This window comes from Schistocerca cancellata, chromosome 9, assembly GCF_023864275.1.
Source record: "Schistocerca cancellata isolate TAMUIC-IGC-003103 chromosome 9, iqSchCanc2.1, whole genome shotgun sequence".
In the NCBI taxonomy this organism is placed as follows: Eukaryota; Metazoa; Arthropoda; class Insecta; order Orthoptera; family Acrididae; genus Schistocerca; species Schistocerca cancellata.
The window spans coordinates 221,552,579-222,706,011 of NC_064634.1; the positions used below are offsets into that span (position 1 = coordinate 221,552,579).

The 1,153,433-nt window shown below is 41.8% G+C and overlaps 4 protein-coding genes and 2 non-coding genes across 10 annotated transcripts; 2 read left to right on the forward strand and 4 right to left on the reverse strand.

Annotated features, from left to right (window-relative positions):
• Positions 1-49,733: 49,733 nt before the first annotated feature.
• Positions 49,734-187,896, reverse strand: LOC126100322 (rabankyrin-5-like). 5 transcript variants are annotated; one of them, XM_049910934.1, is made up of 12 exons: positions 187,444-187,529; positions 169,717-169,953; positions 169,348-169,515; positions 154,804-154,917; positions 153,049-153,196; positions 136,747-136,947; positions 120,202-120,396; positions 108,039-108,245; positions 93,936-94,074; positions 81,586-81,724; positions 65,537-65,635; positions 49,734-50,086 (listed from the first exon to the last, which is right to left on the reverse strand). In XM_049910934.1, exons 2-12 carry the CDS (start codon positions 169,722-169,724, stop codon positions 49,960-49,962), a joined length of 1,545 nt encoding a protein of 514 aa, XP_049766891.1. In that variant the 5' UTR covers positions 169,725-169,953; positions 187,444-187,529; the 3' UTR covers positions 49,734-49,959. The 5 variants fall into 5 exon arrangements, with proteins under 5 accessions (XP_049766891.1, XP_049766888.1, XP_049766889.1 ...); XM_049910931.1 differs by lacking the exon at positions 169,717-169,953 and having other exon boundaries at positions 187,444-187,896; XM_049910932.1 differs by lacking the exons at positions 169,348-169,515; positions 169,717-169,953 and having other exon boundaries at positions 187,444-187,896.
• Positions 187,897-250,808: 62,912 nt separating this feature from the next.
• On the reverse strand, positions 250,809-694,597 carry LOC126101579 (rabankyrin-5). Its single transcript, XM_049912232.1, has 23 exons — positions 694,170-694,597; positions 693,906-694,095; positions 611,015-611,112; positions 559,724-559,868; positions 550,477-550,600; positions 548,270-548,419; positions 387,416-387,581; positions 378,938-379,142; positions 368,969-369,161; positions 358,435-358,548; positions 358,129-358,345; positions 350,342-350,473; positions 339,864-339,984; positions 336,124-336,297; positions 324,461-324,574; positions 322,901-323,057; positions 318,434-318,634; positions 316,972-317,166; positions 286,570-286,776; positions 283,990-284,128; positions 278,400-278,538; positions 267,292-267,390; positions 250,809-251,875 (listed from the first exon to the last, which is right to left on the reverse strand). The coding sequence occupies exons 1-23, from the start codon at positions 694,186-694,188 to the stop codon at positions 251,749-251,751; spliced, it is 3,426 nt and encodes a 1,141-aa protein (XP_049768189.1). The 5' UTR covers positions 694,189-694,597; the 3' UTR covers positions 250,809-251,748.
• Positions 626,913-626,987, reverse strand: Trnat-ugu (transfer RNA threonine (anticodon UGU)). The gene has a single exon. It is a non-coding gene; the product is annotated as a tRNA-Thr (tRNA).
• A 117-nt stretch (positions 694,598-694,714) lies between the features above and the next one.
• On the forward strand, positions 694,715-835,207 carry LOC126101580 (SWI/SNF-related matrix-associated actin-dependent regulator of chromatin subfamily B member 1). Its single transcript, XM_049912233.1, has 9 exons — positions 694,715-694,888; positions 695,020-695,125; positions 726,852-726,981; positions 763,909-764,043; positions 775,276-775,403; positions 775,490-775,656; positions 790,660-790,850; positions 823,608-823,739; positions 834,727-835,207. The coding sequence occupies exons 1-9, from the start codon at positions 694,808-694,810 to the stop codon at positions 834,764-834,766; spliced, it is 1,110 nt and encodes a 369-aa protein (XP_049768190.1). The 5' UTR covers positions 694,715-694,807; the 3' UTR covers positions 834,767-835,207.
• A 30,668-nt stretch (positions 835,208-865,875) lies between these two features.
• Positions 865,876-904,760, reverse strand: LOC126100611 (putative tricarboxylate transport protein, mitochondrial). Its single transcript, XM_049911237.1, has 6 exons — positions 904,445-904,760; positions 904,027-904,234; positions 902,082-902,305; positions 898,933-899,153; positions 867,216-867,289; positions 865,876-867,123 (listed from the first exon to the last, which is right to left on the reverse strand). Exons 1-6 carry the CDS (start codon positions 904,557-904,559, stop codon positions 867,015-867,017), a joined length of 951 nt encoding a protein of 316 aa, XP_049767194.1. The 5' UTR covers positions 904,560-904,760; the 3' UTR covers positions 865,876-867,014.
• Positions 904,761-1,145,851: 241,091 nt separating this feature from the next.
• On the forward strand, positions 1,145,852-1,145,925 carry Trnai-aau (transfer RNA isoleucine (anticodon AAU)). Its single transcript has one exon. It is a non-coding gene; the product is annotated as a tRNA-Ile (tRNA).
• Positions 1,145,926-1,153,433: the final 7,508 nt, after the last annotated feature.

Sequence of the window (1,153,433 nt, forward strand, 5' to 3'; positions counted from 1 at the left end):
TTTAGAACTGATAAACTTTTAGATGAAATATGGCATAGCATATATCAGCCATGGTTTTTCCTCATTTGAACACACTGACATGTCTCCATTCTGTTTTGTAATAAGAATTTTTACTAGCTGTTTGAGATGGACATTACTTTGATCGTACTGCATTTGGAGATCTTGAATGGCTTCATTGATAACAATGTTTCAGCAGTATCTTTAAAACCAGAGGTGCAAAGGCCTTACTTGCCTATCTTACTTTATCTATAATAGTGATATTCATGAAGGGTTGAGCTTCCAGTGAAACATCATATCATTGCATTTATAACTGCATTTGCAGGAAACCTAAAACAGTAATATAAACTATACTTTAGAAACAGCTCCAGGTAATTCACAATGATCAATAATTTCAAATATCAAATGCAATATCATGAATAATACTTTCAATATATTAACTGAGTAAAGTAAATGTAGAAATTTTGTTACTGAACCAATAATAAGATTTACTAACCTCATTGTTTGTTGGCTATTGATCAGGAACTCTGTCTCTTGTCTTTCTCTTTTCATGACATTTGCCAAGACACATTTTTTCTGTTCTCTTTTCTTAACTTCCTTTTTCATTATGAACACCCAAATTATAATAGAGAGAAAAAATTCGGTTTCAGTGCTAAAAGCAAGTTGTAATTTCTCACTATCATTGGTTATGCGAAACTATACTCACACTAGCTACACGAGCTGCCGTATTAGCAACCAATGAACAATATTCATTGGCACTTGGGTGCAGATTACAGGCAACAAAGGCAGGTTCCAAATAAATTCACAACTTTTGACAAGATTCGAAACCATGACATTCTAGATGTCAGGTTTACATTCTAACAGTTACACTAAGCCACAACACTGAGTGAAGCAGTTATATTTACAGTTGTAGTGCTACATTCGCAATGATGAACTGCAGCCTTCAAAAATATGGCTTCACGCAATATCATATGAAGCTTACCTAATGTAAGCTAATCTTGGTGATTATGATAATTGTATTTGTGGCGCTGAAAAAAATGGAAGTGTCCAGTAATGTCAGCTAGTGCTGCTTAATGAATATTTCTCTCTCTCTCTCTCTCTCTCTCTCTCTCTCTCTCTCTCTCTCTCTCGTGTGTGTGTGTGTGTGTGTGTGTGTGTGTGTGTGTGTGTGGTTCATCACAAAAGAATGCTGAACAAGGAACTGAAAGTGAACTGACTGGTTGTGGTAGTTTGGCAACACTGAAGGGTTCTTGTGTGATGTTGAGCTCTTTGATAGGAGGAAACGCGCTCAGATGTGTGAAGTGTCAACCATCAAGTAATTTTAATTGGACTGTAGGTGCACCCAACTCAACCAAAACATGACATCGAGGCTACAAATGTAGTACCAAATGCTCTTTAATGGCTGAACACGTACCTATTGGTGCTGAAATGGATATAAGCAGGGTTTTATTTTTTTTAAGGTCTTTTCTTAAGTTCCTGAAGTATAGTCGGTATTTTAAGTTTCTGTCAAAATAGTAGAAACGAGATAACTTGGGGTTTTAAGTTAAGGGGTTAATGACCTTACTAAAAGTCAGAAATGAGCAACAAACATGTAACATAAGAATCAATACATCTTTGCTGAGGTAGTACTGGACCCGTTAGATTGTGGTGTAACCTGTTAGAAAGTATGCATTTGCATGCAGTACGCAAAACTTTCCCCCCACCCACCCACGTATTCCATATGGTAGTTCTTCGCAGTCTGAGCTGGACATCAGTTGTACTGCAGAATTGCTCTATCCCTAGTCCGGAAGTGTTTTACAAAGTGCAATAGCAATGGAATACATTGTTCCATTTGCTTTAAAAATGTTAAAAACAATGGAAACACAATAGACTTGTGATGTCATATAAGGAGAAAACATCCACAATGTTACTTGGAAGAAAAGGTAAATTTGTTGAGGTACCTACAATTCTATTGACATACTATAATCTTGTGGTAATAACTGAAATCTTAATATTGTATTTGCTGCAGGATGAATAATTGATACTATCCAAAAATGTTGATGCAGAAGAGTCATCAACTTGCGACTTTACACTCCCATCGTCACTGCAAATATCTCCTCCACCTTAGTCATCTTTGCTGGAGATACCGAGACTAATTTATGCGACAGTCTCAACCCCACATCAGTTTAGATGTCCTACTCCATCACTTTCGTTAAGACAGATCACACCCTTCAAAAACTGGAAAAAACTCATAGTTTTCAGAGTAAGTTACACAGTTCTCTCAGTCTGATCATTAGAACGGAATTAACAAAATCTTCCAAATATAAATTTCTTAAGAGACTAACAGTATGCAATGTGTAATAAAACTGTGCCATGTGAAGTACTCTTTCTCTTGTCACAAACTATCGATAGATGCCACTGGTTTGGTACCATGGCTAGTGGTGGCTGTGCAATGAGTGGTGTATCTGCCATCAGAGAGGAGTCTGTGTCTCATGATGGGCAATTAAGTCTGGCTGTGGTGGGCAGCACCCCGAGTCAGTTCCGGGCAGGTAGTGAGCCGTGAGGAAGGGCAGTGCCTATGTGGCTGGCAGTATGCTTTGGGAGCACTTTGAGGAGCAGGCTCTGCAAACTGCAACATTATGGCCATCTTGATTTTTACGATACGTTGATGACACCTTCCTGATATGGCCTCATGGTGAAGATACACTACAGCAGTTTGTCAACCATATGAATGGTGTCCATCCCAACATTAAATTTACTATCGAGATGGGGAAGCACAGCAAGTTACCATTCTTGGGTGTTTTGGTTGAGCGGAAGGCAGGAGGCCAGCTTGGTCATTCTGTGTACCAGAAACCAACACACACTGATCGATACTTGAACGCCAATAGTTTCCACCACCCTGTACACAAGAAAGCTGTCCTGAACATGTTGGTCCATAGAGCCAAGATTATCTCTGATAATGACCACCTACAGTCTGAATTGCAGAACTTAAAACGTGTTTTTGGGAAAAATGGATGCAGCAAAAGAGACATTGCAAATGCTTTCAAGGGCCACCGACGAAAGATACCTGGTGAATCAGTAGAAGAGGCCAAATGAACTGTATTCCTGCCATACTGAGGAGCAACTAGAAGTAAGTTAGGACGTCTGCTGCAGAAACACGGGCTAAGAGCAGTGTTCCGGCCCGCCCCCAGGATACAAGATATGTTGCACCCTGTTAAAGACGACATTTGCTCTTCGAGTGTACAGTGTGTATGGTGTACCTTGTGAATGTGTCAGCATGTACATTGGACAGACAATTTGCACGGTTGCGGAGCGTTGTACTGAGCACAAGCACCATATAAAACAAAGGGAGGTTGACAAGTTGGCAATAGGAGAGCATTGCCTAGAAAACGGACATAAAATACAGTTCAAAAATACAAAAGTGTTGGCTCATGCGTCTACCTATTGGGACTCCGTTATAAAGGAAGCGGCTGAGATTCACTTAAATGACAACAATTTCAACAGAGAACAGGGATACGCACTCAGCAGGTCATGGGGACGGGCGTTGGACATCGAGAGAAAGCAGAGACAGATGCGTGACACGGGAGCGGCAGTTTCAAACGTGGCGCCTGCTGCTGGCGTCACCTGACGTCATCGGTGCTGCCACGGGGAATAGCTCCACTAGCTGCCCGGGTTGACTTACGCGTGCACGCGTCACATTGGATTGATCTGATTGGCTGCTGATGATGTCATCATGCCTATGTAAGCGAGAGACCGTAACAGCCCTGGCAGTCAGTGAACTCCTGACGATGATGGCAGAGATGGCCATCGAAAGCTCGAGGATTTTATTTGAATTGACGCGGCTGGAAAACCGAGAACATTTTATTCATGTATGCCATCGCGAAAGACTCCGAGGACACATAGCTTTCCTCTATGGTGAGGACCTAATGCGCAGTGTGAGACTGTTAGAAAAACTGCAGAAAAAGGGATCACATCTGCTGAGTTCTTTGGCATTTTTACAATGCTGCCGGGACAAGGAGGTAATTCCTCGCTTTGCAGTAGTCAAGCACCAAATTTGAACTGAGTAGTCAAGCACCACATTCGAACTGCTGCAGTGGACAGAATTTTGAAGAGGACCAGTCTTGCCATAGTGAGATAGCGGATACGACAGACAAGGTATGAGCTTGATCATAATGCCAGGAACCTACTAGAGTGTCATCTGTCTTTGTCATCAACATTGTCACCATTCGATTGGGAGTTGGTGGATGTAGCCACGGCAGTGCAACAACATGCAAGTTTATCGAAGGCAACGTCGAAACAATGTGCCAAGTTCGACCGACTGGATCACGGAAGAACTGTTGTGAAACCCATTAAGGCCCATAGAACGGTTGTTAATCTTTCCAACCAAGAACTGGACAACGGCTCTATATCAGTGCTGAGTAAAGGCTTCAACTTTTCTCCAGCTCCACGACATCTGCCAATATTGGATTAATTAGTGGAATAGAGCAGTGCATTAGGAATCTTTCGCATGATGCAGCTGAGGATGTCAGGCTAACTACCAGCCATATATCCTGGCGAAAGCCAAGCCACCAAAATCTAATATTAGCCAGGAGGAACAACGTTGCTTATGGTTAATGAAGACTTGGTTGTCTTGCCAGCCGACAAAGGGAATGCCACTGTGGTCCTGAACTCTGCAGATACCACCTGAAGATGCTACATTTATTAGAAGACCCCACGTACCGCAAGCTTAATCATGATCCCATACAGGGCATTGTCAGAAAGATAGAGAAGTTATTGAAGGATTCTGGCTTACCAGGTGCTGTGGTGAAGAAATTAATGCCTCATGCCACCAGACCTCCCAGCCTTTATCGATTACCAAAGATACACAAGAAAAGTATTCCCCTGAGGCCAATTGTTAGTGCAATCAGTTGGCCCACCTACAGACTTGCTAAACATCTGGCAGGATTATTAGCACCAAAATTGGGACATTGCAAACACCATGTTGTCAACTCGCAGAAATTTGATGAGACACTCAAGAGAATGAAGATAGGCCCAAAGACCTAATGGTTAGCCTGGATGTTGTGTCACTTTTTATGAGGGTGCCAATACAGGATACGCTGAATCTTTTGGGCCAACATTTTCCATATGGAATCATTAAGTTGTTCCGTCACGTCCTAACGACAACGTACATTTTGTACTGCGATGAATATTATGAGATGACTGACGGCACAGCCATGGGATCACCACTGTCTCCAGCAGTCACAAATTTCTTAATGGAGCACTTTGAGGAGCAGGCTCTGCAAACTGCAACATTATGGCCATCTTGCTTTTTGCGATACGTTGATGACACCTTCCTGATATGGCTTCATGGTACGTTTTATTCAAGCTGTGAATCAGTCATTGAAGCGAAGGATATCATGTTTGGCAGTGCGTTCAGCAACAGGGTGGCCCACTTGTTTCTTAGGCATAGTTTGTCGGTGGCCATTCATGTGGACAGACAGCTTGTTGGTTGTCATGCCTACATAGAATGCAGCACAGTGGTTGCAGCTTAGCTTGTAGATCACATTACTGGTTTCACAAGTAGCCCTGCCTTTGATGGGATAGGCGATATTAGTGACTGGACTGCAATAGGTGGTGATGGGAGGATGAATGGGACAGGTCTTGCATCTAGGTGTATTACATGACTATGAGCCCTCTAGAAATATACTGAGGGTCTTACAGAAGTCTTCACTGACCGTAATTATCCTCCCAGCCTTGTACAAAAACAAAGCACATGTGCCTTATCTTTCCAGTTTTTCACTACCTCCACAAGTCCCACTGCCCAGCCACAGAAGAGCATTCCCCTCAAACTCAGTACCATCCAGGACTGGAGCAACTGAATTACATTCTCTGCCAGGGTTTCAAATACATCTCATCATGCTTTGAAATGAGAAATGTCCTTCCCAGTATCCTTCTCACTCCTCCCACAGTGGTATTCCACCATCCAACGAACCTAAACAATATACTTGTCCATCCTTACGCAACCCCTGCTCCCAATCTTTACCTCATGGCTCATACCCCTGCAATAGACCTAGAGACAAGACCTGTCCCATACATCCTGCCACCATCACCTACTCCATTCCGGTCACTAACATCACCTATCCCATCAAAGGCAGGGCTACCTGTAAAACCAGTAATGTGATCTACAAGCTAAGCTGCTACTGCTGTGGTGCAGTCTGTGCAGGTGTGACAATCAACAAGCTGTCTGTCCCCATGAATGGCCACCGACACACTGTGCCTAAGAAACAAGTGGGCAACCTTGTTGCTGAACGCACAGGCAAACATGATATTCTTCATTTCAATGACTGCTTCACAGCCTGTTTCATAGGACCCTTCCCGCCAACAACAGATTTTCTGAATTGCACGCAGGTGGGAACTTTACCTGCAATACATCCCACATTCCCGTAACCCTCCTGGCCTCTACCATCATTGGTCACTGTCCTCACCCATCCAGCCCCTGTTCCCATTCCAGCACTATGCAGCTGTCATTCCACCACCACACCTAGTCCTTTTATTTCATCTTTTCCGCCACTTCCACACCCTCCACCCTCCCCACCTCTCTCATGCCCTCTGTCTAATCTTCAGCACTTCACTGTCCGTGACCCACCCATACTAGCCCTCCCCACCTTACCTCCACCCAGTCGCCAGTGAAATCATGCACTGGTGCTGCTGCTCGTAGTACGGTTTCAGTTGCCTGAGACTGTAGTCGTGTGTGTGAAGTGCATTTGCGCACACCCACCCGTATGTGTATTGTTGAAGAAGGCCTTAATGGCCGAAAGCAATAATTGAGAGAGTTTTTTGCTGTGCCCTTCTGCGACTCAGCGTCACCGCTATATGGTGAGTAGCAACTTCCTTTCTCTTAATATTGTTACATTCCATCCTAGATTTTCTATTATTAGATCCACACCATCCTAACTTAGACACTGCCATAGTATGAGGCCTGTTCATTGCAGATAACTTTACTTTTGCTCGATTCTGTGTTGGAAAAATCTCTTCCTAGAAACCCATGCTTGTTAGCATTTTGGTACTTCAAACTAAAAACTTTCTGCTAGTTGGTACTGATGTTTTGTAGATATATTCTTGATAGTAATTTTTTGACATAGTGACTGTCAAGAAAAAAAGTTACACCTCAAAAATATACAAATTTACCATGAAGGCAGTTTTTCTTAGGTTGTAAACTGTTACATTTATAACAATTTTTTAAGAGTACATTAAAAATATTGTTAAACCTCTTCCGAGAATAGCACCATCTATGTCAGATGTAACGGAGATATTTAAGAAATGGAAACGATTAGTGGTGGACATGGATAATGTGAAGGGACCTTAACTATGCCCACGCAGTTGAACATGTTCTTAACATGTTTTGGAGTGTAGTGCTTTTTGTCATGCCAAAACAGAGTATAATTCGGTACCAGAGTTACACGAGTCAGTTTGTCCATGGATTACTTGTGCCACCAAATTACAAACGACCACATTACACTCTTGCTGCAACGCAATTATAAATATTTCGACAATGGGGAAAATTGCTTTGGACAGCCATGCCAATAGCCAAAATTATAAATGTTCTGCAAACACACAGAAGTCTTTTTCTGAAAAATATTTTTATGCAAAACCCTGAACCTGTTGCAGTGAAAATTCAATTGCAAACAAGTGAACAAGGTAAGCCTATTTTTTATCTATCACATAAAATGTTTGTTTGTTACCCTGATATCATCTTAGATGAACAACAGAAATCTAGGTGTCTTTCTTGAAGTATATTTCCTGAGTCACTTTGAGCTGATGTAGGGGAGTAAGATGGTGATCAGAATTAATTTGAGCATTAAAAATGATATTCAAAAACTCTTACACCCGAGTGTGTCAACCTCTGTAAGAATGATCTGTTATGAAACAGCAGTGTTTTCTCTACTGTGTTATTGTCATTACATTTGTATACCAGTTCTATTTTCCATTTCAAAAATATTATTTCCAGTTGGTCGATTTTCTCGTGATTCATTTTTTTCTCATATTTATCAGCTTTAAAATATGGTAATATTTCGAGTGCAGTGATACATTTCAGTTGTCACTTTTTTTTTTAATTTATCTTGTTTGCAGCCATGCAAACTCTATTTGGACAGTAATTTTTAAAGTGAAGTTAATCTATACTTTGTTTTAATCTTTGAATTATTTGTGTTGATTTTGGAAATACTACTTATTCTGACTTGCCTAGAAACTGGTGAATAGTGATTTTTGGGCATATTTTACCTCAGGAACATCTCTCTTCTTGATACAGCAATAGTCAAGTAGTCACCCAGCACTTGCCTTGGTATCTCTTTTCCACTGCAGAAATATGCTGCTGAAAACACTGACCATGCTCACCACTGATGGCCTGAAGATTTTCCAGGAATAAATCTAAGTGAGAGAGTCCACGAAGTGAATTTTTAGGGATTGTTGCGCCCCTTAGCCTTATAAGAAAGCAGATCAGCCACTATGGCATAATACACTCCTGGAAATGGAAAAAAGAACACATTGACCCTGGTGTGTCAGACCCACCATACTTGCTCCGGACACTGCGAGAGGGCTGTACAAGCAATGATCACATGCACGGCACAGCGGACACACCAGGAACCGCGGTGTTGGCCGTCGAAGGGCGCTAGCTGCGCAGCATTTGTGCACCGCCGCCGTCAGTGTCAGCCAGTTTGCCATGGCATACGGAGCTCCATCGCAGTCTTTAACACTGGTAGCATGCCGCGACAGTGTGGACGTGAACCGTATGTGCAGTTGACGGACTTTGAGCGAGGGCGTATAGTGGGCATGCGGGAGGCCGGGTGGATGTACCGCCGAATTGCTCAACACGTGGGGCTTATGGTCTCCACAGTACATCGATGTTGTTGCCAGTGGTCGGCGGAAGGTGCACGTGCCCGTCGACCTGGGACTGGACCGCAGCGACGCACGGATGCACACCAAGACCGTAGGATCCTACGCAGTGCCGTAGGGGACCGCACCGCCACTTCCCAGCAAATTAGGGACACTGTTGCTCCTGGGGTATCGGCGAGGACCATTCGCAACCGTCTGCATGAAGCTGGGCTATGGTCCCGCACACCGTTAGGCCGTCTTCCGCTCACGCCCTAACATCGTGCAGCCCGCCTCCAGTGGTGTCGCGACAGGCGTGAATGGAGGGACGAATGGAGACGTGTCGTCTTCAGCGATGAGAGTCGCTTCTGCCTTGGTGCCAATGATGGTCGTATGCGTGTTTGGCGCCGTGCAGGTGAGTGCCACAATCAGGACTGCATACGACCGAGGCACACAGGGCCAACACCCGGCATCATGGTGTGGGGAGCAATCTCCTACACTGGCCGTACACCACTGGTGATCGTTGAGGGGACACTGAATAGTGCACGGTACATCCAAACCGTCATCGAACCCATCGTTCTACCATTCCTAGACCGGCAAGGGAACTTGCTGTTCCAACAGGACAATGCACGTCCGCATGTATCCCGTGCCACCCAACGTGCTCTAGAAGGTGTAAGTCAACTACCCTGGCCAGCAAGATCTCCGGATCTGTCCCCCATTGAGCATGTTTGGGACTGGATGAAGCGTCGTCTCACGCGGTCTGCACGTCCAGCACGAACGCTGGTCCAACTGAGGCGCCAGGTGGAAATGGCATGGCAAGCCGTTCCACAGGACTACATCCAGCATCTCTACGATTGTCTCCATGGGAGAATAGCAGCCAGCATTGCTGCGAAAGGTGGATATACACTGTACTAGTGCCGACATTGTGCATGCTCTGTTGCCTGTGGTTCTGTCAGTGTGATCATGTGATGTATCTGACCCCAGGAATGTGTCAATAAAGTTTCCCCTTCCTGGGACAATGAATTCACGGTGTTCTTATTTCAATTTCCAGGAGTGTAGTTTTCTGATTTATTGTTTTCAGGGAAACTGCAATATACATTTCTGAAAGACTGCCAGGCTGCTTCTTCAGGGTGTATACGACCAGGGACAACTGGGAAAATGTGAACATTTTTTTCATCCAGGCAAAGCCTATGAATTTTTTAGAATTCTGGGTATTTTTTATTGTTGTAGTTTTCAGTTGACTGGTAAAAATTGATACTCTAACAAAGAACTTATCCTTTAGCCCACTACTCCACAGCCATCCTGCAGCAGTAAAACATAACCAAGAGAATAAAACCAAAATAAAACTCCACGTTTCAGAGAAAATGCACCATTTACAACAACAAAACACAGTGCACACACAAGCATCTGTCAACAGCAAAATGTGTGAAAGGCTTTAGGCCTAAGATTTGCGATACTTCATAACAACAGTGAGTGTGATGTTTACATTTCTAACGGGTCATGGGAAAATACTGCAAATGTTGATTTGAGAAGCATTACAACTCAAAGTAAATTTCCTTTCACACAAGATAAATTACATAATGTGGGAGAATATTCAATGATTTTCTTTAACCTAAAGGCCCTTAAATTGAGGCCCATCCACTTTTGCTGGCACATTTATGTTTGATGTATCTTAAAGGGTAATACACACTAAAAAAAGACAAATATTACATCTGAAAGCTTAGTTTTTCTTGTAGCTATAATGTATGTATATTAATTTAAACTATCAACAAATGCTGTTTGTGTGTTCACACTGCTTAAAGTCATGTTATGCTCAGTGACAGTACGGGCCCTGTGCTCTGAATACCTGCTGTCGTTGGTTGGCGATATCACTTGATGTGAGCTATGATTGGCTGACAAAAGTGCATCGCAATCTCAATTTCAGTGCTTTGGAATCTACTGTGCTGTATTTGGTGGAATTTCTTAATACGAGAATATCAAGTATACATATGGCCATTGTATCAAAAGATCTTTCCAAATCAGGTTGTCTTTTGGTAGGTTTCGTTTCCTAAAGTGCTGGGAAGTTCTATTCACATGTATAAAACCTTTACCATTCAGAGGATTGATAAGTTTTACAGCTCTGGGAAAAATCATCGGGTAACACAGAAAACGTATACTTTCACTGGTGGTATAGTGTATTTTCAACGGGAAATAAGTGTGTTTTTAACCAGGGAAAAATCTGGTTTTACACTCCCCCCCTCCCCCTTATCCACATATACACCCAATTTTTGCATTTGATTTAACAGACCTTCTAAATGATGTTCATCAGCCATTAATAGTCATATTTGTGGTCCTACAAACCTTCCCTCTTTCAGTTTGGCATCACTGACTTAAGGTAATTTCAATTTCAGAAGCAAGCTAATCCATCAGCTTCAACAAACTTTTTCATTACTCCCAATTTAATATGCACTGGAGGTAAATATATTTTTTCAGGATTGACTAAAGGGACATGCGACACATTTTTCTAATCAGGAATAAAAGATTAATATTTAAGCCATGATTTTCTAACATATTGAGATTACTTATCTTTGCTGTCTAATTGTCATATGTCTGTTTCATATCAGTGGCATGCACAACAGGTATTGATGAAAGTTCAGTGCTAATCTGCAGCAGCAGAGCCTTCAAATGAATTTCAGACGAATCTATGAACAATTGGCACTTGTCCGGATGGTGTTGATGCCCAGGCGTTTTTATAACAGAACAAATACCAGTGCAAAGACACACAACAATTTTCTTTAGAGAAAGTCTTGTGAAATCGCTCTGGCAGCAGCGATAACTACATATTTGTTCATCATGCTGGAGTAGATTTTAGCCATTGAGTCAAGAAGTTAAAACTTCAGCTTGCAGTTTAGACAGGTTTAAATGCTGAATCAGGTGATCGAGGTCTTGTTGATTCAGAAAGTACAATTCTGATGAACAGCTATGGCCTTCATATGTAGGATCATTTTTATTTTCATCTGATCATCTTCAGTTTGTGGTGGGACAGAATCAGAGTTATAGATCAAGATCATATATCCATATATTGATACAGGGAACTGTAATTGCATAAGGCAGACCTCATTGCAGATGGCAAATTCAGATACTTAACTGTATTTTTTGATTTAGATGTGATTCCTTTAATATCTGTTAAACAAAACTAATGAACTTGGGAATTGCAAATGGCATATGATGTGTACTGTTTTTCTACCCATTCAGTAGTCTAACAGATGAGGCACAACATATATTGGGGGCCCGGCTCACATCCAAATCACCCCCATGACTGCCAAAGTAAAGTTCATAACACTCTTTCACAAGTTGTGTGAAATGTTGCCTATGCAGAAAGGAAGGAAATAATATTTCACTAGTGATATTTGTGCTAACAGTGACGTGTCACAATGCTAGATTAACATGTCTACTCATGTCAAAATATGAATGAACCAATGCAGTCTTGTCATTTGGTGCTTCCACATGATATTACCTATCATTTCCTTAGCTACAGTGCAGATGAAATCACTACATATGACATACAGGTCCCTACAACAGTTCGGAGAGAGGGCTGAAATCAAAATTTTAAAAAGTAGCTTTCTCAAAAAGTCTGTTGCTGATGGAAAAAATCTGACTACATATATAAATTCACTGTAACAACATGCACTAGAATCACTAATCAGATTTCTTGTGAGGAATACCTTGTTGACCAGTGTTACCATCCTAAGGGCCAGTTGTACAAACTCCAGTTTGCAGCTGGTTAAGCTCTAGTCGCAGAATAGTATGGAAAACATATTATTCCAAGCCAGAATGATGCTTAACCAGAGTATAAACTTGGGATAACTTAACCAGCGATTTCAGGCCAGGTTAGCATGTTTAAATGGAGAATAGGTTTAGACAATGCAGGAATAGCAATTAGACAGGCATGATGAGGTTCTGACGGGATTATTTGGTGGAATGGGGAGGGAGAAGAAAGTAAGACATTGGCCTATATGAATATACCGAATTTATACCTAGATTTTGTTTGGCAAAAGAGGAGGTAATTTGTCTTTTTGATCTTGCACATGAGAAGCTGGAGCATATGACTGACAGGTGAGACTTTTTCTTTCCTAGCATGTACTGTTTATTTGTGGTAATATACATTTGATATTAATAATTCATGAATGTATACTGTTGTGTTACTAATACAAAATTAGGTATATAAAAATGATAACTGATGCCAAAATAGTCTTCTTTATCTGCTATGTGTTAGTCTGCAGCATTAGAAAGAACAACTTGATTTTATTTAATGGATAGTGTCAAAATAATCTAATCAAATTGTAAAACCAAACTTCTCTTGAGTACTATTTGTATTAACACCTGCTTCAGTTTTAGACAACTACATTATGATTTTTAATGTAACAAATGTCTGATGGTACACTAATGTCCTGAGTTCACTCGGTTATGTTACATTTATAGCAGAACATATTGTTCATTCTCATCTCCTACTGGGACAACAAATTTCTATCTTTTAGAGAAAATATAAGGACCACAGGCCCATTAATGCTTCAGATCATAAAATAGTTTCGCACCCAGTATTATTCTCATAAGCATTTAAACTACTTGCGCTTACTCGCAATAAGTTTGTAACATTGAAAATGAAGTCAATATGCTCTCTCTCTCTCTCTCTCTCTCTCTCTCTCTCTCTCTCTCTCTCTTCCCTCACCTACTGGTATTATCCATATAAGCACATCCATATTTATCAGTTATCTGTGTTTGAAGGGCATAGGTACTTATCATTCAGTTAACAGGAATCTTTAGTGATTGAATTTACATAATTGTAACAGTAGAGAAGTGGCTAGCAAGTTCTGTTTTTAATTCTTATGCTATTCTTCCTTTCAGAAATGACTGTTCCATCTGTGAACCAGCTACTGCTGACACTGAGATAATTTGCTTCTGGTAATTTCATTCCTTCCATTGGAGACTTCATTGGTATTGATAAGGGACAGCCAGCAGGATTATTAAAAGGACGTATATAAAAATGGGCAACATCCACAAGAGACACTTTTTTTAGTTATTTCAGTTCTCTGTTTTAATCAAATGAAAACAAAATAAACAAATGTGTACAAATCATATGAAATTGTATTTTCCAGAGACATAAACTCCGAACTTTATCTGTGATAATAAATAAATTTTGAAGCACTGAATTAAACTTTGTGCTAAGGCCAGGATTTGAACCCAGGTCTCCTGCACATTAGACGGATGCACTAATCACTGTGCCACCTTGGCACTGTGGCTAACACAGCTGCACAGATTACCCTAGTACGTCTACCACCCTAATACAAATGAGTTAAGAAGGGGAACATCAAGATGAGCTGAGGCATGAACTGGAATTTATGTTAGGGAAGGAGACGTACTAGGGTAATCCATGCAGCTGTGTTAGCCACAGTGCTAGGATGGTGCAGTGGTGCGCATCTGCCTAGTGAATAGAAGACCCCGGTTCATATTCCAGCCTTGGTACAAATTTTAATTCATTCCTTTGGCCTGTATTCATTATCATAAATGTATAGTAATTAATATATTTATTTTATACATTTATTATTTGTTTTAATTTTTGTTCTCTAATCCTGATTTTAGCTTATGCTCCTCCATAAACAGATACAATACTTCCTCCCTTCTCTGGTTCTTGTTGTGCTACTTCTGAAGCAGCACCATCTGCAGCTCTGCTAATTCTTTCACACTTGGGAGTAGGTATTTAAGTTCTGAAAACAAAATGGACTGTTCTAAGCTGAGATGATTGTAGAAAAGAATGATGAACACAGTAAAGGTGTCATGTTTCCAGTACTTCTGCTTCTCTCCCAAAATACGCAGAGCTGCTAGAGATGATCACACAAGCCAAATTTGTGTGTTCTTCAAACATTTAGGGTGAGATACAATAACAACAGCCTCCAGTTTGGATATGTGCCATAGGTACATTTCTATCCCAGCAATATAAAAATATAATGGTTGTTCATTTAAACGTTGGCATCTTATTCTTCTTATATGTACCTAGTATGATTATTCATAATCGTCACATCAAAAAGGATTTTATGAGCCGAAGAATTGCAAAAGTTGATGCACAAATAGTGTTCAAGAGTTCAGCAATGGTACCTTCTGTAGAACACACATTGCTGCTGTAATGAATTAATCATTGTAAGACATAAATACTACAGTCTGCTAGCTGGTAACACTTTGCAGAATTGTCAGTCTGAGTCAAACCAATCTCCATGATGTCTGTGTTCTCATAGTTTGCTGGAGACGTTGAGAAGACCATCTATTTTGCAAGGCAGACTGCATTTCACAGTTGCTATTATATTGGGTGCTTTCTTACAATCACAACTACATTTGATGGAATATTATCTTGCCTAGAAATGTTGCATCTGAATTGAACTGACTGTGACATCCTTCTGCCTATAACTTTATCAAATTGTGTGTTTTATTTTACACAATAAGTTCTGGAATACTATCTTCTGTACTTATACTTTTTCTACATTGTAGTCTACACTATTAACAAAACTGTCATGTATGTCTGTTTGTATGAAAATGCTAATCTCCAAAATTACTCAACAAATTTATATGAAGATTTCACAGGTAATGTGAGTATAGATTGGGGGCAACTTACAGGCTTTATGTCATGAGAATCAGATCACAGAAACAAATATATCATAATTTATAAAGTTTTTGCCCTCAGGGGCTCAGCATTTGTTTGCTGAATACAGGCTTGGCGACCCCAGGGTTTTTGAGGGACTGCTAAGTGCCGCCAGTCCTCTTTCACCGTAAGCTCTGGACATGCTTCAGCGACTACCATGTGGCATGGCAGTGGAATGTTGTGTGTCACAGGGAATGGGGATCTTTGCTGAACTGCCTGGATCGTGAGGATGATAAAAACCTCTACTAAAAGAAACCTTAGTCTTAAGGTGTGCTTCACACTGATTAGGTGCATGGCTGTTGAGGTGGAACAGTCATTAACAGGCAATCTCTGGGGAACCTGCCATATGCCAGTTGTATGAGACTTACTCAGGTATGCAGGGCTTTGTCTGAGTGCACCCTTATTTCCGTAGCTACTCTTCGTACAAGACGGAACACTCGAGATCTTCCTATCCTCCCAGGGGGAAGGGTGTTCCGCCTGGGAGTACTCACACCCATTCATCAAAAAGAATGTGGGAGGCTAGCCCTCATGAAAGTAAGAATCAGTTGGACTTTCGTAACAGGGCTCACGGGGTCATAAATCGTAATGTGTTTCTGGTCAGAAAGAGGAAGGAGGGGACATTCGAAGAAGAGTACCTGTTCTATACACGGAAGGGTTTGGAAGGACTGTTGGCACCTTAAAATCTATAAAATGACTGCATAATACCTCCTTGTTGGTTGAAACTAACAGGTCAAAGTAGGTGGAACTTCTAAAGAAATCACACAAACTGGGTGAATATGACATTGTTATTGAGATGCACAACTCTCTCAACTCAAGCAAGGGTGTAGTAATGTGCCTCAATATGGATATGGGCGTAGCAAGCTGAAACAAGAATGGGCATCCCAGGGGATAGTCAATGTAGAGCAACAAACACAAAGAAATAATGGAAAAATTGAAAAGACAGCCACTTTCATTGTCACATTCAATTCTCCAATGCTGCCTAAACATATTATGGCAAGGTCCCTTCCACTTACTGTTAGGCCTTACATACCAAATCCTATGCAGTGCTATAAATGTCAGCATTTTGGCTATACATCCATAATTAGTTGAGGTGTAGCTACTCACAGAAGTGCAGGAAAGCAGCTCATGATGCTGGGACTGACTGCCCATCTCCAGTGATCTTCATCAACTGCTCTCGGAGCCATCCAGTCTGGATCTCAGACTGCCCAGTTTTTGCTTAGGAATGCAAAATACAGAAAATAAAAGTGACAAAGCGGGTCCCATATGCTGAACCCAAAAAGAATATAAGGCAACAAAACCTTCTGTCTTTGCCACTTCATATTCTTCCATATTGCAGATACCCGTTTCCTTAGTGGTCACTTTAATGCAGACAACATTAAGTGTGCCTGTATCCACCACAAGCACCTGTACTTGCCGAGGGAAAAAGAGTAAGGACAGAGCAATCCTGGCAGCTGCAACAGGAAAGACCAATAACAGTTGCGCAGTGAGCATCCAGAGAAGGCACACAAATAGCAGATTGCTTCTCAATGCCCTCTTTCTCCCTCATCCTCGAAGGGACGGGGTGCGGGGAAAGGATCCCGACGTTCAGGCTGAAAGCTGTCTCTGGTATCATCAGACGTTGTTCAGGCATGACTGCCTTGGATCCAGGTAGCCCCTCCACTCATCCTTGCTCTACAAGTGCTTTGCCTCCCTGGTGCAAAGATAGAGGCAAATTAAAACCACACCAATGAAATGGTTCCAATACTACAGTGGAACTCAAATGGGTTCAGGACTCATTTGAAGAACTGATACCCCTAGCACAAGTACGCTTCTTGTGCTTGTGTTTACAAGAAATGTGGAAATGCTTTTTAAAGATGAATGTCCCGGTGCTACAGGGCTATGTGCTATACCGCAAGGATGACCTATCAGGGAAAAGAGCCAAGGAAGGGATTGCAATCTTTTGTCACTAATGTGCACCACTCCTCTGCTCTCCCCTTGGCTAATGACCTCCAAACAGTTGTAGTTGAAATTCATGTGTGTTGAAGGACCACTGTTTGCTCACTGTATTTACCTCTGCAAGGTGCAATAGACTCTGAGACTCTCACATATCTTACGGAACAACTCCCCCAATCATTTCATCTCTGGGAGATTGTAATGCCCATCACGTCTTAACGGGCTTGACTTCTAATTGCCCTTGGGGTCGGGTTTTGAACAGCCTCATGACATATCACAAGCTGTGCATCCTCAACATAGGTACTCACATTCATTTCTGCACTGCTACTGGGTCATTCGCAACTATTGACCTCTCTTTCTGGTCTCCTACCCTCACAGACTTTGTTCATTGGGAGGTCATTGCTGACCGTCGTTCCAGTGACCACTTCCCACACTGCATTCACCTCTGCATGGTGCACTATCTGAAACGAAGCCATCGAAATGGATGGTCTGCAGGGCTAAGTGGATGCTGTTCAGCTAGCTGGCTGTGTTCAAACACCGAAACGGCGTCCAACGATGGGTGGGCCACATCACATGAGTGATCCATCATGCCGCCGACATATCCATTCCAAAGGCTGCAGGTCATCTTAGGAACCTTAGTGGACAGGTGAGTGCCATTCAGAAATCCGGAACAAATGTGTGCATCTTTTTAGACGCTGACCGACAGCAGACAACCTCAGGGCCTTTTGAGTCACGAAGGCCAAGGCTCAATCTGTCGTTACGGAGAGCAAAAAAAAGGTCACAGCAAGTGTTCCTGGACGCTATCAACCATTCTCCTTCTTCTACAAAAATATGGGAAGCCATCTGGAGGATTTCCAGTAAACACAGTCATTTACCAATAGCAGCAGTGCTGAAACAGGGGTGTCCATCGCTCAGATGCTGGCCAAGCATTTTCCAAAATCTACTGCCAATGGAAGCCAGGACTTGGCTTTTCATTACTACTTTGTGACTGTAGAGAAGTTGGACTACAGATCTGACACTTATGAGGCCTTCAACTCCCCTTTCTCCATGTGGGAGTTCAAATTGACATTGTCTGAGACTCATGACTAGTGTTGCCAACGGTTAAAGTGAACTCCCCACCAATTTCAAGGGCGAAAACCACTAAAAAAAATTCCCCTACTCTCATAATCGCTAAAATTTCCACTAATTTTTTAAAAAACTATTATGAAAGAAAACAATAAGTATATTAGTAATTAGTTTCCTTTATTATCAAGTAATAAAATATTCACAACAATTAAATGAACATGCTATAAATAAATCAGCAAATCAAGGTCAGCAACATACAAAAAGTTCTATAACAGTGGCTAATTATTTAAATGACTTCGTCTTCTTCAGATGAATCATTTTTGTCTGCATCATCATTGTCAGTTTCAGATTTATATGGTTCTTCGGTACCGATTTGTTTTAAAACATTTATCGGAATTTCATATTCGTTGCAGCATTTTCCTTCCAACCTCAAACACAGTGTATTCTTAATGTAGCAGTTAAAAATTCATTCTGTTCCTCAGCTTGTTTTTTTGATAACATTCATGCTGCTAAATAGTCTCTCAGCGCTGCCATTGGAATGAGGCAGTATTAGGAGAGTAATCACAAAAGTCTCTAATTCCTCAAATCTGGATTCCCCTTGAGCATCTTTGAAATGCAATATTCATTCCAGAATTTTTTGTGTGTCTTTGGTCTCGTTCCAGTTCAGCAAATGAATTTGTTGCCACTGATCATCCACTCTTGCTATAAATTCTGCACTTTTATTGAATTGAGCCACCATATCAATTAGATTTTCCATGTTGTGATTAAGTGCTTGTTCAACACTTATTCTGGAAATTTTTTTCATCAGTGTCAAATTTTCTGGTAACCTGTTTTTATTTCTTCAATCAGACATTACAATAAATGTTATGCAACATTTCTTCATCTTCCTGTGGTGATCCTTTTCCTCTGATTTCAAGCAACTGCTGCTCAAAGTGGAATCCCAAATAACATCTTCAATTGAAGAAATCACGAATATTTTGAGTAAAAATATTAACTTTATTTACTGACGAGTATATCTATCAGGTTAGTCAACTCATCAAAGAGTTTGGTGTGATCTGCATTTTTGACTTGAACATTTTACTAACTCTGTTTATTTCAATAAATATTGGATATAAAAATGAAATATATGTGTAATTAATCTCGTTCACATACATAGCATACAAAAACTCTGCCATGTGACACCTTTCGCACACTTTAGCTACGGAAAAATGTGTTTTTAGCTCCGACCATTGTGTGTATATTCTTGATAGAATGGATTCTATTGATAACCACCTTGTCTAGCATGCCTTAACTATTTTTAACGATTTCTGTCCCATCATTGATGGTTTTGTATAGCTCCTTATAAAGACATTATCTGGAAGAGAGCTACTAAACCAATCATATGTCTCTTTAATTAAAAACTCCAAATTATTCAGTAAAAATTCTTTTGCAGCAGCTGAAACAGCCAGTTGCAAGGAATGGCACAAGCAACATACTAAAATCAGGTGTGGTACCTCTTCTTTCAATTTCGTAAATAGTCTGTTATCTACTCCAACCATGACAGAGGCATTATCTGTACCAATGCTCATTACATTTTCAAGTCCCAACTTGAATTGTTGAAGTGTCTTCTTTATAGCAGAGACAATAGCTTCAGCATTACACTCATGCAGTTCAGCAATGTCAAGGTATGTAGATCCTATTTTTTGGTGTAATTTAGTGTAATAAACTATAATAAATCCTAAGTACTTATATACAACAATATCAGTAGATTCACCGAGTAATAAGCTAAATGGTTGATCTTGGCAATCTTGTTTCAGAACGCCAGTGAAATGCGGTGCTAATACATTTTTTATAACTGAGGTGCACTTAGTACGGTGCAGCCTAACTTTTTCGATATCTTTTTCATGACTGTGATTAATTACATATCCCAAATGGTCGACTACACATATACTAGTATGCGTGGCTGTGAATAATGTAAGTGTTGCTTCTTCCTTTTTGGTATTCCCAATGGGCTCTGACTTAAAAGTAATTTTAGGCTGCATATTTACAACCTGCAAAAATTTACTTAGTCAAAGAGTGGTCAAAGGTGTACAAGTGATCAATGAATGACTACTCAATTTAAAAAAAGGTTTCTTATCTTTTTATTTTGAAGATGCTTCTGTGACATCCCATGAGACTTCAAATCCCCATAGTGACTTCTTAAAACTGTACCACAAAGTCTGCACTTCTTTTAAATGTGGATCTTGAAGTCAAGAATCCCAAAACTTCTGCATACATTGTGGTTTCGGCATAGTTGTACATGGATGAAGTTGTGAAATAATACCATACACTGAGAATCACAATTCTATAGTGCACATCACGAATGACGACATTGAGTTACTTTTTCTGCACATCTGATGTGACGCACCCTACTTGAGCCAACAAGCACTCAGTGGTTATTCGAAGCGACAGTGAAATGAGTGAGCACCTATCGTTTGAAACTGGTTGCACTACTCGCTGCACCTGAGCAAGCCACCTTCGCTCGTGAAATGAATAACTAAAATTCTCCTGAAATCAAATAAAGTAGAAATGACATATTTCAAAACATATAAATAGCTTAGTGGTTGAGAGATCGCATTTTCAGTAACTGAAACTGAATTCTACTAAACCATTATAAAACCCACTAACCACTAGAAGCAATATTTCCCCACTAAAAGGAGGGTAGGAACCACTAGTTTTAGAGGAAAATCCACTAAGTTGGCAACACTAGCCTGATACTCCATCTGGTCAAATGCTTTAATCTCATATGGCAGACAGGCAACTCCCCCATCTGCCAGAGGAAGGTTATTCTGATACCTCTCCTGAAGCCAGGAAAGGATCACACTTTTCCCTGTAAAAGGAGTGTCGCCTTAATGAGCGGTGTAGAAAAGACCCTGGAGAGAATGGTTAAATGTCAGTGTGATCATTAGAGACCAAGAAACTCCTTAGCCTCTCTCAGTGTGGATTCCAGATATTTCAGTCCACTGTCAACAACCTGACCCAGCTAGAGTTATCTATTCAGCAGTCTTTCCAATGGTCTTTCCTGTCCCAACAGGTTTTTTGGAGCCAAGTTGGTGATTTACTGTCAGATTGTCTTGAGCAGGAGAATGTGTCCCTCAAGGCAGTGTGTGAAATATTACCCTCTTTGCCATAGCAATGAACAGTATCACTTCTACAGCAACGAGTCCTGTACAATGCTCCTTCTTTGTGCTTTCTGTTCCTTCTCCAGCGATGCAACAAAGAGCAGCCAGTTACAACTTATAATGGGGAGGTTAGAGGAGTGAGCTACAAAGATGGGTTTTCAGTTTTCTGCAGATAAGTGTGTGTGTTCATTTTAATCATTCTCTTCATATTTTTAATTTACCTCAGTTGCATGTGAGGGACACCGTCCTACATTTTAGAGACTCGGGTTACTGGGCCTCATTTTTTACTCCAAATTGTCATGGTTGCCACATCTCTAAAGGCACTAAACATCATAAAGTGCCTTAGCCACAAGTCTTGGGGTATGGACAGGGCATGTCTCTTCCAGTATTATAGTGCTTTCACGCATTTGTGCTGGACTACTGGTGTATGGATCAGCGAGGCCTTCTTATTTGAAGATCGTTGACACTGATCATCACGAGGGGATTCGACTGGCCATGGGTGCGTATAGGACCAGCCCCATACCCAGCCTCTGTGCTGAGCTGGGGAACTACTACTCACCATCTGGCGGCAGTTCCTCATGCTGTGCCAGGCACATAAGTTCCTCACAGCTACAGTTTCACCTGCGCACCATACTGTTGCTCGTCTGCCTTTGGAATGCCTTTTCCCTAGTCGTCTTAGAGCCACAATGCTGATTACAATCCATGTGCAGCATGTGCTGGAGTCACTCAGTGTGGAGCAACTACGACTCCAAAAACTGCAAATGCAGGATTTTAACTGTCTGCTGCCATTGTTACTGGAGAGGCTTGGAGTAATTTTATATTTGGTGCAGTAAATGAGAGATTTCACTCGTGCTTCTATTTTTAATATGATATTTCCTGGCATTTTAGCTGAGCACCATAACTATATAGCTGTTTTTATGGATGAGGTGAAACAGGGAGTCTGTTGGTTGCTCCTTTGCTTTCCCAAGATCGTGTCCTCAAGGTCTGACTGCCTCAAGACTTTGCTGTCTTTGACGCAGAATTATATGCAATCGTGTGGGCACTCAAGTATGTGAGATGTTCTTCCAGTTCAAAATTTCTTGTTTGTTCCAATTCTGTGAATGTCCTTCTCTCTCTGAAATGTTTGTACCAAGCAGACAAAGTAGTCCAGACTATTCAGTGTGTCCTCCGTCATGATCCTCAGGTATTTCAGTGTGATGCTATAACCTCACTGTTGAGCTCCAGAGTCTTGCATCGATGAGAGGCTGGAAGTGACAGACAATAAGCTCTGTCTAGTATAGGCCACAATGCGGGTGTAGGGTACTTCCTTCCAGCCACATCAATGGGTCGAGGATCTCCTCACTTGTCTTCGCATGGGTCACAGCCTTATGACATGTGGCTTCTTGCTCCAGCAAAAGGACCCTCCAATATATGGCACTTGTGGCGCACAAATCATTGTGTGCTACATTTCATTGGACTATATTTTATTTCTCAACCAGGGGGCCACAGCTGGCTTGTTGATTGACCTGCCCTCTATTGTAGATAACGTTCAAATGAATGTGTTTAGTGTTTTAAAGTTTTGTAAATTGTCATAACATTTTTTCCAAGATTTTAGGGAGATGGTTTTAACATGTCGACAGGGTTACTGGCTCACCCATCTTTTATGTAAGTGATCAGCCAGTGGCATTTTTCCTATGCCTTCGTTTTAGCTGCTTTGTCATTTTACTTGCATTTTAGTCTTCTGTACTGCAACTTTTATTCTTTCTTGTTGTCTTAGCATGTACGAGGTGCATTCAAGTTCTAAGGCTTCCGATTTTTTTTCTAATTAAATACTCACCCGAAATTGATGTAACTGGCGTTACTTCTCGACGTAATCGCCCTGCAGACATACACATTTTTCACAACGCTGACGCCATGATTCCATGGCAGCAGCGAAGGCTTCTTTAGGAGTCTGTTTTGACCACTGGAAAATCGCTGAGGCAATAGCAGCACGGCTGGTGAATGTGCGGCCACGGAGAGCGTCTTTCATTGTTGGAAAAAGCCAAAAGTCACTATGAGCCAGGTCAGGTGAGTAGGGAGCATGAGGAATCACTTAAAAGTTGTTATCACGAAGAAACTGTTGCATAACGTTAGCTCGATGTGCGGGTGCGTTGTCTTGGTGAAACAGCACACGCGCAGCCCTTCCCGGACATTTTTGTTGCAGTGCAGGAAGGAATTTGTTCTTCAAAATATTTTCGTAGGATGCACATGTTACTGTAGTGCCCTTTGGAACGCAATGGGTAAGGATTACGCCCTCGCTGTCCCAGAACATGGACACCATCATTTTTTTCAGCACTGGCGATTACCCGAAATTTTTTTGGTGGCGGTGAATCTGTGTGCTTCCATTGACCTGACTGGCGCTTTGTTTCTGGATTGAAAAATGGCATCCACATCTCATCCATTGTCACAACTGATGAAAAGAAAGTCCCATTCATTCTGTCGTTGCGCGTCAACATTGCTTGGCAACATGCCACACGGGCAGCCATGTGGTCGTCCGTCAGCATTCGTGGCACCCACCTGGATGACACTTTTCGCATTTTCAGGTCGTCATGCAGGATTGTGTGCACAGAACCCACAGAAATGCCAACTCTGGAGGTGATCTGTTCAACAGTCATTCGGCGATCCCCCAAAACAATTCTCTCCACTTTCTCGATCATGTCGCCAGACCGGCATGTGCGACCCCGAGGTTGTTTCGGTTTGTTGTCACACGATGTTCTGCCTTCATTAAACTGTCGCACCCATGAACGCACTTTTGACACATCCATAATGCCATCACCACATGTCTCCTTCAACTGTTGATGAATTTCAATTGGTTTCACACCACACAAATTCAGAAAACGAATGATTGCACGCTGTTCAAGTAAGGAAAACGTCGCCATTTTAAGTATTTAAAACAGTTCTCATTCTTGCCGCTGGCGGTAAAATTCCATCTGCCGTATGGTGCTGCCATCTCTGGGACGTATTGACAATGAACGCGGCCTCATTTTAAAACAATGCGCATGTTTCTATCTCTTTCCAGTCCAGAGAAAAAAAATCGGAGGCCTTAGAACTTGAATGCACCTCGTATGATGACATTTTTGTAATTCACACTCTTAAGTTTTAGAATGACATATGGAGACATATTTACTCCTTGAAAGAGCTGTTAATGATGTTTGAACTATATCATATTTGTGGGTTGGGGCTCTTTGGGGGAAGAGACCAAACAGCGAGGTCATCGGCCTCATCCGATTAGGGAAGGATGGGGAAGGAAGTAGGCCATGCCCTTTCAAAGGAACCATCCCGGCATTTGCCTGGAGCGATTTAGGGAAATCTCGGAAAACCTAAATCAGTATGGCCAGATGCGGGATTGAACCGTCGTCCTCCCGAATGCGAGTCCAGTGCCTAACCACTGCGCCACCTCGCTCGGTATATCATATTTGTGAAAATATGATCATTCATTGATACATTCTATGTAATATAGTTCAATATAATGAATAAAATGCTTACATATTCCTTAACAGGTACAATCCATGCTTATATACTAATATAAGTAAATGCAAAAGTAACTTGTTTTGATAACTAAGCTGCTGAACTAATTTCGAGGAAGAATATCGGCCCCTTTACAGAGGCAGGGGGGAGGGAATTAACCCCGAAGAATGTGAAGTAGGAAATAAACACCTTTTCTCCAGAAGTGAACACAAACTGTGTTAAACATCATTACATTTTTTGCACAATGTCCACATTGTATGACCTATAGTTGCTTCAGCAACACAATGCATAAATGTGCCCACCTGCCCATGCTGCTGTGGCATGCACTGCGCCAGTGGAGAGGGCACATATCATTAGGTAATAGTTATGCTTACTGAAACAGGCACACACGTGAAGACAGCTGACATTATTGCATTTACAACAGCTTAATTGACCACCTCTCGTATTAAAAAAACTACAGAACGTATCTCTGCCTACGTAGATCAACACCTTCAACCCATTACATGCAGTCTCCCATCCTTCATCAAAGACACCAACCACTTTCTCGAACGCCTGGAATCCTTACCCAGTCTGTTACCCCTGAAAACCATCCTTGTAACCATTGATGCCACTTCCTTATACACAAATATTCCGCAGGTCCAGGGCCTTGCTGCGATGGAGCACTTCCTTTCATGCCGATCACCTGCCATCCTACCTAAAACCTCTTTCCTCATTACCTTAACCAGCTTCATCCTGACCCACAACTTCTTCACTTTCGAAGGCCAGACATACCAACAATTAAAGGGAACAGCCATGGGTACCAGGATGGCCCCCTCATACGCCAACCTATTCATGGGTCGCTTAGAGGAAGCCTTCTTGGTTACCCAGGCCTGTTTGGTACAGATTTATTGATGACATTTTCATGATCTGGACTCATGGTGAAGAAGAACTCCAGAATTTCCTCTCCAACCTCAACTCCTTTGGTTCCATCAGATTCACCTGGTCCTACTCTAAATCCCATGCCACTTTCCTTGACGTTGACCTCCACCTGTCCAATGGCCAGCTTCACACGTCCGTCCACATCAAACCCACCAACAAGCAACAGTACCTCCATTATGACAGCTGCCACCCATTCCACGTCAAACGGTCCCTTCCCTACAGCCTAGGTCTTCGTGGCAAACGAATCTGCTCCAGTCCGGAATCCCTGAACCATTACACAAACAATCTGAAAACAGCTTTTGCATCCCGCAACTACCCTCCCGACCTGGTACAGGAGCAAATAACCAGAGCCACTTCCTCATCCCCTCAAACCCAGAACCTCCCACAGAAGAACCCCAAAAGTGCCCCACTTGTGACAGGATACTTTCCGGGACTGGATCAGACTCTGAATGTGGCTCTCCAGCAGGGATACGACTTCCTCAAATCCTGCCCTGAAATGAGATCCATCCTTCATGAAATCCTCCCCACTCCACCAAGAGTGTCTTTCTGCCATCCACCTAACCTTCGTAACCTCTTAGTTCATCCCTATGAAATCCCCAAACCACCTTCCCTACCCTCTGGCTCCTACCCTTGCAACCGCCCCCGGTGTAAAACCTGTCCCATGCACCCTCCCACCACCACCTACTCCAGTCCTGTAACACAGAAAGCTGTACACGATCAAAGGCAGAGCCACGTGTGAAAGCACCCACGTGATTTACCAACTGACCTGCCTACACTGTGAAGCTTTCTATGTGGGAATGACCAGCAACAAACTGTCCATTCGCATGAATAGACACAGGCAGACAGTGTTTGTTGGTAATGAGGATCACCCTGTGGCTAAACATGCCTTGGTGCACGGCCAGCACATCTTGGCACAGTGTTACACTGTCCGGGTTATCTGGATACTTCCCACTACCACCAACCTGTCAGAACTCCGGAGATGGGAACTTGCCCTTCAGTATATCCTCTCTTCTCATTATCCGCCAGGCCTCAATCTCCGCTAATTTCTAATTTCAATTTGCCGCTGCTCATACCTCACCTGTCTTTCAACAACATCTTTGCCTCTGTACTTCTGCCTCAACTGACATCTCTGCCCAAACTCTTTGCCTTTACAAATGTCTGCTTGTGTCTGTGTATGTGCAGATGGATATGTGTGTGTGTGCGAGTGTATACCTGTCCTTTTTCCCCCCTAAGGTAAGTCTTTCCGCTCCCGGGATTGGAATGACTCCTTACCCTCTCCCTTAAAATCCACATACTTTCATCTTTCCCTCTCCTTCCCTCTTTCCTGACGAAGCAACGGTTGGTTGCGAAAGTTTGAATTTTGTGTGTGTGTTTGTGTTTGTTTGTGTGTCTATCGACCTGCCAGCACTTTCGTTTGGTAAGTCACATCATCTTTGTTTTTAGATATATTTTTCCCATGTGGAATGTTTCCCTCTATTATATTCATATCAAAAAAACTACTGATACGCATTTGCAGCTGTAGTTGACATCTAGTACTCAACTTATATTCTGATGATTAGAGAAGAAGGGCTTTTTAACAAAGCACAGTTACAGCCATATTTGAAACATGTAAATATCCAAAGCTAATTGATTGCAAAGCAATTTAAATCCAAATATTACCCAACCCATTTTGTTAATTATCACAGTTTCTTTATGAGACCGAATTGCCAAAACTTTTACAGACAGGAAATGAAACGTAGTTCACAAATTACTCAACTTCAAAATTTGCTTATTGACAAAAATTAATTACCTATTGAGAATTTACAGTACATTAGAAAGCTGAGAAGTCAGATTACTTTCAATACACTTCAAATTTTGCTGGTTAATTTGGGGGAGGGGAGCAAATAGCGAGGTCATTGGACCCATCAGATGAAGGAAAGATGGGGAAGAAAATCGGCTGTGCCCTTTCAGAGGAACCATCCCTGCATTTGCCTGAAGTGATTTAGGGAAATCACAGGATACCTAAATCAGGATGGCCAGATGCAGATTTGAACTGTTGTTCTCCCAAATGTGAGTCCAGTGTGCTAACCACTGCGCCACCTCACTTTGTCAAAACTTGTCTAATTTGATGTGTTGAGACACTGAAATATGAAATAGTTACAGTGTGTCATAAAATGGAAATCCAGAATGCACTCAATTTATAGATATTTTGTCATTGAGTTATCTTTGAATTTTTGCATGACTAAATGAAATTTATCAGTTTATTGCCTTAGAAAGTTGTTTGCAGAGAAATGTAAAAACACAAATGTCATTTGGCTAAAGAGTTTGAAAGGCATCATTCATTTCACCTGTCATTTAATTCTGGTGGTCTTGCCTCACCAAGCCCAGCAGAGTATCTTTTCTCCGCATTCAGTTGCTCGGACTTTTTCCATGTCCACATTTTCCATGCCATGGAGGATTATCACGTTAGAAACTAGATTTTGTTTCTTTATTCTCACCTTAATTACAGTTGATAGTCTGAACTACATGAAGCTATAACAAGCTTTCCCAGACATAGATGATTGTTCATTTTGAATGAATGTGGGCATTGCAACAAGCACATGCAACTAGCCAGATTCAGGCGGAAGCCCTTTGTTTAGTTTTTCAATAACAGCCTGGGAAGGCAGTTGACGTTTATTTTCAAAGCCAGCTCCAGTTGCTTGTGTTATCAGACATGGCTGCATGTCTCCACTTGTGGAGCATCAAAGTTGGTTGTCTTTGAATCCAAGCATTGGGACACTATCTTCAAAATTTCAGCCGTTGAATGGAATGGAAAATTTTAGGACAAAAGGACGAAACATTTCCTCTCCTGTCTGCTGAATGGAGGAAATGCCAGCTGTTTCTGAAATAAGCAGTATGGGGATCACTCAGTATGCCCCCTCCAAGACTTGTCGCTCCTTGTTTGCAGAGGTGAGCCAGTTTAAGCTTGGGGGAGAACATCCCGAGATGTGGAAGAGGCCAGTCCCAGCAAGCACTCACTGCACCAAATCAAGTATATAGTGATTTTTGAATAGGAATGAGATCAATTTCAACTTAGGTTTGTCCATGATGGCGCAACTTTATCATTACCAGCAGTGTGGAATCTTGTGAGTGATGATTTCAGTATCATTTTAGGTAAACTCAGATGGAACCAGATTTGGTGTTTCAACAGTTGTAAAGCACTTCATGTAACATGTGCCCAGTTGATTGTCATGATTCTCTTCACTGTGAGTCACAAGCTGGCTCTAATTATTCATATTTAGTGATGGAAAGTGGAGAACATTGCTTCCAAACATTTGTGTGTGGGTAGTTGCACATCTGTGTTCTGTTTCCTCAATCCATCCAACCTTTTGCTGACAAATGATTGGTACTTTAGTATTGGTTGCTTGTATGGAATCATAGGATTCCTGATTTTCATGTGTCTTCCATCTAAATGAAGACTCAGGAGTATGCTCTATCTGTGAAATAAATGATAATATCTCAGCTACTTAGTTCGTTAGGCTTTGCCCCAAAGTGCACACTGGCATGTTTTTCCACATCCTGTAATCTTTAATCTTGAGTAAAAAGTGTGATCCCTGATTGTTTGTTCTGGAGTTCACTAATTAAAATTTTGTTGCACAGTTTTCTCTTTAGGACAGAGAACAATGTAACAGTCAATTAAAATTCACGAAACTTAATATGATTTGGCACTCGGTGCTGAGTAAATAATGATAACCACAGTGTTTGTGCACAGTTGTGCTCAGTCACCCAAAGTACATGTTAGAAGGTGAAGTAAACTTGTTTATGAAAACGCTCACATTTATCTGCTCATACATTGACAAGATTCTTTTAGACATTGCAGATCTTTTGGGAAGCATTCAATAAGAAATGTTTGTTTAATGTGTAAGTTTCTTTTACAGGTAAATGGAAATGCCGTGTGGCTAGGGCCTCCCATTGGGTAGGCTGTTTGCCTGGTGCAAGTCTTTCAAGTTGATGCCACTTCGGCGACTTGCATGTCGATGGGGATGAAATGATGATGATATGGACATCACAACACCCAGGCCCTGAGTGAAGAAAATCTCCGACCCAACCGGCAATTGAACCTGGGCCATTAGGTATGACGTTCCGTTGCACTGACCACTCAGCTACGAGGGGCGGACCTGTTACAGGAATCTCACAATTTGTATGTTGAAAACAGATTTTAGCATCGCATGTCTGGCATCACATCTGTGTCATATTTTAAACTTTAAATGTATGTTTGGAGGAGCACTAATTTTTAACAATGAATAATTTGTGTATGGAGGTAATATAACAAGTGTTTTCGTTGAGTTACCTAGGAATGTACTTTGTGCTTTATAATTCATGTAAGACTTTTTGTTTCCTGCTCTACGAAGTGTGATACAAATAGGGTTACAAGATCTCAGGCAATAAGGCATTTTAAAATGAATATCATCAGTGCAACACCTAACAGCCTTGAAACTCAGGGAGAAAAGGACTTACAGAAAGCGTATGTTCAGCTACTGCAGTTAAAAGACAGCACTCAAAAGATGTGGCAGCCAAACCACAGGTTGTTGTCTCTGAGAGAATTTCTATGTCACCAGCAGCCCCCAAATTTTTTATTTCTTCTCCCTGAACTGTAATTCCTTTTCCAAATTTGTCCTTCATTTTGTTTACTGCTTGCTCAATGTACTGACTGAATAACACCAGAGATAGGCTGCAACCCTGTATCACTCTCTTCACAATCAATTCTTTCCTTCAATTCATAAATGCAAGTTTTTGTACAAGCAGTATTAATCCTTTTCTTCCTGCATTTTATCCCTGCTACCATCAGAATTTCAAAAAAAGTTCTCCGGTCAACATCATTAAGCTTTTCTACAAATGCTACCAAAAAAATATAGTTTTTCCTTTCTTTAACATTCCTAGACAAACTGTGGAGTCATTATGGCTTCATAAGTTCCTACATTTCTCTGAAACCCAAACTGGTCTTCCCCGCATTTAACTTCTATCAGTTTTTCCAATCTTCTACCATGACTTATTAAACTGATAGTTTGGTAACATTCACAACTGTCAGCACCTTTTGTACAAGATTTAAAATTAAACTTCCACTATTTACAGACTTAAGACTTACATCTGCTTTCCATACATCCATCACTCACACAGTAGGTAGTTACTTGGCTGTTACAAACAAGTATTGTGAAAAATTAAAGTATAATAAAATTTTATTAAAATGGTCTAATGCACTTGTTGAGAAATTCATGAATGGAATAGAAGGAGTTGGTCACCAAAAATTCTTTTAAATTATCTTTAATTGTGCTTGTCTGAAACTAAACTCTTAATGGTTGCTGGTAACTTATTGAAAATATGCATTGCCGAATACTGGACTCCTTTCTGGACAAGAGTAAGTGATTTTAAATCTTTATGTATATTGTACTTATTCCTAGTATTAATACTGTGTACTAAGCAGTTAGTTGGAAAAAGAGATGTATTATTTACAACAAACTTCATCAAGGAATAAATATACTGAGAAGCTGTGGTTAGTATGCCAAATTCTTTAAATGGGTTTCGACATGATGTTCTTGGATTTACACTACACGTTACTCTTACTATACGCTTCTTACTCAAAAAATTTTTTTTTTCTGTTTGTGGAGTTACCCCAAAATATCATACCATATGACATAATGGAGTGAAAATAAGCAAAATATGTCACTTTTTTATATTTATCTCCTATGTCTCACATCATTCACATTGCAAACACAGACTTGTTTAGGCGCTTTAGCAGTTCGTTAGTATGTCACTCCCAACTGAATTTATTATCAAGTTGTAGTTCCAGGAATTTTACACTCTCAACTTCTCCTATTTCCATGTCGTCATATTTTATACACACACTAGAAGAAAATCTCTTGGAAGTTCTGAACTGCATATAGTGGGTCTTTTCAAAGTTTAATGACAGTGAATTGGCTATGAACCACTTACTAATGTCAGTAAACATTTGATTAACTGACCTTTCTAAATTTATATTTGATTTACTATTTATTGCAAAGTTTGTATCATCTGCAAATAAGACAAACTTGGCATCTGGTAATGTAACAGATAAAAGGTCATTAATATGCACAAGAAAAGGTATTGGACCTAGTATGGAACTTTGGGGAACACCACATGTAATTTCTTCCCAGTCAGATGATGTCTGATTGCCTATTGCCTATTGCTGAAGTGTTACATAATGACACCCTTTGTTTTCTATTAGTAAGATATGACTGAAACCACTTTGCAGCACTACCAGTGATGCCATAATATTTTAATTTACTTAAAATTGACAGGTCACAGAGTATGCCAGTTGCCTCTAATTTGTTGTCTAGTGAATTAAGGACATTTTCACTGTAAGTGTAAATAGCCTTCTCAATATCAGAACCCTTATGAAACCCAAACTGTGACTCTGACAGTTGGTTATTTTCATGAAGGTGCTTAAGTAGATGCTTGAACATAACCTTGTCAAAGATTTTTGAAAAAGCTGGCAAAAGTGAGATCGGTCAGTAATTTGATGGCATTTCTTTGTCCCTTTTCTTGTGGAGAGGTATAACATCAGTATATTTAAGAAAGTCCAGGAATGTTCCTGTGATAAGTGATTGATTACACAAATAACTTAAGATACGACTAAGCTCACGTGAACACTCTTTTACTAACTACAATCTACTAATGTCTGACTTGAAATAAAATGAAAACAGCCGGTCACATTCATATAGATGCTTCCAAAGTCATGTTGAGGAGGGGAGAAAAGGAAGCATGGAAAGTTTTTGATTTAAGTTAAATGGCATGCTAACATCTAAGTTAGAGCCAAAGATATCTTTAAAATCCCTAACAACGAAAGATGATTTCAGTTTTGATAACTTATTATAAGCTTTGCATGAGTAATTCAATGTGAATTTGTATTAACAACAAGGAAATACATACAAATTTGGTTACTATTGAAACTGGAGTATAAAGAAGGACTTAGGAAACAGAGAGAAAACCAGGCAATCAGGTATGAATTCACAATAAATTAGGATCAAGGTTCCCTCAAAACAAATGAGCAGAGAGGTAAGTGAGGTATAAAGTTACAAGCATGATACTGAACCATTACATATGGAATGAATAATGGGCAAACACAATTCACACACATGAATGCAATCTCAGACAACTGACGCTACACTGCGAGTAGCAGCAGCACCTGTGCATGATGGGAGTGGCGACTGGGTGGGGGTAAGGAGGGGGCTGGGGCAGGGAGGAGGAGTGATGTTAGGGTAGGGGTGGCAGACAGTGAAGTGCTGTTGGGGAGTGCGCAAGGATGAGGTGGAAAGAAGGTAGGGCAGCTATGTACAGTCGGGAGGTTAGATGGAGAGCAGCAAAGAGATGGGGTGGGGGAGAGGGATAGTGGAAAAGAAGTAAAAAAACTGGGTACATTGGAGGAATGAGGGTTGTGTAGTACTAGAATGGGAACAGAGAAGGGGCTGGATGAGATAGGACAATGACAAACAAAGGTTGAGGCCAGGACAGTTACGGGAACAAAAGATACATTGCAGGGAAAGTTCAGAAAAGCTGGTGTTAGTGAGAAGCATCTATATTGTACAGGCTGTGAAGCAGTCATTGAAATGAAGGATGTCATGTTTGGCAGCATTCTCAGCAACAGGGTGGTCCACTTTTTTCTTGGCCACAGTTTGTTGGTGGCTATTCATGTGGACAGAGAGCTTGTTGGTTGGCAAGCCCACATAGAATGCAGCACAGTGGTTGCAGCTTAGCTTGTAGATCACATGACAGATTTCACAGGTAGCCCTGCCTTTTTGTGGGATTGATAATGTTTGTGACTGGACTGGAGTAGGTGGTGGTGGTGGGAGGATGTATAGGACAGGTCTTGCATCTCAGTCTATTACAGGAATTGTGTAGGGATGGACGAGTGTGGTGTAGGTTCGGTGGACATCAGAATACCACTGTGGGAGGGGTGGGAAGGATAGTGGGCAGGGCATTACTCATTTCAGGGCATGATGAGTGGTAGTTGAAACCCTGGCAGATAATGTAATTCAGTTGCTCCAGTCCTGGGTGGTACTGAGTTATGAGGGGAATGCTCCTCTGCAGCTGGACGGTGGGATTTTGTGAGGTGGAAAGATAAGACACAGGGCTTTGTTTTTGTACAAGGTTGGGAGGATAATTATGGTTTGTGAAGGAGACCCTTGGTATATTTCGAGAGGGACCGCTCATCACAGCAGATACGAAGACCATGGGTGGATAGGCTGTATTGAAGGGACTTCTTGGTGTGGAATGGGTGGAAGCTGTCAAAGTGGAGGTATTGCTGGTGGTTAGAAGGTCTAATATGGACAGAGGTACTGATGTAGCCATCTTTGAGGTGGATGTCAACATCTAAGAAGGTGACTTGTCGGGTTGAGTAGGACCAGGTGAAGCAAATGCGGCAGAAGTTGTTAAGGTTCTGTAGGAATGTGGATGGGTTGTCCCCACCCTTGATCCAGATCGCAAAGATGTCATCAGTGAATCTGAACCAGGCGAGGGGTTTAGGATTCTGGGTGTTTAGGAAGGATTTCTCGAGATGGACCATGTGTAGGTTGGTATAGGATGGTGGCATGCACATGTCCATAGCCATACTCCGGATTTATTTGTAGGTAATGCCTTCAAAAGAGAAGTAATTGTGGTTGAGGGTATCATTGGTCAAGGTGAATTGGCAGGAGATTTTTGGTTTGGAATCTGTTGGGTTTGGGAAAGGTTGTGTTCAATAGCAGTAAGGCCATGGGCAATAGGGATGTTAGTGTAAAGGGAGCTGGCATCAACAGTGGCGAGCAGGGCACCGTGTGGTAAAGGGACAGGAATTGTGGAGTGTCAATGGAGGAAATGGTTGGCATCTTTTATATAGGGGGGTAGGATAGGCCCATCCCAGAACCTCTCCATGGAGTCCATCTCTCTACTCACCCCTACCATTCCCCTCACTCCCACCTTCTATATGCTTCCTAAAGTCCATAAACCCAACCACCCAGGACACTCCATTGCGATCGGTTAGTGTGCCCCCACACAGAGAATCTCTGCTCTTGTAGACCAACACCTTCAACCTATTACCCAGCAGAAGAACGGTCAGTGGTGTGCACCAGCAACACAGAGGTCGGCCAGGCAAGGGTATCTCTTGGTGACACCGTCAAAGAGGAGCTTTGCATTGGCGAAGGAGAAGACCATGTGCCTTTGTTTGACTTCTTGGGCCCTTTCTGGCTGGCAGAGGAAGACTCATGTGCTGGTTGGCTGGAGTGACATAGGAAGTCTTCACAGGAGTATTCCTTCTGCCTTTTCAGACCTGCAGGTTGTGTTGCTGGAGACTTCACCCCATGAGGCAAACGTTTGGTGACGTTTTCCACAGCTGGAGGAGGGGACAGGGATGCCACCACGACACTGGGCGATGTCACAGCCATGGTGCTAAATTTGAGCTAGCATGTCTCCATGGCTATGTCCTTCGTGGAGCAAGATGTAAACAAGAACAGTACTGTGAGTGCCAGATGGTAGAATGCAGAGTTTCCAACTAGCCAAGAACTTGCGAGCAACCAGGCAAGGCACCTTTTCCTTCACTCAGGTCTCCTGGACAGCCCACTCCTAGAGATGCATGGGACAATCGCAAGAGGAGGTGGCATGGTTGCCATTGCAATTGATGCAGTGAGGAGTCGACACCCAGCCAAATCTGTAAACTGTGGGAGGGACACTCACGAGAACAATTGTCTGCCTCGGACAATTGCTCTCTTGAGCATCCCTCCCACAGTTTATAGATCTGACTGGGTTTCGACTAGACTTTTGGGTCTGGTTGTAATGATGACACTGGCAGCAGCGCATCTGGTTTGGAATATATGGTCTGACTGTGATAACTTCATAACGTGCTTTGATCTTTGATGGAAGAACCACTCTATCAAAAGTGAGAATGAGAGTGCATGTGGGCACTAAGCAGACATCTACCTTTTTCATCACCCAATGGACTGCAGTGACACCCTGATCCAAGAGGTATGCGTGGATTTGTGCCTCAGTCAGACCATTGAGTAGCCTACTGTAAATAACACCATGGGAAAAATTCAGTGTTCGATGGACCTCGACATGAACAGGGTAGCCAAGGAGGAGTGAAGCTGCAAGCAGTAGTAGTCTCCAACAGCAAAGTGTCACTGTATAACAAGAACAGTATTTCACAGGGCCAGCAATTGCATCAACACCTTCTACATCTACATCTACATTTATACTCCGCAAGCCACCCAACGGTGTGTGGCGGAGGGCACTTTACGTGCCACTGTCATTATCTCCCTTTCCTGTTCCAGTCGCGTATGGTTCGCGGGAAGAACGACTGTCTGAAAGCCTCTGTGCGCGCTCTAATCTCTCTAATTTTACATTCGTGATCTCCTCGGGAGGTATAAGTAGGGGGAAGCAATATATTCGATACCTCATCCAGAAACGCACCCTCTCGAAACCTGGCGAGCAAGCTACACCGCGATGCAGAGCGCCTCTCTTGCAGAGTCTGCCACTTGAGTTTGTTAAACATCTCCGTAACGCTATCACGGTTACCAAATAACCCTGTGACGAAACGCGCCGCTCTTCTTTGGATCTTCTCTATCTCCTCCGTCAACCCGATCTGGTACGGATCCCACACTGATGAGCAATACTCAAGTATAGGTCGAACGAGTGTTTTGTAAGCCACCTCCTTTGTTGATGGACTACATTTTCTAAGGACTCTCCCAATGAATCTCAACCTGGTACCCGCCTTACCAACAATTAATTTTATATGATCATTCCACTTCAAATCGTTCCGCACGCATACTCCCAGATATTTTACAGAAGTAACTGCTACCAGTGTTTGTTCCGCTATCATATAATCATACAATAAAGGATCCTTCTTTCTATGTATTCGCAATACATTACATTTGTCTATGTTAAGGGTCAGTTGCCACTCCCTGCACCAAGTGCCTATCCGCTGCAGATCTTCCTGCATTTCGCTACAATTTTCTAATGCTGCAACTTCTCTGTATACTACAGCATCATCCGCGAAAAGCCGCATGGAACTTCCGACACTATCTACTAGGTCATTTATATATATTGTGAAAAGCAATGGTCCCATAACACTCCCCTGTGGCACGCCAGAGGTTACTTTAACGTCTGTAGATGTCTCTCCATTGAGAACAACATGCTGTGTTCTGTTTGCTAAAAACTCTTCAATCCAGCCACACAGCTGGTCTGATATTCCGTAGGCTCTTACTTTGTTTATCAGACGACAGTGCGGAACTGTATCGAACGCCTTCCGGAAGTCAAGGAAAATGGCATCTACCTGGGAGCCTGTATCTAATATTTTCTGGGTTTCATGAACAAATAATGCGAGTTGGGTTTCACACGATCGCTGTTTCCGGAATCCATGTTGATTCCTACATAGTAGATTCTGAGTTTCCAAAAACGACATGATACTCGAGCAAAAGACATGTTCTAAAATTCTACAACAGATCGACGTCAGAGAGATAGGTCTATAGTTTTGCGCATCTGCTCGACGACCCTTCTTGAAGACTGGGACTACCTGTGCTCTTTTCCAATCATTTGGAACCTTCTGTTCCTCTAGAGACTTGCGGTACACGGCTGTTAGAAGGGGGGCAAGTTCTTTCGCGTACCTTTCTGAATAATAAACGGATTTGCTGTAGCGAAGGACTGATGGTCTTCAGTACATGAAACCATGAGGAACCGTGGTGCAGCTGGAAGGGTCTTTGGATTGCTAGCCTCAATCCGTTTACATTTCATAGACACTGAGTGTGTAGATGATTGGCTCATTGTGAGAAAATCCCCCATGATTGCCAGCGTCTCCGATGGTGCACTCCGCACTCCTTCCAACTGGGGGCCCCCTTCAGAAGGGGGCAAACCCGCCTTAGGTGATGGTTCACATCTCAGGTCACACCTCCCGAACACCTGACAGAGGGACCAATTGGCAGCTTGGAAAGGTAGTAGCTCAGGGAATCACCCCTCCCTGGGCCTGGCCTGTACCCAGGGGTATGTATGAACCCTACATGTTGACCCGGGGCTGGGAATTATGCATCACCCAGTCAGCTGTTAAGCATCAGATGAATGGGTTGGCATTCAGGAGCGCTCAGGGAGGAAGAAGTAAAAGAAGAACCTCAAACGCTGAAGCAGAGGAAGGATAGAAGAAAGTGGATGAAGAAAGAAAACAGGAAGGAAAAACAGTGGAGAGTCTTCTGATATTTACTAATGAAAATGCAGAATACATTTCCAGAAACAGCCCAGACATGTTCCCCAAGGAAGGGAAAAAATACAGCAAGAAGACAGACACACAGCATGGAAGGGTAAAGATGCTGCAAAGGCCAGGACCCCGTGTAGCCAATCACGAACTTGCCACAGAGTGGCGAGACTGCTGGGGCAGGGGGGGGCTTGTCTGTGCTGAGAAACTGTGCTTGAAATTCGATATTCTTGGCACACTCTTGATGCTGTGGATCTCAGAATATTGAATTCCCTAACAAGTTCTGAAATGAAATGTCCCATGTGTCTAGCTGCGACTACTATTGTGCATTCAAAGTCGGTTAATACCTGTAGTGCAGCCATAATCATGTTGGAAACCTTTTCACATTAATCACCTGCGTATAAATGACAGCTCCCCCACTGTACTACCCTTTTACACCTTGTGTATTTGCACGGTTCACATTTCTGCTTATGTGTTTGTAGGAAACTGGAAAACCCAGAACGTTATCGGCATCACATAAAAATGGAGAAGGATTATGCAGGCCCAAACAACCATGTACCAGAACTAACGGTGTGGTAACATTCGCACAGCACCCTAGTGAAGATGATGTATGGTATATCTGAGTTTACAATGTCAAAAAACTCTGAGGAGTACACTTGAACAGCTGTAGCAGATGTGCAAGTTCAACAAGTAGAAGAATTCTAGATTCAAAAAAGGATAGTATATAAATTTGTGTAAGTGAAAGGTGGAGTGAACCAAAAGGATTATCCACACCAAATGGAGTGAGGGAAGGAATAAGAGGACACCATCTAGAAGGGTATAATAAGTACATACCTCTAAGGAGTGTCTTTCTGCAATAAGTAGTGTAGTTAACAGTCTTCACAAAGGGTAGCATGCTGTGGTTAATTTTGAGACTTCCTCCAAGACAGCAAAATAAACACACTTAGTGGTATTTTGTAATCTTGAAAAATTAAATGAGCAAGGAGACAGGATTCCGAGTTTTATTATCTGGTCATGGCATAGAGAGCCTAAGTATATTGGTATCATTAAAAGTAACAAAAGTTTGCAAAAACTCTTTAGCATGTGAGGCTCTCCCGAGCTGCAAATAATGCATTAATGAATTTGAACACGCTTAAGTAAATCTATCCCAAGAGTCATCTGGGGCAAACCCATCTCAGTGAAGGATAGTTACCAAGTTTTATATATGCTATTGGTTTTAGATGGATAAACTGCTTGTACCTGGAAAGTTTTTATAGAATATAAGAAATCCCTCTTAGAGTTTATATGCTTATTTCTCAAGGGAGGTTAGTTTTAACTTAAGGTAAGTACTTAAGTAAATTGCTGAACAAAATGAATCCAGAAATAGGTAAATAATCGGCAGATATACATATCTGACTACGACTGGATGGAAACATGGAAAAGGATAGATTGTTACCCACCATAAAGATGACATGTTGGACTGCAGACAGACCCAACGAAAACTGTTACACATTTATCTTTCAGCCAAAGCCATCTTCAGAAAAAAACCACGCACGCACACTCTCTCTCATACACACACACACACACACACACACACACACACACACACACACACACACACACACACATGATAGTCAGCTCTGAGCGGAATGGTCCAACCTAGAGTTTCCATTGTTTCGAGGGAAATACGAAGAAGAACCGGATGCCTCAGAGGTAGTAGCAACTCAGTGGTGGTTCTCAATAATGGAACAGTTGTTTTAGGTGGTTAGTCCACCCAAAGTGAAAATGTTAACATACAACAATATCACATGCAAAACATTATTGTGGCAAGAATTTTCTTTTCGACAAAGAGAACAAGTACTGTGAATAAAACGATTTTGTGAAGACAGACCCATGTAAATGGAAAGATATGGAAGTACTTGGTAATTGCTAAGACTATGGGTTTAATCCACTTAAAACTTACAAGAACTGACACAAAAATATAAGAGTACAAGATGATAGCATAAGCTATGTTCCTGATTTGAAATAGCATTAAAATGGTATAAAAGGTACGTGGTACATATATTTTTTTAAGTAGTTTTGAGTAAAATATATTAAAGAAATATTTTCTCTGTTTACCGCGTTAAGCCCAGAGTCACTTGTATAATAGTTAAGAATATTTAAGTTGCTCACAAAATTGAGTTGCAACAACATCCTTATTGTAAATGAGGACAGGAGGTGTAACCTATCTCTTTAGAGGAAGTGATGTTTTATTCCCTCCATCTATAACCAATGAAAGATAGTTGCGACTTTAAACAAGGATGCAAGTGTTAAGTTTTTTGTGTGTGTAATTTTTCTGTTCTTCCATGCATGTCATGAGAGCAAGAGTGGATGTAGTGTATCTGCAAAAGGGGTGGGGGGCAAGCGATGGACATCTGTATCCCTGAGCTTGGAGACACCTGTTCAGCTATTCCGTGATAACACCATCCCACCTAGAAGATTCACTGCAGACCACAGAACACTGCCAAACATGACAACTGTCACGATGTCACTGGTCAAGAAAAAGTAAGAGTTGACATAGTGCGCAAATGATATAGACTATGATATATTGTGAGCTTGTAAACTTTTATGCTTTCGTCAACTATAATATGGAATATATGGTTAGTAATGGAGGGTATAATATATGAGAAATAACGAAGCACTAATTGAATTCATTTTTACAGCCATTAGTGCTCGAGATATAATTTTCACCCGGGCAAATACTGCACCTTCAAAGTAGTAGTTTGGTGCCTCAGGATAAAGAAACAAAGTTAATTCACAAGATATTTATTTTTATTAACAGCCTGACTTAAAAATTAAGTGACCACAAAACCTGGAGAGTGTCCTCTCTTTTCCACGTTCAATAATTCCATTGGGTGAACCCTTCTCTTGTCCATATACGTTTTTACAGGATTGCCCAAAATATAGCAAGACTCAAGTAGGTTCTGGATGTTAGAATTGATTTAATAATATACAAAACATGGAAGACACAAAATATAATATAATAATTAGAAGACCAAGAGTTCAAACATAATTACTACTGAATATTATTTACTTACGTTAAATATTTGTTTCAACCTTGTTTGCCTGAACAGTGGAGTATACGGTGTAAGCATGTCACCCCACCAGTGAAATGCTTAACCCTTGCATCAACAATTGTTTAAACCATGTAATTGTTTAATGACGAAAACTGGAAGTTGTTTAGATGTTTCGCATATAATGTGTATATGGAAGCATGCAATGCATCTTCAAGGTGGGACGGCGATTGCAATACTACAGGTTACAGTGAGTGCAAGGGCTTTGTGTAAACTTTGAGTCTGCATTTCAGCTTGGAGTATTGAGTGCACCAATGAGTGAACACATCCACCATGACAATGCTGAGCAATCTACATCTCCACCTACATCTATGTGGATACTCTGCAAATAACATTTAAGTGCCTGGCAGAGGGCTCATCGAACCACCTTCACAATTCTCTATTATTCCAATCTTGTACAGCACGCAGAAAGAACGAACACCTATATCTTTCAGTACGAGCTCTGATTTCCTTATTTTCTCGTGGTGATCATTTTTCCCAATGTACGTCGGTGTCAACAAAATATTTTCACATTCGGAGGAGAAAGTTGGTGATTGGAACTTCATGAGAAGATTCCTTTCTTTTAATGATTTCCAGCCTGAATCCTGTATCATTTCTGTGACACTCTCTCCCATATTTTGCAATAATATAAAACGTGCTGCCCTTCTTTGAACTTTTTCGATGTACTCCATCAGTCCTATCTGGTAAGGACCCTACACTGTGCACCAGTATTCTAAAAGAGGATGGACAAGCGTAGTGTAGGCAGTGTCCTTTGTAGAGCTGTTACATTTTCCAAATGTCCTGCCAACAAAATGCAGTCTTTGGTTAGCCTTCCCCCACAACATTTTCTATGTGTTCCTTCCAATTTAAGTTGTTTTTAATTGTAATACCCAGGTATTTAGTTGAATTTGCGGCTTTTAGATTAGACTGATTTATCATGTAACTGAAGTTTAACAAATTCCTTTTAGTACTCATGTGGATGAGTGTCAACTGCCAATTTTCACACCATTCAAATATATTTTCTAAATCGTTTTGCAATTTGTTTTGATCTTCTGATGACTTTATTAGTCGATAAACGACAGCGTCATCTGCAAACAACATATGACAGCTGCTCAATTTGTCTCCAAAATCGTTTATATAGGTAAGGAACAGCAAAGGGCCCATAACACTACCTGGGGGAGTGCCCAATTACTACGAACTGTGACCTCTTTGACAAGAAATCGCAAATCCAGTCACATAACTGAGACGATATTCCCTAAGCACGCAATTTCACTACAAGCCGCTTGTGTGGTGCAATGTCAAAAGCCTTCCAGAAATCCAGAAATACGGAATCGATCTGAAATACCATGTCAATAGCACTCAACACTTCATATGTATAAAAAGCTAGTTGTGTTTCACGGGAACGATGTTGTAAACCCATGTTGACTGTGTGTCAATAGACTTTTTTCTTTAGGGTAATTCATAATGTTCAAACACAATAATGTTCCAAAATCCTGCTGCATACCGACGTTAACGATATGGGCCTGTAATTTAGTGGATTAATCCTACTATCTTCCTTGAATACTGGTGTGACCTGTACAACTTTCCAGTCTTTTGTACGGTTGTATGTGATTGTTAAGGTTGGAGATAATGCATCAGCATACTCCGAAAGGAACCAAATTGGTATACAGTCTCGACCAGAAGACTTGCTTTTATGAAGTGATTTAAGTTGCTTCACTACTCCGAGGATATTTATTTCTACGTTCTGTTCTCGATTCGAATTCTGGAATATTTACATAGTCTTCTTTTGTGAAGGCATTTCGGAAGGCTGTGTTTAGTAACTCTGCTTTGGCAGCACTGTCTTCGATAGTATTATCTCCATTGCTATCATGCAGAGTAGGCATTGATTGTTTCATGCCGCTAACATACTTCACATACGACCAGAATCTCTTTGGATTTTCTGCCAGGTTCTGAGACAAAGTTTCATTGTGGAAACTGTTATAAGTATCTTGCATTGAGGTCCGTGCTAAATTTCAAGCTTCTGTAAAAGATCGCCAATCTTGGGGATTTTGCGTTTGTTTACATTTGGCATGTTTGTTTCGTTGTTTTCTGCAACAGTGTTCTAACCCGTTTTGTGTACCAAGGAGGATCAGCTCCATCATTTGTTAATTTAATTAGTATAAATCTCTCAATTGCTACGGATACTATTTCTTTGAATTCAAGCCACATCTGGTCGACACTTATATTATTTATTTGGAATTGAGTGGAGATCGTCTCTCAGGAAGGTGTCAAGTGAATTTTTATCTGCTTTTTGTGATAGGTATATTTTTTGCTTATTTTTCGAGGATTTGGGGATTACAATATTCAATCTCGCTACGACAACCCTGTGTTCACTAATCCCTGTATCAGTTTTGATGCTCAATATCAACTCAGGATTATTTGTTGCTATGAGGTCAAGTGTGTTTTCACAACCGTTTACTACTCACGTGGGCTAATGAATTAGCTGCTCGAAATAATTTTCAGAGAATGCATTACGCACAATTTTGGATGATATTTTATGTGAACCTCTGGAATTAAACATGTATTTTCGCCAACATATCGAGGGTAAATTAAAGTCACCACCAACTGTTATCGTATGAGTCGGGTACGTGTTTTAAATCAAACTCAAGTTTTCTTTGAACCTTTTAGCAATTGTATCATCTGAATTGGGAGGTCGGTAAAAGGATCCTGTGATTATTTTATTCCGGTTGCCAAAAATGACCTCTGCCCATACTTACTCACAGGAAGTATCTATTTCTTTTTCGAGTTAGTTAAACTACTACTAACAGCAACAAACACGCCACCGCCAACCGTGTTTAGCCTATCCTTTCGGAACATCATTAGGTTCTTCGCAACAATTTTAGCTGAGCTTATTTCCGGCTTTAGCCACCTTTCAGTGCCTATAATGATTTGAGCATCAGTGCTTTCTATTAGCGCTTGGAGTTCTGGTATTTTCCCAACACAGCTACGACAGTTTACAACTATTAGCCTATACCAATGGTTCCTGTATCTATGTTCTTCCTGTGTTCAACCTGCACCCTTTGTGACAGAAGCCCTTCTTGTGTTTTACCGAGACCCTCTAACCCAAAAAACTGCCCAGTCCACACCACACAGCCCCTGCTACCCGAGTAGCCGCTTCCTGCATATAGTGGACACCTGACCTATTCAGCGGAACCCGAAACCCAACCACCCTTGGCGCAAGTTGAGGAATCTGCAGCTTACATGGTCGCAGAACCATCTGAGCCTCTGATTCAGACCCTCCACTCAGCTCTATACCAGAGGTCCGCAATCAGTCCTGTCGATTATGCTGCAAATGGTCAGCTCTGCTTTCATCTTGCAAGCAAGACTGGCAGCCTTTACCACTTCTGTTAGCCGCTCGAAACCAGAGAGACTCTCTTCTGATCCAAAGTGACACACATCATTGGTACCAACGTGAGCAACCATCTGCAGTTGGCTGCACTCTGTGCTCTTTATGGCATCCGGGAGGACTCTTTCCACATCTGGAATGACTCTACCCGCTATGCACACGGAGTGTACATTGGTTTTCTTTCCCTTCTTGTCAGCCACATCCCTAAGGCACCCCACAACGTGCCTAATGTTGGAGCTCCCAGCTCCCAACTACCAATAATGCCAGTCTCTGTGATTACCTGGATCTTGCAGGCTGAGTGGTTTCCCCTGAAACAGTACAGGCGACAGTATCTGGCTCAGCAACATTGTCAGCCACAGACAGCACCTGGAACCTATTTGTCACACAAATTCGGGAGGGCTTGTGTGCGGCCACCTAGGAAGTCTTTCACCACCTGCTTTGCCCCGGGGTGACCTCCCACTCAACCACAGGTGAGGGGTCAACCTCAGTGCGAGCAGTAACTGGGTTGGCCACCGGTGAGGACCGATCGGAGGACTCGGGACATGCTGGACGTCCATTGGATCCCCACGGCCGGCCCACAACAGTGGTGCCCATCCACTGCAGCCTCAAGCTGTGTAACCAACTTGGCTCGCATCCACACACAACAATTGCAGTCCCTGTCCATACTAAAGATCTTGGAAAACTAAACTATACAGATAAATGGACTATCGGCATATGCTGCACAACTCTACTGTAGACCTTGACAAAAACACAGGAACCGTGTCTAATAATATGCAGGTATTCAAAAACCTAACTACCAAAGCACTCAGGTGAAACTAAATAATTTGCCTCTGATTAGGAACTTGTAATATGTCACAAAATCGGTTTACTTTCCGACGCAAATGAAAACACGGGAACTGTGGCTATTAGATATTAAATTTCATGTAATGGCGAAACAGAAGATTTCTAAAAATCTGCTGGATATTTAAGGTGAAATGCTACCTCCATGAATATCATTCAATTGTCTGCTCAGCTCCTGGCTCTTAGTCCATCAGCTGAAACTCACCAAGGCCAGCCTAGATGCTTGCATCTAACTGCACTGTCTCCACACAACCACACAACATGGCGCTTCAGACATTGCTCCAACAGTCTCTCAGGATGAGAGTGCCAATGAGACTGGTGTTATGCCAATGGAACTTGTTTCTGTTACACTTATATGATGACTGATCATCATTCAGTAGTTAGTCCAAAACAGACTTTATTGTGAAGTTGTGCTGTGAATCAAAGTGTTCTTAAGTTCAACCACAGAATCATCATTCACTGAAGTATGCATCACCCACAGTGTGCTTCTACATTTTCCAATCTCTTACTCTGTGTTATCTAAATAATTCTTCACTGTATAGAATGCATTGCTTAAAACACATTTTAACTGCATTTTTAAAGTAGTTCAGTTTAGTAATATTTTTAATCTCCATGGGAGATTCATTGTAGTGTTGATTCTTTGTAGAAAACGCTTTTTTGAATTTTACATTTATTCTTTCCTGTTATATGTAAGTTTAGACTAATTGTTGTTCCACTGCCATGGACAGAGTTGTCTGTGCAGTAACAAATGTGCCCACACTCTGTAGGTAATTTCCCCAGTATTTTGCAGTATTTTGAACAGACCTTTACAATAAGCTTGATGACTATTTTTGGTTATTATTCTGTGGGAACATGACAAATTATTGTTTGTATCGTGTGTGTTCATAAAATGTTTGCCATGATAATGTTAGCATATGAGAATTATTATTCTTCTTTTTCAGAAGTTATACTCTTTCTTCAGAAGTTATACTCTGTGGTTGTTGTAACTGATGTTCATTGTGTGCACAATAAGAAAATATATAACTGGTGAGGCAATGACATTTGCAGTGAAATTTTCAATATGATTTACCTTGCATTTGACATATACTGTGTTGAAAAATATGCAAAATGTCCACAGCAAATGGATATGAAGCGAATAATCCTGAAAGTAACCCACAAATTGATATGGTAAGCATTGAGCTATCACATTTTTGGACTGAGAAGCCAGACATCTGGTTTTGTCAAGCCGAAAGAGAGTGATAAACAGCCTGAAGACACTCCACAGTTGAACTGTCAGCCCAGGGTCAACGACCAGATGGTGAAAAACCAAGAACAACATGATCTGGTCATGAAATTTGATTTCCAACATGGTCAATTGAAGTCCTAAACTGGCTACGCTACTGAGAAGAGAGTGATGAGGGAACATTACAAATTACTATTTTTATTTATGTGTGTTTATAAAATGTTTGCTGCAATAATGTTGGCATAATAAAATTATTATGCTTTGGAAATTAACAAAAAAAGAGAAAATTGTTCTGTTGTTGTTGTTGTTGTTGTTGTTGTAATTAAGATTTATTGTGTGCACAATAAGAAAATAAAATAAACGGAAAAATCCAAGTTAAATGAATATTGATACACTTATAATGCAACAATTCTTGTGGCCCTCTTCTGTAATTTTGGAAACTGTTCTACTTGATGCAGTTGTTCCCCAGCAAAGAGTCCCATGTGAATGTGTGTGTAAATAGCATGTAACTAAAAGGCACTGGTTATTATGTACTGTTGACAGGACTCTAAAGACATAATGTGCTAATGATATTTTGTTTGCATGTGTCTTAGTGTATGCACACCACTTCAAGTGAGCATCAATCATTCCTACAAATTTCGTGTTTGTTATGCAGTCTATAGAGGTAGTTTCTGTGTTTGACAGTGCCATTTCCTCTCTTCAAACTGAAATGCAAGACATTTGTTTTCTTTAAGTTCAATGTCATTTTATTGTGTACTGACCAATTGTAGACTTCCTTGAGAGGTTCATTTGTATTCTCTGCAAAAACTTCTCGTTTTCTCATTGACTATAATGTTGCTGTCATCAACAAAGAGGCTAATATTTTCCCCATGACTAACACTACGTGGGATACCCAAAGCAAACCGGAATTATTTTATAAAAGCTATGTATTTTCGAATTGTTTAAAAAACAACTTTAACCCCTTCAAAATACTCTCCAATACAACTAATACATTTGACCCACCAGTGCTTCCACTGTTTGAAACATTTTTTTAGACTTCTTTTAAATGGCTGACAGCTCCTTACTCATTTTTTCCTCGACTTCTTCAATGTTGTCAAATCTGTGTCCTTTCATGCCCTTTTTCATGTGTGAAAATAAGGAAAACTCGCACAGAGCCAGGTCAGGTGAGTAAGGTCCGTGGGGCAATGGAACAATGCCATTTGTAGCCAAAAACTGTCTAACCGGATGGCTGTGTGTGCACAAGTGTTGTTGTGGTGGAAGAACCAGTCTTTTTGGCCCCAACTCTTTCCTTAAAATTCGCTGAACCAAGCTCCAAGATCACCCATTAATCTCTTGACAGTTGATCAATTGTCTGTTGGCAGTCTGTGGGCACAAGGTCTCAATTTTTTCTTTCATTATTTTCGTCAGTTCAGGCAATGAATGGAAGTCCAGAATGAGGTTTGTAATCAATCAACATGTCACCATTTTTAAATCAAGCAAACCACTCATAAATTTGAAATTTTCACATAGCATCATCTCTGTAAGCTGTTTTCCACATTAAAACAGTTTCAGCAGCATTTTTACTGAGTACAAAACAAAATTTCATGGCTGCAAGTTGTTCAGTTACACTTGCCATAATAAGAAACGAAACAAGAATAAAACAGAACAAGCTAGGTTGACACAGGTGGCAATGGACTGGCAATGAGTTGCACAACATATGTCAAGTGGCAGAAATGTGTACTATACAAGCTCCACCCACAGCAATGTCATTCCGGTTTTTTTGACTCTCCCTCGTACTGGGAATTGTGCTGGCTGGATATACAATATCAATTTTTACGGACTACCTCTTCAAAGTGTACCAGTCCATCTTGTAGGTTGTCAGCATCAGATACTACATGGTTACTATGTACTAAAGTTTTAAGTATGCTAATCATCTGAAGGATGGTGGCAACATGATACCTGCAAGTACAAACTGGTACGGATGAGCTTATGATATATGCCATGTCCTAAAAATCCATCCTGGTATCAATATGAGAGATCCACCAATCTCCATTATTTATTAAAAAATTTACTTGTCTTGATCCCAATATAACATTACAAGCAGGTTATACTCAGTTTCGGTTGACTCGCAACAGCAGCAAACAGAAAAATTGGCTTTCAGGATAAAAACTTTACAATTTTTGAAAACATGAAAAATTTTAGAAGTACTAAAACATTAAAAACAGTAATGACATTTATCATCCTTACATTGCAATTAGAAACACATCATCATTGTTTCAAAAGTATGTAATATATTTTCCAACTATTTAATATAATTAAATACAATTTTGCTATTGTAAGAAAAAGGGTGGGACAAATAGAAGTGGACTGGAGAATAGAGTTCCAGGGCACAAAGAAACACAGCCGCTGGGTTGATTTGTTAGGTGTGGTTCTGGTGTGCGGGCATGTTTCAGAATGTTTTTTGACTTTTTCAAAACAGATCTTGTCAGATGCTATTTTCGGACTATGCATTGCATGGTACACTATTTCCACATATTTGTTCTCACGTAACTTTCCACAATGAACACCTGCTGCTCCACTGTGAGTACCATCATCCCCCCTTTGCACTTCTCTACACACACACACACACACACACACACACACACACAGCGCACACTACTCTCTGAACCAGTGTGGATCATGTGGCAGACATACACGTCATGTGTGCATTGGGGGCGTCATTATATGCATACCTTCATGTTTAACTGTATCCATTCATCCAGGCCACTTTATTTGCCCCACCCTGTACAAGGAAAAAGAGCGGGAATGAAATAAGGCTCCCCCATCTTGAACACGCACACACGCGCGCGCGCGCACGCACACGCGCGCGCACGCACGCACACACGCGCGCGCGCGCGCGCGCGCGCGCGCGCACGCACGCGCACGCACGCACACGCGCGCGCCCGCGCGCGCACGCACGCACGCACGCACGCACGCACGCACGCACGCACGCACGCACACACACACACACACACACACACACACACACACACACACACACACACACACACACACGTCTTTATAATCAAAATGCATTAACATTCTTAGATTTTTCAGTAATTAACAATTAATTCCAAGCAACATTATTCTAGCCAGCAAATGCAAATCAGAGAAAACAACATTACTGTATGTTGACATTATATACACAAAGGAATTGGGGGAAAGTGAACAGAAGTACTTCATTCTAACCAGGTCCCTGTAACACACTGAAGCATACAGTGCACACTCTGACTGGTTTGTTCAATCCAAACTTCAGGATAGGTACAGCTCTGTCTGAACACTTGCTGCACAGGATTCGCCCACAGTGATTGCTGAAACACAGGCAAGTAATTAAACACATCACAAAAATGCAGATAAACAGAAATGTGAGAAATTACCATTTTATTTAATACTTCTTTATCTAAAAGGTAAGATTTACATCACACACACACACACACACACACACACACACACAGAGAGAGAGAGACAGAGACAGAGACAGAGACAGAGAGAGAGAGAGAGAGAGAGAGAGAGAGAGAGAACTGGAATTTTCTTTTCTTTTTCTGTCTTCTCAAATGGACATATAGTTACAGTTAGCCCTTTTTGCTACATCAGAACTAAACTTTAGCACATGCAAAGTTTAACATTAACATCAGCATTTGAGTTGATGTCTCATATTACGTAATGCATTTAAATACAAGACAAAGACTAATTCATCAATTAATCATCTGCTCAGAACCAACATTTTATCAGCGCAATTGCAGTGTCATAGCTTTGTGATCACAGATTGGAGCAGCAATCTGAAACACAGGGCAATCGACATGATGTGTTCTGAATCGTGCTGACATTTAATGACAGTAGGGTAAAACTCTTAAGGACTTCTGGAAACACAACCTTGGTTTGCTGCCAGGTCACTTGGAGTGCTGCAAGTTTTGTTTCTTACTTTCTTCCACATTTGTTTGTTTCATAGTAAACAGAGTCTGGTTTCATCACATTGTGTTCTTGATGATGACTTCTTGTGCGTATCACACTTTCTGAATTGCACTGTGAACATGTTGCTCATACTGTGCTTTATTTTTGTTCACTTATCAGGTTGGGTAAATGATTACATATTTGTTTTTGTTTCATTGCATAGTGATCTGTGGACATTTGTTCCTGCTTAGGAACCTGCGTGTGAACTGCTCGATTTAAATGTGCTGTAAGCATTTTGCTCATATTCAACTTTATTTCTGTTGTTATCTGGTGCTCACATTTAATGGAGTACTCCATGACAGCAGTTTTGACAAACTGCTATTCAGCTTTATTACATCTTGTCACAGAATTAGTATGTATTTCTACTTTGAATCTTTGTCAAGCAAGTCAGATTCTTGATTATTAAATAAAATCTCAGCCTCATTATAGATATAGTATAAAATTCAGAAAGCACTGCTGGAAATCACTTGCTTAGATATGAGGCACCAACATTTTATCATGTCTCTTTTGAATAAAACCTTTTTGTTTCTGTAGGCAGTCATCAATATGAGTAAAAATACTGTCCAGTTGTAGATTAGTGATGCCATTTTATAGACTGTAAGTACTAATATTCAACAATGTAGGAAAAGAGAGATTACTATTTAACCCAAAGAAGACACATTTGATTGCGTAGAGGCACAATTGAAAGACACTTACATAAGGCTTTCGGCCACAGCCTTCATCAGCAGAAGAGAAGCACACACCATTCATACACACAAGCAAGCATACCGCATGTGCACATGACCATGAACTCCAGCATCTCTGGCCAGAGTGCCCGAGATGCTGGAGTTCGTTGTCATGTGTACGTGAGGTGCGCTTGCTTATATGTATGAATAGTGTTCGTTTCTTTTTTGCTGATGAACGGTGTGGCCAAGAACTTTATGTAAGTGTCTTAATTGTGCATGTCTGCTACTATTTAAAATCTTTTCCTACATTGTTGATACTCCTACCTGAAGTTTCCATTGTTTAAGTAATAATATTCAGTTTGTCATTCACTATGAATAAAAATTTTATCCTACCATTCATGATAAACGTCGCAAGTTTACAAGTTCTCTCATCATAATGAATGAATGTAGGCACTTTTACATTAGCAACAACATATTTAGGTATTACCTTAATGGTGATATATTCCTTATTAGAATTAATGTTATTGGAGATGTTGGGTTTATATAGATGGTTCTTAGTGTCTGGCAATCTACAACAACAGGTGGTGATTCAGCTTTGTTACAGGAAGTTAACATATACAGGGTGAATCATCTAAAATGTGCACTGCAAATATTGCGGAAATGGAAAGTGCTATTGAATTGCAATAATACTTAGAAAGATTATTTTTTGTGCAAACACACACTTTTTAAATGAAATGAAGCCTACTGACATTAATAAACTAAAGGTATGGTAAATTACAATGTCACTGGTGTTTGTTGCATGATCCTACTGTGAGTTATTTATGAGATATGGTATTTTGAAAAGTTTCCACAGCAATACTTGCTTGTGATATTCTACCTAGGTACAATGTTGTTACGTTTGCTTACAGTGTGCTTGGGTTTGACACCTGTAGGCATTTTCTATGGGGGAAAGCTGAAATACGCTGTCTACAGCTGATAGTGTGCAACAACATTACTGCAGCCTGCAATGACATTACTACAGCCTGCTCAGACATCTCTGCTGAAATGCTAACACATGTGCAGCAGTCATTCCACACCAGACTGGAAGCATGTACTGCCACAGCCAATGACCATTTTGAACACCACCTATAATGGTCAATTGTCTTGTTACTGGTCAGGATCCAAATAACTAGCATAGCATATGCATGTATGTAGTTCTTCAGTGTGTGCTACCACAGGTTTTTTGCAAGCGTTGGAGTAGGAACTATTCAAAATACAATATCTTGTAAAAGGCTTGTGATGAAGTCACATTTAGCGATCATGGCCAGGTAAACCGCAAAAACATGCGCTATTGGTCTGCTGACACTCCTCGTTAGCTTTGTGAGGTGGAACATCAGCATCCACAGAGTGAAAATGTGTGGTATGGGAACTACTGAAATGAACACCATGGCATTCTAATTTAACCTATTTTTAGTTTGTTAATGGCAGTAGGTATTGTTTCACCTAAAAAGTGTATGTATGCACACAAAATACACTTTTTAAGTATTATTACAATCTGTTGATTGGCTAACTATACAAATTCCTGACTACCAATCCATTCTGTGGAAACCGCACATCAATAGCACTTTCCATTTCTGCAAAATTTGCGGTGCAAGTTTTAGGTGATTCACCCTGTATAAGCAATGATCTGTAGGCATTCTATTTTTATAGTTGGAAATAATATTTGCAGTTCACTATAACTTTTAGTCATTTAATGTCACTCAGTTAAACCTATTGTATTTACTTCATACAATTAGTATGAATGTCACCACTTACAATTACTTCACAAACCATATTTATGACTTTGTATACATTCCTGAACTAGTTATTTCATTGTAACACATGTATACCACTATGCTTCCTTCTTCCATGGTTATTTTTGACTGTTTATTTTGGCTACCGATTAGTAATTGTTTCTGTACTTACTCAGTTATTGTTTCTGGCCCTATTGTGCAATCTCGCTTTGTTTGCGCAGGTGTATTTCTGTGAATATGCTATTGATCTCTGTACAACATTTCAGCAATATATTCTAAAATTTGCCACACAACTGCTATGAATGTCACTAATTAGAACTGTTTCACGAATTGTATTTGCAATCCTGCATAAATTTCACTATTAGCTACTGATTTAAAATTATTTCTCCATTTACTCTAGTTAGCTACTGATTGAAAATTATTTCTCTGCTTACTACAGCTGAGACATCTGGCTGCATGATATGCTTCGCTGCTTCTTTTCACTGACAGGTTCCTAACTAGCACATTATTGACCTCCCTACACCTGTTTTGGCAACTGGTTTCTACACTTCACATCCATAGCATTCTATGATGTTTGTATCAACTTATCTTATTTGTTATTAATATGTAGGATTTTATGTATTTGTTAATATGCAGGTGATATGCATTTACATTCTCATCTATGTTTTATGCCACCTATAGTTGCACAATTCGTTTTATTACTTCATCTTACTTTTACCCCCATTCCTTTTCTTGTATCTTTAAAGGACTATAGTACTATGCATGCATACACCTGATTATTTTTGATGTTTACTAATGATGCAGTAATTCCAAGTATGTATCATTTTTGTCTTCAAACAAACAATGGAAAATCCAGGATGGAATGTAACAATATTGTGAAAAGGAAAGTTGCTACTCACCTCATAGCGGGGAGATGCAGTCACCTCAGTTGCCCGAGACTGCAGCCATGTGTGTGAGAGTTGTGTTTGCATGAGTGTGTATGACTGTTGATGAAACCTTCTTCCAGGTAGCTGCATCGAAAATCCGCAACGTTTCGATGAGTGTCATTCTCATCATCTTTGGGCGAAAATGATGAGAATGACACTCATCGAAACATTGCGGATTTTCGACGCAGCAGCCTGGATGGAAGCTCGAGAAGATTTCATCAGCAGTATACACCGGGAAAGCCTTCATTTACTTCTGTGTATGTGTTTGTCGTCTAATTTTGACAAAGGCCTTACTCACCAAAGGCTTTATTTGTGACAGTTTCTGTCTTTAATTTTTTTAAACTTTTCCTTCTTAAATTTTCAAATTATCTCAATCAACTTGTGCTTATTTATAGTATATTTTTCTGTAGTCTTCTGAAGAAGGGAATTATGTGTCTGAAACTTGTATGGAAATAAAATTTCTTTTGTGCAAGTTGTTGCTGATTTTTTCAACAGTTTCTGAAGACAGATAAAGGACTAGAAATTTTAATTATTTTATTATATGAAACAATGTGAAATAAGGGAAAGGTAACCACCTACCGATAGTGAACCCAGGTGTGGAGTATAGAAAAATATATCAAAGAACAGTATTCACACTAACTTTTAAGCTCTTGCTCTTAATTATAATAAAAGTACACACATTCACACAATTAACAACACCAGACACCCAAACAAGTACTCCCATGGCTGCAGCGAGATTGATTATCTATACTGAAAGCAGTTGCCTGGACTGGTGGTGCAGAGGGGATAGGAAAGGATGCATGAGGCAAGGACAGGCTAGTGGGAATGACCGAAATAGCTCTTTCAATAGATCATTCAATGGTTGCACAAAAAGGGGAAAGGATTCACTGGATACAGCATATATATATGAGAGAGAGATACAGCATATGAGAGAGATGGAGGGGGGGGGGAGAAAGAGAGAGAGAGAGAGAGAGAGAGAGAGAGAGAGAGAGAGAGAGAATGCCTAAATTGGGAGGTCGGTAGGGGAAGAGTGGTGAGAGAAGGCAGTGCACTATTTGGATGGGAAAGGAGTGATGTAGACAGAAGGAGTGAAAAGGTAAGGTGAAATGGACAGACAATTCTCACCTGCACAGTTTAGAAAAAGTTGCGCGTGAATGGAGTATCCGAACAGACTGCTTAGTGATGCAGTTGTTGTAGTCATTTGTGTTGGGGTGTGCAGCATGTTTGGCAACTGAACGATCAAGTTTGCAGTTCACTATAGTTTGGTTGCAGTTCACTATAGTTTGGCAGAGCCATTAATGTGAGTAGGCAGTTGGTTGCCTCTCATGTAACACAGAGAGTGCTGTACAATATGTGTACAATATCCGATATATAAGATGGCTGCTTTCATTCATGACACTGCATAGGAAATAACTGGTGACTGGACAGCAGTAGGATGTGGTAGGTGGGTGTCTGGGACAGTTCTTGCACCTGGGCCGACAACAAGGGAAGACCACAAGGGATACAGGACTGGGAGCAGGACTGGAATAGGAATTAACAAGGATATTCTCTAAGTCAGTGGTTCTCAAACTTTTTTCCTCGGAGCCCCTCTTCACTAGCAAAAAATAGTATCAGCTCCGCCGCCCTCCCCCCCAGCCTATTGTTATTAATAAAAATAGTCATATTTTATGTTGTTTCCTTATTTTGTTTACCAAACTCAATTTAAAAAGATTTTATGCAGCAGAAGCCAAAAATAACATGACTTATTATAATGAAAATACTTAACAAATTTTTTATCTTTATCACATTTTCTTTTTTTCAAAAACTATGATATGAATGTTATTTACAACTCAGCAAACAAGAGTTACAAGAACAATAGAAATTTAAATTAAAAAGTTCAGTGTAATGGATAAGCTTGCTTTTGAGAACAAAGTTTCTCAAGATGTGGAGGAATAGCAGAAAGAACCACTCGAGTTTTTTGTTTACATTTAGCTTTGAACTGTAGTTCATCTTCATAGCTGACAAATCTGAAAAACCAGTCTCACACAAGTATTTTGCTGCAAAAGGAATCAGCAACTTCATTCCATTGTGGCTTAGCATTGGGAAGTCCTTGCTACTATGTATCCAAAATTCCAACAAAGACACTTAATTAAATTTACTCTTCAGTGAAGTATCACAAGTGATTTCAATAAGTTGTTCTTGTTCTTCTATATTTAGAAATGATGGTCCATGTGCATTTATGAATGGATTTTTAACCCAATTAAATTTATCAAAATCGTTGCTGATATATATTTCTCAAAGTGACCTTTTAATGTTGCAAGATGATGAAGAAAGCAAGCTTTTATCACCATTGGAAGTATCGGATTATCTGTATCCTCTAACAGTGGCACTGGAGGAAGGAACATATCTAGTATGCCACTCTCCATTCGGTTTTGCCACAGCTCTAATTTCTTTATGAACACCTTCACCTTTTCATTCAAAGATAGTACATTTGCCCAATTACCTTGAAGTGAAGTGTTAAGAATGTTTAGTTTCTCAAAAATACCAGTGAGGTAAGCCATTTTAAGTAAAAAATCTCCATTGCTGAAACAGTCTGCCGAACAGAGACTTCTCTCCTTTAAAAAACAGGATACCTCATTCCTCAGTTCAAAAATTCTTTTCAATACTTTACCCCTTGAAAGCCATCGAGCATTACTAAAAAAGAGCAACTGAGTGTGTTCAGCACCCATCTCCACACATAGCACTTTCAAAAGCCTCGAAGGTATAGATTTTGCCTTAATAATATTAGCTGTTTGTATAACTGTTTGCAGAACTTCATGAAGGGGTGGATTAAGTTCTTTAGCAGCCATAGCCTCCCGATGTATCATGCAGTATCCATACAGCATCAGGAGCTACAGCTTTAACTTTCGCTTGCAATCCACCACAAATTCCAGACATAGAGCGCACTCCGTCTGTGCATACTCCAACGTACCTATTCCATGTTATACTGTTTTGATTAAAAGAAGTATTGAGCATGTCCAAAGGGCTTTCAGCTGTAGCTGTTTTCAGTATCAGCTCACAGAAAAGAAATTCCTCTCAAATGTTAAATTCATCAACAAAATGAGCATAAGCAAGCAAATGAGCATCTTTATGACTGTCAGTTGCTGCGTCCACTTGAAATGCAAAATAGATGTTGGGCAATTTATCGATTAACTGCTCGAGTAAATCGTCAAAAATGTCTAAAATTCTTCTATGCACTGTCATTAGAGACAATAATACTTTTCAACTGTTGAGCACGAGTCGCCAAACATTGTTGATACTATATCAATCGCTGCTGGTAAAACCAGAGTTTCCGCAACCTTGTGTGGTTTCTTGCATTTAACAGCACTATGAGGACTCTGGTAAGAGGCTTAGAAGGCCTTAGATAACACATTCATTGTTTTAGCAAAGTTCCTCTGGGTAGATAATAAAACATTTAGTTTCCTGACCAAAAAAAAAAATTGGTTTTCCTGTAAATTCCGGATGTTTGGTTTCCAGATGTCTCTTTAACTTGTTAGGTTTCATGCTATCAGCAGCTAAAATCATTAAACAACCTACACACTGCGAACATGTTTGTAGTTTTTGTGAAGCCTAGCACTAAAGAGTTCTCATCATATCTCCTTGTTTTCGCTTTTGGAGTATCTCCCTCCTCTCCTCCAGTTGACAGACCACTGCTGCCTCGACTGCCTCGATGTTTGTCACTAATCAGGAACTGCTTCATACTGCAGTGAAGTCTTCCTCATAAAGTCTGTAATTATAAGACTATAATTATAGTCATCACTATAAGGATGCATTGAGATACACGAGCCAAACCTCACACCGCACAGGATAGTTACGGAAACAGTAATGGTGCAGGCGACAAAGGGTATTCCACTGACTGTCAAAGGAAGCAACGCCACCTAGGAACAAAGCCTATTCAGCTCACAGGTGTAGGCTTTGATCCTAAGTGTCGCAGAAGGAAGCCATGCAGCTCGACTGATTATTTCAAACAATGCTGAAAATGTGACAGCAGTTTCATTGTCGTCGACCACGTCTCATGTTAACAGTGAGGTCGAGTGAAATTCAAACTAGGTCAACAGCATGCCATTTGTTTGACAAAAGTTAAACCTAATTGTTTGTTACTGAGAATTTTTTCTGCCCCCTCCCCCCCAACATAATGCACTCCCTCCTTGGGGTCGCACCCCACAGTTTGAGAACCCCTGCTATAATACCGTTGCTTTTCACATGTCTGAGCCCTCTAGCTGACTATGTTGATTCCTCTGGTTCTGTGCATGCACTGCTGAGCATTCTTCTGCGGACAGGGCCCACTTATTCAATATCGGTTGCACTAGTAGGCTGGCTGCAGTTCCAGAGAAGATGTAGCACATTTCTCCGATGTTTTTAAGTTCTGCTCTAGTTCCTCGTTATTTTACTGATGATGGTTTCATATTTTTTGATGCCAATTTAGTGCAGGAGGACAGGGGACTTCTATTATTTACCCTTACAGTGATTTTAAGAACATTATGTATTGAAAGGTACCAGTTTGTCACCTGAAGATGCGACTATAACGCTGCAAAACTAGTCACGGGTGATTTTAACGCAGCAGTTGCAGTTTTCACCAGTTGAAATATGTTCTCGCACCTGTGGATGTCCCTCATCCAAAGTGATTTGTCTTTTACTTCAGTTTTGACTGTTGCAGGACTTTCAGTTTCCTGCTTGAAGTCTACTGGGAAGTTCTATTGACTTTTCACCAACTACAAAACTCCATTCTGAATGCTAGTGATGGATGTGTAATCTATATGAAAATTAAATGATAGAAACTCCAAGTTGAAATATCACCAACATAATGAAAAGATAGATTACTACTCACCATGAAGACGGCATTTGAGTTGCAGACAGGCACAACGAAAAAACATTTACTCATTATCTTTTGGCCAAAGCCCTCTTTGGAAAAGGAAACACACACACAAAACATTCATTCACACAAGCAAGCACACCTCATGCACACATGACCACCAGCTTCAGCAGCTCACACTGGAATACAACTATCTCACATAGAACAGAAGCAACAACCTGGATTAAGTGGAGAAGAGGGAAGGATAGCTGGATATGGGTTGGGGGAGAGAAGTGAGCTGTCCGGCAGAGTGTGCAGGGATTAGGTTGCCAATGGTGTATCATCAGGAGCCTGTGGGGCAGAGAAGGGGAAAGACGACCGGGTGTGTTGGCAGAGGGCAGCATACAAAGAGGGTTTGGGGACAAGAATAGGGAGGAGGTGTTAGAACATAGGGGGTGGAAACTGTTGGGTGGAGAGTATGAAGACAATAGGTTACCATAGGTTGAGGCTGGGATAATTTTGGGAGTGGAGAATTTGTTGTAAGGATAACTTGCATCTGTGATGTTCCGAAAAGTAGGTGGTGGAGGTGAGGATCCCGATGGCCTGATTTATGAAGCAGCCAATGACATCATGCATGTTATGTTCAGCTGCATGTTGTGTCACTGTGCGGTCTACTTTGCCCTTCGCCACAATTTCGGCATTGGTCATTCAACCTTGTGGACAGCTGGTTGGTAGTCATACCAATATAAGAAGCTGTGCAATGATTGCAGCAGAGCTGGTATATGAGAGCTCCTTTCACAGGTGGCCCGGCCTCTGATGGGGTAGGATAAGCAGGTGGCAGAACTGAAGTGAGATTTACTGGGTGGGGGGACTGTGCAGGTCTTGCATGTAGGTCTTCCACAAGGACATTACTCCTGTGGCAAGGGTTTTGGGTTTGGGTTGGAAGTGGCACAGCGATGGACTAGGATGTTGTGGAGGTTTGCTTGCACGACGGAACACCACTTTAGGATGGGTGGGAAGGATCTTCAGTAGGATGTCCATAATTTCATGGCATGATGAAAGGTAATCAAAGCTCTGACTAAGGGCATGGTTTACTTGCTCCAGTCTAGAGCGATACTGGGTGATGAAGGTCGCACTCCTTTGTAGAAGGTTCTTGGGGATGGTATGAGGATAGGGGCTTTGTGGGGGAAATGGCATGGGAAATCTGTTTGCAGACAAAACCTGGGGGATAATGCCTATCTGTGAAGGCCCTGATGAGATCCTCAGTATAATGGCAAGGGAGTTCTTGTCACTGCAGATAAGCAGTGGGATTTTTTGAGGTGGAAGTGATGGCAGCTGTTAGTGGTTGTTGGGTTTAACGTGGGATAGAGGTGTAGACGGAGCCATCAGAGAAGAGGAGTTCAATGTCCAGGAAGGTGCCACACAGAGTTGAGGAAGACCAGGTGAAGTGGATGGGAGAGAAAGTGCTGAGGTTGTGAAGGAATGAGGACTGGGTGTGTTGGCCCTGAGTCCAGATCATGAAGATATCATCAATGAACCTGAAACAAACTGGGAGTTTGGAGTTTTGGGAGGCTAGAAAGGACTTCCCTAGAAAGCCTACAAACAGGATGGCAAAGGAGGATAGCCTGTGCATGCCCATAGCTGTGCCGCACGGACGTTTTTGAATACCTTTCTTTCAAAGGTGATGTAGTAGTAAGTTGTGATAAAGTTAGTAAATTGTATGAGGAATGAAGTCTGAAAGACTTTGGGAAATGTAACAGCATAATAGCACTCAGGCCATGGGGATGAGGTGTGTGTTGGTGTACAATAAGTAGGTCAACAGTAACGGGTAGGGATTCAGGACGTAAGGGGCTGGGGACAGTGGAGACTCAGTGGTTGGTTTGGGGAAGGAGACCAGACAGCGTGGTCATCGGTCTCATCGGATTAGGGAAGGATGGGGAAGTAAGTTGGCCGTGCCCTTTCAGAGGAACCATCCCGGCATTTGCCTGGAGTGATTTAGGGAAATCACGGAAAACCTAAATCAGGATGGCCGGACGCGGGATTGAACCGTCATCCTTCCGAATGCGAGTCCAGTGTCTAACCACTGCGCCACCTCGCTCGGTGGAGACTCAGTGAAGTAAGTTGTTGATATCTTTGATATGGGAGGCTAGATTATGTCCAATTAATTGGAGGCATTGGTCAACGAGGGCCGAAATTCTTCCAGTGGGGGCACAATAAATAGCTACAATGGGTCATCGAGGATCACTGGGTTTGTGGATTTTTGGGGACCACGTAGAAGTTGGGTGTGAAGCGTTTCAGAGGTGAGGAGGAAAATGGATTCAGGGAAGAACCTAAGGCTTTAATTACAGAATTGGAGGCTATGTGGGACTTCTGGGATAGTACCACTATGCAAATTTCATACGTGGAGGAGACACATAATTGACAGAGGCTTTCTGCTAGGTAATCATTGCAATTCTTAACAACAGAGGTGAACTTTCATCTGCAGGTAGGATGATTAGATAAGGATTTGTTTTGAGGTTTTGTATAGCTGTCCTTTCTTCTGCTGAAAGGTTGGTACTCTGAGGAAGGGACCTGGAGAAGGATAGTGAGGCCAAATTGGAGGTATGGAATTCCTGGAAAGTGACACAGGATGGATGGGTGGGTCGGAAGGGGGGTGATGATGTTTGGTTTGCTTTGGTTGGAGGGAATGACGCCAAAGAAGCATTTCCACTGCAAAGATCAGGAGAAGGAGAATAGATCTTTGACAAGTCCAACGTGGTTAAATTTGGTGTAGTGCTAAAGATGAAGCCTCTGGATAGAACTAACATCTGTGGGGCTGATGATTTTAGTGGAAAGGTTAACAACAGCATTACAGGAATGTTTCAGCTTTATTTGGTGGAGTGTGGACAGGGAGTTTTGGGGGATGTGGCAAGTTTGAAAGGTCAGCTAGACAAGGTTTGGGTACTATTACGGGCTGATGAGGAGGAACACTATGGATAGGATAGAGGATGGATACTAGAGCCCTGAGGTGGATGTCAGCAGGTTAGGTAACTTATGAAGGTGGTGTCTGGAATGCTCCTCCTGCACCTGGAGAGTAATGAATTCAATTTCAAAGATATGATGTTTGAAGCAGGGATTGCATGGTAGCAGTATCTTGAGGAGGAAACAGAGGTGGCTGTGGGATGCCTGCGCCATGGAGCTGTGTTTTTGCTGTACCAGGTTTGTGAGGGCCAGGCACTGGCAAAATCTGAAAAGGTGAAGGTCATTGTGAAAGGAGGGATCAGATCCAGAGAACGGAATTTTTATGATTCGGCTGATGGGGGGAGGGGGGGAGGGGGGAGAGGGGGGTCCATGGTTTAGGAAGCATTTACACCTACATGACAAGTCATGGGATACCTGCTAATATAATGTCAGGCCCCCTTTTGCCTGGCATAGTGCAGTAATGTGACATGGCATGGTTTCAACAAGTCATTGGAAGTCCTCTGCAGAAATACTGAGACATGCTGCCTCTATAGCCGTCGATAATTGTGAAAGTGTTGCCGATACACTATACTGTGCGTGAACTGACCTCTTGATTGTGTCCAATAAATGTTTGATGAGAGTCATGTCAGATCATCTGGGAAGCCAAATCATTCACTCAAATTGTCCAGAATGTTGTTCAAACCAATCACGAACACAATTGTGGTACGGTGACAGGGTGCACTGTCATCCATAAAAATTCAGTTGTTTGGGAACATGAAGCCCATGAATGGCTGCAGCTGCAACTGGTCTCCAAGTAGCTGAACATAACCACTTCCAGTGAACGATTGGTTCAGTTGGACCACAGGACCACTACATTCCATGTGAACACCGCCCACACTATTATGGTGCCACCACTAGCTTGCATAGTGCCTTGTTGGAAACTTGGGTCCATAGCTTTGTGGGGTCTGCAGCACACTTGAACCCTACCATCAACTTTTACCAACAGGAAACAGAACTCATCTGGCCACGCCATGGTTTCCCAGTCAGCTACGGTAGAACTGATAAGATCACGAGCTCGGGAGTGGTGCTACAAATTTCATCATAAATTAACACCTGCTATTAATGACAAATACCTATGTTCCTGAAGGGGCTACTGCAAAATATTTGGTTATAAATTTCACACAATAATCTTTCTATCTACCTCAGTAGAATAAACACTTTGTTTCACCTTAGGTGCAGGAAAGTGTGCTAGAAATTCTTTCTAAAGGCCAACACAGTATGAGAGATTTCTACATGTAAAATGGCCAGAACTGAGCTTCCTGGTTGAGTCATCCACAGGGTGGTGTCCCCTACATTTATTGTTTATTTGGAAGAACTTCACACTTCGAGCCTCATTCAGTGTATGCCCACTGGTCTCCATTTCTGGTACCTGTAAGTCATTCCAATAAAATGAGTTTCTATAATATGACTTTCTGTAAGAACAGAGTTAAGCTATTGTCCGTGAACCAATTGTAAGTCTGTTCCATTATTCTCCCAACTATGTCTGTTATGTATGTGTTTGGACCCTCTATCAATATAGTTACTTCATTAAGAAACATTACAGTTTTTTAGAGTCCACCAATTCCACAGGTAAATGATGTATGTAGACCAAGAACAGAAGTTGGCAAAGCATCAAACTTTGAGGCTCACCACATTTAGTTTTCCCCCATCATGAATTTAATCTTATTGCTATTGTATCATTTGCTAATATGAGCCCATTCTATTGTTAAGGTATGACTATCCATGCAAGAAGAAGGCAATTAATGCCATATCATTTTTGTTTCCCTGGCAGAATATTGTGTTGTATACAGGGTGTTACAAAAATGTACGGCCAAACTTTCAGGAAACATTCCTCAAACACAAAGAAAGAAAATATGTTATGTGGACATGTGTCCAGAAACGCTTACTTTCCATGTTAGAGCTCATTTTATTACTTCTCTTCAAATCACATTAATCATGGAATGGAAACACATAGCAACAGAACGTACCAGCGTGACTTCAAACACTTTGTTACAGGAAATGTTCAAAATGTCCTCCATTAGAGAGGATACATGCATCCACCCTCCGTCGCATGGAATCCCTGATGTGCTGATGCAGCCCTGGAGGATGGCGTATTGTATCACAGCCGTCCACAATATGAGCACGAAGAGTCTCTACATTTGGTACCGGGGTTGCTTAGACAAGAGCTTTCAAATGCCCCCATAAATGAAAGTCAAGAGGGTTGAGGTCAGGAGAGCGTGGAGGCCATGGAATTGGTCCGCCTCTACCAATCCATCGGTCACCGAATCTGTTGTTGAGAAGCGTACGAACACTTCGACTGAAATGTGCAGGAGCTCCATCGTGCATAAACCACATGTTGTGTCGCACTTGTAAAGGCACTTGTTCTAGCAGCTCAGGTAGAGTATCCTGTATGAAATCATGATAATGTGCTCCATTGAGCGTAGGTGGAAGAACATGGGGCCCAATAAAGACGTCACCAACAATGCCTGCCCAAACGTTCACAGAAAATCTGTGTTGATGATGTGATTGCACAATTGCGTGCAGATTCTCGTCAGCCCACACATATTGATTGTGAAAATTTACAATTTGATCATGTTGGAATGAAGCCTCATCCGTAAAGAGAACATTTGCACTGAAATGAGGATTGACACATTGTTGGATGAACCATTCGCAGAAGTGTACCCGTGGAGGCCAATCAGCTGCTGATAGTGCCTGCACACGCTGTACATGGTACGGAAACAACTGGTTCTCCCGTAGCACTCTCCATACAGTGACGTGGTCAACGTTACCTTGTAAAGCAGCAACTTCTCTGACGCTGACATTAGAGTTATTGTCAACTGCACGAAGAATTGCCTCATCCATTGCAGGTGCCCTTGTCGTTCTAGGTCTTCCCCAGCCACGAGTCATAGGCTGGAATGTTCCGTGCTCCCTAAGACGCCAATCAATTGCTTCGAACGTCTTCCTGTTGGGACACCTTCATTCTGGAAATCTGTCTCGATACAAACGTACCGTGCCACGGCTATTGCCCCGTGCTAATCCATACATCAAATGGGTATCTGCCAACTCCGCATTTGTAAATATTGCACTGACTGCAAAACCACGTTCGTGATGAACACTAACCTGTTGATGCTACATACTGATGTGCTTGATGCTAGTACTGTAGAGCAACGAGTCACATGTCAACACAAGCACCAAAGTCAACATTACCTTCCTTCAATTGGGCCAACTGGTGGTGAATCGAGGAAGTACAGTACATACTGACGAAACTAAAATGAGCTCTAACATGGAAATTAAGCATTTCCGGGCACATGTTCACATAAAATATTTTCTTTATTTGTGTGTGAGGAATGTTTCCTGAAAGTTTGGCTGTACCTTTTTGTAACACCCTGTATAAACAAGGACTGTGGGAAGATCACATTTGAGTGTATGAAATCAAATATTGCCTTTACAGAGAAACATTTATGGAATCCAGGGACAGCAGGCATTAAAAGGTTAGCCCATGGCATGTTTTTGTGTGCAAGCATGCTACAGAATAACACATGTTCTGTTCACTATTGTAGCTAAAAGATGAATTATACTTTTGGATAAATTTGCTAGTCAATTCTAATGCAGCATACACAGGTTACCAATCCACTTTAACTTTGGAATTGTTACTTACCAGTGATGTTTATGAACGCTCCCTCCAAATTTAATTCCACACTCCAAGCAAATGTCACCTTCTGTAAAATGTGGCTCCCGGGATAAATTATCCAGCAAACTGCAAAAATAATTCTTTTTTGCAATCTTTTTTATATAAAATCAATGCTGTAATCTTTTTTAGATAAAATCATATTTGAACAAATTAATCAGAGAATAGGGTGAAACTTTGAGCAGTGTCACACTATTCATTGACATGGATTAATTAATGTGTGGCACAACTACAAGAGTGACGGCAGAAACCAATAATGTCCAATTACCTTCTTGTGATCTAATGAGAATAAGAATGTGTCAATCTTGAAGTCACAGTACTACTTCTAGAGAGGTTGTGTCAATCATTATTGGAAACCTGTGTGTATCTGTTAATATTCATTCATCCAGTAATTGTGCTTTGTACATTCTATTAAGAACAACAACCTTCTGGGAAGTGGACCAAGTCAAGCTGTGCATTATCGAAAGACAATGAAACCACAGAAACTTAGTTTACTTGTAATGCCATGCACAGATTGCAACTTACATTGGTTAGTACTAGTTGTGCTTACTGTAAACTAATAAATTAAAAGGAAAGCCATTAGTCTGAAAAGCTGCTAGTTTACTAGTTTGTTAAATAGCTTCTGTTTATGTTCCATTGGTATCTCGATCTTTACTTGATTACACTAATATTTTCAAAGATAATGATTACTTTCAGAACAGAGGTTTGTTTACAATAACTCTGTTGTTTTCATGTATTTATATAATTAATACATTTCCTTGGCATGAAACTAAAAGAACAATGACACACACACACACACACACACACACACACACACACACACACACACACACATTCCATGAAAGGAATGAATACAAAAGAAAATTAAAGTTTTAATAAATATCTAGTCAACAATTTGTTAGATGAGATATGTTACTCATTCTGAATAAAACAGGGAAAAGAATCTAGTACAGCCTTATACTGGCTGTCTTGGGTGTTTCAACAGAATGTACAATGTAGTATGTAGTTTATTCGTCTCATAACGTACAGTTACAAACGTACAGTTGGACTGAAGACCCGCCAAATTACTTTAAGAAAATAAGGTTGTAATAATTAACATATTTAAGCAGGCATTTCTGAATACAATTTATACAATATATTAACACTTTATTATGCAATACACAATCTTTATTGTTTCTTTTCATTTCAAATTGCCTAACTGTCCTGAATGAATTCTTCAATTGTATAACATTTTTCCACTAGTGTATTAAGTAACAATATTTTTAATGGGTCTAATTCCATATTTAACAGATTTGTGATATTTAATTTATTGTAAATTTTTAATCCCTTATACACTGGTGTTTGGGCGTAAAGTTTTAAATTGTGAGAGATAAGTTTGAAACTGTGACTGTGACGAGTAATGTAATTGTGGTTGAAATGAAAATTGTCAATCGAGTTTTGATTTTTATACATGAAAATAAAAGTTTCTTAGATGTACAGAGAAGGATTAGACAGTATTTTTAAATTAGATAGTACTTTTAATTTTTTAAATAATGGATGACATGATGTTCCTTTTTTGGACTAAACACATTTCTTATGATTCTCTTTAGAAGTGTAAATAATCTTGGACTGTTTGTAGAATTTCCCCAGAAAATTATTCCGTATCGAATTATAGTTTCAAAGTAGCTGTGGTAGACTATCTTCCTGGTGTCCATAAGGGTCGAACCAGATAAGACATTCATCCCATAAGCTAGGCTGTTGAGTTTGTTTGCTAAGAAGTCTACATGTGCCTTCCAATTTAAATTTTTGTCAAGATTTAGACCAAGAAATGTTACATAACTTGCTTCAGTCATTTCCTGATCGTTGTGCACGATTTTTATGGGAGATGCTGATGATTTTTTAGCACTGAACTGCACTAATTGTGTTTTTGTGACATTGAGTTTAATCCATTTTACTGAAACCACAATTCTATGTTTCCCATTATATTTTCCACAGTATCATGAATTTGTTCTAAATTGTCATTTTCAATTAAAACCGAGGTGTCATCTGCGAATAAAATGGAGTGAACACCAACACCTAAAGGCAAATCATTTATGTACAGCAGAAAAACATAAGGCCCTTAAAATTGAGCCCTGCGGGACCCCTTTACAAATCTTTTTCCAGTCTGAGAATGATTTTTTTCCATTCAATTTAGAACAATTCTGTTTTCTTTCAGACAAATAAGGTTTGAACCCCTGCAATGCCCTGTCCACGATCTCATCTCTCTCTAACTTGTGTAGAAGTAGTAAGTGACTGACCGAGTCAAAAGCTTTGGTCAAATCACAAAACATACCTGTGACTTTTTTACCCTTGTCTAAAGCAGAGCTTATCCTGTCAGTGAATTCCCTGATAGCATTTATTGTATTTTTTCCCCTTTTGAAATCCTAACTGAATTTTAACTATAATATTGTTTTCTATAAGAGAGTTTCCAACATGTTTTGCAACAATCCTTTCTCTTCGATTTTATTTTTCCGATGTGCAGATGTGTAAGTTTGCTACCTCAACTGGCAAAACAGAAGAGACAGTTGCAATCAAAGTTGAGAAACAATTGCATGAAGAACAGTCTGGCTTCAGGGGGGCAAAGGTATGAGTGATGCAACTGAACTGTTACAGATGATTGAGGAAAGATTCCTAGAAAGAGATAGCAATGTTTGTGCAGCCTTAACAAATATTTCTGATCACATGTTTCCTGCAGCATCACTATTAATATGAAATATTATTTTGTTTTTCATCATAAGCAAAATGTATTTTTCCCCTTTAATGGAATTTTATGTGCCCGTACAACCCAGCAGTCCTAAATTAGTAATGGTTTACTGGTATGACATAACACTTTCTTCAATCAGCAAAAGTAACCGTGAATAAAATGTAGCTCAGTGATCAACAGTAATAGGAGCAGAGACTATACAGAGCCTATAAATACACTTTTCAACAAGGACAACAAAACACAGTGACTTGGCAGTGATGCTGTTTTGCAGTAGCATGGAAGACCAAATGGCATGGACCAGAACAGGCCCAGGACAAGAATGGCAAGTTAAGTAAGTAGTAACATAATAAACAGATGTCCAAGAGAAAATATCATTAAGTCGAATGTTCCATTAGCCCAATTTAGCCGAATTTTGGACATCTATCAAATAGAGGTAGAAAATTCCATCCTATAAAAAATTTTGCTTGTAATGAAAAACAAATTATCTTTTCAACTGACAATGATATCGCAAGAAACATGCGATGAACAGTACTCGTGGTTGTGCACCTGTAAAAAGGAAATCGCAAAAAGCTACCCCAGAAAGAATAAGTGGGGTTTTGTACTTGAAATAAACTGCATTTAACTTTTGTTGACTTAACCACAGAGCTACCTGCCCAGAACACACAAAGAAAGGGCTCTGGGGAACACTCGTAAATCTTTTTACACAATTTGGATTTTTTCTTTGAACAGTAACAACTATTGTGTTAGTCTGAAAAACTGTGAACAGAAAACAGCAGAAGAAACAATTGGTCTTAAAGAGAAAAAACATTGTCAAACTATGAGTAACAGAAATGTTGGAGAAGCTAGCAGAAAATATAAAAAAACCACCACACAAAAGAAGGAAGGAAAAGATATACAGTTCTAAAGAACTCCAAAAGCAATCTGTTAGACCTAGAGCAGAATGGCCAAAGCAGAAACTGGAAAGAAAAGGGAGGTACAATTTAATGTCTTGGGGAATAAATAACTTGGACAGAACGAATATGAGAGTGAACATTATGTGAATGATAAAAGATGAGAACAATATTAATAATAATAATAATAATAATAATAATTATTATTATTATTGCAGAAAGTCAAGGAATAATGAATGAACGGAAGAAGTAACTGGAAGAATTATATGACGCAAGAGGTCATCTAGATATGTTGGTCACAAGGGTGAAAAAGAATTATTTTAAGAGGACAAAGAATTTCCAGTTTCTACGGAGAAAGTGAGATGCCATTAGAAAAATAAAGGTGGAAAAAGGAATAATGGACATATCTAAGCAGTGCACATACACATGTATCTAATCGCAGACATACCCACTTCAACACATACTTTCATACTGCAAACCATACACTTAAGTGACATTGTTCAGGAATAAGTATAATTAGTGAGCAATTTTTGTACTCACACTTTAATTGAAATCAGCATTTTACAAAATAAATTCTGTAACTACTGATTTTACTATGGTTTGAAGCTCCTCTTTCTGTTCTTCCGTGTTTTCGATTTAAAAACTGGGTTGTTTTGGAAATCAGCCTTATGCAAACACAATTAGTTTATTTTTATATTTACCAAGTCTTGTTTTGACGCCAATGTGTCATTTTCTGTCGGTAAAATTTTTATTTCTGCAAAGTACAACATCACATTTGTAATAATTTAACTGGTGTAGGCCTCAGAAATACAATATTTGCAATTTGCTTCATTTGGTTAAGACACTCACCTTAAAATTTCATCGCTAACTGAACTGTATCATTATACATCGATTTTAGTGCTCCTTTATTTTATTTTATTTTATTTTTTTACAGCATGCCATCTGCAAACTAGCCATGAAGAAAATCATTGCGCATTTGTGTGGGGATGTTTCCAGAATGAGATTTTCACTCTGCAGCGGAGTGTGCGCTGATATGAAACTTCCTGGCAGATTAAAACTGTGTGCCCGACCGAGACTCGAACTCGGGACCTTTGCTTTTCATATCAGCGCACACTCTGCTGCAGAGTGAAAATCTCATTCTGGAAACATCCCCCAGGCTGTGGCTAAGCCATGTCTCCGCAATATCCTTTCTTTCAGGAGTGCTAGTTCTGCAAGGTTCGCAGGAGAGCTTCTGTGAAGTCTGGAAGGTAGGAGACAAGGTACTGGCAGAAGTAAAGCTGTGAGTACCGGGCGTGAGTCGTGCTTCGGTAGCTCAGATGGTAGAGCACTTGCCCGCGAAAGGCAAAGGTCCCGAGTTCGAGTCTCGGTCGGGCACACAGTTTTAATCTGCCAGGAAGTTTCATATCAACGCACACTCCGCTGCAGAGTGAAAATCTCATTCTGGAAACATCCCCCAGGCTGTGGCTAAGCCAAGTCTCCGCAATATCCTTTCCTTCAGGAGCGCTAGTTCTGCAAGGTTCGCAGGAGAGCTTCTGTGAAGTTTGGAAGGTAGGAGACAAGGAACTGGCAGAAGTAAAGCTGTGAGTACCGGGCATGAGTCGTGCTTCGTTAGCTCAGATGGTAGAGCACTTGCCCGCGAAAGGTAAAGGTCCCGAGTTCGAGTCTCGGTCGGGCACACAGTTTTAATCTGCCAGGAAGTTTCATATCAGCGCACACTCCGCTGCAGAGTGAAAATCTCATTCTGGAAACATCCCCCAGGCTGTGGCTAAGCCATGTCTCCGCAATATCCTTTCTTTCTGGAGTGCTAGTTCTGCAAGGTTCGCAGGACAGCTTCTGTGAAGTTTGCAAGGTAGGAGACAAGGTACTGGCAGAAGTAAAGCTGTGAGTACCAGGCGTGAGTCGTGCTTCGGTAGCTCAGATGGTAGAGCACTTGCCATCGAAAGGCAAAGGTCCCGAGTTCGAGTCTCGGTCGGGCACACAGTTTTAATCTTCCAGGAAGTTTCGTATCAGCGCACACTCCGCTGCAGAGTGAAAATCTCATTCTGGAAACATCCCCCAGGCTGTGGCTAAGCCAAGTCTCTGCAATATCCTTTCCTTCAGGAGCGCTAGTTCTGCAAGGTTCGCAGGAGAGCTTCTGTGAAGTTTGGAAGGTAGGAGACAAGGAACTGGCAGAAGTAAAGCTGTGAGTACCGGGCATGAGTCGTGCTTCGTTAGCTCAGATGGTAGAGCACTTGCCCGCGAAAGGTAAAGGTCCCGAGTTCGAGTCTCGGTCGGGCACACAGTTTTAATCTGCCAGGAAGTTTCATATCAGCGCACACTCCGCTGCAGAGTGAAAATCTCATTCTGGAAACATCCCCCAGGCTGTGGCTAAGCCATGTCTCCGCAATATCCTTTCTTTCTGGAGTGCTAGTTCTGCAAGGTTCGCAGGACAGCTTCTGTGAAGTTTGCAAGGTAGGAGACAAGGTACTGGCAGAAGTAAAGCTGTGAGTACCAGGCGTGAGTCGTGCTTCGGTAGCTCAGATGGTAGAGCACTTGCCATCGAAAGGCAAAGGTCCCGAGTTCGAGTCTCGGTCGGGCACACAGTTTTAATCTTCCAGGAAGTTTCGTATCAGCGCACACTCCGCTGCAGAGTGAAAATCTCATTCTGGAAACATCCCCCAGGCTGTGGCTAAGCCATGTCTCCGCAATATCCTTTCTTTCAGGAGTGCTAGTTCTGCAAGGTTTGCAGGAGAGTTTCTGTGAAGTTTGGAAGGTAGGAGACGAGGTACTGGCAGAAGTAAAGCTGTGAGTACCAGGCGTGAGTCGTGCTTCGGTAGCTCGGATGGTGGAGCACTTACCCGCGAAAGGCAAAGGTCCTGAGTTCGAGTCTCGGTCGGGCACACAGTTTTAATCTGCCAGGAATAATGTTCCAGATAATGTTTTGTTGCACAGTGTTGTATTTTCATTCAGGACTCTCTTTCCCTGTATTATTGCTTTTGTATGTGGTAGTTCTCCTCTATTGTGAGTTTTTGATAGATACTGTTGCTTGCTCTGAGGATCTTAAGATCAGTCTCCATATTTTTTTTGGGTGGTGTTCGGAATACCTCATTTTGAAATTTCTGTGTGTTTGGCCTGGCATGAACTACAGGTTAACTGATATATTGCAGCTTTGGAGAATTTGTCTGCAGATGTGTTCTTAGATTCTTCTGTATTGTGTTATTTGTGAGGAATGATATTTGTAGCCTTTGTTTCTTCAGTATGTTTCCCACTCTGTGGACATTTTTGTTACTGTATGTATTTGCCACGCTGTACTCTTTGTAGGGTGTTCCTGGTATCCTGTGCTTGTCTGGAGCTTGTGTTCATGGTTCTCTGTTGTAGCTGGTGATTTGTTGATGGTTTGTTCTCTTTTAACTTTTTTTAAATTTTGCTGTTCAGTTTGTTTATCATTTGTGTGTTGTACCCATTCTCTCTGGCTATTTGGTGTATTACATTTAGTTTCTGTGTGTAGTTGAGTTTGTCCAGTGAAATTCTGTTGAGCCTCTGTAGCATGTGTCTGAAACTTGAGAGTTTGTGTGCTTGGGGGTGGTTGGAGTTGATGTGAATGGTTGTACCTGTGGCTGTAGGTTTCCTGAAAATTCCAAAATTATGTTTTTTGTTGATTCTGTGTTTGGTAATGTCTAAGAAATTAAGCTTCGTTTCCTCTTCTCTCTCAATGGTGGATTTTATTTTTGGGTGAACTGTATTTATGTCAAGTTTAACAAAATCAGTCTAAGTAATAACATAACCCCTGGTTTTGTTAAAGTCAATGTAAACAGCAAGTCACCTGCAGCACAAATAGCCAAAAGAAAAGCAGAAATTATTTGGTTAGAAGAAGAAATTAATTTCCTATATGCGAAACAGCAGCAGCTTAATCTTCAGCTGTACAAAACACACGTAGAATTAGCCAATCTCTTAAAAACACCAACCCATTTCGATGACATAACTGAAGAAATCAGGTCTTACACAGAAACACAAATGAACAAAAAGAAAAAACACAAAAAACTGAATCACCTTATGAGATCTGCCACAACAATAAATAAAGAAGACAGAGTAGGGACCCAACATCAGTCCCATGACGGACTTGTCAATTTAACTGACAGAATTGCCAAAACAAGAAATAGAATTGCTTGAAAAGCCCCCCCGCCCCCCCCCACCCCTCTCTCTCTCTCTCTCTCTCTCTCTCTCTCTCTCTCTCTCTCTCTCTCTCCCCCTCCCCCCCCCTCACACACACACACACACACACACACACACACACACACACACACACACACACACAAAGTTTCTGTAACTTACCAAACGAAAGCGTACCACAAACACACACACAAATTTCAAGCCTTCGCAACCCATGGTTGCTTCATCAGGAAAGAGGGAAGGAGAGGGAAAGTCGAAAGGATGTGGGTTTTAAGGGAGAGGGTAAGGAGTCATTCCAATCCCGGGAGCGGAAAGACTTACCTTTTTTCCCCCTAAGGTAAGTCTTTCCGCTCCCGGGATTGGAATGACTCCTTACCCTCTCCTTTAAAACCCACATCCTTTCGTCTACATCTGCATCTACATCTACATCTACATCCATACTCCGCAAGCCACCTGACGGTGTGTGGCGGAGGGTACCTTGAGTACCTCTATCGGTTCTCCCTTCTATTCCAGTCTCGTATTGTTCGTGGAAAGAAGGATTGTCGGTATGCCTCTGTGTGGGCTCTAATCTCTCTGATTTTATCCTCATGGTCTCTTCGCGAGATATACGTAGGAGGGAGCAATATACTGCTTGACTCTTCGGTGAAGGTATGTTCTCGAAACTTTGACAAAAGCCCGTACCGAGCTACTGAGCGTCTCTCCTGCAGAATCTTCCACTGGAGTTTATCTATCATCTCCGTAATGCTTTCACGATTACTAAATGATCCTGTAACGAAGCACGCTGCTCTCCATTGGATCTTCTCTATATCTTCTATCAACCCTATCTGGTACGGATCCCACACTGCTGAGCAGTATTCAAGCAGTGGGCGAACAAGCGTACTGTAACCTACTTCCTTTGTTTTCGGATTGCATTTCCTTAGGATTCTTCCAATGAATCTCAGTCTGGCATCTGCTTTACCGACGATCAACATTATACGATCATTCCATTTTAAATCACTCCTAATGCGTACTCCCAGATAATTTATGGTATTAACTGCTTCCAGTTGCTGACCTGCTATTTTGTAGCTAAATGATAAAGGATCTATCTTTCTGTGTATTCGCAGCACATTACACTTGTCTACACTGAGATTCAATTGCCATTCCCTGCACCATGCGTCAATTCGCTGCAGATCCTCCTGCATTTCAGTACAATTTTCCATTGTTACAACCTCTCGATACACCACAGCATCATCTGCAAAAAGCCTCAGTGAACTTCCGATGTCATCCACCAGGTCATTTATGTATATTGTGAATAGAAACGGTCCTATGACACTCCCCTGCGGCACACCTGAAATCACTCTTACTTCGGAAGAATTCTCTCCATTGAGAATGACATGCTGCATCCTGTTATCTAGGAACTCCTCAATCCAATCACACAATTGGTCTGATAGTCCATATGCTCTTACTTTGTTCATTAAACGACTGTGGGGGAACTGTATCGAACGCCTTGTGGAAGTCAAGAAACACGGCATCTACCTGTGAACCCGTGTCTATGGCCCTCTGAGTCTCGTGGACGAATAGCGCGAGCTGGGTTTCACATGACCGTCTTTTTCGAAACCCATGCTGATTCCTACAGAGTAGATTTCTAGTCTCCAGAAAAGTCATTATACTCGAACACAATACGTGTTCCAAAATTCTACAACTGATCGACGTTAGAGATATAGGTCTATAGTTCTGCACATCTGTTCGACGTCCCTTCTTGAAAACGGGGATGACCTGTGCCCTTTTCCAATCCTTTGGAACGCTACGCTCTTCTAGAGACCTACGGTACACCGCTGCAAGAAGGGGGGCAAGTTCCTTCGCGTATCTGTGTAAAATTGAACTGGTATCCCATCAGGTCCAGAGGCCTTTCCTCTTTTAAGCGATTTTAATTGTTTCTCTATCCCTCTGTCGTCTATTTCAATATCTACCATTTTGTCATCTGTGTGACAATCTAGAGAAGGAACTACAGTGCAATCTTCCTCTGTGAAACAACTTTGGAAAAAGACATTTAGTATTTCGGCCTTTAGTCTGTCATCCTCTGTTTCAGTACCATTTTGGTCACAGAGTGTCTGGACATTTTGTTTTAATCCACCTACCGCTTTGACATAAGACCAAAATTTCTTAGGATTTTCTGCCAAGTCAGTACATAGAACTTTACTTTCGAATTCATTGAACGCCTCTCGCATAGCCCTCCTCACACTACATTTCGCTTTGCATAATTTTTGTTTGTCTGCAAGGCTTTGGCTATGTTTATGTTTGCTGTGAAGTTCCCTTTGCTTCCGCAACAGTTTTCTAACTCGGTTGTTGTACCATGGTGGCTCTTTTCCATCTCTTACGATCTTGCTTGGCACATACTCATCTAACGCATTATGTACGACGGTTTTGAACTTTGTCCACTGATCCTCAACACTATCTGTACTTGAGACAAAACTTTTGTGTTGAGCCAACAGGTACTCTGAAATCTGCTTTTTGTCACTTTTTCTAAACAGAAAAATCTTCCTACCCTTTTTAATATTCCTATTTACGGCTGAAATCATCAATGCCGTAACCGCTTTATGATCGCTGATTCCCTGTTCTGCGTTAACTTTTTCAAATAGTTCGGGTCTGTTTGTCACCAGAAGGTCTAATATGTTATCGCCACGAGTCGGTTCTCTGTTTAACTGCTCAAGGTAGTTTTCAGATAAAGCACTTAAAAAAATTTCACTGGATTCTTTGTCCCTGCCACCCGTTATGAACGTCTGAGTCTCCCAGTCTATATCCGGCAAATTAAAATCTCCACCCAAAACTATAACATGGTGGGGAAATCTACTCGAAATATTTTCCAAATTATCCTTCAGGTGCTCAGCCACAACAGCTGCTGAGCCAGGGGGCCTATAGACACATCCAATTACCATGTCTGAGCCTGCTTTAACCGTGACCTCCATCCAAATCATTTCATATTTCGGATCTCCGACAATTTCCTTCGATACTATTGCACTTCTTATCGCTATAAACACGCCTCCCCCTTCACTGTCCAGCCTGTCTCTGCGGTATACATTCCAATCTGAGTTTAGGATTTCATTACTGTTTACGTCTGGTTTCAGCCAACTTTCTGTCCCTAGTACTATATGGGCGTTGTGACCGTTTATTAATGAGAGCAGTTCTGGGACCTTTCCGTAGACGCTCCTGCAGTTTACTATTAGCACATTAATATTGTTATTCCCTGTTGCATTTTGCCTACTCCTACCTTGCCGCGTCTCAGGAGGCGTGTTGTCGGGCCTAGGGAGGGGATTCTCTAACCTAAAAAACCCCCATGTGCACTCCACACATACTCCGCTACCCTTGTAGCCGCTTCCGGTGTGTAGTGCACGCCTGACCTAGTCAGGGGGACCCTACAGTTCTCCACCCGATAGCGGAGGTCGAGAAATTTGCACCCCAGATCTCCGCAGAATCGTCTGAGCCTCTGGTTTAAGCCTTCCACTCGGATCCAAACCAGAGGACCGCGATCGGTTCTGGGAACGATACTACAAATAGTTAGCTCTGATTTCACCCCGCGAGCGAGGCTTTCCGCCTTCACCAATTCCGCCAACCGCCTGTAAGAACTGAGGATGACCTCTGAACCCAGACGGCAGGAGTCATTGGTGCCGACATGAGCAACAATTTGCAGTCGGGTGCACCCAGTGCTCTCTATCGCCGCCGGTAGGGCCTCCTCCACATCTCTGATGAGACCCCCCGGCAAGCAGACAGACTGAACACTGGCCTTCTTCCCCGACCTTCCCGCTATTTCCCTAAGGGGCTCCATCACCCGCCTAACGTTGGAGCTCCCAATAACTAATAAACCCCTCCCCCCGTGTGCCTGCTCGGACCTTGCTGAAGGAGCAGCCACATGTCCACTCACAGGCAGAGCAGGCGATGCCACACGGCCAGTCTCCACATTGACCCTCCGCCTCGTGCGCCGCGAACGCCGCTGAACCCGCCACTCCCCTTGGGGAGAGGGTGGCCCAATCGCGCCCAGTACCCACGAAGATATCTCGACAGCAGGGACAGTGGGTGAAGCATGTAACATCTGGGGTGTACCTTGCGACGCACCAGACTCCATACTGCCGCTACACTCCGAGGCAGCAACCTGAATACGGCTGACCGCGGCCATCAACACGCTCAGCTGCTCGCGAACAGTGGCCAGCTCCTCCTGCGTCCGTACACAGCAGTCACACATCCTATCCATCCTAAGGAATCAATTTACTGAAGAGAGTTAATCAACCTTTAACTAGACTGCTAATTCCCTAAAGGCGGCTGTTTATTCACTAAACTGTGGTTGCTAGCCACTTCTTGTAGAAAACAATGAAAATAGCACTACCTGTCTCTGGACTGTACTGAAAACAAACACTAGCACTACTGGCACTATGGTTGACTAAATGGACTCTCTCTGACTGTATTCAAAACAAACACGAAATCTATGGAACACTATTAATAGCACCCGACAATTAAAGCTTCCTAAAAGCAAATACACATGGAAGAAGAAGTGACAAGTAAGAATAATACAGTTAATACTTAAATTAAGGTAGCTCGCTGCACAGCAGACGTGAAGCAGACGGCAGTTACGACGACACTGACTCTACTGGCACTATGGCTGACTAAAGGGACTCTCTCTGACTGTATTCAAAACAAACATGATATCTATGGAACACTATTAATAGCACCCGACAATTAAAGCTTCCTAAAAGCAAATACACACGGAAGAAGAAGTGACAAGTAAGAAAAATACAGTTAATACTTAAATTAAGGTAGCTCGCTGCACAGCAGACGTGAAGCAGACGGCAGTTTCCCTCTCCTTCCCTCTTTGCTGATGAAGCAACCGTTGGTTGTGAAAGCTTGAATTTTGTGTGTGTGTTTCTGTTTGTTTGTGTGTCTATCAACATGCCAACACTTTCGTTTGATAAGTTACATCATCTTTGTTTTTAGACATATTTATATAGATTTATATATATGAGCAACAACAACAACATAACACCTCTCACTGAGTGTGTTGTCAGAAGTGTCTGCTCAGATCACATTTTGTCTAAGTGCATGTGAGGTGAAGTAGTGAGCAGAAATTTGTGAAAAACTGAGTGAAAACAATGCACTAAATAATAGTTGATTCAGACACCAACCAGGGACAAATGTTAAGTACAGAAATGTACATAAACTCTACCCTCAAAACAGCTCTCCACAAATAGACAAAAATTTTCTTTATGGCTAGTTTGCAGATGACATGCTGGAAAAAAAAGCACTAAAGCTGACATATAATAATACAGTTCAGCTAGTGAAGTAATTTTAAGGTGAGTGTCTAAACCAAACGAAGCAAATTGTAAATATTGTATTTCTTAGGCCTATGATAGTTAAATTATTACAAACGTGATATTGTACTTTAAAGAAATAAAAATTTTACCCACGGAAGATGACACATTGGTGTCGAAACAAGTCTTGGTAAATATAAAAATAAACTAATTGTGTTTGCATAAGGCTGATTCCCAAAACAACCCAATTCTGTAACTTATTAATCACATTTAATACTATAGCAATATATGAGCTACATGATTAATAATGGAACTTCTGTTACCAACAATATTATGAAAAGGATAGACTTCTAATCACTGTAAAGATGAACATTGAGTAGCAGACAGGTACAAAAAGATAACTATTACAGACTGAGATTTCTGCCAAAGCCTTCTACACACACACACACACACACACACACACACACACACAAAAAATAGCAGTCTTGCCTCACACACACGACAGCTATCTTTGGCTGCTCCGGCCCAACCACAATTGGAGTGAGTGTGTGTGTGTGTGTGTGTGTGTGTGTGTGTGTGTGTGTTTTCCTTTCTGAAGAATTCTTTGGCTGAATGGTCAATGTATAAGTCTTTTCATTGTGCCTGTCTGCAACTCAACATGTCATCTTTTACAGTGAGAAGCAATCTATACTCCTTATAACACTGTAACACTGTTGATATTCTAACCTGGAGGTTACTTTACAATATCTGATGTTATCAAGAATCTTCACTGACACTAGCTCAGCAGGCACAGGCACAATGCCAATGTGCTGCATTGTCCAGACACAGATATTAAAGCTTTCTTCCATGTGTGCTTGAAACCAAAGCAAAAAACGCTTTGTTTCAGAAATAAATTGAACATTTGCATTTAAAAGGTTTCCAATGCATGTAATGAACCTAACTTTTATGCTTCACAAAAAGCTACAGAACATGCATTTGTACTGTATGTATTATTGTAAGATCCTTACCAATTACTTCAGTTTGCTTGACGAACCAATAAGCAACATTTCAGTACAGACCCAAACAGTAATGCAACAGTCATCAGTTAATTATAAGCTTCATGCATTCTCACAATCTTGCAGTAGCAAGCTAATCAACATACCAATTAACCCAATTTTTTTCCTTACTTCATCATAAAAAAATTACGGGTTTATCTTACATTCACAGATTAAACTGTTGCTGTGGAGATCATCATTTTTATGTTGTGTAATACATTAATATAAGTGTTGTCTTACATTTACAGGTGCAGCTTTGGCAACTGAGGTCACATCCAGTTCAATTTGAAGCTGTACGTAGGATGAATATCAGGAGATGGGGAGGGGGGTTTGAACAGCCAATTTCTTTGGTCTGCCAACTGTGGGAATGAATATGCATACCTTGACTCTTTATGAACCTCTATCACATTGGAAGTACAGTTTGCCTGAATCCATTTGTAGTCAGAAATGAAATCAAACAAGTAATATACATGCCTAAAGAAGACAAATTAATGCTATCAAAAATATGCTCACTTACTCTGGCACAACAAATGAAACATGAGCTTCAGTGACAGCACTAAAGCTGGTGCTGCTCTACAGTACTGTTGATTTTCAAGGTTGATATGAGTGGTGGCAATTTAGCATTAGGGAGCCAAGAGGATAATGTATTATTGTCATTAGTTTGCTTGTATTGCTGGCACTGGGAGAACTATAAATTGTAGCAAGTGATAATAAATGGATATTCAGCCAAGGGTTTTGAGAAATACAGATATAGGAGTTCACTGTTCACCACTGTTCACGCGGTGTAGCTTGCTCGCCAGGTTTCGAGAGGGTGCGTTTCTGGATGAGGTATCGAATATAATGCTTCCCCCTACTTATACCTCCCGAGGAGATCACGAATGTAAAATTAGAGAGATTAGAGCGCACACAGAGGCTTTCAGACAGTCGTTCTTCCCGCGAACCATACACGACTACAACAGGAAAGGGAGGTAATGACAGTGGCACGTAAAGTGCCCTCCGCCACACACTGTTGGGTGGCTTGCGGAGTATAAATGTAAATGTAGATGTAGATGTAGACTGGTTCACAAAGACCATACAAAGCTAATTTTTCTGAAGTTAGTGGTGATTCGAGAGCAGAGGCCACAAACAACTATGAATAAGGCGAAGGGGGAGGGGGAGGGAGTCTTTTTATATTCTGAGTAGTCTTACACTAGGGTAATTACTATGTTCAGCAGCCTACACAAAACACTGCTCACATAAAAAAAATCTCAAGCACTCTGCAAATAATAGCTTTATTTAATTTTGGAGCGTTCAAACCTATTTTACTACATCATTATAATGTACATTCAAATCTAATACAGTTTTAGAATTAATCAATTTATTGTTCTGAAGAATCACCCCTGTAGCAACACATTATCCTTTACTAAATTTACTTCCTACTTGCTAAAATTCAATAAAAATAACAATTTACAAGTGTTTGTTTTGCCAAAGGATTCATTATACAATTTGTGCAATGGCTGCATTACAATCATAACCAAAAACAGTTTTAATTTATAGCATTCAGTTATTTTGCTGCTCTGATGTAACTGATCATAAAACTTGAGAAATATCTTTTGGAACACGACTGGAAAAAGGGAAGAACCCGGATGGGGAAGAGATTACTGAGTGTTCATCACATTCATCTACTTTATTATATAAAATATGGTGGTATCCACAACAATACACAATTATGACAATACAAGACAGCACAAAAGCAGTACATAAACCAAACAGCCTAAATGAAGGAATCTATTTGGCAGTTGGACATATTGCAAGTAGAAAAAAAGCCATGTCTAACAACAGGAAATGAATGTGGATCTGATATTGTACCTCTCCAGCTCGCTTCAGTTCCCTAGAGTTATTTTGCCTCACTTCAGTGTTAATAAGTTTTATAAACTGAGCAGTAACTAGTGAGATAGAACTTCCATACCTACGAAGAAGCTCCTTTGTTGAACCTTGGGAGTCGAAAATTGTAACACCATCCTTGTTCATAGTGCAAAGGCTAGCTCCAAATCTCACCAGAGTATGGCATAAATTCCCGTTGCCTTCCATGTATGCCAAAAGAAGAGCTAAAATATGGAAAGTACAAACATTTATGAAAACTGATAAAATATGCAACACTTGTAAACTGGTAATGATTAACAGCAGCAAATTCGACAACTTAAGTTTTAAAAGAAAAGCACACCTCACTTTAGTTACTCTAAAAATTACCTATGTTGCAAAAATAAGCATAATATTAGTTGTGATGATGATGATGACTAATTGGTGTAATTTACTAATTGGTGTAATTTACCTTCCTTACTAAGCTTTTTGTGTAATATGCAATATAGTTAACTGAAAATTAAATGTACAAAAGAAGCTTCAATGGGAGTGGGGGTGGATATTAGTGTTTAACGTCCCGTCAACATCGAGGTCATTAGAGACGGAGCGCAAGCTCGGGTGAGGGAAGGATGAGGAAGGAAATCGGCCGTGCCCTTTCAAAGGAACCATCCCGGCATTTGTCTGAAGCGATTTAGGGAAATCACTCAATGGGAGTGAAGAGCAGGGTAAGATGAAAGTCTGGATACACCCCTTTAGAAGTCCAACAGAGTGAGGAATCACAATGGTGTCTGGTAGGGGGTGTCTGTAGGTGGGGAGGCAGAGCTTACAGGATCTACGGCCACAGCAGTGGCCATCTCAAAAGACACAACTTGGATTTGGGTCATGTTTCAAATAGGAAGGGGGTCATGTGGCATGTTGAATGAACTGCATCTTTCTCAGGAACACAATGTGAAATCTGTTTGAAGATGTCTTTCTTTGTGTACGAGCTATGACCTATTAAAGACTAAAATTGCAAGAAGGTTATCAATTCTGTTTATTTTTGCAGGTGATCCACAATGGCACTTACACTGCTGGAACACAATGAAATTGTGTTAATGAGTGGTGGATGAAGTACCAGAGTGATTGCTGCCAACTTCCTTCACTGTCTGGCATCCTGAGAAAAATGATGTTTCACACATGACAGTAACCACATTATTGGACAAATTTCATGAAACAGTGTCTGTGATGGACTGCAACAGTAATTGTGGCATTGTTTCTGAAAAGTTCATACTGCAGTATGTGACGATTATCACAATATCCAGTGTCAGTCATTGCTGAAATCTGCACGCACGCACACGTGCTCATGCACACCCCAATGGCACCTGTACAAGTTATAGTTGCAACATCACCTCTCAGAGGGTGACTCTGATTGACGGGTGGAGCTTGCAGAATGGGCTCTGGGTCAGTGTAACAGGAATTCAAACTTCAAACAACATGTGTTATTCAGTGATGAAGGTAATTTTTATGTGGAAGGAGAAGTAAACAAAAAAGAAACAAAATCATCATTACTGGTCAGATGCAAAACCACTGTGGGTGGATGCCTGCAAAGGTGCTGGTGGTGAACAAGCGATAGTTTGGTGTATGATTTGGAACACAAGAAGCACGAGTCCTGTGTTTATTGGTGGAACCTTAAACTATGAGAGATATCTTAACATGCTCTGTGATTATGAGCATCCAACACTGTTGAATCTGCAAGGTGATTTCCCAACCTCCTAACAAGATGGGGCACCTCCCTATCATATTGCTGAAGTCACACAGTTTCTGGATGAGCTATTTGGAGGCCACTGGATAGGTAGGAGGAGTCCTATACAATGGCCACAGCCCCCTGATGTTATATCTCTTGACTTATCTGTGGTGACATCTGAAATCAATTGTGTATGAGGTAAAAATCAACAATGTAGCCGATCTTTGCCAGCGTATTGAGGAGGCATGTGCCTCTGTTGAACCACAGATTCTGCAATGTGTGCAACAGGACTGGCAAAGAAGACTCCGAATGTGTGTCCAGTGCAGAGAGGTCATACTGAGCATATGCTGCAACATCTACTCTGACAAGTGTCCCTAAACTTTTACAGGTTGTAACTCCTATACAAATAAATATATCTTAAAACCGATTTCACATGTGTATCCTGCGAAAGGAGCAGTTCAAAATGATGTGCCACCTGATCTCCTTCCCATCTGAAACACACAACTCAAATCTGAGATGGCAGATTTCAAGATGGCCACTATTGTCATAGCTCCTATTACTTGCACCTCCACCTACAGACACCCCATCCCAGAGGCCATTACAATTCTCACACTGTTCGACTTTTAAAGGTGTGTATCCAGACTTCTGCCACACCCTGTACATTTAGTACTTGATACAGCCACTGTAGGACTGATGTGGTCATGTGACTAGCTACAGCCACACACTAGTTCAAAGTAGTTCACATTATTATTTCTCAGTGCAAATGGGAAGGGTGATCACAGCTGTTAGTACCTTGGGGTATACATAAAATATACTTCAGATGCTGTTAAAAAATACTTTCATTGCTACTACTGGTTATGTTCATTGAACATCTTCAGGTGACTCATTATAATGTAACAGAGATCCACCAGTAAAGGGGGCCATAAAATAAGAACATTCAAAAAATGCTACACTAAAATACTCACAAATATCTAGGACCTTGCTGAGAGCTTTGTCACACATAAATTTAGCTTCAGTAGCATGAGGTTTTATGCCAAGCATTTTGATAGAATGATAACAAGTATAAACGCCACTGTAGTTCATGCACATAGCAGAGAACTGAGGTGGAATCATAATGCCACTCCGCAGGTGACAAACAGTGTACAGATGATTTGACACAGATCTTAGTGCTGAATACAGTATCTCAATTTGCAAGTACTTGTAAACTAGGATAGTGCACAGCACAAGAGAGCAACTTCAATCTGTCTAGTACATCATAAATTATGAACAAGAAATAAAGAAACAATATACCAGTGCTTAAAATGTCTTGTAAAGACAACACTGTCAGTATTAAAAAGCACTGGTGGCTTCATTGGAAAGGTAACTATATGGAAGTCTTTATTATGGAAATGGAAGAGGATGTAGATGAAGATGAGAAGGGAGATATGATACTATGTGAAAAATATGTCAAAGCACTGAAAGACTTAAGTTCAAACAACCCCCAGGAGTAGAAAACATTCCATTAGAGCTACTGATAGCCTTGGGAGAGCCAGCCATGACACAGCTCTTCCATCTGGTGAGCAAGATGTACGAAACGGGTGATATACCCGCAAATTTCAAGAATATAGTAATTCCAATTCCAAAGAAAGCAGGTGCTGACAGATGTGGAAATTACTGAACTATTAGTTAAATAAGTCATTGTTGCAAAATACTAACAAAAGTTCCTTACAGAAGAATGGAAAAACTGGTAGAAGCTGACCTTGGGGAAGATCAGTTTGGATTCTGGAGAAAAGTAGGAATGCACGAGGCAGAACAACTTCTCATAGAAGACAGGTTAAGGCAAGATAAACCTATGTTTATAGCATTTGTAGACTTAGAGAAAGCTTTTGACAGCGTTGACTGGAATACTCTCTTTCAAACTCTAAAGGTGGCAGGGGTTTTAGGGGTAAAATATAGGGAGCAAAAGACTATCTACAGTTTGTACGGAAACCAGATGGCCGTTATAAGGGTATAGGGGCATGAAAGGGAAGCAGTGGTTGAGAAATGAGTGAGACAGGGTTGCAGCCTATTCCCGATGCTATTCAATCTGTATATTGAGCAAGCAGTAAAGGAAACAAAAGAAAAAATTGGAGTAGGAATTAAAATCCATGGAGAAGAAATAAAAACTTTGAGGCTTGCCAATGACATTATATTTCTGTCAAGAGACAACAAAGGACCTGGAAGGGCAGCAGAATGAAATAGACAGTGTCTTGAAAGGAGGATATAAGATGAGCATCAATAAAAGCACAACAAGGATAATGGAAAGTCATTGAATTAAATAAGTTGATGCTGAGGGAATTCGATTAGGAAATGAGACACTTAAAAAAAGCAGTACATGAGTTTTGCTATTTAGGATGCAAAATAACTGATGATGGTCGAAGTAGGGAGGATATAAAATGTAGACTGGCAATGGCAAGAAAGATTTTTCTGAAGAAGAGAAATTTTTTAGCACTGAGTATAGATTTAAGTGTCTGAATGTCCTTTCTGGAAGTGTTAGTATGGAGTGTAGCCATGTATGGAAGTGAAACATGGTTGGTAAACAGTTTAGATAAGAAAGAATAGAAGCTTTTGATATGTGGTGTTAGAGAAGAATGCTGAAGATTAGATGGGTAGATCACATAACTAATGAGGAGGTACTGAATAGAACTGGGGAGAGGAGAACATGAGTAGGAGAAGGGATCAGTTGACAGGACACATTCTGAGGCATCAAGGGATCACCAATTTAGTACTGGAGGGAAGGGATAAAAATCTTAGAGGGAGACCAAGATAAAATACAGTAAGCAGGTTCAGAAGGATGTAGGTTGTAGTAGTTACTTGGAGTTGAAGAGGCTCGCACAGGATAGAGTAGCATGGAGAGCTGCATCAAACCAGTCTTTGGAGTGAAGACCCCAATAACAACAAGGGAGTATTAAACTAAATATGTTACTGTGGACACGAAAGGCAACCCTTTTATCTAAGCTATTTAATAAGAAAATAGTCAACTGATATAAACAGAGGAAAGTGCACTTACAGTAATGAGTGCAAAATATAGTAACATGTGTTATGTGAACCATATCATATTGTGTTACGTAATGTGTAGGCTTGGAAAGTAAGATCACAACAGTAATAAGTACCTAGAACCCAATCAGAAGTGTGAAATAAGAACCTGAATGATTGAAATTACTTTTGTTCCAGTGTCATTTTGAGGTTTTACACCACAAACATCAAACACCTATTAACATAGTTCTATTGTAATTAAACATTAATACAAACAAATAATAGAAAAATTGCAGTCATAACAATCGGAAGTGCAAAATTGTATGTACAATGTCAAAGAACAACAGAGTTGTACAATAAATATGAGGGTTATCCAGAAACTAACATTACAAGGCATGTAGCTTTAGCACAGAATGGCCGTGGGGAAGGTACCACTGCTGTGTAGCAAAAAGCCAGCAGAAGACATGAGCATTCCCAGCAATTAGTAGTTCATCAATTAGTGTTATGACTGTTAGAAAAGAGCATACTCATTCCAGCTCCCACGAAGTGCATGCTGTAATTCACTACCGAAATGCTAAGGGCATGAATACCACCGATTCTTCATGAAATTGTTTCAGTTTATGGAGAGGATGTAATGTCAAGGGAGCATGTGAGAAAATGGGTACAAAATTTCAGTTTTGGAAGCATGGAAATTCACGATTAAGACAGAAATGGAAGGCCGTCAGTTGTGACTGATGATTTGGTGCAGAAAATTGAAGAACATCTTCTCTCTGATCGCTGTTTGACAACTGACAACCTGCATGCAGTTTATTAAAAAATTTCTCAAACTGTTGTTCATGAAATCTTAGCCGATTGACTAAATTATCGCAAGTTGTGTGTGCAATGGGTGCCCAAGATTCTTACGGAAGCACACAAAATGAGCAGAGTCAGTGCCACTCATGAATTTCTTGACAATTTTGAAATTGAAGGCAATGTTTTTCTCAACTATATAGTGACAGGAGGTGAAACTTGGGCTTGTCACCATACTCTGGAGAGCAAATGAAAATCAATGCAGTGGCGCCATACTCATTCTCCTTCAGCCAAAAAATTCAGAACTCAGAAAACAGTCAGTGTTTTAGTACATGAAAGGGGTTCTACTCGTTGATTTTTTTTGGAAATATGTGAAACAATAAATGCTAGATATTGCAAGACCACAATGAAACTTAGGAAAGCCATACAAAACAGATGTCGCAGGATGCTAACAGGAATCTGTCTCCTTCAAGACAACATGCGTCCGCACACTGCTCATGCAACACAAGAGTTGTTGACATCATTTGGTTGGGATGCTTGAAGCCACTCCTCTCACAGCCCTCTTGCACCTAGTGACTTCATCTGTTCACTAAATTGAAGGAACACCGTCATGGAAAATACTTTCCTGACAATGACGAGGTGAAAATCGGAGTGAAGAACTGGCTGAAAAAGGCAGCGGGAGATGTCTATGACACTGGAATCAAAAACCTCATTCCACAGATGACAAAATGTATTGAGGTAAATGGTGATTATGGGGAAAAATAATGCTAGACCTAGACTGCAAAACCAGTAAATTTTATTAAAATAAATTCATTTTTTGTACTTCAAAAAAATTTAGTAACCTTATTTTCCGGATTAACCTTGTACATTACAGCCTTCAAAAAAATAGCAGTATAATGGGACTGAATACAGTAGTGTTGGACATGATACAAGTACTAAACCTTACTGAGGATCTTTTATTTGTCAGTAAATATCCTGTAACATGATTTTGTTTGTACGATTTGGCATTTCTGTAAGTGTGTGCATATTTCAAATTATTTTAATACATTCATAGACTTGACCTTTCCAGTTTTATGTAGAATGGTATGGCTGGAGAGATGAGTTATTTTCACTCAAATTAACATGTTCAATATACCTTATATTAAACCTCCATCCCTTCTCGCCTCAATATCATCATTCACAAACAGTGCATTTGATCCTATGTATCCTAGAGTGGTCCTAGGGGCAAATTATCTATGTTTCACACAAGCTGCATATTCAGTGTAATGTCTGTAAGAAAACTGATGTTGACCTTAGTCTTGCAGAAGGCATACGATATTTTGTCTGACACATCAACTATCTGAAGTATAATGGTTAACTGTTTTCCTTCTACGGGCCTTGATTTCTTCAAACATTGTTTTTTCTTATTCTCTAAGGACAATAAATGGATTTTCTTCTCATAAATTTTATCAAATAACTCAGAAACATATTCATTGTATCTTCTTTCAAATCTTCAGTTTTTTTTTTTTATTTTATCATCTGCCACAGCCTCGAATGAAACCTTTTTACATACAAAAGCAACTACTGGTACCATTCGAACTTCACCCTCCCCTCTACAATCTGTCCCAAAAATTCTTACCTCAGAACTATTACAGACCAAATCATTCAACTTCCTTCAATCACATTACAATGTTATTAAAATACAATAAAGCGACAGAGGTGATGCCAGACAGGATCACTCAGTGTAACAGTGTGCACCTCTGAAGACTGTTCAATACAGATCAAAATGATATGTCAGGAACGAAACAGTTTCATGGACCACAATCATATGGCCCTGAAGATTCGGTAGCTGTGGGTATGGTCTGCTATAAGTACAGAATAAATCATCTACCTTTACTTTGCTATGAAGCAGATCCAAATTTTGATGGGCCACTAATGATATACATTGTAAACCATATTTAAGGAAATCCAAACTTTATGTATTGGTTAAAAAACATCAATGTGCTCATGTTTCAAAAATAATGGCAATCTCAATAAGACAAGCATCTAGCTATTAGAAAGGGGTAGAAGGGGAAGAGGGGGGGGGGGGGGTGAAAATGTAAGATCAATCAATACTGCTGGGCCTGGTGCTCTAGTGATAAAGCACGCACCTGGAAAGCAAAAGGTTGTCTGCCAGAAATGACACACCGTTTTGATTCCGTGTTAAACTGTAATTCCCTTTTCTCCAGCTGGATAACTGAGGTAGGTTACAGATGTGTAAGTCACTGATGTCACAACCAACTGAGAGACTTGCACCAGGCAACTGAGCCACATGAAGCAACAACAAAAAGAACAACAATTATTATTATTGTTGTTGTTGTTGTTGTCTTCCTTAATTAGGCAGGTAGGTTAGAAAATTTAAAAAAGGAAAATGGAATGGTTGACATGAGATGCAGGGGGAATTAGTGAAGTCCGTTGGCACATGAACAAGACTTCTGCTAAGGTGAGTTCAGGTTTATAAATACAGATTCTGTGACTTACCGAACAAGAAGGCGCTGATGAAGCAACAGTGGGTTGCGAAAGCTTGAAATTTGTGTGTGTGTTTGTGTGTTTTTTATTGTGTCTATCTACCAGCACCTTCTCGTTTGGTAAGTCACAGGATCTTTTTTAATATATTTCTCCCACGTGGAATGTTTCTTTCTATTATATTTATAAATACAGAGTTATATAGGGGTAATGCAGTAGGGGATTTAATAATGAGTAAGAAAAAAGGAATGCAGGTAAGCTACTATGAACAGCATAGTGAATGCATTATTGTAGCCATGATAGACACAAAGCCCACACCTACCATAGTAGCACTAGTTTATATGCCAATCAGACCACAGATTATGAAGAGGTTGAAGAAATATATGATGAGATAAAAGAAATTAATTGGAGTGTTATGGGACATGAAAATTTAACTGTGATTTGAGACTAGAACTATCTAGTAGGATAGGGAAGAGAAGGAAAAATGGCAGGTGAATACGGACTCGGGGAAAGGAATGAAAGAAGAACCAACCTGGTAGAATTTCGCACAGAGCATAATTTAATCATCCCTAACACTTTGTTATGAATCATGAAAAAAAGGTTGTATATGTAGAAGCTACCTGGAGAAATTGCAAAAGGTAGGAAATTAAGGTGGTGTAACATGGATGAGTTGAAAGAACCAGAAGTGGTTGAGAGTTTCAGAGAGAGCATTAAGCAATGGTTGACTAGAGCAGGGGAAGGCATACAGCAGAACAAAAATTAGTAGCTTTAAGAGAGAAAATGGTGAAGGCACCAGGGGATCAAATAGGTGAAATGACAAGGCCTAGTAGAAATCCTTAGGTAAGACAGGATACACTGAATTTAATTGATGAAAGGAGAAAATATATAAAAATCCAGCAAATGAAGCAGGTGAAAGTGAATACAAAGTCTAAGAAATAAGATTGACAGGAACTGCAAAATGGCTAAGCAGGAGTTGGTAGAGGACAAATGTGTGGATCTCAGAGCATATTTCACTATGGGACAAGTATATGCTGCTTACACAAAAACTAAACAAACTTTAAGGGAGAAGGGCAGCAGCTGTATGAATATCAAGATCTCAGATAGAAAACCAGTACTATGAAAAAAAGTGAAAGCTGAAAGGTGGGAAGAATAAATGAGGGTCTACACAAGGGAGATGGACTTCAAGGCAATATGACAAAAATGAGGAAGGACATAGAAGATGAGACGGGAGATATGATGCTGCAAGAAGAATTTGTCAGAGCACTGAAATACCCATGTTGAAACAAGGCTCCTGGAGTAGATGACATTCCATCAGAACTTCTGATAGCCTTGGGAGAGGTAGTCATGACAAAACATTTCCATCTGGTGTGCAAGATGTAGAGAGGCAAAATACCCTCAGATGTCAAGAAGAGTGTAATATTTCCAGTTCCAAAGAAAGCAGTCATTGACAAGTGTAAAAATTACTGAATTATCTGTTTGACTCACTGTGGTTGCAAAATACTGATATGAATTCTTTACAGAAGAATGAAGCAAGTGGTAGCAAAGCTGACCTCAGGGAAGATCAGTTTGAATTCTGGAGAAATTTAGGAACGGCAGGGCAATAATGACCCTACAGGCTGTCATAGAAGATAGGTTAAGGAAAGGCAAACCTACATTCACAGCATCTTTAGACTTAGATAAAACTTTTAACAGTGTTAACTGGAATACTCTCTTTGAAATTCTGAAGGTAGTAAGGATAAAACACAGAGTGAAAGGCTATCCTACAACTTGTACAGTAACCAGATGGCAGTTATAAGAGTTGAGGAGCACGAAAGGGAAGCAGTGGTTGAGAAGGGAATGAGACATACTTGTAGCCTATCCACAATGTTATTCAATCTGTACACTGAGCAATCAGTATAAGAAACCAAAGAGAAATTTGGAGTAAGAATTAAAGTTCAGGGAAAAGAAATAAAAACTTGGATGTCTGCCAATGACATTGTAATTCTGACAGCAAAAGACGGAATTGCAGTTGAACATAATGAACAGTGTCTTGAAAGAAGGATATAAGATGAACATCAACAAAAGCAAGACAAGGAGTTAAATCAGATGATGCCATGGGAATTACATTCAAATGAGTCACAAAGTAGTAGATAGGTTTTGGTGTGTGGGAAGCGAAATAATGGATGATTGTTGAAGTAGAGGGGATATAAAATGTAGACTGGTAATGGCAAGGAAAGTGTTTCTGAAGAAGAGCAATTTGTTAACACTGAATATGGATTTAAGACTTAGGAAGCCTTTCCTGAAGGTATTCGTCTTGAGTGTAGCCATGTATGGAAGTGAAACATGGAACATAAACAGTTTAAACAAAAAGAGAATAGAAGCTTTTGAAATTTTAAGCTACAGAAAAATGTTAAAGATTAGATGGCTCAATCATGTAAATAATGAGGAGGTACTGAATAGAATTGAGGAGACCAGAAAGCTTTTTAACTTTGGAAAACAAACATACTTTATAGAAGCTCATAGTAATTCTGATTCATAAAAGCATGATTTCTTCCTATCCTTCTAAATTATGTCCAGTCATGCTGTATTCAAATTGTAAGTTACTGCTGCAGCTGTTATAGTTATCTTGTACATTACAAACTTTGTAACAATATCAAGGACTCAAAACGGCACTTAAGAAAGTAGGAGGAAACTGAAAACAAATATAAAGTTTCAAATAATTAATTTTGGCACTCCTGAAAGTAAACACGTGATTGCGATAAGCAGTATCTGTAATTCTATTTCCCCTTCTGGGTAACCCCAAGCACAATACAGATAATGGTTTGAAGGATGAGAGATTTTGTCTGTCTTCTTTGCATTCCTGGGTATTGGATTGATATGTCTGCCTGAGTCTGTATATGTGCGAATGGATATGTGTGTGTGTGTGTGTGTGTGTGTGTGTGTGTGTGTGTGTGTGTGCGCGCGCGAGTGTATACCTGTCCCTATTTCCCCCTAAGGTAAATCTTTCTGCTCCCGGGATTGGAATGACTCCTTACCCTCTTCCCTTAAAACCCACATCCTTTTGTCTTTCCCTCGCCTTCCCTCTTTCCTGATGAAGCAACCTTGGGTTGCAAAAGCTTGAAATTTGTGTGTGTGTGTTTGTGTGTTTTTTATTGTGTCTATCTACCAGCACTTCCTCGTTTGGTAAGTCACAGCATCTTTCTTTTTTATATATATTTTCACCATGTGGAAGGTTTCTTTCTATTATATTTGGATTATTAATTTACTTAGATGCAGTGAGAAACAAGAGCTTACATCATTGTAGTCGAGGTATGTATAATCTCTTGTTTTACAAAGTTTAAACATATCTCTGCGTAATCTTAGTTGCAGCATGAGTAGCACCTAGGAAATATTCTTTTCAAACCTCCAAAAGTAAAATTACTATGAGCTATCTTATCACCCCCATAATCTAGCCATTCAAATTTGTAGCACTGGCTAAAAGTGCACTCTTTTCTGTAACAAAAAACAAGAAGAAAAATCATATAGGCTATCAAAGGGCCAATGGCATAGGACAAGTTCATAGAAGTCACCTGGAAATTGATATCATGTAAAGTCATTTTCTTATTGGAAAACTGTTCACAAAAGTAACTGTGGTTCACTGTAATTTTCCAGCACACTTAAATACACTGAATGGCACATTATTTTTCCTCATATGGTAGGACAACATGTTCATCTTCAGGCTGTAACAACTGTACCCAACCATCACGTGTAAGCTTTCATTCCACCTAATTTACTAATGTGCACCTGTTAACTTTACAACACATATGAAAAATGACTTTATTTGAAAAGCTGTTCAAATGTTGCAGGAAAATGTTTCCAGTAATATGGATCACTGGCAGAATAATAAGAAGCAGTTGTTCTGACACAATAGGTTCAAGCATTGGGTCATAACATCATGATATATAGAACTGGGCATAATCAGTCAATTTGTAACAAGTGTACCAATTTTTTATTTTCATATATTTATTTTATTTCAGAAACAACTGCTCTGCGGATAATCTTGATGCTATTATGAGTAAGCACAAGTTACAATTTCTCTATCCCCAGAGATGTAACATTTATATGCTTAAATGCTAAACCAACAGCAGATTCGTATAGTGAGGTGAGAAACTCAAAACTGACCCTGGACATTAATGCTCCTTTTCTGGCCAACTATAAACTGCTGTATCTCTTGTTCTCACTCACTGCCTCTCTGTAGTACTCATACAAAGTGAACACTTACATTGTTTGATATTCGGGGTAGGGATGGGGGTGGAGGGGAGGGGAGGGGTGCGCACACACTCACCTCTCTTTCGTTAAAAACAAAAAAAAATAATAAAAATAAAAATGAAAAAATAAAAAAAAGACCACTACTGGACCACAGAGTTGTTCACTTTTTTTCTGTTACTACAAAGGACTCCATAATGTTAAGAGCAGCTGAAGAGATCAAGAAATGTTATAGAATTTCTCACCTGTGTTGCCATCAACATCTGGTTTGTCAAGTGGATAATGTGGAATACATTCTATGAACATTTCAGCAATTCCAGCTGCAGTGTCCTTTGATGCCCCTGCAAGTTCATGCAGAGGATTTCTCCCTTTCAGGTTTACTGCCTGTAAAAATACAAAGCGATAAAAAATTGTAGATAACAAGCAAATTTAACTTAATGACTATTAATATAATACATGAGCATGATGTCAATATCAAGTGCTACTCACTTAGTTCTTTTGTACCAAATTTAGTTGACCCTATATAAGTTTTACTAATGTAATGCTTTAAAACAAGGTACATGATCAACTTTACTTCTCAAGAAATTAGTATGTTATTTATTGAGAGAGAGAGAGAGAGAGAGAGAGAGAGAGAGAGAGAGAGGAGAGAGAGAGAGAGAGGGAGTGTTGTAACAATCAACAAGCCTGTGGATGATGACGACAACGTAAAAGTTACACATGGAGAAATCTTTCAATAATTAAAAAAAAAATTTAAAACTATAATTATCAACACAAATTTGCTTACAAGCCACTTGACAAGTTAATGGGTGGAAAGAAGAATGGACAGAGAGATACTGAGAGGAAAAGCAGAAAGGCTCTGATAATCTAGCTGAAACAAACTCCTCAGTTTCACAAAATGAATACAAAAATAAATGATGATAAAAGTATCCAGAATGGGGATAGTTGGAGCTGTTCTGAAGGGTTATGACATTCGCCTGCTTTATTTCTTCATTGATGGTCCTCAGTGTCAACGTACTGCGTTGTGAAAAATGGGAGGTTGGAAGTTCAACAATGACTACTGTAAATGATGTAGCCAACAGGTGCACAATCATGTGTCACAGTTCTGTACTTTTGCTGTTCAACCCCCCCCCCCCCCCCCCCAATATTACACAGTTAATATGGCCAGTCCACTAGTGGTCAACTTTTGATAAGTCCTATTAACAGTCTTCGTGGGTTTGCCGCCAGATCACATTGTGCAAATTCCACAATATTTCCTCGGAGCAACTGTCCGACATCTTCAGGTGGTTCAACCTTGCTGGTGGCTAGGTATGACTGACGGTATCCACACGTCAATACCCCCTTTCTAGAGCACCCACGCAAAGAAGACGCATGTGCGGAAATCGTGCATGAACAATGAACTGCAGATAGATGGTGCCGCATTCAAACTCCCTCTGCCGAAAATCACAGAGTGGCTCTCCTGCACATGTGCTGTACACTGCATTTGCCAACAGTGTGGCCAGACATTACTCATCAACTAGACAAATGTTATGACGGGCCTGTTATCGAAGAATCTTGATTTTCGTGTCATGATTTAATAGCAGCCAATACAGGGTTCCAGGCTGTGCTCAGCTGAAATCCCGCACCCTTGTTGATGAGATTATCAGCTGTACAGATATGTATTGCTTTCTTAATGACGCAATCCCAGAAATATGATGCCGGGATTAAAACTTCCGCCTTTTCAAAAATCATCTGACTTTCTGTATTCAGACAGTGTTCTGCAATTGCCGACTTTTCCGGTTGACAAAGGCGTATATGACACTGGTGTTCATCGCAGCATTCTAGTACTGTGGGGCATGTCTGGCGTATACGCGCTGCCCACATTGACAAGGAATCTTGTACACACCACATTTCCTCAGGCCAAGGTCATCCTTAACCGAATCCAACAGGTTTCTCAGTTTTGCAGATGGTTGAAACACACGTTTAATTCCATGTCTTCCAAGGACTTTTCAGATTCTTGACAACATGGCACCAAAATACGGCAAAAAGGCTAAAGTGGTGGGTGTCTTCGTATCTTCATTCTGCTCCATAGATTGAACTTGCTTGGGCTTGAATGCATTACGTATCTGTCTCTCAGAATAACCATTTTGTCAGAACACTGTCTTCAAATGTTGTATTTTACTCAACAGGCTTTCAGGATCAGATACCACTTGTGCTCTATGAACTAACACCCATAATGCACTACCGCATTGTGCAGGATTATGGCAGCTTGTGGTCTGCAGATATAGATCTGTATGTGTTGGCTTGCAGTAGACGCTGTGTCCCAAGGTTCCATTTGCTTTCCTTGGTACCAAAACATCAACAAAGGTAAAGTACCATCTTTTTCCACTTCCATTGTGAATTTTATATTCGGATGGAACGAATTCAGATGCTGAAGAAATGTAGGTAGAGTATCAAGTCCAAGTGGCGACACCACAAATATATAATCCACATAGTGCAGAAAGCAAGAGGGTTTGAGAGTGGCTGACTGTAGTGCTTTTTCTTCAAAGTCCTCCATAAAATTATTGGCCACCACAGGAGACAGAGGAATTCCCATGGCGACACCATCCACTTGTTCAAAATATTGGTCATGAAATAAGAAGTAAGTTGAAGTAAGCAAATGTTTAAAAAATGCTACTATGTCCTCCTCAAACTTGTTTCGGTGCTAGAGAAGGGTCTGAATTTTGCACCTACACCAGGGACCATTCCCATCTGAGATGTGATTAGTGGAATAGAGCAGGCTGTTTCAAAACTTCCTAAGGATGCTGCCGAAGAGATTAGGTTTGAAACATGCCACATCTTGACTCAAGCTTCATCAAGGTCCAACTTTTAAAATCACCTCTGCTGAAAGAAGTGCTCTACGAGAATTGAGAGAAGACTAAGACATCATCATCTTACCTGCTGACAAAGGAAATGCTACTGTGCTTCTCTCATGCATAGAATAGAACAGCAAGATATAAAAACTGCTCGGCGATCCTGCATATAGTAAATGCTTACTTCAACATATTTCTTATTTCATGACCAATATTTTGAACAAGTGGATGGTGTCGCCATGGGAAGCCCTCTGTCTCTTGTGGAGGCCAATTATTTTATCAAGGACTTTGAAGAAAAAGCGCTACAGTCAGCCACTCTCAAACCCTCTTGTTTTCTGCGGTATGTGGATGACACATTTGTGGTGTGGCCACATGGACTTTATACTCTACCTGTTTCTTCAGCATCTGAATTCGTTCCATCTGAATATAAATTTCACAATGGAAGTGGAAAAAGATGGTACTTTACCTTTGTTGATGTTTTGGTACGAAGGAAAGCAAATGGAACCTTGGGACACAGCGTCTACTGCAAGCCAACACATACAGATCTATATCTGCAGACCACAAGCTGCCATAATCCTGCACAATGCGGTAGTGCATTATGGGTGTTAGTTCATAGAGCACAAGTGGTATCTGATCCTGAAAGCCTGTTGAGTAAAATACAACATTTGAAGACAGTGTTCTGACAAAATGGTTATTCTGAGAGACAGATACGTAATGCATTCAAGCCCAAGCAAGTTCAATCTATGGAGCAGAATGAAGATACGAAGACACCCACCACTTTAGCCTTTTTGCCATATTTTGGTGCCATGTCGTCAAGAATCTGAAAAGTCCTCGGAAGACATGGAATTAAACGTGTGTTTCAACCATCTGCAAAACTGAGAAACCTGTTGGATTCGGTTAAGGATGACCTTGGCCTGAGGAAATGTGGTGTGTACAAGATTCCTTGTCAATGTGGGCAGCGCGTATACGCCAGACATGCCCCACAGTACTAGAATGCTGCGATGAACACCAGTGTCATATACGCCTTTGTCAACCGGAAAAGTCGGCAATTGCAGAACACTGTCTGAATACAGAAAGTCAGATGATTTTTGAAAAGGCGGAAGTTTTAATCCCGGCATCATCTTTCTGGGATTGCGTCATTAAGAAAGCAATACATATCTGTACAGCTGATAATCTCATCAACAAGGGTGTGGGATTTCAGCTGAGCACAGCCTGGAACCCTGTATTGGCTGCTATTAAATCATGACACGAAAATCAAGATTCTTCGATAAGAGACCCGTCATAACATTGGTCTAGTATGGCCGTTGGTGAGTAATGTCTGTCTGCACTGCTGGCAAACAGCGTACAGCACACGTGCAGGAGAGCCACTCTGCAATTTTTGTCATGTAGTAGTTGTTGTGGTCTTCAGTCCTGAGACTAGTTTGATGCAGCTCTCCATGCTACTCTACCCCGTACAAGCTCCTTCATCTCCCAGTACCTACTGCAACCTACGTCCTTCTGAATCTGCTTAGTGTATTCATCTCTTGGTCTCCCTCTACGATTTTTATCCTCCACGCTGCCCTCCAATGCTAAATTTGTGATCCCTTGATGCCTCAGAACATGCCTACCAACCGATCCCTTCTTCTAGTCAAGTTGGGCCACAAATTTCTCTTCTCCCCAATCCTATTCAATACCTCCTCATTAGTTACGTGATCTACCCACCTAATCATCAACATTCTTCTGTAGCACCACATTTCGAAAGCTTGTATTCTCTTCTTGTCCAAACTATTTATTGTCTATGGTTTCACTTCCATACATGGCTGCACTCCATACAAATACTTTCAGAAACGACTTCCTTACACTTAAATCTATACTCGATGTTAACAAATTTCTCTTCTTCAGAAATGCTTTCCTTGCCATTGCCAGTCTACATTTTATATCCCCTCTACTTCGACCATAAGTTATTTTGCTCCCCAAATAGCAGAACTCCTTTACTACTTTAAGTGTCTCATTTCCTAATCTAATTCCCTCAGCATCACCCGATTTAATTCGACTACATTCCATTATCCTCGTTTTGCTTTTGTTGATGTTCATCTTATATCCTCCTTTCAAGACCCTGTCCATTCCGTTCAATTGCTCTTCCAAGTCCTTTGCTGTCTCTGACAGAATTACAATGTCATCGGCGAACCTCAAATTTTTTGTTTCTTCTCCCTGGATTTTAATAGCTACTCCAAATTTTTCCTTTGTTTCCTTTACTGTTTGCTCAATATACAGATTGAATAACATCGGGGAGAGGCTACAACATTTTTGGCATAGGGAGTTTGAATATGGCAACATCTACCTGCAGATCATTGTGGCAAACCCGTGAAGACTATTTACAACACATCCTCCAGAAAAGCTTGAAGAGTCACAAGCCCCATTAATAGTTTGCAGGCAAACATCAACATACAGCTACAATAGTTTACTGTTGAATCTATGAGCAGTAAAAACCTAACCACACAGTTCTTGCAGAATAATATGGTACATACTGAACAGACACCATCAGTGTTTCAACACATGGCCTAATTGTGTTACACGTATTTCACAGTTAAGTTGATGCATTGTTGTTGTTCTAACCAGCACAGATTCCTTGTCTGAAAAATGGGCCGTCGACTGTTTGTCTCGGGATCAAAAATCGGGCCTTTATATATCATCACAGTAATGGGTACTGAAACTATACATTGTTTGACGCTTAAGTTACAGAAATTACAATTAAAACATAACTCATTTAATTAATGGAATATATAGAAAAATTTCATCTTTTTAACAGTTTCTTCTACTACAGGGGTTAAGCCGTATTATTTGTATAGATGATGAAATTAACAGATATAGCTATACAAACAATACTTCTGACAAAACTGTTAATTACTTTGGAATTAATGAAGGGCTGGCTTTGCTAACGTGTTTTTGAATACAGCCAAATAAATACTTAACGGGTGCCACTGGTTGTTCCTCCAAATGTTTATAATTAGTTGAGAATTTATATTTGTTTGTAAGTTAACAACAGAATTTAAGTTACGAAACAATTACTGACGTCACCCTATAACAAAATATATTAACTATGAATGATGATAAAAAAAGCAGGAAATTAATTACATACATAAAACTAAGCACAAAATTAGATCTGTGGCAGTGATATTTTTCATGTCTGGTGCAAAGTGATATCAAAAGTGCACGAGAGGTTCCCCCCCCCCCCCCCCCCCCCATGTGATGTTTTTTATCTTTGCCGTAAGACTATAGAATCTCCTAGTTCTTGTTACTTCTCCGTTGTTTTTTTTAGTTTCTTCTCATTGTGAGTTTTCACGAATAAATATTTTTTTGTTAACTCATTATACCGGACGGCTATGCAATTATTTTTTGTGGGTAAGTCGCCTACATAATTGGTGATCTCCGATTAACGAACTTTAAATCTTTCGTTAGCTACGTCGAACATTAACTGCAAAAGCAATGAACGACGACGGCAATTGATACGGTTCGATAACGGAAGAAATTCATAGGCTTCAGAATGAGACAGAAACTTTACAGTTGCATATTTCGAAAGATATGAACTTAAAGCATATACCGGACCAAAGGAATGACGTTGGTTCAACAACCACGGCAGCACAACCACAGCAAGTAACAGCAATGGAAGTACCCGCTGGTTTCAATGCTTCACCAACTCAACGGTTGCAATTACGGGCGCCCCCATTCATGCCTTCTCAGCTACACACATGGTTCGCGGTAATGGAAAATATATTTCTACAACAAAGAATAGTCAGTGATCACGAGAAGTTCACCTTCGTGATAAGTAATTTGCACCATCAGACATCGGTTTTGATATCTGATATTATAGTGAACTCGCCTACAGAAGGAGCATACTGTAGACTGAAAGAAGAATTAATTTCTCGGTGTGTGAAGTCAGTCGACATCAGAGTCAAACAAGTACTGTACCAAGAGAAACGGGGAGATAGGACCCCGTCAGAATACTGGCGTCATTTACGCAGCCTGGTAGATAGATCGACAGTCTCTGATAGACTGTTACTCCACGTACGGCAACAACAGCTACCAATGCAAGTAAGAACTACACTAGCTATATACGACGAAAGATCAGTTGACAAACTGCTGCTCGCTGCAGACAGAATCTACGAGACGCACGAGCCTACTGTTACAGTCGCTATGACGTCGACAGATGCCATGTACGGTAACTACCATTACTAGCAAGACCAAACTGACGATATAACAGTAAACTGTGCCGTGGTCGCAACGTGACAAACAACAAAAAGTTCTAACAAAATTAGAGATTTAAAAACTGCAATAGAGGATTTGCGAGTGCAACTACACACGCTGCAGCGACCACAAGTTATCTTTAAGCGCAAGAGAGAGCGGGCTGGGCGTGAAACACGAAGTTAACAAGAGGACGAGCATAAGGTGTTTGTACAGAAAGACTTGTACAATTGCTCTCACGTAATGTTGCGAACAGACTCAGTCAAATCGCCTTTACAACCACCATATATGGGCCCATTTCAGGTGCCGAGTAGAAATAAGCATACCGTGGACACAATGTACAATGGTGTTCCGACAAAGGTATCGATTGAACGTGTCAAGCCAGCATGGGTTTTACCCTCTCTGACCTCTGACACCACCCCTGTACAACAACACATGATGGATGCAGAGCATACCGAAACACGGCTCAGTACATCATCCGAGACAGGTGAATCACCACCACAAACAACAACATCACCACCCCCGAGACACCTGACGCACACCACAGCTGGACGTCGAATAAAATTCAAGTATCAAGATATCCCTGGGGCTCCGCACTTTAAGGGGGGGGGGGGGGCTGTGTGGCAGTGAGAGGTTTTTTTTGGTCATGTGTTGTTTTTTATCTTTGCTGTAAGACTATAGAATCTCCTAGTTTTTGTTACTTCTCTGTTGTTTTTTTTAGTTTCTTCTCATTGTGAATTTTCACGAATAAATATTTTTTTGTTAACTCATTATACCGGACGGCTATGCAATTATTTGCTGTAGGCAAGTCGCCTACAGATCTAGTGCTATAATCTTTAAAACTGAGGGTAAACCTTTCTCCTTTATGAAAATTCAGATTATTCTCTTCTATGTTAATGGTAATTAGTCAGAAGTGAAAAAATGAATTTAAGGAGGCAGATGGCAAAACAAGAGAGGAAATAAAAAGATCCCAGCTTGCTTCATCACAGGGTGCAGCAAAACATCCTCCCTAATTTAAAGTTCAAATAACAAACAGACGGATCAAAACTGTAGTAAAATGAATTATATCTAAGGAGTGGGAAGTTTTGTTTACATATGTTGTCATAGCAACATTGAAACAACAAGAAGCATTGATTAGAACACTGAAAAGACAAAACTGACATTCAGTTTGCACAAATTGTAGCCTGCAATGAATTCCAACCGTGCCACTGTAATGCACCAACCACACGTGGTCAGAAACACGCAGAGTAGGAAGTAGATTACAGCAACACAAGCCGCAGGCAAGTGCGGGTGTTACGTCTTGCTAAGTGCAACACAGCCATCGTAACATTGCCAGGTGCATTGGCCAGGCAAAGCGTGAAAACAGTTGAAATAGCAGTATCTAAGTGTAAGAAGGCAGATACCATTCCACACTGTCATTCAATGAAGTTTTTAACATGCTTGCCAAATGGCACCAAAGCCCAAGCAAGTGCAGCCAGAAAGGGTGTAAATACCTTGCCATTTCATACTAAAGTCACTTGTGTTAGTGTCGCAGCTCTACTATCAAGGGGCTGTGATGCTTGGGGCACAATCCAGAATGTTGTTCCTGGACCACAGTTCAACTCTGTGACAGGGCAGTCCACCCTCATACCGTGGGAGCTAGAGCTGCCACCACACTGGGCTCTGGGAACCAGTTCACTGGCCATCAGTGGTCACTGGCCATCAGTGGTCACTGCCATTATTTCATCTGCCTGCCACCTATTGGGAAGCACTGAGAGTGAAACTTCCTGGCAGATTAAAACTGTGTACCAGACCGAGACTTGAACTCGGGACCTTTGCCTTTCGCAGGCGAGTGCTCTACCATCTGGGCTACCCAAGCACGACTCACAACCTGTCCTCACAGCTTCAATTCTACCAGTACCTCATCTCCTCCCTCCAAACTTCACAGAAGCTCTTCTGTGAACCTAGCAGAACTAGCACTCCTGGAAGAAACTTTACCTGTTTTGTCTGGTGTCAGGAGGAGGCAAACACAAGAGGGTTGCGGTCCATTAATTGTAGGCAGTTCAAACATATGGCGAATGACGGTATCCCTTAGGGAAATGGCGCCAAGAGACAGGAAAAGACACCAGGTGCAATCAGTGTGTATGCCTGGGGGCCGCATTCTACATGTTGAAGATGCTATTCCAGCAGTCACGGAGGGGAAAATGGTGCAACCAACTACAGACTGTGGTGCACTTTGGAACAAATGATGCCTGCTGTCTGTGCTCCGAGGTCACTCTTGGGTCATTCCAGTGACTGGCAGAGAAGGCTGAGAAGACCAGCCTTGCGCATGGAGTTCCAACGAAGCTCACAATTTGCAGAATTGTTCTCAGAACTGTTAATAGCCCTTTGGTTCTCAGTCTCGTGGAAGGACTGAACCACAGACTTCGAAAGTTCTGTGACAAATAAGGCTGCAACTTCCTGCACTTGGGTCATAGGGTTCAGAACTGTACGATCCCCCTAAATGGGTCAAGTGTCCACTACACATCAGAGGCTGCTGCTTAGATGGCTGACTGTGTGTGGGGTGCACATAAGGCTTTTTAGATTAGACAGCTCAGAGTTTTAAGCTCTCATGAAAAGCAGCGAAGTTCACATAATAACAGGTACAGAAAGCTAGTTGAAACCAGAAATTGCTAGCAGCGAGATTTGATGAAAATTTAAGGGTATATCGAAAAGATAGATAAATGCAAAATGGGGATGGTGCATTTGCCACAGGACTCCCACTCATGACAGAAATATATTGGATATAATGGCAACAAACAGACCTCGCCTCTTTGAAGATGTCAACAAATTGGTGATGATGACGTGGTTGTGATGATGACGATGATGATGATGATGATGATGATTACTGATGTACAAAGGACAACTAAAGATAAGTCGACCGTGCACTGGATACATGTGTACCCAGAAGAACAGTCCATAATGGGAGGGAATCTCCATGGTATACAATCACTGTAAAGAAACTTCTAGAGAGAGAGAGAGAGAGAGAGAGAGAGAGAGAGAGATTACTGCATAATATAGGACTATAGATAGAGATATGCTGAATGAGATGCACTTGGCTGTCAAGAGACCAATGGCGTATGATGCCTTCAGTGACTACCGTAGCAGAATATTGTCATACGATTTTTCACAGAAGCCAAAGAAGTTCTGGTTGTATGTAAATGCTGCTAGTGGCATCAGAGTTAGTGTCCAGGCCCAAGTAAATGAGACAGGAAATGAAATTGTCAGTAGCAAAGCAAAAGCTGAAATGCTTAACTCCATTTTCAGATGTTCCTGTACGAAGGAAAACCCAGGAGAAATGCCCAATTTAATCCTTTTACCACTGAAAATATGAACCAAATAAGTATTAGTGTCAGGGATGTTGAGAAACAGCTGAAATTGTTAAAACTGAATAAAGCTCCAGGCCCCAACAGAATCCCTGTCAGATTCTATACTGAATTTGCGAATGAGTTAGCCCCTTTTTTAACTGTAATCTATCACAGACCTCTCAAACAAAAAAAACTGTGCCCAGGTCATGGGGAAAGGCACCAGTCACATCCATCTACAGGGAGGGTAATAGAAGTAATCCAAAAAAGTGGTGTCCAATATCCTTGACATTGATTTGTTGTGGAATCTTAGAACATATTCTGACATCAAACATAGTGAGTTATTTACCATATAGCGGAGATGCTGAGCCGCGATAGGCACAATAAAAAGATTCACACAATCATAGCTTTTGGCAATTAAGGCCTTTGTCAGCAGTAGACACACATACACACACGCGTGCACACACCCACCCACCCACCCACAAACACACACACACACACACACACACACACACACACACACACACACACACAAAGTGCAACTTGCACACACATCTGCAGTCTCAGAGAGCTGAAACTACATTCTCTGACACACACACACACACACACACACACACACACACACACACACACACACACACACACAAGTGCAACTTGCACACACATCTGCAGTCTCAGAGAGCTGAAACTACATTCTCTGAGACTGCAGATGTGTGTGCAAGTTGCGCTTGTGTGAGTGTGTGTGCGCACGTGTGTGTATGTGTGTCTACTGCTGACAAAGGCCTTAATGGCCGAAAGCTATGATTGTGTGAATCTTTTTATTGTGCCTATTGTGGCTCAGCATCTCCGCTATATGGTGAGTAGCAACTTTCCTTGTCTCGTATTGTTACATTCCATTCTGGATTTTCCATCGTTTGATAATAAGTTATTTTGAACACAATGACCTCCTCAATGCCAACCAGCATGGATTTTGAACACATCGATCATGTAAAACCCAACTTTTCTCATATGATATACTGAAAGTTTGGATCAAGAAAATAATTTTAATTTATGATAAGTATTTGACTCAGTACCACAACCTACACTTATTGTCAATAGTACAATGATATAGGGTATCAAGTGAAATTTGTGACTGGACTGAGGAATTTTTGGTAGGGAGGACGCAGCATGTTACCTTGGATGGAGAGTCACCTTCAAATGTAGAAGTAACTTTGGGTGTGCCCCAGTGAACTGTGTTGGGAGCCTTGCTTTTTCATCTTGTATATTAATGACCTTGCAGACAATATTAATAATAAAATCAGGCTTTTAGCAGATGATGCACTTATCCATAATGAAGTACTATCTGAAAAAAGCTGCATAAATATTCAGTCAGGTCTCGATAAGATTTCAACGTGGTGCAGAGATTGGAAACTAGTTTTAAATGGTCAGAAATGTAAATTAGAAATCACTCATGTGAATGATACTAGAATATTGCTCAAGTTTGTGGGATCCATATTAGATAGGACTAACAGGGGATATCGAATGTATCAGAGAAGGGCAGCATAAATGGTCAGAGGTCTGTTTAATCCCTGGGAGTGTGTCACAGAGTTACTGAAGGAACTGAACTGGAAGACTCTTGAAGACAGACATAAACCAAGAAAGTCTATTAACACCATTTCAAGAACCAGCTTTAAATGAGTACTCTAGGAATATACTAAAAACTGCTACATAATGATCACATAGGGATCATAAAGATAAGATTAAAATAATTACTGCCCGCACAGAGGCATTCAAACAATAATTCTTCCCATGCTCCATACATGAATGGAACTGGAAAAAACATGAATAACTAGTACAATGGGAGGTTTGCAGAGTATAGATTTAGATGTAGTCTGGCCCAGGCATCTTCTTAAGGTGCCGCAAGATTTGGTTTTGTGTGTATTCAGAACTGTGACTCCAACCAGGTTTAACTATAGTTGGTTTCATGCTGCTATGTATTGCCAAGTTTGACAAATAGCAATCCCATCAACATTTCACAGTCCGGTTAGAGCCCAGGCAGCATGTACACAAATTCAAACACACAGTACCTGAATAACAAGACTGAGTTGATTGCTGACATATTGTGCATAAAATGGAAAAAAAAAAAAAAAAAAAAACTCAGCAAACACGCAAAGTACACCATCATTTGATAAACTAATTTTGATCTCCCTTTAGCCACATAAAACAGTGGCATTGTAAGACATTTCCTCAGTCAATGATCCCACGATTGTTTCTGTTAACAGGTGGCACAGAAATTCACAAATCTAACAGAGAAATAAGACTGAACAGAGAGGCTGAACTGATTGCCAGTAATGACTATGGGAAAGAGATGATCTGGACTTAAGCAAGGAGATAGTTAACTTTCATTTCAAAGGAAAGAGTGCCAATATAGCTACTGTATAACATTGGGCAAAGACTTGCTGAGCAAATGCATAATTTTGACTGAGAAGAATTGCTTCACACCTGAGATACGGCCTTGATTTGAGGTTACTAGTGTGCACAAAAACATAGTGTAATGGCTTTTAGTGACATCCAATAGTGTATCATTATCGCACATTTGCTGATGTGGCTTTGTAAGTTCACAAATACCACAGACAACTGCTCCTCAGATATGAACTGACAAAGATTTACAATGTATAGTTGGCTTTCAACACCGAAAAACTACAAACACCAGTAAAAGGTCCAAGGAGTCCCAAGAAGCCACAAACATAAAGAATCAATATGTAACAGGTAACAACTGAGTTCTAATTCAGTGGAACTCAAAAAAAGGGTTCTAATGTTCTTTATTGGAGTCTTCACCAGGACACAGTCCCATCATATGAAGGTTGAACATAATGGCCCTTGAGAAGTGTATCTAGCCTCATTTCCATCTCGTTTCAATTCTGATAATAAACGTTGTGTCTAATCATAATCTTTGTTCACTAAAATGTTCTTTAGGAAGAGTTCCTATCTTATTGTCTGTCTACTACATGCACTGGTGAGGAGATTTAATTTCCCAGCCACCGAATGCAAATGAAATATCACACAATTTGCACAAAAACTGAAGGATTATGTGCCAGTTGAAGACTGTCATTGTCAATAATGAAATGTGTAAATTATCCATTCACATTACATGAGGACTGGTGTATCCGCCTGGTAGCCAATTTCTCCACCCATCAGACAGGCCATTTGAGCAACTGCACCACCAGGATTATGTTCATAAATGGCTTTTATAACCACTGAACGACTTTCCTTGTGTGGTTGAGGTTGTTTTGGGGAAGGAGACAAGACAGTGAGGTCATCGGTCTCACCAGATTAGGGAAGGATGGGGAAGGAAGTCAGCCATGCAATTTCAAACAAACCATCCCGGCATTTGCCTGTAGCGATTTAAGGAAATCACGGAAAACCTAAATCAGGATGGTCGGATGCGGGATTGAACCATCGTCTTCCCGAATGCGAGTCCATTGTGCTAACCACTCCTGTGAGCATTGTTACTTGTTTTCTGGTAAGGTTTTTTATTTGTAATCATAATAATTGTTGCTGAGCGATAAAGTGTACTCCACAAAATAACAAATGATGAAATTTGTGGGTCCACCTTCCATGTGTTTTTCCCTAAAATTATCAAAACCCTTGTTATGAGGTATCAAATTTATTAGAGTAGCATGTAAAAATTTGAAGTAAATTGGTGAATATGTTTTCAAGATTTAAAATTTCCCCTTTATTTATTACAAATAGGCATATAAAAATGTGTGTATTTAAATGCGACATTGTGTCAAAATCTCTCGTGAATTGGTCAACTAAGTTTTGAGTTTTGCAAGCCGTAACATACACAAGCTGAATTTTTATATATAAAGAAGACGAAGATTATTGTGATCACTCAACTTCATTCTTTTCTTTGTCTTTTATGAAAGCCTGAAAGATACCGAGGAAATAACCAATATATTACATGAAGAGAAAAAATATTTGTATATATCCTCACCTCAGCATCCAACTGTGACTCAGTAAGGAGCACAAGTGCAGAGCCTCGTTGACCTTCACGGCAAGCTATATGCAATGCGTTATCTCCTTCTGAATCTACAGCATTAGCATCAGCACCATTCTGCAGCAAAGCTGATATAACAGCTGCATGGCCTGCTCCCGCTGCAACATGCAAAGCTGTTCTTTGGTGGGCATCACGGTCATCTACCTGCCAGGGTTAATTAAAGGCACTGTATAAACATTTAAGTAGCACTTAAAAGTTAGAATAAACAACAAAGATCATATTACATTACCCCATTTGTGCCAACATTGATTGGAGCTGAGCTACATCACCAATAAGCTTTCAACTTTAGCCCAGTAAATCAAGACCAAAGAAGGTCAAACACGGAGGAAAAAACTGTGTAGTCATAAATTTTTGGATAGTGGTAGGAGAGAGTGTCATGAACAACAAATCCCCACCAGTGGGATGTAGCAGTGATATAGCTGGGTAGGTGGGTGGGGTGCAAATGTCACTTTATGCTCTTGAGTACCTTGAAAACTACAGCTTACACTGAAAATTTTTTCCAGTACAAAATTAAACTACTTTAAACCCACTACAAAAAAAAAAAGGATCCTATTCATTTTTTCACTAGGACTAATAGTTTCTTCATTGTGCAGGAGATGGAAAAATCACAGGTTATTAAAAATACAATTATAATGGTATATAACTACTGTTTTAGTGTTAAATGAAGCAGGTTAATAGAAATTAAATATATGTGTCAAGTTCAAGTTTACAGAGCCACCACAGTGTGCCTTATGAATCACTGGTGATGCAGTGTTTACACATGCCCAGGCGGGGCAGGAGGAGACCTGGGAGGGGGGGGGAGGGGGGGGGGGGAGTGTATTTTTCACAAAGTGCAATAACACTACATAAGAATATAGGTATATATTATTAATAATAGTGATGAAAGAAATGCATATGGACAAAATCCTCGTAAATTTCTACCTGTTGTTCTACACTGATAAGAGGGAAAATTTATTACTGGTCATCCTCTACAGCAGGTTCTAGTGTTCTTCCAGGGAAGGTAACTTTCCGCAGCATTTCCTGTTCACTTCTTTTACGCGAGTAGACTGAGCTCGTGTATATCAAATGGTGTTATTTTCATTTTATTAAGTGAGTAGTTATATAAAAAGGCTCAACAGCTGGAACTGTCACCTGCATACCACACTGCAGAGGTCACCTCAAGTGTAACATGCTGTCAATATGTATTCAACAACATCAATTTCATTGTCTCCAGTATCACCGGCTGGAATACTTTTCATAGCTTGAAGGATATCAAGTGCATCATCCCAGACTCATCTCTCCCAACATCTGAAGAGGCTTAAACTGTCTCCCTCTGCAACAAAAGTAGGTCACCTAAGTGTTAAGGAACTTCAGATATTTCAATGTAAATCAAGCAATGAATTACAGCAGATTACCAAGACATTTCCAGGGGCAGATGTGGACTCTGACCACAATCTATTGGTTATGAACTGTAGATTAAAACTGAAGAAACTGCAAAAAGATGGGAATTTAAGGAGATGGGACCTGGATAAACTGACTAAACCAGAGGTTGTACAGAGTTACAGGGAGAGCATGAGGGAACAATTGACAGGAATGGGGGAAAGGAATACAGTAGAAGAAGAATGGGTAGCTCTGAGGGATGAAGTAGTGAAGGCAGCAGAGGATCAAGTAGGTAAAAAGACGAGGGCTAGTAGAAATCCTTGGGTAACAGAAGAGATACTGAATTTAATTGATGAAAGGAGAAAATACAAAAATGCAGTAAATGAGGCAGGCAAAAACGAATACAAACGTCTCAAAAATGAGATTGGCAGGAAGTGCAAAATGGCTAAGCAGGCTTGGCTAGAGGACAAATGTAAGGATGTAGAGGCTTATCTCACTAGGGGTAAGATAGATACTGCCTACAGGAAAATTAAAGAGACCTTTGGAGAAAAGAGAAGCACTTGTATGAATATCAAGAGCTCAGACGGAAACCCAGTTCTAAGCAAAGAAGGGAAAGCAGAAATGTGGAAGGAGTATATAGAAGGGCAATGTACTTGAGGACTATATTATAGAAATGGAAGAGGATGTAGATGAAATGGGAGATATGATACTGCGTGAAGAGTTTGAGAGAGCACTGAAAGACCTGAGTCGAAACAAGGCCCCAGGAGTAGACAACATTCCATTAGAACTACTGACAGCCTTGGGAGAGCCAGTTCTGACAAAACTCTACCATCTGGTGAGCAAGATGCATCAGACAGGCGAAATACCCTCAGACTTCAAGAAGAATATAATAATTCCAATCCTAAAGAAAGCAGGTGTTGACAGATGTGAAAATTACTGAACTATCAGTTTAATAAGTCACAGCTGCAAAATACTAACGTGAATTCTCTACAGACGAATGGAAAAACTAGTAGAAGCCGACCTCGGGCAAGATAAGTTTTGATTCCGTAGAAATGTTGGAACACATGAGGCAATACTGACCCTATGACTTATCTTAAGAGAATAGATTAAGGAAAGGCAAACCTACGTTTCTAGCATTTGTAGACTTAGAGAAACCTTTTGACAATGTTGACTGGAATACTCTCTTTCAAATTCTGAAGGTGACAGGGGTAAAATACAGGGAGTGAAAGGCTATTTACAATTTGTACAGAAACCAGATGGCAGTTATAAGCGTCGAGGGGCATGAAAGGGAAGCAGTGGTTAGGAAGAGAGTGAGACAGGGTTGTAGCCTCTTCCCGATGTTATTCAATCTGTATATTGAGCAAGCAGTAAAGGAAACAAAAGAAAAATTCGGAGTAGGTATTAAAATCCAAGGAGAAGAAATAAATAATTTGAGGTTCGCCGATGACATTGTAATTCTGTCAGAGACAGCAAAGGACTTGGAAGAGCAGCTGAACGAAATGGACAGTGTCTTGAAAGGAGGATACATGATGAACATCAACAAAAGCAAAATGAGGATAATGGAATGTAGTCGAATTAAGTCGGGTGATGCTGTAGAATTAGATTAGAAAAAGAGACGCTTAAAGTAGTAAAGGAATTTTGCTATTTGGGGAGCAAAATAACTGATGATGGTCGTAGTAGAGAGGATATAAAATGTAGACTGACAATGGCAAGGAAAGTGTTTCTGAAGAAGAGAAATTTGTTAACATCGAATATAGATTTAAGTGTCAGGAAGTCGTTTCTGAAAGTATTTGTATCGAGTGTAGCCATTATGGAAGTAAACATGGACGATAAATAGTTTGGACAAGAAGAGAATGCAAGCTTTCGAAATGTGGTGCTACAGAAGAATGCTGAAGATTAGATGGGTAGATCACATAACTAATGAGGAGGTATTGAATAGAATTAGGGAGAAGAGGAGTTTGTGGCACAACGTGACAAGAAGGGACCGGTTGGTAGGACATGCCCTGAGGCATGAAGGGATCACAAATTTAGCATTGGGGGGCAGCGTGGAGGGTAAAAATTATAAGGGAGACCCAGAGATGAACACACTAAGCAGATTCAGAAGGATGTAGGCTGCAGTAAGTACTGGGAGATGAAGAAGCTTGCACAGGATAGAGTAGCATGGAGAGCTGCATCAAACCAGTCTCAGGACTGAAGATCACCATCATAACAACAACAACAACAACAACAACAACCACTCTAGACTTGGTCAGTCCCAATTCATCACACATCATTTTCACACCCATCTTGGAAAATATGCTACAGATGTGTGGTAAAGGATTCCACTCATAGTAGCCCACTCTACAAGTGTCAGCAATTCCTGAATAGAAGATATTATGAAGTCTCCTAGTAATACAGTTAATGGTGAAAGAAGTGCAATAACTTTCTGTTCATTCATTAATTCACTGCCAACTGACTACAACATACTTACACTGCTTCAGAATATGCTGTCAACAATAGACAGTAGCGAGGTGCCACATATAACAATCCAATAACTTTCCCATCAACACTGAAAAGTTCACTTACAAATTATACATTTCTCATTGTTTATAAAAGTATTTTACAAAAAAGCTCACTTAATTCATGTAAATAAGCACACACTTATTAAGCTGATTATAACTCGACTACATAAACATGAGCTCAGTGAACTTAGTGTATCTCTTCACCTAAGAGACCTGGGCAGGAACCTGCCATACAGGATGACTAAGAAACAATATTCCCTCCATTGGTGTAGAAGAGTGTGCGGAGATTTATGCAGATTCTGTCCATACACGTTTCTCATTTCTTGCATTAGTATTATTAGTAACTCAGATCTGTTCCATGTCGTGTTAATGCACTTTGTGGAAAATGACCCCCCCCCCCCCCCCCCCACCAAAAAAATAACGTTTTCTCTGCGCACTGCATCACCAGTGATTCATAAGGCACACTGGGGAGAGTTGGTATAACTATGTGAAACACCATGTAGTCACTTTTTGTGATGTGGTGATGGTAGAGAGAGTGGAGAATCACCTGCTTGGTTTTCAGTTTGCAGAGATATGAAAGTATGAACTGCATGAACACAATCTGGCAACCTACCTTCCTTCACACTTCTACCCTCCAACCCCCACCCTGCTCTCTCATCTGCCCTGCCACACCCGCAGAATGCACTTTATCCCTTCTACACTCTACTGCACTTAGACGTGATACATATATTAATACTTGTTCTGAACTCACTTCATTTAACAATAAACAATAATTTTATACCATTAAAACACTATTTTTAATAATCTGCAAATTTTCCAGCCCCTGCAACATGGAAACTATTAGTCACAGATAAAAAATGACTAACTCTTTCTGTGGGAAATTTAAAGTGATTTAATTCTGTGCTTGGAACATTTTCTGATAGAAGCTGAGGTTTTTGAATTATTCAAGAAAAACATTAATTTTCAAATATTATGCGTTTATTACAAATCTAACTATATTGCAGTAATAGTTCAGATGCACTCAATTGTTGTGACAACATCCACGCTTTTCATTATACGACAGTCCTGTATCGAAACTAAATTCTCTGTTCTGAGATACTTTAATCATTTATATCTCTTGAAATCATTCTAAAACTTCTCAATTATTCATGGAGCTCCTAATATCATAACTTCACTATAAACAAAATCCTATCCACATGGCACTCTAGCCCTAAATTTGGTCATAATATATGAGTGAGAAAGATATTTTGCTTATACATACATACATACATACATACATCCCACATATGTGTATATAAAGACGGATATTTGTATATCCATGCTCTTCTTTGAAAGTCTTGAATCTTCAGTATACAAACAGCAAACTTCATGAGTATCAGCACTGTAGGGTTTACAACCTAACTCCAACAAGAGCGGGGATACAGACAACAAATTTTTTTTTCAGCCCCCTGCTGTATAGACTGCCTTGTACAACAGGTGTGTTGTGTGGGAATAGTATCGGCCTGCCTCATTGACCTGCTTTTCAGGACAGCCAACAAATCAGGGGTAAGAAATTGCTTTTGAAGTAGTATGGGCCTGCTTTATCTACCCGGTTTTGCAGCACCTGCATGTAGAGATGGGTACACAGCTGGAGATAGATTGAGATGGACATAGAAGGGTACAAACAGCGGTAGAGCTGCGAGGGGGGGGGGGGGGGGATGGACACCCACCCACAGAGAGAGAGAGAGAGAGAGAGAGAGAGAGAGAGAGAGAGAGAGAGAGAGAGAGAGAGAGAGAGAGAGAGAGAGGGAGGGAGGGAGGGAGGGAGGGAGGGGGGGGAGGGAGGAAGAAGTGGTGGACACACAGAGAAGAGAGGACGAAATTTGTGCAATATACATGTTGAGTGCACACACGAGCGAAGCCACGGGAAAAGGCTAGTATTTACATAACTGCTCAGGTTTCCACGGCCAGATTACGTAACTGCTCAGGTTTCCACGGCCAAAGTGAGCTAACAAAGTTTTCTGGATATGGTACCACATTATATTCTAAATAACCATCACTGATCGAACCAATGATTCGACCACAATTACAGAGGCCTCCTCCTGTGTCTACAGGTTATTTACAATATGACACAGTACTTTACCCAGAGGACTTTCATGTTAAAATTTCAAAACTGAATACCAATATATTTGGCAGTCTACAACAGCACTTTGCACCTGCGCAACTTTACACACATTTTCCCTCACAGACAGAAGCTATGTAATTTTTCCAAAATGGTCATAGGAAGGACTGATTCAGTATCTAGAAAATTCAAAACAACCTTTGGTGAAATTAAATGAAAGAGTGTAAACATTTAAAAATGACATGAGAATTCCACTGTTAAACACAGATAAGGGAACTGACAGGTGGAATGAGTACACTGAACACCTCTATGAGGGGGAGGACATGTCTGAAGAAATGATGGAGGAAGAAATTGGGGTTGATAAGGAAGACACAGGGGATTCAGTATTGAGAGTCAGAAGGGATAGATAAAATTTCTTCAGAATTTCTGAAATCACTCAGGGTAGTGGCAATGGAGTCACTATTCAAATTAGTGTGTAGAACCTGTGAATCTTAAACGTGCAATTTCGGGAAAATGTCATCTACACACCCCTGAAGATTGTAAGGGCAGAAAAATGCGAGAAATGTGGCACAGTCTTCTTAATGACTCATGCATCGCAGTTGCCAATGAGAGTAATATACAGAATTAAAATGAAAACTGAGGATTGTTTCGATGAGAATCATTTTGACTGTTGGAAAGGTAAGTGCACCAATGAGGAAGTCCTCCAATGTCCCAGGTAAATAATTTGTACTGGCCAAGAACAGAAGTGGGCCTGTGGCGCAGTACCGTTATTGTTACTTCATTCCAAACTTAATCTTATTCTTATCGCATCATTTGATAAGGCAACACTGTTTTGTATTGTTAAGGTATGACTTTATCTTTGAAAAGAGAAGGCCTTTAAAGCCATACCAATCCCTAGCAGATTGTTATGATCTACACAAAGGCCTTAGGATGATCATAAAAAATGTCAACAGGTGATTTTTATTGCTTACCTCTACAAGAATCTAGTTTGTGGGATCATTTATTTCCCTCTCAGTAGAGAATCCCTTGTTGAAAATGTTTTTCTCACAATGGTGGTTCAATGTTCTATTATAAGCCATCTTCTCAAACATCTTTAAGAGTACAGTAAGGAGACGGGTCAGTTCAAGATTAGGTCAGTCTCTTATTGCCATTTTTGTTTATTAGTGTATTTCATATATTGGTGTTACTACTCCACCCTTCAATCTTTCAGGAAATACACCTTGACTCTGATTGCTTACAAAGTTAACTCAAGGGTGGCACTACCAAGTTGGCTCAAGATTTTAATACTGTGGTTGAGATACCGTCATAGCAAGAGGAGTTACTAATTTCTAGTTTCCTAATTTTTTTGTGATATGTCTAACAGATGAGTTGGCAAAACTGATGGCTGGTGCAGAAATACTATGTCTCAGTAATTTCGCGGCAATGGTTTGTTGGAGTGAAATGCAGTTGGGATTCCTGCACATGCCTGCTTTTAATGTGTAACTGCAGAAAGTTTCATTGTTGCATGTCTGTTAGTTATTTTGCAGTACTATATTGAGTAGAACATTGTGTCACACAGCTTGCGAATTTAGAGATGGCTGAGTTAGAGGAGCGAAACGTCTGAATTAAATTTTGTGTGAAACTCAAGAAAACCTTTACAGAGACACACGAAATGATTCGAGAAGCCTATGGTGATGAGTGCTTAAGCCGTACTCTGTGTTACAAATAATTCACATGGTTTAAAAATGGCCAGTCAGAAATTAAAGATGACCCACTTTCAGGACGCCCTCAACATTTACCGATGACGCTCATGTCAGCATTTACAACAAAATTGTGCCTGCCAACTAAAGACTGACCGTCCTCGAGATTGCAGAAGAATTAACATTTCAGTTGGATCATGCCATGATATCCTAACACAGCATCTTGGAATCTTCCTAAGGAACATCTCGTTCTCATTTGCACAATCCAAAAGAAAACAAAACTGGTGATGAGATATGGGTCTATGGTTATGATGTAGAGGCCAAGGTTTAATCTTCACAATGGGTTGGGAAAGGTTATACAAGACCAAAAAACAGCTCATCAGGTCAGGTCAAATGTCAAAGCAATGCTGATAGTTTTCTTTAGTTTTGACGGATTAGTTCATGAATTCACATCACAGGGACAAACTGTTAATCGACGGTACTATAGGGGTGTGTTGTGACACCTGCAAGAAAATGTGACAAGGAAATGGCCTGAAATATGGTGAGACAATTCATGGCTCATGCATCACAATAACGCACCCCCACATTCAACCTCATTTGTTTGTGACTACTGCACAAAAAACGAAATCACTGTGCTGCCTCATGCTTCATATTCTCCAGACCTGCCAGTGCAGACTTTTTTTATTTATTTCCAAAATTGTAAACCTTACTGAAAGGATGAAGATATGTAATGATGTTGTTGTTGTGGTCTTCAGTCCAGAGACTGGTTTGATGCAGCTCTCCATGCTACTCTATCCTGTGCAAGCTGCTTCATCTCCCAGTACTTACTACAACCTACATCCTTCTGAATCTGCTTAGTGTATTCATCTCTTGGTCTCCCTTATAATTTTTACCCTCCATGCTGCCCTCCAATGCTAAATTTGTGATCCCTTGATGCCTCAGAACATGTCCTACCAACCGGTCCCTTCTTCTTCTCAAGTTGTGCCACAAACTCCTCTTCTCCCTAATTCTATTCAATACCTCCTCATTAGTTATGTGATCTACCCATCTAATCTTCAGCAGTCTTCTGTAGCACCCCATTTCGAAAGCTTGTATTCTCTTCTTGTCCAAACTATTTATCATCCACGTTTCACTTCCACACATGGCTACACACCATACAAATACTTTCAGAAATGACTTCCTGACACTTAAATCTATACTCAATGTTAACAAATTTCTCTTCTTCAGAAACGCTTTCCTTGCCATTGCCAGTCTACATTTTATATCCCCTCTACTTTGACCATCATCAGTTATTTTGCTCCCCAAGTAGCAAAACTCCTTGACTACTTTAAGCGTCTCTTTTCCTAATCTAATTCCCACAGCATCACCCGACTTAATTCGACTACATTCCATTATCCTCGTTTTGCTTTTGTTGATGTTCATCTTGTATCCTCCTTTCAAGACAGTGTCTATTCCATTCATCTGCTCTTCCAAGTCCTTTGCTGTCTCTGACAGAATTACAATGTCATCGGCAAACCTTAAAGTTTTTATTTCTTCTCCATGGATTTTAATACCTACTCCAAATTTTTCTTTTGTTTCCTTTACTGCTTGCTCAATATACAGATTGAATAACATCGGGGAGAGGCTACAACCCTGTCTCACTCCCTTCCCAACCGCTGCTTCCCTTTCATGCCCCTCGACGCTTATAACTGCCATCTGGTTTCTGTACAAATTGTAAATAGCCTTTTGCTCCCTGTATTTTACCCCTGCCACCTTTAGAATTTGAAAGAGAGTATTCCAGTCAACATTGTCAGAAGCTTTTTCTAAGTCTACAAATGCTAGAAATGTAGGTTTGCCTTTCCTTAATCTATTTTCTAAGATAAGTCATAGGGTCAGTATTGCCTCAGGTGTTCAAACATTTCTATGGAATCCAAACTGATCTTCCCCAAGGTCGGCTTCTAACAGTTTTTCCATTCGTCTGTAAAGAATTCGTGTTAGTATTTTGCAGCCGTGACTTATTAAACTGATATTTCGGTAATTTTCACATCTGTCAACACCTACTTTCTTTGGGATTGGAATTATTATATTCTTCTTGAAGTCTGGGGGTATTTCGCTTGTCTCATACATCTTGCTAACCAGATGGTGGAGTTTTGTCAGGACTGGCTCTCCCAAGGCTGTCAGTAGTTCCAATGGAATGTTGTCTACTCCTGGGGCCTTGTTTCGGCTCAGGTCTTTCAGTGCTCTGTCAAACTCTATCTTGTAATGATAGAAGAGATAAAAGAAAAGTCATAGGCAGCACATCGCACAATCCACCAAGAGTGGTACCACGACTACTCCGGAAATGGAAATGGCATTGGGAGTGGTGTATCAATTGTGGAGGAGAGTATTTTATAGGAGACCATGCACAAAAAGTAAAAGGTATGTGTAGAAAAATGTTATCGTCAAAGTTCCAGAATTTTTTGAACAGACCTAGTGTGCATTGCCTAGCTCAAGTTTATAGGACCTGCTTTCAATGAACCATTTTTGTCCCCATGTTTTCAGCTACTGTTAGGAAGACTTCATTAAATCTGCCTGTGATCTGACTATTTTGTCAGCTGTCTCCCTGTTGCTGTCGTCTTAGCCTTCAAGCTATCTGCATTGCTTAGCTTATTTGTTTTATGCCAAATAATTCTACATATTATCCTTTAAATTTTGAATTTTTTGAGCATAGTACACGGTTTTTCCTTTTTTGATGATATGCTGAAGAATTTTGTAATACTATTTACACAGCATTTTTAAGTCAAGATTAGAGATAATCTGATACCAGATTTTCTCTCAAATTCCACTTAATGGTCCTTGATCCACTGGAAACGCTAGATTCCTAAAGCTTTAACAAATCTTTTAGGAAAAAAAGTGTGAGCCCACTTGGTGAACTACTTCCCATTTTTCATCGTATAAATTCTCTCAGAATATTGTCACTGAGTCAGTATTTACAATTCTCTGAAATTCTGCTTCTTCTTCATGAACTAAGATTGGCTTAGGGATGCTTTATTGCTGCTATTTCACCTTCAAGGTTACATAGCTAAGCTCAGTTGGAATAGGTCTCGGAAGACCCAAAGGTACCGACCAACCATCATGTCATCCTCAGCCGATAGGCGTCAATGGACGCGGATATGGAGTGGCATGTGATCAGCAAACTGCTCTCCTGGCCGTTGCCAGGTTTTGTGTCCAAAGCTGCTACTTCACAGTCAAGTAGCTCCTCAATTGGCCTCACAATGGCCGAGTGTACACAAACTGCCAACAGTGCTTGAAAGACCTGGACAGTCACCCATCAAAGTTCTAGCCACTGCGACAAGGCCGTTTGTACAGACCATGGTTACATTAAGCACTACTGTGAGACTCTCATCTGTTTTATTGATGACAGTTCAATTTAGAAATAAATTATCAGTCACATGAGTTTGGTACTGTTGTAGAGTGACATATTGCCATGTAGTAAAGAAAGGACAGTAAGACTAGGTTATAATAACCAATTACAGATGAGGACATTAAAGATGGAGTGCAAGCTCGTACTGGGTAAGGAATTTGGCCGTGTGCTTCTCAAAGCAAGCATCTCCACATTTGCGAAAGTCTGGATGGTTGGTTGGCAATTTGAACCTTCATCCTTGGTAAAGTGACGTAACTGCAGGCAGATGAATGAGGAAGCTTTGATGCAAGAAGGTAGGTTGCACGTAGTATGTTGAGGCATTTATCTGTAAGACCAGAGATCCTTTCAATAGGAGAGCAGTAACCATCCTTCACTGGGTATTTTGAGTGGACTGGCATATAGATTGCGGAAAACATGTAGACGGTGGAAGTCTGAGAACTGTTGTTGGTTAGAAAGGAGACTCAAGAGTTAAGGGATGAATCTTGAGTTTTGCGTGTACACTGTCACACTGAGAATGAGAAAGGATAATTAGGATTTAACTTACTACCAATGAGAAGAGAGAGATGGAGAGCAAGTTGGGTAGGAGAATCAAATAGGTCATGTATTTCTAAAAGGAACTGTGCCTTCAGTAATTTAGGGTAATTACTGAAAACATTAATGTTCAGTGTGACCTTCTGGGATGGTGTCATTGTAACAGAGCATGGAGGTCTGTGGGGAGCATGGAGGTCTGTGGGGAGCATGGTGGTCTGTGGGGTCAATAAATGATGAAGAATATGATGGATAAGACCATTGGTAAATCAGTCAACTACCAAAGGCAGGATATGTGATCAGGTGTAAAAGGAGAAACTAAGATTAACAGCGTAGCAGTGGGTATGGATAAATACGTCTAGGAAACCTGAATGAAAATAATGAATGTATCAATGTTTGCGTCATTACTGATTTTTGTTGAGAATATCATCATTACTGATTTTTGTTGAGAATGCAAGAAGCACATTATACATAAACTAAGAAGAGAGCTTGCATTTTTTATGTTTGCAGCCCAGCAGTATGGACTGCTTATGTGGGCTCCATTACTTACCCTTGATCCAGCAAGCATCAGGGACCTGACAAGCGTTTCTGATCCAGCAGCTGCAGCGAGCTGCAATGGTGGCATCTGATTACTATCTTGCACTCTTGAGTTGACGTCTACTTGGATTGAAAGCAGAAAAACAATGGTCTCCATGTCTTCCTTATGGATAGCAATATGCAGAAAGTTCTGGCCCTTATCATCATACTGTCAATAATAATAAAACTATCATTATTTACAAAGGTTCTTCTTATGGCAACAACATAAAAAAAGCTTTGTTATAAACACCCATAAATATCTACATTTTTTTTGCAATCTATATTAATTCATACTGCACTGCACTGAGATGAGGAAAAGTCATTGGATAGCAATATGCACATACAGATGGTGGTAGTATTGCGTACACAAGGTGCAAAAGGACAGTGCATTGGCAAAGCTGTAATTTGTATTCAGGTGCATCATGTGAAAAGATTTCCGATGTTATTACAGGGTGTATATGCAGACAAGGAAAAAAAATTCCCGGATTTACCAGTTAAAAATACACTTTCCCCCTGATGAACACACACTTTTTCCATGGTAAGTGACAGTATATTTTCCCTCGGAACTGTAAAACTTATCAATCCTTTGAATGGTTATGGTTTTATACACGGGCATAGAATTTCCTGGTACTTTAGAAAACAAAACTCAGGGAAAAAGACACCTTTTGAATGTATCTTTGATGTGCAGCAACATGTATGCTGCGTATTTTCTTATTACAGGGTGTATACAACCCGGGACAACCGGGAGATCCAGGAAAAACCTGGGAATTTTTTCATCCGCGAGAAAACTGGGAAAAATCCAGGAATTTTTCGTTGTTTTAGTTTTCAGTTAAATTTTTGTAATTTTGACTGGTAAGAACCGTTACTCTAACAGAGGATATTACTGTATCCTGCTACTGCAGAATAATACTACAGCATTAAAACATGAACCAGGGAAAAAAACGAAAATAAAACTTAAATTGCAAAGGAAATGCACCATATAAAACAACACAGTGCTCGTACAGGCGTCTGCCAGCAGCAAAATGTGCCAAAGGCTTTCGGAAGACTATGCAATGCTTCATAACAACAAATTGCCTTCAGTGAGTGTGACGTCACAACTGTTTACATTAGACTCATTTATTCAGTTACGAGTGGGCTCATGCATACGCGCAGTTGAGTCGCATATGAGTAGTACCTTCTCCTGCTTCTGGCTACAGAAATGTGGCTGTTGGCTGTGTAAGCAGCAGTAGCAGCAACTAGCCACATGGTACCCAGAAAAATTTTACTGGTGTGCCCAAGCTGCCAAATTCATGCGTGTGCAGCAGGCCCGGATTTAGAGCGGAGTGAGGGCAAATCGGGGTATCTGAACCAGGTGGCAATTTCGGGGGAGGGGGCAATTTCATATTCTTGAGGAAAACACAAACCGTGTTTCACAAAGCACCTAGCATCCAGCGCACGTCGGTCTATCGATTATTCATATGATTTTGAAATGCACCCCTGCTGGTTTTTGAACACATTCTAAGTTGATTTCTGAATGACTATAATTTGATTTTTGAATGCTTGCATAGTGTTCGTGATGTCTCTGCATCTAGAAATAAACTTTCCTGCAGACAAAATGGGATGGGGCTATACGAGCTGAGCGGAACAAAGTCGAACCGGTGAATGCCAAGTGCTGCGTGTTTATGTGGTTGATTCGGTTTGCAAATGTTCAGCGTTGTTATAATTACTAGCGAAATCCATAGATTCAGACTACTAGAGTGGAAATAAACGACTAACAGGTAAGAAAGATTACATATTATCTTCTCGGTGTATCCAAGAAAGTGAAATTTTGACAGAAATCTTCTGGCCAGATCGCTACATGAGACAGGGCCTGTTGTAGTCCCCGGCTAGCAGCCGCTTAAGTTCCATTCTGAGTTCTGACGTATTATAAAAATGATCATTATTGCCAAAACAGTCTCACTTATTTGGTGTGTGTTACAATTGCTGAAATATTAGAAAGGCCTATTTTGTTTTCTCCAGCACACAGTGACAAAATAGACGTAATCAGATTGAGAAACCACACCAGTATTGGGTACTATTTGTATTAACAGCTTTTTCAGTATCAGACAACGAAATTTCAATTTTTCATGTAGCAAAACGTTTGACGTGATAAGGTAATAGTCCTTCCGCAGAAAGGAAAGCACACCATGTAAAGCTGTAGGAAGATTAGAGAGAAAAATCGCTATGACCTAAGGCTTGAACAAATGTGTACTGTCTTGCCTGTCTCTTGCTTTTACTGATTTTAGGTGTCCTATATTTAATTTTATGTCACACAGAAGAGCAAGTTATTAGCTAATAGGCAATAAAGAGTCCAGTTTTTCTGAAGAGTTCTTGTTCTCCTGGTTACAAATAATCCTATCCAGTATTAATTGCGAGGTTTTTTTTTATTTAAAAAAAAAGGGGAGGGGGGGGGGGGGGGCAGGATGTCAAACCGGCCGAGGCATTACAGGACATTTTAATTTCCAGTGTCCTGAAACAGTTTGATGAAATCCATTACAAAATATACACGTTTGAGTTCCACAGAGCAAAATACATTGACGTGCAGTATAACAATGTTGTTTGAAGATGCGTGGCACCTCACTGCACACTTAAGACCAAATAACGTGTCTTACATATCCTCAAAGATATATCTTTTATGTATCAGACTCTTCAATAAGATGTGTACTACAAAATGAATTTATTTTTTAAAAGTAATTCTTTTTTCTTTTAATTTTTGACGTTCTGATGCGTAGAGCAGTCTGAGTTATAGTTGGGGGGGGTGGGGGAGGGGGGGGTTAGTCTCCACTTGACCCGTTTTTACATTTAGTGATTTTCCATTTCCTCTTCGTTTACTGCTCTCACGTGAAATGAAAACAAGACTGATTTCTGTGGCTGGGAGCTATCAAGTGAATTAAAATACTTTCACATAATTACAGAAGGGTGAACTATGTTACTAGTTCCAGATTTTATTTTATTTCCACCTTTCTGATAGTCAAGCATTAATTGCCTTGCAGAACAACAAAGTTATTTTTTCGTTGGATAAATAAATGTGACTTTTAAGCTCTCCTGCTGAGGCAGTCAATTTATTACACACTATTGGCTAGTTTCAACTGTTCGCTGCATTTCAGGTGCACATTTTCATCTTCTAGCACGTATGGCATTATGCCATAATGAAGAACCAAACATGAGATAATACAGTACTGGTACTCAAAGAAAATTTACGTCCCAAAAACCACACGGAAAAGCTTCATATCTGGTCGAGGCCTATGTCATTGAGAATTTGGAAATACCAATGTGCACTGTAAGGCAAACTATGCATTTTAGTATGGTCCACGAAATTCTGATACTCTTGGAGTATCCTCTGATGTCTTGTTGTCTTGTTTCTTTTATGACATAATGTAAGATCTTTTAATGTTTCACACGTACGAACATACGGGCTTCCTACATCACCGTAGCTGCGCAAGCGCGGTGATGTCTCTTATCTGGTGCTCTCTGACAACTGCTGAAATGAATCTGTTTCTAACACGTCAGTGTAAACTATTGTTGTTCGGAAAGCATTATTTTCAAAGTAAATTTCCTTTTACGCAAGATGAACTATGTGCGAGAATGTACGATGGATTTCTTAAATCACAGAGTGTTTGGTCTCTTTTAAAAATCAGCTCTTTGATGACGAGTCATTTAGAAGAATTTCGAGCCCAGAAGATCAGAGATTTATGTCGGTATTAAAAATTTTGCTGGCGTATTTGTGTGATGTATCTCAAAGTGTAACATGTGCTAAACAGATCAACATAAAGTGAAAGCTTAGCTTGTCTTGTATTAATCTTCGAGACAAATATTATATGCGAAAGCTTTGGTTTTCTTGTAGCAACACTATGTATATTAATTTAAACCATTAACTTTTCCTGTTGGTGGAATTCGAATTTATATTTTCGTCATACGAAAATATGCAGCATACATGTTGCTGCACATCAAAGATCTTTCCAAAACGTATTTTTTCCCCCTGAGTATTGTTTTCTAAAGTGCTGGAAAATTCTACGCTGCTGTATAAAACCATATCCTATCAAAGGATAAGCTTTACAGTACAGAGGCAAAGTATACTGTCACTTAACGTGCCAAAAGTGTATTTTCAGCCGGGAGAAAATGTATTTTTAATCGGGGGATCCGGGAAAAATCCAGGAATTTTTTCTCCTTGTCCATGTATACACCCTGTATTATGAAAGTATACGCTGGAATTCCCTCAAGCACTGCATGTTACTTTCCAAATCATTGAAATTGAGATTAAGATGCACTTTTGTAAATCAGTCATAGCTCATGTCACATGATCTCGCCAGCCGATGACAGCGGATATTCAGAGCATAGGACACGTGATGCAGTCAGCGAACAGCAACATCACTGTTAAGTAGCACAAACACAGAAACAGGGAAGTTAATAGTTTAAATTAATATACATAGTGTTGCTACAAGAAAAGCAAAGCTTTCACATATAGTGTTGGTCTCTAAGGTTAATAAGCTGCAAGAGAAGGTAAGATTTAGCATATAATGTTGATCTTTTTTGCGCGTGTTACACTTTTAAGATGTATCACACAAATGTGAAGTAAAATTTTTAATAATGACATAAATGTCTGATCTTCAGGGCTCGAAATTATTCTAAATGGCTCGTCATCAAAGAATTGATTTTTAAATGAGAGTCAAATGCTCTGCAATTTAAGAAATTTATGGTACTTTCTCATAAAAGGAAATTTACTTTGAAAGTAACGCTTTTCAAACAACCATTTGCAATATTTTCCCTTGACCTGTTAGAAATAGGTTCATTTCAGCAGTTTCAGCAGAGAGCGCAGATAACAGGCGACACCACGCTTGTGGAGCTACCATGATGTAGGAAGCCCAGACACATGTAAAACATTGAAAGATCATACATTATGTCATGAAAGAAACAAGCCATCAGAGGATACTCCAACAGCATCAGAATTTTGTGAACCATACTAAAATGTGCACATTTAAACTGCATAGTGCACATTCGTATGTCTGAATTCCCAATGAAGTAGACCTCGACCTGGTATTACATTTTCAATGTGGTTTTCGGGATGTAAATTTTCTTGGAGCACCAGTACTGTATTATATTATGTTTGGTTCATTATTATGGCATAATGCCATACGTGCTAGAAGATGAAAACGTGCACCTGAAATGCAGCGAACAATTGAAACTAGCCAGTACTGTGGAATTAAACATTTCATTTCAAATACATTGACTGCCCCTGCGGAAAAGTTTAATAAAAGTCAAATTCCTTTTGCAAACAGATAAAAATAACTCCACTGTTCTGCAAGGTGATTAATGCTTTACTGTCAGAAAGGTAGAAATAGAATAAAATCTGAAAACTAATAACATATTTTAGTCTTCCGTAATTATGTGAATGTATTTTAATTCACTTGATAGCTCCTGGCCACAGATATCCATTTTGCTTTCATGTGATGTGAGAGTAAATAAGCAGGAAACAGCAAAATCACTAAATGTAAACACGTGTCACGTGGAGACTACCCACTATAACTCAGACTGCTCTGCCCATCAGCCCCGGATCTACGATATTTGCTAACCGGGTCAATACTAAAAAAAATGTTCATATTGTAGTGCACATCTTTCTGAAAAGTCTGAAACATAAAACATAAATGTTCGAGGAAATGTAAGACATGTTATTTGGTCTTAAGTGTGCCACACTGCAGTGCCACACCTCTTCATACATCATTCTTCTATTGCACGTCACCCTATTTCGCTCTGTGGAATTTAAACGTGTATATTTTGTAATGGATGCCATCAAACTATATTCAGGACACTGAAAACTGAAATGTCCTGTGGTGCCTCTCCTGCTCCCAATCGGCCGGTTTGACAGCCTGCCCCATTTAAAAAAAAAAAAAAAAAAGAAAAAAAAACCCACCAAACTCGCAATTAATAGCAAATGGGATTATTTGTAATTGGGAGAACAAGAAGCCTTCAGAAAATTGGCACTGTTAATTGCCTATTAGCTAGTAACTTGCTGTTTTGTGTGACATAGAATTAAATATAGGATACATAAACCAATAAAGACAAAGAGACAAGCAAGAAAGTACACATTTCTTCAATCCTTAGCTCCTAGCATTTTTTTCTCTCTAATCTTGCTACAGCTTTACACGGCATGCTTTCCTTTCTGCAAAAGAATCTATTACCTCACTAAAGTTTGTGGAACGTTTTGCTACATGAAAAATTGAAACGTCGTTATCTAATACTGAAAAAGCTATTAGTATGAATACTACCCAAGACTGGTGTGGTTTCTCGATCAGATTACGTCTATTTTGTCACTGTCTGCTAGATAAAACAAAATAGGCCATTATAATATTGCAGCAATTTTGTAACACACACCAAATAAATGAGACTGTTTTGGCACAAATGGTAATTTTTATAACACTACAGAAAATAATTCACGAAGAACCTATATCAAATGCCTATCAGGCCTACTACAAGCAAAAAGCTTTATGTTGGGAAATAGTTTCACTTTTCATTCATATGCATCAGTTTCTTAAGCATGAGATCGAAAAGTAGTATTACGAAATTTTTATATAAATTTGGAGTTGTCTTATCCTTCCATAATTTGTGTGATGTCCCCGTTTCTTCTCCTTCCTCGTTCTAACAAACAATCTTGTCATCACCAATTCTGTAGCTATTCCTGCCACTGTCGAACTTTGTTCGCCGATTAATTTCTGTACATGGTGGCACACAGTCAAGGAATATTTTAGGGAATTGATTTAAAAAATTTATTTCACAGGCCCAGTCAAATCTTTACAAGTGTTCTCCCCAAGTAACTTACGCCGTGCCTACGTGACAAGTCGCTTGTCTTTCAAAACCGAGGCAGTTCCGTCCAGTTAAAGCTGCAGACAAGAGATGCCTTGAGCCCTCTGCTGAAACTACTAGTGAATTCACACCACTGGTTTTAGCCAATAGCGTGCGAGGGATACCAATTACGTGTGTGGACACTGGAGTGTTGTATGGTGCAGAACACAGTTACTTCTCTCTCTTGTAATCCAGACTTCGAGCAGAACAGACGTCTTCTTGGAAGGCAGAGCCTCTGGCTCTGCTCTGCACAACCGGCCACCAATGTAAGTTAACATGAACCGCTTCCCCTTCCGTTGCCCATTTTAATTAATTGTTTGACCTCCTAGACTGGCCTAAATCTGGTAACTTCTGACCCTAGGCGCGCCCCTTGTGTACTGTACCTGGAAATATATTCTCGTTATTGTACCTAATTTCCTGTTTTGTCATTTAATGGCAGCCATCGATGCCCACTCTCTAATCCTGACCGCTTGACCTCCTGCACCCTGTTGTCACGAGGCATAGGTAACAACTGCCTCCCTCCCTCCTTTCCCAAACCCCGTATACATTTACAATTGGTGACCAGAAGTGGGATCATATACATTTACCTTTGGTGTCAGATGTGGTACAAACATTAACACTTCACTAACCCTGCCAGAATCAGGTTTAGTTGTCCAGCGATTATTCTCTGGTTAGGCATTTTACATGTTCGTACAACACGTTTTCCGCATTACTTCCAGAATAAAACTTAACCGGCTGCTAGCTGGGGACTGTACGAGTGGTCCTTACTAGTGTAGCGATCTGGCCAAAAATTTTCTGTCAAAATTTAATTTTCTTGATTAGACCAAGAAGATAATATGTAATCTTTCTCACCTGTTATTCCTGTTAGTTGTTTATTTCCATTCTGGTAGTCTGACTCTATGGACTTCGCTAGTAATTATAATAACGTTGATCATTCGCAAACCCAATCAACCATATAATCAGACAGCAAGTGGTATTCAGCCCTTCGGCTTTACTCCACTCAGCCCATATAGCCCCGTCCCCTTTTGTCTGTGGAAAGTTTATTTCTAGATGCGACGAGGATTCACCTGACAGACATCATGTACACTATGTATGAATTCAAAAATCAACTTACGATTCATTCAGAAATCAACTTCAAATGTGTTCAAAGATGTTCAAAATCCAACCGGGATGCATTTCAAAATCATATGAATAATCGATAGACCAACATGCGCTGGATGCTAGGCATTTTGTGAAACAAGTTTTTTTTCATCAAGAATATGAATTTGGTGCCCCCTTTTCCTGGTAGCATCTAGCTGCTTGCTGTGGTGGTGGTGGTTGTTGGGATGTTTAAGGGGGACTAAACAGCGAAGGTCATCAGTCCCCCATTCCAAAAACAAGCGAGACAAAGTCGCAGAGCAGATAAAACCCCAAGGGGAAGGAGACTGCCCCCCCCCCCCCCCCCAGGTGCTAAAGAACACAAATTAGGCAACGTACACTACAGAAAAGAAGAGTACGGACGAACACCAGACAGAAAGAAATAGAAGAGAAGAAGATGGCCAGAGACTGGTTGACTGACCACGACAACAAAAAAGGGAAAGAGTCAACCATCTCACGGCACACCAGAACCTCAACAGACACAAGGACAAAAGACACAGAAAGGGAAAGGTGCAGGACCTCCCTAAATCGAACCATAAAACTGACTACCATGGATAAAATTTAAAACGTCATCAGCCATGGAGGCATCGTCAGATAAAACCAAAGCCAAAGTGCCCGGGAGATTAAAAGATTGCCGGAGTGTGCGCAGTCGAGGACACTCCAGCAAAATGTGGCCGACCGTCAGCCGGGACCCACACCGACACAAGGGGGGATCCTCCTGACGCAACAGATGGCCGTGCGTCAGGTATGTATGGCCAATGCGCAGCCGACACAGGACTACCGAGTCCCTGCGAGAAGCCCGCAGGGAGGAACGCCACACTTCGGTCGTCCCCTTGACAGCCCGCAGTTTATTCGGGGCTGTCATGCCACGCCACTCAGCAGCCCACACCCCAATCAGCTTACGGGGCAACACCATCTGCTGGTCGCGAGCCGTAAGGCCGACCTCCAAAGCCGGGGCGTCGATCGCCCCTTTGGCCAGCCTGTCTACACGTTCGTTCCCTGGGATGCCAACATGACCGGGCGTCCAAACCAGGACCACCGAACGACCAGAACGGGCAATGGCGGAAACAGTCTCCTGAATGGAGGACACCAGAGGAGAGGAGGGATAGCAGCGGTCGATGGCCTGAAGGCTGCTCAGGGAGTCACTGCAGATGACGACGGACCTACCTGAGCAGAAACGCATATGCTCAAGAGCGCGCAAGATGGCCACCAGCTCTGCAGTAAAAACACTGCAGCCAGCCGGCAAGGAGCGTTGCTCAACATGGGCAGCATGAACGAAAGCGTAGGCAGTGCGACCATCAACCAGGGAACCATCAGTGTAGACAGGCTCACAGCCCGGAAATGATTCGAGGAGCGCAAGAAAACGGCGACGGAGGGCCACAGGCGGAACCGAGTCCTTAGGTCCCTGTGCCAAATCCAGACGGACGGACGGCCGGGACAAACACCAGGGAGGCGTAGGTGTACAGACCCGGAAGGGAGGCAGAAGAGGGAATGACCCCAGTTCGGACAGCAGGGACTGGACACGGACAGCGACGGAAAGCCCAGACCTAGGTCGCCGTTCGGGCAGATGAAGGACCATGGCAGGGAAAAGCAGGCGACGATTGGGATGGCCTGGCGAGCAATGTACGTGGACAGCATAGTCGGCGAGCAGACGATGGCGGCGAATCTGCAGCGGGGGAACCCCGGCCTCCACCAGTAGACTATCCACGGGGCTGGTGCGAAAAGCGCCAGTTGCAAGCCGAACCCCACAGTGGTGTATGGGGTCTAACAACTTCAACACTGAGGGAGACGCAGACCCATAGGCCAGGCTCCCATAATCAAGCCGGGACTGCACAAGGGCCCTGTACAACCGCAGCAGCGTGCAGCGATCTGCACCCCAAGACGTGTGGCTAAGGCAGCGGAGGGCGTTGAGGTGCCGCCAGCATTTTTGCTTCAGCTGAGTAACATGAGGAACCCATGTGAGTCGGGCATCAAACACGAGTCCCAAGAAGCGGCAAGTGTCCACCACTTCAAGCAGGTGGCCGTCGAGGTAAAGTTCAGGATGAGGGTGGACCGTCCGACGCCTGCAGAAGTGCATAACTCGAGTCTTGGGTGCAGAGAACTGAAAACCGTGAGTCAGAGCCCATGATGCTGCCTTGCGAACGGCGACTTGCAGCCTGCGTTCAGCGACTCCCGTAGTCGTGGAGCTAAATGAGATGCAGAAGTCGTCGGCATACAAAGAAGGAGACACCGACGACCCCACTGCTGCAGCCAGACCATTAATGGCCACTAAAAATAAGGAGACGCTCAACACCGAGCCCTGCGGGACCCCATTTTCCTGTATGTAAGAGGAACTAGAGGTGGCACCGACTTGCACCCGGAAAGAGCGGCGCAATAAAAAGCTTTGAAGAAAAGCCGGGAGCCGACCACGAAGACCCCACTCATGCAATGTGGCGAGGATGTGATGCCTCCATGTGGTGTCATACGCCTTCCGCAGATCGAAAAACACAGCAACGAGATGCTGACGTCGGGCAAAGGCCATACGGACAGCAGATTCCAGCCGCACCAAATTGTCCACTGCAGACCGGCCCCGACGGAAGCCACCCTGGGATGGAGCGAGGAGACCGCGCGACTCAAGGACCCAACACAAACGCCGCCCCACCATACGTTCGAGCAATTTGCACAAAACGTTGGTGAGGGTAATGGGACAATAGCTGTCCACCGCCAGTGGGTCCGCACCGGGCTTCAAGATGGGGACAATAACACCCTCTCGCCACTGCGACGGGAACACGCCTTCGCTCCAAATGCGATTAAATATCGCGAGAATGTGTCTCTGGCAGTCCCTGGAGAGATGCTTCAGCATCTGTGCGTGGATGCAGTCCGGTCCTGGTGCTGTATCAGGGCAATCGGCGAGGGCAGCGAGGAATTCCCTCTCGCTGAAAGGAGCATTGTAAGTTTCAGAACGACGCGTGTGGAACGATAATGGCGTCTGCTCGGCCCGCTCCTTGAGAGAGCGAAAGGCGGGGGGATAAGTTGCAGTCGCAGAGCTCGTAGCGAAGTGCGCAGCAAGGTGTTCAGCAATGGCGGCAGCGTCCGTGCACACAGCGCCGTCCAAAGAGATCCCAGGGACACCCGTAGGGGTCTGGTGTCCATAAATCCGCCGTATCCGGGACCACACGAGCGAGGGGGAAACACGGGAGCCCAAGGAGGAAACATACCGCTCCCAGCACTCCTGCTTACGCCGTGCAATAAGACGGCGGGCGAAGGCACGGAGCCTCTTAAAGGCGATGAGGGTCTCCAGAGACGGGTGCCGCCTATGACGCTGGAGAGCCCGCCTACGGTCGCGAATAGCCTCAGCAATCTCCGGCGACCACCAGGGGACAGCCTTCCTCCGAGGGAGGCCAGAAGAACGGGGGATGGAAGCCTCGGCCGCTGAAATGATGGACGTGGTTAAAACACGAACCACCTCGTCAATGTCACCCTGTGGGGGAGACTCAATGGTTGCAGCGGAAGTAAAAGCTGGCCAGTCAGCCCTGTGGAGAGCCCAGCGGGGCAAGCGCCCAGAAGAATGACACTGGGGCAGTGACAAATAGATGGGAAAATGGTCACTACCACACAGGTCAGGGTGCACTCTCCAGTGGAGGGATGGGACAAGGCCAGGGCTGCAAATAGAGAGATCGATGGCCGAGAACGAGCCATGGGCCACACTGAAATGCGTGGGAGCACCGGTGTTCAAGAGGCTAAGGTCGAGCTGAGCCAACACATGCTCCACGGCCCGACCGCGAACATCGGAGACAGTCCCACCCCATAGAGGGTTGTGGGCATTGAAATCACCCAGCAGCAAAAAAGGTGGCGGCAGTTCGGCTATCAGAGCAGCCAGGACATGCTGTGCGACAACACCATCAGGTGGAAGGTAAATACTGCAGACGGTGATAGCCTGTGGCGTCCACACCCGAACAGCGACAGCCTCTAAAGCTGTTTGTAGAGGTACAAACTCGCTGTGAAGAGAGTTAAGGACATAGATGCAGACGCCACCAGACACCCTTTCATAAGCTGCTCGGTTCTTAAAATAACCCCGATAGCCACGGAGGGCGGGGGTTCGCATTGCTGGAAACCAAGTTTCCTGCAGAGCAATGCAAAGGAAAGGATGACGGCTGAGAAGTTAGCGGAGCTCAGCTAGATGGTGGAAAAAACCGCTGCAGTTCCACTGGAGGATGGTATTAGCCATGGATGGGAAAGGCGTGAAGGGACTGGGGAGGCAGATTACGCCTCCGGGGCCCCTGCTGCTACTGAGTCACCACCTGGACAACAGCTATCTATTGCATCCGAGGGACTGGCGAGATCCATGTCCTCAGCGGACGCCAGGATCTCCACCTCATCTTCGGACGCAGAGGGAGAAGGGTGCGGTGGGACAGGTGCCACCGCAATTTCAGGATGCTTGGGAGCCTTTTTCTTCGACTGCTTTGCGCGCTGAGCCTTAGGTGGTTCTGGCTGGGAGGGCCTCACTGGGTCAGTCTCTGGGACTGAAGACGACCGTGACGCCCTACGACCAGCGACCGGTGGTTGTTTGACAAACTTGCGGGTGTCCGCTTTGGCACTGGGCAAAGCCTGGGATGGGAGGGCCCCAAGGGACCCCTTCCGAGCGAGAGGAGCCGAAGAAGGCTCACGCTTCTCCGGCTGTGAAGGGGGAACAGATGTCCCCGGTGGTTGGGGTGGTGTTGCTCCTGAAGTAGATGGAGCAGGAGCAACAGGGAGTGAAGTGCCCCCCACAACCAAGGGGGCCGGTGAATGCTGACCGAGCTGAGATCGAACTGGTGTTGCAGCAGCGGCATAACTAGTTGGCATTGGCACAGGATGTAGCCGCTCAAATTTCCGCCTTGCCTCGGTGTAGGACAGGCGGTCCAGGGCCTTATATTCCATTATCTTCCTTTCTTTCTGGAAGATCCTACAGTCCGGCGAGCAGGGGGAATGGTGTTCTCCGCAGTTAACACAGATAGGAGGCGGGGCACATGGAGTATCAGGATGCGAAGGACGTCCACAATCCCGACACGTGATGCTGGAAGTACAGTGAGATGACATGTGCCCGAACTTCCAGCATTTAAAACACCGCATCGGAGGAGGGATATATGGCTTCACATCACAACGGTAAACCATCACCTTAACCTTTTCGGGTAAGACATCACCCTCAAAGGCCAAGATGAAGGCACCGGTGGCTACCTGATTATCCCTCGGACCCCGATGGACGCGCCGGACGAAGTGAACACCTCGTCGTTCGAGGTTGGCGCGTAATTCATCGTCAGACTGCAGAAGAAGATCCCTGTGGAATATAATACCCTGGACCATGTTCAGACTCTTATGCGGCGTGATGTTAACTGAAACATCCCCCAACTTGTCACAATTGAGCAACCTCCGTGACTGGGCAGAGGATGCCATTTTGATGAGCACAGAACCAGAGCGCATCTTGGACAAGCCCTCCACCTCCCCGAACTTGTCCTCTAAATGCTCCACAAAAAACTGGGGCTTGGTTGACATAAACGATTCCCCATCAACTCGCGTACACACAAGGAACCGGGGTGAATAGTCTCCACTGCCTTCTTTTGCCATACGTTCCTCCCATGGAGTGGCCAGGGAGGGAAATGATCGTGGATCGTATTTCCTGCCGTTGAGGTTAGACCTCGATCGCTTAGAGACTGCTGGTGGTGGCCCACCAGCGAGAGATGATGTACCACGCTTCATTGCGGGTCATCCGCCCTGATGCCACCTACTCCGACTAAGGGCCCTCCCCACGGGCGCCACCCAGCCGCAGCAATAGCCACCTGGCAGGATGTCCATTGCCGGGAGTCCTGATGCCCCAGGGAGATGGGCATCTACTCCTTGGCATACGTGGGGAGTGAACGGCGCAGGCATCAGTAGAGCGATCCCTGTGTTGTCAGGGGGCTACAACCAAGAGGGTACATGGCGGCCCCACCACAACGGACTGGCTACCGTGCTGGATCTTAGGTGCAAAAATGGCCAAGGTCGTCGTCGCAGTTAAAAGAAACACTGCAGAGTGCAGTGTGGTAATCGCCCAAGAGATCGAAAACGAGCGGGACACCATTGCAACGACGAGAAAGACGGCTAAAGGTCTAATTGCACGACGGTTACAGTGCACCATGTAAGGCGCCCTTCCCCAATTGGCTCGCTCTTCGGAATAATTTAGAAAGATGGAGGTCAAACCCGAGAGGGGACCATCACATAAGGCCGAAACATGTGAGACTCCTTTTAGTCGCCTCTTACGACAGGCAGGAATACCGCGGGCCTATTCTAACCCCCGAACCCGCAGGGGGGGTGCTTGCTGTGACTGCTTGCACAGCCAACAGCCACATTCCTGTAGCCAGAAGTGGGAGAATCTACTACTCAAACGTGACTTAACTGACCATGTGCATGGGCCCACTCGTAGCTGCTAAAATGAATTTAATGTAAACAGTTGTGACTTCAGGCTCATCGGAGGCAATTTCTTGTTATGAAGCATTGCATAGTCTTCCTAAAGCCTTTGACACATTTTGCTGTTGGCAGGCACTTGCATGAGCACAGTGTGTCATTGTTGTATATGGCACATTTTATTTGCAAATTAAGTTATTTTCATTTTTTCTCTCGTTTATATTTTATTGGTGAAGTATTATTCTGCAGTAGCGGGATACAGTAATATCCTTTGTTAGAGTATCGGTTCTTACCAGTCAAAATTACAAAAACTTAACAGAAAACTAAAACAATGAAAAATTCCCAGGATTCTAAAAAATTTCCAGGTGTTTCCCGGTTTTCTCCCGGATGAAAAAATTCCTGTGTTTTTCCCGGATCTCCAGGATCATATACACCCTGTATTATGGCCACATGATGGAAATTAAGAGACTCTGAATGGTAAATGGTAGTTAGCGCTAGAAGCATGGGGGCATTCCATTTCAGAAATCATTAGGGAATCCAGTATTTTGAGATCTGTAGTGTCAAGAGTGTGTCAAGAATACCAAAGTTCAGGGACATCTCCCACCACAGACAATGTAGTGATGTACATCCTTCACTTAACAACAGAGCAGCAGTATCTACGTAGAGTTGACAGTGTTAATAGGTAAGCAGCACTGCATGAAATCAATGTGTGACACACAATGAATGCATCCATTAGGACAGTGCAGCGAAATTTGGCATTAATGGGCTATGGCCACAGATGACTGATGCGAGTGCCTTTGCTAACAGCATGACATCACCTGTAGCACCTCTCCTGAGCTTTGGACCATATCAGTTGGACCCTCACGACCAGGAAACCGTGGCCTGGTCAGATGAGGCCCTTCGAGAGTGGCGCAGATCCCACAAAGTCATTGACCTAGGTTGTGAACAAGGCACTGTGCAAGCTGGTGGTGGTTCCATAATGATGTGGGCTGTGTTTACTTGGAATTGACTGGGTCCTCAGGTCCACCTGAACCAATCATTGCCTGGAAATACTTATGTTGGGCCACTTTGAGACCCTTTGCAACCAAAGAACAATGGAATTTTTTATGGACAACAATGTGCTATGTCACCAGGCTACAATTGTTCAAGATTGGTTTGAAGAACATTCTGGACAATTCAAGTGAATGAATTTGCCACCCAGATCACCCAACGCAAATCCCACAAACATTTATGGGACATAATCAAGAGGTCAGTTCATGCACAAAATCCTACACTGGCAATACTAAGAATGGTGACATGGTAATCAAATGACCCATTTATATAATTCAGAATCATTGTTCGTCTTCAGGCCTTAATAATGTATGTAGTATTAGCTCCAAAGGATGGCACTGTTTGCAAACTAAGCAATATTTTCAATCGTGTTTAGCCACGAATTTTCTGCATCACATTCAATTTAATTAATAAGAAGTTATAAATATTATAAAAGAATATTTATTGCAAATAATATGGTCTGCCTCACTCAAAGAAGCAGACTAAAATATGTATCAACAATAATGGACCCAAGAAAAGAAACAGAAACTTGAATATTGAATGTTTTTTTCAATTTGTAGTGACTCCACCTAACATTACCATAGAAACTGCCTATCTGGTGCAACATTACTATCAACAGTTGAGGTGCCACTACTCAGAGGGCACGTAAATAGATGGAACACTGATAGGGCTTGGACTGGACTTTGCTTGGGAATATGGGCTTAAGAGTCGCTGTGCTCTTCCTAGTACCATCTTTCATGTATATGTAAAAAAATCTTGTTGTGAATAAACTCGTTTTTATGTGTCATTAAATTTCCTTTTTACAGAACAACTGATCTTATGTTGCCTAACACAACACATTTTTGGACCAATATACACAACCAATACTTTCATTTCTCTTATAACTAAACTACCGTTTCAGCTAAAATAAATTTTATATTTGAAATTTCACAATATTTGTAGCAAATGATGATAGTCTACTCAGCTGCAGAACAAGGAAGATTTGGAACAGGGGAGGCTCCCATTCCATATGCACAGGTTTAGCACTGAATGCAAACCTATGTCTTAGAATTTTTTATGGTTTAAGGATCTAACTCACCTCTTCAGCTGCTGCAGGCATGCGATCGAGAATGGCCTGTGCTACTCCATAATTACGGTATGTGAGAGCTGCAGCAAATGGCGTTAGGCCAGCTTTGTCCCTTACAGTCAAGTCTAGTTCAGGATGACAAAGCAGCAGTGAAACGACACCATCAAGCTGGTTTTCTATGGCTACATGTAATGCTGTTTTGCCCTGGATGTCCTGTACATTAAAAACCAATTTCTAATACAGTATGGTCATATTTGGAAAATCATTAATGTTGTAAAATTTTAATTTGAAAACCTCACACAAATCTTATATTCTAGTTCTAATATCCATATTCCGCAAACTACTGCAAAGTGCATGGCAGAGATTCTTGCCACTATACCGCAAGCTGCGGTTTCTTCCCATTCCATTTACGTACAGAGCACGGGAAGAACCACTGCTTAAATCCCTTTGTGCGTGAGTCTAGTCTTATTTATGCAGATGTTACAGTATTGTGCAGAATGCTGTAGCAGATAGCAGACTCCAAGATTCTTCATTTTATACTGTTTCTTGAAGTTGTTTAAGTACACTTTTTCAGGACGGTTGCCATTATCTTCGATAGTCGGCCAGCGCAGCATTCCTGTGACTCTTTCCAACTGGTCAAACAAAGCCGTGATTGCTGGTGTTGGACTTCTTTGCATAGTTCAACATTGGCTGTTGGACCAATTCTGTATGTGTCCCACACAGCTGTAGTACTTATCCTTCCCATATACTGGGAAACATAAGCATTTCGTCAGCAATCCCCCTTTGTAGGCCTACTGCATTTTTCGAGAGTACTACCAATGTACAGAAGTCTGCCACTTGCTTTACTTAAGACTCAGCCTGTGTAATCATTTCATTCCATATCCCAACCAATGGTTGAGACCAAGTATTCGTATGAGTTGCCAGACTCCAATCGTGACTTGCCAATATACGATATTATGCATTTTTGTTTTTTGAAGTGCACAATTTTACATTTCTGGGCATTTAAGCAAGTTGCCAATCTTTGCATCACTCTGAAATCTTATCAGTATCTGACAATATTTGAGCAGCTTTTTGGTTGGTTGGTTTTGGGGAAGGAGACCAGACAGCGAGGTCATCGGTCTCATCGGATTTGGGAAGGACAGGGAAGGAAGTCGGCCGTGCCCTTTGAAAGGAACCATCCTGGCATTTGCCTGGAGCGATTTAGGGAAATCACGGAAAACCTAAATCAGGATGGCCGGACGCGGGATTGAACCGTCGTCCTCCCAAATGCGAGAGCAGCTTTTTCTTCAGATATTACTTCATTGTATATAACTGTACCATCCTGAAAAAGTCTGAGGGTATTGCTAATATTGTTTGCCAGGTCATTATATGTAGCATTAACTGGGTTGTAGATCTCTTACGTAAATTCTTCCACAAAGTATTACTCATTTCTTTTCGTTTTTAGGTACATTCTGAACAGAGGTCGCATTTACGTCAGCATGTTGCAGGGATTAAACACAAGCCAAATTTGAAAAATAAATCAAGCTTGAAACAAATGTTTGTAACTAAACAAAATGCAACAAGCAAAAACGAATTTCATCTTGATCTGTGTCGAGCCATTGTTGCAGCAAACATACCATTCCATGCAGTTGAAAATAGGCAGTTCAAAAATTTTCTAGAGAAATACTGTCACTGCAGCATTCCATCAGAATCCACACTAAGAAAGAACTATTTAGATACTTCATATGAAAATACATTGAGCAGGATAAGGGAAGATATAGGTGATTCATACATGTGGATCTCTGTTGATGAGGCAACTGACAGACAAGGTCAATATGTGGCTAATTTGATTGTTAGAAAGTTAGATCCTGACACTCGCTCTGCACCTCGTCTGATACGCAGCAAGGAGCTAAAAAAGACTAACCAGGAAACAACTGCTCACTTTGTTAATAAAGCCCTCAAATTACTTTTCCCCAACAGTCTAGATGAAAATAAAGTACTTGTAATCAACACTGATGCAGCTGCATACATGATTGTTGCTAAAAATGCAAATGTTGTGTGACTAGGGCCTCCCGTCGGGTAGACCATTCGCTGGGTGCAAGTCTTTCGATTTGACGCCATTTCGGTGACTTGCGTGTCGATGGGGATGAAATGATGATGATTGGGACAACACAACACCCAGTCCCTGAGCGGAGAAAATTTCCAACCCAGCCGGGAATTGAACCCCGGCCCTTAGGATTGACATTCTGTCACGCTGACCACTCAGCTACTGGGGGCGGACATTGTTGCTGTTAAATTGTTGAAAGTATTTTACATTGTCTTGCTCTAATCACATTTCTTGCCCATGCCATGAGTTGTGAAGCTGAGATGATACGTCTCAAATTTCCACATGTATGTGTACATAAGCTAGTTTCAACCCTCAAAAAGGTTTTTATTAAGGCACCTACAAGAAGTCAGTTATTTCAAGAGGAACTTCCCAACGTACCATTTCCACCAAAACCCATACTTACTCACTAGGGAACGTGGCTACAGGCCATGGAATATAACAGCAAGCATTACTTCAGCTAAAGATCTGCTAAAGGACCCAACAATTTCCAACGACATTGCATACATAAAATCTCGTTATGCGTTTTTGGTCCCTATTATTAAAGCTCTAGAGTGTTCAGGGAAACCAGTCTACATGCAACTGCAATTGATAGAAGGGGTGGCAGAAAAAAATCAGCTTGGTCCCAGGTTCTCATGATAAGAAAGTTAGTGAGAAACTAAAGACAGTGCTTAAAAAACAGGACTAACCACCCTTTGCACAGTGGCTGACATCTTATCACGTAAATCAACAGAACATGAGTGTGCGGCCCCATTGCGCCTAATACCATCATTTAAATAAGCTCCATCATTTAAATAGGCTTATGATGATCAGTACTGTATCTCAGTCTCTCTGTTCAACATCAAAATACATACAGAACATATCTGCTAACATCTTATTGAAGCTTTCAGAGAGGCCATTCATCTGTGGATAGTAGGTGGTTGTCATTTTGTGGGTGATGTTGCAATGTGAAATTATCTCTGATATTAGTCTCTACTGCCAAACTTTTCCATGATCACAGATCATCACACAGTCTGCCCTATACTTCAAAATGATTTCTTCTACAAGCAAAATTTGCAATTTTCAGAGTTTTGGCAGTTGGAACAGCGTAGTTGACAACATGACAAGTGAGGTAGTCAGTGCGGACTATTATCTGATTCCCGTTTGTTGGCTTTAGGAATCTTTCCAAGAGATTGATTCCAATCAACTTAAATGGCACTGCTGTGGTTGAACTTGGCATCAGATGCTCCACAGGCAACTGCGTCATGTGCTTTCGTCACTGGCATTGCTTACACTGACTCACAGTGTAATGGATTGTGTGACCTGTGTCTGGTCATGTCTACAGTCTTCAAGAATCCCAGGTGACCAACGTTGAAGCATCATGGAAATACTAATGGATAGCTGACTGTAGATGAACTGGGATGATGAGCAACTGTTTTTATCCCAATGGATCTTAGTTCCTCTTATATCATGTTTCATTTATTAACTGGACTTCTTTGGTTGGTTCCTCACTCTTCAGTGCTGCTATGGTTTCAGCAATATCATTTAATACAGTGATGGATTGTGATTTCATCCACAGTGCTATGTTCCGCTAATGGATTCCTTGAAAGGCATTTGGTATCCTTGTGTTTGTGTCTCTTTTTGTACATCACTGTGACATCATACTCAAAGCAAGCCTCAGTGCCCATCTTGGCAGACAACACAACGGATCCTTCAGGTTAATCAACCAGCACAGAGAATGGTAATCCATTGCAACAGTGAAAGGTTTGCCAAATAAATAAGGCCAGAACTTTTTGATAGCCCAAAAACTTGCAAGGAACTCATTCCCGATGGTAAGTAATTCATCTCTGCCTTTGAGAGTACTCTGGAAGCACATCTATCACCTTTTCATGGTCTTCCTGAACTTCTACTTGAATTCCACCTATCTCATTGTTGTTTGTTGTTGTTGTGGTCCTCAGTCCTGAGACTGGTTTGATGCAACTCTCCATGCTACTCTATCCTGTGCAAGCTCCTTCATCTCCCAGAACTTACTGCAACCTACATCCTTCTGAATCTGCTTAGTGTATTCATCTCTTGGTCTCCCTCTACGATTTTTACCCTCCACACTGCCCTCCAATGCTAAATTTGTGATCCCTTGATGCCTCAGAACATGTCCTACCAACCGATCCCTTCTTCTAGTCAAGTTGTGCCACAAATTTCTCTTCTCCCCAATCCTATTCAATACCTCCTCATTAGTTACGTGATCTACCCACCTAATCTTCAACATTCTTCTGTAGCACCACATTTCAAAAGCTTCTATTCTCTTCTTGTCCAAACTACAGGGCTATTACAAATGATTGAAGCGATTTCATAAATTCACTGTAGCTCCATTCATTGACATATGGTCACGACACACTACAGATATGTAGAAAAACTCATAAAGTTTTGTTCGGCTGAAGCCGCACTTCAGGTTTCTGCCGCCAGGGCGCTCGAGAGCGCAGTGAGACAAAATGGCGACAGGAGCCGAGAAAGCGTATGTCGTGCTTGAAATGCACTCACATCAGTCGGTCATAACAGTGCAACGACACTTCAGGACGAAGTTCAACAAAGATCCACCAACTGCTAACTCCATTCGGCGATGGTATGCGCAGTTTAAAGCTTCTGGATGCCTCTGTAAGGGGAAATCAACGGGTCGGCCTGCAGTGAGTGAAGAAACGGTTGAACGCGTGCGGACAAGTTTCACGCGTGGATCATGCCACAACTGGAGACCGATAGCGCCGACTTCATCTTTAAACAGGATGGTGCTCCACCGCACTTCCATCATGATGCTCGGATTTTCTTAAAAAGGAGATTGGAAAACCGATGGATCGGTCGTGGTGGAGATCATGATCAGCAATTCGTGTCATGGCCTCCACGCTCTCCTGACTTAACCCCATACGATTTCTTTCTGTGGGTTTATGTGAAAGATTCAGTGTTTAAACCTCCTCTACCAAGAAACGTGCCAGAACTGCGAGCTCGCATCAACGATGCTTTCGAACTCATTTATGGGGACATGTTGCGCCGAGTGTGGGAGGAATTTGATTATCGGCTTGATGTCTGCCGAATCACTAAAGAGGCACATATCGAACATTTGTGAATGCCTAAAAAAACTTTTTGAGTTTTTGTATGTGTGTGCAAAGCATTGTGAAAATATCTCAAATAATAAAGTTATTGTAGAGCTGTGAAATCGCTTCAATCATTTGTAATAACCCTGTATTTATCGTCCATGTTTCACTTCCATACGTGGCTACACTCCATACAAATACTTTCAGAAACGACTTCCTGACACTTAAATCTATACTCTATGTTAACAAACTTCTCTTCTTCAGAAATGCTTTCCTCGCCATTGCCAGTCTATATTTTATATCCTCTCTACTTCGACCATCCCCCCCCATGAACCATGGACCTTGCCGTTGGTGGGGAGGCTTGCGTGCCTCAGCGATACAGATAGCCGTACCGTAGGTACAACCACAACGGAGGGGGTATCTGTTGAGAGGCCAGACAAACATGTGGTTCCTGAAGAGGGGCAGCAGCCTTTTCAGTAGTTGCAGGGGCAACAGTCTGGATGACTGACTGATTTGGCATTGTAACAATAACCAAAACGGCCTTGCTGTGCTGGTACTGCGAACGGCTGAAAGCAAGGGGAAACTACGGCCGTAATTTTTCCCGAGGGCATGCAGCTTTACTGTATGATTAAATGATGATGGCATCTTCTTGGGTAAAATATTCCGGAGGTAAAATAGTCCCCCATTCGGATCTCTGGGCGGGGACTACTCAAGAGGATGTCGTTATCAGGAGAAAGAAAACTGGCGTTCTACGGATCGCAGCGTGGAATGTCAGATCCCTTAATCGGGCAGGTAGGTTAGAAAATTTAAAAAGGGAAATGGATAGGTTAAAGTTAGATATAGTGGGAATTAGTGAAGTTCGGTGGCAGGAGGAACAAGACTTCTGGTCAGGTGACTACAGGGTTATAAACACAAAGTAAAATAGGGGTAATGCAGGAGTAGGTTTAATAATGAATAGGAAAATAGGAATGCGGGTAAGCTACTACAAACAGCATAGTGAACGCATTATTGTGGCCAAGATAGATACGAAGCCCACACCTACTACAGTAGTACAAGTTTATATGCCAACTAGCTCTGCAGATGACGAAGAAATTGAAGAAATGTATGATGAAATAAAAGAAATTATTCAGATAGTGAAGGGAGACGAAAATTTAATAGTCTTGGGTGACTGGAATTCGAGTGTAGGAAAAGGGAGAGAAGGAAACGTAGTAGGTGAATATGGATTGGGGCTAAGAAATGAAAGAGGAAGCCGTCTGGTAGAATTTTGCACAGAGCACAACTTAATCATAGCTAACACTTGGTTCAAGAATCATAAAAGAAGGCTGTATACATGGACGAAGCCTGGAGATACTGACAGGTTTCAGATAGATTATATAATGGTAAGACAGAGATTTAGGAACCAGGTTTTAAATTGTAAGACATTTCCAGGGGCAGATGTGGACTCTGACCACAATCTATTGTTTATGACCTGTAGATTAAAACTGAAGAAACTGCAAAAAGGTGGGAATTTAAGGAGATGGACCTGGATAAACTGAAAGAACCAGAGGTTGTACAGAGTTTCAGGGAGAGCATAAGGGAAAAATTGACAGGAATGGGGGAAAGAAATACAGTAGAAGAAGAATGGGTAGCTTTGAGGGATGAAGTAGTGAAGGCAGCAGAGGATCAAGTAGGTAAAAAGACGAGGGCTAGTAGAAATCCTTGGGTAACAGAAGAAATATTGAATTTAATTGATGAAAGGAGAAAATATAAAAATGCAGTAAATGAAGCAGGCAAAAACAAATACAAACGTCTCAAAAATGAGATCGACAGGAAGTGCAGAATGGCTAAGCAGGGATGGCTAGAGGACAAATGTAAGGATGTAGAGGCTTATCTCACTAGGGGTAAGATAGATACTGCCTACAGGAAAATTGAAGAGAACTTTGGAGATAAGAGAACCACTTGTATGAACATCAAGAGCTCAGATGGAAACCCAGTTCTAAGCAAAGAAGGGAAAGCAGAAAGGTGGAAGGAGTATATAGAGGGTCTATACAATGGCGATGTACTTGAGGACAATATTATGGAAATGGAAGAGGATGTAGATGAAGATGAAATGGGAGATACGATACTGCGTGAAGAGTTTGACAGAGCACTGAAAGATCTGAGTCGAAACAAGGCCCCCGGAGTAGACAACATTCCAGTAGAACTACTGACGGCCTTGGGAGAGCCAGTCCTGACAAAACTCTACCATCTGGTGAGCAAGATGTATGAAACAGGCGAAATACCCTCAGACTTCAAGAAGAATGTAATAATTCCAATCCCAAAGAAAGCAGGTGTTGACAGATGTGAAAATTACCGAACAATCAGTTTAATAAGCCACAGCTGCAAAATACTAACACGAATTCTTTACAGACGAATGGAAAAACTAGTAGAAGCCGACCTCGGGGGAGATCAGTTTGGATTCCGTAGAAATACTGGAACACGTGAGGCAATACTGACCTTATGACTTATCTTAGAAGAAAGATTAAGGAAAGGCAAACCTACGTTTCTAGCATTTGTAGACTTAGAGAAAGCTTTTGAAATGTTGACTGGAATACTCTCTTTCAAATTCTAAAGGTGGCAGGGGTAAAATACAGGGAGCGAAAGGCTATTTACAATTTGTACACAAATCAGATGGCAGTTATAAGAGTCGAGGGGCATGAGAGTGAAGCAGCGGTTGGGAAGGTAGTGAGACAGGGTTGTAGCCTCTCCCCAATGTTATTCAATCTGTATATTGAGCAAGCAGTAAAGGAAACAAAAGAAAAATTTGGAGTAGGTATTAAAATCCATGGAGAAGAAATAAAAACTTTGAGGTTCGCCGATGACATTGTAATTCTGTCAGAGACAGCAAAGGACTTGGAAGAGCAGTTGAACGGAATGGGTGGTGTCTTGAAAGGAGGATATAAGATGAACAGCAACAAAAGCAAAACGAGGATAATGGAATGTAGTCGAATTAAGTTGGGTGATGCTGAGGGTATTAGATTAGGAAATGAGACACTTAAAGTAGTAAAGGAGTTTTGCTATTTGGGGAGCAAAATAACTGATGATGGTCGAAGTAGAGAGGATATAAAATGTAGACTGGCAATGGCAAGGAAAGCGTTTCTGAAGAAGAGAAATTTGTTAACATCGAGTATAGATTTAAGTGTCAGGAAGTCATTTCTGAAAGTATTTGTATGGAGTGTAGCCATATATGGAAGTGAAACATGGACGGTAAATAGTTTGGACAAGAAGAGAATAGAACCTTTTGAAATGTGGTGCTACAGAAGAATGCTGAAGATTAGATGGGTAGATCACATAACTAATGAGGAAGTATTGAATAGGATTGGGGAGAAGAGAAGTTTGTGGCACAACTTGACCAGAAGAAGGGATCGGTTGGTAGGACGTGTTCTGAGGCATCAAGGGATCACCAATTTAGTATTGGAAGGCAGCGTGGAGGGTAAAAATCGTAGGGGGAGACCAAGAGATGAATACGCTAAGCAGATTCAGAAGGATGTAGGTTGCAGTAGGTACTGGGAGATGAAGAAGTTTGCACAGGATAGAGTAGCATGGAGAGCTGCATCAAACCAGTCTCAGGACTGAAGACAACAACAACAACTTCGACCATCATCAGTTAATTTGCTCCCCAAATAGCAAAACTCCTTCACTACTTTAAGTGTCTCATTTCCTAATCTAATTCCCTCAGCATCACCCGACTTAATTCGACTACATTCCATTATCCTCATTTTGCTTTTGTTGATGTTCATCTTATACCCTCCTTTTAAGACACTGTCCATTCCGTTCAACTGCTTTTCCAAGTCCTTTGCTGTCTCTGACAGAATGTCATCGGCAAACCTCAAAGAACTGCTACTATCTGTGTGATGCTGTGTATCAGCATTCTTGTCACATAATGCTAGGAATGTGTAAGATGTTAGCATCCCTTTAAGGACAATGGAAGACCTTTATTGGACCTTGTCCCAGAAAAATTTGTAGTCTCCTTGCAGTAGTTTTTTCAAAGCATGTGCCTTGGTAAAGGAACCCTTTATGAATCACCGGTACTACAAGCACATTCCAAGACAACTTCTCATGTCATAAATGTGATCAATAATCACAGGAAATCTGCGACTGCTCTTCTTTTCTCTGGATCAGGATGGACACTATTGCTATTAACTAGGTGCCACAAGATTCTTATTTCTTGGGTAGCAAAGAGGCACTTTTTTGGATTCAGAAAGGAGCCTGTAGTCTGAATACTTCAACATAACTGTCAGGAGGGATTATATGTTCTTAAAATGTTTTCGAGAAAACCATAATGTCATCCAGGTAGCAAAGATGTGCCATCCATTGAAGGTGTCAAAGAAGGTTGTCCATCATATGCTTGAAGGTAGCTAGGACATTACACAATGCAAAAGGCAAAACTTTGAACTCTCAAAGGCCATCATGTGTTATGAAGGCAGTCTTTTCTTGGTCAACTTCGTCAACCTTTATTTGCCAGCAGCATATCTCCATCTCCAAAGTCGAAAAATACTTTGCTTCTTTCAAGAGATTTAGTGTACCAGTGCAAAGCCTCGGTAATCTGCCTTTATCCATGAATCTGTTTAAGTCACTGATATCTGATGTAGAAATGCCATGTGCCTTCCTTCTTCATAAGGACTACAGAGGTGGACCAAGAGTCTCTGAGGTTCAACAATGTCATCTTGCAGCATTTTCTCCACTTCCTTCTGAATTACTCATCATTCAGCTGGTGACCCCTTATCTGAGAGCTGGATAATTGTTGGGTAATCCCTAGTATTGATATGGAGTTTTACCATGGGCCACTTGCTCTGTGTTCTCTCTGTTCTGGATTTGGAAGTATCAAACTGGCACAGTAAGGTCAGATCCTACTGGGAGTTTCACAGTAGCTTCCTCCACATGTTGTATGCAGTGGTATCAAAGTATGATTCTTTGTTGATGACTGTGAGCTATCCATCCTGTGCTGGTTTGGCTGTTCCTATGCACATATCTTCAGGTACAAGGTGTGGCTGCTCATAACCATTAGTGACTCAAAGTTTTCCTTATCATTTGCAATGCTTATAATCATCACTGGAATGCAGGTTTCTCTTGTGAGCCTTAGCAGCTTTTTGCAACTGACATAAGAACGACAGTTTAAATGAGCATCTAGACTGGTGAATAGAACTTGTTTCACTGATGATGGCAAGATGACAAGATCTTCAATGGAAAACGAAAGTCCCATCTGAGAATAATGTTATGACTGCATTCTGTTAAAATGACAAATTCAAAGAGCTGTGTTCTGTCATTCTTCGTTATTCTTGCAATACACTTTCGTATCAAGTGGATGTATTTCCCACTTACAACCTTCAGCACAATCACTTTCATATTGGAATATAGTCTTCTCTCCATGGCAGTGATAAAATGTTCGACATTTATAGAAAAAGAAGTCCGTGAGTCAGTAAATAATCTAACAGGTTGGCTGTCATCCATGGAGGAATTTCACCTGTGGTTGCCTCAGCTCTACAGATAATCGTTTCACTTAGTTTTCCTGAATTGGACAGCTAGGAAAGAGGCTGATATTTCTGTATGGTGGCAGGGAATGGCTTTGGCATGGTGGGAAGTGATCTTATAAAGGGTAAGACAATGGACTTCATTCCACAGGTTGACTACAATTGACTGCTTTTGATTGGCATAAATAGGACTGTCATGATGGTCAATGTCTTGCAACGTTTGTGCAATAGACATTGACCAAACGTCTTCTTTCTCCACATTAGCATACAATGTGTCCAGAGTGTCCACAAAGGAGAGATACCTGTGTGTTGTCCTCTGTCTTGCAAATGTTGAGTCTTTCATAGGGCATTGTACTTGACGGAGGAGTTGGTTATAATTCCATACGTCGAACGCTGGATTATCATGTGACAGATATCTCAGCTGGCCAAGCCAATTATTACTGGTGCATTTATCTGGTGACGGAAATTATTACTAAAGATCGATACACCTTTTCTTCAAGAGTATCTGTTACCGTCCAATGTACAAGGTTGACTTTTGTAGCTGCTATCTCTTGTGTATTCAGTCTGACAGTTCTGGCTGCTGTAAACTGACATATCTCTTCTCTCACTAAACAGCATATGAGAGAGGCGAGGCTGTGATGGTTTTCCAAAACTGTCAAAGGGACCCAGAAGACAACCATACCTCTTTCATCCCACTATCTTCTGTTGCATTTCCTTGATGCACAGGCATTGCTTTATGAATTCCTCTGTTGTTATGGCATCGTTTACTAAAAGAGCTGTCTTCTTCGGCTTCTTTCATCAAGTGTGGGATTTTCTCAAATTCTGTCATTTTCAGATTTACAATGTTGTATAGAGCCAAAACATTCAGTAAGTAGGACTGTGTCATTTGTCCATAATGATGAGCCTGGTTCTTCACTGGTTTTACACCAAGCAACTTGCTGCTGACCGTCAAACTTTGTTTTTTTTTTTTTTTTCTAGTACTAGAACTTGTCCTGGTTATTCAGCGTCTCTTCATAGCTATTGAATCACTACTGAGCTGTGCTGTCAACTTAGAAGTACGCATTTTCCAAACATATCATGTCATCCTACTTGTCGTAATTGGTGACTAGGTCACATCCTTTCAGCCTATTGTCAGCTCCCAACTAGCACTTCCAGAAGACACTTATGGATGCCAATGTGCAGCTGACTTACTGTTGTTTTGGAATCCATTGGTCTGCTGAAAATACAGACCTCAGGAATGATGTATTGTTTGTATTCTGGTCCCTGTCTGTATAGGCAATGGCTTTTGCATTGCTTAACTGGCACCACGATACTTTGGTTACCCTGCACCTCCACCAAACTCAAGTTGTAACAACAACCAAATCCAAATACACAGTTGGGGTCATAAATGAAGCACAGCACTTATCAATGAAAGCATGTTCGTTATGGATGCCAATATACAGACAGAACAGAACTGTCTCCTGGATAAAGTGTGCAGCTATTTGTACAAATGTTGAATATTACAGAATATGAAAACATTACAAATATAAGAAATTTTGAGAAACTTCTAAGAATCATAAATACATAATAACATACTTCTGCTGGAGATCGGATCCAGAAAGGCAACCTGCAGTGTGCTAGCCAGCGATGCTAACCATTACTCCGCACTGCTTCCAACACAGCTCACTGCAATGTTCCAGTTATTTAATGCCTCAATTTTGATAAAGGTAATACTGATTATTGTAACAATTGTTGTCCCTAGTTGGTATACAGTTGCCGACTTTCTTGCCCTTTCCTCTAGCACTCTTCCAGGTAGTCCTGTCCGCGTTGTCCCCTGCCGAATTTATCTACCTTCTTTAACATGTTAGTTGTTCTGTATCGGTTTCCACTATCCACAATGTGCCCTTTATGCATGTAACATTAGTTTGTTCTTTGCAGTAAACTCCTAGAATGTTTCAACACGTTTCTCAAAATTACGAAATTATTGCCACATCATTAGCAAAGGCTAGCTAGACCATTCAACTATGATTCCATTTCTCATTACCAAATATTATGAACTTCCTCCTCTACTTCTTGATCTCCTTCTGGAATATGGCACTCGGCAGCAGCAGTTATTCTTATATTATACCTATCATCATGTCCTGTGAATCTAATTGTACACATTTCATGTTGTTGTGGTCGTTGTTGTGGTCTTCAGTCCTGAGACTGGTTTGATGCAGCCCTCCATGCTACTCTATCCTGTGCAAGCTTCTTCATCTCCCAGAACTTATTGCAACCTACATCCTTCTGAATCTGCTTAGTGTATTCATCTCTCGGTCTCCCCCTATGATCCTTACCCTCTACGCTGCCCTCCTATGCTAAATTTGTGATCCCTTGATGCCTCAGAAAATGTCCTACCAACCGGTCCCTTCTTCTTGTAAAGTTGTGCCACAAACTCCTCATCTCCCCAATTCTATTCAATACCTCCTCATTAGTTATGTGATCTACCCATCTAATCTTCAGCATTCTTCTGTAGCACCACATTTCGAAAGCTTCTATTCTCTTCTCATCTAAACTATTTATCGTCCATGTTTCACTTCCATACATGGCTACACTCCATACAAACACTTTCAGAAACGACTTCCTGACACTTAAATCTATACTCGATGTTAACAAATTTCTCTTCTTCAGAAATGCTTTCCTCGCCATTGCCAGTCTACATTTTATATCCTCTCTACTTCGACCATCATCAGTTATTTTGCTCCCCAAATAGCAAAACTCCTTTACTACTTTAAGCGTCTCTTTTCCTAATCTAATTCCCACAGCATCACCCGACTTAATTCGACTACATTCCATTATCCTCATTTTGCTTTTGTTGATGTTCATCTTATACCCTCCTTTCAAGACACCACCCATTCCGTTCAACTGCTCTTCCAAGTCCTTTGCTGTCTCTGACAGAATTACAATGTCATCTGCGAACCTCAAAGTTTTTACTTCTTCCTCATGGATTTTAATACCTACTTCGAATTTTTCTTTTGTTTCATTCACTGCTTGCTCAATATACAGATTGAATAACATCGGGGAGAGGCTACAACCCTGTCTCAATCTCTTCCCAACCACTGCTTCCCTTTCATGTCCCTTGACTCTTATAACTGCCATCTGGTTTCTGTACAAATTGTAAATAACCTTTCGTTCCCTGTATATTACCCCTGCCACTTTCAGAATTTGAAAGAGAGTATTCCAGTCAACATCGTCAAAAGCTTTCTCTAAGTCTACAAATGCTAGAAACGTAGGTTTGCCTTTTCTTAATATAAAATAAGTCGTAGGGTCAGCATTGCCTCATGTGTTCCCATATTTCTACGGAATCCAAACTGATCTTCCCCGAGGTCGGCTTCTACTAGTTTTTCCATTCGTCTGTAAAGAATTCGCATTAGTATTTTGCAGCTGTGACTTATTAAACTGATAGTTTGGTAATTTTCACATCTGTCAAAACCTGCTTGCTTTGGGATTGGAATTATTATATTCTTCTTGAAGTCTGAGGGTCTTTAGCCTGTCTCATACATCTTGCTCACCAGATGGTAGAGTTTTGTCAGGACTGGCTCTCCCAAGGCTGTCAGTAGTTCTAAAGGAATGTTGTCTACTCCCGGGGCTTTGTTTTAACTCAGGTCTTTCAGTGCTCTGTCAAACTCTTCACGCAGTATCATATTTCCCATTTCATCTTCATCTACATCCTCTTCCATTTCCATAATATTGTCCTCAAGTACATCGCCCTTGTATAGACCCTCTATATACTCCTTCCACCTTTCTGCTTTCCCTTCTTTGCTTAGAACTGGGTTTCCATCTGAGCTCTTGAAATTCATACAAGTGGTTCTCTTTTCTCCAAAGGTCTCTTTAATTTTCCTGTAGGCAGTATCTATCTTACCACTAGTGAGATAAGCCTCTACATCCTTACATTCTTCCTCTAGCCATCCCTGCTTAGCCATTTTGCACTTCCTGTCGATCTCATTTTTGAGACGTTTGTATTTGTTTTTGCCTGCTTCATTTACTGCATTTTTATATTTTCTCCTTTCATCAGTTAAATTCAATATTTCTTCTGTTACCCAAGGATTTCTACTAGCCCTCGTCTTTTTACCTACTTGATCCTCTGCTGCCTTCACTACTTCATCCCTCAAAGCTACCCATTCTTCTTCTACTGTATTTCTTTCCCCCATTCCTGTCAATTTTTCCCTTATGCTCTCCCTGAAACTCTCTACAACCTCTGGTTCTTTCAGTTTATCCAGGTCCCATCTCCTTAAATTCACACCTTTTTGTAGTATCTTCAGTTATAATCTACAGTTCATAACCAATAGATTGTGGTCAGAGTCCACATCTGCCCCTGGAAATGTCTTACAATTTAAAACCTAGTTCCTAAATCTCTGTCTTACCATTATATAATCTATCTGAAACCTGTCAGTATCTTCAGGCTTCTTCCATGTATACAACCTTCTTTTACGATTCTTGAACCAAGTGTTAGCTATGATTAAGTTGTGCTCTGTGCAAAATTCTACCAGACGGCTTCCTCTTTCATTTCTTAGCCCCAATCCATATTCACCTACTACGTTTCCTTCTCTCCCTTTTCCTACACTTGAATTCCAGTCACCCAAGACTATTAAATTTTCGTCTCCCTTCACTATCTGAATAATTTCTTTTATTTCATCATACATTTCTTCAATTTCTTCGTCATCTGCAGAGCTAGTCGGCATATAAACTTGTACTACTGTGGTAGGTGTGGGCTTCGTATCTATCTTGGCCACAATAATGCGTTCACTATGCTGTTTGTAGTAGCTTACCCGCATTCCTATTTTCCTATTCATTATTAAACCTACTCCTGCATTACCCCTATTTGATTTTGTGTTTATAACCCTGTAGTCACCTGACCAGAAGTCTTGTTCCTCCTGCCACCGAACTTCACTAATTCCACTATATCTAACTTTAACCTATCCATTCCCATTTTTAAATTTTCTAACCAACCTGCCCGATTAAGGGATCTGACATTCCACACTCCGATCTGTAGAACGCCAGTTTTCTTTCTCCTGATAATGACATCCTCTTGAGTAGTCCCTGCCCGGAGATCCGAATGGGGGACTATTTTACCTCCAGAATATTTTACCCAAGAGGACGCCAATGTCATTTAACCATACAGTAAAGCTGCATGCCCTCGGGAAATATTACGGCCGTAGTTTCCCCTTGCTTTCAGCCATTTGCAGTACCAGCAAAGCAAGGCCGTTTCGGTTAGTGTTACAAGGCCAGATCAGTCAATCATCCAGACTGTTGTCCCTGCAACTACTGAAACAGCTGCTGCCCCTCTTCAGGAATCACACATCTGTCTGGCCTCTCAACAGAAACCCCTCCGTTGTGGTTGCACCTATGGTACGGCTATCTGTATCGCTGAGGCATGCAAGCCTCCCCACCAACGGCAAGGTCCATTGTTCATTGGGGGGGGGGGGGGGGGGGGGGGGGGGGGGGGGGGGGGGGACACATTTCATAGATCAACTAATACAGCTACAAAGTTCTTGACACTGTGACAGTGAATAAATTTAGTAGAAATACATTTTTTTAATAGTGTAAATTTGAGAATTGCAATGGTTAATCCCAACATTATTTCTATTTGTGTACTTACAGGTAATATTACACAAACATATTACATCATCACAGCACTTGAATGACCACAGCTTATACTGACCTTGGCGTTGATAGCTGCACCATTCTCAGACAGTGCTTGCACCACATTTTCTACTCCCCATGTGTGCAGAGGGGGCTGCTCCTTTTGTGCTCCTTCACCACCTCCTCCACCTGGTCCTAGTTGTCTTGAAGCATTGCTATCACCTCCACTAAGAAGAATGAATAGTGAATCAGCTTTATGCTTTGTATAAATGTAAAAGGTAGTCCAACTATTTCTTAGACCATATTCTGATCTGCCAGATACTATACAAAAAAATTCCAAAATTAATAGTTTTTGAAACTATGATCTGCAATGGATACAAAATGAACACAAAAGGAGTGGAAACTTTGTTCCAATAAAACATTTAATAAGCCACAGATTACTTTCAAATTTTGTAAATTTAATTACAACATGGTTAGACTGCTACCACTTTGAGCAAAATGGGGAACAGAGAGGGAAAGCAAGCTACAGATTGAGGTGTGATGAGACTGCTAGACGCAGAGTCACGAGGCTGTGGGGAAGCGGGAGGGGGAAGGACAGGAGCAAGGAAAGGGAAAGATATTGGCAGAAGACAGCACACAGCGAGGGTGAAGGGACGTGAAGAGAGTGGAGGTGATAGGATAGAAATGATGGAAACTGATGGGTGGGGACAGGAGGTTACTTTACATTGAGGCCAGGACAATTTCAGGAGCAGAGAATGTGTTGTAAGGGCAACTTCCATCTGCACAGTTCAGGAAAGTTGGTGGTGGAGGGAGGATCCAGAATCCAGATACTCTGGGGTCATCTAGTCCCTGCACACCCCACCAGGCAGCACTTTTCTTGCTCCCCACTCATTCCCTGCTATCCCTACCCCTTCCATTCCCCATTCCAGATTGGTACTTTAATTCAACGTCATAGTTGCATTCCTATCCAAGTTTCTGGAGATGGCAGTTGCGTGCATGAGGTGTGCTTGCTTGCATGAATGTGTGTGTATGTTTACTTTTCTGAAGACTGTTTTGGCCAAAAGCTAAATGTGTAAAGTCTTTTCGTTGTGCCTATCTGCAACTCAGTGTGTCAACTTTACAGTGAGTAACAATTTATCCTTTTCCTAATATTGTTGATATTCCGTTCAGAGTTTCCACTGTTTAATTACAACATGGGACAGTAGCAAAGCAAAAAGTAAACACTAATTTGTGGGATTCCAGGACTTAATGTCACATTTTCCTTCAAAGTAAATGGAACTATGCTCTGCTTCTCTCAAGCTATAAAAAGGAGTCTAGCAAATAAAAAATACACAAGTTTTGAATGGCTACTTTCAAATATGTCTACAACAAACTGTTGGAGTACATACACCTCCACTGTCAATGCAATGTAATGCTATTATTCCTATCAAAACAATATATCCTGACACTCGCCCCCCCCCCCCCCCCCTCCTTGGATAATGTGGTGAGTGATAAGAAGTGGACATTAACAAGAGTCATTTTTTGCTAGAAAAGAAGAAAGAAACAAATAGCAACGGGTGTTAATAATGGGTTAATAATGGCTTGGCACTAGACCAACCCGGTTTCTGTTTTATGCTACAAGACAAAATGAAAAGACTATAATCTGATTTATCATAATTTTTGCTCATGAAAGCAAAATAGTGTAATGTTAATTCAGTTTGATGTGATCTGTCTATAGGATTGTGGCACTTGGCATGAGAACCATAACTCCCACAGTGTCTAAAATTACAGTTTTTAGCATCAATCCCATACATAAGTATCAGCAGAAGAGGAGATAATTATAAAAATTATTTACCTTTGCACAAGAAACTCAGATACAGATTCATTGTTATCATCAATGGAACTGTGATGTAATGTCTGGTAGGAATCTTTTGGTCTTTCAGACAATGAATCAGTGTCTGCTCCATTTCTGTAATAGAGGTTATGAACAGTATTGTCATTAGTTCCTAAGCATATAAAGTAACTGCTAACCAGTTTAGGAGTAATTTCAGTTGCTATGTGATAGAAATGAATGTTCAAAAAATTATCTAGCATGTTAATTTGAACGAATAAGGAACACAGTCTTTTAACATCAGGAATTAGTGACCAACATGAGATGCTCTGAGACTGCACCTACTTCAATCAAAATGGTACAACGGAAGCTGTTCTTTTAAATAAAATTGTAAAAGTGTTTTACAATTTAGCATACAATCTTATTTAAATACGTTTCTAGTTTTCAGTCCTGGATTTACATCTATGCCTAACATACAAAGTTTGTTGTCAGCAATTAGTGACTGTTAAAACATACAATTTCAATCTGGGAAATTGAAAATGTTGTGACCAGAGATTTTGTATATAAATTATTACAAAAAAATCACTTCATGCGAAGCAAGCTGTATCTTGCTATAGTAAACATTGTCAAATATCAAATAACACTTGCCCACAAAAGGCAAAGGTCCAGAGTTCAAGTCTCGGTCAGGCACACAGTTTTAATCTGCCAGGAAGTTTCATATCATCGGACACTCCACTGCAGAATGAAAATCTCATTCTGGAAACACTTGCAGTAACTGGTGACTAAAAGATAAATTTCATTGTAAATAATTTAATTAATACAACTCCAACTATGGAAGTGTCAGGTTCTTGTCTTAGGTTAAAATATGAGAGTGGTTTGATAAGTACGGTGAAAAAGCAAAAAAATATGCTTATTTTGTTAAGAACTCAGCTTACTTCTCAACAGTCTCCTTTGAGTGACATACACTTTGTGTTGCAAAGATTTTATTTAATTTCTGTAATAATGGGTGAGATCACCAACAAGTTTAATTTTGAAACTTCCTGGCAGATTAAAACTGTGTGCCTGACTGAGACTCGAACTTGGGACCTTTGCCTTTCGCGGGCAAGTGCTCTACCATCTGAGCTACCGAAGCACGACTCACGCCCGGTACTCACAGCTTTACTTCTGCCAGTACCTTGTCTCCTACCTTCCAAACTTCACAGAAGCTCTCCTGCGAACCTTGCAGAACTAGCACTCCTGAAAGAAAGGATACTGCGGAGAGATGGCTTAGCCACAGCCTGGGGGATGTTTCCAGAATGAGATTTTCACTCTGCAGCGGAGTGTGCGCTGATATGAAACTTCCTGGCAGATTAAAACTGTGTGCCCGACCGAGACTTGAACTCGGGACCTTTGCCTGGCAGAAGTAAAGCTGTGAGTACCAGTCGTGAGTCGTGCTTCGGTAGCTCAGATGGTAGAGCACTTGCCCGCGAAAGGCAAAGGTCCCGAGTTCGAGTCTCAGTCGGGCACACAGTTTTAATCTGCCAGGAAGTTTCATATCAGCACACACTCCGCTTCAGAGTGAAAATCTCATTCTGGAAACATCCCCCAGGCTGTGGCTAAGCCATGTCTCCGCAGTATCCTTTCTTTCAGGAGTGCTAGTTCTGCAAGGTTCACAGGAGAGCTTCTGTAAAGTTTGGAAGGTAGGAGACGAGATACTGGCAGAAGTAAAGCTGTGAGTACTGGTCGTGAGTCGTGCTTCGGTAGCTCAGATGTTAGAGCACTTGCCCGCGAAAGGCAAAGGTCCCGAGTTCGAGTCTCGGTCGGGCACACAGTTTTAATCTGCCAGGAAGTTTTATATCAACGCACATTCCGCTGCTGAGTGAAAATCTCATTCTGGAAGTTTAATTTTTTTTACATTTATTTTGCAATGATTCCTGATCATCAGAACAAAAGGCATGAACGGCAGGTAATATGATTTACCCATGTCCCTATCGTAGACCTCTGCGATGTGAAATGTCCGGTATGCAATGACGTCATGGCTGTTAAAACTTTCCAGCCCTGGAAATTTATCAACTTTAGGACCACGTATGAGGGCTATGGTTACCCATCCGTTACCTAGCTGCAGGGTATCACTTTTGCTAATAGTAAAGTTGAGAACTCCACCACAGAACACTAATGGACCATGCAGGACGACTTGTGCACCTACATAGTTGGAGGTATTAATAGCAATATTGTCTATTGCTTTATAAACTGTAGGGTGGGTACGCCTTCTTCTCCTATAACATTGGGGCATCTTCTGTGTGAGCAGTCCAATGCTGTTGCTTGAGCGGCTGCACGAAGACGATGCCTTCTTACCAGTTTCATTATTTATATAAACAAAGCAAAAAAAGATGTTTGTTTAAGAACTCAGCTTAGTTCTCAACAGTCTCCTTTGAGTGACATACACTTTGTGTTGCAATCCTCCAGCTTTTCCAACCCATTTGAAAAACTGATTCTGTCAAACTCTGCAAAATACTCATGGACTGCAACTACTAACTTCCTTATTTGATGAAAATTTCTTCACACCAAGCCAAAATTTCAAGTTAGGCAAGAGGAAGAAGGCACTTGGTGGTAAGTCTGGTGAGCAGGGAGGATAAGGAACCAATTCAAAGCCCAGTTCATGCACTTTCACAATTTTTATCTCTGGTGTGTGGGATGGTGCATTATCCTGGGGAAAAAGCATTTTTCTGCACGTCAACCTTGGTGTTTTTTCAGCCAACACAAATTTCAAATGATCCAACAATGAAGCATAAGGGAGTCTACTTATGGTTATGTCTTTTTCCAAGTAATCAATGAGGATTATTCCTTGGGAATCCTAAGAAAACAATGGCCATCGCCTTACTAGCTGACAAAATGGCCTTTGTACATTGTTTTGACTGCCGTTTTGACTCTGGTGTGTTATGATGGATCCAGGTTTCATCAACAATTACAAATTGGTGCAAAAGGTCTTGTGGATTGTGATTAAACATCATCAAGCATTATGCTGAAATGCTCTTTTGATCAACTGTGTGCAGTCAGAAACAGCTTTTTCATAGCCAATACTCCATGCAGGACATTATGCACTCCCTCTGTGGAGATGCTTACAGCCTCAGCAATATCTCAAATTTTTATTTGGCAGCCTTGCATTACCATATCATGGATTTTGTCAATGGTTTCCACTGTGGTGGCCTCAATTGGACGGCTAGAGTGCGCTTCATCTTAGGTGCTTGTCTGAGCACATTTAAATTCATTAATCCTGAAGTAAACAGTCTTCAATGATGGTGCAGAGTCCACATGAAATTCATCTAATTCTGTTTTGATTTGTGTGACCGTCCAATCCTTCAAATTAAAATGTTTAGTAACAACACGAAACTGTTTTCTCCACTTTCAATCACAGTCAACGCACTGACCAATTCAGAAAGATGTCAACAAGGGACTGTATGCTATACATTTTTGAAATTATTTATACAATCCTTGGAATAATCAAGCTTACCAACCAAAACAGTGCAACAAAAATGTTCCATTTTTTCATTAAAATTTACCATATTTGTCAAACCACACTCTTAACTAGCTTTTTGCATTACAGTATACACTTTACGCACCAACCTGTAGCCCTAAGTTTTGCAACTCATATGGAGCAAAAATTTCTGTATTGTAAAGTGTATCAAGTGATTTTGTTGTTTTAATGCATAATAATCGTGGTTGGTGGTGCACGGCAATCATATAGGAGTGATGTGAATATTGTGGGCTGGAGTTCCATTTGTCATTTGTAGAGGAGAACTGAATGAGGAACTCAATGAGCCTGTCCCACAGAATGGTATGCTTTCAAGCTGAATTAGATTAGGGTGATTTTAACTAGACGACTGTAAGAACTGGTTAGGTAACAAGCAATGAGTGAAAGATGAAGAGTTCTTCTTCTACATTTGAGTTTCTAGTATCCAGTAAGTTTGACAAGTTAGTCAAGTAGCAAGGGAAGCACCTCATCCAGCTGTAGGTCACGGTAAGCTGCAGCAGATTTCTAGGCAGAAACTATGTGTAGGTTGGTAACAAAAGACATCAGAAAGAAAAGACTGTTGTTGCTAGGTGGTAGCCATGAAAGGGTGTATGCCATATGGTACAGGACAAATTAAGAGCAGGGTACCAAGTCACGAGAATTGGTACACCAAGTGTTAGTCTTAGCCAGATGATTGAGGACATATGAAATTTGTATAAGGATTTTTACAAAGAGGATCAGGTGATCATACAAGGTGGAGTACAGAACCGACTGGCTAAAGACAAAATTACAACTTTAGGAGTGACCTGGATAGAATAGGAGTAGTAACTTCACACACAAGCGTGAGTTTTATTGAGGTTCTACCGTGCTATGACCATCCTTTCATCAACACTTCTGCGAGTCTTGTGAACATGGAGCTGAGAAGGTTGCTGCTGACTGAAATGAAATCTCATGCGTGCAGTGCCTGCAGCTACAATTGTAACATAGGAATATGTCACACATTCTCCACACCTGAATAAGATCCCTGTGGTTACTGCTGTTGGAGGTTTATCTTTTAGGTGAGTCAGGGTTCTGCAAAATAAGTTGTAATAACAGAAGACACACACAAAACGTTTAAGAATGCACTGAAAAGTAAGGTTAGCTTATTTTTGACTGAGTGATAAGGCAGAAGAGCTTCTTGTCCACCTGGAAAATTAAGAGCTCTGAAAAGACAACCTCTGTATCTGAACTCAACATATCGCAGAGTTAGAGGAATTGAATATAGAAGTTTACATTCTAGCATCTTACTTAACAAACTAATATGGGAAGAGGAGGCAATATCTGTCACTGACATGCCATGCAGTGGCCAAGCAAAATTACTAACTATAGAAGAAAATCATTAGCTTCATTAGCTTGTTGCACAGGTACTCGAGCCACCCAAGAAATCTGCAAGAAGAGCTTCTAAGAAAATACAATTTTCTGAACGGAGTTTAAGAAGAATATCCCAACTCACAAAACAATCCAATGGTATGATGAAGCAAAAAGATGGAAGAGCATGGACTCGTATTCTTAATATCCACAATTTGTTATTGAACAGGATAAATGTTCCTGGAGTTAAGTTTTGGACTGATATATGCAGCACAGGAGTCACAGGCCCCTATTTTTTCAAAGGGACTGGAACTTCTGAACAGTATCTTCAAATGTTATGGGAAGTTGTTATTGGACTAGACAATACTCCTGTGCTTTAAACTGTGCAAAAAAGCCTTTTTGGTAGCGAGGAGATCTGTACCACATTGCAGTTCACAAGTTTGTGCATTTTTGGATGACAGTTTTTGAGAGTGGATAGGAAAGCAAGGTCCTCCGAGATCACTGGATCTAACACTGGATGATTTTTCAGTGTGGGAAGTATTGAAAGACCATGTTTTCACTACAAAACCATTAAATCTATAGCATTTATGGGATCCAATCAAAGAATAATTTGGAAACATCTGCTAAAAATGGGAAGTTATGTGACAAGACACTTAAATCAATGTTAAAACAATGTGTTAAATGTCTAGGTAACAATGGAGGACAGTTTGAGCAATTTCAATTGGCAAATTACTTTCCACAAACCATTAAAACCACAGAATACTATATTGCAGTTTTGGTTAACTGACTTTTGCTGTATGCTGTACCTATTAGCTCGGTGCATTTTTAGAGGGAGGTTGAAATACACCATTGTTAAACCCCTAAACAGGAAAGGTGAGACACATACTAATAACTGTAGCTCTTTCACCAGTCACATTTTCTAAAATTTGTGAGAAGTAGTCTAGAATGGTATCCTCCTGTAATTTACCAGACCAAGATTCCTCAACTTTACCACTGATCCAATCAGTGAGTGATTAGAAAGGAAGTATTTTACAATTTTTCTTTTCTCACAGGCTTAGTGAATACTGTTATGGGGGCCATGAGGAACACTGAACTAATTAGAGCTCTATGTGAGCAGCTATGGGGAAAACTGCATTGGCAGCGGTATCCAAAATCTCAGCGAAGTGGCTCTAGAGAAAGTGTGGGTAGTGCACCGAATGGCGAAGCTCAAAAGAGGGGGAGGTTCCATATATAAATTAAATTACAATTTACATCAGCAAGTGATATAAAACAGAGACGATGTGTGGGTAGAAAACCAATACTGTTACTCCTGTACAATAAACTACTAATATTTTAATGGTTATTATTCCATGCATTGTGAGAACCAGTGGAGAACTTATAAACAGTAAAAGTTTTTACTAGTAGCAAATTTGTTGTTGAAAATTAGATCAAGGGGCTGTCTGGAAAGGCACTCAAAAGTTCCTAAAATATTCCTATGTCTCAATTTTGTAAGACTTGTAAAATCTGTCTTTTCTAAAATATTAAGGCTGTTACCATTATTCTCCAAATATATGATCTGCATACTCTTGTGTATATCCATGATCCGATGTCCTGTGTCGCGTAAAAGAACACTTAGTGCTGGTTGTGAACTCGTGCAGTTGGGATGACCTTTGAACTGAGTTGAAAAACTTCTGCCACTTTTCTTGATGTTGACCCCATCCTCAATGAGATTCAGCTACATATTTCCTATTTTTATATAAAGTGACAAACACCACTCTTGCTGTAGAAAGTTTGTTAAAATCATGACCAGTTTCATCTCAGCTCAGGCAGGTCCTCAGGTGATCTCAATAGTGATTAGAAAGGAAATATTTTACAATTTTTTTTTTCACATGCTTAGTGAATACTGTTATTGGGGCCGTAAGGAACACTGAACTAGATAGAGCCCTATGTGAGCAGCTACAAGGAAAACTGCATTGACAGTGGTATCCGAAAACTCAGCTAGACAGCTCTAGCAAAATTTGTTGTTGAAAATTAGATCAAGGAGCTATTTGGTGTCACACTGCTAACAAGAGATGCAGTAGACATCCTATAACTTAAACCTATCACAAAGCATACTTTTATTGTGTCTAGATTTTTGGCTGTACCTTGCAGGAAAAAAAAAAGGATAATAATGCTGTATCATACAGGCAGAAAAATCAAAGTCTGCAGTAATCAGATCAATATGTTCATAAAGTTAAGCAGTTTACTGAGGTAAATAACAATTAAATATGACAACTGCAAAATATGTAGCTAGCATTAAGAAAACACTGAAGGACAGAAAATTTTTTCCCAATACATTTGAAAAAAAGGTCAATTATTGCTATAAATCCTACAGCACCTAGACTAAAGGGCGTCATAAAGCTACACAAGGATAATTTTCCAATCCATCCTATAATGAATGCTCAAACTGGGCCTGGATACCTTTTGGAGTTGCTACTGTCAGATTATTTACATAAGTTATTTCCACAAGAGATAACCTCATTAAAAAAGAAAACTTTCTGACCTTTCCATCCTTGAGGGCACTTTACTGGCCTCTGATGAAGAACATGTATTCCAGCATCCAGACTGACCAGCTGCATCAAATAATAAGTAGGAATCTTATTGAGCATAGCAGAAGACCCCGGGACATCAATGAAGTACTCCATTTCATCAAACTAGTTTTTTACTTCATTTATTTCAAATTCAGAGTCACCAGATACATACAGAAACAGGATCTTGCAACGAGTTCTTTATTATCCTATTGCTTTGCTAACATATGCATGACTATGTTCAAACATAGTATGAGGAAAATCTTAAATTATTTTCTGAAAAAAAATAGTGATGGGGGCAAGGTACACTGATAACATTACCTTATTAGATACTGGCTCACTTCAGGAACATGATAACTTTTTGGAGGAATTACACAAAATACAAGACATAATTTAGTTCACTATGGAATGGAGTGAAAATGGAATCCTCCCATTTTTAGACTTATGTATAAAGACTACGTGTAGCTCGGTTGAATATGATGTTATAAAAAGCCTACGACTTCTGATGTAGGTATACATAGCACATATAATCACACAACACAATATAAGAGGGAGACATTCAGAGCACTTCTGCACAGGCTGCTTAGTGTTCCATTATCTACTGAAGCTTTTGAACATGAGTTTCGGGCAATACAATTTATAGCCGCCTAGAATAGTTATGACAATGGTTTTGTACATAACATTAACAGAGGCTTAGTATGAAGGCTAAATAGGAATCACAATGTGGCACAACTTTTATCCCTTTCAATGACTTCAGCTCTCTTATCACAACCTATAACACAGATTCCACAACAAAAAAGTACCACAGGATTCCTTTCTTTGGAGATATTTCTGATAGAATAGGCAAATGCCTGGTTTCAAAAAAAATAACCCTGGCTTTTTATTTTCCTAACAATAGCCAAAAATTTAGGCACATGGAAATTAGGCTTCCTGATAGGTTTAAGTCAATGGGTAACTACTACTTCTTTTCTCAGCAACATGATGCCACATATATTGGCCAAGCTGGCAGAAGTTTTTCAGCTCTGTTTAAATAGCACACTAATTACACAAATTCACAACCAGCACCAAGTGGGCATTTATTTGACACAGGACTTCAGATCACAGATGTACATGACAGTATGCAGATCACATATTTGGAGAATAAGATTAAGAACCATAATATTTTAGATGAGAGAGCAATTTTTTGAGCATTACGGATATCACCTGAGCTCATCTTGAATGTCCAGAGAGAACTGAGACATAGGAATATTTTAGGAAATTTTGACTGCCCTTGTTAGAGTTTTCAATGAGAATTTTGCTGCAAGTAAAAACTTTTACTGTTTATAAATTTTTCATTGGTTCTCACAATGCATGGAATAATACCCATTAAAAATATTAGTAGTAGATTAGTACAACAGAAAACCAGCCAAAGGTGTGAAATTCACTCTTTTGTATTTACTCAATGACTAGTTTCAGACCGGGACTCATTTTCAAATCATCCAGATAGTCAAAATGATATTACCAAAAATACAAGAACCATGTCAAGATAAATGTATACATATTATGAAACACAAATGAACAGTTACAGTACATACAGATAAAGTGAAAGTTTTAACTTTGGCTGGTTTTCCATTGTACCGATTAACAGAAGTTGTTGATCTGCAGCAATTATTCTAGCATGCTGGAAGTTAGTTTTCTATCCATGCATTGTCCATGATTTATATCAATTGCTGATTTAAATTGTAATTTGTTTTCGGTACATCCCCCTCTTACACACTTTGCCATTCAGTTCACTATCCACACTTTCTCTAGCATCATCTTGCAGGTTTTTGGATACCACGGCCGATGCAGTTTTCCTCATAGCTGCTTGCACAGGGCTGTAATTTGTTCAGTGTTCCTTATGGGTGAGTCCACATCTACTCCAGCTGATATTATAGAAAGTTTTTATTGGTGCTTAAATGCAATTTTTGTAAACATTGAAGTGCTTTTTTTTAGTCTCTCTGAATCAAATAGTTGTTTTATTTTTGTTTAGTGACACCCTGTTTGACATATTTGACAAATACTTTTAATTTAATAGATGACAAGAAGGAAGGGGAGATGCTTCAGGAAAAATGTTTAAATAATTTTGTAGATACAATTATGTAAGTACCTAATACACATGTCTACTCTATGACTCTTAACAGTATTGACTAAGCCAGTGAAAAAAGAAAAATTGTAAAATACTTCCTTTCTAATCACAGTTTAGATTTCCTGAGGACACGCGTAAACTAGTGTGAAACCAGTCATTTTTAACAGACTTTCTACAGCAAGAGCAGTGTTTGCTGCCTTTATATAAAAATGTGAGCTTTTGGTTGTGGTTTCCTGCAATTCAAGATAATATACACAAACTTCTGTTCACATTAAACCTACTAATAAACAACAGTATTTACATTTTAACAGTTGCCATTCTTTCCATATCAAATATTCCCTCCCCTACAGCCTTGGCATTCGAGACTATTTTTTTTTTTTTCCGGATGTAGACTCTTTACAGCAATACTCCACCATTCTCACCTAAACCTTCAATGGACGTAATTAACCCACTAGCCTAGTTCAAAGGCTGATTTCCCGGGCCATCACATCCAGCTTGGCACTGATGATCCTTCGGGAGGGGGAGGGGAACAATTTAGGAGTACACCTCTTCTCACTCAGTATTTTCTATGTCTCAAACGATGTATTAATCAGCTATATTATAAGAAGGAAAGTTGCTACTCACCATATAGAAGAGATGCTGAGTCGTAGATAGTCACAACAAAAAGATTCTCACAATTACAGCTTTTGGCCATCAAAGCCTTTGTCAACAATACACACACACACACACACACACACACACACACACACACACACACACCTCAGACACATGACTGCAGTCTCAGACACACGCAACTGCAGTTTCAGGCAACTGAAACCACAGTGTGTCTACTGTTGACAAAGGCCTTAATGGCCGAAAGCTATAATTGTGAGAATCTTTTTGTTGTTCCTATCTGCGACTCAGCATTTCTGCTATTTGGTGACAAGCAACTTTCCTTCTCATAATCTTAATCAGCTACTTTGACAAGGCTATGACTTCATAAAATCATGCCCTGAAATGAGGTCCATTCTGTCTGACATTTTGTCCACCTCACCTAGAATAGCCTTTCATCACTCAGCCAAGCTTTGCATTATCCTTTTCAGTTCCTATGCTGCTCCTGCACCAGTTTTCCTACCATGTGGTTCCTACTCCTGTGTCCATCCTCACTGTAAGACTTGCCATATGTACCCACATACCACCACCCATTTATGTTAAGTTTGTTCAGTCTCAGCATTTCTTCTCAATAACTATTCCCATCTTCACTCCCTTTTAGTATTCTATATCTTTCATATCCTGACCTGTCTGTTACCCCCCATTTGTACCACATATAATGCATTTAGCTTTCCATTCTTATTAACTCAAGTGTGCTGTTCTGTAAGTGATCTCTGTCTTGTGTCTTATCCTATCTTCCACCTTTAAGCTCTCGTGTTTTCAAATCTTGTCTGATGCAGTCCCCAAAAATCAGTCTTCTTTTCTTCTCATCCTATCTGGTAAATCTTCCCTGACCTGGGGTTCTGGATGGCTTTTCAGAACTCTCCTCATTTCCTACACCTCACCAGTCCTTTTCCTTCACCCTTCTTTCTTCCCCATCATCCAGTTGCCAAGAGAAGGAGAAATTGGCTCCAAAAGCTTGCAAATGTCAATATTTTATATGCTTATTCTCCTTCACTGCTTGGTGAGTAGACAGGACATACTACAATGTTATTGGATACCCAGCATTAACTGTCCATATATTGACCAACCAAGTGCAACAGGCATGGAACTCCAACCCACAAACTGACATTTGGCACCTGCACAACACAATGCATACATGTTTACATGCTTGCATTCAGTGTTGTGGTATTTACACTGACTATTAATGTGCCAGCATCCATTTTTATAATGTGTATGGATTTGGGGTACACAGAGTATGTACAAAGGTAAATCACAAAGTCTTTGACCCTATTTTTTATTAGCCAAAGCAAACATACAGGTAATGACAAATATACATTCTATTCTACATAGCTCACACTATTTTTCCACATAGTCCCCACAACAGTTCACAAATTTATCTGATCGCAGCACTAAATTTGAAATGCCCCTGCTGTAGAATTCATCCTGCTGTCTACGGAATCACCATTGGACTGCTGTCTTGGCTTCATCGTTACCTGTGAATTGCTGTCCTGCCAGGAACTTCTTCAGCCATCTGAAAACATGAAAATTACTAGGGGAGAGGTCTGGACTGTATGGTGGGTGGTCCCATACTTCGCAGTAAAATGCCCAGAGTTTTTCAGCAGTTTTGATTGCCACATGCACTCTTGCACACTGTCATGCAGCAGAATCACACTTTCCATGTTGAGAATCCCTCAGTGCCTCTGTCTGATGACAGCCCTCAGACATGACACATGGAACAATAACTGTCGAGATTGATGGTTGCACCTTGTACAAAATCCAACAGGAGCGGTCCACAGCTATCCCAGAAGGCCATCAACGTAACTTTCCCAGTAGATGGTGCTAACAGAATATTAACATCACGAGTGAGCCCAGAAGTTTTTACACCATGCTCTGCTGCTTTGATTCCAGCATTTCACTACCAGTAACAATGTGGTCCAGGAAACCTTCACCCTCCCTGGTGTACTGTTCCAGATGATTTGGTGAAGACATCATTCACTTGCCTTTCATCATGCCATCAAACTGCTTAGGCACCCACTGACATGAAACCTTCCAGTACCCTAAGGATCTGTTAACGATATTGTAAGCACTCCCATATGATATGCCAGTTTCCAGGAAATGGCTGTGATGTGCACATGCCAATCTGCTTTCACCATTGCACCCACGTGGCAAATGTCATCAGGCAGCAATGAACGTGGCCTCCCCAGCTGCTCATTGTCATGCAAAACTTCACAGCCTTTGTCAAACTCACATCACAACCACCTCACAGTTCTCAAAGTGAGACAGTTTTCCCCATATTTGGGCTGCATTTTCCTGTACATCTTGATGGCATTCGTCCCTTGCTCCATCGAAAACAAATCACACTGTTGCTCTAATGCAGTGGATGTTTGGAACACAACCACCATATTTAACAACTGACAGCAGCGCCGTGCGATGGAGCTACCAGCAGATAAGGCCGGCATATCCAAGAAAGGTCCAATGTTGGGAATGGACATGTTGACCTCCCATTTACAGCTGTAATTTGGCTAAAAAAATTGGGGGCCTAGACTTTCTGATTTGCCCTCATAATTTAGATCAAAGCACTGCCACCTTTAGCAGCAACAATGCCTCACCAGGCTAGTCAACAAATGAAGTAAGCTTGGATGAGGGATACAGGTATGTCATTCTATGAACCCTGTGGAGTCCATCAGTCATAGTGGCTTGCGAATGGTGGCACTGCAGTCTCTTGACAGAGCATCAGCACATGTTTTCAATGGGTTAGAGATATGGAGAAGATGCAGATCAAGGCAAGAGTCACACCCTCTGTATATTGCGGGCAGGTAAGGATAGCAGGAGCAATGTGTGCTCTTGTGTTATCTTGTTGCAAAAAAATATCACGGAGATTGCTGGTTTGTGGTTTATCAAGTATGTTTGTAGGTGGCACAAAACAGTCACCTTTTTCTATTACTCAACTTCACTGATGCTTATTGCATTATCATCTCGAGGTGTGAGATAGTTTATTGTAGCATCTTGCAAAGATTCTAAAGAAGATATTTGAGAGACTCATTACTTGACAAGTTAATATATTCTTGCTGTCGTAGTTATGTAAAAATATTTTCATTCTTCAAGTAAGACCAGTTTCTAAAGTGTATGTCATACTTCAAGATTAACATTTTACCCATCGCCAGCAACTGTAACCACATGTATAACATAATAATCAGCAACCAGCTGCATAAAACAAATGTTATTTCTTTAATTGGTTTCAGGTACTTAGTGCCCCTCTTCAGAAGATTATAACAATCACGTTATTTGTGAGTGTCAACAAAAATATGCGTGCAGCATATTTCTGTGGTCTTTCAGTTCATAGCACCAGTACAAAAATAGTGTAAAAAAGTAGCTGTTTGGATTATTTTTTATACCACTTTTGTACAGGCACTATGAACCACATGACCATAGCAAAATGCTGCATGCATCTTACTGTTGACACTCACAAATAACATTATGACTATAACCTCCTGAAGAAGGGCACTAAGCACCTGAAACCGATAAAAGAAATAAAATTTCTTTTATGCAACTGGTTGCTGATTATTTTGATATACAATCCAAGATCTTGATCCAGTCACCCTCTTCATCTTATGCCCATTCCTTTCTGCAGCAGCCTTTTTACGACATTATCCTAGCAATGGTTTGCTCTGGCTATGACATTATGCCTTGTTCCACCTTCCCAGCCTTCTTGGGCACTGGAACTTTTTAAGTGCCCTGCCCACTGTGCTTCTAAAGGCTGATTCTATTTTGGGTGCTTACATGCCAAGAACCAATTACGAATGACCGTCATGCTCACAATATACACTAGCGTCACAGGTGCACCAGGATGCTGATAAAATTTTTCCAATAAACAAACAGCAGAGCATGTGACATGATGCTGGTATGTCAGCCGATGGAAGAGATGATGTGCAGAAGGAAACAAGTGTGTGGGTTCAGAGGTGCTAGCAGAATACGAGTAGGACTAAACATCAACTGATACAGTTTTAATGTTTCTCAATTTGCCTTTTTAAAATATTAATCACTGTTTAGATTCTTTCATATATTACTGGGAGATGGGAACCTGCTCTTGAAACTTGTGATCTGGTCAGATATTTTATGTAGCCAAGTCAAATTTTAATATTTTTCTGTGCTTTTACTAATCAAAGGCTTAGAAAATTTAGAGGAAAATATTTGTGAGTTACAAAAATATAAAAATATAAGGAGACTTAGGAAGGATATTTATATAATATTCTGAAATGGTTGCAAGCATGTCCTCCCAATACAGCATCTACATTATTTTTGAGCATGGGTAACTTAACGGCTAAGAAAGGATCTTTAGAACAATCTGTCCAAGTGTATTTTGGTCACTATTTAAATAAACTAACTATCCACTAAATTCTTAAGGCTGGGAAGTGTACAGAAACATAACTATGTATTACACATACCCAACAAGAACAGGAGTAATGTCATCCTGTCCAGTTGCAGGTGGTGACTGAAATGGACAGTTTCTGCTGGTGTCTGGCAAAGACATGTCAACACTACAGAGAGATTCTACTGCATCAGTCAGTTGACTCTGGTTTGCAAACTGAAGAGGGGTTTCATTCTTTTGAGTGCTACACAGAAAAAAAACTCACTTAAGTAATTAATACCAATGATTCATTTAATTAGAAGAATAATGAAAAATTCTATAATTTCTTCAAAAACTGCGAAGTAATAGCCCTACTTCGAATTAAATATAATCTAAAACATTCAATAATAAGAACAACATAAAAGCAATGTCAACAATTTTTGCTGCAATTTCCATGTCACCTCACCTTGACATTTGTCTACCCCCATCCTCACTACAGGTGGGTCACTCTTGTCCTGGGGTCTTAGTGACCCGCCCTTCCTTTTAGCCTCCCCCAACCAATTCCCCTCTCCTTTTGAGAAAGGGACTATTAGTTCTGAAAGCTAGGCAGCTTACTTTTATGTGTGCTTATTGGCAGTACGCCTAGAGCATGTTTCACCTCCTGAATGCAAGTACTGACCAGCAATGTTGTTTGGAGAGGCCCCTGGAAAGAAATCAAATTTTTGAAACCACCCTACAGGCATTCACCATTGTGGGCCATTATTCACAAGTAGCTGGGAAAAAGTGCATAATATTCTATGGTCTAAAAATGATAGTACACTCACGCTCATAAATTAAGGATAATGCTCATACAGGGTGAAACAACGCTCTGGTGGGTGGTTTGCAGGTTTAAATCACCTCGCGGTATGACCATGCAGTGCATTTGACCTGCGGTCATTGCACGGTGGGGCTGGCAGCATTCCACATACACAGAGATGTGTTGGTGCATGTCAGAATAGGTGCAGCGAGTAAGTGTGCATACGTTTTCAGACGTGCTAATGGCTCTAAGAACACATACTGATGACGTTATGAGGGGTACAATACAAGGGCGACTGGAGGCTGGTCAAACACATTAGGTTGTAGTATGGGCTTTCCGTGTGCCACAAAGTGTGATCTCAAGATTATGGCATTGATTCCAGCAGACACGAAATGTGTCCAGGCGCTACAGTACGGGACGTCCACAGTGTACAACACCACAAGAAGACCGATATCTCATCATCAGTGCCCGCAGACGGCCCCAGAGTACTGCAGGTAGCCTTGCTCTGGACCTTACTGCAGCCACTGGAACAGTTGTCTCCAGACACACAGTCTACAGATGAGTGAGCAGACATGGATCATTTGCCTGGAGACCTGCAAGGTGCATTCCACTGACCTCTGGTCACAGGAGAGCCCGTAAAGCTCGGTGGCAAGAACACAGTACATGGTCATTGGAACAGTGGCCCAGGTTACGTTCATGGACGAGTCCAGGTACAGTCTGAACAGTGATTCTCAGCGGGTTTTCATCTGGCGTGAACCAGGAACCAGATACCAATGCCTTAATGTACTTGAAAGGGATCTGTATGGAGGTCGTAGTTTGATGGTGTGGGGTGGGATTATGATTGGTGCACATACACCCCTGCATGTCTTTGACGAGGAACTGTAATAGGTCAGGTGTATCGGGACATCATTTTGCACCAGTATGTCCACCTTTTCAGGGGTGCAGTGGGTCCCACCTTCCTCCTGATGGATAATAATGCATGGTCCCACTGAGCTGCCATCGTGGAGGAGTACCTTGAAACAGAAGATATCAGGTGAATGGAGTGTCCTGCCTGTCGTCCAGACCTAAACCCCATCAAGCTCATATGGAACACCCCAGTCGACGTATTGCTGCACATTTTCAAACCCCTAGAACACTTCAGGAGCTCCGACAGGCACTGGTGCAAGAATGGGAGGCTATACCCCAGCAGCTGCTCGACTACCTGATCCAGAGTATGCCAACCCGTTGTGCGGCCTGTGTACGTGTGCATGGTGATCATATCCCATATTGATGTCAGGGTACATGTGCAGGAAACTGTGGCGTTGTGTAGTACATATGTTTTGGGGCAGTTTTCTCAACTTATCATCAATACCGTGGACTTACAGATCTGTGTCGTGTGTGTTCCCTATGTGCCTATGCTATTAGAGCCACATTCTGTGGCACCACATTCTGCAATTATCCTTAATTTATGAGCATGAGTGTAGTACACAGGGCGGTGTTGTTGCATAGTGCTTAAGGCACATTCCTGATAAGCAGAAGGTTGTGGGTTTGAATCTTGTTACGTGCGATGAAATTCTTTAATCTTTATCAACATGCTTTTGATCATTATTCTTATTTAATTAATTTGTTAAAATGGATTTTTTAAAATTTCTTATCCTTTGTCCTGACATTTTAACATAGTATTAACAATTTCATTGTAACTAAGAATGGTCAAATGTTGCGAGTGTGGTCTAAAAGTGTTCAAATTCTGTTTCACATGAGGAATAAACTCCAGACCTGAGACAATGGTATTAAGCAGTTCAGGTTTTTGTTCACTGGTCTCCTGAGCTGGGAGTCAGGGACTGTCAGTGGATATCACTGCTTTAACGGGGCATGAAATGTAGGCAACCTCCAAGATGGTACACGCCAGTAAATGGTCTGCACAAGCAGAATGGTTACAAGTCTACATAGATGCAAAACACACTAGATATTGCTGCACTCTTAGTCAAAAACTACAGAGGCAACAACAAAAATCAAACAGCAGTGTTTGTAAAAAGCCCCAGACTAAAGATATTTGGCCTCAAGTTTGCATAAAAGGCTTAAGAAGAAATAAACGCAGGCCAGCATATTAGATTATCAATGGATAATAATATAGATATTATAGCACTACAACGCAGATTTGAAAATATATTAAAAAAAAAAAAAAGATGCACCTGATGAGATTTGAAAACACAACCTTTTGTATGTTAGGAACATACCTGAATCACTACGCCATAATGCCTCTGTGTACTGTTATTTTTTAGGCTCTAGAATATTACGTGAGATTCCAATCTCTCTTTTTTGGTTGACTGGTTTAAAAGAGGGGGGAGGGACCATACTACTAGGTCATCGGGCCCTCGTTCCGATTGAAATAATTCCACAAGGGTGGGAGTAAAATAATCAAGACATACAAAACACAGCTGGAAAAAGAAGAAAACCACAAGAATGACAGAAGGGCAACAAACACTAAAATGGACAAAATCAGACAAGAAAATCACAGATATGCAAGAAACATGTAGAAGAGATCAAAACGTGAGAGCAGATTACAATAGCTGGCTCACCATGAGAAAAAAAAGGTGAGGCCAGCCACTCTGCAACACATTAAAACCTCCACCCTAAAAGCACTAGGGTGGAGGACACAGAGGGGCAAAGGACATGCGCTAAAACTTTGATCAAATGATAAAACCCACCCTCACAAATAAAATGTAAGATTAAAGCTGCTGTTGAGGCATTGTCGTCCAAGACCGAAGGTAGGGTGCTGGGAAAGTTAAAAGTCTGCCACAGAGCAGCTAGAAGTGGGCAGTCCAGCAAGAGGTGGATGACCATCATTGGTGAGCCACAGCAACATCGAGGCGGGTCCTCTCAACAGAGGAGGTAACCATGCATTAGCCACATATAGCCATTGCAGAGCTGGCAGAGGACAACTGATTCCCTGCAAGAGGACCGCATGGAAGACCTCCAGACATTCATAGTCTCCATAATGACATGCAGTTTGTTGTGCGTACTGTTACGCCATTCCGTCTCAAGAATCGAGAGGAAGTGATAGTGAAAAGACGCATGGTTAACGAAGTCCTTAGAGCTATGTGCAAGGTCCATAAGAATCTGCGGCCTAGGTTTACACCATGGAAGTGTATGTGAATGGACCTTGAGGAGAGGTGGTAATGGGAAGGACTCCAGTTCAGACAGAAGGGACTGGACACAAACCAAAATCGTAAGCCCTGGCCTGGGCCGCTGATGTGGGAGATGAACTGCCGTGGTTGGGAAAAGGAGACGGCAATTCGGATGCACAGGAGAACTACGAACATGTGCAACATAACTGGCCAGCAGTTGTGTACGCGTAACCTTCAATGGAGGGAATCCGGCCTCCACCAGGACACTGGTCACTGGACTCATTCTAAAAGCTCCATCACTAGGCGAATGCCACAGTGGTGCACTGGGTTGACTGCATGCAACGCTGAAGGTGCCGCTGAACCATAAACCAGACTCACATAGTCAAGGCGGGATTGAACAAGGGCTCTGTAGAGCTGCAGCAGCGTAGAGTGATATTCACCCCAGTTGGTGTTGCTCAGGCAGTGGAGGGCATTGAGGTGCTGCCAGCACTTCCGCTTGAGCTGACGAAGGTGAGGTAGCCAAATCAATCAGGCATCAAAAACCAGTCCTAAATATTGATATGTCTCCACTACAGTGAGTGGATCGTCATTAAGGTAAAGTGCTGGTTCTGGATGAACGGTGCAACGCCGACAGAAATGCATGACACATGACTTTGCAGCTGAAAACTGGAAGCCGTGGGCTAGAGCCCAGGAGCGCGCCTTGTGAATGGCTCCCTGTAGGCACCGCTCAGCAACACCAGTAATGGAGGAGCAGTACAAAATGCAGAAGTCATCCACATACAGAGAAGGTGACACAGACGGACCTACAGCTGCAGTTAAACTGTTAATAGCCACTAAAAATAGAATGACACTCAATACGGAGCCCTGTGGAATGCCATTCTCCTGAATATAGGGGGAACTATGGGAGGCACCAATTTGACACGAAAAATATGGAGCGACAGGAAGTTTTGGATAAAAATTGGGAGCAGGCCCCAGAGAGCCCGCTCGTACAATGTGACAAGGATATGAAGTCGCCAGGTCACGCTGTATGCTTTAGGTAAGTCAAAAAAGATGGTAACCAGTTGTTGGCATCTGGAAAAGGCTGTTTGGATGGCAGACTCGAGGGACACAAGATTATCAAAACGTCCTGACATGGAGCCAGTAGGCCATGTGACTCCAAGACCTGACTCAACCCAACCGCTGACACACCATATGTTCCAGCAGCTTACAAAGAAAGTTGGTGAGGCTGATGGGCCTGTAGCTATCCACATCAAGCGGGTTTGACCAGGTTTGAGCAGTGGAATGATGGTGCTCTCCCACCATTGCAATGGAAAGACGCCATCACACCAGATCCAGTTGAAGATGATGAGCAGATGATGCTTGTAGTCAGACGAGAGATGTTCACTCATTTCACTGGACCCGTTCCGGCCCAGGAGCTGTGCCGGGGCAATGTGCGAGGGTGCTGAGGAGCTCTCACTCTGTAAATCGGGCATTATAGGGTTCACTGTGGCCTGTAGTGAATGAGCACTTTCATTTCCATGCACCGTTTGAGGGTGTGAAAGGCTGGGGGATAGTCCTCCGTCACAGAGGCTTGAGCAAAGTGCTCGTCAATCGCATTTGCATCGGTAGATAACATGCCGTTAAAGTTAATGCCAGGGAAACCTGTTGGGGTCTGGTACCCAAAAAGACATCTGATCTTCGTCCAGACTTGGGAAGGTGACATATAGCACCTAATGGTCGACACGTACCTCTCCCAACACTCCTGTTTCCGTTGTTTTATAAGCAGGCAAACATGGGCACGGAGCCGTTCAAAGGGTATTAGGTACTCTAGGGAAGGGTGCCGCTTATGTCGCTGTAGAGCTCACCGAAGCTCTTTAATTGCCTCAGCGACTTCCAGCAGCCACTAAGGGACTGTCTTTCGCCAGGGGCACCCCAGAGAATGAGCGATCGCATTTTCCACTACATTAATTATTGTTGTAGTGACCTGCTCAATCACAACACTAATGGTACCACATGTGGGAGATTCAACGGTGACAGCAGAGGTGAAGGCTACCCAGTCTGCCTTGTCTAATTGTCTAAAGCCCATGTGGGTAGGCGTCCGTGGGCGTGATGCGGGGGAGTGAAAGGAAGATGGGGAAGTGGTCATTACCACACAGGTCACCACGTGCTCTCCAGTGGAATCCTGGGCTGCAAATTGATAAATCAATGGCTGAGTAACTACCATGCGTCACACTGAAATGTGTGGCGGCCCCAGTATTTAAGAGGCACAGTTCGAGTTGGGACAGTAAATTTTCAACCTCCATACCTCGACCAGTAGGCATGGCACCACCCCACAAGGGGTTATGCGCATTAAAATCTCCCAAAAGTAGGAAAGGTTTAGGGAGTTGATCGATCAGTGCAGCCAATATGTTGAGGGATACTGCACCATCTGGAGGAAGATATACATTGCAGACAGTTATTTCCTGCCTTATCATGACAGCCACAGCTTCAAGAGGGGTTTGAAGGGGCATAGGTTCACTACCTACTGAGTTCACGACACAGACGGAAACTCCACCTGACACTCGATTATAGTCGCTACGGTTCCTGTAATATCCCTTATAGCCGCGGAGGGCAGGGGTCCGCATTGTTGGGAACCAGGTTTCCTGGAGGGCAATGCAGAAATCAGGTGCAAAGCTTAACAGTTGCCGTAGCTCAGCCAGGTGGTGGAAAAAACCCCGCAGTTCCACTGGAGGATTACGTGATCATGAGACTGGGAAGTGATGAAATACTCAATAAGGCAGTCTATACCTCAGGGTCACCTGCTGCCACCAGATGAGTACCTGTGCGATCGACATCCATTGTGTCTGAGGGCCCAGCGAGATCTAGGTCCTCAGCGGACGTCAGAATCTCCACCTCATCCTCAGACACAGAGTTTGTTGGTAGTGGTGGGGTGGGTGCCACCGCATTGCCTTGGTTCTTGGGGTCTTTATCTTTTTAGGTTTCTCTCGCTGCTCCTTAGGTTTGTCTGCTTGGGAGGGCTTCACCGATTCAGTCTCAGGAACTGAAGAGGACTGTAAAGCCCTACGACCAGCTACCTGTGGTTGCTTCAGCCACTGGTGGGTGTCAGCTTTGCCACTGGTAGGAACCTGGGAAGGGAGTCACCCAAGGGATCCCTTCCTGGTGAGAGGAGCTAAAGAAGACTTACGCTTCTCCACCTGAGAAGAGGGGACTGACGTCCCCGATGGTTGGGGGGGGGGGGGGGGGTGGCTCCTGAAGTAGATTGTGCCGGAGCAATAGGGAGGGAAGTGCCCCCCCCCCCCCACCATCAAGGGGGCAGGTGGAGTATGATGGCTCTGAGAGCCAACTGTATGCAGCAGAACAAAAGATGATAGAACCATTGTCATAGTGACGGCACAGGATGTAGCCTCTCATATTTTCTCTTAGCCTCAGTGTAGGTCAGTCGGCCACAGTCTTGTATTCCATTATTTTTCTTTCTTTATGGAGAATCTTGCAGTCTGGCGAGCAAGGCGAATGGTGCTCTCCGCAGTAGACACAGATGGGAGGCAGGGCACAGGGAGTATTGGGCTGTGAAGTACGTCCACAATCCCAACAGGTGAGACTGGAAGTCCAGTGGGAAGACATATGGCCAAACTTCCAGCACTTAAAGCACCGCATCGGGGTAGGGATATATGGCTTTACGTCACAGCTGTAGACCATCACCTTTATCTTCTTGGGTAATGTGTCACCCTCGAAGGCCAAGATGAAGGCATCAGTGGCAATCTAATTATCACTCAGACCCCAGTGGACGCTATGTCCAAAATGGACACCTTGCCACTCTAAACAGACGCGCAGCTTATCATCAGACTGCAAAAGAAGGTCCCCGTGAAATATGAAATGCTGGATCATATTTAAGCTTATGGGGCGTGATGGAAATAGAAACATCCCCCAGCTTGTCACAGATGAGTAGTGCCCGTGACTGAGTAGAGGATGCTGTTTTGATCAAGACCAACCCTGACCCCATTTGGGACAAGCCCTCCACCTCTCCAAACTTCTACTCTAAATGCTCCACAAAAAAACTGAGGTTCCACTGACAAGAAAGATTCCCCATCGACTCTTTGGTGGTGGTTAGTGTCTAACGTCCCGTCAACAACGAGGTCATTAGAGACGGAGCGCAAGCTCGGGTTAGGGAAGGATTGGGAAGAAAATCGGCCGTGCCCTTTCAAAGGAACCATCCTGGCATTTGCCTGAAACGATTTAGGGAAATCACGGAAAACCTAAATCAGGATGGCCGGAGACGGGATTGAACCGTCGACCTCCCAAATGCGAGTCCATGTGCTAACCACTGCGCCACCTCGCTCGGTCCCATCGACTCTTGTTAGACCTTGATCGCTTTAGAGACTGCTGTTGTTTGACCACTAGCAAGAGATGAGGTACTACACTTCTTCGCGTGTCATCCGCCCTGATGCCAACCACTCTGACCAGCGACGCTCCCCAAGCCACAGCCAAGGCCACCTGGCACGACGGCCACTGCCGGCAGTCCCAATGCCCGAGGGTAACGGGCATCTACTCCTTGGCGTACGTGGGGAGTTAATGGCGCAGACATCAGCAGAGTGATTCCTGTGTGGTCAAGGGGGCTACAACCAACAGGGTATGTGGTGGCGGCCCCACCACAACAGACTGGCTACTGTATTGGATATCAGGTGCAAATGAGCTAAGAAGTCTATTATCATCAACAGTGCAGAAAGCGATACTGCATAGAGGATGGAGGAAAACGCACCCAGGAGGGTGACCTCACCCGACAGCTGGAGAATGAGCGGAAGTGCAGATCCACGTTGATGAAGTATGTGAGAGGTCTCAGCACATGATGGACACTATGCACCATGTAAGGTGCCCTTCCCCAATTGGCTCACAGAAAATTTTGAAAAATGGAGGTCAAATCCTACAGGGGCCATAACATAAAGGCCAAAATGTGTGAGACTCCTTTTAGTCACCTCTTACGACAGGCAGGAATACCTCGGGCCTATTCTAACCCCCGAACCTGCAGGGGAAGCAGTTCAGTTGAACAGGAATGGGTATCTCTAAGAAGGGCAATCACATAAGCTGGAATGAAGAACACAAGTACAAGGAAGGTAAGTGTGAAGAAACCATGGGCAACAGAAGAAATGCTTCAGTTGATCGATGAAAGAAGGAAGTACAAAAATGTTCTGCGAAATACAGAATTACAAGTCACTCAGGAATGAACAAACAGGAAGAGCAGGGACGCCAAGGAAAAATTGCCACAAGAAAAGGGGGAAAGAAGGGAAGAGGGAGATTATATACATATTTGTTGGAAGGGCTGACTCAGCACATAGAAAAGTCAAAACAATCTTTGGAGAAATTAACAGCGAGGGCAATAAAATTAAGAGTGTAATGGGAATTCCATTGTTAAATGCAGGGGAGGAAGTGAATATGTGGAAAGAGTATACTGAAGGCCTCTATGAGGGGGAGGACTTGTCTGATGACATGAAAGAAGCAGAAACAGGAGTTGGCAGAGATGAGATAGGGAATCCAATATTAGTGTCAGAATTTAGAAGGGCTTTGGATGACTTAACATCAAATAAGACAGTAGGGACAGATAACATTCCATTAGAATTTCTAAAATCATTGGTGGAAGTAGCAACAAAATGACTATTCATGTTGGTGTGTAGAATGTATGAGACTGGTGATATACCATCAGACTTTCACAAAAATATCATCTACACAATTCTGAAGATTGCAGCCATGAAGCACGAGGATTAACTCACAATCGGATTAACAGCTCAAACATCCTTGTTGCTGACAATAATAATATACAGAAGAATGGAAAAGAATATTGAGGATGTGTTAAATGACCATCAGTTTGGCTTTAGGAAATGTAAAGGCACCAGAGCGGCTTTCTGACGTGGTTGATAATGGAAGCAAGGCTGAAGAAAAATCAATACACATTCATAGGATTTATCAACCTAGAAAAAACATTTGATGATGTGAAATGGTGCATGATGTTTGACATTCTGAGAAAAATAGGGGGTAAGCTATAGTGAATGGCAGATAATACAATATTTACAAGAACCAAGTGGAAGCAGTAAGACTGGAACACCAAGAACAAAGTGCTCAGACTAAATAGGTTGTAACACATGGATGTAAACTTTTTCCCCCTCTACATCTACATGATTACTCTGCAATTCACATTTAAGTGTTTGGCAGAGGGTTCATCAAACCACAATCATACTATCTCTCTACCATTCCACTCCCGAACAGCGCGCGGGAAAAACGAACACCTAAACCTTTCTGTTAGAGCTCTGATTTCTCTTATTTTATCTTGATGATCATTCCTACCTATGTAGGTTGGGCTCAACAAAATATTTTCGCATTCGGAAGAGAAAGTTGGTGACAGAAATTTCGTAAATAGATCTCGCCGCGACGAAAAATGTCTTTGCTTTAATGACTTCCATCCCAACTCGCGTATCATATCTGCCACACTCTCTCCCTTATTACGTGATAATACAAAACGAGCTGCTCTTCTTTGCACCCTTTTGATGTCCTCCGTCAATCCCACCTGGTAAGGATCCCACACCGCGCAGCAATATTCTAACAGAGGACGAACGAGTGTAGTGTAAGCTGTCTCTTTAGTGGACTTGTTGCATCTTCTAAGTGTCCTGCCAATGAAACGCAACCTTTGGCTCGCCTTCCCCACAATATTATCTATGTGGTCTTTCCAACTGAAGTTGTTCATAATTTTAACACCCATGTACTTAGTTGATTTGACAGCCTGGAGAATTGTACTATTTATTGAGTAATCGAATTCCAACGGATTACTTTTGGAACTCATGTGGATCACCTCACACTTTTCGTTATTTAGTGTCAACTGCCATCTGCCACGCCATACAGCAATCTTTTCTAAATCGCTCTGCAACTGATACTGGTCTTCGGATGACCTTATTAGACGGTAAATTACAACCTAAAAGAACTGCTCAGATTGTCACCCAAGTCATTTGTATAGATCAGGAACAGCAGAGGTCCCAGGATGCTTCCCTGGGGAACACCTGATATCACTTCAATTTTACTCGATGATTTGCCGCTTATTACTACGAACTGCGACCTTCCTGACAGGAAATCACGAATCCAGTCGCACAACTGAGACGATACCCCATGGGCCCGCAGCTTGATTAGAAGTCGCTTGTGAGGAACGGTGTCAAAAGCTTTCCAGAAATTTAGAAATACGGAATCAACTTGAGATCCCCTGTCAATAGCGGCCATTACTTCATGTGAATAAAGAGTTAGCTGCATTGCACAAGAACGATGTTTTCTGAAACCATGCTGATTGCGTAACAATAGATCGTTCCCTTCGAGGTGATTCATAATGTTTGAATACAGTATATGCTCCAAACCCTACTGCAAACCGACGTCAATGATATAGGTCAGTAGTTCGATGGATTACTCCTACTACCCTTCTTAAACACCGGTGCGACATGCGCAATTTTCCAATCTGTAGGTATAGATCTATCGGTGATCGAGCGGTTGTATATGATTGCTAAATTGGGAGCTATTGTATCAGCGTAATCTGAAAAGAACCTAATCAGTATACAATCTGGACCTGAAGACCTGCCCATATCAAGCGATTTGAGTTGCTTCGCAACTCCTAAGGTATCTACTTCTAAGAAACTCATGCTAGCAGCTGTTCATGTTTCAAATTCTGGAATATTCCATTCGTCTTCCCTGGTGAAGGAATTTCGGAAAACTGCGTTCAATAACTCCACTTTAGCAGCACAGTCGTCGGTAACAGTACCACCGGCACTGCGCAGCGAAGGTATTGACTGCGTCTTGCCGCTTGTGTACTTTACATACAACCAGAATTTCTTCGGATTTTCTACCAAATTTCGAGACAATGTTTCGTTGTGGAACCTATTAAAGGCATCTTGCATTGAAGTCCATGCCAAATTTCGCGCGTCTGTAAATTTTAGCCAATCTTCGGGATTTCGCGTTCTTCTGAACTTCGCATGCTTTTTCCGTTGCCTCTGCAACAGCGTTCGGACCTGTTTTGTGTACCATGGGAGATCAGCTCCATCTCTTACCAATTTATGAGGTGTGAATCTCTCAATTTCTGTTGCTACTATATCTTTGAATTCGAGCCACATCTCGTCTACATTTGCATAGTCAGCTCGGAACGAATGGAGATTGTCTCTCAGGAAGGCTTCTAGTGACACTTTATCCACTTCTTTAAATAAAATTATTTTGCATTTGTTTTTGGTGAATTTGGGAGAAACGGTATTGAGCCTAGCTACAACAACCTTGTGATCACTAATCCCTGTATCAGTCATGATGCTCTCTATTAGCTCTGGATTGTTTGTGGCTAAGAGGTCAAGTGCGTTTTCGCAACCATTTACAATTCGTGTGGGTTCGTGGACTAACTGCTCGAAATAATTTTCGTTCAACATATAATTGAAGAAGCAATGATAGAAATAAAAGAAAGGTTCAAGAGTGGCATTAAAATTCAAAGTGGAAGGGTATCAGTGATAAAATTCACTGAAGACACTGTTGTCCTCAGTGAAAGTGAAGAAGAATTATAAGATCTGCTGAATGGAACAAATAGGCCAGTAGGACAGAATATGGACTATAAGTAAATTGGGAAAAAAAGGCACTAAAGTGATGAGAAGTGTCAGAAATGAGAACAGTGAGAAACTTATCATCAGAACTGGGCATCACAAAGTAGACCAAGTTAAGGAATTCTGCTATCCAGGCAGCAAAATAACCCTTGATGGATGGAGCAAGGATGATATTAAAAGCAGGCTAGCAATGACGAAAAGAGCACTGCAGACGGTAGCAGGCACCCATGACACAGAGAAGTAAGTGAAAGAGTTGGAAACAAATAGGTCACCAGACCCGGATGGAATCCCAATTTGCTTTTACAGAAAGTACTTTACAGCATTGGTTCCTTACTTAGCTTGCACTTACTTAGCTTAGAGTCAAGGCTCCACTTTCGGCCACTACTCCATTTGTGGCCACTTTGATGTAATTAATGAATTTTTAATCTTCCTTTGAATACCAGCCAATCTTACAATAGCATAATATAAACAACATGAAATTTGCTGTTTCATTAGATACAGCAGCATTACTTTGCTTGTCCTTGTTTGTAGTCATAATTCTGCGAAAAGGTCTATGTTGAAGAAGCCGAGTGTCATAGAGTTTGTCTTTATGGAATGCATAATAAGCTTTTCATATTATACACGTTGAAATAAAACATCAGAAGAAATATAATCTGTTTGGATGTAAGGTTAAATATTATGGTTTCATTTCTTACAAGTTAAATGTGGTATGACCCAAAAACGTATCTTTAAACTTTTTTGGTCATTAACAGATCCATATTTAGTCTTGGTTCCCTGTTATGGTCATGCTAATGGCCATAAGTAGACACACATGTATATCCTGTTTCGATCACTTTTAAAAATATACACAAAACATCTACAATACAGACTTGGATGGCATTTTAACAAGGCTAATTTTATTTAAAATATTTCTCATATTTTACATCCAGATAGACCTAGTTAATAGTCCTGCCTGTGCATCACTTACCAATTTACCTACCCTTTTCTCATGGAGTAAAATATGCAATACAAATTATGAAAATATAACAATACTTTAACTCAAGGTTTTTAAGTGATTTCAGTATTCCCAACAAAATTAAAAATGCATTGGAGGACATTAAGGAGGGCATGAAGGTTGCTACTGCAAGCAAGTTGTGCAATGCTCCAAAAACATAACGAAACAAAATTTTGGTCTAGCTCCACAAGAATGTATTGGCCTCTGTGGTCTACATTCTGTATTAGGTGAGGGAGGGGACTTGGTTCTGGATTGTTCCAAAATGGGATTTTGAGTTACTAAGGAAAATATCTACTTATGTATGCAAAAACTTATTGAAAAGGCTAATCTGTGAAGTCCTAAGGCTGCACTACTGTCAACCAACCTGGAAGAAAAGTGATACCATGGCATACACCAAGTTTTGTCACAAAGAGATATCAAATGTTAATGGAGATAGAGGTGTTATTACAGAGGAGAATGACAAGAAATTGGTTCCAGGAAGTATCTGAATGATAATATGTTACATGACCCTAACAGCTTTTAATGTGAATGAAATTCTTTTTTATGGCTCCGAAGGGGAAATTAATTGTAGACTGTTTCTAGGCCAATCATGACAACACTTTCTGCGAACTGTTTTTCTGTTCCACTCCTCTTAATAACTTTTCTGTATTTTATGTATGTTTGTTTTCTTATGTACTTGTATACAGAACAGATTACTTTCTAGCAAATTGATTCAAGAATTACTTAAAGTCACAGTTTTATTATAATATGCACTAGACAAGGGTGGGAAAATGACTGGCCTTAGCTAGAGTTAATGTGGCCAAAACTGTGGAAATAAACCTTTAAATATTCAATTTTTGCTTTTGCTGTTATTATAAAACTTTGATTATTGGTTCCTACATAGCTGCAATGTACAGAATTTGAAAGAAAAAAGATCCTTTTGACATAATTTGTAAATCTTTTTCCTATAGTACACATATAACCTATCTTGAACTGTCCTTAAGATGGCCACAAGTGGTGCCTTGAGCCTATAGCGAATCTCTTGCCCAGTGCAAAGTCCCAGGCAACTGAAAAAAAGTGCATATGACTCCTGTATATAAAAATGGTAAAGAATGAACCCACAAAATTGCACACCAATATCTCCGTTTGCTGCAGAATTCTTGAACCTCATCTCAGTCTGAATACATTTCCTTGACACACAAGAGCTTCTACTCACAAATCAGTACAGATTTAGAAAGTATCACTTGTGCAAAACTCAGCTTCCCTTTTCTCACAGGATATCCTGTGAGCCATGGATGAAGGGCAACAGGCAGAGTCCGTATCCCCAGATTCCCAGAAACTGTTTGGTATGGTGCCCCATTGCAAACTTAACTAAGGTACGAATATACGGAATAGGTTTCCAAGACTTCTTAAATAAAAAGAACCTTGTGCATTATCCTTGATGGTTAGTGTTCATCAGCAGCAAGAGTATTGTCAGAAGTGCCCCAGTGAATTGTGACAGGACTGCTCTTGTTCTCTATGTATGTAAATCATCTGATCAATAGGGCAAGGAGCAATCTGCAGATGTTTGCTGATGACGCTGTGGTTTACGGAAAGGTGTCATCATTGAGAGACCCTAGGAGGACGCAAAATTATTTAAACAAAATTTCTAGTTGATGTGACAAATAGCAGCTTCCTCTAAATGTAGAAAAATGTAAGTTAATGGAGATGAGTGGGAAAAACAATCTCATTAAGTTTTAATACAGTGTTAGTTGTGTACTGCTTGACACAGTCACATCAATTAAATATCTAGGTGTAACATTGCAAAGCGATATGAAATGGAACAAGCACATCTGTAGTATACGGAAGGTGAATGGTCAACTTGAGTGTATTGGGAGAATTTTATTTAGAAAAGCGTAGTTCATCTGTAAAAGACCACATAAAGAACACAAGTATGACACAGTCATGATTATCGCTAAAGTGTCTGGGATTCCCAGCAGGTCATATCAAAGGAAGACATCAAAATGATTCAGAGGCAGACTGCTAGATTTGTCACTGGTAGCTTTTATCAAAAAGCGAGTATTACAGAGATGCTTTGCGAACTCTAGTTCGAGTCCCTGTTGGAAAGACAACATTCATTTTGCAGAACACTACTGAGATAATTTAGAGAACTGGCATCTGAGCTGACTGCAGATTAATTTTATTGCTGCCGATGTACACTTTGAGTAAGGACCACAAAGAAATTAGGATTTGGGCGGTGGCCTTTAGACAGTCGTTTTCGCCTGGCTCTGATGTGCATATGGTACAAGATACCCTCACCCGTGCACCATACGGTGGCTTGCGAAGTATGTAGGTAGATGTAAACATCAGAAGGCTTAAGCTAGATTATGTAATTGCAAGAAAGGGATTTTTAAAACTAAATTCTAAACTACAGAATACATCCAGTACTACTAAACTTCTAAACAAACAGAAATGGACCAGAGACCCATATGCTACAGATGGAAAAAAAACCATCATAGTAATACAGAAAGGCAATTCTTCATCATAGATGATTCCTTGTTATTCCTTAGAAGAGGAAATTATTAATAACACAAGGAACATAATTTTAACACCCAGAACCCTCTGCACAAATTCCATATTAACAATCGGTGGCACTGTTTACAGGAGATCAGTGAGCAACAACTATGTGCAGGCAATAAATGACAATATTACAGAACAATGCAATAAACCATACTGGGAGGCAGCAATAGCGGCGGCAGGGAGGTGTAGCTCAGTTCTTCTAGCCCCTTGTTTTCCTACCATTCCCGAAGTGCCAATGAGAAGCCTTTGGCCTAGTCCAGCTTTGTCCATGACTCTAAAACTCATCTTGTTGCCACATTTCTGCCACAGGTGCAGTTCAGGTAGCACCGTAAGAGGAAATGATTGGGTAATATTGCTATTTTTGTTTATGAGTTAACATAGTAGTTGCAAGACACACAGAACAATACTAAAGAAGTCATATAAAAACAATATTACAGAAAGGACAGTTTACTGCTCACCATATACAGAGGGTTAGTTGCAGACAGACACAACAAAGTAACTGGTATTCATTTGAGCTCTCAACCACAAGGCATGGAGCAACTGTCAACTGACACACTCCGTACAGAAGGTCATTGCTTACTCCATCAAGCCACCTACAGATACAATACACCTCAATGACATCACAGATCAAAGCACACAGGTGGAATAAGGCCATTCCATTGGCTCCAACTTTCAAACTAACCTAGACTTGGGCTAAGCTACAAATCAGTACATAACCACAACCAGATTTTTCTGCTTTGACTTTTGTTAAGTTCACCACCTAACAACCAACTGTGAAAATATGCACCAAAAGGTGACGTCACAGCAGCCATTAGTATCCCAAACTAGCTGGGGTGTGGAGAGCGAATAGGATATTCTGTGGGCAGAGGTGGGAGGGTGGGGAGTAACAAGCTCCGCCTTCACATATTGTAAGTAAGCAGTCTGCAACAAAACACAGACATTGAAGCACAGCTCAGCAACAAAGCGAACAATACAGGCCACAATCACTAACAGTACACTGCAGAGTTGACAATGAAGATCTGTAAATCACTATGGTACGAAGTCTCCCGACCGCTAATGGTCTAAATTAAGGAGATGGGATCTGGATAAGTCGAAAGAACCAGCTGGTGTTTAAATGATGCATTAGATAACTGTTGACTAGCAAAGGGATAAGTAATAGAATAGAGAGAATGGGTAGCACTTTTGAGATGAACAGTGAAGGAAGCAGATGATCTTACAGACAAAATTGCAAGGCCCAGCAGAAATACCTGGTTCACACAGGAGACATGGAATTTCATTAATGAAGTGAAAGCATATAAAAATGAAGAAAATGAAGCAGGCAAAAAATGAGATGGGCAGCAATATCTAAACAGGAAGAGCAATGGGAATAATGCATGGTGGTAGAGGCATGTATGTCTAGGAGAAAGGGAGATGTTGCATATGGGATAATTAAACAGACTTTTGGAGAAAAGAAAGCACCTATATGAACATTGAGAATCCATATGCAAGCCAGTTCTATGTAAGGGAGGGAAAGGTAACAGATGCAAGGAATCTATAGCTAGATGATCTATACAAAGATAAAGGATTTGAAGACAAAATTACATAATGCGAAAAAGAGACGGATGAATATGACATGGGACATATATGCGGGAAGAATTTGACAGAGCATAAAAGATTGAAGTCGAAACACAAAGTCCCGGGAATATACGACATTTCCTCAGAATCATGGAGATCCTTTGAAGGGATACCATGACAAAACAATTCTATCGGATATGCAAGATACATTACATGAGACATGCGAAATACCACCAGACTTCAAGAAAAACGAAACGAATCCAACTCTAAGGCAAAAAGTCTATAATATCGCACTTAACCCTCAGTTTACTAATTCATGGTAGCAAAATACTGACACGAATTAATTACTGAAGAACGGCAGATTAGTTTGGGTTCCGCAGAAATATAGGGTCATGTGAGGTAATAATGACCCTAGACTTATCTTTAAAGTCTCACTTGAGAAACTAAAATCTATCGTTGTAGTATTTATAGATTTAGACAAAGTTTCTGACATCGTTGACTCGAAAACACTGTTCTCGAAACTACTTTTGAAATCTAAAGTACCCGGGGTAAATTAAAGGAAGGGCAAATGCTGAATTGAATCTTTTTTCTGGACACACCAAATTCGCCGATTTTCAGCCCATACCCTCCTTGCTCGATGAGCCGACGGCGTATGGTCTCCTTGCTCACGCTTAGGTGAAGCATGTTCTTAATTTCTTTTCTTGTCCTGTAAGGGTCTTCATCAACGCAACGGCGTATACTCTTGTCTTGATCCTCAGTGGTAATCCGTGGCCGTCCAGAGCGACGCCGACAAGTAACGTGGCCTTCTTTTGCCATCCTCTTCACCCAGAGATGAACTGTAGATTTGCTGAATCCTAAGGCACGGGAAATGGCCCTGATCGCATAGCCATCTTGATACAAAGCAAGTATCCGGCCTTTATCAAATTCAGTGAGTTGTGACATAGCGCCTTCGCATAAAAAAAAAAAAAGAAAGCCTCCTTACAGACGCAGTCACAACAAATAAACACTACACATGACAAGTGACACCTGGCAATAACAAAGGACAGCACTTCGTAGTTCGTACTGGTTGGGACGGACGATATACATCGATTTCTGAATAACAGTCGATGTAAAGCATCGATTATTTGAATCGAATCTTTTGATATATTCAACGCATCGACTGCGCTAACCCGTCCTCTCACAATTCACCCTTGCCGTAAAATCACGTCAAAACATTCCACAACGTACATCAACGTTATATCGCGGGAAATACAGAAGCGTCCGATCTTACCCGTCGGCTTTGACCCATGACGTCGCAAATGTAGCGGAAACGACCATAAACAACAATTCCAATATGGCGGATATAAAAACATCGCATACGTATTATAAACACTGAAATACACAAGTTTCACAAAAAGCCTAATGACTCTAACGGGACAAGCGTGGGAAATTAGGGGTTTTTGGGTGGGGACAAACTAAAGGGTCAACAGAAACCTTCGATCTTACTCGTCGGCTTTGACCCGTGACGTAAGCGTGTTGTGGTCTGTGACGTCATTACGGCGCGGAGTTTGTTTTGCGATTGTGGCGTGTTTGTAGATGTCTTGTTTTTGTTTGTGGTGCTCTCTGGTGGTGTGTTCATGGTTTTCGTTTGTTTTAATTTAATGCTCATTGCTGTACGTCGGGTGAGTTTGTTATTGAGTGTATTTGGTTGTGGTTTTTTGTTTAGGAATGGATATGAAAGACCGCCTTAATAGTGTTCGGTTGAGGGCGATGATTGGCGACACAGCGTTAGAACTTATCAAGTTCTTACAACTATTCGGTTTACGACCATAAACAACAATTCCAATATGGCGGATATAAAAACATCGCATACGTATTATAAACACTGAAATACACAAGTTTCACAAAAAGCCTAATGACTCTAACGGGACAAGCGTGGGTAATTAGGGGTTTTTGGGTGGGGACAAACTAAATATACACAAATGTAGCCACCGACCGCCATACAAAACCACGCAATACAACGAAATAAATCAACATTACAAAACTGACCAAATACAAAAAAACACATTCCTATCCAGAATCGGACACTTCCCTTGACCTATATAGCTCAACAGAACCTACCGATCACATCCCCCAATACAAAACTAAAAAACCAACACTTCCCTTACACCTACATACATCTACAACAGCTCCCGATCACATAAATTACGATCGAACACTTCCGTTGACCTATGTAGCTCAACACAACCTACCGATCACATCCCCCAATACAAAACTTAAAAACCAACACTTCCCTTACACCTACATACATCTACAACAGCTCCCGATCACATAAATTACGATCGAACACTTCCATTGACCTATATAGCTCAACAGAACCTACCGATCACATCCCCCAACACCAACCAAAAAAACCAACACTTCCCTTACACCTACATACATCTACAACAGCTTGCGATCACATAAATTACGATCGAACAATTCCGTTGACCTGACCATAAACGACACAAAGGTTTCACAAGAACAATCTGCTAACATTGATAGCATACAAAGATAATAATAAACAAGTGGTACTCGAGGCCAGGCAGGGGGGGGCTGCGCCCCCCCCGACGCCCCCCCGCCAAAAAAAAAACTCCCAACCTAACCTCGTATTCAGTGCTACGCTACAGATCAATGTGTAGGTCCCTAACGTCACGGGTCAAAGCCGACGCGTGAGATCAGATATTTCTGTTGACACAAAACATACATCAAAAACAAAAAAAACGGAACTTACCTCAAAAAAGTTCCAGCACCAGAAACTAGATTGGCCACCACAATCACACACAAATGCACCCTAACTAACCACTTTCGGCCTATACATTTTACCCACAGCCCTTAAAAAAAACCCGAAAAATGCAATAGGCCTCTGGGACACTCTTCCGCCAACAGTACTCATCTAAATGAGACTGAAGGTTGGAAGAGCGCCTCTTCCCCCTCCCAAGAACTGACTTAACCGCCCCCCACATCCCCTCAGTTGTGTTAGTGCAAGCCCCAGTATCATAATTCTTAAATTCTAGACTGTGGTTCACTACTAAATGATTAAATCCCCTGTCACCCAACCCCCTATAAGAAGAAAAAGCATCAGAAACTATTGTGGACCCGGGCTCTACATACTCCTCAATTAACCCCACTAATTCAGCCTTCGACCTCCCCTCCACAACCCTAACAACACATTCAGTACCCCCACCCCCGTGAACAACAGCCCCCCACACCCAAAGACCAGCCACAGACTTCCCCCTCCCATACTTCCTTTTACCAAACTGCGACTCGTCCACCTCCACAAGCACCCCATGCCCACCCAACTTACCCCTGTACTTAATAAATTCCGAACACACTTCACGACAAAAGGAATACCAGTCTAAAACAGTCCTCTCACTCACACCAGTCTCAAACGCGCAAAAACTCTGTGGGCATCTATAACAAAAATAGGGTCAACAGAAACCTTCGATCTTACTCGTCGGCTTTGACCCGTGACGTAAGCGTGTTGTGGTGTGTGACGTCATTACGGCGCGGAGTTTGTTTTGCGATTGTGGCGTGTTTGTAGATGTCTTGTTTTTGTTTGTGGTGCTCTCTGGTGGTGTGTTCATGGTTTTCGTTTGTTTTAATTTAATGCTCATTGCTGTACGTCGGGTGAGTTTGTTATTGAGTGTATTTGGTTGTGGTTTTTTGTTTAGATGGATATGAAAGACCGCCTTAATAGTGTTCGGTTGAGGGCGATGATGGGCGACACAGCGTTAGAACTTATCAAGTTCTTACTACTATTCGGTTTAATCGCCGAAGTTGTTAAGTGTTCTCTTTGCCTTGAGGCGATGAAATTGGTTAAACTTCCGGCCTCTCGGACCAGCAACGGATACATGTGGTGTTGCCGGAAAGATGGCGTATGGCGTTCTATAAGGCGTGGTACCTGGTTCAAGAAGTCTAGATTGGGCATGCGTGAGATTGTGCTTATTACATATTATTTTTGTTATAGATGCCCACAGAGTTTTTGCGCGTTTGAGACTGGTGTGAGTGAGAGGACTGTTTTAGACTGGTATTCCTTTTGTCGTGAAGTGTGTACGGAATTTATTAAGTACAGGGGTAAGTTGGGTGGGCATGGGGTGCTTGTGGAGGTGGACGAGTCGCAGTTTGGTAAAAGGAAGTATGGGAGGGGGAAGTCTGTGGCTGGTCTTTGGGTGTGGGGGGCTGTTGTTCACGGGGGTGGGGGTACTGAATGTGTTTTTAGGGTTGTGGAGGGGAGGTCGAAGGCTGAATTAGTGGGGTTAATTGAGGAGTATGTAGAGCCCGGGTCCACAATAGTTTCTGATGCTTTTTCTTCTTATAGGGGGTTGGGTGACAGGGGATTTAATCATTTAGTAGTTAACCACAGTCTAGAATTTAAGAATTATGATACTGGGGCTTGCACTAACACAACTGAGGGGATGTGGGGGGCGGTTAAGTCAGTTCTTGGGAGGGGGAAGAGGCGCTCTTCCAACCTTCAGTCTCATTTAGATGAGTACTGTTGGCGGAAGAGTGTCCCAGAGGCCTATTGCATTTTTCGGGTTTTTTTTAAGGGCTGTGGGTAAAATGTATAGGCCGAAAGTGGTTAGTTAGGGTGCATTTGTGTGTGATTGTGGTGGCCAATCTAGTTTCTGGGGCTGGAACTTTTTTGAGGTAAGTTCCGTTTTTTTTGTTTTTGATGTATGTTTTGTGTCAACAGAAATATCTGATCTCACGCGTCGGCTTTGACCCGTGACGTTAGGGACCTACACATTGATCTGTAGCGTAGCACTGAATACGAGGTTAGGTTGGGAGTTTTTTTTTTGGCGGGGAGGGGTCAGGGGGGGGCGCAGCCCCCCCCCCCCCCCCTGCCTGGCCTCGAGTACCACTTGTTTATTATTATCTTTGTTTGCTATCAATGTTAGCAGATTGTTCTTGTGAAACCTTTGTGTCGTTTATGGTCAGGTCAACGGAATTGTTCGATCGTAATTTATGTGATCGCAAGCTGTTGTAGATGTATGTAGGTGTAAGGGAAGTGTTGGTTTTTTAGGTTGGTGTTGGGGGATGAGATCGGTAGGTTCTGTTGAGCTATATAGGTCAATGGAAGTGTTCGATCGTAATTTATGTGATCGGGAGCTGTTGTAGATGTATGTAGGTGTAAGGGAAGTGTTGGTTTTTTAGTTTTGTATTGGGGGATGTGATCGGTAGGTTCTGTTGAGCTATATAGGTCAAGAGAAGTGTCCGATTCTGGATAGGAATGTGTTTTTTTGTATTTGGTCAGTTTTGTAATGTTGATTTATTTCGTTGTATTGCGTGGTTTTGTATGGCGGTCGGTGGCTACATTTGTGTATATTTAGTTTGGGAAATACAGAAGCGTCCGATCTTACCCGTCGGCTTTGACCCATGACGTCACAAATACCGCGGAAACGACTATAAACAATTCCAATATGGCGGATATAAAAACATCGCATACGTATTGTAAACACTGAAATACACAAGTTTCACAAAAAGCCTAATGACTGTAACGGGACAAGCGTGGGAAATTAGGGGTTTTTGGGTGCGGAGAAACTAAATATACAGAAATGTAGCCACCGACCGCCATTCAAAACCACGCAAAACAACGAAATAAATCAACATCACAAAACTGACCAAATACCAAAAAACACATTCCTATCCATAATCGGACACTTCCCTTAACCTATATAGCTCAACAGAACCTACCGATCACATCCCCCAATAGAAAACTAAGAAACGAAAGCTTCCCTTACACCTACATACATCAGCACTTATGCAGTTTAGCAGGTACGGAAAAAATTTTTCATTTTTTTTCAAAATTTGATCATCATGTGTCGTTATGCGGTGGGGGGAGTCTGCAGTGCCCCCCCATCCCCCCACAGGCTTCATTAGTGTCAAATCAATATTTTCGAATCATAGGCGGCCGCTGCCGCGGCCGCATTCGAAAAAAAAAACTCCCAACCTAACCTCAAGTGGGCTACGCTACAGATCAATATGTTCATCAAATTGCTTCATATTACGTATACATGTTCATTAGTGTCAAATCAATATTTTCGAATCATAGGCGGCCGCTGCCGCGGCCGCATTCCAAAAAAAAACTCCCAACCTAACCTCGTATTCAGGGCTACGCTACAGATCAACCGAACCACAACCAAATACACTCAATAACAAACTCACCCGACGTACAGCAATGAGCATTAAATTAACCATTAACTCACTAATAGAAATTCCGCTTCAAATCCAACACCTGAGCAACAGAAAACTGACCCCACCACACGAAACAAACGAAACAAACGAAAACCATGAACACACCACCAGAGAGCACGACAAACAAAAACAAGACATCTACAAACACGCCACAATCGCAAATCAAACTCCGCGCCGTAATGACGTCACACACCACAACACGCTTACGTCACGGGTCAAAGCCGACGAGTAAGATCGAAGGTTTCTGTTGACCCATATCGCGTCAAAGTTTCTGTGGAAGTTTTGACGATGACGTTTCTGCGAGGAACTGTGTTGCATGCGAACATCAGAAGTTAATCTATTGTTCCTGCGTTCTCTCCTGTTATATTATGTTTTCGTGCCTTCTTAACCTTTCTTGGGTCAACAGAAGCGTCCGATCTTACCCGTCGGCTTTGACCCGTGACGTAAGCGTGTTGTGGTGTGTGACGTCATTACGGCGCGGAGTTTGATTTGCGATTGTGGCGTGTTTGTAGATGTCTTGTTTTTGTTTGTCGTGCTCTCTGGTGGTGTGTTCATGGTTTTCGTTTGTTTCGTTTGTTTCGTGTGGTGGGGTCAGTTTTCTGTTGCTCAGGTGTTGGATTTGAAGCGGAATTTCTATTAGTGAGTTAATGGTTAATTTAATGCTCATTGCTGTACGTCGGGTGAGTTTGTTATTGAGTGTATTTGGTTGTGGTTCGGTTGATCTGTAGCGTAGCCCTGAATACGAGGTTAGGTTGGGAGTTTTTTTTTGGAATGCGGCCGCGGCAGCGGCCGCCTATGATTCGAAAATATTGATTTGACACTAATGAACATGTATACGTAATATGAAGCAATTTGATGAACATATTGATCTGTAGCGTAGCCCACTTGAGGTTAGGTTGGGAGTTTTTTTTTTCGAATGCGGCCGCGGCAGCGGCCGCCTATGATTCGAAAATATTGATTTGACACTAATGAAGCCTGTGGGGGGATGGGGGGGCACTGCAGACTCCCCCCACCGCATAACGACACATGATGATCAAATTTTGAAAAAAAATGAAAAATTTTTTCCGTACCTGCTAAACTGCATAAGTGCCGATGTATGTAGGTGTAAGGGAAGCTTTCGTTTCTTAGTTTTCTATTGGGGGATGTGATCGGTAGGTTCTGTTGAGCTATATAGGTTAAGGGAAGTGTCCGATTATGGATAGGAATGTGTTTTTTGGTATTTGGTCAGTTTTGTGATGTTGATTTATTTCGTTGTTTTGCGTGGTTTTGAATGGCGGTCGGTGGCTACATTTCTGTATATTTAGTTTCTCCGCACCCAAAAACCCCTAATTTCCCACGCTTGTCCCGTTACAGTCATTAGGCTTTTTGTGAAACTTGTGTATTTCAGTGTTTACAATACGTATGCGATGTTTTTATATCCGCCATATTGGAATTGTTTATAGTCGTTTCCGCGGTATTTGTGACGTCATGGGTCAAAGCCGACGGGTAAGATCGGACGCTTCTGTATTTCCCCTTTCTTTTATAATTTCGCTTTGGTTACGTGATAAATTGCAAAGGTTCCGTGACGACTTGGACATTTTTTCGATAAGCGTGATCAGGTGTCTGAAACTGAAAAATGATTTAGGTTTTGCAGCAACTGAACAGAGCTGTCGCCTGCATAGTGTATAAATAAAAACATTAATTCGTGAAGCTATTTTCATTAACTAAACTTTAAGTGAAAAAGTCTACTTTACTGAAGAAGATCAACGAAGCTGTTTACGAAGTTATCTGCTACGTAGGGAATAAAGTAAAGGATAAGTAAACAGGCTCTATGTCTTTGATATGTTTGTATGTGTATATTTTCGGTAACAAATAATTGCCATTGTCTTTAAATGATGTTTCACTTCTCGGAGTTTTAACGTACAAAATTGATCAATAATATCCCTTATGAAGTTTGCTGTGACCATTAACAATTTATATTGTTCCTCAATTCCAATACCATACGCCGACATTTGCATTGCAGATATTTCTCTGTCAACGTTGGGTACTGGGCTAAACGAATTGACGCGACATGACTTGCCGATCAGCGTGAATAAATTCTGAAATTAATGTGACGTAAATGTGAGGCTATTAAATACCATCTGTGATACAAAAAGCTGGAGCACGGGAATTAAGGAAAATGATAAAGTTCTTTGTTAATGGCCAAACTGAACTTTGTAACAGATATTCTTCATCAAAGTTGTTTGTTAAATTGCTGAGAGGAAACGACATCAAAACATCGACATATATTTGATAGCGAAAATATAGGACCAATGCATACAATCATACCAAACAATATTTATAGGGGATTACATGGAGCCTGTTTACGTTATCCATTACCTTTTTTATAGGCGCCGTAGCAAATAACGTTATAAACAATTGTATTTCTCCTTGATTTTTTCATTTAATAAAAGGTTATTTCATGACAACTGCATCATCAATTTATGTTCTAATTTATGCACAGTGTAGGCGTCAGATCTGTTCAGTTATTGTATTAGGAACATTCAAAGGAATATGATACAGACAGGAAAAACTAAGTAAACTGTATTATTTCAAAAGTAATCGCCATAGGTGTTAATATACGTGACCCTCTGTAAGACAAGACAGTCAACACTTTCATGGAACAATGTTTGTGGTTGTCTGCAGAATCATGATGATACCCAGGTGCGCACCTCTTTATCTGAAGCAAATCCATGGTCATAAATATCTTTCTTCATGGCTCGAAAACTATGGAAACCGCATGGGGAGAGATCTGTAAAACAGTATGGTCCAATAACTATTGAAGAGGACCCTAAAAAAACAGAATACTTACAAATCGCTTGTGTGAGGATCAGCAACAGTATTGGCTATTGCTGGGGACAATGAACAGAGTAAAATGATCGTGTATGTGAATGGGACTCTTCTGTCGGTCATTTTGCTTCATGGGGCATTGTGTTCTTTGGGGTTTAGCTGTCTTCTATGTTACGTTCCTGTTCTCCACGGAGTATGACTAACAGCAGAAACTGGCCGTAGATCTGTGCAAGGAAAGGCAACATACAGGGTCACAGGTATGTCTGACTTATGGAAGAGTGTCACCGAAATGCTGAGATTCATGAATTGGCAGACACAAGAAGAGAGACACTAGTTATCCAGTATTAACTGAAGAACATGGAGATATTCTTCACCCCTGTACATACCACTCCTATAGCGGCTGCAAAGAGATTACATTTATTACTGCATAGACATTGGCATTTAAGCAGTAAGCAGTCATTCTTCACACAATCTGTACACTAATGAAATGGGAAGAAACACTACGGTACAATGGCAAGTACCCTCTGTCATACAGTTCATAGTGATTTGCAGACTGACAATGTAAATGTAGACAGCACCATTCTCTCTCTCTCTCTCTCTCTCTCTCTCTCTCTCTCTCTCTCTCTCTCTCTCTCTCTCTCTCTCTCTCGTGTATGTATGTTCAACATCTCCACCTAAACCACTGGATCGAGTTCAATCTCATTTGGGACACATACTACCTACAATCTGGAAAGAAGCACTGTGAGGGTAGGTACCACATAGCTCACATGTGGTAGGGATGGGAATGATGGTGAAAAAGCGTTGGTAAAGCATGACATCTATATTGCCCTGCATGCCTGTCATGTTGTGCACATAGTATCATAATGCAATCCAGGGGATACATGTGCAGATTGTCAGGCAGAGGAGAGAGATGGGAGAAGTAGGAGGTTGACAGTGAATGTGGGGAGGATGAGATGGACAGAGAAAGAGGTAGGAGGAGATGGACAGAGAGAGGTGAGAGTAGGAGATGGACAGAGAGAGAAGGAGGCAGAGGAGATGGATATGGGGTGGTGGGAGGATGAAAAGGACAGAAGGAGGGTCAGGAGGAGGAGACAGATAGAGACAGAGGGAGGAGGAAATAGACAGAGAGAGGGGAGGAGGAGATGGACAGAGGGAGGGGAGGAGGTCATTGACAGAGAGGTGGTGGGAAGAGGAGGTGGACTAATAGAAGAATGTAATAAATAAATGCCCAGGTAATAGCACTCTCAGCTCTAAATGAATAATGGTGTCACTAGAATGATCCTGTTACCATTCCCTTCCTCTTCCAGTTCTAGATCGAACTTACAGAGCTCAATACAGTCCACAACACAAGTTGACATTTCACACTTAAAAAAAAAATTAAAAATTACAGCAGGATAGAACAAGACAGCTCTACTTTCGTAGAAGTAGCATTTAACATGCAGAGGTACAGTGCAATGACGAATTGCAGTTCAGTAACAGAATAACACTGGGGGGGGGGGGGGGGGGGGGACATACTGTTACTTTTCTTAACACACATGCAAATAATGAGTATGAAGTTGAAGATATAATTAGCTGCTACCTTAATTTCTTTTACAGAATGCCTACCACATTTTAGGATCACAGTTCCATGACAACAAAGATATCATGCTTGTACAAACACTTAATTAGCACCACTAATGCATATTTTCGTAATGTCGTTTTATAACCATTTCTCTAAGTACTATTTTTCCACCAAGCATTATTATATTTATACTCATGTGGCATTAACACTACTAACTTACTGCGTATTTTCTCTGTTAATATTCTTTGTACTATCAATCCTTTCAACATAACCCTATAGGCCTACCATATTTTGCAATGTTTTATATTTTCACCTTAATTTCAGTTTTCATTTTTAGTTTTAATTATTTGTTAATGTTTGGGCTAGTCAGACATCATAGTTCTTCATTTCCCTCTCCTGCTACATGACTGTTCTTTTTGGGCACTTATACTGGTTGATAGTTATCTTTTACACCGTCATGTCTGCCCGTTCAACAGTGCAGTCAGATGTCTACGGCATGTAACCACTTTGCAGCTGACTATGTGACTTCCTCTTTCTATTGTTCAGTTTTAGTGCTACTGACTTTTGCTAGATTTTTCACTCACATAATTTGAGGCCCCCATACAATTAATTCCCCTTTGTGAGTTCCCTCTTTTCTAAACTGACTAACCGGATCACACCTTTTGGTAATGCTTGTAAGAGAATTACCATTGGTAGTCACTTTTTTTTTTTTACAATTCCATGTATAGAACTCGGATTCCGTCATTAAAATTGTATACTTCAAGATATGGGAATATGATTTTCCAGAAGCGGCAATGTTTATAATAAAACAAAACCACAACTGAAGTGGATATTTTCAGTCTCACAACAGATACAATTGGTGCCTTCAGTAGTCCAGGGTGACCATTTCTGCTGGGGGACAGACACCGGTACAATTACCATTTGTGTTGAAAAAGCTTAATAATCAGTTTGTTGTTTAGTGCTAAGCAATTTGATTTGTCACATCAATAATGCACACTTTGCTCATTATAAGCTTAGCATGGATGTAACCATCACATCATGTTTTAACAAAGAAAAACAATGCAAATCAGAACAAATTCTTTATTTGTAATTCTGGAAACCAGTTTTAGTCTATATGGCCATCTCCAGACCAGATGTCTGAAATGTATAACATTTTTAATGTGGCATATATAACAAAACTTATTCACTTTAAAAACTAATTTAAGGCAACCTAGTTATAAAATAAAACCATATTTTACCAGAAGATGTGAGGAGCCGCCACACAGAGCTGCTATGAGTACAAACTGCTACCAGTTACCAACCGCGAAGTAGTCAGCAAAGGCTAGGAATGGTAGGTGCTCTATACAAAACAAATACATTATGTAACTGATACAAGTCAAACATTGCCATTTATTTTTGCACTTTTGAAAAATCATAAAAGCACAGTGTTATACACTGACCACACAGAAGGGAACAAAGAGAGTGAACAAAACAATAGTACAGAAGATATCACACATTATTCTCATTCACTCATTCTCTTTACTTTCGATTAATTGTGTCGCCACACAATTCTCCCTCCAAGTAGAGTAGAGTAGAGTTCTACTTATAAAGAGATATTTGTGGTGTATCAGTCCACTACCCCTGGTGTAAATTGGAGACTGTTGTGGTAACACCAGTGAAACATCCGATTGTCGTGAAAACTGTTCACATGAAGGTGAAATCTGAGCCTCATCTGCATCTTCTGTTTTCCAGTGTAAGCGCCAGGTGACAGGTATAATGCTGGTGTGTAGTAATGTCCCCCAAAAGCAGGCAGCCAGGCCTAAACCATTCCAAAAAATCACTGTGGGTTTATTTTTAAGTAGTATGTTCAATGCATGCTCAGCTAACTCCAAGAGGGAGTATGGACCAGTGTGTCAGGTTTGTAAAGGTGCCCTGGCCATATCCATCAGTAATTCATAAGAGGCAGTCAGATGAAAATGAGACAGATGCCAAAAACTAAGCAACCTGTTTGTTACTTTAAAATTAATCACCACAACTTTTAACACATTTATTCCACCGCAAGATGAGACGGTCAATGACTTCAGCGAAAAACGTTTGCAGTTGTTTATGGACCCATTATTGTTCATGACATGTATCTCTTCGTCCAAAGCAAATCGTTCGCTACAACTGTCTACCTTCAGAGCCGCAAAAATATGGGAATCGCATGGGGAGGGATTGGAACTGTATCAAGGATGTGTAAATTCTTTCACCATCCACATGTTGCCAATGATGTTTCAGCTACATTAAAGAAGTTTCGCTGGGAAGCCCTTACACATCCTCCATATAGTCCTCATCTCTCCCCATGTGCTGTCCATATTTTTGGAGCCCTGAAGAAAACATCGGTGGCAATCAGTTTGCCTCAGACAAAAAGATGCCTGTCTGTGTGCAATTGTGGTTCTGTAGGCAACCGCAAACATTTTTCCATGAAGGCATTGAGCATCTTGTCTCATAGTGGGGGTAAGCGTATTAAGAGTATGGCGATTGCTTTTGAAACAATAAACAGTTTACCTACTTTTTCCCATCTGCCTCTGATTTCATTTGGCTACCCCTTATGATGTTGAGAACACATATGTAGATTTAATATATGAAAACAGTCGCATCCATTCAGCATGTAGATCTTAATGTATGAATACATTCATATCCATATGCCAAGGTGCTGGTGATGGGCGAAATTTAGAGATACAGAGCTTTTTTCGGTTGAATAAGAAACGACAATTCACGTAAAGATTGCTCTTGCTGTCGCTCAAAGAATTGTGATGGAAGTTCGAGAGGTGTACCACGAATGAACTCCGCAGGAGAAGCTCCAGTGTCTTAATGGTGGCACACAGTCCCAGTATCACCGGAGGTAGAGCAATATCCACGACGTGTCATGACACATCAAAGAAGATTTCAGTGTGTGCTGCCACAGTTCAGCCATTCCATTTTTGCCTTGATGATAGCTGGAAGTCAGGTGGTGTTTGAAACCACAGAGTTTTATTAGATCATAGAAAAGAACCGATTGAAATTGTCTTTCTTTATCAGTAATGACGTTGTTGGGACACCCGAAATAGGAAATTAAAGAAGTCAGGAAGGGTTGCGCCACTATTCCAGCTGAGATGTCCACAATAGGCAAAACTTCTCTCCCCAGTGTCTATAATGGTCGAACGCCGTAAAAGCACACCTTACCTGAAACTCTTCGGCAGGGCCAGAGTTGCCACCAGATTGGTGCTTACACGTTTGAAACGTTGTGTGAGTTCGACGAATGCACAGTCTTAGACACAAATCCCGGGCGATGGCTGGCCGCCACAGACGCGAGGTCTGAGTCATTCATTTAAGGCGGCGATTAAAACCGGTCTTCCCACAGGATTGGAAGTCCAGTCATATGCGCACTTCGGCAGCATTGTAAAATACAGAAGTGTCTGAGGGAAGTACTGTTTCTTTCTGGGGCTGTTATCGTGGTGGAGGAGCTTGTGGTCTAGTGGTTGACGTCACGAAACGTGAACACGAAATCGCAAGTTCGAGTCCACTCACTCATTCATTCACTTTTTAAACCGCATTTCGACTGCTTAAATAATAGTCTGATGGAACCTCAGAGACAATTCAGTTCGCTTTCTAACCTACAGGTAACACAAAAACTTCAGACAGAAATTCCGCAAAAGAGCTTGGGGGTGCGTCGAGATCAGCAGAGTATGCGCTCGAGAGTTTCCCCGCCCTATCGCAGCTACCGGCTTCCGGCAACCGGCCAAATTCCACCCGTCGCGCCGTCTAACGTCAAGAGCCGTCATGACTAGGGGACCGGGCCGCCGCATGGGACTATGAGCGTATTTATTAACTTTCATGTTCTTGTTTTAAGTTCTAGTATTTACCTTGCAGCTACGTGCTGGATTTTGCCTTCTCGAAACTCATGATTATTGTAATAGCGTTGTAAAATTGTTTCGCATGTGGAAAAAAATTAAACATTTGTGACATAGTGTTCGCTTTAGTGTTAATAGAGCAATGAAGACAGTGGTGACAACACGGGTCCTTTGTATTGTGTGTGGGGGGAGCGCATGTGGACAAAACACCTCAGAAAAGGGTTTGCTTGTTTCAACTAAGATCGTTCTGGCATGAATGATATCAACATTCAAAAAGTCTCGGTAACTGACATATGTGATCAAATGGGAGCATTTATGCGTTGTGAGACATTTATATTCAATAGGCAAGGTTCAGAGGTCAGATTTGGGAGTACTGTATGCTGTCATTCAAATCAACAGAAACTAAATGCATTACTGTGTATTTGCTTGGAAGTCATCGTTTCGCTCATTGAGAACTCCTAAGAGTTATTTTTGTGGGTCATGAGTTATGATGCGTTTATGTTAACTTGTTAAGAAGTAATTAACGGTTAAGACAACAACAGAGATATACTGGAGCAAAGGGCAGTGTCAACTGAATTCTTTTCATCTGGTGGCTCAAAAAAAGTGTTGTGCTCTACGTGAAATTCTCTTTCTTTAATCAGTAGTGACGTTGTTGGGATATCCGAAACAGGAAATTAGAGAAGTCAGGAAGGTTTGCGCCACTGTTCCAGCTGAGATGTCCACAATAGGCAAAACTTCTCTCCCCAGTGTCTATAATGGTCGAACGCCGTAAAAGCATACCTTACCTGAAACTCTTCGGCAGGGCCAGAGTTACCACCAGATTGGTGCTTACACGTTTGAAACGTTGTGTGAGTTCGACGAATGCACAGTCTTAGACACAAATCCCGGGCGCTGGCTGGCCGCCACGGAGGCTAGGTCTGAGTCATTCATTTAAGGCGGCGATTAAAACCGGTCGTCCCACAGGATTCGAAATCCAGTCATATGCGCACTTCGGCAGCATTGTAAAATACAGAAGTGTCTGAGGGAAGTATTGTTCCTTTCTGGGGCTGTTATAGTGGTGGATGAGCTAGTGGTCGGGCATTTAATAATGCCAGCACGGTAACTCAGCGTGTTCGGTCAGAGGGTAATAAAGAAAAAACTGAGTTAATGGATCAACGAGGAACTGAAACGGGTGTCTTGCGACGTCCGCCCCGACAAGATACAACGAACGAAAACGAACAAAATGAGATTAAAAGTGGTTAACGTCACGAAATGTGAACAAAAACTTCCCACAGCAATTCCGCAAAAGAGCTTGGGGCTGCGTCGATATCAGCAGAGTATGCGCTCGGGAGTTTCCTCGCCCTATCGCAGCTACCGGCTTCCGGCAACCGGCCAAATTCCATCCGTCGCGCCCTCTCACGTAAAGAGCCGTCAGACTAAGTGACGGGGCCGCCGCATGGGACTATGAGTGTATTTATTAACTTTCATATTCTTGTTTGCAGTTTTAGTATTTACCTTGCAGCTACGTGCTGGATTTTGCCTTCTCGAAACTCATGATCATTGTAATAGCGTTGTAAAACTGTTTCGCGAGTGGAAAAAAATTAAACATTTGTGACATAGTGTTCGATTTGGGGTCAATAGAGCAATGAAGGCAGTGGTGACAACACGGGTCCTTTGTATTGTGTGTGGGGGGAGCGCATTTGGACAAAACACCTCAGGAAAGGGTTTGCTTGTTTCAACTAAGATCGTTCTGGCATGAATGATTATCAACATTCAGAAAGTCTCGGTAACTGATATATGTGATCAAATGGGAGCATTTATGCGTTGTGGCATATTTGTATTCAATAGGCAAGTTTCAGAGGTCGGATTTGGGAGTACTGCATGCTGTAATTCAAAGCAACAGAAACTAAATGTATTACTGTGTATTTGCTTGGAAGTCATCGTTTCGCTCATTGAGAATTCCTAAGAGTTATTGTTTTGGGTCATGAGTTATGATGCGTTTATGTTAACTTGTTAAGAAGTAATTAACGGTTAAGACAAAAAAAGGAGATGTACTGGATCAAAGGGCAGTGTCAACAGAATTCTTTTCATCTGGCGGCACAAAAAAATTGTTGTGCTCTACGAATTCCTCTCCATTAGTTGCCAACAACTAAGACAGCTTTCGGTTGCAGTGAAGGAAGGTGTTGCTGCAATAATGAACTTTGCTGATGTTGCAAACAAACTTTTTTTTTTTGAAAGTCACTTCTCACTCACTTATTCTTCTCGTTTTAGGCGCTCATACGTTTACCTTTTCCGCTCCTTATCGAACGACCATCTGACAATTCCTTTCACGACAAAAGTTTAGTACAAACCTGGTTTGACGACATTTTTAAATCTGATTTAATTTTTAATTTGTTGTAAGTTGCTATGGAACCAAACTGCTGAGGTCATCGGTCCCTAGGCTTATATATACTTAATCTAACTTAAATTGTCTTACGCTAAGGAAAACACACATACCCTTGCCCAAAGGATGACTCAAACCTCTGGCGGGGGAAGCCGCGCGAACCGTGGCAATGCGCCTAAGACCACGTGGCTACAACGCGGGGCCTTTTAACTATGAAGCAGTAGGTTCCTATAGGGGTGGCATCGGTAAACAACCTGCACCCGTTGTCAAACTGTTTCAGATAATGTGGAAGAATATACAGTTTATACCAGGAGGAAAGGTAAATATTCAGGCAAATGACAGGGAAGGTAAAAAGTTTAGTAAACATGGGCTCTAAGCTGCATCATGAGAGTTATTAGCATCCATCTTCCATACTGTGAAACAAACCTCTTCTACAGCAACCGCTTTGCTTTCCATATTTTGGGAGGAGGTAGTATGTACTAAATCAAGAACTTTTTTTTAGTTAGTCATGGGCTCTAATGTGCATACCTAAAGAGGTATGACAGATGTTTACTGCAATAGTGAAGATGAACAAAGGCTGATAGCTCTTAAACTATGCATTTTAGAGCACATGATTAGTAGACTTTTTTGCTTCGAATGATCATTTGGGCTACATCCCTAAATATTCACGATTCCCTATATTGTCGATAATTAATTTCTCTCTAATGTTTACTGTCGTGTTCAATAAATTACTTATTTATTTATGTTTACTTTTGGTTTCACGACCATCCAACCAAATATGCGGAAAATGCTAGCAAAATATCCGCCGTACTAGTACACGTGATAGTCAATTTACCATGTTAATTTTTTGAAAGAAGTCAATTTAACAAAACAATATGTTTGAAATATGATTAACGAGTCTACATTGTGTATCCAGTTAGCAAAACATTTTCTCGGCAGGAGCGGGAAGAGCGTTATCAACTCTGCAATATCGTAATTCTTTCGCATTTACACTACGCGATACTGGAAGTATTGAGACGACTTCTGATGGTGAACATATCGTAAGCTTTCCTTGTTGATTGTCTGCTAGTAACTTTGTCACAGAAAGTCTAAATATACGAGTACAGCCTTCAGTGAGACTGGAAACGAAGTATTTTTACTTTACAAGCGACCACATTACTTCGGAACTAGTGCATAGCTATGGTACCAGACTGTCATAGGAATGGTTAAGATTGATAACTCGCAATATAAAAGACGAGATTATTTGCAGTTTGTAACGGTACTTTGACTACCGCGCCTCCGCCAGAGCAAGGATATAATTTACGATCGCGCATGCAGAAGAGCGCTGCGCCAGCGACAGATTTTTATAAATAATTTTGATCTTTTTTTTTTACTTTTGCATATGTACTTGTTTTTAACAACTAGTTTATTACTCTCTTGTCTTCATACATTCAAGGCGTGTAATTTTCGGCGCTGTGTTGAACAATGATTTTAAATGGAAATTAAAACTATATTATGAAACGAAGTTATTTCAGTAGTGATTCGCAACGCCAAATTTATAAATTGATCCTGACAGTGACAACTTCAAGAAATTTTCATCACGCAGAGAACAAGTGGACTAGTGAACAATGAAAGCAAGGACATCCTAGAAGAAAATTAAGAAGTATTCCAGACGCAGCCACGAAGACTATATTGTAATAAATACTAAGTTTCTAACATAATTATAAGGTAAATTTCAACTTATTTCTGATGCTATTTCGTTACAGTCGCTTTTTGTAGTGTTCCCGACCCGGTCTGCCATTCATGGTCAAATTACAGCACTATCTCAATCAGTAATTAGAAGCCCGCCTTATCCGTAACTTATTCCACCAAAATTCAAAACCCAATCAGATTTTCTATTTTGTATTTTCACGGCAGAACCCCGAAGAAAGGAAACACTACAATTGGCGACCGTGACAGGACTTACAATCTCCAGATTTGATACAAGTGCAATTATTATAAATTTTTGACATTTTATCTAATTTTAATCACTTAATAGCATCAGAAAATGAATTTGGACTAATTCTCATTCATTTCAATTGTAGCGTTACGTGCATGAAATTTACAGCAATATTGTTTGTCCTGTTATTAATTCGTGTTGATTTTCATTTTCATGCTGAGAAAATTAATTTGTTAAAAAAAAGGAAAAGGATAACGTTCCATAAAATAATTTGCACGGACGTGAAAGAAAAATTTTGGATTGAAAACTGTATATCTGACGCTACATTTGCAACATAACACTGAAGAAAAAAAAAATTGTGAGTACAAAAATTTACATTTTTTCCAGTTTCAAGCAGCCATCTGTACTTCCTTTATTCCAATCCATTTATTTAGAAATTATTTTTCTAAATTGTAGTTAAAAATTTATTTACTATTATTGCAAATTATAAGTGAAGAGCATATTCACAGTCATTTATTTGTGAGAGGGATATTTCAGTACCAGTTTAATAATTCAATTTCTAATTAAATATCATCTAGAAATATCCATTTCCATAAGAGAAATTTCAGATTTCAACAGATCATATTTAAATTTTTTTTGCCATTGGAAAATTTTATTTGCAATTAATTATGAAAATCGCAAGATGGACGCTAGACACGTAGAAATTGTTTCCGCGGACGAGCTTAGTGAAGTGACACATTGCAAAACATGTCCGATAGTCAAATGAATAATGAACTTAATAGTGAGGATGTTCAAGACAATTTTACGGAATCGTTTAAGACAACAACCCCTGTATTTAAACAGATATACAGGCGAATGGAGAGTGACTACTACGCAACAAAACACGACATTGACAACGTCAACCTCAGAACCAGACATTAATCAGACACGAAAAAACGACGAAACTAAGACACAGGACTGTGACATGCTCAACCAGATTCTGAAGTTATTTTGTGACCAAAACAGAAAATTTGACACTTAAGACAAAAGACTTGACGCTTTAGACGAGAATAATGACAATTTAATACGTGACATTGGGAAATTTGACACTAAATTCGATGAACTGACATGGGACATAAAACAAAATTTTGAAAAACAATCGAGACAAATTGCCGACTTGACAGAAACCACCAGTAGCCTTGGAAGGAAATTTACTGACTTATCAGACAAGGTTATGAGACAAGAAAAGTTATTTGTGGAATTCAGTGACGAGACAACAACTGGCTTATGACGATGTAATGAGAAATTGTTAACAGTAGTTTTTGAACAACAGAAAACCAGTACCCAAGTTGACGAATTACGACAGCCATACAATTCCGTAAAAACAAACCAAGAACACTTAGACCTGACGGTTACAGACATTTCAGACAGATGAAATGATGTAACATTGGAGCAGATATCCTTACAGGAAAAGTTAGATAAACCTGAAGACAGAGCAGATGTAGCATCTTTAAAGAATGACAACTCTAGAAGAGAAACTTTTACATGAATGCAAATTATGTGATGATTATTTAGATGAGAAATTTGAGACAATGATGCAGATCATTTTAGATAAGACAAAGGAACAAGTAAAGGGAGAGAGAGATAATATTCAGAAAGAGGTGCGTAAACTTAAAGAAAATGTAATACCAAGTTTGTCAGTGGTACCAAAACCCATAACAGGCAACCAAAACACAAAAGAGAATCCAAATAATACTAGGCCCAGCACACAGCCGAAAATAGGATTACCAATGAGTGATACAAATCCCAATGAACCATTTTCAATGCTACCACAAGATCAAAATGACTATCAGACATCACCACATACTATGCACATACCATCGGGAGTAGCTGATGAAACATTAGTATGACATGGATACTTTCAGACATTTTCATGTGATGAGAAAGACAAAGTGCATCCGATTGATTTCATCCGCTCTTTTGACGGTATTTTCCCGAGACATTGGTTAGAAGCTGATAAAATTCGATGTGCTACAAATTTGTTACGTGGAAGAGCAGCTAAGTGGGGAGCAGAAATGAAAAGACGATGTTTAACATTTGAACAGTTTGAACAAGCATTTCTTGAGGTATTCTGGCCGATCACAGAACAGCAAAGTTTAAAACGAGAAGTTAGAATCCAGAAATATACAACCCGAAGAAAGAGACTTTAGGTCAATACTTTGAACACTACCTAGACAAAACATTATATTGGACAAAAGCAGCAGATTTACCAGGTGTAATTAGAACACTTAAAAGCCATTTACCATTTCCATACCGTGATAATTAATAGGAGTGTCCGAGGACAACATAAAGAATTTTTTCAGTCATGTTGATGAGATAGATGTTGTTTACAGAGATGAGATCAGGAATTTCAGTCAATTGTATCCGATCCATCCAAGCAATTCATGTACGCACAACAACAGAAATGACAGAGGCTATTGAAATCCGCCTCCGACACCACAACAGAACACTTAAAGAAACAATTTGCACTACACTGGGAAAAATCCATTCAATATTAGGAGAAACAACTCACAGCATTGGCAAGGAAACGGTAATTATTACTATAATGGTTATCCGAACAGTAATTACAATCAGAACAATAACAGTTATATTCAAAATAACAACAACAGAAGAAGGAACCGAAATTATAGAGATCAAAGAAGAGAGGATAACAGGTACCACCCAGGATATTTTCAGAGAAACATACAACAATACCCAAACATGTATTGCAGGAATAACAGTAGTGACAATACCAGTTCACCGCCACAACACATGAAATACAGCAACCCTCAATTCCTACCTAACAGAACTCCCAATGCAACGAGAAGTAATGTCAACAACCAAACAGCTGATACTTGGGTGACGCGCAACAGAAATGTAAATATTATTGAGCTGGGCAATGAAGCCAACCCGCAGAAACAAACGAATTTGCCGGAAAACGAACGGTGACTGAGTTAAGTGCTCGGGTTACGGTAGATAAGGAGCTGAGCGCAATGGAACCGACGATTTGTTTTCTCTGATATGATGACAATAAGAAAATAGAACACTATAGTGTAATCAAATGTACAGATAAGATTATACAATATTGCTATTTTCCAAATTTAAGGCGAAGAGTATTGAGGAATATTAGGAAATGTATCATATGCCAGAAAGCCTAATATTCTAATCGCACGAGCATGAATGAATTGCATCCAATCATACCTAAGAGGCCATTACAGCTAATTGCTTCAGATATTGCAGGACCCTATCCACAAGCACATGGAGGAATGAAATACATTCTTGCTGTGCTAGATATTTTCACAAAGTCTTTAAAATTATATGCTTTACATTCAGTTTCTACCACTGCTATTACCAGACGTCTATGAACAGATTATTTTGTAAGAATAGGAAAACCTGAAGTTATGATCACAGATAATGCAGAATATTTTACCAGTTTAAAATGGAAGACGTTTATTGAAGAACAGAATGTTAAACATATTTTAATTTCAAGATGTCATGCAGCAGAAAAACCCAGTAGAAAGAACGTTTCGAGAATTTGGATAGTTTATGAGAAAACACACACACACACACACACACACACACACACACACACACACACACACACACACGCCAGAGAAGTACACAAAATGAGTAGAATACCTAGCATCATTTGAACAAATAGTGAACAATTTAACTCACATTTCTACTGGATACACACCAACTGAATTAATTATGGATAAAACAGAAAGAAATGAATGGACAGACCGTCTACCTAAATTTACAGCAACCTTTTAGAAGAAAAGGTAAGACAAGCTTACACAACATTATGTGACAAAGCTAAGGAAAGAAAGCAGAAATATGACAGAGGTGTCAGGAAAGCACAAAAATTTCAAGTTGATGAGTTAGTTTTACTAAGAACACATCCTAAACCCACAAAACTGAAACGTTTAAACAGGAAATGGCAGGTCTTATAAACTGGACCATACCGAATTACAATTATTCCACACCCTGGCTGTTATTCATTAGAATATCCATTAACACATAAACCCAGCGGTCTACACACAGACATTTGAAAAAATACATACAGTAAAATGTTAGCTAATGAGAAGAAGATAATTAATAGGATATACAGTTATGATGAGCCTACATTGAAGTTATACATATACTTAAAATCTAATGAATGCAGGTAAGTCTAGAAAGCAATGTGAACCATCCAATAGCTAATTAGATATTTGGTTATAAGAGGAGTCGCTATTGAGGCATATACACATTAGAGGAGGCTGAGAACTGAATAGAATTATCTTCTTTAGGAGGCATGTGATAATGGTAATGTTGATATGAGTGATGTGAGTGACTGAATGAGGTGAGTGAATGTAATTTTAGTTTAATAAGAAGATAAATAGTAATATGGAGAGAGGTAAATGGAATATAAGATGAGAATAGGGTATTATTATTGTTGTTGTTGTTGAAGTAAAAAAGTAAGTGATGGGGAATAAGAGGAATGTGTGTGTGTCTATATATATATATATATATATATATATATATATATATATATATATATATGAATATAATAGAGGGAAACATTCCACGTGGGAAAAATATATCTAAAAACAAAGATGATGAGACTTACCAAACAAAAGCGCTGGCAGGTCGATAGACACACAAACAAACACAAACATACACACAAAATTCAAGCTTTCGCAACCAACGGTTGCCTCATCAGGAAAGAGGGAAGGAGAGGGAAAGACGAAAGGATATGGGTTTTAAGGGAGAGGGTAAGGAGTCATTCCAATCCCGGGAGCAGAAAGACTTACCTTAGGGGGAAAAAATGACAGGTATACACTCGCACACACACACATATCCATCCGCATATACACAGTCACAAGCAGACATTTGTAAAGGCAAAGAGTTTGGGCAGAGATGTCAGTCGAGGCGGAAGTACAGAGGCAAAGATGATGTTGAAAGACAGGTGAGGTATGAGCGGCGGCAAATTTAAATTAGAAATTAGCAGAGATTGAGGCCTGGCGTATAGCGAGAAGAGAGGATATGCTGAAGGGCAAGTTCCCATCTCCGGAGTTCTGACAGGTCGTTGTTAGTGGGAAGTATCCAGATAACCCGGACGTTGTAACACTGTGCCAAGATGTGCTGGCCGTGCACCAAGGCATGTTTAGCCACAGGGTGATCCTCATTACCAACAAACGCTGTCTGACTGTGTCCATTCATGCGAATGGACAGTTTGTTGCTGGTCATTCCCACATAGAACGCTTCACAGTGTAGGCAGGTCAGTTGGTAGAGCACGTGGGTGCTTTCACACGTGGCTCTGCCTTTGATCGTGTACACCTTCCGGGTTACAGGACTGGAGTAGATGGTTGTGGGAGGGTGCATGGGACAGGTTTTACAACAGGGGCGGTTACAAGGGTAGGAGCCAGAGGGTAGGGAAGGTGGTTTGGGGATTTCATAGGGATGAACTAAGAGGTTATGAAGGTTAGGTGGACGGCGGAAAGACACTCTTGGTGGAGTGGGGAGGATTTCATGAAGGATGGATCTCATTTCAGGGCAGGATTTGAGGAAGTCGTATCCCTGCTGGAGAGCCACATTCAGAATCTGATCCAGTCCCGGAAAGTATCCTGTCACAAGTGGGGCACTTTTGGGGTGGTTCTGTGGGAGGTTCTGGGTTTGAGGAGATGAGGAAGTGGCTCTGGTTATTTGCTTCTGTACCAGGTCGGGAGGGTAGTTACAGGATGCAAAAGCTGTTTTCAGGTTGTTGGTGTAATGGTTTAAGGATTCCGGACTGGAGCAGATTCGTTTGCCACGAAGACCTAGGCTGCAGGGAAGGGACCGTTTGATGTGGAATGGGTGGCAGCTGTCATAATGGAGGTACTGTTGCTTGTTGGTGGGTTTGATGTGGATGGGCGTGTGAAGCTGGCCATTGGACAGGTGGAGGTCAACGTCAAGGAAAATGGCATGGGATTTAGAGTAGGACCAGGTGAATCTGATGGAACCGAAGGAGTTGAGGTTGGAGAGGAAATTCTGGAGTTGTTCTTCACTGTGAGTGCAGATCATGAAAATGTCATCAATAAATCTGTACCAAACTTTGGGTTGGCAGGCCTGGGTAACCAAGAAGGCTTCCTCTAAGCGACCCATGAATAGGTTGGCGTACGAGGGGGCCATCCTGGTACCCATGGCTGTTCCCTTTAATTGTTGGTATGTCTGGCCTTCGAAAGTGAAGAAGTTGTGGGTCAGGATGAAGCTGGCTAAGGTAATGAGGAAAGAGGTTTTAGGTAGGGTGGCAGGTGATCGGCGTGAAAGGAAGCGCTCCATCACAGCGAGGCCCTGGATACAAATATTCCGCATGTCCAATATACGTCGGAACTGAGCAGAAATCGTATAAAGACAGATCTGCCACATTCCGCAACCTGTGTAGAAACAGAGCAACCTGCGTTAGTGCAACAGGAGTGTGTTTTGACCATTTGGTGGAAATGCAGGGAATGTGGTGCGCCTCCAAACTAGATTCAGATACTAAAATCCGAAGCAGATCTGTGTCCATGCACATCTGTCTCCCCAACATGCTATCATCATTGTTCTGCACCATCCAAAACTTCCTGCCATATAGAACTCACGTAGGCGCTGTTGCTAGCGCAATGACGCATAGCTGCGATATGCACGGTGGAGCTCCAGACAGATGGAGTTCGACGCATTTTTACATAAATAAACAGAGGTATCAACTCTAAAGTATGTTTCTACAGTCTAGGATCGATAACTGGAAGGTAATGGTAAGAGAGAACACAAACAAACACACTCCTAAGGCTAGAACGTTCTGCATTTAAAACAGGCTACAATGTTAGATCGCTTGACTTTCCGACCTATCAGTCATGTGGAATGTAGCGCTGATAATATTCCAATGTAAGAAATATATATTCAAGCGCATGACATACATCCTTCTTCCCGGTTTGTCTACAATAAACTGTTATCGAAGCATAAAACGATAAAAACTACTTCCGTAAAACATTTGCTCTTCATGATACGAGCACAATATAGCTTTCCAGAGACGTATAGAGTCCACTGTTCACATCCGATCATGGTTCAGAAAGTATATGATGCCTGTATCAGACCTATATAAACTGATCGATTGTAGCGTGGGGTACCTCCTACAAGGAAACAGTTAAACGCATAGCATTAGCGTACGACATGTGAAAATTACAAGTAATTCCGTTACTGACTCTGTAAAGAGCACATTTGTCAGGCAAATGTGTCCATGGGAATTGCATCGCCTCACAAGCACCTATCGCTAACTTAGTTATGTCGCTGAAGTCTCGATTTTACAATCAAGATTCGACAGGGGGATGAAGTACTTCTCTTAAGTCAAAGTTCGTTTAGTCGAATTGAAAGGTCTCTGTTGGATTCCTTTCATGTTAATTTCTTAAATCTGTTGTCATTTACGGCATAAATTCCTCTTCTAAATTTACTGTGGTGTTTTTTTTGGTTGGGTTTAAGGGCGCTCAACTGCTGAGGTCATTAGCGCCCAGTCACTGTTGTTTGAGCACATGGAATCTGGTAAAACTCAAGGGGATGGAGGGGACACCAGAAGGACCCGACAAAGATGCAGACAAAATAAGTAAAAAGATTAAATGTCCTTGGACAAGCCAGTTAAAGTTATAAAACGCAGAATACGAGCAGCTGCTCGAGCGTCATCAGCTAAAACATCCGGTAAAGTAGATGGCAGGGACAGGACAACACGAAATTGACTAAAACGGGGACACGACAATAAAACATGGCGCACTGTTAATGCCTGACCACAAGGGCACTGCGGGGCTGGGTCACCGGAGAGCAGGTAGCGGTGGCTAAACCGGCAATGCCCAATCCGCAACCTGGTCAGAAGGACCTCCTCGCGCCGAGATGGTCGGGAGGATGTTGTCCAAGCAGTTGGTAGCGGTTTTACTGCCCGGAGCTTGTTTCCTTGGAGGGATGACCAAGCATCCCACCACAACGACACAAGCCTCTTACATACATCCCCACGAACGTCGGATGACGGGACACAATGGGAGGCTGGCCGAGGCAGGAGGACTGCAGCCCTGGCTGCAGCATCCGCAGCCTCATTCCCAGGCACTCCCACATGTCCGGGAACCCACAGAAAGCTGACAGAACCACCATTATCAGCCAAAGAATGGAGGGACTGCTGTATCCGTTGTATCAAGGGATGGACCGGATAGGGAGCTCCAAGGCTCTGAAGAGCACTGAGTGAGTCAGAGCACAGTACATATGATGAATGGTGGTGGCGGCGGGCATACTGAACGGCCTGATGGAGAGCAAAAAGCTCGGCCGTAAAGCTGGAACACTGGTCGAGGAGCCTGTATTTAAATGTGGCGGCCCCGACGACAAAGGCACAGCCGACACCATCGTCAGTTTTGGAGGCATCGGTGTAAATAAAGGTGTGACCGGCAAGTCGAGCACGAAGTTCGGCAAACCGTGAGCAATACATTGCAGCCGGAGTACCATCCTTCGGGAGTGAGCTGAGGTCGAGATAAATATGAACCGGAGCCTGGAGCCAAGGTGGTGTCGGGCTCTCACCCTCTCTGAAGGTGGTAGGGAGGGCAAAATCCAATTGTCGAAGCAGGCGACGGAAGCGGACTCCGGGGGGCAGCAGGGCAGACACATACAACCCGTACTGACGGTCGAGAGAATCGGCGAAGAAGGACTTGTAAGTGGGGTGGTCGGGCATAGACGACAGCCGGCAGGCATACCGACACAGCAGTACGTCGCGCCGGTAGGTCAACGGTAACTCGGCAGCTTCAGCATAAAGACTCTCGACAGGACTAGTGTAGAAGGCTCCGGTCGCAAGACGTAACCCCCGATGGTGGATGGAGTTGAGCCGGCGTAAGAGGGACGGCCGAGCGGACGAGTAGACGAAGCTCCCATAATCCAGCTTCGATCGGACTATGGACCGATACAAGCGAAGCAGGACAGTGCGATCCGCTCCCCAAGATGAACCGCTAAGAACTCTGAGGACATTAAGGGAACGTGTACAACGGGCCGCCAAATAAGAGACGTGTGGAGACCAACACAGTTTCCTGTCCAACGTGGTGTTTGTGACTATCTGGGAGGAGACTGAGCAGTGAAACGTGTTACTTTTACACATAAACAAGAACGATCTGTCACACTACTACACTTTAAAACACAGTTTATATATAATTCATGTCACACAGTCTCATACAGAACCTACATCCACTTTCTTTTATATACTGTGTATGATAAGATACTGTCATCCCCCTTCCCTTCTGAGTGAGAGGATAAATGAGCAAATGTATTTCTAGTTCCATGCTTGAGGGTAGCAGACAAGCCTGTCTGCTAGAGAACAGTAGGACCAACGTTGGAACAGGTAGCTACGCTTTCTAAAAGCAAAGAGGTTTCTATCCTTAGTATGGTCCTGTCCGTCCCTTGTCATGTTGGCATAGGAAGCTGCCCCTCTGGCCACTTCCGTTTGTTTTTGTGAGCCACCCTCAGGAAGGGACCAGGTCAGTCTGTTCGTGGCGAGCGTCTGAAGTGGTAAGATCTCCAGCTAAGTGTGTGTCTGCTAAGTCCATAGGACAATGGATTTCTTAAGTTCAGCCTAACTGAAAATTTAATCACCTTTATTTCAGGTTTAGCTCTAAAATATCTAATGTTATCTTAAATTGCAATGCAGTGTAATTCGAGTGTGAAGTTCAGAATATATTCCGGTAGTTGCTTTGTCACTACTTTATGAGTAAAGTGGAATCACGTGTTGATCAGTAACTCTAACTAGTATCATCAATCTTCAATGCGATTGTGCGTGAGATTATAACGTCTCGTCTTGACAATATTTTTCAATATAGCAACTTTTCTTTATGTTCAGCCCACGTGGGGTGTACTTCGTGAGACCAGTACCACGTGCTTATACATTTGTTTGACCCATCAGGTTAATAGTAAGACGATAGTAACCAGTTAGAGGTTTTTCTTTTGTAAATTGCTTTTCGATCTAATTTGTTTTAATTATCAAAATTATTGTGGAGTTACACTCTTTGTGTAAACCAAGTTGACCACGTGAAGCATGTGGTGTAATCATCAAAGTAGCCCTCAGCTATTCTTTTCGGGAAGATTTCACAGAGAGTTAGTATGAATTTAGTATACCAGTGTGTGGTAATTTCATGACTGACAGGATTGCGCTATGAACATAACTTCTTTGAGTGAAAATTGAATCGGTTGGTTGTGGTTCATTTCCTCTTGCATATGTTTAACGTTCTTCATGTGTTGTTTTATGAATGCAGTGTTGTATGCAGTCTCCCAATCTTGGCTCCATATTTGATGTGTTCCGTAAGATTACAAACTCACGTTTTCACAGTCCTAAATAAGGCACCAGCTTAGTTATGACTCACGTTTAATATGCTGAAATTTCAATGATCAATGTTAAAATAAATTTCCAAATATAAACTGATTTATTTCTTTTTAATATATATATATCACCGGTTGTCGTATGACTATTATAAGATTATAATTAATGTTAGTCTGGTTGGGAATTTGGTAAGCTAGACTGGATACCTGGTGAAGCAGTTGCTCAGTAATGCAAGATTAACTTCCCCAGACAGCTCACAGCTTTTGATCCGCTTTTATTGTCAATCAGCACCGCTTACACCACAAATTAAAGCAACAACGTTACACATGGCGACCCTGTTCTGTGATTCTGCTAGACTCTGGAATCTCTGAAACGTTAGATTGCGAGAGTTGTATAATCTTAATTTTTCCCTGCAGCGCTCAAACAACTTCTGCGTTGTTTCTGAACAGACTTTCAAAAGATTCACGGCGTTGTTGAGCGGCGTTGTGTTGTTTGTCTTGTTTTGTTTTCTATATTTGTGTGTTTTATATGTATGTGTTTTTTCTCGCTTGAAAAATGCACTGACTTCGATCAAAGATATAAATTTGGTGTGTGTGTGAAAAAGTGCGTACTAAGTTGGGTACCTTTCGTGTGACTGTCGTAATTTTTGCGGGATACATTTATTCTGATTAGTGTGTTGCATACCAGGCATAAATTGAACTAATGCAGACTCGTAACCAAGCTAAAAGTAGGCGGTCCAACAACTTAAGCAACATGGACCATGGGGATAATTTGATTTCGAATATTAGCACGCCGGACGGTTCCGAAAATGCAATGGGGAATACTTCAGAGGAAATGCAAAACAGGACAAACGGGCTCACATCAGAGCCAGAAATTAGTTTGCCTCCAACTAACCAAATTGATTTGGCAGAACTCATGAAAGCCTTATTGCAACAAAATAAAGAAAACGCAGAGAAATCTGAAAAATCGATCCGAGAGCTAGGCGAACAAATGACGCAGAAATCTGAAAAATCGATCCGAGAGCCAGGCGAACAAATGGCGCAGAAATCTGAAAAATCGATCCGCGAGCCAGGCGAACAAATGACGCAGAAATCAGAAAAGTCGTTCCGAGAACAAAAAGAATCATCGGAAAAATCGATCCGAGAGCTAGGCGAACAAACAGACGAAAAACTAATCCAGCAGACAAATAAAGTCGACAAGTCGATGCCGAGTGTGTCCGATGATATCTCACAAAGAATAAACAATCTGGCAAGTGAAATAAAAAGCGATATTATGAAAGAATTAGGCCGTACATTTGAACAAATCAATGATCGTCTGCAAGCCTTAGAACAGGGCAAGCGGAGTTGCGATGCGGAATCGAAAGAGAGCGAAGAACAGCTACTTAGGAATTTCCAAGCGCTGAGAGAAGAATGCCAAAGGGAACGCCAGCAGGTACTCTCGAGGGTCCAGGAGGCGGAAACGCGTTGTCCCACATCCGTTAGCAACACAGTAGCGGACAACAGTCAAGCGATTCACGCACTCGAACAGCAAGTAGAACAATTGAAGCAAACTGGGGCGGAGGACAACAGACAAATACATGATAAGATTGCGTCATTAGCGGACATCGTAGGCAGGTGACAGAAAGCGAGAACAATACTACACCGGTAGCAGTTGCAGAGACCGAAGAAGTGCGTCGCTTCTTAGATTTCAGAAGGGACAGTTCGAAGTGAACAGGCGGCACAAAGCTGTAACAGGCGAATTACAAGAACGCGTGGCGCATCTGGAAAGCCGCATTGGGTGTGATTCCGAACTCGCCAATAGCACTAAAAATGGCCATACGAACAGTGCAGGGAGGGACTCCGGCCACGAGGGAGATTTTGACGACAGGGAAGAATGTATTTTGAGGGGCAGACATGCGAAAAATAGAAACATTCAAGGGCCTTGCCGGGAGGAAATGCGGGGATTTGATTTCAAACATTTCCTTACGGTGAGAAAGTTTGAGACATTTCGAAATTCGCAAAAAGGAATACATCCACGAGCATGGCTCGAGCAATTTGAGTTCTGTCTTCCCCCCGACTGGACAAGTTCACATAAGATAGAATATATGTGTGGCTATTTGGAAGGCGAACCGGCGATTCGCATGAGGACGGCAGCGCGTCAATGTAACTCCACTCAGGAGTTTCGACAAGCCTTTCTGTCCGCCTATTGCTCGGAAGCGGCACAAGATAGGGTCAAGCACGGCATAATTATGCTGCCAAATTTGAACCAGTCTGGTTTCGGCAGCCCAGCACGCCTATTCGACCACATGCTGCAGGCAAATCAATTTCTATACGGCCCTCACGGGCCTGCGGAGCTAATTAGGATATTCATCACCAAATTGCCGATGCAGTTGCGCCACGTCATTCTTGCGAGACGATGCAAAGAGGACGTGGAAACGTTTAAGACACTTCTCCAAGAGTTGGAATATAATACAGCAGAATGCCCGCCTAAACAGGCACAAAGTTATTACGGGGCACAGCAGCGCGATCGCAGTCGTGGCCGTAGTACTAATCAACGGCGTGACTGGTCGTCGCGACGCGAACGGAACAATAAAGAACAATAAAGAAACTGGGGTAACAGTCGCGAACACAGGTGGAACAACGGAAATGATCGAGGACGTGGACAAGATCGTGAACGCTACGGGTACGGCAACCAGAATCGATACTACGATGAATATGGTGGGAATAGGACTGTAGGCGGAGCACCTCATGATGTTGAAATTCGGCCGGCTAACCCTAGACATAATCCAGCATATGGAAATTAACAAATCCGGCAATGACAAACGATCAGCGCAGAAGGCGCCAAATCGGAACAAATGAGCGACATGGCAAATGAATAGAAAGGACAGTGAGAAGTAGAGGACGGTGAGGAGAATGAATTGATTGGTTTACATTTGTGACATATGCATTTTGAATAATATGTTCGTAAAATTAATGATAAATATGTTTCTATGTGATTGATTGAAGTGATGTTTTTAATTTTTTTTCTTTCCTTTTGCAATTAGGATTTAGGTTGGTTCAAATGTGAAGATAAAAGGTTTCTTCGTGAACGAGTGAAATGCTGTTTATGTTTTTATGTGTAAATTGAAAAGAGTCGCTCCTGAGAGAAGCAAGATCTGTGTTGAATTAATGCAAAACTCAGGGGAATATCCGATCTGTGGGTATTATGGGTCTGGCAAATCCAGGTCCCAGCTGTTAGTAGCCTTGTTTCCGATTTTGTGCTTTCAGTGCTACTATCTATCTATTACTGTTCTATATCTGTCAGTATAAATGAGGATCTCTTACTATAGTATGCGTGCTGTATGAATATTTTAAGATAGGAGAACTCTGAGAAAGGAAAGAGTAAGTTTGGAATCTTGAAAACAGGATGCGATAATACGATTGTTTAGCCAATAGCTTCCCAATATGCGCTAATATGTTGATATTGATTATATATCTTTTTTGTTCTTTATAGCTGAGTACGTAAAGTGCTGTCTGTGGATTTCATCAGTATATTGATTCCCTTGTGGTTTGTGTAATTTACGTCGCCCTGAAATGTTATTGTAGTAGTTAAATACGAGCAGTTTTTCAGCAAATGGAGAATGGAACGGAAATATGGATCCTTTTTGTAGTCTTGACTGATGTTGAGCTAGAGCCTGAAAAAATTATTCTGCGTTAATACTTGTCCTAGAAAAGTGACGTTTATGTGTTTTGCTGATGCTGTGAGCATTACAGCTTACTGTTTTCTCTGGTGCGGGATGCACTGCAGCCTATATGATTTGTACTGAGGAAATTTCCCTCTTGAAGGTAGAGGAAGATTAAATAATTTTGATTATGGGACCGAAGGAAAGCTTGGTGTAATGTAATAAGGATGAAGCAAAAATTTGGCATTTAAACTACAGGAGGATTCGGATCTTTTGTATCTGTTGTAAGTTCAATATGTTAAGATGAAACTGTTTTACAGAATAGAGGTGACCACAATTTTGCCATTCATGAGAAATGAATCCAGAATAACCACCACAGGCGAAATAACTGATTTGGAAGCGAAAGGTAACTTAAAGAAGGAACGGAATTGGAGAAAATGGGTAAGAAAATGTAAAAAAAAATGTAGATGTCCTATGTCTAATAATTTCGAGCAGTTAGTCCACGAACCCACGCGAATTGTAAATGGTTGCGGAAACACACTTGAACTCTTAGCCACAAATAATCCAGAGCTAATAGAGAGCATCATGACTGATACAGGGATTAGTGATCACAAGGTCGTTGTAGCTAGGCTCAATACCGTTTCTTCCAAATCCACCAGAAACAAACGCCAAATAATTTTATTTAAAAAAGCGGATAAAGTGTCACTCGAAGCCTTCCTAAGAGACAATCTCCATTCCTTCCGAACTGACTATGGAAATGTAGGCGAGATGTGGCTCAAATTCAAAGATATACACTCCTGGAAATTGAAATAAGAACACCGTGAATTCATTGACACATTCCTGGGGTCAGATACATCACATGATCACACTGACAGAACCACAGGCACATAGACACAGGCAACAGAGCATGCACAATGTCGGCACTAGTACAGTGTATATCCACCTTTCGCAGCAATGCAGGCTGCTATTCTCCCATGGAGACGTTCGTAGAGATGCTGGATGTAGTCCTGTGGAACGGCTTGCCACGCCATTTCCACCTAGCGCCTCAGTTGGACCAGCGTTCGTGCTGGACGTGCAGACCGCGTGAGACGACGCTTCATCCAGTCCCAAACATGCTCAATGGGGGACAGATCCGGAGATCTTGCTGGCCAGGGTAGTTGACTTACACCTTCTAGAGCACGTTGGGTGGCACGGGATACATGCGGACGTGCATTGTCCTGTTGGAACAGCAAGTTCCCTTGCCGGTCTAGGAATGGTAGAACGATGGGTTCGATGACGGTTTGGATGTACCGTGCACTATTCAGTGTCCCCTCGACGATCACCAGTGGTGTACGGCCAGTGTAGGAGATCGCTCCCCACACCATGATGCCGGGTGTTGGCCCTGTGTGCCTCGGTCGTATGCAGTCCTGATTGTGGCGCTCACCTGCACGGCGCCAAACACGCATACGACCATCATTGGCACCTAGGCAGAAGCGACTCTCATCGCTGAAGACGACACGTCTCCATTCGTCCCTCCATTCACGCCTGTCGCGACACCACTGGAGGCGGGCTGCACGATGTTGGGGCGTGAGCGGCAGACGGCCTAACGGTGCGCGGGACCGTAGCCCAGCTTCATGGAGACGGTTGCGAATGGTCCTCGCCGATACCCCAGGAGCAACAGTGTCCCTAATTTGCTGGGAAGTGGCGGTGCGGTCCCCTACGGCGCTGCGTAGGATCCTACGGTTTTGGCGTGCATCCGTGCGTCGCTGCGGTCCGGTCCCAGGTCGACGGGCACGTGCACCTTCCGCCGACCACTGGCGACAACATCGATGTACTGTGGAGACCTCACGCCCCACGTGTTGAGCAATTCGGCGGTATGTCCACCTGGCCTCCCGCATGCCCACTATACGCCCTCGCTCAAAGTCCGTCAACTGCACATACGGTTCACGTCCACGCTGTCGCGGCATGCTACCAGTGTTAAAGACTGCGATGGAGCTCCGTATGCCACGGCAAACTGACTGACACTGACGGCGGCGGTGCACAAATGCTGCGCAGCTAGCGCCATTCGACGGCAAACACCGCGGTTCCTGGTGTGTCCGCTGTGCCGTGCGTGTGACCATTCCTTGTACAGCCCTCTCGCAGTGTCCGGAGCAAGTATGGTGGGTCTGACACACCGGTGTCAATGTGTTCTTTTTTCCATTTCCAGGAGTGTAGTAGCAACAGCAATTGAGAGATTCATACCTCATAAATTGGGAAGAGATGGAACTGATCCCCCATGGTACACAAAACAGATCCGAACGCTGTTGCAGAGGCAACGGAAAAAGCATGCGAAGTTCAGAAGAACGCGAAATCCCGAAGATTGGCTAAAATTTACAGACGCGCGAAATTCGGCACGGACTTCAATGTGAGATGCCTTTAATAGGTTCCACAATGAAACATTGTCTTGAAATTTGGTAGAAAATCGAAGAAATTCTGGTCGTTATGTAAAGTACACAAGCGGCAAGACGCAGTCAATACCTTCGCTGCGCAGTGCCGATGGTACTGTTACCGACGACTGTGCTGCTAAAGCGGAGTTATTGAACGCAGTTTTCCGAAATTCCTTCACCAGGGAAGACGAATGGAATATTCCAGAATTTGAAAGACGAACAGCTGCTAGCATGAGTTTCTTAGAAGTAGATACCTTAGGGGTTGCGAAGCAACTCAAATTGTTTGATATGGGCAAGTCTTCAGGTCCAGATTGTATACAGATTAGGTTCCTTTCAGATTACGCCGATACAATAGCTCCCTACTTAGCAATCATATACAACCACTCGCTCACCAATAGATCTGTACCTACAGATTGGAAAATTGCGCACGTAGCACCAGTGTTAAGAAGGGTAGTAGGAGTAATCCATCGAACTACAGACCTATATCATTGACGTCGGTTTGCAGTAGGGTTTTGGAGCATATACTGTATTCAAACATTATGAATCACCTCGAAGGGAGTGATCTATTGATACGTAATCAGCATGGTTTCAGAAAACATCGTTCCTGTGCAATGCAGCTAGCTCTTTATTCGCACGAAGTAATGGCCGCTATCAACAGGGGATATCAAGTTGATTCCGTATTTCTAAATTTCCAGAAAGCTTTTGACACCGTTCCTCACAAGCGACTTCTAATCAAGCTGCGGGCGTATGGGGTATTGTCTCAATTGTGCGACTGGATTCGTGATTTCCTGTCAGGAAGGTCGCAGTTCGTAGTGATAGACGGTAAATCATCGAGTAAAACTGAAGTGATATCAGGTGTTCACCAGGGAAGCATCCTGGGACCTCTGCTGTTCCTGATCTATATAAATGACCTGGGTGACAATCTGAGCAGTTCTCTTAGGTTGTTCGCAGATGATGCTGTAATTTACCGTCTAGTAAGGTCATTCGAAGACCAGTATCAGTTGTAAAGTGATTTAGAAAAGATTGCTGTATGGTGTGGCAGATGGCAGTTGACGCTAAATAGTGTGAGGTGATCCACATGAGTTGCAAAAGAAATCCGTTGGAATTCGATTACTCGATAAATAGTACAATTCTCAAGGCTGTCAATTCAACTAAGTACCTGGGTGTTAAAATTATGAACAACTTCAGTTGGAAAGACCACATAGATAATATTGTGGGGAAGGCGAGCCAAAGATTGCGTTTCATTGGCAGGACACTCAGAAGATGCAACAAGTCCACTAAAGAGACAGTTTACACTACACTCGTTCGTCCTCTGTTAGAATATTGCTGTGCGGTGTGGGATCCTTACCAGGTGGGATTGATGGAGGACATCGAAAGGGTGCAAAAAAGGACAGATCGTTTTGTATTATCACGTAATAGGGGAGAGAGTGTGGCAGATATGATACGCGATTTGGAATGGAAGTCATTAAAGCAAAGACGTTTTTAGTCGCGGCGAGATCTATTTACGAAATTTCAGTCACCAACTTTCTCTTCCGAATGCGAAAATATTTTGTAGAGCCCAACCTACATAGGTAGGAATGATCATCAAAATAAAATAAGAGAAATCAGAGCTCAAACAGAAAGGTTTGTGTGTTCGTTTTTCCCGCGTGCTGTTCGGAAGTGGAATGGTAGAGAGATAGTATGATTGTGGTTCGATGAACCCTCTGCCAAGCACTTAAATGTGAATTGCGGAGTAATCATGTAGATGTAGATGTAGAAGTCTTCTGATGACCGACAGGTGTACCATTACTAATCGCAAGTAGACAGTGCTTTAAACCACATATAGAACATATGGCTTTATATGAGTAGAACACAGGCATCCAGACAGAACAACGGAAAAATTGACCTGCAGCAACTTCTTCTCTAGAATGCATCGCTGGCCGCTGTGGACGAGCGGTTCCAGGCGCTTCAGTCTGGAACCGCGCGACCGCTACAGTTTCAGGTTCGAATCCTTCCTCGGGCATGGATGTGTGCCATGTCCTTAGGTTAGTTAGGTTTAAGTAGTTCTAAGTTTCCAAAGGAAATGTTAATATAGTCGTGGCTTAGTGATAGGAAAACGCCATGATGGTCGGTGAACTCGGATCTTAAGACAAGCCGCTAAGCGGAAGTAAACCAACACCCGCTCGCTCGCAAGCAGCAGAACAGGCAAGATGCAAACAAAGCTTGCTGGCCTCACCACCACCGAAAGCGGACTGCACCACTATGCCATCCTGGCGCAGCGGTTCACACAACTGCACGAATTACTCTGGCGCGCCTCCCTGCTCGATCCATATTCACACTGCTGCCCGATTCTCCTTCAAAGCCGGCCAGTGTGGCCGAGCGGTTCTAGGCGCTTGAGTCTGGAACTGCGCGACCGCTACGGTCGCAGGTTCGAATCCTGCCTCGGGCATGGATGTGTGTGATGTCCTTAGGTTAGTTAGGTTTAAGTAGTTCTAAGTTCTAGGGGACTGATGACCTCAGATGTTAAGTCCCATAGTGCTCACAGCGATTTTTTTTTTTTTTTTAAGAATGCATCAGTCAGCCATTAAATCGTACCTCGTTACAGCTCCATCCCAATCGATCACCCTGCCCACCTCTGTTATCCTTTAACGCAAATGGAAGTAAGTTTAGAGGTGAATGGTTCTCAGCCTTCCTGAAAAGCATCAAATACAGTAGTAAATCCGCGTGTATTACTGGTCCCTTAATAGACATACAGTAGAATGCTGCCTTGACAGAAAAAAATTGACTGTCTCACTCAATCTCTTCGTTTCGATGTCGACGTTTTCTCTGATTCCTCTTGCTAGCGCATACTTGTTTTATCTAAAAATTGCTCGTCGCGAACCAGAAGGTACGCAAGTACTTCAATTTCTCCACATTTCGGTGTATATTCAGTCAACTTATACCTATTCCCTCGTCATTTTTCGCAATTCTATCGATTTTATGTCAGATCTATCCATGGGATCATGACATAACGTCTTAATATGTGTTCTAAAATTGCTTGTAAATGTAGCACAGCTGCCAACACCTAGCCCATAAGCAGTGATCGGGAGGCATAATATACCCCTTTACTCCGCTGTATCCAGTCACCTCCACATTTGATGAGCGTTTGATCTGTTTTGTGTATGTTTGTGTATATACACTCCAGCGATCACATTCTTGGTGTTTGTCTGGATAGAAAAACACGATTTATAAAGCCAGTATAGCTTTTAACATGGGTAATTGTGAGCACCTGTAGAACTATGACCACTTGTGACAGTAACATACAGTAGTTCTTGGGATCGAGTTTTAGTAACATCTGGACGATTGTGTGTCTCTTTCTAGGACACAGTGATAGTAGTCACAAGAAAACTTATGACACATGTCCACCCACTGTTGATTTTCTCTCAGTATTATTGCGTATCTCCAGTGATCAGTTATTAACAAAGTATTATACTTAGTAGTTGGGGTGCGTGATATGTTCGCATTCAATCATCAGGCATATAAAGTATGTGTTTGTGTTCAGACATGTGCAAAGGAAAAGACTATGTCCAGTTGAGAGGAAGGTATGGATATGACGTGGAGTACTGAGATAACATGGGAAGAGTATGTCAAGTCATAAAAATGGTACTGATATTTCTATTTCCAGAGCCACAGTCGTCAACAGAGTGTATTTCCGATACTACACTCATTGTCGAATGTCGTGCAACTGAGAACTGCGATCATAACATTTAGTTGTAAGTACAGGGATAAAATATTTATATGTGACTGATTTATTGGGATAGACATTCTACCTGTGCATGCTCGGCCTGCAGCGCCAGTGACCTGTGCAAGGTGGGTGATCCACGTTTTCCTTTAATGGTAGGAGCTGTCAGACTGGAGATGCCTGTTGGAGTGTAGGAATGTAGATGAATTAACCGCGTTGTCCTCTAGATGACTGAATAGCGAACTAATACTTAGTATGTGTTGGATAGCTTTCGTGATTGCATAGAAATTTGAGAAGATTGAATATGGATGTGCGTTTACACTGGATCTTTATTCTCTCGCAAGTAAATTGGTCATGCGTTGGGTGTGGATGATTTGTGATCGTCAGCTGCGGGGAAAATATCTAGTGCTGTGAAGAATGTATACGGTACTTTCTGTCTTCATGGTATATGTACAAATGATATAAAAGGAATGATTTTGTTTGGTGCAGGACACAAATTGTATGTTTACTACATTGACATGGTACGCGGTGATATTAGGCTGGGTTGGAGATGGGTTTTGTTCACTAATATTCAAGCTCCTGTCCTCAGTGGGAGAGCAGTGTAATTGAGCAGGAGTCTTTCCATATTTGACGTTATGTAGGGTACGCAGTGATGTATTGATGGGTCTCAGGTCGGTTTCATGTTCTAATATTCAAGCTCCTGTCCTCGGTGGGAGAGCAGTGCAAATGAGTAAGAGTCTTTCCATATTTGACTATATGTACGGTAGTTTGTAAGATTTAATTGCCATTGCAATATGGTGATCTGTGTAAAATAACCACTGAAAGTCTCATCTACAGAAGGAAAATAGGCAGATGGTTCTTTGATACTAGCAGCATCAGTAATTCGGAGGGTAAATTCAATAAGATTCAATCATAATGCTTGGTTCATTCACATCCTTTGTGCTGGGATATAGGCTCCTCTACATAGCGGTGGGAACGTTTGTGGGTGTTGAAAGAAGGAAGGGTAACACATAATGGACGGGGTACCCCGTTAGGTCCACGAGGAAGACTGCATTCGACGTTATTCTGCGCTATTTTCATAAACAGGTCCTGTTAGGGCAAGAATTTCCGTGCACACAAGCTGAGTCATCAAGAAAGCGAGCGTTAACTATTTCCGAGACACTTACAATTTCCGCGAAGTCGACTCAGTTTTTTTTTTTTTTTTTTTTTTTACATATTCATGTGACATCAGTATAAGATTGAGAGCCTTGTTAGATGTGCTTGTGAAGATGTGTAGCTATGCGTGCACACTTCAAGCATTGCGTCAGACACTTTGGGCAGTTAAGCACAGCTAGACTCGTCTCTCATGTCGTGCTGGGATCAATGCGCCCTGTGCTACTCTGTCATCGACAGTTATGACACGTGCTGCCCAGAGGTGTCTCGCATATGGGAGCTGCGTGAGCATGCCTTTGAGTTCTGTGACGTCAGTATAACACTGACTGTATGCCCAAAAAGAGAGGCAACTTTCACCTGCATTTGGTGGCAGCTCGCAGCTGTGACAGCGTCTGTACTCCTACCCGTTTGCCTCAGCAACGGTGCCTAGGTGAACACTTATTTCGAGAGGAATTTCTCAGGTATCAAGTATGAAAGGGATGTCGCTGCCTCATGCTTGAGGGCACCTGTATGTAGTTTGACAGCTGACGGCCATGTCACTTTGGGGGGCTGCAGGTAGCCTCCTGTGTGGTGCACTGGACAAGGTTTGGCGGACGGTGCTTGTGCTTGTTGCTTGCGTGTCTGTTGGATTTTTTTGTGAGCAGGTCTGTAGGCTGTGCTATGCGCTATATGGACAGTGTACGAGTTGGTTTCGTGTCTGTGTAATGCGTTATTTAGGAGTCAGCATGTCTTTACTGAAAGTATTTGGGTAAGTTAGGAGTTGTTTGTGTGTCTGCAGAGCGTTATTTAGGGGTAGTTTACAGGTCTGTGGGCTGTGTGTCGTGACCCCAAGCATATGTTTTGTATCAGTGTGATATATAAAATCTTTCTCTAAATAAATCGTTACAAAATAAATAAAGTACACTCCTTCCTTACTCTCTCCAGCAGCCCAGTCATTTTCGCGCCATTTTCCCCTCCAGACCACCATCAGGGCTTACTTCACAGGAGGGATGACAGCACCCTCTGGTGGCAGTATTATGTTCTAGATCAGTTGGAGTCTAGATCTCTAGCACAGGCAGAATTTTTTTCCCGCCATTTCCCCTCCCCTACCATCTTGGATTACATCACGGAACGGACGACAGTGCTCTCTGAACGTGGTACTGTGTACTAGGTCTAGACTAAGTGGTGAACACACTGTTGGCCGCCATCTTGGATAATAGTACTTTCATCTCAGCTGATGTCATGGCTGCCATCTTGAATTACCTCATGGAACGGACATCAGTACCCTCTGATGGTGGTACTGTGTACTAGGTCAGTTGGAGTCCATACCTCGTGGCAAACACCGTGGATGGTGGTGCTGCCTGTAATTGTTTAAATAAAGATTTCGAGAGTTGACATTTAGCAAGCATATTTGCAGAGTCTTTTAGATGGATTATTATTTCGACAATTTACGAGTTGTTTGGCTCTCTGGACATAAATGTATTGCATTATTTATGAGTGGTTTGCAGGTCCGTGGGCTGTGCAATGTGTTATTTTGACAATGAACAATTAACAAGTGCAAGTGTAGAGAATTATACATGAGTTATTTAGGAGTGCTTTGCAGGTTTGTATGCTGTGTGGCATGTGTGAGCGTGTGTTCTGTATTACTGTGATAAATATACTCCACCCCTAAATAAATTGTTCCAAAATACATAAAGTGCACTCCTTCCTCTCTCCAGCAGCCCACTGCAGGCCGAGTCCTTTTCGCACTAATCCCTAGGCAGAGGTGGCGGTTGGGTTACTGAGGTTAGTGGAGGTAGCCCTAGTGAATTATCTTCTGGTGATTTTCTTAGGTTGGTAGAAATTACCGTGGTGTGATGCATTATCCTGTTGGAATTTGAACTTCCCGCCATTTTTCTGGGGGAGGGGACGTAGCACTTTCCCACCAAAATCCGCCATATTTAATGGCGTCATCATCGCCATTTTGGATGGTGTCATTCGCTATTTCAAAATCTACCCACCGGCATCTTGGATGACGTCATCGCTGCTATCTTGGATACATCTGTCAACAATGCAGAGTGCACCAGAACATAGTTTACCCCAGTAATGATCTGTGCTAGCAATTGTTCTTGCTCACCTGGATGTTCCATGGGGAACTGGGGAACATGTACTAAAAGCCTTATCCATCCTAATCTCTATTAACTTCTCTACAATCCTGTATCGCTTCTCAACCCCAGCATGAGAAGGCGTGTTTCAAATATTCCCTGAACAAAAATGAAGAACCTTAAAACAAGTATACCCCAGGCAAATACAGTTGGAGGCTCGGAATCTCGAATTGAAATGTCAGTCTGCCACACGGTTTCTGAAGGAGATCTGATGCAAAAAGTCGACAAATCAAATTAAACGACAAAATAAACACAAAGGAAATAGAATCAACTTCAAATATACTTCCTAAACTTCATATAATATTCATACCATGAAACTTTAAGGACTTGTTGGCGTTTTGGAAGATCATTTCCAAAACAGCAAATGGTAATGCCCGGAGTCAGTGAAACGAGGCTCTACAGTGAAACGACTGCTGGCCTCGAGTTTGGGCACCTCATGTTTCAGAACAAATCTTATATAAATTCACATACTGGCGGCATAGCTCTGCCAACTCCCAACAGGAGGGGACACTGTATCATCAAAACCACATCCATTTCAGACAGAGTGCTTTACATGATCCCTGAGGTAGGAGGGCTATCCACAAAGTACATTACGTTTTGGAATTAAAAAGAAAGTATTGGAAATTTTTTTTACTATATACAGATGAAAGCCACACTTAAATACTACTTTTCTACATAGTTGCCATTTAAATTAAGGCACTTATCATAGCGATGGACGAGCTTGGAAATTCCTTCGTCGTAAAATTCGGCCGCCTGCGCCTTCAACCATGTGGTTATCTCTTCTTGAAGCTGTGCGTCGTCATCAAAATGCTGCATAGCCAACCACTTGTTCATTGCTGTGAATAAGTGGAAGTCGCTCGGTGCAAGGTCGGGACTGTACGGCAGATGAGGAAACAACTCCCACTTAAAAGATTCGAGAACTTCACGAGTGGCATTTGCCGTGTGGGCCCGGTCGTTGTCGTGAATCGACAAGATCTTTGAGCCCAACTTTCCCTGCGCTTGTTTTGTATTGCTCTTCTGAGGTTGTGCAGAGTTTGGCAATACCTTTGAGAGTTTATTTTAGTGCCTCTTTGCAGGAAATCCACAAAAATCACACCTTTTCTGTCCCAAAAGACAGTCGCCATCACCTTCCTTGCCGACATTGTCTGCATCCATTTCTTGGGTTTTTGGGGGGAATTTGTGTGCCCCCACTGCATTGACTGCAATTTCGTCTCGCAGTTCTCATGCTTAACCCATGTTTCGTCACCAGTAACGATGCGATCGAATAATGAGTCGCCATCTTTCTCGTAAGCGTCCAAAAACGTTAACGCTGCAGCCATTCGCTGATTTATGTGAATCTCTGTCAAGATTTTTGGTATCCATCTTGCACAAAACTTGTGGTAACCAAGCTTTTCGGTAATGATTTCGTGCAACAAACTTCGTGAAATTTGTGGAAGACTCGTAGAGAGTTCCGTTATTGTGAAATTACGGTTTTCGCGGACCGCGGCATCGACGTTTTCGACAAGTTCGGCAGCCACTATCCGGGGTCTTCCACTTCGCTCTTCGTCGTGAACGTTAGTTCGGCAATTTTTAAATTTTATGACCCATTGACGCACTCAACCTTCAGTGATTATGTTGTCCCCATACACTTCACAAAGCTGCCAATAGATTTCTATCGGTGTACAGTTTTTTGCAGTCAGAAACCTTATTACAGCACGCACTTCACACTTCGCGGCATTTTCAATTAACGCTGACATTTCAAACTGTCACAGTAACTCAACGGAGTACAGCACGAACCTCTCACTAGCACGGCAGGATGCCGACTGAGCGGCGCAATGCCATAACACCAAGATGGCCGCGCTAGCCCCGCCCCTAACGGACACAAATGAAAACGTAATGTACTTTGTGGATAGCTCTCGTATATACTAAGATTAGGCTTCGAATCAACTGTGTCTAAGAAACTACTTCCACCTCAACTGATTAAGAACTACAACAGTTCTATGAAGATATGTCAACAGCAAAAAATTCAGAACCCATCACATTTTCGTTAATAGTTACTTGGTGATTATAACATCAAAATGGGAGTGCCAGCCACAGAAGTCCATTGAAAATTTGGTTCCTTTAATGCAAAATCAAAGAGGGCAAATGACAATGAGTTTTTTTAACAACAACAATAAATGTTAAGAAGAGTGGAACTGAGTGAATTCTCGACAGAAATTACCAGGCGTGCCAGAACAGCAGCAAAGTATGTGTATATTGCATGAAAGTATTTCACAAGAGAAATTGGAAAAGACAGTAGATCTGGAGAAGCCCTGTTGACACAGTAAAGAATGAAGTGTAAATAGGGACCAAAAAGTTTCCGTTCAAAGGCTGTACAGTCCAAAATCGGTATGACACTAACAGAAAATCGTTACCATGAAGCAGCAGCATCCCTTCTTGCAGTTTTCCTGACGACGTTCACGACGAAGAGCGAAGTGGAAGACCCAGGATAGTGACTGCCGAACTTATCGAAAACCGTAATTTCACAATAACGGAACTCTCTATGAGTTTTCCACAAATTTCACGAAGTTTGTTGCTCATTCTCTGATAGTGCCATTTTGCCGTGCACAGTATACATTAATCGTTTATGGCAATATGAGGCTAGGTGGTTTCTGGAGCAGATAATTTATTCGAAATGTCGCCTGGGTTCCATCCCCCCACGTTTCTATGACATCGCACACCCCTCCATCCCCTGGAATGGCAGAAAATTTTGGCCCAGTCCTCCCTCCACTCCTATTACGTCACCGACCCGCCCCCTCAACCGCCCTTGCAAATGGCGGGAAACGGTCAGTCTCAGTCCAGCTGCTGGAGAGGAAGGTTAGGTTAATGTACTTTCTAGTGTCCCCATTTTCTGCCACTCCCATTCCCATTTTCCCAACCACATGTGTATATTTTCACCTCTAAGTTCGAAGACTGACTATTATCTGCCCTATAGACACCAGATGGTGCTGTAAACTGTCTCACACTCTGCAGCCCCCCCCCCCCCCCCCATTTTCTACCCCTCCACTCCCGCTTTCTCTTTAATGTGTGTGTGTGTGTGTTCACTTGAAGTTTGATGACTGACTGCTATAGTACACAAATAGCCATGAGAATGACTTAAAAACATTCTACAATCACCCCCACCCTCCATCACCCTTACAACTTTTCACCGCCCCTTTCCTTACTTTTTGCCTATCACGTATGTCACTTAGGCAGCAATACCGCTCAAAACTGTTCTACAGTTCCCGGAGGCTGTGCATCCTCGTTGGAGCACATTGCTTGAGGTGCCAGTGCTATCAATGCAGAAAAAAGTTACACACACAATAATAGGCCATGGCTCCAGCAGGCTACAGAAAAAAAGAGAGATAAATTATGTCTCTCCTGAACAAAGACAACCTCGCGTTTTTTGTCTAAAAGTGCAGCTGCGGCCACACTTCCCTTATCACGACTGATTGCATCTGCTGGCGCCTGCTGTGCTGAGTCACACAGTTGTATTTAACGACAATGCACCTACTATAAGCGACCATCTATTAAAAAACACAATTGTGATGTTAATAAAACAGCCATGATTCCACGAAAATAGGCGCGCTCCATATTTCCTAGTTTTATGAGCAACATCGGTATAGTTTGACAGCATTCCCCATGTTCAAACTGTAAATTGCCATGCACTTGGGCATTCCATTCTGTTCATACGATTGTATTATCAATACAGAATAGCATCTATATGGTCATTTTTATGGTCAACTGCAGCATACAGTTCACATCTCTCTCTCTTCCTCTCCACATCCTGTTATTTAATGACTTCTAGTGACATAAAAAAAATTACTACACTGCTACCGGTAACAGATAAACAAACTTCAGAGATCTCAGCTCTTTAGCGATACATCTGACATGTACTAATGACTTATGTCACATCTCCTATACATGTCAGCCATGCATCAAATCGAAAAAACTTCCGCTATTTTGCTGTGTAACCTACCAATCGCTACAGAATGCCTTTGTTACTTCGAAACTTTCATTGGAGTAAAGGGAAAGTGACATCTTTAAACCTGAAAAAAAAAAAACCATACACTCTAACGTAATATCTATGTTAACCAATTTCTTTCACTTTGACGGACAAAATTACATGGTTTGAGAACGTCCCTGGCACTCAGATCAGGGTCTGTATATAAATTGCCATGCATTTGGGTATTACAACATTTTAGGCATGTGAAATAACATTACAGAGTACAGTCTTCTGCTCTGTCTGTTCACATGTCGGTTAAAACACAATCATTTTACATTCGGAAATAACAAGCTATAATTCAAGAGAACATCCTTTGTACACTATGGTAGGTCTCGTTTTATTAATGCAATGATATGTCATGCTGGCGTTTACAAAACTTAAAAACCATGTTGGCAGAGCATGCCTTGTAATAGAGCCTTCTGACATCACCTAATTGAGAACCCTATAATATTTTACCGATGCTACGAAAACAAATACCGTCTGCCTACTGACACTGGACGTTTTTGCTCCATAAAACGCCTCTACAGACTTGGGTGTAAGGTTTTTGTCACCTGTACTTGAAGAAGAAAAAGAAGACCATGCCCAGCAGAGCATCATTCGCAATGGCAGCAGATTCTTGTGTTGTAGTTTCATAAGAAAATTGGTCATCACAGAACAACCTGTTTCAAGCAGTCCACGTAATTTTAATGTTCCACAACAAGCTATAATTAAAGAGCATATTATTTGTTCACTATGGCAGGTCCCGTTTTACCAGTGCAATAGCATATGACGCTGGCGTTTACGAAACGTAAAAAAATCTGGATGGAATAACCAGCTGCTGCTATAGCTGATGCAAGCAGACGTGCTAGCTAACCAGTAGCCGAAGGCACTGACCCCTCGCCAGGAGCACTTGGCTGGGTGCTGGACTACAGAACAAAGCGAGACATCTGGTCACTACAGAACGAAGGAGATCCACACGTGTTTTTATCCTAAAATGTGCACCTGTGAGTACTGCATCTCCTGCCGACTGCAGACACCTCCAGTTACATTCGCTGCTCTGTGAAAGAAAATTCAATGGAGCAGTTTTATTTAGCGTCAACTTACCTCTCATAGCCACCTTCTATTAAAAAACACAAACACGCCCCTTATGACCGGACATAGTCTCACCCATATCCTTTTCTTTGCACATGTCAGACACTAACCACAGTAACTTTACGTTCCAATAGAATAACATTTCCGAGTACCATTTATAGGTGTATAGCGTCCGAAAAATTACGGTATGCCCATACTCACAACAGCTGACTATCATTTCAAACTAAACAGTAACAAATCCCACCCGCGATGTCGTCGTCGTCGTCGTCATCATCATCACATATTTCTCGAGGAATAAAGGGTGTAATTAGAATTGAAACCCTCTCGCATCTTTCATTTATGTCTCGTACGTTCCTGCTTGATAGTCGGTGTGTGCCAGACGAGGAAGAACTGACACGTTTATTGTAGAAAGAGTAGCTTTGAACGCTCTAGCTAACTTCTACGAAAACATCGCCTCATCCCCAGACGTATCACACGCCATAAGGTTTCTAGAGTTCGCCATCTCCACGAAATGATTTAAGATATAGATTTTCCACTCAATCAGAATCGAGAGCCAACTGCTGTTTGGCAAACATGCCACACATAACGAGTTGGAGGGATCTTTTTTTTTTTTCTTTTAGTACTTCCACACGGTTTTTTATTTTTTTTTGGCATCCGAGCCTTATGTTACACGTTTTCGACTTATGCCTACTGGCATAATTATTGTAGACTTAACACCCAGATCATACGAATTTGTCGATTAATGCATCGTTGCTATATACTTGAGTACGATTCTTGATAGACAGATCACTGTGCAGCACATACTTTTGGATTAATTCTTGAATATATACACATACACATACCCATACCAATACTAATACCGGAGAGCTTCCTATACCAAAGCAGTTAAGCTTTCTACATAGTCCAGCAAATGGATCACAGTACGGACTTTCCAAAGTTGCAAGCAGTGTGCCAATCCGTTTTCACAAGTCATATCATGCATTCTGACATGTCAAATTCTTAACTACGAATTGTCGTTAAACACTTGTCAGAATAATCTAACAATAGGTGGAAGCATAAGTTGTGGGACAAAGTTCGTGTGGCCCTAAGTACCGTTATCCAAGCTGGCGCCGATGGAGTCATCCAAGATGGCGCCATGACGTCAGCTTATGATGCAAGCACCGTCATCCAAGATGGCGGATTTTGGCGGGAAGTTTGAATGTTGGCGGGAAGGTAGGTGAATTGGGCTACCTCCACTAACCTACCGCCCCCCCCCCCCCCCCCCACACACACACACATATTCTCCACCTCTTCCCCAGAAAATAGCGGGACGTTCAAATTCCATCAGGACAATGCAACACACCACAGCTACCTCGACTAACCTAAGAAAATGTCAGGAAAATATGTCACTTGGGCTACCTCCACTAACCTAAGTCATCTGACCGCCACCTCTTCCTAGGAATTGGCGGGAAAAGGACTAGGCCTGTGCTGGACATGTATTTATTTTCAGTCATTATTTAAACAATACCAGTACCACCATCAAGTGTGTTCGCCATGGGGTTCAGAGCCCCTCCTGTGAAGTAATCCAAGATGGCGGCCTGGGGTGGGGAAAATGGCGGGAAAAGGACTCAGCTTGTGCTGGACAATTAGAGGCAGTACCTCCATCCAGTGTGTTCACCTAGAAGTCTGGAATCCACCTGACCTAGTACACAGTATTGCCACCAGAGGGCGCTGAAATCCCTACCATGATTTAATTCAAGATGGCAGTTTGGGGTACGGAAAATGTCGGGAAAAGAACCTAGCCTGTACTCTATAGGATGGACTGAAGTCTTTATTTAGCTGGTAGTCTTTATTTTAAGTCCAACTGGCCTATTACACAGTACTGCCACCAGAGGGCACTGACGTCCCTCCTGTGAAGTAATCCTAGATTGCGGTCTGGGGGGAAAAATGGCACGAAAAAGACTCGGCCTGTGCTGGGCTGCTGGAGAGAGGAAGGAGTGTACTTTCATTTATTTTCGAGCAATTTATTTGGGGACGGATTTCACATAGTTTGGGATAGGAAAAGTCAGTTTTGGTGAAATATTTTTGAGCGCACAAGTGACAGCCACGCGCGGGCCTGTTTACAGAGAGTTACTCCCACCAGCAGTTGCGAAGTAAAATAGTGGCCACAGAGCATAGAACCGCCGAAAATGTACACGCAGCAGTTTACATGGCACAAGTCACAGGCAGAAGTGTCCCGCTGGCCAACCTAAGTGAGATGAGTATGAGACGCGGGGCACGGCGGTTAGCAAAACACAGGCGCACAGCTGCATATAAATAGGTGCCGGTTCACTAACAAAGCATTCAAATATAGCAGCTCTCCTGGACAGTTGGGTGTATCACACCACCGGATAAGTACAGCAGTAGATGGGGCGCCAGCATTCCAGTCCATGGCAGGTCACTGGTTCAATCATCTGAGGCCAATGCAGGGTCCGCAGCCAGCCAGCAGCGGGCCACGCCACGGCTCGCTACTGCAGGCAGTCATCTTGACTCCCAACACGCACCGGAGACATCCAGGGCAAGGGCTGCAGATTCAGACACCGAATCACGGGCGCTCGTTGCCTCGTTCTTAGCCACGCTGGCGAAGGAGCATGCCGTGGGTTGCATTGCAGCGGGCAATGCTGAGGTGGTAGAGGTGAAGGCCGCTGAATCAGCTGTCAGCGCATCCTGACATCACAGCCGTACAGGGCCAACACACAGCAGTGCATGCACAGGTCGCTGAGGCAGCCATTCCATGCCAAGCCATTTCGCAGTCAGCAAAGTGATGTCCTCAGCATTGCGGGACCCAGTGACACAGACCGAGGGGATTGCGGCACTGTAGTTGGAAATAATAAATCACTTGGAAAGCTTGGATGAGTCTTAATACAGTGCCTTCTACTTCTTCCCGCTACATTTGGTGTTGCTGTTGCATTCGGTGTCAGAAGTTGATACTACATGTGGAGTCAGAATAGCGGACGTCATCTGTACAGTACTACGTTCAAGCCCACCGCCTGCATTACAGCCACAAGATGTGGTGAGTTCTGACCAGTTTCCTTTTGAGTGTTGGACTTTTTTTTTTTTGTTTTTGAGTATGGCTCATGGCAGGCCATTGTAGATGTTTTGTGAGGGCATAGTACTTTTTGTTGTCAGAGTAAGTGTTAGTGTATTTTGGGTGGTAAGATTTATTTTTTTTCGTGGAATTTAATTACTTTTGTATTGGTTTGAGTATGATATTACTGAGTATGATGATACTGAGGTGTACGGAGTCGAGTTATTTTTGTACTTAATTGTTTTGTTTCGGGATTAACGGGGAACAAAAGCAACACAACGGCAGAGTCAGGAATGCAAGGTGTGTCGGAACCAGAAGTGGTATGGATTTTGTTGGAAAAGGTAACACAGTTGACAGCGGACAATACACAGTTGAGGAGTGAATTAACATCTAGAAGTGAGCAGGAAATAGCATCGGATCAGTCACTGTTACCTAGGATGCCGCAGCTGGAGACTGATCCAGCTGCCACGAGTTCGAATATTCTGTTTTCTGGCAAGGCATCTGAGGGGTTCATTTGTGGAGGACTTTGAAACCTCAGCTGTGATGAGCGGTTGGTCGGATGAACAGTTGTTACATGTAGCCAAGATTAAATTAATGAGTGAAGCAAAGAGACATTTAACACGTTCTGAGGCCTAAGAAGGCAGGACAGCTTAAGCAGTTGAAGGAGGGGCTTTTACATAGGTACAAGAAACAGAATAGCGCTTGGTACTTTGGGAGAAGTTTAGTACAATGACGAAGAGAGAGGGGTGGACAGTAGAGAAATTTCTGGACAGAATAAGAGAAATTAATGAGTACACTTACGAGTTGGGTCAGAGTGATGCAAATGGTGTTCTGTTGCAGGAGGCTGAGCATAGGGCAGTTGATGTATTTTTGAAGAGGTTACTGGCACGTATATCACGGAAAGTGCGTGAAAGGACTCTGAAAGATTTGTATTTGGCAATTCAGCTGGCAATTCAATGTGAGGAAATAGAAGTGGCAATGGGGGTACATGATAGACAAGCAGTGTTTACAGCGCTTATAAAATGTTATAGGTGTGGCCGTACAGGAAACATGAAGAGTCAATGTAATCAGTCACCAAGAAATAGAGGAAGGGGTGGAAATCAGCAGTGTGGAGGATGGAGAAGTGGAGTTAGTAGAGGTGGACAATCGTTATACGGCAGAGGACACCTAAGACCCACCTAAGGGAACTCCCATTTAATTTCAATGCTACAAATATGTGTGCAGAGGTGGAATGTTCAGTGGTAGGATCCATAGGAACTAAAATGTTTAAGAGTTTGTTGGACTCGAGGGCGAAAGTGTCAGGTAGCTTCTAAGAGTTTAATGGGACGAAGGAAGTTAGGCACATCACGTTATAGGGGATGAGGTGGTCACACATTTGGGGTCAGTGACAGTAGACTTTCGCATAGGGAAAGTCCAATTTGACGCATGCATGGAGGTAGTACCATGGGTAAGTGAGGGCTACGACATGATCCTAGGAGTAGATTTCTTGCAACAACATCGTGCCAAAATTGACCTTTGACAACGAACTGTGGAACTTGGTGGAATGTTATTTCAGCTAGGGGAAACGGTTATCGATGCAGAGGTATTACGAGGAGCGTTCAACGTAGTGAACAAACTAATTGAACCACATACATTAGCATTAAGGCTTAATTCGCATAAGTGTGTGTGTGTGTGGTGGCCCCTGGAAGTCACTTTGGGTAAGTATGGAGTCTAATCTACCTGTGGGTACAGTATGTGTTACTGAACCATTGGAGGATAATGAAGTTTTGGGTCCATTGGTTTTTTTTTTTTTTTTTTTTTTTTGTGAAACGTAGTATTGTACACTTACAGGAGGGGAATGACGGGCGAGTAGTTCCCATGAATGTAGATAATTTTAGTGCTGTAGACGCGAATTTGAGAAAAGGAGCTTTAGTAGCAAATTTGGATGTGCCAGGTGACTAAGACTGGTATTTGAGAGGTAGGCGAAGTGATCAACCACTAACTGCCGATAGATCTGCATTGCGTGACAAAATTAAGCATTTGAAAGGAGGAGAAAGAGAGCATATAGAAGAATTATTGTGGGAATTTAAGGATTTGTTTTTCCCGCAAGGGCCATTGCCAGCAACTCAATTAGTTCAACATAGGATACCAACAGGGAATGAAGCACCTGTTTACCGTAAACCATACAGAATGCTGAGGTATTTGCAGCCAATTGTGGAGGATTTCATTGATCAGCAACTTGTGGATGGTATTATAGAGCATAGTAATAGTTGTTGGGTAGTGGGCATTGCTGTTGCACCTAAAAAATCTATGGATGGAACTAAGAAATACAAGTTATGTTGTGACTATGATACCTCAATAATAACACAGGAATGGACACATACCCCATTTCAAACATATTAGAGACTTTGTATCACTTAGGACAGTGCCAGTCCTTTTCTATGATGGATTTGAGAAGTGGTTATCGTCAGAGGTGGCTCAAGAGGATCATCCAAAAATTGCGTTCTCTACTCCTGGAGGCCATTACCAGTACATCAGAATGCCATTCGGTTTGAAAAATGCTCTGGCAATGTTTCAGAGGTTGCTAGACAGCGTCTTCAGGTGTTTGAAACCACAGCATTGTCATGTCTATTTGGATAAAATTATAGAGTTTTCAAGCAGTATGGAGCAACATAGACAGTGGTTAAGGGAAGTCTTTATGGGTTATGAGCAGCCCGTTTGACATTGAGTCTGCAGAATTGTCATTTTGCATTAGAAGAAGTAAAATATTTGGGTCATACTATCAGTAAGGGTGGAGTGCAAACAGATCTGAGGTTGGTACAGGCTGTAAGGGATTTTCGGGAACTGAAAAAATTTAAGGAAGTGCAGTCATTCATTGGAATTTGCAATTTCTATTGAAAGTTCATGAAGGGTTTTGCAGATTTAGCACAGCCATTGACGCGATGGTTACGAAAGGATGTGAAATTTGAGTGGACAGAAGAGTGTCAGAAAGTGTTTGACAAACTGAGAGAAGTGTTAACATCAAGTCCGGTTCTTGTGTTCCCAGATTTTGAAAAGGAGTTTACACTAGCACGCGATGCATCGAATCAAGCAATAGTGTGTGTTATTAGTAAGGAAACTGACGGGAAAGAACATCCTGTAGCCTATGCATCCAGGCAGTTTAATGCAGCAGAGAGGAATTACTCAACAACAGAGAGGGAGATGCTGAGTGTAATCTATGGAATCACATATTTTAAATGTTATTTACATGGAAGAAGATTTCGGGTAGTGACAGATCAGGCTGCGTTGAAGTGGCGGTAGAGGTTGAAGGATCCGTCCACTAGACACGCTAGGTGGGCTGTGAGGCTTAGTGAATTCAACTACAAGGTGGTGCACACGCCTGGGAAGAAGCACGGTAATGCAGATGCACAGTACGGGAACTGAGAGGAAGGACATGGATTTTGCTACTGAATTGTGGTGCATCTCCAAACTACGTGCAGGTACTACAGATCCACGTACCTCAGGGCCCATTCATGTCTACCACTCCAACATTCTAAAATTGTTATTCTGTTCCATCCACCAGAGAAAAATTCCAAACTATAAAAGCTCCACTAACTTCATCCGATAGAGAACTCGATAAGATTTTTACTGCATCTCTCTCCTCCCATTGTTCTAGAGTCTAGGATCAGTACCTGGAAGGTATTGGTAAGAGAGAACATAAACGCACTCCTAATGCTACAATGTTCCACATTTAAAACAGGCTAAAATTTTAGATCGCTTGAGATTCCGACATGTGGACAAGTATGCGACAGCAAGAGGTATCCGAGTAAACATTGACATGGAAGCGAATGGAACCAGGGAAACAGTCACTTTTTTTCATGGAGGCAGCATTCTACTGCATGTCTATTGTGGTAACAGTGATACACACAAGCTGACTACTGTATTTGACACTTTTTAGGAAGAAAGAGAAAGATCTGCCTCTACACTTAACTGCATCTGCATTAAAGGATGACATAGAGTGGATGGGTTGGTTGGTTGAGATGGAAGTGTAACAAGGTACGATTTAGTGGCAGACTGATGATGCATGTGAGAGAAAGAGAGAGAGAGAGAGAGAGAGAGAGAGAGAGAGAGAGAGAGAGAGATTGCTGCAGGTCATTTGACCTTTTTTTTTTCCTGATGTTCCGTCAGGATGCATCAGTTGTGTGACATTGCCTGCATTCGACTCTTATACCACCGCTTGTTCTGTGTGGGTTTTAGAGCAGTGTCTACTTGCGATCATTAATAGTAAACTCCTCAGTCATCAGAGGAATTCCATCTCACGTGTGATGAAACATGACACATTCCTCTAAAGGAATGAAGATTTATGCGATGTACTCCATTCGCGTCTTAAGTGTAAAATTGATACTTCAGTTTCATAACAAGTTAGCGATAGGTGTTTGTGAGGCACTGAAATCCCCTGTGCATACACCAGCTTGACAGATGTGCTGTTTACAAAGTTAGTGGTGGCATGACTTGTAATCTTGCATGTCTGACGCCACTGCTATGCGTTTATCTGTTTCATTGTAAGAGGTATTTTCCGTCACTAACGATCATTTTATATAGAGCTGATGTGGGCATAGTATAATTTCTGAACCATGATCGGATGTGGACAGTGGATACTATACATCTCTAGAAAGCTATATTGTGCATGTATCACACAGAGCCACTGTTTTAAGGAAATAGTTTTCTCATTTTACGGTTCGATACCATAGTTTATTGTAGAGAAACCTGCAAGAAGGATATATGTAATGCACTGGAAATATATTTCTTGCATTGGAATATTAACAGCACTGCATTCCACACGACTGATAGGGCTGATAGGGCAGAAACTCAAGCGATGTAACATTATAGCCTGTTTTAAGTGCGGAACGTTGTAGCCTTAGGAACGCATTTGTTTGTGTTCTCTCTTGGCCATACCTTCCAGGTACGGGCCTAGACTCTAGAACAATACTTCAGAGTTGATAGCGTAGTTGACTGATGTAAAATTCTCCAAACTCCATCTGTCTGGAGCTTCATCAATACATAAAAATCACCCGTTTCTTGTTCTTCTAAACCGTCTGCCATTACATCACAAAACTTTCAAATCTGTTACTATACACCAATAAGCAGTGCTAACCTCCTTGACATCTGTGCATCTGCAAAAATCTTGTGTACTTGAATGGGCGAGGACTCGGGTAGCTCCATTCATTCATGAGACGTGGAATGTAGCAGTCTACTTCTGGTCAGTTGCAGATTAAATTGTTAACGGTGCTGCACGGCAGGTTGGTCAATGACAGTGTGAATGGTCTTTCAGTCTCTAATTTTACCTTATGACTGCGAGAATGCTCTGTGACCCCATCACCATTGAGATAGATCGTAAATTAAGCACTATGCTCAGAGGTGTTAGAAAAATGTAGAGCACTGTCTGGTATACTTTGATTATTTGTGTGTTCAACAATTAACAATGAATGGACGCACTGCACAGTCATCTATCTACATTTGCAATGATACTCGCAAAGTAGGCAATGGGTGGTTTAGCTATGATACCGAAATTAGGAAAAATGCTGTCGCAGCATTGCTCGGTGTTGAAATTACTGTAAAATTGCTAAAATTGTTTGCACTAATCACCTCATCTGTCCAGTGGTACACTGTTGGTTACCACATAATGATTGACTAACATCGCTTGTTTGAGTTGGAGAAAGAGTTTTGGTGGAGGGACAACACCTTCTGGGGATGGATAGCACTGAAACAGTGATCGCATACATGACTGCAATGTGAGGAATCAGTCAAAATGAAATGCACGGCCATCAGCTATTCTGTCACTATGACAGATGAGTTTAAATGTTGAGGTCGTCAGTCACTTTCGGACACCAGTTTGGAAATTCTCCACAATGCCGCCAAACTCTTCCAGTTTCCTTATGTTGTAACTGTATTTTATTTAAAATCATCCAGTGTTTGTGGTGTGTTATGGTAGCCGCAGTAACAACATGATATACACTGTGCGACATCTAGTTTTCTATGAGAAGAAATGGGTCAGAAAGTGTTAATGACAGTTTAGAACCTGGAACAGGCCTCTAAGTCATGGTGGAAAAATAATGTATGGCAGTGTAAAAAGTGTGTTACAGCAGAAAAAAACAATATTTCAAATGACACAAGCTCACAGGGAGTGTCTCCTGCGTCTTGCAGTATAGTCTGTGGGATTTGGTCATCCTCGTACAGTACAAGTGATGAAACTTTAAACTGGTCTGTGCAGTGGCTCAGTATCTGTATATTTAATAAGATCTTCACATGTTCAATGCCAACACGCATGCAGTAATTGTTTTCGATGTATGGGAGGAAAGAGATGCAGTAAAAATCTTATCAAGTTCTCTATGGGATGAAGTTAGTGGAGCTTTTATAGTTCGGCATTTTTCTCTGGTGGATGGAACAGAATAACGATGATAGAATGTTGGGGTGATAGACGTACTTCCCCCAGTTCCTGTACAGGAGCAGGCTTCGCTTCCGTGGAATGGTCAAAACACAGTTCTGTTGCAGTAACTCAGCTTCGCCTGTTTCTACACAGGTCACAGAAGGTGGTAGATACAGCTTTTTCCAACTTCTACTCAGTTCTTACTTACTTTGGAACAATCACATGAGCAAAGCTACAGGGACAGTAGTGCAGAGTCTGAGGGGTAGTTGCAAGATGTATAAGGGCTACCTAAAACCATCTTGGAATTTTACTGTAGCACATAGGTTCGAGAAAGGTATCACGTTTTGAGATATGAGAGTGCAAGGAATATGATTCTCTAGTGGCTGTAATCATTAAAGGACTTCTCTATAGGATCCAATGCAGGTATGTGGTTGAATGGAAAGACTTGATTCCAAATCATAGACATAATTTCTACTGAAAGTATAGCACTAGACGTCTGGAAAGCTAGTGTACATTTCTTACGACCTCAATCATCACACCATCTACTATTGTTTACGATTCTTCTCAATCTAGCATCGCCTATAGCTCAGTGGATATATCACAGAACCTCTGACATGGCACCGAGACAGCTTGCGTTAAAAATAAAGGAGAAATATCCCACATCGATTCCCATAGACCTTCTCCAATCCCCCAGGTACACAATCGAATGTGTGATGCAACCCATGCTGAGGAGTGCATGACACATGAGAAGATTTCTCCTGAATGGAGCCTCAGGGATACCAAGCAACCTCCCTGAATAATTGGCCTTGTACGATGTGGGGCTCCGTAGTGTCAAGCTAATAAATCCTAATTCACGTGCAACCTAAGTGGAGAACAAAAATAGACTTGATGAGGCCTCAAACACCTACGCATTAGAATTGGCACCAATGGAAGTAGTTCATGCAATGGGATCAGGCAATAGAACAGTCTGAGAAGCGGAAATCATCACAGAGAAGTTGTAGCAGATCAGGATCAAATCTTTGTCAGGGGCTCAGAGGAGAAAGCTTCTCTAAGAACAAAAAGAAAACTAAGGCAAAGAATGGCTTCCTAAACATAAATGGTAGGAATAAAAAGGTCTCAAAAATAAAAAAAATAAAATTGCAACTGGTGGAGTTTGTTCAGATGTCTCTCTTGGAGAAGATTTTCAGGGGGAGGGGGGACAACAGTCTAGGTCCCAAATTTAGGAGGATCAATCTGGTCAAAGTTGTTCTAATCTTTGTCTGTAAGGGGCAGCTGAAGGAGTTGGTTTCTACAATATCTCCATGGGAGGAGGAGAAGCTGCTGGTCAAGATCGACTGCTTTGGGCTGGTGCTGGGTCAGGGATTGGTTTGGTTCCTGTTGACACTATTGGTAGGTGGGGCTTTACTTCTCATGGCCTGCATCTCAATAGAATAGGGAAGGATATATTGGCTAGGTTGATAGCAAATTCTTTAAGGGGGGACACTGCAACTCTTGGAATTAGTTCTTTTTTAGGTTAAGCTCATTATCTACACATTCAATATTGCAACAAGATGTATCTGAAAATGTTAAGCATAATACTTGTGAAGACAAAAAAGTACCAGTAAATTCAGTACATCAAAATATCAGAGGTTTAAAAAACAAAATTAATGAATTTCAGATCTGTTTAGATGGGCTACAGTCTACAAATCCTGTTGATATTATTTGTATTTCTGAACATCATTTAGGTAGTGAAATTGAAATGCTTAATATGGAAGGGTATACCTTAGCTTCAAAGTATTGTAGAAAAGAGAAGGAGAAAGGAGGAGTTGCCACTTACATTAGAAAGGGTTACAATTATAAAAACATTGACATTCTTAAATACTGTAGTCACCAGCATTTTGAAGCATGTGCCACACAAGTAGAAACACACAAAAGAAAAATAATTTTAGTCACAATATACAGGGCTCCAACTGGTAATTTCCAGCTATTCACTGAACAGCTTATTAAATTCCTTAACTTCTAAAAATAATGAAATCATACTAAGTGGAGATTTAAATTTAAATTTTCTGGAGGATAGTTACTCAAGATCCATACTAGAGTCTCTTACCACTTCTTATAATTCATTCCCTCAGTACAGTTCCCAACCAGGGTTATGGGTACCAGCAGCACTGCTATTGATAACATTTTCACAGATACTACCCCACTAGCAAATCATAGCATAAATCCAATATTTAATGGCCTTTCAGATCATGATGCTCAGTTGCTTACATTTAATACAGTGGGGTCTGATTCAACAAATAACGGGAAGTGGGAAACTATACGAATAATAAATGAAACAGGAATTGAAGGTATAAAAACTGTTTGAGGAATACAGCTTGGAAAGATGTATACAAATCACCCGGGATAAATGAAAAATGTAACCGTTTCTCTAATATGGTCATATGTCACATTGCTGCCCTAAGAAAGTAATCAAAGCAAATAGATTAAATGTTTCAAAACCTTGGATTACAAATGGAATAAAAGTATCTTGCAAAACAAAAAGAAGGCTGTACTTAATGTCAAGGGAAAACGATGAGTACAGAGCTAAATCACATTACAAATTATACTATATACTATATATTATATACTATAAAGTACTAAACAATGTAATCAGAAAAAATAAATGCCTCTAATAACAAGATAAAAACTATACGGAATATAGTAAAAAGTGAAACAGGAAAACTAATCAGGCAAATGAGAAAATTATGTTAAATGTAAATAATGAGTTGATTAGAGATACCTCCAAAATTGCACACTTTCAACAACTTTTTCCTTTCAGTAGCAGACAACTTGAGTTTGCATAGTTCCTTAGAAGACAGCTTAAAATATTTAAAAAATGCATTTCCGCAGAAGTTTGACAAAATTCAACTACATCCTACCTCACCGAAAGAGATTTCTACTATTATTAGCTCTCTTAAAAATAAATGTTCCGGTGGTTATGATTAAATCAGCACTACCATAATTAAATGTTGCTCCTCAGAACTTTGTGACATATTGAGTTACTTATGTAATTAACCCTCCACAATGGTACTTTTCCAGATACACTTAAATATGCTATTGTCAAACCATTACACAAAACAGGAGACAAATCATCAGTGGAAAACTTCCATCCCATTTCATTATTGACAATAATTTTCAAACATGTTTGAAGGGATTGTACAATAGACTTTATAAACACTTAGTACAGAAAAATATTCTCATTCGCAATCAGTTTGGATTTCGGAAAGGATTGTCAACTGATCGAGCTATATTCACTTTTACAGATTATATATTAGAATCAATAAATCAAAAGTTATTACCACTTGGAATATTCTGTGATCTAGCTAAAGCTTTTGATTGTGTTAAGCATGATATCCTTATATCTCTCTCTTTTATGGGATAACAGGAGCAGCAGGCTCATGGTTCTCATCCTATCTTTTTAATAGAAAAGAGTGTGTGTGTGTGTGTGTGTGTGTGTGTGTGTGTGTGTATCAGGCTGTGATCTCACTGAGTAATCAGCTAATGAAATATTTTTGACAAGACCCAGTACATACAGTTTAGTACCTCACAAAGAATACCTGACCCTTTAAGTATAATTTATTCAAACAATGAAATTAAAGCTGTAGACAGTGTCAAATTTTTAGAGCTACAAATTGACAACAACCTAAATTGGAAAACTCACACTCTCAAATGGTTTTGCGCACTATGGGACTTAACTTCTAAGGTCATCAGTCCCCTAGAACTTAGGAACTACTTAAACCTAACTAACCTAAGGACATCACACACATCCATGCCCGAGGCGGGATTCGAACCTGCGACCGTAGTGGTCACGCGGTTCCAGGCTGTAGCGCCTAGAACCGCATGGCCACCCCAGCCGGCATAAACTCACACTCTAGACTTAAAGAAACGCCTTAGTTCAGCTACATTTGCAGTATGCATAATAGCAGAAATAGGTGATTTAAAAATGAAGAAGTTAGTTTATTCTGCCTACTTCCATTCACAAATGCATTATGGAATCAACCTTTGGGGAAACTCCTCTCACAAAGAGAACATTTTCAAAATTCAGAAACGAGTCATTAGAATTATATCTGGTGACAGTACTAGATCATCGTGCACAGACCTCTTTAAGAAACTTGGTATTCTAAATACTACTTCTCAGTACATATACTCATTGATGTCCTTTGTCATTTCCATCATGTGTCTTTCTATACAAAATAGTGCAAAACATGATTATAATACCAGAACCAAACACAATCTTTATAAGGACTATAAAAGCTTAACATTAGTACAAAAAGGAGTCAAATATATGGGTACTCATATATTCAATAACTTACCAGAGCATAGCAAAGGTCTTGTAAGTGATAAAGATCGGTTTCAGAGACAATTAAAGAACTTCCTGTTGGCCAACTCCTTCTACTCCATCAATGAAAATCTTTACAAGCAGTATAGCTCATAACTCTGTCTACATTAGAATTGTACAATATCCTTGTATCTGAGTAAAAAGAAAAGAACACACACCTTTGACTCTTTCCACATCCCAGAGACTCCTCTGCAAGAGATCCATGAAAAATGATAAACATAATGTAATAGCAGCTGAGCTCTTGAAGACCACAAAGATATGAATTTGGGTACTGGAACTTCTTGAAGTTCCACCCAGAACTTGGGTGACTTTTCTGAACTGTACCCCTTTGCCAAATCTCTCCAGTCCTTTTCCTTTGCCCATCTTCCTTCCCCTTCAACTCAGTTGCCAGAAGGAGCAGCCACTGACTCTGAAAGCTTTTAAAGGTTAAACCTTTTTGTGTGTTTTATGCGTGTGCTGTTCTGCTGCTGCTTAGTAAGTAGATTTTTTATCTATCCATTTTCATTATATTATCAGTATCTTCTTTGTTAACAATTACCAAGCTATCCAGAACTTTATAAGCCTTTCACACTGATTTTTGTGTTCTGCTGCTGCTGACTTCGTATTTGTCTCAGCTGTGTATGAAACATGTTATCTTAACACATCACCATGTCACACCAATGCTACTGTGATAGAGCACCATGATAAACACTTGGCATAATTTTTCCTACTCTATCACACACCGCTGAATCAGTGATAGGAGGACCATGTGCCATTCTCCCATCTCCTCATTTCTGTTGCCCTTATCCCAAGCTTTCATAATTATTTGAATTTCTTCTTCTTCTTTTCCCCACCGGCCCCAACTGTCTGGTGAGCCCTCTTCAAAACTGTGGAACATCTCCTTATTTGGCATAAGTGTAACTTGAGTGTGTTTTTTGGGCAGTCCATACTGCTTGTTAACACATTATGCATCTATTCTAGTCCGACAGAGTTGTGATATCCATTCTGTACATGACTGCTTTTACTACTAAGTACACACTATATTCAATATTGCACTGTCACAGCTAGATACATACAAAGTGATGATTTGCAGTCATGCAACTGGCTGGGATTTTCCAACCAGAAATTACTGTCCAGAACATTGTTATCACATGTCACCCTCTTCTCAAATACACTAGGGTGATCACACAACTTGATGAGCTATAGGATTTTACACAGAGCACTCAGTAACTCCACTGCATGTTATCATACATCAGACTGCATATTCTCACTTTATCTCCTTACAGTGCAAACGCCGTGTTGATAATTGAGCCATAATCATATTTGTTTTCCTCTTTTCACTAATCATTTCAATCATATTTGTTTTCCTCTTTTCACTAATCATTTCATTTTATTTCTGATATTAACATCAAATGATGTTATGTCTCTAAATGACATTACATTTTATAAGTGTTGCTAAATCCAGCATAGATACTAAAATAACTTCACGACAGTAACCAAAATATACAGGAGAAGCATTGCTTTTAAAAGATGTCACCAGTATTCTAGTTAGACCTGAAAACAATATTTTTATTATTATTTTTTTCATAAAATGAGAAGTTTATGAAACAAACTAGCTTCCTTTAATTGAAAGAGCTGTTTTTGATTCAAAAATAGTTTTGCGTGTTAAAATAATTTTGTCCCAAATGGTAGCTGATACATACATAGTGCTTAGGTCAATAAAACCCAAAACGAATTACTTTTATTTTACAGCCAGACATTAGTATAACTTGTGGAATTTACTGCCATGTTATACCTTTATATTGTCAAGAATTTAGTTCCACATAATAATGCATGTATTGTCAACAGTTGACTTGTTTTGCATTGCTGCTCATGCGTAACTCCACTGGCAGCAAGGTCTGTGGGTTGCTTGCCTGCTTTGGTGTTTTAGCTTAAATCTTGAATACACGGCATGACAAGCAAGTCACTAACTGTTGCTGAGATATGTAAATGCTTCTGATACTAAAGACTCCATTCTAGGCAGTGGGGAGTAATGGTTCCAAAAATGATATTTCTGATGACACTTTCAATCAATGTTCGGTCAGACTGTGCAAGCCATTCCATCAAAAAGTCAGCCAACATACTCAAAAACATTTCCATAATAACAAAGCATGAAGAACCAAAGTAAAATGTACATTGAAGAAATCTTTTAAACAAATATAAAAATGAAATTATTGAGATAACAAACATTGAAGAAGAGTTAAAGCATATTTCAGGATCTAGATTCTTGCTGGTGTATGTCAGTCATATAGCATGTCTACGAAAAGATTGTGCTGGTTACCGTAGTCACGTGAGCACATGATGAGTATGTGCACCCAATACTACTCTAGAAATAAATAAGAAGTACCACCTACTGTGCAGCACACATCAATATAATTATATAACAACATGATATATTTTCTGTGTGTCATACATACTTACATATTACATGAGAAATAAACCAAAACTGTGGCGAGAATGCAACCAGAAAACAGATATCGCAAATGCAGTACTGAAATCATTAACCACCAACTTCAATTAGGTGATTCTGTATTAAGTGGTTAAGTCAAACTATAGGGTTTTTTGCATGCTTTCATGTTAGATGTGTTCATACCCTTAGGTTGTCCATATTTGAATCTTGATACTGTATTTAACAGCATTGCTGTATGGTAAAATTTAATACCCATTTTGAGTAATGCAATAAAAATAATACTACTGCTGTAGTAGAACTTGATACTTTCCTACCCACAGAAACATTCACTAGTATCACATATTGCAGTAGAAAGAAGGAAGAAAGATTAGGGTTTAACATACCATTGACATTAAGGTCATTGGAGACTAAGCACAAGCTCTGAATGACTCAAAGATGGGAAAGAAAATCAACTGTGCTCATTCAAAGGAATCATTTGCCTGTATGGATTTAGGAAATAAAATTAGTAAGAACAAGTATTTCTTGTCTGAAAGCATCTCATACCATTAGTAAGTCCAACAAATAATTCAAATATTTTTCTCAGAAGAATATTAAAATAATTTTAGAATATGGAAAAAAAACAAATATCCACCTTTGTCACTTATAACAAGTGCACAGCAAAAATTTAGAGAGATATCATTACACAATATTTCCTAGTCTATTTTCTCATATTCAACAAATATCATAGTAGGGCTGCAGTAGTTGTGTACGGTACTATCTAGCTGTGTATGGTTTTTAATTTAATTCTTCATCAAGCTGTTATAAACAACTTGAGTCATGAATTTTTTACCTAAAACCTATACATGTGTCTAAAAATTACAAGTAGCGTTAATAATCTCGCTAACTGTTACAGAGCTGATATAAAAAAGGAGATGGTAAAATGTTATACAACTACTTCAGTGTCTCCCTTGTGGGTTGGCCTCATGAATGCAGTGTAGCATGTACAGAAGATTCATTGGATCTTTCACTTGTGTCCCATAATTTCATACAAGTTAGAAACACATTATCATAACTTCAAAACTAAGTAATATATTTTCCAATTTATTTAACAGTACAATATATCGACTTGATTACTTCCATTGTATAAAAAAAATGATATAATGTTGGTCCCATTCAGATAACTATATTTTTAGCTGAATGATGTGACAACTATTTAATATAATTAAATACAATTTCACTATTTAAAAAAAGGTATATGTACAAGGAAACTGGTTAAACCTGCTGAAATAAGGTAGTTAAATGTGAAACAGTGTCCTCTCCCCTCCCCCTGTCAAAAACACACACACACACACACACACACACACACACACACACACACACACACACACACACACCCCTTGATAAACAAGATCAAAACTATTAACTTTTATAGAATTTTCAGTAATTAACAATTACTTCCCTGCAACATTATTCTAGCTACCAAATACAGCTATTCCAGTTTCAGAGAAAATAACATTACTGTATTTTGTGACATTATACACACAAAGAAGTTGGGGGAAGGCAAGCAGAAGTAGTTCACTTTAACTAGCTCCCTGTAATACATTGAAGCATACACTGCATACTCTGACTGGTTTGTTCAGTGCAAACTTCAGGATAGGTACATCTCTGTCTGAGCACTTGCTGCACAGGATTCGCCCACAGTGACGGCTGAAACATAGGCATATAATCAAAAATATTAAATAAGGAAGCAGGTAAACAGAAATTTGAGAAACGACAATTTTAATGTAATATTTCTCTTTCTCTGGGGGAAAGATTCATATTAAAGAAAATTCATTTATTGATATTTGAAGTACTGCAGTTTTATTTTCTTATTCTTCTCTAGTGGACATATAGTTACAGTAAGCTCTTTTTGTTGTATCTGGAAGAACTAGCAGCATCTGCAAACTTTAACATAAACAACATTGTACTGCTTGCATTAAATGAATAAAATGTTCAACTGTACCAAAGACACAAGCCACTGAAACAGAACATGTAAAATGATGAGTAGCAAAAATGTAAATTTTTGTTACATACTTTTCCATTTTAACTAGGACTTGTTTAGTAACTTCTTTCTCTAAAAATTTGTCATTTGCCCCTCCCAACCCTCCTCTTTCCCCTTATGTATCTTCATTTCATCACCTATCTATCTTATACTCTGCTGTATATGATATATATTTATGTGTATATAATTATCACCACCACCAACACAATCTTCACTTTCTAATTACATCTTCCTTCATTCATTTCCATCTGAATTTGAGCTCTTTTCATCAATCAGATCTATTATTCTGCCTACCATGAACAATTTGAAATTTTATATGCTACCAATTTTTATTTTGTGTACTGTTCACATATTTCTTTTATCTTTGTGATACCTATACAACTTTTGTGAAGGTGAAGCATCTGTGTTATGTGAGGTTCTTTGGAATACTGTATCACAGTTTTGTTTGTTTATTTTATTTATTTATTTGCACTTTGCTGTATGGCATAAAGTTACTGTTTCCTTACAGATCCAGTGTGTTGAACATTGTTTGTAGCTGTACTTGGTTTGATGTGACCTATCTTCATTCTCACTAAATCCTCAAAGCACAGTATGAAGCTACTCTTCATACCAGGGCTAATGCCCCTAAATGACATGGCTATAATCAAATTTTTCTTTAATTGCACATTGAAGTTACACTCAAATTTCTTATGAGACTGTAACTTCCAGATTTACTAGTTATTATCCCATTTCATGCCATGACTGTGTATGAAATATGCTGACTTCCATGGTACACTACTGGAAAGTATCTGGATGGGTTCTAACATATATTGTTATATAGTTGGCATATCATCATCTTTGACTATCATGGCAAAAGTAAGCTTTTTATTCTACTTGGCACTCACCTAAAACTACAGTATGACCAAACTCAATTTACTATTCATAAGCTTGTAATCCTGAATGATATACAAAGGATTGTTCACAATATTAAACTAACTTATGTATCAGTATAATGCAACTAAAAATTAAAATTTAATTTTAAAGAATATTTATTTATTTATTTTCATTTTATGAAGAAGTGGGCTGTTTATAGATTTCTCTAAATTTAAGACTGTGCCAAAGTCTTTTTCTTTGTTTATTTTAGATCTGCTTCATACATTGACTGATGACTTCCCTGTTTTTATCCTACATTATTTGGTGAGGTTTTTGTTGTCAAGTTGGAACTTGACAGCCCGTCTCCCTGTTCCTCAGTAAGCCTCATTTGTTTTCTAATCCTACTTACTATAACAAGCAAAATTTAAAACAATCATAGTTAAAATAATGTCACCTTTTCCATACTGGATATGTAATTTTTTCTTTAATTCTGTATAACTATCCATCCTTTCTCTGTATTTAACAATTCAAAATATTTTCAAGTTATTCCTTTTCCAGGATTTGCCAATCATTTCAGTTCTTCAGCATGAAAAATAACTAGGAAGTTGCGAATCATGATCCATGCAATACTTTCAATGTTAATGAAATGAGTCTGCTCCACCTCCCCTCCCCCCCCACCCCAAATGTTTTCTCACTGAATAAGATGAAAAATATAAAAATATCATTGGTGAGAGGTGTGGGGTGGGGTGGGGGGGGGGGGGGGGCAGGGAGAATGTTGTTGCTTGCAGTGAACATGATCAGCTCTCAGGAATTAAGGCCTCAGTTGGCCTTGTGAACTGCTACCCCTGTATGTTTGAAAAATATCACATCATTTGCTGTTTTACCATTCCAGCAAGAAGGCACCTATGGACAAAACAATTTTTCCATAAATGGCTGTTGAGCTAAAACAGACATAAAAAACAGAAGCAAAAATTATGTTTTTTCTGGACAATAGTTAAATTCACAATAGCCCATCAAACCTACGCCACAAGTAAGTTTTTATTTGCCTCCGTAGTTGAGTGGTTGGTGTGGCTGACTTCCATGCAGGAAACCCTAGTTGGATTCCTGGTACCACGAGGGGTTTTCCTTTGGACAGATGACTGGCCTTGAGAGGCCAACTGTGGAACTACTCGACAGATTAATAGTGGTTCCACGGTCAAGAAACCTTACAACAATCAACAGTGGTGTGCTCACCACATGCCTTCTCTACTGCATTTGATGTTTGCCATTAGTCACATACGACATGGCAGTCGGTTGAGCCCGATTGGCCCTTCTATGGCCAGAATGCAGAACTTTACCTTTACCTTTTACAACTAAGTTATGACAAATGTGTTTGATAGCACTGAAGACGATCAGAGGCTCAACAAAAACATAACGGTAGCAATGGCAATCTCTCAAAGCATGGAGAATGATACCACAACAATGATTTCAAATTGTTTCAAAAAATGACAATTTATCATGGGGTCACTGATTCAACTGGAGCAACAGTAGTGTGGAGGAATGGAGTCAGGTGTCCACCCTATCTGTAACGTTATACCTGACTTACAAGAAAATGTGATGGTTGATGATTTTGTACATTCTGATGGTTATGTAGAAGTTTGCAGTGTCCTGACTGACACTGAAATTTTGGCTGTTCTGGGCAATAAGAACAAAGGTGGTAAAAAAGCAGCAGCAGCAGCAGCAGCAGCAGCAGGAGGAGGAGGAGGAGGAGGAGGAGGAGGAGTGGGTCTGTTCAATTTGCAGCTTCAAAAAAGGCACTGTCATTAGAAAAGTTTTCCATATCCATCCTTAAACAGAAGTAGACAATTATGTCAACTTTAGTCTTGACAGAAAATGTGCTTCATTAAGAATGCTGGAGGCACTGAAGCAGAAAAAGATCACAGATTTCTCTGCAAAATACAACTGAAGTTTCCTTCTGCATTTTCTGAAATTTATTTGTGACTCTCTTTCTTTTTTTTCTTTTTGAAGTGGTGAAATAAATAACACTATAACTGGTAAGAAAGATCAACTTCCTTTCAAGCTGTAGTTCCAACTTCCTGCTTCAGTTTTGTAAGGAAATAGTCAAACAATACCCAATTCCACCTCTTGATTAATCAAACTTTTGTCAAATTGATTTCTCATTCTTTTGTAATTCTACAGGGGTTCCTTCATAAGCTTAATTTAGTTTTTAAAAAAGTATTAAAATAGCATGCATTCCTCCTCTTTGTTCTCATTTTAAGAATCTGTGAACTTCCCCAAGGGCTGCTGAGACCACTATTGACAAAGAATTCCTTTGCTTGACCCATCTTTCTATTCTGAATTCCCCAGAACTGTAGCATTGACATACACTGTCTTCAGTATTCTAGAACAGGTTCAATCACTGCCTTGTTTCTCAAGGAATTCTGTAGACACTGTGTCAAAACAACAAAAACAGCATTCTTCCAATTTTGATTGTTTCCTTTCATAAATATTTTGTAAACACTTAAGAAAGTTGCTTTTGTGTTACTTTTCCTATGTTTGAGCATTTCTACTGGAACTCTATCATCTCCCAGCATCTTCCCTTTCTTCATACTTTGAATATACACATCATCTCCCATTACTTCCAGGATGTCATTATCAACATTATTTCTATGTTTTTGAGTCATTACTTGGACTACACAGAATTTAAATAAATCTTCAAATGGTTGCACAATTTTCTCTGTGTGTCAGGTAGCTGCACCAGCGACTATTTAAATTAATTTCAATCCAAAATAAGTTTCTGTTTCTTTTCATAAAACTCTCACTGTTTTGTGTTGCATACTGGTGTCACCTCCGCTGCTCCTCTGCCTGCCCCCAGTCAGGTCATTGTGGGATGTCCTTCCTCTTCTCAATCAAACTAATTGAGAATTCTTGAATGTAGCTGCTATCATGATGGATCAGCATTTCCCTTCCGCTAATGTCTATAGATTCTTTAATGACACAATCCCAGAACATAGATGTCTGGGTCAGAACCTTAGTACCGTTGTAATCCACTCCATGTAATTTCAATAGACAATGTCCTGTGACAGCTGACTGGTTAGACTGCTGCAATCTGGTGCACCATTGGTGTTCCTGGCAATGATCTTTGACAGTAGGCACTGTCTGCTTATACATGTCTTGCTACATTGGCAGTATATCTAATAAACCCTGGATTTCTGTAGTCCTAAGTCATCTTTGGCACTACCAAGCTGTGTCCCTGTTTTATCTGGTGTGCAGCAGACCATCTTCCCTTAAAGTTTCCAGAGAATTTGTTGTATCTTTCTGAATAATGCTCCACAATCATCCTGAGATTTTTCTTCTATTACCACCAGTTGTACAATGAATTTTCCTCTCCTTGTTGTTATTCCTCCAGAACACCATCCTCAGGTGTTGAAGTTCTTGGTTGAGACTTTCATTGTATAGGAGGGCTTAAGTTCTATGTATCTATGTTTTAGCATGCCATTGCTATGCACCGTGTGGTGGCAACTGTCCACATGTAAATACAGATTGGTATGCATCTTCTTCTGTCACACACTGTGACCCAACATACTGTCTGCTCTTCTTTTTATCAGGACATCCAGAAAGTAGAGCACACCATCTATTTCAGCTTCCATGGTTGATTGATGTTTTGGTGTACAAAACTGAGATGTATAAGGAATTTATTCACAACTTGTCTCTTTCCCACATAGCCATTTGATGAAGGTGTCTACATACTGGAAGAAACAGGTAGTTTTCCACTGGGCTTACTCAAGGGCTTCCTCCTTGAAGCATTCCTTAGCCATGTTTGTGACAACATGTGAAAGTGAACCCCTCATGGCTACTCCTTCCATTTGCTTGCACTAGCCACCATTGGGATTGGGATGAAAGTACAGGGTGTCAGTTACTGAAATATATGAAAAAATGTAAATTAGATACATACTACGGTGTGCACACCCTTTATTCAACATGTAAATGTCACTACAGATATTCGGATTTAGGTTATGACATGTTTAATATGCCTGGCATCATTGGCGACGATGAGGCGCTGACAAATAGCCAAATTCTGTATGATTTGCTGAAGTGTCGGAACATTGATGATGTCAATGATCTCCTGAATGGCTGTTTTCAATTCAACAATGGTTTTGTGGTTATTACTGACAACTTGTCTTTAATATAGCCCCACAAAAAGGTGTTGCATGTGCTCAGATCTGGAGAATATGGCAGCCAATTGAGGCCCATGCCAGTGGCCTCTAGGTACCCCAGAGTTAGAATGTGGTCCCCAAAGTGCTCCTCCAGGACACTGAACACTCTTCTGCTTCAATGAGGTCGAGCTCTGTCTTGCATGAACCACATCTTGTCAAAATAAGGGTCACTTTGGATAATGGGGATGAAATCATCTTCCAAAACCTTCATGTAACATTCGATAGTCACCCACCATGCCATCAAGGAATATCACACCGATATTCCATACAGCACATACTAATTCCCATCATGCCTTGCAGCCAATCATGCAGTTTGACTGGCCTAATGTAAACTGTTCAGAAATTGTGATGATTTTATTTCATATAGTTCAATAATTGTCAACCTGTATAATGACATCAAGATGTGTCTCAGAGAGCCCTGTGTCCTGCATCCACTGCACAACTAGCAGAAACAGAAGAGGAACCTTACAAGGATAGTGGCCACTGCCTTTATTCCTGTTTGAGGCACATTATCCAGAAAGATAGGACAAACTTCTGGAAACACCACAGACACTGCTTGGTAATGTGAAAGACAACCTCAGGTTACAGAAATCTGGGTTCTACCAGAAACACTGCCAATGTGGCAAGACATATGTAAGTTGAACAGAGCACACTGTCTAAGATCATTGTCAAGACAGCAACAGCAATTGCAGCAGCCCAACAAGTCAGTGGTCATGGGGCACTGTCTATCGGAATTACAAGGAATTGATTATGACCTTACTAGATTCTGACCCAATGTCTATCTTCTGACGTGTGTCATTAAAGAATCCATCAAGATCTGAGTAAGGGAACCACTGATCAAACATGATTGTGGCTACATCCTTAGTAAAATCTGGGATACATAATTAGTCTGATTAAGAAGAGGAGGCGATACTCCACAAAAGACTGATTTCACAGGCAGACGATGGAACAGCAGTGGTGACACCACCATGCATACCTGGGTGCAAACTGAGGACGGAGCAGTGTGCAGTGCAGTGTGTTGCAAGAGGAGTGGAGAAGAAGATGCTGGACATGGACAGTGACTAGAATGGTAGATCAGAGAGAGAGAGAGGGGGGGGGGGAGGGGGTGAAAACACCATGCTGACCCCCAAGCTGTGAGTTCGTCAGCACACCTGATGATGGCAAATTGGTTGTCTGCCAAAATATTGTGCCCATTGGACACCGACACCAGGCTATTCACCCATGAACTCTTATGTCATGAAGTATGCCAGGAGAAGCTGAAGAAACATACATTGCTTATCGGAAACTCTTGCCTTCTCATAAAGAAATGTTTTGTTTCATTTGAAAGTTTCTTTCTTTTTCCTTCTTTGTACCTGTAATATCTTTAGTGATTTCCATACATATTTTTTTAATTAAATAATCAGAGTCTTTTTTTATGTCAGTATATTCTTCATTTTTTGGGATGATAATTATTTGCTTTATTATTTAACTTCTTTAGTGTATGATAGAATACTGTCAAGTTTATTTCCAGTTCTATTTAGTCCATGAGGACATTTTCTAGTAGTTTTCTTGTGAAAGAATGTCTAAAGAACAAATTTGCTGATACTTTACAGTAATTCTACTAAAGTATGAGCTCTGTCATTTCTGATACCATATCCAAAGTTTTCTACTGAAAACTCATTTTTCAGTTTTTGTTCTACTTTTCTATCAGATGTCCCTATTATAATTGTTTTATAGGAGGATTACTTGTCATTTAGCACTTTTAGTGGCCCTTTGTGAATACCTTTTAGTGCTAGTCCTGCATGGTTCACAGGAGTGCTTCTGTAAAGTTTGGAAGGTAGGAGACGAGGTACTGGCAGAAGTAAAGCTGTGAGGATGGGGCATGAGTCATGCTTGGGTAGCTCAGTTGTAAAGCACTTGCCCGCGAAAGGCAAAGGTCCCGAGTTCCAGTCTCGGTCTGGCACACAGTTTTAATCTGCCAGGAAGTTTCATATCAGCGCACACTCCGCTGCAGAGTGAAAATCTCATTCATTCTACATTTGTTCAGTTCGTCATTGGCACGTATCTCGTGTTTCATAACATTTGGTCAAGGAGATTCCATTTCCAAATTATGTTCAAAAATACATAATTCTATCACATCCACAAATTCCGTTTATGTCTCAAGTCATGTTTTCTTGGTAACTGTTAATGTAAGTACACAGAAAAATCGCGTACAACACTTAATTTGCTTCTTTGTTAGTCTTAGAAATATTTGGCATTAATGCTGTAAAAAATATATGCTGGTGCTTGGCACCAAAGAGTTGTACTACCTCTGTATAGTTTTCAATGTAATGGAGTCTTTGTTTAGCTTTGAAGGAGAATAGTCGAGTTCAGTCTTGACAATATTATGGGGTAGAGTTTCATTTTTGATCTGATTAATGTGAACTCAGTGTGTAGCATGTATGTCATTTTTACCTAAGTCCACAACTATTACTGAAACATGGAACTGAAATGCAGTACAATCTCATCAATATGGAATCAGTGTTTGCTTAACTCTGACACTCTTTAGTGAAGTTCTAGAAGTACGCACAAGAAGTTGATCATCAGAAATGTTGTATTTGGAAATAAACTACGATGTCTTTAAACTGACTTCGCTGACACTTTACAAACACGGACATCAGAAGTAATCCACTAAGGAACATCAAGACAACAAACTGAGCTGCAGTACCTCGAAAAATCAAGGCGAGTATTAAAATTATTTTTGGTTACTGCAACAACCACTATTAAAACTGATATTCTACAGTGCTGTTTCCCATCACATTCTGTTTCATATATACAAATCAGATATTTCTGATACAGAAAGGCATATACACTCTGTGATCAAAAGTATCTGGACACCTGGATGAAAATGACTTACAAGTTCGTGGCGTTCACCATCAGTAATGCTGGAATTCAATTTGATGTTGGCTCACCCTTAGCCTTTATGACAACTTCCACTCTGACCGGCATACATTCAATCAGGTGCATTCAATCAGGTGCTTCTTAGGGAATGACAGCCCATTCTTCATGGAGTGCTGCACTGAGGAGGGTACTGATGTCGGTCAGTGAGGCCTAGTACAAAGCCAGCATTCCAAAACATCCTGAAGGTGTTCAATAGAATTCAGATCAGGACTCTGTGCAGGCCAGTCCATTACAGGGATGTTTTTTTTTCTTTTTTTTTATTAATCTTATGGGACTTAACTGCTAAGGTCATCAGTCCCAGCTTACACGCTACTTAAGCTAAATTATCCTAAGGACAAACACACACACCCATGCCCGAGGGAGGACTAGAACCTCCGCCAGGGATATTACTGTTGTGTAATCATTCCGCCATGCATTATGAACAGGTGCTCAATCATGTTGAAAGATGCAGTCGCAATCCCCGAACTGCTCTTCAACAGTGGGAAGCAACAAGGCACTTAAAACATCTATGTAGTCGCGATAGTACCATGCAAAACAACAAGGGCTGCGAGCCCCCTCCACACGACCACAACATAATACCACCGCCTCCAAATTTTACTGTTAGCACTAGACATGCTGGCAGATGACATTCACTGGTCATTCGCCATACCCACACCCTGCCATCGGATCACCACACTGTGTACTATGATTTTTCACTTCACACAACATTTTTCCACTGTTCAATTGTCCAATGTTTATGCTCCTTACACCAAGTGAGGCATTTGCCATTTACCAGCACGATGTGTGGCTTATGAGCAGCCGCTTGGCCATGAATTCCAAGTTTTCTGACCTCCCACCTAACTGTCATAGTACTTGCAGTGGATCCTGATGCAGTTTGGAATTACTGTGTGATAGAATGGACAGATGTCAGCCTATTACACATTATGACCCTCTTCAACTGCCGGTGATCTGTCAGTCAACTGACGAGGTCGGCCTGTAAGCTTTTGTGCTGTATGTGTCCCTATGTTTCCACTTCACTATCACATCGGAAACAGTGGACCTAGAGATGTTTAGGAGTGTGAGAATCTTGCTTACAGACGTATGACTCAAGTGTCCTTGAGTTCTGTGGAGTGCGCCATTCTGCTCTCTCATGATGTCTAATAACTACTGAAGTACTACTACTACTACTACTACTACTACTACTACTACTGAGGTACTGCTATGGAGTACCTGGCAGCACAATGCACCTAATATGAAAAACATAAGTTTTCGGGGGTGTCCGGATACTTTTGATCACATAGTGTATTTCATTTATATCAGGGACATATATCCTTGTTGACTGGACTGAGGGAAACAGTACTGCTAGAAACTTCACAAAAAACACACACAGTCACCAAGAAACCATTTCATAGGTAACAGTGAAGATTACAAGTTTTCAACTGCATACAAATTATAGGTGACTATCATATGACAGCTTCAGAGAGTGTTAAAGGAAATTGTTAAAGGAAATTGCACACAGGTGTTCTGGAGATTCCTCCCTTCAGATTGTGCTGAAATTGGGCCCATGGAACAACAATGTTGGCTTTGAGAACAGAAAAGAGCACTGCTGTGCAGGTATGAACTTGTGCTTTGCTCTACACTTTACTTATGGAATTTACACTTTTTTGAATACCAAATTTGAAATCATCCTTTTTTTTGTGGCCCACCTAAACTCTAGCCTCGTTTATTTGTTCCATGTCGGCTTTTTGAGTTTGACACTCTTGCTCTAGATCCTTGTTCTCAACAAACAAGAAAACAGGCAATGCCATTATCATAGAAGACATGTGTCTGACACGTGATTATCACATGGAATCATTGTCCCCCTTCCTCTCACCATATTCGCCTCAGTAGTACACCACCTTATCATCTCTGCCCATGGAGATGTAGCTCACTGCCATGAAAAGTCACCCCTCCTTCCACCTTTTTTTGGCACCCATGATGATTTAGTGACCTATCACGATCTCCATCCTCACTCATGCCTCTTCTCTACACATGACTTTTTATTGACACATGCTGTTAAACAATATTGGATAGTTTCCAGCTGTTTAGAAATTTTGACACCATGCCCTATGATGTTTCTAGGATCTTACATTCATTACATTCAGCCAGCTACACATACTGCCACATGAATGCTGAATTGATGGACTAAAGTACAAAGGCATTATAGAGTCTGCACTAAGACATGGCATATTCCAAGATTCTTTCAATAATCAATAAGGATCCATGGGAGCAAGGCCACGGGACTGCCTCCCATGTCTGCCGGCAGAGAGAATTCTGAATAATGCTCTCTTGTATGTATCACCTCATACAGAGCAGAGAGCCTCAGGATGTCTGCCTCTGTTACTCCTGGATTCTGTGTCTGTCCTCTTCCTCCTCTCTACCATTCAGTTTTTGTCCCTGACATGTTACTGCTCCTTTTCTAATGTCTTTTAACTATGAACCACTCATCCCTTTGCTCAAGCAACTGGTATATGGTATAACTACATCTATCCAGCATGGCCCCCATATAACCCTGAACTGCATTAAATGCTGACATTAGTTCCATTACATTTATGATTTTACTTTGTCCTATCTCTTCCATTTGATCACAACACAGTTCACCTCCTGCACACCAGTGTAAGTATGATGAAGTAATTTTTAGTTGTTCTTTTCCTTTCTCAATCTCAAATTCCTTCTTAGGTGGTGTCAATTTTGACTGCAATACCCATTTAATATATGGACTGACTGAGTACCCACTACAGTACTTCAGAACACTATTTGTAAGTCTTGTAATTCTTAGGTGAGATCTTCCTTGTCTAACAGCTTATGAGCTCTACTAATAAGAGTCCTTTCCACAGAATTTCTCTGTAACTGAAGGTGGTGGCTTGAGGCATGAACTTAGAAGTTAGTGCATGTCCGTTTTCTGTATGCTCTGTGACCCAAGGCTCCATCTGTTGTTCTCTTAACTGACATACTGAGGAAATATAGGTGGCCCTCTTTTTGAAGTCACATTGTGGATTCAACATTTGGGTGGTTACAAACAGTAGCTCGACACAAACAACACTTCATTGCCATGTTGGCGTCCAGGCAGCAAGCATGCATAAAAACACTGCTTGAAGATGGTGACTGTGTTACTTGTCAAAATATTGTGCATGAAATGTAATTAATAACTCTGCTAAACACCTGAATGCACTTTTGCATCAGGATATAAATTTCCATTCTGAACCCTAGACAGGGATGCATAGTACACAGTTATGTGGCAAAGTGTAAAACAACATACTGGAATTATTGATACCAGGACTAAAATTATCCTATGGTTGTGTATTTTTACTTACATTTTAAGCAACTACTTATCTGTCCACTCCTACTTCCACTTGTATATGAACTTTATGCCTACTTTATAGTCCAATAAACATAATTTTTGACCTTTATTTCATTTATTCTGATGCACATTACTTTCTTTAAAATATTCTAGAAAGAATGGGTTATCAACAGCTTCTAGGATCAGGTACTGTTATTTGTTTACTTGAAAAACTTTTACTTAACATCAGTTTTACAGTTATTAATATGTAATTATTGAATTACTGCACATTGAAAAGAAACTGTTTAACAAGCTCTTTCATTTTCATATTAAAAATACAATTTAACCAATATTTTAATCATGTCAGGAAATTTCTTTTGATTTGAAATATTTACCTGATGTATCAGACTTTTCATAAAATGTCAGTTTTCAACTGTACATTTATTTATATAATTGTAGTAATAACAGTGTGAAGATTTTTTTATTGTTATCATGTTATTAAGAGTGACAGGGCAGATATTATGTAGGCAGTTATATTTGGGAAGTATTTGCATAATCTTTTTTGGCTTCAGTATCAGTTTTGTGCATGGAGTCAATGAAAAGTGTTACAGAAGATTGGCAAGAAGATTTAGTGTTTGTCACAGCAAAGAAAAGAGTGAAACAGAAACAGGTGTTTATCAACAGTGAAAGACCTACCCATGGAACTCCCTTCCCACAGTTAAGTAAATTATAACAACATACAAAATTCAGTTCTACATTTCCATCTGTTATTTTTATCTCTTGGTGATTTACAGTGACTATTTCTGATGAGATCACTTGTCAATAACAAGTCTTAGTTATTTTCATAATCTGAATTTCAATTTATAATCTGATGGTTACGTCATAACATGAAAATTATTTTTACTTATAATATTGTTGTTGTCATCAATTGCAGAGATCATCCTAAATTCACTTCTGTTATTAACACCACCACTTGAATTTATTATACTGCTAGATGACCATTATTCAGTGTATACTCATTGATCTATATTTCTGGTACCTCTAAGCCATCTTGATTAGTTTCAAACTAAATGAGTTTTTGTACGATCAAAGGTTAATCTGGTACAGGAGTGTTTGGGCCTTTTATTAGTATACTTTCATCAGCAAGCATTACAGTTTTTGGAAAGTCCTCCAATTTCTCAGGTACAAAATATAATCTAGACCAAGGACAGCAGTGAGAAGCACTAAACTTTGCAGTGTACCACCTTTAGTGTTCTCCCTGCCCCGAGTTTAATCTTATTCTTGTTGTGCAATTTGCTAAAATGACCCTCTATTTTCTATTGTTAACATAAGTCTGTCCATGCAAGGGATAGGTTTTTAATGCTATACCATTTCAGTTTCCCTAGTAGAAGATTATTATTTTTTAAAATTATTGTATGGTTTTAGAAGTACACAAAAGTATCTACAATCAAATGAACATGTCCAAATGTGACAACCAGTGAAGAGACCTTTGACTCAGTTAATGCAAAGTCCTCAGATCACCATCAAATGCTTCAAGTGGATACTCCTTAATAATACAATCTATTGTTTGCTCCTACGCAATGCAGCTGCAGTCTGCAGATGGACAGAAACCCCACTTCTTCAACGTGTAACCACATCTTCTTTGGCCAGTCCTTAAGCTGTTCAGCCTTAGCTGTATTTGGCATGGTACTTCGAATCCCTCGACATACTTAGTCGGATATTGAACCAGGTGAGTGTTGTTGGGTAGATGTTCATTCTAGCTGTTGCTATTTGGAGATCATATCAAAAGAACTGATAATTTCTAAATCTACCCAGCGTGGTTTGTGTGATTTTGGATGTGTTGTTCATGGATTTGGAAGGCATCACACATGGGAGAGTTCTTAAAAGAAGTAATCTTTATTACCAAGTTTATTTTAGATGCTTTCCTGCTTAGATCTTGCAGAGCAATATTAGGTAAGGCAGGCAGCCATTGCTAGGAGTAGATCTGACAGTAAGAGAGATTCATTAAGCTGCACATCAATCTTTGCTGTGTGAGCACTGTTTTTTCTCATATGAGTGCAATGCTCTCCAGCAGAATACACAAGAGTGAGTGCAGTGGAGCGTAGAGTATTGGTGCCTGCAACATGGCTGCTTAAGACAATATTCAAAGTACATTTATTCTTGAGCCAAGTTTCTTAGATAACTTGATGCACTGTTGTTTGAATGTCAAGGACCAATCGAGAGTGATTCCTAGATATATTGAACTGTAGTTATGTGGCACTTTGATTCCATTGAAAGAGACATGTGGCTTCCTTTGGGCGTCTTTACTACTTAGGTAGAATGAACCTCAGTTTTAATGGGTTAGGCTCAAGTCTCCATTTATCGAAGTTTCACCATATCACATGTCGGCACACTCTCACAGTGCATCAGGTCTTTGCTTTGGAAGACTCGTGCGAGGACATCTGAATATTGGATCTTCATGGAGTGTGTGTCTGGCCTATCAAGAATATACAGGTTAAACAGGATGTGGAGAGAACTGTTTTCTGAGGCAGGTCATTATTTATAGTTCCCCATCAGCTTGCTTATCCCTTCAGGAACAACTCAAAGTGCCTGTCAGAAGGCATGTTGTTAACTAGACAGCTTTTGGCATAGAACAATTTCAATGAACTTCAATGCCATCCCTCCCTCTACACAGTGTCATAAGCTGCTATAAGACCCACAAAAACTGCAGCCAATTTGAGACCTTGCTGAAATCCAGCTTCTACTACAGTTGTCAATAGTAAGGCCTGGCTACAGCAGCTCAAATGTTTCCTAAAGCCCCCTTGTCTGACAAGGGTGATTTGATCAATGACCTCTTGAATGTGATTTAGAATAAGTCTTTCTAGTAGTTTACAGATCATGCTGAACAGTGATACTGATCAGCAGTGAGAAGCATCAGTTCTGTCTTTGCCTAGTTCTATGATGGCAATTATTTTGGCCTGTTTGAAAAGCTTTCGTAATTTTCCAGTTCACAGAATCTCACTGAAAAATTCAGGGAGCCATAGTTTTGTTTTAGGTCTGGCAGCTTTACGAAACACTGGATATATTCCATCAAAGCCAGAAACTTCATTTACGTTTAGCATATTCAAGGCTGTATCAAGTTCCTCAATGGGGACATCACAGTAGTCTGGGTGTGGTTCTACATGGGCGCTGTTTATTTAAAATTCCTGTTTCACAGTTTGTGTGTATGTCTCGTCTGTTTTAGAGTTTGAAATATTCATTAGTTTGGCTGCAACAGAATTGGCATTTACATGTGCAGCTGTACATGACAAACTTAGATGTGTAGCAAGTTTTCTTGTAAGGATGTAAGCATTCCAACTACATTGTGTTAAGTCGAGTCCTGATGTTGTTTTAGGCCACTTTTCTCTTCTGTTCTTATTAAGGTCTCTCAAAAGGTTATCAGCTGTTGGGCCATTGTGGGATACTTAATATTTCACATGTAACTCATCACATTCTTGAGACTATCTCCTTCCGAAACACACATGGAATATATTTCCTGGTATTAATCTTAATCACACTCACAAATCATCCATAATGTTTGCACGCTCTTAGGCCTCTCTTAGGCCTTGGGAAGAAGACAGTAAATGGTAACACAGTCCTATTTCTTGTTATATTTTACGAGCTGATAACACACACTCTCTCTCTCTCTCTCTCTCTCTCTCTCTCTCTCTCTCTCTCTGTGTGTGTGTGTGTGTGTGTGTGTGTGTGTGTGCGCGCATTTTTACAAACAAACTCTATGATATAATTAATTTACTGTGTGTTAATTAAATTTGTTAGTATCTTTGAAACTGACACTTACCAGTGATGTTTACGTATAGTCAGTCCAAATTTAATACCACACTCCAAACAAATGTCACCTTCTGCCCAAGGTGGCTCCTGCGATAAATTATCCAGCAAACTGCAAAAATAAGACTATGTTCAAATCTTTGCTATTTTTCATAGAACAATATATGAACACCCTAATCAGAGAATAACATGAGACTGTAATTTGAACACATTCATACTGTTCAGTGGCATGAAGTACTAGTAGTACTAGTAGTAGTAGTAGTAGTAGTAAAGGCTACACCTTGTCATTGCAATCATTCTTCTTTATTTTATGCCATTTTCTTCCTCATGTACAACGCCTGATGTAACACAAATGCCAACAGTTTCAGTCATAGGCGCTGTGTAATTTTTCCCATTTTCCCATAGTCTAACATTACTGAATGTGAGCCAGAATCTTTCACACTGTTTGCTTCTTTACTTGCTATAAAATCTGAACAATTGATAGTGTCAGTCACAAGATCTACATTGTCATCACCACCATCGCAATAATCATAATGAGAAAAAAATTTGAAATTCTGTTCTGCTTGGATGATGGTGACAAATATTTTAATGGTACTAACAGCTAAAGATATGATTGATATATTTGAACTTTTTTTAAAATACTTGTTTAACAGTCATGTTGCTTTGGATGTTTCACTAACTTTTCACAGAAATGTCTTGAGCAATCGCTTAAAAGTAGGAACTGACTGTTAGCTAAAAAAATCTTACAGCATACATGCAATCTATAAAAAACTGTTTCAACAAATGTTTATTCATTTTTGAATGCAAGAAGATAGTTTTGTATTAAAAGTTTTCACTAACTCTTCAGTACAGCTTCGAAAGTGATGGCAAAGTAGCTGAAAGCATTATTGTCAAATTACATTCTTGTGATCTACAATGTAGGAAAAGATATATCTTTACTTACCATAAAGATAACATATTAAGTTGCAGACATGCACAATTACAAAGCATTTACACATATACTTTTGGCCTCAGCCTTCATCAGAAAAAGAGAAACACACACCATTCATTTAAATAAGCAGGAACACCACAAGCACACATACATGACTACTAACTGTTGCATCTCGGACCAGAGTTGCCAATGAAGTCTGAGGCCAAACGCTTACTTGTAAGTGTCAATTGTGCCAGTCTGCAACTTTGTGTGTTATCTTTATGGCAAGTAGCACTCTATCTTTTCCTACATTGCTGATGTTCCCACCTGGAGTTTCCATTGTTTGATTCTTGCAATCTAGGAGAATGAGAATTTGTCAGTCAGAGTCACAGTATTTTTCCTGAAGGTCGATCATCTCTGAAAAGCTGTGCATCTCCCCTACATTCATTCATTCATTCATTCATTGTGTTCTGTAGGTTTCAACTACAACAATAATCTTCTGGGATATGGAACAACTCAAGGCGTACATGAACAACAGACATGCAAATCACAGGAACTTTATTTATTGTTAATGCAGTGTACAAATTATCACCACTCTGCATAGCACTTTTTGTGCTTGCACCAGTGAATTTTAACCCATTACATAAAAAGAAAAGCCATAACTTTGAAAATAACTTTTCCTAGTTATATTGAATAGCTCGTGCTTATATTCTATTGGTGCTCTGATATTTATTTGGTTACAATTTGATATTTATTTGGTTATTCAAAGAAAAGCTTTAACAATAGCCTATGTTTGTAACACACTACTACTTCTAATGTACAGGTGGTGGGCCAAAATAAGATAACAACAAAAACATATTGTGTAGGAAAAACATTGGTACTCAAAACAGCTTCCATTCATCTCATAAGTGGATAAATATAGGTCCTGTATGATTTGCAAGGTAATCTTTTACTATTCTACCAGCAAAATTGTGCCAAGTTCAGGTAACGATGATGGAGGTGAATAGCAATCATCCACCCTTCCTTCCAAAATAGACCATAAAGGCTCAATAATATTGAGATCTGGAGACAGTGGTGGCCAGGTGAGATGCGATTTGAGACAACAATGTTGATAAACTACAGTTGCACATATACTACTTAACACTGCTGCTCACAACTGGTGGCTCGTGCTCATAAAAACTGTCCTGCAAAATGTGAGCTATGTGACCAGGGCTCACCTTGTCTTGGAATACAGCATCACCATTGGGGAACATATATTGTGCCATGGGATGGACCTGATCAGCCAAAATGGTCATATGGTCCTCTGCAGTAATGTTACCTTGAACAGTAGCCATGGAGCCCATGGAATACCACAATATGGCTGCCCAGATCATCAATGAACCCTCAACATGTGTTATTTTCAAAATGTAATTGGAAACAGTGTGCAACAAACCTCATCCAACCAACTGACTTTCTTCCATTACTCCATAATACATGTTTTATGGTTTCGGCACTTCCCTTCATGTTGGTTTGGTGCTGATGGGATTTGGGAGTGTGACAGTCAGTTGCAGTGATTTTTGCAACTGTTGTCCTCTTATTTTACATCACAATCCTTTTCAATGACCTTCTGTCACGTTTACTCAACACACACTTCCATCTGCAGTGTGACATAGGGAACGGAGTTTTTCCACTTTCCTGAATGTAGTATGAATCTTTGATATGGTGGCTCTTGAAACACCAACCACTTAGGCTATCATGGTTACTCACCATAGAAGCAACAACAGTGTGCCCATGTTCAAAGTCACTTCGCTCCAACACAGTGCACTCACAACTACACAGAACACTGTTCTGACCACAACTGACATTTGGTACGTATCGAGGATGATGCACTGGTGCTGTTTGTGGTCAAACACAATCTGTAGGCTTGGCTAACATCTGCATTTATGTTCAAGCATGCATTTCTTGTAAAGTTTCCATACTTTTGTCCAGCTGCTGTAGCTACAGAATTGACACTTTCTCTTGCCAAGAAGTTAAAAGGAATATTCAAATTCCTAGGCATAGATAATCAATTAATTCATTCCTGGAAGAAAGGAGCAATAGTGCTGCAAGTTTTGCAGGAGAACTTCTGTGATGTCTGGAAGGTAGGAGATGAAGTATTGGTGGAAGTAAATCTGTGGGGACAGGTTGCGTGTCATGCTTGCCTGTGCAAGGCAAAGGTCCCAGGCTCGAGTCCCAATATGGCACACAGTTTTAATCTACCAGGAAATCTCAAATTGTAGTTTTATATCCACTCAACAAGTAGGTGGTTAGATGAGTTGTGCTACTCAGTACAATTAGAATGAGGGAAAGAATCTTTTATAGCTTTAACAAATACTGCTCATTGTGTGTTTCACATGATGGCAGTATCAATGGAAAACAAAGGTTTGTGCCTCACTGCAACCAAAATGTATTATTTTAATATAATTTTATGGAGCTATACAACAGAACAGTCCCAAACCAATCTAGTGCAATATTCAGTTCAATAATTTTTTTAAATACAAGAACAGCAAAAATCAAAGCAAACAGTACTCTACCAGTAACTGAGCAGCAGTGCTGCACGGTGGTAGTATGACATATGACATAGCATGCATATGACATGGTCTGGAACATGAGAGAAGCAGGGAAGTTTAATAAGCATGGCAGAGAGAACAAAATAAACATATAGGGCTACACAACATTTCATAACTTCATGTACTGCACTGGATTAGTTTTGGATCACTTTATCAAATTGGCACATAAAATTCAAATTAAAAAAGAATATATTTTGGTTGTAACCAGAAACAAACTAACCTTCCCATGGACAAAGATGTCACCTGAGACATGACGAGCAGCAATTACAGTGGCTAACTCCATCCACACATTGTAAAAAAGTAACTGCAAATTTCTGTCGAAACACCATAGAAAATGTGCCTGATGATTCTTAGAAGAGACCCCTGGTATATGAAACTGTACCAGCCAGTCGCCTCCAAAGATTACAGGAAATCATGGAAAACTGATCTCAGAATGGACAGAGTGAGTGAGTGAGTGAGTGTTTTTTGTTTTGTTTTTCTGAGTTCATGCACACTCAATGACAAGGTTGTCAGCACTCTTACAAATATTAAAAGAAACGAATGTGGATAAAAATGTTGTCACATTTTGAGGAATAAACCTACAAAATAATACTAACCTCCTCACTTGCACTGACCCACACAGTTAGTTCATCTTATATGCCGTAAGACAATCGAGAAAGGGTGAAAGGTGCTAAATCTGGGATTAAAGCATAAAGAAAATGACAGAGGAGCTAAAGTGACAGTGCTGGGAATTGTGATTGGCTGAACAGTTGCAAAAAATGAGGGTGAGCCAGTCATCCTGTAATACATTAAGAACATGTTCCTGAAATTTCAGGAAAGAAGTTGGATGTATCACAAAACCTTGACACTCTAACCACATTCATCTGAATATCACTTCAAATAGTGGGCAGGTCTGTCAGTAAATCTGCCATTGCCCTGTGGTTTGCAAATAAAATGCAATCCAGTAAAATGTGGCACACAGTGATCTGTATGCCACCAACACCGCACACTGGAGGGTCATGTAGCCATAGCAAAAGCCATCCATCATTGGGTTGTGGCCCACAAGAAGGTGAGTTAGGACAACTTCATCCCACCTGCACGGCTGGAGGAAGGAGGTGCGTCATGTGGATGCAGCTTACTGTCTGCCACTTCTAGCCATTCTTCTTCTCATTGATGCACAACTTTGTGCCTCAACAATAAGGTGATAGCAGGCAGAGGGATGGCACACTGAGCTAACTGAGGGTCATGATGTGTCCCCTTGGCTGCTACATTTTCTGTTTTGTTCCCCACAATACCCATGTGCACTGGCACCCAGCAGAAACATACCACCTTCCCCAGGCTTTGTAAGTGGAGAAGAGCATACTGGATATTCTGGGCTATTTTATTGCAGAGTCTGAAGGGCACTCAGGGAGTCTTAACAGATGAGACATTTAGCAGACACAGCAAAATCTCATCTGCTCCAGTGCCCTAAAGATCACTGATAATTGGCATCAAATACAGTAAAATCTGGAGGCAACTGGATCTTCAGGATCAGGGGAAAAAACAACAGAACCATCAACAAAATCCCATTTAGAACCATCCATAAATACAGCAGTGGTGCCCAATTAAAATGTCAAAAAATAAAGTATTAAAAGCATAAGCAGGAGTGCAACCTCTCTTGTACTGCACTAAATTTAAAATCACTCTGGGCCTCTGCAGTGATCAGGGTAGCAGTTGGTTAAAATCCCAGTTTTGATCCGTTACATGCCCCATACCAATGGACTCCTCCACACACTTTGTGCAGATCCAAAACCAACTCACTCCCCATGGACAGTTGGTAAGGTGGTGTTTCACAGCTGGAGACCAACAATATGGTATGCTGGGGAAGTGAGAGTAGTAAGGAACTTACTTGCCTGATACGCCGTGAGAAGTTGCCACTGAACTGGAAGTGATGGTTCACCAGCCTCAGTGTAGAGACTGGGTATGTGGCTGGTTCCATATGTGCTCATGACCAGCCTGATCCCCTCCATGATGTATAGCATCAATAATATTCAGATAAGACTGCCACTTGTGCATCTGTAGTCCAGCTGTGATTGCACAAAGGCTCTATATAACTGTAGTGGACACACTTTGTCCCAGTACCTGTGGCTAAGACACTTCAAGAAATACAAGGAGAATGACATAAGCACATATGCACCTCCCCCCTCTCCCTCTCCCTGTCACTCCTCTATAGAAGATATAAGCCAGTCTTTGTGGCCAAATCCTGAAACCTTTTGACTGTAAGTTGCAACAAAAGACTTGCTGTGATGGTATTCACGGAAGAGCAGAAGACTGCAAAATCATCCACAAATAAGGAGCACTACACAGAACTCTGTACATTATACTGTCAGCAACTTTAGCAAAAAGAGTGACACTTAAAAACATTGCTTTGGGAACACCATTCTTCTGCATAAATCTGACAGCACGTCACCAACTTTATACATCAAAAGTCATCTTGATAAGTACCAAATGAAGATGGGGAGGTGGCCATGATAGCCCCACTGGTGTAGCCGACTGATAATACTGTGTTTCCAACTACTGTTGTAAGCCTTACTGATGTCAAAAAAATACCCCCAGACAATGCTTGTTATGTTCGAAAGCCTGCCGGATTTCTGTCTCTAGAAACGTCAGGCTGTCGATATTTGACCTACACCTCCTTAATCCGCACTGAGAGTGCCATAGGAGCTGCCTGCTCTCTCATACCCAGATGAGACAACAGATGACCATGCACTCTAGGGTACTGCTGGAACACATTCGGCCCTTTTCTGGTTTGAGGAGAGGTATCAAAATTGCCTCTTGCCACAAGTCAGGAAGTTGGCCTGTCAGCCATATTGATCTAAAACATTATAAGAGGATTTCCTTTGACACTGTTTGCAAGTGCTGTAGCATGTTGTACTGGATTGGGTCAGGACCGGGCGCCATATTGTGAGCATCAGACAGTGTCAAATCCAGCTCCCAATGGTTAATAGGTACTTGCAGATAGCGAACTGGTGGACCAAAAGTCCACCTCGACCCTCTCCTTGGTGACACGATAATGATACAACACTGGATTTTGGCTAGCAGTGGTGATAGTGCAAATTAGCCTGCCATTGCCTGTGTGATGTCTCTTGGCATTTCTTGTTGCTTGGAGACATCTTGTTTCAACAGTACCATTATAGGTAAGAGACTGCATTTACTAGAAGTCCTCCTGATGGCTTTCCATACTGTTGTACAATATGTGGAATGGTTGGTACAGTGTCCAGGAAAACTTGTCGCAATCTTTTCTTACTTCCTTGACAATATGGTGAGCCTTGGTCCTCACCAATTGAAAGGCTGTGAGGTTGCCTGCCACTGGCTGGCACTTAAACTTTGTGTGGATGACCTGGCCCACTGAACATCACTTATCAGTTCACTAAGGCACAGGTTGCTTCCAAAGATAACCAGAGGACATCAGGATGGAGATGTCAGTGACATGTTGGACCGCTTGTGTGATGAGGTCCACGCACTCCTGGATGCTGCTGTGGCATTCAAACACAGCTGGCTGGTTGAACAGCATCCAGATGGCTCAGCTGATCATCCATGCATTCTTTCAGGGAGAGCACCATTCGGTACGCCCTTGCAGAGTGGGAAGTGGTCACTGGAATGAAGGTCATCAGTGACTTCCCACTGAACAGTGTCTGCCATGGCTGGAGACCAGAACAGCTTGGGCTTTGAAGTCTCCCAGTAGGAGAAATGGTCACAGGAGTTGTTCTATAAGATTTGTGAAAGCATAGGTATATTCAACAAGTAAACAATTATATCTTGCACATATGGATTTCAACTGCAACCACTTACAGGTCAGTAGCCAGTGACAGAGCAGAGGAGTGGTGTGTGGTATTGACAAACACAACAATATCTCCCTTGGTCCTTTGCACAGTCCAGTCATCCTTGCAATGGAGGGTATAGCTCCATAGTATACAGTTAGCAGGTGCTTCAAAATGCATTCCTACAAACACAAGCAAGGGGGGCATTCCTGTGCTAGGAGTTTCAGTTCCTTCACATGTGTCCAGAACCCGATAATGTTCCACTGAAGTACGGAAGCCATTTATCACAGGGGTAGTACTTTCACCCTGTCTTTCTGTCAAGGGGAGGGGGGGGGGGCGGTACAATGAATGGGTGGAAGCTCAGTCTTGGGGCAAGATCAGTGCCCCAGGCTGACCCTGAGGTCCATCAGCTCTGAAGATGAATCATGAAGAGACGTCAAGAGTGATGTCAACATTGGACTGCTTACTTCCCGTCTCTGCCAACAGTTGATGATTTGCCATTGATTTTTTGGCCTGGGGAGGCTTTGCAGACACAACCACAGCAGTGGTAGTGCTAGAACTTGTTAGTGGATGAGGCTGAACCTTTGGAGGGGCAGAGAGCTCCACAATGCCAGAAGCCACAGCCTTTTCTGATGTTCTGGGGGAAGGTATGGGCTTCAAAATAGTTGCAACAACACAAATGCACTGACAAACACAGGTCTAGTGGTGACACTAGCAACCTCCACTCGTGCACAAGATCAGTTTTCTGAATTGGTTGTTTAAGATCTGAAGCAAACGCGTCAATGAAGATGGGGGGGCCAGCATAGCCTTTTACATATTTTTTGCCTCACAATATGGGATGTGCATCATAGTTTTAAGCTCCTGTATCTTTCATTTCTGTGCAATAGCTGCTCTGTCATCATCATCATCATCATCTTACTTCACTGTTGTTTGTAAGACACTACTGATGCACTTTTGCAAAGTATTGAGAGGATCAGTAAAATAAAGCAGTCATCAATCCAAGGTATATTTTGAGCATCATAGTGCTTTGATAGACATGGTCCTGTTGGAGATGGTATGCCATTGCCTTCCTTCGACCTTGGAACTAACTTATCCAGCCACATACAGGAGGACCTACAGTTTGACATGGATTCTGAATTGTGGTGCAGCTGGGTATTTTTCACATTAACAAACATTGCCAAAGGTGAAAGAAGTGATAAATGACAGATAAAAACCATATGATTGACCACAGGTTGAAGCCGAGACGTTTGGATTTGTGGTCTGGCACTTTGACACTGAACCACTTTGACACTGAACCACAGTCATTGCTTTGTAAAACTTCCTTCATGGTTTTTTTATGTCTGGTTTCTCATACACATATTCATTGTTCCTCATATGTTTCAGAATTTTCCTACTCTCTTGTGTATACACATTACTGGCCATTAAAACTGCTACACCACGAAGATGACATGCTACAGACGCGAAATTTAACCAACAGGAAGAAGATGCTGTGATATTCAAATGATTAGCTTTACAAAGCATTTACACAAGGTTGGCGCTGGTGGCGACACCTACAACACTCCGACATAAGGAACGTTTCCAACCAATTTCTCATACACAAACAGCAGTTGACTGGCGTTGCCTGGTGAAACGTTGTTGTGATGCCTTGTGTAAGGAGGAGAAATGTGTACCGACTTTGATAAAGGTCGGATTGTAGCCTACTGCGATTGCGGTTTATCGTATCGCGACATTGCTGCTTGCGTTGGTCGAGATCCAATGACTGTTAGCAGAATATGGTATTGGTGGGTTCAGGAAGGTAATACGGAACGCCGTGCTGGATCCCAACGGCCTCGTATGACTAGCAGTCGAGACGACAGGCATCTTATCCGCATGGTTGTAACGGATCGTGCAGCCACATCTTGACCCCTGAGTCAATAGATAGGGACGTTTGCAAGACAACAACCATCTGCACGAACAGTTCAACAACGTTTGCAGCAGCATAGACTATCAGCTCGGAGACCATGGCTGCAGTTACCCTTGACGCTGCATCACAGACAGGAGCACCTGCGATGGTGTAGTCAATGATGAACCTGGGTGCACAAATGGCAAAACATCATTTTTTCAGATGAATCCAGGCTCTGTTTACAGCATCATGATGGTCGCATCCGTGTTGGGCAACATCGCGGTGAACGCGCATTGGAAGCGTGTATTCGTTATCACCATACTGACGTATCACCCAGCGTGATGGTGTGGGGTTCCATTGGTTACACGTCTCCGTCACCTCTTGTTCGCATTGACGGCACTTTGAACAGTGGACGTTACATTTACTATGTGTTACGACCCGTGGTTCCACCCCTCATTCGATCCCTATTAAACCCTACATTTCAGCAGGATAATGCACGACTGCATGTTGCATGTCCTGTATGGGCCTTTCTGGATACAGAAAATGTTCAACTGCTGCCCTGGCCAGAACATTCTCCAGATCTCTCACCAATTGAAAACATCTGGTCAATGGTGGTCGAGCAACTGGCTCGTCACAATACGCCAGTCATTACTCTTGGTAAACTGTGGTATTGTGTTGAAGCTGCATGGGCAGCTGTACCTGTACACGCCATCCAAGCTCTGTTTGACTCAATGCCCAGGCGTATCAAGGCCGTTATTACGGCCAGAGGGGGTTGTTCTGGGTACTTATTTCTCAGGATCTATCCACCCAAATTGCGTGAAAATGTAATCACATCTCAGTTCTAGTATAATATATTTGTTCAATGAATACCTGTTTATCATTTGCATTTCTTCTTGGTGTAGCAATTTTAATGGCCAGTAGTGTATTTGTCATACATGTGACATCACTTTCTAATAAAAATGGCATACCTATGTTATTACTGCAATGTTCACTACTGTTATAATGGGGTCCTTTTCTATAAAAGCCATAGTTTTCTTTGTGAGTATCATGTTTTAGTCTTTTCTGACCCCTCTGCTAGTGAAGAAAGGTGCTGCCAGCTCTCCATTTATGTATAATGTGACTGTTGTGTTTTAGCATAGCTTCTTAAAGTATTTATCATATAGAATGTGTACCCTCGTTTGTTAGTTATTTTCTACAGTAAACTGTGTCTTTTGATTATATTCTGTCTGTTTTTCAGTGATCATCTTCATTACAAATACTATGTATGTTGCCAATATTTCCTCTACAGAAACCCATTTTTTCTTAACTTAATCAGCAATCTGATATTACTTTTCAACTGCTGTTCAAGATCCTAATGTAAATTTTAAACAACTTGTTGCCTTGCTCTTGGTATGACTCTCCTTTGCCAACCATACTGAAGTGACTTTTTAGTCTCAGGTCAAGACAAACTGCAACGTATTTTAGGAGTTCATTGTTGATGCTGTCCATTTCTCTAGCTTTCCTCTACATTGCTTTCATAACTATAAGACAAAGTTTTAATTTACGACTTTCATTTCTTTAGATGCTCTGATTTAAAATGACATAAAACGGAAGAAATAATTGTGTAAACAGACAGGGGCCTAAGTGAGGAAGGAGAGATTACTGTGTGCTCATCTGATTCATCTAATTTATTCCATAAAATAAGGTTACATCCAAAACAATTCACAGTTGACAAGACAAGGCAGCACACAACCAACCTAAATTAAGAAAGCTACTCCACAGCGGGACATGTTGCTGGTAATCTAGCTTCTTAAAGTAAAGCAATGTCTTATGATGGGAAATGAACCTAAATCCGTTCACTATGCCTCTCCTGCTGGCTCTTGTCCCCAAGTTATCTTGTCTCACTTCAGTATCAGTAACTTTGAGAGTAGGATAAGCAAATAGCAAATTTGAGCAGTATGTATTGGCTGAAAACTTGCATACCTATGAAGAAGCTGCTTTGTTGCAACCTGGTAGTTGAAAATTGTAATACCATCCTTGTTCATAGCACCAAGGCAAGCACCAGATCTCACCAGTGTACGACACAGATTCCCATTGCCTTTCATGTATGCCACAAGAAGGGCTAGAATACAGAAAGCACATAGATTAATGAAAAAGCACACATCAGACAATAAGCAACAGTCATAAATCTGAAATGATTAAACTACCACATGCCACATATTCAGAACTGCTATACAATTTGTACCAACACAGAATACTATTTGAAGGCAAGTGTTGACAGCTGGAAGCCCTTGGGACAAGTGCCTCAAGAATCTTTAACACTCTCAAGTATACTTTTTTACTTTAAAAAGGGAACATCACCTAAAGCCGTTGGAACTCTGACTACATGCACACCGTCTCCCTCCAGTACAGAGTTATGAGGCGCCATAATGGCATTCATTTCAAGCCTATATGTATATATGCCATTTTTGAGCACCAGCAAATTGAGAATCACTGGAAAACCCGTTGTTATTTGTGAGATTCGTTACAATAAAATAAGGAAAAACATCATATTCGTGGCAAAAGAATTATTGTAACTTGCGTATTATGAGAGTAGGCTATTTGAAGGCAGCAACACACTGAAGATCCACCCAAAACGCATTGTTCTTGATACAATTTGTTATAATTAAATTTCAATTATTAACATACTTATCTACGATTAACATTTTTAGTATGGCGTAAAAGAGTACGATTAAGTACCAGGAGCATGTTGTTAGTTTAGTGTAATGAGTAGCATCTGTGTCCAGTAATGAGTTTTTGTTGAGGCGGTGGTTCGCGTCTAAACACTTCCAATTTTTTTCCTAACATTCGCATTTTTATTTGGTTCTGATACTTTATTATTAGTTTAATATAAGTATATGCTATAATATTTGATGTTACATAAATATAAGTTCACCTTTTTTTGAGGGGTGACTTTTGTTCGATTGGCTTAATCTACAGGACAGCTTGCACTACTCGTATAAAGATATTTTGCTCCGTTTTCTTTTACACGTCGTAATTCACATGTTGCAAAGATTCTGCTACTGTATAGGAATAGTGCTCAAGTAAGACTGACCTTGGGGTTTTGCTAAAATGTGGAAATGATGAAATAATGTTTATCTTATGCGGAGAAGTATTCCAAATTTGTATCACACTGTTTGTAATAGAACTTTTATAAGCCTGTGTCCTTATTGATTGGACATGGTACTTTCCCTTTCGTGGACGATTGAGGCAACGTGTGTTTTAATAGAGCTAAGTTGGTAATTTTACGTGCGCCCGTTGAGTAAACAGTGTGATTTATGAACTAGAAACATCCCTCAAACTGCCACTGGAGTGCGTTGCGATCACGTATACCACGTTGGGGCCCACATATCGTATCCACAAGTAGCATTGTTGAACTTGGCACGCTCAACGTTAATGTTCGACAGCATGGTCCATGTGCCGACGGCTTAAAGTTGTGTAAAATTATACTTATTTGGTCATGAACAGGCTTTTGGCTTCTTGGGCCTTCATCAGGTGAAAATTTATTTTTATTTCAAAATTGTTAAGGCTTTCGTAGCCGCTTGTTGACAAACTGCCTATTGGCTTCTGTCTCGGATTCTTCGACCAACATTCATCTAATGATTTTACTGACGTTTCGCCAGCACGAGTGGCTGGCATTGTCAAAGCTTCACCCTCCATTTCATCCATCGTAATTTAGGCAACCTCCAACTGTATTATTAATATTTTAAATAATAATAGAACACTCACTATTTACATTTTTTGTGCATGCACGCACACGCGCACGCGCACACCTTTAATACATGGCATTACTTTACTTTACTTTACAAAACTGAGATGAAACAGAACTCAGTGGAGCCATAATCGTTACTTTACACCAACTGCTGCACATGGAATCAACTTATGACCAAAGACACTTGTATAGGAAATGATTTTCAAAGATGTTATGTTGATCGATTCTGTGACATTAACTATGCTCATCAGAAAAATACAGATTTACACATTAGTGTAAATTATGTATAATTTGTATTAACTTAAATAATTATTTTTATCTGATGTATAAGTTGGGTGTAACAACACCTGGATTTTTCAGAATGAACATATATCTGTATAAAAAGCATACCAAATATTTTCACAACTACCCAATAGGATAAAGGCATAGAAATAATGGATAATTACAATAAAAAAACAGTTCCCCAGAAAAAGCTACAAGTTACACAATGTCAACAAAAAGTGGTATCAAGCGATTTATTAACAGAGAGAGACCAACATCAACAGAATCAAAATTACATAAATATCGATAAAAACTGGTATCAAGCAGTTCATTAATACTAAGGCAGACATCAACAGAGTCAATCTGGAACAGGGAGAATTACCCTGGGGTTGTTACATTAAGCCACTGTAGACATTTTTACATGAAGGCACTGACCATCACATATCTCAGTAGGATAAATGTGTTAACAGTTATGGGCAATTGAAATAATAAACAGTTTACTTACATTTTTTTCCATATGTCTCATTTTCACTTGACTGCCCCTTATAAAATAATAAGATAAATCAGAGCTCGCACTGGAAAATTTGTGTGTTCATTTTTTCCATGTGATATTTGAAGGAATGGCAGAAAAATAGCAAATTGGTTCAACATACCCTCAGCCAATCACCTGAGTGTGAATTTCATAGTAGTCAAATGAGATATTAGAAGTAGCTGATTATTTTTGTTATAATTTCAGTAAAATAAATGACAGTGGTGGAAGACGAGAGGGTATAAAATGAAATGGGAAAAATCTGACTCAGGTTTCTGAAAATGAAAAACTTGTTAACATCCATTATAAATACAAGGTTTGTACAGAAAGTATCAACTCACTTTTTTTTTTTGCTGAACAGACCTATGAAGCACAGGATACTTTCTTTGGTGGAAATGTTGTGGTGGACATTCATGCACACTTGTGAATTTTTTCCCGCCACTAGGAAGTGGCATTTTGGCTATGAGTGTCTATGGTGTAGTGAGTGCTTAATGGCTTTCAGCACATTGTAAAATGACACACCAAATTTGGTCAAAAGCTTGCTGATTTCCCAGTGGAAACCATTTGCAAGATTCAAGAGGCTTTTGGGGATGATTCCATGAGCAACTGATGGATAAAGGAATCTTAGAATCACTTCAAAGCAGGCCACACATCAGTGACAGTAACCTGTGTTCAGGCAGACCCTCAACTATCCAAAATGATAATGTAATTGAGCAAAAGCAGGTTTTAGTCACAGAAGACCATCATGTCACAGTATACGACCTCCAAATGAGATAGGGGTAAGCACTGGATTGACCCTCCAATTTTGACCAACAATTTGTGCATGGCAGCTCCTTTATAACGACATACTCACCCACTCTGTATGACTGACTCAGACATTTCACACCAAACACACCATTCCTGTGGTTAGTCAGGCTCCCTACTCCCCCTACATGGTTCCGTGTGAATTTTTGTTATTTCCAAAGCTGGAAATACCCCTGAAAGGAACACTGTGAGTCAAGAGAAGACAACATGCAAAATGTGACAACCTGGCTGATAAACATTCCAAACCATGCATTCCAGAAGTGTCTCCAAAAATGATGGGATCACTCTGAGAAGCACATGCATTAACAAGGAGACTAGTGTGAAGGGAATTAGGATTTTGAAGCTCCAAATTAATGGATGTATTTCTGCCACCCAAAGGTTCAATAATTATTGGAAACACTTTGCATAAATGGCAAAGTTCTTTGACACATTTGTCTGGTGTGTAGCCTTGCAAGGAAGAGCGAGAGAGAGAGAGAGAGAGAGAGAGAGAGAGAGAGAGAGAGAGGGAGAGAGGGTGAGGGATAGCAGGGTAGGGGTGTGGGACGGTAAAGTGCTGCTAGTGGAAGCACATAGAGATGAGGTGGAGAGAGAGTAAGGCAGCTAAGTGCATTTGGAGGTTAGACGAAGGGTGGGGGAGAGATGGGGGAGGTAGCAGAAAAGGGGAGAAGGAAAAAGATTGGGTGCACTGGTGGAATAGAGGGTTGTGTAGTGCTGGAATGGAAACACGGAATCGGCTAGATGGTAAGGACAATGACTAATGAAGGTCGAGGCCAGGAGGGTTACAGAAATGTAGTTCCCACCTGCACATTTCAGAAAAGCTGGTGTTGGTGGGAAGTGACGAAATCTCTGAAATGAAGAACATTGTGTTGGGATGTGTGCTCGGCAACAGAGGGGTCCAGTTATTCTTAGCCACAATTTGTCGGTGGCCATTCATGCAGACAGCTTGTTGGTTGTCATGCCGATGTAGAATGCAGCACAGAGGTTACAGCTTAGCTTGTAGATCACATGACTGGTTTCAGAAGTAGCCTTACCTGGTGATGCTTGTGACAGACTGGAGTAGGTGGTGATGGGAGGATGTAAGGGACAGGTCTTGCATCTAGGTCTATTACAGGGACATGAGCCATGAGGCAAGGGGTTGAGAGCTGGGGCTGTGTAGGTATGGACAGGGATCTTGTGTAGATCCAGTGGGCAGTGGCATACCACTGTGGGAGGAGTGGCAACGACAGTGGGTAGGGAATTTCTCATTTCAGAACATGACGAGAGGTAGTGTAAATCAGCTCTAGTCCTTAGTGGTACTGAGTCACAAGGAGAATGCTCCTCTGTGGTTGGATGGTGGGTCTTTGAGAGGTGGTGTGTGATGGGAAAATAAGGCATGGGAGTTGTTGTTGGTTTTTTTTTTTATATGGTTGGGAGGGTAATTATTGTCTGTAGAGGCGTAGTGAGGCACTCGGTATATTTCGAGAGGGACCACTCGTCATTGCAGATGCGACGGCCAGGGTGGCTAGGCTGTATGGTAGGGACTTCTTGGTATGGAGGGGTGGCAGCTGTCGATGTGTAGGTATTGCTACTGGATGGCAGGTAATCCAGTCATCTGCTATCCCCCTTCTTCTCACGTATCCATCCACAGACCTGCAACCCACATTAAATGAAGATATTCCTTTCACAGAGACTGTTGGGAGCATATTGCCACCAGCAAGAGACAACTTCATCCGCTTCATTTCAGAATACGTTAAAAATAAATTTTTCTCAAGGAGCCTATTGGAAAAAAATGGGGTTGTCTTATAATCAGGGTCATCTTATATCAGGAGAATATGGTATAGCATCTCTTTCTTTGCTCAGCAGTTGTTGCTGTGGGTGAGATGAGGAGTCCAAAACTGCTCCTCGACATTCAAACTTAATTTTTAGTCAACTGTGAACTGCTACATCTCTTGTTCTCACTCATTGCCTGCCTCTACTCAGCTGCAGTGAACAGTTACATTCATTACTATTCTTTTGAAGTGTTACTAACAAAATACATAGAGTTCCTTTTTCCAGTTACTAAAATCCCATAGTGCACACACAAAAGGCAATTTTTTTTTATCACTTCACTCCTCACTTTGCTGAGTAATACACAAAATAACTATTGAACTACAAAGTCGTTCACTTTTCACTTTTACTTCAAAGTTTTGTTAAGAGCCCATAATGTTAAGAGCTGCAGATGAGGTCAAGTAGTTCACAGATTTTCTCACCTGTATTGCCATCAAGATCTGGCTTGTCTAGTGGGTAACGCGGCATACATTCGATGAACAATTCAGCAATCCCAGCTGCTGTGTCCTTTGATGCTCTTGCAAGTTCATGCAGAGGATTTCTTCCTTTCAGATTTGCAGCCTGTAAAAAATAAAATGTGATGTGGAATTGCAGATAACAAGCAATTTGCATTTAGCTGCTAGTAATACATGGTAATACGTGAGCATGTCAATATCAAATTGCTATTTACTTAGCTCTTTTGTACAAAATGTAGATGGTCCTAAATATGCCCAAGAACTTAATATGTTATTTATGAAGTGACAGTTTGTAACAATCAGTAAGACTATGGACAATGACTATGATGATGATGATGATGATGATGATGATGATGATAATAATAATAAGAAGTACACACGGAGAAATTTGTCAAGATTTTGTTCAATCTAAAGTCGCAATCATCAATATGAACATATCCTTGATAAGCTGCTGGACAGAAGATAAATGAGATTTAAATCATACTGTCACGTTCGTCTAAGGTGATTTAGGTCTTGACCTTATCACATCCACATCACTTTTGCTTAGTAGAGAACTGAGAGCCAATCTTAAGTTAAAACATTAACTTAGTAATTAACAGCTAATTTCAATGTGCTCAGACTAGATCTGAATGCTGTTTTAGAGCTGTTTGACAGTTTGTCTCCCTTTTGCTCAGAATCCATTTTACTTCTAGTGATACCTCCAGGGAGGTAGTTCACAACCCAACTACTCTACAAAGATAAAAATCAAGTAAATGCTAAGCTATTAACCTATACTTTTAAATGGCAACTACAAAAATTAAATCACTCCCCTCCCCCCCCCCCCCCCCCACCACCTCTCTCTCTCTCTCTCTCTCTCTCTCTCTCTCTCTCTCTCTCTCTCTCTCTCTCTCTCTCATGCAGTATTTCCACAACAATAAGTTTTTAAATTTCACAATCTGCACAAACCAAGGGCGGTCACTTGATATACAAATTTTGATCCTACCAGAGGCATATTGAACATGAATAAGAATAACAAGTTTCCTAAACAACAAATTTTTTAAACTGTTGCTAAAATTTTAATTCAGGAAGCTGATATGGAAGTAAGACTTGACAGAGAGACTGAAATTAATGCTGGAAATGGCAGGGGGAAAGGGATGATCTGAAACAAGAAGCTGCTTAATTCACATTTCAAGCGGAAAAGTACCAACACGGGCACTGGATAATAGAAGCCAAAAAACCTGGTGAGAAAGCACATAACGTTAATGTAGCAGAAATACTTCACTTTTGAAATATGCTCTTTACTTTCAAGAATGACAAATTAATTATCCAACTGTAGCAGCTTGTGTGAACAAAAATCGAGTACAATTGTGAGTGCACAATTTTTGGACATTCAAGAAGCGCATCAGCACTTGTAATTTGAGTTGAGGAATTCCAGAGCTAGACACTGTCACCAGCACAGACATGAGGTAGTCAGCATGTGGAGGGACCGCGTGAGCAGCTGGACTCTACTTTATCTTGTAAATTCTGTTATCTAGAAAGTGGGAACATTTCTACTAATGCTACATTGCAATGTGGTTTGAATATTATACAGAATCAGATGATAGTATTTGTACTGTACTGTATTTACTGACAAATGGAAAACGTTGTTGATTGCATTGTTTATGTGCACATGAACTTTAATTGTTATGAAGATATTTGTGACCGTATCATTGAGAAATTTCAGTAGCACTACTAAACTGAACTGTGCTGCTTGTGTTGTGTATAAATGTGTTTACCCGCAGTTTAGAGCCAGTAGTTACAAACTTTCTAGCAGTACTGGTGGTGTTTTTTTTTTTATTTTAATTTTTTTAAAACGAAAACAATTACTTACTCGTACAATTGTGAACAATCAATAATTAGTTCTACCCACACATTTGTGATTAGTAGTTATCAAATGTAAAATACAACTGGTTATTTTCACCAAAGGATTTTCAGAATATAACGGAATGTAATTTGATGTTTGTGATGTGTTATTCTGAACTCACCTGAAAGTCATACTCCAGGCAGTTATTAATATACACATACACCATGTACTGCATATTTTATTTCATAATGTGCCACGTACAGATATAGCCAACACACTCAAATATCATAGTACAAAACAATACCAATAAAATAAGAGAGGCATCTGCATAATGACAATTAGTGATGTCCAATACTGTCAGTTTCATGCATTTAGCAATGTGGCACTATTTTTTTATGAGTCCCACGGAAAACTACTACTCAGATATGAACCAACAGTTAGCCTTTCAACATTAAGACCACTTTCAAATACAATACTTTACAATCCAGTAGAAATAGTAACAGCACTACTCACAGCATTAACAAAAACAACAAAAATTACTCTAATTTTCCCTTGTAACAAATGTGTCAGAAGTGTGTTTGTTTAGTACTTTGAAAATTGCACACTGGGATCCTTCACCTTCAATTTTTTCTCTCCACCATTTATGAAAACTTGGAAGACAGCAAGGAAATAAAATAACCAGTACATTGTGTTAAGAGAAAACAAGATGTGATATTTATTCTCACCTCGGCATCCAGCTGTGATTCAGTAAGAAGTACACGTGCTGTGCCTAGTTGACCTTCACGACAAGCAATATGCAATGCATTATCTCCTTCTGAATCTGAGGCATCTGCATCAGCACCATTCTGTAGCAAAGCTGACACAACAGCTGCATGACCTGCTCCAGCTGCAACATGCAAAGCTGTTCTTCGGTGTGCATCACGGTCATCTACCTGCCAGAATTAATTAAATGCACTATATGAATATTCAAGTAACATACAAAGTATGAATAAACAGCTATAGTTCATATTAAATTACCACATTTGAGCAGGCAATTAGAGGAGCAGAGCTACATCATCAATAAGCTTTCCGACTAGGGTACTACAGAAGTTAATTTTGAAATATTATGGTTTTATCCCTACCCCCACGAACCATGGACCTTGCCGTTGGTGGGGGAGGCTTGCGTGCCGCAGCGATACAGATAGCCGTACCGTAGGTGCAACGACAACGGAGGGGTATCTGTTGAGAGGCCAGACAAACGTGTGGTTCCTGAAGAGGGGCAGCAGCCTTTTCAGTAGTTGCAGGGGCAACAGTCTGGATGATTGACTGATCTGGCCTTGTAACACTAACCAAAAAGGCCTTGCTGTGCTGGTACTGAGAACGGCTCAAAGCAAGGGGGAAACTACAGCCGTAATTTTTCCCGAGGGCATGCAGCTTTACTGTATGGTTAAATGATGATGGCGTCCTCTTGGGTAAAACATTCCGGAGGTAAAATAGTCCCCCATTCGGAACTCCGGGCGGGGACTACTCAGGAGGACGTCGTTATCAGGAGAAAGAAAACTGGCGTTCTACGGATCGGAGCGTGGAATGTCAGATCCCTTAATTGGGCAGGTAGGTTAGAAAATTTAAAAAGGGAAATGGATAGGTTAAAGTTAGATATAGTGGGAATTAGTGAAGTTCGGTGGCAGGAGGAACAAGACTTCTGGTCAGGTGACTACAGGGTTATAAACACAAAATCAGATAAGGGTGATGCAGGAGTAGGTTTAATAATGAATAGGAAAATAGGAATGCGGGTAAGCTACTACAAACAGCATAGTGAACGCATTATTGTGGCCCAGATAGATACGAAGCCCACGCCTACCACAGTAGTACAAGTTTATATGCCAACTAGCTCTGCAGATGATGGAGAAATTGATGAAATGTACGATGAGATAAAAGAAATTATTCAGATAGTGAAGGGAGATGAAAATTTAATAGTTATGGGTGACTGGAATTCGTCAGTAGGAAAAGGGAGAGAAGGAAACGTAGTAGGTGGATATGGATTGGGGGTAAGAAACGAAAGAGGAAGTCGCCTGGTAGAATTTTGCACAGAGCACAACCTAATCATAGTTAACACTTGGTTCAAGAATCATAAAAGAAGATTGTATACATGGAAGAAGCCTGGAGATACTGACAGGTTTCAGATAGATTATATAATGGTAAGACAGAGATTTAGGAACCAGGTTTTAAATTGTAAGACATTTCCAGGGGCAGATGTGGACTCTGATCACAATCTATTGGTTATGAACTGTAGATTAAAACTGAAGAAACTGCAAAAAGGCGGGAATTTGAGGAGATGGGACCTGGATAAACTGACTAAACCAGAGGTTGTACAGAGTTACAGGGAGAACATAAGGGAACAATTGACAGGAATGGGGGAAAGAAATACAGTAGAAGAAGAATGGGTAGCTTTGAGAGATGAAGTGGTGAAGGTAGCAGAGGTGCAAGTAGGTAAAAAGACGAGGGCTAATAGAAATCCTTGGGTAACAGAAGAGATACTGAATTTAATTGATGAAAGGAGAAAATACAAAAATGCAGTAAGTGAAGCAGGCAAAAAGGAATACAAACGTCTCAAAAATGAGATCGACAGGAAGTGCAAAATGGCTAAGCAGGGATGGCTAGAGGACAAATGTAAGGATGTAGAGGCTTATCTCACTAGGGGTAAGATAGATACTGCCTACAGGAAAATTAAAGAGACCTTTGGAGAAAAGAGAGCCACTTGTATGAATATCAAGAGCTCAGATGGAAACCCAGTTCTAAGCAAAGAAGGGAAAGTAGAAAGGTGGAAGGAGTATATAGAGGGTCGATACAAGGGCGATGTTCTTGAGGACAATATTATGGAAATGGAAGAGGAGATAGATGAAGATGAAATGGGAAATATGATACTGCGTGAAGAGTTTGACAGAGCACTGAAAGATCTGAGTCGCAAAAAAGCTCCGGGAGTAGACAACATTACATTAGAACTACTGACAGCCTTGGGAGAGCCAGTCCTGACAAAACTCTACCATCTGGTGAGCAAGATGTACGAGACAGGCGAAATATTCTCAGACTTCGAGAAGAATATAATAATTCCAATCCCAAAGAAAGCAGGTGTTGACAGATGTGAAAATTACCGAACTATCAGTTTAATAAGTCACGGCTGCAAAATACTAACGCGAATTCTTTACAGACGAATGGAAGAACTCGTAGAAGCCGACCTCGGGGAAGATCAGTTTGGATTCCGTAGAAATATTGGAACACGTGAGGCAATACTGACCCTACGACTTATCTTAGAAGCTAGATTAAGGAAAGGCAAACCTACGTTTCTAGCATTTGTAGACTTAGAGAAAGCTTTTGACAATGTTGACTGGAATACTCTCTTTCAAATTCTGAAGGTGGCAGGGGTAAAATACAGGGAGCGAAAGGCTATTTACAATTTGTACAGAAAACAGATGGCAGTTATGAGAGTCAAGGGACATCAAAGGGAAGCAGTGGTTGGGAAGGGAGTGAGACAGGGTTGTAGCCTCTCCCTGATGTTATTCAATCTGTATATTGAGCAAGCAGTGAATGAAACAAAAGAAAAATTCAGAGTAGGTATTAAAATCCATGGGGAAGAAATAAAAACTTTGAGGTTCGCAGATGACATTGTAATTCTGTCAGAGACAGCAAAGGACTTGGAAAAGCAGTTGAACAGAATGGACAGTGTCTTGAAAGGAGGATATAAGATGAACATCAACAAAGCAAAAGAAGGATAATGGAATGTAGTCGAATTAAGTCGGGTGATGCTGAGGGTATTAGATTAGGAAATGAGACACTTAAAGTAGTCAAGGAGTTTTGCTACTTGGGGAGCAAAATAACTGATGATGGTCGAAGTAGAGAGGATATACAATGTAGACTGGCAATGGCAAGGAAAGTGTTTCTGAAGAAGAGAAATTTGTTAGCATCGAGTATAGATTTAAGTGTCAGGAAGCCGTTTCTGAAAGTGTTTGTATGGAGTGTAGCCATGTATGGAAGTGAAACCATGGACAATAAATGGTTTGGACAAGAAGAGAATAGAAGCTTTCGAAATGTGGTGCTATAGAAGAATGCTGAAGATTAGATGGGTAGATCACACAACTAATGAGGAAGTATTGAGTAGGATTGGGGAGAAGAGAAGGTTGTGGCACAACTTGACCAGAAGAAGGGATCGGTTGGTAGGACATGTTCTGAGGCATCAAGGGATCACCAATTTAGTATTGGAGGGCAGCGTGGAGGGTAAAAATCGTAGAGGGAGACCAAGAGATGAATACACTGAACAGATACAGAAGGATGTAGGTTGCAGTAGGTACTGAGAGATGAAGAAGCTTGCACAGGATAGAGTAGCATGGGGAGCTGCATCAAACCAGTCTCAGGACTGAAGACAACAACAACAACAACAACAACAACAACAACAACAACATGGTTTTATTTCATATCTGACTAACTGCAGTAACAGTTCAAATACATTTCATTGTTATCACAACATTCATACTGTTTATTATGTAACAGTTCTGCAGCAACACTAAAATAATTCTCTATTCTGACATATAAAAACTTTTCCAGCACTATACAGCCGTCATTTCACCGCCACACCCAGTCTTTTTATTTCTCTCCTTTCCGCTACTTCCTCCCCCCCTCCCCACCTTCTCTCCTGCCCTCTGTCTAAACTGCAGCACTTCACTGTCCACCAACCCCACCATAGTATCCCTCCCCCTTCCCGCCCCAGCCTCCTCCTCCTTGCCTCCACCCAGTTGTCACTCCCATCATGCACTGGTGCTGCTGTTCGCAGTGTGGTTTCAGTTATCTGAGACTGCAGATGTGTGTGCAAGTTGCATTTGCGTGTGTGTGTGTGTGTGTGTGTGTGTGTGTGTGTGTGTGTGTGTGTGTGTGTGTGTGTGTGTCTATTGCTGACAAAGGCCTTAATGGCCGAAAGCCATAATTGTGTGAATCTTTTTGTTGTGCCTATCGCGACTCAGCATTTCCGCTATATGGTGAATAGCAACTTCCCTTCTCTAATGCTAATGTAAAAACTTTGATAATATATAGTTGAATATCTAGTTGAATCTAACCTATTTCACTACTGAATATTGATAGGCCTAGCAATCACGCACACACACTGCACCTGGACAACTTTACACACAGCCACTCTCACACAGACAGGAAATATACAATGCCTTCAACTGCTGGATTATTACTCTTAATACTGTATTGTTGAGCCGTAACCAGACTGACTCACAGTAATGTATAAATCATGTGAGAAACTTTCAGTAAATGTCATATCAAGAGTTAGCAAAGAGGATAAGAATGTAACATACAGTATTTTTACAACATGCATAAGATGTTTGTTCTTGTATATTAGTATCTAATCCCTGGGGCTAAATAACTACACAGAAATAGCTTATCTTTGCACTGAGAAAGTGGCAGTTGTATCTGTATCCTCTTTGATAATTCTCAGGTACAAATGCCGAAAAGCTAAAGATTGCAGGACAAAAATATTATGTAACAGATTTCACACACTCTACAATGATTCTTTATTCTCTCTTTTTATCATCTGGCTGTCTGAACAAGGCCACTGCCTGCTGAAACCCTGTTATAGCAATGCATCATGCTCATGCCATATCATCATAAAAATATATCAAATAGTGGCAGATATTTTTAATTTGCAATCTCAATTTGGCAAAAATAGAAACCATATTGGCAAAAATAGAAACCATAAAATAGCAGTAACATCTGAATGCCTGTTACAAACATAAGTTACAAGTTAAATAAATAGCAAATTCTATTGAGTAAAACAAAATCCACAAAAGATTTTGATATCTATAAATTCAGAATTAGTAACAAAAAATTCCACTAAATTAAATGGTGCTTTTGAAGCTTCCTTGCAGATTAAAACAGTATATCAGATCTGGAGTCAAATCTGAACTCTCACCTCCCACAGGAAATGTTAACAAAAGGTAAGGATCGTGGTTGAAATCTTGGTATGACAGTTTTAATTTGTTATGAAATTCTGTATCATGCACACTGATGCAGAGTGGAAGGGTCAACCTGAGTAGTGATTTTGGCTGAGAGCTCTTGGCTGGAGTAGGTGATAGGGACTGTACATGTATTAATGTATTTGTGCCAAGCAAACACCTAAGCAGTAAGACGTAGGGAAACTGTCAGGAATACTGGGGAAGATTGAGGATCCAGAAAGAGTAAAGCGGGGAAAAGGAGATACTAAATGGAAATATGGAAATCTTAGTGTGGAGTAGGAAAGTACCAGGGGGACAATTAAGGTGCCATTAAAGTCAACCATATTATGCTCAGCAGCATGCTGTATGGGTAAGGAGCTCTATTTAGTGGAGGGGTGGTGCCTGTCAACCTATAAACAGCTCATAAAGACTTTTAGTATACTCTGAGAAGGACTGTGAGTCACTATACATGAAGTATCCTCATGTGAAAAGGCACTGTGAGAGGTATGTTTTATTGTGTAATCAATGACAGTTGTTGAAGTGCAGATCCTGCTGGTAATCAGTAATCTGATGTGAACAAAGGCTCCATAAGAGCCACTGCTGAAGTGGAGATGAACATCAAGGAATTAGGCACTCTCAAAGAGAACAAGATAAATTGAAAGAGAGAAAAATGTTCATATTCTAGAGGGATGAGAATAGAATCTCTTACAAATGAAAGGTTTCTGAAAATGGACTAGGTGAAAGGTGCAGTATCTATGTGGCCAGAATGATATCTTTAGGTGGACGATGAAAACACTGACGTAGGAAAGTGTTATGTAAGTACCCATGGCAGTTCTATGAACTTTTTTTGAAGTTTAACGCGTCATTCATAGAATGAGGTGCGACACGTCATTCATAGAATGAGGTGTTCCATGTCCTTGCTCTCCATTGCCTGATGAAACATGTTTGCGCATTAAGGTAGCTAGTAAGTAGGAAGTGTCCCACTTTTGAGAAGTTTCTAATGGTTTGTGCAGATTGTAGTTGTAGTGATCCTGTGCTATCAGTGATGAAAGCAGCAGACTTGTGCTTCTACCTGCTTAGGGTAAGTTAATTGCTCCATGGGGCTGTGAGTGACGAGCAAGGAGCACAGGTGACAACCATGATGTCAAAGAAATCATTGCCAAAACAACTGATGTTCAGATTTTATTGTAAAAATTGTTCAGAGTCTCTTGTGAGATGCACTCATGAAAACATCTATCTGGAATTTAATGCCTATGAAGTCGACCAGTCAGATGTTAGGAGTGTATGTTATTGGAAATACATGATGTTCATCATCTCTGGGTGTGTTATTCTGCTGAATACAAGAAAAATGTCTCTTTCAGTATCTTCAACTCTGTGGATTGAAGTCCATAGGGAGGAAGCTGGTTCACAGTTCAAGGGCACTGCATAGCACAACCCCTGCAGCATGGATATTGTATGGCAGCTGACAGAAAATGTGAGAGAATTGGAAAATCCAATAAAATATAAGAGCTCCAGATGGAAGGTTTCAATGACCCATTCCTATCACCCCCAGTAGGAAAAAAGCCACAAAACATTTCATTTAGCAACCTCAATGAAGGACGAGAAGATAAGGTGCAAAGAAAGAGATGAAAAGAAGGTTTTAAACAAAAATTTCACAAAAATATTCACGAATATATGTTGTCAAATTCAAGAAGTCAACAATGGAACATCTAGCAGTGCATACATTATACAGCTGCACTCAAATTACTATAACATTAAAGATGACGATGTCTGTGTAGAAACGAGTTGTGCACATACAGTTCAAGTTGTGACATGGAATATTTTACATCTCTTCTTAAGAGAAGATTTCTGATGACTGAAAGTGTCCACAGAGTGCCGACAACTACACTGTGATTCACCACAGCACACAGTTACGTCATATGGCGAGATGTATTAACCAAAATTTATGACAAAATTTTATGATTTGTTCATAATAGACATTGGTACGGAGTGACATAGATGAACTGTGTTAAAATTATAAAATTTGTCACAACTGCTAAGTAGTGGCAAACTCAGAATTATAAGTTTTGTAATATTCTGAGCCAGTCGCCACACATAAAAGGCATGTGAGACACAGGGAATTGACGCAACTGCTTTATTTGCTAAATTTCAAGAGGAAATGTTTAAAAAATTAGAAGGTGTTCTTAAGGTGCAATTGGATAGTATTAATGCAGAATTAGCTGTGCTTAAAATGCAATGTGAAGCTAATAAACTAAACAAGAGGGAATACTAAGTATAATAATAACACAGGGAAATTGGTTATGAAAAATCATCCTGGAGCCACTCTGTAGCAGTTTTGGACATGTTGGGTGTCACAATGTCCTGCTGCAATTGCCGAAGTGCATCAGAATGCACAATGGACATGAATGGATGAAGGTTATCAGACAGGATGCTTACGTACGTGTCACCTGTCAGAGCTTTTATATAGATGTATCAAAGGTCCCATACCACAGCAACTGCACATGCCCCACACCATTACAGAGCTTCCACCAGCTTGAAGAGTCCCCTGCTGACATGCAGGGTCCATGGATTCACGAGGTTGTCTCCATACCCATACGTATCCATCCGCTCGATACAATTTGAAGCTAGCCCTGCAACATGTTTCCAGTCAACAACAGTCCAATGTTGGTGTTGATGGGCCCAAGCAAAGTGTAAAGCTTTGTGTCGTATAGTCATCAAGAGTACACAAGTGGACCTTCAGCTCAGAAAGCCCATATCGATGATGTTTCGCTGAATGGTTCACATGCTGACACTTGTTTATCGCCTAGTATTGAAATTTGCAGCAAAGTACAGAAGGATTGCACTTATGTCACGTTGAACAATTCTCTTCAGTCACTGGCAGTCCCATTCTTGCAGGATCTTTTCCTGGCAGCAGCAATGTTGGAGATTTGATGTTTTACCAGATTCGTGATATTCACTCATGAAATGGTCATACGGGAAAATCCCCACTTCATTGCTACATGGGAGATGCTGTTTGCCATCGTTCATGCACCAACTACGACACCATGTTCAAACTCACTTAAATCTTGATAACCTGCCATTTTAGCAGCAGTAACTGATCTAACAACTGTGTCTGAGACTTGTTGTCTTATATAGGCATTGCCGTCTGTGGTGCCATCTTCTGTCTGTTTACATCTCTCTGTATTTGAATATGCATGCCTACACCAGTTTCTTTGGCACTTCGTTGTATTTCTTACGTACCTTTTCTAGAGCTTTCCCAAGAGCACTTAGTTATTTAGTCGATGACATGACAGAATGGGGAACAGTCATTTTCAAGGATTTTAAATAATGGGAAGACTTTATGAACAATTTGAAAGAAAATATCCGTCTATAAGTAAACAGGAGGCGTTGATGTTACAATTTTTAGACACCTAAGTATTATAATAATTCTTGCAGTGGCTAAAAGAAATATACTGAATGGAATTTAATGCAATCAGAGTAAAACTATTTTGCACAAGTGTTAGTTGGGAAACTTCCACAGTACATACAGAAGGAGATTTTGCATAGAGGAGGAAGGATGTGAAGGAGCTACTGACCTTTTTCTTTCAAGAATTGCCTCCCAAACTCAGGTGTGTCATACATGAAATTATTATAAAAATGCCTATCTGGCAACAATGGAGCCAACTGGTGGCAGCAGTACACCCATGCGATGATTGCGAGTTGCAGCGATTCACAAATTTGGTAACACTGTCTCTTTCCCACCCCACCATCACAAACACGGAACACTGTCTAGCCTATGATGCATCATTGCCATCTACAGTGTCAGTGAACTTTAACTGAAAGTGATGTGTGTTATCAGTAATAGTATAATATTTTTGTTTGTAGCTACATTCGTAACGAAAAAAAAATAATGAAAAAAAGAGTATTCATATGATGTGGGCTAAAAATTGAAAGTAATAGCATAGTCGACAATGATTATGATGATGATGATAATGAAAGTTCAGATGATAATTCTCAGTGATTTCAAAGGACAGTTCAGTTTTATAAACTAAGAATTTGTTTAACGTGGCTTTGAAATCTAACTATAAAAATGGTAAAAATGTTATTTAAAAAAAAATTGCTTAAAAATTAAGGTGTTTCTTACAGCCCATATAATACTGTATACAAACAGAAGTACAGGATGAAAGGAAAGTAATTATTGTCATATATCTCAAAATAACTGTACCAGAGAAACAGAATCAAACTACACAACAAGTGAATATACAATTTTTCACAAAACATCCTGTGAAACTTGTAGACACTAGTATGAACCAGATTACAACTCACTCTGATCAAAATGAGATATGAACTAACAAAACCATTATAACGTAGGAAAATGGGGGATCATCCTAGAGAGAGGGCCAAAATCAAGGATGAGATATTTCAGCAGTAGGCCCAAAGATACAGAAATAGGTTTTGTTTAGTCAAATGTTATCAGTGAGGGATCAGTTGGTAGAAGGAAAACAATTTTCAAAAGAAGAATAAGCAAAACTTTTGTATTAGGCACAAAGGAAGGTAAACCAGTAGATATTTATATAATAGAGGGAAACATTCCACGTGGGAAAAATATATCTAAAAACAAAGATGATGTAACTTACCAAACGAAAGCATTGATATGTTGATAGACACATCCTTTCGTCTTTCCCTCTCCTTCCCTCTTTCCTGATGAAGCAACCATTGGTTGCAAAAGCTTGAATTGTGTGTGTGTGTGTGTGTGTGTGTGTGTGTGTGTGTGTGTGTGTGTGTGTGTGTGTGTGTCTATCAACATACCAACACTTTCGTTTGGTAAGTTACATCATCTTTGTTTTTAGGTATATTTTCCCCAGTAGATATTTATATAGGTTTGGGAAGTGAAATCTCATTACTATTGCAAGAACAGTTAGTATACGTTAAGAACCCATGTTACTATCCCATGATGCCAGTTGGTGGGTGGGTGGGTGGGTGGGGGGTAGGGGGTAGGGGGGGGGGGGTGCCATTGCACATCACTGGAATAGCTGGCACTAAAGGGAGAATTTTCAGAGAAGAAACTCAAACAACATTAAGTACAAATAATTTTAAGTTCACGCAAAAATGTAAACTTACAGGTATTAATAGGCATCAATTCGTTACTAAAATGTACAGGACAGTTAGATTTTGATAGCAAAATCTTTTATATGCAACATGGACAATGTCTCTATGTGAACCATCCAACACAATATGAAAGGGTATATATGAGTGTGTATTTAGTAACACACACTCATAGAAGTTATGAAGTAAATGAAGGAGAATGTATAGTTGGAGAAGATTTATTATGTCATAAGGCTTACAAGTCTAATCTCTTAACCGAAGACCAGAAGAAAGACTTACATAATATTTACAGAAGTACCGAGATGTATTTTCTGACAAATCAGGACTAATAGAAGGCTGTGTGTCTCATTTCAAACTTAAAGACAGTGAACCCTTCCTTTGTAAATAATATCCAATGTCTCTAGTTTTATGAGCAGCAGTCAAAGACAAAATAAATAAAATGGCAGAAAACAAGGTTATAGAAAGAAATCTTAATGTCCAAAATAATCCACTGCTAGTGGAAAGGAAAGCTACAGGAGGACCACGTTTGGTGTTCAACGCTCGCATGTTGAATAAACACACATAAATGGAAGGAGACTGACATGTACACATAGACAATTTGCCAGCCAAATTCAAACAAGGGAAACATTTCAGTTCAATGGACTTGACATAATTTTATTGACAGATAACATGAACGTACAAAGCATTTTTATATGATTGCTAATTGTATCAGTTTCTAGATTTACAGTTCAGTTTGAACATCTCATTTTCAGAATGAAATTTTCACTCTCATTTTCAGTTTTCATTAAGGTTCTTGATGAAGCCTTGTTGTTGTGGTCTTCAGTCCTGAGACTGGTTTGATGCAGCCCTCCATGTTACTATATCCTGTGCAAGCTTCTTCATCTCCCATTACTTACTGCAACCTACATCCTTCTGAATCTGCTTAGTGTATTCATCTCTTGGTCTCCCTCTAAGATATTTACCCTCCACGCTGTCCCCCAATGCTAAATTTGTGATCCCTTGATGCCTCAGAACATGTCCTACCAACTGGTCCCTTCTTCTGGTCAAGTTGTGCCACAAACTCCTCTTCTCCCCAATTCTATTCAATACCTCCTCATTAGTTATGTGATCTACCCATCTAATCTTCAGCATTCTTCTGTAGCACCACATTTCAAAAGCTTCTATTCTCTTCTTGACCAAACTATTTACCGTCCATGTTTCACTTCCATACATGGCTACATTCCATACAAATACTTTCAGAAACGACTTCCTGACACTTAAATCTATACTCGATGTTAACAAATTTCTCTACTTCAGAAACGCTTTCCTTGCCATTGCCAGTCTACATTTTATATCCTCTCTACTTCGACCATCATCAGTTATTTTGCTCCCCAAATAGCAAAACTCCTTTACTACTTTAAGTGTCTCATTTCCTAATATAATTCCTTCAGCATCAGCCGACTTAATTCGACTACATTCCATTATCCTTGTTTTGCTTTTGTTGATGTTCATCTTATACCCTCCTTTCAAGACACTGTCCATTCTGTTCAACCGCTCTTCCAAGTCCTTTGCTGTCTCTGACAGAATTACAATGTCATCAGCAAACCTCAAAGTTTTTATTTATTCTCCATGGATTTTAACACCTATTCCAAATTTTTCTTTTGTTTCCTTCACTGCTTGCTCAATATACAGATTGAATAACATTGGGGAGAGGCTACAACCCTGTCTCACTCCCTTCCCAACCATTGCTTCCTTTCATGTCCCTCGACTCTTATAACTGCCACCTGGTTTCTGTACAAATTGTAAATACCTTTTCGCTCCCTGTATTTTACCCCTGCCACCTTTAGAATGTGAGAAAGAGTATTCCAGTCAACATTGTCAAAAGCTTTCTCTAAGTCTACAAATGCTAGAAACGTAGGTTTGCCTTTCCTTAATCTTTCTTCTAAGATAAGTCGTATGGTCAGTATTGCCTCATGTGTTCCAATATTTCTACGGAATCCAAACTGATCTTCCCCGAGGTCGGCTTCTACGAGTTCTTCCATTCGTCTGTAAAGAATTCGTGTTAGTATTTGCAGCTGTGTCTTATTAAACTGATAGTTCGGTAAAATATATCTAAAAAGAAAGATGATGAGACTTACCAAACAAAGTGCTGGCAGGTCGATACACACAAACAAACACAAACATACACACAAAATTCAAGCTTTCGCAACCAACAGTTGCCTCATCAGGAAAGGCAAAGAGTTTGGGCAGAGATGTCAGTCGAGGCAGAAGTACAGAGGCAAAGATGATGTTGAAAGACAGGTGAGGTATGAGCGGCGGCAAATTGAAATTAGAAATTAGCGGAGATTGAGGCCTGGCGGATAGTGAGAAGAGAGGATATGCTGAAGGGCAAGTTCCCATCTCCGGAGTTCTGACAGGTTGGTGTTAGTGGGAAGTATACAGATAACCCGGACGGTGTAACACTGTGCCAAGATGTGCTGGCCTCGCACCAAGGCATGTTTAGCCACAGGGTGATCCTCATTAACAACAAACAGGACTGGAGTAGGTGGTGGTGGGAGGGTGCATGGGACAGGTTTTACAACGGGGGTGGTTACAAAGGGGGTAGGGAAGGTGGTTTGGGGATTTCATAGGGATGAAATAAGAGGTTACGAAGGTTAGGTGGACGGCGGAAAGACACTCTAGGTGGAGTGGGAAGGATTTCATGAAGGATGGATCTCATTTCAGGACAGGGCTATCCACCTGTCCAATGGCCAGCTTCACACGTCCGTCCACATCAAACCCACCAACAAGCAACAGTACCTCCATTATGACAGCTGCCACCCATTCCACATCAAACGGTCCCTTCCCTACAGCCTAGGTCTTCGTGGCAAACGAATCTGCTCCAGTCCGGGATCCTTGAACCATTACACCAACAACCTGAAAACAGCTTTTGCATCCCGTAACTACCCTCCCGACCTGGTACAGAAGCAAATAACCAGAGCCACTTCCTCATCTCCTCAAACCCGGAACCTTCCACAGAAGAACCCCAAAAGTGCCCCACTTGTGACAGGATACTTTCCGGGACTGGATCAGATTCTGAATGTGGCTCTCCAGCAGGGATACGACTTCCTCAAATCCTGCCCTGAAATGAAATCCATCCTTCATGAAATCCTCCCCACTCCACCTAGAGTGTCTTTCCGCCGTCCACCTAACCTTCGTAACCTCTTATTTCATCCCTATGAAATCCCCAAACCACCTTCCCTACCCTCTGGCTCCTACCCTTGTAACCGCCCCTGTTGTAAAACCTGTCCCATGCACCCTCCCACCACCACCTACTCCAGTCCTGTAACCCGGAAGGTGTACACGATCAAAGGCAGAGCCACGTGTGAAAGCACCCACGTGATTTACCAACTGACCTGCCTACACTGTGAAGCGTTCTATGTGGGAATGACCAGCAACAAACTGTCCATTCGCATGAATGGACACAGGCAGACAGTGTTTGTTGGTAATGAGGATCACCCTGTGGCTAAACATGCCTTGGTGCACGGCCAGCACATCTTGGCACAGTGTTACACCGTCCGGGTTATCTGGATACTTCCCACTAACACCAACCTGTCAGAACCTCGGAGATGGGAACTTGCCCTTCAGCATATCCTCTCTTCTCGCTATCCGCCAGGCCTCAATCTCCGCTAATTTCTAATTTCAATTTGCCGCCGCTCATACCTCACCTGTCTTTCAACATCATCTTTGCCTCTGTACTTCCGCCTCGACTGACATCTCTGCCCAAACTCTTTGCCTTTACAAATGTCTGCTTGTGTCTGTGTATATGCGGATGGATATGTGCGTGTGTGCGCGCGAGTGTATACCTGTCCTTTTTTCCCCCTAAGGTAAGTCTTTCCGCTCCCGGGATTGGAATGACTCCTTACCCTCTCCCTTAAAACCCAAATCCTTTCGTCTTTCCTTCTCCTTCCCTCTTTCCTGACGAGGCAACCGTTGGTTGCGAAAGCTAGAATTTTGTGTGTATGTTTGTGTTAGTTTGTGTGTCTATCGACCTGCCAGCGCTTTTGTTTGGTAAGTCTCATCATCTTTCTTTTTAAATATATTTTTCCCACGTGGAATGTTTCCCTCTATTATATTCATATGATAGTTCGGTAATTTTCACATCTGTCAACACCTGCTTTCTTTGGTATTGGAATTATTATATTCTTCTTGAAGTCTGAGGATATTTCTCCTGTCTCATAAATCTTGCTCACCAGATGGTAAGTTTTGTCAGGACTGGCTCTCCCAAGGCCATCAGTAGTTCTAATGGAATGTTGTCTACTTCCGGGGCTTTGTTTTAACTCAGGTCTTGCAGTGCTCTGTCAAACTCTTCACGCAGTATCATATCTCCCATTTCATCTTCATCTACATCCTCTTTCATTTCCATAATATTGTCTGCAAGTACATCGCCCTTGTATAGACCCTCTATATACTCCTTCCACCTTTCTGCTTTCCTTCTTTGCTTAGAACTGGGTTTCCATCTGAGCTCTTGATATTCATACAAGTGGCTCTCTTTTCTCCAAAGGTCTCTCTAATTTTCCGGTAGGCAGTATCTATTTTGCCCCTAGTGAGATAAGCCTCTACATCCTTACATTCGTCCTCTAGCCATCCCTGCTTAGCCATTTTGCACTTCCTGTCGATCTCATTTTTGAGACGTTTGTATTCCTTTTTGCCTGCTTCTTTTACTGCATTTTTATATTTTCTCCTTTCACAATTAAGTTCAATATTTCTTCTGTTACCCAAGGATTTCTACTAGCCCTCATCTTTTTACCTACTTGATCCTCTGCTGCCTTCACTACTTCATCCCTCAGAGCAACCCATTCTTCTTCTACTGTATTTCTTTCCCCCATTCCTGTCAATTGTTCCCTCATGCTCTCCCTGTAACTCTGTACAACCTCTGCTTTAGTCAGTTTATCCAGGTCCCATCTCCTTAAATTCCCACCTTTTTGCAGTTTCTTCAGTTTTAATCTACAGTTCATAACCAATAGATTGTGGTCAGAGTCCACATCTGCCCCTGGAAATGTCTTACAATTTAAAACCTGGTTCCCAAATCTCTGTCTTACCATTACATAATCTATCTGATACCTTCTAGTATCTCCAGGGTTCTTCCATGTATACAACCTTCTTTTATGATTCTTGAACCAAGTGTTAGCTATGATTAAGTTATGCTCTGTGCAAAATTCTACCAGACGGCTTCCTCTTTCATTTCTTACCCCCAATCCAGATTCACCTACTATATTTCCTTCTCTCCCTTTTCTTACTCTCGAATTCTAGTCACCCATGACTATTAAATTTTCGTCTCCCTTCACTACCTAAATAATTTCTTTTATCTCATCATTCATTTCATCAATTTCTTCATCATCTGCAGAGCTAGTTGGCATATAAACTTGTACTACTGTGGTAGGCGTGGGCTTCGTATCTATCTTGGCCACAATAATGCGTTCACTATGCTGTTTGTAGTAGCTTACCCGCATTCCTATTTTCCTATTCATTATTAGACCTACTCCTGCATTACCCATTTTTGATTTTGTATTTATAACCCTGTATTCACCTGACCAGAAGTCTTGTTCCTCCTGCCACCGAACTTCACTAATTCCCACTATATCTAACTTTAACCTATGCATTTCCCTTTTTAAATTTTCTAACCTACCTCCCAGATTAAGGGATCTGACATTCCACGCTCCGATCCGTAGAATGCCAGTTATCTTTCTCCTGATAATGATGTCCTCTTGAGTAGTTCCCGCCCGGAGATTCGAATAGGGGAATATTTTACCCAACAGGACACCATCATCATTTAAACATACAGTAAAGCTGCATGCCCTCAGGAAAAATTACGGCTGTAGTTTTCCCTTGCTTTCAGTCGTTTGCAGTACCAGCACAGCAAGGCCGTTTTGGTTAGTGTTATAAGGCCAGATCAGTCAATCATCCAGACTGTTGCCCCTGCAACTACTGAAAAGGCTGCTGCCCCTCTTCAGGAACCACACGTATGTCTGACCTCTCAACAGATACCCGTGTTGTGGTTGCACCTACGGTATGGCCATCAGTATCGCTGAGGCACGCAAGCCTCCCCACCAACGGCAAGGTCCGTGGTTCATGAACCTTAGGGAATGAATTACTACAGGAGTTGTTGATATATGTAGATTACATTTTATTAGTATCTAAGATGTGGGAAGAACATCGTAAAAGATTGATTGAAGCCTTACAAAAATTTTTGTAACAAAGGAATTGTGATTAAACTCACCAAATCCCACTTCAGATGAGAAGAGGTTAAGTTCCTAGGGCATCTGGTAGGCATATATGGGATCAAACCTGACCCAGAACACACAAGGGCAATTAAGGAATGTCCGGAACCAAGAAATGTAAAAAAAAAATAAAAAAAAAAAAGGTTCATTCATCAGTTTAGCTGGGTTTTATCATCAATTCATACAAGGACAAAAGATGAACAGCCCGAAATGATTATTCTCATTAAGGCAAAAATCTAAATGGGTATGGGATGAGGAAACACCAGAAGCTTTTCAAAACATTAAGCTATCTTTAGGAAATGCACCCTTATTGCAAGATCCAAAATTAAATGAACCTTTCAAACTAGCAACACATGCATCTGAACATGGATAGTATGTGAGCTGTTTCAGGGAAAATGGGGCCCTGATATTGGAGAGTGTAATACCATTGCTATCGTGAGTCATTGTTTAAATAAAGATGAACTAAATTACATAGCTATGGTAGAAGAATTGCTTGTGATTCTGTGGAACATTAAGAAGTTTCAAACATTAATTGGGGGATCAAAACAGTCATTTATACTGACCGCCAGGCATTATAATGTTTAATGGAAAGCTGCCTCTTGCATGACCGTCTAATGCAATGGGAATTCTTCTTATGATATCATATAGAAATTGTTCGCATTAAAGGATCACAAAATATTGTTCTGGATGCTTTATCACTATTCCCTCTATGTTTGAATGACATGATGAGGACTAGTGGCTCAGGCGTGATTTTCACTGTAAATTTCCTCTCATTAACTTATATAAATGATGAAGTAAGAAATTTTGTTGTAAAGATTAAACAGAATAGTTATTTTGGTTATAAGATAAGTAATGAGAAACCAGCATTGTCAACAACCAGAGAGAAAACTATATGGTTCTATAAAGGAGATGCTTTGGTTTGTAAAGCAAAAGAAGGTAAATCAGCTTGAAGGCTGTGTATACCACAAATATGCTGAGAGATCTAATATGGTTTATCCATAAAGGCTATCGTCATTACGGCATACCAAAATGTATACAACACACGAATAAATTCTATTACTTCAAAAATTTGAGAAGTCTTATGATGCTGTGAAGTGTGTCAGAAGGTGAAGGAAGATAATATAGGTATCCCTTATAGGTTGTATCCTATAATACATATGGCATTACGTGACTGAACTGCCATAGATTTTTTTTTTGGTCAACTACCTCATAGTCATGGTGGAGTTAAGTTTATTTCTGCACTTCTAGAATGGTGGTCCAAATACATTAGGCTTTATTCAATTAAGTAAGTACATCCATCCATTGTGATACACTGTTCACAGGAATATTTCAGGGATATACGAAAACCATGAGGACTATTAACCGATTTTGCTCACAATTTATTAGTAACAAAGAGTGTCTTGCATGGGAATGGTGAGACATGCAGCTATATCAAGATACCACCCGCAATCCAACCCATGTGAACAAGTCATGAAAGCACTGGGGAGACTATGTAGAACATATTGTTCACAATAGCATACACGTGGGTACAACTCATTCCTTATTTTCAGATAGTAAAAAATGAACTACTTATTTATTTATTTATTTACTTATTCTTCATAATTACAGTCTATTATCTGAGAAAGCTAAAACAGGCTATACAAATCACATTTCCTTGGATACTAATAAATTATGTATTGATTATGAGAAGAATATTTGTTGGGGAACCATTATTGAAATTATTTAAGTGGCCATCTACACTCAAAGAAAATTTGGAAGACATACATAAGACAGAAGAACTACATCTATACACAGATGTAGATATGAGGATACAGAAGTTTAATAATAAAGCACTTATTCCAACGTTTAATACTGATGAATTAGTGCTTGTTCGAATTCATCATAGTTCCAATATATAGAAAGAAATGAGTAATTTTTTCCAAAGTATTGTGGATCACAAAGGATGTTGAGCACACCACACCAAGGGCTTTATATCTTGCAGACCCCACAACACACCAAGATAAAGGTCTATATAATATAGATGTGATAAAATGATTTATTCCCTTGGGAGAACATCCATCTAAGAAAGTTCAGCAGGGTGATGTTTGTAAGGGCCAGAGTTAACTGATCTATTATTTACGCTAGCATTTTCTGTGGAATAGTTTCTTCACTCTTTTTCTTTTCTATGGTCTTTTAATAAATATTCTCTCTCACTATCCTGTCCTAGAATCAGGTATATGGAACAGCCAAATTAGTCACAGAATATACATGTACTGTAAAAGAGTACACATAGTTACTCATATACTGATATCTCGTATACAAGTGACTAACATTTATACCGGTTAAAATCTATGATTCAATTCAAATCTATCTTTCATATATTTTGTATGAATGTTGCATTATTTTGGTACTTAATGCAATATTTTAAATTTATAGATATGGTACAGTGGTTACATTTAAATGCATTAGAAGAAGAATGCTAAGAACCTTCAATAGTGTATTAGGCTGTTTTTTTTGGAAATTGTCTTAAATTATTAATTATGTCATTGTACACTCCTAACATACCATTTTTCCTCTTGAATTTCAGTATTCTTTTATAAAAATGGAAATGAAGTTCAAATGATTTGGACATCCACTAAACTGCTCCATTCGAGTCGCATGATGCCTGTGATGCCACGGCTAGTTCACTGCTACATCTACATCTACATTAATACTCCGCAAGCCACCCAACGGTGTGTGGCGGAGGGCACTTTACATGCCACTGTCATTACCTCCCTTTTCTGTTCCAGTTGTGTATGGATGGCGGGAAGAACGACTGGCGGGAAGAACGACTGTCGGAAAGCCTCCGTGCGAGCTCGAATCTCTCTAATTTTACATTCGCGATCTCCTCGGGAGGTATAAGTAAGGGGAAGCAATATATTCGATACCTCATCCAGAAACGCACCCTCTCGAAACCTGACGAGCAAGCTACACCGCGATGCAGAGCGCCTCTCTTGCAGAGTCTGCCACTTCAGTTTGCTAAACATCTCCATAACTCTATCACGGTTACCAAATAACCCTGTGACGAAACGTGCCGCTCTTCTTTGGATCTTCTCTATCTCCTCCATCAACCCGATCTGGTACGGATCACATGCTGATGAGCAATACTCAAGTATAGGTCGAACGAGTGTTTTGTAAGCCACCTCCTTTGTTGATGGACTACATTTTCTAAGGACTCTCCCAATGAATCTCAACCTGGTACCCGCCTTACCAACAATTAATTTTATATGATCATTCCACTTCAAGTCGTTCCGTACGCATACTCCCAGATATTTTACAGAAGTAACTGCTACCAGTGTTTGTTCCGCTATCATATAATCATACAATAAAGGATTCTTCTTTCTATGTATTCGCAATACATTACATTTGTCTATGTTAAGGGTCAGTTTCCACTCCCTGCGCCAAGTGCCTGCCCGCTGCAGATGTTCCTGGATTTCGCTTCATTTTTCTAATGCTGCAACTTCTCTGTATACTACAGCACCATCCGCAAAAAGCCTCATGGAACTTCCGACACTATCTACTAGGTCATTTATATATATATTGTGAAAAGCAATGGTCCCATAACACTCCCCTGTGGCGCGCCAGAGGTTACTTTAACGTCTGTAGTCGTCTCTCCATTGATAACAACATGCTGTGTTCTGTTTGCTAAAAACTTTTCAATCTAGCCACACAGCTGGTCTGATATTCCGTAGGCTCTTACTTTGTTCATCAGACGACAGTGCGGAACTGTATCGAACGCCTTCCGGAAGTCAAGGAAAATAGCATCTACCTGGGAGCCTGTATCTAATATATTCTGGGTCTCATGAACAAATAAAGCGAGTTGGGTCTCACACGATCTCTGTTTCCAGAACCCGTGTTGATTCCTACATAGTAGATTCTGGGTTTCCAAAAATGACACGATAAGTGAGCAAAAAACATGTTCTAAAATTCTACAACAGATCGACGTCAGAAATATAGGTCTATAGTTTTGCGCATCTGCTCGACGACCCTTCTTGAAGACTGGGACTACCTGTGCTCTTTTCCAATAATTTGGAACCTTCTGTTCCCCTAGAGACTTGCGGTACACGGCTGTTAGAAGGGGGCCAAGTTCTTTCGCGTACTCTGTGTAGAGTCGAACTGGTATCCCGTCAAGTCCAGTGGACTTTCCTCTGTTGAGTGATTCCAGTTGCTTTTCTATTCCTTGGACACTTATTTCGATGTCAGCCATTTTTACGTTTGTGCGAGGATTTAGAGAAGGAACTGCAGTGTGGTCTCCCTCTGTGAAACAGCTTTGGAAAAATGTGTTTAGTATTTCAGCTTTACTTGTGTCATCCTCTGTTTCAATGCCATCATCATCCCGGAGTGTCTGGATATGCTGTTTCGAGACACTTACTGATTTAACGTAAGACCAGAACTTCCTAGGATTTTCTGTCAAGTCGGTACATAGAATTTTACTTTCGAATTCACTGAACGCTTCACTCATAGCCCTCCTTACGCTAACTTTGACATCATTTAGCTTCTGTTTGTCTGAGAGGTTTTGGATGCGTTTAAACATGCAGTGAAGCTCTCTTTGCTTTCGCAATAGTTTCCTAACTTTGTTGTTGAACCACGGTGGGTTTTTCCTGTCCCTCACAGTTTTACTCAGCACGTACCTGTCTAAAACGCATTTTACGATTGCCTTGAACTTTTTCCATAAACACTCAACATTGTCAGTGTCGGAACAGAAATTTCGTTTTGATGTGTTAGGTAGTCTGAAATCTGCCTTCTATTACCCTTGCTAAACAGATAAACCTTCCTCCCTTTTTTTATATTCCTATTAATTTCCATATTCAGGGATGCTGCAACGGCCTTATGATCACTGATTCCCTGTTCTGCGCTTACAGAGTCGAAAAGTTCGGGTCTGTTTGTTATCGGTAGGTCCAAGATGTTATCTCCACGAGTCAGTTCTCTGTTTAATTGCTCGAGATAATTATCGGATAGTGCACTCACTATAAAGTCACTTGATGCTCTGTCCCTACCACCCGTCCTAAACATCTGAGTGTCCCAGTCTATACCTGGTAAATTGAAATCTCCACCTAAGACTATAACATGCTGAGAAAATTTATGTGAAATGTATTCCAGATTTTCTTTCAGTTGTTCTGCCACTAATGCTGCTGAGTCGGGAGGTCGGTAAAAGGAGCCAATTATTAACCTAGCTCGGTTGTTGAGTGTAACCTCCACCCATAATAATTCACAGGAACTATCCACTTCTACTTCACTACAGGATAAACTACTACTAACAGCGACAAACATGCCACCACTGGTTGCATGCAAACTATCCTTTCTAAATACCGTCTGTGCCTTTGCAAAAATTTCGGCAGAATTTATCTCTGGCTTCAGCCAGCTTTCTGCACCTATAACGATTTCAGCTTCGGTGCTTTCTATCAGCGCTTGAGGTTCCGGTACTTTACCAAAGCAGCTTCGACAGTTTTCAATTACAATACCGATTGCTGCTTGGTCCCCGCATGTCCTGACTTTGCCCCGAACCCTTTGAGGCTGTTGCCCTTTCTGTACTTGCCCGAGGCCATCTAACCTAAAAAACCGCCCAGTACACTCCACACAACCCCTGCTACCTGTGTAGCCGCTTGCTGCGTGTAGTGGACTCCTGACCTATCCAGCGGAACCCGAAACCCCACCACCCTAAGGCGCAAGTCGAGGAATCTGCAGCCCACACGGTCGAACAACCGTCTCAGCCTTTGATTCAGACCCTCCACTCGGCTCTGTACCAAAGGTCCGCAGTCAGTCCTGTCGATGATGCTGCAGATGGTGAGCTCTGCTTTCGTCCTGCTAGCGAGACTGGCAGTCTTCACCAAATCAGTTAGCTGCCGGAAGCCAGGGAGGATTTCCTCCGATCCATAGCAACACACATCATTGGTGCTGACATGAGCGACCCCACCTGCAGATGGGTGCACCCTGTACCCTTCATGGCACCCGGAAGGACCCTTTCCACATCTGGAATGACTCCCCCCGGTATGCACACGGAGTGCACATTGGTTTTCTTCCCCTCTCTTGCTGCCATATCCCTAAGGGGCCCCATTACGCGCCTGACGTTGGAGCTCCCAACTACCAGTAAGCCCACCCTCTGCGACCGCCCGGATCTTGCAGACTGAGGGGCAACCTCTGGAACAGGACAACCAGCCATGTCCGGTCGAAGATCAGTATCGGCCTGAGACACAGCCTGAAACCGGTTCGTCAGACACACTGGAGAGGCCTTCTGTTCAGCCCTCCGGAATGTCTTTCGCCCCCTGCCACACCTCGAGACGACCTCTCACTCTACCACAGGTGAGGGGTCAGCCTCAATGTGGGCAGTATCCCGGGCAGCCACAGTTGTAGTCCGATCGGGGGATGCGTGGGACGATCTGGCCGTCCCAGACAAACCCCCATCTGGACCCCCACAGTGATGCCCATTGGCAACAGCCTCAAGGTGTGTGACCGAAGCCAACACTGCCTGAAGCTGGGAGCGAAGGGATGCCAACTCAGGCTGCATCCGAACACAGCAGTTGCAGTTCCTATCCATGCTAAAAATTGTTGTGCAAAGAACGTCTGAACTAATCTACAGAGAGCACAAACAATTTGACACAAAATTTAAACGGTTATTAAAATACAAGATTGCCTAGTAAAAGCAGTAATGCTGCTACTTGCGCACTGCTGACACGCTGCTCGGCGGTGGAAGGAGACTACACGATTTTACACTATTCAGGTACTAAAACGCGTTGCTACAACTCTCAAATACTGTAATATGCTGAAAATTTATGAATTAAACAATGCAAGTACCAAAAACATGCAAAGAAATTAAGAATTAAACTATGTAACAAATAAGTGAGTTAGGAGTATACGACTTGCTGATGGCAGCTGCTTATCCAACGGCGGCAGGGAGCACACCCCCTGCTCCTACTGTCTCAAAGCTAATTCACAGTGATGTCTTGTTTTGGAATTTATATTTTGGAGAATGGATTACAAATGGTGTGTAGTACCACACTATACAAATACATACATAAAACTCCTGGTAAATTATTTTCAGCTGTTCCAAAGAATTAGGTGGTGCATAAAAACTGATTGCACTGTACCGGCAGAATACCACAACATGTCAATGCCGAAGTTCCCTCACTTAATTAGAAATGTCTTGCACTCTGAAGTTTAACATTAATTTACCTCCGAGACATGCTTTCACACTGTTACAATGGAGGATAGCATCAGTCAACAAAATTAATCTTATAGTGAAAATTGTCGTTTTAAACTTCCAGTGAAAACTGTCATTTTACCTAACTACACCACAATTATTATGTAGCTCAGTTGTTGGAATTGTAAACTGTCGAATTTTATAAGATGATGTCCACAGATTGCCGATTTGAATCTAACCTTTCAAGAACATTTTAACTTGTTTGTAAAACAACTCGACAGTCCTCTCATATGAAAACAATATCGCAATTACAAAACTTAACCACACCGATCAGAAACAGAATATTATTGTTTCCAGAATGAGAAAACATTCTGGAAACATCCCCTAGGCTGTGGTTAAGCCGTGTCTCCACAATATCCTTTCTTTCAGGAGTGCTAGTTCTGCAAGGTTTGCAAGAGAGCTTCTGTAAAGTTTGGAAGGTAGGAGGTGAGGTACTGGCAGAAGTAAAGCTGTGAGGATGGGGCGTCAGTCGTGCTTGGGTAGCTCAGTTGGTAGAGCACTTGCCTGTGAAAGGCAACGGGTCCAATCTGCCAGGATGTTTCAGAATATTATTGTTTTCCTTGGTGTTTATATGTGCTTATCTTTGTGATCGCTGTTCACATACATCATGTTTAAAAAGGTATTTTCTAATTAATGTGACCACATACTTTTTACTTTATTAGAAACAATGTTTTCATCTTCATACTGTCCAGCTAGGATCCTTATCGATTAAACCTTTGCAGTTTCATCACTTTTACCTAAAAATGAAGCAAGTCTGCATCAGACCCTACAGTTAGTTTACACTCGCAATCATCACAGCCCTTACGTTTGTGTCACCTGCACATTGTACACGCTTTATATCTCTCTATATAACCTTGTAGTTCTTCACCTTGCTGTACTGTGGACATTTGGTGATATCTTCACTACTAGCAATGCTTTGCAAACAAGTGAATTGTTTGTTCACAAAGTAAATGCATTTACTCTCTGTTGTCCATTTCTCAGACTACGACTACTATGAAGCTATATAAAAACATCCCATAGTCAAAACAATTGCTACAATCAGTTCTTGCTAATGCTATTTTGGTATTTTGTGTAAAGCTTTTAAAACTATATTACCCTTCGAGGATTCTAACATGTGACCTGTGTCAGTGCAGGCAAATGTGCTATCCATTGCACCACAGATCACCTGACACATTCAGTACCTCTGCTGAGTGCGTCCTGCACAGGAAATCATCACTAAGTTTTGCAAAGAATAATTTTGTTGTGCTTTTGGTCGCAGCTCCTGACTGATAGTTGACGATCTAGTTATAATGTAAGGACCCATTTGCAGTAGCTCTACAATTCCTCAGTTTTGAGCAAGTTTAATGATGTTGCATGGAGCAGGGAAAAGGATGTCTATTGTTGCATATATTGCTGCTCAAAATGGGTGGAGCATAAATGCATCAACTTTTGCAAGGCTTCCACTATCAGCATTGACAAACTTCCTTTCTACTGTTACTTAAAAGTTGTAGCTGTGTTTTCCATCACTAAATAGCCGAACTGTTTGTAAAGGCATGTAAAAACCTCATAACTTCAACTAATGCTCCTATAATACACGTATAGCTTCATCTTACTCCTAGCCTGTGATGTCACAAGAGCATCAGCCAATAACAGAGCATTTTCGATAACATGAACAGATCTTAATATTTAATGTTTTAACTTTAACTACACAAAAATAACAGATTTTTGTGAGCATACTGACCATAAGTGCTATTTAAATGTTATAATCGATCTGAATATCAACAATCTTAACACAGGAAAATGGCCTATTGTCATCAGTCAGCTGTTCTTGTCAAATATGAGCAACTGTAGAAAATCAATAACTAACAGAGTACAAACTAATAAATCACTAGCTGCAATGCAGATACATGAAAAATGTCAACAATGAATTTTTTAAGATTTTGTATGGGTTTTTTCCTTTCTTTCTACTATAGTCTTATAAACAATGGCTGGATTTATGATTTTTCTAGGGGAGGTGTTAGTTACAGTAGTGCTATAAGCATGAGAGAAGAGTTAAGTGCTGTGTCACATACTGGGGGGAGGGGGGGTTCAGAAAACCACCTACCACATTAGCTGAGAAGCAATGGAACTACAAATGAACATGAATTAATTTGACAATTGAGAGATATAATCAATAAAACATAATCCTCTTGTCATAATGAGAATGTTCTAGCAGGGAAATAAAGTCACAAACATGAAAAAATGAACTATTTATTAAAGGATGAGGTTAAGAATGAAGACACCTGAGAAATGATGAGTAATCTAGTAAATATACTTTATATTATAAGTATTACAAGGATTAGAAGACGCTAGCTTGTACCAGTTAGTATTCATCTTTGTAAGTATCTCTAAGACGGTCGACAATGTTGCAGTGACTTGAGAATTTCGGTGTAAATTCTAGAGACACTTGGCCTTCCACCTTCTCGAACACCTGATATTTTAAAAGTAAGAGAGCAGAAATGTATCTACAGCACTGCTGGTTTCAGTGTGCAGGTTGGAAGTTCGTAATGAGAAGACGATATGCGGAGCAGTCAAACAACGCCGACAAGTATTTGCCACAAGAGCCACAGACACTGTGTGAGAGGACACAGAGTAATTAAATGCTATTCTTTGCTGTGTTAGTGAATGTGATTGTCAGTGGGAAAAAAGAAAAATGGACATTTGACTATAGACTTTTAACTTACTTCATGTCCTAGTTCTGAACGAAGCAAGGCGCATGGGAAATCTATAAATTATTTGGTTGTTAAAACCAGGCAATTGTGATTATATTTAATTGTATCTAACAGGTATCGGTGTAGTTGACTTGCAAGAGTTTGTATGCTTATATGAAACTTGTGGAAAGGAAAATACACCTGAGCTGAACTGAAAGTATGAGAGTACCAAGTTATTTTAAGTGAGAGAGAAAGTAATTTTTTGGTTCCTCTAACCAGCATTATTTCTTCGGAGAAGAAATTATGGAGATCGACGCAGCCACATATCCAAAGAAGAGGCTCAGCAAAACATTTCAAGTAAGTCAACTGTAGTAAGAGAAGTGTGAAGTTCGCAATCCAATTTTGCACTGCTCCTCTTGTCGCCAAAACCATTCGAACATGGTGACCGACATGATCAGGACTCGAAGAAAGGGTGAAATTTCAAACGAAATCAAGATAAAAAAATATTGTGAGTTGTTATAGCAACCAATAGTAACAAGGCAAGGAAATTGTTTCACAGAGTTGGATTCTGCATAAATGGTAAAAAGGGTTGAAAATTAATAAATACCATACAAGAAAAGATGCAAGGAAAAATCTCAACAGTTTAGACTAAGAAGAGTTACGATGAGATCTATTCAACAATGAAGATCCAGTGTGGAGAGTAAGCACAGCACGCGCGCGCGCGCACACACACACACACACACACACACACACACACACACACACACACACACACACATTGCGGGAGTGTGGACCCCACAACCAGCAACCAACACGAACGACGCTAGCTGCTGCTCATGGTGCCGACTACAAATCTGTTCACCGACACCGACGACGCCCGTGCTGTTGACCGGCGCTGATTCCACACCTGCTCACTGACGCAGCCTAAAACTCTATGCTGTGTGAGTGAAAGACAATTAACTGAGTGTGAAGTTAAGGACACTGTTCAATAATAGACTTTTAGTATAGTTATTATACTCAGAGGTGAATTTTTTGTACACCACCTCGCTCTAAAAAAAAAATTATGGATAATACTCAAAAAACTGGGGAAACATCAGAACCAGCTATGGCCATGACAGTGACAAAAGAAATGCCAGATTGGACTGAGGTAGTAAATTTAATTAAAGCACTAAGTCTTAAATTAGACACAGTGAGTACTCAACTAAATGCTAGATTAGATGACCAAAGTGCAGCCAAACATGCTCAAATTGCAACTTTAAGTGAAAAAATTAGATGCACTAAGTGCAAATTCAGCTACTTTAAGACAAGAACTAATTCTTCCAAGTTAGATTCAGTAAATAATCATATGATAGATTAGATGAACAAAAGGCGGATTCAGCTACTATAAGAAAGGAAAGGAACTAAGTGCTACTTTAAGTGAAAAGCAGTCTCTGAGGAGAGTTTGTAGTGGAGGTGAGTTGGTAGGAAAAATATTTCTGTTACTGATAAATCAGATATATGTACAGTATTTACCAATCATTTTCTGGGCATTGCTGGTCAATTAAATAAAAACTTACTTGCTACAGGGAATCATATAACTCTCCTGGAAAATGCCTTTCTGAGCTTGATGTCTGAAATACTCCTCTGTGATACTGACAAGGGGGAGACTGAGTCAATAATTAAATCACTGAAGGCTAAAGACTCTCATGGATATGATGGAGTGCCTGGCAGAATATTCTAGAAATGGGCTGCACATATCAGCCCTGTATTTAGCCATATTTGTAATTTTTCCTTTAAGAATGGTCAATTTCCTGAATGATTAAAGTACTCTGTAGTAAAGCTGCTTTATAAAAAGGGAGAAAGGGATAGTCAATTTTAGACCTATTTCGATGCCATCAGTATTTGTTAAAGTTATTGAAAAGGCTGTGTATGTAAGGATAGCTGATTATTTATATCACATAATTTGCTATCAAATGCATAGTTTGGCTTTAGAAGTGGTTTAACAAATGAAAATGCTATATTCTCTTTTTGCTGTGAGATAATGGATGGATTAAACACAACGTTTCAAATGCTAGGATTTGTTTTGATTTAACTAAGGCATTTGATTGTGTTAATCACAAAATATTGCTCCAGAAGTCGGACCCTGATGGAATACGCAGAGTGTCTCACAAGTGGTTCACTTCTTACTTTAACAACAGACAGCAAAAGTTCATTATTCACATAGTTGAGAATGGCTGCGATGTGGGGTCTGAGTGAGGCACGGTCAAATGGGGATGCCCCAGGGACCAGTGTTGGGACTGCTCCTGTTCCTTATTAATATAAATGATACGCACTCTAGTATTATGGGTAACTCTAAAATATTTCTGTTTGCTGATGATACTAGCTTGGCAGTCAAGGATGTTGTGTGTAACATGGGCTTGATTTCAAATAGTGCAGTTCATGACACAAGTTCACGGCTTGTAGAAAATAAACTAATGCTAAATCACAGTAAGACTCAGTTTTTACAGTTTCTAACAGACATGTTTGACATTGTAAGTCTGTCAGGGACAGCAAAGGACTTGGACAGTGTCTTGAGAGGAGGATATAAGATGAACATCAACAAAAGCAAAACGAGGATAATGGAATGTAGTCTAAGTCGGGTGATGCTCAGGGAATTAGATTAGGAAATGAGACACTTAAAGTAGTAAAGGAGTTTCGCTATTTGGGGAGCAAAATAACTGATGATGGTCGAAGTAGATAAGATATAAAATGTAGACTGGCAATGGCAAGGAAAGCATTTCTGAAGAAGAGAAATTTGTTAACATTGAGTATAGATTTAAGTGTCAGGAAGTTGTTTCTGAAAGTATTTGTATGGAGTGTAGCCATGTATGGAAGTGAAACATGGACGATGGATAGTTTGGACAAGAAGAGAATAGAAGCTTTCGAAATGTGGTGCTACAGAAGAATGCTGAAGATTAGATGGGTAGATCACATAACTAATGAGGAGGTATTGAATAGAATTGGGGAGAAGAGGAGTTTGTGGCACAACTTGACAAGAAGAAGGGACCGGTTGGGAGGACGTGTTCTGAGGCATCAAGGGATCACAAATTTAGCATTGGAGGGCTACGTGGAGGGTAAAAATCGTAGAGGGAGACCAAGAGATGAATACACTAAGCAGATTTAACAGGATGTTGCATTAGGTACTGGGAGACGAAGGGGCTTGCACAAGATAGAGTAGCATAGAACCAGTCTCAGGACTGAAGACCACAACAACAACATTAAAATAAAGATGTCAGAAAAGCTAACAGATAGGAATGGTGGTTTCAACATAAGTAATGCTTGGAGTCTGGCACTCAGTTTATTAAAATCTCATTGGTCATCACATTCACAGAGCTGAAAATGCAGAGAGAATTTGCATTTTGCAAAATATCAGTGCGAACTCTGATAAATAAAAGATCATCAAAGGGTGTGTTGGGTGTTGGAAATCAACTCAGCTGTAAATGGTGGTGTGAGTCCAACAATAGTTCACAGTCTGGTTGGAGTCCATGTAGCGAGTATGCATAAGAGCAAAACTCATAGCACCTGAAGAAGATGGCTCAATTGGTCATCAGAACATGCATAAAATGGAAACAAAACTCAGCAGAGCAACTGAAAGCACACTATATATCAATCACACTGAGAAAATCTGAGAGTTCACATTTACAGGTTTATTTTTATGAAGGTTCATTTTTATGAATAAAGTTTTAAAAATGGGAAGATTCCAAGGTGTGAAAAAAACAGGCAATAATAAAGTAACACTAAGAATAAAATTTGCCAAATATACATGAAAATGATGAAGGGATCAATGAGTGCATCACCCTGTCATATTTCAGTGTCAGTATTAGTTTTTACTAGGGAAGCAAGAAACTTATTTTGTGTAATCTGACAAGGAACTTGCATTTTTCATGTTGACAGCCCAGTAATATAATATACTTTTGTAAGCTGTGTGCCTTACCCTAGCTCCAGCAAGCACCAATGATCTGACAAGCATTTCTGATCCAGCAGCTGCAGCAAGCTGCAATGGTGGTGTCTGACTAGTATCTTGCACTCTTGAGTTGACATCCACATGTATGGAAAGCAGAAAAAGAACACTCTCCATGTCTCCCTTTTGGATAGCCGTATGCAGAAAGTTCCGGCCTTTATTATCGTACTGTCAACAATAACAAAAGTATTACTATTTACATATGTTATTTTTATAGCAATGAAATAAAAGCTTTGTTACATGTTTTACGTGAATTTAAAAAAAATGTAACAACCTCTGAAAATATTTATGAAAACTGGCAAATGGGCATTCCTTCAGAATGAGCACTGCCGAGAAATGTGGGGTATTCTTAACTTCCCTTAAGAGTTTGTAATAGATTTGCCATTCATCATGTTTGAGTGCAAATTATACTTAAAAATATAGCCTGTATCATCAATACCTAGAAAAATCAACACTTTGATTGTGATCTATAATAATTTACACTGAATTACAACCATGTTAGTAGGAAGCATGTAGTGCTTCTTTGCCCGTAGTGAAACAAAATTACAATGTTAAGTGTTTGATGTTGTAAGGTAAAATGTAAATTATAAGGATTTACAAAATAACTAAAAATTACAATGCTTCCTCATGCCATCATAAACTGTATTTGCAATGGGAAGGGAAAAAGTAATCACTCATTGGATAGCTGAGCCACTGAGCTGTGGACAGGCACAAGAGCAATACTGGAAATTTTGCCGAGTTTTAGAGAACGTCCCCTACACAGCTAAAAAATCTTATTTATTTTTCGATTCCAGTAACCAGTTTTTGTCTCTGAGACCATATTCAGACCTGATGGTCCAAATGGCACTATGAGCTGGTTCACAGTGCTGCTGATTAGTACCTGCTGGTACCTGTCGCAACTGCTCAACTAGCAGTTGCGATATGAACCAGTAAGTACTACTCAGCGACTCTGTGAACTGCCTCCTCACGTCGTCATAGCACCTGATCTAGAGACGTTTTTCTACGCCAAAACCAGTTACTAGAATACAAAATAAATAAATTTTTATGATTTGGACTCTATTTTTATTAAAACTTAACTGAAAGGAAAGTAGCTACACCTCTGTTTCTCTTATATTTCTATTTCACCCAAAACTTTCTAGTACTGTATTAGCTAAAGTGTAGTTATATAGTGATACACAAATTTATTTGTTGATGATTACTATGTGGAAACCATGGATGAATATGTCCCATAAATACTACAGTGTGTCTCGATCATGGAAACAGAATAAAACGTGTGAGAACAATATCGAAGTAAACAAAACAAACAACTACTTTAAAACTGAACATCTCTGAATTGATTATAGATGCAACACAATGTTTCAAATGTTCAGATTCATCTCTGAATATGCATTTTTGAAAATTTTATAATTTTTAATGGCTTACATATCTAACTCACCTGCTCAGCTGCTGTAGGCATACGATCAAGGATGGCCTGCGCTGCTCTGTTATTACGGTATGTGAGAGCTGCAGCAAATGGTGTTAGACCAGCTTTGTCCCTTAGTGTCAAGTCTAATCCAGGATGACAAAGCAGCAGAGAAATAATACCATCATGCTGGTTTTCTATGGCTATATGTAATGGAGTTTTGCCCTGAATGTCCTGCATAACATTGAACACAAAATTTGTAGTACATTATCATAAGATTTGAAAAACCATTGATGTTGTCAAATTTTAATATGAAAACCTCACATGAGCATATATTTTATATCTACATTCATAGTCTCCAAACCACTGTTGAGTCCTTGGCAGAGTGTTCTTTCCATTATAACACGCATTAGGGTTTCTTATCACTCTGTAAACGTATAGAGGTTGGGAAGACCAGAATGTAACTTCATTAATTGAGTTTCCTAATCTCCTATGTTAACCCTTTCATGTGCGCACCTGCGGCAGTTAGCCAAAAGATTTAGTTTTCTGTTAGTATCACAGATAGCGTTACAGTTGCGTCCACGTCCAGATACGTATTTGTTACTCTCAACAGATATCACCACTTGCTCCATTTGTGCAATTCATGCTTTCAGCAGTTTGGTCGCTATTGCTTTTTGAAATGCAAGTGTTGCATTTGCGGTGTGTTTGCCATTATGGGTCTTGTTATGTAAGTATTTTCTATACTTGTGTTTTTCTTTCGCCTCAAGGCAATCTTTCTTTTTTATTAGTATATAATGAATATTCGAATTGAATCAGAGTTCCCATATGCAACTTTTACAATCTTGGACATTGATTTACCACAATATATTACTTTTATAAAAGCATGTATTTCATTAGGTCTCATAAAAGCGTGGAAATAGAGAAAAAGAAGGCATTTGACAGGCACCGTCTAATTGTACATCCTGAAGACTATGAGAAAGTATTGCGAGAATTGTCAGAAGAAGAATTACAAGAATTGTCAGATTCATGTGAATCTGAGTCGGAAGAGGAAGTTATTGAAGAAGAAAACCACAGCAGTAACTCTGAACAATCAACAGAGGAAACAGATGACCACCTGGTTGAGGAGAGGAGAAACAAACAGATGATTACCGATTTTACGTGGGAAAAGATAAAGAAACTATTTGGTTAAGTGGACCACTTCCTTCTTCTTCTAAAACCAAGTCCAAGAACATCCTAAAAGTTTTGTCAGGTCCAAAAGCAAGTGCTGAAGTTATGGAAGAAGAAATTGATGCCTTTTTCCTATTTATTACTGATGGGGTGACTGACAACATTGTGGAAAATACAAACCAATACATCCAGAGTAGTAAAATAGCTGAAGTTCAATATTCAAGAGAACGAGACTGCAGAGAGACCACGAAACCAGGGATAAAGGCTCTTTTAGGTGTGTTATATCTAATAGGTATAAATAAAAGAGGACACACTAATTGGAAACAGATGGTACAGGAATGACTATTTTACGAGCTCTCTTCAGCTATAAGCACATTTGCTTTCTGCTTCGAACTCTTAGGTTTGATGACCTGGGTACACGGAATGAAAGAAAACAAAATGACAAACTAGCACCTATTCGGGATTTCCATCAAGAGTTTGTCAACAACTGACTTGCTCACTGCAATGTCAGCAAGTTTGTCACTATTGACGAGATGTTGCATCGTTGCAGAGGACGCTGCGGATTTGTACAGTATGTCCCTAACAAGCCTGCAAAATATGGAATCAAGATTTATGCCTTGTGTGGTGCTAAAACATTTTACACCCTGAACTTTGAGATTTACTGTGGCAAGCAGATGCCAGGAGCCTACCTGCAGACTAACAAGCCTGATGACATTGTGCAAATATTAGTGACACCAATTGAGAAAACAAACAGAAATCTTATGACTGACAATTACTACATTAGCTACCCTCAGGCTGAAAACCTCCTTGGCAATGGTTTGACTTTCTTGGGGAAGGGGGGGAAGAAAGAAGAGAAAGAAAGAAGGAAATACCTCCAGAACTCCAAGCAAATGAAAACCAGAGAAGTCCAGTCATGTCTCTTAGGTTTTCAAGACGATTTTTGTATGGTCTCAAGTGCTCCTAAAAAGAACAAAGCTGTGATTTTTTTATCGACACTGAACAGCACAAATGAAACAGATCAAGAGACTAAGAAATTGAGAGTGAATTTGGACTACAATGCTTCCAAAGGAGGAGTAGACACTGTAGATCAGATGTGCTCATCCTACAGTACCTCCAGAATAATAAGACAATGGCCACCTGCATTTTTCTACAGACATATAGATATTGCTGGGATAAATGCAAACATTATTTTCAAATTCAACAATCCTATAATAAAGAAAGAAGACAAATTTTTTTGAAACATCTTGCTCTGGATCTATTGGAAGAACACTTGAATCAATAAGTGTTACTTGAGACACTTCCCAAGGATATTCACACCTTCTCGACTAAGTATAGGCACAAAGACGAGGAGACCAAGGAGCCAACAAAACCTGGAATTTGTTACATATGTGGCAGGCATAAAAATGACAGAACCAAAAGAGTATGTATGAAATATAAGAAAAATATATGGAAGAAGCATAGTGTCATAGATACAAGATGTGTGCAATGTGAAAGTGAGCTGCAGATGGAAGTTGACTAATTCACTCACAACCATAAACAGGAGTGGGAGTTTATGAATGCTCCATTTCATTTCATAATGTGTTCCCCTGTTACTTTCTTTTCATGTGAATCAGTGCAATTAAGTGATATAATTAAAAAAACCATGAAGGCAATAAAGGGTATCGGCTTGTTATAAATTACAGTGACAATAGTAGACAATTGTGAAAGCCACAAATAAATAAAATATTATTTTTATAGAGCCATGTAATGTTATGTTATGTTTTCTCCAATAAAATGTAACTGGTGATTATATAAAGATTATTTTTCCTTAGATTAAAAATGTAATACTAATTGCGGTGTAAAAGCCGCAACGTGCCCACTCAGGGAAGTATGAAAGGCGCGCCCACCGAAGGGTTAAATGAAAGATGATATCTGATGACCTGAAAATATTTTCTTGTCACATTTGCTTGCATTTCCGTGTTACCTGAAGAATGCAAATATATTCATGTTCTATAGCAACACATGTCCTTCCCAGAATCCAATTTAGATTTTTCCTCATTTCGTCCCTAATACAATGAGTTGTGGTTGTCGCTGAAATAATCGTTACTGCCAGTAGTGAAAGGAATTTATTACTATTGTCTGGTAACAACCCAAAGTGCAAATTGAGTTCTCTGCATCAAGCAGAATTTATTAGGACTGTTGAGATAGTAAGATTTCAGCATGTCAATGAGCCTGCTAGCAATCTTGGAAATACTCCTGACAACAGTACAGAATATGCACATGTTATGGAACTTCTTGGCAGCTTAAAGCTGTGTGCTGGGCCACAACTCTAAATACTTGGCTGCAAAAGGCAAAGGCCTGATATTACAGACTGAGCTATTCAACCACAGTTCACAACCTGCCCTCAAAGCTGCGCAGCACGTTGACATGAATTTTTGCGAATTATTTGAGTAATGCTTTTGGTCGTTTTCTCCTGCTCACAATACAATCTAGTATCCTCATGAACCTTCTCTTTTATAGTGTTCATTTAGAATTTCTTCTTTTCTGAAAAGAAGTTCTTTTCTTATATTTTAGAAAGTTTCTCATTTGGCATAGGTAGTATGCTGTTTCCAACTTCCTCACTCTTTCCTGGAGCACTATTCCAGGTGCACCTTTTTGCATTATACCCTCCTCCATGTATTTATTTTATTTACAATATTAGTCATTCTGCATTGGTTTCCACTGGCCCCAATAGATGCTTTTTGACCTGTAATATTAGTTCTATATTTGCAGTAATGCCAAGGATGTTTTGACCTGTATCCAGAATGATTCTTCAAATTACTCAAATATTGGTACATCGGCGGCAAAGGCTACCTAACCAGTCATTTTTTATCCCAAACCTCTTTAACTATCATTCCATTTCTCATTACCAAATATCATGAACTTCTTCCTCTACTTCTTGATCCCAATCTGGAATTTGGCATTGGGGAGTAGTGGTGACCTCCTGTCACTAAGTCTCATATTGAAAGTTTGAATAGTGGATCTATGAACTTTAAATGCAACACAACATCCATCATTGTTCCTTTATTAAGTTCTTAGTTTTGTCACCAATCCCAACGTCCTATATTGCACCTACCATGGTTGTTCTGTGAAGCTAATTGTACACATTTCTTAAATTAACTAATACAGTCATCCAGTTCTGACACTGTAATCATGGTTAAAACCAGTAGAAACACATTTTCTCTTTTGAATAATGGAAATTTGAGAACTGTGAAGATTAATCCCAAAAATATTTCTGTTTTTATTCTTAAATGTAGCATTATACAAACATATCACATTGTCATAGTGTCTTAATGAAGAGCAATTTATACTGACTTTGTTGTTGATAGCTGCACCATGCTCAATTAATGTTTGTACTACAGTTTCTAGGCCCCACTCACAGCACATGTGAAGAGGACCCTGCTGATTTCTTGCTTCCTCACCACCTCTTCCACCTGGTCCAGGTCGTCTTGGGGCATTCATATCACATCCACTGAGAGGAATTTATAGTGTATCAACTTTATGCTTGGTAGAAATGTAAAAGATAGTGAAACAGGTTCTTGTATGGTACTACATTGTGACATGCCAGATATTACACAATCAATAATTTCCAAAACTAACATTACGCAATGAAAACACCAGGTTGGAATATCAACAATGTAGGAAAAGAGAGATTGCTACTTAGTATAAAGATGACACATTAATTTGCAGACAGGCACAATTAAAAGACACTTACACATCAGCTTTAGGCCACAGCCTTCACCAGAAAAAGAAAGAACGAAAAACACATGCCATTCATTCACACAAGCAAGCACACTTTATGTACACATGACCACCAACTCCCGCAGCTTGGACCAGAATTTTGTCATGGTTGGCGGTCACGTGTGCTTGAAGTGCGCTTGCTTATGTGAATGGATGGTGAGTGTTTTTCTTTCTTTCTTTCTTTCCATGAAGGCTGTGGCTGAAAGCTTGTGTACAAGAGTCTGTTATCCGTGCCTGTCTACAATTTAATGTGTCATCTTTATACTAAGTAGCAATCTCTCTTTTCCTACACTGTAAAAACTAACATTAGTTTTTGAAACTTTATTAACTGCAACAGATACAAAATGAAAAGAAAGAAATAGAAACTTTATTTAAAAATACATTTAGTATGCCACGAACTATTTGAAACTTTGCAAATTTAATTACGTCATAGAGCAGTAGCAAATGAAAAAGGGAACACTAGTTCACAGGACTGCAGGCCTTAATCCAGCATTTTCCTTCAAAGTAAGTAAGGGAAAACTATGCTCTGTTCCTCTCAACTTATAAATACAGGAACAGAATACTAAATAAATAATATAATAAGTTTCCAATAGCTACACTCAAATTCTGACAAACAAACAACACATTGTTGGAGTACATACACCTGCATGGTCAATGCATAGCCTTTTATTATTCTTATTAAAATAACGTATCCTGCCAGTACAGTTTTTATTAATAAATAGCTTACAATCTCCCCCATTTGAGCATATGAATGGGTTGATGAATGAAAGAGAGAAGCAGAACACTAATATTGAATTTTTGTGACTAGATTCTATGTACCAACCAACAAGCAAACAGAAAAGTCACCATTAATGGCTACTCTTTCTCAGATCAGTTTCACTATATTTACACTGGCACAACCCAACTGAATGAGCAGAAGGTTCATTTTCTGTATTATGCTACATGACAAGCTTGAAAGTTGGTACTATGATGTAGACTGATGATTATATTTGTCCATGAAATCAAAATGCGCCAAAGAAAGTGTTCTGTTAATAAAGCTGATGGGATAACTATATGATGTGGACATTTGACATGAGACCAAGTATCAGCAGCTAAGTACCAACAGCATTGTAAACAATCATTCAAATTACTTACCTCTGTATAAGAAACCGAGCTACTGATTCATTGTTCTCATCAATGGCTCTGTGAAGTAAGGTCTGGTACGAACCCTCAGGTCCTTCAGACCAACAATCCGTATCTGCTCCATTCCTATAGTAGTGGTTATAAACATTAACATCATTAGCTTCTATGCATATACAGTAACTGCTTAACATGCAAATGATCAGAGCCAGTTTCAAAGTAATTTCAGATGTGTGATACAAACAAATCCAATAATTAGTCTGCCTCTGTCATTTGAACAGAATCAGAAGTAGTGACTTTTAACATTAGGTATTAGTGACCACGGTGAAATGCTCCACCAGACTACACCTACTTCAAAATAATAGAACAGAATACTTTCCTGAAGCACAACTGTAGAAGTGTTTTCTTTTGCTTGCAGTAATATTCAGTAAATAAGATTAAAGGAATCTCAAATTCATTTTTCAGAGATACTTGTTACAATACAGTTTCAAAACTTTTATCCATAAAGGATGAGAATCACTGCAACTGTGATATATAAAGGTTTCTTGAAATTACTGCAATCAGGCTACTGGTTGCAGTGATTTCAAGACACCTTCCATACAGTTTTAGTTATGAGTGCCGATGATTACATTACAAGTATGTTTTACTTTCTGCAAGCTGCTGTACAGTGCATAGTGACAGATATTAGAAATTGCCTTTGCTAGTTCAACACAGTTGTTTATATGTTATTTTCCAACATTAATAATTTGAGACAAAATTAAAATCATATTTGAGTAGGGGAGAGTGGGGGTTGTGAAAAGTGAAAATAGGAAATATGTCCATTACTGTAGTTGATTTAGTTGTTTAAGAAAAACCTGACAGCACGAATTTAAGTGAAATCATTTTCGGCGTGGTGGTGTCGTCCAAATGGAGTGAAGGCACTTTTTCCTATTCCAAAGCTTTTCTAGCTTCTCCCCTTTGCTGTGCCCCTCATCCTCATATGGGTACTTGATGTATAATGTTAAGTTTTCCTAGCCTAGTTGACAGCATCTGCTGGCTGAATATCGAAGATTTTAAAATAATGTGAGAAGTATTTGAACAAACATTCAGCAACTTTTTGTTAGCCTTTGAAATAAAAAAAAATTCTAAATTCTCTTACCAGTAAAAACTCTCATGTGATTACTAACATTCCAATGAAAACTCTGAAACACTTTTTTCTTGATACTGCCATTATACTGTGTCATACAATATGTAATGAATTCGATTCAGAAATTCAATTTAAAAGACTATTACAGTTACAAAGAGACGGCTGGCCACTAAACAATTTTATGAGGTAACATTTCCAATAGTGAGGACAAAAACACTGAAAATAGAAAATATTAACTGTAGTTTTTAGAAATTACAGCTTCCTTCTTTAGGGATACACTGGTATTAATTTGGGGAAGTTGGAATGGGAGTGGTGAGGACGTAATTCAGAGAGAGAGAGAGAGAGAGAGAGAGAGAGAGAGAGAGAGAGAGAGAGAGAGAGACTTCGGACAAATTTTCGTTACCCAGATCACTTTTCTTTTTAACAGTTAGGTTTGAATGCCATCTTACTAGATGTAATTGAATTTTGCACAATAAATACACTTCTACTTGCACCTAGTTTCCTAACTTGAACACAGTTTCATGTGGTTTGTGCCATCTTCATTTACTTTTTGTATGTATTAAAATCTCTCTCTTTAAATTTACATCACCCTATAGTATTGGTAATTGTGTTACATGCTCCAGTGTCTGTTTTCTCTTACAATGTCTCTTCCTCTCCATCCCATAATGCCCATTACATACATTTATCTCATCTACTCAATATATCTATTATTTTGTACTTTACCTAGCAACAAAAATTTGATAACAATTTTTAACATAAAAATCCTTTTGATATGTTAGTTGGAAGAACACATTCAAAGAGCTGAGAGACACAAAGGTAGCTTATAGGGAGGTGATACAATGCCATTTACATTCTAGTATAAATTCAACACTACCGTACGAGAATGATGAGGACCTGATTCCATTGTTTAAAGAACTGAATGATAAGGATGACTTAAATACTGGAATATGAAAATTTTGTTTAAATGGTAATGTGATAAATCACGTGAAAACAGAAGCTTTGGAAAATCAAAAGGAAAAAATATTAATTTTAAAAATATTGCAAAATGTAATTTTCTTTCTTCTTTAAGAACACCATCATAATTTTTATTAGCTTTATGTTCTGTGATGTACAACACCCATTGTTTCTCATTATCTGTCACAAGAATGGTTAATTAAATCGACAGCAGTTTCAAATAAATTCAGCAAATATGGATGGTAAGAAACATTAAAACCTAGCCATACAATGCATGCAGCTAAAATGCTACTATGTAACATAACTCATTTGTGACCATAGATTCAGTAACAAACAAGCCATTCAACCATTAAAGTAACTGACAAAAAACACCTGTAATTCGTTTTTATTACTTATCACTATTCTTCTTCTTCTTCTTCTTCTTCTTCTTCTTCTTCTTCTTCTTCGGTAGTGCTACAGCCCTTGGCGAGCCTTGGCTTCTTCAACAATCTTCCTCCACATTTCTGCTGCTCTTTTCCACCCCCAGATTTCCATACTGGTGAAATCCACTATTACATTGCCAATCCATCTTCTTCTAGGTCTCCCTTTTTGCTTAGCTGGGCATGTCCCAGCCATCATATTCACTGTGATTACACAAATTTTACTATTCCCTATTTTGTATTAACACTTGTAATTTGGTAATGTAGCATAGTCTCCAGCCTTCTTTCTCTGTTATTGAAATACAGATTTTGTGTCATATTTTCCGCTCAAAGGTTTTAGTTCATTTTTGTCATTTTCCGTCCACATCCATTTCTGTGACCCATATGTGATTTATAACTGGGTGGACTAGGGAGTTATATATTTGCAGTATTGTTTTTCTTGTAACAAGGCTATTTCTGAGAAACTGCATATTTGCAAAGTAAGCTCAGTTTCCTGCTTGTATTCTTTCCCTTATAGCCTTTCAAATGCTGTTATCATTTGTTGTTATTAATTAGGGCTCCCAAGTAGTTAAAAGAGGACACCCCTTAGAAACATTTCTAGTTGACGTTTAGGTCTTTAGAGGTCCTTCTGGCCTCATATTGTGACATTACTTTATATTTTGTTTTATTTTTATTTACTATGAGGCCAATTTTTAAGGCTTCTGTTTCCATTGCCCAGTACATTTCTCAGAGTGTATCAATATTTCTTCCTGCTATAGCAATGTCATCAGCTTATGCAAGTATCTGGCTAGTTTTTATAAATATGGTGCCTCTTTTGTTGATTTTATTTACTGCATTATGCAGGGCTACATTGAATAGGACAGTGGAGAGACTGTCACCTTGCTTCATGCCTTTATTAAAATCAAAGCTGTCACTTGTTCTGCTAAGGACATTTTACTTTTGTCTCTGTCATTCTCACTCTGATTAGTCTTATTAGTTTAGCACATATACCAACTTCTTCCTGTACTCTGTATAGTTCTTGCTGGTTTATACTGCCGGAGGCTTGTTTGAAGACAATGAATAGGAAATGCAGATCTACATCATATTCATAGAACTTTTCCATCATCTGTGTTATCACAAGTATTTGATCAGTTGTTCCTTTGTCTGGTCGAAAATCACACAGTTATTCCTCTAGTATATCTTCTGCATACTTCCGTATCCTTTTGTTTAATGTACTTGTGAAGATCTTATAAGCTGCACTTAGGAGTGTTATACATCTATAGTTATCACATGCTGTTCTGTCCCCTTTCTTATAAATGGGGATTATTATTCCAGTTTTCCAATTCTCTGGAATATTTTCACTTCCCATATATCTGATATTAGTGTGTGCAGTCTGTTTATTACAGCCTCACCACCAGTTTTTATTAATTCAGGTATCTTCCCCTGAGGCTCAATTGTTTTTTTATCTTGTGCACAGCTTGGGAGACCCCTTGTGTTGGCTTTCTTGCCTCACTGGCATCATTGTCTACTTCCTGCTCCACTCTTTCCTACGGTGCAGCAGTCTCTTCATCTTCTAGGCTGGGGCTTAGTGTATCTTTGAAGAACTCAGCCCATCTTTCCACTGTCTGCTCTTCCTCCCTTATCATTTTCCCATCTTTACTGGAACATGCCATTATTTTTGGTTGGAATCTGTTATTTATTTTGCCTACAGCTTGATAGAACCTTCTTATTTCACTCTGTTCCTTTAACTCTTCTAGTTCTTTAAATTTCTTCTTAGTCCACTCTTTTCTTTCTCTTGCACAGTCTGTTAGCTCCTCTCCTTAATTCTCTATATTGTTCCACATTATTTCTGGTTTCCCTCTGTAGCACTTTCGTTCTTGCCCTGTTCTTTCCCCCTATTGCTGATCTGCAATCTTCATCAAACCATTCTCGAGTTCTTCTGCTCCTTCTTATTCCTCGTATTTCTTCTGCAGCATCTTTAATGGCTTTTTCAATCCTGCTCCACCTTTCATCTACTCCTACTTCAGTCTCTTCACTGCTCAACTTTCTGTTTAGTATTACTTGTTAGTTTTTTACTTCATCAGGTATTTTCAATTTTGTTAGTATTCCATTAAATCTTCTTTCCTGTTCTGTTGCCATTTGTTAATGATGGTTTTTCTCTCAAGACTGATTTTACCACAAAGTGGTCTGAGCCACAGTTCAGTCCTCTGCAGCTCCGTACATCCATAACAGATGTGGAGTGGCATGCAAATCACTAAAATATAGTCAATCTGATTGACTGCAGACTTCCAAGTAGCCAGATAGATCCTTTGGTGTGGGGAAACAGGTACTTCTAATAATTGTATTATTCCTTGCTGTGAATTGGCATAGTAAGTCTCCATTAACATTGTTTTCTTCATGTAGTGAATATTTTCCAGACATTCTATATGGATGTTCATTCCTCCCTTTTTTTGCATTAAAATCTCCTATTACTAGCATGAGATCATATTTAGATACTGTGGAGCATACTTTTTCCAAGTCTTCGTAAAACTGCTCTTTAATTATATCCTTTTTCTTTTTTCCTCTGTTGGTGCATGTTTCATTATACGATGAAATAAGTTTCGTAACTTAAATTCTGTTGTTGACTTATAAACAAACATAAATTCTGTATTAATTATAAGCATTTGGAAGACGAAACACTGGCATTCTTAAAGTATTTATTTGGCTCTATTCAAAAACATGTTAATTAATTCTAAAGTAATTACCAATTTTGTCAAAAGTATTGTTTGTGTAACTATATCTGTTAATTAATGATATGAATATAATAGAGGGAAAGGTTCAAATTAATGATTATTACTGTCACTGTTACATTTCGAAGTCTTTTCTGTCGTCTTATTTCCTCCTTCTGTTTTTGCCAGGTCTTTCCGCTCCCAGGATTGGAATGACTCCTTACCCTCTCCCTTAAAACCCACATCCTTTCGTCTTTCCCTCTCCTTCTCTCTTTTCTGACGAAGCAACCGTTTGTTGCGAAAGCTTGAATTTTGTGTGTATGTTTGTGTTTGTTTGTGTGTCTATCGACCTGCCAGCGCTTTTGTTTGGTAAGTCTCATCATCTTTCTTTTTAGATATATATCTGTTAATTTCATGATTTAAACAAATAATTTGGCCTAACCCTTTTAGTATAAGAAATTGTTAAAAAGATGTTATTTTTCGATTTATGCAGTTAATTGAAGGAGTTCAGTTTTAATTGTAATTTTTGTAACTTAAACATCAACCAATGTATAGTTTGAGTGCCTGTTATTGTGATGATATAAGAGCCCGATTTTTGGTCCCAAGACAGTCAGTCCACGGCCGAGTTTCAGACAAGAAACCTGTGTTGGTTAGAACAATAACAATGCGTCAACTTGACTGTGAAATAAATAAGTGTAACACAATTAGGCCATGTGTTAAAACAACGCCAGTGTATGTTCAATACGTACCGTATTATGCGGCATGAACTGTGTGGTTAGGCTTTTAATGCTCGTAAATGTTCAACAGTAAACTATTGTAGCAGTATGTTGATGTTTGCTTGCAACCTATTAATGAGACTTATCAAAAGTTAAACACCAGTGCACTGACCATATAACTGTGTATTATTGGGGAGGCTATGAACAGTGAAAGTAAAGAACTGTGAAATGCAAATGTGTACCTGTCGGCTACATGATTTAAAGTAGTCAGTATTTAACTCCTCCCCCTCCCTCCCCCTCACCCCAATTTTTCAGCTAGTGTAGCAACACAGTTCGTTGACACAGAGAGCAATCAACAAAGAAATAAAGCAGGCGAACGACACAACTTCCCCAGTTACTATAAACGCTGTTCAAAGTTGGCCTGTTCTTTCTTCTGCTCCACTATATACTAATGAGTACTCAAGTTTATATATCTGTCCATTTCCTCGCCATCTTATTTTCTGTAGCCCTACATCATCATGCTTAAATTTTAAAATTTCACTGGCTATTTCTTTCATTTTTCCAGGCTGAAGCATTGTCCTCACATTCCATGATGCTACTGTCAGGTCCTTTATCCGTTTCCTTTGCCTGGTAGCTACGCTACCGCCGGCACAGTTCTTGACTTCAACAAAGTACGCAAACCCATCCGCCCGGCACTGAAGGTGCCTGTACCATAACTTTCCATTTGCTATCCTGAAAAACTGAGTCAGCATCTCTCCATAATGAGTGAGATGTTGAGCTCAGAAAGAGGAAGAGGTGTTAGTATTGTGCCATACGTAGCTTGGGGATAAGTATGTGTTATCTCTACTCTTTGTATTTATCTATTAGGTATGATCAATACCAGTCATTAGCTACCCCTCTTATTCCTAGTGCTTCTAATTTATTTAATAGAATCTTGTGGTCAACTGTACCAAACGCCTTAGAAAGGTCCAAAAATATGCATGTGACACACCCATCTTTATCAAGAGCATCAAGTACAACTTTTGTGAATTCTACTATGGCTGACTCTGTATTTTTGCCACTTCAGAAACCAAACTGTGATTCGCTTAAAAGATTATATTTATTCAGTCAGTTCATCAATCTGTCTTTCATAATTGCTTCTATTTTTTTGGGAATGCTGACAGCAGGGAAATGGGCTGGCAATTTTCTCTGTCATCTGCATTACCTATCTTAAGCAAAGGTACAACTCTTGCCTTTTTTAACTGCTCTGGAAATACCCCTGATGTGAAGGATTCATTTATTATATTTGTTAAGGGGCCTTGTATAATCCCTATGCATTGTTTCAGTATACACATTAATAATTCATCTAAGCCTACTGACTTTTTATTTTTTGAATTGTTTTACTGACTTCATTCTCTGTGGTTGGAAGTAACCTCATTGTATTTAGTGCAACATTATTTACAGGTGCTATATTTGTTTGGGGGATTTTTTGCCGCAACTTCTCTGCAATACTTGAAATATGCTCGTTTACATAGTTTGCTAAGTGCTGTGGATCATTTATTACTTTATCCTCCTCCCTTAGCAGTATGTTATTCTGCATTTGTTTGCCTCTCCCTGTTTCCTTTTTTTATAACAACCCAAAAAGCTTTGCTTTTATTTCCTTCATTATCTTTTATTTTGTCATTAAATGACTTTTTTGCAGCAATCAGCACCTTCCTATAGATCTTTTTGTATCTACGATTAAAACTTAAGAATTCTGGATCATTGCAAACCTTTTTCATGGAACTGAGATGTTTAAGTGTTGGGGAGGACTTCTTAATAGCAGTTGTTATCCATATGTTTTTGTGAGATGTTCAGATAGACAAGCATACTTTTGGAAATGCATTTTCAAAGTTCAATTTAAACAATGTGGAGAATTTAGAGAATTTCATATTCACATTGGTTTCCTTATACACTTCATCCCACCTTTGTTTTTCTAAATCTTTTGAAAAATTTTTTATTTTGATTTCTGGTAGAAGTCGTTTGTAGGCTTGTAGTTTAGGGAATGATTCGATGCCTGACTTTACTGTTGTTATTTGACAGAGATGGTCTGATAGTCCATGATCTTTTACAGCTACATCACATTTTTCCCTGTCCATATTTGTGGCCACATGGTCAATTACTGATGCAGTCATTGTAGTAACCCTTGTTGCACTATTGACCTATAGGGACATGCCAAAACTTCAAAGGATGTTTGTGAAGGTGCTGCTGGATTCATTTATGATATTAGTGTTGATGTTAAAGTCCCCACACAGAATTATGTTGACCTTTGTACTTGAGACTTTATCTAGAACTTCACTTAACTTATTGAAAAAAGTGTCCACACTACCCCTGGGAGATCTATACACACACAAAATGATTAATTTCTTGGTGATATCAAACCCTGTTAATTCAATACCTGATATTTCAAAGTGTTTGTCTTCACTTACGGTACTGAGGTCATCTCTTGATTTGAACTGTGTTCCTTTTCTGATATAAATGCAAGATCCTCCACCTCTTGAAGCAGTTCTGCAGTAAGAGTTTGCCCTTTCATATAACGATAATACTGTGTCTGATTTCTGTGTCTCTACACCAGTGCTCAGTAATACAAACTACTGTGCAGTTTAATGATTGGAGCTCAACTTCTAATAGTTGTATTTTATTGTTTATTGATTGCATGTTTTGATGGAGGGTTGTTGAGTCTGTGAAATGCCCCATGTTACTCTTTCCAATGGTTTGTTTTTCTTTGTGACATATGGTATGTGTGATATTTGAAGTGTTAAAATCTGTCTTGTGAGTGATTGTTTCAGTATTTTTTAAACTGCTGGAGACACTCTTTAGGCAGGGGAACCTGTTGTCTGGATCTACCCTAAAAGAGATCTACTTTTCCTACCTATGACAACAGGTATTTGACCATGTGTGGCCCGAGATCCACCCCCTATACTTTCACAAAATCAGCTGTACCAATCTTCCCTTCCCAGTCCTGTTTAGGTGTAGGCCATACCTAGTGAAACCCCATCTGTTGATAGTCCTGACGGGCACCAGAGAAACGTGAGCAAAGTTGGCCGTCCTCAGAGCCATCCCTAACCCCACAGCTCCATCAAGGTGTGGTCGATTATGATGCCGGAACAGCTCAACAAAGTGTACGTCGGTGCCATGAGTCAGGGAAGCTATCTTGCCCAGGTCACCACCTATGTCATATGCCCCATCCCTGCCCCACTCACTATTAGTACAGGGTCCTTTTTTGTAAAGTCCTTACATAAAGACCCTAGGTCCTCTATCACATGACTTAGCCCTGCATCTGGCCTGAAGATACTGGTGGTCTGGTACGCTGCCTTTAAAACTTTCCTGTAACTAAGGGCCTACACCTCACCCATGGCTACTACCTAGCAGCAGCACTTTCTTCTTCCTAGCACCTTGTACATTCCTAGGCTTCTTGGCCTTGGTTGAAGTGTACTGCACATTTCCTGCTTCTCATTCTACCTGAGGCTCTTCTCCTCTTAACTCTGGCAGTGGTAGACACCTGTTTTTTGTGTTGATGATAAAACTGTCAGATCGTGTTCTCTTTCTTCCTATCCTCCTACCAGTTGCCAGTTCCCAACCACCCTCCTCCCCCCTCTCTCCCTTGATCCTTATGAGTTCCTTCCTTGCTTCCTCCAACTGAGGCTCAAGGGCAAAGATTTTCCTTTCCTATTCCCCAATCAAAATGTTTCTACTGCATACTATGAGGTCCAGGAGAGAGCCTCTTCTGTTCTCCCAACATTCTCTCCACTGCACAACAAATCCCTCTACTCACTACCCTACAACAGCTCACACATTTCTCACTCATGGTCAGTTGCGAAAGAATAATTAAGTTTAAAAAATGTTTTAAATTTGTCAAGGACGCGGAATTGGCTGTGTGTAAACAAAAAACAACACAAAGGTCTTATGCGAGGTGGTTTTTTTTTTTACTCATTTAGAGATACAATGACAGAAGAATTAATTTGTAACTAATTTGCTTTTAGAGAATTTATGTTTTCAGTCGTGTTTGGTCAGATTTTTAAACGTTTGTAATTTGGAATATTTAGGCCTAGATCACTTCTATCTAACTAGTAAACAATACGAAATGTCTAAGTTAAATACAATTTAGAAATGTTTAATTACACTTTTATTGCGACAATAGACACTGATGAAACTAGTAGCAGTATTTTTTAAATGATTTTTTGCACTATGAAGGAAACTTTAATAGAATTTTTTGTGTTTATGTCATACAAAATTTCGGGCTATGTCACGATTATCGGGACTTCAGCAAAGGAACAAGTTTTTTCAAGAACAAGCACTGCTGGGAAGCTAATATTCAGTTGTGTGACAAGAACAGACACTACAACAAGAATACAAAACAAAGAAAATTTAAATTTGACACTATTTCTTCTTAAATAAGTTCTATTAGCAGACAAAGAAAATACCTGTGATCTCACTCAGTGGCCATCTTCTGTAAGGCCGTGTCCCCTGGGAGAGACTTATTGTTATTCACAAACTATTTCAGTTTCTTCATGTTTTATGCAACACCATCAAGCACTACGATCAGTATCAGTGAGAACATTTTGATATTGATGTGGTCATCATATAACTACATTACTTTCCTTGGACTGAGTGGCCATTTGCAGTACATTTTTTTGAAAATTAAGATAATTTTGCTACCTTAGACTGTTCAAAATTGTTTTAAACATATCTCCCTCTTTCCAAATCATTCACTTACAGTATGCACTTAATGCTGATTTCACGAATGGCCATCATCAAAGTTCTATGTATATTTCACAATCACTGGGTAACACAATAATGTAAACAAAACTCTCCACCACATAGCACTATATTGTCCACATCACTACACTCCATTGTAACTTCAGCCAATGCAAGGACAAATGACGACATGAGGAAACTGTCATTACAAAAAATTAGTTGAGCCAAAAGTGTCAAAATGGCCTTAATCTTTGGTAACTCGAATGGCTAGCCATTGCTGATCATGCACGTCCTACGTTCAGAAAGGACTTGTTTTCAGTCTTGCAGGACTATGCTATTTGTTTGTTTAACTCTGTTTCTTATAATTATTTGGTGTCTCGTTACCAAATACACTTGTTAAACTGTTATTTCACCCCTGAAGTTGTCAGAAAACAAAACCAAAACAAAAGGTGAAATGGGAGGGGAGGTTGAAAATGGAGGAGGTATTGTGCCTCTGAAATCCACATAAAATGTATCAAAATGGTCAGGTAATTCTGTTCAACTTTTATATGTACACATGATTTAGTAAACTCATTCAATGAAGTAAATTATGTTGGGGCCTACTCTTTTTAGGAGATACACTACAATAAATTAGCATTTTATCGAAACAAGCTATGATTATGCGCAGTATATTTTACTTGTTTAGCAGATACTATTGTTAACACAAAGGAAAATGGAAGTTCATTCACAGGCGCCTCTGACCATATTTCTGAATATGGTACAAAAAATGCACACTTTCATTGGTCACAGAACTAGGAAATTTTGTTGCAGATATTTTGTGTTACACAAATATATTATCCTGTGAAGAGACTTAAGAGAGATTTTTATATACTACCCTAAAATGGTTGGACTGATGTCCTCTCAAGATACTTTTACATTCTTTTGTAAGAGGGCTGAAAAAAGCATCATCACTGTGTATCATGAACGCTACTTAATGATACTTAACGATGCACTAAATTCTTAAATATCTTGAAACTACATAAAAAAGATATTCACTTACATATTTTTATACTACACATACCTAACAAGAACAGAGGCAATGTCATCCTGTCCGGTTGCAAGTGCTGCCCAAAGAGGACAGTTTCCACTGGCATCTGGCACAGACATGTCCACACCACGCTGACAAAGAGATTCCACAACGCGAGTCAAGTGACTCTGGATTGCCAACTGAAGAGAAGTTTCATTCTCTTGTGTACTACATTAGAAATAAAAAAAACACAGCTAAATAGTTATTCCCATCAACTCACTTGATTTGAAGAACAAGAAAAAAAAATTGCTATAGTATTTTAAGATAATAGTAACTGACACCTGAAATTTAAGGAAATCTTAAAAACATTTAATAATTAGAACAACAACATAAAAGTATTGTCAATATGATGTTGGATGCACTTTTTTGATTGTATCATCATCATCATCATAGGAAAAACACCAGGTCTGAATTTTCTGTATATTATCTATTACTTTCACAGTTACACATTAAAAATTTCTGCAGAGGTAACCACTGTGAATGCTAATGATTCAGTAAGCTCACTCTATTCAAAATGTCACTATTCAAAGCTGTTAGAGAAATTTCCTGAGCTAACAAAACCAACTATAGTAACAAAGGTGTTAAAGCATAAAGTACTGCATTATCCACCTACTTCTAGTGGGCCTTAGGTGTATAGTAAAGTTCGTAGGTTGGACACACATAAATTGCAAATAGCTAAGAAAGAATTTCAGTTTCTGTTGAATAATGGTACTATACGTCCATCACAATCACAATGGACCAGTCCACTGTACCTTGTTATGAAGTCAAATGGTCAGTGGCGCGTTTGTGGGAGGAGGGGGCGAGTATGGGGAGGATGGGGAGAGGGAGGAGGTTTGTATCAAGTATCAAATGTATCAAAGGTTTGCAGCTGAGTAAGAAAATCAACCCTACATTCATATCCATCATACATGGCTTTAATAATATTTATTATCTTTGATGGTATTCCATATTCTTCCAAGGTATGCCACATAACTCTCCTATTAAGAGAGTCAAACACCTTTTCAAAATCAATAAATGTAAGGTAGAGTGTTTTCTGCAAGTCTGCACTCTGCTCAAGTATTATACACAGTGTGTTGATGAGATCGACACAACTTCTGTGCTCTCTAAACCCAGCTTGCTCTTTCCTCAGTTGTGTCTCGAGTGAGTCCTTCATATGATATAGCATCAATCTACAGAGTACTTTACTTGGTACAGATAGGAAGGTGATGGCTCGCCAGTAATTACAATTGGTAGTATCCCCTTTCTTTGGCAACTTAATAATCAGCCCTTCTTTCCAATGCTTTGGTATTTTTTCTTCTGACAATATCTTCTCAAACAATGGATGCAGTAGATTTATAGTGGTGTCAATGTCTGCTTTTTTGCACCTCAGGTGCAATATTATCCATTCCTGGAGCATTCCCGTTCTTCATCTGTTTGAGAGCTATTTTAAGTCTTAGTTGGTGTGTTTACATTGATTCTGTCACTGGCATCTGGAAACTTTCATTGCATCTCCCTCTCTTCAGGTTGCTCTCTGTTTAAGACTTCAGAAAAATGGTCTCTCCATCTTCTAAGATGGTCTTCTTCTGTCGTCAACAGTCAACCCTCCTTGCTTTTCATAAGTCTGTTCTTGTTGAAACCTTTTTTGAAAACATTCTAGTGATGCAGTACAGTTATTTAGTATCACCCCTTGCTGCGGCTGTCTCTGCTCTCAGAGCTTGCTCATCCATCCACTTTCTCTTATCATTCCTCACACATCTCTTTATTTGAGAGTCAGTAGCTGCATACTCAGCTTGCATTCGAGTTTTCTGCTGTCTTGTTTTACTCATATTTAATTTTGCTTAATCTCCTTCCTACAGCTGATCAAATTCCACGTACACTCAGACATCCAATCTTTCTTTAAATGGTTTTTAAAGCCAAGGGCCCGTTTGCTCACATTGCAGTGGATGTCCTTAACCTGAGTCCATGCATCATCAACACTATTTTCATCATTTTCCTGTGCTTCTTGGAGTGCCTCATAGCAGTTCCTTAGCTCAATACAGAAAGCTTCTTGTTTTGCTTTATTCTAAGCTTTCCCACATTGTATTTTTTGTTCCCTTGTTTGAACTTTCTATTTGTAGCCATGATTTTTAGCCTAAAATTTGCAACAATAATGTGGTGGTCACTGCCAACGTCAGCCCCCACGTTTATTTCTCACTTTCATCAGCAACCTTCTAAATTTTTTGCTTAGCACTATATGATCAACTTGTTTTTCCGTTCTGTGATCAGGAGATACCCATGTAACCTTATGGCAATTCTTATGTGGGAATAATGTACCTCCAATCACCAAATCATGACTGGCACAGAAATCTGAAAACATATCCCCATTTTCATTCATTTCTCCGATACCATGGATTCCCTTTACATGCTCTACGCCTTCATTGTTCTTTCCAATTTTTGCATTTAGGTCTCCAATAATAATCAAGATGTCTCTCTTACTGGTACTCTTAATGGTGTCACTTAAGGAGAGGTAAAACTCTTTTCTTCTGTTTAGTATCAGAGGTTTCTGTAGGAGCATAGCATTGGATGACTGTGACATTTCAAATGTTTGTCTTAAAACTTGCTGTCAGTAGTCTTTCTGAAACCGGTTTTCATTCCATAAGGCTCTTTTTCGCTCCATTTCTGTGTTCTGCATACTCCCCAGTGGGTCCAGATTAGTATAAAAAGGTGTATCCATCTTGTGTTTAGATTTCTCCAAAATCTAGCCATTCACCTCACGAAGTCCGAGAATGTCCAACCTGTAACTCGTCATCTCCTTTGTAACCTGTTCCAGTCTGCTGGCTTCTCTCAATGTTCTAATATTCCAGAAATGTATTTTCATTGTCCTTTTCTGCCAAAGGTCGTCATACTTGAGTGCGTCCGGCTGTTCTTTTCTGCTGTTTCTTTAATCATTTGTTTTTGGGAGTGCCAGTGATTGGCCCACAGCTCCTTAGTCTGGTGATGGGGCTGCCACCTAAGAGCCTCCAGACTTGCCCGATTTTCTTGTAAGGGTTTACTCCCCTAGGGCAGCTGGCTTCCCTACGCCTAAAAGTCTCCTCTAGCCTTTATTATGATTTGAGATGGCAGGAAAAGGACAGGGTAAGGACAGGCTTGGGATAGGTGAAAAGGACCAGTGGGCTGTTGAGGAACACACTTCGTCCTTGGTCAATCCAGTATGGGTGACCCTGCTGGTAGCTAAGCTACCACTGACATAGCCCTCACGATCCAGAGCACGCAAACCGCCTCGCCTGCATGGACAGTGCTACTGTAAGGAAACTAGTACATAAAGACGTATTTAAATTGGTGGGTAGCAGCATATGCCCTCACTGTGTAAGCATCCTAAACCTTTCCATGAAATCACCAGATTTATGAATATGCTGTGCATTTTTCACAACAAAAGACCTCCATACTGAGGTTAAATAACTGTTTGAATAGTAAATAGATGCATATTCATCATCACAACAGTGTTCTAAACATACAAAGGCATGAGCAACTTGAGAAATATTATCATCTTACAAGTGTACATGTATTTTGCTTCCATGTTAAATGTTTCTGCATGCAAGCATATTCTCTAATAATGGTGAAAACTGTTTTATTTGCAGAATTATCTTGTAGTGACTTTGCATATTTTAATTGTAGTTTTAGTTAAAAATAATTTTCTTCATTTTTGTTATCTCACTTTTAGAATAACCACAAGACATGAAAGTGATACAAATGACAGAAGTTCAATACAAACTTACACAGCATTCATATCAGCACCTTGGTCAAGAAGGAATAATGCTGTATGTGTATCCTGCTTCAAAATAGCTTGGTGAAGCAATGTTTGACCTTTTCCATTGCGAACATTGACATCAGCTCCTCCTGTCAATATAATTAACAGAAACAAAACCATTATTGTATTCCATAGTTAGTGAATCATAAATTGTACAGCAGTACATAGTTAAATAGGACACGTTAAATAACCACAATAAATTTTGAATGGAAACTGTTATACTGTTTAGAGTATATAGCAATATAAGGCATTCTGTAGCAAGTAGTCATGCACTGGAATTTCGAATTTATGCAAGCCAGTTATTGCCTCAATGTTTTTAAGTAGTTTATAATAGAGGGAAACATTCCACATGGGAAAAATATATCTAAAAAGAAAGATGATGAGACTTACCAAACAAAAGCGCTGGCAGGTCGATAGACACACAAACAAACACAAACATACACACAAAATTCTAGCTTTCGCAACCAACGGTTGCCTCGTCAGGAAAGAGGGAAGGAGAGGGAAAGACGAAAGGATGTGGGTTTTAAGGGAGAGGGTAAGGAGTCATTCCAATCCCGGGAGTGGAAAGACTTACCTTAGGGGGAAAAAAGGACAGATATACACTCGCACACACACACACACATATCCATCCGCATATACACAGACACAAGCAGACATTTGTAAAGGCAAAGAGTTTGGGCAGAGATGTCAGTCGGGGCGGAAGTACAGAGGCAAAGATGATGTTGAAAGACAGGTGAGGTATGAGTGGCGGCAAATTGAAATTAGAAATTAGCGGAGATTGAGGCCTGGCGGATAGCGAGAAGAGAGGATATGCTGAAGGGCAAGTTCCCATCTCCGGAGTTCTGACAGGTTGGTGTTAGTGGGAAGTATCCAGATAACCCGGACGGTGTAACACTGTGCCAAGATGTGCTGGCCGTGCACCAAGGCATGTTTAGCCACAGGGTGATCCTCATTACCAACAAACACTGTCTGCCTGTGTCCATTCATGCGAATGGACAGTTTGGTGCTCGTCATTCCCACATAGAACGCTTCACAGTGTAGGCAGGTCAGTTGGTAAATCACGTGGGTGCTTTCACACGTGGCTCTGCCTTTGATCGTGTACACCTTCCGGGTTACAGGACTGGAATAGGTGGTGGTGGGAGGGTGCATGGGACAGGTTTTACACCGGGGGCGGTTACAGTGGTAGGAGCCAGGGGGTACGGAAGGTGGTTTGGGGATTTCATAGCGATGAACTAAGAGGTTACGAAGGTTAGGTGGATGGCGGAAAGACACACTTGGTGGAGTGGGGAGGATTTCATGTAGGATGGATCTCATTTCAGGGCAGGATTTGAGGAAGTCGTATCCCTGCTGCAGAGCCACATTCAGAATCTGATCCAGACCCGGAAAGTATCCTGTCACAAGTGGGGCACTTTTGGGGTTCTTCTGTGGAAGGTTCCGGGTTTGAGGAGATGAGGAAGTGGCTCTGGTTATTTGCTTCTGTACCAGGTTGGGAGGGTAGTTACGGGATGCAAAAACTGTTTTCAGGTTGTTGGTGTAATGGTTCAAGGATTCCGGACTGGAGCAGATTCGTTTGCCACGAAGACCTAGGCTGTAGGGAAGGGACCGTTTGATGTGGAATGGGTGGCAGCTGTCATAATGGAGATACTGTTGCTTGTTGGTGGGTTTGATGTGGACGGACGTGTGAAGCTGGCCATTGGACAGGTGGAGGCCAACGTCAAGGAAAGTGGCATGGGATTTAGAGTAGGACCAGGTGAATCTGATGGAACCAAAGGAGTTGAGGTTGGAGAGGAAATTCTGGAGGTCTTCTTCACTGTGAGTCCAGATCATGAAAATGTCATCAATAAATCTGTACCAAACTTTGGGTTGGCAGGCCTGGGTAACCAAGAAGGCTTCCTCTAAGCGACCCATGAATAGGTTGGCGTACGAGGGGGCCATCCTGGTATCCATGGCTGTTCCCTTTAATTGTTGGTATGTCTGGCCTTCAAAAGTGAAGAAGTTGTGGGTCAGGATGAGGCTGGCTAAGGTAATGAGGGAAGAGGTTTTAGGTAGGGCGGCAGGTGATCGGCGTGAAAGGAAGTGCTCCATCGCAGCGAGGCCTTGGACATGCAGAATATTTGTGTATAAGGAAGTGGCATCAATGGTTACAAGGATGGTTTCCGGGGTAACAGATTGGGTAGGGATTCCAGGCGTTCGAGAAAGTGGTTGGTGTCTTTGATGAAGGATGGGAGACTGCATGTAACGGGTTGAAGGTGTTGATCTACGTAGGCAGAGATGCGTTCTGTGGGGGCTTGGTAACCAGCTACAATGGGATGGCCGGGATGATTGGGTTTGTGAATTTTGGGAAGAAGGTAGAAGGTAGGGGTGCGGAGTGTTGGTGGGGTCAGGAGGTTGATGGAGTCAGGTGAAAGGTTTTGTAGGGGGCCTAAGGTTCTGAGGATTCCTTGAAGCTCCGCCTGGACATCAGGAATGGGATTACCTTGGCAAACTTTGTAAGTAGTGTTGTCTGAAAGCTGACGCAGTCCCTCAGCCACATACTCCCGACCATCAAGTACTACAGTCGTGGAACCCTTGTCTGCCGGAAGAATGACGATGGATTGGTTGGTTGGTTGGGTGAAAGATCAAAGGGACCAAACTACAAAGGTCATCGGTCCCTTGTTTCAGAAAAACACAGAGCACAGGGGAACTATCCACCAGTCAAGCGAAGCACTAAAAGAAAAACTCCAGGGGAAGAAAAGCCCCATGGGCCATTGTAAGACAACATGGAAAACAGAGCACAGCAACAAAAACAACATAGAGAACAAAGGCAGATGGAATTAAAACTGCACAGCAGAGAACTGTGGCTGGCTGATCACGAAAATAATAGGATGAGCCAGCCACTCTGCAACACGTTAAAACCTCCGGCCTAAAAGTTTAGGGCGGAGTCGAATCACAACACAAAACTAAGTAAAAGAGAGAGCTCATAAAAAAAAAAAAAATAATAAAAAAATAAATAAATAAATAAAAAAAAAATAAAAAAAAAAAAAATATTTAAATGGACCTATAAAAGCCGCTTGCGCGAATAAAACTTAAAACCCGATCTGCCATAGAGACATTGTCACCTAAGAGAGATGATAAAGCACCCTGGAGATTAAAAGTTCGCCTGAGGGCGGTTAAAAGAGGACAGTCCAACAATATATGGGCCACCGTCATAAGCGCACCACAGCGACAATGAGGGGGGTCCTCTCGACGCAGCAGATGACCATGCGTCAGCCAAGAGTGTCCAATGCGGAGCCTACAGAGAACCACAGAGTCCCTCCGAGAGGCCCGCATGGAGGAACCCCATACAGTCGTGGCCTCCTTTACACGCCGCAGCTTGTTGGGTACAGACAGGGTGCGCCATTCGTCGGCCCACATCCCAAAGACCCGACGGCGTAACACCGATCGGAGATCAGTTGCCGGGAGGCCGATCTCCAACGGCAGTTTGCGGGTGGCTTCTTTAGCTAACTTGTCGGCGTGTTCGTTGCCCGCTATCCCAACGTGTCCCGGGGTCCATATGAACACCACTGAACGGCCACGTTGTGCAAGAGCATGAACGGACTCCTGGATGGCAACAACAATGGGATGGCGTGGGTAGCACTGGTCAAGAGCCTGGAGACTACTGAGAGAGTCACTGCAAATGACAAAAGACTCGCCAGTGCTGGTACGAACACGCTCAAGGGCACGAAAAATAGCTGTTAGCTCTGCAGTGTAAACACTGCAGCCGTCCGGCAAAGAGCGCTGGTCGACATAGTCCGCATGAGCATAAGCGTACCCCACACGGCCATCAACCATCGAGCCATCGGTATAGATAACCTCCGAGTCACGGGATTCGTCGAGGAGAGCAAGAAATTGGCGGCGCAAGACTGCAGGAGGAACTGAATCCTTTTGCCATTGGGAGAGGTCCAGCTGAAGCTGCGGCCGACGGATACACCAAGGTGGTGTATGTGGGCGGACCTGAAAAGCAGATGGAAGAGGCAAAGACTCGAGTTCACTAAGCAGGGACTGAACACGGATCCCAATTGCATGGCCTGATCGCGGCCGCCGGCGTGGAAGATGGACTGCCGCATCGGTGAAAAGGAGACGGTAGTTAGGGTGACGGGGAGAACAACGGACGTGGGCAGCATAGTTGGCTAAGAGTTGTTGACGCCGAATGTGGAGCGGAGGAACCCCAGCCTCAGCAAGTAGGCTATTAACAGGACTGGTGCGGAATGCTCCTGTCGCCTGTCGAACCCCACAGTGGTGAATGGGGTCCAACAGTTGCAATGCTGAGTGCGACGCCGAGCCATACGCCACACTCCCATAATCCAGTCGGGACAGCACAAGGGCTTTGTAGAGCTGCAGCAGCGTGTTACGGTCTGCACCCCAAGTTGTGTTGCTGAGGCAGCGGAGGGCATTCAGATGCTGCCAGCACTGACGCTTGAGCTCACGAATATGTGGAAGCCAAGTAAGCCGGGCATCGAACAGCAGTCCCAGAAAACGGTAAGTGTCAACAACCCTGAGCTTAGCATCCTGAAGATAAAGCTCAGGGTGGGGATGGACAGTGCGACGCCGACAAAAGTGCATAACACAAGTCTTCGCAGGAGAAAACTGAAACCCATGGGCTAGGGCCCACGCCTGCGCCTTGCGTATGGCTCCCTGCAACCGACGTTCTGCAACGCCAATGGTGGAGGAGCTGAAAAAGATGCAGAAATCATCAGCATATAACGTGGGCGAGACAGACGACCCTACTGCTGCTGACGATGGATTGGTCAGCCTTCAGATCACGGATAGCCTGGGCTTCAGCAGTGGTGATGTTGGGAGTAGGATTAAGGTTTTTTAAGAAGGATTGAGAGGCAAGGCTGGAAGTCAGAAATTCCTGGAAGGTTAGGAGAGGGTGATTTTGAGGAAGAGGAGGTGGGTCCCGCTGTGACGGAGGACGGAACTGTTCCAGGCATGGTTCAATTTGGATAGTGTCTTGGGGAGTTGGATCATTAGGAGTAGGATTAGGATCATTTTTCTTCGTGGCAAAGTGATATTTCCAGCACAGAGTATGGGTGTAGGACAGTAAATCTTTGACGAGGGCTGTTTGGTTAAATCTGGAAGTGGGGCTGAAGGTGAGGCCTTTGGATAGGACAGAGGTTTCGGATTGGGAGAGAGGTTTGGAGGAAAGGTTAACTACTGAATAGGGGTGTTGTGGTTCCAGATTGTGTTGATTGGAATTTTGAGGTTTTGGAGGGAGTGGAGCTGGAAGTGGGAGATTGAGTACATGGGAGAGACTGGGTTTGTGTGCAATGAGAGGAGGTTGAGGTTTGCTGGAAAGGTTGTGAAGGGTGAGTGAGTTGCCTTTCCGGAGGTGGGAAACCAGGAGATTGGATAGTTTTTTAAGGTGGAGGGTGGCATGCTGTTCTAATTTGCAGTTGGCCTGTAGGAGGATGATCTGAACAGCCGGTGTGGATGTGGGAGAGGAAAGATTGAGGACTTTTATTAAGGATAGGAGTTGATGGGTGTGTTGATTGGCTGGGTGGATGTGTAGGTGAAGGATTAGGTGGGTGAGGGCAACGGATTGTTTGGTTTGGATCTGGTATAGGGACTGATGGAAAGAAGGGTTGCAGCCAGAGATGAGAACTTTAAGTGTGAGGCCTTTGGGGGTGATGCCGAATGTCAGACAAGCCTGAGAAAATAAAATATGGGAGCTTGTCTGTCCCACATCCACACCAGTTGTTCAGAGCATCCTCCTACAGGCCAACTGCAAATTAGAACAGCATGCCACCCTCCACCTTAAAAAACTATCCAATCTCCTGGTTTCCCACCTCCGGAAAGGCAACTCACTCACCCTTCACAACCTTTCCCGCAAACCTCAACCTCCTCTCATTGCACACAAACCCAGTCTCTCCCATCTACTCAATCTCCCACTTCCAGCTCTACTCCCTCCAAAACCTCAAAATTCCAATCAACACAATCTGGAACCACAACACCCCAATTCAGTAGTTAACCTTTCCTCCAAACCTCTCTCCCAATCCGAAACTTCTGTCCTATCCAAAGGTCTCACCTTCAGCCCCACTCCCAGATTTAACCAAACAGCCCTCGTCAAAGATTTACTGTCCTACACCCGTACTCTCTGCTGGAAATATCACTTTGCCACGAAGAAAAATGATCCTAATCCTACTCCTAATGATCCAACTCCCCAAGACACTATCCAAATTGAACCATGCCTGGAACAGTTCCGTCCTTCGTCACAGCGGGACCCACCTCCTCTTCCTCAAAATCACCCCCTCCTAACCTTCCAGGAATTTCTGACTTCCAGCCTTGCCTCTCAATCCTCCTTAAAAAACCTTAATCCTACTCCCAGCATCACCACTGCTGAAGCCCAGGCTATCCGTGATCTGAAGGCTGACCAATCCATCGTCATTCTTCCGGCAGACAAGGGTTCCACGACTGTAGTACTTGATGGTCGGGAGTATGTGGCTGAGGGACTGCGTCAGCTTTCAGACAACACTACTTACAAAGTTTGCCAAGTTAATACCATTCCTGATGTCCAGGCGGAGCTTCAAGGAATCCTCAGAACCTTAGGCCCCCTACAAAACCTTTCACCTGACTCCATCAACCTCCTGACCCCACCAACACCCCGCACCCCTACCTTCTACCTTCTTCCCAAAATTCACAAACCCAATCATCCCGGCCGTCCCATTGTAGCTGGTTACCAAGCCCCCACAGAACGCATCTCTGCCTACGTAGATCAACACCTTCAACCCATTACATGCAGTCTCCCATCCTTCATCAAAGACACCAACCACTTTCTCGAACGCCTGGAATCCCTACCCAGTCTGTTACCCCCGGAAACCATCCTTGTAACCATTGATGCCACTTCCTTATACACAAATATTCCGCATGTCCAGGGCCTCGCTGCGATGGAGCACTTCCTTTCACGCCGATCACCTGCCGCCCTACCTAAAACCTCTTCCCTCATTACCTTAGCCAGCCTCATCCTGACCCACAACTTCTTCACTTTTGAAGGCCAGACATACCAACAATTAAAGGGAACAGCCATGGATACCAGGATGGCCCCCTCATACGCCAACCTATTCATGGGTCGCTTAGAGGAAGCCTTCTTGGTTACCCAGGCCTGCCAACCCAAAGTTTGGTACAGATTTATTGATGACATTTTCATGATCTGGACTCACAGTGAAGAACAACTCCAGAATTTCCTCTCCAACCTCAACTCCTTTGGTTCCATCAGATTCACCTGGTCCTACGCTAAATCCCATGCCACTTTCCTTGACGTTGACCTCCACCTGTCCAATGGCCAGCTTCACACGTCCGTCCACATCAAACCCACCAACAAGCAACAGTACCTCCATTATGACAGCTGCCACCCATTCCACATCAAACGGTCCCTTCCCTACAGCCCAGGTCTTCGTGGCAAACGAATCTGCTCCAGTCCGGAATCCTTGAACCATTACACCAACAACCTGAAAACAGCTTTTGCATCCCGTAACTACCCTCCCAACCTGGTACAGAAGCAAATAACCAGAGCCACTTCCTCATCTCCTCAAACCCGGAACCTTCCACAGAAGAACCCCAAAAGTGCCTCACTTGTGACAGGATACTTTCCGGGACTGGATCAGATTCTGAATGTAGCTCTCCAGCAGGGATACGACTTCCTCAAATCCTGCCCTGAAATGAGATCCATCCTTCATGAAATCCTCCCCACTCCACCAAGAGTGTCTTTCCGCCGTCCACCTAACCTTCGTAACCTCTTAGTTCATCGCTATGAAATCCCCAAACCACCTTCCCTACCCTCTGGCTCCTACCCCTGTAACCGCCCCCGGTGTAAAACCTGTCCCATGCACTCTCCCACCACCACCTATTCCAGTCCTGTAACCCGGAAGGTGTACACGATCAAAGGCAGAGCCACGTGTGAAAGCACCCACGAGATTTACCAACTGACCTGCCTACACTGTGAAGCGTTCTATGTGGGAATGACCAGCAACAAACTGTCCATTCGCATGAATGGACACAGGCAGACAGTGTTTGTTGGTAATGAGGATCACCCTGTGGCTAAACATGCCTTGGTGCACGGCCAGCACATCTTGGCACAGTGTTACACCGTCCGGGTTATCTGTATACTTCCCACTAACACCAACCTGTCAGAACTCCGGAGATGGGAACTTGCCCTTCAGCATATCCTCTCTTCTCGCTATCCGCCAGACCTCAATCTCCGCTAATTTCTAATTTCAATTTGCCGCCGCTCATACCTCACCTGTCTTTCAACATCATCTTTGCCTCTGTACTTCTGCCCCGACTGACATCTCTGCCCAAACTCTTTGCCTTTACAAATGTCTGCTTGTGTCTGTGTATATGCGGATGGATATGTGTGTGTGTGTGTGTGTGTGCGCGCGCGCGCGAGTGTATACCTGTCCTTTTTTCCCCTAAGGTAAGTCTTTCCGCTCCCGGGATTGGAATGACTCCTTACCCTCTCCCTTAAAACCCAAATCCTTTTGTCTTTCCCTCTCCTTCCCTTTTTCCTGACGAGGCAACCGTTGGTTGCGAAAGCTAGAATTTTGTGTGTATGTTTGTGTGTCTATCGACCTGCCAGCGCTTTTGTTTGGTAAGTCTCATCATCTTTCTTTTTGGATATATTTTTATGTAGTTTGGTGTACATAAAGACCCTTGGTCCTCTATCACATGAATTAGCCCTGCATTTGGCTTGAAGATACTGGTGGCCTGGTACGCTGCCCTTAAAACCTTTCTGTAACTGAGGGGCTACACCTCCCCATGTCTAGTACCTAGCAGCAGCACTTTCTTCTTCCTAGCACTTTGTACATTCCTAGGCTACTTGACCTCGGTTCAAGTGTGCTGCACATTTCCTGATCCTCATTCTACCCGAGGCTCTTCTTCACTTAACTCTGGCAGTGGTTGATACCTGTTTTCTGTGTTGATGATAAAACTGTCAGATCGTGTTCTCTTTCTTCCTATCCTCCTACCAGTTGCCAGTTCCCAACCAACCTCCTCTCCCTTATCTCCCTTGATCCTTATGAGTCCCTTCCTTGCTTCCTCAAACTGTGCCTCAAGGGCACAGATTTTCATTTCCTGTTCCCCAATCAAAATGTTTCTACTGCATACTCTGCAGTTCCAGGAGAGAGCCTCTTCTGTTCTCCCAACATTCTCTCCACTGCACAACAAATCCCACTACTCACTACCCTACAACAGCTCACACATTTCTCACTCATGGTCAGTTGCGAAAGAATAATTAAGTTTAAAAAATGTTTTAAATTTGTCAAGGACACGAGATTGGCTGTGTGTTGGAAAAAAAACCGACACAAAGTTATTTTTTTTTATTTATAGATACAATGACAGAAGAATGAGTTTGTAATTAATTTACTTTTAGAGAATTTATGTTCTCAGGCGTGTTTGGTCAGGTTTTTAAACATTTATAACTTGGAAAATTTAGGCCTAGATCGTGTCTATCTAACTCTTAAACAATATGAAGTGTGTTAGTTAAATACAATTTAGAAATGTTTAATTACACTTTTATTGTGACAATAGACACTGATGACACTAGTAGCAGTATTTTTTAAATGAATTTTGCACTATCAATAAAATTTGAATAGAATTTTTTGTGTTTATGTCACACAAAATTTTGGGTTATGTCACGATTATCAGGACTTCAGCAAAAGAACAAGTTTTTTCAAGAACAAGCACTGCTGGGAAGTTAATATTCAGTTGTGTGACAAGAACAGACACTACAGCAAGAATACAAAACAAAGCAAAATTTAAATTTGACACTATTTCCTCTTAAATAAGTTCTTTTGGTAAACGAAGAAAATACCTGTGCTCTCACTTGGTGGCCATCTTGGTATATATGAGTTACAATTATTTGATATGCGCTGGGGATCAGACATTACAGGTGAGTTTTCATTGAGTTTGATGTTATGGTATTTTCTCTGTTTTATTCCTGTTTCCTGTCTTACATTGTCCCAAATGTCTTTCATTTTATTTGGAGCATTTGCTATGAAGGAATTATTTGCCTTTCTTTGTGCTTGTTTTATTACTTAAGTTAAAATATTTTTATAATGCTTAAAATAGAAATCAAATTCTGGGGATATGAGTGTGCTGTCTACATATTTCATGAAGTAATCTCTTTTTCTTCTCAGATATTTGTTGTGATCCATTTGTTTTTCTTTCTTTAAAACTGTAAAGAATCAGCTATATGTTTCATAGTAGTCAAGTGAGCAGTGAAGTCCAAAATTATTAGTGTTTCCAGAACTGATGGCTACTCTTTGGAATTCAGTTGACAAATGGACACAGTTAGGAGAAGGACGATGCAACCAAGTTGCAGAAATTGCACAAGGAAAGTGAGAAATTTATTGCATGTGCAGAACTCAACAATCTGAGCTCAAATCTCTTTAGTTATTATCAATAATGATAAATAAATTAGAGACTACTAACCTTCTATAAGAGTGGGTACGAAATGCTCCATACCATTACTCAAAGCCAACGAAAGAGGAGTATTACCAGAAGAGTCCTTCAGGTTCAAATCTGGAGCTATCCCCTTCTGTTCCTTTCGTCCTGACAAAGCCACTATACAAAAAATAAAGGCGATATTAATATAGACTTCAGCTGTACACACACACACACACACACACACACACACACACACACACACACACACACATCTCTTAATCTAAAAAGAAAAGGGAGCAAAAGAAAATGAGGATAAGGATGAGGAAAAATACATAAAATCTCATGAAAGTATGTTACAAAAATGGACTTGGAAGTAATAAAACAAGGCAATATTTACTGAAGTTGTTTAATAGTTGTGAATAGCTCATCAAATGATTTAACACACAAATACTGGCATGGACCCCTAGAAGAAAGTATAGAGTAGTGTAGAGTAGAGTTTTATTGGTCCTGGTGATCATATAGTACAGGATTCTACTGTTTTAAAATCAGTCACAATTAAAGGATCAGAAAACAGAACATCTGAATTTAACTTGTGGTGAATATAACAATAGAATTATTCACTGATGGCAAATTAGCTTTGCACATGAGAAACTGTTCAAGGAACATTCCACAGAATTGCGACACTGATTTCGCCTGCAGCATAATCATTACATACCTAAATATACATCAATGACAGCTGTATTGAGAAACAATTGTTGGTACACATAACAGATGTCTGAATTCTTTCTGTAATGATCTAATGAATCAAATATTACCCGTAGCCACAGTGTTGTGTTCTGGGCACTGACTGCCACAATCAATGACACATGCTGACAGAGAACATTCAGCAGCAAGCCACTTCTGTGTTCTGACCTCCTTCCACGAAGCAATGACCAAGTCGATGCTGAGGAGTGACACGATCACACTGAAGATATCAGCAATCCAATGTTTGAGAATATGTGGAAACCAAAAAAGTCTCTGGTTGCAAATTTGTTTATTCAATTCACTTGAATATAGAAATTTGTGGTCTAAGACAGTATTGATCCCATGTAATGACCAAGCCCTTGGGCACTGACACGCTTTTGAGAAGCTTCCACGTGATGAAAGTATCCCGACAGCCGTATTTATAACTCTTGGGCTAGCCAGTTATCATCGGAGAGTTGGGATATCTTACAACACCCACCATATGTCACGTGCTCCCATGAAAGTGATATACCACTGACAGACTGTTACTGGGCCTCAAACCATTGACTGCTACCTGAATACCCATGCTCCTGGCAGCACTACGATCTGCCACCATTGCAGAACTACTTGCTGGGATATAGCCACCTTCCCATGTTTCGGGGACTGAACTGAGATTCCCTGGTCCTGTGCCACTGGTGCCTAATGCAGCCAGCGGCAGCCATCCATCCTCTAGTGCGCTCGGTCGCCCTACCTTCACTTTGCCACATTCACCGAGACAATGGCAGATGCCCCGGCCAGGTCTGCTATGGGCTACAGGCTTGGTTACATGAAACATCCATGGGGCATTATGCTGCATCAGTGGGAGAACAGTATACACTGCTTAGGTCTTAGAGGTTAACACCTATGACCAAGATGACTGAATAATTGTAAAAATGGGTGTGTTTGTATCCACGGGCTGCCACCTCCTTGTGCAACTACCCCTTTTGTGGCAGAGGTCTCTCCCCTGCTCCAAACAATCCTGATACCCTGTCACATTTGTGTAGCAAGGCCCATGTAAGGAAAAGATTCATGAAAAGAAGAACTACCACAAGAGGGAAAGGTTGCACAAAGATACATATGAAGAGTGCTGAAAAATCACCGAGGACTAAAGCTACGCCTCTAAGTAGCAGCTTGGATTTTAACTTAATGCCACTCACGTGATTCCCTACATCTTTGGGCTTGACCTCTCCATACTTTTCCCATAATATCAGCATTAGATACTGTTGTAGTATTCAGAAAAGGACCAAAGGATGAACTGTTACCATTTGTAATATGCAAACCATGCAATTTACCAGCACAATATTGGTGTGTGTCACAAATCACTTGGTGTAGTGTGCTGGGTACATCACTTGAAAGGACATTACACCAGCCAGTGCTGAGAAAATGCCTGACTCAGGCGAGGGGAACTTTATGTTCTCCAAAAACTTAAGGTTATTTTTAAGAATAAGACAGAATACTCATAAGTTTTTCTTAAAGAGGAATGTCAGAGAGCAGAGTGAATGTTTCAGGATAATTCAGAACAATATGAGCACCATATATGTCAGTAATTAAATGTAAGTATCCAGTATGATTTTAAGTCACAGTTACTGAGTATAAGTCAGGAATATTAGGGAAATGTAATCTGGGGATAATGTGACCCTCAGCGAACTAGTTAACAGATACTACTTAGATCGATTAGATATGTTTAAGCTATGGTACTGTGCCAATGATTTAGAACAAGAATAAAGGATCACAAAGGTAATGTTTTGTTAGATCTTACTGCCTTCACATCACGTGGCATAGCCTCAAAACAGCAAAGCTCTGACATGCAAGACATTGAGGATGCAAGATGAGTCAGTGGTCATGAACTGAACTGCTCCAGATCCCTCCAGAAGCAATGTTCCTAATAGGGTTAGATCTACCAACAATAGCTGACCAAGCAGAAGAGCTGACATTGGGGGACATAAGAGGTGCATTCAAGTTCTAAGGCCTCTGATTTTTTTTTCCTAATTAACTACTCACTCGAAATCGATGAAACTGGCGTTACTTCTCGACGTAATCGCCCTGCAGACATACACATTTTTCACAACGCTGATGCCATGATTCCATGGCAGCGGCGAAGGCTTCTTTAGGAGTCTGTTTTGACCACTGGAAAATCACTGAGGCAATAGCAGCACGGCTGGTGAATGTGCGGCCACGGAGAGTGTCTTTCATTGTTGGAAAAAGCCAAAAGTCACTAGGAGCCAGGTCAGGTGAGTAGGGAGCATGAGGAATCACTTCAAAGTTGTCATCACGAAGAAACTGTTGCGTAACGTTAGCTCGATGTGCGGGTGCGTTGTCTTGGTGAAACAGCACCCGCGCAGCCCTTCCCGGACATTTTTGTTGCAGTGCAGGAAGGAATTTGTTCTTCAAAACATTTCCGTAGAATGCACCTGTTACTGTAGTGCCCTTTGGAATGCAATGGGTAAGGATTATGCCCTCGCTGTCCCAGAACATGGACACCATCATTTTTTCAGCACTGGCGGTTACCCGAAATTTTTTTGGTGGCGGTGAATCTGTGTGCTTCCATTGAGCTGACTGGCGCTTTGTTTCTGGATTAAAAATGGCATCCACGTCTCATCCATTGTCACAACCGACGAAAAGAAAGTCCCATTCATGCTGTCGTTGCGCTTCAACATTGCTTGGCAATATGCCACACGGGCAGCCATGTGGTCGTCCGTCAGCATTCGTGGCACCCACCTGGATAACACTTTTCGCATTTTCAGGTTGTCATGCAGGATTGTGTGCACAGAACCCACAGAAATGCCAACTCTGGAGGCGCTCTGTTCAACAGTCATTCGGCGATACCCCAAAACAATTCTCTCCACTTTCTCGATCATGTTGTCAGACCGGCTTGTGCGAGCCCGAGGTTGTTTCGGTTTGTCGTCACACAATGTTCTGCCTTCATTAAACTGTCGCACCCACGAACGCACTTTCGACACATCCATAACTCCATCACCACATGTTTCCTTCAACTGTCGATGAATTTCAATTGGTTTCACACCACGCAAATTCAGAAAACAAATGATTGCACGCTGTTCAAGTAAGGAAAACGTTGCCATTTTAAGTATTTAAAACAGTTCTCATTCTTGCCGCTGGCAGTAAAATTCCATCTGCCGTACGGTGCTGCCATCTCTGGGATGTATTGACAATGAACGCGGCCTCATTTTAAAACAATGCGCATGTTTCTATATCTTTCCAGTCTGGAGAAAAAAAATCGGAGGCCTTAGAACTTGAATGCACCTCGTATGTTGATGTTAATAATCTAAGTGGAAGTAAAGAAATTAAAAGGATTTGTATAAGCACAGGTGGAACTGATAAACTGCCTATAGTTGAGGGAGAATTAACGATAATTACAGGATTATTGAAGAGCACAAATGAAGATGTTTTAGTGGCTTTAGCTGGGTCAGTAGTATGTGAGAGCTCTTGAAGCATGGTGCACTAGATAAATCTCTCTGATCATGAGGAATTAATAAAGAGTAATAAGAGCAGAAAGTTAGGCAAGTTCTGGATAGATTCCCCAGTTACAATGTCTCGTGAACACAACTAATGCAAGGCTACTGCAGATTTCTTACAGTAGTGAATAAATTTTCCTAATTGCTGAGATATTAAATATTGTACAATAGGAAAAGTGCAAACCTGCCTCCATGTCCAAGATCACAAATGCACACTTGTGCGGTGACACTTGATAAGATGGTAAGCCAGTGTGAATCCTGGTGGTGGAAAAAAATTTTCACCATTAGTATTTGACTAGCAAGGGAAGGAGAGGTGGTGGTACATTTCCTGATCATTAGACTTTGTCCCAATGTCCTGGTTTAAATACCAAATGTCTCCACAGTGTCTCATGAAGAGATGCCATTGGACAGTGTCGGTGGTGATCTGTCTGTCGGGTAGGGATGTTACGCTTGGTGGTCCCCTTGGTGCTATTCACGAGGAGTAGGATATGTGCTGGCACTGGCTTTCACCACCACTATCCCCACCATCACACACCCCCCGCACATGCCCCACACACACAAAATACATGTAGTATGTAAGTATTACAAATATTGTAATGGAGCATGTAGCAAATAAATGAATTAAGACAGTGCACAAACTGATGAGTGTATAAATGTAAATATTCCAGTACTTTCATTGCAATCAACTTTTAAATAGGAAATGAGGGAAAAAATTTAATTAATTGAACAATGCCTGTAGCCACAGTGTCATGTTCCATGCACTGACCACTGCAGTCAATGATCCATGCTGACATGGCATCCTCAATAGCAAGCTACTTCTGCACTTTGACCTACTTCTGTGAGCAATGGCCAAGTCCTCACATGCTTACTACTGTCCAAGAAGCTTCCAGATGATGGTGGAATGTGGAAGTGCTATATTTTCTCCATAGTCAACCTTCTGATAGCAGTATTTATCTCCCTAGGACCAGCCAGTCATCAGACAGTTAGGCTATGTAGTATCCCTGCCTTATTCCGTTTTCAATCCTAGCACTTCTCTCTTTGTCTTCCATTCTTGTTCTCAGTTGGCTCTTGTACATATTGTATATTACCCATCTTTCCCTATAGCTTCTACAAATTTTTCTGAGAATTTCAAATCTCTTGCACTATTTTACATTATCAAAAGCCACTTTTTTTCAACTAATCTTGTGAAGTAGTTCTTTGTTTTTCTTGCATTTAGAACATTAATATGTACAGCACCACAGCTGTCTCTCTGGTATCTTCACATTTTCTAAAAGCATCTAACAGCCTCAATTTTCTTTTCTATCCTTCTGTATATTTTTTGTCAGCAAATTTGATGCATGAGCTATTAATGTCACTGTGCAATAGTTCTTGCATTTATCTACTTTTGGCATATTTGGGATTTTGTGTGGTGTCAGCCCAATCTCACAGATCCTACACACTAACATAAATGGTTGTTTAGTTGCCATTTCATCTAATTATTTCATAAACTCTTAATGAATGTGCTCTATACCTTCCACCTTAGTAGATCACTAATCTCCCAATACTCTTTCAAACTCTGACTGTAATACTGGATCCTCTGTGCCTTCCCAACTGACGACCAGTTTGATTCTATAATGTCAGTAGATAGGTTCTCCCCCTTGGAGACCCTCAGCATACTATTTACACCTATTCACTCTATCATCTGTGTTTAACAGTGAAATTTCTTTCACACTCTTAATGTTGATATCCTTGTGTTTAATTTTACCAAAAGTTATTTTGTCTTTCCTGAACACCAAATCTGTCAACCATTGACATTTTTCCTACATCCATTTGACTTGCTATTGAATTCATTTCTAAGTGACTTATACTATAGTATTCCTTCCTTTTCCAGTACATGTCATATTTTCTTCTTTCACTAATCAATTTAATCCTCGGGCAAGTGAGCTATTGTTCATAACATGAGTGGGTGTGTGGTACACTTTGAACACATGTAAGGAATAGCAGTCTTTATGTTATCAAGGTAAACAAATATGAGCAAAATCACAGTTTACACTTAGTTTAATTAAACAATGATAGAAAAAAATTACATTATATACGCTAAATCATTATTTAACTAAACAATAATTAAATAAACTTTTCAATATATCACTTTGTTGTTGCATGCAAGTGTTAACCCCACATAGTAACGACCCACTCAAAACGTTAAAGAGGGCAGCTCGATCAGATCCGTGCCAGCTGTTTATTTAATTACCAGTTATTTTGTAGATAACTACCTCATTGTGGGATTGTGCTGCCAGCTCAGAGGCTGGGTCATTTTCTTGCACAGATCATGAACTTTTTCTCACCTAGCTCACTTTTTACTTTATACTACTGCTTCTCACATGACAATACAAATTACTACTGCGTTACCTGAAGCAATAATGAAGGAATAGGTGCCGGCTCACAATTTTAAAATAGCAATAGAACAGAACAAGACAATGTTACTTGTGATTGGTGTACTTTATACATGGACATATTCACTCAAGGGTTAAGTATTTCTTCTGTCACCCAAGATTTATTCAAAGTTACCTTTGTTAATCCACATTTATTGATTCAACTTTGGTGACAGCCCTTTCTAGGGACGTCCATTTCTCTTCAATTAACCTGCCTGCTGTGGTATTCATTGTCACCATACCTTCCAAAAATTATAATCATTGCTACAAACTGGGCATAAAGGAATGGTACAGAGTACAATTGTGAAATTGTAATTACCAAGGCTCCAAGTACCTTGCCCCTCTCCCCCCCCCCCCTACCATACAGAGAGAGAGAGAGAGAGAGAGAGAGAGAGAGAGAGAGAGAGAGAGAGAGAGAGAGAGAACCCCCCTCCTCTCCCCCCATGCCTATCTACTTTTCAAGGCACTGTGCCTTAAATGATGGCAAGTGGTCTTGCCCTGTTAGCATACAACTCAAGTAACTTAAAAACTGAAAATAAAGCCAAACCATCATCATTAAGTGTATGGTAGATAGTTAGCAATAACCTATGCACGGGTGAGACTACCCATGAGGAATACTTTTAAATAGTGTAATTAAAAGAAATATTTTTATCGAAAGAAGTTCATAACTAAGTTCATCTATGCAAATGAGAAAATTGCTTGTAATTTGTTTCATTTGGTGCAAATGTGCTGAAGCTTCACGGATAAAATGAATAGTAGAAAAGAAGCAGTTTTTTCAGTCATTCGAGGTAACGCAGCAGAATAATACTTGAGACATCACAGACTGAAAGAGATACTTTAAGTAGGTGAAGAGAGATTGCTGTTACTAACAATTCCACATCAAGAAGGTATTGTGGGGCTGATCGCACACAGTGTCATTGAAAATTGTTTTTTACCTTGCTCGAAGCAACCACTGATAGAAGACAAACTGCTAATAGTACGAAGTGAAAATACTGTTAGGAACTAACTTTTGTACTCCAAGATTTCTAACCTGTAAGTTGATCAGTTTTATATAAACTTTCAAGCTATCTCAATTGAAGTTTTCCCTGTTGTTGAATTACCAGCATGTGTAACATAACAACTATTTTTTTCTCTAAGACACATAACATTAATAACTTGTAGAATTCATAAACTGAAGAAATATTACCTTTGAAGTCTATAATAGATTGAATTGATTCTTCCTGCTGTTCCATTATCGCAATATGCAAGGGAGTCTGTCTGTATGCCATCTCTACTTTATCATCGTTCCCTCCTCCTTCCGTGAGCTTTAATGTCTGCAAGTTGGGATTAGCTCCACAGCGAAGTAACTTGCTAACGAGCTTGCTAAGGCCCCTTGCACATGCAACATGCAGAGGACTCTCACCCTGTAACCATGTGTAGACTGTCAACAAAGTCGCCGACATCGACATAGCATCTATTTGTATCTGGTATAAAATGTAATCTATTGTCTGACCTTTCTGTTGACATGATTGCTGTAGGCCGAATGAGTGCACAGGAATAGTCCAGCTTCTTCTATACCTTCACGAGCCACAAGGTGTAGAAGCGAGTCTGCAGATGATGTGTAGATCTAGGCAAATATGTGAAATATACTACAGTGAAAACAACACAATTTTAAAATTACTTCTGAATTACCTAAGTACTGATTCAATTATGTACAGTTAAAAAAAGAAACAGCTCAATGATCACTTTTTTGTTTCCAACATCATATCTGACTATGCACTACAACGCTTCAACAATGAATATGATAAATTTTATCGAAAGAAACACTAACATTCTTCTAATGGATATTACTGTGATTAACTTTAATAGCCTGGGAATAGATAATTAGTAGCTCGGTTACCTGTCCACGCATACATTACACTTCTACAGCCATCCCAAAACCCCACCTCTGATTTGTTCCTGCCATCACCTAAACGCAATGCAAGATGTGATAAAGTAACAGGAATTTTTGTTTTACTTACAGAATCTATATTTATTCATCAACATCTACTCTATCCCCTTCAGAGTAATCTCCCTCAGCTATAATACAGGTACAGAAACCTGGCTAAAGCCTGAAATAAGTTCTGCACAAATTTTTACGAAGTCTCAGACGGTGTTCAGGAAAGATAGATCAGGCAAAATTGGTGGTTGAGTGTTTGTGTCTGTCAGTAGTGGTTTATCTTGTAGTGAAGTCCGTGCGAATTGTATGGGTGGAGGTTATACTTAACAGCCGAACTAAGTTAATAATTGGCTCCTTCTACCGACCCCCAGACTTCGATGATATAGTTGCTGAACAGTTCAGAGAAAATTTGAGTCTTGTAACAAATAAATACCCCACTCATATGGTTATAGTTGGTGAGGACTTCAACCTTCCCTCAATATGTTGGCAAAAATACTTGGTCAAAACCGCTGGTAGGCAGAAAACATCTTCCGAGATTGTCCTAAATGCTTTCTCCAAAAATTATTTCGAGCAGTTAGTCCATGAATCCACGCGAATTGTAAATGGTTGTGAAAACACACTTGTCCCCTTAGCCACAAATAATCCAGAGCTAATATAGAGCATCATGACTGATACAGGGATTAGTGATCACAAGGTCGTTGTAGCTAGGCTCAATACCGTTTCTTCCAAATCCACCAGAAACAAACGCAAAATAATTTTATTTAAAAAAGCGGATAAAGTGTCACTAGAAGCCTTCCTAAGAGACGATCTCCATTCCTTCCGAACTGACTATGCAAATGTAAAGATACAGTAGCAACAGCAATTGAGAGACTCATACCTCATAAATTGGTAAGAGATGGAACTGATCCCCCATGGTACACAAAACAGGTCCGAATGCTGTTGCAGAGGCAATGGAAAAAGCATGTGAAGTTCAGAAGAACGCGAAATCCCGAAGATTGACTAAAATTTACAGACGCGCAAAATTCAGCACGGACTTCAATGCGAGATGCCTTTAATAGGTTCCACAACGAAACATTGTCTTGAAATTTGGTAGAAAATCCAAAGAAATTCTGGTCGTATGTAAAGTACACAAGCGGCAAGACGCAGTCAATACCTTCGCTGAGCAGTGCCGATGGTACTGTTACCGACGACAGTTATTGAATGCAGTTTTCTGAAATTCCTTCACCAGGGAAGACGAATGGAATATTCCAGAATTTGAAACACGAACAGCTGCTAGCATGAGTTTCTTACAAGTAGATACCTTAGGGGTTGCGAAGCAACTCAAATCGTTTGATATGGGCAAGTCTTCAGGTCCAGATTGTATACCGATTAGGTTCCTTTCAGATTACGCTGATACAATAGCTCCCTACTTAGCAATCATATACAACCGCTCACTCACCGATAGATCTGTACCTACAGATTGGAAAATTGCGCAGGTCGCACCAGTGTTTAAGAAGGGTAGTAGGAGTAATCCATCGGACTACAGACCTATATCATTGACGTCGGTTTGCAGTAGGGTTTTGGAGCATATACTGTATTCAGACATAATGAATCACCTCAAAGGGAATGATCTATTGATACGTAATCAGCATGGTTTCAGAAAACATCGTTCTTGTGCAACGCAGCTAGCTCTTTATTCCCACGAAGTAATGGCCGCTATCGACAGGGGATTTCAGGTTGATTCTGTGTTTCTGGATTTCCGGAAGGCTTTTGATACCGTTCCTCACAAGCAACTTCTAATCAAGCTGCGGGCCTATGGGGTATCGTCTCAGTTGTGTGACTGGATTCGTGATTTCCTGTCAGGAAGGTCGCAGTTTGTAGTAATAGACGGCAAATCATCGAGTAAAACTGAAGTGATATCAGGTGTTCCCCAGGGAAGCATCCTGGGACCTCTGCTGTTCCTGATCTATATAAATGACCTGGGTGACAATCTGAGCAGTTCTTTTCGGTTTTTCGCAGATGATGCTGTAATTTACCATCTAGTACGGTTATCCGAAGACCAGTATCAGTTGCAAAGCGATTTAGAAAAGATTGCTGTATGGTGTGGCAGGTGGCAGTTGACGTTAAATAACGAAAAGCGTGAGATGATCCACATGAGTTCCAAAAGAAATCCGTTGGAATTCGATTACTAGATAAATAGTACAATTCTCAAGGCCGTCAATTCGACTAAGTTCCTGGGTGTTAAAATTACGAACAACTTCAGTTGGAAAGACCACATAGATAATATTGTGGGGAAGGCGAGCCAAAGGTTGCATTTCATTGGCAGGACACTCAGAAGATGCAACAAGTCCACTAAAGAGACAGCTTACACTACACTCGTTCGTCCTCTGTTAGAATATTGCTGCGCGGTGTGGGATCCTTACCAGGTGGGATTGACGAAGGACATCGAAAGGGTGCAAAAAAAGGGCAGCTCGTTTTGTATTATCACGTAATAGGGGAGAGAGTGTAGCAGATATGATACGCAAGTTGGGATGGAAGTCATTAAAGCAAAGACTTTTTTCGTCGCGGCGAGATCTATTTACGAAATTTCAGTCACCAACTTTCTCTTCCGAATGTGAAAATATTTTGTTGAGCCCAACCTACATAGGTAGGAATGATTATCAAAATAAAATAAGAGAAATCAGAGCTCTAACAGAAAGGTTTAGGTGTTCGTTTTTCCTGCGCGCTGTTCGGGAGTGGAATGGTAGGGAGATAGTATGATTGTGTTTCGATGAACCCTCTGCCAAACACTTAAGATGATGATGATGATGATGTTTGGTTTGTGGGGCGCTCAACAGCGTGGTTATCAGCGGCCGTACAATTACCCAATCTTTGCTCAGTCCAATTGCGCCACTTTCCTGGATGATGATGAAATGATGAGGACAACACAAACACCCAGTCATCTCGAGGCAGGTGAAAATCCCTGACCCCGCCGGGAATCGAACCCGGGACCCCGTGCTCGGGAAGCGAGAACGCTACCGTGGCCAAACACTTAAATGTGAATTGCAGAGTAATCATGTAGATGTAGATGTAATACACATGTGCCAGCACTTTTTCCAATTTTGGAAGCTTTTCCAGAACTCACTTTTTGTTATGGTGTTCAGCTCCTTCAGTGATTCTGTTTTTATCTCATCAACAGTGGCAAAATTATGTCTATCCATGGTTCTCTTCTGTGTCAAGAATGAATAGAAGTTGCAGTGGGTCATGTCCAGTGGATATGATGGCTGAGGCAACATAATAGTTTTCTATTTTGCCAAAAAATCATGAAACATGGAGGTGTGGGCGGGAGCATTATCATGATGTAATTTTCACTAGTGGTTTTGCTACAATTCTGGTCATTTTCTTTAGATTGCTACATGCGAACAGCGTGTAACTGCCAGACAGTATTGCTTATTGACCATACAACCATAAGGTAGTAACTCATGATGCTTTAACCCATTGTAATCAAAGACAACAGTGAGAAAAAGCTTTACATGTGACAGAATTAGTCAAACTTTCTTTTTGGTCTTGGCTCTTCAGGCAGTTTGCATTGAGACAAATGGACCTTAGTTTTGATTTTGTACCTGTATGGCAATGTTTCATCACTTGTTATAATCTTCTTTAGTGGTTCTGGATCACTGTTGATTCCATTCAGCAGTTCCTGAGCGATTTGTATGTGACATCCCGCCACACACCGTCAGGTGGCTTGCGGAGTATGGATGTAGATGTAGTTGTAGATGACATCATTTTTTGTCAAAATTCAATAGTTTCGGAACGAACGTTGCTGCAACACGTCTCTTACCCAAAACACCCACAAAAAAATTATTCTGCATGAACCAAAGAATATGCCAACATTATCAGCAATCCCTCTGATGGCGATTAGGCGATTTTCCAGAACCATTTTCTTTTACATCTTCCACAATCAGTGACGGATGTGCTAGGGTGTCCAGGGCAGTCGTCATCTTCAGTGTTCTCTCTACCCTCTTTGAAATGTTTATGCCTCTCATGAACTCTTATCTAGCAGTAATTTTGCCAAAAGCCAGTCATAATTTCAAATGCAGTGCTGCACCTTATAACATTTTTCAAGTAAAATTTAATGAAAATTCTTTAATACATCTTTTTCGAAAGTAAAAATTTGTCGAGCACTCTAAGACTTGTATAACCTTTTCTAATGCCAACAGTAAATTAAATACATGGTGTTTTAGAAAGGACTTTACAACTTTAAAAACTCATATAGATATATTGGAAGAAGATATAGAGCTGGGTTTAGTGTTATTTTTCAAGGAAACCCATCAAGTTTTTTTTTACCTTAAACTAAAGATGTTGTATGCTGCTTCCGTTGGTTATCCTGCACACATACCATTGCAAGCCAATTTCTACCCAAACTCACTGTAGCATTGCAGATGTAACTTGATCAGTGATGGCATAAATTCTTGCTATAAGTTCAGGTACAGAAACCAGCACAGGTGGTACAAACACAATATCCTTGATGAACACCCATTTAAAAAAAAAAAAAAAAAAAAAAAAAAAAAAAAAAAAAAAAAAAAAAAAAAAAAAAAAAATCGAGTGGTGTCAGCTCTGGGGAACGTGATGTCCATGCAATTGGCTTATCACGGCCAATCCATTGACCTGGAAAGCGGTCACTTAGAAAATGTCGGATGTCAGCCAGGTAGTGGTGTGGTGCATCATCTTGCATGAAGTAAACATTTTATTCTTGGTGATCCTCATCTGACATGATATCAAAAAAACATTGTAACATTTCTAGGTACACTATCTCATTGGTGGTTCTCACTTGAGAAAAAGGGGGCCCATACACTTTGTTCTTGCTCAATGCACAAAAAAACATTCAGTTTGGGGCTATCATGAACATGTTGGAATGTTTAATGTGAATTTTCACTGCCCCCAAATCCTACAGTTGTGTGTGTTAACCTTGTCACTTAAATGGAAAGTTGATTTGTCAGAAAAGATGATTTTTTCCAATAAATGTTCATCCTCATGTAATCGATTTAACATAGCCGCAAAGAAGTTCTTACGACCAATTTTATCTGTGTCTTTTATTGCTTGTGCGATTGTCAGTCTGTACCATTTCAAATGCAAATGGCTTCTCAACAAATTTGCAGTTCGCAAGATTCACACCAGGTCGATTTTGTAGGGCCGTTGACAAAATTTATCTCACTCGCTCAATGACGTCATCAGATGTACTTGGACGACCTGATGATTTCCCATGTCTTACCGAGCAACCTGTTTCTACAAAACAAGTATGCCACTCATAAATTGTAGGCCTACTAGGAGGACCTTTAGTATGCTTGGTATGGAAATTATGCTGAACTGTTGCTGCCGAGTTTGATTCATCAAACCAAAACACACAGCTAGCACGCTTGGGTCCAGTGTAGACAGCCATCATTAACACAACTGCCACTAGCACTCCTTACGGTGCGATTCAGCACTAGTGAACTACATGAGGCAAAACATGATGTATTTTCCTACAAATTGACACTGCTGTCACGTCTGTAGGTACTATGAATTAATTTCTATGAATTTTCAAAGCTACAAAGTCCTTTTTGAGACACCCTTTTTACATAACAGCTGAAAATGCAAAAATGTGTCAGGAACATGTGTACCAACAATATAAAAAAAATTGAAAATTGGGTTTATAAAGGCTGTGAAATTAAAAAATTCCTATTACTTTTTAATCACACCTTGCACTTATATGCCTAGTTCATAGCGAATAAAAAGTGAACATGAACTATTTTAAGCATATGCTGTTACAAGTCAAATTTTATTGGAGAAATTGTTATTATTTCACTCAGCATTTCTACTCTAGAATCAGATGTGGCAACTTTATGTAAAATATGGAAATTTGAGCAAAAAATCCATGACTGGGAAAACAATAAGCAATTGTCATTACAGACTATATCAATGCTGTCAAACTTCAAAGATTCCCCGGAGTATTTTGAGAGTGATTACTTACAGAAAATGTTTCAAAAACAATTTCTTGTCAGTCTTTATTTTTATGAATACACCATGAGCACCTCAGTATTGTTTGAAAGTAGAGTTTGTTGTATTTCCTAAAAAAACAGTTTCTAATGTTTGGAGACATTTTAGTATCATTATAGGAATGTGAAGTTAATAATACACTAGCAAAATCCTGGAGCAAAGGGGCCCCACTTGACAAATTTCATTTACAAATTATCTACATTGAAACCATATATGGACTTAATCACAGGCTGCCACAAGAAAGGACAGACTGTCTTTGGTAGTAACTTCAGTTTCTTGTATAGACTCCTCTGTCAACAATGTAGTGCTGCAATTAGGCAGAGAAATGATCTTGGAGGTGTGGGATGTCTTATTGCAAGACAGTATTCTTCTACAAGTTTTTTGAAATTTATGGAGGGTGTTTAGTGTTGATGGACATCAGATTAGACGTCATCCCATCATATCACATGTCTGGTCAATAATGAGCAGTTCTCACTATCATGTTGGCCAGATAACCAGATGTAGGTCTTTGAGAGAGCACTGATTAGTGTCAGAACTGTGTCAATGAGCATCAACTGCAAGTGCAATACAAATGGCAACAGATGGGATGACTGATGTTCTGGATGTACACTGGGATGTTCAGTGTTGCCTAAAATGATCATCAGATCTTTATGTTCTGTGCAGGGTGTAGCATCCTACATCATGAGGCTCCTTGTTGGACCAATATATTGCTGTCCAACACACTCCTAGTTGTAATGGCATTGCAAACAGCCACATGAAGGCAGAATTTTCTTTTCATGACTGAACATAATGTTGTTCCACCTGAAGCAAAGCAAGCACTCTATCATGCGTGAGATACAGAGGTGAGTAAGTGTGCTGGGACTTATCCCAGTTCACAGCTAGTAGCGCCAAGTCACATGAACACGTCCAAGCGTAGTGCACAAGTACTGAACTACAATTAAGTATAAAATTAAAAGTCAAAATTTATGTTTAAAACTTTTTTTAAATATATTTTGGTATAGTAATGTTTCAAATATCCAGTCTTTATGTACCTAGACTTGACAGTTTCCGCAAAAATGGAAAATGGAAAGTGCCTTTAGAGCTCATAAATAAGTGGTGCAAGTTTCAAAACAAAAGAGCGATAATTACGACCGGAATCCATGTCTTTAGAAAAACTGGGGGGTGCTAAATAATGGACTTACAAATGTAAAAATTTAGTTTATGCTTCAGTTCACCCTAAAAATAACTGAGACACACCTTAAACTAACTCTTATAGTTTTTGAGTAATTCAGTGAAAACAAATTTTGTAGCTAAAATATACCAAATTGTAGTAGATTAAGAACCGGTAATTTTAATCATAGAAAATTTTGGTTAAAGCAGCTGATAAAACATACCAAATAATAGAGCGATATCAAATTTTAGAGCTGCTGTATTATTATCATTCAAAACAAGTTATAGTAAAGGTATGGTTCAGAGGTAACGATCTACTGTTAGTTCCACTATAAAAATTCTAGAACGCAAAGTTTTTATTCAAGTGAGCTGAAACTTTTTCTGTGCTTTCAAACAACTTACCTGAAGACTAATAAAAATTAAGAAGATTCTAAATTAATTCATAACTATGTTATTAAAGATTATGTGCCCGAGAAATCAGTCATCCTGAGGCTGCTGCCGTGTGTCAGGCAGTAGACAACAGGTGTTTGCCTCGAGATGACTGGGTGTTTGTGCTGTCTTCATCATTTCATCATCATTCATCCAAGTGGTGAGAATGGACTGAGCAAAGGTTGGGAATTTGTACAGGCGCTGATAACCGCGCAGTTGAGCACCCCACAAACCTATCATCATCATCATCATCATCATCATCATCATCATCATCATCACAAAAGATGTTGCCTCGGCCATCCGCTGTGGCACCTATATAAATACAGCCCAAGAGGCAGTAGGAAGGTTCACTTCACACTCAGCCACTGTAAGATCCATGTCTGTTTAATGTCGGATCCCGTTCTGCCTCAGATGACGTCAGAGCCGGACTGTGACAAATCACATATTTGCAGTAAAAATGGATAGTGAACTCGCGAGGACTGTACACCATCCTGGATTGCTTAAAATTCACCAAAGTAACTGTTAGTGTGCTGTCCATGATAATTAAACTCGATAGGCAAGTGGCGACTATTATTTCCACTCTTATGGCGAGCATTAACTTTGAACTGTATGTTTAACATTCATTTGAGTATTAGTCAGGGCAAAAGACAATCTGGTAGGAATGTACCATAGAGGTTGCCTCTGAACTGCTAGTTGTGCTATTTATGATAGAAAGATTTACTGTCTATTGAACATAGTGAATTTCAAATTTTTGTATGTGAGAAACTTTACTCAATATACGTATTAACTAGAACTTTATACTTTCATTTAAAATCATAGTCCTGATCCTGCTAAGTAGAAGGACAATAGAAACATTTCTTTCAATGGGCTGGACCAGAATGTAGCCGTGCACACTAGAAACTAAGGGCAGTAGGTTTCCCTTCGCTTTCTGGCTGACTACAAGATTAGTTACTAGGCTCGCGTGAATAAGACGGTGTAGCATAACTACCAACGTCACAGATGTCGAACTATAACATTATAATTATTAACTTGCCGTCCCACACACTCACCCCTCCTGCTGTTTTTGCAGTAAATTGGATGGCAGTGATGAGCTAAGGTAGGCTTGCTCATTAGCAAATATTCTTCATGGTTTTAGATCATACTCTGGGTACAACAACTCATTTCTGTTTCATCTGGTAACTGATCAGTAATGGCTGTTTATGCAATGTGGCAACACAAGCTGCTGTCCTCTGGTACTAGGACATAAATAATCTGCATCTTTCATTGACTTCCAGAACTGATACACAGCTGACGCTTAAGATCCAAAATATTGGGAATTTTCTTGAAAAGAACAATGAAGCCTCCCACATGTTCACAAAAGAGTTCCATAGAAATTACATCTTCATTAAATATTGAGCTTGTTGCCACCATCCCAGCCAAGGAGACAAGAGTACAAGGCTCAAAACAACAAAAAGCTGATTCAAAAAGTCAATTGTTACTGACTCACCATTATCATATTCATTCCATGATTTGGATACCATTATCAGAATGGCACTTAGTATCGTTGCCTTTACTGCCACTTCTAAGTGGCTTGTTCAGACAGTGCTTGATCAGTAAAAATAGAGATTCCTGTACTGTGACCTTCCATAGAGCTTTTTAAATTTAGACTTCTTAAAACGTTTACAGCTTTTCTGAGCAAGTGGGAATACAAAATCTGTTTTTCACAGTTTCAAGCACAGCAAAAGTTCAATCACATCACATCTCAAAATCTGTTGCTCTGATTTCATCATCAGAGGTACCGATGTGGTGTACTGGTGCTTACTGTGGCAAATCAAACACTGCACACAAATATGATGTTTGTACATAACATATACATTTGAAACATATATTTTTCATTTCATACTAGCATACTACATGATTTTTGTTAGTAGAGGCCTTTGCTAGAACTGTTTATCTGACATGGAAATCTCTTCAGGTTTGCTGCTGGATCCTAAAATCAATTCAATTCAATATCTCAGTGATCCAACTGTTTGTCATCTTATCTGACTACATGTTTCTAGTAGAAGACAAATAACAAATATTAATATTAATCATTCCAGCTTTTCTGAAGAGCCAACTGTAGAAACTGGAAAGTCGAACCTGATTTCCCTAACAAAGGATCAGTAACAATCTACCTAACCAATTTCGAGAAAGCTCATTTTAAATGCAATGATTGAAATTTCTTGCATGAAACCAATGAAAAAAAATGGCTCTGAGCACTATGGGACTCAACAGCTATGGTCATCAGTCCCCTAGAACTTAGAACTACTTAAACCTAACTAACCTAAGGACATCACACAACACCCAGTCATCACGAGGCAGAGAAAATCCCTGACCCCGCCGGGAATTGAACCCGGGAACCTGGGTGCGGGAAGTGAGAACGCTACCACACGACCATGAGCTGCGGACCAAGCAATGAAAATATGTGTGAAACACAATTGTGGAAAGTGGCACTTCTTTAAAGACTATACTGCCTCAATTGGAAGCACAGAAATAAGAGTATAACGAATTTACTTACTGGGTTTGGTGAAGCTCCTGCATTAATAAGTCTAGCAGCAAAACTCTTGTCATTGTATGGAGGTCCAACAAGCAGTGCAAACCACAATGGGGTGTGCCCTTCCTCAGTGCGCAGATTGAGATCTGCGTCAGACTCCAGAAGAAGTGAGAACATAGGTTCATTGCATGCCATGACACTTAAATGTACTGCAGTGCTGCAACAAAATGTCAGTCTACAGCACGCACACAACAATGGATACAAAATAATAAATTGTAAAGCAGATACAAGTTGCTGCACACACAGTGTCTTTGCATTTCTGCTTTTAACTTCCCACAAAAGACAAACGAATATAAACTGCACATTAACAAAGACTAAGATATGCACATTTACAAGAGCAAAAACAACAGCCCAAAAATACCACATCTGCTGATATATATCCAATAATGTAATGGAGCAAGGGAGAGGGAGAGGGAGAGGGAGAGGGAGAGGGATACTGATGAATTTCTACTTAAAAACTGGTAGCCAGTAAAGTAGAAAATGTAGTTGCATGAATGAGACTAAGAATAATAGTGTTTTCATTAATGTTAACACTAATCATGGATGGATATCCTGTAAATTGATTCATTTCACATCATTTTGATAAAAAAAAATCATCCAGATAATCTATGGAACATGCAAATAACTAACTAATTAACTATTTTACACAAAATGGTATTATCACTCATTTTCATCACATTTTCTCTCACTAGAATCACTGTTATATTGTACAGAAAATTGTCTAACATCACTAGTGCTTTACACAGCCCTCCACAGTAAAAAGTATTGCCCTGTTAGCTAACAGTCAAGTGATGCACAAGGAGTTTTAAGGAAATCCACAAAATGCGAACTTGTGTAAAGATCAGCTATTTGAGGAGAGAAAGCTAGTTTTAAATCTTGAAAGTCCTTAACAAAATGTGTATTATTTCAAAAGATCGGTTGCTCCATTTCTGTAATTACAAAATTTTCTTGTGGCCATTCACATTTTGTTAGTGCTCTCTAGTCTAATTTTGGAAGCCCCCCCCCCCCCTTTTTTTGCATGTGACCTTCCACAATCTTTTTGGATATCCTGCACATGAATTCCTCACTGGTACAGATGTATCCTTGAAAAATTGAAAGCTCTGAAGCAGAAAACTCATGATCCAACAAGCACTTTGTGTAATAAAGGTGTACCTAGACGGCATACTGCACACTTATATAAACTGAATTTGACTGAAGTCCACAAGGTCACATATTATGGACTCTAAGTACACATTTCTCCATTGTAGCAACTCACTATCTTTGTTCTTGCTCAGTTGATGAGGGGAGCTTTTATAGGACAGGAGCATTGATCTAATATACACACTCCCAACAACAAACAGTTTTCTGTTGTCATACGACTACTTTACTGGTCCGCTACTCCATCAAAGATCTGGCAGTGCTAATCCACCTCCCAAATAAGATATTTGACTCACACAATGAAGTCCAGAAAGTAAAATCAACAATATTATGAAATGGATAGATTGTTACTCATCGTAAAGATACCACACTGACTTTGCAGACAGGTACAACAAAAAGCTGTTACACATTGAGCTTTTAGCCAAAACTTTCTTCAGAAAAGAAAACACACTCACATTCACATAAGCAGGCACATCTCACACACAGATGACCGCAATCTCCAGCAGTTCCAGCCGGAGAAGACTTTGGCCAAAAGTTCAATGTGCACCATTCTTTTTATTGTGCCTATCTGCAATTCAACATGTCATCTTTATGGAGAGTAACAATCTATTCTTTTCATTGCATTTGATTTATACAATTTTTTCAGCTGAAGCTGGCTTAACCCTGTCAGGGCTATGGGCATATATGTATGCCCAGCAGATACAGCACAAAGACAGCTACAGGTGTACAAGTACGCCTGGCAGGTAGAACAGCCAGACATCTAGAGGTATTTATTTACACCTAGCAGGCAGGAGGACCCGATGGTTGGGCACAGGAGCAGGTACACGTACACCACAGAATGACGACTCACTACTGTCAACAATACTGCCAACACCATCGTTAACTGCCATTATTTGTTATGTCAGAAAGTGCTACAGCTTTCACCTGCTTACGATTCCTTTCTGCTTACAAGTTGAACAAATAGATACAATTTTATTTCCTAATGAACACATGACATTTGACACAAACATATGTAATCTGAAGGGCATGAATTATACTAATGAATGGAAGAATCAGATGTTACAAAAGACAAACAGTGTAGCAGAACAGCTGCAGTCTCTCGGCAACTGTTGCTGCCACACTGAACAGAAAATGGTACACATAGCCAAGTAGCTGCATTTTATTTCTTAATCTACAAAGTATACATGACACATACATGCATAATGATAAGGGGCAAGAATTATTCTACACAAATCACTTATCAGATGTAAGAAGAGGCGAGCACTGCATCAAGTTACATGCAGTTTCTCACTAACACTGGCTGCCATGTAGAACAGAAGACTGTCTGAATTTTTGATGTCTTCACTAGGAACTGTTCACTTTAAATGTTTATAACTTGAAACATGTTACAGGCATGTATATCGTTAGAGTAAACCTCAAGTTACAGAATTTTCCAATGACAAATATAAAAGTTCTTATTTTTCTAAACAAACTTTTACTCAGCCCAGGGCAAACTTATAACAGGAAGCCTGGATTAGTGTTGAAGTTCTCTTTTGTGATTATCAAAACCTATGGGCACTGTGACTGTATACTGTGATACTGATTTTATAAAGAACATTGTTGAAGATTGGTTCTATGTTTGCTGGAACATGCAATTAGCTGACACTGGACACAAACTGCAGAGGTCATAGGGCTGAGTCAGCTGCCCACCAGTGAGGTACACAATACTTTCGTTCCAGTCACCAAATAGGGCAGGCTGGATGCACAGCCTAGCAGCCACAAGGGTTATCTATCTATTAGCCCCATTTTCAACCAGAGGCAATGTACCTTAAGGAATGGCACATAAGTATGGCACATCCCAAAATTTATCTAAGAAGGCAAAATTCTAAAATTGCTATTTTTTATGTAACTTATTCAATGAGTTTGAAAACATGTGCCTCAAGTATTTATTTTAAAAGCTCAAACAATTGAAAATCATCCACTTGGTCCTTGTAAGATACATTATTTTGAATACAGATGCTACTTTTCTTAGTCAACTATCTGAAATTGTATCTTCAAATACATTCAGGGTAACCAATGACTTGTGATTTATGAGTAAAAAATATTCACAAAAAGTATTATATCCTAATAATGTTAGGATGATAGTGAAAATAAAAATCTCAAATACAAAGAACCAGAATGATTGAGAAAACCACGTCTGATTCCCATATATGCAACCAACAAAAAATGCCACTGTAACGTTCCATGAAGTGAAGAATACAGGATAAATATCTTGGCTTTTGATCACATTCACTTACGTGTTGCATTACTTCTATGCTTTCTACTATTAATATTGAGCGGTGTAAATAAAGAATGGCCAAGTAGGCTGTACAGTTGAAGAGGAATGGACATCTCTGAAAAGGGCAATCACAGCAGTTGGAAAGAAGAACATAGGTACAAATAAGGTAACTGCAAGAAAGCCATGGGTAACAGAAGAAATACTTCAGTTGACCAATGAAAGAAGAAAGTACAAAATGTTCAGGGAAAATCAGGAATACAGAAATACAAGTCACTGAGGAATGAAATAAAATGGAAGTGCAGGGTAGCTAAGACGAGGTGGCTGCATGTAAAATGTGAAGAAATCTAAAAAGAAATGAGTGTCAGAAGGACCAATTCAGCATATAGGAAAATCAAAACAACCTTTGGTGAAATTAAAAGCAAGGGTGGTAACATTAAGAGTGCAATAGGAATTCCACTGTTAACTGTAGAGGAGGTAGTGGATAGTTGGAAAGAGTACAATGAAGGCTTCTATGAGAGGGACGATTTGTTCGATGTGTTAGAAGATGAAACATAAGTCAATATAGAAGAGATAGGAGACCCAATATTTGAATCAGAATTTAAGAGAGCTTTCAAGGACTTAAGATCAAACAAGGCAGAATGGATAGATAACATTCTATCAGAATTTCCCAAATCATTGTGGGAAGTGGCAACAAAACTACTATTCACATTAGTATACAGAATGTATGAGACTGGCGACATACCATCTGGCTTTCAGAGAAATATCATCCACACAATTCTGAAGTTTGCAAGTGCCGACAAGTGCGAGAATTATCACACAATCAGCTTAACAGCTAATTCATCCAAATTGCTTACAAGACTAATAAACAGAAGAATGGAAAAGAAAATTGAGGGTGTGTTAGGTGGATAATGGAAGCAAGGCTAAAGAAAAACCAAGAGAGTTCATAGAATTTGTCGACCTGTAAAATGTGTTTGACAATGTAAAATGGTGCAAGATGTTCAAAATTCTGAGAAAAATAGGGGTAAGCTACAGGGAGAGATGAATAATATACAATATGTACAGAAGGCAAAAGGAAATAATAAGAGTAGATGACCAAGAATGAAGTGGGTGGATTAAAAAAGGTGTAACACAGGGATGTAGTCTTTTGGAACTACTGTTCTATCTGTACATCGAAGAACCAATGATGGAAATACAAGATAGGTCCAGGAGTGGAACTAAAATTCAAAGTGAAAGGATATCAGTGATATGAAGACATTACTATCCAGAGCAAAAGTGAAGAAGAATTACACGATCTGTTGAATAGAATGAACAGTATAATGAGTGCAGAATATGGATTGAGAGCAAATCGAAAAAAGACGTAAGTAACAAGAAGTATCAGAAACGAGAACAGAGAGAAATTTAACATCAGGACTGATGGTCACTAAGTAGATGAAGGAATTCTGCTACCTGGGCAGCAAAATAACCAGTGATGGATGGAGCAAGCACGACATCAAAAGCAGACTACCGGTAGCCCCGGAAGGAAGAGCATTCCTGGCCAGTAGAAGTCTATAGTATCAAACATAGGCCTTAATTTGAGGAAGAAATTTCCCAGACCGTACATTTGGAGCATAGCATTGTATGGTAGTGAAACATGGACTTAAAGAAAACCACAACAGATGAGAATTGAAGCATTTGAGATGTAGCGCTGTAGACAAATGCTGGAAATTAGTGGACTGAGAAGGTGAGTAATGAGGAGGTTCCGTGCAGAATTGGAGGGGAAAGGAATATGTGGAAAACACTGACAAGGAGAAGGGACAGGATGATAAGACATCTGTTAAGACATCAGGGAATGACTTCCATGGTACTAGAGGGAACTGTAGAAGGCAAAAATTGTAGAGGAAGATAGAAATTGGAATACATCCAGCAAATAACTGAGGACATCAGTTGCAAGTGCTATTGTGGGATGAAAATGTTGGGACAGGAGAGGAATTCCTGGCAAGTCACATCAAACCAGTCAGAAGACTGATGACTCAAAATAAATGAATGAATGAATAAATAAAATAAAATTAAAAAATTAAGAATTTCTTTGCATTCGTTGGAGGGGGCGGAATCATTCAACTGGATAAATGTGGGAAACCTTCCAAACCACCCTCTAATTGGCTGGTGCAGAAGACATAACTCCATATGACTGAACTCTATGCCTACTGAACTCTATACCTACATCTAGTATTGGGTTGTACCCCACACTGCTTTAGAATCATTCAGTACCTGGGCAGGGCATGTTATGGATCTTGAAAGTTCACACTTCCCCCCCCCCCCCCCTCTTCTACTGCAGAAAATGACATTACAGTATCTCTTTTGATTGATTTATTTACCTCCCATGATCAAGTATGACTGTACACACCTACAGCATAACTTGGCCACATTTGTCAAAGTTCTCTACAGTAGTTCGACCAGGTATAAACAGCAAGTCATTGTGGGTCCTCTTCATTCACAGAAAACATAAATTACTGTTGTGATACCTTTGTGCAGCAAAGGGAGGACGGTGGGGCTGGATGATTGACACATGTACTGGTGCCATGTTTATGTCATTCTGGGAACTTGCAGGATTTATATAAGGGTAGTATGAGGAAGTGACAAAGCAACAATCGAAGACACCATTTTCGCAGTTTCCTGTACAGTTTTGCATCCATCACAACTTCAGGACAGCACCAAAATTGCAGCCACACAGAAGAGAAGGTGTAATTACCTATGAATAGTATGACAACCAAACAAATCAAAGACATGACATCAAACTTCTAGTTCAGTGAAGTCACTGATAATCACTGCCAGAAATGTGGGAGAACTGCATAATGAATGAGAGCCCTGTGCTCGATTCCATGAGTGGGTTAGTGCTCTCCCCACCACTCTTGGCCCCCCTTCGTAGATGCTTATGCACATAAATAATGGGCATTACTTAACTGTACACCACAGAACTTTCATTATTCAATGTAAAATTAAACAATGAAAAATATTATGAAAGGGATAGTTGCTACTCACCATATGACTGAGGTGCTGAATCGCAGATAGGCACAACACACACACACACACACACACACACACACACACACACACACACACACACGGCCAACATCTTTGGCAGCTGAAGCCAGAATGCAAGCAGCAGCACATGATTGGCAACGAGGTGGGTTGGGGTGACAAGGGGGAGGGATAGCGGGGTGGGGGTGGGGGACGAAAGTGCTGCTAGGGGAAGTGTGCAGGGATTAGATGGAAAGAGGGTAGGGTAGCTAGATACAGTCAGAAGGTTAGATGGAGGGTGGGAGAGAGAGGAAAGGGGGGAGGGGGTAGCGGAAAAGGATAGAAGTAGAAAGACTGGGTGCGTTGGTGGAAGAGAGAGCCTTGTACTGCTGGAATGCAAACAAGGAAGAGGCTAGATGGGTAAGGACAATAACTAACCAAGATCGAGGCCAGGAGGGTTAGGGGAACATAGGATATATTGCAAGGAGAGTTCCCACCTGTGCAATTCAGGTGGTGGTGGTGGTGGAAAGGATCCAGAGGGCACAGGCTCTGAAGCAGTCATCGAAATGAAGAACTGCTGGGCAGCATTCTCAGCAATAGGATGATTCAGTTGTTTCTTGGCCACAATTTGTCGGTGCCTATTCACGCAGACATACAGCTTGTTGGTTGTCATGACCACACAGAACACAGCACAGTGGTAGCAGCTTAGCTTGTACATCGCATGACTGGATTTACAGGTAGCCTTACCTTTAATGGGCTGGAGTAGGTAGTGGTGGGAGGATGTATGGGACAGATGTACAGGGATATGAGCCATGAGGCAAGGGGTCGGGAGCAGGGGTTGTGTAGTGATGGACGAGGGTACTGTGTAGGTTTGGTGGGCCATGGAATACCACTGTGGGAGGGGTAGGAAGGATAGTGGGTAGGACATTTTTCATTCCAGGACACAATGAGAGGTAGTCAAAACCCTGGAAGGTACTGAGTCACGAGGTGAATGCTCCTTTGTGGCAATATGGTGCAACTTTAGGAGGTGGTGGGTGACTGGAAAGATAAGGCATGGGAGATCTGTTTTTGCACAGGGATGGGAGAGTAGTTACAGTCTGTGAAGGCCTCAATGAGATTCTTGGTATATTCTGAGAGGGGCCTCTTGTCACTACAGATGTGACGGCCATGGGTGGCTAGGCTGTATTGAGTGGGAAGCAGCTGTCCAAGTGGAGGTATTGCTGGTGATTGGTAGGTTTGATACGGATAGAGGTACTGATGTAGCCACCTTCAAGGTAGAGATCAGCATTGAGAAAGGTTGCTTGTTAGGTAGTGTAGGACCAGGAGAAGCGAATGGGGGAGGAGGTGTTGAGGTTCTGCAGGAATGTGGATAGTGTGTCCTCAGCCTCGATCCAGCTCAGGAAGAGTTCATCAGTGATTCTGAACCAGGTGAGGGGTTTGGATTCTGGGTAGTTGGAAGGTCTCTAGATGGCTCATGAATAGGTTGGCATAGGATAGTGCCCTGCAGGTGCACACAAACAGATCTGGGGTTTGACTATGAGAACCTGCATGGCACCATCCTATGGCAACCTATTCATGGGCCACCAAGATTAATCCATCCTAACCACCCAGAATACCAAACCTCTCACCTGGTTCAGATTCACTGATGACATCTTTGTGATCTGGATTGAGGCTGAGGACACACTATCCACATTCCTCCACAACCTCAACACCTTCTCCCCCATTCGTTTCACCTGGTCCCACTAAATCCAACAAGCCACCTTCCTCGATGTTGACCTTCACCTCAACGATGGCTATATCGATACCTTTGTCCATATCATACCTACCAACCACCAGCAAATACTTTGACTTCGACAGCAGCCACCCATTCAATACATCTTGGGTATTAATAACTGCTTCAGCTGTATTTGGTCCATATGTATCACTCCCAGGTTCGTGGCACTAAAAGCCACATCTTCAGATGAATATCATTAAAACATATGTTCACCTGAAGATGTGGCTTTTAGCGCCACAAAACTGGTAGTGACACCGTAACAAAGGACCAAATACAGCTGAAGCAGTTATTAATACCCGAGATGGATACTAAATGTTGTGGCTGCCCCACCTACAAGGTTATCTGCCATTCCTTACAGCTTTGCCACCCATGGCCATCGCATCTGTAGTGATGAGCGGTCCCTCTCTAAATATACCGAGTGTCTCACTGAGGCCTTTACAGACGGTTATTACCATCCCAACCTTGTACAAAAACAGATATCCTGTGCCTTATCTTTCCAGCCACTGCCTCCCAAAGTCCTTCCATAAGGCCACAGAGGAGCATTCCCCTTGCAAATCAGTACCACCCAGGTATGGAGAAACTGAGTTACTTTCTCCACCAGATTTCTGATTACTTCTCGTCAAGCCCTGAAATGAGAAGTGTCCTACCAACTATCCTCCCCAATCCTCCCATGGTGGTATTTTGCTGCCCACTGAAGCTACACAATATCCTTGTCCATTCCTACACAAACCCTGCTCCCAATCCCTTGTCTCATGGCTCGTATCCTTGTTATTGACCTGTCCCATACACTCTCCCATCATTACCTACTCCAGTCCTGTCAAGAACATCACTTATTCCATCAGTGGCAGGCTACCTGTGAAACCAGTCATGTGATCTACAAGCTAACCTGCAACCACTGTGCTGCATTCTACATTGGCATGACAACCAACAAGCTGTCTGTCAGCATAAATGGCTACTGACAAACTGTGGCCAAGAAACAATTGGATCACCCTGTTGCCAAACGCGCTGCCTCTTCATTTCATTAGCTGATTCATTTCCCAACAATACCAGCTTTTCTGAATTGTGCAGTTGGGAACTCTCCTTGCAATGTATCCTATATTATCGTAACACTCCTGGCCTCAACTTTCATTAATCATTGTCCTTAATCGTCAAGTATTCCATATCAGTCCCACAGGCAGCTAGGAAAACAAAAATGCATCTAGATAGAGCCATGTGTGCAATGGTAAGCCTTACACAAATGAGGTGTGGCAGTTTCCCTATAGATTTCACTTCAACAGCCATGCATATCATTGGCAAACAACACACCTTGAGATGGAGGATTTTTTTATAGAGGTTTCTACCATTCTCGTGATCTGGGCAGTCAAGCCAAGATCACCATTCTCCATGACACACAATGTTTCACCGCCCTGCAGCATGATGGTCACTGAAGCATGCCCAGAGCTTACAGTGAGAGGGGCTGGTGGTGCTTACCAGTTCCCAGCTCAGGAACCCTGGGATCACCAAGCCCATACCCAACAAACAAGTGCTGAGCCCAAGAGGATTCGAGTACAGGCTGCTCACCAATTATGCATGAATTGTTGCCCACTATAAGCCGAAACATAGCGGCAACAGCTTCAAAACAATAGATGACAACTGGCAGGCGACAATGAGCAGTCTGGCACTCAGGGCCACTTCTTTGTGTGCCACCCTGCCTAAAATGTGAATTACTTTGAACATTACTGATCAAATTCACCACAATGTACAAAAATGTTTATAAGATTTTACTTACAAACCCTGTTTGTTTTGCATATTTGGGCTAAGACCTTGTTTTAAAAGTTTCTGTGCAATTCCAGTCATGGCACTTATAGTTGAATCCCCTGTGGTTGCAGGTGACAAACTCGCCACCATATGCAGTGCTGTGTTGCCTTGCTCTGGTGTTACAGCACCTACTGCTGCACCATGTTCTATCAAGAATTCTGCTGCATAATCGTCTCCTGTGAAAAAATAAAAGATAGGAGTTAGAGGAAATTGACTTCTAGAATTTTACAAATTTGTTGTCTACTAATTTTGTTACATTCAAGGTGAATGAAACAAACCCAAAATGCTTAGTACGATTGAAATGTTACACTGATTTACGTGATGTTCAGTTACTACTTCAACATTTGATTTGGTAAATTTGTGAATTAAATACAAAAATTAAAAAAAATATATTTCTTAATGCCATCAGCATTACAAATTTGTTTCACTAACTATCTTATTTCATGTTACAGACTTTCTGCTACCTTAATGGGAAAATGCCTTTATACCACTATACCCTAAACATACCTAACTGAATATGCTATCCAGTGTCTCTCACCATGTTCTGGAACTTCTTACTTAAGTTCACTGTGAGCATAGGCATCTGCAATCGGGAGCAAGAGGGAAGGAGGGGGGGAGGGATCTGTCAGCTTGGTGACACCTCATTCTCTTCAGTTGCTGTGACATAGGTCGATTTCCATACAAATTGGTGCTGTACTTTGACCATGGTCAAAGCTGAATTCCAAGCCTTTCTTAGCTTTATTTGTTCATCATGTTGCCAGGATCTCTACAGCCTCTTTTAGAATACAAGCCAAGAAAGTGTTTAAGTGTTGCAACCACTTAATGCCATCTTAATTCATGGCATGTCAAAGGGAGACGCAATGCTCTGCCACAGCAGACTTCCTGTTGTTCATTACTGACTTTGTCGGCTGTTCATTGTCTGTGTGGCATCTATGCTCCTTGCATTTCTCCTGTGCAATCCAGATAGTCCAGCCTGAACACATTTTCCTGCACTGACAGGGGATTCAGTGAACTCCTATGTCATTCTTGACTGACCCCAACATGGCTCACATCTTGCCTGATGGGCAGAATATGAACCCGACACAATGTTTTCACAGTATTCTTCCAGTCTTCACTGATGCATTCTCAATGTACAGCATAATAGTTATCGCAACAGGTTTCTCGGCAGACAAAGTGTGTGCCAGACAGACTCGAACTCAGGGGGTCTGCCTTTCACAGACAAGTGTTCCACTGAATGAGCTACCCAAGCACGAGTCATTCTCTCATCTCCTCTGGTCCCAAGATCAAGTCTCATACAGCACAGTTTTTATCTGCCAGGAAGTTTCATATCAGTGCACACCCTGTAGCAGAGTGAAAATTTCATTCCCGAGATTGCTCTTCATCCTCGGCAGGCTGAGGTCGCAGCTTGTTTGGTCTTATGGCATGTTGTATCTGGCACTTGCTGTACACATCCTTACAGAACACAGCTTGTATGTGCAATAGTTCAGCTGCTAGACTGTACTGGTCCAAAGTTGTGTGTGCTATGTACACTAGCGTGCTTGAAACACTTCATTGTGATGAAAAATGACAGCTGAGGCACTGAAGTACTAATCTATATACATCAGTTTACAGTAGATGCTTTGTCCTTGTGTGCCATCTGGTCTTTGTTTGGCAAGCAGATCCAGAAATAGAAGATGATTATTTTCTTGTATCTCCATCATGAATTTGATGTTTTGGTACAGTGAAGTTAGGTGTTGCAAGAAGTATTGCACATGATGTCACCATGCAGCCAGATTATGAATGTATCAGCAACATATTGAAAACAGCATTGGAGCTTGGGAATAATTATATAAAAACCGATATTAAATACAGACTGCTAAGCAGGAAGTAATTGGTATGGAACAACAGAAGAAATGAATGGTATGATGATGAGTGTGAGGAGGCAACACAAAAAGGAGAATGAGTTACACAAAAAGATGGACACCCGAAGAACACAAATGCTAGAGAGTGACTATAGAGGAAAAGGTGTGCAAAAAAGCTGACTCTTAAGGCAGAGAAGAAACCCTTTTTTGAAAGGCATTTTCTGCACACTGAACTACTTGATAATGTTAATGAAAGCAGGAAGCTGTATAGAAAGGTCAATAACCTTAAAATGGGCTTTCAATGGAAACCAGTTAAATATAAAGGGAAAAATGGTGAATTAATAGCATCACACGAGGGAGTGTTACATAACTGGACAGATTACTGCAAGGAATTATTGTACTCAGAGAATGCTGAAAAATGAGAACAAACTGAAAACCAACAAGTGAAAGAAGAGGAAAATGAGATGCCCTCAAAGCCTGAGATTCAGCAAGTAATAAAGGAACTAAACAACAATAAGACACCGGGCAGTGACAAACTGACAGCCGAGCTCATTAAGTACTATGGAGGTTATCTAGTTAGGTACCTGCATGCTCTGATCTCAGTTATATGGACACAAAAGGCCATCTCACATTATTACAATATGGGAGTAATGTGTGTTATGCTTACAAAAAAGGGACACCCTGGAATGAACGAACTATGGAGTACCTAAATTATTGAATATTGCATATAAAATAGTCTCCTCTCCACTTTGTATCCATGTAAAACCTTTTGCAGAAAAAAAGCAATCAAGAGATATCAGGCAGGCTTTAGATCTGGCAAATCAATTACTGACCAAATACTCACCCTGAAGCAAATATTGAAAAAAAGCAGTCTTAAAACATTTCATATTTGTTAGTTTTGTAGCAGCATGTGACACCACAAAAAGAAATAAGTTTATCGAAACCATGAATGAATTCGGCATACCACAAGAGTTAACATGCCTCATAAACTTGACTATGGAAAAAGTAGTTTGTAAAGTACAGATACAAGTAAATTTAAAAGCAAATTTTGAGATTAACAAATGGTCTGGGGCAAGGGGATGCATTCTCATGTATACTTTTTAATATACCACTAGCAAAAGTAACAAGATCGGTTCTAATCAACACAACAGGCGCAATATTCCTCAGAACAGTGCAAGCTCTGGCCTATGCAGATGATGTGGATATTTTTGCAAGAACAGAACTAGCTGCTAAAGAAACAAATATTGCATTGATGACAGCAGCAATAGAAAGGGAAGTGGAAGTGAACATACATAAAACCAAATAAATTCAAATAATACAACTAGAACTACACTACTGGCCATTAAAATTGCTACACCAAGAAGAAATGCAGATGATAAAAGGATATTCATTGGACAAATATATTATACTAGAACTGACATGTGATTACATTTTCACGCAATTTAGGTGCATAGATCCTGAGAAATCAGTACCCATAACAACCACCTCTGGCCGTAATAACTGCCTTGATGCGCCTGGGCAATGAGTCAAACAGAGCTTAGATGGCGTGTACAGGTACAGCTGCCCATGCAGCTTCAACACAATACCACAGTTCATCTAGAGTAGTGACTGGCGTATTGTGACGAGCCAGTTGCTCGGCCACCATTGACCAGACACTTTCAATTGTTGAGAGATATGGAGAATGTGCTGGCCAAGGCAGCAGTTGAACATTTTCTGTATCCAGAAAGGCCCGTACAGGACCTGCAACATGCGGTCGTGCATTATCCTGCTGAAATGTAGAGGTTCGCAGGGATCAAATGAAGGGTAGAGCCACAGGTGATAACACATCTGAAATGTAACATCCACTGTTCAAAGTGCTGTCAAAGCGAACAAGAGGTGACCGAGATGTGTAACCAATGGCACCCCATACCATCACGCCGGGTGATACGCCAGTAGGGCAATGACGAACACACGCTTCCAATGTGCGTTCACCGCGATGTCGCCAAACACGGATGCGACCATCATGATGCTGTAAACAAACCTGGATTCATTTGAAAAAATGACGTTTTGCCATGCGTGGAACCAGGTTCATCAATGAGTACATCATCGCAGGCACTCCTGTCTATGATGCAGCATCAAGGGTAACCGCAGCCATGGTCTCCAAGCTGATAGTCCATGCCGCTGCAAATGTCGTCGAACTGTTCGTGCAGATGGTTTTTGTCTCGCAAACGTCCCCATCCGTTGACTCAAGGATCGAGACATGGCTGCACGATCCGTTACAGCCATGCAGATAAGAGGCCTGTCATCTTGACTGCTAGTGATACAAAGCTGTTGGGATCCAGCATGGCATTCCGTATTACCCTCCTGAACCCACCGATTCCATATTCTGCTAACAGTTATTGGATCTCGACCAACACAAGCAGCAATGTTGCGATACGATAAACCGCAATCATGATAGGCTACAATCCGACCTTCATCAACGTCGGAAACGTGATGGTATGCATTTCTCCTCCTTACACCAGGCATCACAACAACATTTCACCAGGGAACGCCGGTCAACTGCTGTTTGTGTATGAGAAATCTGTTGGAAACTTTCCTCATGTCAGCACGTTGTAGGTGTCGCCACCGGCACCAACCTTGTGTGAATGCTCTGAAAAGCTAATCATTTGCTTCTCACAGCATCTTCTTCCTGTCCGTTAAATACCGCATCTGTAGCACGTCATCTTCGTGGTGTAGCAATTTTAATGGCCAGTAGTGTAAATATGGTGCTATAAAATGACCAGATATCAACAGAACCTGTTAGTAAATTTGTCTATTGGGGAACCCTGGTGGCATCGAAAAACAATATTAATGCACAAAAAAAAGTGGTACATCCACTTCGCTGATAAATACTACTATGGGGTTGTTCCACAACTTAAGTCCAGGGATCTCTCCAGGAGAAGTGCCAACTGTATTTACTTTTTATATGTTCGGTATCAGTCCGCACACAACAGTACAGGGTACCAATATGTTTCAAAGAGTCATGCACAAAAATGCATTTTTTCAAGTGATAAAAACTCGTGTTGTGGATAGCTCTTGGCCTAATGGTCATTTGTATATTTAATGGAAGAACACACATACTATAGTTATCCTTCAGTACAGGGTCAAAATTTAAACATTTCACATCTCCTCCTGCCCAGGCAAACTGAGCAAATCTGTTGTTTATTTTGCATTAAAAGCATCATTTGGTCATGGGCAGTCCCTGAGAAAACACCAATAAAAACTATGACTTTTGGATATGAGAAGTACCATTTGCGGGCATGGTCAGTTCTAGAATTTCTATTTATGGCAAATCATCAATATTTTTACCCTGTATTCTTAAGGTGATATACTCAGGGAACCTTTATCTTTTTTTGATATAACTATCCTTTAACGAGATCCAGAGGTTCAAAGTTACCGTACCTATGCACGTAATGCCCAATCTGAGGCATAAATGTAGTTTTAACTGACATAGTGAGCACATGCCAAGGGCTCTAAAGTCACCAGAAGGGTTCTGAGGTCATCAAACTGTTTTTAATCAGCATTTTTTTATCAATAAAACTTCATGCTAACTGCCTCTATATAATGGGCATTCATACCAATAGAAATATGAATAGAGTGGTATTGCATTGAAGAGGAGGAGGAGGAGGAGGAGCCTTAACATGCATGTAAAGAACTACCAGAAAAAAGTAAAGCAAATGATTCTGTGTTAACCTTATATTATGCATACATATTTGTTTTTATGTGCATCAAAGTGCATAAATGTATCCGAAGTTTATAAACAGACTGTCGAAACTTTACTGTCCTACAGAACTCATTTTACATAAGCAGCACACCTTGCTGTAGCAGGGAAAAGAGGGGAACCAGCAGAAAAAAGGAGAATATGTTCCTCTTTGAGAGACTCTGATGAATAATGGAGAACCAGTTGCCTCAAAATCCATTCTGCCTTGCTCACTGAAAAATTTGACATGTGAACATATTCACACATTTTGGTGCTGAAAGTGAGTAGCAGAGAGACAGAGGAAGAGAAAGGATGAAAGGCAGAGGAAGAGAAAGGAGACAGTGCCGTTGGGAGAGGAAGAGAAAAAAGACGATGGGGGGAGGGGGGGGGGAGGAGGAGGAGGAGTGTGGCAGTGAATGAAAGATAGATGGATGGATGGAGATAGAAGCAGTGGGAGCAAAAGAGAGAGGAGCAGCAGAAATGAAAAATATAGATGAGTGCAGACCACATATGGGCTTGAAGGAGGGGGAGCTGGACTCTCCCAGACCAGTGAACTTTAGCATACAGGTATAGGGGAGGGGACATTTGGACTGAAATTTTAAACACATAGGAACAGAGGAAAAAACAAATTGGACACCTCACAATTTTTGAGCCGCTGCAGTACAGTGGAAGCAGAGAGAAGAACTGGAATACAAACAGTACATTCAACCTATTGTTGAGTTAACAGTGATACATAGGGGTCACTAAGTTACATGCTCATCATATATCCAGCGCCACTTTTGTTGGAAGCTGGCCAGGCCGGGAGAAATGATTGAAGTGATTTCACTATGTCACTAACTACAAGTAGAATGACATGGTGTGAGCTGCCAATGTTTACTTTCACTTTGACAGTACAGCCCAACAGTATTTTGAGAACAACAGGGCAAATATGTTACAAATGCATTTGGTGACGACCAGCATTGAGTCCGCACAGCAAAGAGCAATTGAGGAACAGAAGCCAACACCAAGTGGAACCAACAGTGTCATTTGTACAGAGTGTTTTGGCACTGTGTCACATAGTGAACTCAAATAAGATGAAATCGAACAAAGTTTTAGAACTAATGAAAAGTGGGGCAGAGGGCGTCTACTAGGACTTCTTTTGAAGGATGTCACCACAACAGAGAACTTCATGGCAGCCATAGAAGTCATCTAAAGTTTACCACCTGGTTGTTAAAACACATATCGAGGCAAGAAGCCAGTATCATTCAGATGCAATCCCAAAATATCACAGAATATTTCCATATCAACAAATGTACGCTATCTTTAAATCATTCTATAGCTAATGAGCGAGGCCAGTTGAAACAGGTGATTATTGTTATTAGTGTAAGTCCTCCACTGCCAGTTATTCTTGTCTGTACGAGTTCACAGTCATATTTGCAAATGGCATTGGCTCCAACAATACGAGCAAAAAATCTGGTTTAACTACCACTGGGTAGAGTTATTAGTAGTGTGTCTCACTAGCAAGTATTCCTTTGGAACAAAACACTGACTTCGCATAAATGATATATAGTCTTTACCGGAATATAATAAGAATGAACTTTGCATTACCAGTGCGGACTTTCCACAGTAATCACCTATTGTAAATAGTGGAAGCAACAGGTAATCTCAACAAGGATTGTCAGAGTGAAATTAAATTTGTCTATTCCAATAATTAACACAATATTTCTGGTCTGTGTCACCTGTCTCAGTAAAGACAATGTTGTTTTGAATAAGTAATTAGTTATCAATCACAGCAAAAGCACCAAGTTAAGTTATATTTATAGAAATTTCAATATGAACATACAAGTATCTCTGAGTGTGCTTATCAGAGTTATGAAGTGGAGTAACAGGTATGAGGAATACAAAGATAATTTGGTGGTAGGGTTTGCAGTACCTCCTAACATGTGGTGAGAGTTTAAACAGGATGGAGAGAGCCACATATACACAATATGAACTTGCTTTACGTGAATGGGTATAATTAAATTGAACCAACAATGCTTAAGCACAGATCAATGATTGCCTTTCATAACAAAGTACTGAATTGCTATTAATACAATGCAGGCATCTGAAATAATTGAAAAATTGTTGCACAGAGAACTGTATTGTAGTAAATGGCTGTCATGACCAATATTATAATGGTCAGAATTACGGATAGTAGTAAATAAATTTGCAACAGTTTATATTTATAAGCTAGGCACTTTTCAACCTTGCATGTAATGATTTTCAAGTATGAATCAGACAATACAGGGTAGAGAGTTGTTATTTGCCACCTGCATTAACTGTAATTGTCATAGCAGAAATTTGCTGCTGAAAACTACAGGAAATCAACAAGGAAATAATTCTCTAAAGGAAAAGGCACAGGTCAAAATCATGGTTGCCCATAAGCAAACTGTCCTGAAGTAGGACAGCACACTACTTAATATTACCTGGGAGAAAACACATAAGCATTACAGCAAATGCCACCTCTTCCTCGTCTTGCTCAGTCTTCATATGTATTGTCAACTGCAAGTGACACACAATATTTTCTCTCAGGAATGTGTTCTTCCCCAGCAATTAGTACTAGTTAGCGATGTTTCAATTGGATCAACCTGACTCTCAGCAACTAACAAAGACAGACAATGATGTTTCGACAGACAGTCCCGATACTCAAAAGCTTTCATTGAAATTTATCCTGGTTTAACAGACAGTTATTTTTTGCAGCTGTATCAATGTACAGTTTAACTGATTACCTCTACCTACATATAATGTTAATATTTTTGTAGTAATTATCGTGACCATGACAGCTACATACCATGTGCTACTTATCAGTACATTGATCCTGTCCTTTATTCAACTATTCATTAATTTTAATTAAAAACGTAGGATGGCTCACCTCTGTCAATAGCACGATGCAAGAGTGTGTATCCTTGGCTGTCCCTTGCATCAAGATCAGCCTTATGTTCCACCAAAGTGCGAGCAATACTAGTTTGATGATCACGAAGGGCTAAGTCCAATGGAAGATCACCACGAACATCTAGCTGGTTTAACTTTACTCCCAGCTGAAACATACAAAAGGCAATATCTTCATTAAACATGTGTAACTGTGGAAGTATTACCTCTCACAGGTAAAAAGCAGATAAAACATAAAAATTGCCAGTCATTATATAATTTCATTTAACAGAACTTTCATATTCTGGAATCTTCTATACTGACAATTTTTACTTGTACTCATTCTTAGCATACTGCTGGTAAAATTTTAATGAAGCAATTCATCAGCAACCAAGTGGACACAGTTTTGGGTTTCCAGACCTGTTGCAAAATCCAACAGTCCCCTCCACACCAAAAAGCTGAATAGGTACGGATGTCAAGAGTCACTTCTTCCTGCGACCTTTCACCACATTGTCTATGGCTATTTACAAGCCACCATTCATCTTCCAAAATATTAAAAATACTCCATACTTCAGATCTAAGCCCCCTTTACAAAAATGGGTGTCCTTGCTTGTAACAACTGCCTCTATTTCAGCCACTGACATCCACCTATATGTCAGAGTCTGTTCAAAAGTCGTATCTCCTCAAGGTGCATTCTTTAAGGAAGGATCACCATGCACACTTCTTGCCACACTGTTACCCTGCATTCATTTCAGTCACTGCACTCCGACCAACTGTGTGTGCAACCTGCCAGCATGATGATACCATAGACCAAAAGCCAATGATTCCACCTTTCTCAAAGTCCAACAGATGGTGATAAGTTGCACATGCACATCTTCTGGGAATGCTGTGTTAGCATATCACTCTAAAACTTCCAGTAAGGTCAGATACATCCAATAACCATTACATACTCACACCATTCTTCATCTGTTATGCCATGGTCGGTTGATGAATTCTGTGTCAATTCCCAATGTTTTGTCCCCGTCTGCGGAGGACATCTTCACGGGGGTCTGTAGCTTGATGGAAGGTCCAACACACCCACTAGCTCACTACTGACAACGCTTCCATCGAGCTACAGACCCCCGTGAAGATGTCCTCTGCAGACGGGGACAAAACGTTGGGAATTGACACAGAATTCATCAACCGAGCACGGCATAACAGCCCGGTAATTATAACGAACAATTATTTAAGTTTCCCTCAGCTTTCTTACAAAGAGGTAATAACTGCATATTTTGAGTGGAAAAAACACCCACACCTGTTATGCATTACATATAGTCTGTCATTAAGGATGTATCGTTAGAATAGTTCTTTAAAATTATGTCTGAAATTCATAAACACCATATGAACTATTGTTTCTGAAAATTTCTGTAATTCTAGAACTCAGATGGCAAGCCAGTATCAAGCAAAGGAGGGACAGCTGAAATGTCAAAAGGAATACATGAAGGCTGTATATAAGGGAAATAAACTTGATGACAGTATTATTGTAAGGGAAGAGGAAGCAGGTGAATATGAGATGGGGAAACATGATACAGTGAGAAGAATTTGACAGATCACTGAAAAACTTATGCAGAAACAAGGCGCCTGAAGTAGATCATACTTCCAGAGAAACATTTAGATTCTTAGATGATCCTAGCCATGATAAAACTATTCCACCAAATGTGCTAGATATATGAGACAGGCGAAATACACTCAGATTTAAAGAAGTATGCAATAATTCTAATTCCAAAGAAGGCAGGCACTGACAGGTGTGAATAGTACTGGTCCTGGAAGACAGGCTAAAGAAAAGGCAAACTCAAGTTAACAGGAATTTGCAATTTTGAGAAAGGTATTGACAAAGTTTACAGAAACACAGTCCCCAAAATTTTAACGGTAGCAGTTATAAACGTCATTTATGACTTTTACAGAAACCAGATTGCAGTTAGAAGAGTCAAAGGATGTAAATGGGAAGCAGTAACTGAGAAGGGAGTGGGGCAGAGTTGCAGCCTATCCTTGATAATATTCAATCTGTACATTTAGCAAGTAGTGAAAGAAACTAAGCAGAAATTTCAACAGGGATTAAATTTTAATGAGAGGAAATTTAAACTTTGAGGTTTGATGACAATATAATATTTTTTTCACAAACAACATAGGACTTGGAAGAGCAGTTAAATGGAATGCACAGTGACTTCAACAGAGTTTACAAGATGGTCATCAAATAAAGTAAAACATGGGTGATGGAATGCAGTCAGATTAAATCAGGTGATGTTGAGAGAGTCAGACTGGGAGTCATCAATAATAGTAGATGCATTGTGATATCTGGGCAGCAAAATAACTGATGACAGCCAGTTGGCAATAGCAGCAAAAGTGTTTCTGAAAAAATAAATTAAAAATTTAGGCGTCAGGAAGTCTGTTTTAAAGATATTTATCTGGAGTGTAACCTTGTACCGAAGTGAAACTTGGATGATAAGCAGTTCAGACATGAAGAAAATAGAAGTTTTTGAAATGTTGTATGACAGAACAGGGATAGGTTGAGTAACTAATGAGATGGTACTGAATCTATTTGGGAAAAAAAGAAATGTACGGTATAACTGTATAAAGATGAGATTGGTTAATAAAACAAATCCAGAGGGACCAGCAGTAGTAAATCTGGTAATGGAGGAAGGGGTGTTCGGGCAGGTGGGGAGGGAGTTAAAAATTGTAGAGGGAGACGTAGGCATGACTACAGTATGCATTTTCAAGTGGATGTAGGCTGTACTAGTTAGGAGTACATGTGAAGCTGTGGAACCACTGTAAAGGCTGGGTAGATCAATTCAAAGGTTGGGAGGGACGCAAGGACATACTACACCCAATATAATCATAAATGAAACCAAGTTCTTCATCTGATTGACAGATCCATGAAGAAAAAGAAAACCCATCCAGTGATCCACTTGAACCAACATTAATTTACAAATCTAGGTAAATGTTACAACTGCTTATGCATGGTTCCTGTAGGAACTGTGAAGACTGGCTTACACAATATCTGACCAGAAGTATCCAGACACCTATTAGTGGAATTAATATGGCATGTGTCCACACTTTGTCTTCATGACGAGTAGATTTCTGCTGAGGACCCAATCAATGTCCGTGGAATGATGGCAGCCCATCTGTCCTCAAGAGACGAAACCTGATAATGTAGTTTTCTTAGCTGCTGGGGTCTGGGGCGAATTCTACATTCTAACTGATCTTAGAGGTGCTCTGTCAAGTGAGGCCAGGGCTCTGGGCAGGCCAGTTCAGTAGTGATGATTTCCAAAAACTGTAGCCCACAGATGCTGCTTTGTGACAAGATGAATTGTCATGCATATACAAACAATCATCATCTCCAAATTGCTCCTATATTGTACGCAGCAGATATTCCTGTAAAATGTGTTCGTTTATTCTTGCATTCAGCATTTTCTGAAGTGCAATAAGGGGACAATACCCCAAGCATGGAAAGTACCCCCTTACCATACTTCACTGTTGGCACTACGCATTACACTCGTCAAACCCAAACCATTCAATTTGATTGCCACAGAGTGATTCATCACTGCATAACACTAGTTGCCTGTCATCAACTGTCCCGTGGTGTCACTCTTTACACCACCTGAACTGTCACTCATGAGGAGAACACAGAAATGCCAAAACCCATTTGCCCAGAAACTTCACTCAGTGGAACAGGGGCCAATCTAAGAACACACGTCTTGACTTATTCTTCAATATTCGACTGTTTCTTAGAAAATGACGGCCACTGTTTTCGAGGTAGTTTACACTTATCAGCTACAACATTATGACCACCCACCTAACAGCTGGTGTGTCTGCCTTTGGCATGTATTAACAGAGGTGATGCATTGTAGCATGGAAGCAATGGGCCTTGGTAGGTTGCTGGAGGGAACTGGCACCACATCTGTACACACAAGTCATCTAATTCCCATAAATTCCGGGGAGGGGGCGATGAACTCCGACACCATGTTCAATCACACCCCAGATGCGTTCGATCAGGTTGAGATCTGGCGAATTGGGGGATCAGCACATCAACTGGAACTAGCTACTGTGTTCGTCGAACCACTTCATCACACTCCTGGCCTTGTGACATGACGCATTATCTTGTTGAATAGTGCCACTACCATAACAAACACGATTGTCATGAAGGGGTGTACGAGCTCTGCAACCTGTGTGCAACACTCATTGGCCATCATGGCGCCTTGCACGAGCTCTATTGGTCCCACAGATGCCCACGTGAATGTTCCCCAGACCGTAACGCAGCCGCTATCAGTTTGTATCTGTCCTGCAGCATAGGTGCCAAGGAGCTGTTGGCCTGGAAGATGTCACGTCCAGTGCCGATGGTCATGTGCCCATTTCGGTTGTAGTTGCTGATGTCGTGGTGTTAACATTGGCACATGCATGGATTGTTGGCAGCTGATGCCCATCGTTAGGAGTGTGTTCGGTGCACTGTGTGTTCAGATACACTTGTACTCTGATGTTCGGTCCGCCACAGTACACTGCCTGTCTTGTTTTACCAGTCTGGAAAGCCTATGACGTCCGACATCTGTAACGAGGAGTGGCTGCCTAACCACACGACGTCTGGACGTGGTTTCGCCACGTGTTGAAGACACTCACCACAGCATTCCTTGAATACCCGACACGTCACGCAGTTTCCGAAATGCTCGTGCCGAGCCTCCGGGCCGTCACAATCTGCCCTCAGTCAAATTCAGATAGTTCGCGCCATTCCCCATTCTACACACGGACAGCACTCGCACTTATAGTATACGGACCGTGCGTCCATCTGGCTAACAGTCATGACAAAGCTATCTAGTTTATACGGATAGTAGGTCGGTGGTCATTATAATCTGGCTGATCAGTGCATATGCCTTTTAGCGAGTAAATAGTTCGACCAAAGCTACAGTGACTATCGCCGCTGCTTCGCAATTTTGAGCTTCCTTGTTCGAAACCCGATTGTTATTTTTATTTTTCATCTATCCAGCCATGTTCTTAGAAGATTACTACACGAACGTTTTCCATTGTATACTGAAATAACGTTGTCCTAACTCGTCTACCCATTGTGTGTCTGATGAATGAATTAAAAAAAATGAATAAATGACAATTATTCGAAAATGTTTTTGGTGAATTTCTGTAGCGTATCTTGTTTCATAATCAAGTGCAAGCTTCAGTTTTCGGAAAAGTGATCCGTTATGCGTGGTTTGTCCGAAATTACTGCCAACGATGGAAATCTTCAACAATTTTAACGATGTTTCTTTTCCGAATGAGACTCGTACGAAGAAATGTCACTGTGGCGAACCTGCCTTCGTGCGACGCTCGTGGTGTTTAGAATTTCTATGTTTTCAATGTATCGTCCAAATATTCGTAAAGAATAAACGCAGAATAAAATAATAGAGAAATGATGTAAGAATGTAATATAAGAATTTAAAAGGGTTATAACCCCCGACACTACACACATGCATCATACAATAAATATATGACATGGTGAAACCCAGTTGTAATTTTAAAATAGATGTAACGCCCGCCCTTGTATCACATAACGTAACAAGTAACATTCGTGTAGTAACCTTCTACGGACATGAGCAGATAAATGATAAAATGAAAATAAAGAGAAATAATAATCCGATTTCGAACACTGGGTGCTAAAGTGGAAGGTCGCGAAGCTAGCCATTGTGCCACTATTTCGAACGAGATTATCGCGTTATAAAAGGCATATAAATTATGTCAAAAACGTTGACCGTCGGTTTTTCAGAAACGACCCAGCATCTACGGATATGCTGAGATATCTGTTTGGTTATTTTGACATTTGAAGTGTCTGGGAAATCGGAAAAAATTGTGGTAAGGTCTTAAAGGGACCAAACTGCTGAGGTCATCGGTCCCTAAGCTTAATCTAACTTAAGTTAACGCTAAGGACAACACACACACACACCCATGCCCGAGGGAGGACTCTCCAACATTGTAGCCCACCATTTTTAACTTCCTGTATACAGTCACAGTGCTACCTGGGCTGCTGGTAGCACACTGGGACTCACGACTGATTCCTTCTGCTATTTTCATGCGATTTTTTACAACTACCGTCCGCAATGCTCAAGGTCTACCTGATCTTGTTTAGCTATCATTATTCCTTCGCGTTTCCGTTTCAGTCACATCACCAACAGCCGACTTGGGCAGCTTTAGAAGGATTGAAATGTCCCTGATGGATCTATAACAGACAATGAATTGTCCACGTTCGAAGTAACTGAGCTCTCCAAACCGACCCATTCTGCTGTTACTGCCTTTCTACTGTTTCCCGCGTCCTTTTACACTGGCATCTAGACGTCGATTCCACATTACACGGGGCAGTTCAGATAGTGAACTAATTACAGCGCACACAGGGATTTAAGCAATCATTCTTCCAGGTTCATAGGTGTATGGAACGGGAAGAACTTCCAATACGTGGTCCAATGTGAAGTACTATCCGTATTGCACTTCCCAGCAGGGATTATTTGAGGTTGCGCGATGCCTGAAGCATCTATGAATTACGGCGCTCCTATTTAGCAATATGCACTCAAATTTTTTACACATTATTTTAAGCCCTACTTATGAGAAGGTACCATCTAGCAAGATTTTATTTCACTTAAGCACTAGCTTTCCCAACGCTTTTATCATAAAAGCGATATTTAATTTTTTACAACTACCTACTTAAGTCGTGTATACAGTGAAACTGACGATGTGAGAAGGATGTTCTTGCTCTTGTTTTCACTAAGTTAGAAGAGTAAGGTAAAGCAATGTTCCATACTTTTACCTTCGCTCGAATTGTTGGAAATAGAAAAGGGTTGCCTGCTCTGTTAGTTGGAGACTTGCACCGACTGTATCGAATTTAATAACTGCTCACACTAAAAGTAAAACGGGCTTTAATAATAACTTATGAAATTATGAAGTTATTCATACGGACAGAAAAAAAAAATCGGGACGCTCCTTAGTACTGTACAAAATATCAAAACGTGGCGACACACGGGTTTGGAACCTGATACATGTTAGCCGTGGAAGACAGATAGGCAACACAGAAGGACCACAATGGCGTATTCGAGTGCAAACCATTACATTAAAGTAGGCAAGTAAACTTTACAGGAATGCGTCGAAATATGATAGACAGGCCTACTGTAAAAGCACCCTAGCTAAACTTAGTACTTGGAAAAACAGAATCGCAAAATCACTCATTCTATCCTGAGAGTCTATTAACAAAGTTTCAAGAACTGGCTTTAAATGATGACTCTAGGAATATACTACAATTCCCTACGCTTCATTCACATTGGGATGGTGAGGATGAGAAGAATAATTAATTACTGCACGCACAAAGGCATTCAATCGTTTTCCCTGAGCTCCATACGTGAATGGAATGGGAAGAAACACTAATAACCGGTACATCTACATTTATACTCCGCAAGCCACCCAATGGTGTGTGGCGGAGGGCACCTTACGTGCCACTGTCATTACCTCCCTTTCCTGTTCCAGTCGCGTATGGTTCGCGGGAAGAACGACTGCCAAAAAGCCTCCGAGTGCGCTCGAATCTCTCTAATTTTACATTCGTTACCTCCTCGGGAGGTATTCGATACCTCATCCAGAAACGCACCCTCGCGAAACCTGGACAGCAAGCTACACCGCGATGCAGAGCGCCTCTCTTGCCGAGTCTGCCACTTGAGTTTGCTAAACATCTCCGTAACTCTATCACGGTTACCAAATAACCCTGTGACGAAACGCGCCGCTCTTCTTTGGATCTTCTCTATCTCCTTTGTCAACCCGACCAGGTACGGATCCCACACTGATGAGCAATACTCAATTATAGATCGAACGAGTGTTTTGTAAGCCACCTCCTTTGTTGATGGACTACATTTTCTAAGGACTCTCCCAATGAATCTCAACCCGGCACCCGCCTTACCAAAAATTAATTTTATATGATCATTGCACTTCAAATCGTTCCGTACGCATACTCCCAGATATTTTACAGAAGTAACTGCTACCAGTGTTCGTTCCGCTATCATATAATCATACAATAAAGGATCCTTCTTTCTATGTATTCGCAATACATTACATTTGTCTATGTTAAGGGTGAGTTGCCACTCCCTGCACCAAGTGCCTGTCCGCTGCAGATGGTCCTGGATTTCGCTGCAATTTTCTAATGCTGCAACTTCTCTGTATACTACAGCATCATCCGCGAAAAGCCTCATGGAACTTCCGACACTATCTACTAGGTCATTTATATATATTGTGAAAAGCAATGGTCCCATAACACTCCCCTGTGGCGCGCCATAGGTTACTTTAACGTCAGTAGTCGTCTCTCCATTGAGAAAAAAAAGCTGTGTTCTGTTTGCTAAAAACTCTTCAATCGAGCCACACAGCTGGTCTGATATTCCGTAGGCTCTTACTTTGTTTATCAGGCGACAGTGCGGAACTGTATCGAACGCCTTCCGGAAGTCAAGAAAAATAGCATCTACCTGGGAGCCTGTATCTAATATTTTTTCGGTCTCATGAACAAATAAAGCGAGTTGGGTCTCACACGATCGCTGTTTCCGGAATCCATGTTGATTCCTACATAGTAGATTCTGAGTTTCCAAAAACGACATGATATTCGAGCAAAAAACATGTTCTAAAATTCTACAACAGATCGACGTCAGAGATATAGGTCTATAGTTTTGCGCATCTGCTCGACGACCCTTCTTGAAGACTGGGACTACCTGTGCTCTTTTCCAATCATTTGGAACCTTCCGTTCCTCTAGAGACTTGCGGTACACGGCTGTTAGAAGGGGGGCAAGTTCTTTCGCGTACTCTGTGTAGAATCGAATTGGTATCCCGTCAGGTCCAGTGGACTTTCCTCTGTTGAGTGATTTCAGTTGCTTTTCTATTCCTTGGACACTTATTTCAATGTCAGCCATTTATCCGCTTGTGCGAGGATTTAGAGAAGGAACTGCAGTGCGGTCTTCCTCTGTGAAACAGCTTTGGAAAAATGTGTTTAGTATTTCAGCTTTACGTGTGTCATCCTCTGTTTCAATGCCATCATGATCCCAGAGTGTCTGGATATGCTGTTTCGAGACACTTACTGATTTAACGTAAGACCAGAACTTCCTAGGATTTTCTGTGAAGTCGGTACACAGAATTTTACTTTCGAATTCACTGAACGTTTCACGCATAGCCCTCCTTACGCTAGCTTTGACATCGTTTAGCTTCTGTTTGTCAGAGAGGTTTTGGCTGCATTTAAACTTGCAGTGAAGCTCCCTTTGCTTTCGCAGTAGTTTCCTAACTTTGTTGTTGAACCACGGTGGGTTTTTCCCGTCCCTCACAGTTTTACTCGGCACGTACCTGTCTAAAACGCATTTTACGATTGCCTTGAACTTTTTCCATAAACAGTCAACATTGTCCGTGTCGGAACAGAAATTTTCGTTTTGATCTGTTAGGTAGTCTGAAATCTGCCTTCTATTACTCTTGCTAGACAGATAAACCTTCCTCCTTTTTTTTTATATTCCTATTAACTTCCATATTCAGGGATGCTGCAACGGCCTTATGATCACTGATTCCCTGTTCTGCGCTTACAGAGTCGAAAAGTTCGAGTCTGTTTGTTATCGGTAGGTCCAAGATGTTATCTTCACAATGAAACATACCCTCTGCACCTCACGGTGCAGCTTCGCCATGCAAGTCGAGATAAGGCGAATTAACCCCTAGCTGTACCGAAGCACCGTGTAAATTCTTTCTGCATCGCACTGCCCGTGCGCAATTTACCGTGTGTGAGAAACCCTGACGTAGACGTAGCAGCGTGAGGGTTTGCGGGCAGATGGACGCCGGCAGTGCGGCGTGCACAGCGCTCCAGTGCTCCCCCACCGCTCCAGCCGAAGACAGCAGGGCGGCGATCAGCTGGCTGTGGGCCGGCAGGCAGTCAGCGGCAAGCAGCCGAACCGCTCACACGTCACGAGAACGACCGCGAGTGCCCGGCACAGGCCGAGCTGTGCGCGCCGCGCCACCATGCACACGGACTGAGACAGACAACTCGTCGCCTTCTCACCATGTCGCCGTGCCTACTTCTTGTCCTGCTGTGCGCAGGTGAGTCCCACTGACCTAGCGATGTCATTCGAACGACTTGAGTCAAGAGGCACTGAAGGACGGCTCATCTTAGTTGTGGATAAATACACTGCAATCGCAAAAAATTGTAAATAAGCTTGAAACATTTGGTCCGCCAGACTGTCGCATCTATTAAGGGGAACTGGAACGCCATATCCCCACAATGTTAAATTTAGTGACTTGGCTTCCCTGTATTTCAGGAACCACTGTAGCCATTGACATGAAAATTTTACTGGGCATTAAACTGTATGTTCTGAGTCTACTGAACTACAATAATTGTATTTCAGCTACTGCTTTCAGAAATACATTTTTTAATTACACAGTTAAAATTTTGTGGACTGTTATCCTAAATAATTTTAATTATACTTAACATTATGTTCTTCTTTTAGTTCAGTAGACTCAGGATATGTATGTTAGTATTCCCTGAAAATTTTAATACTCGAAGTGGTTTCTGAGATTTAGGGAAAAATGCAACAGAAAATGTAAACTTCAGGAACGGCTTCTAAAGTTTCAAAAGACTGTACCTCAATATTGCTTAATTTTTTTATATTTAGTTACTCAGAAGCACCCTGCACATACTGTTGTATCATTCTCTTGATCTTTTTCCAAGTTTTTTTCTTCTTTCTGGACTCCTTAGTGGCCAACTGTGCTGCATACTCTGCTTTATCAATGCGAACCTTGTCCATCCGTTCAGGTTCTCTGATCCAGTTTGCTCCAGGATTAATTCCCATGTGCTGTAGCACTTTAACCCTACCAATGTTGCTATCATTAAAAGCAATAACAGGATCACTGACCCCCCACTTTAGTGTCTTCATTCCGACAAAAACATTTTTTTGGTACACGAGTCCATATAAGATTATTGAACGACTCACTGGGATTTTGAGTCTAATAATCCAGACACTTCTTCAGTAATTCAGGATTTACCAGGTCTCTGTAAATAGGTTTTACGATATACATGACCTGCTGGGATGGAATGCTTATGGCTTTATGAACTGTTTTGAGTACTGGGCATTGCGGTAATTGCACCATGAATCAGGTCCAGGACGGCACAGGTGGTGTACTGGTTTTTCATTAGTTGACAGTCTGTGGAAGAAGGTAGCCCACACTGCCTGCTTCAATTTCAACAAATCCTCAGTATTATTTCTAATGGCCGTCCCATAATACTGCTGTAGTTCCTCAATCTTTTGTCGGTCAGCCTGTCTCTGTTAGCACTCCGACACACAACGCCTGTTTATTATACTATGAAACGATACGATACTGTTTTTGACAGCGCTACCAATACAAACACGTAATTTAACCTTTATAACACAGCAGTCCACAGCCTTCTATATAAAAAAATTACCGATTTTACTAGATCTTGAAGTAATGCACGCAAAAATTTTAACATTTTCAACTGGTGTAAATTGTATTTAAAAAATAAAATACTTACCATGTGAGTTTATAAGTGATGTATGTATATCATTTTATTCGGAAAATTGCAAATTTTATAATGAGATAAAAATCCGAAAATGTAAAAAAAAAATTTTTTTTTCTTCTAACTCCCGTTAAGTAACTAAGGGAAGTGCTATTCATAGATGCGAAATTGAACGATTACAGAAAGTAAGAAGCAGGAAGAGCAAATTGGTAGGGAGTATTATGAGAAAATGGAACTGCCCTGCCACGGAGATTGTCCAAGGATCTCGACCAGCCTACTCCAGCGTTTCTTACTGAGCAAGTTGGCATAATGGTAATGATACTGTACTCGCATTCGGCAAGAGTAGTATTAGAATATCTGCGTTGCCGTCTAAAGACCTCTCTATAGACATATACGAGGGCAGTTCAATAAGTAATGCAACACTTTTTTTTCTCGGCCAATTTTGGTTGAAAAAACCGGAAATTTCTTGTGGAATATTTTCAAACATTCCCGCTTCGTCTCGTATAGTTTCATTGACTTCCGATAGGTGGCAGTGCTGTACTGAGCTGTTAAAATGGCGTCTGTAACGGATGTGCGTTGCAAACAACGGCCAGTGATCGAGTTTCTTTTGGCGGAAAACCAGGGCATCTCAGATATTCATAGGCGCTTGCAGAATGTCTACGGTGATCTGGCAGTGGACAAAAGCACGGTGAGTCGTTGGGCAAAGCGTGTGTCATCATCGCCGCAAGGTCAAGCAAGACTGTCTGATCTCCCGCGTGCGGGCCGGCCGTGCACAGCTGTGACTCCTGCAATGGCGGAGCGTGCGAACACACTCGTTCGAGATGATCGACGGATCACCATCAAACAACTCAGTGCTCAACTTGACATCTCTGTTGGTAGTGCTGTCACAATTGTTCACCAGCTGGGATATTCTAAGGTTTGTTCCCGCTGGGTCCCTCGTTGTCTAACCGAACACCATAAAGAGCAAAGGAGAACCATCTGTGCGGAATTGCTTGCTCGTCATGTGGCTGTGGGTGACAATATCTTGTCAAAGATTGTTACAGGCGATGAAACATGGGTTCATCACTTCGAACCTGAAACAAAACGGCAATCAATGGAGTGGCGCCACACCCACTCCCCTACCAAGAAAAAGTTTAAAGCCATACCCTCAGCCGGTAAAGTCATGGTTACAGTCTTCTGGGACGCGAAAGGGGTTATTCTGTTCGATGTCCTTCCCCATGGTCAAACGATCAACTCTGAAGTGTACTGTGCTACTCTTCAGAAATTGAAGAAACGACTTCAGTGTGTTCGTAGGCACAAAAATCTGAACGAACTTCTCCTTCTTCATGACAACGCAAGACCTCACACAAGTCTTCGCACCCGAGAGGAGCTCACAAAACTTCAGTGGACTGTTTTTTCCTCATGCACCCTACAGCCCCGATCTCGCACCGTCGGATTTCCATATGTTTGGCCCAATGAAGGACGCAATCCGTGGGAGGCACTACGCGGATGATGAAGTTATTGATGCAGTACGACGTTGGCTCCGACATCGACCAGTGGAATGGTACCGTGCAGGCATACAGGCCCTCATTTCAAGGTGGCGTAAGGCCGTAGCATTGAATGGAGATTACGTTGAAAAATAGTGTTGTGTAGCTAAAAGACTGGGGAATAACCTGGTGTATTTCAATGCTGAATAAAACAACCCCTGTTTCAGAAAAAAATGTGTTGCATTACTTATTGAACTGCCCTCGTACACTAACCTTAGACATGCTCTTGGCTGTGGGCTGGGATGGGCAGTTCCTTGCTCAAGATACGATCTTCGCAAACTGAACCGCATCATATCATTTTGAAGCAAGCCAGAACATGTAATACATATCTAATAGTAGCAAGGGTACTCACAGCTGTACTGTACGTCGTGAAATCTCGAAAATATTTCGCCACCATTCTACCTGCAATTGAATATTCCAGAAGGCTCTGCAGTCTAAAATGAGACATTTCTACTTAACGAAAGTTTCACCAAAGTGAAAAAAAAAAATCTGTGATCTTTTTCTGCTTCCGCGACCTCTAGCGTGCTTGGACAAGCACATTTTGTATTGTCATCAGAGCCAAAAATACTTCAGTGTCTACTTCCGTTCTCCAATGGCACCTTTGTCTCCTTTGGAGACATCAAGTGAACCGCCACTTCTTCTTCTTCTTCTTCTTCTTCTTAATCAATGAAACGCTATCATAAAATACGTTTGTACTTCCTTTGACGTCATTTTTACACATGTTTTATCTACAATGGTACGTCATTTCGAGTAAACACTATGTTTACATGCGGCTCCAAATGGTTCAAATGGCTCTGAGCACTATGGGACTCAACTGCTGTGGTCATAAGTCCCCTAGAACTTAGAACTACTTAAACCTAACTAACCTAAGGACATCACACACATCCATGCCCGAGGCAGGATTCGAACCTGCGACCGTTGCGGTCGTGCGGTTCCAGACTGTAGCGCCTTTAACCGCTCGGCCACTCCGGCCGGCCCATGCGGCTCCAAAAACCTATTTCCATGTACGGCAACTGGTTGTTCACGTAAACACTCCAAATAGATTCTGGAAATCCTGTTCTAGCTGCCAGTTTTCACTATTACAATCGATTTTCGCTTCCACGTAAACGCACAAGCGTTTTTTAATCGTGCTCGCTTGCCAGGTTGAGTCATGCTGAAAATTTTCGGACGAGATGGACGCAGTGCAGTGATTTTTGTGTAGTGAAGGTGAAGTATAAATATTAGACTGAATATGAAGCTCTGTACCTCTAATATTTAACTGAAGAGAAATGGCAATTGTCCTGACAAAACAGAAACTTGTACAGCTGCTTTCCAGACGCCGTATTTGACTCGGCTAACCGAAATTAGGTTTTCGTCTTCTGGAAGACGTGTCAAGTGTATGTGTGCTTTGTTTTCTTCCTCGCAGTCAGTGTTAACAGAAAACAGGAGATTTGAATTCATGAATTATGGGCGTATGGTTATAATATTACTCTTACTCCTCCTCCTACTACTACTACTACTACTACTACTACTACTACGGAATCTGAATTGACCGAAACTTTGTAATCCTACCCGTTTGCAGACCTGCAAGAGAAGCCTTTCATTCTTCCGTATACCAACGATCCCAACCGAATTGCCCATTTGTTTTTAAGCGTCTTCAATTCCCTATCAAGGATTCATTGGCAATAACAGTAAACGAGGTTCAAGGTCAGCGAGAGGGAATGGACAGGGGGGATGGGCAGAGGGAGGGTGGGGCTGGAAAGAGGGAGGGGAGAGGATATAAATAGGAAGGAGGATGAGGTACAGAGATAGACACACACACACACACACACACACACACACACACACACACACACACACACACACAGAGAGAGAGAGAGAGAGAGAGAGAGAGAGAGAGAGAGAGAGAGGGGGGGGGGGAGGTGGTATGGTCACAGAGATGGGGAGGACGAGGAGAGAATGAGTTGGGCAGAGAGAGGGGCGGAGACAGGTATCAGAACGCATATCCAAATCGAGTACATATTTAGCAATTGCGAAGCTTTGCCGTGTTCGCTAGCACTTTATACATTCAGTAGTAGAATTACTGAGACCATGATTCTTCGGATACTGTCATTATCAGTTTCCACCTTCCGGAATGTAGAGCACTCTACGTACTGACGGCTGCATGTGAAATGATATTTTTCAAATACTAATGACATGTGTGACACCACATGAAAAAAAATACAGTCAGACCAAAAAGTTTCCGGACTAGATTAATAAAAACCAGGAAACTTTAATGCTTTATGTATTGTACATACTCTCCCTCCACTTGAGTACGACACTCAGAACGTTTATACAACCGTGTGAAACTGTCACGCAAGTCCTCCTTTGGGATGTTGTTCAACTCACGCCTCACATTGGCTTGAATGTCTGTACTTTGTTCTTTTGTGCCAGGTTCGTAATGGGTAACACCAAGTTCTTTCCAAAAGAATGGACGAAGTTTTTGCATTTCAATCAAGTCGTGGCAGACGTCTACGCGTCGACAGTTTCGTTACGGAGTCAAGACGTGCGGGACAAACTTTGCACACATTTTCCTCTTCAAGACGTTCAAGAGAATGCACTGAACACATGATTTAGAAATGTCGCTGCAGTACAATTTGTGACAACGAGATTGATGGACTACAGTTGCATGTCTCTTAGTCAACACTGCCAGCTCACAACCTGTGGCCAGGGGAGATCGTCACTTCATCGTCCTGCTCACAAAGTCAATCCAGGACGATGTGGGCTGCGTGAACAGGGGCTGTGTAGCCTTGGAACACAGTATCAGGCCGGCCGGGGTGGCCGAGCGGTTCTAGGCGCTACAGTCTGGAACCGCGCGACTGCTACGGTCGCAGGTTCGACTCCTGCCTCGGGCATGGATGTTTGTGATGTCCTTAGGTTAGTTAGTTTTAAGTAGTTCTAAGTTCTAGGGGACTGATGACCTCAGCAGTTAAGTCCCATAGTGCTCAGAGCCATTTGAACACAGTATCACCACTGGGGAACAAAGACTGTACGCTACTATGGGATGGACCTGATCAGCCAAAGTGGTCACACAATCCTTGGCAGTAAAGCTGCCGCGACGAATATCCATAGGGTCCACGGAATACGACAGTATGGTTTCCCAAATCATCACCGAACCCTCGCCATGTTTAACTCTTGGAACCTAAACTAAGCCAGAAGTTGAAAATCGTGTGAAAAAGATGTTCAAATGTGTGTGAAATCTTATGGGACTTAACTGCTAAGGTCATCAGTCCCTAAGCTTACATCCTACTTAACCTAAATTATCCTAGGGACAAACACACACACCCATGCCCGAGGGAGGACTCTAACCTCCGCCGGGACCAGCCGCACAGTATGATTGCAGCGCCTTCAGATCGCTCGGCTAACCCCGTGCGGCAAAATCGTGTGAAGCAAGACTCATCCGACCAAATGAGATTCTTCCAGGTTTTAATACTTTTCAACTGTTGTCCTCTTTACTTTTCTTCACAATCTTCTTCAACGACCATCTGCCACGATCAGTCGTTGTGACTTGGTGACGATGTTTCTCCGAGTTTCACGTCTGCGGTATTAAGCCCGCCTTTTGTACCTATTTTCATTTATTCGAGCACGATAAAAGTATGGTTTTTAATAAATACTTCTACCAAATTCTGTAACTTTTTTAAATTTCTCCAATTACATTTAATACAAATATTTAAGTCCAGCAGCAGAAGCAACTTTTCACTCTCACAATCAGTGTTATCAGATTCGGAAACCTACTTACACATCAATATATCTCTAACAAGAGTGTTGTTAATTAAAGTAAAAAAACAAGCAACGAAATTCAGAGAATCACTGTCAGCGGGTATACAATCAAAAACATTTACGTCATTCATGTTACACTTGAGCTGCAGAAACTTTTGCATCATTCGTGTGACACTTGAGCTGCTAAGTTACCCGTCCATAAATCCTGGATTATGTTAAGAATGAACTTTAGCTCCATTGTACGGTCGGATGATAATATATTCGTACAGCTATTTTTTCTGTAGGTTACATAGAAAGGGAACATTTTTGTTCACGCCTAAGCAACTGCAAACGTAGCGTCTTGGGACGCTGGATATTTTTTAAACTAGACATAGAAACAACGAAACACGTTTTTACTGTTCTTCCTCCAGCTGCTGTGCGTAGGGAGGAATGCGCCGACTGCAGCAGTAAAGAATTCCACCTGGTCCTTAGACACAACGAGATAAGCGAGCTGCCGTAACAGTTCAAAATGACCTGTACGCGTTTACGAGGTGGAAGCTTCCATTGTCGTATTTCTTAGTAACTCATATGGTCGTGCAGGTAAAGGACGCTGACATACGCACATGTGGTGCGGTTATCTTCATGAAACCCCAGCAGACGGCGATAACGTCACGCTAAAACAGCACGGAAGGATAATTGGATAATATTGTTCGTGTGTGTGTGTGTGTGTGTGTGTGTGTGTGTGTGTGTGTGTGTGTGTGTGTGTGTGTGTGTACACATGCACAGCCCCCGGATGTGCACAAACTATGCTTGCGTCACACAAAAAACGAATGGAAAAATGGGACAAAAAAAAAGACTTTTTCCAGGCATACGTCTCCTACAAAGGCACTGTTCACTCGACGGCGTGTCAATTACGTCAACAAAAAAATCAGCGCACCAGATGATGGCAACGTAATAGTTTGCCGAAATATTGTACCCGTTGGACAGAGATCCCATCCGTGAATTATTCTTCCGTAATGCCTCCTGAGAAACGCTCCCCGCCTCATTCCTTTTCAGATCTGAAGATACATAAAGGATCAGTTTTAGTGGTGTCAATATTTAAAGGCAAATCCCTATCCGACCAAACGGCTATAGCAAGTAATAACTTTGTAAGGATAATCTTGCAAGTCACTATTTCAATTTCAGCCTTTAGCCATCTTAAAATCGAACAAAGCGAAAATTTCGTGCTTTACCACATGGCAAAATAGCAGTCGTGTTTACATGGTGCATCACGTTGGCTGAATATAAAATGCTTCGCAATACTTTTGGAGGACACAGGTGAAGTAGCGTAACGTACTAACAAATCGACAGAATCGAATGATAGTGTGGCAGCATGTTGTCAGAGGTCCCTCCGTCGCGCACAGGAAGTTTGACCTCACGCCACAACGCTAAATGGGGTTGGCCTCGCAACATGAGGCAGTTGAAGGGACGAGAAAAAGACAAGTGTGTGAATCAGCGTGCAGTTACGGTGCACTGTGATGGTGGTGTTCATTTCATTACAACATGGCGTTGAGACAACATACGGATGAATTAACACAGACATGAGACGTCGGGAAACTGGAAGAAGGGAGAAATATGACTAGTGTAGCCCAGGAGTTTGGTATCATTCAAGGCATTGTTTAACGTGCACAGGGCGCGTTCGTAACCAAAAACATTGCTGCCAGAAGGAGATGAGGTGGTCGACCACGGTCAACAGCGGCAACGGATGACCGCTACATTGTGCAACAAGCAAGAAGGGACCCACGTCAAACAGTGGGTGGTAATTAGAACCACATTTAACAGGACACAGTCTCACGCTCTACAATGTCCCGGTGACTGCAGAGGGGTGGTCTCTCGGCCAGACGACCAGCACGTTGTGTACCGCTGACAGTAGCACATAGGCCGCACCGTTAGCAGTTTTGCCAAGAGCGTAGGGACTGGACCAAGAGTATTGGAGTCACATTCTCTTCTCTGATTGGAAGCAGATTCAGTGCGGGTAGCGATTCTGAACGTATCCTCATATGGTGAGAGGTGGGAATACGTAATGAATACAGATACATGGTCGAAGATGATCGTTTTGGTGGTCCAGGTATCACAGTGAAAAGAGGCATAATGCCGCATGAGCGTACTGACGCCAAAATCTTTGAACACGGTAGCTCACCGGTCAACGTTATAGCAAATTTGTACTCCTTCGCAACGTGCGTCAGGATGCATTTGGCCATCATTTGATTTTAATGGATGACAATACGGAACCACGTCGCACGAGGAGCAGCCCTTGGAACGAGAGGATATTCAGCGAATGGACTGGCCTGCTCATTCCCCGATTTAAATCCCACGGTGCAGATGTAAGACACTTTGGGCAGACGCATTGCAGCCTGTCCACGTGTACCAACGACCATCCAGCAGTTGGAGGAATGGAACGCCCTACAACAACCACTTCCGTACCAACCACGTAGTCAGCATGGGAGCATTTTGCACAGCATGCACTGCCGTCGGCGGTAACCACATACCCTATTAAGAACCAGCCCTGCGTTCTGTAATGTCCTGATGTCATTTCCGTTCGTGTCATTAGCTTCTGTACTACACGGTAGCTGTTCTTTTTATGTATGGGGCATTTCTTGGCAGTGACACTTCATGCCAAAGTTAACATCGTCCTTAAATTTTGTATACCAGTGTATGTTTTAGTTTCTGTGATCTTTTGTGTAAATAATATCGATCTACCGGCACATATCACTGTCTGGTAAGAATATATTCGAAGTCCATCGCCAGACATCAAACGAGAATTGGCTGCGGAAGCTAGTGTAAAACTAGGTTGTGGTCTCTTGGAAGCCGTCAACTCTGGTAAATACACTGGTTTCCACAAGTGGTGAAAAAACCACAGAAGTAACGGTAACTCAAATATTTGCTTTACTAATGAAAGACGGCTCCTGTTGTTGCTGATTTACATATTTATTTTTAGGTCCACGACCGGTTTCTAATATCACGCTGTCTACTTTCAAGAGTATCTGAAAATAACCTGAATGTTACGGCCGAAACCGTTCTTGGACTTGAGAAAGAAGTGTATCAGCAACTGGAGTAGACTTTCTTTAACTGAGTAAACGGTCGCGGAACAGCACCCTCTAAACACAGAGAAACTAATAATCAAATATTTTCGTTTCAAACGTTTCGGAACTTAGAAAATGCGAAGAAGACTTGTCACGGCATAAATGAAATCTAGAGAATCACACAGCCAATCTATGTTAGAATTCAGTACTTGTCTGAAATGTGTAACTGACTTGTGAGTACGATATTAGTATCTCGAAGAAAAAGCCAACATACAGCAATTTGTAATACCGTTAATGGAAGTGTGAGTGACTTCATAAGAAGTGAATAAAGCTATTTCTGCAAAGCTGACCCTCTCCTCAGGCTGAATTGTTTTTTGCTAAACGTATTCGCCAACGAGAAAATCCTTGTGTGGTCGAGCGCAATCTTCTTTTGGCATGGCATCTCTATAAAAGGGGTCTTTGTACAATTCTTTGTTTCCAGTAACTAACTATGGATGAATCAACATACGTATGGTATCGCTCTGCTGACGAGTAAGCCGCTAATCATTTGCGAACAGAACTATTTTTAGAATGAAATTTTCACTCTGCAGCGGAGTGTGCGCCGATATGAAACTTACTGGCAGATTAAAACTGTGTGCCGGACCGAGACTCGAACTCGGGAGCTTTGCGTTTCGCGGTAAGTGCTCTACCAACTGAGCTATCCAAGCACGACTTACAACCCATCCTCAAAGTTCTACTTTCGCCAGTACCTCGTCTCCTAGAGCGGGAGAGCTTCTGTGACGTTTGGAAGATAGGAGACGAGGTACTGGCGGAAGTAGAGCTGTGAGGATGGGTCGTGAGTCATGCTTTGATAGCTCAGTTGGTAGAGCACTTGCCCGCGAAAGGCAAAGGTCCCGAGTTCGACTCTCTTGCCGGCACACAGTTTTAATGTCCGCCCCCGGTAGCTGAACGGTCAGCGTAACGGATTGTCAATCCTCTGGGGCCGGGTTCGATTCCCGGCTGGGTCGGGTAATTTTCTCCGCCCACGGACTGGGTGTTGTGCTGTCCTAATTATCATCCTCATCGACTGCAGGTCCCGGAAGTGGCGTCAAATTGAAAGACCGTCACCCGGCGACCGGTCTGCCTGACGGGGGCCCCAGGCCATAAGATTAAATAAATCAAGGCAGTTTTAATCTGCCAGTAAGTTTCAGAACTATCTTTATCACTACAGCTGGATGCCGGATTTGAGGTTAGAATTCGTTGCCAGTGTCTACGAACAAGAAGAAGACTAACGTCTGACAGGTAACTTGCTCGCCTACCTTAAGAATCTGCAGTCGTTCGGGTATTACAGCGCCGCTAGATTTCACGTGGTAGCTTTGTGCAGCTAAACTTGCTGCAGGCGTGCTCAGCATTCATGTTTTATGACTGCACTGTTTTCCGCGTCCCCCTGACATTTTTAATATACCGTTCACTACTAGTGCTGCCACCTGCAGTTTGTGAGAGGTTACTCCAAGTTGACGTCGAACACATGCGGTGGTCACAATGTATGTAATGGAACAGTGATTAGTACCTAGCATAATGTACTATTTCGTAAACGCTGTTTTCTTAAACAAAGCGAGCGGGAAATAATGAACGTATATGGCGCGGTACGAGGAAGTTCCGGTTCATCCCTTCTCGTGGATGGACAGCGTGCCAATGGAAGCACGCATTGACGCCATCGCGTCGTCGGTCGTTTATTACCTGTGCAGGTGCCATTAGCAGCGAGACGCGCTATCGGGGAATGGGAGGGAGCTAATAAGGGAAATGTGGGGGGCGGCGTCTGTTTCCCGAGAGAGAATCGATGCGGGACCGCTCGGCCGTGACTCACGAGGCCGGCGACGCCCACAGCTGAGCGCGCCCGTGCGCCGTTAAAGGATGCATCTGCGGCGGCCGCGACACCGACCTGCGCAAGCAGGCTGCCTGTGGCGCGCCAGTGCACCAGCGCCTCCGCGTAACGCCTCTGCCTCGTGCAACTACGTAGGATCAGGAGCAAGGTCCAAGGAGGGCATTGAGGTTGTGGAGTGTCGTTATGAACCCCCCCCCCCTCCCCACCCCCTCTAAAAAGTTTTGACGTCGGTCGAATTTGCTTGTGCGGCAAAATACCGCCAAATTTGAATCGCAAATGACTACGAGGCTAATAATGCGTAAGCAGTGATTAGGCGCACAAGGAGTAATCGTGTCTGTACATGTTTGTCCCGCAGTATATGTTTTGCCTGTGACGTCAACGTGCAACTGTAGGCAAAGGTGCCAGAGTGCTACGGATTAGCTTTGTGTAAGTTACACTGTTGAGTCACATTGGTGCGATCGCCTGTCAGAAATCTGAATAACCGCGGTCCGATACGCGACGTGCTGGAACGCACAGACAGGGATGTGGAGTCACGCCGATTCCAGTACCGTGGGTTGGGTTGTTTGGGGGAAGGAGACCAGACAGCGAGGTCATCAGTCTCATCGGATTAGGGAAGGATGGGGAAGTAAGTCGGCCGTGCCCTTTCAAAGGAACCATCCCGGCATTTGCCTGGAGCGATTTAGGGAAATCACGGAAACCCTAAATCAGGATGGCCGGACGCGGGATTGAACCGACGTCCTCCCGAATGCGAGTCCAGTGTCTAACCACTGCGCCACCTCGCTCGGTCTCCAGTACCGTGGCCACCTGCACTAGGTTCTTCGGTTGAGGATCCGTGGCGCGAACAGCCCGATCAAGATGGTCGCATAGATTCTCGATTGGGTTTAAATCCGTGGAGCTTGGTGGCTAGGGGAAGCCCGGTAAATCCATCTCGGTGCTGTTCGAATCACGCATGTACACTGCGAGCTGTGTGACACGTTGCGTTGTCCTGCTAGTAGTTGCCTTCGTGCCCAGGAAAAACATATTGCATGTAGAGGTGGACATGGTCCCCAAGGAGAGATACCTACTTGTGGTGACCCAGTCTGCCTTTCAGAATGACAAAGTCACCCACAGAATGCCACTAAAATATTCCACAGACCATAACGCTTCCTTTTCCGGCCTGGATCCTCCCGACGATTGCTGCAGGGCTGTACACGCCAACGGGCATCTGCCCTATAGAGCATAAAACGTTATTCATCTGAAAAGATCATCTGTTGCCACTCAGTGGACGTCCAGTTGTGTTACTGGCGCACGAATTTCAGCCTTCGTCGCCGATGAAGCGCGATCAGCATGGGTGGACGAACCAGGCGCCCGCTGCGGAACTCCGCTGAAACGTCGCTGAAGAGACACTTGGTAGCCCCTTGGTTCATCTGGGCGGTCAGTTGCTCTACCGCTGCACGCCCGTACGCCCGTAAACATCTCTGCAGCCGTCGTTCGCTCTTGTCATCCATGGTCTGCGGCGCACCACAGACGCCTCGGCGCCGGTTTTGGGTAGCGCCATTATGCATGCTAAACCACGCCGACGTGCGAACAGTTTACAGACTCACACATTTCGGAAAAGCTTCCATCCATTCCCCGAAAGCCAATGATCATCCCCTTTTGGACGTCAGATAAATTGCCCCGTTTCCCGCAATACGGCAACTACTGCACTTTTCCATGTCCTCCGCCACACTTTATACACCCTACACTGCTGCTGCCGCCGCCGCCACTTGCCGTCTGTGAGATATCACGGGACGGTTACGTCAAACATAGGCGGCGCTGACTGGACCATGTACAAATATTGCTGTTGCGTGGGAATGCTTTCAGTTAGGTCACTAATTTGGGTGTCATTTTGAAGAAGTTGAGGAACACTGCTAGGAACCAACGTCGATACAATAATAAAAATATTCGCCTGAATATAAATGAAAAACTGTATTAAACTGAAAATTACAAAGTAATGAAAGATGTCTCGTATGAGCCCTAACTATGCTCGAAATTGTAGAAAACGCAAATCATAGGAAAGATCGCGTCGAAAGAAATTACAAAAGCCTAAAAAATCCACTGCCGAGAGAAGGCCGAGAGAAGCGTCGAAAAGGAATGAAAAACCGGCACAAAGCGATTATGTAGCTGGCTCATCGGACATGCGGCGGTCAGCGGTAGTCCAAAGTTGTGATATTTATCTGTTCTGCAACCATTATAATACTCTGTGTAACCTCGTCACCTCTGTATTAGAGAGACTGATAATTAAATTACATACTGATACGAAACATTTGTTATGACAAATTCTCGACGTTTTCACGAATATTTTACAGTCTGGACAGGAACGATACACACAAATTTTTTAATAGAAGCGTTTATCTTTTCACTTATCTCAAATTCCATTTTCCACGCCTCAATTTCGGGGAATAAAGTAGCATGAAAACTGTCTCGCAAATTGCAAGGAATTCTATAAATTACAAACAGCACATAACACATGATAATTTCCACTAGTTTCCGGTATCCCACGCGGATGTATTTGCGGACTGACGGTTACATTTCAGCCAACAGTTGCGCACATTCGCAGCCTGATACCTGCTCTCAACAACAAATCTGATTCGACAGGTAGAACTCGAAAAGCACAGCAAGTCGAGTGCGATAGGATAAAGAGCATGGTCCTCTGTTAAAGGAAAAAAAATTAGAAAAGAAATGCTTCCTGTACACAGAATGATACAAATCAGAGAAATGGCACTCTCCTTATTTACACGTTCTCATAGAGTAGCCTTCACAACAGTGTTCACAATTTTAGTGCTTACTGAAATATTCATGAGTGCAAAATTAGATTTTGGGGTATATTGCGTAAATTATAACATCGTTGAAGTAGTAAGAATTTCTTTATAATTACATTAACTACAAGAAAAATGTGCATCCCAGATTTTCGAACGTACGCTTTTCGAATGCCATATTTCCCTGAACAGTGATTTCTTGGACATTACGCTATGCACTGATGTAAACAAATTATATCATAACATGTTATATTTTAAATTGTTGTTATACTGAAATGGAACAACTGTAGCACTTCAAAAGTGCGGATGATGGCAAATTACACCTGGGCGGGGATGGGGAGGAGATAGTAACAAACTGTGACCCCGCCCTCTTCCAGAACCCAAACCTGAATTCCCGCCTGCGTAGGATCGCTGCTGTTCTGCAAGGGAATGCAAGTCCCTTGACGAAGAGTGTTCATCAGACACAAAGGTAAAATTAGGACGACTGCACCACGGAAGTGTGATAGTAAGTCTGCTCTTCTTCATACACAGGGGTTGGGCAAAGTTGCAGAAAGAACAAAAGCTCAATGCATCAACAATCCTGATACGGCGTAGGAAACCCGATAGTACTGATAACATCTTCCAGTCGCCTTGGTGTAGATAAATACAGGTCCTGTATGGTTTTCTAGGGAATCTTATACCAGCCTCCCTGCAAAAAGTGGCAGCTTCCAGTAACGATGACGCAGCTGGCCAGCGGTCACGTGCCCTTCTCTCCAAAGTAGACCACAAAGACTCAATAATATTTAATTCTTGTTTACTGTGGTGACGAGGGGAGATACGACAATTTATCATCGTCCTCACAAAACCAGTCCTGGAAGATTAGAGCTGTGCGAACAGCGCCGTGTCGGCTTGGAACGTAGCACCACCATTGGGAAACAGATTCGTCACATACATGCCTGGCAGCAATGCGACGCTGCCGAGTAACCACGGGGGTCGTGGAATGCCACGAGATGATTGCCCAAATCATCGCCGAACCTCCGCCAAGTTTCACTCCGCGGACGTAAACTCGGCCAGAAGTTGGAAACAGTTTGAAACAAGACTTTTCGAACCAAACGGCATTCTTCCACTGTTCCACAGTCCAGGTTTTAAAACTTTGGTTCTGGAATTCCAGCTCGTCCTGCAATTCCCTGCTATGGAGCAACCCTTACTATTGTTTTGGGGCTGAAAGAATCGCGATTGTGACATTCAGTTCTGCGGTGATTTTTGCAGCTGTCGTCCTCTTATTTTTCGCCACAATACTCATCAATTACCACCCATCACGATCATTCAATACATACCTTTGTCCGCGTTGTGACTTAAGAGGGCGGTGATTTTCCGCTTTCTGGGAGTGCGATATACACTACTGGCCATTAAAACTGCTGTACCACGAAGATGACATGCTACAGACGCGAAATTTAACCGACAGCGAGAAGATGCTGTGATATGCAAATGATTAGCTTTTCAGAGCATTCACACAAGGTTGGCGCCGGTGGCGACACGTACAACGTGCTGACATGAGGAAAGTTTCCAACCGATTTCTCACACACAAACAGCAGTTGACCGGCGTTGCCTGGAGAAACGTCGTTGTGATGCCTCGTGTATGGAGGAGAAATGCGTACCATCACGTTTCCGACTTTGATAAAGGTCGGATTGAGGCCTATCGCGATTGCGGTTTATCGTATCGCGACATTGCTGCTCGCGTTGGTCGAGATCCAATGACTGTTAGCAGACTATGGAATCGGTGGGTTCAGGAGGGTAATACGGAACGCCGCGCTGGATCCCAACGGCCTCGTATCACTAGCAATCGAGATGACAGGCATCTTATCCGCATGGCTGTAACGGATCGTGCAGCCACGTCTCGATCGCAGAGTCAACAGATGGGGACGTTTGCAAGACAACAACAATCTGCATGAACAGTTCGACGACGTTTGTAGCAGCATGGAGCGCCTGCGATGGTGTACTCGACGACGAACCTGGGTGCACGAATGGCAAAACGTAATTTTTTCGGATGAATCCAGGTTCTGTTTACAGCATCATGATGGTCGCATCCGTGTTTGGCGACATCGCGGTGAACGCACATTGAAAGCGTGTATTCGTTATCGCCATACTGGCGTATCACTCGGCGTGATGGTGTGGGGTGCCACTGGTCACACGTCTCTGTCACCTATTGTTCGCATTGACGGCACTTTGAACAGTGGACGTTACATTTCAGATGTGTTACAACCCGTGGCTCTACCCTTCATTCGATCCCTGCGAAACCCTACATTTCAACAGGATAATGCACGACCGCATGTTGCAGGTCCTTTACGGGCCTTTCTGGATACAGAAAATGTTCGACTGCTGCCCTGGCCAGCACATTCTCCAGATCTCTCACCAATTGAAAACATCTGGTCAATGATGGCCGAGCAACTAGTTCGTCACAATAGGCCAGTCACTACTCTTGATGAACTGTGGTATCGTGTTTAAGCTGCATGGGCAGCTGTACCTGTACACGCCATCCAAGCTCTGTTTGACTCAATGCCAAGGCGTATCAAGGCAGTTATTACGGCCAGAGGTAGTTGTTCTGGGTACTGATTTCTCAGGATCTATGCACCCAAACTGCATGACAATGTAATCACATGTCAGTTCTAGTATAATATATTTGTCCAATGAATACCCGTTTATCATCTGCATTTCTTCTTGGTGTACCAATTTTAATGGACAGTAGTGTAGATCTTCTATATTGTGCCCCTTTTAACACGAAGCACTTCGGCTCCCTTCGTTATGGAAGAACCCACCACACGAGCACCACCAGTCTGCGCACGTACGAATTCACTTAACTCAGACATAATGCACTCGACTACATAGAACACATTTCTTACCACGACTGACACTTGCAACGTATTGAGGATATTGCACATGTGCCGTTCATGGTCAAACACAAGACGACAACATACAAAAATGGTTCAAATGGCTCTGAGCACTATGGGACTTAACTTCTAAGGTCATCTCTCCCCTAGAACTTAGAACTACTTAAACCTAACTAACCTAAGGACATCACATGCATCCATTCCCGAGGTAGGATTCGAACCTGCGACCGTAACGGTCACGCGGTTTCACACTGTAGCGCCTAGAACCGCTCGGCCACCCCGGCCGGCGACAACATACAGACTTGGCTAGCATCTACATTCACATTCAAGTATGCATTTCTCAGGGTGTTTTCGTATTTCTGTCCAACACCAGATCTTATTCATTTATACTACGCACGGCAGTGTACAGTGAATAGCGGAGATTTCCGTCCTATACCATTCGCGTATTGACAGAAGGAAAAAATGTCTATAGCCTCTGCGCGTACCCTACTCTTTCTTATCCTGTTCTTCATTATCCCTACACGACATATACGGTGGTGATAGTGTAATGGTTGCACTGCATTTCTCCACTAAAGCTTGCTTTACCGAAGAAGCTTTCGCGAGAGCTACCTAGTAGTCTTCCAACGATTCCCGCCCGATTCATTCAGTATAGGAGTATTATGGAAATGATCCGCGAACTTAGATGGAAACCCTTGGAGGGAAGAACATTTTTCACGCGAAACGCTGAAAGCGTGAAGTACCAGAATTCGCGATAGCCTGGAAAAAGATTCTACTGCCTCCAACTTTCCTCTCGCGTAAAGACTGTATGGACATAGTGAGGGAGATTAGAGCACTTACGAAGGCAAACATTCCACCTGCCGCCCCCCCCTCCCCGCCCCTCCTTCACCATCCAGACCATTTGCGAACGGAGCAGGAAAGGCAGTAAATACCCTCCAGCACGCACCGTACAGTGGTTTGCAGACTACATTTGTATATGAAGATAAAGACATTCCATTAGTAGTATTACCAACAACACGAAGCAACATTTATTCTCCACTGCCCTGGGTGACAGCATCTTCCAGAATTTTCCAGATGGTTTTGCTTCATAATTCTTGCGTTTTCGCGCTCTAGTAGCCTCTGCTTCTCAGAGGCTGGGAACCCAATTTTCGGTATTTTTTTTCTTTCTTTCTAAGCAGATGCCAACGAACTTTATCTCCCTGTTAACGACATCCTACCATTTCTAGTTAGCTCGTCCGCGTGGCCATCTGTTATTAGTTTCTCGACTGCATACATTTTTGCCTTCATAATGAGACATTGCTACGACAGTGTGTTCTTGGTCGTCCAAACAAGCCTGCCTGTAAATACAAACCGAATCTATGAATCAGTACTCTATGCATTAAGTCTACGGACCGGAAACACAGCGCAAAACGAAAGCAAGTGTTCTTGCAATGAATTCACGTATCATGTTATTACAGCTGAGCAGTTCTCCCATTAAGGGCAACATGAACGCAGTTATTATTTTCTCAAAGTGATGGTTACACACTACTATTTAGTAGAGCAGTCTATATGCTGCAACGATGACTCGTGTAGACGATCTACAACTTTACGCATCCAAATAATTTTAATTAATTGTGAGAATGCTGGTTAACTTTAGAGAGCGTGACTACGTGGAAAATCATGGCTAAGTTTAGGGAACGTGACAATGTGGAATAACAATGAAAGAAATTGAAATTTTAATTCACAGTACAACAAATGGTGCTAATTTCTTAATGAAATAACTGCATCCACAACGTCAAAATTCTTCTTTAATCTATTTGACTTTTTAAAACAGTTTTGCGATTTAAATGTCGATTGATTATTGAAAATCGATATGTGTCAGATCCTTCAGTGTGGCTTTTGACTCAGAAAACATGGCAGTTCCATTTGGCTCCAACACGGCGGACGTATAGCTGCTCTATGACATTTAAACCCTGACTGTCAGTATTGCGAATATCGTTGGAAAGAATCGAGTCTGTACTCATCCACACGCTGCAGGGTCGCCACATTGTATTTACGGTATACTGTTTACGTATCTCGAGAACCGTTTGTGCAGTTAAAGTACGCCAAAAACAGTGGTAGACTAAGCAGTGCAACAGTGTCATGTTGAACAATAGCTCCTCCAGTGTATCAACGATGCAGCTGAAGCTCTGGAGCGCAAAATCGCAGGTGAACAAGCGACGCAAGAACAGTATGTCGCACGTTTACCACACCATATCAACTGGTGCAAGGCGATCTGCATCCCACACGTGCCGTGACGTCAATCACAACGGGACACAGCTGCACGTCAATCATTTCTGGCCATTCACTGTCCGCTCACTCCCAGCAGCAGAACAGTTCTATGTTAATTTAGATTAAGACATTTTATATCTAAGAAAGAACTGTACACATAAACGCCTGATGATGAGCAAAACATGCTTCAAACGCGTTGCAAGAAAGTTAAACATAAAATAAATAAATGTGACCGGTAACAGAAAAAATAGGTCACAAGTAATTTTAATTGTTTATTGATCTCTACAAACTTTCAGTTATGTTGTCGTCTAAGTCGTTTTTGGAGCAAATTCCTGCAAAGAACTTCGTGCTTCTTTCTTCACTTGCAGTGCCTACATGCCCAATGCAGCTCCATCTCAGATTGTCACTATGATTTCCTCAAAGTATTTCTGACCAACTTTCGCTGATATTTTATATCAGCGAGGTTTTCGTCGGAAATTGTCCGCCAGTCAGTCAGAGAATTGCCCGCGAAAGGCTAGTTTCCGGGTTTGAGTTTGAATCCTGCACGCAGTTTTAATCTGACATTAAGTTCAGATGCTTAACTTTCTGTCAAATACTACATCATCTTTGACTCTTACGAAACTCCTGGTCATAACTGTAACATGGTATTCTGTCTTTGAAGCTTGACGAACCCTAAAGACTACAGAAGCCAAACATCGACGGTACACAAATGCAGAGTGTCTTACAAGTGAATGGCCCTGATGGGTGGTGGGACATATTCATCTCCTATTTAGTTTTTATTCGGTTTCAGGCGTTCGCACTAGGGCACTCCCCTTGTAAGCGAAGGGAGATAATCGTTGGCGTCTGCTGCTAATCGGTGTAGTTCCGAAGAGCGCCGCTGTTAGCTTTCTGACGCTGCGTGGCATTTGCAGAAGGTGAGACTCCGTGATGACGAGCCGGGCCTGTTGGCCCCCTCACCTACATATGAACCGGTCGTAGCTCGAGGCACGGCCCCGATCCTCTCCGCAAGAGCTGGCGCCGAAAACCAGAAGTGTCTGATCAAATGTATCCGGACCATAAGCTGCCCCGAGAGGCGTACCCTCCACTACAAAGGTGACTTAACGGTAACATGAGGTGTCCTATGGTAAAATGATTGTGAAGTGCAAGCACAAAGGGACAACCGCAGCTAAACCACGACCAGGTAAACCGCGTGTGCCGATGGATATGGATGCTCGAGCATTGCCAAGGGTGGTGGTTAAATACCGCGCGATATCAGTGGAAGAAATTACTCGTGGATTCCAAAGACCAGCTAGCACAATGACACTGCGTACGGAGGCAAAAAGGACGGGGTACAAGGGCCGAGCAGCTCCTCCAAAAACCAGACACTTCTACAGTCAACGGTGAGAGACATTTGAGGTGGTGTAATGAGCTACGTTACCAGCGAATGGATGACCAGAAACGCGTGGTGTGTTCCCCCTTACTCTTCTTAAGAAAATGCTAAATGCGGAAGAATGTAAACACACTTACAGCATTTTTAAGCGTACAGTACAGGATCAGATCGGCTCGATGGCGGATTGTGCGAGCTTGTGCTGGAAAGTAATGCTTCCGATTTTTTTTTTTTTGTTGTTGTTGTTGTGGAAACTATTAAAACTTTACTAGCATTTTACATCTTTACTCTTTATGTCTTCATATTTATTTCTCAACGCAGATTTCTCCCGTGGAAGCCACAGCCTCACCTCTGCTTACACCACTTCGTCACAATCAAAGTGAAGTCATCTGAGGTGTTCTTTAATAATCAGAAACAGCCGAAAATCGGACGAGGCCAAGTCGGGACCATCAGGACGATGATCGATGACAGCGAACCAAAGGCTTGTTGCAGACATCGCAGCTCTGGTAGGTAGTCTGATATTGTCATGCTGAAAGAGAGAGTGTTCCAGGTGTGGACAAATTTTTCGTATTCGAAACACTATTTACAGCTTGCTCTTTCTCACGCACCGACATAGTTACTTTACACACCGCCATGTTACGCGCTACAATTTAATATGCACAACGACTAACACCTCAACTGAGATTGACACCAGAATAAAAAAAATGGAGACATTTTTAGCACGTCCTGTTATCAGCATGACAATGCACTTCCATAAAGCAGTATCTATTGAGAGGACGGTTTGTGGACAATAACATTCCTGAAATGGAGTGGCCTGTCCAGAGCCCCCAATTGAACACGTTTGGGGTGAATTACTATGTCCACTTCCAACATCATTACCTTCTCTCGATTCTGCTCTTGAGAAAGAACTGGCTGCCATTCCTCCACAGACGTTCAGACACTCCACTGAAAGTATCTCCAGCGGAGTTCAATCCTTCGTCAAGTTGAAGGTTGGACACAGCCCAAATTTGTGGCGGCTAATAAGTGTTCTCGCACTTTTGATCGGATAGTTGCGTGGCTCCAAGCTAGCTCATCGTTTCACCGTATGCGGATGTAATGTTACCCAGCGTGCGCGCTCTCCAATCTGGGAGGCTAATCCTGGAGCACTGCCAAGAGTGAAGGAAGCCATAAAGTTTCTTGTACAGGAATTATATTGCCTCTTCCTTGACTCAAACAGGGAAAAAGAGAATAGGGAATGCCAACCAGAAATCCTTGGATAACAGAAGATATACTAGATTAGACAGACCGATGGAGAAAATATAGAACTGCAGCAAAGAAAGCTGCCTAAACGATACGCAGATGTCTAAAACCTGAGATTTAGAGAAAGTGAAAAATCGCAAAGCAGGAATGACTATAGCGGAAATACCAAGCTCTAAAAGTCTGCATGACTAGGGGAAAATATATGCTGCCTGTAGGAAACCTGTGTGTGTCATAAGAGAAAAGAGAAGCACCTGTATGAAAACGAGGGGGCTCAGATGGGAACTCAGTACTAATCAAAGAAGGGAAAGCCGAAAGGTGGAAGAAATGCATAGAATGACAATACAAAGGAAATTCACTGTGTTACTCTCGTTTCGCATTCAGTAACAATGATCCCCTTTCCTTAATCCCAGATCAGACTTCTCAAAGTTCTGGAAACTATGAGGCGCTGAAAATGCTTTACTCTGAACTGGTTGAAATCACTGAGGGAAGAATGAAACGTGTTCCACGCTATCGAAATTGCTTTGAGAAAAATAACGACTACGTAGGGAAATGAGGAGCGTGGCGGGTTGTGTGCGTGTGGAAAGAAGGGAGGGAGAGAACAGTTTTTAATTTGCATCTTGTGCAGTATTTTGCAGTCCATCAGTCCTTACCTTAGCGGTGAGCTTAGTGTATCTAAAAAGCAACACTATGATTGTTGCACATGTATCTGATTACGTAATCCTACTCAAGAATCTGTGTGTCTGGGTATAGCAAGAACTATCAAGAAGATGACTGACTGTGCTTTTACATTTCTGTTGTCTGCCAAACAACGTTTCGTAGGCTTCGGTTGATTTTCTGATACTGAATATGGATTTCGCCTATTGCTGTACTGTGTGTTGAAGCGTCATGTTCGCATAATTCCTGTGTAAGCTGCTTCTCTCACTGAAGAAGACAGTACCGGAGTACGTAAAGTGGCACGTAGTGTTCAAGCAAACGTTCAGTTTGGCAAATGCTTTATAAACAGAAAATCGACTGACCGACCTGGGAGCCTACAGCGATACCGTTTGCTCTCTGCTACACCGGTTTTGTGACCAAGGACACGGAATGAGGCTGCAGCTTTCTAGTGAGACTGTTCGTAGTTCACAGAGACAGTTATCTTTCTAACTTCCGAGGGTCCTCTCGAGTAGTACTCTAACTACAGCGCTTCATTCCTAAAATGTTGTGACAGCACTATAAAATCGCTGCTACAAATTGAGTTTGTATGGTTGCTTGCGTTTGTAATCACTTGATTCTTCTGGGGTCTCGATTTTATGGTTGGTACGCAATTGTACCTTACATCACTACACAACACACTACCTCGCGGTTTGAGAGTATGGTCTTGAAGCCTCGACAAGTGTCCATAGGCTCTCGATACGGCCTTCACTCTCGGAATATGAAAATATACGTCAGCAGAACATCCGACTGAACAGGAAAGGCACGCCAGTTACTGTGCACAAGCTTAGATACAATGGGTTGGGCAAGGAAATCAATCACGTCCTTTTCAGAGGAACTACCCGCCTTAAGCGATATAAGAGAAGCGGGTACCTAAACGTGGATGGCCGAATGCATAAGTGAACTCAATTCTTCTCGAATGCAAGTCTAATCTTCAACATTTGAGCCACATCGATCAGTAATCGCTAATAAGCTTCGTTAAATCTTACTATGGTATCTCGGTTGTCTGCCACGAAGTGGCGGCATTAATATCTTTATTTTCTTGAGCGCAGTTTATCCCTATACATTCTTTTTCTTTTCTGCAATATAACAGGAGTTAATTCAAAACCTGTATTTCAACCGACGTCTTCATTTTGTCTGCCTCCCAACGCTGCTTTTTAAGCCCGTCTTTAAATGAGCCAATTCTTGTATGGGTCTTACCTACGCTTTTCAGTATCCAGCAGAAATTGCTTTCTAACGCCTACATTCACCTGGCGAGTCGCTTCGTTGTTTCACATTCACACATGCTCTGCCCCCCCTCTCTCACTCACTCACTCTCTCTCTCTCTCTCACACACACACACACACACACACACACACACACACACACACACACAAATGGTCAGAGATGCGCCCAGTTGCAATGTAAGTGGAACAGCGAGGTGAAAAAGAAAACAAACACAAACCACCAATCACAAGTGAGTTGAAAGCTAACAGCATGTTGATGCAGATACCCGTACGCCATGTCTCTCGCCGAAAAAGAGCAAAAAGCAAAACATCAGCCGTACAATTTCACTGACGGCACGGAGAGCTGTTTAAGTGTAACTACGTAGGCATTATAGTCAGTTACAAAGCAAGAAACCCTGTGGAGAAAGTAACACACTTTTCCCACTAGAGGGAGAAAGGTAGTGGCCTGGTCATGTCATGCCTAGTTTTTTCGCACTACTCTAAACACAGAAAAGAAAACTAAGGCAACTGACAAATATGATAATTCATTAACGAATCTTTCGTAGTGTGTGCTGCTTGGAAACTTGGTAACAGGGAGGTACCTATGAGAGCTTCTCCGAAGTAGGTGAGGGATGCTGACAGAAATTCTGTCGCAGAAGATCGGGAGTTGTGCTTCGATAGCTCATCGGTAAGAGCGTTGCCGCGAGAGGCAAGGTTCCGCGTTCGATTCTCGATAGGGCAAACTGATTCTGTGCAAAAAATTTCTGATTTGATAATGGCTACGGTACTCAAAAACAGTGGGTTGTAAGCTCAGATGTTCGAAACTGGCAATACTGAGTCCAAATACCGCAAATACAATTTTCTGTTTTAGCACCAGCGCGGTAGGAAGACTGGAAATGCGAGACAATGCTGAGGGGCAAATCTAAAATCTAGCCTTACGAAATAAAGACAAGGCGAAACGGAATTTTTAAGCTGGAAGTGGATGCAAGGGGAAAAGTAAACGTCATTTCAGTACGTAGCCCGAAGAAATATTTTTATCAACTGAATCATTAACGAAACACGATTAAACAACATCCATAACGAGTGCTGTTTGCCGTTATACACTACTGGCCATTAAAATTGCTACACCAAGAAGAAATGCAGATGTTAAACGAGTATTCATTGGACAAATATATTATACTAGAACTGACATGTGATTACATTTCCACGCAATTTGGGTGCATAGAGCCTGAGAAATCAGTACCCAGAACAACCACCTCTGGCCGTAATAACGGCCTTGATACGCCTGGGCATCGAGTCAAACAGAGCTTGGATGGCGTTTACAGGTACAGCTGCCCATGCGTCTTCAACACGATACCACAGTTCATCGAGAGTAGTGACTGCCGTATTGTGACGAGCCAGTTGCTCGGCCACCAATGACCAGACGTTTTCCGTTGGTGAGAGATCTGGAGAATGTGCTGGCCAGGGAAGCAGTCAAACATTTTCTGTATCCAGAAAGGCCCGTACAGGACCTGCAACATGCGGTCGTGCATTATCCTGCTGAAATGTAGGGCTTCGCAGGGATAGAATGAAGGTTAGAACCACGGGTCGTAACACATCTGAAATGTAACGTCCACTGTTCAAAGTGCCGTTCAGTGCGAACAAGAGGTGACCGACACGTGTAACCAATGGCAACCCATACCATCACGCCGGGTGATACGCCAGTATGGCGATGACGAATACACGCTTTCAATGTGCGTTCACCGCGACGTCGCCAAACACGGATGCGACCATAATGATGCTGTAAACAGTACCTGGATTCATCCAAAAAAGTGAAGTTTTCCCATTCCTGCACCCAGGTTCGTCGTTGAGTACACCATCACAGGTGCTCCTGTCTGCGATGAAGCATCAAGGGTAACCGCAGCCATGGTCTCCGAGCTGATAGTCCATGCTGCTGCAAAAGTCGTCGAACTGTTCGTGCAGATGGTTTCTTGCGAACGTCCCCATCTGTTGGATCGTGCAGCCACGTCTCCATCCCCGAGTCGTTACAGCCATGCGGATAAGATGCCTGTCGTCTCGAGTGCTAGTGATACGAGGCCGTTGGGATCCAGCGCGGCGTTCCGTATTACCCTCCTGAACCCACCGATTCCATAGTCTGCTAACAGTCATTGGATCTCGACCAACGCGAGCAGCAATGTCGCGATACGATAAACCGCAATCGCGATAGGCTTCAATCCGACCTTTATCAAAGTCGGAAACGTGATGGTACGCATTTCTCCTCCATACACGAGGCATCACAACGACGTTTCTCCAGGCAACGCCGGTCAACTGCTGTTTGTGTGTGAGAAATCGGTTGGAAACTTTCCTCATATCAGCACGTTGTAGGTGTCGCCACCGGCGCCAACCTTGTGTGTATGCTCTGAAAAGCTAATCATTTGCAAATCACAGCATATTCTTCCTGTCGGTTAAATTTCGCGTCTGTAGCACGTCATCTTCGTGGTGTAGCAATTTTAATGGCCAGTAGTGTATTTGGCAGGATTTAAAAGGAAGCTCTTATGTTAATAACTGTAGCACCGACGACCACAGGAACCTCGTAATGATTGCACTGGGCCGTAAATCAATCGTATACGCTACGTGGCCCAGTCGTATTAATGTGACCACCGCCTATGTTCGACATCAGCGTGCAATAAACACTCACAGACGGCAGGTGGCAGTGTTGGCAGTGGAGAGCATTTAAAGCGTGTCGGAGGGAAGCGCAATACAATGCATTGGTCGCAATGCGGAAACGCGGCAATTTATCTGACGTCCGAAAGGACATAATCATTGGCTTCTCGGCCAAGCGTGGTGTATTTCCGAGACGACTAAGTTTTTAAGCTGTTCGGGTGACGCCGTGGTTAAAGTACACCGTGCATGGCAAAATGACGCCATCCAAAACTGGCGCCGGGCCAACTGTGGTGCATCACGGACCATAGATATCAGGGGTGAACGACGGCTGACGGGATGTCTAAGGGCGAATAAACGGGGGAGCTGTTGAACAACTGACCGCCCAGATGAACCAAGGAGCTATCAACATGGTTTCCTCAATAACCGTTCTGCGAACATTACTGCGTATGGGCCACCGCAGCAGGCACCCGGTTCATGCACCCACGTTGACAGCTGTTCACCGGCGACGAAGGCTGGAATTTGCAAGCAAATATCGCAACTGGGTGTCTGAATGGCGACAGGTGGCGTTTTTTGATGACTCACGTTTTAGGCTCCATCGGACAAATGGCCGTTTGCGGGTACGGTGTGAAACGTCTGAAAGCAAACACCCTGCAACAATCGTCGGAAGTGTCCTGGCCGGAAGAGGAAGCGTTATGGTCTGGGAAATGTTTTCGTGGCATTCCCTGGACGATTTCGCCATTCTGGAAGGCACAATGCGTCCACACAAGTACGCGTCTATCCTTGGGGACCATGTCCACCACTACAAGCTGTTCGTTCTTCCTCTGACAGATCACACAGCTCGCAGCGTACATTTCTTTTCCGAACAGCGCCACTGTGAGTTTACTGTACTCCCTGGGCCACCAAACTCTGGATTTAAACCCTATCACGAACATGTGCTCGCCATACGGATCCTCAACCGAGAAACCTAGAGCAGCTGCACACGGCACTCGAGTCGGAGTGGCTCCCCATCCTCCAGAACCTCAATGACTCTCTCCCTGCACGTCTCGCAGCCGTCCGCTATGCAAAACGGTGGTTATTCGAGCTTCTGAAGGGTGGTCGAAAGTGCAGAAAGCGTAAAAAGACTGTTTCTGAAAAAGTGTGGATTCTACACGAAATTTACGTGATTGCCTGTTCCCTTCATCACCTCTCTCGGTACTAGTTCACTTTAAGGACTATTTTAATCGAGATACGCTAACCAGACGAAATACTTCAATTTTTGGAAACTCTCAGCAACAATCAGAAATAGAAGCACGCTGCCAATTAAAGACGCACATGCGGCGCTTGCTTCTAGAACTCCTGGATTGAGACACGCGTAACAGACCTGGAATTGTTCTAGTGAGCGCTTCAGCCGGATGCACGTGTCGTATCGTCCTGTACGTGTTCCCAAGCTCGCGATGTGCTGAGGACACGAGACTGCGAGGAGCATGCTGGCACAAACAAAACGTAAATCTCCTTCCGATGTAATGCCTCACACGTTGAGCCGGACCGTCCACGAGACACAAACACACCTTATCTTTCGTCTGGGAATGGGAGCTAACAGATAGATGGCTGGAAACTGAGGGTAGGGCGCCAAACGCCGTAGTCCGTAGTGCCTACAACAAGGCTCTGAGTTAATGTATTAAGGAAATTATATAGCACAGATTGAGGAAAAGCTATTGGTGTGGAGCACAGCTTGTTTCGTTTGTATAAGATATCTTGCAAACAATAGATAAGGATGGATAGATTTCCGAAAGGTATTCGACCCTGTACCACATTGTCAGCTATGGACAGACACACGATCCTATGCACTATTTTCTCAAATGTGTACTTTGACGAAAAGAGATGGAGATGGAGACGCTGTACTGGACGGCGAAGGTTCTACAGAAACGAAAGTAACATCAGGTGTGCCCAAAAATGCGTAATAACCTCTCTCTCTCTTTCTCAAAACACATGAACGATATACACTAAAATAAAAAAAAGGGGGGGGGCGACACACCACGAACGACTTATCCGAACGGGATGGAAATCGGTAGATGTGATATAGAAGTACAGGGAAACAAAAGATTACATTTTCATAAAAAATTCGACGATCTATTTAAGAGAAAGAGCTTCACCTCTGGCCCTTATGCTAGCAGTTATTCGGCCTGGCTTTGATTGACAGATTTGTTTGATGATCTCCTGAGGGCTATACTGCCAAATTCTGTCCAACTGGTGAGTTAGATCATTAAAATCCTCAGTTGGCTGGAGGTCCCTGTCATAATGCTCCAAATGTTCTCAATTAGGGACAAATCCGATGATGTTGCTGCCCACGTTTGGATTTCGCAAGCACGAAGACAAGCAGTAGAAACTATCGCCGTGTACGAGCGGCGTTATCTTGCTGAAATGTAAGCACAGGATGGCTTGTAATGAAGGGCAACAAAACGGGGTGTAGAATATCGCCGACGTACCGCTGTGCTGTGATGCTTACGCGGATGACAACCGAAGGCGGCCTGCTATGAAATGAAACGGCACTCCAGACGATTTCTACAGCTTGTCGAGCCGTATGGCGAGCGACAGGTCAGGGTGGTATCCCACAGCTATCCGGGGCGTCTCCATTGGCATCTTCTCTGGCCATCGGGGCTCATTTTGAACTGTGACTCCTCACTGAAGACAATCCTACTCAAGTCAATGATATTTGAGGTCGAAGACGTGTGTGGAGACCACTTGGACATAGGTGGGACAGGAGTGTAGTCTGGAGTGCCGTGCCATTCCACTTCATAGCAGGACCTTTTGGTTGCCACCCGCAGCACCGTTGCAGCACAGCGGTAAGCCGATGATACTGTACGCCCCGTTTCGTTGCCCTTCACGGCAAACCGTCCTAAACTCACATTTCAGCCAGATAATGCCCGCCCGCACTTGGTGAGAGCTCCTATCTTGGCCAGAAAGGTGGCCGGATCTCTCCCCAACCGAGAACGTGGAGCATTATGAACAGCGTTCTCTAACTAGCTCCGGATTTAGATGATCTAAAGCGCCAATTGGACAGTATTTGGCACGATATCCCTCCAGAGACCATCTTACAAATCTGTCAATCAGTGTCAAGCCGAACAAGTGCTTGCATAAGGGCCGGAGGTGGACCAACGCGTTATTGACTTGCCCAATTTGTGATGTTTATTCTTCTGAATAAACCATCCAGTTTTTCTGACATTGTTTATCTGTACAAGTACATCACATCTACTAATTGCCGTCCCATTCGAATAATTCCTGGAGATGCATAGTTTTTTTCGTCTCAAGAGTGCATCATAGTGGATCAGTAAGATTATAATACTGTACGACGACGACGACGACGACGACGATGATGATGATGATGATGATGTGTGCCGGAAATCATAGTGGCTGGACGATCGTAAGGAATTACAGAAAGTGTCGAACAGAATTCCTACCTGCTGCAGCTAACAGCAGCTCTCTCCAAATGTAGATTAACATAAGGTAATACTTATAATGAAAAGAAAGAATAGTATCTGAATATAAGGTTAGTGGTGAACATCTAGAGTACGTCTCATCTTGTAACTTTTAGCGATGTGAAACGGCACGATCATGTACACTGATTATTAGGCAAAGCAAGACAATGGGAAGAGTCAAATTGATTGAAAGCGCTCTAGAGAAGTGCAATGCATTTCTAAAGGAAATCTCTTAAAAATGTTGGTGTGCCCAGTTCTAGCGGACTGTTGTAGTGTTCGACGTACTTAGCACATAAGCATGACAACAGACAATGAACGAATTCAGACACACGTTGCTAGGATCGTGAAATGTCTGTGTAGCCCACACAAAAGTATGAGAGGAATGCTCAGGGAACCTGAATGGGAACACTTATAAGAAAGATAACATAGTTAACGTCAAACCCTGTGGGTAAATTCAGGTAATTTGTGTTCACGGAAATCAATGCTGCCACTATCGTCTATCAAGAGTAGGAATCATATGCGTAAAAAAAAGACATTATGGCACGCAGAGGTATCTAGACAGTCATTTTCTCTCCCTCAATAGGCAGACTGAAGAGGAAAGGAAATCGATAACGCTGGTATGATATACTCTCCGCCACACACTACACAGTGGTTTGCGGACAATACACACAAATACAGGATACAGCCGCCCGTAATAACGGAAGGAAAAGGCGCGTACAATAATCACTTCATATGGAGAGCAACTGGTGGTGGTTATCTTTTCTTAGAGTTATTGTTCTGTTCCTACTCGTGCAGGCTACAGATTTCTAATGTGCTGTTATCATGTATGTCCATTATAGTTGTAGAAGACATGATGAAAATTCATACATAGGTCTATGTATGTCTGATTATTGGAAACATTAAAATGGACAAAAATCAGTAAATACCACAGTAAATGATTAGAACATCTTCGTTTTTTGTGGTAATACGGTAGTGTACAAAATGATTGCTATAAAGTACGGAGCTGAACCTTCGACATCTGAACCGAAATAGGTACACGAACACACAACAGCCGGATAGTCATGCGTGAAATGGGTTGATTTTCTTATATACCCTAGTTTGATCTGTATTAAAATTTTGTTACCAGGCAAGACTGTTCGCAGACGATGTGATTGTCTATAGGAAACTAGAAACTCCAGATGACCCTATCGATTTGCAGAATTACCTGCAGAGACCTGATCGATGGTGCAGACTCTAGCATTTGTTCGTGAATAAATGTAACATACTGCGCTTACATAGGGGAAAAAATGCACTACTGCGCAACTACACAACTGATGACAAACTTCTGGAAACAGTAACTACTGTAAAATATCTAGGTGTAACTACCCAGAGCGACCTTAAGTGGAATGACCACAAAAACAATTAGTAGGAAAAGCCAATGTCAGACAGACTCGTAGAAAGAATCTTAAGAAAATTTACCTCAACCACGAAAGAAGTGGCTTACAAGGCACTTGTTAGACCGATTCTTGAGTACTGTCCATCGATGTAGGATCCTTACAAGGTAAGAGTGATATAAGAGAGAGAGAGAAGATCCAACGAAGGGCGGTGCGTTTCGCCAGGGGATCGCTTGGCCGGCGCGAGAGCGTTACAGATATGCTCAACAAATTGCAGTGGCACACGTTGTAAGACAGGCGTTGTGCATCACAAAGATGTTTAAGATGTTTACTACTGATATTTCGGGAGAGAAATTTCCGAGAAGAGTCTGACAACATATTACTTTCTCCCACATACACATCGTGAAACGATCACAACAAGGAAATTCGAGAAATTAGAGCTAATACAGAGGCTTATGGACAATCATTCTTCCAAGTGCCTTCGCGAGTGGAACAGGGAAGTGGGAATCAATTAGTGATAACAGAAGTATCCTCCGCCATAAACTATTAGATGGATTGCGGAGTATGATGTAGATGTAGAAATGTGATATTGCGTTGAGAGCAAGTGTTTCAATCTGCGTTTCACAACGTCCAACCGGATGAACGCTACGTATGGAATTTTATGAGGCCTAGCAATGTATTCGACCGTAACTCTCTTCACAAAACCTCCCACAGGTTCTCTGCCAGTTATGGTTATGTACGCGAGGTGACCTGTGTTCTACTAAGAAAAATTTTGAACTTTTTTACCATGTGCATAGGGGGTTGTATCGCGACGTGACATAACAAGCTATTGTTCGCTGGGTATTAGTGTGCGTCTGTTTCTCAAACAATAACTTTCTCTCTGACATGTTTTACTAAAATTTATCAACTCTGCGGCAGTGGATGAACAAGTTTACTGGAGGTCGTGAAAGGTGGCTACAATGATAGCGTATCAAATGGCTCTAAGCACTATGGAACTTAACATCTGAGGTCATCAGTCCCCTAGACTTAGAACTACTTAAACCTAACTAATCTAAGGACATCACACACGTCCGTGCTCGAGGCAGGATTCGAATCTGCGACCGTAGCAGCAGCGTGGTTCCGGACTGAAGCGTCTAGAGCCGCTCGGGTACAGCGGCCGGCGATAGCGTATGGTTCTCAACGATGTAATAACAAGGCTCGTAAAAAGATCCTAACCGACATGGACCGGAGATGAGTGTCAAGCCTCGTCACTGGCAATCGATTTCACACCCGACTGGCAGGTCAATCTTAAATAGTTTCAAAACAAACATTGCAAAGAACCGGCACTCAATGGACGGTGCTCGTAAAAACGGAATTGGCCGAACAACACAAAAACTGGACGATCTGACTGGAGGTGTGTGCGTTGTCCGACTAGTCGCGATTTTGTCTCTTCAGATGATGAGAGGACTGGAGCAAACCTTTGGCCCACTAAGGAGTTTAATGTGCCGTTTGTGTAGGGTGAAGTTCAGGTTCGAGGCAGTTTTGTGAAGTTTCGGAGGTTTTTCTCGTACCATAATCTGCGTTGCACTGTTAAAGTTTCCATGAACATGAACCACGATTTTTTAAACATTCTCCGTGACCACGTGCTGCCTTCTGTTTTACGTTTTCATGAAGAGCACACTGTGGAGAAAATCACTCGATCTTAACCCTTTCATGACCGACTTAATTAAAATTTCGCTTATTACTGTAACAATTCTGTTGGCTGCTTTGGGAGTAGACACCGAGTCAGGCCATGTTTCTTGGTTTCAACTGTTGTTTATAATTTCATAATTATTTTTATTGTGACGTATATGACCCATTGTACTCGAGGAGGAATAAATGTTTGCCTAAATTTATTCGTCCTGGAATCCAGTGGGACATACCTTCCCTTTAAAATAATTAATTACTACGGATTAGAACGTGCAAAAAGAAGAAAGTACGTACCATTATTGTGTCAAATAATTCTATTTATTCATAGATCATTTTATGAAGTTTTTTATACATGGCCGAATACACAGTAGTACTTTGCAGTAGCTACATATGAAATAAGTCCAAATCCCTTGCTTGGGCGTGCTGCACTGTCTGCATCGCTTAGTTGTGCTGCTTGCTGGATAATTTTTTCCAACTGCATATTTGCGCACATCACCGCCCGAACAAAACGGTGTGTATCTGCAGCAACATGGCAAGATAATAAGCCATTTATTATTTTGTCAGCTGCTCACCACCCGAAAGATAAAATATTCGGAAAAAAAAACGAAAAAGAAGATGGCAGAACCTCAGATATATGCTACCCTGCTGCAGCCGTAGAAGACTACGCATCTGTAATGGGAGCTGTAGATCGGTTCGACCAGCGGAGAGAAAGATATGCTGTTCATGACATGTACTCGCAGTTGCGAATATGGACAACTATCAGCTGGATAAGGGAATGACGACAGTGAAAATTTGTGCCGAATTGGGACTTGAACACGGATTTCCGGCTTATCACGAGGGGTCGCCTTACAATTAGGCTATCCGAGCACGATCCACGGTCAGACTCAAACTTCCAAATGTCGTCAACCATGTGTGTACAACCGGCACTCGTGCATTCTTTAAGTATATTCCCGTACAGAGGGGGGGGGGGGGGACATTTTAGATGGATACAGTATTGGCAGTAGGTAAGTCAAATGGTGGCATTGTCTTTATTTTCGTTAGGACGTAAGAGTAGTGAAGTGTCATCACGTGTAATTGTAACAATGGAGGAAAATGCGGTGAACTTTCTTTTTCATCTTGCTCTTTTAAGGCAGCTTTTAATAACAGAAATAGAAAGAGAAGTACCATTCATCACATCGAGTTCATATCAAATCAAGGGAATTAAAAACAAGGTTATTAGACACAAATATGAAGACACAAGGCGCAAATATAATGTAACTACACACACCGGCCAAACAATTGATTGAAATATGCGCACAAATATGTAAATCTCTTGCAAAGAATGTTAAAGAGACAGTAAAACCATTACTGAGCTTATCTATTGCAGTCAGGAAAAAAATTACGTAAAACGGTCAAAGTACACGGCACACATTGCACAACTTGAATAATTAAGCGATATCTCGCGCATTTGGTGCCAAACAATCAGCCTATTGGCTCCAAACAGTTGATACATTCAATGCTAGATCGCGCTGAGGAACTTCGTATCGCTGCGAACTGGGGGAAAAAAATTTGCATGGTGGACACATACGTACCGCTGGTCACGAGAGGGTTAATCCCTCAGGAAATGCCTGGTATACAATTTGGAACTGGGGGCAAAACGTACGAGGGTCACTCCAAAAGAAATGCACACTATTTTTTTAAAAAATCTATCTTTTATTCTACATGTTTGAAAGTTTTACAGTGTGTAGATACATCCTTTAGGAACAATATTTTCATTTCTCCACATGATTTCCATCCCTCTCAAATGCCTTACGCCATGTTGGAACCACCGCCTGTATACCCGCACGGTAAAATTCTGGACCACCCTGTTGGAGCCACTGTTTGGCAGCGTGCACAAGGGAGTCATCACCTTCAAACCTTGTTCCACGAAGAGTGTCTTTCAGTTTCCCAAAGAGATGATAGTCACATGGGGTCAGGTCAGGACTGTAAGGCGCGTGTTTCAGTGTTGTCCATCCGAGTTTTGTGATCGCTTCCATGGCTTTCAGACTGACATGTGGTCGTGCATTGTCGTGCAACAGCAGAACATCCTGCTTTTGCCGATGTGGTCGAACACGACTTAGTCGTGGTTGAAGTTTCTTCAGTGTCGTGACATGTGCATCAGAATTTATGGTGGTTCCACTTGTCATGATGTCCACAAGCAAGAGTCCTTCGGAATCTAAAAACACCGTAGCCATAACTTTTCCAGCAGAAGGTGTGGTTTTGAATTTTTTGATTGGGTGAATTTGCATGATGCCACTCCACTGATTGCCTCTTCGTCTCTGATGAACAATGATGGAGCCAAGTTTCATCACCTGTCACAATTCTTCCAAGAAATTCATCTCGACCATTCTCGTACTGTTGCAAAAAGTTCGCTGCATACTGTTTTTCTTGTTTCTTTGTGAGCCACTGTCAACATTCTGAGAACCCACCTGGCACAAACCTTTTTTAACGCCAACACTTTCAGTATTCTGCAGACACTTCCTTCCCCAATCCCAATGTAGCGTGACAATTCGTTCACCGTGATGCGTCTGTCGGCAGTTACCAATTCGTTAACTCTCTGCACATTGTCTGGAGTGTGTGCAGTACGAGGCCTGCCGCTGCGAGGACAATCCTCAATATTGCCGTGCCCGCTTTCATCGCGTAACCTGCATGCTCACCGCCTTACTGTACTGCGATCGATAGCAGCATCTCCATACACCTTTTTCACCTCTTGTGGATGTTTCCGACTGTCTCGATTGCACAGCACAGGAATACTATGGCAGCACGTTGCTTCTGACGAACGTCAAGTGTAGCAGCCATCTTGAAGACATGGCTGTGACGGCGCGACTCACGGGAACAGGTTGAACTAAGTTTGAAAACAAGCGGGAAGGTTGTATCTACACACTGTAAAACTTTCAAACATGCAGAATGAGAGCTGTATTTTTACAAAAATAGTGTGCATTTCTTTTGGAGTGACCCTCGTACAAATCGACATCGTCCTACAACTCGATAGGCCTAAGGGACCTAGTCATCTACGAATGGCTTCGGATGGCTATAGAATACCTGAAAAAACTTAGGCACTCTCTCTTCCTTGCCAAACTGAGGCCGTCATCGAGGTTACATCCGGTGTGAGCACGTCGTCTCCCGGAGGCGACCTATTGCTTTGTGCAGTGCGCACGTAATTATTGTGTAGTACAGTTGGACGTTAACTATTTCAGTGTGGGAGCTGTTCAGCCAGACAACTGCGCGATATTCAGCAGGGGAATGCTACCGGCAGTAGCTAGCGTACGCACATCTGCTCCCCGCGGTTCCGGCCGGCCTCGCTGTACGTTGTTACGGCACAAGAGCGCCCGTGTCTGTCAGCTTAACGGAGACGGAGACGCGGGGTAGCGGGACAGCTACACGGTGCCGCCGTAACAGTGTTTCCACGTCGCCGGCCCGTCTGCCCTCGCCGCTGCGAGCGCGATTGCGCCAACGGTACGATACGGTACGGTACACGTCTCCTGGCTAGGAAGCTGCCGCGTGGCGTAGGAGCGCCACTGCATCACTATCGTTTTAACCGTCAGCCCTTCCTGTCCAATTACTTGCTGATCACAACGTGTGCGTGTGAGGGGGAGGGGTGGATATACTGTGCCCTAAATAGGGTTTGTGCACGAACATGATGATGATGATGATGATGATGATTGGTTTGTGGCGCACTCAACTGCGCGGTTATCAGCGCCCTAACAAATTCCCAACCTTTGCTCAGTCCAATCTCTCCACTTTCATGAATGATGATGAAATGATAAGGGCAGCACAAACACCCAGTCATCTCGAGGCAGGTGAAAATCCCTGACCCCGCCGGGAATCGAACCCGGAACCCCGTGCTCGGGAAGCGAGAACGCGACCGTGAGACCACGAGCTGCGGACTCGTGCACGAACAGCTGACATAAATTCTCATGTACTAACTCAGGGTGTCGACTTCGTGTTGGTTCTCTGACTCAATTCTGGTCGCAGTTGAGGGCAAACTGTACTGTACTGTACTAGTTATTACGGGTGCAAATCAAATTTTTTTAGTCGGCGTTTTGCGTATTAGCTCTTGTTCTACGTTCACCTAGGACAGTGGTACCCAACCTTTCTCAGAGCATTACCCCTGGGTTCAATCAGATATTAGCTACAAAACTTCCCCCCCTCCCCCAACAACATTAGTTTTTATAGGTGTTTTATTAAACCTCAAACTGATCAGTCACTGAGACAATTATTACGGTTCTTTTCTTTTTTTTTTCTTCAGAATAATGGAGCAAGACTCAGTGCATTGCGAGTGCTACCTACCTGTCCTTCGCAGAAAAGAATGCTTAATAGACAGGGGAGACACTTTTTACAAGACGTATGTTTTCTTCGCACCAATCTTCTCCCTAGAGTCGCTTGCTGCACCCACACACTACACACTCATTTAAAGTCAACCAGGTTCAAATGTATGCTCTATAATTAGTTTGTAAATCACTCTGTTGCTGCACCCTCACATATGAACTTAAAGAAATTGGAAGATTCAGGCTGCCAATATTTTCTATTTGACCAAAGCGATTAATGATATTATTATTAATACTGTGTACGTCTCACAGTAAGGCATTAGCCATTATATAACTAATGTTGCGTTGTGCCGTCAATTAGTTGATCTGTTGTGAAGTGAATAATGAAGCAAGTTCTGGTCCACTGCGTGAAATACCTACAACTCTGAGGAGGCATTTTCACGAGATATATGTGATGTACAAAATACGTGTGTACAAAATTCGTGTGTAGCGTGTTAACAAAGTGAGGCAGATGAAGTTCATACATTCGTTGCATAAATTGTTATCCCCATCACATTCTGCACAGCGTGCAAGTATTAAAAAGATAATTTTTCGGAACGTACGTAATCAGTATTACACTCCTACAAAATATTGATAATTGTAATAAACTTTTACACATAATTTAGTTTCGTAACAAAAACAGAATCGAACTCTCTTGTTTTTACCCATCAGTAGGTAATTACGCTGAGGTTGGGAACCATCGAGCTAGGATTTACAGTTTATTAACAATAATTACGGAAATTATGAACTCTTGCCGCTCTTGGAACTTTCTTCGTTAATGTCGTTTGTCACCAATCGATGCCATGTTGAATCAAATGGCTCAAATGGCTCTGAGCACTATGGGACTTAACTTCTGAGGTCATCAGTCCCCTAGAACTTAGAACTACTTAAACCTAACGACATCACACACATCCATGCCCGAGGCAGGATTCGAACCTGCGGCCGTAGCGGTCGCGCGGTTCCAGACTGTAGCACCTAGAACCGCTCGGCCACTCCGGCCGGCCGTGTCTAATCATTGTGCGTTAACGTCATGCGAAATCCTCGCATGACCAAGATTCGAACTGTTGTCAATGGAATGTAATATCGATAGACAACAAAACTATGCATTATGTTCCGAACCTGATGCACAGTATGGTCCTAATTGGATCGTGGCACTGCGTGAAAAGTGGCGAAGTACTGTTCTGTATCGAAAATAATAAGAAATGACTGAACATACTGTGCGGAGCTACACAAAAAGTAAGTTCAAATAGGGATACGTATTCATATCTTTTATGCAGTTCGCAGCCACTTTTGCTTTTGCGCGAATAGCGGATTTACAGCCACGTGACAGATTCTCGGGCGCACGTTACTTTCCGCCGCACTCACGATAATCCAATGGAGAACGACCCGACTGCCGGGGACATACGGACAGTAACGGATATTCCCAAGGCCACCGAGCGTGTCATCGAGCAACAAACATAACGATTCAGTGTCCTCCTATACCTTTCCTTACGCGGCTACGCAACCGACTGTTCCCGAAGCAGAACCTCAGAATGATTTGTAACAAAACGAGGTAGAATCGTTGTATCGACAACAAACGCCTGCTAGATGTGTGTAGATTCTCCGAGTCTTCCACAATTACCTGAGATTTTCCTGACTTTTCCAGTAAATTCAAATCCCCTGAAAATTCCCAATTCTCCAGGTTTTATGGACAAGTAATCGTGCCGTAACTCCAACATCAAGGTCTTCCTTTACTTAGAAACTGTCATCAGAAACTAAAATTCATTCCTATTTCGCTACACTTTCATTAAAAAGCCATTTCGGCTTTCCTCTCCGACGCAGGGAAGCTACAAATGTCGTGTAATCAAGACGTATGATGAAATCTTCGTAACGAGCACCTGTCGGCCTGCGTTTCAATACTGCTCTCAAAATAAAATGTGTGTGTGTGTGTGTGTGTGTGTGTGTGTGTGTGTGTGTGTGTGTGTGTGTGTGTGTGTGTGTGTGTGTAAGACACAGTTTTTACAGTTTCTAACACACAATTCTTCAAAAATAGAGATTATGATTACACATAATAGGCATACGGTTAGTGAGACTCAACAGTTCAAATTCCTTGGCGTTCCGATTGATAGTAAGATGTCGCGCAAAGCCCATGTTCACGATCTTGTACAGAAACTAAATGCTGCTTTATTTACCATTAGAACTGTATCTGAAATAAGTGATAGTTCAACACTAAAAGAAGTTTATTTTCATTCGCTTATGACGTATGGTATTATTTTTTGGGTTAACTCTTCTGATTCATGAAGGGTATTTCCGGCTCAGAAAAGGGTGGTGTAAGTTAGCGAACCTGTCGTCGACCCCTGTTCAGTAAACGGTTCAAATGGCTCTGAAGCACTATGGGACTTAACATCTGAGGTCATCAATCCCCTAGAACTTAGAACTACTTAAACCTAACTAACCTAAGGACATCACACACATCCATGCCCGAGGCAGGATTCGAACCTGCGACCGTAGCAGTCGTGTGGTTCCGGACTGAAGTGCCTAGAACCGCTCGGCCAACAAGGCTGGCTCTGTTCAGTAGTCTGAGAATTTTGACACTGGCCTCTCATAACGTATTTCATTTAATGTCGTTTGTTGTTAACAACATCAACTTATTCCCACGAGTTGGCAGTTTTCACTCAGTTGATCCTACGCACAAATCCTATCTGAATTTGAAACGCACCTCCTTGCTTCTTGTGCAGAAAGGCGTACTGTATTCTGCTGCATCCATTTTCAGTAACTTGCCACAAGAATTCATAAATCTTAGCTTTTATCCACGCGCTTTGAAGTCCAAACTGAAGAGTTTCCTCACAGTTCACTCCTCTATCCTGTTGAACTCCTTGAAAAATTAAAAAAAAACCTAACGCCTGTGTAATGTTGGCGACTATGCCTGTTTAAATTTATGGCTTGTCGTCTGATAGGATTCGTATCGGTTTCATGTTATCTATTATTACTTTTCTGATATAATTTCGTGTGATGACTTGTTCCATGATCATGCAAACTTGCTCTTCAATTTGGTTCTATGGGACATGACATATAAAATAAAAAAAATACAAAATATTTTGTGATAATACTGAACGTCACAGTAACGAAACAGCAATCTTGCAGCTGTGACTTAGATCAGAGATGTAATTTGCCGCAATCTGTCGTAAGCATTCCTATTCGTATTCGCACTGCGTGGTTAGCTAGCAATCAAGGAAAATGTAGCTTGGGACGGTAGAAGCACTGTTCCAATCACACACTGCCGAATGCGACCAAGTCAAAATTTACAACTGCACCACATCGCTCGATTCGAGGCGGGACTTCTCATTCGCAGCACCGAGAGCGCATCTGCTCCATGCGCGAACCCAGCGGCATGTTTAATCAGCTGCCCGTGCCAACTACAGCCGCGATTCTCTCGCGCTGTCACGAATACACACTGGCGATCGACACAGCGAGGAGCAGTGTCAAATCGTGCTTTTTAGGTTTTCTGGCTGGCTGGAGAGCGCCGTACGCAAACGTCGTTTCACTCACTGTCGGTAATGCTTATGTGCATATTACAGTTGTAAGTCACCTAGCAAACTAAAATGTTACAGGGGAAAAATGAGCACACTAGATAGTTTTAAAAAAAAGAAAAAAAAAACCTTGTTGCTCATACCTCACCGAACAGTAACTTTCGTCTTTCCCGCCGCTACCGTCCAAATCAAGTTTGTATCTCTTTCCTACTCTAAAATGTCCTGCTATAGGCCTCCTATCAAAGCCGCAGGTGTTTCCCTCTCTACCACAGCACATCACCTCCACTAGGAGTATCCCTAATAGAGCGCTGCAATAATGTGCGTGCTGAATAGGATGTTGCGTAATTTTTAAGGATCACGTATTTTTAATATATAATGAAACGCAGAACGTCTGTAATTTACTACTGCACAGTCCGGCACCAGATATAACGTGTTTGGAAGCAGTAACCATGATCGACCAGATAGACCGACGCTTCGAGAAAGCTTATGAAAATTTGTCTTCTTATATATGGAAAAACTGGTAGAAGCGACCTCGGGGAAGATCAGTTTGGATTCCGTAGAAATGTTGGAACACGTGAGGCAATACTGACCCTACGACTTATCTTAGAAGCTAGATTAAGGAAAGGCAAACCTACGTTTCTAGCATTTGTAGACTTAGAGAAAGCTTTTGAAGGTGGCAGGGGTAAAACACAGGGAGAGAAAGGCTATTTACAATTTGTACAGAAAGCAGATTTACAATTTGTACAGAAAGCAGATGGCAGTTATAAGAGTCGACGGGCATGAAAGGGAAGCAGTGGTTGGGAAGGGAGTGAGACAGGGTTGTAGACTCTCCCCGATGCTATTCAATCTGTACAGGGTTATTACAAATGATTGAAGCGATTTCACAGCTCTACAATAACTTTATTATTTGAGATATTTTCAAAATGCTTTGCACACACACATACAAAAACTCAAAAAGTTTTTTTAGGCATTCACAAATGTTCGATATGTGCCCCTTTAGTGATTCGGCAGACATCAAGCCGATAATCAAGTTCCTCCCACACTCGGCACAGCATGTCCCCATCAATGAGTTCGAAAGCATCGTTGATGCGAGCTCGCAGTTCTGGCACGTTTCTTGGTAGAGGAGGTTTAAACACTGAATCTTTCACATAACCCCACAGAAAGAAATCGCATGGGGTTTTTTATATATGATCATTCCACTTCAAATCGTTCCGCACGCATACTCCCAGATATTTTACAGAAGTAACTGCTACCAGTGTTTGTTCCGATATCATATAATCATACAATAAAGGATCCTTCTTTCTATGTATTCGCAATACATTACATTTGTCTATGTTAAGGGTCAGTTGCCACTCCCTGCACCAAGTGCCTATCCGCTGCAGATCTTCCTGCATTTCGCTACAATTTTCTAATGCTGCAACTTCTCTGTATACTACAGCATCATCCGCGAAAAGGCGCATGGAACTTCCGACACTATCTACTAGGTCATTTATATATATTGTGAAAAGCAATGGTCCCATAACACTCCCCTGTGGCACGCCAGAGGTTACTTTAACGTCTGTAGATGTCTCTCCATTGAGAACAACATGCTGTGTTCTGTTTGCTAAAAACTCTTCAATCTTAAGTCGGGAGAGCGCGGAGGCCATGACATGAATTGCTGATCTCGATCTCCACCACGACCGATCCATCGGTTTTCCAATCTCCTGTTTAAGAAATGCCGAAGATCATGATGGAAGTGCGGTGGAGCACCATCCTGTTGAAAGATGAAGTCGGCGCTGTCGGTCTCCAGTTGTGGCATGAGCCAATTTTCCGCGGGCTACGCGTGAAACTTGCCCGCACGCGTTTCTTCGCTCACTGCAGGCCGACCCGTTGATTTCCCATTACAGAGTCATCCAGAAGCTTTAAACTGCGCATACCATCGCCGAATGGAGTTAGCAGTTGGTGGATCTTTGTTCAGCTTCGTCCTGAAGTGTCGTTGCACTGTTATGACTGACTGATGTGAGTGCATTTCAAGCACGACGTACGCTTTCTCGGCTCCTGTCGCCATTTTGTCTCACTGCGCTCTCGAGCGCTCTGGCGGAAGAAACCTGAAGTGCGGCTTCAGCCGAACAAAACTTTATGAGTTTTTCTGCGTATCTGTAGTGTGTCGTGACCATATGTCAATGAATGGAGCAAAAGTGAATTTATAAAATTGCTTCAATCATTTGTAATAGCCCTGTATATTGAGCAAGCAGTAAAGGAAACAAAAGAAAAGTTCGGAGCGGGTATTAAAATCCATGGAGAAGAAATAAAAACTTTGAGGTTCGCCGATGACATTGTAATTCTGTCAGAGACAGCAAAGGACTTGGAAGAGCAGTTGAACGGAATGTACAGTGTCTTGAAAGGAGGATATAAGATGAACATCAACAAAAGCAAAACGAGGATAATGGAATGTAGTCGAATTAAGTCGGGTGATGCTGAGGGAATTAGATTAGGAAATGAGACACTTGAAGTAGTAAACGAGTTTTGCTATTTGGGGAGCAAAATAACTGATGATGGTCGAAGTAGAGAGGATATAAAATGTAGACTGGCAATTGCAAGGAAAGCATTTCTGAAGAAGAGAAATTTGTTAACATCGAGTATAGATTTAAGTGTCGTTTCTGAAAGTATTTGTATGGAGTGTAGCCATGTATGGAAGTGAAACATGGACGATAAATAGTTTGGACAAGAAGAGAATAGAAGCTTTCGAAATGTGGTGGTACAGAAGAATGCTGAAGATTAGATGGGTAGATCACATAACTAATGAGGAGGTATTGAACAGAATTGGGGAGGAGTTTGTGGCACAACTTGACTAGAAGAAGGGATCGGTTAGTAGGACATGTTCTGAGGCACCAAGGGATCACCAATTTAGTACTGGAGGGCAGTGTGGAGGGTAAAAATCGTAGAGGGAGACCAAGAGATGAATACACTAAGCAGATTCAGAAGGATGTAGGCTGCAGTAGGTATTGGGAGATGAAGAAGCTTGCACAGGATAGAGTAGCATGGAGAGCTGCATCAAACCAGTCTCAGGATTGAAGACCACAACAACAACAACAATATTTCAAAACGTATCCCCTGTCCGTAATCACCACCACCCTTCACAGAATACCATTATAAGAGGGTTGAATAAAAAGTAGATGTAACACTGCCGTAACACGAAGGATTTGTGACCAGTGACATGTGCGCTGTCTTTAGCTGATATCAGGAGGTCAGTTGAAGTAGGGCAGAAAGTGGCGACGGGTATGTTTGAAGCAGTTGCAGTGTATAGTATCTGGAATTGTGGGAGGCCAGTTCAAGAGCCAGAACGGCATGTTTAGGAAACACGAACAACGTGCATTGCTCAAGATTGAAGTGGCACACGGTGGTCCAAGCAGTGGTGCTTTGGGATGGCGTGGATGTCATTCAAGATAGGTCGCGTTCGGGACGAACCCCAAAGGATTACTTGCCTTGCTGCTGGATGAGGATCGCCGATCAACTATGCTTGAGTCAGCCACAGATGTAGCCGTGTGCCGCGAAACGATGTTCCATATTTTCCACGATATTCTTGGCTTCCCCAAAACTGCAGCGCGATGGGAGCTACATCCTGTGGCCGAGGTAGAACAGTTGCATCGTTATCCACTTGCAAAGGAATTGCTCAACCGCTACCACAGGGAGGGTAGGTATTTGCTTCGAAGGGTAGCAACTACGGACGAAAGCTTGGCTCGATCCACGGGCCACGATGAAAGCAACAATCCCATGATTGGAAACGCCCTACTTCTCCTCGTCCACAGAACGTGTGCCATGGACCAGCTGTTAGCAAAGTGATAGGCTTACGATATCCAAGGGTTAAACCTACATCTCGTTGTACCGCAGGTGCAGACGGTCACTGCAGCCTACTACTGCAATTTGTTGCTTCACGAGCTTTGGCCCGTACTGAGAATAATGCGACGGAACCTTCTGGCACTGCAGATCATCGTCCTCCATGACAATGCACGATGCCACGAGGCGAACGCCATGCAGGAGCTCTTGCGTACGTGGAGGTGGGAGATACTGGAACATTCACTGTGTTCACCAAATACGAATTCCTGCAATTACGACCTGTTCGCTAAAAAGGAGGCACTACTTCGTGGCACGCGTAGCAACACGAGGGACGACATCATCTGTGTCTTAGCGCGGTCCTTGCGAGACATCGACAGAGATGGACGCGCTGACGATGTAGGACGTCTTCCATCTGTTTGGGGGAAAGAGATCAAGATGCACGGCGATTATAGTGAGGTCATGTAAAACGGTGACCGTATGTCAATAAATTCTGTTATGAATTATAGCCGTGTTGCCACTACTTTTTATCCAACGCATGTACAAGGACTGACAAAAAGAAACGGAACGTCTCCCATTAGTAAAAGACTATTTTTCCATCGCGAACCTTATGCTGTGACAAATTTCATCATCCTCCGTCAAGTGAGTGATAGTGTGAGAGCAGTTTATAAATAAACGGGTTCGAGTGTTACGCCAAAAATGTGTACTAAGTGCAAATGAACAAGACTGATGCTGCAAATATGTGTACTAAGCAAGTATGTTCAATTTGTGGTGGTCGCCTTCAAGTATGACTACTGCAGAACTACATTCTGATACAGGAAATCAACTTCTTGTGTGTGTGTGTGTGTGTGTGTGTGTGTGTGTGTGTGTGTGTGTGTGTGTGTGTGTGAGATATATATATATATATATATATATATATATGACTCACACGCTTCTGCGTTACACCCTCGCACAGCTCCAAAGATTTCCACATATCGTTTTCCAAGAATAGTAAACTGCTCGCGCGCTACCATTGACTTTGGAAGAAACTTGTCACGGCGCACAAAGTAGAAGGTCCGAAAATAGTCGCGACTAAAATCTGCCAAGTATTGCGATAAGTCACTTTTCTCTAATGCCAGGTATCGTATCTCAAACCTCCCAAAAAAAGTGTCACAAAAAATGGTAAAGGACAAACTTAACGTTACGATTTGTAATAGTAACAAACGTGGATGATAGCTCTTTTGCAGACTGGTTCAAAACTGGGCCTAAACGATGCTTGATTAAGATTAATTTATAGTTTCTAACGTAACCAGTGGTCACTCCAACAAAAGATTATGTAAAGTCGCTAGCTGGAAAAAATCATTTCAGTTACATCAGTAGCTGTTTCTTGCTCGTGGTGAAGGGGGAATCTCGTTACTACTTAAAACCTGCCCCGAATTTGGCACCAGCCTCTGAGAATACTATTAGTAAGCATTTATTTACTTTTAATTAATTAAACCAAAACCCTTCCTAGGTACATTTTTTGCTTTTAGTGTCTGAAAACTGTGTGAGGAGTATATCGTACATATACACCCGTCAATTTCTTCGACAGCAGTTCTGCGATTGAGTTTAACAGTAGCATGTAATTAGACGGTTATTTACACGTTCTAACTCATGGACTAACCAACATGTAGCAACAAAACAATTTCACTGAAAAGTGACTTTGCTTAGCCAAATTCATGAGATGCTCTTACTAGTGGACTTCCGGAGCTCTCCATTAGAACGAAACAGGTCACAGGTGAGAGTGGAATAGCGGTACAGGCTTGCCAACAGCGTTTTAGCCGCAAACAGGTCAAAGTAATTTGTCGTGGCAACTACTTCGCCAAGAAGGTGCCGCAGGGAGTAATTTATGTGGCAATGCAACAATCCGTTACGCAGCGCTTTCAAGAACTTTGGAGACCCACAACGTGCAAACCAAAGGCCGTTATGAGGTGTACTGCAAACATCACTGTCAACGCTCTTGTCGCTTAGATATCTGCTGCTTTTCTACTGATTTCGTGACTTAATAAACTTATTAAACTTGTTTGGTTTGAAGCAACGAATAAGAAAGGTCTCTTCTATCACAATCATAACGCTCAACACATGCAGTCTGCTAAAAAGTCTTCAGAAATTAAAAAAATAAATGAAACTCAGCGGTAGACGCGGCGACTAGTTTTCTCCTTCAGAAAACAGATAAACAATCTTCTGAGTTGACGCGGAGCAGAAAATAATAGTTATTTATTTGTATATCAAAAGTTATTTAGTAACCGTATTCCACTGATAAAGAACATTTGCTGATTCTTATGTTAAGTCCAATCCTTAAGTACTGAGGACACATAGTGACGAATACAACTTGCTTCCCGATGACCTCTACCACTTAAGTAATCTTAGTCCAGCTTCAGCCTCACGATTAATGTTCTGCATTCCCAAATCAAGCAAGTACCAAACAAAGATCCGAAGGCAGAACAACAAACCTAAGAATGATATAAGTTCCTTCTCTGAACATATGCAACTACATATGAAACCCCCCCACCCCCGTTGGCATAAATTCGTCAGGAGTGTTATCCATTCGAGTACCGATCCCAATTCCATAACGGGAACCAACTTTTTATTTCTAAAGTAAATCGAAGGCCATACGCTATTCAAATGGGTATATGCACTGATGTCGCTGCCTTTACAAGTGAGGTAACAATAAATCACGCCAGGATTTCGAGGTATGGTCGACGGCAAAAAAACATAATGCAGTTGGCCCAAAATACAATAACCTTCGTGCTGCAGTCGGTGAGCGCACACGTTGCACCTCTTACCACGTGACCCGCATTTTTTTTTTATCTTATCTGTTGTTTAGGTTGACCGTACATGATGGGGACCCCAGACTGATGAACAATTTTCGAAATCGAAGGAGTGATGTTTTTGTGAGCTATAACTTTCACCGATGACTATAATTCTCTAATGATCCTTCCAATGAATCTCACTCCAACATCTGCCTTTTCTGCTACAAGATTTACGTCGTCATTCCGCTTTGTGGTAGGTCCAACCTGATACACTGATCAGCGAAAACATTATGACCACTGTCCACGACGTCGTTGGATGCCGCCTGGTGCCGCTGAAGGCAAGCGACGCGGTAACAAAAGACACGGACAGGGGATCATCCTAGCGAAGATATGGGTTGCAAATGGGGAAATCCATTGAGGTAAGCGATTTTGACTAAGGGAAGATTATTATTATGCAGAGCATGTGAACGTGTACACTGAAAACGGCGGAGCTACTGTCGAGAGAACCTATGGAAAGGGAAAGAAGGACAGTGTTAACTACCACTAGACGCTAAATGGTCGCGCGTCCTCGAGTCTTCACAGAACGTGGGGTTCGAAGACTTGTCTGCTCTGTAAACTAGGTTAGATGGTGATCTGTGGCATCTCTACCGAAAGAGGGCAATGCTGGTGCACGCCCAAGTGTTTCGGAGCGCACTGTTCATCGTATACTGTTTAACGCGGAGCTCCAGAGCAGACGACCCTTACGTGTTCTTATGTTGACCCAACGGCATAGTCAATTAAGATTGCAGTGGGCATAGGACCATGGGATTCGACAGTCGATAATGCGAGCGTGTCGGCTCTTAGGGTGAATAACATTTTTGCTACACTAGGTCGCTGGTCGTCTCCACAAACGCCGTAGTCAAGGTGAACGGCGGCTCGCACCACGGACGCAGGCTGGCGGGAGCTACGAACCACCTGCGTACTTCATGCTCGATACCTTCCCCGACGGCGATATCGTTTTTCAGCAGAGTATTTGTCCATGTCTCTGAGCCACACCGTGCTATAATGGTTTGAGGAGCGTCATAATGAACTCACACTGATGTCTCGGCGACCATATTCGCCTGATATAAATCCTATGGAACCCACCTAGTTCGCTATCGGGCGCCACCACCGCGTACATAAGCCAATGGCCCGTTATTTGCGTGAATTCATGACCTGTGCGTAGACATCTGACGCCATATACCTCCACAATCCTACCAACAAATGTCGGACTCGGAACCAGTGATTTATCTCGTTCAAAAGATGGACAAAGATGCTATTCAGCAGGTGATCAAATTTCTTTATATTTACCCGCAATTAATGTTTTCACTAACTATCGCTAACAGTGTTAATGAACAACTATCTATGATTCCGCCTATTTATGAGTAATAGGTTTTATTTATGTTGACGATAACTGCCCCAGTCCTTGCAGCCAGCATGGATCCTTTGCATGTTCTATGATACACTACAAAATTGTGACATTGGGTCCGTCTAACGGAGCTTCCCACTTAATTCATCCATTCATTTACAAATATCTTGAATAGTATCGGCAGTATAACAATCGTTTGTGCTACGTAAAGGTTCTTTCACATGTGATGAATACTCTTTCGTTATGCGCACTGTGACGAGTCCCCGTGTTTACGAAAGCTTCACTCACAAAACTAGTCTAATATTGCACATATTTTGTTCACTAGGCAACGTTTCGGAACTGTCGTGAAAAAGCCTCTATTAACCTGGGACGAACAGAACACTTGAATGTTAACAGTACTGTTGTTTGCGGAATGCGTTATGATTCCTGCACAGATTTTCAGCGTATGCTTATATATGTCCCAATGAACTCACTGATCCACTAGCATCCCAGTGTCCAACACTTCTGACAGATCTTGATTCCCTACTGAAATAACTTTGGACACGGCACACTAAAGACTTAAATATAGCCAAACAATCATTGTGATCGGTACAATTCGAGGTTAAAATTATTTTCTGTGAGAACTAGACATTCATTCAAACGAGTTGTTCCAGATGGTTCAAAAGATGGTGTCGAGAGATGTGGACTAACTGCACCATGAAAACATGGCGCTTGTCTATTGAACTGAACGGTAGTACGGCTTCCGGAAATACGAACCCCTTAGGCGATCATATGATTCCGTGGGACGCGCGCACACACGTGTTTTCCGCTAGGCACGATGGTGCGCGGTACCGTAACGATCGTGGTGTTTCCGGTAAGCCTCGCGTGCTCACGTCAAGTCACGAAGAACTCCCTCCTACGACGAAGCTCCGCTGCTGCAGATCGCTCGCTCAGCTCTTACTGGGTAACTGCTTCAACCGACCTGCCTTCCACTTACACTGATTTAAGTAAACCCAGGTGTTTCCGTCACACAATCACAAACAATGCCAGATGCAGAGGCCGCTAACCTCGTAGCAGCAATGATCGGTCACTGAAGTCCTTCTGTGAAGATTTTATACTGTGGAACGCGGTAGTCTTAACTTACTTCTGGGCGTACAGCGTGAATGGCAGGTATTAAGATAACCGATCGCCAAACACAAAACCAACAACAATCGCTTAGTAGTGGAAAGGCACCGGGACCAGATGAGATACCTTTAATATTGTACAAAGATTATGCGAAAGAACTTGCTGCCCTTCTAGCAGCAGTTTATCGTAGTTCGCTGGAGCAACGAAAGGCACGTAGTGACTCGAAAAGAAGAGTTGTAGGACAGATACAAGTAATTTTTGGCCTATACTGTTGACGTCAATCTTTTATGCTCAAGAATTATGACTTTTTGGAGAACGAAATTCTCCTTTATAAGAATCAACATAAATTCCGCAAAAACAGAGATCTTAGAAAACTCAGCTTGCTGTGTTCCTCCACGAGATCCATAGCGCTATAGACACCGGCGCTTAAGTGGATGCTGTTTTCCTCGACTTCAGTAATGCATCTGACACCGGCCCGTTACGAGCTACCGAATATTGGACCAAATTTGCAACTGGATTCAGGATCTCCTTGCAGATGGAACTCAACATGTCGCTCTTAACGGAACAAAATCTACAGACGTACAGGTTATTTCCGGAGTGACAGAAGGAAGTGTGACTGGACAGATACTGTTTACAATGTACATAAATGATCTAGTAGAAGGCTTGGGAAGCTCTTTAAGATTGTTCGCAGATAATGCTATTGTCTATATGGAAGTACCAACACGATAAGACAGCATCGGTTTGCAGAATCATCTACAGAACACTGATGCAAGATGCAGACTCTGACAATGAATCTTTCCCTGTGCAGCGGATTGTGTGCCATTTTGAAACTTACTGGCTGATTAAAACTGTGATCTTGGCCGGACTTGAACTCAGAACCTTGTCTTTCATGGGCAATGCCCTTACCGACTTTTTTTTCAGTATCGTTCGTTGCGTTTTGGTATATATAAGTTGGTCCCACGTTTATACCATTGCGCAGCAAGAGCGGTGCACTGCCAGAAGAGGTACATGTTTCTGCTTTCCTGCAGTGGGAGCTCTGTCCAGGTATCGATAACAGGCGCAACACTCTGGGAGACTAAATTTCGCGGCAAATGAAAACTTACTACAAATTTGAAATGTGAGAGTCAGTACGATTCTTGTAGACAAAACGTGTAAATTGTGCACAGATTCAACACGAAATTCTGGCGGTATATGGACAAAATGCTTTGTCGCCTCCGGCCCTAGTGAAATGGTGCCAACTATTCCACCAAGCCCCCCCCCCCCCCCCCCCCACACACACACACACATATACATACATCGGTGATGCTGATCGGTAGATCCAGATCTTCCACCATGCGGTTTCCATTGTTTGGACTAGCTTAATGAACATCTGGAGGAGAAAAATTTTCCAATGATGGGAACGTTGCACACAGCGGTTCTTGAATAGCTTACTGACCCAGCAGCGGATTTCTACCGTTTCAGGGACCTGGTGACTAAGTTGAAAAATAGTGTCACATTCAAGTGCAGTGTAGCATTCATTAAATGCCACTTGGCCTGATATAATATTGCGTAACTTACTCTTTGAACTCCCCGTATAAGCCGTGGTAGCAATTACGAGGCACAGAAGACTCACAACGGCTTTGCACTCTTAACTTTGTGAATATATTTCTCGTTAAAAAAAAAAAAAAAAAAAAAAGAGCACGACCTTTAACTTAGAGGCTAGCAAGAAACGACGAGCGTGAAGCTGCACGATACAAGACGTACAACTATCGGAAAATCAGTAAGTAATGGAAAGGCCCTGCTGGAATTAGAGTTTTTAATCGTATGGCTCTGTACTCGCCTTTGATGTATAGTCACGACCCTCCTCCAGCTTTTTCTTCATTGTTTTTTCTTTTTTAAAATCAGATTTCATAGCTCGTAAGCGTCGCTTTGTGGTTCGAAAATTTAATATTTACTTCATTTGTTGTTATCCTATTATCGTGAGATTTTTGAACTAACGTATCAAATAGATAGTGCGATATTAAGACTTCTACAAGACAAGTTCTGTATTTAAGACGTCGTTTCCATACTGGCGAACGAGTTCTAATGTTTCCTGTCCGTTTTTTATAATGTATGAAATTTCGATATACGAAAAGATAGGTTTTGAGTAATACACTAATTTTTAAACACATTTTACGAGTGCATCGAGAAGAACTTTACAACCTACTCCTCCCGGCCCTCTCTCGCAGGGAACACCATCTCTCACCTCTGCACCGAAAGTTTTACAGTGGCGGAGACAGCAACTGGAGGGGCGATGTTTGTGAGTTCATAAAGCTAAAGTAAGATCTTGTCACGTGTTTATGTATTTCGACAGTGATGCGGTTCGAATGCTACAATGTCTCACTCTGCAAAGGAAACGTCACATTAATTAAAGTGGCTTCTCTCGCTTTTGGTATAATTGTACGGTGCAGCGAGGAACCACATTGGCTCGTTAAAGACCGATCACCAGTTCTCGTGACCGCGCGAACCTTTCGCGCACAGATTGCGTGACTGCAGACCATTACCTGATTAATAAGATCACTGCAAAAACAAAAGGCGTGCAACGCTTCAGCGCCTGTGGAATAACGTTATGTTACTCTTTTACGCTTGCAAAAGTTTTGAGGATTAACTTCCAGCACAGATTTACGACCTCTAGCAAAGTTTTTAACTCGCAACTCTGAACACCATTAACACGAGATCGATAATGCTCGCGGTGTAAGTATTTACTCAGCAGAGACGGAAAGCTGATAGTAACTCCAACTCAGGACGATCAAAAGTCGAGCTGCCTTCTGCTTTAAAACCACTCACTCCTTGACGAAGTAAAAGTTTCTGTCCAATAGATACAACAAATTAAGCAATAGATACAACAAATTAAGGGCAATAATCAGTGTCGAAAGCTTATTGAGATTCAGCAATAAAGTGTTGGTTTTCAGTAGTATTACGATTTATGGAGATTGATTGAAAGCTGATATCTACATAGATAACGCAATATAAACGATTCCTTCTAAGGATATAGAGGCTTATCTTACTAGGGATAAGATAGATACTGCCTACAGGAAAATTAAAGAGACCTTTGGAGATAAGAGAACCACTTGTATGAACATCAAGAGTTCAGATGGAAACCCAGTTCTAAGCAAAGAAGGGAAAGCAGAAAGGTGGAAGGAGTATATAGAGGGTCTATACAAGGGCGATGTATTTGAGGACAATATTATGGAAATGGAAGAGGATGTAGATTAAGATGAAATGGGAGATATGATACTGCGTGAAGAGTTTGACAGAGCACTGAAAGACCTGAGTCGAAACAAGGCCCCGGGAGTAGACAACATTCCATTAGAACTACTGACGGCCTTGGGGGAGCCAATCCTGACAAAACTCTACCATCTGGTGAGCAAGATGCATGAGACAGGCTAAATTCAAAACCAAACCGAATCACTGCATCAACTCTTATGTGAAAGCGGAGATAATTTCTTGAAAGCTAACGCTGTTGTCGTAACACTGCGTTGTTTAATCTGAGTGTCCATATGTTTAGCTATACAACTGACTAACAGGATGAACACGTGCATATTTAAAAATTTCAGTATTTTTATAAGTTGATCAATTTAAAAAATCATGTGATTCACGATGTCCAGTTAGTTTTCCACTGAACTTACCTATTTCCTTACCCAGCTTATAGTATCTGTTCTACATCAAGAATCAATTTGACAATGATTTTTGTTTTGAGAACCTCAGGCAATTCGTGCATAGTGTAACTACTCTTGCAAATGACCGCATTTTTACAGGTACCTATAAAAGAACATATTCGCGGTACTGAGGCGTAGTATTGTGAAGTTATCAACCTGCATCACAGCAACCTTTTGTCCGCAGAGGAAAAAAACACTGAAATCAAGAGACACTACGTAGTCCCACCAGGTATCTAGATGGAGTTCTTCGAAAAATAGGTGATATATGATCTACTTAAGAAAGATATAATCAACTGAAGGATTTATTAATACAGAAACACCACTTATTCGGTGTAACAAATAGGAGTAAACTTTTATGCCCAGATTCTGATGATTCACTGAGCAGTTCTCTGCACTAGTGACCAGATTCGAGATGGCAGAATGGATGTTCGCACATGGTTACAACAAATAGTGATACTCCCGTATCGAACTTTCACACCTGAAGATCGTAGAATTTAAGCCAATGCCCTTGAGTTCAGTCTAAAATGTAACGCTTGCACTGTGAAATGCGATTATCTGCCACACAGGGTCAGTTTCAAAATTGGTTTCCTTCTCAGAGGTGGTAAATTGCTGCTATTGATTTTCGACATTGGTACTCTGAAACCATTAATGAACTACAAGGCGAAACTTTTCCTTACATTTCCTTTCGCGGATAATGCTCTTACAAAATGAGCTATCCAGGTAACGACTCACGACCTGCAATCACATCTTACTTCTGCCTGTACCTGTCTCCTATTTTCCAACTTCACAAAAGCAGTCCTGCATATCTAGCCCCACCAGTACTCCTGCAAGAGAAGATACTGCGGGCAATAGTTTACCTACAGTGCAAGGGGGCTGTTTAGAGAGTGAATATTTCACCGTGCAGCGTAGTAAGCCGATCTGAAAATTTCTAACAGATTAAAATTGTGTGCCGGACCGGGGCTCTAACAAGGAAACCTCGTCGCGAGCCAGCACACAGTTTATTCAGCCAGGAAGTTCATATCACAAATAATTTCTTTTTTCGACTCGCCCAGGTAGCAGCTTGCGTTAGCAGCTCGCGCTTCCGGTTCAAATGGCTCTGAGCACTATGGGACTTAACATCTGAGGTCATCAGTCCCCTAGACTTTGAACTAGTTAAACCTAACTAACCTACGGACATCACACACATCCATGCCCGAGCAGGATTCGAACCTGCGACCGTAGCAGCAGCGCGGTTCCGAACTGAAGCGCCTAGAACCGCTCAGCCGATTTCTGGTCGAATACGGTGTGCCGACCAGACTATGTGGTTTTTAGGCGAGTTCGCCCACATCCGACCGGATGAATGCCGGGCTGGCACCAACGTTCTGCCTAAGTTACACGATTCTCAAACGTTTCAAATACGTTCACACTCTTTGACATGAGATTACACTAGCGGCAGACAGATAGGGAACACAAATTCAGCCCCAGGACATTTGACGAGGATGAGGGGGCAGGTGGGTGAGGGAGGGGAGGGGGGCGTGGGGGGATGTGACGACAGGGCACGGCATAACGCCAGGAAAAAGAAGAATATTTCGTTTTAGTCGATTTTACTTATATAACAGGGAGTGAGGGAGTGAGTGGACTTACTTCCACATTGACAAATTATTTCACTTTGACGGCTTGTGCTTGAAGTCATAAAATTCATAGTATCTTGGTTCGAAGTTTCTCTTGCAATAATAAAATAAAAACAAAGAGCTCATTTCCAGCGAGGTAGGAAATGTCGAAAACGAATTCGGGCAACAGCACGCGGCTGCCCAGCCAATGATGAATACTTCACGCGAGGTGCAGCACTGATTTTGTTTCTAATACACGGTGTGACCCTAAGTACCACAAAATTAGGTTTTTCTGGGCTACTGCGAATATTTTTCTGTAAGGGATTCGTGGTCTTCAGGCGCTTGTTATTAATACTGCAATTATAATTTATTTGGTTTGTTACCCCGATTACCTTGGTTTCTGAGAAAGCATCGTCGCAAAAGTGGAAATATCTTTTAGTATGCATGTCATGAGGTTGCGAACGTTGTGGGAACATCTCAGTATGGTGGAGTTTGCCGCCCTTCCACTGCGTTCAGTGAAATAATAGAGAACTCAACTCTTCAACAGTGAACTAGTCCGAAATGCTGTTTATCACTGTTGACGGTACAACGAACACTACCGGAAAAACATATCGAGACCAGACCTAGGAATACTTTATACAAGCTTTAAAACGAAGAGATAAGCGAACGTTACTGTAATCAACAGAAAATACTGTGAGTGAATGGAACAAGATTGTTTCCGAACAAAACACGCACAGTGCGTACGGTATACATTTGCACTGTCGGCCATATACATTATGTGAAGTACTAAGATGAATGATGGTAGGAAATCGAAAGAAATGCAATTTCTCTAACGAATATTGTACACTCCGAAAGGTCGTGGATATTTAACCACATGATGCGCCTGGCAGCTCGAGTAACTCTATTAGTTTACACTGCGGTCAGATATGAAAATACACTTTTGGAAAATATCCCTGAAACAAGACGAAAATTTTGTACTTTGGACTCTCTCAGTAGAAATAAGCGTACGCGCAAAATCTTAGTAATGGAAGAAGCCAATACCTACTCGCACCACGTCGCTCTGCCGTCCAGCTTATGGAGCTTGTGTCCGATCTTCCGCCGGGGGGAAGTGTTGCGGCCAAGCATGTGCGGCATTTACGGCGACAATAACTGCGGAGACCAACATTCCCGACCGCTCATTAAATTCAGAGTGCATACCAAATGAGTGACGCCAGCGAGCACGGGCGCTACCGGCGGCTGCGAAATGTCGGGCGGCAGCAAGGGACCGATAAGTGTGAGCCGGGGTTATCTGTTTCAGAGTCTGAGGAAGTATACAAACAGAAAAGGAAGGGATTTGCAAGGAAGGGAGGCGGGAGTGGGGGGGGGTGGGGGGGTGTCGAAGAAATGATCAGGAGAACGTTTAAGGGGAAATTCCTAGTTTTCTTTAGTGAAATTGGATTGGAATAATTTTACTCTCCCTCATCTGTGAAAACATGTGTATCTTAATTTATGATCAACGATACGACTTATACTTTTGACACGTGTTGTCTGTTCAGTGCGAATGCCGTTTAATAATGGGCTCACTTGGTGGCGGTTGCATTTAATCCAGCCTTCCCAGGAATTTTCTCGCCAGCGTAATGAATATCGACTCTGGGTACTGGCACCGATAGGCCCGAATACCGACGGGCCGCTGTGTTGTCCTTTGCCACTGGCGTCATTCGGATGCGGTATGGAGGGCCACGTGGGTCGACATACCGCTTTCTCCGCCGTTGACGGTTTCCCACACAGTGGAGTCGCCATTTCTCAATCATGAACCTTCTCAGTTGGCATCAGGAGGTTGAGTGCACCCTGTTCTAGTTCTCCCACGTAGGACAGATCCCTGGCAGTACCGGGAACTGAACCAGATTCCTCTACATTGCCGTCAGACACAGTGACACTTACGGAGACGGACTAAAGCGGGAATGAGACTGTCTAAATCTGTCACGACCTATGCTTTTAGCTGCGGACGCCTTTTCCGTAGGTGAAATTTAAGTGTATTAAGATAGTAGCAAAGCAGTCACATGTAGCTGTATGTCTGTCAATGGTGCCCCTAATCATGCTTAACACAAAACATATCTGTATGCTATAAAATAATATAATACGAATCGTAACTGAATCTATTGTAGCAGACTGTGTGCTCTTTGTTTATCAGCAGAAGGCGCCAGGTGAGTCCTATTCCCATTTACGCAACTGAAATATATAAATTAGTAAAACTGTGAAAGTAGTAGCAGAAGAATATACAACTGGATTTTCGTCACAGTTGCGGAAAATCAAGGGTTAATAAGGCTCACAGAGTATAGCTATCACATGATTGTGCCGCCATTCTGCTACAGTACTACATCCTCAATGGACAAGGTTTCTTCTGTCGCTGCACACGAAGAGCAAGAGGTATTGTCAATGAGGTGCTTCTCCACGTAGTACAAGTTACTCTTTAATCACTTGTCAAAGACGACAGTAGGTGTACGCAACTCTTGTCTTACATCAGAGCGAACGGCTACGGCTGAATGAACCGCAAACCAAGAGTCGCTACACGTACTCCAATCCGGTAAAACTGCCTTCCGAACTTACGAAACTCGTATGCTTTAACAACCCATGTCACTACAGACAGAACAATTTACTTCAGTGATCACCATCGACGTTTCTACGTTGTCAGCGGTCAAGTTACTGAGATTTTTGTAAATAAACTTGTGACGTCTGATCTACGTAATGTATCTAAGCTGAATTCACGTCGAAAGGAGGTTTTCGACAAATAGTGTCCAACTGTTCGGTAAGTTTCTGGATGCTTAAATTTTATGTCTCATCTGCAGAGATAATGATAGACTGTGCATCCTCTAACCGACACTCGCCATCTCGATAAGCGGTGGGCAAAGCAGAACATAGTTCGTTAAGATGATGAAACGTACAAGCGGGAAGGATTAAATGCAATAATTGAGGCCTGGTCCATTTTACCTCCCTTGTCACGCAAACGTTACAGAAACAGTACGAACAAGTCAGCTCTCGTTGTTCAGTGCTAATTGTGTTCGCGTGTGAGGCAATGCATATGCGACGAATTCATCAACTAAGCAAAACTCTACACACTCCCAGCACACTCCCACACCACCGTATACCCTAACAGGGGGTGGGTCTTACTACAACAAACCTTAATATACATGCCCAGAACGAAAAGTAAAATAAAGGTGTTATATGACCATAGCTCGGAATCCTCGTAAGTTACAAATTATTTCGACGTTATATATTAGTATAAATATCCGAATCACCACAGTTTATAGCTGCACACTGGACAGTAACTTTTCGTTCGAATTAATCCTTTATCTTTTAAGATTTTGTTAAAGGTGATACGATGTCTTATACGAGCGTTCCTACGTCCAGGAAAAAGTCAATTTTTAGCATACTTTTATATGATGCTGGCACTGCAACTATACGAGTGTTACAGTAAGAAAAAAAGTTGCATACTGATCGAATGAGTAAATTAACCTAGTACAATTAGGGATACGTGTACGTGAACTTCAAGAGAAACATAAATCTGTAACAAAAGTAAAGCAAGCAGCTACGTAAGTTTAATAACGTGAAACGCATATGTTGACTGGATGAAACCACACGGTGCTGTAATGTGGCTCTTCAAATCATTCACTGTCGTAGGCACTACTTTGGGTGTGAAAATGAGACAGTGTGCACGCCATCTAATACCAATACATGTATATATCACTGACTTGTATTGAGGTGTCACTGCGGAAGATAGTATGATGGAAACTTATTAGATTGCCAAAACCAGTCATAAAAAATAATTAGCGACCTTGGCTGTTGAAATTTTTACTTCCATATTTCCTGTTACTCTAGTTCACCCCAATATTTTAGTGATGTCAAGCATATATAACTATCCAATACTAACAACGTATCGTGTGGGTCCATATTCTTCAATACCCGCTTAAACGAAGCACAAAAACTTGGTTGTAAATTAGTACCATAGTAATCTATCTTAGCAGAGAATTAGAAGCACTTCCAGATGCTAGCGATCCTATGGGGAAAAGAGACGTACAATACGATCAGCGAATGTCCCTTCAATAACATACGAACCTCTATTTGAATTAGAGAAAACGCCGGACTCCAAGAGAATGGTGTTCCACCAGTGTAGAATATTTTGCTATCGTATTTTGAAGACGTAAATAAATTTAATCTGAAAACGAAGATGCTTATTAAAAACAATATTAACTCCACTGCTGACTCAGCTTAACGGCATCAAGCTATTTTGTTTGATACAGCAGTACTCGATGATGATTGATTTGCGGATTCTTCTCTTGTGGAAAGAGGCTCAAGCTTAGAGCGAATGCACGTTTCAGTATCTACGTAGAGATGAAGAGGCTTGCGCAGTATACAATGGCATGGAGAGCTGCATCGCGCCAGTATTCCGACTAAAGAGGGCAATAATAAAAACATGTATTTCATCCAAAACATCGTTTAGAAAACTATTCACAACGTCGACGTCGCTTAATGTGAAGCTAGCTGCCTAGTTTTATTTTCATCTATAGACATCTCTTACGCATATACTTGTATATGTAGTAATCAACAAGAATCCATTGCTGAAATCAGTACTTGTGTCAGTGTTGTTATTCCTCCTTTAGTTTCCCTGGTGACAGTTTTCTTGTGTGGTGCGTTGGGAGGGATACTATGGGATGTATATAGTAGGATTAGAGATACGTCACATTAGATGTAATGAAGTAGTTGGTCCAGTTTATCACCACAAATATTTGAGACCTTCACCAGAAATCTGTGGAAAAATACAGCACAACGGCTAAAATGACTAACGTATCAGGTTCCTTCAAGAACAATACGCGGTGCTTCCTTGCTATAGCATTTACACATTTACCCATGCGCGAACCAGGCGCTTATCTTTGAAATTCCTGACATTTCTTGCTTCAATGGGATTTAGAAATTCTGGCGGAGCACTCAAGGCTAAGCGCCTCTCAACGAGTGGCGCCCACATGAGAATGACTCGAGGTCAATCTATTATGCATAGCTCGCTATTCTTCGAGTAACGGATCTTGTCTGGTGAAAGGGTGAGCGACGTAATCCTACACTGTACAACTAGAAGGCTAAAAATAGAAGAACTGATTTTTCACAGAAAGTCAGTCAGAAACATGGCTGAAGACCTTCTGCCCAGCATGATATCCACAAACTATTTGTCAGACGATGTTAATAACGTGTATGCAATATCGTGTAATAATATATTGAATTCATTTGCCAATGCAACATTTTGACGAGAGCCACAATCATAACAGACGCCTTCAATAGAAGAAAAAAGCAGAAGAAAGAACGATATGAAACCAAACGGACCAAAACGTTTACGGCAACAGTTTTGTGCTGACGATTCGTTAATTAAGTTGTAACCTAATAAACTCTCGGAAGCGCACGTAAAATTGACACAATATTTCATGAACGACTTACAATCACTCTACAAAATTTTTCAACAATGTCCGCCCCCGGTTGTTGAGTGGTCAGCGCGACAGATTGTCAATCCTACGGGCCCGGGTTCGATTCCCGGCTGGGAGGGAGATTTTCTCCGCTCAGGGACTGGGTGATGTGTTGTTATCATCATCATCATCATCATCATCATTTCATCCCCATCGACGTGCAAGTCGCCGAAGTGGCGTCAAATCGAAAGACTTGCACCCAGCGAACGGTCTAGCCGACGGGAGGCCCTAGTCACACGACACTATTCTACTACTAGATAATGAACTAGTTAAAATAACAGTGTTAATCACACAAAGAAACACTCTTTTACCATAGTTCAAATGGCTCTGAGCACTATGGGACTTAGCATCTCAGGTCATCAGTCCCCTAGAACTCAGAACTACTTAAACCTAACTAACCTAAGGACATCACACCCACCCATGCCCGAGGCAGGATTCGAACCTGCGACCATAGCGGTCACGCGGTTCCCGACTGAAGCGCCTAGAACCGCACGGCTACACCGGCCGGCTTTTACCATAGTATCAAATGTCAAAAACCTGGTTTTATTTACGTTCGGACTGTTTCTGTAATATCTGGTTACCCAACACCGTCCGGTTACTTGTTTATATCAGTCCTTTAACAGGAAACGAGTCAAAATCTAGGTACAGCGTACAAATACACGTTCAGCTCCTTTTAGAAGGTCGTAGTAAACGTTAATCGTACAAAAATTTCCTGGTCGTTCCACACACTTCTACTCAGCTTCATTATCCATCTGACTAGCTATCCCGGAAACTATGAATTCATTGCGAATATCGGACGTTTACGATTACTATATCGTGCAACACTTCCCACCTCTACTTCCAAATGTGCATACCAAGTTTAGATGGAATAACAGCTACAGTCTCATCACAAAACGTGTTACCCTGCAGTGTCCGAACGTCTGCAGAGGAATAGCAGCCCATTCTTCTTCAAGACTCGAAACCAGAGACGATCGTGATACTGATCGCTGAGGGTCTGGAGCGAAGTCTACGTTCTAACTCATTCCAAATGGGGTTCAGGTCGGGACACTGGGCAGGCCTTTCCATTTCAGAGATGTAATTCTCCACGAACCGTCGCCTTACAGATGCTGCTAAGTGACAGGGCACATAATCATGATAATACAGGCACTGTCTGCTAACTGCTCCTGTACTGTAATCTGTACATAATGCTGGAATTTTTTTCCATGTCCTCCTTAAGGGCAATAAAGGGACCACAAAAAAAAGAAAAAAGCTATCACCACCATATCCATACTTCACTGTTGGCACTGCACATGAGGGCAACTAAGGAACTCTCATCGGATTTCCACATTGTATAGCATGGTCACAGGTCTTCAGCCATCTAAAGTGTGGCTTAGCATTGACTACAAAAATGTGTGGTTTACGTGCTGCTCACGATTGTACCCCATTCTTTTTAACTCCCTACGCACACTCGTTGTGCTAGCTGGATTGTTGGCAGCACTTTAGAACTGACGAGTGACTCCCTCCGCTGATTCCATGACAACCAACAGCCACCTTTCGCAAAGTTCGGCGGTCGCTGTCCGTCAGCTAACAAGGTACACTGGGGCCTGGGGTTGAGCTGTGCTCGTTCCTTTGCGTTTTGGCTTCAGTATCAAATCACACAACACAGGTTGGTGCAGGAGAGGAATTCATGGCGGGCCGCATCAAACCAATGAGAGGGTTGATGACAAACACCACCACCACCACCACCACCACCACCACCACCACCACCACCACCACCACCAGACTTGGGCAACTACAGAGAGACTGAAATGTCTCTGATGGATTTTTAAGAGCAAATGACATGCAGTGACTAGACCACGTTCGAAGTCACTGAGCTCTCCTGGCCGACTATGCTGCTGCAACAGTTTCTCTACTAACAAACAACACAACACAACACTCCCACGCCTTCTTTTATACTCGGAGCTAGATCGCCTATATACAGGGGGAAAGTCGCCATGGGCGAAACTGCACGTGATTGACTATTAGCTGCGACGCCATTCTTTTTCCACGGGTCTCTCTCGATTTGTATGTTCGCAGTGCTTTCTGGAGTTGGACTTTTGGTTTGAAGACCTCTTGACAGCTCTCTCAGTCTATAGCATAACACTACAGATTTCTTGTCTTGCAAGAAAAAAAATCGTCTTTGAAAATTCTGGGGCACTATTATTTACAAAAGATGTAGCTTTTCTGTCGCAATGACGTATGTAGTTCAGGAAGTAGCATTAAAAAGCTGTCGGCAGTTCGGTTACCAGTGCCACCATTGTTTTAATTTTATGTCTCGAACTGAAATGACAATTAACAAATCGAACATGATCTTTTTACGTTTAGTTAATGATCGCATGAAAATGCTAGTATTCGTAATAATGTAAGTTCCGGTTTCGAAAATCTGCTACTTTAATATTGGTTCGCCATGCTTTCATTTTAGCGTTTCTAAACATCATAACAGACGTATGACTTTTCCGGTACAGGACAGTTTCTAGATCCACAATGAACTCATTTAATATACATTACGCTGGCAAGGAAAAAACTGTATATAGGCCACTAACTTTAACAATGAATATAAAAGCTTCAGAGCGTCTACAGTAATAAAATTGAAACTTTTTTTTCTAGTCGATTCCCATTTTTTTCCGGAATGATGTAATAAACGGCTAATACACTCCATCATACCACACTTTAATTTATTCCACATTAAATGTATAGTCGTCATATACTGACCAACATGCTAGAATCTCTGCTATAACATGAGCGTCAAATTCCTGTCTTGCATTATTCAGCAGGCGATAGTATTTTCCGCGTGAATTCTGGCAAAAAAGTGGCGTCCGCCTGTGCATATTATCTATGGTGTAAAGAGCATTGGCTTCTCTCTCTCTCTCAGTCTCTCTCTCTCTCTCTCTCTCTCTCTCTCTCTCTCTGGCGTAGGTTGTAGGTTGTCTACCGGGTGTCCGCCTCCCGTGGCATCTAGAGGTCAGTCAGTTCCACCTTATATCGCGGTGTCTCGACGCTTTTGATCAGACAGTTTAAATTAGTCGCTTCTTGCAGTGGTCACGCGCCCGACTAAACAAACTCCCGTTTGGCGTCATCATTGCTTTCTAACGGGGTTCTCCGAATCCCCAGTATTCTACGAGAGAGGAAATGTGTGTTCGGCTATCTAGTGGGCGAGGAACCGTCTTCAGAGTCGGTATTTATCTTCCGGTAGTTGCCTTGTAATCCGAAAATTGATGCAAAGCGTCAATAAACAATACCAATCATGAAACGCTTGCCAAATAAAATTGTGTACCGGACGTAGACTCGAATTCGGGACCTTTCTCTTTAGCGGGAAGTGGTCTACCGACTGAGCTACCCAAGCACGATTCACAACCTCTCTTCACATCTTTACATCCGCCAGTACCTTCCAAACTTCACAGAAGCTCTCCTGCGAAACTTGAAACTTGTGGGGCAAGCACTCCTGGAATATAGGATATTGCGGAGATATCGCTTAGTCACAGCCCGACGGAAGTTTCCAGAGTGAAATTTGAACTCTAGCGGACGAGGTAATGGCAGAAGTAAGGCTGCGAGGACGAGTCGTGAATTGGGTAGATCGGTTGGTAGAGCACTTGCCCGCGAAAGACAAAGGTTCCGAGTTCGCGTCTCGGCCTGGCATCAAAAATGGCTCTGAGCACTATGCGACTTAACTTCTGAGTTCATCAGTCGCCTAGAACTTAAAACTAATTAAACCTAAGTAACCTAAGGACATCACACACATCCATGCTCGAGGCAGGATCCGAACCTGCGACCAGAGCGGTCGCTCGGCGCCAGACTGTAGCGCCTAGAACAGGACGGCCAGAACGGTCGCTCGGCGCCAGACTGTAGCGCCTAGAACCGCACGGCCACTCCGGCCGGCGGCCTGGCATCCAGTTTTAAACTATCGGGAAGTTTCATATGGGTGCGCACTCCACCGCAGAGTGAAAATTTAATTTTGGATTATCGAACATCCTCAGTTTGTGTTCACTCTTAAATCTGTAGTGACAATTTTAGGCTAATCTATTTTTCACAGAAAATACACGTAATAATGACTTAAAATTTTGCATGCTAGGTACGAAGTATCATGGAGGTGGGTTATGTTTTAAGTTTGTGTCGACGACGCGGTCATTAGAGACGGAGCACCACCAAATCACTTGGTAAGGCGAAGAATACAAGTTTGCTGTTACATGCGTCAGCTGACAACAGAACGAGTGCATTAAGAGTTTTTATTGTTGTTGTTATTAGTTATTATCAAGTACCTTACTTTGTGTATTCTGCCGCCAAGAAACAGAGCTAGAAGCGAACACAGAACTACGGTGTGGCAGCGGCGAGAAGGGTGGCGCAGAAGATTGCTGCCGGAGGGAGGCTGCGGCGCGCACGGCCCCCCGGCCACAGGTGTGCGCAGCGAGGGAACCGGCGTGCCTGGGGCACGGAAGGAAAAGCTCGCGGCAAAAAATGTCCCACATTCTGAGCACCTGCCAAGTGGCTCGGGGATACAGCTTCATAGCACCGTCTCCCAGCACGTTCACTGCTCTTCTCATTTTCTTTATCGACCACTGTTTTCAATGGCCTCCCAGCGATGGGCAGGAAGCAATGGTGGCGATGTATCGTAGTTATGTCTTCGGGGCCGGTGACATGTTGCGATCATTGTAATAGTAGCTTCAGAAATCCAGAATCCCCTGCTACTTACGAAAGACAACCTGTTAGTATATTCTTCCTGCCTTCAAGAATTTAGTTGGAAGACAGTGTGCTCGTTCTAGGGAAGTTACACCGTGGTTACCTATGGCCGAGTTTTGTGGCAATTCGTATGAAAGGCGATCATACAATGAGACGCATTTTTGAGTGTAGCACGACTAACATCAAGCATGACACAACGCTATTTTAGTCCCACAGTAGTACCCACCATACCTGATTCTTCGCAGAATCGAAAAGTTTCAAACTTCTGATTACTTTACAAAAATGAATTAATAAGTTAAATATATAACGTTAAGAACGTAAAATTTTTATAGTCTACAGAATGAACAACAAACATTTAGTAAGCAGTGAACTGCTTTGTGGGGATGCAAGCGAAAAATAATTTAGAAAAGGTGCGAAACTATACTTAAAATTTGTCGGAACATTAAGGGCTCTTATTATCAAACACTAGCCAAGTCTCGTCTGGATAATTTGCGCTCCACTGTAACAAAACCTAGATTTTCACAGCTCTCAATACTTATCCCCCGAACCATGTGACGTACAATGATATGATTTTGCAGGAATACTCAGTGGTGCATGTGCACGGTCTGCAAAATGCGTTCCTAATAGGGTTTGCTAGTAAAAAAAAGTAATAAATTAAATCGTCACACCTGATATTAAAGTTTTATTGTATTAACATCTAAAATGTTGCATGAAATTGATTCTTTTCATTATTTTGATAGCTGTAAGCTAGAAAAAGCCTCGAAAAGGTTTGAAATAATGTGTACAGTTTGTTGGAAGTCGCTAAGTGGTCTCATTCTCAACTACTTGATGCGTGTAATCAGCGCAATCAGCTCGCCGCGACTTACGCTGTCTACGTCATACGCACAGTTTCTAGCTTCAATATTAGACTTATTATGTTATATCTTTAACGTAAGATTATGCCTCTTAACCACCAGATTATGATAGTACTATATATTTTTAAATCCTGCAAATAATGTAGTGCATACCCGCAAACCTTGAAAAACGAGAAATCAGAACATTCACTTTTAAAAAATCAGGAGAATCAATAGATGTGAATGAACAACACTGAAAGAGGACAAGAAACTATCGATTTACAGGTCGCGCCCGAATTCCTGATTTCTATAAACATCGATACGTGCATCGTTTAAAATCGACTAATGAGCCAACGATTCCAACCACTGACAAAGAAATGAAAATGGCGGGTTTTCAAAACAAATAGGTTTCACAATAATCAGTACAAATCGGGAGAAGTTGGTTGGTTGGTTTGGGGAAGGAGACCAGACAGCGTGGTCATCGGTCTCATCAGATTAGGGAAGGATTGGGAAGGAAGTCGGCCGTGCCCTTTCAGAGGAACCATCCCGCCATTTGCTTGGAGTGATTTAGGGAAATCACGGTAAACCTAAACCAGGATGGCCGGACGCAGGATTGAACCGTCATCCTCCCGAATGCGAGTCCAGTGTCTAACCACTGCGCCACCCCGCTCGGTCGGGAGAAGTAATAGGGTAATCGGGTGGAGCAAGAAAAAGTGGGAAATCAGTAGTCCCCCTCCTAAATCTGGAGAGTTGGCAGGTATATCAAATTTTTGCTGTCGCGGGAAACCGCTAGATAGGCAACCTACAGCTGCCATCGGGTGAAAGGTTTAACTGTTTACTGATCTAGATTGTGTCACCGACAATTTAATAATATACCAATATGTAAATCATAACTACCAAGGCAAACAAACAGTCCTGCCGGAAACATCCGCAACTGAGAATTATATTAGATTGAAAATTTTTTCGATGTTCAGACCGCGTCCGGTTCACATCAGATGTGATAATTTTGCGACTCGACCACGAGCACCGCGATGGAGAGTAGATCGCGGTTACCACCGGCGAGCGCAGAGAAAAGTTATCACACCTGATGATAAGCGTATAATAGCCCGAAACCGTTTATGGTCTAAGCACTGAATAATAAAAAAGATTCTTACAAATCTTACAAATCAAGCGGTATTTTAAATTTCTACTAACAACGGAAGCATACGCCCAACGGCTGCACCAGATCCAATTTGCAGAAACTCGGTGTAAATTTTGTCATGTCAAGTAGTTGCTTATAGATGAAAATGAACAACATTGGTCAAAAGTGCTAACTGGGGCGCCAAGAGAAGTCGCGGCCGCTCAGTGGGTGAGGTAGGGGAGCCGTTCAAGCACTGTCCACAAAACAATGCCTTGGCGGTAACAATACACCAACGGAAGATATGCTGCTGACTGAGTCCCTTCAGCTCACCGCGACCACCTCGCGCTCCGTTTTGTAACATTCTCGCTTACCGCCATCGACGCGTTTAAAAAATTTACTTCAGAAGTTCAATGTACCTGACCGCAATATAAATCGAATTGTTGGCAGCGCCCGAAAGTCGCAAAATTTGGTATACCACGTGACGCCTACGGCTAAAAATTGGGACTTCCCACGAAAATGTTGACATGTGGCGACACTAGTTGTCTTAAATATTTAGATATAACAAATTATACGATGAGCTTATCACTCGTTTCCGAAAAATCGACGTTCTTAGTTTTACGAACCTGCTGTATACCTTACGAAAGCAATAGCTAGCTACCGAGTAGCGGTATTAGCGCACAACCAGCTACGTGGACTGACAAGAATTCTTGTCGCACTGCGTTTTAATCCTTTTTGCTGATGTTCCACCGGACACTTTTATCGCGACAAGGAACCGTGTTCATTGGACAGTAATAATAAATTATTATTACCAAATGCAACATCCAAAATGAAGTTTATGGGAGAGAACTCGGAACCTTTCGAAATCAAAAACAGAACCGTTAACATAAAATGTCTGGCCTTTGCCGATGATATAGCGGTCATAAAAAAAGAAATATTCCCATCAATGCAAACTTCAGACACTGTATCACACTAGTTTTACCAGAGGCCCTGTATGCCGCACAAACAAAAGTAATCAAGGAAAGAACGAAAATCAGGGAGATGGAAAAACGAGAGAGGAAAACATTGATAAAGATCTACGGGCCAGTTTAGAAAGAGGGGATCTGGATAGAGAGATCGATAAACGAACTGTACGAACAGATACGATAACAAACACCAGGAAAAAGATCGCCCAAATTCTGTAGACACATACATAGGATGAACGAAAACACATTGACCAAGAAGAAAACTTTTGACATAATGACAACTAATAAAGTGACATTACCTGCGCAAAGGGAAGCATGGAAGACTTCAAGAAACTGAACATCTCCAGAAAAGATATGACGGACGCGAAATGAAAGAGGAAAAAGAAAATCAGAAAACAAATTTCAGAAAACACCCTAAAGGGAGAAAGCACGATAGGAGTGGACAGACGACAGGAAGAAGATACACAGCGAATATATGAGAACACGGCTCCTATGCAGCATGTGACTGATAGAGCAGTGTGACTGAGAGACCGGGAATACTCAAATAACTACACTGCGCCACTCAGCGGAGTCCACGTCCAATTTAGTAAAGTCATTTTTATAGCCAACGGCCTTCATGCATATAAACCGAGGCGGATCGGAGAGTGAAACGGACGCGATAATCGCTCTTTTCACCAGGCTGTGTGATGACTGGCAACCGGTTTTCTGCGAGATATTTGCTCTATTCGGCACTGCAACGTACATTCTTTTGCCACACAGACTGACAAGGCATCAGTATTTAAAAAGACATCATCATCGTCCCTTCAAACAAAGGGCCTTTCGACCACTAGCTGTTCCTTATTTCATTTGGACACTGGGCTGTTCACTGTGTGGGAGCCACTCAGTCATATACCCGACTTTGGAAACCTGCGTAGAACGTATTTCCTATATCAGTACTGTAAACGTATTTTCTACATCAGCAGTCTAATTCTAGCGATACCCAATGAGGTTATCACCAGGAAACGGGGTAGTATCTTCTGTTTCGTGTTCTGTCCGTTCTCGGTGCACCTACAGCTGTATTTACAAAGCCTGAAGTCTGCTTTGTTCCTTTTTGTAACGGCCCATACTTCAGCACCGTACTTATCCGCTAGTGTCGCCTTGCTGTTGTAAAATTTCCGCATGTTTTGCTGCATCAACAATTTCTTGTAAAATCTAATTATTGTACTAAATATTGTATTATGGTTAGAATTTAAAAAAAAACCATTTCCTCAAGAGGTAAAACTGTACACTCAAGTAAACTATATTCAGTATGCTTCCTATTGACAAGCAATTTGCGACATTCGAGGGAGCACAAAAATGCATGACAGAGAAAGATTTGAAAGTTACCCTCTACGCTTACTTCCTGCAATTTGAGCAGAGCTCATCATAATTGAAGAATGAAGAAATAAAGTAGAAGGAAACAGTCTTTGTCCCTAACTTCTTTCATTTATAGAGACAACCGTTTTCGACTTAGTGCGTAAACATCTGCAGATCCGAAACTGTTATAAGAGGCATGGCTTCCATCTCAGTATATCCCACTCGTCAAACAACTATCCATTATTTCTGTCGTACTGGGTAAAAGCCAAAACACGATTGAAAGAGTTTCCTCATCTGTTGTCGGATAGCACTGTCACTGAATTCATTAAATAAAACTGATGACATTCAATTCTAGAGGTTGGTGGGCTATACTTCTATTGTTGATTTCCCTTTTACGATAAATTTTTCGCTTTGGGTTTACTAGTAACCGTTTTATTGCGGTAGAAAACTCCTACCATCAAGTTAGTGACCTATGGAATGCAGATAATAACCGAAACTATCCCACCGTAGTTTTTGACGTGGCTATTAATAACGAGGCGCATGCGAGAAAGGTTCCGTTCGCGCTGTGGGAAGGCCTAGGCACTTGAGTAGCTCCCCATTGAGGGTCAATCTGAGTCCTCTTCTGTCAACGCGAGTACGTGTGAGCGCGCGCACGTGCGTGAGCGGCTAGGTCACACGATCCAAGTCATTCTCTGACTGACAAACTTTTAAGAAAGATTGAAACGCTGATTTTGGGGAACAGATTTCAGCTATTTATTTTGTAAGCTTTAGGAATGTGAGATCGCACTATTTTCACTATCAGAGTGAAGGCGGTTATGCGAACAGTTTCACTAATGAATCAGCTGTGATATCAAAATTTAGTCATTTCTGGAATATGACGACCGGCAATTGTTGCTGTTGTTGCTGTGGTCTTCAGTCCAGAGACTGGTTTGACGCAGCTCTCGATGCTACTCTATTCTATGCAAGCTTCATCTCCGAATAACTACTGCAACCGACATCCTTCTGAATCTGCTTGTGTATTCATCTCTTGGTCTCCCTCTACGATTTTTACCCTCCACGCTGCCCTCCAGTACTAAATTGGTGATCCCTTGATGCCTCAGAACATGTCCTATCAACCGATCCCTTCTTCTAGTCAAGTTGTGCCACAAACTTCTCTTCTCCCCAATCCTATTCAGTACTTCCTCATTAGTTATGTGATCTACCCATCTAATCTTAAGCATTCTTCTGTAGCACCACATTTCGAAAGCTTCTATTCTCTTCTTGTCCAAGCTATTTACCGTCCATGTTTCACTTCCATACATGGCTACACTCCATACAAATACTTTCAGAAATGACTTCCTGACACTTAAATCTATACTTGATGTTAACAAATTTCTCTCCTTCAGAAACGCTTTCCTTGCCATTGCCAGTCTACATTTTATATCCTTTCTACTTCGACCATCATCAGTTATTTTGCTCCCCAAATAGCAATACTCATTTACTACTTTAAGTGTCATTTCCTAATCCAACCCCCTCAGCATCACCCGACTTAATTCGACTACATTCCATTGTCCTCGTTTTGCTTTTGTTGATGTTTATCTTATATCCTCCTTTCAAGACACTGTCCATTCCGTTCAGCTGCTCTTCCAGGTACTTTGCTGTCTCTGACAGAATTAAAATGTAATCGGCGAACCTCAAAGTTTTAATTTCTTCTCCATGGATTTTAATTCCTACTCCGAATTTTTCTTTTGTTTCCTTTACTGCTTGCTCAATACACAAATTTAATAACATCGGGGATAGGCTACATCCTGTCTGACTGCCTTATCAACCACTGCTTCCCTTTCGTACCCCTCGACTCTTATAGCTGCCACCTGGTTTCTGTACAAATTGTAAATACCCTGCACTGTACCCCTGCCGCCTTTAGAATTTGAAAGAGAGTATTCCCGTCAGCATTGTCAAAAGCTTTATCTAAGTCTACAAATGATAGAAACGTAGGTTCGCCTTTCCTTAATCTTCCTTATAAGGTAAGTCGTAGGGTCAGTACTGCCTCGCGTATTCCAAACTGTCTACGGAATCCAATCTGATCTTCCCCGAGGTCGGCTTTACCAGTCTTTCCATTTGTCTGTAAAGAATTCGTGTTAGTATTTTGCAGCCGTGACTTACTAAACTGATAGTTCGACAATTTTTACACCTGTCAACACCTGCTTTCTTTGGATTTGGAATTACTATTTTCTTCTTGAAGAAGAAAATCTTCTCACCAGGTGGAAGCGTTTTGACATGGCTGGCTCTCCCGAAGCTACCAGTAGTTGCAATGGAACGTTGTCTACTCCCGGGGCCTTGTTTCGACTTAGGTCTTTCAGTGTTCTGTCAAATTCTTCACGCAATATCATATCTCCCATTTCATCTTCATCTAAGTTCTCTTCAGTTTCCATGTATTGCCCTCAAGTACATCCCCCTTGTATAGACCCTCTATATACTACTTCTACCTTTCTGTTTCCCCGTTCTTTGCTTACGACTGGTTTTCCATCTGAGCTCTTGATAATCATAGAGGTTTCCCGAAAGGTCTCTTTAATTTTCCTGTAGGCAGTATCTATCCTTACCTTTGTCCTCTAGCCATCCGTGCTTAGCCATTTTGCAGTTCCTGTCGATCTCATTTTTGAGACGTCTGTACTCCTTTTCGCCTCCTTCAGTTACTGCTTTTTTATATTTTCTCATTTCATCGATTAAAATCAATACCTCTTCTGTTACCCAAGTATTCCTGCTAGCCCTCATCTTTTTACCTACTTGATCCACTGTCGCCTTCACTAGTTCATCTCTTAAAGCTACCCTTTCTTCTTCTACTGTATTTCTTTCCTCCGTTCTTGTCAATTGTTCCCTAGCGCTCTTTCTGAAATTCTCTAAAACTTCTGGTTCTTTCAGTTTACCCAGGTCTCGTCTCCTGCAATTCCTACCTTTTTGTAGTTTCTTAACTTTTAATCTACAGTTCATAAACAATAAATTTTGATCAGAGTCCACATCTGCCCCTGCAAATGTGTTACAATTTAAAACCTGGTTTCTAAATCTCTGTCTTAACATTATATAATCTATCTGATACATTCCAGTGCCTAAAGGCCTCTTCCATTTATACAACCTTCTTTCATGATTCTTGAACAAAGTGTTAGCTATGATTAAGTTACGCTCTGTGCAAAATTCTACCAGGTGGCTTCCTCTTTCATTCCTTACCCCCAGTCCATTCTAACCTGCTATTCTCTTCCTTTTCCTACTATCGAATTCCAGTCCCATATGACTATTAAATTTTCGTCTGCCTTAACTATCTGATTAATTTCTTTTATTGCATCACACATTAGCACAGTCAAATTACTAGCATCAGTCGATCATTCAAAGGGGATGATCGGTCCGTCATGTTGACTACCACAGAAAGAAATAATTTGCATTCGTAATGCGTATGCTAGTCGCGAAATTATTGTAGACCACCTGAAATACTGAAATAAAATGAAGTTAGAGTATTTGTTGCATTTTGCATTCTTACGCGTCTTTAACAAAAAAGAAAAAAAAAACGCGAAGTTGGAGGAACATCAATCGGAAAAATTTGTCCCATAGTACCACAGGAATTTTAACGCTATCTGGAGAATTTTCTCTGGATGTCAGGTCGTGCAGGCACTTGTTCTCGTTCGAATGAGGAAAAAGACTTGTGTTCAAAGGGATCATGACTGCAGGGACCTGTAAATTTTGGCATGCAGTCAGCTTCAGTCTCAAGAGTAATAAGCCCCAGGTAAGCTTCTGGGGACGTTGTCAAGTATAAACACCAGAGAAGCATTGAACTGAATCATACCTCTGGGCGGTCTAAGACATTAACTGAGAGGGAACGCTGAACTGTAAATGGTACATACGACTAAATTGTCCGACTTCCCTATCAACTATTGGAGTTCACTTCCCGCTGGAGCTTAGGTGTATCGGTTAGTGAGATAAGTCAAAACGTGACAGATTCGGCTTTCACGGCCGTGTTGTCCAGAAACCAACGATAGCAATACCGAAAGGACGACGTCGCTCACAGCAGCGCAACCGCCACCGACATTAAATGAATATGTCTTGACCACCGGGATTTTATGCCAGAGCAGCATTAGCAGCCGAAACTCCTGCTTATCGCTAACACCCTTTCATCTCAAATTCCTTACGACTTTTTCCATAACTACCAAACAAACACTTCGAGGGACATTGAATTTTGATAAGTTTAAGTGTGGTTTGGATTGATGACTGGCGATACATGACGTGCCATGCTGAAAAGGATTTGTTGAAACGGTAATGAACTGGTGGGCTGCATTTACTTCAATGTGTTGTAGAGGCAGAATATTTGACAGCGAAGGTCTGCTGACTATAGTTGTTTCTCACATTTTCATCTTTAACCAATAGTTTTTATCGACTGTAAAATGAAGCAGGTATTTTTTATTGTTGTTTTCAGTCCAAAGACTGACACGCAGTGGCCCACGCTATTCTGTCAAGTGCAAGCCTTTCAAACCTGCGTAACTAGTATCAGCTATATCCATTTGGAGTTGCTTACTGCAGCCACGTCTGTATTTCCCTTTACAATTCCCTCCATTAGCAAATTTACAACACTTGATGCCTCAGGATCTCTTCCTTTAGTCAAAATGTGCCATAAATTTGCCTTCTCTCAAGTCAATTATGTGACTTCATCTGTTATATAATCTAGCCATCTAATCTTATTCAGCATTTCCCTGTAGTTTGCAGGTGTTTATGAAACCATATTAAACAGCATATTTTCCCGCACTGTGGCAGCTGATGGAAACGTGCTATATGTTACTGTACAATAACATTCGGAAATCTCTAGCAACAACACGCTTATGGACATGTAGTTTTTTTAAAACAGTTTTCCTATAAAATTTTATTTTAATAGTTAAACTTACTGTGGAGCATCAACTCGTTTTCGAACGATCCTCCTATAGTAGGCTGCGCTGCTAAACCACTGATTAGTGGTTACGTCTAAAATTATCAAGATCTTTCAAACAGACTATCTCAACTGCCGTTAAAGCAGACATACAACGAAGACACACGTTGCCACTGCACAAACCATTGAGCTAAGGAAAACTGTAGGAGTAGTCGGTCGTTCAGTCAAGGTCGTATGTCGATCCAGTTTTTCTAGTCACCACTAATCACTACGACGAAGCGACGAAAACAACCGTCGAAGAAAGTCCACGTACCAGTAAACGGCGCTATTCGGTGCGTTCTATTTTCACTCCTGTATAACAATTTTTGAAGTGCTCGCCTCTGTTTTTCATGCTTTGTATTCACAATTGCATATTAAGCTTTGGCTGCTAACCCTGTCTCTGAAGAAGAGAATGTCTTCCACGCTAGGATATTACTGCCTGGAAATGCCTTAAGATACCCCCCCCCTAAACCCCCCCCCCCTCTCTCTCTCACACACACACACACACACACACACACACACACACACACACACACACACACACAGTTTCGGAGCAAACTACAGTTATTAGTTCGAGGCCATTACAAAAATCGCAACTGCTCTGGACTGTATCTCCCACCTGTCAAGTGACAGTAGGAAAACCTTCAGTTCATCAAAAATCGTTCCAGTGCAGCTCTTAGTGCAGTGATGGACGTTGGACATACAAGTGTTAGTCTGGAATGGCGTGCCACAAGCTATTAGAGCAAAATAAGCAGCGCTGTGTACCGCTGATGCTTCCCTGTATTCCATGGTTACTTGTAGCTGAGGTTGAAAAATCGCGTCGTTTACTCTCTTCATCGAAGCAATCGCTGCGTCAGCGCACAAATGTCAAGGTTTGTCTCCACAGTTCGGAAGCACCGTTCACCGCGACTACTTACACGTGTATCTAAAAGATGAATCACGTATTCTTCGAGACACGTCGAATAATTAAAATTTTCTCCTTACAAAATATTTAACATGCCGACGAATCTAGTGTAAGAGAATGGCGTTACCGACAAACCGAATTTATTTCGCGGTTCTCTATAGCCTTGGTTTAAGTGCATCCAGATCAAATGGTTACAATCTGTGGTGTAAAGGGAGCAACTGGCTGTGAATATCAAGCAACAATGAAGGCTGAAAGCAAACCTGTCTTAACATTATCGGATATGCAGGGCGAGTGGCAGGCAGCTAACACAATATGCTTTGGCATTTATAATGAGAATCATTTAGTGCGACACTTTCAATCACTGCGAAGTATTGTCTAGAAGTCCTACGAACTGAAAAGAAACTTTCGCAAAAGGAGGTACTGTAGGATGACCAAAATTTCTCAACCTGATGAAGGCTAATGCGTCTACTGTGGAATAAATGCCGAATAACGGTGACTTTCTTAGCCCAACTGCCATTGTTATAAGAGGGGCTATCAGGAGCGCCTTGGCCATCAAATGACGACTTACTTCAAAATTATTGACCTAAGAAGTTTTCCAGGAGACTTTTGCTGCGTGTTTTCACTTACTTCCTTCACAATCAATACGCAATCAAATGTACTATTCTCAGGCTGCAGATTCGGACGACGCTTGATAATGCCAGAAATAACATCGATTATTTGCAATAATTAATCAATAGAGACTAAAATTAATGTACATTTAATGCTCCTCATATGGCGCATTTCTAGTTTCAACAGTTTAATTTTCACTACATCTAACTGTTCCTACGTTCTATTTACTTGACATGTCGCAGATTTCTACGCATCCCACGGCAAAGCAGCTTGGCTCAAATGGCTCTGAGCACTATGGGACTTAACATCTGAGGTCATTAGTTCCCTAGAACTTAGAACTATTTAAGCCTAACTAACCTAAGGACATCACACACATCCATGCCCGAGGCAGGATTCGAACCTGCGACCGTAGCGGTCGCGCGGTTCCAGACTGAAGCGCCTAGAAGCTCTCGACCGCAACGGCCGGCGCAAAGCAGCTCCCTACAGTACTACGTTCCGAACTCTAAATTATCCAAAGCAAATTCAGAAACGTAATCTTAATACTGATATACAATGTACAACGTAGTTGAAAAACTAGCAATTTCCGATGTACCTTTTCACCCTATGTTACAACGATAGGTCCAGAGGGAGAAGACGCGGCCACTGAGAAATTCAAAATGAGAACAGGCTCTGCACAGCGCAAACAAAGCTGGTTTAAATCAAAGGAAAACATTCTTCGCTTTGTTATATTGCTACCAGAGTATTTCATCAGAGATTCGGTGCCAGCCGGCCGGAGTGGCCGCGCGGTTAAAGGCGCTACAGTCTGGAACCGCGCGACCGCTACGGTCGCAGGTTCGAATCCTGCCTCGGGCATGGATGTGTGTGATGTCCTTAGGTTAGTTAGGGTTAAGTAGATCTAAGTTCTAGGGGACTGATGACCACAGATGTTAAGTCCCATAGTGCTCAGAGCCAGATTCGGTGCCAGCAAAATAGTCTGTTTTTAACGACAGAAGAGTCAGAAGTACCCTTCTGTAGCAATTCGTTTAACATTAATTTCTCCCAAGGGAGGTTCTCAGACATCGTGGGCACTCCAAATACTTTGTAAACGGTTCAAGATTCAGAAAAGACGTTTTCAGCGAGTGACGGTACGCTAAAGGAAGAGGAGCAGTGTTTTGCTGTACGTTTAATACCAGTGACGTCTTCATCTCCAGAGGTTGTCTATTGACTAATTACTTCATTTTCTGTTGACTAAACATTTTGTTCACAGGAATTCTATACTTTTCCAAAACTATACTTTTAAAAAGCTCACTACATTGCGTTAATTGCTGATATTTTAGAATATTACGCCAGAGTAGTGTATTTTTTCGTTCATAAAGCACACCTTATGTTTGCAGTCTCACAGTTTTGGTAAAAATAACCAAGAAATCGATACACATTATAAAAGCGTATGTATGTACGTATGTATGTACGTACGTACCGCACCTCCCCGTAAACTACTGGATCGTTTTCAACCAAAAATTGGTACATTTATCAATTAAGGTCTGGAAAGAACCACTATGGAGGTAGGGCACCTACCTCACAAAGTGTTGGTGTTGGGGGCGAAAAAGAAGCATAGCTTACGACCTGCAAATAGCCAGACTATATTCATCCAATATTTGAAACTGAGTGACCTGCAACAAACTTAACACAGTATAATTTCAAACTTCTACGATAATTTTTCTCGCTCTCAATTAGATGACAACCCCCATACAATGAAGAAAGGAAAAAAGTTGATCCCTTACTACTTTTCCGCTGTTCGCGTAGTCAAACTGCCGCAGCAGGCATAATCTTTAAATTATTACTCCTTTACTAACAATTCTATTCGCAACACAATCAAAATTTAACCAGTAGAACTTAGTTATTTAACAAAACTTTCTTCGTCTGCACCAATCTACTGATGTGTGCGTTGGTTCGAACATCCTGCTGATTTTTCGCTTAAAGCTATTCACGTGTACAAAGGTGCGATAACTGGACGTTAAATTTTACATATATATATATATATATATATATATATACACCTGAAAACAATATTGCATATTTGAGCCATGAGATATTGAACCATTGAATCATATTTGTTTATGTGTTGTATGAAATCAGGCCTAGAGCATGAATCCGTAAATTAATTATTATATAGTTGCTCACATGCCTACACACAAAACTGGTAGTTTACTGTATAGGTCATATGAAAGGGTTGGCAAATAAAAATTACTTTATGGAGCATGTATGTAACGTCTATAGTAATTGCAACCAGCATCTACAAAAGCGCTTTCACCAGGACAATGAACTTAATAAATGGCAAATGCCATGCAACAACTGCCTAGTCAGTGTCCAGTACCTGCCCAACCAGGAATGAACGCAGCTACTGAACGAGTATTTTCATTGATGAATAATACATGGACATGGAAAATTCTGAAGCAAAACCGGGAATAGTAGTAAAAAGCATCACGCATATGAGAAATCTATCTTAATTTTCTTCTTCTTTCTCCTCCTCCTCTCTTCTTCTTCTGTGTACATTCTTCTTTCTTTATGGGGCCAGCATTGTTGTATGGGCTTTGACACTATTAGTGACGCCACCACTCCCCCCAGGGCTGTATTCTGCGTACCCCATATGTTTGCGTCTAGAGTAAATACCCTGCTTAAGTGTGAGAACGTTTTCTAATTGTTTGCGTAACGTGTATGATATGGCACTTTGCTACCAGCCCAGTATTAACCTAATTGGATGTGGGAAACCTCCTAAAAGCAATATCTAGACCTGCCGGCTTACGGATTCGATCCGGGACTGCCTCGCCTCTGCGAATCCCGGAATCTGTGCGTCAACGCGCTTGGCTATCCGGTCGCAAATATGAAAAACATTATTTTAAAAATTAATGAATACTTCAGTACCTTCTGTTTCATACCTAATTTCAGCACTATTCATACCTTCGGTCATTTACCATCATTCCGCTCTCACACTCACAAGAACGTTCTGCATGGTCTGTTAAAAAATTAGACCGCTTTAGTAGCGGTGTGTGTGTGTCTGTGTGTGTGTGTGTGTGTGTGTGTGTGTGTGCGCGCGCGCGCGCCCAAGGGGCGAATTTTGGAGGGAGACCCAAAGCTTGACCAGCGTACGCAGATTCGAAGGGAAGTAGGTTGCAGTGGTAGTTATTCAGCGACGAAAAGGCTTGCACAGGATAGGATAGAGTAGTGTATCATGGAGAGCTGCATCAAACCAATCTTAGGCCAGACAACAGCAACAACAACAACAACAATTACTGTAGGCAACAAAAAGTTACTAAGGCTGTTAAATGGGTAACAAAAATAAATGCCAATGTAGCAGCAATTTGAAATAGGGGTTTATTTTTAAAACGTACTAGCTTTTTACACGCAGCTTCGACCGTGTAAGTGCGTATCACATATGTTCCACACACATGTCTGATTCTCAGTTGTTTTACACCATACAACTTCAGAGAGGCTGTTAAATATATCTGTAATATTCAGCCATGTGCCACGATATTTTTTCCCGAAGCACGCTGACAAAATTATTGGGTCGCTGCAGTGCTCATTATCGAGGCCAGGTTGACACCGTAAGCCGCAGAAATAAAAGGGAAACCGCGCTTCATACTTTTGAAGTATTGCACTTCAACTAAATACAGGAATGAAATACCAACAAGTGTGTTACAAGACTTACGTATCTATCTCTTCTTATCCTCATCCACAGTGATAAGCAGCAGTACGTTACTCCCACAGTACTTTTACACTAATAATGAGTCCTGTATACACTAGACTTGGTTGAAATTACTCCAGGCTTTTATGTCACCGATTTTCACACCCAACGTCAGCCGTACGGTTGCTAACGAGTGTCTTAGTGTCAAAGTGATTTTTTTTCCCAGGTTGTAAGTGACACTTGTGCCAAGTTTGGTAGAAAAGGCTTCAGGTGTTATCCGGGTGTCTCTGGAGGAATGGTCAATATCCACGGGTATGTCATGAAAACTCATTCGCATTCGAAGCAAAAAACTTCATTTGGACCGATGTCCTGTTGCTAATAGTTTCCGAGATATAACACATTTACTGTGGCGTGGAAACCAATTTCTAAGTTCGTTTTTCAATCAGTGTTTGGCGCGGTATGACGGATAACATGTTGATAGCTCGAGTCCATTTATAAGAGCGAATGATGGGACGGTAATGACTTACATTTTTGGAACATTCGTTTGTTGAACACCTTGAGGATGAAATGTAATGTGACCTGTTCGATAACGCTTATTTGTGAATGACTTAAAGACAAGTATTCTTCAACGAAAGTTTGTAAAATGTATGTTGTAATGATTACTTACTGTTGTCCATGCGTACATGTGTAAACCTGCCAATGTGTTAAATAAACAATAATGTACATTAAATGTATTGTCTCGGAAATCATTCGGAACAGGATATATGTAGATATGAAGTTCTTTCCTTCAAATGATCGTATCTATCGTGTCTCTTGAATATTGACCATAGTTCCTGGGACACACTGTACAGAAAGTTTGGTTGAAACTGATCCAGAATTCCTGAGTTATGCTTGTATGACACCCGATTTCATCATCCAGACCCCAAGTATGGTAGTTGCGCGCGCGCGCACACACACACACACACACACACACACACACACACACACACACAGTGTTTCTTTTCTTTCCAGACAGCAAATGACGCGTGTATGGAGTTTGGTTGAAATCTATTCAGAGGTTTCAGAGCATATGTGGAATATACAATTTTATAATCTATATAGATAGTTTTGCATTATCCCGCGCTGCCGAACAGCGGTGTCTGTAGCCTGCTGTGTTCCGTACAGACAAGAAGAAACTCCAGAGCGGTCGCTACCCGCAGCGGCGCCGCGGGAGAGCCGCCGAGCACCTCTAGACTGCGGCGGCATGTCTCTCCTCCCCCCCCCCCCCCCCCCAAGCGGCACGTCGCCACGACCACCAGCAGCGCACTACTAGAGGTCTAGCGCGAAGACACCCGCTGTGACGTAAGCCGCAGAGGGGCGCTTTCCCAGCGGCCTTGACCAGCGCGCGCATGCCGCCCGCCACCCACCACCCACCAGGCCGCGTCTCTCACCCGCGGCCTGCCTCAGCCGGTCGAGGCACGCTCTCGGCTCCACAAGCTTTCCATAGCTGCAAGTGCTGCGAGTGACTTCAACGTGACGCGCTCTCTCTCTCTCTCTCTCTCTCTCTCTCTCTCTCTCTCTCTCTGTGTGTGTGTGTGTGTGTGTGTGTGTGTGTGTGTGTGTGTGTGTGTGTGTCGTCGAGGCAGCTGTCTCTGCAGATAGCATGAGGAGTGAAAACTTGAAGAAAGTTTAACACAGACAAAATACATCAGAACGCGTTTCGGAGCTTGTTCTCCAATCACAGGGCATTTTACTAGTAGAACGGTGTGGCTCCACGAATCACATGAAATTATAGGTTCCAGATACACATTAAGTAGTAACTTTACCTACACCTGAGGCACAGGCAGGTTTATGCCTATTTTGTTCAATTCTAAGGTGCTATTCCTACGATGGAGAGCCTCTGCTGTACTTATACCAGTTAAAAAGGAGAACATCAAGAGGGGCGGAGGCGTGTATTGGAGTTTGTATAAGGGAACCAGGCGTGCTATGGCAATCTGTGTGGCTGTGTTACCCGCAGTGCCAGGGTGGCGCAGTGATTAGCATTTCTGTCTAGTGAACAGCAGACGTGGGTTCGAACCCTGGCTTTGGTGCAAATTTGAATTCAGTGCTTCGATCTTTATTCATTACATAGAAATACAAAGTTTCGGTTCAAATCCTCCGACAACCTTTTTTTCCTGTTGCTTATTGGTCCATTTACCTCCGGCAACAATTTGCGAGTGTTAAAAAGTCTAGATACGCCTTGCTTCGGGGTCTACATCAAAATATAGCTCCGCCCCATCACCCTTTTTCCTTCCAAATTTTTGGGTACGTCGGTCAGTGGTTGGTGGAACACGTGTACATGTTGTTTCTATCGGGTCCGTGGCTAATAAAGCTCCGCGATATACGAAGTGACCTTCGAATTCAGAACTGCTTTGCCTCAAGACTTCATTATGACACTAGACCATTTTCAGAAAGGTGAGAGGAGAGAATGAGGGAGGGAGGGTTTAAAATCGTCGACTGACTATTGCAGATTTTTCTCGTCGTTATCCTAAATCGATTAAAGCTTACCCTGGGGTGGTTCCTTTGAAGAGGACACTTTTCCCTCCAACCTTCCTGTCCTGACCCAGGAAAATTCTGCAACACCTCGCTGTCGACGGGAAAAATTCTAAACGCTCTTTCCATCCACTTTGAACTTAGCATGTTAATGTTAAATCATATCCTATGTGAAGGAAAAACTTTCCGATAATTAAATATCGCTAGATTTTCCTGAATGAAACACACGCTGTGTATGTTCGACAACATTTATTTACCTTATGAGTCGGTTTTCGCACAACAAGGCCTCCATCAGAAATAACTATCGTCAGAGAGAAGGAAGTTGCTCGATCACCAACCACCCTTTACAGTTTTTCAAACTGAAATTTTGATGTTTTCTGCTATGATACGAATACACTCAGAGGACTTCTTTTACACTGAGGTTTGCAATGTACCATGTAATACATTCCTAAGTTCTTCACCAGCTTGCTGTCCTCTTACGTATTAATTGAGGTATGCTTTACTAAACCGGAAGCCATTTCACACGACGTATAATATTGGACGCTATTGCAGATTGTAATCAAAATGTTGTACTTTGATTAATACATATAAAATTGCTCTACTACGAAAGAAACCAAAAATATGGCTGTCAAGATACGGGTTGTAAACCCCAAAAAATTATCTTGGTAAACTGTATTATTGTTTACGTCTGTATCCATGCACGACTTTTACTGATTTACTATAAACGACACTCAGCATTTTGTTTTTAATGATTTCTAAAAAATATTTAAAACAGATTACGGAAACATTATGAGACCTGACAAATTACAATTGTTCGCTCATCCAAAACTAACGTATTGGTAATCTACATAGAACTCAGTTTAGTATGAGCTGTCAGAGAGTTCAACAACGCTCCATGCTAATTACTTAGCCCGTGCCTTAGCCACTGCAACACCTCACATGATTTTATTACACCGATTTCTATACCAAGATGATGAGATTATGGACTACTCGTGAACAGTTGTTATTAACAAGTGCAAAAGCGTTAAGTCGACAGCACAAATAGCGCAGCAATAGAATCAAGAAAATTATTCAGTAAGAGCGGAAGCGGAAAAGTCATACATTTTTAAGGTAAAAAAAATCACTTTTAGGATTATATACTTCAACATTTTCTAGTGAGTCGTTCAATCTCTGTATTGCAGTTCTGGAAGAACCTATATGAACAGTCCAACTTAAAACTCCAGGTTTGCTCGGAACAGTGAAATAGGCAGAACCTCTTACTGTCGCCCCTATTAAACCCCACGCTAGGTGTGAATTTAGACTGCGCTACAGTATGCAAAATACACTTACACCAATACGACAATCTCATTACGGGTGTCAAAACGTTTCTAGCCACAAATTGCTTTGAATGTGGATATGTGAACAAGTCCGACGCTATAAAATCTGCTGAATACCGGGGATGTTCCAAAATTCCTTATTTCAAATCCCTACGTCATTCCTTTTCACATTTTATCATCTACTTAATTCAGAAGACTTACGTAGTATTAATCAGTTGTTTCATAGTTTGCAAGATAACTAATATGACGAAAGCCTTCTGGAACACACACAACTGACCATAATCTATCGAGCAGATAAAATCAACCATCTACGCTGTAGGAAAAATCGTTTACGGCATGAATTTGTTAAGCCATCGACTCATCCAAAGCAACAAATTTACGCACGAAATAGACTGAATTATTTTAAAAGGACTGTAATTGCTTCATTCAAATTCAGATTTGCTTGTTGTCAGCATTCAATATACGCAGCACCCATTCTACACAAAGGTTAGTTAGCATCATTAATTCTCTTTTGACAGAAGGTGGGATGTACAGAAACCAGATGGCAGTTATAAGACTCGAGGGGCATGAAAGGGAAGCAGTGGTTGGGAAGGGAGTGAGACAGGGCTGTAGTCTATCCCCGATGTTATTCAATCTGTATACTGAGCAAGCAGTGAAGGAAACAAAAGAAAAATTCGGAGCAGGTATTAAAATCCATGGAGAAGAAATAAAAACTTTGAGGTTCGCCGATGATATTGTAATTCTGTCAGAGACAGCAAAGGACTTGGAAGAGCAGTTGAACGGAATGGATAGTATATTGAAAGGAGGATATAAGATGAACATCAACAAAAGCAAAACGAGGATAATGGAATGTAGTCGAATTAAGTCGGGTGATGCTGAGGGAATTAGATTAGGAAATGAGACACTTAAAGTAGTAAAGGAGTTTTGCTATTTGGGGAGCAAAATAACTGATGATGGTCGAAGTAGAGAGGATATAAAATGTAGACAGGCAATGGCAAGGAAAGCGTTTCTGAAGAAGAGAAATTTGTTAACATCGAGTATAGATTTAAGTGTCAGGAAGTCATTTCTGAAAGTATTTGTATGGAGTGTAGCCATGTATGGAAGTGAAACATGGACGATGAATAGTTTGGACAAGAAGAGAGTAGAAGCTTTCGAAATGTGGTGCTACAGAAGAATGCTGAAGATTAGATGGGTAGATCACATAACTAATGAGGAGGTATTGAATAGAATTGGAGAGAAGAGGAGTTTGTGGCACAACTTGACCAGAAGAAGGGATCGGTTGGTAGGACATGTTCTGAGGCATCAAGGGATCACCAATTTAGTACTGGAGGGCAGCATGGAGGGTAAAAATCGTAGAGGGAGACCAAGAGATGAATACACTAAGCAGATTCAGAAGGATGTAGGCTGCAGTAGGTACTGGGAGATGAAGAAGCTTGCACAGGATAGAGTAGCATGGAGAGCTGCATCAAACCAGTCTCAGGACTGAAGACAACAACAACACCAACAACAACAAAAACAACAGAAGGTGGGATGACCTGTTTTGTACACCTTCAATCGATGATCGTGTAAAATCACACTGTGCACTTTTCTCTACATTTCCAGCTGTAGTTACGTAAATCATCTTTAAAAGGCCATATTAATCGCTGAAAATAAAAGAACAGGTTTCTTGTAAACCATGACCTACGGTTAAATTTGCGTTGGCTATTAAGGGAAATCAAACATGATGGCAAGGCATTACAGTTTGATATTTGAAAGGAATTCAAACGCCTCAAAAGCTGTGTCAGAATGTTATTCCATAAATCGCATCGACATGACTCACGTTATTGCATAACAGTACCAACATAGCAAATACGAAATTTCATGAATATCAACTCCATCTCAATCTAAGTTCGAAACCTGCCTGATGCTAACAAGTCCCCTAATTTGAACGGTTGTGTCTTGCGACGGCTGAAGTGCAGAATGCCTGTAGCCAGCATCGATGGCCTTCTCTACTCTCTGCGCCCACATTCCACATACGTGACATCATTCAGATCATATCGAAGACCGCGGCGGCAGTATCGTGACCACAACAAAATATTTCACAGCCAGCGGGTGCAGAACGTTTATGTTGGAGGCGGTCACCTGGCAAACCGCAGACACTTGCTTGTGACTATTCCGAAATAGACACCTACAACCTCGAAATTTAACACTAATTACATGGTCGCAGGACTTTCTGTTCTATCGGATAATTCAATCTTTTATTCAGCTAATAGAACGCATGCGTATTCAATGTACAACGAAAAACACAATCATGCACAGCCTTCACGGATGTCTGTGCAGAATATTTCAGCCCCAAGATGCACTAGTGTACAAGATTCCCCTTGTGGAAATCCTGAAAAGTTATCTAGCGACCGCCAAAAACGCGTTTCCTGTGTGCGCCCTGATAGTGCCAGCCAGACGTATCCGCCGAAAAAACAAGTCCTAACTTAATTGTTTCGCTAAACCGTTAGCCGAAGTCAAGATTCTGTAAGCTTTATTTTAAACTCACTACTTACATTTTTGACGGAACAGTAGTGTGACATTAACAAAACCAAGCCTCTTCACGATAAAGATTTGTCTCATTTTCTGCCGCAGCAAAACGCGTTATATAAGCCACAACACAGTCTCTCTTCCTTTCTGAAGTATTACAATTTTGTTCATTTCACGTCCCACTTTGTTTTTATTTTATTTTAAACCCACATTTACGACAGACGAGATGGTGCAAACAGCACAATAAATTTTGAAACCCTTCAAGAAACAGTTTTTGTACGGTGGAAACAGTGGGCAACGTATTATAGACGCATAATCTTACTGGAACTTTGGAGGCGAATGATACCAAAAGAATTTACGCTGACCATAGAATCTACAACACGATCCAGATGATTCGACGGCTGCCAAATCTCAAACATTTCACTGTCTCTTGGATTATTATGATAACAATGAAGGTCGAATGATACTATTACTACCATCTAAACATGACGTTTAGCTCACGACATAGGTAACTTCAAGGGTATTTCGCGAAGCAAATAAATATGGAGTCTTATTACATGTTGTCTTTTTTTCAAGTCGTTAACTGATGCCTGTTGTTTTCGGGATCCTTGTTAATATCTACAGGAGATGTTCATTCTCCAAAGTTGTCATAAAAGGCGAGCATAAAACGTTTTACACAATTCTACAAAAGGGTGATATCAGAATATAGTCCCGTAATTATACGCCTTTGTGCAACTACCTTTATGGAATACGGGAATGACCTGTGCCGTTTACCAATCTGTTACTCCAGTGGTCTACTGCCAGAAGAGAGACCACATTTCGGAACCCGAAGAATGTGCCATGTTTCTTGCCGATCCATTCGCCTAAAGAGCGTGGGAATAACGACTGCTTAAATGCATCTATGCGCACATTAATAAGTCTAGCTTGTTTTAGTGGACCTACAGCAACAATACCTAAGGGGCTGTAGCAGTATATCCCTAGATTCCTCACGTAATAGCCGGCCAGTGTGGCCACGCGGTTAAAGGCGCTTCAGTCTGGAACCGCGCGACCGCTACGGTCGCAGGTTCGAATCCTGCCTCGGGCATGGATGTGTGTGGTGTCCTTAGGTTAGTTAGGTTTAAGTAGTTCTAAGTTCTGGGGGACTGATGACCTCAGATGTTAAGTCCCATAGTGCTCAGAGCCATTTGACCCTCACGTAATAATGGCTTCTCAAACTTTACAAGTAGGCTTTCGCGGAGTGTCAGTCTTCAAGTTTCTGCCCGTTCAGATTTTCAGCGTCTCAGTGAAGATCTCCCTTGGCTCGACCAAGCCTGTCACATTCACGCTGCCTCCCGCCCCCTTTTTTGGATACATGCAATGTTCCCTGCTAGTCCTGTTTGTTAATGGACCCAACATACCTGAATAGTGTTGGAATTTCACAAATCTACGATGCGTCGCACCAGTGTTCTCCTTTGCAGACTGATACATTTTCCTTGTATCCTGCCAATAGCTATGACTGTGCCTGTTTGATCATTTTATTTTATATTCCTACAAACTGTTACACCCAGCTATATGCCAAGTTGACTGATTTCAGTTTTCACTCACTGCTATTTTAGTCAGAGGCTACTACGTTTCCGCGGTTTTGAGAACCACAAAAATATACATTTATGATTGTTAAATCCAAGTTGCCAATCCTGGCACAATTATCTAGTCTTATCTAGATCTGACCGAATATATGAGCAGCTGTCTTGAGATCTTCATTAAAAATAACTACATCTTATGCTAGAACTCTGTGGTTACTATTAATATGGTATGCTAGTCGTTAGTATACAACACGAACAGAAAGAACCCCAACGCTCTTCCCTGAGGCATACCAGAAATTATTTCTGCTTTTCTCTACGACTCTCCATCCAAAATAACGTGCCGTGTCTTTCCTACCAAGAAATCCCCAGTCCCGTCACAAATTGTGTTTGACACCCAATTCTTCAACAGACGGATGCAAAAAATATTGGACAGCAGTTTTGCAGATGACTTCTGTGACCCCCTCAAGAGTGGGAGGGCGAATATTTTTGACGAAGTGGCCGTCCATCTATAGTCAGTAACGAACTTTAACAGAAAATTGGCGAAAAAAAAAATCTCCTGAAAAATGGCATTTGCGGTTGATGATCAGGAATTTGTAGATACTTTGACGGACGCAAATCAGGAGGTATCGGATGGCATTTTACTTGTGCGTATAGAACTTTATTGGCCCGCACACGCCACTCTATATACTATAGGGCGTTGCTTTCCGGATAGTTTTTGTGGAGTACCTCTACAGGACAAAAAAGTTATGTCGACGTGTAACTCAAAGAAGTTGCTGCACCTGGACGAAAATATGGTTGGATTAAATCTGAATCGCAGCAGAAATTGAAGCGCTTTACGAGAGCGTGATGAAAATAAAGGCCTCCAAATCTTATTCTGTTCTCATTATCAGTTGTGGTATTACGTACATGTCATCCATATTACTCCGTCGACGCAAACTGCAACGCTCTGCCACTAGAGGGCTCCAAACTGTAGCGTGTAACATAGCACTGTGCAACGTACGAGGCACGTTCAATAAGTAATGCCCCACTTTCTTTTTTAGAACATATTTATTGTTAAGAGTCAGAATTTGGTGACAATATACATCAACATGTCTTGCCCATGTCCTGTTTTTTTAAGTGGCCTCCATCACTTCCTATGGCTGTACGCTAACATTGTGGAAGAGCATGTATTCCCTGCTGGTAAAAGCTCTTGTCCTGTAGGCGTAGCCATGTTTTAACAGCATGATTGACACACTCGTCACCTTCAAAGTGTGTTCCCCGTGTTCTCAGAAAGCTCCAACAATTCAGATGAATCGGCCTTTCTTTGAGTCTTGTGGTCCGCTGTGAACATTCGTGGAACCCATCGTGAGCACCTCTTTGAAAATCCGAGAGTCTCGATCATTGCAGACGCACCTCCAATACTGACAGACAACTATAGAGCCAATTATATTTTGATGCGCTGGTCGGCACATATAATGGCATCTGCACGATTCGGCATGTCTGGAGCAGTGGCTGTGACAGGATGTCCCAAGCGTGGCTGATCATGGAGCTCTGTTTCTGCATTTCCTGAGGCTGTAACTTTCTTTACCCATCGCCCAACTATGCTATCAACTGTGACAGCGCCACACCTGCACACAAATTTTTATGGATGTTCACCACGATTTATTTTTCTGCACACAAGAAGCACGCTGCTTACAACGTGAGTCGTACGTAGCCGCCATTTTGACGCTTTACTACGGCTCTGCATTTGTCAGAACGGTTCGAAACTTCACCGGCGCACAGAGCAAATAGCAAATGTGAAGCACCTAGAAGGACGTTTGTCTGTATATATTAATGGCTTTTTTTTTAAAAAAAAAAGTGCAGCATTACTTACTGAACGACCCTCGTAACTATATCGGTGCGTGAGAAACGGCATGCTGTAGTGAAGTTTCTAACCGCAGCAAACGTGCCTCGACCTGAAACGCATAGGCGACTGAAAGTTATGTACGGTGCTGATACGCGACGTTGGGTTTTTCGTGCTCGTAACGAAGGAAGCGGCGGTGCTAACCTCAACGTGTACGACAGAGCTCTGAATGCAAGATGCGCTGTAACCGACGACACACATCGGAATAGGGTTGATAAACTCATCAGACAAAATCTTCGGACAACGCAGACACAACTCTCAGCAAATTGTGGCATATCACGAGAGCGTGTAGAGACCCTCACTGCAGAACTGCTGTACAGAAAGCTATGTGCACGGTGGGTGCCTGAAATGCACACCCCTGACGTGAAACAGAGAAGACATCAGTCAAAAACTACTTTTTGATTTTGAGTGTGATGGGTGATGGGTTTCTTAACAACGTTGTAACAGGTAATGCAGCCATCTACATCTACATGATTACTCTGCAATTCACATTTAAGTGCTTGGCAGAGGGTTCATCGAACCACAATCATACTATCTCTCTACCATTCCACTCCCGAACAGCGCGCGGGAAAAACGAACACCTAAACCTTTCTGTTCAAGCTCTGATTTCTCTTATTTTATTTTGATGATCATTCCTACCTATATAGGTTGGGCTCAACAAAATATTTTCGCATTCGGAAGAGAATGTTGGTGAATGAAATTTCGTAAATAGATCTCGCCGCGACGAAAAACGTCTTTGCTTTAATGACTTCCATCTCAACTCTCGTATCATATCTGCCACACTCTCTCCCCTATTACGTGATAATACAAAACGAGCTGCCCTTTTATGCACCCTTTCGATGTCCTCCGTCAATCCCACCTGGTAAGGATCCCACACCGCGCAGCAATATTCTAACAGAGGACGAACAAGTGTAGTGTAAGCTGTCTCTTTAGTAGACTTGTTGCATCATTTAAGTGTCCTGCCAATGAAACGCAATCTTTGGCTCGCCTTCCCCACAATATTATCGATGTGGTCTTTCTAACTGAAGTTGTTCGTAATTGTAACACCCAGGTACTTAGTTGAATTGACAGCCTTGAGAATTGTACTATTTATCGAGTAATCGAATTCCAACGGATTTCTTTTGCAACTCATGTGGATCACCTCACACTATTTAGCGTCAACTGCCATCTGCCACACCATACAGCAATCTTTTCTAAATCGCTTTGCAACTGATACTTCGGATGACCTTACTAGACGGTAAATTACAGCATCATCTGCGAACAACATAGGAGAACTGCTCAGAATGTCGCCCAGGTCATTTATATAGATCAGAAACAGCAGAGGTCCCAGGACGCTTCCCTGGGGAACACCTGATATCACTTCAGTTTTACTCGATGATTTGCCGTCTATTACTACGAACTGCGACCTTCCTGACAGGAAATCACGAATCCAGTCGCATAACTGAGACGATACCCCATAGGCCCGCAGTTTGATTAGAAGTCGCTTTTGAGGAACGGTGTCAAAAGCTTTCCGGAAATCTAGAAACACGGAATCAACTTGAGATTCCCTGTCGATAGCGGCCATTACTTCGGGCGAATAAAGAGCTAGCTGCGTTGCACAAGAACGATGTTTTCTGAAACCATGCTGATTGCGTATCAATAGATCGTTCCCTTCGAGGTGATTCATAATGTTTGAATATAATATATGCTCCAAAACCCTACTGCAAACCGACGTCAATGATATAGGTCTGTAGTTCGATGGATTACTCCTACTATCCTTTTTAAACACTGGTGCGACCTGCGCAATTTTCCAATCTGTAGGTACAGATCTATCGGTGAGCGAGCGGTTGTATATGATTGCTAAGTAGGGAGCTATTGTATCAGCGTAATCTGAAAGGAACCTAATCGGTATACAATCTGGATCTGAAGACTTGCCCGTATCAAGCGATTTGAGTTGCTTCGCAACCCCTAAGGTATCTACTTCTAAGAAACTCATGCTAGCAGCTGTTCGTGTTTCAAATTCTGGAATATTCCATTCGTCTTCCCCGGTGAAGGAATGTCGGAAAACTGCGTTCAGTAACTCCGCTTTAGCGGCACAGTCGTCGGTAACAGTACCACCGGCACTGTGCAGCGAAGGTATTGACTGCGTCTTGCCGCTTATGTACTTCACATACGACCAGAATTTCTTCGGATTTTCTACCAAATTTCGAGACAATGTTTCGTTGTGGAACCTATTCAAGACATCTCACATTGAAGTCCGTGCCAAATTTCGCGCGTCTGTAAATTTTAGCCAGTCTTCGGGATTTCGCGTTCTTCTGAACTTCGCATGCTTTTTCCGTTGCCTCTACAACAGTGTTCGGACCTGTTGTGTGTACCATGGGGGATCAGTTCCACCTCTTATCAATTTATGAGGTATGAATATCTCAATTGCTGTTGCTACTATATCTTTACATTTGCATAGTCAGTTCGGAAGGAATGGAGATTGTCTCTTAGGAAGGCTTCTAGTGACACTTTATCCGCTTTTTTAAATAAAATTATTTGGCGTTTGTTTCTGGTGGATTTGGAAGAAACGGTATTGAGCCTAGCTACAACGACCTTGTGATCACTAATCCCTGTATCAGTCATGATGCTCTATATTAGCTCTGGATTGTTTGTGGCTAAGAGGTCAAGTCTGTTTTCGCAACCATTTACAATTCGCGTGGGTTCATGGACTAACTGCTCGAAATAATTTTCGGAGAAAGCATTTAGGACAATCTCGGAAGATGTTTTCTGCCTACCACCGGTTTTGAACAAGTGTTTTTGCCAACATATCGAGGGAAGGTTGAAGTCCCCAACAACTATAACCGTATGAATGGGGTATTTATTTGTTACGAGACTCAAATTTTCTCAGAACTGTTCAGCAACTATATCATCGGAGTCTGAGGGTCGGTAGAAGGAGCCAATTATTAACTTAGTTCGGCTGTTAAGTATAACCTCCACCCATACCAATTCGAACGGAGTATCTACTTCGACTTCACTGCAAGATAAACCACTACTGACAGATACAAACACTCCACCACCAATTCTGCCTAATCTATCTTTCCTGAACACCGTCTGAGACTTCGTAAAAATTTCTGCAGAACTTATTTCAGGCTTTAGCCAGCTTTCTGTAACTATAACGATTTCAGCTTCTGTGCTTTCTATTAGCGCTTGAAGCTGAGGGACTTTCCCAGCACAACTACAACAATTTACAACAACAATTCCGACTGTTCCTTTATCCAAGCACGTCCCGCATTTGCCATGCATCTTTTGAGATTGAAGCCCACCCCGTACTTTCCCGAGGCCTTCTAACCTAAAAAACCGCCCAGTCCACGCCACACAGTCTCCGCTACCCGTGTAGCCGCCAACTGAGTGTAGTGAACTCCTGGCCTATTCAGCGGAACCCGAAACCCCACCACCCTATGGCGCAAATCAAGGAATCTGCAGCCAGCTGAGTTCACCATTTCCATCCCTGAAACGAGAAAAAATAAATGGAGTCCGCCATAAAGGATCACCGGCGTAAAAGAAGTTCAAGACCATGCCATCAGCAGGAAAAGTCATGCTCACAGTGTTCTGGGATGTTCAAGGTGTGGCGCATTTGGAATTCATTCGTAAAGGCACCACTCTATAATTTGGTCGAATGTCATTTCCATCTGTTTCCAAAACCTAAGGAACACCGTCGAGGATTTCAGTTTCATAATTACGAAGCGGTGCAAGCAGAGGTGAGGCGGTCGCCCCGTCAACAAAGTCAAACATTCTCCAGTGATGGTATCAACAAACCGGTCTCTCGGCAGGAGAAATGTGTTCATCGGCAGTATGACTATGTTGACTGATAAATTTGTAGATGTGAAGAAAAAAGATGTAGAATGTCAATAACGTTTGTATGTTTTAGAGTTTCCACGTAAACATTTCGGAGGCATTACTCTTCAGTGGGCCCTCCTAGTACACGCACACTGCACATTCAAGTTTAGTGCTGTTTAATTTCGTTCCGTACCTACTGAACAGCACGCTGTACCACGGAACACCAACAGCTGCCATTCACAGACACAGGAAATAGCCGCAACTGGGGGGGGTGCACGTGGCTCTCCCGCCCTGCGCGACCAGCTACTGTTCGCGCGCTGGACGCGACCAATTATTGGGGACCCGTTGTGCCAGATGAGTGGCATCCGCCGGCAGTCGCTCACTTCCCTCCCTCCTCTTCGCTTAGTCCCCCTCTCTCCCTCCCCCGCGCTTCTGAAACGGATTCTACAGTCCAAAATTTACATTTCGTGCTATGCAAGATCACAAAGAGAAACAGGTCTGGGTATGAAGATCTCTTCTTGTTATGGTGACGATATGGTGGCGAGGACCACCACATAATGGTTTTAGTAGTAGTAGTAGTAGTAGTAGTAATAGTAGTGGTGGTGGTGGTGGCGGTGGTGGCGGCGGTGGCGGTGTTGGTGACTACGACGATGTAATTGGTGGTGGTCATACGACAACGACGCATATTTCGTAATAATGCGTTAGCAATACATTCAGTGCAAAAGGGAAAGATTTATGCTCAAATTACACCAAGTCCTCATATTACATCATCCCTACTCTCACTTCATGACGTTTCCCAGAACTGATTATCTGATAACTGATGAAAGTCTTTTAAACCAGGGCAGAAACACTGTTTAACTTTGCGACTAAGCCTCTAGCAACGTAAACTGCAGATAAGTTCTTTGTACGAAATTGCAACAGTAGTTTATTGCGCAATATTCCGCCGACATAAGTTTGAATATCGAACAGCAACAGTATATCAACTTCAGAAAACCAGCGATAGCGGAAAGTCCCCTACCGAAAGGATATAAGATGAGCTTTCGAGACATTTAGATACTGTATCACGCTTCCTCTTACTGGTAATCTATAACAGGAAAGTCTATAGAAATTCGCTTCTGCACCGGTACGTCAATCTAAGACAATTTCAGTGTAAGTTGGGGACGGAGACTAGAGACAGAACGCTCAAAAAAATAAAAAAATAGAATTTACTGTCAAAGTCGAGAGGGGATGACATCAGTATCCTGGGGGTGGGGTTTTCTGTGGCGATCGGAATAACACTCAGTCTATTGTTAACTGTTGGTATAAGACTTAAATGTCTCGACGGTACCGGAAATAATGGCGATCCTATTCGACCATCACAAATGAATTAACAAGACGACAGTGACCTGCATTGGTTATTCGAATGGACTTATGACTGGTTAAGTTGCGTCATATTTTGGCGGGCGGATATTATTCACTGGCGATAATGCAAAGCAATGCAAAGTCGGCACCACACAGCGAAGAAACGTTGCAAAATGAATTCATGTGTTGAAGAAGGCGATCATTACCAGAAAAAAAAAATCATGTTACTAGACTATTATGTAGCTTTTATTAACCACAGCTTATCTTTCCTCATGCTCTATCACCCACTATCCAATGCAGCGACGCCCCAGAACGGGAAGGCAGATAATGTCAATGAGCATGAAGCGTAGCCGTGTGGCATGTCTTAAGTGGAGAATATTGTTGTGATATTTTGCCGTATTTTTTCTGCTGCATAAATGCTGTGTCGCACCGTGGTTCGGAGCCCACGTCGAACTGTAGATTCCGCCCAAAAGAAGTCACTTCGAAGATCAGAGGAAGACAACAGCGTGCCACTGCCAGTAGAAATTTGCCTAGTCAAGTGCTCTGGTTTTTCAAACCAAACTTTATTTTCACTATAACTTTAGCTTTTTACATTCGATAAATTGCTTGCTGCTTGGTAAGGTACCCGGAGCACGCGATCGCTATAACGGCGGAAGTACGAGTATCAACGACTCTCAAGTCAACAGAATAAACAAAAGCTATACAAAATACTGAAGTCATATATAGGAGAATCCTAAGCGTACTCTAGTGGCTCAAAGGAATTCAATATGCAGCCATAAAAATCTTCTATCATTAACTCAGTAACATAAATGAGTGATAGGTAGAACAAGAAATTTCTAATATAAAATCCTATCTTTTGGCTAATTAATTAAACGTCATGGCATGTGTAAACAGTAGACAAGTATGTTTACTTTTTTGGGTAAATTTGTATTTCACACCTAACAAGAGTGAGAAGTGACAATGACTAATAAGCTCATTTTTAGTAAATTTAAGCCACTGTGTTATTTAGTAAATTGTAAGTGGCTGGCACTCAACCAAATGCACACGCAATTCACATATACATAGCGAGTAAATTGATTCGTTCTATGTGATTTCCATAGAAAATGTAAGAAACATTATTAACTAACTACTGCATTCTTATTCTCTCACAGTTACCCACGTGAAGAGTAGTGCGCTTCCTGCGTCTAAACACGCAGTTAAAAGTAACGTCAACGCAGAAAGGAGAAGTAGGGACGTTGACTTATCAAATGAACAGACGTGTCTTAGCAGAGCTCATCTCGACAGTTATCAAAATTTTGGTACAAACCGTGCAAAGAATATAATTTCCTCACGTTTTCGTATGGTCCAGCTACAAAATGTATGTGCAGCAGAATATAATTGCTAACTATCCGAGTTGATATAGTAGGCCTATAAAAGGACGGTATATTGAAGAAGAATTATTCGAAAATTTAAATTTCCATTAAGCTATTTCGGTAGACTGTGTGTTATCTAAATCTATATGAGCGAACAAGGACTTAACCGCTATTCTCCCGAATGGGTGTTCAGTGCCTGACCACTGAATCACCTCCCTCAGTTAGTACTGTACAAACGACCTGGTACTGATTGGTAAAAATAAAGCCGTCTCAAAAAGTGTTTTTTTGTATTTTTTTATAAGTAACCTAAAGAAAAAAGAGATAATTAGAAAACCATTACGAACAGCAGAAAATATTGTTCAAGTGAAAGATAGCCCAAATAAAAGTTCTGTTGGAAGGCAAGTGGTAATCAAAAGACGGTCCTGTCAAAATATTATAGACAAGAGCAGCCATTTTTTATTCTTACAAAGCTTCCGGGCAAAATTGCGCGCGCCCATTTCTGCCAGTAGTTTCTTAATCCAGTAGTATGGGGACATTTGGATTTTCGGTTTGTCATTTCTTTACGCGAGGCCGTATTCGGCCTGTTCGGCTACGCGAACTGACAGAAAATGCACCATTACGCATCAGAAAATTCTGATCTGTATGTTGAACAGCCGTTGCATAATGTTAAATGGTGCGTAGTTTCCAGACCAATTAATTTTTTTTATACAAATAAATGCTGTTATACGTAATTGTGGAACATTGGCGCCAGTCAAACGATGGCTAATTTGCCGATGAGTGTCGTGCAGAACGCCAAACCGAACAGCTGATATATTTTAATAAATCCAACGAATTACTGGTTAACTGTTGTTATGAACTACCAGCTACAATTTGCGAAATGTCTATACTAAATTCGTCTCAACATTACATACAGAAATCATTTCAATTAAACTGCGGGAAGTGCATCAATACCGGTTTCATATAGTTGAAGGTGATGTGTTACACCTGTGATGAAAATTTCTCTATGATGCAATAACTAGCAACTAACCTTAAGTTTCCTCGAAGTAAACGAGTGCTAATTCGGTATCTGTCAGAGACAACTAGATTCCCTCGCAAATAAAATGGCAGTGACAATCGGTCAGCTACTCTTAAACACAGCAGCTGCAAAAGTCAGAAAATTCAGGGTACACTGCACTTAAAGCAAGGGAGGCGGAAGCGAGTTTCAGGTAGCTCTTTGAAACTGCTGGCTCGATGTGTGAACTATTTCGAAAATTATTCCAGACAGCTTAACTTTGACGTTAGGTGATAGGCCTGCCCCAGTGTCTAAACACTCGGCAGAAATAAATATTGGCACAACGGATGAGAAGAACTGAGCTCTCTTTCAGAAAAGGAGAGGGGAGAGTATCTAGCGTCCCGTCGACGTCTAGGTCTTTAAAGGCGGATTAGAAGCCGGATTGGACAGCGATGGTGCAGGAACTCTGCCGCGGCAGTTTTAACCGAAGTGTTGAATCCGTAGGAAACACTTTAATTAAATCGTTGAAAATTTTAATCAAGATGGCTGCGAGGGGGCGGGGGGGACTTTTAATTCTACTCTACCTGGATAACAGGGCAGAGACCTAAACCTACATACATAGGAGTATCTTTCGACTACCACGTCACCTTCACAGATGACACCACAAAGCTGCCGCTCGTGCTCGAATTACGTATCACACGAATGTTAATAAGTACAAACTGGAGCACCAGGCAGCAAGAATTGATCACCACCACTGTAGCTCTCTGTTCTTGAGCAAAACGTGAGGCTGTTCTACGAAATTTGTGTCGCGCTAGTCAAGAAAGATGATTTTCCAGACAGAGTAATCGTTGTCCGAAATTCGTCTGTATCGAGTTAGCTAAAAAGCTTCTGCAGATCTTTAATAGGCCATGACCAAGAAAACTGACAGTTTGGGGAAAAAATGACACACTGTACATGGAGATTAAGTCACTGTGTCGTAAAAAATAATTTACAACATGAGTATTTTTATATTTGGTTACAGGCGGAGCCTCTTTCACCGGATATAATTAGCGCACAGGAGTATTTCAGAATGGTTTTACCGGTTTCGACCACTCTACGGTCAGCTTCAATAGATAAAGAGAAGAAACAAGGAATCATTACAGAATCTATAAAATCTCTGAAGTAGCAACGTAATGTAATCATAAAGAAGAATAAAATCGTGCACATGCTAGAAGTCGTTTCCAACGCGTTGTCAACACGCCCGAAGGCGGCGAATACCATTTCTTGCCTTTATCTTTAGGTATGGTTTTATTCCTTTTATCATTACATATTTAGTTACTTCACATATTTCAGGTTCTATACCAGTTCTTTTTTCGTCGTTATCTTGGACACTCGAAGTTGACTTTTGACTGGCCGAGACGGGTTACGGCTTTGTGAAATGCTAGTCTGATTGTGTGTGAAAAAAAAAAAAAAAAGACAAACTTTGACAATTTTAGAAATATTAATCGTCAGCAGAGACAAATTCTCCGCACATACATGACGTTAGACAGCACACTAAAGGCTGTGGAGCAACGACGACAAAGGTGACGACGAATATTGGGCAGAATGCATCTCTGCCAGCAGTTTAAGCAACAGTTTAAGAACAACTGTCGACAGGTCCAAACAGTGCAGGAAAATGGAAACACGCAACTCTGCACCGACTGTCCCGATTACGGAATCATTATTTACATCCCAGTGGAGCAGCGGCCAATGCCACAGTCGCCACTGTGTACTGAGCCCGCTTGCTAACAGACGGGAGTGCCCGCACACCTTGAGCAACGAGATCAGCATCTTTCGCAAGCGTGCGGTGTGTGAATCATATTCTGCAGGAGGCCGACGAACCCGTGGAAAGCGCGGCCACTCAGCTGCGGCACTGCTGAGGCGACGACGCGTTCATTGCGGCCAACTCAGCACGCGACTAGGCGAACGAACCCCGCCGCCGCGGTGCCTGTTCCAATGGCTGGCGTCTCAGTCGCGAAGACGCTCGGCAACCGTCGCTGAAAAAAAATCCTGCCGAAAGTGTTTCAACGTTCCGTCACGATGCTCACTTCCCTCCTTCCACCAATACACACACTACTCTTCAAAGAATCTAACACTCATGTGTAAAATGAAAACATCAAACGTCTGATTACTTTGCAAGTGGGTTTGTCTTAAACATGTTAACTCTATGAGGTTCAAGATGAAAGAGCCTAATTACGTTAGTTTTATTATAATGAATAACTATGGGTTGGTAATTTGCACTCAGTTTTCAGAAAATCTATATTTTCATGCGTCTCAATATTTAAGACGTCACATCTCCTGTACTGTGTGTCGTACACTGACAATTTTGCAAGCACATTCAGCTGTACACGAGAGGATTCAGGAGTACACAGACAAATCTAAGTGCTCAAAACAAGAAAAAATGCCCAGTACAAGAGTAGTCTGAAAAGCTTCCGACCGCAACAGAAAGATACCAGACTTGTCAACAAAATCTTGGGAATTTGTTTGCACATGCCTAGTAAGGAAATCACCAACATTTCAGCCATTTTGGAAGAGGAGTATTTGTTTGAGGTCGTTTTAATGAGTTGATGTGCGTAGTTTTCCGAAAATTGACAAAAACCAAACCTCAAGCCGTCAGATTTTGTTTTTGAAAGGCAATATGCCTACGAAAATTAAACCCGAGCTGAACGCTGTTTATGGTGATTCTGCGTCAACATTGACCATGGCGATATTTTGGGCAGCTGAATTTAATCGTGGGTGACGATGAATGTTCGAGACGGTCGACAGCAGCAACCACTGACGATATCTCTGCTCACGTTCACCAAATTGTGCTAGGCAACCGTCGCATGAAAGCGAGAGACACACACCAGAGGCTGTGAGCATATCTAAAAGCTGGCGAAAATTCAGGAACTGCGGATTCAGTTGCTTGATCACCTTCCTTACTCATCAGATAAAGCCTCAAGAGACTTTTATTGTTCCCTCGGATAAAACTTGAGATCAGAGGACAGAAATTTTTGTCGAATGAAGAGGCATTAACTATTATTTGGGCTGGTTAATGAGCGATGCTCACCGCTGGGAGAAGCGTATACTCTTACAAGGAAATAACGTTGAAAAATTAAAATCCATTTGAAAAAAAATTCCTATTTCTTTGTTAGGTCGGAAACTTTCCACACTACCCTCATAAACATGGACTCCAAAATGCATAGCTTAAGAGGTGTGAGCACTTGTACATCTTCGCTACTGTGAACCATCTCTTCTACTAACCAACTGCATACAGCTCTTACGGAATGCATTTTAGAGCCCATGTTTACCGAACATTTTTTTCTTGTTTTGGTCCACACTATCACCTCAAAGTTTGCCAGTGGAATTCTGGATCACCCTGTGTGACAGTACAGTGTGCTAAATATGTTGCGAATAGAGTTAGTAGCGAAGAAGTAACAAATTAAAACGTCAGCTTGATGAAGTTTTACTGTTTAAACAACAGAAATGTAGTCGGCAATAAACTTTTTTTATTTCATTATTTTGTGGGATGTGTCAGCGAGAAAGTTTCGAAAATGTTTGAAATTATGTGTAAAATTCGTTGGAAGATGCTAAGTGCTCTCATTCTGATCTTCGACTAGACGTCTCATTCTTCAGCGATCTTCCGCTCGAGATAGGTTGGTAATCTTCGCTTGATCCAACCATCTACAAGGCGGTTATAATTAAACTTTCGGTATTGAGCCAGTACACATGGAAAACTATTTAACGCACGGATACCCAACTTTATAGGAATGTGCGCTGCAGGTTTGCGTTGTTAGTACTATTGACAATAAAATCGCTTCAGCTGTAAAATCCTTTTATTCTTATGGACTACCGGTTTCACAGTACTTACAGCTGCACCTTCAGTTGTAAGTTGGAGTCATGTCATGATAAACGCAACATATTATGGGAAGACCTATTATTCAGTCAGTTCCATGCAACAGATTACCCACAAAAAAGCGTATGTCCTAAGAGTAACAAGATGTGGTGGAGCACGCTCCTGTAAACCGAAAGCCAACATGTAGAGATGAACCCACTGTCATATGGTATCTAGGTGACAGTCTACTGGCTAAAAACTGTTGCTGTCATGACAGCAGTATGTCAAGGAAAATGGACTGCTGGCTAAGGATTCCCATTAAGACCAAAAGCGGAGGTAGGCACCGGCCCGCAAGCAGGTTGTTATTCATTTTTCTCAGTAGGCCTTGAAGCATTCTGGTATGCACTTCCCACATTGGTACCTGCCTCGGATTTTTTGCTTACTGGGAATCCTTAAACTGCAGTCCCTTTTCCTTGACATACTGCTATTATGGCGGCAATAGTTTTTCGCCGGTGGACTGTTACCTAGGTACCGTATGATAGTGTGTGTTTATCTCTGCACGCTGACGTTCGGTTTTACGGGAGCGTTTCCCATCTCGTCTTATTGCTCTTAGAGCACACTCCTTTTTGTCGATATTCTGTTTCCTGGGACTGACTACGAACGCTGCGTTTTCCCATATAAAATAGGTTACGAATATCATGAGCTGAGTCCAATTTGCACCTGAATGATGCCGAAGGTCAACATTCCTGGGAGTTTGGACTTTATGACGCGCTTCGATTTTTACAAAATGTTCACGTACCGATGTGCGTTAATTGTGCCTCATTGACTTTGTGTAACACGGCGCCACGTGGCCAAGGATGTCTGAGCTACGCTGCGGAAGTTTCGCTGGGAAGCACTTACCCGTCCTCCACACAGTCCCGATCTCTCCCAATGTAATTTCTTTTAAGGAAGATATCTGTGGTCGTCGATTTGCTTTGGACGAAGATGTGCACACCTGAGTACAACCATGGTCCCTTAAGCATCCGCAAACATTTTTCCATGACAGCACTGACCGTGTTGCCTCGAAGTGGAATAAATGTATTAACGATTATAGCGATTACTTTTGAAATAATGAACACTTTTATTTTTTTCTCCATTTGTATCATTTTGATTTGACTGCTCCCTTCCAGGTCTAGAAGTCAATAAAACCAACTCGCGGAGGGTATGGTACTGCGTATGATGAATATTTATATATGCTTCGAATTGTCGATCATTTTGGTTAGTGCTGCAGAATAGAGTCGTTTCCCTTCACGTCGCGGCTCCTTCAAAGAAACCGGCCCTCTAGTCAATGACTGCTTTATTACCTGAACAAGTATTTACTAATGATGTGTCTGTGGAGCCGTAACTCTAAGTGCGACACTGCCAGTACTACGGACTGAGCACGGCGAAGCAGCGAATTTGCCCTAATTTGAATGGCTGGCCGAGAACGGGACTTTCGCGAAGAGGCCGGTAGTCGCACGCTTCGATGCCTCGCGACCGGCGCCTGCTCGCGAAAGCGCCCCTGCACAACCAGCCTTTCACCACGGCCAGCAATTAGCCTGATACAGCTGCTTTACCGGAGGCTACAGACGAGATCTCATTCAATACTTCCATGATAAGCTACGTCGTCGCGGTGGAACCTGACTCTAGAAGCAGCCAAGAGGTGACTGGCATCCACACCCGCTACCAGGTGTACAGGAATTGGTAAGAATATGAATACCTATCTAACAATGATGCTCGACCTTTTTGGCATCCAAGACAGCGCGAATCTTCCAGGGGATAGACCCGCATGGTATCCCATCAGCAGTGCGTTCATTTTAGGTAATTTTTCGAAAAAAAAAGGTTGCAGTTACTTGTCAAAAACTGGGGGTGGGGAATGAATTAAGAACCCTTCTATACTTTTCAAATACAGAGGGAAAAAAAAGATTCGATAATAACGGGCGGTCATAATTAAAGTAGTGTAATGTGGGCTGTAATTATTGTATGGCAGCTAAACTTGGCAGAGATACTAATGCGTTAATGTGGAACGCATTTCCGCTGGAAAAAAAAAAAAAAAAAAAAAAAGGTTGCAGTTTTGACCACCTGGTGCAAATATGGTGCTATACTGCGTCTCGTCGATTTCTCCAGTGCTCATATTGAATTGTATAAGTGGTGGTTAATAATAAAATCAACATTATGCCTTTCTCAGTTGTTCCACTTTTTCTGTCCGCATTCCGTTCCTAATCCTTTGCATATGGAAACGTGTCGTTACGTCTTTCTCGCACTTACAGCGCCAGATTTGCACCTGGTGGCCAAAATTGGACCTAATTTTTTCGCGCGTAGATCGGTTCCGCATTAAAGCATTAGAATTTCTACCACGTTTTGCTGCAAAAACTGGACCTCTGTAAGTAGCTGCACTTTAATTATAGCCCGACAGTATATGAATATGATGTTGGAACACATCAACCCCCTCTTCAACATTTCTAACAGTGTGGTAAGGAAAGTTGTACAGGAATTTGCAAGTAACGCAGTATAACTACTACTGAGTCACTGAACAAACGTAGTCGTTTATTATGGTTTTATAGCCCTTAACAGTTACCTTAGCACTCCGCGCGGCTAGAGGACAGCCTGACAAACAAAACGACAACTGAAACTACTGCTAAACCGTAAAAATCACAGGTGAAAGGAGACACTCTGGGCTGTAGTTTCCCCTAGAGCTCTCAATATGTTAATATCTCCTGCAACAACTAACAGTATAAAAACAGACACTTTGGAAAACATTAAAAGGAAAAAAAAACAGAGCTTAAAGTCCTGTCGACGACGAGGTCGTTAGAGAGACAAATTAGGATGCGTAAGAGAACTGGCCGGCACTTAAGGAAATTACGGAATACACAAGTCTGGATGGCCGAACCCCCATCCGAAGCGCCTCCCAAATGCAAGGTAAGATGATGAAAGCATTTGCGATTTTTAAAATCTGTTAATAATTATATGAAATGCTGAAATTCAAAGTTTCGTTGCCTCTGAAAGCCGTCGGATAGGCATGAGCCATGAATCGGATGGATCGTTCACTACTGTGATACAGACTGTGGGGAGAGGGCGCTCTGTAGCGTGCAGTACAGTTGCAGTGACTGCCCGGCTAGATGCCGGACGGGTCGGGACGACTGCGTCCCAGGGAAGCGGGTCGACCCGTCTGGCAGCGGCGGACGCGGAAGCCGACACTCGGGTCCAACCATAAGAGCGCCTCGCTCATCGAGCCAGCTACGGGACTCGGACACGCGCCCTGCCAACCAATGGTTACTGACCACCCGCTTCCCTGCCACCACCACCAACAACAACAACGTAGGCATAATACTGTATGTAGCGTGTCTACGAAATCCACTCATTCGGAAACAGCAAAAAAATTGGCTAATACCGGTATGCGAGAGGTACCCAAAGAAACCAACGAAATTTATTGGGCGGAGTATTTGTAGTACAGCGTTCTGTCGCTAGAAGCATATATAGCTACCATTTCCGAACCAGTAAGCCATAAGTCGTCGCTAAAGAAGGTTGCGTTCCGCTAGCTTTTTTTTTTAATTATAATAGTGTTCTGCATTCGCTGTTTTTCGCGACCAGCAAGAGGTCGTAAAGTCTTGCTCCATGCTCAGTAAAGCTGGCACAAAATTTTTGAAACGTTAAAAATGCTCCACAAGGATGATGCAGTGGAGAAAACCCAAGTTTGAGTGGTAAACGGTTTTAAGAGATATGAAATGTCGATGAGCAATTTCTTTCTGATCGTCCTCCATGGTCGGAACAGATTAAAATATTGAAAAAATATCGCGAAATCATCCTGGAAGATCGACGGCGGTTGATTGAAGGTGTTTTCGAGCAGTCTGAAATGATCCGGAGGGTAGTTCAGCAAACTTTGACGTAAGATTAGGGGACTAGAAGCGTGGATGCTAAATTCGTGCTTGGACTGCTGTCTGTTGAACAAAAACAACGACGCGTGGGAGAATGCTCTGCATTGAAACATCAGTTCCGAAATGATCCACGTGTTTTTTCAGGCTCATCACAGGTGACGCATCAGGGTGCTACGATCCTTGAAACGAAGCAACTACCAAACCAATGTAAGACTTCAAAAGTTGGTTTCGAGCGGAATAAAAAGTCGTCAAGTGAAGATAAACATCAAAACAATCCTGATTACTATTATCGGTGTATGGAGAATCGTCCATTAAGAGAGGTTCCGCAGGGTTGAACAGCTGAATAGGCTTTCTACCTGGCTACCTGGATATCTTAAAAAGATTGTGGAACCACTTGCAGCGGAAGGAGTGTTATTTACGGCAGTCACTCCATTGGTTTTTCCACACCGATAAAGCCCCGGTTCACACAGCGCTAGTCTGGTTTTGTGGTCTACCTGTACAGAGCTTGTCTCAATAAATAACATGAAAACCGTGCCCCAAACTACCTGTTAACCGACCTTACCACGTGCGACTTTTTTACTTACCCGAATGAAAGGGAACATGAAAGAATAGTATTTTGCCGAAGTTGCACTGGATGAAGAAACAGCAATGATGCGCTGTCTGGCATTATAAAAGAATAATTTAAGAAAAGAAAATGTTTGGAATAACGCAATAAAAGATTAGACACAAGTATTAGTGCAATGAAGAGTATTTTAAAGGAGACTGAAGGATTTTTATTTGAAAATACAGTAAATTTCAAAAATAGGTTCTTTTTGGGTACCTCCTCGCAGATTAATATCTATACTACATCGATATACTTCCAGCAATAGAGATAAGGCACGGTTAATGGAAACTGGGTGTGACTGATAACTTAGTAATTTAAATAACATAGGATGCTTTCATTACGCGCTTTAAGAAAAATATGAGTTATGGAAACACAAAAACTGTCGTGACCGTAAAGGTTGTATCGGGATGATGCTTCTCGTGACGACATTCTCAAATAGAACATTCATTCACAGTTTTCTTGCCGCATCACATCTATATAAAACCTCAAGCTTTCGATGATCACGTCCAACTCCTTCGTCAGGAGCAACTGATGAAGACGACTGAGGCGAACCTGACGCTTAGCCTAAGTCTGATACGGCAAGAAAACCAAGAATATTTTCTACGGCTAGAAGAATGCTTTTACCACAGGGCCTATTGGAGGTGCCTTATTCTGGTTCGTGAGCTGTCGCATTCAGATAACTGTGAGGGCAACCTACAGCTTCACCCAGAATCCGGTTCACGAAGCGACTTACAGAGTGTTAGAAATGCGGAATATTGCAATACGTGGAGACCATGTTAAGAAACTGAAGAAATATCCAAGAAACGACCGGAAAACGCACACCAAACTTTGGGACTTATGTCGGGCAGCCACAAACATAACAAGCCAGTTCGTTACAAATGAAAACTGTCCCATTAATAGTAAATCTTCGTGGTTACACGGCAAATTGAGAGAAAAGGATAGTTTATGCACAGCCTTTACATAGCGTGAGCTCATTTGGGTACTAGTTTTTGAGTCCTGGTCTGTTAGCAAGTCTTGTCATGACACGGCCGTTAAATCCACCGGATAAACTGTTCGCGAATGAAAAATTGAAAGTTGTGAACTCCAGATACCATACTCTGAGAGCTATAATTTAATCTAGCCAGTATGACTGTGCTGTTACGGTATTTCCGTCCACAAAAGGCACATAACCGACGTCAGCTGTACATCTGACGCTTTTTTAGAGGTTGAATTAGATGCGAAAGCATAAACACGGCCCCACAGTATTGCTATGAGCTAACACATTCTCGTGGCTTTTGCACGAGGCGAATGGCTACACAGTCTGCAGACCACACAAAATTGCAATCAGATGAAGACTCGATGAAGAGTTAGTCTTTCACAATCTCAAAGTGACTGGCGTACAAACTTTTAATATCAAATGACTGAAACAGAAGGCTACTGTAATACCCGCAAGACGTGCATCTGACCACTAGTAACAGATACACTGATATTTTTAAGTTCATATTTTCGTGCAGTACTTTTACACAAAAAACACATATGAAAACGAAACTTAATGTCCCCATCGACACAAGTGATCAGTAACAACACAGACAAATGCGTTTAGTCTTTAATATAAAATGACAGCATTAATTATCTTAGCTCTCAAAAATAACCTACAATCCTACGAATAGAACAGAAATACAAAGAAAAATCAAGTTTTACACTGACATGTTACATACACTGAAGAGCCAAAGAAATTGGCACGTCTGCCTAATATCACGTAGGGCCCATGCGAGCATGCGGAAGTACGACAACACGACGTGGCATGGACTCGACTAACGTCTGAAGTAGTGCTGGAGGAAAGTGACACAATGAATCCTCCAGGGCTGTCCATAAATCCGTAAGAGTACGAGGGGGTGGAGATCACCTCTGAAAAGTACGTTACAAGGCATCCCACACATGCTCAATAATGTTCATGTCTGGGGAGTTTGGTGGCCAGCGGAAGTGTTTAAACTCAGAAGAGCGTTCCTGGAGCCACTCTGGAGCAATTTTGGACGTGTAGACTGTCGCACTGTCCTGCTGGAATTGCCGAAGTCCGTCGCAAGCAGAATGAACATGAATGTATGCAGCTGATCAGACAGGATGCTTACATACTTGTCACCTGTCAGAGTTGTATTTCGACCTATCAGGGGTCCTATATCACTTCAACTCTACACTCCCCCACACCATTACAGAGCCTCCACCAACTTTAACAGTGCCCTGCTGACATGCAAGGTCCTTGGATTCATGAGGTTGTCTCCATACCCATACACATCCATTCGCTCGATACAACTTGAAACGAGACTCGTCCGACCAGGCAACATGTTTCCACTCACCGACAGTCCCATGTCGGTGTTGACAGACCTAGGCGAGGCGTAACGCTTTGTGTCGTGCAGTTAGCAAGGGTACACGAGTGGGTTTTCGTCTCCGAAAGCCCATATCGATGATGTTTCGCTGAATGGTTCGCACGCTGGCACTTGTTGATGGTCCAGCATTGAAATCTGCAGCAATTTGCGGAAGGGTTGCACTTTTGTCACGTTGAACGAGTCTCTTCAGTCGTCGTTGGTTCCTTTCTTGCAGGATCTTTTTCCGGCCGCAGCGATGTCGTAGATTTGATGTTCTACCGGATTCCTGACATTCACGGCACACTCATGAGACGGTCGTACGGGGAAAATCCCCACTTCATCGCCACCTCAGAGATGCTGTGTCCCATCGCCCGTGCGCCGACAACACCACGTTCAAACTCACTTAAATCTCGATAACATGCGATTTTAGCAGCAGTAACTGATCTAACAACTGCGCCAGACACTTATCTTATATAGGCGTAGCCGACCGCAACGCCTGATTCTGCCTGGTTACATATCTCTGCATTTGGATATGGGTGCCTACACCAGTTTCTTTGGCGCTTCAGTGGATAAGACACTATTTAACTGCGTAAGTTGTGTGTCACATACGAAGGTAATCTACGGAACTGAAAAGCAAAACAATTTGAGAGACATATGGAACAGAAATTATATTATTAAAGTAGTGCATATTCCTACACTTGTTCACTACATGCACTGAAAAATTTTCCCCTCTATAAAAACATTGTATTGATATTTTTTATACTTTTAACTTTGCAAGACCTATTAAAATATAGTCCAAATTTACTGACTTCAAAGTAGCGCTTTCAATGGCCTAAGCTGCAGTCCACACAGAGGGTGCTAATGAAGAGTTAACCTTTATCAACTTGAATTTTAAAAACTCCTTTCACCCCTAGCTACAGATATAGGTAAAGCCACGAGTATTCGTTAACTTACACAGGTATTGGAAAAATGTCAGTATTTTTTAGTTATATAAGATAATGAGCTTTTTGGAGAACTTTCAGCAGGAAGAATGGATACTACGATCAAAACTTCACCATTAAGTTCCTCTGCATTGATGTCACAGTCTTCATCATTTAACACGGTCATAAGAAACATACACGCAGCTTTTAGTTTTCCCAATACCATGTTTGTAGATCATGAATATCGAATAGAATGCTGAAGCTCTTGCTGTGACCGTCTATAAACTTAAATCTATCTTTTAGTGAGTAGATACGTTACTGCACCTACAACAGAGCTGTACCGAGGTGACAAACTGCCGAAGACTACTACTCGTAAGCAGAAGGACGATAGGAATATGAGGGAGGGGTAGAAGAACTTTCATATTGATCCCGGTTAATTTTTTTATGATCTGTTTCTGCGACTCCTATCTGCCTGCGTCCTTGGCAATGGCCTATCCTGGGGAAATAGGCTCTCGGTACGATAATAAGTTAGAAAAGAATTTACATTAAAGGAGTTTCCTGCTTCACCATCAATATGGTCACCGTTAGCGTCATACATAAATTGCTCCTTACTGTCATAGAATGAGTATTATTTTCTTTCTCAAGGTTTGAAGAGAACCAAGTTTGTCAAGGAAGCACTTTTGTATCAGTTATCACGCTACTGAAGCCCTATTCTGATTCATCATCTTCATCTACAAAAACTGCCGACACTTTTAACTAGATCCACTGCTCTCCGTAATTCCTCAGTGAATCTTTGGATAACATTGCTGACGTGGTTGATTCTGAACACAAATTCGTAAGGACGTCTGTAGATTAAAGAAAGCTTTCTTGCAATACATTCGCAAATATTTCTCAAACGGGCTCGTCTTTAGTGGAACGTTTTTGCTTCTATCATCGTATTTTCCCACCAGTGTCAGTTTTCGCTACTAAATGTATCCTTTAAGCCTGTCCGTAGTGGTCTAGCGGGTAAAGTCCTGTACTAGGGCCCCAGGGGTCCTGGTTTCTACCCCTGATAAGGAAGGAGAATTTTCTCTTTCCAGTCCCTCCAGAAAGGCCCCAAGTCCACCCAGCTTACTATAAAATTGAGTAACGCGCTCCTAATGCCGCGGTAAACGGACGGCTGACTATTTACAGTCATGCCAGAAGCCCTTTCACTGGTTGAGCGTCACAGGCTTCATCTGGAGGCCTACACAAATTCTGCAGTCTCAGCTTGACGCCCCGAGTGGCCGCTTGTGTCGTTGGGGCCTGAAGCAAGCCATATTAAATACTGTGGCAGGTAATTAAACGCCATTATCAGATGGAAGGGGTAGACATCGCAGTTTCCAAAGCATATATACGGGACAGTCAAATGAAAACGAGACTAGATATCGAGCATGAGGACGACGTTGGTAACGGAGATAGCAGTGAGTATAGAAGTGCCCTTTATTGGAAATCGGGAAGGAACAGCGCGAACGTTCTCCGCTGTGCCATTTGTTAGATGTGCGAAGGGCCAACGACTCGTGTGTACGTCCGACTTCACTATGGAGGCGTCAGGAACTGAAATTCAAGTCCGAATATCTGCTGCGTATGGCGAACACAGTACGTCACGTGTGCGTGTGTATGCGTCAAATAAACGATTTCGGGAAGTCCACGTGTCACTGAAAGACAGCAGTCGGCCGGGGCGGGCTCGTCGTTTCATTATCCCCTCTGCCATTGCCGGATGCTGCCTTCAGGAATGACCATAGGCGGCTGTGCATGTCACGGTACCGCTCACGCCGCAGTGACAGAGCAACTGAAGTTCCGGAAAAGCTGTGCGCATTGGGTTGCCCACAGTCTGGTGGAGGGGCAGAAGTAGAACAGAATGTCAACATCACAGCAGCACCTGGAACGGTATCGCGATGAAGAATATCAGTTAGTGTCCCGTATTGTCGCGAGATATGAAACATGGTGTCATCATTTGGAACCGGAGAGAAGCATCAGAGCCAACGAAGGAAGCACATGGATTCGCTTCCACCAGAAAAGTTCAAAAGCAGTGCCCGCGAGCTCTGGGGAAGTCATGATCACCTTTTCCTTTGACTCTAAGGGCCTGCTGCTCTTTGACTTTCTGGAACACTGCGCCACAATTAATGCACAACGGTATGTCTAAATCTTGCAAAAATTGAAGTTCATCAAGTCTAAACACCTAGGAATTTTGACCGACATCATCATTCTGTCCCAGGATAATGCCCGCTTACATGTTGACAAAATTGTTTCGACTACGCGGCACAACTTTCGCTGGGAAGCCCTTATATTCCTTCATGTAGTCCCGATATCTGCCATGCCGTTTCCATATTTTTGGAGCCCTGAAGGAAGAGATTCGTGGCGTTAGAAAGAGGAAAGGGCGGTACGCGAGAAATCGGAAAATACTTTATTTACGCGTTACAGGTACTGACGTGAGGCAACCTGAAGGTACTGTTAAGTTATTTTCCTCACACATTTACGCAGACACTAGTTTTCTTCCGTCAAAAGACATGCCACAGAAAGGAGGGATGTGCCGATAATGTGAAGCTTTATATCGACCCGTGAAGTTGCTCTGGTGACTCGGTAGAATGTGTACTACAACAGAATAGATCCAAGTTCGACTCCTGGTGTAACATACAAATCTAATGAGTCGGAAAAATTTACTTCTAAAATAAGAAGCGGTCCAACGTTGCGTACTATCTTCACAAGCAGCGTAGGCGTACTGTTTTAAAGCAAACAATCCTCAAACATCAAATCACTGCAAGTAACGATGTGAAACCTCGTGAGCCTGCACAAAGAAACCAAACCAAACACACAATGCTGGATCCAACCAGCTTACGAAAGGTGCTGCTTAAGATCTGAGTGACAGTTATTATTAAGTATGAATTAATATTTTTACGAGTAAATACTAAAAACAGTTCAGAAGCACGTAACTGATACAAGGTTTACTGGAGTAAAACTTTAACATGGGGTTTTGATACCATAAAACTAATTAATCCTACAGTTTAGATAATTATTAATGTACTAGTGTCATGACAATATAAATGCACAAGAGTGGGAACGATTCAACACTGAATTAAGGAATAATCCTATTTACTAAAGTTTGTTATCATTGCAAATAATTGCTGTTAGTAGTGGATTAAATTAGTTGTACAAAAAGCATTGTTCTGATCGTAAATCCAACACAGTGTCCCTGACTCCTGAACAACTTGAAACTTGGCGCTCGAGTTTTCTTATAAATTCGGCTTGGTGCCCCTAGCCAAGGTGACAAACTTTCTTGTTAAGTTGGCACTTACATAAACGCAGTCATTAACAAGGTGCTCAAAATTCAGACTAAGTTATTCTCAAAACGTCTACTTGAGTGTCGTTTTAAGTATATCATTGTACGTTAAACGTGCATTGACCAACTAATATAAAATTTTGTTCATAGTTTCGTCGATTAAGAAACATAATAGATGGATGAATGGACAGTATCTTGTGTCAGTTACATACTGCCGGTTATCAGTGACTGGTATTTTGCAGTCCGAGGCACTGTCGAAATACGACAAAGCGTTGGTACTTTGCGATAAATTATAAGTCCTATACACAGTAGAATGCAGATACTAGTAATGGTCCCATGTCCCTGAAGTAGCACTTGTTCTTACAGCGCTCTGTTTCCATACGTTTTGTACTTTGCTGCGTGTCCTATATTCTGTGCAAGTACAAGAAATACGTGATTTGTTTGAGAACATTACAGCGATTATTTGGGGCAGCTTAGAGAGACGAGATGAAGACAGAGGCTGTAATTACTGTCTCCGATTGTCGCTCATGTGTAAGTGCAGCATGAGATCATTCGAAGCTGCTCCAGTTTGCGCGAACTCCGCAGAAAACTACACAATGGCCGATGCATAATGCAATGTCTCCCACGCGCCGTTGCGTTGTAATGAATTTCTCTCTTGTGGCGTCGTCCTGCTGTGAACGACCATACGATGCACATTCCGAGACATGAGTCAACACAAGGCGGCGCTGGCTATTATGTTTCTCGCAAGTGACAACTGTTATGCTGCACAGTTTAAATACGGCAATCGCTGGCTATTACAAAGAATGGATGGGCAAAAACAGAACTGTGAGCATCGTGGAATATTTGGAGCAATAAATTCCAATAAGTGGTTGCAGCAGCAGTATTTTGAGGTTTCCACCGCCAATCTAAGTAAATCATTGTGTGATCACCATTCACAAATTTATTACCAGTGACGGAGAACGCAATGTGGCAACACGAGCACTGCTTAGCTACGGGATCTAATTCAATAATGCATCTTACAGGTTGTCGTATCAGCAGCAGCCATTTCAAATGCATTGCTGGATAAAAGGACTCCTTCCAGGGTTTACCCACATATTGCCCTCAGTTACAAGCGCCCAAATTGTTCGTGTATGTTTTCAAATGCCATCCACCGATGTTCCATTAGGTCGTGTTCTCCGTGTTTTATTATCTCTATGAATATAGGGAAGTACTACATCCATCGGCCATGCATTCGGGAAACTACTTGCCCCATTCACATTCACGTAATTTTTATTGCATTTATAATCATATTTCCCACTCTAATCTTCTCAATATGTTTTCGAGTCTCTGTCATAGTAATTCCCATCACGCATCTCTCCATTGCACCACGGGTAACATGCAGTTCAAAGCCCGCAGTTCACGGCCCTAACTCGAGCTGGTAACGCACACAGAGAGTAAACTTTCCTTTTGATACACTTCGGATGTTTGATTTTCAATGTTTTTACTTTTCTGTTTCTCTCTCTTCCTAACCATCATGCGTCTAAACTATCCTAAATACGAAATTTGTCAACTGTTTCTCTAACAAGGGCTCATTTGAAACTGTAGTGTTAATTACGAAAAGAAAAATATTTGCTGTTAACCACTCACCATGTGCATTAAGTGGGCTACAGAAAATGAGTGTCCCGTAGGTGCATAAATCTATGGGATGTATGAGTACACTTCACAAAATGGATAGCGTCGACATTCAAGAAATGTTCAAAACGAACCATTAACTTACATCACGAACACCGAATGAAAAATGGTGCACCACAGTTATCACAGAGGTTCGCACTATTAAAATCGAAGGCGAATTCCTTGGAGGTTGCAGATCGAGCAGGACGTTCAGATAGGTATATACTCTTAAAGAATGCGTACTGGTGTACTGGGGTTATGAGAACAGATGGAATGTGATGAAGCATATCGTGAAACCGGCCGTGCTTTAAGGCGTAGCTGCAGATAGTGCGACAATATGTTTTATAGGCACAGAATAAAAAAACAATCATCCAGAGGCTGACATGTCCAGTGCTCCCAGGTGGTGTGAACTGCAATGGGCGGCCGCTGTAATGATGCGGATATCCAACAGCGCGCGACAAAGGTGATGGAGCCATTTCACAACAAGCGTTTGCTGGCAGTTTCCAACAGCTCTATAACCGATATTTAAGCTAATGGCGATTACTATGAAGGCCAGTAAAGGTATTTCGTTTGCAACTCTTGTTTTCTTTATATTCTGAGACTATTCATCGAATTTTTCAGACGCACCTTCTACATGTCGTGCTGCAAATGGATTATGAAAAGAGAAACTGACCTATTACTAAAAAACAGTTAACATCTATTCTTGGCTTGTAGCTTTCAATAAGTGCACAGACCATCAGTCTGGGTCAGCGACCGGAGTTAAATTCCAAGCCCTTCAGTTACTTCTCCGGGAGCGAGGGCGCATGACACTTGAAGCATCCGTTAGATGACGTTAGACTTGACAGCCCCCTGTGGTGTTTCGAGGGCAGCAAGTTATGATTCGGCATCAGCTTTCAGTCCTTCCCCCGCCTCGATTCTCAACACCACAAACAAGATTACAACCTGTGTGCACTCCAAGTCAGCTACTCTGAATCTTTCCACTACAGTCATGTCAGTCCTGTCTGGAGTGGGCGCCTATCAACAACTAGAGTGCGATATGTATCTCCCCGATCGACAATATCAAAGGGCAGTGCCATCTGCCCTACCATGTTCCATCTTATGCTTTCCAGCAGCAGCTCGCTCTTGATGGAGTGTAGACAAGAGATCTGAAATTTTGGACCAGACGCCGAATGTGTCGCATAAAAAAGACATGCACTCCAGAAACTGCGGTTCACTCGAGAAGTTCTATTACGACACACTGTTTCATACTCATTAACTATGCAGAAACCAGTGTGTATCGCGACTGAAAAAACCACGTGAAACAGAACCCAGACACGCCGATACAAGCTTAAATCGATTTCAGGAGCTGTGTGTGACTGATGATCGAGAATATCTATACCATACCCATACTAATTACATAAATGCTCTTTTGAGAGCTTCGTACCATGACAGAAGTTGCATTGTGCCAACGGGAAAAATACACCCGCCCAAGAATGTAGTATTCTTCCAGCGCATGATATGGAATTTCGTAAGTGGCAATATCTAAACCAGTCTACTGCGTACCAATTGTTGCAGGCCACACTATACAAGATTTAACAACTTTTGGATTCTTGTCCCTTTTCTCTATGTTAACGGCCAGTTTGATCGTCTCCAAAAGTTTCGGAAGTGCTAGTATTTACGCTACACTGAGAACTTTTTCAGGAAACTACGAAGGTACTAAAAACAATATGTTGTTGTTGTGGTCTTCAGTCCTGAGACTGGTTTGATGCAGCCCTCCATGTTACTGTGCAAGCTTCTTCATCTCCCAGTACTTACTGCAACTTACATCCTTCTGAATCTGCTTAGTGTATTCATCTCTTGGTCTCCCTCTGAGATTTTTACGCCCTACGCTGCCCTCCAATGCTAAATTAGTGATCCCTTGATGCCTCAGAACATGTCCTATCAACCGATCCCTTCTTCTGATCAAGTTGTGCCACAAACTCCTCTTCTCCCCAATCCTATTCAGTACTTCCTCATTAGTTATGTGATCTACCCATCTAATCTTAAGCATTCTTCTGTAGCACTACATTTCGAAAGCTTCTATTCTCTTCTTGTCCAAACTATTTATCGTCCATGTTTCACTTCCATACATGGCTACACTCCATACAAATACTTTCAGAAACGACTTCCTGACACTTAAATCAATACTCGATGTTAACAAATTTCTCTTCTTCAGAAATGCTTTCCTTGACATTGCCATTCTACATTTTATATCCTCTCTACTTCGACCATCATCAGTTATTTTGCTCCCCAAATAGCAAAACTCCTTTACTACTTTAAGTGTCTCATTTCCTAATCTAATTCCTACAGCATCACCCGACTTAATTCGACTACATTCCATTATCCTCATTTTGCTTTTGTTGATGTTCATCTTATATCCTCCTTTCAAGACACTGTCCATTCCGTTCAACTGCTCTTCCAAGTCCTTTGCTGTCTCTGACAGAATTATATCATCATCGGCGAACCTCAAAGTTTTTATTTCTTCTCCATGGATTTTAATACCTACTCCAAATTTTAATTTTGTTTCCTTCACTGTTTGCTCAATATAGACATTGAATGACATTGGGGATATGCTACAACCCTGTCTCACTCCCTTCTCAACCACTGCTTCCCTTCCATGCCCCTCGACTCTTATAACTGCCATCTGGTTTCTGTACAAATTGTAAATACCTTTTCGCTCCCTGTATTTTACCCCTGCCACCTTCAGAATTTGAAAGAGAGTATTCCAGTCAACATTGTCAAAAGCTTTCTCTAAGTCTACAAATGCTACAAACGTAGGTTTGCCTTTCCTTAATCTAGCTTCTAAGATAAGTCGTAGGGTCAGTATTGCCTCACGTGTTCCAACATTTCCACGGATCCAAACTGATCTTCCCCGAGGTCGGCTTCTATTAGTTTTTCCATTCGTCTGTAAAGAATTCGCGTTAGTATTTTGCAGCCGTGACTTATTAAACTGATAGTTCGGTAATTTTCACATCTGTCAACATCTGCTTTCTTTGGGATTGGAATTATTATATCCTTCTTGAAGTCTGAGGATATTTCGCCTGTCTCATACATCTTGTTCACCAGATGGTAGACTTTTGTCAGGACTGGCTCTCCCAGGGCCGTCAGTAATTCTAATGGTATGTTGTCTACTCCCAGGGCCTTGTTTCGGCTCAGGTCTTTCAGTTCTCTGTCAAACTCTTCACGCAGGATCATATCTGCCAATTCATCTTCATCTACATCCTCTTCCATTTCCATAATATTGTCCTCAAGTACATTGCCCTCATATAGACCCTCTATATACTCCTTCCACCTTTCTGCTTTCCCTTCTTTGTTTAGAACTGTGTTTCCATCTGAGCTCTTGGTATTCATACAAGTGGTTCTCTTTTCTCCAAAGGTCTCTTTAATTTTCCTGTAGGCTGTATCTATCTTACCCCTATCGAGATAAGCCTCTACATCCTTACATATGTCCTTTAGCCATCCCTGCTTAGCCATTTTGCACTTCCTGTTGATCTCATTTTTGAGACGTTTGTATTTGTTTTTGCCTGCTTCATTTACTGCATTTTTGTATTTTCTCCTTTCATCAATTAAATTCAATATTTCTTCTGTTACCCAAGGATATCTACTAGCCCTCGTCTTTTTACCTAGTTGATCCTCTGCTGCCTTCACTACTTTATCCCTCAAAGCTACCCACATTCTTCTTCTATTGTATTTCTTTCCCCCCTCCTTGTCAATTGTTATATACAGGCTGATGTTATCGGGCGTAACGTCTTGCTAAATAAAATGAATGTACCACTAAGTAATAAATTCTTTTAAAAATGAATAAAATTAGTCAGAAAAAAGCGATTATCAGAATAAAGCAGATAAACTTTTTTAACGATCAAAACGTCCGTAAATGGGGTAGATTAGGGATACGCATTTGTCCACAACGCCACAGGACATTGTTATTAATTATTACTGTCTTCCGCCTATGTAACTGAGTGGTCAGCGCGTCTGCCATGCAGAGGACGCTGGTTCAGTTCCCGGTACTGCCAGGAAAAGTTTCTTGGTGGTAGAACTGGAACGAGGTCAACTCAACCTCGCTCTACCAACTGAGGAGTAACTTGAGTGAGAAGTAGGGGGCTCCAAGGTCAGGAAAGCCGACAGAGGCCAGGAGTGCCGTGTGCTGACTCAACGCTCTTTTATTATTATTATTATCTCTCCTTTCTATTTTTCTCAGACCTTAGGTCTGGTTAAAAATGGAAAGTGACGCGGACCATGATCAAGCGTCACTTCCTTTTAACTGTACGGTATATGTTACATTGCATTTAGGAACTTTCGGGTAATTGAACAAGTATCAATAATTACAGATTTCTGTAGTTTATATATAAGTTTGGATGTAGCTGTATTGCGTTGATGTACTGGTGGATATTGTGCGGTATGACTCCTGCAGTTGATAGTATAATCGGTATGATGTCAACTTTATCCTGATGCCACATGTTCTTGACTTCCTCAGCCAGTTGGATGTATTTTTCAATTTTTTCTCCTGTTTTCTTCTGTATATTTGTTGTATTTGGTATGGATATTTCGATTAGTTGTGTTAATTTCTTCTTTTTATTGGTGAGTATGATGTCAGGTTTGTTATGTGGTGTTGTTTTATCTGTTATAATGGTTCTGTTCCAGTATAATTTGTATTCATCATTCTCCAGTACATTTTGTGGTCCATACTTGTATGTGGGAACGTGTTGTTTTATTAGTTTACGTTGTGTGGCAAGTTGTTGTATTATTTTTGCTACATTGTCATGTCTTCTGGTGTATTCTGTATCTGCTAGTATTGTACATCCGCTCGAGATGTGATCTACTGTTTCTATTTGTTGTTTGTAAAGTCTGCATTTATCTGTTATGGTATTGGGATCTTTAATAATATGCTTCCTGTTATATCTGGTGTTTATTGTTTGATCCTGTATTGCAATCATGAATCCTTCCGTCTCACTGTATATATTGCCTTTTCTTAGCCATGTGTTGGATGCGTCTTGATCGATGTGTGGCTGTGTTAGATGATACAGGTGCTTGCCATGTAGTGTTTTCTTTTTCCAATTTACTTTCTTCGTATCTGTTGATATGTGATCTAAAGGGTTGTAGAAGTGGTTATGAAATTGCAATGGTGTAGCCGATGTATTTATATGAGTGATTGCTTTGTGTATTTTGCTAGTTTCTGCTCGTTCTATAAAGAATTTTCTTAAATTGTCTACCTGTCCATAATGAAGGTTTTTTATGTCTATAAATCCCCTTCCTCCTTCCTTTCTGCTTAATGTGAATATTTCTGTTGCTGAATGTATGTGATGTATTCTATATTTGTGGCATTGTGATCGTGTAAGTGTATTGAGTGCTTCTAGGTATTATTATTATTATTATTATTATTATAGCACAGATAGCATCGCTTGCCATGGCAAGCGGACTGTAACCAAACAGCACTAGTACCTTTTCCGTCGCTAATATCTACCTAAATTATACACTTATGAATGAAACTATGGTGTTTTCCAATGATTTTATTTTCCCCGTTAAACGGCTTCCGACCTCCACAAAATGACGAAAAAAAGGAAGGTGTGGGCATCGGTGCGCTTCCATCAGTTGTTTTGGATGAGGTCGTCCGTCGGACTTACTGACGGAATAGCGTCTGCCTTTGCGTACAATCCTATTATGGCAAATAGCATTAAAAACTGACGGATACAGTCAACAACCTGAAAAGTTGGTTACTGTAATTCAAACCGTACAATGCGTGCTTGTGTACGTTTTAATGTCTTCTCATTACGATCTTTCCGCCAGCAAGACGTGGTCACATGTTTTTAGAACAGCCGTCCATAACAACGCCCTATCTTTTGACAACTACATCAAACAATTTTTTTGCGTTTCTGTAATGGTTAAATGCCTATCACAGCCACTTCGAATAGTTTTTAATTTATCCAGTACTTCTGACATTTTTTTTTTCATAATACCCGCCACACGCTATGTTCTATTCTTTGGAAAGACGTAAAAATTTGTAGGTCCACACCGGTTGTGGAGAATTGCATTAAGCACATCGCCGGTCAGAACACAACGTGCTGACTCCAGTCGATCACTAACTATTGATCCACACAGATACCTTAACGCCGAGAAAAGCCTGATAGTAGTTAACGGGCAGCAGAATAAAATGTTACAGTTTCTCTGATCATGAATCCGCCGGTTCCTCTGGGCTGCGATTATCCCCTCTACAACTGGCGAATCACTAGAGTCTCTAGTCCGTGCCATACAGTATAAATCTCTATGGAGTGAGCATTAGGATGCGCAAAACGACAAATCTGTTCGCAAAATGCCCTGCAGTTCAAGTGAGTCGAATTTACGACGGCACATTTTAGCCCGCATTGCGCATTTGAGTGTTTTTACTTCGCTGGTACAGACAGATAACCTTAAGAAGTACCGCGAAACTTTGTATTCTACATATATCTTGTGTTGACATGATTTTAAAGGTGAAATTTTTGTACGTTCCAACAAGTCTTTGACCATTTTGGTTTGCCCATTTATGTACAGGAAATCCACCCGAAGTTTTATTATATTTTTTCTCTTTACTTAATTGAGCATTAAAATCATTCATTATATTTTAAAATGGTTTGAGGGAATTTTCGAGATGATGCTTTCTAATGTTTCCCAAGCTTCATTAACTACTTCAGGTTTTTAACGGTTATCCTCATTGACTGCCAAACGGGCATTAATTAAGGTGTTTGCCTTATTTGCGCATTTAAAAGAAATTGTCATTAGTCTATTATTAATGGGTTTTACCCCCGTTATTGAATTTTGTTTTTGGAGAGTGCAAAAGCAAATCCCAAATGTGGTGAATGATTAAGTATTCTTTTGTCAGTTTTACTTTTAAAAAGACGATAATTACCGAAATTCATGATTCATGTTGTTCCTGTCCGTCCTTCGTGTTTCTTGAAATGCCAAAATCTTAATCTTCTGTTCTTTTAATGTATCTCGCAATTTAAGAAGTTTACTTGGTTGTGAAAGTGTTTGTATGTTAAGATTCCCTTTTTTTCGTTTACGGAGAGGTGTGACTTTTTTGCGTTTTCTGTTGCACCTATTCATATTGTATAATCTTTGAGCTAATTAATTACGTTACAATGACACTATATAGGGCGCCGAACTGTCACAACAAAACAACGCACTTGAAAGCCCGAAATTGTTGCAATAAGTAAGCGCTTTACACCATTTTTACACCATTATTTTCCATTTTTCTATATTCACTATTTCGCTTTTTTACTGAGAAGTAAAACATCTAAAAAAAATTTCAGCATCTCACCAGGAAAGCTAAATCATACACTATGTACGAACAAATAAAATAGAAGATCTAAGCTCGAGTTTTGAAGTAATAAAAGAAGCGACCGCCAACAATATTTTTTTTACGCTTTGTATTGTACTTTTCATATTGTCGAATCAAATTTAATGAATTACGTCACAATGACACTGTACAGAGCGCCTTAATCTCACGAAAAAATAACACAGTTGGAACTATGAAATTATTACAGGAAATAAGCTTATCATACTACTCGTTTGTTCATCTCTCGGGAAAACAGAACACAACAATCACATAATGTAGGGGACTTTTCTCATGCGGAAGTATTTAACCACACACGATGGTTTCAAAACCTGCGTAAATTGGAAGAAATTAATCGGACTGTATTCTAGAAATTGTATCTGGTATGAACATAGCACGAATATGTATACATTGATTGGCAGTTTACTCCAACACACGTGCAAATCTAGCGCCTGTCTCGTAAGCACACGGCCAAAAAATCGCAGAAATTAGCTTTACAGTACAAGACTATATAATACTGAGTCTTGATATAAAGTTCATCATATGAATAGATTTACAGTTATACATTAGGCGTGCAATACCTAAGAAAAGTAACTGGTCCTCCTACCATACATCTCCTTATATCCGTAGCAACAACAATACTGCACTACATCTGTTACTAAGACTGAAACGTGTAGAAATTCATGTAAAACAAGGCGAATACGTATAATATTCAAGTTTCGATATTGTAGCAAAATGGTGACAATCAGCGTCATCCCAAAAATCACGTAACTAGCCCGGTTTGATGTTGCGAACATGTGCAGTAGGCTGTGCTCACTCCATAGAAACATATGCTCTACGGTCCGTGCTCCACAGGACATGCAAAGAAAACTCTGCACAACCCCCTTCTACTCCCTTGAACTTCTTTACCCAAGCAAATTCAGGAAAAAAATTACACATTTAGACTTTTCAGCCGAGTAGTGTTGCAGACACAGATTACTTAGGTTTTGTTCCTGTCACTAGCATTGTCCTTGGATTTGGCCCAACGGTCGTAACAACCAACTGTAGGGCGATGGGTCTTGGCAGGGTTACTGGCGTTATTACAGACAATCCATGTGTAGTTTGGGGAAACACGTAGCTTGTCACTAAAATGGGAGTAGCATCTATTAAACTTTTTAAACCGTGAAGTTATGAAGTCTTAAGTGCGGACCTCTGTAGGAAAGTACACAACGAAGATGCACAGAACTATAAATGTTTCGATATCGACGGTTTTGCGGGAGCCACACCTCTAAATGCGTCGTAAATAAAAACTATTTGGTGAAAGGTTATGTAATTTTACAGTCCCAATGTTCAGAAGTTTCACTGAAGTCATTGGGGGAAAAAGGAGGAGGGTGGGGAGGGGGAGCGACACAGCTGGATTGTGCGCAGTGACTTCTTACTGAAACCAAGCAAATGCCTTAATTTACTTAATTTGCGCCGAACGTGCACTCCAGGCTATAATTTTATTATTAAAGCTTGCTAGTACAGTTGAGGTATACGCTTTTCTGTTTAGTGTAATTTGATATTTGAACATTGATTAATTGTGTTCATGTTAGATGTGTGTGTATTAGATTGACCTGTCCCTGTATATGTACATTAAGAAAGTAGACGGTCTTTGGCATCGCTTTTAAATTACGCTTGCTCCGAGAAGGATCGTAAATGGTTGTCACACCACCTCCACCTTACAAAGATCTTCAGGGTCGCACGTCGCAAACAACTGCGGAAGAGTGGGAAGATTTGACGCAGCAGAGAATATGATGCATCTCCGTTATCTTCTCATTTTCTAAAACAGTAAGCTCCTGAAGGTGCTATAATCTAGCGGTTGGTTGATAAATTCACTAGGCAGGGGCAGGGGATGGCGAAGTGGTACATGTTTTATCGCCATTCGTTGTAATTTTTCCTACTGTAAATTTCAAGAGGTACGACCAAGTGTGTATTTTATTATTAAATGAGTTTATGATACAGTTATCATATGTTTCTACATACAAAGATAAGACTTTAAAAGACTGCATATGACGCTTTCTGTAACTTAGTCTGCCAATGCAATGTGGACCAATATGACGCACAACAGCTAGGTGTGTCATATAATCTGATATGTTATAAGTATATATTATAATTATATCGTTGCAAATACGGTAACAAAGCAACACCGCAATTTTGACGTGTACGTGATATAAAGAGGCGTTAAATTTTTTTAAAAAATGGAAGATCAAAGAAAATACGAAGATCGCAAAAACAACGAAAAATTACGAAGATGAAAGCAGATCCTGGTAAGGCAAAATGTACAAATAATAAGGAACTCGGATTTTTATCATCTAAATCTAAATCGGAGGTAGACTCGACCAAATCGTGCGACTACAATCAACTAGAGGATATGGAATCTTCATTCGAAACAAGAAGCTTTTTAGTATGTGATGAAACTGTCAAAGACGGAGGATTTCGGTAGGGACGAGTATCCTGGTCGTATGAGCCATTTAGTGTAAGTGTATGTGACTGACTACATAATTATTTATTGATATTTTGTTACACAAACAACTTATCTCTTAAGTTTTGATTGAACTTGTTTAACACTGGACTTAATGCTCTATTTCTATAGTTTATATTAATACGTCCCACATTTTGATCAAGCTCAATTTGAATTAATTACCACGCTAAAACAAAATCAGAATATAACAAACTACATAAGGTAAAAAATTTAATCCCACAACGCGTTATTTAACTTCATTAGATGCATCATTTTTTTCTCACCACGTTCAGGTAAAATGGCGCAATAAAAGTTTCGGACAGATATTGTCATACACGAAATATTCATCTAAAAGTCACCATCTTCCCACTGAATTATCGACACATGGATGACAATTTAGGAACAAATACAATCCTGCAATTAATAAGAAAATTACTTTATGGACCCCAGATTCTCTTAGCTTCCCCTTCGCTTAAGGCAGGTGACAACCCTGTGACGAGGCGGAAGGGACAAAAGAAGGAAGAGGTTTATCGTAGGTCGACTTCGGCGAGGTCAGAGACAGAGCACAAACGTAAATAGACAATGACGGCGCCATGGTGGTTATTGCCGTAAGCGATTTAGGAGAACTATGGAAAGCCTAAGGCAGAGTAGGCCGCAGATTCGAACCCCAGTCCACCCAAATGCGTCAACTTCTTTTGACGTCAGCTAGAAAAGCTTGCAATAGGTCGAGAGGCAAAGAGGACGAAGAAAAGAACTCAGAGCATATACCAAACAATGCCTGCTACACTAACAACGATGGGAAGACGCGACCATCTCATCTCACGAGAGCGCCGGTTCCAGCATCGGCCCCTGGCTGAGGCTGGGAGAAGAGAAGGTACGACTGACCCACAGACCTGACCTACAAAGGGACTTAGGCCGTCGACCCCGAGCAGCTGAGAGCAGCCGCGTGGGGCCAGCGCAGTTGGCGCAGACAATACAGCGGGCATTCTTGGCTAATGACCCACTACAGCTTTATGCTGACTTCATGGCGGCGCTACGCTATGTATGAAAGTTAACCCAGAAACTGTCGTCGGATCTTGAACGTCAAACACAAACTCGTCGGCTTCAAACACAATAGAAACATTTTAAGATCGCTTAACTTATTTCTCACGGGAAGCGACGCTGCATCATCGGCGTTTGCTCGCCTTAACAAATCGAACCACAGAGTAAAATTCACGATTTTCGTTTCTAAAAGTATTATTATTATTATTATTATTATTATTATTATTAGTAGTAGTAGTAGTAGTAGTAGTAGTAGTAGTAGCTGTTGTTGGTTGACAGTCAGAAGACTGGTTTCATACAGCTCTCCACACTAGCTTATCCAGTGCAAACCTCAGTCTCTGCGTAACTACTGGAACATACATCAAACTGAATATGATTACCAGAGTCAAGCCTTGGTCTTCCTCTACAACTTTTGTCCCTACACTTCCTTCCAGTGCAAAATTCCTTGATTCTTAATCATCCCTTCTTTTAGTCAAGTTGTGCCAAAAATTTTGATTTTCCCCAATCCGATTCAATACGTCCTTATTAGCTATGCAGTAAATGAAGCAGGCAAAAAGGATTACAAACGTCTCAAAAATGAGATCGACAGGAAGTGCAAAATGGCTAAGCAGGGATGGCTAGAGGACAAATGCAAGGATGTAGAGGCTTATCTCAATAGGGGTAAGATAGATACTGCCTACAGGAAAATTAAAGAGACCTTTGGAGATAAGAGAACCACTTGTATGAACATCAAGAGCTCAGATGGAAACCCAGTTCTAAGCATGGAAGGGAAGGCAGAAAGGTGGAAGGAGTATATACAGGGTCTATATGAGGGCGATGTACTTGAGGACAATATTATGGAAATGGAAGAGGATGTAGATGAAGATGAAATGGGAGATACGATACTGCGTGAAGAGTTTGACAGAGCTCTGAAAGACCTGAGTCGAAACAAGGCCCCTGGAGTAGACAACATTCCATTGGAACTACTGACGGCCTTGGGAGAGCCAGTCCTGACAAAACTCTACCATCTGGTGAGCAAGATGTATGAAACAGGCGAAATACCCTCAGACTTCAAGAAGAATATAATAATTCCAATTCCAAAGAAAGCAGGTGTTGACAGATGTGAAAATTACCGAACAATCAGTTTAATAAGCAACAGCTGCAAAATACTAACACGAATTCTTTACAGACGAATGGAAAAGCTAGTAGAAGCCGACCTCGGGGAAGATCAGTTTAGATTCCGTAGAAATACTGGAACACGTGGGGCAATACTGACCTTACGACTTATCTTAGAAGAAAGATTAAGGAAAGGCAAACCTACGTTTCTAGCATTTGTAGACTTAGAGAAAGCTTTTGACAATGTTGACTGGAATACTCTTTCAAATTCTAAAGGTGGCAGGGGTAAAATACAGGGAGCGAAAGGTTATTTACAATTTGTACAGAAACCAGATGGCAGTTATAAGAGTTGAGGGACATGAAAGGGAAGCAGTGGTTGGGAAGGGAGTGAGACAGGGCTGTAGCCTATCCCCGATGTTATTCAATCTGTATATTGAGCAAGCAGTGAAGGAAACAAAAGAAAAATTCGTAGTAGGTATTAAAATCCATGGAGAAGAAATAAAAACTTTGAGGTTCGCCGATGATATTGTAATTCTGTCAGAGACAGCAAAGGACTTGGAAGAGCAGTTGAACGGAATGGATAGTATATTGAAAGGAGGATATAAGATGAACGTCAACAAAAGCAAAACGAGGATAATGGAATGTAGTCGAATTAAGTCGGGTGATGCTGAGGGAATTAGATTAGGAAATGAGACACTTAAAGTAGTAAAGGAGTTTTGCTATTTGGGGAGCAAAATAACTGATGATGGTCGAAGTAGAGAGGATATAAAATGTAGACTGGCAATGGCAAGGAAAGCGTTTCTGAAGAAGAGAAATTTGTTAACATCGAGTGTAGATTTAAGTGTCAGGAAGTCATTTCTGAAAGTATTTGTATGGAGTGTAGCCATGTATGGAAGCGAAACATGGGCGATAAATAGTTTGGACAAGAAGAGAATAGAAGCTTTCGAAATGTGGTGCTACAGAAGAATGCTGAAGATTAGATGGGTAGATCACGTAACTAATGAGGAAGTATTGAATAGGATTGGGGAGAAGAGAAGTTTGTGGCACAACTTGACCAGAAGAAGGGATCGGTTGGTAGGACATGTTCTGAGGCATCAAGGGATCACCAATTTAGTATTGGAGGGCAGCGTGGAGGGTAAAAATCGTAGGGGGAGACCAAGAGATGAATACACTAAGCAGATTCAGAAGGATGTAGGATGCAGTAGGTACTGGGAGATGATGAAGCTTGCACAGGATAGAGTAGCATGGAGAGCTGCATCAAAGCAGTCTCAGGACTGAAGACCACAACAACAACATTATTAGCTATTCTCTTTTTGTTTGAAATGCTTATCGTCTATGTTTATCTTCCGCAGAAGGCTACACTCCGGACATACACTGAGGTGACAATAAGAATGGGATAGCGATACCCACCGGCGGTAGTATCGCGTACCCGAGGTATAATATGCATTCACGGAACAGTGTCAAGAGCGTGCTAAGAATACCAAACTTCGCACATTACAGCTCACCCCAGATAAAGCAGTGGCCGACAGCCTTCATTTAACGACGGAGGGCAATGGCGTTTGCTCAGTGCTAACGGACACGAAACATTGTGCGAAATAATCCCAGAAATCAATGTGGGACGTGCGACGAACGTAACCGTTAGGACAGTGCGGCGAAATCTGGCGTTAATGGGCTACGACAGCAGACGACCGACGCGAGCAAATTTGCTAACAGCACATCCCCTGAAAAGTCTCTCCTGGACTACTGACCAGTGGCGGTAGTTAAGTAAGAGTACAAGAGCACGTGAACACACTGACTTTCGACACCTTGCTGATTTATTGGTTTTTTCTTTGAATGCTGTTAATGTAACATAGATGCTGCTATCTGAGAGATACGGCACTTAATCTATCGCGCTACTGCTCCTTTGGACTCGTGAAATTTGGCGTCAGGGTCGTGGGCACAGAATCAGTTGTGCACATTTTAAGGGGCTTTTGCGCATGTGCAAATCGCAAGAGGTAATTGCCTTACGGGCCAAATACATAGGGATTTGATAAACAACGTGCACGGTTCACGATATGCACAGCTTTTCGTTGCCACTCAATTAGAAGACTTTTTTCCTCGTTCGTTCAGCTTATGTCCTACTAATTGATAGCACAGTCCACAGATACGCTAATTCACTCACTACATATTGTAGTAAAATTAGATCGGACGTCGGTATATGTTAAAGTTATACTGACAGTAAACCTATTTTGTGGGTTTATGAATGAGTTATAGTATATTAAGTTATGAATTTTATACATTTGAAGCGCTGACACGGGGAAACTCCCCATCGCACCCCCCTCAGATTTAGTGATAAGACAGCCCAGTGGGTAGCCCATCAAAAACTGAACACAGACCAAGCATGTAAACAGGAAGAAGGTGCACTGCACTGTGGAAAAAAAATCTAAATAGAAACAGTGAATGGTCCAAGCTCAACAACGGCAACATTGACAAAAGTAGAACAGCGCCACCGTCGTTGGTAAGAGAAGATAAACAGAGAAATCCAAACTCGGGAAACCAGCGTGTAGATACATACATGACACGAAACGGAAAACCAAGAAACTACCCTTCCAGAAGACCGGCTTGAAGCAGTCACTGAGCTGGGATTTCTCATGAAGCGAAGGCTGCGGCTCCACTTCACGCGGATACAATACTCACGTGATCGACGGCTGTCCTCCGTAAGAAGCCAGAAGCTGTCCGTCTCCTGTAGCGATTACGATCTTAACAATGAAATAAAGTGTAGTCAGTCTGCTGTTGGCCACTCTCGGGCGACTTTCACTTTAATGGTAAGAGTTGTAACATTTTTAACGCGGTCAAGCTCTATAATATCGTTGGTGTGATAAAAACCAAGTTAAAAAAGTGATCATGGTGTTTGACTGCAAGATAGACGAGCCGGGTTCAAAATTCCCTCTTGCTATCTTCTTCTTCTTCACAACACGATGACATGTCTGTCCGGTCATTGAAATGTTTGTTCTCATTCTGTAGTTTTGGCAGTAAATGTGATAAATAGTGAAAGCAGACGAGATACCACATGGACGTCTCCCAGAAATGAAAACAACAAATAAACGGATGTGAACTATGTTACAACAAAGGATTTAAAGAGTCAAAACTTTCGAAACGGGACGTAATTTCAATAATGTTAAAACAAATGTTTTAGTAGACCAGGGAAAACCGTGCGATTGTGAAACTGTTGCGTTCATTTGTTGCACCTTATGTGACCAACTACTATGTTTCCATTATTTCCCTGCGAGTGATCACATTCATTCACATTTATACGGACACCTAAATCGCGCAAGGAGACATGCCTCACTCACTCGAGTATAAATTAGGTGCGTCGATAAGAGATTCCTTTCACATGACAAAAGTTCTGTCACTAACGTCGTGTAACGCCAGACGTGTTTCACGGTGGAGAATTCGGTGGACTTGTCATTAAACGTTTGCGGTTCCCATTCGAAAGCCACATCCTTTCGGCTGCTAATAGAGTGGTTGTGTAGGTTCAGCTTTCATTATAGGTCCCTTCTCTACGCCTCACTATTGCAAACGGACGTTACAGCACGACATAGCCACAAATTTGAATACAGCGGAAAAAGAAAAAAAAATGGCACGAGGGAACTTTGAACAAAGCTCGCCCATTTTGCAGTCCAACACCGTGTCCACATAATCACGATGATGTACGTCGGTCCATGTTGCACTTGTTAAACTTTGATCGGCCACTACTTCTGTTTTCCTTTCTGTCGTTTTTTTTTCTTGTTCAGTACACCTGCTTCCTGTTTTCATACTTGATTTGTGTTCATTTTTTGACGGGCTGTCTGTCCACTGGGCCCCTCTTACCACTAAATCTGAGGGGGTTGCGATGGGGAGTTTCCCTAGAGAGAATCATAAGCACATCACCGTCGAGTGTGAGATAGCATTTATTCATCTGTTGATCTTATGGCGAGTCAGGTTTATCTGTGCTGTAGGTCCACATTGTATACATGAAAATTCACGAAAAGATGTATCACTGGCTTCTCTCATATTCACTTAAACGTGCGATCGACGGCGGTGTGCTTTAGGCCCTTTTGAATCTCAGCGCCTCATTTGTGTTCTAATCAAGTGACGTGTTGGTAGACATTACTACTTTCGTTTAATCATTTCCACAAACGGCACTTAGTGGTTTTTTACAGTGCAGGAATCGGCTTTCGTGTGCAATGAAAATATGAACCATGTTGAATCTATTTCAAATGCTAACTGAAAAGTAAAGCCGTGAGGACGGGTCGTGCGTCGTGCTTGGGTAGTTCAGTCGGTATAGCCCTTGCCCGCGAAAGGCAAAGGTCCCGAGTTCGAGTCTCGGTCTGGCACACAGCTTTAATCTGTCAGAAGTTTCAGCGCACACTCCGCTGTAGGGTGAAAGTCTCTTTCTGGGAACAGGAAAGTAAATTACCGGGAAAAATCAGCTGCAAAGGAACTAGGGCCTTCGAGAACAGATCCTTTGATTGACAGAGTGAGGAAATCAAATTAGCGGTGACTACAAGCGAATATTTAACAAGGAAGTGTACAGTTGTGTGGGTGCAGCGTAAGGACATTTGATTTTCAGTCAGGAAGTAAATTCGTCAACTAATACATCTGTTATGTTAGGGATCTTGTACATCTGCCCGAAAAAAAGACGAAAACTCCCACTTACACAAAAATGCGAAACGGATATTTGTTTTACGGCACTACCATCGCAGTTATTGATAGTAATAGCTTGTTTTTTTAGTTTTAGTAAAAAATAACTTCAATAGCGTTTTACAAGCAGCTCTTGGTACTGGCGTGTAGCCTCCAAGATCGGAAAACAGAATCCGGGAGTTGGAAGATGAGAGAGTACCTGTAGAAACTACTCCGTAAAATATATGGACTGTACAGAAGACAACTACAGTTGCTTTCTTCGCCACAATATGAGTATTATGATAACGAAATGACAATGCCTCCACTTGAAGACTATCTTCAACATAATTTGTCCAAGATGGAAATGCGACAGTCAGTCGTTCTGCACATAGGTTTAAAAAAATGCACTGTTTATTTCGTTGCAGCAGGAAATTCTTGCCTTTGTCTTGCTCAACACAAGCTGACTTCACAAAGAAGAACCCGACACTCAGACTGAGATCTTCTTCATCAAATAGTTTTGTTACAAGTAAATGTAGGCGTATTTAGTGTACTAGAACTATTTTAGGAAGCATAATACGTGGATCCATACTGTAAAACTTTTTTTGTAACGTTTCCATAAGAATGAGAAAATACGTTCGCGAAGCCGCTCTATCAAGGCATTCTGGGCATTCGATAACTAAATCTTACTCCAGAAATACAACTATTACGTATATATGCCCTCCAAAAAAGTTTTCCCTAAACAGAATTTCCATCGCTGCCTCATTTTAGCTCCAACTAATATTTTCATCTAATGCTCTAACATCTAAATGCTCTACCGCAAGTGTGCCACGACTGGGTTGTTAGGTTGCAAGCCCATTTTTACCATATACATCAATGTGACAAGGTGGTGATGTTGGACTGAAGTACGAGTTCTGGACTGACCCGGAATACTTAATATACTTTGGAATCTTCGTCGCCTTACACGGATTAGGCTAAGTTTATAGCCATCGTTTCTTTGGTCGACCCATGTGTGGCTTTCAGAATTTTCTTTTGTAGTCTTTAATTTTGTCCTCAATTCTCGGTTGTTTCCACCTCTTTTTGTATTCAGTTATTTCCTCATTAGTAGCATACGCCTTCGACTCACTTCGAACGTCTTCTTTATTTATTAAAATCTCTATGTGGCGTTCTTCGCTCGCCTACAGAATCTCTTATTTGTTGCCTGTTATTTCCTAGCACTTTTCTTTTTGTTAATCTAATTTTCGATACAAAACAGCAGTAAAATTATCGCAATAGATCCGTAAATTTTAATTTTGGTACCTTTCCGAATTTTCTAGTTGAGTGTTCTGTTTATTGTTCCACATATTGTCTGAAATTTGTGCAGCTTTCGTTACTACAATCTTAACTCGTGTCTCAACAACTAACAACGAAGTTTTACTTGACTGAAGAGAAGGATATTTGACCTTTATCAGACGGAGAGAGATGCGTAAATATTGATATATTTTCCCAACTAGCAAAATCAAACTGCTTGGTTATACGGTACCCTTGTATTCAGATTGGCCATCAAATCTGTATAAGCTCTCTTACACCGTGGCAGTTGACAAAACATTCGGTAACTTAATTATTTGACAGAAATACCCGTTGGGAAGTTTTCTAACCATTCCATGTCTCCAGAATGTTCACGCAAAGCGCTTGCTGTAGGTGGATTCACACGTATTAATGGAGTAGGGTAACTTTAACAACTCCACCTACTTACAAATTCATCGTCTCACACACACACACACACACACACACACGTGTATACAGAGCACACTGACGACAGCTGAACATTCAACAACATTAATGTGCAGAACAAATGACGCTCGTAGAATCGATATTTTGATCACGCTTGCAAAATCGATTCCAGCCTACAATACCAACGCAAAATTTGCTTAGAATCCATCGCTCGCTGCATTTCAAGTACATTTGGTGAATGTAACAGCGTTCAGTAGCTCAACTTCACAAAGGTAGACAGCCACTCTAGTTGGAATGAATATGACACACGGTAATGACACGTAGCTGGCAGCGCCGTGGCAAACACCTAGGCACTGTTTGTACATTAACGGCCTGAAGGCCAAGCAGCTGTCACAGGAGCACTTGTTACCTTCAATTCTACTCACACAGTTAACCCTGCAGTATCTTTCGAGAGAGCTCTGAAGTCTGACATCTTCGGTCTACGTGTTTGTAACACAGCCGTGACAAGGAAACTTGGAAAATCTACACGTAAATTGCATTGTTGGTATAGAATTATTCACCGTGCTTCAATACCAGAAATTACCGTCTATAATTCTTTTTATAACGAATGTAAAATCATTACCGGCGTTGCGTGCTGGTTCAGAGGGTAACGAGTTTCCTTGAAAGGTCTTTATTACTACTTCTAGCTGCTAGCACTTAATCATGAGTTTTCACACATGCTTTGCGTCGATTGCACAGTGGTTTGGATTTCCCATTTGGCAATATATTTCCCTAATGGGGCTGTGTGAACCAATTTATAGATAAGACAACGAAGACATTTTAAATATTATGCACTTAAGCGAAGAGTTTGTGCTTGCTTCAGTTAACATTATTGTGGCATAAGAACAGAAGTCTAATAATGTTTGGTTGCTGTCACAGTGGCACCAATATCTATGGATTCCATCGATGACTGACATCGGCCAAAGACGGCCTATCTCTAAAACCCAGCATGACTACGTGCGCTGTCACACTGTAGCTTATCTCATCCTCCGAACTTACAGACATCTGACGACAATCAGTGAATTCAAATTAGTTTGTTTTCTTCGGTCAAACTGACCAACATTTTAATATGGACTGTGAGAATCTGATAAGTTTAGTCCATGAAAGAGTGAATTCGTGGCATACTGAGGATGAAAAATATAATTGGAACATGGTTCGTGATCTACGGATTGAAATCGCAGATTTACGGAAAACCACAAAGTAGGCAAAATCTTCATCAGAAATAGGTGTAACACCTAAAATTATAACCTCCAAAATTATAGCCTCAAAAATAATTTGTTCAAGTGAGAAGCATGGCGTACTCATGCTTGTTACTGTAGTGGATCTTTTTTGGGTTGTGGTAAGTGGTATTAACTGTCTACAAATTATTACTGGTTATTGGCATTTTTATGCCAGCAGCATGGTACTTCTGTCAACGTGGTTTGCAAACGTGGTATGTGTGTTACCACTGTTCAGAGCTTTAGGTGTTCCAAGTATTTTACACTAAACGTTATGCTTGTCTTCCACATGTAAGCTGAATGACAGTCGTTTAAAGTCAACTGACGTATGTCTGCACAACTTCACATAAATACAGCAAAATGGAGTGTAATCTTGCTTTTCACTTTCATCACAAACCATGTTGACTATGTAATAGAAGTTTCTCCTTCATCTCATATTCAGTTATTCCTATAACTGAGGGCAGAGTGTACAGTCTTCTTCACATTCTTTTCAAGACTGATGTAACTCATTCACATCAATTCAATGTCTTTTGGGTAGCTAAAGTAGTAATGCAGCACTCATCTTCAAGCCCACCTAAGGTTAAAATCTAATCTACTTTATGCAGAACGGATTCTAGTCCAACCACCTTGAATCCACCATAAACCAACAATGGGATCGGACTTACTGTCACCTAGCTGTCGGCCGATGTAATCTGGTGACCTCTGGCGACTGAGTCTGGCAACTGTTGTCTGTGCCACTGCGAATGAAGCCTAAAGACAATCTTTAGTAAAGACACTGTGGTTCGGTGCCAACAGCTTTTTCGGCACAGATGACAACCTTGTCAACCATAGTTAACAGACATGTGCTCAGCATGTTCACGTATTCATAGACAAAATCAGAAGTAACACACACAGTTAGGGACTACATATGTGTGATTTATAATTGAATATGTAACAGTTTAAATTTGTTGATACATTCACAGTAATGCAAGCTAAGGTTGATAGTGACCGGGAAATAAGTGAATGTTGCTCGGAAGTCCTATACATTCTTCAGACTTATATCCAAACAACTACTCCTGTGAGTCACCACGTCATACCTGTAGAGGGAATTTTATCAGGCAATAAAATGTTATTTCCGTACATATAACTATTTATTAAATCTGATTCCATAGAGATGTAGATGATTAATGATTGAAGTTGTGACTCATAGTTTTGTGATCAGCATATGAATCGTGTTTCTACTATGTGTATCTATTCGTATAATGACTAGAAATAATGAATATTTCTGGCAGTTTTCCCAAGCTAGATTCAAACTGTTGAAGTTTGCTGCTAATCCTCTGGCAATTAATTGCTATGATTTTAATGATCTCGTTTGTAGGGAGCATTTTTCTAACCTTACACAGATACTTTCGGGTTTCCTACAGCTATTGCTATTGCCTGGATAGAGAATCGCCTGATCTAAAACGCCCTTGCATGCATCCTACAAACAGTCAGCTACCTGTGTAGTAGCCTCTAGTGGGTAGTGCACACCTGACCTATTTAGGGGAATCTACATTTCTCAACGACATAGGCCAAGTGTAGGAAGCTGGAGTCGAGCTTGTCATGGAACCTTCACAATCTTTCATTCAAACTTTCCAGTTGACTCAGAACCAGGTATCCACAATAAGTTCTGGGGGGCAACAATGTTGACTGTGAGCTTCATTGATACTCCACAAGTAAGGTTGGTGCATTCAACTTCCTCTGCCAATGGCTGAAATGATCCAATTATGACCTTGGAGCTCAGACGACAGGAGGCATAATGTGTTCCGTGTGCCACAATCTGAAATTGGTTGCATCCTTTTCGTTCAATGACTGCTAGAGCTGCCTCTTCATTATGTTGAATGAGGCTCCCACCTGGTGTTCCTTTCCATCCCTTGCTGTCATTTCCCTAAGGTGTACCATTATTCGTGGGATGTTTGAACTGATGGTGATTAACAAACCCCTACCTTTTTGTGTTTGCCTACCCTTGACAGGGGACACAATAGATTTCCCAACAAGTGAAGTGAAGTGAGACTCACTGGTTCAGTTTCAGTTGGTTGGAGAGATTGGTGTTAACACCAGGAGTTCTTATCTGGTCAATGTCTCCTGTCTAAGTGCATCACCCTGAGTTTGTTTCACTACTCACAGTTAAGTGGATGAGCAGTGACAGACCCGAGGTACATTTGTGATCTCTGGTACATGCCTTTTGGTACCCCTCCAAACACATGCATTCGCAGCAGCTACCAAGCATTTGACAGCAGATGGAATGATTCCTACCTGCTTATGAATATCAACTAACTCCTTCCATGGCTGATATCTTCAGTCACAGTGGGGTTGCAATGCAGTTGGAACAATCTTTTAAGAAGTAAACAAATGACTTTAAACTAAGCGTGTTGATTTTCTCTTAATTTCTGGACTGTTGAAGTACTACCAGAGCCCTTGAAGACTTGAAGTGATTAATACCCAAAAAGAGATTTCAATTAGAAACATAGAAAAACCCACAATAAAAATTACGAATTCCTTGAAACTTTTTGTGGTTATGGTCATTAATAAACTCAAAAATTGGGTTAGTTTATGATACATGTACATAATATACACTCTTGTTGAAAGGAAAAATTAAATATAAAATAATATGTTAGTTATAGTATACACTACAGTAACTGTAAATCACATACGCTGATTTACAAGATACATTATGTGCAACTTGTAGTTTGGGAAATTATCAATAATATACATTTACTTGTGCAGATATACAATGAAGTCTGGTGTGAACAAGCTTTTCTTTGAATGAGAATACAATTGCTAAAATTGTATAAAGCAGGAACATCAACTACAACTTCTGTTATAGCAAAAACACATTTTTTTTGTGACACTCAGCATTCCACTTGCTTACAGACATCAACCAGCTCCATTTGTGCCTGAGAACAGTATTTGCAGAATTGGGTCCATGAAGAATGGAGCTCTAGATGAGTAATGTAATGCCTGATACAGTGCTTGGTGAAAATAGATAAAAATGCGCAGATTTTAGCACTCAGCTAGTTTCGTGACTATTTCCCAACTATTGTGAAAAAAATGAACACTGTAAACTCATTAGTATATCTCACTAAAATAATGTAAAAAGTGGAGCATAACAAAGAAAATCTTCCTCATGAAATGGCTAACACTGCAACTATTTGCACAATTCATACAAAACTATAGATAATAGTTGGGTAGAAGATGACATAAAATCCTATAATTTGAATGGAGGTACTGTAGAATATAATTGATAATTAAGAATGCTACCAGTCTCAGTGATTTTCTTTTTAGTCATCAGTCTTCTGACCGCTTTGATGCAGGCTGCAAAGAATTATTCTTATTCTTATGCCAGTTTCTTCATCTCAGAGCAGCATTTGCACTGTATGTCATCAGTTATTTGAAGTCGCTCTGTCTTATGCTACAGTCTTTTACACTTCATAGCTCGCTCAAGTACAACAGACATTCTCTGATGTTATAATACATGTTGTATCATCCTGTCCCTCTTCCTTGTGAGCGTTTTCCATAAGTTCCTTCCTTTGCTGATTCTGCGGAGAACCATCTCAGTCTGTATGCAGAGAACCACCTCACTCTGTATCAGTCCGCCTAAATTTCAACATTATTCCATAGCACCACATCTCAAACACTTCAGTTCTCTTCTGTTCTAGTTTCCCTACAGTCCATGATTAATTGCCATACAATGCTGATTCTGCGGAGAACCATCTCAGTCTGTATGCAGAGAACCACCTCACTCTGTATCAGTCCGCCTAAATTTCAACATTATTCCATAGCACCACATCTCAAACACTTCAGTTCTCTTCTGTTCTAGTTTCCCTACAGTCCATGATTAATTGCCATACAATGTTGTACTCAAAAAGTACATTCTCAGAAATTTCTCACTCAGATTAAGGCTGATGTTTGATACTAGTAAACTTCTCTTGGCCAGGAATGCCCTCATTTTTTTACTGAGCTAATCTGTTTTCTGTCATTGTTGCTTTGTGTAATATGTGTTATTTTGCCCCACGGTAGCATAAATCCTTAATTCCATCTACTTCGGGGTCACAGATTTTGATTTTAAGTATGTTGCTAATATAATTTCTGTTACTCCTTGTTACTTTCATCTTTCTTCAGTTTACTCCCAATCCATATCCTGTACCCTTTCACCCTGAACTTTAAATCCCACTCTTGAACTTTTATTTCTGTCATTGCTTCTTCGATGTATAGTGGGGCAGTAGGGGGTTACATCGCTGTCTTGCACGTTTAATACAAACACTCTTTGTTTGTTGTCTTCATATGCAGTAATTCAATCAAATGTTTAAACTACTTAAAATATTATTGTTTGGCTTAATGCTTCTCACCAAATGACTCCCTCTAGTATTTGATCAGTTTTATTCATAATTTTCTTGAAACAAAATGCATGCATACCATTCATTCATACATACATATCAGTAATTCTGAATGCAATGTAATTAGGAGGGAGAAGCACAAGGTCAGATTGGCATACTGCTTCATCCTCACAAGAATTGCCCAATTTATAAATCTGATTTTCATGCAGCTAATAAATAAAGTTGATCGAGATACAAATGATCTTGTATGCATAAATAACCTGTAATTAACATCATTCATAACATCTGAGGAAAGTCTGTTGTTTGACATGATCTTATAGTTTTAATAAAGAAGCGACTTATTCCTCTTGCATAAAGTCATAGTTTTTCAAAAAATATTTAAAATTGTTGTTCTTAAAACAATGTTTAAAGAGAAAGTATTTGTAAATTATTCTCTATACATATACATAATCTGACAGGCAGGGTGAGCAGCAACCTACAGCTGTTTGTTGATGATGCTGTGGTTAGATTAGATTCAGTTTTCGTTCCATAGACCCAAAAATGAGATGATTCTCATGGGTGTGGAACATATCAGAAAGTATAACAAAGAAACAAAGAACATTTGACTGTAATACTTGCTTCCCTGATCATATGTCAAGAGATTGTTAAGTTATGTGAAATGTACTGACAACAGTGGTTACAATACCCATTTTCTTGAATAAGTTTCTACATGGTGTTCTTGAATTTACACCAAGAAAGAGTCTTCTGCACTCTAAGATTTTTTTGCTCGGTTTGATGAGTTGCCCAGAATGTGATCCCAAACGACATAATACAGTGAAAGTAAGCAAAGTATGCAAGTTTTTTTACATTATATCTCCAACATCAGACATCATTCGGATTGCAAATACAGAGCTATTTAGATGCTTCAGCAATTCTGTTGTATGCCCTTCCCAACTGAATTTATTACTGAGTCGTAATCCTAGCTATTTAACACTGTCAACCTCTTCTTTCTGCAGGTCTTCATGGGTTATACACGTGCTGTAAGGAAATCTCTTACAGGTTCTGAACTGCGTATAATGAGTCTTTCCAAAGCTTAATGAAAGTGAATTAGCTTTAAACTATTTATTAATTGATTCTTGATTTTCTCCTGGCGTATTTGATAATAAAAATATCCACGGGTGTATTGCCCGTCTACAGTGTCCAACGGGCACAATATTTCGGCGATCACACATGTTGCCATCATCAGGTGAACTGACGGATTGAGCTCCAGTGAATGTGCCGACATGGAGATCCGTACGCTATGGCTGCTCTCATAGGGAACTGGGTTCGGTCATGGTGGTGGCCGATTTAAATACCCTCTGCCCGGGGCGTGCTCCCTCCGCTGTCCGCGCCCCGTGCCACGGTCGCGCGGTGGAACAGATTGCAACAGCGTCTGAGATGACGTCGGTGTGATGGCTCTGTCCGCCGTGGTTGTCACAACTATACATTTGCTCAATTTACTCTTGATTAACCCAATCGCTGTTTCCCAAGCCTTGCTAAGATTATAGCCACTGTCACGGTTTATGAGGTCGTCATTGGTGCGAATTTCGATGGCCTCTCTAACAACGCTTCTCAGTATCTTGACGTCTGTACCAGAATCCTCGTGCTTTCATACTCCATAGAGTGATTTTCCGACAAACAATGTTCAGCGACAGCCGACTTGCTCGGATACATCAGTCGAGTGTGCCTCTGGTGTTCACGGCATCGTCTGACCAATATATGACTTGCCACATTGACACGGAATCTGGTACACGCCAGCCTTCCTCAAACCGAGGCCATCTTTGGCGCTCCCCACCAGTGCACGAGTTTTATTCGGAGGACAAAACACAGTTCCGACCCAGTGTTTCTTCAAAATGTGGGCGATTTTCCCCGAGAGTGCACCTGTATATGGAATAAATGCGTGTGCCTACCTCCTCCCTCGTGATTTCATCCGTCTCCACAGGTTGTGCTGTAGTGGTTGGGCGGAGAGCACGTTGAATCTGCCACTCTGAGTACCCATTTTTTCGAAATACAGTTCTCAGATGTTCCAATTCCTGGGGTAGACACTCTGCGTAAGAGATAGTGCGCACCCTATGTACTAGATTTTTAAGTACCCCATTCCTCTGTGAAGGGTGGTGGCAGCTGTCTGCGTGCAAATACAGATCAGTGTGCGTTGTCTTCCGATACACCCCATGACCTAGGGTGCCATCAGCCCTTCTCTTGACCAAGACGTCAAGGAAAGGTAATTTACCCTCCGTTTCAGTCTCCATAGTGAATTTGATGTTGGCGTGTATGGAGTTTAGATGTGTAAGGAAGTCAAGGAGTTTATCCATACCAGGTGGCCAGATGACGAACGTGTCGTCCACGTAACGGAAAAAGCAAGTAGGTTTCCATTCGGATGACGACAGGGCTTCCTCCTCAAAGTTCTCCATGTACAAATTCACTACCACCGGTGAGAGTGGGCTACCCCGACTCCCTCCATTTGTTCATAGTATTCTCCATTAAAAAGGAAATATGTGGAAGTCAAGACATGCCTAAAAAGTTCAGTGGTCTCCTCGTCAAACTTCTGACTAATCAATTCTAGTGACTCTCGCAGGGGTAACCTCATATTCAAGGAAACTCACCATGATATCTGACTCATCCAACCTGATGCTATCAAGGCGTTTAACAAAATCCACGGTAGTCCACTGTACATGTCAACAGCATTATCTATATCTGAGCCCTTAAGGAATCCAAACAGTGACTTGGACAACATATTATTTGCAGTCAGATGCTTAAGATGATGATTGTACCTTCTCAAATATTTTTGAAAAAGCTGCCAAAAGTGAAACTAGTTGATAGTTTGGTAGTATCTCTTTATCCACCTTCTTGTAAAGAGGCTTAACTCAGCATATTTTAGCCAGTCTGGAACCGTTCCACTATTAAGAGACTGATTATGCAAAAAACTTAAGAAAGAACTCAGATTGATACTCTTTGATTAACTCCAATGATATGTTGTTATAACCTCTAGAATATTTCGATTTTCAGGATTTTATGATGGATGCTAATTCTTTGGGAGAAATGAGTGTCTTTTACATTTTACTGAAGTTATTTGTAGAGACTTGTCTTAGGTTTCCTTTGCACTGTTTACTGAATTTGACAACCCCAAACTGTCAGTAACCGAAACAAAGAACTTGTTGAAGAGATTTGCAACACTACAGTTTTTATTTTGTTGTCTGATGTAATTATCTCCTACTTATAATAAAGCTGCTTAATTTTCTCGGTTACTTGCTTCATTATTTTGCATTATCTTAGTAATGCATTACAATGCTAACAATGGAGTTGTTTCTCAGTAGTAGACACAGTCATCGTCAAGTGACTGTAGTAGGATACAAGACAAAATTTCTAATTAGTGTGAAAAATGGCAGCTTGCTCTAACGTAGAAAAATGTAGGTTAATGCAAATGAATAGAAAATACAAATCTCTAATGTTCTGAAACAGTTTTAGTGGTGTGCATGAGCAGGGAAGGCACATGATCAACCCTGGTTTATTGGGAGAATTTTAGGAAAGCGTTGCTCATATAATACGGAGACCACATACAGAACACTAGACTAGTGTGTCCTAATCTTGAGTACTGCTTGAGTGTTTCAGATGCCCATCACGTCAGACTAAAGGAAGACGTCTAAGCACTTCAGAGGCATGTTGCTAGATTTGTTAGAGGTACGTTCAGTCGACATGAGAGTATTACAGAGATGTTTCATGAACCCCTGGAGGGAAAACTACATCCTCTATGTGAAACACTATTGAGAAAAATAAGAGAAGCATCATTTGAAGTAGAATGAGTCTACTGAGACCAATATACATTTCGCTAAAGACCATGAAAAAAAGAAAAGAGAAATTAGGACTCATACGGAGGTATATGGACAGCTGTTTTCCCCTCATTTTGTTTGAGGGCAGAACAGGAAAGGAAATGGCTAGCAGAACAGGAAAGGAAATGGCTAGTAATGGTACAAAGTACCTTCTGCCATGGACAACATGGTGGCTTGAGGATTATGTACGAAGATGTTTTTATGTTCTAATGCAAGAATAACACTGACCCAAATGTTACCCAATGAAAAGCAAAACTAAATTTTGAATTCTATGTTTTAATTCTGTATTCGTTTTTGTTGCAAACTATTAGTGCATTAGTATTGAATTCAAGAAGAGCAAGGTCAGTGGGTAACACTTACCATCAAACAATGAAAATGAGGTAACTTTTTCTTACAAAATTAATAATTTCTTTAACATATACACTACCTGAAAACTACAACACCTTAGCAATTACAACCACCTTAAAATAAGACAAAAAGGTAACATATGAAATAGTGATTCAAGGAAAACCCTTAGTTATCAATACAACACAGCCAGTTTACTTGATAGTCAATATTTTGTGTTGTTGTCATGTTAGTACAGTGAGAGCTGTGACTCCTGACATGATGACTACTTCTACGGAATCTGAGTAGCAAGGTTATCAAAAGCTGTTCATACAAATCAGCAAATAAGAAGTATCTCTCTTTTGCTTTTTAAATGTTCTCAATAAAGAAAAATCATTAAGTTGTTATTTTGGAAGCATATGGAACAAATACAGTTTTCAAATGTGCACACCACAATGAACTTTATCCCCACTGGTACCTTATACATCAACTGATTTTGCTTTTCAGTTCTATCTGGATATGAATTACAAACCTTTGAAATGTTTCTTTTTGTTTTGATGACTTTTGCAACTGTCATTACAGAAATGTGGTAGAGTGGAACTACAAATGTTTTTCCTTATTCTTTCAGCAATTGTGGCGGCTGTCTCAGGATTGAAGTGCTACAAATGCACTATACGTCCACCGAGTCAATACAGCAATGAGACTGAGCGTTTGTGTTCTGGATTTGATGGGTCAGAGAAATATCAGGTTGACTGCCCACACTCAACATTCTGCATGAAGAAGATCTTTGAGCTATCATTACAAAAGGGTCGTAAGTATTTCTGCTTCAGCTAAGTTCCGAAACCTCTAAGTCCCAGCTGAAATGAAACTATGAGATGACATACCATTACCCCCTTCATGCCCCTGAAGAAGAAAAAAAGCACTAAAGCACACCAATAGTAACTTTCAAACTGCATTTTGGCACTGAATATTTTGCCTTCAATGAGCAGTCTGACTTCTCAATCGTTCTTTGCAAATAAGTACTGTAAAATCACAATATTCTGAACCTATTAAAATCACAGCTTTTAGTAATTCCACAACAATTACAAAATATTTGGATCAACGGACCACAACCATCATGTGAACCTACATGCACACACAAGCATACGTAAATGTATGCATTTCCGCTTTGCAATTCACAGCTCAAGATATCTAGTATCTATTACAATTGGCTATATTCACCAATCAATTATTGAAAACATGTGGTACGAAAGTCAATAATCCTATGTGTGCTAATTACATTAACTTAATAATCCCCAACTGTTTATTTGTGTGATACCTACATATATTTATGATTTTTTTCAATTTGAACCTGTCATTTACCAATGCAACAACAGGATGTGTGTTACTCTCGTCTTATACTCCTTGGAAAGGTGATTCATGGTATTTAATTTCAGTGACTTACTATGAAAACTGACACAAAACTGAAACTATTACAATGTTTGATATCTATTTTAAGAATCTACCACAAATATTCCATGTTTATAATACATAAACAATGGTCATTTGACCAGGTATGAAGAGTTTTATTTTCTTAATAATTGGAATGGCAGAAACAATTACATTATGTCACAGTTCTGCTTCTAATTTTTTGTCACTGGAAGAGAAGAACTTTAGCTCATGATACCCAACACATTATTTTGACAAGAATCAATCATAACAATGAAAAATTAAGGGGTTTATGTTGCTGGACAAAGTGAAAAGGCTTTCCTTATTCACACTCATTCAGCAGCTTATCTATGCAAAGTGTGGGTCTTAAATGTGTTGTGTTTTAAGTGTGACTGTATACTGTAGAATGTAAATAATTATTGGAGTAAAACTAACAAATCACTGAATAGTAGATGTGTTGAGTTGGGAACAGGCACATAAGCAAGACCGAAAACTCCCCCCCCCCTACATTGTACCAGCTGAATACAATGTGTCTGGAGTGTGTAGTTGTGCAGCTTGATTAGGGTGACAGGTTATGTTACGGGTGGGGTGGGCGACGGGTTACGTTGGGGGTGGAGCGGGCGACGGGTTACGTTGGGGGTGGAGCGGGCGACGGGTTATGTTGGGGGCGGAGCGGGCGACGGGTTATGTCAGATGGAGTGGGTGGCAGAACATTTTCCTACATAATTGACTTATCATTTGGTGCCGTCCCCCAACTCCCACCACCCTTCTCTCTCATACATTTTCACCCTCATCAGTTCTCACTATCAACTGTGTATACGTACCGTCTACAAATGTTGCGCTTGGGCATCTCTGTTGCCCCTCTTAGCTTGGTGCCGCAAGTGGCAGCTTGTGTTGCTTTAACCATGAACTGGTTCTGGAGGTGGAGAGCACGAGGCAGGGTTGGGGAAGCGTGGCTGATGGCTGGGAGGCAGGCAACAGTAGCTCACGACAGAAATGTGACACGAGCACCAGCAGTGGTAAGTTTGCACAGCTAATGATGCTGATGAAATGTGGAGTGGACTGGGAGTGGGTGACATGGCAGAAAGCTAGTACAGTTTTCAGTCTTATTAATGTGCCTGTCAATGACTCAATGTCTCTACTATACTGTGAGTTGTTACCTTTACTCAACTGTATGCACATAACATGCAGTTGTTGTTGTTGTTGATGATGATGATGACGACGATAATGAGGGACAAGATAAAACTTGCTGTCAGCATCAAGCCTACGCCTCTAAAACACCATGAACATGGTTACTGAAATTAATATATCAAACTTCCTGGCAGGTTAAAACTGTGTGCCCGATCGAGACTCGATACTGGCAGAAGTAAAGCTGTGAGGACCGGCTGTGAGTCGTGTTTTGGTAGCTCAGATGGTAGAGCACTTGCCCGCGAAAGGCAAAGGTCCCGAGTTCGAGTCTCGGTCGGGCACACAGTTTTAATCTGCCAGGAAGTTTCATATCAGCGCACACTCCGCTGCAGAGTGAAAATCTCATTCTGGATTAATATACCAGTCTGATGGAGCACTTAAAGTGTCATATGCCATAACAAAAACACTGTGCCAATTTCTTGGATCAAATTCCCAATCTCTCTGCAAGCTGCAGAGATCAGAAACTAAGCCACTGGTGGTTACTCACGTCATGCAATATCACACAAGTTACATCGTATGATATTGCCCACACAGGTAGGTTGAAATAGCAATGTGAATATTCACTGTAAAGCATCTAGATGGTTCCTAAATAGCATCCAATGGAAAATTTTGAACCTTTGTATACTTCAAAAGTAACAAGCAAGCAGACACACTTTAATGGTTTATAGAAACTACTTCAAACACTACAGAGTAAACTGTCTTCCATTGTAAGAGCAGTACAACAGCTCTTAACACACAAGTCCTAATTTTATTTAATAACTAATTTGAATATAAAATTAAAAATCAAGAGAGAAAGAATGTTAAATACTGGAAGAAGAAAACATGAAAAATTCAGAGAATTGTTTTATATAACGAAAAGTATGACAAATGTGTTAACTATGGTTAAGTTAAATAGCTGACTGGATTAATTCTGTCTTGGGAAAGAACATTTAATGATCATGAACTGTGTGGATTGCCAAGGAAATATAGTTATAATGCCGAGACAGAGCTGGCTAGAAAAACAGTACGGAATCTCCACAATCGTATACATACACTACGAACTACTGTGTCAACCATAGCATCAAATGTACATTACAAAGATTTTGCTAGTATGGAAGTGTTGACTATACAGGAATACTACGCTCCATTATAGAACAAAGAGAAAAATTGATGGAAATGCACAAAACAACAGATTCACACAAGTTTTTAGGTGCTGGGCAAAGCTAACAATATGAATATAAATGTAAATCACAATCAGTTGAGCAGAAAGTATGTGTTGTGTGTGTGTGTGTGTGTGTGTGTGTGTGTGTGTGTGTGTGTGTGAGAGAGAGAGAGAGAGAGAGAGAGAGAGAGAGAGAGAGAGAGAGAGAGAAAACAGAATAGAATAGAATAGATGTACCTTTTTGACATTCTTCAGTTACTATTATATTTTGTCACTGCAATAATAGTTCTCAATAGTTCATAGTTCTCAACACTTCCTAATTCTGCACTGCTTCACTGTTTTATAACTATCATTCCTCTTAATGATTCCACTTCTTGGTTCAAATTAATACCTCACAATCATCTCTGTGCCAAAATTTACACGTGTCATTTTTCCAGATACTGTACATGTGGAACTGAAGGACTGTGCTGCTCAACGCTACATATACCAAACTCTGTTGGAAGATCAGTGGGTTACACAAGATGTTGTGATTGATGCAGCCTATGAAGAAGGCTGCCATGATGCCGAAAGTGAGGGCCTTCGAACTGCAGCAACCACCTACTGCTATTGTAGAGGGAACCTTTGCAATTCGGCAAAGCCTACACATGAACCATCACATCACCACACAGATGCTATGGCAGTCATATTTGTTTTCAATGCAATGAAATATATCCGCAGCCTCCGGTAGCAAAGTCTACATATATCAATGAACTAATGTTTTCAGCACTTGGCCTGGTAATGGTTCAGCGTGTGAGGATCACTGGATCTACTGTTGTCGGAAGTTCAGTGCTTTTCTAAATAGAAGTAATGGAATGGCATGGCTAAATCATGTTTCACTGAAAGTATTTCCTTTTCTTCATGTCCATAAGATTTTAAGACTTGATAATTGGTAAGAAAAAAAAAAGACACATGAAGTGCCTTTATCATTTAACTGTTGTATTTAAGTTCCACAGTATTTTACAAATCAACAGCTTTCATCAGCCGATCATTTACATGCAATTAAAACAAAACATAGCAGAAGTGACTGGCATATGCAAGTATCATTGACATCACCATCAGTCTTCAAAATTACAACATTCGTAATAGCTTTTTGCCTTGTTGCTAGCTGGTATTTTATGCAGTTTATAGATAACAGTTACCATAAACCATGCCATCCGAGACCAACAAACAACCCATGCACACGCCCAAAAAAAATAATTTATTGGAAGACTACAGTATTTAACAAATAAATTTCTATGCATTGGGAAAATACAGCTGTTTAGCACACGTTCCTCTATCATGCACCTCGCAATTTGTATCGCAAAAACCACTGAAGTGTTATTACATGGTACACCAAATAAAAGTAGCCATAATGAATATTTTTGTGAAAAACTAGTCACATTAACTATGAAAATGAGGAGCTGCATATCTGTCTCTCTGAATAATGGACTAGATACTGGTAAAAAAAGAACACTGATGGAACTACATCTTTTACTGATGTAAGAAATGATTTTTTAAAAATTGTACAAATATTTATTTTAATAAAGTATGCTTTAATGTTAGCTTCTCTTCTAGTTTTATTTAGGATCTCACAAATCATAAATTACAATTGAATAATATTTTGTGTCTGATAGTAACCCGAGTACATCATTTACGAAAGACTTGAAGGAGAAATGAAGGGATGCAGACAAACAGGATAAGATCATTACATAGAACTGCGAAACAAATGCGAAGTAAAGAACAGGGGTAGAGGGACGATAGAAGGATAAGAAATTAAATTAGCATCCCTGAAAGTACGATGGGTGCAAGGATTAGAGAAAGCAGACTGAAGAAAATAAAATATATAAAGATGTAAAAAAATTAAATGATAAATATGAAACGAAGAGGGTAATTATGTGAGGTAGCTCTGAAAATGTCAAAAATCTTCCACACAATGAGAATTCACCTCCCCCACAAAAAAAATCCAATATCCACTCATTCTGTATAATATCATAGTGCACTCCTGTCTCCAACCTGTAGCCAGAGAGTAACTGAACTGTATGACACATACCATATTCCCACTAATGATTTAATATTTTAGTTGACATATCTCTAACTCAATCAATGAAATAAGCTTTGAAAGGAGCCCCATCATCTACAAATTCCACTGTCATCCACATACAGTATTTTGACTGAGCATGTCCACCAACCACTTGCTCCCTCAAACAAGTGCTGTATGGTTAAGTCTCCCCTGACCTGTGGTTCTGGGTGACTTTCCCAAAATCTACCCCTTTTCCTAGACCTCTCCAGTCCTTTTCCTTTGCCCTTCATCCTTCTCCCTTCCCCTTCAGCCCTTCATCCTTCTCCCTTCCCCTTCAGCCCTTCTGCCTGAAGAAGTAGCCACTGGCTCCAAAACCTTGCCAATGTCAATAGTCTTTGTGTGTGTGTGTGTGTGTGTGTTTTTTCTTCCGCAGCTTGGTGAGTAGATTTTTAATCGATCCAATTAAATAACTATACCAATTCTGAAACCTTCGAAGGATTCAGTATCTGCCGACTCCTACAGACCCATAGCACTCTCTTCATGCATTGTGAAAAACCTTGGAACAATTAATTAAAAATAGTCTTGAATGGTGGCTTGAAACTAATAATATACTAGCAGATTGTTTTCGGAAACATCGCTTTACATCAGATAATCTGACTACTCGCTATGGACATACAAACTGCATTTGAGAAAAGACAGAATGCTGCATCAATGTCTGTTGACACTGAAGGGCAAAGAATGATTGGGATAGGATTCCCATAAAATTTTGTTTACGTATGAGCAAATTTTTTGTTAGGAGATCCCGCTTTTTACATGTAAAAAATAAAACTGCAGGGCAAAGGTATGCCACTGCTGGCCTTAAAAAGGGATTGATATTATTCCCTACTCTGTTTAATGTTTACAAAGCAGACATGGCAACCATGAAGCCAAAAGCTATTCGAGTATTACAAATGCTGCTGATATATGTGTATTTATACTTCTGATACCAACTTAAAAAAAAGTAGAATAATGAGTACAGTAACATTTCAGTTACATACCTGTTGGCATCTAAAGGCTTACAGCTCTCAGTCATCAGGGACTAATTTTTCCTGGTGAAGAGTCTAGCTAAATTCCTAGGGATGATAATGAATTCACACCTACCACAGTGGGGCACATTGCATACGTCATAGAGAAGATCCAGCATTATCTCAATGTGATGTGCACAGTTACAAGAATATCAGGGGACCGGGGGGGGCGGGGGCAAATCACAATAAATAAATAAAATACGAGAAAACAGTCCTATGTGGTACACAAAAGAAAATTGGGTTCCACATGATCTGTTTGATACTTACTCCTTCAATTTTTCAGTTTACAGATGCTTCTGAGGAATTCGAGTGCAGTTTTGGTGACAATTTCCTTGCACGACTTCTTTCAAATCTGAATATCAGATTATCTTGATCAAGTGCAATGGAAGCTGCAGGACCGATGTGCATATTCCTCGGTATACTAACAAGGGCTGGTAAATGACTTGTTTCTCAGTGGCTGTTTGAACCCATTTTGTTTAAGCTGAGTAAACAATCTTCAAAATCTATGAATAAAAAAAAGGTAACTCATTGTACCAGTCTACAAATTTGTTCACAACTTTGCAGTGATCAAGTATCTGTAGGGTGGAAGGAGGTCAGTGACAGCTGGCAACATTATTGTGAGCTATTCAAAGGAAGGAAGATTGGGTTTAAAGTCCTGTGAACATCAAGGTCATTAGATGCGAAACACAAGCTCAGATTGTGTCAAGGATGGTGAAGAAAATCCTGGCATTCACCTGGAGTGATTTAGGGAAATCAAGGAAAACCTAAATCTGGATGGCTGGATGTGGGTTTGAACCATCGTTGTCCTGAATGTGAGTCCAGTGTGCTAACCATAGCGCCACGTCGCTCGGCAGATACTGAAAAGAGCTATGTCGCTCAGCTGTGGCAACACTGAATCAGTGCCATAGAGATGCATATTGTAGTTGTTCTGAGCCCACTTATAATAGTCTGAACCTTTCTTTCAGCATACTAACAATAGCTTTTGATTTATTGGCCCTTTGTCTAATGTTACCAGCAATGATCTTTGTTAGCAGTACATGACAATGGGCTAATGAACAGAAACCCAGATTGTAAGAATAAATAACTAGTAAAATAGCTGCAAAAAAGTTATTTACTTATTTATTTATTTCACCTGTAATCATGTTTCACCAACACCCACAGTGACAACTTCTTTTTATATGTTGTCAGTGATAATTTTAAGTGAATATTTTATATATATTGGAAAAAAGGACTGATAGGTCTGCACTCTTCATAGTCCTGCATACTCAGTAGCAGCAGAATTTATGTGAAGTTTGCATGATAGGAGAAGAGGTACTGGTGGAAGTGAAGCTGTGAGGATGGGTCAGAAGTCACTTCTCAACAGCTCACTTGGAGAGCAATTGCTTGTAAAAGGCATGGTTCCAGATTGAGTACTGGTCCAGCACAGTTAATCTGCACAGGGAGTTTCAAACTAATGTACACAGCTCTGCTGCAGACTGAAATTTAATCTGAAGTTTGAAAACATTTGAAAAATACTAAATCTGAGTAATGGCTGCCACTATCATTACTATTAAGAGAGTGTTATTAATCCATAAGATGATTAAGTGTAAGCTACTAGGCTGCAATCTCATTTATTTTTGCAGCTATGCACAGTTCATAACCAGAGTGGAAATAGATACACTTCATATGAAGTCTGGTGCTATGCATGAAAAACCATACATAAAAATGTATTTGAAAAACAAATCTCTCGCTAATTTAATAAATGACTGGCAAAGCTGAATGTTAGTTCACCATATCTCTCTCTCTCTCTCTCTCTCTCTCTCTCTCTCTCTCTCTCTCACTCCTTCTCCCCCCAAGAATACATAAAAAGTCTTGACCAAACCTTGGTTTTGACATAACCACTTTAAATTCTTCAGTTTTGCAGAGAGAGATTGTTTGTGAATGAACTATCCCCTGATCTAGTTTCCTGGTGAAGCACCACAGTTCTTGTATTTGATGGAAGTTATAAAATGTTTGAAAATTTTAACTGGGTTAGTTGAGCCTGAATTATGGGAGGGACACAGCTTACATTTGTTATGAAAGATTAATGAGTCATGACACTCAACATCCATAATATTTGAAGATACCCCATGTCTATGGAACATATCTCGACAGAATATCATTTTATTAACAACAATCAAAAACATGCATAAGAAATATTTTTAAAATTACACTTACTTCTGCATTGTTTTCAACAAGATACAGAAAAACCACATCTTCTCTATGAAGTCTAACTGCAGCATGTAATGGGAAGCCTGTTTTTGACTTGAACATACTGTACAGAAGTGGTGCACTCATATGAGCAAAGTCTTCACTTGAGAAGTCATCCTGCAACAAATGAGATACTCAAATTGTATGTTATAATACATGTCCCATTCATACATGTTACTCATTTCTATAATTTATTGCTTTTCAATACTTGCAAAATACTTCAACAGAGAAAAAAATGTAATTGTGGCACAGTTAATGTTGCACACACAATTTTCTAGATATGCGAATGTGAGGGCTATGTGAGTAAAAAGTGAGATGATGTTTTTCCCTTTTGTTCTAGCACATATACAGTAGTGAATGATTACCTACATGAGAGACAAGCAATTCTGAAATGAGTACTATTTGTACACAAGGCTGTCCATAAAAAGAGTACAAAATTATATGAATGTGTGGTATCTGTTCCTTCAGACATGTCTGAAAGAGGACATCACAAGGAACTCACAGCTGTGATACATATTATGTAATTGAAGATAGGGAGGGAAGACGGAAGGTGCAAAGGAAAGGAAAGGAAAGGAAAGGAAGGGAAGGGATTGATGACATCAGCTGCACTGGGACTTCGTGCAGAATCAGTGGCGACCAGTGAAAATGCATGTCGGACCGGGAGCCTAGTCTGGGATCTCTTCCTTACTAGGAAGTTGCATTAACCACTGCACCATCCAGACACAGTGTTTATTCCAAATGTGCTGGCTATCTTGGCATACTCCCCACCCACTTTCAATTCTTTCAGACATGTGAAAAAGAACAGACACCACATGTTGATATAATTGGTTCACCTTGATCAGCAATGAATCCATAACCTTCAATGCAGAGGCACATTTCATTCAACATCCGGCACGAATCTAAAAATTAGCGAGCACGAAGGACATGGACGGGGACTGCTGATACATGGCACTGGATGGGAATGTAAGTCAGTTGGGAAGCATACCGAGATAGTCCACACATTTGCGATAAACACTGTTAGGATAGTACAGTGGCTAATGCAACTGCCTACTAAGCAGGAGATCCCACGTTCAAATCTCGGTGTGGCATGCATTTTCACCTGTCACCAATGATTCTGCACAAAGTTTTGATGCAGCTCATATAATCTGTTCCTTCTCCTTTCTTTTCTTTCTCCCTATTCAAACTTCAATTACATAAGAGTACCAAATGTTAATGTGGACCTAAGCAAAACAAAATATCTTCACATGGCCCTTTGAAATTTTTCTTGCATCTGCAAATCTTGGCTGTGACAACCTTCATTTTCTTGGTAAAAACAATTTAACCTGACTCATAATTCAATCTAAGTTCAAGCTGTTGCCACTACTGGGAAACGACCACCCAACAATATTGGTCACAATGGAGATGTAATGAATTTTTTCAATCTTAATGCAGTATTCATTTTCTTGCTGGCATGGACATGGATGTGCCTGTGCACAAAAAGTGGCAATAATGTTAATCCCTGAATAGGAGCCATGAATTAGTTGAGCATGATGAGAGGTCTCACATTCATCATTAACGCTGACTGGAAGTTGACTTCATAACTATGATCCCCAGGTGCAAACTGTAATCTCAGGCCGCACATTAAAATGATCTACTGAATGAGCAAGTCCTTTTGACTGGGTAGCATAGTTCATGAATGTCAAGTTATAACAGTCACTGTATCCTCCGGCACATCAGTTTGAAAATCAGAGCTAGAATGCTTCTAATGAAAATAACAAATTACATCCTATGATGTTAAACTCATGTTAATGTATTCCCTCCTCATTGGCAGCAAAATCATTATTTTAAGGTAAAAAAGAATTGTACTGTAGAAGTTATGTCTGTAATGTTACATGATGAGTTTTGGAACACCTTACAAGATTGACATCCACTTTCAGACATTAAACATAACTCAGGAGGAGATTAATTTGAAAGAAAGCTTGTCACAATTGTTCTGTACATTAAAAATTGAGTCTCATTCTTTACAGACTTGCTCTCATATAAGTAATACATGTAAGCTTATAATGTGACAGTGGAATAGGGAATGAGGCACCATTCTTTTTACTTACATGCAAAAATCTCTTAATAGCATGATCTGCTAAATGAATTTTAAATTTTAGGACTTCTTTTTTGCAGTTATTATCATACTAACTTACCCAATGAGCTGATATGAGTCCTGAGCAGTGTTCTTTCAGTGTATTTGCACCTATTTCATCAGCAGTTGTGTAAAATCTTACACAGTTACGGACATTCACAGATGCCATTAGAGCTTTTTCACACCTGGATACATAAAAATAATACGGGCTGGTCAGCTGTCAAAGCAAGCAGCACTAAAGCATCGCATCTACAAATTTCTGCTAAATACACTCAATATGCGAAATTGGCTCAGAGAAAGCAGCAACATGAACAACAGAAAACGCAAATCGAAGATCTGGAGTAACACATTCGTTAGCTGGGATGTTAGGAGAAAGGTAGGGAGAGCGAGAAAACAGCTTTGCAATTTAACATCACATATACATTGAATGTAGTAGAGTTACAAGCGCTAAATAATTTGGGCAAGTATGGAGCAATGAATTTCTATTCCTCTTGTTCACAGTGTTGATTTAGAGTGAGTTCTTAACAGCTGGGGAAGAGTTTGAACTCTATTCCTCTGATGCTCCACTGTCTGTATAACAGTAACATATTGCTGTGTTGAAGCTAAAAAATTATGCAAAAGAAGCGAAGAAGCCAACATGGGATGGGCACTTTGGTGACAAGAAAAAGCTTTTAAACTTCTATCTTCTTCACCAAAAATTTGATGACTCAATGTCTGTCCTTAGTTTTTGGCAAATAAATTTGCCACAGTAGAATGTCAGTCTTGTCTGCAGACTAATTCAAAATTTTTAAAAAGTGAATTTTCTTTTTGTGTTATGACTTCGTTTTCAGACTCTTCACCCATTTTGCCTGTTACTATATGTCTGAAGTTTGTTGTTAGCCCCCTCTGATCATAAATAACAATATTAGTGTCCTATTTGTTTCTAAACTGTGTGTAAGACAGAGCTGCAATAGCTGCAGCATGTTCTAACACCTTCTCAGTAGAAATTAGCCAGGGTGATGCAAAATTTAAGGGGGCTGCTCTCCAATTTTCATAACTTGTTATATACAACCATCAAGCATACACCAACAGATTCATAATACATTTTTTTTGCTCGCAATTTATCCACAGCTGCAACAAGAGGGACAGAGATGCCAGGTTCTTATGTAGTCAGTACATAGAATGGAATTTTTGTAATCCAGAGCTCTACATAACTGCACAGAGTTCTTTCAGATCAAACAAATTTGATAATTTCTTCATGTATGGAACCATTTCAACCACTGTAGGCTGTCAGTTTTGTTCATTTAATGCACCATGCATATAAATTATACTACTGGTCAGTACTGGCCTTAGATCATCAAATGCATGATATTTATGATGTTAGAGTCACATTTAAAAATTTTCTTTTGTGTTATGTAGGGACAGACACATTTCCACACATACATATGTCGAATGTAACAGACTTGGTCTTCTACACACCTATCAGTTTACACGAACAACTTTAACAACATGTCATGTAGGCAAGAACATTAAGAACAGGTAGCTTACAAACACTTGCACATTCTTTTAACAGCATACTGTTTACTTTTCTGCTGTCATGCATACACATAACTGTTACAAATTGTGAGAAACATGCATCAACTTAAGGTGCCTGTTCTTCAAGTTTCATGATCTGTTTTACACAGCCATCAAGCATTGAACGGCAATTTCACAATACACTTTTTTGCTGCCAATATGTCAAACATCACTTACAGCACATACATTTAATGTGTACACAGCATTTCAAAGGTGTGATAGTAACTGAATATAATATCTTGTGATTCCTGTGTATCTCTAACATATCTACACTTACGTCATCACTTAATCTTTCAATGAGTTTTTCTGGATCTAAACCGAACACACTGAATTTTGTCTACCCCTGTGACTATGCGATTGTAGGTATGAGCTCCAGATCTCAAACATGCTATTTTTTTGTCTTATCTACTGAGGTAACCAACAATACCATGGATCCGGGCTCCAAACATTTCTTTTGCACACAACTGAACATTCATATTTTACTTCTTGCAATAATAATTTTAGTTTGGAAACTTACTCATTATGAAACACATTTATTTTTCTGGTAAGTGTCTTTAGCTAGTTAAATTTTTACCATAAAGTTAAAATATAACCTGTTCAGCATGTAAATAAAAATTGAACCTTCAAAATTTTAACATGTCACAGTCAAACGTAACCCATGAAAAATTTTTAGAGGATTAATCATTAATTGTAACTGTAATAACTTTTCATCCTTGTTCTTGTTTCATTGAATAGCATATGCACAATATTGTTCAACTTTTTGTCCCCAATATTTTCATTCTAAGAGGCTCAAAAAGTAAAACAACTTAGTAACATCTTAAACAGCCATATGTCAGCAATTAAAAATGTAATAAAAATAAATTTTCCTTTTAAACTTTCAGAATGAAGTCAAAAAACTTTTCATCCAGTAGGGTCAATGACAATGTTATATCATTTCAGAGTGAACTACCTTCATCTAAACCTCTTGATCTATATGTTCTGGGAGAGTTATGAGTCAATGTCTGCTGATCCACTGAGTTCTTACTTAGCACAATAATTTTGTGCTGCTACAAATATGAGGTAACTACTTAATTTTACAAGCAGATTTACATTATCATCCTCGGTACAGCTTTTGATTAGTTGAGAGGATACATGGGACCAAACAGCAAGGCCATCAGTCCCCTGACTCCAAAGTTACTCACAGTGAAAGAGGATCAATTAAAAGTTGACAGATCTAGGCAGGGGAGTCAAATCATAGAATAATAAAGTTAAAGTAATAGGCACAAAAGGTGAGAGCAAATCTAAAAATGGGGAAAAAGAGTGATCATTCCATGGGGGTGTGGTCATGGGGTCCCAGACTAAAAAGACATGAAGAGAGGTCCCAACCACAACCATGTTGCCCCTGCTCCAGGAGTAAAGTAAAACGTTACATCAGGAAATAAAAACCACTTCCACAGAGGAAACTGAGAATCGTCTGCTAATATTAAAATTAAGGAATCTGGAAGACCATACATAGCACAAAGGGCCAAAGGAAGCAGATATTCCACCAATATGTGGGATACTGTCAGTCTGGCTCCACAACCACATTGTGGGGAGGGGGGTGGGGGGCAGTTGGTTAAGCAGAAGGAAATGATAGGTGAGCCTGGTGTGACTAACATGTAGACAGCATGGAACAGTAGACTCCTTCCAAGAGGAGTGGAAGGAAGGGCACCAAACCACAGTAGACTCCTTGATTCTGCGGCGTTTATTACCGCAAGGAGTATTGCACCCAGTGTCATTCCACTTTTGGGCAAAGAGATAGATTTGATGTAGATCTATATATCTGCAGCTGGAATCATGAAAGGGAATGGGGTGGGGGTTGTAAGTAACCCACATGACTTGGGACCCAGAGAAAGACAACTGAGCAGGCGACAAGGCCACAGGCAGAGAGAAGGCATGGACAGGAGAGACCAAAGGGTGACGAGAGTAGCATTGGTCAATAGGCTGCAGGCTGCTCACTGCATCAGTACAAATTAAAACATGTGAAGGGAGACCTGAGAAACAAAATGGAGGGCTCTGTGAATGGACAGAAGCTTTGCTGTGAACACACTTCATGATCTCGGCAATAAATGGTGTTCTAAGCCAATAGGAGATGCAAAAACATATCCCACCTTATCTACTGTCTTAGAACCATCAATGTAGAAGATGGTGGCACCCTTTAACTCTGCAAGGATGGCAAACACACAGGACGCCAGAAAACAACAGGGGTGAGAGAGACCTTAGGACCCCCAAAATAGGTCTATCCTATTCAGTGGTCTAGGCACCATCTCAGGGGGTGTGGTAGGAAATACATGTGGCACATTCCAGTGAGTGGAGATGGAGATCTCAACAGGGAGAAGTGAGATGCAGTCCAACCGGCAATCCTACCCATGGGCAGTTGCCAGGAGGGAGACCTCCCTCGTTTGCAAAGAGGACGGGGTACATGGGATGGTCAGAGAACTGGTGAATGTTGATCGTGTAAGAAACCAGGAGTTGGCTCCATTTCATGTACAAAGAGAGTATCCCCGCTTCTGCAAGAAGACTCAACATGACCTGACAATGGTGAACAAGATCAAGTATTTGCAGAGTGGAAGGAACCGCTGAGTCATAAACCTTACTCATCATAATCTAGTCTGCACAATACCAGAGCACAGTAAACATGGAGATGAGTGGTACAGTCTGCACCCCAAGGTGTGTGCACCAGAAGGTGGAGAGCATAAAGCTTCTGCATGCAGGCAGGCGAATATAGGGCAGCCATGTCAGCTTTTTATCAAAAATCAGGCCCAGGAAACAGGATTGTGCTAAAACATCAAGGAGCTGGTTGCCTCAACAAAGTTCTGAATCGAGTTGTACTGTGGGTCAAGGGCAAAAATGCATGACCCATGTTTTGGAGGGAGAAAACTGGACGCCATGGGAGGTGGCCCATGCAGAGACCTGTCCCATGGCACCTTGGAGCTGGTGCTCAGCAGATGCTACTGAGTGGGAGCTACACCAAATGCAAAACTCGTCAACATACAATGCTGGGGTAACCACAGGCCCAACAGAAAATACAAGCCCATTGATGGCCAGAGGAAGAGAGGATATTTAACACAGAACCCTGTGGGGTATTGTTCTCCGGAATCTAAGGGGCACTGAGTGAAGTGTCAACTCGAACCTGGAGGAGCCAGTGAGATAAAAACTCACGGATAAAAACCTGAATGGGACCATTGAAGCCCAGTCATGGAGGAAAACTAAAACTTGATGGCGCCAAGCCATGTCATATGCCTTATGTAGGTCAAAGAAGATTGTGAAAAGGTGCCGGCAGTTAGTAAAAGCCTGTCAGATTACTGTTTCCAATCTGAGTAAATGGTCAGTTGGAGATCATCCTTCGCAGAAGTCACACTGATACAGGGACAAAAGGCCACGAGATTCAAGTACCCAACATAATCTGAAGCTTACCATCCTCTCGAGCAGTTTACAAAGTACATACATCAAGCCAATAGGGTGGTAGCTGTTGAGGAACATTGTGTTCTTCCCAGGCTTAAAGATGGGGATAACTATACTGTCTCACCATTGCGAAGGGAAAGCACCAGTGAGCCAAGTGCAGTTGAAGACCCTGAGTTTTGTTGCCTCAGGGGAACGTCCAAGTATTGGATCATCTGGTTGTGGATGGAATCTGGGCCTGGGGCTGTGTCACATGAAGAGGTAAGAACCTGCAAGAATTCCCGTTCAGTGAAGGGTTCATTACAGAGTTCAGCTTTGTGCAGGCTGAAACAAAGGGGGGACTGTTCTACTCAGTGTTTCCACAGGAGAAAGGTAGCAGAGTAGGAAGAGGATGCTGATGAAATCGTGAAGTGTGTCGCCAGGTGTTCTGCAAGGACCAATGGATCAGTGCACAGAGCACCCTGGAGATTAATACCCTGGACTAACACGTGACTGTCGCTGGTAGCCCAGAAGGCTACAGAGTTTGGACCAAACCTGCGACGAAGAGGCATACATCCCCCGGGAGGAATCATAGCAATCCCAGCATTCCTTTTTATTCTGCTTCAGAAGGTAATGAGTCTTAGCATGGAGACGCTTAAAAGTGAGGAGGCTGGTTTGTGAATGGTGTCATTTATATAGCTGCAGTACCCATCGGCATTCCTAGACAGCACTGCTACATCCTTGGTCCAACATGGTACCAGTTGATGATGAGGGAGACCTGTGGATTGGGGGACAGCAGTGCCAGCACCATGAAGAATAGTGAGAAAGACGTCTTGCATGACTGCATCAATGCATTTCGAGAGGGAGGTGTCTAAGTGCACAAAAGATATATATAAAGGCCAATTGGCCCTGCAGAATGCCCAATGTGGGGGGCCTGTCTGCCTGGTGGCAGTAGGGGAACTACAGAGTCAGCAGGAAGTGGTGTCACAAACATCATCATGGACGGCTAGTGTAGGAGAGCCATGAGAGTGGGGGAGGTGATTGTGATATCGAGAGCAGTAAAGGTCCCATGAGCAGCAGTGAAGTGGGTAGGGGAACCATCATTGAGGAGAGACAAATCAAAATATGTAATAAGTTGGTCAATTAGGAGACCCCAACCTGTGGAAGTGGCACTCCCCCACACTGAAGTCCCCAAGGATGATGAACATGGCAGGAGTTGCTGTATTAAGGTAGACAGTTCAACATAAGGAAATGGCCTACCTGGAGGGAGTTAGACATTGCAAATGGCGATTGCACTCTAATCACTAATGCCTCCAGGTTGGTACGAAGGGGATCTAGTCACTATGACATCTGAGTGAACCAAAGTGGAGACCCCGCCAGATGCTACCCCAGGACCGGCACGGTTCCGACAGAATACCCAATAACCACGAAATGTTGGCAAGTGGTCATCACGGAAGTGTATTTCTTGAACAGCAAGACAGAATGCAGAATACGAGGAAACAAGGTGTTGTATTTCCGATAGATGACGATAATATCTGTTGCAATTACACTGTGCAGTGTGGCAAGAGTCCAGTTAGACATTCATAAGTCCAGAGGAGGTCATGTCACTCGGTTAGTCATCATCAACAACAACAAGGATGGGGTGACATCCACAAATAAGATGTCAGGCTCAGGTTTTGAAGAGGGAGATGGTACCTCTGGGGACACCGGGGGCCCTGTCTTGGGACTTGTGTTTTCTTCTTCTTCTTCTTCTTCTTCTTCTTCTCTTTTGGAGGTGGAGGAGGGCAGGGCACAGAGGGAGTACAGATGTCTGCAAGATCTGGAATCAACAGAGAGCAGGCAACCTTTCAGCACGAAGATGGTGGTGCGTCTCATTGCCGAATTGTGGTAGGGGGCTTCCAGCCTGAGAGACGCTGGGGAGAGGGGTTCCGGAGGGGGGCAGGGGGTGGCATCACTGGCAGGTGCCAAAGAAGGTGGGCACTTCTTTGGCCGGAGAGGGGGAGCAGCTCCCAGACGGGAGCCTCAGCATAAGACAGGTGAAACTTGACCTCCTCTGGGAGTGTATTCTCCTTGAAAGCCAGAATGAAGGCACCAGTCTCGGTGCGGTTGTCTTTGCAACTCTTCTGCAGACATGGTGCTCCAGATTAGCCTAGAGTTCCTCATCAGTTTGCAGGACGAGGTCCTTCGGACCATATTCAGGGATTGGTGAGAGTAATAGACACTGGAACATTGCCGAGACAATCACAAGCACAAAGACCTGCAGACTTAGTGGCAAAAGAAACTTTGATCAACAGGGAGCCCAACCACATCTCACCGATAGACTCTACAAAAAACAATGGCTTTGTGGCTGTGAATGTGTCCCCATCCATCCAAGTACAGACGAGGTAGCAGGGAAAGTGTTTCATCCTAAGATGCCTGATCCTCCTCGCATAGTGTAGCCAGGGAAGGGAAGGCCATTGGGTCATACAAAGCAGCACCCAATGATCCTTCACCATTCAAAGTGATGGCTGTTTGAGAACAGTCAGATTTTTGCAGCTTGATATGCTTCATGTGCCAAGCATCTGTGACCAGGGGCTCCCCCATGGACACCAACCAGCCACTGCAAGGGCAGCCTGGCATGGTGGCTGTTTCCGGGAGTTCTTATGCTCCAGGTAGACAACCACTCCTTGGCATACATGGGGAGGGAACAGCTCAGGTATCAGTAGTGTGAATCCTGTGTTGTCAGATGGATACTTGTCACCCCATCACATGGGCTGGCTACATGTGCTGGTGACCAAGCAGGGTGTAGGGGGGGGGGGGGGGGAGAGTAACAGTGGGCAAGGAGGGGTGGGGAAGGAGGGGTGGGGCTAGGAAGGGTGGGGAAGGAAGGGTGGGGCTAGGAAGGGCGGGGAAGGAGAATCCATACCACAGACGCTAGGGAGAGACTGCTTCCCCCAAATGACTCACACTAAAAACAGAAAATTTAGAAGTGGAGGTTAAACCTCAAGCAGGGACCTAAACGCCAAAAAGGATGAATGAACAGGCAGAAGGAACAAAATTGCAATCAAGACAGAGAACCAGGTGGATAGCCAGGTTGATATAAATCATAACACTGAGTTAGGGGAAGGAGGAGGCAACAAGGAAGGAGTGAGGGTAGGGAGGGAGGGCAACATGAAGGAAATGCAGTCGGGAAATGAAGAATGGACTGCAGTAGCTCGGGGCCCCGTGTACGCCACACACGAGCTCTTGAAAGAACAGTGAGCCCCCTGGGGAGAAACCATGTTGACATACAGGAACATATACTTGTTGTAACTAATAGATGAGTGATCAAGATGCAAACAAAGAAAGTGGGGTTATTTGTTAGTTAAAACTTCGAAGAGTACACAACAAATAAATATTTGTATTTATGAGAAAGCTGAATCCCTTTATCTAGAAATAATTTATTTCCAAGTAAAATGTTTGATTAACTAATTAATTTATCTAGATAGACATTTATTCAAAAAACTTCCCATCTCTGGAAAGCAGTGGAGTTATTTGCATTTATCTTAAAACAACCATTCACATACTACAAAATGGCACTGAAGAACATGTATTATGATGAAATACACTGCTGGCCATTAAAACTGCAACAACATAAAGGCAGCATGCAAGAAACATCAAATTAGTATGAAGAGTGTGATATGCTTGGGCATACAAATGATCACATTAAAAAAAATGCAAACACACACACACACACACACACACACACACACACACACACACACACACACACAAAACATGTTCAAGGACTTATAATCATAGTGGCAGTCTGGCAGTTCGTTAACATGCTCCTGATTTTTTTGAAGATGTCACTGACATGAAGTGTGTCAAAGGTAGTTACATTTTTCAGGTCCCCATTTCATTATTCATTTTAACAATGTTCTCTTTCTTCCCTGAGCAGAGCCTTTACGTTTATCAACAATTTTCACTTTTAATAGGATCAGTTTTAAAATTCACAGTTAACATCCTTTGGGCCTTCAGGGCCTGGATGAGGAGTTCATTTTAAAGCTAAGATCCACAAAGTTTCAGCTTTAAGTGTATCAGGAAAATGTGAAATTTACTGAAGCTATTATTCTTAACCGGTCTATAACTAGTAAATCATCATAAACAACATTATAAAACCTAATATACTGTAAATATGGTAACCAAGGTTCATTTATGTACTAAACAAATAATATCAGTCCATTGTATAAAAAAAAAAGAAAATTTTAACAAATCAATGGAGTATGTAACATTATTTATAACACCTATGCACTGAATCAAATTTCTAAAGAGTTTTATCATATAAAAATGAAGTTTATTACAAAAGTTTGTCATTGTACAAGATGCAACCTTACTTTGCAACAAGCTCATCAAGGTGGAACTTATTGGCAGTCTTCATGAGGTCTAGTGTGAAAGAGTCTCCTTGAGAAAAATCCACCAAATCAGTATATACCCACTTCAGAACAGCAAAACCCACTTCTGGCTCCAAGAAACTCCAATCTGAAATTACATATTGTCAAGTGTAGACAAGACAGACATGTCAAAGGAGTAGTTAACCAATACAACAAACTATTAAATAAAGATAAAGACAGACTGCTCAGAGTGTCTCAAACAGACCATTTCTGGAAAGTATGAGAGAGCTGTAATGAATATCTTAAAAAATTTAGCCTGCTATCAAACCACAGATTTCCTTGTTGAGGGTAAATCCAGGTACATTTACTTATAGTGAGTGACAAAATCTTTCCTTATGTCTACACACTTTGTTCATAATTATGAACAACAGCAACAGTAGCAGAATGTGTGTTTTCCAGTCACAGATAAGTAATGTACATGTTAATGTAACTGTAGAGACAGCACTTTTCCAGGGTTTCCTATTATTTAAAAAAGTTCACTGCAACCAAGGCAGAATATACAAAAACATATCCTGGTACCTGGAGAGCTTCTGTAACTGTATGAATGCTTCTATAGGTCCATCTTTATACATATGGTTGCAGCACCTCGTCTGTTCAATATAAAATGTCAAATCCGAACACCTTCAGCCATCTAAATTTCCATCAATTTGAGCAATTAGTTTCAGCACTACGTTAAGCCATCTTCAGTCCACCTGACTGACATGTAGGACGAATACCCACCTCTGCTCCAGTCGCCTTCAGTAACTGGTATTCGTAGATTTCTTCTTGACACAGTGATCCCTTTGATCACCCCTTGCAACTCAAGTGGTTATCGAAGGGATCACCATGTTAAGAAGAAATCTATGGTGAATACTGGCTCCTATTTTGACTGGGCCAGATGTGGGATTTGTCCTGTAGGTCAGACTGCCTGAACATGGCTTAATGTAGTGCTGAAACCAGTTGCTCAAATAAAATAAAAACTGGAAGTTTAGATGGCTGAAGGTGTTTTGACTGAACATTTTATATCGATGTTTGTCTAAACTAAGATGGACTAATTAATCTAAAACATGTCATTTGTTGTCCTCTACGTGCTTTGTGGGTTTTCCTAAGACCTATTACCGCAACTGATGGAAAGTCCAGCATGGAATAAGAGTCATATGGAAAAGATAGATTGCTACTCAACACAGACGAGGCACTGAGTTACTGACAGACACAATGAAAAAGACTACCAAATATTTAAGCTTCTGGACAAAACCCTAGTTCTGAAGTAGGAAATAACACACATGCACAAGAGCACAACTCTCTCTCTCTCTCTCTCTCTCTCTCTCTCTCTCTCTCTCTCTCTCTCTCACACACACACACACACACACACACACACACACACACACCTCTGAATGATGAGGTCTGACAGTGACCATATCTGACATGAGCAATGCTCTGCTGCGGTGAGTGGTGGGGTTATGGAGGCAGCTTGAGGTGGGCAGGGGGAGGGATAGTTGCCTGTGGGAGCATTTGTGGATGTGGTGGTAACAGAATACACACACCTGTTATGCATGCTGGGTGTTTTGTGTTGGTGGGGTAGGTGTGTGAAGTACTGGAGTGGGAGCAGAGACTTCACCCTCCCCTCAGCAAAACACTGCACTCAGCAACCCTATCCTGCTCCCACCATCTCCCTGCATGCTCCAACAGGCAGCATTACCATCTACCCCCACCCCTACCTTGCTACCCCTCCGCCTCCCCACCCTATGCCACACCACCACCTTATCATCACCACTCACCCCAATTAGTTGCTGCTGATGTCAGATGCCACTGCGGTAAGGCCTCAGTGCTCAAAGACAGTGGCATGTATGTGCAAGTTGCGCATGTGTGTGTTTGTGAGTGCTACCTCAGAATAAGGACTTTGAATGAGAGCTGAATTATTGTAACAGTCTTTTTTATTGTGACAGTCTGCACCTCAGTGCCTCCTTTACATGGTGAGTAGCAATCTATCCTTTCCATGTTGTTGCTATTACAGCATCTGTGACATTTAAACCAATCTATGTGCCACACCTCAATCATACGCTATTACTGAAAGCATAATAGAAGGGTTGTCCAAAGAGTAATCTCCATAAGGCTTTAAAATAAAACAAAGCAAAATTGCTAGAGCAAATTTAGAAGGAAAATCTTGAAACTACACATTTGTATTATTTCTTCTACTTAATCACGTTTCAGATTAAGCATTTGTTATTTATCTTTCCAGAACTGATACACTTCCTCTGAATAAAATTATGTTTGACATAGCAGCCAGACAGCGATATTTACTTACTTATTTTCTAACACACATAGAGTTTGTTGTCTACTGGAATGGCAAACTATCCGCTTTAACTACTGTGGAAAAAAAAAGAAAAGTATGGTATAATTTTAGAATATAGTCTGCTGTTACACACATTGCAGCAAAATATACTAGTAATTTACTTGAAATGTACATTACAAATTCTGTATATTGCATTAAAACTACCCCTAATTACTTACTAAATTCCCTATTTCTAATGCTTCCTGATAGCAGCACTACTTATATACATTCATCCAGGGCAATCACAGCTGAACTGCTCCAGTCAACCACACTGTCAGTCATTCCCTGACACACAAACATTCCTTAACTACACTATCTAATAATTATCACAAAACTGATTGTATAATCTGATTTGTGACATCTTATTTATAAATTCAGTACTGCAACTGTAGTTCAGTTGCGTATTTTGATCTTTAAAGGAAAAATGCTATGCTTTATCAACCATTATCTCAGTATCAGATATCTGTAAACCTAGAGCAAAGTTGCACAGGCACTCCATTTTTTTCACATGTGCTAAGCGCTGCATCCTCAAACGTATCTTTTCAGGGAACTTTAACAATATGCAGTACGTAAGACTATAACGTCATGTTCTTTGGGCGACGCAAGGACTGTCAGATCAGAGAAATACATGCTGTTCATTCACATCCATGGCATACCTCAACAAATTCCTATTAACCATACCCTTGTATACAACAACAGAATTCTCTGAGTGTTGCTGTCTTAGTGTTCTGTTACCTCATGAGATCCCTCCTTGTTTCCTTTATCTTCAACTACACATCTACCTTTCCTTGTAAGTTCCTCTCTTTCATCCTACCACTGATCTTAGTATAAGGCCTCTAGGTTCCATCTCTAAAAATTCCACGTTTGTATCATCATCCCGAAGTGCTTTATCGGAGGCAAAGTGTTGAGAGTCAAGCCAATTTCTCACATACATTACGAGGTGGAAATTACTTCGAGCTAAGTCTGAACTGTAAGTTGCATGTTCAAAAATATTCCATTTGAAATGACAACTATTCTAGTGCCTGCCAGGCAGAGTGTGGCCAAACATTGCCATGCAGAAACATGATACTAGTTACAACACTGTCGTGGCTTGTCTCGGTTTTCTGTAAATGCCACAGTAGCCTCCAGAATTGACAGTTCTCCTCCCGTTCTGCAAAACAGATTTGTTTAGCACCTCAAACAATAGTATAATCTTTCTGGCTGAGAGGTTGGCATGCTCTTTTTAGCCCACTGAGTGAAGCAGTGTGACCCCACACTACTGACTGTGTATTTGTTCCTGCATTAGGACAGGAAACCCATGTTTTGTCATCAGTCACAATTATGTCCGCTTCAGTAGCTGAGTGGTCAGTGTGACAGAATGACATGCAAGGGGCCTGGGTTTGATTTCTCGCTGGGTCGGAGATTTTCTCATCTCGGGGACTGGGTGTTGTGATATCTTCATCATCATATCATACTCATTGATACGCACAGCACCAAAGTTGCATCATCTAAAAAGACTTGGTGACCTGTCTACTCGATGGGAGGCCTAGCCATACAAAATTTCATTACAGTCACAAAACTGTTCAATAATCCTGTGTTGGTACTGAGATGGTAAAGGAAGTACAGAAAGTACGTCATCTATCGAGTTTTACTGTTCTCAAAACATATTTTGGAGGGAGCACAGAACTTACGGTATCCTAATTGTTTATAGTTACAATCTCTTGAAAAACACTCCAATAAAATCTACAGAAAGTTGTCCAATGGTTGAGATATCATGAAATGCTGGTTTTCAAAAATTGTTTTCAACAATTTGCTCTAACGGTTTGTTGCTGACTACCGATGGATGTCATCATCATGAAAGTGTGTCTTTCCACTCCAACAATAGCATCTGTTCGCAACCAAATAATAAATGGAGAGACAGGGTGCATAAAAAGCACAATAAAGAAAAAACAAGAGTCAAAGATCATGGTAAAGAACAAATAATATGTATCAGGATGAGGAGCCTCTAGGGAAATAAGGCCCTCCAATTGTATCTATTGATAAATTTAATTTTCTGACAAGTGAATCAGATCTTATCATTGTAGTCATGTTCTTGCCATTATTTTAATGCTTCAGTTGCAATAGTGGTGTCATTCCCAGGATACACAGAGTTGTGATACCTGTGGCATATTGGATATGCCACAGATCTAATAAGTTTAGTCATTTAAACCATCACAGCCACTCTGCAGTGACACCTGGATCAATCTTTTTGTTGGAAGATATATTCATGTGCAAGCTTGGTGTCTCCAAAGCAAATGGACATATGCACTCTTCGCAAAGCTTGGTGGGATGAGTTCCAATGTTTGGTGGCACTTTCTTTTATCCTGAGTTTGTTGGGATACATGTTACTTTACCATTAGTCTCCTCATTGATGCAGAGGACTTCATAGAAGATAAGTTCTTAAGTCAGCTTCAGGGATGGTGTTCATAAATGGTTTATTCATAAAGGCTGCCTTGGCTGGTTAATACATGTAGCTAATGCCAAGTGTGTTGATACAACACATCATCAAAAGGAAGACAATTGTGGCTCCTGTTCTGCACAGGTAGTATACAAGCACCTGAATGTCTTACTTTACCAGATATTTTGGAAAGCACCCTACTGTTGCCTGGACATTGCCGAGAGAGTCACTATATAAGAGCTGCTTTGATGGAGAGGGTTTTGATATAGATGAGTGCTTTGTGAAGTATTCTCAATTATGCAGTATAAATGATACTCTCACTTGTTACAGAAAAGTTTTTGAAGGAATTATTTGTGCTTATGCAGATTCAACTTTTCCACAATCTTTGGATCTGGCTGGAGGGTTCATACCCTTGCAGGACAGAGTACAATTACAGTGTTAAATTACTGGGATACTGTGAACCTTAATGTTATGTGTGAAGTACATTTGCATGGCAGGGCAGGGGATGTGCTGTTATGGGACTTGTAATGTCAGGATAAGAGTGTGGGGTGTCTAGTGTAAAAGAGCGCTCTAGGCAAATATTTGTGAGTTATATCAAAGCTGGTCAGGTTTCTTTCCTTTTTTAAAAAAAAAAAACAATTATACAATTTTATGAGGTTGGTTTATCTGCTTTTGCAGGTGGTATTTATGATGAAAGTAATGAGCTAATTTTTTGCATACAAGTCGCTTGACATGAGGCATGCAGGTCAACTTGCTATCAAGAAGCAAGAATACAGGGACATCCTGGGAGTTCACCGATCAAAGACAGCACCCATAAGTTTCAGTCTATGTCTGTATTCTATGTAATGCCATTTGCAGACAATTTTCAGCAAATAGAGTGACAAGGAGCCATAACAGACACGAAGAGTATTAACATGCAGTGCTGTTGATACATTAGTCCCAGGGCAGTCACAGTTTCATCTTTTGCAGTAGTGGAAAGGGTGATACTTACAACAGACTCCTGTAACATTCTCGATTTCTTATTCACTTACTTTCCTAAGGGCTGAAAGAACCTACAAGACAAGAAGTTCTGTATAAAGGTAGACAACTTGTGTCAGAATTGTAGGGTGTCTGGGAAGTAGCTAACATATAATAGCCAGTCAATGCCGACATTTCGGTGTAATGCTTTGGTAAAGAGCTCCTTCATGTAGGTTTAGATGAGGATCAGTACAGAGGACTTCAGTGATGATAATTCCAGTGATCTTGTTGGGGATGAGTATCCATTTGTGTGTCTCAACTTACCCACCTGAGCAGCTGAGATATGTGCAGTTGTTAATCTCAACCGCCTTTCTTCTGCTGTTTGGTAAGTAACCATACTCCTCTCCAATTTTGTTTGGATAGAATTATGCTGGTAGTCAAGGAGTTTTAACTGTGCATTGTAGGGCTCACCCTTTTCTAGCTATCTTGGCTGTTTATTTGGATCACCAAACAACAGACTTGCATTAAAGGCCTCCAAATGAACAAGATATAGTAGCTTTCTTTGCATGTATAATGATATTTGTAGCATGTTGCATAATTTCATAAATCCTTTTCATTTGGTTTGGTGGGAGTTGGGATGCAGAGGATTCTGCCTGCTGTTAGATCATTTCAGGGACCAACATAGCAACTCTCCAGCTGGAGGCATGGGATTGTCAATATGATGGGATTATCATTGCTATCACATAAGTCATGAATGTACCATTTTAACACTAGTGCTAGGGTACAGATGTATGAGGAAAGATCACTAGAAGAGAAACCAACATCTGCAGCACCAAAAGTGCATTGGTCTCCCACGATATTCAATGAACAAAAGTCCATTTCATTCAAGAAGTATTTCAACAATTTGTCTCTGCTGTCCGTATTTGTGCTGCCTCAAAACATGGAGATGAAGGCTGGGTGTAATTGTTGTATTAGCTCTTTAAGTTTCTGCTATTTTATGTTTCTATTAAGTTGAAGATATTCATCACAGGTTACTAATATCATAGTTAAGTGGACTATATTAGCTATTGCTACAAGAGCAGCATTCAACACCATCTGATCACTATAGGATGAGTGCTAGACCACAGTGCAAATACCCCATGTAGTATTGAGAAACTATGGGAGGACGTATATCCATGTGCCACAATTCTCATAAAGCAACACACTTAAAGGATTAGATTGACATTAGCTGCTTCAACTCTGACAGATGACAATATCCACGGGCAGTCCTAGTGTAGTACAGCTAGGTATTGAAAGCAGTGAAGATGGTCGTCGTCTTCACAGCACATCAAGCTTCATGATCACAGTAGATGTACCCCTACCTTGAACCAAGAAATAACTGCCATGCTCACTTGTTATCTGAGGAAAAGGCAACTGCCTCCCTCAGACACTAACTGAACTAAAACAGTGCACACTCATCTGCTGGTATAATTACAGATTTTTCCCACAAATCAGGCTTTGGAAATAAAGGTCCTCATTCATTTGAAAGCTCTATTTGAAAATATAGAATTATTATGAAACTGGCCTTAAATGAATATCTAAATAATAAACTGTTTATGCAGGCAGTAAAAGACTTTCAGCTCGGGAAAGGACAATGTTGAGGACCTAGGACAAAAATTAAAATGGATTTTAGGCCCAGTGAGATAAAAGTTAGTGCATGGCAGGTGGCAAGAGATGCTTGATTACAACATTAGACACTTAACTGCAAAAGCAGAAAGAGTTCCCCGAAATATTCAAATGAAGCTGAATTACTGCTGAATATACTTAATTAAAAAAACAGGCATAAGTACAACTATGGAGAAAGCATTCGGTATAAACTGATGGAAAAAAATCACAACACCAAAAATAATTGACACACAGTAATGAAATTTCAGGAATGCATTTGTTTAGGTGACACATTTAAGTGATTAACACTGCAAGATCACAAGTTAATGTAAGTGCAAGGTAAGTCATTGCAAATGTGAAATTCTGTTACTTTAATAACTGGTGTAACCACAAGAATGGTGAATTCATGCAGAATGTGCATGCACTGTGCTGCACAGGTGCTGGATATCAGACAGTGGGATGGAGTTCCATGCCTACAGCACTTGGTCAATACAGGGACAGTTAATGCTGTTTGTGGATAAAGTTTGAGTTTTTGTCCTATGACGTCCCATATGTGCTCTAATGTAGACAGATCTGGTGATCAGGCAGGCAAAAGCAACATGTTGACACTGTATAAAGCATGTTGTGTTGCAACACTGGATGTGTATGAGCTTTATCCTGTTGGAAAACATCCCTTGGAAAACAGTTCATGAATAGCAGCATAACAGGTTGAATCACCAGACTGACATACAATTTTGCAGAGAGGGTGTGTGAGATAACCATGAGACTGTTCCTACTATTATACAAAACAGCAGACCAGACCACAACTCCTAGTGTAGGTCCAGTGTGCCTATAATGCAGGCAGGTTGGCTGCAGGCCCTCAGCTGGCCACCTCATAACACACAGCAAACACTGGTATTGAGTCAGAAACAGCTTTCATCAGAAAATACAACGGATCTCCAGCCCACCCTCCAATGGGCTCTTGCTCAAAACCACAGGATTCTTAAGTGGCAGTGGTTTGGAGTCAGTGGAATGCAAACCATAGGGTGTCTGGCTTGGAGCTGTCCTTTAAATACCGTATTTACTCGAATCTAAACCGCACTCGAATCTAAGCTGCCCCTGAAAAATGAGACTCAAAATCAAGGGAAAAAAAAATTCCCGAATCTAAGCTGCACCTGAAATTTGAGACTCGAAATTCAAGGGGAGAAACAAAGTTGGTCCATTGTAATATGAGACACAATTTAGGTCGAATGAATGACGATACAGATACAGTAGTGTGGTTCGAGTCTTAAGTTTAGCAGTTACGCTTTACCAGGTAGCCATTGCTATGCGTCAGGCGCTCCGTCCATATTTATACGGGTACCGGTACCCTTCCTTTTTCACGTGCTTCATCTGGATTGATTTGATTGCTTATTTTTCTTTGACCTGATAACTGCCGTTCTCTTTGTTATAGGTGTTTACGTCACTCTAAGCTGAAAACGCATTATTGTACTGTGCCATGCATTGTTTGCCACATTTGGATAATGAGTGTTTACGGCCTGTCGCGTCTCGCGGCATGACTTACTTTTGTGCGTGCTACAGCCACTTTAAAAAGAGAGAGAGAGAGAGAGAGAGAGAGAGAGAGAGAGAGAGAGAGAGAGAGAGAGAGGATCAACAAGAACCAGATAATAGACTGCATATGATAGATGATGTTCTGAACGAGAGTTTAGCGAAAATTTTTCTCCGTTTCAAAATCTTTGCACACACCTCTTTGGTACATAACATTCTGCACAGAAATTAGAGTCATCTTAGATTTAAAAATCTATTCAATTGCCGTGCTTTATTCCTGACTGTATCACTATTAGGCATAAGAATAATACGAATATGAACATGACATGATATGTACATTCTTCCGCGTTTGCTGTTGTCTCATCTAGTTCCGTAGTTTATTAGGCAGACAGGATTTAAATGAGATAGCAACAACACGACACAATAGATAGCAAAATGTTTATATTTGTATTATTCTTCTGATGAAGAGAATACTGCATGTGACTCACAATTCATAAAAGTTACTATTAGCAACCATATCTTCTCACAGGTAGGAAAAAATTCAGAACGTAGAGTTGGCCATATTGACAAACATCCCGAACAGTCTTGCCAGTCGGATTTTCGTAGTACATTGAAAGACTGCTACATTCGAAGATGAACAATACGGAATTTGTATTTACTTCATTGGATAATGTATAAAAATGCAGTGGTCGAAACTCGGGGCGGAGAAAAAAGCTCGTTTTCCACCTTTTTTAAAAAATTTATTTACTGGCGCAGAGGTTTTGGCGCCAGTATTTAACTTTGTGACTACAAAAGCATGCATGTGTAGTGCTACATATATTCGACGGCAGAAGTTAGTTGTGGCGGCACCTACCAACATTTTTCACCACTTCCTCTTACACTCGATTCTAAGCCGCAGGCGGTTTTTTTGGTTTCAAAAATCGGAAAAAAAGTGCGGCTTAGATTCGAGTAAATACGGTAACTGTTTTGCAACAGTCTGTTGCGTCACTGAGGTGACAACTGCTCAAAGTGCTGCTGCAGATGCAGTACAATGCACCAGAGCCATATGCCGAACACAATGGTCTTCCCTCTTAGCAAGTCACATGGCCATTCAGAGCCTGGTCTTCTTGTGACTGTGTAGTGTCATGACCACCACTGCCAGCAATGATGTACAGTGGCTACATTCCTGCCAAGTCTTTCTGCAATATTGCAGGAGGAACATCCAGCACCCTGTAGCCCTATTGTACAACCTCTTTCGAACTGAGTGAGGTGTTAATAATGGCATCTTTGTTGCCTTAAAGGCATTACTGACTAACATCAACTGATCCCGCCTAATCTCAAAGGTAAACAACACTCACAACCATTACAGCACGTATTTAAAGTAAGTCTATTTGCAGCCTCATAATGGCACTACTAGCATCACTCTAATGTCACTGGCACCACATTTTAATAGACATCAACTTTCAGATGTAGAAACACACCTAACAACTTTTCATTCATGCCGCACAACTCCTCCTTTGTGTTACAATTTTTTTTCTATCGGTGTATATAAGAACTAGATCTTATATAAAATCCTTTAAAACGTTTTTTTTTTTTTAAAAAAAAAAGCACTAAGAAATATTGATCCCATCTAAATTCAGGCAATAGATAAAATTTGTTTGTCCAGATGCTCATTTATCTTGAAAGCATTAAAACATAAGTTTGTAAAGTGAATACTATATTCTATCTTCTGAAACTGTTTCACTGAAAATGACTAAGGTTTATAGTTTTAAACACTGCACAGTTGCAAAAGCTATAAACAACAATAAGTTGGGGCATAAAAGAGAAGGAAAGAGTGCTGACCAATGGGCAGTTATGGTACTTACTGATAAGGAAGGAAATACTTAGCCTTGCAACAGTCTACTTTGGGCCACTTAAACAGCACATGACTTTCCAGCCTTCACAAATGATTGAAGTGCAGGTAAGCAGCACTGCATACCTATGTCACTGAGATAAATTTGTTGTAGTTAAATAGGAACATATTTTGTGTTCCCATGTGATGAGCTGTTTTGAAGAGTCTTATATAGGAGTCAACATGGATTACACAGCCACTTATACTGTGCAACCCTGCTAGCTTTGTCAGTTCTCAAGATTCAGAATATGACATACAGCTGAGCCCATGCTAACTGGTTGGTTGTTTGGTTGGCTGGTTGAAGGGGGAGTGGACCAAACAGCACAGTCATCAATCTCACAATCCAAGGTGACAGAAATAAAGAGAGGAACAACAGCACAGTGCAGTTGATGACAGAGGAAAACGAGCAAATGGAGAGGCTGACGGTATATAGGTGCGGCAGGAAGAGTAAGGAACAGGAAAGGGGGTGCAGGACGACAGCAGGTTGGCACCATACAGGCACGGCACACACCAGGGTGCCGGCACCCCTGTCGACCTGTTCTGATCCGCACACTGTACTTTGGTCGGAATGACACACAGGAAGAAGACACAAGGAGACAGGAAACAAAATGGGGCAAAAGACCACACAGAAAAGGGCGAGGTGGGAGGGTGGGGGCAGCACCAGCTGGCATAGATGCAAAGCCGAAGGCCTCCCAAACCAATGCCAGTGTTAAGGGACTCCAATTCCACAACAAAATTCACGTACTTAAATCAAGGAGAGCAAACCACTTTCGCAGAGGAAACTGAGGACAGGCATAACCATGCAAGTGTTGTCTGCAAACACCCACATCAAGGAGAGTGGGGGAACATGTTCAGTGCGAAGGGCAATGTAGTATATGTCATATTCTGAATCTTGAGAACTGACAAAGCTAGCAGGGTTGCACAGTATAACTGATTGTGTAATCCATGTTGACTCCTATTTTTTGTTTTAGGGTGCAAAACTAACAAGGGTCATATGCGTCCAAGTCAAAACTGTAGAATACAAAGACAAAGAGAAGAGTTAAAACCGACTACACATTAAATCAATTGACAGAAGAAAAGACAGCTAAAAACAGGGACGTGGAGAAAGGTCTACAAAATAAGCCATAGATATACGGAGGTCCTGAACTAAAGATTAAATGTGGGCCATATTGCTACAACAGATAAAAAGTAAAACATGGTCGACACCCCATGCGTTGTTCTCTGAAATGGCTGGTAACTCAGATGGCAAACAAATGAGAACACAAGTGTTTAAAAAAAGGGCATTCTGTCATGAAATGGCAGACCGGCAAAGGTTGAGGGCAATAAGCACAAAGTGGTGGGGGAGCACCACTTAACAAATGGTGATGGCTAAAAAGACAGTGCTCGATACACAACCTAGGTAAAATGATCTCCTCACGCTGAGAAGGCCGAGAGGTGGTTATCCAAGCTGCTGGGAGAGGCTTAATCCCCTGGAGCTTGTTCCCATGAAGGGAGGACCAGTGGTGAAGCCAAAGTGACACCACTTGCTGACAGATGGCAACACAGAAGTAATAGGAGGGAATGTAAGAACTAGCAGACTGTGGTACGAGGACTGCAGCCTTGGCAGCAGCGTCAAGACACCTCGTTTGCTGTCAGACCAACGTGACCAGGAACCCACATAAACATCACACTGGCTCCATCAAAAGTGAGCAAGTGACAGCTTTCCTGGACCTGTTGCATTAAGGGATGGACAGTGTACAGCACAGAGGCTTTGAAGGGCACCGAGAGAGTTGGAGCACATGACGCAATTGATAAGTCTGTGTCGCCAGATGTACTGCGTGGCCTGATAGAGGGTAAAGAGCTCTGCTGTAAATACTGAGCAGTGTTCTGGAAGCCGATACCAAAAAATGTCGGCACTGATGACGAAGGCACAGCCGACACCATGGTCAATCTGAGAGCCATCAGTGTACACAAAGCTACTATTGTGAAGTTCCATGTGGAGTTCATGAAACTGAAGGTGACAAAGATAGGCTTGAGTAGTGTCCTTAGGAAGTGAATGAAGACCAAGGTCAACACAGGCCACCACACGAAGCCAAGGTGTTGAAGGGTTCACACCCACCTGGAAAGTGGCAGGTAGCGTGAAGTTAAGCTGCTGGAGCAACAGCCGAAAGTAAACTCTAGGAGGTAACAGAGAAGAGGGACACGCCCCATGCTAGTGATCAAAGGAGTCATCAAAGGAGGTATAGGATGGGTGGCTACACATGGCAGACAAATGGCATGCTTATCTGCTGAGGAGAAAGTCACGGCGGTAGGACAAGGGTAGTTCGGCAGCTTCTGCCTACAGCCTCTCAACTGACTTAGTGTAAAAGGCACCAGTGGCCACAATGATCAATAGTATTGAGACAGTGTAAGAGGAATGGATGTGCAGATGCATAAACAAGACACTCATAGTCTAGTTTTGTAGGGACTGGTACAATTGGAGGAGAATGGTTCAATCTACTCCCCAGGAAGTACCACTGAGGATATGTAGGACATTGAGGGACCACACACAGTGGGCCGCCAGGTAAGATATGTGGGAGAACCAAGGCAATTTCCTATCCAGCATAAGCCCCTGGAATTTCATAGTGTCAACAAACAGAAGAACAACAAGCCCAAGGGGTAAAGACAGTGGAAGAAAGAAACTGCCCCGCCAGAAATTCACACAAATGGTTTAGTCAGTGGAAAAATACAATCCATTGTTGATGTTCCATGACTAAAGATTATCAAGATATTGCTGAAGATGCCACTCAAAGAGACAGGTCCGTGGAGAAATGCAATAGATGGAAAAACCGTCAACAAAAAGGGAGCCGGAGATGTCCAGTCGGACACAGGCTATTATAGGGATAATTATGACAGCAAAGAGGATGACACTCATGACAGAACCCTGAGGCACACCATTTTAAAGGGTAAAGGTGTCTGACAAGGCAGAACCCATGCGTACCTTGAAAGCTCGGTCTTTTAAGAATTCCTGAAGGAAACGGGGCATGTGGCCATGGAAGCCCCACATGTAGAGATTATGGAGGATACCAGTCTTCCAGCAGGTGTCATAGGCTTTCTCCAAATCGAAAAGCATGGTCACAGTCTGTGATTTTCACAGAAAATCATTCATGACATGGGTGGACAAAGTGACAAGATAGTCAACTATAGAAGAGTGTGCTCGAAATCCACACTGCGCAGTGTTTAGTAAACTGCAAGACTTGAACCACCATACCAGCCAGGCATGACTCATATGTTCCATCACCTTGCAAACACAGGTGGTGAGAGAAATGGGAAGGTAACTAGAAGTAAGTTGTTTGTCCTTACAGAGCTTAGGTATGAGTATGACAGTGGCCTCACACCAGTATCTGGGAACTGTGCCCTCTGCCCATATGCAGTTGTACATATGAAGGAAAAGTGCTTGCCCACAAGAGAAAGGTGCTGCAACATCTGAATTGAACAGCATTTGCCCCCATAGTGGAGGATCGGGATGAACTGAGAGCATGATCTAGCTCCCTCATAGTAAAGGCAGCATTGTAGCACTCACTATTCTGAAAAGAGAAGAGTATATCCCGAGCCACCTCCACTCATTTCTGATGGAGAAAGGCAGGGTGATAGAGGGGGGAGCTTGAAATCTCCGCAACACAGCAGCCCAAGGTGTTGGAGATAGCAATAGGGCCCACTATGAAATGATCTGCTGCTGTCAGGCCAGAAATTGGGGAATGGACCTTGTTCCCAGAGAGCCACCAGAGGTTGGCCCACATGACAGAAGTGGGAGTGTAACTATTAAAAGAACTAGTAAATGAAATCCAGTTAGCTTTCTTGCTATCCCAAAGAATGTGATGACACTGTGCTTCCTACCGTTTATAATAAATGCAGTTTGCCATCATAGGATGACGGTTAAAAATATGGAGAGCACATCTTTGCACACAAAAGGCGTGTCAGTCTGCCTTGTAACTGGGATACTGCATGATACAGAAGAAGTGTAAAGAATGGAATGTTCTGTCACGGTACGGATAATGTTTGTAAGATATTCTACCTGGTCATCGCAAATGGGGAAATATTGTCCATTAAAGGTCGCCACCAGCGGAGGTTCAAGTCCTCCCTTGGGCGTAGGTGTGTGTGTTTGTCCTTAGGATAATTTAAGTTAAGTAGTGTGTAAGCTTAGGGACTGATGACCTTAGCAGTTAAATCCCATACGATTTCACACACATCTGAACATTTTTTAAGGTCGCCACGGAGGAGTAAAGCCTGCAGTCAGCCTTAGAAAGCTGCCATTTGGATATGCACATAGGTGGGGTAGGAGTCAGCAATCGAATGGCAAACGGGAAATGTACATTCAAGTATGTGTCAGACAGAAGGGGACCACTCAAGATGATGGGCAAGCTGGGCAGTGCAGAAGGAGAGGTCCAAATGGGAATAGCTGTGAGTGGAATCTGAAAGGAATGTGGATGCTACCTGTTAAGGCACATGAGGTTAAGTTGACTGACAAGGTCAGCCAAGAGGCCAGCTCTCAAACAGGTTCTGGGCAAGCCTCAAAGGGTAAGGTGCACTTTAAAGTCAAAGAGCAGTAGAAAGGAGTGAGGGAGTCGCCCAATAAGCTGTAGGGAGTCTGTCCTGGTGACACCAAATGACGGAGGGATGTAAATGGTACGAAGGATAAACATCAAGTGAGGAAAGAAAATGTGTATTGCAACAGCTTGGAGCCGGGTAATCAAGGAGATGGGGTTGACTATGAACATCATCCCAGATGAGCAGTACGACTCCCCATGAGATGGAAGGCTGTCCTCAGGGGGCAGGTCAAAGCAGACTGGGAAGGAATACGAGAGCTCAAAGCAGTTGTGAGGGTGCAATTTTGTTTCCTGGAGGCAGAGAACACACAGACAATACGATTCTAAGAGCAGATGTAAGTCCTCTTCCTTGAATTGAAGGCCGCGAACTTCCCTTGGAGGAGAGTCATGATGAGAAAAGAAAAAAAAAAGATGAAGGGGGTGACACCTTCGAAAACTTGCTGCTACAGGGCACAGAGGCTGGAGTGTCATGCTCCACGAGGTCTACAAAGGCACTGGCATTCTCCTTCTGTCCGTCTGCAGAGTCCACGGCACAAAAACGGTTCGTGGTGTGCACCAGCAACACGGACATTGGCCGGGCAAGGGTATCACGGGACACTGTCGAAGAGGATCTCCGAGTCAGTGAAGGAAAAAACCGTTTCCATTTGTTTCACTTCTTGGAGCCTTTATGGTTGGCAAACAAAGACTCTCTGTGGTTCTCTGCTGGCTCTGCATTGGTCATGCCTGGGTGACCCTCGGCCACCTCCTGCGCTGTGAAGACCAACCTGAGTGTCGGTGTGGTTGACAGTGGCCCATATTCTTCTGCTCTGTCCTCCTTTGGGTGCCCTGCGACTTCACCTTCAGTTGCTGGACTCTCTATCATTTATTTTAGCAGACAATGCCTCATTGGCTGAATTGGTTTTACGTTTCATCCATGAGGGTTTGTTTTATCATTCGATCTGGGGTTTAGCTCCTGTCCTTTGTTCCTCTGTGTCTTCCACCGTAGTGCTTTTAGGGTGGAGGTTTTAATGTGTTGCAGGGTGGCTGGCTTTTTCATTTTATCTTCGTGGTCGGCCAGCCACTGTAATCTGCTTCCTTGTTTTACTCTCTTCCAACTGTTTCTTGCATCTCTCTGTTTTCTTGTCCCCTTTGTTCCTTTTAGTGTTCATCGCCTTTCCTTCGTTCATGTGGTCTTATCTTTCTTTCTGTTTTGTGTTATATGTCTTGTCTGTGTTATTCTCACACTTGTGGCATTGTTTTATTAGGAACAAGGGACTGATGACCTCATAGTTTGGTCCCTTCCCCCTCTTTTAAACCAACCAACCCTTTGGCAGTTTCGTGCTTGGCTACTGCAGGGCCCCAGTCTTTGCAGCATCTTTTCCCTTCCATGCTGCGTGTCTATTCTCTTGCAATTTTTTTCCCCCTCCCTTGGGGAACATGTCCGAGATGATGTTGGAAATGTGTTCTGCATATTCAGCCACCAATATCAGAACAGTCTCTTCACTGTCTTTCATTCCATCTGTCTTTTTCGTTCCCCTTTTGTTATCCTTTCTCCACTTCGGCATTTGAGGTTCCTCTTTCTCTTCTTTCTCACTGTACACTCCTGAAGGCCAGCCCACATGTTTGACACAACAGGTGACTCTGTAATGTGTAATTCCCAGCCTTGGGATGAGAAATAGGGTTCGCACATAACCCCTGGTAAATGCTAAGCCCAGGGAGGTTGATGGCCTGAGCTGCTACCTTCCTAAATTGCCCATTGGTCCTTATGTCAGGTGTTCGGGAGGTGTGATCTGAGGTGTGAACATTCACTTAAGGCAGGTGCGCCCCTTCTGAGGGGGCCCGCAGTCGGAAGAAGTTTGCCATCGGAGACACTGGCAATCATAGGAGATTTTTTCGCAGTGAGCCAAACATCATCATCTTAGTCTATGTCTGCTAAACGCAAACGGAATGAGGCTAAAGATTCAAAGACCCTCCCAGCTGCATCATGGTTCCTTGTGGTTTCATGTACTGAAGACTGTCAACCTTTTGCTTTGGTAAATCCATTTATTATTCAGAAAGGTGTTGATGCAATTTCTGGTGTTTGGAAATCCTGCTCTTTTTTATGAAATGGCACTTTGCTTTTGGAGACTACTTCTGATTCTCAATTACACCAACTGCTTGCCACTTCACTCCTTGACAGCTATCCTGTTCATGTCAAGGCCTAATCTAATGCTGAATTCTTTCTCTGGTGTTATATACACTAGGCTGCTCGATGGTCTGACCAAGTCAGAAATCCAAACGTACCTCCCTGATCAGGGTGTCATTGCTGTCCATTGGATGATGGAAAAAGTAAATGCATACTTAGTGCCCACACACACACACACACACACACACACACACACACACACACACACACACACACACACACTTTTTCTCACTTCTGATAGAGTGTTTCTACTGTCAAAGATCAAAGAAGGCTATGAAGTTATCACAGTACGACCGTACATTCGGAATCCACTGCTACCAGTGGCACCATTATGAACGCACTCAAGAGTCCTGTCAACACCCAGCCATCATCGAGGACTTCCACACATTCGTGGTCCCCTTAATGGCTCAATTCAGTTTCCCAAAGCTGAAAAACCTTGTGGCGTAATAACAAACGTAGGTCAGTTGCAGGGATGTTCATCTCCAGAAGTGGTTTCTGTGTAGCCTGTTTGGCCAGCCTGTCAGCAAGTTCATTTCCTGGGATTCCAATGTGACCAGGGGTCCAGACGAACACCACTGAAAGACTGGACCATTCCAGGGCATAGACGGATGTGGCGTAAGAACGAACGCAGGTCAGTTGGGGGGATGCCCATCTCCAGAAGTAGTTTCTGTGTAGCCTGTTTGGCCAGCCTGTCAGCAAGTTGATTTCGTGGGTTTCTGACGTGACCAGGGGTCCAGACGAACACCACTGAACGACTGGACCATTCCAGGGCATGGATGGACGCTATTAAAGAATGACGAGGGTAGCACTAGCCGATAGTTTCCAGGCTGCTTAACGAGTCAGTACATAGAAGAAAAGACTCCCTAGGGCATAAACGGAAATACTGAAGTGCACGAGAAATGGCCAACAGCTCTGCAGTGAGTACACTGCAGCCATCTGGTAAGAAATGCTGTTCAATATGGCCACCCTGAACGTAGGCAAGGCCAACATGGCCAACATGACCAACATGACCATCAGCCATCATGCCATCAGTGTAAACCACTTCAGAGCCCTGGAAAACGTCAAGTATCGAGAGGAAGTGACAGCAGAGAGCTGCAGGGTTAACGGAGTCCTTAGGGCCACGTGAAAAGTCCAGAAGAAGCTGCAGCCGAGGCCTACACCATGGAGGTGTACATGAATGGACTGTAAGTATAGGTGGTAAAGGGAAGGACTCCAGTTCTGAGAGAAGAAACTGCACGCGAACTGCAATCGTTGGCCCCAACCTAGGCCACCGATGTGGGTGATGGGCTGCTGCAGGCAGGAAAAGGACACAGTAATTCGGATGCTCAGGAGAACTACAAATGTCTGCTGCATAACTGGTGAGCAGTTCTGCATGTCTGATCTGCAATGGAGGGACCCCAGCATCTACTAGTATGCTGGTCACTGGACTCATCCTAAAAGCTCCTGTCGCTAGTCAAACCCCGCAGTGGTGCACAGAGTCCAATAAATGCAACACTGAGGGCGCTGCCGAACCATAAATCACACTCCTATAGTCAATTCGGAATTGGACAAGGCCTCTGTAAATCTGCAGCAGCGTAGAGCAACCTGCACCCGAATTGCTGTTGCTCAGACAACGGAGAGTGTTGAGGTGATGCCAGCACTTCTGCTTAAGCTGAAAAAGATGAGGAAGCCAAGTCAATCAAGAATCTAAAACCAGTCCTAAGAATCGACGTGTTGCCACTACAGTTAGTGGATCATTATGAATGTAAAGTTCTGGGTCTGGATGAATAGTATGACACTGACGGAAGTGCATGACACACAACTCTGCGGCTGAATACTGGAAGCCGTGGGCTAGAGCCCATGACTGCACATTGTGGATGGTTCCCTGTAGGAGACACTAAGCAACACCAGCACTGGAGCAGCAGTATGAAACGCAGGAGTCGTCTGCATACGAGAAGGTGAGATGGAGGGCCCAACAGCTGCTGCTAGACTGTTGTTGTTGTTGTTGTTGTTGTTGTTGTTGGGGACTTCAGTCCTGAGACTGGTTTGATGCAGCTCACCATGCTACTCTATCCTGTGCAAGCTTCTTCATCTCCCAGTACTTACTGCAACCTACATCCTTCTGAATCTGCTTAGTGTATTTATCTCTTGGTCTCCCTCTACGATTTTTACCCTCCACACTGCCCTCCAATGCTAAATTTGTGATCCACTGATGCCTCAGAACATGTCCTACCAACCGGTCCCTTCTTCTTGTCAAGTTGTGCCACAAACTCCTCTTCTCCCCAATTCTATTCAATATCTTCTCATTAGTTATGTGATCTACCCATCTAATGTTCAGCATTCTTCTGTAGCACCACATTTCGAAAGCTTCTATTCTCTTCTTGTCCAAACTATTTATCGTCCATGTTTCACTTCCATACATGGCTACACTCCATACAAATACTTTCAGAAACGACTTCCTGACACTTAAATCTATACTTGATGTTAACAAATTTCTCTTCTTCAGAAACGCTTTCCTTGCCATTGCTAGTCTACATTTTATATCCTCTCTACTTCAACCATCATCAGTTATTTTGCTCCCCAAATAGCAAAACTCCTTTACTACTTTAAGTGTCTAATTTCCTAATCTAATTCCCTCAGCATCACCCGACTTAATTCAACTACATTCCATTATCCTTATTTTGCTTTTGTTGATGTTCATCTTATATCCTCCTTTCAAGACACTGTCCATTCCATTCAACTGCTCTTCCAAGTCCTTTGCTGTCTCTGACAGAATTACAATGTCATCGGCAAACCTCAAAGTTTTCATTTCTTCTACATGGGTTTTAATACCTACACCAAATTTTTCTTTTGTTTCCTTTACTGCTTGTTCAATATACAGATTGAATAACATTGGGGATAGGCTACAGCCCTGTCTCACTCCCTTCCCAACCACTGCTTCCCTTTCATGTCCCTCGACTCTTATAACTGCCACCTGGTTTCTGTACAAATTGTAAATACCTTTTCGCTCCCTGTATTTTACCCCTGCCACCTTTAGAATGTGAGAAAGAGTATTCCAGTCAACATTGTCAAAAGCTTTCTCTAAGTCTACAAATGCTAGAAACGTAGGTTTGCCTTTCCTTAATCTTTCTTCTAAGATAAGTCGTAAGGTCAGTACTGCCTCACGTGTTCCAACATTTCTACGGAATCCAAACTGATCTTCCCTGAGGTCGGCTTCTACCAGTGTTTCCATTTGTCTGTAAAGAATTCGTGTTAGTATTTTGCAGCTGTGACTTATTAAACTGATAGTTCGGTAATTTTCACATCTGTCAACACCTGCTTTCTTTGGAATTGGAATTATTATATTCTTCTTGAAGTCTGAGGGTATTTCGCCTGTTTCATGTTCACCAGATGGTAGAGTTTTGTCAGGACTGGCTCTCCCAAGGCCGTCAATAGTTCTAATGGAATGTTGTCTACTCCGGGCCTGGTTTCGACTTAGGTCTCTCAGAGCTCTGTCAAACTCATCACGCAGTATCGTATCTCCCATTTCATCTTCATCTACATCGTCTTCCATTTCTATAATATTGTCCTCAAGTACATCGCCCTTATATAGACCCTCTATATACTCCTTCCACCTTTCTGCTTTCCCTTCTTTGCTTAGAACTGGGTTTCCATCTGAGATCTTGATATTCATACAAGTGGCTCTCTTTTCTCCAAAGGTCACTTTAATTTTCCTGTAGGCAGTATCTATTCTGCCCCTAGTGAGATGTGCCTCTACATCCTTACATTTGTCCTCTAGCCATCCCTGCTTAGCCATTTAGCACTTCCTGTTGATCTCATTTTTGAGACGTTTGTATTCTTTTTTGCCTGTTTCATTTACTGCATTTTTATATTTTCTCCTTTCATCAATTAAATTCAATATTTCTTCTGTTACCCAAGGATTCCTACTAGCCCTCGTCTTTTTACCTACTTGATCCTCTGCTGCCTTCACTACTTCATCCCTCAGAGCTACCCATTCTTCCTCTACTGTATTTCTTTCCCCCATTCCTGTCAATTGCTCCCTTATGCTCTCCCTGAAACTCTGTACAACCTCTGGTTCTTTCAGTTTATCCAGATCCCATCTCCTTAAATTCCCACCTTTTTGCAGTTTCTTCAGTTTTAATCTACAGTTCATAACCAATAGATTGTGGTCGGAGTCCACATCTGCCCCTGGAAATGTCTTACAATTTAAAACCTGGTTCCTAAATCTCTGTCTTACCATTATATAATCTATCTGATACCTACTAGTATCTCCAGGATTCTTCCATGTATACAACCTTCTTTCAAGATTCTTGAACCAAGTGTTAGCTATGATTAAGTTATGCTCTGTGCAAAATTCTAACAGGCGGCTTCCTCTTATTTCTTAACCCCAATCCATATTCACCTACTATGTTTCCTTCTCTCCCTTTTCCTACTCTCGAATTCCAGTCACCCATGACTATTAAATTTTCGTCTCCATTCACTACCCGAATAATTTCTTTTATCTCATCATACATTTCATCAATTTCTTCATCCTGTGCAGAGCTAGTTGGCATATAAACTTGTACTACTGTAGTAGGCATGGGCTTCGTGTCTATCTTAGCCACAATAATGCGTTCACTATGCTGTTTGTAGTAGCTTACCTGCACACCTATCCTTCTATTCATTATTAAACCTACTCCTGCATTACCCCTATTTGATTTTGTATTTATAACCCTGTATTCACCTGACCAAAAGTCTTGTTCCTCCTGCCACCGAACTTCACTAATTCCCACTATATCTAACTTTAACCTATCCATTTCCCTTTTTAAATTTTCTAACCTACCTGCCCGATTAAGGGATCTGACATTCCACGCTCCGATCCGTAGAACACCAGTTTTCTTTCTCCTGATAACGACGTCCTCTTGAGTAGTCCCCGCCTGGAGATCCAAATGGGGGACTGTTTTACCTCCGGAATATTTTATCCAAGAGGACGCTAGACTGTTAATGGCCACTCAAAAGAGAGAGACACTCAATACAGAGCCCTGTGGGACTCTATTCTCCTGGATATTGGTGGAACTATGGGAGGCACCAACTTGGACACTGAAAGTACGGAGCGAGAGGAAGTTTTGGATAAAAATCGGGAGCAAACCACAGAGACCCTGCTCATACAATGTGGCAAGGATATGATGTTGCTAGGTTGTGTCGTATGCTTTATGTAAGTCCAAAAAGATGGCAACCACGTGCTGCCATCTGGATTGGGCTTTTCGGATGGCATACTCGTGGGAAAAACGATTATCAGTGGTAGAGTGACCCTGGCAGAAGCTGCCATGACATGGAGCCAATAGGCCACGTGACTCCAGGACCCAATCCAATCGCCGACATACCATACATTCCAGCAGCTTACAAAGAATGTTGATGAGGCTGATGGGCCGATAGCTATCCACATCAAGCGGGTTTTTACCGGGTTTGAGCACTGGAATGATTGTGCTCATTCAGATGGAAAGACACCATTGCACCAGATCCGGTTGAAGATGACGAGAAGATGTTGCTTGTAGTCAGATGAGAGATGTTTAATCATCTGACTGTGGATCCAATCAGGCCCAGGAGCTGTGTCGGGGCAATGTGCAAGGGCACTGAAGAGCTCCCACTCTGTAAATGGGATGTTATAGGATTCACTGTGGCGTGCAGTGAACGAGAGAACTTTCCCTTCCAGCCGCTGTTTGAGAGAACGAAAGGCTGGGGGTAATTCTCCGACGCAGAGGCTCAAGCAAAGTGCTCGGCAATCGTGTTTGTGTCGGTAGATAACACGCCATTTATGGTAACACCGGGAGCACCTGTTAGGGTCTGGTACCCGAAAAGATATCTGATCTTTGCCCAGACTTGGGTAGGTGATGTATGGCATCCATTGGTTGAGACATATCTCTCCCAACACTCCTGCTTCTGTTGTTTGATAAGTTGGTGAATGCAGGCATGGAGCCGTTTAAATGCTATAAGGTGCTGCAGGGAAGGGTGCTGCTTATGCTGCAGTAGAGCTCGCCGATGCTCCTTAATTGCTCCTGTGACTTTCGGCGACCGCCAAAGGACTGCCTTATGCAGGGGGCACGCTAAAGAGCGAGGCATTGCGTCAGAATTATTGTAGTTACTTGCTCAACCATCACATCGAAGTTACCGTGTGGAGGAGATTCAATGGTGACAGCAGAGGTGAAAGTTTCTCAGTATGCCTCGTTTAATTGCCATCTGGGCAGGCGTTCGTGGGCCTGACGCTGGGGCAGTGACAGGAATATGGGGATGCATTCACTACCAAAAAGGAAGTTCTCATGTGCTCTCCAGTGGATAGATGGGAGAAGTCCTCGGTTGCAAATTGGTAAATCAATGGCCGAGTAACTACCATGAGCCACACTGAAATGTTTGGCGGCCCCAGTATTTAAGAGGCAAGGTCGAGCTGAGATAGTAAAGTTTCGACATCTATGCCTCGGCCAGTGAGCACGGTGCACCCCACAGGGGGTTATTGGTGTTAAAATCTCCCAAAAGTAGGAAAGGTTTAGGGAGTTGATCAGTCAGTGCAGTTAATACATTCTGGGGTACTGCATTACCTAGAGGAAGATATACAATGCAGACAGTTTTTCCTGCATCGTCCTTATTCTGACAGCCACAGCTTCAAGAGGGGTTTGAAGGGGCACAGGTTCACTACAGACAGAGTTTAGGACGTAAACTCTATTATAGTCGCTATGGTTCCTATAATATCCGTTACAGCCGTGGAGGGCAGGGGTCCGCATTGCCGGAAACCAGGTTTCCTGGAGGGCAATGCACATAGCAAGTGTAAAGCTTAACAGTTGCCACAGCTCAGTCAGGCAGTTGAAAAAACCACTGCAATTACACTGGAGGATGACATCTTGAGACTGGGAAGGCATGGAACATTCAATGAGGCAGTTTACGCCTCAGAGTCACCTGCTGCCACTGACTTATTGCCTGAGCAGTCTATATCCATAGTAGTTAAAAGCTTCTGGGTATTAGGCTGTGTCATGTTTCTTCTAAAATGCTGTTCTAGCAGTAGTGGACACCAGAAAATCCTGAGGAAGATCCCAGCAGAGGGGTGGAAACGTCGATCATTTTAAAAGAAACATGAGTCGGCCTAATAACCCAGAAGATATTAACTTCCGTGACAATGACCATGGAAGCCTACAGACTTACATATATCCATTGTCTCTGTGGGTCTGGTGAGATCTAGGTCCTCAACTGACGCCAAAGTCTCCACCCCATCGTCAGACGCAGAGCTTGTAGGTAGCGGTGGTGTGGGTGCCACTGCTATTTCCTTGGTCTTAGGGGTTTTCTTTTTGGATTTCTCTCACTGCTCCTTGGGCTTCCCTGGCTGGTCGGACTTCACTGGCTCAGTCTCTCGGATTGAGGATGAGCGTGAAGCCCTACGACCAACTGCTTTTGGGCTCTTCAGGCACTGGTTGGTGTCATCTTTCCTACTAGATATGATACCCTGGACCATATTTAAGCTCTTATGGGGCGTGATGGTGTAGAAACATCCCCCAGCTTCTCACAAGCGAGTAACACCCATGACTGGGTAGAGGATGCTGTTTTGCTCAAGACGGACCCAGATTTCATTTTAGACAAGCCCTCCACCTCCCCAAACTTGTCCTCTAAATGCTCAACAAAAAACTGAGGCTTCATTGTCATGACTGATTCCCCATCAGCTCTGGAACATACAAGGTACCGGGGCGAATAAGATCCACTGCCATCTTTAGCCTGGTGTGGCCAAGGAGGAGAATGATTTGGAGTCATACTTTGTGCGTTGAATTGAGCTCATGAAAGCTTAGAGACTGCTGGTGTTTCACCAGCAAGAGACAATGGACTACACTTCATCATGTGTCATCCACCCTGATGCCACCTACTCTGACCAGGGGCCCTCCCCATGGGTGCCACCCAGTTGCAGCAAAGGCCACCCAGAAAGATGGCCATTGCCGGGAGTCCCAATGCCCCAGGGGGATAGGCATCTACCTCTTGACATATGTGGGGAGTTAACAGCACAGGCATCAGCAGAGCGATCCCTTTGTTGTTAGGGGGCTACAACCAACAGGGTACATGGCGGCCCCACCACAACTAAATGGCTACCGTGCTGGAGATCAGGTGCAAAGTAGTCCATGGTCATTGTCGATACAGAAAGCGACACTGCATAGAGCATGGTGGAAAATGCACCCAGGAAGGTGTCCTCGCCCAAGAGATGGAGAATGGGTGGGACTGCAATGCGACGATGAGAAAGTGGGCTAAAGATCTTAATGCACCTTATGACAGACAGGAATACCTCGGGCCTACTCTTATCTCTAGACACACAGGGAGGGGGGAGGGGGGGGCAGAGAGTGGGCCCAAAATGTGGAGGCAGTCCAGTAAAATATTGATCACCATGAGGGGGGTCACACAAAAAAGAGGGGGTAGCTCATTAAGAAGTAACAATCCATGTGCCAACCTTGTATGGATGATATGATGATGCAACAGATGGTAGATTAGTGCTGAAAGAGGTGCAGGACGGAACATCACATGATGGGAGTCCCCTTAATCAAACAACATTTATTATACAGGAGAGTAGCTCCACAAGAGTCAGCACATGACTGAGCGAAAAGGAAACTGATGTGAAGCTGTGAATCCACACCCGGAGGTGTTAAACAGAACGGAGATAGGTGGCTGCGCCACCCTCTCCCCCAGTCAGACAATCAGCAAGCTCATTACCTGGGATACCCATGTGGCTGGGAAACCGGAAGAAATCAACTGGACATGCAGCACAGTGAAGATAGGTGATTAGGTTGTAGATGGCAGAGACTAAGGGGTAGTGGGAAAAACACTGGGTGATAACCTGAAGGCCACTCATTGAGTCTGTACATAGCAAAACTCAGGTAATGAGGATCTTTTAACAAAGTAGGTGGTCCAGTAAATAGCCATAAATCTTGCGACAAACACACCACATGTGAAAGGAAAGAGACGGTGTTCCACACCAACGGAACATGTGCAGGGATACCCATGTGATTGGTGAATTTAGAGCCATCAGCATAAGGAAACAACAGCATTCCGAAACTCTCAGATGAGCAGGCAGAGCAAACAATGGAACAGAGAAGGCTTTCGGACCCCAGAAGAAACCCATCCACATTGGGGGCCAAGGACCTAACCAATGGGGGGTGTTGGGAGAGAATGTGGTGAACAGGACAAAGACGGAATATGAAAATCATGGTGGGGAGAAATGAGGTGGAGCCCAACCAGTAAATCCATCTGAGGCTGAGCAGCAGGCAGGTGACATCCTGAAGTGGCAAAAAGAATAGAGTAGAAGGGATGAGTAGGAAAGAGCAGATAGATGGCATAAGAAACCAAGAGATGGCATACGAAACCAAACTGAAAGGGGATCCGAATGTTAACCAGAAGCCTCTCAACAGGGTTAGTGCAAAATGCACCGATGGCCAAACAGATACCACAACGGAGGACCGGGTCCAAGAGGAACAGTACGGAAGGAGCAGCTGAGCAACAAACTTGACAACCATAGTCCAGAAGGGACAGAACTAATGCCAGATAAAGGAGGAGAAGAGTCAAATGATCTGTGCCCCGAGAAGTGTGGGCATCTTCAGAAGGCTGATGTAGAGTAACCAAGTAAGCTCATTGTTAAACAAAAAAAACCCAGAAACAGTGAACTAGAGGACCAAGACCACCCATTGGGCATCAAGGTAGAGGTCTGGATTGGGATGGACCATAGTATGGTGACAGTTATGCACCAGCTGCAGTTTAAGTGGGAGGAATTTAAAACTGTGTGAAGGAGTCCATGGGGAAGTGCACCATATAGTACGCTGAAGCTGTCACTCCGCAGAGGCTACTGAGCAGAAACTAGTCCAGATACAGAAATCATCCACATAAAGAGCTGGGCTGACAAATGGTCTGTTGGAGGTCACGAGTCCATTAATAGCTATGAAGAAAAGGAAGGCACACAACATGGAACCATGTGGAAGGCAATTCTCCTGGGTTTGTGGGGAGCTGGGAACGGTGACAACAAGAACTCTGAAGATCCGGTGGGACAGGAACCGGCACAAAGAAATCTGGAAGGACCCTGAAGACTCCTGTAAGTAAGATGTGATGGCACCAAGTTATGTCATAGACTTTACTAAAATTGAAGAAAACCACAACAAGATGGTGGCACTGATAAAAGGCCTCTGAAACTGCAGTTTCCAATGAAGTAGATGATCAATTGGAGATCTTTCCTCCTGGAAACCACATTGGTAAGGAGACAAAAGGTCCCACAATTCAAACATCCAACAGAGTTCAAATAACTTAAAGGAGACAGTCAGACCTATCAGCTGGTACCTATCAACGGACAAGAGATCCGTGCCAGAGTTAAGGACAGGAACTACATACAGTCCCTCCACTGAGAGGGGAAAACACCTTGGAGCCACATGTGGTAAACAACTGGATGAGATACTGTAGCTATGAGGGACTGTGGTGTTCAAACAATTGGCTATGGATGTAATCAGGGCCAGGCTGAATCATGGGAAGAGGAGAGGGCCAGAAGTTTGCACTCAGTAAGAAAATTCATTCTAGAATTCCACCAGACAAGGGGTAAAACGTAAGTGGGAAGTTTCAGCCAGCTACTTCTGGAGGAGGAAGGTGGCCAAATAGGAAGCCGATACTGATGCTGTTGCAAAATGGGTTTCAAGGTGTTCTGCAACAATTGATAGATCTGTTCAAAGACCACCTGAGAAGGAAAGGCCCAGGATAGAAGACTGCCACTGGCAACCTTGGAGGGTGCGGAGGGTAGCCCATACCTGTAAGATAGGGACAGAAGAACCTAGGGAGGAGACAATGCATTCCCAACACACCTGTTTGTTCTGTTTGATTAAGTAACAGCTTTGATGTGAAAGCATGTAAAGATAATAAGACCGACAGAGGACGGAAGCCACTTCGGGCATTGTAAAGCTCAATGGTGCTCCTGGACGGCGATGGCAACGTCTGTGTTCCACCAAGGGATCAGTTGACGGCAAAATGGGCCCACTGAGTGAGGGACAGCATTGCCAGTGGGGCGAGTAATCATATCAGACATGTCACGGATGACTTCGTCAGTTCAACCTGACAAAGAAGGGGTAAACATGATATGGGAGGTATATAGAGGCCAATCAGCACAATGGAAAGCCCAGCAGGGTAACTTGGCCATTTGGAGATGGGACAGTAATGAGAGAACCAATAGGAAGTTTTCACTATCGCAGAGGTCATGGTGCAGCGACCAGTGTAATAATGGAGAAGGTGAGCGGAAGTGAGTGAAAGATCAGTGGCAGGGAGGAGGAGGAGGAGGAGGAGGAGGAGGAGGAGGAGGAGGAAGTCTGGGGGGAGCTGTTTAAGGAGGGGAATTAGGAGGTAGATACAGATTAAAAAACATTACCGCCGAGTTCACTTGGCCCTGGACAACAGCCTCTTTCAATGCGGTATAGAGGAGAATTCCATGTACTAACAACTTTTCTAATAATCAAAGTGCAAATGGAACTGGAAGCCGTCATGGGGCCGATCAGATTCCGACACATCAAGGAACCCATGAAGGGTTGGTGAATGAGCATTGGTAAAATGAGATTCTTGGAGGGCGACAAAAGCTGTGGAGTAAACGAAATAAGGGGCTGCAACTCTGGTAGGTGGTGGTAGTATCTGTCACAACTGTATTTAACAAGCATGAATGAAGATCCAAATGGGAGGCAAAAGGGCCAAATCTGGTTGTGCCACTGTGTCACCATGTGTCATCAACAAGGCTGAGGAGACATCTATAAACAAAAGATCAGACTCAGGGTGTGAGGGGGGGAGTCTGCCCCCCTTAGGGCACCAGACAGGCTTTGTCCCAGAACTACCAGAAACATAAGGGGGGGGGGGGGGGAAGAGGAACACAATCGTAATAAACAGCAGAAATTAAGATGACAGCTGGGCTGATGTAAGCAAGAACACCAAGAGAGGGGAAGGAGGAGTCAGAGGAGGATTGAGGACAGGGAGGGATGGGCATAGGGATGGGGATGGGAATGCTGCCCAGGAAGGAAGTAACACCTGCAATAGCTCACAGAGTTGACATCAAGTTTCTTGATTGATGGACAGCCTACATTACAAACTTCCTGGCAGATTAAAACTGTGTGCCCGACAGACTCAAACTCGGGACCTTTGCCTTTCGCGGGCAAGTGCTCTACCAACTGAGCTACCGAAGCACGACTCACGCCCGGTCCTCACAGCTTTACTTCTGCCAGTATCTCGTCTCCTACCTTCCAAGCTGTGAGGACCGGGCGTGAGTCGTGCTTCGGTAGCTCAGATGGTAGAGCACTTGCCCGCAAAAGGCAAAGGTCCCGAGTTCGAGTCTCGGTCAGGCACACAGTTTTAATCTGCCAGGAAGTTTCATATCAGCGCACACTCCGCTGCAGAGTGAAAATCTCATTCAGCCTGCATTACAGCTCCCCACACTTATTATGCATGTTTATGGGATATCAAAATAAGTACTTAACTGCACTGAAGACCTCACAGTAAACAGAGTTTATTCAGTCATTATTGTATACATAAATGGCACAGCATGAGGACTGTAATATGATTCTCTGGGACTTCGTGATGCGAAGACAGTGCAAGTGTACACAGGGAGGACACACCCTTACATTACAGTTAAAAGACAAAGGACAGATGATTGGCATTTGAACTTGGTGCACATAATGGTGGTTGACCCCAATATTAATAAACATATTGCTTTGTTTGATTTGTTTTGTTTTAGGGCACAAAAAAATAACTAAGGTCATATATGCCCATGTCAGAATCTTAGAACATTATATTAAAAATGAAGAAATTCCTCCAGCTGTATTTAAGGTGTCAATTTTATTTTGGCAACTAGTTTCAATGTTGTAATAACATCATCTCCAGGCCCAACACTCGTTGACGTCAACGGCGTGCGGCTGATACTAGAAGTCAGTGGTAAGATATGGACGTGCTCTGTGTGGAAGGCGGGTAGTAACTCACCTTCCACATGGAGCACGTCCATATCTCACCACTGACTTCTAGTATCAGCCGCATGCATTTGACATCAGCAAGTGTTGGGTCTGAAGATGATGATGATGTTACAATGTTGAAACTAGTTGCCAAAATAAAATCGACACCTTAAATACAGCTGGAGGAATTTCTTCATTTTTAATATAAATTTATACCAGCTGACGTCCTACTGTCCTCCATTTCAATTATGGATGTACGAAGCTTAGAACATTAATCTGAAAAAGGAGTTAAAAGTGACTACATGTTAAACCCAATCAATAGAAGAAAATAGAGCTAAGAACGCAGACTTCCTCCTGGAGAAAGGTCCTCAAAATATCCCATAGAGACAATGGAGGTCCCAAACTAAAGATTCAATGTCCTTCGCCATATTGCTATGACAGGTAAAAAGTAAAAAACAGTTGACAGCCCACACATCACTCACTAAACTGGCTGATAACTCTGGCGACAAACATACATTAGGACATATGTAGTTAAAGAAAGTGCATTCAGTCAGAAAATGGCAAAGGTTGATGACAATGAGCACAAAGTGCCACAGGATCACCACTTAAAAAATGGTGATGGCTGTAATGACAATGTCCAATATGCAACCTAGTTAAGGTAGTCTCCTCGTGGAGGGAGGGCCAAGAGAAGGTCAGCCAAGAGGAGAGCTTCAGTTCCTCAGAGCTTGCTCCCATGAAGGAAAGAGCAGTGGTGATGCCAAAGTGACACCAGCTGCAGCCCTAGCAGTAGCATTGCCAGTCTGCTTTCCTATCAGATCGATGTGACCAGGAATCCACATAAAAATCTCATGGTGGCTCCCTCAAGAATGACTAAGTGGAAGCTTTCTTGGACCTCTTGCATTGAGGGGTGGACTGTGTACAGCACACACAGGCTTTGAATGGCACAGAGAGAATTGGAGCAAATGATACAATTGAAAAGCCTATGTTACTGGATGAACTGTGTGACCCGATACAGTGTGAACAGCTCTGCTGTAAATACTGAGCAGTGTCTCTAAAGCCAATACTGAAAATGATTGGTGCCAATGACGAAGGCACACCCAACAACATGGACAGTCTGAGACCCATCAGTGTACACAAAGGTACTACGCAAAATTCTGTGCAAAGATCAACTTAACAGAAATACATCGAATCTAGAGTAGTGTCCTTAGGAAGAGAATGAAGTCCAAGGTGAACAAGGGCTGCTGCACAAAGCCAAGGTGATGATCAGTTCACACCCATCGGGAACATGGCATGTAGTGTGAAGTTAAGATGCTGGAGTAGGAGCCCAAAGCAAACTCTGGGAAATAGCAGAGAAGGGGGATGCGCCCCAAACTGGAGGTCAAAGGAGTCATCCAAGAAGGTGGCACAGGATGGGTGGCCAGCCATGGCAGACAAACAGCATGTATATCCGCATATAGGTGTTAAAGGTGCCAGTGGCGAAAGAAATTCCAAGATGGTGGATTGTATTTAGAAGAAGTAAGATGGATGGACGTGCAGATGCATAAACAAAACACCTATAGACTAGTTTCAAACTGACAAGGGATCGGCACAAATGGTGGAGGGTGGTACGATCCACTCCCCAGGAAGTACCGCTGAGGACAGTGTGCGACCGGGTACAGTAGGCGGCCAGGTAAGACACATGGAAGGACAAAGATAGTTTCTTTTCAAGCATGAGCCCCAGGATTTTTGTAGTTTCAGCAAATGGAAGAGCAACAGGCCCAAGCTTTAAGACAGTGGAAGAAACCCCATCGTACTGCCTGAAATTCATACAAATGGTGTTGTCAGTGGAAAAGCGAAGGCTATTGTCAATACTTCATCAGTAAAGACAATCCAGATGGCACTGAAGCCAATGCTCAAGGAGGGGAGTGGAGATGTTTGTATGGGCGCACAATAGCAAGGTCTTCAGAGCCCATGTGAAAACAGATTGAGAGGACTGTCAGTAAAAGACACAGAACATGAAGATAAAACAACACTGAAAACAAAAGCATAGAGCGAAGTATTGTGTCGGTATTAAAACATTAACTACGCAGGATGAAAGTGGTATAAGGAGAAAAACCAATACAGCAGATCTATGGGGCTGGCTGACTGCAAGAAGAAAACAGGGGGAGCCAGCCACTCTGCAATGCACTAAAACTTCCAGCCTACAAGTTTAGCCCAGAGTCCAGACACATCACAAAACTTTTAAACCTTAGTCACATTTGTCTCATCACCAGCTACAATAGAGGGCAGATCCCCACCAATATTTGCTTCTGCCCTTGCATCACGGTATAAAATGTACTCTGTTAAAACATGGCAGATAAAGATGTGCATGCCACTATTATCACAAAATGGGGGATGCTCTCGCTGGAGAAAAAAACTGTGTGTGAGGGGGCAGTGCCCAATTCTAAGATGTATGAGGGTCACTTCATTCCACCTGAGCAACTGGTAGGAGGAACACAACGGCTGGGTTGTTGACTTCACCACCCGCAGATTATTGGCCGTCACTGCCAGCTATTCCTCACCCCACAACTGCACAGACTTCTGTGTAGTGCAGAAATGACAGCCTGCAAGGGAATAGGACACTGTGCCACATCCCATCCTCGGCAGGTCTCCTCGGCACCCCGATCGGCTTGTGCATTTCCCCCATAACTTGGTACCCAGCGGAATGACACCTGCTCACCCTGCCACTGGACGCAGTACAGTTGGTCATATATCAGCCGGACCAACTCCTCAGCTGGGTACAGCTTCTGCAACGACTGTAAGGCACTATGGGAATCAGAGCAGATGAGAAACCATTTGCCCCGAATATGACGCATCTGCTCCAGTGACTTCAGGATCATGTGGAGCTCCACTGAGAAAATGGTATACTTGTCATGAAGGCGAATCCTGGTTATATGGTTGGAGACCACAACAGAGTAGCCACAGGAATTCCTTTGTTTGGAGCCATCAGTTCACACTATTGCAAAACTGTGATGCGTATCTAAAATGTTAAAAAACAGAGACCGAAATGTAAAATCTGACATATGACATATCTTAAAGTTGGTCAAGTCTAAAATAAGTTGGTTGGTTGGCTTGGGGTATAAAGGGACCAAAGTACAGGCTTATCAGTCCCTTTTTCCTGACACAAGCAAGGCTCAACATACAAAAACACCCAATACCACACCTAAAATAAAATTGAATGGAACGAACAAAAAATAGTGAGAACATCCACCACAAGGAAAAGTAGAAGAAGGTATTAAAACCATAGAGCATATGGTCTGGGCTGGCTGATCACAGTAATAAAAGAGGATGAGCCATTCACTCTGCAACACATTAAAACGTCCACCCCAAAAAGACAAGACGAGATGAGATGAACAAATGTAGGGAAGAGAAAACCACCAAGACAAATGCAAAGAAAGTGCAACAGAGTTAAAATGGAGGGAGGGTGGCGACCTCAGAGAGAATGCTAAATGCTCACCCTTCAATGGTACGATCAACCCCCACCCTTACGAATAAAACGTAGGACTAAATCTGCTGTTGAGGCACTGTCGCCCAACACTGAATGTAGGGTGCTGTGAAGGGTAAAAGTCCACCGCAGAGTGGCTAAAAGTGGGCAGTCCAGCAAGATGTGGATGACAGTCATATGTGAGCCACAGTGGCACCGAGGTGGGTCCTCATGACGGAGGAGGTAGCCATGTGTTAGCCACGTATGGCCAATGTGGAGCCAGCAGAGAACCAAAGAATCCCTGCCAGAGGCCCGCATGGAGGTTTTCCACACCTTCATAGTCTCCTCAAGGGCATGCAGTTTGTTGTGCTTGCTGAGATTATGACATTCCATATGAGATTATGACATTCCCGTTACACCTTGTGGTGTAATAATGATTGCAGGTCAGTTACAGGGATGCCAATCTCCAGAAGTGGTTTCGTGCAGCCTGTTGTCAAGTTCATTTCCTGGGATTCCAACGTGGCCTGGGGTCCACACAAACACCATGGAATGACTAGACCGTTCCAGGGCATAGATTGATTCCTTGGATGGTCGCTACCAAATGATGGCAGAGGTAGCACTGGTCGTTAGCTTGCATGCTGCTCAAGGTGCCAGTGCAGAGAAGAAATGACTCGCCAGGGCATGAGCAGATGCGCTCAAGAACATGAGAAATGGCCGCCAGCTCTACAGTGAAAACACTGCAACTATCTGGCAAGCAGTGCTGTTCAATACGTCCTCCATGAACATACGCGAAGCCAACATGACCATCAGCAATGGAGCCGTCAGTGTAAAACACTTAACGGTCCCGGTACATGTCAAGAATCGAGAGGAAGTGACAGCAGAGCACTGCATGCTAACTGAATCCTTAGGACCTTGTGAAATGTACGGAAAAGCTGCGGCCTAGTTGCACACCATGGAGGTTTATGTGAATGGATCACGAGTATAGTTGGTAAAGGCAAGGACTCCACTTCAGACAGAAGAGATTGCACGTGAACCACAATCTTAAGCCCTGACCTGGACCTCCGATGCGGGAGATGAACCGCCGTGATGGGAAAAGGCGACGGCAATTCGGATGCTCAGGAGAATTATGAATGTGTGCAACATAAGTGCACGCATAACCTTCAATGGAGGGACTCCAGCCTCGACCAGCACACTGCTTACTGACTCGTCCTAGAAGCTCCTGTTGCCAGTCGAACGCCGCAGTAGTGCACTGGGTCGAGTAAACGCAATGCTGAGGGTGCCGCCGAACCAAAAACCAGACTCCCATAGTCAAGGCGAGATTGAACAAGGACTCTGTAGAGCTGCAACTGCATAGAGCGTTCTGCACCCCAGTTGGTGTTGCTCAGGCAGCAGAGGGCATTGAGGTGCTGCCAGCACTTCTGCTTCAGCTGACAAGAAATGAGGAAGCCATGTCAATCTGGTGTCGAAAACCAGTCCTAAGAAGTGGTATGTCTGCATCATCAGTGAGATCCAGGTCCTCAGGGGATTCTGAGATCTACACCTCATACGCAGGTGCAGAATTGGTAGGGAGTGGTGATGTTGGGGGCCATCATCATTGCCTGAAAAGGACAAGGTGATGGTTTACTGTTGTGATGTTAAACCATATGTTGCTCCCCCTATGTGGTGCTTCAAGTGTTGGGAATTTGGGCACATCTTCCTGTTGCACTTCCAATGCCATGTGTTGAGACTCTGGAAGTCCACTGCATCCAGAGACTCCCTGTGTGCATTCTCCCACTTGTATCAACTGCAGAGAGCAGCACTCCTCCTGCTCGCCAGATTGCACAGTACTCCAAAAGGAGCGGAAAATCATGGAGTACAAGACCCTGGACTGATTGACTTACCAAGAGGCTAAACGTAAATTTGAATGATTACACCCAATCTGAATGACATCCACATATGCTGCAGCTACATTACCATCACCATCACAAGTACCAGTCGTACCACACACTGTGCCACGAACAGTGAGCCCTCTAGGCCTCCAGAATACATCTACCTCCTTGGTGGTAGGGGTAAAATCTCCTTCTGTTGCTCTCAAAGTACCTACTTTGGGAGCAAGGCCCCGCAAATGCAGGGGACATCTGTCTCCTCTCCCCAGCTGGAGAAGCAACAGCCTCCTCTGGCTCCTCTCGAGCAGAAGGGTTCTCTTGGGACCCTCTTTTCCAATGTCTCCACTAATGCCACAGTAGACACTCACCAGTGGCTAAAGGAGACAAAAGCTGGTGGACAAAAAGCTTCACGGTCTTCCTCCATGCCTGAAGGTACTTCAGAGAAGTCCTCCGAGTAAGCCCCTAAGGGAAGCAAGAGGGCAAGCAAACAAAGAAAAAGGCACAGTCCAAGGCCAAGGTGAAGGCACCGATAGCAACCCTGTTGTCTTTGGATCTCCTGTGAACGTGCTGGATGAAATGAACACTCTGCTGTTCTAGATTGGTGCAGAGCTCATCGTCAGACTGCACGAGGAGGTCATGACGGAAAATAATCCCCTGTACCATGCTGAGGCTTTTATGGGGAGTGACGGAAACAGGGATATCACACAGCCAGTCACAAGATAGTACTGCCCAGGATTGGGCTGGGGATGCTGTCTGAATCAAAACTGCACTGCTTCTCATCTTTGACAGTGCTGTTACTTACCCAACTTATCCTCAAGATGTTCAACAAAAAATTGAGGCTTTATAGTTAGAATGAGTCCCCGTCCATTCTGCTACAGACTAAATACCAAGGCGAATATAGCTCTCTTCTTTCTGTAGTCCTACATTCCTCCCACGGTGTAGCGAGGAAGGGAAACGATTTAGGGTCATTTCTGTCAGCATTGTACTCAATCTTGCCCTTCTTAGAGACTGCTGGCACCATACGATCACCAGCAAGAGATGACTTAGTCTGCTTCATTGTGGGTCATCTGCCCTGATGCTACCCACTCCAAGCAGGGGCTCTCCCCATGGGCACCACCCAGCCACAGCAAAGACGACTTGGCATGATGGCCATTGCTGGGAGTCCTGATGCCCCTGGAAGACAGGCATCTGCTCCTTGGCATATGTGGGGAATTTACAGCTCAGGCATCAGCAGTGCAATCCCTGTGTTGTCAGGGGTACATGACAGCCCCACCACAATGGACTCGCTACCATGCTGGATATTGAGCACAGAGAAATTAAGTACTGTCATGGGGGCAAAGAAGACAGGAGACAACGAAAGCAGATGATGTACCCCGGAAAGTGTCCTCACCCAAATAGTTGAATTGCAGGTGCAGATGCAAAGCTATGACAAGAGGTTCAGGGGATCGAATCTAAGGGCACCATGGATAACTCGTGCACCACGTTAGGCACCCTTCCCCATACGACCCGCACTTCTGTAGAATTTGGGAAGTGGCATGTCAAACCGTAAAATGGGACCTGAACTGGAGGACCAAAAAGTGTGAGACTCCTTCAGTCACCTCTTATGACAAGCAAGGATACCTCAGGCCTATCCTAACCGCCCCTCCCCCCCACCCCCCGATCTGCACGTGAATCTATAATAAGTCTGGGCCTCCACAGAAGTCAAGGTGGAAATTCGCTTCAACTGCAATGTAAAACATGAAGACCAGCCACACCCTCTCTAGAAGGCAATCCTGTGCACAAATCCCATAGGGCCTCATTGCCTGTTGCTGGTTATGAAAAAGCTTTCACAGTGGAGGCCGAGCAACGTTATGGTAGGTGGGTGTGTATTGTGCGGACAATGTTTTATACACCTGGCACACGGTAAGTAGCAGTTGCTTGATGTGAAGTGGCAGTTCAACAGTCTCGGCAGAGAGGATTGGTATTGGGCTTGTTCTGAATGCCCTGACGGCCAGTTGAGAAATGTGTGCCCTGACCGGGACTCGATCCTGGGACGCTCTATCCCACAGCCACCAAGGACACAGAGGTTAGTGCAACTGCAGGGACTTTCTCTGGTACACTCCCTGTGAGACCCACACTACCAACTTACTGCACATTACATTTGTAGTGCCCCTGCCCACTATACTCATTACTCTCTGAGAGCCAATCTACCAATTCCCGTAAGAGTTTGGGCAATGTGTATGCATCTGCACTGAAGAAGATCATTGGCCAGTAAGCCTTATCTATAGAAAGAAGACATCTGTTCTTTTGGACATGTCTGAAAGAACAGATACCATCTTCCTATAAGTAAGGCTTACTGGCCAATGATCTTCTTCAGTGTGGATGCACTGACGTTGTTCAAACTCTTATGGGAATCAGTAGATTGACTGCCACGAGTAATGAGTACAGTGGGCAGGAGCATTACAAATGTAGTGTGTGGACAGTAAGTTGGAAGTGTGGGTCTCACAGAGAGTGTGCCAGAGATAAGTCCCTGCAGTCGCTCTATCCTCTGTGTCCTCGAAGGCTCAGTTTGATAGAGCATCTGCTATATAAGCAGGAGATCCCAGGTTTGAGTCCCGGTTGGGGCACACATTTTTCAACTGTCCCTGTTGATACTTATCAACTCCTGTAACTAGGTGAAGTTCTTAATTCATTGTAAATTCCTTCATGGTGCACCACGTCCAACATCTTTAAATAAGAGGGTCTTGCAGAGCCATACATTATACACCCATAATCAAGCTGAGATCACATAAATGTCCTGCAACACAGGCGCAGACAAGTCCTGTCTGCCCCCATGTACTGTGGCTAAGACATTTTAAAATATTTAAAGTCTTAAGTAACTGTTTTTTCAGGTCCTTAAGAGATGTGGTAACTACGTAAGCTTAGAATCAAATATGAGTTCCAGATACCTCAATGTGTCTTGAAAAGTAAGGACAGAGTCCCTCATCCTCAACTCAGCAAAGTTTAAAATGGAACAAGAATGGTTACAAAGAACACACAGACTTCTCCAAGGAAAACTAAAAGCCACTATACAGCACCCATTCATCCAAATGTTGAAGAGTTAGTCGCAACTGACATGCTGTCATTGCGAGGTTTGAAGAAGAGGAAAACACAGAGAAGTCATCCACAAACAAAGAACACTGGATAATATTTTTTACTATTGATGTAATACTATTATTAGTTACGGCAAAGACAGTCACACTTAAACCTTGATGGACACCGTTCTCCTCCTCAAAGTAATCAGACAGGACGTCACCAACTCAGTATCTAAAATATCATCGTGAGAGAAAGGACTGAATAAAAATGGGAAGACAAGCACGAAAACCCCATTTGTGAAGCCGCTTGAGAACAAGATGCCTCCAAGTAGTATCATATGCCTTCTCAATGTCAAAAAATATACGTAGATGGTGATGCTGGCATAGGAAATCTTGTTGTATAGCTGCCTCCAGTAGGGCAAGGTTACCAAAGGTGGAGCGATACTTCCTGAACCCACACTAAAAGCAACAAAGGAAGCGCCAGGATTCTAATACCCATAGAAGGCAGCAGTTGACCATCCACTCCTAGGTCTTTCCCACGCAACTAGTGAGCAACACTGCTGTAACTACTCAGGGATGTATGGTCTTTCCCAGGTTTTAAGACAGAAATTAAACTTGCCTCATGCCATGAGCTGGGAAAGTGACCCAACACCCAAATGGCGTTAACAAATGCAGGAAGAATATCTCTGTTTCACCTTGTGAAGTGTCGCAGCACATTATAATGGATTCTGTTGTGACCAGGGGATGGGTCATGAGCTGCAGACAATCCAGAATCCAGCTCCCACATGGAAAATGGAAAGTTGCAATCTAAATCAGTGGTGGGCCAGAAGTCCAAACTACACCTCTCAGCAAACGCTCTATGGTGCTGGAAATCTGGATCCTGATTGGCAGTTGCATTAACTGTGGCAAAATAGGCCTCCATTTTCTGGTCAACGTCCCGTGGATTGGTGTGGACAGTGCTGTTCCCCATTACAGCAGGCATGTGGCATCTGCCTCCTCTCCCATAAATTCTCCTGATGGCCTCCCATACAACAGAACTCTTTGTGGAATGATTAATAGTGTTCAGGAACTGTTGCCACAACCTCTTCTTGTTCTTTTGAATACCGTATTTACTCGAATCTAAGCCGCACTTTTTTTCCGGTTTTTGTAATCCTAAAAACCGCCTGCGGCTTAGAACCGAGTGCAAAGCGGAAGTTCTGAAAAATGTTGGTAGGTGCCGCCACAACTAACTTCTGTCGTAGAATATATGTAGCGCTTCGCAGGCACAAAGATAAATACTGGCACCAAAACCTCTGCAAATAAATTAAAAAAAAAAGGTGGAAGACGAGCTTTTTTTCTCCGCCCTGAGTTTCGACCAGTGCTTTTTCATACATTATCGAACGAAGTAAATACAAATTCCGTATTATTCAACTTCGAATGTAGCAGCATTTTAATGCACTACGAAAATCCGACTGGCAAGACTGTTTGGGATGTTTGTCAATATGGCCAACTCTGCATTCTGAATTTTTTCCCACCTGTGAGAAGAGATGGTTGCTAATAGGAACTTCTATGAATTGTGAATCACTTGCAGTATTCTCTCCACCATAATAATAATATGAATATAAACATTTTGCCATGTATTCTTTCGTGTTTGCTGCTATCTCATTTAAATCCTATCTGCCTAATAAACTACGAAACTAGAGTGAGACAACAGCAAATGCGGAAGAATATACATATCATGTCATGTTTATATTCGTATTATTCTTATGCCGAATAGTGATACAGTCAGAAATTAAGCACGGCAATTGATTAAAATTTTAAATCTAAGATGACTAATTTCTGTGCAGAATGTAATGTACTAAAGAGGCAACTGCAAAGATTTTGAAACGGAGAAACATTTTCGCTAAACTCTCGTTCAGAACATATTCTATCATACGCAGTCTATTATTTGGTTCTTGTTGATCATTATCAAAGAAAGCAGAAGTGTAAGTAACAACAAATAGCAGTCTCTTGCCATTGTTTCGCTAATGAGACGATTCCTCTCTTTTTTCTTTTTTTTTTTTAATTGTAAGCGACGGTAGCACGCACAAAAGCAAGCCATGCCGCAAGCGGCGACAGGTCGTAAACACTCATTATCAGAATGCAACAAACAATGCATGACACAGTACAGTAATGCATTTTCATCTTTGAGTGACGTAAACACCTATAACAAAGAGAACGGCACTGATCAGATCAAAGAAAAATAAGCAATCAATTCAAACAAGACGAAGCATGTGAAAAAGGAAGGGTACCCGTATAAATACGGACGGAGCGCCTGACGCATAGCAACGGCTACCTGGTAAAGCTTAACTGCTTAAGACTTGAACCAAACTACTATAGCTGTATCGTCATTCATTTGACCTAAATTGTGTTTCATATTACAATGGACCAACTTTGTTTCGATTTGGAGGTGTGGCCTAAAACTTTTCTCTCCCCTTGAATTTCAAGTCTCAGATTTCAGATGCGGCTTAGATTCGGGAAATTTTTTTTCCTCGATTTCGAGTCTCATTTTTCAGGTGCGGCTTAGATTCGAGTGCGGCTTAAATTCGAGTAAATATGGTAATTCAGCAACACTCACCACTCAAAAGGCTGCAAGATTCTCTGTAGTTGGCTGACACTTTAACCTATGCAGAGCCGCATGCCTAGTCCTGATTTCAGGACGGCATTCATCACTCCAAGGGACAGGTTGCCTCTTCTGTTGTCCTATGGTCTGTGGGATGGATGCCGCAGTGGCATGGTAATATGATCCACCAATGCCTTGACATTGGCACAATGTTCAACCCGGGCCAACAGGCTATAAAGTGTCCAGTCTGATCTACTGAGTACTCACTGTGGCAGTTTCCTTTCGGGTTCCACTCCATCTGGCAGATGAATCCAGACCAGGAAGTGATCACTTCCATGAAAGTGACTGACTGCTTCCCACTGAGCAATGTGAGCAGGAGCTATAGAGCAAAGTAAGAGATCAATAGCAGAGAACAACCCATTTGCTGTGCAGAAATGTGTGCTCTGTCCTATATTTAGCAAGTATGCGTATGATGACATGAGAAGCCTCTCAATTGCTCTACCCCTGGGACTGGTAGTTGCATTGCCCCAAAGCACATTGTGTGCATTAAAATCACCACAGAGGATGAAGGGGATGGGGCGGTGGGGGCTGTGTAATAAGGTCAGTTAGAGCCTCTTCATCAAGCACATCATGCGGGAACAAGTAAAGGGCACGAATCGCCAATAGATGATGCACATGCATTGATATGGCAACTGCTCATTAAGTCGTTCTAACGCAGAGAGGTGAGGAGTGGTAGAGGGTACTGACAAAAACACCTACATCTCCTCTAGCCCTCTCTCCACTCAGGTCATCCTTTCTGTGTAGAATATAGGCTTGTAGCTCAGGGGCATAAGACTAATGGAAATTAGTCACCTGGAGACACAGTGTTCTACCCTGAGATAAGTGACGGAGTTCCTCCACAAGCATTCTGGCATCCTGAATACCTGTAAGTTCCACTGTAGGACGGGAGCCATTTCATCGATGTGGTTTTAATTTACCCCTTTGTTTGCACTGCGGACATGAAGTACTTTTAGAGCAACGGGTGGTGGAGGGGCTACCTGGATCGAAGGCATCTAACTCCATGACATCCTCCTCACCAGTCAGATGGGAAAGAATGACGTCTGACAGCGCTCGGGACAGCTTTTGACCTGAACATTGTGAGCTTTTCCCTGCACCCTGTCCCTTCGAGGATAAGCAAGGAAGGGGGCTTTGAGAGGCACTCCGCTTTTCTTGTATCTTCTGGATGCTCACTGTGGAACTGTTGTGGTCTTTCTTTGTGCAGCTGCCTGGATTGCTTTGTCCTTACTCTTTTTTTTTTTGTGGCATGTACATGTGCAAGTACAGGTGCTTGTAGTGGATACAGGCACACTAGACTTCATCTGCATCAAAGCTTCCGCCTTGAGAATAAGATGCTGCACCATGGAAGAATACGTGGTGACAAAGACCGGGGGTTTCGTCGCCTTTTATTCTGTTTTTGGCTTCGGCATAGGGGATCCACTAGTCACTTATTTCCTGTATTCTGCATTCCTCAGCACAAACAGGACAGTCTCGACTCCAGAGGGGGTGATTCCCAGAGCAGTTGATGCAGATTGCTGGAGACTGGCAGTCAGTTCCAACATCACGAGTGGCTTTTCTGCACTTCCCGCATATCGCTTCACCTCTGCAACTAATGGTTGTATGGCCGAAATGTTGGGATTTATAGCACCGCATAGGGTTTGGAATGTAAGGCTGAACATTAAAGTAGAAGGAACCCCACCATAGTATGTTAAGGCAGTCTCGGAGAATAGAATGTGACAATGAAAGTGCCTGTCTTTTCAGTTTCTCCATTATTCCTTTGCGTTCATTGCTCCACACTGCCTACCCCCAGGGATGCCCATTCTTACTTCAGTTCTGCTATGCCCATGTCTATGATATCTCAACACATGACAATGCCCTTACTGGAGTTCAGAGAGGTGTGCATCTCAACAATGGTATCATATTTAACCAGTTTCTGCAATTTCTGAGAAGTGTAACCTGCATTGACCTGTTAGTTTCTACCAACAATGAGCCATTACACAATCGCAATTTTTAAGGTGCCAGCAAGGCCTTCCAAACCTTTATGGATATAGAAGGGGGACACTTTTTCCAAATGTTCCCTCTTTCCTCTTTATCACCAGAAACACACTGTTATTCACAAATCCATGAGCCCCGGTACTGAAGTCCAAAGTATTCTTACTATCACAAGGATTAGCCTCTCTCATTCCTTCTGATGTATGGGTGTGAATACTCACAGGTGGTACACCCTTCCCACTGGGAGGAGATGACGATTTTCTCAGGGTTCCATCTCAGTCCCACGAGCAGCTAGGGAAACAAGGGTCCACTCAAAAGGAGTCCTGCGTGTTTGAGTAAGCCTAATACAACTGAGGTGGAGCAGGTTCCCAGAGGTTTCCCGCTAACGACTGTTCCACCTCAACAACCATGCACCTCATCAGCATGCAGCACACCTTCAAATAGAGGTTTTTTATACAGGTTTTCACCATCCTTGTGATCCATGTGGTCAAGCCAAGATATCCATTCCCTGAGACATACAACATTCCAGCACTGTGCCGCACGGTGGTCGCTGAAGCATGCCCAGAGCTTACGGTGACAAGGGGCTGGTAGCACTTACCACTCCTCAGCTCAGGAACCCCAGAGACACCGAGCCTCTACCCAGAAAATGAATGCTGAGTCCCTGAGGGTGCCACTCAAGGAGACAAGCCCACGGAGAACTGCAATTTTCACAAAGCAGGAGCCAAAATGCCCGACGGGAGACAGGCCATAACAGGGTTAATGGTGATAGCAAAGAGGATGTTGTTTAGGTCGAAGCCCTGATGTATCCCATTTTCCTGCAAAAAGGTGTCCAACAAGTCCAAACCCATACGTACTTTCAAAACTTGGTCTTTTAAGAATTCCTGAAGGGAGCGGGGAAGGTGACGTTGGAAGCCCAATGTGTAGAGAGTACAGAGGATACCAGCCCTCCAGCAGGTGTCATAGACATTTTTGCAAACCAAAAACCATGGCCACGGTCTGGTATTGCACAAGAAAACAAGTCTTGACACTGGTTGACAAAGTGACGAGATAGTAAACTGCAGAACGGCACACTTGAAATCCACATTGTGCAGTGGTTAGTGAATTGTGAGCCTTCAGTCATTATACCAGCCAGGCATGAATCATATGTACCTTGCAAACACATCTGGTGAGAGAAATGGGGCAGTAGCTAGAAGGACGGTATTTGTCCTTACCAGGCTTAGGTATGGGTATGACAGTGGCTTTACACCATCATCTTTGAAACATGCTGTCCGCCCAGATGTGATTGCATGCATGAAGGAGAAAATGCTTGACCAAATGTGCAAGGTGCTGCAGCATCTGAATGTGATCATCATCTGGTTCTGGGGTGGAAGGTTAGGATGAAGTGAGAGCATGATCTAGCTCCTATGAAGTAAAGGTGGGATTGTAGCATGCACAATTCTGAGGAGACTGGTATCACAACTGTCACTTTCTTTTGTTTCCGATGGAGGAAGTCATGGTGGGAGTGGATGGGGCTCAAAATCTCCGCAAAATAGCAGCCAATATGTTGGAGGTAGCAAAGGTGTACACAATGACATCATTTGCTATTATCAGGCAGGAAATTTGGGAATGCACCTTGGTCCCAGGGAGGCGTCAGAGGTTGACCCACACAATGGAAGAGGGAATGGAACAGTTACAAGAACTAGTAAATGAAATACAGCTAGTTTTTTTGCTGTCCTGAAGAATGTGACAACACTGTGCATGCAACTGTTTATAATGAATGCACTTCACCATCATAGGATAAGAGTTAAAAATGTGGAGAGCATGTCTTCACACGTAAATTGTGTCATGGCATGCCTCAGTCCACCAAGGGACAAGTACATGGCACCATAAAGTTGAAATGCGAGGAATGGAACATTCCACGGTGGCAAGGATAACATCTGTAAGGTATTCTACCAGCTCATCACAACTGGGGAAATGTTGTTTGTTGAAGGTAGTCAGGGAGGAGTAAAGCCTCAAGTGAACCTTAGCAAGCTGCCAATTGGGTTTACACGTAGATGGGGTACGAGTCAGCAAATGGATAGCACACAGGAAATGGTCACTCGAGCCAGAGAGAACAGACCACTGAAGATGATGAGCAAGCTAAGCAGTGCAGAATGAGAGGTTGAAATGGGAATAAGTGTGTGTGGAGTCTGAAAGAAACATGCCTGCTCCAGTGTTAGGACATATGAGGTTTAATGCATTGAGAAGGTCAGCCAAGAGGTTCTGGAAGAGCAGCAAGTCACAGAGCAGCAAAAAGGGTTGAGGGAGTTATCCAAAAAGTTGGAGGATGTTTGCCTTAGTGATGCACAATTTTGTTTTCTGGAGGTAGAAAACAATTGGATGCCGTGATTTCAAGAGCAGCAATAATTCTTCTTGTTGGATCTAATGCTGCCAACATTCCATTTGAGGACAGTCGTGATGGGGGTGGGAGGAGGAAAAAAATTCAATGTAGTTATCTCAGCAGCTGCCAAGTGTGAGCCTTCAAAGACTCATTGCTACTGGGTGCAGAGGTTAGACAATCCTGCTCCACGAGATCTACAGAGGCATCAGCATTCTTGCTGGGTCTGCCTGCAGATTCCAGCTTGAAAGAACAGTTGACGGTGCGCACTGATGAAACAGAGGTTGACTGAGTGAGGATATCAAGTGGCGATACAATTGAAGAGGATCTCCGAGTCGGCGAAGGAGAAGCCTGTTTGCCTTTGATTTCTTGGGGCCTTTGCGTATGGCAGATGAAGACTCAGATGTTTGTTGGCTGGAAGGATGTCTTCGCAGGAGTATTCCTTCTGTCCTTTTCAGACTGCCAGTTGTGTAGCAGGTGATTTTGGCACTGGAGGCCAAAATTTGAGGGCTTGTTGCACAGTTAGAGGAGAAGTAGATGGGGGTGATACTGTGACACTGGCTGATTTTACAACTATGGTGCTGAATCTGACGTTTCAAGTCTGCATGGACATGTCCTTCGAGAATGAGGTGTAGCAAGAATGGTACTGTAAGTGCCAGATGGTAAAACGCAGGGCTTTTGATTAGCTGACAACTTGCGAACGACAGGGTAAGGTACATTTTCCTTCACCCTGATCTCCTGGATGGCCTGGATGGCCCGCTCATCAAGATACATGGGACATTCTCGGCATGAGTCTGCATGGTCGCCATTGCAATTGTTACAGTGGGGAGGAGGACGTGGACAACCGCCTTTGTGAGCATCCTTACTGGAAGTAACACATTTGGCCATGTTTCAACAGGACATTTGAGTATGTTTGTAATGTTGACACTGGTAACATCACTTCAGGTTTGGAATGTATAGTCATGCCATGATGACTTCATAGCCTGCTTTCATCTTTGATGGAAGCACTACTGTATCAAATGCGAGAAAAAGAGTGCATGCATCAACATTTTTCATCACCCAATGGACTGCAGTGACGCCCTGATCAGAGGGGTAAGTTTGGATTTCTCCCTTGGTCTGACCAATTATGTAGACTAGTGTAAATAACCCCATATGAAGAATTCAACATTTAATAGGCCTCGACATGAACAGGATAGCTGTGGAGACCGAAGCTGCGAGCAGTTGTTGTGCTTGAGAACCACAATTAGTCTCCAAAAGCAAATTGTCATTGCATAAATGAGAGTAGGGTTTCACAGAGCCGGCAATTCCATCAATACCTTTCTGAATTATGGATTAACCATAGCAAAGGACTGAACTATTTCACTATGTCATACCACGAGGAATCGACGTACAGCTGGGAGAGTCTTGGAATCTTTAGCCTCATTCTGTTTACATGTGCAAAATGTAGAGTAACATGGTGATTGGCTCATTCCAACTGGGGTGCTCTCTTGCCTTAGGTCACACCAGTCAAACACCTGACAGAGGGGCCAATTGACAATTTGGGAAGGTAGCAGTTTAGGCAATCAGCCCTCCTGGGCCTGGCCTGTACCAGAGGGTGTGAGCAAACCCTACCTGAAACTTCCTGGCAGATTAAAACTGTGTGCCAGACCGTGACTCAAACTCGGGACCTTTGCCTTTCGCGGGCAAGTGGTCGTCATTCTGGAAACATCCCCCAGGCTGTGGCTAAGCCATGTCAACGCAATATCCTTTCTTTCAGGAGTGCTACCGTATTTACTCGAATATAAGACGCACCTGAAAAATGAGACTCGAAATCAAGGAAAAAAACTTTCCTGAATCTAAGCTGTTCCTGAAATTTGAGACTCGAAATTCAAGGTGAGAGAAAAGTTTTAGACCGCCCCTCCAAATCGAAATACAGTTGGTCCATTGTAACCTCAAACAATTGAGGTCGAATGGATGAAGATACAGCTACAGTAGTTTGGTTCGAGTCGTAAGCTTAATAGTTAAGCTTTACCAGGTAGCCATTGCTATGTGTCAGGCGCTCCATCCGTTTTTATACAGGTACTCTTCCTTTTTCGCGTGCTTCGTCTGGTTTGAATCGATTGCTTATTTTGCTTTGATCTGATAAGTACCATTCTCTTTTTGTTATAGGTGTTCATGTCACTCTAAGCTGAAAATGCATTATTTTACTGTGTCATGCACTGTTTGTCTCATTCTGATAATGAGTGTTTACGTCCCGTCACCGCTTGCGGCATTCCTTGCTTTTGTGTGCGCTACCGCCGCTTACAATAAGAGAGAGGAATTGTATCATTAGTGAAACAATGGCAAGAGACTGCTATTTGTTGTTACTTACACTGCTGCATTCTTTGATAATGGTCAACAAGAACCAAATAATAGACTGCGTATGATAGAAGATGTTCTGAACGAGAGTTTAGCGAAAATTTTTCTCCATTTGAAAATCTTTGCAGACGACTCTTTAGTACATTACATTCTGCACAGAAATTAGGGTCATCTTAGATTTAAAAATCTAGTCAGTTGCCGTGCTTAGATTCTGACTGTATCACTATTCAGCAAAAGAATAATACGAATATAAACATGACATGATATGTATATTCTTCCGCGTTTGCTGTTCTAGTTTCGTAGTTTATTAGGCAGACAGAATTTAAATGAAATAGCAGCAAACACAAAAGAATACATGGCATAATGTTTACATTATTCTACCTTTTATTTACTGACACAGAGGTTTTGTGCCTGCAAAGCATACCTCTGTAGCGTGACATATATTTGACGGCACAAGTTAGTTGTGGCGACACCTACCAACATTTTTCATAACTTTCGATTACTTTGCACTCGATTCTAAGCTGCAGGTGGTTTTTTGGATTACAAAAACCGGAAAAAAGTGCGGCTTAGATTCGAGTAAATACGGTAGTTCTGCAAGGTTCACAGGAGAGCTTCTGTAAAGTTTGGAAGGTAGGAGACAAGGTACTGGCAGAAGTAAAGCTGTGAGAATGGGGGGTGAGTCTTGCTTGGGTAGCTCAGCTGGTAGAGTACTTGCCCGCGAAAGGCAAAGGTCCCGAATTCGAGTCTCAGTCCAGCACGCAGTTTTAATCTGCCAGGAAGTTTTGTATCAGTGCACAGTCCGCTGCAGAGTGAAAATCTCATTCTCAAACCCAACCTGTTGACTCAGGGCTGGGAATTACAAGTTATCCAGTCACCTGTTATGCTCTAGACCCATGGGCTGGCCTTCAGGAGCACATAGGGAGGAAGAAGAAACAAAAAGTAATCTCATAGTTCACAGGCTGTTCTGATGCCAGGCTACTGAAAATTCAGAACATATTCTCAAAAATATCCCAGACATGTTACCCAAGGGAGTGGGGGAAAAAAAAATAGCAAGAGGGCAGGCATGCAGCATGAAAGGGAAAAGATGCTGCAAAGGCTGGAGCCTCATTATAGCCAAGCACTAACTCACCAAAGAGTGGTGAGCCTCTGGGGGTTAATAAATCTGTTGAGTGTATACATAAAAAGAAAAACAGACATGACATTGTTTAACTACACAGTTGGTGACTAGTCTCTGATATCAATCACAGCCATCCAGTATCTGCAAGCACCTGTAACTGTTCTGCCACGCACTTAATTGTGAACTGCAGGTTAATGATGTAGATGAAGATGAGGGTGGAATGATCAGATAAATCCTGTTGTGTAGGAAGGCCGATGCCACACAGATTTACTGGGACAATTGTTAGAAAGTGCAAACAGGGCACCACTTAGAAAACCAGCATAAACCACTTCTTTAATTCTGTGGCTTTATGTATCGCTTTGGAAGTGATTTGTAGTCTCATGTCTATCCTTATTAGGAACAACAAAATTGTATTATAGTTGAATAAATAGGGGAGTGCAACTATTGTGTGATTTTGTAATGTATTTTGCACGTGGAGAGTCATCTTGGCGACATGTGTCTTCAGTGTGGGACAGCGATCACCGTTGCTTTGTGATACAAAGTACTTGAAGAGGTATTTTTGCATACACTATGCATCCTTGCCCCACGGTGGATTAACATACTGGCTCCAGAGCATGAGCCACTGTGAACAAGCATGAAACCAAGTGGAGAAAATTAATGAGGACTGAAAAATGTATACATTCCCCTGTGAAATTAACTTTTCCTTGGATATTCTGAGTTATAAAGCTATTGTAATGTTCCTGTGGAAAGAAATGTTTATCATAAAATGATAATGTACTTTATGAATAAACGGCACACGAATCTCTGAAGTGTTGTATTTATTTACACAATTTATACTGGGCTCAATTTTTAGTTTCCAGAATTTACTGCATAATCTGGAGATGAAGCCCAAGTTTTCAGTATCCACCATCAAAAATATAGATGAACTAAATATTATTCAATAATTATAGCTCAAGAGAAAATCTAACTTTGCCCTTTCAACAGTTGGGCATGTCACAGCATGTTTACTTCCTCATAAAACTAGCTGTTGACAATCACCTACAATTCGAAAATAAAAGGAGAAATTAGTTACACTCTACCCCTCACTTATCTTTGGCCACTCACCTAAGAAGAATTTCATGCACGATAAAATTAACTTTAAACACAAACTGAAACCACAAGTATGAACAAAAAATGAATGAAGCTTAAGATTAATGTAAAAGAGAATCATGTAAATGGTCAGCATGTTGCCATATTTTCTCCTGAGAAACTGTGACAACTGCAGAACTAGATTGTTTCACACCATAGCAAGATACTGGAATTATGATTCAAGGGACATGCAACTAACACTTTGTCACTATTTAGTACAGTCAGCATTAGAGTCAGACAGAAAATAGATATTACAAAACCTTACACTCAAAATTCTAAGAACTTGCATAGCAATTTAAGTAAAGAATGGTGTTACTTCCTTTAACTCTTATCTTTCTTAATGACCAAAGAGGAAAATAATAGAAAAAAATGAGACATGTCAAGAGAGATCCTGACACTCATTCATCTCACACATTCCCCATGTTCAGAAGAGAGAAGGTGGGGAAAATGTTTTTAGTATACCATCTACCCCAATGTGGCTTGCTGGCTTCCAGTGTACAAATGCAGATTCTGTGTAACTCTTACTACTTAAGAAACCTGCATGGGTTGTAGGATAACTTTATCATTTGCTTGGTGGGTTAGAATCAACACATTCTTATGTCCAGACTAAGATATAGATAAGATTCTGGTTTTAGTCTCAGCCCTTGGTGCACAACCTAATGAACAAAAAGTGTCAGCCACACTTTACTAGAGTCACATATTTTTTTTCTGTCAACAAAACTGAAAGTGTCCTCTTGAATTATATGTAATAGCAGAATAAGCATTAAGTAATTGCAATGTAGCCATAAAAAAACATTTTTTAATATTAACTCAAAAAGAATAAATTTACTGCTTTCTCAGAGCAAGTATAATTACTCTTTTCTTTGCTCAAAGGCAAGGTTCCAGAAGAGATTTCTTTTTAGTGCAGGGAATTTTGAAAGTAATATATGAAGTACTCAGTTTACCTAAGCTGTCAGACAATGAACCCCAGTGTTCACTTCGAGCTTCTAGTACAAGACGGTGAGCAGGTACTAATCTTCCACTCAGTTTCACCTTTATATCACTGAAAAATAAAAACAATTTAAAATTTTATTCCAACTGTTAATAGCAAAAAATAAAAACAATTTAAAATCACAATTAAAAACACTGAAAATAAGGTGATTTAAAATGGCACTAAAATGAAAAATTCTGACTCTGCAGAGAGATAATAGCGACATATGGAGAACACTTAAGGGTCACTAAGATCACCCCCAGATGAAGTGTAGTTCAACAGACAGGTAGCCAGTTGAATGGACTGTAGATAGCTGAAGGATGTTCTTGGAGCAACTCCAAGAAATTAGAAGAAACTGAGAAGATAACCTAATAAAAGGTGCATGTAAGACTTAAGAAAAACTTCCAGGCTAAACTTTAATATCTGTAACTACGGGTTGGGTTGTTTTGGGGGAAGAGACCAGACAGTGAGGTTATCGGTCTCATCGGATTAGGGAAGGATGGGGGAGGAAGTCGGCCATGCCCTTTTCAAAGGAACCATCCTGGTATTTGCATGAAGTAATTTAGGGAAATCACGGAAACCTAAATCAGGATGGCCGAACGTGGGACTGAACCATCGTCCTCCCGAATGCGAGTCCAGAGTGCTAACCACTGAGCCACCTCGCTTGGTCTCTGTAACTAAAAATGTTAACGCACAGACAAGTTTAGAAGAGGCCTTTATCCAGCTGAGGATGTCAAATGGCTAACAACAGTATTTCAGGAATGACACACAACCATTAACAAGAAAATCAGAGGTATCTACTTGATGCTTATCTAATGCTCTGATGACAGTGGCAGTACATAGTGGCTTGGACTCCACATGACATCAAAACCTTCAAAGAGCCAACTTGATCCACAACAGCTCAATCACCGACCAGTACTCACAGAGAAAAGCCAGAGCTGGGCTCAATGCATGTACAGCTTGCTTGATGGCACACTAGGGATTGAGAATAGACAGCCCTGAAGGCCACAGAAGTTTTTAAGAGTGTTTCAGAACATTGTCTGTGTTCATGTCTGTGTGTATTGTACACACCTTTGACAACACTTCAGCACGATGAATCCAGGCCATATATTTTCATACTTTGGTCATCCAACTGTAGTGTCCTTACACATGCTCTATTCTCTATGGCCCATGACATGCAGATGGAAGAGGTATACAAGTGGGGCGATTGCTTTTGTACACCACAGAAATGAGCAGTCTGGGTAGTATGGCCAATCTGCCGCTTTTTTCTAGTACTGAATCAGTGAATAATCAGTTGCACTATAGCTCATCTTCCACTATCATCTATCACCCACAGTCAACTATGACTTGTCATCAACATGACTTATCATGAATTAGCAAACATTATTGTTTTAGATGATGGTGTGCGAAATGCCCTGTTCTTGCTTGACCTCTGAGATGACACACCTCTTGCTTCAATTACTCATCATTACCTTACATCCTTCAAATGTACTAATATTGTGCATCTTGTCCTTTCCACATTAGACAGTTGCTCAAAATGTCAGTATGTGATCTGATGACATCCCTATCACAGGACGCAATGAATTATTACTCAGTTTCCTGTGATGACAGAAGCAGTTACTCTGTAGCAGCAGTTACCTATAACTGAATTGATCATGAGATGTTATTAAGAGTAATACACCTATGATGGTAGTGCAGGTATTGCCATAGAAAAACCCTTCATAATATCTAGAGTGGTTATTACAGATTGCAAATGTGAAATAACCTAGGTGCAGGAAGCATTAAATGTGTGATAAACATTCTAACTGGATTATTTTATAGACACACTGCCTCCAGGGTTGCTGTGGACAGTTTGATTACACTTCAGGGGAAGCTTACAACATGTTGCATGTATATCTCCAGAACCTGCTCTGGTAATAGGGAGAGAAAGTTAAACTTACCAGCTGACATTGAGATGGATTTACGCAATACTGCACTAAATGTGTTCGCTGAAAATTACTTTGAGAAAATGGAGGCTGACTAATGATGGTAACATCTTGAAACAGACCCAAACTTTTTCAGTCAGGTATCACTGAGCAGGGAACCAGTGACAATAAAGATGCTATATCATCAGTGACAACAAGAGTTACAACATATGTTGGATGTGGTATGTACATACACTACAAGTCAAAAGTTTTTGATCACCCATGATAAAAAACTTCATACTTTATTTCAATGTACAAACACATTGTACTAACTAAATGGACCAACAAAATACCTTTTCTCTCTATCAGCAAGTACAATAAAATATGGCTTAGATTGTAGTCTCTTCAAAGTCTCCACCCTTTGCCCGTTGAACAGCTGCATAAACTCTTGGCATTCTGGAGAAACAATTTTGTAGTATTTTTGCAGATACTGGAGTCCAACACGTCTGGAAATTATTCCACAAATCTTCTGCATTAGACTTGCTCAGTTTTCTGAACTCCCAGTCAAGTTCATAACATAAGAGGTCTATACGATTTAAGTCAGGTGACTGACTTTGTCAAATCATATTCTTCAGTTCTCCACATTTCTATTTTGTATTGTCATACAATCTGCACAATTCAAAAGCATATTTCGGATCATTTTCCTACTGCAGAATGAACCCATGACCAGTAAGTGTTGCCAGATGGAACTACACTTGGTCAGTATACTGTAATATCATTACTTCTTTAATATTCCATTAATTATCACTAGATCACCAGCAAAACATCCCTATATCAAGCCCGACCCTCCACCATGCTTCACAGTCGACATCACACACTGACTCTTCATGTGTTCTCCACAAAGTCTATGAACAAATATTTGACGATGGCTTTTAAATACTTCAAACAGATTTGTCCATGAATAACACCTTGGGCCATTGCTGTTCACTCTTGTTTTTGTGTTGCTGTACCCATTGCAATCTTTTCACCTTATTTTGTTTATGTGATACAGGTTTTTGACCACTATGCACTCCTTTAAAACAAAACAGAATTGTAATGCTGAGACAGAGTTTACAGCTGCTCACATACTATTTACTTCCTTGCAAATTTTAGATGCAGTACAAATCCTCTGATGTTTACTCTGTACATAAATGAACTTATCTTTCCTGTATGATGTTACTCAGGGTCTTCCAGATCATGAAACACTTTCATTGGCACCAGTCTGCATGCCAACCAGTTTACACGCCAACTTTTTTTTGCTAAGTAGAATAGCCTCCCTCATGCAGAGCTACAATTACAGCATGTTTTTCAGTTCCAGTCTCCTGCTTTCGTTGCACGAGGAGGTAATATGGCATGAACTTGAGCAGGTACACACACACACACACACACACACACACACACACACACACACACACACACTGCTAGATGCACACAATATACTGGAAATGAATGCAAACTGATGCAAGGAATGAGGCCTGTTATGGATACTCATCAATGCCCTTCTATGTGAACAACTGGTCAAATGCACAACAGGGGCACTTAGTTTTTACATGTTTATACTTTTTTTATTGTCTTTTAGTGTCACAACAGGGACACGTTGGAATAGTCAAATCATGATCCCTGTTTTAACCACAAATCCATAGTTGTGATCTAAAACTTTTGACCTGTACTGTATTTCTGCTTAGGAAGTGACTCGCGTCACAGCAACAGCCATCACGAAGTCTGGGGGCAGGAAAATGCACAATGAAATGATTTTCTGTACAGATCCATTATATGCCTTCTACACATGTGTGGCATAGGCATACCGCTACATTGATGCAATACTGTACTGCGACTTGTGTAACAGGTTGTTTAAGGTGGAGTGGGGAGAGGGGGATGGAGATGCAGAGGTGAAGGTAGAGAAAAGGGTGGCTGAGGTTGGGAAGTGAAATGCAGAAAGAGAATGGGATAAGAATGAGCCACGAGTGAGCTTGTCCTGCTGCAGGAATATGATGCAGTGGAAGATTGGATTATTGGATTGATGGGATTAAAGAGATCAAACTATGAGGTCAACAGTCCCTCCAACCCTTGCATGCCAAGCCAAGAAGAGTCCTCAGCAAGGAAGGACATAGAAAATAAATCCGGGTGAACCAGATTATAACCGAGAATCTATAAAACAAACAGACAGAAGCAAACAGAAGTGAGAGAGGGGTACAAGGACAAATGTGAGTTGCTCCACCCAGAAAGTAGCTTGAGGCCCCTGGGATAGTTGCAACCTCTGCATCTGATTGCTGTTCCCTCTCCCTCCATTACCACAAGAAAATCAGCAATGTGGGCAAGACAATATTTCAGAAAGAGAACAATGATGATATATTAAACTGATGACAGATGGAAAAGAATAAGAAGTAGAAGGATGGGATGGGCAGGACTCAGGTTGGACCACCAAGGGCAAGTGACATATCACATCAATTCCTCAAGCAGGTGATGAGGCCAATGTGCCCCACCTCACAGAGAGTAGTAAAAACCATCTTCACGGGTAAAATGTAAAACCAAGTCAACTGGTTTGGCATTGCCTATCAGCACGAGAGGTAATGTGTGAGCAAATTTAAGGTTTCATCCCTAAGGCGACCAAATTGGGGTAGTCCAGTAGGATGTGGATCATCATCAGATGGGCACCACACCGACATTGCAGTGGATCCCCATGTTGTATTATGTGGCAATGGGTCCCCATGTGCGACCATTGTGAAGCTGACAGAACAGCAGATTTCCTGTGAGAAGCATGAATGGAAGATTGTCACAGTGTTGTGATCCCCTCTATTGCTTGCAGTTCGTTCACAGAAACAAGGCCACATCAATACTTGTTATAAGCCTCCAACAACTGATTGTGTAGAGATGACTAAAGGTCCTGCTCCTGTACCCCCATTTCCAAAGTCAGCATCCTAGTAGCCAACTGGTCAGCATGTACATTCCCTGGGATCCCAATGTGATCTGGGATCAGACAAAGATGACTGACTTGATGGAGGTCAGAAACACGATCTTGGATAGCCACTACCAATGGGTGTCAAGCATAACACAAGTCAATAGCCTGAAGACTACTTAGGGAATCACTGTTGATTAAGAATGTCTCAGTATATGAAAGAATTGAGGGCTCAGGTGATGGCCACCAATTTCCAGCAAATATGCTGAATTTGTTTGGCAGGGAGTACAATTCACTGCACTTGGCATGTGAATGGGCAAAACCAGTTCATCTGTCAACTATGGAGTCATTAGTGTACACTACTTCCAAACCCAGCAATTCAAGGACAGCCAGGAATAGTCAGCAAAAAACCATGGAGTCAACAGAGTCTTTTGGTCCAAAAGATACTAGAGACAGATCCAGAGTGCATGCAATTGCTTCCTGATAAGAAGTGACAGTGGGGCAAATTCGAGTTCAGAGTAGACACACTGTATATGAACTGTGGTTGTGACTCCAGTCCTGGGCTGCAGTAGTGGGAAGTGGATCTCCCTACTAGAAAAAAACATTAGGTTAGTTTGCATGCTCAGTGAAGCAAAGAATTTGTATTGCGTAGTTAAGCTGCAGTTGTTGTCGGCTGTTCTGTAGCAGAGGTCCCCAGCCTCTGTGAGTAGGCTGTTCACACGGCTACAGCCAAGCTGGTGTTACTGAGGCAGTGAAGAGTATTACAGTGGGACCAGAACATTTGCTTAAGTTGGCGAAGATGGGGGAGCCATGTCAACCAGACACTGAAGGCAAATCCCACATAGCTATAACACTCCACCACATTGAGCAAATGAAAAACAAATCATCATGCTCAGAAAGAATACCAATGTGGTTTTACAAAGAGTACTCTACTGCATTGGCCCCTTACCTACTTACATTTATCATGAATCTCTCATCCCCTGCAAAGCCCCAAATGAATGGAAAAAACTGCAGGTGACTCCTGTATATAAGAAGGGTACAAGAACGGATCCACAAAAGTAAAGACCAATATCCTTAACATTGGTTTGCTGCAGCATCATTGAACATATTCTCAGTTTGAATAAGATAAATTTTCTTGAGACCAAAAAGCTGATGTGTGCAAATCAGTATGGTTTTAGAAATCATCGCTTGTATGAAAATCAGCTTGCCCTTTTGCTCACATGATATGCTGTGAACTATGGATAAAGTTGCTTGGTTGGTTGATTGTGAGAATGGACCAAACAGGGAGGTCATCTGTCCCATGATATAAGGTGGCAGAAACCAAGGGAGGAACTACACAAACAGCACAGCCCAGTCAAGAGAAGGGGAAATGGGCAAACAAAGAGGTAAAAAGAATATTGCAACAACAGGAAGAGTAAAGAACAGGAAGGGGAGGGTGAGAGAGACAACAGCGAGAGCAGGGACAATCCAGAGATGCTATGCGTGTTGGAGCACCAGCACTGCCACCAATCCCTACCAAACCTCAAACCACACCATGATCGTGATCATTATACGAGGGCCGTTCAGAAAGTAACCTCCGGTTGATTTAAAAAAATACACCAAGTTAAATAAAAATATTTTAATATATACATCTTACAACTACATCTTTGCACTATTTTTCTACATAGTCTCCATAGCGATTGAGGCACTTATCGTATCTCTTCACAAGCTTTGAAATTCCTTCTGCATAAAAATCACCCGCTTGTGCCTGGAGCCAGCCTGTGACCGCATCTTTGAGCTCTTCGTCGTCATCAAACCGCTGTGACCCGAGCCATTTCTTCAAATGCATGAAGAGGTGATAATCACTTGGCGCCAGGTCTGGGCTGTAAGGTGGACAGTTGATAACGTCCCACTTGAAGGACTCAAGAAGGGCCGTTGTTCTGCGAGCAGAGCGAGGACGGGCGTTATCGTGCAAAAAAACGATACCGGAAGTCAGCATACCACGGCGTTTGTTCTGTATAGCCTGTCTTAACTTTTTTATTGTTTCACAGTACACGTCTTGATTAATGGTCGTACCACGTTCCATGAATTCAACCAACAACACCCCTTTGGCATCCCAAAACACCGTTGCCATCAGTTTTCTGGCAGAAAAATCTTGCGAGGCTTTTCTTGGTTTGGTAGGCAAATTTGAATGTGCCCACATCTTTGATTGTTCTTTTGTCTCAGGGTTCACGTACTTAATCCAGGTTTCGTCACCGGTCACGATTCTGTTTAACAATGGTTCTCCTTCGTCCTCATAATGTGACAGAAAGTCTAATGCAGAGGCCATTCTTTGAGTTTTGTGGTGGTCGGTAAGAATTTTGGGCACCCATCGTGCACAGAACTTACGGTAACCCAATCTTGCTGTCACTATCTCGTACAAGAGAGTCTTAGAAATCTGTGGAAAACCAGTAGACAACTCCGACATTGAGAAATGTCGATTTTCACGAACTTTTGCATCAACTGTCTGGACGAGTTCGTCAGTCACCAATGATGGTCTACCACTCCTCTCTTCATCATGAACGTTTTCTCGTCCACTTTTAAATAAACGTACCCATTCACGGACAACTCCTTCACTCATAACTCTTGGTCCGTACACGGCACAAAGCTCACGATGAATAGCTGCTGCAGAATATCCTTTGGCTGTAAAAAACCTTATGACAGCACGCACTTCACATTTGGCGGGGTTTTCTATTGCAGCACACATTTCAAACTGCCACAAAAACTAAACTAGCGCAGGTACGACGTTCACTCGACCACGGCTTGATGCCGACTGACCTGTTGAGTGCGTGAACGCACAGATGGCGTCGCTACTCCCCCCACAACCCGCACTGTGACCGATCGGAGGTTACTTTCTGAACCGCCCTCGTAGAACAGGGCAAGACATATGGAAAAAAGGCACAAGAAAAGGGGAAATAAAACAGAATGAAAGACCAAACAAAATTTAGGCAAAAGAAGGGGAGAATCTGGCCGGAGTGGAGGCAAAGCCAAGGTCTCCGTAACCAATGCTGTCTGGGGAACTCCATTTCCAAAGAAAAATCCAGGTACTTAAACCTGGAAGAACAAACCATTTTCACGAAGAATTTCAAGGACAGATTTAACAATGTGAGGGTCATCTGCTAACACCCAGGATATGAAAGGTGGGAAGCCGTATTTAATGCAAAGGCCAAATGGTGGTGGAAGTCCAGCAAAATACGGATTACTGTGAGAGGGCCGCTCAAGTACGAAGGAGGGCGACTCATTGCAGAGTAAAAAACCCGGTGTCAACATAGTATGGTGGATATGAAGATGGCAGAGGATGATAGATTTCCACCAGAAGAAGTGGAGGGAAGAAAACCACATACATGATTGGAGTCTCTTTGAATGCATGAAGTTTATTAGACAGGCCAGTAGCCCCCCCCCCTCCCCCCCCCCCTCCCTGCCGCTGCCCAAGAATTGGTTCTTGAGTGAGCAGAAAGGGATTTGATGTAAAGCCACAAATTCGATCCAACAGGGATCATGGAGAATGGGGAGTAAGTGGCCATCCGACACAGACAATCGGCTAGTTCCTTACCCAGGACACCCACATGGCCGCGAACTCAAAGGAAATCAACAATACAAGCAGCAGCGCCAAGATCGATGAGGAGGTTGTCAATGGTAGAGACCATGGGGTAGCAGGAAAAACACCAAGCTATAGCCTGAAGGCTACTCATTGAGTCTGTACATAACAAAACTTGAGTGAAGTAGGACCATTTAATAAAGCAGAGGGCCTGATAGATGACCATCAGTTTTGTGGTAAATACCCCCACATGTAACAGGCAAGAGATGGTATCCAGAGCCAATCAAAACATGACGGCATATACCACAAGACCGGCAGATTTAGAGCCATTGTCGTAAAAACCAGTTTCATCCTGTAACTTCCATAAGAGCAGGCAGAACAAATAATGGAACGGAACACCATTGGAGTGATGTAGGCTTTCGGACCCTGGAACAGATCCATCTGAATCCAGGGTCGTGGAAGCAACCAGGTTGGAGGGGGGTGGTCAAGAGAGAATGTGGGGAAGAGGACAATGAGGGCAGATGGATGTCACAGCAGAGAGAAGCAAGGCAAAAACCAACTGGTAAATCCATCTGAAGGTGGCAGCGGCAGGTGACAGCCTGATGCCATGAAAGAATAGGAGGAGTAAGCAGGGAAAGAGTAGATAGTGATGTCACAGGAAAGCATGAGCTGGGAGTGCCAAATCTAAAGGGGAGGGATCCCCGTGTCAACAAGAAGACTATTGAGAGGGCTAGGGTGAAAGGCACCACTGGCAAAATGCATACCACGATGGTGAACTGGAACCAAAAGAAGCAGCATAGAAGGACAGCTGATCCATAAACTTCACAGCCATAGTCTAGATGAGGCAGAACTAATGCCAATAAAGGCGAAGAAAAGTCTAACAATCCACTCCCTAAGGGGGAAGGAAGTGATGGACACTGAGTTTACGAAAAAAAAAGCCAACCTTCAGAAGCTGAATATGGGGCAACCAAGTAAGCTTGTTATCACAGAGAAGATCCAAGAAATAGAACTGGGGTACCATAGTCAAGTGTTGGGCATCAAGGTAGAACTCCTGATCGAGATGGACTGTAGTACAGTGACAGAAACGCACTACCCTCAGTTTAAGGGGAGAGAACTGAAAACTGTGCGAATGTGTCCATGCAGAATCATGCCGGATGGTACCCTGGAGCTGTCACTCTGCAGAGGCCACCAATTGGCAGCTAGTCCAAAAACGGAGATCATCCAGGGCTGACCAATGGTCCAACAGGCACCAAGTCCAGTAACAGTGATGAAGAAAAGGACACTTAATATGGAGCCCTGTGGAATGCCATTCTCCTGTGCTTGGGGAAAGCTGAGAACAGTCCCAGCCCAACTCAGAATGACCAATGGGACAGCAACTGGTGAATAAAATTGGGATGTAGCACTGAAGACCCCACTCAAGGAGCCTAGGGAGGACATGATGGCACCAGCTGTGTCATAGACTTTCTGAAGATAGAAGAAAACTGCACAAAGTAGGTGGCACTAAGAAAAGACCTGCCGAGGGGGGTTATGGGACTAAACAGCGAGGTCATCAGTCCCATGACTCAGCAGTTACATGTGTAAGATGCAGGCGTCCACTGAAAGTGGGCAGATCCAATCAGAGGCGTCAAACTACAAAGCGAATAAGCTAAAAGTACACACACACAGCAGAAGGCATGAAAGGACAGGTCAAATCTAAAAATGGTAAAAACAGAGGGATAAAACAGCGGTCTTTCCATGGGGAAAATAAAACCACTTCCACGAAGGAAACTGAGGACCAGTTCAACCATTGTCAGTCTGGCTCCACAATTACATTGTATGAGTGACTCATTACGCAAGAGAAAACAATAGGTGAGCCCGATGTGTGAACTCTTCCGGTGAGGACTGGCTGGAAGAGTGCCACACTGCAGTAGTCTCCTTGACTGTGCAGAGTTTATTACTGAGAACAGCAGTGCACCAGATGTCATTCCACATTTGGGCAACAAGAGATTTTATGTGTCACGGCATATACCAAATGGTGGGGGATACCACCTCAACGAAGCACTGTCCGTGCAGATGGAGAGGCTTGCATATCTGCATGAAGCTGAGGGATATGCCGAATGAAGGTAGAGGACCTACTGCCGGAAAGGCCTCAGCTGATGGATCAGACTAAGAGTGTCCCACAACGTACCATCTTCCCTATCCGCTCCTAGTCCTTACCCAATTCCCTTTCCCAACCGAAGGTGTGATGCGATCCATGCCGAGGGGTGAATGGCATACGGGATCATGTGTCGCAAAAGGAGCCTCAGAAATACTGAGCGACCTCCCTGAGTAAATCCTTACACCGTACAGAGTATTTGTGGTGTGGACCGTGTAGATCCCCAAATCTCATGGCACCAAGACGGACACGACCAATTAAAACAAAGTGAGGGGCAAACAGACCTCAAACACCCAAAATCAGGGTCAGGGCTGGTGGAAGACATTCCCACTACTGAATCAGGGCCTAGACCTGAGACAGAAGTGGGAACTGTAACCGAGAAGTTGGACCAGATCAAGATTAAAGCCTTGTCTGGGGCCCAGAGGAGGAAACTACTCAGGGAACAGGGAATTAAAAGGGCTTGAACCTAAGACACCCAAGAAAAGACTTCCTCAGGTTGAAGGGAATACGCAGACCCCCCACAATGTTGAAGACAGGCAACAAGAGGATAAGGGAGGAATCTAAGACTCACTCCCATCTGGATACGCGAGTCCAGAAAAAACCGAGGCAAGAAATAGGGAAACAGACCTATAGAACTGCAGTCTCGGTTTTTAAGATGGCAGTTACCCAGGAAGGCTATCCACTGGTAGCCACCATCCACTGGTAGCCACCACCTCGCAGCAGGAGAAACTTTTACAGGTGTCCCTCTTTGAAAAGATTGGGGGGGGGGGAGGGGAGAGATGCTGGTCTAGGACTTAACTTCAGGAGGGTCTATCTAGAGCGTGGTGCCCTCATTTTTGTCTGTGAGGGGGTGCACATGGTGAAGTGGCTTAAGGACAAGGTGCCTAAGATATCCCCTTGGGAAGATGCGAAGCTGCTGCTCAAGATGGCAGTTGAACTTCTTAAGACTGCAAAGTTATCAATATGGGTACCAAAGATCCTTAAGGATGTTTCCCTTAAGACTGTTTGAGAAAATAGGGGTCCAGAACCTGAAAGTCTCGACAGAAGACTGGAGAGTGATCAACCAAAAGGTTGTACTGGAAGGATGAACCCTGGTGGTGGAGGTCAGAGAGAAGTCCCTGAAGGCGATTCAAGAGCAAGGCTTGAAATTGTTTTTAGGGTTCTCGCAGGTCACAGTCAGGGTTATCAAAGACCTCAAGGACAATGATGGCAGCAAGATGGAGACTGAGGGTGCTGCAGATTAATCTTCAGCAGAGTAAAGGCGCCTCAGTTGCCCTGAGCCACTGCCTGGGGAGGCAGGAAGTGTACATGGCCCTGATACAAGAACCCTACTTATGTAAAGGGGGCATATCGGGCCTTGGTGGCAAGGGAGGTAAGCTGATTTGTGCTAGAAATCTAAGGAACTCCAGAACATGCATCTATGTAAGAAATGGAATTTTTTTCATGCCAATGATGGATTTCTGCTGTAGGGAACTAGTGAGCATCAGAATGCAGCAATGTGAGGGAGGTATCACGAGGGAAATTGTTTTGGCCTCAGCATACCTTCCTAACAAAAGCAGCTTTTCTCCTCCTTTGGAGGTGAGGAGACTGGTAGAAGCTTGCCATCGGCAAGGTGACCAACTGTTGGTGGGATGTGACACCAATGCCCACAACCCAGTGTGGGACAGAGCAAGGACACCAAGTAGACGTGAGTACCTCCTTGAATTTCTCCTAGCTAACAATTTGGAGGTCCTGAATAGGGACAATGAACCTACAGTCAGGAATAGCAGCTGGGAAGACGTAATTGACATACCTTTTGGTTCCATGATGATGGGCAGCCATATCAAACACTGGCATGTGGCGTTAGAACCATCCTCATCAGACCACATGTACATTAAATTCAGGGTTGAAATGGGAATCAGACAGACCATGACCTATAGGAATACCAGGAAAACAGACCGGGAGACATACAGGAAGGGACCTAGAGTTAAGCTTATCGGAAATTAAAACCTTGACAAGGAATCCAGTAGAGTTTGAGGAAGTAACGGAGTCTGTTACTTCTGCCATAGTGACCTCATATCAGGACAACTGCACAAACACCAAGAAGTGCACAAACAGGAGTGTGCCTTGGTGGAATAACAACTTGGAAACACAAAGAAAACAGGTATGAAGACTGTTTAACCTTTGGAGACAATGGGCAAAATATCTTGAGGCCCTTGTCAACTAAAACCTTGCAATTAAATAAGCAAAGGAGGCGTCCTGGAAGGCTTTCTGTGAGGATGTGGAGAGCACGGCTGCTCAAGCCAAACTTTACAGAATCCTCACTGGAATACCTACCAATCCAGGAGGTACATTAAGAAAGGAGGATGGGGAATATACAAAGACAGCACACGAGATGCTGGAATTGCTTCTCAAAACAAACTCACTTTCCTCAATATGCTCTGCTGGACAACATACACCAGAATGTGATCCTGGAGAGAGAATGGTTCTCAGGCACTTGAAGAGACAACTGTCCATTCTTGAAACATTGGAAAAACTGGTTAATGTGTACATTGGGGAGAGAAGGCTAATTGGGACCCCTCTACATTCAAACCAACATGCTAATCAACCAGGTAAATCATGTGAGACAGCTCTCTGTCAACTCGTTGGAAGGGTGGAGAAAGCACTTCACTTCCAAGAAATAGCCCTCTGCATCTTCCTGGATATTGAAGGGGCCTGCAGTAACACGACCTTCAATTCCATGGTAAGGGCAGCAGAGAGACCTAGGGACCACTATATATAGGTGGAACAGGGCCATGCTTAATGAAAAGATAGTAATTAACACCACTAGAGGTTGCCCACAAGGAGGAGTTCTGTCCCATTTATTGTGGAATATAGTGGTGAACGAACTCATCGAGGAACTAAATTCCAGACAATGCTTTTGCCAAGGATACACAGGTGACCTTGTCATAGTAACACTTGGCAAATTTACTGATACAGTTAGAAATATGGCACACGGTGTGTTGGACATTGTGCAAGACTGGTGCATTAAACAGGATCAAAGGGTTAATCTTAAGAAGACTGTTGTGGTACCATTCATGAAGAAGCATAACCAACATTCAAGTTGGAATCTAAAGCTCTTCAATGAAACTCTACCTGTGAAGGGGATAGTGAAATATCTAGGGGTAACCTTACATGAGAAACTAACATGGACCCTACATGTTAAGAGCACCTGCTCCAAGGCGAAAAGTACTCTATTGAGTACCAGAAGGGCTTGTGGCAAAAACTGGGGCCTGAACCCCAATGGTATGTACTGGATATATACCACAGTGGTTAGACCTAGGATTTCCTGAGGGGCTGCAGTGTGGTGGAAGAAGGTACAACAGCAGGTTGCAGCTAAGGAGCTTGCTAAGGTGCAGGGACTGGCCTGATTAGTCATAACAGACAGAATTAGCACCACACTAACCGCTGAAATGGAAGCCATGCTGGACATGCCTCCAGTACACCTTTGGGTCAAGATGGAGGCAGCAGCTGGGTCACACAGACTTAAAACTGGCAAAAACTAGGTCTCATTCGGATATCCAGAATCACACACTAACATAGTGAGAGAGGTAAGTATAGGAACAGCTGGGGAAATGCCTGTCGACTCCCAACTGCTTCAACAAGCCTTACAATATAACAATTGGAAGCAGGGAGCAGTGGGAGAAAACAGTTCGACACCGTACGGGGGACATCGTTTGGTTCACCGATGGGTCAATATCAGACCAAGGAGTTGGGGCAGGGGTGTAAGAGGTTCAGCCAAGACTGGAGGGCATCGTTTCTGTAGGAAAACTGGCCTCTATATTTGAAGCTGAAATTACTGCAATCAGGGCATGCGTGGAGGAGAATATGCTTATGTGCTACAATGACTGTAGCATCTACATCTATTCAGACAGCCAGGCAGCCTGGAAATCATTGGCAGCTCCTGCAACATGATCTAAGATTGTTGCAGAATGCCACAAGGCTCTAGTGGAGCTAGGGGGAAGCAATAGGGTAAACCTAGTGTGGGTCCCTGTCCACTCAGGGATCTGTGGCAATGAACAAGCCGACAGACTGACCAGGGTGGGGGCAATTACTCCATTTATTGGACCAGAACCTGTCCTGACAATCACCAAAGCTATGATCAAACTAGAACTATGGAACTGGCTTAGGAAACAGCATGTAGAATATTGGACCAAGGTCCATAAACAAAAACATTGTAAGATAATGATGCCCAAGCCATGTTTTAAAAGAAGTTCTATAATCCTGGGATTGAACAGGAAAGAGATCAAACTCATGACGGGACTGATGACAGACCATGGGAATTTCAAACCACACCTACACACAATGGGTATACTGGAAGAATACCCTAAATGTAGGATCTGTGATGAGGGTGAAGAAACTGCATCACACCTAATCTTCGAATGCATGGCATTGGGACAAGTAGACCTGAAGAAATTGTGTCTAACAAAAAAACTGGTAAAGGGACTCCTTGTGCTATTCAAGGGCATTGGCTGGCTTTACTAGATATACAGGGAGCAATACCGCACAATAAACTCAGTTTCAGTGTGAGCAGTGGTGGGTTAGACCTACGCTGTTCTAGCTTCCCTGTTCAAAACAAATCAAATCAATCCATTACAGTTCCATTGAATAAGGGTGGGGTGGGGTGGGTATCCAAATGGGAGGTGAATGGGCTGGAGCCAATAATGCCACCGGGTCACCATCCATCACCAACAAGGACAGGCTGACGTCCATAAATAAGAGGTCAGACTCAGGTTGGGCACCAGGGGGGTGGGGGGTGGGTGTCTCTTACTGGGAGTTAAATTCCTCCTCCTCCTCCTCCTCCTCCTCCTCCTCCTCTTTCTTAGGTTGAGGAGGGCACAGCACAGAGGGAGAGCACACGTCTGCAAGATCTGGAACTGAAAAAGAGTGAGTGACCTTGGGATACACAGACTGTGTGTGTCCTGTGGCCAAGTTGTGGTGGCAGGCCTCCAGCCTGACAGATGCCAGAGGAAGGGGCCCCAAGAGGGAGCCCCTTCACCAGTAGGCACTGAAGAAAGGTGCCACTTCTTCAGCAGAGGAGGGGGAGTGGCACCCGGAGGGGACGGTATGGGAACCGCAAGGGAGGGGTGAGAAGACGGGGCGGGACTGGGGTAAGAAAGAGTGAACTTCCTAAATTTTTTTTGGTTAGGGTGCAAAAACAACTAAGGTCGTAAGTGCCCCCATCATAGCCTTGGACCACCAAGAATCAAAAGAACTTTAAAGTAACTGTGTGTTAAGCCTAATAACCGGAATTATAATTATATATTAATACCTCCAGCTGCTGACGGATGTTGATATATATCAAAGGGGACAGGTGAAAATGTGTGCCCTGGCCGGGACTCGAACCCGGGATCTCCTGCTTACATGGCAGATGCTCTATCCATCTGAGCCACCGAGAGCACAGAGGATAGTGAAACTGCAGGGACTATCTTGCGCACGCCGCCCACGAGACCCACATTCTGACCTTATATGTCCACACACTACATTCGTACTGTCCCTACCCAACACACTCATTACTCGTGGAAGACATTCTTACCAAGTCCTGTAAGAGTTCAGGTAATATGTGTGCATCCACACAGGAGGAGGAGGAGGAGGAGGAGGAGGTCATGGCCTGTATTGCCAGAACTATATACTTATATGGATGTGGTATCTGTTCTTTCTGACATGTCTGAAAGAACAGACACCACATCCATATAAGTATATAGTCACCGGAAGGAAAGGGAGCTAAGAACAAGGACTTACTCGTGGATAAAAAAATATGCTGTAGAGATAGTGGCTGTCCTGAACCAAAGATTAAATATCCTTCACCATATTGCTACGACAGATACAAAGTAAAACGTGATTGACAGCCTGTGCAGCATCTGCTAAAACAGACAATAACTCAGAGAGCAAACACACATTAGAATGTGAGTGGTAAAAAAAAGGGCATCTGGTCATGACATGATGAACCATTGAAGGTTGATGACAGTGCCCACAACGTGGCTGGGATCGCCATTTAACAAATGGCAATGGCTACAATGACAATGCACAATCCATAACCTAGCTAAAATGTTCTCCTCATGGTGAGAGGGGCAAGATGAGGTTAGCCAAGCCACTGGGAGAGTTTTATTTCCCCAGAGCTTGTTCCCATGAAGGGAACATCATTGGTAATGCCAAAGTGACACCACCTGCTGACAGACGGCAATGTGCAATCGTACAAAGGGAGGGAAGAGCCAGTGGACTGAAGTAGGGGGACTGCAGCCCTGGCAGCAGTCTTATTTCCTGTCAGACTGGTGTGACCAGGAACCCACATGAACATCACAGTGACTCCCTCAACAGCGAGTAAGTGGAAGCTATCTTAGACCCATTGCACTAAGGGATGGACTGTGTATAGAACACAGAGGCTATGAAAGGCACAGATAATCAGAGTATAAAACACAGTTAAAAATCCTGTGTCGCACAGATGTTACGGGTGGCCTGATAGAGGGCAAAGAACTCTGCCGTAAATATTCAGCAGTGTTCTGGAAGCAATCCTGAAAGTGGTCGATGTCAATGATGGAGGCACACCCGACACCACAGTCAGTCTTAGAGCCGTCAGATGCTGCCATTAAGTTGTGTGCAGAGGTCAAGAAACTTACTGCAATACATCAAATCTGGAGTAGTTTTCTTAGGCAGTGACTGAAGTCCAAGATGAACATAGGCTGTAACAAAGCCAAGGTGGTGAAGGGTACACATCCATAGGAAATGTGGCATACCTTTATTGTCCTCACTCATGGAGTATTGGCAATGGCTTCTGCTTTTCCACTGACAAAATTGTTTGTATGAATTTCTGGTGGCAAAGTGTGTTTCTTCTACTGTCTTTACATCTTGGAACTGTTGCTATTCTGTTCACTGAAACCATGAAATTTCGGGAGCTCATGCTTGATAGAAAGCTTCCTTGGGATCCCACATGTCTTACATGTCCATGTGATGTACCCGGTCTCTGTCTCCCATGTGTCGTAAGTGGTACTTCCTGGAGGAGGAGTAGGAACTGAATGTGAACGCCAGGAGACAATGGAGGAGAGGGGCACACCCTCTACTGGTGGTCATGGGAGTCAGTGAAAAAAGAAATATAGGTTGGGAGGCAGTACATGGCAGACAAACAGCATGCATATCAACTGAGAGGAACATTAGCAGCAGTTCAGCAGCTTCTGCATACAGGAAATCAATCGAGCTAGTGTAAAAGGCACCAATGGCCAAATAGATACCATGATGGTGGCTTATATTAAGAGAGCGTAAGATGGACAGACATGCAGATGAATAAACAAACAACCCATAGTGCAGTTTCAAACAGACAAAGGATTGGTACAAAGGGAGGAGGGTGGTCCAACTGCTCCTCCAGGAAGTACCACTTAGGACACGTAGAACACAGAAACCGGGTACATCGCGTGGCCATGTAAGACACATGGGATCCCAAGTAAGTTTTCTATCAGGCATGAGCTCCCGAAATTTCATGGTTTCAACAAACAGAAGAGCAACAGGTCCAAGATGTAAAGATGGAAGAAGAAACCCACTTTACAACCAGAAATTCATTCAAACAGTTTTGTCAGTGGTAAAGCAGGAGCCATTGCTGATATTCCAAGAGTAAGGACAATCACGATATCACTGAGACTGCTGCTCAAGGAGGTAAGCCGATGGAGGCCTGCAATAAATCATGAAGTCGTTGACAAAAAAGGAGCTACAGCTGCTGGTGGGAAACAGGCCATAATAGGGTTAATGGTGATAGCAAAGACGAAAGTGCTCAGGATGGTGTCTTGAGGCATTCCATTCTCCCGGATGAAGGTGTCCAACAAGTCGAACCACACGTACCTTGAAACCTTTGTCTTTTAAAAAATTCCTGAAGGAAAAGAGGTAGGTGGCCTTGGAAGCCCAATGCGAGACAGTACAGAGGATACCAGTTCTCCTGCAGGTGTTATAGGCGTTTTCCAAATCAAAAAGCACAACCAGAGTCTGATATTCCCACAGGAAACTGTTCATTACATGGGCTGGCAAATTGGAAAAATGGTCAACTGCACAATCACAGGCTCAAAATCCGCCATGTGCAACTTGAGCCAGCATTCCAGCCAGCCATGAATTGTACATTCCATCACCTTGCAAAAACAGCTGGTGAGAGAAATGGGGCAGTAGCAGGACGGTAGGTGTTTGTTCTTACCAGGTGTGGGTATGGGTATGACAGTGGCTTTGTGCCAATGTCTGGGAAATGTGCCATCTGCCCAAATGTGATTATACGTGTGGAGAAAAAAGTGTTTGCCCACAACAGAAAGATGCTGCAATATCTGACTGTGAACATAAGCCAGCTCTGGGGCAGATGACAGGGATGAAGTGAGAGCAAGATCTAGCTCCTGCACAATAAAGGCGGCATTGTAGCATTCATGATTTTGAGAGGAGACAGGTATCACCCAAGTCTCCTCCACTTGTTTCCAAGGGAGGAAGGCAGGGTGATAGGGGATGGAGCTCAAAAACTCTGCAGAATAGTTGCCCAAGGCATTGGAGATAGGTATAGGGTCCACAAATGACATCACCTGCTACAGTCCGGCCGGAAATAGGGGAATGGACTTTGGTGCTACAGAGATGACAGAGGTTGCCCCCACACAGCGGAAGAGGGAGTGAAACTGTTAAAAGAACGAATAAATGAAATACAGCTAGGTCTTTTGTTGTCCTGGAAAATGCGAAGACACTGTGCACGCAACTGTTTATAGAAAATACAGTTCGCCATTGTAGGATAACAGTTGAAAACATGGAGAGCACGTCTCTGCATGCAAATTGTGTATAGGCACATCTCAATTCACCATTAGCTGACAAAACAGCACAGTAAAGATGACGTGCAAGGTTTGGAATGTTCTGTGGTATCAAGGACAATGTTTGTGAGTTACTCTAGCTGGTCATCACAACTATGGAAATGTTGACATCTTGAATATTCGGGAATCCCGCCGGATGTTCGCACTGTTCTCGCACGATATTTCAACAGCTTGCCTCGCTGTCTTCTTCAGGTGCTACCTGAGACTGGTCCTTGGATTGATCGAGTCCAGTATTTATGCCTGGAAGGAGCTGGGTGTTCCCTAATCGGCCCACGCCGAGTCGGGTGTTCCGTCTGTGGTCCGCGACCGCCAGACTCGGCTTCAATGGACCCCTCCAGTCGCGGATGTTCCGACCGCCCACCGCGCCCGTTTTGGCTGTCCTCAATGGTTGTGGTCGTCATCTGAGGTGTGTCAGACCGGATCTGAGATGTTGGGTACTCTGTCTCATGACTGTTACTATGATTTCCACTTCTGTTTCATGCTGGGCGCTCCCTAATCGGTCCGCGCCGCTTCGTGTGTTCCGTCTGCGATCCGCGCCCGCCAGACGCGGCTACGTTGGCCCTCTCTGGTAGCCAGTGTTCTGACCGCCGTCCATGCCTGGCCTGGCCATCTTCTGAAGTCGAGTCACGATCTGGGGTGTGTCAAATCTGGTCTCTGATGTGAGATACTTTGTCTCACGGCTGTTCTCTCGGTCTCCACTTCTATTTCTTGCAGAAATAGATGACCTGGAGCTGCGCAAGCCAGGTATTTACAACATAGAGAGACCCAAAGTGGATGGTGTGCATTAAACTCACAAAGCAGTAAAAAGTGGTGAGGTAGTTGAGCACAAAACTGGACGAAGTCTACCCTGGCGACACTGAATGTTGGAGGGATGTAGATGTTGCAAAGAGAAAAGGTGAAGACAGGAAGGATAATTTGCACCTCAATGGCATGCAGCCAAGCATTCAGTGGGATTGTTTGGCTATGAAAATCATCCTGATGAGCAGTATGAATTCCCCATGAAATGGAATGCTGTCCTTGGGGAGAACGTCAAAGTGAACTGGAAGGAAATGAGAGAGGTCAAAGCAGTTGTGAGAACACAATTTTGTTTCTTGGAGGCGGAGAACAAGTGGATGCTTGATTCCAACAGTAGGTTCCTCCCTGTTGGATTTAATACTGTGAAAATTCCATTGGAGAAGAGTCAAACGGGGATTGGGGAGGAGGAAACAAATGAAGGATAGTTACCTTGGTGGCTGCCGAGTGCCAGGATGTCCAACGAGATATGGCACGAACAGAGGCTGGAAGATCCTGTTCCATGAGATCTACAGAGGCGCTGCCATTCTCACTGGGTCAGCCTGCGGATTCCAGGGGAGAAAAATTGTAGGTGGTGCGCACCAGTGAAATGGAGGTCGGCTGAGTGAGGGCATCATGCGGTGAAACCACTGAAGCAGATCTCCAAGTTGGGGAAGGAGAAGAATGTTTCATTCGTTTGATTTCTTAGATCCTTTGCGGTTGACAAGTGAAGATTTGCTGGAGGGACATAAGTCTTTGCAGGAGTACTCCTTTTGCCCATTCCAGTCTACCAGTTGTGTAGCAGGTGATTTCACACCAGAGCCAAGGATTTAGTGGCTTGTTGCACAGCTGGAGGAGAACGGGATTGGGATACTACAATGAGATTGGGGGCCCTCATCACTTTGGCGGATGAGTTCCCTATGAAAAATAACTCCCTGAACTATATTCAATAACTGGAGAGGTATAATGCACATCAGGACTTCACCAAGATGAGCACAAGCACCAAGGGCTGTGGATTGGACAGCAGAAGTATGAGGCAGCGAACGTGTCACCATCTGCCCTGGTACAGATCAGGTAGTGGGGAAAGTTTTTCACTTGAAGCTGGCGGGGTTGGCTGTCCTCCAACATTGTTGTCAGGGAACAGAAGGTAGCAGGATCGTAAGAAGCAGCTCGTGTTCGTACCGTATTCCATTTGACATTCTGTTTTTACTGTACTACCACATCATTATGCTAATTTCAATTACTGGTGTCACCGAGTTGGTGCCTTGCCTGCTCATGAGTGGCAGCAGCAGAACTTATCGATATAAGCCCTGGCGTATTATCTTTGCTGACTGTTATTACTTCCCGGTTGTTGTGTGTTTGGAGTTAGTTCGGATCTGCAAGTGATTGGAAAGCGCTAGCAGTGGAGTTCGGACCTGACAGTGTTTGACTTAGGATGTGGCAGAAGTTCAGTTAGGGCGCAGCTGCAGTGAGGTATGGAAAGTCATGACTTGCCCAATGGTTGCCAATACATATCACTTGGGTGCAGACCACCTTGTTTGATCGTCTGTCAGTCGTCTTGTTGGATGACATGTATGCTGGCCGGCAACCGCTTACGGGTTGCCTGCGTGTGCCGACTCGTGATTTGTCATTGTTATTGCACAGTTGCTGCCATTAGTATTGTCTAGTCCTTTGTGCAAGTGTTCCTGAAACTGTGTGTAGCTTGTGATGTTCACTGCTCAGTTATTTTAGTGCTGCCTCCACACTTATGTAGCAGTCGGTCGGTTGGCGTGGAGCAGTGAGGAAATCTCCGTGGGGCGTAGTTTGGCTGGGCATGCCGGTGGTCTCTATGCAGTGTGTGTTTGGGGCTGTTCCCATTGCTACGAGGTCCATGGCTCATCAACCCTGGAAACGAAAGTTGAGTTTGGATTTAATTTACCACCAAGTCAAGACTGTTCACATTGTGCCATTTTGTTCTCGTTGTTGGCTGTTGAGACATTCCTGCGAGCAACAATGTTTGTGTTCGAGTTGGCAAAGGTTTAGCCACCGTCTGGTGGAGTCTAACTGTATTTGGTTATTTGCAATTGAAGTGCACCAGCAGAATTTTCTGCCTTGTGACCGTTAATGTTCCGGTTACCTGCCCTGGCCATTGACCTAAATTTAGACAGAGTCCTTTCCTCAGCATGTTTTCCCTGTCCAGCATGGTGTGTAGTTTGACAGCTTAATGTATGCTTGGTTGTGGGCGTCCATGCGTTTCACATTTTGCATTGAACTTCTGGTTGTGTGCTGGTTGAGTGGAGCACAAGTTAACTTGTCGGTGGGTCCATTGACTGTCTGTTGGTTGGGTTGTTGTCGGATCAAGAATGGTTGGGTCGACTGCCTGTCTCACCTAAGTGAATGTTAGTAGTTCGAATGTTGGCCGACCCCTGAAACTTCTGAGCACCGCTAGCTGCACTGCCTTTTCTTATTTTTTTTTTTTTTGTGTGTATTTGTATGGCTCATAGCCGATGGTTTTGAATTAAAGTTGAATTGTTTTCAGTGGTGCTTTAAGTCATGGGCCTTCAGCCACTTTGAAATTAAAGTTTCTTGCTTTTAAAGCGTTAGATTGTTTGGGGCCATCAGCCTAATTTAAGATAAGGCTTTGTTGTTTAAATTTATTTTACCTTGAGTTTTAAGTCATGGGGTCTTCAGCCTAATTGAAGATAGCGCCTTCTGCCTTATATTTTTTTTTTTTTTTTTTTACACCTTGAGTCTCAAGTCAACGGCCTTCGGCAATCTTTAAATTAAGGTTGTTACTTTTCAAGTGTTAGATTCTTGGGCCTTCAGCCAAATTATAGAACTTAGTTAACGTGAGGCCTTCTGCCTTCTAAATATTCTTTTTGGCGTCTGAATTTTGAGTTAATGGCTTTTAGCTGTTTTTTTTTTTTTTTTTTTTTTTAAGTGGTTGTGCCCTTAAGGCATAAGATAGTGTGGTGTATTCAGCCATTAACTAAGTTCAAGAATTTGTACTGTAATGTTTGGTCAAACAAATAAAATATGTATGTTTGAGTGTAACTGACAGCCGCTCATTTTGGCCTCTTTCCACAATTCCAAATACCTGTCCTGTCCTGGCCTGGCCTGGGGGTTTAGCAGGGTGTTTCAGTTAGCAACCAAAGAGACGGCCATAAAAGAATGGCCAGATTTTTGGAGCTTGATACATTGCACACACAAAGCATCCATCCTTATACACCCCCCCCCCCCCCCTCCCGATCAACGGCTCTCCCTGTGTGTGCCATGGCAGCTGTTGCCAGGAGTACCAATGCTCCAGAATGACAAGCAACCACCCTAGGCATACATGGGAAAGCAACAATTCAGGTGTCAGAAGCACCATCATTGCATTGTCAGGGCACTCAGCCAGATGGGTACATACTAGCATCATCACACTGATTGGCTAACAAACTAGTGACATAGCGGGTCAGAGCGGTCTACGGTGCACAGAAGGAACGAGGGGAGAGGAATCCATGCCATAGATACTACGGAGGGAGTTCTTCCTCAAATTGCTTTCATTATGGAGAGAAAATTTAGAAGTGGACAAATTCCAAAGGGAAGTCCAAAACACCAAAAAGGAAGGAGAAAAATAAAAGGCATGGGGAATAAAACTGCAAGGAATACAGGAAGGCAGGTAAATAGCCAGGTCGACATAAGTAAGGACACCAAGAGAGGGGAAGGAGGAGGCAGGGGGGAAGGAGCAAGGATGGCGAGTGAGGGACATGGGAAAGGAACTGCAGCATGGGAAGGAAGAATGGTCTGCAATAGCTAGGGGCCCCATGGGCGCCACGCAAAAACTCACGAAACGACTGTGAGCGTCTTGGGGATTACACCGGTTGTGGCTGTGACTTCATTCTGTGTTCCATACCGCTAACGAGGGGAACCTGCCAGGTGTGTGTGTGTGTGTGTGTGTGTGTGTGTGTGTGTGTGTGTGTGTGTGTGTGTGTGGTACAGTCTAAACTTGGCAGGGTGAAAGAAGGATGAAAATAAGGTTCAGATGCAAACCCTTAAGAATTCCTAAGCAAACACTGTTCTAAGTTTCCACACTATCCCAGCAGTCTGCTAGTGGAGTGTGTATCCACTTGAGATGGGAGCGCATTGGCTAGGTAAATCCGGGGTCTTCGAGTTGTGTGTTTGACAAGAAATCGCAAACGGCCTGGGTCCCCGGTAGAAACCCAGTCACTGTTTAGATTTTGGGAGTTGAAGGCCCTTTAAAAAAGTAAGCAGCTAATTTTTTTTCTCCCTTTTGTGTTTCCCAGGTATATGACATCAATATTTTTGTGACCTTGTGAAATACAATGTAATTATGACACTAATGAAAGAAATGAACAATTGTAAATCTTATTAAAAATAGATTTTTATCACAAATCTTACAGCTGAACATGAAAGACATACAAATCCTAGTATTTCATTTTTTCTTTGATTTTTACTTTTATGGTTCAGAAAAACCAGTGCATTCCCCAGGGTGATATCTGTCACAAAAAACATTCAAAGCATAAAAATTCAGAGCACTTTGTGAGACTTAGCATGTCACATATGCCACAGTCACAATTTTTTAGCGTGAATTTAAATAGGAAAACATTCTTGTCAATGTAGCTAAATAACTTGTGATCCGGCAATTATTTCATGGCAAACTACACATATCAAAGCATTTTCTCGAAAACTACAGCCTGCAAATGATTATGAATCACCCATACTTCTGATTTCCCTCTACTGTGTGAAGTAAATAGGGCACTTCTGTGATTGGTGAATGCCATCCTTCACCTGTCAGTAACAGTATATGTCACGTGGTTAACATAAAAGCATTCACGTTGACGAATTAGCTTTAATGAAAATTTTGGTACATTTCATCAGCAAACAGGCCATCGTATATGGGATGTTTGCTTTGCACACCTCACGAGTCAACAACATAAAGAAATGGCTCTATTTTTATTTAAGGTCACAAAACTTTGTCCAAAAACTGATGACAGGTTTCTGTTGCAAGTTCTCCTGATTTTGTGGCTGTTGTGTACACATTCTGTTGCCATTCCATTAATTGGTGTAAGTCTTGTTGGACTCAAGATAAAATTTGACACTGACTTAAAGGACAAGCAGATATTGTTGGCAACAGTTTTCTATGACATGTCAATCCATGGAAACTGCAACAATAAAAGTTATTTTAATAACATCCAAAATGCTTATTACTTTTGTCAACAATTCCATTGAATTTCACGATGTGACAAAAAATACTGATATCACATTCTTCCAAAAACGACGACTGCTTACGACATGGGGGCAAAATTTCAAACCTGTGCTCCTAGCTACCTACGCCACCATATAATTTACTTGCGTACACCCTGTGCAGGATGGCTGATTTAAATGGCATTGAAATTTTGAGCATCATTTTCTCAGAAACAATTGAGTGTTGGCACCTAAGCCAAAATAGGTGCCCCTTTATTTTCACCCCTCTTTCACTATGCCAGGTTTTGACAATATCAGAGACCAACCTATGGCTAGCTTTCCTTTAAGATGGGTGGTTGGTGGTTAAGGAAATAAACATGTTTGTCAACAGCCCCTTGGTCCATGGGTAATTCATCTGGAGTTAGTGACATCCACCGTGAACATTTTCTGATGATGAAAATATGTAGGAGTAAAACTGAGACACTGAAGGCAATACTTAAGTCACAGCTGAGAAACAATTTATGAAGAAGTATACTGATCTGCAGGCAAGTTCTCTCCCACATAACTTCAAAAATTTTAAGTGCTGGATGGTATTTCTTCAACAAAACACATTGCCACTGCCCCCCCCCCCCCCTCCTGTCCCTCCTGACCCCAGTCCTAAGAAAAGAGGTTCAACTGCTGCAAGTTGAGTGCTGATCTACGTTCTGACAATAGTGTGGGACAGGGAGAGAGGAAAAGATATAAAGCACCAGGGGCAATGGGGACATGAGGGGAATGATGTTCACGTATTTGCTTGAAAGACTGCCAACTTTCTGCCATATGTGCAATTTATCAGCAACTCTGGCACAAATTACAATATGGAAAAAATGAGATTTCATGAAAGTGTATTATACAGACAGTCACGTCCAAACACTCTTTACATTATATATCTCACTGAGACACATGTAACACGAGACGTAACCCTGTTACTAGATTGCTGAGGTTGCTGGCAGTCATTTGAAAAAGCTTAACTTATCTTAGTTATACCACAGTCTAATACACTGTAAAATCTCTGAGGTTATTGGCAGCTATAAGCAAGAGACACAGTGGCAAATTATAGTTAAGTTGTGATTTAATACACATGTAATATTTTAAGTTTCTGCTGCTGACTTATTCCGGTGAGTTAACAACCAAAAAATCCCTGGGACATGCTGGAATGCCATTCCAGCACCAAGGAGTCATCCATGGCGAGAGAAACCCCACCTGCATCTGACCCAGCCAACCTGATGACAGTTATAGAGCCAAGAATGACTTCTAGTTGACATTCAGAACACTCAAGGTGAACAGGCTAAAATAGGCTAAAAAAGGGATGAAAGAATAGCCAAGTTAAGGAAATAGTGTTGGGGAACCTTCAGACTTTAAATGCAAACATTTTTAGGTTAGGCTTTACCATGACTGTTTTTGACACTAAATGAAACAACAAGTTTACTAGTATACATGTGATGTGTTCTGACAGTGAAAGGAACCTAGAGATAGTGCCATAAGTTCTTCACAAAAATTGTAACATAAAACACACACACACACACACACACACACACACACACACACACACACACACACACACACACACAAACAAACGTTGTATTAACAAATGTAAATCTACCTGATGATGGAGGTTTAAACCTTTGAAATGCTTCATGGAGATAAATGAACAGTGAACTGCCAGACCTTGCATACAGCATAACATGCCCAGCCCCAAACCACCCTTCCCCTGCTCTGGAGGTATATTAAAACTTTTTACTGAAAATAAGTATCACTTTCATGGAGAAAACTGAGAACTAGGCCAATTACCTGGATGAATCTTCCACCATTATCAGAAGCAATGAGTCAGGAAGTCCAGACTAAACAGAGGGGGTATTCCACCAAGAAATGAGCTACTGTTGGCTGCTGGGGTTGGTTGATTTGGGTGGGGGTGGGGGAATGGGGGGGGGGGGACAGGGAGAGGACCAAACAGCAAGGTCATCAGTACCAAGATCCAAGATGGAAGGTACTAAGGGAATGACAACACAAACAGCATAGCCCAGTCAGTGGGAAAGGAAAATGGGCAAACAAAGAGGTAGAAGAAACATCGAGACAGCAGGAAGAGTAAAGAACAGGAGGGGTGAGGGGGGGTGCAGAGGCGAGAGTGGTTGATGCTCCAGATGTGCTACACCTGACGGGGAATTGGTACTGCTGCTGACCAATCCCAATCCCCACACCAGACCACGATCGCAACAAAAGAGACAACACCAGGGCAGGAAAACACAAGAAAGCTGGGAAGAAAGGCACAAAAGACAGGGAAAATTAGGGATAAATCTGGCTGGCTAGGAGGCAAGGCTGATGGCCTTCTAAACCAAAACCAACAAATGAGGGGCTCCAATTACTGAAGGAAATTCAGGTACTTCTATCTGGGAGGACAAACTACTTTCGCTAAGAAAACAGAATGGATTAACCATGCGCAGGTCATTTGCTAACACCTAGGACAAGAAGAGTGGGGAGGGGGTGGGGGGTGGAGAAGAGAGATATATATATATATATATATATAAAAAGAAAGATGATGAGACTTACCCAACAAAAGCGCTGGCAGGTCGATAGACACACAAATAAACACAAACATTTGTGTTTATTTGTGTGTCTATCGACCTGCCAGCGCTTTTGTTGGGTAAGTCTCATCATCTTTCTTTTTAAATATATTTTTCCCACGTGGAATGTTTCCCTCTATTATATATATATATATATATATATATATATATATATATATATATATATATATATATATATATATATATATATATATATATATATATAAGCAAAGTGTGAAGGGCCAAAAGGTGGGGGCAGTCCAATAAAATATGGATCACCATGAGGGGGTCCTACAACTGCAAAACGGGGTGACTCATTACAGAGTAAAAAACCATGGGTCAACCTGGTGTGGCTGATATGAAGATGGCAGAGGATGGCAGATTCCAGCCAGGAGAGTTGGGGGGAAGCATGCCATGTGGAGGGAGCCCCTTAATTGCATGAAGATTATTAGACAGGGTGTTGCTACACTGAGTAAAGAGGAATTTGACCTGAAGCTGTGAGTCTGGCAACGGAGGGTACGCGGACAGTGGGTGGTTGGTGGCTGACTCCCGAACCAGATGGTCAGCTAGCTCTTTATACACAGAATACCAAAGTGGCTTGGAACCCAAAAGAAATGAACCAAACAAGCAGCATGGTCAAGATTGGCGAGGTTGTGGATGGTAGAGAACAAGGGGCGGTGGGAAAAACACTGAGCGACAGGCTGAAGGTCACTCATCGAGTCCACACATAACAAAACTCAGCTGAGAGATGACCATTTAATAAAGAAGAGGTACCAGTAAATGGTCATCAGTTCCATGCTACACATCCCATACGTGGCAGGCAAAAGATGGTGTTCCATGCCAACAGCAGACATGAAAGCATATCCCACATGATCAGAGGATTTAGAGCCATCAATGTATAAAACAACGGCATCACTAAACCGTTGTATGAGTAGGTGGAACAAAGAGTGTAACAACATTGGAGCGATAGAGGCTTTCAGACCCCACAAGAGGTCCATCCCAATCTGGAGCTGAGGAACTAATGTGGGGGTGGGGGGGTGGGGGGGGGGGGGTTCAGGAGAGAACGTGGGGAACAGGACATACAGGAAATATGGAAATTGTTGTGGAGAGAAGCGAGGCTGTGCCCAACTGGTAAACTCCCCTGAGGGCGGACAGTGGGCAGGCGACACCCGACGTTGTGTAAAGAATAGAATTGGAGGGGGTGAACAGGGAAGAGCACATAGTGATGGCATAAGAAACCAAGAGCTGCAGTCGCTGAACTGAAAAAGGGGGGAGGGGGGGGAGGGATCCCAGCACCAACGAGAAGACGATCTACCCCTACATCCATACTCCGCAAGCCACCTGACGATGTGTGGCGGAGGGTACCTTGAGTACCTCTATCCGTTATCCTTTCTATTCCAGTCTCGTATTGTTCATGGAAAGAAGATTGTCGGTATGCCTCTGTGTGGGCTCTAATCTCTCTGATTTTATCCTCATGGTCTCTTCGTGAGATATACGTAGGAGGGAGCAATATAGTGCTTGACTCCTTGGTGAAGGTATGATCTCGATACTTCAACAAAAGCCCGTACTACTGAGCGTCTCTCTTGCAGAGTCTTCCACTGGAGTTTATCTATCGTCTACGTAATGCTTTTGCGATTACTAAATATCCTGTAACGATGCACGCTGTTCTACGTTGAACCTTCTCTATCTCTTCTATCAACCCTATCTGGCACAGATCCCACACCGGTGAGCAGTATTCAAGCAGTGGGCGAACAAGTGTACTTTAACCTACTTCCTTTGTTTTCAGATTGCATTTCCTTAGGATTCTTCCAATGAATCTCAGTCTGGCATCTGCTTTACCGACGATTAATTTTATATGGTCATTCCATTTTAAATCACTCCTAATGCCTACTCCCAGATAATTTATGGAATTAACTGCTTCCAGTGGCTGACCTGCTATACTGTAGCTAAATGATAAAGGATCTTTCTTTCTATGTATTCGCAGCACATTACACTTGTCTACATTGAGATTCAATTGCCATTCCATTCATCATGCATCAATTTCTTGCAGATCCTCCTGCATTTCAGTACAATTTTCCATTGTTACAACCTTACGATATACTGCAGCATCATCCGCAAAAAGCCTCAGTGAACTTCTGATGTTATCCACAAGGTCATTAATATATATATTGTGAATAGCAATGATCCTACAGCAATCCCCTGCGGCACACTTGAAATCACTCTTACTTCGGAAGACTTCTCTCCATTGAGAATGACATGCTGTGTTCTGTTATCTAAGAACTCTTCAATCCAATCACACAATTGGTCTGATTGTTCATTAAACGACTGTGAGGAACTGTGTCAAATGCCTTGTGGAAGTCAAGAAACATGGCATCTACCTGGGAAGCTGTGTCTATGGCCCTCTGAGCCTAGTGGACGAATAGCGCGAGCTGGGTTTCACATGATCATCTTTTTCGAAACCCATGCTGATTCCTACAGAGTAGATTTCTAGTCTCCAGGAAAGTCATTATACTCTAACATAATACATGTTCCAAAATTCTACAACTGATCGATGTTAGAGATATAGGTTCTGCACATCTGTTCGATGTCCCTTTTTGAAAATGCGGATGACCTGTGGGGTGGGGGTAAAACTTAAGTGTGAAGCTTTAGCCCATTGTTTCTGCAGGAAGAAGGCAGCCAGACAGAAAGCTGATGCTGATGCCCGATGCCACTGCAAAATGGGTCACAAGGTGTTCTGCGAGAACCAATGAATCCGCAGAAAGGTCACCAGGGAGGGCAAGGCCCAGGATGAATGACAGCCACTGGCAACCCTGGAGGGTGCAGAGCACAGTCAACACCTGTGATGAAGGGACAGAACAACCAAGAGAGGAGACAAAGCATGCCCAACACACTTGTTTTCTCTCTTTGATTATGTTACAGGCTTTGGTGTGAAGGCGTTTATAGGTAACATTAATCTGCAATGTATCGGATGACTGAAAACTAATATACGACACTACCTCAACTTTTGACACTGATTCCAAATCTGTTTTCAGTTTTTTGCTATCATGTGCCGTTTTGCTGCCATTTGACTTCAAAGATATATTGCTGTGCCAGTAGGTTATGCGTATTAGCCTACTGTTAATAGTTACGACAGTGTCAACACACAAGATAGAGAGAACCTAAATTTTTTCCGTTAAATTTTTGGTAATTATACAATGGCTATGCAGACTTTGTGTAAAAAGCTTACCAAGCTTATTTTAAAATGAAACTTGGTGACTAGGACAAGACATGGGTGCCGGAGACAGTTAGCTGCTATTGTGTGGAAAGGTTAAGATTGTGGACAAAAGGAAAGAAAACTTACATGCCATTTGTGAATCCATTGGTGTGGAGGGAGCCTAAAAATCACCTTAATGACTTACTTTTGCTTAATTAATGTTCAGGGCTGCAGTTCAAAAATACAAGATAAACTGTGTATCCAAACACTGATTCAGTCATTAGGCCAGTGTTCACTTGGAGAAGATGTGATTGCTCCTCTTCCTCGAACTGTTGTAGAGAATGTGACAGAAGACGATGAAGAAAATGAAGATGCAATTATTGAACACAATAGAGATGTCCACTAGCCCAAATGCGACTTTACTCTGTAAATGTTCTCTGAGTGAACTTAATGTTCTCGTACAAGATTTGAATTTGCTTAAGGACCTGTGGAACTACCTGGAGCCTGGTTAAAAAGTAAGAATCTTCTGGAATCAGGAACACATTAATGATTGTACAGACAAAGGGAGAAGGAGTTAGTTCATTCATTCTCACAAAATGATTCCTTGGTTTACTGCAATAACATAAGAGAGATGCACTTCTATGGCATTGGAACATTATCCTACACAGTCTCTTTCCTAGACTCATCAATGAGGAGCCTGAAAAGTGTGTTACTGCAAAATGAAAACGTGTGTGGGTCCATTCTTGTTGCCCATTCAGGTCAAATGAAAACGATGTATGAGAACATGAAGATATCCCTCACAAGCATCCAGTATGAGGAACACATTTGGCTTATCTGTGGCAACTTCAAAGTTATCGAAATACTATTGGGCCAAGTTGGGTCCACAAAAATGCCTTGCTTTCTCTGCGAATGGGACAGTCAGTTAAGGCAAAGACATTAAAGTGTCAGACTTTGGTCAGAGCGGAAAAATTTTGTGCCCCTAACTAAAAATATTCTGCATGAATTGCTTGTACAAAAAAAAGTCTTCTTTACACTTCTACAGATAAAACTGGACTTGATGAAGTAATTTGTAAAGGCTCTACCACAAGATGAACCCTTTCCAAGATATTTCCCTTCACCACAAGACAAATTAAAAGCTGGATTTCTTTTTTAGTCCTCAAATAAAGAAACTGATGAAGATTCTGAAAAGACAATGAAGAAAAGAGAAAGAGGTGCATGACCGCCTTCCAATCAGTTACTCAGAACAAAGATCCTAATTACAACGCCATTGATGAAAAAAGTTGAAAAATTTCAAGATGACGGGTTGTTAAATGAGTGTAAAAGCCCACTTTCTACACTCACATACTGAGTACTTTCTGGAAATTTGGGATGTTATACTGAAGAGCAGAGAGAACGTTTTCACCAAGATATTAAGAGGAGGTACCAGTGGCAATGAACAGCAGCTATGACATCCAACTACTGTTGGATGCTGAAGAGTGACCGTCATCATATACAAGGATCTACAAAGAAGTCAAAGAAGAGAAATCTTAAAAATTTATGGTACACTGCTGACTTCTTGTTTTTATACAAGGAAGTCACAAAACAAATTGGGGGAGTTCTGAAGAGTAGAAATGTATTTCATTTTTTAAATATGTTTTGATTAAAGCTCACCTTGTGTAAAAAGCTGTTAGAATATATTTGTGGGCTCAGAAGTGAAAATCGAAAATCATCAAAATATTACTTCTTACTTTGTGTAAAAACCTGACTAGACAGACAAGAAGGGTAGGTATTTCTAGAATCAGCATAAAAACTGATTCAATAACGCCTACTTTCAACAAATCATGTGACAAAGTTTTAAAATGCCAGACTAGTGTAGTAAGACCGGCAGAGGATGGGCACCACATGGCTGATGGCAATCTCATATGGCGATGGCAATGAGAGGATAAACACGACATGCGAAGTATACAGAGGCCAATCAGTGTGATGGAATGCCCTTTAGGGTAACCTGGCCATCGGGAGGAGGGGAAGGAATGAAACACTCAATGGGAAGTGGCCACTATTGCAGAGGTCATTGTGCAGCAACCAGTGTAATGAAGGTAAAGAGTGAGTGGGAGTGGGCAAAATATCAGTGGCAGATGAAGTGGCATAAACAGTACTAAAATGGGTAGGGGAAACATCAGTAAGAAGGCACAGGTCATTGTCCACAAGACTCTTCTCTATGAGGAGACCCTGACTAGGCAAAAAACACTGCCCCACAAGTGGTGATGTGCATTAAAATCCCTTATGAGGAGTAAGGGGGCACTGGAGGGTCCTTGTCCCAGGACTTGTGTTTCTTATCCTCCTCCTCCTCCTCCTCCTCTTTTGTAGGTGAGGGAGGGAGGTCCTGGGGAGGGAGTGAGGTCCTGGGGAGGGACTGAGGTCCTGGGGAGGGACTGAGGTCCTGGGGAGGGACTGAGGTCGGTCCTGGGGAGGGGACTGAGGTCCTGGGGAGGGACTGAGGTCCTGGGGAGGGACTGAGGTCCTGGGGAGGGACTGAGGTCCTGGGGAGGGACTCTGAGGTCCTGGGGAGGGACTGAGGTCCTGGGGGAGGGACTGAGGTCCTGGGGAGGGAGCTGAGGTCCTGGGGAGGGAGTGAGGTCCTGGGGAGGGAGTGAGGTCCTGGGGAGGGAGTGAGGTCCTGGGGAGGGAGTGAGGTCCTGGGGAGGGAGTGAGGTCCTGGGGAGGGAGTGAGGTCCTGGGGAGGGAGTGAGGTCCTGGGGAGGGAGTGAGGTCCTGGGGAGGGAGTGAGGTCCTGGGGAGGGAGTGAGGTCCTGGGGAGGGAGTGAGGTCCTGGGGAGGGAGTGAGGTCCTGGGGAGGGAGTGAGGTCCTGGGGAGGGAGTGAGGTCCTGGGGAGGGAGTGAGGTCCTGGGGAGGGAGGGAGGTCCTGGGGAGGGAGGGAGGTCCTGGGGAGGGAGGGAGGTCCTGGGGAGGAGGGAGGTCCTGGGGAGGGAGGGAGGTCCTGGGGAGGGAGGGAGGTCCTGGGGAGGGAGGGAGGTCCTGGGGAGGGAGGGAGGTCCTGGGGAGGGAGGGAGGTCCTGGGGAGGGAGGGAGGTCCTGGGGAGGGAGGGAGGTCCTGGGGAGGGAGGGAGGTCCTGGGGAGGGAGGGAGGTCCTGGGGAGGGAGGGAGGTCCTGGGAGGGAGGGAGGTCCTGGGGAGGGAGGGAGGTCCTGGGGAGGGAGGGAGGGAGGGAGGGAGGGAGGTCCTGAGGACGGAGGGAGGGAGGTCCTGGGGAGGGAGGGAGGGAGGTCCTGAGGAGGGAGGGAGGTCCTGGGGAGGGAGGGAGGTCCTGGGGAGGGAGGGAGGTCCTGGGGAGGGAGGGAGGTCCTGGGGAGGGAGGGAGGTCCTGGGGAGGGAGGGAGGTCCTGGGGAGGGAGGGAGGTCCTGGGGAGGGAGGGAGGTCCTGGGGAGGGAGGGAGGTCCTGGGGAGGGAGGGAGGTCCTGGGGAGGGAGGGAGGTCCTGGGGAGGGAGGGAGGTCCTGGGGAGGGAGGGAGAGAGGGAGGGAGGTCCTGGGGAGGGAGGGAGAGAGGGAGGTCCTGGGGAGGGAGGGAGAGAGGGAGGTCCTGGGGAGGGAGGGAGAGAGGGAGGTCCTGGGGAGGGAGGGAGAGAGGGAGGTCCTGGGGAGGGAGGGAGGTCCTGGGGAGGGAGGGAGGGAGGTCCTGGGGAGGGAGGGAGGTCCTAGGGAGGGAGGGAGGGAGGTCCTGGGGAGGGAGGGAGGGAGGTCCTGGGGAGGGAGGGAGGGAGGGAGGGAGGGAGGTCCTGAGGAGGGAGGGAGATCCTGGGGAGGGAGGGGGGAGAGGGGGAGAGAGAGAGGGAGAGAGAGAGAGAGAGAGAGAGAGAGAGAGAGAGAGAGAGTATAGATTCCTTCACACTTCCACTCAGCACTAAAAAGGTGCTGACAGAGCACACAATAATCATGGAGCATTGGAGAATGGTCATCACTGAATGTGTTTCTTGGAGAGCCACTCAAACCACAGAAGAGGATCAAGTTCCGGTAGGTGACAGTAGTACCCATTGACAGCTCCACTGAATGATCACATGATTGATGGGGCTGTTAGGTGAAAGGGGCCATAAGGACCGGTCATGCCACAGGATCCCTGTCTGTCACCAGTGGGGATGGAACCACATTCACAAATATTGGCTCAGAATCCTAACGCATGAGGGCAGGGGGGGGGGGGGGCGGCTGGCACCTCTGGGAGCACCAGAGGAGCCTTTGGTGGTAAAAGTCTGTTCAAGGTGATTTCTGCACTGGGTGAGAAGACAGAGTGGACAGCCTTGGACCCACAGAATGTGGCTCCTTCATACATTGTTTGGTGTTGGGTCTCCAGTCTGGGGTTGTTTGTGAAAGGGATCCCAAGAGGGAGCCCTGTCACTGCTAGATGCTGAAAGATAACACTTCTCCAGCTGGGTGCAGTAATTGGTTCCTTGAGAAGGTACTGCAGGAACAACAGGAGAGGACAGTGGAGGAAGATCTGGTTTGGGGAAGGTAGAGCTGGGGGGGGGGGGGGGGAGGAGGGAGACAGTCGTAATGTTAGGGCAATTGATTCTCACATAAACAGGATGCAGGCATTCATATTTCTTCTGTGCCTCAGCAAACAATACGTGGTCAATTTATTTGTATTCCTGGATCTCCTATTCTTGAGCTGCTTTTTTGCAGGAGAGAACTGAAAACCATGGGTAATGGTCCAAGTGGAAGTCCTTCTGATGGCTCACTGAAGCTGGCTTTCAGCCAAGGCTATGGTGTTCGAGCTGCACCAAATACAAAAGTCACTGACACACAACACAGGAGTAATGAGTAGCTTGAAGGAGGTCACTAGCCCATTGATGGTGATGAAGAGTGTGACACTCAGCATGGAGCACTGCACAGTGCCAATATCATGGTGAGTGGAGAGCTGAGTGAAATAGCAACTCTAAACCACTAACAACTGGCTGGATAAAAACTGATAAGTAAAAATTGTTAAGGAGCCTCAAAAGTCCATCACAGAAGGTAAGTAAACTGTGATGGCACCAATTGGTGTTGTATGGCTTACATAGGTCAAAAAAGCCTGCAATCCTATGTTGGAAAAAAAAGGGTGTTGGATTGTTGGCCAGATGATCAGCTGTGGATCATATGTCCCAAAAACCACACTGATAAGAGGGACAAAAGACCTCTAGATTTGAGAATCCATTGTAATATGCTGGCAACCACCCTTTCAAATGGGTTGCAGAGCATGTCTGTGAGGTTCACTGGTCACCATCTGTCACCAGACATTGATTTTATGCCTGATTTAAGAACTGAGATGATGATGCTATCTTGTCAGCATGAAAGGAAGACATCTTCATGCCAAATGTGGGTGAAGATCTTGAATAGATGTAGCCTTTGAGAAACATTCAGAAGTTGTATCAACTGATTATGAATAAAATCATGGCTTGGAGCCATATCATGAAACAAGGCAAGAGCTTGAAGCAGTTCCCTGTCAGTGATATGTCCATTATACAAGTCAGCTTGGCAGGGGTCGAGACATAGGGGGATGTCTTCAACTTATCATTTCTGCATTATGAAGGTAGATGGCTAAGAAGAGGATGCTGTCACACAGTGGGTTGCAAGGTGTCCAGCAAGAACCAAAGCATTGCTACAAAGACCATCCTATAGGTTGAGACCTGGAAGAGTGATTGCCAGAGACCATCCTGGAGGACAAGACGTGGAACAGTTCATCGTTGGCAGCCCAGAAGGCAACAGAGCTTGTCACACTCCTGGGAGGAAAAGGCATAATTCCCACAGAGTAGACATAGCACTCTCAGTATACGTTCTTGCTACACTTATTAGATAGCGAGCCTTAGCATGGAGACATTAAATAGAAAGTGAGGAGGGTGGCCCACTTGAAATGTTGCAGGGCCCCTATGGTGGTGAATAGCTGTTGCAATACCTTTGGTCCACAATGGGACTGGCCAGCAGCAGATCATGCCTACAGAGAGGAATAGCAGTTCCAGTAGCATGTGTGACAGCATGAGATATGCGTCTCCCAGTACCTTACCAATGCAACCAGACTGGGGACAGTGGGGGTTTATAATTAACAGTTGGGTCTTTGAAGAGGCCTTCATAGAGACTGCTTTGTCAGACGATGACAAAGAAGTGCCACATTAACTGACAAGTTGTCACTGTCACAAATAGAATCACGGAGCGACCAATGAGCAAAGACACGACATTGGGGGAAGAAATCATATGATCCATAGCTGAAAAGGTGCCGTGTGTGGCACTGAAGAGGGTAGGAGTATCATCACTGAGGCAACATAGATTGAGATCAGAAAGATCAATGTGTTGCTTCCCCACAAGGGTTGGATTAAAGTGGCCATTTCAAGGAAAGAAGTGCCCTGCACACAGGTAAATAAATGAAATTTCCTGGCAGATTAAAACTGTGTGCAGGACCGAGACTCAAACTCGGGACCTTTGCCTTATGCGCGCAAGTGGAGCACTTGCCGCGAAAAGCAAAGGTCCCGAGTTCGAGTCTCGGCCCGGCACACAGTTTTAATCTGCCAGGAAGTTTCATATCAGCGCACACTCCGCTGCAGATTGAAAATCTCATTCTGGAGGTAAATAAATGTTACGAATGGTGATTGTTGGGGTAGTTTGCACTTGCCCCACTATTGCTTCCAATGCAGCACAGAGGGGAATAAACTCGCTTACAACTTCTGTGTGTACCAATATGCAGACCCCTCCAGTTGCCTCCCAGAGCTAGTACAATTCCAACAGAATGCACAGTAACTGCAAAGCACTGGGAATGGTCATCAATGAAGTGAAGTTCTTGGGGGGTGATACAGACTGCGGAATAAGAGGAAATTACTTGTTCTGGTTTGGTGGCCAATATTTTTGTGACGGCGAGGGCTTTCTGCTGTAAGAGTGAAGACAACAAAGAGTGAGAATCTTTGGGATCTAGAGGCTGTGGTTCCTTCAGCCACTGGCTGGTGTTGTGATGATGATGATGATGTTTGGTTTGTGGGGCGCTCAACTGCGCGGTTATCAGCGCCCGTACAATTACCCAACTTTGCTCAGTCCAAATTTGCCACTTTCCTGGATGATGATGAAATGATGAGGACAACACAAACACCCAGTCATCTCGAGGCAGGTGAAAATCCCTGACCCCGCCGGGAATCGAACCCGGGACCCCGTGCTCGGGAAGCGAGAACGCTACCACGAGACCACGAGCGGCGGACAGGCTGGTGTTGTGCCTCTAATCAATGGGTTTCTGGAGAGAGGGGTCCCAAGAGATTTCTGTCACCAGTCGATGCTGTAGGAGGAAGCTGCTACTCTGGCTGAGTATGGGAACCAGTTTCTGAAAATGGTTTCATGATAACCACAAGAGTGGAAGGCAACAGCAGATCGGGTTTGGAAAAAACTGAGGTGGGGAGAGGGGAAGGGGTGACAGCAGTGACTCTAGTGTAACAGAAATCATATCAACAGAGTATATGCATTCAAACTTTCTTCTTGTCTCAGTATATGCCAGGTGGTCAAGATATTTATATTCTTGAATTTTCCTGTCTTTTTTAAATACTGGGGAAACCAATGAATATGAACAATGGTGTTCCATACAACTGACACACAAAGGCAGTTGTTCACAAAGACAACCTCTGTAGAGTCAAAGTCCACAGTTTCCCCAATTTGGATGTGCCGTGCAGCAGGGATGGCATATGACCAAAGCTTAAACACTGGATATACCTCATGGGTGGTGGGACATAAGGTTTCATGTCACACTTTTACACCATAACTAACATTTTCGGAGGACATTTCCTTCAAAGGCTAAGCGGAAAGTACCTGTACCTGTCAACTTCTCCAGATTTGTCCTGTGTGTTTCACAAAACATGATGGCTTTGTCAATTAAAAGTCTATCAACTATTCTATTACACACCAAGTATTCTGCTTTCAAATATTTAGACATGTCTGTTGAGATGGCCAAACCAGAATGGTCATTGTGTTGGTTTAATTTGATACATTTCACGTGCAAAATGTCCATCTTGATGCCACTTATTCTAATAAGGACAGCCCCAATGGGTGCCAACCAGCCATAACAAAGTTAATTTGAAACAATGAGTTTTGCCGGGAGTCCTGATGCCCCAGGAAGATGGGCATCTGTTCCTTGGCACGCTTGGAGAGCTAGCATGTTAGGCATCAGAAGTGTGATCCTTGTGCTGTCTACCGGAAGGTCACATAATGACCCTGCAATGTCGGATTGGCTAGCATGATGGCTTTTAAACACATATATGTATTTATGCAGGCATTCTTCCCGGCAGTTCACACTTTAAAAAAATATTGAAAAATGGAAGTCAAACCCAGAGGGAATTTGAAAACTGGAAACCTAGCCCAGAGGGACACCAAGATTACATCAGTCAGGAAGTGATAAAAGGGAAATGAATGATGTTGATGAAAGAAAGCAAAACCTAGGGAAATAGCTGGGTCAACATCAAAGGCTGGCACCATGCCACTAAGTTAGTAGTACAATAACATCCTCATGTCACATCCCCAGAATCTTTATTTCCAGAGCATTCTTCTGACAGTATCACCTGCCCCTCTGGTGGGGATGCCAGAGAGGGGTGGGCATCGGAGGGTTAGAGGGGAGGGAAGGGGAGGGGGAGGGAGAGGGGGAGGGGAGGGGAGGGGGAAGAGGAGGAGGAGAAGGAGGAGGGAATTACAGGGCTGTGGAGTGTAATGTTACAAATGTGAATTCTACATTTGTTTTTATGTACACTGCTATCGCCTCAGTCCTGGTATTTGGTCAGAAGAGGTCATCTGAAAGATCAGCAGAAGCTCCTCAGGGTCAGTTCAGTTCTTGTAATAGGTAAAAGGCTTCACAATTACATAAAATGGGTGAATATGTTGCAGGGAATTGGGTTTTCTGAAGAGCTATACAATCTACTGAGTAAAATGAGAGCACAGGCTACAGTTCAGAAAAGTGGTAACAATAACTATTACAATTCCACTGCATCAGGGTTGTGATTGTGTCCAATGGCAGTGCAGAAAGGGTGGAACTGTTAATCATTATTTGGTTTGGTATGGTGAAATGTTGACTGTTCCTACTTGCATGATTTAACAGCAGTGGAGGTAATATACAGGTCAGCAGGGTCTGCCTTCACCTTTTATTTCTTCTTTCTCCTTTTCCTTATGGGATTTCAGTTAGGTAGCACTTTACAGGTCTGAATATGGTACAGATGAGAAGTGGGTCATTCTATGGCCCAATTTTTGCACCTCTTGCAGCCACAGACTGTCATTTGGATGCTGGTTTGCATTGCTCAAGGTAGTAGGGTCACAAGTGAGCTGCCTTCCACTATGGGATGTCAGCTGGGTTGAGGCCTGGGGAGGGAATATTTATAATGGAAGGGTTACTTTTTGGGAGTAGTTTGCGTCATTTGGCCAGGGTAAATGTAGTAGTACTTGTTTCTGTATTCCTAATACATTAAATAAAAGATCTTCAACTCTTGGATCTTTGTTTCCCTTCTTATGATGTGACCAATTGGCTAACTGCTGGAGGAGTGATCCTAGGCTGCAATTGGTGCAGTAAGGCAGTTTTGAGCAGGGGATATCCTTGTGTACTGGTCGTTTACAATCTTCAGGGATACATGTACAATCAAATGCCATGTGGTTGAATTTCATATATTTTAAGCACCTCAGGGGCAGAGGGCAGGATGGGAGGGTGAGGGTGGGGAGTGGTGCATAGGTTTTACATTACACAAGGAAACCATAAACTTAAGTTTATCTGGTAACACATTACCCACAAAACTCAAGATATAAATGATCTGGCATCTACTTTCTTGTCGTTAGGACCTCATTGGTCCTGACAGATATAATGTCCAAATTTGCACATAATTCTTTGTCTGTCTGAAATATAAGGTCCCTATTGATGGAGAAGAAAATATTTGGGGTGTGGGGCACTTAACAGCATGTTCATCACCACCATTATGAAGAGTTGGCATACCACCATTGTAATTTGGGGGGGGGGGGGGGGTTGTTGAGGAGGAGGACAATGACAAAGGGTGTACCCCACAGGCAGAGTTGTTTATAATGCATTAATGGCCACCTCCCCTCCCCAGCCCTTTAGGGATAAGGCCCAACAGTTCATAAATTTTCAAAACCCGTGACACACTGGAATCAGTGAGAGAGGATAGTGGACAGATCTCTAGTCAACTTAAGAGCTTCCCTGATGTCACTATATAATACACACATTGCCAAAATACGCTGAGCTGAAAGTGGCACACCACAAATATCACAGAGTGGTGGATCCTCCAGCCGGAGGAGGAAATTTGGTGGTTAAAAGCCATGTCCTATGTGCAGTCTGGTGAACAGCACTTTCTTCCAGTGGTGTGGCCGACATGAATCAGACATGGCAATATAGTCAGTTTGAGTGAGTGCAGTTTGTTGTCCATCACTAGCAGCTCTTCAATATTGATAGTTGTTTACACTGTCAGCTAATAAGATAATCATCTGCAAGGGGATGATTCTTCGACATACAACACCATCCAGACATGCTTCTTCAGGTATTTATCATCCCTGTATCCCAATGTTTCGAGGTACCTAGTGACCGAACATCTTTGTGTCTTGGTGCTGGAGCTGCTTTAAGGTGTCATGGATGAGCTGAATCAACTTCTCTACCAGATACATTTGGTGGGCAATTTGTGAGAGTCAGAACAGATCACAAAACTCGCACTGTGATGCCACTGAATCCACTCCATTGCCATCATAATGCCATATAATTCCACATCATAAATTTTAAATTGTTCCAGAAGATGCACTTGGAAGAGTCTATCAGGGAAAAAGAGTTGAACAACCGAGGGAATTCCCTTGCTGGGATCCATCCATGTAAACAACAATAAGACTGTGCTACGTACTTAAAACTGAAGAAAACAGAGCTGCAAAAATTTAATCTTGAGTGCTTGTTTCTTGTACTGTGTCACACTTAAAATCGCTTTGAGCTTCTGAAGATGAAAAGGCGGCAATTTTTTCCACCCCCTAGCTCAGTATTCAGAGGTATGTTAGGTCCAAATCTACGCAATATACTCATCCATCCTTACACAACCCCTGCTCCCAATCCCTTACCTCATGGCTCATACCCCTGTAATAGACCTAGATGCAAGACCTCTCCCATACATCCTCCCACCACCACCACCACCACCACCACCACCACCACCTACTCCAATCCAGTCACTAACATCACCTATCCCATCAAAGGCAGGGCTACCTGTGAAAGCAGTCATGTCATCTACAAGCTGAGCTGCAACCACTGTGCTGCATTTTATGTAGGCCTGACAACCAAAACGCTATCTGTCCACATGAATGGCTACTGACAAACTGTACCTAAGAAACAAGTGGACCACTCTGTTGTTGAACATGCTGCAGAACATGATATCCTTCATATCAATGAATGCTTCACAGCCTGTTTCATAGTATCCTTCCCACCAATACCAGCTTTTCTGAATTGTGCAGGTGGTAATTTTCGCTGCAGTACATCCTATGTTCCCATAACCCTCATGGCCTCAACCTTCATTAGTCGCTGCCCTCACCCATCCAGCCCCTTCCCTGCTCCCATTTAAGCACTACACAGCCATCATTCCACCACCACACCCAGTTTTTTCCCCTTTTTTTCCTCTTTTTTCTCTCAATGTCTCTTTTTCCACTACTTCCCCCTCCCTACCCCATCCCAACCCTACCCACCACCCAACCACTAGCACTTCACTGTCCACCATCCTCATCATACTATCCCTCCCCCTCCTCACCCCAGCCTCCTCCTTTCCCCCACCCAGTCACCAGTCCAATCATGCACTGGTGCTGCTGCTCGCAGTGTGGTTTCAGTTGCCTGAGACTGCAGTCACGTGTGCGAATTGCGTTTGTGTGTGTGTGTGTGTGTGTGTGTGTGTGTGTGTGTGTGTGTGTGCGCGCGTGTTGCAACTCAGCATCTCTGCTATGTAGTGCGTAGCAACATTCCTTCTCATGAAATTGATAATAGTGAGATTTTTGGAGAAAACTTAAACGTACATCAAAAGGATAGGCTAATGGGAAATGGATGTGATGTATTTGTCACAGAAGACAAGAAAGTCAGACCCACAGAGAGAGAAATTAAGTTGTATGTGAGATTGCTTGGACAAGATTCATTATCAGGGACAGGCTAAAACATTAATTGGATGCTTGTATCATCAGCCAGATTCACCAACTGATGTAACCAAAAACATAAGAAAAAAATTCAGTTTGCTCTTATGTAAGTTTCATATCAAAGCAGTTAGGAGAAAATTTGTGGCTTGATTGAGGATTTTTTTGTAGGGAAGATGCAGCATGTTATCTTGGATTATGACGAGGAAGAGGAGGACGAAGAGGAGGGTGGGGATGGCGAGGATGGTGGTGATGAGGCTGATGATGGGGATGCCGATGATGATGATGATGATGATGATGAGGTTAGTGTTTAACATCCCATTGACAACGACATCATCAGAGACAGAGCACAAGGTCAGATTAGGGAATGCTGGATGAAAGCAAACCCAGTGCATCCATCGACCACAGAACCATCAGTGTAGACTACATCTGCACCGCAAAACGAGGCAAGAAGAGCCAGGAATTGTTGACGAAGACTGGCAGGTGGAACGGAGGACTTGGAGTCGCAGGACAAATCCAAGCAAAGCCACAAGAGAGGGAGGGACCAAGGAGGGGTAGAAAAAGAGGGCCGGAAGGATGGAGGAAGGGGAAAGCACTCTAGTGACAAGAGAAGGGAACAAACGCAGACCGCGATCGGGAGACCTGACCTAGGCCGCCATCGTGGGGAGGGGAGTGCAGAAGATGGAAAAAGGATCCTGCGGTTTGGGTGGTCAGGCGAGGCATGGATGTGGGCAATGTATGACACAAGCAACTGTTGTCGGCGAAATCGTAGGGGAGGGATTCCAGCTTCTAAAGAAGGCTAGATACTGGACTAGTGCGGAAGGCACCTGTCGCCAGTCTGACGCCACAGTGGAGAATCGGGTCGAGGATCTGCAATGTGGAAGGTGCTGCTGAGTCATACACCACGCTCCCATAGTTGAGACGGGACTGTACTAAGGCCTTATAGAGCAGTAGGAGGGTAGTTCATGCAGCCCCCCAAACGGTGTAGCTGAGGCAGTGAAGGACGTTGAGGTGCCGCCAGCACCGTTGTTTAAGCTCGCGAAGATGAGGTGTCCAAGTGAGCTGAGCATCAAACAGCATGCCAAGGAAGCGATGCGTCTCCTCAATGCAAAGGAGTTCATTGGCAAGGTAGAGCTCTGGATGGAAGTGGACCGTTCGACGACAACAGAAATGCATCACTTGGGTCTTAGAGGCTGAGAACTGAAAACCATGGTTGGATGCCCAAAAATGTGCCTTACGGATAGGTCCCTGCAGCTGCTGTTCAGCGACACTGATGCTTGGGGAACTGTAATAAAGACAAAAGTCATCGGCATATAGAGAGGAACAGACCGATGAGCCCATCGCAGCCCCAAGTCCATTAATCGTCACCAAAAAGAGGGGAACACTGAGAACCGAGCCCTGCGGGACACCGTTCTCCTGAATATGAGCAGAGCTAAAATATGTGCCAACTCTAACCCGAAAGGAGTGATGGGAGAGAAAATTCCGTAGAAAAATTGGAAGTGGACCCCGTAAGCCCCATTCGTGCAGCGTAGCAAGAATATGATGGGGCCAGGTGGTATCGTACGCCTTCCAAAGATCAAAGAAACCAGCAACAGAGTAAAAGCTGTACGAATAGCCGACTATAGCGAGACAATTGTCGATCGCTGAGTGGCCCTGATGGATGCCCCCTTGTTCCTGGGCTAGGAGGCCCCGAGCTTCGAGGATCCACATGAGCCGCCGACTCACCATCCGTTCCAGGAGTTTGCACATAACATTGGTAAGGCTGATAGGGCGATAGCTATCAACCACCAGCGAATCTGGACCAGGTTTCAGCACCGGGATGGTAATGCTATCTTGCCAACGAGTTGGAAAAACGCCCTCCGTCCAGATGCGGTTAAACAGGGTGAGTAATTCACCCTGACAGTGCGCCGAGAGATGGCAAAGAAACTGGTTGTGAATTCGGGGCAAGCTGTAAGGGCACTTTGGAACTCCCATTCAGCAAACAGGTCGTTGTATTGTTCCCAACGGTACGTGCGAAACGACAACTGCATACGCTCAGCCTGCTCTTTAATGGCGTGGAATTCTGCACTGTAGCCTGCTGCCGTGGAAATACGAGCGAAGTACTCTGCCAGATGTTCAGATGATTGGGTCAGTACAAAGTGTACCCTGAAGAGAAAGGCAAGGAACAGACGCATGAGGGCGAAGGCCAAAAATGCGCCGAACTCGTGACCACACCTGAGATGGGGAGGTGCGAGAACCTATGGTGGCAACATATCGCTCCCAGCAGTCCCGTTTGCTCTGCCGGATTAACCGCCGAGCCCGGGTCCGCAGCCGTTTAAAGGCAACCAGATTCTCTAGGGAAGGATGATGGTGGTGTCGTTGCAGGGCTTGCCGGCAGTCCCGAATAGCTTCTGCAATCTCTGGTGTCCACCAAGGGACTGACTTAAGCCTTAGGGTAGGGTACTTGAAGAGCAGGGGACAGTGGCCTTGGCAGCAGAAACAATGGCCATAGTGACCTCGTCCACTACCAAACCAATGTCACCAGGAAGCGGAGCAATGGCCACAGTAGCTGAGGTGTAGGCTGCCCAATCAGCTCCATGAAGAGACCATCGTGGCAGCTGGTCAGGGGGTTGGGATTGAAGACGAGAAATCAGGATAGGAAAGTGGTCGCTACCACAGAGGTCGTCGTGGACCCTCCAACTGAGATATGGAAGAAGACCTGGGCTACTAAGAGAGAGGTCAATGGCCATGAGTCAAGCTAAAATATGTGGGAGCACCAGTGTTAAGGAGGCAACTGTCCTGCTGTACCAAGAGAGCCTCAACGTTCCTACCCTGGCCCGAGATCTGGGCCCCACCCCATAAAGGGTGGTGGGCATTAAAGTCCCCCAAAAGGAGGAATGGCGGGGGGAGCTGGGCGAACAAGGCAGCTAATTCGGCAAGAAGGACAACCTCATCCAGGGAAAGGTAGAGGGAACAGATGGTAAGCTCCATTCTGGCCTGGACTCTAACAGCCACAGCCTCGAGAGCCATGTGAAGTGGCACTGGGGCACTAGGAACAGTGGCAAGCACATGAACACAGACACCGCCAGACACCCTGTCATATTCCACGGTTCTTATAGCAACCCCGGTAGCCACAGAGGGAGCGGGTGCCGAGGCAAACGTCGATAATGTGCACAGGGTGAAGTCGGTTGTACATGCATTTAGCCTCTGTGTAAGTGAGCCTGTCCAAGGTCTATACTCCATAATCTTCCGTTCTTTTTGATAAACCGCGCAATCTGATGAGCAAGGAGAATGTTTCTGTCAGCAGTTGACACAAACAGGGGGCGGCGAACACGGGACGTTGGGGTGGGGAGGCACGTCCACAATCCCGACAGTAGGGTTGGCGTCACATCTCTATGACATATGCCCAAACTTCCAGCACTTAAAGCAGCCACATGGGAGGAGGGACGTAAGGCTTAACATCACATAGATGGGCAGGGTGTCTCCCTCGAAAGCCAAGATGAAGGTGCCGGTGGCGACCCTACTATCTTTAGGTCGCCTGGAGACACATTGTACAAAGTGGACACCGCGGCATTCCAGATTTGCACGGAGCTCGTCGTCAGACTGCAATAACAGGTCACGATGAAAAATAAGACCCTGAACTACATTGAGGCTCTTATGAGGCGTAATGGAGAGTGCAACATCACTGAGCTTGTCACAAGCAAGCAATGCCCATGACTGTGATGGGGATGCTGTCTGTAAACTCCAGACCTCATTTAAGACATGCCATCAACTTCTCCAAACTTGTTCCTCTAAATTTTCCACAAAAAACTGAGGCTTTGTGGTCAGAAATGAGTCCCCATCTGTTCGGCTGCAAACCAGAAATTGAGGAGAATACGTCGCACCAGGTAATTCAGACCGCCGTTCCTCCCTTGATGTGGACAGGGAAGGGAACGATTGGGGGGTCATACTGTATAGCATTGAACTTTCCTTTCTTAGAGACTTGTGCTTGCGCACTATTCGTACTTCGTTTCATGGTGGTCCCATGAGCAGCTAGGGGAAGGAATGTCCACCCAGACAGAGCCCCACTTGCCTGGGTAAGCCTAATACAACTGAGGGGGCGGCAGGTTCCCCAGAGGTCGCCCACTAGCAACTGTTCTACCTCAACAGCCATGCGTCTCCTCGGCGCGCAGCACACCTTGAGATTGAGTTTTTTTTAATAAAGGTTTATACCATCCTCACGACCCAGGCAGTTAAGCCAAGATCCCCGGGCTCTGTACTGTACAACGTTCCAACGTCGCGCCTTACGGTGGTTGTTTGAAGCACGCTCAGAGCTTACGTATTGAGGACTGGTGGCGCTTCCCAGTCCCCAGCTCAGGGACCCCGGGGTCGCCAAGTCCGTACCCAGCAACTAAATGTTGAGCCCCTTGAGGGGCCCTGGGGTGTGGCTAAACCTTGTTTCCAAAATATCCTTACTTGCAAGAGTGCTAGTCCTGCACATTCTGTGGGAGAAATTCTCCAAAGCATTGAAAGCAGGGAGACAAGAAACTGGTGAAATAAAGCTGTGAGGACTGGTCATGAGTTGTGCTTGGGTAGTTCAGCTGGTAGAGCACTTGCCTGCGAAAAGCAAATGTCTTGAGTTCAAGTCACAGTCTCTGCCATGAAGTTTCACTTATGTATTGCTCACATAGGAATCATGAGAACAAGATCAGGTTAATTACAGGCATGCATGGAGACATTCAAACAATCATTCTTCCCATGCACATGTGAATCATCTACATCTACATCTTCAGGCTATACTCCGCGAGCCACCTTACTGTGTGTGGCGGAGGGTACTTATTGTACCACTATCTGATCCCCCCTTCCCTGTTCCATTCACGAATTGTGCGTGGGAAGAACGACTGCTTGTAAGTCTCCGTATTTGCTCTAATTTCTCGGATCTTTTCGTTGTGATCATTACGCGAGATATATGTGGGCGGTAGTAATATGTTGCCCATCTCTTCCCGGAATGTGCTCTCTCGTAATTTCGATAATAAACCTCTCCGTATTGCGTAACGCCTTTCTTGAAGTGTCCGCCACTGGAGCTTGTTCAGCATCTCCGTAACGCTCTCGCGCTGACTAAATGTCCCCATGACGAATCGCGCTGCTTTTCGCTGGATCATGTCTATCTCTTCTATTAATCCAACCTGGTAAGGGTCCCATACTGATGAGCAATACTCAAGAATCGGACGAACAAGCGTTTTGTAAGCTACTTCTTTCGTCGATGAGTCACATTTTCTTAGAATTCTTCCTATGAATCTCAACCTGGCGCCTGCTTTTCCCACAATTTGTTTTATGTGATCATTCCACTTCAGATCGCTCCGGATAGTAACTCCTAAGTATTTTACGGTCGTTACCGCTTCCAATGATTTACCACCTATGGCATAATCGTACTGGAATGGATTTCTGCCCCTATGTATGCGCATTATATTACATTTATCTACGTTTAGGGAAAGCTGCCAGCTGTCGCACCATGCATTAATCCTCTGCAGGTCTTCCTGGAGTACGTACGAGTCTTCTGATGTTGCTACTTTCTTGTAGACAACCGTGTCATCTGCAAATAGCCTCACGGAGCTACCGATGTTGTCAACTAAGTCATTTATGTATATTGTAAACAATAAAGGTCCTATCACGCTTCCTTGCGGTACTCCCGAAATTACCTCTACATCTGCAGATTTTGAACCGTTAAGAATGACATGTTGTGTTCTTTCTTCTAGGAAATCCTGAATCCAATCACAAACCTGGTCCGATATTCCGTAAGCTCGTATTTTTTTCACTAATCGTAAGTGCGGAACCATATCAAATGCCTTCCTGAAGTCCAGGAATACGGCATCAATCTGCTCGCCAGTGTCTACGGCACTGTGAATTTCTTGGGCAAATAGGGCGAGCTGAGTTTCACATGATCTCTGTTTGCGGAATCCATGTTGGTTATGATGAAGGAGATTTGTATTATCTAAGAACGTCATAATACGAGAACACAAAACATGTTCCATTATTCTACAACAGATTGACGTAAGCGAAATAGGCCTATAATTATTCGCATCTGATTTATGACCCTTCTTGAAAATGGGAACGACCTGCGCTTTCTTCCAGTCGCTAGGTACTTTACGTTCTTCCAGCGATCTACGATAAATTGCTGATAGAAAGGGGGCAAGTTCTTTAGCATAATCACTGTAGAATCTTAAGGGTATCTCGTCTGGTCCGGATGCTTTTCCGCTACTAAGTGATAGCAGTTGTTTTTCAATTCCGATATCGTTTATTTCAATATTTTCCATTTTGGCGTCCGTGCGACGGCTGAAGTCAGGGACCGTGTTACGATTTTCCGCAGTGAAACAGTTTCGGAACACTGAATTCAGTATTTCTGCCTTTCTTCGGTCGTCCTCTGTTTCGGTGCCATCGTGGTCAACGAGTGACTGAATAGGGGATTTAGATCCGCTTACCGGTTTTACATATGACCAAAACTTTTTAGGGTTCTTATTTAGATTGTTTGCCAATGTTTTATGTTCGAATTCGTTGAATGCTTCTCTCATTGCTCTCTTTACGCTCTTTTTCGCTTCGTTCAGTTTTTCCTTATCAGCTATGATTCGACTACTCTTAAACCTATGATGAAGCTTTCTTTGTTTCCGTAGTACCTTTCGTACATGATTGTTATACCACGGTGGATCTTTCCCCTCGCTTTGGACCTTAGTCGGTACGAACTTATCTAAGGCGTACTGGACGATGTTTCTGAATTTTTTCCATCGAATGAGAAGAAATCCTATAACTGGTAAAAAGGCACATACCCACTGCCTTGCACTCCACAGTGGTTTAAAGTATATAAATGTAAATGAAGTCAAAGGCAGAAATGCTGTAATGGCTCAGGGCCCCATACTCAACACTCACAGACTCAAAAGACTTGAAAATTTTATGTAGTGAGATGAGTAAACCCCATTTCAATATGAAGTACTGGAGTGGTGATCACAGCAGTATCCCCATCAAATCAAGTGCCCTCTCAGATAAAAGGCAAAACAACGGAGAAAGGCTGGAAAGTGATAACTGTTCAAGATGTGGCAACATAGGCACACTGCCTTAAGAATCCAATAACAACAAAGTAGTCATGTGAAAAAATAAGTAAACAACATTGAGCCCATAGCACTAATTCTATTTTAGTCCAATAGATATACAAAACAATGAACATTCCTAAACTCTGGAGACAAGTGCACATTGTTTTAAAGCCAGTAACACAAAATGAAAGGACAAGTAGCTTCTTCACTCTGTCAAACATTTAACCTTATGGGATGGATAATTATGAGCACAATTTCAGTGACTATTAATGATAAACTGTCTCAGAACAAGTTTATTTTTGTTGTAGTAGGTTCTGTCATGTACAGTTCTTACATTCAGTTCAGTTTATTGAGGAGGCATTTGAGGAAAGGAAACTTGCTGGTGTTGCTTTTGATGATAAAGTGAATCAGCAATAAATAATTTAACTGAAACTGTATCAGTTGATAGAGGAGTTCTATTTTACACCCCTTATGGAAATCTCTTCAGAAAAAGAGATTCTACGATAACTTACTCCAGGGCAAAAAAAGAAGCTGAAGAAGAAATAGCGAGTTAATAATATTTTAGAATAACAGAATTCCCAGAGGCAGTGTTCTTACTTCATAATGTTTATACAAATGACCTGTATATTAATGCAATATGGAGATGAAAATTATGCAGACAATATTGTCATGAATGAGATTTTCACTCTGCAGCGGAGTGTGCACTGATATGAAACTTCCTGGCAGATTAAAACTGTGTGCCCGACCGAGACTCGAACTCGGGACCTTTGCCATCTGAGCTACCGAAGCACGACTCACGCCCGGTACTCACAGCTTTACTTCTGCCAGTATCTCGTCTCCTACCTTCCAAACTTTACAGAAGCTCTCCTGCGAACCTTGCAGAACTAGCACTCCTGAAAGAAAGGATATGGCGGAGACATGGCTTAGCCACAGCCTGGGGGATGTTTCCAGAATGAGATTTTCACTCTGCAGCGGAGTGTGCGCTGATATGAAACTTCCTGGCAGATTATAACTGTGTGCCCGACCGAGACTCGAACTCGGAACCTTTGCCTTTCGTGGGCAAGTGCTCTACTGTGAGTACCGGGCGTGAGTCGTGCTTCGATAGCTCAGATGGTAGAGCACTTGCCTGCGAAAGGCAAAGGTCTTGAGTTCGAGTCTCGGTCGGGCACACAGTTTTAATCTGCCAGGAAGTTTAATATTGTCATGGCCATACAAGACAGGAACAATGAAAAAATTCAATGCGAACTGACAACGGCTACAGCTGAGCTGTCATGTACTGTCACAAGAATCTCCTGAAGCCAAATCCATCAATCACTCTGGTTGGTTTGTGGGGGTTGAAGGGACCAGGCTACAAAGACCATCGGTCCCTTTTTCCACGATCATGAAACATCCACAAGGAACAAAAACAAGCAATGGAGAGGACAAGGGATGACACAGAACAATAGACAAAGACCAGAAAAGAGGAATTAAATACACACGGTCTTACAGTGGTTGGCCGACCATGGAAACAAAAAAAGGAAAAGCCAACCACCAAGAGGCACACTAAAAAGTCCAATCTAAAACCGTAGGCCAAACGCCAGACTCAACACAAAAGAAAGAGACAAACCCTCTGATCGAGTGACAAAAGCCCCTTGCACGAATAAAATTCAAAACTACACCTGCCACGGCAGTGTCATCCGTTAAAAGTGCAGGGAGCGTTTCTCGCAGCGAAACCTCTGCCTGAGCGCAGTTAAAAGTGGACAGTCCAACAAAATGTGGACTACTGTCAATGCTGAACCACAGTGACAGAGAGGTGGGTCCTCACGGCGAAATAAATAACCGTACATCATCCAGGTGTGGCCAATGCATAGCCAGCAGAGTAAAACAGAGTCCTTGCAAGAGGCCCACAATGAGGAGCACCACACACTGGTAGTCTCCTCGACAACCCAAAGTTTGTTATGTGAAGGCAGGGTGCGCCGTTCATCACCCCACGTACCAAGGACCTTCTGGTACAAAACTGAACAGAGATCACACTCCAAAAGGCCAATCTCCAAAGCCAGTGCACTGACAGCCTGTTTGGCCAGTGTATTAACACATCCATTACCCGGGATACCGACATGACCCGGCGTCCATATAAAAACCACAGAGTGGCTGCAACGGGCAAGAGTATGGATGGACTCCTGGATAGCCATCACCATATGAGAGCAAGAAAAACACTGGTTGACAGCTCATAAACCGCTCAGGGAGTCACTACAGAGCAGAGCGGATATACTCTAGGGCACAAGAGATGGCGACCAGCTCGGCAGTGAAAACACTGCAGCCAGCTGGCAATGAGTGTTGTTCAGAATGATCCCCAAGAGTAAGAGCATAACCAACTCATCCAGCAACCATCAAACCATCAGTATAGACCACATCAGAACTGTGAAATGCGGCAAAGATGGAAAGAAAGCGGCGGCGGAGGGCCTCAGGAGGGACCGAGTCCTTCGGGCCCTGTGCCAAATCCAGCCGAAGGCATGGGCGGGGCACACACCATGGGGGTATACATATATGGGCCCAGAAAAGAGGTGGGAGAGGGAAAAACTCAAGCCCAGAGAGAAGAGCCCAGACGCAAACTGCGATCGTGCACCCTGACCGGAGCTGCCGTTCTGCAACATGGACGACCGAGTTGGGGAACAGGAGACGATAATTTGGATGCCCGGGCAAGCTACACACATATGCAGCATAAGTGACCAGTAGTCGTTGGCGGCAGGTCCACAATGGAGGGACACCAGCCTCCACAAGTAGGCTGTTTACAGGCCTCGTATGGGAAGCTCCAGTTGCAAGTCGGAACCCAGAGTGAAGTATGGGGTCAAGCAACCCCAACGCGGAAGGTGATGCCGAACTGTAAGCCAGGCTCCCATAATCGAGACAGGACTGAATCAACGCCTGATACAGTAGTAGAAGGGTAGACTGATCGGCACCCCAGCTGGTGTGACTGAAACAACGAAGAGCTTTAAGATGGTGCCACAATGTTTGTTTAAGCTGTCGAATTTGAGGGAGCCAAGTCAACCAGGCATCAAAAAGCAAGCCCAAAACATGCATCTCCACCACAGCAAGAGGCTCGCTGTCAAGATAAAGCCATGGCTCAGGGTGAACAGGCCGATGCCCGCAGACACGCATGATGCGGGTCTTGGCAGCCGAGAACTGGAAGCCGTGCGTGATGGCCCAAGACTGTGCCCTGCAGATAGCGCCCTGTAGCAGCCGTTCAGTTACCACAATGCCAGTGGAGCTATATTACAGGCAAAAGTCATCAGTATACAAAGAAGCTGATACGGATGTTCCCACAGCTGCAGCTAGCCCATTGATAGGAACTAAAAAGAAGTGGGCACTCAAGACAGAGACTTGCGGGACCCTATTCTCCTGGACTCGGGCGGAACTATGGGAGGAACCAACTTGCTTTGGGAAGGAACAAAGCGACAGAAAATTTTGAATAAAATGTGGGAGTGGGCCCCTAAGACCCCACCCATGAAGCGTGGCGCGGATGTGATGTCACGTCGCATCGTATGCCTTCCACATGTCAAAAAATAAGGCAACCAGATGCTGACGGCGGGCAAATGCCTTGCGGATGGCAGACTCCAGGCAGACCAGACTATCAGTGGCAGAGCGGCCCTTTCGGAATCCACCCTGGGACAGAGCCAGAAGGCCCTGAGACTCAAGTAGAGAACTGAACATCCGGCTCACCATGCATTTGAACAACTTGCACATAACGTTGGTGAGGCTAATGGGACAGTAGCTGTCCACCTCCAGGGCGTTTGCCAGGCTTCAACATGGGATGATAATGCTGAGGGGAACCCACCCTCAACCCAGATATGGTTGAAAAGGTCGAGGAGGTGTCACTGGCAGTCCACCGAGAGGTGTTTGAGCATCTGATAGTGGATGCAATCCGGCCGAGGAGCCATATCAGGGCAAGCGGCTAGGGCACTCACTCACTGAATGGAGCGTTGTACAATTCGGGGTGGCGCGTATAGAATGAAAGACTCCGACTTTCGAGCTGCTCTTTCAGGGAGGAGAAGGCCTGTGGGTAACTCGTAGAAGTGGAACTCTGAGCATAATGCTCTGCTGAGATTTCTGCAATCATGTCTGTTTCAGTACAGACTGCTCTATTCAGGGAAAGCCCAGGTACACTGACGGGTGTCTGATACCTATAGAGTAGCCTAATCTTGTACTAAACCTGCAATGGAGAGGTATGGATGCCAATGGTGGAGACATACCATCCCCAGCACTCCTAATTACAACGCCATTGATGAAAAAAGTTGAAAAATTTCAAGATGACGGGTTGTTAAATGAGTGTAAAAGCCCACTTTCTACACTCACATACTGAGTACTTTCTGGAAATTTGGGATGTTATACTGAAGAGCAGAGAGAACGTTTTCACCAAGATATTAAGAGGAGGTACCAGTGGCAATGAACAGCAGCTATGACATCCAACTACTGTTGGATGCTGAAGAGTGACCGTCATCATATACAAGGATCTACAAAGAAGTCAAAGAAGAGAAATCTTAAAAATTTATGGTACACTGCTGACTTCTTGTTTTTATACAAGGAAGTCACAAAACAAATTGGGGGAGTTCTGAAGAGTAGAAATGTATTTCATTTTTTAAATATGTTTTGATTAAAGCTCACCTTGTGTAAAAAGCTGTTAGAATATATTTGTGGGCTCAGAAGTGAAAATCGAAAATCATCAAAATATTACTTCTTACTTTGTGTAAAAACCTGACTAGACAGACAAGAAGGGTAGGTATTTCTAGAATCAGCATAAAAACTGATTCAATAACGCCTACTTTCAACAAATCATGTGACAAAGTTTTAAAATGCAGACTAGTGTAGTAAGACCGGCAGAGGATGGGCACCACATGGCTGATGGCAATCTCATATGGCGATGGCAATGAGAGGATAAACACGACATGCGAAGTATACAGAGGCCAATCAGTGTGATGGAATGCCCTTTAGGGTAACCTGGCCATCGGGAGGAGGGGAAGGAATGAAACACTCAATGGGAAGTGGCCACTATTGCAGAGGTCATTGTGCAGCAACCAGTGTAATGAAGGTAAAGAGTGAGTGGGAGTGGGCAAAATATCAGTGGCAGATGAAGTGGCATAAACAGTACTAAAATGGGTAGGGGAAACATCAGTAAGAAGGCACAGGTCATTGTCCACAAGACTCTTCTCTATGAGGAGACCCTGACTAGGCAAAAAACACTGCCCCACAAGTGGTGATGTGCATTAAAATCCCTTATGAGGAGTAAGGGGGCACTGGAGGGTCCTTGTCCCAGGACTTGTGTTTCTTATCCTCCTCCTCCTCCTCCTCCTCTTTTGTAGGTGAGGGAGGGAGGTCCTGGGGAGGAAGTGAGGTCCTGGGGAGGGACTGAGGTCCTGGGGAGGGACTGAGGTCCTGGGGAGGGACTGAGGTCCTGGGGAGGGACTGAGGTCCTGGGGAGGGACTGAGGTCCTGGGGAGGGACTGAGGTCCTGGGGAGGGACTGAGGTCCTGGGGAGGGACTGAGGTCCTGGGGAGGGACTGAGGTCCTGGGGAGGGAGTGAGGTCCTGGGGAGGGAGTGAGGTCCTGGGGAGGGAGTGAGGTCCTGGGGAGGGAGTGAGGTCCTGGGGAGGGAGTGAGGTCCTGGGGAGGGAGTGAGGTCCTGGGGAGGGAGTGAGGTCCTGGGGAGGGAGTGAGGTCCTGGGGAGGGAGTGAGGTCCTGGGGAGGGAGTGAGGTCCTGGGGAGGGAGTGAGGTCCTGGGGAGGGAGTGAGGTCCTGGGGAGGGAGTGAGGTCCTGGGGAGGGAGTGAGGTCCTGGGGAGGGAGTGAGGTCCTGGGGAGGGAGTGAGGTCCTGGGGAGGGAGGGAGGTCCTGGGGAGGGAGGGAGGTCCTGGGGAGGGAGGGAGGTCCTGGGGAGGGAGGGAGGTCCTGGGGAGGGAGGGAGGTCCTGGGGAGGGAGGGAGGTCCTGGGGAGGGAGGGAGGTCCTGGGGAGGGAGGGAGGTCCTGGGGAGGGAGGGAGGTCCTGGGGAGGGAGGGAGGTCCTGGGGAGGGAGGGAGGTCCTGGGGAGGGAGGGAGGTCCTGGGGAGGGAGGGAGGTCCTGGGGAGGGAGGGAGGTCCTGGGGAGGGAGGGAGGGAGGGAGGGAGGGAGGTCCTGAGGACGGAGGGAGGGAGGTCCTGGGGAGGGAGGGAGGGAGGTCCTGAGGAGGGAGGGAGGTCCTGGGGAGGGAGGGAGGTCCTGGGGAGGGAGGGAGGTCCTGGGGAGGGAGGGAGGTCCTGGGGAGGGAGGGAGGTCCTGGGGAGGGAGGGAGGTCCTGGGGAGGGAGGGAGGTCCTGGGGAGGGAGGGAGGTCCTGGGGAGGGAGGGAGGTCCTGGGGAGGGAGGGAGGTCCTGGGGAGGGAGGGAGGTCCTGGGGAGGGAGGGAGGTCCTGGGGAGGGAGGGAGAGAGGGAGGGAGGTCCTGGGGAGGGAGGGAGAGAGGGAGGTCCTGGGGAGGGAGGGAGAGAGGGAGGTCCTGGGGAGGGAGGGAGAGAGGGAGGTCCTGGGGAGGGAGGGAGGTCCTGGGGAGGGAGGGAGGGAGGTCCTGGGGAGGGAGGGAGGTCCTAGGGAGGGAGGGAGGGAGGTCCTGGGGAGGGAGGGAGGGAGGTCCTGGGGAGGGAGGGAGGGAGGGAGGGAGGGAGGTCCTGAGGAGGGAGGGAGATCCTGGGGAGGGAGGGGGGAGAGGGGGAGAGAGAGAGGAGAGAGAGAGAGAGAGAGAGAGAGAGAGAGAGAGAGAGAGAGAGAGAGAGAGAGAGAGTATAGATTCCTTCACACTTCCACTCAGCACTAAAAAGGTGCTGACAGAGCACACAATAATCATGGAGCATTGGAGAATGGTCATCACTGAATGTGTTTCTTGGAGAGCCACTCAAACCACAGAAGAGGATCAAGTTCCGGTAGGTGACAGTAGTACCCATTGACAGCTCCACTGAATGATCACATGATTGATGGGGCTGTTAGGTGAAAGGGGCCATAAGGACCGGTCATGCCACAGGATCCCTGTCTGTCACCAGTGGGGATGGAACCACATTCACAAATATTGGCTCAGAATCCTAACGCATGAGGGCAGGGGGGGGGGGGGGCGGCTGGCACCTCTGGGAGCACCAGAGGAGCCTTTGGTGGTAAAAGTCTGTTCAAGGTGATTTCTGCACTGGGTGAGAAGACAGAGTGGACAGCCTTGGACCCACAGAATGTGGCTCCTTCATACATTGTTTGGTGTTGGGTCTCCAGTCTGGGGTTGTTTGTGAAAGGGATCCCAAGAGGGAGCCCTGTCACTGCTAGATGCTGAAAGATAACACTTCTCCAGCTGGGTGCAGTAATTGGTTCCTTGAGAAGGTACTGCAGGAACAACAGGAGAGGACAGTGGAGGAAGATCTGGTTTGGGGAAGGTAGAGCTGGGGGGGGGGGGGAGGAGGGAGACAGTCGTAATGTTAGGGCAATTGATTCTCACATAAACAGGATGCAGGCATTCATATTTCTTCTGTGCCTCAGCAAACAATACGTGGTCAATTTATTTGTATTCCTGGATCTCCTATTCTTGAGCTGCTTTTTTGCAGGAGAGAACTGAAAACCATGGGTAATGGTCCAAGTGGAAGTCCTTCTGATGGCTCACTGAAGCTGGCTTTCAGCCAAGGCTATGGTGTTCGAGCTGCACCAAATACAAAAGTCACTGACACACAACACAGGAGTAATGAGTAGCTTGAAGGAGGTCACTAGCCCATTGATGGTGATGAAGAGTGTGACACTCAGCATGGAGCACTGCACAGTGCCAATATCATGGTGAGTGGAGAGCTGAGTGAAATAGCAACTCTAAACCACTAACAACTGGCTGGATAAAAACTGATAAGTAAAAATTGTTAAGGAGCCTCAAAAGTCCATCACAGAAGGTAAGTAAACTGTGATGGCACCAATTGGTGTTGTATGGCTTACATAGGTCAAAAAAGCCTGCAATCCTATGTTGGAAAAAAAAGGGTGTTGGATTGTTGGCCAGATGATCAGCTGTGGATCATATGTCCCAAAAACCACACTGATAAGAGGGACAAAAGACCTCTAGATTTGAGAATCCATTGTAATATGCTGGCAACCACCCTTTCAAATGGGTTGCAGAGCATGTCTGTGAGGTTCACTGGTCACCATCTGTCACCAGACATTGATTTTATGCCTGATTTAAGAACTGAGATGATGATGCTATCTTGTCAGCATGAAAGGAAGACATCTTCATGCCAAATGTGGGTGAAGATCTTGAATAGATGTAGCCTTTGAGAAACATTCAGAAGTTGTATCAACTGATTATGAATAAAATCATGGCTTGGAGCCATATCATGAAACAAGGCAAGAGCTTGAAGCAGTTCCCTGTCAGTGATATGTCCATTATACAAGTCAGCTTGGCAGGGGTCGAGACATAGGGGGATGTCTTCAACTTATCATTTCTGCATTATGAAGGTAGATGGCTAAGAAGAGGATGCTGTCACACAGTGGGTTGCAAGGTGTCCAGCAAGAACCAAAGCATTGCTACAAAGACCATCCTATAGGTTGAGACCTGGAAGAGTGATTGCCAGAGACCATCCTGGAGGACAAGACGTGGAACAGTTCATCGTTGGCAGCCCAGAAGGCAACAGAGCTTGTCACACTCCTGGGAGGAAAAGGCATAATTCCCACAGAGTAGACATAGCACTCTCAGTATACGTTCTTGCTACACTTATTAGATAGCGAGCCTTAGCATGGAGACATTAAATAGAAAGTGAGGAGGGTGGCCCACTTGAAATGTTGCAGGGCCCCTATGGTGGTGAATAGCTGTTGCAATACCTTTGGTCCACAATGGGACTGGCCAGCAGCAGATCATGCCTACAGAGAGGAATAGCAGTTCCAGTAGCATGTGTGACAGCATGAGATATGCGTCTCCCAGTACCTTACCAATGCAACCAGACTGGGGACAGTGGGGGTTTATAATTAACAGTTGGGTCTTTGAAGAGGCCTTCATAGAGACTGCTTTGTCAGACGATGACAAAGAAGTGCCACATTAACTGACAAGTTGTCACTGTCACAAATAGAATCACGGAGCGACCAATGAGCAAAGACACGACATTGGGGGAAGAAATCATATGATCCATAGCTGAAAAGGTGCCGTGTGTGGCACTGAAGAGGGTAGGAGTATCATCACTGAGGCAACATAGATTGAGATCAGAAAGATCAATGTGTTGCTTCCCCACAAGGGTTGGATTAAAGTGGCCATTTCAAGGAAAGAAGTGCCCTGCACACAGGTAAATAAATGAAATTTCCTGGCAGATTAAAACTGTGTGCAGGACCGAGACTCAAACTCGGGACCTTTGCCTTATGCGCGCAAGTGGAGCACTTGCCGCGAAAAGCAAAGGTCCCGAGTTCGAGTCTCGGCCCGGCACACAGTTTTAATCTGCCAGGAAGTTTCATATCAGCGCACACTCCGCTGCAGATTGAAAATCTCATTCTGGAGGTAAATAAATGTTACGAATGGTGATTGTTGGGGTAGTTTGCACTTGCCCCACTATTGCTTCCAATGCAGCACAGAGGGGAATAAACTCGCTTACAACTTCTGTGTGTACCAATATGCAGACCCCTCCAGTTGCCTCCCAGAGCTAGTACAATTCCAACAGAATGCACAGTAACTGCAAAGCACTGGGAATGGTCATCAATGAAGTGAAGTTCTTGGGGGGTGATACAGACTGCGGAATAAGAGGAAATTACTTGTTCTGGTTTGGTGGCCAATATTTTTGTGACGGCGAGGGCTTTCTGCTGTAAGAGTGAAGACAACAAAGAGTGAGAATCTTTGGGATCTAGAGGCTGTGGTTCCTTCAGCCACTGGCTGGTGTTGTGATGATGATGATGATGTTTGGTTTGTGGGGCGCTCAACTGCGCGGTTATCAGCGCCCGTACAATTACCCAACTTTGCTCAGTCCAAATTTGCCACTTTCCTGGATGATGATGAAATGATGAGGACAACACAAACACCCAGTCATCTCGAGGCAGGTGAAAATCCCTGACCCCGCCGGGAATCGAACCCGGGACCCCGTGCTCGGGAAGCGAGAACGCTACCACGAGACCACGAGCGGCGGACAGGCTGGTGTTGTGCCTCTAATCAATGGGTTTCTGGAGAGAGGGGTCCCAAGAGATTTCTGTCACCAGTCGATGCTGTAGGAGGAAGCTGCTACTCTGGCTGAGTATGGGAACCAGTTTCTGAAAATGGTTTCATGATAACCACAAGAGTGGAAGGCAACAGCAGATCGGGTTTGGAAAAAACTGAGGTGGGGAGAGGGGAAGGGGTGACAGCAGTGACTCTAGTGTAACAGAAATCATATCAACAGAGTATATGCATTCAAACTTTCTTCTTGTCTCAGTATATGCCAGGTGGTCAAGATATTTATATTCTTGAATTTTCCTGTCTTTTTTAAATACTGGGGAAACCAATGAATATGAACAATGGTGTTCCATACAACTGACACACAAAGGCAGTTGTTCACAAAGACAACCTCTGTAGAGTCAAAGTCCACAGTTTCCCCAATTTGGATGTGCCGTGCAGCAGGGATGGCATATGACCAAAGCTTAAACACTGGATATACCTCATGGGTGGTGGGACATAAGGTTTCATGTCACACTTTTACACCATAACTAACATTTTCGGAGGACATTTCCTTCAAAGGCTAAGCGGAAAGTACCTGTACCTGTCAACTTCTCCAGATTTGTCCTGTGTGTTTCACAAAACATGATGGCTTTGTCAATTAAAAGTCTATCAACTATTCTATTACACACCAAGTATTCTGCTTTCAAATATTTAGACATGTCTGTTGAGATGGCCAAACCAGAATGGTCATTGTGTTGGTTTAATTTGATACATTTCACGTGCAAAATGTCCATCTTGATGCCACTTATTCTAATAAGGACAGCCCCAATGGGTGCCAACCAGCCATAACAAAGTTAATTTGAAACAATGAGTTTTGCCGGGAGTCCTGATGCCCCAGGAAGATGGGCATCTGTTCCTTGGCACGCTTGGAGAGCTAGCATGTTAGGCATCAGAAGTGTGATCCTTGTGCTGTCTACCGGAAGGTCACATAATGACCCTGCAATGTCGGATTGGCTAGCATGATGGCTTTTAAACACATATATGTATTTATGCAGGCATTCTTCCCGGCAGTTCACACTTTAAAAAAATATTGAAAAATGGAAGTCAAACCCAGAGGGAATTTGAAAACTGGAAACCTAGCCCAGAGGGACACCAAGATTACATCAGTCAGGAAGTGATAAAAGGGAAATGAATGATGTTGATGAAAGAAAGCAAAACCTAGGGAAATAGCTGGGTCAACATCAAAGGCTGGCACCATGCCACTAAGTTAGTAGTACAATAACATCCTCATGTCACATCCCCAGAATCTTTATTTCCAGAGCATTCTTCTGACAGTATCACCTGCCCCTCTGGTGGGGATGCCAGAGAGGGGTGGGCATCGGAGGGTTAGAGGGGAGGGAAGGGGAGGGGGAGGGAGAGGGGGAGGGGAGGGGAGGGGGAAGAGGAGGAGGAGAAGGAGGAGGGAATTACAGGGCTGTGGAGTGTAATGTTACAAATGTGAATTCTACATTTGTTTTTATGTACACTGCTATCGCCTCAGTCCTGGTATTTGGTCAGAAGAGGTCATCTGAAAGATCAGCAGAAGCTCCTCAGGGTCAGTTCAGTTCTTGTAATAGGTAAAAGGCTTCACAATTACATAAAATGGGTGAATATGTTGCAGGGAATTGGGTTTTCTGAAGAGCTATACAATCTACTGAGTAAAATGAGAGCACAGGCTACAGTTCAGAAAAGTGGTAACAATAACTATTACAATTCCACTGCATCAGGGTTGTGATTGTGTCCAATGGCAGTGCAGAAAGGGTGGAACTGTTAATCATTATTTGGTTTGGTATGGTGAAATGTTGACTGTTCCTACTTGCATGATTTAACAGCAGTGGAGGTAATATACAGGTCAGCAGGGTCTGCCTTCACCTTTTATTTCTTCTTTCTCCTTTTCCTTATGGGATTTCAGTTAGGTAGCACTTTACAGGTCTGAATATGGTACAGATGAGAAGTGGGTCATTCTATGGCCCAATTTTTGCACCTCTTGCAGCCACAGACTGTCATTTGGATGCTGGTTTGCATTGCTCAAGGTAGTAGGGTCACAAGTGAGCTGCCTTCCACTATGGGATGTCAGCTGGGTTGAGGCCTGGGGAGGGAATATTTATAATGGAAGGGTTACTTTTTGGGAGTAGTTTGCGTCATTTGGCCAGGGTAAATGTAGTAGTACTTGTTTCTGTATTCCTAATACATTAAATAAAAGATCTTCAACTCTTGGATCTTTGTTTCCCTTCTTATGATGTGACCAATTGGCTAACTGCTGGAGGAGTGATCCTAGGCTGCAATTGGTGCAGTAAGGCAGTTTTGAGCAGGGGATATCCTTGTGTACTGGTCGTTTACAATCTTCAGGGATACATGTACAATCAAATGCCATGTGGTTGAATTTCATATATTTTAAGCACCTCAGGGGCAGAGGGCAGGATGGGAGGGTGAGGGTGGGGAGTGGTGCATAGGTTTTACATTACACAAGGAAACCATAAACTTAAGTTTATCTGGTAACACATTACCCACAAAACTCAAGATATAAATGATCTGGCATCTACTTTCTTGTCGTTAGGACCTCATTGGTCCTGACAGATATAATGTCCAAATTTGCACATAATTCTTTGTCTGTCTGAAATATAAGGTCCCTATTGATGGAGAAGAAAATATTTGGGGTGTGGGGCACTTAACAGCATGTTCATCACCACCATTATGAAGAGTTGGCATACCACCATTGTAATTTGGGGGGGGGGGGGGGGGTTGTTGAGGAGGAGGACAATGACAAAGGGTGTACCCCACAGGCAGAGTTGTTTATAATGCATTAATGGCCACCTCCCCTCCCCAGCCCTTTAGGGATAAGGCCCAACAGTTCATAAATTTTCAAAACCCGTGACACACTGGAATCAGTGAGAGAGGATAGTGGACAGATCTCTAGTCAACTTAAGAGCTTCCCTGATGTCACTATATAATACACACATTGCCAAAATACGCTGAGCTGAAAGTGGCACACCACAAATATCACAGAGTGGTGGATCCTCCAGCCGGAGGAGGAAATTTGGTGGTTAAAAGCCATGTCCTATGTGCAGTCTGGTGAACAGCACTTTCTTCCAGTGGTGTGGCCGACATGAATCAGACATGGCAATATAGTCAGTTTGAGTGAGTGCAGTTTGTTGTCCATCACTAGCAGCTCTTCAATATTGATAGTTGTTTACACTGTCAGCTAATAAGATAATCATCTGCAAGGGGATGATTCTTCGACATACAACACCATCCAGACATGCTTCTTCAGGTATTTATCATCCCTGTATCCCAATGTTTCGAGGTACCTAGTGACCGAACATCTTTGTGTCTTGGTGCTGGAGCTGCTTTAAGGTGTCATGGATGAGCTGAATCAACTTCTCTACCAGATACATTTGGTGGGCAATTTGTGAGAGTCAGAACAGATCACAAAACTCGCACTGTGATGCCACTGAATCCACTCCATTGCCATCATAATGCCATATAATTCCACATCATAAATTTTAAATTGTTCCAGAAGATGCACTTGGAAGAGTCTATCAGGGAAAAAGAGTTGAACAACCGAGGGAATTCCCTTGCTGGGATCCATCCATGTAAACAACAATAAGACTGTGCTACGTACTTAAAACTGAAGAAAACAGAGCTGCAAAAATTTAATCTTGAGTGCTTGTTTCTTGTACTGTGTCACACTTAAAATCGCTTTGAGCTTCTGAAGATGAAAAGGCGGCAATTTTTTCCACCCCCTAGCTCAGTATTCAGAGGTATGTTAGGTCCAAATCTACGCAATATACTCATCCATCCTTACACAACCCCTGCTCCCAATCCCTTACCTCATGGCTCATACCCCTGTAATAGACCTAGATGCAAGACCTCTCCCATACATCCTCCCACCACCACCACCACCACCACCACCACCACCACCTACTCCAATCCAGTCACTAACATCACCTATCCCATCAAAGGCAGGGCTACCTGTGAAAGCAGTCATGTCATCTACAAGCTGAGCTGCAACCACTGTGCTGCATTTTATGTAGGCCTGACAACCAAAACGCTATCTGTCCACATGAATGGCTACTGACAAACTGTACCTAAGAAACAAGTGGACCACTCTGTTGTTGAACATGCTGCAGAACATGATATCCTTCATATCAATGAATGCTTCACAGCCTGTTTCATAGTATCCTTCCCACCAATACCAGCTTTTCTGAATTGTGCAGGTGGTAATTTTCGCTGCAGTACATCCTATGTTCCCATAACCCTCATGGCCTCAACCTTCATTAGTCGCTGCCCTCACCCATCCAGCCCCTTCCCTGCTCCCATTTAAGCACTACACAGCCATCATTCCACCACCACACCCAGTTTTTTCCCCTTTTTTTCCTCTTTTTTCTCTCAATGTCTCTTTTTCCATTACTTCCCCCTCCCTACCCCATCCCAACCCTACCCACCACCCAACCACTAGCACTTCACTGTCCACCATCCTCATCATACTATCCCTCCCCCTCCTCACCCCAGCCTCCTCCTTTCCCCCACCCAGTCACCAGTCCAATCATGCACTGGTGCTGCTGCTCGCAGTGTGGTTTCAGTTGCCTGAGACTGCAGTCACGTGTGCGAATTGCGTTTGTGTGTGTGTGTGTGTGTGTGTGTGTGTGTGTGTGTGTGTGTGTGTGTGCGCGCGTGTTGCAACTCAGCATCTCTGCTATGTAGTGCGTAGCAACATTCCTTCTCATGAAATTGATAATAGTGAGATTTTTGGAGAAAACTTAAACGTACATCAAAAGGATAGGCTAATGGGAAATGGATGTGATGTATTTGTCACAGAAGACAAGAAAGTCAGACCCACAGAGAGAGAAATTAAGTTGTATGTGAGATTGCTTGGACAAGATTCATTATCAGGGACAGGCTAAAACATTAATTGGATGCTTGTATCATCAGCCAGATTCACCAACTGATGTAACCAAAAACATAAGAAAAAAATTCAGTTTGCTCTTATGTAAGTTTCATATCAAAGCAGTTAGGAGAAAATTTGTGGCTTGATTGAGGATTTTTTTGTAGGGAAGATGCAGCATGTTATCTTGGATTATGACGAGGAAGAGGAGGACGAAGAGGAGGGTGGGGATGGCGAGGATGGTGGTGATGAGGCTGATGATGGGGATGCCGATGATGATGATGATGATGATGATGAGGTTAGTGTTTAACATCCCATTGACAACGACATCATCAGAGACAGAGCACAAGGTCAGATTAGGGAATGCTGGATGAAAGCAAACCCAGTGCATCCATCGACCACAGAACCATCAGTGTAGACTACATCTGCACCGCAAAACGAGGCAAGAAGAGCCAGGAATTGTTGACGAAGACTGGCAGGTGGAACGGAGGACTTGGAGTCGCAGGACAAATCCAAGCAAAGCCACAAGAGAGGGAGGGACCAAGGAGGGGTAGAAAAAGAGGGCCGGAAGGATGGAGGAAGGGGAAAGCACTCTAGTGACAAGAGAAGGGAACAAACGCAGACCGCGATCGGGAGACCTGACCTAGGCCGCCATCGTGGGGAGGGGAGTGCAGAAGATGGAAAAAGGATCCTGCGGTTTGGGTGGTCAGGCGAGGCATGGATGTGGGCAATGTATGACACAAGCAACTGTTGTCGGCGAAATCGTAGGGGAGGGATTCCAGCTTCTAAAGAAGGCTAGATACTGGACTAGTGCGGAAGGCACCTGTCGCCAGTCTGACGCCACAGTGGAGAATCGGGTCGAGGATCTGCAATGTGGAAGGTGCTGCTGAGTCATACACCACGCTCCCATAGTTGAGACGGGACTGTACTAAGGCCTTATAGAGCAGTAGGAGGGTAGTTCATGCAGCCCCCCAAACGGTGTAGCTGAGGCAGTGAAGGACGTTGAGGTGCCGCCAGCACCGTTGTTTAAGCTCGCGAAGATGAGGTGTCCAAGTGAGCTGAGCATCAAACAGCATGCCAAGGAAGCGATGCGTCTCCTCAATGCAAAGGAGTTCATTGGCAAGGTAGAGCTCTGGATGGAAGTGGACCGTTCGACGACAACAGAAATGCATCACTTGGGTCTTAGAGGCTGAGAACTGAAAACCATGGTTGGATGCCCAAAAATGTGCCTTACGGATAGGTCCCTGCAGCTGCTGTTCAGCGACACTGATGCTTGGGGAACTGTAATAAAGACAAAAGTCATCGGCATATAGAGAGGAACAGACCGATGAGCCCATCGCAGCCCCAAGTCCATTAATCGTCACCAAAAAGAGGGGAACACTGAGAACCGAGCCCTGCGGGACACCGTTCTCCTGAATATGAGCAGAGCTAAAATATGTGCCAACTCTAACCCGAAAGGAGTGATGGGAGAGAAAATTCCGTAGAAAAATTGGAAGTGGACCCCGTAAGCCCCATTCGTGCAGCGTAGCAAGAATATGATGGGGCCAGGTGGTATCGTACGCCTTCCAAAGATCAAAGAAACCAGCAACAGAGTAAAAGCTGTACGAATAGCCGACTATAGCGAGACAATTGTCGATCGCTGAGTGGCCCTGATGGATGCCCCCTTGTTCCTGGGCTAGGAGGCCCCGAGCTTCGAGGATCCACATGAGCCGCCGACTCACCATCCGTTCCAGGAGTTTGCACATAACATTGGTAAGGCTGATAGGGCGATAGCTATCAACCACCAGCGAATCTGGACCAGGTTTCAGCACCGGGATGGTAATGCTATCTTGCCAACGAGTTGGAAAAACGCCCTCCGTCCAGATGCGGTTAAACAGGGTGAGTAATTCACCCTGACAGTGCGCCGAGAGATGGCAAAGAAACTGGTTGTGAATTCGGGGCAAGCTGTAAGGGCACTTTGGAACTCCCATTCAGCAAACAGGTCGTTGTATTGTTCCCAACGGTACGTGCGAAACGACAACTGCATACGCTCAGCCTGCTCTTTAATGGCGTGGAATTCTGCACTGTAGCCTGCTGCCGTGGAAATACGAGCGAAGTACTCTGCCAGATGTTCAGATGATTGGGTCAGTACAAAGTGTACCCTGAAGAGAAAGGCAAGGAACAGACGCATGAGGGCGAAGGCCAAAAATGCGCCGAACTCGTGACCACACCTGAGATGGGGAGGTGCGAGAACCTATGGTGGCAACATATCGCTCCCAGCAGTCCCGTTTGCTCTGCCGGATTAACCGCCGAGCCCGGGTCCGCAGCCGTTTAAAGGCAACCAGATTCTCTAGGGAAGGATGATGGTGGTGTCGTTGCAGGGCTTGCCGGCAGTCCCGAATAGCTTCTGCAATCTCTGGTGTCCACCAAGGGACTGACTTAAGCCTTAGGGTAGGGTACTTGAAGAGCAGGGGACAGTGGCCTTGGCAGCAGAAACAATGGCCATAGTGACCTCGTCCACTACCAAACCAATGTCACCAGGAAGCGGAGCAATGGCCACAGTAGCTGAGGTGTAGGCTGCCCAATCAGCTCCATGAAGAGACCATCGTGGCAGCTGGTCAGGGGGTTGGGATTGAAGACGAGAAATCAGGATAGGAAAGTGGTCGCTACCACAGAGGTCGTCGTGGACCCTCCAACTGAGATATGGAAGAAGACCTGGGCTACTAAGAGAGAGGTCAATGGCCATGAGTCAAGCTAAAATATGTGGGAGCACCAGTGTTAAGGAGGCAACTGTCCTGCTGTACCAAGAGAGCCTCAACGTTCCTACCCTGGCCCGAGATCTGGGCCCCACCCCATAAAGGGTGGTGGGCATTAAAGTCCCCCAAAAGGAGGAATGGCGGGGGGAGCTGGGCGAACAAGGCAGCTAATTCGGCAAGAAGGACAACCTCATCCAGGGAAAGGTAGAGGGAACAGATGGTAAGCTCCATTCTGGCCTGGACTCTAACAGCCACAGCCTCGAGAGCCATGTGAAGTGGCACTGGGGCACTAGGAACAGTGGCAAGCACATGAACACAGACACCGCCAGACACCCTGTCATATTCCACGGTTCTTATAGCAACCCCGGTAGCCACAGAGGGAGCGGGTGCCGAGGCAAACGTCGATGAAATGTGCACAGGGTGAAGTCGGTTGTACTTGCATTTAGCCTCTGTGTAAGTGAGCCTGTCCAAGGTCTTATACTCCATAATCTTCTGTTCTTTTTGATAAACCGCGCAATCTGATGAGCAAGGAGAATGTTTCTGTCAGCAGTTGACACAAACAGGGGGCGGCGAACACGGGACGTTGGGGTGGGAGGCACGTCCACAATCCCGACAGGTAGGGTTGGCGTCACATCTCTATGACATATGCCCAAACTTCCAGCACTTAAAGCAGCCACATGGGAGGAGGGACGTAAGGCTTAACATCACATAGATGGGCAGGGTGTCTCCCTCGAAAGCCAAGATGAAGGTGCCGGTGGCGACCCTACTATCTTTAGGTCGCCTGGAGACACATTGTACAAAGTGGACACCGCGGCATTCCAGATTTGCACGGAGCTCGTCGTCAGACTGCAATAACAGGTCACGATGAAAAATAAGACCCTGAACTACATTGAGGCTCTTATGAGGCGTAATGGAGAGTGCAACATCACTGAGCTTGTCACAAGCAAGCAATGCCCATGACTGTGATGGGGATGCTGTCTGTAAACTCCAGACCTCATTTAAGACATGCCATCAACTTCTCCAAACTTGTCCTCTAAATTTTCCACAAAAAACTGAGGCTTTGTGGTCAGAAATGAGTCCCCATCTGTTCGGCTGCAAACCAGAAATTGAGGAGAATACGTCGCACCAGGTAATTCAGACCGCCGTTCCTCCCTTGATGTGGACAGGGAAGGGAACGATTGGGGGTCATACTGTATAGCATTGAACTTTCCTTTCTTAGAGACTTGTGCTTGCGCACTATTCGTACTTCGTTTCATGGTGGTCCCATGAGCAGCTAGGGGAAGGAATGTCCACCCAGACAGAGCCCCACTTGCCTGGGTAAGCCTAATACAACTGAGGGGCGGCAGGTTCCCCAGAGGTCGCCCACTAGCAACTGTTCTACCTCAACAGCCATGCGTCTCCTCGGCGCGCAGCACACCTTGAGATTGAGTTTTTTTTTAATAAAGGTTTATACCATCCTCACGACCCAGGCAGTTAAGCCAAGATCCCCGGGCTCTGTACTGTACAACGTTCCAACGTCGCGCCTTACGGTGGTTGTTGAAGCACGCTCAGAGCTTACGGTATTGAGGACTGGTGGCGCTTCCCAGTCCCCAGCTCAGGGACCCCGGGGTCGCCAAGTCCGTACCCAGCAACTAAATGTTGAGCCCCTTGAGGGGCCCTGGGGTGTGGCTAAACCTTGTTTCCAAAATATCCTTACTTGCAAGAGTGCTAGTCCTGCACATTCTGTGGGAGAAATTCTCCAAAGCATTGAAAGCAGGAGACAAGAAACTGGTGAAATTAAAGCTGTGAGGACTGGTCATGAGTTGTGCTTGGGTAGTTCAGCTGGTAGAGCACTTGCCTGCGAAAAGCAAATGTCTTGAGTTCAAGTCACAGTCTCTGCCATGAAGTTTCACTTATGTATTGCTCACATAGGAATCATGAGAACAAGATCAGGTTAATTACAGCATGCATGGAGACATTCAAACAATCATTCTTCCCATGCACATGTGAATCATCTACATCTACATCTACATCTACAGCTATACTCCGCGAGCCACCTTACTGTGTGTGGCGGAGGGTACTTATTGTACCACTATCTGATCCCCCCTTCCCTGTTCCATTCACGAATTGTGCGTGGGAAGAACGACTGCTTGTAAGTCTCCGTATTTGCTCTAATTTCTCGGATCTTTTCGTTGTGATCATTACGCGAGATATATGTGGGCGGTAGTAATATGTTGCCCATCTCTTCCCGGAATGTGCTCTCTCGTAATTTCGATAATAAACCTCTCCGTATTGCGTAACGCCTTTCTTGAAGTGTCCGCCACTGGAGCTTGTTCAGCATCTCCGTAACGCTCTCGCGCTGACTAAATGTCCCCATGACGAATCGCGCTGCTTTTCGCTGGATCATGTCTATCTCTTCTATTAATCCAACCTGGTAAGGGTCCCATACTGATGAGCAATACTCAAGAATCGGACGAACAAGCGTTTTGTAAGCTACTTCTTTCGTCGATGAGTCACATTTTCTTAGAATTCTTCCTATGAATCTCAACCTGGCGCCTGCTTTTCCCACAATTTGTTTTATGTGATCATTCCACTTCAGATCGCTCCGGATAGTAACTCCTAAGTATTTTACGGTCGTTACCGCTTCCAATGATTTACCACCTATGGCATAATCGTACTGGAATGGATTTCTGCCCCTATGTATGCGCATTATATTACATTTATCTACGTTTAGGGAAAGCTGCCAGCTGTCGCACCATGCATTAATCCTCTGCAGGTCTTCCTGGAGTACGTACGAGTCTTCTGATGTTGCTACTTTCTTGTAGACAACCGTGTCATCTGCAAATAGCCTCACGGAGCTACCGATGTTGTCAACTAAGTCATTTATGTATATTGTAAACAATAAAGGTCCTATCACGCTTCCTTGCGGTACTCCCGAAATTACCTCTACATCTGCAGATTTTGAACCGTTAAGAATGACATGTTGTGTTCTTTCTTCTAGGAAATCCTGAATCCAATCACAAACCTGGTCCGATATTCCGTAAGCTCGTATTTTTTTCACTAATCGTAAGTGCGGAACCATATCAAATGCCTTCCTGAAGTCCAGGAATACGGCATCAATCTGCTCGCCAGTGTCTACGGCACTGTGAATTTCTTGGGCAAATAGGGCGAGCTGAGTTTCACATGATCTCTGTTTGCGGAATCCATGTTGGTTATGATGAAGGAGATTTGTATTATCTAAGAACGTCATAATACGAGAACACAAAACATGTTCCATTATTCTACAACAGATTGACGTAAGCGAAATAGGCCTATAATTATTCGCATCTGATTTATGACCCTTCTTGAAAATGGGAACGACCTGCGCTTTCTTCCAGTCGCTAGGTACTTTACGTTCTTCCAGCGATCTACGATAAATTGCTGATAGAAAGGGGGCAAGTTCTTTAGCATAATCACTGTAGAATCTTAAGGGTATCTCGTCTGGTCCGGATGCTTTTCCGCTACTAAGTGATAGCAGTTGTTTTTCAATTCCGATATCGTTTATTTCAATATTTTCCATTTTGGCGTCCGTGCGACGGCTGAAGTCAGGGACCGTGTTACGATTTTCCGCAGTGAAACAGTTTCGGAACACTGAATTCAGTATTTCTGCCTTTCTTCGGTCGTCCTCTGTTTCGGTGCCATCGTGGTCAACGAGTGACTGAATAGGGGATTTAGATCCGCTTACCGGTTTTACATATGACCAAAACTTTTTAGGGTTCTTATTTAGATTGTTTGCCAATGTTTTATGTTCGAATTCGTTGAATGCTTCTCTCATTGCTCTCTTTACGCTCTTTTTCGCTTCGTTCAGTTTTTCCTTATCAGCTATGATTCGACTACTCTTAAACCTATGATGAAGCTTTCTTTGTTTCCGTAGTACCTTTCGTACATGATTGTTATACCACGGTGGATCTTTCCCCTCGCTTTGGACCTTAGTCGGTACGAACTTATCTAAGGCGTACTGGACGATGTTTCTGAATTTTTTCCATCGAATGAGAAGAAATCCTATAACTGGTAAAAAGGCACATACCCACTGCCTTGCACTCCACAGTGGTTTAAAGTATATAAATGTAAATGAAGTCAAAGGCAGAAATGCTGTAATGGCTCAGGGCCCCATACTCAACACTCACAGACTCAAAAGACTTGAAAATTTTATGTAGTGAGATGAGTAAACCCCATTTCAATATGAAGTACTGGAGTGGTGATCACAGCAGTATCCCCATCAAATCAAGTGCCCTCTCAGATAAAAGGCAAAACAACGGAGAAAGGCTGGAAAGTGATAACTGTTCAAGATGTGGCAACATAGGCACACTGCCTTAAGAATCCAATAACAACAAAGTAGTCATGTGAAAAAATAAGTAAACAACATTGAGCCCATAGCACTAATTCTATTTTAGTCCAATAGATATACAAAACAATGAACATTCCTAAACTCTGGAGACAAGTGCACATTGTTTTAAAGCCAGTAACACAAAATGAAAGGACAAGTAGCTTCTTCACTCTGTCAAACATTTAACCTTATGGGATGGATAATTATGAGCACAATTTCAGTGACTATTAATGATAAACTGTCTCAGAACAAGTTTATTTTTGTTGTAGTAGGTTCTGTCATGTACAGTTCTTACATTCAGTTCAGTTTATTGAGGAGGCATTTGAGGAAAGGAAACTTGCTGGTGTTGCTTTTGATGATAAAGTGAATCAGCAATAAATAATTTAACTGAAACTGTATCAGTTGATAGAGGAGTTCTATTTTACACCCCTTATGGAAATCTCTTCAGAAAAAGAGATTCTACGATAACTTACTCCAGGGCAAAAAAAGAAGCTGAAGAAGAAATAGCGAGTTAATAATATTTTAGAATAACAGAATTCCCAGAGGCAGTGTTCTTACTTCATAATGTTTATACAAATGACCTGTATATTAATGCAATATGGAGATGAAAATTATGCAGACAATATTGTCATGAATGAGATTTTCACTCTGCAGCGGAGTGTGCACTGATATGAAACTTCCTGGCAGATTAAAACTGTGTGCCCGACCGAGACTCGAACTCGGGACCTTTGCCATCTGAGCTACCGAAGCACGACTCACGCCCGGTACTCACAGCTTTACTTCTGCCAGTATCTCGTCTCCTACCTTCCAAACTTTACAGAAGCTCTCCTGCGAACCTTGCAGAACTAGCACTCCTGAAAGAAAGGATATGGCGGAGACATGGCTTAGCCACAGCCTGGGGGATGTTTCCAGAATGAGATTTTCACTCTGCAGCGGAGTGTGCGCTGATATGAAACTTCCTGGCAGATTATAACTGTGTGCCCGACCGAGACTCGAACTCGGAACCTTTGCCTTTCGTGGGCAAGTGCTCTACTGTGAGTACCGGGCGTGAGTCGTGCTTCGATAGCTCAGATGGTAGAGCACTTGCCTGCGAAAGGCAAAGGTCTTGAGTTCGAGTCTCGGTCGGGCACACAGTTTTAATCTGCCAGGAAGTTTAATATTGTCATGGCCATACAAGACAGGAACAATGAAAAAATTCAATGCGAACTGACAACAGCTACAGCTGAGCTGTCATGTACTGTCACAAGAATCTCCTGAAGCCAAATCCATCAATCACTCTGGTTGGTTTGTGGGGGTTGAAGGGACCAGGCTACAAAGACCATCGGTCCCTTTTTCCACGATCATGAAACATCCACAAGGAACAAAAACAAGCAATGGAGAGGACAAGGGATGACACAGAACAATAGACAAAGACCAGAAAAGAGGAATTAAATACACACGGTCTTACAGTGGTTGGCCGACCATGGAAACAAAAAAAGGAAAAGCCAACCACCAAGAGGCACACTAAAAAGTCCAATCTAAAACCGTAGGCCAAACGCCAGACTCAACACAAAAGAAAGAGACAAACCCTCTGATCGAGTGACAAAAGCCCCTTGCACGAATAAAATTCAAAACTACACCTGCCACGGCAGTGTCATCCGTTAAAAGTGCAGGGAGCGTTTCTCGCAGCGAAACCTCTGCCTGAGCGCAGTTAAAAGTGGACAGTCCAACAAAATGTGGACTACTGTCAATGCTGAACCACAGTGACAGAGAGGTGGGTCCTCACGGCGAAATAAATAACCGTACATCATCCAGGTGTGGCCAATGCATAGCCAGCAGAGTAAAACAGAGTCCTTGCAAGAGGCCCACAATGAGGAGCACCACACACTGGTAGTCTCCTCGACAACCCAAAGTTTGTTATGTGAAGGCAGGGTGCGCCGTTCATCACCCCACGTACCAAGGACCTTCTGGTACAAAACTGAACAGAGATCACACTCCAAAAGGCCAATCTCCAAAGCCAGTGCACTGACAGCCTGTTTGGCCAGTGTATTAACACATCCATTACCCGGGATACCGACATGACCCGGCGTCCATATAAAAACCACAGAGTGGCTGCAACGGGCAAGAGTATGGATGGACTCCTGGATAGCCATCACCATATGAGAGCAAGAAAAACACTGGTTGACAGCTCATAAACCGCTCAGGGAGTCACTACAGAGCAGAGCGGATATACTCTAGGGCACAAGAGATGGCGACCAGCTCGGCAGTGAAAACACTGCAGCCAGCTGGCAATGAGTGTTGTTCAGAATGATCCCCAAGAGTAAGAGCATAACCAACTCATCCAGCAACCATCAAACCATCAGTATAGACCACATCAGAACTGTGAAATGCGGCAAAGATGGAAAGAAAGCGGCGGCGGAGGGCCTCAGGAGGGACCGAGTCCTTCGGGCCCTGTGCCAAATCCAGCCGAAGGCATGGGCGGGGCACACACCATGGGGGTATACATATATGGGCCCAGAAAAGAGGTGGGAGAGGGAAAAACTCAAGCCCAGAGAGAAGAGCCCAGACGCAAACTGCGATCGTGCACCCTGACCGGAGCTGCCGTTCTGCAACATGGACGACCGAGTTGGGGAACAGGAGACGATAATTTGGATGCCCGGGCAAGCTACACACATATGCAGCATAAGTGACCAGTAGTCGTTGGCGGCAGGTCCACAATGGAGGGACACCAGCCTCCACAAGTAGGCTGTTTACAGGCCTCGTATGGGAAGCTCCAGTTGCAAGTCGGAACCCAGAGTGAAGTATGGGGTCAAGCAACCCCAACGCGGAAGGTGATGCCGAACTGTAAGCCAGGCTCCCATAATCGAGACAGGACTGAATCAACGCCTGATACAGTAGTAGAAGGGTAGACTGATCGGCACCCCAGCTGGTGTGACTGAAACAACGAAGAGCTTTAAGATGGTGCCACAATGTTTGTTTAAGCTGTCGAATTTGAGGGAGCCAAGTCAACCAGGCATCAAAAAGCAAGCCCAAAACATGCATCTCCACCACAGCAAGAGGCTCGCTGTCAAGATAAAGCCATGGCTCAGGGTGAACAGGCCGATGCCCGCAGACACGCATGATGCGGGTCTTGGCAGCCGAGAACTGGAAGCCGTGCGTGATGGCCCAAGACTGTGCCCTGCAGATAGCGCCCTGTAGCAGCCGTTCAGTTACCACAATGCCAGTGGAGCTATATTACAGGCAAAAGTCATCAGTATACAAAGAAGCTGATACGGATGTTCCCACAGCTGCAGCTAGCCCATTGATAGGAACTAAAAAGAAGTGGGCACTCAAGACAGAGACTTGCGGGACCCTATTCTCCTGGACTCGGGCGGAACTATGGGAGGAACCAACTTGCTTTGGGAAGGAACAAAGCGACAGAAAATTTTGAATAAAATGTGGGAGTGGGCCCCTAAGACCCCACCCATGAAGCGTGGCGCGGATGTGATGTCACGTCGCATCGTATGCCTTCCACATGTCAAAAAATAAGGCAACCAGATGCTGACGGCGGGCAAATGCCTTGCGGATGGCAGACTCCAGGCAGACCAGACTATCAGTGGCAGAGCGGCCCTTTCGGAATCCACCCTGGGACAGAGCCAGAAGGCCCTGAGACTCAAGTAGAGAACTGAACATCCGGCTCACCATGCATTTGAACAACTTGCACATAACGTTGGTGAGGCTAATGGGACAGTAGCTGTCCACCTCCAGGGCGTTTGCCAGGCTTCAACATGGGATGATAATGCTGAGGGGAACCCACCCTCAACCCAGATATGGTTGAAAAGGTCGAGGAGGTGTCACTGGCAGTCCACCGAGAGGTGTTTGAGCATCTGATAGTGGATGCAATCCGGCCGAGGAGCCATATCAGGGCAAGCGGCTAGGGCACTCACTCACTGAATGGAGCGTTGTACAATTCGGGGTGGCGCGTATAGAATGAAAGACTCCGACTTTCGAGCTGCTCTTTCAGGGAGGAGAAGGCCTGTGGGTAACTCGTAGAAGTGGAACTCTGAGCATAATGCTCTGCTGAGATTTCTGCAATCATGTCTGTTTCAGTACAGACTGCTCTATTCAGGGAAAGCCCAGGTACACTGACGGGTGTCTGATACCTATAGAGTAGCCTAATCTTGTACTAAACCTGCAATGGAGAGGTACGGATGCCAATGGTGGAGACATACCATCCCCAGCACTCCTGCATCCGTTGGCGAATAAGGTATCAGGCTCTGGCACAGAGCCTTTTAAAGGTAATGAGGTGTTCCAACGATGGGTGCTGCTTATGACCCTGGAGGGCCTGCCTGCGATCTCTAATCGCTTCAGCGATCTCCGGTGTCCACCAAGTCACAGTCCTCTGCCAAGGGGACAGGGAAGAACAGGGAACTGCACATTCTGTGGCAGAAATGATGCCAGTGGTGATTGTGTGAACCACCACATCAATAGCGCCATGAGAAAGTGGCTCAAGAATGGCAATGGAGGCGAACAAGTCCCAGTCAGCCTTATTCAAAGCCCATCTGAGGAGGCACCCAGGTGAGTGATGCTGGGGCAGTGACAGAAAGATCGGAAAGTGGTCACTACCACACAAGTCGTCATGCTCACTCCACTGGACAAACAGTAGAAGGCCAGGGTTGCAGACCGAAAGGTCGATGGCTGAGTATGTGTCAGGCGCCACACTGAAATGTGTGGAGGCACCATTATTTAAAAGAGAAAGGTCGAGCTGTTCCAACACTTGCTCAATGACAGTGCCTTGTCCTGTTGCCACCAATCCACCCCACAAAGGGTAATGGGCGTTAAATTCGCCCAATAACAGAAAAGGTGGCGGCAGTTGGGCTATCAGCACAGCCAATACATGCTGCGGGACATCACCATCCGGTGGAAGATAGAGACTGCAGTAACAGCCTGATGCTTCCACACCTGAACAGCGACAGCCTCTAAAGGTGTTTGAAGAGGGGCACACTCACTGTAAAGAGAGTTAAGAACGTAGACACAGACTCCACCAGATACCCTCTCATAAGCTGCCCGATTCTTTTAATAACCCCGATAGCCACAGAGGGCAGGGGTTCGCATTGCTGGAAACCAAATTTCATGGAGAGCAATGCAGAAGAAAGTGTGAAGGCTGAGAAGTTGTCGGAGCTCAGCAAGGTGGTGGAAAAATCTGCTGCAATTCCAATGGAGGATGACATTGTCAGCAACCGAAAACGGCATGAAGGGAACAAGGAGGCAGATTATGCCACTGGATCACCTGCTGCCACCAACTGAGTACCCGCGCGATCAACTTCCATGGTGTCTGAGGGTCCAGTGAGATCTAGATCCTCAGCAGACACCAGAATCTCCACACCATCCTCAGTTGCAGAGCTGGTAGTTTGCGATGGTGTGGGTGCCAATGCAAGTTCCTTGGTCTTAGAGGTCTTCTTCTTGGACTTTTCTCGCTGCTCCTTGGGTTTCACTGACTGAGAGGGCTTCACTGATTTAGTCTCTGGGACTGAGGAGGATCGTGAAGCCCTACGACCAGCTCCTTGTGGGCACTTACACCACTGGCAGGCGTCATCCTTCCCACTGGTGGAAACCTGGGCAGGGAGGGACCCAACGGACCCCTTCCAAGAAGGAGGAGCTGAATAAGTTGGATGCTTCTCCAGCTTAGAAGTGGGGACGGATGTCCCCGATGGGTGGGGTGTGCTGCTCCCAAAGTAGGTGGTGCAGGAGCAACAGGGAAGGCAGTGCTCTCCCACGGTCAAGGGGCAGCTGTCGTCTTATGACTCAGGGAGTTGACTGGAATTCGCAGAACTGATGGGGCTATCACTGTTGTCGTAGCGGCAGCATAAGAGGAAGTCATTCGCACAGGATGGAGGTGTTCATATTTCCTCTTAGCCTCGGTGTAGGTCGGTCGGTCCAGGGTCTTCTATTCCATGATTTTCCGCTCTTTCTGTAAAATCCTGCAGTCTGGCGAGAAGGTGAATGATGCTCTCCGCAGTTGACACAGATGGGAGGCAGGGCACATGGAGTATTGGGATGTGATGGGCATCCGCAATCTCAACATGTGAGGCTCGAAGTACAGCGGGAAGACATTTGGCCGAACTTCCAGCACCGCATCGGGGGAGGGGTATAGGGCTTGACGTCACAGCGGTAGATCATCACCTTGACTTTCTCAGGCAATGTATCACCCTCGAAGGCGAAGATGAAGGCACTGGTGGCAACCTGATTATCCCTCAGACCCTGATGAACGTGTCAGACAAAATGAACACCTCACCGCTCTAAATTGGCGCGCAGCTTGTCATCAGACTGCAAAAGAAGGTCCCTATGGAATAAAACACCCTGAACCATATTTAAACTCTTATGGAACATGATGGTATCTGAAACATCCCCTAACTTGTCACAAGCGAGTAATGCCCGCGACAGGGCAGAGGATGCTGTTTTTATCAAAACTGACCCAGAGCGCATTTTAGACAAGCCCTACACTTTCCCAAACTTGTCCTCTAAATGCTCTTCATAGAACTGAGGCTTAATGGACACAAAGTATTCCCCTTCAGCTCTTGTACATACTAGGTAGCGGGGTGAATAAGCTTCACTGCCATTCTTAGCCTTTCGTTCCTCCCATGGTGTGGCCAGAGAGGAAAACAATTTGGGGTCACAAGTGTTTGCATTAAATTGAGCCCTGGAACGCCTAGTGGCTGCTGGTGGCTGGCCACTAGTGGCTTCTTATAACAGGCAGGAATACCGCGGGCCTATTCTAACCCCTAGACCCGCAGGGGAAATCAATCGCTCTAAAGGGCACATACTGACTAAAATACTGTGATGCACTTAAGATGCTGAATATGTGTTAGCATTAGCAGAACTTGTAACATAACCACCACGACTCTGGTATTCAAACATCACTGTCTTACAATGAGAAGCAAAATGCATACCAGATGTGACCTTCTCCAAGAGTTAACTGATTAAATTCGTGGTGGAGGTGGTATCCGAAGCTGATAAAAGGGGATGTCAGCCTCAAAGTTTAGAAAATTTGTCAGTCTTGATACACTTCTATACGGTGATGTACCCTGTTCCCTTAATGAGATTTTCACTCTGCAGCAGAGTGTGCGCTGATATGAAACTTCCTGGCAGATTAAAACTGTGTGCCGGACTGAGACTCGAACTCAGGACCTCTGCCTTTCGTGTGCAAGTGCTATACCATCTGAGCGACCTAAGCACGGCTCACGCCCCATCTTCATCTTCACAGCTTTAGTTCTGCCAGTATCTCGTTCATACCTTCCAAACTTTACAGAAGCTCTCTTGCGAACCTTGCAGAACTAGCACTCCTGAAAGAAAGGATATTGCAGAGACATGGGTTAGCCACAGCCTGTGAGGACGGGCCGTGAGTCATGCTTGGGTAGCTCAGATGGTAGAGCACTTGCCCCGCGAAAGGCAAAGGTCCCAAGTTCAAGTCTCGGTTCGGCACACAGATTTAATCTGCCAGGAAGTTTCATCCTGTTCCCTTGTTGGATAGACCATCCCACACAAAGCATGCTGACTTAAACCTTATGGTTAGTCTCAGTACTGGACTCCTTAGCCAACCCTAGTACACCCAACATAATGAGAGAAGTCGCCACAGGAAGAGGGGGAAAAACTGATATATCCACAAAATCTTCCATATTAGCATCATCCTGCTAGACCCAAACTCCATTAATTTTTTAAAAATAAACAGGTCTACTATAAATGAATCATTCAGGTTCAAAGTTCTATATTTTTCAGGTGTGTACAAATATGACTGACATTTGAATAGAATCTTAAACTCACTGAGTTTGTGGTGTGCCCACCTGTTGGCATTACAAATGCAGTGCCTTGACACGATGGTCAATGAGCAAGAAATGAGTTTCCGTGTGCTCGAATATGCAGGATGTACATCTGTTACAATAAAGAAGCTCGCATTCAGAAGGAATTACAGAAAAGAACTGCCACACAAACAGAACAATGTGCATTAGTGTTGTCAATTTAGGGACACTGGTTGTCTCTGTAAACAGAAAGTATCGATCAACCAAGTGTCACAATGTGGGAAGCACTTGAGGTTTCACCAAGCTGATAATTGCCCATGAAGCACTATTCCATTTATCTGGAACTGTTAAGTATCACAATGTGAAAATGTGGGGCTCTGGAAATCAATGTTTTCTATGCAAAGTTGCAAACGAAGCTGTAGGAACCATTTATGCTTCTGCAAGGAGACTGACTGGTATCTCTTACCCAGATATGTTCCAGATATGCTTATTTCCACAAGTGACTGCTGATTTCAAGAATTTCATCCTCCAACAATATAGGGTACCCACCATTGGGGCAATGATGTTTGTCACTACCTCAATGATGAACTTCCCCATCAGTGGATTGGGTGTAGTGGTAAAGATGAAGTGGTTTTGTTTCATTGTCCCTCCTGGTCATCTGTTCTAATGCCTTGTGATTTTTTTCCTTTGGGATACATCATGGACTGTGTTTATGTAACCCCTCTGCCAAGAAAATGGCAATAGCTCAGAGATCAAATCAATTCTGCTGTGCTGACCACTGACAGGGTGTTGCTACATGTGGAATGGAACGAACTTTATCATCACTTGGATGTGTATTGTGTGACCAGAGGGGCACTCTTACAACCTTTGTTGTACAGTGCAAAATGCAAACCTGGAGAATTTATGGTTTTATTAACGCATCAATCATATTTACATATGTAATACTTTGTTAAATATAGAGCTCTGAATCATTTATAGTAGCCCTGTATGATATGGCCAACACCCTGGCAAGGAAACCAAGATGTTAACAGACCTTAAAAATGGGAAACGAGAGATTTTCAACCTCTCAGTTCATGTAAGGAAAAAACACACACCTGATAACCACCTACTTATCTTTATATGAAAATTTAGTAACAGGCTTTAGGCCAGAATTTTGAATACCAAAATGAATCACGAATGCCAGCAACTGCAATTTGAATCATAATAGATACTGTGTGTTTCTGTGCAGAACAACAAAAACCTCAACGTGACTGATGTGTAAAATTGTGGGACAGTAATGCACAACAGAATACTTACTAACAGCAAACAGCAAAGCTGTTAAGGCCATCAAACACTAAATGGAATTGGTGTAATTCAAGCACACAAAAATAAACAGGTGCACATCATGAAAATGCACACATAAACACTCTCATTATAGCAACACAGAGCAATGTTATTTTAATGGAAGTATAAGCTAGAGACTGGCATTTCAGTGAGTTGAGTGGTAGGAGCCAGCTAACTCCTCTTTCCTTGGGTTCCATGTGCTTCCAGTGTTTTCAATTTTATAGGTACATACAGGCAAAGTAAGTTACATAATGAGATAGCAGAAGGAGAACCGAACACAGAATGATTTATAACAATTGCATGACCCTGTAGCTTGCCCCTTCTAGTTGACAACAATGATTTACCTCCCACCCAAGCCCCTTCAACTCACTGACCTCTGTCAGTAGAAGTTATTTTATTTCGGCTATAAAGTTTAGTATACAGTTCTCTCATCAATGAGGTACAATTCACTGAAAGAAGTTCTCAACTTATACAAAGCATGTAACGGATCTATAGATACCAGTATGACAGCAATTTGTGTTTTCCAGTTATTATGCAACTAAAGTCAGATGTAGGGGAGAGTAACTGCGTGAACAATAATAAGCAAATGTGAATTTATATTGCTGAAGCTGTGTTGAGCAACAAACTTTTGTTTACTATGTTATGTTTAACACAACACTAGCTATTATCCTACAAATTCCAATGGAAAAACTGTACAGTGAGTTTTAATGGCTTATGATATTAAGACAGATGACTCTTAATTCAAGATACCCATTCTACACTTCCATAAATCCTTTTTACACCAAGTTGATGTACCAGCTTTGTTAAGCATCCTAGAAACATTCCAAAATGTCAAGTTTTGCATAGAAGAAAGGAGGTTTGCACAGTGTTTAATATTACTCTCAAGCCCTGTATTAAAAGGAGTGTATGCAAAACACTAAGTTGCACAGAATGAGAGATTCCATGGACTGCTTCGAGAGAAGTCAATGCACACCGCTTGTGTAAGATAACTGACTATTGTGTTCAAATCAAATTTATGGATTATTGGCCCTCTTTACGCCTTGATACGGCATTCAGACGTGAATTTAATGTTGACAAAAATTTTAGACGGAACAAGAAGAGAAAAATAAGGGTTTTACTAGATCAATGTGTAGGCATTACAGCCCACTGTGATCAGAAATGGGTCTGTTTTGTGGGAAGAACTGTTTGAAATTAGGTGCTGAAAGCAAGTATGTTTGTAATAACAGATCAGAGCAAGTGAATCAACCAGTAAACTATCAGTTAGTTTGGTTGTTTTCTTTAATGAACATAGCTTAGTTTTTTTACATATAAAATATGACAGTGAAATCCAAAGCAGGAAGAAGAAAAATCTTTATTGTGGGAGACAATCACACGTTAAAGGCTAATCATTTTGTTCATTACCTGTATAGCTGTTGATTGAAGAGACTTGCCACTGTCCTCAACAGTCTGGAAACGAAACTATTTTCATTCAATTCTCCCGCAGCAGCTGCGGCTAGAGCGTATTTCCTCTCTAATTCGTTTCCATGTGCCTGGAGTTTGACATATTCTTCTTTCAGTAAAGCTAGGTGCTGCTGAAGCTTTGCGATTTCACCTACAATAGTTTTTCGGCATTAGTATAAAAACCTATAGGACTACTTCCAATGTAAATCTGAATATCTTGATTACCCTTTTCCGAGGTTGTCATCGCTTCGGTGAAGGCTGATGTTCGTAAACAACCTAAAACTCAACTACTAAGACACCCGTAAGAACACCAAACATACCAACTCTACAGTTCGACAACCCACACTACCGCTTCCCCTAAATTGACGCCCACAAGGACTCCACTCCTAGTTATCAATTGCCCACAGATACTGTAGCACACAGTATGTCGAATTCTGCTTGCTTTACTTCTTAATAGCAATCAACATACACAAAAAGCCGACGATACTGTTTTGAATTAAGATGTGTATCCTTTAACAGAACGCCTGATGCATACTACTCTTTAAATAATGTCATGCTACCGGCAACAGTAACCGATAGACTTCTATATCGATTCCTGTAAACCAAACTGTCTCGCCACTTGACAGCTGTATCCAAAGATTTTAATACTATCTAGAGATCACTGGTTAAATGACTACGCCAAAGGCTTTGTTACACTGTGCCAAACACTATATAGATGGCAGATATTGCTTCACTTCCGTTGGAGCGTCCCTCTAGTCTGTACTTTCTGTGAAGAGAGTGCTTTGTAATTCGTCCGAAGTGAAATCTGGTGGCGGTATTATCGGTGATTTGTTTTGGTCGTCGTCTGGTGTGTGTAAGCAAGAATGGCTATTAGAACTTATGGTGACAAACCTATTAGTTTTCAAGTTGAAGAAAATGGGGAATATTACTGCATTGGATCGGAGGTACACCTTTAATTTTCTAATTATAGTCTTTCATAATTCTCTGTAATAACCGCTTGTAAATCCTGCTACAATGATGCAGTCATATTTAGTTAACAATGATTTACTACTGAGCGAATGCAATTGTTGTGTAGGTCGGCAATTACTTGCGGCTGTTCCGTGGGTCGCTTTACAAGAAGTATCCTGGAATGTACAGGAGAAGCATAACAAACGATGAAAGGAAGAAATTGGTTGAAATCGGTAAGTAAACAGTATGAAATTGCAGAATTTTCGCCAGTGTTGTGTATTTCTTTACCATGTTTTCAGAAAATAAATGAAGCAACATGTTAAACGTTCCCGTACTCGGCGTAATCGATCGAATGTTCACAACTATTTCGCGATTGTTGCAGCGGCCGATGGTAATGAAGTCAAGCTGTAAATTTGCTGTTAAGTGCTAGAGAACGCAATGTCTGTAATTTTTAATAGTAGCAATTGTTACGTTAGTTTGTTGCCGCTTGTTTAGAAACATTTTGCTAATGAATGTAGACGGTATAACCATTCATTTCATAAGTCCAGAGGAGAAACCATTTCCAGGCTAAAAGTGTGATGGGATAGACGAAGACTCGGTAGATGCGAGTGTGCGGGGACGTGATTGTTGCTGAATGAAGTCTGGTATAATTTATGGTGCTAAATGTAGATACATGTGAGTTTATTGCATTGGAGAGATATCATGTTATTGCTTGGAATTGAAGGTATATATTTCTGTAAGGACATGCACACCAATATAATTGAATTGTTGCAAGTGTATTGGGCAGTGTTTGGTTTCCTTCTCTGATTCAATGGGAAGAACAAAAAGTTATATAGGCCTAATTTTCTCAAAGTCCCATAATCATTTTCTGCCCCATGGTGTTAGTGTAGAATCTGCAAGTTCTCACACTTTTAAGCTTATTTTGAGGACAAGAAAGAAAAACGCAAGTTCTAATCGTGCCAGCAGTTGAGATAAACGTTTGGTATTTACAGGAAATTTTTCTCATAACAATGAGATTCCCCATTACACATACATCGAAAATGCAGTAAACACATGTCAATATAGGCTACATATGTTGATTGAATAACAATACATGGACATAACTTTGCATAGATTTGCATATGATGATAGCACTGGTAGCTGAATCTAAAGAGTCTCCGGAAGGCTGTAAAGGCATGAACAAAGTATTCTCAGAAAGGTATATTATGAAAATTAATAAGAAGAGAAGCAAAATCCTTGTATGTTGTAAAGTTCCAATAGATGCAACCTACATGTGGAAACCTACGTGAGCTGCTCACATTAATGACCATTAGAAACAAAGCTTTGAACTATATCAAAAGTCAACATAACAAGCTCATTGTTGACAATACTCCCACTCTTATTTCATTGATATTGTTTTTGAGGAAATTCACACAGCTTTTCTATTTAATGTGAATTTGTTTCTTCTTAAAGGTTTTGGAAACAGATCTGCCAGCTGTTTCTATCAGAACAAATGTAACAAATGTCAGTGTTGTTGTTTCCAACAAGTTCATGTATACAGTATGATTTTGCTGAATGGATACAAACTGCAGGAAATTATGGCCAAGAGGGTAGTGGATATACATGTGCCCAGGGAATTACAACGTCTTGGAGGTGGAGGTAACAGATCTTTCACAGTGCAGGTTTCTGTACTCAAAAGTGCTCATGAGAACACACTAGGCAAGTGGGAATGTTCTGCATCTGTTGATGTTTTAGCTTGACCCTCAAGAGAGCAGTAGTTTTGCCATAATGGTGACATAATGACAACATATTATGTAGTCAAGAAAGGAAAATCCTTGAATAGGGAAGAAAGTTTTGTGCCCTTTGGGCAGAATTACAAATGGTGTATTTTGAATTTGATAGTTTGAAGGAGGAAAGAGAGAGTGCGAGCTGGGGAAAGGTGACAAGGAATAGGCAAAAGGAGAAAACCTCGCAAATCACATTTCAAATTGCAGTTAGAAGGAGGAAAGAGAGAGTGCGAGCTGGGGAAAGGTGACAAGGAATAGGCAAAAGGAGAAAACCTCGCAAATCACATTTCAAATTGCAGTTAGCAATCACTTTAACCTATTACTTGAAATAGAAGAGCCTCAATCAATTTTTGAACAACATATAGTCTAACGGATGTGTAGGGACAGCTTTAAAGCTATGTCAGTAGAATAGTAAGATAGAAAAAAAAGGGTTGTGCTGCTTGGTGTTAGTTATGGGTGAGGCATAGGTCAAATGCTACAGGAAAACCTGGTGCAGAATACCAGGTCACAAGCATTGTGAAACCTAGTTGTGTGCTTTGCAGGTCCTGGAGAACATAGGGGCCTTGTGCAGAGATTTTGATGGAAAGGGCCAGGTGCTTATTGTAGGAGCAAGAAATATCCTAATTGGCTCCTCAAAGTATAATATCAAATGTAACTGGGGGTGGGGGGGGGGGTGGGGGAATAGGGTCAGCAACAGCACACACTTGTGTGGGATTTGTGGGCATGGTTGTTTGTGTGAATATGTATACTTCCACTAAAGAAAGAGCAAAAATTTGAAAGGTGGTATATATAGTTTTTGTTGTGTGTTTCTGTGCATCAGTCACCAGCAATAGAAAAGTATAGACCACAATGGTGCAGTTCCATTATCTGATGTCTGTGATCCCTTTTTTTTTAGCAGAAAACAACAGGGTAAATAAGCTTGGGATTAATTAAACACAGTTGCTCTTTATTGTAAACCAAATATGACATAGTAACCATAGTAATGATGAAGGCAAAGAAACCAAACGTGTGTGTAATAATGTTGCGGGATGAACGTACATAAGTGCTCTCTGGCATGCTCACATTACAACGCTCAATATAATGAGCTTATTTTTGACAGTATCAAATTTTCCTGATAATATTTAACAAAAATAATGTTGCCTTTCCAGCACAGATTCTTATTTGAGTTCACAGGGAATTTCCATATTACTCGCATGTCGATCAAACCTACCAGTTACAAATCTAGCAGCACACCCTTGAATTTCTTCAATGTCTTCCTGTAATCTGAGCTACTGGGAATCTCAAACACTCAAGCAGTACTCAACAGGTGTTCTGTATGTGGCCTCCTTTGTAGATCAGCTACAGTCTCCTAAAATTCTCTCAATAAACCAAAATTGACCATTCATGTTCTTTGCAACCAGCCTTGTGTTCTTACTTAATTTAATGTTGCCTTGTACAATTATGTCTAGCTATTTAATCAACATGACCATGTCAGACAGCACATCACTAATACTGTATTCAAACATCGCAGGGTTGTTTTTCCTTCTCATCTCCATTAGATTACATTTTTGTACATTTACAAAGGGTGCCATTCATCACACCAAAGGGAAATTCTGTCCGAGTCATCCTGAATCCTCTTACAGCCACCCAGTGATGAATCTTTCCCATAGACAGCAGCGTCATCAGCAGACTGCTCTTCAGGATGACATACTGCATTCTGTTACTTAACAAATCTTTGAGCCACTCATATCTGTGAGCCCATCTTGTATGACTGGACCTTCTTTAACTGCCTGCAGTAGGGCAGTGTGTCAAATGCTTTCCAGAAATCTATGCATATGGCATCTGCATGTTGCCCTTCATCTGTGGTTCACAGGATATTGTGAGAGAAAAGGCAAGCTGGATGTCACGATGTTTTCTAAAGCTGTGAACAGGAGGTTTACTGTTTCAAGTAAATTTACTATATTTGACGTTAGAATATGCTGCAGAATTATGCAGCACACTGACGTTGAGGATATTGGTCTGTTATTGTGCAGGTTGTTTCTTTTACCCTTATTATATACAGGAGTGTGGTGCATCTTTTTTGTCTCTTGGAACATTGCACTGGGCGAGAGATTCTCAATAAATGCAAAATTAGTAAGGAGCCAATGCCTTAGAGTACACTCTGTGGAACCAAAGTGGGAATCTTACCAAATCTGACGACTTTTCCAGGTGTATTCAGTGCCAGGAAGGCTATTTCTAAGCCCCCCATACGGGTGTCTTATGGGATGGTAAAATGATTGTATGTCTGTATGGGTCTTCAGGGTGAACGGTTTTTAAATGGAAAATTTAATGCTTAGGCTTTTGTTTTGCTGTCTTCTATTACTATACCAAACTGGTTAAGGAGTAACTAGAGAGAAGCCTTTGATCTGCTTAGTGATTTTATGTAAGACCAGAATTTTTTCAGGTTCTTGACAAGGTCCTTCTATGATATGATGGTGGAAGTTGTTGTACGCTTCCTGCATCGATTTTTTTTTTTACGTGCACGTGAATTTCTACTGATTTTTGCCTGTCAACATTTCCACTTTCTCTATTAACCTGAGTGTTCAAAAATCTGTGCTTTCTCAGCATTTTTGAATTTCGATATTAAGCCCTTTTTTATTTTTATTTTTTAAAAATCCTTAATTAAGTTATTTGCTATGTACTTCTGCAGAGCAAGAGCTACAATCAGGTTCAACTTTGCCCGTAATTATTCTGTGTCCATCACACTGGAAGATAATGATGTCCATTCTTGTGTATGTAGTGTGCTAACAACTGCTTATCTGCTTTTTCCAGCATAAATACTCTCCTAGCCTATTTGATGAATTTATTAACTTAGTAATCATTGTCATGATAATGACATTATCACTAATTCCTGTCTCTATACAGATTCTGTAGGTAAGTTCATGTATGTTAGTAGCTACAAGGTCTAAAAGACTTCCAATTTATGTGAGTTGTTGAACTAGCTGCTCAAGAGAGTTTTCAGACTGTTTTACGACCGAGGTATTTATGCACTACTGAGAGTGGACCCTGAATATGTGTATAGCTGTTATGGCAGAAACAGATGGCTAGTGCAGCAACCGGTGATTAACTTTTTTAATTTATTTTTTATCTTTATTCATCAAAGAATCGTCTCACAGTGATATAATATTTGTCAAAATAATACAGTGGAAATTGAAGGCCAAAATATGCAACACACAACATACATAACAGATGGCTTTTGAGGATAGAACAAATGGTTGACTATGGCCTTCAGTAAAGAACCATCCAAGCATTTGCTTTATCAATTCAGAAAAACCAATGGACAGAGCAACTCCTTCCTCCCAAAGATGAGGACAGTTTTAACAGCTGTATTGCCTCATTTGGTAAGTCCCTATTATATAATGTTCCTCGATTTACACAAAATTTGATACAGGTAACTCGAAAATAAAACACTGTTTCATTCTTGGGGACACTCGTTGATCACTCCTGGACTGCTTCTGGTTACTTGAATGTGAAACATAGTTCCATTCTGCTGCTGAGCACACTAAGACACCCACCGAAGACTCTTGGTCTGTGAAGTTGCTGCTGTGCCCCTTTCAACAACTCCAGTCTCGCCCCTCCCTCCACCTGAAAAACTGAGCCAGTGGACATTTCTATCTTGCCTTTTACTTCGTGATAAGATTTCCTTGCGAAAGCAGGTAACCATATAATTCTCATTGAAATGTTGCAAGGTGCTGTAGTTATTCCATTACATTATTATTCACTACTTTGATTCTTCTAAATCATGTTTCTGTGATATGCATTACTTTTGAAGAATGTTTCAGCTGCCTTTTGAACATGTATTTTAGTAAACTGTTTTCACTTCATTTGGCAGTTCATTATATAGCCTTACCACCTGACATGAATGCTCTTTTCAGTTTTTGTTTGGGTAAATTCGAACTCGGCTTTTCAACTTCCTTGGGTTTCGAATTCTTTGGGTTTTCCTTCAGTTTGGCTCTTTCATGGAGGCTTTACTCTGGTCCCTCGGAAGAGTAGGAAGTTTATGAGAAACAGCTTCACCAACATTTCTTGGCATTCCGGGTGGTCAACTTGGAGGTCTGCGAAGCTCCTTTCTTGCAGTGGGGCCTCCTTATATGGAGGTCTGTAAAGCTCCTTTCTTACAGTGGGGACCCCCTCATATGTATCACTTACTGTGCGAATTAGCCACATTGCAAGAATCAGTGCCGCTTTCTTTTGACAACATGTTTCGTTTGCTGCCCTCCTGTCACCACAAGTTTACACATTAGTCACTGCACATTTTGAATTGTACCAGTATCGCAAGCAGCCAATGTAATCATATCAGTCTTGGTTGACAGAACTTCATGGCCTCAACCGTGATTGTTGGTTCATGACAGTTAAGTCTCGGGAGTCTTATGTGGACACCATGGTCAGAGATGCAATCATTTGTTCGTCTCTAGATAAGAAGCAGTGTCATTGTGCCCTTCAGTTGGAGGACCACATATTAGAAGAGGTTTTGAATATTGCATGGTCTTTCGTGGCCTCCTGCACTATGGGCTGTGAATTAAAAGTCTGGTGTAGTGTCAACGTTGTTGACAGCATGCAGCCCTGGCACATGGTATAATGTGCTGCGAGAAGAGGAGGTAGCTGCCAATAAGACCGACATGCACAAACGCGTCTTTGGTAGCAGGAACAGTGAATGCCACTTCTTTGTGCCTATCATGTTTTGTACAACACAAGCGTGGGGCCTGCACCAAGTGATGTAATTCACTAAAAAAGGTGGAGGGGTCACATAGCAGCAGTAAAGCTCTGTATAGAGGAGTGTATTCCATCCTTTTCCCCTGCGTTTACCTCTGTCCCCAGTTCAGGATTGGCTGAAACCACATCACATGACAATAGCAGCCATTGTGGGCCCAAGTGTTATGTGTGAAGCATAGGAAGTGTTGTGTATCTTCGAAGTTTTAAGTAGAATAATGTCTCAGTGATGTCACTGTACAGTATGGTTTAAACTTATAATCTTATATTTACGATGCTCACAATAATAAGTTATACTTTGTTCCACTCTATTTATGGAAAAAAACCTGGGCAAGTACCGAACCTACTACCTTTCATTCAGCAACCATTAATGTTACCGTTGTTGTTGTTGTGGTCTTCAGTCCTGAGACTGGTTTGATGCAGCTCTCCATGCTACTCTATCCTGTGCAAGCTTCTTCATCTCCCAGTACCTACTGCAACCTACATCCTTCTGAATCTGCTTAGTGTATTCATCTGTTAGTCTCCCTTTACGATTTTTACCCTCCTCGCTGCCCTCCAATACTAAATTGGTGATCCCTTGATGCCTCAGGGCATGTCCTACTAACCGATCCCTTCTTCTAGTCAAGTTGTGCCACAAACTTCTCTTCTCCCCAATCCTATTGAATACCTCCTTATTAGTTATATGATCTACCCATCTAATCTTCAGCATTCTTCTGTAGCACCACATTTCGAAAGCTTCTATTCTCTTCTTGTCCAAACTAGTTATCGTCCATGTTTCAGTTCCATACGTGGCTACGCTCCATACAAATACTTTCAGAAATGACTTCCTGACACTTAAATTTATATTCGGTGTTAACAAATTTCTCTTCTGCAGAAATGCTTTCCTCGCCATTGCCAGTCTACATTTTATATCCTCTCTACTTCGACCATCATCAGTTATTTTGCTCCCCAAATAGCAAAACTCCTTTACTACTTTAAGTGTCTCATTTCCTAATCTAATTCCCTCAGCATCACCCGACTTAATTTTACTACATTCCATTATCCTCGTTTTGCTTTTGTTGATGTTCATCTTATATCCTCCTTTCAATATACTATTCATTCCGTTCTGCTGCTCTTCCAAGTCCTTTGCTGTCTCTGACAGAATTACAATATCATCGGCGAACCTCAAAGTTTTTATTTCTTCTCCATGGATTTTAATACTTACTCCAAATTTTTCGTTTGTTTCCTTTACTGCTTGCTCAATATACAGATTGAATAACATTGGGGAGAGGCTACAATCCTGTCTCACTCCGTTCCCAACCACTGCTTCCCTTTCATGCCCTTCGACTCTTATAACTGCCATTTGGTTTGTGTACAAATTCTAAATAGCCTTTCGCTCCCTGTATTTTATCCCTGCCACCTTTAGAATTCGAAAGAGAGTATTCCAGTCAACATTGTCAAAAGCTTTCTCTAAGTGTACAAATGCTAGAACCGTAGGTTTGCCTTTCCTCAATCTTTCTTCTAAGATATGTCGTAAGGTCAGTATTGCCTCATGTGTTCCAACATTTCTACGGAATCCAAACTGATCTTCCACAAGGTTGGCTTCTACCAGTTTTTCCATTCGTCTGTAAATAATTCGTGTTAGTATATTGCAGCTGTGACTTATTAAACTGATAGTTCGGTAATTTTCACATCTGTCAACACCTGTTTTCTTTGGGATTGGAATTATTAATTTCTTCTTGAAGTCTGAGGGTATTTCGGCTGTCTCGTACATTGCTCACCAGGTGGTAGAGTTTTGTCAGGACTCTCTCTCCCAAGGCCGTCAGTAGTTCTAATGGAATGTTGTCTACTCTCGGGGCCTTATTTCGACTCAGGTCTTTCAGTGCTCTGTCAAACTCCTCACGTAGTGTTGTACCTCCCATTTCATCTTCATCTACATCCTCTTCCATTTCCATAATATTGTCCTCAAGTACATCGCCCTTATATAGACCCTCTATATACTCCTTCCACCTTTCTGCTTTCCCCTCTTTGCTTAGAACTGCGTTTCCATCTGAGCTCTTGGTATTCATACAAGTGGTTCTCTTTTGTCCAAAGGCCACTTACTCCTTCCACCTTTCTGCTTTTCCCTCTTTGCTTAGAACTGCGTTTCCATCTGAGCTCTTGGTATTCATACAAGTGGTTCTCTTTTGTCCAAAGGCCACTTTAATTTTCATGTAGGCTGTATCTATCTTACCCCTAGTGAGATAAGCCTCCACATCCTTACATTTGTCCTCTAGCCATGCCTGCTTAGCCATTTTGCACTTCCTGTCGATCTCGTTTTTGAGACGTTTGTATTCCTTTCTGCCTGCTTCTTTTACTGCATTTTTATATTTTCTCCTTTCACAATTAAGTTCAATATTTCTTCTGTTACCCAAGGATTTCTACTAGCCCTCGTCTTTTTATCTACTTGATCCTCTGCTGCCTTCACTACTTCATCCCTCAGAGCTACCCATTCATCTTCTACTGTATTTCTTTCCCCCATTCCTGTCAATTGTTCCCTTATGCTCTCCCTGAAACAATTCCCACCTTTCTGCAGTTTCTTCAGTTTTAATCTACAGTTCATAACCAATAGATTGTGGTCATAGTCCACATCAGCCCCTGGAAATGTCTTACAATTTAAAACCTGGTTCCTAAATCTCTGTCTTACCATTATATAATCTATCTGATACCTTTTAGTATCTCCATGATTCTTCCATGTATACAACCTTCTTTTATGATTCTTGAACCAAGTGTTAGCTATGATTAAGTTATGCTCTGTGCAAAATTCTATCAGACGGCTTCCTCTTTCATTTCTTAGCCCCAATCCATATTCACCTACTATGTTTCCTTCTCTCCCTTTTCCTACTGTCGAATTCCAGTCACCCATGACTATTAAATTTTCGTCTCCCTTCACTATCTGAATAATTTCTTTTATTTCATCATACATTTCTTCAATTTATTTGTCATCTGCAGAGCTAGTTGGCATATAAACTTGTACTACTGTAGTAGGCAAGGGCTTCGTGTCTATCTTGGCCACTATAATACGTACACTATGCTGTTTGTAGTAGCTTACCCGTACTCCTATTTTTTTATTCATTATTAAACCTACTCCTGCATTACCCCTATTTGATTTTGTATTTATAACCCTGTATTCACCTGGCCAGAAGTCTTGTTCCTCCTGCCACCGAACTTCACTAATTTCCACTATATCTAACTTTAACCTATCCATTTCCCTTTTTAAATTTTCTAACCTACCTGCCCGATTAAGGGATCTGACATTCCATGCTCCGATCCGTAGAATGCCAGTTTTCTTTCTCCTGATAACGACGTCCTCTTGTGTAGTCCCCGCCCGGAGATCCGAATGGGGGACTATTTTACCTCCGGAACATTTTACCCAAGAGGACGCCATCATCATTTAACCATACAGTAAAGCTGCATGCCCTCGGGAAAAATTACAGCTGTAGTTTCCCCTTGCTTTCAGCCGTTCACAGTATCACAACAGCAAGGTCGTTTTGGTTAATGTTACAAGGCCAGATCAGAAAATCATCCAGACTGTTGCCCCTGCAACTACTGAAAATTCTGCTGCCCCTCTTCAGGAACCACGCGTTTGGTTGGCCTCTCAACAGATACCCCTCCGTTGTGGTTGCACCTATGGTACGGCTATCTGTATCGTTGACGCTCGCTAGCCTCCCCACCAACGGCAAGGTCCATGGTTCATGGGGGGAGGTTAATGTTACCAGGAGACTACAATTACTGTTGCAACCTGGCTGCTAATCTACATTGTATTAATATGAATACAGTTGTTACTGTTTCCTACAGCCTATTTTTGATCATAGGCCTAGTTTTTATTCAAGCACAATTTTACAAATATTGTATTCTCTTGGCACTTTTGTAATCATTCTCCTAATATCATATAACAACTTCCAGACAAAATTTTATGAAATAGATTTGACAAAAATATAAAGCATGCATAATTATATAGGCGCGTTTATCAATTCTGTTTACTAAGGTACTGCTCATATATATTTGAATACTATGCTTTATCTCATACAACAAGAGACATTTGGCTAATTTTCGTGGTACCGAGTCGATATAGCGCTTTAAATTAGTGTTAGATTTTTCCTTGCTTTTGCAAACTAATATTGGTTCCCTTCTGTCCTGCTGACTATTGGATAGAACCAATTTAACACTAATTACGAATACAGGTGGTCAAACTCGATACCACAACAAAAAGTGCGAAATCTGCTTTTCCTATTACTAAAGGCTAGCAGGGAAAAAACTGTTTCTTGCTTGCCACAACAAATGCTTTTCGACTCATTTAGCTTATATATTTTGAGATTTTTGTTGCTAAATATTTGACGTGTTCTGTTTGAAGCCACTGATCTGTTTTAGCAGTGCATTAGACAGTTGAGTTGACTTCTTTAATATACTCAGCTAAATATACTGCAGAAGTCAATGTGTCACCAGCAGTGCAGTGGGTCCAAAATAGCTGCCACCGGCAAGTTCGCCATACTTTCTCTATATAGAGCTTTAAGCAGTGGTATGCTGATCTCTACCCCTTCAGGAATCATTGTAGAAATCATTGGACAGCAGTATTCAAATTGTTTTGCCATTGCCTGCAGGCCACAGCAAACTTTTCACTGAAGTGCAGGCGTTGGATATGCCATTAATTCTGCAACGCAGAACGGGGAAACTGCATCCCTATTCAACGTGGAAACATATGCCAGGTTAGAGTCCCCACTTCAGGCATGTGTCGAGCTTTGGTAACAGATTCTTATTCTCGGCCAATTCCTAGCTGACACAGTTTACAAGTCAGTTGTCTGTTCCATTACATACTTGTGGTTAACAATGAGATTACCTAAAATTTGTTTGGGTTAGTTGCCTTTGCTACTTGTGGTTTTTCTGTTGCAGGTGCTTTGCATCTGTTGTGAGACCAAGTGCCTTATCACAAATTGTCTTCCTTGTCTTCTGAGTTTTCATATTTGTTTGCCCCAGATTTATTTATTTATTTAATCTGATACTAATGCCATCAGGCCGCCTCTTAGATTGGATCAGTGTTTCACACATGCCATATCTTATGTACATCATAGTTACCTAAGAAATAATAACTTTAGTATGACAAATAGTATCAAAATGATTTCTTTGCGTATAGAGATGATGTGTGTAGGTCATACCGACTATGAACTAATAAAGCTAATACTGTCAGTATTTCTACTAATGCTGCTGCTCCTGCTGCCACTAATAATGATAGTAGTAGTAGTGATGTCAATAATAACAATAATGATAGAGGCAGGTATAAAAGAATCTACAGGTGTACAAAATAAGAGGCAGGCATAAAAGAATTTACAGGTGTACAAAATAGATGTTTTCTGATATGGTTCAGGTTGGAATATCGACAGTTGTGAAAAGGACAGATTCATACTCATCATAAAGATGACACATTGAGGGCCAACCAGCACTGCTTCAGTTTTAAATGGCTTGAGCTTTAACACTATGTTCTTTGCCCACTTTGAAAGCAATTGCAGGTCGGTATTGCGATTCTCGATAGCTGTTTTCAGGTTTATTGGTATTGCTTCTAGATACAATTGGAGGTCATTTTGCGTACATGTGGCATTTGCAACGGGACATCATTTACATACAATGAAAAGAGTATAAGACCTGATACTGAACTCTGGGGATACAACTGAGTGAGGTGATGCAGTGGTTAGCACACTGGACTCGCATTCGGGAGGACAACGATTCAGACTGCATCCAGGCATCCTGATTTAGGTTTTCTGTGATTTGCCAAAATCACTTCATGCAAATGCCGGGATGGTTCTTTTGAAAGGGCATGATCAATTTCCTTCACTAATCTGATGGAACTGATGACTTCACTCTTTGCTAACCCACTCAAAATCAGCAACCAAATCCTGGGATGCCTGATACTACCTGCTTCCATTGTGACTTTGTGGTGATGGACATGACACATTGCTGGCGAGACGTCAGGTGGGAACGAAACTATTTCACTGCACAGCAAGAAATTTAGGCTGCTAAGAAGTCACCTCTTTTGCATCAGTGGCGAACTTCAGGACATCTGTTACCTTTACGAAGGCAGATGGATGTTGTGTTGCGATGTTATGGAACCCTGGTTGGTATTTGTCTAATAGATTTTTTTTGTCTGATTGTGGAAAATATATATTCTAATGTCATGGATAGTGGAGGAAGAATGCAAATATGTCGGTAACGAAAGGCGATATCTGTTATAGTGGGCAGCAGATGGTCAGTAATAAGGTACATCATTTAGACTGCGATGCCACTGAGTAAAAAAAAAAAAAATAATGTCAATCTGGTTCGCATTGTGGCTTGTTTTATATGCGAGTAAGATGGTTTAGATAGAATTTTTCATAGCATTAGTAGTTTACGCCCAGGAAGTACTTGAGTAGTGTCTGTTTTGTTTTAATAGTAGGTTGTGCGGAGTATTGGTTCAGTTCTTTGGCTGGGATAATTTGATCAGCTGGAGTACTTCTATTGTTGGTTAATATATGGGCGTGCCTGAGTTTATTATTTCTCACAGATTAATTGACTCCGTTCTGTTTCTGCTAAAGGAAAATATTGTCCGTTGTGGGCTGTCCAGCTTAATTAAAATCATGCTATTAGCAAATTTTGGCCGCGCCGTTTCAAGCACCTGAAATAAACAAACGTGAAAGAGCATTGCATGTCTGCATAGATACTATCTGCCTCCATGTGATGGACATTCCATAACTCACGCTAACGTAACCATATTACAGTGCAGTAATGTTACTTACATTTCTGCCTCATGTATTACTTAACAGTGGTCGTCATATTTGTTTATGTCACATCAAATTCTTTTCCGTCACTTACATAAAACCAGATGGCTGTTTCTGCTTGAAAGCAATAAGATTTTCAGGCATAGGGCATAGTTTGTATGTTTGATGTGCAGTGTGTCTGTGATTCATGACCTGTTTTAGTTCTTCAGGTAGCTAGGGCACAGGTTTCTTTCTTACTTTCCTGATTGTTAAGGGAGCATATTTGTTATTTAAGTGAGTCAGTAATTTTATGAAATTTTTCATTTATGTCCAAGAAGGGAGTAGAAGATTTACTGAAAGCTATTTCTTGTGCCTCAGTTGCAAGTTCAGATAAATTAATGTGTTTGAGGCTTTGGTATGTAATCAGTTGATGTTTCTTCCTGGGTCATTCTAGTGAGATAGTCACAAAAATTATGCCATTGGTAGACATGCTAGGTGCAAGTGTTTGAGAAGTACAAATTGCTCTATAGCAACACTTTGGAGAAGAAAGCATTCACATAAACTTCAGACTGGAAGAACTGCTGTGTAGAAAATTGATGTTGGTGTCACTAGCTATAATTATATGCTCAAAAGTCAATTCAATATTTGAAAGAGCACATTCAAAGGCAAACACAGCCACTTAACAGAGGTTTGTAGAGGACGCGTATCAGGCACTTTCTGTTAAGGGATTTGATTTCTGTGAACATATATTCAACTTGTTTGTGATAAATCTGAGCATATGTACACCCCTACTCCTTCCCCTCATCTATTTGACTGTTGAATCTTAGAAAGATGTGGCGGTCTAGATTTGCCGAACTTGTGGGAATACTTGGTTTGATCCAGGTCTCCGACAGAAGTATTACATGGATGTCTGTCTGTTCTTGAAAATTTGGACATATGCGTTTGCAACATGGAGCTTAGTGCCTTCAGGTGAAGAATGTTATGATGTAGCTTATGGACACATGTGATGGGTCAGCACTACCAAGGGAACAAAGCATAATGAAACATGCTAAGTTGGGGGGGGGGGGGAAGCAGAGACAGGTTCCCGGAAGGGGAAGCGGTGATAACTTCAGAAAGGAGGGAGGTCTTTTGGCCAAGGTTAGCAGGATTTGCAAAAGTTGTTAAACAGTTGAGTGGTGACGACAAAAGAAACTAGGTGAATAGAACTATAATAATCTGTACACAAAAAGTGTACTATCAATGATGCCAATGATTAACAAGAACAGGGATGTGATAATAAACCGCTAAATAAAAATGGGAGTAAGACAATGTTGGTACGGTAATTGACAAAGTAAATAAGAAGCAATAAAAAACAAGAACTAATAATGAAGTGAAACAAACAGTTACTTTAGTCAAGTTATAACCTTCACTAACACTGTAATCACACAAACTAGTGACAGCAAGAGTTGAAGTGTTCAGAGCAGGGTTAGGTTGCACAAACAACTTCATGGCACACATCACCTTCAAACTCTCCACACACCCTCGCTTTGTTCGGTCCTGCCGGTGCCAGTAGTTTTACATGAGCAGGTTAAGACAGAGCTGGATCGCTTAATACTATTGGTAGTTATTAGACCATTGTCCTCAAGTGATTGGAGTACGCCCTTAGTGATCGTAAAGACACTGTCCTGTCAGCTTCACTATTAATGTACTGGCAGTCATAGGCATTTACCCCTCCCCCTGCCCAGAGGAAAATGCTCACAAAGTTGGCTGGGGGTTAATTCTTTTCAAAAACCGACTTTGCTGAAGCCTACATTCGTATTTTGCTGGATGAGGCATGAAAAAAGTTCTTGCCGTTTAATGTTTTTCGCCCATTCTCAGTATCAGCGGCTAATGTTTGGGGTTGCTAATGAGCCTGCCATGTTTCAGTGTTTCATAAAACAGGTTATGACAGTTATCCCTTATTGTATTAACTATCTTGATAACATCACTGTGACTGGTGCTACCTCGGAGGAACACCTACGTAACCTTCGTTCTTTGTTGACTGTTTAACCGGCCGTGACCCCCAAATTTAATTTTGCTAAGTCCCACTTTCTCCAGCCTTCCTTTGTTTATTTGGCTCATGAAATTTCCTGGCAGGGTTTATGTCCCATGGAAAAACATGTTGCCACCATTGCCTCGTTCATCTAATTTATGAGAACTTCAGGCATTCCTCAGCAATGTGGCGTGATATCACATGTTCATTTCCAGAGTGGCTACTGTTGCCCATCCCTTTATTCTGATGCTTTGGAAAAATACTTTTTTTGTCTGCGGACTGTGAGCATGCTTTGTGACATAAGGATTGTCTCCCCTCTGTGTTGTTTCTTGCAACATTTCAACCCAGAAGCATGTGGTCCTGGCCACAGACACGTCCCTGTGTGGGATGGGGGCCCATCACCATTCAGATGGCTCTGAACAACCAATTGTCTTTGCGTCGAAAACACATCACTCAGTAACATTGTTCTCAGGTGGAATAATAACCTCTTGATACTGTCTAGACCTTTAAAAAAATCCATGTGTTTTTCTATGATGCAAAATTTCATTTAATTACTGGACAAAGCTGCTCATTGTCTTCAGTGTTTGGCTGTTCTTGTCCCGTTAACAATTATGAGATCGATTTCCATCTCACATTGTAACAGGCGATTGCAGGTGTTCAGACCTGGCTTCCGATGAGCCCTGACCACTCGTTCAACCAGGAAGAACTACTTTGTTTTTAGCTGGGTGCAGAGGCAAGGCACACTGTGAATGGCTTCCCACATTGCCTCTTCCATGGTGGTGGAACCATTGCTCTGGCAGGTGGTACGCATGACATCTGTGGCTCGACCATATGCCCGGCTGCACATGGACCCGCTTCAGAATTTTTATACATTACGCCATCGACTCTCTCTCTTGTATGGCATTCGTGTCGATTAAAGGGTTTAATCTTCCTTTCGTGGTTCCAGCAGTTCTGTGGCAGGAGGCCCTCCTCTTATTACATTGAGGGTCACTGAGGCATCTCTCGTACACAACTGTTGGCACACACTGCCATGCATTTTGGCCAGGCATCAATTGGGAGGAGGAACACCTTGTTCCTGAATGAAGTGAAAATGAGTATGAGGAGACCAATAATAGAAGCATTCAATAACATTGCAAGTAGAATTTTCTCAACTGATCTGAATAAAAACTCGAAAAGATTTTGATCATATGTAAAATCAGTAAGTGGTCTAAACCCTCTATTCATTTACTCAATGATAACACTGGTACTGAATGGAAGATAACAGAGAGAAGGCCAAAATACTGAATTAGGTTTTTTGAAACTGTTACACACAGAAGATAGTTATACAGCCCCTCCTTTCAATCATCATATGAAATTCGAAATGGCGGTTATTGAGATAATCGATCATGGAAATAGAAAAGCAACTACAATTGCTTAGTAGTGGAAAGGCATCAGGACCAGATGAGATATCTATAAGATTCTACAAGGATTGCGCAAAAAATGAATGAAATGATCGTATGGCATTGTTGGCCGGGAGGCCCCATGTGGGGAAAATAACTTGCTCTCCTTCTGGCACCAGTTTATTGTAGATCATTGGAGCATTGAATGTTTTAAGATGAAGATTTGCAAGTACGTAGATTTCCTGGCAGAGGCTCTCAAATACTTTTTGGTTTTTGAAGAATGATTTCTGTTGGGGCCTAGAGTCCCACCGAGCTCCTGTGTGGTCATCAGCTGCTCATACTGCTCAAACTCTTGCTGCCATGCAAGTGCCCCAGGTTGCATTGGATTTGCCCACATTCATACGTGTTGCACCAGTCTGGAACAGGGCATTCAAACATTGTCCACAGCCAGCGCAGTCACAGTATCTTCATTGTTTGCACCAAAGATCAACTTGTGGCATGCCACTGAAACAAGCTGCCTCCCAGTATGGGCATGGCCCCCTCCTCAGGCTGTGGGCCTGATGCCACATCGTTCATTGGCCCTGGCTGCTCAGAGAGTCAAGCAGGCTTGGTCGTACCCACCTATCTTGGAAAGTGGAGTTTCATCTGTTCATGCGGCAGGTTTGCTTTCTGTGGCTTGTGTCAGCGCCTCCGCCAGCAGGAATGTAACCACGCTCACCATCACCAGAGCCTCTCTTCTCCTGTTTGCCATTGTTGCTACTCATGCTGGTGCCCATCAACATTGATTCCATTGTTCAGATGACTCTTGCTTCCCTTCTGCTAGTCATGTCCACAGTTTTCTCGGACTCGGTGGCCGGCAGGAGTGCCCTTGTCTCATTCAGCTAAGCCTGTACGCACCGGTCCGGGCGGATCAGGCACTTTTCATGACTGGCTGCCTCTTCAGTTAAAGCATTGCGGACAGCGGCCTCTTCAGTTAAAGCATTGTGGACAGCGATGCCTGGTCTTTCCTGCCGCAAGGAACGAGAAGCAGAGTACTCCACTAGTTACTACACCTACAGCTGACAGCAGATGTAAGTGGGGCCACTACATCAAGTGCAGTGAATGCCAACATTCAAGTGCCACACTTGCAACAACCTGTGGTGGCTGCCAGAGGTACTCTAGACTCTGACCATCATCATTAGGTCCACTGTTCGCATGTAGCACTACAGCAGCAGCAACTGACATGGATAGCGTCTATATAAGGCAAGCATGGGCCTCTGGGCCATAAGTTGTTCAGTGTTAGAGACTTGTAAACTACTTTCATTGTGTTCTTATTGGCGTAATTCAGTGATACAATAAGTTGTATCTCTTAGGGTCCAGTCACACATGTCCAGGCCATGTTTGTGCTGAGGCATCTGTGCATTGGCCATCACTCAGAGGATGAAATATACCAATAAAATAAATGTCACAGTCCAGGCATGACCATGCCATGCTCGAGGAATATCAGTGAGCTGAGATCATGCCGGGCCGAATTTGTTCTGTTTAATTTTTCACGTGAAGGGACATGACGGTAGAATTGTTTTGTAGGCTGTGCGAGACTGTGTTCTGTACAAACAATGGATGTGGAAAGATTAATAGAAGTAGTTTGAAGTTTCCTGTGTTCATCCAGAAAAATGAAATATTCCAGAATACCAAGTACAAAGGCAGCTAGGCACTCGTGGATGAAATTGATAGTTTCCAGAAAGTATCATTTTTCCTTAGTTTTGTTTTTAGTTTGTTTAAAAGTTGACAAAGATGTGCTGCAGCATCTTAAAATATTCAGAAAACTTTGTCTCGTTATCCATGAGATGAGAAATTAATGTTCAAAACCCTTGCTGTACTGGTCTTGTCTTTCAGGCACTGTGGATCCCCAATTCAACCTCCCCTCCCCTCCTCCCGGTCCCCATCCCCCCTCCCTTTAAAGCACTAATTTACTGTTATGAAAGTTAGCATACATATTTACAACTTTCACAAACACGCTCAGACCACCACTTCTGAGGCAGTAATAGGATGAGCCTCAGTTGTGTGTGGCTCCTAAAGGAAGGTGCCGGAGCATAGGTGTCACTTATCCGGCACTTAGTCCTGTCATAGCCTGGACATGGGTGACCGGACCTTTATACACCTGTGTGTTTCCTTGTATTCCTAGTTGGTGCAGGTAGATGTACTCAGCTTAGTGCAGAAAGAATGCTCAATTTTTTAAGTAGATCTTTACAATGAGCTCGACTGCTACTTCCAGCTATCATTTTTAAGGCCTTTTTCTGCTACTTAAAAACAGAGTCCGTGCTTCGTGCCTCCGATCTCCAGAAAAAAATCCCATACCTAAGAAGTGAGTGTATGTAAACATAGTAGAGGGTGCCCCGCATTAAAATGGTATGCCTCACACCTGATATTCAAGTAATGTTGAACAAACTAAAAATGAATAGTCAATAGTAATATTAAAAAAAAAAAAAATGTAGTTATCTGTTTTATAAGACATGCTGGAAGTGATAGCTATGGGCATTGAGGCATCATTGACTTCGTGTGATGTCATTATCAGCAACACACTGAAATGCTGCAAGTGTGATGTTAGTTCCGTTTAAGATTGTCTGTTATGCAAGAATTGTCAGCATACATGTTGCTTTTTAGTGTGCCCCACGAATAAAAATTACACAGTGTTGAGTCTGAGGACTTTGAGGGTCAGAAGCCTCTACTGACAAATCTGTTTACAGGGAACATGTTGATGATATGAACCATACTTTGGTTGGATGTGTGAGCAGTTGCTCCATATTGTTGAAATACTATATATAGCTTCTCTACAACTGTAAATTGTGCACAGAAAGAGTCAAAGATCTCTAAATATTTGGCACTGTTTAAAGTGTAATTGAAAAGTGTGAGGTCAGTAATGTGCATGCCGGAAAACACAAACCAAATAGCTATATCTTCTCTGAGGGTTGCGGTTCTTCACGCAGAAGATGTGAGTTGTTCTGTGACTGGTATGTGCTATTCTGGACAAATGACAAATGAAAAGCAGGGAGTCCAAGTAACCATTAGCAGTTGATGTTAACAGCCAGTTACAATAATGAACTCTTCTTTCCTGGTCCTCAGATTTCAACTCTTGCACAAAACTCACACAATTGATTTTTAATTTCATATCATTTAGTACACGATGACCCAATTTGCGACGCAGTTTGAGGTGTCATGTCACGGATTGAATGCCCTCTCTCGCTAGAGGTTCGAGTCCTCCCTCGGGCATGGATGTGTGTGTTGTTCTTAGCATGAGTTAGTGTAAGTTAGTTTAAGTAGTGCATAAGTTTAGGGACTGATGACCTGTGCTGTTTAGTCCCTTAGATGATTAACTGGTGTGTGAGGTGTTTCGGTTCTATGTGGGACGGCCTATGTGTCACCACAAGACAGTGACCATTATCAACTTGATTCTGACACCCTATGAGCATAAAATGCCGACATTCTTTTTGCAAATACCTTTATATGTTCTTTCCATGTTAGCTGAAAATCAATGTTCATCCCTAACAACTTTCAATTGTGAAAATAGTATTCCATGAGCCATTTTATAGCTTCTAATTTGGGTTACCAGTTTGCCTTCCTCAGGAGAGTTAGTTGTCTTCAGGTCCTATACAGTAAATTTACAAGCCATCAAACAAATACATAATAAGATGCCGTAGTGCTATTGTATAAATGAAACAAAAGATACATACAAGTGAAAGGAAACCTGTAATCTAATACATTCAAGTACAGTCAAGGATTTGCTATGAATATGTAATGGAAAATCAGGATGGAGTAACAACAGTATTATGAAAAGGATAGTTGCCACTCACTGTATAGCGGAGAAGCCGAGTTGAACAGATAGGCACATCAAAAAGACTTGTCAAACAAGTAAGCTTTCGACCAAAAAGGCCTTCTACGGAATTAGACAAAAAACGGGCGTGTGCAAGCACGTTACCACAGTGCCTGGCTGCGTCATTCATGTGAAAGGTGTGGGTGTGTGTGTGTGTGTGTGTGTGTGTGTGTGTGTGTGAGAGAGAGAGAGAGAGAGAGAGAGAGAGAGAGATATTTCGATGGTCTTTTTTGGGTGAAAGCTTACTTGTTTAACAGTCCTTTTGTTGTGCTTGTCTGTGCAACTCAGAACCTTCGCGATTGAACGTCGTGAGTCAAAGGTGTCAGTACTACATAAAATGAATAATTCAGTAAGATAGGCATTTGTGTCATTTACCGTCAGAGCAAGGAAGTGTAAGAAATATGACTCAGCTACCAGTGACAGAGAAGGGGGTCAGGTATTAACTACTGTAGTTGAGACAGCATAAGATACCTGACAGCTTGCAGCAGTGTTGCCAGCTTTTGACTGTGAAGCACTGATGGCTAAGCGAAAACAGTAACTGTGCTCATAGCTGAGACAACACTGAGATGTTGCTATAGAGACATTTGCAAAATAATGTTCTACATTTACATCTACAAACGACCATAAGGTGCATGGGAGAGGATATGTCCCATTGTACCAGTTATTAGGGTTTCGTCCTGTTCCATTCATGTATGGAGCATGGGAAGAATGATAGTTTGAATGCCCCTGTGTGTGCAGTAATTATTCTAATTTTATGTTCATGATCTCTGTGTGAGTGGTACTTACGGTGTTGTAGTATATCCCTAGAGTAACCATTTAAAGCCAGTTCTTGAAACTTTGTTAATAGACTTTCTCAGTATGGTTTTCATCTGTCTTAGAGAGTTTGTCAGTTCAGTTCGTTCAGTATGTCTTGTAACACTCTTCTGTGGATTTTAACAAACCTGTGACCATACATGCTGCCCTTCTCTGTATGCATTCAATATCCTTTGTGAGTCCTATCTGGTATGGGTCCCACACACTGGGGCAGTATTCTAAGATGGGTCACACGAGTGGTTTGTAAGCAATCTCTTTTGTAGATTGTTTGCACTTTCCCAGTATTCTACCAATAAACCAAAGTCTTACCTACTGCTTTACCCTTGGCTGAACCTATGTGGTCATTCCATTTCAGATCCCTACAAAGTGTTACACTCAGATATTTGTATGAGTTTGCCCAATTCCAACAGTGACTCATTGATATTATAGTCATAGGATACTACATTTTTGAACATTTAGAGCAAGTTACCAATCTCTGCACCATGGTGAAATCTTATCAAGATCTGAATGAATATTTATGCTGCTTCTCTCAGATAGTACTTCATTATAGATAACTGCATCATCTGCAAAAAGCCTGATTTTATTATTAATATTGTCTGCGAGATAATTAATATACAACATGAGCAACAAGGGCCCCAACACACTTCCCTGGGGCACACTGGATGTTCCTTCAACATCTGATGATGACTCTCCATTCAAGACATCATCCTGTGTCCTCCCTACCAAAAAGCCCATATGATCATACTTTTTGACAATAAGCATAGTTTGGTAGTGAGTCAAGTGCTTTTCGGAAATCAAAATACTGCATCTACCCAGTTGCCTTGATCCAAAGTTTTCATTGTGTCATTTGAGAAAAGTGCAAGTTGGGTTTCACATGATTGATGTTTTCAAAATCTGTGCTGGTCGGCAATGAGGAAGTCATTCTGTGCAAGATACCTGATTATGTTTGAGCTCAGAATGTGTTCGAAGTTTCTACAACAAATCGACGTCAATGATATTGGGTGGTTGTTTCTTGGATCACTTTACAAGAGGGGCTAACTCAGTAGCAAATTCAGTACATAATCTGACAGGAATTCCATCAGGCCTTGGAACTTTGTTCAGTTTTAACGATTTCAGCTGTTTCTCAACACCACTGTCACTAATACTTGTTTCACTAATCTTTTCAGTGGTACAAGGATGAAATTGGGGCAGTTATCCTGGCTTTCCTCCGTAAAAGAATGTTTAAAAATGGAGTTAAGTATTTCGGCTCTTGCTTTGCTACCTTCCATTTCAGTTCCTGTCTCATTCGCTTGAGACTGGACACTAACTTTGGTGCCACTAACAGCCTTTACATATGACCAGAATTTCTTTGGCTTTTGTGAAATGTCATTTGACATTATTCTGCTAAGGTAGTCACTGAAGGCATCAAGCACAGACAAACATGTTTCATTCAGCAACACTCTATCCTATATCCATACACTTTGTTTTACACCATGCAGTAATCTCTGTTTCCTTAAAAATTTCTTCACAGCGACTGTATATCGTGCAGGTTCCCTCCCATTGTGAACTAGTCTACTGGGTAAATATCCGTACAGTGCATGGTCAACTATTCTTTTAAACTTGAGCTAGAGTTCCTCTACATTCACCTGCCATGTGTGAAAGTTTCAAGTTCCTCATTGAGATATGACACTACTGATTTTTTATCTAGTTTACTAAACTTGTATATCTTCTTGCTTGTCCTAGTTGTCCTTTGTACTTTAGTAATTATTGTTGACACAACCATGTCATGGTCACTGATGCCAGTTTTGATGTGGACATCCTCAAAGAGATCAGGTCTTGATGTTGCTATTAGATCCAGTATATTTCCATCATGAGTGGAGTTCCTAAGTGTCTGTTCCAGGTAATTTTCAGAGAAAGCATTTTGTAAAGTTTCAGAGGATGTCTTATCATGCTCGCCACTAACAAAAGTATAATTTTCCCAATTAATTGTAGGATTATTAAAGTCTCCACTGATGATTACAGTATGGTTGAGAAACTTACAGATAAGTGAACTGAGGTTTTCTCTGAAGTTTTCGCTTGCACCAGGAGATGGGTCTGGTGAGAAATAGAAGGACCCAATTATCATTTTATGGCCAACCCTGATACAAAGTCTTGCTCGATCAGTCACATATGCAGCTTCAATTTCTCTCTCAGTAGATTTGAGGTTGTTTTTTTTTTTCTGTTGCGACAAATTGACCAACTCCATTTCCCATTTGCCTATTCTTTTCGATACACATTTAAATTTTCCTCAAAAAACTCACTACTATAAATTTCAGATTTTAATCAGCTTTCTGTACCTAATATTAAGTGACCTTCAGTGCTCTTCATGAGCACTACAAACTCTGGCACTTTGTTGTGAATGGTATGGCATTTAACCGCCAGGATTTTAATACTCACTTTCGAAGTCCATGGTTCAGTCGTTCCACTCGACTTAAAACCAAAGGACCACAATCAGTTACGTTAAGCTATTGGTTGAATAAGGCACGTGAAGCCGCCGCACCCAGGCTGCTACATTTGTCAGGGATCAACTTTATGCCGACTCAACTGTAGGTGTATCTACAGACAAGAAAACACCGGAGGACAACCCAATGCACTAGCTTAAAGTAATCGTTACAACCTAGGAAAGCATCAACAAGATATCCATACTCACAAGCTACTGGATGAGCATCACTGAAACAAAAAAGGTTAGTCAACATAGATGAAAATAGGGAATGACAGATAGGAAACATTCAGGAAACAACATGTATTTGAAAAAAATGAGCAAGGAGGGGAAATAAATAAATAAAAGTAAAACAGAACTAGCATGACATAAAAAGGAGGAATGTTGCTACTGACAGTGGTACTGTTCACTAATATATATTCATAAGAGATGACATAAATAAGGAAGATATCTAGTAACTATTACAATTGCTTTCATTAGCTAGAGGGGGGGAAAAAACCAAGAAAGTATAAAAATGAGAAACAAATTCACATACAAGAATTAGTACTGGGCCTGAAGACATCATGTGAAAATTAGGTGAATCTGTAGGTGGAGAAATGTACCAAAGTACCTGACAGTATTACTTGTAGCCCCCTAAATAGTTTTAATAAAATATCAATAAATACAAAAATATGAACAAGCAGAAACCATACAAATAACAGATAGTATATGGGAAAAGTACATCATTGAATTGAATCACAATAAAAGAGTAAAAAGACTTTGGTTGCCAGTAAAAAGGAAGAAGACAAAATACTAAAATACAGGCCTGATACATAAAATGAGTACACTATACTATAAAAATTATAGGAGTCATTATCGAAACTGACTATGTAGGGAATAAAACAGTGAACAGGAAAGCAATAACACTGTCTTGCCAAATATTACACAGTAAAATCTAAATATGTCATAAGCACTGTAATATATAAGTTACATTACTAATACTAGGTGTCCATGATAAAAGCTATGAAGAGGTGAAATGGTCAACTTCGAAGACATCATATTTATGATGCAACTAATAAGATTTCAGTGTATGAACATAGACTAAAGAAGAAAAGGAATCAAGGGTCAGAATAACGAGTGAACATGTATAGTAATAAATTGTGGGAATACAGACCTACAAAAACTAGTAAATAGCAGTGTCCATGCCAGATGAATACCATATTAGAGAGTAAAACTTGTTCTGTATGTATGTCCTCATAACTGTAGCCAGTGTGAAATATGTCAAAAGATCATTGGTCATAATCCGTATCGCTTTAGCCAGGGGGGGGTTACCTTTGTAGTCTTGGATGTCACTGATTTTAGCATATGTTAAAATTCAGGAGTAAGTAAAAAACACGTTTTTTTTGTTATCTCAAAAAATTCCTACCCCGAGATACAGGACTCCAAAGATGACACTGTGATCACCATTTTCAAGATGTGAATTTCATAAAAAATTTTAAAATGCTATATCTCTGTAACAGTTCTAGATATTTTGTTACAATTTTTTTATCTGAAAGATATTTGCTGTGTGATTGCAGTGGTATCTTCCATTTGGACATAACTGTCAAAGGTTTTTAATGTCCCCTTTTGAATTTTTTTTTATAATTTACGGTTTTTTTTTTTCCTTCCAAAAATGCCAGTCCAGAAAAGTTAGATTTTTTCTGTTGATAAGTACCATGTAATACTGTATTCTCTGTAAAGGAAAGCTTCCATTTTAAGTTGGACAAGTTTTATTTTAAAAAAATTCTCTTTTAAAAAAAAAATACCTCTGAAGTTCTTTCTTACGAATTTCTTTTTTACAATTTTTTTCTGTTGCTTTTGTTGCAGATATTTCTTACACTTTGTTGTAGGTTCTTGTCAGTTCCTTTGCTGTGGTTGATCATTGCTAATTGATGTATTATAGTTGTTCAGTGCTAATTTGCTTACTGAACAGGCTTCTAAGAAATCTGAGACCATCCAGAGAATTCTGTGTTTTCGTGAAGAATTTGCCAGTTGATACAGTTGCAGTGTGTTTTGCGAAAAGGGTTGTTTGAAATGTCTTCTGACTGGTGCCACAGGAGAGTGAAGTATGCTGACTATTTGCGTATCCATAAAAGAATGATATATAAGACAAAAAAAAAACAGACTTTGTTGGGAATAAGTGTTCTCATTTGAAGATTCTGTTTCAAAGTGAAGATGTTTCCAGTGACCACTTTTTGTGAGCTAAATGTTTTGACAGAATAACAACAATGATTGGTATCTGAACAAGGTGAAGCCTCCAATGGTGCAGATGATGCAGATTTTGCATCGATAGAGGAAGAGTTAAATACCATGAATCAGTCAGCTACAGGGGTAGGTGTTAGTCTTACTAAACCGTGGTCAGTGAAGTCGAGTTATAAGCTCTATGCATCAAGAAAGTCCAGAGAAATTACTAAAGCTATGGATGAATACACTACAACTGTCCACACTCTTCAAAGTAGAAATTGAACCAAAACACTCCTGCACCTCTTGCAAGGAATTTTTCACAAATATTAATTCATCTGTTGAATACTGTGCATCCTATAGTGACAAGGTGCAAATTTTAACTATTATTCCAGAGACATTTTCAAAGAAAACAATTTTGAACCATGGTCTATTGGTATCAAAGTACACAGTAGATAAATCAAGAAATGTGATGTCTGTAAAAGGAGTCTTTGGAAGACCAGATCCCTGTTATGGTCATACTGTAGATGCAGCTCAAGTTCAAATAGTGCAGTCATTTTATCTGGAAGATAGATTGGACTTTTCTCACCAGATTGCCAACAAAATAGACACTGTAACTGTAATAGCTGAAGGTCAAAAAGTTGTGAAAGTGAAGAGGTACATGACTCGGAGTATTTGAAGAAACTTTTGCAATTTATAAGAGCAACTATATAACTTCTCATATTGGAAGTTCAAAATTTTATGCACTGCAACCTAAGTGGGTACTTCCACACCCACCTAGAGATGTCTGTTTATGTGTGTACTGCGTGAATTTTGTGTGGTAACTTTGAAGAACTTACTAGAGCAAATGACATATGACAGCTTGATTGGGCCTGTGAAGTCATTAGTAGTATGTGACATAAAGTGAGAGGCTTGTTTGTTTCAAGAATGTGGTGGCTGCCCTGGAAAGGGAGGACTGTATTTACAGACACTTGGCCTGGAAGACGTAGTAGATAACTCTGCAGAAATTACATATGCGACTTGGAAGGAAAGTAAACTGATTAAGAAAATTGTTGCCTTGACAGTTTCATTGATGAACGTGGTAAATGATTAGTGAAAGCAGTAACACACCAGCATCTGAAGAAATTGCAACACCACCACATTGCAGAAGTGAAAGGGTGTGTACAGGCTGAAGAACTATGCTAGTGCTCCACTGTGATTTTGTTGAGAACTGGTCTGTAGTCCTCCCACAAGAAATACAAGGGTATCATTGGAGTAATGACCAAGTTTCAATTTTTACCAAACCTCATGTGCCTACACCAGCACAAATTACATGGCCTTGTACAAACCCAATATAAACTACACACACAGCATAAATTAACATTTCAATTGTTTCGAACAAAACAAAACTGCACTCCTCGCACACCCCACCACAACTGGTAGTATTGTAGACTCGTGCTGATCCCTGAAATCTACCTCCAAGGGGTTGCTAAAGTCTGCCTCATGTGTGGTCATTAAAATTAAAGCTCAGTTACTTGTCGAGAAAAGGTGTTTCATGTGGCATATAGCATATGTAGATGGAGAATCTCCCAAATCATTAATTGAGTGAATCTCATTTACCTTGGTTAATATTAAGCAGCAAAACTGCACAATTGAAAACAGATATGTGCTTTTATTTTTCACATAACAAAACTGTATTTGTTGGATAGGTGTCCTCTTGTGTATAGTTAGATATGGAACTTTGTTATTGCCTGTTGACCATCAGAAATTCAAACTGTACAGAAGTGCCCCTAATTGAAATATGATTCCCTCCCATACTTTGCTTTGAATTGCACAATCTTTTTCCTATCTTCTTACGTACACTTTTTTTTTGATTAGTGTTAAATTTGCTGGTACTGTTTAGTGCCAGTAAATGGCAGAGTTGTCAGTGTTGAGAATAGAGTGACAAGTTATTTGTGTTTAAAAAAGAACATCATTAAATTTTAACAACATTGTTATGCTGCTGTACTTAGATGCTGCTTTCACCCAGTCTTCAATAAAGTGTCTCCCTGAGAAAAACTTTTGTTGGTAATATGCTCAGAACTTCTCTAGGCTTTCTTCTGCAGCAGCAGAAAAGGTGGAGGAAATTTGGGAAGTCTTTCAGTAAATCCTGTAAAAATTGACTACATGAGATGCAGATTATTCATTATTCATTGTTGAATGAACAGCATTTTGACATGTTTTGAAAGCACTTGCGGATCATATACAGATACCACTGTAAAAGTTTTACCAGCAGGAAAAACATTGGCTCCTTGAAATTATGCACAATACTGCAAGAACACGAAAGGCAATGATACTGTTGGCAGATTCACTTGTAGTGAAGGAGTCAGATTTAATTTGAAGAGGAAAATGTTTAAGTAAAATATCCTCACTGCTCTCAAGCCCATGTGCAGGATTGCCAAAGCTTTCTACATTGTTACACAGAATAAATAAGTAACTAGTTTATAAAGGTTCAGGGGGAAGAAGTAAAAACTTCAAGGCTTCCCAATAACTTTGTAATTCTGGCAGGGAAGGGAAAGGTCTTGGAAGATCAGCCCATTGGAATGGATATTGTGTTGGAAAGGAGTTACAAAATGAATATTTAAATAAAACTAGTTCTTTGAATCAAGTGACACTGAGATCATTAGATTAGGTTTGGTTTGTGGGCAGCAAAATAACTGTTGATGGCAGAAGTAAAGTGAATGCAAACTGGCACTAGCAAGAAAAACTTTCTGAGAAAGGGAAATTTATTAACAAAGAATATAAATTTAAGTGATGAGAAGTATTTTCTGAAAGTATTTCTTTTCGATCATGGACAATGAACAGTGGAGACAAAAAGAATATAGAAGCTTTTGAAAATATTGTTACAGAAGAATGCAGATGATTGGATGGATAGATAGGTTAACTAATGGAGAGAGAGAGAAATTTATTGTGCAACTGAACTAAAAGATTGGATCAGTTATAGGATAAATCGTAAGACAATGTGAAATTATCGGTTTCATAATGGAGGAAAGTATCGAGGGAAAAGTTGTTAAAGAAGACAGAGGCTTGACTAGGAAAGGAGGTTCCAATGGATTTAGGTGCTGTAGTTAAGCAGAATTGAAGAGGCTCGCACAGGATAGTCTAATGTGGAAAACTGCGTCAAACCAGTCTTCAGGCTGAAGACAACAGTATATGTTACGGAATGAGCCTCTTTCCCACCAATCATTTATTTAGAATTTTTTGTCCAATGACTAGTCGTGAATGACTGAAAAAGAGTGCAGGTCACTCCTGCTTACAAAAAGTATAAAAGAAGCATGAAATGAATTAAAAGTATTACAAACATCCATCTGTTGCAGAATCCTAGAACTCTCTTACTGAATCACCACAGATTCAGGTACAAATCTCTTGTTGCTTTATTCACAAGTGAGATGTTGCAAATATTAGACTCATGTGAATAGGTAGATTCTGTCTTCCTAGATTTCCAAAGGCATTTGACCCTCTGTAACATTATCAACTGACAACCAAGATAGAATCACACAGAGCATATTCACACGTGTATGATTGGCTCAGATAATGCTTTACTAATGGAACCCAGTATTGTTTACTGGACTTCGTAGGGTTATAACTTACAAGAAGTTGGTATAGTCCATACAAAACTGGAACAGAGTTAACAGAACTTATGTGCTAATCTCTGATAGAAAAATTTTGTTGTTCTCTTGAAATCCTCTTGGATAAATTTAGAGACTTATTTGGATGTGGACTGTACAACATTTCTGCTGCAGGTATCATCAATGTAAGATATGAGAGATCAGGGCATGCTCAGAGTCTTATAGACAGCCTTTTCCCCTTGCACAATAGACAAACAGAACACGACTAAAATTGCTAATATCTTCATACTCTTCTACACACTGTAGTGGGTCTTACAGATTATATCTGTAGATGTATATATGTGATACTGATAATTATCCAAGAGGAAACTGGAACAAAATAATGTTAAGATTTTTCAATGTTTCCATAGTACACAATAGCTTATGAATATTAGTGTGCTTCAGGCTTATAAAATCTCGAATAAAATTGTTTTGTAATGTTTCAAGACTACTGGTCAGTGAACAGCCCCAACTCATAAGTTTTTCTAATAAAGGCTACAGATAACCTTAAGCATATCTCTGAAATAAGATAGATCTATCACTTCATTCCTCTATAACACTATTATTTGGTCAATCTCTTGAAAATCGTACCCATATGTCATATCTGTTGGAGAGATAATTTGGTACATGTTCAGTCATTACAGCAGATGCAGAATAGTGAATACGAATGTGTAAGTTTCCTCTGAGGAGAAAGCATGTTAGGGATGGGAAAAATTGACTGGTTAAAGTGATACCAATATTTTAGTTCTGAATAAATGGCATTTTTCGGTAGTTGTTTGGTCTTGTTCATAACAAGTGTTTCCTATTTTTTACTAATAAGCAGGTAAAAAAACGAAATATTAAATAGCCATAGCAACAGTGCTAAACGTTTTGGTTTTTAAAATAAAGATTTTTTAAAAACTGCGTAATTTTTATTCGTAAAAGTTCTGCTGCTTTGAAATATTGTGTTACTATAGAAAATGGAAAAAGCAGTTGGTACTAGTTTCATATAAATGCCAACAGAAATGAGCAACAAACACATAGCATACGAACTGGTACCGATTTACTGAGACCGTAATGTGTGGCTTGTTGGATGGTATGCATGTTAATGCATTGTGCGAGACTTGCATCGGCTGGTCTGTATGGTAGTTCCTTGCTGTTGTCATCAGGCATTAGTTGCATTACAGAATGGTGACATCCCTAGTCAGGAAGTATTTTACAAAGTGCACTGTCAGTGAGCATCTGTAACACTAAGGTTAAACTGGCACTGAAAAAAGAAAAAGAAGAGAAAAAGAAAATTAGAAAACTGGTTGTTTCAATGGTAACCACCACCTCTACTTCAATCTGATTAAATTAACTTATTTCCGTTTGTATATTAACTGTGACCTGCCTTGATTTCTCACAATTAACACTTAGTATGTACACGTGGGCAATCATTTTTAATATGTACTGATACACACAAACCTCCTTTGTGAACACATCTGTTGATTAGTGAAAACCTTGTGGAAATCACTACAGTAATTCTTGAGATTAGCCTGGAGTTAGTGGTTGTTTACTATTTTCCCTTCAGATACTGCCTCCGCCCTAGCTGACCAACTTGTAGCTCCTACCATTGACACAATCTCTCGTTCCATAAGCCAGTAAAATTTGTTACCAGTTACAGTATTTATATTGCCCAGTCATTATTACTATAAGCAATAAGTTATATACACAGACATTTCTCATGAATCGATCTAACTTTTAGTGAAAACCATATTAAAATCTCCGCAGTAGATGCTGAGATTAACCATAGTATACAAACGGAAAAAATGGGACTTCAATTTATAATGTGTACGGGTAAACAGTATTCTCATTTCTTAGTGCCAACCAAAGAGATGCAGTGTTAAGGTACTGGACTTGCATTTTAGAGGACAGCAGTTCCAGCCCTCATGCGACAATCCGAATTTGGTTCTACTGTGATTTGAGTTAATCACTTGAGGCTAAATGGAATTGTTCCTTGAAAAGGGTGCGTCTGATTTCCTCCCCCAATCTGGGGTTGTTCTCCATCCCTAACGACCTTGCTATCGATGAGGTGTTAAACACTAATTTTCCATTTTCCTTATTTCTTGCTGTTAAAGTTTGTATTATGATATGCAATTGTTGTTATTTTTTAAATTAGCTGTGGGTATATATTACAAACGTAGCCTAAAGTTGCTACTTCATCATTTAATATGGAACTTGACTTTTTTCACGTTCTGAAATCTCTCCTTAATCATGGGATTTACACAGCACGATTTATGAGGTAATGAGGTAATGAATGAATTAATTTTGTCCAGCTCACCATGCATAGCATTTACTTATGTAATTTTAAGGTAAACTTTCTACTGCCTAACTGTAAGTCTGAGATTTGTCATTGTGTTTGTTTCAGGGCTGAGTCAGCATGTTCTGGCATCAAGTGTTTCACTGCTGAGAGCTTCAGAAGTTGAGGATATCATTGAAGGAAATGATGAAAAATACAAAGCTGTTTCTGTCCATTCTTCAGAACCACCAGTTCCCAGGTATCTGATTAAGTTACTTACTTTCTTCAAAATAAGGAAACAAATTTGCTTACTCTGAGAAATTCTCATATTTCTTCATTAATTCATAATATTTTTCATGGAATCAAATATATGTTGGTCTGTGTTTTGTCTGTGAAAGAGTGGATTTTATTGATCATGCACAAACTTGACTGTCAGTTTATTGATACAGTTAGATTATTTGCTTAAGAACACCAAAACATGTCAGTGTATATCTGATAATATTGTCAAAATGATACATTGCTACTCAGCCATATATAGGAGATGTTGACTCATGGACAGGTGCAACAAAAAGCTACTAAACATGTTAGCTTTCAGCCAGAAGGCCTTCTTCTGAAATAGACATCATGTACACACATGCGTTCACTCAAACACAGCTCACACATGCATGACCACTGTCTCTGGTTGCTGAGGCCAGACTAGTGCATCTTTATAATACACAACTCATCTTAAGACTGTAGTGTTGAACACAGTAAAAATACAGGGTGTTTCACAGAGAAAATACATATTACTAAGTATTATATTGTCAGAACTATTGGTCACTGCACCATGGCTCAGTTATTGATGAAACGAATATGTTGTCTAGTTTATATTTACTGTTGCTAGATGTTGGTTATCTTCTGTTTGCCTGGTTACTGTCTTGTATTGCAAAGTGGTTACTCTGCAGCAGAAATAATTTTGTTTTCTCAGGTGTGTGAAATGTAATTCTGTGTTTGCAGTGCAAAGACATTTGAAGTTGAAGTATCAAAACTAATCCTCTGAATGGATGGAACATTCGCAGATGGTATTGCCATCTAACAATACCACCACTTGCAAAGTAGGTTAGAAATCAGATTAATAATGTTGCTCATGCAGCATATGTTCGCTTTATCAGGCAACAACAAAGTTATTGACTGTGGATGGTATCGTCAGAATGGAAATAATGAAGTCACCGTAAAAAAGTCATTAATTTTGGCACTTATCTTGAATGGATTCCCATGTAGATTTCGTCGGAGTTTTTATGGCTCATCTTGTTGATTCTAGGGTGATTCCACTTCGACTGCTAGAAGGTCCAGATCTGTATTTTAGCAATATGTGAAGACCTAACAAATGCGTTTTTCAGGAAATTGTTAATGATCAAACAATCCCAGATCTGAAAAATGGTATGGTAGAATTAATTTTTGACTTGGTGTTCATGATCCATATTTTTATTCAACTTCTTGTAAATTCACATATACGTCTTCTTAATTGTCACATCATCAAGAAAACAGTTTTGTATCAATCTTCAGATATTTAATTTCCACTTTAACCAAACACAAGACTTGACTGTTCTTTTACAATACGAAATAACAACTTAACTTCTGCAAAGTGAAACAAAGACTGCTCTCTGCTCATTCGCGCCAAAACGGTTACAAGTAAGTCAAAGATTATGACAGCAGGGTGTATACGACCCGGGACAACCAGGAGATCTGAGAAAAACCCGGGAATTTTTTAGAATTCCCGGAATTTTTCCTTGTTTTAGTTTTTAGTTAAATTTTTTTACATTCACTGGTAAGAACCAGTACTCTGACAAAGGATATTACTGTAACCCGCTACTGCAGAATAACTCTTCAATAATAAAAGATAAATGAGAGAAAAAAACGAAAATAACTTACATTGCAAAGGAAATGTGCCATATACGACGACAACACACAGTGCTCATGCAAGCGTGTCCCAACAGCAAAATGTGTCAAAGGCTTTAGGAAGACTATGCAATGCTTCATAACAACAAATTGCCTCCGATGAGTGTGAAATCACAACTGTTTACATGAGATTCATTTTAGCAGTTACTAGCGGACTAGTGCACATGCACAGTTAAGTCGCATTTGAGCAGTAGATTGTCCCGCTTCTGGCAACAGGAATGTGGTTGTTGGCTGTGCAAGCAGTCGCAGCAAGCAGCTAGATGCTACCGGGAAAAGGGGTCGCCAAATTCATATTCGCGTGGGGAAAAAACCTGTTTCACAAAGCGCTTACTATCCAGTGCACATTGGTCTATCGATTATTCATATGATTCTGAAACGCATCCCTGTTGGTTTTTGAACATTTTTGAACACATCCTCGTCGCATCTAGAAATAAACTTTCCCCAGACCAAAGGGGATGGGGCTACACGAGCTGAGCGGAGTAAAGCCAAATGGATGAATGCCAATTGACGTCAGATTATGTGGTTGAATGCGTTTGCGGATGATCAGTGATTACTAGCAAAATCCTTAGATTCAGACTACCAGAATGGAAATAAACGACTAACAGGAATAACAGGTGAGCAAGATTATTTATTTATTTATATCCCATAAATCCGATACTGCGAGGCATTCGCATGGATGTAGGACGTATCAGAATTATTACAAACAATACAAAAGGAATACATAAAAGTACCTTGTGCAAGAGGATATCTGGTATAAGACAAAATACACATTGATGGTAGATCTTAATAGCTAAATGAAAGACACAGTAATGTTAACAGTGATTGTGAGTATCGTAATGCACAATAGCACATCAAATTATGAAAAAATCAATTACATTTAACTCTACTGAAATATTCTTCTACCGAATAGAAGGAATTATCTAATAAATACTGTTTGAGCTGTTGCTTAAATTTGGGAAGCTCGTGGATAAGTAATTTCAGTGATGCTGGGAGAGCATTGAACACCTTGCAGCTCATGTAATTGGCTCATTTTTGTGCAATAGTAAGGTTTTTTGATTCATAATGGAGGTCCATCTTCCTCTTGGTATTGTGGGTATGGTATGAATCATTGGTTTTGTACGATTGTCCATTTTTAACAATGAAACATAACAGGAAGTAGATATCTTGGCATGCAGTTGTCAGTATCCCTAATTTTCTGAAAAGGTTCCTACAAGAAAGGCTAGGCTGGGCTCTGCTCATTCTCCTAATAACTCTCTTAATAACTCTCTTTTGGGCAATGAATATTTTTTTGGATAGTGGCTGATTACCCCAGATTACATATTGTCTTCTGGGTGTATCCAAGAAAATGAAATTTTGACAGAAAATTTTTGGCCAGACCGCTACACTAGTAAGGACCAGTTGTACAGTCCCCGGCTAGCAGTCGAGTAAGTTCTATTCTGGAAGTAACGCGGAAAACGTGTTGTACGGATACGTAACAACGCCTAACCGGAGAATAATTGTGGGATAACTAAACCTGTGATTCTAACAGGGTTAGTGAAGTTAATCGGCGAACAAATTTTGACCGTGACAGGAATAGCTACACAATTGGTTATGACAAGATTGTTTGTTAGAATGGGGAAGGAGAAGAGACGGGGACATTATACAAATTATGGAAGAATAAGACGATTCCAACTTTATATAACAATTTCATAATACTACTTTTCGATCTCATGAATGAAATGTGAAACTTTTTCCTAACATTAAGCTTTTTGCTTGTAGTAGGCCTAATAGGCATTTGCCGGCCGGTGTGGCCGTGCGGTTCTAAGCGCGTCAGTTTGGAACCGCGTGACCGCTACTGTCGCAGGTTCGAATCCTGCCTCGGGCATGGATGTGTGTGATGTCCTTAGGTTAGTTAGGTTTAAGTAGTTCCAAGTTCTAGGGGACTGATGACCTAAGTAGTTAAGTCCCATAGTGCTCAGAGCCAATAGGCATTTGATATTTGTACTTCATGAATTATATTCTGTCTTGTTATAAAAATGGCCATTTGTGCCAAAACAGTCTCGTTTATTTGGTCAGGATCTATACGACCCGGGCCAACCGGGAGATGCGGGAAAAACCCAGGAATTTTTTCATCCGGGAGAAAACCGGGAAAAACCCGGGAATTATTTAGATTCCGGGAATTTTTCATTGTTTTAGTTTTCAGTCAAATTTTTGCGATTTTGACTGGTAAGAACCAATACTCTAACTAAGGATATTACTGTATCCTGCTGCTGCAGAATAATACTGCAGCAACAAAACAAACGAGAGGAAAAAAAACTTGAGTTGCAAAGGAAATGCCCCATATAGAACAACAATACAGTGCTCATACAAGTGTCTGCCAACAGCAAAGTGTGTCAAAGGCTTTAGGAAGACTGCAGTGCTTCATATCAACAAATTGCCTCCGATGAGCGTGATGTGACAATTGTTTAAATTAGATTCGTTTGAGCAGTTGTGGGCGGGCTCGTGCGCATGCGTAGTTCAGTCGCGTATGAGTAGTACCTTCTCCTGCTTCTGGTTACATAAGTGTGCCTGGACGCTACTATTTAATATTGACCCGGTTGGGAAATATAGTAAATCTGGGGCTGATGCACAGAGCAGTCTGAGTTGTTGTGGGGAGGTGGGTCATCTCCACGTGACCTGTGTTTACGTTCAGTGATTTTGTTGTTTCCTCTTCGTTCTTTGCTCTCACGTTAAATGATAACAAAACGGATTTTTGTGGCCGAGAGCTATCAAATGAATTAAAATACGTTTGCATAATTACGGAAGGCCAAAATATGTTATTAGTTTAAGATATTATTTCCACCTTTTTGACAGTCAAGCTTAATCGCCTTGCAGAACAATGAAGCTATTTTTGCCGGTTTGCTAAAGAGATTTGGCTTTCATCAATCTTTTCTACTGAGGCAGTCAATTTATTTGCAACAAAGTATTTAATTTCACGCTATTGGCTAGTTTCAACTGTTCGCTGCATTTCAAGCACACGTATGGCTTTATGCCATAATAAAGAACCAATCATGAGATAATACAGTACTGGTACTCCAAGAAATTTACATACGAGTGTGCATTTTAAGCCGAATTATGCATTTTAGTATGGTTCACGAAATTCCGACGCTCTTGAAGTATCCTCTGATGTCTTGTTTCTTTTATGACGTAATGTAAGATCTTTTAATGTTTTACACATACGAACATATATATGGGCTTTGTGCGTCATCGTAGCTGCGCTAGCATGATGACGCCTGGTATCTGGCGCTCTCTTGCAATGCTGAAACAAACCTATTTCTAACAGGTCGCGGGAAACTATTGCGAAAGGTGGTTTCAAAAGCATTATATTCAAAGCAAATTTCCTTTTACGAAATATGAACTATGTGCGAGAATGAACACGGAAAAAGTGTATTTTCACCGGGGAGAAAGTAATTTTTAACCGGGAAATTCAGGGAAAATCCGGGAATTTTTTTTCCTTGTCCACGTATACACCCTGTTGGTGTGTGTTACAAAATTGCTGCAATATTAGAAAGGCCTATTTTGTTTTATCTAGCAGACAGTGACAAAATAGACATAAACAGAGTGTGAAACCACACCAGTCTTGGGTAATAATTGTGTTAACAGCTTTTTCAGTATTGGATAACGACATTTGGATTTTTCATGTAGCAAAACGTTTGACGAACTTTGATGAGGTAATAGATTCTTTCGCAGAAAGGAAACCGCGCCATGTAAAGCTGTAGCAAGATTAGAGAGAAAAAAAGGCTAGGAGCTAAGAATTGAAGAAATGTGTACTTTCTCGCTTGTCTCTTGTCTTTATTGGTTTTATGTACCCTATATTTGATTTTTTGTCACACAAAACAGCAAGTTATTAACTAATAGGCAATAAAGAGTGTATATTTTCTGAAGAGTTCTTGTTCTCCCGACTACATGTAATCCCATCCACTATTAATCGCTAGTTTGTTTTTTTTTTTTTTTTTTTTAAAAAAAAAAGAAAGAGGGCCAGGCTGTCAAACCGGCTGAATGGGAGCAGGAGAGGCACCACAGGACATTTCAATTTCCACTGTCCTGAATATAGTTTGATGGCATCCATTACTAAATATACACATTTAAATTCCACAGAATGAAATACAGTGACATGCGATAGAAGAATGCTGTTTAAAGAGGTGTGGCACTGCAATTTGGCACACTTAAGACCAAACAACATGTCTTACATTTCCTCGAACACATATGTTTTATGTTTCAGACTTTTCAGGAAGATGTCGCAACAAGATGAACATATCCTTGAAAATTCGATATATTAAAGTATTGACCCGGTTAGCAAATATCGTAGATCCGGGGATGATGCGCAAAGCGGTCTGAGTTTAGTGGGTAGTCTCCACGTGAGCCATGTTTACATTTAGTGATTATGCTGTTTCTCCTTCGTTTACTCTTACGTCAAATGAAAACAGAACGGATATCTGTGGCCAGGTGCTATCAAATGAATTAAAAAACATTCACTAATTACGGAAGGCTAAAATATGTTATTAGTTTCAGATTTTATTTCATTTCCACCTTTCTGACAGTCAAGCATTAATCGCCTTGCAGAACAATGAAGTTATTTTTGTCTGTTTGCTAAAGAACTTCGACATTTATTAACCTTTTCGGCAGAGGCAGTCAATGTATTTGAAACGAAATGTTTAATTCCACAGTACTGGCTAGTTTCAACTGTTTGCAGCATTTCAAGTGCACGTTTTCATCTTCTAGCACGTATGGCATTGTGCCATAATAAAGAACCAAACATGATATAATACAGTACTGGTGCTCCAAGAAAATTTACATCCTGAAAACCACACTGAAAAGCTTAATGCAAGGTCGAGGTCTACTTCACTGGGAATCTCGATATATGAATATGCACTTTAAGTATGCATTTTAAATGTGCACATTTTAGTATGGTTCACGAAATTCCGATGCTCTTGCAGTATCCTCTGATGTCTTGTTTCTTATAAGACATAATGTATGCCTTTCGATGTTTTACACGTATGTACATACGGGCTTCCTACGCCATGATAGCTGTGCAAGTGCAGTTTCGCCTGTTATCTGCACTCTCTTGCAACTGTGGAAATGAATCTAATTCTAACAGGTCGCGCGAAACTATTGCGAAATGTGGTTTGAAAAGCGTTACTTTCGAAGTAAATATCCTTTTACGTAAGTTGAACTACGTGCGAGAATGTACCATGAATTTATTAAATCACAGAGCGTTTGACACTCATTTAAAAATCAACTCTTTGATGACGAGCCATTTAGAAGAATTTCGAACCCTGAAGATCAGACATTTATGTCATTATTAAAAATTTTACTGGCACATTTGTGTGATATATTTTGAAGTGTAGGACGTGCAAAAAAGATCAACATTACATGTGAAAGCTTAGCTTCTGTTGTAGCCTATTAACCCCAGAGACCAATATTATATGTGAACGCTTTGCTTTTCGTGTAGCAACACCACGTATATCAATTTAAACTATTAACTTTCTCTGTTTCTGTGTTCGTGCTACTTAACAGTGACGTTGCTGTTGGCTGGCTGCATCACATGTCCTATGCTCTGAATATCCGCTGTTATCAGCCGGCGGGATCACGTGACATGAGCAATAACTGGCTTACAAAAGCGCATTGCAATATCGATTTCAATTATTCGGAAAGTAACATGTAATGTTTTGTGGAATTCCAATGTATACATTCGTAATACGAAAATACACAGCGTACATGTTGCTGCACATCAAAGATACACTCCTGGAAATTGAAATAAGAACACCGTGAATTCATTGTCCCAGGAAGGGGAAACTTTATTGACACATTCCTGGGGTCAGATACATCACATGATCGCACTGACAGAACCACAGGCACATAGACACAGGCAACAGAGCATGCACAATGTCGGCACTAGTACAATGTATATCCACCTTTCGCAGCAATGCAGGCTGCTATTCTCCCATGGAGACGATCGTAGAGATGCTGGATGTAGTCCTGTGGAACGGCTTGCCATGCCATTTCCACCTGGCGCCTCAGTTGGACCAGCGTTCGTGCTGGACGTGCAGACCGCGTGAGACGACGCTTCATCCAGTCCCAAACATGCTCAATGGGGGACAGATCCGGAGATCTTGCTGGCCAGGGTAGTTGACTTACACCTTCTAGAGCACGTTGGGTGGCACGGGATACATGCGGATGTGCATTGTCCTGTTGGAACAGCAAGTTCCCTTGCCGGTCTAGGAATGGTACAACGATGGGTTCGATGACGGTTTGGATGTTCGGTGCACTATTCAGTGTCCCCTCGACGATCACCAGTGGTGTACGGCCAGTGTAGGAGATTGCTCCCCACACCATGATGCCGGGTGTTGGCCCTGTGTGCCTCGGTCGTATGCAGTCCTGATTGTGGCGCTCACCTGCACGGCGCCAAACACGCATACGCCCATCATTGGCACCAAGGCAGAAGCGACTCTCATCGCTGAAGACGACACGTCTCCATTCGTCCCTCCATTCACGCCTGTCGCGACACCACTGGAGACGGGCTGCACGATGTTGGGGCGTGAGCGGAAGACGGCGTAACGGTGTGCGGGACCGTAGCCCAGCTTCATGGAGACGGTTGCGAATGGTCCTCGCCGATACCCGAGGAGCAACAGTGTCCCTAATTTGCTGGGAAGTGGCGGTGCGGTCCCCTACGGCACTGCGTAGGATCCTACGGTCTTGGCGTGCATCCGTGCGTCGCTGCGGTCGGGTCCCAGGTCGACGGGCACGTGCACCTTCCGCCGACCACTGGCGACAACATCGATGTACTGTGGAGACCTCATGCCCCACGTGTTGAGCAATTCGGCGGTACGTCCACCCGGCCTCCCGCATGCCCACTATACGCCCTCGCTCAAAGTCCGTCAACTGCACATACGGTTCACGTCCACGCTGTCGCGGCATGCTACCAGTGTTAAAGACTGCGATGGAGCTCCGTATGCCACGGCAAACTGGCTGACACTGACGGCGGTGGTGCACAAATGCTGCGCAGCTAGCGCCATTCGACGGCCAACACCGCGGTTCCTGGTGTGTCCGCTGTGCCATGCGTGTGATCATTGCTTGTACAGCCCTCTCGCAGTGTCCAGAGCAAGTATGGTGGGTCTGACACACCGGTCTCAATGTGTTCTTTTTTCCATTTCCAGGAGTGTATTTTCCAGCCGGGAAATTCAACGCCTGTGTATATATCTATAACCATTCAAAGAATCGATAAGTTTTGCAGGGAAAATGTTGTTGTTGTGGTCTTCAGTCCTGAGACTAGTTTGATGCAGCTCTCCATGCTACTCTATCCTGTGCAAGCTTCTTCATCTCCCAGTACCTACTGCAACCTACATCCTTCTGAATCTGCTTAGTGTATTCATCTCTTGGTCTCCCCCTACGATTTTTATCCTCCACGCTGCCCTCCAATATTAAATTGGTGATCCCTTGATGCCTTAGAACATGTCCTACTAACCGTTCCCTTCTTCTGGTCAAGTTGTGCCACAAACTTCTCTTCTCCCCAATCCTATTCAATACTTCCTCATTAGTTATGTGATCTACCCATCTAATCTTCAGCATTCTTCTGTAGCACCACATTTCGAAAGCTTCTATTCTCTTCTTGTCCAAACTATTTACCGTCCATGTTTCACTTCCATACATGGCTACACTCCATACAAATACTTTCAGAAATGACTTCCTGACACTTAAATCTATACTCGATGTTAACAAATTTCTCTTCTTCAGAAACGCTTTCCTTGCCATTGCCAGTCTACATTTTATATCCTCTCTACTTCGACCATCATCAGTTATTTTGCTCCCCAAATATCAAAACTCCTTTACTACTTTAAGTGTCTCATTTCCTAATCTAATTCCTACAGCATCACCAGACTTAATTCGACTACATTCCATTATCCTCGTTTTGCTTTTTGTTGATGTTCATCTTATATCCTCCTTTCAAGACACTGTCCATTCCGTTCAACTGCTCTTCCAGGTCCTTTGCTGTCTCTGACAGAATTACAATGTCATCGGCAAACCTCAAGGTTTTTATTTCTTCTCCATGGATTTTAATACTTACTCCGAATTTTTCTTTTGTTTCCTTTACTGCTTGCTCAATATACAGATTGAATAACATCGGGGAGAGGCTACAACCCTGTCTCACTCCCTTCCCAACCACTGCTTCCCTTTCATGTCCCTCGACTCTTATAACTGCCATCTGGTTTCTGTACAAATTATAAATAGCCTTTCGCTCCCTGTATTTTACCCCTGCCACCTTTAGAATTTGAAAGAGAGTATTCCAGTCAACATTGTCAAAAGCTTTCTCTAAGTCTACAAATGCTAGAAACGTAGGTTTGCCTTTCCTTAATCTTTCTTCTAAGATAAGTCATAAGGTCAGTATTGCCTCACGTGTTCCAGTATTTCTACGGAATCCAAACTGATCTTCCCCGAGGTCGGCTTCTACTAGTTTTTCCATTCGTCTGTAAAGAATTCGTGTTAGTATTTTGCAGCTGTGGCTTATTAAACTGATAGTTCGGTAATTTTCACATCTGTCACCACCTGCTTTCTTTGGGATTGGAATTATTATATTCTTCTTGAAGTCTGAGGGTATTTCGCCTGTTTCATACATCTTGCTCACCAGATGGTAGAGTTTTGTCAGGACTGGCTCTCCCCCCAGGCCGTCAGTAGTTCCAATGGAATGTTGTCTACTCCGGGGGCCTTGTTTCGACTCAGGTCTTTCAGTGCTCTGTCAAACTCTTCACGCAGTATCGTATCTCCCATTTCATCTTCATCTACATCCTCTTCCATTTCCATAATATTGTCCTTAAGTACATCGCCCTTATATAGACCCTCTATATACTCCTTCCACCTTTCTGCTTTCCCCTCTTTGCTTAGAACTGGGTTTCCATCTGAGCTCTTGATGTTCATACAAGTGGTTCTCTTATCTCCAAAGGTCTCTTTAATTTTCCTGCAGGGAAAATATACTGTCACTTAACACGGAAAAAGTGTGTTTTCACCTGTGAGAAAGTGTATTTTTAACCAGGAATTCCAGGAAAAATCCGGGAATTTTTTTCCTTGTCCACATATACACCCTGGACAGTCTCACAGAAATGAATACACACAAGAACCATATCACTGTAATATATTGATACATCGGAGTACCTATACATTAATAAAACCAAATGTGCATATTGTCACAAAAACATGTCTGTTACTTTGCAGAAAAGTAGTACGGTATTCCTGGTATCGAGAACTGGTGTTGAGTGCCGTAATAGTCACGTAAATAGAGAACCATTACAAACCTCCTCCCCCCCCGCCCCCCCCCCCCCGCCCCGTCCCCCTCTCTCTCCCCTCCCCCCCCCCTCCCACACACACACACAAAATTCCATGCACAAGCTGCATGGGATTGGGTGTGTCTAATTGATTATGAGTTGCAATAAGTATTATGAAAACAATGATTTCTGAAAATGTTCAATGTACCTACAAGACTATTCAATATCCATTATATACACAAAAAAACATTAGAAATGCTTATAGTATATCAATTTAGGTCAGTCTGTCATTCAATAATCACAGTATTTTGCATGTAAGACAAAGTCAATAAATTATTCATTTTTAATCCTTTCCTCACAAATCCAGTTCTTTGTATTTCTCTCCCAACATAATTGTTTGAATGTACACATCTCCAGTCCTTTAAAAACATGACACACTATACATTTCACCACTATCAATCTTGCTCTCATGATCAAGTCTCTCCTCATATAGTTCCTTTTTCTGCTAATATGTTATATTGGTCACACAGGCAGTTAGTCTCATTCACGTAAAGACTGATTCTCAGTTTCTCTGTCCTCTCATTATTAATTCTCATCAGCAATATGTGACAAAATTTGAACAACTGTCTATTATTCTTATGTTCCCATCACACACAGTCTCTTCATTATGTCACAATGCAAGTATTTCAAGATCATTTCCAAACACTAAGGTACACACAAAAATATCAATGTCGGAATGTTCATGTATGTTTAGCAAAAATGTCGAATACCTAACATGTATAAATTACAATTAACATGGTACATGCCCTAACACACACAAAAACAATGTCATAACGTTGTTCTACGCATAGCAAGGCTGTCCAATGGCTAACATATGCAAACTACAACTAGCATGGTAAGATTCACAGCACACAAAGAAATTATAAATATCAAATGTCTTACGTCGAAGCAAATGTTCAATGAATGGTATGCGTAAAATTACACCTGATACATTACATGTCATCGCACATAGGTAAATCAAAATGTGAAAATAGGTATCTCTGTACAACAAATGATTCATTAAGCAATAAGCAAACAAAATAATCAATGTTCTGTATCTCCTTCAAACAGTAAGCAAATTTCATAATTATATGTAGTCCTCACAGCATATACTGTACATAAAGCAAAATATGAAAACAAGTATCCTCACACGATAATTAGTCCAATAAATAACAAGTGCCCAATACAAAACACATTCTGCATCTCCTCCCAAGGTTTCAGCTCAGTTACATTTCGCAATCCGAATAATTTTCTAGACTTTGGGTAAATTAATCTATAAGCATTGGGATGAGAGTTTTCTTTCACCTCAAATGACCCTATGTAAATGCCAAAAAATTTCTTCAATTCTGAGGTCATGAGTTTTGATTTCTCCTTCATCTTAACCAAAACCAAATCCCCAACATTAAAATGAGAAAACCTACCCTTAGCATCATGTCTTTTCTTTCTGTATTCTCCCTGTTTTTTCATGGTTTCTTTTACAATTTGTTCTCTTTCCTGAGGTGATAAAATTTGACATACTGGAAAATCTGTGTGTTCGGAAATAAAACTGTCAAGTCTTTTGTTAAACATAATTTCAAATGTTGAAAAGCCAGTGGATGTGTGTTGTAAACTGTTCATAATGTCTTCAAAGTCATTCACATACTCAATCCAATTTACATGATTTTTACTACAGTATGTTCTGCAAAGGCGCCCTATCTTTCTCATGTATCTCTCTGCTGGATTACTGGATGGATGGTAAACTGAAATCAAAATGTGCTTTATATTTGCATTTTCAACTCTCCAAACTTTTCGATATGAATTGTGATCAGTTATCAAACAAGATGACTTGGGGTGTACCTACCTCATTGAAATATTCATTTGTTAGCTTGGATGTACTCTGTTTACTCGTGGCTTTCCTCAGATGATATGATTTGATAAATTTTGAAAATATGTCAGCAATCACAAAAATGTAGCAGTAACCTCCTTTTGACTTGGGGAGGGGTCCATAGATGTTGCAAGCTGTTAGCTCTAAATTTTTGCTGGGCAAAATGTTTTGCATCATCCCTCTGCATGTCTGATTACTTACCTTTACTCTTTGACAACGGTCACAGGTCGCTAGCTTTTTCTTCACTTTTCTGGCAATATTATAAAAATAGATGTTTTAATCAGTGTGTTTATGTGTTGCTCAGGCCAACATAATTTCCAATCATCCAAATCAGGTCTCAATCTCCTAAACAGAATTCCCTTGTGTACCTTGTAATACTCATCTACCTTTGGTTTAACTCCCAAATAACTTTTTACCAGTCTCCAATTCTCATCATGATTTTGATGTCTTCTCATGTCATTACAAATTTTCAAAATTTCCCCTTCCTCTTTTATCCCCTTCAAATACGTAATTTTGAAATTTCTATCATCAGTTCCTGAGTTATTCTCAAAATTTAGCCCAATGGGTGACCTAGAAAGTTCATTGGCAATTACATGTTCCTTTCCTTTAATATATTTAATTTCATAGTCAAACTGTTGCAAGAATAATGCCCATCTGGTGATTCTACTATGATACAGTCTACATTCTTGTAAATAGCTTTGTGCCTTGTGGCCAGAGTAAACAATTACTTTATGTCAAAGAAGATAATTTTTAAATTTGTTGAAAGCCCAATGTATAGCTAAAAGTTCCTTTTCAGTCACGGTGTAAATCTTTCCCTACTTTTGCAATACTTTACTGGCAAATGCAATGGAATGGTGTTCAATGTGATTTCCAACAAATTTTTCCTAGAATAAATGTGCTCCTAATCCTGTGTCACTACCGTCAATTATTAAACAGAAAGGTAAGGACATGTCAGGTCTATATAAATTTTTGCTCTGAGAAAGCTGTTTCTGAATTTCATCAAATGCTTCTTGACATTCAGCAGACCAATCTCACACAGTGTTTTTCTTCAATAGATCACACAAACAAGTGGCATTCATAGCTTAGGTACTGACATACTTTCTATTAAATCCAGCAAGGACAAAAAAAAAATTTAACTGTTTTTTGTTTTTTGGAACAGGAAAATTCTCTATTGCTTCAGTCTACTCTCTTGTCAGGTTCAATCTCTTTTTCCGAAATAATGTGCCCCAAAAATTTTCAATTCACTTACTCCAAATTTACATTTTTCTAATTTCAAAGTCATTCACCCCTACCTCAATTTTGTACATACTTGTGTTATCAATTCAATATGTTCTTCCCCCCCCCCCTTTTTTTCCCTCCAGAAATCAAAATATCATCTACATATACAGTAAGTTTTGATAGTAACTCATCCCCCAAAACAAGATCCAGTGCTCTAATAAATTCCACAACAGAAACAGTCAGTCCAAATGGCACAACATAGTAATGATAACTTTTACCTCAATACAAAAATGCAGTGTATTTTCTAGAACTTATTTCTAAAGAAATTTGGTGAAAGCCTGAAGTTAAATCCAAACTGCTCATGAATTTTACACATTCAGATTTATGCAAAAGTTTGTGTATGTTCTTAGGGTGATCATTTTCTCTTTCCAAAAAATTGTTTAGGTGCCTACAGTCATGTAAAAGTCTAACACCCCCTCCTCGTTTGGAAACCAACACTAAAGGATTTTGTAATCACTGTCACTCCTCTCAATTATATTCCATGCTTCCATTTTTTGTATTTCATTTTCTACTTTTCTTTTTGCAAAAGGTATACTGTAAGGTTTGAGGGGAAAAGGTTCATCGTTTTTAAGGTGTAGAGTGCATTGATAATTCCTTAATTTTCCAAGGTTTTCACGAAAACATCTTGAAATTCCCACAATAAATTTTCTAACTGTCTCTTCTGATTAATGTTTAAGTTGAGTGCCTCATCTACTTTACTTTTGACTAGGTTTTCATAATTTCATAAATTCAGCTCAGGTTTATACTCATAAAACACAAATTCTCCTCATAATTTGATTTTTTTGATGTGATTGCAATTTTCTTCACAGTGTACAATAAATAGTTGTGTACACACAGTTATATTTCTTTTGGGTTCACAAACAATTAATTTCATTTCACTCAAGCTAAATGCAGCACTTACCTTTAACACCCAGTCCATGCCAAATAATATGTTGGAATTACAAGACAACCCTGCTAAAATTTTACATCTTCTATTTCAAATGATAAAAGTACTTGACTTTTAATAACTGTACTATGCTTTCCTGTGGCTCCTCTTATCTTTACTCCTAACACAGGTGCTTCAACAAAATTAACACTGTTTCTAATTTTGTTCCTAAATTTTTCTGAAATGGCTGAAATTGGACTCCCTGTTTCAATGAGACATTTGCCTTCCTAAGTGTTAACTTTAGCTTTGATGTAAGGACATCCTAATTCACATTCTTCCACCTTTTCTTTTAATGGTTCATGTAACAAATCACCTTCAATTTCCTTAAAGTTTCCCTCATTACTTTCCTGACTAGTTTTTAATAACTGTACATACACATTAACACTGTCATTACCATTATCTATGGATACAACAGGTTGAATATACAATAAATATTCATTACTTTTTACACTTTGCCACCAGTGGGGATATAATGTTTTACAAATTTTAGCTAAATAGTTCCAAAATTCTTGTGTTCATCTTCCATGGTTTCTCCGTCGAATATCCTTTATCTCCTCTGTTGTATTGTTAATTTTGCATCCGTTTTTGTCATGTAGTTGCGTCCTGTTCGATTCTTGATTATTCAATTTTTAAATAATTAGTCGTCAAATACACGGTGCTGCCTATCCCGGCAAGAGCACCCAAATTCTAACAATACCACCACTTGCAAAGTAGGTTAGAAATCAGATTAATAATTTTGCTCATGCAGCATATGTTCACTTTATCGGGCAGCAACAAAGTTATTGACTGTGGATGGTATCGTCAGAATGGAAGTAATGAAGTCACTGTAAAAAAGTCATTAATTTTGGCACTTATCTTGAATGGATTCCCATGTAGATTTCGTCGAAGTTGTTATGGCTCATCTTGTTGATTCTAGGGTGATTCCACTTTGACTGCTAGAAGGTCCAGATCTGTATTTTAGCAATATTTGAAGACCTAACAAATGTGTTTTTCAGGAAATTGTTAATGATCAAACAATCCCAGATCTGAACAATAGTATGGTAGAATTAATTTTTGACTTTGTGTTCATGATCCACATTTTTATTCAACTACTTCTTAATTGTCACATCATCAAGAAAACAGTTTTGTATCAATCTTCATATATTTAATTTCCACTTTAACCAAACACAAGACTTGACTGTTCTTTTACAAAGCGAAATAACAACTTGACTTCTGCAAAGTGAAACTAAGACTGCTCTCTGCGCATTCACGCCAAAACGGTTACAAGTAAGTCAAAGATTATGACAGTCTCGCAGAAATGAATACACACAAGAACCATATCACTGTAATGTATCGATACAGCGGAGTACCTATACATTAATAAAACCAAATGTGAATATTGTCACATCGAGAACTGGGGTTGGAGTGCCGTAATGGTCACGTAAATAAAGAAACATTACAGACAGTTTCTAGAGACAGAATGTATATCAAAAGGAAGGATAGAAATTCCGCAGATGATATTGACAGTTTGTGGATGCAGGATGTGTATGTAAAGAAAAGAGTTCTGGCAGCCCTCGTGTTTTTGACAAAAATGTATGTAATCAGACCACTTTTCAACATATTCCTACAACCCATTGTGCCAGTCAGGAGTCAGAACTGCCTACAGTGACAATATTTTGTTTCGAGACGTCAGTTGGTTATGAAACAGTACACGTTACAGCTGTTATAGATGTATGTCATGACGACAAACGCTAACGTGTGGCATTTTCTGATGAGCTTCAGAATGCTATTGACAATGATAACACTTCCGCACAACACAGCATGTCACATGATACATCATGTTCAGTGATGAAGTGACTTTCTACCTTAATGGGAAAGTAAACAAACACAATGAATTTGGGGCTTGCAGAACGCGCATGCACACAGTGATGTGTATGAGATTCATCCAAAGTACATGTGTTTTATGCAATATCCCACTCATCTGTTTATGGCCTATTATTCGTCGATGGAAATGTGGTTAATGCTCAGACTATCTTGCTGTGCTACAAAACTGATTGTTTCCCAGGCTGAAAGAGGACAACCTCACTGGATTTGACAAGTACTTGAATATCTGAATGAAACTCTACATGTTCTACCGCCGCTTGGCAAGCAGATTTTTTTATCTATCCAGTTAAACTATATTGTCAAAAATTTATTGTTTTTGCTGTTGCATTAAGTACATATTATACTTAAAACTCATTTTCCTCAAAAGTTTTGGTACATAGAGCCTTTTTTAATCCACTTTTCAATTTTTGAGTTGGCTAAGAAAGGCCTTTTGGCTAAAGGTATAGCAGTCTTTTCATTATGTCTGTCTGTGACTCAACATCTACCCTAGATGTCATGAGTAGCAATGTGTCCTTTTCATAAAATTGTTATTCCATCCTGGACTTCCCTTTCTACTTGAATTATTTTCCCATTTCTTTGTAAACCATGCTTGCTATTTGATGGGAGAATAATTTCATGCAAGTGATTAGAGCTAAATTCTGGATGTATTGTCGTGTAGAGCCCTTCCAGTCATTTCTCATGTTTGGGTTTACTCCTGGAGTAGAATCCAAAAGTTCTTCAAACTGAACCTCGTTCTGTGCTTCTGTTGAATTGTGCCTTAATCATACATAAACTGGTGCTTTTCTTTTGTAAAATACAAAACTTCTTAGTAAATTGCCTTCTGCTACATATTATTCGGTACTGTACTGATCATCTCTACTCAGTTAACGAGCTTGGATCTTCCTCTTCGAGCTGTCCACAAGATCATACAGATGTTGCTGTTCTGACTAGTCTGTTCTTATGATAGTCCTGTGATCATACAGTGTGTGGAGAGTGTTTCCGAGACAACACTGTGCTAGTTGCAGCTGGTTTCAAACATGCTCAGTTGAGTTCATGTCCACAGATACCACAGGTCACCCCACATGGTTGCTTTATGCCTCCTGTAGGAAGTGTTAATGAAGTAGGCATGGTGTGCTCATGCATTGTCTTGGTCACCGAAATGTTGACTATAGATCTGGACAGTAAGTTGGAGGATTCTGGCCCAGTATTACACAGCTCTCAAGTTACCCTTGATAGCAGTGGCAGCTCATGCAAAATTATAGCGATGTGCTACAATGTGGTGTCCTGTATATACTTTTGATTCACAAGGATAGGAATCATAACTAAATTGAACATATTAATTTTTAAATTAAACTGTTTAAATACACTTAAATATTATAAGTAATAATTTAACATTGCAAGGAATAAAGCCAACGAATTGCCAGTCGGTGTGCTAGACTACCAACCGCTATTCAAAAATCCCTCATACTCTATGCTTGCACAGTTTGTTACATGCTCTTTCAAAGAAAAATAGTGACCTGGTGCTGTGAGTAATATAGCATTCATAGTGCCAGAAATTGAAAACAGACCACTGCGTCCCTTCTCTGAGTTGATCGTAGTGTGGCTGACCATCATTTCAGCACTTGATAACAGTTTCTAGTTATCGGGTAGGACTGCAAAATGTGTTGTCCATTTTATTTGCATACCAGCGATCATTCAAAGAGAAACATCATAATTTTAGTGTGATTTACCCCTCACATTCAAAGAGAAATCACATGATTTTAATGTGATACTTAGAGTGTGCTGCAGCACATTAGCATGTGAAAGGCCCATTGCTTGATGGTGATGAGAGTTGACCAGTATCTGTACATGATATTGGCCCAAAACATGGCTGACCCACTTTCGTGCTGAACCTGTAAGAGTGCATGCCTGAGATATGCATGCATTGGTACTTCACCACCTCTACCCTCTTCTGTGATGCTCATCAGGCATCAGATTAATTCTACCATCCTTGTTGAGGAGAACTTGACCCCATTTTTCCAGCACCACGGTGCAAGAAGAAAGTTGGCTTGGGAAAAGTTTCTTCTTGCAACTTGGTGCTGGGGAAATTGTATTGTCACTCTTATTTGATCTTACAGGGTAGGGTTTCATACTGTCTAAGTTGACATAGCCCTCCCAGATGCCTCTAAAAAGAGACAGTTGTGCTACACTCTCTCCAGGGTATCTACGTGCCATTATTTTTAGGTATCAAGTGTTAATTGGTGTGGTCGGTCATGGACCACCGTTCAGAGGCAGCTTTTCAATATTTTGTGTCTCTGATAGTAGTTGAATCTTTTAATAATGTCACTGTGTTGTCCATCATTTCAGTGGGAATCCTCTGCTCACAAACCTTCTTGAGTGGCAATGTACATATGGTCTAAGCTTGAAATGACTCTTCAGTGGGTTTTGATAGGCTGAATAGTGTACACAATCCACATTCTGCTAATGACTGGAGATGGGACTTGTTCTACTGAACTACACCAAGTGTACAGTTTTGCTTTTATCCCCACAGGTGGCTATTTAGTGATTTCCTGTGGTCAAAAGGATTTTGAGAAAGAGCTGTCTGATCCAAAAAGCATGAACTATGCAACTTACAACGCTAGTGAAAAAGCCTTTTTTGAGCTGTTACATTCGATTGTTAAGTTCATTTTAATTATTGTGCGACTCTGTCTGTTGGTCGGAATGGAAAAGAACACTTTCGATAAGATCAACTATACCAGAGTTGGTCGGTATTAGTCTCTATGCGAGTAATGAAATGCATTTTTATTCAAGTTTTCCTCCACCTCATATTTCTTTTAATACCTTTAGGCAGCATTTAAATGATGTTTATGATATTTGGTTTGTTATATGCTGAAACAAAAAAAGCAGAAAGTTAATGTCAGAAGTTGATAATTTCATTGAAGCATTTGGATGCAGTTTTCTTTTATCTGAATTAGTGTACCAACTGGCAAGAGTGCCTGCATAATATACTTATTTGTTTTTACTCATATGGAGTTAGACATTCATTGGTGGTGACATAAAGTTCTTCATATGCAGTTACACATTGTACTGGCAAAAATGAAAGAATAATGTAGTGAATTCATTTGTAAAATGAGAAGGCATCAGAATGTACACGAGAGATAATGTGTACTATTGTATTCATGCCCCCTTTATTTGGCTTTCTGCACTGCTGCTCCCATACAGTCAAAGATAATATACATACTGGTTTGAGATTCCATGTTGTTTAAAATTTTGATGTTCATAGAACATACATACACTTCATAGCTCTGTGAACAAGATGTCAGCTAGGTGGCTCAGCAGAAAGAGGTAAAAAGGCACATTTTTATCAGCATAAATTCTGCTAGTTTTGCATCTATACTCGGGTTGTGGGGGGGGGGGGGGGGGTCACATTCCATTCTAACATAATATATCATCAACATTTGATATGGTTTCTTAGTACGTACCAGATTTGTGGGTAAACTTCATATGAGAATATCTCTGTGGAACACTGTTGTGGAGTTTTCATATTCGTATGATTTGAAATTAAATCCCAGTGTCAGCAGCATGACAAAAAATGTGGAGTTGTGGGTTGGGGAAAGAAGCATTATTTTGCTGTAATTCATTTCGTTTAATGGAAATATGCAGCTGCCCATTAAATTCTGTTGACATTATTCTAGTTGTTCTTGAAAATTACCCAGTTTCCTACCTTTACTCCAAGTTCAGACATCTGCAATTTTGCAGGTGTTAATTTTAACAGGAAAGTATTATCTTTTTGATTGAAAGGAAGAAAAGTGTTGTGTAGTTACCCTGTTTTTCTATATTTGTGGCGTAATTAATATTCCTTTGCTTCCTGACTTACATTTGTGCTTTGTATCATTTACTAGTCTTATCTTTTCCATTTGTGTTTTATAGTCATTATATAGCTTTGTGATATCGTACAGAAAGACTCATATCTGTTGTCTTGGGATTGTACTCAGAAAGCACTGCAGTTTCAGATCATTCATATCTCCTGATTTTTAGCACCAAATCTCCTGTTTCTTGGTTTTTGAAGGTTGTTAGGTATGTGCATGCATAAATACAAAAATCACAAAATAACATATGTTAGCTTTGGAAACACTGAAATCCACATGGCAGGTGCCCGATTAGCTTCTGTCAGACAATAACAGCACACACAACCTCAAGGAAACATCATTTTTTTGTCATGTGAACAGACAAAATATTTGGGAAAAAAACTAGACATTTGTCACAACTAAGCTCATTAATTTGATTGCTGCTTTTTTCACTCACAGCAATTTAAGCTGTTGTTTTAGGTTCCAAGCTAACAACAGCCTTGTAATTCATGACATACTTAGAAAAAACAGCCAAATGTTCGTGACAGCCAAGTTTATTCATTTATTTGCTTCTTGTTTCACTCACAGCAATTTAAGCTGTGCTACTAGGTCCCATCCAACACAGTTTTGTAATTTGTGGCAAATTGGGGAAAAACTGTGAAAGGTTACTAATTTAAGTGTCACACATTTCGCTGTGAGTGGCTGATGAGATCATATGTGCAGGAGTGCTGTGATTGGCTGACAGGATCAGCTGTCCTGTGCTGTGATTTGTCGACAGAAGCAAATTGAGCAACTGCCATATTAATATCTGTGATTCCAAAGCTAATGTGCCATATTTAGTTGATCTCATATTTACACCTCTGTATTATGAAAATACTCCATTCCAGTATAACACTGGAGTAAAAACCTCTCCAGAAGTCTCATTGTTATAATAGTTTGTCGTGCTAAAGTAGTGGAAGAGTGACATTTGTCTATAAACCTTTAATGAGATATTTTTTACGTCAACCCCCCTCCTCTCTCTCTCTCTCTCTCTCTCTCTCTCTCTCTCTCTCTCTCTCACACACACACACACACACACACACACACAAAAACACACACAGATATCATTTCCCGTGGGAAACTAAAAGTGTACTAGTAAGTAGTAACCACTACTTCAAAGCAATATTTCTTTACTGTATCAGTGTCCATCTACTTCTCTAAAGTGAAACATCAAACATTAAAATCACATTAAAGACAGCAATGCAATTGCAGTGGTTGGATGGGATTAAAATGTTCATAGACAGGGCAAAAAATAACTGATAGATTATTTATAGGTGGTGTCTTCTTTTGTCTTGGGTCACCAAGTACATCCTCTCTTATTACATTATTTATAGGTGGTGTCTTCTTTTGTCTTGATCACCAAGTACATCCTGTCTTATTACATGAAAGTAATTACCGCAGAGGCAAAGGCCATTATGAAAGCAGTGCAGTACGTCACTCTGCTTGGTCTGTACAATACCTTCATCATTCTTTACATGTACTATCAGCTCACAACACCTGGAAGTTGTACAAACATAATGCCACAGGCAATTAAGTCATAACCGTGTGGAATGTCAATGAACTTCCTTTGTCTCGTCTAATCCTACAACAAAAGGTTTATATGAACTTGAAATTCATATAGCACTATGCAGCTACTTATTTATCCCTGATTTCGAACCATCCAGCTATGTACAAGTCATTCCATGTCAGATCAACACAGGTTCCAACCCGACATCTCCTATTTTCATCAAATTTGATGTGTTCATTGCACATGGCAAAAAAATGTAAGGATTCCAAACTACAGAATTGTACCAAAAGTATGATAAAAATAATGGTCACCTGACATTCTGAAAATGTGCAAAAATTTGAACAATATGTCTGACAAAAAAGACTATAACTTCTATTCCAATAGATATAGAAATGTGAAACAGGAAATTTTGAAAAGGCCTGGGAACAAGCATTCAGATGATAAGCAAAATGGCTATATTCAAGCAATCTGCAGAGTTAAGGTCAGCGACTTCAACATTTGACCTTGAGTATATATTTTCTTCTTCATGTTACACCATACATCATACTAAAAAGTCAAATTGGGACGACATTTGGATTAAGAGAGAGAAATTAATATTTACAACTATGTGATGCAATACAGGAATAAAAATTGTATGCAGGCTGCAACAGAATGACTTAAAGCACTGAAAAACATGTTCACTGTTAAAAAGATGCCATGTTAGCATTGTGCAGTATTGTTGGAAGCAATGTGAACAGGCGACTAGCAAGCATCTGTAATATGCAAGGTAACAGACTGTTACCTTTGACCTCAAGTGATGCAGAACATGAGATAACATCAAAGCTAAACATGTGTGGAAGGCATGGCAAACAGATTCAGATTTACACAAACAAACACGATGTAAAATGTAATGTGACGAGTTACCATACCTCGGTACTGGGTAACAAGATAAAACACTATTTTTGCATTTTGGTGACAGGAAATATGTTTGGACTGTTGCTATTTGCACATAAACCTTTGTAAGAAGTCACTTGTGCTCAGAAAAGTTGTCAGGTTTATTGGATACACAAACGAAGGTGAAGAACCATGAAGATATAAGAAGCTTGTTTTAACTCCACTTGTACCTTCATTAACATTAAGACACTCCAAGCAGCCAGTGACCTTCGTACATATATTAACCAAACCCAATGATATGACCAAAGTATGAGTTTTTATTGTGTCAGTGTTAAGAGATTAAGTTTTGATGTCCACTGAATGGAAGAAAACTTTTGTTTGGATATTTTTATGAGCACTGGTAGTGACACAGCGTGGTTTGAGAGTATCTGCAGTAGTGCAGATCTGATCAACTGCTCTTGAAGGAGAGATCCTTTGTCATATTTGCTGTAGGCATATAAGAAAGTGACACAGTGTAATGTTCTTGAAACAACGTCACTGCAGACTGGCAGGGGCAGCAAGTCTCTTCATTGCACTTTTTATTTTGGACTGCAGTACGATCTGATAAATATACTTGGGTTTTCTATGGCATTGGGTTATCATAAAGTTCACCAAATGATTGGCCAAATGCAAATGATGTAGGAAGAGATGAATACTCACAACGTCATATTTAAGGCGTTCTAATATGACGACAAATTAAATGTGATCCATTATGCAAGTTTATGGATATCTGTAACAAATAACAAATTGTTGTAACCCACAACATAGAAACACACCATCACTTCTAGAACAAGGATATTTTCTGATCACAAGTACCAGGTGCAACAATGAGTACAATGTTCGTTATGCCACGTTGCAGTTACAAGCAGGTCTGTTTTGAAGTGAACAGTACACGGAGCCACAGCAGAATGGGGATGAACTCCGGGTAGTGATTGCCTACATAGATGCATGTGGCAAGTGGTGTTGAAAGTGCCTGCACAGTCATCGTAGTGGTTGCTCTACTCCTAGAGGCCACTGTTGGAGACTTTTCTGGTGCCTGACATCTAGGTGGTAGCCTGATATCTAGGTGGTAGTCTGATGAGCCACCACACCCCTTCATCCATGGGGAAGTGACAAGCTGCATCTCAGCAGTGCAACCCACATCCGGCTGGCTATACTGCTGGTTCCCTGAACCAGGCTGACGTTGTCAGGGTTGTTGGACAGCCTCTCTAGCTTCGGCAGCTCCTGGTCAGCATGGACAGGAGTGTACAGCCAGAAAGTCCCCACCCAGAAGTGCAGTTGGTGTCACTGCATCTCCACTGCAGGAAGCAGAGGCCATCCAAGTCCACATCTGTCCCCGGCCTGGAAGGGAGGAGTGATGGTGGGAGTGGCGCTGGTAGGGCTGGTACGGCATCTTGGTGGTCAGCCAATATCCAGTCCATCACGAGCGGCCCACAAACAGAGGAATATGACAGCGGGGCCATGGCTGTCACACAGGGTGTAGAGTCCAAAGGCAATGACAGCCCAGGGAGCAGAGGCTATGACAGGAGATGAACGAAGGTCATGGTGATGACCACTGGGCAGGCTGGAGGAGAGGCCAGCCAGGTCCCCTGCCTCAGATGTTGCCTGTTTTGATGGAGCATCACCATCTGGTGCTCTGTGTCCAGTCAACTCACAGCAGCCCCACTTCTGCTGGAGAACTGCCTGAATCCACCTGTCCTGGCAGCCGAATGCCTGTGCCCACATGCAGGTGCTTGGCCGGAAATGGGGAGGCGGCACCACAGATGGCCCGACAGGTAACAGCAGCATGAAATGGAGAAATGTGGTGAGCTGACAGTGACGGAGATCTGCTGTAATCTTCTCTGTTGGAGTTGACCTGTATGAACCAAGAAATTTAGAAAAAAGAACCATCTCAAGGGCTGCATCTGAAAAAGTGTCTGCCATGTATTTCCGTTTGTGTCTTGAATGTGCGCTTGAGCCTTTGACTGGGGGTGGAAAGATGGTGACAGCAGGTAGTTGACGCCATTGCTGCACCAAAACTCGCAAAAAACTTAGTAACAGAATTGCGGTCCATTGTACAACACCAGCATTAGAGGAAGATCTTCAGTGTCAAAGATTCTACAGAGTGATGCGACAGAGGCTTCCGCACCCATACACTGATAGTTGACCAAATATGGAAAGTTTGAGTATGCCATGGTGACAATCAGCTGGGTAGTATCCTAGAAGAGTCCGTCCAAGTCTATATGAACCTGATTCCACTAGACTGAAGTGTGCCGCCTGCTGTTGTTCGCATTGAGAACAGCTGCAAACAACATCCTTGACCTGCCGGTCCATATCCGGGCAGCACACATGGAGCTGGGCAAGCAGTTTAGCTCATGAGAATCCTCAGCAACCTTGATGCATGGGTTGTAGTATCGTTGGAACCAAACCTTCTGTAAGGACCACCAGAGAGGACCGTAGTGAGGGGTTGAAAGGAATCCACCTGGATGAGGCAGTGGCAAAGGTGAAAATAATGGCACAGAGGTGTTGGAGACCCGACTGGGAATGAGGTCAGTCTAGCTGTGTTAGATGTACTGCCGCACCTGTTGTAAGACGGTGTCATTCACAGTTGTTGCAGCCACACAGGTCTCTGTGGCAGAGAAAAAGTGTACTCCGCCAGTTAAGTCTCATCATCCAAATGGAAACATGAGGTGTCATCTTGATAAAACTGCAGATCGGGCTCCAGGGGCAGATACCATCAGGAAATGGGAAAGGGCATCCGCATTAGCATGTAGCACGATACTATGGGAGTGAATTTTGTAACAGTACCTGCTGAGAGAAAGTGTCCAGAATTGGAAGTGATGGGCAGTCCTCTCAGGTAACTTTGCTGTTGGACCAAAAAGGGGAGTAACAGCTTATCATCCGTAATGCAGTGAAACCACCTCCTGTATAAGGAAAATGTAATTTCTTCGGTGTGAAGATAATCCTAAGGGCCTCTCTTCCGATTTGCGAATACCTCTTTCGTGTGGCATTGAGCAGCTTTGTGCAAATGTGATCGGATGTTCTGAGACATCTCCATCTTGAGCCAGGAAGGCTCCCAGGCCCCGTTCAGAGGCATCAGTCACCACCACCAACTGTTTACTGAGTTGAAATGTGACGAGACATAGTGCCAATAGGAAGGCCTGCTTCAGAGTCTTGAACACCTGTTCACATGCCTCCAAGCTCACAAAAGGTACACCTTTTTTCCACAGGTTGTTTAGCAGGTGTGCAATCTACACCACACTCAGGCTGAGTTTGCTGTAATAAGTGATCTCCCCCAAGAAAGAATGGAGGTCCTTGATGGTATCCTGGGGTGAGGAAGTTTAGCAATGATTTCGGCCAGCTTCTGTTGATGTTTAATACTATCATGGGAGATAACGTGGCCTAGGTATTCCTATATATAATGCCCTTCCTTCTGACCTGAATCACACTGTGCCCACTTATCAGTGCAGTCATCTCTGACATTCTGGGTACGGTGGGAACAAGGCCTGGTTGGGGGACACTGAGATTGCTTTCCTTGTTTATGAGATTTAGCTGTAGGACCTCTGTGTTTTCTCTCAGTGTTTCTACATCTACATCTATGTCTCTAATCTGCAAACTACTATGAGGTGCATGGCAGAGGGTACATCCCATTGTACCAGTTATTAGGGTTTCTTCCTTACGGAGTATGAGAATAATGATTGTTTGAATGCCTCATTGCGTGCAGTAATTATTTTAACCTTATACTTGTGGTCCCTATGTGAGTGATACATAGGAGCTTGTAGTATATCCCTAGAGTAAACATTTAAAGCCGGTTCTTGACACTTTTTTAACAGACTTTCACAGGATAGTTTACACCTGACTTCAAGAGTCTGCCAGTTTAGTTCCTTCAGTATCTCTGTGACACTCCCCCACAGATTAAACAAACCTGTGACCATTCCTGCTGCCCTTCTCTGTATATGTTCAATATCCCCTGTTAATCCTATATGGTACGAGTCCCTCACACTTGAATAATATTCTAGAACCAGTCGCATGAGTGATTTGTAAACAAACTTTTGTAAATTGATTGCACTACGCCAGTATTCCACCAAAAACAGAAGTCTACCAACTGCTTAACCCACAATTGAACCAATGTGATCATTCCATTTCATATTCCTACATGAGTTGGCTAATTCCAACCGTGACTCATTGATATTATGGTCATAGGATACTATGCTTTTTGTTTTGTGAAGTGCGAAATTTTACATTTCTGAGCTTTTAGTGTAAGCCTGTCTCTGCACCACTTTGAAATCTCATCCTGGGCTGACTGAATATTTATGCAGCTTTTTTTCAGACAGTACTTCATTATGGATAGGTATTGTCTGCAAGGTCATTAATATACAACATGAACAGCAAGGGTACCAATAGACTGGGGCACATCCGCAGTTACTTCTACATCTGATAATACCTCTCCATTCAAGATGACATGTTGTGTCCTTCCTGCCAAAAAGTCCTCATTCCAGTTAAAAGTTTCACTTGATACCCCATATGATCGTACTTCTGACAACAAGCATAGATGTGGTACTGACAAGGGAACATCCCCATCGCACCCCCCTCAGATTTAGTTTATAAGTTGGCACAATGGATAGGCCTTGAAAAACTGAACACAGATCAATCGAGAAAACAGGAAGAAGTTGTGTGGAACTATGAAAAAATATGCAAACTGGGTCGTCCATGCGTAAGATAGGCAATATTAAGGGCAATGTGAGGAGAGGAGCGCCGTGGTCCCGTGGTTAGCGTGAACAGCTGCGGAACGAGAGGTCCTTGGTTCAAATCTGCCCTCGACTGAAAATTTTGCTTTCTTTATTTTCTCAAAGTTATGATCTGTCCGTTCGTTCATTGACGTCTCTGTTCACTGTAATAAGTTTAGTGTCTGTGTTTTGGGACCGCACCGCAAAACCGTGTGATTAGTTGACGAAAGGATGTGCCTCTCCAATGGGAACCGAAAACATTTGATCGCAAGGTCATAGGTCAACCGATTCCTCCACAGGAAAACACGTCTGATATTTTGTATACGACACTAGTGACAGCATGTGCGTCACATGACAGGAATATGTTGTCGACCCACCTAACTAGTACACTTGGCGAATGGGTGAAAAGTTTCTTTTACCTTGCCCGATTTAGGTTTTCTTGTGGATGTAATAATCACTCCAAAAAAAGTGAGTGACCGAGCGGGGTGGCGCAGTGGTTAGACACTGGACTCGCATTCGGGAGGACGACGGTTCAATCCCGCGTCCGGCCATCCTGATTTAGGTTTTCCGTGATTTCCCTAAATCACTCCAGGCAAATGCCGGGATGGTTCCTCTGAAAGGGCACGGCCGACTTCCTTCCCAATCCTTCCCTAATCTGATGAGACCGATGACCACGCTGTCTGGTCTCCTTCCCCAAACCAACCAACCACAAAAAAGTGATGAAAACATAAGAGTTTTTCACATAAACTGAAAATAAAAAGTTAAAATTTTCGGTCCAGGGAAGATTTGAACCAAGGACCTCTCGTTCCGCAGCTGTTCACGCTAACCACGGGACCACGGAGCTCCTCGCCTCACATTGCCCTTAATATTACCTATCTTACGCATGGACGACCCAGTTTGTATATTTTACTTATTTTTTCATAGTTCCACACAACTTCTTCCTGTTTTCTCGATCGGTCTGTGTTCAGTTTTTCAAGGCCTATCCCCTGTGCCAACTTATAACTAAATCTGAGGGGGGTGCGATGGGGATGTTCCCTTGTGAGTCAAGTGCTTTTTAGGAAATAAAGGAACACTGTATCTATCTGATTGCCTTTTTATTTATTTATTTACACGTCAAGTTCGGTAGGACCAAATTGAGGAGCAAATCTCCAAGGTCATGGAATGTGTCAGTTCATGAAGTTACTACATAAAAGTAATAACAGATAAAAAATGATGTTCATGAACCTGAAAAAAGGCAACCCATAAGTTTAAGTAAATGCTATCAGCAGTACAATAAGAATCAGCTTAATTTTTCAAGGAACTCTGTAACGTGCTGGGCTGTATCCTTGTATTAGTGCCACTTAAAGTACACGTCACAATCGGATCTATTGAAACATTTCCTCACCCAGTAGATAGTGCGCAGTGTTCCCGACCTCCCTTGCTTTGCTTATTCAATATTGTCTTCCCGGTAGCTGAATCCATCTCACCTAAATCACACTGAAATTAAGAAGCCAGGATCCTAGATTAAGTTTTCCAAAATCAAAGGTCAAGACCATACTCATTGTTGAACATTTATGACAGCCACACTGCGATTTATTTGTTATCACACACACACACACACACACACACACACACACACACACACACACACACACACACACACAATATTCATGTGACCAGGCATTTTACACTTAATCGTCACATTAGGTAGGTCAAAAACTTCCAGTCTTTAACAGTGTTCACAATTACACGTTTTTGGTACTGATGGAAAAATTAACCGACTTGCCGCACTTTTGCTCCAGGAGAATCTGACCGAGAACTAACTGAGAACTGCTCCAGCTCGGACCTTATATAGACAAGTGCTTGAATATTTGACTATTTCTGTTAATACATTATAGTTTATAATTTCCCAGGGTTAAATTGATCCTTTCTAATTGGTTTTGAAGTTAACTATTGGGTTTTATTACTTAAATAACATGAGTGATCTGTATCAATTTAAATACGTGGAACTAACTTATGCATCCGCATGGGAATTCCCAACTTATAACCATGGCCACTCTCTTGAACAATAATTTTTACTTATTCAAATTTACTTAATTCTTAATTAATGCACTTACAAAGTTGAGACTGGAGTCATTTTACGTAGTAAAATAAAGGTAGCAAAAGCATCAAAACAGATCTCGGAATTATTTAGTAGTTTGGTTACAATTGGCACTGAAAGTAATACAGGCTACAGATTTCAAGTCTTAATATCAATTTAACTAATAGACTTTAGGTTAATTTAAACACTTTGCTGGAATCAGTAAAATTTCGGCTTTCTTCTGGATGCAGTCTTGTAGCTGAATTCGATCTATTAGCTCACTTGAATTTTACTTAATATGTATTGCACAATATACGTCATTGTTCATAACTTGTAATAGGATGCATTTCCAATAAAACTAATTAGCTCATTACTTTCAGAATAGACATTAGAATGTACTGAAATAATAGATTTTACTAGGGGAATTTTATTTAAATTATTTCTGAATTCTGTACCATGAGGCTGAAGGCCACAGAATCTGTAGTCGGAAACTGACTAGTGACAATGAAAAAAAAATAAAAGTTCATTGCTTAACTAAGTTACTGAAGGAGTGTAAAACCAAAACAGGATAGCAGTGGGAAACCCTTCTTTGTTACAACTCCTCGACAGAATAGGAGGAGTGACCCATGAGGTCACTATTGGGTCGTTTTGAAAGCGCGTGGATTGCTGCTAAGATTTTTGAATTCGAGTGGCATCTTATTGAAAATGGATGCAGCAGTATACTATACTGCACACTTTTTTGCACAAGAGTTAAGGAAGTCCAATCCAAATGGAGGTTTGATTTCTGCCGAGTATTAACCGAGTGAAAGCTGCTGATTCTTGGGAATAAACTAATATTGGTAACAAGAAATGACAATAAGGAATATACATATTGAGAGGCCAATGTCAAAATACCCAGATTCGTGAACAGAGGTCGACAAGAGGTTCGTGAACTCACACCACTTATTGCTCGAACCGCCTGTTTCTGAGCCAAAAATATCCTTGTAGAATGGGAAGAGTTACCCCAAAATATAATACCATACGACATAAGTGAATGAAAATAAGCAAAGTAGACTAATTTTCGTGTCGAAGTGTCACTCACTTTTGATACCATTCAAATAGTAAAAATGGCAGTATTAAATATTTGAACAAGATCCTGAACGTGGGCTTTCTACGACAGCTTACTATCTATCTGAACACCTAGAAATTTGAACTGTTCAGTTTCACTAAGCCTGTTCTGTGAAATTAAAACGTCAAGTTTTGTTGAATTGTGTGTTAGAAATTGTAATAACTGAGTCTTACTGTGATTTAGCATTAGTTTATTTTCTACAAGCCATGAACTTAGGTCATATACTGCACTATTTGAAACTGAGTCAATGTTGCACACAACATCCTTTACTACCAAGCTAGTGTCATCAGCAAACAGAAATATTTTCGAGTTACCCGTAATACTAGAGGGCATATCATACATATAAATAAGGAACAGGAGTGGCCCCAACACTGATCCCTGGAGCATCCCCCACTTGACAGTACCCCACTCACATCCCACATCACAGCTGTTATCAACATTGTGAATAATGACCTTTTGCTGCCTGTTGCTGAAGTAAGAGGTGAACCAATTGTGAGCTACTCCCCGTATTCCATAATGGTCCAACATCTGGAGCAATATTTTGTGATCAACACAATCAAATGCCTTAATTAAATCAAAAAATACGCCAAGTGTTCGAAACTTTTTGTTTAGCCCATCCAGTACCTTGCAGAGAAAAGAGAATATAGCATTTTCAGTTGTTAAACGACTTCTAAAGCCGAACTGTACATTTGATAGCAAATCGTATGATATAAAATGATCAATTATCCTTACATACACAGCCTTTTCAATAACTTCTGCAAACACTGATGGCATAGAAATAGGTCTGAAATTATCTACATCATCCCTTTCTCCCTTTTTATAAAGCAGCTTTACTACTGAGTACTTTAATTGCTCAGGAAACTGACCATTCCTAAAGGAAAAATTACAAATATGGCTAAATACAGCGCTAACATGTGCAGCACAGTACTTTAATATTATACTAGACACTCCATCATAACCATGAGAGTCCTTAGTCTTCAGTGATTTAATTATTTACTCAATCTCCCTCTTGTCTGTATCACAGAGGAGTATTTCAGACATCAATCTCAGAAAGGCATTTGCCAAGAAAGTATATGATTTCCTGTAGAAACTAAATTTTTATTTAATTCACCAGCAATGCTCAGAAGATGAGTGTTAAATACTGTACATATATCTGATTTATCAGTAACAGAAATATTTTTACTGCGAACTTACTTTATATCGTCGACCTTGTGCTGCTGACCAGACACTTCCTTCACAACTGACAATATGGTTTTAATTTTATCCTGTGAATTAGCTGTTCTATTTGCATACCACATACTCTTTGCCTTCCTAATAACATTTTTAAGCATGTTACAATACTATTTGTAATGGGCTACTGTAGCTTGATTGTGATTACTTCTAACATTTTGATATAATTCCCGCTTTGTTCTACATGATATCCTTACCCCACTAGTCAGCCACCCGGGCTGTCCATTACTGCTAGTACCCCGTTTAGAATGTTCTAATGGAAAGCAACTCTCAAAGAGCATGAGAAATGTGTTATGGAAAGCATTGTATTTATCATCTATATTATCGGCACTATAAACATCCTGCCACTCTTGTTCCTTGACAAGTTTTTAAAAACCTCTCTATTGCTGTTGGATTAACTTTCCTACATAGTTTGTAATTAAATATGACATTGGTTTGAGTACAAAAGTCTTTTAGTGTTAAAATTTGTGCATCATGGTCTTGAAAGGCCATTCACACTTTTACTAACAGAATGCCCATCTAGTAATGAAGAGTGAATAAAAATATTGTCTATGAGTGTGCTACTGTTCCCCTGCACCCTAGCTGAAAAAAACACAGTTTGCTTCAGATCATATGAATTTAGGAGACATACCAACATCCTTTTTCTTGTACAATCATATACAGAATTAATATTGAAGCCGCCACATATAACTACTTTCTGGTACTTCCTACAAAGTGAATCAAGATCCCTCTCTAGCTTGAGCAAAACTGCTCTGAAGTCGGAATTAAGGCACCTGTAGACAACAACAATTAGAAGTTTAGTTTCATTAAATTCAACTAACTCTTCACAACTTTCAAATGTCTGTTCAGTGCAATGTCGTGATACGTCTATGGTCTCAAATGGAATACTGTTCTTTATGTACAGAGCCACTCCCCCACCCCACCCCACCCCACTCCTTGAGAAACAGTAGCCTGGTAAAGGAAGCCTCTGAATTATCAAATTATTTAAGTGGTGCTCTGATATACCAATAATTTCAGAGTCAAAATCTATTAGCAGTTCACTAACTTTATCTCTAATACCTCTTATATTTTGATGAAATATGCTAATTCCTTCTGGAAACATTACATCCTCTGAAGATGAGCCATTAGTTGAGGGACCTTCTTTAAGCAGGTTTACCTCTCAGCTGACTTCAATCTAAAAAAGGTGCAGCTCTTAACACCAACTACTACAGGAGTTTTTCCATGAGTGACAGCACCACCACCACCCACTACACTGTCACCTATAAGCTTAGCTAGCCTCCCCCTCCCATACCTATTGAGGTGCAGGCCATGCCTAGTGAAACCTGATCTGCTGATAGACCGAATTGGCACCACTGAGATTTGATCCATGCCCTCTGCCAAAGAAATGCAACCCTTCTGCAAATTGCTGTGCATTTCAATACTGGGTCATCAAGTGTCAGCATACGAACCATTCAGCGAAACATCGATACGGGCTTTCAGAACCAAAGGCCCACTCATGTGCCTTTGATGACTGCACAACACAAAGCCTTATGTCTTGCCTGGGTCTGTCAACACCGACATTGGACTGTTGACGACTGGAAACATGTTGCCTGGTTGGACGAGTCTTGTTTCAAATTGTATCGAAGGGGTGGACATACACGATTATGGAGACAACCTCATGAATCCATGGACCCTGCATGTCAGTGGGGGCTGTTACTGCTGGTGGAGGCTCTGTAATGGTGTGATATGGGACCCCTGTTAGGTCTAAAAATGACTCTGGCAGGTGACATGTACGTAAGCAACCTGTCTGATCAACTGCATCCATTCATGTACATTGTGCGTTCTGACAGACTTTGGCAATTCTAGCAGGACAATGCGACACCTCACACGTCCAGAATTGCTACAGAGTGCTGCAGGAACACTCTTGTGAGTTTAAACACTTCCACTGGCCACCACACTCCCCAGACATGAACCTTTTTGAGCATATCTGGGATGCCTTGCAATGTGCTGTTCAGAAGAGATCTTCATGCCCTCATACTCCTATGAATTTATGGACAGCCCTTCAGTTCTCTCCAGAGCTACTGCAGACATTAGTCGAGTCCATGCCATGCCATGCTGCGACACTTCTGCATGCTCACGGACACCCTAGATGATATTGGGCAAGTGTACCAATTTCTTTGGCTCTTCAGTGTATATCAAGTTGAATTGATGTCGCACACTAAGGTCTTTGGTCCCTTGGTAGTGTAAGAAAATTAAGCTTCTAAGATAGTGCGATCAAAAGATATGCCCATTTATGTCACATATTTTGCCCTTTTCTCACATGAGATCGTGCAGACCATGGATGAAGAACAATAGGTGGATTCCATATTCCTAGATTTCTGTAAAGCATTTGACACAGTGCTACACTGTCATCTATTAACAAAGGTACAAGCATACAGAATAGGTTCCCAGGTATGGAAGTGGCTCGAAGACTTCTTCAATAACAAAACCCAGTATGTTGTCCTTGACAGTGAGTGTTCACCAGGGACAAGGGTATCATCATAGCTCGCCAGGGAAATGTGATAAGACTGTTCCTGTTCTCTATATGCGATCTGGCAGAAAGTGTGAGCAGCAGTCTGCAGCTATTTGCTGATGATGCTGTGGTGTATAGGAGGAAGATGTCATCACTGAGTGACTGCAGGGGAGTTACGAGGTGACTTAGACAAAATTTCTAGTTAGTGTCACGAACAGCAGCTTGCTCTAAATGTAGAAAAACAAAAGTTAATTTAGACGAGTAGGAAAAACAAACCCATATATTAGAGTATGGCATTAGTAGTGTGCTGCTTGGCATAGTAATGGTGATTAAATATCTAGGCAAAACGTTGCAAAGCAATACAAAATGAAATGAGCATCTAAGGATTGTAGTATTGAAAATGAATCCGGTTGACTTCGATTGATTGGTAGAGTTTTAGGAAAGTGTGGTCCATCTGTAAACGATACCTCATTTAGGACACTAGTGCGACCCATTATTGAGTACTGTTCCAGTGTTTGGGATCCGCACCAGGTCGGATTAAAGGAAGACATTTAAGCAATTCACAGACGGGTTGCTAGATTTCATACCAGTCAAGTTCGAACAAAACGCAAATATTATGGAGACGTTTCAGAAACTCGAATGGGAATCACTGTAGGGTAGGCAACGTTCTTTTTGAGGAGCACTATTGAGGAAATTTAGAGAACCGGCATTTGTGGTTGATTGCAGAATGATTCTACTGCTGCCAGTATACATTCCGCATAAGGACCATTAAAATTGGATTGTACAGAGGCATGTAGACAGTCATTTTCCCCCTTGCTCTATTTGCGAGTGGGACAGGAATGGAAATGAGTAGTAGGGGTACGGGTACCCTCCACCATGCAATACACAGTGCTTACAATGTAAGTAAGTATGTGTAGATATTCTGATACTTAGAAACTCGCACATCAAAACCTGAAAGGCACTTCCTGATGGCTTGGAATTATGAAATTTGACAAAAAGCAAGGTTCACAGTACAACTAAGGGAAAAACCTGAAAATTGTTAACTTATAATTACAGCTCTTTCTTTCTTTCTTTTTTTTTCTTTTTTTTTCTTTTATATATATATATATATATATATATATATATATCAAAAGTCAAAGCACTCAAAAGATATGGCCATTTATGTCACTTATTTTAATACTCACAAAGTCACTCATCAAAACCTATAAGACACTTTACGTTGACTTGGAACCGTGACATTTTTGGTAGTAAGATAGGCTTCCATTACAAGTAAAGATTGCTGCTGCTGTTGTTGTGGTGGTGGTCTTCAGTCCGAAGACTGGTTTGATGCAGCTCTCCTTGCTACTCTCCTGTGCAAGCCTCTTTATTGTTAATTTGTAATTACATCAGATGAAAAAAAAGTAATTTGTTTCCCAACTTCAAACTTTTAATTAAAACATTCTCAAAAGTCGTTTAATTCACAGGATGTCAAAACAGGCCAGAAATCATAGAGGTTTCTTGACTGTCTATATACATAGTTATGTTAGTGCAGAATCTTCAGAATGTGAATCCTACTTGCACATGACCAATTTTTTGGGTAATGTTGTGACTTGATGCATATTCACTTCTTACATGTGTTTAGGCAGAAACCTGAGTTCATAGCTTTTGAAACATACTTTGCTGTTTTTTGCGTATTTGTCATGGTTTTCGAGGATGTGGTTAGGCAGGAGCCTAATGGTGCAGCTTAAATTGATGTTGGTATAACAAGCAGGAATCGTAGTTGCAGTCTTGCTTGTCAGAAACACTTTGCCATTTTTTTTTACGAACAAGTCACGATTTTAGAGTATATGGTTAGGCAGGAAATGTTTACTTTTGTTTCAGTTTGTGTGGTATACTTGTATAATAATTTATACTTAAGATTTGATGATCTGCAAAATTTAATCTTCCTCTTAAACACTGACTTGTAAGTACTGTTTGTGCAGTTACAGTAGCCATCGAACTCGTACATATCTTCATTACCATCTGTAGACAGTAAATGAAATGTCAAGCAAGAGACTTAGTAGCGAGATAGTTTCCAAATTCTTATGTTTTTCTGGAGGACTGTAACAACTAGTAAATGTAAAAGTTTTAATTCGTAATAATTTTTTTAATATCTATATCAATATAGGGAAGGAAAGACTAAGAAGAGCATGCCATGGGTACCTTCCTTACCCAACAGTTCACATCTAGATGCAGTGCCTCAAGCAACACCAATTAATAGGAATCGTGTAAACAACAAAAAAGTCCGAACATTTCCACTTTGGTAAGTATGATCACTATTTTGTAATTTAAGACTAGTTTTGTGTAGAATAAATTCTTAAATTTCCTGTGATGATGTTTGGGATGAAAGCTTTTAAATTTGTTGTTCTTTATGTTGAAGTTTATGTAGTTACAAGTAATGCGTTCAGAGGCGTGAGTGTATCAATATGTTGTTAGACATATTTTATTTATTATTGCTTTAGGATTAATCATAATTTTTTTTGTAAAAATCTTGTGGTTTTTATTGTTGAAAATTGCAGTCATTTTGAATTTCCTTCTCCAATGGTCATTATTCTAGGTGAACATATGTGATGCATTTACCCATTATTACCTAATTGGGTTAAACCTAAATATTTCCACTTTGGAACTTCTTTAAATGGTCATTTTGTTAAGAACAATATTGCTATGATTTGTAAACTGTAGTATATGTCTTAAGTGAAATAGCAAAAAAAAAATGTAAATTAAACACATTGCTTCAGAATAAAACTATAAGCTGTATCTGCGCCGGTGCGACAGTAACTTCATATAAGCAGTGCACTCCACCACGCTCAATCCATACAAGTTAGATAACATGTTAAGTAATTCACCCTTTTTTGGAACAGAAGTATTTAGGCACTTAATTATTATATACCTATGTAATTTGGGATTTTCGCAGTATATGTGGACAGATTCTTCTGAAAACTCGAATTGAAAGAATCTGAGGGCTTGGGAAAGGTTTTATGTATATTTTTATTTTGAAGTTTGTCTGAGGATTAGTTATTTCATCAGCATTAACATTAAGGAAAGCCTCATTATGTTAAATGCAGTGGTTTTCATGTGTAACTGCAGGTACAGGGATCTAGTATAAAAGCTTGGACTCTTTCAAGCTAAGTGTTCTCCTAAACATGAGTATTTTTATGCATAAGATGTATTATTCATTAAAGTTTTGTTATTGTCCATTAAGCAGGTAATAAAGGGGGGGGGGGGGGGGGGAAGCCCTCACAAAGGAGCTGGATTTTTATAAACTTTTAGTAGGTGGTATTTACTCTAAAAAACAAGAATCCTGTGTGAACATATGGAAACTGGAAAAATTGTGGAATTTGGGCGCCTTGTGTTCCACAACAGAAGCTTTAAATTTTCTACATTTTTGGTGGTTATACATCATTTTGTGCTACAATAGATATTTATTAAGTCGAAGAGCTTCAAAGAAAGTGAAATTTCTAAAATCTTCCAAAAGCTAAAAAAAATGATTGCGCCTTTTAGCATTACATAATTAATTTTACATCCTTTTTTAAAAGCATAATGGTATGTGTTTTTAACAGTCAGCGTTTATTATTCTCAAGAATCCCCTTATCAATGGAATGTTAATTTTCACTTGTGTTGGAGAGCTGGTCTGATGTACCGGTGTGTTTGGTAGACCCAAAGTGGTTGGTACCCTCCACTCCCCCACTCGACATTGAACTTCACTGAACAGTTTACTGTACAGTGTATGCAATGGATAAATTTGCAGAAGTGTTTTCTTTTGAAAATTTCACTTATTTCTCTCTCTACCGACTACCAGAATATTGTATGAGACTATTTCAAACAGCACTCCCGTCTCTGTAATTAAGGCGATGGAGAGAGAGAGTATTTGAAATTGCCTAGTTTGCAGTTTTCCATGATAACTGTGGTCAGTATAATACTAAACTACTTGATACAGTATAATTTATTTCAAAACTACATAAAAAACATAGAAATATATATTTTAAAAATCTTTCAGATTAATATATGTAGATAAAATAAAGACTTCAGCAGCTGATGCTAAATGATTGTATCATTAAAATGTATTTGATATATAATTCTAGATTGTAGAGATCAGTTTTTTGCTTCTTGATTAAAATACAACTAAATGAAAAAATGAGCAGTTGAAGGGTTGGTTGAAGTTTCATAATGTGAATTAACTTCATGTTTGTCTACAGCTGATTTACTCTACAACTTGTAATTACTTTATCTATGTTTGCAGACATTCTTTTGCTACTTATGTCTGTGTCTGTATATCAAAATGGATACACTCTTCTCCTGATGTACATTCACATCCTATGTTAAGTTACTCTATACCCGTAGGCCACATCCTATGTAAGTGACAGAGAGTGCACGACAGCTTCAGATGACAAAACACAACTGCAGGTATATGTACGGAAAGTATCCTGAGGGAGTGACGTCCATGGTGCTGCCTGTCCTCTGCTACAACTTTTGACATTTGAATTCAAATGAAAGCAATTTGATTCTTCCACATCTTACAGCTTGATACCTTCATGCACTGAAGGACTGAATTCATTTTCATTTGTCATAGTCACTGTGGTGCACAAAATTAAATGTGGCCAATACATCGAAATTGTATTTAAAGTTGAGAGCGGGAATGATATCTCTTTCTTGTTCGCTAGATATCGGTTGTTACATCCACAGATGGGATGCGAATCCTTTAATGCGCATAGGGGTCAAGTGATTGTAAAAATCATCATATTTCAATCACTGCTCAAGATGTCAAAATGATGTTTTTTGGAAATGACAGCCCGCAAAAAGGATATTTTATTGTATGATTAACAGTTGATGCATTTTTTGTCAAATATTTGAGTGGAGTGAAAACATGATTGCCTATAAATTACCCAATGAGTTTTTGTCCGAATTTTCGTAGCAAAACAGCGAGAAATGGACAAAAGGGGTATCAAAGTGACCAATGTGAGTTCTCATTTTGAAAGAAAATATTAAATGCTGGAAAGTAATAAGGGTAATTAAGATAGACTTAATTACTGATTTGAGGAAAAATTGAAATATTTTACAAACAGTTGCCGCTAGGTAAGTAAATGAAATGAACTGTTAAAAAAGTTCATCTGTTCAAGGCCTCGCTGTCTTGCACATAAAAAAAAGATGCCTTGGTGTGATATTTCACTGCAAAAAGGCTTCCTCTGAATCAAGTACTAAATTCAGGAATTTCAAGAACTGATGATGTTAGGAAGGCAAGTGAGGTGTCAATAAGGTCATGCTTTCTGAATTAATCTGGAAAAGAAAATAAAAAAAATGAAAAGAAATACGTGAAACATTTTGTGGAATGATTTGTCTAAAAGGAATAAAATAGATCAGAGTAACATTTGTTATGCCTTAGGGTGATGTTTGAAATTATGTATATTTAAAATGAGATACACCATTTGTTTCTCTAATATGTTTTATTTCTTACTTTTAGACAAATCATTGCATAAAACATTTGACTTCTTTTCAAAAATTTTGTTTGCTTTACTTATGCAGATTATTTAGATTAACTGAAACGCTTGGCCTTAACATTGATTGCCGATGAATTATGTTCCCACGAATCAGATATCAGTAAAATTTCATTGTTTTTCTGTGTGTTTTATTAGGCATTTAATTTGTGTCATATACTGGGATAGGTGTGTAAAGATGAAGTACTTTGGCAGAACTTTACAAAATATGCTGCCAAGTGCAGTGTAAACAGTATATACATAACTTAGTACACAGTATTGGTGACAAGGGTTGTCGCCAAGTCAGTTAAAATATAAGAAGTAGCCAGGACTGAACCGAGGACCAAACAACAATCATGATTACTAGCCTAAAATGCTACCTTCACACCATGGACACCTCCTCCAGAGCATAACTCATTCTTCCATTGGTACTGTAGTCCGTCATTCTTCTGTACTTACCAGCTGTTGAAGTTCTTGATCATGTAAGAAAAATGTGTCTTTAATTTGTTAATGAGATAATTGAAAGTTTTTGGACTCATCCATGTATATTCAAAGAATTTGTCTGATGATCGCTGTAGCCGATAGTATAAATTATGAAATTCTCCAAGAAGATTCTTCCCTTCATAAATTTCAAACTCGGTGCTCCATTATTGCCTTATTTTCGTAAGCAAAGCTAATTTTGTTGCCTTACTCCGAGCTGCAGTATTCTACAGGATGTGCTAGGATGCGGCCTTAGTCTCTCTTTGTTGAAGTGCATGAACAAAAAAGCTTCAGATCAAAACCAAACCAAACCAACCTCCAAAATCAGGTCTTTCTTTGGGAAAGGTCGTAGTACCTTTGCAGAAATCCTTGCAAAGATTTATTCCTCAGGACTGCTGAACTGCCATGCAAATTGATGGTCGGTTGCAGTATGTTAATCAATGACTGCAGTGTCTCCCATTAAGAATTTCTAAGCAGAATATGACACAGTAGCGGTGTTCATGGCAGTTTCTGAGAAAAACTGAATAATGCTTTTGGATTAGTGTTGTAATGCTGTAGTGTCATAAACCCCAACCTAATTGTTACGCAACTTCCTAAAAGAACTCGTGCTCACTAACAACACTGGTCCACAGTGGATTATTTGCAGAAACAAAAGTAGTCAGTTCATAGATTTCGAAGCACTAAACACGAATATCGCAATTAAAATTGTCTCCTAATTCAGGGTTACAAAGAAGTTGGGTCTTCATGTTTAACATATATATCTGCCATAGTCAACAGTTAATTGAACTTACATGGTTTATTCGTGCTGTGCATTTGCCTTCGTCATGTGGGTGGTGTCTGGAGTGTCTCTGTAGTAGTGCTCACAACTGAATGTGCCACAGTGCTGTGGAAACATATCGAGGTGGGACAGGGTGTCTACGACCCGGGAGATCTGGGAAAAACCCGGGATTTTTTTTCATCCGGGAGAAAACCGGGAAAAACCCGGGATATTTTTAGAATTCCGGGAATTTTTCATTGTTTTACTTTTCAGTTAAATTTTTGTAATTTTGACTAGTAAGAACCGATACACCAACAAAGGATATTACTGTATCCCGCTACTGCAGAATAATACTTCAACAATAAAACATAAACGAGAGAAAAAAACGAAAATAACTTAAATTGCAAAGGAAATGCGCCATATACAAGGACGACACAAGTGCTCATGCAAGCGTCTGCCGATTGAAAATGTGTCAAAGGCTTTAGGAAGACTATGCAGTGCTTCATAACAACAAATTGCCTCCAATGAGCATGAAGTCGCAACTGTTTACATTCGATTTGTTTTAGCAGTTAACGCGCGGGCTCATGCGCATGCGCAGTAGAGTCACGTTTGCGTAGTAGATTCTCCCGCCTCTGTCAACTGGAATGTTGCTGTTGGCTGTGCAAGCAGTCACAGCAAGCAGCTAGATACTTCCGGGAAAAGGGGGCGCCTAATTCATACTCTTGAGAGGAAAAAAAACTTGTTTCACAAAGCACCTAGCATCCAGCGCGCACACGTCCGCCGCTCGTGGTCTCGCGGTAGCGTTCTCGCTTCCCGAGCACGGGGTCCCGGGTTCGATTCCCGGCGGGGTCAGGGATTTTCACCTGCCTCGAGATGACTGGGTGTTTGTGTTGTCCCCATCATTTCATCATCATCCAGGAAAGTGGCGAAATTGGACTGAGCAAAGATTGGGTAATTGTACGGGCGCTGATAACCACGCAGTTGAGCGCCCCGCAAACCAAACATCATCATCATCATCCAGCGCACATTTGCCTATCAATTAGTCATATGATTTTGAAATGCTTCTCTGTTGGTATTTGAACACATTTTAAGTTGATTTCTGAATGAATCATAAGCTGACTTTTGAATGCATGCATAGTGTACGTGATGTCTCTGTCAGGAGAATCCTCGTCGCATCTAGAAATAAACTTTCCACAGACAAAAGGGAATGGGGCTATACGAGCTGAGTGGAGTAAAGCCAAATGGATGAATGGCAATCGCTGTCTGATTATGTGGCTGATTGGGTGTGGGAATGATCAGTGTTATAATTACTAGCGAAATCCATGGATTCATACTATCAGAATGGAAATTAATGACTGACAGGAATAACAGGTGAGAAAGATTATGTATTATCTTCTCAGTGTGTCCAAGAAAATGAAGTTTTGACAGAAAATGTTTGGCCAGATCGCTACACTAGTAAGGACCAGTAGTACAGTCCCCGACTACCAGCTGCTTAAGTTCTATTATGGTAGTAACACGGAAAACGTGTTGTACGAACACGTAACAATGCCTAACCGGAGAATAATTGCGGGAGAACTAAACCAGTGATTCTGGCAGGGTTAGTGAAGTTAATCGGCGAACAAATTTTGACAGTGGCAGCAATAGCTACAGAATTGGTGATGACAGGATTGTTTGTTAGAACGAGGACGGAGAAGAAACGAGGACATCACACAAATTATGGAAGAATAAGACGATTCCAAATTTATATAAAAATTTCGTAATACTAGTTTTCGATGTCATGCTAGAGAAGCTGGTGCATATGAATGAAACGTGATACTATTTCCTAACATAAAGCTTTTTGCTTGTAGTAGGCCTAATAGGCATTTGATATTGATACTTATTGGATTATATTCTGTCGTGTTATAAAAATGACCATTTGTGCCAAAACAGTCTCGTTTATTTGGTGTGTTATAAAATTGCTGCCGTATTAGAAAGGCCTATTTTGTTTTATTTAGCAGACAGTGACAAAATAGACGTAATCAGATCGAGAAACCACACCAGTCATGGGTATTATTTGTATTAACAGCTTTTTCAGTATTAGATAACTACATTTCGATTTTCCATGTAGCAAAACGTTTGACAAACTTTGATGAGGTAAAAGATTCTTTCACAGAAAGGAAAACACGCCATGTAAAGCTGTAGCAAGATTAGAGAGAAAAAAATGCTAGGAGCTAAGGTTTGAAGAAATGTGTAATTTCTTGCTTATCTCTTGTCAGTACTGGTTTTATATATCCTATATTTAATTTTATGACACACAAAACAGCAAGTTATTAACTAATGGGCAACGAAGAGTTCAGATTTTCCGAAGAGTTCTTGTTCTCTCGATTACAAATAATCCCATCCGCTATTAATTGCGAGATATATATATTTTTTTAACCGGCTGACTGGGAGCAGGAGAGGCACCACAGGACATTTCAATTTCCACTCTCCTGAATATAGTTTGGACGTGCAGTAGAAAAATGCTTTATGAAGAGGCATGGAACTGCACTTGGGCATACTTAAGACCAAATAATGTCTTACATTTCCTCGAATACATACGTTTTATGTTTCAGACTTGTCAGAAAGATGTGCGCTACAAGATGAACATATTTTGAAAATTCGATTTTTTTTAGTATTGACCCGGTTCGCAAATGTCGTAGATCAGGGGCTGATGCGCAGAGTCGTGATGACTGGGTGTTGTGTGATGTCCATAGGTTAGTTAGGTTTAGGTAGTTTTAAGTTCTAGGGGACTGATGACCATAGATGTTAAGTCCCATAGTGCTCAGAGCCATTTGAACCATTTGATGCGCAGAGCAATCTGAGCTATAGTGGGTAGTCTCCACGTGACCCGTGTTTACGTTCAGTGATTTCGCTGTTTCCCCTTTGTTTACTCTCACGTCAAATGAAAACAAAACGGATACCCATGGCCGGGAGCTATCAAGTGAATTAAAACACATTCACATAATTACTAAAGGCTGAAATATGTCATTAGTTTCAGATTTTATTTTATTTCCACCTTTCTGACAGTCAAGCATTAATCGCCTTGCGGAACAATGAAGTTATTTTTGTCTGTTTGCTAAAGAAATTTGACTTTTGCTAATCTTTTCCGCAGAAGCAGTCAATGTATCTGAAGCGAAATGTTTAATTCCACAGTACTGGGTAGTTTCAACTGTTCGCTGCATTTCAAGTGCATGTTTTCATTTTCTAGCACGTATGGCATTATGCCATAATAAAGAACCAAACATGATATAATACAGTACTGGTGCTCCAAGAAAATTTACATCCTGAAAACCACACTTAAAAGCTTAATATCAGGTCGGGGTCTACGGTACTTCATTGGGAATCTGGACATACGAGTGTGCCTTTAAGTATGCACTTTAAATGTGCACATTTTAATATGGTTCACGAAATTCCGATGGTCTTGCAGTACCATCTTTCATTGATAATCTCTTACACGTACGTACATACGGGCTTCCTACGTCATGATATCTACCCAAGCGCGGTGTCGCCTGTTACCTGAGCTCTCTGGCAGCTGCTGAAACGAACCTATTTGTAACAGGTCGCGGGAAAATATTACGATTGGAAGTTTGAAAAGCGTTACTTTCAAAGTAAATATCCTTTTACGTAAGTTGAACTACGTACAAGAATGGACCGTGAATTTATTAAATCACAAAGCTTTTGACTCTCATTTTAAAATCGGGTGTCTGATGACGAGCCATTTAGAAGCATTTCGAACCCTCGAACCCTGAAGATCAGACATTTATGTCATTGTTAAAAATTTTGCAGGCACATTTGTATGATATCTCTTGAAGTGTAACATGCGCAAAAAATATCGACAGTATATGCGAAAGCGTAGCTTGTCTTGCAGCTTGAGACCAATATTTTATATGAAAGCTTTGCTTTTCTTGTAACAACACTATGTATATTAATTTAAACTATTAACTTTCCCTGTTTGGCACGCTACTTAACACTGATGTTGCTATTGGCTGACTACATCACGTGTCCTATGCTCTGAATATCCTCTGTCATCGGCTGGCGAGATCGTGACATGAGTTACGAACGGCTTACATAAGCGCATCGAAATCTCGGTTTCAATGGTTCGGAAAGTAACATGCGGTGTTTGGTGGATTTTCTAATGTATGTTTTCGTAATACGGAAATACACAGCGTACATGTTGCTGCACATCAAAGATATTTCCAAAACGTGTCTTTTTCTCTGAGTTTGGTTTTCTACAGTGCCGGGAAATTGTACGCCCGTGTACAAAACCATAACCATTCAAAGGAGTGATAGGGGAAAATATACTGTCATCAGGGAGAAAGTGTGTTTTTAACCGGGAAATCCGAGAAAAATCCGGGAATTTTTTTTCTTGTCCACGTAGACACCCTGGGGGGGGAGTAAAGAAAGTGCTTCTTCAGGATTGTGTTGCAGCCAGTGACCTTATAAGCATAAATGAGTTTGTCCACAAGGTCCTGTAATTTTCGGCTCTCCTATTTCCGAAGAACAATTGTGTCACAGTAGGAGAACAATTCCACATCAACAGCGGTTAGAGAGGACTCAAAGTGCGTGTCACTCAACAGCTGACATATCTATGGACAAATGAATTTCCCATTTGTGATCTTCTCTGTGCTTTGTCGTGGAAACATGTTACGCAAATACTGAAATGCTGGTTCACTCTTGCACACAGTGTGAACAAATGCGTTCTTGAGTCCTAGCTTAATGTGCAATGGTGTGAGAACAAATTTGTTCAGATTCAGTAAATGTTCTTCGGCAGTATTTTTTTACTCAAGCACCAGAGCTGTTTGTGGAGGTCATTTGCTGTGGGTGTAGTGTTCCTCTGTTGTGAAACTGTGTTGGGCATCTGTCCCGCTCACACAGGTAACAACAATACTTAGTGTAACCCCGTGAAAACTCAACAGCATCACATTGACATTCATGCTTAGGAATTAACACTCTTTACAAAGGATTTCAACATGGTATAACACCATATGTCACAGGGTTGATTGGCCTTTCATTACTGTTGTGTAACAATACTGCTCTCAGGCTTGTTTTTTAGCCATCTGTGAAGTTTCCTGTTGTCTGGTTTGTATGTAGTGTTCAGGTCTTCCAGGGGAACGTCATTGTCACTGCAGAATGTAATTTCGCCTTCAGTATTGAAATGACACACAAGTTTCTTCTTATGCTTCGGAAACAACACACGTGGACTGTGTTAGGGAGGAGATTCCACTGCTCGCAAGTGTTCGGCTTTACTCTTAGGTAGATCTAAATACCTAACCAAGTCACTGAGTTCACAATGTGTGGTTTTGTGTTATTCTCCAGTTGATGTTGGTGTAAATGTAGGGTCCTTGTCACTGGCAGATGATAGCACATTTTTATTGTATCTGTCAGTTGGGCATCATTGCTATCACTGCCTATGGTGGTCCATGTGGAGGAACAGGAACTATCAGTCTTTCGCCATGAGCCACATGGCAAATGACAGAGGGGATGTCAGGGTATTGACTATTGCTCTTCCTCTTGCTCTTCCCTCGAGGAGGTACCATAGAAAAATAGTAATCGATTGCATGATATGTGAATTCATGCCAGATTACAGGCACTCCGAACTTCAGAGATGTTTTACCATGCATTCAGTGTAGACGAACATTAGCTGTGTTAGATGTGTGGAGCCCACAATTACTCTCCAACAGGACACCCGAAATATGAGATGTATCTTTAATTCAATGCTTTAGTCAGTGGTCGCCTTCTTGAACCACAGATAACATTAGCACATATCTAACAAAAGTTATCAGGTGTGTTACTACAGGTGCTGGTCATTTTTGTGAAAGCATACACATGCACAATAATACAGTTCAATTTCGGCACTTCCCCACACATATTCACTGCCAGCTGCCAAGATGCTAGTTCCAGTAACAAGTGAACTAAGGTACCATGATAAACAACAGTTAAAATTGCATCTGGTTTCAACATTTGACAATGTTCACATGACTGGGCAGTGTGCACAAGTCATGGTATAAAGTAGTGTTGACAGATTATAGTGGGAGTATCCAACTCACTTACTTAAGGAAAAGGAACTCTTGTCACAATGCCTTTGCATGTAGGACGTTTAAATTTCCCTAAGTGTGACTGTGAAATGTAAACATATTATTAACTTGTAATCCTGAGCTAGGAGTCAGTGCTATTAATGATCAATGCATGTAAGTCTACACAGAACTACTGCTTCCATTTCTGTAAAAATTAAAAAGTGAAAATTTGTGGACTAGTGTAATGAACCAACAGAGTTGATCTGGAAACACTGGAAGGTAAGAGGTAAACCACTTGGTAATTAGACAGCATCTTCATTACCAGTTGTTATGCACATAGATCTTTCCTTTTCATCCCACATGGTAAGTCTCCCCTGAGCCGGGAATCTAGGTGACTTTTCTGAACTATACCCCTTTTCCTAACCCTCCATAGTCCTGTTCTACACCCCTCTTTCTTCCCCTTCAACCCTCCTGCCGGAAGGAGGAGCCACTGGCTCAGAAAACTTGTATACGTAAACCTTTTTTTGCATGTGGCGCCCTTTGGTGAGCAGATTTTTTATCTGTCCAATTACATTATATTATGTCCACATGGTGCAATAGAGCAGTTATGGTGTTTGCTATTTCTCTTACTTTTGTGACTGTCTAACTGTGTGGAACGAAACAAATATAGCTTTTTACTACTTAGGTATCTGGACTGTAGTTTTCAGTGAAAGTTTAAATGTTAATAGCAAAATACATTCATGCTTTATTTTCAGCTTTGATGACACAGACCCTACAACCATTATGGAAAATGCTTCACAAGTAGAACTTCTTGTGCCTATTCGCTTGGACATGGAAATAGAAGGACAAAAGCTTCGAGATACATTCACATGGAACAAAAATGGTATTAAATATTACTGTTTTCCTCCCAAAACTTAACTCCTTTGTTTATTTGTGGGAAAAGAAATCTTGTGAGTTTGTCTGTTTTAGAGAGCTTAATATCGCCTGAACAGTTTGCTGAAGTGCTTTGCGATGATTTGGATCTTAATCCCCTCACATTTGTTCCGGCCATTGCACAAGCTATCCGTCAACAAATCGATGGATTCCCGACTGACAGTATCATAGAAGAGAATACAGACCAAAGAGTTATTATAAAGGTATGTTTGGATTTGGGGAAAAGTGTACTTAAAATAAGAGTGATTTTTATAAAACAATTTTCACATTAATCTTCTGGGAAAGAGGAGCATCTTAAGTGTAAGAAAATGTGTTGAAATAAGTGACCTGCACATATGTTTCCTTTGCAGGTGAGAAATGTTTCTCTAGTCTTTCTGCCGTGAAGAATAGATAACATAATGCTGTTTTTAATTACTGTGGTTTCATGAGCAAATGACACATTGGTGAATTTAAGTTGAAACTTGTTGTGTCAGTTTACATTGCCATCAATAATTGTATGTGATAAATTTTAGATGTGAAAAGAAAAAAAAGACTGTGTAAGGTTGTGGAGGATTTGGGTTTGTGGTTATCAGGTGTATCGGTTACCTTTTGTTAACACAATTGCTGTGCACAGTTCGATTGTTCGACAGCATAAATATTGTTAGTCAAGAATTATAGCTGACATCTACATTTGATGTGATCCTTGTGGCAAATATTTAATATTCTAACAATGTATAGTTCCTGGGCCCAGGTCTCGGGCAGTGATTCTCAACCTGGGCATTATTGTCTTTTGTGGCGGTTTAACTTACGCAAGGCAGCACTGTGATCGAAAGGGGTTTTGGGGAGGGAGTGTTCCGTGTTTGCTTTGATGATTTTCCTTTTAGTTACTAAAAGACAGAAATGTTGGTGAATTTAGTAGTTTCCTAAGTATTGGTAGTATACTGCAGAGCACATGAATTGAATCCATTTGGTTAAAATGGTATGTTTATTACAAGTTCGTATAAAAGTATGACCAGAATAACTTTAAATGCATATAAATATACCTTTTCTAAGAAATATGTTTTCTCTTTCTCAAGCTGCTGTAATATCACCAAGTATTGTGCCTTTGAGTCGTAGTTTTGTGTGAAATGGATGAGCTGAGACGCAGGCAAAGCTTTGACCAGGGAATTTTGTGAATTGACTCACCATGCAACCACCCCATTAGCTCAGCAACAACTGTTGTATTTCACGTATGAAAACTTGTTTCCAAATTAAAGAATGGAGCCTTCCAGTATTGAGACTTCTGAAGCTTTTGTATGTTGTGGTACGCTGTGCCCTACATTCAGTTGAGCAGAGTAGAAATCTGTGGTATTTAGTTAATGAGTGCATTTTGGAATAATGTTTTCTCAAAATGACTGAGGAAAAGAAGTGTTCGCAATAATTAAATGAATACTTGAAATGTGGATTCATCATCTCACCTCAAAATAAACGTTTACTGTTGTGCTTCATGTGTGAAAATATCTTAAGAGATGAAAGTTTGAAATCCTCCAGACCAATCAATCAACTTGAAGAACTGCTTTGTGGAATTTTGCAATGTCCCTTTGGCTTTTTCTTTTTATTTCAGCTACTCAGACTTCATTTATTGCAAATTATAATCAGCTGGGAGTGCAGCTTTGTTTTCATTTACATTGTGTAATCTGCTGATGACTACGTTGTGAACTAACTGGTTAATGTTATGAATGATCGATTAAGAAACTGAATTTTGTATATCAGTTAATTCTATTTTGCGTGATTACAAGACTCTGCATGAGCCATCAGTGCGTTCACTTCTGGCCAGCCTCCTCCCTGACACACTGTGAGGTAAGTATCTGAGCGGAGATTTATGTCCACTTAATTTGCTACTCTGCCCACACACAGCCGCTGGCGTGTGTCATATTTCTTTGTTTGTGCATTGGGCTCTCAACATATTCTGCAGGCACAGCTCACTTTCTAGGTGTTTGATGCCAAAAATTCATAACCCAGATCAAATGGTACTGTTACCAAGGTCTCCCAAAGACTTTTGTTCATCTGTAAAGTAACACCATCAGGAGATCAATTTGAAACTCGGAGAGTTCGACCTCATATATCGTACATGTACAAAATGGCCATGAGGGTGATGGTTCCACCCCCTCCCCAGTTGTTTAAAGTTTTGATTTTCATTCTTAATTGTCTGATGGGCTGTGAATGGTCTCACTGGGCACTGGACTCATAGTTGAAGGTTACTTGCTTCTAAATGATCTCACCACGATGTCTTCTTAATGGCGGAAGCTACAACAGATTGTATAATTCTGCAGCCTTACCTTTTGACTATCGCAAAATCTTCTGGTTTTGGAATGGAAAAAGCAATTGGATGTTCTTGGATGAAGCAGGAGTGATGTTTGTGGCATGAAGAGAACGTCTCGAGCTCCATATGTTGCTTCTGTTGTACAGTTCACTATCCATGTGGAAAAGATATCTATTGAATGATATAACAAAGCAAGCTGTGCACAATTTTCATTGAATGCCTTGGAATTGTTTGCCACACAACATGGCTGCGATATAGTTCATGACTACCACAATAACCACTAAAGCCTGGCCTTGTTAGAATGATTCTGTCGATATGTGGTTTTGGTTGTAATCTTCGTGCTCACTCTAAAGTGTGACACTTTGTTTTTCACATCTGGAGTTTGATGCTAATTAGCCACTTTTTGATTGGCTGCCATACTATATCCGCTTGTACATTCCCAGCTTACAGCTCATTGATCATTCCATACAGTTCACCATTTTCCATCACTTAATGAAAGTTCGAAGTGCACTTATTTGTGAATTATGACATCATTATCAACTATCCCATTGATTGTCAGTATAATTATTAAAGTTAATGCCATGACGCTGCTACACATGCAGTTGTGAGGCATAATGGGTGACACTTGCCGTGTTCGTCTTCTTTCTCTTTAAAACTCTCATCTGCATTTCTGTTAGCTGTGCAACGTGGTCTTTTGACTGTTCGCATTTCAAATTACCATTCTCGCTACTGGTACCAAGAAACAAGCCACTGGAAACATTTCTACTAGTGCCATACCAAAGCTTGGCCTAGGTGCCACTATAGGTTTATGTTCATGTTCATAACCTACAATTCTGCAAAAAAAAAAAAAAAAAAACTTCTTTGTGTTGACTTTATTTTTCTTAAAATGAATGACATTTTGAAATGCACAGAGTAAGTGGTCTAGTTATAAGTTGTTTTGTTCGTGTGTGATATTTGTCTTGTAAGAAATGGAAGTTTCCAAATATATTTTCAGGTTTAAAATACTGTGTTTTGTGGTTAATTGTAAAACAAGACCAACAGCTGGTGACCTTGATGTGATCCGCATAAGAATAAAATATGACGACACATAGAGGGAAAATAATATCCCAGTCATATGAAAATGGAAGTAGACAAAGTTAGTGTGAAATTTCCTCTGTCCAGGACTGAAAAGCTTGATACTTGTTTTTTCAGGCTGAAGTACGGTTTACAATCACAGGAATACAGACAGAAGCAACCAAATTCAGTTACTTGTTGGCACAGTTTAGAGCCCTGATGTCAAAAACATATAGGATCTCATGAACAGTGGCGAAAGCAACAAACGTTTGTTAACTAAAGTAAGACTGCTTATGACTTAAGAAAAGTGACAAATATCAAATTAAGAAACAATAGTCGAGACATCGTAAGACAGCTGGCAGCCCTATTGTCATCTTTCAGCTACAAAGTGCAAATGGCTGCAGGCAAAAACAGTAGCCGTCTGCAGAGCTCTGGCAGCAGTGAGGCATTTCCATAGCGACATTTACAAAATCATGTAATGTGATTGGCTTTAGAAGACACACAAAGCTGCTGTGCCTAGCCCACTGTAACTGTCACAGGCCTTCTTAATGACTCGACTAGAAACAAAGAAATTGCTGATATGAAACCCAGTCACTGGTTTTGGAAAATAAGTTATGGAGAAACAAATGTTTAAGATAAAATTTTAAAGATTCACTGGCTAGACTAACTTCTGGTAGCGTCCAAAATACTTTACTGATTTCTGAAGAAAATGTGGACATACCAGCACAAATGGCTCATGGGATGACGGAAATACGAAACACTCAGGAACTTAATTTCATCTTCAGGGAAAATGTCCCCTGTGGCATGTGATTCTTCTGAATCGGTGAAAGGTCTTGAAACTGAAGTCCAAAAATCCAAATCATGGGAACGACAGTGTCAATTGTGATGATGATCTTGTAGTAGGGGCCACAGCAAGGAAAGTACAGATATTTATACTGTACTGATATTTGTACCAGGCTGCCAGTATTGATTATTTGTTAGAGAGCAATACTTCGGGGTAATGGTAGACAGCAGTGCGTATGTTTCTGTTATATCAGTGTGTCCCAAGGATAAGGTTAAAGAGACAGACTACAAACTTTATGCTGTGGTTTGATCTGAGGTTAATACTTAATGAATAAAGGTTATTGAATTGTTGATTTAAGTTTAAAATGCATTTTTGAGAGGCATTTCATTGTACCCATCACAACAAAAGGTATAATCAGTGCAGACTAAAGTTTGGCTAGTATAGACCTAACAAGAAAATTATTAGTTGACAGTAATACCCAGCTGCATTTGGCTGCACTACAGTGTGCAGTTGATTTGTCTCATTCCATAAGTTCACTCCATGCTAAATGTAAATACTCTGAATTACTTTAAAAAATCCTTGAACTGATAAAACTAACCCTTAGACTGGGAGAAATCAAGCATGATGTTAAACTTTAGATTGCATCCAGCAGTGACATGCCAATGTACTCAAGAGCCCACAGGTTAGATCCACATAAACTAAATTGGGCTGCACAAGAATTCCAGTTCTTAATGAATCATAATATAATGCACCCCTCTAAATTCCAGTGAGATAGTGCACGTGGTAGGAAAGCTGGATTGTCTGTAGCACATTTGTAGAGACAGCAGTTGTCTTAATGATCGGACCCTACCTGCCTGCTATCAATTTCCTCACATAAATGATGCGAATTCCATCCTTGTAGGAAAGAAATTATTTTCTAAACTCGATCTACTCAAAGAATATTACCATATCCTACTAGCTGAAAGTGACAAGGAAAAGAATGCTGTGGCAACACCATTTGGATTTTATTAATTCAATTTCATGTGCAGTCATTCACGACCAAAACTTAAGTTTTTATTACATCTTAAATGAAATGTAATCATATCAAATGTGGGTAAGTTTATTTTCCCAAGCTATGAAATTGAAGTGCCATAGGTGAGTTATTTAAAAAAATCACTCTCCTTACAAAGTTACATATCAATAGGACAATGTGGTGAAACCCATGTTATCAGAGCAAGGCCTTCGTTACTCTCAGTATGAAATAAATTCCTTCAGGTAATGGCACAGTTGTCATAAGAATCAGTGAGATAGCCTCTTACGTGGATGATTCTGTGGCAGTAGATATTGAAGCATTGCCAGTACTCTAAATTTTGTTCATTAGAAGTTTATTGCAAAGCACTGGAGGACATCGTTTTCCAGAAGTTTGACTGCCAACAAAAATGTTGTTCTCTCTACAAGAAACTGGAAGATACTTTCAAAGAAATAAATATTCCTTGAACAAATATACTTTCACATGCAATTGATTGAGCTGTATTCACAGTCAGTCAGTGTCACGGATTCTTACACAATTTAATATCTACTCACCATATAGAAGAGATGTGGAGTCACCGACAGACACAGCGAAAAGACTGCTAGCCATGTGGGATTTCAGCCAAAAGGCCTTCTTCTAATGTAGAAAACACACACACACACACACACACACATTCAAACAAACACAACTGATACACACATGACCCCTGTCTCTGACCACCGAGGCTGGACTAAGCACGGTGACAGTGGTTATGCATATGTGAGTTGTATGTGCATGAACGTGTGTGTTCTACATTAGAAGAAGGCCTGTCGACCAAAAGCTTACAAAGTTAGCAGTCTTCTTGTTGTGTCTGTCTCTGACTCAACATATCCATTGTGAGTAGCAGTTTATTCTTTTCTTAATACTGTCATTATTCCGTCCTGGATTTTCATTGTTTCAATTTAATATCTGCACTGCCTTAAGTATTTCATTCCACTGGGTAATCCATAGGTATGACCTTATAAAAATTAAGATGGGAGATTGCATAAATTTGTGCACTATGTTAACAAGATAAAATTGCATTCTACATCTACATACATACTCCAGAAGCCACCATACAGTGTGTGGCAGAGGGTACCTTGTACCACTGCTAGTCATTTCCTTTCCTGTTAAATTCACAGTTAGTGTGAAGACTGTGTATGTGCCTCCTTGTGAGCTTTGATTTCTCTTATCTTTGTGTTCCTTATGTGAAAAGTACATTGGCAGTAGTAGAATCATTCTGCAGTCAACTTAAAATGCTGGTTCACTAAATTTTCTCAATAGTGTTCCTCGAAGAGAACTTCACCTTGCCTCCAGGGATTCTCATTTGAGTTCCTGAAGCATCTCTGTAATACTCATGTTGTTGGAACCTACTGGCAAATCTAGCAACCTGCCTCTGAATTGCTTGGGTGTCTTCCTTCAATCCAACCTGACACAGATCCCAAATATTGAGCAGCACTCAAGAATGCATTGCACTAGTGCCCAACATGTGGTCTCCTTTACAGATAAACCACACTTTCCTATAATTCTCCCAAGAAACCAAAGTTGGCCAATTTGCCTTTTCTACCACAATCCTCACATGCTCATCCTTTATCCAGGGTGTCTACGACCCGGGACAACCGGGAAATCCGGGAAAACCCCGGGAATTTTTTCATCCGGGAGAAAACGGGGAAAAACGTGGGAATTTTTCGGAATTCCGGGAATTTTTCATTGTTTTAGCTTTCAGTTAAATTTTTGTAATTTTGACTGCAAAATTGATTCTTTAGCAAAGAATGTTATTGTATCCGGCTACTGGAGAATGATACTGCAGCAAGAAAATATAAACGAGAGGGAAAAAAATAAAACTTTAGTAGCAAAGGAAATGTGCAATTTACAACAACAAAACACCGTGCACGCACAAGCGTCTGCAAATAGCAAAAATATGTCAAAGGCCGTAGCGCGCAGACTGTAATTCTTCGTAACAATAAACGGCTTGCTGTGAGCATGACGTCACAACTGTTCACGTAAGGTTCGTTTGACCAGTTGCCAGCGGTCTGTTGCGCATGCGCATTTGACTCGCGTATAAGCAGTACCTTCTCCCGCTACTTGAAGTTTGGCTGTTAGCTGTATCGGTAGTAGCAGCAAGCAACCAGATCCAAACGAGAAAAATTTTTCTCCCGCGCCCTAGCTGCCAGACTCACGCTTGCACACAGTTGTAGTGGGGAGGGGGTTCTCCACGTGACCCGTGTTTACGTTAAGTGATTTCGCTGCTTCTCTTCGTGTACAGCTCCCACATCAAATGAAAACAAAACGGATTTCTGTGGCCGGAAGTTATCAAGTGAATTAAAATACATTCACATAATTACAGAGGGCAAAAATATATTATTAATTTCAGTTTTCTGGTTTTATTTTATTTCCAAGTTTGTAGCAGTCAAGCATTAATCGCCTTGCAGAACAGTGAAGTTAATTTTGCAAGTTTGCTAAAGAAATTTGGCTTTATTAATCTTTCCGCTGAGGCAGTCATTTTATTTCAAACGAAGTGTTTCATTCTACAGTATTGCCTAGTTCCAAGCGAAGCTAATTTCAAGTGCACGTTATCATCTTCTGCCATATATGGCATTATGCCATAATAAAGAACCAAAAATGAGATCGCAGAGTACTGGTACTCCAAGAAAATTTACATCCCAAAAACCACACTGACAAGCTTAATACACACGAACATGCGGGCTTCCTACACCCATACAGTTGCACACGCACAATAATGCCTGTTTTTCTGACGCTCTCTGGCAACTGGTAAATCGAACCTATTTCTAACAGTCTCCGAATAGTATTGCGAACGGTGGTTAGAAAAGCGTTACTTTCAAAGTAAATTTCTTTTTACGCAAGATGAATTATGTTACATGTGAGAAAGTGGGATGGATATCTAAATCACAGAGCATTCGAAACTGAAACAGTTTGAGGACCAGCCACTTACAAGAATTTCGAGCCGAGACATTTATGTCAGAATTTTAAACTTACTGGCACATTTGTGTGATGTATCTTCAAGTATAACACACACAAAAAAAAATCAATATTACATGTGAAAACTTAGCTTCTGTTGTTGCGTGTTATTCTTAGAGACCAAAATTATATGTGAAAGCTTAGCTTTTCTTGTAGATATACGGTACTGTGTACATTAATGTAAACCGTTAACTTTTCCTCTTGCGTGTTCGCCCTATGTAACCAGTCATCTTGCTAATGGCTGACTATAACACGTGTCCTATGCTTTGAATAGCTGCTGTCATCGGCTGGCAAGATCTCATGGCTTGAGATACGACTCGCTTACAAAAGGACATCGCAACCTCGGTTTCAACGCTCCGGAAACTTAACGTGCTGTGTTTGGTGCAATTCGAATTTATACTTTCGTAATACGAAAATATGCAGCGTATATGTTGCTGCAAATCAAAGGTCTTTCCAAAACTTCTCTCCTTTTCTTCTTTTTTTTCCGGGAAGTTCTGCGTGATTGTATAAAACGTTAACCATTCAAAGGATTGATAAGTTTTACAGTTCCGAAGGAAAATCTACGGAAAACCTACTGTCACTTAGCACAGAAAAAGTGTATTTTCACCCGGGAAAAAGCATATTTTTTAAACGGGATATCCGGGAGAAATCCGGGAATAATCCGGGAATTTTTTTTCCTTGTCCCCGTATACACCCTGTTTATCGTATCGCTTTGAAACATTACTCCTAGCCATTTAATTGATGTGACTGTATCAAACATCACATTGCTAATGTTGTATACGAACATTATGGGTTTGTTTTTCTGCTCACCTGCCTTAACTGAAATTTTGTACAAGTCAGCTTGCATTCTCCTACAGTCACTCAACACCACCACCTTCCTTCACACCACAGTATCGTCAAGTCGTCTTCTCTGGGACTCACCTGACAATTCCCTTTTGCTGAAGAACACTTGCTGTTGAGGACACCTTACTGGATTCTGTTACTTTAGAAGTCTTAGAGTCATTCGCGTGTCTGGGAACCTGTTCCATATGCTCAGACCTTCGTTGACAGTCTGCAGTTGGGCACCTTATGAAATGCTTTTAGGAAATCCAAAAACATGGAATCTAGCTTTTGCCCTTCATCTGTGATTCCCAGGATATTGTAAGAAAGGGGCAAGCAGAGTTTTGCATGAGCGATGTATTCTACAACTATCATGATTCGTGAACAGGAGCTTTTATATGTCAAGGAAATTTGTTATAGTCAAACTGAAAATATCTTCAAGAATTGTGCAGCAAATCGATACTAAGAATATTGGTCTGTAATTTTGTGGGTCCATTCTTTTACCCTTCTTATAAACAGGAGTCAACTACACTTGTTTCGGTCGCTTGAGACATTACAGTGGGCAAGAGATTCACGATAAATGCAAGCTGAGTAAGGGGCCAATACCATAGGGTACTCTTTGCAAAACTGAATTCGGATCCCATCTAGACCTGGTGATTAATTTGCTTTCAACTCTCCCAGTTGTTTCTGTATGCCAGGGATGTTTATTAGTATGTTCTCCATATGGATGCCTGCCTGATGGTCAAATGACATGTTTGTACGATTCTCCTGCATTAACAACTACTTAAATGCCAAGTTTAAATTTTCTGCTTTCCTTTTGCTCTCTTCTTGCGCCACACCAGACTGGTCAATGAGTGACTGGATAGAAGTATTAGGCCTGCTTAACTATTTTATGTATGACCAGAATTTTTTCAGGTTCTTGGCAAGATCTTTTGCTAAGGTAGGATGGTGGTAGTTGTATGCTTTGCACATCTAGTAACTTTTGCCTGTAGTCATTTGTGCATTCTCTTTTAAATCGAGTGTTCATTAGCCTTTGCTTCCTCAGTATTTTCTGGGCTTCATTGTTAAACCACGCTGGGTCTTCTTACCCTTAATACTGTTACTCGACGCATATTTCTCCAGAGCATCATTCAATATCCATTTAAACTTTGCCCATAATTCCTCTATGTCCATCATACTGGAACTAAATGATGTCAATTCATTGTATGAGAGGAATGCTAACAACTGCTTATCTTCTCTTTCTAGCAAAAATAATCTCCTACCTTTTGCAATGGGTTTATTAATTTTAGTACCTGTTGTCACTATGAAATAGTGATCACTAATCCCAACGTCTATTCTGACGCCATCGATGAGGTGACACCTGTTTGTAGCTATAATGTCTCAAATACAGGGTGCTTATAAATGAATATTGGGGTTTTAACGCTTTATAATATTTATTATGTTGAACTTACTGTTATAAATGATACGTCAATGAAAGAGAAACTCAAAACAGTTTTACCAAGAACCTTATAAATGTTCAATGTGAGCACTGGCATAGTGAAGTACGCGATTAGTTGAACTTCACTGTACCCAAGTGCTGGATAGGCAGCAGGGGGACCAATGACCGGGCATGGCCTCCCAAGTTCACCCGACCTAACGCCATGTGATTTTTTCCTTTGGCGCTTCATCAAGGATCGTGTGTAAATGCCTCTGCTACCAGCAGACCTCCCTGAATTAAGAAACCGGATTGAAGCAGCTGTTGCTACAATCACTGAAAACACACTTATCAACATGTGGAAAGAACTCTGCTATATACTTGATATGTGCCATGTGACAAATGGTGCTCACATTGAACATTTTTAAGGTTCTTGGTAAAACTTTTTGAGTTGCTCTTTCATTTGACATATCATTTATAACTGTTAAGTGTAATATAATAAATGTTATAAAGTGTTACAACCCTGATATTCATTTATAAACACCCTGTATTTCTATTACATGTGGACTGTCTTAACTAACTGCTCAACACAATTTTCAGAAAATGCGTTCAAAGTTGCAAGACTGTCTGTCTTTACCCTCTCACAGTGAATCCAAAGATGTTCCAGTTTTTGCTTCAGATTTCTGCCAACTCTCAGTCCTGAGAATAATTTGAGTGTGAGAAATTTCCTAAAAGGGCTGTCAATTCTAGAACTTCGTTACGATTACTTTTGACAATTTGCTGCTAAGATTTTGACAGTCCATGTGTCATTGCTGGGAACACAGTCTGTCGCTATCTGTATGTCATCCGGCAAGTGTTAATCAGAGTACCTCAAGCTGCTGCATTTCTTTTCCACAAGCTTTGCAAGAAAATCATGAGGAAGTCAAAGATCTTTTGCTATACACTCAGATGAGGCAGCTAACAAGGGGAAAGTGTATGTGACATTTATACAAATTTTATGGCACAGGGACACAAAATTAGTTTTATTAAGGCTATAGATGTGGTGTCTTCACTCATTGTCACACTGTACCTTTATATCATTAACTAGAATGTATAGGACCTTTTTCACTTTCCAAATTTTCAAGACATTATACACAAAGACAGGACAGACCTGCAAACACAGACGTAGATGATTCACCTCAAAACTGCCAAACTGCTGTGGTCACTATTCTGAGGTAGCAAGGGGGTTGCTGAGATGAAACAGGTTGAGAATCACTTTCTGAGCACAGTGCTCTGCCTAGTGTTTCATTTTCTGCTGTGGTAGCTCTTGAGAGGCATTGGAGTTTGTTGATTCCATCTCAGATGTTTGCCTCTTTAAAAATGAGAACTTTGTAAAGTAGCTGAATTGGTCAGTCATAGCTGTGCAGCTTTCATTGTGTCATGTGATTAACTGAACATTGTTGATGCTTTCGAAGTTGGAGTGTTACGGGTCCTGGAGCTTGTTTAGTCAATGAGTTAACACTGTTTGCTTTATTTAAAATGAAGGCCACACCTTTTTGGAAAAGGTTTGTCATTTCCACCAATTTCTGTACCATTTCAGCACAATCTAGTTTAGTAGCAGTTAAAAGTCTCAAAGAATAACATTTCATGGTTACCCCATGTCAGTGCCCAATCTGCTACTGCTGATTCATCTGTATGGCTGAAGTGGTATCATGTGTTCATGAAGCTGGATGTTTATGCTTTTTTCATTTTGCTGCCCTTTCAGGGGATTTTGTATGAATGTAGAACTTTGTATTACTAAGAATCATGTTATGAATATAATAGAGGGAAACATTCCACGTGGGAAAAATATATCTAAAAACAAAGATGATGTGACTTACCAAACGAAAGCGCTGGCACGTCGATAGACATACAAACATACACACAAAAATCTAGCTTTCGGAACCAACAGTTGCTTCGTCTGGAAAGAGGGAAGGAGAGGGAAAGACGAAAGGATTTGGGTTTTAAGGGAGAGGGTAAGGAGTCATTCCAATCCCGGGAGCGGAAAGACTTACCTTAGGGGGAAAAAAGGACAGGTATACACTCGCGCGCACACACACACACACACACACACACACACACACACACACACACACACACACATATCCATCCACACATATACAGACACAAGCAGACATATACAGAGGCAAGGAGTTTGGACAGAGATGTCAGTCGAGGCGGAAGTGCAGAGGCAAAGATGATGTTGAATGACAGGTGAGGTATGAGCGGTGGCAATTTGAAATTAGCAGAGATTGAGGCCTGGTGGGTAACGGGAAGAGAGGATATATTACAGTTTGTTGCTGGTCATTCTCACATAGAAAGCTTCACAGTGTAGGTAGGTCAGTTGGTAAATCACGTGGGTGCTTCCACACGTGGCTCTGCCTTTGATCGTGTACACCTTCCGGGTTACAGGACTGGAGTAGGTGGTGGTGACGCAGTCCCTCAGCCACATACTCCCGACGATCAAGTACCACGGTCGTGGAACCCTTGTCCGCCGGAAGGATGCTTTCAGACAACACCACATACAAAGTTTGCCAAGGTAATCCCATTCCTGATGTCCAGGCAGAGCGTCAAGGAATCCTCAGAACCTTAGGCCCCCTACAAAACCTTTCACCTGACTCCATCAACCTCCTGACCCCACCGACACCCCGCACCCTACCTTCTACCTTCTTCCTAAAATTCACAAACCCAATCATCCCGGCCGCCCCATTGTAGCTGGTTACCAAGCCCCCACAGAACGTATCTCTGCCTACGTAGATCAACACCTTCAACCCATTACATGCAGTCTCCCATCCTTCATCAAAGACACCAACCACTTTCTCGAACGCCTGGAATCCTTACCCAATCCGTTAGTCCCGGAAACCATCCTTGTAACCATTGATGCCACTTCCTTATACACAAATATCCCGCACGTCCAGGGCCTCGCTGCGATGGAGCACTTCCTTTCACGCCGATCACCTGCCACCCTACCTAAAACCTCTTTCCTCATTACCTTAGCCAGCTTCATCCTGACCCACAACTTCTTCACTTTTGAAGGCCAGACATACCAACAATTAAAGGGAACAGCCATGGGTACCAGGATGGCCCCCTCGTACGCCAACCTATTCATGGGTCACTTAAAGGAAGCCTTCTTGGTTACTCAGGCCTGCCAACTCAAAGTTTGGTACAGATTTATTGATGACATCTTCATGATCTGGACTCACAGTGAAGAAGAACTCCAGAATTTCCTCTCCAACCTCAACTCCTTTGGTTCCATCAGATTCACCTGGTCCTACTCCAAATCCCATGCCACTTTCCTTGATGTTGACCTCCACCTGTCCAATGTCCAGCTTCACACGTCCGTCCACATCAAACCCACCAACAAGCAACAGTACCTCCATTACGACAGCTGCCACCCATTCCACATCAAACGGTCCCTTCCCTACTGCCTAGGTCTTCGTGGCAAACGAATCTACTCCAGTCCGGAATCCCTGAACCATTACACCAACAACCTAACAGCATTCGCATCCCACAACTACCCTCCCGACCTGGTACAGAAGCAAATAACCAGAGCCACTTCCTCATCCTCTCAAACCCAAAACCTCTTACAGAAAAACCACAAAAGTGCCCCACTTGTGACAGGATACTTTCCGGGACTGGATCAGACTCCGACTGTGGCTCTCTAGCAGGGATTCGACTTCCTCAAATCCTGCCCTGAAATAAGATCCATCCTTCATGAAATCCTCCCCACTCCACCAAGAGTGTCTTTCCGCCGTCCACCTAACCTTCGTAACCTCTTAGTTCATCCCTATGAAATCCCCAAACCACCTTCCCTACCCTCTGGCTCCTACCCTTGTAACCGCCCCCGGTGTAAAACCTGTCCCATGCACCCTCCCACAACCACCTACTCCAGTCCTGTAACCCGGAAGGTGTACACGATCAAAGGCAGAGCCACGTGTGAAAGCACCCACGTGATCTACCAACTGACCTGCCTACACTGTGACGCATTCTATGTGGGAATGACCAGCAACAAACTGTCCATTCGCATGAATGGACACAGGCAGACAGTGTTTGTTGGTAATGAGGATCACCCTGTGGCTAAACATGCCTTGGTGCACGGCCAGCACATCTTGGCACAGTGTTACACCGTCCGGGTTATCTGGATACTTCCCACTAACACCAACCTATCCGAACTCCGGAGGTGGGTACTTGCTCTTCAATATATCCTCTCTTTCCGTTATCCACCAGGCCTCAATCTCCGCTAATTTCAAGTTGCCGCCACTCATACCTCACCTGTCATTCAACATCATCTTTGCCTCTGCACTTCCGCCTCGACTACATCTCTGCCCAAACTCGTTGCCTCTGTATATGTCTGCTTGTGTCTGTATGTGTGTGTGTGTGTGTGTGTGTGTGTGTGTGTGTGTGTGTGTGTGTGTGTGTGCGCGCGCGCGTGAGTCTATACCCGTCCTTCTTTCCCCCTAAGGCAAGTCTTTCCGCTCCCGGGATTGGAATGACTCCTTACCCTCTCCCTTAAAACCCAAATCCTTTCCTCTTTCCCTCTCCTTCCCTCTTTCCTGACGAAGCAACTGTTGGTTGCGAAAGCTAGAATTTTGTGTGTACGTTTGTGTTTGTTTGTGTGTCTATCGACGTGCCAGCGCTTTCGTTTGGTAAGTCACATCATCTTTGTTTTTAGATATAAAAATCATGTTAATAATACAAGAATTCTTCACATTGGTCTAAACATCATCAGTGTGTTTGCTATGATGGATTTTTTTTAAAACAATTATTATGTATTTTGTTGATTTACGTAGTTACTATGGAAAATTTGTTGAATGATTGATATGTGTTTCAGCTGAACATCCATGTTGGCAATACCTCTTTAGTGGATCAAGTTGAATGGGACATGAGCGAAAAAGAAAATAATCCTGAAACATTTGCAATGAAACTTTGTGCAGAACTTGGTCTGGGTGGAGAGTTTGTGACAGCTATTGCATACAGTATCCGTGGACAACTGAGCTGGCATCAACGTACTTATGCCTTTAGGTACTGATTTTCACTTTACTTACAGAATTAGTAACAGTTAAAAGGAACTGTGTATAAAAGCCACATTATCTTACAGTAATCATTCCTGATATCCTCTTTACTAGATACAAATATGAAATATACTGAAGGTAAAATATTATAGAATATTAGGCCATGTAATTTTCCTCTTCAAGTTCCGCTTGATTTGTGTTTTGACCCCTCTGCTGGAATCTTCGTCAGGATCTTGTGGTGTTCAATGTCAGCTGAACGCTGTCGAAGACCAGTACCACATTCACTTACAACAGCGAGTTTTCGCGCGAGCGATTATGTTGAAGGAGTGGGGTTATTGGCTAAAATCTTTCCCGCTGCCTTTGATGGGCCATTGTCATTGGATAGAAAGGGAGTAATCCTGTACTCAAGCTGAATGTGGGTATTGGGTAAAATTCCTAAGGCTACTATGAGTGGGCCATCGTCTTTGGATAGAAGTGAAACAGGCAAAGCGAAAGAGGAAGAATGTTTATCAGAATTTATTGTTGTGCCACAGAGCTGGTCTCCTGGTCGTTGTTTGTACTTCTCACCCACTGTGGTTGCATATTCATTTCATTGATGGTGGGAAACCTCAAAGATGGAAGTGTATAGCTGTCTTCTCTATCGAAGTTACATAAATTTTTTTGAGATTGTAATTGCTTCTTGGACATTTTCTTCTATAAATATCAGTTTACTGGGCCAGAACACATACATTGGTGAAATAAGTGTCTTGGTTGCAGTTCTCCTGGCGTTCTGTTACTGCAGATTTCACATTTTGTTTTAACTGTGTGTGGCGTTTGTGTTCTGAAATATGTTCTTTTACAGTCCCTTCTGTTTTGCCTATATACACACTGTGACAGCCACATGTCATTTCATTGACTTCCACTGTGAAGAGGTAATCAGGTGTACATGTCTTGCACCAGAAAAAATCCTGTATTTTGTTCTGACTGAAAAATGTTGTCTATACCATTTTTTTCCTTAGAATACTGTGGATGTGGTCATGAACTCTGGAAACAGACAGTACCATAACTGAGTGAGAAGACCGTTTCATACACTTTCTGTTAAACTTGTGTTGAAAAGCACTGCAAATAGACAAAACCATTTTAGTTGCTGGCTTTCAGTCTTCTTTAAGAAATCCAACTTTGACTGATTATGTGTTGGTAGGCTTTCTATATACTCTTATGTCCTATAGTCAAGGCAGTTGTAAGAAGATTCCTCAGAGCTTGCAGTGCTTTTGCCAGCCTTCAGCAGTGAAGTGATAACGGCTACACTTGAAAACAGCTGCCTTCTGTGGAGCTGTGACAACACATGATATCGACAAACCCAGTCACCCTGGTCATCCCACAGTTGTTGCCTTCAAACCACCCATTGAACAAATGTCTGTCTAATTGTCCAACACCTGCAACAAAGACAAACACTTCCTTCCTATATTACAGACCCCACTCATTTTCTAGATCATCTGAAATCTATGCCCATCCTACTCCGATCACACTATTTGCTTGCCACCATTAATGCCACCCCCGCCAGATCAACATCCCTCATATGCATGGTCTGTGTGCAACTGAACGTTTTCTCAATTAGTGCCCTCCTGATTCCAAACCTATGACATCATTCATGCTCAAGTTAACCAACTTTATACTTACCAACAATTACTTTACCTTTGAGGGGCAGACATACAAAAAGTTCAGGCGCACAGCCGTGGGACCCAGGATGGCTCTTGCGTATGCCAATCTCTTGACGGGTTGTTTGGTTGGAGTTTCCCTGCGATTCATAAGCTTTCAGCACCTGGTTTCAGTTAGGTACGTTGATAACATCTTTGCCATATGGGCTTCTTAAAATTTTTAAAATGTCCAAATACGTTCTGTCAAATTCCTCAGATGACCGTGGCCTGTCTACGTACTTCCGTTCACATCAAAACTATTCACAAATTCGGTACTTGCATTTGACAGTTGCCATCCTTTCCATGTCAGACGTTTCCATCCATTCAGCCTTGGTACTAGAGGCAAACATATTTGTTCAGGTGCAGACCCTGTACAGCAATACACTGCCATTCCCACCTCAGCCTTCACTGGATGTAATTACACCACCAGCCCAACAAGCTCTGCAATATCCTTGTCAGTCTCCGTGCTCCTTCTGAATCCATCTCCCTACACTATGGCTCCTACCCTTGTGACCAACCCCACTGCAAGACTTGCAGTATGCACCCTCCTACCACCACCTATACCAGCTATGTAACTGGCAAAACAGATACTATCGAAGGCAGAGCCGTCAATGAAATTACATTCATATACCAGCTATTATGTAAACACTGTTTACCCTTTAACATAGGCATGACTACTAGCAAGTTACCAGTTAGGATGAATGCGTGTAGGCAGAGGATGTATAGTGGCAACGTACAATATCCTGTTGCAGAGCATACTTTACAATGTGACATTCATGAACTATGTGCACGTTTCACCACACTGGCCATTTGTATTTTTCACCCAGACACCAGTTTCTTAGAACTTTGCAGGTGGGAACTGGAGCTACAACATGGCCCTTCATTCTCGCCATCCAGATGGCCTTAATTTACATTAATTTCTTCCATCTCAGCATTTCTTCTCAGTAACTGTTCCTTTCTTGTTCAACTCCTTATAGTTTTCTGTGTCTTTTATTTTCTAATCTGTCTGTTACAGCCCCCCACCCCCTTGCAACCCCCACATCTACCATACATAGTGCACTTAGCTTTCCGCTCTTATTAACTCGTGCATGATGTTTTGTTAGTGATCTCTGTCTTGCTTGTTGCTGTATCTTCTACCTATAAACTCTTAGGTTTTCAAATCCCATGCAGTCCCTAACAATGACTCTTTCCTTCTCATCCTGTCCATTAAGTCTCCCCTGACACAAGGTTCTGGGTGACTTTTTCAAACTCTCCTCATTTTCTTAATGTTTCCAGTCGTTTTTCTTCATTCCTCTTCTTTCCTGTTGAAACCCTGTGCTAGAAGGAAGAGCCACGGGCTCTGAAAGCTTGCAAATTACCTTAACATTTACATGTGTGGGTTCTTCTATTGTCGCGTTGTGAATAGATTAACTGTCTGTTCACTTACAGAATATGAGAGATAATAAATAATACGACCTTCTTTTTTCTGAAAGCAGGACTCCAATACAACATGTTGTTCTCCACTCTTATGGCTGTGAAACGTTACTTTTCAACATAATGTCCGTTCAGTGTGATGGCCTTGCGCTACCTTATTGGGAGGGCCTGCATATCCTCATTGTACCAATCTACTGGCCGATGTCAGAGCCCCGATGTATTCCACTCGCATACATCTTCCCGTGGAGTGCATCTTTCACGGAAAGTGTCTGCACATTCCAACACTGCAGGGGTCACCACAGTGAGCAGTCAGCCGGCAAGTGCGGATTCGGACAGTTTAGCGTGACCTTGTTGTGATAATGACAGATGCCTCTCCCAATGACTCAACATTCTCTTGTTCACTGCCAGGTCTTCGTAGACATACTGCAAGCACCTGTGGATATCAGCAGTGCTCCCGTTTTCCATCAAAAGAAACTCAATTACAGCTCTGTGCTTGGGTTGCACCTCTGTTACAAATGCTATTTTGAAGGCTGTGTGTAGCATCACTAACTACTGGAACTTCATAAAACTGTAGAGGCTGAAGTGGGTATATTCCACAATATCCCACAGCAAATTGTGCATTTTTTCCCCCAACCAAAAATGGTTGAGAAAAAAAAAGTGTTGCATTACTTACTTATTGGACACCTCTCGTAACTGCTAAAGTAAGTTGTAGAGTTGATTCCACTAATTGTAGGTCTACGTGAACACTCTTATTTGTATATCTTCTGTAGACCACATGGTCTGGGTGGTCCAGGTGTCTGTGGCATTAGATTCTTTATAATAGAGCTATCCATCCTAGAGTCTGTTGACAGACTAGTTACTCTGTGAATGGTTCTGTTCATAAGGTCACTTTCTAACTTGCAGTACACAGGATCCATCAACAACTGTGACATCTACAATATTGGAACATCAGGTAAACTGTATCCATGAAGTTGATTTCACTAACATATATGTGCTAGCAAAGGTAACCAATATTTATAGAACAAAAGTCTGAGAAGCAATTGAGATTTCAAAGATTGAATGTAACTTCAGTAAAGAAGATTGCTATAGGCTTCCAGCATTGTGGTTTCCGGTCATGCAGTCATGGTGCATGGGAAATACAAACAACATCCAGGATGCCACCTGTGTGGGACGACAATAATATTTTGATAAATGTCGCCTCCTCTTGCTTTACCTGTTTCACTTCTATCCTATGAAAATTGCCCACCAATAGCAATCTTAGGAATTTTACCAAGTACCCATGTTCAGAGTAAGTGCAGGATTACTTCCTTTACATATAATGAGGATGGCGCACCAATTGTAGCTGGACAAATTTGAGCCTGTAACTCGACTTCTTCAGCAGAATTGCTGGAAAAATACCTTTTATAAGTGAATGCGACAGTGGCCTTGGACAGTGTTCAGCTGACAGTGAACACCACAAATCTTGAAGAACACCTCAGCAGAAGGATTGAAACATCAATTGACTAGAAGAATTTGCAGAGCAAAATGATGCAGCCGAATATCCTACATGATTTTTACTTCAATGACAGTGGCCAAAAAGCCTGCACACTTATATATAGATAAACTGCTCCCACAACTGTAATTCTTGTTGTTACATATTTCATATGCAAATACTCACATATCTATGTTTCAGCTGACTGAAATTTCATGAAGTATTCTGATCATTTGATTATATATGTTTCCACTGACAAAAATTGCACAAACTCTTCTGCTCATTTGAGGGAAAGGGGGAAAAGTTCTTGTCCGGGCACCCATGACTTTTATATTGTTGAAATTTTAATTTATTGTTATGTTATTGCATATTGTGGAAAACCATAATTCAAATGTCAACTTGATCTGCAAAATATTTTCGTTCATATAACTGTTTGAAATAGATTTTGACATTTAGTTCAAATAAAAAATCTACCACTGCATGCTGTCATAAAATTCTGGTTTGGGTAGTTTATCATCAAATGAAATTAATTCGGACTTCATGAAGAATTGTAAGAAGTATGTTCTCTGGTTTTGAGTAATTAATAAATAAGGAAGGGAAGTTTAATTGGATGCTATGTGATGGAAAATGTAAGGGATAGACATAGGATTAACAGAAGACAATGTGGTACATTTTACATGTAGAACTAACCATGAAAAAGTATTGTACATTTAACTATGAGAAATACATACGAGAAATCCACTGCTGTACAACTGCACAATTGATGACAAATTGCTGGAAACAGTATCTACTTTATAATATGTAGAGTAATCATCCTGAATGACCTTACGGGGACCACACTGTTGTTCAGGTCGAAAAAAATCTGTTTTCCATTTTGATCATATTTTGATAGATTAAGGTTTTATTTAAGTACTCTGAAAAGGATTTTGCTGATTTTTTTCCCTTCTTCTAGCATTTAAAGAGCTTTTTCCTAACACGTGTGTTTATGTGCCATGCCCACTTTTCTGTCACCCACTTTCCAAGGTAATCCCATTCCTGATGTCCAGGCGGAGCTTCAAGGAATCCTCAGAACCTTAGGCCCCCTACAAAACCTTTCACCTGACTCCATCAACCTCCTGACCCCACCAACACCCCGCACCCCTACCTTCTACCTTCTTCCCAAAATTCACAAACCCAATCATCCCGGCCGTCCCATTGTAGCTGGTTACCAAGCCCCCACAGTACGCATCTCTGCCTACGTAGATCAACACCTTCAACCCATTACATGCAGTCTCCCATCCTTCATCAAAGACACCAACCACTTTCTCGAACGCCTCGAATCCCTACCCAGTCTGTTACCCCCGGAAACCATCCTTGTAACCATTGATGCCACTTCCTTATACACAAATATTCCGCATGTCCAGGGACTCGCTGCGCTGGAGCACTTCCTTTCACGCCGATCACCTGCCACCCTACCTAAAACCTCTTTCCTCATTACCTTAGCCAGCTTCATCCTGACCCACAACTTCTTCACTTTTGAAGGCCAGACATACCAACAATTAAAGGGAACAGCCATGGGTACCAGGATGACCCCCTCGTACGCCAACCTATTCATGGGTCGCTTAGAGGAAGCCTTCTTGGTTACCCAGGCCTGCCAACCCAAAGTTTGGTACAGATTTATTGATGACATTTTCATGATCTGGACTCAGTGAAGAAGAACTCCAGAATTTCCTCTCCAACCTCAACTCCTTTGGTTCCACCAGGTTCACCTGGTCCTACTCTAAATCCCATGCCACTTTCCTTGACGTTGACCTCCACCTGTCCAATGGCCAGCTTCACACGTCCGTCCACATCAAACCCACCAACAAGCAACAGTACCTCCATTATGACAGCTGCCACCCATTCCACATCAAACGGTCCCTTCCCTACTGCCTAGGTCTTCGTGGCAAACGAATCTGCTCCAGTCCGGAATCCTTGAACCATTACACCAACAACCTGAAAACAGCTTTTGCATTCCGTAACTACCCTCCCGACCTGGTACAGAAGCAAATAACCAGAGCCACTTCCTCATCTCCTCAAACTCGGAACCTTCCACAGAAGAACCCCAAAAGTGCCCCACTTGTGACAGGATACTTTCCGGGACTGGATCAGATTCTGAATGTGGCTCTCCAGCAGGGATACGACTTCCTCAAATCCTGCCCTGAAATGAGATCCATCCTTCATGAAATCCTCCCCACTCCACCAAGAGTGTCTTTCCGCCGTCCACCTAACCTTCATAACCTCTTAGTTCATCCCTATGAAATCCCCAAACCACCTTCCCTACCCTCTGGCTCCTACCCCTGTAATCGCCCCCGGTGTAAAACCTGTCCCATGCACCCTCCCACCACCACCTATTCCAGTCCTGTAACCCGGAAGGTGTACACGATCAAAGGCAGAGCCACGTGTGAAAGCACCCACGTGATTTACCAACTGACCTGCCTACACTGTGAAGCGTTCTATGTGGGAATGACCAGCAACAAACTGTCCATTCGCATGAATGGACACAGGCAGACAGTGTTTGTTGGTAATGAGGATCACCCTGTGGCTAAACATGCCTTGGTGCACGGCCAGCACATCTTGGCACAGTGTTACACCGTCCGGGTTATCTGGATACTTCCCACTAACACCAACCTGTCAGAACTCCGGAGATGGGAACTTGCCCTTCAGCATATCCTCTCTTCTCGCTATTCGCCAGGCCTCAATCTCCGCTAATTTCTAATTTCAATTTGCCGCCGCTCATACCTCACCTGTCTTTCAACATCATCTTTGCCTCTGTACTTCCGCCCCGACTGACATCTCTGCCCAAACTCTTTGCCTTTACAAATGTCTGCTTGTGTCTGTGTATATGCGGATGGATATGTGTGTGTGCTGTGTGTGTGTGTGTGTGTGTGTGTGTGTGTGTGTGTGTGTGTGAGTGAGTGAGTGAGTGTATACCTGTCCTTTCCCCCTAAGGTAAGTCTTTCCACTCCCAGGATTGGAATGACTCCTTACCCTCTCCCTTAAAACCCATATCCTTTTGTCTTTCCTTCTCCTTCCCTCTTTCCTGACGAGGCAACCGTTGGTTGCGAAAGCTAGAATTTTGTGTGTATGTTTGTGTTAGTTTGTGTGTCTATCGACCTGCCAGCGCTTTTGTTTGGTAAGTCTCATCATCTTTCTTTTTAAATACATCTTTCTTTATATTTATATATATATATATATATATATATATATATATAGAGAGAGAGAGAGGGGGGGGGGGGGCGTGGGAAAAATATATCTAAAAACAAAGATGATGTGACTTACCAAACGAAAGTGCTGGCAGGTCGATAGACACACAAACATACACACAAAATTCAAGCTTTCGCAACCAATGTTTGCTTCGTCAGGAAAGAGGGAAGGAGAGGGGAAGACGAAAGGGTGTGGGTTTTAAGGGAGAGGGTAAGGAGTCATTCCAATCCCGGGAGCAGAAAGACTTACCTTAGGGGGAAAACAGGACAGGTATACACTCTCTCTCTCTCTCTCTCTCTCTCTCTCTCTCTCTCTCTCTCTCTCTCTCTCACACACACACACACACACACACACACACACATATCCATCCGCACATACACAGACACAAGCAGACTTTGTGTGTGTGTGTGTGTGTGTGTGTGTGTGTGTGTGTGTGTGTGTGTGTGTGTGGGTGTGTGGGTGTGTGTGTGTACCCACCTCCTCTTCCTCAAAATCACCCTCTTCAAACCTTCCAGGAATTTCTCACTTCCAGTCTTGCCTCTCAATCCTTCTTGAAAAACCTTAATCTTATTCCCAACATCACCACAGCTGAAACCCAGGCTATCCGTGATCTGAAGGCTGACCGGTCCATCGTCATTCTTCCAGCGGACAAGGGTTCCACGACCGTGGTACTTGATCGTCGGGAGTATGTGGCTGAGGGACTGCGTCAGCTTTCAGACAACACTACATACAAAGTTTGCCAAGGTAATCCCATTCCTGGTGTCCAGGCAGAGCTTCAAGGAATCCTCAGAACCTTAGGCCCCCTACAAAACCTTTCACCTGACACCATCAACCTCCCAACCCCACCAACACCCGCACCCCTACATTCTACCTACTTCCTAAAATTCACAAACCCAATCATCCCGGCCACCCCATTGTAGCTGGTTACCAAGCCCCCACAGAACGTATCTCTGCCTACGTAGATCAACACCTTCAACCCATTACATGCAGTCTCCCATCCTTCATCAAAGACACCAACCACTTTCTCGAACGCCTCGAATCCTTACCCAATCTGTTACCCCCGGAAACCATCCTTGTAACCATTGATGCCACTTCCTTATACACAAATATCCCGCACGTCCAGGGCCTCGCTGCGATGGAGCACTTCCTTTCACGCCGATCACCTGCCGCCCTACCTAAAACCTCTTTCCTCATTACCTTAGCCAGCTTCATCCTAACTCACAACTTCTTCACTTTGGAAGGCCAGACATACCAACAGTTAAAGGGAACAGCCATGGGTACCAGGATGGCCCCCTCGTACTTCAACCTATTTATGGGTCGCTTAGAGGAAACCTTCTTGGTTACCCAGGCCTGCCAACTCAAAGTTTGGTACAGATTTACTGATGACGTCTTCATGATCTGGACTCACAGTGAAGAAGAACTCCAGAATTTCCTCTCCAACCTCAACTCCTTTGGTTCCATCAGATTCACCTGGTCCTACTCCAAATCCCATGCCACTTTCCTCGATGTTGACCTCCATCTGTCCAATGGCCAGCTTCATACATCTTTCCACATCAAACCCACCAACAAGCAACAGTACCTCCATTATGACAGCTGCCACCCATTCCATATCAAACGGTCCCTTTCCTACAGCTAGGTCTTAGTGGCAAATGAATCTGCTCCAATCCTGAATCCCTGAACCATTACACCAACAACATGAAAACAGCTTTCGCATCCCGCAACTACCCTCCCGACCTGGTACAGAAGCAAATAACCCGAGCCACTTCCTCATCCCCCCAAACCCAGAACCTCCCACAGAAGAATCCAAAAAGTGCCCCACTTGTGACAGGATACTTTCTGGGACTGGATCAGATTCTGGATGTGGCTCTCTAGCAGGGATACGACTTCCTCAAATCCTGCCCTGAAATGGGATCCATCATTCACGAAATCCTCCCCACTCCACCAAGAGTGTCTTTCCGCCATCCACCTAACCTTCGTAACCTCTTAGTTCATCCCTATGAAATCCCCAAACCACCTTCCCTACCCTCTGGCTCCTACCCTTGTAACCGCCCCCAGTGTAAAACTTGTCCCATGCACCCTTGCACCACCACCTACTCCAGTTCTGTAACCCGGAAGGTGTACCCGATCAAAGGCAGAGCCACGTGTGGAAGCACCCACGTGATTTAGCAACTGACCTACCTACACTGTGAAGCTTTCTATGTGGGAATGACCAGCAACAAACTGTAATATATCCTCTCTTCCCGTTACCCACCAGGCCTCAACCTCTGCTAATTTCAAATTGCCACCGCTCATACCTCACCTGTCATTCAATAAAATCTTTGCCTCTGTACTTCGCCTCGAGTGACATCTCTACCCAAACTCTTTGCCTTTACATATGTCTGCTTGTGTCTGTTATATGCGGATGGATATGTGTGTGTGTGTGTGCGCGCGAGTGTATACCTGTGTCCCCCCCCTCTGAATCAGAGGCTGAGACAGTTCTGCGACCGTGTGGGCTGCAGATTCCTCGACTTGCGCCATAGGGTGGTGGGGTTACGGGTTCCGCTGGATAGGTCAGGAGTCCACTACACGCAACAAGCGGCTACACGGGTAGCAGAGGTTGTATGGCGTGGGCTGGGCGGTTTTTTAGGTTAGATGGCTTCGGGCAAGTACAGAAAGGGCAACAGCCTCAACGGGTGCGGGGCAAAGTCAGAACATGCGGGGACCAAGCAGCAATCGGTATTGTAATTGTAAACTGTCGAAGCTGCGTTGGTAAAGTACCAGAACTTCTAGCGCTGATAGAAAGCACTGAAGCTGAAATCGTTATAGGTACAGAAAGCTGGCTGAAGCCAGAGATAAATTCTGCCGAAATTTTTACAAAGGTACAGACGGTGTTTAGAAAGGATAGATTGCATGCAACCGGTGGTGGAGTGTTCGTTGCTGTTAGTAGTAGTTTATCCTGTAGTGAAGTAGAAGTGGATAGTTCCTGTGAATTATTATGGGTGGAGGTTACACTCAACAACCGAGTTAATAATTGGCTCCTTTTACCGACCCCCCGACTCAGCAGCATTAGTGGCAGAACAACTGAGAGAAAATTTGGAATACATTTCACATAAATTTTCTCAGCATGTTATAGTCTTAGGTGGAGATTTCAATTTACCAGATATAGACTAGGACACTCAGATGTTTAGGACGGGTGGTAGGGACAGAGCATCGAGTGACATTATACTGAGTGCACTATCCGAAAATTACCTCGAGCAATTAAACAGAGAACCGACTTGTGGAGATAACATCTTGGACCTACTGGTAACAAACAGACCCGAACTTTTCGACTCTGTAAGTGCAGAACAGGGAATCAGTGATCATAAGGCCATTGCAGCATCCCTGAATATGGAAGTTAATAGGAATATAAAAAAGGGAGGAAGGTTTATCTGTTTAGCAAGAGTAATAGAAGGCAGATTTCAGACTACCTAACAGATCAAAACGAAAATTTCTGTTCTGACACTGACAATGTTGAATGTTTATGGAAAAAGTTCAAGGCAATCGTAAAATGCGTTTTAGACAGGTACGTGCCGAGTAAAACTGTGAGGGACGGGAAGAACCCACCGTGGTACAACAACAAAGTTAGGAAACTACTGCGAAAGCAAAGAGAGCTTCACTGCAAGTTTAAACGCAGCCAAAACCTCTCAGACAAACAGAAGCTAAACGATGTCAAAGTTAGCGTAAGGAGGGCTATGTGTGAAGCGTTCAGTGAATTCGAAAGTAAAATTCTATGTACCGACTTGACAGAAAATCCTAGGAAGTTCTGGTCTTACGTTAAATCAGTAAGTGGCTCGAAACAGCATATCGAGACATTCCGGGATGATGATGGCATTGAAACAGAGGATGACAAGCGTAAAGCTGAAATATTAAACACCTTTTTCCAAAGCTGTTTCACAGAGGAAGACTGCACTACAGTTCCTTCTCTAAATCCTCGCACAAACGAAAAAATGGCTGACATCGAAATAAGTGTCCAAGGAATAGAAAAGCAACTGGAATCACTCAACAGAGGAAAGTCCACTGGACCTGACGGAATACCAATTCGATTCTACACAGAGTACGCGAAAGAACTTGCCCCCCCTTCTAACAGCCGTGTACCGCAAGTCTCTAGAGGAACGGAAGGTTCCAAATGATTGGAAAAGAGCACAGGTAGTCCCAGTCTTCAAGAAGGGTCGTCGAGCAGATGCGCAAAACTATAGACCTATATCTCTGACGTCGATCTGTTGTAGAATTTTAGAACATGTTTTTTGCTCGAATATCATGTCATTTTTGGAAACTCAGAATCTACTACTATGTAGGAATCAACATGGATTCCGGAAACAGCGATCGTGTGAGACCCAACTCGCTTTATTTGTTCATGAGACCCAGAAAATATTAGATACAGGCTCCCAGGTAGATGCTATTTTTCTTGACTTCCGGAAGGCGTTCGATACAGTTCCGCACTGTCGCCTGATAAACAAAGTAAGAGCCTACGGAATATCAGACCAGCTGCGTGGCTGGATTGAAGAGTTTTTAGCAAACAGAACACAGCATGTTGTTATCAACGGAGAGACGTCTACAGACGTTAAAGTAACCTCTGATGTGCCACAGGGGAGTGTTATGGGACCATTGCTTTTCACAATATATATAAATGACCTAGTAGATAGTGTCGGAAGTTCCATGCGGCTTTTCGCGGATGATGCTGTAGTATACAGAGAAGTTGCAGCATTAAAAAATTGTAGCGAAATGCAGGAAGATCTGCAGCGGATAGGCACTTGGTGCAGGGAGTGGCAACTGACCCTTAACATAGACAAATGTAATGTATTGCGAATACATAGAAAGAAGGATCCTTTATTGTATGATTATATGATAGCGGAACAAACACTGGTAGCAGTTACTTCTGTAAAATATCTGGGAGTATCCGTGCGGAACGATTTGAAGTGGAATGATCATATAAAATTAATTGTTGGTAAGGCGGGTACCAGGTTGAGATTCATTGGGAGAGTCCTTAGAAAATGTAGTCCATCAACAAAGGAGGTGGCTTACAAAACACTCGTTCGACCTATACTTGAGTATTGCTCATCAGTATGGGATCCGTACCAGATCGGGTTGATGGAGGAGATAGAGAAGATTCAAAGAAGAGCGGCGCGTTTCGTCACAGGGTTATTTGGTAACCGTGATAGCGTTACGGAGATGTTTAACAAACTCAAGTGGCAGACTCTGCAAGAGAGGCGCTCTGCATCGCGGTGTAGCTTGCTCGCCAGGTTTCGACAGGGTGCGTTTCTGGATGAGGTATCGAATATATTGCTTCCCCCTACTTATACCTCCCGAGGAGATCACGAATGTAAAATTAGAGAGATTAGAGCGCGCACAGAGGCCTTCAGACAGTCGTTCTTCCCGCGAACCATACGCGACTGGAACAGGAAAGGGAGGTAATGACAGTGGCACGTAAAGTGCCCTCCGCCACACACCGTTGGGTGGCTTGCGGAGTATAGATGTAGATGTAGAAGTAGAAGTAGAAGTAGAAGTAGAAGTCTTTCCGCTCCCGGGATTGGAATGACTCCTTACCCTCTCCCTAAAAGCCACATCCTTTCGTCTTTCCCTCTCCTTCCCTCTCTCCTGATCAAGCAACCGTGGGTTGCGAAAGCTTGAAATTTGTGTGTGTGTTTGTGTTTGTTATTGTTGCTATCAACGTACCAACGCTCCCGGGTGTGTGTTGGCTATCTTTGGAATGGAACAGTTGGTATTCTTTTGTTTCTGCTGTTAATAAACGTCATTCGGTTAGCTTTGTTCAAGTGTGATTGCGAGTAGTTGTTAAACTTTTGTTTGCAGTGGTTGTTTACGTGTGTTTTGTTGTGTTTATTGAAGGAGACGAAACGTAAAAGCATTTTCAAGAAATGACGATTTAGAGGAAAGAAATTTAGAAAGCTTTCTGTACAAGAGGTTATGTTGCCTGGCAACAGTGTTTCTAATTGTAATTCTTCAACAAGTGCATCATCAAAGAAGCTCTCACCATTTCAAGAGAGTTACAACGCATTTACTGTAAGTGACAAGGGGTGCAGTAAAATTATAAATTTGAGAATATTATCAGATGTAATTTCTAAATTTGTACAATGTACACAGTGTGGTGAGTCACAGATGTGAGATTTTTGAGAGTATCAGTGGGAGAAAAGGCCTAGTAATTGCTTTGAATTTAATTTGCACTAAATGCTCAGCTGTGATTTCATTTATGAGTTCTTCGAAACCAGGTACAAGTGGCCCTTACAGAATCAGTACTAGATTAGTTCATGCCTTACGATCCATTGACAAGGGCATGGCTGCAGAGGGAACATTTTGTTCAGTGATGAACTTACACAACCACCAAATAAATTTGGAAAACTGACTGCAATATTTGAGAAAGCTGTATGTGAGGTCAGTGAGGAAAGCATGAAACTGGTTGCCAGGGAAGCAGTGGAAGAAAATGGTGGATGTTTGGATATTGCAGTTGCACTTGATTGAAGTTGGCAGAAAAGAAGACATACTTCTCTGAATGGAGTAGTGACTGCCACAAGTGTAGACACCGATAAAGTGTTCAATGTGGAGATAATGTCAAAATATTGCAAATGTTGTAAAGTCATTGAACATAAAGAACACAACTGTGGAGCTAATTTTAGAGGAACAAGTGGTGGTATTGAAGTTGATGGAGTACAAAAAATATTTCTTCACTCTGTAGAAACAAGAGGCATAAAGTACACCAAATATTTGTGCGATGGTGACAGTAAGACATACAACAATGTGGTGAACTCTAAGCCATATAGAGATGCAATTATTAGCAAAATAGAATGTGTAGGCCATGTTCAAAAAGTTTGGGAACAAGGCTGAGAAAACTAACTGTTAATATAAGAGGAAAAAAAGAATTAGAAGATGAAAAATTGTTGACCGGTCAGGGCCATATTCTTCCATAAGTCCTCTACTAATGATAAGCCATGTCATGGATTGTGTCCACCAGGAGAAAATTCACGGTACAAATACAATAGGGCTCAAGCAACTGGAGGATCTTATTCTCACTAGCATTCTCTTCCTGTTGCTGTTACTAAAGCAATTAAACCTATTTTTAGAGACTTGGCTCATCTTGACCTTCTAAGGAAATGTCTATATGGGCAGACACAGAACCCAAATGAATGTTTCAACAGCATAATTTAGAACCGCCTTCCTAAAACTGTATTTGTAAGCATGCATACAATGAAACTAGGAGTTCATGATGCTGTTATTACATTCAGTTGTGGTAATATTGGAAAATGTTGGGTACTGAAAAAGCTGGGAATTAATCCTGGTGAAAACATGATCACGGGGCTGCAACATTGTGATAAAATGAGGATAGCCGATGCAGACAGGTCTGCATCTAATATGGCCAAGAAAGCAAGACAAACATCCAGGAAGGTGAAAAAGAATTGGAAGACCTGCTAGAGGCCAAAGAAGGACCATCATATGCAGCAGGACAGTTTTAATTAAATGTAAGTAACAAATTTCAAAAGGTTTTTCTTTAAAGTCAATTTCCCGGAAACTACAACTTTCAGTACATATGCCCCATTATATCAGAAACTGTCATAGATAAATGAATGAAATTTTCAGAGACTCTGCATGACATAAAAAAGCCACATCTGGTACTACGTTCATTAATATTCCCCCATTAGGAAGTTTACAAAAAAATATTTTCTGCAGAAAAAAGTTAATATTTTTGTTAACAAATTTTAAAAAGTGTTTCTTAAAAACTATAAAATGGATTAAGTAGATTTTAGTACAGTTGAAAAATGGATTAAGTAGATTTTAGTACAGTTGATTCTATTAGCATCATGTAACATACAGTAAAAATATTAAGGTCCTGCATCAAATAGTTTTTTTCAGAAATGGGTCAAATTTTTGTGTAAATTAACACGGGTTAGATAGGCAGGGTGTGGTCCCCTTAAGTGGTGTGACCACATAAAACAAATAGTAGCAAAAGTAAAGCTAGGCTGAGATTCATAGGATGAAAATTAAGGAAATGGCCTACAAAACCTTTGTTTGACTGGTTCTCTAATGTTGTGCATCACTCTGGAACCACTACAATGAAAAAAATCAAGAATTAGAGCTAATATAGAGATTTCTCCCCACACACTATCCGTGAACAACTAGGGAAGGGGTAGGAATCAGATAGTTGTACCATAAGTAATCTCTGCCACACACCAAGAGGTTGCTTGCTGAGTATTGATGTAGATGTATAAATGTAAGGAAAATTCTGATAGAGTATAAATATTCACACGTGTGACTCCCCCCCACCCCACTTCCTCGTCAAAATGTCAGCTGGACATACAAGGAAAATTGTGTCCAGCCGGCACAATGTTGTGTGTGTGTGTGTGTGTGTGTGTGTGTGTGTGTGTGTGTGTGTTCACTAATTAACTGTCAGGAAGTTTCCTACAACATTGTAGGAAAAGATAGGTTGCTGCTTGGCATAAAGAAGACATGTTAAATTGCTGACAGGTACAGGTAAAAGGCACTTACACAAAGCTTTTGGCCGCAGCCTTCATCAACAAAAGAGGAACAGAGAGAGACACACAATTCATACACACAAGCAAGCACACCTCACACACACGACAGCCAGATCCATTAGGTCAGGCAAGAATACATCTGTTGTGTGGGATGGCAGCAGCAATCTGGAGGAGGGATAGTAATGATCAGACTGGCGGGGGGACAGAGGAACCCTGTGTGGCAGTGTGTGCAGGGACTAGAATGCCAACAGGTGCAGCATCAAAGGTTTTGGGGCAGGGAGGTGGGGAGGATCAGGGAAAGATGGGTGGGTGCGTTGGCAGCGGGTGGCAAATACAGAGGCTGGTAGATGAGAATGGGGAGAAGATGATGTGATGGGGGTAAACTTTTGGGTGGAGAGTGTGGGGACAGTGTGTTACTGTAGGTTAAGGCTGGGATAATTACAGGAGCAGTGAATGTGTAATAAGGATGACTCCCATCTGTGCAGTTCAGAAAACCTGGTGGTGGAGAGTAGGATCCATATGGCTCAGGTAGTGAAGCAGCCATTGAGTCAAGCATACTATGCTCAGCTGCTTGTTGTGCCACAGGTGGCGGTGGCCATTCATCCTGGTGTATGGCTGGTTGGTAGTCATCCCAAAATAAAAAGCTGTGCAATAATTGATGGAAAGATGGTATATGACATGAGTGTTTCCACATTCCCAGATAGGGTAGGATAACCCTTTGACAGGACTCAAATAGGAAGTGCTGGGTGAGTGGATTGGGCAGGTTTTGTGCCTGGGTCTTCCACAGGGATATGATCCTAGTGCCAAGTGGTTGAGATTGGGAATGGCGTAGGGATGGACTAGGATGTTCTGGAGCTTTGGTGGTGGATAGAGCAGCACTTTAGGAGTGGTGAGATTGATCTCTTGGTAGGATGTCCCTCGTTTCAGGGCATTGTGACAGTTAATAAAAGTCCTGGCGAAACCCTGCTTCAGTTGTTCCAGTCCAGGGTGATACTGGATGACGAAGGGGGCACACCTTTTTAGCTGGTTCTTGGGTGTGTAGGGAGGATTGGGAATGTGTGGGGAAATGGTGCGGGAGATTGTTTGCAGACTAGGTCTAGGTATAGTGCTTGTCTGTGAAGGCATTGGCGAGAGCCTCAGTGTAATGGGCAAGGAAGTTCTTGTCACTGCAGCTACACCATTACCTGGTGACCAGGTTGTATGGGAGGGTTTTTTTGCTGTGAAAGGAATGCCAGCTGTTGAAATGCAGCTACTGTTAGTGGGATTAATGTGGACAGAGTGTGGATGGAGCCATCATAGTGGAGGTCAAGATCTAGGAAGGTTGAATGTGGCTTGAGGAGGATCAGGTGAAGAGCATGGGGAAAGAAGGTGTTCAGATTGTAAAGGAATGAAGACAGGGTGAGTTGGCCCCGAATCCAGCTCATGACGATATCTTCAATGAACCTTAAACAGACTATGGGTTCAGTTTTTCGGAAGGTTGGGAAGGTATCTCCAGATGAATCATAGAAAGGTTGGCGTAGAAGGGTGCTGTGCAGGTGCCCATGACTGTGCCACGTATTTGTTTGCATACGTTCCCTCAAAGGAGAAGTAGTGTGTGGCAGGATAAAGCTAGTAAGGTGTATGAGGGATTAGGTAGTGGCTTTGGAGTCTGATAGATGTTGGGAAAAATGTTCAGTAGCAGCAAGACTATGGGTTCAAGGGATGTTCATGTATGGAGAGATGGTATGTGACGAGCAGGGACCCGGGTGTTGAAGGGGTGGGGATGGTGGAGAGTTGGTGAAGGAAGTGGTTGGTATCTTTGATGTTGGAGGCTGGTCAATTCTTTCAGTGGGGGCACAATAACCAGCCGCAGTGGGGCATCCAGGATTTTTGGGTTTGTGGTATTTGAGGAGCATATTAAGGTGGGGTGTGGGGTCTCAGAGGGTTGAAGAGGGACATGGATTCTGGGGAGGGCCAAAGGCATTAAGCAGTGATTGGAGGTTTTATTGGACTTGTGGGATGGGACCACAGGCAGAGTTTACAGGTGAAAGAATCAGGTAATTGGCAGAGGCCTTTTGCTAGGTAGGCACTATGATTCATAACAACAGTGGTATAACCTATGCCTGCAGATAGGATGATAAGATCAGGATTTGTTTTGAGGTTGTGTGACTAGTCTTTCTTCTGCTGAAAGATTGGTATTCTGAGGAAGGATGGTGAAGCTAAATTGGAGGTTATGAATTCCTGGAAAGTGACCACCAGGTGGTTAGGTGGGAGGGGGAAGGATCATGGTTGGATGGTGATATGAACTCGAAGAGGCAGTGTTGAGTGGAGTGTTGCAGTAAGGTTGGTTTTGGTCGGAGAGATTGATGGCAAAGAAGTGCTCCCATTGCAGGGATTGGGAGAATGAGAGTTGGGCTTCGACAAGTCCAGCACTGTTAAATTTGGATATAGGGCTAAAGATGAAGTCTTTGGATATGACTGAAACTCCTGTGGAGCTGAGGGTTATGGTAGAAAGGTTTTAATTTGGGTATGACAACCAACCGGTGTCCTTCATGATGAACGCCGACCGCCAAACTGTAGCCAAGAGCAAATTAGACCACCCTGTGGAACAACATGCAGCTGAGCAAAGCATGCTTGATTTCAATGGCTACTTCACTACTTGAGCCATCTGGATTCTCCCGTCCACCACCAGCTTTTCTGAACTACACAGATGGGAGTTATCCGTACTACACATTCTCCGCTCTTGTAATTGTCCCGGCCTCAAGCTACTACACACTGTCCCTACACCTTCCACCTGACAACTTCCACCACTCCTCTTGTATCACCTCCTCCCTATTCTCATCTCCCAGCCTCTTAGTTTGCCACATGCTGCCAATGCATTTGCCCATCTTTCCCCAGTCCTCTCCTTTTCGCCCCCCCCCCCACCTTTCTGCCCCTCAACCTCCTGACACTGCGTCTGTTGGCATTCTAGTCGCTGCACGCTCTGCCTGACAATGTTCCTCAGTTGCCTCCACCTGTACACTACTATCCCTTAGCCTTCCCTGCCTGCTCCAGATTGCTGCTACCATTCCTTGTGATAGATGCATTCTGACCTGAGCTGCCAGTGTTGGCGGTCATGTTTGTGTGAGGTGTGCTTGCTTGTGTTTATGAATGGTGTGTGTCTCTCCGTTTCTCTTTTGCTGATGAAGGCTGTGGCCAAAAGCTTTGAGTAAGTGTCTGTTAATCGTGCATGGCTGCAACTTATTGTGTCTTTTTTACGGTAAGTAGCAGGCTATCTTTTCCTACATTGTTGATATTCTGTGTGGAGTTTCCTACAACATAGTTTCCACAAGCTGTGGACTGTTTTACAAAGAATCCAACTATGTTTGTTATTTTATTGCTACAGATGGAATGAGTATCCACTGAAAGAAAACAGAGTGAATGGAATCCAGTAACATTGTACCAAATAAGGTGACATTGACTTCATGTACTGAAAATACAGTAAAACTTAATTTATAAGTGTGAAAAAAGTATGTATGAAATATAGCACCATACTATGAAATTAATTGGTAAACACCAATGAAAAATCCAGTAAATAAAAAGTTACATTCTACAAGATGTTATATAGGGTTACTAGGTATCATGCTTAACAAAGATATAAAGAAAAATGTAAACCTCTACACAGTAGAAAATGTCATTTTCATAAAAAAGTCCATAATTTTAGCTTATTTTTTCTTTTGATGCAGCAATAGCGTACACTGTACCTTCAAAACGGGGTAACTGCGTCATTATTTCATCAGAAACATCGTGGCACTTCAAAAATTGTTTATAATTATTTCTAATGCATTTACTGCATCATTAAATGTCAGAGGAATGATGAGGCTTTTCTGTATCATTCTTATCGTCAGTTTCTTCCTTGTCCAGGTTGCACGATGCACATTGAACTATGTCAGTGATAGTCATGGGTTCTGTAGTGATGAGATGTTCATCAACGTTTCAGACAGCTGCAGCGATGCTAGCATTCCAAGCGGTTGATTTCTCCATGCAGTAAACATGAGACGAATGCTTCCTTTGATCATATCTAAGGCAAGGCATTAGATTTGATCAAAGAAAATTTGACCAATGCCTAACTTTGACAGAGTTCCTTAATTACACTATCAAATTTTATTGTAGTCTAACATCGGGCTTACTGATCCACTTCCCGGTTACCCACTCTGAGGCACTGCTTCATAACTTGTGTACACTGTGGATATTTCACCGGGAGACGAAAAAAAAGTATAAGCGAAAAACATATAAATGAAATTTCACTGTATTATGGATAATATTGCATGTTACCCAGAATGGAGTCTTCCTTTCAATCACCTTAAATCTTAATCAACTGGAGACTATTATACAAGTCACCTGACTGAGCTGGATCAAAGATGAAACTTCCTGGCAAATTAATACTATGTGCTGGTCCGAGACTTAAACTCGGGATCTTTGCATTTCATGGGCTGAGCTACCCATTCAAACTCACAACCTGTTCTCACAGCCCTACTTCCACCAGTATCTTATCTTCTACCTTCCAAAATTCACACAAGTTCACATGCGGAACTAGCACTCTCAGAAGAAAGGATATTGTGGAGACATGTCTTAGCCGCAGCCTAGAAGACGTTTCCAGAATGAATATTTCTCTGTGCAACAGAGTGCGGTATTGGGGGAAGCAGTGCTCTGAGAGTGGGTTGTGAATTGTGCTTGGGTATCTCAGTCCGTAGATAACTTGCCTCAAAAGGCAAAGGCCCTCAGTTAGAGTCTTGGTCTGGCACACAGTTTTCATCTGCCAGGGAAATTTCATATCATTATAAGTCCCACTGCAGAATGAAATACGCATTCTGGATCAAAAATGATTGTGAAGAAGTCTGAATTCCAGAGAAAAGATTTCCTTGGGCACTTAATCCAAGAGATTATTTTGAGTGCAATGAGAAGACAGTGACTGTCATAGATGGGTATCTATGTGACACTTATGAATTGAATCTCTGTGCTAAATATAAATATATCTCTTCCCACTGTCACTCATTCATCCTCAGTTGTGTTAGCCTGTCCATAAGCATTCTGTAGCAACACACTTCTTCGCACCAACGTTGCTGTTGTGGTCTTCAGTCCTGAGACTGGTTTGATGCAGCTCTCCATGCTACTCTATCCTGTGCAAGCTTCTTCATCTCCCAGTATCTACTGCAACCTACATCCTTCTGAATCTGCTTAGTGTATTCATCTCTTGGTCTCCCTCTACGATTTTTACCCTCCACACTGCCCTTCAATACTAAATTGGTGATCCCTGGATGCCTCGGAATATGTCCTACCAATCGATCCCTTCTTCTAGTCAAGTTGTGCCACAAACTTCTCCCCAATCCTATTCAATACCTCCTCATTAGTTATATGATCTACACATCTAATCTTCAGCATTCTTCTGTAGCTCCACATTTCAAAAGCTTCTATTCTCTTCTTGTCCAAACTATTTATTGTCCATGTTTCACTTCCATACATGGCTACACTCCATACAAATACCTTCAGAAATGATTTCCTGACACTTAAATCTATACTCAATGTTAACAAATTTCTCTTCTTCAGAAACGCTTTCCTTGCAATTGCCAATCTACATTTTATATCTTCTCTACTTCGAGCATCATCAGTTATTTTGCTCCCCAAATAGCAAAACTCCTTTACTACTTTAGAGTCTCATTTCCTAATCTAATTCCCTCAGCATCACCCGACTTAATTCGACTACATTCCATTATCCTCGTTTTGCTTTTGTTGATGTTCATCTTATACCCTCCTTTCATGACACTGTCCATTCTGTTCAACTGCTCTTCCAAGTCCTTTGCTGTCTCTGACAGAATTACAATGTCATCGGCAAACCTCAAAGTTTTTATTTCTTCTCCATGGATTTTAATACCTACTCCGATTTTTTTTTTTTTTTTTTTGTTTCCTTTACTGCTTGCTCAATATACAGATTGAATAACATCGGGTAGAGGCTACAACCCTGTCTCACTCCCTTCCCAACCACTGCTTCCCTTTCATGCCCCTCGACTCTTATAACTGCGATCTGGTTTGTGTACAAATTGTAAATAGCCTTTCGCTCCCTGTATTTTACCCCTGCCACCTATAGAATTTGAAAGAGAGTATTCCAGTCAACATTGTCAAAAGCTTTCTCTAAGTCTACAAATGCAAGAAACGTATGTTTGCCTTTCCTTAATCTAGCTTCTAAGATAAGTTGTAGGGTCAGTATTGCCTCACGTGTTCCAATATTTCTACGGAATCCAAACAGATCTTCCCCGAGGTCGGCTTCTACCAGATTTTCCATTCATCTGTAAAGAATTCGCGTTAGTATTTTGCATCCGTGACTTATTAAACTGATTGTTCGGTAATTTTCACATCTGTCAGCACCTGCTTTCTTTGGGATTGGAATTATTATATTTTTCTTGAAGTCTGAGGGTATTTCGCCTGCCTCATACATCTTGCTCACCAGATGGTAGAGTTTTGTGAGGACTGACTCTCCCAAGGCCGTCTGTAGTTCCTATGGAATGTTGTCTACTCCCGGGGCCTTGTTTCGACTCAGGTCTTTCAGTGCTCTGTCAAACTCTTCACGCAGTATCGTATCTTCCATTTCATCTTCATCTACATCCTCTTCCATTTCCATAATATTGTCCTCAAGTACATTGCCCTTGTTTAGACCCTCTATATACTCCTTCCACCTTTCCGCTTTCCTTCTTTGCTTAGAACTGGGTTTCCATCTGAGCTCTTGATATTCATACAAGTGGTTCTCTTTTCTCCAAAGGTCTCTTTAATTTTCCTGTAGGCAGTATCTATCTTACCCCTAGTGATATAAGCCTCTACATCCTTACATTTGTCCTCTAGCCATCCCTGCTTAGCCATTTTGCACTTCCTGTCAATCTCATTTTTGAGACGTTTGTATTCCTTTTTGCCTGCTTCATTTACTGCATTTTTGTATTTTGTCCTTTCATCAATTAAATTCAATATTTCTTCTTATGCCCAAGGATTTCTACTAACCCTCGTCTTTTTACCTACTAGATCCTCTGCTGCCTTCACTACTTCATCTCTCAAAGCTACCCATTCTTCTTCTACTGTATTTCTTTCCCCCATTCCTGTCAGTTGTTCCCTTATGCTCTCCCTGAAACTCTGTACAACCTCTGGTTTAGTCAGTTTATCCAGGTCCTATCTCCTTAAATTCCCACCTCTTTTCAGTTTCTTCAGTTTTACTCAACAGCTCATAACCAATAGATTGTGGTCAGAGTCCACATCTGCCCTTGGAAATGTCTTACAATTTAAAACCTGGTTCCTAAATCTCTTGTCTTACCATTATATAATCTATCTGAAACTTGTCAGTCTCTCCAGGCTTCTTCCATGTATACAATCTTCTTTTATGATTCTTGAACCAAGTGTTAGCTGTGATTAAGTTACGCCCTGTGCAAAATTCTACCAGGCGGCTTCCTTTTTCATTTCTTAGCCCCAATCCGTAGTCACCTACTACGTTTCCTTCTCTCCCTTTTCCTACTACCGAATTCCAGTCACCCATGACTATTAAATTTTCGTCTCCCTTCACTATCTGAATAATTTCTTTTATTTCATCATACATTTCTTCAATTTCTTCGTCATCTGCACCAACAAGGAAACTCAAATACTGGATAGAAAGCTCCCAAAACTGTGCCTGTCCTTCTGCATTATGTTAGACACCTCAATTTCCAAATTGTGTGAAAAGAAGCAGAAGTGCTTGAAACAGAACCTATTATCCTCCAAATGTAAGTTTCTTAATAGCACCGTTTTGATACTCAGTCCCAGCTGTCCCTTTGTTGGAACTCTGTATTGAATCAGAATAAGTTTTGTCCTCTGACTGCTTCCTCAAAACACCCAGACATTCAAAGACACTCAGTTCATTCTGAAGCCAATTATATTCCTATCCGTGTCTCAGTTAATAACAATTATTCTACTGCTATGATGATTCATGTTTAGGAGCATACATAGGAACTATTTCAAACCCCTTTGATTCTGCACTGAAGTGCCTAAGAAACTGGTATAGGCATGTGTATTCAAATACAGATGTATGTAAACAGACAGAACACAGTGCTGCGGTCGGGAATGCCTATATAAGACAACAAGTGTCTGGCGTAGTTGTTAGATTGGTTACCGCTGCTGTGATGGCAGGTTATCAAGATGAAAAGTGAGTTTGAACATGGTGGTGTAGTTGACTCTTGAGTAGAGGGACACAGCATCTCTGAGGTAGCGAAAAAGTTGGGATTTTCCCATATGACCATTTCATGAGTGTACCATCACTATCAGGAATCTGGTAAAATATCAAATCTCTGAGATCGCTGTGGCCAGAAAAAGATGTGCAAGACCGGGACCAACGCGACTGAAGAGAATCATTCAACATGACAGAATTGCAACGCTTACGCAAATTGCTGCAGATTTCAGTGCTGGGCCATCAACAAGTGTCTGTTTATGAACCATTCACAGAAATGTCATCGATAGAGGCTTTAAGAGCCGAAGACCTACCTGTGTACCCTTGATGAATGTTCGACACCAAGCTTTACGCCTTGCCTGTCCCCATCAACACCGACATTGAACTGTTGATGACCAGAAACATGTTACTACAGAGTGGCTGGAAGAACTCTCTTCTGAGTTTACACACTTCCACTGGCAACCAAACTTCACAGACATGGACATTATTCTGCATATCTGGGATGCCTTGCAACATGCTGTTCAGAGGAGATCTCCATCCCTTTGTACTCTTGACAGCCCTCAGGATTCATTGTGTCAGTTTCCTCCGTGCATGCTCATGGGGGCCTTACACAATATTAGGCAGGTGTATCAGTTTCTTTGGCTTTTCAGTGTACAGTGAAGATATCATTTCCACAGTGCTTACACATACACAAAAATTCGTGGAGGCCTTCCATTGCTCCTAAAATCTCACTCCAGAGGGTTCATATGTGTGAAGCTAAATGTCAGATACTTACATTTAGAATGTCTAAACGAGTTAGCTTTTGTAGCGTATACCATCTACTCATCACATACAAATTTAAGTATGCGCTCAGGATCAGAGGACAGTGTGATACCAGGCAGCCACTTCGTCATTCTGTGTCATCTGGTGCCACGTGGATGCAGTATGGTGGGGCATGGAATCAGCACACCACTTTCTCGACTGTTCTTGGCTTTTCAGACCTTGGAGCTGCTACTTCTCAGTCAAGTAGTTGTTCATTTGGCATCACGTGGCTTGGTGGATCCCATTCAAATTCACATACCAAAGAAAAATCCTTGGTCGTACCAGAAATTGACCCTGTGTTCTCTGCATAGCAGTCAGCTATGTTGACCACACAGTTACTGATGCAGACATTATAAACTTAATTTGTTTATGGACTTTTTTCTAATTACATTACAAATTTATACAAACTTAACACCCTGCCTAATAGAAGTGGTGAAAAGTCCTTACAAACTACATGCATTGTAATAAACACAGGTAGGAATCTTATTAATGAAGGACGTGGACTGTCACCCTCTCATTTTAATATCTATATTGACTTCATTCTTCGCAAATGGAAATGTAAAGTAAATAAAATAACTAAGATAACAAATGTGGACTACCTGAATGTACTTTTGTTCGCTGATAAGATCATTATTACTCAAAAGAATGAAGATGACCTCCAAATATCAGTATACTAGCTGAACGAAATTTGCAAGAAGTCCAACATTAAAATTTCTAGTAACAAAACAAAAATAATGACATTCAGAGGAAAATATCCAATCAGATCAAAAATTGTTTTGAATAGTTCAGTTTTAGAACAAGTCCGTCAAATTTCTTATTTAGGCTGGGCTATAAGTTTTGATCTGGATCCTGATATTGAAAATAAAATGCACAAATCCCAAGCTTAGCAGAACATTGGGCCATAAAGTTCAAAAACAGGGTGTATACAATCCGGGACAACTGGGAGATCCAGGGAAAAAGCTGGGAATTTTTTCATCCGGGAGGAAACCGGGAAAGACCCGAGAATTTTTTAAAATTCAGAGTTTTCATTGTTTTCAGTTAAATATCTGTAATTTTGACTGGCAAGAACCGATACTCTAACAAAGGATATTATTATATACCGCTATTTCAGAATAATACTGCAACAATAAAAAATGAACGAGAGAAATAACGAAAATAAAACTTAAATTGCAAAGGAAGTGCGCCATATACAGCAACAAAACACAGTGCTCATACAAGCGTCTGCCAACAGCAAAATGTGTCAAAGGCTTTAGGAAGATTATGCAATGTTCAGTAACAACACATTGCCTCCGATGAATGTGACGTCACAACTGTTTACATTAGATTCGTTTTAGCAATTACGAGTGGGATCAGGCACATGCGCAGTTGAGTAGTACCTTCTCCTGCTTCTGGCTACAGAAATGTGGCTGTTGGCTGTGTAATAAGCAGTCGCAGCAAGCAGCTAGATGCTAGCGGGAAAAATTTTACTGGAGCGCCCAAGCTGCTAGATTCTTGCATGCGCAGCAGGCCCAGTTCTAGGAGGGGGTGGGGGGCAAATTCATACTATTGAGGGGAAAAAACCTTGTTTCACAAAGCGAGTAGCATCCAGCGCACGTTAGTCTATCGATTATTCATACGACTTTGAAACGCATCCCTGTCAGTTTTTGAACATTTTTGAACACATTCTAAGTTGATTTCTGAATCAATCGTAAGTTGATTTGTGAATGTGTGCATAGTGTACATGATGTCAGGGGAATCCTCGTTGCATGTAGAAACAAAGTTTCCTACAGACAAAAGGGGCTATATGAGCTGAGCAGAGTAAGGCCGAACGGATGAATGACAACCGCTGTCTGATTGTGTGGTTGATCGGGGTTTGCGAATGATGAGCGTTGTTATAATTACTAGCTAAATCCATAGATTCAGACTACAGGAGTGGAAATAAACGAATAACAGGTAAGAAAGATTACGTATTACCTTCTCTGTGTATCTAAGAAAATGAAATTTTGACAGAAAATTTTTGGGCAGATCGCTATACTATTAAGGGCCAGTTGTACAGTCCCCGGCTAGCAGCCGCTTTAAATTCTATTCTGGAAGAAGTGCGGAATACGCGTTGTACGAACATGTAGCAACGCCTAACCGGAGAATAATCGCGGTATAACTAAAGCGGTGATTCTGGCAGAGTTAGTGGAGTTAACCTGCGAATAAGCTTTGACATTGGCAGGAACTGTTACAGAACGAGTGCTAACAAGACTGTTTGTTAGAATGAGGAAGGAGAAGAAACGGGGACATCATATAAATTATGGAACAATATGACGATTCCAAGTTTGTATAAAAATTTCATACTACTACTTTGCGATCTCATACTTGAGAAACTGGAGCGTATGAATGAAATGTGAAACTACTTCCTAACGTAATGCTTTTTGCTTGTAGTAGGCCTAATAGGCACTTGATAATGGTACTGTGTGCCAAAACAGTCTCGTTTATTTGGTGTGTATTACAATTGTTGCAGTATTAGAAAGGCCTATTTCGTTTTATCTAACAGAGTGTGACAAAATAGACGTAATCAGATCGACTTCTCATGTAGCAAAATGTTTCACGAACTTTGATGAGGTAATAGATTCTTTCTCAGAAAGGAAAGCACGCCATGTAAAGCTGTAGCAAGATTAAAGAGAGAAAAGTTTTAGTAGCTAAGGATTGAAGAAATGTGTACTGTCTTGCTTGTCTCGTGTCTTTACTTGGTTTATGTATCCTGTATTTAATTTTATGTCACACAGGGCAGCAAGTTGTTAGCTGATAGGGAATAAAGAGTGCAGATTTTCTGAAGAGATAGACAAGATTTCAAACCGGCCAATTGTAAGCAGGAGAGGCACCACAGGACATTTTAATTTCCACTGACCTGAATATGGTTTGATAATATGGTTTGATGGCATCTATTACAAAATATACAATTCCACAGAGTGAAGCACACTGACATACGATAGAAGAATGCTGTGTGAGGAGGCGAGGCACTGCCCTTCGGCACACTTACGACCAAATAACATGTCTTACATTTCCTCGAACACACATGTTTTATGCATTAGACTCTTCAGAAAGATGTGCGCTACAAAATGAACATATTTTTGAAAATTCGTTTTTTTTTTTTTTTTTTACATTCTATCTCAAACACTCGAGGGAGTGGCTGGGTATTGCACCGTTTCGGAAATCTTAGATCTGGGGCTGATGCACAGAGCAGTCTGAGTTGTAGTGGGGAGGCGGTATTCTCCATTGACCCGTGTTTACATTTAGTGATTTTGCTGTTTCCTCTTCGTTTAATGCTCTCACGTCAAATGAAAACAAAACAGATTTCTGATTACCACCTTTCTGACAGTCAAGCATTAATTGCCTTGCAGAACAATGAAGTTATTTTTATCGGTTTGCTAAAGAATTTATTTTTTTTAAATTCCATACACTGATCGTTGCATTTCAAGTGCACGTTTTCAACTTCTAGCACGTTTGGCACTATGCCATAATAAAGAACCAAACGTGAAATAACACAGTACTGGTACTCCAAGAAAATTTACATCCCGAAAACCACACTGAAAAGCTTAATATCAGGTCATGGCCTACTTAACTGGGAATACAGACATACAAATGTACACTTTAAATGTGGACATTTTAGTATGGGTCTCAGAATTACGATGCTCTTGGAGTATCCTCTGATGTTTTGTTTCTTCTATGACATAATGTACGATGTTTTAATGTTTTACACGTACGAACATATGGGCTCCCTGCGACATCGTAGCTGCGCAAGCGCGGTGACGCCTGTCATCTGGCGCTCTCTGGCAAATGCGGAAACGAACCTATTTCAAACAGGTCACGGGAAAGTATTCCGAATGCAGCATTGAATAAAATTTACTTGGTGGATCATGATAATGTAGGACTTACTTTTTAGTCTCCCTCATAGATGCTCTGTACAGGGAAATTAGTGGAACCTTTGGAGAAAACAGAGCCAGCTGAATGAACCTCAAGACCTCAGTGGCAAGTCAGTGTTAAGTGAAGAAAGGAAGTCAAAACGTGGGAGGAAGGTACGGGACTACTTAAGGGAAAGGAGCTTGGAAACAATATTACAGAAAAGGAGAGGATGAGATTTGGAATGGAGAGGTGGGGGGATGACGACTAGCGTAACACTGTGAGAAGAATTCAACAAAACATTGAAAGAACTAAGTTGAAAAAAGATACCTGGAGTAGTTAGGATTCTTTCGTAGTTATTTAGGTCCTTAAGGGAACTGACCATGAGGAAATTGTTCCATCTGGTACGTGGGATGTTAGAGATAGGCGAAATACCCTCCAATTACCATAGAAGGCATATACTGACATATAGTATTATCAGACTGTCAGTTTAATATGTCATGGTTGCAAAATACAACAGAAATTATTTATAGAAGAATGGAAAGAAATTACAGAATCCGAGCTTGAGGAAGATTAGTTTGGATCCCAGAGTAATGTAAAACACGCAAGGTAGTACAGAAACAAGGCAATACAGACTCCACAACTTAGAAGATTGATTGAAGAAAAAAGAAAGAAAAAAAAATACTCAAGTTATAGCTATAAGCCTGTGCAGATTAGGGAAATATATCCGGATCCACAAGACCCTTATCCACATCCACAAGTTTCTTACCAGCATCTGCATTTGCAGGGATTAAAAATTTTGTAAAGCAGTTGAAGCCAATTGTATCACAAATAAACACTCCCCCCCCCCTTTTTCCCTGTTTTTCTTCTTCTTCTTCTTCTTCTTCCATATAAGAGTGGTACAAAATGTTTTATATAGAAAGCCATTCAATGAGAGAAAAATTTGTGCCTGATTTTTTAATATTTTATGCGTGGGCCTCATACTTTAGATAACCATAATTATGGTAGTACAAGATGGCCTGTCATATTCTCGATATGATCAGCAATTAATAACATACTGTTAAAATTACTGAAATAGGATTTGCAAACTTTTCTGTGCATTGTTTTGGCTGCAGTGGGAAGCCAAATAAAGTCATGGTACCAGTTGTCATATATTGCATACTGTTGAATGTTTGTCACATAGTTGCTTTATCATATATACATCAGTTACCACAATTATAAGTTATGTCAACATGTTACTCCTCTCACTGTAACATGCATTGCACTGTTTACTTTTAAATATACTAAACAGAAATGTTGTTAGAGTCTCCAGTTTTATGTTGAATGAAGTTAATGGCACATGTGATTAACAAACAGGAGTGAAATAATGAAATGAAAATTCTGAAGAATAAGTGTGGTTGTTCTTTGAAATTGCCTAATAGAGCTCTGTTACTGCTTATAGCATTGAAATAGAATGCACATTTAAAAGTGTGCAAAACCAAGAAGATGAATTTGTCACTTCTTTTCTCCCAGGAGATGGCAACAATGTACATATCCTTTTTCAGGGCACTCTGCAGGAAACCTATATAGTGATACACCATTCTCTGAAATAAAATAATTATGAAGTGCAGTAAAATGTCTTACAACAATTCATAGTCCACTAGAATAGTACACATCCCTATGTGAACATTTAAATGGGCAGGCACACCATGGAGCAGTGTTGCTTGCTTTGAGCAATCAAATGTACTGACACGGTTGAGCCTTGTGATCTATTGGCTGTGCATTAGATGATCAGTCCCTTGGTTAGAGATGAAGTTGTTGTAGTCAGAAGGTAATGGCAGAAACATGCTTCCACTGTATGTAATCTTGCAAACATAACAAGAACCCCCATAGACTTCCAAGTGTTCAGCAAACATTGCAACTGAAGTGTGATGCCAATTCATTCATTGACAGCAGGTAACAAAGGTTTAATAAAGGCATATAATAAGATTGAGCTTGTCCTTCAGTACAGACCAATTATTGCGGATATCTGCAAACGACTTCCAGATGTCCACAATCGTGCACACTTTTACCTGCAAGCTGACGGTTACTGCGGATTTCGGCACAGACCTCTATTTATAGGATTTTTAAAATTAGAGGAGACTTTCATAGCTATTCACTGGAATACATGTTTTAAAAATTCTGAAGGTAGCAGGGGCAGGAAATAAGAAACACAGCATTATCTACACGATGTACAGAAACCAGACTGCAGTTATAAAACAAATGACATGAAAGAAAGGCAGTAGTTGAGAAGGGAGTGAGGCAGGATTGTGGCCCATCTCCCATAATTTTCAATCTGTACATTGAGCAATCAATAAAGGAAACAGTGACAAAATTTGGTAAAACAAATTAAAGCCTAGGAAGAAGAAACAGAAATTTTGAGGTTTGCCACACTCAGGGATTTTACCTTGGGAAGAGATTATAAGATGAACAGAAAAAAAAGAGGAATGTAGTTGGATTAGTCAGCCGATGCTGAGAGAGTCAGAGTTTAAGTGAGGCATTAAAATTAGAAGAGTTTTGAGGAGCAAAATAACTGACAATGGCAGAAATAGAGAAGAGAGAAAATGCAGTCGTTTGCTACATATCACTGGAAATGATTGACAAAGATAATAATTGGTAATAACAGCAGTAGTACAAGGTGGCAGAGTACAACATAATAAAGATAATACAAGAACATGGTGATTACAATAAGATGAGACTTATGGTGACTGTGCAGAGGCAGGAGACATGTTCGGTTTATCAGAAAATGTTCATTTCTGACGTGTGTCATATGATCTTAGGCAGTGAGCAGATCATATTGGCAAAAGTATACCATCTCATTCGTGTCAGCGGTCGCCTTTAAAGTTCACGGTGAGTTTGAAAATATTTTAATCTTTACAGGTAATTATTAGAAAATGTTAAATGGTAAAAATAAAAGATTTAACATCTAAAATCTTGTAAGTGATGGCGGGGGGGGGGGGGGGGGGGGGATTGCCTTCAGATTATAAAAGAAATTTCATATTTAATTACTGCGGGAAGCATTGCCTTTCTTTTTATTTCCATGTTCCAAGCATAGCAATGCACTAAAAATATGCTCTGAACAAATGAATTTTAAACGATTATCATCATAATTTGTGCATGAATTTATAGTTCAGAGATTTGGCTTCTTTTTAAAAATGTGAGCATGTGTAAACTGTTCAACAATAAAACCTTCAGTAGATGATATTTGTTAATTTTCAAACTATGGAAAATCCAGGATGGAATGTAACAATATTAGAGAAGGAAAGTTGCTACTCACCATGCAGCTGAGATGCTTGAGTCGCTATAGGCACAACAAAAAGGTTTACACAATTACAGCTTTCGGCCATTAAGGCCTTTGTCAGCAATAGACACACACACACACACACACACACACACACACACACACACACACACACACGCGTATGTGCAAGTTGCATTTGTTGTGCCTATTGCGACTCAGCATCTTTGCTATATGGCACAACTTTCCTTCTCTAATATTGTTACGTTTATTAATTTTCAGTAGTTTGTTTCTACCATTTAGTTATCAGGCTGGGACACTGTAATTATGAAGGCATTCTATTATATCTGCGTTTATCTTTTGCAGCGAAGCCCCTTTGCCCACAGTTGAAGTTCCATTCCGACCACCATCAGAGGCAGACCAATGGGCACCTTTTCTAGAAACATTGACGGATGCAGAGATGGAGAAGAAGATAAGAGATCAAGACAGAAATACACGGTATGTAACTCTTAGCTTTGTCATCTACATTTTTTTTATTTGTAGCCTTAGATTTAAAAATAATTACACTGAACCATTTGCAGCAACTTTTTCTTTAAAATTTATTTCACAGTGGTTCACAGTTAATTCCTTGGAGCAATTAGCCAATCTTTATTAAGAAGACTAATTACTCCTTACTTTTATATTTCTTACAGAGACTGTTTGTATATTAGCATCTAAACTGATACTTGACAAACATTTCACAAGAAATAAATATCTTAAATGAATATGAAATGGTTATCTTCTTTACTATGTACATAACTATTCAGGTTTTTGAGTTGGGATCTGCTTATACTGTAATATAATGTGACAGTTTTTTTCCCTTGAACTGTATTTCTCTTTAACTTCAGCTTGCTTTTAGTTTCAAGACTGGGTTCCAAAATTTTCTTCTACAGAAGCTGCAAAAATTTTATTTACCTGTGTCATAGCTACTACTAGCAAAATTGTGTTAACTTCATGCAGTGTCTGTTATCCATCATATCTACCAGGTTTTGTTATAAAAACAAAGAATGAATGTTGAAGTAAGTAGGAATTCTGTATGATGTATGTTTCTGCAGGCTCCAGAGTTCTAAAAATGTCACTTGCTACTGAAAACTAACTGGCACATAAACTTAATTATTGTAACTCATTTTCAGTTCATTTTTGTCAGCCATATCTAATAAAGATTTTTAAAAATTTTATTTGAATGTCCATTCTACATGAGATATTAAAACAGTACCACACACAGACATTTATGTTTATATAGGAAAGTGCTAGTGTAGTTAAGCTGTTTGAGCACACCTCCAGATTGACTAAAAACTACAACCTGCCACTTACAGTCACCTACCTCCTTAAACTTCATAGAGGCTCTGTTACAAGGAGTTCCTCAGAAAGTTGCTGGACTATTGTTGCACGTTATAGTGAGAAAAGTACTAGCATCTCTTTAACATAGTGCTAGCTTTCAGCAATTAGTGACCAATAAAAGTGTTGAAATAACCTCCCCTACTATTGATTTGTAACTTGTATGGTATTTTATCCTTCTGCTTACCCAGATAAAAATTAGGAAAAACACTAATGTTTGTGAAGATAACAGCTCCAGAAAGTATATTTGTCATGAAATGAAATGTGAACCACAGATTATGATTACAGAACTATACTTGAGCTCCATCTTTGAGGATTTATTATGGTTTGCAACTACCAAACAGGGCTCGGATAGATATTTGTGTGTGTGTGTGGGGGGGGGGGGGGGGGCATGTTCCAGAGAGTGTCAAAGATTATTGGTTGCGGAGGACCATGCTGAACAAAGTAGCCAATGATACACTAGACATGTTCAATGGATGACATGCCAAGCATATGTGCTGTTCAAGACGTTGCTTACGTCATGTGGATAGGCATTGTTTGATATAAGTAGATTTTTTTATATGGAAAATTTGTGCCTAATATCTTCCTTCGGAAATTCTGAGAGATGTTACTTTCTAGAGGACAGAATTCTATAGTGCCCTTTCTCTGTCTTGAAGTTTAATAGGTTCTTAGTATTATGTCAGCTATTCTTCTTCACTTACAGAAATTTATATTGCTGTCTTTCTTAGTTTTTGATTATTTCTACTGGTATTTGGATCCTGTTGATGTTGTAAATTACCCATCTGTCATTACAGTTAATCTTTTCTCAGCTCAACATTTGACACGTCATACTTGCCTGTGTTTGTTGTGAACTTAATATAAAATCATCCCGTATTCAAATATAGGTAAAGTATCTAAACCATACACAAGTAGTGTTCATATGCTTGTGTGGGATATCTGGGAATATCATTAAATTACAAATTTCTTATTGTGTAGTCTTGATAATGTGTCTTACAGACAGGGCTTGCTGAGTAGTGACACTTAAAATCATTTAACAGGTGAAATACTGTAAATCCTTTTTTAAACAGTCGAGGTTTAGACAAACAGTGTTACATAATATCAAGTAAAGGTGTCCTAAACCTGAAGGTTGGTTTGAAAACTAGCAAAGCTTTGGTAGGCATTGTTCTGTTGGAGGTGATACGCCCTCCTCTTCCTCTAACTTTTGACCTGGTTTAGACAATCAGTCATAGGGGCATGGGCCTTGGTCTCCAGACCGTAATACTACTTGGTATTTTTCACATTGAGAAATCATTGCCCGAGATGAGAAACAAGCAATAAATCGGAAAAAAATAGAACATACAGGTATAGAAACCTGTACGTCTCAGTTCATAGTCTGGCACTTAACCCACAGAAAAAGTAAATGGAAATAAAATGGATTCTGGTTTGTGATGGTGCATTCTTAATGTCTTTCAAGAAAATGTAGCAGATAATGGGTTGTAGCTGTTGGTACTGGTTTAAGTTCACTGCAGCTTCTTGTCTTATCATGGGGTATATGAAATAGGCAGTATATTGCTGCATTTTCAATAAGTTACCATTAGAATTCAAAAATCTTAGCAGTAATCCACGTGCTTTCAAATCGAAACTGAAGAGTTTCCTCATGGGTCACTCCTTCTAGTCTGTCGAGGACTTCCTTGAAAAATTAAGCTGTTTCTTGTTGTATTGTTCATTGTGTTTACTTAAACTTATTGCTTTGCCTTTTTTTTTTTTTTTTTTTTGTTCATAAACATTTTATTTTTATCTTTTATTACTTTTATGTTGTAATTTTGTGTACTGACACTTTCCATGACATTGGAGATTTGTTCCTCAATTTGGTCCTACGGAACTTGTGTAAATAAATAATGATGCAGTATTTTCATGACTCTTCTTCAAACATAAACTTCCAGAATTTTAGCAGTAAACCATACTGTGATGCACACCACCTCCCATGTAGCATCTGCCACAGAAATTGGATTACTATCTCCATGATGCTTTCCTACATAGCAAATGAACCAGTGATCTCCTTCATTCCCTCTGTCAAGCCTACATGATAAGGGTCCTAGACACAGGAGTGACAGTCCAGTCCAGTTTGAACAAGGATTCTCGTTTGTGGATGATCTGCAGTTTCTGAAGATTTTTCTAATGAAGCCCAGTCTAGCATCTGCCCATTCTTATGATTAGGTGTATGTGTTCTTCCCACATTAAATCTCTGTGTACACATATTCCCCATTATTTTATTTATGTGACAGGTTCCAGCGACTGTTCAACAGTAGTGAATCAAGCAACAGTAACACTTTCTGTCCGTTTATGCACAGTGTGCTGTAATTGTTCATGTTGAGAGTCAGTTTGCAGTTCTTGCACCAAGTGCCAATCATCTGGAGTTCTTGCTGCATTTTGCTGTGATTTTCTATTATTGTGACTTTCCTGTTTACAATGTCATGCTTGAACAGACTTCCGGAGTTTTCAATGTCATCCACTAGATCATTTATATTTATTGTGAATGGTAGTGGTTTTGTAATACTAGGGCCTGCCCAAAGATAGTTTTTTGTCTCAAGACTTATCTATGAAAAATAACATGCTGTGCTTTATTATTCGCCCAGGCCCAGGCGAGGCGTAAAGCTTCGTGTCATGCAGTCATCAAGGGTATATGAGTAGGCCTTTGGCTCCGAAAGCCCATATCAATGATGTTTCGTTGAATGGTTCACACACTGACCCTTGTTAATGGCCCAGCATTGAAATCTGCAGCAGTTTGCAGAAGGGTTGCACTTTGTCATATTGAATGATTCACATCAGTTGTCATCGGTCCTGTTTTTGCAGGATCTTTTTCCAGCCACAACAGGGTTGGAGACATGGTGTTTTACTGGATTCCTGATATTCACGATATACTCATGCAATGAAATGGTCGTACAGGAACATCCCCACTTAATCGCTAGCTCGGAGCTGTTGTGTCCTTTCACTCATGTGCTGACTATAACAACACATTCAAACTCACTTAAATCTTGATAACCTGCCATTGTAGCAGCAGTAACCGATCTAATAACTGCACCAGACACTTATTGTTGTATATAGGCGTTGCCGACTGCAGCATCTTATCTGCCTGTTTGCATGTCCCTGTATTTGAATACATTCACATTTATCAGTTTCTTCAGTTGTTTTTCTTTTTTTTTTTCTGTAAATTATCACATGCTCAAATTTAAAAGGTTGTCATGCTGAAGATAGACAAAGCCTTTGTTCTTTGAAACTGAGAGCTAAAAAAAAAAAAAAATTGCTGATAGGGAACTTTTTGACTAGAATGTTTGCTTTAGCAAAAACCTTTAACACATTTTTCTTTCAAAACGGCCTTTGTTCTCTTTGTGTGGCTGCTTTCAAAAATAATTGTTCTGTTGAAAAGCAGCACATTTTCCTGCCAGTTGAAATATGCTCACTATTTTTATATACTTGAATTTATCATATTTCGTGACAGTACTCACTTTTCTGTGAAATGTTTATAAGGTGATATTTGACTTTTCTGTGTTGGCTTCAGTCGTCTAGTGAAAGTATGATTCCAATGCTCTCTCGTCGGCTGCGGAAATGTCCTGGTTCAATGCGTTTGCCTCATTTTTGGTGCTTCAAATACCATTTCTCCGAAAGTGATTCCTTCTTGAAGTTTATATAAAAAAAAATACAATAACTCATTTTTTGTGGTCACTTGCAAATTATTATAACGGGGACCTGCACATTGTTCCACCGTCACACTCCGAGAGTTCACTGCCGACTGACTACGGTGAAAGACGACTCCAGCGTCAAAGGCATTACACACAACACACAAGCTTCCACTTACAACCAGTCTCTTTAATATTCTTCGTGACATCTACTAATATTAATCAATATGCTATCACTCTTGAACACATGAGCAAATTAGCATAAAATAAGGCAAATTACAATTTAAAAAAAAATACTCTGACAAAAATATAAGAAAACATTTACAACCTCCCTCATTAGATTTGGTATCGACAAATCTGGTAGAAAATAACACATTTCCCAGATCCATTACACAATACACTGAATGCGTCTCTAATTTACAGTGTTTCTGGTCATCATTTGACTTTTCCCACCCAATTCAGTGATTACATAATCTCCATGGTCTTTCGTAGCTCTGTGATCCATACTTGACAATGCTGCAGATAGAACTAAGAAGGCACATAGTGTAGAAGTAGACCCAAACATTTGTTTCAACAATGGGGGAAAATTTTTGGCACAGTCAAAAAACTTATAGATTCTATATATATGAATATAATAGAGGGAAACATTCCACGTGGGAAAAATATATTTATAAAGAAAGATGATGAGACTTACCAAACAAAAGTGCTGGCAGGTCGATAGATACACAAACAAACACAAACATACACACAAAATTCTAGCTTTCGCAACCAACGGTTGCCTCGTCAGGAAAGAGGGAAGGAGAAGGAAAGACAAAAGGATATGGGTTTTAAGGGAGAGGGTAAGGAGTCATTCCAATCCCGGGAGCGGAAAGACTTACCTTAGGGGGAAAAAAAGGACAGGTATACACTCGCGCACACACACACATATCCATCCACACATACACAGACACAAGCAGACATTTGTAAAGGCAAAGAGTTTGGGCAGAGATCTCTGGGAGTGTATACCTGTCCTTTTTTCCCCCTAGTGTGGGTCTTTCCGCTCCCGGGATTGGAGTGGCTCCTTGCCCTCTCCCTTGGAACCCATATCCTTTTGTCTTTCCTTCTCCTTCCCTCTTTCCTGGCGGGGTGGCTGTTGGTTGCGAAGGCTGGAATTTTGTGTGTATGTTTGTGTTTGTTTGTGTGTCTATCGACCTGCCAGCGCTTTTGTTTGGTAAGTCTCACCACTTTCTTTTTAAATATATTTTTCCCACGTGGAATGTTTCCCTCTATTATATGCAAAGAGGTTGCTAGAGATGTCAGTCGAGGCGGAGGTACAGAGGCAAAGATGTTGTTGAATGACAGGTGATGTACGAGGGGCGGCAACTTGAAATTAGCGGAGGTTGAGGCCTGGTGGGTAACGGAAAGAGAGAATATATTGAAGGGCAAGTTCCCATCTCCGGAGTTCTGATAGGTTGGTGTCAATGGGAAGTATCCAGATAACCCGGATGGTGTAACACTGTGCCAAGATGTGCTGGCCGTGCACCAAGGCATGTTTAGCCACAGGGTGATCCTCATTACCAACAAACACTGTCTGCCTGTGTCCATTCATGCGAATGGACAGTTTGTTGCTGGTCATTCCCACATAGAAAGCTTCACAGTGTAGGCAGGTCAGTTGGTAAATCACATGGGTGCTTTCACATGTGGTTCTGCCTTTGATCGTGTACACCTTCCGGGTTACAGGACTGGAGTAGGTGGTAGTGGGAGGGTGCATGGGACAAGTTTTACACCGGGGGCGGTTACAAGAGTAGGGAAGGTGGTTTGGGGATTTCATAGGGATGAACCAAGAGGTTACGAAGGTTAAGTGGACGGCGGAAAGACACTCTTGGTGGAGTGGGGAGGATTTCATGAAGGATGGATCTCATTTCAGGGCAGGATTTGAGGAAGTCGTATCCCTGCTGGAGAGCCACGTTCAGAGTCTGATCCAGTCCCGGAAAGTATCCTGTCACAAGTGGGGCACTTTTGGGGTTCTTCTGTGGGAGGTTCTGAGTTTGAGGGGATGAGGAAGTGGCCCTAGTTATTTATTATAGATTCTGTTTTCCAGTCACTACAGCATAGAGTTTGGACACTACAGGTGATAGTGGCAGATGGTCGCAAGCTTAAACAAGCTAGAATTTTGGTTGCCAGAAGAGGAGAGGGAGCAGTGCGCGCAAACAAGCCCCACCTCCCTCCAGCAGGGCAGCAACCTACAACAGAACTGACACATTTTCACAGGTATTGCCGATCTCTTTTACATCTACATAGACACTTCTCAAGCAACTGTATGCCGCTAGGCGGAGGGTACCATGCTGAACTACTAGTCATGTCCTTTCCTGTTCTACTGACAAACTGAGCGAAGGAAATAACCGCTGTCTGTTTGGCTCCTTATGAGCCCTAATTACTCGTATCTTATCTTCGTGGTCCTTAATGCGCAGTGTATGTTGGCGGGGAATGTTTCAGTGGTCAGCTTCAAATGCCGGTTCTTTAAATTTTCTCAATTAAAAAGAACGTCACCTTCCCTCCAGGGATTCCCCTTTGAGTTCTTAAAGCATCTGCAGAACACTTCGTGTTGCTCAAACTTACCGGTAGCAGCCCATCTCTGAATTGCTTCAATGTCTTCTTTCAACCTGACCAGGTATGGATTTCAAACACTCCAGCAGTTCTCAGAATAGGTTGCACCAGTGTCCTATATATGGTCTCCTTTACAGGTAAACCACTCTTTCCTAAAATTCTCCAATTAAATTGAAGTCAACCATTCGCTTTCCCTACCACATATCTTATGCTCATTTTAACTCGTATCACTTTGCAGAGTTACGCCCAGATTACGACTCGACTGTATCAAGTAGAACATTACAGGTTTAGGGCTGCCTGCCCTTCATCACACCAACTGGAAATTTTGTTGAAGTTTTCTTGTATCTTCCTACAGTCACTCAACTTTGACACCTTGCCTTACACCACGGCATCATCAGTAAACAACCGCAGATTGCTGCCCGCCCTGTCCACCAATCATTTATGTTTATAGAGAACAACAGTGGTCCTATCAACACTTCCCTTGGACACTCTTGACGATAAGCTTGCCTCCGATGAACACTCGCTGTCAAGGACAATATACTGGGTTCTGTTGCGTAAGAAGTCTTCAAGCAACTCACGTGTCTGTGGACTTGTTCCATATGCTTATACCTTCATTGACAGCCTGCAGTGGAGCACTGTGTCAAATGCTTTATGGAAATCTAGAAATGTGGAATCTGCCTGTTGCCCTTCATCAGTAGTTTGCAGTGCATTGTGTAAGAAAAGGACAAACTGTTTTTCATAAGTAATGGCTTCTAAAACCATGCCAATCCATGGACATAAGCTTCTCAGTCTCAAGGAAGTTTATTATATTCAAACTGATAATACACTAAAAGACTCTGCATCAAACAGAAGTTATGGATATTGGTCTATAATTTTGCAAGTCTGTTCTTTCGCCCTTCTTATATACTGGAGTCACCTACGTCTTTTTCCAGTTGCTCAGGACTTTGTGCTGGGTGAGAGATTCACGATAAATGCAAGTGTGGTAAGGAACCAGTGCCTTGGAGTACTCTTTGTAAAATTGAACTGGGATTCCATCTGGACCTGGTCATTTATTTGCTTTCAAATCTTTCAGTTGCTTCTCTACATTAGGAGTGTATTACTATGTGGTTCTTATGAGAGCAGGGTTGCCACAAGTTCTAGAAATTAGGAAATTTCAATGTGACAGGGAAATTTATGGTAGGAAAAACACACTGGAAAAATCTCGTTTTTGCCTCAGTAGATGAAATGTTTTGTTTACTGAGATTTCATAATCATTGTAGACTGGGTGCAGCTGAGTACATGCACTGCTTCCCTACTCCCTCATTCTTACTGCTTCTTCCCTTCCTACCACTGCCTCAGTTTGCAGTCAGTGCTGCCACCACTTCTTGCTGCTAGCCTAGCAGCTGCCACCGAGAGGCAGGGAGGTGCGAGGAGTGGTTTGTTTGTATCGGATTCTCAGAAACTGTTGATACAGTGGCCAGAGATGGTGGTCATGTGTGCATGAGTTGTGTCTCAGTGATTATGTGAAAGTGTGTCCGCATGCATTTTCTGACAAAGGCTGTGATTGAAAATTTAGTTATGAGAGTGTGATTGCTTTTCCTACGTGCCTATCTGCAGCTTAGAAGTCACCTTCACGGTGAGTTGTTACCTGTCCTCAATAGTATTGATTCTCAGAGTATTCGCACAAGTTATCTGTTGCTGGATTGATCCCTGCGGTCTTACTTCATCAACATGGTGTCTGTGACACGTGAATAGCTGGTCACATAAGTGGACTTCCATGACAGGCCATTTCTGCGGGTATCTCCAATGAATCGGGCCTGCTGATCTGAAGCCCATCGTTTCCCACTAATGTGCAGGCCCAGCCCATCGGATCTAGTCTCACCAATCTGCCTGCAGGCCGGGTCTGTTTGTGTGTGACATAATGCAGCAGATTTTCATGGTTTATCAATGGACCCAGGACTGCGGTGCTCCTCGGCAGGCCGCGGCATTTTATAGACATTTTATTTATTCTAGTTCATTTTGGCACTTTTGAAAATAGTTCATATCTTAGAAAGTGCACGATAAGAAGAAGAAAATGGTGGCAATCGCTGACAGTTTGTACACTGTTCACTCGTATATTTCTCGAAAGGCAAATCACACAATACCTGTAAAATGAAATGATTGTGTGGCATTGATGGCCAGGAGGCCCTATCTGGGGAAGTTCGGCAGCCAGGTTGCAAGTCTTCGGTCAGATGACACCACATTGGGCAGCTTGTGTGTTGGTGACCATGAAATGATGATGAGGACAACACAACACCCAGTCCACAAGTGGAGAAAATCTCCAACTCGGCCGGGAATGGAACCCGGGCCCACTACATGGGAGGCAGATATGTTACCACTCAGCTAAGCAGGTGAACACACAATTCCTCTGAAATAATAGACATCACAAAGTGGATAAAAACTGACAATAACAAACATAGTAGAACTAAAATTTTATTGGTGGTCACCTATAGTGCTGGTTTACACAATTCTTTCCTGCCTTATGCACTGCTTTCAAGAGGCCTACTTTTTTCTGATGGTATTTCTGAACTCAGTGAAGGTATTTTAAATCTGTCTTGCAACTCCAAGGAAATATTTTTATCACCAATTGAAATAAAATAACATCAGTGGTCTGGTCTTAATGAAACACACATACCATTTGGCTTGCTTTCTCCATCTAAAAACAGTTAATTACAAAAAATTTACTTTACTTTTTTTTGTCAACTTATGTCTTTACCCAACCTTGACATCTCAAAATTTTTATGCTGAAACTTGTCTGGAAATTAATGAAATATCAGGGAATTTCACTTGGAGAAACTTCTGGCAACCTTGGAAAGTATGTCCGATGATCAAATAGCGATATGTTTGTACTATTCTCTTGTGTGAATGATTTCTTGAACATGAATTTTAAAACTTTGGCTTTTGTTTAGTGGCAAGCATGCATATTAGTCTGTTTTTAGAGGAAGTTCGTTTTAATTATATGATCAGATTGGGTTTCACCATTGTCATTGTATTATGTATAGTTCAGATGATTTAGATTAATCACTTGTATCTATAATTATCTTAGTCTGCAGTAAATGTCCCTTCTTACCGGCCTTTGAACACATAGCATACTATATTCAGGGGCCCAGGAAGCCGAGAGTTGGTGGTTTGCAGAAATGTCATGCTTGGTGTACATGGTTTAATCATAACTGCTGAAAATTTGAAAATTGACTATATCTATTGTATGCTTATTGTAACACACTCTTTAAAATATCTGTCCAGATATCTGTGTTGTCATCATTGTTGTTTTAAATCTGAAGATTCCCACTGTGGTCTGTCACAAGCAAATCTCTTCATCTCTGCACAGCTGCTACAACGTACATCAATTGGAAACTGCTATAGTCGAGCTTTGGCCTCCCTCAACAATTGTTACTCCCAGAACCCACACCATACACAGTGCATGTGTGCGTGCGTGTCACAAGCCGCAAGATGTGCCCTATCAACTGATCTTTGTTTTGGTTGATTTGAGCCATAAATTATGTTTCTCCCCAATTTGATTGAGTGTTCTTCATTAGTAATTCGATCTACCCATATAGTCTGCAGCATTCGTCTATAACATTACATTCCAGAATTTTCTGTTCATGAAGGTATGAGTAAGTCATAAGAAAATTGTACTTTTTAATAAGAAGTTAGAATTGATGAACTTCAACCAGTAAAGCTGTCTTCAGATAGTTAATTTCAAGAATCTTGTGTATAAATTCAAGTAACACTCAAAGGGAATTTCAGAAGATCACTAGCATATAATTTATTCAGAATGTAATGTGAAATTGTTATAGATATTATTTCAGTGCTACAATGACCTCTATCAATAATGTTTTTATTTTCAGCCGTATGCGAAGGTTAGCAAATACAACTCCAGGATGGTGATTTGCCACATTTGCCGACCTCATTCGAATTGCCAACAAAAACTTCCAACAAAATATCAGCTCATCACTGAGGCATAAAAATGTTTCATCAGAAACTGTAAGAAAATTACAAAATATGTTTTCACATGTGGTGAAAAGTATGCTTTTATTTAATACGCCAGTGGCAGAGTGTGATTTTGATGTTGACTTGAAAAGTACAGCGAATAGCTTTTGTATAATGAACTGTGTATGTGGTTTACAGTGCAATCTTACTACACATTTTAAACTTACGTTGCACCAAATCTGTTAATGGGCTTTGTACATATTACAGTGCTCCATATTACAATGCTTTTGTGTAAACAATTTTATTGCGTAAATTAAGCAAAACAGTGTCTTGATATAACTCGTAAGTGACATACAATTACGTGTAATAAAGTAATGAGAATCTTTTGTAAAATAGTTATTTAATATTTTTATTTATTGTTTTTTAACGAAAAATTTGGCATTGGCAGGAGGGCTGTCTAACCATGTTATGTTCAGTAAGAAACAAGATGTGATTGCAGAACACCAACATAAAGGTTATACAGATGCATAATAATTGGTTACTGTTTTGAACTCCATTTCATTAAATTTCCAGCTGCTGAAAAGATACAAGTTCAGTAATTTATGTTTAAATATCTTCACCAACAGTTCAACTGTCACTAGTAACTTTTTTTTCCTGTAAAAGTTATGATCTCAAAAGAAGAAAATTAATCTGGATCAAAAGCATAATTCCAGACACATATTTCACCTACCTTTAGTACTAGTCTTTTATTCTACGTCTTTGTGATATAGGCTATGCTGTTACACTGAAAAATAATCCAAATCGGATATAAATTGGCAACAATAAAAACTTTTCACTCCAGATACATATGAACTAGAAGTTATTCTGTCTCCACATTCACAAAAAATGGTGTCATCATGGAGGATACATTAGAATAACAGAATTTCAATGAAGTGCATAAATTGGTAACATGCAAATGTTCAAAAAGCAGACTTGAGTGCTAGAGTGCCTTGTGTGGTGCATACAAATAGAGCTACTATATAGTTTGATTAGGAGTGTGTATTTAATTGTGAGGGACAAGTTATCTGACTGGCATTAGAATGCCAAATCTAAATGTTCTTAATGTCATAATTTGAGAGTTGCTAGCATGATTTGTCATTCACACAGTGGCCGGAGTGTCATCAGTTGTGCGTGTGTGCAAATTTGTTAGTAAGTAGTAGTAAGACTTCTTAGTCTTTGCACTGCAACTGCAATAGCTTATTCCAGATACATGTTCTCTATGATAAACAGTAGAATTTCTATGTGATTTTTACAGTTTAATGTTTGCCTGTTCCGTGATTTAATGTTCCTTCCCATTTTAACTCAGCTATTTCATTGTGTAGGTGTACCTCTCCATTACACAAACTGAGATCTTTACCACTCACCAAAGACAGTTGACCAGCTGTACTATTGGAACCTCTCATGTCATAACGTATAATTTCAAGTTGTTTTCCTTATGTATTTACTACAGGGTTGAGTGAAGATACACTCTAGATTATTAGTTTACCAAATACCATTGTTGTGCAGTTGTTTTCGTGAGTGATTTTGTTTGTAAAATTCCATGTAAGCATAAAACAATTCAGTTGGAGTACCAGAACAGTTGTCTAGGTTCTAAAATTTCCATTTCATTAAACAGTTTATTATTACATAAACAGAATGGCAGCCTTATTGTCATGGATTCCAAAGATAAGCCAAAAATTTACAATTATTTAGAAAATATTGATTTAACAGACTGTAACTTGGCTGGAAACTGCATTTGTGAACGTAAACTTGATCATAAACACCTGATAAAAAGATCTTAGGTTTCTAGCTGTTGCCAACAGCTCCACAAGCAGACAGCATTTTTTATGCACAAGTAATTCACTGAAATTGACATTTTATAAACAGGAAATACGTTATAGACCTGCCACTCAAGTGGAAACCTGAGACATTGTCATCAAAAAATTGTATTTCTCTGCTAATGATTATATGTTTAGCTCCTGTGTCATAAATGTGACATCATTCAAAAAACTTAATGCATTGGTCTCTGGATAACTTTCTTGTTTAGATACCTGTGGTGAATATTGGTGGGACCATTCACATTTTTCTTTTTAAAGTTTAGTCGAAGGTCCAACATACTTTAACATGGTGATACTAATAGTTACTGTTATAGTAGTATTGCATTATTTCAGATCCTCTCTTTATTTATACTTTACATACTTTTGTGGCACTCTACAGAGCTCAGTCTATATTCTGCAACCAGTTACTTTTATTAGGTCTCTGTATATGCATTACCAACTTGAAAGATTACTTTACTGTGGAGATAAACTAGAAACCTTTTTATCAGAGAACCCTCTTTCATTTTTATTTTGTGCCTACGTATCAGATCCCATATACAAATTGTAGATAATTCGTTGTGAAATGTAAAAGGCTAATTATGAGAGCCTTATTATTAATGTAAGACATTTTAGTGTGATATCCCCTTAAAAAAGAAACAATTACTTGCATTACTAATGGATTCTTTTACCAGAGTGCAATAATCCTTGTGTTTTTGGAATTAACTGGAAAATGTTGTGTATGATGCTTGAAGCTAATTTTTGTATTTACCAGAGTATAAGACCCCCCCCCCTCCCCACCGTCTTTTTTTTCTAAGGCTGTTCGAGAAAAAAAATTTTTTAACATATTCTGACTAATCTGAATTACAAACTGTTTTATTGATATAAAACATCTGCCTAAAAAGTTAATGTTACACTTCTTCTAAACTTAAGCCATTTTTTGATTGTACACATTTTGATAATATAAGAAGAAGAAGAAGGGGGAAAAAATGGTTTACATTAATTTATGGACCGTTTTCCTACCTAACATTTTTGCTTACTAGCCTTTTTTGTCTGTGGTATCACTATTTTTATTGCCATCCTAATAGTCATTGTGCAGTTAAGACTACAAACAGATTCAGGCAAACTGCAGTTCAAATGTTGTAGATGTTCATAAAAAGCCAAAGCACAGGAGATGGGTTCCATGACTGGCAGCATGACAAAATTAGCTGCCCGCTCATTCACCAGCTCCCCATCTCCACACCCAGTCATCATAGTTCTCAGCCAAGCTGACGTCACTCTTCCCCTCCCCAACCCATCTGTAGTGCTTTCTTTGAGGAACTGTGAAACACGGACTGCAATATCTTCTGAGCTACAAGTCGTGTATAAACAGTAACTAATACATAAGTAAAAGAGTACAGTATTATTCAGCCCAACTCTTCACCTTCTGCTCGTCCTGAGATATACTGGCATCTGTAGGTACTATCTCCACGATGAGTCTTGCTCCTGTAATTTATTCTCATCATAACAGTAATTGCAGTCAGTTTAGAATGATGTATTTCATTTGTTTGGCATTTCATTCTGAATTAATTTTCCCTCTTGCTTCATCCGAATGTCACCATGTTCTAAAGCTGATTAAAAAGCTGGTAACATTTTTACCTGGTATTCTACTACATGAACAGTGACTTGAGTTTCTCATTTGCGCACTACTGAGCAAATCCTACAGCCTCTCATAACCAAATAAAATAGGTATATTAGTTCTGAATCAACCTTTTTTTTGAAGGACAGAATTTTTGCTTTTGAAAGTTGCCTTTACTTAGAAAGCAGCATTAATGTTTGAATATGGTATCCATGTATGTTTGAGAACTTTTATTGCAAATCTGTTCCAATATAATAAGAGTTTCCAGAATGAGATTTTAATTCTGCAGCAGAGTGTGCGCTGATATGAAACTTCCTGGCAGATTAAAACTGTGTGCCCGACCAAGACTCGAACTCAGGACCTTTGCCTTTCGCGGGCAAGAGCTCTGCCATCTGAGCTAACGAAGCACGGCTCACACTCGGTACTCACAGCTTTACTTCATTCTGGAAACATCCCCCAGGCTGTGGCTAAGCCATGTCTCCGCTGTATCCTTTCTTTCAGGAGTGCTAGTTCTGCAAGGTTCGCAGGAGAGCTTCTGTAAAATTTGGAAGGTAGGATATGAGGTACTGGCAGAAGTAAAGCTGTGAGTACCGGGCATGAGTCTTGCTTCGGTAGCTCAGATGGCAGAGCACTTGCCCGCGAAAGGCAAAGGTCTCGAGTTCGAGTCTCGGTCGGGCACACAGTTTTAATCTGCCAGGTAGTTTCATAACAAGAGTTTGTAAGAAGATAGAATTTAATGCTATTTCCTCTAGTGTTCCACAAAACTTTAAACAGAGCAATAGATTGTTGTAATGGCTGTTTAATAGTTGCTCACTTATCCTTGCTGTAGCGCTGTGCGAGTCAGATATCACGTAATTGTTTGAGCAATGTCGATACTGTATCAAGCACGGAGTGTCAGGCCATCTCAACTCCATTTGAATGCAAACGTATTGTTTGGCTAGCCCTGTCCTTCCAAGTCATTCAAAACAAACCAGCACATGACTTCAGTAGCCAAAGCTTAATCTGCAAATGTAAGACGACCCATATATAATCTGTTAAACAACGTAAAAATGTTGACCTCAGTAGCAGTGCTTTAACCTGCGAATGTAAGGTGACCCTTAATTTTCAAATGATCAATTTTGGGAGAAATTGGGTAAATACAATATGTTTTGTCAGTGGTGGTCACAGTCAAACTGATAGTGACACACATTTGAGATCACACATAACTGTCTGCATCTTCTATTTGGCTGTAGCAGAAGAGGTCTGCCATTATTGTCTTCAGACGAGCACAAGATCACATTTGCAGTAAACTGCTCAATCACTAAGCTTGAGGTAAACAATTTTGAGGAAACATCCTACAATAGAAGAACACAGTTAATGGCACCCATTACTGAACCTTCAGAATTCAGTACTACAAATCCCAGCATTATCAAATTTATACCATATACTTTTGCTGACAGAAATGATTGCCCTTTGAGGTGTTATTGTTGTAATTATTGTACTCCTGAGGTTACAGGCAAATTAATAGCTTTTTATTGTGTGCTGCTATAAAAAGTCCCTTGCATTACAAAATTAATTTAATAGATGTCATTTTGTGAATGTTCTTGCATTTCGTGTACTTCTTGAAGTTGCCCTGAATTTTTGTGTGTCCACGACTGGTACACGTCTGGATTTTTTTTGCAATCGGGTCATGCTGATTTGAAATTGTTCTAATAATATTAACAAACTACTAACAGTGATGTTCAGAGCAAGTTTATAATCACATGCCAGTGAAACCACATCCTCAGTTTCTGTGTTCTACCTTGTAAACTGCTACACTAGGCATGTTGGGCAGGAATTCAAGTACTAGAAATAAAAGTGCAAAAGAAGCAATAAGAGATTTGTGTGTCCATTCTGACATTAAAAGCTCCGTGCTGTATTGTTGTTGTTATTATTATTATTATTATTATTATTATTATTAGTGAATGCCCCATTGTAGACTGTTGAGCAGGTGATTTTCAATCTTTTTTAGAGTAGTTCTTATTTTCCCAATATGTCTTCATTTTTTACCCGACGGCCTTCTTTTTTTCTTCAGTCTACTTTGGTTGGTCTGGTTTTGGTTCCATCTCTGGAATAAACTTACAGTTACCAATTTTGCTTCTGTATGCTCTGTCTACTATGTTTGTTACGTCAATTTCTGCTTCTGTGAAATCCTTAAATTGTTATCCAAGGTTTTGACACTCTAAGTGATGTCTCATGGAATTTATGTTACTAATATTGTTTTTTAACTTTTCTTACAATATATGAAACACAGTTAAATAAAATTTACGTTTCCAGAAATAAACTTTTTACTCTACAGTCAATATGATTGTACATAAGGCTGATTTATTTTAAATTGAGGCATTTTTAAATTTTCACTAATTTCACGAGTCTTTTATCTCTTAAATTATTTCTGAATTTCGACCAGACATGCCAGTAGGTTCTCAATGGATGCAGTGCTGGCAGGGGAAGAAATGGGACACTACTGAAGTAGTTGGCAGACTGGAACAGCAGAAAATAAAGGAGGGAGTAATGACAGTATTAGGACAAGGATAGATTGCTACTCACCATGAAGAGGAGTCACAGGCAGGCCCAACAAAAAGACTGTTAAACATGTGAGCTTTAGGCCAAAAGGTCTTCTTCTAAAGTAGACAACACACACACACACAATGTGCGTATGTTCAAGCAAGCACAACTCTCATGCACACATGGTGGCTGTCTCTGGCCACTGAGGCCGGACTGCGAGCAACTGCGCATGATGAGAGAAAGGATCTGGGTAGTGGGGACAAGGAGGAAGCTGGGGTGGGGGATGGTAAAGTGCTGCTTGTGGGAGCATGCAGGGATGTCGTGGGGGATAGGGTAGGGCAGGTAGGTGTAGTTGGAAGACTAGATCAGGGAAGGTAGTGTAACGTGAGTGGAAACGGAGAGAAGTAGAGGAGGGGAAAAAAGACTAGTGAGTGCAGTCATGGAATTAGAAGGCTGTGCAGTGATTTAATGGGAGAAGGGATAGGGATAGGTGGGTGAAGGACAGACTCTAACAGAGGTTGAAGTCAGGGGGTTACAGGAATGTAGGATACATGGCAGGGAGCATCTCCACAATTCAGAATCCTATCAACACCAACTTTTCTGAATTGCGCAGGTGGGAGCTCTCCCTACACTACATCCTACGTTCCTATAACCTCCCTGGCCACAACCTTCATTAGCTCCTGTCCTTCACCAGGGTGTATACGCCCCGGGAGATCCGGGAAAAATCTGGGAGGAAAACCGGGAATTTTTTAGAATTTCGGGAATTTTTCATTGTTTCAGTTTTCAGTTAAATTTTTGTAATTTTGACTGGTAAGAACCAATATTCCAGCAAAGGATATTACTGTATCCCGCTAATGCAGAATAATTCAACATAAACGAGAGAAAAAAAACGAAAATAACTTAAATTGCAAAGGAAATGCGCCATATGCAACAACAACAAGAACACACAGTGTTCATGCAAGCTTCTTCCAACAGCAAAATGTGTCAAAGGCTTCATAACAACAAATTGCCTCAGATGAGTGTGAAGTCACAACTGTTTACATTGGCTTCGTCTTTGCAGTTACGACCGGGCTCATGCGCAAGCGCAGTTGAGTCACGTGTGAGTAATAAATTCTCCCGCTTCTGGCTACAGGAATGTAGCTGTTGGCTGTGCAAGCAGTCGCAGCAAGCAGCTAGATGCTACCGAGAAAAGGGGGCACCAAATTCATATTCTTGAGGGGGAAAAAAACTTGTTTCACAAAGCACCTAGCACCCAGCACACATTTGTCTATCGGTTATTCATATGATTTTGAAATGCTTTCCTGTTGCTTTTTGAACATTTTTGAACACATTTTAAGTTGATTTCTGAATGAATCATAAGTTGATTTTTGAAAGCGTGCATAGCGTATGTGATGTCTGTCAGAAGAATCCTCGTCGCATCTAGAAATAAACTTTCTGCCGACAAAAGTCGACGGGGCTATATGAACTGAGCATTGTTATAATTACTAGCGAAATCCATGGATTCAGACTACCAGAGTGGGGGGGGGGGGGGGGGGGGGGGGAACACGACTGACAGGAATAACAGGTGAGAAAGATTACGCACTATCTTCTCAGTGTACCCAAGAAAATGAAATTTTGGCAGAAAATTTTTGGCCGGGTGGCTACACTAGTAAGGACCAGTTGTACAGTCCTCGGCTAGCAGCTGCATAAGGTTTATTCTGGAACTAACGTGGAAAACTTGTTGTACGAACGTGTAATAACGCCTAACTGAAAGACAATCGTGGGACAACTAAACTTGTGATTCTGGCAGGGTTAGTGAAGTCAGTTGGCGAACAAATTTTGACAATGGCAGGAATAACTGCAGAATTGCTGATGTCAAGATTGTTTGTTAGAACGAGGAAGGAGAAGAAACGGGGCCATCACACAAATTATGGAAGACTAAGATGATTCCAAATTTATATAAAAATTTCTTAATACAACTTTTCGATCTCGTGCTCAAGTAGCTGGTGCATATGAATGAAATGTGAAACTATTTCCTAACATAAAACGTTTTGTTTTTAGTAGGCCTAATAGGCATTTGATATTAGTACTTCGTGAATTATATTCTGACGTGTTATAAAAATGACCATTTCTGCCGAAACAGTCTCGTTTATTTGGTGTGTCTTACAAAATTGCTCCAATATTTAGAAAGGCCTATTTTTTTATCTAGCAGACAGTGACAAAATAGACGTAATCAGATCAAGAAACCACACCAGTCTTGGGTATTATTTGTGTTAACAGCTTTTTCAGTATTGGATAACGACATTTCGATTTTTCATGTAGCGAAACGTTTGATGAGATAATAGATTCTTTTTCAGAAAGGAAAGCACACCTAAATGTAAAGCTGTAGCAAGATAAGAGAGAAAAAAATGCTCGAGGCTAAGGTTTGAAGAAATGTGTACTTTCTTGCTTGTCTCTTTCTTTATTGGTTTTATGTATCCTATATATAATTTTATGTCGCACAATACAGCAAGTTATTAGCTAATAGACAATAAAGAGTGCAAATTTTCTGAAGAGTTCCTGTTCTCCCAATTACAAATAATCCCGTCCGAAGGAAACATTCCCTGAAGGAAAAATATACCTAAAAACAAAGATGATGTGACTTACCAAATGAAAGTGCTGGCAGGTCGACAGACACACAAACGAACACAAACATACACACAAAATTCAAGCTTTCGCAACAAACTGTTGCCTCATCAGGAAAGAGGGAAGGAGAGGGAAACGAAAGGATGTGGGTTTTGAGGGAGAGGGTAAGGAGTCATTCCAGTCCCGGGAGCGGAAAGACTTACCTTATGGGGAATAAAGGACGGGTATACACTCGCGCACACACACACATATCCATCCACACATATACAGACACAAGCAGACATATTTAAAGACCAATATATTTTTCCCACGTGGAATGTTTCCCTCTCTCTCTCTCTCTCTCTATATATATATATATATATATATATATATATATATATATATATATATATATAAAGAAAGATGATGAGACTTACCAAACAAAAGCGCTGGCAGGTCGATAGACACACAAACATACACACAAAATTTTAGCTTTCGCAACCAACGGTTGCCTCGTCAGGAAAGAGGGTAGGAGAGGGAAAGACGAAAGGATTTGGGTTTTAAGGGAGAGGGTAAGGAGTCATTCCAATCCCGGGAGCAGAAAGACTTACCTTAGGGGGGAAAAAGGACAGGTATACACTCGCTCGCGCGCACACACACACACACACACACACACACACACACACACACACACACACATCCGCATATACACAGACACAAGCAGACAATGCTCTTGGAATATCCTCTGATGTCTTGCTTCTTTTATGATATAATGTATGATCTTTTAATGTTTTACACATGCGTACATACGGGCTTCCTATGTCATGGTAGCTACGCAAGTGCGGTGTCGCCTGTTATCTGCGCTCTCTGGCAACTGCTGAAAGGAACCTATTTCTAACAGGTCACGGGAAAATATTACGAATGGTGGTTTGAAAACCATTACTTTCAAAGTAAATATCCTTTTATGTAAGTTGAACTAGGTGCGAGAATGTACCACGAATTTCTTAAATCACAGAGTGTTTGACTCTCATTCTAAAATCAGCTCTTTGATGAAGAGCCATTTAGAAGAATTTTGAACCCAGAAGATCAGACATTTATGTCATTATTAAAAAATTTTCTGGCACATTTGTGTGATATATCTTAAAAGTGTAACACGCGCAAAAAAGATCAACATTATATGCGAAATCTTACCTTCTCTTGCAGCTTATTAACCTTAGAGACTAATATTATATGTGATAGCTTTGCTTTTCTTGTAGCAACACTACGTATATTAATTTAAACTATTAACTTTCCCTGTTTGTGTGTTCGTGCTGTGTAACAGTGATGTTGCTGTTGGCTGAGCTCTGAATATCCACTGTCATCGGCTGCCAAGAACACAGAAACACATCGCAATCTCGATTTCAGTGATTCAGAAAGTATCATGCAGTGTTTGGTGAAATTCCAATGTATACTTTTTTAATATGAAAATACGCAACGTACATGTTGCTGCACATAAAAGATATTTGCAAAACGTGTCTTTTTCTCTGAGTTTCGTTTTCTAAGGTGCCAGGAAATTCTACGCCCGTGTATAAAACTGTAACCATTCAAAGGATTGTTAAGGGAATATATACTGTCACTTAACATGGAAAAAGCGTGTTTTCAACCAGGAGAAAATGTATTTTTAACCGGGAATTTTTCTTCCTTGTCCGCGTATACACCCTGTTCACTCACCTATCCTTGCTCCCACTCCAGCACCGCACAGTCCTTTATCCCACCAACACACCCACTAGTCTCCCCCCCCCCCTTTCTCTACATCCCCCCCACCCCCTCGGCTAACTGACAGCACATAAATACCGTACCCTGTCCCCACCACATTCCTGCATGCTATTTGATCATCAATATGAAAAAACAAGCTCAACAAAAATAAAAAATGATAAGAAGACTATTTTACTCACTGGACCTTTTCTCAACTCTGGTATGTTGGCTCTCTGACATTTTCTCCCCTTATCATCTTTAACATTCCTTATTTTCCTCTTTTCTTCTGTCTATTTTTTCTTCTGCAGAACTTCATTTCTAGTGCTCCGTGACATGGCTGTGATCCTGTTGCATCAAAATTCATCTGTCGGAGTCTGTAACAGTTTGTCACTCAAACTTTTTTTCCTCTCCATATTGAATCCACTTACAGTTCCAATAACTGCTAAAACCAGTTTCTTTTTGGGACAAATATTTCTATTGGTTATTTGATCTATAACATGTGACGGAGAGACTCTGTTCACATTCTGCATTCCACCAAGTACTTCTTTCCAGTAGTGCAGTAGAAGCCAGTCTCCAATATATGAGAAACATTTTTGACAGTTTTTTTTTTTTTTTCCAGGTACCTTCATCTTACTTTTAATTTGAGTTTTACATACTCCTCTGAATTTCTGTTGTACCAGCACCATAATCACATGAAACCTGTTTTTTAGTGTGCAAATTTGCAGAATGTTGACCAGTATAGTAGATGTGAGAAATATTGCAACTGGTGACTATGAGAAATGCTGTAACCATGAAAGTACTGTTACATGTTTGTGCCACATTTATGTTGTAAATTAAAACTGGATATTTGACAGACCGAGTAGAAGAAAAAGTTCTGTAACTGGACTGAAGTTGGAATGGTGTAGGCAGCACCTTTTAAAGAGCAGGAAAGTCTTTAAACATTTTATAAGGTAAAAATTAAGAAAAAGTGACATAATACCAAATGTATCAAAATTTCAGTCATGGGTTATCTTAATCATAAAGATATAAAATGTGTTGCACATGTATGCCCAACAAAACAATTTCTTATTATTAGAAGCAGTCTCTCTTCTTTAGTGTCAGGGCAGCAAACACTGCACTGTTTAAAAGAAATACGACGCCCACTTAAATATGTATCATTTGGCAAGGTGAACTGATTTCTTGGCTCTGGTGACTGCTCTGTTGTGCTTATGCTAAAGTAGCAGGAAGGGGAGGTAGTAACACTGTACACTGCAGTGCTCTTACAAATGCGGTACTGTCACTTACATAATGGCTCGTTCATTTTGGTACCTTCCAAAATCAAATCCTGTGATAACCCACTGGGCTATCCCTTAGACGTCTCTTATATTGGCTGTCGTCGCATGCCTGGTATGTACAATGCAACAGTCACTGTGCATCCACTATTGTGTAGCATGGCCACCAGAGGGAGACAGTGCAGCTGAGTAGCAGCACACAACGGCTGCACAGGCACCTCCTAATGCCACCTGCGACCTGCCATAACAGCACGTGATTGCCCTCCATCTGCTCTCACTCATTGTGCCATTTGCTATGGTAGCTAGAATTGTACTGTACCTGTCTTGACACCTGGCTGTGCCATACACTGTGTCCATTGTGAACTATTGTCCTGCAAGATTGTTAATTATACTTGCTCTGGCAGTGTTGTCTCGTTTTTTTGGTAAGTTACAACATAATTAGTGACACTAATGGGCATTTTTCGTGTTTGTTACATAACCATGAACCCTGAGCAACATTCTATCTTCAAAGTTGTACAGCAGTTAGACGGACAGAAGCATCAGAAAGCCTTATTGTCCGTGTTGTTCTCACGGCAATCAGCTACAAATCTGCCAATGTTCCCACTTTCGACAAGATGGCGGTAGAGTGGGAAGCATATGAGAAGCATTTCTGGCAGCACTTTGCCTCATTCCGGGTTATGGATCCAGCTGGTGTAAAATCAATTTTCCTGTTGTGGATCTCAGCCAGTATGTACCAGCTTTTGTGCAAACTGACCCCTCCCGAGGAACCAGTCCTTTAACAAAATGTGTGCTCTATTAACTACCTACTTTCGCTGTCTCTGCCATGTAATTTCATCCCGTGTGGAATTCAATCAGTGTCATTAACAGCGTAATCAGTTATACTGCGCTTCGGTGGCTGAACTGCAGGGACTCAATAGGAAATGCTGTTTTGTGACTCCATTAAATAATGAATCATATTCAGAGGAGATGATAAGGGGCATGATCATTTGTGGGGCTCCAGATGAGGTGGCGAATCAGAAAACTCCAATTTAAGAACCCTGATACGTGTGTATCAACTCTGCTCCTTTGGGTGTTTTGGCACAAGTGGCTGGAGCCAGCTGTGGGAAATGACCCTGAGGAGAGTTGCTTGGTAACCATTTCACACTTTGAGTGATACCATTTCATCTTCGTGTGTGCAAACTGGTGCTTGTTGGTTGATTTGATTGTCAGTTAGTTACCTTATTTGGCACTAGCATTAGGACTTTGCTCTTCTACTGTGAATTAATGAACTTCCTTTATTTTGTTACAGAAACCTAGGGATCAAGGTGCTTTGTAAGATCATTTTTGGACATGCGAGTGATAGTGTACTAGCCGGCATATCCATATTCTTGTTAAACACTCACTCACGCTGCTCATTGCTCTGCCGATGGCAGAATGTTTGTTTAACAACCATTCACTTATTTCCACTGCTTGGCATGACTGATGGTGCAGTAAATTGTAAGTTGTGTGTACTTGTTGTAATAAGACGATGCATCCTATGCAAGAACCCTCGGCACATGAAGAATAAGTTTATATGCTAGAAACTATTGGTTCAGAATGAGATATATTGTCATTATTTCTAGTTAAGATTATTTGTTGCAGAGATCGTCTGACTAATTGTTCAGTGTTATGTCCATCACTAATTTATCATCACTGTGTAAAAGGGGAAAAATGTTATTTCAATTTGTTAATTTTAGTGGGCTAGCATCTGTGGTCTGAGCAAATGTTTAAAAATTTTGCTATTACAAAATGGGCTAGAGTTCTGTCAGATTGCCCTAACTAGTGATTAAGGCCTACACACATACTGTTACCATATATAGCCAATTACTAGACGAGGTTTTCTTCCCAAATTCGTCATTAGAAAAATATGAGGTCATTTTAGATTTGCAGATTAAACTATTGCCGCTGAAGTTAACATTTTTACAGTGTAGCAGCCGTCTTACATTTACAGATGAAGCTTCAGCTATTGAGGTTTCATACAAATTTATTTTGAAGAGTTCCGAAGAGTAGAGATTGGCAAACAATACTATTTATTCGAATAGGCTTAAGATTTCTTGATACACAGAACTGCTGGATACAGTATTGATCTTGCTTGATTAATCATGTGACATGTGATTTGTGGCATTAGTGCAATCTGTGGATACCTGAGAAGCTATGTACTAGATGCTATAACAGTCCAATGCTATCCTTAAAAAATTGGCGAATTTGTGAAACACAGGAGGAAATAGCATTAAATTCTCCCAGCTCACACTTTTGTTGCACTTGAATGGGTTTACAACAGAATACCTCATAAATGTATGCGCTTCAAAAACTGATACATGATCTGAACCCCGAGTAAGTATTTTATTTGTTATGAGAAACTAATGATTTGCGAAGCGCATTGAAAATGAAAATTCGGTAGCTAATCATGTATTAGAATAATGGGGGAAAACGGTACCAGCTTTTAATCAGCTTTAGAAGAAGATGGTGACATGCAGACAAAAGGAGAAAGACAATTAATCCAGGATTAAATGTCTAACAAACAAAACAAGTAACATGAAACTGACTTTGATTGTTATCTCAAGGATAAATTATAGTGGAAAGACCCATTGTGGAGATAGTACCAACAGCCAGCACTCGGGGGATGAGCGAAAGTTCAAGAACTGGATGGAATCATGATTATGATCTTTATTATGTATTATTTGCTGTTGTTACATATGACATGCACCCTAGAAGATATAGCCATCTGTGTTTCACTGTTGTTCAAGCATAGCATTCGGGATGTTTGGAAGGGGAGCTTGGTTGAGAACTATAATGAGTGTGGGGAGGGGGAGTGGTGAGCGGGCAACAAATTTCGTCTCGCTGCCAACCATGGGAATTCATACAGCATACTTTGGCTTTTTACGAACACCTACCATGTTTAAACAGCAGTTTGCCTGAATCCATTTGTAAATTGGAATTGAATTGACTGTAAATTTGGACAAATATTCAACAATAGCTTACATTTCTGCAGGAGGTGCTAAAAGTCTAGATCGGGGCCAGTGGTGTGTTTTCGTGCGGCAATGTTGTCAATGCTCACTGTGAGGTATGACATAAATGATAGGGGGTTTGTCAGTTGGTTCTACATAGCCAGTGAGAGAATGGTGAAGCAGACGATATGTTTTTGTAACAAAAAGACATTTGAACATTCTCACATCACTGTAGAAGCAAAATCCGCTGTGTTCAAAACATATTCAAAAGAAACAGCCAGATATTTGTGACAACGAAGATGTGTCAGTTTCATAGTGGCCCTGTTAGGATAACAATGATGATGATCAGAAATAGTGGTAGCACAGTCAACACGCTAAACGAAGGAGGTGGTGAAGGCAAAAATTAATGTAAAGAATTTCTTTTTATGTATTTTATTCCTCCTCGTATTATCAAAATGTAGACACCCAATAAATAGAATAAGTTAATATGTGTAATGGTTAATTTTGTAGGCATATACCTTATGTGAAAGAAGTTTGTTAGTTTGTTTAGTCAGAATACCGTATTTACTTGAATCTAAGCCGCACTCGAATCTTAGCTGCACCCGAAAAATGAGACTCGAAATCAAGGAAAAAAATTTTCCCGAATCTAAGCCGCCCCTGAAATTTGAGACTTGAAATTGAAGGGAAGGGAAAAGTTTTAGACCGCGCCTCCAAATCGAAACAAAGTTTGTCCATTGTAACATGAGACACAATTTAGGTCAAATGGATGAAGATACAGCTACAGTAGTTTGGTTCGAGTCATAAGCTTAGCAGTTAACCTTTACCAGGTAGCCATTGCTATGCGTCAGGCGCTGCCGTCTGTATTTATACGGGTACCCTTCCTTTTTCACGTGCTTCATTTGGTTTGAATTGATTGCTTATTTTGCTTTTATCTGATAAGTGCCATTCTCTTTGTTATAGGTGTTTACGTCACTCTAAGCTGAAAATGCATTATTGTACTGTGTCGTGCATTGTTTGTCGCATTCTGATGATGAGTGTTTAAGACCTGTTGCTGCTCGCAGCATGGCTTACTTTTGTGCGCGCTACCGCCGCTTACAACATAAGAATAATACGAATATAAACAGGACATGATATGTATATTCTTCCGCATTGGCTGTTGTCTGACTCTAGTGTCGTAGTTTATTAGGCAGACAGGATTTAAATGAGATAGCAGCAAATGCAATAGAATACATGGCACAATGTTTACATTTGTATTATTCTTATGGTGAAGAGAATACTCCAAGTTCCTATTAGCAACCATCTCTTGTCACAGGTAGGAAAAAATTCAGAACGTATAGAGTTGACCGTATTGACATACATCCCAAACAGCCTTGCCAGTCGTAGTAGATTTTTAGTGATGACTTCAAATGCTGAGTGTGTTGTTGTCTTCAGTCCCTAGGCTGGTTTGATGCAGCTCTCCACACTTTCCTATCCTGTGCAATGCAGAGTAGCAACACTTATAAAATATGAATGAAAATAACTTAGAAATTAAACACTGAAATTTAAAACAAAATTTTATTAGGTTTGTAATACATCTTATACGAAATGTTTAAAATATCAGTCATGATTCTGAGTCACTATCGCTTGATCCTTTGTTGCTCATTTCTTCATACAGAACGTTGTCCTTCGTACCATCTAGTGCATTGGATATAGAACATTTTTTAAATGCTTGTTTCACAGTCTGATTTGGAACACACTTCCATGCATCATAAATCCATTGGCACACTTGCGACAAACTTGCGCTTTCTACATGTCCTGTTGGTGTCAGTTGTCTGTTGATTTTTGGAAGCCAGTCTGTGTGCATGCATTTAAGCTTGTCCTTAAATGGTTTATTCAAACAAATGTCAAGCGGTTGCAGAACTGGAATTACTGCAAAGTCCGTTTTACTGCAGGTGTTGTATGGCCTGCATACGCATCTAATACCAACAGACCGTGTAAACCAGGCATTGCGCCAGGACGACAATTCCACACATGTCTAATCCATTCCAGCACCATGTCCCCTGAAAACCACCCAGTTTCGTTTGCTCATACAGTTACAGTTTTTGGAAACACTTCCAATTTTAGTAAAGTCTTTCGCTTGAAAACTATGAGTGGAAGTAATTTATGTCCATCTGCTGTGCAAGCAAGCATGACGGACATCCATTGTTTTTCACTCCCTGATGTAAGAACACTTATGTCTCTTTCCTTTGGCGTCAACCGTATAATTTGACAGCATGTCAAAATGTACGGGAGTTTGGTCACCATTTCCTATCTGACCAAGAAGGTATTGCTTTTCTGTGCACTGCCTAATTATGAAGCGCTGAAATTCCACAAGTTTTTCTTCATAATTTTTCGGCAACTTCTGTGCAACTGAAATTCGCCTCTGAAGTGAAAAACCTCAGCACTTCACAAACAGATCAATCCTGCTGTGAGCAGCCTTAAAATTTTTGATTATTTGCGCTCTAGGAATTTCATGTGCCTCTTTAAATTTCGGAATTCACAGGCAGGAATTTCTGACGCTGTTCCTTAACAAATTCATTTAAAATCACTTCTAGTGCATGATATCAGTCACACTTTGGCCCACTAAATGCTTTCCTGCTACTTCAACATTCAAATAATTTGTCTCTCTGCAGTCGCCATAGCCTGATGTTGCTCTCATCAATCCCGTATCGCAGACCTGCAGCACAATTAGAACTTTGTTCCGCAAAAGAAATAACTCCCCTCTTGAATTTGGCATTATAATGAAAGCACTTCATTATGGTTCACTAACACCAACAAGCACTTCACAAAGTTCCACGAAGCAACAGGTGGCGCTACGTGAAATCTTAATGAGCCCCAGTGTATCAACTTGCGCAACAATCCTAAAGCTTTGTGCATTGTTGGTATTTTTGTGTAAAGAAATTTATTTTTGTTGCTAAGAATATTTGAAAGGCTGCTATATTTCAAGAAGGACAATACGGAATTTCTATTTACTTCATTGGATAATCTATGAAAATGCAGTGGTCGAAACTCGGGGCGGAGAAAAACCCTCGTCTTCTACCTATTATTATTTTTTTAAAAAATTTATTTACTGACACAGAGGTTTTGGCGCTAGTATTTAACTTTGTGCCTGCAAAACATGCCTGTGTAGCACTACATATATTTGATGGCAGCAGTTAGTTGTGGTGGCACGTACCAACATTTTTCAGAACTTCCGCTTACTTTGCACTCGATTCCAAGCCGCAGGCGGTTTTTTGGATTACAAAAACCGGACAAAAAGTGCGGCTCAGATTCTAGCAAATATGGTAGGTTAAGAAATAAATTCCCCCCCCCCCCCCCCTCTCTCTCTCTCTCTCTCTCTCTCTCTCTCTCTCTATTGGGGGGAGGAGGGGGAGTTCGCCTATAACAGGACAAATATAGGTATCTTTGTTAGATGTTAACTTATTAAAAATTGCTTTTTAAATTGGTTAATTTTGGCATCATCACACGTTTCAGCAATTTCCATGGCTTCCCATGAAGTTATTTTCTGCAATCACTTTGCCTGCTCATACTGCGAGGTAACAATTGTATACTCTAATTCCATTTCAAAGTCATGTGACCTCGTTAGTTCCTGCTACAATCGGACTGCCAGTTCGCCTTACTGAATAATATACATGTAAATCTACTGGTCTTACAAATATTTCAAAATAGAGAAAATCTATCACTATTACTAATGGGAGAATAATGTGAATCAGCACAAATAAAGGTAGAAGAAAGTATCCTAGTTTTTGGCACTTATTAGTTCTTTCCCCGGTGAAGAGAGGAGGACATGTTGGAGAAGGTTACTCAGACCCTAGGTTCATTTGGCATTACTTCAGTTTTGTCTCCTGAAGGTACATAATGGCCAGCCATTACATTTCTCTAATTTTGTAGTTTCCAGAGGTTTTGCTACCTTTACCAATAGTGACTATTCAGAAAAGTTTGATGGTGGCAATCAGTTGTCGTTAACTAAAATCCCACAGTATTTGAATTGGACACATTTCAGTAAATTTTCAGGTGGCCCATTGAAGACTGAAGAAGACTTTTGTCCCGCAGTTTATTAGCACTCTGTGTGTATTTGAAGCATATGTTAAGTTAGTGGTGGCAGGCTGAACACATTACCTGGCAGTAGTTCCTCATTGATGGAATTGCAGAGCTCAGCTGTCTTCAGGGGTGTCACTCTACATGGCCATTGGTGTAATTATTGTCTTTGTCTGAAGCAAATTGGGGAAATGGTGGGCTTCCATGCATAATCCAACTAGTAGTCACTATCAGGGCTCATCAGATTTTCTGCCAGTGCATTTCCATTTATTCTTTAATAATGGAGACCCATTATAATGTTACTGTGACTATAGTATCTCAGTTATGTTGCTATGACCTAAATTATTGTTTGATCATACTCCATTAAATGTCCAGTGGAGATACAATGTTAAAGAATCACAGAATTTGTTGATTGCTTAATATCACCGCAGTCTTGGTTTGGTGCAGGGATCTCCCACAGTGCACATGATCTGGTGTATGTAAGTCATGCTACATCGCGAATTGTGCAGTTTCTCCAATGAGGAGTCTGCCACTACTATTTTAACAGATGCATGGAATACACAAGCCGATGAGAAGTCGTTTTCAGTCTTCGATAACTCAACTGAAGATACTGACAGGTGCGTAGTCGAAATATTGTGGGTTGTAGTTACTGGAGGCCAGCTGCAGCCCTGAAACTTATTTGAATATTCAGTTCAAAAGGTAAATTCACAATATGTGATTGTTCTATACTGTAAGGCAGGCTCGTCCAAACTGTGCCCCTGGGGCGCTAGTGCCCGTGATCGCCCGCGGCCAGTGCCCCGGGCGAATTCGTATGTTGCTGCAGTGGCCGAGCCGTGCCGCTTAGCTGGCTGTGCGGATCGCCCGAACGCCAGCTGAAGGATATATTTGTTCGCCCGTTTTTCCTTCGGGCAGAGGACGTCTCACAAGTGCTTCAACTAGAGCCGATTGACCTGCAGTGCGATATCCGCCTGAAGGACAGCTTTTTTATGTGTAAAACTTTGGATGACTTACAGCTGTCTTCCACAAGAGAAATATCCTCTTTTGCACAAGCACGCGGCCAAAGTTCTCTCAATGTTTGGTTCCACGTATATTTGTGAGTGCTTTTTCTCTCTTTTAAAGCTTGCTAAAACTAAGAACCGTTCATTCCTTGGTGATAAAAATTTGACCAATTCTTTGAGGTTAGCAGTCTCACGGGTATTGTACCAAGCCTAGACAAATTGTTTCGCCGAAAAAGAAAAACTCTATTTTAATAAGTTTTCAAACTTGGTTAGTTGAAATTATTACATACAAAACAGCAAATTAAGGATCCGATTTCTAAACTCTAAAAGGGATACAAAAAATTGTAGCACGATGTATAACAAAAAATACTTACTTGTAACTACTAACAGTAAGAATGAGACTCTATATCCCTTACATAAAATTAATTCTAAAATAGAATATTTTGTTTACGTTAGAGTTGACCGTTGGACAGTCCAGCGCAGAGCAGTGCTGTTAGGCTCACTCGCTCTGCAGCTCTCTCTCTCTCTCTCTCTCTCTCTCTCTCTCTCCCTCCCTCCCTCTCCCTCTCCTATGGCGACACACGGTCGCGGATGGGGCGCTGAACTACACTGCCTTGCGCAATTCTTGGATGAGCCTGCTATAAGGAAAGTGGGAGGTATTGGAGTAGTTAAAAAATCTTTGGCTGGATGGTGGTGCACATCACATCTGAAGTTTCCTTTATGGTGGAGAGTGGTAAAGCACACCTACAGTAGCAATAACACAAGTCTCAAGGAAAGGACTGTAACCCACTTGTGCCCAATTTATTTTTAATTAATGTATATTTATAACTTTTGGAAAACTGGCAACCCAGTTTTTATGGAAATATGAGAAAATTTTGTTCACTTAGGGCCTAAATGTGAAATTTTGGACTGTCTTCATTTGAGGGTACTGAATGCTTGGCAGTTGCTTTATCTTTACATTACTTAATCAGGGTGTTTATGCTCTGGGAAAAACCTTGGAATTTTTTAGAATTCTGGGAGTTTTTCATTGTTTTAGTCTGCAGTTAAATTTTTGAAATTTTGACTGGTAAGAAATGATTGCATTACAAAGAATTTTACTGTGTCCCGCTGAATAATACTGCAACAATAAAATGTAAATGAGAGAATGAAACCAAAATAAATTTTAAGTTGCAAAGGAAATGCGCCATTGTCACCAATAAAACACAGTGCACACACAAGTGCCTGCCTAAAGCAAAATGTGTCAAAGGTTTTTTAATGAAGACTAGGGAATACTTCATAACGGAAAACTGCTTCCGAAGAGCGTGACGTCACAACTGTCTACATTAAGTCCGTTTTCAGCAGTTGCCAGCAGGCTTCTGCACATGTGCAGTTGAGTTGCATATGAGCAGTACCTTCTCCTGCTTGAGGATACTTGAAGTGGGGTACAGCGGTAGCAAGAAGCAAACGTGCTAAATAGAAAAATTGTTCTGGCGTGTCCAAGCTGCCACATTCGTGCAAGTGCAGAGCAGTCTGGGTTGTAGTGGGGAGGGGGATGATAGTGACCCGTGAATATGTTTCGTGATTTTGCTTACAGTTTAGTAATTTTATTTACAGTTCATACATCAAATGAAAACAAAACGGATTTCTGTGACCAGGAGCTATCAAGTGATTTACAATACATTCACATAATTATGGTAGGCTAAAATGTTTTATTAGTTTCAGTTTTCTGACTTTATTTTATTTCAACATTTTTGGGCAGTCAAGCATAAATCACCTGGCACAACAATGAAGTTATTTTTGTCAGTTTGCTAAATAGATGCGGCTTTTATTAATCTTTCTGCTGATGCAGTCAATTTATAAGAAGTGAGGTGTTTCATTCCACACTGTTCACTGAATTTCAAGTGCACGTTTTCATCTTCTGGCATGTTTAGCATTATGCCATAATACAGAACCAAACATGAGGCAATACACAGTTCTGCTATTCCTAGAAAATTTGCACCCCAAAAAGCGCACTGAAAAGCTTAATATCAGATTGGGGCCTACTTCTTTGTGAACCTGGACTATGAATATGTCCTTTAAGTTGAATTATGCATTTTAGTACGATTTCCCTTAATGCTATATGTGTACGAACATAAGACTTCCTACACCATCATAGCTGCCCATGTGCAGTAATGCCTGTTTCCTGGTGCTCTCTGGTAGCTGCTGAAATGAACCCCCGTCTAAGAGGTTGTGAGAAAGTATTATGAATTGTTCTTTGAAAAGCGTTATTTTCAAAGGAAATTTCCTTTTACGCAAGCTGAACTTCGTTAAGAGTGTTTGACTCGCATTTAGAACTTAACACTTTGAGGACCAGCCACTTAGAATAGTTTCAAGCCTAGAAGACCAAACATTAATGTTTAAAATGTTACTAGTAGATTTGTGTCATGTATCTTAAAGTGTGATATACACTAAAAAGACCAATGTTATATGTGAAAGTGTAGCTTTTCTTGTAGCTTATTAATCTTTGAGGCCAATTTATGTGAAAGCTTGGCTTCTCATGTAGATACACTATGTACATTAATTTAAACCATTAACTTTTCCTATATGTGTGTTCATGCTACCCAATAGTGATGTTGCTATTGGCTGGAGACATAACGTGACATGAGCTATGATTGGCTTACAATAGTGCATTGCAATGCTTCGGAATTCATATTTCGTAATTCAAAAATATTCAACGTATCATAATATGAAAATAATTGCAGCATACATGTCACTGCACTTCAAACATCTTTCCAACACAGCCCCCCACCGCAGAGTTTTGTTTTCTAAAGTGCCAGGAAGTTCTATGCTGGTGTATAAAACCTTTACCATTCAAAAGATTGACATTTTTACAGCTCTGAGAGAAAGTACACTGTCACTTATGATGGGAAAACTGGCGTTTGTAACCGGGAGATCTGATAAAACTCTGGGGAATAATTTTTTTTTTCTTTCCTTGTCAGTGTATACTCCCTATTAATAAAAAAATGACAAGGGATAAGGAAATTTGTTATAATAAATTCATAACAACATTTCAAAATTATTATTTATTTTACAATAACTCACATTTACAAAAGTTTTAACCTCAAAACCAAAATCTAACTAAAATCTAATATGATATTTGAGGAAGCATTCCATACAGAATTTAACATCACACTTCCCACAGTATGTTCTCAAACTATGCTTCTGGATGACATGCAGTTTCTGGTCATATTGTATTTCTAGTACATTAATTCGAGGAGATAGGCGAGTTTTGTTGGTCTTCCCTTAGTTGACCTTATATCAATACCTTTCTTCCGATATGTTCTTCTGAAAGAGAAGTTCTTTCATTGCCAGATATGGATTTACAACATCTGTATCTACCATCCATGTAACAAGGCACCAGTATTTTAGCACAAACTGCAATTGTATGTTTCCGTATTAGCCAGTCATGAAGATAAATGCCTCATGAAATTCTTGTACGTGTTCAGTGCATTTGGTTATGGAACACTGAGCTTTCCTTTCTGGGACTTTCTACATTAGACTTTGACGGTAGGGAATACAATGTCATTCCATTTTGTGCCAAAATTTCCTTCTCTCTCTCTCTGTCAAATAAGAACCCAAAATAGCCTGTCCCTTTCTTTTTCATTACATTATCTGGTTGACAGGGGTACTTGTTCTGTTTTCTCTTACCACTTGTACAGAATCCTAGTCCCTTCAGTCACGCGAGCAGATCATGACTACCAAAGTAATCTTTAAAAAATACTTTGTACCTGTTTGGCTCATCAGTAATGGACATCATTTTCAAAACTTCTATGGAACCCAGTTGTCCTGCTGGTCCTTCCCGCAATATTGTACGAAGCTGTAACAGTAGCCATCAGTACCACATAAGGTGCACAGTTGATATACAAAGGGTATGGGCTGTAGTCTGATAAACTGCTTTATAGGGTGATGTCTGTAGTACCTCTCAGTTATTTAAAAATTTTCTGAAAGGCTCCCCATCTTTGATAATTGGTTTTGTTTTGAAAGATTCCTTACTTTTGTTTTCATTGGCCTTTTTATCATCATTGAAATGTAATACAGATTTCAGTTCAGTTCAAGATACCTTTTACAACTCATTGCATCTTTAATTATTTGAACACGAAGTTCATCATCCTCAGACCAATAATCTCTTTCGCTGGACAATTCTTCAAAAACCTGTACCCGCGTGAGATCATACAACTTATCAATTCATCTGACAAACAAAAAACAGAAATGCTATAAGCCATGAAATGAAAATGTCGGAACCTGATCACACCTATTTAACTTCCTCTTTATGGGCCCTTTTAGAAGATGACATGAGGAATGTCTTTGTTGTCTCTTTCATGTAAAATTTAAGTAGTACCTATAATACTGCTTACGTAAGTATTTCCTAACAAGTCATCTTCATCTATCTGCTCAGCTCCATCTAGAGTGGAGCTACCATATCTGCTTCTGTTTCATCAGAAAATAGGTATTCTACTACCTCTTCAACAGTTTTAAACATTTGGTAAGCCATGACAAAGAAATCTGAAAAGACCGAAAACTGTAACATTTATCACAGAAGTGCCCAGTGTCCGCAAATGAGAACAGCAAGTTTTCATGCCCTGGAATACAAAATGCAGTAAAGTATTTTGGGCCTCACTAGTACCAAACACTATTACAGTAGCCAGTAGCCAGAAAATTAAGTAGTCTTACCTTAGATTCAGCCACACTAATAAAAGTAAATATAACCAGCAGGCTCTGCAAAAACACTCCACTTTTCTTAATATTCTTGAACTGAATAACTGTAGCAGAGAGAGAAAAACAATACCCATTCTCGAAGGAAACCTCACTTCACCAAAACTTTAGAGATAAAAAGCAAAAAAATAATATGGTAGTAAATGAAGCATCTATACTCCGTTTTTATGTAGATACACTGGTGACTGCTCCTCCATCCATGTTTTCACATTGGAATAGCCTTTAATGACTATTTTAAAAAATGAGCACAACTGCTGCTGCCATGTGTCCAAGGAACAGGCTTTCTTCTCTATAGCTTGTGATTTCATGTAAGTGCTCTCACTTCAATTTGTATTCTCATCCAAATGTGCTGATGAATTCTGAAATTACGTTACAAAGTTTTCTGTGTAGCATTAGCTACTTAATGATTAAAATATCCACCACTGAAACAAAGTAATTCTAGAGCGCTATGGGACTCAAAACATCTGAGGTCATCAGTCCCCTAGACTTAGAACTACTTAAACCTAACTAACTTAGGGACATAACACACATCCATGCCTGAAGCAGGATTCAAACCTGTGACAGTAGCAGCAGCACGGTTCCGGACCGAAGCGCCTAGAACTGCTCGGCCACAGCGGCCGGCTGGAGAATACTCAAACAGTACATTATCACCCTTAGTAATCTCTCTGGAGAACCTTCAATTAACATTACATTTGAGCAAAATCATAATAATTGTACACACACAAGGCTCCATCAGTGCTGTGGCGTACATGATCCCAGAAGGTACCTCGCTGAGCTGAGGAAGAATACATTAAATGAATTGAAGAGCATGTGTTGAGGCCACGGAGGAATGAGGATAGGGTCTACCGAACGTGAGCTAAAAGATGTAATTGTTCCGTTCAAACCAAGTAAGAGGTTTGTGATTCTGATTGGCTACAAAGGATTCTTCAAGATGGTTAATGGAAAGGAACTCTCGTCCGTTTTACTCAAGAACTGCAGCTTTTTATCCTTCATTCATTTCACCTGTTCCTTCCCGTCTCAGTGAACTACCTTCCTGGAAGTTGACATTGACCTCGTCAGTGGCTCCTTGAGAAACTATTTACATGTCAAACCTGTCAATGTCTCTGCTTTGACAACTTCCATCCCATCTACACGAAAAAATTCTGGATATCCTGAGACATTGCATTTACTGTGGCAAGCAGTCTCTTCTTGTATGCTGAGAATCCTTCACATGTACTCACTCTACCAGAAACAGATGTCCCATCCACTCTTATTTCCACGTACGCTTGCAGCACTGTTGCCAGCTCAACTATGAAGAGCTAATAGCTGCAAGCAAAAACAGCAGCCATCTACAGACCTATGACATCATGGACACGTTGCCATAAAGACGTTTACAAAATCACATTACATTATTCGTTGAGGTAGCCGTGCGAAGCTGACGTGCCCAGACCACTGAACTGTCATGGATCCACTTACGCTGAATCAGCCATAGGAATCTCCAAACTTACCTTTCCAGAAAGCTGTTTGTTCCATAGCAGCATCACAATCTTTTCTTTTCATTGCCTACTGCTTACCCAGTCCTTGATTACTGCTAGTCCTACTTCAGCAACTATGTTGTGGTAGGAGTGCACGGCAACAAAGGACATCGAGCAAGGTGGCACTGTGGTAAAACACTTTACTTGCATTCAGGAGGATGGTACTTCTAATCCGTGTCAGGCCAACAGGATTTAAGTTTTCTGTGATTTCTCAAAATTACCTAATGCAAATGCCAAGATGGTTTCTTTTAAAAGAGCGCAGCTGATTTCATTCCCCTTTGTTCGCCTACCAGAGCATGAGCTTCTTCTTAATGACCTCACATGGAAATGATGTTTAACCCAGATATTCCTTCCAGTGAAGGAAGTTCTCTGAAAGGCAACAATATTTCAACTTTTTTCTGTTTCTACACGACTGTGTCTGTACTCAGTGCTACCTCTGTTTGGTGAGTAATAATTTATGCTTGTATACATATATTATATTCCACCCTGAATATTCCATTTTCACTTACTTTCAAATTTAGCTCTTTTCATTTACCTTCAGCTCTTTTTAGAAGTGCTCCGGAATCTGCATCTTGGTTACTAATCTTGTGTTGATTGTTGCAACTTCTGTCTCTCTTGATAGTGGATGTGGAGCAATTTGCTCCAATTTTCAATCTCAGTATGTCTTGCTCTTTTACTTCTCAAATGTTTCTGATGACAAAATTTTTAAAGGATGTGGATTCTACTGTATTCATAAATTTGAGAGCCTGGCAATACAACCCTCTTGTTTTTATTCTGCCATTACATGAACTCATTGTGCTCCCAGTGACAGCTGAGTGCTTAATAACAGTTACATCAGATACAGTATTTATTCTAAAAATGCAACCTTGTGATTAATGTGAAATAAGATAGTTAAGCGATGCAGTACATTTTTAGATGATTTATTCATCCATGACATGTATATTTTGGATTGTTTTATGGTGTCTCAGAGATTTTATATATTTATTGAATGTCATGTTGTTAATCCACAGTTGCTATGACAAATACTTCATGAGTTTGCACCTGGTTGTAAATAAAGCAATTGATACTCTGGTACCGTGCGCCGCGGAATTTGTTTCCGCACCAGACGTCATGGACGTCAAAGACCCATAGAGGTCTCTGCACCATCGCACCGCAAGCTGTGGCGGTGCGTGCTTCCTGGCCCGCTGTTAAGTGTGAGGACGCCACAATGGAACACGTGGTCCCAGCGGCCAATAGCGGCACCCCCGATAGCGTACTTAAGCCCTGCTTCGCGCTCAGCAAGCGAGTCTAATCTCGCGTACATCGGTTTACACCTCGCTTCACGCTAGACAGTTTTCCTCCTTGTTCTGTGTACAACTGGACGTGTTTGTTTCCTTGTGACTCCGTTGTTCGATCTTGTTGTATTCGTTCTTTCCTTCGTCAGTCGTGCCTGTCCTCGCCTGTTGTGTTGTTGTTCGCGGGTCCCGCCACGCTTTCCGTCATCGCTACCCCGCGACTGTCCTGGTCGCAGTTACAACAGATACTGCAGTTTTGGGTGCCATTATGATGGTAAGTAAACATCCCTGTTTCACTTACTGTAGAGCAACCAGTATATATTGGATAAAAATGTAGAGAGATCTTTGCTCTTGAACATTTTGTGTATCAGGGAGACCTCTAAGGATTCAAACAAATGGCTATACATTTTTTCACAAAAGCTTTTATATTTGCATTAACATTTTTTGTATCCCCATCCCTTCCAATTTGTACGTCTGAAATATTGCCCAAAACATCGATTAAAGAAAATTTATGAGTCTATTTTGCTATTAGTAATGCACATATTCATGTATATTGGTGTTGATTGTAAGAGCTGTAGGAAGAAATCAGGACCGATGTATGCAGTGATTCAACATGATACATTTTTAGAACTTTTATGTTATTTTGAAAATTCAAATAACATGCTTCCCCTCAACAGTCATCTTGTGTTTATTGGCCTACTACTTTTCATATGACATACATTTGTTCTGCAAATTGAATTTTAGTTTGTTTCTCTTTTCTAGTGACTGGCATATCTTAAGAGACTATACTTTTGATCATTTATGAAGTGCTATAAGGAGAAATTCATTGGCCAATGGGGAGAGGGGTGGCAAGGAGGGGGATGGAGAGCATAGAATTTGGTCCCATTTATCAAGAAACTGACTAAGTGGTATATCTCCAATATAATAAATGGTAGTTACATTGATAAGAAACTACTGCTTTAATGAGAAACTATGTCTTATTTTTCAAAATGATTGAATTTAATTGACGAAAGGAGAAAATATAAAAATGCAGTAAATGGAGCAGGCAAAAAGGAATATAAACGTCTCAAAAATGAGATCGACAGGAAGTGCAAAATGGCTAAGCAGGGATGGCTAGAGGACAAATGTAAGGATGTAGAGGCTTATCTCACTAGGGGTAAGATAGATACTGCCTACAGGAAAATTAAAGAGACCTTTGGAGATAAGAGAACCACTTGTATGAATATCAAGAGCTCAGATGGAAACCCAGTTCTAAGCAAAGAAGGGAAAGCAGAAAGGTGGAAGGAGTATATACAGGGTCTATACAAGGGCAATGTACTTGAGGCCAATATTATGGAAATTGAAGAGGATGTAGATGAAGATGAAATGGGAGATACGATACTGCATGAAGAGTTTGGCAGAGCACTGAAAGACCTGAGTCGAAACAAGGCCCCGGGAGTAGACAACATTCCATTGGAACTACTGACGGCCTTGGGAGAGCCAGTCCTGACAAAACGCTACCATCTGGTGAGTGAGATGTATGAGACAGGTGAAATACCCTAAGACTTCAAGAAGAATATAATAATTCCAATCCCAAAGAAAGCAGGTGTTGACAGATGTGAAAATTACCGAACTATCGGTTTAATACTGCAAAATACTAACGCGAATTCTTCACAGATGAATGGAAAACTGGTAGAAGCCGACCTTGGCGAAGATCAGTTTGTATTCCGCAGAAATATTGGAACACGTGAGCAATTCTGACTTTACGACTAATCTTAGAAAATAGATTAAGGAAAGACAAACCTACATTTGTAGACTTAGAGAAAGCTTTTGACAATGTTGACTGGAATAATCTCTTTCAAATTCTAAAGGTGGCAGGGGTAAAATACAGGGAGCGAAAGGCTATTTACAATTTGTTCAGAAACCAGATGGCAGTTACAAACGTTGAGGGGCATGAAAGGGAAGCAGTGGTTGGGAAGGGAGTGAGACAGGGTTGTAGCCTGTCCCCGATGTTATTCAATCTGTATATTGAGCAAGCAGTAAAGGAAACAAAAGAAAAATTCGGAGTAGGTATTAAAGTCGATGCAGAAGAAATAAAAACGTTGAGGTTCGCCGATGACATTGTAATTCTGTCAGAGACAGCAAAGGACTTGGAAGAGCAGTTGAATGGAATGGACAGTGTCTTGAAAGGAGGATATAATATGAACATCAACAAAAGCAAGACGAGGATAATGGAATGTAGTTGAATTAAGTCGGGTGATGCTGAGGGAATTAGATTAGGAAATGAGACACTTAAAGTAGTAAAGGAGTTTTGCTATTTGGGGAGCAAAATAACTGATGGTGATTGAAGTAGAGAGGATTTAAAATGTAGACTGGCAATGGCAAGGAAAGCGGTTCTGAAGAAGAGAAATTTGTTAACATCGAGTATAGATTGAAGTGTCAGAAAGTCGTTTCTGAAAGTGTTTGTATGGAGTGTAGCCACGTATGGAAGTGAAACTTGGACAAGAAGAGAATAGAAGCTTTCGAAATGTGGTGCTGCAGAAGAATGCTGAAGATTAGATGGGTAGATGACATAACTAATGAGGAGGTATTGAATAGAATTGGAGAGAAGAGGAGTTTGTGCCACAACTTGACAAGAAGAAGGGACCGGTTGGTAGGACATGTTCTGAGGCATCAGGGGATCACAAATTTAGCATTGGAGGGCAGCGTGGAGGGTAAAAATCGTAGAGGGAGACCAAGAGATGAATACACTAAGCAGATTCAGAAGGATGTAGGTTGCAGTAAGTACTGGGAGATGAAGAAGCTTGCACAGGATAGAGTAGCATGGAGAGCTGCATCAAACCAGCCTCAGGACTGAAGACAACAACAACGATAGCTAGCAGGAAATATGATCACAAACAGTAACAGAGACTGGTTTTTACACCCAGAGTTGCTTATTATTCAATAAAATGTTGCTCACTCATCCAGAAATTGGAATTTAAAGGATGTACAGTAGGAAACCTAACAATGGTGGAAGCTGTGAAAATGCTGAGTTAAAAGTAATAGAACAAATAGACAGAGAGTAAATTGAAACTCTGAGAGAGAAAAAGTAAATGGTATGAACCTTCATTTTTACAGAACAGAGGAAAGGTTGGGGAGTTAAGATACTAAAAAGAGTGATTACTGTAACCTAAGGTCTGGTAGCTGACAAGAGTCAAACCTGTGTTGTGGAGCAGTTTCCAACTTTGCATGCAACAGGAATAAAATTGTCACCTGGTATCTGTCTGCATCTGGAGAGTTACCAGTGATGAGGCCGGAGTAAGTTGTTAAAGAGGGAGGTGCGTACCATAAATTTTACAGCAACAAAGGGAGGGTGGGTGGACTATAGCAGAAGATGCAACAATATTGTATTGTGCCACTATTAAGTTGTAGATGAGTAAGTCAGACTAGTATGGAGGGTGTGGCTACCACCCTGTTGGAAATTTCTTGTAAACTATACTTGGGAAGTAGTAGTGCAAAGGGAACATATTACGTGTGATTTCCACTGTAATCGTGTAGTGAATTAGTATTGAAGCTGTAGGAGAGTGACTATTTCACATGGCTACTGTCAAAATAAAAGTACTGCTGTTCATTGATAGTTTGGTATATACTGAAGTGTAGGGTTATTTATCAGAAGTGTAGGGTTATTTATCAGTGAGATGCAACACTAAGGAAAGTGACCAGGTGAATCTTCTATTTACAGTAAATCACTGTGGCAGCATTAGACTTATCATCCCCATAGCTGACAGTTCCGTGGACTTTCTTAAAATACTAAGCGACCCATGACAAGACTGAGATGATAACCTGGTTTCTATAGCTAATTTGATGTGATATAGGTACTGGTTCAGACAATAAATGTGCCGTAAATAGTTAATGTTTGAAATACAAATGAGCTTTAGGTTGATCAGCCAAACATAGTTTGTGACATTTAAGTAAATAAAATGGTATTGGCTTCCCAAATTGTGGAGTGAGTATCAAACCATATTTAATGTTCAATGGTACAGTAATGTTAGTATAAAGTATAGAAGGAATTTTGTGTCCTAAATCTATGTACAATTTTGTAAAGCTGCTGTTTGAGTCACACATTTTATTATTGAGTCACACATTTTATTATTATTTGATGCTACATGCCATGGAAATTGTAAAAGGATTTAGCACGGTCAACAAAATACTTTTTGATTTGTTTGTCAAAATTATTTCATGCTGTGCAGATTAATTGTTGGGAGTAGAGAGAGTAATTTTATTATTTGAACGCTTACCATGAAGTACTAGGAAGTTAGAAATGATCAGTCTCACAGTTCAGGTGCTGAAGTTATGCAGACTGCACAAAATTGGTGTACCACAGTCATTATCTACAATGCACTTTCTAGCCAAGAAGTTTGTATTTTAGAAATTGAAAATGGTAAGTGTGGGTTTAGTATAAACTAGATCCCTATATAATGAATGAAATCAATACACAAAACAAAATATAAAAATAAAAACTCTGAATTTGTTCCACGAAGCACAATAAATTATGCTCTGTGTAACTTCATTAAAAGTTACTGATTTGTACAATTTATTACACTATGTGTCAGCCATTAAAACACACAGCCAATAAATTCAATGACTGTTTAAAGAATATCAAGCTTTTTATTTCTATAGGTCAGTCTGAGAAACAAGCTTGGAAGCTGCTGCTGGCTTATCTGCTATGTGAAAATTAATCAGCCACAACATACCACTTACTCTGTGCAACTTTCTTAGCATTACTAAAAATTCAGCACTTCCATTTTTCACATTGCAGCAGCCAGATCGAGAACATAGTATTGCACTTAGCTGTTTTGTACTTATATTTTCCACAAAAGGGAAAGTTATTTTTGTGCACAAAATTCACACACATTAAAAGTATAATACAAAAAGGGAATGTTAAAACACAGCATTAAATACGTTTAACTTTTGTTAATCTGCAAAAAAACGAACTATAGAAATAAACAAAAATAAACTCAACAATATATAAAGAAACCACAGTACATGCATATTTTAAAACATTCTAACAGCACAGCTGTTCAAACAATAGTAACTCCAACCTGGCAAGGTAAGAGAGCTGGTCACTCACAGTATGTATGTCAGTCTTCATGGCCAGATCTTGTTAAACAATTCCATGAACGAGTCGTAAATCATGAATGTAATTGCTACATCCAAGCATACTCTGCCCAGACGTGGAACTGTTCCTTTATAGAACCTTTTCGACGCATTGGCAAAAAACAAATGGTAAGTGACTGATATTTTTTGCATATTAATATTATACCACAGGAAATCAGTGGAAATACTTACGCAAATGGGCCTTCATTCTTCCATATTTTATAGAAACAGTCAAACGTATTTTTGTATTTTGATGCTTCAAGCCCCTATGGAAAAGAAGCCTCATTACGTTTCGCACTTCAGGATACAAAGATGTAAATATTTTATGTTACTTTTGTAGCAAAATATGTAGGTTTTTTTTAGTTCTCGGGGATCAGTTAGGTGAATAAAACTGTCATAACCACTAAATAAATTTCTCTATTTATTATGCCATTTTAGCTACTCCCATCAGCAGATATCAAAAGAAACTTCAAGTTTGTGAAACAAGGTTCAGTGTTCCATAGGTTTATATGGACACTGAATATTTTTTCGCAACTTCAAAGTTTCTTTTAATACGGTCACTCAACATTGTTTTGCAAGTTCATATTATCTTTTGATATCTGGCGGCATGTACGATCACAATTTCAATGGAAGTCTGTAGTGTGAGAATAAAAGTATTAGAAGTTTTATTGAGCTATTGTTATCAATTTGGAAAGGAGAAATGACAGTATTGTAATGGCAGAGTCTTTATTTGCTGCCTCTTATCAAACTGAGTGAATAGTCTAACAAAGTGGTTAAAATACTGGATTTGTCTTGGGATGGATTGGAATTCTGATCCTTGTCTAGCAATTCATTATGGCCTCACTGATGATAGAAAATTCAAATCTAACATTTCTTTCATACTACAAAGACTTTCAGATTTATCTGTATGCACTAAAGCAAGGCTTTTCAAATTGGGGGTCACATATTGTGAGGAGGGGGAGGAAATACAAAAATAATTATAGTCATTGGTTACAGATTCTTTCATGTTGCAGTCACAGTGGCTACTAAGGTTAATGTTCAAATTAATTTGTTGCAGTTTTCAGCCACCCCGTTGCTTTTACATAGTGAAATTGGCCAGTGTTTCGCAGCTGGTGTATGGCGATCTCCTGCCAGGTTCCAACAGTCACACTCAGGAGCTAGGAGCTAGCTGTGTTGAAGCCTATCACAGCTACGTGGGAAGTTTGTGAACAGTGTGTTAATACTTTGTGTTTGGTGACTTAGCAAGTTGCTCAGTTTTGTTCACAGTGTTCGCCTGTTAAGAAGTTTAGTGCATGATACATAGAACTCTGTATAACATATTCCACTGTTTGTACAAAGCTTGAAGGTATACTTGAACGAGTTATGCACTGAACTTCAGTCCCAGCACAAACTTACATTATAAAATTTCAACACATTTACGTAGGAAACGCGATGGCTGTTGAGGAGAATGGGCTCTGAAACAGCGCTTAAGAGTTGATAAATGTGATGCTCTTCTTGTCTCACAAATATTCTGAATGTCAGTTTCTTCTACAGTTCAAACTGTCTATTCAAATTACACTGTCATATGCATACTTCATCACTTGATTTGTGTTGTTGCCATTGTCGTCTTCATTCCGAAGACGGGTTTGATGCAGCTCTCCATGCATCTCTGCATAACTATTGTGATTTGCATCCATTTAAACCTGCTCACTGTGCTCAAGCCTTGGTCTTCTTCTACAGTTTTTACCTTCCACACTTCACTCCAGTACTAAACTGACAATCCCTTTACATTTCAGGATGTGTCCCATCAAAAGATCCCAGTCAAGTTGTGCCACAAAGTTCTTATTTCCCCAATGTAATTAACTGCTTGTTCAGTAGTTATTTGATCTACCCATGTAAGTTTCAGCATTCTTCAGTATCACCACATTTGAAAAGCTTCTATTCTCTTCTTGTCTTGCTTATAATCCATGTTTCACACTTCCGAACAAGACTTCCTAACATATTTTATATTAACAAATCTTATTTTTTCAGTCTTCATTTTTATATCCTTGGTACTTCCTTCATTGTCACCTATTATACTTCGTAAATAACAAGATTCATATTCTGCTTTTAGTGTCTAAAATCCTAATCCAGTTCCCTTAGCATGACCTGATCTAATTCAAGTCCATTCCATTACCCTTGCTTTACAAGGGTATGCTGAAAAGTGATGCCTCCAAATTTTTGTGTGAAGATGTTTTAATCTTTTTAAGTAAAACAAATGTTATCTCATCAGCATACATTAGGGTTTTTATTTCTGACCACTGAACTTAAAATTCCCTTCCCACATTTCTCCCTGGGTTTGCTCCACAGCCATTTCGCTGTGCAGATCGAATGACATAGGACGGTAGGCTACAATCCTGTCTCACTCTCTTCTCAACTCTTTCCATCTTCTTTAACTCTTGGAACTGCAGTCTAGTTTCTGTACAAGTAGTAGATAATTTTTTGCTCCCTGTGTCTATTACATTCTTCGAAAACAAATTCCTGAAGTATTTCTACCATAACTAAACAATAATCTGTTAAATTGAATTTACAATCCTTTTTACCATATAAATGCAATATATGAAACATCCCTCATCAAAATCTCAGGAAGAATTTGTGTTATTGTTCTGTGGCTCAAACCACAAGATTTTGGCTTGAAGCTACAGCAGAAATTCTGATACTGTCAGACTTGGGAACGTCATTTGTTCTGCCATTTGCTACCAGTTATTGATGAAAAACTTCACTTTCAACAATCATGGGCATTAAATCAAAATATGACAAAAGTCTTCAGAAAGCTGAGTGTGTGACGAGTCCGACAGTGACAGACATTAGGCCATACTTCAAATTACATCCATCACATTAAAGGTAAATTTATCTTTTTGTAGAGCAGTTAAATATACTTTCTTATATTCAAACTGTATGTGATCAGTTAATTATCAGTGTATCTTTTTAATTTTATTACCTACTTGTTTGTTTCTGTTGTTGGTAGTTTAATCCACTATTTTAACCATGCATAGTTCTTTAACAATATATTTATCTGGTGCAGCTTTCTTCTGTGCTTCTTTCCCCCCTCCCCGGTAATGTAACTGTTTTTGGCAAAAATATTTTCTATCATTTACTAGAAAGTGAAGAAGAATGTTTTGAAGGAAGTATTAACAGACAAATAGTATTGTTGTTCTTAGCAGTGCAGCCAAAGTATTACAGCAAAGCTCTTACATAATTATGTCTAAGAAGACTTTACAGACATCAGAGGAATTGGTGAGTTAAAAAATCGTTAATTCAATCAACAACATTTACATTACAGAAGGATTTACTAAAGTCTACGAATCAAGAGGGTTGGCAGACAGAACTGCAGAAGGACTATGATCGTGTCTCATCAGTTCCACAACTACACCACAGCATCGAGCAGCAGCTGTGTCAGCCAATGGACCTACCTTCATCAATGCAGTTCACACAGCACAGAGATCTAGCTACCCATCAGTGTAGTGTCGTGGTGAGCTGTGCCAAAACCAACTTGAATTTATGTTTTTCACTTTGTGGTTGTGGTCGGTGTTGTGGGACAAATGAGGTCATTTTAAGTGCCAAAATCGTTTATCTACTTCTTCATTAAGCAAAGTGATAGTCACTACTACCAAAGGCAGATTAGATTTAAACCGATTACTTTGTAAGTGTATGCCAGTGTTAACCAAGTCGGGATGACACACTGAGAGAGGTGCCATATGTGCCACAACTATAAGATTTCTGCTCAGGATGTATCACACTAGCAGTGGTGCTCAGCATGCCAAGCTGAGAGGGGCATCATGGGTGCCGAAGTGCAAGTGTATTATACAGTGCATTCCATAGGTAAGAGTGCACAAGAGAGGGGGGGAGGTAGAGGGTGCCAAATGATAAGTTACTTGTGTGAAAAAATGTTCTCGAACTGGTGCAGAGTGTGGCACAACCATAAGAAGAGTTATTAAAAACAGAGTTACAATTCACAAATCAGAAACTTAACCAGCACAAGTGAGTCATGAAAGGAAATAAATGATCAATTAGCTGAATTAGAATCTATTATCCTAAAAAATAGCAACAAGGTACATTTTGATGTATCAGTACGATCTGATTTTGTGGTAAATCCATTAATTACTTGTTTTGATAAGTTAAATATCGGATCAAAACAAACCTCAGACATGAGTGTCAGTCTAAATATTTTGAAACAAGACACAAATTTATGTAAGGTAGACTTCTGTGGTCCATTTTGTCAACTTTGGAAGAGTGCGGTAATGATTCAGGTGAAATAAAGAGTAATCAAATGTCGACTTAACTATTGATGCACCTCCTTTGCCAGATATTGTATGAGGGGCAGCCAAATGAAAACCAAACGTCCGCCATAACAAGACCATGGAATGGTTCCATTCAAAAGTAACCACCACACATGTCAAGACATTTATCCCTCCGATATGATCAATTCCTGTTTTGTCGAAGGGTCGGGCTGTGATGAGTCCACAACTGCAGCCACTCCTGCACTTTCTCGTTTGACTGAAATCAACATCTGCCTTTCTTCAGGTCACCAAAGATGTGGAAATCATACCATGAAAGATCCAAGCTGTATGGAGGATGTTGCAATGTTTCCCAACCAAGTCGCTGAGACATAGCCTTCGTTCGGTTGGCAGTGTGGGGGTGGGCATTATCGTGCAACAAGATGATTCTGTCCGACAGCATTAGAACAGCCCGAGGGTGAATGGTAAAGCCAACAGTGGAAACATTAATGCATATCCATCACTAAAACAATTCAAAGCTGTTCCCACAAGTTCTTCTTTGACTGCAGGGACACTTTGCTTGTCGAGTTCCTCGAGGGTGGAATCATAAGAAATGCACAGTGCTGTGAAGACACTTTGAAGAAACAATGCACCATAAAGCCAAAATGCCCAGGAATGTTGTTGGAGGGAATTATTCTGTTGCACAATATTGCCCACCCCCACACTGTCAATCAGATGAAGATTACACTTCAACGATTTGGTTGTGAAACGCTGCAACACCCTCCATATTGCCCCGATCTCGCTCCATGTGGTTTTCACATCTTTGACGACCAGAAGAAGGGCAGGTGTGAATGTTAGTTTCAGTCGGATGAGGAAGTGCAAGAGAAGGTGCTATTGTGGATCCATCAGCAGCAAAGCACATTCCATGAAACAGGAATTGATCATCTCGTTTCCCAGTGGGATAATTTCTTAAGGAGTGGTGTGATTACTTTAGAATGGACCCTCCCATGGTCCTGTTGTGGCGGGTGTTTGGTTTTCATTTGATGACTGCCTCTTATAGTTAATCAACTTATTTGGGAAAAGCTACTGAATTTTGACATATAGTTGCACCTGAAGTGGAGGAACAAATGTACACATGTGATCAAAAGTATTCGGACACCTTGTGTATTCATGTCGGTTGATGAGGCCTGGCATGAAGTCGGCGTTCCAAAACATCCCGAAGCTGTTCTATAGGATTCAAGTCAGGACTCCGTGCAGGCCAGTCCATTACAGGGATGTTATTGTCGTGTAACCACTCTGCTACTGGCCGTGCATTATGAACAGGTGCTCGGTCGTGTTGAAAGATGCTATCACCATCCCCGAATTGCTTTTAACAGTGGGAAGCAAGAAGGTGCTAAATACATCAGTGTAGACCTGTGCTGTGACAGTGCCATGAAAAACACGATCACACCATAGCACCACCACCTCCAAATTTTACGGTTGGCACGACACACGCTGGCAGATGACATTCACTGAGCATTTGCCATACTCACACCCTGCCATCGGATCACCACATTATGTACACTGATGCGTCACTCCCACGCTTTTCCACTGTTCAATCGTCCAATACTTACACTCCTGACACCAAGTGAGGCGTTGTTTGCAATTTACTGGTGTGGTGTATGCCTTATGAGCAGCCGCTTGACCATGAAATCCAACTTTTTTCACCTCCCCATGTGTCATAGTACTTGCAGTGGATCCTGATGCAGTTTGTAATTCCTGTGTTATGGTCTGGATAGATATCTGCGTATTACACATTACAACCCTCTTCAACTGTCGACGGTCTCTTGTCAGTCAACAGACGAGGTCGGCCTGTACGCTTTTGTGCTGTATGTGTCCCTTAACATTTCCACTTCACTATCACATCATAAACAGTGGACCTAGTGATGTTTAGGAGCGTGGAAATCTCACGTACAGACGTATTACACAAGTGACACTCAATCACCTGAACATGTTCAAAGTCCGTGAGTTCCACGGAATGCCCCAATCTGCTCTCTCACGATGTCTAATGACTACTGAGGTCGCTGATATGGAGTACCTGGCAGAAAATATGAAAAATGTATGGTTTTGGTGGTGTCCAGATAATTTGGATCACATACTGTGTAACACATTTTTGCATTGTTGTTGTTGTTGTTGTAGTCGTCTTCAGTCCAGAGAGACTGGTTTGATGTGGCTCTCCATAATACTCTATCCTGCACAAGCTCCTTCATCTCCAAGTAACATCTGCAACCTACATCCTTCTGAATCTGCTTAGTGTATTCATCTCTTTGTGTCCCTCTGTGATTTTTACCCTCCATGCTGCCCTCCAGTACTATTTATCATCCACATTTCACTTCCATACATGGCTTCACTTCATACAAATACTTTCAGAAACTACTTCGTGATGCTTAAATCTATACTCGATGTTAACAAATTTCTCTTCTTCAGAAACGTTTTCATTGCCATTGCCAGTCTACATTTTATATCCTCTACTTCGACCCTCTTCAGTTATTTTGCCCCCCAAATAGCAGAACTCATCTAAGTGTCTCATTTCCTAATCTAATTCCCTCAGCATCACCTGATTTAATTCGACTACATTCCATTTTTGTTGATGTTCATCTTATATCCTCATTTCAAGACATTGTCTATTCCGTTCAACTGCTTTTCGAGGTCCTGTGCTGTCTCTGACAAAATTACAATGTCATCGGCAAACCTCAACGTTTTTATTTCTTCTCCATGGATTTTAATTCCTACTCCATATTTTTCTTTTGTTTCCTTCACTGTTTGCTCAATATAGAAATTGAATAACATGGAGGATAGGCTACAATCTTGTCTCACTCCCTTTTCAATCACTGCTTCCCTTTCATGCCCTTCAACTCTTATAACTGCCATCTGTTTTCTGTAAAGATTGTAAATAGCCTTTCACTCCCTGTATTTGAACCCTGCCGCCCTAGAAATTGAAAGAGAGTATTCCAGTCAACATTGTCAAAAGCCTTCTCTAAGTCTACAAATGCTAGAAACATAGGATTGTCTTTCCTTAATCTATCTTCTAAGATAAGTTGTAGGGTCACTATTGCCTCACATGTTCTAACATTTCTACAGAATCCAAACTGATCATCCCAGAGGTCAGCTTCTACCAGTTTTTCCATTAAACTGATTGTCTGGTAATTTTCACAGTGGTCAGCACCTGCTTTCTTGGGGACTGGAATTATTATATTCTTCTTAAAGTCTGAGGGTATTTTGTCTGTCTGATAAATCTTGCTCACCAGATGGTAGATTTTTGTCATGGCTGGCTATCAGTATTCTGATGGAATGTTTTCTACTCTCAGGGCCTTGTTTCGACTTAGGTCTTTCAGTGCTCTGTCAAATTCTTCTCATAGTGTCATATCTCCCATTTCATCTTCATCTACACCCTCTTCCGTTTCGATGATATTGCCCTCAAGTACATTGCCCTTGTATAGATCCTCTTATAAACTCCTTCCACCTTCCTGCTTTTCCTTCTTTGCTTAGAACTAGGTTTCCATCTGAGCTCTTGATATTCATACAATTGGTTCTCTTTTCTCCAAAGGGCTCTTTAATTTTCCTGTAGGCAGTATCTATCTTACCCCAAGTGATATATGCCTCCACATCTGTACATATGTCCTCTAGCCATCCCTGCTTAGCCATTTTGCACTTCCTGTCGATCTCTTTTTTGAGACATTTGTATTCCTTTTTGCCTACTTCATTTACTGCATTTTTATATTTCTTCCTTCATCAATTAATTTCAATATCTCTTCTGTTACCCAAGGATTTCTACCAGCCCTTGTCTTTTTTACTTACTTCACTATTTTATCTCTCAAAGCTACCCATTCTTCTTCTGCTGTATTTCTTTCCCCTGTTCTTGTCAATCGTTTCCTGTTATCTGGTTCTTTCAGTTTATTCAGTGACAGGTGGTGTCTGTGATGTGTCTGGCACTTGTATATCATCGTGCACGGATATTTTCTTGAAACGAAGTATAAATGATGTAATGTTAACAGTCAATAAAGTAATTACTTACAAAAAATACAGTGCAAGTTTAACTACACGTTTGTGGTATGACAGATTAATTTTAAATATATATGGAAGATTAAAAGAAGATGAAAAGTTAGGTTTGGAATTGAAGTCACATGGCCTTCAGGATATATTAAGCAAACTTGAGATATGTGGTTTGATTGATGTCTTGGGTGCTCTTCCACAATACCACAGGCACACAGAAATGATACTCAAGTGCCAATCACGTCAAGGGAGTGATATGTATGGACTATGCCGAGCAAGGACTGCGAGGCCCCAGCTGTCTATTGTAATTATTGCGTATAATGGCCTCACCTCTTTCATTTTAATATCTCGTTTAAATTACATTTCTTTCACTGTCGCATCAATAATAGATAAAAATATGCTAGCTACCGTTTCAGTAACGATCTGTTACACGCTACCTTGCAGGTGTTTTCTGCATCTTTGCATGTAAATAAGACAGAATAGTTAGCCATGGAAGTATGGCCATATTTGTCGTGGGTAGCATTATGCTCAATGTAGAGCCCCTTAAGTATTGTACTAAACATGGTTGATATTCCTGAAGTAGGAAACTTTCTTTGCCTAACTTTTTAAACAGCTGCATACATTATAACATGAAGATGTTTTCTGGCAATATTCACACAAATGTAATGTCAGTAAGAGTATATTGGAGCATCAGCAGATTTTACTTTACATGCCATTTGTCAGTGTCTTGCGTGCATCACCATGCAAATAATACGTAATAAGAAGCCATGGAAATTCATGAATGTTTTGAGATGAAAATAATATGCTACATTCTGCATTTAGATAATGACAAATTAGAATAAAATGGAAGGTTTATCTGAACATATAATTAAGTACTAACATTATGATAGGCAAACATGTCCCTGTCACAGCCGCTTCCTGCAAACTACAAATACGAAGGGTACCAGGAAAGTTTTGCAGTACAGCTTTGTTCATTTACTTTTTTTTAAAAGTAATTTCCACCACACTGAATACACCTGTCCATCCTCTAAACCCAGTCCCTAAACCATTTCTTCCAAGTTTCTGTAGGGAGTAAGGCCCCAAGCCCTCAGGAGGTCCTTATCACCTGAAAACTGCACTCCTTTCAGCTTAAGTTTCACATACAGGAACAATGCAAAGCCACAAGGAGCAAGATCTGGACTGGAAGAAGGGCGCTCAAAAAGTCTCAGTCCTGTATCCTGCAAATATTCAGTGTGTGTTTTGGTATGGTGAGCTGGAGCGTTGTGTTGATGGGGGAACCAAGTGTCCATTCTTGACTTCGGTCATAGGTTCTTCAAAAATTGGATGACTTACGGAAGAAACTGCTAAGTGTACCACTTAGCTGTGACTGTCTTCTGTGTATCCAAAACAACATGCTTCACAATACCACTCAATTTGGAGAAAAAAAAAAGCTGTCTTTTCTTCTTTACTGATCTGGATTTTCTGACAGCTACCCAAACTTTGTTTTGAGTTTTAGTCGGCACATCATAATAGTACAGCCAAGTCTCGTCACCTGTCATGATGTTATTCACATACTGAGATTGTCCCTTAGAACACTTCTTTAATGTCTCCTGGCACCAAGTCATGTTGTGTCATCTTCTCTTCTGTTAGTCTATGCAAGACCCAGAGACGACAAAGTTTCTTTACTTGCAAATGATCAAGCAGAATCAAACAAATTGCTGGTGCATTTACACCTAAGGTATCCTCTATCTGCTTAAAGGTCACTTGCCTGTCTTCATCTAGCATTTTCCTCACAGCATCAATGTTTTCCTCAATAACTGATGATTTTGGCCTTCCTGTCTTCTCAGTGTCCTCCAGAAGGACGTTTCCTCTTTGGAATTCTCTGTACCACCTGAATATAGTTGAACGATGTGAACACACATCACAGAGTGCAAGAATCATTTCTTCAAAGCAGTGGTCTGTGTTTAAACCATGCGCGAAGTTGCACTGCAAAACTGCCCGACTCTCAATTTGTGACCGTGGTGCCGTAGCAAGCACTCCAAACTATCCCTGTTAGTGAACAAGTGTGCCCACAGACTTGGCACAGCAGGTAAAATGCAAGAATGAAGTATTCTCAGAACATAGCAACAGTCAGCCTCTTGCAACTTAGTGTTACATCGTATCGTAAAACTTTCCTAGTACCCTTTCTACAAAGTATTTTTGATAAGCCAAGTATCTTTGTGCTTTATCTGGATACATTTTGTCTCCCTCTCTTCTAGGTTTAATTAATAATGCCATATAAAAGTTTAATGTTTGAGATAATGCATTTTAAGATTACTATACATTTTTATGTTATGGTATCTTGGTGTCGCTATGATTTTACTATGTTATACTTATGGATGGCAGTTTTCTGGGGAATATCTCAAAACACTGTAGATGTTTGGGGTTACTACGGAGCTACAGAGAAGACACATTACCTAAACAAGATTTTTTTTTATTAGTTTAACAGGGGACATGCAGGATGTTAACATTGTCATGTCGATGAGGAAAGAGTAAGAAGGGGAAAGGTACAGTTATAGAGCAGTTCAGTGATGAGCTAACTTTCAGATCTTACCCCACAGAGCCACAACAGCATAACACATTAGCAATAAATAATTAAAGACATTATGATCCCTTGGCCACATCAAGTATAATGCAGAGGAGAACACTTAAGAGACAGCATCTGATGAAGCTCAGTAACTGGTTAAGTTTTATAAAGGTAGGAAGAGTAAGTCACCTCAAAATATAGGAGAAGAGATTGATGATAATGTGCAGGATAATGTATCCTTACTTTTATATATTTGTGTAATGAATAGGGTAGATATACCAAAGAAAAGAGGATCTACATTTAAATAAAAGAGAAGGGAGATGCATACAGCGACACTATCCCAGTGAAAATTTGATGGTGATTCGATGGCCTTTTGAGGAAGGAGGTGTCATTGAGGATTTCTACAGAAGTAGAATACTGTGGGTTTTAAGGCTTACTCAAAGCTGCCTAATAGAGGAAGCCATCTGACTTTCGGTGGTTAATTTGCATATTGATTTGATAAATAAATAATAAGTGTCTGAGATTTGTGTGCTGTCCACAATGAAGGAAGTTAGACATAAAGGAGTACATTATGCAAGATAACGGGAGGTTGTAGTTCTTTAAAATTGTAACTCCTCTTACTTGAGGGAAATGGTACCATGAATTAATAGGTGCTGTGGTGAAATATGAACAGTCTATTGAGAAATCTGACCAACATTAAAATGTCAACAATGTAGGGAAAGAAACATGCTACTAACTGTGAAGATGACATGTTACCTTGCAACCTAACCCAACTCAACACTTACACATAATCATTTGGCAAAGCCGTTGTCAGAAAAAGAAAGAGAAACACACACCATTCATCCACACAAGCAAGCAAACCTCAAATCTTTCAACCTGGAGTTTTCCATCATTCAACATTAAAATATGGTTTGGTACACCTAAAGACTCAAGTATACCTTAAAATATTTGTACAGGTTTTTTATATCTTTCAAATGGGTGGCAGCAACAAGAGTTGCCATTTGCTTCCCCTGAATAGATCAAATTAGTAGGTTTATAAAGTCCTTTGGTACTTTAGTCAATTAACCAGATGGAGAGTACTATTTGTGTTGCTGCTCTCTCTCTATATCCTCTCTGGATATTTAAGCCTGTGTTCACAAGATTGCCAGAGATGTAGTGCACATACAGATAGCTTTCAGATGAAGTTAGACAATGTTAAAATAGAAATAGAAAATTATCATTACTTAATGTTCAATTAATATGTTTAAGCAGTGAAAGTTTATTCTGATATGGTAGAGTTGGGATATAAAGTGGACAGTTTTAATTCTCAGTACCAACCCTACGAGTTAGTCATTTCCAGTTCGTGTTGTCCAATTTATAATTCTAAAATTTTTAAAGTGTGTTTGTCACTACAAATATTGTTTATTTAAAAGAACTGTGACAACATCATTCACCTAAAGGCAGGTAAATGTAGTGTAACGTATCACTTTTGGTAAAGCTGTGTGTTACCAAACACTTAACCCAGCCAACAAATGATGTGCTCGCCACAGTGATAGTATTTATTATTAGTTTAGAATTGTAAACTGTTCAGGAGTTTGTTATTGTTTGTGCATGTACACTGGGATGGATGGACGCCATGCATCTCAAAGGTGAACAACGATGGCAGCTTTCCTATACATTGCTGTGCCTTCTGACTTGGCATTCATGCTACAACATACCATCTTAGATGGGGTGCAAAGGGCCTCCTCTCTAAATTTCCTAAATAGTGTTTGTCGAAAACAGCGTCACCCTCCCTCCAGGGATTCCCATTTGAGTTCCTGAAGCATGTCTGTAACATTTATGTGTTGTTTGAAACACGGGTAACAAATCGAACAGTACTCAAGAACAGGTTGCAACAGTGCCTTATATCCATTCTACTTTACAGGTGAACCACTCTTTCCTAAAATTCTCCCAGTAAACCGAAGTTGACCATTTGCCTTTGCTACCACAGTTCTCACATACTCGTTCCATCGTTCTGAAGCCTGTAATGGCAAGACCTTTTGTCGATCTATCAGTATGGCTTCCAGGAGTTGAAATCTGCATCTCACCACCTTGTCTCGTTTGAAGCAGTGTTACACTCTTTCTTATGACCAGCGATGGACTTGTGGACCACATAGGCCTGGTGGTTATTTCTTTCCTATTATGTAGACAAGTTCCAATGCAACATCAGTCTGTGCCCTTAGCCAAGTATCATTCAAGGAGTTGTGAATTGATTGCACTGGAGCCTAGAATGAGAATATCTTTTTTTCATCTACCAGCGTGAGTAAAACAAGTCGTGCATTTTTTTCACCACAGCATGGCTCTCCCTCCTCTCACACTGACCATGAGCAATGCGGAAAACAAATGCTGCCAAGTTAAAGTTTGTTGCACAGTCTTCTTTCTTGGGCCGCCTCTTCAATAATCAACTAACATGTCTAACCCATATCTGTCATATTAAAACAAACTGTGTGTAGAATCTTAATGCTCTCCATGTTCTTATCCATACCTCCTGTATTTATATAGGGCAATGGTCATGTCATGACTAAGTTCATCATTATTGTGTAAGGATAGCCACAGGTTCCTTTTGTATGAGCCCATTGACAGTCTTCTGGTGGGCACTGGAATCCTACGTCTACAGTTTTGATGTTGTCAACTGATACTTGGTTACTATACTTCCAATTCCCTAGCCATCCGGAGGTTTTTTTGCCCTTCTCAGAAGTGTCACCCCCCAAAAGTTGACCCAGGGCGGGCTTCCAAACTGGAACGCAATTGGAAATTAGGGACCTCCACCTTACTACTCTTGAATGTATCCATTGACGACTTCACGTACTTCCTCCTAATGTGTACCCAGACCACAGGACCAGGGCCTAAAATATATGTTTCTCTCTTGTTTTCCAATGTAGCTTTCTCTTAGACCTCTCATTGTAACATTCCGACAGAAGCTGCATCGTAAGAACTCTTTATCCTGAAGATTAGCTGATAATGAAAGGACAACAGCCTAGTTTGGCAATGGCTTTTATTCCCTGCTTTAAAGCCTTAAGCATACTCAAGCTGGGGAGTGGATATTGTGGGGTTCCTCTTGCCACATGTCACGCTCCAGTGGCCTTCGACTGTGCCTGCCTCATTTATTAGCCAAGTCATTACGTTTTACTTTTTAGGTCTGTTGTTTTTATATATTCTGCACTCTTAACCCTGCATTATGTTTTACTTGCATTGATCTCCTCTTTGTCTGTTCTGAAGGAAGTTGTTATCTTTTCATTTTACTCATGTAGGTTGTGGATTATTGGAGGGACGCCTGGCTTGATTTTCAACCTCTGTTTACATCTCCTGAAATTGCTTTTAATTCATAACATTGTCAGTGTCCTGATTGACTGTGTTCTATTTTTGAACACTTACGCAATATTTATGTGTGAGTATTTTTGAGTGTTCTGTTGTCTTAGAATGTTGCCACTGAGCATGATGGCATATTGCCAAAGAGATTGTCACTTGCAATTCAGATGAGTGGCATTAAAATCCCCGCCAAACCACACAGATTTAGTCTGTGTTTTCCTAAATTTACAGGTGAATTCTTTGAATTTACCACACTTGATTTCCTTCCCCACCTTTGCCAAACCAAATTTGTGCTACACCTCTAATAATCCTGTTAATGACTGGACAATACATCCAACTCTTCCTTCCTTTTAATATGTTGCCTGTATTGTAGACAATTTATGTATTAGAGATTTATCATCAATTTAATGGTACCACTACTATTCAAAATCATTTTTTGAATTTCAAGACATGAAATACAGTGATCACACATACTTTTTGTAACTTCTTTGAATAGAAGAATAAAGGAAAATTAGTGTTTTTGCAAATATTCTCCTCTCTCTTGTAGTGCACAACAGTTCTCTTTTTTTAAGTCAAATTAGTTCAGGGGTTCAATTAAAAGAACAGTGCCCTAAAACAAATAGCATAGTGTACATATCTGACTAACCTAAATGTTACGTAGTTTCATAGCTTGGTCATTAGCTTTGATTATGGATTTGAACACAGAATTAAGTGAATACATGAACTAGTTAGCTTCATGGATATTTTTGCACAATGCATTGTAATGATGTGGAACAAGTCAATTACATTCACATTGCAAGTTAATTTGTAAATATAGATACATGCTGAACATTTGCATTTATTCATTTTAAATATACAGATGTCAGTAATTCCTACCCACCAACTCCTACACATTACAGTAATAGAAATTCTTCTATGGAATAGGAGGAGTTGTCAAAAAGAAATATGTTCAGATTGTTTCCAAATTTTACTTCACTGTCTGTCAGACATTTGATATTGTTAGGTAAGTAGTGAAAAATTTTTGTTGCAGCTCTGTGCACCCTTTTTTATGCTAAAGACAACTGTTCTGTGGAGTAATGAATGTCGTTTTTCATTCTGGTTTTGTAATTATGTACATCATTTTCCCTTTTGAACTGTATTGGATCATTTACAGCAAACTACATGAGGGAATAAATATAGTGTGAAGCACCAGTCAGAATGTGCAACTCCTTAAACAATCTCTACAACATGTTTGTGGGTGAGCACCACATATTATTGATGCAGCACATTATTGAGCAGTGATGACTTTTCTTTCTTAAAGATGAGTTATCGCAGAACATTATTCCAATGAAGAAAAATTTGCGGAATACATCAGCTTACTGATTTGTCTCTCCCCTAGAGTTGCAATGATGCTAAGTGCAAAAGTGACTGCACTAAGTTGTTTTATGAGATCAAAAATGTACTTTTCTGCAGTTTAAATGGTCATCAGTATAAACACCTAAGAATTTTGAAGTTTCCACTATATTTATTATTTCCTCACCATGTGTTACACTCATCATTGGTGAAACACCCACAGATGTGCACAACTGAATATGTTGCATCTTTTTAAAATTGAGAGTAAGCTCATTCCCAAAGAACCAGTCACTGATACTGTTTAGAACATTGTTTTTGTATATATGCTTGGATTGATTACAGTGCTAGAGTCATCAGCAAGCACTCCATCTTCAGGCCACGAGTGGCCTACTGGGACCATCCGACCGCCGTGTCATCCTCAGTGGAGGATGCGGATAGGAGGGGCACGGGGTCAGCACATCACTCTCCCGGTCATTATGATGGTATTCTTGACCGAAGCTGCTACTATTTGGTTGAGTAGCTCCTCAATTGGCATCACGAGGCTGAGTGCACCCCGAAAAATGGCAACGGCCCATGGCGGACTGGATGGTCACCCATCCAAGTGCCGACCACACCCGACAGCGCTTAACTTCGGTGATCTCACGGGAACCGGTGTATCCATTGCGGCAAGGCCGTTGCCTTAGAGTCATCAGCAAAAAAGAACTAATTCTACTTGTTGTATATTTGATAGAAGGGAACCTCCCCATCGCACCCCCCTCAAATTTAGTTATAAGTTGGCACAGTGGATAGGCCTTGAAAAACTGAACACAGATCAGTCGAGAAAACAGGAAGAAGTTGTTTGGAACTATGAAAAAATAAGCAGAATATGCAAACTGAGTAGTCCATGTGAAAATAGGCAACATCAAGGATAGTGTGAGCTCAGGAGTGCCGTGGTCCTGTGGTTAGCGTGAGCAGCTGCGGAACAAGAGGTCCTTGGTTCAAGTCTTCGCTCAAGTGAAAAGTTTAATTTTTTTATTTTCAGACAATTATCAAAGTTCAGGCACTCACACATAATCAACGTTGCTCTCCAAAATTCCAGGACATGTTCAGATTTGCTTGAACATATGCAGGATTTGACAGTCTACACACGGAAAAATTTGAAAATGTTAAACACACATGTTTTGACAGAGCACAGGGAAACTGTGAAACTGTTGCATTCGTTTCTTGCAGTTTATGTGACAAACTCTTGTTTTCATCACTTTTTTTTGGAGTGATTATCACATCCACAAGAAAACCTAAATCGGGCAAGGTAGAAGAATCTTTTTACCCATTCGCCAAGTGTACAAGTTAGGGGGATTGACAACATATTCCTGTCATGTGACGCACATGCCGTCACCAGTGTCGTATACAGGGTGTTACAAAAAGGTACGGCCAAACTTTCAGGAAACATTCCTCACACACAAAGAAAGAAAATATGTTATGTGGACATGTGTCCGGAAACGCTTACTTTCCATGTTAGAGCTCATTTTATTACTTCTCTTCAAATCACATTAATCATGGAATGGAAACACACAGCAACAGAACGTACCAGCGTGACTTCAAACACTTTGTTACAGGAAATGTTCAAAATGTCCTCCGTTAGCGAGGATACATGCATCCACCCTCCGTCGCATGGAATCGCTGATGTGCTGATGCAGCCCTGGAGAATGGCGTATTGTATCACAGCCGTCCACAATACGAGCACGAAGAGTCTCTACATTTGGGACCGGGGTTGCGTAGACAAGAGCTTTCAAATGCCCCCATAAATGAAAGTAAAGAGGGTTGAGGTCAGAAGAGTGTGGAGGCCATGGAATTGGTCCGCCTCTACCAATCCATCGGTCGGCGAATCTGTTGTTGAGAAGCATACGAACACTTCAGCTGAAATGTGCAGGAGCTCCATCGAGCATGAACCACATGTTGTGTCTTACTTGTAAAGGCACATGTTCTAGCAGCACAGGCAGAGTATCCCGTATGAAATCATGATAACGTGTTCCATTGAGCGTAGGTGGAAGAACATGGGGCCCAATCAAGACATCACCAACAATGCCTGCCCAAACGTTCACAGAAAATCTGTGTTGATGAAGTGATTGCACAATTGCGTGCAGATTCTCGTCAGCCCACACATGTTGATTGTGAAAGTTTACAGTTTGATCACTTTGGAATGAAGCCTCATCCGTAAAGAGAACATTTACACTGAAATGAGGATTGACACATTGTTGGATGAACCATTCGCAGAAGTGTACCCGTGGAGGCTAATCATCTGCTGATAGTGCCTGCACACGCTGTACATGGTACGAAAACAACTGGTTCTACCACAGCACTCTCCATACAGTGACGGGTTCAACGTTACCTTGTACAGCAGCAACTTCTCTGACGCTGACATTAGGGTTATCGTCAACTGCATGAAGAATTGCCTCGTCCATTGCAGGTGTCGTTGTCGTTCTAGGTCTTCCCCAGTCGCGAGTCATAGGCTGGAGTGTTCCGTGCTCCCTAAGACGCCAATCAATTGCTTTGAACGTCTTCCTGTTGGGACACCTTCGTTCTGGAAATCTGTCTCGATACAAACGTACCGCGGCACAGCTATTGCCCCGTGCTAATCCATACATCAAATGGGCATCTGCCAACTCTGCATTTGTAAACATTGCACTGACTGCAAAACCACGTTTGTGATGAACACTAACCTGTTGATGCTACATACTGATGTGCTTGATGCTAGTACTGTAGAGCAATGAGTCGCATGTCAACCCAAGCACCGAAGTCAACATTACCTTCCTTCAATTGGGCCAACTGGCAGTGAATCGAGGAAGTACAGTACATACTGACGAAACTAAAATGAGCTCTAACATGGAAATTAAGTGTTTCCGGACACATGTCCACATAACATCTTTTCTTTATTTGTGCGTGAGGAATGTTTCCTGAAAGTTTGGCCGTACCTTTTTGTAACACCCTGTAGAATATATCAGACGTGTTTTCCTGTGGAGGAATCGGTTGACCTATGACCTTGCGATCAAATGTTTTCGGTTCCCATTGGAGAGGCACGTCCTTTCGTCTACTAATCGCACAGTTTTGCGGTGCGGTCGCAAAACACAGACACTAATCTTATTACAGTGAACAGAGACGTCAATGAACAAATGGACAGGTAATAACTTTGCGAAAATAAAGAAAGTATCCTTTTCACTCGAGGGAAGACTGGAACCAAGACCTCTTTTTCCGCAGCTGCTCACGCTAACCACGGGACCACGGCGCTCCTGAGCTCACATTATCCTTGATGTTGCCTATCTTGCACATGGACTACTCAGTTTGTATATTTTGCTTATTTTTTTCATAGTTCCACACAGCTTCTTCCTGTTTTCTCAGTTGATCTATGTTCATTTTTTCAAGGCCTATCCACTGTGCCCACTTATAACTAAATCTGAGGGGGGGTGCAATGGGGAGGTTCCCTTGTTAGCACAACTTCCTGCATTCTTTTGGTTAGGTATGATACTATCAATGGGTTGGCTATGCCATTAATCCCATAAAACTTCAATTTATCTAGGAGAATACTGAGATTCACATAGTCAAATGTCTTGGATAGCCTGCAGAAAATAACATCTATCACTCTATTATTACTTAATGCTTGTAAAATTTTGTGAGTGAACATGTAAATGGCATTCTCAGTAGGACAAACCTTCTTAAACCCAAACTACGGTTTATTGAGGATATTATTGTTACTCAGGTGCGATACTATTCTAGAGTACATCAACACATCAAAAAACTTGGAAAATGATGTCAGAAGTGAAACAGATTGACAGTTATTGAGATCCCTTTTCTCACCTACTTTGAAAAGGAATTTAACAACAGCATAAGTAGACAGTTTTGTGGCAAAGAATGATTAGACTGACAGCAGGGTGATACATCTATAGTCCGTGGCCGGCTGTACTTATTGTTGTAACTAATATATATATACACACACACCTAAAAACAAAGATGATGTGACTTACCAAATGAACGTGCTGGCAGGTCGACAGACACACAAACGAACACAAACATACACACAAAATTCAAGCTTTCGCAACAAACTGTTGCCTCATCAGGAAAGAGGGAAGGAGAGGGAAAGACGAAAGCATGTGGGTTTTAAGGGAGAGGGTAAGGAGTCATTCCAGTCCCGGGAGCGGAAAGACTTACCTTATGGGGAAAAAAGGACGGGTATACACTTGCACACACACACATATCCATCCACACATATACAGACACAAGCAGACATATTTAAAGACAAAGAGTTTGGGCAGAGATGTCAGTCGAGGCAGAAGTGCAGAGGCAAAGATGATGTTGAATGACAGGTGAGGTATGAGTGGCGGCAACTTGAAATAGATTACGGTAAAAGGGGAAGGTTAATACAAAGTGAAACTACTGGTAAAAACAGAAAGAGAAAAGAGAGAAATAAGACGACAGGAAAGATTTCGAAATGCAAAGGCGACAATAATAAAAACGTAATTGTTGGGTTCAAATTAATGATATGGTTATAATAGAAGGAAACATTCCATGAAGGAAAAATATACCTAAAAACAAAGATGATGTGACTTACCAAATGAAAGTGCTGGCAGGTCGACAGACATACAAACGAACACAAACATACACACAAAATTCAAGCTTTCGTAACAAACTGTTGCCTCATCAGGAAAGAGGGAAGGAGAGGGAAAGACGAAAGGATGTGGGTTTTAAGGGAGAGGGTAAGGAGTCATTCCAGTCCCGGGAGCGGAAAGACTTACCTTATGGGGAAAAAGGACGGGTATACACACACACACACACACACACACACACACACACACACACACACACACACACACACACACACATATCCATCCACACATATTAGTTTCACTTTGTATTCACCTTCCCCTTTTACCGTAATCTATTTCAAGTTGCCGCCACTCATACCTCACCTGTCATTCAACAACATCTTTGCCTCTGCACTTCTGCCTCGACTGACATCTCTGCCCAAACTCTTTGTCTTTAAATATGTCTGCTTGTGTCTGTATATGTGTGGATGGATATGTGTGTGTGTGCGAGTGTATACCCGTCCTTTTTTCCCCCTAAGGTAAGTCTTTCCGCTCCCGGGACTGGAATGACTCCTTACCCTCTCCCTTAAAACCCACATCCTTTCGTCTTTCCCTCTCCTTCCCTCTTTCCTGATGAGGCAACAGTTTGTTGCGAAAGCTTGAATTTTGTGTGTATGTTTGTGTTCGTTTGTGTGTCTGTCGACCTGCCAGCACTTTCATTTGGTAAGTCACATCATCTTTGTTTTTAGGTATATTTTTCCTTCATGGAATGTTTCCTTCTATATATATAATATGGATTTTTCCTGTTACATTCTCAGATAATGCAAAAAGAATTACTAAATCTGTGCATGCTTTTCTTAGTCTAATGTCATCTACATTGTACATAAGGATATTAAATGTAATGTGGTTTACTAGTTATGCAACTCAACCTGGAAACAGATACGTAGAATTTTCTGATGATGATTGGGGGTGAATAAGGCATATTTTTTCAAGTGGCTGCCAGGTTAAATATCTTAGGATTTCTGTTGTAATCTCACTGGAAATGAAAATGTCTGTGAACCATTTGAGTTCTCATGTTACATATATATGTACCGTGTCACTTTTTGTCATAGTTGATTCGAATTCCTAGGACTATACAGGGTGTCCCATTTCTCTTGACCACCCCAAGTAACTTTTTGTCCAGAAGCAAACTAAAAAATACATCAACCAAATGTTATTTAGCTATGAGAGGGACACTAACCAACATGACTGTCTTTCTTGTAACTTTGTTCATTACAAAACATGAACACCAGTACAGCTTCTTTTTAAATAGCATTTTTTTTTCTTTTTTTTTTTTTTTTTTTTTTTTTTTTTTTTTTTTTTTTTTTTTTTTTTTTTTTTTTTTTTACTTCAGTAATCCATGTCCTCTCCTCAAGACCTGTTCAACATGTCATTGTGAAAAATTTAGCACAAAACTGACTTTAACTCTCCTGTGTCAGCATACAGTCCAGGTACCTGGTGTAACGTTACTTGCATATTTGCTGTATTAATATTAAACTAATGGAAACACAAGAAATATGCACACTGACAGCTGAATGAATGAATAAGGTTGGCAAACTGTAGTTGCTATCTCACTGTTAAACAAAGGAATATTTTAATATAAAATGGTCAAGTGTTTTGTGAAATCATTTAGATAAAAGTAAGAAATAAAACATATTACAGAAACACCTGACACTTTTCAGTGCTTTGAAATTGTGTACTTTCTTTCATCGAGAAAAGCTCTTGAAAAGTCACCCTTCATTGTCATCATTGTCACGGTCAAAGAGCAGTTCAATTATAGTTGTAGGAAGTTCTTTCAGTCTAAGGTGCTGCTCTACGTCAAACAGTGGAGGGCCTCTCAAACATGCCTACTCTTTGACGACAATATTTGCAATCATAAAATAGTCAGTCTTCTTCAGTATCATCCAAAAAGAAACAGATGCATCTTTTGCATAATTTTCCATCATCATCTGGTTATCTACCAACAGCTTATGAATCATTTTGTTATCTGCACATCATAAAAAAAATATGTGGAAACATTCGGTGACCGCAAACATGACAGGACTTCGTCAGTAGTGTCAGTGCCTACAAAGAGTTTTCTCCCTTTTCCATTCTGGATCCTCCTTACACGCTTCTCTTCCTTCAGTGTTGTTGGAAGACTTTCCACTTGTACCAGGCGTCATTGAGACACTATCGTTGAGAAGGCATAACAAGATCACTGACAGCCAGCAGTGCTGTTGCCAGCTCAACTCTGAACTGCTAATACGGCTGCAGGAAAAACAGTAGGTAGTCATCTCTGGAGTTGAGGCCTCATTGAGGTGTTACCATAGAGATGTTTATAAAATTGCCTTCCTAGCATCTTATGTTTTGGAAATGTTCTAAATGTAGTACTTGGTTGCAAGGAAGCCACTTTGACACTTAAATATCTCACCAATACAAATTTCCATGTGCACAACAATAGGCCTAAAAGAATGAACTTTTTGACACTGTATTTACATAGGTAACAGCAGCTGTTTGTGAAATATTTCAGGTTTCCCTCAAATCTGTAGTTAAGCTTTTTAACTAAGTTTTTCTTAATTACCCTGATTTCTTTAAAGTAAAATAATGATAACAACGGAATACCATGATAACAATTATTATTATTTTTTTTTTATTTTGAAACTAAGCCTCACACTGTTATAAATTATTGTACCAAGTCAGTTTTATGCCTTTAATGCACCTTGCATGTAATTTTCATTACTAGCCAGTTTTGGCCCTAGGCCATTATCAAATGTACGATATAAAAGGTCCGTGTTACGTGGGGACAGACACGTTCCTTCACATACACATGTCGAATGTTACAGATTGGTCTTGCACATCATGTAGGCATTCATTTAGCAGCATACTATTTTTTTCTGCACTCATACATACTGTTACAAATTTCAGGAAACATGCATCAATCAAATAGTACGCTTTTTGGTTGCCGCATGTTCTGCATCTGTAACATTCAACACACATCTGTGTGTCTGCCCCACATACGAAGAAAGAAAAATTTCAGATGTGACACACAAATCACCAGTACCAAAGTTTTGATAATGACTTAAGGCTAAAACTTGCCAATATTGTAATTTAAACACATGGTGTGTTAAAGGAATAAAACTGTCAGCCTATGGCGGTTAAAATGATTCCTTCATTTAGATGATATATTGAGGCTGCAGACCTGTACATGAAGAAATTATCATTCTGTTCCGTTTGATACCGTATATGTCCACTTCCCACTTTTCGTTATTTCTATGAAAATTATGACAAAAAAAAAAAAAATCGCTCAAATCATTACATTTTTCTAAGACAGTTGCCTGGCACTGTTGGTAGATTGGTTACTGCTGCTACAGTGGCAGGTTATCGAGATTTAAGTGAGTTTCAAAGTGGTGTTGCAGTCGGTGCACAAGTGATGGGACACAGCATCTCCAGGGTAGCGATGAAGTGGGGATTTTCCCATACGACCATTTCACGAGTGTACTGTGAATATCAGGAATCTGCTAAAACCTCAAATCTCCATCATCACTGTGGCCAGAAAAATATCCTGCAAGAACAGGACCAATGACGATTGAATGTTCAATGTGACAGAAGTGCTACCCTTCTGCAAATTGCTGCAGATTTTAATGCTGAGCCATCAGCAAGTGTCATTGTGTGAACCATTCACCAAAACAGCATTGATATGGATTTTCAGAGCCAAAGGCCCACTTGTGTACCCTTGATGATGGCATGACACAAAGCTTTATGCCTCATCTGGGCCCGCCAACATTGACATTGGACTGTTGATGACTGGAGACACATTGCCTGGTATTATGGGTCTCGTTTAAAATTGTATCAAGTGGATGGATGTGTACAGGTATAGAGACAATATCATGAATCCATGGACCTGCATGTCAGCAGGGGACTCTTCAAGCTGGTGGACACACTGTAACGGTGTGCAGTTGGAACGATATGGGACCCCTTATACATCTAGATATGACTCTTGACAGGTGACATATGTAAGCATCCTGTCTGATCACTTGTCCATTCATGTCCATTGTGCATCTGATGGACTTCGTCAATTCCAGCAGGACAATGCAACACCCTTCACATGTCGAGAATTGCTACAGAGTGGACCCAGGAACACTCTTCTGAGTTTAAATCCTTCTGCTGCCACCAAACTCCCCAGACATGAACATTACTGAACATATTTGGGATGCCTTGCAATGTACCGTTCTGAAGAGATCTTCACCACCTCGTACTCTTACAGATTTATGGTGTCAGTTCCCTCCAGCACTACTTCAGACATTAGTCGAGTCCGTGTCATGTCGTGTAACGGCACTTCTGCTTGGTCATGAGGGCCCTATACGATATTAGGCATGTGTACCTACCTCTCTCTCTCTCTCTCTCTCTCTCTCTCTCTCTCTCTCTCTCTCTGTGTGTGTGTGTGTGTGTGTGTGTGTGTGTGTGTGTGTGTGTGTGTGTGTGTGTGTGTGTGTGTGTGTGAAATTAAGAACAAATGAAGATACTGTCATAAAAATTTCTTACAGATGAACAGAATGTGTTTTTGATGGGACGACCTTGCTTATAGTGTGTATTTCCAGTCTCCAAATAATTGAAAAACACACTGCATGGAATCACCACCTGTACCTAGCCTTTATTAACTATGTGAAAACCTTTGATAAAGTTAAGTTACATTATGAGAAATTTTAGAAAAGAATGGTACAGTAAGTATAATTCAGAGTATGTATACATACAACAAAATCGAAGTACAAAAAGGAAGTCAATTTGTGAGAACCATCAGCCAAGAATTAAGATGGGTATCCTTTATCTAGTGTACGATTCCACTCTGCTTTGAGCGGTGACATCATCATACCTAATACAAAGATGCTCGTATAGGCAATCTACAAAAGCAACAGATCATACTCGCAAACAAATGAATGTAGCATGCGATAAAATTACAATCAAATTTAACACAGTTACTTACTCCGTCAACAAGTACACTCCTGGAAATGGAAAAAAGAACACATTGACACCGGTGTGTCAGACCCACCATACTTGCTCCGGACACTGCGAGAGGGCTGTACAAGCAATGATCACACGCACGGCACAGCGGACACACCAGGAACCGCGGTGTTGGCCGTCGAATGGCGCTAGCTGCGCAGCATTTGTGCACCGCCGCCGTCAGTGTCAGCCAGTTTGCCGTGGCATACGGAGCTCCATCGCAGTCTTTAACACTGGTAGCATGCCGCGACAGCGTGGACGTGAACCGTATGTGCAGTTGACGGACTTTGAGCGAGGGCGTATAGTGGGCATGCGGGAGGCCGGGTGGACGTACCGCTGAATTGCTCAACACGTGGGGCGTGAGGTCTCCACAGTACATCGATGTTGTCGCCAGTGGTCGGCGGAAGGTGCATGTGCCCGTTGACCTGGGACCGGACCGCAGCGACGCACGGATGCACGCCAAGACCGTAGGATCCTACGCAGTGCCGTAGGGGACCGCACCGCCACTTCCCAGCAAATTAGGGACACTGTTGCTCCTCGGGTATCGGCGAGGACCATTCGCAACCGTCTCCATGAAGCTGGGCTACGGTCCCGCACACCGTTAGGCCATCTTCCGCTCACGCCCCAACATCGTGCAGCCCGCCTCCAGTGGTGTCGCAACTGGCGTGAATGGAGGGACGAATGGAGACGTGTCGTCTTCAGCGATGAGAGTCGCTTCTGCCTTGGTGCCAATGATGGTCGTATGCGTGTTTGGCGCCGTGCAGGTGAGCGCCACAATCAGGACTGCATACGACCGAGGCACACAGGGCCAACACCCGGCATCATGGTGTGGGGAGCGATCTCCTACACTGGGCGTACACCACTGGTGATCGTCGAGGGGACACTGAATAGTGCACGGTACATCCAAACCGTCATCGAACCCATCGTTCTACCATTCCTAGACCGGCAAGGGAACTTGCTGTTCCAACAGGACAATGCAAGTCCGCATGTATCCCGTGCCACCCAACGTGCTCTAGAAGGTGTAAGTCAACTACCCTGGCCAGCAAGATCTCCGGATCTGTCCCCCATTGAGCATGTTTGGGACTGGATGAAGCGTCGTCTCACGCGGTCTGCACGTCCAGCACGAACGCTGGTCCAACTGAGGTGCCAGGTGGAAATGGCATGGCAAGCCGTTCCACAGGACTACATCCAGCATCTCTAGGATCGTCTCCATGGGAGAATAGCAGCCTGCATTGCTGCGAAAGGTGGATATACACTGTACTAGTGCCGACATTGTGCATGCTCTGTTGCTTGTGTCTATGTGCCTGTGGTTCTGTCAGTGTGATCATGTGATGTATCTGACCCCAGGAATGTGTCAATAAAGTTTCCCCTTCCTGGGACAATGAATTCACGGTGTTCTTATTTCAATTTCCAGGAGTGTATATCGAAACAAATTGAAGATAATGTAAATAAATAAGAACAACAAAAAAAAATCAAATTTTCATATGTGATAAGAATTATTTTCGTAATTTATGAAAGTCAAAAAGTACAGAAAACCTTTAAATTGCATTATAGTAAAGCATATGGTGAGGTCATACTATTACAAAATATTTTAATTTTACTATTAATTATTGAATCTAATGGGAGTAGCACAGGAAAGTTGGGATTTTGGGTGGTGAGAAACTAAAATGTAAAAGAAAACAGGAAAATGAAATGTATAACAAATACGAAACAAAGGCATGAAATGTGAACCCGACACACTAAGTACTAAAAGGAAAGTCAGCACACAACTAACAAAAATCCACAAAAAGTAACGAATATTGGAATTGATAACTAGAATTAGCCTGTATAGGTAAATTATAGTTACCGATTCCAAACGTTGCATGATCCATATGCAAATTATTTTTGCAGGAGTTGTATGCACTAAAACATAACAGCATTTTTAAATTTGTAATTGCTCCCTGAAACTACTGTGGTGAATCAACAAAAATTGAAATCGGCAAGAAGAATTGACCTGTATAGGTAAATTCCAGTTGCCTATTTCAGTATTTGTAACTTTTTCGCAGTAGTTCAGAGAGCTATTACAAGTGCAGAAATCCTATTAGCCAACATTTTAGTGCACAACCTGCTGAAAAAAAACGATCTAACAAATAAAACACTGAATGATTGGAATTGGTAACTAGAATTAACCTACCTAAATGGCCTGTTCTAGTTATTGATTCCAACTATACAATGGTTGATAATTTTGGACTTCATGCAGTAAATCTGTAGATTATGTTTTTGAAGGATTTCTAAATTCCTTATTGATCTCAGAACTACTAGAAAAAAGTAACAAATATTTTAGGTACAGACAATAAATTTTTCTCTTTTTCACAGTAGTGAAGAGAATAATACCAAATGTAGAAATTCCGTAACACTTAAGGGCACACACTTACTGTGAAAATGGTCTAAATAATAAACTGTGGAATGGTTGGAATTGGTAACTACAGTTTACCTATATAGGTCAATTCTAGTTACTGATTAAATACAGAAAGCACATGCCTGCTGGAAAAACAAACTGAATAATTTACCATAGAGTGGTTGGAGTCAGTAACTAAAATTGACATATATAGCTTTGTTACAGTTACCGTTTCCAATATTTCTTAGGCCCTACTTTTGTGAATATTCATTACTTGTGGACTAGTCCTATAAGATTCAATCATTATCAAAAATCAACACTATTTTACAATATAATGACCCCATCATGCACTATACTGTAATGGATTTAAAGGTTCTCTGTCCTTTTTTTACTCACATAAATTAACAATAATAATTTATTTCACACAAGTATGCTTTCCTTTCCTTTTCTGTTCTTATTTATTTTTGTTGCCTTCAATTCTTTTCGATATAATCTGTGGTTAAGTAATTAATCACGTGAACTGTGATCATAACTTTATCATATGCTACATTCATTTCTTTGTGAATATGATGAGTTTCTTTCACAGATGTAGCACCTCTGCCTTAGGTATGACGTCACCACTCAAAGCTGAAAAGTGAAATCGAACACTAAAATTGAACCCATTATTTAATATATACACAGTCAGGTTGTATACGACCTGGGAAAAACCCGGGAATTTTTTCATCCGGGAGAAAACCGGGAAAAACCTGGGAATTTTTTAGAATTCCGGGAATTTTTCATTGTTTTAGTTTTCAGTTTAATTTTTGGGATTTTGACTGGTAAGAACCAATAATCTAACAAAGAATATTACTGTATCCTGCTTCTGCAGAATAATACTCCAGGAACAAAACATGAACGAGAGGGGAAAAAACGAAAATAAAACTGAAGTCTCAAAGGAAAAGCGCTGTATAAATAAAACAAAACACACTGCACATATAAGTGTCTGCCAACGGCAAAGTGTGTCGAAGGCTTTAGGAAGACTATGCAATGCTTCTTAACAACAAATTGCCTCCGATGAGAGTGACATGACAGCTGTTTACATTAGATTCGTTTTATTGCAAGATCTTATAATGTTTTACACGTACGAACATACGGCCTTCCTGTGTCATCGTAGCTGCGCAAGTGCATTGACACCTGTTATCTGGCACTCTCTGGCAACTGCTGAACCAAACCTATTTCTAACAGGTCACAGGAAAATATTGCAAATGGTGGTTTGAAAAGCTTTACTTCGAAAATTAATTTCCTTTTGTGCAAGATGAACTATGTGCGAGAATGTACCACGAATTTCTTAAATCACAGAGCGTTTGACTCTCATTTAAAAATCAACTCTTTGGGGACGACCATCTAGAAGAATTTTGAGCCCAGAAGATCAGACATTTACGTCGTTATTAAAAATCTTACTGACACATTTATGTGATGTATCTTAAAGTTTAACACGCGGAAAAGATATCAGCATTATATGTGGAAGCTTAGCTTCTCTTGCAGCTCATTAATCTTCGAGACCAATATTATATGTGGAAGCTTAGCTTTTCTTGTAGCAACAATGAGTATATTAATTTAAACAATTAACTTTCCTTATTTGTGAGTTCGCGCTACTTAAGAGTGATCTTGCTATTGGCTGACTACATCACGTGTCCTATGCTGTCTTCAGCTGGCGAGATCACGTGACATGAGCTGTGCCTGGCTTACGAAAGCACGTTGCAATCTCGATTTCAATGCTTCGAAAAGTAACATGCGGCGTTTGGCGGAATTCGAATTTATACTTTCGTAACACGAAAATATGCAGCGTACATGTTGCTGTACATCAAAGATCTTTCCGAAATGTGTTTGTCCCCTGAGTTCCATTTTCTAAATTGCCGGGTAATTCTACGTCTGTGTATAAAACCATAAACAATCAAAGGACTGGTAAGTTTTACAGTGCCGAGTAAAAGTATACTGTCACTTAAAAAGGAAAAAGTGTATTTTCAACCGGGAGAAAATGTATTTTCAACCGGGAAATCCGGGAATTTGTTTTCCTTGTCCATGTATACACCCTGACAGTGTCATAAAGACATGGCAGAATAAAATAGTGCACTACTATAAACCTAATAATACAGTGATAAATACATTTCTGTTTGCTGATGATCAAATAATCTTGGAAGACTCTCATGATAAATTACAGATAGCAATTTGGTATGACAATATCTAAAAGATAAAACTAAGTTAACGACATTCCATGGTTAGGAGCATTTAAGAGCAAAAATAATTGATGATAAACCACATACTTTTAAATAACTATGCTATCTCATACACTGCATCCAATGATCAAGAATATAAAGTGCAAAAATTTCAACAGTTGGTTGGTATGATAAACAGCACTCTTCTCAAAAAGGTTAAGAAAGAGACTATTAAAATTTTATGATGTGATGGCAGTACCAGTTCTAATGTATTGGTCAGAATTAGACTTCAACCACAAGTCAACGGAGGATGAGTGAAATGAAATGAAATGAAATGTGTTACGAGGGCCTCCCGTCGGGTAGACTGTTCGCCTGGTGCAAGTCTTTCGATTTGACGCCACTTCAGTGACTTGTGCATCGATGGGGATGAAACGATGATGATGATGATTCGGACAACACAACACCCAGTCCCTGAGCGGAGAAAATCTCTGACCCAGCCGGGAATCGAACCCGGGCCCTTTGGATTGACAGTCTGCCGCGCTGACCACTCAGCTACCGGGGGCGGACGGAGGACGAGTGAAGCAGCAGAAATGAGACTCCTAAGACAACTAGTTGGTTATAAGCTAGTATATCAGATCAAGAATAGTGAAATCGGCACTGAACTCCAGAGCATATCTGAGAAAATATTCATTATATTAAGATGAACAGCTGCCTGAATTAATGTACAAATATACACATCAAGGGGGTAAAAGTTGAGTATCCCGAGAAGAGTTGGAAAGATAAGTTGAAGTCTACTTAAAATTCAAACAGATAAGGTAGCCTAAATGAAGACTGGATATAATGATGATATTTTTCTTATCCCTCTTATGAATGTTCAGTCATCTTAGACTGTTCACAGCCCAAGATGTTCACAGAGACTAAGAAAGGACATTCCCTGCACATTTATTTCATGCCTTCCGAGCACAAGACAGTAGCGAGTTCATGTAACAGTAATTTATACAAAGCGAGCAGAGTTATTAGCATATTAAAGCTTTATCTATCAGTTAGGTGTATACAAACTATTCACACGGAAGAAGACAGCTTACATTAGATGTTGATCAGTCCCAGTTGGCAAACAGTTTCAACGTACTATTACTCAACCTACTGATTATACTAATACATAAGAAATGTCTTTCTTATGTAAGAAACCTTTGACATTATTTTAAGTGTCAGGTAAGTATAAAGTGCATTCAATAAGTAATGCAACCATTTTTGTCTCATTTGAAAAAATGTGGAGTTTGTTGCGTGACATTGTGGAAAAGGTGTGTGCACCTACTGAGTTCACCACCACCTAACAGAAGGAATGAATGATCGACGGTGCGGCATTGCATGTGTGGTTTCACGGCTGATCGTGAAAATTTTTGTTGAACATCGTGACAGGATATGAAACATAGGTTCATCACTTTGAACTGGAAACACAATAGCAGACCACGGAGTGGGGCCACACCACTTCTCCTCTGAAGAAAATGTTCAAAGCCACACCCCTGCTGGTAAAGTCATGGTGATGGTCTTCTGGACTCAGAAGGAGTTATTCCGTTTGATGCCCTCCCTCATTGTGCAGTGATCAGCTAGGAAGTGTATTGTGCTAACACCCAGGAAATAGAAGAAATGATTTCAGCACAAAATTTCAAACAAATTTGGCTCAATGAAGGATGCACACACAGGATGCAGTATGTGGATCGTGGAGAGAGTGTTGATCCAGCAAGATGTTGGCTTCAACTTCAATGTCGACCAGCAGAGTGGTATCATGCAGGCATACAGGCCCTCCCAGTACGGTGGCATGAGGCTGTCTCATTGAATGCAGATTATATTGAAAAATAGGATTTTGTAGCCAGAAGAGAAGGGAATATTAAGGTGTGTTGGAACCCTGAATAAAACCAACCTTCTTTCACAAAAAAAAGTGTTACATTACTTACTGAATGCCCCTCGTATTGAAAGGGAGGGTATTCAGACTGAATCATATTTTTTCTTTCTCTCGTTTCCCCATTTCCATCCAGGTTTGGAATAATGAATGTAAGATTCTGAAAACTTAAAGAGTCGATCTTTATTTCCAACCTCCAGCCTTTGTTACATAACTGTTTTGTACTTTTTAGGTTGTTATCTTTGGCGTAACTAGACTAATAAGATCAAGATGATATGTGTCTTAATAAATAACTTGTACCTGAGAAAGTTGTTCATGTCATAAACTATAGAAACCTACACGATGAAAACTTGAATCCATTGTTACAAGCACTGTGAAGTACAACATTACTTACTTGCATTCTTGTTTTGACAACATCAATAGGTGTGTTCCCGAAGACAGAGGCAGCACCAGCTATTGCCCCAAATAGACCTGTGAGTAGTTTTGGAACAGGCTGTTTGGGATCACCCTTTCGATACCAGTCTTTTAAAGTTTCCATAACAAAGAAGCGGATTGCCTGATTGCTGCCTTGCTTCATGATTGTTGCTGTTACACCCTGATAGACTCCTCGAAAACCTGAAATGGTACGAAGTGAACTGAGTGGCCTAATATTTTTAAAGGCTTTATTGTTACAGCTAAGAGAACTTAACTCGTTAGCACCCAATTTATATTGCCTGCTTTAAATAATTCTATGCAAGTATATTCAAATCACCGAATGCAGTGATGTGTTTAGTAGAAATATCTTAAAGGAAATGTATGGAAAATGAATTTTTCTATCTACTATAGTCATTAAGAAATTGTGGGAGTCCATATTGTCCTGAGAAGTAGCTTATGGTTTATTAAGAACGTCTCCAAACCGGTAACTTGAGTGGTTTGTTTGGATCTGATTCTCAGAGGCTGTTGACGCAGTGGCCGGAGACGGCATTTTTTTTTTTTTTTTTTGTGTGTGTGTGTGTGTGTGTGTGTGTGTGTGTGTGTGTGTGTGTGTGTGTGTGTGTGTGTGGGCGCGCGCGCGCTCTGTCATTTTTTGACAAAGGCTATGGCCAAAAATTTAGTTGTATGAGTGTGATTGTCTTTTCTATGTGCCTGTCTGTGGCTCAGCGATCATCTTTACAGTGAGTTGCTACCTATCCTCAAGAATTGCCTCATCGCAAGTACCTAGTACGGCGTGGCATTTTGTACACATTTTATTTATTCTAGTACATTTTTGGTACTTCGGAAGTAGTTGATATATTACAAAGTATGGGACAATAAGAAGGAGAAAATTGTGGCAATTTGTAGCTATGTACTCACGTATTTCTTGAATGAAAAACCACACAATACATGTAAAATAATAGACATAACACAAAGGGGTAATAACCACCAATAACGAACATAGCAGAACCAACATTTTATTGGCAGTCACCTACAGTGTCAGTTTACACAACTCTTTGGTGCCATATACACGTCTTTCAAGAAACCTAATTCTTTCTGAGGTTGCATCCGAAATCAGTGATGATATTTTAAATGTCTTGCAACTCCAACGAAATGTGTATTTTTCTCACCAAATGTGTTTAGTTTTATTGAAATAAAATAACATCGGTGGTCTCATATATCCATTAAGCTTGCTTTCTCCATCTAAAGCAGTGCATTACAAAAGATTTTGATGTTAGTACTGAAGATTTTCACATTTAGAAATACTGAAGTCCTTACATATTTTTGTGAACTTGTGTCTTTACCTACCATTGAGATATCAATCTGCCAGAGAAAAATGCTAAAACTTGTCTGTAAATCAGTGAATTTCACTTGGGGAAACTTGTGGCAGCCCTGAAGAGAAGTAGCACTTGCTCATGACCTGTGAAGATTACACTTTGGAAAACTTGACAGACTGTATCCAATAAATCCTGTCTTATTATTTATGCCATCTTCTTACAATGAAAATGCTTGTTTATATCAAGTAAGATTACTATGTGTACAGTACACTGTGGCAGTATTTGAATGGTGGGGGAGGTGGTTTTATCTATGGTTGCTTAAGATACCAGCAAAAGTCAGGCCAGAACTACCACATTCAAAACACTGCCTATCGCAGCAAACAACTGTACTGTAGCCATCACCAAACACTTTGTGTTGTGTGCTGCCCTTTTTTTTTCCGAAATGAATGAAGATACTAATCCTGATCCATGGTGGCGTTTGAGTGCAACCCTTTTACAACACAGGGAGGAGTTGGCAATCCCTTTGACTACCAGTATATGGACATATGCTTCCAACCATGTGGGAATGACACAGGGCTTGTTCCTCACACCACTCCTCTTCCTATGGCCAGTCAAAGTTCTTGTCTGTTTACACTCTGTCATAGTGTCCACAGAATCTCTCTTTCAACAACAACATAAAAAAAAAATGTTGGAAACAGAGAAACATCAGCAGGAATTGTACCAGAAATCAATACACAAATTAAACTTGTAGAAGCCTACTCAGGAGGGGGGAAAGAAATGGGTGGAGAAAAATTGTTGGTCTTCATAGACAAAATATAGTCCTCAGCTCTTTATAGAAAGAGCTGATGTCATGTCTTTAAGGAACATGACATACATTAATGTTTATTTTTAGGTTGGCTATCAACTCTTAACGTGTGTCGCCGCCCTCCTTTCGCAGTCGAGTTTTGTGTACAATTCTGTCAGACAAAGGTATGGACTTTAAGGAAAATTTTAATAAATGCTTAAGTCAAAACTTGACAAATTATTGCTGAATTAGCAAACAAGTGTTTTAAGCTACAGTTGGGGAAGTGAACAAGTAAGTGCCAGATTAATCAAACAATTATTTTTCTTTTTGCAATTATTACTGTTGTTGTAACTGAACGCATCACTTGTTAAACTTACCAGACAAAAGAAATTTCAAGACAGATCTGTTGAAATAACTTCTAACACTTGTTTGCAGAGGGATATTACAACCAGCCTCATGCACTTTTAAGGAGCTATATTTTATTACCATGATGGTTATGCTCCATTGTGTCCATCTCCAGATGGCAACACTTGCTTTAACACAGTGTCAGAACCGTCAGCAGTATGTCACAGGTTTTCGTAGTGCCTCATTATTTGTTGTCTTGTGTAGTGCAGGAACAGATGAATACTACTGGCAAATGTGATAATGTACTGCAACATGTGTGGCTCTCTTAAGATGGACATAATGGTCTAAAACCATTTATGGTAATTAAATAATGCTTCTCAAAAGTATGTGTGGTCGGTTGTAGTCCCTCGCAACAATCCTCAATTGAATAACAGCCACAGAGTTTGACAAGAACCAGCATGGATAAAATAACATTCTTATAAATGTACTGGACAAAATCAGCAACTGAAGTAGCAGCAAATACATTGCAGACTGAGATGCACTTATATTCTGAGACTGAAACATGATTAAATGACAACAAAAATACTGTGATGCGTAAAAGTAAGCTTGGAGCAAAAATTTAATTAAGATTTGTTTACCAATTGAGGGTCAATGTGTGTAAAACAGTGTCAAAGTTGTACCTACCTTGTTCTCTGACTATTACTGCCACTCCATGAAAAAACCCTCGAAATTTAGGGTTGGCAGAGCGTTGATCGTTGATGAATTTCACCTTAACAGTTTCCATAGGTGTTACAGCAAGAACTGCCTCACCTACACCAGCTCCGAGCCCACAAAGAAGTCTGCGGCTTGGAGAAAGATTTCCGTCTGTGTCAACCATGCGCTTCTTAATAGATTCAAATGTACCAAACCTGTATTTAATGTGAGTAAAAGAAAGACAAGAAATGTCAACTAATAATGCTATGAGTTACAGTTTAATTACTAGGTTGTATTTAACATGCTGAGGGAAGCTTCATAATAGCTATAAAAGTAAGACAGAAGTAGTCTGCTAATAAAATGCTCTAAAAATATAATAAGAAATACAATAAACAAATTTGTGAACTGATCTATTTTGTATTTTAATAAAAATAAACAACTGAGTTTAAACCATGGTATATGCTGTTATTATTTTTGTTCATTTCTGCATTTATCTGTGAATGAAATACAAAGACAATAGCAAGAGGGAAGAAGCCTGTATAGAAAGCTTATTTTGTTAAAAGCCATTACACTAGTGTTTAGCAAACACTTCCATACCATCTTAACAATGTTGAACAGATAAACTTAAAATCTTCAAATATTAGCCGCTTTGCCAGTAGTGTTAAGGTTCTGGGCCTGTTTGTTATAAAGTATTTAATAGTAATGAAATGTAGGGGAAAAACAAGAGATTTTAAGTTACATGGTTTTGTTAAGCACATGATAGTGGTGGCTATAATGACGTTGTTTCTACAGGCTTGGTAAACAATATCAATATTACTACAATGACATTTTTATTAGAACACATTTTATTTCTTGTCAGTCATTTTCTCAACAGGTAATGAGCAGAAACTTGCCTAGAACAAAAGTAGCAAGAAATTTTGGTAAAAGTTTATGTACTGGGCTCCCCTTGCATTTTTCAGTATGTTGCAGATGTAAACATTAGGCTTTTCTACCTGTCAGTTAATTACCATAACCAGATTTCCTGGTTTTACATTTTTTGGATTCACCAACTCGCAACTAAACTGTCACCTTCCGACTTAACCTAGACTTTGGGCTGTGCTACAGACCAGTCTGTCACCACAACCAAGATATTGTGCGAGGGGGGAGGGGGTTCTAATAGCACACTTCATACGAAATTTGCATCTACCAATATCAACATAGTGATCTTAGCAATTTAGGCTGCAGTAGTAAGGTTACCCATTTGTTGAAAGTACTGAGACAAACATACAAAACATTGCAACACATGTAATAGTATATGTTATGACATTCCCTATTTATAATTTATCTAAGAAATGGGTTGATTGAAGATTATAATGAAGTTAAAACGTGTTTCAGTGTAATAGGATTTAGAGCTTTTACTTCACATGAGATACGTTGTGCAAACACAAACTGATCAGGAAAAGAACAAATGGTGAATGATAACTTTAAGACAGTTTATAGATACTGTTATGATATCATTGAGAAGACAGTAAGAGAACACAAATGAAACAAGTTCATAAAGATAAAAATTTAGTTTTAAAAAAAGGATTTTGAAGATGATAAAGAAGATCTCAAAATTAAACAAATTAAGAAGGAAAGAGTTTGTTAAGTTACAATTCACATTTACAAGAGCAGAATTACTGAGGAATGTTTACATCAGAACACAAGTTGTGTAAATACAGCCCTTTTATTAACATATAAGTACTGCTAAAGGGTGACAGCACTGTCAATAGCAGTAACAGCTGTAAGATTACAAAAGTGTTTCTATGAAAGTCAATTATCATATTAGTAACAATTTATTAACAAAGTTGTAATATTGAGAAGAAACACAAACCAATTACATTACTGACCAATTATTGTATTGATACTGCTATGACACGCTCGATCACGGTAATACTTCACAACATATATTGCTCACCGTACAGCAGATTTTGGAATGGAGCCATAAAGAAGCACACTGAGACCACGGTAGAGTCCGAAAAAACCATGGCTCCGCACAGTCTTTTTAACACAGTCAAATATTCCTGAATACTGTTTTGTAGCACCTTTCTCATCCAGCTGTAACTGGGTTTTTACGTACTCTGTCGGAAAAGTAATACAGATTTCTATGCCACCCGTAATTCCACCTGCAAAAACAATCCAATTAAAAACATTCAGAAAGAGTTTCAACTACCTGAAAAATGTGAAGTGTATAAAATACGCCTAATTTTACAAAGAGGTCCCCGCCCCCCGCTTGTCTCTCATGTGCTTGTAATAAACACTGAACGTTATTATTCATTCACACCACTGCTACTGAAGTGAGCGTTCCAAATATTGTGCAGTAAATAGCTGCTAACCTGCAATGATTCCCTTCAAACCCATGCTCCCAGCCGCAGCTGCGGCAGCTGCACCATTATTTTCCATCCATGGACGCAGAAACGGGTTCCGTGAATTCATTTTTGATTTATCCATGAGTGCGGTCGATGACGTGATCGTATATTCGAAGAACACGGAAATATTCACTCACTCACTGTTGTTTCATTTTGTACGTTTGGTAAAAATCAGCTAAACGATGCGGTAAACACACGCATGTTCAGGCGTCTTCCGCCTCTCTTATGAACACCTGCTTCTGACAGCGCAACTTCGATGAACTGTGTACTCACATTCACTTTTAACCTTACCCAATACCCAGTGTGGCTACAGTGCTACCAACGTCACACGCGTCTGTATCAATGATAAAGATTTCGGTTTCGACCAGAAGTAACTGGTTCTTCAAAACTTATTTACAATTCTGACGGAATTTTAGTACCAGTGAACTGTTACTGCTGCGTTACTGATTTTCAAGCACAGCGGCCATGTAAGTACTCAACAATTTTGCGTTTCAGTTGGCTATGCTGCCTCGCTCGAGGATCGTATGATGTCTAACGGCGGGCAATTCGACGTAGTTACTTATTGATTCCACTTTATCTTCATAGCTGAATAAAGCTAGTTACAGTAAATTAGCTGCATCTAGAATCTCCCTATACTGTGCGATTCTTAGAAATGCAACTTATTCTGTATATTAATGTTCAAGATGTGCGGTTTTCCATCATATGTCAGCCGTCAGTCCGTTCGTCGTAAGAATAAACCTGATGTTAAAATTGCACTATGTATTCTTCCGCGTTTGCAGGAATCTCATTGGATTTCCGTTTCACGTAGGACTGCATCCAAGCTGTCTCGAGTACTGTCAAGTACGATAAGAAGGGTACATTTTGTGCTGTGCTTTACGCGCACATCGACTTAGCTTTAACAACGGACAAAAGCTTTACCGGCGCATTTGACTTGGACAGCACTGGCCAGTTAACTGGTTCAGTTAGCCTGCAGTTCACACGTAAAATGAGACGAGAAGAGGAGCAATACAGCTTTGAATGTCATTTAATTTTTAAGCAGAATGAAATAATATACTGCAAATCTCCCACAAACAACTGGAACAAAACCACAACACGTTATCGTTTTTAGCTGACGTACTATTGTAATTAGAACCAATAATGATGAAATTCCTGACATAACCACAGAGTAATTTTCCTGCATAAGCTGTATGTAACGTAAGAGAGTACTGAAGGATTTCACCGGAATATTGAAGCCACTGAAGGTATTACAGTCAGTCGTCTCCTTCATTATCCGAATCCGAGAAATATATTTCAGTTCTGGAAGTGTCACCTGCTACGTTGACAACGAGCCTATCAACAACAGAATCCACGAAGCCAACCAGGCGCAGCATTTTCTCTTCTTTTATGACGAGCCGTTCCATGCCCCGACAGCGTTCGGCAATGACGTGTGAAAAAGCTGTGTGCGTTAGTTCCAGTACGTCTGGCAGCTTAACAGTCATGTTTCTTCTCTGGTCAAATCCCGCAGTTGGCTCCAGTCTGTTCTGTTGGTTTCATATTGTAATGGCACAGGAGCAAATGTAAAAATGCAGCTTTTGTATGAAGTGCCCGATGCTGTGAAAACGATTTGTTTTTCATGTTTGTACGATACTTATCTATCTCTGTACTATAAAACGATGGACAGTCAAAATTTTTGCCTTAAAAAATTAAATTGTTACGTTTTCTTAACTTAACAGTCTTTCATAAAACATCGATAATTAATAATTTGTAATTGAAATGAAAACAGGAATTTCGCGTCCAATACGTAATTATAAACAAGAAGACGTGCATTATTCATAAAAAATGATGACGAGTTTTATAATTACGAGACGTAGGTATTTCACATTGAATGAGAAAAAAATGGTAGTGCAAAGACTTAAACAAAAGCACGAATAACCGCAATTGTTTCACATTCCATTACGCTACCGACTCTACTACACACTCAATGTGGTTTTGTTTATATCAACTGTATTAAACACAACGCTGGTAAAACTTTAAAGCCGATTATCCTCGTAAAACATTAAGAACAGCCTATTTCTCGACACTTTTTAACCGTGTTCCACACGCTTGTTTGACCACGGAACAGGAAGCAGCCTCAGCCATTTTCATACTGCGCGTTAACAGCAACAGTAGCGCAACGCTGCAGAGGCTGTGACTGTACACAATTTTTGAAATGAAAACTACGTAGCTAATGCGTGATTAAGAAAAACGTTCATGGCTGTTAATACATTTGAATGTCTTAAAGTTTCATTTAACGTAGCTTAGTCTAAGATACGTAAGTCGGACCTACTTCCAAGAGCGTAACAACACCGATGTACGTGTGCTACGGCTTCTGACCAATCATTGCGTTTGTTTTTATCAGGTTTATTCTTATGATGAACGGATTATAGTCAACGAAGGATAATTAGGGGATAAATTCGTGTACTCACAAATTTTTCTATAGTGGTAAGGGATAGTGTAGTGAGTAACATACTAAAAATCCTGACCGGTGAGGTATTAGCGTGGGTGAGGGGAACTACTAAGTATTTCAAAAACTGCATCTTCTAGCGATAATGTTTTAATGGTATTAAATTAATGTATATTGTTAAATAAGGGTTCAGTTTATTGAGTGAGTATTTATTTGCAATTATCAAATGAGCTATTGTTTAAAAAAACTCAACAGCTGGAGCTGTCAACTGTCTACTACACTGAAGAGCCTGCTCCAAGTGCAACAAGCTGTCAGTATATAGTCGGCGATGTCGATTTTATTGTCTCCGCTGTCAGTGGCAGGAATACTTTTCGCATCTTGAAGGTATCGTGTGTATCACCCAAGCATGGGCTCTCCCAACATCTGGAGACGCCCAGAAGCTTAATTAAATTGGCTCCCTGTATAACAATAGTAGGTCACCTACGTGTTATGGAACTTCAGATATTTCAAAACGAGCCAAGCAATGCATTGCAGCGGATTACTGTTCTACGTATTAGGATGGCAAGGATGTCGGCCCCTTTCAAAGGAACCGTCTCGCCATTTATCTGAAGCGATTTAGAGAAATCACGGAAAACCTAAATCAGGATGGCCAGACGCGGGTTTGACCCGTCGTCCTTCCGAATGCGAGTCCAGTGTTCTAACCATTGCGCCATTTCGCTTGTTTCTCCTGGAGCAAACTAGAACGGTGTGCAGTACCTCTAATCTATCCATATGCTTTTCTGAGTCATCACTCTTCTTACTGGTTTGATGCGGCCCGCCACGAATTCCTCTCCTGTGCCAACCTCTTCATCTCAGAGTAGCACTTGCAACCTACGCCCTCAATTATTTGCTGGATGTAGTCCAATCTCTGTCTTCAACTACAGTTTGTATCCTTTACAACTACCTCTAGTATGTGGAAGGGATTCCAAATGTCTTAACAGATGTCCTGTCATCCTGTCCCTTCTTCTTGTCAGTGTTTTCCATTTATCTTTTCCTCTCCGATTCTGCACAGAACCTTCTCATTTTCTTACGTTTGTGTTATTAACCTCTAATATATATATTCAATGTAGCATTAACACACTTTGTGGAAAATAACCCCACCCCCACCCCTTTCGTTTTCCGCGATTGTCTGTGTTCTATGTCGCTAGCATTTCATACTGTGAGCTGTGGAAGGGTTGGTATTACTTTGTGAAAAACCCTTCAGTTGATTTTTGCGACGTAGTGCAGTAGAGAGAACGGTCAACTGCCTGCTCGCCCTTCGTTTTCAGATCTATGAAAAAGAGATGTGCATTACCATAATATGGCGACTGCTTTCCCTCACACTTCAAACCTCCGCCCCATCTTTCCACCCTGTTACACCCCCAGAACACAATTTATCCCTTAATATTGTTCTATTGCATGTAGTACACGCATTTGAGGGTTGTGCTTAACCCATCTCTTTTAAACAATAAATATCAATTTTATACCATTAAAACACTGCTTTTAATAATCAGCTGTTTTTAGATTCCTTGCAGTGCGGAAACTATCAATCCTAGATAAAAAATGAATAGGACATTTTTTTGCAGTGCGAAACATCTTCACTAGTAACTGCGGTTTTCGAGATATCCAAGAACAGCTAAAAAAAAAGTTACACGTACACGTCCCCTCCCCTCCCCCATCCCTCACTCGCACCCTACCGGTCAGGAATTTTATTATGTTGTTCATTACAGTCACCCCATACCATTGTACAAAAATTCGCGACTTCACGAATTCCCCCCCCCCCCCCCCCCCCCAGTTGCTGTTGTTATTCGCAGTCCTGAAGTCCTGACCAAGGAGCTTAGAAGCTACGTGAGCATCATACGTCTATTGTAATGTTATTCATCGAAATACGAACATAAATTTGTGTAAAAATGATTAGTCAAACTACAGATGCACAAGCGGAAAGTCTGCTGTTACTTACTACAGTGAACGCTTTAAATTAAATAAATCTTTTCCTTTAAATATGGACTATTCGTCTCAGTATTTTCACTCACTAGCTTCAAACATTTACGTTCACAATTCGTGGGTTAGAAGGGAAGCATAAGGAAAACCTTGTGCATCAAGGCATTACGAGAAAATACAGGGTGTCCCACTCAAACCTCCCTGATTTCAAAGGCCTAGGGAAAAAACAGTAAATACGACAGTGAAAAATGCACCACATTGTAGAGCATCTTAAAGAATTTATTTATTTATCATCAATACACCTCCACATGTGAACCATTTGTAGCATGAAAAATATCGAATCTATATTCAATTTCTAGCCAAGTTCTTTGTAACATTTCCTCTGAAATTGCATTAGTGATACGATGTCGCAATATAGGAATATCGTCCACTTTGATCGTATACACACGGTCGTTCATGAATCCTCACATGAAGAAATCAAGCGGCGTAATGCTGGGTGAATGTAGTGGCCAGGCAATGGGTCCTCCGCATTCGATCCAACGATTGGGAAATTTCCTATCTAGGAACCTGCGAACAGTCACTGACCAACGCGGCGGAGCTCCATGTTGTTGAAAAATGATGTTTGATTCAAGTATTATATCTGAGGGTACACAAACTGCTCCAATGTGTCCAGATACACTGCCCATTCACTGTATGTTCCGCAAAGAAGAACAGTCCAACAATCCTGTTGTGCATTAGCCCACATCAGACATTTAGTTTAGGGCTATCGTAAACATGTTCAATGACAACGTGCGGATTTTGCGAACCCCAAATCCGAACATTATGCCTATTAACCCTTCCTGATAGATGAAAGGTTGCCTCATCTGAGAATAAACATCTTTCCAGGAAGCTGGCATCCATTTCAATATGCTACAGCATATCTGCAGCAAATTGTTGTTGGTGTGGTTTGTCGTTTGGCGTCAGATGTTACAGAATTTGCACTTTGCAAGCACACATACGAAGACGCTGGTGAACTACACGTTGCAGTGTTGATCGAGGTACATCAAGTTGCTAGATGCTCGACGAATTGACTTATGTGGGCTTCTGACAAACGTTTCTCTGATGTCCTTCACTGTCTCTTCTGAAACTCCGTAACATGCACCACCAGAATGTTTCAGAAAACTTCCTGTTGCCAGAAACATCTATACCATTCCTTAATAGTTTTCACATCAGGTGGATCACATTCATACAATGACGATAATTTCTTTGCACAGTAATCGGCGGTTTTGTTCCTGTAAACCACACTACTACTTGTGTGCACCGCTGTGGAGTCGCCTTTTTCACTTCATGCGACCGTGCTGAACTCTGGCGACGATACTTGGCACTTCTGGTCCGGGAATATAAATTCTTTGAGATGCTCTACAATGTGGTGCATTTTTTACTGTCGTATCTACTGTGGTTTTTCTCTCCTGGGTCCCTGAAATCAGAGAGGTTTGAGTGGAACACCATGTGTCGAATGTAGTTCTTAAATTCAGCGAATCAGCTACAGCAAAATTGGCAATTTTGGAGTCTGAACCCTTCCTGAATAGACTTCTGTAGTCGCCTGTGAGTTTCATGTACCTTTTTTAAAATGTAGTTCCTGGGACACGATACATTTTCAAACTGACTGAATCAGACTTATCAAGACTGGCAAGTTTTGAATCTTACCCCCTCTTGGAAAGATTTCTGCAGGCGCCCTTGTAAAGTTCCCTCCGCCACACACCATAAGACGACTTGCAGTATAAATGCGGGTGTATTTGTCTAGAGTGTTGAAGTTATACGCAAATGAAACGAGATAGGCACACAGTGCAGACAAGAAGAGAATGGAAGCTTTAGAAAAAAGGCATTGCAGAAGAATGCTAACAATTAAGTGCGTAAATCAAATAACTGAAGAAGTACTGAATCGAATTGAGGAGAAAAAAGCTTCATGGCACAATTTGAATAAAATAAGGAATAGGTTGATAGGATACTTTCTGAGGCATCGAGGAATATTTAATTCGATAGTGGAAAGAGTGGAGGAGGAGGGGAGGGGGGTGGAGTGAGGGCAATTATAGAGGGGACTGAGGACTGAAGACAGTAAGCAGATTCAAGTGGATGTAGGCTGCAGTAGTTCTTGTTCAAGATAAGACCCGTGGTGAGCTGCCTCGGAGTATATTTTCGGTTTTACCATGGAAGTGTAACTGACACTTTGCGTTAGTTCTTCGCTTTTCAGGCTACAGCGTCGGCCTAGTTCTGAAGAATGTGAAGCTACGGAATCAGCTTTGTTCTAGTGGCTCGGCCATGAACTTCCTCGTCAGAGACTTCGCACAACGTCTGCAGACTCCTGGTCATTTCCCTAAAACAATGGACTGCTATTGTGACTCGCTAAGCAATGTCTCAGTGAAATGACGCTGCTGTTTTGTAGTGTTATGCTGCTTACAACGTATATTTTTCAAAACATGAAAATTAACACGTAGTGAACCAACATCGTCACTCACACAGGCATTTCCGTATAGTTCTCGGCACCAAGCAGCAAAGGAAGTAGAAGCAGAAGATTACATGTACCTCACCTTACAGTAAACACATCAACAAAACAGTTTAAACACAATAATTGTTTCCGTTTCCGGCTGAAATGAATAGTCTGAGCATAAAGAGATAAATTTTAAATTTGTCATAAGTAAAGCTGTCCTCAATTTGAAGATTAAATTGGACAACATAGTGTTTGTCCTTGTGGATGAGTAAGCTTTTGCCATCCTCCTGTTTACTTAACCATAGTTAGGCCATGAAGTTTATGGAGGCTCCAAAATCAAAGTGCAGTATGGCACTTTCACAAATGTAAGTTTTCCCAAAGAGAAAACCAGGGATCAGTGATAAAAATACACTACTGGCCATTAAAATTGCTACACCACGAAGATGACGTGCTATAGACGCGAAATTTAACCGACAGGAATAAGATGCTGTCATATGCAAATGATTAGCTTTTCAGAGCATTCACAGTAGGTTGGCGCCGGTGGCGGCTCCTACAACGTGCTGACATGAGGAACGTTTCCAACCGATTTCTCATACACAAACAGCAATTGACCGGAGATGCCTGGTGAAACGCTATTGTGATGCCTCGTGTAAGGAGGAGAAATGAGTACCATCACGTTTCCCACTTTGATAAAGGTCGGATTGTAGCCTATCGCGATTGCGGTTTAACGTATCGCGACATTGCTGCTCGCGTTGGTCGAGATCCAATGACTGTTAGCAGAATATGGAATCGGTGGGTTCAGGAGGGTAATACGGAACGCCGTGCTGGATCCCAACGGCCTCGTATGACTAGCAGTCGAGATGACAAGCATCGTATCAGCATGGCTGTAACGGACCGTGTAGCCACGTCTCGATCCCTGAGTCAACAGATGGGGACGTTTGCAAGACAACAACCATATGCACGAACACTTCGATGACGTTTGCAGCAGCATGGACTATCAGCTCGGAGACCATGGCTGCGGTTACCCTCGACGCTGCGTCACAGACAGGAGCGCCTGCGATGGTGTACTCAACGACGAACCTGGGTGCACGAATGGCAAAACGTCATTTTTTCGGATTAATCCAGGTTCTGTTTACAGCATCATGATGGTCGCATTCGTGTTTGGCGACATCGCGGTGAACGCACATTGGAAGCGTGTATTCCTGATCGCCATACTGGCGTATCACCGGGCGTGATGGTATGGGGTGCCATTGGTTACACGTCTCGGTCACCTCTTGTTTGGATTGACCGTACTTTGAACAGTGGACGTTACATTTCAGATGTGTTACGACCCGTGGCTCTACCCTTCATTCGATCCCTGCGAAACCCTACATTTCAGCAGGATAATGCACGACCGCATGTTGCTGGTCCTGTACGGGCCTTTCTGGATACAGAAAATGTTCGACTGCTACCCTGGCCAGCACATTCTCCAAATCTGTCACCAATTGAAAACGTCCGGTCGATGGTGGCCGAGCAACTGGCTCATCACAATACGCCAGTCACTACTGTCGATGAACTGTGGTATCGTGTTGAAGCGGCATAGGCAGCTGTACCTGTACACGCCATCCAAGCTCTGTATGATTCAATGCCCAGGCGTATCATGGCCGTTATTAGGGCCAGAGATGGTTGTTCTGGGTACTGATTTCTCAGGATCTATGCACCCAAACTGCGTGAAAATGTAATCCCATGCCAGTTCTAGTATAATATATTTGTCCAATGAATACCCGTTAATCATCTGCATTTCTTCTTGGTGTAGCAATTTTAATGGCCAGTAGTGTATATACTGTCGGTTAAATTTCGCGTCTGTAGCACGCCATCTTCGTGGAGTAGCAATGGCCAGTAGCGTAGTTCTGGCAACACCGGCCATGACCTTCTTTCTTCTGTGCGGATGCACACATATTCCCCGAACTCTTACGGGAATGTCTTTGCGAGTAATGAGTGTGTTGGAGTGGGACACTACGAATGTAGTGTGTGGACATACAAGATGAGAATATAGGTCTCGCGGGAGGCCTGCGAGAGATAGTCCCTGCAGTCGCGCTGTCCTCTGTGCCCTCGGTGGCTCAGATGGTTAGAGCGTCTGCCATGTAAGCAGGAGATTTCGGGTTCGAGTCCCGGTGGGGCCACACATTTTCACCTGTCCCCGTTGATATATACCGACGCCCGGTAGAAGCGGTAGGTATTAATATAATTCTAATTTCGCTCTACAATGTGGTGCATTTTTCATTGTCGTATCTACTGTGGTTTTTTTCCCCCTAGGTCTTTGAAATCAGGTTGGTTTGAGTGGGACAGCCTGTATATTTAAAGTATTGTAAGTCAAACGATTGATAGTTTCAGCTTAATATTTTCTGGAGATAGATTACTTTGATAGCTAAGAGGTAAGCAAACGTCACTAATACTCTATATGCAGTCTTTATGTACTATCAGTACAAATATGCTGGGTGGTTAGAAATACTCTGAAAAGCTTGTAAGGGTATTCCAGGAATGATTGTACTGAAAAATAACTGATAAGAAAAAGAAACCGATACGTTGCACTGTTTTCTAGCTGCGCGCGCAAATTGAAACGGCCCGCCAAATACAATTGGTGCCAGTTGTTCTCAAATCGCATCTGGAACCGCGCGATCGCTACGGTCGCAGTTTCGAATCCTGCCTCGGGCATGGGTGTGTGTGATGTCCTTAGGTTAGTTAGGTTTAAGTTGTTCTAACTAAGTTCTAGGGGACTGATGACCTCAGACCATAGTACTCAGAGCGATTTGAGAATTCTTTTTTTTTTTTTTTTTTTTTTTTTTTTTTTTTTTTTTTTTTTTTTTTTTTTGAACCGTTCTCAAATCGCAAACGATAGCGCACGAGACTGCTCAGCCTTTGGCTCGGGTTCGAACCTTGCTACCGTCTCATGTCCAATTTTTGTATCGTTCTCTTATTCGGTTTTAGGAAACCAAACGAAGTTCACATTTAGCGACACTGTCTCTCGTCGATCGCTTGGATTTGCGCGTGCAACGTCCCGATAGACACCTTCAATGCTAATTAACTCGGAAACGGCGTAACGTATCGAATTTTTTGCTAACAGTAATTTCTCCAGCACAAACTACTCTGCGACACTCTTACAAGCTGTTCAGATTGTTTCTGACTACCCTGCAAATTCCACCTTTTCGATTTAGCAATACGGAATTACATCCCCCGTATGATTAAACCGAGTGCATTCACCAAGTTAGAAAATGCAGCTAGAAATATCCACAAAAGGCGGTTTTGTTCTTATATCGACAATGTTCATATGACCCTAAAAATTAAGAATCGGAATCAGAAAAACAGACTGAAAACATAAGAAAACCCCATTGGTTATTTACCAAAGCAACCAGCACGAATGTCGCTGATTAACACTCTTCAAAGTAGATGGTTCAAATGGCTCTGAGCACTATGGGACTTAACATCTGAGGTTATCAGTCCCCTAGAACGTAGAACTACTTAAATCTAACTAACCTAAGGACGTCACACACATCCATGGCCGAGGTAGGATTCGAATCTGCGACCGTAGCAGTCGCGCGGTTCCGGTCTGAAGCGCCTAGAACCGCTCGACCACCGCGGCCGGCTCAAAGTAAATAAAGGGATACAAACTTTGATAATACTTACTAAGCTTTGATTCAACCTGTAGCACTTTGTTTGCTTACAAAACTTCGAGTCACAACGTGGTAATGGGTTTATTGAGATACGCCTATTTTGTGCTGGGAACAGGTGGCGGAATTTGCAGGCCACTTGTTGGAATGGTCCTTTTCTCCGCAGCTCGAGAAGGGCTACGGGCGGAAGTGGTGGAGGATTTAAGGGGACTAGTTTTGGAATATTCTGTAAATCTTCACATTCGCCGTGACTGCAGGACCACGCAGAAACCACCGCCGCGCAAACGAAAAGGCATTGTTCCCCTTGACCAGCCTAATAACCAAAGAAAACGAAGTCATATAATCTGGCTAAAGCCACAATATTTCTCGCCGCACTCGGCAAACTACATCTACGGTATCGTTCAATCACAGATGATCATTTCTAGCTATGCATGAGAATGAATAAAAAGTCTTTGTCCAAGTTTCCAGGAGGGGGAAGTCATCAGTGATGATTTTTTCCAAGAACAGAATCATCCACGTTTACCATTTCAATCAGGTCGCAGCTGGCGTCCAAACGTTTTTTTTATGTTCGAGTCGAACTTTGCACCAACTTTTCTTGCCTCCAAAACACTTGCGAATGTCTTAAACAATTGGTTTAGGGACAACGGCTCTGACACGCTACAATTGCACGTCTGCTGCTAACACTGCCTGCTCGCAACTGATTGTTCGAAAGCACATCTGTTGTTTACAGTTCTTAGTTCAAGCTGCCACCGTAATTACTACGCTGATAGCGCTTATATACCAGGTTTAAAATCAGTCTCGGAACTTTTTTGATAGACGGTGTCTGAACTGTATTTTCCGTACGAAGATGACTGTATTTTCAGTGGAATATGAAATTAGACACAAGATTCATTTTTAGGGGAAAACTGTAGCCTCCTGACCAGGCAGAGTGCTAATACACTCCTGGAAATTGAAATAAGAACACCGTGAATTCATTGTCCCAGGAAGGGGAAACTTTATTGACACATTCCTGGGGTCAGATACATCACATGGTCACACTGACAGAACCACAGGCACATAGACACAGGCAACAGAGCATGCACAATGTCGGCACTAGTACAGTGTATATCCACCTTTCGCAGCAATGCAGGCTGCCATTCTCCCATGCTAGAGATGCTAGATGTAGTCCTGTGGAACGGCTTGCCATGCCATTTCCACCTGGCGCCTCAGTTGGACCAGCGTTCCTGCTGGACGTGCAGACCGCGTGAGACGCCGCTTCATCCAGTCCCAAACATGCTCAATGGGGGACAGATCCGGAGATCTTGCTGGCCAGGGTAGTTGACTTACACCTTCTAGAGCACGTTGGGTGGCACGGGATACATGCGGACGTGCATTGTCCTGTTGGAACAGCAAGTTCCCTTGCCGGTCTAGGAATGGTAGAACGATGGGTTCGATGACGGTTTGGATGTACCGTGCACTATTCAGTGTCCCCTCGACGATCACCAGTGGTGTACGGCCAGTGTAGGAGATCGCTCCCCACACCATGATGCCGGGTGTTGGCCCTGTGTGCCTCGGTCGTATGCAGTCCTGATTGTGGCGCTCACCTGCACGGCGCCAAACACGCATACGACCATCATTGGCACCAAGGCAGAAGCGACTCTCATCGCTGAAGACGACACGTCTCCATTCGGTGTGCGGGACCGTAGCCCAGCTTCATGGAGACGGTTGCGAATGGTCCTCGCCGATACCCCAGGAGCAACAGTGTCCCTAATTTGCTGGGAAGTGGCGGTGCGGTCCCCTACGGCACTGCGTAGGATCCTACGGTCTTGGCGTGCATCCGTGCGTCGCTGCGGTCCGGTCCCAGGTCGACGGGCACGTGCACCTTCCGCCGACCACTGGCGACAACATCGATGTACTGTGGAGACCTCACGCCCCACGTGTTGAGCAATTCGGCGGTACGTCCACCCGGCCTCCCGCATGCCCACTATACGCCCTCGCTAAAAGTCCGTCAACTGCACATACGGTTCACGTCCACGCTGTCGCGGCATGCTACCAGTGCTAAAGACTGCGATGGAGCTCCGTATGCCACGGCAAACTGGCTGACACTGACGGCGGCGGTGCACAAATGCTGCGCAGCTAGCGCCATTCGACGGCCAACACCGCGGTTCCTGGTGTGTCCGCTGTGCCGTGCGTGTGATCATTGCTTGTACAGCCCTCTCGCAGTGTCCGGAGCAAGTATGGTGGGTCTGACACACCGGTGTCAATGTGTTCTTTTTTCCATTTCCAGGAGTGTATATTCAAGTACATTGCAGGATGCACGTTTCATATTTTCGTTTCAGGTTTTCGCCAGGCTTTGACTTTGAGAACGTCAGATATGATTTTCACAAGCAACGAGAGATTTGTCGTTGTAAATGCTTATAAAGGTGCTTTTGTGTACAATGATTAAAGATGTGTTACCCAAATAATCGCATCGTCTAATGATCACAAATTGAGCGATACAACTCGTTTCGAAGGAGTCTGTATTTTTAACTAGAAACCACACTAGGAGAGTTTGTATTAGGTAAGACGGGTTGGCATTTCAAGAATCATGATCATCTGGCAACACGAAGTTCACCACCAAAATCAGAGGTAGTTCCAATAATCCTTTTGTGGGATAGGCACCTAAGTTCTTTGAATGCACAACATTCATCAAAATGTGAATCCACTCGATGTAAGTAGAGATGATTCCGATGAAGATATCAGAACTCCGTTTTTGGATATGGTATTGCATACTTTCAAAAAATCTTTCCATGTATTTTCAGCCCTAGAAACTCAAAATGTTGATGTTTGTTGATAATGTGGGCATCTTATTGTGTTTAAATGTTGCTTTATTCTCAAAAACTGTATGCATTGTGATGCAGTTTAGCGATGATTTGTTTTCCGTAAACCATGTGCTAATGTCACTCGCCGCCATACTTGTTACATCATTTTCTACGTTTGTAATATACACTCCTGGAAATGGAAAAAAGAACACATTGACACCGGTGTGTCAGACCCACCATACTTGCTCCGGACACTGCGAGAGGGCTGTACAAGCAATGATCACATGCACGGCACAGCGGACACACCAGGCACCGCGGTGTTGGCCGTCGAATGGCGCTAGCTGCGCAGCATTTGTGCACCGCCGCCGTCAGTGTCAGCCAGTTTGCCGTGGCATACGGAGCTCCATCGCAGTCTTTAACACTGGTAGCATGCCGCGACAGCGTGGACGTGAACCGTATGTGCAGTTGACGGACTTTGAGCGAGGGCGTATAGTGGGCATGCGGGAGGCCGGGTGGACGTACCGCCGAATTGCTCAACACGTGGGGCGTGAGGTCTCCACAGTACATCGATGTTGTCGCCAGTGGTCGGCGGAAGGTGCACGTGCCCGTCGACCTGGGACCGGACCGCAGCGACGCACGGATGCACGCCAAGACCGTAGGATCCTACGCAGTGCCGTAGGGGACCGCACCGCCACTTCCCAGCAAATTAGGGACACTGTTGCTCCTGGGGTATCGGCGAGGACCATTCGCAACCGTCTCCATGAAGCTGGGCTACGGTCCCGCACACCGTTAGGCCGTCTTCCGCTCACGCCCCAACATCGTGCAGCCCGCCTCCAGTGGTGTCGCGACAGGCGTGAATAGAGGGACGAATGGAGATGTGTCGTCTTCAGCGATGAGAGTCGCTTCTGCCTTGGTGCCAATGATGGTCGTATGCGTGTTTGGCGCCGTGCAGGTGAGCGCCACAATCAGGACTGCATACGGCCGAGGCACACAGGGCCAACACCCGGCATCATGGTGTGGGGAGCGATCTCCTACACTGGCCGTACACCACTGGTGATCATCGAGGGGACACTGAATAGTGCACGGTACATCCAAACCGTCATCGAACCCATCGTTCTACCATTCCTAGACCGGCAAGGGAACTTGCTGTTCCAACAGGACAATGCACGTCCGCATGTATCCCGTGCCACCCAACGTGCTCTAGAAGGTGTAAGTCAACTACCCTGGCCAGCAAGATCTCCGGATCTGTCCCCCATTGAGCATGTTTGGGACTGGATGAAGCGTCGTCTCACGCGGTCTGCACGTCCAGCACGAACGCTGGTCCAACTGAGGCGCCAGGTGGAAATGGCGTGGCAAGCCGTTCCACAGGACTACAACCAGCATCTCTACGATCGTCTCCATGGGAGAATAGCAGCCTGCATTGCTGCGAAAGGTGGATATACACTGTACTAGTGCCGACATTGTGCATGCTCTGTTGCCTGTGTCTATATGCCTGTGGTTCTGTCAGTGTGATCATGTGATGTATCTGACATCAGGAATGTGTCAATAAAGTTTCCCCTTCCTGGGACAATGAATTCACGGTGTTCTTATTTCAATTTCCATGAGTGTACACTGAGGAGCCTAAGAAACTGGTACACCTGCCAAATATCGTGTAGGATCCCCGCGAGCACACAGAAGTGCCTTAACACGACGGGGCATGGACTCGACTATTGTCTGAAGTACTGCTGGAGGGAACTGACGCCATGGACCCTGCAGGGTTGTCCATAAATTCGCAAGAGTACTAGGGGGTGGAGATACCTTTGGAACAGCGCGTTACAAGGCATCCCAGATAAGCTCAGTAATGTTCACGTCTGCGGAGATTGGTGCCAGCGGAAGTGTTTAAACTCAGAAGAGCGCTCCTGGAGCCACTCTGTAGCAATTCTGGACTTGTGGTCCTGGCTGGACTTGCCCAATTCCGTCGGAACGCACAATGGACTTGAACGGATGCATGTGATGTGACAGGTTGCTTCCGTACGTGTCACCAGTCAGAGTCGTATCTAGACGTGTCAGGGGTCCCGATTCACTTCTACTGCAAACGCCCGACACCATTACAGAGCCTCCACCAGCTTGAACAGTTCCCTGCTGACGTGCTGGGTCCATGGACTCATAAAGTTGTCTCCATACTCGTACACGTCCATCGCTCGATACAATTTGAGACGCGTCGGGCCAGGCAAAAAGTTTCCAGTCATCAGTAGTCCAATGTCGGTGTTGACGGGCCCAGGCGAGGCGTAAAGCTTTGTGTCGTGGAGTCATCAAGGGTATACGAGTGGGACTTGGGCTCCGAAAGCCCATGTCGATGATGTTTCGTTGAATGGTTCGCACGCTGACACTTGTTGGTGGCCCAGCAATGAAATTTGCAGCAGTTTACGGAAGGGTTGCACTTCTGTCACGTTGAAAGACTCTCCTCAGTCGTCGTTGGTGTCGTTCTTGCAGGATCTTTTTCCGGCCGCAGCGATGTCGAAGATTTGTTGTTTCATCGGATTCATGATATTCACGGTACACCCGTTAAATGGTTTTACGGGAAAATCCTCACTTCATCGCTACCTCGGAGGTGCTGTGTCCCATCGCTAGTGCGCCGACTATAATACCACGTTCAAACTCATTTAATCTTGATAATCTGCCATTGTAGCAGCAGTAACCGACCTAACAACTCCGCCAGACACTTTTTGTCTTATATAGGCATTGCTGACCGCCGCGCCGTATTCTGCTCGTTTACATATTTCTGCATTTGAATACGCATGCCAGTATCAGTTTCTTTGGCGCTTCGGTGTAGTATTATATCACATTATTGTTTCAAATACTAAGTGTGAGAACACCATTCGTCTTTATATTTTAGACCAGGAACATTATCCTTACAAAAAAAATTTTCTTCCTTCTTCCGCAACTTGCATTCCATGACTCTATTAGCTTTTCCCTGAAATACCAGAAACTATTGAAATGTAATAGCAGACGTGAACACAGAAAAAGCTGTGGTCTGTTACAGTTCTTCAAATATTTCTGAAATGAGTTACGTGGTATGCTACTATAGCTAAGTACAAAGTATGATGTTATCATGGCATTTATTTCTAGATTGTCGGGTACTATTAAGTAACACGGCAGCACCAGAGTAAGTAGAGTGTTGTTTCGGACGCTTGGCAAACGGTAATTTATAGCGCCGACGTTGCGCGACGCACAGGACTATGTATGCAGCAGAGACCGTATTTATACAGTACAGTACACTGTTTACGTGGGACTGGAACGTGTGACGCGTGTCACCTGTACGTACACAGAAGGGTGACGCAACGCGCCAGCCAGCACATTAAGCAATGTGCCTGCTCTTACGTAGCTCCTTATCTCTGCTCGGCGCTTGAAGAGGCGTCTTGTATGACACTTGCTGAGTGGACGCTTATCATAACGTTCGTTATTCTCGTCTCGTGGCAAATAACGTTATCACAATCACATTACGACAGACGATTTTGCGTTAGCGTCAAGGATTTTCTTTAGTTCTGTCCCTGTTTTTCACATCTGTCGTCAAGACGGTCACTAAAGGGAAAAGGTAATGGACATGCAGTTAACTGCAATTTATTATGTGTTAGAGGGAAGAAAAATGAAGAGGAAGGAAGAAAGGAGGGAGGGTCGAAGGAAGAAAGGAAAATGAAAAGAATGAAGGACTGAAGGAAACGAAAAAGAAAGGAATTGTAAAATGTAAGCTTTCACGGCTGGTAATGTTACACCTATTAAAATATTCCGTGCTGTTTGCCATGGTCGAATGAATTTTTGTTTCGTCCCCATAGAGGACATCTTTAAGGGGAGTTGCAGCTTTTTTCGAAGGTCCAATGCACCACCCTGGTTCGCTATTTTCATTAATAGTATAGTAGTCGGAATATTTTAACAAGTGTGGAAGAATGAACTAAAGAAGGGAGGCAGAAAGGAAGGAAGAGAGCAAAGAAAGAAGTTTAGGCCGGCCGGTGTGGCCGAGCGGTTCTAGGCGCTTCAGTCTGGAACCGCGCGACCGCTACGGTCGCAGACTCGAATCCTGTCTCGGGCATGGATGTGTGTGATGTCCTTAGGTTAGTTAGGTTTAAGTAGTTCTAAGTTCTAGGGACTGATGACCGCAGATGTTAAGTCCCATAGTGCTCAGAGCCATTTGAACCAAAGAAGTTTAGAAGGAAGATTAAAAGGTAAGGAGCTACGCTTGAAGGGAGAAAAAGCACTAGAAGGAGAAAGGAAAGGTCAAAATAAAATAAGAAAATACGGAAGGGTATAAAGAAAGAAAGAATTCTGGAAAAAAAGAATCTTAGAAGGAAAGGAAGCCAATTAATAAGCATTTATCACATGGATTTATTGCAAATCACATTAGTGAACGTAAACATTCATAAAGAAACATCTCGGTTATAAATATAGTTAACTGAACTGTTGATAGTATTCGGAAAGTCAGCAAAAGTCCCCGTGTAGGCTCTTCGGGAAGATGTCTGCGTTATGTACTGGACTGCGGAGATGTGTTTCGTTTCCATATACATGATGAGTCCACACTTTTTCCGTGGTTAGTTCCAATTCGATTTCTAGTTCCCCAAAGTTTTCTTGGGAGTTCAAGGCCAGTCGGTTTTCCAGAGATACGTCGGATTTTCTTGAGACCCGCAGTTACGTTATCTTCCCAGGCTTTTTTTCAGTGTGCACAATATCAAACTTTTTATTTTTTAAGTATATAGCTTTCACAAGTGGTGGTTTTCTAGAGCGGAATCGTTTAATATTTATGTAGGGAGAGCACGAATAAAAAGCAAGTTCTTAATTGTTTTGAGTTTTTCTAAATTCTCTAAGAAGTGCTTGTTGTCTTCGCAGTTGTGGTGGAGGTATACGACTGCGGACTGGTTGCCAGAAGGTGGAAGGGCACTAATAGTACCGGAATCGTGCGCATTGTGTCATTTAGTTCGTTGTCTATTTTCTTGATATGTAGATGACATATTTTGATGCTGAATAAACAAACTGTTGTTTGCAGCGTAGATGCCGAAGAGGCTCCATGTAGTGCCACATAGCTGCTTTATGGTGTTATTCCTTGTATGGGATTTTGCGGCTGTCTTTGTCATGTAACTTTAGTGTTCTGTCTAAAATAACTCCAAGATACTTAGGAGTATTATTGTGAGTTAAGGGGGCATTGTTCGAATTCAAGTTCCATCCTCCGTCTTAGTTGAACCTCCATTTAGAGAAAAAGCTATCCATCATAACAAAATCATTTATTAGAACATCCTTCATTTTCATAGCTACGTTGTGTTGTGTAGCTAGTACCCAATCGTCGGCATATCCAAAGTTTTGAGATACTGTTTTATACATGATAAAGAGCAGAGGGGCTGAAAAGGAGGCTTGAGGAATACCATTATTAAGTTTCATTTGTTTGCCCCATATATTCCTTATAACCACTTGGAATTTTTTTTTTTGGTAAGCATGTTTTCTAGCTGACTTGCACTGGCAAAATAGGGACTGATACGGAGGACCTTGCATATGAATCCTTTTCTCCATACAGTGTTATTTGTTGCAGTTAAATCTAAAAATATCACATATGCTTTCAGATGCCTATAAATCAACCTTCACTAAACGTAGTTTAACAGTCTGAGCCGCTTCTGTTGGTCAGAAGCTGACTTGTTCAGAAGGAACTGATCCCAATATTTTATGGCTAATCCTGTTGAGAGTGGTTCTTTCCAACAGTTTGTAGATTATACTGAGTGGGTAAAGTAAGATGGAAGATTGTGTGAAAAGAAGGAAGATTATGTGGAAATAAAAATGGTTATAAAAAAGTAGTTAAAATACATGAAGAAATGTTAAAAGGAAATAATTGAAATTGAATATGGAAAACAAGTTAAGGGTTATAAGAAAAGTTGGTCGATTATAAGGAAAGAAAGAAGATAAAATGTAAAGAATGAATGTTAGAAGGAATCAGGGAAGACTAGAAGAAAAGTAGAGAAGCTATAAGGAAGGATGAACGTTAGAAGAAAAGAAGGAAGCTCGTACGGAAAGAAGTACACTTAAAAACGAAAACTACAGTGACATAAAAAATAAAAAGTTTATGGGAAATTAAGTTATGGTAGAAGAAAACAAGGTAAATGACATGGAAAGGAAGAAGGCAGGAAGACTTTTAGAAGAGAAGGTTATAAGAAAACAAGATGGTCTGAAACTTGAGCCTTCCTCCTCAGAATCCAGTTAAGAGTTTAGGCAGAACCTGAAATGGGTTGGCTAAGAGGGGAAGGGGCACTCATTTTTATTTCGCAGGGAATAACGAAATAATTCTCACACTTCACGACACGTGGCTGCGAACACACTTGTGGCTAGTGAATATCAGTTATGTTTTCTGGCTTTATTTGAAGTGATACTGAAGGCACGCGTCCTGAACAACTGGCAGGATGTGAGCCCAGTTTACGATGATTTTTTTTTCTAAGAGGTTGGTGGGATGGGGCGGCTGCCCACCACTGCCCCGCGATGGGCACGCTGTTGAATACAATGCTCGTGTGATATACGAGTACACGAAAGAGTCAAACGAACCAATAACAATACCGTATTTTCAGCAGAAGAAAAGAGGATTATGATCAACAAAGTAGAAATTGAGCCTATCTGTGCTAACGTTTTTAGGTGTGATCAACAGCCAAGAATACACAGAAATTGTTCTTTTTCAGTTATCAGACTGTCTACTGTAATATCCGAAAAAAAAATCAGAGAATACCTCAGTTCCCTGGCACGTCCAGGGCTGGACAAAAGTATGGAAACGCCAAAAACACAACATATTATCACATCTAATCTGATATACGAAAACCATTGGCATTCAAAAGAGCTTCCAGTCATCTTAGAATGGATAAATACAGGTCCTGTATGGTTTTTAAGAGAACCTTATACCATTCTCCCTGCAAAATGGTTACAAGTTCAAGTAACGATGTTGGAGGTGAACAGCGAACACACACCCTTCTCTCCGAAGTCGACAACAAAGGCTCAATAATACTGAGATCTAGAGACGGTGGTGACCAAGACAGGTACGACAGTTCACCCTCGTGCTTATAGTCTGGACGATGTAATCTGTGTGAACAGGGCCCTGTCGTCTTGGAACAGAGCACCACCATTCGGGAACAACACTGTACTGGGAGTGGAGCTGATCAGCCAAAATGGTCACATAATCCTCGGTAGAGTAACCAAGGAGCCAATGGAATACCACGATTTGGCTAACCAAATCACCTCCGAACCCTCGTTTTGTTTCACTCTTGGGACATAAACTCAGCCATAAGTTGCAAACCAGCCCGACCAAATGACTTTTTTCCACTGCTCCATAGTCATGACTTTATGGCTTCGGCACGTTTTACTGTTACGGTGATTCGCATCACTGATGAGTGGTTTGGAATTCCATCTTGTCCTAAATTCCACGCCCCGTGTTTTGTCGTTGACAGGATTCACGACTGCGACATTCAGTTCTGCAGTAACTTTTGTAGTTGCCGTTACCTTATTTTCGTTACAGTCCTCTTCAATGACCGTCCGCCACGAGTTCACAACACACACTTTCGCTCGCGTTGTGACGTAGCAGATGAGGTTTTTCCGCTTTCCCTGCATGCATTATGAATCTTCGATGCGATACCTTTTGAAAAACAAAACACTTCGGCAACCTTCGTTACAGAAGCACCCATCATACGAGCACCAGCAGTTTGCCCCTCGTTGGAATACACTGACGCACGACATAAAGCACTCACAACTACACAGAACACTCTTCTGACCACGGCTGACACTTGCATCGTGTAGGCGCCGTTTGTGGTCAAATAAAATAGCGCCAAGTGCAGGCCTCGCTAGCAACTGCATTTACACTACTGACCATTAAAATTGCTACACTACGAAGATGACGTGCTACAGACGCGAAAATTAACCGACAGGAATAAGATGCTGTGATATGCAATTGGTCAGCTTTTCAGAGCATTCACACAAGGTTGGCGCTGGTGGCGACACCTACAACGTGCTAACATGTGGAAAGTTTCCAACCGATTTCTCAAACACAAACAGCAGTTGACCGGAGATGCCTGGTGAAACGTTGTTGTGATGCCTCGTGTAAGGAGGAGAAATGCGTACCATCACGTTTCCAACTTTGATAAAGGTCGGATTGTAGCCTATCGCGATTGCGGTTTATCGTATAGCGACATTGCTGCTCGCGTTGGTCGAGATCAAATGACTGTTAGCAGAATATGGAATCGGTGGGTTCAGGAGGGTAATACGGAACTCCATGCTGGATCCCAACGGCCTCGTATGACTAGCAGTCGAGATGACAGACATCTTATCCTCATGGCTGTAACGGATCGTGCAGCCACGTCTCCATCCCTGAGTCAACAGATAGGGACGTTTTCAAGACAGCAACCATCTGCACGAACACTTCGACGACGTTTGCAGCAGCATGGACTATCAGCTCGGAGACCATGGCTGCGGTTACCCTTGACGCTGCATCACAGACAGGAGCGCCTGCGATGGTGTACTCAACGACGAACCTGGGTGTACCAATGGCAAAACGTAATTTTTTCGGATGAATCCAGGTTCTGTTTACAACATCATGATGGTCGCATCCGTGTTTGGCGACATCGCGGTGAACGCACATTGGAAGCGTGTATTCGTCATCGCCATACTGGCGTATCACCTGGCGTGATGGTATGAGGTGTTACTGGTTACAGTCTCGGTCATCTCTTGTTCGCATTGACGGCGCTTTGAACAGTAGACGCTACATTTCAGATGTGTTACGACCCGTGGCTCTACCCTTAATTCGATCCCTGCGAAACCCTACATTTCAGCAGGATAATGCACGACCGCATGTTGCTGGTCCTGTACGGGCCTTTCTGGATACAGAAAATGTTCGACTGCTACCCTGGCCAGCACATTCTCCAGATCTGTCACCAATTGAAAACGTCTGGTCAATGGTGGCCGAGCAACTGGCTCGTCACAATACACCAGTCACTACTCTTGATGAACTGTGGTATCGTGTTGAAGCTGCATGGGCAGCTGTATCTGTACACGCCATCCAAGCTCTGTTTGACTCAATGCCCAGGGGTATCAAGGCCGTTATTACGGCCAGAGGTGGTTGTTCTGGGTACTGATTTCTCAGGATCTATGCACCCAAACTGCGTGAAAATGTAATCCCATGCCAGTTCTAGTATAATATATTTGTCCAATGAATACCCGTTAATCATTTGCATTTCTTCTTGGTGAAGCAATTTTAATGGCCAGTAGTGTATATTCAATCCTGCATTTCCCGCGGTGAGCCGGCCTGTTTGGCCGAGCGGTTCTAGGCGCTTCAGTCTGGAACCGCGCGACTGCTACGGTCACAGATTCGAATCCTGCCTGGGGCATGCATGTTCGCAATGTCCTTAGGTTAGTCAGGTTTAAATGGTTCTAAGTTCTAAGGGACTGATGACCTCAGATGTTAAGTGCCATAGTGCTCAGAGCCGTTGGAACCAACCTGCAGTGATTCCATATTTTTGTCCACCTTCTGGAATTTCCCCTATGTTACCGTAACACTGGAGATCTCAATCAGTTTGTGACATGTAGGATGATTCACAATTTATATATGATTAACGAACAAAAACTATCTCTCGAACCAGTGCACAACTGTATCAGGTAGCACGAAGCATATACGAAGGAAGACAAATACGTATTTTCACAGACTTGTTTACTTTTCGAGGGAATGCGATAAAAATACGACAAGTCTAATTTGGCTGAAACTCAATTAATTACGCCCAATATATCGCGAAAACTTACTCAGAAAATCGCGGCAACCTGCGTCGCGAGGCGAAACTACAAATATTTTCCAGCCTTGCTACTGTACAGACTGTGTAGACAAAATAGCAAATTATAATGACAATACGATTTAATTTTCCGCCTTGGAAGCATTATTATTACAGTCATTCATTTCACACGACTAGCCGATTTCGAGCGATGTGCCGTTTTCAAGTGCTGCCTCATATCTTTGTAATTTTACGAAGTTACCCAGCGAGGTAATAGTGACATGAATTATTTACAGCAGAATGAAAAAACTGGTAGTAACCGATTTCAGAGGTCAGATGGGTCCCGGAGAAATGCTGAAACAGGCGACACAGTACTGACTTTACGACTTAGAACATAGGCTACAATAGAGCCATCCTACGTTTATAGGTTTTGTAGACTTAAAAAAGTTTTTTGATAATGTTGAACGATATACACTTTGAAATTCAGAAGGTAGCAGGGGTAAAATAGTACAACAAGAGAAAGATTATATAAGACTTGTACAGAAACTAGACGGCAGTTATGAGAGCAGAATTGCATGAAAGAGAAGTGCTGGCCGACGAGGGAGTGGGACAGGGTTGTAGCCTATCCCGGAGATTATTCAGTCCATACACTGAGCTAGCAGAAAGAAAGCCAAAGAAAGATAAGAAATTAAAGTTCAGGTAGGAGAAATAAAAAGTTTGATGTTTGCCGATGGCACTGTCATTCTGTAAGAAGCAGCAAAGAACACGGAAGAACAATTGAACGGAATGGACAGTGTCTCGAAAGGATTATATATAATGAACATTAACGAAATCAAATCAAGGGCAAGGGAATGTAGTCGAATTAAATCAGGCGATGTCGGTGGGATTAGATCAGGAAACGAGACACTAAAAATAGTTAGAGTTTTGCTATTTGGGCAGTAAAAGAACTGATGACGGTCGAAGTAAAGAGAATATAAAATGTAGACTGGCAATGGCACGAAAAGCGTTTCTAAAGAAGAGAAGTTTGTTAAGATCGAATATAAATTCAAGAATTAGGAAGTCTTTCCTGAAGGCATTTGTCTGCAGTGTAGCCTTGTGCGGGAGTGAAGCGTGGACTATTAGCAGTTCAGACAAGAACATGTAAGGTGTCAGGCAAATCCAACACCTTCCATGAAAACCCTGACATGATAAGCAAATCCAGTAGTATGTCACATAGCTCCGAATAAATCGTGACATTAAATTAACCAAAGTAATACGAGTAGCGAGTGAGCAAATGGAATACCACAGATTAACACAAGAATGCCTAAATGCATGTCATACCTTCGCACTGTGAGACAGACGCAGTTCCGAGGGGAGAAACGAGAATCAGTCTGGTACCGCACGACCACTACCGTCGCAGGTTCGAATCCTGCCTCGGGCATGGATGTGTGTGATGTTCTTAGGTTAGTTAGGTTTAAGTAGTTCTAAGTTCTAGGGGACTGATGACCTCAGCTGTTAAGTCCCATAGTGCTAAGAGCCATTTGAACCATTAGAAACGAGAACAGAAGCCAAGAGCAGAACCGTGTTAAGCTAGAAGGCCCTACGATAAGGGACGGACACCCATGATGCCAGCAAACCACCAGGACCACCCCCCAGCCCACGTTAAAAGCTAGAGCCCTCCAGAAGAACAGTGTAGATCTTACGATAACACTAAAAGGACCACACCAGCCGCAAGTTTTAGCGTGAGACTTTTTCGCGTCTCTGTTACGTTGCAGACGTTAAAAACATTGCCCCACCACAAAAAGTATAATGTTTCTCATTGGATAGACAGAATTTTTGTAGGCGGAGCTTAAGGTTAATATTGAGACCCTGATTGGTCAGATGAAAACACAGCCAGATAGGTTTTTTTTTTAAACCAACTTCGGTAAATTGTAGTAAGGAAAAGTGAGAAAGGAGTTGCTTCCGAGACGGCGAGCTGTAAGGAGCTGCGCCGGCCGCCGCCCCCTTACGAACACCGACAAGGTAATGAACGCATGCGATGCCACATTTTTGAGCGCATAAGGCTTCACTCAGAACTGCAGAAGTCTCATCTGTTACATCCCCTTTTTACGTAATACTAGTGTCGATCGACAACTGAAGCTCATGGTATTCACATTTGCTACGTAAGTTAAAATCTGAAACGCATTGATTTTTCTGTTATATAATTATTGAGAAGCCATATCAGCCACCGTAATTTACGACAAGTTAGATAAGTAATTAAAAATAATTGAGGGTCACTGTAGACCATTTTGATAATTTTCTCTTCTGTGAAACTTAATTTAAACCTAGATTATAGACGTGATATGGCATAGGTCATCCTTCGATTCATTGTAGAACTTGGAAACCCATTCAGGGAATATTCGTTCACGTTTTTGTTGAACGCAGTTGGTTTTTATCATCCTTTATTAAAACATTTCCTTTTATCAATAGTGCAATTTATAAACAATGTTTTGTGAGTAGAATAAAATTTCCAATGGTAAACTTAACTGCTTTTTCGACGTTATTTTACCAGCTAACTAAAAATAGGAAAGCCTTGAATCCCTTCCACTAAATTTAGTTAGTATTAAGATTCTTTTACAGGGAGTGCAGTGGGGCTGACGCTGAATTCATTAAGTATTTGGTTATATCATCGCTAGTCTCACTGAACTCTTCTGAACTCTACATGTCATGTGTGGTCTGGCGTCTCCTTACCAGCAACAGGTCCCAGGTTGAAACTAGTCAATTCCCTAAAAAACACGCTCAGTGCGTCGTTGCGCGAAAGTGGTAGGGAGACACGACATAGAACAACAGGCACCACGCAGAATGTTAGAAACAAGACAAAGGCTTTTGAAATGAGTTGCTACAGAAGTATGCTGAAGATTATATGGGTAGATCGCATAGCTAAAGAGGACGTACTAAATAGAATTGGGAGAAACGAAATTTGTGGCACAAGCTGACCAGAAGAAGAAATCGGTTGACAAGACACACTCTGAGACATCAAGTGATCACCAATTTAGTATTTGAGGGAAGTGTGGGGGGTAAAATCGTAGAGGGAGAACAAGAAATAAATACAGTAAGCAGATTCAGAAGAGTGTAAGTCGCAGTAGCTGTTCGGAGATGGTGAGTCTTGCATAAGACAGAGTAGCATGGAGAGCGGCATAAAACCAGTCTTCGGACTGAAGACCACAGCAACCCTACCGTGGATGTAAGAATACGGCTAAGCACTTGAAAATGGCACATCGCCGAAATCAATGGAGAGTGTGAAAGAAATGACTGTAGTCATAACATACCGAAGGTAGGAAGTGGAAATTTCTTTTAATACATTTGTTGCTCTGGCAATCCACAGGACAGAGCGGAAGCGGATCAGGTTGTGGTTGTGGAAAGGGGCTAAAATCAGTTACTTTTAGTTGCACAAAAGATACAAACTTTATTTTCCTAAAGGCACTTAATCACACATGCCCTTAACACGATTCAAAACAATACGGCTGAAGGCCCGAACACAAGTTATTAAAATTGCTTTAAGGAATACACACGGCTGAAGGCCTTAGTTAAAAAAAGGGAAAAAAATACATAAATACTCTGTTGAAGGCCACACACTAGACATAGAACAACTCAAGGTTTAAGGCCTAGATAACAAGAATTTCAGATAGAGAAGAAAATTTTAAAAGTTTTAAACAAGTGAATTTTCAAATTTTAATTTAAGACGGCTGAAGGCCTTATCTTAAAAATATTTGACGTAAAAGCTGTGCTGAAGGCCACATACTGAACAATGAAGAACTGAAAGCTTAAGGTCTGAATAAGAAAGATTTGAAATAGAGAAAAATCTCCTTTTTTACAATAAGTTTTAAACAATTCAATCTGGAAACCTTAATTTAAGTCGGCTGAAGGCCTTATTTTAAAATTAAAACAATCTATATTACTAGATGGCTGAAGGCCTCGCACAGTACTTGAGACAAAAGAAATCACAACCTGGAAACAACATAACAGTGGTGCTCAGAAGTATTCCAAGGGTCGGCCTGAGGAGGTAACTCTAACATAAGTTTATGTGAGACAGGCAGCCAAACGTAATACTAAATAATCGAACGGCAACCCGACCCAGGGACGGCTGAAGGACCGACCAACAACCTAATCAATCCCCTTCCGCCCGACCAACGGTACGACAACGGAAAATATCAGCGAGGACGATGATACCAGCAGCACTACGTCTTCAACATTGGCGTTTAAATGTAGCCAAGACACAACAACCACTCAAAAATATAAACAAACCCAAAAGGCTGTCGAACTACACGCCGCGCCGGACAGCATCAACACGGCGAGGAAACACACACTCGCCGCTCTGTCCCAACCGACCGACTGCCTACTGCAGTACGCAGACAGCATTCATAACTGCTCAGTGCAAATCAGAGAAGCTACACACAGTTCCACGTAAACACTTGCACCAAGAACTCCGAGCCGGCCGTTGTGGCCGGATGGTTCTAGGCGCTTCAGTCCGGAACCTCGCTGCTGCTACAGTCGCAGGTTCGAATCCTGCCTCGGGCATGGATGTGTGTGATGTCCTTAGGTCAGTTAGGTTTAAGTAGCTCTAAGTCTAGGGGACTGCTGACCTCAGATGTTAAGTCCCATAGTGCTTAGAGCCAAGAACTGCGACAATGCTAAAACCAATCACTGTGGAACAACAAGGAGAAATCACAAGTCGACACACACAAAGTTTCCATAAGCGGTCGGCGACCAAATACACGTCGCCCGATGAGACGACTGGCCGAACGGCCAACCAACGATCTTTCCCGCTCCAGTCTCCTTGCGTCGGACAGTGTTTGTGTGTCGCCAACGGTCGGACTAGTACTGGCTGCCGGAGCTCACTGGAGCTCAGTCCCCACTGAACTCCGACGGAGTACGACCCGGAAATACTAGCGGTCGGTCCAGAGATAGTACAACAGTGCACCCATCGATAAGCGCCGCTGCTACCACTCACGGGCAAGCAAACCAGCAACTTAGTGACGCCAGTAAATCGAATAAGAAACGAGGCGACAATACCGTAAAGACAAGATGACAAGTAATAAACGGCATGAACGCGAGCCGCGCACGGCTCAAATGTTAACAGTTTTAACGTATGCATAATACCAATAATTCTTTCTACTTGTCGTCCACGAATGGAATAAGAACAGACATGACTAAATCGCACAGAAAGGACTTTTTATTGCTTTGTAAAATTCTATTTAGAATTCTGATACGTGAGAATATTACCGAACTATCAGTTTAACAAGTCGACGGGCTTGCCGTTAGCTCACTGAAGTTAAGCGCTGACGGGCTTGACTAGTACTTGTTGGGTGGGTGAACGTCCGTGTCTGCCGAGCGCTGTTGGCAAGTGGAGTTGACGCATCCCATGTGAAGCCAATTGAGGAGTACTTGATTGAGAAGTAGCGGCTCCGGTCACGAAAACTGATGGCGGCCGCGAGAGCGGCGTGGTGACCACATGCCGTCCATATCCGCATCCAGTCTTGCCTATCAGCTTAGGATGACACGGCGATCGGTCGCGACCCTTGGGCCTTCGGGGACCTGTTCGGACTGAGTTTAGTTTTCTATCAGTTTGAGAAGTTCTAGTTGAAAAATACAGGCACAAATTATTTACTAAAAACTGGGAAAATAGTAGAAGCTGACCGCAGGGAAAATCAGTTTGAGTCCCAGAGATATGTAGAAACATGCAAGCCGATAATGACCTCATGACTTACCTTAGAAGATAGTTGAAGTAAGGCAAATCTACGTTAAAGTAAATCTCAGTAAACAGAAAGCTTTTGATAGAACTGGCTGCAATTCTGTAGTTAGCAAGGATAAAATACAGGGAGTAAAATGTTAGATATAACTTGTACAGTAACCAGACTGTAGTTATACAAGATGAAGTACATGAACTGGACTGCCCACAGCTCGTGGTCTGGTGGCTAGCGTTGCTGCCTCTTGTTGATGGGGCCTCGTGTTCGGATGCGCCGCGCGGGATTAGCCGAGCGGTCTAGGACGCTGCAGTCATGTACTGTGCGGCGGGTCCCGGCGGAGGTTCGAGTCCTCCCTCGGGCATGGATGTGTGTGTGTTTGTCCGTAGGATAATTTAGGTTAAGTAGTGTGTAAGCTTAGGGACTGATGACCTTAGCAGTTAAGTCCCATAAGATTTCACACACATTTGAACACTCTTTTTTTTTTTTTGGTTCGGTTGCCGACTGGCTTGGGGATTTTATCCATCTGGGGACTGGGTGTTTGTGTTGTCCTCAACATTTCATCATCATTCCGGAAAGTGGCGAGACGGGACAGGGAAAAAAATTTGACTTTGTACGGGCACTGATAACCACGCATTTGAGCATCCCACAAAACAAATATCATCGTCATACCATCATGAATTGGAAGTAGTAGGTAAGAATACAGTGAGACAGTCGTGTAGTCTATCCTCAACGTTATTCAGTCTGTGCAGTGAATAAGCCGTACAGGAAACCCAGGAGAAATTTGAATAAGAGGCACGAAAAGTAGTACATGAATTTTGTTATTTGGGCATCAAAATAGGTAACAGTGGCAGAAGTACAAATAATATGGAATGCAAACTGAGAAAAGTGTTTGTGAAAAAGAAAAAAATTGTTAAAAATCGAATATATAAGAAGAGATCGGGAAGTTTCCATTTGAGGGCACTACTGCAGCATATATGCAACCCACCGCGACTTCGATGCGGGTATATAAGCACCGATACGTATGCTAGGGGTTACTGTGGCCATTGAAAGGAAACTTTTTATTGCCTTATACATTTAAACGTTAAAAAGTCGTTGCTGAAGCTATTTATTAGGAGTGTAGCTCCTTGTACGGAACTGCAACAAGTGCGATAAGCAGTTCAGAAAAAAAGAAAATACAAGCTTTTGAAATGTGGCGCTACGGGAGAATGCTGGAGATTAGCTGGGTAGCTCAGATAACTAATGAGGAGGTACAGAATGAAAATGAGGAAAAAAATTGTGGCACAATTTGACAAAAAGAAGGGATCAGCTGATAGGACCATCTTGGTGCGTATAGGAATCGTCAGCTAATTGGGGAGGGGGTGGGGTAGCGCTGGCAGTTGTAGAGGGAGACCTTGGCTTGATTACAGTAATCAGATTCAAGTAGGTGGGGGCGTGGTAGTTAAGAAGAGGCACAGGACAGAGCAGACGGAGGGATGCATCAAAACCGTCTTCGGACGGACAGTCACAACAACATTGAAGTAGGGATGGAGAAAGGCATGTTTATTTCATAGGAGTCTCCAATAGTAGCTTTCTATATGCATGACGAAGCATTGCTCCTGGGCAGCTACACCAGTGCAGCTCTTTACCAGTTGTTACTACAGTACATTTTCTTCACTGTGTGACAGACACGAAAAAGGCGTTTTTTGGGCCATTTTCCGAATAGTGAGCACGCCACGGTGCCTGCCCGCAAGGCCGCTGCTGCGCATCGATTTCCACTATCGTGTTTTCCAGTTCAGAGAACACGCACCCTCCCTCTCTCGTTCAGCTTTCTCTGAAGCTGTCGTCGCTAACTGTTGTGTTTGCCCTTGTTTTTACTTCGGGTAGATATAGTGTACATACACACTATTTTCCATATCTTTTGGTTTGTATTTTGCGATATTGAGATCTCACTTAGAAACTGAATATGGTTAGAACTAAGACTGACTTGTGGTAGAAGAGATTTCTTAAACGTGTTTGGTTACAATTTCTTTGTTATTACCTCAACTAATGGGAGTACACTGCAGGGCATTAACACTGCAAAACTATGAATTCCATGAAGCTCACAGGCAGCTTTTCACGTGGTAACTCTCCAGGCTGTCCTGTATTATGCTATCCTCTTCAGATCCGAGTAATTTCCGCTTCTCTTAATGTAGTCTATTACCTTGTTTCTCCTTCCCCTCAATCTCTTCCCACAAGGCAGACCTTCCAAAGCGGCTGTTAGCAAGCGTTCCCGTCTCAGCGAATGTCCCATCCAGTTCTTCTTCCTTTCTCTTATAATCTGCAGCATTCTTCTCCTCTGACCGATCCTTTCCAACACTCTTACGTTACTAACTCTTTGCCTCCAGTTTATACTCTCCAGTTTCCTCCATAGCTACAACTCAAATGCTTTTAGCGTTTTTTTCATCCTCTCGTCCATGTTTCTATCCCGCAGAGTGCCATACTCCAGGAAAACACTTTCCAAGTCTTTTCATTGGACCTTTATCTCGTTTGCCAAATAATCGTCTTCTCTTTCTATTGATTGCCTCCTGCGCTGTAGCGAAACGAGTTTTTGCTTGTCAAGTCGTCGGTGATCTTAGTTCCAAAATATTACATGCTCTTACTTGGATAATAATAAGTAATCCTACCTTAATATTTGCCAGTCCCATTCCTTTTCTGCTCACCATACTGTATCGATTCTCATCCCAAATTCCACACAATCTTCAGACAGATCTTCTAGCGTTTCATTCATAGTTCATTCTCTTTCCGCCACTAACACCATATCATTACCATGAAGTCGTCATGCTTCAAACATATAACTGGTATGAACTGCACTACATGCTCGGATATGCAAAATATTAATACTTCAACAGAGCTGCACAAAGAAGGCATAAGTAAAGCCATCTACATTCTGTACATAAGGAAATATTACTGAGCCGTGTGGCTCGATCAGCGATATTCCCGCCGCCGGTATGGGTCATATTTCCGGTGGTGTGCGCAGAGCGCGAGGTGGCGCCACCTACCGGGCGGATGGGGCAGCGAAGGGTAAGCTCTAGCAAGTAGCGGGCATTTTGATTTGGGACGCCTAGTGGTAACGTCGTTTGCCAAAACTGGCGGACAGTACAGGCGCCGTGCGAGACACCAGAAAGAGCACATCTAAAAGGGGCTGTTTACCCGGGTGCCGGCGCCATAGGTAATATCGCCGGCAAAGAAGCAGTCACGTTACTGGGAAGCCGTTGGTGTATTTCGCTTCTTGCATGTCTCCTGGCCCCGGGATCTGCAGCGGATGGCTTCGTCGAACAAGCAAGAGGGTGAGTGCGTTGCTTGTGCTGTAAATTGTGGCCGGAATCGACTACTGGGTTCTGTGCTGTTGACTTCATTTTCTTGGCCGGCCGTTGCTACTCCTACTGAGTCAGTCCTCGAATGTGTTTCATTTCAACTCGTTTAATACGCAATGTTCTAGTGAGAGCTGTATGTGATGTTGTGATTAACATTTACTGGGGCCTGGAGTGCTAATACTTTCTGTTTGTAGATTGCTACTGTCAGTGTTCAACCGTCATTGAAAACAGTTCGGCTGGTCCTTGTCTAAGTGCCACCTGGTTATTGTATTTACATCACACGACGGAGTTAAGCTGGCCAATTGCTATAGATACACACGGATAAAATTTTTCCTGGATATATTTTGCCGTGAATTGCAATAACATTACTGTTACGTTTCTATCTGAAGTAATAGTGTGTCTGAGAGACACGTGTCTAATTCTAAATGAGTAGTTTCATAAATTCTTACGAGTTGTTATTGAGTGTTGAAATACACTCCTGGAAATTGAAATAAGAACACCGTGTATTCATTGTCCCAGGAAGGGGAAACTTTATTGACACATTCCTGATGTCAGATACATCACATAATCACACTGACAGAACCACAGGCACATAGACACAGGAAACAGAGCATGCACAATGTCGGCACTAGTACAGTGTATATCCACCTTTCGCAGCAATGCAGGCTGCTATTCTCCCATGGAGACGATCGTAGAGATGCTGGATGTAGTCCTGTGGAACGGCTTGCCATGCCATTTCCACCTGGCGCCTCAGTTGGACCAGCGTTCGTGCTGGACGTGCAGACCGCGTGAGACGACGCTTCATCCAGTCCCAAACATGCTCAATGGGGGACAGATCCGGAGATCTTGCTGGCCAGGGTAGTTGACTTACACCTTCTAGAGCACGTTGGGTGGCACGGGATACATGCGGACGTGCATTGTCCTGTTGGAACAGCAAGTTCCCTTGCCGGTCTAGGAATGGTAGAACGATGGGTTCGATGACGGTTTGGATGTACCGTGCACTATTCAGTGTCCCCTCGACGATCACCAGTGGTGTACGGCCAGTGTAGGAGATCGCTCCCCACACCATGATGCCGGGTGTTGGCCCTGTGTGCCTCGGTCGTATGCAGTCCTGATTGTGGCGCTCACCTGCACGGCGCCAAACACGCATACGACCATCATTGGCACCAAGGCAGAAGCGACTCTCATCGCTGAAGACGACACGTCTCCATTCGTCCCTCCATTCACGCCTGTCGCGACACCACTGGAGGCGGGCTGCACGATGTTGGGGCGTGAGCGGAAGACGGCCTAACGGTGTGCGGGACCGTAGCCCAGCTTCATGGAGACGGTTGCGAATGGTCCTCGCCGATACCCCAGGAGCAACAGTGTCCCTAATTTGCTGGGAAGTGGCGGTGCGGTCCCCTACGGCACTGCGTAGGATCCTACGGTCTTGGCGTGCATCCGTGCGTCGCTGCGGTCCGGTCCCAGGTCGACGGGCACGTGCACCTTCCGCCGACCACTGGCGACAACATCGATGTACTGTGGAGACCTCACGCCCCACGTGTTGAGCAATTCGGCGGTACGTCCACCCGGCCTCCCGCATGCCCACTATACGCCCTCGCTCAAAGTCCATCAACTGCACATACGGTTCACGTCCACGCTGTCGCGGCATGCTACCAGTGTTAAAGACTGCGATGGAGCTCCGTATGCCACGGCAAACTGGCTGACACTGACGGCGGCGGTGCACAAATGCTGCGCAGCTAGCGGCATTCGACGGCCAACACCGCGGTTCCTGGTGTGTCCGCTGTGCAGTGCGTGTGATCATTGCTTGTACAGCCCTCTCGCAGTGTCCGGAGCAAATATGGTGGGTCTGACACACCGGTGTCAATGTGTTCTTTTTTCCATTCCAGGAGTGTAGTTTGAAACTGATTCTATTAATGAAAGTACAAGAATTCCTTCACTGACAGTATGTGGATATTGTAATTAATTCTGATTTAATCACAAATTTAAGTGTGGCTATTTGCTGTAAGTCGCTTTGTGTTTTGCGTCGGGGGGGGGGGGGTGGGGGGCAACTCGATATACCGTTAGCCTGCACTCTAGTTACTTGCATTTTGATTTCGTTTTATCGGAACTTCTGCTGTTTTGTCTTGGTGGTGGGTGCGGGGTCCTGGGTTGCGTCCTGCTTGTGCTGTTGTCTTTTCCGCCCCCCTTGCCCGCGCGTGCCGGCTGGCTGTGTATCTAGTTCGCTCGCGGCTTAATTTATAATTGGCCTTACGCACATAAGATAATAGATTTGTACTGCTTAGCTGATGTTCATCAATAGGTTGATTAATTCTACAGATGATGTGCTGTAATGAATTATTGTGTTTCTAGTTATTTAAGGCAGATGTCAGTCTGTTGTAGATACCCACTAGTTCTGGGATGTTCCGTGCCTGTTCGTGACCGTTGCTGCTCCCGTTTGAGGGCCCATGCCGAGCCTGTATTGGAAACAGCTGAGTGAGCGGGCGTCCGCTTCTGGGCGTAGTTTGTTGAATCCCACGAGGTTGCTTGGTCGCATGAAATTTTATATTTTATATCCTACATTGTAGGGTGCTTGCCATTTAAGTAACGTGGTTGTGTGACATGGTATCTGATTTGTTGTTGCCTGTACTCTGAATTACCTTGGTAATATCAATCACTGCACTTAACGAAAGACTACATTTTCTCGTTAAATTTTAGTAAATTGTTCTTCAGGTTGATCATAATTTTTGAGTAAATAATTTTCAACTAATTTCACTAAATGTGTAATAGGCCATAAGTGCCGTGGTTTATGAATGTTTAAATTTTGAAGTAACTTGCTCTCATCTAAATGGTAATTTTAAAGATGTGTGGTAATTTTAAAAATGTGTTGATGGCTTTATTTGTTATTTGTCTTGTTTAAATGTGCCAAATAAATGTTCAGTGCAACTGTTGATGGTGATTGCCTGATATGTCACTTGGTCCTGTGCTACCACCCCAAGCCTATTGTGCTGAGCTTGTGTCATTGTGTAAAAGGCTCAATTCCATGCTGTGCTGACACATCAATTACACCGCAGGTTTTTTCATTACAAATTCGCATTTGAATGTTATTTGTTTGTGAGAAGATCGTGCTAGTACCTTTTGTTAGAAGGAGAAACATCTACCAGCACACGTCGGAATTTGACAGCGGTAGCTCGTGGCGTATCAAGTCCGCAGTTTATCGCTCTGCGATGTTGTTCGGGATCTCACGGCTGTAATGCTGTTATGCAATCGATGGTTTCACGAACGCCGTAATTAACATTATTCAGGACCTCTGGGTCTCCGCACGACAGGCACCCGAGAGAACGGCCACAATACTGTTCGCTTGGCCACGCGGGATCGTTACATCACGACACGTCCCTTTCGTCAGAAAATGTTTTGCTCTCAGGAAGACAAGTATTCGCAAGGATAGTGCGACGACGCCTGGAGCATTGCTAGATGCGAACAGATGCTGTTGTTGCAGTTTCCCCTGATGCAGCAGCAGAGGGAAGTACGCCACCAATGACAACACTGAGGACAATAGTGACACCACATCGTCTTTCAAAATGGGACCCGTTTCTGCGTCCAACATCACGATGAACGTCTCCATTTGTGGAGGCTCTGGGGAGAAAGAACGTAGTCAGGTTTCATCCACCATTGTCAAACCCACCCAGCCCCTGACCTGATGGTACAGAGCGCCATTGGCCTAACAACACGATTGCCAGTAATTCAGACAGGAGGTGCTATATTTCTGACATGTTAAGGTCTCTGTGACATCTTTCAGCAAGACTATGCTTGACCACATTTTGTCCCTACTACCCTGATCTACCTTGATAATGAGATTTTCGAGTGTTGCCCTGTTCAACAAGTTCTCCAAATCTCTCACTCATTAAAAATTTCTGATTGTCTGTTACTGAGAGACTGGCACGGCAACTGCCAGCCGCTAAAATAAATGAACTCTGGCAAATACCTGAAACGGCGTAATGTGACGTACCTTCTACTTTCATCCAAGCTCATTTCCATTCGGTGCTCAGCCAGGCTAGAGTCATATTTGGCACCAGAGACTGCAGTACTGTATATTAAATTTCATACCCTGTATAGCCCAAAAAAACCTGCAAAATTAATCGTGTTCTTCGTGCTACGCTGTGTAGGAACAAATAGTAGAGTTGTTTACTATCCTCCTCGGTATTGTAGCTTTAATGATCAGCAGTGTAATTCATACCTCCTTTACCGTTTTTTATCTACATCTGGAATATTTACTTACTCGCAGTGAATCCCGTGTAACATTGTTAACATGGATGCACCCCTTAAATCGATCCTGACCACATCTGCTGTGTGAAGTACGAGTGTTATAATCTAAATGTAACTGTTTCATGTGGGTGATTTTGATGGGTGCGTATTTAGCACAGTGTCGTATCGGTCTGGTTGATACATTGACAGGAATGAGGGAGAAGATGAAACACGCTACTGGTACACAGGGTAATTCCTCCCCCCCCCCCCTCGTTCCCCCGGGGAAAAGCAACATGAATGTCATCAGGCTTAACTTCCCCATCGAGTAATGAGCAGCATCAACAGTGATACACTCACAAATGCGTGTATTGTGTATTGAACCGCGGACCTAGGAACGACGGAGAGGCTTCGTCCCGCCATAGCCCTCAGTGGTACACAACCCCACAACAGATCACTCAGGGTTATTGTGCAGTGGACCCCCCCCCCCCCCCCCCCCAGGAACGTCTCATACCAGATGAGTGTAACCCCAATGTTTACGTGGAGACAGCGTTTGCGCGGCAATAGCCGACATAGTGTAACTGAGGCGGAGTAAGGGGAACCAGCCCTCATGCGCCAAGATAGATGGAAAACATCCTTAAAAACCATCCACAGGCTGGCCGGCACACCGGACCTCCACACTAATCCGCTCTGGAAGCAGCCGTGTTAGATCGCGCGGCTAGCCGGGCGGGCTCACTTACACTTCATAAGATATTATAGGGAGGAGTGAAATTTGACCCAGCACAGCAACGCATAGCTACTCCATTTGCGGCCAAGTAATGATGATAAAATCATTCTCACGACCTGGATTCGTTCGCAACTGCGAACTGTAGAGGCAGGCCACATGCATGTGCTGCGACTGCAGTTGGTCAGAAACGTAAGAAATTGCGTTTGTGACCTTAGTGATATACGAATATATGACTCGCGATTTCCATTACTCTGGTTAAAGTAGCTATTGACGAGGAATTAGGAAAATCAGGCTACAGCGCATGTCGTGAAAGTTTCTATCGATACTTCCCACGTCTTGCTTGTTTAAAACATTTAGTACTCTGGAGACTAGCGGATACCATTAATCTTTCTATATGCGCTCACATGCATTCATATCAGAGATAGTTGTATTCAGGAGAGGGAGAGAAAGAGAGAGAGTGAGGGAGATTGGAGGAGGGGGGGGGGGTGAGAGGGAGCATGCTCCTGTTCGTACAGATAGGAATACTTTGTCATGTTATGTGACTGGAATGACGTCACACTTTGTGTTCGCCGTCGGGGTGCTGGTAAGCCCAGAATCGACGAGACACAATATATCGTCAAAAGTATCAGAAATGACTGCAAGATGCCACGAGAGGCGGACACGCTCGTATAAAAAGAGGCAAATAGTATTGCGTTGTACCGTCCTTAAGGCTTCACGGCGACTGTTGGTACAAGTGATTCTGAAATGAAATCATGAAGAGACGACATCAAAATGGTTCAAATGGCTCTGAGCACTATGGGACTTAGCATCTGTGGTCATCAGTCCCCTAGAACTTAGAACTACTTAAACCTAACTAATCTAAGGACATCACACACATCCATGCCCGAGGCAGGATTCGAACCTGCGACCTTAGCAGTCGCGCGGTTCCGGACTGAGCGCCTAGAACCGCTAGACTACCGCGGCCGGCAACGACATCAGCTACACCGAGTCCAGGCAGAGCGTGTACATAAAAAATCGCACGTATTCAGCAGAAAGAACCATCACCCGTGAGTTCCAAAGTGTTAGCAGCCCAACTAGCACAATGAGTGTGCGAGAGGAACTGAAGAGAACGGGGTACAGTGGTCGAGCAGCTTCTGTGTCGCGTCACACCAGCATTGTATGAAGCTGTGGCCTGAATGGTGCAATCAGTGAGTTGACGACACTGTGGGCTGAGGTCTGCTAATTTCCCTTTAACAGAATGAGAGGCAGAAAGTCTCGCAGGATATTTAGCGGGAGTGATGTTGGAACTGAGGGGAGAATTTTGTAGGAAGTGAATAAGGGTGCGAACACTCCCAAATACGAGGGTAGTTTGAAAAGTTCTCGGAACGGAATAGAAAAAAGTACCTACCTCACTGAAACTTCTTTTATTTTACAATGTAGTCTTCTTGTATATTAATGCACTTGCTCCAACAATGTGTGAGTGCCTTGATCCCATTTCGAAAATGAGTTTCCTCCAGGCCTGCAAAACAGTTGTCCAGCTATCAATTCTTCGTCTGAAGTGAATCTTCGTCCAACAAGACAAATTTGCAGTTTTGGGAAGAGATGGAAGTCTGACGGAGCCATATCAGGTGAATAAGGCGTGTGTGGCAAAATTCATACCTTAGTTCGTGTAATTTTGCCATGGCGACGGCACATATATGCGGGCGCGCATTGTCTTGATGGAAGATGACTTTCTTCTTTGCTAAACCTGGCCTTTTTTCGCGTATCTTTTGTTGCAATTTGTCCAGGAGGTTAGCATAGTATTCTCCAGTAACTGTTTGCCCAGTGGGGGGATAATCTACAAACAGAATCCCCTTCGAATTCCAACACTGATGCCACGACTTTTCCTGCCGAAGAAATTGTATTTGCTTTCTTTGGTGGCGGAGAATCAGCATGTTTCCAGTGCTTTGACTGTTGTTTCGTCTCTGGGGTATAAGAGTGCACCTAATTTTTCATCTGTGGTCACAAACCGGCGCAAAAAAAATCTTCTTCGTTTCTCTTAACACGGGCCAAACATTGTTCCGATATGTCCATTCTCATGCATTCTTCATCCAGCGTCAAGAGTCGCGACACCCATCTTGCAGATAATTTTTTCATTTCTAATTCTTCAGTGGAAATGTGATATACCCCTTCAGGTGACATCTGGCAAGAGTGAGCAATTTTACGCACTTTCAATTGGCGATCCTCCACGACAATTTTGTGCACTTTTGCAATGATTCCTGGAGTAGTGACACATCTTGGCCGACCACTGCGCGGGTCATCATCTAAGCTCTCCCGACCAAATTTAAATTCATTGGTCCACTTGCCAACAGTTGAATATGGAGTATAGACCCCAGTGTATTCTGAAAATCGGCATGAATGTCCTTTGCTTTCATACCTTTCGTTACGAAGTACTTAATCACTGCTCGAATCTCGATTTTTTCCATCTTCATAAATCACTACGCGGTAACAACAACAGAGCCACGTCACCGCCACAGCTGTCTTCCAAGAGCACTGACGTGGCAAGTGTTTACAACCAACAGTCCAATGAATATCACGTGACTTCTCGTGGTGATTCCGAGAACTTTTCAAACCATCCTCGAACGATTTAAGAACACTTTATTTTTCAATAATTCAACCGTACTCAAGGAGGTGTCTTACAGCGGCTTTTTATCCTTCAGTGATATTCCAGCAAACCCCCGTTCCTGACTACTACATTTTTATTATCAGAGATGAGTACTTTTCTAGCAATTCTTTCTGATGATACCATCAAATACTCTATTCAAGACAAGAGAATTACCTCCTCTCCAACCGGTGTAACTGCGTTCACCGTGTTTTACGGGGCTCAGAGATAAGCACGTGCGCAACAACACCACTAATGGGCGCTCAAGGGATAGAAGAAGGGTGTCTCATCCAGTGAGTCGGGGTAAACGTTGGTACACGCTGATAGCAGGGAACAAGTACTTCGAAAAGAACATGAAGGAATGCGTCTTGGCTGTCAACAGGAGACCGCTTAGGACGGTTGCTGATATTTTATCATGGGGGTGATATTTATATAGAATGAAATGAGGTCCCTCAGTCCGTTTGTCACCTGTTCGCCTCCATCATTCTATCCAAGCGAGCTGGTGCAATTATAAGACACTGTGCGACGTACTCTTCTGCTTACCGAACTCCAGTAAGCCTTGATTACTCACGTCTTCTCTACTTAAATCTAGCCAAAGAAAACTGTTCGAATAGCTAAAAGCGGAGCATAGGCGAATGAGGAATCATTGTAGCGGCGATACGGACCAAAAATGGAGAAATCCACTGCCATAAGTGACTACGACAAAGTACAGATTGTTACGGTCCGACGCCTGGGAATGAGCATCGAGGAAGCGGAGAAGCTGGTGCACTGTTCACGTGCTACTCTTGTGAGCATCTGTGGAAAGCTATTATCCCAACGAGGAATTTAGAGGTAATAATGGTGTCTTCTGGCAGAAAAATCAAGCTCACTTTCGTCTATAGTCCCCTAGAACTCTCTTTTTTGTGTGTGTGTGCGTGTGCGTATGTGTGTGTGTGTGTGTGTGTGTGTGTGTGTGTGTGTGTGTATTCGGTGGAAAGAGAACATAAGTATTTCGCTTATGCTCTTCTATGACTGCTGACGGGCTCTATCAGGCGATCATTAATATGCGCCATCGAATTTTAATAGTTTCCATTATTTCGTTGGTGCTGTCATCACAGATATTTTATATGATTCGTCGATAAAGGGTGATTCTATAAGCTTTATCTAAATACTGAAGACCCTCAAATTATGGTCAAAGGTTGTCGAGACGATAAATGTTACGCGATGTCTGTTTTTGAGAAGAGCTATTGAGAGGACTGTTTTAATGAACGCTGGTGGCCAGAGAGGTACTATGAATACTAAATATAATGTGCTCACTTCTATCTCAGCTAGCGCATGATGATGGTGTTGTTGTACATATTAAAACCGTAACACCAGATGACTACTTGGGATTGCACTAAACCGACGGACGATTGACGGTTGGTGCAGGGGCTGGTACTTAACCCACAACGTAAAATATTAAGACGTATGGGGCATGAACAGGTTGAAAATCCATTACTGTTCAATCACACTATTGGTAATGAATCACTGGAAACAATAACAACAGTGAAATATTGACGAGGATCCGTCGGGAGCCATATAAAGTGGAACGACAGCATACATCTAGTTAGAGGAAAAGCAGAAGCCAGGCTGAGATTTATTGCAAGAATCCTAAGGAAAAGTAAATCAATACCTGAAGAAGTGTCTTACAAAACATTCGTCTGTCTGAATCTTGAGTATTGCTCGTCGATCTGCGACCTTTATCAGGTAGGGTGAATAAACGATATACAGTAGATTTAAGTTTAGTAAGCAGAACACTGTTACGGAGACACACTTCAAATTCCATGCTGGACGCTACAAAAGAGCCTTTGTAATCACAGAGTAATTTACTGTTTACTCACTTCCCGCATGCTGGATGGCAGTATGGAGTAATTTACTACTATTTAATGAAATTACAAAACCTTCAAAGTTGCACAGAAGTTTGTTTCTACTTAAATGCGATCACTTTCTGACTTTATTCAATTATCAAGCCAACCACATAAATCCTGCTATAACACACATATTACGACGTTATGGTAGGACTCATGTATACGGCTTGATAGTGGGCTCAAGTCAGAAACGGGTCACCGTTTAAATAACAACAAACTTCTGTACAACTTCGAAGGTTTCGTAATTTCAGTGTAATTTACCGTTACAGCTCCGAGAACATGCATGTCAAGAAGTCAGAGTAACATATTACTTCTTCCGAATATGTCTCACGAAGTTATCACAACTAGAAAAACCGAGCGAGATGGTGCAGTGGATAGCACACTGGACTCTCATTCGGCAGGATAACGGTTCAAATCTGCGTCCGGCCATCCAGATATAAGTTTTCCGTGATTTCCACAAATCGCTCCACGCAAATTCCCGGATGGTTCCTTTGAAAGGCCACGGCCGATTTTCTTCGCCATTCTTGGCACCATCCGAGCTTGTGCTCCGTCTCTAATGACCTCCATGTCGACGGAACATTAAACCCAATCTTCCTCTCTTAGAAATTAGAACTCATTTGGGGGCTTACCGACAATCAGTTCGGGAAAGAAACAGCATAATGTGGGAAATTGTAGCAGAAGCCTCTACCATAAAACACCGTAAAGTGGATTTTAGAGTATACACGTAAACCAAAAGATCGAAAAAACTGGCATGTGCAGTTGACCTTGGAGCGGATTTGGACACTGGAAAATTACCAAAGATAGAGACACTTTAGAATCGTCTTTTAATATTACATATGGTCTTCTGTAACGCGTTTTCCAGTGAGGAGGTATCTGATGTGGACATTCAAATATCTGAGTAAGAGATGTAAAAAACTGTGAATTGAAAAACTGTGAAAGTTACTCGGTTTGCTTATGATGTGAAATGGTTGGGGGCGACAACTATCGTCGTGCAGTTTGACAACATAGCGTTATTACACAGGAAAGACAATGTTTTTATTACTTGAAAGACAAATATTGTTTTTAACGATAACCCTCCTATAACAGAACCGTTGACAGAGAACATAAGTAAACAATTCATTGAATGTAAAGGAATTGTTATATCCTAGCCAGTAATGCCAACCGAGCCCGCTGCCAAAAGGTTGGCAGCATCAAAGTCCGGACGCCGTCCGCATAAGCAGCGCCAGCGATACAGGAAATCGCCGCAAGTCTGCGCGCGCCACCGCTGGCTTCTGGCTTCTTAAGCGCTGGAGTCGCGAGCGCTAGGACAGTTCTGTATTCGCCGCTCAGTTGTATACTCGCCACCGATTTGTGTACTTGCTAGTCAGTTGTGTGTTCATCGCAGCAGAGTGTTGTTTGTCGTCAGCCGACGCTGACCTAGCCGCTCCGACTCGAACTAGACAGATTTCTGTAGACACGGAGTTCACTACTGTGTTTCTGTATCTTCGTTAATAAAGATAAGTACCGACTTTTATTTAATCAGAGTGTTTGGGTTTTCATCTTTCTGTTCACTGTTCCAGCGGACCGGTCGGCCCGCTATTAAAAGTGTGGCGGTGACTTCGTAAGCCGTTTCTACAGCGAAGTGTTTGTCGCTACGAACCCTGCCACAAAAGGAATGAACTTATATGACCCTTCCGAATGACGTAAAACCTCTGGTAGATTTAAATGGCAAATGGTATTGCCTACTACAGATATCATATCTGGACAGTACGTAGAGAATTAAAATAAACTGTAACAGTTTTCTAAATGTTAAAAGCAGAGGGCTGTTAATAAAATGAATACGGGTGGGCACAATAATACAGATCGTAGTGGGTCGCTCTATGAAAACAAATTTTTGGGGAGGAAAAAGTGAAAAAAATTTCTTACAGGACCTAAATTATAATCAGAAACTACTGTATATTCTTTCTGAAAGAAAGATTGTGATACAAATGGAGGACATTAATGAGCTCAAAGCGGATACAAACGAACATCAAGGTGGACGAAGTAGTAGTGTGGCACAGCTATGGATAGCTGACTACATAAAGTTAGAAAGTACGAAGGTATTAACGTGTCTGATCATTTTAAAAGCAGTAGAATACACAGGACTTAATACCACTGAATATAATTGGATCACTTTTTGAGGAAAAGGATAGAAATACTCAGAAGAAAAGTTTTCATTTTGTCTCATAAAAGTATGAGTCTGTATCCGGTTATTGGTAAGATGAGTTCAATCTTCCCTTACGTGAAACACACAGATTTTCGAAGCAAAGAAGCTTAGGAAGTGACGTCCCATCGACGTCTAGGTAATTAGAGACAGAGCGCAAGTTCGGATTGGCTTGATCAAAGATGCCACAGAAATTCGGCCGCGGCTATTTTGAAGAAACCATCCCAGCACCCACTTGAAGTGATTTAGGTGAAAAGCAAGAACCAGAATCAGAATGCTCGGATGGACAAAGAATTCTGCATTTTCTGATGTTAGCCACCGCAGCACCTCGCTTGACAGTGTCATTGCCCTTTGTGCTGATTTTAATATTTTTTATATCTTTGCTAGATCGTTTGACTTGTTTTTAGTTTACACTGAAAAGTAAGGTTGCACACACGAAGGATATAGGTTACTCGCACAGTGGAGGCCAGTGTGAAGTTGCTCGAAGAATGTCTCCGTGTTATCTAAGCCACGTACACACTGCCACTGGAAACATGATTCTACTGCAAACAAATTTCCTGCGGTGATGCGCAACATGTTTGCATTTTTTTCTCGTTAATGTCTCTGTCCACAATGGTGACAAACATTTGCCATAGCGTATTTGTAGAGTCTACAGTGCTATTTCTCATATAATGTTCGTATGGTCTGCTACACAATGTCTAGTGACGAATTAACTATTGATATGTGATGTTGCACTGCCAATACTCGGAGGTTCATATAAACGTAAAGAAAGGCATCGTCGTCGTTGATGAATGGGAACATACTGTGGGAATGCTGCTGTATTACTACCAAGGAGGTATTGAGGGGCTCTGGACAGGATGGAAAATCCCTGTCTTAAACAATGTTAAATTTGTTCATATGAAAAGGTAACTTTTCTCAGAAGTTAAGAAAGAGTCAGATAGTCTCACAGAGACAGCTGTAATCGATCCCTCGACTATCATAAAAAAGCCGAACACAAAATGAGCATAAGGAGCGAATTTAAGATGACAGTCAACACTCAGTCACAAATCAACTCTTACCCCATTTTGTGGCCAGATGAACAAATGGCACAATTAGTGGGCTGAAAATTTTTTCTGAAATAGATCTGACTCACTCTTATCGACAATTTCCACTGGATGAAGAGTCCCAAGAGGCATTAATTGTGAATACATCCTACGGGCTACTACTCCGAACATTACAAGAAAAAAGTTTGCAGTGCAATCTGGGGAAGTCTTAATTTTTTCATCTGTTAGGCACTGGTTTCTGCGTCAGTAAGACTTTGGCCACTAATGTTTCAGATTTCGTTTCAGTCAACCCAAGAATATCTGTTCTAACACTGGACGTAAAGCATATTAAGGCAACTTTTGTGTACTGTCATGCTCCCACGGAGGAGAGCGAAAGTGAAGCGAAAGACGAGTTCTATGCACAGCTAGAGGCAGTGATGGATGCTATACCAAATGGACACCTGAGGATCCTCTTTGGTGATATGAATGCCAAGGTTGGGAAAGAACAAATATTCCAGGACACAACAGGAAGCCACAATCTACACAACCGCCGGCCGGGTTGACCGAACGGTTCTACGCGCTTCAGTCTGGAACCGCGCGACCGCTACGGTCGCAGGTTCGAATCCTGCCTCGGGTATGGATGTGTATGATGTCTTTAGGTTAGTTAGGTTTAGCCATTTGAACTATCTACACAATCTAAGCAATGACAATGGGGTTAGGTTCATCAGCTTTGCTACATCATTAGCACAAACTTCCAGCGGAAAAACATACTTAAAGGAACCTGGGTGTCACCAGATGGGAGAACTGTAAATCAGATAGACCATGTAGCCATTGGTCTCAGAGCCAAGAGATGGGTGTCAGACGTTAAGGCAGCGCGGGGTGCCGAAGGTGGAAGTGATCATTTCCTGGTCAGAGGCCTTTTAAACATACAATGTAAAGGAAGAACGGGGCTAAGTTAAAAAAGAGTGGAAAAGTACCACGTGGAGAAACTAAAAGATGAGGCAACGAAGACTGGATACCAGTTGCAACTTAGTAACCGCTTTGAAGCACTCAGTGAAATTGACGCGAATCAGGACCTTGAACTAATGTGGGGAAACATCCAGAGCTCAGTTAGGGATACAGCAAAGCAAACACTCATGGGAAACTCTGTGGGCAAGAAGATCTGGTTTGGAAAGGAATGTGCAGATGCCTTGGAAAGGAGAAAGGAAGCCAGGAGCAAGTGGCTGAAGGGGACAAATCTGACACGGGGCAAAGAACAATTTGAGGAGGTCCGAAAGACTACACAAGCAATTCTGAGAAGAGCAAAGAGGAAATACATAAGGGATATCATCATTGAAGCAGAAACAGACTTCAGAGGACAAAAGACTAGGGAAAGGTATCTGAAGGTGAAGTACCTCTGCAAAGGTTACCAAGCCAAGCAGAAATTTGTCAAAGATTCCCATGATAAGATCCTGACGAACGATAGGGACATAGCTGAGAGATGGAAAGAGTTCTTTCGACAGCTGCTAAATTGTGATGAACGCGGCATGCAGTTTGATTTCCAGTACCCAATTACAGCCGATGCAGACTATCCCCCACCTACCCTGGATGAGATAAAAACCAGAATCAGACACCTTAAAGAGAATAAGAGTCCAGGTGAAGATGGAATACAGGCTGAAATGATCCTGGCAGGAGGAGAGAAACTTGCAGAAAAAATACAGCGACTGATACAGGCAATATGGACCAAAGAAGAACTACCAGGAGAATGGAAAACAGCTCTGATTTGTCCAATACATAAGAAGGGCGACAAACTGCAATGTGACAACTATCGAGGAATCGCCCTGCTTAACGTCTGCTGTAAGATCCTGTCCAATTGTCTCATACATAGAATTCATCCAGTGGTAGAATCGGTGATTGGGGTGTACCAGGGAGGTTTCCGGAAAGGACGGACAACAGTAGATCACATCTTCAGTCTCCGGCAGCTCACTGAGAAACTGGGTGAATATGGTAAAGATTTGCATATTTTATTCGTTGATTTTAAGAAGGCCTATGATTGCATACATCGCAAGAGCCTGCTCAACTGTTTAAGGGAGTTTGGCATAGCAGAGAAACTCATCAATCTGATAAAGATCTGTCAGAACGAAACATGTGCAAAGGTGAAGATGGGAAATCGCGTAACTGAGGAGTTTGAAATTGTGACAGGACTCAGGCAAGGAGATGGATTGTCCCCTATCCTGTTCAACTTGCCCTCGAGAAGATCGTACGCGAGACCTTCGAAGAGAACGAAGGGATTGAAATCGAAGGAAAGAGACTGGCATACTTAGACTATGCAGACGACATATTTTTACTCTCTAGGTCGGAAGAGGAGTTGGAGCAAATGACCAAAGCACTAAAGGAGGCTGCCAGCAAATTTGGGCTAAAGATAAACGAAGCCAAGACAGAGTACCTCGTTATGACGCGTGGTCATTGTCAGACTGCTGATCATCTAAATCACTACAGGTTGGGGACCAATCATACAAGAGAGTGCAAGAATTCAAATACCTAGGGGCACTTTTCACTAAGAACTCGTCATGTGAAGCAGAGATCAATGCCAGTATACAAGCAGGAAACCGATCTTACCACAGCTTAGCACAACTGATATCTCTCCAGACACTTCAAGATTCGACTGTACAAAACCCTGATCCAGCCTGTTGTTCTATATGGCTTTGAGACATGGAGTATCCGGTAACAGAACTTCCATAAGATCTTCGGTCCGGTTCTGGATGCAGATACAGGGGAATGGAGGATCAGATACAACCAAGAGCTCGAGGAACTATACCAGCAGCCCAACATAGCGGGAACTGTCAAAGCCAAACGAATGCAGTGGGCCGGCCTTGTGGCCCGGATGGAGGATCACAGATGGCCTCGGAAGCTCCTGGATTTCACACCTACAGGAAAAAGACCGCCAGGGAGACCGATGAAGCGTTGGAGGGATGGACTCCATGAAGATTTAAACCAAGTGTCAATAGATGTGAACGGATGATGGATAGCAACAATGGACAGAATACAGTGGAGGAGGGAACTTGTAGATGCGTGTGGTCCACTGGGTCTGATCACGTAGTAGTAGTAGTAGTAGTAGTAGTAGTAGTCCATTGAATATGTTCTACATATAATTTCGCAAGCTGGTATCAAACCACTGACTTCAAGTGTCGCAGCAATTATTTCCCTGTCTCGCTCTACGAAAATAAAGGATTGTTACCTTTTCTGTGTAAAGTGACCTACTATAATAAATTTACTGCCAGTGCTTCGAAAATAGCCTAGCCACTAAACCAGTTTAGAGAAAAAGCACGCCCTTCAGGTGGTTCAAATGGTTCCAATGGCTCTGAGCACTGTGGGACTTAACATCTGTGGTCATCAGTCCCCTAGAACTTAGACCTACTTAAACCTAACTAACCTAAGGACATCACACACATCCATGTCCGAGGCAGGATTCGAACCTGCGACCGTAGCGGTCACCGGTCCCAGACTGAAGCGCCTAGAACCGCACGGCCACACCGGCCGGCTCCTTCAGATGGACAAAAAAAGTGAAATGGATTTCCGACCATTAAGCATGCTTACACTCAGCTCTATACCTTGCTATATTTCATCTTGGCACGCACCTCATAGTAGAGGCTGATGCTTCAGACTATGGCTTTGGTGCAGCATTAGCCCACCGATATGCTGACGCCACTCATTTATGCCTTAAACAAGTTTCATTTCTTTCTCCACAGAAAACAGTTTCATTTGATAATTCATCACGAGCCACAGACATTGCTGGTAAGCCCATCATCTCATAGACCAGAATAAGCAGCACAAAAGCTTCAGTGATGGTCATTATTCTTCAGTCGATACAACTATGAGATTCACTTAAGATCTACAGATAAATGTAGCAATTACAGACACACTTTCGGTTCTACCAATGGACACGGATCCCGCCTCTTACGAGGAGGTGATTCTATGCCTTTATTTAGATGAAGAAACTCAACACACATTAAACCTTTTTATGCATGTATTGCAGGTGCAGTCTTAGCAGACTGAATCCTCCAGCAAGTTATGTATTTAATTTTTCGGGGGTGGCCAGAAAAATTGACACAACTAAAGGATGACCCTATGTACCAATATTTTCAGTTTCAGCATCAACTGACGTTAGTGGAGGGAGCAGTTTTATTTTCTACCGAGCATTCCTCACTGCAAGTGGTAATACCGTCTGCACTTTGAAAGGATGTTCTGCAATTACTGCAGAATGGAACCTGGGTATCCTGCACCAAAGTGCTCGCCTGCCACTATGTTTACTGACTGGAGGTGGATAAACAAATTGAAAACTTAGTCCAGTCATGCAAGAAATGGGTGGAACAACAGCCTGACCCAAATAAAACATGATCACTCATGCAACCATGGGACTGGGTGCACTCGGACTATGCAGGATCTTCCTTGGGCACATATTGGCTCGTTATGATAGTCTACTCACGCTTTCCATATGTTGTAAGTCCCCATACTATGTCAAGCGAGAGCACTATAAAGGCTCTTTCCAAAATTTTTTCAGCTGATGACTGCCAAGAACGTCAGTTACAGACAGTGACCTACAGTTCATTTCAAAGTCTTTTAGGGATTATTGTGAAGAAAATAGGATTCAGCATAACAATCTCCCACCATTTTATCCTCAATCTAAGAGGAAGCTGAGCAATTAGTATGAACCTTTAACATGCAAATGCGAAAGTGTATAGGAGCGTCATCAGCAGAGAATGCTCTAATCAGATTTCTAAGTTCCTACAGCACGTCGCCAATAAGAGACAAAATTCTGGCAGAATTCCACCACAGACGGCAGCCCCGGACACTGTTGCATCTACTCCTCCCAGCTCCACCAGCTGCACCATCGCCAGAGTTCTGGCCGTGGACTGCAGTGTCGGCATGCAGATTCTGCTACAAGGACCACTGGATATCAACTGCCGTCCAGGTGCAGATTGGGAGGTAAGTCTTTACACTGCAGGCGGGACACTGACAGTCCACCTGTCACCAAAACCAGTTACAACTAATATTGGAGACGGCCGGGGTGGCCAAGCGGTTAAAGGCGCTACAGTCTGGAACCGTGTGACCGCTACGGTCGCAGGTTCGAATCCTGCCTCGGGCATGGATGTGTGTGATGTCCTTAGGTTAGTTAGGTTTAAGTAGTTCTAAGTTCTAGGGGACTGATGACCTTAGAAGTTAAGTCCCATAGTGTTCAGAGCCATTTGAACCATTTGAACTAATATTGGACAAGCAGTCGCACCCCAGTCAGAACAGGCCTTTCCCTCATTTCCTCCTGGAGTCTCCCTACATCTCTACTCCTGCGACTCCAATCATGGACTATCTGCTACCCCACTGACAGTTACTGAGTATGACAGTTTAGGTGATTGCATTTCCAGCACCCCACAGAGGGGCACTGATGTGCTTGCCATGACACATGTGATGGACTCATTCTGGCAGCCAATGCCAGGATACAGCCAGAGCCCACAGCAAGCAACACCTAACCCCCGACAGTTCCCGATCAGTAGTCCCAGTGTCAGCCCTCAACACTGATCCTGCCATTACAAGCGGCCAAAAGGTAAAGATAACTAAATGTTTGTTTATTTTCTTTCCAGAAGTGAAGCCATATCATAAAGAAGCACGACTCCCTCGACTGTGTGGTCAGTATTAGTGTTGCCTATGACTGTGACAAAGGAATCAACACTGCTCGTTGAGGCCCCTGGCACATCCACACATACTACATCAGCAGGTCACCTCCATCATGGGACCTGGATGTAGAGACAGCGTTCTCACTCGCGGAAACAATCCCAGCCCCACCTTCGAGCCACCACACGTGCCCACGTGAGAGGCAACCGCACGAGGACCACTCCCGGTCTTTTTTTATGGCAGCTTGCCAGGACGAACCTGGTGGAACCTGACAGCACCTCAGTGAACATCGTTTCCGTATGCGACTGCCAGTGGTTCGCCTCCCGCACATTTCACAGCCGGCAACTACCCTGCAGAAGGAGGGATGTGATAATGCCCCCGCATTAGCACCACATACGGGCCACAGCAGGCATTAAGCCTCCAGCTCCTCAGAGGCCAACAGCTGCTCCACATGCTGGCTATAGAGGCTCGTTTCTGGCTGGCCGAGTGACACACGAATTGGTGGCGCTGGTTGTTTCAATCCCCAGCTGCACTGGCACCTCCAAGAACCATGGGTAGCTGTATTTGCCGCAGCTCCTGCCTCCATAACACACTCTTTATTTGCAACTCTGATATGACCTATCATAATATTTACACTCGAGGTATTGCGGTATTGCCAGGACTCGTCATAGGACTTTGCTCTTCGATTACTACTCTAACAAACTGTATGTATATCGCCTGTGTAAATCTTGTGCTTCGTCAATTGAAAACAGAGAAACTGTTGCGTTTCATTCCGTTACCGTGTAGCAATCACTACACGTACTGTAGAATAACTGGCTGGACTAAGTTGTTACCAGAGCTGAACTGAGGAAAGCAATGTTATTCAACCAGAAACGGCTGTTACTCTTAGTTTTTTGGCAACAGGAGATTCATTTCAGAGCTTCAAGGATATGTATTTCATCATTTTATTTATTTATTTATTTATTTTTGTTAGAACTGAACCAACATTGTCAAGGAGCATGGCTTCCTCGACTGTATCGACATAGTATTTGTGTTGCTTATGAAATGACAGGGGAATCAACACTACATTACTTGTTGATGCCTCTGCCTCTGACTCACTCAAAGAAACACTAGAAGACACCATCTCTTGTAGAAGTCTAATTCTGTCTGAAGAAAGACCTTGTTCATCTTTTGTTTTCGACGTAGAAAATTACTGGCCCATTTCCCTGCTGTCACCATTCTCAAAAATAATAGAAGCAGTTATGAAAGACAGATTAATGAATCTCATGAATAAATACAATCTTTTAACCGAATCAGAGTTTGTTTTCCGAAGTAGCAAAAATACGGAGCCAGCCATAGTAGAATTCACAAAAGTTGTACTTGATGCTCTTGACAAAGATGAGTGTGTCTTAGGCATATTTTTAGATCTTTCTAAGGCCTTTGATGTAGTCGACCACAAGATAATATTAAATAAATTAGAAGATTATGAATAAGGGGAGTAGCTAACGACTGGTTTCGATCATACCTAGCAGATAGGTTACAAAGAGTAGAGATAAGACATACTTCAAATAGAGCTAAACATTTAGAAAAACACTTATCAGAACCAAAACACATTAACATAGCGGTTCTGCAAGGTAACATATTAGGACCAATACTATTCCTGATATACATCAATGACTTTTCCAGTAGTGTTACTCATGGTGAAAAAATTCTCTTCGCTGATGACAGCAGTATTATAGTCACTGAGAAAACAAGAGAACTCCATGCAGAGAAAGCAAATGAAACTTCAAGGAAGTTTACGATTAGTCAATAAGCAATAAAGTGACATTGAACGTAAAGAAAACTAATGCCATGAATTTCAGTTTGACGAGGGAATGTGACAAAGTTAAATTAAATGTAGATGGCAGCTCTACAGACTGTGTAACAAATGCAAAATTTCTAGGAATGAATATTGATTCTCAGTTGAAGAGGTGTGAACACACAAAGATACTTGCAAACAGAATGTTATCAGCATGATATGCCTTTAGAATCCTGTCATCAGTGTGTAACATGCAGTGTCGTTTAGTTACATACTATTCATATGTACACTCAGTTCTTACTATGGCATTCTTTTTTGGGGAACAAATGTACAAAATATGAACACAATTTTCAAACACCAGAAAAGAGCCATAAGAATAATAACCAAAAATAGTAGTAGAGCTCATTGTATAGATCTGTTTGAAACACTGGGGCTTTAAACTGCTCCGTGTGAATACATTTACCAGTCAGTTGTACACATAAAAATAACGTTGTTAATTATTGCACAAACAGCTCTGTCCATGACTATGGAACAAGAGCTAGACTCAACTTACATTTACCAAAAGAAAATAAACATAAATCTCAAAATAGCATTTTCTACTAAGGAATAAAACTGTACAATAAATTACCAAAAGAGATTAAAGAAATTTGCAAAAATACACTTATTTAAAAAGGCAGCTAAAAGGTACCTCTTATGCAATACATTTTATACATTGAAGGATTACTTAGATAAAACAGAGCAGGGGTTTGGTAAAAAAACAGTTATACCAATATATAATAATAATGATCATAAAAAATCCAACACTCCACATAACACCTTCAGACTATGCTTTTTTCCTTGCCCCCAAGCTATGCATAGCACAATACTAACACCTCTTCCTTTTTCTGAGCTCAACATCTCACACAGTTTTTCATGATAGAAAATGGGAAGTTGCGGTACAGAAAATGGCCCAGAGATAACCAGTGTGTGTATAGGTTTGTGTGTGTAGTGACTGAAGTGTTATGAAACAATGTGTGTATAGTGTGTGCAGTGACTGGTAGTGAGATATGAGTGAAAAGTGTGGCATTGCATTATTTAATAAGTTATTTGTAAAAGAAATATACCAGGAGTAAATCTAATGATTGTCTCTAACTAGAAGACTGTAAATGTATGTGTATACGATTTAGCTTATTTTAAATTGGTCTAAACTTGTAAATACTTTGATACGCCCTATATCCTTGTAAAAGGAGGTCTATGGATGAATAAAGCTACTACTACTACTACTACTTTTCATTCTCCTCCGTATTTGTAGCATTTGCCTTAAAATGCACGCCACATCCTGCCCTAGCTGCATTCGTCTGTATCCTTATTTTCCCGCTTTTGCAATAATTCCATAAGCAGCCGGGAAGCGAAATTGTAGCTGTCTTGCTTGCCATCCATTCGCTTTATTCTTTTTTCTCTGGTGGAGACGATTTTTGTTGCACAAGGGGTAGTGCTAGCTTTCGTTACTGCAGCAGCACATCAGAGAACATTGGTTTTGTCTGTGAGTTTGACGCAGTTTGTCATATTTTCGCCGTCTTTAGTATGGATAGGAACTGTGTTTGCTGTGTTCATACGACTGCTGAGTAGGTGACCCTGCACTCACGCTCCAGGCATTATTGTGTTTGGTCGCACAGCTTGATGCTGCTGCCAGTGGTCATCACTGTGAGGGGCTGGACACGGGGATCTGAGAGATGTCGAGCATATCCCAAGTGACCCCCAAATGGTCCACTACTGAGGCTGCCCCGTGCACTGCCTGTACTGATGTTGACACCTCAGCTGTGGTCGAGTGGGAGGTCGTTCCAAGGAGTGGCAGGCAGTGAAAGACTTTCTGAGGGCCTAATAGGATGAACAGGTTCTGGGTGCTATCGGTGGCTGACAAAGCCCCTGAGCAAGATGCAGTCGTTCACCATGTACCAGAGGAAGCCTCTGGTCTGGACATTCACAGAGGGTGGGACTACTGATAACTGTAAGCTCCAGGGCATTTAATGGGGCCTCTTAAGGACATGGCTGCCAAGGAGGGTAAGGAATCCACTGTGCACTCTGCGTGCATTCTAGGAGGAGCCACTGCACGTTTTGAAAGGGTGCTTCTGGATGCCATGATGAGCACAAGCGTGAAGCCAACTGTGAGTGGTGACTCATGTTGGCACCAACGATGTGTGCCGCTTTGGATCAGAAGAGATCCTCTCTGGTTTTGGCTACTAGTTTAAGTGATAAAGACTGCCAGTCGTTGATTGCGAGATGAAGGAGGAGCTCACCATCTGTAACAACGTCGATACTATTTCTTCGGTACAGAGCCGACTGGAGGGTCTGAATCAGAGGTTCACACGGTTCTCGTAGTTGTAAATCGTCGTAACACTGTTGGGAAAGAATCAGAGCTCCAAATGCTAATAGAAAACACTGAAGCTCGTTAAAACGGGAATAAGTTCTTCCGAAACTTTTATAAAGGACCTAACCGTGTTCAGAAAGAGTTTATTAAATACAGTTGTTGGTGGAGTGTTTATTGCTGTCAGAAGTAGTTCGCATTGTAGTAAAATTGATGTAGATGCTTCCTTTGAGTCAGTAGGTGTAGAGGTTATTCTTTACAACTGGAATAAATTAATACTTGGTTCCTTTTAACCACTGCCTGACTCAGATGATAGAGTTGCTGAACAGTTAAAAGAAAATATTGAGTCCTTCAGGTAGATTACCCACTCATACAGGGTGTTTCAAAAATGACCGGTATATTTGAAACGGCAATAAAAACTAAACGAGCAGCGATAGAAATACACCGTTTGTTGCAATATGCTTGGGACAACAGTACATTTTCAGGCAGACAAACTTTCGAAATTACAGTAGTTACAATTTTCAACAACAGATGGCGCTGCGGTCTGGGAAACTCTATAGTACGATATTTTCCACATATCCACCATGCGTAGCAATAATATGGCGTAGTCTCTGAATGAAATTACCCGAAACCTTTGACAACGTGTCTGGCGGAATGGCTTCACATGCAGATGAGATGTACTGCTTCAGCTGTTCAATTGTTTCTGGATTCTGGCGGTACCTGGTCTTTCAAGTGTCCCCACAGAAAGAAGTCACAGGGGTTCATGTCTGGCGAATAGGGAGGCCAATCCACGCCGCCTCCTGTATGTTCCGGATAGACCAAAGCAATCACACGATCATCGAAATATTCATTCAGGAAATTAAAGACGTCGGCCGTGCGATGTGGCCGGGCACCATCTTGCATAAACCACGAGGTGTTCGCAGTGTCGTCTTAAGGCAATTTGTACCGCCACAAATTCACGAAGAATGTCCAGATAGCGTGTTGCAGTAATCGTTTCGGATCTGAAAAATGGGCCAATGATTCCTTTGGAAGAAATGGCGGCCCAGACCAGTACTTTTTCAGGATGCAGGGACGATGGGACTGCAACATGGGGCTTTTCGGTTCCCCATATGCGCCAGTTCTGTTTATTGATGAAGCCGTCCAGGTAAAAATAAGCTTCGTCAGTAAACCAAATGCTGCCCACATGCATATCGCCGTCATCAATCCTGTGCACTATATCGTTAGCGAATGTCTCTCGTGCTGCAATGGTAGCGGCGCTGAGGGGTTGCCGCGTTTGAATTTTGTATGGATAGAGGTGTAAACTCTGGCGCATGAGACGATACGTGGACGTTGGCGTCATTTGGACCGCAGCTGCAACACGGCGAACGGGAACCCGAGGCCGCTGTTGGATCACCTGCTGCACTAGCTGCACGTTGCCTTCTGTGGTTGCCGTACGCGGTCGCCCTACCTTTCCAGCACGTTCATCCGTCACGTTCCCAGTCCATTGAAATTTTTCAAACAGATCCTTTATTGTATCGCTTTTCGGTCCTTTGGTTACATTAAACCCCCGTTGAAAACTTCATCTTGCTGCAACAACACTGTGTTCTAGGCGGTGGAATTCCAACACCAGAAAAATCCTCTGTTCTAAGGAATAAACCATGTTGTCTACAGCACACTTGCACGTTGTGAACAGCACACGCTTACAGCAGAAAGACGACGTACAGAATGGCGCACCCACAGACTGCGTTATCTTCTATACCTTTCACATCACTTGCAGCGCCATCTGTTGTTGAAAATTGTAACTACTGTAATTTCGAAAGTTTGTCCGCCTGAAAATGTACTGTTGTCCCAAGCATATTGCAACAAACGGTGTATTTCTATCGCTGCTCGTTTAGTTTTTATTGCCGTTTCAAATATACCGGTCATTTTTTAAACACCCTGTAGAATTATAGTTGGTGGTGACTTCAATCCTCCCTCGATATGTTGGCAAAAGTACATGTTTAAAGCCGGCAGTAGACATAAAACGTTGTCCGAATACTTGTTGATGATTTCTCAGAAATTTATTTTGAACGATTAGCAAATGGTGACCTCTTCTCAACAAATAACCCTGAGCAAACAGGGAGCATCATCACGAATACAGGGATGAGTGACCACAAGGTTTTTGTAGCGAGACTGAATAGCGTAACATCCAGTCGCACCAAAACTAAACTAAAAGTACATCTATTTAAAATAGCATATAAAAATTCGCTTGACGCCTTTCTGAGAGACAGTTTCAATTCCTATGAAGTATCACATTAGTTGTGTATATGGATGTGTGATTTTCTTTCACAAAGGTCACAGTTCGAGTTGAATAATTGGCATTCCCCAAGGAAGTGTTATAGGCCCTCTGCTAATCCTGACAACATAAAGATTATAGGAGACAATCTGATCCCTTTTAGATTGTTAGCAAATGATACTCTCGTTTACAGTCTTGTAAAATTCACCGCAGATGATCAAAACCGATTGCAAAATGATTTAGGCAAGATATCTGTTTAGTACGAAAAGTGGCAATTGGCTTTATATTATGAAAAGTGTGAAGTTTTCCACATGAGTATTATAAGGAATCCACTAAATTTCGGTTACGTGATAAACCATAAATCTAAATTCAAAATTCAACTAAAGACTTAGGGATTACAATTACGGAAAAGTTAAATTGGAACTATCACATAAAATAATGTTGTGGGGAAAGCAGTCGGAAGTCTGGCATTTATTAGCAGAACACTCGAAAAATGCAACAGGTCTACCACAGAGACTGCTTACACTACACTTGTGAGGTGTGGGTTCCTCATCAGATAGGACTGACGGAGGACATCGAAAAATTTCAAAGAAGGACAGCCCATTTTGCATCATCGCGAAACAGGAAAGAGAGTACCACGGATATGACGCTCGAACTGGGATGGCACACACACACACACACACACACTGTAAGTAGGCTGTTTATGTTTTCTTATTGGCAACGTTACGTAGCGCTCTATATGAAAATCACTGGCTGTGCTGTGTGCAGTCTGTGGCTAGTTTGCATTGTTGTCTGCCATTGTAGTGGTGGGCAGCGGCATTTTTGTGGGGAGCATGGGGGCTATGTAAGTAGGCTGTTTATGTTTTCTTATTGGCAACGTTACGTAGCGCTCTATATGAAAATCACTGGCTGTGCTGTGTGCAGTCTGTGGCTAGTTTGCATTGTTGTCTGCCATTGTAGTGTTGGGCAGCGGCAGCTGGATGTGAACAGCGCGTAGCGTTGCGCAGTTGGAGGTGAGCCGCCAGCAGTGGTGGATGTGAGGAGAGAGATGGCGGAGTTTTGTAATTTGTCATGAACTGCTATATATATTATGACTATTAAGGTAAATACATTGTTTGTTCTCTATTAATATCTTTCATTTGCTAACTATTCCTATCAGTAGTTAGTGCCTTCTGTAGTTTGAATCTTTTATTTAGCTGGCAATAGTGGCGCTCGCTGTATTGCAGTAGTTCGAGTAACGAAGATTTTTGTGAGGTAAGTGATTTGTGAAAGGTATAGGTTAAAGTTACTCAGGGCCATTCCTTTGCAGGGATCTTTGATAGTCAGATTGCGTTGCGCTAAAAACATTGTGTGTCAGTTTAAGCACAGTCTTGTATAATTTGTTCTAAGGGGACGTTTCAACACACACACACACACACACACACACACACGCACGCACGCACGCACGCACACACACATACACACACACACACATCCACCCACCCACCCACACCCACCCACCCACCCACACACACCCACACACACACACACACATCCACCCACCCACCCACCCACACACACACACACACACACACACACACACACGTACACACTGTAGTCTACACGTGAAAGAGTAATCAGTTCCGTTATTAATACCAGGTCAACGAAGTATTCGTGCAAACAAAAAGCGTGCCAACAATTTCCACGAATTCAAATAGAACCGGTAGACAAAGATGAAAGGTCATACGAAAATACATGGAGGTTAGAAGTTCACCAGTGTGACAGAGCTACGTGGCTCATACATTTTAATGAATGCCAACAATTACGATAAACACTCCCATGGACCGGAATTTCTCCAGCTGGTAAGCAGATGACGAGTGCTACGTATTCGTCTTTCTTCTCCTCTACCACGTTACCCTTCTGGGACACCGGAGTGCGGTAACTGGAAAGCATGCATGACTCTACATAAATGTTCATGACTACTTCATTTTCATAGAATAACACACATTTTCTGGCGAATGAAGTGCACGTGAAACTAAATCCCACATGGGAAATGAAACAAATAGTTTGATTTATTATTTAGCAATTCATTAAATGAGTGTACACCCCAAGCTGATTTTCAGCTATCATCCGGTGGACTAGTTCATCTGTTTTTGCTATGTCCGGTTATTCCCAAAACGCATCTGTTTTTGCTATGCCCGGTTTTTCCCAAAACGTTTTCTGACACCTATAGTTATTTCAACCATGACAATGTTTTTTTAATGCGAAAAACGCCAAGTTACTCCATTTTTTTCGGAGTCCACCTTAAACTGTAGGTTTTCCGTATAGCCGACTGGGTAAGTCGCCTGAAGGTCGGAAGAGGACAAAAACATAGCACCTCCAATGCCTAATGCCTAATGAAGCACTGTGTGTTCAAACTAAGCCCCAGGCGGACATTTTTTATACATTTTTATTCTGCAAGCTGTTTTTGTCATAAAAAAACGGTAGACGTCTCAAGAAATAAAAATCGGAATGTCATTCAAGTTTCTTCTGATCTGATTATATATAACTGCAGACTCAAATCCGGAAAGCTATGCCTTCAGGCTACGTCACGCTCTCTCTCTCACTCTTGACGAACTTTGGCGAGTAGTAACATCACGGTAGCATTTGCTGAAATTTCCTTTACGGTCATGCTTTAATTATGTTATAAAAAATCTGAAGGGCCAGAAGAAGTTAGGTCTTCTCACTACACGATTCTGGGCTCTTTAATAAAAAAAGCCATTTAAATTATGAGAACATCTCTAATTACTATTCGGTCCAGTCAACTGTACACACAATCTCTACTGAGTAGTTTGCCCACATTTACAGTAACCCTTGTCTACACTGATGAGTTGAAAACATTATGACCAGTGCCCACTGCGAGACTGAATGTCGCTTAGTGGCACTAAGGGCATGTAATGTGGTAAGGAAAAGATACAGGGTGTCCCAGAAAGATTGTGACAACCTTCAAGGGGTTGTAGGAGGCGTCTTGAGGGGCAAGTTGTAGATAGAGACTAGTCTCCGCAAACGTCTACAAAGCATCAAAGTTACGGGCGCCGGTGCCTGCCACAAGGCCACATCTTCGGTAGGAAATGTGACTTTGTATGTTGATAGAACGTCGGCGCAACGTCGCGCAGTATTGTTTGCTATTTAATGATCACCACTGATTGCCACGATCGCAAGAGGGGAAGCGGGAGCGACCTGCTGCGTAGATGGGCCTTGTCTCCTATAAATGAAATGCGACGGTTTGGACATGGGATTTCATCTGCTGTTTGTTTTTCTCTTTGGAACGCTCTAAAATCTTCAGTGTTTTCCATCAATGCCAATGTCAATGAGTTGGTCTAATGGTAGGCCCCGGCGCCTGTAACTGGGATGGTCTGTAGCGTCGTAAGACGACGTTTTTGAGAACGACATCCTATCCTCGATTTATTCTTCAAGACACCCTCTACAACACCTCGAATTTCTTCGCAACATTTCTGGGGCATCCTGCATAAGCGGAGCAGTAACAAATAGGGAATCCTTCTAGCAAGCAAGCGGCTTGGACAAAGCGTATATTGTTATAACCACCACTCGGAAAGAGCGTCTCGGAAACAACAAACTGGTTGGATGTTTGTGTTCTGCTGTCTAGAGCATCTGTGGAAAATGGTTAAAGGACAATGAAACCACAAGTAGGCGACAAGTACTGGACATGCATACTTCAGCACAAAATGTGGAGATCAGAGGCTTGCTCGCTCTGTAATGCAGGATAGGTGGCAGATATGACATAAGAGTCCTATGCTATTGTAGGCACAAATGCTTTGGAGCACACCATTTAGTGCTATTGCACCGCGATCCCATTGGATGTGATGTACCGCTCCGGTGATACTCAGCAAAATGACGTATACAGAGGGAATCGAGTGTCAGCTTGAAGATCAGATACCATTTCACAACACAGTATATTCAGAAGAAAGGAACGCTTATTCAGGAAGTTGACAAAGTGTAAGAAGTTAGCTAGCATCTCTGAAGAGTTGGGCAATATTACAGCCCCAGCTAGGCTCCTTCATGAGCTAACTAAACAAGAAAAGCAGAACGATTGAAGTCACTCCCACCCAATAGTGATACCCAGCTGCTACCATCTGTTGTCTCTTCTGGGGTGGACGTGCTGCTTTTGGAGAAGTACTGGCCAAAAGACTCTCATAGATACTGCCTTCCCTCCCTCTTCCCTCCCCCCTTTCCGACATGAGACCCTCGTTCTCAGATGTGCTCAGATTTTCTCCAACACTTGATGACACACTCTGCGTACGACCATAACGAGGTGTGTACCACGTCGAACATAGATCTCCACCATCTGCTGAGTCTGAGGTGGAGATCACTGCAGTGCCAGATGACATATCCAGTCACCTACTAAGGACTTTGTTTCTAATGACAGCAGGCAATCACCTGAGCTGGGGACTATACTCTGACGACTTGGCACCTTCGCTCTTCACTACTTTTGGGTGGCTATCTCCTGCTGGCGGCCACCTCCATAGAATGATGCATGTTCGAGCCAGTTCCTGAAAGCTTCCATCGTCGCTGATGACCGTCCATTGTTGGCATACAACTTCAAATTCGACTGTACTGGATATTACAATTTGAACACCGCTGGTATGGTATGCAGCAACCACGTCTTAGATAGGCCGCTACGATTTGCGTCTGACACACTTTGAGGGACAGCTTCGCTGACGTCACTGCCCATCACTATCTGCACGTGTTGCAGTGGCTCCCGAGCCGACAGTTGCTGACTGTGGCTCTCGCCGCGCTGGCAGTCATCGACGTCTTCAAGGGCAACAACCTCCCACCCGCTGTAATCCCGTCTCTGTACATAAATGAATAAACGACTATTGTAAACGGAGATGTTTCATTAGCGGCTCGCCAAGCGGTTCTAGCCACCACTACCTCTACAGCCCAAGTCCCAGTGAGGACGTGCACCTTCTCTTGACTTACGAATGGCCGAGTCTTCCGTCGCCCTAGGCTCACTTCCTGTCCCCAGCAGTGCATATTTGTGAAGATGGGGCTCTGCAGCAGACGACTCTTTCCGTGAACCATTGCTGGCCAAACGACATCGTCAGTTACGATTGCAGTGGGCATGGAATCATCGATATTTGTCTTGCATCAATGGAAACGTGTTGTCCAGTCGGTTGAATCGAATTTCTTGTTACACAACGTCGATGGTCGTGTCGGACACGCCATCATCAGGGTGAACGGTTGCACCACAGATGGAGGTCTTCCCGAGGACGATGAAATCTTCCAGCAACATAACTGCCAATGCCACAAAGAATTGTGCTACAGAGTTTTGGAGAGCATGATAGTTGGTCACAAAATTCGCCTGATCTGAACGCGATGGAAAACATCTGGGATGGTATTGGGCACCCACAAAATACCGACCCGTAATTTACTGAAACGACATGACCTGTGCATAGATATATTACCTCTCGAAACCTACCAAGGACTTGTCGCACCATGTTACGCAGAATCACATCTGTATTGCGATGTAAATGGAACCAACATGCTATTGAGAAGGTGGTCACAATGTTTCGTCTCATCAGTGTACATCATTCTCTGTTTTCTCCTTCAACCCCCTCAATTATCTATAGTATTGTACTCTGCAGCTCCCTCCCCTGTTGTCTCAGCGTATGTCTTACCGTCCACCTACTTCTTTCCTCGCCATTTCTGTGGAGAACGTTACGTACAGGGCTATTACAAATGATTGAAGCGATTTCATAAATTCACTGTAGCTCCATTCATTGACATATGGTCACGACACACTACAGATATGTAGAAAAACTCATAAAGTTTTGTTCGGCTGAAGCCGCACTTCAGATTTCTGCCGCCAGAGCGCTCGAGAGCGCAGTGAGACAAAATGGCGACAGGAGCAGAGAAAGCGTATGTCGTGCTTGAAATGCACTCACATCAGTCAGTCATTGCAGTGCAACGACACTTCAGGACGAAGTTCAACAAAGATCCACCAACTGCTAACTCCATTCGGCGATGGTATGCGCAGTTTAAAGCTTCTGGATGCCTCTGTAAGGGGAAATCAACGGGTCGGCCTGCAGTGAGCGAAGAAACGGTTGAACGCGTGCGGGCAAGTTTCATGCGTAGCCCGCGGAAGTCGACGAATAAAGCAAGCAGTCTTCATCTTTCAACAGGATGGCGCTCCACCGCACTTCCATCATGATGTTCGGCATTTCTTAAACAGGAGATTGGAAAACCGATGGATCGGTCGTAGTGGAGATCATGATCAGCAATTCATGTCATGGCCTCCACGCTCTCCCGACTTTACCCCATGCGATTTCTTTCTGTGGGGTTATGTGAAAGATTCAGTGTTTAAACCTCCTCTACCAAGAAACGTGCCAGAACTGCGAGCTCGCATCAACGATGCTTTCGAACTCATTGATGGGGACATGCTGCGCCGAGGGTGGCAGGAACTTGATTATCGGCTTGATGTCTGCCGAATCACTAAAGGGGCACATATCGAACATTTGTGAATGTCTAAAAAACACTTTTTGAGTTTTTGTATGTGTGTGCAAAGCATTGTGAAAACATCTCAAATAATAAAGTTATTGTAGAGCTGTGAAATCGCTTCAATCATTTGTAATAATCCTGTATTATCAGTCCACTCAAGTTGCAGCATCCTTCTGTAACACTAAATCTCTGATTCTTCGACACTTTTTCAAATTTTCCAGTCCACGATTCACTTTCATGTAGATGACATTTTCAGATTTTCTACTCAGATTTAGGCCTATATTTGCTAATAGTAGACCACTTTTTTCGTGGAATTCTCTGTTTACTCATTTGTCCCTAGTATCCTTCCTCCATCGTGTGTCCCTACCATAAGAACTGCTAAATCTAACATATTTAGAGTCCTTTACATTGTTATTCACTGTCCATGTGCCAAATTTCGTGCCACTATTGTGTTGCCTAATAACAAATAATTTTGTTGTAGTTGGATACACACACTCTAAGAAAGAAAGAAAATAAACGATGCATCACGAAGGAATTATCCAAATGGGACGAAAATCTGTAGTGTGATGTACGTGTACATACAAACTAATGGTTTCAGAAAAACTGGATGATTTATTCAAGAGAAAGAGCTTCCCAATTTGAGCAAATCAATAAAGGGGTGGACCATCTCTGGCCCTTATGCAAGCAGTTATTCTGCTTGGCATTAATTAAGTTGTTGTATGTTCTCCTGAGGGATATCATGCCAAATTCTGTCTAATTGGTGCGTTAGATCGTTGAAGTACCGAGCTGGTTGGACGGTCCTGCCCAAAAATTTTTGAACGTTCTCAACTGGGGAGAGACCCGGCGACCTTGCTGGCCAAGGTAGGGTTTAGCAAGCAGTAGAAATTCTTGACGTTTGTGGGTGGAAGTTATCTTCCTGAAATGCGAGCCAAGGATGGCAACAAAACGCAGTGAAAAATATCGTCGGCGTGCTGCTATGCTGTAGGGGTGCCGTGGATAACAACTAAAGGGGTCCTGCTAAGAAAAGAAATGGCAACCCAGACCATCACTCCTGGTTGTCGATTTGTATGGCAGGCGACAGTCAGGATGGTAGCCGACTCCCATACGGGCCTTCTATAGACTGGGAGAGAATTGTCTTCAATGTGAGCCCCCCTTCGAACTCAGCCCCAATGACCAGCGAAGGCGTGTCTGCAGACTCCCCAGACATCGCTGGGATACCAAACAGACTGTCACCCGCCGTACGGCCCGACAACCAGGAATGTTGGTCTGGGATGCCATTTCTCTTCATAGCAGAATCCTTTTGGTTGTCGTCTGTGGCATCCTTAGAGCACAGTGTGAAATGTCCCCTTAGAAAAATTTATCAATTGCTGTGCTGGTAAACCTCTACGTTATTTGATTTTCAAACAGCTGAGCAAAACTGAATGTACTCAGACATTACTCTATTTACTTATTCTCATCAACACTAAACTGACACACAATATTTTTAGCGCAACACAATCTGACTTTCAATAATCCCTACAAAAGAATGGCCCTGACTAACAATAACCATGAATCATTTACCTCACAAAAATCTTCGTTACTCGAACTACTATTATACAGCAAGCGCCAATACTGCCAGCTAAATAAAAGATTCTAACTACTGAAGGCACTAACCACTGATAGGCATAGTCAGCAATTGAAAAAGAACAAACGATGTATTTACCTTAATAATGTTCAAAAGTCATCACATATATATCAGTTCATGATATCCAGTATTACAGATTTACTCTTTCTGATGGACACACGTCCAGATCGTCCGCTCTCAAAACTCCGCCATCTCTCTCCCCACATCCACCACTGCTGGCGGCTCACCTCCAACTGCGCCACGCTACGCGCTGTTCACGTCCAACTGCCCAACACTACAATAGCGAGTAGTCCAACAATGCAAACCAGCCACAGACTGCACACAGCACAGTCAGTGGTTTTCATACAGAGCGCTACGTGGCGTTACCAACATAAAAACCTAAACAGCCTACTTACAAGTGGTACGTTGACGGTATTATATACCCAGTTTTATTGCCTTTCATGACAAGCCGTCTTGGGCTTACATTTCAGTAAGATAACTCCCGCTAGAGTTCATACGACTTGTCTTCGTGCTTGCGAAATCCTAGCTTGGCCAGCAAGGTCGCCGGACCTCTCTCCATTTGAGAACGTGTGGAGCATTTAGGACAGACCTCGGAATTTTGACGATTTAACGCGTCATTTGACAGAATTTGACACGGTATCTCTCAAGACGACTTCCAACAGCGCTACAATTTAATGTCGAGTCGAATAACTGCTTCCAGAAGTGCCAGAGATGAACCAACACGTTATTGACTTACTCAGTTTGTGAAGCTCTTTTCTTGAACAAATCATCCAATTTTCCTGAAATTGTGAGCATTTTTTTGTCTGCGCATATACCTCACGCTACCGATTTCCGTCCCATTCAGATAATTCCTTAGTGGTGCGTCGTCTTTTTTTGTTTTAGAGTGTATTTGTTACTGAAATGAAACCTATTTACATTGTTTTTGTTTTCGTGAGTTTACGTAAAATATCATCATCTTCATAATCATCATCATCTGCTCTTTCAGAAATTAGGCCTGACGATTGATCCGTCTTCTTGGAAAAAATCTGAAATTGTCTGAAACTGGCCACGTTATGTAACGGAAATTCCTAGAAGAGCACTTACAATCTCGTATGCAACTGGTCATTGAAAAAGGCTACGTCTGGCTATAAAACTGACAAGATAACATCTCCGAGATGCCTTGTTGCGTGCTAATCTCAACCGTATGAATGCAGAGATCAGCGAATTGAGTTAATCATTCCCTTATCTGCTGGTTTGTACTGTACGAAGGCCATTGCAGGGTCAAGGCGCTGTGCGTCCACAGTCTCTCCATGCATCTAGCACGGGTTGGACTATCGCAGTGTCCGTGTTTAAATTTAGCCCAGTTCTCAAGTGAGTGAAAGTACCGAGAAAATGAAAGACACGTGCGTCATTTTCAAATGGTTCAAATGGCTCTGAGGACTAGGGGACTTAACATCTGACATCAGTCCCCTAGAAGTTAGAACTACTTAAACCTAACTAACCTAGGACATCACACAAATCCATGCCCGAGGCAGGATTCGAACCTGTGATCGTAGCCGTCACGCGGTTCCGGACTGAAGCGCCCAAAAACCGCTCGGCCACAACGGCTGGCGAGTCGTTTTCAGAGAGAAGTCATTGTAAACTAGTAATGTGAAGAAGAAATACAAATCACAAGGTGGAGCGGGGATAAATATGTTAGACCAACCGAAAATTATTGGATGTACATTCTGCTTCTTATGCAAAACACTGTTTTTTCTTGTTACCCAAACATGTTTCGGCACCTCTGGCATCATCAGTGGATTCTTTTATTGAAAAATGTAAAAAGTGGACATATTTTAGGTTTTAACAGATCCAACAAAATGAAGTCTAAAGACAGTTTTTGTTCGCACGTTTATTTCACATTATGTGGTTTTTCAGGACCATCTGTAAGGTGTCCTGCACTAATAGCTTGTCACCTGTAAACGAAACGATATAAATACGAATTTTATCAGCGAATTAACACATCCCTTGATTTTTGAAACGTGATTTCGGTGTGTCAAAATGTTTTGCGTGTGTATTTGTTATTACTCTCATTTTGTTGTGGCTGCTCCTCCTTCTTTCGCGTTCGGAGGACACTGCACACACATATTAAATGAACTTTATTGAATTTCGGTTTCACAAACGCCTATCTCCTTCGCAAGACGCGGTGTGCACGACGTTGTTGTGTGTCCTAAGCTCGTCGGCGTTCATTTGTTCCCGAAAGATTTTGACGCCGAATCTGAATTTGTTTACTTTTATTTCTTCCTCTTTCTCTCTCTCTCTCTCTCTCTCTCTCTCTCTCTCTCTCTCTCTGTGTGTGTGTGTGTGTGTACGCTCCTTTACCTCTCTGCGTTGCCTTTTCTGTAAAGTTCCTTTAATATGTTAAATAATGTGCCTGTACAGAATGTAGTGTATTCATGTAAAACTTGTTGGCCTTCTGCTATTGCCTTCTGTATGTGGAAGTCCTATCGTTAGTTTGCGGTATAGGCTGTGGATGGATTTCAGTACTTTTAAATCTATTGGTGTTGTTTACTTTATGTACCTGGGATCCACAGTCATGTAGAACTTTATACAAGACATCATTTTTACGCCAGTGACTGTAACATTTTCTTTATTTCACGATTGCAATTTCGGCCTTAGGCCATTATCAAGTGAAGCGAAAAATACAGAATGTTTTTAAATTATTTGACAAATTCGTTGTATATCTTGATATTCTTCCGATTACACAGGATAAAAATCCAACTGCGTAAGCATGTTACTTACATGTTACGGCTATTAGGCCATGTCAACCTAAAATGATCTGACACATTTATATGACAACGACATACAAATGTGTCAGCTCATTTTAGGTTGATATGGCCTAATAGCCGTAACATGTAAGTAACATGCTTACGCAAATGCATTTTTATTCTGTGTAATCGGAAGAATATCAAGATACACAACGATTTTGTTAAATAATTTAAAACCATTCCGTATTTTTCGCTTCACTTGATAATGGCCTAAGGCCGAAATTGCAGTCGTGAAATAAAGTAAGTGTTACAGTTACTGGCGTAAATATGATGTCTTTTATAATGTTGCTATTGTAGTTGGGTGTTGGTTATGGGCAATTAGGTGGTCAGCAAATGTACGTTGGGTGATGTTATCTTTTAGGACTCTGAGGAGTTCTGAGTACCTTGTTTGAAAGTTCCTACATATTTGTCCTATGTATACTGATTGGCAAGGGTTGCATGTGAGTTTACATATTCCTGATCTGTTGAATTTATCTGTGGGTTCTGAGTTTTTCTGTGCTGTGTTGTCTGTCCTGTATCTTATTTGAAGCCCCTGTTTCTTCAATATGTTGCCTAATTTGTGGAAAATTGTGTTATTGGAGGTGAGTATTGCCATTTTGTTTTGTGTGATATTACACTGTTTTGTCTTGCAAGTGGTCATTGTTTTTGTTTGTGTTGTTCTGTGTTTTGTAAGGTTATGTGTGTGTGTTTGTGTGCCGAAACATTTTTGGATAACAAGAAAAAACAGTATTTTGGCTAAGAGGCGGAACCTATCTCCAATAACTTTAACTGCAAACACGGAAGAAATTCATGAGCTACAAATCCAAAAGATGAACAATCTAAAATTACAAAAACCCGAAGCGAACAGTCACCGATGTTGCTTTCAAGTGATAGTGTGTGGAAATACGCTTCTTCTACTTACGGCAAATCCCGTGCCTGTACGGGTCAGGACGTTAGTAAAAATTGGTGGCCAGATGCACTGTCTGAATCTACCACTTTCCACAAAGAGGAATTTGTGTACGCACGATCTATCTACAGTTAGTGTTATTGCATCAGCAAGCATGAGAAAGTTTTCTAAATGGTTGCGAAACGTGTAAATGAGGCGTGACGTAGATACCAGCTCGGTATTCACGTAGTGGGATGTGGGAAACCACCGAAAAACCACACTTAGTCTCACCTGCATACCAGCCCTCGTTGTTAATTCGCCGGCTAGATTCGGTACGCGGCCGGCACGCCTCCCCGTCTTCCAGAACCGGTCGCTCAGTTATCCAGGTGGTCTTACTATCTGGAATAATAACTAACAAAATATGCTAAGTGTTAACAAAGACTTATTAAGAAGCAGCAAATAGAAAATCGGACTCAGAATCCTTATTGTAATCTGCGCTTTGGATTAGAACTTATCACATAATTTAAATGTTCGTGGGTAGTACAATAAAGTGATATGAAATAGCATGAATACGTGAAATCAATGTATACTGAAGAGCCAAAGAAACTGGTAAAGGCATGCGTATTCAAATAGGGAAGGCGACTGGCCCCCGCGAGTACATGGATACGTTTTTGGCCGGTATAGTGTAGCGCAATATCCATGCATTAGAGTCTGGGGCTGTTCCTGAATTCGGTTTCGGACGGGCTGGTACAGCACACTATTCGTACTGTAGAGTATAGCACCGTTTCCGGACGTGGTTTCGGAGGGATGGTGCAGCGCAATTGCTGGACGGACTAGTGTATCGTATTATGCGGGTGTGATAGCGGTATTGTGCAGTGCGGGACATGGTGGTACACGCGAGACTGATAGCGGTATTGTGTGATGCAGGATAGGGTGGTACTCGAGGGGGGCAGTCGCCTTCTTTCCCACGGACATCTTGCGCACAAAATAGCGCAATTGAGCTAGAATCTAAGCAGTGTGTATGATCGGAAATCATATGACCGGAAGTGCAATCATCTCGGATTTGTACAGTATAAAAGGATGCATGACAGCCGCATCTAATCAGTCTTCTGTGGTAGTTGAAAGTGTCAACATGGATTCCTCCAAAGTGCTTAACATGCCTCAACTATTAGGGAGGAGGACGAGACCAACAGACGAACGCTTTATGGTTACTACTGGAGAACCTGGACAATCTTGTTACTGACATTGGTAACATAAATTACACCGAAAATGGTACGCTCCTTAGCAAGAAGAATTTAAATGTGCTTACTCCTATTACAGAGCCCTTTTGCGATAACATTATGGTAGTTAAAATCTGTGATCAAGACGACTGTCAGGAGCAGTTAGAGAAGGGACGATCTGTAATGTTAAAGAAGGAGATGTGTGGCTCATTTAACTATTATCTACATAGTAAATTCTCCAAGTTCGTCACCGCAAGACATGGTGTCAAGGCGAAACTACCATTTCTCCTACATGGAAGCGACAGTGTGACGGTAAGAGGAATATTGGACAAAATCGGCAAGGAAGCACTGGAGACGATTTCGAAGAAATATAAAAATCCTGTGGCTATACCATATAAGTGGAATTAGCGGACGTTAAATTGGATGTTCTAATGGAGGAGTTGCTCGGAATATTGCAGCAGCTGCTTGTAGACGATTATTACCATTTGGATTTAGACATAACGCAAGACATTGTCGGAATTTTTAATAAAATGGAGATGTGCGACTACCTAATATCAACCCAGGACTTCTGCATGCAAGGAGACCATCAGGGAAGCAGCAATATGAGTGTGGACAACGATAAAACAGCTGGAATAGACTGTTTAACGTGGATGAGCTCCAGTTGTAGGGTAAAGGTATATAACAAATTTATATGTCAAATCACAAGTCCAGGAGTAAACAAAGTTGTAGGTAACCATCTTATAGATTTTATAAAGTGTCCAGACACGCGACTACGGGAAACTTTTACGTCTTCTTTGGCTAAGGATCATGGCATTACCAGGCTGGAGGCCACAATATACAACTACCGAATGGATCGTGTGTTCGACCCACTGCAAAGCTGTTTAAGTGTATTAGACACCAACAAGCAGTATTTACAATGTGCTCCACTTTACTCTGTGCCAGTTGCATCCATGTGGTTTCAGCTAACTAATAATTTACGGAACAGTTGCTGTGTGGTGTTTAACAACGTTCTACAATTTTTCTACTAGGGTAGTAAGAATACCCGAAAATTGACTGGTGTGCAAGTAAGTCTGGCGGAATCTCAAGACCGAGGAAAGCTTATAAACTATGCTGTGTCTGCATACAGTTTTAATTATCTGCCTGTAAACTACGTGGAGATTCTTAACTCTGACTCAAACAAAGACCATATAAGTATTACGCAGAAGTGTTATGTTAAAGCAGGAGAAACTTGTTTTTCTTAGTCTAAAACCCTGTTCTCCACAATACCGTCCGATATATATATCGCCGAATTGGGAATGGTTCCTAAAAATAATGTTATACCCCAAGTCTTAAGAAAAAGGACCAATGTATGAAACAGACTTAAACCATTCCCCATTAAAGAAATTACTCCTTTAAGTGTAGTTAAGGTATTAAGTGTACGGAAACGAAAACTGGAAATGGAGGAACTCGAAGTAAAGGAAAGGGGACTGGAGTATATGGAGAAGACAACTGTTATAAAGCAAGAATATAAGCTGCAATTGGAAAAGGGAGAAGCTATTGCCGATGTGCGGCCCAGGTTTACGTACGGATTTAAAGATTCTGTGTGGAAAAATCTGACTACTAATGGGGAATAAAAGATATTGGCATTTACAGTAAACAGCCATGGAAACTGGTCACGTGTTGCAGTACTGGCTGAAATCAGTGGAATCGAGAACGTTTATTATATTAAGGGATACACGAAATATGTGTTTATTAAGCTCTATTCCCATTTGGATCGGTTTAAAAAGGACAGTTATATTCTATCTAAGTGTGGCGAGCTGGATGTAGTCTACCTAGCAACAGAACAGCCATCTGCCGAGTTCAAAACTGATGGAATAACTACATTTAATGGCCACTCGTTTGCAAAAACGGTAAACTTAAAGGTTCCACACAGAAATCCCGGAAGAATGTGAAGTAGAAGAGTTGCCGACATACACACAGGAGGACGTGGAAAGCTTTAACAGCAGCCTCATGGAGGAGATACGAGGAAAAATTAAAATCTCCGAATGCTCTCGCCTAGAACTGCATGAAGGAACGGAGCTAATAGTTAACGCCATAAAACAAGTATTTTACAGGAAGAAAATTAGATATGTATTAGAATTCGAGAATATATCTTCTCTGTATTTGTCGAATTACTGCTTGGAGAAAGAAATAGATTATTCAGATGTGGATTTAAGTTATAATTTAAAATTAAATTGGACATTATTAAAGCCACACCTAACAAAAATAAGAAGAGTTGTTTTCTGTGTGTAGATGTATATGCAAAAGTGAATAAATATTTTGTAAGATGATATTTATCTGTCTTATTCGCTAACCTGCCAAAAATCATAAGACATTTCCTACATACATAGATCTATGTGCCTGTATTTTGGATGCGAAAGTGAGCGGTTGAGTGACCTTGAAAAGTAGTTGAAACTAGGTAGTAAACAGCCATGTGAAACTTGTCAGTTGTTCATTGAATATCGAAGTGGTACGTTAAAATTGAAATGGAATTAAGTACTTGGGTAATTCATACGTTAGATGCGGGATGTGAGTGTTGGAATATTTACGAAATACTATGTCCAGAGCGTGTATGGAGGGAGCGCTCGGCCGCTCGCGGGCCTGTCACATCAGGAGACTCAAGATCGTCAGCTCTCTCTCTACTGCCACGTCACGGTGGCGACCCCTGATGGCACGAATATGAACTAAGCCAGTTGCTGTCCAGACTCAGTGGCGAACACATCTGCTTGAAATTGGTTAAATAATAAAGACAAGTACATTTTTCGCGCCATTATCATGTTGGAATTTAAAGTTCAGGCCATTTCTTGGGGGGAGGGGGGAGGGTTAGGTTAGTGGCGGTAGCCCAATTGACCTTCTTCCCGCCAAAATCCGCCATCTTGGATGACGTCACGGTGGCGCTCACTGGTGGCCACGATATCAACTACGCCAGTTGGAGTCCAGACCCAGTGGTGAACATTGATGCTTGAAACTGGTTAAATAATGAACGGAAGTCCCTTTTCAAGCCATTTTTCTTGGTGTCACGCATTGTCCTGTTGGATTTTGAACTTCCCGCCATTTTTCTGGGCGAGGGAGGCGTAGCACTTTCCCGCCAAAATTCAAACTTCCTGCCAAATCCGCCATCTTGCATGAAGTCATCGCCGCCATCTTGGATGACACCATCGCCGCCATCTTGGATAATGGTACCTTGGAGCAGAACGCAGGTGGTTCTGATACTACTATCAACCCTGATGTTAAGTTTCAAGCTGTTCTCATTTCTACTACTTCTCATTACCTTCGTCTTTCTTCGATGTACTCTCAATCTGTACTCGGTACTCATTAGACTTCATTCCCTTCAGCAGATCATGTAATTCTTCTTCACTTTCACCCAGGACAGGAATTTCATCAGCGAATCGTATCATTGATATCCTTTCACCTTAAATTTTAATTCCACTCCTGAACTTTTCTTTTATTTCTATCATTGCTTCCTTGATGTACAGATTGAATAGTAGGGGCGAAGGGCTACACACTTTATAATATGAGCACTTCGTTCTTGATCGTCAACTCTTACTATTCGCTCTTGACTGTTGTATATATTATATACGACTCTCCTCTCCCTATAGCTTGCCCTTACTTTTTTTATAATTTCAAACATCTTGCACCATTTTACCCCCCCCCCCCCATGAACCATGGACTTTGCCGTTGTGTGCCTCGACGATACAGATAGCCATACCGTAGGTGCAACCACAATGGAGGGGTATCTGTTGAGAGGCCAGACAAACGTGTGGTTCCTGAAGAGGGGCAGCAGCCTTTTCAGTAGTTGCAGGGGCAACAATCTGGATGATTGACTGATCTGGCCTTGTAATACTAACCAAAACGGCCTTGCTGTTGTGGTACTGCGAACGGCTGAAAGAATGGGGAAACTACAGCCGTAATTTTTCCTGAGGGCATGCAGCTTTACTGTATGATTAAATGATGATGGCGTCCTCTTGGGTAAAATATTCTGGAGGTAAAATTGTCCCCCATTCGGATATCTGGGCGGGGACTACTCAAGAGGATGTCGTTATCAGGAGAAATAAAACTGGCGTTCTACAGATCGGAGCGTGGAATGTCAGACCCCTTAATCGGGCAGGTACGTTAGAAAAGTTAAAAAGGGAAATCGAAAGCTAGATATAGTGGGAATTAGTGAAGTTCAGTGGCAGGAGCAACAACACTTTTTGTCAGGTGAATACATGGTTATAAACACAAAATGAAACAGGGGTAATGCAGGAGTAGCTTTAATAATGAATAGGAAAATAGGAGTGCGGGTAAGCTACCACAGACAGCATAGTGAACGCATTATTGTGGCCAAGATGGACACAAAGCCCACGCCTACTACAGAAGTACAAGTTCATATGCCAACTAGCTCTGCAGATGATGAAGAAATTGATGAAATGTATGATGAGATAAAAGAAATTCTGTGCTTAAACTGACACACAATATTTATAGCGCAACGCAATCTGACTTTCAGAAATACCTACAAAAGAATGGCCCTGACTAACATTAACCTATGCGTTTCACAAATCGCTTACCTCACAAAAATCTTGGTTACTCGCTAAATAAAAGATTCAAACTACGGAAGGCACTAACTACTGATAGGCATAGTTAGCAAATGAAAGATTTTAATAGAGAACAAACAATGTATTTACCTTAATAGTCATCAAAAGTCATAATATATACAGCAGTTCATGACATCCATTTTTACAAATTTCAAAACTCCGCCATTTCTCTCCCCACATCCACCACTGCTGGCGGCTCACCTCCAACTGTGCAACGCTACGCGCTGTTCACATCCAGCTGCCCAACACTACAATGGCAGACAACAATGCAAACTAGTCACAGACTGCACACAGCACACCCAGTGATTTTCATACAGAGCGCTACGTAACGTTGCCAATTAGAAAACCTAAACAGCCTACTTACATAGCCCCCATGCTCCCCACAAAAAAATTTTACAAATTGTTTTGGGCAGTGGCCAATAATGATTTGATAAAATTTTTCATAATTACAATAACAAAGATATCAAATGCACACACTTATTGATACAATGTTGGACAAAAGCTAAAATCCACAGTCCATAAAGATAGTCTTGATCATTCATCATAATAGTAATTACAGTTTTTTTCACAAAGTCTCATTAGTAAAAGAAATTGCACACAGAAGTAGTGGATTTCCATGCAGTCTTAAAGAAGTAGTGTTGTTCGTCCAACAGAAAGACAGTGCTGACTCTCGACATGCCACAACAGAGTAAACCCACAGCAGAGTCATTCGAAGTTTTGAAGAATATTGGTAGGTAGGTCATCACAGAGCAGACCACTGTAGTCCTGGTAGAGAGTATTGGTGGGCCACCAGAGGTGCAGACCCACTGCAGTCCTTGTAGAAATAATGGTATTGGTGGATCATCAAAGGTGTAGACCCACTGTAGTCCTTGTAGAGATGGCCAGAGCCATCTGCTGCGACTGTGCAGATGCACAATCACCATCGAAGAGTCTTGCGGACAATATAGCACGTCTATAACCACCACTTGTGCACTCACAAAGTTTTTGGAATTGTCTTTAGAACCAGCAATGCTGTTATCCAGTCCCTTGCAGAATTATTAACACATGTACAAACACTAACAGTCCCTACTTCTCACATATTGTCCATATACTATGACCAACAGAAACGTGTGCAGTGAAATGTAACTTACAAGTTAATAATATGATGAACTGGTGTCAATTACAATTTTATAACATAAGAATACAATTACGAAGGTACAAAATACATCATTAAAGAACATAACAATACAGATAACATTTGTAATACAGGCTTTACAACAGAATAGAAATAAACATATACATCCATGTTACAGGAATTATGAGATAAGTAGATACATAAAAGATCAGAATAAATTTTGAAACATCAACTTCACACATGAGCATTAAAACAAAACAGAATAAATAATGTCTAAGCATATTTACAAGGTAAATAACATATTATTAATGCCAATTATATTTGAGGATAACAGTATTCCTCATCATAGTGAATGTAGCTTAGTATCAGAAGAAGAAAAAATTCTATGAAACTACACAGAGACAGGAAGAAAACAAATACACAAGGGTACACAAACACATAGTGGGATAACACAAAAGGAAAGGACAAGGTTTGTTTTACTGCAGTATCTTGCAAACAATACTTTCCTTACTTCTTGGAGATCTCCCTTCGTTCTTCATTATTTCAAAAAGTGCTATCTATACCTGTTTTCTGTACTTTCTTCGTAAAACTTCTCAATGCATTTCTTCCAAGTCATCATAGTTTCTTATATAGTCTACCCCCTCTTAAGCTAACTTAAATCTACTGAGCTCAGATGCTAAACTAAGGGACGAGGCAATGCAGCAGCACAAAATAATTAACACAAACAGCAATGACAAAAAAAATGGAAATTGGCAAAGCGATTGCAATATTACAACTAATATAAGTCACTGTGCAGCAAAGAAGAAAAATAAATCAGTAGTAAAACTAGCTTAATAACTTATATCTAAACATGAGAAAGCTCAAGCAGAAAAAAATATTACAGTAAAAATGGCCATGTTTAATACCTATGTCACATCTTAACACTAGAGTGATGCATCACAAAAACTTACGCTAGCAGATAAGTTACCAAATCGTAAAAAAATTATTTATGCAATTCCTGTGAAGGGAAATGTCTTTTTGTGCTCCCTCATTTTTTTGGAGTACATCCATTATAAAGTTATTTTTTACTGGATCTTAATAGTCATAATAGTCATAATATATACAGCAGTTCATGACATCCATTTTTACAAATTTCAAAACTCCGCCATTTCTCTCCCCACATCCACCACTGCTGGCGGCTCACCTCCAACTGCGCAACGCTACGCGCTGTTCACATCCAGCTGCCCAACACTACAATGGCAGACAACAATGCAAACTAGTCACAGACTGCACACAGCACACCCAATGATTTTCATACAGAGCGCTACGTAACGTTGCCAATAAGAAAACCTAAACAGCCTACTTACAAGGTAGTGAAGGGAGACGAAAATTTAATAGTCATGGGTGACTGGAATTGGATAGCAGGAAAAGGGAGAGTAGGAAACGTAGTAGGCGAAGATGGATTGGGGCTAAGAAATAAAAGGGGAAGCTGCCTGGTAGAATTTTTTACAGAGCATAACTTAATCACAGCTAACACTTGGTTCAAGAATCATGAAAGAAGGTTGTATACATGGAAGAACCCTGGAGATACTAAAAGGTAGCAGATAGATTATATAATGGTAAGACATAGATTTAGGAACCAGGTTTTAAATTGTAAGACATTTCCAGGGGCAGATGTAGACTCTGACCACAATCTATTGGTTATGAACTGTAGATTAAAACTGAAGAAACTGCAAAAAGGTGGGAATTTAAGGAGATGGGACCTGGATAAACTGAAAGAACAAGAGGTTGTACAGAGTTTCAGGGAGAGCATAAGGGAACATTTGACAGGAATGGGGGAAAGAAATACAGTAGAAGAAGAATGGGTAGCTTTGATGGATGAAATAGTGAAGGCATCAGAGTATCAAGTAGGTAGAAAGACGATGGCTAGCAGAAATCCATAGGTAACAGAAGAGATACTGAATTTAATTGATGAAAGGATAAAATACAAAAATGCAGTCAATGAAGCAGGCAAAAAGGAATACAAACGTCTCAAAAATGAGATCGACAGGAAGTGCAAAATGGCTCAGCAGGGATGGCTAGAGGACAAATGTAAGGATGTAGAAGCTTATATCACGAGGGGTAAGATAGATACTGCCTACAAGAAATTTAAAGAGACCTTTGGAGAAAAGAGAACCATTTGCATGAATATCAAGAGCTCAGATGGAAACCCAGTCCTAAGCAAAGAAGGGAAAGCAGAAAGGTGGAAGGAGTATATAGAGGGTTTATACAGGGGCTAGATTATACAGCAGCTAGATTAAGAAAAGGCAAACCTACGTTTCTAGCATTTGTAGACTTAGAGAAAGCTTTTGACAATGTTGATTGGAATACTCTCTTTCAAATTCTGAAGGTGGCAGGGGTAAAATACAGGGAGCGAAAGGCTACTTACAATTTGTGCAGGAAGCAGATGGCAGTTATAAGAGTCGAGGGGCATGAAAGGGAAGCAGTGGTTGGGAAGGGAGTGAGACAGGGTTGTAGCCTCTCCCCGATGCTATTCAATCTGTATATTGAGCAAGCAGTAAAGGAAACAAAAGAAAAATTCGGAGTAGGTATTAAAATCAATGGAGAAGAAATAAAAACTTTGAGGTTCGCCAATGACATTGTAATTCTGTCAGAGACAGCAAAGGACTTGGAAGAGCAGTTGAACGGAATGGATGGTGTCTTGAAGGGAGGATATAAGATGAACATCAACTAAAGCAAAACGAGGATAATGGAATGTAATCGAATTAAGTCGGGTGATGCTGAGGGAATTAGATTAGGAAATGAGACACTTAAAGTAGTAAAGGAATTTTGCTATGTGGAGAGCAAAATAACTGATGATGGTCGAGGTAGAGAGGATATAAAATGTAGACTGGCAATGGCAAGGAAAGCGGTTCTGAAGAAGATAAATTTGTTAACATCGAGTATAGATTTAAGTGTCGGGAAATCATTTCTGAAGGTATTTACATGGAGTGTAGCCATGCATGGAAGTGAAACATGGACAATAAATAGTTTGGTGAAGAAGAGAATAGAAGCTTTTGAAATGTGGGGCTACAGAAGAATGCTGAAGATTAGATGGGTAGATCATATAACTAATGAGGAGGTATTGAATAGAACTGGAGAGAAGAGAAGTTTTTTTGGCACAACTTGACTAGAAGAAGGGATCGGTTGGTAGGACATGTTGTGAGGCATCAAGGGATCACCAATTTAGTACTGGAGGGCAGCGTGGAGGGTAAAAATCGTAGAGGGAGACCAAGAGATGCATACACTAAGCAGATTCAGAACGATGCAGGCTGCAGTAGGTACTGGGAGATGAAGAAGCTAGCACAGGATAGAGTAGCATGGAGAGCTGCATCAAACCATTCTCAGGACTGAAGACCACAACAACACAACAACAGCACAATTTTACACCGTAGAAGGTTTTTTCCAGGTCGACAAATACTATGAATGTGTCTTGGTTTTTCTCTAGACTTGCTTCCATTACTAACCGCGACGTCATAATTGCCTCTCTAGTGCCTTTACATCCCCTAAAGACAAACTGATCGTCCTCTAACGCATCCACAATTTTCTTGTCCATTCTTCTGTTTGTTATTGTTGTAAGCAACTTGGATGCAGGAGCTGTTAAGCTGATTGTGCGGTAATTCTCACATTTGTCAGCTCTCACCGTGTTCGGAATTTTGTGGATGATGCTTTTCCGAAAATCAGATGGTATGTCACCAGACTCATACATTCTACACACCTACGTGAATAGTCGTTTTGTTGCCACCCCCCCCCCCCCCCCCCCCAAAACGATTTTAGTAATTCTGTTGGAATGTTATCTATCACTTCTGTCTTATTTGTTCTTAAGTCCTCCAAAGCTCTTTTAAATTCTGATTCGAATACGGGATCCCCTTTTCACCCTACCCGCTCTCTCCTCTGCATTTAACAGTGGGATTCCCGTTACACTCTTAATGTTATCACCCTTGCTTTTAATGTCACCGAAGGTTGTTTTGACGTTCCAGTATATGAGTGTCCTTCCGACAGTCATTTCTTTTCCGATGATTTCACATTTTTCCTGCAGCCGTTTCGTCATAGCTTCCCTGCTGTCTTCCTATTTCTATCATTCCACAGCGACTTGTATTTATCTATTCCTGAGTATCCCGTAACATTTTTGTACTTCCTCCTTTTAGCGATCAATTGAAGTATTTCTCCTGTTACCCATGGTCTCTTCGCAGTTACCTTCTTTGTACCTATGTTTTCCTTCCCAACTTCTGTGATGGCCCTTTTTAGAGATGTCCATTCCTCTTCAACTGTACTGCCTACTGAGCTCTTCCTTATTGCTGTACCTATAGCCTTAGAGAACTTCAAGGATATTTCGTCATTCCTTAGTACTTCTGTATCCCACTTCTTTGCCTATTGATTCTTCCTGACTAATGTCTTAAACTTCAGCCTACTCTTCATCAGTACTATACTGTGATCTGAGTATAGTCTGCTCCTGGACACGCTTCTTGATCCAGTATCTGATTTCGGAATCTCTGTCTGACCATGATGTAATCTAATTGAAATCTCCCCGTATCTCCCGGCCTTTTCCAAGTATACGTCCTCCTCTTGTGATTCTTGAACAGGGTATTCGCTATTACTAGCTGAAACTTGTTACAGAACTCAATTAGTCTTTCTCCTCTTTCATTCCTAGTCCCAAGCCCATATTCTCCTGTAACCTTTTCTTCTACTCCTTCCCCTACAACTGCATTCCAGTCGCCCATGACTATTAGATTTTCGTCCCCCTTTACATACTGCATTACCCTTTCCGTAACCTCATACACTTTCTCTATCTGTTCATCTTCAGCTTGCGACGTCGGCATGTATACCTGAACTATCGTTGTCGGTGTTGGTTTGCTGTAGATTCTGGTAAGAACAACCCTGTCACTGAACTGATCACAGTAACACACTCCCTGTCCTACCTTCCTATTCATAACGAATCCTACTCCCGTTATAACATTTTCTGCTGCTGTTGATATTACCCTATACTCATCCGACCAGAAATCCTTGTCTTCTTTCCACTTCACTTCACTTACCCCTGCTTATATGTAAATTGAGCCTTTTCATTTCCCTTTTCAGATTTTCTAGTTTCCCTAACACGTTCAAACTTCTGACATTCCACTCCCCGACTCGTAGAACGTATCCTTTCGCTGATTATTCAATCTGTTTCTCATGGTAACCTCCCCCTAGGCAGTTCCCTCCCGGAAATCCGAATGGGGGACTATTCCGAAATCCTTTGCTAATGGAGAGATCATCATGACACTTCTTCAATTACAGGCCACATGTCCTGTGGATACACGTTACGTGTCTTTAACGCAGTGGTTTCCATTGCCTTCTGCATCTGCATGCCGTTTATCATTGCAACATATTTACGACTTATCAGACTCAGTTATTAACAGGTCTGATGGTCCCCTTGTTAGACTTGTTGGGAGGTTGCTGGGAAAATGGGGAGCATACAGTTTCGCCCCATTCTACTGGTTCAATGTTTGGATTGCTAAAAGCAGGCACCAAAAGAATTCAGAAACGCGATGCTAGAGATAGTTAGTTGTCAACAAGAAAGGCGATGTTATTCCCTTGAAATGCTCTTGGATAAATTTAGAGAACCGATGTTCGAGGAGGACTATAGGGTTCTAGCGGTCGAGTCGTGTATGTATCTCAGGTATTCTGAGGGGAGATAATAGAGATTAGGAAACATAATACATGTTTGTGCGCGTAATGAAGCACGTAGATATGGTCACAGTAACTGCTACTCCGTTTTACTGTCACTTAGTCGCCGTTTCACAAAATCAGTCATGAAATATAGTGTTCTATATGATTGTAACAAAGCGAATTGATTCATGCCATTATTGCTAAAGAGCATATTAATGTTTACTTTGACGTAAAATAATTTGTTAGGCGTATCTCCAAGCAACAAATCAATTTTTTCGATTTCTTCTCTGAAATCTGAATCTTCTAGCACATTTACTTCCTTAACTTTCTTTATCTGTGACACTGCGTTAAACATGTTATTTAAATTCACATTTTGTCTTATTTCTAACATTATTATTGGGATTATTGCAATAGAAACAGCATAGAGTGTGTTCTTTTAGGTTTCTAAGCATATTTCTTTTAAGTTTCTAAGGATATTATTCACATGTCAGCTTCTCGGTAGCTTTTAAAGTTCTATGTAGTGATTTTATTTTACTTGAAGCTACCAAAAAGTACAACACGTACAAGTGTTACAAAAAATTACTGGTGTGTCACGGATGTGACAAATGGACGTGTAAAACACCACAGCCGAATTATCGAAAATAAATGAAGCGAAACGGATGTATCTAATAATAGCCACATAGATGACCTAATACAAAGGAAAACAGAGCTGGATGTAGAAAACAAGGAATCAATAACAGAAGCATAAAACGATATTTCAATGTTGAGTCTGAGTTATTGTATTACTACTACGGAGAGTGAGTTGCGTAGTACGGAACACCTCTTTTATTTGCTGAACGATTCAACATAGCATAATGAGGTTGTCGTCAAATGTCAGTATGCAGACGTACACGTAATTTTGCTACATTGGTCGTTGAAATTAACTTTTGCATTAAACGAGGTACTGAAGAAAGTATAGTTTTCAAAACTGAAACTATATACTTTTTAACACCCTGTTGAGGCTCTTGAAAAGACGAATACAGTGAAATTACTTTCGTTAATGTTGGCGTTGAAAGCTTCTGTAAAAATGTCTGAGAGATTTGGTGAAATTGAGAAGCAGTCCGCCCAGAATCCTCCACACTGCGACATACATACTGCCAAAGGCAGCTCTCATGGCCGACTTCCCCACTGCATCCAGCAAGAAGATTTAGCTCGAACTTAAAGGCCAATTGCTTTTAATAGTTGTTACAACGGAACACTGCCTCAAAATCTGGCAGAAAACCCAAAGAGATTCCGATCCTATGCAAAGTACACCAGCTGCAAGACGCAGTCAATACAGTCAATACCTTCACTGCGCGATAGCGATGGTGATGTTACTGATGACATGCCACAAAACAGAGTTGCTAAACACGGTTATCCGAAAATCCTTCACCGAAGAAGACGAAGTAAATATTCCAGAATTCGAATCAAGAACAACCACCAACATGAGCAACTTAGATATCCTCCGCGTAGCGAAGCAACTTAATACACTTAATAAAGGCAAGGCCTCAGGTCTAGATTATACGTACGTATACCAGTCAGGTTCCTTTCAGAGCACGATGATACAGTTGCTCCAGAATTAACAATGACACACAACAGCTCGTTCGTCGAAAGATGCGTATCTAAAGACTGGAAAATTGCAACGAGTCACAGCAATATCCAGGAAAACAAACAGGAGTAATCCGGTGAATTACAGACCTATATCACTGACGTTGATTTGCGGTAGGATTTTGGAACATTTACAGTTTTAGGACATTATGAATTACCTAAAAGAAAACGATTTATTGGCAAACAACCGACATGGATTCAGATAATACAGTTGTTATGAAACATTAGTAGCTGTTTATTCTCACGAAGTAATGGGTGCTATCAACAGGAGATTTCAAATTGACTCAATTTTTTATATTTCCAATAGGTTTCTGACACCATCCCTCACAAGTGACTTCGAGTCAAATTGTGTGCTTCGGCGTATCGTCTCAGTTGTGCGATTGGATTTCGTGTCAGAGAGGTGACCGACTCCAAACGTTCATTGCATGCAGTTCCCGTCACATGTTCTCTCGCTAACAGGCCGGGATGGACTTTCAGTCACTGCATGCAGCAATTCCTGTCGGCTTTCGAAGCAACTTTGATTCCCAGGCCGTGAAACGGTCTCCGGTCGCTCTCAGTAGGGATCTTTTACTTGGCAGAATTCTGACGTCGTGTTTTGTGGCCTCGAGTGTTATGCTGCTGCTTTTATAGACACACTGAACAGTCCGCCGCGAAACAGCAATAAATCCGGCAACTTCAAATAATGTATGACCATGGACATGGCCAACGCAATTGCCCCTTTTTGCCCCTCTGTCACGTCGTTACATTTACCCACGTTTAAGTACAATGTCTACTTGAAAGATAAATGTCCCACGGATAGCTACTGCCCTGTGCTCACATGGAGTCAGTGCGCGCGCGTTTGGGTCACGTGACCCGATCGCTGCGCCATCTGCGTGCGCACTGGGGTGACTAGTTTTTTGCTCGGCGGTCTCACTTTTCATACTTCACACATTTGGAAGTAGTTCAGACCATAGGTATTACACGAATGCAATATTACTTACAGCATAAGACATGTACAAAAAGGCTGTATTAAATCCATTGAAGATGTCCTTGTTATAAACGACAAAACGCATCTATAACGCGAAAAAAATATATTAGACTGAACCAAGAAAAGAGCATTTGAATGTATAAGACGAATATTTATATGCTTGCAGCCGAAAGTGGACACACCAACACACTTGTTATTTTATAGTACTCGCTAACACCTGTACATCCCTTGTAGCCAATCCCGTGAACAGTCAGCTTAACTTTTGTAGCAACGTGCGACGTTATCCGTCCAGTATATCAGAGGCACGAGATAGGAATTTCCAGCAGTTTTTAAGCTGCGTGACCGCAGGGGCTTGGCTAGGGTTGTTCCTGTGGTGGGGCTTCCACACCACGACCCTCTGACCTGCCTGTTTTTTGTCGGCCCGAGTTTTAAGGCGCCAGTGAGTCGGCTCCCCCTTCCTCTTTAAAAGCTTCCCTCTACTGTAGAGCGAAGCTCAGAATAATGCTTGTGTTCCCTGCGTGGACGTGGTAACTCGATCTTCATCAGGACTCTGCAAACCACTGGGAAGTTCTTGTCAGAGGGTACTTTCCACTGTATCATTTCTTACGTTCCTTCCTGTTCCATTCACGCAATACAAATAATACAGTGAAACTAAACCGGCTGTATTTGTTTCCACAGAATTTTGATGTGATTTGACTTGACGTGACTCACGACCTTCACACACGGATTCGACAAAAACATGGAAACACCGCGAGAAATGCATAACTGAACATAAACGTAGGTGGTAGCCAAATCTGCAAGTTGCGCAGCTGTATTTGACAACGAATGGCATCTGTGCAATGTCCTCAGTACGTTGCAAGTGTCATTCGTGGTCACAGTAGTGTTCTGTGTAGTTATGAGGCGATGAAACTTATTGAGTGATTGTGACAGTCGGTCACTGAAGAGGATTGTAACGAAAAGTAAGACGAAGATAGCAGCAAAAGTTACTAAACAACTGAATGTCGCACTCGCAAAGAGAACTCCAGGAATTGCAAGGCGAGCTGAAATTCCAAAACCACTCATCAGTGATGGAAATACTATAATAGAAAAACACAGTGCAAACTATGTAAGCTGGACTGCGGCGCAATCGATGACAGTCATTTGTCTTGCTTCATACGGTTTCCAACTTCTGATCGGGTTTACGTCCCTAGAGTGAAACATGGAGAGGGTTTGGTGACAATCTGGACAGCCGTACCATGGTACTTACTTTACTTTTTCGTGTCTGGAAACCAAGCATCAATCTTTCAGCTCAGTGTAAGGCCACGTCCAAGGCTTCTTTCTTGTCCAGCCATAAATGGTCAGGGTTGCACCTATAAGGGCAGTTTGGGCAGGCGAGCAGATGCTTCATATCCTGCACAGCGCCACAGTCACACTTATCATCCGTGGTTCCAAGACCCCAGCTAATCTAATTTGTCTTCACTGGGGCCACCCCTATCCTTATTCGGTTCAGTGTCCTCCATGTCTTCCAATTTCTGCTGAATCCGCTGGGCACTTCCTGTGCAGGTGGACAATCACCTCGTGGTTCTTCTATTATCGTGACTGAGAACCTTTCACGGGATTTCAATCGCCCGGGTTTATACTCACTGCCAAAAAGGGGATGAGAATCGTCAATAGTTTGTCGGAGCCTCTCTGTGAATTCATGTGATGTTCTCCGAGAGTTGGGATTCGCAAACCCGGCAGCTCTATATAGTTTTGGTAGGGAAGTAGGTTTCATGCATCCCGTTATTAATCGACATGTTTCATTAAGACTTACGTCGACCTTCTTTGTACAGGTGGATCTGTACTATACTGGGCAGCCGTATTCGGCTGTAGAGAAGCATATGGCTTGTGCAGTGGTTCTTAATATGGAAGGTTTAGCACCTCATTTGCTGTTAGCTAGTTAGTTTCCGCAGAATATTATTTCTAGCAGTTACCTTTTGTCGCGTCTTTTCGCAATGGTATGTCAGAGGTCTATCGGGCACCACGCCCAGGTAAGTTCGTTTATCGGTATACTCCAGTGTGGTAGTATTCCACAATATGTTAAGTTTACGGTTAGCTTGCCAGGAGCGAAGGTGGAAAGAACTGACTTGTGTTTTGGACGGGTTTCGTTTAAGAAAGTTGTTTTTATAATACTCTGACATTTCTCTAAGAGCTTTCTCCAGCTTCTGTTCTACATGCTCAAAGGTCCTCTCCTGTGCTGTAATTGCCAGGTCATCCTCATACAGAAAATGTTTTGCATGCTTAGGCATCGATTGGTCGTTGGTGTACAGATTAAATAAGGAGGGCCCCAAAACGACTCCTTGGGCCAGACCATTTTTCTGGTTTCTCTATCTGCTCTTTTTCCCATTGAAGACAACATAAAATTGTCTATTTTGTAATAGTGGTATTCAGCGCTCCCAAAGTGCACTTTTCAAGGGCGCATTATTACCAAGCTTCAGGATCGGAGCCATCTGTGGTGCAATGTTTGTTCCAAGGGCGCAAGAGCTTGCATTGTCGATAACTAGCTTTGTGAGCACGAGAATGAATTGTCCCATCTCCCCTCCCCACCACAACACCAGGTCTCAGTATTATTGAGTCTTTGTGGTGTATTTTGGGAGAAGTGTGGGTGATCGCTAGCCGCCTTCATCATCACTATCTGAATTTGCCACTATTTTGCAGGCAGAATGGTATAAGATACCATCGAAAAACCACACAGGATCTGCACCACTGTCTGGGTCGTCTCCAGACAGGTCTTTTCTAATCGTCGGGGTTTTCAAAGCGGGAATCATCACTGAAAACATTCATACTCGAGTCAGTGAGATCTCACGCCGAAGATCTATTTGGAGGCGCATCGAACGACGGAGGGACACCAACCTGACTGTCGCCCGTCATACGGCCCGACAATCAGAAGTGATGCTCTTGGGGTACCATTTTATTTCACAGCAGGAGCCTTTTGGCTGTCATCTGGGGCACCTTTACGGTACAGAAGTTTTTTTTATTTTTTAGCCATCAGTCTTTTTATTGGTTTAATGCGGCCCGCCACGGATTCCTCTCCTGTAGCAACCTCTTCATCTCAGAGTAGCACTTGCAACCTACATCCGCAATTATTTGCTGGATGTATTCCAATCTCTGTCTTCCTCTACAGTTTTTGCCCTCTATAGCTCCTTATAGTACCATGGAAGTCATTCCATGAGGTCTTGACAGATATCCTATCATCCTGTCCCTTCTCCTTGTCAGTGTTTTCCACATATTCCTTTCCTCTCTGATTCTGCGGAGAATCTGCTCATTCCTTACCTAATCAGTCCATCTAATTTTCAACATTTGTCTGTAGCACCACATCTCAAGTGCTTCCAGGCTCTTCTGTTCCGGTTTTCCCACAGTCCATGTTTCACTACCACACAGTGCTGTACTTCAACCCAACATTCTCAGAAATATCTTCCTCAATTTAAGGCCTATGTTTGATGCTTGGCTAGGAATGCCCTTTTTTGCCAGTGCTAGCCTGCTATTGGTGTCGTCCTTGCTCCGTCCATCATTGGGTATTTTGCTGCCTAAGTAGCAGAATTCCTTAACTTCATCTACCCCGTGACCATCGATTCTGATTTTAAGTTTGTCGGTGTTCTCATTTCTGCTACTTCTCATTACTTTCATCTTTCTCCGATTTACTCTCAGTCCATATTCCGTATTCATTAGACTGTTCATTCCATTCAGCGTATTATGCAATTCTTCTTCACTTACAGTCAGGATAGCAATTTCATCAGTGAATCGTATCAATCATGTCCTTTCACCTCGGATTTTAATTCCACTCCTGAACCTTTTTAGTATAACCATCGTTGCTTCTTCGACGCACAGATTGAACAGTAGAATCGAAAGACTGCATCCCTGTCTTACACCTTTTTTAATCCGAGCACTTCGTTTTTAGTTGTCCACTCTTATTATCCCCTCTTGGCTCTTGTACATATCGTATATTACGTGTCTCTCCCTATACCTTACCCCTGTTTTTCTCGGAATTGCAAACATCCTGCACCATTTTTCATTGTCGAACGCTTTTTCCAGGTAGATAAATTCTATGAACATATCTTGATTTTTCTTTAGTCTCCCTTCCATTATCAACCGCAACGGCAGAATTGCCTCTCTGGTGCCTTTATCTTTCCTAAAGGCAAATAGATCGTCATCTAACACATCCTCAATTTTCTTTTCCATTCTTCTATACATTGTTCTTGGCTCAAATGGTTCAAATGGCTCTGAGCACTATGCGACTTAACTTCTGAGGTCATCAGTCGCCTAGAACTTAGAACTAATTAAACCTAACTAGCCTAAGGACATCACACACATCCATGCCCGAGGCAGGATTCGACCCTGCGACCGTAGCAGTCGCTCGGCTCCAGACTGTAGCGCCTAGAACCGCACGTCCACTCCGGCCGGCGTATATTGTTCTTGTCAGCAACTTCGATGCCTGAGCTGTTAAGCTGATTGTGCCGTAATTCTCGCTCTTTTCAGCTCTTGCAGTTTTCGGAATTGCGTGGAAGTCAGACGGTATGTTGCCAAACTCATACGTATATTCTACACACCAACATGAAAAGTCGTTTTGTTGCCACTTCCCCCAATGATTTTAGAAATTCTGATTGAATATTGTCAATCCATTCTGCCTTATTTGATCTTAAGTCCTCCAAAGCTCTCTTAAATTCTAATTCTAATACTGGATCCCCTATCTCTTCTAAATCAACTTCTGTTTCTTCTTATGTAACATCAGACAGATCTTTCCCCTCATAGAGGCCTTCAGTGTACTCTTTCGACTTATCCGCTCTCTCCTCTGCATTTAACAGGGGAATTCCCGTTGCACTCTTAATCATACCACCCTTGGCTTTAATTTCACCGAAGCTTATTTTGTTTTTCCTATATGCTGAGTCAGTCCTTCCGACAATCGTTTCTTTTTCGATTACTTCCCGTTTTTCATGCAGTCATTTCGTCTTAGTTTCCTGGCCCTTCCTATTTATGTCACTCTTCGGCGACTGTATTCTTGAATCGCCGCGCGGTTAGCGCCTTGTCACGGTTTGCACGGCTCCCCCAGTCTGAGGTTTGAGCCCTCCCTCAGGCAGGGGTGTGTGTGCTCTCCTTAGCATAAGTTAGCTTAAGTTAGATTAAGTAATGTGTAAGCCTAGGGACCGATGACCTCACCAGTTTGGTCCCATAGGAACTTATCACCTATTTCCAATTCTTGAATTTCCCTCAACATTTTTGTACTTCCTTATCTTTCTTTCTTTTGCTACTGCCGTTATCCCGCATTATGCGCAGGGTCGGCAGGGTTAAGTACGGAATTGGTATGGTTAATTTAAGGGGTGGCCGGATGCCGTTCCTGCCGCCACCCCATACCCCCCGGGACAGAAGTAGTGTACCCCAGCTGTCTGCGTCTAGTGTAAATCGTGAAATAGTGTGAATGTGTTGCAAGTGTCTGCGGGTCGTGTAATTGAGGCGGGACGTGGGGACCAGCCTGGTATTCACCTAGTTGGATGTGGAAAACCCCCTAAAAACCACATCCAGGCTGGCCGGCACACCGGCCATCGTCGTTAATCCGCCGGTCGGATTCGATCCGGGGCCAGCGCGCCTACCCGAGTCCAGCACTCTCGGCTATCCTGGTGGGTATTTTTTCGTACTTCCTAATGTCATGCCCTTCCTGCTGCCACCCCATACTCCCCAGCATGGAAGCAGTGTACCCCAGCTGTCTGCTACTAGTGTAAATCGTGAAATAGTGTGAATGTATTGCAAGTGTCTGCGGGCTGTGTAACTGAGGCGGGACGTGGGACCAGCCCGGTATTCACCTAGTCGGATGTGGAAAACCGCCTAAAAACCACATCCAGTCTGGCCAGCACACCACACATTAACTGAATATTTCTTCTATTACCCATGGTTTGTTCGCAGTGACAATCTTTATACCTGTGTTTTTAATCCCAACTTCTGTGACTGACCATAAGAAACGTCCACTCCTCTTTAATTGAACTGTCTACTGACCTATCCCTTCATGCTCTATCTAAAGCCTTAGAGAACTTCAAGTGTATCTCGTCATTCCTTAGAACTTCCGAGTCCCACTTCTTTGCTTACTGATTTTTTTGACTAATCTCTTAAACTTCAGCCTGTTCTTCATCGCTACTACATTGTGGTCTGCTCCTGGATACGTCTTGCAATCCTGTATCTGATTTCGGAATCTCTGTCTGACCAGGAGGTAATATAACTGAAATCTTCCTGTATCTTTCGGCCTTTTGCAAGTATAGCTCCTCCTCTTGTGCTTCTTGAACAGAGTATTCGCTATTACTAGCTGAAATTTATTACAGAACTCAATTGGTCTTTCTCTTCTCTCATTCCTTGTCACAAACCCATATTCTCCTGTAACATTTTATTCTACTACTTCTCCTATAACCGCCTTCCAGTCTCCCATGGCTATAAGATTTTCATCTCCTTTTATGTACTGTATTATGCTTTCACTGTTCTCACATACTTTCTCTATCTCTTCCTCTTCATCTAGCGATATCGACACGTATACCTCAACTATCGTTGTAGGTGTTGGTTTTCTGTAGATTCTAATAAGAACAAACCTATCGCTGAACTGTTAACAGTAACACACTCTCTGCCCTACCTTCCTATTCATAACGAATCCCGCTCCCGTTATGCCTTTTCTGCTGCTGTTGATATTATCCTATACTCATCTGACCAGAAATCCTTGTCATCTTTCAGTTTAACTTCACTGACCCCTACTGTATCTAGATTGAGCCTTTGCATTTCGCATTTCAAGTTTTGTAGCTTCCCCACCACGTTCAAGCTTCTGACATTCCACGCCCCGATTCGTAGAACGTTATCCTTTCGTTGATTATTCAGTGTTTTACTCGTAGTCACCTCCCCCTTTGCAGTAGTCCACTCCCGTAGATACGAATGTGGGCCTATTCCGGAATCTTTTGCCAGTGGAGAGATCCTTATGACACGTTTTCGATTACGGGTCACATGTCCTGTGGATACATGTTATGTACCGTTAATGCAATGGTTTCCATTGCCTTCTGCCTTCTGCATTCTCTTCCGCCTTTAGGGGCAGATTCCCACCCCAAGGACAAGAGAGTGCCCTTAATCTCTGTCCGTTCTTCCGCCCTCCTTGACAAGGCCATTGGCAGAATGAGGATGACTTCTTATGCCGGAAGCCTTCGGCCACCAATGCTGATTATTAATCAAAAGTTAGTGCAGTGGTGTGTTTCGAATCCGGGACCGATAGCGTTTTGATCACTAATCAAAGACGCCACCCCTAGACAACGGGTGCACTCAAAGCTGTATGTAGACGATATTCTGTACCCTGATTTGTTGACCTTCATATCAAGCCATCCTTGGCTTACATTTCCGCAAGCTAATGCTCGTACGCACACGGTGACCGTTTGTCTTTGTGCTTGTCAAACTGTATCTTGTCCAGCAACGTCGTCGTATCTCTCCCCCATTGAGAACATTTGGATCATTACGGGTAGGGCCCTCCAACCAGCTCGGGATTTTGACGATCTAATGCGACAATTGGATAGAATTTGGCACGATATCCTTCAGGAGTACATCCAACATCTCTATCAGTCAATATCAAGCCGAAAAACAGCTTGGATAAGGGCCAGTGGTATATCAATGCGTAGTTGAACCGCTCAGTTTGTGAAGCTCTTTCTCACGAATAAATCATTTGATTTTCCTGAAATTGTGAGCATTTGTTTGTCTCTATATGTACATTACGTCTACTGGTCTCCGTCTCATTCGGATAATTCTTTTGTGGTGCGTCGTTTTCTTCTTTTTTTCTTTTTCTTTCCTTGTTTCTTTTGTCTTAGCGTATGTTTTCAAAGCAATACAGATACAAAGATGAATGGGAATAAGAAATCAAATGAGATGCAATTACTCTGTAGGGAGCCACAGGAGACCACGACTCCCTTGCAGCAAAAATACTCAGAAAATATCCCTGTACAACCCACGAAGCAATTTACCCCTACTTGACACCGTAACTTTTACCCTATCGTAAAAAATGAACTATCCCATCACTTGACCACCAGACCTGTCTTAAATATACGCAGTTCGTCTCTAGGTTTCGACGAATGAGTTTTCTAGTATCAAAATGTGTGACAGATGTGGCTGTATCTTCTGACTGCATTTTTTAGACTACCAAGGAACAGTAGACCTCAGTGTTTCACAGACATTTCAGCTTGATTCCTCCATCCGTTTGTAAAAACGACCGAGTCCCTCTCGGCCATCTCAAAGGGATCAATCCGAAGATTGAGTTTACCATGGAGGATGAGAGAGACGGAAGATTAAATTTTCTTGATGTGATAGTTTTCAAGAAGGAAGGTGGTAGCTTTGGCAACATTGTTTACCGTAAACCCACGTACACAGACCGTTGCCTACACCGGGATTCGAACCACCACCCACGATAAAAGCGAGGCATCATAATAACTTTGGCGGATAGAGCAAGGAACACCTGCAAACCAGAGCTGCTTGACGCAGGAGTAAAACATCTCACCAACGCATTGCTCAAGAATGTTTATTCGTGCGCTGAGGTAAAAAGAACGTTAAGGTCGCCGTGGCGTGTAGAAATCTTAGCAGTGCTCAAGCGTCGGTGAAATCGAAAGTTTTGCTGCATTTCATTAAGGGCGTTACTGACCACATAGGACAAATCTTGAAAAAATGGAACATCGCGATAAGCTACAAACCCACCGGGAACATACAAAATCACCTAAAATCGGCCAGAGATCCTCGCCAGTCCCTGGGAAAAGCAGGAATTTATAGGACTCCGTGTAGTTCTGGGGAGGTGTACATGGATACCACAAAAAGAACGATCGAAAAACGACAAGAAGGACACAAGGGCAATTGAAGAAGAGGGGAGATTGACAGATCAGCTGTTGCGGAAATTGCTTTGCAGCCAGAAGACCATCACATTCATTTTGATAGGACTCAAGTGCTGACAGCCACAAGCGGATACTATGAAAGGTTATACAGAGAGGCCATTGAGATTATAAAACACCACAAAAATTTCAACAGGAAGGAGGAGGGCGTGAAACTGAATGACATCTGGATTCCGGTGATGAAGAATATGTGTACCAGTCTTGCAAAAAATCAAATGGTTCAAATGGCTCTGAGCACTATGGGACTTAACATCTGAGGTCATCGGTCCCCTAGAACTTAGAACTACTTAAACCTAACTAACCTAAAGACATCACACACATCCATGCGCGAGGCAGCATTCGAACCTGCGACGTAGCGGTCGCGCGGTTCCAGACTGAAGTGCCTAGAACCGCTCGGCCAGACCAGCCGGCACCAATCTTGCACCATTGGGTGATAGTAACAGCGGACGACGGCAGTCGACAACGGCCAACTGCGTTCGGGTATTCAAAACGTGACTTCACGCCATTGCGTGGAAGCACGCGGATGTGGAATATTTCTGCATTCAATAGCGAGGTAGGATGTGAATCGGGTATTCAAAGAAGCTGCGCTCCCCCTTGAAAATGTCCTTCGCAGATGGGGACGAAACGCTGTGTTTTAATGTGAATTCCATTCGACCACGGCATAATAGCCCGGAATATTTTACTAATTGTGACATTTACAAATGGTTCAAATGGCTCTGAGCACTATGGGACTTAACTTCTGAGGTCATCAGTCCCCTAGAACTCAGAACTACTTAAACCTAACTAACCTAAGGACATCACACATATCCATGCCCGAGGCAGGATTCGAACCTGCGACCGTAGCAGTCCCGCGGTTCCGGACTGCGCGCCTAGAACCACTAGACCACCGCGGCCGGCGTGACATTTACATTGGACATGTTACCAGATGACGTAGTTCACTGCACGTGCAGCGCTGTAACCTATCGGTCTGTCGCTCCTGATCATCCCAACCCAAGTATTTACGTCCGTGAGACTCCGGGCCTAGTGCGCGACTTTAGCGCTAGGGGCTCATGGTTCGACTCTAGCGTCCGGCATGGATGTTTGCTTGCATTGCGTTGGACAGTTATGTGTTCATATTGAGGTAAGATTTTATTTACGGATCTCACGGCCTCCACTGGTTTATGGGTAAGTACAGTAATAATAATAAAAAAAAAAAAACTACCGTATCATGGCACAAGTAAATAAGTACAAGCTTCCGAATCGTACCGCTGTCAGTAAATGGCCATTTACTAAGTGAAGTCTGTAAACAAAAACAAAAGAGAAAAGGAAAGAAACACAAAAGCTCCTCCACGCCCACAGTTACATGATGACTATTCAAAAAGATTTGTCACCTCTTCTTTGGTTAGTATCTAAAAAGAATTTCGACGAAAAAAGAAGTCACGAGTGGGGAATTCTGAGTAAAACCTACACATTTTCTTGTTGCCATGTTAAAATTTGCTTCTCTTTGCCAAAACTCAGCGGAGTTTACACAGTCTCACCTCGCTAATAAGTTGTGGAGACGCAACTGCGAGATAATTCTGAAACTGGTTTAAGTTTGTTAAGTGACGAACCGAGGAAAAGCCGGCATCTTATGAAACAGGACATCCTCATTACAAAATAAACGTGTAATGACTTTACTTACGTTGTTGCAGAACCCATGGCATTTCTCGTTTCATCAGCTGTGGGTGGCCCTTATAAATTACATCCTTTTATCGGAAAAGTCTGTAATCAGTGGAGTAACACGGTAGATAATGAAGTTTTGCATAATAACCATACAGGAAAATACTCTCCTCTTTGTGTGCTATCATTTGCCAAAATCTCATTTCTATATCTCAAACCATTTATGTAAAATGAGAAATGTGGATATTTCACTCTGGCTCTATCGCTGGCGCGGTGCGATCGCAAATGAGTGCGCTACGTCTGATCAATTTTCTCGATATTGGTGACAGATAGAGACCTCAAACCAAGTTTGAACATAAATCCAATATGTTAGCTAAACTTCATACGCAGCAACATATTACCTAATATGCACCAGACGCAAAATCATAGCGACAATTATTTTTCATTGCAAACTTTCTCGAATTTCGCGAAGTGTCTTACTTGCACGTAAATATCCCAATAACTGTGAACATTATAATGCACCTGACATATAAAGCTAAAAGTAAAGCAAAAATGATTTTTTTCACTCAATAGTCTCTCTAGAGAAAGACTGCAGTGCGTGCGTGTCGATTCTGTCATCGCCGACCGACCGAAAGGTGATAAATGCTTGTCGGCCTTCCCTTCTGAACAAACGAATGAACTCGCCCAGCTCTTTGGACGAAAACTGGTCACTGCACATCGGCCACCGTATCCTGTGCGACCTATACAACAGACCTAATTTATAAAAGGTGTTCAAGAACAGAGGAGCATAGCGGAGCGATGTGTAGCACTGCCCTCTACCGGCGAGAATATGATCCACAAGTGTGTAGAGGTCCGTCATCTGGTGACGTGACATGTTTAGCATTTGCCATCCACTTTTGGGACATTTTCCGACTTTTGCAGCGCTATGTGTCTTATATCAAATTACTTGTCTCAGAGTCATCTACATCGCTTCGGGAGTTTTTAAACGTTAACAAGAACCAGCATGTATGAAACCATTTGCGTCAGCTCGTTCCACGCAACGAGTGGCACAACCCAACGTCATCGTGTAAATTACCCATAAGAAACTTTGTCCCTCGCTCCTCTCATCAGAACCCGAGTCCGAGCCTGCCCGATTTTTCGAGACGTTAATTTGTAGTCGGTTTCCTAGCAGTGTTACGCCACGTGAGTGCGACTTGTCAACGCTCCACGTTCTTTGGGGTCTCACTGTATTCCGCCTGCGCAGAAGGCTCGCTGTTGTGAGACGCAGGAAGCGGCCACAAAGAGCCGGAAGCGATGAGAAGAGGTGGGGTGTGGCGCCGCCCGCGTCAGCGCCGACTGCTCCGGCTACAGCTGCTGCTGCTGCTGCTGGCGGAGATACGTCACACACACTCTGCGGCCTCGCGTGCCAGACAGGTCACGCCCCCGCACACACAGCGCGCGCCCGTCTGCGCCGACTGCTTATCTCACCTGGCCTGCGTTCCCAGCCACACCGCTGGATGAAGGCCGCTCAGCACTAAGCTGAAGGCGACGTCACCCCCCAAACCGTGGGACGTGCACACTGCATATCAGCTCTACGTCCTTACACTTAAAGCCCCTTTCACACCATCGACTTTGTAGTCTCGGCACACTGCTCCGGACAAAGGAGTCTGCTGCAGCGCCCCTGGCGTTTTATTTCCGTACTGACTGGCATCTCTAACGAGTGGTCATTTTCGTTTACGCGTCAGCGCCAAAACTGCACGTGTTGTGAGAGCTGCCGGGCAGTTTGGCACCTGAACGGTGAAGGTGAGGTTACGAGGGATACCCTGTTTACGAAAAATTCGAAAAATAGGAACAAACAAGGAACAACAGTTTATTAATGAGCACAGCAAAATCTGTTTCGGATCTTCATATCGAAGGTCGTGTGAGAAGTTCTCTACGCTTCTGAGAGCTGAAAGAATGCGAATAGTATCGTCCAAACCGTCCAGAACATACACATTTATTTGCTCGAGAAAGTATTTGCTTGCGAACACATAAAACAATATCTAGACCGCAGTAAATAGCGCCTTTTCGCTTTATCTTTTGTATCTTCTTTTCTTGCTAAGTGGCAAATAACATGAAAAACTATCCATCTCGCCAAATACTCTTTCACTGTTGAAATAACTTTTATTAATCACATTTGTCTGTTAATGTCCTTACTTACGTAAAGTGTCGGTATTTTCTGTCTCAAACGTAAATACCTTTTTGCTTTCAGATACTTCATCTTTCTTGTAGCAGAACACTAGTAGAGAAAATACCAGGGCCTATAGCAACATTTTCAGTGTTTCAAAAACAAAGCAAAAAGCACAATAAAGTTTAATAAGACACAAAAGTACAAAATCCATTATATCCATGTGGATATCCATGATACCTATGGTGACTACACGTTCGGAATCACTCCTGATGAATAGCGGCCCACGACACCTAGATATGAAGGAGCCAATGACTGAAGGCTTTGATTAGTAGCAGCACATGGAGATGACGCACCTGTAGCGTTGAAACTAGTCGTCTGAATAACAAATACATTAAAAATACGGCTGTGGTGTTCCATTTCCGTTACTTTTTTCTATAAACAGGAATGAGTTCGGTGAGAACACGTTCCAATAATAGCAGACAGCTCCGCATCACTCAATCAGAAACTTAAGAAACTTAAACCCAAACCTCCAGATGTCAGACGGTCCAGATGAGTATCAAACGTTGTGTATCGACAGAGTATCCAGCTAAACTCCGATATAGTTCGATCTATGTGCTGTCGTCGGGCAGAACGTGCGTAAACGGTATGTAATAAGTAACAACTGCCTATGGAGCACGGAAAGCGTAACTGTGAGCGTCTTGTATAGAGCTGCCGTGGGGCAGCAGGTAGAGCGTTAGTTTATCGTACGAGCCCTGGTCACCCCGGCTTCCGTACTGCAGTACGTGTGACACCGTTATGTGGGACAACATGTTCCTGACATGTAAAAGTACTTCTCGGAGTTTGTAGCAATGTTCTATTGGCCTTTCGCTATCACTTCGTTTATTTGAAGGTAGCAAACCTATGGAGTGCACATATAGTTTCTACAATAAACATAAGCAGTTGGAACAGAAGAATAAAGAATTTATAGTAATAACAATAAAAATTCCTGGTGCTCTGACACGATAGACTCTCACAGTTACCCCTTTTCCGTGCTCCATAGGTCAGATGTTACTTATTATTTCCGGCTTTTTTTACTCAAGGTCTCCTCGAAGACAGCACGTAGCATAAAATGTACCGGGGTTTACGTTGATGCACTGTCGAGGCACAACGTTTGGTACCTATCTGACCGTCCGATATCTGGAGGTTTGGGTGTTAAAACTCCATACTCCGCACTGTCTACAGAACACAGGTCACAGACACGCTCTCGATGTAGTTGGCTGCTGATTTACACAAAGGCACGAAAGGCGCACGCACTTCGAGTAGTCGATGTCGACGAGAAAATCGCTCGGGATTGGAGTACCTTTACCGGCCCATAAAAATTGGACATTGCCGTCAATGCAGCCCGGCAATGTTCTCCGAAATTGCAACAACAGGAACGGCAACAGAGCCATTCAGCGGTGCCCGACAGTGCTTACAGCAGTAGATTGCCGGGCCGGAAGTGTTTTTGCACTAGACACAGTATGGTGACGCTATGTGCGAGAGTTACTGGAAGACGGTGCGGCTGCCCTGCATTTGCGTACCACAGAAAGCCAGAAAGGGGAAATCGGGACTCGTGGATGTGTTCCTTTTTAAGTAAGCGAATTGCTACCGAAACTTTTAATTAGGGAACTAATGATTTTCAAGAAAGCTGAAACACGATGTTGAATATACGGTTTAAAAGCAATTCGTCCGGGAGCTGGTAAGATCAATAACAATATAAAAGACTGTATACCAGTTACAGCCAGGAAGACGATCACTCTTCAGTTTTTGGCTAGTGGCGATTCATATTGATATACCAGTTTTAACCATGGCTGTTTCTCAGCAGTTTTAGTTTGATATACATTTTTGAAGTTCAATTGTCATCGATATAAATCAGTTTGCAAAGCTTTGGTAGAAGGACTTAAAGATTTCATTTAATTTGAAGTAACACTCAAGTGTTTATGTTAATATGGAGGTTCTCCAATGCAGTGAGAGAACCATTAATTTCATAAACGCGCTGCATCTACGACCGGAGTTATGTGACGTGAAAAGTAGCGTATAAAAACACAATAAAAACAAAAGAACTTACACAAAGTTCTCATGTTGCTACCCAAGAAACACACGTGACGAATCTTCAAGAGAATTTGTGGCGGTACGCCACATAACGTGAAAAAATAATATTGAAGAACTTCGTAAATATAACAAAACTGACGTCGGAACGAAATAAATATTATCGCAGAAAAATCACAGAGACTCTGTAGTCAACTAATATTATCTGCGAGTGTTATTGTAATCTCTGTTCCTTTTGAAAAAGGATCGACACACTACCCTTTTGTTTCTTCGTAATATAAGAAGCCATTTTGTGACGAGGCACGAGAACGTGTAAGTTTCATGTAATATTTAGTCTAAATATAATCAAATATCACTTAAAAGTGTCGCTAATGTTTTACTGTAACAGATCCTATACTCATGAAGTTGTAGCAGTCAGTTTTTCTAATATTGAACCATATTCATTTAACGTTATATCAGTAATTCTTTTTATCCTCGTTTAACGAATATTGCGATAATCTCCTCACTATTGCAATTTAACACAAGTTAAACAAATTACGATTATTAATTATACAGCTGAATATCCGGAATGTTATGTGTTGGTGGTGTCTTTTGATATAAAAACAGCTTGCCGGGCAAACTAACTGCGAGAAGTACCATAACTGATTCCATGGCGTAAATAATTTTGTGAAGCAGGCAGAATAATACCAACTCCAACTTATTCATAACATATAAAAATCAATATACATACGTAAAAGGAACCATCACAAATTTAGAAGGCTTAATAATCTATTTAGAATAAAATTATGGCTCTCTACTGCAGATCTTCTACTACGACAGTAACAGCGATAATAACATTTTCCAAATTTCAGTCTTTGTGGGTATTATTTTCTGTGTTCCATAGCTCTGGTCGGAGATTTACGTGTCACATTTACGGAATTCATCGTTGTCTCATCTGCTCAGTTCTACGTAGTTTAGACAACAAACGAATCGAGTGCCTCTGCGTACACCCGCCAAATTTCGATTTGTGTTACGTGACATGGCACTGCAGCGGTGTCAGCACGAGAAAGAGAAAGCAATGCTGAAAGTGAGAGGGAAGCTTATATAGACAAGAACAGAGACATGTCCTGGCCACATGAAATATTCTCCACCCTTGGTAGCTAACGCCGGCAATAACAGGACAACACGTCGAAACTATCTGCAACAGCCTGTTATCAGTAATATGGCGGGGCTGTATCACAGTATTGACATGTATTGCTGCTACACTGCAGCTACGTTGACGGCGACAGTATTGGGACCACACATTGCCGTAAAATATGGCATCTTTAGCCCACTAATGATCGGTGAAAGTGAAGCTCTGAGGTACGATCCGTCACATGAAAAGTATAAGTATAGTATCAGAATTAAAGAACAAGCAATGATACAGTTAGATGAAGAAATTAAAGTATAAAAATGAATAAGAAATAATCACTTACGAAGCTATATTTCGACCTATTTAATTCTTAATGTATCGGTTTGATAGATTAGCTGACTCTTAAACAGACGATAGTAAAGGTTACAGTGCATCATCACGTATGCTTGAGAATCACCAGACTTATAAATTAAGAAACATCTGTGATTCGCAATGTAAGCTGGTAATGAAAATTCTTTGACTTACAAAGTATTTTATTCCTACATGCGTACAATCTCTAGACGCTATTGTTTCGTGTTTGTGTGACATCTAAAGATGAAGATGTGTATTTATGAAAATCAGCAGGGTTCTTTCTGCTGGAACATCTAGTAAGTAGGTGTATTATTGTAATTCCAGCGCCATATTACGTTCACAAGTACTTACTATGTGTTATCTGTGGCGAAAGGAAACTCAAAACAGGCAACAGGCTGCATCCAGCAAACAAAAAATACAAGGTAGTTGATTGATCCCTCGGCGTGTCGTGGTAGAAAAGAAAAGTGACTGACACACTGATAACTGTTTTAATTAATTTTTTATGTCATAAACAGTCGCAGTTTCCAAACCACAGTCTAACATGGGCGACATAATGGCTTTCAGAGATCTGTCCTCTACTGAAAGAACACTCAGTGGAAATAACATCTAAGTTGTCATGAGCATTTGCAGTGACGCGGAAGCGAAGCTAAACAGTAAAATAAATGCTAAGAAGAGGTAAAAACACGAAATCCGCTACAATTAACTTCGGATGTTAGGAGGCGACGATACCGTACCCCCTCCCAACGTCACCGTCAAAACTTTGATTACCCGTCCCGACCAGTTCCTTTCCTCCGTACCAAGTATGGATGGAACAATATTTGTGGCGGACATACAACTCTTGCACCGATACAATACTTTAGTTGCTAAGTGTTTGTTCCCATCAAGAGAAGTTCTTTTGGGCCACAATATTGTAGGGCCGCAGTTCTTACATTTTAATACGTCACCTAATATATTATCACTGCAAGGGTGCCACAGTTAATAAAATATTCCGGGTTATTATGCCATGGTCGAATCGATTTCACATTGAAACCCAACGTTTAGTCCCAACCTACATTTTCAAGGGGGATCGTAGCTTCCTCAAGCGTTCGATTCACATTCTGGTTCGCTACTGGCTGCAGCAAAATTTCTTTTACGCGTTCTGCCCCGCGGTGACGTGACAACACAAACTTCGAATACTTGAGCGCATTTGGCTGTTGTCGGTTGCCGTAGTTCGCTGTTGCTGTCACCCTTGGTGGAAGACTGCTGCACATTTTCTTCAGTACCGGGATCCAGATGTCATTCAGTTTCTCGACGTCCTCCTTCCTATTGAAATTCCTAGCATGGTTAACAACTTAGTATAGCTCTTCTGTATAGCTTGTCATGGTATCCGCTTGTGGTTGCCAGCACTTGAGTCCTATCAGAATGAATGTGGAGGTCTTACGGCTGCAAAGCATGTTCCGCAACAGCTGATCCGTCAGTTTCTCCCCTTCTACAGTTGCCCTTATGCTCTACTAGTCGTTTTTTTGACCATTGCTTTTGCAGTACCTACGTACGCCTTTCCACAACTTCATGAAATCCTATAAAATGCTTCTTTTTCCAGCGGTTTGAGAGCATCCTTGGTCAATTTCAGGCCATTCTGTATGCCTTAGATGAATTTGTAGATTACCGTGATGTACGGTTTTATCGATATATTTCCTGTGCTCCCAGTAACGTCCTTAATGAAAAGCAGGAAAAATGTCGATTTCACAGGCGCTTGTACATCGTTGTGATTTTTCCGCTACAGTCTTAACGCTCTTTTTACCTCAGGGGACGAATAACAATTCTTGAGCAATGCATTGGTGAGGTGAATTAATACCACGTCAAGCAGCTCTGGTTCACAGATGTTCATTGCTCTTTCTACCAACGTTTTAATTATGCCTCACTTTTGTGCACACACCGTAACATTTCACTTTCTGGCTTGGTGATGTATTAACCTGTTATTTATTGTGAATGCCGGGGCCAGCTTCCGGTAGCAGGGGGAAGGGGGCATTTGTTTAATCTGTAGATAATGACCTGGTTTGTAACCTGGACCGACTATTTTGGCTTAAAGGTAAGTTTCTACCGGATACCGGTGTTTCACAGCTCCGTCAGGAAATAAATTTTGAAACGTCCTGGTAGGTAGCAGCCCTTTGCCGAAGAGATTTTGACCTTGTGAAGTCGAGAGTCGGCTGACAGCCTCGCCAAGTGTAGGAGACAAGGTTTTCACCCTCTGGGGTGGAGGTAGTGTTTCGAAGTGCATTTCTGAAGTCGGTAGTGAGTGTCCTTAGTGGTCAACCAAGCTTTTTTTTTCAGCTGCAGGATCCTACAAGAATACGAAAGTACGTTCCCGTGCCCCTGCGAAGAGTTCTGATTCAGCCACTGCCGGTTTTCTAAGTAGGCGTCGCCGTTCACAGAGTAGCTAGAAATCTCAAATTAGGTTGTGGAGCCGAGCCGTTAGCTGGACGGTGGCGTGTAGTGAACGAAGTGAACTTGGCGGACTCTAATTGAAAGCAATAAATTACGTTTGTTTCCGTGGAAATTTGTTGTGTGTTATTTGTTTGTGATTTTATCCACTGTGTTTGGACTTTTATCATGTTTCTTCTCTTGTGGACATTATTGACAGGAGTTGTTAATAGCGAGCTGGAGACACAGCATGAAATGTTAACAGTGTAGATTTCCCGGTAAAGCCAGCCGTTGTGACCGAGCGGTTCTAGGCGCTTCAATCCGGAACCGCACTGCTGATACGGTCGCAGGTTCGAATCCTGCCTCGGGCATGGATGTGTGTGATGTCCTTAGGTTAGTTAGGTTTAAATAGTTCTAAGTCTATGGGACTGATGACCTCAGACGTTAAGTCCCACAGTGCTTAGAGCCATTTGAACCATTTCCCGGTAAAGCGGTGGGATCTCCGGATCCTACAGAGAGTAATTAGAGAGCTACAGGGATTTTAATTATTGACACCGGAGTAGTGAGAAGTTTAATCCCATCTTGCGGAGCAAAGCGAGGCTTGCGCCCGATATTTAGACATGTTTTAATAGTGTGATAGTGCAGAGGATTAATCTGAGATCACCAATAAACGTCTCCGAGTAAATCTACGGAGCAGTACGTTGCGTAATTTTTCTATATTGCTACAAACACACTGAAACGCCAGAGATACTGGTAGAGTAATGCGTATTCAAATACAGAGATACGTAAACAGGCAGTATACGGCGCTGTAGTCGGCAACCCTACTTAAGACAACAAGCGTCTGGAGCAGTTGGTAGATAGGTTACTGCTATTACAATGGCAGGTTATCAATATTTAAGTGGGTTTGAACGTGGTATTATAGTCGGCGCACGAGCGATGGGACACAGCCTCTCCGAGGTAACGATGAAATGGGGATTTTCCCGTACGACCACTTCATGAGTGTACCGTCAATATCAGGAATCCGGTAAAACATCAAATCTCCGACATCGCAGCGGCTGGAAACAGATCCTGCAAGTTCAGGATCAACGACGACGGAAGAAAATCGTTCAGTGTGACAGAAGTGCAACCATTCCGCAAATTGATGTAGATTTCAATTCTGGGCCATCAACAAATGTCAGTGTGCGAACCATTCAATGGAACATCATCGACATGGGGTTTCGGAGCCGAAGGCTCACTCGTGTACCGTTGGGGACTGCACGATACAAAGCTTCACATCTCGCCTGGGCCCCTCAACACCGACATTGGACTGTTGATGACTGGAAACATTTTTCCTGGTCGGACGAGTCTCGTTTCAAATTGTATCGATCAGATGGACTGTACGGGTATGGAGACAACGTCATGAATCTATGGACCCTGCATATCAGCAGGGGACGTTTCATGCTGGTGGAGGCTCTGTAATGGTGTGGGGCGTGTGCAGGTGGAGTGATACGTTCAGGTACGACTCTGACAGGGGACACGTACTTAAGCATCCTGTACGATCACTTGTATCCATTCATGTCCATCGTGCATTCCGACGGACTTGGGCAACTCTAGCAGGACAATTCGACACATCACACGTCCAGAATTGCTACAGAGTGGCCGCAGGAACACTCTTCTGAGTTAAGCACTACCGCTGGCCACCAAACTCCCCAGACACGAACATTATTGAGCATATCTGGGATGCCTTTCAACGTGATGTTCAGAATAGATCTCCGCCCCGTCGTACCATTACGGATTTATGGACAGCCCTGCAGGATTCATGGTGTCAATTTCCTCCAGCACTACTTCATACATTAGTCGAGTCGAAGTCACGTCGTGGTGCGGCATTCCTGCGTGTTCGCGGGGGCGCTACACGATATTATGCATGTGTACCAGTTTCTTTGCCTGTTTAGTGTATATACAGTGTGTCGATTCTGACTGCGGCAGCCATTGCGACTTCTCGCGACACACACACACACACACACACACACACACACACACACACACACACACACACGAACATATACATACTCCGAAGAAAACACACATACAGTTTATTCAAAAAATACCATCCATGCTTCTCCACTGAAGCTTATTTATCTTTTCTTCAACATACAGTCAGTGTTTCAAATTTTGTGCAGTTTTCTCATACATAAAAAGAAAAAGAAAGGTGCGTTATAAAAGCTCACAATACGTGTACAGGTTGGAAATAAATAATGTAACCGACTTCAGTGTGCAACTTGCGACAGCAGAAGTGAAAACATCAGTCACCATTCATGTGCGTGTACAGAGATAAAGGACCGAAAAATACAAGGTGTCCCAGGAGGAAGAGTCAGTATTCAGGAATATAACGGCAACGATCATTCGAAGCAAAACCGTCTAGTAAACATGGGCTCTAAAATGCATACCTTAATAGCTATGATCACATCTTCGTCTTTGATACTGTGAAACAAACCTCTTCTATCGCAAGCTGTTTGCTTTCCTTATTTTTGGAGGAGGCAGTATAAACCAAACGAAGAAAAAATTTTTTCAGGAAACAAGAGTTCTAAAATGCATAATTTAAGAGCTATGAGGAACTGTTCAGTAGAACAGATGTTTCGCAATAGCGAAGATGAGCAAGTGCTCATAGCTCTTAAGATGTATATTTTAGAGCCCATGCTTACCGGAACTTTTGCTTCGAGTGTTCGTTCGTGTCATATCCCCGTGTATTGAGTACTCGTCTTGGAACACCCTGTATAGTATCAGCGTAAATGTAACAGACATCAACATGAACATACCATGGCAGAAGCGAAAATATTAATCGCCATTCACGTATATGTACAGAGATCTAGGACCGAAAGACGTACACACAGATATACATGCAGTACACGATCATTTTCAGCAGTCATTTAATATGTAAGTGTCAACCATAAGTAGCTAACACCTTGTTCTGGTCATCAGCTGATTCAAGGTCGTACCTACACCAAAGATTACGATGAACCAACTTATTACATGCAAAGGGTACTGCTGTATCGATATAAATGCATTACTACCTGCAGTATTACTTCCAATCTTAGGTTTTTTCGCAGATGGTGCTGTCATCTATGAGGAAATTCTATCCGAAAAAAATTAAGTAATATCCAGTTGGATGTCGACAGAAAATCACCCTGACACGACTGATCCAAACGCTTAATTTACAGAAATGCAAGTTAGCATTTCACGATAAGTGAAAGCGTAGTATCCCTCGTATTAATGAGTCAGAACTAGAGTCAGTTATGTCATATAAATATGTGAAAGTAACAACGTGTAGAAATATAAAGTAGAACGACCACATAAACCCAGCTGTAGGTAAAGAAAATGGGAGGGAACGATTCGATGGTAGGATACTGGGAAACGGCAACTTATCTACGAAAGATCCTGCGTACGAAACACTTGTGCTGTCCATCTTGCAATACTGTTCAAGTATATGGAACGCTTTCCACGTCGAACTAATTGGAGACTTTGAACTGAGGCGGTGCGAGTGGCTACAGGCATGTCTGACTTGCAGAAGAGAATAACAGAAATGTTGAGAAATAATTACTGGCAGATAGTGGAAGAAAGACCCCATACATCTCACAAGATTTATCTTCTAGTATCTTTAGCCTAGTACATTAACTTTATTAGAGGCAGGTCAGTCCGCCGCTGTGGCCGAGCGGTTCTAGGCGCTTCAGTCCGGAACCGCACTGCTGCTACGGTCACAGGTTCGAATCCTGCCTCGGGCATGGATGTGTGTGATGTCCTTAGGTTAGTTAGGTTTAAGTCTAGGGGACTGATGACCTCAGATGTTGAGTCCCTTAGTGCTTAGAGCCATTTTTAGAGACAGGTCAATGAAGGCGGTGCGCCAGCTTAGCTAAGATAATGCGAGGTTGGGTATTGGGTATGGCTACGTACTGTAATCACACGACTTTCGGGTGTAGTGAATCAGGAAAATCTCTGAGAACCTAAATGAAGACGACAGCACGGGCTTGTGAAAACCGAGAATTTTGAGTTCAGAGCCTTAAAATGTAAGCCACCACGTTTTCTCTGCAATGTTAGGAACTGTTACGATGTCCTTGCGAGTTATTCCGACCGCTACAAACACCGCCGGCCGTGGAAAACAAAGATTACTTAATGCTGTTGTTCAGAACGAAACGCGTGAAACTAAGTGAACTCAATCGTTTTTATTAGATCGCTGTTCTGTTTCGACTCTTGGTAACAACTTTTTACAGATTACAAAATTTCCTTAGATTTACGAAGGTAGCCGCGATTACACCCGCGTTTTCACGTGCAATTAAAGTGCTCCAGTATCATTTTGCCATGCCACTAACAGTTGAAGCCGTTTAGACTTTGTGACGCCATCACGTTTTCGAAACCATTGACTGGCGCTGTCCGATTGTTCTCTGTCGGCCGCACTTCGAGACACTACGAGTTTGTATGCTTTTTAACCGGTTGCGCAACAAATATGTGAAAGATTGCTTTATTGGGAATGGTGTCAGACTTCGATGCGGTCAGTTTTGGACAGTTACACAGGACAGATTCAGGTTCCATAAATGCTGGTGTCATTCTCTGTATTTTATGTGTATTAGAAAATAATTAAAATGCAAGTGAGATAGGTTGTGTCAGTTAGATAAACATGTGGTTTCTTGTATTCACAAGAACTACAAACAGCTATGAGCGTTTCACGATGTGCTATAACATCGCAACGATCATGACAGTGAGAGTTGCTTTTTTTAAAATTTCATTTATAAGTTTGATGACAGTTACGAGATTTGTCATTACTCTTATGACCACACAATAATACATTTATGTACTGAATTTATACGAGGTTCGTATCATCTGTTCTTCGTATAATTCGTGCGTCATGTACTTACATTGTAGGTATAAGCAAACATAATTGTTTAATTAGCGACAGAGTGTCTCAGTTCACTCATAAAGTAGAGAAATTTAAATATCTACAGTTAATAAGAACCTACCATTTTCATTCGTATATCGGATACCTGAAGATGTTCTGCGGTCCGAAACTGGTTGTGTAATAAAGAAGTTTTTAACAGCAGCTCTTGGCGGTGAATCGTACTTTTTAACTATCATTTAAAACTGATAGTTTATTCAGATTTTGGTAATTAAAGCATAATCAGGTTATAAATACACCTAAAGATTTGAAAACTGGAATCGTAAGAGAACTTTCTGTAGGCTATAGCCACAATAATTTCTATTCGACTTAGACTCCTGTTAGTGGTACATGAAAACGGCAAGGCTGTGTATTAATATGCTTAATGAAAAAAATTGATGAATGAATTTAATTTAATTAATCATAATAGATGTTTTCAGAAAGTCTGCAGCTTTGTCACTAACGATTTGAACTATAAAAGACTGCAGCAGTTATTTCATGTACAGCACAACGCGCTTCGGAAATTTTGTCGTATTTTCAAGTGCAACTATTTACACTGGTGCTGTATCTGATGTCTACGTGTGTGTTCTGCTTCTCTTGCCCTGCAGCCTTCTCTTTTGTGTCCCTTAACAACTGCACTGCCTCATCCAGTTGGTCCCTACTGCACAGTGTCTTTTCATTTACACACAACTTGATCCAGGTATCTTATAACTTACTTATAATATGAAATATAATTTTGCTCTTCATCGCTGCATATACCAGTATCACCCGCTGGTGGCTCCTGAACCATGACCATGCTGCTGTGCCCCTTGCCCTCTTCGGAAAACTGACTCTTGGCCCATAAACACGCAACTGTGCCCCATGCACGTTTTCATGACCTCCTCTTCGTCCATCTGTAAAACTGAGTCAGCGTCCAACATGAGAGAGATGCTGATCTCGTGGAGAATGACTAGACATTAATATTGTGCACTATAGATCTTGTCACATGAATTACTTGTTAAATATTATTTTGTGATCATGTATTGTAGAGTGAAAGGGTGTTGTAGTTATTCCCTTCCATTATTAACCATTACTCGGAGCACTCTAAATAATCTCTAATTGCGTGGTGCTCATTACTTACGAAGATTGTTTCAGTTACTTTTTTAAACAGTTGTATTTTAATGTATTTTACTCCATGATGGAAAATACTGTTTTTAGTCTTTGTTTTCTGTTCCCCTTGCTGCTCCTTGGCGCTGTTTCACTGTCATAACCTGAACTATCACAGTCATGACCACTCATCTGATTTCAGTTGACACTAAACTGAAAGAGTTACACGAAATTTTTGACTGTGAGAAATGCCGATAGCAACTCACATCACATCTGCAGTTTCAGACACCATGCCTGTTGCTGTGAAGCACTTAAGCTGCCTGTGGAATCCCAGCTTAGCATTCTTATTTTAGTACTAGCTGGTCCTGGCCATGCATTGTTGTAGCTCAGTCTGATTAAATGAAAAAGAAAGAAAACAGAAAGCACACTCTTCTATCCTCAGCGAAAAATTACTTGTTCTGCTGAATGGGTACAGAGTATGGACTGAGAGTAAATCGAAGAAAGACGAACGTAATGAGAAATAGCAGAAATGGGAACAGCGAGAAACTTAACATCAGGATTGATGGTCACGAAGTAGATGAAGTTAAGGAATTCTACTACCTAGGCAGCAAAAAACCAATGACGGACGTAACAAGGAGACTAGCACTGGCAAAAAGGGCATTCCTGGCTAAGAGAAGTCTAGTAATATCAAACATACGCCTTAATTTGAGGAAGAAATTTCTGAGAATGTACGTTTGGAGCACAGCATAGTATGGTAGTGAAACATGATCTGCGGGAAAACAGGAACAGAAGAGAATCGAAGTATTTGAGACGTGGTGCTACAGGAAAATTAGGTGGATTAATAAAGTAACGAATGAGGAGGTTCTGTGCAGAATCGGAGAGGAAAGGAATATGTGGAAAACACTGATAAGGAGAAGAGACAGGATGATAGTACATTTGTTAAAACATGAGGGAATGACTTCTACGGTACTAGAGGGAGCTGTAGAGGGCAAAAACTTCAGTGGAAGACGGAGATTGGCACAGGAGAGAAATTCGTGATGAGCCACATCAAACTAGGCAGTAGACTAAAAAAAAAATGGTGAATTGGATATACGACTAATCTCCTTCTCCTCATCTGTCTCCGTTAGCCTCCCCCTCTCTCTGTCCATCTCCTCATCCTTTCGCCCCTCTCTATCACCTCCTTCCCTTTTTCTCTGTCCTCCTCCTTCTCCTCCTCCTTCTCCTCCTTCATCCCTCTCCATCTCCTCCTGCCTCCTCTCTCTCCCCCCCTCTTTCTGACCATCACCTCCTCCCCCCTTCTATGTCCATCTTCTCTTTCTCCCCTCTCTCTCCACCTCCTCCTATCCCATCTCTCTGTCCCATCTCCTCCTTTCGCTTTCTATCTCCATTTCCTCTTGTTCTCTCTGGCCATCTCCTTTTCCCACTTCTCTCTCTATGACAGTGAGCGTTGTTTATTGTTTTTACATACTTAGATTCTGTAATAGTATTCTAATCATAAGCCGATAAGCCATAAATACAACTTTCCCATATGCTAACAACGTTCCATACGTTCGTCTGAAAGACCACTAGAGTTCGTTCGTCTTCAGGGAATATCATCAGAAAGAGGCTGCGAGAGGGGTGGTCACGCCCTAAGCGTCTGGGAGATAAAGATAACCACAGGGGAAGTTTCCACTGCGTTGTTTTTCAACCGGTCGGTTGTGTGAGGGCTCGGCGCAGGTAGACGCGTAATTCCTGCCCAGAGGAGACAACATCAGCTCGCTTTGTATCCCACGCACTCTCTGCCTCTAGTGTGATATTATCTACTGTTTCAGGCTTGTCAATGATATCTCTATCTTATCAATTCATTTACCCAATACGTGACGCCAAGTATCGTTTATCTTCCACAATGGTTTCATCTGCTTCTATGCCCTGAAAATTTCGGGTAATTCTATGCCGTTATTAAGTTTTTGCAGTAGAGAGATACGTGGCTGAACAATCGAAGTGGATTGCCTCGATGCCCTCGCTCTCCCAATCAGCACACAAAGCTAATCTCCCACTGCAAATGGTATTCGATGCAAATCGTGTGCCTCATTGGCCGCTGATATTCTGCCCATAACGTGGTCGCTCGGGGCGAGTTTCCCAAACATTTTCAAAGCTGTGAGGCTGTCGTAATATCTCTGTAGCACGTTTTGATTACAGAAAAATCAGTGTAAGGGATGATTAGTGGGTGGGTAATTTTCTTTGTAATGGAGGAGGCACAACACTTTATCACCTCAAAAAATTAACTACAGCGTATGAGAAAATCACACACGCAAACTTCACAAAAAATGTTTACGTAAACAAATGCACTTGAAAGTAAGTTCTCGAAGGACGTTGTGCTTAGCATGAAAAAATAAGTAACTCATGTAGTTTTCATTATGAGTGACAGTTGCAGGCTTTCCAAACATTATAATGAACGAAATTGAGAAGCTTATAGCGTTACATTGTTGCGAAAGTGATGAAACCTTAATTTAAAGTAAGCATTTTCGCACAGAACGGGCGTACAGAACTAATGCCCGCATAATACAGGGTGTATCATACAGAATCATCTATTAAAAAGAATCATTCGATTTGGCACATCTATATTTCTGAAACTAATAAACATATACAGTGAATTTTGTTTTTTGATGAACGGGAAACTCAAAAAGTTTTTTTTTCACACCTTTAGCTAGGTGTTCAATATGCCCTCCTTGATATGCATGGCGTATGTCAATGGGGCATTCAAATTGTTCCCACACTGCAGCGAGCATGTCTTGAGTTAAATCTTCCACAGCTGCTGTTATGCGATATCTCAGTTCATTCATTGTCGTTGGTAAAGGAGACACATGAACAGACTCTTTTATAAACCCTTACAAGAAATAAAGGTATATAGTCAGGTCCGGTGACATTGGAGGCCGGTAATGTGAGGCTGAATTATTTTGTACAATGTGACCGATCCCTTGTTTAGTAATCCTTTGATGCCAGTGTGGCTGTGCCCTATCTTGTTGTTAAATGAAGGCGTTCAAATCAGCCTCCAACTGCGGGGAAAGAAAGTTCTCAAGCATATAGATATATGTGCTATCTGTAACAGTGCTCTCGGCAAAGAAAAATGGACCATACACGGTTTCCCGTGAAACTGCATGAAACACATTAAATTTTGGAGAGACCCTCTCATGTTGTACAACTTCATGAGGTTGTTTCGTATCCCATATTCTCACATTATGATGGTTTACTTTCCCATTTAAATTGAATGTTGTCTCGTCACTAAATACTAAGAGTGAAAGGAAACTGTTATCCTCCCGTCTTGCCAAGAACGAAATTACAGAACTCCACACGTTGTGATTTGTCACCTTCACGAAGGGCTTGCAGTAGCTGAATTTTGTGTGGTTTCATGTGTAATTGTCAACGCAACACACGCCAGACGGTCATCGGGGGCATGTTGAGCTGTCGAGGTGCACAGCGAACGGATTTCTGCGGATTCCATGTGAAACTATGGCGGATGCGTTCGCGTCTGTGTCAGACGTTCATGGACGGCCAGGCGATTTGCCTTTACACAAACAATCTGTTTCTCGGAATTGTTCATGCTATCGTCTAATGTTCTGTACTGTAGGAGGATCCACACCATACCTAATACGAAAGTCTCGCTGGACAGTTATTTCTGACCAGCACTACGCAAAACGTAGAACACAAAACGCTTTCTGTTATTCTGACACCATTTTCACTAGAACTGAAGTAGGCGCACACAGCTGCTATCTAGCGGGAACTATGTAGAACTCTTAGAGTTTGCTCGTTCGAACAGTACGTTGTTCACGTATACAGGGTGTTACAAAAAGGTACGGCCAAACTTTCAGGAAACATTCCTCACAGACAAATAAAGAAAACGTGTTATGTGGACATGTGTCCGGAAACGCTTAATTTCCATGTTAGAGCTCATTTTAGTTTCGTCCACCTATGCTCAATGGAGCACGTTATCATGATTTCATACGGGATACTCTACCTGTGCTGCTAGAACATGTGCCTTTACAAGTACGACACAACATGTGGTTAATGCACGATGGAGCTCCTGCACATTTCAGTCGAAGTGTTCGCACGCTTCTCAACAACAGATTCGGTGACCGATGGATTGGTAGAGGCGGACCAATTCCATGGCCTCCATGCTCCCCTGACCTCAACCCTCTTCACTTTCATTTATGGGGGCATTTGAAAGCTCTTGTCTACGCAACCCCGGTACAAAATGTAGAGACTCTTCGTGCACGTATTGTGGACGGCTGTGATACAATACGCCATTCTCCAAGGCTGCATCAGTGCATCAGGGATTCCATGCGACGGAGGGTGGATGCATGTATCCTCGCTAAAGGAGGACATTTTGAACATTTCCTGTAACAAAGTGTTTGAAGTCACGCTGGTACGTTCTGTTGCTGTGTGTTTCCATTCCATGATTAATTTTATTTGAAGAGAAGTAATAAAATGAGTTCTAACATGGAAAGTAAGCGTTCCCGGACACATGTCCACATAACATATTTTCTTTCTTTGTGTGTGAGGAATGTTTCCTGAAAGTTTGGCCGTACCTTTTTGTAACACCCTGTATCTCTCAGATAACACAATAGTTATAATTTTTTAAAATCATGTGATTCTTTTTGATACCCATTGTATATTGGTGAGCGAAGGCAGGATGCAGACCCAAATATCGTAGTAAAGATTCTTGTTAACTCCCTGGATTAGGAGGACTCGGAAAAGAGATAATTACATATCTAAAGCAGTCTCGAACCTGGAGCCTTGGTCCTTCGCAGACGAGTGCTCTACCAGCAGGCTTCAAGGTTCCAGCTCCGGTGTAACAGAGTTTTAATCTGCCAGGAAGTTTCAAATCTGTGCAAAGTCCACTGCAGAGTGAAAATTCGTTCTGAAAATGTAGTTAATGGTCGAATAAAAATTCACAGGATTTACTTGCGCACTATAGCCGTTGAAATGATAGCTCATGCTGATCAACAATCGTAAGACAAATCAGCAGACCATAAAAATAATACACATAATTAAAAAAAATTGAATTCGATTAAACCAATCCACGCGGACGGCATAGGCAGAGGTTGACACGGCGGTCCGTCTATACCGATGAGCCTGTGGACTGAGTTTACGTTTACAATCAAGTCGATGTCGTCCTCCATCTCTGACTTACGCTACTACCTGCACCACCCAACATCATCTATAAGTTTACGCATTCTAAGCTTTATCTGTCCATATAATGCCTCCCCTCGACTAAAATAAAGCTGTTCCCACCATGACTTTCGGTTTGAACACCACAGTGGCTTAGTATTGCCTGTTGGAGGTTGTATGTCCTCGTCTTTCTCCAACCATGAACAGATATACTGTAACGATCGTATAGTTTAACGAGGACACAAGACCACGATGCACGATGGTTCTTGGCAGTTCGTACCTATATAGATCACTGGGGAAGCGTTTTAATAAATCCGTAAAAGTACTAGGATTGACAGAACATTCATCCCTTAATATTATTCTTACTTTGTTGTCAGGCGAGCGGTTCCAGGCGCTTCAGTCTGGACCCGCTACGATCGCAAGTTCGAATCCTGCCTCGGGCGTAGATATGTGTGATGTCCTTAGGTTAGGTTAGGTTTAAGTAGTTCTAGGGGACTGATGACCTCAGATGTTAAGTCCCATAGTGCTCAGAGCCATTTGAACCATTTTTTTGTTGTCAGGCGCCCACTTAACCATAGAGACACCCTCGCTCATTATATCCACAGCCATAAGCTTCTTGCAGTTAGGACGACGCGTTTGCGAAACTTTTCTCTGTACATTCATTCGGTTTTCTGGGCCTTACATCCTGCTCCACCGTACCTTAATTTCATGTTTGCTACTTCGTGTAACAAATAACAACTTTACAAGTGGTAGAAACATCACAGAAAAGTGTAAATTCTTTTTCAGTGGAGCGCCGCCAAAGCTGATGCTGCATTCACATGTGTGTTAAGAAACATAAGGTATTTAGGAACACATATTTCACTGGATTGTAAGGCGTACCCAGGAGCAAATATAGACTCAGATCACAATGTAGCAGTGATGAAGAGAAGGCTGAAGTTTAAGACATTAATGAGGAAGGATCAATACGCAAAGAAGTCGGATAAGAAAGTACTAAGGAATGTCGACGTACGCTTGAAATTCTCTAAGGCCATAGATACAGCAATATGGAATAGCTCAGTAGGCAGTACAGTTAAAGAGGAATGGACATCTTTAAAAAGGGCCATCACAAAAGTTGGAAGGGAAAACGAAGGTACAAAGAAGGTAACTGCGAAGAAACCATGGGTAACAGAAGAAATACTTCAGTTGATCGATGAAAGGAGGGCCGGCCTGAGTGGCCGAGCGGTTCTAGGCGCTACAGTCTGGAACCGCGCGACCGCTACGGTCGCAGGTTCGAATCCTGCCTCGGGCACGGATGTTTGTGATGTCCTTAGGTTAGTTAGGTTTAAATAGTTCTAAGTTATAGGGGACTGATGAGCTCAGCAGTTAAGTCCCATAGTGCTCAGAGCCATTTGAATCTTTTTTTTTTTTTGATGAAGGGAGGAAGAACAAAAATGTTCCGGGAAACTCATGAATACAGAAATACAAGTCGCTGAGAAGTGAAATAAATAGGAAGTACAGGGAAGCTAAGACGAAAAGGGGCCATGAGAAATACGAAGAAATCGAAAAAGAAATGATTGTTGGAAGAACAGACTCGGCATATAGGAGAGGCAAAATAGCCTTCGGTCAAATCGATTTAGAAGAGATAGGGAATCCAGTATTAGAATCAGAATTTAAAAGAGCTTTGGAAGACTTAATATCAAATAAGGAAGAAGGGATAGATAACATTCCATCAAAATTTCTAAAATCATTGGAGGGGAATGGCAACAAAACGACTATTCACGTTGGTTTGTAGAATGTATGAGTCTGGCGACATACATCTGGCTTTCGGAAAAATATCATCCACACAATTCCGAAGACTGTAAGAGCTCACAAGTGCGAGAATTATTGCACAATCAACTTAACAGCTCATGCAGCCAAGTTCCTGACAAGAATAATTTACGGAAGAATCGAAAAGAAAATTGTGCGTGTGCTAGATGACGATCAGTTTGGCTTTAGAAAGGGTAAAGACACGAGAGAGGCAATTCTGACATTGCTGTTGATAATGCAAGCAAGACTAAAGAAAAATGAAGACACATTCATAGAATTAGTCAACTTGGAAAAAGCGTTCGACAGAAAACGGTGCAAGATGTTCGAAATTCTGAGAAAAATAGGGGTAAGCTATAGGGAGAGACAGGTAATATACAATATGTACAAGAACCAAGAGGGAATAATAAGAGTTGACGACCAAGAACGAAGTGCTCGGATTAAAAAAAAACGTGAGACAGGGACGCAGTCTTCCGCCCCTACTGTTCAATCTGTACATCGACGGAGCAATGATGAAAATAAAAGAAAGGTTTAGGAGTGGAATTAAAATTCAAGGTCAAAGGATATCAATGATACGATTCGCTGATAACATTGCCCCCCTGAGTGGAAGTGAAGGAGAATTACATGATCTGCTCGATGGAATGAACAATCTAATGAGTACAGAATATGGACTGAGAGTAAATCGAAGAAAGACGAAAGTAATGAGAAGTAGCAGAAATGAGAATAGCGAGAGGCTTAACATCACGATCGATGGTCACGAGATAGATGAAGTTAAGGAATTCTGCTATCTAGGCAGTAAAATAACCAATGATAGACGGAGCAAGGAGGACATCAAAAGCGGACTAGCACTAGCGAAAAGGGCAATCCTGGCTAAGAGAAGCCAACTAGGATCAAACATAGGCCTTAAGGTGAGGAATAAATTTTATGGGAATGTGCATATGGAGTAGTGAAACATGGACTGTGGATAAACCGGAACAGAAGAGAATCAGTGCATTTGGGATGTGGTGCTACAGACGAATGTTGAAAAGTAGGTGGACTGATTAGGTAAGGAATGAGGAGGTTCTGTGCAGAATCGGAGAGGAAAGGAATATGTGGAAAACACTGATAAGGAGAAGGGACAGGATGGTTGGACATCTGTTGAGACATGAGGGAGTGACTTCCATGGTGCTAGAGGGAGCTGTAGACGGCAAAAACTGGAAGACAGAGAGGGGAATATACCCAGCAAATAACTGAGGATGTAGGTTGCAAGTGCTACTCTGAGATGAAGAGGTTGGCACAGTGGAGGAATTCGTGGCGGGCCGCATCAGACCAGTGAGAAGACTGATAACCCAAAAAAAAGTGGGTCTCACACGAGTCGCTTGTTTAAGAGCCTGTAATATTCGTTTGCAGTCGTTGCTTTCGTATCTCAAGTCCTCTACCGTATGTACACTTATCTGAGTATTAAGAACATTAGTATCTGGGTACCCCTACGTAAAGCGGAAGTGACCATTGTATTCACGAGAGGCGGACATGACAATATATAAAAGGCGGCCTGTTGTCGATAGAGAAGCAGTGACAACAGAATGGGTTGGTCAGGAGAAATCATTGACTTCGGACGTGGACTAGTTTTTCACCCCTTCACACAGTTTTTTACTACGGAGTCCAGCCAGCTCTCTGACCGAACACGCTGAGCTACCGTGCCTGCGTTGTTCGATGGTACCTGATCCTTGCTAAAGCCCTTCTAAAGCTGCCTAAGTCGCCTGTTGGCGTGATTGTGAAGTGGAAACGCGAAGCAACAACCACAGATAAACCGAGACAAGGCATACCTCATGTACTGATGGACGGGTGTGTGTGTGAATTCCTAAGGGACGAAACTGCTGAGGTCATCGGTCTCTAGACTTACACACTACTTTAACTAACTTAACGCTAAGGACAACACTCACACCCGTGCCCGAGGGAAGATTCGAACCTCCGGCGGGAGGGGCCACACGAGACGGACGGGGAGGTGGTTGTAAAATTGACATCAGCAGAAGGAATCACTCGTGAGTTCCAATGTGCTGCCAGCAGACCATCTAACACAATGATTGCGTAGCGAGTTGAAAAGAGTGGGGTACACTGGTCTAAGAACTCATCATAAGCAACAGATCTCTGTAAGCAAAGCCAGGTGATGCTTGAGGTGGTGTAAAATGCGACGCCACTGGAAACGAGTGATTTGGAATGGTGAATCGCGCTGCACCCTGTGCCAATCCGACGGAAGCGTTTGGGTTCAGTGAGTATCTGCCGACCGTTAACTGCCGTCATGCGTAGCGCCAACAGCGAAGTAGGGAGGTGGTGGTGTTCGGAATGGGGCGCTTTTCGTGGTTAGGGTATGGACCCCTTATTGCACTTAGGAAAACGCTAAATGCGGAACGATACGAGCACATTTTACAGCACTGAACACTTCGTGAAATAGAGGAACAGTGCACCCTGTAATAAAGCAGCACCTGCGAAGCAGTGGTTTGTGGACAATAATTTTCCTGAAATGGACTGGCCTGCCCAGAGCGGCGTCCTGAACCCAGTAGAATACCTTTGGGATAATTAGAGCGTCGATTTCGCTCCGGAATCTAGCATCGAACAATACTGCTTTCCATGGTTTCTGTTCTTGAGGAAGAATGTGTTGCCATTCCATTCGACCAGTCATTCAGGCACCTCCTTGAAAGTGTCCCGCGCAGAATTCAAGCTGTAACAAAGACGAAAGCTTGCCACAGCCCGTGTTAACGTCCAGTAACAGGTGTCGAATGGCTCTGAGCACTATGGGACTTAACATCTATGGTCATCAGTCCCCTAGAACTTAGAACTACTTAAACCTAACTAACCTAAGGACAGCACACAACACCCAGCCATCACGAGGCAGAGAAAATCCCTGACCCCGCCGGGAATCGAACCCGGGAACCCGGGCGTGGGAAGCGAGAACGCTACCGCACGACCACGAGAATAGGTGTCCTCATACTTTAGATCAAATAGCGTATAGTTTTAATCCAGGAGAGTTCTTGGCTAATGCCAGTCAATTGTCTTCTGACATCGCTCTCGCTTTGGTCGTTTTTTGTAATTTTGTCTCGTAAATGGTAGAATTTTTTCACTTCTCTTGTGTCTTCCACATTTTACAAACACGGGGTGTTCATTTTCTTCTTCAAACGAAACGGACTTTTCACTTAGATTGCCTTCACGGATAATGCCACACACATAGTAACTATAAATTAAAAAGTTTGGATTTTTTTTACACTTATTTATCGTATCCAAGATATCACTTTCACAAAATCTTTAAGATTATAATAAAGGGAAAACATAAAACATAAAGAAATACAATAAATGGTAGTGAGAGAAGTAAAGTAAAAACACAGAAAACAATGTCCATTTAAAAGAGCTGGTATGATTCTGTTTGGGATTACAATCTTTATATCGCATGCCAGGCTCAGTACGTTGCAACTTGTACGGCCTTGCCATCTGCTGTTAGCAGGTCCTATATCGTGCAACGTTCGTCCAGTTTCCTGCAGACTAGTAGGTGTTGTGGGTCTTGCAGTTCTCTACATCCAAAGAGCTCGTCTGTGCTGATATAGTCCCATTTTTTCAGGTTTACTTTGCGTCGCGGTTCAACCGATCTTAATCTATTCAAAGCTTTCCAGATCGTGTATGGAAGTTTGAAGCCAGCTGTATGTTCTTCCCTGGAGCTATTTCCTGGAGCTATTCCCTGGTCTGCCTGGTTCCGAGTTTCGCCACAGTCCTTCTAGTCGTGCTTTAGGCGGTTAAGTGGTTGGATCAGTTGTTTGCAGGAAATTCTTCCTTGATTTATGTCTTCTAAGTTGGGGGTAGTGTCCGAACATTGGATGCCTGGGATCTGTTTCTTGTTTTTGTTTCTCGATTTCTCCGGCTGTTCTCCTTGTGATATCTCGAGGGGCTATGCCCTTAAGTTGGTACAGCTGGTAATGATGCATCCCGTCTCAATCATAGCTATATTTACTTGTTTTGCATGGGTGGATTTTTGCCATACAGGTGCCGAGTGCTCCGCACCGGAGAAACACAACGCTAGAGCTGACGTACGCAGAAATGTGGGTTGTGCTCCCCGTCTACTATTTGTAAGCTTGCGGATGATGTTGTTCCTGGCACTCACTTTCATCTTTGTGTCCAGTGAGCCATGAAGGTGAGAGTGCGTTCGAGTTTGACTCCCAGATACTTTGGTGTGTCACAATGAGGGATGTGCTGTCCCCTCTAGGTTACGTTGTTTCTAACACGAACAGACTCACATTATACTGTCAATAACAGATCACCGTCACCACCTATCCCTTAAGAAGATGTCTTTTTCGCGTAGCCATCCTTCTCTACCGTTCGCCATCTGAAGAATTTTATTGCAACTTCTACAGTTCATTCTACTGTTGACACATTGCAGTTGGGTTGTTACAAGTCATTTCGTCTACGCTTGTGGCAACTTTATGAACACCAGACATAAGAGAAACTCGAAATATCTAAGGGGCACGCTTGAGAGAACGCTCAATTACAAACGTCGTCTGTTAAAAACAGCTACGAAAATGAAAACTCGAAATAATATTCTCCAGAAACTCTGAGGCATATCATATCCTATGGATCGTCACTCTGAACTTCAGCTCTGGGGTTGTTATGCCCTTTTGCGGAATATCGTTCCTCAGCTCGGATGGCAAGTACTCACACAAGACTTGTTAACATACAGCTGAACTGTATCATGCGTCTTACAAGTGGCTAGGTGGAAAAATACTTTTGAGCGACAATACAAAAAATTACATGTCTTGTTCAGGCAGACATTCCAACCGTCAGTAAAGGAAGGTTTTGCTCTCCTCTCCCACTTCCGGAAACTGCAAGGATGTTAGTTGGCTTTGAGCACTATGGGACTTAACATCTATGGTCGTTAGTCCCCTAGAACTTAGAACTACTTAAACCTAACTAACCTAAGGACATCACACAACACCCAGTCATCACGAGGCAGAGAAAATCCCTGACCCCGCCGGGAATCGAACCCGGGAACCGGGGCGCGGGAAGCGAGAACGCTACCGCACGACCACGAGCTGCGGGCAAGGATGTTAGTTGGCAACAGCTTTAATACTGACTGCTGAAGACACACATGTTAGATTAATGCTACGACATAACATCTTAAGATGCCGTGCATGTCGACCAGCTCATTTGGCTTTGAGTTGGCACGCAAGATCTGGTCGGTTCTTAACTGAATACGAACTAACATTGGCACGTGTGCCGACTCTCAGCACAGAGTAGGAGAAAAATAACTTTTGCAATTTGTGACTGAGCCAACAGGGTTCGTGGTGATGACGCAGGGATCAATAGACTACGTCCATGGCCTGGATATTAGCTTGTAATTTGAGTTAATAGTAAATAGAAATTTTTATCGAGGTACCCATACGGTAAGTAAGTAAATAAATGTTGTTGTTCTGGATGTGCCACTTGACTTTCTTCCCACAACTTCTCCTTGGATCATCTTTATCAATTCGTTATGTGCAATGTGCGAAATGTTGAATTTAATTGACGAAGAGAGAGAATGCGAAATTATAGCAAATGAAACGGGCAAAAGGGGATACAGACGTCTAAAAAATTAGACTGGCATAATGTGCAGCATAGTTGGGCAAGAGTTGTTAGACGTGAAGTATAAAACTGTAAAACCGTGGTTGACTAGAGAAAAAATAAATGTGACATTAAGTTACATTAAAGAGCCCTTAGAAGAAAAGAGAAGTACTTGTATGAATATTATAAACTCAGTGCAGCAAAGAAGGGTCGGCTGAAAGCTGGAAGGAATATATAGGAGGGCTATACAAAGGACAGAAACTTCGAGACAATATTACGGAAAGGGAAGGGGGCGTAAATGTGGATGAGGTAGGAGGTATGATACTGCGACAGGAATTTGGCAGAGCACTCAAACACCTGTCAAAACTAGGCACCTCTCAGAATTATTTACATTCTTCGGAGAAAATACCATTACAAAATTACTGCACCTGGTAATACATATGAGAGTGGCGGAATACACTCAGACTTAATGAAGAAAGTAATAATTACAGTTTCAAAGAAGACATTTGCTGAAAATTTTAGCAAGTTGTCATTAAAAAATACTGACAGGAATTTTATACAGAAAAATGGAAAATAGTTGAAGGCGACCTTAGGGAAGATCAGTTTTGATTCTGGACGAATGTAGGAACACGCGCTGTATTACAAGTCTTACGACTAGTCTTAGAAAGTTGGTTTTAAAAAGGCAAAGGAAAGGTTATCAACTGCTTGTACAGGAATTAGACTACAGTTCTCGTATAAGAGTTGTAGGGCGCCGAAGGGAAGCAGTAGTTGAGAAGGGAGGTAGACAGCATTGTAGTCTATCTATCTTCTTGTTTTCATTAGCGTTTATCCCATCTAGAAAGAGCTCCGTTGTACGTAAGTTTGGGCAAATTTATTTTATTTAACTCTGCAGCCGGGTGCCCTTCCTGTCACTACACGGAAATCGTATGTGCAACCTGTCTTCCAACTGTGTAAACTTTGTTCTGTGTGTCATTGTATTTTAACTGTTTGTGTACCATATTTTCTGAGGCAAAAAGTGTGGAACAGCCCAGCATTGCGCAAACGAGCATGGGAAACCACCTAAAAACCATATTCAGGCTAGTTGATGCACCAACCAAGTTTGTTAATCAGCTGCATGGATCCCATACAGGTCTGGCTCACCTTTCCGTCTGACAAGCTTATGCGTTACACGGTACTTTATATAAGCAGATGTGATTTTTACCTATGCTATTTCACCTATACGCTGAGCAAGAGAAACCATGGGGAAATTTGGGATGGGAATTAAAATTCAGGTGTGCTGATGAGATTGTAATTCTGTCAGAGACAGTGACTTTTAACATCAGTTAAACGAAAAGTGCAAATATTTTTATATGCGATACTTTAATACGTATACACATCAGTGTGTTGGTCACAAACTTTATGACCTGATGTTTTCAACGTGGTTGCACCGTGCCATTATGTGGACTACACGTGTCAGTGTGTTCTGCATGCACACACTTACACTTCAACATCTGACCTGCTGCCCAAGGGAATATAAGCATAAATGCTCTTGGAGATACTAACCAACCAAAAAACATATGACTTGTAATGACCATAATTGCAACTCTGCAAATGATGTAAACATTTCTTTGATAATGTTGTTCAGTACATCATCCTTAGTCACCAGTAGAAATATCTGCATTTATACCCATTACACCCTGTACACTGTCTGCAGAGTGAAGGCTACAACAGGAACGTGCACACTTAAGAGTGAAATTAATTTAGTTTTTTCCCCATTTTAGTAAGCTGTTCTTTTCATTTACATCTTTCAGGTGTTCCTCATTGGAGTTTCTTCCTGTACTGTATTACTGATTCTTCTCCACACATATTGCTTCTAACTGTTTTCCTCTTCTGTTTCTTGAGAATGCATTACTCACAAAAAATAATTTAAAATTTTCAAATAAATGTATTAAAATTTATTCCATATTTCTATTTTAAGGTGGTTGTCGTAATTTATTTTTCTTCTTTTTTCGTTTCACCCTACTTCGTGGTAAGTTAAATCAATAAAGTTTCAATGTTATGTACCTTTCTATTAGCCCAGTACTGTTTCATTATTTCTGATTTTGTTTTCCTTTCTTCTTCAGAAATTTGGATTGTTCGTTGGTTTTAATTTTGACTTGGAAGCTCTCTTTCTCGTCTTTGTTTTTTTGTTGTTTTATCTATGAGCATATTTTTCTGTAATTTGGAGTTCTCTTAACTCCTTCTCCGTTTCTTTAAACCAATTTGGTTGTTTTTTTTCCTTGTTGGGGAAGCAATCAAATTTTTTTTATGTTAATCTATTTATGTTCATTCTGACGATGTGTCCATAAAAATCAGTTCTTATTTCCCTTAATGTTTCGAGAGTTATTCGGTAGTTTGGTAAAGGTTTTCATTTTTCATGTCAATTAGTGTGTTGTTGTGGTAGATGAGACCAAGGATTTTTCTTAACATCTTTCTCTAATCTCCAGCCTTTCAACTAAGCCATGGTTGGTGACAGACAAGGGTTTGGAAGCATGTATGGCTTCCGGTTTGATTACTGTATTCTAATATCTTATTTTTGCATTCCTTGAGTGGATTTACTTGTTATATGTGTTTTTGGTGAGTTGGAAGGCCAGTTCAGCTTTACCGTTTCTCGATTCAGTTGATTTTTGTCGAGTGCATTACAGTTGATTCATTCTCCAAGATATATGAATTCTTTGACTATCTCTATTTCGTGCCCTCCTACTATAATCTGTTTTGGTAGGTTTTTTTATCTTTGTCATTATCTTGGTGTCTTCAAACGACATTTTGAGACTTACTTTTTCATTTTGTTTTTGTAATTTGACGGCCTGTTCTTCGGCTTCTTCCCATATCTCGGCTAGCAGGACAATATCATCTGAAAAGGCTAGACGGTTGACTTTGATGCCTTTATTTTTTTGTTCCCAGTCGGATTCCACTATGGATCTTCGTGTTCCACACTCTGACTTCTTTTTCTGGCACGTAGCTAAATAGCAGTGGGGAAAGACCATCTCCTTGCCGTACACCAGTTTTTTTTATCTCAAAAGGGTCGGGGAATTTTTCCATGGATTTCACTTTGGAGTATGTGTCCGTAAGGGTTTCTCTGATTAGGTTGGTCGTTTTACTGTCTAGATTTAATAGTATAGACACGAGGAATTCCCAGTATATGGAGTCATATAGTTTCTGATAGTCAATGAAAGTGACAACCTATGATTTCGCTGTTGATTTTTGAAAGACTATGAGGTTTTTGAGGTTTAGGCTTTATTCTGGACCTTCCTTTCCTGAAAACCCATTCGTATTCTTCAAGCTGTTGGTCTAATGGAGGTTCTGCCCTGTTTAGTAAGAATTTAGAGAATATCTTGTACGTTGCATCTAGGAATGAGATCCCTCTGTACTTGTTGGGGTCAGTTATGGACCCTTTCTTGTGGAGTTGGCGGATGAGAGCCCTCATTTCTTTCATTTGTCCAGATTTCTTCAAAGATGTTTTGGAGAGAGTCTGTGGCATTTTTGTTGACATTTTTCCAAAGTTAGATTTTCTACCGAAGCTTTACAGTTTTTGAGATCGGAAATGACTGTCTGTAGTTTCTCAGTGGACGATGGTTCAGAGTTATGGTTGGCGATAATTTAGGTCTTAAAGTCCCTTTTTTCTATTGTTTCTTCACAGCTGAGAAGGTTTCTGAAATATATTGCCAATATCTTGCAGTTTTTTCTGTTTTTGTGGGCATCATTTTCGTTTATGTCTTGGATCTGTAGGGCCGAAGGGCTGTATTTGGTTATTTTTTGTTTAAAAGTCTTATAAAACTTCCTCGTGCTATTTTTGACGAAGTATTCGTTGATTTGAAAGAGGAGTTGGTCTTCTTGGGCTTTTTATTTTTTTGACGTTTTTGATCTGTAATTTTCTCATATTTAAGAAGTTTTGTCTGTTATGTTCTTGGTTCAAGACGTCTGTCACATTCTTCTGACCACCACGGATTTTTTTGCCTTTGGTTGTGGGAGATAATTTTTCAACTTCACTTATTAAGCTTTCTTCTATTTGATCACATTTTTTTTGTTTTGCATGTCTTCAGTTGCAAGGGGTTTATTACTTTTTCTGGATCGTATTTTCTTCTTTTGGGGTTGCTGGTTCCATTTTTCGTTTTGGAGATGAGTTTTAGTTTTCTTTTAGAAAGGTAGTGATCATAGTCTAGACTGGCTTTTCTGAGGACTCCGACTTTTGGATTTTTTTATGGAACTTCAGTTTGATTACCATTTGAGCGAGCTGGAATTCGCCTAGGTATTGGTTTGATGAGACCTATGTTTTCTGTTCTCGGGGTAGTTTTTTAAAGTCTGGGTATTTCAGGATCATGTTGTGTGCTTGGCATAATTCTACCAGTGTGATGCCATTTTGATTGGTTCTGTTACGCGCCGCATTTCCAACAATTTTTTTGTATTTCTTCGCCTTACCTGTCTGGGCATTAAAGTCCCCTATAAGTAAGATAGTGTGTCTTTCTGGAATTTTTTGAACATCATCGAGTTGTTCCCAGAAACGTCCCACTGTTTCTGTGTCCTTTCTGTTGTTTTCATTTATGGGGGCATGTGCATTCAGGATGGTGTACACTTTGTTAGCAGATTTGAAGTGTCGAGAGTCTTTCAGATTGTGTTTCGAAGTTTGTAATGGAGTTCAAAATTTTTTGTCTGTTATGAAGCCAATTCCAAAGTGCAAAGTGTTTTCCATAATATTTTTTACCCACCTTTCCTTTGTATATTCTGAAGCCATCTGAATCAAAATTGTTTTCATCTAAGAATCTGGTTTCTTGTACGGCCGTTATGAGGATTTTGTGGTTCTTCAGGGCGTCTGTAAGACGTTTTAATACTCCAGATTTTACTAGAGAATTTACGTTGAAAGTAACTATGTAACTTGGTTTTCTGCACTTCAACTTGCTTGAGGTTCAAAGACGCTCCGACATGTCTCTGTGTAATGCTGCAGACTCTCCACAATCCGATTCTCTGCTTGCGCACTTGCGGATTGTCCATCGGGTTAATTTGTTTCACATCAAACTCTTCCATGATTGATAATATTATGTTTAGGGTGACATATTGTTGGAGCCACTGGTTTACAACCACGGTTGTCAGCCCTGGAGGTTCTTCTCAGCAGCCCTTAGCATTGGGAACAGACGCTGACCAAAGGCCGCCAATCTGGGGACAGCCGCCTTTGGATTTTGATGTCTGCGTTGGTCCGCGGGTGGTATTTTATTTCCCACCTACCCTGCATATCTGCAGAGATTCCCCCTATCCACCGCAGGCGGACGCATGAAGAGTTCGATAAATAGATATCCATTCTTCTCCAAGTGCTGGCCCTGAAAGAATAATACACCTAGCTGCAATAAGGAGAAGCGTGCATCTCCTGAGAACGGCCATCTCAGCTGCTTGTGAGACAGACACTCCTGTCAACAGTTTACGAAAAGAGCTTTGTCACGTGAATGTGTCGTTATCTGACTATTCAGTTTGTTCAGTCTTAAAACCACTGTTGGGCGTGAGGTGACCTCTCTCTTTTGCCGCCGGCGTTTTGATATTTCACTTCAGGAAATAGAACGTTAATTACAGTTCCGCAAAGCGCCAAATTTATTATCAACCCACTCAACAGAGGCCTGCAGATCACTCGAATACGTAGAGTCCAAATAGTCTAAAGGCATTACCCAAAGCTTCCAATCCATTTGTTGACATCTCAGCTCTCTTTGCCGAAAAACACTGCCTGCAGTATGGTAGTTCACAGTAAGGTATACTTTTCGAGAAATAAGGTACAGATCAATTTGGTAAAATAGAAATGTTATCGTGGCACGTTTCTGATTTGAATAATGTTCCATTGTTTGAGTCTGTTAATTGAAACAATTATTTGCCAGTTAGTCCAAAAGTAAATTCGCTCACCCGGAAAGTGGGAAATTCTAATGCTCCACTTGCGACGCAAAGTTTCATGCAGGCGGTGCACAAAAACTTTTACGAAAGCTGAGGTACGTTAATCTGAAAGTCACTGTGTCTTATCATAAAAATATGACTCGAAACGGTCACCGTCGTAAATTAAAGAAAAAACGTAATCCCTTTCCAGTAAACAGCTAATCGAGGCACACAATTATAATTTCTACAACAATAGCCTCGCACTGGCTGGCATGGGCTGATTCTATCAACGGCCTGTTATTGACTGACTGTACAGACTCTTGGCGTAGACCAGGGCCTAATTTTAGTCGGAATGCGACGGAACGGCGTTCCGGTACCTCCCAGCGAAATATTTTTGAACTCACTGGAAGAAGCTGGCACCGTAGATTCAAACTAATACATATGTATTAAATCGAAGCGTAGCTATTGCCTCTGCGCCGACACCGGCGATCATGACAGTGGGTGACCAACGTGATGCGATGTACAGTGGCTTGAGGCGAGGAACTGTAATCTTCGTGTCGACTGTCGTTTGTTTACGACTGAAAGCAGACTCAGATATCTTACAGTATAACCAAAGATAAGTTAAGCTACGTTCCGAAGTTGTAATCGGTACTTATCGTCATTTGTTTACGATTGCAACCAAACCGATCTAGTAGCATGGCGACATCATAACTAACGAAAAGATTGTTTGCCATGAGCGTCTGTACAACGTGCTTTCACGAAATCTAGTGAGACAGACGGTAGCATCTGTTGTTTGCATTGAATAGTGTGGTTATATTGTTTTGATTATGAGAAATTATATTTCAAGAACCTGAATTTCAGAACAGTATTCTGTAAAAATGATTTCTCGTTGTAAGTTTTATCACAGTTTCAAAAAATCGAAACTTGTAATTTTTATGGGCGGGGCTGGGGGGAGGTTGTACGGGAAGGTGTATAGAATTGAAGAGGTACGTTCTGGCAACTAAAATTTTAGAATTTAAGTACTGGAGTACACCAGAACGATGTAAATGTCTTTTGTGCGCCTGGATGTCGTATGGAACACGAATTTTTTGACGTGAGCCTTCTGATAGAGACTAAGAAAGGACCCTTGCGGCTTTTAAAAGTCTTAATACATTTTACAATTGGGAATCTAAGTCAATGCGAAATTTTTCTATAGTAGACAGAGAGGGTTTTTTTTATACAATGACGTTAATTGTAACATTTCGTTCCTATAAATACAAAAGGTATAATTTTTCAAGTGGAATTGTTACAGACTTTCACTTCCGAAAGTGTCGATTCAAAAGTCTGTGTATCCTAAACTATTATGACTGCAAAAATGAAAACTGATGCAGCTTCATTGTATTATGTAATAAATCTAGCGCTTGAATTTATAATCTATCCATGAAGCCAAAAGGGTTGATAATTTGTTACGTTTTACGGTTTTCGTACCACAAACACATAACTTGGAAAATACTCAAATTAATTAAACACGATTTTTAACATAATTTTTGCTTGCTCGAATACATATACTATTTAATTTTTGATTTATAACTTCTGTAGTTTGATGGAGTTCAGAATTATGAGAAAATAGATTTTCTCGTGAACTATTAATTGCACTGGTTTTAAACTCAGGATACTTTACTTTGGTATATACTGGAACATATTACATTACTTTTTCAATCATTTTAATAGACAATAATTTTATTCACTTGATGTCGCCAAGCCTGAGCTACATAATCAGGCTTCAGAATATGGAAAGGAAGCGCTTAAGACGAATTATCTTATTGCTAGCACGTTACAGGCTCCTTTGCTTCACGACATGTACTTTATAGAACTAATTATGATGGATGACAAAATGAACATAGCCGTTTAAGACAACTGCTGATTTCTTCACAAAGTACCAACAGTGTGGAATCGAACCGGTCCTCTATTAGCATGGCAATGCTTCTATCCCGAAATGATCCTCACACCACTCTTTCTAACAGAATCAAAGGTCATGGGTTGGCCTATACAAATCCACTGACGTGAACGCCCTGTGAAACATATTAGGAATGAACTGGTGCATCGGCTGGATGTCAGTTTAATTTAAAAACTAAAGGTATTCACCATACTTTCGGACGCAAGAACAGTATAACTTCTCCGAAGATTACGCTTTGTTGTATTGGCAAAGAAAGGTCCTACATTCTCTCTGTTACATGAAATCGACAAGAGGGCGTCCTACTGTTAACTGGACGAAAACTGTATATCGTTCTTCTACAACTAATGAAGCACAGCTGTAAAAGATTTTTCGAAAGAGAACGAACACTGTTAAGGTTCATCTTAACTACGTGGTGAAATGGGAGCACTGTTCTGACTTTTCGGTTTACGGGAACCACATACTTGCTTAGGAAAGACGGCACTGCTCTACTGAATGCTCGCTAATAAGCTTCCCGAGCCGTCAACGAGATAAACAAGGCAATTACAGACGCTATTAAGTTTCTTGTCGTGCAAGAGATGAGAACAGCAAAACACTGCTACGAAACTTAGGCTTTATTCATGAAGTGACTGGCTTAAGCATTCGCATTTTCTCGTTCTCTATTTTAAGTGGCATTCTACATGAATGCAAATAAACATACTAGGGAAGAAGGGCAACTACATTCGTGAAATATGCATCTAGGAGAACAGGATAATTCATACGTCGCTGTTGTGGATCCAAACGGCAATAAATTTATTTATTGCTAAATGGTAGAGAGATTCCTTAGTTGTGAAGGCGGTGCTGCGAACGGAGAATGTTTTGATACATTCTTGGTTTGTTTGTTACCCTTACAATCTCCATCTACAGCATCGGACAGATAAGGAAGCCAGTGTTTAAAAAATAGCATTGTACATCGAATATGGTGTTGTCTGGCACAAGCAAAAGAGTATTGAAAATTTTTAGAACCTCCTCTGAAAATGCTGTACTACGGTGCAAGCCAAAAGGCGGAAAAACTAAGACACGTCACCTTGCAAACGCAAGGAACTTACGTTAATCACATTGTTGTTGTTGTTGTTGTCTTCAGTCCTGAGACTGGTTTGATGAAGCTTTCCATGCTACTCTATCCTGTGCAAGCTTCTTCATCTCCCCGTACCTACTGCAACCTACATCCTTCTGAATCTGCTTAGTGTATTCATCTCTGGGTCTCCCCCTACGATTTTTACCCTCCACGCTGCCCTCCAGTACTAAATTGGTGATCCCTTGATGCCTCAGAACATGTCCTACCAACCGATCCCTTCTTCTGGTCAAGTTGTGCCACAAACTTCTCTTCTCCCCAATCCTATTCAATACTTCCTCATTAGTTATGTGATCTACCCATCTAATCTTCAGCATTCTTCTGTAGCACCACATTTCGAAAGCTTGTATTCTCTTCTTGTCCAAACTATTTACCGTCCATGTTTCACTTCCATACATGGCTACACTCCATACAAATACTTTCAGAAATGACTTCCTGACACTTAAATCTATACTCGATGTTAACAAATTTCTCTTCTTCAGAAACGCTTTCCTTGCCATTGCCAGTCTACATTTTATATCCTCTCTACTTCGACCATCATCAGTTATTTTGCTCCCCAAATAGCAAAACTCCTTTACTACTTTAAGTGTCTCATTTCCTAATCTAATACCCTCAACATCACCCGACTTAATTCGACTACATTCCATTATCCTCGTTTTGTTTTTGTTGATGTTCATCTTATATCCTCCCTTCAAGACACCACCCATTCCGTTCAACTGCTCTTCCAAGTCCTTTGCTGTCTCTGACAGAATTACAATGTCATCGGCGAACCTCAAAGTTTTTATTTCTTCTCCATGGATTTTAATACCTACCCCGAATTTTTCTTTTGTTTCCTTTACTGCTTGCTCAATATACAGATTGAATAACATTGGGGAGAGGCTACAACCCTGTCTCACTCCCTTCCCAAGCATTGCTTCCCTTTCATGTCCCTCGACTCTTATAACTGCCATCTGGTTTCTGTACAAATTGTAAATAGCCTTTCGCTCCATGTATTTTACCCCTGCCACCTTTAGAATTTGAAAGAGAGTATTCCAGTCAACAGTGTCAAAAGCTTTCTCTAATGCTAGAAACGTAGGTTTGCCTTTCCTTAATCTTTCTTCTAAGATAAGTCGTAAGGTCAGTATTGCCTCACGTGTTCCAGTGTTTCTACGGAATCCAAACTGATCTTCCACGAGGTCGGCTTCTACCAGTTTTTCCATTCGCCTGTAAAGAATTCGTGTTAGTATTTTGCAGCTGTGGCTTATTAAACTGATTGTTCGGTAATTTTCACATCTGTCAACACCTGCTTTCTTTGGGATTGGAATTATTATATTCTTCTTGAAGTCTGAGGGTATTTCGCCTGTTTCATACATCTTGCTCACCAGATGGTAGAGTTTTGTCAGGACTGGCTCTCCCAAGGCCGTCAGTAGTTCCATTGGAATGTTGTCTACTCCGGGGGCCTTGTTTCGACTCAGGTCTTTCAGTGCTCTGTCAAACTCTTCACGCAGTATCGTATCTACCATTTCATCTTCATCTACATCCTCTTCCATTTCCATAATATTGTCCGCAAGTGCATCGCCCTTGTATAGACCCTCTGTATACTCCTTCCACCTTTCTGCTTTCCCTTCTTTGCTTAGAACTGGGTTTCCATCTGAGCTCTTGATGTTAATACAAGTGGTTCTCTTATCTCGAAAAGTCTCTTTAATTTTCCTGTAGGCAGTATCTATCTTACCCCTAGTGAGATACGCCTCTACATCCTTACATTTGTCCTCTAGCCATCCCTGCTTAGCCATTTTGCACTTCCTGTCGATCTCATTTTTGAGACGTTTGTATTCCTTTTTGCCTGCTTCAATTACTGCATTTTTATATGTTCTCCTTTCATCAATTAAATTCAATATTTCTTCTGTTACCCAAGGATTTCTACTAGCCCTCGTCTTTTTACCTACTTGATCCTCCGCTGCCTTCACTATTTCATCCCTCAAAGCTACCCATTCTTCTTCTACTGTATTTCTTTCCCCCATTCCTGTCAATTGTTCCCTTATTCTCTCCCTGAAACTCTGTACAACCTCTGGTTCTTTCAGTTTATCCAGGTCCCATCTCCTTAAGTTCCCACCTTTTTGTAGTTTCTTCAGTTTTAATCTACAGGTCATAACCAATAGATTGTGGTCAGAGTCCACATCTGCCCCTGGAAATGTCTTACAATTTAAAACCTGGTTCCTAAATCTCTGTCTTACCATTATATAATCTATCTGATACCTTTTAGTGTCTCCAGGGTTCTTCCATGTATACAACCTTCTATCATGATTCTTAAACCAAGTGTTAGCTATGATTAAGTTGTGCTCTGTGCAAAATTCTACCAGGCGGCTTCCTCTTTCATTTCTTAGCCCCAATCCATATTCCCCTACTACGTTTCCTTCTCTCCCTTTTCCTACACTCGAATTCCAGTCACCAATGACTATTAAATTTTCGTCTCCCTTCACTGTCTGATAATTTCTTTGATTTCATCATACATTTCTTCAATTTCTTCGTCATCTGCAGAGCTAGTTGGCATATAAACTTGTACTACTGTAGTAGGTGTGGGCTTCGTATCTATCTTGGCCACAATAATGCGTTCACTATGCTGTTTGTAGTAGCTTACCCGCATTCCTATTTTCCTATTCATTATTAAACCTACTCCTGCATTACCCCTATTTGACTTTGTGTTTATAACCCTGTAGTCACCTGACCAGAAGTCTTGTTCCTCCTGCCACCGAACTTCACTAATTTCCACTATATCTAACTTTAACCTATCCATTTCCCTTTTTAAATTTTCTAACCTACCTGCCCGATTAAGGGATCTGACATTCCACGCTCCGATCCGTAGAACGCCAGTTTTCTTTCTGCTGATAACGACATCCTCTTGAGTAGTCCCCGCCCGGAGATCCGAATGGGGGACTATTTTACCTCCGGAATATTTTACCCAAGTGGACGCCATCATCATTTAATCATACAGTAAAGCTGCATGCCCTCGGGAAAAATTACGGCCGTAGTTTCCCCTTGCTTTCAGCCGTTCGCAGTACCAGCACAGCAAGGCCGTTTTGGTTATTGTCACAAGGCCAGATCAGTCAATCATCCAGATTGTTGCCCTTGCAACTACTGAAAAGGCTGCTGCCCCTCTTCAGGAACCACACGTTTGTCTGGCCTCTCAACAGATACCCCTCCGTTGTGGTTGTACCTACGGTACGGCTATCTGTATCGCTGAGGCACGCAAGCCTCCCCACCAACGGCAAGGTCCATGGTTCATGGGGGGGGGGGGGGGGGGTTAATCACATTAATCACATTAAAGGACTAAATAATTCTATTAACCGCACCTCGCTTTTGTTTTAAACCATTGTGTTAAGTTTTGAAGTTTCCAGGACATCGGAAGAGAATAGGAAAGGCAACTGGATGTTGAGTCTTGGAAACTACTTCGCTGCTTCTACGCGGTTACTCGTAATACGTTAGAGACGTAATTGCAACACACACGATGGAGGGTTCAAATGAATACAGAAAGGAATGTGTTGCAGCAGCCTACATCGATAGCTACATCTCTACACCACAAGTCACCTTATGATGTGTGGTGGAGAGTGCTTCGTGTAGTACTGTCACTTTCCCTCTTTTCCTGTTCCAGTCGCGAATGGTTCACGGAAAGAAAGATATTGGTAAGCCACTGTGCGAGTTACAGTCTCTCTAACTTATCCTTCACGCTATTTTCGCAGAATGTACGTAGAGGGAAGCAATAAATTGGTTGACTCTTCAAGGAACGTGCCCTTTTGGAATTTTAACAGTGAACCCCAGTTTTTGAACATATTCTCATTTCGAATGTATTTAACTTCCTTGAGACGCAAAAGCTTCTCTCCGAGAATGAGCTCGGTTTTAGAAATAATGGCTCGTGCGAAACTCAGCTTACTCTTTTACCACATGATGTCTTGCAACAGGCAGATTCCATATTCCTAGATTTCCGAATAGCATTTGACACCGTACCCCACTTCACTTCAGACTTTTAACAAAGGTACGAGCATATGGAATAGGTTCCCACATATGTGAATGGCTCGAAGACTTCTTAAGGGGACCCGGACGTGAACATGACTAATAAAAATGTTCAAATGTGTGTGAAATCTTATGGGACTTAACTGTTAAGGTCATCAGTCCCTAAGCTTACACACTACTTAACCTAAATTATCCTAAGGACAAACACACACACCCATGCCCGAGGGAGGACTCGAACTTCCAGTTGGTGTGCTGAGTGGCAGCTAACTCTAAATGTAGAAAAATGCGAGTGCGATTAGACAGCGCTTGGGCTCTGTATATATAAATGATCTGACAGACAGGTTGCTCAGGAATCTGCGGCTGTTTGCTGAAGTCGCTCTAGTGTACGGGAAGGTGTCGTCACTGATTGACTGAAAGAGGATGCAACTTGACGTAGACAACGTTTTTGGTTACTGTGATGAATGGCGGCTAGCTCTAAATACAGAAAAATCTAAGTTTTGCAACATGAGTAGGAAAACCAAACGAATGTTCTAATATAGTATTAGTAGTGTGCTGCTTGACAGAGTTATCCATTAAATATCTAGACGTAACGCTGCAAAGGATATGAAATGGAACGAGCACGTAAGGGCTGTAGTACGGAAGGCGAAAGGTCGACTTCAGTTTATTGGGAGAATTTTAGGAAAGTGTGGTTCAGGTGTAAAGGAAACACTAGTAGGACCCATTCTTGAGTACTTATTGAGTGTTTGGGATCCATACCAGGTTAGATAAAAGGGAGAATCGAAGCAATTCAGAAGCAGGCTGCTAGATTTCTTACCCATAGGTTCGAACAACACGCAGGTATTACAGGGACGCTTCGGGAACACAAATGGAAATCCCTGGAGGCAAGGCGACGTTCTTTTCGAGTAACACTATCAATAATTCCAGAATGAGATTTTCACTCTGCAGCGGAGTGTGCGCTGATATGAAACTTCCTGGCAGATTAAAACTGTGTGCCCGACCGAGACTCGAACTCGGGACCTTTGCATTTCGCGAACAAGTGCTCTACCATCTTTTTTTTTCTTTTTTATTTTCTTTTTTATGTTTTATTTATTTATTTATTTATATTTGCCGGACCGAGACTCGAACTCGGGACCTTCGCCACCATCTGAGCTACCGAAGCACGGCTCACGCCCGGTCCTCACAGCTTTACTTCTGCCAGTATCTCGTCTCCTACCTTCCAAATTTTACAGAAGCTCTCCTGCCAACCTTGCAGAACTAGCACTCCTGAAAGAAAGGATACTGCGGAGACATGGCTTAGCCACAGCCTGGAGATGTTTCCAGAATGAGATTTTCACTCTGCAGCGGAGTGTGCGCTGATATGAAACTTCCTGGCAGATTAAAACTGTGTGCCCGACCGAGACTCGAACTCGGGACCTTTGCCTTTCGAGTCTCGGTCGGGCACACAGTTTTAATCTGCCAGGAAGTTTCACTATCGATAATTGTTCTGAAATACCAGGTATCCCAAAATAGCCCGTAATTTTTTTATTGATAACCGGTTTCAACAGATCTGTGCTGTGGTCATTGGATCTTGTAACACATTAACAGAAGTTCTTGATATTTACAAACTTGCAAGTCACTTAGTAGTGCTGCGTCATTTTTCAATAAAAGATAGCACGGAACTTCAGCATGTCAAACATAACATTATTTTATGTTTGTGTGTGCACTAAACTTCCTGAGGTTCCTTCCTATGAACCTCTGTCTGAATCTGCGGTTAGTTTAATATCATCGCTCCACTTTAGACCGCTTCGTGCGTAGACTCCAAACGGTTCAAACAACTATGGAACTTAACATCCGAGGTCATCAGTCCCCTAGACTTAGAACTACGTAAATCTAACTAACCTCAGGAAATCACACACAACCATGCCCGAGGCAGGATTCGGACCTGCGACCGCAGCAGCCGCGTGGTTCCAGACTGAAGCGCCTAGAATCGCTCGTCCACAGCGACCGGAGCGCAGACTCTCAGATATTTAAACGATGTGACTGTTTCCAGTTACTGTTCAGCCAACATATAATCATACAATAAAGGTTTTTCTGACTATTTATGCGCAGTAGGTTACATTTGCTTATGTTGAGGGTCAACTGCCTTATCCTGAACCAACGTCGATCCTTTGCAGCTGCTAATGCATTTCGCTACAGTTTTCTGGCGTTGCGACTTGTCTGTACAGAACAGCATCTTACGACAACAGTCTCATGGAGTTTCCGACGTTATCTGCTGGGTCATTTGTCGTAAACAGTGCTGGTACCGAATGAGGTGGCGCAATGGTTAGCACACTGGACTCGCATTCGGGAGGACGACGGTTCAAACACGCGTCCGACCTTTCTGATCTAGGTTTTCTGTGATTTCCCTAACCGGGATGGTTCCTTTGGAATGGCACGGCCGACTTGCTTCCCCACTGTTCCCTAAGCCGATGGGACCGATGACCTCGCTGTTTGGTCTCCTTCCCCAAATCATCCAGCCACTGCCTGAGTACTAAGACACTCACTTCGGGCACGTTCGACGATTTATCTCAACTAAGGATGACGAGAGATGTTCTGCTTGTTAGGAACTCTACAGTCAGAATCACAAAGCTGATCTGATATTCTGTAACCACGTATTATGTTCATTAGTCGACAGTGCGGAATCGTATCGATTTAAAAATTGTTGAGATAGAGTACATGTATGCCCAACAGTACTATCTACTGTTTTACCAGAAAATTCGCTGTCATGCCAATCTCAGAAAGTGAAAACAAAGTAAAACGTTAAAATAAGCAGCTGTGTAACCCATAGACGTCAAAAGGGGCAATATCAATTGAAAATTCTTTATTTAAATGTGTGTGTGTGTGTGTGTGTGTGTGTGTGTGTGTGTGTGTGTGTGTGTGTGTGTGTGTGCTTAAATTGCTGAATGACTGAGAAGATGAAACTTCTATGTTATTTGATTTAGGAACGGCTGAGTAAAACTGAACGTACGGAGCCTACTTTCTCTTTAGTTTTTCTTATTATGTCAACACTGACCCTCAATATTCTAGCGCAATCTGACTGCTCAAAAAAATTACAACCTGATTTCAAATAATTAATTCAAAAGAGTGGCCCTGACTAAAAAGAAATCTTAACAACAACCTGTACGTCTGATTAAGCAGTTACCTCACAAAAAATCTTCATTACGCGAACTACCGCAATACAGCGAGCGTCAATACTGCCAGCTAAATAAAAGATTCTAACTACTAAAGCCACTAACTACTAATAGGCATATGGTTAGCAAAGGAAAGATTTTGTTGAAAACTAAATAATGTATTTTTTACCTTAATAATGTGACATGCAGTTCAAACACGAATATAAATCGTCATTGACATCCTGTACAAAGCTGTATAATCATGAATAATTTTCAATCTCCAAGTCGGATACTTCCAGATCGTTATCCTATGCTAACACTTGAGATCTCTACCCTCCATGAATGCTAACTTCTCACATTTAACATCCATCACAGCTGGCTCCTCACCTCCAACTGCCCAACAGTACTTCCATCACTGCTTGCGACTAACTTCCAACTGCCCAACAGTAATGGCGATTTAAACTTCCAACAACGAGTCCAACCAGCCACAGAATCTCTTACAAAGAAAGCGCAGTCAGATATCCAATGCAGAGCGCTACACAGCGCTGCCAACACAGAAGCAGCCCACTTACACAATATTCTCTCTGCGACCACACCGGCAACGAAACGAAAGATAACAGAGAGAAGGCCGAAATACTGAATTCGCTCTTCGCAAGTTGTTTATCTGCGGAAGATCGTAACACTGTCCCTTCTTTCAATCGTCTTACGAACTTCGAAATGGCAGATACTGAGATAACCGATCGCGGAATTTAAAAGCAGCTACAATCGCTTAGTAGCGGAAAGGCTTCAGGACCAGATGAGATTCCTATAAGATTCTATAAAGATTGTGCGAAAGAACTTGCTCCCCTTCTAGCAGTAATTTATTGTAGATCGCTTGAGCAATGAAAGGTACCTAACGAGTGGAAGAAAGCGCATGTCATTCCCGCTTTTAAGAAAGCCCGTAATACAGATCCACGTAATTATAGACCTATATCGTTGACGTCAATCTGTTGTAGAACTATGGAACATGTTTTATCCTAAAAAATTATGACGTTTTTGGAAAATGAACGTCTCCTCTACAAAAATCAACATGAATTCCGTAAACAGAGATCCTGCGAAACTCAGCTCGCACAGTTCTTCCATGAGATCCACAGTGCAGTGGACAACGTCGCTCAGGCTGGTGCCGTGAACCTTGATTTCAGTAAGGCATTTGACACCGTCCCGCATTGCCGTTTAATGAAAAAAATACGAGCTTACGAAGTATCGGAGCAGACCTGTGATTGGATTCAAGACTTTCCTTCAGATAGAACTCAACACGTCGCTCTTAACGGAACTAAATCGACAGATGTAAAGGTAATATCCACAGGGAAGTGTGATAGGATTGTTGCTGTTCGCAATACATATATATGATCTAGTAGAAAACGTCGGATGCTCTTTAAGGCTATTCGCAGATGATCCAGTTGTTTATACCAAAGTAGCAACGCCAGAAGATAGTAAGAATTTGCAGAACGACGTGCAGAGAATTGATGAATGGTGCAAGCTCCGGGACGGCCGAAGTGGCCGAGCGGTTCTAGGCGCTTAAGTCTGGAACCGCGCGACCGCTCCGGTCGCAGGTTCGAATCCTGCCTCGGGCATGGGTGTGTGTGATGTCCTTTGGTTAGTTAGGTTTAAGTAGTTCTAAGTTCTAGGGGACTGATGACCTCAGATGTTAAGTCCCATAGTGCTCAGAGCCATCTGAACCATTTTTGCAAGCTCTGGCAGTTGACACTGAACGTAAATAAATGTAACATATTGCGCATACAGAGGAAAAGAAATCCACTACTGTACAGCTACACTATTGATGACAAGCAGCCGGAGACAGCGTCTGCCGTAAAATATCTAGGCGTAACTAACCAGAGCCACCTTAAGCGGAATGACCATATAAAACAGATAGTGGGAAAAGCAGACATCAGACTCAGATTCATCGGTAGAATCTTAAGGAAATGTAACTCATCCAAGAAAGAAGTGGCTTATAAGGCGCTTGTTCGCTCGATTCTTGAGTATTGTTCATCTATCTGGGATCCATATCAGGTAGGACTGATAGAGGAGATACAGAAGATCCAACGAAGAGCGGCGCATTTCCTCACGGGATCGTTTAGCTAGCGAGAGAGCGTTACGGAGATGCTAAGTAAACTCCACTGGCAGACGTTACAAGAGAGGCTTTGTGCGCCACGGAGAGAGAGACAATTGAAATTTCGGGACAGCACTTTTCAGGAGGAGTCAGACAACGTTTCACTTCCCCCTCCTCCCCCCCCCCCCCCCCCCCACATATATCTGGCGTATCGATCACCGGGAGAAAATTCGAGAAATTAGAGGCAATATAGAGGTATACCGACAATCATTCTTCCCACGCACTATTCGCGAGAGAAACAGGTTTGGAGGGATCAGATAGTGGTACCGAAAGTACCCTCCGCTACACACCACTAGGTGGCTTGCGGAGTATGATGTAGATGTAGATGTAGATGGAGAAGTGATTGAATTCGAATGGGGCAGGATGGTCACTGAGGAAAAGGTCGCATTAGTTGTCCATAAATTGCGACCGTCAGGAAAGTTATCTGCGCTGAAATGACATACGGACTATTGTGGAGCTTTGCAAGCCGCCTTTGGTGGAAAGAAACGATGATACTAGAACGTCAGTTCTCGGCCTTCCACAATCGCGTAAATATAGATGTCAGCGCGACAAGATTCTCTTGGCCTCAAGGATTTACAAACCAGTTCTGATTCCTGCACTTAGAGGCAGACTGCTTTGCTTCTGGTTGATCAAGTGTGCGTATTTGACCAAGGTACTCGATTGCGACAGCGGCAAAGTCTCCCCTGATCCCCACGGTAAGAACCACTCGCCACGCAACCGAAAGAACTAATGACTGAAACGTGGATTCTGCTCAGTACATAATCTGTAAAAAGGAGAACAGTTTTCTACTGAGCTTTAAGAGATGGTGAAGCGCAAGAAAATTCCGAAATTGGGTGAAAGAAGAGTTCTACCATTTTAGCGCTAGGGGAGAATGTTTGATTTAACATGAGAGATATATAGATATCAAATGTCGCTGTGGAACTGAGGAAGCCGTTTATTGAAGGCTATGTATGGAGGGTACGTCGCATGTACCAGGAGGATATCTGGACCACGAGAAAGCAGGACAAGAACACTCTGGCAACAGCACTACTAAACGATCTTCGGAATGTATTGGACAAAAACATAATACGAAATGAAAAGTTTATACAAGCAACAGAGGAAAAAAGAAGTCTGTGAGATATCCTTATTAGACAATGGAACATATATTGGGAGATTTGCTAGGACGTTCAGGAACAGCTAAGAAGTAACTAATCACTATATATAAAACGCAATGTCCTGACTGAGTCATCATCTTCCAGCCAAAACCGCTAAGGACAGAAACATGGAATTTGGAGAGGGTGATACAGGCATCGTCTGAGAAGGCGTTTTCCGGAATTACACCCCTAAGGAGATGAAATAGGGTATGAAATGTTTTTTGAAAAGATGTCGCTCTTAATGCAATTTTGAAGCTAGTACTATGAAAACTAGTATTTGATTTTTCGGTAAGAAATAAAGAAATACGCGCTTTAGCATTTTTCGAAAATTAACTCCTATGAGAGGGAAGTAGTTGGTGACTGTTTTTTTTTTAATCTGTATTAAAGAACTATTAATGCATTTTAAAGCTATACTATGAAAATTAGTACTTGGTTTTTCGTTTAGAAATAAAAAATGTTTTTCACTGGTTTTGGAAACTCAACCGCTAAGGGGGTGAAGTAGAGGACAAACATTTTTTATGAAAATATTTGGTTATATTAAAATATTTTAAAATCTAAATCTATGATAATTTGTATTTTACTTCTAAAGAAATATTTCTTAGGGAATGAAAGTTTATAACGAAATATCGCCACAAGAACTCTAATGGCAGGATTGTCAAAGACCTACCGCGTTTTGGTCAGAAGTGCATTCGGAAAAGACCATGCTTTTATGGCCGTATTTAGCAAAGTTTAGAAGCTGTTGTAATTTGTGAAATTCTATTAAATAAAACCAAAAAGATCTGTGCAGACCACACAGTCAACGCGAGCAAACTAGTGGGCGCTAAGCAAGTTTAGATTATCGCTGTGGGAGACTTTGTAGAAAAAAGACTCATCGATACTGGGTATGACAAATATACACAGGTGACAACATTGACGCCAGCTAGGAAGCGATCCAAGCTGCCACCATACTACTCGAAATACTAATAAGCAAAAGAAGGAAGAATTGATCTTTAATATTTTGCATTATTATGCGACGCTAACACATTGTGGTAATTCGAACTACCCGTAAGTTGTGGAAACGTAATCAGTTCCCTTATGCCATAAGTTGGTTGCATACGGTGAGTTTATTATTCCATCTTGGGCTTTCGTTGGGGGATTTTCCACAACATTAGTTCTCCTTGTATGTAGCCTAATGACATCAAGTGAAACGCCTAAGGGAAGAAGCAGAAAACTGACAACTTACTACGGTTCCTTTACAGACGATGGATGTACCTGCTGTTTGTTGGTTCAGTGACGTGTGTAGTTGTTACATGTTGTACAAAAAATGACTGTAATTTATATTTAGCCTCGCGGGGTAGCCACGTGGTCTCGGGCGTCTTGTCACGGTCACGGTTCGCGCGACTCTCGCCGCCGGGGGATCGAGTCCTCCCTCGGGCATTCATGTGTGTGTTATCCTTAGCGTAAGTTAGGCTAACTTAGTTTAATTAGTGTGTAAGCCTAGGGACCTACGACCTCAGCAGTTTGGTCCCATAGTCCTTACCACAAATTTTCAAATTTATATTTGAAAGGGCCCTCACAACTGTGAACTCCTTTGTTTACAGCTCTGTTAACAGCCAGTGCAGGGTCCTAGCGAACTGTCTTATTGTACATAAAACATAGCTGTCTGAGAGAGAGTCACTGCTGTAAAGCCTGCATCGAGACTGGTGGTCGTAACTCTGAATAGTTATTTTGAGCTTAAGTTTCCTGTGCCAATAAAATACTAAATATTAATGTTCACCCATTAATTCCATTTTCTGAAAATACTCAACCTCAGGATCCTTTACCAGCTGTATGACTGGCAAGTAAAAGGTTCATTAGGTTTCAAAGTTTCGTCGATGATGACGTCATTGGGGACGTTTTATACCACTTTATTGACCGTTGTCACTGTATTATACCGACTGACAATGCTATGTTTGCCGAAATACTTTTGATGGACAAATACGATAGCATATTAGAGACACTCATCAGAAGGTGGATATCGACTGAAAGAGCTCTTCATTTGTTATAATCAGCTACCTAATGCCAGTAAAGTACCTTTTTTGAATAATTAGTGGTAAATATTTGGAAGGGGCTATTTAATAAATCAGTACGAAATGTGGTACAATAAAAGGAAAAAGGATGATATATAATTGTATACTAATTGGTGCATGATAACAGTCGCTGAGCTCCGTCGCTGTGGGTTAAATACAGAAACCAGCAGCTTTTTACGTACAAGGGTCGTTCAGTAGAAAACGTAATCCCCCTCAAGTTATAAGGACTTATGCCAGTGCTTCCAAATTCCACGCGCAAAGAATTCTTGGGGTTGGGGTGGGGGGTGGGAGGGGAGTGCGCTTAACCAGTTATGCACTGAACTTTGGACTTATCCGTCATCTGCGAAGCTTGACCCACTAAGGGCCTCTTTCATTGGGTTAAAGAGGCATCAAACTTGTCATATTCTGTTACACTAACGGTGAAGAAATGTCTCCCCTTCAGCCTCGTACTGTCTCAAAAGCTCCCTGCACGCATCCATGCACCTTTCTTTCATTTCTGATGTCAGATGTTTGGAAATCATCTCACACACTCTTTCTTAAACAACAGTGCCTCATGAACAGTATGGTGGGCTGATCCGACACTAATGTTTAACGTTACTGCAATATCACTCATCGTAATATACCTGTTTTTCCATATCAAATCATCAACTCTCACTATGTTGTTTTCCACCCGAACACAGACAGAGCGTCCTGTGCGTGGCGAAACTTCAACACGTGTTACACCACGTTTTAATTTATCCGCCTACTCCCAAATTTTTGTTCGACTCGGACGGTTTTCATCATATTACATTGCCATCCGACGGCGTATTTCGTTGGTTTGACACTTCAGTCAGCAGAAACCTAATGATACTCCGCTGCTCCACGTTGGTGCAGACCTGCAAGGGTGCCGCCATTTCTTGGACAGATTCCCAGCATCCCCGTTGCGAGGCAAGCGTGCCAGGCGCACCTGATAATAGTTTTAGTACAACAGCAAAAAATAACAAAGAATCACAAACTTTGTCGAAGTATTATATTTTTTATACCAGTTTTCCGGTTATTTATTGAATGGACCTTGTATCTTCAGTTAACATAATATTTCCTAAGTTTTTGTCGACTACATTATGAAAGCTCCAGCTTCCTTTTATTCTGCAACTTCCAGCTCTTATTTCGTATTTAAATACATAACACACACATTTTTAGCCTCACTACGATAGCATCCGCCATCAGTATTAATTTGCTTAGGAATTTCCGATGTAAATAACGCCTAACATTGAAGATGGGTGTAAAACCGAAACACGTCTTCGCACGAAAAGTGGCTTACTGCTGTATTTCGTTGCGTAAGATTAGACTTTGGCGTACTGTCGACGACGAGATGATTAGAAACGGAGCACAAGCTCGAAATGGGGAAAGATATCGCCGGTGATCTCTTCATGGGAAAAGTGTTTGAAGGAAACCATGGAAGACCTAAATCTGGCTGGTTTGACGAATCTTTAGATCGCCGTCCATCAAAATGGGAATCTAGTATCTTACCCTTGTGTCACCTCTCTCGGTATTTATAATTTTGATGCTAAAGATTTTGGAAACAGCCTGTAGATATTATAGCCGAGCCAAAGAAAGGCACACGTGTTGTAGTGTGTGAAAGCCACTTGCACATGTAGAGACAATATAATTACTAAGATTAAAAAACTGCTACAGTCGCTACTTTACTCCGACGAGATTGATGCTTTGTGCTCTCAGATTTACTGTTATAGACAGTCGGTTGCGGTAGTCGTGTGTGCAAAATAAATGGTGTTTCGTTTCATACAGTCTCAGTCTAGAAGCTTGCCTGTCATGTGATTACCTTCCTTGGCGAGATAGCAGGTGAAGGCCGATAACGCTGTGATGGTTCTACATATTGCAAAGCAGTGAACACTTGACACCCTTGCCGTCAAGTACACTTTTGACGAAACTAATACCAAACCTTTCACAGCTCGGACGTTTTTGTCATGCAGATCACCGAAAAAATGCAAATAACTGAGAACGTTAGCAGCCTTACTCTAACGATACATATACCAGCAGCGAAGTCGTAAAATAGCCGCGTTGCGTCAAGCGGCTACGTACATCCGTACGATGAGAATGCGGTTACATTAGACTCATTGGAGGCCAGTGAAATTTGCATAATTGGTCGCGGGTGAAACCAGTAATTTACTATTAAATAAAATACGAAATTAGAATTAACAGGAATATATAAGAGACACTGAAGCAAAATTACACTCGTAACGCCATTATCATCGTCGCTATCAGCTATTACTGATGGATAAATGCCTACTACAGACTTTTCCATGTCATTTTCATCTCTATTACCCTACAAAAAAGTGAAAAGCCCAGAGAGGGAGGCATAAACGACATGAAAGTTCAGGAGTTGAAAGGGTGTGAGCTGTTATTGCAGTGATTACAAAATTGAGGCAAATTTACAAGGAATTTGGCAGTACGAGCCCATTTATCTGTAGGATGGTGCACACCGTCTGGCCTGGGTACATGTTCGGAAGTCATAAAGTCATTGCGTTCATTCCTGAGGCAAGCTGGCACGGAATTGCAAGCGGTACTTAATATGCCGGGTATTTGCATTAGGGCGAGGTTGACGTCCGAGAGGTCCCACACGTTCCATCGGAGACAGATCTTGGGATCTTGCTAGCCACGGGAGTGTCTCAACATCTCACAGACAGTTCATAGAGACAAGTGTCACGTGCTGAAAAGTGGCATCACGAAACTGTCGAATGAGAGTTAAGATACAAGGTGACAATTATTGAACTACATGAAAAAAAAAAACGTAAATTAGTAACAAACTACGGCGTGCCTACATTTTATTCAACATGTAAAGGCATCACTACCGATATTCGGATTTAGCTTGTGACCTGTTCGATATGCCTGCCATCCATGGCGATGATGTTGCGCAGACGAATAGCGAAATTCTACATGACCTGCTGAAGTATCGGAACATCGACGCTGTTGATGACCTCCTCAATGGCTGTTTTCAGCTCAGCAATGGTTTTGCAGTTATTGCTCTACACCTTGTGTTTAATAATGCCTCGCAAAAAGGAGCCGCATGTGTTCAGATACGGAGAATATGGCCAGCCGCTGTGACCGAGCGGTTGTAGGCGCTTCAGTCCGAAACCGCGCTGCTGCTACGGTCGCAGGTTCGAATCCTGCCTCGGGCATGGATGTGTGTGATGTCCATAGGTTAGTTAAGTTTAAGTAGTTCTAAGTCCAGGGGACTGATGATCTCAGATGTTAAGTCCCACGGTGCTTAGAGCCATTTTTGAACCGGAGAATATGACGGCCAATCGAGGTCCACGCCAGTGGCCTCTGGGTGCCCCAGAGCCAGGATATGGTCCCCAAAGTGCTCGTTCCGGACATCAAACACTCTCCTGCTTCGATGTGGCAGAGCTCCGTCTTGCACGAACCACATCTTGTCGAAATCAGGTTGTTTTTGGATAATGGGAATGGAATCATCTTTCAAAGCCTTCACGTACCGTTCGGTAGTCACCCTACCATCAAGGAATATCGCACCCTTTATTCCGTGACTGGACGTTGCACAACACACCGTTGAGGGTGAAGAGAATCCCCGATCGCGAAATGCGAATTCTCAGTCCCCCAAAATCCGCCAATTTTTTACTGACGAGCCCATCCAAATGAAAGTGGAATTCCTTGTCAAACCATACTGCACATACTAATTCCCATTATGCCCTGCGGCCAACCGTGTAGTTTGAACGTTCTAAAGCCTACAGTTCAGAAGTTATGACGATTTTATTTCATATAGTTCAATAATTGTCACCGTGTATGGGGATGCAAGAGGCCCATGAGGCACCGTTGTGCCGCCAGAGTTGCCTGAGCCACTACCAGCCATGACCTGGGAAAAATGAGCCCCACGCGCTGATCGCCCCCATACTAATCAACGATGGTCATACGGAGCAGTGCACAAACGCGATTCCTCACTGACACAGTGCAACGGCATTGATCAGCAGTTTGCCGGTCCCGGTGGCTGAGCGGTTCTAGGCCCTTCAGTCCGGAACCGCGCGACCGCTACGGTCGCAGGTTCTAATCCTGCCTCGGGCATGGATGTGTGAGATGTTCTTAGGTTAGTGAGGTTTAAGTAGTTCTAAGTTCTAGGGGACTGATGACCTCAGATGTAAAGTCCCATAGCGCTCAGAGCCATTTTTTTGATCAGCAGTATATGCTTCCCTGTAATGACACGACTTCAAATGGAACTGTTTGTGTTGTGTTGCTAACGGCGGTTTAGGCATGGGACGGTAATCCCATATTTCAGCAGCCACCAGTCTCCGACTAAGGGTGCGGGATGACACAGAACGTTCCAGGGTGTCCTTAACTTTTTCTCGGATGTCAGGTGCAAGTGTGAAGGAGTTACGACGAGCTTGGTGCAAAACACGATCCTCACTTCAGACAGCCAGATCTGGTCGACCATTATGCCGCCAACGTCGAGCTTCTGTCGCATCCGAATGCCCCAGAAATCTGGATATTGCAAATGAAGACTTACAAGGAGGCCCCTTCCAATCTGTGTCACGTGCTGATAACGCTTCTCAGACGAGCAACTGCCATTCCGTGTCCTTCACAGTGATCACTCAACATCTGACGCTATTATATAATCTACTTATCTTGGTAACAACACTAAACATCAACACCACCACTGCAACCTGGAGGTCTTACTACCTAATACAGAGAATTGCAATCTTAATCATTTACAAATCCGCCTATGGTATGTACGTGTGCGAATTTACATTGACAACCGACAATGGCTTCTGGGTTCTTCACTGTTTCTGTGAGGCAGTGTATGTTATTACTGCAAGGTTTCTCAAGCTCACCTTTATCTTCTCTGCAACAGAAAGTCCAACCAAAATTCGTCTGGCTGCATAACTCACCCGCACTTCTTTAATTTTCTTTAGAGCTATATTGTGGACACCACAAAGATATTTATTAACAGCAATATCTCCAACTCCGTCATGTATGGCTCGGTGACGTGGACTATTCGTCCAAGCCACAAGAAACATCTGGAGATATTTGAAATTTGTTGCTAAAAAATACGGACAAGGTGTCGTGGACACGCAGCTCTCTAACTAAACAAATTCTTAGAAGAATAGGTGAAAAAAATATTCTACACCACCAGCAGTACGGAAAAGAAGAGGTTTTGCATTAAGCGCTCATGTCTTACTGTGTGATGTTCTGAAATTAACAACTGGTAAGTGCAGGGTGTTTCAAAATGAATAAGCTGCTTTTAAGACTTCGTAGCATTTATTACATTCAACTTAAATCTATAAATTGCGCATCAAATGAAACGACAACTCAAACAGTTTTCTTTGTGTCGTTCTGCGCGGAGAGAAGAGTATGGACCGACAAACAGTAACAAGAACGTGTTGAACAAGTGCGAGTCTTTCATTAGCAGTTCCAAGAAATCAGTTCAGAACACTACTCGTGAATAGCAATTCTAGGGACGTCTGTATGGAGACCTTTAAGGAGACACTTGCAAACTACGTCCTTATCGTTTGAAGTTTATGTAAGCTCCAAAGCCTAAAAACTACGGTTTACGTGCCGGCTTTGCATCCGAAGTGTTTCTGCAAGACGATGAAGATTTTCTGCTCCGTGTCGTCTGCAGTGATAAATCGACATTTCACTGAATTGGAAATGTGAACATTCATAATGTAAGTAAGCATATGGGGTCAGCAAACATATAGTACAGATAATTCAGCTGCAACGAACTCTCTTAAATTGAATGTTTTTCGTGCCATATCGCGGCGGGAAGTTTGTGGCCCTTTCTTTTTCGATGAAGCAATTGTAACTGTTGCTTCTTATCTTGATGCGGTAGAAATATGGCCCTTTCTTCAATTAGAAGATCCTGAACCACAGTTCGCAGCAAGGTGGTGCCCCGCCTAATTGGCACAATTCACTACGCCATTGGTTACACGACGTCTTACAGGCATGCTGGAATGACCCCAAGGGGCCAGATGACAGCGCTTGTTTTGCAGGAACACCGCGTCCCCACACTATCTCACGCCACGCGATTTTTAACTTTGGTTATTCGTAAAGGATCATACGTATGTGCCTCCGGTACCAGGTGATTCACCGAGCTTTAGAAGCAGCACTGTAGCAACAATTACTGCAGACGCGCTGATCAAAGTTTGGGAAGAACTCGCCTACCAACTCGATGTGTGACGAATGGTGCTCTCATTCAACACTTAAAAAAAAAAAAACTGAGTTGCTCTTGCATTTGATTTATTTTTTGTAATTGTAAGATGAATATAAGCGAAGTTTCACTCACGCTGGATTTGTCGAAACACACTGGTTACTGCGCTATACAAACGTGGTACCCTCGTGCTATTTTAAACAGAGTACTCGTCCTTCTTGTTTTGCTGAGACTTCCCTGCACTCACAGCATGTGGATGCTTTCACTAGGTTGCTGTAATTTAAAGTGTATCTAGACCACATTTTAAGCTAATGATTATATTTAAATGAAGGTTGACTAGTATTATCACAATTGCTAAAAGTGGTTGCTAGTAACACACATGGATTGTGAACATCAGTCGCTTAGTTTTGAGAATACAGCTTAATTTACCGGAGTCCAGATCAGGCTTACTCTCCTTCTTGATTTGTTATCCATCCAGTCGTTGTCTTCCACTGCCTTAAAAAAAAAAAAAAAAAAAAAAAAAAAAAAAAGTTGAACTGGTTCTATGACTTCAGCGTTAATTTGAACATTTTGAAGTTAAGATATATTGATTATACTTTTTCTCTTATTAAACCTGGCGCAGCGCGAAGTGGCCGCCCGGTTAAAGGCGCCATGTCACGGATTGCGCGGCCCCTCCCGCCGGAGGTTCGAGTCCTCCCTCGGGCATGGGTGTGTGTGTTGTTCTTAGCATAAGTTAGTTTAAGTGGTGAGTAAGTATAGGGACCGATGACTCAGCAGATTGGTCCCTTAGGAATTCACATACATTTGAACATTAAACCTGGCTTTCAGATGTATTTTCAAGCTCGCTCTTTTATGTTCTACCAATAGTTACTGAAGTTTAGCGACACTACAGGAAGCAGTACTCATCAAAACGATGATGATCAAGGTATATTAAATTCTGTCTTATTTTCTCCAGTTTAGAGATTTTAAAACGTCTTCTAGGGCTGCTGAGAATAGTTTTGGTGACACGGAATCTCCAAGCCTGATTCCTCTTTACGTTCTGTGTTTGCCACTCTACTGCTGAAGTCTTACTATGGTATTGCGTCGAAACGGGTAGAAAGGAAATTTCTGGCATAACTAGACTAAACGGAGACATAGATTGATAAGACATATCCTGGGGATTGAAAGATTAATCGGTTCGGTAATGTAAAGAAGCGTAAAGGGTTAGAATTCTAGTGAGAGATAAAGATTGACCACAGTAAGCAGGTTGAAATGGATGTAGATTGCAATGGTTGTACGGAGAACAGACTTGCACTGGACATACTAGAGTGGCGAACTGCATCAACCTAGTCTTCAAGCTGAAGTCCACAAAGACAACAGCAACACCTTTGATGTACATATTGTTCTTTGCGCTGATACTGGTCGAATCAAGATTTTTTCAAGGGCTTTTCACAGACTATGTTGACATTTAGTCAAAAGCATTCTGAAAAGCATTGAATCCCAGGCGTAGTGGCAGTTCGTGCTCATTGGTAAAATTCCGTTCGTGCCTTACCAATGGCCCTTTGCGTAATATGTGTTATATAACTACATATTAGAAATCGAAGTCCCCCGCTGCGTTTTTCTGTCTGCATGAGACGGCTAATCTCAGGACCTACTGGATGAATTTTGATGTGGTTTTCACTAATACATTCACCAGGATGGTTTGTGCATGTAATTTATAAATATTTCGTGCAAACTGGCTGTGCAATCATGATGTTTGAGGTTACGTAGACTTTCCCGCTGTAATAACTGATGATATTCTTCTCTGGTATGCAGATGGATAATGTTGCCATCTTGGCGAAACATTTCAACAGACGAACTGGCCATCATCCTCCGGTGAGTATGCTCATGCATAATCTCGCCAGAGCTGAGTTACCGACGAATTTTCGGCTCCCTTATACAACACGGCCCGGCCACCGTGCATGTGCACTATGAACTAGTAGTGCACTGGTGAAAGAAATAGACAAAACGATGTGTCACCAACAGAACACTAATTAAGGGAATCCGCTGGACGAAATGACGACTGTAGTTGTTTAGTATAAGAGAAAACCGGATTCCACGTCTTACTTCAAGGAAAACCCGTATCACTATTAATAATATTATCAGATAATCCAATCTCAATATATTCAAATGGTTCAAATGGCTCTGAGCACTATGGGACTTAACATCTGAAGTCATCAGTCCCCTAGACTTAGAACAACTTAAACCTAACTAACCTAAAGACATCACACACATCCATACCCGAGGCAGGATTCGAACCTGCGACCGTAGCAGCAGCGCGGTTCTGGACTGAAGCGCCTAGAACCGCTCGGTCACAACGGCCGGCCCAATACATTCCTTCAGAACTCATTCCCCGTAGCGGGAAGCAGGAGCGATCATTTTTGTGTCATTATACAACATCTTATATCCCTCTTTAGGACAACATTCTGCCGATGTGGATTTCTCTGGCTGGAGCTGTAAACGTGTCACGAACAGCATGGATAGTCTGGGCAATGTAAGTCATCCCACAATGACAAGAAATTTTGTATACTCCAGGTTTCCTCAGTCATAAGGCATCCGTTATTGATCGAAGGAGGGTTCTAATCTTAGCCGGTCACATGAATATACTTTTGATGTCATATCTGAGTTACTCGACCAGCCCCGTTTCGCGCAGGTAGCTCGAAGTATCTGCGGCAAGCCGTCTTGTCTGGCCGAGCAGTAATAAATTATACACATACACCTTTTTCGTGAATCAGTCTACCTTTTAATGAACACTGTATTAAAATCGCTACAGGTACTTCATGAGAGTAGCCTTCACATACAGAGGCCAAGCGAGGTGGTGCAGTGGTTAACACACTGCACTCCCATTCGGGAGGATGATAGTTCAGATCTCATTCCAATCATTCATACTTAGCTTTCCGATGATTTGCCCAAGCCATACCAGGAATATGCATGGACGGATTCTCCGAAAAGGGCACAACCGATATCCTCTCTCTTCCTTTCGCAATCGGAGCTTGTGCGCCCCGTCTCTAATGACCTCGCTGTCGACGAAACGTTAACCGCTAATATTCCTTTTCTTCGCATACAGATTAACGCAGTGGTGCTCTTTATAATACGTATAGATTTGGCGTTAATATTCAGTAACCTAACGTTGTTTTCTGAGCATTAATCATAACCCTATGCAGTGGCCCGTAAAGAAAATAACCATTACGCAGAGAAGTCGTCCATCCATAGACACTTAGTGCACAAGTACGAAGTCTTGGACGGGAATGACCAGGGTGGGGGGTGGGAGGGGGGGGGGGTGGTTGGAGGAGGGGTGAGAGGATCGCTGTTGCTTTTCTCAGGTCTCTTTGTTCCTTCAGAAGATTGAAATCTTATGTTTTACCCTTTCGTCTGGTAATAAATTTTTAGTGAATATCTTTTACGCTAGGGAGAGAAGATGAGTCTATAGCTAACCTGTTATTGTGAAGAACAGTAATTCCAATATTGCTTCATATTTTCAGAAATTTTCTCCTCTCTTTGGGCCATGTAAAGATAGTTCATCACGGTGAATTTAAAGGCAGTGAAGATGTAAGGTTACTAAATTGACGCATGTTGAAACCGTGGATTGAAGAGAACAAGTAGAGAAATACGAGTAGTCATAATAGTACTGGATTACTGTTCATGGTCCGTCACAGGAATGCATGGCTTTCAAATAAGATGTGCAGAGTTTTGCTTAAAATAATATTTAATTTTGACAGTACATAGTACGTATTAGGAATTTTATTGTTCCATTTATGCTTTGAAGATCACGTCGTTCAGTTGTTGACCATTCACGTTTATGCATGTTTGTAGGTTATTCTGAAAACACTGAGTAGCGTCAGTTAGCATCTGATGTGTAATACGTACGATTTCCTACTGGACTGTCGTCTTCACAACTTCAGAGCAGTGTGGCTTGTTAAAATATACGCGGGACTTGAGAAATCTCCAAAGAAAGAAGTCACATATGCTTAGATCAGGGGAGCAAGGAGACCAGTGGAGATGGCCATATCTGAAGATAATGTGTCATGGAAACTGATACTGTAAGACCATCACTGAATTACGTGCTGTGTGTGCAGTTGCACCATCTTTTCGAGCACATATTTGTCTTATTACCCATCTACAATTTCGAAGGTCTAGAAATAAGAAGGTTTGGAGAATCATATTATAACGCTCTGAATTAACGGCCACAGTAAATTTGTTTTTCTCAAAAAATTACTGGCCAATAAGACCCTTCTCTCCAAATGCCCACCATACTGTTACTTTTCGTTGCGTTGAGGGGACTCAAATAATATTTGAGAATTTTCGTTGCATTAGTATCTAGAATTTTGTTTGTTAACGAACCCGTTTAAATGAAAATTGGCTTGATCAATTGTGAGGAAAATAATGTTTTCCCATTATTGCCCCTAGTTTCACACATGATTTCACAAAACACAACGCTGTTCACAATCACCTTCACTAAGCTGCTGACATACATGAATTCTGTATGAATGATAATGAAGAACTTAACGCCGAATCTCTCGCATTGTTGATTCGTTAATCCCTACACTCGCAGCATACAAGCGAGCCGAATGTTTAGGGCCTCTATCGAACTTTCTCGATGTTTTCAGGTACACGAGCTGCTGGTACGGCCAGGTGGTTCCATATTCATTACGAAGCCAGTCCTGACATCAACCCACCTCAAAATGATGTTGCGGTGTGAAACAGGTCAGCAGACCGGAATATTAAAACAAGTGCGAAAGTCACGTTGTGTCTGCGCCATACGCTCATTGTTTACGAAAAATCGCTGGAGGGCGAAACAAGTAAACGTCCCACTCTAACGGACAAAACAAGGCCACGTCTCTCTTTCTTTCGGCTACACAAAAGCAGCTCTGATGGAAGGTAAGCGATTTTGCTCTAGGCTGTCAACATTTCGCCACGGCGGACTCCATCTGTGGCGAAGGCAGCGTTTGCGAAACGTAAGCAAGGCCCACCAGCTTGATCAGGGACAGCCCAGGAGTGTCCGCATTGCGAAGGTGACAAGCGCAAAGCCAAACGCCCCGATTAGACGGCTGGGTTTTTGGCCCGCCACGAATTCCTCTCCTGTGCTAACCTCTTCATCTCAGAGTAGCACTTGCAACCTACGACCTCAAAACGGCACTCCATGGAGAGGCGCCACACAACCTCTCCTCCGAAGAAAAATTTCAAAACTGCACCATCAGCCTGTAGAGTAATTGTAGAGTCTTGTACCATAGGAAGCAAGGGGTGGCCGGTATCCCCTTTCTACGACACAAATGCAAAAGTGGATTAACACAGTTCTTTAATTACATGAACAGATAGCTGCTACTTAACTTTAATAGAGTCCATGTGTTGTGCTACGAGCTCATCCATAACAGTACTTTTGCAGACAATATCAGTAATCTTGGTATTAGAAACGTCAATCTCGCTGCTAGTCTCGATCTGACCTGTATGCCCTGTCATAGCCTGAGTGAGTCAGTGAGTCAGTAGGGCCCTCCGGTCAGTGGTGGAGGTCTAAATACATGCTGTCGAGAGGGCGTTGGCGGTGTGTTGCTTGTGAGTCTGTCTCTGGCCTCTCTCGTGATAGCCGCGCTTGATCCAGCGCCTACAATCGATCTTCACGCTACAGCTTTGCCGACTGGTGTGCTGGAGACAGCTTACGCCAGCACAGTCATGGCGATGGTCTTCTGGGACTCTGAAGGGATTTGATGTACTCTCTCATGGTGTAACGATCAAGTCTGAATTGTATTGTGCTACACTCAGGAAATTGAAGAAACAACTTCAGTGTGTTCGTCGCCATAAAAATGCAAATGAATTTCTCCTTCTCCATAACAATGCAAGGCCTCATGTAAGTCTGCGCACCAGAGAGCTGCTCACAAAGCTTCAGGCAACATCCACCGTACAGCCCAGAACTCGCACCTTCCGACTTTGGCCCAGTGAAGGATACATTCTGTGGGAGCTTATAGATGTTCTGACGTCTACTAGTAGAGTGGTAACATGCAGGCATACAGGCCCTGCCAGGAAGGTGGCGCAAGGTCTTCGTATTGAACGGAGATTATGTTGAAAAATTGGGTTTTGTAGCAAAGAGAGAGGGGAATAGTATAGTGAATTGGAATACTGAATAAAACCAACCTGCTTTCACAAAATAGTGTCTTGCATTACTTATTGAACACTAACGGTGCATTAAAACCTGATGATGCATTCTTGTTAAGAATGATGTGTTGAGATCCATCTGCTAGCAAATCCTGAACCCAGGCACAGGGCTTGTCTTATATTCTGGAAGCTTGTATTTCGACCTTAGGTCACAAAGAGGAGCTGTATCGAATATCTTCCAGACGTCATTGATCGCAACATTAATCTAGTTCTTGTTATATATAGTTCTGCATTGGAATCCAATGTTGATTCCTACAAAGGAGATGTTCGTTCTCCAAAAAGGTTGAAACGTAGTCCATAATAGTACAACAGAGTGATCTCAGCAATATAGGCTTCTACTAAATTTGTCTACTCGATGATCTTTCTTGAAAACGGAGGTGATTTCCGCCTTTTTCCGTCGCTTGGGACCCTTCGTTGCTGCAACGGCCTGCCACAAACTGCTGCTGTATGAGAAGCGAATTCTTCTGCATAACCTATAGAGATTTGTACAGGTATGTCACCTGAAACAAGACCGTGATTATTCTTTGGTTCACCAAAAGGGGATATTAAGGAGTGAGGGGACACAACAGGCAATATGTCACTCACACGGGGGGTGTAGGGACTTGGCGGAAGGGAAAATGGACAGAAAATTTGGATATTACTTTCAGTCGATGAAGAATAGGATGCTGGTCAAACAAGATCTGTCTTCCGTATTTTAGGCCACATTGAAATTTCGTGGAGATAAGATGTTTGTTTGGGGCTCCTTCTTCTTCTTCTTCTGGTTTTGACTCGGACCGCAAGTTTTGGTCGACTGCAATACCGAAGCACATATTTACTAAAGTGTATTAGACAACATGTTTCCGACGTTGTACTTACAACCTCTAAGTTGACCTTTTCTCTACTGATATGACGCTGCCCCCTTTCGAAGGTACGTGTTTCGCGTTTCGTAGAAAGTCAAGCGGCGCCTCTGGGATGGCCTTCTCAGAGAGCTGACGGCAACTTCAGTGAACATTATTTGGACGGACTACAGCCTCAGTTGCGTACGACATAAAAACAACAGGAAACCTCTGACTACTATTATTCATGATGGCTGAGAAAGAACAGGAAGTAATTCGGCAGTCTCTGTATTAGAGCTTTGTTCATGGCGTTCTCTGAATATTAAATTCTGTTGTATTAGAAACAAATGGTCATGTTCAGTACTAGCAACTTGTCTGGCATCTTCGGAACCTGCAACAGTGGGTCCACAGTCGCGTTGTTTCCGTTTCCGTTTAGTACTGGCGTGGCACAGCACGGTTGACTGTATCATAAGCGAGTCTTCGCTAAATGGTAGTGCTCATGTATGCATAAAGAGAATGCATAGTAAAACAAATATTGTTCTTTAGTACATATGCCAGTACTAATGGTCTTCGAGGCTAATAATTAGCAGAGATGAGTATATCCCGCTGCCGGTTGTGGCGCAAGTGCAGTAGCTACTTCCTAAAGCAAGCGAGGGATTGGAGTTCCTTTCAATCATTATTTGCAAAATTGCAGGTAAAGAAGTACTTTACATAACAGCGGAACAAACACTCAACAGTTATTTTCGTAACTGACAATTACAAGGACTTCACGGCTTATTTATAATTCGCATGGTTCATCAAAGGAATCTTTATCACAGTATCCATAACTGAATGTATTTGTGCTGTCGTATTCTTCGGATGATAATATAGGGTTACCTGCACTCAATACGGAAGTTAAGAAAAATATTTAGTGACTCTTTTGTCTCTTCGGCTTCGTGTGCTACGCGTCTAAGAACGTTACACAAACTTTTATTACAATGTTCCGTCATTACCGCAGTTTTCATGACATTGATATAGAGTTTGGTCTGTTGCCTTCCTCATATTTTGTTAAAACATAAAATGAAACGACAATATCAGAAACAAACTAAACAATTTTAAAAAAATCTACTTCATACGTACAGTTCAACACACGTGTGTTTTTCGGATACGTTGCATACAGTCAGGTGTACACGCCATACACAAACGCTGTGTGACAGACAGCAGACGTGATTTTTTTAAAAGCAAGTAGAAGTTACTGCTAGATGGCACTGGTGGTAAAATAACGCAATTTTCATTCGCGTATAGGTAAAGAGGAATGTGCGGTTGTTGTAATACATCTGAAATAAAGAGGAGTGAGTATTTAAAATAGCTTTAAATTATTTGTTGAAAAAATATGTCGTCCTCAGACCATACATACGCAGTAGATAGTGTCTGATGATATACAACATTTGAAAAAATGTATAGCCAGTGGACAAAGCTATACATACAAGCATTAAATGTCACTACATAAAACATAAGGAAAAGTTAAAAGTGATATACAAAACTACAGGCGAGATAATCGTCTTGAGAGATTCAGCGACTGTATTGATTTTTAAGACAATTCTCATTTACTGTTCCCTCTCAGTTGATATTTTTAATTTGATTACATGTTCTATTACTCTGGATCATCATCAGATCGAAAACAAAGTAAAACAATATACGCACCATCCAATATTTTACATTAAGTAGCAAAGAGAAAAATTGTGTAATACGAAACACAATACTCTATGTGGTTGTGAGTAGACAAAACGAGTTGCTGACAAAAGTCTAACATTCTGCGTGGTGTCTGTTTGTTCTAAGTCGTGTCTCCCTACCACTTTCGCGCAACGACGCTCTGAGCGTGTGTTTTAGGGAATTGACTAGTTTGAACCTGGGACCTGTTGCTGGTAAGGAGACGCCAGACCACACGTGACATGTAGAGTTCGGAAGAGTTCAGAGAGATTAGCGATGATATAATCAAATACTTAATGATTTCAGCGTCAGCTCCACTGCACTCCCTGTAAAAGAATCTTAATACTATCTAAATTTAGTGGAAAGGGGTTCAAGGCTTTCGTATTTTTAGTTAGCTGGTGAAATAACGTCGAAAAAGCAGTTAAGTTTACCATTGGAAATTTGATTCTACTCACAAAACATTGTTTATAAATTGCACTATTGATAAAAGGAAATATTTTAATACAAGATGATAAAAACCAACTGCGTTCAGCAAAAATGTGAACGAATATTCCCTGAGTGGGTTTCCAAGTTCTACAATGGATCGAAGGATGACCTATGCCATATCACATCTATAATCTAGGTTTAAATTAAGTTTCACAAAAGAGAAAACTATCAAAATGGTCTACAGGGACCCTCAATTATCTTTAATTACTTATCTAACTTGTCGTAAATTACAGTGGCTGATGTGGCTTCTCAATAATTATATAACAGAAAAATCATCGCGTTTCAGATTTTAACTTACGTGGCAAATGTGAATACCATGAGCTTTAATTGACGGTCGACACTAGTATTACGCAAAAAGGGGGTGTAACAGATGAGACTTCTGCAGTTCTGAGTGAAGCTTTATGAGCTCAAAAATGCGGCATCGCGTGCGTTCATTACCTTGTTGGTGTTCGTCAGGGGGCGGCGGACGGCACAGCTCCACGCACCTCGCCGTCTCGGAAGCAACTCTTTCCTAACTTCTCCTTACTACAATTCACCGAAGTTGGTTTAAAAAAAACTATCTGGCTGTGTTTTCATCTGACCAATCAGGGTCTCAATGTTAACCTTAAGCTCCGCCTACAAAAATTCTGTCTGTCCAATGAGAAACATTATACTTTTTGTGGTGGGGCAATGTTTTTTTATGTTTGCAACGTAACAGAGACGCGAAAAAGTCTCACGCTAAAACTTGCAACTGGTGTCGCCTTTTTAGTGTTATCATAAGATCTATACTGTTCTTCTGGAGGGCTCTATCTTTTAACATGGGCTGGGGGGGGGGTGGTCCTGGCGGCTACTTTTCGTGGTGGGGCAATGTTTTTAACGTTTGCAATGTAACAGAGATGCGAAAAAGTCTCACGCTAAAACTTGCAGCTGGTGTGGCCCTTTTAGTGTTATCGTAAGATCTATACTGTTCTTCTGGAGGGTTCTATCGTTTGACATGGGCTGGGGGTGGTCCTGGTGGTTGGCTGGCGACGTGGGTGTCCGTCCCTTATCATAGGGCCTTCTAGCTTAACACGGTTCTGCTCTCGGCTTCTGTTCTTGTGTCTTCCCTCGGAACTGCGTCTGTTTCACAGTGGGAAGGTATGACATGCATTTAGGCGTTCTTGTGTTAGTCTGTGGTATTCCATTTGCTCACTCGTTGATCATATTACTTTTGTTAATTTAATGTCAAGATTTATTCGGAGCTATGTGTCATACTGCCGGATTTGCTTATCATGTCATGGATTTCATGGAATGTGTTGGATTTGCCTGACACCTTACATATCACCACCCTTCGAAGTCAAAAATTATTCCTTTATCTAAATTTTGTTGCCTACTGTTCAGCCACGTTATCATCGTTCTATGCCAGTTTGTATTACTAATTTATATTTTTATATTCTTCCACATTATTCTAAAAAATTTGTTTATATTGACAAGAGAAGAATATTTTTATGCTATTATAATTATTATTATTTAATTATTTTCTTTCTTTATTTAAGTGTGAAGTTTGTTTTTTAAGAAGTTTGTTATCGAAAGTGATGAGTCTTTCACATCGATTTTCTTAGAAATATTGTTTTTTTTTTTATAAATGTAGTAATTAAGTAAAATCTATTCCTAACACATTTTCTAAATATCTTTTGCAAGTAAAATGTTTTTATTTCTAGTCACTCATTTCAACATTGTTACACTAACAAATAAGAATTATTTCCAAGAATTGCTTTGACAAAGAAATATACATACACAAGTATTGAGATATTATCCTAACAAATGGTATAAATATTTAAAAGAAAGGGAAAACATCCAACAAGATAATTTTTTATTCTTTTTTTATAAGGAGATAATAAGTAAAATATAGTTATTCTTTTATTTTTATGAGGAGAAAATAAGTGGCATATAGTTTTAGTGTTTATTATGCCTTAATTTTGTTCTTTATATACTGTCCATTTCAGAACTAATGACTTATTTTTATCGATAGTCTATTTTTTACTTAAGCCCATAGCCAATGACTGTTATTTTGTAGTTTATTAGTTGTCTCGTTTGCTTAACTTATTTAGTTTTTCACACGTTTCTTTTGCACAATTCCTACATCACGTAATTTGATTTCACACATTCACACACTCCTATGAATGTTTAAGCATGAGGTTGGCGAATGTTTTTGCTCAAAGGTGATGGACTTGAGCGAGATGGATGTGGGCAAGTATTTGATGCACAGCTTCATTCATCGTTCCTTGTTGGATTTGCAAGTGTGTGTTGCTGTTGTGGAGGTCCCATAATGGAATGGAGCTGTGCGTGCAGAATCTCGTGGTTTACTGGCTTTGTATGCGTGAAAGTCATCGTTATGTGTCGCTGAAAGCGGTTGTTTTTCGTTGTAATACTTCGCAGACGACTAGTTTACAATAGGATAGGGATTTGGGAAGGTATGCCATCTATTCTTCACCCATCTTCTTTCTTGGTCTCAATCTTGCAAATCTTCAACTTCTGTTCTTCCTGCTTTTTCTCTGCTTCTTACTTGATTCTTGGTTCTTCTCTGGGCAGGATATGGGAATATTTATTGATAACTAGTCGCTTTGAAGTTGTCCTCTTAGTAACAGTTTGATAAATTGTTTGGACATGTCATTTCTACTTTGTGGACGTTTTCTTCAGTTTCATGCATCAGCGTGCTGTTTAATAGCAGTAGTGTGACTTTTACACATATTTTTTGCCAGTGGTGGCTTGCCCAAGCCGTCTTCTCGTCGGGCCGCTTTTTGCTCGCTCCACTGAGTTAGAGCGTCCCAAGACCCTCTTGGCCTTCCCTGTTCTGTCACAGCAGGGTTCCGCTTAGCGGGCAGATTTACTGCCCACATCGGATACAAGGGCTCTCTGTTGGTCTCCCTGTCTTTTCCCTTCTCTCGACGCTTCTGCCTTGTAGGAATCATGTCTTGCTAATTACGTCCTTTTGTCTTGATACTTCTCGTGTTGCAACTTGTGCGGCATTGCATCTGGTCCTTGCTGGAGTTTTTACAATGGTTCTTACAAAAAGTTTTACTCATATTCATCTAACATATGTCTAGTACCTACATTGTTTTACGCCTTTTTAAAAAGCTTTACAAATTTCGGCGCCCTTTCCGTGTTACAATTCTAAGATATTTTGAGTCTTAACTTCTACAAGAATCCTCAAATTTGTTTTTTTGGTGTAGTGTCATGGTGTATAGCATTTTAGTATTTCATGGTGTTAGACTATCTACACTTTATCCCTTCACCTTAATCTATGGTACTATTGGTGTTATTTTTGTTTTTGTTTTTATTGAAACTACTTTCTTTTTCCCACCTTCCTCTCTCTTCATTCTTCTTTCTCCTGACGATCCTATCTGCAACATAAACTTGAAATATTGTGCTAATTATTTACCAGTAATAAAATTAATCTTCAAACTTTTTGATATGGCTCACATGGTGAAGTCCTAAGGTTTTGCCTGTTTTTGGGTTCATTAGTTCCACAGCATTATCATGAGCAATTCGGCTAATTATGACAGGTCCTTTGTATGCAGCGTAAAACTTACGTATTTTGTGTTTCTGTTGGCTGGAGAGATGGTGTGTTTTTACAAATACTTTCTGGCATACTGAGAATGTTCTTTTAATTGCTGTTATAACTCCTCTTTCTTTTCTTTTAATGGCTGCCTGTCTGATGTTGGAGAGTGCTGTTGCTATGACGTGTTTGTGCTATCTACGTGGTACGATAGGAAATCTAACATTTTCTCTGGTTGTGTTTGGGGGTTCAATATTTTTAAGTACAGTAACTGGAGGTAGTAGTGTAGTGCTATGTGGCATTTCATTTATTACTTTCTGAAAATCTTTAAGGTATATATCCCAAGTGTTGTGTCTTTTGTCTGTATATAATTGGCATCTACATCTACATCTACATCTACATTTATACTCCGCAAGCCACTGAACGGTGTGTGGCTTAGGGCACTTTACGAGCCACTGTCATTGCCTCCTTTTCCTGTTCCAGTCGCGTATGGTTCGCGGGAAGAACGACTGTCTGAAAGCCTCTGTGCGCGCTCTAATCTCTCTAATTTTACATTCGTGATCTGCTCGGGAGGTATAAGTAGGGGGAAGCAATATATTCGATACCTCATCCAGAAACGCACCCTCTCGAAACCTGGCGAGCAAGCTACACCGCGATACAGAGCACCTCTCTTGCAGAGTCTGCCACTTGTGTTTGTTAAACATCTCCGTAACGCTATCATGGTTACCAAATAACCCTGTGACGAAACGCGCCGCTCTTCTTTGGATCTTCTCTATCTCCTCCGTCAACCCGATCTGGTACGGATCACACACTATGAGCAATACTCAAGTATAGGTCGAACGAGTGTTTTGTAAGCCACCTCCTTTGTTGATGGACTACATTTTCTAAGGACTCTCCCAATGAATCTCAACCTGGTACCCGCCTTACCAACAATTAATTTTATATGATCATTCCACTTCAAATCGTTCCACACGCATACTCCCAGATATTTTACAGAAGTAACTGCTACCAGTGTTTGTTCTGCTATCATATAATCATACAATAAAGGATCCTTCTTTCTATGTATTCGCAATACATTACATTTGTCTATGTTAAGGGTCAGTTGCCACTCCCTGCACCAAGTGCCTATCCACTGCAGATCTTCCTGCATTTCGCTACAATTTTCTAATGCTGCAACTTCTCTGTATACTACAGCATCAACCGCGAAAACCCGCATGGAACTTCCGACACTATCTACTAGGTCATTTATATATATTGTGAAAAGCAATGGTCCCATAACACTCCCCTGTGGCACGCCAGAGGTTACTTTAACGTCTGTAGACGTCTCTCCATTGATAACAACATGCTGTGCTCTGTTTGCTAAAAACTCTTCAATCCAGTCACACAGCTGGTCTGATATTCCGTAGGCTCTTACTTTGTTTATCAGGCGACAGTGCGGAACTGTATCGAACGCCTTCCGGAAGTCAAGAAAAATAGCATCTATCTGGGAGCCTGTAGCTAATATTTTCTGGGTCTCATGAACAAATAAAGCGAGTTGGGTCTCACATGATCGCTGTTTCCGGAATCCATGTTGGTTCCTACATAGTAGATTCTGGGTTTCCAAAAACGACATGATACTCGAGCAAAAAACATGTTCTAAAATTCTACAACAAATCGACGTCAGAAATATAGGTCTATAGTTTTGCGCATCTGCTCGACGACCCTTCTTGAAGACTGGGACTACCTGTGCTCTTTTCCAATCATTTGGAACCTTCCGTTCCTCTAGAGACTTGCGGTACACGGCTGTACTCTGTGTAGAATCGAATTGGTATCCCGTCAGGTCCAGTGGACTTTCCTCTGTTGAGTGATTCCAGTTGCTTTTCTATTCCTTGGACACTTATTTTGATGTCAGCCATTTTTTCGTTTGTGCGAGGATCTAGAGAAGGAACTGCAGTGCGGTCTTCCTCTGTGAAACAGCTTTGGAAAAAGGTGTTTATTATTTCAGCTTTACACGTGTCATCCTCTGTTTCAAGGCCTTCATCATCCCGGACTGTCTGGATATGCTGTTTCGAGCCACTTACTGATTTAACGTAAGACCAGAACTTCGTAGGATTTTCTGTCAAGTCGGTACATAGAATTTTACTTTCGAATTCACTGAACGCTTCTCGCATAGCCCTCCTTACGCTAACTTTGACATCGTTTAGCTTCTGTTTGTCTGAGAGGTTTTGGCTGCGTTTAAACTTGCAGTGAAGCTCTCTTTGCTTTCGCAGTAGTTTCGTAACTTTGTTGTTGTACCACGATGGGTTTTTCCCGTCCCTGACAATTTTACTCGGCACGTACCTGTCTAAAACGCATTTTACGATTGCCTTGAACTTTTTCCATAAACACTCAACGTTGTCAGTGTCGGAACAGAAATTTCCGTTTTGATCTGTTAGGTTAGTCTGAAATCTGCCTTCTATTACTCTTGCTAAACAGATAAACCTTCCTCCCTTTTTTTATATTCCTATTAACTTCCATATTCAGGGATGCTGCAACGGCCTTATGATCACTGATTCCCTGTTCTGCACATACAGAGTCGAAAAGTTCGGGTCTGTTTGTTATCAGTAGGTCCAAGATGTTATCTCCACGAGTCGGTTCTCTGTTTAATTGCTCGAGGTAATTTTCGGATAGTGCACTCAGTATAATGTCACTCGATGCTCTGTCCCTACCACCCGTCCTAAACATCTGAGTGTCCCAGTCTATATCTGGTAAATTGAAATCTCCACCTAAGACTATAACATGCTGAGAAAATTTATGTGAGATGTATTCCAAATTTTCTCTCAGTTGTTCTGCCACTAATGCTGCTGAGTCGGGAGGTCGGTAAAAGGAGCCAATTATTAACCTAGCTCGGTTGTTGAGTGTAACCTCCACCCATAATAATTCACAGGAACTATCCACTTCTACTTCACTACAGGACAAACTACTACTAACAGCGACGAACACTCCACTACCGGTTCCATGCAATCTATCCTTTCTAAACACTGTCTGTACCTTTGTAAAAATTTCGACAGAATTTATCTCTGGCTTCAGCCAGCTTTCTGTACCTATAACGATTTCAGCTTCAGTGCTTTCTATCAGCGCTTGAAGTTCCGGTACTTTACCAACGCAGCTTCGACAGTTTTCAATTACAATACCGATTGCTGCTTGGTCCCCGCATGTCCTGACATTGCCCCGCACCCGTTGAGGCTGTTGCCCTTTCTGTACTTGCCCAAGGCCATCTAATCTAAAAAACCGCCCAGCCCACGCCACACAACCCCTGCTACCCGTTAGCCGCTTGTTGCGTGTAGTGGACTCCTTGTAAGTAGGCTGTTTATGTTTTCTTATTGGCAACGTTATGTAGCGCTCTATATGAAAATCACTGGCTGTGCTGTGTGCAGTGTGTGGCTAGTTTGCATTGTTGTCTGCCATTGTAGTGTTGGGCAGCGGCAGCTGGATGTCAACAGCGCGTAGAGTTGCGCAGTTGGAGGTGAGCCGCCAGCAGTGGTGGATGTGAGGAGAGAGATGGCGGACTTTTGAAATTTGTAATACTAGATATTATGAACTGCTATATATATAATGATGTTTCAACACTATTAAGGTAAATACATTGTTTGTTCTCTATCAAAATCTTTCATTTGCTAACTATGCCTATCAGTAGTTAGTGGCTTCAGTAGTTTGAATCTTTTATTTAGCTGGCAGTAGTGGCACTCGCTGTATTGCAGTAGTTCGAGTAACGAAGATTTTTGTGAGGTAAGTGATTTGTGAAAGGTATAGGTTAATGTTAGTCAGGGCCATTCTTTTGTAGGGATTTTTGAAAGTCAGATTGCGTTGCGCTAAAAATATTGTGTGTCAGTTTAACCACAGTCTTGTATAAATGTTCAAAAGGGGACGTTTCATATGGCGACCCTGCCAGGATACTCACTGGAATCTTCTGATTTTTTCTTGTAGTTTGTGTAATTAGTGTAGATTTTGTTTATTGCTAGCGCATAATTATAGAGAGAATTTCCATTGTAGTTGTAGTTTTTCATTGTTGTACAGTAAAACAGTTGTGGCATGCATGTAGATTTGCACCAAGTATTTCGCAGCTGCGCTTGCAATTAAGTAGACATTATTTCCATTGCTATGTTATTCTATTTTGCTCTTTAAATTGTGCTTTTCTGTGTTATCGTGTGAAATATTGTGACAATTATGGCGTGTGAAAAACGTAATACTAGGCTCCAAAGTAAACTGAGAAATGACAGTGAAGACGAAAGCAGTGTGTTACCGCCGCAGAGTAATGAATTAACTAATGTTCGAAGTAGTAATTTGGTAATTGCGCATAGGGAAATGGAGCGGGTTGCAAATAATGGTGTACACAGTGAAACAATTAGTGAACAGGGAAGTATTATCGATCGATCCGTCGGCAACAGCTCGCCTCAGGAATCGGGAATGACAGAACAAAATATTGCAAATACTGTAGATTCAGGTTATGGGTTCTCACCTTTTTCTCAAATGAGTCAAGCCACATTTTCCGCTTGTCAAAATGTGAATGTTGCCGGTGCAAATTCACTGCCGAAAGGCACTGAGGAACATGTTTCAGACACCAGTGCATTGTTATTACAATTAATGCAACAAATGGGACAACAGCTTCAAAAGTTAGACACAATGGAACAAAATCAGAGACAAACACAGCAAAAGCTTCAAAAGTTAGACACAATGGAACAACACCAGAGACAAACACAGCAACAGTTAGACGCAATGGAACAAAATCTTCACACCACGCTTGAACAAACACGTGAAGTTTTGACTACTGAGTTACATAAAATCGAATCGAAATGTCAAAAAGTCTGTAACGACGTAAAAACACAAATTTGTGAGCATTTTCAATCTATTTTTTCGCGTCATGAAAATGCATTACAGAATCACGAAGCAGCCATAAAAGAACTGCAAACTATTGTTCATGAAAATCATGAGACCTTGCAAGCTAAAATGGACTCAGTTGCATCTACCGATTCGGTTACGCAACTTGCAAAAACTCAGGAAAACTTAAAGGACACAGTAGAAAGACATATGGAGGAAGTAAGTTCATTATCAGAGAAAGTAGTTGAACTTTCAGATCAGCTAAATAATTTATCTACGAAGGTAGATGATAATCTGAATGACACAAAACCAGTAGTCTTTAATGACACAGAAGAGTGTGAACAAATTAGGAAATTCAAACAAAATCAGAAACAAATTAATACGCAACACCAAAGAGAAATCCGGGAAGTACAAGATCAGCTGACACAGGTAATACAAGAATTAAGTATTTCAGAAGCCACTTGCGCTCCAATACGGGAAGAGGGACATAGAAATACGGAACAGCCACAAAATAATAACACAGGGCATTTGGGAAATTATGAAAGAAATTGGCAATGTGCACCGAATTTTGAGATGGAACCGCCGAAGCGACGTAACAATGACCGACATGCGACTCGCTGACATGATGATTTTGACTATAAGCTGTTCATTACTACACGTAAATTCAAAATGTTTAAGAATTCTGCCAATCACATTCATCCACAAGCGTGGCTTCATCAATTCTCTCATTGTTTTCCTCCCAACTGGTCATTGGAGCACAGGTTAGAATTTATGTGTGGCTACTTGGAGAATGAACCAGCTGTAAGAATGCGATCGGTCATTCACGATTGTCACAGTGAAGGAGAATTTTACCATGCCTTCCTCTCAGCATATTGGTCTCAAGCTACACAAGACCGAGTAAAACATAGCATCATGATGATGAAGCATTTCGAACAATCTGAATTTTCCAGTCTTGTCAAATATTTTGAAGACATGTTGCACAAGAATCAGTACCTGTCAAACCCATACAGCCCCTCAGAACTTATCCGCATTTGCTTAATCAAATTACCTGAACATTTACGGCATATTATTTTAGCAGACGTTGCAAAGACGACATTGAAGCTTTTCAGGGACTCTTACAAGAATTAGAAATTGACACTGACAATCGCAGAACGCGAAAACAGGAACACAACAATTACAGGTCACATCCGTCGCAATTCCGTGATGAAAGAAATAATAACTGGACACGACAAGGCTATTCTCACAACACAAATCGTGACCAAAACAGACATCACCCGTATGACAACCGTTGGCAGAGCAGTATTAATTACAGGGAAAGATCACCTCTCCGCGGTAGTGACTATCACAGAGACAATCAGAGAAACAGACAATATGGGAACCAAAATAATTATTATCAAGGGAGACAGAATAACTTTAGACGCAACGGTCCAGCGCGCAGTTACGATTCAGGGAGAAATTCTCCACAACGTGACCGACAAGAAAAAAACTGTCGGATCTACTGACATGACGACAGACGATATAATCATAACGACAGACCTGAATTTTATCGGAAATGGCGGGATTCAAATAGAGCAGGGCACTTTCGACAACGTGAATTTGTAGAAGCTAGGTCTTCTAATCCCAGTAACAACACGCGCCAACAAAGAAACAGACAATGACTCGCACTGCAGGCTGCCGCGTGCGCCGGCTGGCTCAGAGAAAAATAATATAGATGCTAACCTTGAGAAAAATTCCAGTATTCTTTACCGACGGATACCACATGATAATTGCGTTGAAGTTGAAACTCTGCTTACTAGGAAGAGTAAAGGTTTGCATCACATTTCACATGTAAAACCGTTTATTGAAAAATAATCTGCTTTTTAACTTGTCTATGCCATAAAACGTTTCACTTCACATTTCTAGTATGCATTGTCGCACTTAGAAACTGTTACCATGCAACAATGTTTGAAGTTAAATATCCAGTCAAGAACCAAGAGAACTTATTTAAACAGAAATTATGAATGCATTGTTATTGCGAACAGACGACACAGTGTTATTGTGTGTGTACATTCTTGCTTGTTAGTTGCACGATTACGTAACGACTATAAGGCTCACATACTTAGAACATATACTGGTACTGCTAATGAGATTCTAATGCAACATTTTGGTTTACTTGAAAATACATTCTGGATTTAAGGTACTTTCTGAGAGATACCAGATGACACAGTGGTTAGTTTGTGTGACAGCTACAAGATTATATCACGACATTACTATTGAGTGACAATTTACAATGTTGCTTTTGCGGTGTATCTGTTTTATATCTGCACAGTTTTTCTGAATTCTTCTGGAAAGTAAAACATGTTTAATAGTAATTTTTGTGGTATAGCTACAATGAGACAGCATCTTTCGTAGCACAACAATACGTTACAGCACAGTACGTTCTTCATCACAACAATAAGCGTAATAACTAAGATATCTATACGCAAAGCATTTCACTTTTGTTTATCATGAGGTAAGTACATTGACTTCTGCTGAACTTAGCTTTCGGAGGACAATAACTACGACACTTCCACAGAGATTATCTTACAGCAAGACGCACATTTAGTGCTACAGGACACGTATTTGAGTGATTAATTTTGTCCTTAAATCATTTATTTTTAAAGATATTTGAAGTACAATGATACAAAGGTTTTCCGTAATACATTTCATTCCATTGTTATAATCTGTAACACCTGAGGGTATAATTACATTAATCCTCAGGGGGGTACACGCCTACTTTGTGTACCATGTACCTGGCAAGCACAAGGAGCCCTAGCTAATATGGTATTAGCTTATACAACTTTACACATCGGTACCATATTTCTCTAACACAAATTACACAGCTATCTGATCATTTAACTGAGAGAGACAAACTTTTTTATTATGTCAGTGACACATGTTTACGCAATTACACCGTTGGATACCTTCACACTTACGAAATTGTATTTTGTCTGTACTTTGTGAACTGTTCATATTTTTTCGGACCCATTGTGATACTATGAGAGCTTTGAATGATATATTTGGTATGGGATCACGATTTTTAAAGTACGTTTGAGGTAGATGACGCTATTTAAATGAGCAGAGAATTTTTTTAGGTTTTGAAATTATTGCAGGAAGCTACGACGTTTTTGAGATTTGACTGAGGTGTTATGATGTTATTATTACGACGACGATGTGTATCATGCTGTTGAGGAATGTTTATTGTGATATGTATTTATTATGATGAATTGTTGAAGACATGTTGATGAATATGTATATGTGTAATAAGGTAAGGAATAAGGAGTAGTGGTTAGGGACTCTGACTTGTGAAAAAGGATGTTGGAAACCAAGAATCGTACTTTAACAGTTATGAAATGTGTGTAAATGCGTGAATTTTTTGGACACTGTTATATTCATAAGATTTTGCTTCTACACATTTGTAACGCAAATTCTCGACCCGTGAAATTTTGTATATGAGACTGTCACTGTAGCGGAAACTGCTGTCGTAAACATTTCCGTAAGAAAGTTAAGTGACCACCTGCACGTAATGCGTCGTGGGCACCCAGCTGCACGACAGACGCCTGGAAAAAAGCCATTAGTGCCTTTCAGAGGCACAGGTGAAAAAAAAAGAGGCCATTATCCTCGCTATTGACATTCCTTTGTAGAAAGCATCGTAAATACGACATCCTCAAACTTGAAAACATGATAACACTGTGGAGCTCTTAATTTATGATATTTACTGCAATGCCAAATGAAATGACGAGAAATATTTTTATGTCTATACACCTGATTATGACACCTGTCTTTCTAGTTGAGAGAAATGCCATATGGCTTGCTTTATGTATTTATTTGCTCATTTTCTTTAATTCTAGTTTCTAGCTGCACTGCAGCATTGTTTAAAATAAAATTTTATGAATGTACTAATATAGATATTTTATGTCTACAGATCCAGTAAACAATAACTTGAAAAAAAAACGAAGGAGCACAAAAAGACATTTCCCTTCAAGTAATTGGTAATTTCTTTTGTAGAATAAATTGTGATGCATCACTCTAGTGTTAAGATGTGACATAGGTATTAAACATGGCCATTTTTACTGTAATATTTTTCTGCTTGAGCTTTGTCATGTTTAGGTATATGTTACTGCTGTTTGCCAGGCATAATGTTACTGAATTTAACTTTGTATTACTTTGCTAAGCCAGTTTACTACTGATTTATTTTTCTTGTTGCTGCACATTGGCTCATATTAGTTGTAATGTTGCATTGCTTGGTAATTTAGATTTACTGTAGCTTGCTTTGCAATTTTCCATTTTTTTTGTCATTGCTGTTCCTGTTAATTGTTTTATGCTGCTGCATTGCCTCGTCCCTTAGTTTAGCATCTGTGCTCAGTAGATTTAAGTTAGCTTAAGAGGGGGTAGCCTATAAGAGAATGAGTTGCGATGAATTTGAAGAAATGCACTGAGAGACTATACGAGAAAAATTCAGAAAGCAGGTATAGGTAGGATTTTCTTGGAAATAAAATGGTTCAAATGGCTCTGAGCACTATGGGACTCAACATCTTAGGTCATAAGTCCCCTAGAACTTAGAACTACTTAAACCTAACTAACCTAAGGACATCACACACACCCATGCCCGAGGCAGGATTTGAACCTGCGACCGTAGTGGAAATAAATAATGCTGTAAGAAATATGTGAAATAAATACAGAAAGCATGCTTGGATAGGATTTTTTTGGTGGAAGCAAAGGTTGAAATAAGACGAAAGATCTATGGAATGAAGTTTTGGGTTGGACTCCAGTATCAAATGTTACACTAAAAACAAAACCTATCCTTTCCTTTTGGTGTTATCCCACTATGTGTTTGTGTACCTTTGTGTATTTGTTTTCTTCCTGTCTCTGTGTAGTTTCATAGAATTTTTTCTTCTTCTAATACTAATCTACATTCACTATGATGAGGAATACTGTTATCCTAAAATATAATTGGCATTAATAATATGTTATTTACCTTGTAAATATGCTTAGACATTATTTATTCTGTTTTGTTTTAATGCTAATGTGTGAAGTGGATGTTTCAATAATTATTCTGATCTTTTATGTATTTACTTATGTCATAATTCCTGTAACACTGATGTATATGTTTATTTCTATTCTGTTGTAAAGCCTGTACTACAAATGTTATCTGTATTGTTATGTTTTAATGATGTATTTTGTACCTTTGTAATTGTGTTCTCATGTTATAATATTGTAATTGACACCAGTTCATCAAATTAAGTAACTTGTAAGCATTCATTTCACTGCACACATTTCTGTTGGTCATAGTATATGGACAACATGTGAGAAGTAGGGACTGTTAGTGTTTGCACGTGTGTTAATAATTCAGCAAGGGACTGGTAACAGCATTGCTGGTTCTAAGGACAATTCCAAAAACTTTGTGAGTGTACAAGTGGTGGTTTATGGACTTCTTCTCTGCAAGACTCTATGATGGTGATTGTGCACCTGCACAGTCGCAGCAGATGGCTGCTGGCCATCTCTACAAGGAGTACAGTAGGTCTACACCTTTGCTGACTCACCAATACCACAATCTCTACCAGGACTACAGTGGGCCTGTCCACAATTTCTACAAGGACTACAGTGGGTGTGCATCTTTAATGACCCACCAATACTGTAATTTCTACCAGGACTACAGTGGGGTCTACTCTGTGATGACCTACCTACCAATGAATGACTCTGCTGTGGGTTTGCTCTGTTGTGGCCCATTACCTGTCAGCATGTCAAGAGTCAGCACTGTCTTTCCGTTGGAAGGACACCACTACTTCTTCAAGACTGCATGGAAATCCACTAATTCCGTGTGCATTGTCTTTTACTGCTCAGACTTTGAAAAAAAAAAAACACTGAAATTTTACTGTGATGAACAATCTGGACTGTCTTTATGGACTGTGAGAAAATTTTAGCTTTTGACCAACATTGTATGAATAAGTGTGTGCATTTGATATCTTTGTTATTGTAATTATGAAAAATTTTATCAAATCATTATTGGCCACTGCCCAAAACTATTTGTAAATTTTTTTGTGGGGAGCATGGGGGCTATGTAAGTAGGCTGTTTATGTTTTCTTATTGGCAACGTTATGTAGCGCTCTATATGAAAATCACTGGCTGTGCTGTGTGCAGTGTGTGGCTAGTTTGCATTGTTGTCTGCCATTGTAGTGTTGGGCAGCGGCAGCTGGATGTCAACAGCGCGTAGCGTTGCGCAGTTGGAGGTGAGCCGCCAGCAGTGGTGGATGTGAGGAGAGAGATGGCGGACTTTTGAAATTTGTAATACTAGATATTATGAACTGCTATATATATAATGATGTTTCAACACTATTAAGGTAAATACATTGTTCTCTATCAAAATCTTTCATTTGCTAACTATGCCTATCAGTAGTTAGTGGCTTCAGTAGTTTGAATCTTTTATTTAGCTGGCAGTAGTGGCGCTCGCTGTATTGCAGTAGTTCGAGTAACGAAGATTTTTGTGAGGTAAGTGATTTGTGAAAGGTATAGGTTAATGTTAGTCAGGGCCATTCTTTTGTAGGGATTTTTGAAAGTCAGATTGCGTTGCGCTAAAAATATTGTGTGTCAGTTTAAGCACAGTCTTATATAAATGTTCAGAAGGGGACGTTTCATCCTGACCTATCCAGCGGAACCCGAAACCCCAACACCCTATGGCGCAAGTCGGGGAATCTGCAGCCCACATGGTCGCAGAACCGTCTCAGCCTCTGATTCAGACCCTCCACTCAGCTCTGTACCAAAGGTCCGCAGTCAGTCCTGTCGACGATGCTGCAGATGGTGAGCTCTGCTTCACCAAATCAGATAGCTGCCGGAAGCCAGAGAGGATTTCCTCCGATCCATAGCGACACACATCATTGGTGCCGACATGAGCGACCACCTGCAGATGGGTGCACCCTGTACCCTTCATGGCATCCGGAAGGACCCTTTCCACCTCTGGAATGACTCCCCCCGGTATGCACATGGAGTGCACATTGGTTTTCTTCCCCTCTCTTGCTGCCATATCCCTAAGGGGCCCCATTACGCGCCTGACGTCGGAGCTCCCAACTACCAGTAAGCCCGCCCTCTGCGACCACCCGGATCTTGCAGACTGAGGGGCAACCTCTGGAACAGGACAAGCAGCCATGTCAGGCTGAAGATCAGTATCAGCCTGAGACAGAGCCTGAAACTGGCTCGTCAGACAAACTGGAGAGGCCTTCCGTTCAGCCCTCCAGAATGTCTTTCGCCCCCTGCCACACCTCGAGACGACCTCCCACTCTACCACAGGTGAGGGATCAGCCTCTATGCGGGCAGTATCCCGGGCAACCACAGTCGTAGTTCGATCGGGGGATGCATGGGACGAGCTGGCCATAGCCGACAAACCCCCACCCGGACCCCCACAGTGATGCCCATTGGCAACAGCCTCAAGCAGTGTGACCGAAGCCAACACTGCCTGAAGCTGGGAGCAAAGGGATGCCAACTCAGCCTGCATCCGAACACAGCAGTTGCAGTCCCTATCCATGCTAAAAACTGTTGTGCAAAGAACGTCTGAACTAATCTACAGAGAGCGCAAACAAATCGACACAAAATTTAAACGGTTATTAAAATACAAGATTGCCTAGTAAATGCAGTAATGCTGCTACTTGCGCACTGCTGACACACTGCTCGGCGGCGGAAGGAGACTACGCGATTTTACACTATTCAGGTACCAAAACGCAATGCTACAACTATCAAATAGTATAATACGCTCGAAATTTATGAATTAAACAATGCAAGTACCAAAAACACGCAAAGAAATTAAGAATTAAACTATGTAACAAATGAGTGAGCTAGGAGTATACGAATTGCTGCTGCAGCTGCTTATCCAACGGCGGCAGGGAGCACACTGACTGTGACCAATAGACACTGGCCGTTCAAAACAAAAACAAAAGACAAACGACTACGCGAATTTACACTATTCAGGTACTAAAACGCGATGCTACAACTCTCAAATACTATAATACGCCCGAAATTTATGAATTAAACAATGCAAGTACCAAAAACACGCAATGAAATTAAGAATTAAACTATGTAACAAATGAGTGAGCTAGGAGTATACGACTTGCTGCTGCAGCTGCTTATCCAACGGCGGCAGGGAGCCTATGTCCTTCATAGATCGTTCTGCTGGATTTACGCTAGGTTTGTACTTAGATATGTAGATGGGTTTTATTTTGTGTTGTTTTAACGTGTTCTGCCATTGCACTGATTTGTATTGTGGGCCATTATCCAAAATTATTCGTTCCACTCGACCTACTTGTCTGAGAAAGTTTTGTCTAAATGCTTTACTTATAGTAAGACCTGTTGCCCGTTTTAATGGTGTCAAGGTAACATATTTAGAAGTAAGTTGCAAAACGACAAATATGAAAATATATCCATTTTTTGTGCGTGGGAGGGGCCCCATCAAATCTGTTGCAGCTATTTGTTTTAATTTTTTAGGGATTATTGGAAATATAGGTGGTTTGGTTTGGAAAGTGACGTGTTTAGCCCTCATACATTTTTTGCATTTGACTAATACTGTTGTAATTCGTCTTTCCATATTAGGAAAATGGCTTGTTTGCTTTATTTTTAAAAAGCATTTCTTTGGTCCAAAGTGGCCATTACTTAAATGTGTATACCATATGTACTTATTAATTAGTTCATCTGGGATATAAATTAACCATTCATTTGTTGCAACATTTCGTCTAAAAAATAAAACATTGTTTTTTACGAGATAGTGCTGTCGAATGTCTGGAAAATCCTTACTTCTCCACTTGTGTTCGATTCCTAGTATTTCGGGATCCTTGTCCTGTTCTTTGCCTACGTTTTTCAGTGCTGTCGTAATGTAGTTTTCGAAAGGTACTTGTTTCATATAGTACATTGTAAACTGGTCTTCTGCTGCTTCCAAACCTATCTTATTGGATGCACCCTGTGGACATCGTGATAAAGCATCTGCTAATACATTCGCTGGTCCTGGTATGTGTGTAATAGTGAAATCAAATTCTTGTAGTATTAACATCCATCTGGCTAACCTCTCATGAGGTAGTTTGTCGGATAACAGAAATTCTAATGCTTTGTGGTTAATGTATACTTTTGTTTTTCTTCCTCATAGGAAGTATCGAAAACGTTGGAATCCCCATACAATGGCCACTGCTTCCACCTCCGTGACAGAATAGTTTTTCTCGCTTTTTGTGAGTACACGACTGGCAAATACAATTGTTCTATATGATCTTAGCCCTGCCTGTTCGTATTCTTGGAATAAAACAACTCCTAAACCTGTTGTCGCGCTATCAGTGGCCATACAAAAATTTTGTGTTAGATCAGGATGTGCTAGAATCGGTGCTGTTGTTAGTGCGTTTTCCACTTTTAAAAATTCTTCATTGGCTTGTTGATCCCATATCCATGGTTTGTTTTTTCCAGTCAATGCACATAGGCGTGGTGTTGCGAGAGACTCGATCCTAATAAATTTTTTATAGATTCAGGTGAGACCTAGAAATTCTCTGAGAGTTTTCTTATTATATGGAGTACAGAATTCTTTGATTGCCGTTAGTTTTTCTGGGTCGGGCATTACCCCTTTCTCTGAAATTATGTGTCCTAGAAATTTGACCTCTCGCCTTCCAAATTTGGATTTTGTTATATTTACTGTGACCCCATGCTCTTTCATGGTCTGTAAAAACTGATTTAATGTGTCGTTGTGATGTTCCCAAGAGGGTTCTGCTATAATCACATCATCAACATAATAAGCAATTTTTTGTAAAATTTCAGGACTGAGTATAGTATTAAATCCTCTAATTAACGCTGCTGATGATATGTTTAAACCAAATGGCAATCGTTTAAACTGGTAACATCTACCGAATACGGTAAATGCTGTAAATTTTCTACATTCTGGGGCCAATTCTGTTTGCCAGAAACTACTCCGTAAATCAATTGACGAAAACATCTTAGCACCATGGAAGTTCTGTATCAATTCCTCTAATTTTTCTGGGCGATCTGTCTCAGTGAATATGATTGTGTTGATCTGTCTAGAATCAAGCACTAACCTGATGCTCCCATCTCGTTTTTGTACAATATGGAGCGGGCTGTTATATGTGGAGGTAGCTGGTTCAATAATATCATCATCTAACATTTTAGATATCTCCTGGAATACTTTATTCCTGTAGCTTAATGGGATTGTATAGGGTGGCACTCTAAATGGTTTGTGCTGTTTTACTTCAAACTTGTACTGAAAGTGTATAATACTGCCAGTCTTAGGTAAAAATACCTCTGCTCTATCTCGTAAAATACCCTCTAATTCTCTTTTACTGTGTTCCGAAATACCTTGAACTTCGTGCAATTTTTCGTCGATTTCTTTATGGACTTGTAACATGAGTTGAGGCGATTCCCCCTTTTGTGCATACCATTCTAATTCTTCATCCTCTTTATCTCGCGTCATTCTTAATTGTTTGTTTATTACTGGTATTTCTTCTAATTTTAGCTTTTGCTCAAAGAGAAGTCTGACATTCCCGAATGTTACGCTACTTTTCCCCATATCTATTATCGCTCGTCTCTCATTTAAAAAATCTGCACCTATAATCAAATCTTCAGTTAGTTTAGGTATAATCACGAAGTTGGCTCGATCTTTTGACCTTGACACGAAAGAGTTAACCTTGTTTGTCTCGTAACTCAAAAAAATGGTTCAAATGGCTCTGAGCACTATGGGACTTAACTTATAAGGTCATCAGTCCCCTAGAACTTAGAACTACTTAAACCTAACTAACCTAAGGACATCACACACATCCATGCCCGAGGCAGGATTCGAACCTGCGGCCGTAGCGGCCACGCGGTTCCAGACTGTAGCGCCTTTAACCGCTTGGCCACCACGGCCGGCTGTCTCGTAACTCCCGCAGCATTGTTTCTAATAGGACCTCTTACTTTAATCTTACGTGTTTTCAGAACTGGCAATTCCTCATTGGCATTACACTGCATGAATAAATTTTCTGAGATCGCAGTCAGTTCACTTCCGCTATCAATTACAATATTGACTGGGATATGCTTTACCATGGCCTTCACAATTGGTTGAATTTGAAAGGGTTGGTTCTGTTCTTCTTCTTTTTGCATCAACGAATCCTCCACTGAATCATACATGAGTCTTTTCAGGAATTTCCCTTGTGAATTCGAACATTCTGTAGGATAAGCTTCGACTGCTACTTCTCTCTCTTTTATTTCCTCTTCTCTATTTCTTCCTTCATTTACGCTTTCTTCATTATCTTCTACTTTTTCCTCATCCTCGTCTATCTTCTCCTTCTTCGTCGCCACTTCCACATAATCGCATCTAAATGCTCTAATTATCGCCTCATAACTTCCTTCATTATATACGTTGGGTTGTGTGCCCACTAGTAACTTATTTTCAACTTCTGTCGACTGCGCATTATCCTCATTGAATTCGCTTTCCCTGGTTTCCATCTCAAATAGCTCTGCAATACTCATTACTTCATCCTTTCCTCCTACATTCGTTGTGCATGCCTCTGGTAATTCATCTTCCTCGTCAGTATTCTCCCAATTAATTTTGTCCCAACACGATATTGTTATTTTCCTGTCTTCGTTTTCATCTGGTCCCTGCGGATTTTTTTCTTTCTTCCTTCTTCTCTTCTCGTGATAAGGTATTTACTTCTCTGTTCAAGGTGCTGCAATTGTCCTGGGTCGGTGCATTCCCTTTGGCATGGGCGCTTAGCTGTCAATTCGAACGTTTTTCGTGGTTTGGTGGTCTTACCTCCACCTCTTCTATCTGTATTCTCTTTTCTTGCTCCGCTTGTTGATATTGGTTTCTTTGTTGATAATTTGTCGCTCTATTGGCGCTCCAATACGCGTTCCGGTTGTCGTTATTCCCTCTGTAATAGTTGTTGCCGTTCCTGGGTGAATTATAGTTATTGCCATATTCTCTTCTAAATCCATAACCGGTTCTTTGTTGAAATCTATTGTCGTTTCTTGGTGCGAAGTTATCACGTGGTTCGTAATTATTGTTTCTGCGTACTGTGTCTTGTGAATTCCACTGCTTTTTGCTTTCGTTTCCACATGCGCTTCGTCTTTTTCTTGCGTCATCTTCCGAAAATATGAACTCTAGTTCCCTTAGAATACCTTAAAATGCTTCGACGTCATTGCCTCCGCGACCTACTAATGATTGCTGGTATTTCAATGGTAACTTCATCGCGCATAATTTAATCAACTCTCCGTCACTGTACGGTACATCTAAGCATTGATTTTTCTTTGCCATTAATTCGAAAAATTTCACGGGACTCTTCTCTCCTGAATTTTCAAAATATGGGTTCTGTAATAATTCGTACTTAACTCTGTTCTGTGCTTCGCTGGACCAATATCGTGAGAGAAACTTCTCTCTGAAATCTTCGTACGATCGGCATGTCGCTGCAACATTCTGCGTGGTTTCTGCGACTGTTCCGGACATGTGTGCACATATAAAGTCTAATTTGTGTGCTAGCGTCCAGTGTTCTGGTAATCCTACTCGGAATTGATCAATAAAAATTCGTGGATGTAATGAGTTTCCTTCTCGAAAGTGGTGAAATTTTCTGACTGTGAGGAAATGATCGTTGTCGTACTTCGTCATAGTTCCATATGAAATTCGCGATTCTTCGCCACTTTTGTTTCTGATCATTTCTCCCGTCGTTCTTTCCGGTTGTGGTAGATCCATTGGATATTGTCCACTGTAACTTTCGCGTACCCTTACGTAGTATCGTTGGAGTGGTACGCAATAATTTTCTTCCATCGGTTGTGAACGTGTAGCTGAATGCATTGCACTGTACTCTTCGCGACCTGGCTTTCCACTGTCAGGTATTGGTTCGGTATCTTGTCTGGCTAACCTTGCCGCTTCATTGCACGATCCAAACTGTTTTGAAACATACATTTGTGGTTCTGCGTGTCTTTGTGGTGCCGTTTGTTCACCAAGAATTTCGAAACGTGTTTGTTGCGGTGCAGGCTGTCTGATTTTACGTATGTTATTTTACGCCTGTGATTGGAATCGAAAATGCATGATATCTTCGTTAATTGCTTGTTTTTCCGGTGCTGTTACAGATACGGATGTGGTTGCAGACTCAGTGCTTGTTCGATCTTGTTCACTACGCTCTTCAATGGTTTGCAGCAACTCTGTTCGCAATTTCTGAAATGGTTGCTTCGTTTGCGCTTCTATTTTGACTAACGGTTATCATATCTTTTCAGCGCTGCTTTTGTGATACGTTTGTGTAACACACTGTTTTCAAAAATTTCACGTGCTGTACCCGCTGCTTGTCTAGTAATTACGTTTATCTGTTCCTCTAGTTTCTTGACTTCTCTCTGGGTGTCGTTACGTAATGTTTTGATCTCGCCCTGAGTGTCATTACGCAATGTTTGCACGTCCGCTTGTACCTTGTCAATGTCTGTTCTCAATTGATTGTGACCTGTTACTAAGTTTCCTATCACTTCTCGAGATTCTTTTGCCTCGTCTTCAATATGACTTAGGTGTAAATGAATTTTTTTGTTTTGTTCTTTAATCTCACGCATTTGTCTCGTGGTTTCTGCATTCTGAATTTGAATTTGGTTCGCTATTTCTTTATTTTGCCTTGTCATGGTTTCCGTAATTTGTTGTAATAATTCAGCCAGATTGGTGGGTCCTATTGCGTTTTCTTCCGACGTCCTACGCTCTGTGTGTTCGCCCAAGTGTTGGTTCGCAACCGATTGCATTGAACTGTGCGGTGATACGTTTCTGCTCGAATTCCTTGTACTCTGTGGTGAGGGAGCTCTGATTACTTGTACTATGGGTTCTACGTATTGAAGACGCAAGTTAGAATCCTCATCGGCTGCCTCTCTACTTTCCTGCTCCTCTGTCGTATGCTGACTTATGTTTTCTATGCCTTGACGTACATTATCCTCGTTATGGTGCATTATCTGTCCTATTTCTCGCGATACTGCACCGTCTGTTGTACTGTCGTCTATTCTCTGTCCGTCTTCATGCTGGGTCTCTACCTCAATTCGGTCAATGTCTCGATCTGCCATTGCTAATCTTTCCGAATCCCTTATTTTCTGTTTTAAAAGCAATTCACGCGCCCTACTTCGCGTCAACATGCGCTCATACGATCTCACGCGTTTCATAAACTTTTAGCACACACGACTTGACAATCCTTTCACTTACTTGGGTCAGAACCAACTTGATGTATCCGCCACCTGTGCGCTTGCATTGGAGAGAAAACTTAATTCTAACAATATTAAAATTCATAACTTAATTATGCTATTGTCTCTGCTAGAATGTCTCACGTTCTATTGAATACTTTCTTACTATCTATCGCTGCAGCTACTGTTTTCGACTATTTATAATTTTAGGAAAAAAATTTTGTTACAAAAATGTTTCAACAAGATATTTTTCTGACCTAGTTAGGCATGTGGTCGACCTTCAATCATGGTATTTTACCATCCTGGCAGGGTCGCCATTCTCTAACATTCTGCGTGGTGTCTGTTTGTTCTAAGTCGTGTCTCCCTACCAATTTCGCACAACGACACTCTGAGCGTGTTTTTTAGGTAATTGACTAGTTTGAACCTGGGACCTGTTGCTGGTAAGGAGACGCCAGACCACACATGACATGTAGAGTTCAGAAGAGTTCAGTGAGATTAGCGATGATATAATCAAATACTTAATGATTTCAGCGTCAGCTCCACTGCACTCCCTGTAAAAGAATCTTAATACTAACTAAATTTAGTGGAAAGGGGTTCAAGGCTTTCGTATTTTTAGTTAGCTGGTAAAATAACGTCGAAAAAGCAGTTAAGTTTACCATTGGAAATTTTATTCTACTCACAAAACATTGTTTATAAATTGCACTATTGATAAAAGGAAATATTTTAATACAGGATGATAAAAACCAACTGCGTTCAGCAAAAATGTGAACGAATATTCCCTGAGTGGGTTTCCAAGTTCTACAATGGATTGAAGGATGACCTATGCCATATCACATCTATAATCTAGGTTTAAATTAAGTTTCACAAAAGAGAAAACTATCAAAATGGTCTACAGTGACCCTCAATTATCTTTAAATACTTATCTAACTTGTCGTAAATTACAGTGGCTGATGTGGCTTCTCAATAATTATATAACAGAAAAATCATCGCGTTTCAGATTTTAACTTACGTAGCAAATGTGTATATCATGAGCCTTAATTGACGATCGACACTAGTATTACGCAAAAAGGGGGTGTAACAGATGAGACTTCTGCAGTTCTGAGTGAAGCTTTATGAGCTCAAAAATGCGGCATCGCGTGCGTTCATTACCTTGTTGGTGTTCGTCAGGGGGCGGCGGACGGCACAGCTCCACGCACCTCGCCGTCTCGGAAGCAACTCTCTCCTAACTTCTCCTTACTACAATTCACCAAAGTTGGTTTAAAAAAAACTATCTGGCTGTGTTTTCATCTGACCAATCAGGGTCTCAACGTTAACCTTAAGCTCCGCCTACAAAAATTCTGTCTATCCAATGAGAAACATTATACTTTTCGTGGTGGGGCAATGTTTTTAACGTTTGCAACGTAACAGAGATGTGAAAAAGTCTCACCCTAAAACTTGCAGCTGGTGTGGCCTGTTTAGTGTTATCGTAAGATCTATACTGTTCTTCTGGAGGGCTCTATCTTTTAACATGGGCTGGGGGGGGGGGGGTGGTGGTCCTGGCGGTTACTTTTCGTGGTGGGGCAATGTTTTTAACGTTTGCAATGTAACAGAGACGCGAAAAAGTCTCACGCTAAAACTTACAGCTGGTGTGGCCCTTTTAGTGTTATCGTAAGATCTATACTGTTCTTCTGGAGGGCGCTATCTTTTAACATGGGCTGGAGGGGGTGGTCCTGGCGGTTACTTTTCATGGTGGGGCAATGTTTTTAACGTTTGCAACGTAACAGAGACGCGAAAAAGTCTCACGCTAAAACTTGCAGCTGGTGTGGTCCTTTTAGTGTTATCGTAACGTCTATACTGTTCTTCTGGAGGGCTCTATCTTTTAACATGGGCTGGGGGGTGGTCCTGGTGGTTGGCTGACAACGTGGGTGTCCGTCCTTTATCGTAGGGCCTTCTAGCTTAACACGGTTCTGCTCTCGGCTTCTGTTCTCGTTTCTTCCCTTGGAACTGTGTTTGTTTCACGGTGGGAAGGTATGACATGCATTTAGGCGTTCTTGTGTTAGTCTGTGGTATTCCATTTGCTCACTCGTTGATCGTATTACTTTTGTTAATTTAATGTCAGGATTTATTTGGAGCTATGTGACAAACTGCCAAATTTGCTTATCATGTCAGGGTTTTCATGGAATGTGTTGGATTTGCCTGACACCTTACAAAAGTACTAAGGTAAATTCTACGTTTATGTGCAGTTCCCTTCTTTTCTACTTCTTGTACAATTTGAGACGGTACAAATCTGGGGACAATACGTCGCGTAATATGCATCGCGTTCCGTATCAGTAAGAGTTCACGATTTCTGGGTCCGGCCATGAGTGTGACTTAACACGACGTCACGGCATCGATAAGACCGAGAGGGAAGGGACGGTTCAAGTGCAGCTAGTAAAATTAATGGTCAGCGGTCACAAGAAGTGTTCTCCCCTTTGAATTTGTGCTAATACGACCCCCGAATGTTGTGGCTAGTAGCAGTATGCGGCACGAGTGTAGACACGACACCTGAGAGGTCCGTTAAAGGTAGGCGTGCTGTAAGCATGGCAGCACGTCGCAAGTTAAGCGACTCTGAACGTGGGATGACAAACGGTACATAACACATAGGCCATAGCATACAATTGTGATTTCCTATGTCAGCCGGTGGTATTACATTTATTTTCATTTTCTTCTGGATGGGTACCACATCCTTGATAAATTTGAAAGTCGTTACTCGACCGGGCTGTATTTCAAAATACTTTGCCCTGTTGTGCTAGTTTCGGGCATGGCCCGTTCTCAAGTGCATACAGAGCAACAGATGTCCTCGTCATGCCAAAGAGTCGCGTGTCGTGGCGTATTTGTGCATAGAGCACTGTCACCAAAATTCATCATCTTGTAATAAATAACTACAAATGACACTTGTTTATAGAACTGGCACCTGTGTACATGCACAGGAGAACAGCAGTGACCTTGGTTTGAAGAAGGACGCCAGGAACGTAGTTGGTAGTTAGGACCAGCTAGGTAAACGTAGCCCAACAGGCCTATAGAGTTCCCTCAAAACTCATTTGTGACGCCTATATAGTTGCTTCTCGGAAACGCCAATTACCGTGGCAATAGAAAATAGTGCCTGCCCTGGCAATCTGCTGTTTTCTCGCCGAGAGCGAGTTTCAGTAGAATCCAGAAGCCTCCCTTTGGTCAGCATTCAGAAGCAGCCCTGCACGTAATGTCCACCCCGCCCGTGCCCATTACAGAGGATGTCGCGACAGATGAATTGTTGGCGAAAGTGTGGCTCTAAAACCACTCTTTGAAAGTCAAGTCTGACCTTTGCTATTCCTGAGATGTAAATGTTCCGCTTAATTCCCAGCGATCGGAAGACAACCGCCTGCCGCCGTCTGCGTAACACGGCGAGATGCGACGGTATGCAGGCTGGGTAACACGCCTTCAGGCTCCACCGTAGCTAGTATTCCTCTCTTCCGCTCCTCTCAGTTGAGTAGTACCTCTCTTATTCCATTTTCTAAGTTAATTCTGAACTGATATTGAATACTCTTTCCTCCTTACTTCGGTGCTTATTTTCCTGTTCGTTTGTTAATATTAAATGCAGAATACATTTCTATTAATGATTCAAATTTAGGCTTATCCCTTTGTTATGATTGTTTATCTATAACTTCATGATATACGTTGATTATTCGGTGTTCAAACTGACTGCTTGCTTCGTGTCTGTAAGCAGGATCAAGTAAGATACTTCTAAGGCCACACAGCCGACAGGTTCGTCGTTCGGGTTTGTCGGTTCCGTCGGCGAGCACCTACCTGCTTGTATTGTGTTGACTGCTACCTGCCTGCCCTCACTCACTTGTCAGTCAGTAAAGGCAAGGGTCCACAATGCGGTCGCCGGTGTCCACACACAGATGGACAGGAGGCAGCTTCGGTTGGGCAACGAAATGGAGCCTTAATGCATGGTTGTCCAGGCGGTCCATTTCTCTTTGTACAGTCCTGGTAGAAATTAGTTCCTTACACCTCACACTGAAATTGGCCCTGATGTGATTCCCAGCAATCACCAAGTCTTTTGGTTCCAGAATAGGTGAGGTGAACCACCACAAACAGTTTGAGTCTAGTACTACAAAGACAATGTTTGGACAGAGGCAAACTGCCACATAGAAAGATGGCAATTGTGTGATGAAGAAGCATTACGTTACCTCTGCAGAGCGATACTTGGTGACTGGTGGTCTACATCAGGGCTAATTTCATCGTGAGGTGTAAGGAACTAATTTCTACCAGGACAGATACAAATGGACCATCTGGACAGCCATGCATTATGGCTAAAATTTATAGCCCAACCGTAGCTTCCATATATCCGACTGTGTGTCGACACCGGTGACCGCTCGCCAGACTCTACCTGCCCTTACTGACAGAGTAAGGGCAAACAGGTAGCGGTCGTCACAAGCAGGTAGGTGCTCGCCAATGGAACCGACAAACCCGAACGACGAAGCTGACCGCGAGTCCATCGCCCACATAAATGTGAACAGGTCAGGGCTGACCCCAGGTCAAATCAGCCCAGCGGATAAACGATGACAGCCAGTGTGCCGGTCAGCCTGGATGTGATTTTTAGGCGGTTTCCCACATCCACCCTGGTGAATACCAGGCTGGCACCAGTATCCTGCCTCAGTTACACGATTTGCAAGCATCGCAAAACTTTCTCAAATTCTTATCTTTCACATGAGATGACGTTAGATGTAGGCAGATGGGTACAATTTTCGTCCCTGGGGGAGGCGATAGTAGAATAGTGGAAGGGGAAGAGATGGCGAAAGGAAAGGTGGCAGCAACTCTATACCACTAACATTGGTACATGCCAACCCTGTGAAAGTACGGGAGAAGCCAGAAAGAAGGTTACAAAAGCCGTTGGCTAATATCACAGCCAGTGCCTTCCCATGAGTTTTGGCCATTGACTGTATAACAAGCAGGATTACAAAAGCCATTGGCTAATGTGACAGCCAGTGCCTTCCCATGAGTTTTGGCCATTGACTGTATAACAAGCAGGATTACAAAAGCCATTGGCTAATATCACAGCCAGTGCCTTCCCATGAGTTTTGGCCATTGACTGTATAACAAGCAGGATTAAGGACACTAATAGAAAAGCTTCAACGAAGAGCTGCGCAGGTTGTCATACAATTACTTAGTCAACTTGTGTGCTTAGCAGAAATACAAATACTGTTGGGTGTTACAGGTCACGTATAGCGCACCACATAAAAACTGTAAAATTCCCAAGGCCTGACTTCGATAAAGAGTCAACATGTGTGCTTAATCGCCCTCCATACATCTCAGAAAACGCTGATGATGGAAAAATTAGAGAAACTCTTATATGGAAACATATCGACAGTCATTTTGGTCGCACCCTCTCCGCGAATATAATGAGGTAAAGTAATTCTGATGCAGTAAATATTTTACACCAACATAAACCGAAGGGCGGATTGAGGTGTACTGCTGAGAAAGTAGACGAAAATCTTCCAGTACAAGAAGTGTTATGTGTCCTTTAATCTTTGATTGTCTGTTATAATGTTAGCGTATAAAATTCTTTTATGACAATTTCTTTTTTTACTTAATCTAGAAATTTTCTAGTTTACATGTAAAGTTGTGGGAATATTCGTCCATTGGACAGGTCAGCTGTATAGATTCACGGAAGACCTCAAGTAAGTCATCAACTTTGTTATCTTACATTCAGCATCGGATACCCGACTAGATGTTTGGCCTTCGTATTTTTATCTGGAACGTTGTGTCCCAGAAATAAATTAAAAACTGCTCGATTCTCCAGTTCAGACCAAGGTTTTTAGGGCATATCCCTTGGTTGTGAGGCAAATGTCATTCCTTTCGTTGGCTCATTAATTAGTAATCGAAAACTCTGTATACATCCGATCCAGCTGTCCCTCCTCCCATCCAGCCTTCTCGCAGAATTCTGTATTGGGCTATTAGTCGTATATCTACAACTATTTTGAACTTTATGCGCTGATATTTCCATTTATAATTCTTCTGAAGCATCAAATCTCGATGTTGCACTATTTTTCTACCTTCAAATTATCCACACTTCACCATCGTTTAGAGCTGCATTTGAGCTTTGGCTGCTATAATGCTACATAATCGTTACTTAGTAAATATTTCATTGCAATCATTGATTCGTTACGCATTAGTATGTATAGTTACCTTACCATCACATTATTCGTGCGAGACTTGGTCGAGTCACTATACCAAATATCCGTTTCAATACTCCTGTGAATTTATTCTCGCCTTGTGGACGCATGGCCGGCGAACGCGGATGGCATACTGTAGATACATTGAAGAACGAAATAAACTGGTACACCTGCCTAATATCGTGGCACGGACTCGACTAACGTCTAAAGTAGTGCTGGAGGGAATTGATGCCATGAATCCTGCAGGGCTGTCGGTAAACCCGAGTACGGGAGCTTGGTAATCTGTTCTGAACGGCACGTTGCAAGGCATCCCAAATATGCTCAATAATGTTCATGTCTGGGGAGTTTGGTGGCCAGTGGAAGTGTTTAAACTCTGAGGAGTGTTCCTGGAGCCACTCTATAGCTATTCTAGGCATGTGGGGTGTCGCATTGTTCTGCTGGAATTGCCCAAGTCCGTCGGAATGAACAATGGAGATGAATGGATGTAGGTGATCAGACAGGAGGCTTACGTACGTGTTACCTGTCAGAGTCGCATCTAGACGTATCAGGGATCCCATATCACTCCAACTGCACACTCTCTACACCATTATAGGGCCTCCACCAGCTTGAATAGGCCCCTGCTGACATGCAGGGACCATGAATTCACCGAGCGAGGTGGCGTAGTGGTGAGCACACTGGACTCGCATTCGGGAGGACGGCGGTTCAATCCCGCGTCCGGCCATCCTGATTTAGGTTTTCCGTGGTCTCCCTAAATCGCTCCAGGCAAATGCCTGGATGGTTTCTTTGAAAGGACACGGCCGACTTCCTTCCCCGTCCTTCCCTAATCCTATGAGACCGATGACCTCGCTCCTCCCTCACAACAAATGTCTCAAATGGCTCTGAGCACTATGGGACTTAACATCTGAAGCCATCAGTCCCCTAGACATAGAACTACTTAAACCGAACTAACCTAAGGACATCACACATATCCATTCCCGAGGCAGGATTCGAACCTGCGACCGAAGCAGTCGCGCGGGTCTAATGCGCCCTAGTATTAGCAGATTCAGATGCGTATGCCTAAGTCAGTTACAGCTGAATTGCTACAGTGAAGTGCATCGTATGTCATCGCTGCTAAAAATACTCCAAAGCTACATTATCTAATAATCTAATTATATCTAATATATAATAACCATCAAAAAGATTGTCACATAATCTGAACTGTCTTTTTCTATTCTATTTTTAGATACAGTATTGAGATGGTACGTCCCTTTTGCATTCTGATCGTTACTGCAGAAATATATTCTTATATACTATCACATACCTGAGTATCAGGTCATGCTAACAGCGTAGGAATCGTGTGCACCTAGAACAGTATTTCAGTGACACTTAGTTCTCCACATTTTCTACGTGATGCTTCCTCAATATGATGTTACCTAATGTTTCAGGCGTCTCCAACAATTTGAAGGATGTACGACAATTACAGCAACTTACAGTAGGTGGCCAAATTATTAGGGACAGTGCTCATATTTATGTAAGTTATAGTTTAAAACAACAATTTGTTTTATTTTGATATTGGTAGTGGTATCATTATTACTGTTTTTGACAAGAGGCAACACTGGAAACATGCGTCACTTGTTAATTGTATGGTGTTTCTTCACATTAGCTTATTATTCGTTTCTAGTTTTCATATCTGAAATAATAAAAAACTAAGTAATGCTTTTTACGAGTATTACAATACTTTTGCTAAGTTTTATCTGTGATTTTAAATACTTGCTAACGATTCGGCGTGATAGCTTCAAATTTGTTTCTTTTTAGATAGGGCAAGGCTTCGGGCACTTTTCCAAGAAAATGTAAAGAAAAAGAAACGTTGTTACTGTATTCCACACATTTCCAACTATTGCAGGGGTTCCAAAGTCTGATGTCTACTGAATTAAAATTAAAATTGACTATAAAAAACCCCTGGAAGCAGATCATGTATGAAAATGCGGGAGGAGAAGAATTACCACTCCTCGTAACGACTGGAAAGTCAGGGATATCTGCCTCGAAACTCGTCAAATGGATGTTGCCCCTTTGACTACGATGATGAACGACAAGTGTATAAAACTGGAGTCGAGTAAGTATAACTTTTTGAATACTAAAATTTATTATTTGCGATTTTCTGCTGTTTATTATAATATTTTATAGGTGTGCTTCTCTGATGCGTCAACATTCCAAATTTTGGTTGATAAAAGTTCATTTGTCAGAAGACGCCCTTGAGAATAACCCCACGCAGACCGCCGTGTGGAGAGGGTTAAACACCTGGTTAGTATCATGGTGCCGGCCGGTGTGGCCGTGCGGTTCTAGGCGCTTCAGTCTGGAACTGCGTGACCGCAACGGTCGCAGGTTCGAATCCTGCCTCGGGCATGGATGTGTGTGATGTTCTTAGGTTAGTTAGGTTTAAGTAGTTCTAAGTTGTAGCGGCCTGATGACCACAGATGTTAAGTCCCATAGTGCTCAGAGCCATTTGAACCATTTTGAAAGTATCATGGTGTGGTGTGTCATCTCAGCCAGGGGCACGGGGCGTCTACACATTGTAGATGGGACGATGAAAGAAGACCAGTACGAGTGAGTCCTGGAAACCCGGTTACTGCCGCAGCTCACCTAATGGTTCCCTGGTGATGACGACTACGCTTTTATGCATGCTCGGCATCGTGCCACAAAGTCAGAAGTGTTACTACTTTCTTGTCCGAAATAAAGTTCTGTTCTGCCTTGGCGAGGGACTCCACCAGACATGAACCGCACATAAAACATGTGGAAGCTCACCAAACGGGCGATAGCGAAGGAAGTGATTACCACCAAGCGCCAGTTGCCTGAAACTCTCAGCAGAGAATGGCATCAGAACTCTGAACTCCAAGAAGTTGTAAAGGCATCCATAGAGAGCATGCCCCAACGCAAAGAAGATCTTATTGTAGCAAACGGTGGCATCACTAAATACTAAAATTTATTTTACTGGATTTTTGTCAGTGCTAGTATTACTTCTACGAAAAATAAAAAAAATAGTTTTGCCTACAGTTTTTGTTGTTTTTATGATCCCAACAGAATACAGACACAAATAAAAAATACATAAGATACCTACAACCAACCATTTGTTAGCGAAATCCTCTTAAACTAGGAAACACGAAAAAATGTGTAGTGCCCCTGCCTGCTCCATTTTGTTGGGGCGTTCTTGGAATAGTTGTCCAATGTGGCCATCGGTATCTCGATGTTGTAAATACTGCTACTAGCAGGGGTCTCCCATCGACCGCCAGCAGTGGCTTCTTACGTCAGAGCGTACTAGTGAGAGGCCTGTACATCCCAAGAATGGCATTATTATATGCTAAACGTAGTATGTATCCGCGGGATGGTTAATCTGTAACAGATTTTCTTCAACGTCCTTTTATCTGGTGTTCAGTTCACCCGAAGGAGTCATTTACATGTATGGCGGACTTTCAGTTCTTTATTTGGTCATTAATCTTTCTTCATTGCCCCTTACATCAGACAGAACATAGTATAATTTCCAATTTCCAACGTAGACATACATACCTCTCTACAGAAATGAATGGTGATGTTTGAGTATTAACTTTTTACAGTAATTGTAGTACAATATTACAATATAACCCCCCCCCCCCCCGTGAACCATGGACCTTGCCGTTGGTGGGGAGGCTCGCGTGCCTCAGTGATACAGATGGCCGTACCGCAGGTGCAACCACAACGGAGGGGTATCTGTTCGGGGGCCAGACAAACGTGTGGTTCCTGAAGAGGGGCAGCAGCCTCTTCAGTAGTTGCAGAGGCAACAGTCTGGATGATTGACTGATCTGGCCTTGTAACAATAACCAAAACGGCCTTGCTGTGCTGATACTGCGAACGGCTGAAAGCAAGGGGAAACTACAGCCGTAAATTTTTCCCGAGGGCATGCAGCTTTACTGTATGGTTAAATGATGATGGCGTCCTCTTGGGTAAAATATTCAAGAGGTAAAATAGTCCCCCATTCGGATCTCCGGGCGGAGACTACTCAAAAGGACGTTGTTATCAGGAGAAAGAAAACTGGCGTTCTACGGATCGGAGCGTGGAACGTCAGATCCCTTAATCGAGCAGGTAGGTTAGAAAATTTAAAAAGGGAAATGGATAGGTTAAAGTTAGATATAGTGGGAATTAGTGAAGTTCGGTGGCAGGAGGAACAAGACTTTTGGTCAGGTGAATACAGGGTTATAAATAGAAAATCAAATAGAGGTAATGCAGGAGTAGGTTTAATAACGAATACAAAAATAGGCGTGAGGGTAAGCTACTACAAACAGCATAGTGAACGCATTACTGTGGCCAAGATAGACACGAAGCCAACGCCTACTACAGTAGTACAAGTTTATATGCCAACTAGCTCTGCAGATGATGAAGAAATTGATGAAATGTATGATGAGATAAAAGAAATTATTCAGATAGTGAAAGGAGACGAAAATTTAATAGTCATGGGTGACTGGAATTCGAGAGTAGGAAAAGGGAGAGAAGGAAACATAGTAGGTGAATATGGATTGGGGGTAAGAAATGAAAGAGGAAGCCGTCTGGTAGAATTTTGCACAAAGCATAACTTAATCATAGCTAACACTTGGTTCAAGAATCATAAAAGAAGATTGTATACATGGAAGAATTCCGGAGATACTGAAAGGTATCAGATAGATTATATAATGGTAAGACAGAGATTTAGGAACCAGGTTTTAAATTGTAAGACATTTCCAGGGGCAGATGTGGACTCTGACCACAATCTATTCGTTATGAACTGCAGATTAAAATTGAAGTAACTGCAAAAAGGTGGGAATTTAAGGAGATGGGACCTGGATAAACTGAAAGAACCAGAGGTTGTAGAGAGTTTCAGGGAGAGCATAAGGGAACAATTGACAGCAGTGGGGGAAAGAAGTACAGTAGAAGAAGAATGGGTAGCTCTGAGGGATGAAGTAGTGAAGGCAACAGAGGATGAAGTAGGTAAAAAGACGAGGGCTAGTAGAAATCCTTGGGTAACAGAAGAAATATTGCATTTAATTGATGAAAGGAGAACATATAAAAATGCAGTAAATGAAGCAGGCAAAAAGGAATACAAACGTCTCAAAAATGATATCGACAGGAAGTGCAAAATGGCTAAGCAGGGATGGCTAGAGGACAAATGTAAGGATGTAGAGGCTTATCTCACTAGGGGTAAGATAGATACTGCCTACAGGAAAATTAAAGAGACCTTTGGAGAAAAGAGAACCACTTGCATGAATATCAAGAGATCAGCTGGAAACCCAGTTCTAACCAAAGAAGGGAAAGCAGAAAGATGGAAGGAGTATATAGAGGGTCTATACAAGGGCGATGTACTTGAGGACAATATTATAAAAATGGAAGAGAATGTAGATGAAGAGGAAATGGGAGATACGCTACTATACAAGGGCGATGTACTTGAGGACAATATTATAAAAATGGAAGAGAATGTAGATGAAGAGGAAATGGGAGATACGATACTGCGTGAAGAGTTTGACAGAGCACTGAAAGACCTGAGCCGAAACAAGGCCCCGGGAGTAGACAACATTCCATTAGAACTACTGACGGCCTTGGGAGAGCCAGTCCTGACTAAACTCTACCATCTGGTGAGCAAGATGTATGAGACAGGCGAAGTACCGTCAGACTTCAAGAAGAATATAATAATTCCAATCCCAAAGAAAGCAGGTGTTGACAGATGTGAAAATTACCGAACTATCAGTTTAATAAGTCACAGCTGCAAAATACTAACACGAATTCTTTACAGACGAATGGAAAAACTGGTAGAAGCCGACATCGGGAAAGATCAGTTTGGATTCCGTGGAAATATTGGAACACGTGAGACAATGCTGACCTTACGACTTATCTTAGAAGAAAGATCAAGGAAAGGCAAATCTACGTTTCTAGCACTAGTAGACTTAGAGAAAGCTTTTGACAATGTTGACTGGAACACTCTCTTTCAAATTCTAAAGGTGGCAGGGGTAAAATACAGGGAGCGAAAGGCTATTTACAATTTGTACAGAAACCAAATGGCAGTTATAAGAGTCGAGGGGCATGAAAGGGAAGCAATGCTTGGGAAGGGAGTGAGACAGGGTTGTAGCCTCTCCCCAATGTTATTCAATCTGTATATTGAGCAAGCAGTAAAGGAAACAAAAGAAAAATTCGGAGTAGGTATTAAAATCCATGGAGAAGAAATAAAAATTTTGAGGTTCGCGGATGACATTGTAATTCTGTCAGAGACAGCAAAGGACTTGGAAGAGCAGTTGAACGGAATGGACAGTGTCTTGAAAGGAGGATATAAGATGAACATCAACAAAAGCAAAACCAAGATAATGGAATGTAGTCGAATTAAGTCGGGTGATGCTGAGGGAATTAGATTAGGAAATGAGACACTTAAAGTAGTAAAGGAGTTTTGCTATTTGGGGAGCAAAGTAATTGATGATGGTCGAATTAGAGAAGATATAAAATGTAGACTGACAATGGCAAGGAAAGCGTTTCTGAAGAAGAGAAATTTGTTAACATCGAGTATAGATTTAAGTGTCAGGAAGTCGTTTCTGAAAGTATTTGTATGGAGTGTAGCCATGTATGGAAGCGAAACATGGACGATAAATAGTTTGGACAGAAAGAGAATAGAAGCTTTCGAAATGTGGTGCTACAGAAGAATGCTGAAGATTAGATGGGTAGATACATAACTAATGAGGAGGTAATGAATAGAATTGGGGAGAAGAGGAGTTTGTGGAATAACTTGACGAGAAGAAGAGACCGGTTGGTAGGACATGTTCTGAGGCATCAAGGGATCACAAATTTAGCATTGGAGAGCAGCGTGGAGGGTAAAAATCGTAGAGGGAGACCAAGAGATGAATACACTAAGCAGATTCAGAAGAATGTAGGTTGCAGTAGGTACTGGGAGATGAAGAAACTTGCACAGGTTAGGGTAGCATGGAGAGCTGCATCAAACCAGTCTCAGGACTGAAGACCAGAACAACAACAACATTACAATTTACGAGGAGAAAAGGGAAAAATGGAGCAGAGAGAGAAGACAGGGATTTGAAATCTATTTAAGAGTTTGCGTAAAGATCTTCGGAGACTATAAAGAACGGTGCACATAGATCAGCGGGAAGTAAGGGCAGATTCTTTTAAGAGGTAAATAATTAGCTAATTTTCGAAAGCGGCGAAATGTGAAACCTCGATGTTCCGGAACAGATTATGCCGTGATCCGGTGCTTGCTATACACAAGGACGTACCATACGAAAGGAGGTAGCACTGAAGTAACTTACGTTGTTATGAGTCAGTATCTCGTGAGTGCTGTTGGAATGGGTGTTATACACACAGAAGATACATTACAGCAAACATGACATCTAGCAGCAGAGTCTTCTGTTTGTACGTTATCAGCAGAGTTGTGTGGGTCAAAATAATTTAATCATAGAGCGACGTATTTTGCATCTCGGACGTGAATTTAGGACATTAACAAGACGTCGAGAGTTTTCGCTGTTTAGACCGTGTTGCGGAAGGTTGCCGTCGATGAAAATGAACTATACCTGTAGATCGTTGTAAAGAAAACCGTTCTGAGCTTTTATACAACTTAAAAATCTGCGCATAGTTTCTAGGACGTAAGTACAGTTTCTTCGGCCTCGTTTAAGTGTTTACCTAAAATTACATGCTGATTAACCAAAACCTTACGAGCAGCTGATTAATAGCATGCTGGTCTACAATTTGGAACGCAATGCCCCAACCGCACTAGGTGTCTGCGCACAGGTCACGGAATTCCAGTAAATTACGACAGGTTGTCCAAGATGCTGCTCAAGGCGGGTGTAAAAATGAATGAGCGAAACGGAAAATAATAAACGCTGAAGTGGTGATTTGGCCCTGTCTGACTACCCCCTGAAGCACATCTCAGGATCTCTTAATTCTATAAATTACAATCTAAATATAAATGAATGATTAAGGCAACTAATACTACTAAATGCTAAACGTTGTTCCTGCTTATATATTTATAGTAGATTAAAAAACCTTTTACATTACAAAGTTTACATTTCCTAAGTAAAATTACTAAACAAATGTCCAACTCCGCCCCTTATTATGACTGCGAGATCTAATATCAATAACGCGGAATGACTGACATCATCTACGTACCAAACACTAGAAGACAACACTTTCAAAGACGATCTACACTGGTGTGGAACCACAGTGGAAATACACTAACGTGATCACAGCTGTTTAGCTTTATAGCCCTAACAAGCCGAAGCAATTTGCGATATCACCATATGTACTGCGTCTGGTGCGTCGGCGTGCTGGTTCTCTTACACGTCTGTATCGATGGAAGAACTCCAGCCACAAATAAACTCTTTCGAACATTAGGACGGCAGAACGTGGGCCTCTGACTAATATACTCTAATACTGTCTTCTCCTCTCTGTGTTCCACAGGCGAGAATCGCGAACTCTCAGCTACAAGGACGGAAGTCAGATAACGTCTCAACGAAAGAGGAAGTGCTCTCAATTATTGAACGCTGCGTACTCTACGACGACTTCCAACCAGGAGTCGAAGTCCAGAATCGTATAGGTTCGCAATAGTACAGTGCCTACCGTTCTAACTATAAACTAAGGTGCCTCAACGTCCGTCTTGCTACTTCCTGTGTTTAAGCAGGACCAACACACCTGTGTGGCCCTTCCACCCAGGGCTTGAGTTCCTCTGGCCGTTTCATTTCCACTGGATTTCCAACCTCTACTAGTATGGGCAATCAGTCATTACGCCGTTTTTATAATAAAGACACTCCGTCACCTTTCATGCAATAAGTGTTAACAATATACAGGGTGTTTCAAAAATGACCGGTATATTTGAAACGGCAATAAAAACTAAACGAGCAGCGATAGAAATACACCGTTTGTTGCAATATGCTTGGGACAACAGTACATTTTCAGGCGGACAAACTTTCGAAATTACAGTAGTTACAATTTTCAACAACAGATGGCGCTGCAAGTGATGTGAAAGATATAGAAGACAACGCAGTCTGTGGGCGCACCATTCTGTACGTCGTCTTTCTGCTGTAAGCGTGTGCTGTTCACAACGTGCAAGTGTGCTGTGGACAACATGGTTTATTCCTTAGAACAGAGGATTTTTCTGGTGTTGGAATTCCACCGCCTAGAACACAGTGTTGTTGCAACAAGACGAAGTTTTCAACGGAGGTTTAATGTAACCAAAGGACCGAAAAGCGATACAATAAAGGATCTGTTTGAAAAATTTCAACGGGCTGGGAACATGACGGATGAACGTGCTGGAAAGGTAGGGCGACCGCGTACGGCAACCACAGAGGGCAACGCGCAGCTAGTGCAGCAGGTGATCCAACAGCGGCCTCGGGTTTCCGTTCGCCGTGTTGCAGCTGCGGTCCAAATGACGCCAACGTCCACGTATCGTCTCATGCGCCAGAGTTTACACCTCTATCCATACAAAATTCAAACGCGGCAACCCCTCAGTGCCGCTACCATTGCTGCACGAGAGACATTCGCTAACGATATAGTGCACAGGACTGATGACGGCGATATGCATGTGGGCAGCATTTGGTTTACCGACGAAGCTTATTTTTACCTGGACGGCTTCGTCAATAAACAGAACTGGCGCATATGGGGAACCGAAAAGCCCCATGTTGCAGTCCCATCGTCCCTGCATCCTCAAAAAGTACTGGTCTGGGCCGCCATTTCTTCCAAAGGAATCATTGGCCCATTTTTCAAATCCGAAACTATTACTCGCTATCTGGACATTATTCGTGAATTTGTGGCGGTACAAACTGCCTTAGACGACACTGCGAACACCTCGTGGTTTATGCAAGATGGTGCCCGGCCACATCGCACGGCCGACGTCTTTAATTTCCTGAATGAATATTTCGATGATCGTGTGATTGCTTTGGGCTATCCGAAACATACAGGAGGCGGCGTGGATTGGCCTCCCTATTCGCCAGACATGAACCCGTGCGACTTCTTTCTGTGGGGACACGTGAAAGACCAGGTGTACCGCCAGAATCCAGAAACAATTGAACAGCTGAAGCAGTACATCTCATCTGCATGTGAAGCCATTCCGCCAGACACGTTGTCAAAGGTTTCGGGTAATTTCATTCAGAGACTACGCCATATTATTGCTACGCATGGTGGATATGTGGAAAATATCGTACTATAGAGTTTCCCAGACCGCAGCGCCATCTGTTGTTGACAATTGTAACTACTGTAATTTCGAAAGTTTGTCTGCCTGAAAATGTACTGTTGTCCCAAGCATATTGCAACAAACGGTGTATTTCTATCGCTGCTCGTTTAGTTTGTATTGCCGTTTCAAATATACCGGTCATTTTTGAAACACCCTGTATATGGCGTATATGACAATGTCAGTCTCCTTTAAATATTCATATATACGATGTACAACATATCAAATGATATCTAATTGTGGTTGTAGTTCACGGCAAAGTATGTGGATGAGTGCGTGTAAGGTGCGAAATTATAGCCACCTTAGAGTTGTTTGTGCTCGCAGAGTTGGCGCTAAGTAACGTCGCAGATGTGTCTATCGGATTCCGATCAGTCGGATTTCGTGGACTACACATTAACTTGAGTTCACTACGATGCTTCTCAAGCACAATTATGGTGTTGTGACATGGACAGTTATCCTGCTGGAAGATGCCATTGCGTTTGGACATCAAGCATGAAGGGCTGCAGGTGGTCTAACGTAGTCCGCAGCTGCCCCAAGGTCCCCTCTGTACTCCAAAGATCCCATGGAAGCCCAGCTAAATGTTCTCCATGGCCTAATACTACCGCTGTCGGCCGGTGTTCGTGTTACGGTGCATGTTTCGAGGAGCGTGTCACCTGGATGAAAGTGTATCAGGACACGACCATCGACATGGTGCAACAATGGATGTGATTCATCCGACCAGGCGACACGTCGCCACTGACCCGTTATCCAATCTCGATGATCTTCTGCCAGCTGCAATAGTAACTGTGGATCTCCTTGGATCAACATCGGAACTCTTAGGCGGTTACCTGCATTGGAGCCCCATGTTCAACACTGCGAGCTGAACAGTGTGCTCCGAAATTTGCCTGCAGCAGCTTTGTGCTGTGTCGTCAGATCTGCCACAGGGCGGACAAGCCTCCCATCTCCACGTTTTGCGATGAAGCGTGGACGTCAAACACTCTGTGGCATACTCATGATTTCACCGTCTTTCTACCACTTTCCACAGACGCTCAGCGCAGTAGCGCGCGAACAGCCAGCCAGGTTCGCCTTTCCGAGATGCTCCTTCCCAGGTACTCGGCTACAGCAATCTGTCCATTGTCAAAGTGACTAATGTCAGCGGATTTCCCCTTTAGTGGTCCTTATCGTTACTAGAATGCTTGCCTTTTCTTTTCTGCCGTATCGTCGTCGTAAAGGACGTCGACATCCAGAGGCCCCTTGCCGGAGAAAAGGGGGCCATGGTCGTAGCATGAGCGGCGCTCGAAAAGCGCGACCGCCAAATTAAGGTCCATAACGTATGCACGAAGGCATGGTGTTGCTGCCCGGCTTAACTGCCACAGGTTCGATTCCTCAACTGTGCTAATGCATTCGTTTGTCAGCGGCTGACGATGAATTCATGCCACTAATGCTGGTACCGAACAAAGACAAAATAAATGAGGAGTAGCTGAAGCAGGATCAGAGGTACGAGTACATTTAACATCAAAATCAGGGAGACGAAATATACGAATTGCAGGAAGTAGTGTATAGTATCACGCGCGAAGCAAGGCGAACATGAAAACCAGAGACGAAGGAGTGCATTCCTTAAGCTGATGGTTCAAATGGCTCTAAGCACTATGGGACTTAACATCTGAGGTCATCAGTCCCCTAGACTCAGAACTACTTCAACCTAACTAACATAAGGAAATCACCCATATACATGTCCGAGGCAGGATTAGAACCTGCGACCGTAGCAGCAGCGCGGTTCCGGAGTGAAGGGCCTAGAACCGCTCGGCCACAACGGCCGGCCCTTAAGCTTGAGGAAGATATTTCTGAGAAGGTACATTTGGAGCACAGTAATATGTGGAAGTGAAACTGTGCAAAAACCCGGAAAAAAGAAAAACGAAATATTTGGGATGTGATGCTGTAGAAAAGTGTTGAAAATTAGGTACCCTGATAAGGAATGAGTAGGTTCTCTGCAGAATCGGCGAAGAGAGGAATACATGGAAAACACTGACAAGAAGGAGAGACAGAATAATAGCTCATCTATTAAGACATCAAAGAATAATTTCCATGATAGCCGAGGGACCTGTACAGTTAATTAGTAAATGTAGCGGGAGACGAGTGTATGAATTCCGAGATCACTATAGCGAATTAATCAATTCTTTTACCTACACAGTGCAGTCACATCAGTGTATCGCGGGGGGGGGGGGGGGGAGGGGGGGTCCAGGAAAATAGTGCAGTCGTTGTCGTAATGCGGCAACGTAGCGACTTATCTGACGTCCAAAAGGGCACGGTAATTGGTTTTCCGGTCAAGGATGGAAACTTTTCCGTAATGGCTAAGTTTGTAAACTGTTCGGGTCCGCCGTGGTTCAAGTACACCGCGTCTAGCAAAATGGCGTTATCCAAAATCTGTACCAAGGTAACTGTGGTGCACTATGGGTCATAGAGCCCGCCCGGTTAGCCGTGCGGTCTAAAACACGGCTTTCCGGATTGGGAAAGAGCGCCGGCGGACTTGTGTCGAGGTCCGGTAAGCCGGCCAGTCTGTGTATGGTTTTTAGGCGGTTTTCCATCTGCCTCGGCGAATGCGGGCTGGTTCCCCTTACTCCGCCTCTGCTACACTATGTCGGCGATTGCTGCGCAAACAAGTTTCAACGTTCGCGTACACCACCATTACGCTTCCACGCAAACGTTGGGGTTACACTCGTCTGGTGTGAGCCGTTCACTTGGGGGATCCACCTGGGGCCTAACTGCACATTAACCCTGAAAGAGTGCTTCGGTGTGGGGCGGCGGAGGGCTGAAGTGGACTCGTTAGTCGTAAGGTTGTGGACCACTGCGGCTGCAGAGGGGATAGAGCCTCTCCGTCTTTTCTAGGCCCCCGGTTAACATACAATACAATACAATGTGTCATAGACGTCAGGGGTAAACGACTTCTGCGGAGATGTGCACGGGCGAACAGACGTGCAAGTTTTGCGCAACTGACCGCCGAGATGAACCAAAGGGCTACCAACAGTGACTCCTGAACGACCGTTGAGCGAGCGCTACATATGGGCTTCCGGAGTAGGCGCCTGTTTCATGCACCGATGCGGAATGTTGTTCATCGGCGACGAATGCTCGAATTTGCACGCCAGTACCGCAACAGGACGTCCACTGAGTGGCGACAGGTGGCCTTTTCAGATAAATCGCACTTTGTACTCCGTCGGATAGATGGTCGTTGGCGTGTACGGCGTGAAACGTCTCAAAGCAAACACTCTGCAACAGTCGTTGGAAGGGTCCAAGTCGTAGGAGGGGCCGTTACAATCTGGGGAATTTTTCTTAGCATTTCCCGGTTGACCTCGTCCTCTTGGAAGGCTCAAATGATCAACAAAAGTATGCATCTACCCTTGGGGACCATGTCGGTCCGTACATGCAGGCTGTTTTCCGTCGTCACTAAGGCATCTACCAGCAGGACAACGCAAAATGTCACACAGCTCGCAGCCTACGTGCATGGTTCAAACAGTACCCCTGGCTGCCATACTTCGGACTGACACCCAATCGCCCGCATCTCGTGGTCGTGCGGTAGCGTTCTCGCTTCGCACGCCCGGGTTTCCGGGTTCGATTCCCGGCGGGGTCAGGGATTTTCTCTGCCTCGTGATGGCTGGGTGTTGTGTGATGGCTGGGTGTTGTGTGCTGTCTTTAGGTTAGTTAGGTTTAAGTAGTTCTAAGTTCTAGGGGACTGATGACCATAGATGTTAAGTCCCATAGTGCTCAGAGCCATTTGAACCATTTTTTTTGAAACCCAATCGAGAATCTGTGGGATCCCCTCGATCGGGCTGTTCGCGCCGTCGATTCTAAAATGAGCACCTGCCCACGACTCTGGAGACGGCGTGGATCCACGCCCGTGTCGGTACCTTCCAGAACCTCAATGACTCTCTTCCTGGACGTATCTCAACGGTCCGCGCTGCAAAAGGTGGTTATTCAGGCTTTTGACAGGTAGTCACGTTAATGCGACTGGGCCGTGTACAACCATGTAAGATCTGTTAATGAATCAGTAAGCTGGTTTCAGTTGGATGTGACATACCTGAAGAAACGTGTGCACTCTCACCATCGCTGAAATTAGGCTACAGTCAAGGCTAAAGGCAGTGTTACACGAGATTTTTGTAATGTCTCTTGGGGGTGACAAGTATTTTGTCTGTGTGCTGTTATTTGCAGTCAGTACGCTGTGTATCATTTAATTATTTATTGATGTAGCGTATGGCTAGATTATAAAAATGATTTTACAGTTATCTCCAAGTACCAACAAATATCCAGACCACGAATATAGTCTGTTAATCCCTCCGTCATAACCAGGATCTCTGTTGGGTCGCCAGGGAAAGCTTTCAGAGGACGTTCTTGAATTACGTGGTGAACAGCCAGAGCTTGGATAAGTTATTCTCTTTCATTTGTGCAAAGAATCGGTACACCTTCCAGTGTAGGCTCTTTTTCGGTTAAGAAACAATCAGCCAGGTGGCTTGGTCTATGTGCATGGTATCTGAAGTTGTAGCATTGATTTTATTTATTTACCTATTTTATGGTTCAAATGGCTCTAAGCACTATGGGACTTAACATCTGAGCTCATCAGTCCCCTAGACTTAGAACTACACAAACCTAACTAACCTAAGGACATCACACACATCCATGCCAGAGGCAGGATTCGAATCTGCAACCGCAGCAGCCGCGTGGTTCCAGACTGAAGCGCCTAGAACCGCTCGGCCACCGCGGCCGGCACATATTTTACCCGATCTGATTAGGGCCACCAGGCCCTCTCTCTTACATCGGACCAGGATTTCACACATACAGTACCTATTACCTAATAAATAGCAATTTTTATATAACAAATAGTATTTAAATAATTTCAGTGTCTATAGTGACAGTGTGAGTAAATAATACTGACTATGAAATAATAAAATTAATACTGGCAGCACTTGTACTGTTATTGCTGCTGGCACAAATAGTGATAATAGGAGTAATAATTATTATTATTATGCACACTGCTTATCGACTCACTGAAAATATCTACAGTAAAAGTGTGTCTCCAAGCACACAAAACTACGACATTACAATACCGTCATAAAACCAGAATGCCTATATTGATCAGAGGCACTAATTTTAAACAGGAAAACAGACGCAGAAAACATTCAGAAAAAGGAACGGAAGATCATAAGAAAGATTTTAGGCCCAAAACTTGTAGATGAACAGTATTGGCCCAGAGGCAAACAGGAAATCAAACAATACTCTAATATTCACAGTGACATTAGAAAACGCAGATTAAGATTATATGGACACATCAAAAGAATGAATCCGGACATACTTACAAAGCAAATAGTTGAATTCTATGAAAATTGGAGTAAATCTAAAACAGACCCAATGAAATGGATTGGCGAAATCAAAACAGATCTGAAACTATCAGGAATTACACCAGAGGATATCCAAAACAGAGAAATCTTATATCCAAAATTCACAAGTGGCAAGCTGACTATGAGGAGAAACCAAAGGAGAAGACTGGAACAACGTGGTTTCAAGAAAGAAAAGAAGCCCACAGTAAAACGAATGAAAGAAGTATGGGCACAAAGAAAGGCAAATGCACGTCACTAAGTACTCTGCGTAGTCCTGGAACCAGCTCAGAATACGGCGAAATAACGAAGACCTGGCTGGAGAGAGGGATGTACGAGAGCAACGAGTGCATACAGGGATAACGATGATCATTAGTGTTGCTTTAGTAGATCCGTCATTAACTATGTCCTGAGCTGGAGGTATTATTCAGTTCTCTAATACACTTCGGGAGTCGAGTTCCTACTACTAACTGTAAGAAGAACTTCGAGAAAGTGGCTGAACGATGGAGTGGAACTGAATGTATTTTGCTTTGCTGGAAAAGGGTATTTCTGGCATGTTGTACAGAGAAGAGCATTAAGGTCGAGGAGAGATGTGGGGAACGTTGTACGTTGATATGACAGTAGAGAAGACAGAGGGTATGGAAGTCTCTGCGCTTGTCTGCATTCAGACAGGATAGCTGTGCATGTGATGGCGAAATGTAATTAAAGAGTCGAACGTTACAGATATAACGAATACAGACATTCCTAACGAGTTCCAAGCGGCGTGAGTTTTTCTGAGAAAGACTTCGCAGGATAACGTCGCTGTAATCGATAATTGGAAGGGTAAGTCTTTGTACAAGTTTCCTTTTTGTGGCCAAGAGGGAACATCTGTTTATGTTTTTGTAGGACATGGAGAGATGCTGATGCTTCCTTGCACACTGCAGTTATGTACTCCGAAACTCTTTGCTGTAGGAGAGAAATTGATATTTACCCCATTTAGGGTTAAAGATGGTAGGAATTCCCGATAATTTGGGCTAATGAGCCTAGAATGACCGACTAGGACCGCTCGGGTTTTGGATGGGTTGAGCTTTAACCCTGTATGCTGCACACTTCTTGATAGTGCACGCAGGTCGATACAGAGATTATCAGTAGCTCTCTTAGGCTTCACTGGTTTTGCACTTACATACAACTGAAGGTAACCAACGTACATGTGGTATATGCAGTAGCATATAACTGATGACACATCTTTCAAATACAATGAAAAGAGAACAAGACCAAATATCGAATCCTGTGGACGCCCGATACCACATGCCTCCCCAGTGACTTTCTGGTGCCGGACATGACGCATTGTTGATGACGTCAGGTATGAGCGAAACTAATGCACTGCACTTGACCAGGAATTTAGGCTGTTAAGTTTGACGAGCAAAATGTTGAAGTGGACAATTTGAAAGGCTTTGCTGGAGGCCTCTCTGTCATGTGTGTCTCCGGCAGTCATCAGTATTAAAGCTCTTCCCAACCAATATTCTTATGGTTTCCAGGGATGGGTTACGAGAGCGCAGCCTACTTTTGCTGACCCTTGGAATGTCTGCGTGAATAGTAAAGCTAGGATTAGTCTGCAGTCTTTTAGTACTCCCGCACTAGTGTATTTCCTCACTGCAGAGATGGAGGTGGCATGCGGCTAGGTATTGGTAGCCAGAAAGCAGGTGCGGGTCTAATGGTACCATTGAGCTGTGTGTCAACACATTTTGTGCGAACACTGTTCAGTCAGGCTGGTGAGAAATATTTCGCAACAGGCTAAATGAATCCCAGAACTGGAATGCGGAGTGTGGATGCAGTTGATCGCCCTGATGTAGCACATAATCTTTCGAGGACGTTATTCGAGTTTTGATTTTGGCAGCCTTACTTAGTAGATGTTGTTTGTAAGTGAGCATTCTATCAAGCATGACCCCTAAATATTAAGGGTTCCTGTTGTGCCTGAGTAACCTTCTTCAAAGTAGACCGTGAACTCTTTGTTGTCCATCTTGTTGTTTAGATGAAACGTTGGGACTTCTGTCTTAGTGGCTCTTAGTTGCAACCTCCATTTGCGAAATATTCAACAGTATCTGATAGGCGATTAGTCAACACGGTAACTTCAAGATCTCTAAGTCTCGTTGCGAGGGCCCAGTTGCAGTGTACTACTAAATTTTTTGAAGTGATTCCAGGTATATCTTGCATGCACAGCTGAGCAGGAGAGAGGCTAAGACAGATCCTTGTGGTGGTCCATTGTTTAGCTTTATCTTGTTGCCCATTAGCATTTGCAAACATTTCTATAACTCCATGTTTTTATCTAACAGCAACAGACATCATCTCTAGTAGCACATTTAACATTACTTTATAGAACTTACATGTAGGTCAAATTTCAAAAACTTATTTCTAGGGGTTGTAAGGTGTACTGCTATGTACAATGGTATGACGTAATCAGTAGTTCCCCTCTGAAACATTTGGAACTGAGAGCGCCTTTTTTTGACATGAGACGCTTCCTTCCTATTTCGATGAAAAATGCTTAACTGCTATATTCATGCGTCCTTTATGCGAGGCGAACGCAGTCGTTGTTCACGTTTGCCGTGGTTCAGTCGTATGCAGTCGAATCGCATCAAAAATATATGAACAGTTTGCAGACACTGATGATAAATGAATCCTTAAGTCTGCAGTCGAAAGGCAGGGCAAAAGTGAGAGATTAATCGGGTGATACGCGGAGGGTGCCCGTATTTACACATGAAATCAGTAAAAAAACCTGCATCGTCATTCTTACAACGGACTCCCCATCGCAGCCCCCTCAGATTTGGTGCTAAGAGGTCCCAGTAAACAGTCCGTCAAAAACTGAAGACAGATCAAGCACGAGAACAGGAAAAAGGTGTACTGAACTGTGGAAAAAAAAGAAGGAAAATAGAAACATTAGACGGTCCAAACTTAACAAGTGCAACATTGAAGGAGACAGGGAAGTTATACCGTTGTGTTTAAGTGGTGACGATGTTGGACTGCATAGTGTGCGAGCTGTGTTCAAAGCTCCCGCGAGCCTTTTCTTATTATTTTTTTTTCGCCATTCGCTGTATTCAAACTTGTGTCTGTGTCATGGTGTAAAGTACGTTTGCAACAGCGATGTGTAGGGAAAGGACCTATAATGAAAGTTGATTCTGCACAACTGCTTTATTAACATGAAACTTCGTGGCAGATTAAAACTGTGTGCCGGGCCGAGACTTGAACTCGGGGACCTTTGCCTTTCGCGGGCCAGTGCTCTAACATCTGAGCTACCAAAGCACAATTCACGCCCCGTCCTCACAGCTTTACTTCCGCCAGTCCCTCGTCTCCTACCTTCCAAACTTTACAGAAGCTCCCCTGCGAACCTTGCAGGACTAGAACTCCTGAAAGAAAGGATATTGCGGAGACATGGCTTAGCCACAGCCTGGGGGATGTTTCCAGAATGAGATTTTCACTCTGCAGCGGAGTGTGCGCTGATATGAAACTGGCGGCAGTAAAGCTGTGAGGAGAGGCCCTGGGTAGCTCAGACAATAGAGCACTTGCCCGCGAAAGTCAAAGGTCCCGAGTTCGAGTCTCGGTCCGGCACACAGTTTTAATCTGCCAGGAAGTTTCATATCAGCGCACACTCACGCCCCGTCCTCACAGCTTTACTTCCGCCAGTCCCTCGTCTCCTACCTTCCAAACTTTACAGAAGCTCTCCTGCGAACCTTGCAGGACTAGAACTCCTGAAAGAAAGGCCCTGGGTAGCTCAGACAGTAGAGCACTTGCCCGCGAAAGTCGAAGGTCCCGAGTTCGAGTCTCGGTCCGGCACACAGTTTTAATCTGCCAGGAAGTTTCATATCAGCGCACACTCCGCTGCAGAGTGAAAATCTCATTCTACTTTGTTAACAGCCAAAAGGAAGTCGGTTTCGAAAGGCAACCGAAAACCTTTGATGACAAGGCGGCAAGTCAACGAAATCTTCCACCGGAAAACACACCTGGTGTGTCATACACGGCATCAGTGACAGTACGTGTGTCATATCACAGGGCGTAATTTGTATCCCAAATGAGTGAGTGAATGAGAGAAGCCTCCTTGTCGCAACAGTTTCACAATCACACAGTTTCTCCGTGTTCTGTAAAACATATGTTTTTAATGTTTTTGAAGTTGCGTTCCGTTTTGGAAGTATTGACTCTTGACTTCCTTTGCTGTAACATAGTTCACAAACGTTTATTTGTTGTTTTCATTCCTGTGAGACGAGTATGTGTATCTTGCCTGCTCCCACTATTCATCACATTTACTTGCGACGTAATGTATTCTTACCACATGACTTATATTCTATAACTATTGTATAGTATGACAGTTGCCAAGACTACGGACAGAGGACAAACATTTCAATGACGGGAGGAACAGTTCATAAAGTTGTGATAAACAAAAAAACAAAAGAAAATGGCACGAGTGGTTTAGGACCCGGGTCGCCCACTTCGCAGTCCAAAACCATGATTACTTAGCCACGACGCCATGGCTGTTCCACTTATTAAGCTTGAACCACTCGTTTCTATTTTTCTTCTTTTTTCACAGTTCAGTACACCTTCTTGTTTTCATACTTGATCTATGTTCAGTTTTTGACGGCGTATCCACTGAGGTGCGATGGCGACGTTCCCTTGTTAGTAGCACATACTGGCTGTATTATTGTTCGAACAATTATTAAGGTTGCCGTGAACTGTTATCGCGTGATAGTGTATTTTGTATGAGCAATACAGCAATGGCAAACACCAGTTAAAAGTGGAAGTAAATTTAGCTGCAAGTACGAACATGGTTGGGTGTTGTCACTGTTAGGAAATGTCTCCGAATGTTTTATGTGAAGACGCCGAATGTTTTTTAAAAATAAAACAAACGTTATTAACATTCTACATGATTATTCTTGAAGCCTACATATGTGTGGCACTCTGCCCTTTGAGGACTCCGAATAAGAGAGCATAAAATTGTAACGTGTAACATGGCTGTGTGTAACGCAACCATGTCGATGCGTAAGTCGAGTTTCGAATTCGAGTTTGTTCACACACGGAGGACGTTCTTCGTCAGTACGATAATGTCAGACCACACACGAAGGTTGCGACATCTGCAGCGGTCCAAAGCCTTGGATTCACTGTCATCGATCATCCCCCATACATTCCCGACTTAGCCGCATCCAATTTTCATCTGTTTCCCAAACTTAAAGAGCACGTTCGAGAACTTCGCTTTGATATTGATGAAGCGGTGTATGCAGAGGTGACCATTATCGACAAACTGATCTCTCTTGGAAGAAATGTGTTTGTCGCCAGGGTGACTATGTTGAGGAATAAAAACGTAGACATGAAGAACAAAGATTTAGATCGTTAATAACGTTTGTTTTATTCAAAAAGCTTTAAAAGGGTTCTCATAAAAGTTCGGAGGCATTACTTTTCAGGACGCCCTTTAAATTTGTAGATTTACTTTTCTTAGTATAACGTGTGTGTGTGTGTTCCTCCAAAAAATCGTGACACAACACAACACACACATGTAATACTAACAAATGTAAATCCACCTGATGATGGAGATGTAAAGCTTTGAAACGCATCTTAGAGATAAATAAACAGTGACTGGTAACAGTAAACTTGCCATTTAATTTAAGATCTGTTAATCTTTTAAAGCATCCTTTTTCACTCAACACCGACGAACTTCAGTATTTGCACAGGAAAGAGACAAAAATTGGTTCAAATGGCTCTGAGTGCTATGGGACTTAACATCTGAGGTCATCAGTCCCCTAGAACTTAGGACTACTTAAACCTAACTAACCTAAGGACAACACACACATCAATGCCCGAGGCAGGATTCGAACTTGTGACCGTAGCAGTCGCGCGGTTCCGGACTGACGCGCCTAGAACCGCTCAGCCACACCGGCCGGGGCAAAGAGACATGTTTTTGCTTTAAACAACTCTGCAATATTTTGTACGGAGCGTGTTTTCTCTGTTAACTATTCTTAACCAGGTCCTATTGCCGTAAAGAAATCTGCACCAATTACGAACGAGCAAAATATAGCGCCAGAGAGGTTACAGGCTCACAAATGTCTATGATTTCAATGTCTGTGTTCCGCAGAAGCGGAAAAGCTCCGCTCACGGGCGGACAAGGCGGCGCTGTCCACACGGCCGCCCAGCTGACCCGCTTTCGTCAGTGACCGCGGCGTGACGTCACACAGATAGCCGGCATTACGAAATACCACGCCGCGGTGGCCACGAGCTCAGGCCGGCTCTGCTCGCTCGTTCCTCAAGGCCGGCCACTGCCTGCTCACTGCCCAGCTGGCGGCACATCACGCCGGCGACCGTTGCAGGGAACACGCCAGCGGGCTGCCCCACGGTGAGCCGGTGGCCCAACACGTGATCGATGTCGGCGTGAACGGTCACGTGACGTGCATCTGGAGAGAGTGGGAACAAACTCGCCACTGGCTTCCGCGTGAGCTACACACGGGCGCCTGCCGTCTCTTTGCTGACTTCGCGAAGCCATTTTACGGTTTAACCCTTCGAATCCATACAATATATAGAAAAAATTATTTTGAAATTTGTTACAAAATTGACCTTTATCGTCATAGTAAGCAACGAATAGAGAAAAAATACAGGGTGTCCCATTTATCTTGAACTGTTTGTCCAGATGCAAATTACAAAATGTTTCAAACAAATGTTCTTCAGCCGTCATGGGGACATCAATCAGAATGATTGCCTTCGTTGTAGCTTTTTTTTTTTTTTTTTTAAAGATATGAACAGCGGTACGACTTTTATAAATGGCACTCTGTATTTTTTATTCGGTACTTCATTTCCTCTGCTAAAAGACCAATACAAAAATGTATCACAGTCTACCATTCACTGAAACACGTTATTAATTACGTAACACAACAGTGACGTTGACGCTACCGGCGCTTAGTGCAAGTACTCGGGGTAATGGAACACATCCACGTGCTGACGTTGACAGAGGACAAATGTAAACATAAGTACAATGCACACCCGCCATTCCTTCAACCACCGTCAGTTGAAGAGTTGTGTGAGTAGAATGTACGCCAATGAAGAGAAGATAGAAATGCTACTCATCTATGGCGAATGTAAGTTAGCAGAACAGTAATTGCAGTACTGTTTTCTTATGCATGGGTACATTTAGTACAGTACTTTAGTCCTTTGAAATACTGTTGTGTAGATTAGGCATACAGTAAAGGCTGTCCTTACTACAAATTGCATCGACATAACGTTTCTTTTATTGTTGTTGTTGTTGAAGGTAGGCGAAGTGCTACGCAGGTTCAAAATGGCTCTGAGCACTATGGGATTTAACATCTGAGGTCATCAGTCCCCTAGAACTTAGAACTACTTAAACCTAACTACCCTAAGGACATCACACACATCCATGCCCGACGCAGGATGTGAACTTGCGACCGTAGCGGTCGCGCGGTTCCAGACTGTAGCATCTAGAACCGCTCGGTCACCCCGGCCGGCTGCTACGCAGGCAACGGAACTGTACAGAGAGCGATATCCTGACAAGAACCCACCTTCCCGAAGGATGTTTTCTCGTCTTGTTGCGACGTTTCAGGAAACGGGAAGTTTCAACGCACAACGCAATCGTCGTAGCACTCGCACAGACGATGCAGCCGAAGTTTACTGTTCTCGCTTCCGTTGCTATGAATCCGCATGTGAGCACACGACAGATTGAACACGAGATTGGCATTCCTAAAATCGTATTCTTGCGTCACCGGTTCCATACTTACCATGTACACCTGCATCAAGAATTGCATGGGAATGATTTCCAGAATCGTGCACAGTTCTGTCAGCGGACACAGTAGCAAATCCTCGCAACTCGAACTTCTTCTCCAATGTTCTATTTACCGATGTTCCTTCTCAAACAAAGGACAGGTAAACACAAGGAACATGCATTATTGGTTAAGTGACAACCCACTATGGCCTAAAAATGGTGGAACATCAGCGTCAGTGGAGAGTTAACGTCTGGTGTGGGATGCTTAGTACTAAAATTATTGGCCCTTATTTCATCAATGGTAGTCTAAACGGCACAGCGTATGCCAACTTCCTTAGACGCATTCTTCCTCCTCTTCTGGATGAAGTGCCACTAAGAACCAGAATGCTTATTTGGTATCAACATGATGGATGTCCAGCACATAATGCCTTGGGTGCACGTCGTGTTCTGAACCGAAGATATCCTGCAAGATGGATTGGTCGAGGAGGAACAGCTACTTGGCCTGCTAGGCCTCCCGATTTAAATCCTCTGGACATTTTTCTTTGGGGATGCATTAAAGACGTTGTCTATTGCGATATTCCAACAACACCAGAGGACATGCAGTAACGTATCGTGATTGCTTGTAATTCTCTTCAGCAGGCAACACTGGAATCAGTAAATAATTCTTTCATTCAACGAGTGCATCAGTGTATCGGTGTCCAGGGTCACCAATTTGAGCACCTTTGAATGTTCTACCCCTGGGCAATGGTAAAGGAGAATCAAAGTCAATTTTGTGTTATGTTTTTACTTGTGTATCATTTCTTTTCAAACAACTCCAGCAAGAGGACGAGTTTGTGATCCCAGGCTCAAAGTCAATGTTGTGTTATGTAATTAATAACGTTATGTTCCAGTGAATGGTACACTGTGATACATTTCTGAAAAGGTCTTTAGGTGAAGAAATGAATTACCGAACAAAGGTCTGTAGACTATTTGCTGTGACCCCAAGCATGTCAGGGAGAGTGTTTTGTATAAGTGTAATAAATAAACTACGTGAAATCCTTACCTAAATGCATTGTTCCGAAATAAATAAAGTACACTCCTTCCTCTCTCTAGCAGCCCAGCACAGGCTGAGTCCTTTTCCCACCATTTTTTCCACAGGCGAACATGAGACAACAGCACCCACTGGTGGCAGTACTGTATACTAGGTCAGTTGGACTCTGGATATTGCGGTGAACACACTGGATGGAGCAACTACCTTAAATTGCTTAAATAAAGACTGCATGCAAAATAAAGAGTTACATCCATCCTGTCCAGCAGCCCAGCACAGGCTGAGTCCTTTTCCCACCAATTCCAAGGAAGAGGTGGCGGTCGTATGACTTAGATTAGTGGAAGTAGGCCAAGTGACCTATTTTCCTGCCATTTTCTCAGGTTAGTGGAAGAAGCCCATTTAACCCTTTTTCTGCCAAAATTTGAACTTCCCATCATTTTCTGGGGGGGGGGGGGGTGGGGGGGAGAGGAAGGAGGATGGGAGGGGAGGGGATTAGGTTAGTGGAGGTAGCCCAAGTGACCTTTTTCCCCACCATTTTCTTAGGCTGGTGGAGGAAGCCCAAGTGCTCTTTTTTGCCTGCCAAAATTTGAACTTCCTATCGTTTTCTTACGGAGGGGAGAGGGTAGGGGAGGGGGAGGGGAGGGGGTTAGGTTAATGGAGATAGCCCAATTGACCTATTTCCCACCAAAATTTGAACTTTCCACCATGACGTCATTGCGACATTGCCGTATCTATGGCTGTCATCTTGGATTCGCAATCATGAATAAATTTGGCTATAATGCAGAGTGGGGTGTACATAGGTTGACCCACTACTAGTTCCCTCTTCATTATGTCCCAAAAGCGTCACTTGGTGAGAAACATGTTGATCTCCCTGCCCAGGGCAGTTGTTGTATACCACGGACAACACGTTGCGTCGCAGCAACCATATGTGTACGTGCATTGTCCTGCTGGAAAAGCATATCACCTTTCCGTCGAAGAAATATCAGTGGCATGGGGATAACGTGTGCCAAGTAGTAGGTGCTGGTTCCTTCTCTCTGCGGAAACATGAAATGAGACCACGAGCAGTAACTGATGGTCTCCCTCTTCCCCCCCGCCCCCAATCATTATGAAGCGAGGGAATACACTCTGGAATAGGCTGCACACTAGGTCTATGCTATACATTTGTGCAGCGTGTCCATCGCTAGCACCAGAGTCACCTGTGATCTTAGTCCTGCTGCAAGTAGATGGATCCCACTGGTGTTTGATGGCTCAGCAGATGCAGCATGTGCCCAGATTTGTTTCCTGGATGATCTCCGGACAGTAGCCGCTGCTCACATAATATGTTGAGCTTGACGTGGGCCTATACGACATGGACGTCCAAAATCTTGTCCTCAGCCGTGGGAAGTCCCACAGGTCACGGCTGAAAGCAGTGACTCACCACCGATATGTTGTGTTCAACAGGTTCACCAATCAATATTCTCGTAGGAGCAAAATGGGACCCGTTCAAATAGCTGAAGTTGTTCAAGACGAGTATGTACTTCTCAGAGGGGCATGGTTTTACTCTACAACGGATGTTGTAAACACTGTTTAACTCAGCAATGTCACTGTTTGCACCATCTGATCGCTGATGAGTGTGACAAATGAATCACTCGGAGTTCATACAGCCTCTCAGTATATGTATTGTACCTTGGTGTCACTGTGGCTATTGAATTTGTTTTCTTTTTTCCGCCAGTGTATGCGAATTCAGGCAAACTGTGAAACTGGAAAATAACAGTTACCTTTCACTTTTAGTGTTAAGTGTTCAACCCCTCTACGTTCTGACACAGTTTCTTACTGTGCTATGCATTTGATCTGTGCTAAGAATTCGATCAAACGTCGCGCACTCACCAATCGAGGTGTTGCAATATTTTACTTTACAAAATGGTATTCGCTTGGAGGAGTAGGGATCAGAATCGATTCGACAACTATGGACTCCCCAAACACTTTAGTCGAGTTGTTGGAGAGCTGCTTTAATGAACCCAACGGCACAACCTCCAGCTGTAATGACACTGATATTGAAGGGACACTAAACGTTAATTATCCTTTTAATGCTGTACACTGGACAAGAGATCAGGCTGGCTAGTCAAACGTTGCGTACTTACCAAGAAGAGATAGAGTTCACTGTTCTGTTCACATCAGAATTGCTGTAGACAGGATTCAGCTGGACAATGTTTAGGCAGGAAATTGGCTGTAACCTGTTTGAAGGAACTATCTTGACATTCCGATGCGGATGTTGTGTAAAAAAAAAAAAAAAAAAAAAAAAAAAAAAAAAAAAAAAAAAAAAAAAAAAAAAAAAGCCATAGAAAATCTTATCTGGTTTACGGGACGAGAATCTGAACCATACTCCTCCCGAATTGTCTAATTTTTTTATATTGCGCCATTACGTACAGTGACCCAGACGACATCTGCTAAATCAATCTGCCAACCTCTAAATGGACTTGAAGAAAATCAGTATTGTCCCCATATTGTCTCGCAGCTTATATCTCTTTTAACAGATCAGTAGTAATTACAGTAGTAGTATTCAAACATAGAAGTAAACCCTCAATGTGACAAACTGATCGAGCAGCCTCTGAGATGTTTCGCAGTGTTAGATAACTGCAATCAAAACATTGCCCATTATCTCTTCTATAAATAATGAGTCCAGTGTAAAGTTCATGGACTAACTATCGTGCTCTTTATATTTGTTTGTATAAACGGACATGATAAGATAACAAGTCTGAAGAATCACGTATCATGTGCGGTCGTCGTAATTGATTTGTTTTGTGAGCTGATACAAGCACCTGATTACTATGAAATAAGAGTATGAATGTAATGCGTTTGATAAAGAAAAGTAGTTACAAATTTTGGGATAAAATTCTTGCTCGTCTTCAGCTCTATTAGCGCCTTATACACTGCGGCGAACAAAGTAGTGGGATGCTTTCTAATGTCGTATAGGACCTCCTTTTGCCCGGTGTAGCGCAGTAACTCGACGTGGCATGGACTCAACATGTCGTTGGAAGTCCACTGCATAAATTCCAGCCATGCTACGTCTATGGCCGCCCATAATAGCGACAGTATTGACGGTGCAGGGTTTTGTGCACGAACTGATCTCTCGATTATGTCCCATCAGTGTTCGATGGGATTCATGTCGGGCGATATGTGTGGCCAAATCATTTGCTCTAATTGTCCAGAATGTTTTTCAAATCAATCGCGAACAACTGAGGCCTGGTGGTACGGCTAATTGTCATCCATATAAATTTCATCGTTTTAACAGAATATTCCGTCGGTTCTTGGTAGAACAACATTATAGGAAGAGAGAGTGTGGGAAGTAATGAACAACAAAGATGATTATATATATATAATATAATCATCTTTGTTGTTCATTACTTCCCACACTCTCTCTTCCTACATATTCCCATTTTCCTGTAGTCATTAAGTTGTTTTATTTGTTGCAGTTGCCTTTGTATTCCACATATGCTGTAGTTTCAATAGTTAAGGGTTTGCTTTTAACTTGTACTTGTATTACTGTCCATGTTTAACTCCCCTTGTAGTTGTCTCATAAAATACTGTTCATATTTTACTTTGCTCATTTATTTAATGTAAACTGGTATACAGCCACTGCTTTGATTATAATGTTAATGTTAAAATGCTGTACCACCACACTCTCAAACTGTAGGTTCCCTCAAACACCTCAATTTTCCTGCATTTATTAATTTCTGTTTATTATATTGATATGGCTTAAGTTCCTCGTGTATTCTGTATTTACATTGACAACTGTCTCTTCCTTTTTTTTTTTTAATTGGTTGTGTATTACTCTCCATGTTTCATACCTCTTGATGCAGCTTTGCCTAGTACTAATTTTATCTTATTTCAATAGTTTTGTTTATCAATAGAAACTGTTATGTAGGCATGCTATTCTTATTTTGTGCTAAAGGTTTTCCTGTCAACTCCATTGTTATTTATGTACTGTTCAGTTTTTACTATTTCATTGCAAAGATGTTACTCACTGTATGTTTCTACTTCACTCTAGATGTGTTACTTCTCTTCCAATGTTGTCTGCTAACATTTAACTTCTTTGGTGATAATACTCAGTAAATGCCTGAAGATGGCCTTGTAAGCCGAAAACCGGTTAGCAATAAAAATAATATTGTAGAACAAAAGCAAACTGGTGAATTTCATCTTTATTTGGGAAAGCGAGGCCCATAAATAGCTGAAAATGATCCCCGTGTAGCCAAACACAACCATTTCCAGCCAATGTTTGGTTCAATTGGACCAGAAGACCCAGTTCATTCCTTCTAAACACAGCCGATAGCGTCATGGAGCCACCGCCAGCTTGCACAGTGCCCTGTTGACAACCTGGGTCCATATCGTCGTGGGATCTGCGCCACACTCGAATCCTACCATCAGCTCTTAGCAACCGAAATCGGGACTTGTCTGACCAGGCCACGGTTCTTCAGTCGCCTAGGGTCCAACCGATATGGTCACGAGCCCAGGAGAGGCGCTGTGGGTGATATCGGGCTGTTAGCAAAGGCACTCAGGTTATTTCACGCAGGGTTGCTTGTCTTTTGGCACTGAGAATTCTGCGCAAACCCCAGTGCAGTCGGTAAATGAAGGTCGTCGGCCGATGCGTTCTCCGTGGTGAGAGGTAATTCTTGACACTGTGGATCTCGGAATATCAAATTTCCTACGATTTCGGAAACAGAGTATCCCATGCTTCTAGCTCCAGCTATCACTCCGCGTTCAAAGTCTGTTCTATTCCCATCGTGCGGCTATAATCACGTGGGAAACCTTTCTATATGGATCACATGATTACAAATGACAGCTCCGCCAAATCACTGCCCTTTTATACCTTGCACAACCGCCGTCTGTATAAGTGCATATCGCCATCCCTTGATTTTTGTCACTTCAGTGTAGATTCAGCTAGGTCAGTAGGCTCGGAACACGTGTAGTTACTCCGCAACTTGTTCTGATAGCAGAGCGGATAGCTGTTAGCCAGCGAACAATACGTGATGTAACCTCGCGTGATAAACTTCCGGGAAAGTTGTATGGCTGTAGCGCGCTGATCGAAGGAGTGATCATAAATTTGACGCTGGTTGGAGCTGTAGATGGGTGAGCATTATGTCGCTGGAGTTGACATGAAGCGATAATAGAAAAAGTTAATGAAGTTTGTACATAAAGAATGTACAAAATATTTGTGAAATATCATCATAATAACGTTATCAGTTTTAGCCATTTGACATCCTTTGCAGACTTCTACATACGCTGCTGTCTTAAGCTACCTTTCTAATTAGATACAACCACCCTTCATTGGTTGTCGTATCTCACGATTCTTGTCTGTTGGAATCCAGAAAAGATCTTCATTTCCCCACATTCCTACTGACTTGGCTAAATAATCCGCACAGCTAGGTTTTTCGTTATAGTCGTAATTTTCTCTTCCTCTCTAGTCTGTTCCTTTACAAACTTTTTTATTACCGTGTTTTTCCTAGTAATTCGCACATTCATCTCTTCGTTGTTCACTGAGCCAATATCAGTTTTTTTTAATGTTTTTTCGTTTTGAAATTCGATGTCTCACAGCCACAAGCTAAGGTGGTGATACACAACGGCTGCGAACTTCCCGCTTCAAATGCACTGGTAAACGTGTTGAACACTGTATATGGCACTGTAGAGTCGCGATCATATAAAAGGAGTCTCTCGTAAGAGTCGTCAGGAGCACTCTCTCTTGGTGTGTCAGCAGATATTTGCAGTTTCGTTTTCGCGTTGTGTGGATGCAGTCAGCCCTAACACTGCTTATCACGTCTTTCATGCGATACCCAGTGTCGACGGAAAGCGCCGGATTGTTTCCAGTTGCAAACAAAATGATTTTTTTAAATCGGAATTTTACGTGCCCGTTCGATAGAGCGGTCCCAGATTAGTCTAGTGACATATTTGTTTTATCACTATGTACTAACTGGGACAGAAAATCTCGGTGACTTAACGACACTCAAGCAGCGGCAGCACTGCACTGGACATCGCTCTGACTGCTACCGCCAAGCACGCAGCGCTACTCAGTCGCTGCTAGATTGTTGTTTATTCTTTGTGTTTTCTGTCCCTATTGAGACATATCGGTAAAAGGAATAGCGCACTAGACAAAACTGGGACTGCTCTATCTAGTTACACTTTAAAAATCATTTTGTTTGCAACAACAAACAAACATGTATTACGTCGGCAAAGTGCGTCGCTTGAAAGAAGTGATGTGCACTATTTGTTTGAGCTGACTGCAGTTACGCAATGCAGAAACTAAATTGCAAATATCTGCTGCAACACCAAAGAAAATGCGCTTGACAACTCTTACGAGAGACATGTTGTTAACTTTATATTTATTTATTTCTTTATTTTCTGTTCTCATTGTTTTCAGTTACCTTAAATACAAAAACTCATTCTTAATTATATCTCTTTCGTGTTAATATAAGTTTCATATCTAGTTTCAAAATTATTGTGTTATTTCTTTAGTTGTTTATCAGCGTTAGATGCAAACACCACAATGTAATAGTATTTTTCCAACTACAGAGATTGTTCTTATACCACTGACATTCTGTAAGTCCGCTTTCTAGCATATTTTCTCCAGCTTCAACCATTTGTACTGAAGAACCATCTTCTCTTTTCCCTTTCTCTTTCTTCATACCTCCAATCGTTGTAGACCCACGTGGCATTACGTCCGGAATGTCATTTTTTTTTTAATCATCCATCACTTGCTTTTCTGCTTCGTCTCTTGAATTACACAAACATTAAATAACATTTTGAGATGCTTGTTTTTAGTTATTATGCTATCTGCCAAATTAACTGAGAGGCTGGGCCAAAAGTCTCAGGGCAGCCCACAAGTGCATTCATAATGTGACAATATCATACTCGTGTTTTATGTCAAAATGAGTCAACCGCGGGAATGGAGTGAAAGCGAAGGACATACGAGTGTACGACTTCTCGAGTTCGAGCGTTTCCGTAAGATACGTTTAACAGGAGCTACACATTTTCCCAGGTTCTGTGACAGTGACTTTACGATGAACTGCAAACGTCAAGAAAACACTAAATCGAATAACCGCTCTGCTAAGTTCAAGAAATTAACTGAAAGGTATCGCTAGGTTTAAAGCATTCTCTATGTCATTGTAAACTTCTACAAAAACGTTCCTTTGAAATTCAGGTACGGTGTTCAGCAACAGAAACATCGATTGAGAAGCTATATAACTCATTTTTCATGCTTTTCCTGCTGCTCAAAGGCCATTGATAATAAAAAAATAAAAAATAAAAAATAAAAACCTGGGCTGGTGCTATCAACGTTTTTGTGGAGCACTGAAGAACTTTCTATGGTGTGACAAGTCGAGGTATGCGATGGCTGTGGAACTGGGGATGTCTGATGAACGGTATTTACTTGACTGTGTTGTTACATAACTGAAAGCAGTGCGTTGATTTGGACTGCGTTCCTTGATCGGTCGATAGTCAAACGTTCGGAGATGCTTACGAATCATTTAGGGTAACGGAATGCTTCCCACAGCTTTGCAGCAGTTCCCAATCGCACTTTTCCTATGCCAGTACAGTGACACTGCTGCGAGGTTGTTGGAGAAAAACCTGTTGATTTATTGTATTTCAAAATTACCTGGCAGATTAAAACTGTGTGCCGGACCGATACTCGAACTCGGACTTTTGCATTTCGCGGGCAAGTTCTCTACCATCTGATCTACCAAGCACGACTCACGACCCCCCCCCCCCCCCCTCACAGCTTCAATTCTGCCAGTGCCTCGTCTCCTATCTTCCGAACTTCACAGAAACTCTTCTGCGAACCTTGCAGAACTAGCACTCCTGGAAGAAAGGATATTGCGAAGACATGGCTTACCCGCGGCCTGGGGGATGTTTCGAGAATGAGATTTTCACTCTGCAACGGAAAAGTGCGCTGATGTGAATCTGACATGAAGCTGTGATGGCGGGTTGTGAGTCGTGCTTGGGTAGCTCAAATGGTAGAGCACTTGCCCGCGAAAGGCAAAAGTCGCGAGTTCGAGTCTCGGTCTGGCATACACTTTTAATCTGCCAGGAAGTTTCATATCAGCGCACACTTTGCTGCAGAATGAAAATCTCAGTCTGGAAACATCCCCCAGCCGCAATATCCTTTCTTCCAAGAGTGCTAGTTCTGCAAGGTTTACAGAAGAGCTTCTGTGAAGTTTGGAAAGTAGGAGACGAGGTACTCGCAGAACTGAAGTTGTGAAGACGGGTCGTGGGTCATGCTTTGGTAGCTCAGTTGGTAGAGCACTTGCCCGCGAAAGGCAAAGGTCCCGAATACGAGTGTCGCTCCGGCACACAATATTAATCTGCCAGGAAGTTTCATCTCAGCACACACTCCGCTGCAGAGTGAAAATCTCGTATTATATTATACAGGGTTATTACAAATGATTGAAGCGATTTCACAGCTCTACAATAACTTTATCATTTGAGATATTTTCAAAATACTTTGCACACAAGTACAAAAACTCAAAAAGTTTTTTTAGGCATTCACAAATGTTCGATATGTGCCCCTTTAGTGATTCGGCAGACATCAAGCCGATAATCAAGTTCCTCCCACACTCGGCGCAGCATGTCCCCATCAATGAGTTCGAAAGCATCGTTGATGCGAGCTCGCAGTTCTGGCACGTTTCTTGGTAGAGGAGGTTTAAACACTCAATCTTTCACATAACCCCACAGAAAGAAATCGCATGGGGTTAAGTCGGGAGAGCGTGAAGGCCATGACATGAATTGCTGATCATGATCTCTACCACGACCGATCCATCGGTTTTCCAATCTCCTGTTTAAGAAATGCCGAACATCATGATGGAAGTGCGGTGGAGCACCATCCTGTTGAAAGATGAAGTCGGCGCTGTCGGTCTCCAGTTGTGGCATGAGCCAATTTTCCGCGGGCTACGCGTGAAACTTGCCCGCACGCGTTCAACCGTTTCTTCGCTCGCTGCATGCCGACCCGTTGATTTCCCCTTACAGAGGCATCCAGAAGCTTTAAACTGCGCATACCATCGCTGAATGGAGTTAGCGGTTGGTGGATATTTGTTGAACTTCGTCCTGAAGTGTCGTTGCACTGTTATGACTGACTGATGTGAGTGCATTTCAAGCACGACATACGCTTTCTCGGCTCCTGTCGCCATTTTGTCTCACTGCGCTCTCGAGCGCTCTGACAGCAGAAAACTAAGTGCGGCTTCAGCCGAACAAAACTTTATGAGTTTTTCTACGTATCTGTAGTGTGTCGTGACCATATGTCAATGAATGGAGCTACAGTGAATTTATGAAATCGCTTCAATCATTTGTAATAGCCCTGTATATCAGAAAGGAACCGTAAAAAGAAGTAGATCTTCGATGCCGTGCAAAACTGGTCCAGAACCACGTTACGTATACGTGTATAAATACTCAGCGATGCATGTACATCGTATCAGTACCATCAGTTTTCAATCCTACTTCATTCGCATTTAGAGCGAGAGAAAAATGAATGTCTCTACACGTCTTATGCACCCTAATCTATCTTGTCTTTTTCGCATGATCCCATCGCGAGATATACGGTAGTGGTAGCCTAACAGTCCCACAGCCATCTTCAATTTTAACGATAATAAATAGTCCTGTACTCTAGAAATGATCGTAGGGGATGCAGAAATCATGCATCGCCGCTCGTGGCGAGGTGCTAGTGGAGATGTTTTGCCGTTGCCTTCCTCTGGCTTGATAAGCGTGTGTCGGTGTCGGGTGGGTGACTGTTGTAAGCGCCTGTACAGTGTAGGGTGTGTTGTCATGAATGAAGGGAAGGAAGAGGTTGAAGCCTGGCAACGGCACGTGGTCTGCTCCTCTCGAATAGCACCAATGTGGGCCACCGGGCTGAACGCCCTTCCGACGGACGGATCGCAATCAACAGGGTCACATGCCACCACTTCATGAGACATTATGGAGAGATCTGGAATTTAATTGGCGCAAAGTCTTATGATAATAAACTCCTCTTGCTCCCCAAATACTGGCAGTGAAAATTTCATCCACCACCTGGGTTCGAACTGACTTACCTCTGACTCGAGCACCAACGGGCAGGTGTGCGTTAGCGACTTCTACTACGGAGGCGGGTGTCTTCGAATATAAACAAGATCGTTTTCCAGACCGTTGAGCCGCTCCTACTAGGTTAAGGAGCTCCTCAACTGGCATCACGAGGTTCAGTGTACCGCTTACCCGCAAATCTCTCGCAGTACAGGAATCGAACCTGGGTCCTCCGCATCGCAGCAGTCTACACTGACCTCTCAGTTAGGTTCCGCAAATGTACCCAACGAGGTTGCCCGAGAACTGTGTCGTGTCTCTTCCAAGACTTTTGACACCGTGCCTCCCAAGCGGCTTGTAATCAGATTTCGAGCTTATGGAATATCGTCTCAGCTATGCGACAGGATTCGTGATTTCCTGTCAGAGAATTCGCAGTTCATAGTAATTGATAGGAAGTCGTCAAGTAAAACAGAAGTGATTTATGGTGCTTCCCCGTGTAGTATTATAGGCGCTCTTCTGTTCCTTATCTGTAGAAACGATTTCCTAGACAATCTGAGCAGTCGTTTTAAGTTGTTTGTATAATGATGCTGTCGTTTATCGTGTAGTAAGGTCATCAGAAGATCAAAACTAATTACAGAACGATTTAGATAAGATATCTGTGTGGCGCGAAAATTGGCAATTGACCCTAAATAATGAAAAGTGTGAAGCATCCATATGAGTGCTAAAAGAAATCCGTTAAACTTCAGTTACACGCTGTATCAATCTAAAGGCCGTAAATTCAACTAAATACGCAGGAATTACAATTACAGACAGCTTAAATTGAAAGGAACAAACAGAAAATATTCTGAGGAAGGCGACCGAAAGACTGCGTTTTATTTGCAGAATACTTAAGAAGATGCAACAGATCTACTAAAGAGACTGCCTACATTAGGGTTGTTCGTCTTCTTTTTGGAGTACTGCTGCGCGGTGTACTACCCTTACCAGAGAGGATTAACGGAGTACATCGAGAAAGTTCAAAGAGGGACAGCACGTTACATATTGTCGAGAAATACGGGAGAGAGTGTCACTGACAGGATCTGGGGTGATATCTTTAAAACAAAGGCATTTTTCGTTGCAGCAGGATCTTGTAACGAAATTTCAAACAGCAACTTCCTCCTCCGAATGCGAAAATACTTTATTGACAGCGACATGGATAGCAAGAAACGGTCATCATAATAAAATAAGGAAAATCATAGCTCCCATGGAGGATATAGGTGTTTGCTTTTGCGCGCGCTGTTGAAGAGTGGAATAACAAAATTATTGTGAAATTGGTTCGATGAATCCTCTGCCAGCCACTTGAGTGTGATTTGCAGAGTATCCATGGAGATCTAGATGTAGATGTAGATTACCATGTTCTCCGAGGATGTCTGTTTCTCTCTCGTAAGGACTTATATCTCCCTATTGCACTCGTAGCAACGCGTATCTGAATTCCATACCTGTTGTAATGCCAGCTTGAGTCCGAATAGTCGAACACTATTCTAAAATCGGTCACACTAGCGACTTGTACGCGATTTCCTTTACGGATGCACCTCTCGTTCCCAGAGTCCTTCCAAAGAACATACGGTTTCTACTAGCCATCACTAAAAATGATTTTTTGTGATCGTCCCAATTTATATTCCTCGTTAGTATTATCCTAAATATACATTGTGACGTGCACGAGATGATCAACATTAATCTTGTAATTAGATACCACCGCGCTCTTTTCTGTTACAGGAATTATCTTACATTTATTCATAGTTACAGAGAGCATCCACACATTAAAAAAAAAAATAAAAGTTCAAATGTGTGTGAAATCTTATGGGACTTAACTGCTAAGGTCATCAGTCCCTAAGTTTACACACTACTTAACCTAAATTATCCTAAGGACAAACACACACACCCATGCCCGAGGGAGGACTCGAACCTCCGCCGGGACCAGCTGCACAGTCTATGACTACTGCACCTTAGACTCCACACATTAAACCGGGTGGAAATTTTATCCGCCTTTCTGAATTTTCTGATGATTGTCAATGACGATTCGTCATTTAAGAACATACATTGCTGCTGATTTTATAAACTGTCCAGTCACATTAATCTGACCACGAGTCAAAAGCCTACATTTATTCGTACTTACAGAGAGCATCCACGCATTAAACCGGGTGGAAATTTTATAGGCCTTTATGAATTTTCTGATGATTGTCAATGACGATTCTCTCCGATACGCAACAGCATCGTCATTGAAAAACATACATAGCTGCTGATTTTATAAACTGTCCTGTCTAACAATACTACCGCTTGCAAAGTAGGTTAGAAATCAAATTAATAATGTTACTCACGCAGCATATGTTCGCTTTATCAGGCAAAACTATTGACTGTGGATGGTATCGTCAGAATCGAAATAATGAGGTCACTGTAAAGAAGTCATTAATTTGGCACTTATCTTGAATGGATTCCCACGTAGATTTCGTCGAAATCATTATGGCTCATCTTGTTGATTCTAGGGTGATTACACTTTGGCTGCTAGAAGGTCCGGATGTGTATTTTAACAATATTGGAAGACCTAACAAATGCGTTTTTCAGGAAATTCTTAGTAATCAAACAATCCCAGATCGGAACAATGGCATGATAGAAATAATTTTTGACTTGGTGTTCACGATCCACATTTTTAATAAACTTCTTGTAAATTCACATATACTTCTTCTCAATTGTCACATCATCAAGAAAACAGTTTTGTATCAATCTTCACACATTTAATTTCCACTTTAACCAAACACAAGACTTGACTGTTCTTTTACAAAGCGAAATAACAACTCAACTTCCGCAAAATGAAACAAAGACTGCCCTGTGCGCATTCACGCCAAAACGATTACAAGTAAGTCAAGGATTATTACAGTCTCACAGAAATGAATACACACAAGAGCCATACCACTGTAATATATCGATACATCGGAGTACCTATACATTAATAAAACCAACTGTGAATATTGTGACAAAAATATGTCTGTTACTTCGCAGAAAAGTAGTTCGATATTACTGATACCGAGAACTGGGGTTGGAGTGCCGTAATGGTCACGTAAATAAAGAACCATTACACCTGTCACATTAATGTGACCACCTGTGAAAAGCGTGAATAATCACCTTTTGCAGCGTGGACTGCTGCGGGACGTGCAGGAAGAAAGACAGCGAGGTTCCCGAAGGTACCGACAGTACTGTGGATCCATGGTGACTGTAGTGCCATGGCCAGTTGCGTTGGGTTTCTCGGTTGAGGATCCATCGCGCGAACAGCCAGATCGAGGCGGTCTCACAGATTCTCGACTGGATTTAAATCCTTGTAGTCTGGTGGATAGGAGAAAGGAAAAACACTAATACAGCTATGACTCAATTTAGTGGACGAAATCTCAGGGCAAGTTCAAGCATTATAAGAAATGGGTGTGTTTCACACTACGTTGTGTCGGTTGGAGTCTTTGGAATACAATCCACATCCAAATATATTTGGACCCGTAACATACGTTCCGACGAGGTCTGCAACACTGACTATACGTGTAAACATGTCAAGATCTTCCAACTGTAACTATGTTTTCTATGATGGGTGTTTCAACAGCTGTTTAATACGAAGGAGCCAATTTTTCGAACTTGTCGCCACCCTGCTGAACGGACATTACTTTGTCGGTGTCGGTGTGACCGGCCTTGTAACACTGCCAGCTATCGCCCACTGGAATCAGCTGACTTTCCCTTCCGTGAAAGCGATGCAGAGCAGTGGGCGGCAGCCCGGCCCGGTGAACCACCGAGACTCGGTTCACGTGCTTCCAGTTTCTTCAGTACGTGGAACAGCCTGCTTCCTGCGTTTTCGTCATCTCATTGCGTGTGGAGAAGGCACTGTGCAACTACGCTCTTCAGCGTTAGACGCGGGTACAGTTAAAACAGCCGGTTATATCTATATCACACTCCGCAAGCCACATAATGGCGTGGCAGACTTCTGGTACCGCTAACTGATTCCCCCAATCCTGTTTCACTCGCGAATGACGTGCGTGTAGAATGATTGACGGTACGCCACTGTATAGGCTCTAATTTCTCGAATATTCTCGTCGTGGCACCTTATTGAGATGTATCAAAATCGGAGATATGTTGTCCGACTCTTTCCGGTAAGTGTTCTCTCGAAATTTCAATAGTAACCCTCTAAGCGATGCACAACGCCTCTCATGTAACGTCTGCCACTGGACTTTGTTGAGCACCTCTGAAACGCTCTCACGCCGACTAAAACAGCCCCTAGCGAAACGCTCCACACTTCTTTGGGTTTTCTCTATCCTATGATTCCTATCTAGTAAAGATCTCAGATAGATAGATATTACTCAAGAATCGCTCAAACAAGTGTCTTACAAGCCACTTCTTAAGATTCTTCCTATGATTCATTGTCTGGCATCTAGCTTTTCTTGCTATTTGTTTTATACGGTCACTCTACTGAAGGTCGCTCTGGCTACTTACTCCTAGATTTGTGATGGTAGATGCTCCAGCAGTTTCCCACTAATAGTGTAGTGGTACAGTAGTGAATTTCTTTTCCTATGAATGCCTGATATGTTACATTTATTTACGCTCGAAGTCAACTCCCAGAGCCGACATCAATAATCGGTCATCTGCATATCATTCTGCCAATCGGTACTACCTTGTATCGTTGCTACTTTGCTTTAGACAACCGCATCAAATGGTTCAAATGGCTCTGAGCACTATGCGACTTAACTGCTGAGGTCATCAGTCCCCTAGAACGTAGAACTACTTAAACCTAACTAACCTAAGGACATCACACACATCCATGCCCGAGGCAGGATTCGAACCCGCGACCGTAGCGGTCGCGCGGTTCCAGACTGTAGCGCCTAGAACCGCTCGGCAACTCAGGCCGGCGACAACCGTATCACCTGCGATCAGTCTGAAGGAGCATCAGACGCTTTCTACTATATTATGTATATATCTTGAAAATCATAACGGTTCTAACAATTCCTTGAGGTTCTCTGGAAATTATCTTCACATCTGTCGGTTTTGTTCCGTTAAGGTCGACGTGTTGAGTTGTCTGTCTCCAAAAACGTCATACTTCTTGAGCATCAAACATGTCCCATAATTCTACAACAGACTGGCGTCAGCGATATAGGTTGGTACTCGTAATTGTGTCCATCCGTCGTGTGGCCCTCCATGAAGACAGGAACGTCGTGCGCTTTTTTCCAGTTGCTAAGTACGCTTCGTTGCTGCAGTTTACTAATACCATACACTGAAGAGCCAAAGAAAGTTCTATACCTGGCTAATATCGTGTAGGGCCCCCGCGAGCACGCAGAAGTGCCGCAACACCACGTGGCATGGACTCGACCAATGTCTGAAGTAGTGCTGGAGGGAACTGACGCCACGAATTCTGCAGGGCTGTCTATAAATCCGAGCACGGGAGCGTGGAGATCTTTTCTGAACAGCACGTTGCAAGGCATTCAAGGTAAGCTCAATAACGTCCATATCTGGGGAGTTTGGTGACCAGTGGAAGTGTTTAAACTCAGAAGAGTGTATCTGGAGTCACACCCTAGCAATTTTGGACGTATGGCGTGCCGCATTGTCCTGCTGGAATTGCCTAAGTCCGTCGGAATGCACGATGAACATGAATGGATGTGATGAGACAGGATGCTTACGTACGTGTCACCTGTCAGAGTCGTTTCTAGACGTATCAGGGGTTCCATACCACTCCAACTGCACGCGCCCCACACCATTACAGAGCTCCACCAGCTTAAACAGTCCCCTGCTGACATTCAGGGTCCATGTATTCGCAAGATTGTCTCCATGCCCGTACATGTCCATCCGCTCGATACAATTTGAAACGTCCGACCAGGCAATATGTCTCCAGTCATCAACAGTCCAATGCCGGTGTTCCCGGGCCCAGGCCAGGCGTAAAGCCTTGTATCATGCAGTCATCAAGGATACACGAGTGGACTTTCGGTTCAGAAAGTCCATATCGACGATGTTACGTTGAATGGTTCGCAAGATGACACTTGTTGATGGCTTAATGTTCCTTTTCAAGTTAAGTTTATACTTGGAATAATACTGAATTTATATCCTTCTGATCTGTTCTGGTAGCGTTGTTTAGATTTACGTCTGCCATTATTACAACTTTCCCCATATTTCATTCTGTGTGTTATATGAGGCTCGTCTTAGAGAATACGAGGGTTGTCCAGAAAGTAAGTTCCGATCGGTCGCGAAATGGAAACAACTGGGAAAATCCGGTAAAGCTTTGCACTGATGTGTTGGGTAGTGCCTCTAGTATGCCCGTCGATCGTGTCGCGTCGCTCTTTTCAGTTTTGAGTGAACAGTGAGCACGTAAAGATGCGTAGGGAATCGCGTCTCCTGCCAAGTATGAGGGCCTGGTTAGAGATTTCGCCTGTGTCATGCCGCCCACGTAACACAACTGTCGAGCAGTTCCTTCTTCATGCCAATTCTCGGCCGCACACTGCAGGGGCAATGAAGACGCTCCTGCTGTGTTTCTGATGAGAAGTGTTTGATCATCCACAATACAGTCCGTAATTGGCTCCCCCTGAGTCTCATCTCTGCTCACAAGAACCGCTGGCAATGAAGACAAAATTTTTCCACAGACAACGAGCTGCAGGCCAGTGCAGATAACTGGCCGAAAGCACAGGCGGCTACTGTTATGATGAGGATATTGGAAAGTTGATACAACACTACGACAACACTCGAAGTTGGAGAGGCGACTGTGTAGAGAAGTAGGTGGAAGGTGTACCTAACTGTTGCAAATAAAACGTTTCTGGTTTTCTCTGTGGTTTCCATTTCGCGACCGATCGGAGCTTACTTTCTGGTCAACCCTCGTATTAAGTCATCTTGGGTTAAAGTTAATATTAAATTTTCTGCAAATTATTTAAATTGGCATTGAGTTTTAAATGAGTCTCATTGCTTGGTCTTTTAATTAATTAAAAAAGTGCTTAACTGGCTGCTGTGTGACTGAAACTGTGTGAAATAAATTCGAGTTCTACCAGTGAATGATGTGTGTAAAATCCCCACTGGTCCATCCGATCCCAGATTTCCTACCAGGCTCAATTAAGAGACCGTAATTATCACATTTCAAAAGGCTTGTGGACAAATTTACTGCTTTGTGCAAGCTCTTCTCTACATCTGTGATTGTAAAGAAGACTCTCAGCGTGCCGCAAGGATACAAGGATATGCCTGTCACGGCGCTGGATGGGTTGTTACGGCTGTTGTCGACAAATTCTGCTTCCTAAGCTCGCCGGTCTCAGAAGATCAATCTCTGGTCGACGAAATAAACACGAGAATTGGCAGAGTGGTGCAATGCTTTCAGGAAGCTCCACACAAGGCTATGGGACACTAAAAACTTTATGGTGATCAGAAAATATTCTATCAGGGTTGTGTGCTGAGCACTCACTTGTATGATGCTAAGACCCGAATATCAAATACTAAAGTAAGAAGCTCAACACCTTTCATTTGCAGTGCTTACTAAACATTCTCGGCATAGACAGGAGGAACAGTGTGACGAGTATGAATGCCACTCTCGAGAACGTCACCTTCGTTGGTTAGGGCAATTACATCGCATGGACCACTGCATTTGCAGGAGAGCTTCTGTGAAGTTTGGAAGGTAGGAGATTTGGTGCTGGCAGAAGTAAAGCTGTGAGGACGGGTCGTGAGTCGTGTTTGGGTAGCTGAGTCAGGCCGTCTGCCTTTGGCAGTGCTACGATGTGGACGAGTGACTGCGTTCTGCAGCGGAGCACAGCTAGCCGGTGTTTGTGTTTACCGCGGCCGTAACCGCGAGCCGTCGTTTCTAACGATACCTGATGGGAGTACAACTACCACAAAGTGACACTGCAATTCACTTTTCCCCCCTATTTCGCCCGTACCAAGGCACTCGAAGTCGAACGATTCCTGCCCGACGAAGCGAAGTCGCTAGTATCATCTATGTGAAAATGGATGATGACGATGTTGATCCTGTCCTGCCGGAAGACAGCGATGGCTACCTTAGCGAGACTGTTGCCTTGCCCTGATTGACTATTATGGATGTTTCCCTCTCAGACGTGTGGGTTGAGACCACAGTCTCCCTGCAGTCATCACACGACCCTTTTCCATTCAGAGAAAACGATAGAGGTACAGAACAGACCTCCACATAGGGGCGCGGGACAAGAACATCGAGGGCGAGCTGTCATCCGAGCCGGAGATGCTGCCACTCCACTGCCCTGCACTGATACCCAATAGAGATTCTATCCGCTGTGAAACAAAGGGCGGTGACGTTCGTCGACATCACGCCCCAACGCTTCTGTAGATGGCAGATGGAACTTCACCCCCCAACGCTTCTGACGATGGCAGATCAGCTCCCAGCACCACCGCGCCACACAAACAAGTTCGCAATGCTCAATAGCGATATGATCAGCAACACTACGAAGTTCGTACTCTTCCGTGATATGCTCATGGCGTCAGAAATTGACGTCGCCCTTCTACAAGAGATATGTCTTGCTACCATTTCAACTCTTTATCGATTCAAGCAGTTTTCCTCAGGTGGCTGTCACACAGGGTGCAGTGTGGCCCACTACATACAGGTAGACCTCCCAGTGGAAGATGTGGTTGTTCACCCATGTGAACAAGATACTACGCTCACACTATTTGATTGGCTTACACATCCCATCAGACTCGATCCACCGACGTCAACGAACTACGTTTTACTTAGAAGAAATAGCGTTATTATTTGTGGGACGATACGAGCGTTACATCGAAGGCGACGATTTCACTGAGTCCTCCATCTGAAGGACCAGACTCCCAGCTACTCAACATGTTTGGCCTTATGCGCATCTCCATGACTCGCCAGACATCACACACGGCGACAGCCTGGTTACACCCATCATAGATGCTATTCAGCAAGCCGACACAATCGGACTTACGTTTCTGCAGTTCTTCAGGTGGGTGTGTCCTCTGTGGAATTGTGGCCTCTGGCCTTGTCTGGCCATTGCTCATTCATCGGCGCTCTACTCCTGCCGCCACAACCAGTTTGGCGCGATCGAGGTCCCTGGAAACTCAATACCTCTCTTCTTTATGACCCAGTTTGCCGACACCACATTGCTCCTACATGACCATCCTGCAAGTGAAGTCCTTCTTGGTACCCCTCGATGCTGCTGCGGTGGATCACCTGTGTGAAGTTGTCAATCAAGAGACAATTTATCCAGTGCGGCAGAGATGCGGTGGCTTGATACCTGGATATCGTCGTCGGATGTCCATCATGAACGCCAGTGTATCAAAGCCAAACTACGAGGCGTGTGCTGAGGTCACCCTATCAAGACACCACCGTGGAGGAGCCTCCATCCATGCTCCATCGTCGACGACGTTCCCTCGTCTCTACCCTTACCACTTAGGACGGCAATTGTGTCAACAATCCAGCAGCTGTCGTATCAGCCTTACCAATGATTTTCCGAAGACGAAAAGGCGGCGGCCATGGTTTCTGACGATTTTCTCGAACTCCTCACCCACACCCTTAACAACATCGAGATAGCATCCTTAGTGACAGCGATCACAGCGAACGGAGTGGCGAAGAATGGATCCCTGGGCCTCGACGGCCTTCCGCTTGAATATTATCGGACTTCAGTGCATTTATGCTTCCACATTGGACCAAGATGTTCCAGGAGTTGTTCAATCCTTGCTTCCTCATACTACCAGGCTTTGTCGATGGCATTATCATGCCAGTGCCCAAACCGACAACAGATCACACATCACCATCTTTCGCCTCCTCACGTTACTTAACACGGACTGTAAAATCTATGTGGGTCTCTTGGCACTCAGAATGCAATACTCTCTGCAGATCAAACACCAAGAAGTGGCGGGGTCACTGTCTGGACGACCAAAGGTGAATATCGTGACCTTATTGTTCGGGCTGCATCCTGCTGCCTCCATGTGCACTGGAGTTGGTAGACCAGAACCTACGTGGCGTCTAAATTGGTACATGCCACCCAAGCACTCCTTCTGCCATCGACCATGGAAGATCAGCTCCAACAGGCCGCTGGGTGCTTCGTTTCGACGCACCATCTTGAAAATCCGATACGAGAACCTCATTCTCCCTGTTACGAAAGGTGGCCTTGGTCTTGCGCATGTTCGGTTAAGAGCTACTGCTTTATATATACACACCATGTTGAGATGTTGATGGTAACCTTATCCATCCCTTGCGCCATGCATCTTGGAAATCCTCACGCTGGACTCAGCTGCCCCACCAATCAAGGTGGTGCGCATTGTTCCAGTGCTGTCTCACATTTCCACCTATTTTTCGAACTTGATTATGTACGCAACTTCCTTCCAACAATGTGGGTGAAGGACTTTTGTAAGTTGTTGTTGATGCTCACCCCTCCCCTCCCCTCTCCTCCTCCCACAATACATTTGAGGCACAATGCCCAGGGATCCAGTGATCGATTGGTTGGAAGGCTGTCCACCTTTTCTTCCATCTGTCATCAGGGCGTTTCGGCACCGCATTGTCAATGACAGGTATCCCATCAACCAATTACTGCGTCGTATCGATCTGGCTATGTCGCCACTTGGCAGAAATCGCCTATGCGAGAACACCGACTAGCACCACCTTACATGCACTACGAAACACAAGGTCTGGTCCCTAACACAGAGTATAATGCTTGCTACCTCCGCGCCTCGCCAGCAACGGTCCACCCGAATCTCCCACTTCTCCCACACGTTTCTCATTTTCCGTCAGCTGAGCACCATACTATCATGTGATTCCGAACTCAGGCGATCGCCTACTTGTACTGTGATCCATTACACTCCACATCTGATTTTTGCTACCGTGTACTGGAAGCCCACAGTATACTCATAATTTTCCCCACACACCGTCGAACCTTAATCATATAGGTAAAGCGATTGCGAATGTTAATGCTAAATGTCTTGTTCTAGGTAATAATCCTATGAAATTATTGAATAGAGAATCCTCCTCGCAGTTGAGGAATCTAGCACTTGTCCGTGAATGGGAAAAGTCTTGAGTTCGGGTCTCGGTCCGACACACGGTTTTAATTTACCGAAAAGTTTCGTATCAGCGCACAGTCCGTTACAGAGGGAAAATTTTATTCGGGAAACATCCCCTAGGCTGTGGCTAAGCCATGTCTCCGCTGTATTCTTTCTTCCAGGAATGCTAGTCTTGAAGGTTAGTAGTAGAGTTTTTGTGAAGTTTGGAAGGTAGGAGACGAGGTACTGGCGGAAGCAAATCTGTAACGATGGGTCCTGGGTTGTGCTTAGGAAACTTATTCGGTAGAGCACTTGTCAGCGAAAGGCAAAGGTAACGAGTTCGAATCTCCGTCTGGCAAACACTTTTAATGTGCCAGGAAGTTTCACACCAATGTACACTCCACTGCAGAGTGAAAATTTTATTCTGTTCAACGTTCTGTTTTCTCAGTACCTTCAAATACTGCCATATAAGAGAAGGAAGAAAATTAGACCATTACAGACGGGCAAGATGCTGTGGCTATAGAAATAGTTGACTAGGCTGAAACGAGTTACACTTAAAGTTTCACTCATGCGTGTGGCAAGATAAGGTGACACAAACGTTTTCATTCAGTAGGACCAGTTTAGATGGAAAAGTGTGGACCACGATCTTTTTACAATTCTGTTAGTCCTATATAGAGCGTTCGTTATTATTCCATGGTAGAGGAATAGTTCTGTAGCTCATCGATGTCTTATAAATATGAACGAGCGAGTGACACAGAGATTGCATGCTGGACTCGCATTCTAGAGGACGCCGGTTCAAATCTGCCTGCGGCCATTCAGATTTGAGTCTTCCATGAGTTCCCTAAATCAGTAAAAGCGATTGCTGGGATGTTTCCCGTGAAAGAACACGGCGGATACCATTCTCCATCCTCCCCAAACTCGAGCTTGCGCTTTGTATCTAACGACAGCGCCGTCTACAGTACGTTAAACCCCACTCTTCCTTCTCCCTCACAAACACGACAATGCAGCTTATACAGCTCTAAGATTCGAACGAATTGTCTGTAAAATTGTGTAATGTAGAAGTACTTGTAGACCGCCGAGGGCGTTTCATTATGAGGGCTTGCTGAAAAGTGATGTCTCCGAACTTTTTATGTGAAAACTGTTAATGCTTCTTGAATGAAAGAACCCTTACTAACGTACTACATCTTTATTATTCGTGTCTTTATATTCATTTCTCAACATTGTCACCCTACCGATGAACATGTTAGTCCCAATGAGAGACCAGTTTGTTTGTGCCATTTCCGTAGAATGTTCTACTTTATTGAAGGAGCCAAACCACACCTCTGCTTGCACCGCTACGTCACTATCAAAATAAAGTCTTCGAAGGAGCTTTGGAAACAGATCAAAATCGGAGAGGACCAAGAGGAGAACGGAGGATGATCGATGACAGTGAATCCAAGGAGTCGGATTGTTGCAGATGTCTGAGCTCTGGCATTTTCATGCTGAAGGAGAGGGTGCTCCATCGCGAACCCTTCGAATTCGTACTTTCAGTCTTCTGATGGTCTCTCACACACCAATATTGTTAGGTTACACACCGCCTCGCTTACACTATACAATACGGAGTCCTCTAGCTTTAAACGGTTGCGACTTGCATCAGGGAAGCGGGAAAGTCGACCGAGTAATATGCATGACATGTAACACCTCAAGCGATATTGAGGACAGAATAAAAAAAATTGGAGGTATTATTTTTCAGCACGCTCTCGTACGTTCTCTCTTGTATTCATTCTCCGAAGAGTGGAATGTTATAAAGAGTCTAGGATTACTTACTGTGCAAAAATATGTTTTTTTCTTTTGCTCTGAAGAGGACATCTTAATTCCATTCAGCACTTGATCATGTATTCCTTCTTTTTATACACAGGACCGTCTCATTTTATTGTAACATACTGGCGGCATTAACCATTGTATTTTCCAACGTGACACCGCCATTTCTTCTGATCCTGAACTAACATTAAAAGCAAGTAATCGTAGTCCATAACTCTCCCTGTAGATATACTCTTCGACAGACCACTGCCAGTGCTTACGATGCCAAGTAACAAAACATAATTTTGCAAATATGCGTAGATCCGTAGTTAGACTGGTTAGGTCGCGAAAAAGTCATACAGCAAGTGAAGAATGACTTGATCACAAAGTATGCGTGAGGGGTTTCGGAATTACTTCCGTCTTCAGGAATACAAATGCAAAGGCAGTACAAGGAGAGGTCGTCACCAGTTGTGTACATAGTCATCTCATGTTACGTACATTACTAGTAACGATCTTGTCCTTGTGCTACCTTTGCACTTGGATTTCTGAAGATGGAAAGGTAGCGGACAGTTTGTCACCTCATGTTACACATACCAACTGATAAAGCTTTTCGAGCGGTTCTAGGCGCTACAGTCTGGAACCGAGCGACCGCTACACTCGCAGGTTCGAATCCTGCCTCGGGCATGGATGTGTGTGATGTCCTTAGGTTAGTTAGGTTTAAGTAGTTCTAAGTTCTAGGGGACCGATGACCTCAGAAGTTAAGTCCCATAGTGCTCAGAGCCATTTGAACCATTTTTGGTAAAGCTTTTGTCCTCGAGCTACCTTTGCATTTGGATTTCTGAAGATAGAAATAATTCCGAAACGCGTCATGCATAATTTGTGATCAATAAAGCGATCCTTCACCTGCTGAATGGATTTTTACGTGAGTTGGCCAGAATGTTCCCTAGCATCCTACGCGGCTTGAAGTCACTCCTGTATTTTGGACATGAACACGACTGTACGAAGCTCAACCCCCTCTAACACTGGGCCCACACTTGGGTTTGTAGCGTCATACTTAATGCTTCAGTTTACGTTGGCACAAGTACTTGAAAATTTACACCTGTTTGCCTACGCAGCACACACAACGCAAAGACCCATTCGTCGGGCTGTGAATGTAACGTTACGCAAATTCCTTTAGCAGCTGTTTGTGAACGTGCTTTGTTGCAGTCTGAGTCCGAAAGCTTGTTTTCACTCAGCATTTAACGTCTGATAACACAAGCCCTGGGGTGAATTCCCGCTTGTTTCTACCAAAGATACTATCTTACAAGGAGAAACTGTGCAAAACTTTAATCGTCTCGGGTTGGAAATCGATCTAAACACTTTCAACAGCACCCGTTCAAAGCATTTTTAACAGTGGTCTTGGTAAGTGGTCGCTTCCGTCACTGTGTTTGTTTCGTTATTTGTTCCTGATATCAGACTGCCATGACATTTGGCTTCTGAACTTCGAGTCGGAATTCCCAAAATATTCTGTGAACAGAGAGCAGTGGCGTATTTACGTCTCGTACGACGCGCTTTCTATTGTAACCTCTGGAGGCGTTATTGTTAACATTTTGTTACACCTTAGCTTAGTGTTGGAAGAATATTCACTACCCAGCATGTGGCCAACAAGTGGAGCAGAGGTGATAACTTGATCGTTCACCAGCGTAGACAGTAAGCCTACGCTACCATAATTAACAAAAATTTCCGCGGTTCATTTAAAATGAGCGCATAGAGATCATTCCTTGCCTTTTGTGTAACAATCACTCACGCCACTATAACTTTACACACACTGTTCACACTCACCGACATCAAACATACTAACAATGCACGGCCGTACTTCGCAGAGGATTTTTTCCACAACATGTGAAGAAAGAAAAACTCACAGGTCATGAGTTCGATCTCACACCTCGCGATTTCCCGGACAGCTATAAGAATTTTGCTGGTTCCTTTTTTTCTGTACATCTTTAGTCCATCCATGTTCTGATTTTCATGACCAATCACAAGCAGACATATTATTATTGCCTACACAAAATATATGGGATCTCCGCTCCCTAGTTCCTCATATATCACTGTGAAGTCACTATTGCCCACTTCATATCCAAGAATATATAAAATGTTGCTAATTATTGTAGGGTTTGTGATTTTAAAATATAATTCGAATTCTTGCTCTCACTTTTTAGCTGAAATCAGTGTACCAGTATATTTGTTTCTGACTGTTAATTATCTGCTTTCGAATGTTACGGATTTTTTTGTAACTAATGTCTAAATGGTTTTCTAACTAACCCAAAAAATTAAGGAAAACTACCGTGTATTTCCAAATGTGACCACCGCATTTTGGGGAGAGAAAAATGTTGGCCGCGCGGGGTTACCCGCGCGGTTTGAGGCGCCATGTCACGGATTGCGCGGTCCCTCCCGCCGGAAGTTCGAGTCCTCCCTCGGGTATGGGTGTGTCTGTGTGTTGTTCTTAGCATAAGTTAGTTTAAGTAGTGTGTAAGTCTAGGCGTCGATGACTTCAGCAGTTTGGTCCCTTAGAAATCCACACACACATTTGAAAATGTTTTTTGAAAAATGTTACGAAAGTGTGCGCGATATTGTGGGTAATAAATTAACACTTTCTCCGTCTTTTCTCTCTCTCGATTCTGATAGAAAAAAATTGATTTCGTATAGTTTTTGGATCTGGGGATGAAGTCCTTCCGATTTACATATATACTGAAAGAAAGGAACGTGTGCTTCATTTGATCTAATGATGCAGTCTATTTTTACAGACTTCCTCTATTCACTAATCGCTGCTGTGTAGCAGTTCAGTTTTTCCTGTTTCTCTATTTCCCGAGGAAATAAAAACGGCTACCCTATGCTTTGCTTACGTAAAAACGTGTTATTCCCGATAAGAGATATCTGTTGAGCCGTTATGTCAGTAATACTGTTGTTCCAGCGACGGGATTACGGCGTTAAATCTTTTGTGCAGAGTTTTTGGCATTACTGAATCCTGATAAAAATTTTGGCGCTCAGCTCTCGGATTTTAATTTCACTGCTAAAACAAGATTACTGTATTCCTTTTAAAGAGCCACGCAGCTTGAGGCCGAATTATAAACACAGATTCCACAGCCGACTTATTACATTGCTGAATTCATCAGCAGCTGTTTAGTCAGACATAGCAGAAACACGTTTCTTGCGTCGTTCCAACGTCTTGAATTGTTCTTAAAGCGGCGCATTAATTTGTTCCCACGAAGAGAAGGGAAGGCCGCGTGCATTCGTTACCTGTTCCACTGCTCTTGGGACTGCGCGGTGGCACAGGGAGCATCGCAGAGCCATCTAGTTGCGTTGCGGCTCACTACACAAGCGTCGCATCGCATCACAAGCCAGCGGATATGCTACGGGGTTGGAGCGGAAGGAATGTTTTGCGGTAACGGCTGAATCTTCGGTATTTCTGTCTATGTACTGTTATTTGGGAATACTTTTTCTGAGATTTTCTTGTGAAATATCCAGTTGAGCCGTGCAGAAATTCCCTCTTGTATATGACCGTTGTCCCAAAATTTCAGCAATCTCTTGTGGGTTATATCCAGATTCTGTAAATGACAACAGCGAGTAACGCATTCTCATCTGCCGAAGGAACTTGGCGACCGATCAAGAGTAGAAAGTTCAGATGGTGTGTTGGCTCTGCTCCCCGAGAAAGCGTTCTGGGAAGTTTCAGTACTGCAAATGGCACAAGAAGTCGTCAATTTAGCAGAAATGTTTATTTTCACCGTTGTCAGTAACTTTGCATAAGAAGACTAAACATGCTTAGATGCAGCTGAACTGACTGCTAGCTCTAGTTCATTTCATTTATTCAATCACTATATTCCGCAAAATCCACCGCGAAGGTCAACAATTAGGAAAACTTTTAGGCGAAGGTATAAATTACATCTGCATCCGTACACCTAAAGCCACAGTGACATGCGTAGTACAAGGTACTTCTTATTTACCACTTACAAGGTTCATGTCCGTTCCATTCGCGCATAGACCGCACAAAGAAAAAGTGTTTAAATACACACATCAAAAAAAAGTTTTGCATCACCCCAGTTCCCAGAACTCCTGAAGATAGAGATTGACTGTGAATATTGTATCACAGAGACAGTCCCTTTGACTGTTCCAGAGATGTCACGAAACCCGCCCAAAATGTAAACAATCATGCATGAACAGCGTCTATTAAACGGAGGGGGTCCGACAGCCGATCAGTTCCAGTCATTCCACTAGGAAGGAGGTACGCGGCTCGTCTGTAGTTCAACCATGCCTAGACGGTCAATACCGAGGTTCGATCGCGTCCGCATTGTTACTTTGTGCCAGAAAGGGCTCTCAACTAGGGAAGTGTCCAGGCGTCTCGGAGTGAACCAAAGCGATGATTTTCGGACATGGAGGAGATACAGAGAGTCAGGAACTGCGACGACGTGCCTCGCTCAGGCGGCGTAAGGGCTATTACCACTGTGGATGACCGCTACCTACGGATTATGACTCGGAGGAACCCTGACAGCAACACCACCATGAATGCACAGGACGTCGTGTTACGACTCAAACTGTGCGCAGTAGGCTGCATAATGCGCAACTTTACTCCCGACGTCCATGGCGAGGTCCATCTTTGCAACCACGACACCGTGCAGAGCGGTACAGATGGGCCCAACAACATGCCGAATGGACCGCTCAGGAATGGCATCACGTTCTCTTCACCGATGGGTGTCACATATGCCTTCAGACACAGTCGTCGGAGACGTGTTTGGAGACAACCTGGTCAGGCTGAACGCCATAGACACACTGTCCTGCGAGTGCAGCAAGGTAGAGGTTCCCTGCTGTTTTGGGATGGCATTATGTGGGGCCGACGTACGCCACTGGTAGTCATGGAAGGTGCCGTAACTGCTGTACGATACGTGAATGCCATCCTCCGTCCGATAGTGGAACCATATAGGCAGCATTTTGGCGAGACATTCGTCTGCATGGACGACAATTCGCGCCCCCATCGTGCACATCTTTTGAATGACTTCTCTTCAGGATAACGACATCGCTCGAGTGGAGTGGCCAGTATGTTCTCCAGTCATGAACCCTATCGAACGGCTGGGATAGGTTGAAAAGGGCTGTTTATGGACGACGTGACCCACCAAACACTCTGAGGGATCTACACCGAATCTCCGTTAAGGAGTGGGACAATCTGGAACAACAGTGCCTTGGTGAACTTGTGGATAGTATGCCACGACGAATACAGGCATGCATCAATGCAAGAGGACGTGTTACTGGGTATTAGAGGTACTGGTGTGTACAGCAATGTGGACCACCACCTCTATAGGTCTCGCTGTATGGTGGTACAATATGCAATGTGTGGTTTTCATGAGCAATAAAGGTCTTGCTGTATGGTGGTACAATATGCAATGTGTGGTTTTCATGAGCAATAAAAAGGGCGGAAATGATGTTTATGATGATCTCTGTTCCAATTATCAGTACAGGTTGCGGAACTCTCGGGACCGAGGTGATGCATCTCTGTTCGCTCTGTACTTAACCTAATGTTGTCTTCATGGTCTCTACAGGAGCTATACGTAGCGGGAGTCAAAAAGAAATCTGTGACCATTAGTGCTGTTCTTCTTTGTATGCATTCACTATCTCCAGTTAGTACTGTCTTGTACTTAAGCAATATTCGAGGATGAGTCGCTTGAGTTGGAAGCAATCTCCTTTGATACAGTTTTGTAGTATCCAACCAATGAACGGAAGTCACTTTTTTTGCGTACAACTGAGTCTGAGTCACTAATTGCTATACTATGTTTCAGCATACATAGGATACAAATGATAAACAGGACTCCGTTGCTTCCCCAGTTACACCAGCTAGGTGGTTTTCACTGGTTCGTATTTACAGAAGCGCTCTGATAGTTGTGAAAGAATAATGGCTGTCCATGTGAATTAGGAGTGGAGGCATGTTTGCAGTTGTACATGAGTTGTACAAAAATATGGAAACTCTGCGAGAAATGCTTGGTTGAACGTAAATGCAGATGCCTGCCAAGCCTGCAGAGTGCGCTGTTGTATTTGACCACCGACGGCACCTGTGCAATGTCTTCAACATGTTGCAAATTTCAGTCGTGGCCAGAACAGTATCCTGTGTAGGTTTGAGCTCATTATGTCGGAACTAAGTGAATTCGAATGTGGGAAAACTATTGGTGCTCGTATGATAGTTGCTTAGGTAACCAAGGGAGTCGAAGTGTTTGGTGTTTCAAGGGGCACCGTATCGAAGATTTATACCGGATGCAGGAAAAAAGGGAAACCATCATCCGCTAAGCCACAAAGCTGGCGAGGGTTTGTGTTGTGAGTGATCTTGAGAGAATATCACTGAAGAGGTTCAAATCGTTCAAATGGCGCTGAGCATTATGGGACTTAACATCTGAGGTCATCAGTCCCCTAGAACTTAGAACTACGTACTAAAGACAAGTAGAAAAAATGGTTCAAATGGCTCTGAGCACTATGGGACTCAACTGCTGTGGTCATCAGTCCCCTAGAACTTAGAACTAATTAAACCTAACTAACCTAAGGACATCACACACATCCATGCCCGAGGCAGGATTCGAACCTGCGACCGTAGCAGCAGCGCGGCTCCGGACTGGAGCGCCTAGAACCGCACGACCACCGCGGCCGGCCGACAAGTAGAAAGACAACAACTTGAGCACTTCATTTAAATGCAGACTCTGTTAACGATTGTGTATCAGGTGAAAGGCCACTTTTATAGACATTAAGCTCATATTTCTCTATAAATTAAATTACGATGAAAGTGCAGTTAAAGCAATATTAGAAAGAACATTCGGTCACACTCTTACATCATCTGCAAGAACAGACAAAGAGTTTGATATGCCTGTCGCCTGTGAAGGGAAGTAGGAATCCTTACGTCTGGTACTTGTACTAAAGTGCAAAAATGCAATGTGTAATTGTGATTAGTAAGATTCCCGCATATCACGTATTTCAGTTACTTATAGTCAATCCGACAAGCGGAACTCGGGAATGACGGTACAGTTGACAAGAACCTAAATAACGCAATGCAGCTACACAATCAGATTTCAGTTTGTTGGCCTGTGACGTTCCAAGGTCCGAAGTAGCGACGTTGTCGCGAATAGCACTATCTGCAGCCAGCCTGCACAGCACTACCTTTTCCTTGGTCACAGACAATTATCGCTTGAAACCCTCATCTTCAAAACTACGTAAAAAGGTGATATTCACATGTGGTATATATCTCTATAGTCTCTCTAAGCACTTTAAAATTTTTCTCTCTTATGTTAGGTTAAAGTTACGTTAATTTAATATTACCCGTTTTTAAAGATGCAAGGTAGCGATTGTTGTATTTTAGCACTAATTCTGGGGCCCACAACTGATCAGGAGGACGCGGCGTGGTGCGACGTATGACCTGAAATTGAACGATTACCGACTGGGGTCCACGATTTTAATGTACGATTTATTGTAGGATGAGGACCACAGTTCAACATGTTTTATTCCATTTCGTTTTATGCGCGCCGCAAACGTGTTGCTGAACTTTTTAGTGTTTCAACTTCAAGAGCTCAGTTTGACAACTGTTGATGAGAATTTTGTCTTTCGAAACGCGTTGTTGAGTGTGTATGGGACGTAGAGCAAATGGCTGCTACCAGTTATTACTGTTATGTTAATTGTTTTGAAACGAGGGAAACTGGTCTTATCACGTCGTCGAAAACTATGAAACCACTGAAATATTTTTTTTCATTATTTATAAAAAAAACCCTTGGCAAAGGGTCTTTCCAAAAGTTACTTATCGTTTTGCTTTTCAAAGAAGGTTTTTTTCACTTATTTTCTCTAGTCAGTTAACTCGTAAAAAAACATGAAGTTTAAAATGTCTTTGACAAATATCGCGTACACATTCTGGAATTCGTCCTATAGAGATCTAAAGCATTTTCCAATGCTCATCTTTCAACTGTCATAATGAGTCATGATATACTAAAGAGCAAGCGAAAATAAACGTAACGGTACAAAACCTTACGCTGACGACAGATCCGTCAGTCACAATGCTTTGCGCAGCGGAAGTGGGAGCCGTCGTTGCTAGGCTCCCAGTCGTGAACTAGTGTACGAGCAATGCAAATCACTATCAAAAACCCATAAATTAACAATTAGTCAATATGGGATAGAAGTATTTTAATAACCAAATCGCTGCAGTATGGCCCGTTAGCTCAGTTGGTTAGAGCGTCGTGCTAATAACGCGAAGGTCGTGGGTTCGATCCCCCCACGGGCCACTTCTTTTTTTAACATTAACTAAAATTCGTGGGACTTCGTGTGTGTATGTTGTCTAACTCCGATTTTCGTAATATTTTCATTCACCAATATTTGTTGCACTACCAGCCTTCTATTCTTAAACATTATTTGATAACGTCGTTGATTTTCTCATCAGAGAATTTTATACAAAAAATACAGCATGCTACGACACAGTAATTGTATATTTAACTTCTATAAATCTTTTAAATGTTCAGTTATTAAAACAGTTGCCGTTTTACATAGGATATTCAATAATAAAAATGCTTGCAATAGTACGCGATACATCTCTTCCAAAACTCCTACGTCACTTGATCTGACTGGAAGTGAAGAATACGAAAGAATTCCATTTGTTGTTAATAAAAAATATTTTTACATCTCAATACGTATTTCGTTTATCAGGTCATTTATTATAATGAAACAGTTGTTCCAGCCCTAATGTAGCACAAACAGATAAGCACTGAATGAACTTGAATGATATACGAGGGTGAGTAAAATGAAAACCTTACATATTTTTTTAAATATTATTTATTGTGCAGAAGTGGTACAAAGCTGTATCACTTTTCAACATAATCTCCCCAGGCTCAATGCAAGTCTTCCAGCGCTTACAAAGTACATAAATTCCTTTAGAAAAAAAATTCTTTGGGTAGTCCGCGCAACCACTCATTCACCATGTGGCGTACCTCTTCATCATAACGGAACTTCTTTCCTCCCATTGCGTCTTTGAGTGGTCCAAACATATGGAAATCACTTGAGGCAAGATCTGGTGAGTATGGTGGATGAGGAAGACACTCAAAATGCAGGTCTGTGATTGTTGCAACTGTTGTACGGGCAGTGTGGGGCCTTTCATTGTCATGTTGCAAAAGGACACCTGCTGACAGCAAATCCACGTCGCTTTGATTTCATTGCAGACCACAGATGAGAGCACAGTCTGGCGTTAGCTGCCGCAGCGGTCGCACGCTCCTCAAGTTTGCCCCGTGAACGTACAGTGTTTACGCCAGTGTTTTCGTGTTTTGTGACGTTTTGCACGTGAATTAAGCGTTATCAATTGCGCATTTGGTCTTCTTTCGTGTCATCTTTCTACGAAGTGCCGTTGGGATTTCGGCGTTGTCCGAGATTTCTTCGCTGCAGAACACCATGGCAAACTCCGTGAGAAAAAACACCGTGATTTTCACCTTCGACAAGTACACCCGTCGAGTACAGCCCTCTGCACTTGAAATACACGACTGGATTACCGAGGTAATTGGCCTTCATTCTGAATCTGTTCATACCATGCAGCTGGACTCTGATGAATACTGCATTTTTGTAAAGTTTAACGATTCCGCGAGTGTAGACCGCTTTCTGGCAAAATTTGGTTATGAAACGGAATTTATACACCGTGATGGTACTAAAAGTACTGTCAAACTCCGGAATTCCGAGTCTGTAATTAGGAATGTTAGGGTTTTGAATATTCCCATAGAAGTAGACAATTCGAAAATTAAAGATGTCCTATCAAAGTATGGGGTTGTCAGGCAAATAGTCAACGAAAGGTGAGCTTCGCATTTCAAGCTGCAGTGCTTTAACGGCATTCGCTCCGTGGAGATGGAAGTGAAAGCAAACATTCCCTCCCACATCTTTGTTGACGGGCACAAGGCGCATGTTATGTACTCAGGGCAAACCCCTACATGTCATGTATGTAACGAGTCTGGTCACCTCCGTCAGGACTGCCCTCGCCGTGTATTTGTGCTAACAAATAACCTTACGCAACGCCGGAAATTGACACTCAACGATTTGTTGCCAGCCAGTAATACAACAGAGCCGGCGGCGGTCGTGGATCCTGTTACTACCTCTGAAAATGTTGCACTTAATGTTAATGACTTTCCGTCTTTAAAACCTGCATTAACTGCTGAAATTCCGTCCCGTGACAGCGAGATTCCCACAAAAAAGCGTCCTCTAGAGGACACTGAAAGAAATGTTGATGAGGACTCTTCCTGTGAAACACCCGTTGCCAGGAGGCCGAAGCCCAGTCCTGAAGATCTGTTAGAAGTGGAAAAAGGAGATGGAATGACGGTCGATGTGGCTCCCACTTCCGCACAAGGACTTACACCGCCACGAACAGATAGTGACGCAGCGGATAGTGATTTTTCACGGAAATGTGACCCTGAGCCTGAGGTCACGGCTGAAATAACCGCATCAAGTGCACAACCCATACAGTGCAAACCGTACGAGGAAGTACCAGGTAAAGAACCTGCTGACTCCGAAGCGCAACGCCGCGCCGAAGGAGGAAATACACAAGCATCACCGCCTCGCCAGCAAAACAACACAACAGACACCACGCCGGAGCCAAACATTGACGACTCGCAAGCCACGGCCGTTGCCCCATTTAGCCACCGCCGGCGGCTGCGACAGACACCGGGTCTTGCTGTCACGCGTCATCAAGCGAAAGTCACACCAGAGAAGAAAGACATAAAGAAAAAGAATATTAAATATGAAGTCATCAGGGCCAACACTGACGCGGAGAAAGAGAATGGCCACAGTGACTTATAGCAATGCGTTGTCAGGATTTCAGGATACTTTTCTTCTCAAGCTATTTGTTTAAAAGCAATGCAAATTTTTGTAGGCAGTTAGTACATGTAATGGGCACACAGCTTGTAAAGATCGTGCCTTGTAGGGAAGCACGTTTGCTGCTATAATCATACCTAACCTCATCTCAAATAGCTTCTTCCGGTATGTCTGTGCTGCAAGCTTATAGCATTACTACTATTAACATTAGTCCGCCGCTCGTGGTCTCGCGGTAGCGTTCTCGCTTCCCGAGCACGGGGTCCCGGGTTCGATTCCCGGCGGGGTCAGGGATTTTCACCTGCCTCGAGATGACTGGGTGTTTGTGTTGTCCTCATAATTTCATCATCATCCAGGAAAGTGGCGAAATTGGACTGAGCAAAGATTGGGAAATTGTACGGGCGCTGATAACCACGCAGTTGAGCGCCCCACAAACCAAACATCATCATCATCATCATCATACTATTAACATTAATAAAATACAGTCACCATTGAAATTGGCAGCACTAAAAGAATTCTTGTACCAGTCCGGAACAGATATCGCGTTGCTACAAGAAGTTGCGATAGCGGAATTTCGGATCCCAGGCTTTTTTGAAATTGTTAATGTTTCTACGGAAGCCAATATCGGTACAGCCATTCTTATAAGGGAAGGCATTCCGGTGACTGAAATCGAACGACTAGAATCAGGAAGAGCAATAGGCATAAAAATTTTCGATGTGACAGTGATTAACCTTTACGCCCCATCAGGAACTTCCCACAAATTGGATCGTGCGAAGTTTTTTCAAGATGAACTGATTTATTTATTGAGGAAAAATCCGTGTTCTCTTATACTAGGTGGAGACTTTAACTGTGTTTTAAACCAGAAAGATCAACAACCCAACTTCAACTACTCGCCACAGTTAAAAAAGTTAGTAAGTGATCTACACCTTAAGGATGTGTGGGAACTTCAGCACCCGACGTCAGTCGGGTTCACGTATATAACCAGCCACTCTCGCAGCAGACTAGATAGAATTTACGTGTCATCAAATTTGCAAAATTATTTATTAAACGTTGAGACTATTCCAGTGTATTTTAGCGATCACAGTACACTTTTAACTTGCTTTAATCTAAGTGTACAGCCAACCCGTCGATTCAGAGGCCAATGGAACTTAAATATCTCTGTTTTAACTGACGAAGAACTGGAACAGGAAGTAAGGTTTGCGTGGACTATGTGCCTCCGCACAGTAGACAAGCACCCAACAGTCATTGACTGGTGGACAAGGAGGGCTAAACCAAGGCTGCGGAAAGTTGTCATGCAGTATAGTGCAGCGAGGCACAGGGAGTTGAGGAATACAATGGAGTTTTATTATAAGGTTTTAAGAGACTTATATAAACAGGCACATGATGACGTAATTCGTCTGAATGATATCAAAAAAATAAAAGCCAAGTTATTAAGCATTAAACGGCAACAGATGGAGGGACTAAAAATTAAATCGAAAGCCACATCAGTCATAGCAGATGAAACAGCTTCTCTGTATCACTTGGTGCGGCATGCTAAAAATAGACGTCAAACTTTTATTGATGAAGTCCAGACGCATACTGGTACAAAGCTCACATGCCAGAGAGAAATACTGGACGAAGTCCACAGGTACTATGAAACCTTATATGCCCCTACCACAGTGGAAGATGCAGCTCTCGCGGATTTTCTCACTATTTTAGGTCCACAATTGTCGGGAACAGACAACGCTGACATCCTGTCACCTATTACTAAAGATGAAGTGCATGAGGCAGTGCGTAACTCACCTCTCAAAAAATCTCCGGGACTTGATGGCCTCCCTGTGGAGTTTTATGCCCGCTACTGGTCTATAATTGGGGATAAGATCACTTCCATGGCAAATGAGGTCCTGAACGGAAAAACGGTCCCTGCAGAGTTTAAGGAAAGTAAAATAGTACTGATTCCTAAGACTAAAGGCAAAACCAACTTAAACAATTTTCGGCCTCTTTCGCTACTAAATTCTGATTACAAAATAATTTCGCGTATTATCAACAAAAGACTCTCTGCCTTTTCCAACAAAATATTGAGTCATCACCAATCTTGCTCTCCGACCAGAACGATATTCGAAAGTCTATCTGCATACAGAGACGTCATTGCAATTACCTCAGTGACAAGTATAAAATGTGCTTTAATCTTTATAGATTTCAACAAAGCTTTTGACCGCGTTAGTCATAGATACCTCTTTGCGACGCTGTCAAGAATGGATTTCCACCCCCAGATTGTGAACATGCTAAGGAATATTGCAACAGGTGTAAATGCGAAAATAGCAATCAATGGCCAAACATCTAAACCCATACAGATAAGGCGAGGGGTTCCACAGGGCAGTCCCTTATCAATGTTTTTATTTTCAGTATCTTTAGAGCCCTTCCTCCGCACTGTCCACGCAAGATTAACAGGCATAACATTGAGTGGTGAGAAAACTGTCATACGAGCTTATGCTGATGACGTGGGCGTTGTAATAAGGAATAAGGAGGAGACAGTTACACTGGAAAGAGAAATCCAAAGATATTGTCTAGCGTCGGGAGCGACAGCAAATGAAAACAAAAGTCAAATATTGAATCTACGGGGCCTAGATCACCTTCGACTGGCATGGGCAAAACAAGACAACAAACATAAAACTTTGGGAATCACCTTAATGGCATGTCCGATGCGGATGGCTGCTTTTAACTGGACGGAAACTAGGAGGAAAGTTCATGGTGCTGTAATGGAGAACATCCATCGAACTATGGACCTGGTGCAAAAAGTCAGATTCATCAACTCCTGCGTTTTGTCTAAAGCGTATTTCACTGCGCAGGTATTTCCAATCCCTAAACTAGTAGCGAAAGGGATCATGTCCACTGTTACCAATTATTTATGGAGAGGAGACATATTCAGGGTTGGTGCGACTACGGTTATACTGGATGTCAGAAACGGGGGCCTCGGTTTGGTGGATATTCGCAATAAAGCGTCTGCTCTGTTCCTCAAACGGACTTTCCATATACTCAGAGAACTTCCACAATGTATAACCGCAAAGCTCTTTGAGGCTGTGACACCCCATAGCCTGCAAGCACCGATTGATGTGCGAAGGATTAATGCCCGTCTGCAGTAAGTGAGGAACTTTTTCCTCGAAGCAAGTTATCTTAGTGACGAAATCAGAAGCAACACACGTATCACAGCGCGCGACATCATACTTGAAAGGAAGTTAAATGAGGGTAGAAACAAAATTGAAACGAAATTCCCAAATTGTGACTGGAAAGCTGTATGGCGGAACATCAACTATGCCGGGCTATCTACAGACGCTATTTCCGCATGGTACAAAACAGTTAATAATGTCATCAGCACCAACGAGAGACTATATGGGATCGGTTTAAACCAGACACACCTTTGTGGAAAATGCAATCTGGTGGATACACTCAGCCACAGATTCACCTGTGGTGGCAATGTGCATAACTGGAATTGGATCAGGCAACAAATCGCCTTTCTCACCAGATCCTCTACGCAATATATAACGCCGTCGCTCCTCCTGAGACCGGACATGACATACTTTCCGAAATTAAAAACCAACGCCATTAGCTGGTTAATGGGAAAATATGTTAGTTATGTCATCCACACACTTGGGTCGGACAACGAGATAGAATTCCGCGTTTACATGAAGTGTGAATATGCAAAAATCAGCACGTATCGCAACCACAAGAAGCACCATGGCAACATGCTGAAGATCATTTTTGAAAGAATGGGTGTTGGTTAAATATGTGAAACCATTACAACACCTTGAACGAGAACGAACAGAAGAAAAATAAGTCACTTGGTTCCTTATTATTATTTACTTTAACCTTGCTTCCGGAACTTTTTCTTTTTTTTTTGTATTTTTTGTTTTTTTTTGTGTTATTGTATGTGTTTAATTGGATTGTATTTAAACTGGTTCATAGTCAAGAAAACTGGTATTAAATATGCTATTATTTTTTATTCAATGGACAGTTTACAAATTAAACAGTGAATTCAACTTTGAAGACAAACCCACTGATTGGGTGACAATAGTTTGCACCTAGAATAATCTCAGTTATCTTGAGCAAAGTTATACTGTAACCACTTTTAAAGTTTGTTTTACCATTATTACTGTATTAGACATATTTAGCATATAAATAGTTTAAAACTGAAAAAAAAAAGTTGGTTAGAGCGTCGTGCTAATAACGCGAAGGTCGTGGGTTCGATCCCCCCACGGGCCACTTCTTTTTTTAACATTAACTAAAATTCGTGGGACTTCGTGTGTGTATGTTGTCTAACTCCGATTTTCGTAATATTTTCATTCACCAATATTTGTTGCACTACCAGCCTTCTATTCTTAAACATTATTTGATAACGTCGTTGATTTTCTCATCAGAGAATTTTATACAAAAAATACAGCATGCTACGACACAGTAATTGTATATTTAACTTCTATAAATCTTTTAAATGTTCAGTTATTAAAACAGTTGCCGTTTTACATAGGATATTCAATAATAAAAATGCTTGCAATAGTACGCGATACATCTCTTCCAAAACTCCTACGTCACTTGATCTGACTGGAAGTGAAGAATACGAAAGAATTCCATTTGTTGTTAATAAAAAATATTTTTACATCTCAATACGTATTTCGTTTATCAGGTCATTTATTATAATGAAACAGTTGTTCCAGCCCTAATGTAGCACAAACAGATAAGCACTGAATGAACTTGAATGATATACGAGGGTGAGTAAAATGAAAACCTTACATATTTTTTTAAATATTATTTATTGTGCAGAAGTGGTACAAAGCTGTATCACTTTTCAACATAATCTCCCCAGGCTCAATGCAAGTCTTCCAGCGCTTACAAAGTACATAAATTCCTTTAGAAAAAAAATTCTTTGGGTAGTCCGCGCAACCACTCATTCACCATGTGGCGTACCTCTTCATCATAACGG

Excerpts from the sequence above, each read along its gene's own strand:
- LOC126101579 (XM_049912232.1), bottom strand. Across the intron at positions 387,582-548,269 it reads TTGTTGAAAACAATGCAGAA|CTGGGAGTAAAGTTAAACCA; the intron begins GTAAGTGTAATT and ends TGTATGTTTCAG. Across the intron at positions 286,777-316,971 it reads TGGTGCTTGCTGGAGCTAGG|GTAGATGACCGTGATGCACA; the intron begins GTAAGGCACACA and ends TAATTCTGGCAG.
- LOC126100611 (XM_049911237.1), bottom strand. The coding sequence starts at position 904,559 with ATGGATAAATCAAAAATGAATTCACGGAACCCGTTTCTGCGTCCATGG. Across the intron at positions 904,235-904,444 it reads TTTGAAGGGAATCATTGCAG|GTGGAATTACGGGTGGCATA; the intron begins GTTAGCAGCTAT and ends TTGTTTTTGCAG. Across the intron at positions 899,154-902,081 it reads AGTAATAGTCAGAGAACAAG|GTTTTCGAGGAGTCTATCAG; the intron begins GTAGGTACAACT and ends GTACCATTTCAG.
- LOC126101580 (XM_049912233.1), top strand. The coding sequence starts at position 694,808 with ATGGCTATTAGAACTTATGGTGACAAACCTATTAGTTTTCAAGTTGAA. Across the intron at positions 775,404-775,489 it reads ATTCACATGGAACAAAAATG|AGAGCTTAATATCGCCTGAA; the intron begins GTATTAAATATT and ends TGTCTGTTTTAG. Across the intron at positions 790,851-823,607 it reads CAACGTACTTATGCCTTTAG|CGAAGCCCCTTTGCCCACAG; the intron begins GTACTGATTTTC and ends TATCTTTTGCAG.
- LOC126100322 (XM_049910931.1), bottom strand. The coding sequence starts at position 187,760 with ATGTCACAACTCACTGAATTTGATAAAGGCCGGATACTTGCTTTGTAT. Across the intron at positions 108,246-120,201 it reads TGATGCTTGCTGGATCAAGG|GTAGATGACCGTGATGCCCA; the intron begins GTAAGTAATGGA and ends TAACCCTGGCAG. Across the intron at positions 50,087-65,536 it reads AGCGTTCATAAACATCACTG|CAATCACTGTGGGCGAATCC; the intron begins GTAAGTAACAAT and ends CCTGTGTTTCAG.